General features: G+C 42.4%; 1 protein-coding gene and 1 pseudogene across 1 annotated transcript; both read right to left on the reverse strand.

Moving 5' to 3' along the window:
* Positions 1-78,923: 78,923 nt before the first annotated feature.
* Positions 78,924-676,679, reverse strand: LOC126183191 (proto-oncogene tyrosine-protein kinase ROS). The gene is made up of 38 exons (XM_049924934.1): positions 676,532-676,679; positions 472,308-472,364; positions 322,018-322,077; positions 316,952-317,042; positions 303,249-303,475; positions 297,075-297,314; positions 279,041-279,188; positions 275,321-275,446; positions 269,820-270,126; positions 269,430-269,639; positions 243,384-243,700; positions 241,060-241,379; positions 234,167-234,367; positions 233,886-234,075; positions 227,477-227,638; positions 210,787-210,948; positions 210,546-210,706; positions 210,081-210,290; positions 209,816-210,004; positions 209,384-209,653; positions 200,120-200,325; positions 194,099-194,209; positions 193,767-193,960; positions 191,659-191,853; positions 188,452-188,666; positions 182,578-182,725; positions 179,511-179,758; positions 179,127-179,275; positions 172,023-172,228; positions 160,755-160,976; positions 150,212-150,439; positions 149,237-149,547; positions 148,156-148,350; positions 138,957-139,195; positions 137,080-137,271; positions 101,708-101,859; positions 99,592-99,645; positions 78,924-80,782 (listed from the first exon to the last, which is right to left on the reverse strand). The coding sequence occupies exons 1-38, from the start codon at positions 676,661-676,663 to the stop codon at positions 79,992-79,994; spliced, it is 7,836 nt and encodes a 2,611-aa protein (XP_049780891.1). The 5' UTR covers positions 676,664-676,679; the 3' UTR covers positions 78,924-79,991.
* Positions 612,045-612,162, reverse strand: LOC126185904 (5S ribosomal RNA; annotated as a pseudogene).
* Positions 676,680-1,105,350: the final 428,671 nt, after the last annotated feature.

The following is a 1,105,350-nucleotide window of genomic DNA, read 5'->3' on the forward strand; positions in this document are numbered from 1 at the left end:
CAGGTCGGGTTGACAGAGGAGATAGAGAAGATCCAAAGAAGAGCGGCGCGTTTCGTCACAGGGTTATTTGGTAAGCGTGATAGCGTTACGGAGATGTTTAGCAAACTCAAGTGGCAGACTCTGCAAGAGAGGCGCTCTGCATCGCGGTGTAGCTTGATGTCTAGGTTTCGAACGGACGCGTTTCTGGATGAGGTATCGAATATATTGCTTCCCCCTACTTATACCTCCCGAGGAGATCACGAATGTAAAATTAGAGAGATTCGAGCGCGCACGGAGGCGTTCCGGCAGTCGTTCTTCCCGCGAACCATACGCGACTGGAACAGGAAAGGGAGGTAATGACAGTGGCACGTAAAGTGCCCTCCGCCACACACCGTTGGGTGGCTTGTGGAGTATAAACGTAGATGTAGATGTAGATGATGTTTTCATAATAAACCCTGTTCAGTTAGGTGCTGTGTAGTTTGCACAGCAACCCCACAGTCGCACTTCGCGGCACCCTTGAACTCGCAATCGTACAAAGAGGCACCACGCCTTTCATGCCATGTACTGAATCGTTCAGTGCTGTCCATAGTTTCCTAGGAAAACCAAATACGTTTACACGTATTGTACTGTCATTAATAAGGCGAGAATTTGTTGAGGAACCCTCTGCCAAACCATTCTTGACAAACGTAATATTTAGGAGGTGTGTCTCGCGATGGCCAGTGTGGTTTTCTGGATCTAAGTCGGCTGACAGGTGAACGCCGTGGTGACGAAAGTCATGGGATAACGATATTCACAAATACAGATGATGGTAGTATCGCGTACACAAGGTATAAAAGGGCAGTGCATTAGTGGAGCTGTCATTTGTACTCTGGTGATTCATGTGAAAAGGTTTCCGACGTGATTACGGCCGCACGACAGGAATTAACAGACTTTGAACGCGGAATGGTAGTTGGAGCTAGATTCATGGAACATTCCATTTCGGAAATCTTTAGGGAATTTAATATTGCGAAATCTACAGTGTCAAGAGTGTGCCGCGAATACCAAATTTCAGGCATTACCTCTCACTACGGACAACGCAGTATCCGACGGCCTTCACTTAAGGACCGAGAGCAGCGGCGTTTGCGTAGAGTTGTCACTGCTAACAGACAAGCAACACTGCGCGAAATAATCGCAGAAAGCAATGTGGGGCGTATTATGAACGTATCCGAAGGACATTACCATGAAATTTGGCGTCAATGGGTTATGCCAGCAGACGGCCGACGCGACTGCCTTTTCTAACAGCACAACATCTGCAGCGCTTCTCCTGGGCTCGTGACCATATCGCTTGGATCCTAGACGACTGGAAAATCGTACCCTGGTCATCTGAGTCCCGATTTGAACTGGTAACTGTAAATGGTAGGATTCGAGGGTGGCACGGACCCCACGAAACCATGGACACAAGTTGTCAACAAGTCACTGCTCAAGCTGATGGCGGCTCCATAATGGTGTGGACTGTATTTACATGGAATATTGACTGGAAATGGTCATGTTCGGATACTAGGAGACCATTTGCAGCCATTCACGGTCTTCATGTTCCCAAACGACGACGGGATTTTTGTGGATGAGAATTTGCCATGTCACCGGGCCACAGTTGTTCACGATCGGTTTGAAGAAAATTCGAGCCAGTAATTTGGGCATCCAGATCGCTCGCCATGAAACCCATCGAGCGAGCCAGTGATTTGGGCATCCAGATCGCTCGCCATGAAACCCATCGAGCATTTATTGGACATAATCGAGAGATCAGTTCGTGCACAAACTCCTGCACCGGCAACACTTTCGCTTATTGTGCGGCTATAGAGGCAGCACGGTTCAGTATTTGTGCAGGGGACTAGTAACGACTTTATGAATCCGTGTCGAGTTGCTGCACTACGACTGGCAAAAAGTGGGCCGACACGATATTGGGAAGTATACCATGACTTGTGTCACCTCAGCGTATTCTGTAGCTGGTTATACAGAAGTGAGTTCTGATGAGTTGCACATTTTTAAAACTCTCATACAACTGCTGTTTCTCGTCTAATTGATTGTGGTACGATGGTACATAACACAGGCAGAAATAGGAGTGGTTTTGATTCAGTAGTGTCACTATTTATTCTCATTACCTGTTTTAGCTTAACATCTCGTAGTCTAACAACAAATGGCAAGCGCGTAATTACTTGCAACGCGATGCAATCCAAAATACCCTCTTCCACTCAAGTTTTAGTTTTTGCACGGCGCCGACGTTGATGGAAAGCAAGCTGCTTGCAGTCCTAAGAATTAAACTGCAGTGAGAGGTTCTCCGCCAGGGAGCTCGCTTCTGGGTTGCAGATGGAGCGGCGTGAATTGGTGGGAGACGAGCATCAGAACTGTAGGCGCCAGAGATGGTGGAGGCGTTATCGCAGGCCAGCGGAATTGAATTACCGCGCTCTCTCCCTTCCTTAAGCGGCGCGCCCTGCGGCAGCCAATTTGCAGGGGCTCTTTCTGTGCCGGAGCTATTGTCTTACCGATGAATCATGCCATTTGCTCAAATTCCTCCAGCGGTTCTTTCGCCTGCAACAAACAACGCATACAAGTATTTTGCGGGACATTTCAGTTGTTTTTTTTAATAGTGCCGAGATTGTTAGCCATTAATTGGGAATATTTACAGATTCTTAAAATAAAAATCGCTCTCCGCCAGAAGGACAGCTTTTGTGGTGGCCTTCCGTCTTCTTTAATTATAGACCACAACCCAAATTAATTAAACGTACAATTAATTGGAGACGATGATAAAAAAGATGATTATTTGTTAAATATTCATGCCAGAGTCATAGATTGTTCCCATGGTGGCGTCAGCTGAGGACCTGGTCCACCATTTGTCTTTCCACAGCCTCCACTCTTACCAGTATAGTGACACAAGACTTCCAAGAGATTGGAAGGCTAGATTCACGTAAATCTGAGATGAACGAGGCCAACTATTTGTTTGAGCTGTACCATATATATTTAGTTATGGTTACATCAGAATATTGGATTGGATTGTACTGGACATGTTGTTCAATAGATCCATAGTGATCAGATCCTCGAAGAAACGCAAACGTCAGAAACACAAAATATGCAATACATCTTGTACATAAGAATTGATACGCTTTGCTTTGCTTTCCACAAGAAGTGCTTATCGAGAATGAGAAAAAACTCAGAAATACGCAAACACAATTTCATTTCAGATTAACAAAAACTTGTAAACATTTTGATTTATATATATATATATATATATATATATATATATATATATATATATATATAAAGTAAACCAAATAACTCCTATATTACTGAATCCATGCAACACACAATTTAAATATTTACATTTACATTATCACGGTAAATCATTCTACTTAAGTTATGCAGGCGCAGTTGTTACATAGAACTGACACTATTTGATATCACTGTCAATTACATATGCATCAGCTAGTTTCACTAAAAAACTAGTGTGCAAACCCAAGGCAGAGGTTTAAAAAAAAAAAAAAGACGTGACGTTGTCAACTGTGGACTCTGAAAGAACACACAAAGACTTCATTTCGGCTGCAGTAATAGCTTTACACTTCTCCAAAACTACAAATCCTTGCGAATTTCTATATTGTACAATATTCCAAAATATATATATACTGAGAAATTAAAACAAAGGATGATAAATCTAAATAGATGTTTACAATATTTAGGGAAAATAATTAATTTTATAATCCCTTTCTCAGACTGATAGACATTTCTAAATGGGTCGACGAATGCTTGCTTTATATGATTACATCTTACTTTTTACTTACAGCTCTCTAACGCCGTTCTCCAGCAGCAGCCATAAAATCATCGGAAAAGACATCAGTATCTTCAGAAGTGTATTTAACTAGAAGTAAACTTTTCTTAACACGGTTTCTGAATACAGGCATTGATAACATTATATTCACTGCACAAACATTTTTAGTGGCACTAAATTGATTTCGCAGCAAGCTGTGATATCACCGCTAAGCTCTCCATGGAGACAATGACAAAGCGGTTGGCAATGTGTCTAAAAACTAGTGGCATCTTGGAGAAATTCTGTCTAGTTTCCCCACATCACACACTTTTTTATCCTGAGTCCTTCTGTTATTGGTATGCATAAACTTCTTAACTTTACTTGAAGTGTAACACTACATATATGAAAGATATCAAAAATCTGCGTAAAACTGTAAGCTATAGACTTGATGGTAAGGCTTATTACTGCTTCACAGAAAATTTCATATGCTACTGCAACAGCTACTTCTAAGCACAATAACATTTGCACGAAAATATTCGAACATTAAACTTGAACTACTTAGAATGGAGTACACCATTAAAGAAACATAAAACATCACATGAATCACTTTGAAAGAGGAAAACACTGAAACAAGGTTTTCGAAAGAGAGAAAACCACAAACTTTCATAACACACAACTTAACAGAACATGTATGATGCCATTCTAGTAGTTGTTCATCACACGCTCCTTCTTAGGGCCACATCAGCTGATATGTGTCAGCTCTGGCTACTGCTCAGGGCTCCAGCCTGCTTATTAAATAAATACTTTGCACCAGCCTTCTTGCCTTTGTAATCTCTAGGAATATTTAAATTATGTTCCCCCCACAATTTTCAAATGTTAGGTAATATCTTTGAAAAACTTTCAAATAACTAGTGCCAGCAGCTACTTCTCAGAGAGACTTATCTTTGAGATGCACCATTTTACCGGACTGTGCAAGCATCCTACCTTTCCTTGAAATAAGCATGATCCCCATTAACCACGCCGTCATTTCTTTTATGGCACATTAGTTAATTTAATAGACACATTAAGTCATATTTCTACAACTATGAATAGAAAAGACGAATGGCCATGAGACTTGTAAATGGGAAAGACTTCATGGAATTGGAGATGCACAAATCAACAAATTCGAGTGCCTGCCAATAGTGGCAGACTTTCTATGTGCTCGGATTACTTCCATCATCCATAGACCTATTCAGGTCTACAATGTTCTGGAGTTCAAATTCTCTCTTATTTCGGACATATTCCAACCGATAGGCATTAGCATGCGGTTTACCACAAACTCTAGATGAGCCATGATATATGTGTATGAATATTTTGGTCTCTTGTGGTAGCCTCTTTGATTTTTGTTTGATCTTTACTAGGACCAAATCTCCTCCTTTAAACTAGTAGGTGGGTTCCCAGCATCATTTCTGCATTTTCTATCTTTGTCACATTTGCTTATAATGTTTCATGCTCGTGCTCTTTTTTCATTCAAATATGTATCTTGTAGTGCTGGAAACTCGCTCTTAGAAAAGAAGGCATTTTGTACCTGTTTACCTATCATCAGCTAACATGGTGCAAAGCCTGCATCAGATCTATGTAATTCGGCCATGTAGGGTGTCTGTGAGAGCAATGAGTACAACATAGTTATATAGTTCATACATTACACACTTGTACATATTTCCTTATGAAAATATGCTAAGATTTTTATGTGGGGATTTTTGTTATCTTTCTAAACACTTTTCAAATTACTCTGGCAGCAACTGTCACCAACTGTCTGAAAGAATGTTAGCTGGCACCCCTACTATCAAGAAATAGCCCTTCTCCACCTTATCAACTAATGCTGTAGTGTTTTCGTTTTATATTGGGTATAACTTGACATATTTCATTAAAACACACGAAAATGTGTGCACGGCATCCTCTAGGGAGAGGTAGTGGCCCAAATAAATCCAGAACCACCAACTCCCTTGGCTCCTGAATCTCCACTAAATACATGGCACCAGAAGTGTTATTTCCTCTTACTTTTTTGGCATAAGACAAAGGTGACAAGTCTCTTAGTTACTCTTCGACATCTGTTTTCAAACATTACATTCTCTGTTGTTTTGGTGATACATTTTTTCGCTCCACAATGTCCATATTTTTGATGAACATAGTCAGTCCAGGCGATGCAGGGTAGCCGCGTGGTCTGGGGCACATTACCATGGTTCGCGCGGATACCCACGTCGGAGGTTTCGAGTCCTACTTCGGGCATGAGTGTGTGTGTTGTCCTTAGCGTACGTTAGTTTAAATTAGATTAATTCGAGTGTAAGCCTAGGGACCGATGACCTCAGCAGTTTGGTCCCATAGGAACTTACGACAAATATCCAAAATCTTTTTTAGTCAATCCAGAAATTTATAAACTGAGAAGGAAAACAAACTTTTCATTCTTCAGGATCTAGATTCCATAGCTGTGACAATACATTTCTATATACGAGCAGTACTAATCAGCGGCCTTTGAGTACTGAAGATTTCCAAGGTAGTTTCTTCTCAATCTCAAATTATCATTTTTATTCTTACTCCCTCCATTTTTCCAGACATTTCTTAATATTTCTTCGTCTTTACTTCGGTCCATAGATCGAAGTTTCTGCATTACATTTCCATCAGTATTCAGGTCTCTTGGCAACTGCACAGCTCTCAGTTCCCTATGATCCATCTGCTACCACATTTTCTTTTCCGTGGATGTAATATATTTCAGTGTCAAACTATTGCATGTACACTGCCCATCTAGTTATCTTAGTGTGCTTTAACTTAACCTTTTCAAGAACGTAAGACCCTTAGCATCACTGTAAAGTATGATACAGTGCCCTGGCAGATAGTGTTTTAATTTCTGGAAATCAAATACTATAACAAGTGCTTCCTGTTCTGAACTACAGTACTTCCTTTCAGCAGGTTGCACTGACCTACTTATGTACTTTAGAGTCGCCCTGCAGTTCTAGTTGGAAGGATTTGATTGCAGTCGTATACTCACATGAAGCCAATGCCATACAAAATTGTTTACTGAAATCTGGATAGTGCAGTAATTTACTATCCAGTATTCTTTCATTAAGTTGCTCGACTGCAACCTGACACTTCTCAGGCCACACCTATCGTTGGTTCTACTTCAGTAAATTATGTAGACATGGTGCATTGAATATTTGGTCTGAGACGTAAAGCCTAGAAAACCCGAACAGACCAAACATTGCATTGAGTTGCTTTTTATTCTTCAGTACCCAAAATTATTCATTAGCCTTCAGCTTTGATAGCACAAGGATAATCTCACCTGAGTGACCATATGACCCAAGAAATACAGCTCATGAAACTTTCTGACAGTTCAAAAGAGCATGCCGGACCGAGACTCGAACTCGGGATCTTTGCCTTTCGCGGGAAATTGCCCTACCGACAGAGCTACCCAAAGCGACTCACGACCTGCCCTCACAGATTTAATTCTGCCAGTACCTCGTCTCCTACCTTTGAAACTTCACAGCATTTTATTTCTAAAATACAGCTCATTCTTGTCAAATTCCCTTTTTGCTAGATTCAGTTTAATTTCTCCCTTTTCCATAGCATCTAACACCCCCTCTAAGTGACAATGTTCCTCCCAGATGAGACTTACGAGGAATAGGCCATTGACATACAGCTCACTTGTTTCAGAAGTTTGTCTCTGAGCACTTGTGCCATCGCTCGCACACACACACACACACACACACACACACATATATATATATATATATATATATATATGCAAAAATGTTATGCCCAATGGCTCGGAGCACTATGGGACTTAATATCTGAGGTCATCAGTCACCTAGAACTTAGAACTACTTAAACCTAACTAACCTAAGGACATCACACACATCCATGCCCGAGGCAGGATTCGAACCTCCGACCGTAGCGGTCGCGCGGTTCCAGACTGAAGCGCCTATGCCCAAATGGTACTGCCCAGTATTGACAACACAAAGCCTCATACACATCAGAAATGATGTGGCTGAATGGTACTACTCAGTGCTGGAACGCAAACCCTCATGCAGAAAAGCAGTGCTCTTCCAGAATTGCTTTGCCAGAAGAAGATTCTAATATCCACGAGAGACAATCATCGATGTAAAGAAAGTTGTTCCTCAGAATCTCTCTGGTAGTTCACCAACATTCTCAGGATGGTCGCTTTTGGTACTACTATCTCGTTTAATGTACTTACATTTAGTACTAGGCATACGCTGTCGTCTTGCTTAGGTAAAATCTAGAGCCGATTGTTGTAGACACTCTTGAGATGATCAGTCTCTCCCCATTGGAGCAATCTCCTCTCTCAAAGCGTCTTATCATGCAACTAGTACTGAGTGAGGCTTTTGAAAGAAGTCCTGGCCTGATTTTACTATCAAGTGGCACTCAAAATTTCTAACAGTATCAGGTCGGTTCGAGGAAAACATGCTAATATTTCATTAGTGCTTTAAAAAACTCTGCCCTTTGCTGTTTGCTGACATTCTTTAGCTCACAGTCCAATTTCTTAATTTCTTCCTGAGATTCATCTTCGGAATCTTGTATCATATTGTTGAATTCAACATAACTATCTACATATTTCTTTTGCCTTATGACCCTCACTTGCAAATCTAAATCTTCCTCCTCTGTGGCTTTGGGTTATCCAAGAAACGGCACCAAAACTTGTTTCCCTCCCATAATTAATGAAACTGTTCTTTTATCGAAATCGAACTTTCCCTGGAGCTGTGACAAGATATCAGTTCCTTTATGTTCGTCTGTACTAAGCCCTCGAACAACCAATATACTGTATCCTAATTGCAGAAACAGTAAGGATATATTTAAAAAAATTTGGTAATTTTGCCACCAGTTGCTTCAACTACATGTACATCCATCACTGGATTCACAACTAGTGCTTTCTCATTTACGATGGATTCCAGAAATGCTTACAACACAGTACAGGACAGTGATCCACTGTCTCCAAGACAAGTTGGCACTCCAGATACCTCCAACTCTACCACTGGATGGAGAACTGTGTTACACATAGTAATCACATATTCTTCCTTTAAGAGAACCATTAGACATTTTGTCTACCAAAATGCTCAGCATCAATACTAATCATGTTAATAGTTATTGAACCATCTTCCGCAATTTCTTCTATTGCGTTTTAAACTTGTCAACCAAACACAAATCGAAGCAACTACAAACGTCCGTGCATTTAGTTTGAGGAGAGGTAGGACCCTCTTCCACAAGTCTCCTTGGGTGTACTTCTATGGCTGCACTTTTGTGGCATACTCCATCGCTGATAACAGGCCATCTTTTGACCTGTCAATTACTGCTGTTAGTTTGATTGCAATCGTAGTACGTTTGTCTAATACTGACCCCTCTATATCCAGGACTTCTAGTAACAACTGCTATAGCGGTATCTTTTTAGTCAAACTTCACTCTGGCTTTCAAAATGTCAACTATCATTATAAATAAACGAACCTATCTGGGGCGTTTGAAAAGACCGTGCAAAGTCCGAGAGATGGCACCACCGGCGCGTATCGAGGTCATGTTTAGATAGCAGCATCTTTGGAAAGAACGCACACCAAGTATCAGCCATATTGGCCTATTTCTTTGTGTTTGGTATTCGTGTGAATCAAGGAAGTCGAGTGATTGTCAAAAAATGGACGAAAAAGAATTTCGTGTGGTGGTTAGACTTTATGAAAGGCAAAACGCCTCAGGAGACTAAAGAGAAGCTTGATGAACATTAGGGTGACTCAGCACCTTCGATTAGAACAGTTTATAAGTGGTTTCAAAATTTTCGGACTGGCCATATGGGCACAAGTGATGCTGAACGTTCTGGACGCCCTGTGGAGGTTATGACTCCAGAAATCATTGATAGAAACCACGATGTGGTGATGGACGACAGAAGAGTTAAGATGTGTGAGATTGCTAGTGCTATGGGCATCTCGAATGAACAGGTACGTAATATTTTGCATAAACATTTGGACATGAGAAAGTTATCCGCAAGATGGGTTCCGCGATTGCTCACGCTTGACCAAAAACAGAACCGTGTGAAGTGTTGCAAGGACGGTTTGCAGCTGTTCAGGAAGAATCTGCAGGTGTTTAAGCATCGTTTCGTCACTGTAGATGAAACATCTACACCTACATCTACATGGATACTCTGCAAATCACATTCACGTGCCTGGCAGAAGGTTCATCGAACCACCTTCACAATTCTCTATTATTCCAATCTCGTATAGCGCGCGGAAAGAATGAACACCTATATCTTTCCGTACGAGCTCTGATTTCCCTTATTTTATCGTGGTGATCGTTCCTTCCTATGTAGGTCGGTGTCAACAAAATACTTTTGCATTCGGAGGAGAAAGTTGGTGATTGCAATTTCGTAAGAAGATTCCGTCGTAACGAAAAACGCCTTTCTTTTAATGATTTCCAGTCCAAATCCTGTATCATTTCTGTGACACTCTCTCCCATATTTCGCGATAATACAAAACGTGCTGCCTTTATTTGAACTTTTTCGATGTACTCCGTCAGTCCTATCTATTAAGGATCCCACACCAAACAGCAGTATTCTAAAAGAGGACGGACAAGCGTAGTGTAGGCAGTCTCCTTAGTGGGTCAGTTACAATTTTCTAAGTGTCCTGCCAATAAAACTCAGTCTTTGGTTTGCCTTCCTCACAACTGTTTCTGTGTGTTCCTTCCAATTTAAGTTGTTCGTAATTGTAATACCTAGGTATTTAGTTGAATTTACGGCTTTTAGAATAGACCGATTTATCGTGTAACCGAAGTTTAACGAGTTCCTTTTAGCACTCATGTGGATAACCTCACATAAGTACATTACTTTACTTCTGAGGCCAAATAACAACCTAAGTAATGGTTTACTAAGGGAGAATGTACACCAAAAAAGGCGAAGACCATTCCTTCCGCCGGAAAGGTTATGACGACTGTCTTTTGGGATTAGCAAGGAGTAATCCTCATCGACTATCTGGGAAAGGGTAAAACTATTACAGGTGAATATTATTCATCGTTATCGGACCGCTTGAAAACCGAGCTGCAAGAAAAACGCCTGCGATTGGAGCGCAAAAAAGTCCTTTTCCATCACGACAATGCACCAGCACACACCTCAGTAGTTGTGGTCGCTAAATTAATGGAAATAAGATTCCAACTCGTTTCACATCCCTCCTGTTCTCCAGATTTGGCTCCCTCGGACTACTGTTTGTTCCCCAATTTGAAGAAATGGCTGGCAGGACAAAGATTTTATTCAGACAAGATGGTGATTGCAGCAACTAAAAGCTGCTTTGCAGACTTGGACAATTCCTATTATTCGGAAGCGATCAACAAATTAGAAAAGCGTTGGACGAAGTGTATAAGTCTAAAAGGAGACTATGTCGAAAAATAAAAAAGGTTTACCCCAAACAAGTAAGTAGTTTTTATTTTTGCATGGACTTTTCAAACGCCCCTCGTATTTCTTGTTCTTCCTTCTCTGTACCTCCACTTACTGTCTCTGTGCTTACAGTGGTCTCGCATTCTGTGTTGTTATAACTTGCTAGTTCGTGATTTTGTTCCATTCCACTATATATTCCCTCTGTCCATTTAACTTCTCTCTTTAACATGCCCTCAATGTTTTCAACACTTTCTATCTTGTCATTAGGCTTGGTGAATTCATCTTGGTGAATACATTTTCCTCTGGTAGTACTGCTAGTGAGACCATATCTTTCGTCTTATCTATGCCAGCGTCTTGTATGACAGAGGCTAGTTTCCTGTGTATTTGTGTTGCCTGCACTGCTTCGCTTATGGGTGCATACTCATGTGGCTGGTCAGTCAGCTGCTGAGGCTCTGGCGGACCTATGTAGTCTGAGCGTCCTCAGTCCCCTCCATTAAAGCTTTCTCTCTGTCCAAGTGTCACACTTACATTCCCCCACTGCCTGTTTCCCTGTGGCGGTCTGTTACCTTGTTGGTGTTTCACCTCAGTCGTAGCAACTCGCTCAGCACACTCCAAAGTCCTCTGTTAAGCATATGTACCTGCGTGCCAGGGTAAGACTTAAACTAATATATACTCTCCATTGTCAAAACAAACTGGGAAATCATATTTTCAGTGTTCAGATTGCAGAATAGGTGTGTACTGAAAGCCAATAAATTAAAAAACAAAACAAAACAAAAATACTCCAAATACAACATAAACATGTCAGTATTATCTCTAGGTGCCGAAATTATTTGTTTACGCTAATACCGTAGCAACTTACTTTCGATACTCATGGTTATAGGTTCAGCTTTTAGTTTTTCATTTAACTGTAACAAAGTGGATAATCATTAGAAACTCTGTCACAGATTCTCGTCCCAAATTAACTTTACTCCTTTCCAGAAATCTCGCAGAACATTATTTTGTTTGTTAGAAGACGAATATTTATTCAGAAACAGTTTTAAATTCCACAGAAGTGTTGAATTTTAACATAATCTCGGTTGACCATCATAATGCACCTCCATCCAGATAGCTGCAAATAAACGAAATTTTCTCCCATTCCGACCACCCTCTAAATAGTTTCAAAAATCTAAAGGCGTGGGGGGAGGGGGCGGCTTGTTTATTAAGATGAAACCTTATAAACTGATGGCAGTTGACGAAAGCTACATCAAGACATACCATGTGCGTGACATTAGTCTTAGTAAATGGGCTAGATGCTACCTTTTCTTCTAGACTATGCGTGCAATCTCTATGCATACTTACACTAGTTTCTACTTTTTTAGTTAACTGTACAACATTATTTTCCTCAGATATGATTCTAATAGAAATACTATTTGCTCATTGTACTCTGACTTCAGTTTCACAAATGAGAGCTCCTTGGCTCTTTTTGTGTCACTTCCCACATTCAGTGCCGACATTTGTGATTTTCTGTTCACATCATAACTGTCTCCTTTTCTTTTTTCGAAAGCTATATATTTTTCTAAGCAGTTCTCGGATAATTCATCAGTCCTTTCTGTTACCCGTGTTCGAGATCGGCAACAGACTTTATAATTTTTTCTGGCTTCCATTATCTCTTTCTTAAACTTACAATTCAGATAGTCCAAATCGGACTTCCCCATTTATTGTTGCCTAACAAGCTTCTGCTCTACATCTGCCTTAAAATCTGCATTCTTAGCTTCTGATTTCTTATTTAAACTGGTTCTAAATGGTGAGCTAGTTGCTTTCACTTCTGTCACTTCTCAAAGAAGCGTTATTGACATCTATATTTGAATTTGAATCATTGGCACTAGCGATAGAATTCCCGTCAATTTCAGATTAACTAAAAATACTGGCATACTTTTAAAACTCAAACTGGCATTTACTGAATCAGTTTTAAAACTTTCCTGAGATAGAAAAGCGTTTACCATACTTTCAATGCTAAGGGGCTCTTGGTGCCCCTGCACTGGTGTAATGGTGTTGTCTATTATCGATCCATTAAAGGGTTCCCTGAATCCAGAAAACACTTTTCTTTCTCTTTTGATACCTCCTCCAGTTCAATGTTCTCTGCTTCCGAATCCATTGTAACCAACTTTTTAGAACAGTTCGCGAAACAGCAAAAAACAGTGTGACCACTTATTGGCCTCGGGGCGACCTATTGTGGGACGTCGTTTTTGCCGCTGTCGCGGCGCGGCGTGCACCGATGCTGCGTTATGCGGCATGTGACACAACTTGCCGCCGGTTCTCTGGGTTACTTGTCGTCTGACGGTCAGCTGGAGCGGCGGCGGCTACACCGGGTAGTCAGAGCACACTGTTGTTGTTGTGGTCTTCAGTCCTGAGACTGGTTTGATGCAGCTCTCCATGCTACTCTATCCTGTGCAAGCTTCTTCATCTCCCAGTATCTACTGCAACCTACATCCTTCTGAATCTGCTTAGTGTATTCATCTCTTGGTCTCCCTCTACGATTTTTACCCTCCACACTGCCCTCCAATGCTAAATTTGTGATCCCCTGATGCCTCAAAACATGTCCTACCAACCGATCCCTTCTTCTAGTCAAGTTGTGCCACAAACTTCTCTTCTCCCCAATCCTATTCAATACCTCCTCATTAGTTACGTGATCTACCCACCTTATCTTCAGCATTCTTCTGTAGCACCACATTTCGAAAGCTTCTATTCTCTTCTTGTCCAAACTAGTTATCGTCCATGTTTCACTTCCATACATGGCTACACTCCATACAAATACTTTCAGAAACGACTTCCTGACACTTAAATCTATACTCGATGTTAACAAAGCACACTAGCAGGCCAAAAACACGTTGCCCTAGTCTGCGGCTTTCAGGTAGCGCTCCGAAGAATCTTACAGAGCTTCAAAATGGTTCAAACGGCTCTGAGCACTATGGGACTTAACATCTGAGGTCATCAGTCGCCTAGAACTTAGAACTACTCAAACCTAATTAACCTAAGGACATCACACACGTCCATGCCCGAGGCAGGATTCGAACCTGCGACCGTAGCAGTCGCGCGGTTCCGGTTTGAAACGCCTAGAAGGGCTCGGCCACCATGGACGGCTTCTTACAAAGCTTGCGCTGTCCAGCACACAAAAAGACACACGCCGACTAGCGAACACACTTTTCTTAGTTTGCACTCAGACTCTCTTATTCATTTCCTAAGAACTGTTTATTACATAGCACATCCCACTGTACCCTTAAGAAGCCCTGTCAATATTCCATGATGCTACTCCAGGCGGGTGTAAAAATGAGTGTGCGCAACGGAAAATAACAAATGCTAAAATGTTAATTTGGCCCTGTCTGACTACCCCCTGAAGCAGATCTTAGGATCTCTTAATTCTATAAATTACAATCTCAACATAAATGAATGATTAAGGCAACTAATACTACTAAATGGTAAACGTTGTTGCTGCTTATATATTTATTGTAGATTAAAAAAAAACTTTTATATTGCAAAGTTTACATTTCCTAAGTAAAATTACTAATCAATTGCCTAACGCTGCCCCTTATTATGACTGCGCGATCTAATATCAATAACGCGAAATGACTGACATCATCTAAGTACCAAACACTAGAAGACACTACTTTCAAAGATTATCTACGGTGGTGTGAAACCTCAGTGGAAATACACTAACATGATCACAGGTGTTTAGCTTTGTAGCCCTAATAAGCCGAAGCAATTTGCGATATCACCGTATGTACTGCGTCTGGTGCGTCGGCGTGCTGGTTCTCATACACGTCTGCGTCGATGGAAGAATTCCAGCCACAAATAACCTCTTTCAAACACTAAGATGACAGAAGGCGGTCCTCTGACTAATATACTCTAATACTGTCTTCTCCTCTCTGTGTTCCACAGACGAGAAACGCAAACTCCCAGCCACAAGGACGGTGTTCAGATAACGTCTCAAAGTAAGTATAGGCAGAGGAATTGCTCTCAATTACTGAAAGCTGCGTACGCTGCGTACTCAACCACGACTTCCAACACGGAGGTGAAGTCCAGAATCGTATAGGGTTGCAACAGTACAGTGCCTACTGTTCTAACTATAAACTCTCCTGTGAGCAAAGACAGCAAGTCCGTCTGTACCAACAAATCTGATATCGAGCGACCGTCACACATAGGTGCTCACAACGGAAGACCTCGTCGCTTCACCGCTGTTCTCCCAGCAAGGCTCGGCTTCCCACCCTCGTGATTACGAAAACGAATCATATTCTCGAAACCACGGAATATTCTCCCTCTCTACAGATTCTTCCGAACGGCGACCAGCGCCGAAAGTTTGCGATGAAACACCTATACTCGTACAGTGGTACGCTTCTGAGCAAAAATCTTTGGAAATAACCCAGCCTGTATGGTTTCCGAGGTGCCGTTTCTTTGTTCCTCTCCGGAAGTATTATCCGGTTGCCCTTCCGGCCCTACTACAATAGCGACCCGTCACCCTATTGTGCTCCAGAGCTCAGGTGCCACGACGTCCGTCTAGCTGCTTCCTGTGTTTAAGCAGGACCAACACCTGTGCGGGCCTCCCACCCAGAGCTTGAGTTCTGCCTGCCGTTTCATCTCCACTGGCATCCCAACCCCTAATAGTACGATAATAAAGACACTCCGTCACCTTTCATGCAATAAGCGTTGACAATTATTGGCAAGGTGTACGTGACAATGGCAGTCTCCTTTATATATTCATATATACGATGTACAACCTATCACATGATACCTAGTTATGTTCGTAGGTCACAGCAAGTATGTGGATGGGTTCTTGTAAGGTGCGAAATTATAGCCACCTTAAAATATCAAATTTATGATTGGCTGTACTAATGTTTGCCTATCTTCCATAACTTTCCCAAGTCTGAAAACCATCCAGGTTTTAAAAAGCAATCCCGTCCAGTGCGCCGTGTATGGCGCGGCGCGTGTTTCTAGTGTTATAATTTGGTTGTAGTTACGACAATATGACCTCTCCATCCCAGTTCGCAAAGGCAGCTCAGATGGATGGTGTTACCACTAGAAAATAACTACACTCCTGGAAATTGAAATAAGAACACCGTGAATTCATTGTCCCAGGAAGGGGAAACTTTATTGACACATTCCTGGGGTCAGATACATCACATGATCACACTGACAGAACCACAGGCACATAGACACAGGCAACAGAGCATGCACAATGTCGGCACTAGTACAGTGTATATCCACCTTTCGCAGCAATGCAGGCTGCTATTCTCCCATGGAGACGATCGTAGAGATGCTGGATGTAGTCCTGTGGAACGGCTTGCCATGCCATTTCCACCTGGCGCCTCAGTTGGACCAGCGTTCGTGCTGGACGTGCAGACCGCGTGAGACGACGCTTCATCCAGTCCCAAACATGCTCAATGGGGGACAGATCCGGAGATCTTGCTGGCCAGGGTAGTTGACTTACACCTTCTAGAGCACGTTGGGTGGCACGGGATACATGCGGACATGCATTGTCCTGTTGGAACAGCAAGTTCCCTTGCCGGTCTAGGAATGGTAGAACGATGGGTTCGATGACGGTTTGGATGTACCGTGCACTATTCAGTGTCCCCTCGACGATCACCAGTGGTGTACGGCCAGTGTAGGAGATCGCTCCCCACACCATGATGCCGGGTGTTGGCCCTGTGTGCCTCGGTCGTATGCAGTCCTGATTGTGGCGCTCACCTGCACGCCGCCAAACACGCATACGACCATCATTGGCACCAAGGCAGAAGCGACTCTCATCGCTGAAGACGACACGTCTCCATTCGTCCCTCCATTCACGCCTGTCGCGACACCACTGGAGGCGGGCTGCACGATGTTGGGGCGTGAGCGGAAGACGGCCTAACGGTGTGCGGGACCGTAGCCCAGCTTCATGGAGACGGTTGCGAATGGTCCTCGCCGATACCCCAGGAGCAACAGTGTCCCTAATTTGCTGGGAAGTGGCGGTGCGGTCCCCTACGGCACTGCGTAGGATCCTACGGTCTTGGCGTGCATCCGTGCGTCGCTGCGGTCCGGTCCCAGGTCGACGGGCACGTGCACCTTCCGCCGACCACTGGCGACAACATCGATGTACTGTGGAGACCTCACGCCCCACGTGTTGAGCAATTCGGCGGTACGTCCACCCGGCCTCCCGCATGCCCACTATACGCCCTCGCTCAAAGTCCGTCAACTGCACATACGGTTCACGTCCACGCTGTCGCGGCATGCTACCAGTGTTAAAGACTGCGATGGAGCTCCGTATGCCACGGCAAACTGGCTGACACTGACGGCGGCGGTGCACAAATGCTGCGCAGCTAGCGCCATTCGACGGCCAACACCGCGGTTGCTGGTGTGTCCGCTGTGCCGTGCGTGTGATCATTGCTTGTACAGCCCTCTCGCAGTGTCCGGAGCAAGTATTGATTCATTGTGCCTTCTAGAGTGAGGGGATCACCGAGGGAATGCTACGAAAAGGTTCCCTGGACCACACGCTCCCTCCATCATGCCGTACACGCCAGTGACCATTTGTCTAACGGAGCATAAAACACGTTTTTCTGAAAACACCACCTGTTACCAGTGAGTGGACGTTCATTTGCGGCACCGGCGTACAGATTCCAGCCTTTCGTCGACAATGGACAGCAGTCAGTCTGGGTGCGTGAGCCAGGCGCCTGCTGCAGACGCCCGAAGCAGCAACGTTCGCTGAACGTTGATTGAGGAGACACTGTGGGTAGCCCCTTAGTTCAACTGGACCGTCAGTTGCTCGACAGTTGCACGCCTCTTCGCCCGTGCGCATCTCCACATCTGTCCTTCACCCCTGTCATCTATGGCCCCTGGTGCACCAAAGTTGCCTCAGCACCGGTTTTGGATAGCGTGCACGTTATACTTTCGCCATGGCTGCATACTAACGGTTTAGAAACTTAACCGTTTCACAAATGCTACCACTCTTAGCCGAGCCGGCCAGTGTGGCCGTGCGGTTCTAGGCGCTTCAGTCTGGAGCCGCGGGACCGCTACGGTCGCAGGTTCGAATCCTGCCTCGGGCATGGATGTGTGTGATGTCCTTAGGTTAGTTAGGTTTAAGCAGTTCTAAGTTCTAGGGGACTGATGACCTCAGATGTTAAGTCCCATAGTGCTCAGAGCTAATGAGACTAATGAGACCGCTCTTAGCCCGAAAGCCAATGATCATATCCTTTTGGAGGTCAGGCAAATCGCTCCGTTTCTACACTACGACAACGACTGCAAAGTTTTCCGCATCCCCCTGTGGACTACTAGATACATCATGAAAAATTTCTTTAAAAACCAGTAATGCGATCAAGTCCTTTACAGCAATTTTTTCTGCAGTGACACATCAGAGTTCTCTTCTTACTGCTGAACCACTCACCATAGCTTTAAAAACTGACAGAGAATTTGCAAACAGTTTGATAGTTTACTGTAAAGTCGAACCTTAAAACCATAAAATTCAATGAAAGTTTCTTAATAGAAAAAGAATCCACTTGCTGTGTGATAGCACACGGCGAAATTATAGAGAAAGAGTTGAAAAGTGCCGGCCGTTGTGGCCGAGCGGTTCTAGGCGTTTCAGTCCGGAGCCGCGCTGCTGCTACGGTCGCAGGTTTGAATCCTGCCTCGGGCATGGATGTGTGTGATGTCCTTAGTTTAGTTAGGTTTAAGTAGTTCTAACTCTAGGGGATTGATGAACTCAGATATTAAGTCCCATAGAGCTCAGGGCCATTTGTACCATTTGAGTTGAAAAGTTGTTTCAGCATGAGAAGTGGTAGTCTTGGTTGTGATACTTCCACAGTAAACACTTTTCCTGAGTACATCTGCAAAAGAGAGTTCATGGATTCCACAGTTTATGTTGTTGTTAAGTAGTCAGTCCGAGAGAGAGAGAGAGAGAGAGAGAGAGAGAGAGAGAGAGAGAGAGAGAGGGAAAGAGAGAGAGAGAAAGACAGAGAGAGACACTTGGATATCAAGCGTGGTTGGAAGCAGACGTGCGAACTGGTGCGGAGGCCTAATTTCGGAATACTGTTGCTGTAACCTGGAGTTTAGTAAAGAAATTAATATTCCGCCGCGTGCGCTGGCTTTACAGAAAGTGGAATGTCGTGTTTAGCGAATAGTCTCAGTTCTGGTTTGTAAATTTTGGTTACTTGCATTGATTGACTATTACGGTATTGTTGTTTCATTACCTCGTAAATGGATGAACTCTGGAAAGGAATACATCACTCTTTACCTCTTTTCATGTTTAAAAACTCAATTTCAATTTTATACAAGGAGTTAATGCTATGAATGTTTGAAGTTTTACCTAAAGCATTAATTTATAGAAGAGCTTTTTATTTTGGTGTTCACAGTATAGTAACAATGTTCAGTAATGCAGTCTTGCTAACACCTTTTTAATTTCGCTGATTAAAACACAGACTTGATTTGTAATTGGCTTTACAAATTATTCGATATTAAGCCTCGATATACGCATACAGCTTGCTGTTCAAAAATTTCAAGAGAAAAGTATTTTGAACTCGCATGGCAGCTCGTGAGATCCGAGTGTTAATTGTACGTTAGGCTGGCACACTATCTTGCATTGCACATGACAAGATTATTTTAAATGAAGACAAAACAACGTGATTTATTTCAAGCAGGCAGTTGCGAGGTATAGCTGTTTATTCGTTGTCGCACAGGTAAGGGCTAGTGATTTTGAGGGCCAGAGTTTAACACTGTGTTGCGCACTTAGGGAACTGTGATTCTCCACTCCGATCACGTTCACATTCCGGTGTAGTTTCTCTCAGGGGCTGTGTATTCTTTTTTCACTGTAGATGAAAGCATTGATATCATGCACGAAGCTTACACGTAAATATCCACTGATGAGGCAGAGAAACTAGTATACCTGCCTAATATCGTGTATGGCCCCGTGAGCACGCAGAAGTGCGGCAACACGACTTTGCATGGACTCGACTAATGTCTGAAGTAGCGCTGGAGGGAACTGACACCATGAATCCTGCAGGACTGTCCATAAATCCGTAAGACTACGAGGGGGTGGAGATCTCTACTGAACAGCACGTTGCAAGGCAATCCAGATATGCTCAATAATGTTCATGTCTGGGGAGTAACACTCAGGAGAGTGTTCCTGGAGCCACTCTGTAGAAATTCTGGATGTGTGGGGTGTCGCATTGTCCTGCTGGAATTGCCCAAGTCCGTCGGAATGCACAATTGAGAGACATGAATGGATGCAGGTGATCAGACAGGATGCTTACGTACGTGTCACCCGTCAGAATCGTATCTGTACATATCAGGAGACCCATATCACTCCAACTTCACACGCACCATACCTTTACAGAGCCTCCACTAGCTTGAACAGTCCGCTGCTGATATGCAGGGTCCACGCACTCATGAGATTTTCTCCATACCCGTACACGTCCATATGCTCGATACAATTTGAAACGAGACTCGTCCGCCCAGGCAACATGTTTCCAGTCATCAACAGTCCAGTGTCGGTGTTGACGGGCCCAAACGAGGCGTAAAGCTTTGTGTTGTGAAGTCATCAAGGGTACAAGAGTGGGCCTTCGACTCGGAAAGCCCATATCGATGCTGTTTCGTTTAATGGTTGGCTCTTGTCGGTGGTCCAGCATTGAAATCGGTAGCAATTTGCGAAAGGGTTGCACTTCTATCGCGTTGAACGATTCTCTTCAGTCGTCGTTGGTCCCGTTCTTGCAGGATCTTTTTCCGGTTGCAGCGATGTCGGAGATTTGATGTTTTACCGAATTCCTTATATTCACGGTACACTCGAGAAATAGTCGTATGGGAAAATCTCCACTTCATCGCTACCTCGGAGATGCTGCGTCCCATCGCTCGTGCGCTGACTATAACATCACGTTCAAACTCACTTACATCTTGACAACTTGCCATTGTAGCAGCAGGAACCGATCTAACAATTGCGCTATACACCAGTTGTCTTGTATAGGCGTTGCCGACCGCAGCGCCGTATTCTGGCTGTTTACGTATCTCAGTATTTGAATAGGCATGCCTATAGCAGTTTCTTTGGCGCTACAGTGTAGTTATCAGTGTAGTAGCCCATACGTATATTGTTCATAACGACTGCTTACAGTGCATGCAATAATGAACGTAGTTACTTTAAACGAAGAAACTTCATGTGAAATGTAAGTAATGGTTACATACAGCCACTAATGAGCATGAAGTTACATTATGTACACAACCAGATGAAAGTCTAAAGGTTTGACCTAGATGTAAATATAGTAACTTTCTTGTGAAGAATTACACTTAGATACTCACAGAATTAAGCTGAAAAGTTACATCCGAGTACCAGCTTAGAAAACTTATACAATTCATGATGTTTAAAATATTTCAACTATTCGATAAAAATTAGAATCCAAAATCGAGTAGACTGTTCGTAAGTCTGCCATCTAGCATGATGAAGTATTTTCTAAGTCAACACACAAAACTTCTTTTCCGCGGCAGAGCGCAGAGTATAGCGGTAATTGCATCCTTATTTCACCACGACTCTCTTCTGGCTGACGAGGAGCTCGGCCTTCATCTGCCGCAGTGGCAGCTTTCACCCCGAGCAAATCTGAATCACATGACCAACTACGAGGTGCGACAATAAAGTAATGAGACTGATTTTCTTTGCAAGATGTGGCAACCCTGCAGGCTTGCATAGGCACAATATCTTTGACCTGGATCTATAAGCTACTTCTAGTCCAAGCGGCACATCGATGCAACTGCTCAGTCGTGAGTTGTGCTGTATAAAAGTTAACATTTGTTTGTGTCTCTCGTCACGGAAATGGAACCGCATAATACTGCGCAAACGTATGCCATTTCTTTCTGTGTTAAATTGGATGAAAACGCGACGACAACTTCCGGTAAGCTTCAGAAGGCTTTTGGTTCAAATGGCTCGGAGCACTATGGGACTTAACTGCTGTGGTCATCAGTCCCATAGAACTTAGAACTACTTAAACCTAACTAACCTAAGGATATCACACACATCCATGCCCGAGGCAGGATTCGAACCTGCGACCGTAGCGGTCGCGCGGTTCCAGACTGTAGTGCGTACAACCGCTCGGCCACTCCGGCCGGCAGAAGGTTTTTGGAGAGGAGGTCATGTCAAGTTTTTCGTTGGCATAAAATGTTCAGTGAAGGCAGTACGAATGTTCAAGATGAAGACCGCAGTGGACGACCATCAACCTCACGGATGGATGTCAACTTGGCCAGGGTGCGTGCACTCGTACGATCTGATCGAAGATTATCCGTCAAAATGATTGCAGAAGAACTGAACATCAATCGAGAAACGATTCGTTTAATAATAACTGAAGATCTTAGTATGAGAAAGATTTGTGCAAAAATTGCCCCAAAAATCTCGCACTACAACAGTGAAAAAAACGGAAAAATGTGGCAGCCGATTTGTTAGAGCAAACGGAAATGAATCCAGAATTGTTGAACCGTGTTATCACTGGTGATGAAAGTTGGTTTTTTCAGTATTATGCAGAGACAAAACGCCAAAGTTCGCAATGGTGCTCAAAGGGACCACCCAGACCAAAAAAAAGCTCGCATGTCAAAGTCAAAAGTGAAATGCATGCTTGTGTGCGTCTTTTGATTCGAAGCTAATTGTTCATAAAGAGTGGGTGCCTCCTGGACGAATGGTTAACCCATATTACTACAAAGAAATTTTAGAAAGACTTCATAAAGGAGTTCTTCGTGTCCGTGCCAACATTGCTGCATCACGATAATGCGCCATCCCATACTTCTCTGTCAGTACAGCAATATTTAACCTCAAAACCAATTTCAGTACTACCACAGCCACCTTATTCACCAGATAGTGCTCCATGCGACTTTTTTATATTTCCAAGAGTCAAGCGAAACCATTTTCCAACAACACAAGATGTCCAGAAAGCTGTGACGAGGGTCTCGGATGATATTACAGAAGATGAGTTCCAGAAATGTTACAATCAATGGCAGAAGCTCTGGAAAAAGTGTGTGCTATCAGAAGGGAGCTACTTTCAAGGAGACAACGCTAAACTTGAGTAAAACGGTAAGCAACTTTTTTTTTCAGAATGAGAATTTCACTCTGCAGCGGAGTATGCGCTGATATGAAACTTCCTGGCAGATTAAAACTGTGTGCCAGACCGAGACTCGAACTCGGGACCTTTGCCTTTCGCGGGCAAGTTCTCTACAATTTTTGTTTTAAATCCGTTCTTTTGAGGTTGTGGAAAAAAACAGGTCCGCTACATTCTTCCATCATTGTGCGGGAGCGATTTTTATAGGAGAGCCAGGCGTACTTCAGCCTGCTGGCGTCTCATGTTTGCGTCAGCAACCTATTAGTGCTGCTACACGAGGGCAAAGGATAAACGAAATAGCCATCTTGTTGGCGTAAAATGAATGAGAAACTGAATAGATAATTTCATAAAGGAAAAAAAAAGGAATCCTGAGATTGAACAAAATGTCGTTTGATCGTTCTTCAGCTCTGTCGGTAAGACAATGTTCGGTTCAAGAAATTTGCGTAATTCTCTTTGTATTTCTTTTGTCGTTCAAGCTTTTGATGCCCTGTCATCAGGAACATCCAATAATCTGCTTCACTCTTCGTCATAGCCGTTGAGATGTAATGGACTGTCAGTCCTTTGAGCCAGTTGGCTGACCTTCTTTTAGTGTTAGGATATGGCACGTCATCAGGCAGAAGGACGTGTGTCGGTGTAATCGTGTTAGGTGACGTGCGGAGCACATGTGCTAGTTTTTGCCTGAAGAGATTCCACACGTCTTTCACATCGTCACAGACGAAGCGATGTTCTTCAGTGTCGACGACATTGCAGCTGGAACAGTTTGGTGTGTGTGCCAGACGTATCGCGTGCAATTTGGAGTTGGTGGGGATTTTTCTATTGGCTGCGAGGTACCACGTCGATCGCACATTGGATGGTAGATGGGGGTCAGATATGTTGTCCCATATGTTTCTCCAGTTATAATGTCGAAACTTGTTTTCTACTCGATTGCGCAATTTTCCTTCCAGCAAGGTGTTGTAAACCGCCTTAACCCGATATATGTCCTTCTCCGGTATTCTATGGCGTACATAGCTGTATTCCACAAGAAAATGTTTATAGTGGTACAGCTCGTGGGAGATGTGATGCACATCGATTGGTGGATCTCTGCTGACTGGGGTGATTTCACGTAAGAGATGAGCCACTTAGGTCCGCGGTGATCGTTGCCACTGTTTATAAGTTTTGCTAACGTATAGCGCTTGCGCTTTAAGGTAGATGTCTGTCAGATGTAGTCCTCCATTACGTGTCGGTAGCGTCAAGGTATCATATGAAACCTTAAATATCTGACCTCTGCTGACAAAATAACCAAGCGCTGCTTGCATTTGGTGTGCTATGGTTCGTGGCAGAGGCAGCACTTGTGCAACATAGTTGACTTTGGAAGTGATGTGTGTATTGGCCAGTTGCACATTTCGTATTGCGTTTAAATTACGCAAGCTGTGTTGTTTTATGCTTGCCCGTAATGTGGCAAGTAATTTTCTATAATTGAGCGCGGCCGTGCGGCGGATATTACTCGTATATTCTATTCCAAGGCATTTTATTTTTTCCACAGTGTTGATACGTCCAGCAGCTCTAATCTCTATACCCCGACCAAGATTCATAATACCAGATTTATTGCGGTTGAGTTTAGCTCCTGACGCCAGTTCGTAGGTCGCCACAACTTCAAGTACTGTTGCCACCTCGCTTTCGTCAGTCACAAGTACCCCTACATCGTCCGCGTAGGCTTGACATATGATCTTCTGTCCGTGTATATGTAGTCCACGGAGTTGCCGAGTCAGGGATATTAAGAGAGGTTCAAGCGCAATCGCGAAAAGCGTCATGGACATGGGGCAACCTTGTCTTACCGAACTCTGAATATTGATCGGTTGACTGAGTTGTCCGTTGACACTGATGCTTGACGTGCTATTCGTCAGTATGTTTTTCACGGAGGCTATAATTTTCTGGGGTAAGTGCATGGATGTCATACACCGAAGCAGGTACGAATGATTAACTTTACCAAAAGCTTTTTCAAAGTCAAGTGACATCAGAGCACAGCGAATGTTGCAGGCTTCCGATATCGCTATAATGTCTCTGTAGTCGCATAAGGTCTGAAATATCGTTCTATCCTTTCCCACACTTGTCTGGTAAGCTCCTGTCACTGTACGAATAACTGAATTGAATCTTTGCATCATGATACGGGCGAAGATTTTATAATCACTATTGAGAAGTGTTATGGGTCGAAGATTTTCCACGGTTTTGCCTCCTGGTGTTTTGGGGACTAAGACCACTGTACCTTCACAGAATTCCTTCGGAAGGTCAGTGTCGGCATTTAGTATTTCAGTGCAGACGAGTGTCAATTTAGCAATTATCTGTTCGCGAAAAGTTTGATAAAATTCAGCGGGTAGCCCATCTGGTCCAGGTGATTTATTCTTTGGGCTCCTCGAGATGGCATCTTCGACGTCTTCGTCCGTTATTCTCGCTGCGAGCACATAGCTTCTTCTGGAGTGAGTCGCTCTGTCGTCCTAGCAGTGAGAGCTTGCTGCGCTGTTTCATCTGTCTGTGTATTGGCCAGCAATTCACTAAAGTGTCGATGGATCTCCTCTCGTATTGCAGCTTGATCTGTCAAGAGTCTCCCGTCTGAAGTTTTGAGTTCCGTCAGAATTTTCCGTTTTTGTCTTTTGTTCTCTTGGAGGATGTGGTACATCGATGTTGTTTCTTCTCGTGTACCGTTCTGCAAACGCGTTCGTATTTTAAAGCCTTTGAGATGGTGTCTCTGCAGGGTGAGCAATTTGGCTTTTATTCTGTTGATTTGCCCATAATTTGTTATGACTGTAGCATCCCGAACGCACAAGTCTCTCAGACAGCTGAAGTAAAAGTTTAATGTCCGCTTCCGCCAGGCGACTTTTTCACGGGAGTAAGTTTTCGCACAGTTTAGCCACAAATTCAGCGCCGTACCGTACAAGTGGAACTTCCTTTCACATTCTGCCCAAGTGGTGTGGAAGGCGGCGTGACATCCAGGATCCGAAAGATGAGCAACGTTTCGCTTCCACTGACCTCTCGCCCTGTAAGTTCCTTGTTTCTCTAAATTTACCGTACATATGTACGCGATATGATCAGAGAAAATAGTGGGCCATAGCTCGGACTGTAAAACGTGTCTCCTTAAATTGGATGTTGCGTAAATCCTGTCGATACGACTGGCAGAATGGCTGGTGATATAGGTGAAACCTAGCCTATCACTGTGTTTTAGTTCCCAAGTATCAAACAGATGGAAGTCTCTGACGATGTTCTCCAGCTCCAGAGATTTGTTAAAATTTGGCGTCTTGTCTTTGGGACTCAGCACGCAATTAAAGTCACTCGCAAATATTATGTGTTCAAATCGCACCGCGAAAAGGGGGGCGATGTCCTCCTTGAAAAATTCGGCCCTGCGGCGCTTGTTTCCGGTTCCTGACGGGGCATATATGTTGATAAACCTGGTGTTGTTTATCGTGACAGCGAGACCTCTACTGTTCGGCAGTTTCGCCACGTCTGTAAGTAGGATCCCCTCTTTAGTCATAATCGCTGTGCCGAGGCTATTGTCATTGCCAGGATTGATGACAGCGTTGTAGCCAGTGATGTCGTCCAAACGGATAGCCGTTACTTCTTGCAGCATTAAGATGTCAATATCAGCGGCGTACAGAAAATCTTGGAGATTTCTCAGATTGAGGGTGCTGCTAATTTTATTTATATTCAAGGTCGCAATTTTGTACGCCTGCAAGGACTATACCGACTATGTCGACTATACCGTGTCAGGTGGGATACTGTTTGTCAGGTGAAGTGGATGTTTGCTCCACTTAGAAGAAGTCGGCATCATCATCTGCAGCACGAGCGTCTTTGATGGTGGTTTGTTGCCGGGTGGACACATCTTGTCGACGGTCGGGTGCCGTCCCTCCTGAATGTTGTGGTATGTCAGCCATCTCTGCATCATGGCTTTGCTCCTCCATGTCATCCGCCCAGTCTCGCGTGCACGTAACTTCCCGCGTGTCCGTTTTTGGTACACGTGGAGGGTCCTTCGGACTAGCTGTACCGTCTGGAATGTGCATTCCACGGTCGGGTTCAGTGTCCTCATTTCGGGTCTTCTTTTTTGTTGTTCGATCTTCCAGAGGAGTTGCCTGTGTCGTCTCCGCCAGTTCTTGGCCTATCTGTTTCGCCTTTTCACGCAGGATTGGCGCGATTTCTGCTGCTCCCTGACCAGCTATTCGACGTTTCTTCCGTTTCTTTGGTGAAACAGTTGTAGGCTGCTGGTCATTATCCTCCGACGTGGCAACCGTGTCCTCTTTGTGTTGCTCGACTTCTTCGAGTGATTTGCACATGCCTTCTTCTGCCGTCTTAGCCTGGTCTTGTTCTGCACGCCTGTCAGTTTCCTCGTCTTGTGAGTGTGCTGGACCTGTAGCTTCTGTGCTGCTAGTATTCATGGCTACGTTACCTTCGGGAACGTCGGCGTAAGCAACTACCGCCCTGTCGAAACAGATGTCTGGGGCGACGTCACTGCGAATTGCGGCGGCGTACGTCACGGGTAGCGTGGCCATCTGACTAGGCGGGTCTCGCTCCCCAGACGCAGCAGTCTGATGGCTGGAAATTCCTGGTTTCCTGCTGTGATCGAAGTATTAGCCTGTTGGCTTCGCCTTCGAGCTTGGCTTGTAACGGAAAGGTTTGTGATACATATCTGTTAAGGTTGTCATGACTATTAACTGCGGTAATGGTGGTTTTCTTTTTTTTTTAAATATAGTTGGAGACGAGATAGAATGATGATGATGTGCATGAGTGTGAGTTGGTGTTGGATGAGGTGTGGAGATGCTTGAGATGATTGTGGAGATAGAGAGAGAGACAGAGACAAATAAAGTTCAGTTATTGGTGGTACATTTACAATCATATTGCCCATGTGTGCTAGTTCCCCCAAAAGTACTACGTCTAGTCAAATGACACGTCCATATTTATTGTGTCTATAATCTATGCTTAAATAGGTAGAGAGACAAATTACCCAGTTGCTCTAGGTTATTATAGTGTAGTTTAGTATATATTTCTTATTCTATTCTTAGTGTTACATTTCTTAGCTACATATATATATATATTTTTTTTTGTTAATTTTTTTTTTCTAGGTTGTTTCCTTCGATACAATTTTTATTTCACTCTGGGGGATACTTAGCTAAACATTATGTTATGTGGTGTTCTATTAAGTTTACTTTGTAATTGTTTATATTTTCAGTGTGGTACATGTAACTGAGGTTTTCGTTTGTTAATTACAGATTGATTTTTAGGTTAGTTGACAAGTTTGTGGTGTTGTCTTCCTTTTTTTTATTTATTTTTTTAGTTTCTCAGAAGATCTGGCCATCTAGTAGTGGCCAATCTGTGTATTCTGTGACCTAGGTTTCTTATTAGTGTATTTTGTGAGTTCTGTGTTTTTTCGTAGAACATCCGCGCTGACTGGCGGATCCTCTCTTGTAGCGGCTGGACTTGTGCGAGGTGGTGCAGCTCGGCTGTCGGGAAGTCCGGTGGCAGGTGCAGGGCTCGTCGGAGAGTGCGGTTTTGCACCCGTTGTAGTCTTCTTGTGTGGGTGATGGCCGTGTTACCCCACACGACCGCGGCGTACTCGAGGACTGGTCTCACCAGGGTGAGGTATAGCACGACCCCCAGCCGTGGTGGTAGAGATGAGTTCTGGTTCAGGACTGGGTAGAGTTGCCTTAGTCTTCCTAGTGCTTTGGAACGTACTGCCTCGATATGTGGTTGCCATGTCAGACTTTTATCCAATGTCAGGCCCAGGTATTTAGCTGTTTTCGTCCATGGTACCGGTGTGCCTGTGATGGTTATTTGCCGATACCTGGCTGGTAGTTTTCGCCGGCAAATAGCAATAGCCTGGGTCTTGGTTGGGTTAAAGGACAGTCGCCACTTCTTTACCCATTCTGTTAGTGTGTCGCAGGCTCCCTGTAGTCGTGCTTGTAGGTGGTTGGCACTTCTGCTCCGCGAGTACACGGCGGTATCGTCCGCGTATAGGGAGAACTGTACTCTGTTTATTGTCGGGAGGTCTGCAGTGTACAAGATGTAGAGCAGGGGCCCAAGTACACTACCCTGTGGTACCCCTGCTTGGATTCTTCTTGCTCCGGATGTGCCGTCCTGCGCCCTCACATGAAAAGTGCGTCCTTCCAGGTAGCTCTGGATCAGCCGTACGTGCGGCACTGGTACCCCCTGTACGAGTAGTTTGTACAGGAGGCCCTTGTGCCAGACGCAGTCGAATGCGCGGGAAACATCAAGTAGTACTGCTCCAAAGTACTCCTTGCGCTCGATGGCGTCCAGGGCTTCTTCGACGACCCTCAGCAGTTGGTGTGTAGTAGCGTGCCCTCGTCGGAAGCCAAACTGTTCTTCTGGCAGCACTTGTTCAACTTCTATATGTCGGAGGAGTCGTTTAGCGTATATCCGTTCGAATATTTTTGAGACCGCTGGCAGGAGACTTATCGGGCGGTAGCTGTTTGGTGACCTGGGGTCTTTTCCTGGTTTGGGCAGTGCTATGATTTCTGCATGTTTCCACGCCAGTGGGTACTGTGCAGATGTTAGGATGTTATTGAATGACTCGGCGAGTAATGAGCTTGCAATTGGCGGCATTTGTTGTATCAGTTTGTTCGTTACTAGGTCTGGACCTCCTGCCTTTCTTGGGTTGAGGGCTTTAATTTCGAGCTCCACTTCTTCGATTGATATGGGTTCTATGATATCATCTGCTTGTTGTTGTAGGAACATTGGTAGTCGCTCTTCAACTAGCTGAATATGGGCATCGTCTACCGGGTCTTCGACTGGTCTGAAATTTTCTGCGAATACGTCCGCCAGGGCATTTGCCTTTGCGTCCGGTTCGCAGATGAATTCGTTGTTCACTTCTATCGGCGGTATTCTGCTTCCTTTTCGTAGCAGGCTCTTCGTGAGTTTCCATATTGTTTGGTCGCTTGTGTTTATTTGCGCGACTTTTTCTTCCCATTCTTGGTATCTGTGAGCTTGTATATCTGCTTTTATTTGTCTCTGGAATCTGTTGACCATTCGTTTGGTGGCTGGCAGTCTGGTGTACAGCCACTCCCGGTTAAGGCGGTTTTTCTCCGCGATCATGGCGAGGATTGTGGGTGGTAGTTGCCTTGAGTTGTCCCTCTGATGTTGCGGTCTGTGTCGGGTCGCTGCTGTTGCTGCGTCTAGTGCTTTTGAAGTAAAGTGCAGTAGTGTGGCGTCCACCCCTGCTTCTGTGGGATCTGGGTATGGCACTAGTTCATGCTCCAAGTTGTGCTGGTACATTTCCCAGTTAATTCCGCGAGTGTTTATCCCTCTGTGTGCAGGTGCTTGAACCTCATCTAGGTCTAGGTCCATGATGACAGGGAGGTGATCCGATGACAGAGCCCTTCGTGTGTTGGCGCCGATGGCGTGTGGCACTCCCTTGACGACTGCAATATCTAGCACGTCGTGACGTCCTCTGGATGGGATGCTGGTAGGATCATGTGGCCCAATGACTATGGCATTATGTCTGTCTGCTGTGCGCAGGAGTCGTCGTCCGCTGTTGTTCGTGATCCTGCTATTCCAGGCGGTATTCTTGGCGTTAAAGTCTCAGCCTAGAAAGGTGTTCCCTCTCATTGAAAGCAGTGCGTCAAAGTCTTCTTCCTCAAGGGTGCCTCTGGGTGGCCTGTACACTGCCACGAATTGAATGCGTCCCCTCGATGTGTCTATTGCCACTCCTGTTGCTTCTGCTGTGGCGAGTGGTGGTAGTTGTAATGGGTGATGTCGAAGAGACTTGCGGACGTAAACTGCTGTACCTCCTCCAGCAGTTGGTCTGTCCGTCCTGAAGCAGGTGTAATTAGGGACCTTCACATTTACGCCCGTTTTCAGGTGTGTCTCAACAACTAGACACACGTCAACTCCCTCTTCTTTTAAGAAGTGGCGGAATTCGCCTTCCTGTCTTCTTATGCCATTGGCATTCCATATACATATGATCAAGCCGTAATGTCTAATGGCCATATTTTTGTTGGTTGCTGGCTGATGGTGTTGCCGCGAGGGCGGCTTGTATTGCCGTGGCTATTTGTTTTGGGATGGCCATGGCGATAGTTTCCATTGCTGTTGTGACGGCGGCGGTCACTGCTTTCAGGAGAGGCGCCATCACCTCAGTTAGCTGTGGCGTATGCTGTTGTTGAGTATTGGCGTCTGCCTTGGCTGTGCTGTAGGTGCGTGTAGCGGGGAGACTCGTGTTGTCCTTCGGTTGATTGTATCGCGTCCCTTGGCCGTTTCCTTTTCTGACGACTGCCGATGCATAGCTGGAACCTGGGCGTGCTGCCGATGCAGTTCGTTGCTTGGCAACATGGTCCTTTATTACCTTGCAGCCCATATAGCTGCCAGGGTGTGCCTCTGAGCATCGGGCGCATTTCGGTGCTTCGTCTGTCGGTTTTTGACATTTGTCACTTGGGTGGTCCCCGGCACATCTAACACATTTCGGCTGCATCATGCAGTGTCTGGCTACATGATCGAGCCCCTGGCATCTGAAGCAAAGTCGTGGTCCGCGTTTTCGGCGTGGCTTCTCCATAGTCACGCTCATATTGGCGATGTTTGTGACATTACGGAGTTGGCGGTTGTCTGCTGTGTCAGGGGCTATAATCATAAACAGGGGTGTCTCTTTGCCCGTTTTAGGTGATTTTATCTTCGTTACAGAGCTCGGGACAATCTTCAGCACAAGTAACTCCTTCTGCAAGTCTTGTATGCTGAACTTATAAGGAAGACCTCTCATTACCAGGCTGATGGGTTTTTCGTGATCTGTGGCATAGGTGTAGTAGCCCCAGTTTTTGCTAGTCAACTCCTTGGTGACATTCTCAAAGTCGGACATTGACCTCGTGTGTAGCCTGTATAAATCCTTTCCAGCAGGTTTGAACTGGAACGGATCCTTGGCTATGTTCCTGACTACTTCGAGGAGTGTCACATATGCTTCTTCAAAGCAGATTATGATCGGAGGAGGCGTCTTTGATTTGGGAGGGGGCGGCTGTGGGGGTGGTGGCCCGGGGTCGGGCTGAGCTGCGTCCTCGGGTAGCTGCTGGAAGGTGTTCTGCATCTGCATCTGGACGCCCGCGTTGACGAGTTGGCGCGCCCTCGCTGTCTTCTTGGGCTGTATCCAGCCCTCTGCGTCCGGCGCGGTGTTTTTGCGGCTCTTCCGTTTTCTGCTCTTGGGCGGCGCTACGTTCTTCCTCCCACTCCGCGATGGACCCGCTGCGTCTGCGCTGCCTGTGAAGATGCGGACATCGGGGGGTGTGGTGCTTTCAGGAGGTGATGGGACACCTAGGTTGGGGTACATTCCTTGAATGAATCTGACTTTGTTGGGGGCTTTATATGCGACTGCGGCGTTCGTGGACATCACCCTATCTGTGGTGTCTTCCGCCGTCGCCTGATTGGGGGACGTCGGAGCGTCCATCGTGATGGAGGGGGGGCGAGGGGGCCCTACTTTCATAGATGGGGGAGAAGAGGAAGAAGGGGAGAAAGATGATAGAATAGGTAGGCTAATCTCTGTGAACGCGGGCTGATCCAACGCGAATGGGGCCCTGGCTCACTATTTCCCTAACAGGTCCCTAGGGCTCCTATTTATTATTCCTGAAGAATAAATAGGAGAACCGGAAAAGAAGAAGTGCCTAGGTGGCAGTTGGTCCTCTACTCCGTGGAGTTGAGGCGAAAGCAACAGCTGATAAGAACCTGGTTCCTTGCGGATGCACAGGTGCCTCGTCACCGCTGCTACACGACAATTATGCTTTTTCTTTCCGTGAGAACACGACGTGCAGCGGTGAAACTGGGCGGCTGTGGCAGCGTGTACAGCAACTTCGTTGTTGTCCTTCTTCCGCTTGGATGTCCAAGTGTTATTCTCCGCCGCAACACGACAATTCTGCTCTTCTGCTGTGATGACACGACGTGCAGCGGAAGAAACCTTGGTGGCTGTGGCGGTATCGGCTGCAGCAGCTTCTGCTCGGAGATGGCGGCAGCGTACGCGGCTTCTCAGCTGCAGTAACGCTGGATGGTGAGAGTGGAAGATCCACTCTAGCCCGTCTGCGGCTTCTTCGCGACCATCGCCAGGCGACTATCCTCTGGGAGCTACCCCGATGTGGACCGCTTCGAGTCAAGCGGCCGTATCTCGCTCCCCAGTCGGCAGTTGCGTCACACGCCGTTGAACGCTCTGCGCGCGGACGTTTTTGGTCGAACCACAACCCGAGCAGGTTCTCGGCTGGCCATCGTAAATGATGATCGCTCGATATCCACCAATCCAGAGATACGATGGGATATGTTTCAGCATGTCAATCTTAACTTGCCTGAGTCCATTTAATACTGGATACTTGTGCAAACTAGACCATTTTTCGGCGACATTGCTGATAATGGCGCCATAGTCTCTCAGTTTGTTGTTAATCTCCTCGGGCGTTATTTCAAAGGGGAGCTCAAAGATTCGAACCGTTCTTATTCCCATTCCGGCACGCGAAACCGTGACCTGCCCTATGTGTCCGTCTGAATGTTTGAATTTTGCCACCCCACCACATGCTTCTACAATTTGGTCGCACTTGTCAGAACTGGATAACTTAAGGAACACAGTCGGACTGACAATTGACAGGTGAATTCCAATCAATTCATCCACTTTGATCTGAAAAGTTTCTTCGATAAATGCCTCAACTTCGTAAGATTCGGTCGGGCGTAGTTCGGATCGAAAATCAACTTCAAAGTATCGCGTCGCGTTGTCTGTTCCATTATGTCATTCTAGAAATGTGATCGTGGACTATGACTCACGCAGAAAGCGCGCACTCATCACACAGCGCCGGCCGCTCGCAGCGACGATGTAAACACCGCAACAGCCGCTCCGCACGTCCGCACAGCACGGCCGCTGGCAGCGGAAATCGTGAACTTTCCGTGACACGCTTGTTGTGTACGTTCTGTTTATTGGTAACATTATATTCCCGACAACATGATCGTGCTGTGTTCCCAACAGCAGCCCATACCATAATGCCAGGTGTTGAGACCGTATGACGCTACGAATGCACTCTGGCAACGCTCGTTCTTCTTGGAGCCTCCACACGCGGATACGTCCATCGTGATGTTCTGTGCAGAAACTTAACTCGTCGTAAGAGATGGAAAGATGGCGTGATGCCATCCCTGTGTTCAGTGTTGTTGGGAACATCGTTTGCCGTGTCATGGGAAGCTGCAACATTGGTCGCCGTGCTGGCAGCCCGTGATACTCTAGACGCGGCGTCGTCGTACTGTCCGTTATCATGCAGAATAGTCCAGTCAAATAGTAGATATGTGGGTATACGTTGCAAAAGATGGGATTGGAGATTTTCTTTTTATCTCGTTCATATGGTTCGAAAGATTGGGAAACTAAGTTTTACCAACAAAATTTATGTCGGCCTAACTTTCTGTAGTCAAAAAAAAAAAAAAAAAAAAAAAAAAAAAAAAAAAAAAAAAAAAAAAAAAAACTGAAAATGTAGGACTGTTTTTTTTTTTCAAAAAATTTCAGTTTCTTATGCTCAGTGACGGATTTGTGGGGGCGGGAGAGGAGGGGCGGGGGTTAAAGGGTCCGCGGTACTGCAGTCTGATCGAGTTCTCAACTGGCTGTCTAATAAGAATCATTCAAGGTACAACATCATCACAGGACAAAATGTGACCGAAAATATTAAACAAATTTCTTCGTTAAACCATCATCTTACTAAATTATATATCAGTTTTAAAACAGAAGATCGAATATACTGCATGATAATCGTGATTCATATTTTCTCTTTGAACAGAAGTGTCCTGCAGCCGCATGTAGTTATAGAATACCCAGTCCCAATCCAGCGGAAAATTAAGTCACTGCGTAGTTGCGCAATAGGTTATATTCCTTTCATGTCAACAAGTTCCGTCTATTTATAAACTCCGTATGTGTGGAATCGGGTAGAAATTTTTGACCGCTTCAAACATTTTTGTGCGCTTTGAGATAAACTTACCCCTCGCCCCTTCCTTCTTTTGTTCGCTGCTTTAATCACTTGTCTCTTTTTGTAAAACTGAACTGTTAATTCATATGGCAGTATTGATTAGAACGTTGTAGTGTATAGCATATTTGCAGACTGGTTGTTATTAGTACGCGTAGAGACATTGCTTACTCTAAACAGTTAGTGTGTAGCTCGTATTTGAGTTTCATATCTGGCTTTCGGGACTCGAAATGGAAACTCGTTGCGTGAGAAAATTTTCCAATGGTGCCAGCAAAAGAAAAGCACAGAAAGAAGCATCCAAATCTGTAAAGAAACTGCCAAAAGCTACTTCGTATTTTACGAAGAAAGAGTACTCCATTGGTAACGTTAGTGAAGTTTGTACTGAATCAGAACCTCCTGCACCTGTACCTACTTCTTCTAAGGAGTGTTTGACAAGTTCCGGTGAAACTGAAATTGTTGTGGAGCAGTATTTCGTAAGTGAGGCGGTGATGAATGCGGATGTGGAACTAGGCGATCAGAAAACTGAAATCGAAGATAAGTAGCCCGCATCTCGTGGTCGTGCGGTAGCGTTCTCGCTTCCCACGCCCGGGTTCCCGGGTTCGATTCCCGGCGGGGTCAGGGATTTTCTCTGCCTCGTGATGGCTGGCTGTCGTGTGCTGTCCTTAGGTTAGTTAGGTTTAAGTAGTTCTAAGTTCTAGGGGACTTATGACCACAGCAGTTGAGTCCCATAGTGCTCAGAGCCATTCGAACCATTTGAAGATAAATACTGACAGTGAATTAGTGAAGTCGCCAAAATTAGAGAAAGATCCGGCGAAATAGAAAAATGTGAAAAACTAATTCATGGAACCGTTTAGCGAAAGATTTAGACTATTTTAAGAACAATTTAGATGGTCTAAATAAATCTCAACGTGTCTACAAATTACAAAAACTACACACCCAAAAATGTTTTTCTTAGAAAACTGCCAAATCGAGAGAAAAATGAAAGAAAATGTAAGTTGTATTCCAAATCTACAGAAGTATATTTTGTATTTTCTGTGCCAGCTTGCCGGCCGCGGTGGTCTAGCGGTTCTGGCGCTGCAGTCCGGAACCGCGGGACTGCTACGGTCGCAGGTTCGAATCCTGCCTCGGGCATGGGTGTGTGTGATGTCCTTAGGTTAGTTAGGTTTAAGTAGTTCTAAGTTCTAGGGGACTTATGACCTAAGATGTTGAGTCCCATAGTGCTCAGAGCCATTTGAACCATTTTGTGCCAGCTTGGATTTAGACAACGTGTGTACTACATTCTCAACCTGTGGATTTTCTGTGTGGAAGAAGGGGGAATAAAAAGTGATATCTCATGAAAACAGCGCTAATCATCGCAAAAATTCAGTGACGTGCTTCTGCGATCGAAGAACGAGGGACATACCGACATTGAGCCGCGCGGGATCAGCCGAGCGGTCTAGGGCGCTGCAGTCACGGGCTGTGCGGCTGGTCCCGGCGGAGGGTCGAGTCCTCCCTCGGGCATGGGTGTGTGTGTTTGTCCTTAGGATAATTTAGTTTAAGTAGTGTGTAAGCTTAGGCACTGATGACCTTAGCAGTTAAGTCCCATAAGATATCACAAACATTTGTAAACATACCGACACTGAATTGCAGCATATGATTAAAGTAGAGGAAAATTATTGGTAAGAAGTGCTTTGGCACGTGGTAGAAGTAGTTAAACGTTTGGCAATGAGAGGGATTGCTAGACACGGCACATGAAGACCAACTAGCCGTTGTAGTAAGGTATTGCTTCTAAGGAAGAGTTTACGAAAGATTTTCCTGTTTTGTTCCCATACACAGTCATACAAGATAAAGTCTTAGGAAAGTTATGCTAGATCTCTTTGGAAAATACAATGTTAGTATAGGAGATTATCGTTCGCAATCCTATGACAATGCCAGTAACATGAGAGGGAAATATTCAGGTTTAATTGCAAAGATAAAGGAATTGAATTCATTAGCTTTTATGTGCCCTATGTTGAGCACTCGTTAAATCTCGTGGTCCAGAACAGTGCAGAGGAATCGTTAGAAACAGTTGGTTTTTCTTTTTTTTTTTTTTTTCAAGTTCTGCAAGGACTGTACGACTTTTCCGTTGCTTCTACTCATCGTTGGTACATTCTTTCGAAGAATAATGAGGACTTAAGACACTGTCCGATACTAAATGGTCGTGCCCTGACGGAGCAATATCTGTTGTTCGACATGATCTCGATGCCGTTTACGTGTCACTTGAAGAAATTGTCAAGTACAAAAAGAAAAGCCAGCGAAAAGAAATGAGGCACAATCGCTTCGGAAAAAAAACTAAAAATACTGGAGACAGCAATATTGGCTTGTATTCTGGGATGACGTGTTGTCTGGAATGGAGAAAAATAACAAATATTTATAAAAGCTTGGACTGGATGTCAAGCGTTGCTATCGTTCATTCCGTTTTACAGCTGTGTTAGCGAAAATTTTGATGAATATGAAAACCGAGCTAGGAGCTTAAGTAAGCATGTGTATGAAGAATATAGCGACGAAATGAAATGCAAAATAAGAAGATTCCCTGATGGAAAAAAATGAGAAGAATTGAGTGGACATGATAAATTTAGTTTGGCACTTATTGTGGCTGTCGATCAGCTACAAGCAGACCTAAAAAAGCGAGAAAAAAAGTATTGCGAACTAGTCTATCTTTCCTTACCTTTAACAAACAATATAGTAAAGCAAGAAGCTAAAGAACTCTTAACAGAAACACGAAAATTTTGTGAAAAATATCGAGGAATGTCGATGACGGAAGTTTCGTTGTGAAATTCTTCATTTTACTCAATACAGGGTGTACATAAAGTCCGGGAACACTTTCAATTATTTTTTGCACAAGATCTAAACATTGTACAGATGTCATATATATGGCCTTTTGAAGAGTAACTCTGAAAGTTTTTTTTACAAACATTCGATATGTGAACTATGAGTGACCCGGTAAACGTCAGTATGGCATCGTCGACTGTGGCAGTCGCTTCCCGTATTCTCTCCCGGAGCTCTGCTACACCAGATCTTTAATGTGTCCCCACAGAAAAACGTCACACGGAGTGAGGTCTGGTGATCGGGGAGGGCATTTCATGAAACAGGTGTCCCCTTCTGTAGCACAGCCGATCCATCGATGCGGCAGCTCCTTGTTCAGGTACCCACGAATTTCACGATGAAAATGAGGTGGAGCCCCATCCTGCTGAAAGATGAACGGAGAGTCCGATTGCATTTGAGGCATCAGCCATTGCTGAAACATGTCCAAGTAGGAATATCCAGTGACAGTGTTCTCAGCGAAGAAGAATGGCCCTAACAATGTCTTTCATGTTAATTGAATTTGCTTGGTAGAATATAACTTCATATTTTGAAATGAAAAGAACAAATATGTGAATGTTCAACACTGTTAATTTATTTGTTGAAGCGATTTTTGGTTTACAAGCCCATCATCGGACAACAGCTACCGTATCAGTGAGGATAAATAGCTGCTGAACTATTCATACTCTTTTAACCGGTATTTTTTGCCGTGGCATCATTCTTCTCCAAACAATGAGGTACTGAACGTGGCCCGCATCTCGTGGTCGTGCGGTAGCGTTCTCGCTTCCCACGCCCGGGTTCCCGGGTTCGAATCCCGGCGGGGTCAGGGATTTTCTCTGCCTCGTGTTGGCTGGGTGTTGTGTGGTGTCCTTAGGTTAGTTAGGTTTAAGTAGTTCTAAGTTCTAGGGGACTGATGACCATAGATGTTAAGTCCCATAGTGCTCAGAGCCATTCGAACCATTTTGAACTGAACGTGTGTTGTTTTATACCTACACGAATATCGCCCACTGCCGAAATGGTGGTAAACAGGAACTCACTAGAAAGAACTTCTAAGTAATCCTCTCTTTGACATTACCACGAACGTTAAGAGACAAAACCCTACTTACGAGAGACGGAACCAGACTGTTTGAATTTATTCTCCGTCGCATTGGCTGCTTTCACATTCGCGCGTTATGTATTTTAATTTATTTGTTAATTGATACAGCCTACAACTAGGAATCGCCTGCCATGACGGCACTGTGGTTATGACAGGAGGAGCAAGTTTCAAATCTCTGTCCTGCCATCCATACAAAGGCTTTTCAGGGTTCCCTGAATCGATTAACGCAAATGTTGGAATAGTTCCATTCAAAAGTACACGGCCGATTTCTTTCGTCATAATTATCCTACACGAGTTGGTGCACCTTCTCTAATGATCTCGTCGTTGAAGTAGGTCAAACTCACATCTAACTTCCTTCGTTCATTAGCTGACCTGATCTCATTCCCTAATGAGGCGTCGTTACGTTAATTAAAAAGAGTGCGCACATACGGATAACGATATTTTATTCAGTAACAACAGTGACGCTATTATATGACACGTACTAGTTTTTATAAGGGGCAGTCAAATGAAAACGAAACTGTAACTGAAATGTGTATTACTTCTAAAGTAGGTAATCGCGATAGTAATTACGAGGGTATTCCCAAAAGTAAGGTCTTCTATTTTTTTATAAGTACACAACTCTATTTGTGTGGCAGTTGGTCACATTGTTATGAAGAGTGCTTCACGCGCTGTGTGTAAACATGCGCACGCCGCGGTGAGGCTCTCAGTCTTGGCTTGGCAGCCGTTGAGAATGGAGCTCCCGTTGGATGTTGCCGCCAAATGCGAATTGCGAGCAGTTATTCGGTTTTTGAACGCAAAGGGTACCGCGCCGATTGAAATACATCGCCAATTGACGGAAGTGTATGGTGAGTCGTGCATTGATGTCAAAAATGTTCGTAAGTGGTGTAGAGAGTTTGCAGCTGGTCGGACCGAAATTCACGACGAACAAAGGAGCGGGATACCGTCAATTTCTGTGGAGACAGTGTTGAAGGTTGAGCAAAGCATGCGTGAAGATCGGTGGATCACCCTGGATGATCTCTGCTCGTTGGTTCCTGAGGTTCCCCGAGGCACCGCTCACGGAATTTTAACGGAAGCATCGAACTACCGGAAGGTGTGCGCAAGATGGGTGCCACGCATGCGACTGAGGACCACATGCGGCAACGAGTTGATGCTTCCCGCGCATTTCTTCACCGCCTTGTAGCCGAGCAGGACAACTTTCTGCACTCAATTGTCACGGGTGTCGAAACCTAGGCGTACCACTTCACACCTGAGACCAAGCAACAATCACGCCAGTGGCGGCTTCCTTCTTCGCCAAAGCCGCGGAAATTCAAACAAACACAGTCTGCCGGTACAGTCAAGACAACCGTTTTTTGGGATCGGAAAGTGGTATTGTTGGTCGACTTTATGCCCACTGGGACCACAATTAACACTGATAGGTACTGTGAGACTCTGAAAAAACTCAAACGGGCAATTGAGAACCGGAGAAGAGGAATATTGAGCAAGGACGTACACATTCTTCATGACGACGCTCGTCCACACATCTCCCGGCAAACCATTGCTCTCCTGCAACAGTTTCAGTAGAACATAATCACGCACCCACCCTATAGTCCTGACTTGGCGCCCAGTGACTATCACCTGTTCCTTAAGTTAAAAGAATATTTGGCCGGAAAGCAATTCAGCTCCGACGACGAGGAAAAAGAAGAGGTTCATAACTTTCAGAACAGCATGGCGGCGAGGTGGTATGCTGTGGGCATACAAAAACTGCCACAGCGTCTACAAAAATGCATTGACAGAAATGGTGATTATGTCGAAAAATAGCTAAATGTTCAAGCTGCAAACTGATGTAAACCATTGTAGAAATAAACTGGTCTATGTACTTACAAAAAAAAAAAAAAAAAAATAGGAGACCTTAGTTTTAGGGGCCGGCCTGTGTGGCCGAGCGGTTCTAGGCGCTTCAGTCTGGAACCGCGCGACCGCTACGGTCGCAGGTTCGAATCCAGCCTCGGGCATGGATGTGTGTGATGTCCTTAGGTTAGTTAGGTTTAAGTAGTTCTAAGTTCTAGGGGACTGATGACCTCAGATGTTAAGTCCCATAGTGCTCAGAGCCATTTGAACCATTTGAACTTAGTTTTAGGGACTACCCACGTACTACATATATCCCACTGTGAGACAAGGCGAACAGTGCCTTCACGGAAAAATGTTTGCAGTTAACTACGGAACTATGATTGTACCCAGGTCTTCGTCCGAAGCAAATCGACGGCCACGAATGGCTTCCAAAAATATGGAAATCACATGGGAAGAGATCGGGGCTATATGGAGAATGTGTAAGGGCTTCCCAGTGAAACTTCTGCAGCGTAGTGAAAACAGTCTTTGCAGCATGTGGGCGCATTGTGCTCTCGCTTTACCCTCTTCAAAGACTAACCCATCGCCGCAATGTTGACTGTAGTGCTGCACGGTACATTGGAGAATCCTGTCCCGAAACTACATAGCACTCAAATTACCTTCGATGGCCTTGAGAGGCGTCCAGCATTCGTACATGATACTAGCCCAAAATATGTCTGACCATGGGACTGCATGCCCGAGGATTGCATTTCTACCTAGATAACTCCACGCTCTTCTGCGATAATCATCAGGCACCAGACATATGTTGCCCTAATCGGTGAAGAGAATTTGAAATCACTGATCCCGATTCAATTCCAGGTGTTCCCTCGTTCACCCACTTTGCGCATCACAGTGTTGTTGTTTTTTCTAACGGACACTGATATACCAAATTAGCCGCGTGAAGACGGTTGTGAACTGTCTGTATCAACGCAGTCCTGCCAGGTGCCTCCAAAAAGGCAGCATGCAGTTCTCCTTAAGTAGCTTCGAGCCACGATTTGCAGGTAGCGGTCATCAGCTGATCACTATGGGGTAGATCTGCGATATTTCGTGTCTCACGACACTGGTTGAATGTTGGAATGATGTTTCTGTGGAGTACGCCAATTCCACAGGAACCTTCCCGTGAAAACTTGCCATAAAATGATAATGCGTGTACAGTCTATACTCGAAATGATCCTTCGAGGCATGTTATCAGACAGAATAGCATACAAATACCACATTGTGCCATTCACGATTAGAGATAAAGCGTGCTCTACTTGCGTCGGTTCTCTTCAGCTTGAATCACATTTTAGCTAATCGGACTTAATGTATTACAAATTATTGTCAGCCGAGAGTCCGGAACGCTTTGCGTAATCTGCTGTGGACAGAGTCGCGATCTAAATGATGAAAGATGCGCATGCAGCATACACTCCCGACTTACTGTTTGTTGATCATTCTCTGTAGTTCACAGTTTTCCATCAATTTACGAAAGACCATTCCATTCTATCATTGTGTGACAGTTCGCGAATTACGGCTCATGTATCAACTCTCACGTCGCTTCTCTGAAAAATTAATAAAGCTTATCCCCGACGCTATTCCACAACGTCACGAGGCAACACATTTAACTTTCCCCGGTGGTCCGCCCACTTCTCTACAAATACATTGTCAGCGGCTCGCCGGCCGAAGTGACCGAGCGGTTCTAGGCGCTACAGTCTGGAACCGCGCGACCGCTGCGGTCGCAGGTTCGAATCCTGCCTCGGGCATGGATGTGTGTGATGTCCTTAGGTTAGTTAGGTTTAAGTAGTTCTAAGTTCTAGGGGACTGATGACCTCAGATGTTAAGTCCCATAGTGCTCAGAGCCATTTGAACCATTTTTGTCAGCGGCTCTGTTTTCTACACAATAATGCCGTCCAGCTGTTGGCTGTTTCTTCAATGGCCTCGAAAAGCATATACACTTCTTCTTGTAAGACATATTGTTGTGTAGTACCGCAGTCGTATTTACATACTTGTTGTTGTTGTGGTCTTCAGTCCTGAGACTGGTTTGATGCAGCTCTCCATGCTACTCTATCCTGTGCAAGCTTCTTCATCTCCCAGTACCTACTGCAACCTACATCCTTCTGAATCTGTTTAGTGTATTCATCTCTTGGTCTCCCTCTACGATTTTTACCCTCCACGCTGCCCTCCAGTACTAAATTGGTGATCACTTGATGCCTCAGAACATGTCCTACCAACCGATCCCTTCTTCTAATCAAGTTGTGCCGCAAACTTCTCTTCTCCCCAATCCTATTCAATACCTTCTCATTAGTTATGTGATCTACCCATCTAATCTTCAGCATTCTTCTGTAGCACCACATTTCGAAAGCTTCTATTCTCTTCTTGTCCAAACTAGTTATCGTCCATGTTTCACTTCCATATATGGCTACGTTCCATACAAATACTTTCAGAAACGACTTCCTAACACTTAAATCTATACTCGATGTTAACAAATTTTTCTTCTTTAGAAACGCTTTCCTTGCCATTGACAGTCTACATTTTATATCCTCTCTACTTCGACCATCATCAGTTATTTTGCTCCCCAAATAGCAAAACTCCTTTACTACTTTAAGTGTCTCATTTCCTAATCTAATTCCCTCAGCATCACCCGACTTAATTCGACTACATTCCATTATCCTCGTTTTGCTTTTGTTGATGTTCATCTTATACCCTCCTTTCATGACACTGTCGATTCCGTTCAACTGCTCTTCCAAGTCCTTTGCTGTCTCTGACAGAATTACAATGTCATCGGCAAACCTCAAAGTTTTTATTTCTTCTCCATGGACTTTTTATCCTTACTAACAATTTTTCTTTTGTTTCCTTCACTGCTTGCTCAATATACAGATTGAATAACATCGGGGATAGGCTACAACCCTGTCTCACTCCCTTCCCAACCACTGCTTCTCTTTCATGCCCCTCGACTTATAAGTCGTATAAATTTACTTTCTGTTTTTAATTTTGTTTTTAGTTCGAGTCTTCTACCCCTTTCTATGTTCTCTGCAAAATTTTTCTTTCCAATTTCAAACTGTCCTAACTATTTCCACCAATCAGCGGGCTCACTGAAACAGCTCCTTACTTGGCCATCCCACTACAGATGCAACAACAAAATCTCCCTATGTGCCACCAACACACATTCATTCACCGTCAAAACAGAATACACAAATATACTCTCTCTCTCTCTCTCTCTCTCTCTCACACACACACACACACACACACACACACACACACACTCACACATACACATACACGTGCAGCTAAATGCATTGAACTCGGTGGAGACATTTTTGAACATTTATTATGAATGTATTGTGAAATTGTATGTACACTGTACAACTTCCTTAACACTGAGCTTTGTTTTCTCATGTTCAACATGAATTCACGTGCGCATTGGTATTAATAAAAGTAGATTATCTGACACATTCATACAGTTTCAGTTAATTTCATTACCATCATTTTTCCAAAATTAAATTCTCTACAACTTCTGTTGAAAATTTTGTGCAGTTGTCTGGAATTTAAAAAACAAATTGTGCCAAGTAGTTAATAAATTAAAAATTTTACCAAATTAGCTCTTTGCTTCTCTGGATGTTCTGGAAAACTACAGCAGATACACGTCTGGGACATAATTCACCAGATCAGTAACACCAGATTCACCAGATCCATAACAACAAAATAAATGAAAATCGTGCTTTACTTTAACCTCGTACAGTTTTGCCTTGGCTTCATATTAGGGAAGTTGCTAAATTTCAGGCAAAATCTTTTATTGGCCGTAACTCCATAACTAAACATTTGCGAACCGATGTTTATAGGAACTTTTTTCTTTAGTTTTACTTGTAGAATAACATACTAAAATATTTGCATATCTTCGTGAATCGCCCTGTATATATTAAATGAAGCAAAACTACACTCCTGGAAATGGAAAAAAGAACACATTGACACCGGTGTGTCAGACCCACCATACTTGCTCCGGACACTGCGAGAGGGCTGTACAAGCAATGATCACACGCACGGCACAGCGGACACACCAGGAACCGCGGTGTTGGCCGTCGAATGGCGCTAGCTGCGCAGCATTTGTGCACCGCCGCCGTCAGTGTCAGCCAGTTTGCCGTGGTATACGGAGCTCCATCGCAGTCTTTAACACTGGTAGCATGACGCGACAGCGTGGACGTGAACCGTATGTGCAGTTGACGGACTTTGAGCGAGGGCGTATAGTGGGCATGCGGGAGGCCGGGTGGACGTACCGCCGAATTGCTCAACACGTGGGGCGTGAGGTCTCCACAGTACATCGATGTTGTCGCCAGTGGTCGGCGGAAGGTGCACGTGCCCGTCGACCTGGGACCGGACCGAAGCGACGCACGGATGCACGCCAAGACCGTAGGATCCTACGCAGTGCCGTAGGGGACCGCACCGCCACTTCCCAGCAAATTAGGGACACTGTTGCTCCTGGGGTATCGGCGAGGACCATTCGCAACCGTCTCCATGAAGCTGGGCTACGGTCCCGCACACCGTTAGGCCGTCTTCCGCTCACGCCCCAACATCGTGCAGCCCGCCTCCAGTGGTGTCGCGACAGGCGTGAATAGAGGGACGAATGGAGACGTGTCGTCTTCAGCGATGAGAGTCGCTTCTGCCTTGGTGCCAATGATGGTCGTATGCGTGTTTGGCGCCGTGCAGGTGAGCGCCACAATCAGGACTTCATACGACCGAGGCACACAGGGCCAACACCCGGCATCATGGTGTGGGGAGCGATCTCCTACACTGGCCGTACACCACTGGTGATCGTCGAGGGGACACTGAATAGTGCACGGTACATCCAAACCGTCATCGAACCCATCGTGCTACCATTCCTAGACCGGCAAGGGAACTTGCTGTTCCAATAGGACAATGCACGTCCGCATGTATCCCGTGCCACCCAACGTGCTCTAGAAGGTGTAAGTCAACTACCGTGGCCAGCAAGATCTCCGGATCTGTCCCCCATTGAGCATGTTTGGGACTGGATGAAGCGTCGTCTCACGCGGTCTGCACGTCCAGCACGAACGCTGGTTCAACTGAGGCGCCAGGTGGAAATGGCATGGCAAGCCGTTCCACAGGACTACATCCAGCATCTCTACGATCGTCTCCATGGGAGAATAGCAGCCTGCATTGCTGTACTAGTGCCGACATTGTGCATGCTCTGTTGCCTGTGTCTATGTGCCTGTGGTTCTGTCAGTGTGATCATGTGATGTATCTGACCCCAGGAATGTGTCAATAAAGTTTCCCCTTCCTGGGACAATGAATTCACGGTGTTCTTATTTCAATTTCCAGGAGTGTATAACACGCTGAACTCCAATGAGAATAAAGATTTACTTTTACCCACTTCCTTTGCTCAAAATTACTAAGAAAGAAGTTGCTGATTAGCAAAAGGAAACACAAACATTGAAAATCATAAGGCGGGTGCAAAACTTATTTTGAACAGTTTAGTGAAGGAGTATTCGCCGCTCCTTGGCATGTTATAACGAAACCCCTTGAGGAGACATGTCTTACTTCTCCTTACGTTTTTTACGCGAGTAGAGTGTTATCCTGGTACACAGAAACAGTAACGTTACGTTCATCGTGATGAAACTGCACAAAAGACAAAACGTGGTTGTCAGTCAGCTCTAGAGAGCCATTTGATTACCTTACAGTTGTTGAAAGATCACTAGAATATCTCTTATTGCACCATCTTTCGGGCACAATCTTTCCAGACGGCTTCTATGAATACAGAGACGCACTTCCTTCACAAACAGGCAGAAAAAAGATTCGCCTGAAGCAATCGGCCTGCTTTGTGAGTAGAGAAAAATGCGCCTCTCTTCTACAACTCCGCTCAAAATGCCTATACGACGCAATTTCCTCCGATCTATTCGTTCGGGGACGGGTTAGAACGGACAGCGTTATCAGTCTACAGCAATTCTCTCACCGTAGGGGCTCAGAAACTAGCCACGATCTGGGACGCAGATCGCCAGTCTCCATCCGTAATGGTCGTCTTTCGGTCTCAGTTACTAGTAAACTTGGCTTTATGTCAATGACGATAAATCAGACAGTAACCTTACACTTTAAAAACTCCACCACTTCCTTCAGAGCAGGGGTGCTCAACCTTTTTAGGCTTGAGATCTATTACATGCAACTAAATCTGTTTAGAGATCTACTGACTTAAAAACCACGAAACCACGAAACAACACTGTAACCAAAATTAACCACTTTAATGACACAAAAAACATGAAAGGTAATTTTCTTTCCATTAAAATCTACTACTCAGTTTTCAAGGAGTTGCACATGTGAAAAATATTAATGTATACAAACCATAAATGTTGAAAAAAGTTTAGTGAAGCACTTGGCTTCGCGTATCATTGCCAAGCTTATTATAATCTGGTCGATAATTTGTCAGAACCAACCTTATACAGTATTGGAGGACCAATCAGTTTAATTCTACACTAAAATTTCACTATGCTCACCGGTGTAACGGCAGCATCACATAGATAAGTTGAACCAAAAAACAATAAAACACACGATGCCTCCTTCACAATGTTAGGGTAGGTTTTTACACTCATTAATTTCCGAAAATTATCTTCACTGTATCCTGACTTTAAGGAACCGTCATTTTGAAATCGAATTGTTTCCTTCTCAAGCTTCGTCTCATTACAAAAGATAAGAGCACTAATTTTACTTCAAATATCTTTCACATCAACTTTTTGGAAAAGCTGAGCTATGAAAGCTAGAACCTTGAAATCTGATAATCGATTTTCAAACTCTGTCTTCAGTACCGTCAGTTCGGCCGTATTCTTCTTGATCCAGTGACGTTTATTGATCTGACAGTTCTGACTGTATTTGAAGAAAGTGTTTCATATTTAATTTCTGTAACTGTGTTGTCCAAAGATAAAGTCCCGCAGCAAACCCTAAGCGCTCTCCCCGGTCATCGCAACCACCGCTCACAATGCGGCAAGTTAAACGTACCGGGTGATCAAAAAGTCAGTATAAATTTGAAAACTGTATAAATCACGGAATAATGTAGATAGAGAGGTACAAATTGACACACATGCTTGGAATGGCACGGGGTTTTATTAGAACCAAAAAATGCCAAAGTTTAAAAAATGTCCGACAGATGGCGCTTCATCTGATCAGAATAGCAATAATTAGCATAACAAAGTAAGACAAAGCAAAGATTTCTTTACAGGAAATGCTCAATATGTCCACCATCATTCCTCCACAATAGCTGTAGTCGAGGAATAATGTTGTGAACAGCACTGTAAAGCATGTCCGGAGTTATGGTGAGGCATTGGCTTCGGATGTTGTCTTTCAGCATCCCTAGAGAGGTCGATCGATCACGATACACTTGCAACTTCAGGTAACCCCAAAGCCAATAATCGCACGGACTGAGGTCTGGGGACCTGGTAGGCCAAGCATGACGAAAGTGGCGGCTGAGCACACGATCATCACCAAACGACGCGCGCAAGAGATCTTTCACGCGTCTAGCAATATGGGATGAAGCGCCATCCTGCATAAACATCGTACGTTCCAGCAGGTGTTTATCAGTCAGGCTGGGGATGATACGAATCTCTAACATATCGGCGTACCTCTCACCCGTCACGGTAGCAGTTACAAAACCAGAATCACGCATTTCCTCGAAGAAAAAAGGCCCGATAACGGTAGATGTGGTAAATCCAACCCATACCGTGACTTTCTCGTCGTGCAATGGAGTTCCCACGACAGTTCTAGGATTTTCGGTACCCCAAATTCTGCAGTTGTGGGCGTTGACAGACCCTCGGAGCGTGAAATGAGCTTCGTCGGTCCACAACACGTTACTCAACCAATCGTCATCTTCCGCCATCTTTTGAAACGCACACACCGCAAATGCCCTCCGCTTCACTAAATCGCCAGGTAACAGTTCATGATGCCGATGGATTTTGTACGGATAGCATCGGAGGGTACGCCTAAGTGCCAACCAAACAGTAGTGTATGGAATGCCAGTGCGACGTGCGACTGCACGAGCGCTGACTTCCCTGTGCATAGACGAACCCGCTACAGTTTCCAGTTTCCATTTCTTCCTGAACTGTCTCAGCAGCATTACGCCTTGTGCTCAGTCGGCCACTGGGTCTATCGTCTAAACAACCCGTGGCTTCGAACTTCGAAATCATTCTCGCCACAGCTGCATTTGTCAACGGACCTTTACCCGTTCGAATCCCCTTCCTATGGTGATAGGATCGTAACGCTGAACTAGCACATTCCCCACTCTGATAATACAGCTTCACTAATAGCGCCTTTTCAGGTAACGTCAACATGCGGCGACTGCTGGCGCATCTGATTCTCACTCTCATTACAGCTCCTTTTATACGCGATTGTCATGCGCAGTCACTGACTTTTTGCTGTCAAGCACCATCTGTCGGACATTTTGTGAACTTTGTTTTTTTTTCGGTTCTAATAAAACACCATGTCATTCCAAGCATGTGTGTCAATTTTTACTTCTCTAACTACATTATTCCGTGGTTTATTAAGTTTTCAAATTTATTATGACTTTTTGATCATCTGGTAAATCGGGGAAAGTGGCCAAGCGGTTCTAGGCGCTTCAGTCTGGTATCGCGCGATCGCAGGTTCGAATCCTGCCTCGAGCATGGATGTGTGTGATGTCCTTAGGTTAGTTAGGTTTAAGTAGTTCTAAGTTCTAGGAGACTGATGACCTCAGATGTTAAGTCCCATAGTACTCAGAGCCATTTATATCGGGGAAACCGTACGGACCGTCGAAGACAGATGCAAGGAACCCAGAAGACGCACAGAACTTAAGCAGCCATGCGGTTGCAGAACACCGTATGGTTACAGTGGACTCCGTGAAGTACGAAGTAACGGAAGTGCCAAGACAGACCTCGTCGCTTAGATGTACCTCGTCGTTTCGGGACTGTGTTCCGAAAGAGGCTATTGAAATACGAGCGGCTGGCGGGCTGATAAACAGAGACACTGGGTTCACACTCACAAAGCTTGGGACCCAGCACTCAGCCAACTACGAGGGTAATCCCAAAAGTAAGGTCTCCTATTTTTTTTAATAAGTACATGGGCCTGTTTATTTCTACAATGGTTGACATCAGTTTACAGCTTGAACATTTAGCTATTTTTCGACATAATCACCATTTCTGTCGATGCATTTTTGTAGACGCTGTAGCAGTTTTTGTATGCCCATATCATACCACCGCGCCGCCATGCTGTTCAGAAAGTTATGAACCTCTTCTTTCACCTCGTCGTCGAAGTTCAATCGCTTTTCGGCCAAATGTTCTTTTAACTTAGGGAACAGGTGTTAGTCATTAGGCGCCAATTCAGGACTATAGGGTGGGTAGGTGATTATGTTCCACTGAAACTGCTGCAGGAGATCAACGATTTGCCGAGCGATGTGTGGGCGAGGGTTCTCATGGAGAATGTGTACGCCCTTGCTCAACATTCCTCTTCTCTGGTTCTCAATTGCCCGTTTGAGTTTTTTCAGAGTCTCACAGTACCTGTCAGCGTTAATTGTGGTCCCAGTGGGCATAAAGTCGACCAACAATACCACTTTCCGATCCCAAAAAACGGTTGTCTTGACTTTACCGGCAGACTGTGTTTGTTTGAATTTCCGCGGCTTTGGCGAAGAAGGAAGCCGCCACTGGCGTGATTGTTGCTTGGTCTCAGGTGTAAAGTGGTACGCCTAGGTTTCGACACCCGTGACAATTGAGTGCAGAAAGTTGTCCTGCTCGGCTGCAAGGCGGTGAAGAAATGCGCGGGAAGCATCAACTCGTTGCCACATATGGTCCTCAGTCAGCATGCGTGGAACCCATCTTGCGCACACCTTCCGGTAGTTTAATGATTCAGTTAAAATTCTGTGAGCGATGCTTCGGGAAACCTCAGGAACCAACGTGCAGAGATCATCCAGGGTGATCCGCCGATCTTCACGCATGCTTTGCTCAACCTTAAACACTGTCTCCTCTGGTACTGACAGTCTCCCGCTTTGTTCGTCGTGAATTTCAGTCCGACCAGCTGCAAACTCTCTACACCTCTTACGAACATTTTTGACATCCATGCATGACTCACCATACACTTCCGTGAATTGGCGATGTATTTCAATCGGCGCAGTGTCCTTTGCGTTCAAAAATCGAGTAACTGCGCACAGTTTGCACTTGACGGTAACACCCAAGGGGAGCTCTATTCTCAACGGCTGCCAAGCCAAGACTGAGCGCCTCAGCGCGGCGTGCGCATGTTTACACACAGCGCGTGAAGCACTCTTCATAACAGTGTGACCAACTGCCACATAAACAGGGTTCTGTACTTATAAAAAAATAGGAGACCTTACTTTTGGGATTCCCCTCGTAAAACCACAGTGTCGGTCGACAGCGACTTCCGCGCTGGACACGTGCCTTATGCGTACGGGGTGACCAGGGTTCGCGCCGGCGCCGTTCCCCTACCAGTCCACCAGTAGCGGCGTGCGACCGGCATTGGTGGATGGGGTGGGGGGCGATAATAGTATAAAGTAGGCGGGTTGTAATAAAGAGCCTCTTCTACAGGTATCACCCGACGATGACGGCAAGGTAAGCTGTGGGAATATCGTGTTACGAAAACGACTGCATCTGGCTGTGAACACCTGACAACAATACAAACAAAAATACTTCAGATCGCACCTGGTACGACGGACATACTTCAGCCATTAGGTGGAGAATCTTTCTGTTATTGGAAGATATTTTACAGAACATTAACACAAAAATTTATTATGAAAAGGTCTCTGCAGTTTTCAGACTACCACCGAGGAAATATTCTCAAATGCAGTCACTGGTACACTACCGGTATTAGTTTTCGTCTCCCCGGTTTCAAAATATAATTAAGTATGTTAGCTCTTCTGAAAATATACCGATATTAGTCCAGATTCATTTCTAACGCTGATCCAGTTTGGTCTAAAACGTCTGTCTGCGACTCGCTGAACTGTCAGATGTCGTCCTTAATTGTATCGCACGGTGGAAAAAAAAGGGTATAGAACATAGCATCAATATTTTAATTTTTTCAGTTATTGGAAGGAATAAAATTAATATCGACGTGTTGCAAACTTCATATTTAGTAGTGTGTACTCAAGAACAGTTTAAAAAAAAAAGTTATATGTAAAATATAAGTCGTATTTCGTTCCTAATGTTTAACTGTCTTCTAATCGTTTTCACGCGGCGATTCAGAGCTCGCCCCTTAAGCAGAGTTGCACTCTGGCACAGTGCATAAGTGGCGTAGTAATTGGTAGGATTACCAGCAATTTTGGTAGCATTTGTAGGGAAAAAACCATAAATTGTTCAGATATTTCTAAGCACTATGGTCATCAGTCCCCTAGACTTAGAACTACTTAAACCTAACTAACCTAAGGACATCACACACATCCATGCCCGATGCAGGATTCGAACCTGCGACCTCAGCAGCAGCGCGGTTCCTGACTGAATGAAGCATCTAGAACCGCTCGGTCACAGCGGCCGGCAAAACATAAATGAATGTGTGAAGAAAAACTGGGAGCCGAAGACTTGTCTTGGTTTTCTGTTTGTTTGTTTGCTTGTTTTGCACATAATTAGAACCGCACATTGTTCAGTGTTAGTCCGTTGTGTATTTTATATCCTTAGAAAATATGGCTAAAATGGCTCTGAGCACTATGGGACTCAACTTCTCAGGTCATTAGTCCCCTAAAACTTAGAACTAGTTAAACCTAACTAACCTAAGGACATCACACACATCCATGCCCGAGGCAGGATTCGAACCTGCGACCGTAGCGGTCTCGCGGTTCCAGACTGCAGCGCCTAGAACCGCACGACCACTTCGGCCCCTACAAAATATCAACTGCATTTTATAAGCAATAAAAATCACTTAATGGAGTATCTTCTGCGCTTTTATGTAATCGAAGCATTTACTTCTGATGCAACTACAGTTTACACCCACAAATATAAAATCGCTAGATAATATTTGTTGTTATTTTGTCCACAGTAGAACAGCAAGGCTACAGTTTCCTCTTATTATTGATAAGTGCGGAAATTGTTTACGAATAACAGAAATATGTTTCGTATATGCTCGATGCAGTACTGAAGTCATGTTTTATATGTACTCGTATTTATTTTGCGTTTTTTTTATTTTACTTCTTTTTGAGGAAATTACTGTTTCTAGCTCTATATGATAAGCCCGTATTTCTTTGATTTTACTACAACATCACTCTGTTTCATGGTACAAATCAACAGTTCTCGAATGACACCTGAATTAAACATTGAAAATTTCAATTTTGCCATAGATAATGTTATTTGTAATTAACAGTCGGGAGGATAGCTACTATATAGAACAGAAAGTTCCGTAGGTTACGCGGGCCTTTATATATCCTCACTCAGTTGCTAGACTGTTCCCGATTCCGGTCCCGTTTCACCGCTTCTGGTTTCTAGAGGAATTGTAAGTAGGCTGTTTATGTTTTCTTTATGTAAGTTTGATGTTTATGTTTTCTTATTGGCAACGTTACGTAGCGCTCTCTGTATGAAAATCACTGGCTGTGCTGTGTGCAGTATGTGGCTAGTTTGCATTGTTGCCTGCCATTGTTGTCATGAACTGCTATAGCTGGATGTGAACAGCAGATAGCGTTGGGCAGTTGGAGGTGAGCCGCCAGCAGTGGTGGATGTGGGCAGAGAGATGGCGGAGTTTTGATAATTTGTAATACTGGATGTCAATTATGAATATTAAGGTAAATACATTGTTTGTTCTCTATTAATATCTTTCATTTGCTAACCATCCCTATCAGTAGTTAGTGCCTTCAGTAGTTTGAATCTTTTATTTAGCTGGCAGTAGTGGCGCTCGCTGTATTGCAGTAGTTCGAGCAACGAAGATTTTTGTGAGGTAAGTGATTTCTGAAAGGTATAGTTTAATGTTACTCAGGGCCATTCTTTTGCAGGGATTTTTGATAGTCAGATTGCGTTGCGCTAAAATTATTGTGTGTCAGGTTAAGCACAGGCTTGTATAATTGTTCTAAGTGGACGTTTCACATGTAAAATTGTTCGAAGGGGACGTTTCATATGTCGACCCTTAGCCTAGGATACCTCACTGGAATCTTCTGATTTTTTTTTCTTGTAGTTTGTGTATTTAATGTAGCTTTTGTTTATTGCTAGTGCGTAATTGTAGAGAGAATCTCCTGGGTAGTTGCAGACTTTCATTGTTGCACAGTAAAACAGTTGTGGCATGCATGTAGATTTGCACCAAGTATTTCGCAGCTGCAATTAACTAGATATTATTTTCAGTGCTATGTTAATGTGTTCTCTTATTTTTGCTATTCAAATTGTGATTTTCTGTGTTATCGTGTGAAATATTGTGAAAATAATGGCGTGTGAAAAACGTAACACTCGACTCCAAAGTAAACTGAGAAATGACAGTGAAGACGAAAGCAGTGTGTTGGCCCCACCATGTAATGAGTTAACTAATATTCAAAGTAGTAATTTGGTAACTGTGCATAGGGAAATGGAGCGGGCGTCAGACAATGGCGTAGGCAGTGAAACAGGTAGTGAACAGGGAAGCATTATCGATCGATCGGTCGGCAACAGCTCGCCTCAGGAATCCGAAATGACAGGACACAATTTTGCAAATACTGTAGATTCAGGTTTTGCGTCCTCACCGTTTTCTCAAATGAGTCAAGACACATTTTCTGCTTGTCAAAATGTGAATGCTGCCGGTGAAAACGCACTGCCAAAAAGCATAGAGAAACAGATTCCAGACACTAATACATTATTATTGCAATTAATGCAACAAATGGAACAAAATCAGAGACAGATGGGACAAAATCTTCAAAAGTTAGACACAATGGAACAAAATCTTCTAAAGTTAGACACAATGGAACAAAAGCTTCAAAAGTTAGACTCAGTGGAACATATGCTTGAACAAACACGTGAAGATTTAACTACTGAGTTACATAAAATAGAATCGAAATGTCAGAAAGTCTGTAATGACGTAAAAACACAAATTTGTGAGCATTTCCAACCTATTTTTTCGCGTCATGAGAATGTATTACAGAATCACGAAGCAGCCATAAAAGAGCTGCAAACCATTGTTCATGAAAATCATGAGACCTTGTGGGCTAAAATTGACTCAGTTGCATCTACCGATTCGGTTACGCAACTGGCAAAAACTCAGGAAAACTTAAAGAACACAGTAGATTCGATTTCAACACAAATGGACACTCTGAAACTTGGTTCAGAAAAACACACTGAGGAAATGTGTTCACTATCGGAGAAAGTAGCCGAACTTTCGGATCAGGTCACTAACTTATCTACAAAGGTAGATGATGATCTGAATGACACAAGACCCGTAGCCTTCACTGACACAGAAGACTATGAACAAATTAGAAAATTCAAACAAAATCAAAATCAAATCAATACACAGTACAAAAGAGAAATCCGGGAAGTACAAGATCAGTTGACACAGGTAATACAAGAATTACATATTTCAGAGGATACTCGCGCTCCAACACGGGAAGAGGAACTTAGAAATACGGAAAAGCCACAAAATAATAGCACAGGGCATTTCGGTAATTATGAAAGAAATTGGCAAGGTACACCGAATTTTGAGATGGAACCGCCGAAACGACGTAACAATGACCGATATGTGACTCGCCGACATGATGATTTTGACTATAAGCTGTTCATTACTACACGTAAATTCAAAACATTCAAGAATTCTGCCAACGACATTCATCCACAAGCGTGGCTCCATCAATTCTCTCATTGTTTTCCTCCCAACTGGTCATTAGAACACAGATTAGAATTTATGTGTGGCTACTTAGAAAATGAACCAGCTGTAAGAATGCGATCGGTCATTCACGATTGTCACAGTGAAGGAGAATTTTACCATGCGTTCCTCTCAGCATATTGGTCACAAGCTACACAAGATCGCGTAAAACATAGCATCATGATGATGAAACACTTTGAACAATCTGAATTTTCCAGTCTTGTCAAATATTTTGAAGACATGTTGCACAAGAATCAGTACCTATCAAACCCATACAGCCCCTCAGAACTCATCCGCATTTGCTTAATCAAACTGCCTGAACATTTACGACATATTATTTTGGCAGGACGTTGCAAAGACGACATTGAAGCTTTTCAGGGATTGTTACAAGAACTGGAAATTGACACAGACAGTCGCGGGATGCGAAAACAGGAAAACAATCACTACAGGTCACATCCGTCTCAATTCCGTGACGACAGAAACAATAAATGGCCACGACAAACCTATTCTTACAACGTAAATCGTGACCAAAACAGACACCACCCATATGATAACCACTGGCAGAGTAATAGTTACAGGGAAAGATCACCTTTCCGCGGTAATGACTATCACAGAGACAATCAGAGAAACAGACAATATGGGAACCAAAATAACTATTATCAAGGGAGACAGAATAACTTTAGACGCAACGGTCCAGCACGCAGTTACGACTCAGGCAGAAATTCTCCACCACATGACCGACAAGAAAGAAACTATCGAACCTACCGACATGACGACAGACGATATGATCGTAACGACAGACCTGAATTGCATCAGAACTGGCGAGTTTTAAACAGAGCTGGGCCCTCTGGGCAAGGCGAATTTGTGGAAGTTAGGTCTCCAAATCCCAATAACGACGCGCGCCAACAAAGAGACAATAGGCGATGACTCACACCGCTGGCAGCCACAATATGTACTTATGAAACTGATGACGCTGCTGCCGTAGCTAGTAATTACGTAAAAATGGAAGACATTAGAGACATCTTACTCCAGGAACACGACGTAAAACATAACAACATTGCATATCCTGTGATCCACATTACTGTAAATGACGTAAAATTTACGGCAGTACTTGACTCTGGCAGTCCTATTTCAGTAATTAGTGAAACAGCTTTTAGCAAATGCAACAAATCGAACGATTGCCCCACACTTCCGTTACGTAAGATTAAATTACAAGGTGCAATCTTTGGAAAAAGTGTAGATGTACGCCAACAAACCAATTTAGAATTCTTTTGCCAAAGCCACAGCTTCTCTATGAACTTCCTTATTGTTCCATTATTGTCGACGGAAATTATACTGGGAGTAGACTTTTTGAATGAATATAAAGCAATCTTAAGCTTTCACGATGCTGAAATAAGTTTAGAGAAAGAAGGTAAGTCAATAGCTTTGAAATTTGAAGACTGGCTCTCAAACCATGATGAGGAAATTAATCGGCTTTACGTTCTGTTAGACAACAGTTCGGAATTTTCTACGGAACTAGACACTAACTACTGATAGGGATGGTTAGCAAATGAAAGATATTAATAGAGAACAAACAATGTATTTACCTTAATATTCATAATTGACATCCAGTATTACAAATTATCAAAACTCCGCCATCTCTCTGCCCACATCCACCACTGCTGGCGGCTCACCTCCAACTGCCCAACGCTATCTGCTGTTCACATCCAGCTATAGCAGTTCATGACAACAATGGCAGGCAACAATGCAAACTAGCCACATACTGCACACAGCACAGCCAGTGATTTTCATACAGAGAGCGCTACGTAACGTTGCCAATAAGAAAACATAAACATCAAACTTACATAAAGAAAACATAAACAGCCTACTTACAGAATCTAATAAGACGTTGATCGCGTACGCTTACAAATCGATCAAAATGAGGTAACGCCCGATTGGTATGCAACGGACATGACGTACAAGAAATGCTGTTGCGACTTAACTGACCAAAGCTAATAGGAAAACTACCGTAGTCTACGCTTACTTATGATAGTCTACACTGATAAGCCAAAAAATTATGACCACCGTCCACCGCGACGTTGGATGCCGCCTCGTGGCGTTGCAAGCACATGACGCGATAACAAAAGCATGCAAGCGGAGCAGACACGGACAGGGGATCACCCTACTGGAGATACGGGCTGCAAATGTGGAAATTCGTTGAGATAAGTGACTCTGACAAAGGCCAGATTATTGTTACGCAGATCCGTGAACGAGTATCTCAAAAATGGCGAAGCCGGTCGAATTCTCATGTGATACTGTCTTGAGTATCTACGGAAAGAGGTAGAAGGACAGTGAAATTAGCACCAGGCGCTAAATGGTTGGATGTCCACGACTCTTCACAGGACGTGGGATTCGGAGGCTTGTCTCTTCTGTAAACTAGGATACGTGGTGATCTGTGGCATCTCTGTCGAAAGAGCACAATGCTGGTGCACGCACAAGTGTTTCAGAGCACACCGTTCGTCGTACATTGTTTAACATGGAGCTCCACAGCAGATCAACCCAACTTGTTCATTTGTTGACCCAATGAAATTGTCAGTTACGTTTGCAGTGGGCACGGGACCATGGGGATTCGACCGTCGATCACTGGAAACGTGTCGCTCTTCCGGTGAATCATATTTGCTACACTAGGTCAACGGTCGTCTCCATAGACGTCGTCATCAAGGTGAACGGCAACTCGAAACGTGCATCGCGCCACGGACGCAGGCTGGTGGCAGCAGTATTATGCTACGGGAGACATTCTCATGCGCTTGTACGGGACCTGTGGTAGTGATCGAAGACACGCTGAACGCTGCGTACCACCAGCATCCCTTCATGCTTGGTGTCTTCGCTGACAGCGATGTCATCTTTCAACAGTATAATTATCCGTGTTTCGGATCCAGAACCGTGCTACAGTAGTTTGAGGAGCATTATAGTGAACTCACATTGATGTCCCGGCGACCATATTCGCCTGATGTAAATTCTATGGAACCTATCTGGGCCGATATCGGGCACCATCAGCGCGTACGCAAATCAGAGGCCCGTTATTTATGCGGATTACTTGACCCGTGCGTAGACATCTAATGTCACATACCTTCATAAACCTACCAATAAACTGTCGGATTCCTAATACACAGAATCAATTATGTATTTCGTTCCAAAGACGGACTAACAAGCTATCAAGCAGATGTTCATAATGTTTTGGCTCATTGGTTCATGGCACCGTACGGGACTCCTACAACTCTATTCGTGAGCCATTGCAAACAGTGACAAATTTGCGCTGCACCGTCAGCGGGGAAATTCAGGCATGTATACTAGGCAGTTTCAAGGGCAGAAATTATGCGAGAAATGTTATAACTGGAATTGTTTTCCAGTAACTTCCAGTTCATGTAGGGCGCTGAAGTTTTGCATGTGGATTTTAACAGGCATTAACTACAACTGCCGAAAAAGAGAAAAATCATGGCAGGTTTCGATATTTCCTTGTCACATTTTTTATATTATTTTATTATTATTAATTTTCTGAGCAGGTTCGATCAGTCTGCGAATGGACGCTTTTCCTGGCTGAAATGTTTTCTGTGGCAAACAACGGCAAACCAGTCCACATGAGCTAACCCTCAGGAATACAATGGAGATGTATTATATGTCAACCGAAGCTTGTATTTTTTTTAGAATTTTTTTACATTTTCGGGACACACCTCCGTATCTTAGAAAGTCAGTTGGAAATTGAGAATTTAATATATGTAAAATATTGTTTGCATCCGCACTTGAACCCACTCATGAGAAAGAGGTGTGAACATTCCAGGAAGAGTAGACCTCGCGTTATACAATTACAATAAAATCTGAGTGTTCTACGAATACTTCCATGATCCTCATAACATACAGGGTGTTACAAAAAGGTACGGCCAAACTTTCAGGAAACATTCCTCACACACAAATAAAGAAAAGATGTTATGTGGACATGTGTCCGGAAACGCTTAATTTCCATGTTAGAGCTCATTTTAGTTTAGTCAGTATGTACTGTACTTCCTCGATTCACCGCCAGTTGGCCCAATTGAAGGAAGGTAATGTTGACTTCGGTGCTTGTGTTGACATGCGACTCATTGCTCTACAGCACTAGCATCAAGCACATCAGTACGTAGCATCAACAGGTTAGTGTTCATCACGAATGTGGTTTTGCAGTCAGTGCAATGTCTACAAATGCGGAGTTGGCAGATGCCCATTTGATGTATGGATTAGCACGGGGCAATAGCCGTGGCGCGGTACGTTTGTATCGAGACAGATTTCCAGAACGAAGGTGTCCCGACAGGAAGACGTTCGAAGCAATTGATCGGCGTCTTAGGGAGCACGGAACATTCCAGCCTATGACTCGCGACTGGGGAAGACCTAGAACGACGAGGACACCTGCAATGGACGAGGCAATTCTTCGTGCAGTTGACGATAACCCTAATGTCAGCGTCAGAGAAGTTGCTGCTGTACAAGGTAACGTTGACCATGTCACTGTATGGAGAGTGCTACGGGAGAACCAGTTGTTTCCGTACCATGTACAGCGTGTGCAAGCACTATCAGCAGCTGATTGGCCTCCACGGGTACACTTCTGCGAATGGTTCATCCAACAAAGTGTCAATCCTCATTTCAGTGTAAATGTTCTCTTTACGGATGAGGCTTCATTCCAATGTGATCAGATTGCAAATTTTCACAATCAACATGTGTGGGCTGACGAGAATCCGCATGCAATTGTGCAATCACGTCATCAACACAGATTTTCTGTGAACGTTTGGGCAGGCATTGTTGGTGATGTCTTGACTGGGCCCCATGTTCTTCCACCTACGCTCAATGGAGCACGTTATCATGATTTCATACGGGATACTCTACCTGTGCTGCTAGAACGTGTGCCTTTACAAGTACGACACAACATGTGGTTCATGCACGATGGAGCTCCTGCACATTTCAGTCGAAGTGTTCGTACGCTTCTCAACAACAGATTCGGTGACCGATGGATTGGTAGAGGCGGACCAATTCCATGGCCTCCACGCTCTCCTGACCTCAACCCTCTTGACTTTCGTTTATGGGGGCATTTGAAAGCTCTTGTCTACGCAACCCCGGTACCAAATGTAGAGACTCTTCGTGCTCGTATTGTGGACGGCTGTGATACAATAAGCCATTCTCCAGGGCTGCATCAGCGCATCAGGGATTCCATGCGACGGAGGATGGATGCATGTATCCTCGCTAACGGAGGACATTTTGAACATTTCCTGTAACAAAGTGTTTGAAGTCACGCTGGTACGTTCTGTTTTGCTATATATTTCCATTCCATGATTAGTGTGATTTGAAGAGAAGTAATAAAATGAGCTCTAACATGGAAAGTAGGCGTTTCCGGACACATGTCCACATAACATATTTTCTTTCTTTGTGTGTGAGGAGTGTTTCCTGAAAGTTTGGCAGTACCTTTTTGTAACACCCTGTATAACTGACTGTCGTAACTGCTGCTATGATGGACTTAAAATCATTTGTAATTGGTCGACCTATGTCGTCGTGACGTTACTGAGAGATCTTGTTGATGTCTGCGATGTTAGTGGCACACATGAGAATAAGCACAAGGCAGCAAATTTCTCTATAGTCGCTCATACTGGAAGGAAGGAGGGATACGACGAGGTCATTAGAGACACAGTACAAGTTCGGATTAGGGAAACATGGGGAAGGAAATCGGCTGTGCTCTTTGCAAAGGGACCATCCTGGCATTTGCCTTAAGCGATTCATGGAAGTCACGGAAAACCTAAGTCTGGATGACTGGACGGGGATTTGAACCGTCTTTGTAAATTTGTCTTCTAGGGATACTTTATGTCTGTCTTCAGGAGCCTGCCAGTTCAGTTTCTTCAGCCTCTCTGTAACTCTCTCCCAAGGGTCAAACAAACCTACGACCACACGTGCTGCCTTCTCTGTATACGTTCAATATCCTCTGTTAGTCCTACTTCGTACAGGTCACACACAAATTAGTAATATTCTAGAATAGATCGTACGAGTGATTTGTAAGCAATCTCTTTTGTAGTGATTGCATTTCCCCAGCATTCTACCAGTAAACTAGTAGTAACTGAAAGTTTTATGCATTGCTCTCTTGGCAGCCAGATGCGTTAATTGAGCATCTCTCTATCTGTAGCCCTATGCTTTGTTTTACACCTATTACACAGAGTCTCTGTTTCTTTAGTACTTTCTTTATTCTGACTGTATACCATGGAGTATTCCTCCCATTATGAACTGTTCTACTTGATACATATATATGCAGGGCATGGTTAACTATTCCTTTAAACTTGCGCTATAGCTTACCTACATGCCCCTGTCCTGTACTAAAAGTCTCAAGTTCCTCACTGAGATATGATACTACTGCTTCTTTATATAGTTGGCTGAACTTACATATCCTTCTACGTACTTTAGTCGTACTTTGTAACGTCCCAGCCTATTCCAGGCCACTATGCATCAGGATGGCCGAGAGAAATGGTGAGGGAAAGGGCAGATTTACGCCGGGGCGAGTGGTGGTATTGGCAGTCGTTTACTCACACAGCCTTGTACAACACTCCTGCCATACTCTTAACCGCACTGTGTGCTTGCAAACGCAGCCGACTGTGGAATACGCTAACATCCCGACCCGCCAGTGAGGTCCACTGTCCTGGGTCGCGGACGGCAGCTACCCCAAAGCCGAGCAGCCCACCAGAAGGCAACATCGTGTATGCCGTCAGCGGTGAAGAACGAGCGTGGCCCGCCCACGTCCTCCAGATTCTTGCCAGCTACACACCCCACGCTTACTCGTGGTCCCCATGTCGTGCGCTTAGGTGCAGTACCTGACACAAGATGTCCATTGTCGTGCACTAATGCCCTGGTCACCCCCACTCCTCCCCTCCTCCCCCAAGGATCGATCAGGATGGATGATGATTTCTAGGTGGCTATGAGGTGGTGAGGTCGCGTCTGCCAGGCAGATCGTAGACAGCTTGCAGTCCGCCCGCTGAAGTCCGTCAGAGGACGGACGGTGGCCACACATCAGCTCGCCGCATCGGTGAAGTTTCAAGCAAGTCCCGTGACCACTACAACTTAGGTAGACATGCCTTGCGGAACTCGATGACTCAATCAGCGGGCAGGTAGCCAACCAATCTTCATCACCAGGGTTGGGTCACTGTTTCTCTAAAACTCGAAAGCCCGTCATTCTCTCCGGTTCAAGATACAGACAGAATGGTAGCACAACTGAATGCTTTGAGCCCATAAACTCGATCATTTCTAACCTTATAGCTACACTTCTGACGTTGTCCTAGCGGAGTACGTATGCTGCCTATTACTTGTCCTGTCAGCTTTTCCTAGCTCGCTCTGCCCTGAGCACGGGTTGCTAGGTCCGGTTAAATTTGCAACGTATGAGTTTCTCGGTAGCACACAAGTGCCCGAGTTACAAAATATTACTTCGCTCTTGGTCACACTGCGTCAATTGTTCCATCCGTTCGGCCGTTAACCGGTGTCACAAACTCCCCTCTGCCTGGACTGTTTTGTCCTAATGTCAGCAATACTGTCCACTAGTGTACCTGATTAGTACATCGGCCGGGCTAGCCTCTACTGCCTGGCCGCGTTAGGAATAAAGCGTTAAAAAGTTACAATTGCCGTGCCAATCTTTTCCGGGTCCCAGCACAGGTCTCCTCTTTCGAAAGATTCTTCTCAAATCTTGGGGTGGATTGGGTTGGGTTGTTTGGGGAGGAAACCAGACAGCGAGGTCATCGGTCTCATAGGATTAGGGAAGGATGGAGAAGGATGTCGGCCATGCCCTTTCAAAGGAACCATCCCGGCATTTGCCTGGAGCGATTTAGGGAAATCACGGAAAACCTAAATCAGGATGGCCGGACGCGGGATTGAACCGTCGTCCTCCCGAATGCGAGTCCAGTGTGCTAACCACTGCGCCACCTCGCTCGGTTCCCAAATCTTTCAGGACGAGTTTTTAATTAAAATTACTCTCAACCCCCCCCCCCAAAAAAAAACAACTCCGTACCGTACTGATGGCAACACCCAGCTCCAGCCATGAGTTGTCCCAGATGAATTTCTCTCTTATCCACTACTAACATGGGCTTACTCTGAACTGAATGAGCTTAATCTGAAGCTTATGCCACTTAATGCAGAGTCTTACTTTCAACAACTGTTCCCTTGGCCTATGCTGGCTAACCATTTGACTGGCAACTGATGCATCGGTGGACCTGTGTCCGCTGAAATTTTACACCCTTTTTGGGTAATCTGTTCAAAGGTCCAGCTATTTTTGCGAAATCCTTTACAAATTTACGGTAGTTGTTGCACAAACCGACAAACTACTGTGTCTGTTTGGTCATATATTGTGCTGGAAAATTCTTAATTGCTTTTGTAAGACAAGGATCGGTCTGCACGCCGTGTGTCACTAATTACGTGTGCCGGTTGGGGCGGCCGAGCGGTTCTAGGCGCTACAGTGTGGAACCGCACGACCGCTACGGTCGCAGGTTCGGATCCTGCCTCGGGCATGGATGTGTGTGATGTCCTTAGGTTAGTTAGGTTTAAGTAGTTCTAAGATCTAGGGGACTGATGACCTCAGAAGTTAAGTCCCATAGTGCTCAGAGCCATTTGAACAATTTTTACGCGTCCCAGATAGTTAACTCGAGTTTGAGCAAAATGACACTTTCCATGCTCAGTCAGCATCAAACCCCCTTAAAGCTCCATCTAACAACCGCTGGAAAGTAGGAGGTGCATTTTTTAAACTGAACGGCATCTGCTTATACTGATAATGTCCGCTTGGCGCGGTAAACACTGTCTTTGGAATTCCTCAAGCGCTAATTCTAGCTGATGATAACCACTTTTGAGATCGATTGTAATAAAATAGAAACAGTCACCCAAATTATCCAAGGTTTCCGTAATATTAGGGATTGGATAGGCGTCTGTAACGGTCTGTGCATTCATAAACCTATAATCACAGCAAAACCTACATTTCTCCGCTCCATGGAATGATATCTTACGGACGATTAAGATATTTGCACTTCAGGGAATATCTCTAGGTTATATTATCCCATCTTGTGTTTGCTGTTCATTGAATTCTTCTGTTAATGGATGGCTGTAAATACGTTTCCTATAAATCGGTGTAGTGTGCTGAGTCACTGGCATTGCTGGTAACCTCCCACTTGTATAAAACAAGTTGCTAAACTTCAACAGTATTTTTTCCACAGCTGTGCAATCACTGCAGTTCAAGAGATCACACTTCTCTCATAACGCTGCCGTGTCGACGGTTTGACTGCGGCTTCTATCCAGTCTCGACTTACTGAATTCTCCTCTCTCTAATACTTCCACAGTGGCTACAACTGTAACATCTGACAAACTAACTTTACCACTGCCAAAGTTATTTATGCTAACTGGAATCATATATTCCTCACTAACATTACTCGTGCGCACTATGCTTGTATGCACAAAACAATGTGCACTATCCAGTTCTTCATTAGTTGAGAGTGGCTCAACCACGTACGAAGTTCCACAAGACAAATCGATACCCAGCGAAACCCACACTACCTTTCCTGTTGATCAATCCCTAACGAACTCATCTGTAGTTTAGCTGGAATCAGCTTCATGAAAGGCGAGCCTTGCGACATTGCTTCGTTTGCAGCTGTATCATACAAACGAAACAAAATTTCACTGAGCTCGATCGTGCGTCGCCAAAGATCAATCCTCTGCACGATATTTGTCAAGAAAATCTAGTCCGAGAACCACTGAATATCCTTCACGCACATAGGGCAAAATTTCCATACGCTGAGTAAACTTATTGTTAGTCTCCCCACTGGTTAACTCAAATATCGCCGTGCCCAACGACTCAACGCTACTATCGCCAACCCTACGTAACATATATCGTAGTCGCGCCAGTCTCCTCCTGCTCACCAAGTCCAGACTGATAATGGACACGCGCACCCCCGTATCTACAAGAAACGTCTGCTACACACCACTCGCTAAACCCATTAACCAGCATTCCGTCTGTGCACTAATGTGTGCAGTATTAGGAGGGTCTATCGGGACTGCTTTCCGACAGTCGAGGCATTCCCGTTTGAGTTTAACAGCTGCTCCTCCCGATGAGGCATCCTGTTCTTTCACTTCAGACAATCAAACGTTCAGTGGCACTCTTCCCCACATGAGTAATACTCCGGTTGCTTACACCGATTCCGCTTATGACCCTTAAATCCACGCTGATCTCACTAAGGAACACACATGGTAATCTACCCATAGCTTCGTGGCAAAATCCGTTTCCTTCAATTTCGCCGAAATTCGAAGAGCTGCTGTTAAATCACTCGGGTTCTCAATGCAAACTCTTCGTCACATTTCTGCGGGAATTCCGCACAAGAAAACGACTAGCGCCCTGTTTTCTGCCTCCTGCAGTAAGCCCTCATTGGCCTCCACGTGTTGGTTAGGCACATGGGTCTGAAACTGTCTCACTTCGCTTCAAAGTCAAAGCACTGAGTTTATCGCGAAAAAACCGTGTTCTGTTTCATTTTGGGTAACGCTGGCGTAGTCCAGCGACCAACTGCTGAAACGGCTGTGCGTTACTGAGGGTCTCATGGCTTACCACATAAATCTTGGCTTCCCCTGTAAAACTCAAGTTAGTCAAACGATAGGTTTCTTCGTCTGCCCAACCACTCGTTGCAGCAGTAGCTGTAACATTATTAATGAAAACCGACACATCTTCCAGTGTTTTACCCGAAAAGGGATAGATAAGTGTGGCTACTGCTGGATCAAAAGAAGAGGAAGCTACCCATAACTCTGCCTTATTTTCTTCCGACCTCAGGCTGTCACTGTACCTGACCGGCTACGAAAGCCTCAGATCTACGAAGGAGGTCCTCATGGTCCTGCTTTTGATGAAAAGTTCCCTCTGTTAACACCCACACTTGCTGTTAGAGCAGCAACAGACTCTGTATTAGTCCGATATGTGTATCTACCCATTTGCGTACTTTACCTCTACTGTAATTAACACCAGTAATACAAACAACCCCCTAATACACTCGAAAAGCCTTATACTCGTAAATTAATTTTCCTGTGTGTCATCACCCATGTACTCTCTGAACAATCGCGAGCCAAATGATCTACACGTTCACACATAAAACATGTTGCTGCTACAGCCTTAGTGCACGACAATTGTGCACTGTGAGACTGCAAAACTGACACCTTACTGGTAATAGGTTATCAGGCCTACAATTAGGCCTACCTTTAAACAATGATAAGTCCACGAGTTCATGTGGCTTCACAAACGTAGCATTAAACATACTCTATCCCGTACTCTACAAACTAGGTCTAATATTTGAGAACAGACACTGAATCAAATATAAACAAAGCGAGACTGGCCGCATCCCACTGTCGTGAGCTGATACTACTGAACTGGAGACATTCCTAGTGCCACTGTTCGTGTGTAATTTACCCAAGTACCCAGTCTTACTACTCGACTGTGTAATTTACCCAAGTACCCAGTCTTACTACTCGACACCAAACCACAGCGTTTGCATGTCAAGAGTTACCCAACAATCAGTTCTTTTACCAGACCGTAGCATTTGGACGTTGGACGAACACTTCCTGACACAACCTGTGTCATGAAGTGTAACGACCACTTGCTGACACCAACTGTAACTACTGGGCCTATTCAAGGCCGCTGCGCATCAGGATGGGTCACAGAAACGGTGAGGGAAAACACAGGTGTACGCCAGGACGTACAGTTAGACAGTGGTGATATTGAAAGGCGCTTATTCAAACAGCCTTATACAGCACTCCAGCCATCCTCACGGCTGCACTGTGTGCTTGCAAATGCTGCCGATCACGGAACCTGCTGATGATCCGATCTGCTGGTGACGTTCATTGTCCTAGGTTGCTGATGGCAGCTACCATGATGCCGAGCAGCCCATCAGTAGGCAACGCTGTACGTGCCATCAACAATGAAGAACAAGCGTGGGTCGCCCTGATCTTCCAGAGTCTTGTCTACTATGCACCCCCGCACTTACTCGCAGTCCCTGTGCTGTGCACTTGGGTGCAGTAGCGGACACCAGATGTCCGTTGCCAAGCAGCAATGCCCCAGTCACCCCTGTTCCCGCATCAGGGATCTGTGTGGCCACAGATGTGTAGCACCACGACCAATCCATTTCTGGGGAAAATGTTCATTTAAATGTGTAGTAACGACATTGCTTCTCTGGATGTTCTGGAAAACTACTGCAGATACACATCTGAGACATGTTTTATTAGATTCATCAGATCAATAACAACAAAATAAATGTAAATCGTGCTTTACTTTAACCTTGTACAGTTTTGCGATAGCTTCATATTAGCAAAGTTGGTAAATTTCAGGCAAAATCTTTTATTAGCCGTGACTCCGTAACTAAATATTTGCGGACCTATGTTTATATGTACTTTTTTCTGTAGTATTACTTGGAGAATAACATATTAAAATATTTGCATATCTTTGTGAATCACCCTGTGTAGAGTGTCTGAATTGCTCATCTGGTATATGTTCTACAAAAAACACATCTCAACATGTCACCATTCCTTCTGCATCAATCTTGACAGTGAACCAAATACGATCAAGTAACTGCTTAAGAGTTTTGATACCATACCATATTGTACATTTATCAGTTGTGTAATAGTAGAGTGAAATTGTGTCTATAGTTGTAAGAGGTGGCATACACACTACAGACATTCAATAAATCAGTAAAACATGAGCTTATTTATTTACACTATATACAATGTATTTTAACTTACATGGAACTTGAAGTCTCTTGCTTTGCTGTTCTGTATAATAACTGAATTGTCTGCACAATAATGTTGATCACTCAATAAGAGGATCTATCAACGAATATCAATGGTGTTGCACTGGCTCATGGTTGTTGTTGTCTCACTGTAAGACTTCCAAGATTTGAGGTGGAGCTCGGTGTGTGGCATCTTAAAAAGACTTATGGATGGATACATTGCACACAGGGAAGAGAAGTGCAGACGATGTTCTCTGGTGGAATCCGTAGCGCTACCCATTAGAAGACTGACAGTGCTAGAGGTGGGGACCCAAATTTAAGACACATTCATTGAAATACACTATAAAACAGTTAGAAACTGCTAAGGCAGTGAAAAGCCTAAGTCCATTTTATCAGTAATTTAATAAACTTGAATACACTCCTGGAAATTGAAATAAGAACACCGTGAATTCATTGTCCCAGGAAGGGGAAACTTTATTGACACATTCCTGGGGTCAGATACATCACATGATCACACTGACAGAACCACAGGCATATAGACACAGGCAACAGAGCATGCACAATGTCGGCACTAGTACAGTGTATATCCACCTTTCGCAGCAATGCAGGCTGCTATTCTCCCATGGAGACGATCGTAGAGATGCTGGATGTAGTCCTGTGGAACGGCTTGCCATGCCATTTCCACCTGGCGCCTCAGTTGGACCAGCGTTCGTGCTGGACGTGCAGACTGCGTGAGACGACGCTTCATCCAGTCCCAAACATGCTCAATGGGGGACAGATCCGGAGATCTTGCTGGCCAGGGTAGTTGACTTACACCTTCTAGAGCACGTTGGGTGGCACGGGATACATGCGGACGTGCATTGTCCTGTTGGAAAAGCAAGTTCCCTTGCCGGTCTAGGAATGGTAGAACGATGGGTTCGATGACGGTTTGGATGTACCGTGCACTATTCAGTGTCCCCTCGACGATCACCAGTGGTGTACGGCCAGTGTAGGAGATCGCTCCCCACACCATGATGCCGGGTGTTGGCCCTGTGTGCCTCGGTCGTATGCAGTCTTGATTGTGGCGCTCACCTGCACGGCGCCAAACACGCATACGACCATCATTGGCAGCAAGGCAGAAGCGACTCTCATCGCTGAAGACGACACGTCTCCATTCGTCCCTCCATTCACGCCTGTCGCGACACCACTGGAGGCGGGCTGCACGATGTTGGGGCGTGAGCGGAAGACGGCCTAACGGTGTGCGGGACCGTAGCCCAGCTTCATGGAGACGGTTGCGAATGGTCCTCGCCAATACCCCAGGAGCAACAGTGTCCCTAATTTGCTGGGAAGTGGCGGTGCAGTCCCCTACGGCACTGCGTAGGATCCTACGGTCTTGGCGTGCATCCGTGCGTGGCTGCGGTCCGGTCCCAGGTCGACGGGCACGTGCATCTTCCGCCGACCACTGGCGACAACATCGATGTACTGTGGAGACCTCACGCCCCACGTGTTGAGCAATTCGGCGGTACGTCCACCCGACCTCCCGCATGCCCACTACACGCCCTCGCTCAAAGTCCGTCAACTGCACATACGGTTCACGTCCACGCTGTCGCGGCATGCTACCAGTGTTAAAGACTGCGATGGAGCTCCGTATGCCACGGCAAACTGGCTGACACTGACAGCGGCGGTGCACAAATGCTGCGCAGCTAGCGCCATTCGACGGCCAACACCGCGGTTCCTGGTGTGTCCGCTGTGCTGTGCGTGTGATCATTGCTTGTACAACCCTCTCGCAGTGTCCGGAGCAAGTATGGTGGGTCTGACACACCGGTGTCAATGTGTTCTTTTTTCCATTTCCAGGAGTGTAGATGCCAAATAATTAAAGTACCACATGACTTAAGGATAACTCTTGATGATGATGGAGGAAGTTGCTAAAAGCTTGAGACTGCATGCCAATCTGACACATGGTGAAGATCATGTTCCGTATTAGTATAAGTAAATACAACATTGTGTATCCTAATATCTCATATGCCATAGAACCAGTTCCTCAAAATGAATCCATCCCTATCTGTCCCCATCAAATCTGAAATCTCCAACAGATGCCATTTTAAATGATGATATAAATCATGAGATGTACATACCATTCATGTACTATGAAGAACGTACCCCAGTGCCATTTACAGAGTATGAACTACATGATTTGGTTCATAATCTGAAGTTACATGTAAAAAGAAGAGATTTTCAATCACAACTTTTTAAAAAGAATTTACTGTGCTCTGATATACACTCCTGGAAATTGAAATAAGAACACCATGAATTCATTGTCCCAGGAAGGGGAAACTTTATTGACACATTCCTGGGGTCAGATACATCACATGATCACACTGACAGAACCACAGGCACATAGACACAGGCAACAGAGCATGCACAATGTCGGCACTAGTACAGTGTATATCCACCTTTCGCAGCAATGCAGGCTGCTATTCTCCCATGGAGACGATTGTAGAGATGCTGGATGTAGTCCTGTGGAACAGCTTGCCATGCCATTTCCACCTGGCGCCTCAGTTGGACCAGCGTTCGTGCTGGACGTGCAGACCGCGTGAGACGACGCTTCATCCAGTCCCAAACATGCTCAATGGGGGACAGATCCGGAGATCTTGCTGGCCAGGGTAGTTGACTTACACCTTCTAGAGCACGTTGGGTGGCACGGGATACATGTGGACGTGCATTGTCCTGTTGGAACAGCAAGTTCCCTTGCCGGTCTAGGAATGGTAGAACGATGGGTTCGTTGACGGTTTGGATGTACCGTGCACTATTCAGTGTCCCCTCGACGATTACCAGTGGTGTACGGCCAGTGTAGGAGATCGCTCCCCACACCATGATGCCGGGTGTTGGCCCTGTGTGCCTCGGTCGTATGCAGTCTTGATTGTGGCGCTCACCTGCACAGCGCCAAACACGCATACGACCATCATTGGCACCAAGGCAGAAGCGACTCTCATCGCTGAAGACGACACGTCTCCATTCGTCCTTCCATTCACGCCTGTCGCGACACCACTGGAGGCGGGCTGCACGATGTTGGGGCGTGAGCGGAAGACGGCCTAACGGTGTGCGGGACCGTAGCCCAGCTTCATGGAGACGGTTGCGAATGGTCCTCGCCGATACCCCAGGAGCAACAGTGTCCCTAATTTGCTGGGAAGTGGCGGTGCGGTCCCCTACGGCACTGCGTAGGATCCTACGGTCTTGGCGTGCATCCGTGCGTCGCTGCGGTCCGGTCCCAGGTCGACGGGCACGTGCACCTTCCGCCGACCACTGGCGACAACATCGATGTACTGTGGAGACCTCACGCCCCACGTGTTGAGCAATTCGGCGGTTCGTCCACCCGACCTCCCGCATGCCCACTACACGCCCTCGCTCAAAGTCCGTCAACTGCACATACGGTTCACGTCCACGCTGTCGCGGCATGCTACCAGTGTTAAAGACTGCGATGGAGCTCCGTATGCCACGGCAAACTGGCTGACACTGACGGCGGCGGTGCACAAATGCTGCGCAGCTAGCGCCATTCGACGGCCAACACCGCGGTTCCTGGTGTGTCCGCTGTGCCGTGCGTGTGATCATTGCTTGTACAGCCCTCTCGCAGTGTCCGGAGCAAGTATGGTGGGTCTGACACACCGGTGTCAATGTGTTCTTTTTTCCATTTCCAGGAGTGTAAGTTTTTCCTAATCTAACACTCAGAACTGGTCCTGTTTTTGCTACTGAAGGCATTCATTAAGTACACTTCAGTGCAATGGAGGCTGTTCATTGATACTGGCAAATTAAGTTTACCAAATGCTTTCATACAGCATTCTAAAATCCATGTTGAGTGACTCTGAAACAGAATAACAGAAACCTTAAATAACTGCTGGAAGCTTCATAATGGTCCATGTGTATGGAGATCAACAAGAAGGTAAAACCAAATTTCCTTTCTTTTTGTTGATTGGGACAGCAGAACAAGGACTGAACATTGACTTTGGAAATGGTGCTCAATGAGAAGTACAACCAGAATTGGGGGAAAAAACCGTGTGTCAGTTCCACTTAGTGATATCTAGAAAATCTTGTTGTCACATGTATACCTAAAATATTGACTAATTGAATCAACTAGTAACAGATTTAAGCAGAGAAAGTAAATGCTTATAGAACCTTGGTGTTAGGTTACAATCAATCATACCTCGGAAAAAAGGAGGAGAAAGTTCTAAAAGTCAACAGCCTTGTCTCATTGACTGCACTGGTTGTTAATCAGATCACCACCATTAAGCAACATCAGGTGCGGCCAATATGTGGATGGGTAACTGTCTGGGTACACTACATGGTTTCAGTTGCTTTCCCTTTGACTTTAGGTCAAACGGCACAATGGGAGGAGGTGTGAAGTTCCTGATTATAACACTTTATGTCAATGTCCTAGATTAAATTCCAAACCTTTCCACACAGTAACTCATGAAATGACAGCATGTAACACTGATGATGGCTATCCGTCTGTCAGATAGGGACATTAAGCTTGGCAGGCCCGTTGCTGCTATTTGACAGTAATAAGCCATGTGCTGGCACTGCAGTGATCCTTAGTGCTACTTAACAGGAGTAGGATATGTGGTGGCACAAGGTTTCACCCTCTTTCTTCTCTCATCATCATCCAATACAAAAATTACACCACACTACACATATCAAATACAGTCACTTACACTTATCAGATACACTTAAACACACAATTCTCACACTTTGTGAAGGAAAGGTGCCACTTTGCATGAAGGACAGTAAAACTTTTCCAATTATGTAGCTGAACCTGCTCTTTGGAATCTCCAACCAAAAACGGCATAAGACTTTTCTTTTAATGAAAGAAAAAAGAAACAAAAGAAAGTGACATGTAAAAGCTGATTACTTTTGGAGGTTTGAAAGTGACTGTACAGACAAACATTGAATACAACACAAAAAGAGGATGTTTCAAGGGGAGCCTCAGTGGTAAATGTCCCTGTCTGCTTTGAAATATATATTCCTTAAGCATTTGTAATATGTCTCCCCAGAACAGTTTTGCATGTTACAGATTTTGTCATATAACCCAATTATTTTAAAAAATCATTTTTTTATTCTCACATATTTGTGAGTTGTGGAAAAATCTGATAGGGGATGACATTTTGTATATTATATTGGAAACTTGGTGAAAACACTTGTTCTGCTACATCTCTTACTTTCAAAACAACAAGCACTTCACATATTAACATTTAATTAAAAATAACCTTTCTTACAATATTATTATTATTGACTCCTTTAGTTGTTCTTGCACTATACTTGTGATTTGTGACCCATCCCACACACAAAAATACAAGTTTTTCCATACCTTCTCAGTTTCAAGATGCAACTTTGGTTTTCTTTTCCTTCCTCAATATTATATTCTGAATTTCACTGACAGTATTGTGATGCAAATGTCAACATTCACCTTATAGTTATATTAAATCGCGCAATCTTAATATGTGAGGTACTAGCATTTTTATAAGAAAAAAAACTTGTGGCTATATCAAATAAGTAGACATGTATTACATGTAGCACTCATAGCTTCTTCTATTAGAAAGATCATAACCTGTTCTCTTGAAACTATATAATGGTGAACCAGAATATTATGAACAATGCCTGCTGTGAAATTTAATGCCATTTGGTGGTGGTGTGGGCATGTGATGTGGTGAGGAAAGTATATAAATGGAGCACAGACAAGTGCAGATTTATTCTAGTTACAATACACGATGTGAATAGGGAAATTTACTGACATAAGAGACTTTGGAAAAGGGTTCAATGTCTAAGGAAAGTGGGTGAAGGATGGTGAAACCACAAATAGGCCACAAGATGTTGGACATCCATGCATCATCACAGAACAGGAAGGTCATCTACATCTACATCAACATGGATACTCTGCAAATCACATTTATCTGCCTGGCAGAGGGTTCAACGAACCACCTTCACAATTCTCTATTATTCCAATCTTGTATAGTGTGCGGAAAGAACGAACACCTGCATCTTTCCGTACGAGCTCTGATTTCCCTTATTTTATCATGGTGATCATTTCTGTGTGTGTGTGCGAGTGTATACCTGTCCTTTTTCCCCCTAAGGTAAGTCTTTCCGCTCCCGGGATTGGAATGACTCCTTACCCTCTCCCTTAAAACCCACATCCTTTCATCTTTCCCTCTCCTTCCCTCTTTCCTGATGAAGCAGCCGTTGGCTGTGAAAGCTAGAATTTTGTGTGTATGTTTGTGTTTCTTTGTGTGTCTTTCGACCTGCCAGCGCTTTTGTTTGGTAAGTCGCATCATCTTTGTTTTTAGATACATAATATTACCTCATATTTACAGGGTAAAATTTTAAACTGCTAATCATTGTGACTATGTATAATAATTCCTTATGGTGATGGTGTAATGAAAAAGAAACAGAAAAAAGAAAAAGAAACAGAAAGAAAACATGTGATAGCATAAAAGATAGCATAAAAGATGTGTCACTACTGAAATATAAGAATTTTCAGCTCCAAATTGTTGAGGATCACATTTAGAACACACAACACTAAATTAAATCAATTTTTAAATCTTTATTATATTGGTAACAATTCAAATTCATTTCCACTTTTAATAAAAATCACAAAAAATACAGTTTGTTACTGTTAGTAAATGAAGATGTCTTCGTTTGATTCTTTTTACATATTTGATAGTTGTGAAGACTTTCCTTATAAATTGAAAAAAATTAGTTGTGGTCCGTTCAAAAAAAGAGGTCAAAATAATAAGCAGATAATGTTATCTGCTCATTTAATATTTTGTTTGTAAATAACATCATGTATTGGTTCTCAGTAAGACTTTTTTTCACATAATCAATAACCATTAATGGTTTATAGCTGTGACCTGTCTACAGAATTTAGCATATCCACTCTTAAGCTGAGATTACACAAATATTTTCTAAATATATGTTTTTGGGGAACTAACTACCAAACTACAAAATTGACTTGTTTTCTATTTCAAAGTTTGTATTTTATATTGCAAATATTTTGAGTACCCCATATATATTTAGATTAATATTTTAAAATGAGAAACCAATATAAAATGCTTATTCAGTGTTCAGTGTTAATAATGAAAATGTGATTGTCCCTATCCACAAGAATCAGCTGGTTCTCCTTTCTGAATTCTTTCCATAGTTTTCTGTATGCCACTCACACTGTTTATTTATAAAAAAACAGAGTGTTATAATCATGATGTTCCATTTACTGGATAACATTACGGCTGATTCCCAGAGTAGATATGGTTACACAAATACAGTATTTGCTAAAAAAGTTATGCTGATAATACTAAACATGGTATTAAAAATACCTCTTATGTAAACAACTTTAAAGGAATCCATCTGAGAGACACACAGAATATGTTCATCATATTTTATGTACAAATGCTAAAAAGTGCTACAAGGAACATGTTCTTATCACTACGAATGAAAGAGCACAAATTGATAAACCATAGTAATTAAAAACATATTAATTCACATGGGATTAGACACTGTATCTTCAGAACTATGAGACACATAAGCAACTATGCTCTATCACACATCAAAGAATAAAACAGTAGCCTTGCAACAGGACATTCAATCAATTTTTAGTTCAAACTCAATTGATCAATACACTCTTCTCAATACTTGTGTTCCACAATTGTTAATGCTGACTGATTATGAAGAAGCTGAACAAGTTGTTATCAGTCACTGATAACTGGCTGCTTACAATTTGATATTCCACTTCATAATCAGTAATTAGATTCTGAGAGATAATATTCCTCAATGTTTTCCGTAGAAGATTATTTAAAGCACAATATAAAATGAAAATCTGATGATTATTACTAAGTGTAAAAAAATTGACCACATTACAGCACTAGTGCTGTAAGAAAAGAACGGTGTTATTCTATCGTTGGTCACATCAGCCCTGTCATAAGGTAGGCAAGTAAGAACAAGTTTATCAGGAATGAAGGAGAAATGATTGGTAGAGGGGCCATTCTGTACAAATGAGTTGTGGACCCTGTCACTCTGAGAGCCAATGTATTGCTGAAACCGCCAATGAACAGCTGTTTATTGTGCGTTCATAGCAAGCTTTCCTACACTCTCAAAATATGAGTTGTTTATACTATAGGTTTTGGAAGAGTTATTCTGGTTAAAAAACAAGCCTTGTGCTGTACATACTCATTCACACAAATTATTTGAAAATATGTTATGAGTTCAAATTATGATGGTAACTGACTTACACATTCAATCACTGAATGACTACAGTCAGTGCAGCACTGTCCTGTTTTATTTGTCTGTTTTATATGATAACATGCCACCATCAGTGCGCTAACTGGGGCTTATGGCCACACATGCTTCCCACTCCAGCAGCAAACATAATGGTGTATATTACATAGTTGCAGTTACAAGTGAAAATTGTCTTAACAACACTGAATCTCATATGGAAAAAATAAATGGAATGACATAGCTCATACTTGTGTATGACAGTACTCCACTAGGGAAATAAGTATGTTGAAAAGAACACAGTAATCAAGTGTTTTTCCTAAATATCGTCCTTTAAATTTTTTTGTGTTTCCTTCACTTTTTTGCTATTACACTTGCACTTGGAGTAGCTCTGCAATATTACATTTGACTGCACAGCCCATCAAATTTCAACATCTCATTTTTATTCTTCTTCTTATTTTTGCCACATTTATGGATTTTTATGTAGTTTATCTGAACAATACTTCAAAGTTTTCATACAAAATTAACTATCTTGAAGTTACTAATGAAAATATGTCTTTCTTGCAGATTCTTCCATTATTTTGTTCATTTTAAGTAGATGTAAATATTCATTTTTGAAAAGAAGATTTGTTGGAAAAATATATTAAAAAACAATATCATCTTTCTGTTTACCTACTATCATCAATTACATTTACCTCAAGTTTCAGGGGGCAACAACTGATTTTTTTGCGTATTTGCTACAATGGGCACAGAGTGATATTCATGATGTCTTATCACAGGATTTACTGAAGTAGGACTACAGCTAGTATTGAATAAAACAGGCAATATCAGATACCTCAACCAGCATTTCTTGTCTGAGAAGATTGTCTTGTCAACCCGGATGTCTTCAAAGTCATGAATCTCTATTTATGTACCTTTCCAACCAATAATCACAACTCAAAATCATTTATAGGTATATGTACAAAATGAGAGTGCAACTGTAGTAAATCTGTGAGCTAATTTTTTGGTTTTAGCTAACTAAGCCAGATTCATTTTCTAATTTATAAGATTGTAATATGAGTCAAGAACCTGATTAAATGTAGTTTCAAGGTGTCACTATTGATGCGTCACAAACTGTGTGCAAAGTAGGACAGATATTGTTATCACGCAACTCAGCACTTTCTTTGCAAAATTGTTGTTTTTAAAAATGTGTGTTTCAGTTTACCAGATCTGTTCCTCCAAAATAAAATTAATATAAATTTTCAATGAATGCATTTATTTTCATGAATACATGACAGAACAGTGTTATTTCATAAATTACTTTTAAATGAATAATGAGGGAACTTTCACAACCAATACTTTCAGAATGAGATTTTTCACTCTGCAGTGGAATATGTGCTGATATGAAACATTCTGGCAGATTAAAATTGTGTGCTGAACTGACACTCAAATTCCCTTGCCTTTCAATGGCAAGTGCTCTACTGACTGTGCTACCCAAACACGAAGGTATGAGATGACATAATGGTGGAATTACAGCTATGAAGATCAGTTGTGAGTCATTCTTGGGTAGCTTAGTCAGTAGAGCTCTTGCCCATGAAAGACAAGGGTCGTGAGTTTGAGTTTCAGTCCAGCACACAGTTTTAATCTGCCAGACAGTTTCAAACCAATACTTGAATACTGCTCATCAGTCTGGGAGCCCTGCAAGATAGAAATGATAGAAGAAATAGAGAAGATCCAAAGAAGAGCGGCATACTTCATAACAGGTTTGTTTAGTACACATGACAGCATTTTGGAGATGCTCAGCCATCTCCAGTGGCAGATGCTGTAAGAGAAACTTTTCTGCATGTGGTTTGGTTTACTGTTAAATTTCTGAGAGTGTACATTCGTTGAAGAGTCAACCGATATATTGCTTGCCCCTATGCATATCTCAAGAAAAGTCTGCAAACACAAAATTATGGAGAGTCAAGCCTACATGGAATCTTACCAGCAATCATTCTTCCTGTGAACCATTTGCGATTGTAGCAGGAACCGCATACAGTGACTGGGAAACAACGTATCCTACACCATGCACCTTAAGATGGCTTGCAGAGTATAGATGAACATATATAGCCTTTTGCAGTAAATATGTGGAAGATAACTGATTGTTAATAGAAAAAATATCTAGAGGAAGATTTTTAAAATATCACATGATAGTAAAACATGAGACCACAGATCATCACCTCCAACTAAAGCCTTCATGATACATAATTGTCATTACAAAAGACATACTTTAGATATTGACTAAAAAAAACAGATGGTCATATTTCCACACACATATATTTCTTTTTGGATTTGAAGATTACAAATTATCATCTCTTCCTTACAAGCTATGGAAAAGTGAGCATGTTCTTCAAAACACAAGTAAAGTGGGTATCACACCTGACTTTATTCATTATTTTTTTTTATAAGATCTAATTTACTCACATAGGTTCTGTACACTATCCATTTCCCCTCCATCTTTCTTGAGTACTTACATTTTTGCTCCTAAGTGTGTATACATGCTAATTACAATGCCATGTGTGCATGTTTGTGGAGGGGGTGAAATAATTCCTGTTATTACTGGCTGCTTTGATGGCAAGAACAGTTTTAGCAACAAGATAATGCACAGTGTATTCACAATACATCCTTCAGAATATGACTACAGCTTAGCTGTGCCCTTACAACTTTCTCCTTCTACCTCACATCTAGTTTTTCTAATACCTAACACCTTGAAAAGTGACCTCTGAATTATCACAAAATAGTGAACTTTTGTTTTCGCCTGCATGATTCTTATTACACATTTAATGTAGGACTTCACATTTTCTTGCATCTTTATAGTATGGACTAGAGATTAGATACTTGAGAGTTAAACACAATAACTATGAAGATAAACAGTGGTTCACAGAGTGGAAAACCAAGGGGAATATTTACCTCAGAAACATTACTCTGATCAGTGAATTGCAGAATGCAATAAAGAACCTAAAAAAGTTAAACCCATCCTTTACTTTACACTTAATTTTGCAACAGATTTCACTAAAAAATAACTTTAACGCAGCATCAGTCATTATTAAATTGAAAATATATAAACAAAGCTTCAAAATTATTCACAATGTTTCAATATGAAATACGATTTTATGTACAAATGATAAAAAATGGATATCTCATTTAAAAAATAAACATCTGTACAGGAATAATGGCAGGAGAACTAGATTTCACTGATTGTTGTACTTTAACATTCACAAATAATTTAAATTACTCCAAGAACTCTCTCTCTCTCTCTCTCTTTCTCCCTCACACACACACACACACACACATGAACTAATCAATATATTCATATTTTAATATGATTAATTCTGAACCACACTCTTTTCAGATTTTTTCAGACTTTTTTCTGTAAATGGAACACACATGTTGCCATTGCAGAGATTGTACGTATTTACATTAGGTTTCTCTTCCAATACACACTCATTACCAACATTACTGTAACATGACAGTTCTGAATTATTTCCAACATGGCTGTTCACATGCCTGTCTCTTAAGTCAGCATTATTAACCAATATTTGACTAAAAGCCACAGCTGGAGGTAACAAATGTTCAAGAGAAGTTAGTTCACTTTCACCATTCTTCTTAGTTATTGTGGGGTAGTAAAACTGACTGCCATTCAAATCATTATCTTGCACAATATCAGGTAATGATTCAACAACATCAGGCAATGTCTCCACAACATTAAACCTCATATTACTACTATTATTGCTGCTGCTAGTAATACTGTCATTGCAGTCACCAATACTATTACTTTTTTGCAAGGGAAGTGGATCACGTTGACATGAAGAAGTGGTTGAAACACTAGAGTCACTGAGTGTTGAAGATGTGGACAGTGTTCGACTCCTGCCAACAGCTTCAAGAATTTTTGTGGTTGTACTTGGTGCCATAGGGGCAGGCCGTGGCACCTCATAACCATCACTCACTGGAACTTGTGATATGTGGGAAGATTCACAAATTAGTTCAAGGTACTTTGGAATATCAATGTCTCCAACATGCTCATTTGCCATGGACATCATTTGATTTTCTCCTAATATACCAAAAAATGGGATTTGATTTGTGCCATCAGCTTCATTCACTGTCTTCCATGAACCACCTATAAACAGAAAACATAGCATCACCAACTCATGAAAAGTAATTCACCCTTACATACATACTCTAAATATCCTTCAGTACTTTAAATTATATGAATTACACACTTAAGTTAACAAAAAGTTCATACGCAGGAAATCAGATTACACAGGAAAGTTGTGAAGTACATGGGAAATGTCTGCAGAAGTACACAGGGGAAATGAAAAGTAAACAGATACGTTTCCTGCATCCCTTCCTTTACTCCAGCTGGTTGAGGATCTCATGATGGTCATATTTTCTGACTTTCCACCATCCCGATATTGTCATAAAAAGTATATAAAATTTCACTATCACCTTATCAATTATTTTATTTAATTCTACTCATGTTAACCATTCATGTGTTTTATTGAGATTGGTGCCATCAGATTAGGGAAGAATGGGGAAGGAAGTTGGCCATGCCCTTTCAAAGGAACCATCCCAGCATTTGCCTGAAGCGACTTAGGGAAATCACTATTGAGAATGTATTATAATTCATTATGGAAGAAGACACAAATTTATTCATAAAAAATAATTTTCATTGGTCATTAGTAGCTATTTCATGCATAAAGTAAACATAATAATATAATTACACACACTCACACATGTGACAACCTAGCCACCCAGCTCCATGTGTGTGCATGTGCATGTGCCCACCGGCTGCCCATCCATCCAACCAACTCTCTCTCTCTCACTCTCTCTCTCTTTGCAACATTTATTGCAACAACTGTCAGGTGATTTTATTGTCCATCAAGATTGCACTTATTTCTAACATTGTCACTTATTATTGTTCCATCAAACCATCTTCAGAACTACAGAAATAAGGAAGATAAAATAACTAACAATTATATTAAGTGAAATACACAATGCTGCTATTCTACCATACTGAAACCAAATGTAGCAGAATATACCAACATATGGTGACTACAAGAGTAACTCATCAGTTTCTGTAAGCAATATACATGTTACATTGTAGCATTTGCACTCTTAATGTAAGCACACTAGGCAACTGCTAATAGGTGGTAAGACTGCTTCAAATGAACCATGCCCAGTACAACTGTCACATATAAATTAAAAATATTTTCTATTCTCATTAACAAATATATCTTGAGAATTGCTGTAGGCCTGTTATGGACATGGTGCACTACCTCTCGTGACTGTTTCTTCCATGTTGTGCCATGAACAATTATTTTCAGAGAGAGACCCCTCGCCAATCTGAGCAGAACACAAATGTTCCCACGGTCTCATTAAACACATTCCCCCATCACCTTGGAGATTGATATACAACAACCATCTGCTTAGTAAATCTTCATAAATATTGAAATAGGCATTATTACTAAATTCACTATGTCTGACCAACATTTTGTTTTTTGTGAGTGTAAATTTTGAGTTCTTCTATGACAATTAGAAACTGTCCCTTTAGAGCTCTGTACGAGTATCCTAGTTGATGACATAGTTAATGTTGCAACATGTATCCCAAATATAGTTTTGTTTCACGAGAATGTTTGTACCCTGAACTGAGTTTCAAACCTCCTCCCTGTCTGCCATATCTACTGTATATAACAGCCGTTGCACTTAATCTTATACACTCCTGAATACAGAAACCTATTCCCACCATTACAGATTCTATACTGCAGCCTAAATTTTAGCATGTTATTCACTTGAATGCCAGTTTTTACATTTGCTTTTTATGAAAGCATACATTGTTTTTGTTGTAAGACTTTCCACTGTAAGTCAGAGCCATATGTTTTTTGTTGTTGTTATTTCTAACTGTGATATAATCTTTGCTCTTTTGCTACAGTTCTATTTTATTTATCTTACAACAAACTGTCATCTTGTCCCACTTTTATATCTGTTCTACACTATCACCTGCTTTAAAATGTTTAGAGCCCTTTCAACTTCATGCTGGCAGCACAGGAATCTATACACCATTGCATTAAAATATGACCACTTTTACTGTTGGGGATTGCTGTATCCTGCTACTAGCACATGTGAGTGTGAGTGCACGAAGTGTAGTGTCACCAAGCATGTCTATTTAAATCACCCGCGTACTTTATCAGTGCAGGCTGGTCACTAGAGGCCACCTGTACAAAGTGTGCACACAGCATGGTCTCCGTAGCACTATCTACCAGTGACTTGCGCCTATATACTCACCCTCACTATGTCCTTTTAGTTTGTATCATTCACATCATTTGTATCATGTATTGCTTATGTTGCACCTTCTGTATGACTCTTTTGTCTTGTTAGTGTGGAGTCACGAGATACTTATTTCTGTTACTCTTTAGAGGTTTACAAATAAAGCTATATTTGTGTTAGTTGGATCAGTTTCATGTATTACTTAGTTACTACATGATTGATGATGAGTTTGGAACAGTTAAGGGAAGGGAAAGATCCACCATGGTTTAATAACCATATTAGAAAGGCGCTACGTAAACAAAGAGCACTTCATCTCAGATACAAGAGAAGCAAAAACCTAACGGACAAACAAAAGTTGAACAAAGTGAAAATGAGTGTAAGGAGATCAATGAGAGAAGCATTCAATGATTTTGAAAGCACAACACTGTCAACCAACCTGAGTAAAAACCTTAACAGATTTTGGTCATATGTAACACCAGTAAGTGGGTCAAAATCATCTAATCATTCTCTCAGCAATCACACTGGAAGATAACAGGGAGAAGGCCGAAGTACTGAATTCAGTCTTCCGAAGTTGTTTCACCATGGAAGATTGTAACGCTGTCCCTTCTTTCAGTCATTGTACGAACATTGAAATGGCAGATATTGAGATAGCTGACAGCGGAATGGAAAAGCAGCTATAATCGCTTAGTAGCGGAAAGGATTCAGGACAAGATGAGATACCTCTAAATTCTAGAAAGATTATGTGAAAGAATTTGCTCTCCTTCTAGCAGTAATTTAGCATAGATCGCTTAAGCAATGGGGTACCTAATGACTGAAAAAAAATGTAAGTCATTCCCATTTTTAAGAAAGGCCGTAAGACAGATCCACACAATTAGCAACCTATATCATTGACGTCAATCTGTTGTAGAATTATGGAACATGTTTTATGCTCAAGACTTATGACGATTTTGGAAAATGAATATCTCCTCTATAAAAATCAACATGGATTCTGCAAACAGAGATCCTGCAAAACTCAGCTCACTCTGTTCCTCCATGAGATCCACAGTGCAGTGGACAATGGCGCTCAGTTGTTCCTTGATTTCAGTAAGGCATCTGACACCATCTCGCATTGCTGTTTAATGAAAAAAATACGAGCTTACGGAGTATCAGAGGAGACCTGCCATTGGATTCAAGATTTTTTTTCAGACAGAACTCAACACGTCACTCTTAACGGAAATAAATCGACAGATGTAAAGGTAATATCCAGAGTACCACACAAAAGTGTGATAGGACTGTTGCTGTTTACAGTATATATAAATGATCTAGTAGAAAGCGTCAGATGCTCGTTAAGGCTATTTGCAGATGATGTAGTTGTCTATACCAAAGTGGCAACGCCAGGAGATAGTAAGAATTTGTAGAATGACCTGCAGAGAATTGGTGAATGGTGCAGGCTCTGGCAGTTGACCTCGAATGTAAATAAATGTAACATATTGTGCATACATAGGAAAAGAAATCCACTACTGTACAGCTACACTATTGATTACAAACAGCTGGAGACAGCATCTGCCGTAAAATATCTAGGTGTAACTATCCACAGTGACCTTAAGTGAAATGATCATATAAAACAGATAGTGGGAAAAGCAGACACCAGACTCAGATTCATCAGAAGAATTTTGAGGAAATGGAACTCATCCACAAAAGGTGTGGCATACAAGGAACTTGTTCACCCGATTATTGAGTATTGCTCATATGTCTGGGACCCCTATCAGTTTGGACTGATAGAGGAGATAGAGAAGACCCAACAAAGAGAGGCACATTTCATCACGAGATAATTTAGCTGGCGAGAGAGAGTTACGGAGGTGCTAAACAAACTCCACTGGCAGACATTACAAGACAAGTGCTGTGCATCACGGAGAGGTTTACTATTGAAATTTCTGTACAGCACTTCCCAGGAGTTGAACAACATATTACTTCCCCCCACATACATCTCGCATATTGACCATGAGGAATAAATTCGAGAAATTAGAGCCAATACAGAGGCAAACCGACAGTAATTCTTCCCAAGCACTATTCGCGAGTGGAACAGGGTTGGAAGGATCAGATAGTGGTACTGAAAGTACGGTCCGCCACACACCACAAGGTGGCTTGCAGAGTATGATGTAGATGTAGTTTCAGGGTGTGCAGACTTTACATGTGGTTTCATCTGGTTTAGTCATTATGGACCCTGACTGAACAGCTTACTTTGTCAGTGACCACTCTGTTGGCTTCCATTAACAGACAGGGTACTACTCCACCAGCCTATCTATCCACTTTTCCTCTGTGTGATGATTCAGTCAAGGATTGGGAAGCTTACAAAAAAAGACTCAGACAGCATTTTTTGACTTTTGGTGTGACGGACTCCAATTTGTGAAAACCCTTACTGATTCCACCTAAGGTGTATCAATTACTGTGTTAGCTTGTCCCTTTACAACAACTGTCAGCTCTCACTTTTGAATACACGTGCAGTTTATTGTCCAACTATCATTGCAAATGACCATGCCATAGCAATGGGAGTTAACTCTACTGATGCTGCAAGAAAGCAAACCAGTCATACAGGGGCTGGGCAGCAGAACTTAGCTGTAAGGGTCAGTTCGTTACTGATGCCCATAATGATTCTTATGCAGACTCTATGGTGTGTGATGAAATTATCTGTTTAGCTCCAAATGAGGAAGTGTGCCACAAGGCATTACTCTGTGAAAAAACCCAGTGACAGAAGTTTTGCAAACAGCACAATCTTTTGAAGTCTCTCGGGCAGTGGGCGACCAAACTGAAATGTGGGGCAAAGTAGTAGTAGTGTCACAAGATGTGCCCACTACGATGAAAGATTGCATGCACAAGAAAGTGGCAGTGCCAGTGGTAAATGGGCCCATTGCCAAGCAGATCATGGCCGGCCTAAGCAGCCGCGCCAGTGTCGGTGTTCTCTGTTTCCATCTTGTCCTTTCCATTTTGTCCAGCACATACATTCGGTGTACCCTAAGTGCTGCGTACTTGTAATGCTTGCCAGAAGAAAGGCCACATCACCTCTGTGTGTCATTCACCGAAGGTTGCTCAGAATATGGAGACAGATGTAAACTGTGTAACTTGAATGCTTGTGACTTCTCCCAAGTTGCTTATCAAGTTAAATGTTTTTCGCCAAGTGCTCCAGCTGCAGGCTGACACAGGTGCAGTAGTGATGTTATTGAATTCTCAAACGTATTTGAGTTTAGGCTCACTGCCATTGACACTGGCCACGGGGAAGCTACTCAATTATAACAAACAGAACATTGCACTTTTGGGACAATTTATGGCATCTGCTTCTTACAAGTCAGTGGTTCGTTCCATTACATTTTTGGTGGTTGCTGAGACTGCTTTTGAGAACATGTTCAGGATGGAAGCATTTCAGGCAATTTGATTTTCTATCACCAACACAGTTCACCTTGTGTCTGATCAGGTAGCACGTTCTCAATTGGAAACACTGTGTGAGGAGTTTGTGGACTTGTTTTCAAAAGGTACAGGATGTGCTTCAAATTTTTCTGTTCATATTTCTTGAAATCCATGGCTGGTCTTGTTATTGTCATGGGCATTTTATTCCTGTCACCCTGAAAGGTCAATTGAAAGCAGGATTGGAAAGACTTCAATCTCTAGGAGTGGTGCAACCTGTTATGGTTAATGAATGGTCATCTCCGCTGATTGTAGTTCAGAAGCTGTTGGAGAACTTTGCCTCTGTGGTGACTTCAGTACTACTGTCAATGCACAGTCAATAGTGGATACGTATCCTCTCTCATGCCAGGAGGAACTATTGGTGAAAACGTCAGGTGGCCAGCACTATTCCTTTTGGTCTCTATCAATATTTCTGTCTTCCTTTTGGTGTGACAATGCTCCTGCTATTTTCAAACGATTTTTAGAGGAATTGACTATGCCTGTCCTGGGTTCCATTAATTATCTGAATGATACTCTTGTTATGGGCTCTTCCACACTCCACAGTCAATCATTTGAAAAATTTGCACACTTTGTTTTCTGTCCTACAGTCTGCAGGCGCATGGTGTAATGTCATGAAATCTCAGTTTTTTCAAACTTGTGTTGCTTATTTGGGGTTCGAGGCCTCATGGGATAGGGTTCGCTCTCTGACACATCACATCTTTGCTGTTATGTTTATGCCTCGCCCCTTGTCCATGAAGGAGCTTCAGGCCTTCCTGAGGAAGATAGCCTAATTCCATAAATTCCTGCAGGTGGCGGCCACATTAACCAACATGTTGAAATGCCTCGTTATGTGAGACTGTATGCTTTTTACATGTTAAAATTCAAACTACTCTTGGTCCCTTGTTTAGCTATGTTCTCTCTTGATCAACATATAGTTTGGCTATTGATGCACCACAGTGCAGCCTCAGCGAAGTCCTAGCCTTGGGGTGGTCATAGCACACTTATATGACAATGGCTCTAAAGGACCTGTTGCTTTTGCCTCTAAATCTCTCACTCTGGCCCAGCAACATTACTCTCAGGTGGAAAAAGAGGCTCTTGCATTAGTTTATGCCCTCCAGAAATTTCATTTATTTCGTATGGCTCAAAAGTTTCACCTTATTACTGACCAGAAACCCTTTCTTTCCTTGTTTAACCCTCACACTTCCTTGCCTGCAAGGCAGCACACCTCATACAATGCTAGGTGCTGTTCTTGTGTCACTACAATTATGAAATTCATTTTCAACCTATGTCTAAACATGCCAATGCAGATGCCTTGTCCCAACTTCCTGTGGGTCCTGATCCTCACTTTGATCATGAAGAACTGCTTTGCTTCTATCTTGATATTGAAACGCAGGCTGCGGTTAAGGGTTTCCCAATTATGAGCTTGCGCATAACAGCTGCCATTGCCGCTGACCCAGTTCTCCACTAGGCGATTCAGTTTGTTCAATAGAGATGGCCAGACAGGCCATCAGGTCAGGCTTTGGACCCCTTGCACAACTATTTTTCCGTACGGTGTCACCTCCCTATTTTTGACACCACTTTGTTGTTGGACATGTAAGACCTCTCTTCCAGAGTACTTATTCCTGCCATGTTATGGCAAGAGGTTCTACACCTTCTCCACCAGGCCCATTGGAGAGTTTTGCACAATAAGCTGTTAGCTAGGAGACATGTTTCTTGGCGAGAGATTGATGCCTAAATTGTCCATTTTGTTTCAGCTTGTGAGCAGTGTGCCTGACAACAGGCAACTTCCCTGGGCATCTCTGATACCCTGGCCAGCTCCAAGCCAGCCATGGAAACACAATCATGTAAACTTTGTGGGTCCCTTCTTGAATTCCTGTTGGCTCATGGTTGTGGATGCATTTTCAAAGTTTCCTTACATTCCCAGTTGTGCGTTGACGTTGGCTGAGGTCATAATTCATATGCTTTTGAGGGTTTTTTATACTGGGTAGTTGCCCTGTACCTTAGTTTTTGATAATGGACCCCAATTCATTTCTCACACATTTCAATTGTTTTGTTGTCACCACAGCATTCATAATGTTATGGCTCCACCAATCCACCCTCAATCAAATGGCGAGGTGGAACAACTCATCCATATTTTCAAGTCCCAAATGAAAAAGTCTGTTGCGTTTCTTCACCGGACAATGCCCTTCTCCATTTTCTAATCACCTATCACTTCACACCTATGGGGGAGTGGAGTGAGCTGAATCACTCCACAGCTGGCAGCCATGCACGCTCCTCCACCTTCTGCGGCCTGCGCCAAACCTGCTGCAGACAGGTTCGACCATTGGCTTTGCACCAGGATCACTGGTGTGGGTGTAAGGGTTCGGTTGGCAGGCCAAGTGGATACCAACCACTGTTGTACACCATCAGAGACACCATCTATGTGATGTCCGTACAGCTGATTGGCTGGTGGCATGCCACTTTCATCAGTTATGCCCATGTTCACCATTGGAAGCTACCTTTTCGCAGGTGTGGCCCTAATCATCACAGCCCACCCTGCCACCCTTCTCCTCGAGCCTGTCATCACCTGCTATGGAGGCATTCCCATTTCATTAGCTGCCTTCTCCACATGCAGTACCCTGAGGTTCCAGCTATCCAACACTGGCATCTATCTCCAGCTCATTATCATCACCTCAGCCATCATCGCCAGTGGGTCCAGCCCCATCTCCTCTGCACTAAGAACTGCCTGCTGATGATGACAGAGATGGCAATGGCACCCTTCTCCCTGATGCTGTTGTCGGGTGCTGTGTGGGCCTATTTCTCTAAGGTGTGCCCGCATCTGTGCACATTCTGGTCCTAAGCTCAGGTATCCATCTGGAACATCATCCTGTCCCCGCCAGCATCTCCTCCATCACCTGGGCACTCTCATCGCACAAGTACATGTGAGTGTGAGCATTCCAAGTGAAGTGTTGCCACATGCGTGTAATTAAATCAACTGCCAACTGTATCAGTGTGGCCCAGCCACCAGAAGCTGCCTGTAGGAAGTGTGCTACATGGCACGGTCTCCATCGCGCTATCTACCGGTGACTTGCACCTATACATGCATGAATCAGTGCTGACTCACCCTTACTATGTTCTTTAAGTTTATACTGCTCATATCAGCTGTTCCATGTATTGCTTATGTTGCACCTTTTGCATGATTCCCTTGTCTTGTTACATGTGAAGTCATAACAGGCTTATTTCCATTATTGTTCAGAGGTTTATGAATAAACCCATATTTGTGTTACTTCGATTGGTTTCATGTATTACTTGGTTACTATAGGTAACTCATTGATGATGACATCCACACATACATGTTTCCTAAGTATGCTAAATTCATGTCTTCCATCCTTTTATGTTAGTGTCAAATCTAATAAGTTTATATAGTTCCCTTTCTCAAACACACTTGCAAACTGTATCTTCATATGCTGAGATCTAATTTTTGCACCATATTTTGAGTGTTGTTTTTATCTCCTTTGTATTAAAAAAATCAGATCATCTACATACCTCTTGAAATATTTAATTTTTCACTACTATCATGATTCTCATCATAGAATTTGTTTTCCATGTTATTTATGTAAATATCAGCAAAGATCTGCACATTCATCCTTTTGTTGATAAATTTTCCATTAAATGTGAAATAATTATGAGACACTGTTAGTTAGAACATTTCCACCAGTCCAAGTGCTTCTCCTTTTGCTATTTTTTTATATGCATGAAGACTGTTTTTGATGATTTTAATAATTCCTTTCATGGTGATTTTTTTCTATTAATTGGCAAAGCCTAATGGTGCCATTGACAAGTCATCAGGTGTTACTACTCTGTATATCTTTGATTTCATCAAAAAATTCATAACTGTTGCCTTTAGTTTACTATTTAATTCCCTGTTTATTCTATAACTTGGGCAACAGATGTTACTCATAATTGGACTTACAGATTTTTCTCTTATATAGATTATTTGCAAATGTAATTCATGGATTTGCAGGTTCATAATTTTATATTTCTCTTCATCTGTGAATGCTATTACTAATTAACAATGTAGAAAAAGGCAGATAGCTGCTTACAGTGAAGAAGACATGTTAAGTTGCAGACAGACATAACTAAAAGACATAGCAATGACTTCAGTAAACAGTGCATAGGGCAGAAAAGAGGAGTTTTGAAACTTGATTCAGATAGTGCACAAACACACAAAACAAAACTGCATTTTGGGCACATAAGGCAATATATGCTACTCCATCAGAAACACTGATCATAACGTTGAACATTTTAAAAAGAGCTCGAAAGACAACAGTCCAGGATAATCTTAGAAGAACCTGAAATTTACAGGGGGGGGGGGGGGGGAACTAGACAATTTCAGTGTTTATAAAAATGTATTAAGGTGATGGCTGCTGCTTATGGATGTCCAAGGTAATAGTGGGGATCACATGTGATGGGAGAGTGAGAACATGTGTTGCATTCTGATCCATATGAGGTCTCTTCTGCGTGGCTCTCTATCCATGGAACTAGTTTGCAGATGAGTGTTCACAGCACAATGCTGAAGAAGTGGTCCCAAGAGGGAATGTGTTATCACAGGAATGGGCAACCATCTGCTATTTTAATTATATGTTTTTGTGGCTATTTTTTATCCCTGATTAACCATACATTTTAATCATTAATACACTAATCATTATTCTTAAAGCCTTTAATCCACTGAAATGTGTGTAGTTTATCTGTTGGTAGTAACAGACATACTCAACACAATTTTTCCTACTTTAAATTGTAATGAACTTACAAGTAAAATTTATTAATTAAGCCTGAAAGTGTCTTTAAATTACATGTGACAAATGTAACAGATATAATAAATGAGTTCTGTCTGAAGCAGTCATGCCACCTATTGGCAGTTTCTTCGGGGTCTTACATTGGCAGTGCAAACACAGCTACACTACTAGATTACTCCATAATGTCGCATTCATATGGATTGTATAAACTGATAGGCTATTTTTATAGCTGACATCATCAGGTACATTCTCTTGAGTGAACACCCACCACATTAGTAAAAGTTTATATGTCTTCTAGCTTTACATATGATGATGACCATAATGCCCTGATTATGAACTGCATATTGACCTGAAGAAACTGCAGAATGGTACAAAATGAAGGAGCAGTGAGATGGCTAAACTGGATGAAGAAATGTCCTTGGAGAGTTTCGAAATAAGCATTACGTAACAATTGACTCAAGTGGAAGAAATGAATACAATGGAAGACAAATGGATAACTTTGAGACCTGGAACAGTGAAGGCAGTAGAGCATCAAACACGTAAAAAGGCAATATCCTGTAGGAATCCCTTGATAGTCCTATCACATTAGACATTTAATTTAATTGATGGAAGGACAAGCTATAAAAAAGCAGTAAATGAAGCAGTCAATAGCAAAATGAGACTGACACAAAATGCAAAATAAGAGAATAGAAAGGGATACTGGAGAATCACAAAGTTGTAGAAGCACACATAACTATTGGAATGATAGATGGCCACATATGAGAAAATTAAAGAAACCTTTGGAGAAAAGAAAAGCAGCTGTATCAATATCAAGAGCTCAGATGGTAAGCCAGTACTAAGCAAAGATGGGTACACAGAAAGGTGGAAGGAATACATAGAAGTGCTACACAAGGGAAGAGGAAGCAGATGGAGATGAAAAAGGATATATGATACTGTGAGATGAATTTGACCGAACATTGAAAGACTTGAGTCCAAACAAGACATCTGAAATAGATATCACTTTGTAAGAATTATTTAGAGTCTTGGGAGAGCCAGCCACAACAAAACTATTCAACCCAATATGCAGTACATATGAGACACTGAAACTACCTTCAGACCTCAAGACAAATGAGTTAATTCCTGCTCCCAGGAACACAAGTGGTGACAAGTGCGAATAATACTCAATTCTCAGTTTAATAAGTCATGATTGCAAAATACTGAAACAAATTATTTACAGATACAGAAAGCACAGACAGAAGCTTAACTCAGGGGAGATCAGTTTGAATCCCACAGAAATGCAAGACCATATGATCCAATACAGACCCAACAACTTAAATTATAAGGTAGGTTGAAGAAAGACAACCTAACATTTATAGGATTTGTAGGTTTAGAGAACGCTTTTGACAATGGTTACTGCAATAGGCTATTTGAAATACTAAATGCCCAAGAATAAAAAAAGAGGGGGCAAAAGATTATCTGCAAGTTATAAAGAAATCAGACTGCAGAGTTGTAAGTGCAAAGACATGAAAGGCAAACAGCATTATAGGGTATGGGTTCCACCTTTTTGCTGCAAACACACTAGTTACCCAAACATGTTTCAGCACCTCTGTGGCATCATCAGTGGGTCTTTGTTAATAGAAAAATGTAAAAAGTGAGAGAAAAGTTTTGTTCCTTTTGCTTCTTACCATGATTTTACATTATTCTTGAGGTCTCACTTTGTCAAGTCAGTTATAACCTAAAATATTTTCACTTTTTAGAGTTTTCAATAAACAAAAACCCACTGATGATGGCACAGAGGTGCTGAAATATGTTTGGGTAAAAAGAAAAAAAAAACAGTGTGTTTGCAAAAAGGCAGAACCCATATCCTATAATTTAACTATAAATGCAGAAAGAAAGGACAAGAGCTGCAGATCCAAAAGAGGTAAGCAGCAGTTGAAAAATCAGTGAGATAGGGTTGTAGCCTACCCATAATGTTATTCAGTCTGCACACCAAATCATGGAGAAATTTGGAAAGAGAATTAAATTTCAGGGTTAAGAGGTAAAAGCTTTGAGGTTTGCTGTTGACATTGTATTTCTGTCAAAGATAAAAAAGGACTCTGAAGATCAGTTGAGTGGAATGGATAGTGTCTTGAAAACAGGCTATAAGATGAAATGAGACACAAGTAAAACAATCATAATGGAATATAATTGAATTAAAGCACGTGGTGCTGAGGAAATTAGATTAGAAAATTATACTCTAAAAGTTGTAGATGAGACAATGGCTAAAGTGGAGAGGATATACAACACAGACCGGCAACATCAAGAAAAGCATTTGTAAAAAAAAGAAATTTGTTTCCATCAAATATAAATTTAAGTGTCAGGAAGATTTCTCTGAAGGTATTTATCTAGAGTGTAACCTTGTAAGGAAGTGAAATGAAGGTAATAAACAGTCTAGACATGAAGGGAACAACAGCTTTTGAAATGCAATGTTACATCAAAAAGTTAAAATTAAATGTGCTGACTGGATAATTAATGCAGAAGTATTAAATCAAATTGCTGAGAAAATATATTTATGGTACAAGTTTATTAAAAGAAGGAAACAGTCGAAGTGATACACCCAGAGGGATACAATGCTAGGCTCTACTATCCCACAGCAGGAATGTTTGCTAAAATTTGTGCAAAACAAATATTAATGTCAGTTCTTCAATACATCCTACTATGTACATTGTAAAGGGCAATGAAGATTCAGCTAAAGTATGCAGGTTCAAATGGATGTTGGTTGTAGTGGTTATGCAGAGATGAGGGTTGTACAGGATAGACTAGCGTGGAGTGCTGTAGCAAACCAATTTTTGAACTGAAGACTGCAACAACAAAAACAAATCTCATTATATTATGGCTAGTTATTTAATTTTTCTTATCTCTACAGATCAGAGGGTGGTTCAATGAAACAGAAACCACTTATAACATTAGAAAAATATGCAATCTAGATGGACAATAAAATTTGTGCCAATTCTCCTCTTCTTGTTGTATGTGCCTATCTAATGCTCAAAATTTACTCCACAGGGTGAGAGGTTTTCCTGTATTCCACTTATAATGTTCAATTAAGATGCTAAACACAATTTTAATATATTTCCAAAATAGTGTTACTATGTTACAGCTTTTACACTGTCAGACAAAAATGGCATAGAGCACATGACAATGCCCCTTTTTAAACACAAACATAATTTCAAATGCAGCAATGGGATTTCAATACTAAACAGAAAAGGAAAGCTCACCCTATAGATAAAACTCAAAGTAAATTAAACTGAAGTTTTTGTTACATTAATTTATTCATAAGAATTCTGCTAAGCTATGCATGTACATGACTGATTTCTCTTTTTAGAAATTATCAGAATTTCACATATTAGAAACCAAAATGAGCTTGACTAATGTTTTACAAGTTTACTTCTCTTCATGTTCAACCTACACAAAGTCTTTTAAAACAATGGACTATGCTTTGATTATCAACTGCAAATGCTTTATACCAAAACAGTCACCCTGCTTACACTATTCCGTAAGTCTCTGGTCAGTCTTAAAAGAAACAATCTAATTCAACAGCTGAATAAACTATGTCTGTGTAAAGATGCTGGACTCACATTTGGGGGAAAATGGTTCAAATCCCTGTTCAATCATCCTGTTTTAGGTTTTCTACAGTTTGTCTAAATTGTTTATAGTAAATGCCAGGATTGATCCTTTAAAAAGGACGCAGCTAAATTCTTTCCCCAGTCTGTGCTAGTACTCCATTTTTTACGACCTCAGCACCAATTGAATATTAAATCCTAATTTGCCTTTCCTTTCTCCCTTTTTCTCCTGCTCTTTTTATGACACTATATTTTTATAACACATTTATAACTTTTCATCATCACCATCTACTTATCTCTTCACAACAGCTGCATGTATTGAGAATATACAAAATGTTCCTGTTTGTGTTTCTTTTTCAGAAGATGCATTATTAATATATTTTATATACAATGTCTGATTCTTTCCCTGCTCCACATTTCATTTTAACTATAAGTTCTCTACACATATTTTATATTATTTTTAAATGAAGTCCCACAAAAGTAGTCACTACTTTCCTTCAATATGTTTCTGTAATGCTTGGAAAACTCAAAATTTAAATACCACATCATATTATTAGTTTTATGCTGTGTCCCATACCTCACCTTAATCCCTGTCTTACAAATGGTTTACATTTTTAACTGAAATAAATATGGTTGTTTTTGATTTATAATTAGAATAAAGAAATATCAAAACTAAAAAAGTGAACAACACAAAAATGAAGGACACTTCAATGTATGTGAGTTTCAAACTAGCAATAGTTCTATCAAATGTAAATGCCTTTGACAATAATCCCACAAACATTTGTAGTGCAGTTGGTAAACTGTTTATAGATTTTGTATTGTCGTAACAATGACATTACAAAGACATTAGTTTACCAACAATTACAACTAAAACATGTTTCCTGTCCCAAAAATGTTAATTTATGTTTTAGACAATCTGTGACAGCATTTAAGTACTTTAGGAGTAAAGGAGACCACTCACCAAAAAGCAGAAGCGTTGAGGAGTCGACAGGCATACACAAAAAAGAAAGAAAATTTACATGCTTTCAAAGTAATACTTTTCAAGCTAAAGTACAAATACAAACAGAAAAATCCACACACACACACACACACACACACACACACACACACACAATGTGTGCGTGCTTGTGCATACTTGCATACATGTCTATGCCCCTGCATGGTGCCGACTGGTCCAACGATGCCAGTGCTGCATTTTGGCAGGTGGACTAGGTTAGGGGTGAGGATTGTGTCAGGTGTATGAGTAGATGGAGAGAGATGTGAGAGGCAGGGAGAGGGGTTGGGGTAGATGGCTAGTGGTTCAGAGGGAGGCAGCAAGTTTGCCGGCTAGGAAAGCGTGAGGGAGGGGAGACACTCATACAGGCTACGCATGTGATGCATGGATATTGGAGCTGGTACAGAGCAACAGATGCTGAGGGTGATATGAAATAGGAGAGGCTGATAAGATGGAGGAAAGGGAAACTGTTGGATTGAGGGTATGGGGGCACTGGGTTAACATAGACAGGGCAGGATGGGTAAGAGAGCGAAGGATGCACTGCAAGAATAACTCCCATCTGCAGAGTTCAGAGAAGGTTGTGGTCAAGAGAAGGATCCAGATGGCTTGAGATGTGGAGCAGCCACTGAACCTGAGCAACTTATGCTCAGCAGCACATAGCACCACCAGGCAGTCAACTTTGTTCTTGGCAACAGCTTGGTGCTGGCCATTCATCCTGGTAGACAGCTGGTTGGTAGCCATACCAACATAAAAAATCTGTGCAGTGTTTGCAGGAGAGTCAGTGTATATCAGGGCTGCTTTCACAGCTGGCCTGGATACAGATGGGGTATGATAAGCCAGTGACAAGACTGGAGTAGGCAGTACAGGTGAGTGGACTTGGCAGGTCTCGCACCTGGGTCTTCCACAGGAATATGATCTCTGCGCAGTGGGAGTGGCATAGTGATGGACTAGGATGCTATGGAGGTTAGATAGGCAACCCAACACACTTTAGGAGGGGTAGGAAGGATCTTGGGGAGGATTTCCCTCATTTCAGAGCATGTTGATAGATAATCAAAGCCCTGATGAAGGATATGGTTCATTTGTTGCAGTCCAGGGTGTTACTGGGTGATGAGCAGGTTGCTCTTTTGTAGCTGATTCTTGGGGGTGGTGGGAGGTTTGGGGTGTGTGAGGATACAGCATGGGAAATCTGGTCATGGACTATGTTTCAGGGGGTAGTGCCTGTCTCTGAAGGTGCTTGTGAGATATTCAGCATACTGAGAAAGGAAGTTCTCATCACTACTAGGTTGTCTTGGCCCTGAGCCCACATTATAAAGATATCATTAATGAACCTGAACCAGACCAGCGGTTGGGTGTTTTGTGAGGCTAAGAAGGTTTCCTCTAGAAGACTCATAAACTGGTTGGCACAGGAGGCTGCCATGCATGCCCATTTCTGTGCCACAAATTTGTTTGTATACCTTCCCTTCAAAGGAAAAGTAGCTGTTTGTCATTATATTTGGTAAGGTGTATAATGAATGAGGGAGTGGTTTTGGTGTTTGAAGGATATTGCGAGAGGTAGTTTCTTATAGCAACAAGACCATGGGCATGATGGATGTTGGTTGACATGGAGGTGGCATAAACAGCAATGAGCAGGAATCCAGGAAGTAAAGGGATGGGGATGGTCAAGAGCCCATGAAGAAGGTAGTTAATGTCTTTGTTGTCGTAGGCTAGATTCCAGGCAATTGGTTGGAGATGTTGGTCAAAAGGAAGTACAACAGCCAGCTACAGTGGGGCATCCTGGATTGCTGGGTTTGTGAATTCTGGGGAGCATGCAGAAGATCGGTGTGTGGAGTGTCACATGTTGAGGGAGATGGACTCAGGGGAGAGCTTCTGGGAGGGGCCTATGGATTTCAGTAGATTATTTGTTCTTAAGGGCACTTGTTACAATACTGTGAAATGGCAGTTTGTAACATTTTTCTGGAGATACCTCTGAAGTTGGTAATATGCTATTTTAAACTATGGCAGTTAGGTGAAAAATGTTGTTAGACTATCTTATTCTTGTGTACTAGGAAACAAATTTTGCTTTATGCATAGCTAATTTTCATGACAAATGACACAACCAGTCATCTACTGATGAAAAGAAGAACCAGTTCATTAATAAAGATGCTGTGAGATACACCAATTATTAACATTATCTCTGTGAAAAATAACAGCATAAGTCAAAATAATAATTTTAAAACTACAATTTCTGACTTTACCTATGGTTTGTGATCTACAATCAAAACATAGACAAAGTTTTTTTTAGTTTAAATCACTACTTGAAACAGCCTAATTATTTTATAATGTAACTACACTCTCAAATGAACAATAAATATGCTTTTAAGGTATCTTTGTTTCAATTGCTACCTGAAAGAGTGAGGAGGAATACATAGCTAGTCATACAATTAGTAAAATTCCCATCACCGAGCGAGGTGGCGCAGTGGTTAGCACACTGGACTCGCATTCGGGAGGACGACGGTTCAATCCCGTCTCCGGCCATCCTGATTTAGGTTTTCCATGATTTCCCTAAATCGCTTCAGGCGAATGCCGGGATGGTTCCTTTGAATGGGCACGGCCGATTTCCTTCCCCATCCTTCCCTCACCCGAGCTTGCGCTCCGTCTCTAATGACCTCGTTGTCGACGGGACATTAAACACTAATATCCTCCCCCCCCCCCCCCCTAGTAAAATTCCCACACTTATGGTGTTGATTCTTCACTTCATCATGATATTCATCAGCCGAAAGCAGTAAATTTGGGAGCCCAATCCTGTAGTCAGAATTCTGAAGCACCTGGGATAACAAAGTGCTGCAGACAGGGTAACAATGCCTCACTTGCTAATTGGGAACTATGTAAAGTATCCACATATATTTGTTGTCAGTTTATTTTATTCTTGACTGTGATTGCAACATTATGATGATTAGAAGTATACTGTTTTTAGAACGATGTAGCCGTGTTTCTTTTTTTTAATACAATTTCATATTGATTTTATTATGGGAAGAGATGAAACAAAATATCTATGTATGGCATACCAATGATAAAATTAGTAATGAAGTACTGACCCAGTAGTGAAGGATGAGAAATTTAAGGAAGAGATAAATAAGTTAATACCGAGATTATAAGTCTTATTAGGGACACAGATGTGATGATCACAGAGGTAAAATATACAGCATAGGAAATGCAAGCTGTAAATTTACAAGCAGATTTATGAGATAACAAGTATTAGAGAGAAATACCTTGTGGTGTATGATGGTTGGGGAAGTGTGTAAAGAAATTAAAAAAAAAAAAATTTTTATTAAAAAAGTATCATCAAACATCAAATGATTACAAATGGCTATAAAGAAGACCACTGTCAGATTGTAGAAAGTGTATAAAAGAGTGATAGTAGTCAGTGCTGGTGATTATTATTACTCCTATTATTATCAATATTATAGATATTATTGCTACAATAAAGACAAGAGAAGAATGAAATAAAATCTGATAAAGCCTTGTCTGCAGCAATGAAAATACTCCCGCTAAACAACCTGAACACCTCTACTCGGTTACTCAGCTTACTCAATTTAAAAACAATTTTTCTGGATATACTCACAGGCTAACTACTTGTGTGGTAACAAATGCTTATAGAAAAGGTTTGTCATATGCTATGAAATAAGTACCAATTGCGAGACCAGAAGACATGAAATTCCAACCACCCATTAGAATCAAAAGAGATTGTAACACTGGCACATGGAGTCTGGAAAGTGTAAAAGCATGTCTGCATGTTTGTCAGTGCAAGTTTTGCTGCTCCAGATGTTTGTGCTGCAGGTGAGTTTGAACAAACACTGCTGAAGTGTTTATGATAAGTAAGAAAAGTACCAAATCTTCTGATATATGACATGACTTGTACCTGAATTGTTGGTATGCCTTTCATCTTCAAAGAAGCCATGGTTATCAATTCCACCTAACAAATGAGAGAAACATATGGCATGCATAACATTAAATTGTTATCAATTCCACCTAACAAATGAGAGAAACATATTCCATGCATAACACAAAATTAAAACAAAACAAAATTTATGAGTGAAATTGAAAGAAAATACTGTACATTCAGGTAAGAAATAAATCTTATGTCAAAAATTATTTAACTTCTTTATTAATGCTGTTCAGCAACATTGGCTGTATCTAAACACTATGTTTTTATACTGTATGGCCTGAGTACTAAATGAACAAAATAACCACAACAGAAACATCAAACAGTGTACTCAGACAATTATGTTGTTGCACAGCATTATATGCTTCATTTCACTTCAGTTTTCAATAAGTCATGTTGCGGTAGTTCAACATAAAAACAGTATTTTCTATTCTTCTGATATATTTACTCTTGAATAAAAATGGATGTACAGGGGCCAGAAAATAGTATACATTTGTGGATTAAATGAAAAAAAGCGATTGTCTTATTTTGTGTTGATTAAATAGTTTTTGAAAACACCTAGAGTGTGCATGAAAAATGTAAATTTGTTACATTCAAAACTTCATCACAAAAATAGGACAGACTTCTGGTGTCAACATTTGCAAATAAAATTATTATGTGCAAAACATATATAGTTTCTTAGGATGAAAACTCATATCACTCACACACACACACACACACACACACACACACACACACACACACAGATATATATGAGAGGTGGTCAACAAACTCATAAAGTTTGTCAGCACACACATCAAGTTCACGTGTTACTCATGACACTGGCAGCTGCTCAGGAGTGAGGGAGACACATCAAGCATACTCACAGCAGAAGTGAAATGAGCACAGTGTGATAATATATTATTTCATCATCACAACACTTTGATCTTTGCACTTTCTGATCTCCCCCCCATGTGTTTACAAACACCATCTTTTTGTTAGTTGAGCAAGTGCCTAGTAGAAATATTTTTGTCTGCTACAATCATACCCAATTTATGAACTTATTTTGTGACTGATCAGTACAAGAATTTATACAATTTAGCATGTGACATCCCTCTTTTTGATGCTAAATGTGACTCTCAGATTTACAAGTACTGCTTTCAGCCAGTATCTGAAATTAAAAATAGTACTAATACACATATATGTCATCAAAGATCTCATTGTCTTACCACTTCAAAAAAATTAAGCATATTTTTTGAAACTAGAGGTAAAGGAAAGAGCAAAGATGAAAATATTATGCTGATTATGCGCAAAATGGACCCAAGCTGAAACTCAGTGGGCAGTTGTGTTAGCAAATAAGAAATATTGTTCAAATTTTTCAGCAAAATCAGAGGAATACAGTTTTAAATATGCTATTAAAATTTATTTTACTTTCCAGCTTGAATTTTAACCTTGTTTTTAAATTTTTAAAGGCAACATCTGTGGGTATTTCCAAATCTTTGCCCATAATTGAGATTATCAGCTTTATGTGGAACTGAGATAACTTCACTTAAATAAGGTGATGCATGAAAAGAAAATGCATCACTTTTTATTATTTTGGCATGCTGATGTTCAGAAGTAACAATAAGAAATGTGAAAATAAACTTAGGCACTCTCATTTCAAAAGGTTGTAGGTACGAACACAGAAAACTTTAGGAAAATCAAATAACAATGGCTCAGGCACCTTGTTTGTCTAACATTAAATGAAACAAATCTCTAATAAAATTAAACAAATATGACCCCAAAATTATTCCAGCTGGAGCTACCCTGGCATCTTCTGGGTCTGTCCAGCAGAAAGTGTGACACCTGTTAACTTCCACAGAATACTAATCTTTATCATGATAGCAATGTGACAAACAGCACTCAATTATCAATGAGTCTTACAAGCAGTATGAGCACAATGGGAACTTGCAGACTCACTACACCATGTCAGTGACTGGCTCCTGTCCTGATGCATCTAAAGGCTGTGAGTATGAGACAAGGCACCAACGAGCTTATGAGTTGGTACAAAGGCTGAACTGACGGGATGCATGACTACCTTGCCATAATAAGAGAAAAATCTCTTTTTACTTACCATTCTGAAGCCTTGTCACATAGTGGCCCATAGGAACAGCAGCACTAGTATCTCTGATCCGTGTTTTCAAATTCTCCAGAACTTCCAAACAGTATTTAAAAGTGGGTCTACTTTCTGCACTGTAGCTAAATGTTTTCTGCATAAGGTCATGCCTAAAAACATAATTTTTAAATTAGTTTACCAGTTCTAGCCACTGAGACAGACTCACATAAATTAGTAATAATGGAAAGATAGCTGGTCAAGGCCTTCTAGAAGGAATAACATTGACTTTTGCCAGAAGAGATTTAAAAAACCATAGGGAACTTAAAAAGGATAGTCAGAAGAATAGTCAAAAGTCTGACAGATAACCAACAAGTATTTAAGAAGAAATTAAAAGAATTTATGAATGACAACTCCTTCTACTCCACAGAGGAATTTTTAGATATAACTTTAAAAAAATATTAATGAAAAAATAAAAAATAAAAAAAAAATAAAAATAAAAAAAACACAAAAAATGAAAAAGTTGTTATATTAACTTAAGTATGTTGTTAAATTAACTTAATTATGTCATGTATTGGAAAATTTGACTCGTTCCACATCATTACAAAATATCGTATTCATGATCCATGGGACTAGTATTAATCTAATCTAATCTGAACCCCAGTTCTCCAAAATGTAAACCCAATGTCTCAACACTGTGCCCCCAGAAAAATATAAAATAAAATCAATACAATGAATTCTCATTTATAAACTCCAGTGATGCATTATTTCTTACGCACACTTACAGATTTCCCCACCATGTTATAGTTCTGGGTGGAGATTTTAATTTGCCAGATATAGACTGGGAGACTCAAACGTTCATAACGGGTGGCAGGGACAAAGAATCCTCTGAAATTTTTTTAAGTGCTTTATCTGAAAACTACCTTGAGCAGTTAAACAGAGAACCGACTCGTGGGGATAACATATTAGACCTTCTGGTGACAAACAGACCCGAACTATTTGAAAAAGTTAACGCAGAACAGGGAATCAGCGATCATAAAGCGGTTACGGCATCGATGATTTCAGCCGTAAATAGGAATATTAAAAAGGGTAGGAAGATTTTTCTGTTTAGAAAAAGTGACAAAAAGCAGATTTCAGAGTACCTGTTGGCTCAACACAAATGTTTTGTCTCAAGTACAGATAGTGTTGAGGATCAGTGGACAAAGTTCAAAACCGTCGTACATTATGCGTTAGATGAGTATGTGCCAAGCAAGATCGTAAGAGATGGAAAAGAGCCACAGTGGTACAACAACCGAGTTAGAAAACTGCTGCGGAAGCAAAGGGAACTTCACAGCAAACATAAACATAGCCAAAGCCTTGCAGACAAACAAAAATTTAGCGAAGCGAAATGTAGTGTGAGGAGGGCTATGCGAGAGGCGTTCAATTAATTCGAAAGTAAAGTTCTATGTACTGACTCGGCAGAAAATCCTAAGAAATTTTGGTCTTATGTCAAAGCGGTAGGTGGATCAAAACAAAATGTCCAGACACTCTGTGACCAAAATGGTACTGAAACAGAGGATGACAGACTAAAGGCCAAAATACTAAATGTCTTTTTCCAAAGTTGTTTCACAGAGGAAGATTGCACTGTAGTTCCTTCTCTAGATTGTCGCACAGATGACAAAATGGTAGATATCGAAATAGACGACAGAGGGATAGAGAAACAATTAAAATCGCTCAAAAGAGGAAAGGCCTCTGGACCTGATGGGATACCAGTTCAATTTTACACAGAGTACGCGAAGGAACTTGCCCCCCTTCTTGCAGCGGTGTACCGTAGGTCTCTAGAAGAGTGTAGCATTCCAAAGGATTGGAAAAGGGCACAGGTCATCCCCGTTTTCAAGAAGGGACGTCGAACAGATGTGCAGAACTATATACCTATATCTCTAACGTCGATCAGTTGCAGAATTTTGGAACACGTATTGTGTTCGAGTATAATGACTTTTCTGGAGACTAGAAATCTACTCTGTAGGAATCAGCATGGGTTTCGAAAAAGACGGTCATGTGAAACCCAGCTCGCGCTATTCGTCCACGAGACTCACAGGGCTATAGACACGGGTTCACAGGTAGATGCCGTGTTTCTTGACTTCCGCAAGGCGTTCGATACAGTTCCCCACAGTCGTTTAATGAACAAAGTAAGAGCATATGGACTATCAGACCAATTGTGTAATTGGATTGAGGAGTTCCTAGATAACAGGACGCAGCATGTTATTCTCAATGGAGAGAAGTCTTCCGAAGTAAGAGTGATTTCAGGTGTGCCGCAGGGGAGTGTCATAGGACCGTTGCTATTCACGATATACATAAATGACCTGGTGGATGACATCGGAAGTTCACTGAGGCTTTTTGCAGATGATGCTGTGGTGTACCGAGAGGTTGTAACAATGGAAAATTGTACTGAAATGCAGGAGGATCTGCAGCGAATTGACGCATGGTGCAGGGAATGGCAATTGAATCTCAATGTAGACAAGTGTAATGTGCTGCGAATATACAGAAAGATAGATCCTTTATCATTTAGCTACAAAATAGCAGGTCAGCAACTGGAAGCAGTTAATACCATAAATTATCTGGGAGTACGCATTAGGAGTGATTTAAAATGGAATGATCATATAATGTTGATCGTCGGTAAAGCAGATGCCAGACTGAGATTCATTGGAAGAATCCTAAGGAAATGCAATCCGAAAACAAAGGAAGTAGGTTACAGTACGCTTGTTCGCCCACTGCTTGAATGCTGCTCAGCGGTGTGGGATCCGTGCCGGATAGGGTTGATAGAAGAGATAGAGAAGATCCAACGGAGAGCAGCGCGCTTCGTTACAGGATCATTTAGTAATCGCGAAAGCTTTACGGAGATGATAGATAAACTCCAGTGGAAGACTCTGCAGGAGAGATGCTCAGTAGCTCGGTATGGGCTTTTATTGAAGTTTCGAGAACATACTTTCACCGAAGAGTCAAGCAGTATATTGCTCCCTCCTACGTATATCTCGCGAAGAGACCATGAGGATAAAATCAGAGAGATTAGAGCCCACACAGAGGCATACCGACAATCTTTCTTTCCACGAACAATAAGAGACTGGAATAGAAGGGAGAACCGATAGAGGTACTGAAGGTACCCTCCGCCACACACCGTCAGGTGGCTTGCAGAGTACGGATGTAGATGTAGATGTAGAAATTAAACTCAAGAAACCAGCTGAGTGGCACCCATTCACCTTAATTAACATTTTACAGATCTCATCGTGAGGGAGAAACAGACAAGTATATTTCAGATGAAAGCTCCATGGAGGTTGATGGGCTTAACTCCAAAGAATACAGCATAGTTTTACACCAGAAAAATTAACTGTTGTCTCATTGTTATAACAAGGAAATCCTATGAAAAATGTTGGCATAGTAAGAAAAAATCATAGCCTTTTTTTAAAATGAAAACTAATGTTAATTACATGACAAAGATACACACAAAATGTCTAAGGTACAGGAAAACACAGAATATCAATCCTCCAGCAAGACAAATACAGATGGTGCTGAGAACTTATCATACATGTGCTGTAGCTTCTGTTTATTTTCTAAGTGAAGGAAGTTATTGCACATTCTTCATAGTTAGAAAACATGACAGTGCGTTGCATATACATCTGTGCAGGTGTCCATGTGTAGGTCAAGCTAATGGGGAGATCTGATAGAACGGGTTAGATAAAGATACTGGAACACAGATAGCACACAACATATACTAAAAGCCACATGATTCAGCACAATTAACCAATACATTTTCAAATTTAAGCTGAACGATTTACCCTTAGCAAGCTTTTCCATGAAATGGATACTTGATCAAGCCACCCTGCTTATGGTTTTCTAGGTAAATGCCCAGGTGATTAATCTACTAGAAAATATACAACATTTTAGTGACTGATTACAATGATCCAACTCTTATCTCCACTTGTTATGAAAGTGGAACCATTAACTGTGGAGATAATCAGTCACATTAGCTTCATTTTCTCACCAAGGGCAATGGTAATGAGAAGGTATAGGAAACACAAGATGAGCTCTACACTCTTTAACCAAATTATTAAAGCACTTTATAGTGGACTTCCACAGCCACATTCAGGTGGTTCAAATTCAACTTTCCTATGCAGCATTAGAAGTCTGCTGAAAGTAGCCAATAAGCTGCTGAAAGAGCACTGGACTCAAACTTGGCTGGACTTATCACCTGCAGGTGATAGCATTACGAAAGATCCTAGAATGTTTCCAGGGCTGTATCTGTTCCAGTTACGACAACTGGTGTTTGCATCTCCAAAATCCTACAATTTTCAAAGAATTAGTTAATTTTATTATATACAAGAGCTGTAACTGTTGAAATTAATGGAGAACACAGCAGTCCCAAATTTTAAGATGACTCAAGCTGCAAGTGAACCTCTTTTTTTACTTTCATGGCTCTGGAAATTCCATAGATGTCTGAAAAACTTAAAAATACAATGCTGAATCATTATATGGAGTCCTCAGTTTAAAAAAAAAACACATCAATAAAATATTAATTAATTTGTTATTCTCTTCTTCAATTGTTGTTGTTGTTGTGGTCTTCTATACAAAGACTGGTTTGATGCAGCTCTCCATTATAGTCTACCTAGCACTGGCCTCTTCATCCCTGCATAACTACTATAACCTACACCCAATGGAACCTGCTTTCTGTATTCAACCCTTGGTCTCCTTCTACAATTTCTGTCTCCCCCCCCCCCCCCCCCCACTTCCTTCCACACTTAATTTAATTACAAAACTGAGGATTCCTTGATGCCTCAGTATGTGTTCTACCAACCAATCCATTCTTGTAGTAAAATTGTGCATCAGTTCTTTTTCCTCCACATTTGATTCAATACCCCTCTATTAGGTATTTCATCTGTTCATCTGATTTTAACTATTCTTCTGCAGCAACACATTTAAAATGCTTCTATTCTCTTCTAGTCTGAAATGCTTACTCTACGCAGTTCACTTCTGTACAAGGCTATGCTCCATACAAAAACCTTCAGAAAAGATTTCCTACCACTTAAATTTTTATTTGATGTTAAGAAGTTTCTCCTTTTCAGAAACACTTTTCTCGCTGTTGCCAGTCTGCATTTTATGTCTTCTCTACACTGGTCATCATCAGATCTTTTGCTGCCAATGATCAAAACTTGTTGAATGTTTTTAGTGTCTCATTTCCTGATCTAATTTTATTAACATCACCTGATTTGATTCAATTACTTTTCCTTACACTTGTTTTACTTCTATGAAGAAAAAATTAATTAAAATTTGTGCCACTGCCAGAACTTGAACCTGTGTCCTGTGCTTACTAGGCAGATGTGCTAGCCATTACATCAACATAGCAGTGCAGCTAAAACAACTGCATGGACTATCATAGTCCAGTGCCATCCCTAACACAAACTTTGATTCACACCTTCAGCCCATTCTCCCCTTCTTAAGTTGTCAGTGTTGTCAAGGATCTCCAGTATTGGAATAGCACCCAGCTTTGTACGTACTGGGGAAATCCTGCCTGTACCTCAGGTGTAGGTGATATTCATCTTATAGCCTCTGTTCAAGACACTATCCCCTCCAAATCTCCATACATTTGTCTTCTGTGTTACTATCTATTCCATTCAACTGCTTTTTGAAGTCCTTTACTGTCTCTGACAGAATTAAAATGTCATCAGCAAACCGCAAAACTTTTATTTCTTCTCCTGTATCTTTAATTCTATTTCCAAATTTTTCACTGTTTCCTTTACTGCTTGCTTAATGTATAGATGTAATAACATTGGGGAGAAGCTAAAAATCTGTCTCACTCCCTTCTCAGGCACTGATTCCCTTCCTTACCATTCAACTCTAATAACTGCAGTGTGGTTTCTGTGCAAGTTGTAGAGAACTTTTCACTACCTGTATTTTATCCCCACTATCTTCAGAATTTTGAAAAAAAGTATTCCAATCAACACTGTCAAAAGATTTTTCTAAATCTACAAATGCCTTTTTCCACTGTCTCTTCTAAGATGAGTTGTAGGGTCAGTATGGCCTCAGGTTTTCTTACAGTTCTCTGGAATCCAAAGTGATCTTCGTCACAGTCATGTTCTACCAGTTTTTCCATTCTTTTGTGATCAGTTCATGTCAATACTTTGCAACCATAACTTATTAAACTGATGGTGCAATAATATTCATAGCTGACAGCATCTACTCTCTTTGCAATATGAATTACTATATTCCTGTTGAATTCTGAGGATATTTTGTCTTTCTCATGTGCCTTGCAAACCAGTTCTAATAGATCTCAATAGTTCTGGGAGAACGTCATCTACTCTAGGGGCCTTGATTCAACTTAGGCCATTCAGTGCTCTGTCAAATTCTTCTCACAGTATCATATTTCTCAGTCCCTGTTAATCTATTTACTCTTCTCTTTCCATAATATTGTCTTCAAGTTTGTTTCTGTATATTCCTTCCACCTCTCAGCCCTCCCTTCTTTGCCCAGTCTTTGCTTGTCATCTCATCTCTTAATATTCATGCAGCTACGTATTTTTCTCAAAAGGCCTCTTAAATTTTCTATATGTTGCATCTATCATCCTCGTAGTCATGCATGTTTCAGCAGCCTTGGATTTCTTGTCTTGACATTTTTGCTTTGTCACAATGCAACTTTCTGTCAGTCTCTTGTTTTAGGTGCTGTATTCCCTCTTGCCTGCTTAATGTGCTACATTTTTGTATTTACTCCTTTTCAATTGACTGGTTTTTCACTGGTCCAGTTTCATTATACAGCACAAATTGTACAATTGATAATGGACATGTCAAAGAAAAGTTGCAATAATACAGAATATTATTAAACAGTAGGGAAATTATAATTAGGTACCTATAATTTAATTTTTAAGTAACTTGTTTTTTCACATTTTCAGAAATTATTTTACAGGATAGAAACAGTGCTTTTTTAGAAAAGCCTTTAGTTTAATTTAAAATATTGGGTATGCAGCAATTTTACTTCCTCTGGCACCTTATTGTGTGGTATTACACCAATGTTACTTACGCCCCTCCTTTTGTCACTTAAGATTCAGTATCTCATGCATTATCTGAGGATTTCTACTGGGCTTTGTCTTTTCGCTCATTTGATTCTCTGCCGCCTTCATTACTTCATCTCTCTAGGCTGTCCATTTGTCTTCTATTGTGTTGCTTACCCCTATTTAGTCAATCATTGCTTCATGCTCTCTTTGAACAACTTCTGATTATTTCAACTTATCCAGGTCCCATCTCCCTAATTTCCTAGATTTCTGAAATTTCTTCAGTTTTAACCTGCAGTTCATACCCATTAAAGGGGGAAGTTGGCAGAATTGGTCAAAAATGATAAAAAAAATTTTGCCACCAGATAGTCATGTAGTATGTTAGAAATACTGTCTCCAATTTTCACAGATTAATTTGAACTGATAAAAAAGCTGTCTTGTTCCAATCACTGCGCAGCACCGCACCCACTTTTCTAGATGACACTCTTCTTGTTTGCGATGTTTTATTACTTCCTGCTGTTATAAAAGTATCAGAAGAGTACAGAACACTGTGGACCTGTTTACATTGTGTTATCTTTGTCTTCCACTAGCTACCTTTCTTGTGGTGCAGAAATATAAACATTTCAGTTCTGCTGTTAGTGTGAGAATTATGACTGTGTTCAAGCTTTTTTTGTACGATTTACTGTTTAAAATGCCAAGATATAGTGGTGAAGTGTTTCAGAACGTGGAGAAAGCTTGCCATTTATGTGTCAATAAACAGTTTCTACAAGTGAGTCAACATAATTCAGCGTAAGATAATAGTGAAGCTAATTCAATGAGCAGTTCACAGGAGAAACTTGGAACTGGTGTAGAGTTTCAGTCCACTAAAGATGAAGAGAATAGTGGTTTTAGGATAATTTATTCAGAAATTATGTGTTCTATCATTAGAAATTTGTGTGCATGTGGTAACTGTGGCAATAAATCTTTATGATTATATGACAGAAATGACAGAGATGGTATTGTGTATAGCATGCACTTGTATTGTAACAGCTGTCAAACTGACATTCAAATCAAAACATCAACTGCTAAGAATTGGGTTTATGAGATGTCTTGGTGCTGGACGGGAAGGTAGCAATTTGTTTTGTGCAATAATGGACATTCCATCTCCATCTGTCCTGTACTCAACACTAAACAATCCTCTTCTGAATGCCTTGGAAACAGAATGCAATAGCAGTTTATAAGCATCAGTGAAAGAGGCAGTTTTATTAATGAAGACATTCAGACAGAAGGAAATGACCCTTTGCCTTCTATATATTTATCTTTTTCATGTGATAGCACAGTGTTTCATCTGTTATAAGTGTTGACACAGGAAAAGTTTTGAATTTGCAGGTGATGTCCACATATTCTACATCTACATCTACATGGATACTCTGCAAATCAAATTTAAGTGCCTGGCAGAGGGTTCATCGAACCACCTTCACAATTCTCTATTATTCCAATCTTGTATAGCGCATGGAAAGAAAGAACACTTATATCTTTCCATATGAGCTCTGATTTCCCTTATTTTATCATGGTGATCATTCCTCCCTATGTAGGTTGGTGTAAACAAAATATTTTTGCATTTGGGGGAGAAAGTTTGTGATTGGAATTTCGTGAGAAGATTCCGTTGCAATGAAAAAGCCTTCCTTTTAATGATGTCCAGCCCAAATCCTGTACCATTTCTTTGACACTCTCTCCCATATTTTGGGATAATACAAAATATGCTGCCTCTCTTTGAACTTTTTCGATGTACTCCATCAGTCCTATCTGGTAATGATCCCACATCCCGCAGCAGTATTCTAAAAAAGGATGAACAAGCATAGTGTAGGCAGTCTCCTTAGTAGGTTTGTTACATTTTCTAAGTGTTCTGCCAATAAAATGCAGTCTTTGGTTTGCCTTCCCCACAACATTTTCTATGTGTTACTTCTAATTTAAGTTGTTTGTAATTGTAATACCTAGATATTTAGTTGAATTTATGGCTTTTATATTAGACTGATGTAACCAAAGTTTAATGAGTTCCTTTTAGCACTCATGTGGATGACCTCACACTTTTCGTTATTTAGGGTCAACTGCCACTTTTTGCACCATTCAGATATCTTTTACAAATAATTTTGCAGTTTGTTTTGATTTCTGATGATTTTATTAGTCGATAAATGACAGCGTCATCTGCAAACATCCAAAGACGGCTGCTCAGATTGTCTCCCAAATCGTTTATATACATAATGAACAGCAAAGGGCCTGTAACACTACCTTGAGGAATGCCAGAAATCACTTCTGTTTTACTCGATAACATTCCATCAATTACTATGACCTGTGACCTCTCTGACAGGAAATCACAAATCCAGTCACATAACTGACATGTTATTCCATAAGCACACAATTTCACTACGAGCCGCTTGTGTGGTACAGTGTCAAAAGCCTTCTGGAAATCCAGAAATACTGAATCGATCTGAAATCCCTTGTCAATAGCACTCAACACTTCATGTGAATAAAGGTTGGTTGGTTTGGGGAAGGAGACCAGACAGCGTGGTCGTCGGTCTCATCGGATTAGGGAAGGATTGGGAAGGAAGTCGGCCGTGCCCTTTCAGAGGAACCATCCCAGCATTTGCTTGGAGTGATTTAGGGAAATCATGGAAAACTTAAATCAGGATGGCCGGACGCGGGATTGAACCGTCGTCCTCCCGAATGCGAGTCCAGTGTCTAACCACTGCGCCACCCCGCTCGGTATCATGTGAATAAAGAGCTAGTTGTGTTTCACAGGAATGATGTTTTCTAAATCCATGTTGACTGTGTGTCAATAGACCATTTTCTTTGAAGTAATTCATAATGTACAAACACAATATATGTTCCAAAATCCTGCTGCATATCAACGTTAATGATTTGGGCCTGTAATTTAGTGTATTACTCCTACTACCTTTCTTGAATATTGGTGTGACCTGTGCAACTTTCCAGTCTTTGGGTATGGATCTTTTGTCGAGTATATTGTATATGATTGTTAAGTATGGAGCCAATGCATCAGCATACTCCAAAAGGAACCTAACTGGTATACAGTCTGGACTAGAAGACTTGCTTTTATTAAGTGATTTAAGTTGCTTTACTACTCCGAGGATATTTACTTCTACATTACTCATGTTGGCAGCTGTTATCAATTCGAATTCTGGAATATTTACTTTGTCTTCTTGTGTTAAGGCATTTCGGAAGGCTGTGTTTAGTAACTCTGCTTTGGCAGCACTGTCTTCAATGGTATCTCCATTGCTATCATGCAGAGAAGGCATTGATTGTTTCTTGCTGTTAACATACTTCACATACGACCAGAATCTCTTTGGATTTTCTGCCAGGTTTCGAGACAAAGTTTCATTGTGGAAACTGTTATAGGCATCTCGCATTGAAGTCCACACTAAATTTTGAGCTTCTGTAAAAGATGGCCAATCTTGAGGATTTTGTGTCTGTTTAAATTTGGCATGTTTGTTTCATTGTTTCTGCAACAGTGTTTTGTGTACCAAGGAGGATCAGCTCTGTCATTTGTTAATTTATTTTGTATAAATCTCTCAATTGCTGCCGATACTATTTCTCTGAATTTAAGCCACATCTGGTCTACACCTATATTATTAATTTGGAATGAGTGGAAATTGTCTCTCAGCAAGGCGTCACGTGAATTTTTATCTGCTTTTTTTGAATAGGTATGTTTTTTGCTTATTTTTCAAGGATTTGGGGATTACAATATTCAATTTTGCTACGCAACCCTGTGTTCACTAATCCCTGAATCGGTTTTGATGTTTGTTATTAATTCAGGATTATTTGATGCTAAGAGGTCAAGTGTGTTTTCACAATCGTTTACTAATCGCGTGGGATCATGAACTTTCAGAGAATGTGTTTAGTACAATTTCGGATGATGTTTTATGCGTACTTCCAGAATTAAACACGTAATTTTGCCAATATATTGAGGGTAAATTAAAGTCACCACCAACTGTTATCCTATAAGTTGGGTACATGTTTGAAATCAAACTCAAGTTTTCTTTGAACCTTTCAGCAACTGTATCATTTGAGTTGGGAGGTCAGTAAAAGGATCCAATTATTATTTTATTCCAGTTGCCAACCATGACCTCTGCCCATTGCACAGAGGAAGACACTAGACAATAAGGAAAAAGAGAGACAATGGCAAATAAAACACAAAATAATTTGCAGCAAGAATTATGATGGTTCTAGTGGTGGCATGGAGCCAGCATGAATTAAAGTAATATTTCATCAGAGTCAAATGAAGCATGGAGTTACTTATGTGAAATATCTTGGTCATGGAGATTCTAGTGCTTTCAGATCTGTTGAAGAAAGCAAGCCAGATGGAAATGGATGCAACACTGAAAAGCTAGAGTGCGTGGGGCACATTCAGAAGAGGATGGGCGGGATACTTCTGAAACTGAAACAAGAACAAAAAGGTATAAAACTCAAAGATAGTAAGCTACTGGGTGGGCCACAATGCCTGACTTACAAAGAGATCCACAATTTGCAAAGTTATTATGGCAAAGCAATAAGACAAAACACTGGAGATTTTAAGGCAATGCAGAAGGCAGTGTGGGCAATATTTTTTCACACGTTGTCAACTGATGAGAAGCCAGTACATGAATTGTGTGATATATCCTGGTGCAAATATAAGCAGGCAAAAGCAGAAAACAAAATCTACTTACATAAACACAATCTTCCTGAAGCAATATTAAACACCAGAAAGCCAACATTCCAGCTTCTAGCTCATCCATATTTATTAAGGTGGAACACAAAACCCAAATGACAGCTTCAACAGTCTCATTTGGAAGAGATGCCCAAAAACAACATTTAGCTCATACACTGTTGTTAAAATTGCCACATATGATGCATGACTGGTATTGAATGATGGTAACATTGGAAGAATAAGGACCCTTTCTGCACTAGGATTTGTTGCAGGTTGCTTCACCAAGAAGCTACTGAAAAAGATAGATGCTGCGCGTGTTGCACATTCTGAACTCTCTGTGAAGGATATAGCCAAAAGGGCACACCAGAAACATCAGATAAAAAGGAAACAGGTACACAAAGAGCAAGAAGACTGAATGTATGGTTATGGTCAACATTGAGGTACTAGTTTATGGTGTAAATCCTTATAAAATCTTTTATGTGCATTCCCCAGAACCTTCGTTTTTTAGTGTATAAGGAACATTTTCCCCTGAACCACTGGATATAGAAAAGTGAAATTTTCTGCAGACTTTGTCCATAGCATAACACAACTTCCTATGGTACAAATTTTTTGTAAGTGTATTTCTGTCAAAACATTTACTTTTCTATGAAATTGAAATTGCTTTGTTTCATACACATAATTTTTTTAAATAAATTGTAAAAGCTCTAAAACTGATATTATAAAAACTCTTCCACATGTTTGCTTATCTGATTACTAAGAATTACCTACAACAATATGAAAGTTGTAAGTAAAGTAATTTTTGTGAAAATCCTCCTTGTGTGATAGCATGTGTTGCAAAAATTGCCAACAATGCCATGATCAGTTTAAAAAAAAAAATATTTGAAAAAAATCCAGAATATAGCCCATAGCATAATTACCCCACATGCAAAAATTGGTTCTATTATCTTTCAAATACCAAAAACTGTGTTAGATTATGTAAACACGTCCGTTTTCTCCTACATCCCCCCACTGCATATTTTGCACTTTAAATTCTGATTTTGGAATCTCTGCCTTTCAATAAGGCAGGTCTCTTCCACATATACAACCTTCTTTCTTGATTTTTAATAAAAATATTAGCAATGATTAAACTGTGTTCAGTGTAAAATTCAACCATGCAACTTCCTCTTTCATTCCTCTCTCCAGTCCATGTTATCCTACTATTTTTCCATCTTGGTCTTTTTCTACTATTGAATTGCAGACCTTCATCATAATTAAATTTTTGTCTCCGTTAACTATTTGAGTGATTTCTTTTACCTCATCATACATCCTTTTAATTTGTTTATCAAATTTAGAGTTAATAAGCATATCAACTTCTGCTACAGTGATGAGTGTTGACTTCATGTCTATCTTGGCCACTATAATGGATTAACTATGCTGTTCACCCACATTCCTATTTTCTTAATCATTATTAGACCCACTTCTGCATTACGCCTATCTGATTTTAGTTGATAATCTTGGGCTGACCTGACCAGAAGTCCTGTTCTCCTGCCACCACACTTCACAACTGCTACAACACCTAACTTCAGCTTATCCCTTTCTCTTCTTAATCATTATTAGACCCACTTCTGCATTACGCCTATCTGATTTTAGTTGATAATCTTAGGCTGACCTGACCAGAAGTCCTGTTCTCCTGCCACCACACTTCACAACTGCTACAAGGTCTAACTTCAGTTTATCCATTTCTCTTTTTAAAACCTCTAATCTACCTACCCAAGTAAGGAGTCTAACATTACTCACTCCAACTAACAGAACACCATTTTTGCTTCTCTTGACAACAACATCCTTCTAAGTAGTACCCACTTGAAAATCTGAATGGCAGACTATTTTACCTCCAGAACATTTTACCCAGATGATGCTATCATCATTAACCAATGCAGCAGAGCTGTACCTCCTCAGCTTTCCGCTGCTCACAGTATCAACATAGCAAGGCCACATTAGCTAATGTTACAAGGCCATATCAATCATCCAAACTGGTGGTGTTGCAGCAATTACTGGAAAGACTGCTGCCCCTCTTCAGCAACCAAATGTTTGTCTCATCTCTCCACAGATAGCGCTCCAATGCCGTTTCATCTGCAGTACAACTATCCATATCATAGAGCCACACAAACCACCCCACTGCAGCAAGATCTGTAGTTCATGGGGTTAGAGCTTTTCAATTAGGAGGTAGAAATTTTCAAACAAGTCCAGTATTTTAGTTTTGCCAAAATTTGAGACCACAGAAACTTGACAGATTGAGTGTGCAGGAGATAATAACTTAAAGTGGCTGAAAAAATATTCCACACTACAAAGCTCCACTTATTAACATCACTGAACACATGACAGAATTAACTTTTACAGAAATCAGAGGTATCCAAAAATAATTTCCAACATGAAGTAGAAAAAGTAAATTCCGTGCATCATGTATCTCCACATACATGAGTTTAAAGTGTGTTACACTTTGAATAAACTCATACATCTTTTAAAAAAATCTACATTTTGAACCAATTTGTTCACAGAGAACTATACAATTCAGGAACAATTTGTATTGATTATAAGTCTCGTGGCAGTGGATAATTAATCCCATCTTAATTGATATAAAAGTTACATCTGCCTAAATGTCAAGGTTTAACAGCTTTATAAATCAACTGGATGAGAAATAACATTCCACCATATATTTAAAACATGGCTGAAAAGTGTTCCACGTACCACACATTGCCAATAATAAAATTATGCCTTCTGCATAATATTAATGGGGTTCTGGTCATTATGCTGTCTGATATTACCTGATTATTTTCATCTACGTATCTAAAAGGTATAGTTCACACAAATGAGCAATGAGTTACTGCCACCCCAAAAGCACACACCAATAAAGTAATTAAGATCATCACATAGACCATTTTAGTAAGGACATTTCAAAATATGCAGCTGATTCAGTGTTTTACAGGTTCAAATGTTTATTCTTTCAATATCACTTCAGTGTTATCAAATTCTTCATGTTTAATTGCAATATCATCTTTGTTTATGTTATAACGTCAAGTTTAACACATATATTTCAGAACGACACAACACATATAAGTCACAGAGTAAGTTGACAAGCAAGACATGTGTACACGTTAGCATTCAAATGAGCACTGAGTCCCAGTCTAGTGGCCACTGCTCAGCTGGCCGCTTAGGTGGCGCAGCTGCTGCATGGCTGGCAGACAGCGCCGCACATAGAGGATGCGCGTAATTGTGCGGCGGCGCTTTGAATGATCGGCGAGTCACAGCACTTTTCCCCCATTTGAAATTGTTGCACTGGTCTTGACGGAGGTGTCCTGGAGATGGCTAATGTCCATAGGCTTTGTTTGACTCGCCGTAAAGTCTCGAGGAGGCTTCCTGTATGGACGGAAGTGTCCCCGATGATAACGGGTCGAGATGACAGGAGATGTAGGGGTCGAATCTGCTGGGGCCCCATGCACCAATCTGCCTGTTGCGGCAAGTCCGGTTGATGTGACAGGAGACATGGGCGATGTGTCGGCGTCCGTTGGAGGAGGAGGCGAGTAGATTTGCTCTGACAGAGGATGGTCATCTGGTTCCTGCATGGGCATGTCTCCTGGTGGCGTCCGTTCTTGAGCTGGCATCACGATGACGGTGAGAGGGCTGCATTGTGAGTATTGAGAGATGCCAAGATCCCGAGCGTCAGGTAGAGCCAAAGGTGGTGTAGCGGCATTTGGAACAGGCGTTGCTGGCACACGAGGCCGAAGCTGGTCTGAATGATGCACTGCAACACCCGTGTCCGTCTGAATTTCATACAGGCATCTGCCACGGTGTCTTAAGAAGCGGCCCGGGCTCCATTTTGGATGCCTGCCATATCCCCGTACGCAGACGAGGTCGTTGGCGGCGAACTGGCCAAGTGAAAGCACCCGCGGCCGTGAGGTGGAAGGCCGCAGAAGATGAAGTAGCGTGCGGGGCTGTCGGCCATGTATTTGCTCAGCCGGGCTGTGGTTGCCCATGGGGGTGAAACGGTAAGAAGCCAGAAACTGGAGAAGCGCATCATCAGCAGCAGAAGAAGTCAGAAGTTTCTGCATCTGAGCCTTAAATGTGCGGACCAGTCGTTCAGCCTCACTGTTGGATCATGGGAATGGCGGGCCCGTGACATGCATAACGGCGTGACGAGCACAAAAATCCGCAAATTCAGAAGAGGCAAATTGTGGACTATTATCAGTAACAAGTGTAGAGGGGAGGTCTTCCAAAGAAAAAATGTGAGTGAGAGCACTGGTGGTTGCCGCGTTGGTAGGCGATGTGCAACGGACAATGAAAGGAAAGTTAGAGTAGGCATCAATTAGGAGGAGCCAATAAGTACCTAAAAATGGTCCCACAAAGTCAGCATGAATGCGCTCCCAGGGCTTCTCAGGCGAAGGCCACGGTGACAAAGCGGCCTGTGACGCACAAGGGCCGCAGGCAGCGATCATGTGTGCTATTTCAGAGTCGATGCCAGAGATTTTATGCGAGACACACCCCAGTGCCCTTGGTGAAGGAGGCGCAAGACTGAAGCACACAAAGACGCAGGTACCACAACACACGGCGAAGCAATGTCAGTGGAGAGGAGGATAACACCATCCCTAGCCGTGAGGCGGTAGCACAAAGCGTAGTAGTTCCGCAACGGATCAGAAGTCTTAGCGGACGGGCGATCTGGCCAACCCTTCTGAATACAGCGTAAAACCCGGGAGAGGGTAGGGTCAAAACCCATAGCAGCCGCCAGTGATGGGGAAACCGTCCACAACCCGCTGCTCGGCAACAGCCAGGTGGAAACAAAAAAGTTCGTCCCTATCGAATGCCTGATCAGGACCCATGGGAAGGCGAGACAGAGCATCAGCATTTGCATGTTGAGCCGTTGGCCGGAAATGAATCTCATAATTGAAACGAGACAAGTAAAGAGCCCAACACTGGAGGCGGTGTGCAGCCTTGTCGGGAAGTGACGTTCATGGATGAAACAAGGAAACAAGTGGTTTGTGATCTGTAACAAGATGAAATTTGGATCCCTAGAGAAAAACACCAAACTTATGAAGAGCATAAATAATGGCCAAAGCTTCTTTTTCAATTTGAGAATACTTTTGTTCGGCATCCGTGAGCGTTTTGGAGGCATAAGCAATGGGTTGTTCAGAACCATCAGAAAAACAGTGCGCAAGAACTGCACCGACCCCGTATTGAGAGGCATCTGTGGTAAGAACAAGATGTTGGCCAGGTCGATAAGCAGCCAGGCACGGGGCCTGTTTCAGCATAGTCTTCAATTTCTGGAAAGCCGCTTTGCATGACGCGGACCAGTGAAAAGGCACGTTTTTATGCAACAGGCAATGCAACGGCTGAGCCACCGAAGCAGCAGGCGGTAAAAACTTGTGATAGTATGCTATTTTCCCCAAGAAGGCCTGCAGTTCCTTAACAGATGTAGGGCGAGGAAGGGCATCGATTGCAGCGACAATTTGCTGAAGTGGACGAATACCATCCCGAGAGAGTTGAAATCCCAAATACGTGATAAATGCCTGAAAAAATTGCGATTTCTGAAGATTACACTTAAGACCGGCAGTCTGTAAAACATGAAAAAATTTGCGGAGGTTCAGTGGTGGAGCCAGTGACAACAATGTCGTCCATGTAATTGATACACCCAGGGACAGGGAGCAATAATTGTTCCAAGAATCGCTGAAAGAGAGCAGGGGTGCTGGCAACCCTGAATGGCAGGCGTTGGTATTGATAGAGGCCGAAAGGCGTGTTAAGGACCAGAAACTGCCGGAAAGCAGTGTCGAGAGGAAGCTGATGATAAGCTTCTGACAGGTCAATTTTAGAAAAATACTGGCCACCCGCAAGTTTAGTGAAAAATTCTTCAGGTCGGGGCATAGGGTAAGTGTCGATGAGGCATTGTGCATTTACAGTGGTTTTAAAATTGCCACAGAGATGAATATCACCATTGGGCTTAGCAACAACAACGACAGGAGAGGACCACTCACTGGTAGGGAGAAAAAAGGGATGAAAATGTTGTCGACAAGGAATCCAATTGAGCATAAGGAATAGCATCAGAGACAATATTGACAGAGTCATCTATGGAGAACCGAAAAATGTGAAAGGCATCGAAACCAAAAAGATTTTCTGTGTTGCTCTGGTCGAACACAAATATGGGAACAGTGCGAACGATGGATTTGTAAGATACCTCAGCATTAAACTGTCCCAAGTGAGAACTCTTCTGTTTATTGTATGTCTGTAATTGCCTGACAGGAGTGGAGAAACCAACTGAAGATACGTCTGAGAATTAATGATAGTGGCAGCAGAACCGGTATACACTTGCATGCGAACATCTCGCCCAAGGATTTGGACAGTGAGGAATAACTTCCCTGAAAGGGAAGAAGTGCAATTGACAGACAACACAGAATCAGAATCAGCGTCATGTTCATGAACATCATGTATGCAGTTGGATTTGCAAACAGAAGACACATGACCTTTCTTTTTGCAATTGTGACACACAGCCCAACGTTGGGGACAATACTCGTGTGAATGTTTCGTAGAACACCGCGGACATGAAGGAAGTTGCTGGGGGTTTTGCTGCAGTTTCTTAGCGGCTTGTTTATGTCTAGGCCGAGGCTGCACGTGGGAGCGCACTGTGGCCACATCGGCCGGCGGGGATGCGCCGCACGCATCTTCAACAGCGCACAGAGGTTGTATTTCCCCGACATTACCCCACGCCTCTATTTGCGCCCCAGCGGCGCGAGAAATTTCAAAAGACTGCCCAATGGAGAGAACTTCATCTAGAGCCGGATTCGCCAACTGAAGGGCATGCTGCCAAACTTCTTTGTCGGGTGCCAACCGGATAATAGCATCCCGTACCATGGAATCGGCATAGGATTCTTTGTGAATGTCAGTAACAAATTGACACTTTTGACTGAGGCCATGAAGTTCAGCAGCCCAAGCCCGATAGGATTGATGTGGCTGTTTTTGACAATGATAAAAGGCAACATGAGAGGCTACCACATGCGTTTGCTTTTGAAAAAAGACAGACAGAAGTGAGCACATTTCAGCAAAGGAGAAAGACGCAGGATCCTTCAAAGGAGCCAATTGCGACAACAACCGATACATTTGAGGTGAAATCCAGGAAAGGAACAGAGACTTACATGGTTGTTCGTCCATGACATGAAATGCCAAGAAGTGCTGTCGAAGACGTTTTTCATAATCAGACCAGTCTTCCGCAGTCTCGTCGTAAGGAGGAAAAGGAGGTATAGCCAATGACGAGAAACGCCCTGCAATGGATGTCGCGCCGAAATCATGAATCGCCACTGTTAGAAGCGTTTGCTGTTCAAGGAGATTTTGCAATAGTTGCTCGACAGTAGCCATGGAACCCTGTGGGTCAACAGTGAAAAGGAAAAATCCACTACCTCATCGCCAATTGTTATAACGTCAAGTTTAACACATATATTTTAGAACGACACAACACATATAAGTCACAGAGTAAGTTGACAAGCAAGACATGTGTACACGTTAGTATTCGAATGAGCACTGAGTCCCAGTCTAGCAGCTGCTGCTCAGCTGGCCACTTAGGTGGTGCAGCTGCTGCATGGCTGGCAGACAGTGCCGCATGTAGAGGACGCACGTAATTCCGTGGCGGCACTTTGAATGATCAGCGAGTCACAACAGTTTAAAGATCATTTAATAAGTGCCAGATTTTGTAGTGAGGGGGAAAAAAGCATTCCCTCAGTCTTTACAAGAGCAGCAATATCAATACTAATTCAATGGAATATGTAATTACATAAAGAGCTGCTTGCTGTGTGATACTTGATTTATGCTATAACTGACAGTGACTGCTGCTTCACTATCTCTCAAAGTTTTAAAAAGGATGTCTGGCTCACAGGCTAATATTTTCCTACATAATACTGAGAATATACTGCAGATATGTAGGTGATACACTAAAGGAACAAAAACACACACATTCCACTCACAATGGAATAATTTGCACAAGGGTATCACAGTTACAATAAAACATGAACAACATAATAGAGTTAACTTGCTAGACCTTAAAATCACGAAAAGTGGGCCAATGAACTCATTCAACATCTTCAGGAAAAAGACAACCACAGACTGCATAATTCACAATGGCTCTTGTTATCCAGAAACACATAAGGAAGCATATTTTTGGGCCTGCTTGGAATGACTAATAAAATACCAACTTACTAAAGAAAACATAACATCTGACCCAAAAGCAGTAAGAAAAATAGCAAAAGCAATCCCACCTTAGTTGACTACATTTATACTAAACAGCTAAATGCTAATTAAAGGAAAATAACAGACAGCATTGCCCTAGAAAAACCAGAAGGTAACCAAAAAACTGTTTACTGTCATACCATATAAGGGGAAAATTTCAGATAAAACCGATCTTGCATTTCAAAATATCAACAAGATAATAAGCTTCAGAATGTACAACACAGTACAATCATGGATTTGTCAATCCCTAGAAAAATCCTTTAAATTTACCTATTGATGTGTTATGTGTTAAAATACAATAGCTGTGAGAAAACATACACAGAACAGACAGGAAGAAATTTCAAAACAAGATTCAGACAACATTTGAATATCACTTGCATAACAAGTCTTCATTTATATCACACCTAAAAGAACAAAAACCCACAGGCAGTGATATAACACAAAGCCTGTCAATCCTACACATGACCAAAAATGGTAGCATGTTAAATATCTGGGAATAAATGTAAATTTCCACATATTTGACAAAACATCCTAATGTTATTTTGAACAAACAGACTGATCTAAAAAGCAAAACAAAAATCATCAAAAATTCTACCAATATTCTCATAAATCTGTAGTGCTGAAATACATTCCTTTGTTCAGAAATTTTGTGATACACTTTAGAAATGAAATTATATAATGTATGACATGAACAACTCAATCAATATCTTTGGATCTTAAGCATATTGCCATTGACAAAGTCATCTACATATGTTACTAAATTAAAGTCTCCCACTGAATGTTTCTGTCTGTATGTGAAGGTTAGGCACAGGTATGGTTGTAAAGTATTTTGATATAGTTTACACTAATAGATACACTGATCCACAAGGAAAGTTTGTGTACATAATTTATTACCACTACACTGGACAAGTCACCTAGCCATAGATGTTTAGTGCTACCCACATGAAGTTGGGCAGGTAGCTAGTAATATCCAAATTTAATATGCTGTATTGAGGATAAGGGGAGAACTCACTCTCTTCCTGACATCCAAGTGACCTACCTTTCCTTTTTAACTGTCCCTAACCTAACCTCTCCACTTCCCAAGGAAGGACCTATTAGTGCCTCAAACTATGATAGTGAGTGTCATTCTTTAAGAAGTTGATTAAATACTAAGCAGTCAGTAGCACATAAGCAGTAGTTATTTAGTATGGCAAAGGAAGCAATAGCTCTGGCTGTAATCCTCTGCTGGGTGCTGCCTATGTTGTGACTCGCCGATCATTCAAAGTGCCGCCGTGCAATTACACGCATCCTCTACATGTGGCGCTGTCTGCCAGCCATGCAGCAGCTGCGCCACGTAAGCAGCCAGCCAGCCAGCCAGCGGCCGCTAGACTTAGAGTCAGTGCTCATTTGAATGTGACCGTGTTCACATGTCTTGCTTTGTCAACTAGCTCAGTGACTTACATGTGTTGTGTCGTTTTGAAATAAATGTGTTCAACTTGACGTTATAACAATTGGTGACAAGGTAGTGGATTTTTCATTTTCATCGTTGACCCACAGGTTTCCATGGCTACTTTAGAGCAACTATTGCAAGGTCTCATTGAACAGCAAATGCTTCTCACATCGGCGATTTGCAATTTCGTCGCAGCATCCAATGCGGGCTGTTTCTCATCGTTGTCTATACCTCCTTTTCCTCCTTATGACGAGATGGTGGAAGACTGGTCTGATTACAAAAAACGTCTTCGACAGCACTTCTTGGCATTTCATGTCACGGATGAACAAACATGTAAGTCTCTGTTCCTTTCACGGATTTCACCTCAAATGTATCAATTGTTGTCACAATTGGCTCCTTTGAAAGATCCTGCATCTTTGTCCTTTGCAGAAATGTGCTCACTTCTGTCTGTATATTTTCATAAGCAAATGCATGTGGTAGCCTCTTGTGTTGCCTTTTATCGTTGTCAAAAACAACAGAATCAATCCTATCGCACTTGGGCTGCTGAGCTTCATGGCCTCAGTCGAAAGTGTCAATTTATTACTGACATTCACAAAGAATCCTACGCAGATCTCATGGTACGGGATGCTATTATGCGGTTGGCGCCCGACAAAGAAGTTTGGCAACGTGCCCTTCAGTTGGCAAATCTGACTCTAGATGAAGTCCTCTCCATTGCACAGTCTTTTGAAATTTCTCGCACTGCTGGAGCACAAACAGAGGCATGGGGTGACGTTGGGGACATACAACCTCTGTGCGCTGTTGACAATGAGTGCGGCATGTCCCCGCCAGCTGACATGGCCTCAGTATGCTCCCACATGCAGCCTCGGCCTAACCGTAAACAACCCTCTCAGAAACTGCAGCAAAACCCCCAGCAACTTCCTTCACGTCCGCGGCATTTTACGAAACATTCACGCGAGGATTGTCCCCAATGTTGGGCTGTGTGTCACAATTGCAAAAAGAAGGGTCATGTGTCTTCCGTTTGCAAATCCAACCGCTTACATGAATTCATGACCATGACACTGATTCTGCTTCTGTGTTGTCTATCAATTGCACTTCTTCCCTTTCAGGGAAGTTATTCCTCACAGTCCAAGTCCTTGGTCAGAATGTTCGCATGCAGGTGGATACTAGTTCCGCTGCCACTATCATTAATTCTCAGACGTATCTTCAGTTGGGCTCTCCACTCCTGTCAGGCAATTACGGACATACAATAAACAGAAGAGTTCTCACTTGGGACAGTTTAATGCTGAGGTATCTTACAAATCCATCGTTCGCACTGTTCCCATATTTGTGTTCGACCAGAGCAACACAGAAAATCTTTTTGGTTTCGATGCCTTTCACATTTTTCGGTTCTCCATAGATGACTCTGTCAATATCATCTCTGATGCTATTCCTTATGCTCAATTGGATTCCTTGTCAACGACATTTTCATCCCTTTTTTCTCCTGGGTTGTTGTTGTTGTTGTGGTCTTCAGTCCTGAGACTGGTTTGATGCAGCTCTCCATGCTACTCTATCCTGTGCAAGCTTCTTCATCTCCCAGTACATACTGCAGCCTACATCCTTCTGAATCTGCTTAGTGTATTCATCTCTTGGTCTCCCTCTACGATTTTTACCCTCCACACTGCCCTCCAATGCTAAATTTGTGATCCCTTGATGCCTCAAAACATGTCCTACCAACCGATCCCTTCTTCTAGTCAAGTTGTGCCACAAACTTCTCTTCTCCCCAATCCTATTCAATACCTCCTCATTAGTTACGTGATCTACCCACCTTATCTTCAGCATTCTTCTGTAGCACCACATTTCGAAAGCTTCTATTCTCTTCTTGTCCAAACTAGTTATCGTCCATGTTTCACTTCCATACATGGCTACACTCCATACAAATACTTTCAGAAACGACTTCCTGACTCTTAAATCTATACTCGATGTTAACAAATTCCTCTTCTTGAGAAACGCTTTCCTTGCCATTGCCAGTCTACATTTTATATCCTCTCTACTTCGACCATCATCGGTTATTTTACTCCCTAAATAGCAAAACTCCTTTACTACTTTAAGTGTCTCATTTCCTAATCTAATTCCCTCAGCATCACCCGACTTAATTTGACTACATTCCATTATCCTCGTTTTGCTTTTGTTGATTTTCATCTTATATCCTCCTTTCAAGACACTGTCCATTCCGTTCAACTGCTCTTCCAAGTCCTTTGCTGTCTCTGACAGAATTACAATGTCATCGGCGAACCTCAAAGTTTTTACTTCTTCTCCATGAATTTTAATACCTACTCCGAATTTTTCTTTTGTTTCCTTTACTGCTTGCTCAATATACAGATTGAATAACATCGGGGAGAGGCTACAACCCTGTCTTACTCCTTTCCCAACCACTGCTTCCCTTTCATGCCCCTCGACTCTTATAACTGCCATCTGGTTTCTGTACAAACTGTAAATAGCCTTTCGTTCCCTGTATTTTACTCCTGCCACCTTCAGAATTTGAAAGAGAGTATTCCAGTTAACATTGTCAAAAGCTTTCTCTAAGTCTACAAATGCTAGAAACGTAGGTTTGCCTTTTCTTAATCTTTCTTCTAAGATAAGTCGTAAGGTCAGTATTGCCTCACGTGTTCCAACATTTCTACGGAATCCAAACTGATCTTCCCTGAGGTCGGCTTCTACCAGTTTTTCCATTCGTCTGTAAAGAATTTGCGTTAGTATTTTGCAGCTGTGACTTATTAAACTGATAGTTCGGTAATTTTCACATCTGTCAACACCTGCTTTCTTTGGGATTGGAATTATTATATTCTTCTTGAAGTCTGAGGGTATTTCGCCTGTCTCATACATCGTGCTCACCAGATGGTAGAGTTTTGTCATGACTGGCTCTCCCGAGGCCATCAGTAGTTCAAATGGAATGTTGTCTACTCCCGGGGCCTTGTTTCGACTCAGGTCTTTCAGTGCTCTGTCAAACTCTTCACGCAGTATCTTATCTCCCATTTCGTCTTCATCTACATCCTCTTCCATTTCCATAATATTGTCCTCAAGTACATCGCCCTTGTATAAACTCTCTATATACTCCTTCCACCTTTCTGCCTTCCCTTCTTTGCTTAGAACTGGGTTGCCATCTGAGCTCTTGATATTCATACAAGTGGTTCTCTTCTCTCCAAAGGTCTCTTTAATTTTCCTGTAGGCAGTATCTATCTTACCCCTAGTGAGACAAGCCTCTACATCCTTACATTTGTCCTCTAGCCATCCCTGCTTAGCCATTTTGCACTTCCTGTCGATATCATTTTTGAGACGTCTGTATTCCTTTTTGCCTGCTTCATTTACTGCATTTTTGTATTTTCTCCTTTCATCAATTAAATTCAATATTTCTTCTGTTACCCAAGGATTTCTATTAGCCCTCGTCTTTTTACCTACTTGATCCTCTGCTGCCTTCACTACTTCATCCCTCAGAGCTACCCATTCTTCTTCTACTGTATTTCTTTCCCCCATTCCTGTCAATTGTTCCCTTATGCTCTCCCTGAAACTCTCTACAACCTCTGGTTCTTTCAGTTTATCCAGGTCCCATCTCCTTAAATTCCCACCTTTTTGCAGTTTCTTCAGTTTCAATCTGCAGTTCATAACCAATAGATTGTGGTCAGAATCCACATCTGCCCCAGGAAATGTCTTACAATTTAAAACCTGGTTCCTAAATCTCTGTCTTACCATTATATAATCTATCTGATACCTACTAGTATCTCCAGGATTCTTCCAGGTATACAACCTTCTTTTATGATTCTTGAACCAAGTGTTGGCTATGATTAAGTTATGCTCTGTGCAAAATTCTACAAGGCGGCTTCCTCTTTCATTCCTTCCCCCCAATCCATATTCACCTACTATGTTTCCTTCTCTCCCTTTTCCTACTGATGAATTCCAGTCACCCATGACTATTAAATTTTCGTCTCCTTTCACTACCTGAATAATTTCTTTTATCTCGTCATACATTTCATCTATTTCTTCATCATCTGCAGAGGTAGTTGGCATATAAACTTGTACTACTGTAGTAGGCATGGGCTTTGTGTCTATCTTGGCCACAATAATGCGTTCACTATGCTGTTTGTAGTAGCTAACCCGCACTCCTATTTTTTTATTCATTATTAAACCTACTCCTGCATTACCCCTATTTGATTTTGTATTTATAACCCTGTAATCACCCGACCAAAAGTCTTGTTCCTCCTGCCACCGAACTTCACTAATTCCCACTATATCTAACTTTAACCTATCCATTTCCCTTTTTAAATTTTCTAACCTACCTGCCCGATTAAGGGATCTGACATTCCACGCTCCGATCCGTAGAACGCCAGTTTTCTTTCTCCTGATAACGACGTCCTCCTGAGTAGTCACCGCCCGGAGATCCGAATGGGGGACTATTTTACCTCCGGAATATTTTACCCAAGAGGACGCCATCATCATTTAATCATACAGTAGAGCTGCATGTCCTCGGGAAAAATTACGGCTGTAGTTTCCCCTTGCTTTCAGCCGTTCGCAGTACCAGCACAGCAAGGCCGTTTTGGTTAATGTTACAAGGCCAGATCAGTCAATCATCCAGACTGTTGCCCCTGCAACTACTGAAAAGGCTGCTGCCCCTCTTCAGGAACCACATGTTTGTCTGGCCTCTCAACAGATACCCCTCCGTTGTGGTTGCACCTACGGTACGGCCATCTGTATCGCTGAGGCACGCAAGCCTCCCCACCAGCGGCAAGGTCCATGGTTCATGGGGGTTATGCTGTGCAAACGACTTTGAAGCTCATATCACACTCAAACCCACTACTCGGCCTAAGTTTTTTTGGGCTCGGCCCATTCCTGTGGCCCTTCATGATCGGGTAAAATGGGAGCTAGATCATCTCACTACTTCAGTGATCTTGCTTCCTGTCACTTCCAGTGAGTGGTCCTCTCCTGTCGTTGTTGTTGCTAAGCCCAATGGTGATATTCATCTCTGTGGCAATTTTAAAACCACTGTAAATGCACAATGTCTCATCGACACTTACCCTATGCCCCGACCTGAAGAATTTTTCACTAAACTTGCGGGTGGCCAGTATTTTTCTAAAATTGACCTGTCGGAAGCTTATCATCAGCTTACTCTCGACGCTGCTTCCCGGCAGTTTCTGGTCCTTAACACGCCTTTCGGCCTCTATCAATACCAACGCTTGCCATTCGGGGTTGCCAGCACCCCTGCTCTCATTCAGCGATTCTTGGAACAATTATTGCTCCCTGTCCCTGGGTGTATCAATTACATGGACGACATTGTTGTCACTGGCTCCACCACTGAACCTCCGCACACTTTTTCATGTCTTACAGACTGCCGGTCTTAAATGTAATCTTCAGAAATCACAATTTTTTCAGGCATTTATCACGTATTTGGGATTTCAACTCTCTCGGGATGGTATTCGTCCACTTCAGCAAATTGTCACTGCGATCGATGCCCTTCCTCGCCCTACATCTGTTAAGGAACTGCAGGCCTCCTTGGGGAAAATAGTATACTATCACAAGTTGTTACCGCCTGCTCCTTCGGTGGCTCAGCCGTTGCATCGCCTGTTGCATAAAAACGTGCCTTTTCACTGGTCCGCGTCACGCGAAGCGGCTTTCCAGAAATTGAAGACTATGCAGAAACAGGCCCCGTGCCTGGCTACTTATCGACCTGGCCAACATTTTGTTCTTACCACGGATGCCTCTCAATACGGGGTCGGTGCAGTTCTTGCGCACTGTTTTTCTGATGGTTCTGAACAACCCATTGCTTATGCCTCCAAAACGCTCACGGATGCCGAACAAAAGTATTCTCAAATTGAAAAAGAAGCTTTGGCCATTATTTATGCTCTTCATAAGTTTGGTGTTTTTATCTAGGGATCCAAATTTCATCTTGTTACGGATCACAAATTACTTGTTTCCTTGTTTCATCCATCAACGTCACTTCCCGACAAGGCTGCACACCGCCTCCAGTGTTGGGCTCTTTACTTGTCTCATTTCAATTATGAGGTTCATTTCTGTCCGACGGCTCAACATGCGAATGCTGATGCACTGTCTCGCCTTCCCATGGGTCCTGATCTGGCATTCGATAGGGATGAACTTTTTTGTTTCCACCTGGATGTTGCCGAGCAGCGGGTTGTGGACGGATTCCCCATCACTGGGGACCGGCTGGCGGGTGATACGGGTTCTGACCATACCCTCTCCCGGGTTTTACGCTGTATTCAGAAGGGATGGCCAGATTGTGCATCCGCTAAGACTTCTCATCTGTTGCGGAACTACTATGCTTTGCGCTACTGCCTCATGGCTAGGGATGGTGTTATCCTCCTTACCACCGACAATGCTCCGCTTTGTGTTGTGGTATCTGCGTCTTTGCGTGCTTCGGTCTTGCGCCGCCTTCACCATGGGCACTGGGGTGTCTCTCGCACAAAATCTCTGGCGCGCCGTCATGTGTACTAGCCTAGCATTGACTCTGAAATAGCACATATGGTCGCTGCCTGCGGCGCTTGTGCGTTACAGGCAACCGCCCCGAAGTCATCTTTGTCACCGTGGCCTTCACCTGAGATGCCCTGGCAGCACATTCATGCTGACTTGGCGGGACCTTTTTTAGGTACTTATTGGCTACTCGTAATTCATGCCTACTCTAACTTTCCTTTCATTGTCTGTTGCACGTCGCCTACTACTGTGGCAACCACAAAAGCTCTCTCCCGCATTTTTTCTTTGGAAGGCCTTCCCTCTACTCTTGTTACTGATAATGGTCCGAAATTTGCAGATTTTTGTGCTCATCACAGCGTCATGCATGTCACGGCCCCTCCGTTTCATTCACATTCAAACGGTGAGGCTGAACGACTGGTTCGCACATTTAAGGCTCAGATGAGGAAACTCCTGACTTCTTCTGCTGCTGATGATGCGCTTCTTCAATTTCTGGCTTCTTACCGTTTGAACCCCATGGGCAACCACAGCCCGGCTGAGCTATTACATGGCCGACAGCCCTGCACACTACTTCATCTTCTGCGGCCTTCCACCTCACGGCCGTGGGTGACTTCGCTTGGCCGGTTCACCGCCGACGACCTTGTATGGGTACGGGGATATGGCAGGCGGCCAAAATGGAGTCTGGGCTGCATCTTAAAACACCGTGGCCGACGCCTGTATGAAATCCAGATGGACACGGGTGTTGCAGTGCGTCATTCGGACCAGCTCCGGCTTCGTGTGCTGGCGACGCCTGTTCCGAATGCCGCTGCACCAGCTTTGGCTCTACCTTGTGCTCCGGATCTTGGCATCTCTCATTACTCACAACACAGCCCTCTCACCATCATCTCTGTGCTAGTACAAGAACGGATGCCACCAGGAGATGTGCCCATGCAGGAACCGGATGACCATCATCTGTCGGAGCAACTCTACTCACCTCCTTCTCCTACGGACGTCGACCCGTCACCCATGTCTCCTGTTATATCAATGGGACTTGCTGCAACGGGCAGATTGGTGCACGGGAGAGCAGTTTCAACCCCTACGTCTCCTGTCATCTCGACCCGTTATCATCGGGGACACTCCCGTCCATACAGGAAGCCTCCTCCTCGAGACTTTACAGCCAGTGAAAGAACACCTATGGACGTTAGCAATCTACAGGCCACCTCCATCAAGAGCAGTGCAAAAATTTCAAAGGGTCGAAAAGTGTTGTGACTCGCCGATCATTCAAAGTGCTGTCGCGCAATTACGCGCATCCTCTACATGCGGCGCTGTCTGCCAGCCATGCAGCAGCCGCGCCACCTAAGTGGTCAGCCAGCCAGCGGCTGCTAGACTTGGAGTCAGTGCTCATTTGAATGTGACTGTGTTCACATGTCTTGCTTTGTCAACTAGCTCAGTTACTTACATGTGTTGTGTCGTTTTGAAATATATGTGTTCAACTTGACGTTATAACAGCCTACTGTTGTCAATTTCTTGAATTATTTCAAAAGAAACAATTGGAAATGTAACAGCTGCTGTTGTGAATGGCTGAACCAATGTGTAATTACATTATTGTAATTTTGTGTGTGTACTCAGATTTTGCAGTTTTCTGTAATTCTGCTACAAATATGTCATGTTTTCTGAGTGAGCAAGGCATTTTGGAAGCTCAAGAGGAAGAATTTAATGATTCTGGATCAGAAGGAGAAATATCTGAGTGGAAATAGTCTGAAAGATTCATGTTCAGGTAAACTGCAGTCTGCTACAACTTTTCGTCATTAATATGATACACACTGCTGCTGAATTTACAATTTAGCTTTGTTTCATTTGTTTTAATCTCATCCTTTTTTACAGAGAAATCTCATGAGAAAGCAGAATCCAACACAGAGTTCTAAGATTTGTTTGGAGAGGGGGAGACAATTTACTGGCAAAACAAGCATGAAATAAACAAACTAGTATCACCTTGATTGCAACATTCCTCTCTGCATGCGAGAATACTTGAGACTTTTCCATACAAAAGTGAATTTTACTCATAATTTTTCAATAACTCAGTTTGCACTTTTTTGTAACGATTTGGGTTGATATGGGAGGAAGAGACCAAACAGCGAGGTCATTAGTCTCATCGGATTAGGGAAGGATGGGAGAGGAAGTCGGCCATGCCCTTTCTAAGGAACCATCCTGGCACTTGCCTGAAGTGACTTAGGGAAATCACAGAAAACCTAAATCAGGATGGCTGGATGTGGGATTGAACAGTTGTCCTCCAGAATGTGAGTCCAGTGGGCTAACCACTGTGCCACCTCGCTCAGTTTTGTAAGAATTATTATACTCATGGTTATACTGATTATTTTAAAATTTGTAATCTATCAAAGAACTAAAGTAAATATGAAAAATAAACTTTGGAGCCTGGTCTTTTTTAATACTGGTATGTATTACCCTTTACGATATATCAAAAATGTGTGTGCCAGAAACACTTTAAATAATGGCATAAATAACTGGTTTTCTAGGCCCAAAATTCTTCTAAGTGCCTCAAATTCAAAGAGTTTAACAGTCTACTTTTTGTTCATGTATACCTTGAGTCATTTTCATTGAGAAGAACAAGAGAAGTCATATCAAGAGAAATGTTTACAATACACATCATAACTCAGATTTGAACCTGGATCTCCTACTTATAATGAACAGTCTCCTTAACCAGTTAGGCCTTCTAAGCACAACTTCACATGCTGGAGGCAAATATGGTGGCTTAGTTGGTAACCGAGACAGATCTTTATAAGGCGAAGCTGTAGTTTTGTATCATGGCCTGGCACAATTTTATATTTCTCACAACATGCTTATTGCACTGTAGAGTTCACACTTCTGAATGTATTTTATTGACATCAGTTTATGTCACTGCTTTCCCATAATTTCTTCCCCATTGATTCTATTAATTTAATTTAAGTAAATGTGAATCAGTAAATAAATGTGTCTCACTGTGACTAAATTAGAAATCTTTAGATTAGATTAGATTAATACTAGTTCCATGGATCATGAATACGATATTTCGTAATGATGTGGAACGAGTCAAATTTTCCAATACATGACATAATTAAGTTAATTTAACAACATACTTAAGTTAATATATCAACTTTTTATTTTTTTTGTGTTTTTTTATTATTTTTATTTTTTATTTTATTTTTTTAATATTTTTTTTCTTAATTTATATCTAAAAATTCCTCTCTGGAGTAGAAGGAGTTGTCATTCAGAAATTCTTTTAATTTCTTCTTAAATACTTGATGGTTATCTGTCAGACTTTTGATACTATTTGGTAAGTGACCAAAGACTTTAGTGCCAGTATAATTCACCCCTTTCTGTGCCAAAGTTAGATTTAATCTTGAATAGTGAAGATCATCCTTTCTCCTAGTATTATAGTTATGCACACTGCTATTACTTTTGAATTGGGTTTGGTTGTTAATAACAAATTTCATAAGAGAGTATATATACTGAGAAGCTACTGTGAATATTCCTAGATCCTTAAATAAATGTCTGCAGGATGATCTTGGGTGGACTCCAGCTATTATTCTGATTACACGCTTTTGTGCAATAAATACTTTACTCCTCAGTGATGAATTACCCCAAAATATGATGCCATATGAAAGCAATGAGTGAAAATAGGCGTAGTAAGCTAATTTACTAAGATGTTTATCACCAAAATTTGCAATGACCCTTATTGCATAAGTAGCTGAACTCAAACGTTTCAGCAGATCATCAATGCATCAATGTGTTTCTTCCAATTTAATCTCTCATCAATGGACACACCTAAAGTTTGGAATATTCTACCTTAGCTATATGCTTCTGATTAAGGTCTATATTTATTAATGGCATCATACCATTCACTGTACAGAACTGTATGTACTGTGTCTTATCAAAATTCAGTGAGAGTCCGTTTACAAGGAACCACTTAGTAATTTTCTGAAAGACAGTATTGACAATTTCATCAGTTAATTCTTGTTTGTCAGGTGTGATTACTATACTTGTATCATCAGCAAAGAGAACTAACTTTGCCTCTTCATGAATATAGAATGGCAAGTCATTAATATATATTAAGAACAACAAAGGAACCAATACTGACCCTTGTGGAACCCCATTCTTGATAGTTCCCCAGTTTGAGGAATGTGCTGATCTTTGCATGTTATGAGAACTACTGATTTCAACTTTCTGCACTCTTCCAGTTAGGTATGAATTAAACCATTTGTGCACTGTCCCACTCATGCCACAATACTTGAGCTTGTCTAGCAGAATTTCATGATTTACACAATCAAAAGCCTTTGAGAGAGCACAAAAAATCCCAATGGGTGGTGTTCGGTTATTCAGATCATTCAAAATTTGATTGGTGAAAGCATATATGGCATTTTCTGTCAGTAGCCTTGGGACTGGTATAATCAAACAAATTAATTTCCTATACTGATGGAATAAAGCATTGTCTTCAGAGAGGAATGCACCTGAGATATAACTGATTAAAAATTAAATAATATTTGTGGCAAAAAACTTACATTACTCAAAAAAACTTGTTCTGTAACTAACTGTGGGTGATACACTAATAATACAATAACACTGTCAGATTCCTGGTCCTGGGCAACAGAAGGAAAAAAGACTGAATAAGATGTAATAAAGACTCTACTTCTTAGTTGTAGAAAAAAGAAAAACTGAAACAGAGCTGACAGACACAAAGTTTAGAGCTTGGTCTTCTTTTGTTCTTGACCTACATAAATTTGGATATTGGATGTTGGATAATGAAGGACTGTTCAAAAACTGTAGTATTTTCCACTGGGACAAGTATACAGATAGAAATCCAAATGTATCCATAATATGCAGAGCCAGGAGAATAATTTACAACTGGTTAATAACAAACAGTTTAACCCTTAATATTACAAATACTGACATTATGCAATTCCAAACAAATAAAAATGACATACAGCTAACACAGGTTGAGATCAAGGAGCATACTGGATGTTCTTAGGCAACCAAATGGATATTTAACAGAGGTGGCACCAGTATGTGCATGAGTAACTAAAAAAACTTGGTCCTACCTGCTTTGCATTTAGAATTCTCTTTCATTATATTAACCATTAGAGGCACTTGCTTGAGAATATTGTGTATAGTTGACAGCCAAATATTTTGCATAAGGATCTGGGGATTCTCACACTTACATGTCAATATATTTACTCCCTAATGCTATTTGTGGCAGACAACAAGAGTGGATTTAGTATAATCTATGCTATTCAAAAACACAATACTAGAAATAAAAATAATTTCTATATAGGTTATGTATCCCTGTCTAGTGTTTAGAATAATGTTTTGTATCTTTGTGCAAGAATACAACATGTTGCTGGTAGACATCATGCAGGAAACTGAAAATCATCAGATAATCGAAAACAATGTCAAAGAGTACCTTATTAGTCCTACTTTGATGTATCAGGATACTTAGACTCTGAGGTGTAAAGTTCACATAACTCTAATGCTTAAACATAACTCTAATGTTTACACATAACTCTAATGCTTATATTGAACAGATTTTGACTTGGCCTGTATATTGACAGCTGATAGTGTTCTCAACAAAGTTACTTAATTGCTTCAGTTGAAGGATTAGATAAATACAGAATCTGAGTATTGTCAAAGGGGTGCAGTGGCTTTTTTCTTCAAAGTACTGAAGCTGTTTTTCTGCCTATATAGAGTAACCTGAAAGTACTTATCATGATTACCAATGTATGTAGATTAGCACTAGTCACAATTTGCTGTTAACACACTCCATACAAGTTTCCTGCAATGACTACATCTTCATATTAATGTATTATTTCACTTGTTCTATACCACTAAAGGCTGCAGTTCATGATGGGATTAATCAAAATATAATGTCGCAGCTGTGCTCTTGCATCATGATGCAGGAAGTTTGGAGCACGTTATTGCGCATGCACCAATGGCCCATAGTGTGCAGATCAGTTTTTCACCAACTGTAAAGGAGGTTCTAATGATAGGAAAAATGAGCATGAAATTCCAGTTTGTTACTGATCAAAATAAAATGTTGACCCTTTTCAGTCCCAGAACACATCTGACAGAATATGGCTCAAAGATTGCATTGCTATGTATAGTCCTCAAGTATACACAACTGTGGGATCCATTTCATGCCAGCCTTCCGTAATGTTAATGGTGAGCCCTTCCTCACCTCCTTATGGGCTCCCATCTCTATTTTGGCTTCCAGAAAGTGGTCCATTTTCAGATCACAACCAGCCAATCACTGAAGTACATGCAGCTTGATTGCGTATAGCCTTTTTACATGGCATTGTGTTCTGTTGTGGTCAACACATTACCAAAGTTTCTTTTCTTCATCTGGATTGGCCCCAACACAGCAAAAGCCCTGAAACTGGCCTGACCAGCAATGTGCTACAGTTTATGTCACATAAGTTCACTGACATTTGAACACAAAACTGCATAGACCACATGATGATAGCCCTTTCTAATCAACATGTATTGGTGAAGTTCAGAAGATGGAGTGGACTTTCAAGGTGCATGTGCTAAATGCATACAAAAGGTCACCAACAGAGCCTGCTGCTCTTTTATGAGTGCATGTAGTGTTATGCTGGCAGTTTTACAGATGTGCTCCATAGGTGACCTAACTGCAACATACACTACCTACTGTAGCTAGTTACCTCAGGACCTCTGCAAACTCGACCACATATCGATCACCCCCATTGACATACCCTGTGGTTGCACATTTGGGCATGAACCAGCATGGTTGCCTGCAACCATGGGAACTTGAACAGCTCTCTGCTGAGGATGGCCAACTGTGCCATCACCTGAATTGACTTTGCCTCATGATACTATTTCTGTAACCACCACCACTGGCCACTGACCACTGCAAGATGGCAAACATATTGGTTGTACCTTCATCACCATTACCATCACTCTGCATCTTCAAGCCTCTACCAGTGTTAATAAACCACCACTCTCAATCTGGATCACAGGATTCCCATGGACCTGGACTCTTTCTGGATACTAGAGTCAATCTTCTGAGCTCTGCATCACTGCTGGCTACTGCAGAAGGCTCTGTGCTGTTGATGCCTGCAACTAATGTATAATGATTGATGCTCCCTCTGCTGAATGTTGGAATGGAGGAAGAGACATATCCAAATCTGGGAAGATTTTTCTCACAACTGAGTGGGATGCCTTTAGCCATTTTTTACACCTTTGTAATATATGGCACAAATCCAGGTGTCTCCATCTGTATGTATCCCTCTTTGGGATGGGGGGATGAACATGGCATCATGGTCCTATACCATAGATGAAGCGATAGTGCCGTGAGAGGTAATAAACGCATGCTAGACATATGAAGCACCTTAGTTTCACAATTAACACAAAGCAATCCCCAACACACTACTGATGTGTCATATGCAAACATACCATTGACAAACCCAGTGGGATAAAGAAATGACAGCAGAAGAGACATCTTGCTAGTTCATGCACTCCTGTGTTGTTTGTGTGCCATAGAGACCACACACGAAATGACTCTTTCGTGAAAAAATAATACTACATAACAACTCACAATTCATCAGGACAGCTGTTAGGTCTTCCAAGTCGTCCACCATTTCTCACATAATGTAGCACTTCCAGGTTTGTTCTTGCTGGATATGGCTGTTGACCAAAAGTCATTATTTCCCATGTCAGTACGCCAAAAGACCAGACATCAGACTGAGTCGTGAACACACCATCCACTAAGGACTCTGGTGCCATCCACCTGAAATTTATAATTTAAGAAGATGCTCTTATATACATCATGTCAAGCACTAAATGGTAGTTGTTTACTTTATGTTTGCATCAGAAGAGCGCAATGGAAATTCTGAAACGTAATGGACATCGTTAGTACAAAAATATTTTTATTTTGTTCCTTTTAAGAAATGGTAACATACACCTGCGTACAGTGTTCGTATTTTAATTCTAAAATGTGATATTTGTAGGGCTGTGAAAAATTAACATCAGAAATCCTAATTGTATGCTAATATAGTGTGATTTGTTTCAGTGCAGTAACCAACCCTATTATATGAATGTTCTTGTGTGAACAATTGGTAATCTAGTTAAAACCTATATAAAATGATCTCAACACAGGTGCAAAGATGGCACATTTGACTCATATAAAACTCTATTTAAGATATCTGGCATTCTTTCTTTATCATGTCTCTATATTGTTGGAACCCTCATATTCTTTAAAATTAATGCAACAGGTAAGGGCAGTAGATTGCAAAATAAATAAATAAAAATAAAATAAAATATGATAAAAAGAAGAAAAAAGAAACTATAATATTTGTGATCACGTTCTTACAGTGATACTGGATTTGTCATCATAATACAATTCAAATAAATAGCTCAAAACTGTACACACAAAATATTTAATTATGCTTTAAGAGGATGGAGTGGTGGTCAGCTGTGGACTTCACGAAGGAACCAAGCCATTTTCCTGAAATGAGTTATGAGAACCATGGAAAAACTAAATCAGGATGGCCACACATCCTCCTGAATGTGAGGCCAATGCCTGAACAACTGCACTGAGCTTTGTACACTGTTCTTCAACATCCTGTACAAGTTCTGCAAAATAAACACAGTCTTACTCTTCATTGCTGCAAAAGTGTCAGATCTTTGCTTGGAAAGTTGAAGCAAAATCAAATCACTCATGCATGGGTGGAACTGAAAGAAGGTCACAATCTCAACTATTCTAGATTGTGGCCTTCAGTATGGATGAAACAAATGTTAAATTTCTCTATGTATAACTGTTACACCCAGGTACAATGGTAAAATAAGATAAATGGAGGAACAAATATAACAATTTCTTGTATGTACTGTCAGAAAATACCACATGGTAAATGACTGCACACATTAGACATTAACTTGTCAACAGAAATAGACCAAGCATCTGTATAAAGCATATTTATGGTATCCACTGACACTCCATTTGTCTGTTCTAGACCTTATTTTAGTGCTTCATTCAGTTTTGCACAAGTCACCAGCAAATTTTAGAAATTATTATTATTTGCATATGTTTACTTTTGTGAAGTGATTCATGGAGAGTTGACTTCATGTTTAATCACAGTTTTCCTAAAAATTCTACAATCCGATACTAATAAAAAAAATTACTGACATTAAAAACATACAATATTGTGGAAATTATCACAAATATGAAGAAAATATTCTCTGTAGTCATATATTCACCATCCTATTACTAAAGCACTGAATCCACAAACACCTATTTGGTGACAGAAAGTAGTTTGAAATTGTCAAACAAAATATGAGTGGCATAACATAACAATACAACCAAATACTTAAATAATGTTAATAACTTAGTTCATATTTTACTTGGTCAGATTAAATAATAATAAAAAGGGCACTTGAAAAGATTAAAAGCTTTCATGTATGTGTTTTGATACTTACCGAACAGGCAACAGACCTTCGCCCTCTTTCCGATAATAATCGTTCTTGTATATATCTCTTGCAAGACCAAAATCACCAATTTTTACAATTCTTGTTTGAGGATCATTAGATGATACAAGGCAGTTGCGGCAAGCAAGATCTCGATGAACAAAATGCATCTCTTCTAAATATCTGCATCCCTTTGCCACGTCAACACACATGGCAATCAGGTCAAACAATGTAAGAGCATTGCTTGAATGCTAAAATAAAGATATTTGTAAGCACTTTTGGGAACATCCATTTATGCATCACATGTGCAAAATTAAATTGGAAGTTGACAAAGCTATACAAAAATCCACAATAATATGAACAGAAATTAGTTTTAAGTGCATGTGATACATCACCAACTTTACAGGTAGCTTTATGCAATATGCTGTGCAGTGAAGGTGGCCACAAGAGTGTGACTCACATAACAAGGATAGAGATTAAGGAAGGGCCATATGAATTCAACACACTGCTACAGAAGCATTATATTGTAAACAATGGATGGAGCAGCAGCAAAATGTTTTTACTTGAGGCCCACTTTCAGGGCACCATTCTACAAAACTAGCCTTGGCAGTGGATATGGTTGGTGAGTTTCCTAATGAGAATAACACTTATTTTAGGGTTCCATATCTCAAAAAATGGTACCAACACAGAATCATGTAGTCTGCCTGTCTATATGTCTGTCAAGATTCCTTTTCTCAGGCACAGGGAGATGTATCAAATTGAAATTTACGCCACATACTAAGGTTTACAGCTCCTTGGCAATGTGAAAAATTTAAGCATTTATGTCAGTGCAATCAAAATATGTCACATACTTCAATTGTCACAAATTCATACATCAAAACTACAGGATACTTTCCATTGACCTAGAATTATTAAATTAGATAAGAAGCAAGATTTCACAGCACAAGTAAAGGAAAAAAATTTGAAAACTGTTAATCTGTAACTATATAACATAAGAAATACTTTTTTTGCCATTTTTTTTTGTACATCTGTCTGTCTGTTCATCTGTTAAGACCCTTTTTTCTCATGAATAGGTAGAGGTATCAAACTGAAATTTGTGTCAAATACTAAGGTCTATGGTTCCTTGACAGTGTAAATAATTTAAGATTCTAAGCCAATGCAATCAAAAGATATGGCCATATATGTCACCTATTTTGATACTTGCAAATTCACCCACCAAAACCTACAAATGAACTATCTGTATACATGTCAATTCTGGTGGTACAGCTGTAAAGTGTGCACCTGTAAACTGAGAGGTGGTAGGACTGAATCATGGTTAAGTTTATAGGGAACGCTCAGGGTGTGAGTACTGCTAGTACTTGTCCAGCTTGCTTGTACATCAGTTCAGCATGCAAATAATTATAAAGATGGTCAACAGTAAGCTGTGGTTCAGCATTAGGCACGATCCTATGACTTTTGAAGTAAAAATATGGGAGAACTAACACTGAAAAAAAATCAAGCTGTGGGAGGAAACTTTAACAGTTTAAGTTCACCATGAATCTCAATGATGGTGTCACCAGTGACCATCAGACTACTAAGAGAGGGTAGCCTTGGGACTCCAGAAATTATATGTGTAGTTATTTCACTGAAATGACAAGCATATGGTAAAGTCATTCCGGTTTCCAGAGCAGTACTTCTGATCCTTCATTGACAATAATAATGAGGGTTGTGTGGTTTATCAATTGCTAAGACATGATGTACATGTCTGGTATGATGCTGTTGATAAAATTTAGATTGACTTGCTGATGAGGGAAACACTTATGAATTTGTGATTCTTGAGTTTCTCCCGGCGTATTTGATAATCAAAATATCCACGGGTATGCTGCCGGTCTATAGTGTCCAACGGGCACAATATTTCGGCGATCAAACATGTCGCCATCATCAGGTGAACTGACGGACTGAGCTCCTGTGAACGTACCGGCACGGAGATCCGTACGCTATGGCTGCTCAGAGGGAACTGGGTTCGGTCGCGGCGGCGGCCGATTTAAATACCCTCCGCCCGCGGCGCGCTCCCTCCGCCGTCCGCGCCCAGCGCCACGGTCGCGCGGTGGAACAGATTGCGACGGCGTCTGAGATGACGTCGGTGTGATGGCTCTGTCCGCCGTGGTCGTCACAACTATACGTCTGCTCGATTTACTCTTGATTAACCCGATCGCTGGTTCCCAAGCCTTGCTAAGATTATAGCCACAGTCCCGGTTTATGAGGTCGTCATTGGTGCGAATTTCGATGGCCTCTCTAACAACGCTGTCCCAGTATCTCGACGTCTGTACCAGAATCCTCGTGCGGTCGTACTCCATGGCGTGATTTTCCGACAAACAATGTTCAGCGACCGCCGACTTGCTCGGATACATCAGTCGAGTGTGCCTCTGGTGTTCACGGCATCGATCCTCGACGGTACGCATCGTCTGACCAATATACGACTTGCCACATTGACACGGAATCTGGTACACGCCGGCCTTCCTCAAACCGAGGTCATCTTTGGCGCTCCCCACCAGTGCACGAGTTTTATTTGGAGGACAAAACACAGTTCCGACCCGGTGTTTCTTCAGAATGCGGGCGATTTTCCCCGAGAGTGCGCCTGTGTATGGAATAAATGCAGTGCCTACCTCCTCCCTCGTGACTTCATCCATCTCAACAGGTTGTGCTGCAGTGGTTGGGCGGAGAGCACGTTGAATCTGCCACTCTGAGTACCCATTTTTTCGAAATACAGTTCTCAGATGTTCCAATTCCTGGGGTAGACTCTCTGCGTCAGAGATAGTGCGCGCCCTATGTACTAGAGTTTTAAGTACCCCATTCCTCTGTGAAGGGTGGTGGCAGCTGTCTGCATGCAAATACAGATCAGTGTGCGTAGCCTTCCGATACACCCCATGACCTAGGGTGCCGTCAGCCCTTCTCTTGACCAAGACGTCAAGGAAAGGTAATTTACCCTCCGTTTCAGTCTCCATAGTGAATTTGATGTTGGGGTGTATGGAGTTTAGATGTGTAAGGAAGTCAAGGAGTTTATCCATACCATGTGGCCAGATGACGAACGTGTCGTCCACGTAACGGAAAAAGCAAGTAGGTTTCCATACGGATGACGAGGAGGAAGCCCTGTCGTCATCCGTATGGAAACCTACTTGCTTTTTCCGTTACGTGGACGACACGTTCGTCATCTGGCCACATGGTATGGATAAACTCCTTGACTTCCTTACACATCTAAACTCCATACACCCCAACATCAAATTCACTATTGAGACTGAAACGGAGGGTAAATTACCTTTCCTTGACGTCTTGGTCAAGAGAAGGGCTGACGGCACCCTAGGTCATGGGGTGTATCGGAAGGCTACGCACACTGATCTGTATTTGCATGCAGACAGCTGCCACCACCCTTCACAGAGGAATGGGGTACTTAAAACTCTAGTACATAGGGCGCGCACTATCTCTGATGCAGAGAGTCTACCCCAGGAATTGGAACATCTGAGAACTGTATTTCGAAAAAATGGGTACTCAGAGTGGCAGATTCAACGTGCTCTCCGCCCAACCACTGCAGCACAACCTGTTGAGATGGATGAAGTCACGAGGGAGGAGGTAGGCACTGCATTTATTCCATACACAGGCGCACTCTCGGGGAAAATCGCCCGCATTCTGAAGAAACACCGGGTCGGAACTGTGTTTTGTCCTCCAAATAAAACTCGTGCACTGGTGGGGAGCGCCAAAGATGACCTCGGTTTGAGGAAGGCCGGCGTGTACCAGATTCCGTGTCAATGTGGCAAGTCGTATATTGGTCAGACGATGCGTACCGTCGAGGATCGATGCCGTGAACACCAGAGGCACACTCGACTGATGTATCCGAGCAAGTCGGCGGTCGCTGAACATTGTTTGTCGGAAAATCACGCCATGGAGTACGACCGCACGAGGATTCTGGTACAGACGTCGAGATACTGGGACAGCGTTGTTAGAGAGGCCATCGAAATTCGCACCAATGACGACCTCATAAACCGGGACTGTGGCTATAATCTTAGCAAGGCTTGGGAACCAGCGATCGGGTTAATCAAGAGTAAATCGAGCAGGCGTATAGTTGTGACGACCACGGCGGACAGAGCCATCACACCGACGTCATCTCAGACGCCGTCGCAATCTGTTCCACCGCGCGACCGTGGCGCTGGGCGCGGACGGCGGAGGGAGCGCGCCGCGGGCGGAGGGTATTTAAATCGGCCGCCGCCGTGACCGAACCCAGTTCCCTCTGAGCAGCCATAGCGTACGGATCTCCGTGCCGGTACGTTCACAGGAGCTCAGTCCGTCAGTTCACCTGATGATGGCGACATGTTTGATCGCCGAAATATTGTGCCCGTTGGACACTATAGACCGGCAGCATACCCGTGGATATTTTGATTACTTATGAATTTGATATTAGCTAGCTGTTACGTGAGGAAGTGCTAATTACTAGGAAGTGATGACATTATATGAGGAGTAGTCATAAAGCCTTAGAAACATAAAGTTACATGTTTAAATTATTGTTTGTCTGCTGGTGCACACTGAAATCTCTGAGACATTGTGCCATAGTAAGACTGTAGAGGAGCAAAACAAAATGGCACAGCTCAATGATAAAGAAGAATCCCGTATGGTAATTTGTTTTCCGCATTTAAGGGAACAATCCTGCAACAATCAATGTTGAGATGGTGGAAGTATATGGAAACAGTGCACCATTGTAGAACACAGTAGCTATGTGGTACAGATGTTTCTGACAAGGTCAAACAAATCTGAATGATGAAGGAGGAAGCAGCAGACAACCTCTCTGTGAGAAACCAGGAATTTTATGAGGTGCAGAGGCCTCAGTACTTGAAGAGAGGCCTATCACAATCAAGGCGATAGAGGGAAAAGTTAAAATTGGTCATGGTTCAATTTCAAATGATATCATGCATGACATTTTAGACATGAGAAAGACTCTCCCCACTCACTGGATTCAGTGGCTGCTCACATCCATTCAAATAGTGCACCAAACTGAGGCAGCAGTGAAAATGTCAGGCCAACTCAGGTGATTTCTTTAGCTGCCTGGTCAACACAGACAAGTGCTGGGAGTATCACAACAACTCCAAGACTTACGAGCACATCCCCGGCAGTAGAAACCCAATCATCATCAAGCAAGATAATGCTGTGTGTTTTTGGGACCATCATGGCATGGTGCTTACAAATCAAGCTAGTACTGTGCCAATCATCACATGAGCATATTATGAAAATTTTCTGATGAGGTTATGGAAAGCATCACAAGAAGTTGTGCAAGAGGATATTTTTGCTCTGTAACAATACCCAAGATCATTCGGCACTGAATACAATCACACACACTGCTTCTTTGGGCTTTCAAGGTTGACTTGATATTCTCGTAACATGGTATCCTGTGATTTATTCCTGCTTCCTCAGATGAAGAAACCATGGTATGGCAAGTGTTTCCAGAATGGCTATGAGGTGCTCTTCTAGGTGAAGCATTTCTTGAGTAGCCAAAATGCAGACTTCTACAATGAAGGTCCCCACCAAATTGTCCATAGTTGGGAAAAAGGTGTCACATTGAAAGGTGAGGATATAGAGAAGTCCTAACACCATGATAAATTTATATGGTTGCAGCTTGATTTTTCTCGAGATGATAATTAAAAATTTATTACTATCCCTTGCATGTGAGGTATATTAGTACAGATGGAGCTCGACCAGCAGTAACAAATGAGGTGTGATGAGAAAGAGGAAAAGAGACAGTTTTTAGGCAATCCAGGAGGTTTGCAATGTTTTACATTAAGGTATAGTTGTATAATTAAAGTTACTACACTACTGGCCATTAAAATTGCTACACCATGAAGATGACGTGCTACAGACACAAAATTTAACCAACAGGAATAAGATGCTGTGATATGCAAATGATTAGCTTTTCAGAGCATTCATACAAGGTTGGCGCCGGTGGCGACACCTACAACGTGCTGACATGAGGAAAGTTTCCAACCGATTTCTCATACAAAAACAGCAGTTGACCAGTGTTGCCTAGTGAAACATTGTGATGCCTCGTGTAAGGAGGAGAAATGTGTACCATCATGTTTCCAACTTTGGTAAAGGTCGGATTGTAGCCAATTGCAATTGCGGTTTACCGTATTGCGACATTGCTGCTTGCTTTGGTCGAAATCCAATGACTGTTAGCAGAATATGGAATTGGTGGGTTCAGGAGGGTGATATGGAATGCCGTGCTGGAACCCAACAGCCTCATATCACTAGCACTCGAGATGACAGGCATCTTATCCGCATGGCTGTAACGGATCGTGCAGCCATGTTTCAATCCCTAAGACAACAGATGGAGACATTTGCAAGACAACAACCATCTGCACAAACAGTTTGATGATGTTTGCAGCAGCATGGACTATCAGCTCGGAGACCATGGCTGCGGTTACCCTTGACGCGGCATCACAGACAGGAGCGCCTGCGATGGTGTACTCAGCAATGAACCTGGGTGCACGAATGGCAAAACGTCATTTTTTTGGATGAATCCAGGTTCTGTTTACAGCATCATGACGGTCGCATCCGTGATTGGTGACATCGTGGTGAATGCACATTGTAAGCATATATTTGTCATCGCCATACTGGCGTATCACCCGGAGTGATGGTATGGGGTGCCATTGGTTACACGTCTCGGTCACCTCTTGTTTGCATTGACAGCACTTTGAACAGTGGACATTAAATTTCAGACGTGTTACGACCTGTGGCTCTACCGTTCATTCGACCCCTGTGAAACCCTACATTTCATCAGGATAATGCACGACCGCATGTTGCAGGTCCTGTACGGGTCTTTCTGGATACAGAGAATGTTCGACTGCTGCCCTGGCCAGAACATTCTGCAGATCTCTCACCAATTGGAAACGTCTGGTCAATGGTGGCCGAACAACTGGATCATAACAATATGCCAGTCACTACTCTTGATGAACTGTGGTATTGTGTTGAAGCTGCATGGGCAGCTGTACCTGTACACTACATCCAAGCTCTGTTTGACTCAATGCCCAGACGTATCGAGGCCGTTATTACGGCCAGAGGTGGTTGTTCTGGGTACTGATTTCTCAGAATCTATGCAGCTGAATTGGGTGAAAATCTAATCACATGTCAGTTCTGGTATAATATATTTGTCCAACGAATACCCGTTCATCATCTGCATTTCTTCTTGGTGTAGCAATTTTAATGGCCAGTAGTCTAGAAGAAGATGTGAAAATCTGAGTAAGTATGAGCTTTATTGCCAACACATGCTTGGTTGTCACAAATCCTTGGCCTCTAAAGATTATATACTCTAATTTTTCATGACATTTCCTTTTTTCTGACATATTTCCATTACTTTTCCATCTCCACACTTCTTGCTAGGCTTTGTTTGCCTAGTACTTTTCTTACTTATTATTCTTTTCATTTTCAGCTTCTTCTAGTGCCTGCCCCATTACAATTTTTATTTCTCCTTCTACTTGCTTGCTTTTCTCCATCTGCCTCTGAATTACACTTCCAAATTTTTGCTTTCCTTATCACTTAAATATTTACTGACTTCTCTGAAACAGTGTCCTAATTTAACAGTTCTGTTACTTGATCTCTCCTGCTCATTGATATCTACTGGTTTTGTCTAGCTGTGACTCTCTCAATCAAAAGTTGACATAGACATTTTTTAATCATTACCAGTAAGTTGATAGAGACATTTATAAATCATTGTCAGTACCTGTTTCTTCTCTCTTTTACATTTTTTAATGAACTTATGTGATGAGATATAAATCAGTTTAATGTGAATTTCACCTCTGAGAACACACTGTGTTTGAGAAAAATCAAGCTACACGATGGCCGAGTTCCACAGTAAACTGTAGGTGCTTCTACAATTGGAAGTTGGTTCATGGGTCAGCAAGAGGCAAGAGCATATCATTTGCAACAGGCCTTTGCTTATTATGGTACCATGCCAATCAAACCAACTTTCATGATAATGACGCCACAACTTTGTATATGTTAACAATTGTGAAAATTTCAACATAAAGACTAAAATGAACATTATAGTAGACACACATTATTATAAAAAAATTATGAGGATTACAGAACTGTACATGATCTCGTTTCAAGTTTTTCAATTCTGTAAGGTCTAAAACCTTATAAATTACATTCATAACCTACAAACATCATGGAATGGAATCAAAAAGACTCTGGATATGTTCCTCAGAAATGTCCACACCATTTGTATGCGAGTCCACAAGGCATCGGTAAGGATCACTGGAGGATTGTTGCTGACAAACTATATCCTTGTAAACTTCAGTGAGTGATGTGACATGTGAATGTGGAGGCCAGGGATGCAGTGGTACTCAATATTCATCAGAGAACATTTCAACATTTTATTGGGTATTTTCCTGCAAAAATATAACTAGTGGAGTTTACTGAAAGAGGAGCAGTGTCTCGAGTTTTGAAATCTCCCTGATATAGTGGCTGCTGCAGAAATTGTGCTCAATGCATAGAAATCAAGGACACATGTTGAATTCAATGGCAAACGTGCATCACACTTGGTGGTTGTTATGCCACTCAACAATGAAAGTAGCCTCTCTGTGGTCAGCATGATAGTAGGCAATCACTGTAGGACAAGTTGAAGTAGGCCAATCCAAAATTATTAAATTTTTACCCTCAGTATGCAGCAGCTGCATTCAAATACCCATAGAGTATGATATGCTTGTGTTCTCTGAACAAAAAAAGGCTTGCACAACTGGATGTGAGTCTCCAGTCCAGATCATGGGATATATCATTGCATGTAATGTTTTTTCTGTACCTTTCACTTCAGTCCTGAACCTAAGAGATTAGAAACTTTTAAGGACAATCTGTATAGCTCCCTAATGTAGTGATTCTATGGAAACTGATACCCCGAAGGAGCCTACAGTACTTTTAATATGGGAAAATGTACATGCTATTCAGTTATTTATATTATTTTGAAACAACAAAACATCATCAACTCAGTTATGGAAAACATCAGATTACTGCACTCTTCAACAAATGTGCATGAAAACAAACTAGTACCACGGATTTAACCATAAACCACACACAACATTAAAAATAAATCTGAATCTACAATAGATATCATCTGTAAAATGGTTTAGAATGTTTTAATAATATGTTTGCCATTACAACAATGACATAAAGTAAAACATTTCAGTCCAGAACTTACAATATTGGATCGACTGTTCCTAAGGTAGCTCAACAGGTCACCACATTCCATTAATTCCATGATGATAAAATTAGGATCATTGTCTAAGCATACGCCCAAGAGCTGTAGAATATGATCATGCTTAAAATTGCTCATCAGTTGTGCTTCTTTCAAAAATTCTGCTTTCTCTTCTTCATTAGCTCCTTTCCGCAATGTCTGGAGCAGATTAAAATTAAGGTTGTTAGATTTTAACAGAAATGATAGTAAATCATCACAGCAACAAATTCAAAGTAATATTCCAGTACACAACTTGTAATGGTCTTCACAAAATAACAGAACATGTTGCACTGGGTGGAGTAACTTACTCATTCCCACCTTACTCATGCAAAAACATTTCAGTATAGTGACTAAAGTGGATATCATTGAACAGAAAAGAATGGAAGTGAAAAGGAGAATCACAGAAATGTAAACTATGTGTTTTAAGTATCGTACTATAATAGGAAAACAGCATACATAGGCCAAAAAAATTAGCTATAGTAAGAGGAAGAAAGGACCAAATTTTCCAAGATTAACAATGGAAGGAAGTGGCACTAAATTGTTATGAAAAGTATGGAAAAATAACTAATTCAAGAAATGAGAAATGTGAGATACTATTTTAGGTTATGTACATACTGCAATAAATTTTCTGCACATTCACACTGTATAATTATGATTTTTTTGTCCTGGCTGTTAAAGAATGATAAATTAATAGAAAAGAGACATCTCATCTTGAGAAATTGTTGAATAGTAGCAGCATAGTTTACTGTTTCCATTCATAAACATGATGCAGTTCAGATAAAGACCTTCACCAAATGCATTTGAGATACACAGTGAAGAAGAATACTACATTCATCATGATATATGTGCAACACAAGATGTGGTCTCATGTTGAATACATAAATTATTAAACAAGGTTTACCTTCTTCACCTCTAAAAACAAAATTAAAATAACTGCAGACACATTTGAAGTACAAACTAAACTTCAAATAGAAATATCACAAAAATATTTTTGGAAAAACCCATTATTTCATTTTATTTCAAACAAAAATATTTCTTTACAAACCTTAATAGCAATTCTTGTTATAATTCCTCCTGAGTTTTCCAAGTCTTTTGCATTCCCTTCAAAAACTTCTCCAAATGCACCACTCCCCAAAAACTTTGTAAGAGTAATTTGATCTCTTCTGATATGAGGCAAAAGTGCAAGATCCTCTTCAGTTGGAATGTAATTTGCTGAATACAGAGCATTACTGTTCTGAATAAAATTCCCTCTTCGAGGTAGCTCTCTTAGGGTTGCTAGCTCAACATCAAGACGTCGATTGCTTGGATATGCTGCAGCTTGAAGATGTTTCTTTTCCTTCACTTGACGTCGCAAGACTAAAAATTAACATTTTACAAATGACTATTTAGAATAAAATAGATCAGTTGTCATCAGGTACTGGTCAAATCAGAATAAAATTTTCTAATCTCTACTGTTTTGAGAACCAAAATAGCTAATGTGAGATAGTGTGGTCATCCACTGCCTACAGGCAGTAAATTCAAGTTCTGGTGATAAAAGGGAGAGAAGAGTTTGTGGTATGTATTTCCTGATCACCAGACTTTGTAGCAACAATCTGGATTGAATTTCAAACCTCTTCAACTGCCTTGTTACTATTCATCACAATATGGATCCATGGAATTCAGAAAAAAATAGATAAAAACAAAATAAAATAATGATATGTAATATTGTTGACAGTTATCACTGGATTTGGACATCCAGCTCAGAGGCCTCTTAGGGTTATTTAAGAGTAGTAGGATATGTGCTGGCAACACGTTTCACCTCATCTCTTCTCTCTCTCCAAAATCATTATCAACAACAATACAAATATGCTACACTCTGCACACACTTCTCATAAGTATCTGCACTAAACAGTTATGCTAACAATATGTGATACACAAGCTGCGAAAATGGCTTAAACTACATAAATTTGCACAATGCTGTGAATCTCAAGAATAAATACATAAATTGAATGCAAATTATTAGATGGATGTCAAGACTTACCACATACAGTTATTAATATGACAATAGCAGTAATACATAGTAAAGCCACAGGAATTGATATCCCAAGCACAAGTCCAGTATCTGGTTCATTTGCAAGCATTGCTGCCTCTGCCAAGTCAAATGGTTCACTCACTTCACTGTATTCACTCCATCCATATACATTCTTTGAACGAACACGGAATACATATCTAAAACTTGGACTAAGGTCCGAAATAATCCAATAATTGTCTGTAACCCAGAAAAGAGCACATGTCATAATAATAGCAAGAGAAGTACTAATATCAGTGAGAAGAAATAAGATACAGTGAATATTTTACATCTATTAAATAAAATTCAGCATCATCTGAATATTTGGTGTCAGTTACTTATGGATCTTTAACAATTAATTAAATTAATTAAAATTTCGTTCATTAAATTATCTTCAGCAACATAAAACATAAGTACTAGAAATTTATTCCCACATGTACTCATCATGAGTGTGTGCCTCATTAATCTGACTGGGAGAGAATACTTGTTAAACAACCTGGGTCCATCTGGCTGTGGGTGGTGGCACTCTGTGAAGGCCCCTGCCTAATGTTACAGGTGAAACCTGATCAATGGTCTCAAAGGCAGAAGAGGAGTTTTATTTCACAATTGTAGAGAGAATGCAAGACCCTCTCAGAGAAACCCTTTCAGCATCTACTCTGAATGCTATCAATACCCCAGCTGGTAACCAATCCACCAGTGCCCACAGTAGCACCGCAAGCAGACTATCGGATTCTAAGGAGTTTCGCCTACCAAGAAAACAGAGGGAGTCGGAGATGACTGGTAAACTTTCTACCAAAGTGAAGACATACATAAGAACACTATGAATGTCAGTACAGTAATCAGAACAAGGAAACTATATGAATTAGAAAAGGTGCTTGACAAACAAAAGATCCTGATGTTGGAAATTCAAGAGACCCACATAACAGACAACAACACTATAGACTTTGGTAACTACAGGCTGTTCAGAGCAAGACAGATGGAAAAATAGGCAATGATCTCAGCTCCTGGGAATGGCCCCTGCAGCCAACAAGGGGATTCTTTGCTTAGTAAGGCAAGTGAAACCAATAAATAACAGACTGATGACAATGAGGCTCAAATGTGCTAATAAATCTTACCTGATAATCAATGCGCATGCACCAGTAAACCAAGATAACAAGAGAGACAAAGAAGGAGCTGATAAGTAGTGAGATGAACTAGAGAAATCCACAAGAAAAATCCCTAAAGGAGATGTTAAAGCTGTATTAGGTGATTCAAACTAACAATTAGCGAGAGAAAAGAGATTCAGAGGAATGATAGGACAGTATCCAGGACATAGGTTCACTAACAAGAATAACCAGAGACTTGTTCGATGATGATAAATGCAACTCACTTACAGAATGAGATCAAGAAAACTAAGACTTGGAGGTCACCAGTCAAATCCTAAGGAGAATACCAAATCCACCACATAGTAATTACACACAAGAACTGTAGAGAAATCATAATTGTACAAGTCAGAAGAGCGGCAAAGGTGGAATCTGAACATTATCTCATCAGAATCAAAATCAGGCTGACACCAACACAAATGAGTAGGAAGACCACACTGACAGCAATTTTAGATATGACAAAATTTAAAAAATCAAAGATAAAAAGTTATTGGGAGGAAGAGACAGTCATGACCTGGGAAGAATTCAAAGAGAAGATAATCAGTAAAGTAAAGGAAAAAATACCTATACTACTACTAATAATAATAATAAAACCCACACCTCTATGGTGGAATGACACATGCAATAAAGCAATTAAGAACAGGAAAACAGCATACAACAATTTGAACAGCAAAAAAACATAACTTAATCTGGCAATGCATGTAGAGGTGAGAAAGCAAATGACAAAAAGACATCAGGAGAATAAAAAGAATATGAAAAGGATCAACTAAAGAGAATAGAAGGGGATTTCCAAGCCTATAACATGAGAGACATCTACAAGACATGTAAAACCAGATTCACAGGATACCAACCACAAAATTTTTATAGTAAAAAGGATGGAAAAGTGGCACTCAACAACAAAGAAACTGTGAGATGTTGGCTAAATACTTCAATGAACTACTGAAGTATCCTGAAACAGCTGAGGATTCCTAAGGAGCAAAGAGACCAAGAAAAATTATAAGTTGAACTCACCAGATGAACTGGAGATCAAGAGGCAAATCACGAAACTGAAAAATGGCAGAATAGCAGTGGATGATATCATAGCTTACATGCCAAGGGAAGCTGGTCAGAATACCATCAAAAATAACAAATATCATACATGGCATATGGGAGACTGACGTAATACCAGAAGTCTGGAAGTGAGCAGTTATATACCCTCTAAATACAAGTAGGGATAAGACCTGTCATAATGTAAGACACATACAACAGTACAGCCACACTGAACCAAAGTTTATTCTTCTTCCACATACAAGCAAACAATGGCTGATAACAAGCGCGGCTCATGGTTTCCATGCTGGGAAAGGCTGCGACATTTATCTGGGGTCAATTTCACATTCTAGCCAAGCATTTACATACTGTATCTTCTTTCCTTTTCATAATCAATTAATAAATAACATCAAAAGCTAACTCTATGATAAAATCTATAGGTAGCCTATTAATTCCCAAATATCACATTTCCCAACAGTTTACCACAACAAATCATACTAAAATATGTATTTTGGAGAGATCTTTAATGCAGTGAATGTTAGCTTCACTGCATGCTTAATGTTTTTGGTATTTTCATTTCTAAACTACAAATTTTTAGTGTTTTGTGCGCTCAAATTGTGATGCTAATGAGTTCACCTGACAAAACAGTGATGTTTCCATGATGTCACAGATCTTATGTTGTGACTGACTGACATGAGCAACCCCAGCAACAGCTATGGCAATTTACACATCGTATCTGTCACATTTATAGTAGTATATTACAAGAATATGCATTTTAAGTGGTGATGCACACACAACCACTCAGCAGAATTGTACACTGCTCTGTTAAAACTGCATGTACACCCTTGCCTGGATTTACACAGCTTTCATTCTTGACCCACGTTTACACCTGGCCTGGAGGCACCAAGTTACTGCACTTTCATCGTAACCACATGTTCCATATATTTACCGATAAATTGCACACTGAATTCATATTCTGTTGTCTTCAAGCTTGTGGTATGCTGCTGAAATTCGCAAGAGTGTATAACTCACTAAACTCATGCATAATACACTCACAAAAATAAATGTGCTGATAATGCAACATTACCCACAGTCCGAAAGCAAGGAAACTAAAGTAATGGGACACACTTCACATATACAGGGTATACTACATGTGCTAATCATTTTTGAGAGTTGCTAGGTGGTAATACTTATGTTACCTTAGTCTAGCATACTCTGGTGAGACTCTGAAAACTTATTCCAATGTGGATAGCATAGCCAATGGTAGAAACAAAAAAAAAAAAACTGTCTATAACACAACTAAAATGTTAATACTAAATGATGATTAATGACAAAATTAAGCATAACAGAGATACAGACTTGATAGTGAAGTTTCAGCAACTCTGTCCATTCTCTTTTGCTGTAAAGAGTGGAACGTGAAAATTATGTGCAGGTTGGTAGGATATCCTTACGCTGAAACACCAGAGCCTTTAGGATACCCATAAGAGATGTACTCCAATGAAGCCAGGCCCCCAAACCTCTGCTACACATAGCTAAGTGGCATTTCAAGACTCATCCTTAAGATTAGCAACTACCTGCTTGAAAAACATTGCTTGATATTACATATATACAGTTCCAAAAACATCGATCGACATTAATTAAATCCATGTGGCTAAATATGAGAAATGTGTTCTGAATATTGAAATTCTGTAATACGTTAATGAGAAACTTTTTTAATATTTTGGTGTGGCTCTGCCCTAGAGCCCTTAATTACAAGCTTCACCTGGTTGAGAACATAGACACAAACATAGAAATAATCCATATATTAATACAAGTAGTTGCTGACAATAAGTAAGAACACAATATGAGAGTGAGTGCTTACTGCACAGCCCTAATAGACATAGCAATGGATGTTGTGCCATGTGCACAAGTCATGTAGCACACCATGGGAAGGCTCTGGTGGCCAGCCTGTGCAGATGATGATGGTGGAATATTTGAAGTGTAGTGCACCCGTGGCCTGGTGCTGTGACACATATCCAGGTATTATGCACAGGATTATAGAACCCCTCCACCCTTGGGGAAAGGGCACTTCACCGTCAATGGCAGCTGAAGGAGACTCCAGTTTGTAACCAGTGAGTAGCGGAGAAAGTGGCATGGCTGTGGACATGCGTAGTGACTGCTCCCCTGTATAATACCACAAGAGAGGACCAGTAACAAGGGTGCTGGTCGCATATCAATGTCCAATTTCACAATGTGGTGGAACTGTGCCGATTGTGAAGGCACACTGGACATTTGGTACGGAGCACCGGTGTGGAAGAACCCAATGGTGCTAGCCCAGCCAGCACTGGAGTCTCCAGTGGCAGTGAAGCATTGGAGAAGGTCTTGCAGCATGCACTGGGGGTCTGTACCGTGGAGGAGAAGCAGGAGGCAGTGGCATCCACAAGGATGGCAGATCTACCCCCACAGTAGGGACATACCAGGAGGCTGGGAGAGGGACTGAAGGAGGAGGCAAAGCCAGTGGAAGATCCACAGCCCTCCCTGTGGCATGAGGATGCAGCAGATCGTGGTGGCGCACCACCGGCCCATAACTGATGGGCACCATAAAGGGACAGTGGGCTTGACAGCTGTGGACCATGGCCAGAATCGATTTCAGTCAGTGGCTAAACCCTCAAGCTTGGACCACAGAGCCAGGAGCAAACCGCACTGAGGGCTATACCAGCAGGCATCATGGGCAGATACAGGAGGGCACATGGCTAGCAACCAAGCAGCTCTTCGGCCGGACTCCGATCCCTCACTGGCATAAATCTATAGCAATTCAAGAAGCATGTCAAGGCATTGTACATGGAGGAGATTGGAACCTACTTCTTCATTTGAACCTTGAACATGCAAACAAGATGTTCCACCTTGATGTTAGATTCAGGGTGGAAAGGAGGAGCAGTCACATTGCGAATGCCATGATAGGCACAGAAATCATAGCAGATCTGAGACAGAAACTGTAGAGCATTATGCATTGCATGTATATCAGGCAAGACATCAATAGAAAAAATCTTGGAGATGGCCTGAATCACAGCTACGACTGACATTGAAGGACAGTGGATAATGTATGGAAATTTAGAGAAAACATCGACAACTAACAATCAGTAATAATATGGGAACAGTCCCACAAAATCAACATGGATGCATTGCCATGGATGAAATTACAATGAAATCCAGACCATTAGCTGCTTACACGTATTGATAAATATCACCGGGGACAGCTGAAAATGTGTGCCTCAACTGGGACTTGAACCCAGGATCTCCTGCTTACGTGGCAGACACTCTATCCACCCGAGCCATCGAGGACACAGAGGATAGTGTGACTGCAGGGACTTACCTCTGGCACAGTCACCGTGAGACCCACATTTCCAACTTACTGTCCACACACTACATTTGTAGTGCTCCTGCCCACTATACTCATTGCTCACGGCAGTCAATCTACCAATTCTCATAAGAGTTTGAGCAATGTGAGTACATCTGCACTGAAGATCATTGGCCAGTAAGCCTTATCTATATGAAGATGGTATCTGTTCCTTTGGACATGTCTGAAAGAACAGATACCATCTTCACATACATATATACATTCCCATGGATGCTGGACCACAGACACAGTGCTGTGCATCGCGCCGCCTGTTGGGTAGCACACTGAGAGTAGCCGCGACAAGAAGTACGATGTCACCATCGGTGCCAGGCCAAAACAAATGGTGAAGGGCGAATAAAATGGTATCCAAGACCAATCAATGTCCCTGATGTAGAAGCTGAAGCACATTCCACCACAGGGCAGCTGGGCTCACAACCCTCAGTGACAGCCTGTCCGTAGCTAAGAGAACAACACCATCAAATACTGCGAGGTAGTGAAGGAGGGCAAAATAGCCTTGCCCAGTGGTCTGTCTGGCCAACCATGCTGAACAAGATCAACAATTTGATGCAAAACTGGATCAGCAGTGAGAGCAGCTGTGATCCAGGAATCTGCAATGGAAAATCCTTACACAGTATATCACATCTCAACGTCTAAATGAAAACAAAGGAGTTCATCCTGATAAAAAAGCAGGATCCAACCCCATAAGAAGCCAGGACAGTCCAATGGCACTGGCATGCTGCACTGTATATTCAAAATGTATTTCATAGTTGTAGCGAGACAAAAATAAGGCCCAACACTGTAGGTGATGTGCTGCTTTGTCAAGCAAGGAAGTACAAGGATTAAACAATAAAACCAAGGGTTTGTGATCAGTACAACAACAAAAGACACTTTTTGAGGGTGTAGATGATAGCAAGTGAATCCTTATCAACTTTGGAGTAGTACTGCTGAATGGAGTTGAGTATTTTTGATGCATAAGCTATTGGATGTTTGCAATGATCCTTTTAACGATGTGTGAGAATGGCCCTGAGTCTATATTTGGAGGCATCCATAGCAAAAACCAGATGATGGCCAGGATGGAAAGTAGTCAAACAAGAAGCAGAATATAATTTAGATTTCGAAAGCATTAAGGCAGGCTTGCAGGCCAGCATCCACTGAAAAGGAACGTTCTTGTGGAGAAACTCAAGGAGGAGATGGGCCAACACAGCTGTACCCAGAATGAATTTGTGATAGCAAGCAATTTAATCTAAAAATGCTTGGAGTTCTTTGACATATGTACGTGAGGCACAGTTGTGATCATGGTGACATGATGACGTAAAGGCTTAACACCATCCTGAGGAACTTAAAACTGCTAATACACCATGGATGGTTGAAAAAAGTGTGACTTGGCCAAATTGAATTTCAACCCTGGAGTATGTTAAGACCATGAACAAGGTGCATAAGTTATGTAAAAGCTCTTCTGTGGATTCACCAATCACAACAATGTCATTGAGACACTTGATGCATCCTGAACGGACATCGTTCCAAAAAACCCTGAAAAATTGCTAGGGTGCCAGCCACATTGAACAGGAAGTGCTGACATTGGTACAACCAAAATTGTATGTTAACAACAAGGAGCCATTTAGAATCCTCATCCAACAGAACCTGTAAATAGGCTAGAGATTAATCAATTTTGGAGATAAATTGGTCCCCAATGGGTTTAGCCAATAACTTGCCCAGACAGGGCAAAAGGTAAGTTTCAATGATAGGTTGAGTGTTAACTGAAACTTTAAAGTTGCCGCAGAGGCAAAGCTGTCGAATTGGTTTGTTTACATTCACTCAATGTAAGTGGCTGTATGACCCCCAGTAACATCAGCATGTCCAATTATACTTTCATTTCATCATGCAAAGCCACTGGAACAGGGCACTCACTGAAAAAACACAGCAGCATTGGTTTCAGGATAATGTGAACCACAAATTAGTGGCACAACATAACCCATTCAAGAAAAGAGATGAGAACTCAAAACACAGAGAATCTAACTGGTGGTAAGGGACATGGTCAGCAATGAGGTGCACTGTATCCAAAAAGGAAAAACCAAAAGCACTGAAAGCATTCAGAGCAAACAAATTTGTGGCATCCATTGCCAAAAAATTCAAGGAACAAACCACAGTTTTATACATAGTATAAGCTGTAAATTGCTGAAAAATTGATATATGCTTCTTTTTGTAAATTACCAAACATTGAGTAACCAAAGAAAATGCTGGAGATTCCACATTCAAATAAGTCTGTGAGCTCAGTAAGACTGCAGCTGCACCTGTGTCCACTTGTAGGCTAGGTACTTTGTCCATCACTTGCCCTTCAATAAACTATTTGTTATCATTCATAAGCACTGAAGGCATGCAATTAATATCTATGTCCATGCCCACAGAAGGGGAACAAGAACAATACACAGATGCTTTATGTCCTTTTTCCCTACAGTTGTTGCAAATAGCCTGGCACTTTGGTCACGTGGCCCTGTCATGTTGCACAGAACAGTATAGGCAAGATGGGAGCACAGAGTGCTGCTGTTGCTGTGGTTGTCCTTCTTGTTTGAAACATCACTGTCCAGGGCAGCACAGGGGGCACGACTGTACAGCTACGAAGTTCCCCTCCCCCCCTCCTCTACACAGAAGTGACTCACACCCAACCACCAGGAACAGGAGCCACTGTGGCGATGTCACACCAAGCCTCAATCTGATCATCTGTAGCATGATACACCTCAAAAGATTGATCAGTATTAAATACATCAGCCAAAAGTGGATTCTCACTCTGTGGTGTGCATTGATGCACTTCCTGTTCAGGAGCCAACTGAGTGATGGCATCATGGACCATAGAATCAGCATACGAATAAAGGTGAGCATAGGTAACAAACTGACACTTGTGACTGAGGCCACAGCATTCAGCTGCCCATGCCCAGCAGGATTGGGGCCTGTTTATGACAATGATAAAACTTTGCACACACTGCAATGACATGTGCATTTGTGGTGATAATCTGACAACAACTTACGCATTTCATCAAACAAAAGTGAGGCAGGTTCCTGGAGCAGGGCTAAATGCCACAACTGGTAGATCAAAGGAGAAATCCAAGAATGGAACAAAGCCTTACACATGTTCGCATCAGTGGCATCAATGGGGAGGAAGTGTTGCTGAAGCTGCTTCTCCTAATCTCCCACTCTCTGGTTGCATCAAAAGGGGAAAAGGGCAGTGGGTACACTAATGGCATGGGAACATGCACAGTCAATGTGCCCAACGAGTTCATGATAGCAACTGTAAAAGCCTGCTCCTGCTTGAGGAGGGAGTTGAGCACTGTCTCCACAACCAGAAGAACTGAAATAACAACCAATGGACTGAGTACATGGAAGTGAACACCACACTCATTGCCAATTGTGTCGTAATGTACAACACAAACAACAGTACAGCCACACTGAACCAAAGTTTATTCTTCTTCCACATACAAACAAACAATGATCGAGAACATAGACATAAACATAGAAACAATCCAGATACTTACACAAGCAGTTGCTGACAATAAGTAATAACACAATATCAGAGTGAGTGCCTGCCCATTGTGCTTATAGACAGGAGGGTTCCAGTACATGGTGCAGCAGATGCCATGCCATGTGCACAAGTTGTGTGGCCTGCCACATGTGACCCCTGGTGACTGGCCAATGCAGATGCCATTGGTGGAATATTCAAAGTGTAGCACACTGGTGGCCTAGTGTCACAGTGCACATCCAAGTATTATGTATAGGGTTATAGCAGGACTGATGTTAAAAAGTTACAGAGGTATCACTTTACTGCCTGCTGCATGTAAAACTCTATCACAATACCTCCTGGATAGAACACAATTACAACTGAATAACTAGATAGGAGAATACTGAGCAGGCTTCAGCCCAGGAAGATTTTATGCTGAACAGATACTCAGTTTAAAGACAGTACTGAGATACCAAGCAATGAGAAGCAAAGAAACCTTATGCACCTTTGTAGATTTCAAAAAGGCATATGCCCTATAGATAGACTACCTCTGATCTGATAACTGGAAGAAGGGAGCCTTCATAAGAAGACAGTGAGCATTATCAAACAGACTTTAACAAATACCAAACCTGAAATAAATTCATATTAGAGTTATCAGAAGCCTTCGAGATTAAAGTAGAAGCGAGGCAGGGTGATGGTATTTCACCACTATCATTCTAGACACTCCAGAACAAATTCAGAATCATATTGTGAAGAGAATAACTACAGTTTTGATACTAAAAACAATATGAAATTAATAAAAAAACTACATCACAGGCTTAAATTATTAACAAGAGAAACTGTTAAAAGGGAAAACAAAATCTGAGTACATGTGATTTTATCTTGCACATCTTATGTGCATTTTTAAACATAAAATAGTGAATAAACACATTAAACTGAATACTGTGCGCCCTACAATCACTTGCACGTACTATAATTGTAACACTAGCACTCCAATTAGCTTATGTAAAGCAAGAAAAATCAATGAAGTTGTTTGACTAGAACACAAGCAACAAACGATAAATAATAGTATTCCAAATAAGAGAACATCTTGCTTGCTCTTTGTTTTCAAAAAATTAGAAGCAAGATCACATGAGCGTGGCAACATAATTCAAGGCAAGCAACAGTAACTGAAAGATGCTTTTCATGGAGAAAAATTGAGGAAAACCGAAGTGACTGTGAATAAGAGTAACATAATACATAAACAACATAAGAATTCCTGTAGTACTCAATTACAACATAAGTGATGAACCTTTAGGCTTTGCCATATCAATTTAATATGTAGTAATAATGTTATAAAGTGAAATAAACATGCAAAATCAGTTATAGGATAAAACGAGTCAAGAGCTCAATTTTCTCAGATATTTTGAGAAAGTGCAGCACAAAAATGTCTCTTGAGTGACCAATTCATGAGTATTACTTGTGTGCTCAACAGTTTCTTACCACTTCCATTGTACTGTGTAACCCATTCCTCCAGTGCAGTATCATCGTGTTCATGGGTAGAATTCATGTCTATCTGGTCATGTTTGGGTCCATCCACTTTCACCTCAAGACTATAGAGTTCTAGCTGGGCTCCATTGCTATCAGATGATGTCCACATCACTCTGTACACACCTTTTTGCAAATTTGTCACTGAAGGTGTTCCTGGCAGACCAGGTCGATCCCCTGCAACAAAAATACATTAAAATAACAAGCCAAAACTTTTCAGAGTAGCATATAAATACCTGCAGTCCATGAAACACTCAACTAAGTTTTGTTTTCAGTAGTTTTTGGGTAGCAAGTTGGTGTATTTTATATCATTTACTATTCACGCATGAATGCATCTTGATGCATATACAAATTGAAGCACATACTATGACATTAGAGAAAATTTCAAAGAGAAGAGATATTTTCTTTTACAGGGGTTAACATACAAATTATGTGTAGAAGATACTCCCTGCATATAAAAAAAATTGCTCTTGGTGTGCATCTGCTTTGATGAATTCCATCTTATGGAATTATAGACCACACTTTCAGCTGTTTATGAATATGTAACATATTTGCCAGAAAGACACCTACGATTTCTACTGAAAGGTACCTAGAATGAGAAGGAAGTCAACTTGGTACACAAATATTTAAGGCTGTACTACAGTATACTCAAAAGACTGGTGATATGGACTCAGTGGAACAGGCCTGTATAATCTAATGCATTGCACTTGACAATGCTCAAAAGTGCATTTGTACTGATTATACATGCACCAATAATCATGTTGTCAAGCATCTGTGAAATTCTTACTTACTGCATCAGGGAAGTAACTGACAGGCTGTCAATTGTTGGGGTGGTATCATCTGAAAGCATGTTGTTGGTACCCATTTTTTGAAGACTGTTGAACAGGAGAGCATATATAACTTCCTCCAAACAGAACTGCCCACTCTTGAGGACACAAGAGATGTAGATGCACCGTGTCCCTGCACTGCACCAGAGTGCCAACAACGCAGATCCCTTTCTCAGTAAAACAATAGGAACAGGTATGAATGTTGCATGAGCAGCTAGGACTGTCCTTGACTTTCATTTCTAGGGTACAATGAAATACATGATGTACTTAGAGCTATGCGATAACCATGAAGATGGGAAAAACTGCTTCAGCTATCTCTTCTCTTGGTGGGTCATATTACATACTGTATGTAAGAACTAGGATCTGTTCTACAATGGATAGTTGTCAAGAACAAAGGAGCAGATTGTACAAACATCTAATACAAGTGACTGATCAATGCAGAAATACTTTAATTTTGGTTTCCTCTACTTCTGTTTCACATTTCTTTCTTTTCTTCACTCTAAGCATATGTCGAGTACTTTACATAGACTAGAATTCAAGACTATTTTTTATGTTATGTTGAAATATATCAGGTTACCAGCAGTCAGGTTGGCCATCCCAGTATAGGTTACTGCTTCCTCAACTACTTCTGGTAATGCTGTTGTAGGAAGGGGAGGTGAATGTTAAGAGCAGCAGTTCACATGTGATTTGGCTAAGAGAATGTTGAACCCCATTTTGTGTGTGGCTAAAATTGGTTAAATAGCCATTTGGATGTGCTCCATTGATGTATTTACAATGTTTTTCACTTCATTTCAAAAGAATATTCTTTGTTATTGAATGAACAAGTATGATTTACTGTTGTGTAAAACTGAATATGTTCCAAGAGATACATCAGCTAGGAATTCAACAGATAATTAATGACTCAGCCAGTGGACAAGAACCAAGCCACACACATGTGTAGGAACAATGTGCAATAAATAAAAATAAAACTATAATATGGCAAATATCAGTTTTGTGGACATAATGTTGGATGACAATCTGCAGCAACAGATAGTGAAGAGTAGGGTGTATGGAAACCCCAAATTGTGCTGTGGGCAGCTCCAGCATGAATGGATGTGGTCTCAAATAGATGAGACAAAATGAAGTAATGAAAATGTAAGGATGGAGTTTGGAGCATTAATATCTGAGATTAATGATGCGATCAGAATATTTAATGATGAATTCAAACAATGTGTTAACAAGGAGAAACTGCAGTGTCTTGTCAAACAGAGGCAGCTACTAACAATTTTCAAGATTGAGCAGAAAATTTGCAAGATTAATGTGCATAGCTCTTAAATGCAAATTCACATCAGTCTTTGCAAGAAAACTGTAAATCTACAAATGTATAGGTTAAAGCCTATTGCTTTGACAGCTGTAAAAAGATTAAAGAGGAATGTAGTGGTTAATACAGAAAAAACTCGTAGAAGCTCATTAAGCCAGAGATGTAGAGTTACAAACTCACACCAATCAAATGACCACTGTACCTATAACTGATAGTAGAGTGAACGCTGATAGTATGGTGGTGATGGTGGTGGTGGTGGTGGTGGTAGTGTTCATCCTGTAGGATTTGTGAAAGATTTTTAAAGATGCATGATCTGTGTTTTTAAACAGCATACTGCAGCAGATGTGCTGTTGATGTGACAGATTCCTGTGAACCAACATCTGGATTTGAAAGTAAATACTTAACAAAATTTGGGTCCAATAAAATGTGAGTCTATTCTGAGATTTTTTTGGGGTTATGGCAGAGGGGGGGTAGATGAGATTACACAAACCATACAATGGACCAATGACCCATTTAACCAGAATTTGGCAAATGTCGGACATGATCAGCTACTTAAATAATAAGCTACATGATGTGAGTCCTGGTCTGGCGCACAGTTTTTATTAGCTAGCAAGTTTCAACACAGCACACACACTGCTGCAGAGAGTCAAGTTTCATTCCAGAAGCAGCCCTCTAGCTGTGACTAAGCCATTCCTCCCTAATATCCTTATTCCAGGGCTGTTATTCACACAAGGTATGCAGCATAACTTCTGTGAAGTTTGGAAGATTGGAGAGAGGTACTGGTGGAAGTAAACCTGTGACAGTCAGCTGTGAGGTGTACCTGGATAGCCTAGTCATGAAGAGCATTGTCAATGTAAGGCAAGATTCCAGGTCTGAGTCCTGGTATGACACACAGTTTTAATCTACCATAAAATTTCAAGAAACAGTTAGTTTGGCCTCAGATAATAAGTTGACAATGAAAATTAAGGAGTTGCTCATATCTGCAGTAAGGGACAGTGTTACAGATTGTCTTGATTTTTTTTTTAAAGGTACAAGGGAGTAATATGTGGGAGGAGTTTTAGAACAGAGGCCAGTTGGATACATAAGACAGCAATGTTAATAGAATTGAGGTGAACTGGAGTTGACAATATCCAGAAATGGAATGGCTAGAGTAGTAACTAACACACCCCAGAGTGGTTACATTAATTCAAGGAATCAAAGTAGTTGGGTCTGAGGATAGGAATAGTGAGCACTTACAGACAACAAGAAGGAATCAGGAAAACTAAATAAAGCTTTACCAGAGGACCATATTGGGACATATTACAATAGAAGGCTAAAATATAATTTTAAGAACCAGCATAGGAGTAATGGGTGGAAGAGAAGTAGAGAGGAAATGAATAATTACGCAATTAACATAGTAAAGAAAGATCTTGTTCACAATGGTGAAGCACTTCAAAGGCTTTTTAGGCTTATCATACCAAAAAATTTTTTTAGAAACCTTACAATTAGAGTTAGAATATAACAATGTGTTGAAAACAGTGTAAGTTTGTTTTGTATGTTACTACAGTTTCATTCACTCCATCCACGAGTTGGGGGTTACTGTGTTCTGCATGATATCCAGTTTAACAGTTCACTGGAACGTCTAGAAGTAGCCTTTGGTTTCCATGTGGCACTGGCAGGGAGTCATGAGTGTCATAGGAGTGTGGCAATGAGGCTTGCCTTAGCTGTGAAACTGTGTATTATTTTGCATGCACTGTTTAGTCCTGGTTTAACAAAACTTGTTTTAGTAATATAATTCATGAGTACATGGGATTAACTGATTACATTAGAGCTCCTGCAGAGGGAACACTTACATCTTTATTTCAAAAATTAGATGAGAAACTATTTTCAAGATGGGCTCACAAAACAAAGGGCAGTTATAAAGATATGTGATTGGCATCATATTTAGACATTAAAATAGCTCATGGCATATAAAACAGAAATTTACGTTTTCTTAGTATAAAGAGTATCCTTGACATACAGGTTCCTCTGTAAGAAATAGATTGCATTGTTACATATGTATTTTTTTGGATGGTCTCAGAATGAAAAAAGAATGGATGTCAACTTCTTTCACATATGTGTGACAAAATGTTTTGACAGAAATGCCAATAAACACCACAAATCAATAAGATATCTTCAGAATCAAGAGAGTTTCCAGTTGTTAGGTAATGGATGAATTGAACATTCAATTTCTGGAGGAGCCAAACTTATAGCCATTAAACATAATGTTATGGTGAAACAAAATAGGAGTCATAATGGAGAGACTTATTGATGTTGTTTGTCTCTTGAGCAAGCAAGAGCTTGCATTCAGAGGACACTTTGAAGATGAAAGTTCTGGCAACAAAGGTAATTACTTTGAATTGCTAGAACTTTCGTCTAGACAGAACAGTTTATTCATAATCACTTGTAGTGCACTTTGGGGTTCAAAGGAACGTCAAGCACACTTCAACATGAATTAACTGAATTGGTTACAAACGTCATTAGTGATAGAATTAAAGAAGAGTTACAGTCCTGTGACTTTGTTGGAGTTCATATGTTAGTTTCATGCTCCATGGATCTTTCTGCACGATAAACTGTAATGTGTCCACCACCTTTTATATATTATAACAATAGAAATTCTTCTATGGAACAGAAGGAGTTGTCAAGGAGAAACTTTTTCAGTTTGTTTTCAAGTTTTACTTTGCTGTCTGTAAGGCATTTGATATTACAGGGTAAGTGATCAAGAATTTTAGTTGCACTATTGTTCACCCATTTTTGTGCTGAAGACAACCTTAATGTGGAGTAATGAATATAATTTTTATTTCTGGTATTGTAATTGTGTACATCATTGTTCCTTTTTGAACTGTAGTGGATTATTTACAACAAACTTCGTGAGGAATTAAGTATACTGTGAAGCACTAGTCAGACTGCCCAACTCCTTAAACAGATGACTACAAGATGACCGTGGATTTCATATGGCATTAGGAAGTGAAAATATGCAGAATATGTAAACTTAATGATTTCTCTTTCCCCGAGATTTGCAATGATTCTACGTAGTTGCAAATGTGGCTGAACTAAGTTGTCTCAGGAGTTCCACAATGTGCTTTTTGCAGTTTAAATTCTCATCAATATGGACACCTCAGAATTTTGAAGTTTCCACCCTATTTATTATTTCCTCACCTAGATGTGCAGAACTGAATATGTTGTGTCTCTTTAAAATTGAGGGAGAGACCTTTCTTAGAAAACCAGTCCATGATAATTTTAAGAACACTGTTTACCATTTCTTCTGTTACTGTATGTGTACTTGGACTGATTACAATACTACTGTCATCTGCAAAAATAACTAATTCTGTTTGTTGTATATTAGACAGAAAGTTGTCCACATAATAAATATGAGGAACAACAGCAGACCAAATACTGAGCCTTGGGGAAACCCACATGTAATTTCTTCTGAGTCAGAATTATGTCTTTGGACTACATTTGTTGAATTACCAACTACAACTTTCTGCATTCTTTTGGTCAAATATGACATTATCCATCGGTTGGCTATACTATCAACATCATAAAATTTTAATTAATCTATGAGAAAACTGTAATTCACACAGTCAAATGCATTAGATATATCACAGAAAATACCACTCAGCATTATTTCATTATTTAATGGTTGTAAAATTTGGAGACTGAACATGTAAATGATATTCTTAGTACAGCAATTCTTCTGAAATCCTAACTGTGATTTGCTGAGGATATTATTGTCACTAATGTGTTATATTATTCTAGAATACATGATCTCAAAAATTTTGGAAAAGTATGCCAACAATGAAACAGATCAGTAGTTACAGAAATCTCTCTCCTTAAGTAGTGGTTTGACAACGGCATATTTCAGTCTCTCTGGAAAAATATACTGAGTCAGTGATACATCACAAATTCCAGATAAGACTGGGCTTATTATATGGGAACAAATCTTTAGTACTACACAGGAAACACCGCTAAAACTGGATGAGCTTTTATTTTTGAGAGAATGTGTAATTTTTTTAATCTGAGAAGGAAATGTTGGTGATACATTCATATGATTTATGAGAGTTACTTTTTTGACATACTGCTGCGATTTTTCTCTTGAGCTGTTTGTCCCAATAATTCTACTATATTTAAAATACCACTGGTCATCTGTGGCCCCTCCTGCTCTGTGGATTTCAATCTGAGGGCAGATATGATGCAATGTCTATTAGAGATATTTCTGTTTGTACTTTAGTGGTGTGAACATTCATCCATGAACATTGTATTTGAGTTCTGTTTCTTATATTGATAATAAACTGTTGTTGTGGCACTTGTTTATTTCATTGATAGTTCACAGCACCACTTGGAAATGGACACACGAGGGTCCATTACTTGCTCTCAGACAGCAGGTACAGATGTGATGGAATTACAGTGTGCTTGGTGTATAATACAGTGAGCACCGTTTGAGGTGCTCAGATATGCTCAACCTCACGTTTCCATGCAGTCCAACATCACGCCACTGTCACATCCAAATGCCACTCAAATCTGGATATAGCACTATTCGACTAGCCAGCCAAATGGAGAACTGCAGGGAGACTTCTTTCAAATCCTTTCAGGTACTGATAACACCGTCTCACACAAGTATATGGCATCCTTGTGTCCTTCACAGTGATCACTCAACGTATGATGTTTTTCACGCCACTACCAGGCCCATTAACAACACTAAACATGAATGACACTAATGCATTCTGGTGACCATTCTGCCAGTCACAGAGGATTATTACCATTTAAATGCAAATACACTCCAGGAAAAAAAAGAAAAAAATCAACACCTTAAAGGACAAGGTCATTTTATTGAGGTGTGGTAGGGTGACAGGTAGTTCATCATTATAGGCATATATGATAACAATTTCAGATCAAACGAAGCACACATCATAGTAAAGGGTGCTCAAACAGTCACATCATTACAAAGTGTATCCCGCCCTGTCAGCAACACAGGCATGTATTCTCACATGCAAATGATTACACATACAGGTGCCAAATGGTATTCTGAGACAGATTGTCCCACGCACCTTCCACACTCTGTTGAAATTCAGCAATGCCTCTTGCATGCCCTGGAGAAGTAATAAGTTCCAGCTTCATCATGTCCCAGTGATGTTCATTTGCCTAGAGATCTGATGATCTTGCTGGTCAGAGCAGTTGTTGTATACACTGCATTAAAACAGTCATATGTGGATATGCATTGTCCTGCCGAAAAAGCACACCTTCCTGTCAGTCATGGAAGTAGCATGGAGATAAAAGTCTCTGCAGTGTAACAAGTGCTGGTTACTTTACCCAGCAGAAACGCCAAATGTGAATGTGAGTTGTAACTGATGACTCTTCCACACCATGAAGCCAGGGATCCAACCTCTGTGTCATGGGCAGATGAGCTCTGGAATACACAGCTCACCAGGTCTATGCCATATATGTATACAACCATCACTTGCACACAGATAGAACCTACTCTCATCACTGAAGACAACAGTGCACCATTATACTCTCAGCCAACTCTTTTGTGACACTGGAATAACTATGACTAATGGTGTCTTGGTTTCATAGGTAACCTGGCCACATTCACATGTCCTTAATCCCGCTGCAAGAAGACAGTTCCCAATGGTCCCTTATGACACAGCAGGTGCAACATGTGCCCACATTTCATGCCTTTGCCCCCATCTGCTTCCACAATGCACCAATTTTGATGTGCATCTATACTACACAGATATCCAGAATGTGTTCTACAGGTGTGGAAATGTTACACAGACAGCTGTTGAAAACAGTGACACACTACCTATACAATGTGCTCAGCAGGTGCCACAATCCGTCAATACATGCATCCAGCTTCCCACAGGTCCACAGTGTGGCCTCATTCTGATGGCTGAAGCTGTTCAACAAGAGTACGTTCTCATCAGTGGGGCATGGTCAAACCCTAATGAATGTTGCAAACACTGTTCACCTCTAAACTCAGCACATTTACTGCGTGCAGAGTCCAAACAGATGTTGCACAGACAGGCCTCCTGAGTGCCATTTCATTGCCGATGCCTATGACAAATGAATCACTAACACTATAACCTCACATTATGCACATATTATATCCTACTGACACCAAACACAGTCTTCAAGGGTGCTGCATTTTTTTCCCAGTAATGTATGAGGACCAATTCAGTTGGGTCTGACATAGGTACATTAGCAAATTTCTTTTTCTTTCTAAATGTTTAGTGTCTATCCTGAATTTTTGACATGTTCTACATCCTGGAGGATCTCCTCATTATGGATCTATTGCAATAAAAAGTACATCTAATCTAATTGCAACTCTATCACTTACATTCCCACCTATGGTGTCTACATGTATGTAGTTACATTGACATATGACCATGTCTTCTGGGTGCTTCACTTTTTTTAGTCTGGAAATGTTATTACTAAATGTTAATTAATTATACAATATAAGCATTAAAGTGATATATTTTGTGAATAGTATTTGTAAATAACATGAATAATAACAGTCATAATGGAGGCAACTGGTCTGACAATCATTATGTTAGGCAAATACAGTAAAAGTTCCAAGGCTGTACTTCAATTAAAATAGCTGTGTGATTACAATGTTATTTTAATAGACATACAAAAACACTGAAAAAAATTGTTGATAAAGATTACATGAGATTAAACAAAAGTAATACACAGTCCAGTCACATTAATGTGACCACTGCCTATGTTCAACATCAATGTGCAATAACCACTCACAGATGGCAGGTGACAGCACTAGCAGTGGAGGGTATAAAAAGCATGTCAGGGAGATACAGAAAAAAATGCAGTCATTGTCATAATGTGGAAACGGAGTGATTTACTTGACATCCACAAGGACATGATCATTGGCTTTCAGGCCAAGGGTGGAAGCACTTCCAAAATGGCTAAGTTTGTAAACTGTTTGCGGGCCACTGTGGTTAAAATGTACCATGAATTGAAAAATGGTGTTATCCAAAATTTGCACTGAGGCAAATTTCACAGATGACAGGGGTGAACGATGGATTTGGAGATGTGTACTGGCAAATAGACATGCAACTGTTGGGCAACTGACCACCCAGAGGAATCAAGGGGCTACTAAAAGCGTTTCCTCAATGACCATTCAGCAAACACTGCTGCATAAGGGCCTCTGCAGCAGGTGCCTGGTTCATGCACCCATGCTGACTGCTGTTCATTGGTGACTGTAACGGAACATATTAAAGGCTTTACTTTACCGAAGTATGCGATACCCTCCAAATTCAACCAGTTTAACGAGTATTTATGATTATAGAAAAGTTATTGTGTATGTTAACAATGATTGCATAACATGTCTCCATAAACAGTCAACCCATTAAATTATACTGAAAAACTGACCCACACAAAAGTTTATATCACTTGATCACTGATACAGCAAATGTCATCACGTAAAAACACTAAGTTCATCTTAAATAATTAATATGAAGTACGAAAAATAGTGGCCAACTTTGGTATTTTAGATCTCCTTAAATAAAAATCACCCAGTGAAACCTATTTGTTCACTAGGAGCGGCTTCACTCAGTATTCACGAAATCAATCCTATTTTAGACTAAAACCAATGTAATTCTTAATAATTCATGTTATTTACTTATTTATGCAAATTAGAGAATTCAATTGACAAACTTCTAAAAAAACGGCCTTTTTGTAACAAAGAATTATTCTGTCAAGTCAACAAATCTGTCTGTCATTTTAATAACATGTTAAATTATGTCACTCGATGCAAATTAATAACTTTTCTGCACAAATTATGATAACAGATGTACATGTGACTTATAAACTATATCTCTTTTTAGTAGTTCTTTGACAATGTTATAAATACAAGCAGCAAGAAGGGTCGAGAGGCAGTCGGAATGTCACTTTGGTAAAGTGTGTTTGTGTGTTATTGTTTGAGGTGGATAAACAATGCAGAGAACATGTAAAGGAAGTACTACTTTGTGTTGTGTCATGGTCTTTGGTGGACAGTGGAATTAAGATGGCCACCAGAGTAATAAATATTTGAAGTTTACATATTTGTTGGTTTCGCTCGTTCTTTATCATCAAAAGCATATAAAAAACACGGGACCTCATGTTTTTAACCCTAGACAACCAGATTTAGAGCCAGCATCAGCATCGAGACACAGCAGCGATCCAGCAAGTAGCAGCGATTACCACAACACAATGCATTTTAATGGCGCCAACCTAACATCAAGTGCTAACAAGCTCCGTAAATGGGAGTGAAATAGTGCGATTATAGCAATTAGCAATATCTACGACTAGGCGACCATTACATGACGAAGGCTGTCATTTGCATGTTAACACTGCAACTGGACATCCACTAAGAAGTGAAAGATGGGCTTTGCAGATGAATCACATTTTATGCTCCATCGAACAGATGGCTGTTGGCATGCATGGCACGAAACATCTGAAAGCAAACACCATGCAACAATTGTCAAAAGGCTGCAGGCCACAGAAAGGAGCATTTTGGTCTGGGTAATGTTTTCATGGTATTCCCTGTGTGATTTTGTCATTCTTAAAGGCACAAAGGATCAACACAAGTATGCATCTATCCTGAGGGACTATGTTCATCTGTACATGCAGTTTGTTTTTCCTCAGCACAATGGCATCTATCAGGACAATGCAATGTGTCACATAGCTTGCAGTGTACATACGTAGTTTGAAGAGCAGCTGGAGAGTTTACCATACTCCCCTGGCCACTGAACTCCCCAGACTTAAACCCAATCAAGAATCTGTGGGACCACCTTGATTGGGATGTATGTGCCAGGATCTTCAACTGAGAAACCTAGTGCAGTTGACCATGGCACTGGAGTCAGAATGGTCTCATGACACTATCTGTACCATCCAGAACCTCACTGACACTCTTCCTGCATGTCTCATTGCAGTCTGTGCTGCAAAGGGTGGTTATTTAGGCTCTCAACATAAGGTCACATTAATGTGACTGGACAGTGTAAATACTAACGTATAAAGTCCCAGGCATACTACATGAACAAAAATTAGTAGCACTCTTTTTACAGAAATTGTTCCATTACATACCTAATGTTTCAAATACAAATCTTCCATCTGGAGGCCACAGGTAGAATTCTTCTGATGTTGGATAAAATAAAGCCAGTTTGAACATGTATCGTCTTTTAGGCTTTAGGTCACTCAGAGCATAAACATATTCATCCTCTTCATTATTAATAAATGATACATTTTTTATGAGAGTCTCAGTTGAAGCCTCAAAGCAAAGAAGTTCAAAGCTGTAATATTTTAAGAGAAAGGGCAGTTAATTTTTTTTAATGAATTAAACATTAAATGTTCATTTTACAAACAAAATATATTCCACAAAAAGCAATAACTGAGACTTCCAAATGATATTGAAAAAACAATTATTTTTCATGCCACTGCAACTAACACTAATAGCTTTGTTATTTTGTCAACAGGCATTCACTGCAAACCTCTGAAATCTATAGTAGGAGTACTTCCCATAGTACTGTGTATCCAGATTTCTGCCCATTCCACTAGCATATGAAGAATAGGAAGAATGGCTGCTTAACTGCCTCTGTGCATGGTGTAATTGGTCAAATATTGTTTTCATGGTCCCTATAGAAATGATACATAGGAAGCTGTAGTACTTAAGTAGACTTGTGAGCAGGCTTCCACAGGATAGTTGGCATCGATTTTCAAGTATCTGCCAGTTAAGATTTTTCAGCATATCCCTAATGCTCTTCAATGGGCCAAACAAACCTATCACAGTGTTTAACCTTCTTTGCTTAAGTTCAGTACCCTCTGTTAGTCCCATTTGGTATGGGTCTTGCACACTTGAGCAGTATTCTAGCATAAGTCACACAATAGTTTTTTAAACAATCTCCTTTGTAGGCTGATTACATTTTCCCAGTACTCTGCCAATGAACCGAAGTCTGCCACCTGATTTATCTATGACTCAGCCTATGTGATAATATCATTTCACATTCCCACAAATTGTTATATACAGATAGTTGGGAGTCGACTGATTCCAGTTGTGATTCAGTGATATTGTAATTATAGGATACTACTTTTCTGTTTTTATTATGAGTACTTTTTTACATTTTTGAACACTTAAAGCAAGTTGCCAATCTTGCATCAGTTTCAAATGTTATCAAGAACTAACATAATATTTGTGCAGTTGTTTTTCAGATGAATTATAGATAGCTATTTCATTTGCAATATTGTTTATCAGGTCATTAATATACAACATGAAGAGCAAGAGCCTCAACAGGCTTCCCTGGGGCAGTCCTGAAAATACTTCTGCATCTGTTGACGACTTTCCATCTGAGATAACGTGCCATGTCCTTTCGACCAAGAAATCCTCATCACAGTCAACAATTTTGTTTAATACCATGTATGATGTATTGGTGTGGTATTGAGTCAAATGACTTTCAGAAGACAAGAAATATTACATCTACCTGACTACTTTGATCCATGGCTTTCCAGATGTCATGGGCAAAAAGCACAACTTGGGCTTCACATGACCAGTTTTTTTCAAAATTGGTGCTGGTTGAAATGGAGGAGGTCATTTTCTTTGAGATTCCTCATCATGTTTCAACTCAGAATATATTCTAAAATTCTACTCCCTTCTTGCAAAGGGACACAGCCGAGTGGAGAGGACTTGTTATTCTGTTTTGCTACTTCTCCTACACAACCTGTGACTATTAATTTTTGGAACTTATTTGAGCATTCACTAAGTTATGAAAGTTTTTATTTTTGTTCTTCAGACATTAGTTATTGTGTTCATCCCAAATCTGTGAGTTTATTTCTTCTGTTGCAAACAAAACTGTTTACTTGGTACATCTGGTGAATGTTTTATGCGATATAATTCTGGTGACCTCATGTTGACTATCACGCTTTGAATGCACATACACCTCCAAACTTTTTCCAGTGTCCTACATACAGGACTTCACAGGAGCATTAGTAGGTGAACATATATTCTAAGTGTTTGATTTCAAGAAAGGCTACCACCAGTATCCTGTGACACCTGCGGACATATAAAAACCAGCTGTGATCACAAAATCTGAACTCTAGAATGCCTCCTAGAAGTTGTAACATTTCATCGATGAAGTGTTCAGTGGTCTGCCCTGTTGTTTTGTGTATTTGGATGACATTAGTCAGTTTTCTCAAAATTGACATCAGAACATGACAGACATCTACAAATGATTTTTGATAGACTTTCAAAGAACAGGTTCCAAATGAACAAATGTGTTCTCAGGAAGAGAGAGATGGAATTCTTAGGCTGTTTGGTTACCTCTTGTGGCATCACACTTTTGCAGCATAAAGCTGAAATTATTCAGTCTGTACTTATTCAAGATACCTTCAAACACCTACAACATTTTGTTGGCATGGTGAGCAGTGGCCTCACTGTCAGAAGTAAATTCAAGAGGAAACCTCATCACTTGGACTTAAAAAAATGTTACAGGCATTTGGCAGTGTCAAATCCAGTTTAAGGGACAACATCCTTTTAGCCCACCCTGTTCATTCTGTACCTCTTGCCATTGTAGTAGATGTTAGACCAGCAGTGATAGGGGTGGCAAATCTGAGGTGCGTGGCAGCACTTTGGCTGTTTTTCTTTTTCACAAACTATTCCAGTCACAAACTAAGGTGCTCCTACTGAGGCGTAGTACTTCATTTTGTGACTACATTAAGTAAGATATGTTAGCAGGCAGAGCTTCAGACAAGAAGGCATGATTATCACATGACAGATGTACCCTGATCCAGTAGCTAGCTGCAAGTAGTTATGACTGTGGCCTTAAGGTGTCAGCTTCTTATGGACTATGAAATTATGAAGTAGTTAAAACATGTTTTGGAAACAAAATTGTAGTTATTGTGATTATCATAACTTCCATTACTTATTGCAAATTATTTATTAATGTGAATGGTGCTGTGACTGGGAAGTAAGATATTAAATGAATATTGTTACATCTATTAACTGAGTACAAGTTAGTAAGAGAAATGTGATCATACAGAGAAAGTGAATTATACTTTCAGGGGAATTTTATAATGTACAACTAGCCAGTTCATGGGACTGGGAAAATAAGAAACATTTTACGATAATCATGTGACTTAAAGAAGAAGTTATTCTGATATTGCTGGAATTTCTAAAATTGTTCATTTAGCAAATTTTTCATAAAAACTATTAAGTAGTGATTGGTAAAATGTAAAAGATATGGGACTGCACAGTTTAATACTAATCTTGAATTGGCTATGATGTGTATCAGCCAATCAGAGGACAGTACATTTGCACATCTTTTGTGGGCTAAAGGATTGCTTTTTGAAGTCTAAAGAATCTGTTTGAAGTTCAGCCATCAGCAAGTTCAGGTTCGGATATAAGGCGCTCTGAATACATGTGATAACTTTGCAGAATAATGATTAAAATTTGACCGTGAAGTGCCGCAAAGTGGATGCGAACATGTGAGAAAAATGAACACTTGAAATTCCAGTTTTAATATGTAAACTGTGACTTTTGAAAATCCAAAATCCATGTGGTATGTTGTACATGCCATGAGGACAAACTGAGCATCTGTAGTGGTAAAACTGTGTAATATTTGAGCGAGCATTCTCTCACAGATAATTCATTTGATAATACCTTTGGTAACAATAAACTGGCTGTTACAAGTGACTATAGTTGAATGTGAAGGTTGAAACTAGAACTGAAGATTAGCACAGGATTTCCAGGATTTTTGTGTCAAACAAGTGCCAATATATCTAAGTTTTCACACACAAACTATCTTTCAATTAATCACTCAGTTAATCTGATACTGAAAAGCATTTGTTGCACCTGCTGGATTCATATAATGCTACTGGTTCTACTATAGCTTTTCCAGTAGATGAATATCATTCCTTTTTAACAGGAAAGTCATGTGAACTAGATTGCACAAGAAAAAAATCACAAGGTGAGTAAACATTATTTCTGTAGGAAGAGCTCACAGTAACGACAACATTGCACTATGATAGCATCCATTACGCATTTCAGAGCACATGTGGCGGCATGCAACTTCTCACTTTTCATCAATCACAACTTATTTCTTTTGCATTCAAAGCACCACATGAATCCTTGCCAAGACAGTTCTGCCAATTGGAATTCATCAGTCAATTTACTACCGACATCTGCAGTGTATGGGACTGACAATGTTGTGACTGACTATTTTTCTAAAATTAATGCAGTTTCCATGGACATCAACTTAAAGTGGTTGGCAATGGCATATGACTCTGATGTGGAATTACAGAAGGTTATCATGGACAAAATTACTGGGCTACAGCTAAATAAATTTCCAATGCACAAGTCCCTAGTGTGGTATGACACTTCCCAAAACCTATATCATTCTTTTGTTCTGCTGGGTTTTTGGAAACAAGTTCCTAATTATATCCACAGACACACACATTCTGGAGCCAACTGCACAATACTAATAATGACTGATAGATATGTATGGCCAGGTGTCAAGCATAACTGTAGATCACAGGTGAAGAATTGTTTGATTTGTCAAATGGCTACTGTGGGGCACTATGTCCAAAAACCTGTGCGTTCTTTCAATGAGCCTACACAGCATTTTTGACACACCACATCAACTGGCAGGCTCTCTCACTTCTGTACAAGGTTTTAGATACATTCTTGTGGCTAATGACAGCTCTACCCCCTGGGTGTAAGCAATTCCTATTATGGACATTTCAGCAGAAACAGTGGCACATAATTTCCTAAACACGTATATCTCTTGATTCAGATGTCACACCAGTGTCACAACTGACCAAAGACACTACCAGCTTTCACCAGCCAAGTAACAAGATGTCAGAAAAATGGCATCATACTTTAAAATTTTCCCTTATACACCATAGTTCTTCATGGCTATCTGTCCTACAACTAATGTTACTGGGACTATGTGTTGCAACTAAACCCAATACTGGAGCTTCTGCTGTGGAGTTTGTGTATGGTGAACCACTAAGACTTACTTTGGAATTTTGTGGATAGTAATGTGATCTAATGCTGAGACCCTCCAACCCTATAGCAACAAGTCAAGAACTGCATCTATAAATTTTCTCCATCTCTGGCACCCTGGCACACGGACCTGGATATCTTCATACCTAAGGATTTACAGATGTGATCTTGTGTTATACACTACTGGCCATTAAAATTGCTACACCAAGAAGAAATGCAGATGATAAACGGGTATTCATTGAACAAATATTTTATACTACATTTTCACGCAATTTTAATGCATAGATCCTGAGAAATCAGTAGCCAGAACAACCACCTCTGGTCGCAATAATGGCCTTGATACGCCTGGGCATTGAGTCAAACAGAGCTTGGATGGCATGTACAGGTACAGCTGCCCATGCAGCTTCAACACGATACCACAGTTCATCAAGAGTAGAGACTGGCATATTGTGACGAGGCAGTTGTTCGGCCACCTTTGACCAGACATTTTCTGTTGGTGAGAGATCTGGAGAATGTGCTGGCCAGGGCCGCAGTCAAACATTTTCTGTATCCAGAAAGGCCCGTACAGGACCTGCAACATGCGGTCGTGCATTATCCTGCTGAAATGTAGGGTTTCACAGGGATCGAATGAAGGGTAGAGCCATGGGTCGTAACACATCTGAAATGTAACGTCCATTGTTCAGAGTGCCAACAATGCAAACAAGAGGTGACGGTTCAATCCCACGTCCGACCTCCTGATTTAGATTTTCTGTGATTTCCCTAAATCGCCTCAGGCAAATGCCGGGATGGTTCCTTTGAAAGGGCACGGCCAAATTCCTTCCCCTTCCTCCCCTAATCCGATGAGACTGATGACCTTGCTGTCTGGTCTCCTCCTCCAAACAATCCAATCCAATCCAATCCAAACAAGAGGTGACTGAGACATGTAACCAATGGCACCCCATACCATCACACCGAGTTATACGCCAGTATGGCGATGACGAATACACGCTTCCAGTGTGCATTCACTGCGATGTCGTCAAACATGGATGCGACCATCATGATGCCGTAAACAGGACCTGGAGTCATCTGAAAAAATGACGTTTTGCCATTCGTGCACCCAGGTTCATCATTGAGTACACCATCGCAGGCGTTCCTGTCTGTGATGCAGCATCAAGGGTAACCGCAGCCATGGTCTCTGAGCTGATAGTCCATGCTGCTGCAAACGTTGTCAACCTGTTCATGCAGATGGTTGTTGTCTTGCAAACGTCCCCATCTGTTCACTTAGGGATTGAGACGGGGCTGCACGATCTGTTACAGCCATGAGGATAAGATGCCTGTCATCTCGACTACTAGTAATTCGAGGCTGTTGCGATCCAGCACGGCGTTCCGTATTACCCTCCTGAACCCACTGATTCCATATTCTGCTAACATTCATTGGATCTCAACCAAAGCAAGCAGCAATGTCACAATACGATAAACCGCAATCGCGATAGGCTACAATCCGACCTTTATCAAAGTCGGAAACGTGATGGTACGCATTTCTCCTACGTACATGAGGCATCACAACAACATTTCACCAGGCAACGCCGGTCAACTGCTGTTTGTGTATGAGAAATTGGTTGGAAACTTTCCTCATGTCAGCATGCTGTAGGCGTCGCCACCAGCGCCAACCTTGTGTGAATGCTCTGAAAAGCTAATCATTTTCATATCACAGCATCTTCTTCCTGTCAGTTAAATTTTGCATTCATACAGGGATTTTGGAAGCTCTAAATATTTATTACTTGGTGTCATATAAAGTGGCATGGTGTGCTGTTACATAATTTGTTAAGTAATTTACAAAGGTGTCAGCAAATTGCCATGAAAATTTCTTCCATCTGATCATATGATACTACATGGAAAGGTTAACATATTCTTTAAACAAGAAGCAAAGCCCTAGCTTACAACAAAATCTTAGTTCAAACAGTATCAATAGCAGGCAGTGTTATAGTAGATGTTGCATCTTTTACCACCGAAAGCTCAGTATTCTTGGGATATTTTGTTTGTTGTTTATAATTACCTTTCTACTGCAGTTATATTGTTTCCACAAATATTTGGACAAGTTCAAAGTAAATTTTAATTCCGTTCACATTTCACATTTTAGCCTTTTAACATAAAAGAAAAAAAGAGAAGAAATTTAACAGAAACTATAAGTAAACTGTCATGGGAATAAATCTTACCTCGTGACATCACTTGTGGAACTCCACGATAAATTCAGATGATACGGACTTCGATCAATGAGTGTAATATTGTCAGGTTCTGGGAACATTCTCACTTCTGTGGTATCACTCTCACTGTATGACAGCGCACTTGTTGAGTAAGCACGAACCTGTGGTAATGTGACCCCAATAGGTGACTTGTTAAAGATAATAAAAATGTACACCTCAGTTTAATATGGATAACCATAGGTGCAACACTTTAAGATGATGGTAACTAAAATACTGCTTAAAACAAAAACAAAATGCACAGTAAACTAATACAATTAATGTGATCAATATGCAATTCAGAAGATGACGTTCAACAATATTTTTAACGTGAAATCCAATAAATAAAACATATTTTACCCAAACAATGTAACTGTGTCCTGGTAAAAGTGAAGCTAAATCAGCTGAATGAAATTCTGTTGACTCATGCTGTTTATTTCCACGAACTGGTTGTGCTTTGGGTCGGACTCCTGCAACCATACCTTCTGTTCGCCAGTGCAGTTCATACAAAACATACTGGCCATTCAGTTCTTTTGGTGATAGCCATTGCACCTTAACCTTTGTTGGATTTATAACAATGACTGTAACATTCTGTGGTGGAGATGGAGCTGAAAATTTAAAATAGTGATGTATTTCTTGCAAAATTTTCATTTCTATGCTTTTTACTTTGAAGAAACTTCAATATACAACTCATTGTGCTGAACTGGTGAAAAAAAGAGATTTCTTTTGTGCCCTGTAGACCCATTGGATAATTTTCTGTAGAGATGCAGCAAGGATCAATAAAGTATTTATTCTGTAAAGGAGAGCAGCAAAAATATAAGGTTACTCAAAAAACTTACAAGGAAAGACAAATCAACAATTTTTAGTGTTTTACAGATACAAAACTTTTTCTTCGTTGATCACTGACTCAGTTGGCCTCCTGGTCTGATCAGATTTGTAACAGTGGGGAACAATCCCAGGCAAATGGAAAGCACAGAGGCAGTAATTCCCTCTGCTGATGTTCTATGTTGGTATGTTTAGTGCTCATTAATAATATTAAAAAGTCAAACCTGGAAAGGGGAAAGGTGTATTGGCTATTTAGGGAACCTGGAGATCTTTGCTTTCATATTTATAACCTTCTATTTCTACACTAAACAGCAGTCTGAAGATTCTTGTGATCAAGAATCTTTGTAAAAATGTATAATTGTTTTTCATTTTCAAAAATGTATATATTTCAAGGTCCTTTAACAATACAATTTGTAAATGAGCATCAGTGTGGATCATCTGTTTCAAATATGAGACATTCAAAAGGTTTCCTCCTTATACGTAAATACTGTTTGATATTTTATAGTTGTATCTCATTGTTGATAAACAAACAAATATATAAACTGTGGTTTAGTTTTGTACTAATGGGCACTGACCTATATGACATCACTACCTAACTATATATATAAAAATACCTTAATCTCTATCCATTTACAACCTACAAATTTGCTGATTGTACTTATTTGATAGAATTAATTTTTTTTTTTTTTTTTTGTAAACACTCATCTTCCATCATGGCATGTTACATAAATTAAGAGGAAAGTTGTAACATTTACTGCCACTTCAGAAAATTTTTCTTTGCTCTGACTACAGAAAACAGGAACACAATCTGGGTGTTCAAACAATCATCTAACAAGGGAGTGGACAATCATGTCATATTGAAACCTGATGTACTTCTTTTGCAACTAGTAGTTAACACAACTTAGAATACAGATGATACACATAGAAAATACCTAAAAATTGTGATAGCCATGGTTTTTTGGGCTTGGCATTTATGACAAGTTGAACACCTCTGCATATCACTAGCGGTTGTTTAGGTGGGTAGTGTGCAAGATGAGGGACCTGCAGCCAGGTGGAGCAGCATTCTTTCAAGAGAAATCTCAGTTCATGGCTTTGAATACATATGGTTAGGAATAACTGAAGCAGTCAATGTTGCAGACAGCAAATCCGCTGGTGCTGATGATACTAAAGATAGTTATATTCCAGAAGAATTTGTCAATAGGTTAATATTGTCACATTTAATTAATAATTACCTCCAAAAGAAAAGTCCAAAAATAAAATTACCATGTTAGATAAAGATAAAACAATGAACTAAAGTGGTTGTTACATATACAAAGAATAAAACTGCTGGTTTTGGGAATCTGGTGTGTAAATTGTAGATCGGTCTAATTTTGAAAATGAAATGTAGGGTAAAAGACTGCTTTCATTCAAAGATGAAAAACATACAAAGACAACTGCAGAGCACATTTCCCCACACACCCAGTCATACACAATAATGCCCATAATTGGCTAGATGGTAGATTACTACTTATGTTATTTGTTTGTTTTTGCACTACATATGAAAAGAGCTATGTTGGGTCGAGGAAATATTGTGGCAAACACATCAAAGTCTGGAGAAATGGGAAAGGAAAATTTTACAGTTTTCACACATCACACTTTTCTTCCATTTTGTGGTGAGAACAAATCCCTTCACAATTCTTTGTTAAGTCATAAAAATTCTGTGTCACTGTCAGCCACTTCTTGAACTCACACTGACAAATACGTGCATATACTTCAGATTCAATCTGATTTGATGAATGTATTTCAACTGCAGAGCAAGAATTGTACCATCTGTGGAATGCATTTTATACAACTTTAACACAGAAAATTATTATGGACAGATCACTGCAATTTTCAGTTCATCACTGTAAAAGGATTCTTAAGCTACAGTCATAGTATACTACTTCTTCTCTTTTCTCATTTTAAAAGTCTAATTAAATCTGCATCACTTTTAAAAATATATCAATATATGACAGGACTCATTCCTCACTATAGTCCAGTTTTTTGCAAAAATGTCTAAGCCTGTCTGCCACCCACAGGGCTGTTGATTGTCGTACTTCAGTGGTTTCCATGTGATGTTTGTGTAAGTACAACAAATCTACTGTCATTCTATCTGCCATATCATTTTCCTGTATGTATATGGAAAGTTCAACCTTTTTAAATATGATCCTTCTGAGTTTATTATCAAAGATAATAAACAAGTGTTCTTTAATATCTAAAACATTGTCCAAACTGCAGTACATTGTTTAACTAATAGCTGTTTCAGTTGTAACTGAATTTATCCTGCAGCTCTACCTTTAGGATGAATTCTGTACCAATGAGAATTTAGCTATTATAATGTCATTGATAACATAAAGAAGACTGTTTGGTTACTTTCTAAGACCTTTCTAAATTTCATAAAATTAAAACATATCTTTTCTGTTCTTACATGTGAACCTCAAACATTGGTCTAAATATACAATCTCACTGGCTTCTTCAGGAACCTCTTGTTTTAATATTTGATTTAAAAAAAAGCTACGCCATGTAATTAAGGAGAAACTCAAAATGTCAATAAACAACGTAAACAGAATTTTTGCCAACTTACCACCTGCTGCTGTTCTCAGTTCTCTTGGTGCACCTACTATATGATTAACTCCTTCCATTTCACTGTAGTAGTTCTTCAGTTCTAATATAAAAACATATTTGGAGTACGGTTTCAGATTTGAAATTGTTATTATTCTGTTAAAAGTGACCTGTAATTAAATCAAGTTATCTCATATTTAGTAATAAAGCAATTCTCAAAAAATTAGATTATATATGTTAGAAAAAGATATACAAAACTAAGAAGTGTAATTTTGACAGCTTTACAACAAATATAATTATTAATAGTCTTATATGACAGTAAGACATACTGCAAATATAAACCACACTTCATGTATAAAAGAAAATTACATCTGTCTCAAAAAAATTAGTATTTTGTTCCTTTAGTCTATAGTATATACCTCGACTTCTACCACAACCTTCATGTTCCTCTAGGAAATATTACTACAACTGATTGCATACTCTAAGCAGGCAACAACTTCATAACATTTGTGCAGCAGCCTAATCCTGCTTTTGGAGACCATAGTACTACATTATCCTTCAAATATTTGCCCCCTGCCCCCTTTCCCAAACATGACTGACAACCAGAAACATTCTCTCCTATTTCCTCGCATAAAATCTGCACTCTACACAAAAAAGGGCTGAATAATTCTGCATTACAAAATGATTTACATCAGATCAGCTACACTGTCATTCTGTGGTCCTATTATTCAGAAATCCTTGAGACTGTAGAACATGTAAGAAAATCTAAAAATGCATATGTAAAAAAGAACTCGTGCAATTGTTCCTTTCAGAGAGTCTAACTGAAATGGTCTCAAAAGTTGTGAAGTTTTCAATTGGAAATTATTACAAAACTTATCACAGGCATTTAAATGCACACATACTAAAATAAAGAAATAATTTCTTGTTTATTATATCCCAGCATTGTGAAAATAACAGTGCTTGCTTACACATATCACAATATGCCACTGAACAGGTGCAGAAGTCTGATTCATGTTATGTGATATTCTTAATAATATGGACATTGACTGGTTTATAAACAAGTCCATAGAGTGGAAAGCTCCTCTTAAACTATACTTCATTAGTAGCCAAACTTGTTATTGTTTCTGGAAAGCTATTGAAAACGTTTGCTCCTGAATAATGGACAATTTTTTGACCAAAGTATGCAGTTTTTGGTCTTTATGTATATTCTTCTTATACACAGTACTGATTCTGTGAACTAAGCTTGAAAGAGAGTTATATTATTTACTATAAATTTCATTAACGGACAAATACAGTGAGAAGCAGTAATAAGGACAAGTAGTTCTCTCAACAAGTTTCTGCAGTACATTCTTGCATTCAAATCATAAATAATTCATTGTGCCTGCTTCAGTCCAAAAAAAAAACCTTTGCATTGCTGATAAGTTGCCCCAAAAAATTGCGTCACATGCGAATGAGGAATGAAAGTAAGCAAAGTCTGTCAGCTTCTTTATTTTTACATCACCAATGTCTGACAAAATTTGGATTGGAAGTAAAGATTTGTAAAGCCAAACATGAGGCTATAAAAGACTGAACCTCCTTTAAACATTCAAGAGGATGCATTCTCATATGTCACAACAAATATGCCAACTTGCTTCAAATAATTACTGATACAACTGCATATTTTCCTGACATATCCCCCATCAAGATATTTGTGACACAGTGGTTGGCAATTTGCTCATTGATAGAATCCCTGCTGATAATTTTCTGGTATCTTACAAACCAATCAGAAGTGGACAAAAACATATTTACACTCTCTCTTACTCAGTGCTACAATTTTTAGGCTTTGATTTCTTCATGTGGGGGCTTCATAAAATATAGTGCTGAACCCTCAAAGTCAGAGATAAAATCAACAGTTCTGCCATCTTAATTTGTGTCTTATCATGTACCGGTACCTGATCTGTAGAATAAAGCTCATTTAAGTAATATGTATACTTTTTGCCACTGCAAACTTTAAGTAATATGTTCATGATGATGACGATGAAGATATGATTTGTTTTTGTCATTCAACATCTAGGTCTTTAGTGCCAGCACTTCACAAATGTGTCTAAACACCTAACTATATGTAAAGATGAGCTGCTGTTTCTTTTACATAATTTTCTGCTAGTAAATGTTTCCTACCTTGTGAATCAGTGAACATAATCATTTGCAGCTTAATCTTAATAACAAATTTTTATTTTCAGTTCTGTTTTTGGTGGAATAAATATACAAATCTGCTTACCAGCAATTAAATAAGAACTGGACAAGTCCTACTATCATTTATAAGAATCAATTTCTTTTCACATGTATGGCCATTATTGATAAGCATTGTCCTCATTCACTTCATTTTATGGTGTTTAAGAATGCCAGTTTTCTATTTACATGCAATATGACATAGTAACCACAGTGGCGCATTACAGTATTTTCTGTTAATTTCTTTAGAGCATTTGCTGTCAATTCCACATACCCAAATTCGATGGTTCACTGTACAGTGTGTAATGATAGGTATATATTATTACAGCAATAGTTTTCAGTATTTTCATTATAGTCACAGATATAATGTGAAAATGAAGACAATGTACCTGTTTCCTAATCTCCAAATAATCTGCACATGTGTCAACAAATCATCTGTATGTTTCTCAAATTACACTGTATTCTGAATGCACTAAATTAAATGTGCAGGTGCTCAGTGACTATTAACTGAGAGGGGGACACAAACCACTTCTGAGTTATTTTCATCTATTGTCAGACTTATCATTTAGTACACACAAAATTTCTACATCATTTCTTTGCACAAGCAGTTTATCACTTTATCTAATGAGACTAAATTCCTAGCACGCAAAATTCAGGAAGGATTTTTGGAGTAAAACAGAAATCTTTACTTGTGACATGGCCACATTGATCACTGGACTATATGTTTGGGGAAAAATGCATTATGGATGAAGGTGAAAACACACTTATGAGCCAAAACATTATGATCACCTGCAAGTTGGTTCCTCTTTGGACTGGACAAGTTGATAGTAGCTTTCTGGAGGTATGTGGCACTATAATGTTGCACAAGCCATTATAGCACAATTTTGCCTTGTAATATGGGCAGTAACCTTGCTGGGAGATGTCTCCACTGATGGGAAAGACATCATGTCCTGCTGCCTTGGATTACTACCACAAGTCCAAAGCATGCACAGATGAGTGTCCTCATAGTGTAATATTGTCCCCAGCAGCCTGTATCTGTGACACAGTGCATCGTTTGAGCAACTGTTCATCTGGATGATGGTGTATTCAGACACAACCATTGACCTTCTGTAACATGCAATTCATTTGTCTGTGCAACACATTTCCATTGATCCAAAGTCCAATCTCAATTATCCATCACTCACTGCAATCTTAGTTGATAGTGTCATGGGGTCAACATAGGAACATGTAGGAGTCACCTGCAGTGGAGCCTCATGTTCAAAAATGTGCAATGAATGGTGTGTACCAGCACACTTGTGCCTGCAACTGCACTGTGCTTTGTGAGATCTGCTACAGATTATCACTTAACCTTTTTTACAGAACAGGCAAGCCTCTGACTTCCCTGTTGCATGATGAGGCATGAACATCCAACACCTTGCCACCTACTCAGGATTTCACCATCTTTCAACCACTTTTTGCAGATTCTCATATTAATAGCACATGAACAGCCAACCAGCTTTCCCACTTCCTTCATTCACAGGTGCTGGGCCATAAGCCCTTTGTAAAAGTCACTTACATCAATGGAACCTCTCATTTGTGGCCTTTAGCAGCACTTAAATGATTCCTTATTCACCTCTGCTATGCTTATATACAGGGTGGTCCATTGATCGTGACCGGGCCAAATATCTCATGAAATAAGCGTCAAACAAAAAACTACAAAGAACGAAACTTGTCTAGCTTGAAGGGGGAAACCAGATGGCGCTATGGTTGGCCTGCTAGATGGCGCTGCCATAGCTCAAACAGATATCAACTGTGTTTTTTTAAATAGGAATCCCATTGTTTATTACATATTCGTGTTGTACGTAAAGAAATATGGATGTTTCAGTTGGACCACTTTTTTCACTTTGTGATAGATGGCGCTGTAATAGTCACAAACATACGGATCACAATTTTAGACGAACAGTTGATAACAGGTAGGCTTTTTAAATTAAAATACAGAACATAGGTATGTTTGAACATTTTATTTCGGTTGTTCCAATGTGATACATATACCTTTGTGAACTTATCATTTCTGCGAACACATGCTGTTACAGCATAATTACCTGTAAATTTCACATTAATGCAATAAATACTCAAAATTATGTCTGTCAACCTCAATGCATTTGGAAATACATGTAATGACATTCCTCTGAACAGTGAGTAGTTCGCCTTCCGTAATGTTCGCACATGCATTGACATTGCGCTGATGCAAGTTGTCAGGCGTTGTCAGTGGATCACGATAGCAAACATCCTTCAACTTTCCCCACTGAAAGAAATCCGGGGATGTCAGATCTGGCTAACGTGCGGGCCATGGTATGGAGCTTCGAAGACCAATCCACCTGTCATGAAATATGCTATGCAATACCACTTCAACCGCACACGAGCTATGTGCCAGACATCCATCATGTTGGAGGTACATTGCCATTCTGTCATGCAGTGAAACATCTTGTAGTAACATCAGTAGAACATTACGTAGGAAATCAGCATACATTGCACCATTTAGATTGCCATCGATAAAATGGGGGCTAATTATCTTACCTCCCATAATGCCGCACCATACATTAACCCGCCAAGGTCACTGATGTTCCACCTGTCACAGCCATCATCGATTTTCCGTTGCCCAATAGTGCATATTATGCCAGTTTACGTTACCACTGTTGGTGAATGACGCTTCGTCGCTAAATAGAACGCATGCAAAAAGTCTGTCATCGTCCCGTAATTTATCTTGTGCCCAGTGGCAGAACTGTACACGACATTCAAAGTAGTCACCATGCAATTCCTGGTGCATAGAAATATGGCACGGGTGCAATCGATTCTCAACACCGACGTTTTTGAGATTCCTGATTCTCGTGTAATTTGTCTGCTACTGATGTGCGGATTAGCCGTGACAAAATTACACATCTACTTGGGCATCATCATTTGTTGCAGGTCATGGTTGACATTTCACATGTGGCTGAACATGTCCTGTTTCCTTAAAAAACGTAACTATCCGGCGAATGCTCCACACACTTGGATGATGTCATCCAGGATACCGAGCAGCATACATAGCACATGCCCGTTGGGCATTTTGATCACAATAGCCATACATCAACACAATATTGACCTTTTCCATAGTTGGTAAACAGTACATTTTAACATGGGTAATGTATCACTAAATACCGTCCGCACTGGCAGAATGTTACGTGATACCACGTACTTATACATTTGTGACTATTACAGCGCCATCTATCACAAAGCGAATAAAGTGGTCCAACTAAAACATTCATATTTCTTTACTTACTTCACGAATATGTAATAAAAAATGGGGGTTCCTATTTTTAAAAAATGCAGTTGATATCCGTTTGACCTATGGCAGCGCCATCTAGGGGGCCAACCATAGCACCATCTGGTTTCCCCCTTCAAGCTAGATGAGTTTTGTAGTTTTTTCATTTGATGCTTATTTCACGAGATATTTGGCCCAGTCACTATCAATGGACCACCCTGTTACTTTCCTTACTGCATCAAGTTCCTGCAATGCCATCAGGTGGTATACATTCAATCCTGTGGTGAGCAGTCAGTCTATTATTTTGGCTCATCAGTGTAAACTGACTTGAGTTCTATGGCATTACAAGACATGTCATGCTCCATACAGAATATCATTTCATGCAGAAATTTTACAGAAATAACTTACCACTTTCCAACAACGAGATAAATGTTTTCTGCAATCGGAGGTTCCATCATCAGTCACCAGTCCGTAGTATACTGTGTATTCAATTGTTGCCAGAGAGATATTTTCACAATGAGGGTATCTGTCTGGCTTTGGGAGTTCTAACTTCAGTGTTTTATCCGTACTATTAATTAACTTCACCATGTGCATTGTTTGCATGGGAACTAAACATTCTGGAGCTGTGAGATATAAACACAACAACGTTAACTGAAATACATGTCATACAGTTTGATGATGAAAAAATGGGCTATTAAAATAACTCCTTAATTAGATTTTTTAAAGTGCTAGATGAACATAAGATGATCATATGTTATGTGAATCCAATACACAAATTTTAGATTGTGGGATAACATAGAGAATGAATTCAGTGCAAGTGTAATTTACAACAGAATTATACAGGGAAGACTGCACAGGTCACAACATCCCCATATGATACACATTCCTCGGTTGAGACTGCATAAACTCTAATATTCTGGCACTCCAGCAATATGAAGACAGACTCAGAGAATTTCTATGGCTCCTATTTCTGGTTTTGGCATTGCAACTATAGGGCTTATGGCAATGTTATGGGGATGGAAGTCAGTCCTCTATCAGAAATAGTTATCCAGCATGGCAGGCATATCAACCAGTTGATATTTTGTTACTGAAACCATAGATTCGCCAAGACTCAAAAGTAGCCACTTCAGCACTTTTTGTACCTGCATTTTGATTTTGGAACATTGTTGGTGAATATGTTACTGTGTCAGCCAATTATGGCTTTTTTCATCTATACTAATTTAGGCTCACATTACTTGTAGTCATAATGCTCCATTACTATTGTGATTTTGACAATCAACTTGGTGTCAACCTTGGTTTTGCAATCACAAATTTGTTCTAACTTATGCACCCCCTTAGTTCCCAAATGTGAGGGAGAGAGTAGTTTTTCATGTACATACAATACATTGTATGTTATATGATCTGGAGTCCAGAAGATAGTGCATTTACATATGAAACTACACTGGTTGCTTAGCTGATAAGGTAGTTGATTTGTTTCCCAAAATTTTACATAAAATATAATGACTGCACATTGATGATGAAAGTATGCAGGTTTAGTAATATATTCTAATAGATATGTAGGATAAATCCACTATCAAGCAGCCTACTGATACCCATCCCTATTACCACAGCTTTCATGGCCAAATGTTTTGTCTCACATTCGTATGTTGCATCCTGTCATTTTGTCCATATGCAGCACTTTCCAACACATTTTGTTTAGTGTCACATTTAGCACATTTCAGTCAGCCCCCTTCACATTCTTCAGACTCCTATCACTAGTTTTCCATAGTTTTTTCTTGTCACAGAGACATCACTTGCCCCCTAGTGGCAATGTCTGAAGCATCTTGTACAAGTCTCCTTTCCCTCACAAATGCTTACTATTTTATATTGCAACATTGTATATGGTAAATGCCTTGTATGGGGCTTCTAACAGGTAAGTTCTTTTCTTTCCATTTCCTATTCATTTTAGCTAACTTCTAACACTTGTCCAGTCCGTATGCCTATAGACTGGCTTATTTGCTAATTTTCTTTTTGATTCTGTACAATTTTTATACTCATATTTACTGTTTCTTCTGTGGTACATTGTGAATGCATTTCAAGGACTCATATTCATCAACATAGTTATATCTACTTACTCCATATGAACCAAACATAGTTACATCTATTTACTCCGTGTGAACCAGTTACACATGTAAATGTTGGTAATGACTTTAATAACACTTTGGATGTTCATACTGCAACTCCAAATGTAATATCAGTGCCATATAAGAGAAATAGGTGGTTGTTATTTTTCAAATGGTCTATAATGTAATTACAATGCCTGACAGCAAAAGTGAAGCACCCCAGAAGATGTGTTCAGATGTCAATGTCACTTCATACACATACACACCACTGGTGCATATGTCAATGACGGGCACCAGGGCACATTAGTGTTGTTCACGTTTAGTGTTGTTACCAGGCCTGGTAAAGTGTATAAGGGATGGGAACAGTGTCAGGTGCTCAGTAATCATTGTGAAGGACATGGAGATGCCATGTACTCATATGAATCAATATTTCCAGTACCTGACAGAATTTGAAAGGGGCTTCATTGTGGATCTCCATTTTGTTCGCAGGTCAAATTGCACAGTATCTAGATCTGTGGAGCATTTGGATGTGACAGTGGCCCGATGCTGGACTGCATAGGAAGAAGAACATCAGAATCTGTTCACAAGTAATGGACTCCCTATAACATTCTGTAACACCCTGAACCATTTGTCAGATAGTAGTAGCAGCTGGACTAGGGAATTACCATCCCACGTGTAGGTTGACATTAACACTGCAACACAAATGACTGTATTTGCAGTGGTACCACAACTAGGAAACATGGATTGCTGATGAATGGCATCAGTGATGAATCATCATTCTGCACTACCCCACAGATGTCTGTTGTTGGCAAGCATGGGAGTGAGCTGGGGAGAGGTGCCAGTATGCTTTGGAGAAACATAGTGGTGTTACTTCAGGTGCCATAGAGTGGGAAGCCATCAGGTACAACTTCAAGTCACTACTGGTAGTGCTTGAGGGAACTCTGACGGCACAGCAGTAAGTCATGGACATCTTGTGTCATCACTTGTCACCCATGTGACACTATTGTGATGCCATTTTTCAACAGGACAGTGCTTGTCCACAAGACATATGTGTCTATGAACTGTGTGCAGTACGTTGAGGTACTGCTGAAGCCAGCAAGATTCCCAGATATGTCCCTGATAGAACACGTGTGAAACCAGCTTGGATGTAAGCTTCGTCTCAGTGACAGCATCCAGGATTTCAAGAACCAGTTACAACAGTTGTGGGCCAGCTAGTCTCAGAAGATTATACAATGGATTTATGATACCCATCCCAACTTAATCAGTGCATGCATCTAGACCAAGGTGTGCAATGTCATAGTGATAAGTGGGCTCATACTGCCAGGTTCTTCATAAATTTAATGCAGTTTTAAAATCACTAAAATAACATCACATTCCCTCTCAACTTATGAAGTTCCATTTGATTTCTTTCTCCCCTTTCGAGTGCTTTACTTTTTGTGTCAAGCAGTGTATTTAAACCAAATCATAATCAATTCAAAGTATGAAAATTAAGAGTTCTTTTTGTTATACTTACATGGAAATGGTTGCAAATGAGATCCAAGGGCAATTATTTGCTGGACACCAAACATATCAACTGATTTTACTTTGTCAGTTGTAGCTGCCCTTGTCAAATCATCCAAATCTTTAACAGCAGAGTACACTCGCCCTTCAGTTGCATTAGACCAGTATACAAACTTATGATCCACAGTCAATGATGTTGGTGGTAGTCCTTTTCAATGAAAAAAATGAAAAAAAAAACAAACATGATTATTAGATAAGAAGCATGGTCAAACTATTTGCAAAATGAGTTATACACTTTACACAAGATGCCTCTTGTTGTATATTCCAACAAGTACTTTGTAACATAGCAGTATTGCAATTACATGAATTTCTTATTACTTGTTGCTGCTTTTATTACACTGTACTTACTATTTTCGACAATTTTGAAATATCTGAAGTTGTGGAAAAATGGATATGCAAACAATTTTGTTTAAATTTGAAAAAAAAAGAAAAAAAGCTGAAACTGACACCAAATTAAGAATTATACAAAAATTTGGGTTGGTTATCATTGTGTGGTAGTATAGCAACAAATGAATGAGTAAAGAAATCCATCATGTTAAGCAAGCAATCACTGACTGTACTATTGTTGAACTTTATAAAGGACACATCAGCATAGTCCAAAAGTCGAAATGAACATGAAACAATTAGTAGCAAAGTTCATTCCTCTTCTTTTAAATTATACCTAATAAGGAGATGCAATGGTGAAGGCACTGGACTTGTTTCAAGAATAATGAAGTTTAAATCCCCCTCCTCCCATCAAGATTAAAGTTTCCAGTGGTTCCTCAACATTTCTGTAAATTATGGGCTGGTGGTATATGGGTATGGAACTGACATCTGACAGTGTCCCAGATATAAATCCTCATTCTACCATCAAGATTAAAGTTTCCAGTGGTTACACAAAATTCCCATAAATTATGGGCTGGTGTGGTTTGTGGGCACAGAGCTGGCAGTCAATAGTGTCCCAAATATATTCCAGAAGGTTCAGTTGAGGCAAATGTTACGGTCAAGACGTCAATGTGAATTCACTGTCATGCTCCTCAAACCACTGTAGCATGTTTCTGGTCTTATGATGTGGCAGTTATCCTGCTAGAAGATTCCATCACCATCTGGGGAGACATAAGGCATGAAGGGAAGCAGGTGGACTGCAATAATTTTCATGTAGTCCACAGCTGTCAAGGTGTCTTCAATTACTATCATTGGTCACAAAGAAGCCCAGGTGAATGTCCCTCACACCATAACACAGCCTTCACCAGCCTGAAAATGTGGCAAAGTGCATGTTTCAAGCAACTGTTTTTCTGGATGATGGCATATCTAGACACAACCACTTGACCCCATGTAACAACAAACAAGAGTCACCCAACAATTAACACATTTCCATTGATCCATGGACAAAATTTGATGATCCCATGCTCACTGCAATTTTGAAGGCTGATGTTATTGGGTCAACACGGGAACATTTACACATCATCTGCTGACCAGCTCTGCTACTTCCAAGACAGTCATTCCAAGGTGCCAGACCAAAACAAAATACCAACTCTCAAAGTTGCTTATTTCAGTGGATTTATCTATTTGCAGCTGTTACATTCCTAGAATTATTCCCAATTCATCTATGCTGTGTGTTATGCACTTCCCTTACCATGTCACATGCCGACACTGTCACCAGGTGTCATTCAGTCTTGAGGTAGGCAATGGTCATAACAATTTGGCTTATCCATGCTCATTACAACATGGAGCTTGATTTACTGAAAAGATTGTTCTTCACTCCTATAGTGGAAAAGTGCTGTTACTTTTTTGAGGAATTCATGGATGACAATTTCACAGTTTGAAACTGTAGACCATGTGGAGCTGTATCACAATAAGCTTTGTAAAATTGTTGTATAGCTCTGATAAAATATATCAGTGTCTATCATGAGATGTCTCCTGTACAACAAGTCAAAGAATTTGAAAATTTTATAGAATGAAATGAATAAATTACATTTCTTTGTGTCCAGGCACCACTTATGGAGCGTTGCACACATAATTTTTACACTAGTGTTAGCTGTTCTGCTAAAAAAAATAAGAAAAAAGAAAAAAAAGACATACCTGCTTTTCCATGTGTGGCATTCACAATTACTGTGCAATTACAGCCATCAATATCTGATGTAAATATCTGGTTTTGCCAACCATCTACCCAAAATATTTTTGGATTTATGAAGTCTGCTGGATCAACTGTCATTGCTTTCCCCAAAATAGGATTACCAGAACAGTTACAGTAATCACTCCGAAAATTCTGCCTCCTGCAAGTAAAATGATTAAACAACTCATGTTGTACCAATAAATGAAGGATGCATAACAAATTTAATGATAGTTATTTTGAGAGCTTGAATAGGTCCAGATTACAATATGATACATTCATATATTATAGTTCTTCTAACCTCCTTCTCTTTTTATTCACTGAAAAGAATGGTTCAACATGGGTTCCATCTACTCGACTTCTCATGAGACTGCTGACAGAACTCCTGTTAATCTCAATCCAGTAGAGTGAACTGCCAACAGAAGAAAGTATAATAAGTACTGTGCACAATGTCTGTTAAGTTGTATTGATAATAAGTAAGAAATAACTACACCAAACTATCAGTACCTTCTGGTTAAATAAGTAAGTTTCTTAGCCACTGCAATTAATGAGAGTACCTTTTAGTCTCTCTTTCAAAACATCTTAAACATATTTTGCTTTATCTGTGGTTATACTCAACTTTGTATATGCAAAACTGTAGATATAGCGAAGTGAAAAGTATTCATCTCTTATTAACATAAGGCTATATCTTTCTACAGAATTTAGATATCCATTATCAAATTTATAAATTATTTATTTATGAAGACATACCCACAATGTTGTTGATTTAGCATTGTCAGTTATTGTCCAGATCATCATGTAAGTTACTCTAAAAAAGCTATTATTCTGTAAATTACATGAATACATTCTTGTAAGTGGGGAAAATGATATGGGATAGTTTGTTGAGCTGTCTATTTAACCACATTTCTGCATAAGAGACATAGAACTGCAGATTCAGAACTCAAATGATGTATTGATGACTACTTTTCTCTATTTTATTCTGTTCAGTAAAACTGATTTTGTGGAGACAATGTATGACTGATTGCTCGCTTCTATCTGAATAAAATAAACAGTATAAACTGATACTAAGGGCATGCTATGACAAAAGATATAGTTCCACAGCACTTTTGAACATTTAGAGAAAGGTTTTACTGTTTACATTGATCACTAATATATTCACCATTTATATTCAATTGTCTGTGTGGGCCAAAGACTACAGCAGCAGCCGTGTAAGATGTGAATTGTTCAGAAAGAACAGGAAGTAACACATGTCATCCCATGCTAAGACCATTGCACAACACGAGAGGTACTGAATTCATGAGATGTAACAACATTTTGCAAGTGTGTGTGTGTGTGTATATATATATATATATAAATGGAAAAAAGAACACATTGACACCAGTGTGTCAGACCCACCATACTTGCTCCGGACACTGCGAGAGGGCTGTACAAGCAATGATCACACGCACGGCACAGCGGACACACCAGGAACCGCGGTGTTGGCCGTTGAATGGCGCTAGCTGCGCAGCATTTGTGCACTGCCGCCGTCAGTGTCAGCCAGTTTGCCGTGGCATACGGAGCTCCATCGCAGTCTTTAACACTGGTAGCATGCCGCGACAGCGTGGATGTGAACCGTATGTGCAGTTGACGGACTTTGAGCGAGGGCGTATAGTGGGCATGCGGGAGGCCGGGTGGACGTACCACCGAATTGCTCAACACGTGGGGCGTGAGGTCTCCACAGTACATCGATGTTGTCGCCAGTGGTCGGCGGAAGGTGCACGTGCACGTCGACCTGGGACCGGACCGCAGCGACGCACGGATGCACGCCAAGACCGTAGGATCCTACGCAGTGCCGTAGGGGACCACACCGCCACTTCCCAGCAAATTAGGGACACTGTTGCTCCTGGGGTATCGGCGAGGACCATTCGCAACCATCTCCATGAAGCTGGGCTACGGTCCCGCACACCGTTAGGCCGTCTTCCGCTCATGCCCCAACATCGTGCAGCCCGCCTCCAGTGGTGTCGCGACAGGCGTGAATGGAGGGACGAATTGGGCCGTGTCGTCTTCAGCGATGAGAGTCGCTTCTGCCTTGGTGCCAATGATGGTCGTATGCATGTTTGGCACCGTGCAGGTGAGCACCACAATCAGAACTGCATACAACCGAGGCACACAGGGCCAACACCCGGCATCATGGTGTGGGGAGCGATCTCCTACACTGGCCATACACCACTGGTGATCGTCGAGGGGACACTGAATAGTGCACGGTACATCCAAACCGTCATCGAACCCATCGTTCTACCATTCCTAGACCGGCAAGGGAACTTGCTGTTCCAACAGGACAATGCACGTCCGCATGTATCCCGTGCCACCCATCGTGCTCTAGAAGGTGTAAGTCAACTACCCTGGCCAGCAAGGTCTCCGGATCTGTCCCCCATTGAGCATGTTTGGGACTGGATGAAGCGTCGTCTCACGCGGTCTGCACGTCCAGCACGAACGCTGGTCCAACTGAGGCGCCAGGTGGAAATGGCATGGCAAGCCGTTCCACAGGACTACATCCAGCATCTCTACGATCGTCTCCATGGGAGAATAGCAGCCTGCATTGCTGCGAAAGGTGGATATACACTGTACTAGTGCCGACATTGTGCATGCTCTGTTGCCTGTGTCTATGTGCCTGTGGTTCTGTCAGTGTGATCATGTGATGTATCTGACCCCAGGAATGTGTCAATAAAGTTTCCCCTTCCTGGGACAATGAATTCACGGTGTTCTTATTTCAATTTCCAGGAGTATATATATATATATATATATATATATATATATATATATATATATATATATAAAAACAAAGATGATGTGACTTACCAAATGAAAGTGCTGGCAGGTCGACAGACACACAAACGAACACAAACATACACACAAAATTCAAGCTTTCGCAACAAACTGTTGCCTCATCAGGAAAGAGGGAAGGAGAGGGAAAGACGAAAGGATGTGGGTTTTAAGGGAGAGGGTAAGGAGTCATTCCAGTCCCGGGACTGGAATGACTCCTTACCCTCTCCCTTAAAACCCACATCCTTTCGTCTTTCCCTCTCCTTCCCTCTTTCCTGATGAGGCAACAGTTTGTTGCGAAAGCTTGAATTTTGTGTGTATGTTTGTGTTCGTTTGTGTGTCTGTCGACCTGCCAGCACTTTCATTTGGTAAGTCACATCATCTTTGTTTTTAGATATATTTTTCCTTCGTGGAATGTTTCCTTCTATTATAACTATATATATATATATATATATATATATATATATATATATATATATATATATATATATATATATATATATATAGAAGGAAACATTCCACGAAGGTGCTGCTTGTGTCTGTGTATGTGTGGATGGATATGTGTGTGTGTGCGAGTGTATACCTGTCCTTTTTTCCCCCTAAGGTAAGTCTTTCCGCTCCCGGGATTGGAATGACTCCTTACCCTCTCCCTTAAAACCCATATCCTTTTGTCTTTCCTACTCCTTCCCTCTTTCCTGACGAGGCAACCGTTGGTTGCGAAAGCTTGGATTTTGTGTGTATGTTTGTGTTTGTTTGTGTGTCTGTCGACCTGCCAGCACTTTCATTTGGTAAGTCACATCATCTTTGTTTTTAAATATATATATATATATATATATATATATATATATATATATATAGTGAGACATTTGATAAAACTCTATTGATCAAATCTTGGTAAGATATTTTATATATTGAACATTGCCCATCTATGTCCTCCATTTAATGTCTGAGTATGATTACTGTGATGAGATAGCCACAGGATTGACATTACATCAAATTCTTGATTATATGTGTCACAGTTCCTGTACAGGAAATTGTAGAATCTGTCCATGTCAGTCTAACAAGAATGTGCAACTGATTAGTGGAGTGAAAAGAGGAAGTATGACATAAGAACGGCCAGTCTCTCTTATTGAAGGATTGTCTGAAAATGACACACATTTAAAGCAAATTTATGATATCAAAGTAATGATATCATTTTTACAGACATAAGTATGACTGATACATCAGAGAGATAGAGAAATGGTAACAACAGAACTGCATGTCAAGCATGAGTCTTCTAGAATTGAGAATAGATTCTTACCTCCCAGTGAAAATAAATGTGGAGCATTAAAGGATGCTTCCTCATGGAGGGCTTGGATGCCAACTTATTATGATTGTTACAAAGTGGATTTATGAATAAGGTTTGTGCGTAATGGTTTTAACATCTTGACTTTTTGGAATGATCAGGAGACATTACTACCACTTCAACATAGATGACAGTGAAGAGCAGTACAAATTTTTCACCACTTCTGAGATATAATCACATACGCCTTATTTTGAAGTCCATAAGTTCCCAGAAATTAATAGAGTGGAATGTCAAATATTAAGTATTCCACAAATTATTTTCTTAAAGCCAATTGCATACACAAATTCAGTTGATAACTGACATGATTAAGATAGAGAATCAAACTTAATGTACTGCATTTCATTTCTCCATTCATTTTCCTCCAATCAGCAATAGTCTGTTCATTTGGAAGTGATGCATTAAGTTATCGAATCCAAGTCATGGAGCTTTTCAGTACTGCTTCATATTATATTTGACAGTGTAATGATATTTCCTTGTAACAAAACCACATATCCTGCAACTGCTTACAGAATCCCAATGCTCACCTACTATGTATGAGACAGCATACACACATACAAATAGGCCTACCACTCTGATGAAATGAAGCTGTCATCAGTACCAACTGCCTGCCGAAAGATTGCCCTAGACTCACATTCAGGAGGATGACAGTTCAGACCCGAGTCAGGCCATCCTGATTTAGGTTTTCTGTGATTTTCCTAAATAATTTAAGGCAAATGCCAGAATGGTTCCACAAAAAGGGCACAGATGCTTTCCTTCTCCATTCTTCCCAAAGCCAAGCTTTTGCTCCATCTATAATGACCTCATTGTCGACAGAACATTAAACACTAACCTCCTCCTCCTAAATATTGGCAACCTTATACCATTTATGACAACACTTGAAAGAGACAGGCAGGGTGTCAGTATCAAAACAGAAACACAGTATGAAACATTAGTTGGGCTGTTCATGTTGCCTACTAATTTCAGTAAACTATGAAAATATATCATGTTAGAAAGATACGGAGAAGTGCACCGGGTGCTCATCAATCAATACTACTTCCTCCTACATGAAGAAGACAAGAAAATTAATCTGTGAAGAATTTGAACGTGGAATGTTAGTTTGTGCTAGATGCATGGGACATTCCATTTTGGAAATCATAAGGGAATTCAATGTTTCAAGACCTATGGTGTCAAGAGTGAGCCAAGAATACCAAATTTCAGGTATTACCTCTCACCATGGACAATGCAGTGGATATCAGCCAGCACTTAATGACGGAAAGCAGCAGCATTTTCTTAGAGTTGTTAGTGCTAACAGAAAAGCAACACTGTATGAAATTACTGGGGAAATCAGTGTGGGACATACAACAAACATATCAGTTATGACAGTGTGGTGAAATTTAATTTCATTGGACTATGTCAGCAGATGATCATTGCGAGTGCCTTTGCTGACAGCATGGAATCTCCTGCAGTGATTGTCCTGGGCATGTGACCATATCAGTTGGACCCTAAACAACTGGAAAACCATGACCTGGTCATATGATCCCACAAAACCATGGATACAAGTTGTCAACAAGGCACTGTGCAAGCTGGTAGGGGCTCTGTAATGGTGTGGGCTGTGCTTACATGGAATGAAGTGGGTCCTCTGGTCAAACTGGACTGGTCATTGACTGTAAATGGATATGTTGAGCTAGTTGAAGATCACTTCCAGCCATTTATGGGCTTGATGTTCCCAAACAATTATGGAATTTTCATGGATGACAGTGTGCCATGTCAGAACATTCTGGAAAATTCAAGTGAATGGTCTGGCCACACCAGATCACCCAACATGAATCCTTTCAAACATTTATGGGACACATCTGAGAGATCAGTTTGTGAACAAATACCAGCACTGGTAACACTTTCACAATTGTGGATAGCTACAGAGGCAACCTGGCTCAATATTTCTGCAGGGCACTTCCAACGATTTCTTGAGTCCATGCCATGTTGAGATGCTGCACTACATTGGCAAAAGGAGGTCCAGCATGATATTAGGAGGTGTCCCATGACTTTTGTCAACACAGTGTATCTCTGAAAGAGGAAAATGTCCTTCTGGGGACAACTGTACATCTGTTACAGACAATATTTACGTCAACTACTGAACTAGTCCTATTTTGAATTACTTTCTTTTATTTATTTAGTTCATTTTCAGTTTACAGTTACCTTTTTGATGGTAGAACATCAATCTTCAGCACAATTCTCTGCCTTCTTACAACTCTTCTTGGTTGGACAATACCTTTCTCAGCCTGATTCAGGTCTAAGCTATATATTGAAGATCCAATACTCTTATCGTCTATCTCTGACCAGTAGAGATGTCGTGAAACCCAGTCAATGGTAATACTTGTACCAGTTCCATTTAGCATCAGAAGCTGAAAATTATGTACAAAACAGATTTTCAAATGAAAATATTTTTCATTCAGCCACATAGAACTTTAGCACAGTTATCCTTAATCACTAAACACAAACAGTAAACCACAAGCTCCTCAGAATTCACTTCAAATTAGGGAATTCCAGTAGATGCACAAGTACAGAAATCTTCTTTTTCAAGTAATAGAAAATAAATACACACTTAACTCTTAGAGATACAGAGTATGTCCGAAAAGTTAAGAGCTGTGACATATCTTCAACACTCTTCCATTTCCTCCCTCTCTGAACAACTATGTTTTCTTGAGACTGTCTAGTTTTTAATTCCATTTACAGCAATGTATCATTGTATCATGTGGTTAGTATGTAGCCTAATATTTTCGACTTATTTTAATTTGTATTGTACAATTCAAATAAGGAATTTAACATGAATAGTTTCCCTAAAAAGGAAATCACATTCTACAGAAGAAAGCAGCTTTTACAATAACAAACAGAATATAATTCATCCATTAATGAAGAATGTTATATTAACTTACAAAAGTGAAAAATTGAGACTGAGTTAAATAAATTACAATTTTTAATAATGTTCTAGAAATTTGGCATCTGGTCTGAGCTGCAGGAGTTGGCAATCATGTGTGCGTGAGGTGTGTTTGCTTGTGTGAATGAATGGTGTGCATTTCTCTTCACTTTTCTGATGAAGGCTGTGGCCAAATTTTGTGCGTACGTGTCTTTTGACTGTACCTGTCTGCGACTTAATGTGTCAGCCTTACAATAAGCAGCAATCTATCATTTCTTGCGTTGTTGATATTTCAACCTGGATTTTCCATAGTTTGATTCTGGAAAATTTCCTTTATTACAGAGAAAGTGAATGACATAAAAGGAGAAGTTGTCAGCAGACCTAAATACATCATTTTTAAGATTATGAGAATGTCAACGAAACTTAAACATTGTTATACTAACATGAAAAAATATTGAATAGATAACTATAATAAAAAAAAGTACTGCTGTGAAGAAGACAGCACTGCATGATCATTATAAACATTTAAGGAACGTAGCTCATCTTTCAAGCATAGAAAGCAATTTACAGGTTTGAATACTGCCAGTATTACATAGCCCTTTTGAAAAAAGATAAATGGCAACACCTGATGCTAAAAATGTCTCATTCTGTATCTTTCACTCACTGCAATCAGAAGCCTATTTCCTGAAATAATATTTTTGTACAGTATGAATAGGTATCAGGTATTAGATACAGCACTATTTTAAGGGATTAACTACTGGATGACTGCAAGCAAATCACCTCCACAACAGTTCCCAGGCTTCTGACATATTTCTCAAAGGTAGTGCAACATCTTCCAAAAGCAACAACTCCTATGCAGCACCAATATATGGCTTTAACTGCCCAATTAAACTTAATGTTTCTTGTAACTCAACTGCCAATCAAGCTTGTAACACTTAGATGAGTTTGAGCTTTCCAAGAAATATGGTCTCAGGATCAGATTTCCAATTATGTTTCCCCCAGGTTCTCCAGTGCACACAATGGAATCTTTACATTCAAGACAGTGCTATCAAATTTGGATGGTGAATAAATCCAGTACAATGCAGTTCACTGATGCATCGAGACTCGGTTTTCAAAAGATTTATGTTGTATATTCATTTTAGGAGAACCTGGAACATGATTTAATTTCAGGAACATTGTGGAAACAAATCAATTTAGTGGTGGTAATATTTCTGGAGGTACTTTTACTGCCTAGACCTAACGGCATGCCGTACTCCAAGATATGCTGTGGGATAAAAAAATTTTTGGTTAACTGGCCCCTTCAATTTTGGGTAAAATACTATGCTTCTGATGAGTACCCCCTTCATTACTGCTGAAAACAATGCTCCTCTTGAGAATGACGGAGGCAGTCAGTGAAAGTTTGGGATTTTGATTGAATTTAGCACTGCAAGTCAACAGAGAATTTCCTCTGCAAGGACTACATCAGGAAGGAATTTGTAGTCATATAGGATGTGTTATTTTCCTTATCCACATTCAGCTGAGGCTTTGCCTGCATGGGCAATAATGCATGTGCGTATTGGCTTGAAACTGGAGGTATTTACTATGTGGCTTTACCAACAATGTTTTCAGACACAAATTTATGTCGGTGAGAGGTTTTGTGGCAATGAAGGATTCACATATATTATTAATTTTTCTATTAAAAATAAAGTCTTATTTTCATTTTTTCCTCTGTTTTATACACCACATAACCTTTGATCACTGTTTCTGATTTGTCCAGTTTTCACACTCCACTAAGAGAATCTTTACTCAAATTTAATAGTGCACTTGTTCCTTTGAGATAAAAGAATGCTAAACATTCTAAAGCTTTCATACGCAGGTTTCTACTTCTGCAGGAATATGTTTGTAGTGGGAGATAAGATGAGTCATTCACAACCTTGATGTGCAAAAAGGAAATACTAACAATGGAATGTTCTACATCTTTGATCATTGTCCAGGAAGAATTAATACATGCTTTGAAGTTAAAATTTGATTCGAATCAGTTAATGCCCCAAAAATTACAGGTTATTGGTTTCCAATAACTGCTGAAATGACATGCAAAAAGCAGAAAAACTGCTTCTAATTACATATATTTATTACATTTTGTTGGGTTTAAGGAACAGTCTTGCTTCATCTCTACTCATCCTCTGTTGTCTCCATTGTTTCAGTAATGACATGCATGTATACTACATTTTAGGACATGAGAACGATATTTACTGTACACACAAATACATAAAATAAAGACAATATTTAGAGGTGTGACTTATTTGCTTCCCAGACGGACACATGAAATACTGATAGTATTGCAGGTCATTATGAATTGATGAGTAACCAGCACATATTCCAAGGTCTCTTAAGGTATCAACTGTGCTGGCAACAAAATATTCAATTCCTACCCACAGGGCTCAAAAGCTTTGGAAAACATAAATCCCTCTTTTCTAAATTGCTCTTTCTAACCTGTTGACAGGTTTCTAAATATGAGTTTAACAGGTAATTTAACATCAGAAGCAGCTCTTATTTTTAGACTGTTGCCATAAACACTGTGCATATATGGTTGTTATCATTTAAGGATAATACTGGTTTGTACAAATCATGTATTAATGTTATTTCTCAAAAATTGTCTTTCTTTTCCAGCTGGTTAATGTTTAACAATTATCTGTCTTATTACTCTACATAATTTTTTATGTAAAACAGTATTTATGGTTTGGTTTGTAAGGTTACTACAATAGAATTTCTGTAGAAGTCAACTGTAGGTATATATTATGAATGCTGGTGTGTAATTAAATACATATTACTTTGGTATATTTCTCATCACTACACGGATCCATGAAACACATATTCAATAAATAAACAAAATAAATACAGTATATTATTATGTAAAGTACCTCCTCCTTTCATCCTAGGCCCAAATTCAATTTTCACAGCAGATGTAACATTGAGACAAAATCCTTGTCACGCTGATGAACATCACTGCAGCATTATATATGTCATTATAAATCATTCAGTAAGTGAAATAAAAGCAACAGAAAAACATAAATAACCGTAGAATAAATCTACATAAAAAGAAAAACATTAAACATAAATAACTGTAGATTACAAAGGTGTCACCATTTTGATACATTTCTCATCCTGGGCAAATAATCAGTATATGGGTTCATGGAACACACAACGAATAAATAAAATTAATTTTTTTATTATGTAGCTCCTTACTTCATTCAAGACTTTGCCACATTGGAGCATCCTGATTAGGCATACCTCATTTTGGAAGTTCCCAGTTTTTTTTATATCTTATGATGGCAGTAACCAAAATGGCATAGTAAATAAAGAAATTTATTACATCATCTAGCAGTTTTATTCACAAAATATTCACAGTGATTGTGGTCTCATACAGGGAATTTATCTCCTTTATTAATAAGTCATAGATAATTCACTGAGCAATTGGAAAAAACTCAATAATGGCCTTCCTCAAGAGCATTTTAATTCCACTTCTCTTTGGCTGTAACACTGCCGATACGAAAGTAATAAGATTCAGAAAATTTGGCTACCATACTGGTTGGGCTGCAACAACCAGAAGCAAAGTAATGGAAGCAATGGAGAAAACACTAACAGATTACTTGAACATCCTACGAAATTACTTCTGTTACATCTACAATCAATGTCTAAACTGCTTAGGAGTCTGTCCTTTGAACAAAATACAACAAACATTTCCACAAACTCCAAATAAGAAATAACAGCATAAAAAAACATGTGAGGATCCTCCAATAGCACATAAGACATGATCAACCCTCAACTGGATGAGGAGCAATAATGGCAGGTGTGCTGATGCACATAATACCTACATTGTAGTGTATTCGTGGAGCTGAGAAACAGATGATTTGTCACATCACACAACACTGCAACCTGAGGGCATACGGAGGACACGAAATGATTTTCTGTTGACACCAAATGCAGCTGATTATATTACCAACTTAGATGTCCAATTGTGAAGTATCATGTCCATTATAATTATCCGGGCTGTTATGCCGTGGTCGGTTGATGAATTCTGTGTCGATTCCCAACGTTTCGTCTCCGACTGCGGGAGACATCTTCAAGAGGGTCCGTAGCTCGATGGAAGGTCCAACACACCCACTGGCTCGCTACTGACTGCCGCTAAATCCTGCGTGACATTACGTGTTTTGAAAATGTCAATGCAATTGGCCGCTGTCCGTCGCCGTCGATCGCCGTTGCCATCACCCAGTAGTGGACAGGTGGTACACATCTTCTTTAACACCGGCATCCATATACCATTTAATTTCATGCCCTCCTCCTTTCGGTTGAAATTATTTGGGTGTTTAGCGATTTCGATTGCCTCCCTGTAGAGCCTTTCGTAATATCTGCTTGTGGCCGCTAGTACTTGCGTCTCCTCGAAACAAATATTGTGGTTCCCTGGCTGGAAAGCATGCTCCGCAACATCTTCATTATAATTATAATTATTATACTGTTTAAGACTTGTGTTCTAATGGCCTACATTTCTGCAATGTGAATGAAAAGATCTCTAAAGTTTGTGAACAATTATAAGGCATGAAGCTGTCCTTCAGATCTGTAACACAGATATTCACTCCACACTTCTAGACCCTTCTGCTACAAATTTATTCTCAGTTTGATAGCAAGGGGTGTGAGATGTTATGTGGTTCAGAGCTCTCTGTCTCTCTTTTTAACTTCCAGCTACAGATTTCAGTTCACTCTACACTGTAAGTTGAAGCAGAAACTCAAGTAGTTTAATTCACTGTTTTGTATGATTATATTTAAATGAAGTATGTGGGTGATACTAATTGTAATTAAAAACTGATTTGCATGTAGACAGAGAGACACGGGCCTGTATTCAGCACACCTATCTCTGGTGGCCCCCACCCACCCATCATCCAACTTGAAAGACTGATATTTATCAAAGTTTGTCTACTGTGTAGGGCTTGTTTCTTGTCTGTGTAATACTTAACTATGGACTGCAAACCTAAAATTGTGCTTATAAAAACTACAACTAGAAAAATTTGGTTAAGTGTCATACAATAAATATAAAGGCAAACATTATAATTGAGCTTTTAGTAAAATTAAATATAAACAAAAACAACTTACATTATATTTACAAACATACTAGGGGACAAAAAACTGGTTATTTAAATAAGAAGGAGTTTTTCCTTGCACTATGACTGGCATATAAGTTTATGATTTTTTCATAGTCCAGTCTCACTGTCAAGTCTGATTAAGTAGCAAGGACTGCCAGGATAACTTAGATGATCCCACTTTTGTGATGTCCTTAAATAATTATTTATACATCTAACAACAGAAAATGACCTTCCTGTTGAGCAACAGGAAGCAGGACTACTCAAATATATTTGAAGAGCTATGTTCAAATTTGGGTATTCTCCAAGTTGGCACCTTTTAGCATCTTGACTGGCCAGAGTGGCCAAACGGTTCTAGGCGCTACAGTTTGGAACCACGCGACCGCTACGGTCGCAGGTTCGAATCCTGCCTTGGGCATGGATATGTGTGATGTCCTTAGGTTAGTTAGGTTTAAGTAGTTCTAAGTTCTAGGGGACTGATGACCTCAGAAGTTAAGTTCCATAGTGCTCAGAGCCATTTAGCATCTTGCACAGTTCTGGAAAATAGTATGACTCATTTTCAGTCTTTACAACAGGGATGTAGCTTTTGAAGTGTAAACATTCATTCCAAATGTTGAGTCTTCTAGATTTGAACTGTAGACTTGCTAAAGCCTGGACACTTCCTGGATATCAAGTGGACTTATCTTCTTCAGATCTGACAAAAGCATAAATAGCTCATAGAAGTCTTTATAAGAATAAACTCTCTTACTAAGTTCTTCATTCACCTTATCACTCTAGGCAGTTTTCCAGTTTACTCCCATGCCATTCCCAATATGGCTTAGAGACATATAATGCATAAATTTATCAATCATCATAATTATACCACCAAAAATGGACAACATTATATTAACTTGATACTGACAGATTATTGCAAAAGGGAAATTGAGACATATTCCAGTCGTCCTAGATGCATTAATCCATATTATACAAATGTATTTATGTTTGTATTGTGTGTACATTTGTATGTATGTTTGTTTCGCATCTCTTCCTAAATCACTGGACTGATTTCAACCAAGCTTTCTACATATATCGCTTACTGTCTGGAAAGAATCGCTGTGGTGGTTAAGTGCCACCTACATATCAAAGGGGAAGGGATGGGAGTGAAAAAGAAGTGTTGCTCATGACACGTGAATACACAGAATTTATTACTTGAGAATGAGAGCACTTGGTGAGTTGAAAGAAACTTTATACATAATTTCAAACCTTTATGAAACTTTTGCTCACTCACAACCCCTACAAAATTATGAAAAGAAGGAAGTTTATCATTTACTACATTTCCGCTGTTCATAAAGTGAAACTGCCAGATCATGCATTATGTTTAAAATTATTACTTATTTGCTACTAACTCTAGCTGCAATAAATTTCTGAGACAGTATCCGCATATTCCGCTGAATATACCTACAAAATTATATCATTGTACAGTACACAGTTCAGAAGATATGACATCATAAACACTGAGGTGCGTGAAACACTGCCACATCATACATGACGTTTAAATTTACTACTTCAATGCACATTTCGAAGACAATATCCACATATGCTGCTGAATGTACATACAAAATTATGTCATTGTATGACACATAGTTCAGGAGATATGATTTCATAAACATTGAGATGTGTGCAAACGAAACTGAAGGCCAAAATTTGCTAGAGATGTACAAATATGTGTGAAAAATGTTAAATATACGTGACATGTGTATGTGAGCAATTCCACAGCTAAAAAGTTCCTCCTACATCCCTGGATTGATGTCAAACAAACTTGGTACACGTATTACTTACTATGTGTTAAGAAATTCTGTTGGGGTAAGAATGTGAATCTTCCTATTTAGTAACGGGTGATATCATGGTCAGAGAAGGGGAGGAGGAGATGGGCACACAGAGAGCAGAGAGGGGTAGGAAGACAGACACAGACCACAGATGGGGAAGGAGGATACAGATAAAGAGTGTGGGAGGGGGAAAAGGACAGAAAAGGAAGAGGAGAAGATGGACAGCAAGAAGGGAGAGGCAGAGGTGAACAGAAAAAGGAAAGAGGAGGAGATTGACACAGAAAGGGAGGAGGATGAGATGGACAGAGAGAGTAGGGAGGAGGAGGTCGACAGAAAGGCCGGAGGAAGACAGTAAAAGAGAGGAGGAGGAGAGGGACAGAGAGATGGGAGAGGAGGAGATGGACAGAGATAGGGAAGAGCAGGAGATAGACAGAGAGAGAGGGGGGGGAGGTGGTAATGGGCAGAGAGGGTGGAGGAGGAGATGGACAGAGAGACGGGGAGGTAGAGAGGGGTTTAGACACAGAGTGGGGAGAAGCAGGTGGGCAGAGAGAGGAAGAAGAAGGAGATAGATAAAGAGGGGGAGGAGGGGATGGACAGAGGGAGGGAGAAGATGGAGATGGGCTAGTAGAGTAGTAGAAGATTGGATGAAATATATAATAAGGCAACACCGGATACTCACCTAGTTATATAATGCATTCAGTAGAGTTAATTTGTATACAATTACTTAATTAGATCTTTAACTTAGGCACTAGTTGTACCATTTGCTTCAACAGGCATTGAATAATTGGAGATGAACATTAGAGAACTTTTTTATCACAGTATAATATAATTCTGGCATGGAAGGTTGAAAAAGAAGAACAAATGAAAGATTGTTGTGGAGAAAATATGTCATACATGGTCAGTGGAGTAAAATGAAAATGGGGGGGGGGGGGGGGGGGAGAGAAAGGAAAAATCTGATGGAAATACTGTACATCAGAAGATAATCAACAAAAGAAAACAAAAGTGGGAGTTTATATGTGTAGCCTCAGATGAAGGTAGCAGCAACCTCCCAGAATATATTGTAGTCACAGTCAACTATTTAGTTGTTACTCTTTGGAATTTGAGTGAATTTTAAGCTCATGTTCAATAACATACAGCAAGTATGTACTTTATCTCTGGTAGCAGATTTCTAGATGATCTGTTATTTCATAGAAAATGATAATGATGATTAACTCATTAGGAAAGCTGCATTTAAACTGATAAATAGAAAAAGAAATTCCCCATGAAAATACACGTCCTAGCCTATGATGGTACTGATAATTCATGCATTAATACAGTTTCTGTACTTTTTTTTTTTTTTTTTTTTAACTTTCCGTTCTACCATACAGCCTTCCATACAATTACAAACCATGTTTGTGTCTTACAATTAGAAATATGCATTTAATCACAAATATTTTCCTTTTAAAGGTAATTCTCACTCAGATTCCCTGAAATATATTTATCTTTTCGGTCTCCACAAAACATTTTTTGCTTGTACTATATAAAAATGCACAAAAAATACTGAACTACATTTGTAAACATAAAATTTATTTTTTAGCTAACTTTTCATTTAGAGCATCAATGTGTGTAATTTTTGTTAATTCCATACCTTTGTTCTATTTTTTCCTTCAGCTGTTGACCAGTAGAGCTCTTGAATTTCATTCAACCAGAATATTTTGTTTTCATTGCTAATAAACGCTAAATCAATAGGTGGGCCACCACTCCTCGAAAGGGTTTCATTTTCATGTTTATCACAGTCAGATATTTTTACAGCATCCACAGTTGACAACAACAATTTAGGAACTGGCATCTCTATGTCACCATCAGCTTTCACAGGATCCGTTGCAATTCCATTGCCCACCTCTGTATAAGCTTCTACCTGCATTGAAAATACTTAATTGCACTGACATTTAAAATTACATAAACATTCTAACTGAAAATTATACACAATTACAATTTTTCAATGAAATGAAAGAAGTGCTTCCATATAAAAGCAACTGAAGAAATTAATAATTAATATATTTAATCAGAATCAGCATACCTGAAAGTAATATGTTGTGTGTTTTAGGAGATTGTAAACTTTATACTCTCCTACTTTGGACCCCACTTCTGTTGACATAAATGTGTGGGTTGAAGAATTATCCAATATGTACCATGCCCGTATAATGTAACCTTGTATGATGCCATTTGGATTTTCTGGAGGATCCCAACGGAAAACTGCCATAAAATTCTATAACAAGATTTCAATTACAAACTCTTATGATAAAATTCATACAAGCTTCAGTAACAGCTGGAAAGCCACTTACATGATTCACTTTTACAGGATTTCTCTCATACATCACAAACACACGAGGATTTGTTGGAACTGATGGAACTGATGGTGGTGAGTATAGCCTCTTCTCAGCTCGAGGAGATGTTCCCCAATATGTGAAGGCATTGATCACAATAAACAGTTGTGAATATGGTGCCAGAAGTTCAGGTATCTCATACATAAGGTATGGGACATCTACAACTTTCTGGAAAAAAATATGAGTCATAAATCCACAAGTTGAGAACATTTTAAAATGTGAATGTTCTTATACCATGCAAATTCTCATAAGTCTTTCAGTTAAAGACAAATTCTCAACCACATGCGCAGAAAAAATTTAATGGACAAGAAGCAAATCTACTTTTATTTGATTTAAAACATGTCTTCAATACAATAACATCATCTTGTGCAAGAATATTCATCCTTCAGAAATGAAAATCATGTGTAAAATTAAACGACTTACAATGAAATCATTGATTTTAATTTCATAGAAGACCTTTCCATAGTTCACATTTGAAACATGATCCCAAACTATGGCAAATGACTTCCATGTGCCATTAATTCTTATTGATGATGTATTGATAGGTGATGGAATCACTGTTACTTCATCACAACAGTCAAGATCTGGAACAAATTATGCACATGAAATAAAACCACAAATATTAGCTTAGCTTATCAGATATTTCTGTGAATAATGAACATACCAGGATAATAATGCAAAGAAGGATCAAATACAGCCACCATGTTGAGTCCAGAAATACTCATTCCTCTAATTACTGCAGCGTTTTGACCATTCATATCACCAATAACTGCATTTCTATCATCTTGAAGCCACAACAGGCGATTACTAAAGTAACAAAGTGGTCCTGCAATTAGAAAAAAAGAACAATCTACATATTCTACCTATTCCAAAGTATATTTCAAAATAAAGTGGGAGAACAAAGGTAAAATATGTTGAAAAAAGCACTGTAAAACATGACATAATATTTCTATACATATTTATACAACCAATTGCCTTTTGTTAATCAATAAGGAAGTCTAATCATTGTGAATAAGCAGAGGAAAGAAGAACAGGTATGCATCATGCCACGAAATAGCATTTGATAATGTTCTTGACAAGTAGACCTTTCTGAATGAGATCACAGTGCTGGGATCAGGGACACAGCCTGACCACGTATATCAACAGGTCACTACTTACATTGTTCTGACTACTTAGTGCATTACAATCAGTGGAAATAATGAGATATCCTCTGGAGGCCTGTAACAGACAATGATGCAAGAGGAAGTTCTCACTTAATGTCAAATGCGTTCTGATTCCTAGTCATTTATGTCCACCATCTGGAGAAATACTATGTCATCAATGAACATTTCTGTGTTAATATTACCTTAGTATGCAAAATGACATTACTACTCTTGGTGTCAATTGTATTGCTCTGAATCAACATCAGAACAAGGATGGATTCATCAGTATTTTTGCTGCGAGTGGTTATTGCAGATTTTATTTATTTATTTATTTATTGGATCCACAGACAAAATATACTTACATATATGGACTAATAAATATACATTGTTCACTATCTAGCATTTAACAAATCATGATTTTTTACAATAATATTTGATATTAAAATACAATTTTGTTTAGATCACTTATGTTATACATATTTCCATGTGTCAGTTACATCTCTATTTGCTACAGTAATTGTACTGAAATTTATCTTAATGTAGTGCACATAGAATCTTTAATACTATGGTAACAGTTTTCTATTAAAAAAAAGGTTTTGAGAGATTTTTGAAATATTTTTTATTGTTTATCTCTCTCAAGTTGAAGGGGGTTTTTCTGAAGATTTCAGTTCTGCATATGCAGACTTTGATATGTATTTAATGTTATTGTGTATGCGCTCATGAAGAGCTTCTGTTTCCTTCTGTCATGGTTGTGTTGTGGTGTTGCAGTTTGTTATCTTGAGTATTGGAAGCATATTTAGGTTTTGTCTAACATAGGAGTTCATATGGGAAGGTGTGTTAGTTCTCTTGAGTATCAGGAGCATACCTGAATTCTGCACAGCATAGGAGTTCATACAGGAATATGCTGCGTATTGTTAGTATCTTAAGAGCTTCAAATGCTGGCCTATATAATTCGCTGCATTTAAGGTTGACTGTCATTCTCATTGCTCTTTTTTGTGATTTGTATACTTTAGTAATCTTTGTTTCGGAGGTGCCTCCCCAATAAAATATGCCATGACTTAATATTGAATGGGTTGAAGCATAGTATTTCATTATCAGAATACCCGTGTTTCTTAGGTAAATGTGTTAGTGCAGCACACATAGTTTTGAGCTGATTTTACCACCAACATATTCTATGTGCTTATCCCAATTTACACTCATCTATACAATGTTGATATCTTCATTGTGTTGGTTTTTTGGTTTGAAATTTAGACAAAGTGGTTTGGCAATGTTGTTATGCAATCTGATTCAGTATATCTTCGGACAGCATTATATACTTCTAAGTTGCTTTTATTTGTAGATTTTCTGTATCTTTATCCATAACCAGTAGATTTGTGTCATCTGGATAAGTAACTATATTGCCATAATAAGTAATTTTCATTGATTTAATAGTCGGTTCTTGGAGAAACATAGTACATTGTACAACTAAAGGAAACCCTTTTTAACCTTGTTTACTGTACAACCTATGTTTTGGGTTATAAACCCAGTTTGTAGTATACAACTGACCCCAAAGATGAGAACTAAGAAAAGATAAAGATTGGTTGGGTAAGAGCCAGTATCAAGATGGGCATAAACAGTAATTGGACCTTCTATTAACCACCACAGTCACTTCCTGATGTAACCAAAAAGTTACAGAAAATCTCAGATCACTTGTAATTAAGCTCCACAATCATAGTGTAATCATCGCTGGAGACTTTAATCAGAAAGGTGTTGTTCCTAGTAGACTTAAGTATGCCATTGTGTAGCCCTGTACAAAAAGGGCAATAAAGCTGAACTAACTAACTATCGACTATCAACGTATCTCTTTGCTGACAGCTTTCTCCAAAATTCTAGAAAAGCTAATACATGTAAGAATTACTGAACATCTCATGAAGAATGGAGTTCTCAGCAAGAGTCAAATTGGCTTTCAAAAGGGCCGTTCAACAGAAGATGCAGTCTATGCACTTGCAAATGAAGTCCTAGAAACCTTTAATGAAAAAATGCTAGCACTTGGTGTCTTCTGTGATTTATCCAAAGCATTTGACTGTGTTGATCACCAGATTCTCTTGTGAAAAGCAAAATTAGTAGGAATAAGTGGTGTTGCAGGCAACTGGCTACAGTCGTACCTCCAACACAGAAAACAAAAAGTTGTCTTGAATAGCTCAGGTGGAGTATGTGATGTTTCCTCACATTCTGAATGGAGTTCCAGTACATATGGAGTGCCTCAGGGCTCAATTCTTGGGCCACTATTATTCCTGATTTTTATAAATGATCTACCATCATGTACAAGGCTGCCGTGTAAATTACATTATTTGCTGATGATACCACAATTTTTATGAGCAGTAGAACAGATAGTAATCTTGAGGAACTCATTAATCACATGCTTTCAGATGTGGTTAATTGCTTCAAGCTGAATGATCTCTCATGAAATTCCAGTAAGACCAGCTTTATTCAGTTCCAGGCAGACATAAGTGTGACATGTGGTAATCAGCCAATAGAAAGAATTGAAACATCAAAATTTCTTGGAGTGCGCATTGACAAGAAAATGAACTGGTCTTCACATATTATAGATATGTGTAAGAGACTTATCTTTGCTATATATGCTTTACGGTTTGTCACTACATGTGTTGAACCTAACACTGCAAAAGTGGCATACTATGGATATTTTCACTCACTCGATTACAGCATTATTTTTTGGGGCAACCAGCCATTAGCAAGGAAAGTGTTCATTGCACAGAAGCAAGCTTTAAGAATTATATGTTGGTTATGTCCAAGAGACTCGTGTAGAAATAGCTTTCGAAAACTTAAAATATACACAACTACATGCCAATATATTTTTTCTCTCATATGTTATGTTTGTAAAAATATAGAGATATTTCAACCAAACAGTAATTCATGTGCATAACACACCGAGGAAGAATGACATACACAGCGAGCATAGAAATTTGAGCTTGGCAAAAAAGGGTTTCCACTACACTGGAACAAAACTCTTCAATGCTCTTCCTCCAGAAATAAAGACAGAGATTCATAACAAGGGTAATTTAAGAAAGCACTAAAAATATTTCTGCTAGAAAAAGCTTTTTACAGTCTAGATGAATTTTTAACTAAATAAATTGTAAAATTTTAATATTATATAATACAAGTTGACATAATGCAACTAAGAATGTTATTTAACTTGAGCTCTGTACCTGTGTGTGCTCTGTACCTGTTTTCTGTAGTGCTTTAATGATGCTAAGAAAATATGTATTTTCTTTTTACTGTACTGCTGCTCAAAGAATTTACTGTATACATTTTTATATAATTATGTACTCAAATGTCTGTATATGCTATAAGATTATCATGTTGTATTTGTAAAAAACTGACTTGTTCCATGTCCTTGTGAACCCAACACAGTTGGACCTATGGAACACAAAATAAATCAAATCAAATCAAATCCAACAATCAACTGTGAAAATTACAGTTTCTTAGTTGTGGGCATAACTAGGAATCCTATGAAACATTACGAAATGACTTCTCTGAAAACTACATAGAACAGATAGTTCGGACCCCATTCATGATGTAAATACATTATATCTAATGGCAACAAATAGATCTGGCCTTTTTGAGGGCATCCACATCAAAAACGGTATCAGCACACAGCAGACAGTTAAGGCAACAATGATTACGGAAGTATGAAGGGCAACTAAAACAAGTAGAAAGATACATATTTTCAGTAAACTAGATAAAAAAGCAGTACTGTCATATCTCAATGACGAACTTGCAACTTTTATCACAGGACAGGAACATGTAGATGAACTACGAGTCACGTTTAGAGGAATGGTTGACCATGCACTGCTAGATATATACCCATAATGGGAGGGACCTTCCATGCTATACAACCACTGCAAAGATATTTCTAAACAAACAGACTACTGCATAATGGGTGTAAAACAATACATAGGGCTATTGTTACAAATATGTTGAATGAAACACATTTGGCTGTCAAGAGAGCAATGCATGAAGCCATCAATGACTACTGCAGCAGAATATTGTCAAATGATCTTTCACAAAGCCCACAGAAATTCTGGTCATATGTAAAGGCACCAATATTGGTGGCCAATCACTTACGGATGAGACAGGAACTGAAACTGAGAGTAGCAAAGCACAAGCAGAAGTGCTTAAATCTGGTTTCAAATGTTTCTTTACAAAGGAAATCCCAAACAGCTAAAATCATTAAAATTGAACAAAGCTCCAGAACTGGATGAAATACCTATCAGATTCCAAACTGAATTTGAGGGTGAGTTGGCCCCTCTTTTAACTATAATATGAGGCGTGTTTTTTAAGTAAGTACCATTTTGAAACTAAAAAAAGACGTACTATGATATCTCAATAATTTTATTTTTACATGAAAGTCTGTACCTTAATCTACTTTTCTACATAATTTCTATCAATATTGAGGCACTTGTCATAATGTTGTACAAGTTTTTGAATACCCTCCTCATAGAAGTCTGCTGCCTGACTTGTTAACCACTGCATCATCACTGTTTTGACTTCATCATCATCTTGAAGATGCTGACCGCCCAGGTGTTTCTTCAAGTGCAGGAACAGATGGTAGTCACTGGGCACAAGACCAGGGCTGTATGGACGATAATCTAGAGTTTCCATCGAAAAGATGTGATGAGATCTTTGGTCTGATTCGCCACATGCTGACGGCCATTGTCTTGCAGCAAAACGATGCCCTTTCTCAACTTCCATGGACTGTTGCTTTGATTCTGGTGTGACGCAGGCCATCCATGTTTCATCGCCCATAACATTTGGCTTAAGAAATCATCACCGTCATTGTGGTACCACTCAAGGAAAGTCAATGCACTGTCTAAACTTTTGGTCACATCCGTCAACATTTTCGGTACCCAACGTGCGCACAATTTTCGGTAATTCAAGTGCTTGGTCACAATTCCAAACAAAACACTATGAGAAACATTAGGAAAGTTATCCTGCAAGGAGGAAATCATAAAACATCTGTTTCCTCTCACCTTATTGGCCACTTCCTGCACCAAACTTTCATTAATGACCGAAGAATGCCCACTCCATTGTTCATCATGCACATTTGTGTGGCCATCTTTAAATGCTCTCACCCACTTTCTTACCATTCCATCACTCATAATGTTTTCTCTGTAAACTGCATAGATCTCATGATGAATATCGATCGCTTTTAGGCCTTTACCACTAACAAATCTTATGACAGCCCGTACTTCACAGTTGGCGAGACTCACGATTATCGGAGGCATCTTAAACACTCATTACACAATGTAAACAAGGAAGAATCAGACTGTAATGGCGTCAGTGAATAGATTAAGGTACAGGCTTTCATGTAAAAATAAAATTATTGAGATATCTTAGCATGTCTTTTTTTAATTTCAAAATGGTACTTACTTAAAAAACACGCCTCGATATTGTAGAACCCTTGAACAAGAAACCATGCCCTGTTGTTGGAAGAAAGCACATCATACCTGTTTACAAGAAGAGTAGTAGAAGTAATCCACAAAACTTCTGTCCTATATACTTGACATCAATTTATAATAGAATCTTAGAATGTATTCTGAGCTCAAATATAATGACATATCTACCTCCTCCATTCCAACCAGCATGGGTTCCCAAAACATCCATTATGTGAAACCCAACTCACACTTTTTTCAAGGCTGTCGGTAGATGCAGTATTTCTTGATTTCCAAAATGCATTTGACTCAGAACCACATTTATATGTACTATCAAAAGTACGATCATATAGGGTACCAAGAGAAATTTGTGACTTGACTGAGGATTTTTTGGTAGGGAGGACATAGAAAGTTATCTTGGATTGAGAGTTACTGTGAGATGTAGAAATAACTTCAGTTGTGCCCCAGCATAGCATGTTGAGATCCTTGCTGTTGGTGTTGTATGTCAATTAATTTGTGGACAATATTAACAGCAACCTCAGATTTTTCGCAGATGATGCAGTTATCTGTAATAAAGTACTGTCTGAAAGAAGCTGCATCAATATTCAGTCAGATCTTGATAATATTTCAAAGTGATGCAAAGACTGGCAATTTGCTTTAAATGTTCAGAAATGTAAAACAGTGCACTTCACACAATGAAGAAAAGTAGTATCCTATGATACCACCCAGAACGCTATCTTTCTGCAATTTTTTCTACGCAGATATAGGAAATTTTGCAATTTCTATGGTAGGTTGAATAAAAATGAAGCATTATTCAAAAATATTACTTAAATGAGTGATACAGACAAAAACATTGTACACAACAAATTAAATGTATCATTGTAGTAAATAAATTAGAAATTGTACAAACCTACTAAAAGAATTGGCAGTAAAATAAAGTCTATGTCTTATTGTTTGTGACAGCTACTGTACATCGATTTTATCATTGTGTATAATAGAGAAGAGGTTTTATTTTCTCACATTAAATTATTAACAATGTATGAATCATTAATAGGAAATAAAAGAAAAATGGCTAAATTAAATGTTGAGAACACATTCCTTTCCAATAACTGTGTACTTATTATAATTTTACTTTCAATTTCCTTGCTTTGAGTGCAACAAACTCACTGATAATGTCACTGAAATCAAGTTTAGCAGCTGTGTTGTATTATACTGACAAGATAGCCAGATTTGACAATCTGGATAGTTTTTTTTAATTGATCTCTCATTTGCTGAAAATGCATTGAAATTGTCATAAATATCTCCAAAGCTATTTCAATGTTTGGATAAGCATTTTGTAACCCTTTGTAGCCCATACCTAAAAAAAGAGACAGAGAAAGAAAGAAAGAAAGAAAGAAATCAAAATATCCAAATGCATCAGTGCTCTTCATCAGCTCTCTCTACTGGAATTTGAAAGCAACTATTTCATTAACTAATATTTCTGTTTTATTCTGCATCAAAATCTGCTGTATATTTTTCAAAATAAGATAAAGAGCTCTCATTGAATGCTTTTCTGACAGAAGATTAAAGTGAGATGAAATGGCATGTAGTATGTGAGATCTGTTCCATTTCACTTATTATTCAATCAAATATTTTAAAGAAGTCTAGCTTAAACAATTTCACTCCAGTCCTCAGTTGGCAGATATTGCCAAAAATAGCAAGCCATCAGATAAACAGCATATTATCTGCTCCAAGATTTGGCAAACAACGTTTGAGACCCTATAATACAGTAGTGAAGTAGCAGCAAAAATTCCATTGTTGAACATGAGCTAGCTGCGTAGCCAGCATTTGTATGAACTAAGTGGACTGTTGACATATAACCCATGTGAAGTATGTTCTGTACTAGTCATTTCTTTATGTGCTACTTGAACGAAATGACACTGTGACAACAGCATGAATTTTCGGTCTCATGCCGAAGGAAAGGCCTCTTCTCATGGGCAGAAGGTAGAAACATGTGGGGCAGGAGAACTCACCTGCCTCACCCAGTTAATTCTTAAATTATTATTATTATTGTTGTTGTTATTATCATTATTTTTTAACTGGCCAATTTTTGCAACCTATCTGTGCTTGCACCCATGGTGGGGGTCTATCTCCCAAAGGTCTCGGTATCACTTTATCTCCCTAAGGTCTCGGTATCACTTATATCACTTATCACTTTACACAGCTACTTGTAGTCACTGCCACATGCCACATGCCTTACAGTAGATGATAGCTATAAGTGACATCAGCTTATGCCACAGTTACTCATTTCTTATCATATTATAGACTGTTGCATTTCCAAATGCGTTCCTGTCCTGGTCTGTAACATCTTGCCTAACATCACACTCCCAGATGATTTTATCTGGGGTACCGATTGCTCCACATTCATTGCAATATATACTCTATGAATGTTGAAGTCAAGAACTGATAATTAAGAAGTTTACATGTTTATCTTTGCTTGGTTCTCATTTTTGGGATCAGCTGTGTACCAGAAACAGGCTTATAAACCAAAACCTAGGTCATAAAGTAACAATAAAGTGCATGAAACAAGGCTAAAAAAGTGTTCCCTTTAGTTAATAAAATGATTAATAATGTTTGAAATGTGATTTTTTTAATAAAATGAATCACAAACTCCTTTTTTAAACATAAGAACATTCACCGGTATACTTGGGAATGCAGGGGAACCAGATCTGTCATTGACTATATAATAACAGATCAGGAATTCAGAAAGGCTGTGAGGGACACACGTGTATTCAGGGGATTCTTTGATGACACTGATCATTATTTAATCTGCAGTGAAATTGGGATTGTGAGGCCGAAAGTGCAGGAGGTCAGGTCCATATGTAGGAGGATAAGAGTGGAGAAACTTCATGATAAGGAAATCAGGCACAAGTACATAACAGCGATCTCAGAAAGGTACCAGTTAGTTGAATGTAGTCAATTACAGTCATTGGAAAAGGAATGGACAAGGTACAGGGACACAGTACTAGAAGTGGCTAAAGAATGTCTTGGAACAGTAGTGTGTAAAAGTAGGATGAAGCAAACAGCTTGGTGGAATGATACAGTCAAGGCAGCCTGTAAAAGGAAAAAGAAGGCGTATCAAAAATGGCTACATACCAGAACCCAGGTAGACAGAGAAAGTTATGTTGAAGAAAGAAACAAAGCCAAACAGATAATTGCAGCATCGAAGAAGAAATCGTGGGAAGACTTTGGAAACAGGTTGGAGACTTTGGGTCAAGCTGCTGGAAAACCATTCTGGAGTGTAATTAGCAGTCTTCGAAAGGGAGGTAAGAAGGAAATGACAAGTATTTTGGACAGGTCAGGAAAACTGCTGGTGAATCCTGTGGATGCCTTGGGCAGATGGAGGGAATATTTTGAAGAGTTGCTCAATGTAGGTGAAAATGCAATCAGTAATGTTTCAGATTTCGAGGTAGAATGGGATAGGAATGATGATGGAAATAGGATCACATTTGAGGAAGTGGAAAAAATGGTCAATAGATTGCAGTGCAATAAAGCGGCTGGGGTGGATGAAATTAAGTCGGAACTCATCAAATACAGTGGAATGTCAGGTCTTAAATGGCTACACAGGATAATTGAAATGGCCTGGGAGTCGGGACAGGTTCCATCAAACTGGACAAAAGCAGTAATCACACCAATCTTTAAACATGGAAACAGAAAAGATTGTAACAACTACAGAGGTATCTCTTTAATCAGCGTTGTGGGTAAAATCTTCGCTGGTATTGTTGAAAGGAAAGTGCGAGTATTAGTTGAGGACCAATTGGATGAAAATCAGTGTGGGTTTAGGCCTCTTAGAGGTTGTCAGGACCAGATCTTTAGCTTACGGCAAATAATGGAGAAGTGTTATGAGTGGAACAGGGAATTGTATCTATGCTTTATAGATCTAGAAAAGGCATATGACCGGGTTCCTAGGAGGAAGTTATTGTCTGTTCTACAAGATTATGGAATAGGAGGCAAACTTTTGCAAGCAATTAAAGGTCTTTACATGGATAGTCAGGCAGCAGTTAGAGTTGACGGTAAATTGAGTTCATGGTTCAGAGTAGTTTCAGGGGTAAGACAAGGCTGCAACCTGTCTCCATTGTTGTTCATATTATTTATGGATCATATGTTGAAAACAATAGACTGGCTGGGTGAGATTAAGATATGTGAACACAAAATAAGCAGTCTTGCATATGCGGATGACTTAGTTGTGATGGCAGATTCGATTGAAAGTTTGCAAAGTGATATTTCAGAGCTAGATCAGAAATGTAAGGACTATGGTATGAAGATTAGCATCTCCAAAACGAAAGTAATGTCAGTGGGAAAGAAATATAAACGGATTGAGTGCCAAATAGGAGGAACAAAGTTAGAACAGGTGGACGGTTTCAAGTACTTAGGATGCATATTCTCACAGGATGGCAACATAGTGAAAGAACTGGAAGCGAGGTGTAGCAAAGCTAATGCAGTGAGCGCTCAGCTACGATCTACTCTCTTCTGCAAGAAGGAAGTCAGTACCAAGACTAAGTTATCTGTGCACCGTTCAATCTTTCAACCAACTTTGTTGTATGGGAGTGAAAGCTGGGTGGATTCAGGTTACCTTATCAATAAGGTTGAGGTTACGGATATGAAAGTAGCTAGGATGATTGCAGGTACTAGTAGATGGGAACAATGGCAGGAGGGTGTCCACAATGAGGAAATCAAAGAAAAACTGGAAAACTGGGAATGAACTCTATAGATGTAGCAGTCAGGGCGAACAGGCTTAGATGGTGGGGTCATGTTACACGCATGGGAGAAGCAAGGTTACCCAAGAGACTCATGGATTCAGCAGTAGAGGGTAGGAGGAGTCGGGGCAGACTGAGGAGAAGGTACCTGGATTCGGTTAAGAATGATTTTGAAGTAATAGGTATAACATCAGAAGAGGCACCAATGTTAGCACTGAATAGGGGATCATGGAGGAACTGTATAAGGGGGGCTATGCTCCAGACTGAATGCTGAAAGGCATAATCAGTCTTAAATGATGATGATGATGATGAAAAGCAAATGATGATGAATGAATCCATGTATTGAGCAAGGCCACTCTGATTTAGGTGATCCGTGATTCCCCTAAATCACTCCAGGCAAATGTTAATAGGGTTCCTTTGAATGAAGCATGGCTAATTTGCTTCTCCATCTTTTCTTGTAATCTGAGCTTGTGCTCCATCTCTAATAACACTGTTGTTGATGGGACGTTCAACTCTAATCTTCCTTCCTTCCTTTTGGATCCCTGTGGGACAGAGGACTGTACAATTCTTACTTCAGATCATTTTTTTCTCCTGTTGTTTTTATCATTTCTGTCTATTGGATCCTGTTTGTTAGGTATAACATGATCCAATCTCCAGTCAAATGCCTTTTTTAGATTCCTAAATACCCCTATAACTTTACTTCTCATTGCTTATGACATTCTTTATGAGATTTATGGTGCATTACTGTTTCTGGAAGTTGTATTAGTTCTTGGTGACATAATTCGTATTTCATCAGTCTTCATGAGTCTCTGTGCACAAGCTCATTGAAATATTTTTTATATGACTGGCAGAAGAGCTATGGGTATATAATTTTCTGTTTTGTATTCTTATCCCTTTCTATGTACTGATTTTATCAATGCTGTCTTTCAGAAGTTTGAAAAAATTCATTCCAAGAATGATATGTTAATTAGTTGTGTAAGATGTTTCCTGAGTTCCTGCATACAGTATTTGATTTCCATAGATGATATTCTACATGAAGAATGGATCCCTGTGATTGAGCAAGGTGGCAAAGAGGTTAGCACACTAGACTTGCATGTGGGTGCACCATAGTTCAAATCCACATGTTTCTTTTTAAAATATCTGTATTTTTTCTTCCTCTGTCATTGGAAACAGCACTACAGTTTTTCATGGGAGCTAATAAATGTTTTCCATGTGTGGAATGGCATAGAGGAGTTATCAAGAACAAATTACAGTTTTATTTGGACATAAGTTTATAAATAAAGATGTCACAACATGAAAACCAAATGTTTATTTTGGAGCATCAGTCTTCAAAAGCAGATGGTTTCATGATGAAAAGTATCAGTCTGCATTGTTTCCAAAGCCTTCTAATTGTAAACAATCAACACTGACATCCCTGTGGTAGAATCAAATTTTGAAACCATGTGACTTTTAGTTGTCACAAAAGTTCTGCAAGCTGGTATTCCAGCAGGGCGCAGTTCCCTGCAGCATGCTGACTTTAGACTACACTCAAGACATCATTATTATACATCCTACATCGACTAGCAACACTGCCACACTTAAAAGAAAAAAGAAAAAAAATTGGATCAAAATGAAAAGACACGTCTAGCCAGAACATAGTAAAAGGAACAAGTACCAACAATTGCAGCAGTCCCCTTCCATAGGAGAACATAAAACATACAAAAGAGAGTATGACAATGTACAAACTCTCCATTTGTAACATCTGTCTCATGGACAGGTATAAAATTTCTCAACATACAGTTGGCACCCACGCATTGTTAATTTGATCTGATACTCCAGATACACATCACCTGTGAGTTAAACTTGTTATTGAGTGATAGTCACTGTTTCATTTCTGCGATAGTGTTGTTTTATTTGTGACACATATCAGCCACTTTGTCTCACAGGTGGATGTTACTGTAAAGGTAAGATTTTTTTCTCCATGAGTAAGTTTTATTTGTGTTATATTCCTTACTTTTCAAATATCTCATTATTTCTAGATGGCTGCTAGTGGGGGGATACCTCATGGGCCACAAAGAAGCAAAAGAATGGGGCAACTGCCTTTAGAGCAGTTCAACGAGAGTGATAATGGCTATCATTCATACGATTCTTATGTTCCTGAAGAAGATTATGTATCAGAGTCAGACCATGACAGTGACGTGAATGATATTCTCAACACATCTGAGAATGAACAAAGTGGTGCTTATTCTGTTCAGAATAGTGGAAACGATGACACCAAAATCGATACAGTTCATGATGACAAGGTGAATTCTTTCACTTGGAGTTCCAGTGAGCCCAATTGTGGTACTAAGACATCACTTAAAATTATAAAAATTAGATTGACTTTGTGGTTTGGCCCTGCCAGTCAGTTAGGTAATGATCCAGGCTCATACAAAATATGGCATTTGGTTTTCAAAGTTGAGAAGGATGAAATTGTAGTACATACCAACACAAAACTGCAAGCCAGAAGGAATAAATTACAGAATCCTTCCTTCTCCAATTATAATGGTACAGACTAAACTGAAATTGAGGCACTGATTTGTTTGATAGATCTATGTTCCTCTCTCAAGTCTGAAGGTCAAAACTTGGCAACATTTTCTGCAAATGACTGCACACCTCATTGTTTGTGCAACCATATCTCTAAAATGGTGAGAAGTTTTAATGGTGACTCTCACATCTGATGAGGCATCTTCTCACAAACAAATGAATAGAGATGATCCTGCAGCAGTAGTGTCCAACATTTTCAATATCTTTTTTTCTAACTATCAGAAAGTATATTCCATTCAGGCTAATGCACATGTTAATAAGGGTCTAAATGCAAAGAAACATAGTGGAGAAACAGGCAAAACCACGTTTTTACCATCTCTGGCTTATAGGATGTGCTGCACAATAGGCATTTTGTGTGGGAACAGTATTGGCCTGTCAAATGAACCTGATTTCCAGAGCAGCCTCCATGTCAGGGACAATAAATGATTTTCCAGACCATGATATATAGGCTACCTTGCATAACAGGTGTGTTTTAGTAGTGTCACCCTGCTTTATCCACCTGATTTGCATGGTGAGCTGATCATCAGGAACAAATAAATAATTTTCAAGCCCCGGATATGAAGCCCACCTGGTATGATAGGCATGTTGTGGGGATAGTGTCAGCCTGGTTTATTGAATTGTGTTGGAGGGCAACACATGCCATTGAGCATGCCTGGGGACAGATTGAGATGGATACAGAGGGGGGGGGGGGGGATGGACAGAGAAAGGGAGAGAAGGAAATGGACAGATAGAGGGGAGGAGAGCAAGATGCATGAGGCAGGTGGAGGCCGTAGTGGGGTGGTGGGCAGAGGGAAAAGGAAGAGGAGGAGGAGAAGAGGGGGGGACAAGGATATGGTCAGAGGGAAGGGGAGGAAGATATGATCAGGGAGATGGTTGGAGGAGGTGAGGAAACAGAGAGTGTGGTTAGGAAGTGATAGAAAGGTAGAGGTGGGAGGGTAGATGGACAGACATAGGGAGGAATATGTGGACACAGAGAAGGGAAGGAGGAGGAGGTGTGTTCAATATGTGTTGAATGCATATGTGGGCGAAGCTGCAGGGAAAATGATATTCTATCTTAATACATATAAAGCTGAAAATATGGATGTATGTCCATGAACTCCTCCCAGGCCCCTGAACCGAACTATACCAAATTTGGCACACAAATTCTTTGCACCGAAAGGACATCCACAGGTGGTTTATAACACTCTACTTCTAACATACAGATATGCAACGTTTTTATGCCCCCTTCTGTGTAGGCTGCCTGCACGACAGATGTGCTGTCTTGGAGTAGTAATATGCTGCCTCCTTTGTGTAGCAGCCTACATATCAGGGGCAGGAAATGGTTTTCCAGCCCCCTGCTGCCCCCCCCCCCCCCCCACCCGCATGCAGACTATCTAGCACAACAGGCTTGTCATGTTGGAGTAGTAAGTACCAGCCTGCTTTATTGAGCTCTTTTGTATGGTCTACATGCTCACATGGGTGTGTCTGCGGGAAGTTTTGAGATGGATAGAAGAGGAGATGGAGAGAGAGATAGGGGGCATTAGAGGATGGATAGGGTGGCGGGTGGGGGGGGGGGGCAGGAGGGGGTGGGTACGGAGAGAGGGGGCAGGAGAAGATTTAAAGGCAGAGAAGGAGGGAGGAGGAGATAGACAGATAGGGAGGCCAGGAGGTGCTGGGCAGAAGAAGAGGAGAGGATGAGACAGGCCAAGATATGTGTACAGTATATGTGACATTCATGTATCCAGGCAAAGCTATGCGGAAAAGGCTCCTATATACATATAAAACTGAGTTTATGTATGTATGTATGTATGTACGTATATGTAGATGTGAGAACTCCTCCCAGACCCCTGGAACGAAGGGGGCCGCATCTGACACAAAAGCTTCTTGCCCTGAGAGGACTAACATATGGAGGTTTATAATGCTCTGGCTCCAATATTTATGGAAATACAGACATGTGTGTTTTGTAAGCCTTTGTCGTATAGGCTGCCTACATGACAGGTATGTTGTGTGGCAATAGTAGTGACCTGCTGTGCAAGACAGCATACATGTCATGGCAATAAATGGGTTCCCAGCCTCTGACATATAGGCTGTCCAGCACAACAGGCATGTTGTGTTGGAGAAGTATTGGCCTGCTTTATTAGAATGCTTTGCAAGGTAGGTTACACGTCATGGAAAAAAAAGGATTTCCAAGCCCTCGGAATATATGCTGTGCTGCATGAGAGGCATGTTGTGGGAGTAGTATCAGCCTGCTTTAATGACCTCTTCTTCAAAGTAAAGAGAGGGAGAGCAAGAGGAGATGTAAGGACAGATACAGAAATTCATGTTTTGTAAGTCCCTGACATGTAGGCTGCCCTGTGTGGCAGGTGTGTTGTGTGGGAATAGTATCAATCTGCTTTATTGACCTGCTTGACATGTCATAAAAAAGGGTTTACCAGGTCTGTTCATCACAGACAAGCATATCACCAGGACTGGCCAGGAAGTATGACAGACAGGGTGAGCAGCAATTTACGGCTGTGTGCTCATGACACTGTGGTGTATGGGAAGGTGTCATCATTGAGTGACTGTAGGAATATACAAGATGACTTAGACAAAATTTCTAGTTGATGTGATGAATGGCAGCTTGCTCTAAATGTAGGAAAATGCAAGTTAATGTGGATGAGTAGGAAAAACAGTTCTGTAATATTCAATCACAGCATTAGAAGGGTGCAGGCTGACTCACTTCAATTAAATATCTAGGCTTAATGCTGCAAAGTGATATGAAATGGAATGAGCATGTCAGGTTCATAGTAGAGAAGACAAATTCTTGAGTTCATTTTATTGGGAAAATTTTGGGAAAGTGTAGCTCAGCCATAAAGGAGACTGCATATAGAATACTAATGCGAACCATTCTTGAGTATTGTTTGAGTGTCTGGGATCCACACCAGGTCAGATTAAAGGATGACATTGAAGCAATTCAGAGGCAATCCGCTACATTTGTTACAGTACAGTATTATGGCGATGCTTTGTGAACTGAAATTGGAATTCCTGGAAGGAAGATGATGCTCTTTCTGTGAGGCACTATTGTGCAGATTTAGACTACTGGCATTTGAGGCTGACTGCAGAATGATTCTACTGCCACCAATGTACAGTTTGCATAAGACCACGGAGATGCAAGAAATTAGGGCTCATAAGGAGACATTTAGACAGTCGTTTTTCTTTCACTCTCTTTGTGAGTGGAACAGGAGAGGAAGTGACTACTAATGATACAAGGTACCCTTCACCATGCACCGTATACTAGTTTGTAGAGTATGTATGTAGATGTAGAAGTATACCTCAAATTTCTACCATATCAGTTCAGGACATTTGATGTAGACAGTACGCTTTATTTCACTGCATCAAATGTGGAGGTAGTTATAGCAATGTGGTTCAATGGTGTCATCAAGGTAACACAAAAACTACCCTACAACTAACATTTTGTAAGATACTTTGTACGTCTTTTGAACAAATAAATTTTTACTTACCCTGCATATTTGGATGTTGTAACTCTGATGTCACAATTTCCAAGCTATCAATATTAGTCCTTACATCACTTTCCATTGGAGCTTGAAACAATTTTGAACCTTCATAGCTTCTCACTATCCAAAACACCAATTGCTGATCCATATCCAGAGTTAAGCCCATAACTACAAAAAAGATAAACAAACAATACCATTTATTATTATATCTCAACACTGAATCAAAGTTGCTGGAATCTGTTTTTCAAAAGCATTTTCATATTTTATGAAAATTCTGCATTTCTTCAATGAAAAGTCAGCAACAAAGTTTTCAAAAGCATTTCACCGACAAATATCTTGTATTGTAAAGAGAAAAAATAATGGTCATATGTAATACATCTTAAATTAATGTGTAAATTTTGTGGAATTAGTGCATCAACAGCAGTAACGCATCTTAGGAATGCATGCCTGTCAGTAGGGGGCAGAGTCAAATGACTTGACTAATTCATATATGTAAGATGAAATTCTTTGGGGAGGGGTGAGGGTGGGGGGAATGCCAGTTTCTGAGCAGTGGCTTTCCTTTGTTAAAATGTGTGCCACAAAGAAACTCTCAAGGATAGCCTTGCTATTTTTGTAGAAATATTATAGCGTTTCCTGCCAATCACATCTTATTTTCTAGAAGTATTTTATACAAACCTGATCATTTTCGTAAGTTTTTTTGTGTGTGATGGCAGTGATTCAAAGATGAAAGGAGTTTCTTTCTTGTGAAAGACCTTTTATACAAATACGTAAAGCTGTTCAACTACTTCTGGATCACAGAGCTTCAACTAATTTGTTAGAATTTTCTTGCATTGTATACAATACGCATGAACGTTTCAACAAAAACATGCAACTAATTGGAAAAACAAAAACACCATTCAGGGTTTGTTACCTATGTACCCAGACTGGAAACAGCGAAAGCTATGAACGAAATAAAAATAAACAGTCAGTAGCCATTGAAAGCATTCCTAACAGAGTCATAAATAAATGGCTTTTGAAGCCAAAAATCAATGAGACTGCAGTATATAGGAGTTGAACAAAAATATTGAAACTCTATGAGCAATATATGATTTGAACATAAGTGCAGATGCTGGTGCTATTGTATTTGATCATGTATGGCTCCTGTGCAATGCCCAATACACTGCACATGTCAGTGCCAGTCATGGTCAGAAAAGTGTATTGCATAGCTGTGAGTGCATTATGTCAGAGCTAAATGAACTTGAATGTGGAAAAATTGTTGGTGCTTGTATGGTAGGTGCTTCCATAAAGAGGGTAGCTGGGTAGCTGAAGTGTTTGCTGTTTCAAGAGGCACTACATCAAAGATTTATTCCACATACAAACAAGTGGAAAAACATCAACTGCTAAGTAACAATGTGGACAAAAGTGCATGTTGAGTGATCATGAGAGTCACTGAAGATGACTATGACAAAAAATGAGATCACAACAGCTGCAAAAGTCACTGCAAAACACGAATCCTGTCAACAACAAAACAACATACACGGAAATCCATGAGCAGGAAAATGCAGAGTGAGCATGAATATCAAAACCACTCATCAGTGATGCAAATGTCATAACTTGGACACACAACATAAACAAGAATATTAGTACAACTTTATTAGACTGTGGCATGTATGCCGATCACAATAACATAAAATGAACACAATAAGATAAGACAAATGCATGCAAGCAGTAATAACATGATAACTGAGGTTGAGCATAGCATGGCAGGGTTTAAATAGGCACTGGCCCATAGCAGGCTCTATCTGAAGTTCCCAGGATTGCTCTTTTGTGATGCACTCTCACAGATGACAACACTCTGCTACCACACATGGCTTTTAAGTGTGTGCACATTACTTCATCCCTCTTCCCTTGGGGAACAGCTCAGATTTGTGAGATGTCCATGGCATCTTCCTCTGTGAGGCTCTGACTGAGATGATGTGCTGATACTGGGGCATATTGTCAGAAGTACTCAGGGCATAGGCAGCGTCGCAGTCCGCCTTCTTATGTCAACCCATATGGCGGGATGTGTGAAGTCAGTGCGAGCTCCATATCCACATCAGGTCCAGGGCTTGGTGGTGGTGGTGCCCCCACAGTTGGTGGTTGAGATGGAGGAGATGGCTCCAGTGTGGCTGCATTGGTAATGGTAGCGGTATTGGAGAAGCTGTGCCAGGTTCATCCACTGGTGATGGGGACCCCTCAAATGTTGTAGCAGGGACCCAGCTGCATCAGGTGATTCATCAAGCGGCACAGACATGTGTGGCAAAATTGATGTCTCGGTCAGGATTGTATAGTTGACCTAGCGCAGGTGGAACTGGTCGTAATGACATGCATAAAGGCCCTCCTCCATACACATGTCATAGAGACAGTGGCTGCAGCACTGGGAGATGACAGCGGGAATTCACTGTGGGCAACAAATAAACCTGCATTCCCAGAAGGACACCACTGGGCTTAAAATGGGATGACAGCCATAGGGTTGGCACCCCAGTCCAGGCCACAGGAGATGCAGGAGCATCCAGGATTGTTTCCCATGGAGTAGATCAGCAGGACTGTTGTTTGTTGCCAAACAGCATGAACTGATAAGAAGACAGAAATTGATCCAAGGCAATGTCAGATAGCAATTGAATCACATACTTCTTCATTTGCATTTTGAATATTCAAACTAACCTTTTCGCCTCACCATTGAACTGCTGATGGAACATCAGGGCAAAAACAAGGTGAATCCCGTGGGCGTTGCATAAGGAGGGAAAATCCTGAGACACAAACCGAGGACTGTTATCAGAGACCAACATTGCCGGAAGCCCTTTGATGGAAAAATATTTCGACAGGACTGCCACGGCGGCAGAGGACAAAGCTGATGGGCAATGAACAACATATAGGAACCGAGAGAATGCGTCAATTACTATTAGTCAGTATGCATTAAGAAAAGGGCCCGTGAAACTGATGTGCAGACGGCCCCAGGCCTGCGAAGGTTGTGGCCATGGGGACAACATTGCCTGCAGGGCAGCTTGCTGTAATGTGCATTGAGAACATGACGTTACCAAATGAGTGATTTCGGCATCCAAACCAAAAAATGACAGCCCCCCCCCCCCCCCCCAGTGATTGGCGTGTACCAATAGCAGGATCTCAGGATGGGAACCACTACAGAAGGAGCTGAAAAGACCGTATCAAGGAATAGAACACCATCATGACAGAGAAATGATGCCGAAACACATAGTAGTTATGGAAGGGGTCAGATTCCCACAATGGAGGCTCCTCAGGCCAGCCATGTTGCACACAATGAATCACTTTCCATAATATCAGATCAATAGCATTAGCCTGCATTACCTGAGCACTATTGATTGGAAAACCATCGAAAGTTCATTGGGCACATGCATCAACATAGAAACAGAGTAACTACTCCCAATCAAAAACTGGGCCTCTACCAGCTGGAAGACAGGACAGCATTAGCATGTTTAGCCATGGGGAGAAGAGAATCTCATAGTTGTATTGAGAGAGGAACAGCGCCAACATTGAAGGCAATGTGCTGGTCTGTCTGGCAATGACGTTGAGGAGTTAAACAGCAAAATTAATGACCTGTGACCCAAGATGAGATGGAATTTTACACCACACAGGAAAACATAAAACTTCTTTAAGGCATAAACAATGGTGAGGGCTTCCTTCTCTATTTGTGAATATTTAGTCTGAGCCACATTAAGTGTCTTTGACATGTATGCAACAGGTTGCTTGGAGCCATCAGAATATTTATGAGCTAATATCACTCCCAGCCCAAGCTGGGACACACCTGTTGCCAATACTATCCAGCACGTCCTGATATTCTTCATTCAAATGCTGGGTCTGTGCTTGCATATTGTCACAGTAGTTTATGAAGCATTGTTTTGCAAACCACACAGAAATGATATATTCCTTACCAGAATTTAATTTTTTATTTATTTACATTTCTTTCTGTGTATAGTTGTCACATGATAACTATTCCAAATGCCATATTGTTTACAAAGGTATAGTAAATATCATTATATGTGTACAAAAAAAAAAGAATTCTTTTGGTCAGTACAGACATTTATATGAAAACATTTTAATGCTGTTTTAAACTGATACCCAGTATGAGCTCTTTTGGATTCTGGCAATATGTTGTAACTCACTGACATATGTTACTTTTAATTTGGTTCTTTGTCTGTAAAAACTGTGCTTATTTCTTTTGTTGAGGTTATACACATCACAACATTTGTACATGTCACTATGGTGGCTGGAAAAAAATATGATAAGTCACTATATACACAATGAGTATACAGTGAGTTATTTATTTTTGACAAGAGCATCACAACAGGTCTCTGTGTATTTGCCTAACAGTTCTCTTTTGTAGCACCAGCATTCTGTTCAATTGCACATCAGTGGCATACATCCACAGCTCTATCCCATAACTTGTAAATGGGAAAACTGTCCCACAGTATCCTGTTTTCAGCATTTTATTACACTCAGTTTTGGACAGTTGGCTAAGCAAATGCAATGACTGCTTATTCTCCTGCATACAAAGTTAACATGGATTTTCTATCAAAGATTGTCATCCAGGTACATCCCAGTCTCCTTTGCCTGTACTTGAAATTCCACAAATATTTTCTACACATCTGTGGTGTGAGTCACCTGCTTCCTGTGATTTTGTAATGCAGAGTTCCAGGCCTTGGTTACTAAATATTTAGTCACTTTTGATGCACCACGTGATAAAAAAATGTTACACATCTGTGGTGTGAGTCACCTGCTTCCTGTGATTTTGTAATGCAGAGTTCCAGGCCTTGGTTACTAAATATTTAGTCACTTTTGATGCACCACGTGATAAAAAAATGTTACATATTCCTCACTGTCCCTATAAAACAGCTCAAAGCTGTCATAGCATAAGCAATTATATGAGAATTAGAAGACTGTAAAATATCATTTACATACACAAGAAAAAGAAATGGTCCCAGTATTGCAGTACTGTTTCAGTCATAGACTGAATGTTGATTTTTCTCACTCCATTTTGATAATTTATATCTGTGCATTGTTTATGGCTTTTTAGGTACATGGACAGGGGTTCAAGAGATGTGTGTGCGATACTGCATTGTATGCTCTCAGTTTCTGCAAAAGGTGTGCATGTTTGACCACATCAAAAGATTTTTTTGAGATCTAAAACTATGCCCACACTATTCTTTCCTTTTGGCAGATACCTACAGACTTATGCAAAAACTCTTAGGCAAATTGTGGTGTTGCAGCCATTTCAAAATCCATGTTGAGGTTTTGCAAGGAAATTGTTTTCTGTGAAAAATGCACTAAGCTGTACCAGCACCACTGACTCAAAAATCCTTCCTCCTTTGATCTTTTTTTTATGTATTGGGCTAAAAACGATCCTCTTCAGAACACTGGGAAACACGTACCTTGTCTGATGCTGCAACTGTTGAGGTATGTAATTAGTTGAAACACAAAATTTGTGCAGTTTTTAATTACTGTGCTTGAAAAACCATCCCAACAACTTGAGCAGTATCTGGATAAAACACAAACATAGTACAGTGTTATCTTGGCAGATAGGCTTTGTTCCTCTGAGGCTGGTATTAATATCATAATTAAAGCAGTGAGTATTGGTGTTAAAAAGTAAAACTGTCCTCAACCCAAAGGTTAGTTTGAGTACCACAGTGCTTTACTACAACGTCCTATTGGAGATGGTATGCCATTGCCTTCCTCTAATCTGCCAACTGACATACTCAGCCATTTTTTAATACTTTTAATGAATATCAATACACATTACCATTCACTGTACTAAAGAGGAAAGGTTAGCAGTCATTGAATGTATAACAGATGGTTGTAGCATGACAGAAACCTACTCAAGGTATCACCAGATACACTATGTCTGCATATTCTGCTATTTGTCAGCTTAGAGCTTTTAAAATAGAAGCTGTCAGTCACTACACAGAGTATTACTAAGTTCCCACTAAACTCTCTGAGTCATATTCTGTTTATACCAGATATCTGTTTCACAGAAATTCATGACCAGAAACAATGTTTTGTGCTACAGGATCAAATAATGTAGTCCACTCTCCCCTGTAACTGGGTAAAAGAGTAATGGTATTCACTGTAATGTTGTTAATTATTACATACAGAACTATCTAATATGGTAACAGTGACCAATACTAAAGGGCAAACAAAACATATAACATTCACATTTAATACTGTACACTTAACACCCCCTTTGTCATATGCCAGCTTCACTGGGTTTATAACAGCAGTTATCACAGGGAACTGTCAGCAACTAAACTGTTTACACTGCCAACACACTACACAAAGGGATACATCATTACTTATTTTAATTACAGAGACTATACATGGATTGTATCCTACACTAATAACAGCAGCATAAGAATACAGGGAATACCTTGTTTTCCAGAAAAGAGTTCTGCAGGATAATACGAATGCCTGTCTTCACCATTGAGCCTGGAACATTCAACAGAATGACCTGTTGACCAATAAATGTATGCATGAACAGAATCAATATTTAGCTCCTTTGCTACTGTAAGAATTCGTAATGGTTCCTGGTGAGTACCATTCAGGTTTCCTCTAATGATCTGAAATATAATGTATGCATTGTCACATATTAATGATATCTTTGCCAAACCTTGTTGCTTAAAACGAATACAGTGACTCTCTAACACTTACCAACTGCTGTTTAGGACTGGACCAATATAACTTTTTTCCCAACCAGTCTACAGCAATACTCCCAACGGAATCAATTTCTTTTATTTTTCCTCTCTTATGACTTGTTAAATTGAACCAATAAACATGAGTTGTATTTGTAACTAAGTACAGTTTATCATCATACCAAGCAATGTCTGTGATGTGATATTCACCATGTTCATCCTGAAACCATGAAAAAGTTTTAAACACTGTAAATCATGCAAAAAATAATTCTATAAAAATAGAAGACATGTATGTGAAGTAGTATATCTTTTATATTTTTCTACTAGTGAAGGGAGTAAAGATAACCACTCGCTGTATAGTTGAGGTGATGCATGGTTGACAGGCACATAAAAACATTTGATCGAAATGTTGCTGAGCTTTCAGACAATGTCCTTCTTCAGAGCTAGTTGATAAAGGTGTTGTAGCACCTAGACATCATAGTCTAATGGGTCAATGTAGCCATGCCTTTCTATGTGTGTGTTTTGTATTAGTTAACTATGAAGAAGTACGATGTTCAAAAGCTGAGGATTGTTTTCAGAGTTGTTTGTGTGTCCATTAATCACTCAGTGTTTCAGTTATATGGTAAGTCATTACCTTCATGCCTTGCATTATTTACACTCCACCAACAACTGTCTAGTATGTTATATTGTTCCTGCTCTGTATAGTTACTTTGCTTCACAGTGGAATTCTAATCACACAGTACACATAATACCACTAGAATACACACTATGATTCATAAATGGAAGATTGTTAGGATCAGTTTCTTATAGTAAATCAAATACATGCATCAAAAAAAGTTTTGCATCATCTCGGGTCAGAGAGTTCTGGAACCTATACAGAAAACTGGAATCTACATCTAGATCTACATGATTACTCTGCAATTCACATTTAAGTGCTTGGCAGAGAGTTCATCGAACCACAATCATACTATCTCTCTACCATTCCACTCCTGAACAGCGTGCAGGAAAAACGAACACCTAAACCTTTCTGTTCGAGCTCTGATTTCTCTTATTTTATTTTGATGATCATTCCTACCTATGTAGGCTGGGCTCAACAAAACATTTTCACATTTGGAAGAGAAAGTTGGTGACTGAAATTTCGTAAATAGATCTCACCGCGTCGGAAAACGTCTTTGCTTTAATGACTTCCATCCCACCTCGCGTATCATATCTACCACACTCTCTCCCCTATTACGTGATAATACAAAACGAGCTGCCCATTTTTGCACCCTTTCGATGTCCTCCGTCAATCCCACCTGGTAAGGATCCCACACCGCGTAGCAATATTCTAACAGAGGACGAACGAGTGTAGTGTAAGCTGTCTCTTTAGTGGACTTGTTGCATCTTCTAAGTGTCCTGCCAATGAAATGCAACCTTTGGCTCGCCTTCCCCACAATTTTATCTATGTGGTCTTTTCAACTGAAGTTGTTTGTAATTTTAACACCCAGGTACTTAGTTGAATTGACAGCCTTGAGAATTGTACTATTTATCGAGTGATCAAATTCCAATGGATTTCTTTTGGAACTCATGTGGATCACCTCACACTTTTCGTTATTTAGCGTCAACTACCACCTTCCACACCATACAGCAATCTTTTCTAAATCGCTTTGCTACTGATACTGGTCTTCGGATGAACTTACTAGATGGTAAATTACAGCATCATCTGCGAACAACCTAAGAGAACTGCTCAGATTGTCACCCATCATTTATATAGATCAGAAACAGCAGAGGTCCCAGGACACTTCCCTGGGGAACACCTGATATCACTTCAGTTTTACTCGATGATTTGCCATCTATTACAACGAACTGTGACCTTCCTGACAGGAAATCACGAATCCAGTCGCACAACTGAGAAGATACCCCTTAGGCCCGCAGCTTGATTAGAAGTCGCTTGTGAGGAAATCTAGAAATACGGAATCAACTTGAGATCCTCTGTTGATAACGGCCATTACTTTGTGCGAATAAAGAGCTAGCTGTGTTGCACAAGAACGATGTTTTCTGAAACCATGTTGATTACGTATCAATAGATCATTCCCTTCGATGTGATTCATAATGTTTGAATACAGTATATGCTCCAAAACCCTACTGCAAACCGACGTCAACAGTATAGGTCTGTAGTTCGATGGATTACTCCTACTACCCTTCTTAAACACTGGTGCGACCTGCGCAATTTTCCAATCTGTAGGTACAGATCTATCAGTGCGCGAGCGGTTGTATATGATTGCTAAGTAGGGAGCTATTGTATCAGCGTAATCTGAAAGGAACCTAATCGGTATACAATCTAGACCTGAACACTTGCCCGTATCAAGCTATTTGAGTTGCTTCGCAGCCCCTAAGGTATCTACATCTAAGAAACTCATGCTAGCAGCTGTTCGTGTTTCAAATTCTGGAATATTCCAGCCGTCTTCCCTGGTGAAGGAATTTTGGAAAACTGCGTTCAATAACTCTGCTTTAGCGGCACAGCCGTCGGTAACAGTACCATCGGCACTGCGCAGTGAGGGTATTGACTGCGTCTTGCCGCTTGTGTGCTTTACATATGACCAGAATTTCTTCAGATTTTCTACCAAATTTCCAAATTTCAAGACAATGTTTCATTGTGGAAGCTATTAAAGGCATCTCGCATTGAAATCCGTGCCAAATTTCGCGTGTCTGTAAATTTTAGCCAATCTTCGGGATTTCGTGTTCTTCTGAACTTCGCATGCTTTTTCCGTTGCCTCTGCAACAGCGTTCGGACCTGTTCTGTGTGCCATGGGGGATCAGTTCCATCTCTTACCAATTTATGAGGTATGAATCTCTCAATTGCTGTTGCTACTATATCTTTGAATTTGAGCCACATCTCGTCTACATTTGCATAGTCAGTTCAGAAGGAATGGAGATTGTCTCTTAGGAAGGCTTCTAGTGACACTTTATCCACTTTTTTAAATAAAATTATTTTGTGTTTGTTTCTGGTGGATTTGGAAGAAATGGTATTGAGCCTAGCTACAACGACCTTGTGATCACTAATCCCTGTATCAGTCACGATGCTCTCTATTAGCTCTGAATTGTTTGTGGCTAAGAGGTCAAGTGTGTTTTCGCAACCATTTACAATTCGCGTGGGTTCGTGGACTAACTGCTCGAAATAATTTTCGGAGAAAGCATTTAGCACAATCTCGGAAGATGTTTTCTGCCTACCACCGGTTTTGAACAAGTATTTTTGCCAACATATCAAGGGAAGGTTGAAGTCCCCACCAACTATAACTGTATGAGTGGGGTATTTATTTGTTACGAGACTCAAATTTTCTCTGAACTGTTCAGCAACTATATCATCGGAGTCTGGGGGTCGGTAGAAGGAGCCAATTATTAACTTAGTTCGGCTGTTAAGTATAACCTCCACCCATACCAATTCGCACGGAGTATCTACTTCGACTTCACTACAAGATAAACCACTACTGACAGACACAAACACTCCACCACCAATTCTGCCTAATCTATCTTTCCTGAACACCAACTGAGACTTCATAAAAACTTCTGTAGAACTTATTTTAGGCTTTAGCCAGCTTTCTGTACCTATAACAATTTCAGCTTCTGTGCTTTCTATTAGCGCTTGAAGCTCAGGGACTTTCCCAGCACAACTACAACAATTTACAACTACAATTCTGACTATTCCTTGATCCAAGCACGTCCTGTATTTGCCATGCACCCTTTGAGATTGCAGCCCACCCCGTACTTTCCCAAGGCCTTCTACACTAAAATACCGCCCAATCCACACCACACAGCCTCCGCTACCCGTGTAGCCGCCAGCTGAGTGTAGTGAACTCCTGACCTATTCAGCAGAACCCGAATCCCCACCACCCTCTGGCACAAGTCAAGGAATCTGCAGCCAACACGGTAGCAAAACCGTCTGAGCCTCTGATTGAGACCCTCCACCCGGCTCTGCACCAAAGGTCTGCAGTCGGTTCTGTCAATGATGCTGCAGATGGTGAGCTCTGCCTTCATCTCATAAGCAAGACTGGCAGCCTTCACCAAATCAGATAGCTGCTGGAATCCAGAGAGAATTTCCTCAGATACAAAGCGACACACATCATTAGTGCCGACATGTGCCACCACCTGCAGCTGGCTGCACCCTGTGCTCTTCATGGCATCCAGAAGGACCCTTTCCACATCAGGAATGACTCCACCTGGAATGCACACGGGATGCACACTGGATTTCTTCCCCTCCTTAGCCGCCATATCCCTAAGGGGCCCCATTACGTGCCTAACATTGGAGCTCCCAACTACCAATAAGCCCACCCTCTGTGATTGCCCGGACCTTGAAGGCTGAGAATCATCCTCTGAAACAGGGCAGGCAGCTGCATCTGGCTCAGCCAGAGACAGTACCTGAAACCTGTTTGTCAGACACACCGGGGAGGCTTTCTGATCAGCCTCCGGGGACATCTTTCGCTGCCTGCCATGCCTTGGAACGACCTCCCAATCAACCACAGGCGAAGGCTCAGCCCCACTGCAGGCAGCAACCGGGGCAACCACAGTGGCAGACCGATCTGGGGACAGACGGGACGAGGTTGACATCCCCGTGATACCCAAGTCCGGCTCCCTACAGTGGTGCCCATTGGCGACCGAAGTCAGCGCCGCCTGCAGCTGTGAGCAAAGGGATGCCAACTCAACCCTCATCTGAACAGAGATCAACTAAACATCATTTCTGCCCTTTTTATTGCTCATGAAAACCGCACATTGCATGTTGTACCACCATACAGCGAGACCTTTAGAGGTGGTGGTCCAAACTGCCAAACACACCGATACCTCTAATACCCAGTAGCACATCCTCTGGCATTGATGCATACCAATATTCATTGTGGCATACTATCCACAAGTTCATTATGGCACTGTTGATCCAGATTGTCCCATTCCTCAATGGCTATTCGGCATAGATCCCTCAGAATGGTTGGTAGGGCACGTTGTCCATAAACAGCCCTTTTCAGTCTATCCCAGGCATCCAGAATGAGATTTTCACTCTGCAGTGGAGTGTGCGCTGATATGAAACTTCCTGACAGATTAAAACTGTGTGCCCAACCAAGACTCGAACTTGGTAGCTCAGATGGTAGAGCACTTGCCCGCGAAAGGCAAAGGTCGCAAGTTCGAGTCTCGGTCGGGCACACAGTTTTAATCTGCCAGGAAGTTACATATCAGTGCACACTCCGCTGCAGAGTGAAAATCTCATTCTGGAAACATCCCCCAGGCTGTGGCTAAGCCATGTCTCCGCAGTATCCTTTCTTTCAGGAGCGCTAGTTCTGCAAGGTTCGCAGGAGAGCTTCTGTAAAGTTTGGAAGATACTGGCAGAAGTAAAGCTGTGAGGACCAGGTGTGGGTTGTGCTTCGGTAGCTCAGATGGTAGAGCACTTGCCTGCGAAAGGCAAAGGTCCCGAGTTCGAGTCTCGGTCGGGCACACAGTTTCAATCTGCCAGGAAGTTTCTTATCCCAGGCATGTTTGATAGGGTACATGTCTGGAGAACATGCTGGCCACTCTAATCGAGTGATGTCATTATCCTGAAGGAAGTCATTCAGAAGATGTGCACGATCAGGGAATGAATTGTTGTCCATGAAGATGAACGCCTCACCAATATGCTGCCAATATGGTTGTACTATCAGTTGGAGTATGGTATTCATGTATCATACAGCTGTTACGGAGCCTTCCATGACCACCAGTGTCATACATCGGCCCCACATAATGCCACCCCTAAACAGCAGGGAACCTCCACCTTGTTGCACTCGCTGGACAGTGCATCTAAGGCATTCGGCCTGACCGGGTTGCCTCCAAACACATCTCCAACGATTGTCTGGGTGGAGACATATGTGACACTCATCGGTGAAGAGAATGCGATGCCAGTCCTGAGTGGTCCCTTCAGCATGTCATTGGGTCCATCTGTACTGTGCTCCATGGTGTCGGGGTTACAAAGGTGGACCTCATCATGGATGTCGGGAGCGAATTTGCGTATCATGCAGCCTATTGCGCAAAGTTTGAGTCATAACATTACGTCCTGTGGCTGCACAAAAAGCATTATTCAACATGGTGGTGTTGCCATCAGGGTTCCTCTGAGCCATAATATGTAGGTAGCGGTCATCCACTGCAGTAGTAGCTCTTGGGCGGCCCGAGCAAGGCATGTCATCAACAGTTCCTGTCTCTCTGTATCTCCTCCATGTCTGAAGAACATCACTTTGGTTCACTCTGTGATGCCTGGACACTTCCCTTGTTGAGAGTCCTTTCCGGCACAAAGTAACAATGTGGACACAATCAAACCGCGGTATTGACCACCTAGGCATGGCTGAACTACAGACAACACGAGCCGTGTGCCTTCTTCCTGGTGGAATGACTGGAACTGATCAGCTGTCGGACCCCCTCCATCTAATAGGCGCTGCTCATGCATGGTTGTTTACATCTTTGGGCAGGTTTAGTGACATCTCTCAACAGTCAGAGGGACTGTGTCTGTGATAACATGTCCACAGTCAATGTCTATCTTCAGGAGTTCTGGAAACCAGGGTGACGCAAAACATTTCTTGATGTGTGTAGATGATAATTTGTTGTAGCAAGAAACTATTATTTATTTGCTCTGTTTGAAGATTAAAAATTTACAGAACTGATGAGCTGCATTTTTCAATGAATTTTATTTGTTTATGGGTGGATGTCAAGTAGCTGAGTACAGGAAAGAGGTAGGGTTTCAAACACACAACTCCACTTAATCACAACTTGCTGGGAGACAATGATATAGATACAAAATTAGATTTGCAGCCACTGAAAATGTGTGATATGAACTTCTCCATATTGATAACACACATAAAGAAATAATAAATACAATGACTAAAGAAATCTTTTACTGTAAAAGAGCACTGAAGTAAGTTTTACCTTCAAATTTGATTTGTGTACCAAAGTCTCTACATTTTCACCCATAATATCTGATTTTAGCAATCCCTCTGCAGCAGACCAGATTACCGATGGGTATTTCCCGTCAGTGCGAGATTTCAGTGTCTTCCCTTTAAACTCTGATGACCAAGGACCTTTTCCAGCACTAGTGTAGGCTGCAGTTTTGATAATGTATTTGCTATTTCCCACTAAATTTTGAACAGTACAGGAAGTAGTGTTAATTCCTTGCTTGAATATTGTTACATTACGGACTACATCTTCAATATGGAGTTCATATGACCAGTTCTGCCATGCTCCTTTCCCTGTAAACAGCCATTGCAGAACAATGAAACATTTAGTTTTCTATTTTCCTCAGGGAAGGTAAAACTAGCACCACCTCTAAATAAAATACGAGTACAGAAAACATATATTTATCACTGTTCTCTTCAAGGATAACTTGTTACAGTGAATGAAATCATCTCAAACATAAAATATGGTGACAAAACAACAAAAATTTCTATACACCTATACAATTAAAATAGAAAATACAAAATTCTGTACTTTATTACACTCATTTTATGAGATGAACTTCTGTTAATCAGATAAAATTAAACTTGGTGCTTGACAGTTTGTGTTCCAGTAAAATAAACAAAAATTGAAACATATGAAAACATCTACATAAATTTCAAAGGATATCAAAATATTCCAGCTTTTGTGAAATGATTTCAGAGCAGTAGTGTAAATAGCTTTAAACAATTTAGTCAGTTCAATCAGGGGAGTCATAAATGTAGCTTACTGTTCACATGCTTGGTAGGTATATAACCAGGAATTTGAACATTACATCTGAGCTAAAATGATCAAGTTCATGCTTATTCTCTCACTGACTGCTCAGGTCCCCTACAATATGATGAACCCATTTTACTCATTTCTCTCAGGATTTTCCAATATCAGTTTGATATATGATAATGTTGTTTACCTATGAAAATCTTCCTTTCTTTGTCATATTTTAAGGAATGAAAAGAAAATGTTAAATACATTTTAAATTATCCAGAAGAAAAGCAATCACTTCAAACTAATATAAACTAAAAAATGGGGACACATTCCAAAGTCAAGCAGTTTAGCAGTTGTGGAACTGGTGTGGTAGCACATATGTTGGAATAATGAGATTGGCTGTTTACACAGCCAAGACTTGTCTCAGAGTACTTATGTAGTGCAACAGTGAACAAAAACACAACTGATAACTAGCATGCAGCAATGACCTGTTACAGTATGCAATTTGAAAGCTGTAACCAGACCAAAAACATAGGAAGCTGCAAGACTGATCAGTGCTCATTCCATGATCATTTGTACACCAGAAATATGAATCAGTTAAGGCAATGTGTCTCATGAACAAACTGTGATTCCCATTACCGGCTATAATGAAACAGGCTTGATCAGATCTGCATTAGATCCAAATGCAGTGTCATTTCCCAAAAAGAATTTTCACTCCCCAGCAGAATGTGTGCTGATTTGAAATTTCCTGCCACATAAAACTGTCTACCAGATCAGGAGTCAAACTTAGAACTTGTAGTGATCAACTTATGAGAATTTGCACATTAAAGGCAAGGTTCTTAGTTTGAGTCCTGGTTGGCACACAGAATTAAACTGCAGTGTTACTTAATCATGCTTGTAAATGAATTTCAGTTTTTCTACAAATTTGTTCTTGAAGAAAGAGACCTGGAACAATCCAGAATACATTACCACCTATTCAATATGCACAAGGTACAAGTGGACTTATTTGGGGTGGCTTTTCTCTGAGGAACTTAAAACATAAAGTGGCCAGCTTTGGCTTCAGATAACCATCCTATTTAACACTTGAAGAATATTATTATTGATGCCTGGCTAACCCTGTTCCTGTCTGTGAACTTTAGAAGAGTTGTAAAATGCTCTGACAAGACTATAATCATAGACATCAACAAAAATAGTTCCCAACAGAACATGGTCTCACCATGAGATTTGTATTGGTCTTCAGAGCAATTATATTAATTATTAGAGCTGAAGTGGAACATTTTCAGTTTGTATTACTGATATGTGAAAATGTTATTTTATTTCAATATTTTCATAGGTAAACTGTCTACTGACAATACAAATTCATTTATATTGGTACCACATGAAACAAAATTTACTTTATAATGCATATTTTACTTGCTTTCCTTAATTTACAACAAGTACATCATGACAATAATGTGATTTTTATGTGTGACACAATTTAATGGAGATACAGAAACACAGACTTCCTGTGAAGTTACTAACTGAAAAAAAAAAAAAAAAAATACAGACATATTTACCTTGTCCTCCAAGCAGATGTGGTGCCTGCCAGGACACTTTTGCAATATCTGTACCTAGAACGGCTTGAACATTTGTAGGTGGATTTACTGGAACTGGCATTGGTTGTGTAGATGGTAAGTCTACACAGACAGCAACATATCTGTGATCCACTTCAGGAAACGCAAAATGATAATAACTATTTGTCTCTCTATGATACTCTTCAGAAAATATTTGGACTCCATTGGTCCAGTAGAATAAGCCATTTGCCCGAGCAAGTGACACCACATCTTGAAACATTGGCTGTTGGGTGTTGTAGCGAAAATCGTACACTTCATGCCTATTGAACCAAAAATCTGTATCATATATTATGGCATAGAACATAACATTTTTAAATGGAATATTAGTGCCTTGAGAAAGTTTTAAAAAACATTGTTTAACAATCAGTGTGAGGAATCTGTGGACTTGTTATAGCAAATATCACCATAATTATTGCTGATAATGTGGCTACAGTTAGTTGGACCATTAGTGATTAACTGTTACTGCTTAACAATTCACACAAATATAAACAGACTTGAAGTAATGTAAAAGATAGTTTTGTATGCTGTTATCAAGACAGTCTGTGTGTGGTTTTTAGTCATTTTTCCTGGCTCATTTAAGCTAATGCTAGGCTAGTCACTAACCTTCACCTCAGAAAACACTATACACAAATAGTTAAAAGGTTATTTAAAACATTTACACATTATACAGACAGGTGGAGCATATGACTTATCTTTCTTACGTTAACTGAACAAGTGTGGTGACAGGAAAACCATAAAATAAATTTACCAAATGATGGAAACCAGTGGATGCTGTACTGTAGGATGCATGCTAGGAAAGGCTGAGTCATACTTCTGTAGTAAGGAACAGTGACTGATCAGTTTTCCTGAGAGAGAGAGAGAGAGAGAGAGAGAGAGAGAGAGAGAGAGCAACATGATCTGCAGGCATCCTAAATTAGCTCACATTTAAGTGATTTATTGATGAAATTGTCACCACACATCTAGTGAGACAGCCATGTAAAGACATACTATCTTGTAACATGACATTGCACTTATGCATTGGTATACATGCATCACATCATCCAGGGATTCAGGGATTCTGCAAAGGCAAGTAGAAACAAAATCTCACTTGCCTTTGAGGTACAGAGACAAAAGTTTCATTAGGGATAGTATTTCTAATGCTGATATGTAAATTACATAAATATACCATAGCATCCAAGGCATAAATTTTCAAAAAAGAGGTTACTAGCTAATATGGGTCATTAACAGTGAATTACATGAATTACAACATAAAAAAGTAAAATCACATACTATCAGTAAATACAAGAGTCAGTCAAAAAGTAGTGCCTCCTACTTTTTTTATTCATTTATTTATATTTTTATTTGTCAAGAATATCAAATGCATATATGTACATTTTGTCTTATTGGTTTTCCAGCCTCTTTTTTCTGTAGTTGCAAATATACATGTTGTATAGGTTAGTTACCATATTTTGCAACTGTAATGAAAGCCATATTAAGACAAGAAGCATTTCACTTTATTCTAAGGCAATGTCAGTGGTCAAGTTTATTGTTGTTTACTGCATTCTTCTGCTTCTACTGCACTGTGTATGTGCTGGGTTTTTGCATACAGCATTTTCATTGCACTAAATATGTTCACTTTTCTGTGTTGGAAAGTATCACTGTCTTCTTGCCATTTTATAGTAAAACAAAACACATGAAATGGTCAGATGACAGTGATGCTTCCAACAGAGAAATGTGGATATATTTAGTTCATCACTGTCCTCCCACCATTTCATAGCAAAACAAAACACAAGAAATGGTGATACGACAGTGACACTTCCCAACACAAAAATGTGAATGTATTTAGTGCAGTGAAAGTGCTGTGTGCAAAAACCCAACACATATACATGGAAGCCAAAGAAGAAGAAGAAGAAGAAGAAGAAGAAGAAGAGTACAGTAAACAGCAAAAGATCTTACCACTGAAGATGCTTTAGAATAAAGCAAACCTTGTCTGGCCTTAATAAGACTTTCATTACAGTTGCAAAAGACAATAATTAACATATACAACTTGCAACTACTTAGTTTGAAAATCACAATATTGATAATTAATTTATGACTTTTCACCATAATCTCCATTCATTTCTACAGTTTCAGTCCATCTTTTAACAAGGAAATGTATTCCAGTATGGTAAAACACAAGGCCCTGCTTCCAAAGCCACTGACAAATGGAAGTTTTCATGGCTCCTCATTTTCAAAGTGAATTCCATGGTGACCTCCTTTTACTGGCCTGATAAGATGGGACTCTGATGGGGCCAGGTCAGGTCTGTAGGGGCATGAGGCAAAACTTTCCATCCCATTTTCACAATCTCTTCAGTGGTGTGACAACTGGTGTGTGGTCTTGTATTATCATGCAAAAGAAGAACCTCCACCTCTGCTTTTGTTGGGTGAACTCACTGAAGATGTGCTTTAAGCTGTTAGAGGGTTCTGATGTATTGGACAGAATGTATTGTGCATTCCTGCTCCAAAAAATCAACCATAATCACACCCTCTGCATTGCAGAATACTGTACTGCCAATCACACAGTTTTGAACTTTTTCTTCTTTGGTGAGTTTCTGTGATGCCATTCCACTGGCTGCCTCTCTGATTCTGGCTCAAAAGAATAAATCCACATTTCATCTCTGGCCACAATTTTTTTCCCAAAACTCCTCTCCTTCCAAATGGAAGTGCTGCAGGAGTTGGGAGGCAATTGTTTTCATTGTCTCTTTATTCTGGTTGATTAATGTTCTTGCTACCCAAGTTGCACAAACCTTTGAGTATCTCAGCTATTGAATAATTGTCATCACACTGTCTTTACTGAAGGAGGGAATGTGACACAAATCATCTACAGTCACCTAACGGTCACCACAAATTATGCCATTGTCTCGTGTTGTGTGGAGTCACTGCAGTCACTGGCCTGCCACTCCCCATTTCAGCAGCCAATGGGGTTTGCCCTTCAGCTTAGTTACAGAGACGAACCCATCATCTAACAGTGCTGATATCTACTGTTGCATCATCGTACACATTTTCCAGTCTTTCATAAATGTGAATAGCCATTTCACCTTCTGCGTTCAAGAATTCTATTACATAATGCTGTCTAATATGAACATCAATGTCGGTCATTTTGCAAGCGACAGCAAGTGCTGGTAACTGTTGATGCAGAATGAAACTACTGCAGTGGGCTCAACAAATTCTATTTAAGGAGAAAAAAAGACATTGCTTTTTGTCTGATCCTTGTAGCAATAGCATCTTTTTTTCCCGTATAGCAGAACTGCTTACCTTGGCCTACCATGGCAGCTATGATGTCTTATGTAATGGCTTGGAAACATGGAATTAGTCTTTCCAATACAGTAATGAGTTAGGTATCTTGTTAACAAATTACATGTAACTACCAAGGAAATTTTTGTTTTTGTTTCAACGAGTTTCACAGCTGATGTCAATATATAAGGGTTGCCCAGAAAGTAATGCATCACATTCTTTTTCTCAGCCAAAAACAATGCTATGAATACAAAACATTATCTATGTATTGTTTTAAGTCTCCTGAGTGAGCACGCCAAGTTTCAATCACTTACAACAGATAGTGTAGCTGCAGGACAGTTTCAAAATGGCCTCTGTAGGTGATGCACATTACAAGCAACATGCCGTATTTGAATTTCTCACTGCAGAGAAGGAAACTGTGGGGAATATTAAAACATGCTCGCACGAAGTCTATGGAGCATCTGCTGTCAACAGAAGTACAGTTAGTCATTGGGCATGGAGGGTGAGGTCATCAGAAGGTGGTTCAGCAGAGATCCATGATTTTCAGCACTCAGGGAGAGCATCTACGGCTGTCACACCGGCCTTTTTGCAGTGAGCTGATGTCATCATTCACGAGAACATATGGATTACGGTTTGGCAGTTGGCGCTGCATTTGTCAGTCAGCAAAGGAAGTGTGGGTACAATTATCTGCACTCTTGGATATTCAAAAAGAGTGCGCAAGATGGGTTTAACGGTGGATGACAAATCGCACAGAAAAAAAATTTGTCTTAATTTGTTACAACGTTTTGAAGTTGAGGGGGAGGCCTTCTTGTCCCAGATTGTGACAGGTGATGAAACCTCGATTCACCATTTAGCAGCTGCTTCCGCTGGTAAGGTCATCATCACCGTGTTCTGGGACTGTGAAAGTGTTATTCTCATTGATATGATGCTAAGAGGCGGTACCATTAATTCAGAAGCATATGTCAACACATTAAGAAAGCTAAAGACTCACTTCTGGCAACTTCAGTGTCACAGCAACCCAGGAGATGTCTTGCTGCAACATGATAATGCTCGGCCCCACATAAGTCTGAGGACTGCTGAACACATCGCAAAACAGGGTTGGACAGTGTTACCCCAACCACACTACAGCCCTGACCTAGCCTCCTTAGACTTCCACTTGTTTGGGCCATTAAAGGATGCCATTCATGGAAGACATTTTGAGGACAATGAGGAGGTGACTCACATAGTGAAACACTGGCTCTGCCACCAGGACAGGGATTGGTACTGACATGGAATACATGCCCTTGTTTCAAGCTGGAGGCCATAGAATGTGATGGAGATTACGTGGAAAAACAGGGTGTCCACATAAAACACCATTCTTTTGTGTGTATAATTCCCACTATATACAATAAAGAATTGTTGAAGATAAACAATGTGGTGCATTAATTTCTGGGCAATCCTCATGTGTCAGGACATTCTAAAGAGATGTAAGTTTAAACAAGTAAAGTTACTGATCCCTCCTGTTAAGCTTGCATGTCTTCAATAGTCATTTTACAATGCCTTCATACTATAATCCAATACTGTTCAATATCTTTGACATTTTAAGATTGGTTGGCTGATTTGGGGGAGGGGTCCCAACAGCAGGATCATTGGTCCTATCGGATTAGGGAAGGAAGGGGAAGAAAGTCGGCCATGCCCTTTCAAAGCAACCCTCTCGGCACTTGCCTGAAGTGTTTTAGGGAAATCACGGAAGACCTAAATCAGGATGGCCAGATGTGGGTTTGAACCAACGTCCTCCCAAATGCAAGTGCAGTGTGCTAAGAACTGCACCAAGTCGCTCAGTGACATTTTAAGATTTCAAATTACCACTTACAATCAAATTACTTATATCAGAATATGGCATTGTGGCAATAAACAGCACATCTTGCTGGCAGTACATCGTTGCTGTGACATGAGCGTCACCTGTGAATGGCTCCTGGGTGCTGGGCATGGAACGTGTGAGCCTGTCAGTTGGCATGAGCTGATGAACAAGCACTGACTCGAGGACACAGTTAGCGTCACCTGTGGTTGTCTAGTTTGTCCAATGGGTATGTTCCGTAGTGGACATTATAACACTTCAAATTACCACTTGCGAACAAAGAGTTTGAGATGGACTCTATTGGGTGTTCCATTTCATGATGGCATTGGAATTTGGATTAACACCAAATTTAAATGGATTTCATTTGTTGATGACAGATGGAAATCGAATTTGAAGGCTGAACTGCGAGGAGAACGAATAATTGTGTATACTTAAACAACACTGTAGAACCTTACATCATTGAAGTTTCACATTAACACTCATTGAGCCGACCGATGTGGCCGAGCGGTTCTACCCGCATGAGTACGGAACCATTCTACTGCTACGGCTGCAGCTTTGAATCCTATGTGTGATGTCCTTAGGTTAGTTAGGTTTAAGTAGTTCTAAGTCTAGGGGACTCATGATATCAGATGTTAAGTCCCATAGTGCTTAGAGACATTTGAACCATTTGAACTCTCATTGTTACGTCTGAAATGGTGTGGCTCAGTTAACTAGAATAATATTTTCATCTCGTGGATAATGACTTGAATTAATGGCTCTAGTGTTATGCTTCGTAGAGAGACATTAAGTTGGTTCTGCAGTGCAGCAGTGCTATGTCATCTGCAGAGGAATGTGTGTGTGTGTGTGTGTGTGTGTGTGCAGTCACTGTCAGAGCCCGCCACAGGCCCCAGTCTATTTAAGGCTAGCTGAGCTATGCTCAGTCTCCGATCTCTGTGTGTATTGCTACAGCTCTTTGTGTATGTACTTGGTTCTGAATGTTACTTATATACTATGTTCAAGTTGTTAATGCTTCCATGGAATAAAGTTGTCTTCTGTCTAGTGGTCATGTTGCACATACACCCAATTAGAACATAATTAGTGATGAGTGTCGTTCCACTCTCCATGCAAATTTCTACTCTAGTTGGTCCTCCATTTATTCTCACAATGGCTGAGGGTGTTATAGAGAATATTTTATGTTGGTTGGTCAAACAGTAAGAACCATTCACCACAGCATTGCACCACAGATCACATATGCTGGGGAATCAAACTCAGGTACTTCAATCATTGGCTTCTGTTTTGTCTAGTCGGCATGCTCCTCAGCCAGTGTTGACTGCTATTTTGCCCTCTGCAGCCTCCATGGTTTATCTGACCCTCTTTCCTACATATAATGCATCCACTGAGGAATGGGATGCATATGAGACATGTTCGCAACACAACTTTCATGGATATCCCCAAGCATGTATCAAATCCTATGTCAACTCGTCCCTTTGAAGGACCTTTTCAATGTAAATAAACTTTTCCAACAGCTGTACACTTTAAGATATTTTATTTTATTCTGAAAGCAACCAGTATCAGCAATTTATTTTGCTATCTTCAGGTCACCTTCTTTAATATTTCAACAAATGTGTGAGCTTCTTTCAAAATACTTCTGCAAGTGCACCCATGTTAATGCATTCCGGGTTGAGTTTTACAGTTGTCCAAAGCAACCACATCAATTCTATCGAGCATGGGTGGCTGACATCCAGGGTTCAGTCATCATTGTCACTTCATTTCTGATGTGCACAAAGAGCTGTATGCTGATCAGATGGTGAGAGATGCTATCATTCTTTGAGCTCTAAATGATGTGATGCAAGAGTGTGCCCTCAAATGTGAAAATCCATCCTGCTCTGACGTTTTAGCTATTGCACAGTCATTCAACATATTGTGAGCAGCAGGTAACCAGACTGAGTCATGGTATAAGGTATCAGCAACCCAACCCTCTCCCCCACACTAAGCTTCAGACAGTTCGTAGGGGGAAGACAAGGTCACAGTAGTCTGCACACAATCAGATCACAGCATCAAGGCAGCTGGCCTTGGTCCCAGCAGCAGCCACACCAAAAAAGCCAGTGAACAGCAACATACATCTTCCTCACGCCCATCCTGCCCTTATTGTTTCATTAACAATGAGCACCCAACAGCCCAAAACACTGGGTTTACCTGTCATAATTGCAACAAAAAAGGTCACATTGCTTCTGTTTGTAATGCAAAAACTCAGAACAATGATCCTGATGCAGATATGAATGTAACAGTCTATCAGCTATTTCTGTCATGCCAAACTAGCGTTTTATTAATTTTATGGTTTTTTGTAAAGTTCTGCACATGCAAGTGGATACAGGAGCTGTGATAACCGTGTTAAACTCACAAACTTACTTGAGCTTCCAGTCACTTTTCTCTGTGTCATGAATGTTAGTAAATTACAATAAACAGGTATTCCTGTTCTCAGCCAATTCTCTGCCCCAGTGACCTACAAATCAGTAGTACGGTCTCTTACATTTCTCACTGTAGATAACATGCATACGCAGAGTCTTTTTGGATTAGATGCTTTTAAGTTGTTTGGTCTTACAATTTCAGATGAAGTGAATTCAGTGCCACATACACATCATTATGTTCTTAGTTTTCCTCTTTGTTCTCTCCTTGACTGGGTTGTGCCAACAATTTTCAAGCACACCACACCATGAAGCCTTTTGCTCAGCCTTGTTTCTTCTGGGCCCATCCAGTTCCAGTAGCACTCAGAGAACAAGTGAAAGATGAATTAGGTAACCTCATGGAATCCGGCATTGTTCAGCCTATTGCATCAAGTGAATGGTCTATCCCCTTAGTTATAGTAAAGAATGTATTGGGCTGGTTACGCCTCTGCGACAATTTTAAAGTTTTTGTGAATGCACAATATATAGCAGTTACATACCCTATTTTGCAGCCAGACAAACTCTTTGCAAAGTTATCAAGTGCTTAATATTCCTGAAAAACTGACTTGTCAGGTGCCTATTTACAACTCCCTCGAGATACAGAGTAACAACATATGTCAGTTGTCAATACCCCTTTTGGACTATACCAATACTTGCGGTTGCCTTTTGGTGTCACCAGCACTCTCACTATTTTTCAGCTTCATTTGGTAGAACTTACAGCATCTGTACCAGGTTGTGCAAACTAATTGGATGACATTGTAGTTTCTGGAGACCCACTCAGGAACATTTACAAAATCTCTGTACTCTTTCTTCTGCACTCCCAGCAGCCAGCTTGAAAGATATTTCAGAAAAATGTCAATTTTTTCACTCTTCTATCATTTGTCTTGTGTTTGAAGTTCCTTGTAAGGGTCTCAAACCACTGCATCAAGATGTTTCAGCTATTCTGTTGCTTTCGTACATCAGTCAAAGCACTTCAGGTTTTTCTAGGCACAAACACCTACTACCTGACACCACCATTATGGCAATAGTGCAGTCGTTACATGTGCTGCTGCACAGAGGGAATCAGTTTTGCTGGTCGCTGGTTTGTGCAATCGCATTTTCCACCCTTAAGGCCATGGTGTAGTCTGTGCCCTGCTTAGTGACATACCAACCAGACCTCCACTTGGTCCTTGCAACGGACGCTTCACAGTGCGGGTTGGGGGCAGTACTGGCTCATACGTATCCTGATGGTTCAAAGTGGCCTATTGCTTATGTCTCAAAAACACTGACTTCTGCTCAAATTCGGTACTCTCAGATATAAAAGGATGCTTTGGTCATTGTATATTCTATGAAGACATTCCATGTTTTTTTTCTATGGAACCAAATTCCACCTGGCCACCAATCAGAAACCAGTGTTTCCTTATTCAGTCCTTCTCCATCGCTTCAGGATAAAGTTGTACATTGCATTCAACTTTAGGCTCTTTTCCTTTCACGTTACAACTATGAGATTCATTTCCGCACTACAAATCAACATGCAAATGCTGATGCTTTGTCTCACCTGCTGGCCTGTCTAGACCTGGGATCTGATCAGGATGAATTGCTCTGTTTTCACAATGATGTCACCACACAGCAGACGTTTGATGGTTTTCCTAATAGCCCATGGATTGTGAAGGCTGTAGCTTTGGATCCCATTTTGTGAAAGGTCATAACATTTGTATAACATCATTGGCTGGATTCACTACTTTCTCGTGTGTCCAACCCCCTCCATAATTATTACATCCTTCGACATCAATTCTCTGTTGTGGATGGTGTTCTGCTTTCAGACAAGGATCACATGGCCCATCTGGCAGTGATCCCCTCAGTACTTCATTCAGAGATTCTCCATTTATTACATGCAAACCATTGGGGGGGGGGGGGGGGGGGGGGTATCATGCACAAAAGCATTGGCCTGTCAACACATGCTTTGGTCCAGCTTGGACAGTGATATTACTTGCCTGGTTGCCTCCTGCTGACAGTGTGCGATGAATCCAGCAGCTCCCCAGGCATCACTGTCTCCTTGGCCGATGCCGTCTCATGCATAGGACTGCATACACGTGGATTTTGCTGGTCCCTTTCTCAATGCTTATTGGCTGTTGGTTGTCGCTGCACATTCGCATTTTCTGTATGCCGTTCATTGTGTTTCCACGTCCACAACTGCCACCGTCCTAAATTTTTTTCACCCAAATGCTTGCCCATGATGTTAGTGTTTGATAGTGGTCCCCAATTTTCATCACAAGAGTTTGAGGCATTTTGCAATTCCCATGGTATCCATCACACCCTCACCCCACCATTCCATCTACAATGTAACAGTGAGGTGGAAGCCCAGTGAGTATGCTCAAAACTCAGATGAAGGAGTATGTTGCCAACTCTTCATTCAACGCTGCCTTAGTTTGGTTTCTCTCTTCATACTATTTCACGCCGTTTGGCTTGAAGAGCTCGGCAGAGCTACTCCTTGGGTGGCAGTCAGGGACACTGCTACACCTCCTGAATCCTCCACCTGGACATCAACCCCGTGCAGCCACTGCGCCTCTTCCAGCTGGATGTAGCTGTCTGGATGCATGGTTTTGGGCATCGCCCTAAATGGATTCCTGCTGTCTTCGCCAGATGTCGAGGATGGTATCTCTGTGACTCATGGAGAACTGTCTCTGCTTGAGGCACCATGATCAGCTTCACCTTCATGTGGATGGCTGGGTGCCCCCTGATATCACACCATCACCTCCAACCCCTACCACATCAGGTGTTACATCACCTGCTGCTGCCCATTCTCCACTCCCGTGCGGGCGAGGGCATCTGTCCTCTGTGACCATACCAGAAGTTCCTGAATTGCTTCTGACACCGTCATCAGGGATTCCGTCACCTATTCCTGAGCAACTGTTGATATCGGTATCATCTGCACTGCAAGCACCATCACCATAGCCAATGCCTCATGTTGACATTGAAACAGTCCCAGTGTTGCCGTATGGTCTGACACAGGTGGGTGCAGAATGTGGTCGAGGAGGACAACATGGATGCCCCAAGAATCCATGATCTCCCTAAGAGAGGAGGAATGCAGTGATGTGTGGGGAGCTCACCATGGACCCAAGCCTATTTAAGGCTAGCCGAGATACACTCGGCCTCAGTTCTCAATGAGTATTGCTACTACTCTTTGTGCACGTAATTGGTTCCTACTGAATGTTACTTAAATACTGTGTTCAAGTTGATAATGCTTCCAAGGAATGAAGTTGTGTTCAGTCTACTGGTTGTATTGCACTCATACCTAATTAAAACAGTTTCTGCAACACATGGCTGCCACTGTGGTAGCATTTAGTAATACGGTGCCTCCCATGTGCGTATACATGACACCATTACATTATTAAGGTTACTGTCTATTGGATTTGCTGTGCTGGTTGTCAGGGACAGTACTGTAATTGATTATATATTGCTCTTGCTTAAAATGTTCTCTGGGATGTCTACTTTATTGTGGTGTTCATCCCAAGTTTGCCAGAAACTTCATTATTGAGTTTGTGAATAAGTATATCCAAAAATCATTTACAATGGGGGAGAAAACAGCTGACATCGCAGACAATGTGGCTTCATGTAACTTCAATGATGGCCTTACAGGTATATGAATGTGTTCAAACTTGAGATTGGACTAGCCTGTTACAACTTCTGCACAAATGCGAATGAAAAGTGCATCAAGCAAGCAGCAGCAGCAGACAACATAAGCTGCCAAAGAGGGCTGCAGGATCACTGTGGTCAAGAAGAGCATGGAGGAGGACCTCCTTTTGATCTGGAAGGGTTACAGTATGGTTCTGGGGTCCCTGACTCAAGGTATGTTTAATTTAACTACAAAAAATGTAACCCAAAATTTTAAACATGTTTCTCTCTAAACCATAAATTTCAACTAGGTAAGAAATGTAACTTGAGAATAGTACATATGATTTTGATTTGAATTTGATGCCGGAATTCTAAATTAAGTTCTCTATGAGCATACATAGCCATCTTATGATAACTTCGAAAGTCTATTTCCTGCACACTTTTGTCTCTATGGTTTGGGCAAAAAACATGACATTTCTTTCAGCATGTCACCATTTTGTTTTAACTTAATATTTTCAATTATCCTATATATGCTGACAGAAAATATATTGAAAATGATCTATACAAACTAGATTGTTACAGATCCAATTGGAAGGCTTTGTGAATTCCCTTCAATGACAATGTTCATGCTGCAAGGTGTCCTTCCACTTGGTGCAATGGTGACAGGGTTTGTTTGATGTGGACATGAAAATGATTTCTTAAACAAAAAAGTCTAAGAAATAAAAGTATATCATAAGATTTAGCATTACTTTTTAATTTGGCTGATAACAAAAAATTATGAAAAATCACCTATCTGTCATGCGTTCAAAGAGGGCAGACAACCCCCTTAAGGAATTTTAAATGAGGCACTGGGTTATAAACTGAGTTTTCTTATAAGATGTATATGCTACTGTGTAAAGAGTATCTTGTGTAATAAGGCTGTCATTTATTTAAGGTTACTAAGGAATTTACGTTCATGTTAACCTGAAAGTCCTGCCTTAGGTAGCCATTTCTTACGAAATTGAAGATCATTTCATCAAATTGGTTCTAGGCAGTGTAATTTGTTGTTTTGCCAAAGGGAAATATTGTTCTCTTTTCAGATGAGCAGACTCTATCAGTATATAAGTTGTATTTAGAGGCTGATCTGAAACTAAAGTGATATCCTATGGTCACAAAAGCCTCACGTAAAACTATTGTTCACATGTGTACTGAGTGGCCTAGTAGAAATTGTTTGTCATATCTTATCAGCAAGCCAGCTGCTCAGCTACTGAAAAGGAATTGTCTTTAAATGTATGGCTATCTAATATAACTTACTATTGATTGCTCCCATGAAAGTATTATTTTACTGCTTTACCTTTTTAATCTATTAAATGAAGTTAATTGACAAATGTTTGAAAGTGTCACCACAGAACTTTCTCCATACCATCCTGTCATACAGCCCTGAATTGCTATCCATTTCTTATGGTGTTGAACCAACACACTTACTGTTATTTTCACTGAATAATATGCTGTAACATCTCCAAAATCATATGAAACCCATATTGTAACTGAAAATGACTGATAACACAAACAGGGATTTTTCTATATTTGCTGTATCCTGGATTCATCTTCATTGAATGTTTTAGAGTATTTTATAAACACTTTTGGATTAAATGAGACCATTCAACGAAAAGCTGAAGTGTTGAGTTGTCAACAGGCATACACAAAAGAAAGAAAACTGAGCTAGCTTTCAGAGATATCCTTTGATATTTCATTTATTTCAAATTTCATGAACCCATATTGTGTTGAATCACAAGAATGTGGAGCAAATCAGGTTTACATTTTTATACAGATACAATAAATGTAAGAACAATAACAAAAATGTAGGTAATTGATTAATAAGCATGAAGGTTGAAGTTTAAGTAAGCATGACATCACCTACTGAAATAAATTTGGCTACAGAAAAAAAGAATATTTATACATCTTAAACAAGGAAGACAAATTATGGCTAACACATTTAATTGGAAAGTCTCAAGACATAAATATAAAAGAAAATAGTTTTACAAATGCAAGCACTGATTTTTCTGCAGGTACCCATCAAGAGAATAGATGAATTTATCAATCAGCAGGTGTTTTCTTAATTTAAATTTAAAAGTAGGCAGGACATTAATGGCAGATTAGTGAATACTTGTTGTACAAGACTTATATACTTTAGATCCCCATGTAAATCATTTTTACACCTTGTATTGTGATCATGGTATTTACAATTAAATGTAAAGAGAGAATAGTTATTACAGACAAAAATCATCAAAGAAAATAAGTATTGAGATTTTTTGGGCAGTGCAGAACATGTTTCTGTAAGAATATCTTAGATGAACACCACACATGTCTCTAATTGGTCTCTTCTGTGCAACAAAAGTTTTTTTGGCTCCATCTGATTACACCAAAAAATTATGACATGTGAGAGGACTGAATGAAGGTACCCAAATTATTCAGCTTTGATGGCATCCGCATTAACAACAGAGGTAATTACATGCAGGGCATAGTTGCCACAGTGAGTCTTTTTTAATTATCTATAACATGGCCAGACCAGTCTAGCTTGCCACCAATTAGTGCCCAGGAATTCAGAAGATTCACAATGTAAAATATTTTGGTTATCAAAGTTCAAGTGGATTACTTCATTTTCTTCCTGATATGCATAAAATTGCATATATTGAGTTTCTTTCAATATTTAGAGTTAATTGATTGGACTTCCATCATGTAAGATGTCTACAAGTACAGCACAACATTTATTTTCTAAAGAGATTAGTTTTTTAACCCTTTGTAAAAAGTGATTTCACAATAGCACACTTTAATCTCTCTGGGAAAGCATCTTGCTGCAAAGATTCATTGAAAATACAACACAGGACTTGACATATATAATAACTACAATGTTTCAAAACTTTAGATGAAATGTTGATCGGCTTTGAAGCACAATAGTAGTACCAGCAACAAAAAGAGTAAATTTGTTCTCAATGTTTGCACAAAGTGGGAGATAACTGATGAAGATAAGAAACAGTAAAGGCCCCAAAGTGGATACTTGTGGCCCTCCACACTTTAATGAGCTCCAGTCAGATAAACAGGACAGCCATCAATACCATTAAGAATTACCTTCTGCTTTCTATTGTGTAGATATGATTCAATCCATGTACTGGTTCTACCATTCAAACAATAAAAATTGACCTTCCTTAAGAGAATGTTGTGATCTACACAGTCAAAGGTGTTTGAGAAGTCACAGAAAGTTCCAATAAGTGACATTTTGTTATTTACTGACACAAGAATTTCATTTGTAAGAGAGAAAATTGCCTACTCTGTAGATCCATTTGTTTGGAACTCAAACTGGTCTCTATGGAAGATGTTGGTGAATATTGAGGAGGTCTACAATTCTTTTATACATTAGTTTCTCTAAAATTTTTTAGAAGAAACTTAGCAGGCATATTGGACATAGTTGGACAAATTAGTTTTTTAACCCTTTGTAAAAAGTGATTTCACAATAGCACACTTTAATCTCTCTGGGAAAGCATCTTGCTGCAAAGATTCATTGAAAATACAACACAGGACTTGACATATATAATAACTACAATGTTTCAAAACTTTAGATGAAATGTTGTCAATACTTGTGGTATTTTTGTTTTATATATATCTAGTCACTATTAGTGAAGTTAAAAATATAATACAGTATGTACAACCTTGTCTCATTGCATGTCATCTCTATGGTATTATCATTCTTATAGCTCTAACCACACTCTTCCTTTATGACAATCAAAACTGTATTTATTTTGTTCTTAGAGTTATGAATTTTAGATTTAGTATATTAACTTCTGGACTGTTTTATCACTGTTTTTAAAACTTTACAGTACAATTTATAATAATATATTTCAATGGGATCATTTGATTTTATAAATGAGCAATGTAATTCACTCTTATTCCAGTAACAAATTTTAATTCCTTCAATAACCTTGGTTTACTGGAACAAACCTCAATGTTCTCCCTGCCAGCTCTTTTTGAAAAGTCATTTCAAATGTAGAGATGAATTCATTTAAGAAAATGTTAAATTTATTGTTTGCATTAGTTCTACTATATACAATCTGTCTGTGACAAATGGCAATTAAAGGAAGAAAGAGTTTCAGTATTTACGCATCTAAAGGACTGATAGGCATCAGAAATTTTGTTGCACAAATTGATGTTGCTGACCTTAAGCAGTTGGCCATCATGATTCTGTTCTATCAATGAAAATATTGGCTGTAATTTTTTTTGTAATTTCTTGTAGCTCTAGTGGGGAAGCTAGCCATAGTAGCCAAGTTGTATGAATCCATTAAATGCTCTAAGTCAGTCTTACAATTATTATTAACTGCGAAGTTAATGTTAAAGTCTTCTGTAACTATTAAACTCCAGATTTTGAAAAAAAAAATGCTAAAAAAGATGCTAACTTATTTAGAAGAATTCTAACATTCCCTGTGGAAATCATATTGACTGTAACCAATATGTCTTTTGCAGTAATTTCTATCCCACAGACTTCAAAATATTGATCTGTACAATATTTGTTTCAGTATAAAGGTTTATAAATAATTTTCTTATCAATATAAATCACAAGAATACCTAAATTATACCCATCAAGCTCCAGCCCCTAAATTCCAATTGTCATACAGTACTTAGTGAGGCATAAAATATGTGCATGGATCCATATCACCTACATTTGTTGATAAAAAACCTAATTTATTTTTGAGCTCTCTGGTATTTTGGTGAAAAGTAATAAAATTGTTAGAGCTACTTTCACTGGCCTGATCTGGGTCCCTCTGTATATTTGCACCATATTTCACTGTTTCACTTAGAGCTGGAATGACAATATTGTGACATAAATTTTGCACTAACGTATCTCATATGAAGCACATATTAGGTTGTCAAGTAGCAAGAAACAAATTTTCTTGCTTCTTCTAATACTTATTGTTTCCTGGGTATCCTTTATACACAGTTTTAAGTAACTTCACTTGGTCTGCCTGTGACACTATAACTTTGTCAACTCTGAAGATGAAACCCCTTGAGAAGACAGTTTATCTCTCAAGTGAAAATACAGGGTTATTACAAATGATTGAAGCGATTTTACAGCTCTACAATAACTTTATTATTTGAGATATTTTCACAATGCTTTGCACACACATACAAAAACTCAAAAAGTTTTTTTAGGCATTCACAAATGTTCGATATGTGCCCCTTTAGTGATTCGGCAGACATCAAGCCGATAATCAAGTTCCTCCCACACTCGGCGCAGCATGTCCCCATCAATGAGTTCGAAAGCATCATTGATGCGAGCTCGCAGTTCTGGCACGTTTCTTGGTAGAGGAGGTTTAAACACTGAACCTTTCACATAACCCCACAGAAATAAATCTCATGGGGTTAAGTCGGGAGAGCGTGGAGGCCATGACATGAATTGCTGATCATGATCTCCACCACGACCGATCCATCGGTTTTCCAATCTCCTATTTAAGAAATGCCGAACATCATGATGGAAGTGCGGTGGAGCACCATCCTGTTGAAAGATGAAGTCGGCGCTGTGGGTCTCCAGTTCTGGCATGAGCCAATTTTACGCGGGCTACACGTGAAATTTGCCCGCATGCATTCAACCGTTTCTTCACTCACTGCAGGCCGACCCGTTGATTTCCCCTTACAGAGGCATCCAGAAGCTTTAAACTGCACATACCATCACCGAATGGAGTTAGCAGTTGGTGGATCTTTGTTGAACTTCGTCCTGAAGTGTCGTTGCACTGTTATGACTGACTGATGTGAGTGCATTTCAAGCACGACATACGCTTTCTCGGCTCCTGTCGCCATTTTGTCTCCCTGCGCTCTCGAGCGCTCTGACGGCAGAAACCTGAAGTGCGGCTTCAGCCGAACAAAACTTTATGAGTTTTTCTACGTATCTGTAGTATGTCGTGACCATATGTCAATGAATGGAGCTACAGTGAATTTATGAAATCGCTTCAATCATTTGTAATAGCCCTGTACTTATGCAGTTTCTTGTAGCTTCTTAGCTCTCTTCATTCAATAATCACTGGTATATGTCTGGAATTCTTCAGTAGCATTTTTTGCCATAGATGAGGACTGGACATATCACTATCACCCGAACCAAGGGAGCAAAGCCCACAGTGGAAACATGTGGATTCAGCACCACAGATGCTACCAGAGTGTGCTCATAAGGGGCAAACAATCACAGGAGCATGCTATCAAAATTTTCTGATGAGGCTGCAGGAGGCTATAAAGATGAAGCATTACAGTAAGTCATCGAAGGAGGAGTTTCTGCTCCACAACAACCACCCAGCTCATTCTGCACGGTACATAGTCCCTCATGCTTCATCTTTGGGTTATCAAATTCTGTGTTACCCCCGTATTCTCCTGACATGGTACCCAGTAACTTATTCCTATTTCCTTGGATGAAGAAATCATTGGGTGACAGGCATTTTCAGAACGATAACGAGGTGATTTTTGAGGTGGAAAATTTCCTGAACAGCCAAAATGCATACTTCTCTACCATGGTCTGTGCAAAGTCATCCATCACTGAGTAAAATGTGTTGCACATAAGGGTGAATATGTAGAGGAAGGGTAACACTACAGCCAACATTCATGGTCACAGCATCATTTATTCAGGGAGATAATAACAACTTTATGGTTATCTCTCATACTGTTTCAAGTCAAATAATCAACTTAATATGACTGGTGCTGAAAGGGTTAGGTTTTTACTGATTTTTCTGGGAAGTTTGTAATAATTTTTCTCCTTCATGCTTTTCTCTACAGACAGTCTGAGACGTGGAAGTGTTATGTCTGTCCACTGTTCGTACTCATTGTACTCATCATCCGTAATTGGATATATTGAAATAATGAAAGATCCGAGCAAGTATAAGCATGTCTAGCTGTACAGCTAATTTTATTAGAATAATTATGATGAAAACCACAACATGATATGAATAATGAATCATGAGATATTCAAGCGTTAATTTAGCTGATTGATCAAAAGTTATAAGTGCCAGTAGCGAGTGGGCTCTGCCATTGTCATAGAGTGGGGCAGTGTCAGCTGAGATAACACTGGTCATCAGAGAGTGGGAGAAGCCGCGGCATCTGGAAAGTTTCAAAGGTTGGCAGATGGGTATGGACTGCGTCCTAGACAAAAATACTGAATAGTTTGCATTGGCAGACACCCCTGTTTTCAGAATGGGTGGAACAGTCCACAGTGACATAAAAAGTCAAAGGAAAAGAAGAGCTTGATAAAGTCAAGAATGCCTCAGTGTTGTGCATTTATCCTTACTGATGACCATTTGGTTGCAACAGGGAGAGAATTAAGTTATTTTGTGTTTGCTGAGAAAGTGGCAGCATCTTCTAAACTATCCAGGTGGTGTGGTAGTAAGACCCATGAGGGCAGATACAGGTTTCAAAGCATAGTACAATTAAGGAAGATCAGAATAGGGATCATGTAAATGCAGCATTTGTGACTGTGAGTACCTCTAGTATCATGAGTGGAAAACTGTTTGAATGAGAGACCGAAAAATCAGCTACATTCCAGTGCATATCATGGGAATGGCGTCCGCGTCCATTACTATGAGCCTAATTTATGTTGGCTTCCAGAATGTAAAATGGGACTAATTGTACTTCAGGTCTTCCACTATAAAGAAACATATAGACCTTCAAAACAGTAGCCATGTTTCTGAAGTGAAGGAAATATTGGGGAAGGAAGCACACAAGTATTTAACACAAACTAGTGTTAATCAGCAACCTTATGTGGTTAAAATCGAATTATTTTGCTTAAATATATTTATTGAAATTGTGTAATATATGAATGTTATATGTGTAATGTTAATAAGTGGCATGTGCAGTAGCTCACTTTTTTCCCTCAAGATAGGCTGTGACAGAAAGGTATTCCTAAATGATGCGAGTGTAAATCAGACCTGTGGGGACACTGATAACATATTTCTGCAGTGTGCTACTTCATTAATATTTACTTCAGAATACCATAATTAATGATTATATAACTATCAGTGGCCCTAGCACTGTAACATCTTGAAAGAAAACATAGAAATCCTGATGGTATGGTAGCAACAGGGAACTTTATTGTGAAAATGAGAGAGAGAACATTAAGATGCGTTGTCGTACAGTTGTGGGGTTTTCACAGTTAATGTTACTGCAGTCTATTATATAACCATCATTTTCAAAATGCTTTTTCAATGAGTTTGGCATAGTGCTGTGTATCGTAAGACTTTTTCTGACCCAAGTATCCACACCTTAGGTTTTTCATACAAGTGATACAGAATAAATCTGAAACTAGAAGGCATTGTTATCCTATGACAGTTAAAAAAATGAAAGAGCTGCACAACTAATTCCTCATTTCATATTCATTAGAAAGGGGAGAAGCATATTCTCTTTGCTTGATATGCAATCTGGGTGAAAACACAGTAACAATGAAAGTAAAATGTCAGACACTAATTTTACACCACGTGCAGCAGTGAAATTTTCTTCATTATTTTTTATAGACATGTAACCTTGAAATGTGTCAGGATTTATTAACTCAGCTTGAACACCACAACTGGTCTTTAGGCAACACTCAACAATTAATTGCTTATTCACTTGTTGCAATTGCAAATTTGTTTGAATTTCTGCTCCATAGTCACCCTTCAATCTTGAAAAGAATGTATTTATGCTATTAGAAGGGTTTATATTACTCTACTCCATCTGGATTACTTTTGCTTAGGATGTTTCAGATTCACAACAAAGTACATCGTTGTCATTCCCAACAGATTCTTCTTCCCTGCTGTGTCTCCCTTTTCTTCATTTGTATCTCACAGTAATATCATTTGTTACAACCTCCAGCCAAGATAATTCTGATGTCATGTGCAATCATGGTACATATTCTGAGCTGTCAGGTTCTCTTGTGGGCACACCACTGATGAAACAACAACTACAAACATGAGAATGTTTTGCAGGAATCTACAGCTTACAATCAGCTTTATTCCTCTTCAGTGCTGTGGTCCAAGCTTTTTGTCTAGTTGTGTTTTGCTTTTCATTTGGAAAGGAAGACAACTTCATTTCAGATGGAGAACTGCAATATGTGAAGTTACAACCAATGACAGAACAAATACAATTACCCTTCCTACAGCCTTAAGGTCTAAATCAGTCATCATTACACTAGCACACTGCTTTTTGAATAGCCATTTACTCCTTCACAACTGTTGCAAGGATATCCACTAGAGTGTAGCACTAGCAGTTTGCACACTCCCTATAGTGCCTTCTGGTGTCAGTAACAACAGTGCCAGGCAGATAGTCAAAAGTTACATTCACAAGAGCACTATGAATTCTGATTAAAGCATCGAACTTCATGCAATTGCTGTAAAGAATGTACACCTATGAGATTGGAGGACACAGGGCTGTAACAATATATTAAGATTTTATAAGATTTGTCTGTGATTCATTTACAGGCATAACAACTTCCCTAGAGTATTTTTTTTTTTTTTTTTTTTTTTTTTTCGCAGCACATTCATTCTCAGAATTCATATGCTGGTGTGCAACGTGCTGTTTGCTGTCCTGTACATAGGATCAGGTAAGTTTTACAGGTGTGGATGGTTGAGATGGACTTCAAAAATGCAGAACCAAAAGGGTGGGTGCACTATGGCTCTGAGCACTATGGGACTTAACATCTATGGTCATCAGTCCCCTAGAACTTAGAACTACTTAAACCTAAGTAACCTAAGGACAGCACACAACACCCAGTCATCACAAGGCAGAGAAAATCCCTGACCCCGCCGGGAATCGAACCCGGGAACCCGGGCGCGGGAAGCGAGAACGCTACCGCACGACCACGGGGTGCACTATGCACTAGATCCATGCACATATGTTAGACTAAAGCTTCCTAATACAGGCAGATTACATGTGGTACACTGTCAGTTGGAGCTTGTAATGTCATTATTTTCCCTCCTAGCATACCAATGTGTATTATTTTGTTTGATGGAAAAAAGGTGACAATTCAAATTCACATAAAATATAAGATGGAAGTGTGATTATATCACAAAGTGGTACATAAGTAGCCAGGAAATGGTTTGAATATTGCTGAAGAGATAGTAAAATACAATTTCAAAATAATGTGTTGTATTGTTAAAAGGATATGCATTATTACTGAGGAAGTAGCAAGAAAGTTTTACAAGAGCGTAGAGTAAAAAGAGGCACACTAACACTGAGGAGTAGCAGCTGAAGCTAGAAAGGCATTTGGCTTGTGGTGAGGAAAGGAGGAGTGTAGTAACAGGTCAGGCATTTTGGCTGAAGCAGATAGGACCAGGGAACAATGTTATCTTTGAGTCTGACAGATCCAGCAGAATCCACATCAATAGGGGAAATAGAAGGTACGAGGGCTATCCACAAAGTACATTACGTTTTGGAATTAAAAATAAATAAAGTATTGGAAATTTTTTTATTATACACAGATGAAAGCCACACTTAAATACTACTTTTCTATATAGTTGCCATTTAAATTAAGGCACTTATCGTAGCGATGGACGAGCTTGGAAATTCCTTCGTCGTAAAACTCGGCCGCCTGCGCCTTCAACCACGTGGTTACCTCTTCTTGAAGCTGTGCGTCGTCATCAAAATGCTGCATAGCCAACCACTTCTTCATTGCTGGGAATAAGTGGAAGTCACTTGGTGCCAGGTCGGGACTGTATGGCGGATGAGGAAACAACTCCCACTTAAAAGATTCGAGAACTTCACGAGTGGCATTTGCTGTGTGGGCCAGGGCATTGTCGTGAATCAGCAAGATCTTTGAGCCCAACTTTGCCCTGCGCTTGTTTTGTACTGCTCTTCTGAGGTTGTGCAGAGTTTGGCAATACCTTTGAGAGTTTATTGTAGTGCCACTTTCCAGGAAATCCACAAAAATCACACCTTTTCTGTCCCAAAAGACAGTCGCCATCACCTTCCTTGCCGACATTGTCTGCATGCATTTCTTGGGTTTTTGGGGGGAATTTGTGTGCCCCCACTGCATTGACTGCAATTTTGTCTTGCAGGTCACATGCTTAACCCATGTTTCGTCACCAGTAACGATGCGATCGAGTAATGAGTCGCCATCTTTCTCGTAAGCGTCCAAAAACGTTAAATTTGTGGAAAACTCATAGAGAGTTCCGTTATTGTGAAATTACGGTTTACACGGACCGCGGCATCGACTTTTTCGACAAGTTCGGCAGTCACTATGCTGGGTCTTCCACTTCACTCTTCGTTGCGAACGTTAGTTTGGCCATTTTTAAATTTTATGACTCATTGACGCACTCCACCTTCAGTGATTATGTTGTCCCCATACAATTCACAAAGCTGCCAATAGATTTCTATCGGTGTACAGTTTTTTGCAGTCAGAAACCTTATTAAAGCACGCACTTCACACTTCACGGCATTTTCAATTAACGCTGACATTTCAAACTGTCACAGTAACTCAATGGAGTACAGCACGAATCTCTCACTAGCATGGCAGGATGCCGACTGAGCGGCGGAATGCCATGACACCAAGATGGCCGCACTAGCCCCACCCCTAACGGACACAAACGAAAACGTAATGTACTTTCTGGATAGCCTTCGTATAATTGACATGGATCAGATTAATAAAGAACTATAACAAGAATTTTAGATGAAGAGGAAATGGGCTTAGAAACCCCAAATATTGTAGAGTTTGCAGAAGTGAAAAAGGAACCACAGGAAATTAATTTAAATGATTCACTGCTAGCAGGCATTGATGATTCACAATGAATGGCAGATGATGGTGAGAAACAGTTGGCTCCAGATGTAAAGCCAGATGGGCAAAATGTTTTGCTGCTGAAACTTCCTAGCAGACTAAAACTGTGTGCCTGATCAACACTTGAGCCTGGGACCTTTGCCTTTAGTGGGCAAGTGCTCTACCACATTGTGGTTTTCATCACAAGTTTTCTAATGAAATTCTCTTTACAGCTCAATATACCTATACTTTCTCAGTTCTTTCTTTCTTTCTTTAATTTATCTGATTACGGGCAAGGAGTACAATGGTGTGAACAGTGGACTTAACCTTCCACAAATTTTAAAATAACAATACTTACATTCTCATCCTTTTGTGATAATGCAATTATGTAGATAAAATTCATTTTCATCCTTAGGTTTTTGCCCTAAATATTGTTCTATATATTACAGCTTCTTAGTCTGGCTTTTCCATCTCCTTTACAAGTTGACATATTATAAAATATCTCTAGTCTAAACTTAGACTAATACACTGAACTGCACTCATATCATTTCTTTATAGCTAATTATTCACTCATTTACAGTTACTTTGTTGCATAATTTGCCGCCTTAAATGAAACCTCACTGCACTATTTCACATGCATCAATGGCCCTGGCTGTACAGCTCACAAGAATGCTGTATTGTCAACTTTGCTGAAAGTGAATAGACAGGAACTACATTATAGCCCTGCATCTTGGCAATGTCACAGACCAGCACATCTGAATCTGCCTCACATTTGAAGAATGAGTACACTTTAAAAATCACATCCCTTGTTTGTTTGTGAAAGACTTGGCACCTTCCAGGTGTTTCAGCCATTATGAGAAAACTCACAGAACACACAGGCTACCATGGAAATTGGTCAATCATAGTTCTGTGCACATAAAACACAACAGAATGTTCAAATATGATGGAAATTTACATAGTATGGAATGTAAAAACATACTGAGCACTGACTGGCTAGATGTGCAGCTGTCTACTGTGCACCCGTGGCCCAGGGGCCAGAAATGCTGTCATGGACTATAGTGTTAATATAATAATCAAAAGAACCTGGGAGGAGAGATTTCTTGACTTCTGCAGTATGCTTCAACCATTACATCTTTGCTCCCTTTCCCAACTGAGGATGAGCTTTACAATTTTCAGACATGTGTGGCAGGCACAGGCTTCGAAGCACAGCAAAACTGTAGTAGATTAGTATTGTGTCTTCTGAAGCAAGTAACTTTTTCTTGTGTATCGTTAGTGTCAGGTTGAGAGTCATAAGTTATGTTCCTGAGGGCACTGTGAATTCTGATAGAAGCACCTGCAACTTTGCATAGCTGCTGTAGCGAATGCACTTTTACTAAATTAGATGACACTGGGGCATGACAATATATTAAGCTTTTACCAGATTTGTCTGTGATTTATTTAAGAGTGTAACAGCTTTCCAAGAGTATTATTTTGTCCCACATTCATTCTCAGAGTTCATATGTACATGTGCAAAATGCTCTTAGCTGTCCTGTAAGATCACGTATGTTTCACAGGTGTGGATGGTGTAGTTGCAGTTTGAAGATGCATAACCAAAAAGTTGGGTGTGCTATGTATTAGATCTACACACTGTTGTTAGACTACAGCTTCCTGATACATGCAGTTTACACATAGTACATTGTTGGTTAGAGTTTGAACCATCATTATTTTCTCTTGTAACACATCAATGTGTTTTACTTTGTTTGAGACAAAAAAGGTAACAATTCAAATTCACATAAAATGTGAGAGGGAAGAGCAAATAGGTTACATGTTCTAATGCTGTCTCTGTTTTTGAATTTTTATGTCAGCCTTTCCCCAATGTTATTCAATCTGTATATTGAGCAAGCAGTGAAGGAAACAAAAGAAAATTCGGAGTAGGTATTAAAATCCATGAAGAAGTAATAAAAACTTTGAGGTTCGCCGATGACATTGTAATTCTGTCAGAGACAGTAAAGGACTTGGAAGAGCAGTTGAATGGAATGGATAGTGTCTTGAAAGGAGGATATAAGATGAACATCAACAAAAGCAAAACAAGGATAATGGAATGTAGTCGAATTAAATCGGGTGATGCTGAGGGTATTAGATTAGGAAATGAGACACTTAAAGTAGGAAAGGATTTTTGCTATTTGGGGAGCAAAATAACTGATTATGGTCGAAGTAGAGAGGATATAAAATGTAGACTGGCAATGGGAAGGAAAGCGTTTCTGAAGAAGAGAAATTTGTTAACATCGAGTATAGATTTAAGTGTCAGGAAGTCGTTTCTGAAAGTATTTGTATGGAGTGTAGCCATGTATGGAAGTGAAACATGGACAATAAATAGTTTAGACAAGAAGAGAATAGAAGCTTTCGAAATGTGGTACTGCAGAAGAATCTTATTGGAGGGCAGTGTGGAGGGTAAAAATCGTAGAGGGAGACCAAGAGATGAATACACCAAGCAGATTCAGAAGGATGTAGGTTGCAGTAGGTACTGGGAGATGAAGAAGCTTGCACAGGATAGAGTAGCATGGAGAGCTGCATCAAACCAGTCTCAGGACTGAAGACCACAACAACAACAACAACAACAATGTCAGATTGTTAATGATTCCATACAATCTCAGCATATATACAAAGTCTCTCCTTCCCTCCCTCCCTCCCCTCCCCCCCCCCTCTCTCTCTTTCTCTGTCTGTTACACACACACACACACACACACACACACACACACACGAACACACACACACAACCACACATACACACACACAACCACACATACACACACACACACACACACACACACACACACACACACACACACACACGTCGTGTGTGCACATGTGTACCTACCACACCTCTGCCTCCTGTATCCTGCCCCCCATGCACACACAAACATATACAAAAAATTTATTTCATGTGTAAGATGCTTCTTACTGTCCTCTGTCTGACAGATAGAATAATTACTTCACTCATATATTTACTTAACTATAGATTTTAAAAATTCTTTTTGCCAAACACATGTAGTTCGTGCCTGAAAAACTGTTTTATGTTATATCGTGTCAGTATCAATACATCCCTGGATTCAACTGATCTTCACTTCATAGTACATCCATAATGCCTGAGTTTACTTACTTGTGTATCTTAAACTTACCCGTCTATCCTTACAGATGTAACTGTGTTTTGAGTTTTATTTGCCACCAACAAATGGAAATTAGTGTGGTCAACTGTGAAAGCCCCCAAGTAATGATCCTCTAGAATAATGTCAGGCCGTGTTTCATGTTTAACTCCATTGCTGATATTAGCAAGATCTAATCGGTACAAACCAGATTTTGAAGTACCTTTTATCACCCAGAATAAATATCTGAAAAGTTAAAACAGACATAATATAATTTATTGTAAAACATGGAAATCACTCGAAAAATAAAAAAAATTTGAACAAATTCTTGATTTACCACATGTAATGCACACTGTTAATAATTTACACTAGGGTCCTTTATTAATTGTAAAGTTTTATTTGTAATTTCCTGACATGGACACGTACCCATTGTAAGGATCAACTTCAATATGATGTGGTTTAGTAAAAAAGCCAGCAACTGCAATGGTAAGGCTTCGACCATCCAAACTGCACCGTGCAATTTGCCATCGTTTTCTTGGTGAGTCTGATATCTCTGCTAGCATGTACAACTGATCATTTAGCCAGTCCACACTCAGATCCCATGGCATAAAGCCTGTATGAGCATGAGTTAGAATAGTAACTGGTGAATCATAATGAGAAATCGATGTCCTCAAAACATAGCCTTCAGAATCAGACACAAACAGCAATCTCTTCCATGTGTGAACTGCTATCCCTGTATAAAGAAAAACATTATCACTGTAGCAAAAATAACTGACATGAGATAAATTAGTTTATATGTAGGCCTAATTAGACATGAATTACATGTCAACAACCAGAAAAACTGCACTGTGTGCAACAGAGATGACCGTCTTGGGTAAGACAGCCTGCATCCAGTGGAGGAACAAAAGATCCTGAGAGACATCTGGAACACAAAAAATAACGTGAAGTCTGGATACATAGATCAAGGCAGGAACTGTATAAGACTGGTGAAGCAGTTTCAAGCATGACACAGAAGAGAAGACTGAGGTTTGCTGGGCACACCATGAGGATGGAGCACATGTTGACCAAGACAATATGGAATACAACAAGCTTAACAGTGAACAACAGAGGAAAGAAGTGAGGGAGGGATCAGAGAAAATTGGAGTAAGCAAAAAAATCCATATGCATGAGTGTACAATATATCCAGCTATAGGAATACTGTGATTGGTCATAGGTGGACTGATGCCATAATCAAAATTAAGATCACTGATGCAAAGAAAACCTGGTGGAGCAAGAGAATGAACAGGTACTGGGAAGAAAAAAACATACTAAACAAGTCATCCATTACCCTACAGGGTTGAAAGAAACTGAAGAAATATACTAGATAGTATTGCTTTCTGCAAATATGCTACATATCAGCAGAAAAGCAACCATGAGTAATTTATATCACCATATGACAGCACTGGCCACACAAATATATTCACATAAGAGAAAGATATCATCCATGCATGTTACACTGGACAAGTAATAATAAAATTTCCAGTGACTTGTGTGATGTTACCATGTTTCGTGATTAGTGGGGACTTATTTTCTGGTCATCTTTCCATATACTAGGTTTTTTCATATGAAATTTGCAATCCAGTTTTCTGTGCAATTTTGTGTAGTTTTTCAACTGCATGAATCACTTCTTTCCTGTTTTTTTCTGATAATAGCAATATCGTCTGTGAAGGCAAGGCATTTTACTTTAGTACAGTTTCCTTTTCTGAAACCAATTTGGACACCTTTTACACAAGGTTCCCATTCTCTAATGATCTCTTCTAGAACAATATTGAAAAGAATCAGGGACGATTCATATCCCCTACTGTACTCCCATTCTAATTTCAAAGGGTTCCAATATCTCACTGATGAATTTCACTTTGGAAGTTGTTCTTGTAAGTGTCTGTTCTATGATTTTCTGGGTCTTTTGGTTGATTCCAAATTCTCCATAGTTTTAAAGAGGGTTTCAACATCTATTAAGTCATAAGCTTTCCAGTAATTGATGAATGTAGTTACTATATCCCTGCATTTTCTCATTTGTAGTAGCATCTTTAGGCTCCAGATCTGTTCCATACATGATCACTCTTTTCTGAATCCAGCCTGGTATTCACCAATTAGTGGATTCTCCTGGGGCTCTATTCTGTTTAGAAGAGCTTTGGAGAGGATTTTGTACACCACTGGGAGCAGAGAGATTCCTCTGTAGTTGTTGGTGTCAATCTTGTCACCCTTTTTGTGTAACGGATGGATCAGAGCACATTTCTGTCTTCTGGTATTTCCTCTGTCTCCCATATATCTGAGATTAGCTGATGAAGTTTCTGTGTCAGTGTAGAGTTCTGTGATAATCCCATCTTCTGGTGCTTTGTTGTTCTTGAGCTGCTTGACTATCACCGTAATTTCTGTGAGATGTGGGGCTTTCGAGTCCAGGTGTGTGAATACCAGGGGTATGAAGTCAAATTTTTCCTGTTGTGGTTCACAGTTAAGAAAGGTGCAGAAACACTGTGCTAATGTTTTGCAGTTGTTTTTTGAGTTGGTTTCCAACAAGCTGTTGGGTCTTTTGAAGCACCGATTGGATGCTTGGTATTCATGAAGATTTTCTCTAAATGTCATGTAGAAATTTCTTGTATTATTTTTGTCAAAATCCTGTTGGATTCCATGGAGTCTATTGTTGTCATATACTCATTTTTCTTTTCGAATCAACATTGCAGTCCGTTTAAGAGTTCTAAGAAAGATGTCCCAGTTTTCCTTGGTTTTGTGGCTGTTGAATTTTTTCCAGGCTGTTATTCGATTGTCTATTGCCTGATCAAGACTGTGTTCCACCAGTGGTGTTTTCTGATGGGAGGGGGTTGTCCTAGTTTCATGGCTTCCTGAATATTCCTTGTTAGTTTCTTCCAGTCTATTGATTTTTCCTGATTAATTTGTTTGATGATTTGTGCTTTGTTGAGTTTCAGAAATTCTGGATCTGGCTTCGTGTTTTTGGGTGGATATTTTTTCCTTCTATTTGGTTGAAAATTTGTCTTTATTTGTAGGAGATGATGGTCTGATTCAAAAGTGCCTTTATAAGATCTGACACTTACAATTTCTTTCATATTTTCCTTGGAAATCACAACGCAATCAATTTGGTATTCACACTGCTTCAGATTGGGAGATCTCCATGTGGTTAGCTTGTGTGTAGGTTTTTGGAATTGGGTGCTCTTAACTTTAAATCCAAAGTTCCTGCAGAAGTTAATTAGTTTCTCACTGTTCTTGTTGGTACATTTGTGTCTGGTATAAGGGCCTGTTACATCTCCGAATTTTCTCTTTTTTCCTAGCTGTACATTAAAATTGCCCAACAGGATTTTCACATGGGGCTTTGGTATTTTGTTGGTTTCTTCTTCCAGAGTTTCCCAGAAACTACCCATGGCTTCAGGATCAGTTTGTTATGTTGATTTGTAAGATCATGTACATTGATTAGAGTGTAAGCTTTATTAGCTGATTTCACTGAAAGTAATGAGATTCTTTTATTGGGAGAGGTGAAGTCGATAACTGAGTAAAGTGCTGAGTTGTGTATGGTGAATCCGGTTCCCAGGAGTGGTAGTTTGTAGTTTGTCTCTAACTTTTATGGCAGGCTTACCCTTGTAGATTCTGAATTTCTCTGTGTTGAAATGTCCTTTGTCAGTAAATCTAGTCTCTTAGTGTGCAGTGATTTTTATGTCAATTTTTTGAAGGGTGTTAGTGAGATCTTCTAATTTGCCTGTTTTGGTAAGAGTGTTTACATTAATTGTGCCAATAAAATTCTTATGTTTAGTCTTGAGAGAGTTCAGAGTTCTTGAGGAGCTCCTATTCTTTCCTGCATGGTTTCTCTGAGACCCCCCCCCCCCCCCCCAGAATATGATAATCAGGTGAGTCTAGTCTATTGACTAGTGTCTGAGTGCCTGGAGTAGTGATTCGATGATTGTCTTTTCCATCATGCATTCAAGTTGAATTTCAGGTTTTGTGGTGATTGCGACTGAGATCATATGTATATGACTCAATTTTTGAGTTCGAGAAGACTTTAGTGCAGCTGCCTCAACTAGAGGAACAGACGCTGACCAGTGGCTGTTGGATCCCAAACAGATGCCAGTGGGTTTGTGATGTTTGTTAGTTTTTGGTCTGCCCTGGGTATTTCATTTCCCCAGTACCACTTATATCTAGGAGGCTTACCCCATCCGCCACCCAGGAAGGCGCCCAATAGGGGTACTAACTAACCCACCATACTTCTCTTTTTGTTAAAGATTTCATTTTTCCGTGCATGTCTTCCAATTTTCAGTTGTTTCCTAATTCTTCTAATTGCTCACACTGTTCCCTCATTCAATCCTCTCTAGACTGGTAAGTTAACCTTCTTAGTTTATTGTTCAGTTTTCTGTACTGGCTTCTGGCTTCATCCAAATTGTCATTTTTTTCATTTCCTGTGTTCATCCATTTTATCCAATAAACTTCCTATTATCCACTCTTTCCTGTTCCTTGTTTTTTTTTTTCACTTTTCCAATTTTTATCTCTAATCCTTCCAACATTCAATTTTTAATTTAATTTAATTAAAGCAATTATGAAAAGACAGCACACTAATGGTGCAGTGAAAATGAATGAGAAGCCAAGACTAAACATAACCACAGAATATATGTGTAGGAGAAAGAAGTATTTCAGGGCTTACACAAAACAGCACATGTAACTGCTTCCACCCACACAGTTTCAAGCATATGGAGTAAAATTGGCTAAATGTTCATGTCAGGATTGAGGTTATTGAGGGAGAATGTTAGAAGGCATTACTGAGTAGCAACTGACTGATGGTATGAATAACTTTTAATTAACAGGTCTGTACAATTGAGTAAAATAGGAATAGAAGAATCGCATGCATCATCATAAATATTAATTCTAAATACATATTTTTATGACTTCCAATGTTATAGGGAAATTTATGATGGGGCTGAGACCAATGGTTGAAATGCAAATACTGCTAATGGTTGATATCTCTGATATGCACTGAGATCTCAATGGAACTACCACACACTGAGATCTCAATGGAACTACCAGAGAGAGTGTACAACATTAAGAAGTTAAACACATCAATTCATGAAGTGTGTAAGTTTAATACTCAAGATAAGTAGGGGCATTGAGAATAAAGATTATTACAAGAAACCTAAGAAAAGGACTGATCATGGCAGATAAATTTCTAAGTTGAGCTACAACTGAAAATGGTACGTAATTTGTCCAACACACTCGAGATTTTCAAAATTATTTGCAGAGGTAGATCATAATATTCACAACACAATGTGATCCAAAACACAGATATTGGCCTTAATCAATAATAATCTCAGACATACATTCTGTATACTTTCTTGTAGTCTTTAGACAACAAGAATAATAGATTTTAAGAGACACTTTCACTACTATTCATGGCTTTAGTGGAAGAAGAATTGGAACAATAGCATAATGCATCTACTCACTCTAGAATAACTCTGAATGTCAACCCATGTAACATTTTTATGCTTGTTGATGCCACATTAAATGTTTCATATCATGATTTTGTATTGTGTAACTGTAATTTTTGTTTTCACAACAAAAAATATCTGAGTAACAATTGAGCTTATATTATTAATAGAGTACAGCAACTAAAATAACTGACTGAAAATTTCTACGTGATGGGAAGTTGTAAGTACACTAAGCATTCAAAATATAAAATAATTATTTTACAGTATTTTAAAATTTTTGTTGGTGAACCTCATGCAGACACATGGCATATAATAATTAACTTTTCCTCTGATCATCCTCTAAGCAAGTAACTGTGTAATAACTGTTTTAGAACTGTGATTCATAGATTCTGCTTACTTCTATTAATAAAAATGCATAACAACAGAAGGTAAGTAAGGTACATTATTTCACATTCACTGTTGATTTACCCTTAATTTTCTCTTTTGTCTTATAAATGACAACAGGTTCATCCACCATATCTCTTGACTGCCTTATAATAGCATCTTCAGCTGCAAGAATAAGTACTGGCTGCACTGTTGTGCTGCTGTCATTTACTGAAAAAAATTGAAAATTAAGAAATATGAATAACTATACATAAAATTCATTAAATGTCTCTGAAAAATGGGCAACAAAATATAAATAACCTTTTAAAACTAGGAAAACATATCACACAGTGGGATAAGATTTCTTTCTCTTCACAGGCAAACAGAACCCATTTTACTATCTGTTTGCTTTCACATGTGATATTGTTTCTACATATTCTGCTCTTGATTATGTTTCATACTCAAGCATATTTATACAAGGTTTTTTTAGCCATCAAACTGCTGCTCAGACTAATAAGCATGCAGTTCATAAAATACAATTAGTGACAAAACAGGAAGGAAAATTATACTCCATATGGCAAAAAAAAATCCCTGACAGCTGGTAGCACTGTTGTCAGTTTTCAACTGTTAATCTCAAGAGGCAGTTGGTGTGTTAAAGTCATCTATTGAACTGTTTCTAAACCGAGTTTTTTCCAAAGAGACATATACAAAATTTCTGTATATGACTGGCTGCTGCAGAAGCATGAAGCAGCCATGCCAAGATCGCTTAAACTGTCTGGAATTACTTTCACTGTACAGACTGTAATTGTACCCAGAACACTGAATCCAAATGCACTGAATTTTGTGATTGAAGAACACGATAACAGTGATATGGAATTATGACAATTTAAGTGATCACTCTGCAATATTTGTGCACAATACATGAAAACCTCTCGCACTGCCCACTTCATTTTGCAAACTGCTTACTGGACATTTCAAGATGGATTCATGAATGTGTGTGATGAAATGCTCTGATAATTTATCTGAGGCAGTTTGGATCACCACCCATAGTTCCCACATACAAAAGTGTTTTCTGTTGGGTGTATCCAAACTCACCTTATACATTCTACAAGGAAGATATTTTGTGACACTGCGACTAATAGGATAGTTTCTATGATCTGCATTCAGTCTCTTGATATAATTCATCAAGGTAATTCATCAAGCCAAACTAAAGTTTTCTGGGCACAAAAATGTGCAATAAGAGTTATATGTGATGTGAACTCAAGAACATTCTGCAGACGCCTGTTTAGGGAACTAGGGATACTAACTATTGCTTCCCAATATATTATTCCTTAATCAAATTTGTCATTAAAAATATATCAATTTTTCAAATTGGCAGCTCAGTTCATGGAATTAATACTATAAATACAAATAATCTTTACGAGGATTTAAAGTCACTTACTCTTGTAAAAAAGGTGTCATTATTCAGGAACACACATTTTCAATAACTTGCCGGCAGCCATAAAAAGCTTAACAACCAATGAAATTCAGTTTAAGAGAAGCCTTAAAGATTTATTGGTGGCCAATTCCTTCTACTCTATTGATGAATTTCTATATATATACACTACCATCTAACTTTTGCACCATTTCAGTGCAATAATGTGTTCATTGTACATAAGTATTGTAGTAGTACTATTATATGTTTATTACCTTACAAATAAGAAAAACATTTTTTCTTAAATTTTAATTTCAGTGCATTAATGCATTCTTAATAAATGAGTGTTGTAAAATGTTCCTTTCATATAGCGTTCATTAAAAAAAATGATGATCATTCCACTTGGGACCTGTGGAAGGTACATTAACTTATTTGTTTTAGTTGTAAATATTTGTCATGTATTATTGTTTTTCTGACATGTTCAAATGTGTGTGAAATCTTATGGGACTTAACTGTTAAGGTCATCAGTCCCTAAGCTTACACATTACTTAACCTAAATTATCCTAAGGACAAACACACACACCCATGCCCAAGGGAGGACTCCAACCTCCATTGGGACCAGCCGCACAGTCCATGACTGCAGCGCCTTAGACCACTCAGCTAATGTCGTGCGGCTTTCTGACATGTTCCACATCCTGGAGGACCTCCTCACTATGGATCAATTGGAATGAAAGTAAATCTAATCTAATCTAATCTAATCAGTGATCCTTTAAACTGTATAGTGCCTAAAAAATAAGTGTGCAGGTTACGATGCTTCTGCACACAGGTCCTGTGGTCAACCCAATACTTACAGAACAAGGATTACCTACTGGCTGGCTTACACTAATAGCATGCATCTGCATTTGAATCTCTTATGTATCACTGTACATAACCTTGCTGAAACTGATGTGCAAATAAGGAGAGAGTTGCCATAAAGTGGACTGTTACCATCATGGACATCAGGTAGTGGTGTAACTGGACACAGGATAATTCACTGGGGATCTCATTTACATTTGGTTTTCTGAGAATGGAGATACCAGCAAATTTAGGACCTATTGACTGTTCTACTCTTTACTCCCAGGGTACGATCTCTCTGGGTACCTCAGATCTTATCGAAATGATCATATCATATCATATTTTCAAATTGGCTGCTGCAGTGACTACAGAGACAAAAGTGGCAGATCCTTGAAATGTAACACACTTTTATAACCAGTCAGACATGGTAATCAGTACACATTATGTTGCTTAGAATGCATGGAAAGGCAAAGTGATACCTACTCGCTTAATTTGAAACAATCTTATTCACGCCTTCAGTACCCAATTATTTTTGTACTTATGGATGTACTGCTGACTATAAATGACTAACTGTTACATTATCCAAGCATAACTGTGTTAAAAAAATTTCAATGATTTAATCTGATTTGGAAGGGAAATCCCAGACATTCCTTCAATAAAATCATCTCGTTGTACTGGCTATATCCATTCCCCTTAATTATAATTGTTATAGCTCCCTGCAATTGGCTCAAACTCCAAACACAGTGTTTCATCAGGCTTGCTTACACACACACACACACAAACACAAACACAAACACACACACACACACACACACACACACACAAAACACTCTGTTAGTAAAAACAATTTAAAAATCTAGAAGCATATACAAATATTATCCATTATGACGATATTAAGCAATGCAAAATGTACGAGCATGTGCTTAAAAGTAATGCCACAGAATTTTTTATGTGAAAAGTCTTAAGGCTTTTTAAATAAAACAGATGTTATGAACATTCTACATCTTTATTCCTCATGCCTGGAAATTTATTTCTCAACGCAGTCTCCCAGGGATGAACACATTTCTTCCAACAAGAAACTAGTTTGTTGGAACACTGTAGAATGTTTGACTCTGTTGACAGAGACACAAGCTCACCTCTGCTTGCACTGCTTCGTCACTATCAAAGTGAAGTCCTCGAAGATGTTCATTAAGTTTTGATGACAGTGAACCCAAGGCATCAGATTATTGCAGATGTTGCAGCACTCATGTGTGATCTGGCATTGTCATGATGAGGGAGAGGGTGCTCCATGTATGGAGGAACTTTCGGAATTTGAAACCTGATTACAACATTCTGTTTCTCATGTGCCAACAGAGTTACATTACACACCACCATGTTACACACTACAATTCGGAGTCCTTTAGTGGCAGAGGGCTGCAAAAAATATGAAGTATAAAAATGTAGAATGTTAGTAGCCTTTGTCTCATTTTAAAATCTTTAAGCATTTTCACATAAAAAATTCAAAGGCCTTACTTTTCACCATGCCTTCATATACAGGAGCTCTGTAATCTTTTTTGTCAGTAACAAAATTCACATACCTTTCTGCTCCGGAGGAGTCGTTACAAAAGTGGAAACTGAAGGTCCTTGACCAACAGAGTTTCTCATTGCGACAGATAAACTGTATGTCTTGTTTGCCTCAACATTTGTAAACATATATGATCCAGTCTGTTCTGATGCAGGCACATCCTATAGAAACAGGCAGTAAGCACCAGAAACTTTAAGACACATAATACAGACAAAGGTTTCCAAAATACTAATTAATGGAAGCCCAAAATGAGAAACATATAACATAACATAGAATGAAGGAGAATAAACAGATCTCTCTCTCTCTCTCTCTCTCTCTCTCTCTCTCTCTCTCTTTTTATTTGACCCTCTCTCTCTCCCCCTCTCCATTTTATGTCCTACTTTCATTTTCTTTATGTACATTACAACACTGAAACTGTAACATAGATCCTTACACTTGCATTAAATGATAGTCATATTATAGTAGACATTTCATGCAACCACTGAAAATAGGAAAAATAAAGTACATATATATAAACACATGCACACAGACACACACACAAACACACACACACACACACACACACACCGAGGTGACAAAAGTCATGAGATACCTCCTAATATTGTGCTGGACCTCCTTTTGTCCAGCACAGAGCAGCATAGAGGAGCAATTTGATTTGGCATGGACTCAACACGCCGTTGGTAGTCCCATGCAGAAATATTGAGACATGCGGCTCTACAGCCAGATTTTGTGCACAAACTGACCTCTTGATTATGTCCCAGATACGTTAGATGGGATTTATGTTAGGCAATCTGGGAGGTCAATCATTATCTCAAACTGTCCAGAACGTTTTTCAAATGAATTGTGAGCAATTGTGGCCTGGTGACATGTCTATGAATTGTTGCAAATGGTCTCCAAATTGCCAAACATAACTATTTCCAGTCAATAATTGGTTCAATTGGACCAGAGGACCCAGTCCATTCCATGTAAATACAGCCAACACAATTATGGAACCACCACCAGCTTGCACTGTGCCTTGTTGACAACTTGGGTCCATGGCATTTTGTGAGCTGCGCCACAGTCGAACCCCACCATCAACTCTTGCCAACTGAAATCAGGAATCATCTGACCAAACCACAGTTTTCCAGTCATCTAGGGTCCAACCAATATGGTCAGGAGCCCAGAAGAGCTGCTGCAGGTGATGTCAAGATGTTAGCAAAGGCACTTGCATTGGTCATCTGCTGCCATAGGCCATTAATGCCAAATTCTGCCTCACTGTCATAACAGATGCATTCGTTGTATGTCTCACATGGATTTCTGTGGTTATTTCATGCAGTGCTGCTTGTATGTTAGCACTGACAACTCTATGCAAATGCTCCTGCTCTTGGTCATAAGTGAAGCTGTTGGCCACTGCATTGTTCGCGGTGAGAGGTAATGCCTGAAATCTGGTATTCTGGGCACATTCTTGGCACTTTGGATCTTGGAATATTGAATTTCCTAACCATTTCTGAAATGGAATGCCCCATGCATCTAGCTCCAACTACCATTCCGCATTCAAAGTCTGTTAATTCCTGTCATGAGGCCATAATCATGGTGGAAAACTTTTCACATGCATCACCTAAGTACAAATAACAGATCTGCCAATGCACTGCTCGTTTATACTGTGTGTACGTGATACTACCACTGTCTGTATATGTAATATATTACTATTCCATGTCCTTTGTCACCTCAGTGTGTATAATTATTTGAATGATGTTAGTTTTTCAAGCTGCTTATTAGAGAAGGAAAGAGGCATGCATTAAGGACAGGTGCTAAATGAATGAAGAATGGTAGTTATAAAGTCAGAAAGTGGAACAAATAATGTTTTACACATAGGCAGCAGTATAAACATGGTATCTATCACGGGTTAGTAATATTCTTCACTGCCAGGAAACACAATCATAAGTGAAAATAACACTCTCATGTATAAGTTGAAGAGGACGACTAAAACATGTTCACAGTTAAGAACTAAAAGTACCTCACAGTGCAAAATTCTGTACCAGAAAAATCACTGCAGCATGACCACAACAAGATAAATTTACATAAAAATAATTGCTTATGATTCCCATGTATTATTTTAACCTTCATTTATTTAGATTGCAAAAAAACCATTTTTTTCTACACAAATCAAAAATAGTTTAGCATCACCCTGGTTTCCAGAACTCCTGAAGATAGATGTTGGCTGTGGATATTGTATGACAGACACAGTCCCTTTGACTGTTCAGTGATGTTACTAAACTTGCCCAAAGATGTAAACAACCATGCATGAGCACCTATTAAATGGAGGGGGTCTGACAGCCAACCAGTTCCAGTCATTCCACCAGGAAGGAGGTACACAGCTCATGTTGTCTGTGAAGGTAAAGACCGCAGTACGATCACATCCGCATTGTTACTTTGTGCCAGGAAGGGCTCTCAACAAGGGAAGTGTCCACGTGTCTTGGAGTGAACCAAAGTGATGTTGTTCGAACATGGAGGAGATACAGAGAAACAGGAACTGTCGATGACACATCTCGTTCAGGCCGCCCAAGGGCTACTTCTTCAGTGGATGACCGCTACCTACGGATTATGGCTCGGAGGAACCCTGACAGCAATACCGTCATGTTGAATAATGGTTTTCGTGCAACCACTGGACATCATGTTATGACTCAAGCTGTGCGCAATAGGCTGCATGATGCGCAACTTCACTCCTGACATCCATAGCGAGGTCCATCTTTGCAACCACGACACCATGCAGTGCAGTACAGATGAACCCAACAATATGCCAAATGGCAGGTCAGGATTGGCATCACATTCTCTTCACTGATGAGTGTCGCACAATCATCGGAAATGTGTTTGGAGGCAACCCGGTCAGGCTCAATGCCTTAGACACACTGTCCAGTGAGTGCAGCAAGGAGGAGGTTCCCTGCTCTTTTGGGGTGGCATTATGTGGGGCTGATGAATGGCACTGGTGGTCATGGAAGGTGCCGTAATGGCTGTATGATACATGGATGCCATCCTCCGATCAATAGTGAAACCATATCAGCAGCATATTGGCAAGGCATTCGTCTTCATGGATGATAATTCATGCCCCCATCATGCACATCTTGTGAATGACTTCCTTCAGGATAACGACATCATTTGACTAGAGTGTCCAGCATGTTCTCCAGACATGAACCCTATCAAACACACCTGAGATAGATTGAAAAGGTCTGTTTATGGATGATGTGACCCACCAACCACTCTGAGGGATCCACACCGAATCACTGTTAAGGAGTGGGACAATCTGGAAAAACAGTGCCTTGATGAACTTGTGGATAGTATGCCATGATGAATACAGGCATGCATCAATGCAAGAGGATGTGCTACTGAGTACTAGAGGTACCGCTGTGTTCAGTAATCTGGACCTCCACCTCCGAAGGTCTCACTGTATGGAGGTAAAACATGGAATGTGTGGTTCTCATAAGCAATAAAAAGGGTGCAAATAATGTTTATGTTGATCTCTATTCCAATTTTCTGTACAGGTTCTGGAACTCTGAGAACTGAGGTGATGCAAAACTTTTTTTGATGTCAGTATTTTTTCCCCACTACTGATTCACAGCCTACCTGGCACCCTAAGCTTTATCATTATTACTTGTTTACAATGCAAATGCTTGCTATTTCGTTTTCAACTATATTCTTACTCTTTTCATTTTTCAGTCTGTAATAAGTAAGTAAAACTATTTTGTCACAGACATAAAAGACTGTTGTGATTGGCAAGCTTTTGGAACTAGTGGCTCCTTCTTCAGGCAGAAGGGTTGATGGGGAAGGAAGAAGGGTGAAGGAAAAGGACTGGAGAGATCTAGGAAAAGGGGTAGATTTTGGAAAAGTCACCCAGAACAGCAGGTCAGGGGACACTTACCGTATGGGATGAGAAGGAAAGACTGGTTGTTGGGGACTGCATCCGAAGAGATTTGAAAACCTGAGAGCTTAAAGGTGGAAGACAGGGTAATATGCAAGACAGAGAGTACTACTAAAACATCATGTACGAGTTAATAAGAGTGAGAAGTTAAGTGCAGTGTACTTGACACAGGTGGGAGGGGGCGATGAAAAATAGACAGGAAAGACAACGAAAGATGTAGAAAACTAAAATGGAGTGAAGCAAAGAGAAATTACAGTGAAGAAAAGCTGAGACAAAAGAAATTAATGAAAATTAAGGCCAGTAGTGTGGCGAGAACCAAGGACATGTTGTAGCGCTAGTTCTCTTGTGGAGTTCTAAGAGACTGGTGTCTGGGGGAAGAATCCAGATGGCGAGTGTGGTGAAACAGGTGCCGAGGTCACAAATGTCATGTTGTAGAGCATTCTCTGCAACAAGATATTGCAAGTTGCCATTATATACCCTCTGCCTATGCCCATTCATCCTAATTGATAAATTGGTGGTAGTCATGTTGACGTAGAAGGCTGAACAGTGTTTACATAATAGCTGGTATATGACGTGTTGTCTCGCAGGTGGCTCTCCCTTTGACAGTACATGTTATGCCACCTGCGAAACAACATGTTATATACTAGCTATTATGTAAACACTGTTCAGCCTTCTACATCAGCATGACTACCACCAAATTGTCAATTAGGATGAATGGGCACAGGTAGAGGGTATATACTGGCAACTTGCAATATCTTGTTGCAGAGCATGCTCTTCAACATGACATTCATGACCTCAACACCTGTTTCACAATGCGCGCCATTTGGATTCTTCCCCCAGACACCAATTTCTCAGAACTCCGCAAGGGAACTAGCACTACAACATGTCCTTGTTCTTGCCACCCACCTGGCCTTAATTTACGTTAATTTCTTCCGTCTCAGCTTTTCTTCACTGTAACTACTCTTTGCTTCACTCCGTTTTAGTTTTCTACATCTTTCATTGTCTTTCCTGTATGTTTTTCACTGTCCCCTCCCACCTCTGTTATGTACAATGCACTTAGATTCTCACTCTTATTAACTCATTCATGATGTTTTAGTAGTAATTTCTGTCTTGCATATTACCCTATCTTCCACCTTTAAGCTCTCAGTTTTTCAAATCACGTCCGATGCAGTCCCCGAAAATGTCTTTCTTCCACATACAATGCGGTAAGTCTCCTCTCACTTGCAGTTCTGGGTGACTTTTCCAAATTCTACCCCTTTTGCTAGACCTCTCCAATCCTTTCTTTTCCTTCACCCTTCTTCCTTCCCCTTCAACCCTTCTGCCTGAAGAAGCCACTGGCTCCGAAAGCTTGCCAATCACAACAGTCTTTTACGTGAGTGTATTGCTGCACTTGGTGAGTTAATCTATCCAATTAATTTTATCAATAATTGATTGTTTTCATTGTTATAAAGGTGTTTTGTGGATTACAGAAATTTTGAATTAACATCATTATGTGAAATGCCATGTTTCTTTCATAATTCAATTATTGATTAATGTTCACAAAACACATGCCTCACCGATTTTTGTAACCCGTATGTTTTTCACAGTATGCATGACTTCAGACCTTGTTGCATGTCTTACTTTTTTAACTTTTTTGAACAGGGTATTAGACTGTACAATAAGAAGGCAATTTCTGCAGCAACAGGATGTTTTAATATTTTTTATTGTGCAGCATCAAAATTTCTTCCTGTTCCTTTAACAGATAGATGGTCAGAAGGATGATTTCCCATTTTACCCTTTGTGACCTAATTTTATATTTTGATCCCTACTATAGTCATATATGGGGGGCTGAAGGTTCCATGACACCCTGTTGTGAATCATACAGGTCTACCAGCATTCATATTGCTCCTTTGTAAATGTTGAATGTTCTCTGTGAACCCTACTTGTCACTGATCTTGCATACTTGAGCACAATCCCCATAAAGATGCTACAAAAACATTATAATCAACGTCTCTTTTAGGAAATTACAGTACCCAAGTACCTTAGCTAGAGTTAAAACTACCATGAGATACCATACACTAACATAAGTAGGTGTAGACTGTGGTAGTTTTGCAAGTACCTTTCATCAGTTAAGGTCATAACTGCATTACCTGTATGTTAGGTTTGTTGCATACTAATCAGGTGTTCCCTCAGTTTGATCACTTTATCTGCATATGCTATCAGTGTCTTACTAGATTCCCCTAGAAACCGGAAATGGTGAACCATCAACAGAAGCTTTGAACTATCAAGAAACTGAGTATAGATATGCACATGCATGTGTAACCTATGGAACATTTTTGTTCTACATAGCTATCCTCCTGCCCGGTAATTAAAAATAATGGTATTTATAGCAAAACTGAAACTGTTATTGTTTGATTCAGGTTTTATTCAAAAATGGTTGATTTCTAACATGAAACAGAGTGTTGTTCTGGTAAAAATAAAAAATACAGGCTTATCATACAGCACTAGAAAATGCAATTTTCTAAAAAACAAAACAGATAAAAAAGAAAAAAACATCACTTCAATACTCCCATGAAAAAATATAAAACATGTTTCTGTTATTCATAAACAATTTCTGTACTTATCAACAATAACAGGAAACTCTAGCCTTGCTGTTCTATTGAGGACAAAATAACAACAATAATTATATAGCTTTTTATGTTTGTGGATGTAAACTGTATTTGCAGCAAAAGTAACTGCCTTGATTACCTAAAAGTGCAAAAGTTACATGATCTACTAATTTTTATTACTTGTAAAATGCAACTGATATTTTGCAAGGATATAAAATACACAACGGACTAACACTCAATGCTGTGCAGTTCTAATTATGTGCAAAAGAAATAAACAACAAAGAAAATTCATCAGTTTCCAGTTTCTCTTCACACATTTGTTTATGTTTCATTCCCCACCAATGCTACCAAAACTATTGATAATCCTACCATTTACTATATCACTTATGTACTGTACCAAAGCTACCAAACTATAGTTTTGGTAGATGAACTAGTTTTGGTAGAGTGCAACTCTAATGTCAGCAATGAACAAATGGTTGTCACTTGCTTTATCTATCTCATATGCTCGCACCTTCATTAACAGTCTGCTGTGGGACACTGAATCAAATACGTTTTGGAAATCTAGGAATATGGAATCCATCAGTTGTCCTTCGACCAAGTAGTACTGTGTGAGAAAGAGCCAGTTGAATTTCACACAAGTGATGCTTTCTAAGACATGCTGATTTGTGGACAGAAGGTTTTCTGTCTCAAGGAAATGTATTATATTTGAACTGAGAATGTGTTTACGAATTCTGCAGCACAGTCAGTGTGACTGAGTCCCACTGTGTCTATATTCTCAACACGTTCAAATTTTAGAAAAAGGATATGACAAAAAGCACATGTGTTCCACACTCTCCCAGTTTATCATTTCACACATGTACAGTAGGAAGAACTGCAAAGGGCTTTGATGCCTCACAGATTTTGAAGCCATTCCATGAATTAACTGTCGGATTTGATCACATGTCTGATAATTTTGTAATTTTTTTTTAATATGTTGGTTTGGAGATAACATACTAATTTTCTATGGCAGTTCACTTAGTTGATATGTTGACATGGGAATTTCCATTCAAGTATTTCCCATAGTTCCTAACTTTATGCTTCATTTTATATTATTATTAATACTGCAATTTTTTAAATATTTCATTTCTGAAGTTTTCCTGTTTTCTAATGAACACATAGTTGTATGCACAATAAATACCCTTTGATACAGCCTTGCTGCACTTTTTGCTACACCACACATGGCTAAAAACAATTGGCAACACACCTACAAATTAAATCCTCTAGGTAGTCTTCAACATCTGTATTTATTTATTACTCCCCCTGTTATCTCTCACAAACATAAAAACCATGAAATACCATCATTGGATTACAATGAAACTCAATTACACATAGCACACATATTCTAATCAATATAAATAAGCTGCTGTCTTTTTTTGCATTTATTTCCTCTTTACCAATGAAAATTGCTTCTAAAGTGTAGTCTACAAAAAAAAAATTATTTCAGTTTATATATATATATATATATATATATATATATATATATATAGTTATAATAGAAGGAAACATTCCACGAAGGAAAAATATACTTAAAAACAAAGATGATGTGACTTACCAAATGAAAGTGCTGGCAGGTCGACAGACACACAAACGAACACAAACATACACACAAAATTCAAGCTTTCGCAACAAACTGTTGCCTCATCAGGAAAGAGGGAAGGAGAGGGAAAGACGAAAGGATGTGGGTTTTAAGGGAGAGGGTAAGGAGTCATTCCAGTCCCGGGAGCGGAAAGACTTACCTTAGGGGGAAAAAAGGACGGGTATACACTCGCACACACACACATATCCATCCACACATATACAGACACAAGCAGACATATTTAAGGACATATTTAAAGACATATTTCCCCCTAAGGTAAGTCTTTCCGCTCCCGGGACTGGAATGACTCCTTACCCTCTCCCTTAAAACCCACATCCTTTCGTCTTTCCCTCTCCTTCCCTCTTTCCTGATGAGGCAACAGTTTGTTGCGAAAGCTTGAATTTTGTGTGTATGTTTGTGTTCGTTTGTGTGTCTGTCGACCTGCCAGCACTTTCATTTGGTAAGTCACATCATCTTTGTTTTTAAGTGTGTGTGTATATATATATATATATATATATATAAATAAAAGAAAGATGATGAGACTTACCAAACAAAAGCGCTGGCAGGTCGATAGACACACAAACATACACACAAAATTCTAGCTTTCACAACCAACGGTTGCCTCGTCAGGAAAGAGGGAAGGAGAAGGAAAGACAAAAGGATATGGGTTTTAAGGGAGAGGGTAAGGAGTCATTCCAATCCCGGGAGCGGAAAGACTTACCTTAGGGGGAAAAAAGGACAGGTATACACTTGCGCACACACACACATATCCATCCACACATACACAGACACAAGCAGACCATGTGTGCGCAAGTGTATACCTGTCCTTTTTTCCCCCTAAGGTAAGTCTTTCCGCTCCCGGGATTGGAATGACTCCTTACCCTCTCCCTTAAAACCCATATCCTTTTGTCTTTCCTTCTCCTTCCCTCTTTCCTGACGAGGCAACCGTTGGTTGTGAAAGCTAGAATTTTGTGTGTATGTTTGTGTGTCTATCGACCTGCCAGCGCTTTTGTTTGGTAAGTCTCATCATCTTTCTTTTAAATATATTTTTCCCACGTGGAATGTTTCCCTCATTATATATATATATATATATATATATATATATATATATATATATATATCCTAGCCTACATTCAATCAGATGTGAGGAGTACACTAAACATCAAGGTAAACTAATTTTTCCCTATGTGACTCCACTCTTTGGAGTCCATAACAACATATGATTACAGTACCAACAACACATTGTATGTACAAGTTTTCAGCAACGTTAATTCTTGAGAACACCACAACTTTCATTGGTGCTTCAGAAATATAGTTACATTCCATGTAAATGGCAAGGAATCAAATTAGTAGAGTTAAATTTGTAAATTTTTAGAACAAGCAGTAATTTAAGCAAAGTTTTTATGTTAATCATTCCATTACATAAAAGCAGATTATGAATGTTGCAGAATAAGCCTCATTTTATGTATTATTGTGAATCGAACATTATCAGAAACACACACAAAAATTGAATAGGTCTTCCACAGAGATGTGATTCATGGTTCAGGAGGCTGGTAACAGAGATGGTACAGCAGGTGTGTTTGTGTTTGTGTGTGTGTGGGTGGGTGGGTGAAAGAGCCTTCATACTCATTAAAGCAAATCACCACTGTTCATGCATTGTGGAGATAGGTTGCAGCAGACAGTAGATTATAATACCTGCTCATAATCTGTTTATTTTCATGTTTGAAGGTTAGCCCTAATGATGTCTAAACACAATATTTATTTTCTTTACTTGTTCATAGTACTTTAGCCCTGTTTCCACCTCATTTCTTCCTCCAAAAATCCAGTCCACTGTAGTTATATTTATTTAAGTCGAATAGAGACTCACAAACCAGTTTTGCAACTTTTAAGCTGCATCTTCTGGTGTATATAATGCTATGTCATGAGGTATTGGGAGTTATTACAGAATGCCACAGTGTAACAGCTGGCATGGCTAGGCACAGTTCTCAGACTTCTTCCACTGGTAAAAACCATCATCAATGATGAATGTCCAGCCTGTGCTAAAATCACAAATTGTCATGACGTTACTGATTAAAAAATGTTCCTGAGGGCTTATGGACTGATGACCTCAGAAGTTAAGTCCCATAGTGCTCAGAGCCTTATGTCAAGCAATAGACAATGCCCTCATAAATGTTATCCAGTAAAATATTGGTTCAGGAAGCTGACACTCTTAAATATATTTGTCATAGCAGCTGACAACGCAAGTTATGGGTGTCAAAAGCATGCTGGCTTCCAGACCCAATATTTTTCTGGATAACGTTTATGAGAGGCATTGTCTGTTGCTTGACATATGCCCACAGGAACACATTTTAATTGTTAAAGTGATGATAGTTCATGATTTTAATACAGACTGGATATTCATCACTGATGATAGTTTTTATCTTTGCCTAGCCATGTCAGCTGTTACTCTGTGGCATTCTATAATAACTCGCAATAACATAGGACATAGCATTATATACATCAGAAGATGCAACTTAAAATCTGTGAAACTGGTTGTCTGAGTCTCTAATGGACTTAAATAAATACAGCTACAGTGGACTATTGTACTTTTTATTCAGTTCAATATTTTAATAGTTTTAACGCCCATATGTAAACACCTGTTATGCTGTACAAATTGTTCAATGAAGTATGTATAATTACTTCAGCTGTGGCTGCCCTAGTTTTAAAGTTATCAGTTTACTTTCACTTACGAAGGAAACTATATTTGTCATTGCAGCACATGGTGAGAGGTAGTCAAAGCCCTGATGTGAATGAGTGGTTCAGTTGTTCCAGTGATGAGCGATACCAAATAGCGAGAGAATGTCCCTTTGTGGCAGGTTTTAAGTGCACTACTTGAACCAGTCAAGCTACAGTGACAGGAAACAACAGACTGTTCCTCGTGTGTGTTATTAGCTCTCTGAAGAACTTTTTTCTTATAGATTAGCTGTAATTGTTCTTTTCTAGTGACAGTCTGCCACTCAATATCTGTTATATATCGTCAGCAGTAATCTATCATATGAATATCTAATCAACAATATTTTCTCAACTCATTCACATAAACAAGGTTCTCCCAGTCCTTACAACAGTTCTCTTTCTGCATATATTTTTCTTCTTCTTGCTTTTTTTCCAATACAATGCTGCTGTGTTGGCAAGTGCATCTTACTGTTATTATCATGCAGTCTTTTTCAAAGCTTTTCCGCATCCCAAGAAGAGGCTAACTAAGTTGGTTTATTTCCTCTCTTCAGTGGATTATCTTCATAGTTACATCATTTACTCATCCTTTGGAAACTACAAATATTCAACAGCAACAGACCCCACTTGCTTTCCACAAACGATTTTTCCACCAATGAAGCATGATGTTCTCTCTCACATCTAAAAAACTAGGACTACTCAATAAAATAAGATATAAAAGTAAGAACTCAAAAATACTCACAGTAGTTTTTGTATCTACTTCTCAGTATTTTGTTGTACGTGCTGTTCTCATTAAAACCAAGCACTTTATTAAAAGTGTGATAAGGAAATTCAGGAACTATAGCACAATTTTGAAACAGTGACACAATGCATGTTGTCTGCTTTCAAACTCATTTCCCTGATTTCATCTAGAATATGTTGTCTTTGATGAGGTGATTGTTATACTACAAGTCATTGTCACCAAGTATAGGCTGCTACTGTGCAGCATGTAGGAGGAATGGCATCCTTTTTATGTGTCATTCTGGTTGAATAATCAATTCAGTTGACATATGAGATTGTTATAAAATATAGACCAAATATTTTACGATGCAGTAGAAGAATAATAATGGAAGAACTGGACTTTTTGTTACTGTGTACCTTAGAAGCAGTAAGTTCTGAAAAGCAAAATTTTATACTGAGTGTCAAGCATGAGTATCACTGGTTTCATCCCTGAGTACCAAGTCATGATGAATCCATTGGTATTTTATCAGGCACTATGGTACTTGAATATCCCAGTGATCAGAGACTTTAAAATAGGATGACTAATGGCTGCATGACACCAGAAATTTGCTAGACACAGTCAGTTTCAGATCGTATGGAGCTAAAACGTCACTTAGGGCTTGAAATTCCATGAAAGATTGTTATTTAATGTGTTTGCTGCACCATGTGAACTGAATGGATACTGGAGAAGAAAAGAACCACATTTGGCACCCTTTGTGAAGGATGGCTAGGAGCCATTCTTCATCATATACCTGTAAACTAAGGAAACATCTGTGTCCTCATCCTGTTAGTGATCAGAGGATGTCAAATTACATGACACTGATGGTGGGATCTACACAAGGGAGGACACAAAGCAATCTTGGGCTAGATATCTAGAAACATAGATGAAAGTCATATTACTGGGAAATAACCAGCAACTAAGGCATGGTGTAAGTTGAGGAGAGGTAATGAAATTAGAAGTAAAATAACAGATCTGTTGAGACCAGGCTGCTACAGTTTTCTAGAAAGCTATTACCTGGAATGATAGTATTAAATCAAATCCTTTGTAAATTAGGACAGATCAATGTCTTCATGTTACTGAAGCCTGTTTTCTTGAATGACTTCAACAATCTTTCAAACGGATTGTGGCATGTAGCAATATTTAGATACAAATCACACAATTGGGAAATATTTGGGGAGATGATTTTTCTAGGAACTCAAGTCTATTCAAAGACGGGCCACTGTTCAGGACCAAAGTGACATTAGGTATCAGAATAGAGGATTTTAGTAATGGTAACCTGACTTCAAGGGTACTCTACAAAGAAGAAGATTTGGAAGGCACCAGTTCCCTCTGCATCAGCACTGATACAGCTGAAAGCAGGTGTTAAGGACAGCAGGTGACAGACACAGTGGCGAAGCCACTGAGAAGACTATCGATTCTTTAGACATACTTTATAAGGCTGATAACACAGCAGTATCAGGTGGGTTCTTATAGTTTAAGGACTATTCTGCATCTTAAAATAGCTTTCATGTATAAAGTAAATCTTATATTTGAATAATATGTGTATGGAAGGCAGTATCATTAACATTTCAATGAAGAAACCACTGCACAGATTATATATGATGTGGAATATTGTGTAGTCCTAGTGTCTACACCTCATGAAGATTGTACACACGGATACTGCTGAAATACTCTCCAAATGGTTACATGGCCCATGTCAACAGCATATGCACGCATATAGGTTGCAACTGTGCTACTAAACCTTTGAGATCTTTAACATCCATTGTTCTCATATCAGGCCTTCCACAGCCCACATGCTCAGTATGGAGACTCTGTTTCTTGAAGGCATAAATAACATACCAGATTTTCTGTGGATATAGCCTATTACTAAACCTGCTCACAGATATGACATGCATCCCCTCCGTTCTCACCTAACCTATACAGTCACATCAATGAATTCAAACAATTTATACTCGATGATGGAACCAGAACCTCACCTGTAAACAACTAGTAAGGCACAGTGAAGGATTAGAAACAACTCAACAACTAACTACACATTGACTACGTTGCAGTGCAAACAATACCCAAGGTATCAAAATCATGCACATAATGCATCAATGACAAGATGGTAATGATTTATTCCTTGGCAAAAATGATTCTCTGAGTGTGATCTATCCTATTATTCCCCAGTTTTTTTGATGAGGTGCTGAAACTTACAGCATTGTCTTTCTGTACATGTTTGTGGGTACATTGCACAAATAATATTTTTCACGTTCTACTCAGAAGTGTACAAGTTACTAGCACAGTGTGTGAACAGGGTGTGAATTTCAGCATTTTATTGAAAGTGGAGAAGCTCTGATGATTTTTTTTCCTTTTTTTAAACTCCGTTCTAGTGTTCTGTTAAACATGCTTAACAGTGTAGCTTGCTAAATTTTATTTTATGTAATTTATCTATTTCAGTTTAACTCCATTCAAATTAAACTATTAACTCAATCAAAAGCAGTAATTAAAAAAAAACTGGAGTAATGAGAGACCATAATCATAGTGAAGGAAGTTGGCATGGTGCACTGGTTAAACAAATAAAGAATATAATAACAATAAGAGCAGTTAATAGATGAGAATGTTACAATAAATCATACGTTAAGAGAATAAGTTAAAAATTCTCTATCCCCTTCCCAGCCTGCATAACAAATATACCAAACAGCTTAATTGAAGTTAACAAGCTTACTCAGCTTTCTATGTAAAAAATATGAAATCACTTGGTGAAAACATCTGACAAATGCTAACATTATTTGAAGACAGCTATTTACTTAACAGCTACTGAAACAGGAACTACTGGTGCAGTGCTGAAAGATATATTTGCTAAAAGAAACAGTTAAATCTCTTGCTTTCAAAACTTTTAAAAAGCTTCTTTGTCACAAGAACAAAACATCAGTAAAATAGGAAAATTCGTAAAATGTACACATATGATAAGTTCTGTTTCACCTAAAGAGTGAAATAATATTTTTTCTCATGTGGCTACAATCTAACACTGTTTCAGGTTCCAAATGGCAACACAAAGAGTAGAGGGTCATGTCATGCTTGGCAAGAGGAAGCAGTTCGATCCACAACAGATCTGAGGATAACCACCACAGGTGGTACTTCCACTGCACAAGTTTGATAATACCTACATTCCTCCACTACCCACAAAACAATGTTTTTCCTCATTCACACTATTTCCAGATGCCACATGACTTTAAAAAATGCAAGCATCTCACACTCTCTTCCTTGTCAATGCCTTCCACAAGAGTCTATCTCAGGAAAGGAAGTAAAACACTGTAGCTCACTGGTTGCAATCCTTATCATCTCGAGGTTTGATTACCTACAGCATTACTACACATTTTGTTTCTTTAGACTCTGACATCTTGAACACCAACTGGAAGGTAGGAATAACTTTCCAAACTGCCACCCCCTATCACCAAATTGATGGTCCCTCAAGTATTCTCTCACAGAAAATTGAGCAGTAGATCTCTGTTTTTGGACAGTTACCGTAGTATGAAAGTTAATATGAGTTCTGGATGAAGGGAGAACATGGAATCATATTGGAAGCAACAATGATCTAGCAGCAGAGAGTAACATTCTGAAGTATAAATAATGAGAATGAAAAACCCTTATGTCAAATACGAGAGATAACTCTAACTGAGGAGACATATCTATTATGATTCTGGCCTTCTCCATAAGTACACCAGCAACTTCATGAATACTCTGGAGTTCTGGAACTATCCAAGAGAACTGTTCTGTGAGTATATTCCTCAAATCAGAATGGCTAAACCCAAGCTGTACAATACATATGAGCATCCCAGAGTATAATATATTGATAGCTGTTTTTGTTAAGGTCGAAACCTTGAGTCATCTCCTGAAGCCAAAATGAGAAGAATTCTCCCTATTTCTCCAAAAATATCCATTTTCCATCCAGCCATGCCCTGCAAACCACTTGCCACAACCCAAAAATCCATAATAATGCCTTTTTATCCAATGCCTTTACTCATATGAGTGGTCCCATTGTAAAACTACCTTAAGTACCCTGCCAATACCACACAATTCATCTTCATCACCAGAAAAATAAACATAATCTGGGAGATGAAAACATGTGAGCAAGAAGAACACATGATCCTCCAATTGATTTGTAAGTACTTCCAGTTTATTATAAGGACAAAGCTCTCAGTAATGACAAATGCATCCTTTCTACATCTGGAACATTTAAAATCCTTTTACAGAGCAGGTAGGGATTCAAGTATTTATTTCAGCAATTGAACAACATAGACTGCGTCTTTTACATTGGAACTTCTGAACTCCAGATATTAGAGGTAGATCCCAAAACTCAGTTCTTACCATCCATCTGCATTTTTACTCCTTGTACCACCCACCTGCCTTTTTATTCCCTCTGAACTTCTTCAATCTCCTCCAAAGTATTTCTTCTTCCCCTTTTGTATTTACAATCTGTATTCTCTCTTAGCTGTTATGTGAGAACATGTCTTCTTTTTTTATGTGCTCCTTCCTTCTTTCTTTTTTATGCATTTCCCACACCCATATCCTTTTAATGTTTTTCTGTTTTTCACTAAATTTGCTATTTTTTTCCATTTGCATCTTGTGGCACCTTAAAGTAAGTCCAACATTTATTTTTGACCTATCAATTTTTGGCAGTTCATTTTTACTATCTTCAATTTGGAACCTTGGCAATCAGTTAACTGTTATTTCTGATTCCTTTTCTGTACCATTTCTCTTTCATAATCTGATGCCGACATGGTGGGATGTTCCTCCCTTCACTATAGAAACTACACATTATACCCATTATTCCTACTGTCTATTTTATTTCTTTTTACAGACGAATAGACTACATAAAAAAAAATTAAATCAGGTTTGTTAAATTTATGAAACCAAAATGAGAAGAATTCTTCCTATTTCACCAAAAAGATTCATTTTTCATACAGTCATACCCTACAAAATACGTGTCAGCACCCACAAATCTCTAATAATGCCTGTTTATTCAATGGTTTTACTAATATGAGTGGCCCCATAATTTGTGTGTGTGTGAGACAAAGATGGGAGAGATAGATAGATAGATAGATAGATAGATAGAGAGAGAGAGAGAGAGAGAGAGAGCATTGCCCCAGTTATTACTGTTTCAGAAGCTGGTTCTTGTCTGTCTCAAAGAAATAGGTAACTGTTACAGCTTATAAATATTGCATACAATTAAATAATATTTTCCAATGGTGCATTCTTAAAATTGAATTCACAATTAAGTGTCTAGGAGTAGTTTCATCGAACCACCTTCAAGCTATCTCTCTACCGTTCCACTCTCGAACAGCGTGTGGGAAAAATGAACACTTAGATCTTTCCTTGAAAAGCTCTGATTTCTCTTATTTTATTACGATGATAATTTCTCCCTATGTTGGTGGCTGCTAGAAAAATATTTTCATACTCAGAGGGGAAAGTTGGTCATTGAAATTTCATGAGAAGATCCTGCTGCACGAAAATCGCCTTTGTTTTAATGATTCCCACTCCAGTTCATGTATCATATCTGCGGAATTCTTTCCCTTATTTTGCAATAATAGAAAATGAGTTGCCCTTCTTTGAATTTTTTTTATGTCCTCTGTCATTCCAATCTGATGCGGGTCTTTGGTTTGCTTTCCCCACAACATTATTCATGTGATCACTCCAATTTACATTATTCGTAACTGTAATCTCTAAGTATTCAGTTGAATTTACAGCCTTTACATTTGTGTGATTTACCACATAACCAAAATTTAATGGATACCATTTAGTACTTATGTGGATGACTTCACACTTTTGAGAGCCAATTGCCACTTTTACACCATACAGATATCTCGTGTAAATCACTTTTTCTTTAGAAACTTCTAAAACATTTCCAATATTAATAATCTGCTTGAAGAAGGTGAAATTTTTCTACTTAAATTTTGCCCCACATTCCCTTCACACATGTCAATGACATTACATTTACAGATCACTGCTTTCCTCACATTTCTCTTTCCATTTCTACTTCAATTCTTTTTCCCATTAGACTGCAGTTTGAAACACTTCTCCAGCTTGATATCTCATTGTCTTCAATGGTCTGTACCCCTATGATATCAATTCGCATGAGTATGACAAAACATTCTCCCCTGATTACTATTGGCATATGGCCACAGTACATTTTCTAACCCATCTGTTGCATGATTAAGTCACTAATCACTGCTGCTCCTTCAAGTTACTTATAATCTGTTTCACATAGCTTAGGAATGCTCTCACACAAGGTAATTCTACTTCCAGCATTTTGCAATTAAACCTTGATACTTTAGTAACACAATTTTTCTCTCAGTCCCATGGCTGCAGGAGAGATTAGAGTTAGTGGAAGTAATAGATTGGAAATGTGCCAGAAAAGTTTATTCTTCTCAAACAGTGAAGAAACGCTGTCGTGCAGGAGATCTTGTGTGCATGCTTTTGTGGTCCTCTTCACCTCACCTTGAGGGCAGAATAGCCCCCTAGCACTTCGCTGATATGTAACACATAAGACAAGACAGGTCCATTGGGAAAGGGACCGGGCTGCCATGACACAGAGATGCGGCTACTGTCAACAGCTGTTGCTCTCACAATTTGTGGTGGTGATGATGGTACACCAGCTGGGAGTGTACTGATGACCACACTTGGTTCTGATGTCACTGGCTCACTAAAGTGAGGTGATAGAAGAAGTGCAATCCGAAACTGTAACAAAAAATTTAAAAAATTCTGTTACTTCCACTTCAACTCAAGCAATACAGAACATGCACAGAATTTGTAATTTCTTTGTTAAATTATATTGAAATTACTTTCAATTTAATTATGTTACAATCATATAACAAGATTAACTGAGAGGTACAATCTCATAATTCTTGAAAAAAGTCATTGGAACTTGATGTTCTAATAAATCAAGTTTAAGTGTCTGATAAGAGGAACCACTGACAAAAAATTAGGCGCTATTCATGAACAGGAAAGAGGTAGGCAAAATGAAACCAAATTTTCAAAGGACATAGGTTGACAGCTTCCAAATACATTTATTAAGCTTGTTACTGTCCTGGTTTTCTACTTCTGCCAATTTTATTAAAGGTGTATTATAATTTTTCAACTTTATAAGCTTATCATAGGAAGTCTTGTAAATAACTGAAAGCTTATGCACAAACTAATTTATAACATTATTCAGATATTAATAGTACTGAATTACTTGTAATTAACAAAAACCATTTACAGTAATTGTCACAATATTTCATAAAATATGTTTCTCTATTGCAACATAAGTAACCTACAATTATCAGCTTCATCACTATACATAATAAATAAATTTTTTAAAAATATACCAATAGTATCAAACTGAGGAGACATAGAGCAGTAGACAGGCACACACAATACGCTAACTTTAAATTGGTTGACCCACTCCCTACCCCTGAAATGGTAGAAGTCAGAAGGCTTTGACCAATAGTACTTTGTTTTTGGCTGCAGACAACATTAGCTAGCTGACAGTATTGTGTAAGGTAGCCACCATTATATGCTGTGTTACTTTGTTGTACTTCACTGTATTTCATACTGTTTCCTTTCCTTGCAATATGGGTATGTAACTCCTGCAGTTATGATTTTTATTAAACATGTCAATTTTTTTCTTTAAAGTCAGTACTGCCACTAGACTGTTGTTTATGTACAGTGTTACATTTACACTAACACAATCATGATTTCGGCTTCAAAGTGCCATTATCAAGTGTTTCAGGTGTTATAAATTGCCTATGATGGCATACTACCATATTTTACACTTAAAACAGATAATGGCACTTCAAAGCCGAAATCATAATTGTGTAAGTGTAAATGTAATACTGTAAATACACAACAGTTTAATGGCAGTACTGACTTTAAAGAAATATATTATGACTGTGGCCCTGCATTATGAAAAAATTATTAGATTTCATTTTTGTTTATGAAAAACACTTAAATGACTTTTTTTACATGAAAGGACAACCATCACCTAGCTTTATTTCTTGGTCCTTCTTCAAAAAGCACACAGGCAGGCTGGCAGGCACAGACGCACGCACACGCACACCCACACACACACACACACCCACACCCACACACACACACACACACACACACGCACGCACACACACACACACACACAGAGAGAGAGAGAGAGAGAGAGGTGACTTTGTCAAACAGCCCCACTAGTAAACTTCCTTTACACATACATGCAGATTATTCCATGTCAAATCACTAATCTCAGAACATTTTCCTGTTTGACCATCAAGGATTCCAATGAAATTTTATGTGCACATTTGCAGATGTCCCCAAACACATTGGTAAAGTTTAACATTCATTGTCATTTGTTGGAATACGTGTATCTTTGTGCAGAGCGAACATGAATTTCTGGCAACTCAGCTGTTATATATTGGGCTTTATTCTGCTGAAAGAAATGAAATTTCACCATCTTGTACAACTTAATGCATTTTCTAAAGAATAATAATGAAAAGAATTTTACAAGTGATATTCAGCCAGAAAATTTTAGGCAAAATCTCCCAAAAATGTTGGCACCCAAAAAAATGTCAAAATTTAGATTCTTATATATCAGGGATTAAAGGTATGATGAACATTAAACTTGGCATGCAGTGACCTAACAATACAAGGTCCTCAAATACAAAGTTTCATTTACATATCACTTTCCTACACCGAATAAATTAAGAGAAAATTTGAAGATTTTATAAAAACATCAACAATGAGGTATGTTCAACCTGATTTTGCAAGAAACTATGTTCTGTAAAACTGTCCAAACTGCACTCATTAGAAAGACCTTGGTTTTAACCACAAAACAAAGTTCATTTGATTAATCAATGCGGACTAACATTGCTAGATAATTTGAGTCTCAGGTAGCACCTGAAGAAGACAGCGAGGCACGCTGTTGAAATATCGTGCGAGAACGACGCGAACATCCGGCTGGATTCCCGAATATCCAAGATGTCAATTTGAATCAAAGTTGAACGCTAAAAGGGCACCCAAAAAAATGTAAACTTCGGATTCAGATACCTTGTAGAGTGAAATAAGCATTAAACTTAATACACAATAGGATGTATTTGACATGTCTTTTACAAAAACCACTTTATTTTACTGCTGCAAAACCAGTCTCATTTTAAATAACATGTTTCGAGCCCACCACCTCTCCCCTGGAACAGTGGGTTTAATTTCTAACATGGGCTAACAATGTTACATAAATTGTGACAAAGTAGCTGGAAAAATTGCACTGTGAATAAAGTTTTAACTTTGGCTTCTTACATCTCCTTGATTAAGTACATGATAAACATGAAATTTTGGAACAACAACTTAGCAGTGTAAGGTTTTCCAATAACATATTATTCACATACTGCTTTCCACACTGCTACAAAATCAGTTCATTTTTTATTTCCATAAAAATTACAAAAATAGATTACTTTTAGGGTGCTTTTGGAAAATTTGTTTTCTATAACTGATTCCAAACTGATCACAACTAGACCATGTTTTCAAGTACCTATACAATCACTTTCTGTTTTTCAATGTATGCTAACAGTACCAGATAATGATGGACAAAGTTTGGGAATGTACCACAGCAACAGGCTACATTGCACCAGCATGTTATCTGCATTTCATTGCATATGGTTTCTGTTTTTAAACTGACAAGTAATATCTCACAATATTGTGGTGTTCCATGGTGACATTGTCACTACCTGTGCAAGAACATTAATTGGCAAACCCATCCCCAAAGTGTCATGCAGTACTAGCAGCAGGTGGGTTTCTTTATTCAGGTTCCAAAGCCTGTGATGTGGTCTTTTAATTTAGGTTCCAAAGGCTTATTAAAAATTATTAGTTTGTTGTTCAAGACACTGCTCAGGGGTTTCTTTGTGAAAATTCACAAGCTACATTACATCCTTTTGTAGGTTATTATGTCAACAAGGGAATGTTGTGAAGTGTTCATTGTTACATTATTTCAGATCACTTACAAAATGATACAGTAACTGTACATGTGTTTATTTGAAAATTGAACGGTTTTTTGTCAACTCAAACAAAGATCACTGAAATATATTATTTCAGTTGCATCTCAGCTGCACAATGTAAAAATTCTAAGAATTTTGTTAATCTGTGTTCCAACAAAACCAGTTTCAGTGTCAATATGGAAGGTAACATTTTTAGTACCAGTCAAAGAAATTTCTGTGTGATAGGATTGGTGGCACAACCAAGCAATTGGCTACTCAACACAAGCCTACAAAGGCCCCATCGAATCAAATATTGACACCAGGAGATCTGTTCAACTTTTGTGGCAAAGCGTACACAGCATCAAATATAAATACATTCCAAAACAAGAAATCTAAGAAATCCAAAATTTTTGAGAAATAAGATGGCAAGAAAGCAGCATGGTTTTCCGTATGAAAGAACATCACCAATTTGTACCACCTGACCTGGGCTCAATTCATATCAGAAAAGTTTCTAATGACAAAATAAATTTTGTTGTCAGCAATAAATTTTGTTGTCAGCAGCCATGCTAAGCCTCAAGTTGACAGGATAGTTACCTGGCTGTTACACTGCCTCTATGTATGATAATGAATAGTGAAATGGCAATATTATTGACATATCAATGGAACAAAATGATACTCTGATAAAATTTACGCATTCTCAGTGCTCAGCTCATTCATTTTATTGGTCCAAAAAACAAGATGCTTGTAGAGTACCAGAACGACAACTCATTTCCACACACTCTTTTCCTCCAATATCATCCTGACCAACTGTATCAATTTCCATATAATGAATGGCAGAAAGTGGTTAAAAAATTTTGAAAAATGTAAACTGCAATGTTAAGAAGCTTAAAATAAAAACCGATATTACTTTTTGCTTGGCACCTATGTGAGATACTCGTACAGATTTGATAATCAGAGATAAGCTACTTAGCAAATGGCTTTGCAGGGCAGGTACCAGAACAAGGCTTTGGAAGCTAAATTAAAAATGTTATAGGCTTGGAAACCTGGATGAAGAAACACATTCGTGTCTGGTATTGTATGACCCCTATGACGAAGGGGTTGTCAGTTCATGTTCTTGAACGGGTCATGACAATGTCATCATGGCCCACTAAAATATAATGAGATATTATCTGCCAATTTAAAAACAGAAACCACATGCACTGAAACACAGACAATGAGATATGAGAAACCAAATTTAAAACTTGAATGAGATTTTCTCTCTGCAGCGGAGTGTACGTTGATATGAAACTTTCCTGGCAGATTAAAACTGTGTGCTGGACCGAGACTCGAACTCGGGACCTTTGCCTTTCCAAGCTTGGGTAGCTCAGCTGGTAGAGCACTTGCCCGCAAAAGGCAAAGATCCCAAGTTCAAGTCTTGGTCCGGAACACGGTTTTAATCTGCCAGGAAAGTTTAAAATTTAAAATTTTATTCGCAGCATCATTTTCCTGGCTGCTTTGACACAATTTATGTAACATTCTTAGCCCATGCTGGAAATTAAGCCCACTGTTCTAGGGGTGTGGGGGAGGAGGGGGGCTTAAAACATGTTGTTTTGAATGAGAATGGTTTTGAAGCATTAATACAAGACAGTATTTGCAAAAAGAAAATGTCAAATATACGTTCTTTTCACCTTTTAACAAAAATCATCTTTTCGACGAATTTGTAGATTACTCGAAAATTATGGGTGAATGAAATTTTATATTCCACATCCTCATGCTACTAAGCCATTTCATATTAAGTTTAATGTTCAGCATGCATTTACTCTATGAGATATAAGAACCCGAAGATCACATTTTCTTCATGGCATGATTTTCACACTAATTTTGATTCAAATTATCTAGCATTGTTAGCCCACATTGGACTATCAAATACACATTGTTTAGCAATTGAAACCATGGTCTTTCAATGAGACCAGTTTTTAGAGTTTTATAGAATGTAGTTTTTTGCAAAATCATATTGAAAATACTGCATTTTTGATGTTTTTACAAAATCTAGTTGGACGTGAATGAAATGAGAGTCAAGAAGCCAAACTTTGACATGTTTTCAGGTTTTTTTGCCTAAAGTTTTCTGGCTGTACATTGCTTGTAAAATTCTTTTCATTATTATTCTTGAGAGAAAACATTAAGTTCTGCAAAACAGCCCAAATTAAATTCTTTCAACAAAGTATTGCCCAAGATATAGCAGCTCAAAGCCGACAGAAATTCATGCTCACTCTATGCAAAGTCATGCATGGAGTCAAACAAATGACTATATCTTGCTATGTATTACTTTGATGAACATTTAACTTTACCAATTTTCATTGGGGATATGTGCAAATGTTCACGTAAAATTTCAATGAAATCTGAGACGGTTGAGCAGGGAGGCATAGGTGAGTTTACATGGAATGATCCACGTGTTCTGTTTTAAATGCCTTCTCAGTCTAGTGAGTAAAGAACTATCCTAATACAGATATTTATATTCTGTCCTGGTTTATTTCATCATCATAGAAATAAGATAAAGAAACTGCAATCAGCAAACTGATACTCTTAAAAATAACACAATATTTCTCAGTTATTTGTTTCCCTTATTTATATATACTGTTATCATGCATTGAAGCTACCAAAGAAAGGAAACATAAAAATTGGAAAATGTTTAGTAGCTCACTCTGTATTTGGTGTACGGTGTGAGGCCTTCTACTGAGATGGTAGAGGGAGAGATCCATGTCTGATTCTGACAGTAGTGCCAGGACTGCAGAGCTGAAGAGCCCTCAATAAACGACTGCACGAAGATACTTGCATTTGGAGGCTGTGGACCATCCCAATCAAGTCGCAGCGATGTTGAAGTTAGTGAGTCTGCCACAAGGGCAGGAGCAGGCAATTGTCCCAAATTCTCTACAAGTTACCACACAAAGAAAGAACATTACAATTTGAATTCAGCATTAAGTATCAATAAATATTTCCAATAATTTTTGATATAATAGAAACCACATAATAACATAAAATGGCATTGCATGTACATCATACTTGAGAAAAATTGGCACTGTTTGAAAACTACACATGCTGACATACTAGTAAAGCTGATGGACATGTTGGATGCCTTGAAAGGCAGAAGACACAGGCAACATCCTCATTTGAGCAAAATGCACATTTGAAAGTGTACATGCATTTATACTCTGCATGCTGCTATGTAATTTATAATATAGAATACTTCATCTTCTTATCACCTAGCCCCTTCCTATATGATATACAGATAGTACCCAATAAATGATAACTATTATATCATTTATGTATAAGGGAATAATATACACTCAGACTTAACTCTGGAGTGTTTTCACTGCCACACTTCATATTAGATATAGTGCTTTTCTTGTACGTTTGCTGAGTGTGCATAAAATGCTGACAAACTGACAGTTAAGTGTGTGGTTTTTTTTTATACTTTGTCAATTTATTTTTTCATTCTGACCTGATAAAAACCCAAGAACTAGTCACACAAGTGCATTTGCAAGCGAATTTCTGCACATCCACAAAACTCTCAGTTGAGCAGTCTCGACCTGCCTTTCCTTCTAATGGATACAATATTTTCCATAGTTGTCAACATTTATTACTGTACATCTGACCTACATGACTGACTACTGATTCATTCCGTATGCAATAGTCAAAGAAATGTAGCGCTTTTGAAGTACTCATGTACAGTAAGTTAAATTTGCTTACAATTAAGTTCATGTTGAGCTCACAGATATTATGCAAAGTGCTAATTTTCTAGTTTTTGGAATATTTTTCACATAATTATACCTCATGGAAAACGACTTTACTGGCTATTGTCACAGATATTCTGACTATTGTCACAGAGAACTGGCAACAGTTGAAGATCATTTACATGCTGTACACTATAAAGAATCTACTCAAGTCCCATGAAAGGCAAATGTAGATCTCAAATCCAAAATGACATTTTCCTGTCAGATTTACACACTAAGTTATGTTATTCAAAAATGTATCAATCCAAACATAATCATGTGGTCAAATACTCCTTATGTATTATACCTGTTCATTGACCATGCTTAGGTAAATCAAAAGTTTTATGTGAGTCAGAAATACAGCATCTATTCAAACACTGATCTCCTGAGTCTTTTAGCTATCTTAGATTAAGAAATTACACTGTAGAGGCAAAGAAACTGGTACACCTACCTAACATCGTGTAGGGCCCCACGAGCACGCACAAATGCCGCAACACAATGTGGCATTAACTTGACTAATTTCTGAAGTAGTGCTGGAGGGAACTGACACCATGAATCCTGCAGGACTGTACATAAATCTGTAAGAGTACGATGGGGTAGACATCTCTTCTGAACAGCATGTTGCAAGGCATCCCAAATATGCTCAATAACGTTCATGTCTGGGGAGTTTGGTGGCCAGCGGAAGTGTTTAAACTCAGAAGAGTGTAGCTGGTGCCACTCTGTAGCAATTCTGGATGAGTGAGGTGTTGCATTGTCCTGCTGGAAGTCCGTCGGTATCCACAATGGACATGAATTGATGCAGGTGATCAGACAGAATGCTTACGTACGTATCACCTGTCAGAGTCATATCCAGACATATCAGGGGTCCCATATCACTCCAATTGTACACACGCCCCATACCATTTAGAGGCTCCACCAGATTGAACAGTCCCCTGCTGACATGCAGGGTCCATGGATGCATGAGGTCTCCATACCTGCTCCATCCACTCAATATAATTTGAAACAAGACTCGTCCAATGAGGCAACATGTTTCTAGTCATCAACAGTACAATGTCAGTGTTGACGGGCCCAGGCAAGACCTAAAGCTTTGTGTTCTGCGGTGATCATGGGTACATGAATGGGGCTTCTGCTCCGAAAGCCCATATTGATGATGTTTCATTGAATGGTTCACATGCTGATACTTGTTGATGGCCCAGTGTTGAAATCTACAGCAATTTGTGGAAAGGTTGCACTTCTGACATGTTAAACAAGTCTCTTCAGTCATCATTGCATTGTTCTTGCAGGATCTTTTTCCGGCTTCAGCGATGTTGGAGATTTGCTGTTTGATTGAATTCCTGATATTCATGGTACACTTGTGAAATGGTCATAAGGGAAAATCCCCAATTCATCGCTACCTTGGAAATGCTGTGTCCCATCGCTTGTGTGCCGACTATAACACCATGTTCAGACTCACTTAAATCTTGATAATCTGCCATTGTAGCAACAGTAATCAATCTGACAACTGCACCAGACACTTGTTGGTATTTCTATACCATGGATTTAAGAATTGGATACCATCAGATGGAGCTGGTTCCACAAGACTGAGCAAAGAAAGATTTTTCGTTATCCTGAGGCCTTTATCAGTATAGGAGAATGCCTTTTGAGCTGAAGAATGCCCCTGTGATGTTTGAGCATTTGTCGTACAGAATACTGAGGGAGTCGTAGCCTTGGCTATATCTAATTTACCTGGATGATATAATAGTGTTCTTAAGAGACGTGGAGGAACATACAGAATGATTGAGAGAGATATTTAAGAGGTTTTGGGCTGCACATCTGATGTTGAGTATGGATAAGGGTCCTTCTGTGTTGGAGGAAGCAGGCTACTTAGAACACGTGATTAGTAAAGAAGGGGTCAGAATGAGTCCACGACTGGTGGAGGCAGTACGAGACTTTATCTTGTCAAAGATGAGTAAAAACCTACAATCATTCTTGGGACTCTCAAACTACTATAGCAAACTTTTATCTTGTCAAAGATGGGTAAAACCCTACAATCATGCTTGGGACTCTCAAACTACTATAGCAAACTTATAAGAGGGTTTGCTGATATAACATGACCACTTACACAACTGCTGAAAAATGGTGCAAAGTTTGTATGGACAGAGGAATTTCAGGATGTGTTTGAGGAACTTCAGAGGAATTCCATGATGCATTTGCGGAACTCAATCTTGCAATGCATACAATCACACTTTAGGGTCCTAGGTGAAGAGTTTAATGGTGAGCAACACCCTTTGACTTTTGCATCAAGACATCTTAGTACAGCCATGAAAACTATTTGGTCGCAGAGAAGGAAATGCTTAGTCTCATATACGGAATGATGTGTTTTTGATGTTACTTTTATGAGAAGAACTTTAAAGTAGTGACCGATCATGTTGTCCTAAAATGGTTGTTAGGGTTGTAAAACCTGTCCAGCAGATTAACAAGGTAGGCATTGAGACTCAGTGAGTTTGACTACAGAGTGCTTCACAAGCTAGGAAAGAAACATGGAAATGTAGATGCACTATGCAAGAACGTAGCAGTAGTGCAAGCACTGGGTCATGACCTTGTTGAATGGTGAGCAGGGCAGAGTGCTGACAGTGACTGCAAGCTGTACAAGATGTAACCACAGTTCAAAATGTGTAACAGTCTGTTGTGTAAGGTAATTATGGTAGGATCGCAGGTGGTGGTGCCGGCTAAGTTAAAGGGACAGTATGTATGTAATTGTGTGCAGTGTGCACAGCATGCTGATTTGAGTCACAAATGAGTACCATTCCAGAGAATGCCAGAAGTGTCAAAGCAGTCTCAATCAAATGATTGGGGGGGGGGGGGGGGGCATGTTAGGACCATTTAACTCAACTCCAGTGCAGAATCTTTTTGTGCTGATGTTAACAGATCACTTCTCTCACTATGCAGAGATGATTCTTATGCCGAACCAACAAGCAGTTGCAGTGACACAAGCCATGGTCAATAGGTGGAAACAAAAGTTTGGGGTACCAGAGATGATGATTACAGATCAAACTTCACATCAGATATGATGAAGGTATTATGTAACTTGTTACACATGAAGAAATTAAGAACTAGTCCACTCCACCTAGAGTCAAATAGTTGGATACAATAGGTGTACAGAACAATTGGAAGGATGTTAAATTACTATGTGAACTCATTCCATAATAATTAGGATATATATCTTTCATTAGTCATTGCTGCAGAAGTTTAAAGATCCACATCAGTACAGGGTTGTCTCCAAACATGGTGGTATATGGAGGGAAAGTGCTGTCACCATTTGATATGATTAAGGTGAAATAAGGCAAGGATGGAGAATCGATCTGTGGATTCAGAAGAATAGGGAGAGAGGTGTGGAAGCAAGTAATGCAAACAGAAAGGCACTAGAGAAACAGGAGGATGTTGTGAAATGGAAAGGGAGCTTATTGCATTCTACAGTAGGGCAGTGGGGGATGTTATTGAGCCCTAACACACTGAAGGTTGAGACAAAGCAATCTGTCAAAAGGTACCGTGGACTCTCCCAAGTGATAAAAACTACGTCAGCAGTCAACATAAGGCTACAGTTGCCAACAAAGTTGACCTGTGACAGTTCCGAGGTGCTGTGGAGTTGATCCTCTGGGTAGTCTCTGCAGAGCCAGAGAAAGAGGCAAAAAGAAAGAAGCAGAAGAGTACATGTGAAAGCATAGTCAAACCTGTTCAAGAAGCAACATATGCAATAAAAGGAAATAGCAGTTTCTTTCTTTATTTTTATTTTAGTTTGTGTGTGTGTGTGTGTGTGTGTGTGTGTGTGTAGGTGACTCAATACACCATCTTCAGGCCTTAACTGACGCTGAGGGGGTGAACTCCAGTCGCATACACAATCCTATCAGTGGCCCACATCTATGAACTGGTTTCTGTAGGCTACTGTAACAGCAATCTTGTGTCTGCAACCGTCAGCTGCCAACTGACGTTTCTCCAGTCAGTCAGTAGTTGATGGATGCAGACACAAGATCTCTGTTACAGCACTCTATGGAAACCAGTTCATAGATGTTGGCCACTGCCAGGATTATGCATATGATTGGAGTTCACCCCCTCAGCATCAGTTAAGGCCTGAAGATGTTGTACTGACTCACTAAAACTGGTAGCTATATAATAAATAACATCAAAATGATGGCTGCAGGTGTTCCATTTTATTACGTAGGAGTATGGCCGAAGTCCCTCAAATGTCTAATCAGAAGGATGAACATACAAGAATATGTTATGTGTTAGAATAAGGGTTTATTTAGTTTTATTTTTATGTCAAGTACAGAATAGTCACAGCAGATTTACGAGGCGTGAGGCAAAATGGTGACAGTCCCTGTCCTCGGGTTGGTGTACAGTGAGGGCGAGGATGGCAAAAATGCTAGTTGTGATGGTACTGTACCTCTTCACCTGGAGCAGAGTAGGAGTGCTGCAGAACCAACATCTGGAAAGAGCAGTTCTGTTCACCAGTCAATAAGATGTGTTGATTACTAGCCACCAGGGGATGCAAGGTCTAGTTTTTAATGCACAGGAATTATGGAATGAAGTGAGAAGGCTGGAGGAGGTGTTTTCTGGTTTTTGATGGGTGGTCAATGTGACAGTATGCAACATAACAGGGCAAACTTTCCATCCACTAGCCATGGTGATATGAGATACTTGAACATAACATAGTCGCGGCTATACTGGTCAAATAAACCACTACAGATAATCCCAAAGAAGAAGAAACTAACCTTCATGAACCATACACTGAAACCAAACCGGATTCGTTGTTCCTTGAACCGGCTAATAGCTGCACAAGAGGGGTGAATTTCAACAGAACAGTTGATGCAGCATGTTAAACAATGTTGGGATGGGCAACAATGAGTAACTGTGACCTGGAGCATCTTAATACCTAGCACTGTAGTGGCTCTAACTCTGTTCTGCACAGCCTTCATCTATTTGAAGTGGAAAGCCACCCAGGAAACCGATCCATCAGTAAAACAAATTCTGGTAGGCTGGATCCCTAGAGCACAAAAGTGAATGAATGAGGAATATTGTAGTGTAAATGTCAGAGGTAAATGTGTTTCTTAGTTTTTAAGAGAGTATGAGGTCACATAATGAGCCATTAACATTTGAAAAGAGAACTGCCAAGGGAACATGACTGACAGAGCGTGAGCAGTATAAAAGCGTAATGCATCTTCCAGAGGAACTAATGAACTGTTAAGTGGGTAGTCATGAGCAACTAAGTAGTGTAAGAAGAACTATGGCAAATAAGGTTTGTGAGTTAAATTCAGACTCTGAGCTGTGTAAAATTAGCTGCCAGATATTTGTGTAACTGAAAATTAGGAGTGACATTTGATTTACTGTGTAGACCTATCTTAATGGAAATCTGAGGGGCCGGGTGTAGTGCCATGCCACTACTATTTTGAGGGCACAGTCTCTGAGAAGGTGCAATGGAATACTGCATTAGCCACCTGTAGCTGCTAGGCTCATTTTTTGTAATGTGCCAGCACATCAGTAATGCATGGCAGAGGCAAGAGGATTCCTCCACCATCAGGGTTTCAGTGGTGTTGCCACGTACATGACAAGAAATGGTGCATCGGCAAAACAGGTAAGCTGCTATCTGGAATAAGCAGCCGTTGATTTTGTAACAAAGTCATTGGCAGCCCCGCAGTTTACTAGGACAAAGGGGCTCTGTCAAACGAGGAGGCGACATGGAGCCACCATCAGCAGCCACGGGTTCAAGTCTCCATTGTAGTACCAGCTTCCTGCACTAAGTCCATCCTCTGGACTTGGTGCCAAAGCGTGGTGATTCTTCCCAGCTCACACCAGCATCAGCCGGCATCCTGCCCAGGAGGAGCGGGTTACACACCGGGCACAGCAGCTCCCTTCCGACAATATGGTGGGCATGTCACCTCACTGCACGCTTCAGCTGCTCATGTGCAAACATTCACTGTGGAGTTGGCTTCTTCTGCAAGATTCCTGTATGTCTCAAAGTGCCACTGGCATTGGGTCTGTGGCTCGTGGAAGAGGGGCATGTGCTTGAGTGCAGGCATCGGAACTCAATGCAGGAGCACGTTTCAGCTAGCTGGCTCATCACTAGCAGCCACCTGGCCGGCTGCCAGCCCTCATTACTTGGGACAATGGCGGTGTTGTCTACCCATTTTGGCACAGTGCTGATGCACAAATAGAAAATGAATTATTTATTTTGATAGCTGCTTATCTCTGGGACGTCATCACCCCGCCACCCAGCTGTTCAACCTTCTGACAATGTTGCCATGCCACCATCCCGAGGATCAGCTATAATACCTTCACAATGGTCAAAATGCCCGTAATACTCAATCAACAAAACATATGTGTATCATTGCTAACATACAACAAACACTGCTAGAAAAACAAACATGGGGCAAAACTGAGCAGTACTGAACACAAGCCTGAGGGCAAAGAGTAAAGTGGGCATTTACAACAAGTACTGTGGGTTGATGGAACAAGTTTGTTTACACAGAAGACACAGAGTGCATACTGTTAATATTTTCACTGCTGCACTGATATTTTCAGTGCACTATAGACAGAGTCACATCAATTTGACCACTACCTATGTTCCACATCAATGTGCAATAACCACTCACAGATGGCAGGTGGCAGCACTGGTAATGGAGGGTATATAAAGTGCATCGAGTGCATGCAGAAAACAGAGCAGTCATTGTTGTAACATGGAAATGGAGTGATCCAAAACAGCTAAGTCTTTAAACTGTTCACATGCCACTGTGATTAAAGTACACCAAGCATGGCAAAATGGCACCATCCAAAACCGGCGCGTAGGCAGGTTTCATGGGCCACAGGCCATGAATGACAGGGGTGAACGAGGCTTGCAGAGATGTGTACAGGCAAACAGACGTGCAACGGTTGAACAACTGATGCCCAGATGAACCAAGGGGCTTCTAACGTCTCTTGTCAACGGCCATTCAGCAATCATTGCTGCAAATGGGCCTCCACAGCAGGCACCTGGTTCACACACCCATGCTGCCCACTGTTCTTTGGCAATGAGGGCTACAATTTGCATGGCAATGCAGCAACTGGACATCCACTGAATGGTAACAGGTGGCCTTTCAGATGAATCACATTTTATGCTCCATCAGACAGAGGGCCATTGGCATCTGTGATGTGAAAAGTCTGAAACCAAAAACACTGCATGTGTTATGGTCTAGGGGATGAATTCCCTGGGTCACCTCATCATTCTGGAAGGCACAATGGATCAACACAATTGTGCATCTATCCTTGGGGACCATGTCCAACCATACACGCAGTTTGCTTGTCTTCAGCACAATGGCATCTACCAGCAGGACAATGCAACATGTCACACAGCTCATAGTGTATGTGTGTTGTTTGATGAGCACCAGAATGAGTTTACCATACTCCCCTGGCCATCACACTTGCCGAATTTAAACCCAATTGAGTATCTGTGGGATCACCTCTATCAGGCTGCACACATCAGGGATCCTCGACCAAGAAACATAGCACAGGCTGGCCATGGCACTGGAATTGGCGTAGCTTCACATCCCTGTCAGTACCTTCCAGAACCTCACTGGTTCTCTTCCCGCATATCTAGTGGTTGTTCAGGCTTTTGACAGGTGGTCACACTAATGTGACTGGACAGTGTAGATAAAAAAATGGGGTAAGAAAAAAATGCAGTTACTGTGTAACAAGCAACTGCAGACCATGGGTCTGTTATTATCAGTTACTCAGAAAATATACCTGAAAACATCCGAAATTTTGTCAGTAGGGCTTGGGTTCAACCTATGTAATTTAGATTACACTTATATCTTATTAGATCTTAAGTTAATGTATTTTTTGCAGTTCTTAACCATGGTATATTTCTATCCAGCTGACCAGCTCAACAATTCATGAACTGAGTGAATCAAGGGACAGATATACCAAACTTATTTAACGGCAGTACAACACAGAAGCTGTCCAGGCAGACACTTGGACTTTAATAAGAGCATTGATTGGTTTATAAATAAAAGAAATACAGATTTTGATCACTGAATGCTTCCCCTTCCCATTTTAAACACTATGTGTGCATTCTATGCCAGTTTTTTTCAGTTGTTCTCCCTAATTTCTTATATCTAGCACCTGTGCAGTACATGCTGTTTTGGATTAGATTGGTTTATTTTGGCAGATTTTATTCACTTATATTTTCAGTGTCTTTTTTCAACAGGGTGTTTTTAAAAAGTGTCTCATATTCTTACAGGAGATAGTAGTGATCAAAAGTAGGAAACAAATCCACAAAACATATGTCTGGAAACAAGTACTTTTTAAGATATGGGTCATTTTTCTTGCATCAAGAATAGTCAATAAGCAGAGGTGAAGGCTGTCTCTCTATAGATATTTACTGTTCATTTATTTTGGGTTGTGTTTGTCTCTGTACTTACTCATCTGACTGTAATGTTGTTGTCAGACAGCCATCCCATATGTATAATTTTGAAGTTGTGCTGACATCAGAACAAGATTATATAATCAATGGACTGTGAATAATGTAAACACTGATACGAAATCATCTTATTTCATATGGTAAATGGCAGATATCATAAGCTGCTACTGTTTAGTCAGTGGTGTTAACTGACACTTATGTATATGTACACGGAACAGTGTCCTCAACGCCATACTCCATCAGAAAAAATGTTCAGCAGGTTATTCAAATGATTTGCAGACAAAAGGATCATTCACAGCAAGGACAAGCAATTGCAAAAAGCCTTGCCCAATTTGTACGTGTGACATGAAAGAATTAGTGATCCAACAAGCAAAGATGAAACTGATAATATGTACTCAAAATATGAGCTGCCAAAGGCACAAACTATACATTTGCATTGTCAATTCTGCATCAACAGTTATTTTATCCACATCAACTACAGTGTGACCAAGTTCTTATACCAAAACCCCACTAAGTAAGATTACAGTTCTGCCAACAGACTGTACGATGAAACACTGAAGATGTACAGTTCACAGCTTGCATTTTATTTAAGGATGAGGCAGTATTCACATAAAATTGGATAATAAATTACTACATTAAACACATGTGAGCAGATGCAAAGCCTCGAGCAATTACAGAGGGAAGACAGTAGGTTCACTTAAGTATAATGTTCGAGCAGTAATTGTGGGTGACCTACTCACAGGACCATATACTTTACCAGACAAATAGTTTCAGTGCAACAAATTACCTGCACTATTGGAGTATGTCATCTCTGCAGAAAGACAACTGATGTGATTTATGGACAAAGGGGCTTAACCCACTTCTTTACACGTAATATGACAGTGCCCAACACAAACATTGCATTAGTGATAGACTGATCAAAAAAGTCCAGTCGAATGGCAATCCCATTCACCTGGCCTTAATACTTTAGATTTCTGACCATGGGATAATTTAATGCAGTGGTGTATTCCATATGCATTGACAATGCACACATTGCACAGGGGTGTATATGACACATATGTGCCCATCTCAGGTGGCAATCAGGTGTATCTATGTGAGTTTGTGATTCTTTGAGGAAGAGCATTAAGGATGTGTGAGATTATCAGCCACACTGAACATGTCCTGTACAATATGAGACACATTTTTAAACACTATGTTGAAAAGTAATTTCACTTTGTCGCAGAAGTACTCACTTTAATTCGAGATAAGTTGTAACATTTACGCTTACTGCAATGGACATGGTGAACTTAATAGAACCCAAAAATAAAAGTAATGATAAGAACTAAAAATATGATACAAGGAAGAAGGGAATTTCACTGAAAAATACCATAACTGGGACAATTTTAGTAGCTATGATAATATACAAGATCAAAGGCAATGAATCTTGAATTTTAATATTAGCAGTTCCTATATCAAAACCAAAAAGTAATATATGAGACAGAAAAATGATACAACTTTTTAGAAACTGATGTGTTGCCAAATGGATGTACGTGACCTTTTAAATGTTTTAATAATAATTTTTTTTCATAAAGAAGGCTTAATAATTATATAAGGGGCATTCAAATGAAACCCAGTGATTAGTGTAAATTAATGGTAATGATTTTATTAACTCAAAAATGTAGTTATACACAGTATACATACTCAAAAACAGCCACCAAAACTGTTTGCACATTTATCGCACTGCAACACTAGCCGGTCAATTCCATCCATGAAGAAGCTAGTAGGCTGCTGTCGGATTCAGGCCTAGACCAGTCACACACTTTGTTTTCCACTGCGAACCCATGTCCGCGAATAGCTTGTTTCAGAGGTCCAAACACATGAAAGTCACAAGGTGAAGGGTCGGGAATGTATGATGGATGTTCCAGCATTTCCCACTGAAACTGTTGCAATGTCGTCTTCATCGCATTGGCCATGTGTGAGTGGGCATTATCATGCAGGAGGATAATGCCATTGGACAACATGCCTTGGCTTTTCAATTTGATGGCTTGTCTAAGGTTCTGTAAAGTGGACTGATAACACTGGGCATTGATGGAGGTTCCCTGTCCCAGGAACTTGACAAGCAGTGGGGCCCTTGGGGTTAAAAAAGAAGGACATCATGACCTCACCAGAACAGGTGAGCATGGCCTTTGATTTCTTTGGAGGTGGTGAAGCCGCACATTTCCACTGCTTGCTCTGATGCTTGCTTTCCAGTTCAAAATGGTGACACCATATTTCGTTGCGTGTGACAATACATGACAGAAAGCCATATTCCTCCTCATGATAATGTTGCAGATGACTCAATGACAGCGCCATTCAAGTAGTATGCTATTCGGTGGTCAGTTGGTGGTGAACCCACTGCATACAGGTTTTTCAAAAGTTCAAGTGTTGGAGCATTATGGTGTGGGCGGTGCCCAAGTTAATACCCAGTAACCAACGGATCTTGTCCATGGTGATTCTGCGGTTGTCCAAGACTAAAGAATTCACTTTCGCAACCATTTCTGGTGTGATGACACGGTGAGCCTGTCCAGGACGAGTAATGTCTTCCAGTGACGCGCGCCCCTCAAGGAATCATTTGCACCATTCCACAAGACTTGAACGACTCAGACTGTACTCATCATACACAACCTTCATCCGTTGGTATATTTCAGAGCCTCTACCTCCCTTCGCCACCAGAAATCGAATCACTCCTCGTTCTTGCTTACTTGCCTGCAGGTTTGGTAGTGGATGATAACTTGTGTGACCACCTTCTCTTCGGCATGAAACCACACTGGTAACATCAAACAGTGTGCATGCATCAGTCTCTCTACCAATAGATGATGTCACCATACCCGCAGTTACATGGTGCCACCTTACGTGTAAGGCAAATGTAAACACACTGACCAGCGTTCATTTGAATGAACCTCATAATTCTCACACTACCAGTTTCGGCAACTAATTGGCATCTTCAGATGTGATTAATCCATTAACAGCTTCAGCATGATAAAAAATCCAACTATTCACTCTGAAAATCATGAGGTAGTATTAAATATGTCAATAAATCAACATCATGTCATCACATATTTAAGAGTCTTTTAATATGTGATGACATGGTATATAACTCACTGACATATTTTATATGACGATGTTCAAAGAGCATAACTGGAATTTTTATATATGTATCATGATGAAGCTTTCAGTGGATTAATCACATCTGATAATGGCAACCAACTGCCAAAATGCCAAAACCAGTAATGTAAACATTATAATTATTAAGTGATCCTGATATAATACATTATTATATAAATATTATAACTAATGGAAGTATACAGATCAGTTACAACATTATGACCATAAAACTAGTAAGGTAACTCACTATTTGCACAAAAACAGTTGCAATTATTTAGGATTTGGGTTCCAACAGTTTTTAGCACATGGCTACAGGTAACTACTACCAGGTGACCAAGCACATACCACCAATTCATATGTATTATGAGAATGTCATTTGTAAGCTTTGACTAGCTTACTACCATACCAGTATTTATAGGCAGCGCATAATGTGTCAGGATATCACTGCACTCATCAGGCCACACTTGCCTAATTCTAGCGTTATACTACAAGCAACCATTTTGTTTGAAACTCCAATGGTTGGTGAGGAAGACGTTAGCAGTAATACTGACATGGTACAACATTTTCATGGTGGCATCTACAAACACATGTCCAAGACAGACATATCTATATGGTCCTATAGCATAATGATCTCACTACTGGCTTGCATCCAAGTCACTGTGCGTGTTCTGAGTGTGTATTCTCCTGGGAGATGGAATACCCCTGCCACAAACACTGAAGGAAACTAATAGGAGGCTTCAATCATATGATGAAGCAACTTTTATATTTGTTCCATGGTCCAGTCATGATTTTCTGCACCTTCTGTAATTGGAACTTATGATTTTATGGGTCATTAAAAAAAAAAAAAAAAAAAAAAAAAAAAGGAAATAGAGAAAGAGCTCATACACTACCAGATTTTGAAAATTTATTTATGTGGGTGGAATAACACAGATTGCAATAAAAACAGTAACTCTATTTATAAAAAGCATTATGCTGATCAGTGAAATGAAAAATATAAGGAAAAAGGTTATTGGTGCATGGTTCATGATAAGCACTTTACTGTTAAATTAATTCAGGAAATAATTGCCTCATAACAGTACTTACCTTTTAATAACTGAAAATAGCGACTAAGCGCATCATTGCAGCCAATTAAACAGTAAAGCTGCTTTGGCGGCAACAAGGTCTGAGTGCCATTCTACAACAAAGAATAGTGTGACACAATTAATTTCATTTGCATAAGTTTTGAAAATTAGTATTACCAATATCATACAATTGGGAGGACTAAAGGTGCAGTCCAACATGCACAGGAAACTTTATCAACATGAACGACATTACTGGTGTACGTGGAAGTATACTCAATGTTGACAGAGAAATTACGAAATGAGTCATTGGTCACTTGGAATCACTTCGACAAGCAAAGCTAACAGTCTAACAGTTTTTGGAAGAATCAAATACAATACTTCAATATAATTTGTGGATGATAGTTTAATGCATGCTATTTCACACCATAAAATAAAAACAGCTCAGAAAGGTGATTTTCAGTTATAATGAAATTATCTTCCTCTATAACTTCAAAATGAATGAAAAATAATCATTTCATTTCAAACTCTACAATCAGAAAGTGTCCTTTTTAATCTGCTACAGCAGAAGTAGAGCAGATTACTAGAAGTAAAATAGCAATCTCAAAATTGGATTTATGTACATTAGTGTCTCACAGTCTAGTACTAGAAAATAAATGAAAATTTACATAGTTGTGTCATTAACTATCATGCCAAGGGTCTCAGTCTTGCCCTTTATGACACCCATAAGTCTTTCCAAAAAATATTTATCTGCTGAGTCAAGGTGTCATTCTGTGGCAACAGTTCAACAAGTTTCCTATTCATTATTCAACTTCAGGTGAGGTGTTGGGTTTATGTCCAGTTTGTGTCTTTACAGATGCTGGATGCTGGCTCCTCCTCCTTGTCTGCAGTGACTGGGCCAACCATGCACCTCTGGAAGGGGTTTCACAGACGGTGGTGGTGGGGATCTGCAGATAGATGATAGTTTAATGCATGCTATTTCACTCCATGAAATAAAAACAGCCCAGAAATGGGATTTTCAGTTATAATGAAATTATCTTCCTCTATAAATTCAAAATGAATGAAAAATAATCATTTTATTTGAAACTCTACAATCAGAAAGTGTCTTTTTTTAACCTGCTATCAGCAGAAGTAGAGCAGATTACCCCCGGTGTGTTGTAGGGTCCTGGCATCGCATCCTGGTGCTACCTGTCCGTTCCATCCACTGTCTTTGCTGCTTTCACACCGGAGCACTCTTGATGTATTCTTTCTAGCACTACATACCATGCAGAGTGCAGATGGAAACCACTATCCTGGTTGACAAGATCATCATAGATCTGTATCACCACTGCCTCATTTGATGATCGAGTGACAGAAATCATTCGTCCAGGACAACGCCACTGTCTGTTCAAAATCAAACATATGGCCTTCATTGAGGCTGTGCTCTGCCACTGCAGATTTGCCCATTTGTCCAAGGCGCATTCTGGGCAGCACTGCGAAATACACCATTGCTTCTGGCCAATATACTGCTTGTCACATCCACAGCTAATGCTGGAGACTAATGGTGGTGTCTGTAGTCCTAGTTTGTCTTCCATTGGGCCAAGCATATTTTTGATTTTAGCCAATGAGTGGAAAATGGTTTTAATGCTGTTCTTCTCCAATATCCTGCCAATCTATGGCGTGGGCAGGCCAACATACGGAAGGAATTCAGGACAATTTATGTCTTCTTCTGTATCATCTTCTTTCTTCTTCTCACTTGGTTGGAGAGTGTGTCTTACCTGTGCTTACAAGTAGCTGTTCTTGTGAAGATTTCCCTCAGATGCTGAAACTTGGTGGGTAGACTCTCCTTGTCACATATGTCTCATGCTCTGAGCATCAGGGTGGCGAGCATAGATTTGCACTATGCTGGATGGTGGCAGCTACTGGCATTTAGGTACAGGTTTACGTGTGTCTTTTTTTCTATAGACAGAATGTCCCAGTGTGCCATCAGTTTTATTCATTATCAGCATAGTCCGCAGCTCGTGGTCTTGCGGTAGCGTTCTCGTTTCCTGTGCACGGGGTCCCGGGTTCGATTCCCAGCGGGGTCAGGGATTTTCTCTGCCTCGTCATGACTGGGTGTTGTGTGTCCTTTATCATCATTTCATCATCATTAGCTCGCAAGTCGCCGAAGTGGCGTCAGCTAAAAAGGACTTGCAATATGGCGGCCGAACTTCCCCACATGGGGCCTCCCGGCCAACAATGCCATACAATCATTTCATTTCATTATCGGCATATAGAGGAAATGCAGGCATCTATTTTCTTCTACCTCCATCATGAACTATATATTAAGGAGGTCAAGAAATTGCTGTAGGTTTTCTTAGCCATGTGGCCACAGCAGGAATGTGTCATTCACATATCGGCAAAATGTCTTTGGCTTCAGACACACCATTCTGATAACCATTCCACCAAAGTGTTCCATGTACAGGATTTTGATGCCTGGCGCAAGATGGATCCCATAGTGACTCCATCTAACTGCTGCTAGAACCTTCCAGCACACTGGAAGTTTGTGGTAGTGAACGCGTGGCAGAACAGTTCCACAGTGTCTTCATCAAAGTGGCTCCCTAGTAATGTCAAGGAATCCTTTAGCAGTACTCGTATGAAGAGAGACGTGACATCAAAACTGACCACGAGATTACCCTTGTCCAGATGTACCCCTAATGTACCTTTACAAACCCAGCTGAGTTTCTGACATGATGTGTGCAGTGACCCCCAAGAGGATTTAGTAACTGCACCAGGTGTTTAGCTATTTCATACATTGGTGAATTTATCATGTCCACACTGCTGGTCATAGAGGAACTTCCTTCTTGTGTTATTTTGGGACACCATATATCCACGGTGGTATAAGTGCTCTAGGGTACAGTCTTCAGAGCATACCTGAGTTGTTTAGGGGTGAGATGGTGTTCCTATTCACAGTTGGTGTATGATCCTTATGTACTGGTTTGTAAGCTGGATCTTGTAACAGCATCTCAATCTTATGCCAGTAATTGACTGATCATAGCGGCACAATTGCACTGCCTTTGTCAGCTTCCTATGACAACTGTGCTTAATAAACAGTTTCTTACTTATGGAGACATTAGATTCTGGGCTGTTAATAGGAGGCCCAGTGGAGTCTGCATGAGTGCAAGAGAGTTAATCATAGAGACCAGCTCAGGTTTCTATAGTGTGGAAAAACCACATCAGATAGATCAGTGACATAACACTAAAGTGAATAAGTGATTATAGTGAAACACTCAAGGAGACAGGACGATTAGATTTATATGATTTAGATTCAGGTACTTGGCAAGAGTACTTGATCCTGAACAGGTGTTGGTGATGTGAGGTCAGTACATTCCTGTGGAAAAATTTAATACCACCCCTTCATCAGCACTGATTGCACAGTGAAGGCAATATTATCTGGCAAACTCAGTAAGTAAAGATATCATGGAACAGTGCTTAAATTCCACAGTGGATCACCATACTATAACATAAAATGCATGTGTCTAAAGCACTGTTTTTAAATTTGGATGCTGCAACAGTATTGCCAGTGATCTGCAAACCATATCATCTTCATCTATTGGCTATTAAAATGTGCAATAATTGAAATATCCATGTGAATTTACATTTTTGTGCCTGTTTATTTAATGTGAAATCCTGATGAGTGTGAAAGATACACACCGATTCTTTTTCTGTACATGCAAAAGATATGAAAAAAGTTGAAATTCATAAATGGATAAGTGAATTTAATGGAGAAAACATTATGAGAGGCGGAATGGTACAAAAATGGGTTAGAACATTTAAAGATGCCCATTATATGATGAAGTGTGAAGTGGCTGACCATCTGTCATAACTGAATTTTTGGTAGTGGAAGTTTACACAAAGGTTCAATAAAACACATACTTCATCATTTCATCCTTACGTACTAAGTTTCCTTAACTTTCAAGAAGTGTTCTTTATGAAAGTCTTACAGAGCACTGAAAATACCAGAAACTGTGATCACAAGGTGTACTTAAAAAGCTGACAGTAGCGCACAAAACCAATTGAGCATCCAGTGCTTCCAATTTCCATGGGCGGTACAGTAGGACACGTGTAGCTCATGTTGCACCAGAATTGACAAATCAATACAAGGCATGGAGGAATTGAACACCATCAAAGAAAGTGAAGTCCAAGCAGACAATTTCAAGCAAAAAAAAGTAGGGTGAATTGCTTTTGTATCAAATACAAAATTTTGATTTTTGGTAACAGACATAGCAGTAATATAGCCCAATGTGCAGGTTACTTAAAAAAATTGATCGATCAGTTGTGAGTCTGCACAGGTTAATACGTAGCATAGACCACAATCTAGGTTAGGTTGGAAAGTGACAGTTCGGTGGTTGGTTGGTGAGTGGAATGAACATGAACAGAAAGTCTTAGTTGTGCTGACAGACTAATCTGTAGTGTAGCCCCAAGTCTACAATTGGCTGGAAGGTGACAGTTTTATTTGCAGGGAGTAAACAGATTTTTGTTCTGCAGAGAACAGAGATCTGTTTCCACAACAGTAGTATCTACTCATAAAATCTACTGAAAGGACTGTTAAATAGAAAGATAAAATGCCACGAGTTATATTATGTATACACCTCCTTAGTTCACAACTGTAAACTCATTCAAAAGTGAGGCTAAAGGACCACCTTCATAAAATTTTAAATACTCCACTCTAACATATTTGTTTTCAGGAATATTAGTAATCTTTTTTCTGTGTTTCTGCTATTCATCAACCGAAGTTGTTGAGGTTACAAATTCTGATGGAAAAAATTTGCACAACCAATACTAGTTTGGAAATCGTAAGAGACATAGTGTCATATAGTTCATAATCATCAATGTGTGTGCGAATATAATAGATTAAATTTCAAACCTCTCCACAGGATCTTGCAGGTCCCTGAGAATGGGACTAACGATTCAGGTTTGGGCCACTGACTAAGTATATTCAGCAATCACTGATTGTTTTCATCTAGTATTAAGACAAATAGTTTAAATGCTGACATATAAATAGTTACGTGCTTTTATTATTCTTACTTACATAGGTCAGATTCTTAAGCCAAGAACTTATGTGTTACTCACACAAATGGTCTGACAGGATGATTCGAGAGCCTGTTGCCATGATGAGCATCCTCTTGAACACTGAAAGATAGAAGATTAACTTCACTAAATTCCTGAAGCATTCTGAAAGCCATACTGCATGTCCTCTAAAATTCAATACACATATAGCATATAATCTGTCCATAACACTGGTTATAAACACTAAAATACATTACTAATAGCTTTTTTAGCTTACTGGTCATCACACATTGCACACAAGTTTAATAGGAAATACATATCATTGTGTCATATGCGGCACTGTTAGAACTGAAATGAACAAGAAGTAATCAGTGTGTTACTAAATAAGATTATGTGCTGGAACGTAAATATGAAACTCTACTACAGCAAAACAAGAGTGTGAATTTAATTTGCAAAAAAAATGTGTATAATACAGAGCATTACAGTGTCCACCGCATTTTCGAGACTACTACCGGTACTATAGAAGATGGGCTATGTAAGAAATGCATCAAAACAGTGAAAACTGGTTTTACTTGTAATCAATGCAATAAAAAGGTCCATTTTCATTGCTGAAAAGTGGATCCTTCAGTAAGGAACGACAAAAAATAGGCACTGGACTGGAAGAGTAGCATGTGCACTTCATCAGTTATTCCCAAGAAAGTGAAGCTAAAAGTGTTCACTCATCACAGCAGAAGTGCAGTTTACCAAAGAAAATGCACAAGCAATCAGAACAAGTAAGTCTCATCCCTCCACCCTAAAATTTAGGAGTCAAAAAATCTGCCAGCATAGACAAAACAATACACAGCAAGACATCCAGCAAAGTTTTATTTTTTCTGTGTTTGCTAAGGTCGAACCTGGTGCTACATTTAATTCAGCGATAGAAAATTTAACCATAGAAACAAACAAACTGAACAAAGATGACTATATTTTGATCATAAGAGGTGCAAGTTACATATACAGAAATGAAGGCAAATCAGCACTGCAAAGTAACAAAATGTTACTGCCACAATTGTACCACACCAATGTTGTCAAAACTAGCATATCAGTATGGTACGACCTCTCAGAGTGGCCTTGTGAGAAGATTCAGCTATGTACACTTAGTAGATATCAGCAAACTTAATGGGGATAAACACACACGGCACACACTTCACATGAACATGAAAGGCATATTAAGGTTAGTGGAGAAAATATATTGTCTCTGGGCCCTATTCAGCAAGAGGAAGGAACCAATTGCCATATGTTATAATCACGAGGCTTTTTAGAGAAAAGAAACATTACAGCAGTGTTTCATCATCAACAACTACAATGAATGATAAAGACATCTGCAACTACATATTTCTCTGTTTTAAAAGAAAATAATGTAGAGCTTGAACCAACAAGTAGACAAAGTGATCCTGATAATTCTAATGTAGACTTATTAACAACAGCTTTCTATGAAAAAAGACTAATGTTCCTTCATGTAAATGTACAGTCCTTAAAAAATAAACTGCTGGAACTAAAATAGTGGCCAGAAAAGTTCAACTGCAGCATTCTTATGACAAATGAAAACTGGTTATCAGATACAGAATTAGAGTTAAGTGTATCAAATGGTTATGAATTAGTTACAGGTTACTGCAGAGCAAATGTGAAACATGGTAGCATGTCTAACTAAATTAACAAAACACTAAAGATAAATTATGAAATTATGGATGTAAGTGTACTTTGTATATAATCTAACTTTGAAGTTGCAGCAGCACTGTTGCCAAGACTGGAAATTACAGCAGTGTCTGTACATCGCCCTCCCAATCATTATGAAGATTTGTTTATAGAAAGTGTTCAGAAACTTATAGTCTTACTTTTCATGTATAAAACTTGCTGAGTTTTAATATTTGGTGACATTAATATAGACATAGGTTCAGTAGTAGAACTGTGGCAATTTACTCAATATATTAAGGTAATACTATATAAATGACAAGCCCACCAGACTGATTGCAAGTTTGGATAACATTATCTGTAATTTTCACATGAGCAGATATCAGTTTAATACAATCAAACTAAGTATTTCTGACCATGAAGGGCTGTGGATTAGAATTCATCTGGATCATAAAACAGATACGTGTCATGAAAGAATCATCAGGTCCACAGATTAGCACATCCTGAACAAACTGAAACTAAGATTAAAATTAATAGACTGGAATGGACTATTTACACATGATATGGATGCTAGTGCGACAATCAAAAGATTTTTTAATTGGTAACTGAAATCTTTGAAGAAATATGTCCTAGACGTTATAAGAAACATTACAAGCTTAATCCCCATTCCAAACCAGGAAGTTTAAAACAATGATACAAATCACGACTAAATAATTTAAGAATCTTGATGCTTTTGTATTGTGATAGATCACAGCACAGTAAAGCAGGTAAGAATCAACACAAGATCATAAAAAGCACTACAGATCTGCAATCAAGACGGAAAAATGCAACGCCAACGACAGACATATTCTTAACTCGTCAAATAAATGTAAAGCACACGGACAGTCATCAAGACTGAAATAAATTATCAAAAGAAAGATTACAGTATCCCAGTTCCTCCTGATGCACTAAGTAAATACTTTGCCACTCCTGTATCAGAAATCAACATCAAAGATGATGTGAGCAATGCAGAAGCACTACATCAGCCATTACCCACTACAGCAACTGAACATTTTCAATGGAGTCACGTAACTTGCCAACATGTCAGTGAAGCAATAGCTAAATACAGTAATTCCCAAACAGAGAATCAATACGGCTTTTCTAATTTTATTACTAAACAAATACAAAAAAGATAATAACGCTGTTAACAAAAATAATAAACAAAATATTAACAGTGAGAGTGTATCCATCGTGTGGTAACTGCCGATCCATTTTACTAGTACCAATTATTTATAAATAACAGAGCACTCTATACCTTAGCAGATAAAACAATATTTTGAATGTAATAACATAATCCATCCTGCACAGTATGGCTTTACATCTACCCTCTACCATGAAAGCAGCAGACAGGATCATAACAAAATTATATGACTGATTTGAGAATCAGTCAATAAGTTGTGCGACACGACTGGATTTGACGAAAGCCTTTGATACGGTATTCCACACTATCCTAATAAGAAAGCTACAGTGGTAGGAGTAGGGAAGAAAGAAAGCCCTTCTCCTATTGCAGTCATACCAGTGCAACAGAAAATAGTTAGTGTGTGTAAATAACAAAAAATCAGATCCTTCAAACTGTTAAAAAAGGAGTGTCACAGAGCTCCATCCTTGGGCCCTTTCTGTTCATTACATACATAAATGACATGTTGTACTGTTTGCAGATGACACCACATTAATTGGTCAGAATACCAACATGGATGAGTTACAAATGAATGTAACAATAGGAATAGATAGGTCAACTTCTTGGTTTCAAGCTAATGCATTACACATATATAGCAGCAAAAGAGAAAACATTGTATTTAATCTGAATGACTCCAATAATAAAAATAAATCAGTTAAATTTCTTGGATTCCATATTGATCAAAGTCTAAGCTGGGATAAGTTATGCTCCAGACTCGCAAAAGTGATTTATCTGCTACACAAGCTGAGAGGCTGTGTAACTGATGCTCTGCTGCTGTATGCATACTTTGCTTTCCTCAGTTTCTATCTGATATATGGAGTTTTTCAATAATGAGACTCACCTAGATTTAAGAGTGTATTTAAATGGCTAAGAAAGGCCATTAGATGCATTGTGGGGCTCACACCATGAGACTTGTGTAGACACCACTTCAAGGAAATGAATATTATGACAGTACCTAGCTTATATATTTTATATATTTATTGTTGCCTAGTACACACCAAAGAAAATCTGAATAATCTTGACCTTCAGATGCCAATACACCGTCATAACACTAGACATAGACATACAACTGACAAGCCACATGCTCGACTAGCAAAAATCTACAACAGCTATAAATATCTTAGTCTCACATATTTTAACACACTAGGTAAAAATGCCCACTCAGTGTCCCTGAATGAATTTAAAAGTGCAATAACAAAGTGGGTAAGAAGTAAAGCCTTCTATACGGTGAAGGAATTTGAAGAATGTACATAGATGACTTGGAGTTTTGAAGTGGGAGTAGGCCTATACAAAATTACAAACTGTAAAATTTTACGAAGCTACCAGTGTGGTATGTTGATTCACTATGCCATAAGGCAATACAGAGATAAAGTTTGTGATGATTATAATTACTTACAGATTACATAGATACAAATATATTAGTGTGGTATGCTGACTCATTATTGCATAAGTTAGTTCAATGCAAAAATAGTGTACTTTTCTAAAGTAGTTGCTATTTAAAAGCCTTGTTGTAACATAATTAGGTAAGGATTCAAGTAAAATCACTGTAATGCTGTAACTATAAGTGTATATAAATTGCATATGACAAGACTGATCACATGTAAACATGTTCAAAGGTCAATAAATATTTTGGTCTATACCAACCACGCAATTATTAATGTACTAGTCAGACAGAGCACAGAAGTTACACAAGCAATGGAGATACGAGAATGGAAAATTTCAGTGTGAAATGGAATTGATAAAAACCATTTCAGTGCAATTTCAATTTGTAAAACGTAAACACAACTATGTTTTTTATTTTTTTCCAGTGGCAAAATCAAGGGAGGTAAGACACATTATGACAAGAATGGGAAAAAGCTTGGACACAGTCTTTGTTGAGAAACCATCACGTAAATCTGATTAAGTGATGGACAATAATATGAAAAACTTAACGTACGATAAATAAACGTATGTTTAGGCTAATTAAGTTTGAATGCAGCTGGATATCTGGGTCTTAAGAAACATTATCAGGAAATTCGTCAAATAAATTCACATGGACCTTATAAATACATAGAGTCTGTGATATAATAACAGTCTCTATAATAGACTACAGTAGTGACAAGAAGTGGGCACTCTCAAGGGAACTATTTTACAACCTCCCTAATTATCTCAATGACACTGAACCAAATGCGGAAAAAAAGCTCTACAAATAGGCTGATGCGCAGGATAGAAATTCACATACAGAATTGTTGAGGGTTATAGCCTATTACAGAGCTGAAATAAGTCATGGTCTTAGGATGTGAGAGAAAATAATTTTATTATGAAGCTACCGGCATATAATTTATAAAACTGATTATCGCCAATCATTACTCAGAAACTGGAACGAAATGTCAAAATATTTCATCTGCAGTGGCTTTCTGTTGCTATTTATACGGGATGTAATGTCACGTCCTACAATATTTTGTTAAACGGTTAAAGAACAACGAAGGCTAGCCCCTCTCCTTCTGCCCTAGCATCTGGAATGTGATGATAAACAATCTTTCGCTGTGAGATCCTTAGTCTACGTTATGTGTGCTGATGATAATTTAGCTGAGTTTAGACAAAGCCAACGAATGTGAATCTGAAATAACTGCTCGTGATAACAGACTGATCTGTAGCGTAGCCTAATGTCTAGGCCTACAGTCGCGCCGTGTTTAATGGGCTTTTCGTTATTAAAGCTAAAACTGCTAGATAAATTTTGACATCCTATAATAGATAATGTACCGTACAACTCTTCACCAAGAAATTTGAAACATACAATTTTCCATATCGGTAGATAAAATGCGTAAAATGAAAGAGGGCTCCATTACGTAACTTTTACCAAAAAATAAATAAAATATACATTTCAGCTTCCTTAACAATTCATCTCAATTACTTTACTGTTATACAGAGCAACTTACAAACTCTCGCTCTTTGTTATTAGCCTAATTTTATCAACACAGGACACACTTTTACAGAAAAGAAAGGTCGTAAGTCGTATATTGCGGTATCTCTCTATCACGGTTCACGCCAGTATACATGTCATACGTCAACCACTTCAACAATATGTCGACAATCATGATGCTTTGTTGAGTATGCGAACATGGTTGACAGGTTTTTTCTTTCTTCTGCAGCCACCTGATGAACAAAAAATAGCCGAAATATTGCCACATTTCTATTGATGAAACCAGCCAAAATATTGCCCTTTTTAGAACGGTTAATTTAAGCCAGGTTCACATGTGAAACAAAAGTGTCGCCACAACTAATGGCATACTGTAGTTCCATCTGTGGGCTCCAGTTTATAGTGGCGCTACTTACGAGACGTAACTTCTGTGAACAAAAGTGTCACCACAACTAGTGGCATACTCCAGTTCCAACTGTGAACTCCCACTAGTTAGTGGCGCAACTTCAGAGACGCAACTTCTGTCATGCCACAAAAAATTCAGCTGGTTGTACTTTGTTACGCTACTTTCCTTCCACCACTGATGCCTGGTGGCTGTATTTCGAAACAGGAGCGTTCTGTCGCAGTTATAGTGGAATAATTGCTGCTGTACTCCATTCATTTTAATTGTGTTTTTATTTTATTACCGAAAAAAGTGAAAACAGACGTCGGCAGGTACACTCTCGCAGCTTCTGGAACAACAAGAACAAAATTGTTTGATTTTCTGTATGTGTGTGTGTGTGTGTAAATTGTGGATTATATGCGAATGTGATGTGGCAGCTATTAAACAAGAAATTAGTTATTCAAAATGCTTACACCAACGAATACATTGGAAGAGTGGTGTGTCTGCAGATGACATTTACATGCAAGCTGTTGGTTAGTTTAGCATATAAGACAGCATTTTCGTTTCCAAGAGTTATTTCTTTTAAAAAAATGTTTGTGACTCTTGATTTATCCCTGTGCGAAATCTATTTTCAGATCCAACATTTGGGTTTCGTCTACCTTTTATTTAACCCTTGCCATATCTCTTGTGCCATAACCTGTACTATAACACTGATACACGCCTATGTGATTTCAATTGACGCCATACTGAAAGCTCTGCACCTACATAGAATTCGTGGCATCCTGTGTGAACGTTAGCTCAAGGTGTCACTGCAAAAAGCCACAATCTGTGGTGTCACGTAAGTTGCACATGTGAACTCAGCTTTAATTGTCCTAATTCCAGACTAAACAGTCAAGTGACTTGACAGCAACAATCCTGAAAATGAGAATAGAATAGAAGAGAAACTTTATTGTCACATAACATGTCATATACAGTCAGATGATTGGGACATAGGTGACTCGTCAGTTTAAAGCTACTTCTAATTGTAAGTATACAGAATAATTACAGGTATTTTGTAATTTTAAGTACCACAAAATGATTTAAAATAATCATGTTGAAAATAAAGTAGCATGACAGAATAAAATGTAGCATCAGGCACAGTTATTTGTGACAGTCAGTCAAAAATTCTTCTACACTGTAGTAATATTTACTTGCTAGGTATTTTTTAAAAATAATGTCCAAATTCTTCTGGTGCATAACTTTTAAATTTTTCACAGGCTTTATTTCCCAGCCTCATATCCATATAGTAAGGTGTCTTCTCCAGCTGTTCTAGCCTATAAGTTGGTAACTAATACTGATATTTGTTTCTTGTTTCATAATCATGCTTAAACAGGTTATCCTCAAAAAGTTGTGGGTTCTGTTCAGAAAACTTAATTGTCTCACAGATATAGAGGCCAGGAGCAGTCATAAGATCAAGCGCCTTGAACAGAGGTCTGCAGGATTGTCTTTTTTCTGCACCTGCCATCGCTCTAATGATTTTTTTCTGTAGCCTAAAGACTCTCTTTAAGTCTGTTTTCTCTGATCCCCCCAAAATTATACCATATCTAATCACAGATACAAGACATGCGTGATATACAACGTTTTTGACTGGTGTTTCTATTATACTGCTTATAACATTCATTGCAAATATTACACTATTTAGACAGTGACACATGGCATCAATACGGTCTGTCCATGATAAATTCTTGTTCAGTATTACACCTAGAAATTTGTTTCAGTTTGTGGTTCAAATGGTTCAAACGGCTCTGAGCACTATGGGACTTAGCATCTAAGCTCATCAGTCCCCTAGAACTTAGAACTACCTAAAACTAACTAACCTAAGGATATCACACACGTCCATGCCCAAGGCAGGATTCGAACCTGCAACTGTAGTGGTTGTGCGGTTCCAGACTGAAGCGCCTAGAACTGCTCGGCCACAGTGGCCGGCTAAGTTTGTAGTGGCAAGCTGATTGTCCTCATATGGTATTTCTAGTGTATCCTGTACAGCTTGTATTGTGGTAAAGTGAATGATTTGTGTCTTTGTTAGATTTAATTTCAGACCATTATTTCTCACCAAAGCCTCGATTTCAGCCAGAGACTGCTGAAGATTACTAATTAAATTTTCTCTTTTCTTGCAACTGACTATTGCTATAGCGTCATCTGCATAAAGAATAGTGTCTGAATTTATGTTAATCAGCAGGTCTTGTATATAATACAAGAACAATATTGGCCTAAGATAGATCCTTGTGGCACACCTTGTTCTGTCTTTTTCCAACTTGAGAAGAATCTCTTATCAGTTTCCTCTATTACTATTCTTCGTTTCCTGATTAATAGGTAAGATGACATCCATCTCAGCGAATTTTCAGTAACACCATTCCTTGTAGCTTGCGAAGTAGTAGTTTGTGATCCATCGTGTCAAAGGCTTTACTTAGGTCACAAAATATGCCCAATACAATAGTCTACAGTTGCCCAATACAATAGTCTACAGTTACTGCCCCTTTTACATTGCTGTAATACCTCACACAAATAGAAAAATTGTTGTCCCCCACATCAGTGACTTTTACAATAATTAATGAGTAGGCTTCGTTACCAATTTCATCCAATTAATTATCAAGCAAACACGGTGCAATAAGATGTTACCTTTCACCAAGTTCTCTGCTTTCCATTCTCAGCGATATTTTCTAAAGCTCATTGTTGTATTGATTCCAAAGTGTACTAATCATAATCCACACTTCACAGCTCTTTCTCTACGTGAGTACGTACAACTATTAAGTGTTGAGTCAGCTCAATAGGCGGCGACAGTGAGGATTGGGATTGACTGTTACTGCAGCATGAAGGAATGCAAGACCACTGCAAGTAATAAGGAAGTAGATTTTTTTTTTTTTTTTGCTAGTAGTGTCAGATTTTGTTATATCGCGAAATAATGCAACATCAGCCATGAGAATGATAGGGAAATTCGTATATTCAGCCGGATCGTTCACAGTGATGTCCCAAGAGGGAATGTTTTACATTCGTTTTATTTACGTTCAAGTAAAAGAAAATAGCCATTAAGTCGCCAACTAATTCTTTTAACAGCCACATTTAATCTCCCAATAATGTGCTAAATCACCGCCACAACAGAATTTAGCACAGTGCTGCCCTCCACACAAGACACAAACAATGCTTATAAAAGAAGGAAGACTAGAGTTTAACATCCCGTCGTTTAATGCTTGGGCAGTCAACCTTGGGTTGCAGCACGATCTCCAACTGTGGAATCATGAAAGATTACTGTGTTTTGAAAATAAGTGACAGTAAAAAAAATGAACGAATTTAAGTTACACACCTAAATCAGCTTAAAATCCATAAAAATCATCCCCTGCGTGTCACTTGTTTTCAAAAATACTTTTTTCGTGAAAAACTCCTATCTACACGATATCATTTTTTCAATACAGGTACTTCAGATTAACAGTTATATGTTATGTGTGTCTGTACTACAGAACGACTCCAATTTAAGTACTTTTCAATTATATGTGTAGTAAATTTTCTACAAATTATGATACTTCGTAGTTCATTGTTTAGCAGCTTTTTCAACCTCATCAGCCTTGTTATTTGTGTTTCACATCACATTGTGTTCAAATTACTTTTCCAGTGAGTAAGCTTTGCATACTTTGTTAAGTGCTTGTCTTCAGAGAAATTAACCAGTGTAGTTCCCGCCAGTCAATCTCTTATACAGGGTGTTACAAAAAGGTACGGCCAAACTTTCAGGAAACATTCCTCACACACAAATAAAGAAAAGATGTTATGTGGACATGTGTCCGGAAACGCTTAATTTCCATGTTAGAGCTCATTTTAGTTTCGTCAGTATGTACTGTACTTCCTCGATTCACCGCCAGTTGGCCCAATTGAAGGAAGGTAATGTTGACTTCGGTGCTTGTGTTGACATGCGACTCAATGCTCTACAGTACTAGCATCAAGCACATCAGTACGTAGCATCAACAGGTTAGTGTTCATCACGAACGTGGTTTTGCAGTCAGTGCAATGTTTACAAATGCGGAGTTGACAGATGCCCATTTGATGTATGGATTAGCACGGGGCAATAGCCGTGGCGCGGTACGTTTGTATCGAGACAGATTTCCAGAACGAAGGTGTCCCGACAGGAAGACGTTCGAAGCAATTGATCGGCGTCTTAGGGAGCACGGAACATTCCAGCCTATGACTCGCGACTGGGGAAGACCTAGAACGACGAGGACACCTGCAATGGACGAGGCAATTCTTCGTGCAGTTGGCGATAACCCAAATGTCAGCGTCAGAGAAGTTGCTGCTGTACAAGGTAACGTTGACCACGTCACTGTATGGAGAGTGCTACGGGAGAACCAGTTGTTTCCGTACCATGTACAGCGTGTGCAGGCACTATCAGCAGCTGATTGGCCTCCACGGGTACACTTCTGCGAATGGTTCATCCAACAATGTATCAATCCTCATTTCAGTGCAAATGTTCTCTTTACGGATGAGGCTTCATTCCAACGTGATCAGATTGTAAATTTTCACAATCAACATGTGTGGGCTGACGAGATCCGCACGCAATTGTGCAATCACGTCATCAACACAAATTTTCTGTGAACGTTTGGGCAGGCATTGTTGGTAATGTCTTGATTGGGCCCCATGTTCTTCCACCTACGCTCAATGGAGCACGTTATCATGATTTCATACGGGATACTCTACCTGTGCTGCTAGAACATGTGCCTTTACAAGTACGACACAACATGTGGTTCATGCATGATGGAGCTCCTGCACATTTCAGTCGAAGTGTTCGTACGCTTCTCAACAACAAATTCGGTGACCGATGGATTGGTAGAGGCGGACCAATTCCATAGCCTCCACGCTATCCTGACCTCAACCCTCTTGACTTTCATTTATGGGGGCATTTGAAAGCTCTTGTCTACGCAACCCCGGTACCAAATGTACAGACTCTTCGTGCTCGTATTGTGGACGCCATTCTCCAGGGCTGCATCAGCGCATCAGGGATTCCATGCGACGGAGGGTGGATGCATGTATCCTCGCTAACGGAGGACATTTTGAACATTTCCTGTAACAAAGTGTGTGAAGTCACGCTGGCACGTTCTGTTGCTGTGTGTTTCCATTCTATGATTAATGTGATTTGAAGAGAAGTAATAAAATGAGCTCTAACATGGAAAGTAAGCGTTTCCGGACACATGTCCACATAACATATTTTCTTTCTTTGTGTGTGAGAAACGTTTCCTGAAAGTTTGGCCGTACCTTTTTGTAACACCCTGTATATCTAAACTACTGGCCATTAAAATTGCTACACCAAGGAGAAATGCAGATGATAAACGGGTATTCATTGGACAAATATACACTCCTGGAAATTGAAATAAGAACACCGTGAATTCATTGTCCCAGGAAGGGGAAACTTTATTGACACATTCCTGGGGTCAGATACATCACATGATCACACTGACAGAACCACAGGCACATAGACACAGGCAACAGAGCATGCACAATGTCGGCACTAGTACAGTGTATATCCACCTTTCGCAGCAATGCAGGCTGCTATTCTCCCATGGAGACGATCGTAGAGATGCTGGATGTAGTCCTGTGGAACGGCTTGCCATGCCATTTCCACCTGGCGCCTCAGTTGGACCAGCGTTCGTGCTGGACGTGCAGACCGCGTGAGACGACGCTTCATCCAGTCCCAAACATGCTCAATGGGGGACAGATCCGGAGATCTTGCTGGCCAGGGTAGTTGACTTACACCTTCTAGAGCACGTTGGGTGGCACGGGATACATGCGGACGTGCATTGTCCTGTTGGAACAGCAAGTTCCCTTGCCGGTCTAGGAATGGTAGAACGATGGGTTCGATGACGGTTTGGATGTACCGTGCACTATTCAGTGTCCCCTCGACGATCACCAGTGGTGTACGGCCAGTGTAGGAGATCGCTCCCCACACCATGATGCCGGGTGTTGGCCCTGTGTGCCTCGGTCGTATGCAGTCCTGATTGTGGCGCTCACCTGCACGGCGCCAAACACGCATACGACCATCATTGGCACCAAGGCAGAAGCGACTCTCATCGCTGAAGACGACACGTCTCCATTCGTCCCTCCATTCAGGCCTGTCGCGACACCACTGGAGGCGGGCTGCACGATGTTGGGGCGTGAGCGGAAGACGGCCTAACGGTGTGCGGGACCGTAGCCCAGCTTCATGGAGACGGTTGCGAATGGTCCTCGCCGATACCCCAGGAGCAACAGTGTCCCTAATTTGCTGGGAAGTGGCGGTGCGGTCCCCTACGGCACTGCGTAGGATCCTACGGTCTTGGCGTGCATCCGTGCGTCGCTGCGGTCCGGTCCCAGGTCGACGGGCACGTGCACCTTCCGCCGACCACTGGCGACAACATCGATGTACTGTGGAGACCTCACGCCCCACGTGTTGAGCAATTCGGCGGTACGTCCACCCGGCCTCCCGCATGCCTACTATACGCCCTCGCTCAAAGTCCGTCAACTGCACATACGGTTCACGTCCACGCTGTCGCGGCATGCTACCAGTGATAAAGACTGCGATGGAGCTCCGTATGCCACGGCAAACTGGCTGACACTGACGGCGGCGGTGCACAAATGCTGCGCAGCTAGCGCCATTCGACGGCCAACACCGCGGTTCCTGGTGTGTCCGCTGTGCCGTGCGTGTGATCATTGCTTGTACAGCCCTCTCGCAGTGTCCGGAGCAAGTATGGTGGGTCTGACACACCGGTGTCAATGTGTTCTTTTTTCCATTTCCAGGAGTGTATTATACTAGAACTGACAAGTGATTATATTTCCACGCAATTTGGGTGCATAGATCCTGAGAAATCAGTACCCAGAACAACCACCTCTGGCCTTACTAACGGCCTTGATACGCCTTGGCATTGAGTGAAACAGAGCTTGGATGGCGTGTACAGGTACAGCTGCCCATGCAGCTTCAACGCGATACCACAGTTCATCAAGAGTAGTGACTGGCGTATTGTGACGAGCCAATTGCTCGGCCACCATTGACCAGACGTTTTCAGTTGGTGAGATATCTGGAGAATGTGCTGGCCAGAGCAGCAGTCGAACATTTTCTGTATACAGAAAGGCACCTACAGGACCTGCAACGTGCGGTCGTGCATTATCCCGCTGAAATGTAGGGTTTCGCAGGGATCGAACGAAGGGTAGACCCACGGGTCGTAACACATCTGAAATGTAACGTCCACTGTTCAAAGTGCCGTCAATGTGAACAAGAGGTGACCGAGACGTGTAACCAATGGCACCCCATACCATCACGCCAGGTGATAAGCCAGTATGGCGATGATGAATACACACTTCCAATGTGCGTTCACCACGATGTCGCCAAACACGGATGCGACCATCATGATGCTGTAAACAAAACCTGGATTCATCCGAAAAAATGACGTTTTGCCATTCGTGCACCCAGGTTTGTCGTTGAGTATACCATCGCAGGCACTCCTGTCTGTGATGCAGCGTCAAGACTCAAGGGTAACCGCAGCCATGGTCGCCGAGCCGATAGTCCATGCTGCTGCAAACGTCGTCGAACTGTCCGTGCAGATTGTTGTTGTCTTGCAAACGCCCCCATCTGTTGACTCAGGGATCGAGACGTGGCTGCACGATCCATTACAGCCATGTAGATAAGATGCCTGTCATCTCGACTGCTAGTGATGCGAGGCCGTTGGGATCCAGCACGGCGTTACGTATTACCCTCCTGAACCCATCGATTCCATATTCTGCTAACAATCATTGGATCTCGACCAACGCGAGCAGCAATGTCGCGATACGATAAACCGCAATCGCGATAGGCTACAACCTGACCTTTATCAAAGTCGGAAACGTGATGGTACGCATTTCTCCTCCTTACACGAGGCATCGCAACAACGTTTCACCAGGCAACGCCGGTCAACTGCTGTTTGTGTATGAGAAATCGGCTGGAAACTTTCCTCATGTCAGCACGTTGTAGGTGTCGCCACCGGCGCCATCCTTGTGTGAATGCTCTGAAAAGCTAATCATTCGCATATCACAGCATCTTCTTCCTGTCGGTTAAATTTCACGTCCGTAGCACGTCATCTTCGTGGTGCAGCAATTTTAATGGCCAGTAGTATATATCTCGTTGTCCCTGGACATATCCAAACTTGACCATCGTCCTGGCATAACAAAAAACGTGATTCATCCCACCAGGAAACACGTTTTCACAGATCCACAACCCAATCCTGACTATCCCGTACCCACTGTAATCGTAACTGACGAGTCATGGGTCAACATGGGGACACTTAGGGGTTGTCTGCTGCGGAGACTCATGTCCAACAGTGTGCCCTGAACGGTCTGCTCCGAAACACTTGTGAGTGCACTAGCATTGTAGTCTGTCGTCAAATCTGCCACAGATCGGCGTCTGTCCTGCTGTTCAGAGTGGGCACACATTCTGTCATCAAGTATGGACGTCCAACAGCTTGTCTTTTGTTCGTGGATTCACCATCCTTCAGCCACTTTCCATATATGTTCGTGACAGTAGCATGTGAACAGCCGGCCAGCTTCTCCGTTTCCGAGATGCTCGTTCTCAGATGTCGGGCATAACAACCTCCCCTTTGTCAAAGTCACTTATGTCAGTGTTTTTTCCCATTTGCGGCCCGTATCGTCTCTAGAATGATTCCTACTCGTCTCAGCTCCGGTTATATACTTTCCTTTCCGCATCACGTGCCCATAACGCTACAAGGCGGCATCCAATCTCGTGGATGGCAGCGATCATGATGTTTTGGCTCATCAGTGTGGGTCTTACTAAGTTTATTCCACACCACTTGTAATTTACGGCGAGGAGCGCTGCAGCCAGCCGCACTCGAATATACATTTAAGGCAGTTGTTTTTCTATCTATTTCATTATTGTTCCTCCCTTTGCAGGTTCATTATTTTCTTGTGCCGTATTTTATACGGTCCAGTCACATTAGAGTGACCACCTGTCAAAAGCCTGTATAACCACCGTTTGCTGCTCGGACGTACAAGAAGAGAGTAAGTGAGATTCTGGGCTGACAGGGATGTGGAGCCACGCAGACTCCAATGCCAAGGCCAGCTGCGCTAGGTTTCTGGGTTCAGGATGCATAGCGCGAACAGCCCATGCATAATTCATAGTGGGGGGGGGGGGGGGGGGGCTTGAACACGTTTTCTGAAAACTGTCTTGAGCAGCTAATTATGCAGCCCACGTAATGGAAATCTCTTAGACCCCGTGGCTACAAATGCGTCGGGCCTTGTCGACTACGTCAGTATAGAAACGTGAATTAGTGATCATGATGTCATTACAACGGAAATTAAAAGTTCATAAATCAGTCAAGATGGCTAGGAGAATGTTTCTGCTAGACAGAGCAGATAAGCAGTTGTTAGCATCTTACTTAGGCAGTGAACTGACGTCGCTTAGTTCCAGTAAGATGGGCGTAGAAGAATTATGGGCAAAGTCAAAGCAGTTTGTAAATCGTTGCTGAATAGTTATGTGCTTAGTAACTGGATCAAGAAATTCGTAAAACGCTGAGGAAGCAGAGGCTGTTGCTCTCTCGGTTCAAAAGAATATGCACAAATGACAACAAGCAAATGTTAGTAGAGATTCGTGCATCTGTGAAAAGATCTACGTGCGAAGTATGCAAGAACCACCACCACCATACCTTAGCAAAAGATCTGACAGAGAACTCGAGAAAATTCTGGTCCCATGTAAAATCGCTAACCGGGTCTAAGGCTACCATCCAGTCACTTGTTGACCAGTCTGCTATGGAAGTTAAAGATAGCAAAACGAAAGTGTTCACGCAGGAAAATCGCAAAAACGTACCGTTATTTGGTCATCGAACAGGTTCCCATCTGGGCGACTTAGTAATAAGCAACCCTAGCCTAGAGAAACAACTGCCGGCCGCGGTGGTCTAGCGGTTCTAGGCGCTCAGTCCGGAACCGCGCGACTGCTACGGTCGTAGGTTCGAATCCTGCCTCGGGCATGGATGTGTGTAATGTCCTTAGGTTAGTTAGGTTTAAGTAGTTCTAAGTTCTAGGGGACTGATGACCACATATGTTAAGTCCCATAGTGCTCAGAGCCATTTGAACCAACCAGAAACAACTGAAGGAGTTGAAAACAAATAAGGCATCAGGTCTGCATGGAATCCCAATTCGGTTTTTACAAAGAGTAGTCTGAGGTCCAGATCTCTCGTCCGGCGTAAAGTCCCAAGCGACTGGAAAAAAGCGCAGATAACTCACGTATATAAGAAGGGTAACAGAAGGGACCCGCAGAATTACAGACCGATATCCCTAACTTCAGTTTGCTCCAGAATCCTCAAGCATATGCTCAGTTCGAATATAAAATATTTTCTGAGAATCTTATGTCCATAAATTAGCATAGTTTTAGAAAGCATCACTCGAGGGAAACTCAGCTTGCACTTTTCTCACATGATATACAGAAAGGTACGAGCATATGGAAAAGGATCACAGATAAGTGAGTGGCTCGAAAACCTTTTAAGTACAACAGAGTATGTTGCCCTCGTGTTCAGCAGAGGCAATGGTATCGTCAGGAGTGTCCCAGGGAAGTGTGGTAGGACGTCTGTTGTTCTCTGTATCCATAAATGATTTGGGGGACAGAGTGTGTAGAAGTCTGCAGTTGTTTACTTGGTTCAAATGGCTCTGAGCACTATGGGACTTAACATCTGTGGTCATCAGTCCCCTAGAACTTAGAACTACTTAAACCTAACTAACCTAAGAACATCACACACATCCATGCCCGAGGCAGGATTCGAACCTGCGACCGTAGCAGTCGCGAGGTTCTGGACTGAGCGCCTAGAACCGCTAGACCACCGCGGCCGGCGGTTGTTTACTGATGATGCTGTAGTGTACAGTATGGTCTTGAAGCTGAGTGACTGTAGGAGGATGCAATATGACGTAGACAAAATTGATGAATGGCAGCTAGCTCCAAGGGTGTGAAAACTGTAAGTTAATGTGGGTAAGTGGGAAAAATAGTGTGAGAAAAGTGGGAAAAGTAGCAGTGTCCTGCTTGACATAGTCACGTCGTTTGAATATCTGGGCTTAGCGTTGCAAAGCTGTATGAAATGGAACGAGCATGTGAGGATTGTGGTGAGGAAGACGAATGGTCAACTTCGATTTATAGGGAGAATTTTAGGAAAGTGTGGTTCATCTGTAAAGGAAACACTGGTGCGACCTATTCTTGAGTACCACCTGAGTGTTTGGGATCCGTGCAACGTCGGATTAAAGGAAGACACCGAAAAAATTCAGAGGCGGGCTGCCAGGTTTGTTAGCGGTAGGTTCGAACAACATGTAAGTATTACGGAGATGATTCGGAAACTCGACTGAGAATCCCTGGAGGGAATGCGACGTTCTTTTCGAGGAACACTATTGAGAAAATTTATTTGGTGCTGACTGCCGAAAGATTCTGCTGCTGCCAATATACACTGCGCGCGTGTACCATGAAGATAAGATAAGAGAAATTAGCGCTCATACGGATGTATATAGACACTTGTTTTTCGATCGCCTTATTTGAGAGTGGAGCAGGGAAGAAAATGACTAGTAGTGGTACAGCGCACCTTCCGCCACGCGCCGTACAGTGGCTTGTGGAGAGCTATATAGTGTAGATGTAGAGCAGTCCGATCGAGGTGGTCCCACACATTCTCGATGGGGTTTAAATATGGGGAGTTTGGTGGCCAGTGGAGTACGGGACACTCATCCTGTTGCTCTTCAAACCACGTACGTACATTTCGAGCTTTGTGACACGTTGCATTGTCCTGCTGGTAGATGCCATCATGCCGAGGAAAAAACGAACTGTATGTAGGATGGACATGATCCCTAAGGATAGATGCATACTTGTCTTGATCCATTGCGCCTTCCAGAATGACGAGATCACCCAGGGAATGCCACGGAAACATTCCCCAGAACACGACACTCCCTCCCGGTTGCAGTGTGTTTGCTTTCAGACGTTCCTCGCAGAACACACCAACTGCCATCTGCCCGATGGAGAATAAAAGGTGTTTGAACTGAAAAGGCCACCTGTCGCCTCTCAGTGGACGTCCACTTACGGTAATGGTGTGCAAATCCAGCCATTGTCGCCGATGAACAGCAGTCAGCTTGGGTGTATGAACCTTGTACTTGCTGTGGTGTCACCGCCAGACACCACACTTGCTAGGTGGTAGCCTTTAAATCGGCCGCGGTCCGTTAGTATACGTCGGACCCGCGTGTCGCCACTATCAGTGACTGCAGACCGAGCGCCGCCACACGGCAGGTCTAGTCTAGAGAGACTCCCTAGCACTCGCCCCCAGTTGTACAGCCGACTTTGCTAGCAATGGTTCACTGTCTACATACGCTCTCATTTGCCGAGACGACAGTTTAGCATAGCCTTCAGCTACGTCATTTGCTACGACCTAGCAAGGCGCCATATTCAGTTATTATAAGTCATATCTTCTGAACAGATAATATTGTAACTCATGTACCGTCAAGACGGACGTTCATCATTAATGGATTAAAGTTATGTATCAAACTAGCTACGTCCGCTTTCTAAATTCTAATTCCTTATCATGATCCAGACCTCGCGTCAGTATAGTCCTTCCCTCCTCACGCCAGCCTGCGTGAGCTAAAACGCGTGCATTTCGGTCTCCAGTAGTGACACGGTGTTGGCTCTTCATCCAACACTACACTTGCTGTGGAACCCATATGCAGCAATGTTCACTGAACGGTCGTTGAGGAGAGACTGTTGGTAGCCCCTTGGTTCATCTCGGCGGCTAGTTGCTGAACAGTTGCATGTCTATTCGCCAATACACATCTCCGCTGGCATAGTTCACCCATGTCATCTATGGCCTGTGGTCCGTCGCATTTGCTTGGCGCCAGATTTTGGATAGCGCCATTTTGCCACGCACAGTACACGTTAAACACGACGGCACGCGAACAGTTTACAGACTTAGCCGTTTCGGGAATGCATCCACCCTTGGCCTGAAAGCTAATGATCATGCCCGTTTGGACGTCGGATAAATCGCTCCGTTTCCGAATAACGACCACGACTGTACTGTCCCCCCCCCCCCCCCCCCCCCCCGACACGCATTATATACCCTTCTCCGCTAGTGCTACCACCTACCGTCTATGAGTGGTTATTGCACAGGGGATGACACATCAGTGTGACTGCACCGCGCATTTAACTTGCTCGATGCTTTTTGGAGTTGATGTCTGCTTTCAGTCTAGAGTGTCCATTGTCATCGATATAAGTGACAATGGACCTGCTGTGGCTGAGCAGATGGGAGTGAGGTGAAAGCGGTGCTGTGTGTTGGTGTGAGGCGCCAGCACTCCTCGCTAATAAGGAAGTGGGGAATTAGCCGCGGTCCGCCCGGCTGCCGGCGGACATCTCGGTCTAGCTGCTTCAGTTTTTGAAGGCAATGAAAGAAAATCTTTTCGTAGTCCGAGTTACTCACAATGTATACACTTCTCCTGCTTGGTATAGTGCATTGCTGTTCTGAGATTTGCAGACTCCCCGGCGATTTTAATCCTGACGACCCAAAGAATTTTTAATTAGAAACGGGGCAATCCCTTAGCAAACTCTTTATAAGCATATCAGTATGAGAAAAGATCGTTCAGTTCTTTGTACCTCAGCGCCCAGCTCCTAATATCTGTCTCCAGGGCGAATTTTTCTCTAATTGTCTCTCTGTCGCGGCCACTTTAAAACTTGCAAAGACGTATCCTACGCAACTTCTTCATATTGGCCACAGATACCACGTATTTCAGTAAATATGATTAACGCATTGTAAATTACCTCAGGTTGTGTATTATAATACTGGCGCGGATCCGTGGTTGGGTCCTGGGACCAGGAGCGGGGAGGGGAGGGGGCGGGAGGGGAGAGCACTCTTTCTTACTGCCTCTGTCTCCTCGACCCCCTCTGTCCTCTCCCTCACCACTACCACTTTTAACGTGTCACGGATAAGTATATAGCTTTGGCGTAAAGTTCAAGAAATTGGAAATCGGGTAAATACCATTGAAAAGCATATTTCCGAAGGTATGGTTCAAATGGCTCTGAGCACTAATGGCTCTGAGCACTATGGGACGTAACATCTATGGTCATCAGTCCCCTAGAACTTAGAACTACTTAAACCTAACTAACCTAAGGACAGCACACAACACCCAGTCATCACGCAAATGGCTCTGAGCACTATGGGACTTAACATCTGAGGTTATCAGTCCCATAGAACTTAGATCTACTTAAACCTAACTAACCTAAGGACAACACACACATCCATGCCCGAGGCAGGATTCTAACATGCGACCGTAGCGGTCGCGCGGTTCCAGACTGAAGCGCCTAGAACCGCTCGGCCACACCGGCCGGCCCGAAAGTATGAGATGAACATGTATCACAGAATTAATTTAAGAAATATAGTATCAACAATCTCTCACCACTTCGATAAAGTTATAATTTACGCATCATAAGAGGGCATGCTGGGAAGCAATGACTCCGAACTTTTTATGTAGAAACTTACAAAGCTTCTTTAAAAATAAAACAAGCGTTATTAATATTATACATCTTTATTAGTCATGTCTATACAGGGTGGTCCATTGATAGTGACCGGGCCAAACATCTCACGAAATAAGCATCAAACGAAAAAACTACAAAAAACGAAACTTGTCTAGCTTGAAGAGGGAAACCAGATGACGCTATAGTTGGACCGCTAGATGGCGCCGTCATAGGTCAAACAGATATCAACTGCGTTTTTTTTTAAATAGGAACCCCCATTTTTTATTACATATTGTAGTACGTAAAGAAATATGAATGTTTTAGTTGGACCACTTTTTTCGCTTTATGACAGATGGCGCTGTAATAGTCAAAAACGTATAAGTACGTGGTATCACGTAACATTCCGTCAGTGCGGACGGTATTTGCTTCGTGGTACATTACCCGTGTTAAAATGGACCGTTTACCAATTGCGGAAAAGATCGATATCGTGTTGATGTATGGCTATTGTGATCAAAATGCCCAACGGGCGTGTGCTATGTACGCTGCTCGGTATCCTGGACGACATCATCCAGGTGTCCGGACAGTTCGCCGGATTAGTTACGTTATTTAAAGAAACAGGAAGTGTTCAGCCACATGTGAAATGTCAACCACGACCTCCAACAAATGATGATGCCCAAGTAGGTGTTTTAGGTGCTGTCGCGGTTAATCCGCACATCAGTAGCAGAGAAACTGCGCGAGAATCGGTAAGCGGATCTAAATCCCCTATTCAGTCACTCGTTGACCACGATGGCACCGAAACAGAGGACGACCGAAGAAAGGCAGAAATACTGAATTCAGTGTTCCGAAACTGTTTCACTGCGGAAAATCGTAACACGGTCCCTGACTTCAGCCGTCGCACGGACGCCAAAATGGAAAATATTGAAATAAACGATATCGGAATTGAAAAACAACTGCTATCACTTAGTAGCGGAAAAGCATCCGGACCAGACGAGATACCCTTAAGATTCTACAGTGATTATGCTAAAGAACTTGCCCCCTTTCTATCAGCAATTTATCGTAGATCGCTGGAAGAACGTAAAGTACCTAGCGACTGGAAGAAAGCGCAGGTCGTTCCCATTTTCAAGAAGGGTCATAAATCAGATGCGAATAATTATAGGCCTATTTCGCTTACGTCAATCTGTTGTAGAATAATGGAACATGTTTTGTGTTCTCGTATTATGACGTTCTTAGATAATACAAATCTCCTTCATCATAACCAACATGGATTCCGCAAACAGAGATCATGTGAAACTCAGCTCGCTCTATTTGCCCAAGAAATTCACAGTGCCGTAGACACTGGCGAGCAGATTGATGCCGTATTCCTGGACTTCAGGAAGGCATTTGATACGGTTCCGCACTTACGTTTAATGAAAAAAATACGAGCTTACGGAATATCGGACCAGGTTTGTGATTGGATTCAGGATTTCCTAGAAGAAAGAACTCAACATGTCATTCTTAACGGTTCAAAATCTGCAGATGTAGAGGTAATTTCGGGAGTACCGCAAGGAAGCGTGATAGGACCTTTATTGTTTACAATATACATAAATGACTTAGTTGACAACATCGGTAGCTCCGTGAGGCTATTTGCAGATGACACGGTTGTCTACAAGAAAGTAGCAACATCAGAAGACTCGTACGTACTCCAGGAAGACCTGCAGAGGATTAACGCATGGTGCGACAGCTGGCAGCTTTCCCTAAACGTAGATAAATGTAATATAATGCGCATACATAGGGGCAGAAATCCATTCCAGTACGATTATGCCATAGGTGGTAAATCATTGGAAGCGGTAACGACCGTAAAATACTTAGGAGTTACTATCCGGAGCGATCTGAAGTGGAATGATCACATAAAACAAATAGTGGGAAAAGCAGGCGCCAGGTTGAGATTCATAGGAAGAATTCTAAGAAAATGTGACTCATCGACGAAAGAAGTAGCTTACAAAACGCTTGTTCGTCCGATTCTTGAGTATTGCTCATCAGTATGGGACCCTTACCAGGTTGGATTAATAAAAGAGATAGACATGATCCAGCGAAAAGCAGCGCGATTCGTCATGGGGACATTTAGTCAGCGCGAGAGCGTTACGGAGATGCTGAACAAGCTCCAGTGGCGGACACTTCAAGAAAGGCGTTACGCAATACGGAGAGGTTTATTATCGAAATTACGAGAGAGCACATTCCGGGAAGAGATGGGCAACATATTACTACCGCCCACATATATCTCGCGTAATGATCACAACGAAAAGATCCGAGAAATTAGAGCAAATACGGAGACTTACAAGCAGTCGTTCTTCCCACGCACAATTCGTGAATGGAACAGGGAAGGGGGGGATCAGATAGTGGTACAATAAGTACCCTCCGCCACACACCGTAAGGTGGCTCGCGGAGTATAGATGTAGATGTAGATGTAGATGTAGAATCTCAAAAACGTCGGTGTTGAGAATGCTACATCAACATCGATTGCACCCGTACCATATTTCTATGCGCCAGGAATTGCATGGCGACGACTTTGAACGTCGTGTACAGTTCTGCCACTGGGCACAAGATAAATTACGGGACGATGACAGATTTTTTGCACGCATTCTATTTAGCGACGAAGCGTCATTCACCGACAGCGGTAACGTAAACCGGCATAATATGCTCTATTGGGCAACGGAAAATCCACGATGGCTGCGACAAGTGGAACATCAGCGACCTTGGCGGATTAATGTAGGGTGCGGCATTATGGGAGGAAGGATAAATGGGCCCCATTTTATCGACGGCAATCTAAATGGTACAATGTGTGCTGATTTCCTACGTAATGTTTTACCGATGTTACTACAAGATGTTTCACTGCATGACAGAATGGCGATGTACTTCCAACATGATGGATGTCCGGCACATAGTTCGCGTGCGGTTGAAGCGGTATTGAATAGCATATTTAATGACAGGTGGATTGGTCGTCGAAGCACCATACCATGCCCGCACTTTCACCGGACCTGACGTCCCCGGATTTCTTTCTGTGGTGAAAGTTGAAGGATATTTGCTATCGTGATCCACCGACAACGCCTGACAGCATGCGTCAGCGCATTGTCAATGCATGTGCGAACATTACGGAAGGCGAACTACTCGCTGTTGAGAGGAATGTCGTTACCCGTATTGCCAAATGCATTGAGGTTGACGGACATCATTTTGAGCATTTATTGCATTAATGTGGTATTTACGGGTAATCCGGCTGTAACAGCATGCGTTCTCAGAAATGATAAGTTCACAAAGGTACATGTATCACATTGGAACAGCCGAAATAAAATGTTCAAACGTACCTACGTTCTGTATTTTAATTTAGAAAACCTACCTGTTACCAACTGTTCGTCTAAAATTGTGAGCCATATGTTTGTGACTATTACAGCGCCATCTATCACAAAGCGAAAAAAGTGGTCCAACTAAATCTTTCATATTTCTTTACGTACTACACGAATATGTAATAAAAATGGGAGTTCCTATTTAAAAAAAACGCAGTTGATATCCGTTTGACCTATGGCAGCGCCATCTAGCGGGCCAACCATCGCGTCATCTGGTTTCCCTCTTCAAGCTAGACAAGTTTCGTTTTTTGTAGTTTTTTCGTTTGACGCTTATTTCGTGAGATATTTGACCCGCTCACTATCAATGGACCACCCCGTATATTTGAAGTCCTCTGCCGCTAGAGGGTTCCGAACTGGAGCGTGTAACATGGCGGTGTGTAACCTATCTATGTCGGTGCTTGAGAAACAGCGCGCTGTAATCGAGTTTCGAACTCGAAGAGTTCGCCCACACATGGAGCACTCTCTCTTTCAGCATGACAACGCCGGACCTACGAGCGCTACGATATCTGCAACAATCTGACGCATTGGGTTCTCTGTCATCGATCATCCTCCATACAGCCTCGACTTGGCCTCATCTGATTTTCATCTGTTTCCAAAACTTAAAGGACACCTGCGAGGACTTGACTCTAATAGTGATGAAGCTGTGCAAGCAGAGGTAGGGTTATGGCTCCGCCAACAATGTCAAACATTCGACAGTGACGGTATCAACGAGCTGATCTCACGTTGTGAGAACTGTGTTCCTCGCCAGGCTGAATAAGTTGAGGAATAAATATGTAGACATGATTAATAAAGATGTAGAATGTTAATAATGTTTATTTAAAAAGCTCTAAGCATTTTCACATAAAAAAATCAGAGGCATCACTTTTCAGCATGCCCTCGTAAAATCGCAGCTTGTATAAACAGTAATCAGTGTTTCACCATGCACTATACTTTAAACGGTGGTCAATAAACTATGGGTATCCGAACATGTAAATGAGGCGAATCCTGTTTCTTTCAGTCATTCGGCAAGCGAGTTTTTCGTTTTTCTTTTTTTTTTTTTTCTTTCCTAGAGGAGCATCTTTACCTTTCTGTCTGCCGTTACTCAGTTTCCAATGGTTTGGTGGTTCTAACAGTGGATTTATGAACCTTGTTAGATTTTTTGTTAATAGCTATTAGGTAAGCCTCTGCTCATGCACCTTAGCCTGGCTGGAATGTTAGCGGTCAGGCCGTAACACCACACAGGTCCTCACATCAGCAAATGGAAAGTATTCTGTGTTACACGTAACTTGTAAGTTCTAGGATTCCTTGCAGTTTCGAGACTCTTAGTTTTTGTGTTACTTTATTGTACGAAATTTAGCTATGAAATCTGGAAATTGATACATGTAAAAATATAAAAGTGCCTCATACCAGGAAAATGTGGTACATGCCACTTGTGACTTATCTTTGTCTGTTTCTTAAAATACTCGCCTCGGGCAGCCAGGTATTTGTCGTATCTCACCACCAGTTTAACTCGTCCTTCTCCTACCATGCAGCCATTTCGTGATTCAGCCAGTCAGTAACAGCATCACTGAAAGTCTCGTGTTAATAGTCCATTTCTGGAAGCAGTTGAAAGAACTTAGTCTGCAATTTCATTCAGGAAATCCGCTATGGTGGCTGACGGCCAGGCGCTACGAAGTGTGTGTGTGTGTGTGTGTGTGTGTGTGTGTGTGTGTGTGCGAGTGTGTGTCTGTGGGAGGGAGGAGAGTCTATGCTCGGAGCCCTGGCTTATATAAAGGTCTATCTGCAAAACTGTGTGAATGTAAGAACGGCGAGTTCAATTTAAAGAGGTGTGAATTTATGGCGTACCATCTTTTCTTTTAGAAAGTAGTGGGAAAGAGTAGCAATGTGTTTCCTTCATTTGGGAGTCATTCTTCCGCACAGGAAACAATGAAACGGAGAAAACGTTCTTCCGTGTCTTGCAGTCTCATTTTATTTTCTTTACCCACATATTGTTGTCAGCTTGGTTACAGGGTGTATCACAACGAATTGTGTTTACGTTGCTGTTGTTCTTCTTCTTTGACACTACAGCGCTTGATGGGGTTTGGCTTCGTCAACAGTCTGCCTCTATACATCTCTGTTCTCTGCTTCCCTCTTTCATCCTTGGATCTCCATCTTGGTAAGGTCAGCCAACACACTGTCAAGCCATCTAGCTTTTGGTCGGCCCGACATTCTGGTGGAATACAGTCTGGACATCATGTCATCTGCCATGCTCTCCATATGTTACAAAAAGCGTATTCTTTGAGATTTAATAAATTTTACTATATATTTCCCCTGTATATGTTCTTGTATTTCATGGTTGTATCCTAGTCTCCAACCCTCTACCTCTCGTGGATTTGCTGTCATATATAGGTCAGACTATCAGGACTGTGGAGAACCAGTGTACTGAGTATAAGTGTTACAGATGCTTGCAACAGCAGAACAAATCCGCCATTGCAGAACATTGTCTTGGCACTGATCATCCTATTTATTGTAACAACATCCACTTCCAGCTGTTGGGATAGTGTTATTAAGAAAGCAGTTGAAATTCAATTAAGAAGTAACCTTATAACTAGAGATGATGGTTTTTGTTTAAATTATGCATAGAATCCTACTCTCTCCCTTGTCAAAATACGGAGGAACAGTGTTAATGTTATCTCAACCGTTGATTATTAATTTCCTATCGATAACCTCTGACGACGGTCATCTTTGGTTTGTGATGGCGCTACGGTTCAAATGGGTCTGAGCACTATGCGACTTAACTTCTGATGTCATCAGTCACCTAGAGCTATTTAAACCTAACTAACCTAAGGACATCACACACATCCATGCCCGAGGCAGGAATCGAACCTGCGACCGTAGCGGTCGCTCGGTTCCAGACTGTAGCGCCTAGAACCGCACGGCCACTCCGGCCGGCTTGGTGCTACGGTTTACAGAGTGTGTGTGTGTGTTTGTGTGTGCGTGTGTGTGTGTGAGAGAGAGAGAGAGAGAGAGAGAGAGAGATCTCGTCGGAGTTTCTCTGAAAACCGAGGTTGTAAATTCCAATTCCCTTGGACAGCGCTTAATTGCAACAGTTATGCCTTGAAAATGGCAGCACGTACTCCTGTGGATATAACGACAGTTGTCGAAGTCGTCGCCCGGCTGCATTCCCGTAAATTATTTGATCTTTAATTTTTATTTGATATGTTTTTATAGTTTCGGCATCATTCAGGTTTCCTAAATTATAGTTTGGTTTTTCTTCCATTCCAATTTTATGTGTTATAGCTAACTTCTCTCTCACTACAGATTTCAAGAACAGTCTGAAGCTCTGCAGCTTCGTACATCCATAACTGACGAGGCATATCGTACTTTTACTAGCATTTTGATCTAAATGGTTAACTACTTCACTAACACTAGATTTACATTTTCCAGGGTATATTCTTTTGTGTGGAAAACAGGTGCTCTTGATTAGTAGATTATTTCTACCAGCAAACTGACATAACATAGCTCCAATCTCAGTATTTTCTGTATGTGAAGTGTATCTCCCTGATACTTTCCCACAGTCATTTCGCTCTACCTTTGCATTAAACTTTCCCAGAACTAGCAATAGGTCGTAGTTTTGAACATCACTACATGTACTTTCAAGGTCTTCACAAAACTATTCTTTTATTCCTCCTTCTGCATCCTATGTTGATGCGCATGCTGTTATTATCGTTACACTCCTGAATTTCCCTTTTATTCTCAGTCTGCCGAGTCTTTTGTTTCTGGGTTAAAATTCCAAAACAATTCTCCTAATCCATTTATTCTTACAAATCCTATTCCAAATAGACCTGCTCTTCTTCATTTCTTGTATTTTGCCAGAATACTGCATTTAAAATTCATGATTCCTTCAACTGTTTCTTTCATTTCTCCATGTTTCGATATTGTTCGCATATTCTTCCTTTTATTATTATTATTCTTTCTGGCTTTATTCTGTGTCTTCACGGAGTCGACATGTTCGTTTTTGATTTGGCACTATCAGTGGTCGAGGGTGAGGTGGCCGGTTGCCCTTCATGTCGCCACCTCCCCCCCCCCCCCCCAACCCCTTCGCAGGAGGGGATTTGTGTACACCATGTCTGCATCTAGTGTTATCCCATGTGAAAGTGTGAGAACGTGTTCTAAATGTTTGCAAATCATGTAACTGAGGCGGGACGTGAGTGCCACCCCGTTATTCACCTAGTATGACGTGGGAAACCGCCTAAAACCTCATCCAGGCTGGCCAGCACACTAGACCTCGGCCTTAATCCGAAGCCGAGGCATCTCCTCGAATCCCAGAAGCGGTGTGCTAATGGGCGCAGCTATCTGGGCGCTTTACATTGTTTATATTTCAAGTTATTATTGCTAAATCTTTAGTCCTTTTCTGCTGCCGAAGTAATGTTCTGTATCTCGCACCCATTATCCGAGGCTCTTGTCGTGGTTCCGTAAAATGACTTTTTTTTTTTTTTTTTTTTTAATCAGTGAGGGGTTATTTGTCCCACACCTAACCCCAGTCCTGGAGGAGTTGGATTTACTCGCCTGGGAAGGTTGGCTTCTCTACGACTTTAGAGCTCTATGATGTGGGACACTCTCTTCTGTCCAGCTTGGGTGGCCCTACGCACACAAAGAGTCCCGCCCAATAATAAAGGTGTCTGCGTTAAGACGGTGTCCCATGGGAAGATTACGTTGTTCTGGACTGTGTTAATGCCAGCCTCACAAACCGCTACCTCACGGACCGCTATATGGTTGTGCATCGTCTGAACAATAAGTACAGTTTTTTGTGCCTGTCTCCTAGTTTATCAACAGCATATCTTGATAAGGAGAGCAAAATACGGTCTGACATGTAAGTGGCATGTGAGGTTATGCAGTGGAATGAAGGAATCACTCGAAAGCAATTTATGGTGTCAACTACAGTGATTGATTTGACTTCAACTTAAAAGTATAAGTCTTGAGCTACGTTTTCCCAAACATCTGCGTTACTCTAAGACTATTTTGCATTCTGTGGGTGAGGATGAAAGATCGTTTAACACAATGGAAAAAAGTGAAGGATATTCTGTGAGCCACAGTGACACAAGACATGTCAAATTTCAGAGAGTAGGTATGCTGGGCTGATTCTGGCATGCTTTTCTAGTCTGACGTCATTGGTGATGTCATCGATGAGTCATGGTATCTTCCTCCTCCACCATCTGATAAAGGCGGATTGCTCTATATACAAAACGGCAGGAAATTCAAATTTTGGCAGGATATTTAAATTTTGGCAGTGTTTTCCCCTACTCATGTGTAAGCTGGGCTGTTGTCCTAAGGTGCTTCAGTCCGGAACCGCGCTGCTGCTACGGTTGCAGGTTCGAATCCTGCCTCGGGCATGGATGTGTGTGATGTCCTTGGTTAGTTAGGTTTAAGTAGTTCTAAGTGTAGGGGACTGATGACCTCAGATGTTAAGTCCCATAGTGCTTAGAGCCATTTGAACCATTTTGTTGTCATAAGTATAAATTAGCGGGAAATTAAAAAATCCAAGATGGCGCATTGTCATGCTGGCTTACCTGGAATACTGCCACAGATCTATGACGCTAAAATCCGAGACATGGGATACTGATGTAGACTTAGTACGATGTCACAATTCAAGATGGCTTGACCTAGAGTACAATATGACAATCCAACATGGTGACCAAGGAATGCTGACACAGCTCTATGACAGCAGAAACCGAGATCTGGGTTACTGGCGCAGCCTTAGTATGACTGACTTCAGAATCCGAGACCTCAAATACTGGCGCAGCTCTATTATGATATCAGAATCCGAGATGCCATGACGAAGGTAAGTAACTTGCCTGTAGAGACTTGTAGGGTTATTTATAGCCATCAAATCACCGTGTAATTTCATCCTAAGTTAAGCAATTCTCCTTGCCTGAACAGTTGTTTATGTTTGGTCAGCACTTAATGTCATACAGCATCATAAGTTAAAATCGAAACTGTATACTGTGTAATAGGTACAGTTGTGTGTTTTTTTAATATCACGTCTAGGGTGGGGGTGGGGGGGAAGGGAGAGGGCCCCGCACTGCCTCCGCCCCCAACTGCACCGTGCCAACTTGTGTCCCCGTGCCACTCCGGGGCTGGGCCAGCTGCGAAGCAACAACGACCGCTACTGCCGCCGGGACGCGGGCGCTTCAGCCGGCAGCCGCTGCTGCCACACCTCAGCCGGCCAATTCGCCGGCGACTAGCTTTGTCACTATGATGCTTAGGTGTAGGTTTTCATATTTTAACGGTTTTAATGCATCTCTTGTCATAGAAAGGGTGCATGCAATGCAGATGTCTCTGCCTACTGTAAAAAAATTTGAACACTTTATGTGTCTATCTAAATTGATGTGCAAATGCATCCCCGTTATAGAAAGTACAGGTGCAATGCAGACGTAACTGCACATTGTAAACAGTACTGTATACATATGACATGGCAGAATGAAAGAAAACAAATGACAGGAGCTTAACAAATAGATTTTTTCTTCATCAAAATAAATTGCAGGTAATACGTTTTTTTCTTACAAAAATATGTTCCACATATTGGATTACCTTATTTGTTTCATGTAATATATTTGTTCTGAATAGAAAAAAATATGATGAAAATAAATTGCAGTTAATATATTTCCTTACAAAAAATATGTGCCACATGTTGCACTATTCCAGTTTTTTTACATAATGTTAAACATAGATAAAGGATATGCCTCACATTTACATAATACATAGAAAAACAAGGTAAAAAAACTGTATACAATGTTTACAAAAGGTAACTTAACGATTTACTGGAGTATATCTACAAAATAAGTCTCACAGGTTATGTTCTCCTCTTTTTTCATGCAGCTCCCACAGTTTACTAACAGTTGACCCATTTTTATACTTCCAACAGCTTGGAATACTCATAGTACAGTTGACAAACTTACACACTTTAACCACACTTGACATAAAATATTTAACTACAGTTGAAAGACTTGGTATTGCCTGCAGCAGTCAAACTTAACTTACTGTACAGATAATAGAAACATGGTGTACAGAAAAACAAAGTACACACACACACACACACACACACACACACACACACACAGATTATCGCCCAAGTGAATAGTGTGCATATAGTAGAGTTTTGATCCCGTCAGCACAAATGACTTGCACCTGCACACCCTTAACCCATCTATGATCGGCACCTGTGTCTGTACAGTATGCATACATTTATGAGCGGCGACCTATACACTCCACAATCGGTGACCCATTCGCCTCGTCTTTCATCAAACCAATAACCTTATTGTTGGCAGGTGTAATGCCACGAGGATTATCAGTTGCATATCAAGGTTTGTCGAATGTATGGGGTAGCACCTTATTACTTCATACAGATCACAACAGTTCATCCAACAGATGAAACTTATAATGGAACTGGCACATGTGGAGTTTCGATAGGTCTAATATACACATACCCACACAAACAGATTACATGAACTTTATCGAAACCTTAGCCATCTCCAGAGCAACGAAATCTTTGAAACTTCCTGGCAGATTAAAACCGCGTGTCGGACCAGGACTCGAAATCGAGACCTTTGCCTTTCGCGGGCAAGTGCTCTACCATCTGAACTACCCAAGCACGACTCACGCCCCGTCCTCACAGTTTTACTTCTGCCAGTATCCTGTCTTCTACCTTCCAAGCTTCACAGAAGCTCTCCTGCGAACCTTGCAGAACTAGCACTCCTGAAAGAAAAGATATTGCGGAGACATGGCTTAGCAGGAGAGCTTCTGTGAAGCTTGGAAGGTAGGAGACGAGATCAGGCTGGGGCGTGAGTCGTGCTTGGGTAGCTCAGATGGTAGAGCACTTGCATGCGACAGGCAAAGGTCCCGAGTTCGAGTATCGCTCCGGCACACAGTTTTAATCTGCCAGGAAGTTTCATATCAGCGCATACTCCGCTGCAAAGTGAAAATCTCATTGTGGAAACAAAATCTTTGTTTGAGATTGTGGCCCATTTAAAATTTGGCCTGGCGATATAATCTGCTGCGCTGTAACGCTCCTTCCTACACGTAACTAAGTGAATTTCGCGATGTTCTTTGAAATTTTGCATAGCTTTGCCGAAAATTGCACTATACATAAGTTTGTAAAAATCTTTCTCAAATGTTCATGTCACAAGAGCCCAATTTTCTGTGTTTAAATCAATGTATTCCTTCAACGATGGATGTTGCTTCAAGGAAACAATGCGGATGACTCTATTCACTTTCAATCCCAACTTGAGAGATTGCTGGAGACGAAAAACGTCGTATGTACCTGTTTTCCCTTCAGCGTTGGCATCAGCTTGATGTGGGAACCGCTTCCCAGAACTTGGTGCTCTGGGCACAACAGTAAATTGCTGTGCTCGTCGTGCAAACTAATAGTGTATGTTAAGTCTATCTCTGAAACGTATCCCGATTCAGAATCTGCCCACACACTTTTGATGTTTATACCTATCCTGATGCATGGCTTATCAGACAGCCATCAAAACCATTCAAGAGGTAGAGATTTCTGCATGGTTTGCCCGCATAAATTGTGTACATCCAAATACATGATGTAACTTAAATCACCAGATGCATCGAACTATTCATGCATTTACAGGTTGTTTGCCTTGCTGTGCCTATGGACAAAATGACAAAGTTCTAAAAACAACGGGATGTCAATATCAGTCAAGAGTTCAATTCTGACACGTGCCCTTTTCAATATAGTGTCCCGTGAAAGCCCTGGCGTGGTGCAGTAGTAGGCAGGGCCCTGTTCGTATTTATCCATGCATACATTCCAGAATCGTTCGAAAATATCTGCAAGTAAGTGTGCTTGTGTGTCCATATAAAGCTTCGCATATTCCTTCAAATTAGGGATGTCGAACTCCTGGCAGCAGTAGCAGTGCTTGAACTCACTGCAAGCTCATACACTACACCCAATATGGCAGTGCTTGAAAGTTTGCTGGAGGATACGGTTATGGTTCAAATGGTTCAAATGGCTCTGAGCACTATGGGACTCAACATCTTAGGTCATAAGTCCCCTAGAACTTAGAACTACTTAAACCTAACTAACCTAAGGACATCACACACACCCATGCCCGAGGCAGGATTCGAACCTGCGACCGTAGCAGTCCCGCGGTTCCGGAATGCAGCGCCAGAACCGCTAGACCACCGAGTTAAACTACTCATTGGAATGACTTCACTTTTTAATACAAATATCTCTCAACAGCTGACTATCAATCAGTCATTTTTGAATTGTTAAAAAAAATTTAAATCAAAAACAAAAGACTGAGGAAATTGCAGACGAAGCACTTCGGAAGCGTTCGGGTCACACCTTTTCTGGTACGGCGCGGGAAGTGTTTCGGGCTGTTCGTCACTCTGGATTAGGCAGTCGAGAAGAACAGACATGTTGTCTATCGCAGGATGTGTTTGCCAGTATTCAGTATTAAAAGATTCACTCCGGCAGTCATGACGCACAGACACGTGCCACAAATAGTGTAAAGATACATTTTCGTAAACATTGTGTTTGATCATGTACTTTGCTGTATCAGAGGGTGTTGTATTAAGATCATGTAGTCTTATAGTGTGGCTGTATTAAAATACGCAAGTGGCATCCCAAAGAAGTGATACATTATTTCAGAACAGAACTTCGCTAAAAATCAGTTTCAGCCTCAAGATACAGAACCTACGACCTGCGTGCTGTTTTCTGCACTGGGGATATCAACTTGAAGACAGCAGGTTAGTGAACTATAACAGAATCTTCGTATTCCACACAGTGCAGTGGAAACAACTAGGCGCCTCACGTGTATTGCATGCACAGAACAAATATGCTCAGTGAGACGTCATCTGCAGTAATGCAGAGGAGGTAATGGAGGATGATAGTTATTAACACCAACAATCAATTAATTCTTCCTTTCTTGCAGTAATGCCACCTTCTGGGAGCGTCTGTACACCCGCATGGTACAACTCTACTTGTCGTCTTCGGAACCAACGATTTGCTCCATCAATAACCTTCCGTTCATCCACTTACTGCTTCCTGCAGAATACATCCTTCATTAGGCCAGACAGATGGAAGCCGCAAGGTTCGAGATGCGGGCTGTAGGGTGGATGAGGAAGAACAGCCCAGTGAAGTTTTGTGAACTCCTCTCAGGTGTGCAGGCTTGTGTGAGGCTTTCTGATGTCACGGAGAAGGAGAGGTTCATTTGCATGTTTGTGGCGACGAACACGCTGAAGTCGTTTCTTCAATTTCCTGAGTGTATCACAATACAATTCACTGTTAATCGTGGCAACATGAGGGAGGACATCAAAAAGAATTTTACCGGCGTAGGGTGCAGCTTTAAGGGGAGACGGAAGGCAAGTGGGCTTCAAAAATTCGAACTTTAGATTTTAGCATATTTGAAATGCCTGGTCTTTCCTGCGTGAGACAGTTTTTGTTTTATATAAATACGACAATTTCTTCATGAGATATAATGGTTTTACTAACGCTCTGTGCAACCTGGGGACAGTGACAGCAAGGCTTATGACCGGGTTTGTGCACAACAACCCAATGGTCCTAATGTCACAATTTCTAAATTAGAGTGCATTGGGCATTTCCAGAAGAGAATGGAGTCCAGGATGAGAAGATTATTGAAACAAAAGTCAAAAATAGTATTGGAAAATGGTAAGAAGATAGGTGGTAAAAGTCGCCTGACAAATGTTGAAATACACTCCTGGAAATTGAAATAAGAACACCGTGAATTCATTGTCCCAGGAAGGGGAAACTTTATTGACACATTCCTGGGGTCAGATACATCACATGATCACACTGACAGAACCACAGGCACATAGACACAGGCAACAGAGCATGCACAATGTCGGCACTAGTACAGTGTATATCCACCTTTCGCAGCAATGCAGGCTGCTATTCTCCCATGGAGACGATCGTAGAGATGCTGGATGTAGTCCTGTGGAACGGCTTGCCATGCCATTTCCACCTGGCGCCTCAGTTGGACCAGCGTTCGTGCTGGACGTGCAGACCGCGTGAGACGACGCTTCATCCAGTCCCAAACATGCTCAATGGGGGACAAATCCGGAGATCTTGCTGGCCAGGGTAGTTGACTTACACCTTCTAGAGCACGTTGGGTGGCACGGGATACATGCGGACGTGCATTGTCCTGTTGGAACAGCAAGTTCCCTTGCCGGTCTAGGAATGGTAGAACGATGGGTTCGATGACGGTTTGGATGTACCGTGCACTATTCAGTGTCCCCTCGACGATCACCAGTGGTGTACGGCCAGTGTAGGAGATCGCTCCCCACACCATGATGCCGGGTGTTGGCCCTGTGTGCCTCGGTCGTATGCAGTCCTGATTGTGGCGCTCACCTGCACGGCGCCAAACACGCATACGACCATCATTGGCACCAAGGCAGAAGCGACTCTCATCGCTGACGACGACACGTCTCCATTCGTCCCTCCATTCACGCCTGTCGCGACACCACTGGAGGGGGGCTGCACGATGTTGGGGCGTGAGCGGAAGACGGCCTAACGGTGTGCGGGACCGTAGCCCAGCTTCATGGAGACGGTTGCGAATGGTCCTCGCCGATACCCCAGGAGCAACAGTGTCCCTAAATTGCTTGGAAGTGGCGGTGCGGTCCCCTACGGCACTGCGTAGGATCCTACGGTCTTGGCGTGCATCCGTGCGTCGCTGCGGTCCGGTCCCAGGTCGACGGGCACGTGCACCTTCCGCCGACCACTGGCGACAACATCGATGTACTGTGGAGACCTCACGCCCCACGTGTTGAGCAATTCGGCGGTACGTCCACCCGGCCTCCCGCATGCCCACTATACGCCCTCGCTCAAAGTCCGTCAACTGCACATACGGTTCACTTCCACGCTGTCGCGGCATGCTACCAGTGTTAAAGACTGCGATGGAGCTCCGTATGCCACGGCAAACTGGCTGACACTGACGGCGGCGGTGCACAAATGCTGCGCAGCTAGCGCCATTCGACGGCCAACACCGCAGTTCCTGGTGTGTCCGCTGTGCCGTGCGTGTGATCATTGCTTGTACAGCCCTCTCGCAGTGTCCGGAGCAAGTATGGTGGGTCTGACACACCGGTGTCAATGTGTTCTTTTTTCCATTTCCAGGAGTGTATTAGTGGTAAGTAATTCTCATCAATAACTATAGTAGAATTGCAATATTGAACTTTAAATGGATTTTTCTCAAAACTACATTTTTTTACTTTCAGGTACCATTATTTCATAAACTAATGGGGTTAGAAACATGAAATTTGGTCAATTTGTACTGCAGATGGTAATAAGTTATTACAAGTAAATTGAGAACCACCAAACAATCAGAAACTATTTTATAATAATTAATGTACAGAAAAAAATAAATTTTACTAGTGAAAGAACTTTTTTCCTTGAAAACCATAAGAGGTATTATGTTCATTGTACTTGTAAATTGAAGCATATATGTTATATACAGGGTGAGTCACCTAACGTTACCGCTGGATATATTTCGTAAACCACATCAAATACTGACGAACCGATTCCACAGACCGATCGTGAGGAGAGGGGCTAGTGTAATTGGTTAATACAAACCATAAAAAAATGCACGGAAGTATGTTTTTTAACACAAACCTACGTTTTTTTAAATGGAACCCCATTAGTTTTGTTAGCACATCTGAACATATAAACAAATATGTAATCAGTGCCGTTTGTTGCATTGTAAAATGTTAATTACATCCGGAGATATTGTAACCTAAAGTTGACGCTTGAGTACCACTCCTCCGTTGTTCGATCGTGTGTATCGGAGAGCACCGAATTACGTAGGGATCCAAAGGGAACGGTGATGGTCCCTAGGTACAGAAGAGACTAGAACAGCACATTACGTCCACATGCTAACACCTTTTTATTGGTCTTTTTCAGTGACGCACATGTACATTACCATGAGGGGTGAGGTACACGTACACACGTGGTTTCCGTTTTCAATTACGGAGTGGAATAGTGTGTGTCCCGACATGTCAGGCCAATAGATGTTCAACGTGGTGGCCATTATTTGCTGCACACAATTGCAATATCTGGCGTAATGAATGTCGTACACGCCGCAGTACATCTGGTGTAATGTCGCCGCAGGCTACCACAATACGTTGTTTCATATCCTCTGGGGTTGTAGGCACATCACGGTACACATTCTCCTTTAACGTACCCCACAGAAAGAAGTCCAAAGGTGTAAGATCAGGAGAACGGGCTGGCCAATTTATGCGTACTCCACGTCCTATGAAACGCCCGTCGAACGTGTACCTCATCCCTCATGGTAATGTACATGTCCGTCAGTGAAAAAGACCAATAAAAAGGTGTTAGCATATGGACGTAATGTGCTGTTCCAGTCTCATCTGTACCTAAGGTCCATCACCGTTCCCTTTGGATCCCTACGTAATTCGGTGCTCTCCGATACACACGATCGAACAGCGGAGGAGTGGTACTCAAGCGTCAACTTTAGGTTACAATATCTCCGGATGTAATTAACATTTTACAATGCAACAAACGGCACTGATTACATATTTGTTTATATGTTCAGATGTGCTAACAAAACTAACGGGGTTCCATCTAAAAAAACGTAGGTTTGTGTTAAAAAACATACTTCCGTGCATTTTTTTATGGTTTGTATTAACCAATTACACTAGCCCCTCTCCTCACGATCGGTCTGTGGAATCGGTTCGTCAGTATTTGATGTGGTTTACGAAATATATCCAGCGGTAACGTTAGGTGACTCACCCTGTATATGCAGTAAAAATTGCATTTTTTTATCACTTGTAGTTCTTTTGAAAAGTGTATCTATTCAAAGGGTAAAATAGCATTGGCAGAACACGGATAAAAATTGCCTTCCGTCTCTCCTTAAAATCTTTTCTTCGCAGGAGATGCGATGTGGCGCCACTACGTGGAATGTTATTTTGTTTCCATTTGAAAGGCAAAACCCTGTTTCGTGGCCTGTGGCGATGTTCGACAAAAAACTGTCACGACCAGCCTCGTACCATGCAAGCAGTTCCACACAGATGGTTCTTCGTTGCTCTTTACAATTTTCTGTTAGCTACCCAGTGGGAACACACCTTTGAGTACCCCAACTGGTGGATGAGTGTATCAGCACTACCAGCAGACGTCCAGTTGAGCAGCGAAGTATTTATTGAGATCCGTCGATCACCTAGAATGAGAGTGTCCGCACGTTCCAACATTGCAGGAGTCACAGCTGTGTGCAGCCAGCCGGCACGCGGGAGATCGGACAGTTTTGAGCGACACTATTGCAATGATGACAGACGCCTCGCCCAACGAATCACGTTGCTTTTGTTCACTGCCAGGTCTCTGTAGACATTCTGCAAGTGCCTATGAATATCTGCGATGCTCTGGTTTTCCACCAAAAGAAACTCAATGACAGCTCTCCACTTGGTATACACCTCCGTTACAGACGCCGTTTTGAAGGATACGTATAAAGCTGCCACCTATAGCAGCCTCATGAAACAATAAGTGCTGAAGCGGGAATATTCCACGATGTCCCACAACAAATTCTGCATTTTTTCCAACCGAAATTGGTCGAGAAGAAAAATGCCTTGCGTTACTTGCTGTACACCCTTGTAAGCCGTAGTGACGCATCGTTTCAGCAAGTTTCTATAGCGGTTCCTGCATGAATCTTAGTGAGTCGAGAAACATCAGTATAACTTCCTTGGTGATTCTCTTCAAAAAGAAGATGTATACACCAGTGGTAAATAAAAAAAAACTTTTTTTCTGTTTCCGAAAAAGTACAATGTGATTCTAGTAGCACTTTGAGTGCTGAATTCAAGACTGTTTTTAGTTTTTTCTGTCAGGGATAGTTTATGAGTAATCGCAATTTTATTTCTCTTTTCTATTTCTGATCTAGTGCGGCAAACTTGAGGTGAAATTCGATAAACAAATTCACGTTTTTATAATGTTATAAGTTCATCACATTAATGGAGGGTGAGATCTGACATATAACACGCGAATCTTTGTGTATACGCTTTGTAGCATTTCTTTGACATTTGAAATTACAGAACACTGATAGAAAAATGAGCCCCTCTATCGTAATGCACATCACTTTTTGCTCTTGTATTGTGAATCTTTCTTCTCTCGAATGATATTCCAGAAATAATCTCCTAACATAGAAAGTACCCACTTCCCTTTATAACGGCTTCCTACGGAAGAAATATCTTTATGGAATCTTTCGCCATGTTCATTCGATATGTCACTACAACTCTCTGTGAAGTAGTTCAAATGAGAGTCCATCATATGTACCTTCAAAGACATATTGCACCCCAGATCTTGATATGCTTTGATCATGTCATTCACTATTGCTTTGTAGTTAGTAGCTCTTCTTCTTCCGAGGAAGTTGTGACACCATCTTGAAACAGTCCCATGCTGACTTTTCTTTGTCAGTTAAATGTGCTTCAAATTTGCATTTTTCTGTAGCTCCTTGATTTGTGGGCCCACAAATACACCTTCCTTTATTTTTGTAGCTGGAATACGGGGGAATCTGATAGCTAGATATGCAAACCCACTGCCTGTTGGATCCATGGCCTTTACGAATTGTTTCATTAGGCCAAGTTTGATGTAAAGCGATGGAAGTAGTATACCTTCAGGAGCTACTAGACTTTCACGTTGTATATTCTATTTGCCCACTTTCCATCTCTGCCTAGGCCATTTCATGTCACATAGTGAGAATTTCTGTCTCGACTATCCCACTTGCAAAGAAAACGGGCCAGTCATACTTCTTGTAGCCTTGTTGCATTCCCAGTACCAAAGCAATTACTTAAAAATCTGCACATATTTTCCATTTGTATTCACTGTATTGTGATGAATTTAGCATCCTTTGTACGAATTCGTAATTCTCTTTGGTCCAACTGGTGTAAGCTGTTGGAACAGAGGCTATTTTATTTCTGTTATGGAGCAAAACACCCTTGAGACTTGTTTTCGACGCATCTATGAAAAGTCTCCAGTCCTGTTAAGTATAGATGAAGTTCAACACTTTCATTAGGCCAGCAACGTCACTGCGAAATGTCAGTGCTCCGTCAGTTGCAAAATAGGAAATAAAGGCATGTTCTCTGTGCCTGAACACACTGTTTCTAGTACTTTGCAGTAGATTATACTCTTGTAATCGTGAACCAAGCAGCTGCACCTTTTGTTTACTTATTCCTAGATCTTGTACTAAAGCATTTAAATCTGCTTGTGTTAACAAATGTGGCGATGACTCACTTGTGCAGTGATATAAAGGTTCATCACCTGTGATTTCTTCATTACTACTTACTTCACTGTCACTTCGAATTTGACCTGCTCTTGAAGGTACTGGAAGGCTGTCAGAATGCTGCACTGGCATTCTCGCTGAAGGCAGATCTGGTAAACAATGTGCCTCTTCGATTTCCTTTTGTAAAACCCTGAATTTTTGTTAGACAGAAATAACAATCAGTAACGTGGTCCGTGGGCTCTCTTCACACCATGGGCACAGCGAACAACGCCACATTCTCTTTTCCTTTCCACCACTGAATTAGTTTGCAGTAACATGTAGCACAACAGAAATGTGGTGTCTATTATTTGTCTTGTCTCCTATCTCTACTCCAAAGTAATGTTTATATGCGTTCTTTTTGACTGTTGAAATTTTCTTCCTATTTCTGACAAAAGGTGAACTTCCCACATGTATGGCAGAAATTGTCTGGCTTATTTCGACATCCACGACGACGTGGCATTTCTGAAAATTTAAAAATAGCTCTTCAATAATACACCTGTACTACATTAATACTAGAGAACTAGAGAAACGCCTGTACTTAAAAAAAAGCAGTCGATTTACCTTCAGAACCAGGCTAAATCAGTTTTAACACAGGAGCTTATAAGTCCAACTGTGCTCAGAAATATCACAGAGACGATTACTTGTCAGCCAAAACACCCACTCGTTTAGATTGATACAAATTACGGCAAACACCACTATTGTTAACTCGATACACATAACTCTGGGAAGCGTAAAGGTTTACTGCCGAGGCAGCAACCGGCTGTCGCCGTTAGAGTTAATGAGCTATCGCAGGTAGTCTTATGATGTAGGTGTGACAGGGGATAACCCAATGACGTCTGATTCTTCCCAACTGCTGTTGAACAAGAAATTGTCGCATTTCATCACTACTGGATGCGGTAACATACGCGTATTTCTCTATAAGGTCCCTGTGTTTGCCATGAATTACATATATGTTGTTTACATATTTGAATTTCCCATGGTAAACTGGTTTAGAAGCATACGCTTTAATATCAGAAATAGAACCCTTGTCGAACAGTGAGTCAGCCAAGGGCTCAACTAGGAAGGCAGGTGTGACCGCTATGGATCGGAAATCGACTGCTCGTGATGGTCCGGCCACCAGCACTGATGCTCGCGGATGTGGTGAAGCAGACGGTGACAGGGAGGGCAGCTCCACATCATGGGCCATTTCTGAAACAGCTCGGAACAACAGTCTATAAGTATCAGAAACAAATTTAGACACATACACAGTCGAGCAATTCTGAAGCATTCGGTAAGTATTTGAAATTTTATACACACAGAGAGATACTTACTTAGGAATTAAAATGAAAGATGTACATAAAAACTTGGCGTCGTCATCATCGTCTTCAAACCCGATACTTGGCTTGCAGGGCAGCCACCAATCCACGACAAAATGTATGCCTTGCTGCGTTTGACTCAGTAGAACAATAACTTTTTTTTAGTATACATAACAAACAATGATACTCGATGTGTAGACACATGCACAAACATATATGGAGAAAACAGCATGGATGATACACTGGTTAAATAAAAACACACATAAGAGATATTTCTGTGGAGAATTGGTACCGTCATCTTCATCTGTTCAAAAATGGTTCAGATGGCTCTGAGCACTATGGGACTTAACTTCTGAGGTCATCAGTCCCCTAGAACTTAGAACCACTTAAACCTAGCTAACAAAGGACATCACGCACAGCCATGCCAATGGGAAGGATTCGAACCTGCGACCGTAGCAGCAGCGCGGTTCCGGACTGTCGATGCGGGAAATGGGAAAGGAATATTAATAGATTCTGAAACAGGAAGAAAGGCATTGGTTAAGTAAAAAAGATATCGACTCTAGTAAAAGATTCACACCCTCAAGAAAAGAAGATACTTATGTAAAAGTACTACATTGTCATCATCATTATCAACCCCCTGTAACGGGGAGGCCTGCTTCTTAATCCACAGGGTAATGTTTACCTGCCATCGCTCAGATGCTGGCGGTGCCGAAAATAGAGTGGCAGCCAGCACATTAAGCTGTTGTGAAACAGTAAGAGCCGGCCGCGGTGGTCTATTGGTTCTAGGCGCGCAGTCCGGAACCGCGGGACTGCTACGGTCGCAGGTTCGAATCCTGCCTCGGGCATGGATGTGTGTGATGTCCTTAGGTTAGTTAGGTTTAAGTAGTTCTAAGTTCTAGGGGACTGATGACCACAGAAGTTAAGTCCCATAGTGCTCAAAGCCAATTGAACCAAACAGTAAGAACGATACTGGTTAAGCAAAATGTGTGAAAGATTCAGACACCCGCACAAGTATAAGCAGAGAGTGACACACCATTATCAGGTACAACCACATCAGACTCCTGTGATAGTGCACTCACAGGGGTCGGCCTTAAACTAGCGCCATTCATCAGACCTTAAACAACAAAGCAGTCTGTAAGCGTCGAAAATGCAGACAGGCACACTCCTATATATAAAATGGTACTTACATTTATGATTTTCGCCCTCACCAACACACCGCACAAAAGTAGTGAACGTCGCATCATCAAAGAGGTTCGATGGAACACCATCCTCATCGACAGCCCCCTCAAAACCAGAACGCTTACTGCTGAATGTCTCGAGAACGGTGATAGCTATCGTTCTGCTCTCAGCTTTAAAAACAATTTCGATATGTTGACTAAATTTCATACGCAATAATGTATTACCTAAAATGAACTGTACGCAAAGTCCATGCAATACGTTTTTACCTCTGCACAGTCATTAAAATTTCGTGTAATGGTTTACGTAAATGTGATACAGCAAGTAACCACGACGAATAACGAAAATAAATTCGGTCATTTATTGAGAGAAGATATCAGGCTGTAACATGCACAAGAATCAAATTTTTCTACGAAATGTTTCCTTGAAATCGGATGATAAGTATTTCATAGCTGCCGCCGCGTCCGCGCCAGCGGCTCGGCGGAAGTTCGTGTGGCCCGGGGTTCCGTACCTGACGTCATGCACAGCGCGTTCTGTGATTGGCGGCGCGGACCTGCAGCGCGTCACTCGGCAGCGGCAGCGGTTCGACATGGGCCAAACCGCGACGCAGAGACCGCAATGCCGCGACGCTATAACGGCGTTTCCATGGCAACCACGGGCCTTACGCACGGTAGCCCTAGTGGGAACCGGCCTTTACGTCACGCACCAACCGACGCTGTGCTGGCAGTGGAGGCAGTCGGGATCTGCGTGCAGGACTGGGGTACACGATCGACTTTCTTGTCACAACTGACTGCTCGAGACAAGTACGTATACTGTAGCGTCCCTGGCGTTTTGATGATGATAATGAAGTTGGTTTGCGGGGAGCTAAACTTCGTGGTCATCAGCGCCCGTACAAATTCCCAATCTTTCCAGTTCCGATCTCGCCACTTCGCGAATTATTATGAGGGCAACACAAATACCCAGTCCCCGGGCAAAGAAAATCGCCGACGCGACCGGGAATCGAACCCAGGACCCCTTCATCCAGAGGTAGCAACGCTAGCCACTAGACCACGAGCTGCTAACTCCTGAGTTTTATTCCCATACTGAGTCTTGTCTGTTTTGAGCGGTCATTTCCGTTTACACGTGAGCGCCGAAACTGTCGCTGTTGTGAGAGCTGTCTACTGTGCAGTTTTGCATGTGAATGGTGAAGTGAGGTTATGAGGGACAATGCTTTTTATATAAAAGTCGAAATATAGTAACAAAACGTAGAAACAAGCAATGGCAATAGAGTTTACACTGGTGTCCAAAATTAAAGCAACAGTCGGAAATTTTGCAAGGTTGCGTTTATTTTGCCACAAAACAGAATAAAGATGTGGTAGTAAAGTAGAAACAATGTGAAGAATACAGGATATGAGTAACTCCAAGATGAATAACGGTAGACAAAAACATTCTTCGTTTTTCTCCAACTTAACGGATTTGTACGCAAATTCTGACAACTGGTTAATGTGCTCAGTACGGGTTGTGACCTTTACCAGCTATACAGGCTTAACAACGACAGGACATACTGTGAATGATGTCATCGACCTCATGTTGAGGCAACAACGCCCAGTCTTCGTGCAGAACTGCTCGCAAGTCTTAGAGAATGGTTGGTGAATTCAAATTGGGAGAGCGAGCGGGCCACGCCATGCGTGCGGCATCTCCCGTTTTCAAGAAGAAATCAGCCACCCGTGCTCTATGGGGTTGTGCATTACAGTCCATCAGTACGAAGTCTGGGCCCACAGCACCTCGTGAAAACCGCACATGAGGTCCGAAGATCTCGTCACAACACCTGACAGCAGTTAAACCTTGCCGATTTCCCCGTACAATTTCACGAAGAGGTGTTCGAACTGTCAACACAATCCCTGCCCACGCCATTTGGGATCCTCCTCGATATCGGCCTCTTTCCACTATGTGTTCCATCAGACTTGAATCCGCCGAGAATCACTCTCCGGACGAAATCGAGACTCACCTGTGAAAAGAACATTGGCCCACTGTTCGACCGTCTACGTGGCATATTGACGACTCCTCTCTAAACGTACCCTTTTGTGAAGAAGCGTCAGTGGTACACATACAGTAGGAATCTGACAATAAACACCACTCTGCCAAAGGCTTCTGGACATCATTTGCCTCGATACAACACGTCCAGTACCGAGCGAGGTGGCGCAGTGGTTAGCACACTGGACTCGCATTCGGGAGGACGACGGTTCAATCCCGTCTCCAGCCATCCTGATTTAGGTTTTCCGTGATTTCCCTAAAATCGTTTCAGGCAAATGCCGGGATGGTTCCTTTGAAAGGGCACGGCCGATTTCCTTCCCAATCCTTCCCTAACCCGAGCTTGCGCTCCGTCTCTAATGACCTCGTTGTCGACGGGACGTTAAACACTAATCACCACCACCAACACGTCCAGTGGATGCTTCAGTCAGATGCCAGTTGCCTTGCAGTACTAAGGCGGTACCGTCGTGCCCTTACGGCCAGCCGGCCGTGGTGGCCGAGCGGTTCTAGGCGCTTCAGTCTGAAACCGCGCAACCGCTACGGTCGCAGGTTCGAATCCTGCCTCGGGCATGGATGTGCGTGATGTCGTTAGGTTAGTTAGGTTTAAGTAGTTCTAAGTTCTAGGGGACTGATGACCTCAGAACTTAAGTCCCATAGTGCTCAGAGCCATTTGAACCTTACGGCCAAAGAACGGTCTTCTCTTTCTGATGTTACACGTGGTCGGCCCTGCCCGGTTCTTCGGGATACAGCTTCGGTCTCCATAAAATGTCGCCACATCCGAGAAACAACAGAAGGATTCACATTAAGCCATAGGGCCAGGTCGGTTTGTGACTGCCCAATTTCCATTCTTTCTATGGTCTTCCACCGCAGAGAGCCTTTTAGGCGACTTCCCTGTGCCATACTGCACCGTCTGTGACTGTATACACAGGGACTGCGGATGTGGGACTACACGGTAAACACTATCCTGTTTGATAGGTATCCTGACGTCACCGTTGGCATGGTTGTACGTTGACCGGAATGTCATCTTCCGTGCAGAACAAGATCGTTGAGAGTTTCTATGATTATATCGTGAATTATACACAGAACGGAGGAAATAGCGGTTTGTTACTTTAATTTTGTACAGCAGTGTATTAATGTCCAAAGCAGAATTCATAGTGGAAGTTCTTGTCAAAGGTTGTGAGGTAAATTCTTCACAATCCTGAGACCTGAAAGAGTAGGAATGGTGTCATTCAAACATTTCAGAACATATACATTTATTTACTCTAGAAAATAAGTACTTGCAAACGCATCAAACAATATGTACGAGGATAAGTCAATTATTATCCGCAAAGTAGTTATAAAATTTTATTGTAATCAAATAGGAAACTTGAAAGAACATCAGTTTTCGACATACTCTCCTTGCGTTTCAACGCATTTGGTCCATCGTTGTACAAGCTTCCTGACGCCCTCATAAAAGATGGTTCTCGGCTGAGCTGCGAACCAGGAATGCAGCGCTTCTTTCACTGCTTCGTCCGAGGCTAATCGACGGCGCCTTAATGCCTGTTTGAGTGGACCAAACAAGTGATACTCAGAAGAGGCAGATCGTGACTATATGGAGGATGATCCAGTACTTCAAATTTGAGTTTCTGGAGCGTTTCAGCAGTGTGGGCAGCAGTATGCGGGCCGGCATTGTCGTGCAACAACACAACACCTTTTGACAGCAACCGTCGGCGTTTGCTTCGAATTGCAGGCTTTAGCCTGGCAGTAGGCATCTCACTGTAACGTAAACTGGTTATTGTTGTGCCCCTTTCCCCATAATGTTCCAGTACTGTATCTTGTGCGTCCCAAACAACCGTAAGCATCAGTTTTCCTCCAGACTGTTGGGTCTTGAACTTTGTCTTGCATAGCGAATTTGGATGTTTCCATTCCATACTCTGCCGTTTACTCTCCGGCTCGTAATGATGGATCCATGTTTCGACACCAGTAATGATCCTGCCTAAGAAGTTGTCCCCTTCGTTACCACAGCGATCCAGATGATTTTTGCAGATGTCCGAGCGCATCTGTTCATGCAACTATGTGAGTTGTTTTGGGACGCATCTTGCACAGACTTTATGAAACCCAAGTCCGCTGTGGATGATTTCGTAGGCACAACCGTGACTAATTGGCAGACGATGTGTCACTCCGTCTATAGTTAATCGTTTGTCTAAGAGAATCATTTCACGTGAACGCTCCATGGTTTCTTCATTTGTGGCGGTAAACGGTCGTCCGTCTCCTTCATCATGCGTAACACCTGTGCGACCATTTCGGAATTTTTCAATCCATTCGTAGACACTCCGTTGTGACAAAACACTGTTCACGTACTGTACCGAAAGTCTTCGATGAATTTCGGCCCCTGATACGCCTTCCTACCACAAAAAAACGGATCACTGATGGTTGCTTTTATTTGGTTCAGCCATGATTAACAACAGCATGGCAGCGATAACGAAACTAATCTAGCAGCTATAAAAATGCAAAAATTTAACAACTCACAAACAAAGTATGCGACGTCAACGTAAAACATCAGTACTACCAAAATAAAAAAAATATAAGTAAATTGCGGATAATAATTGACTTACCCACGTAATTACCAGATTGACAGTTTCGACGAAATTTCAGAATTTATCTCTCCCATAGAAAGAAAATATGACTCGTGTATATTACTCGTCGAAAACTGGTCGAACACGAAGCTGAAAGCAACAAAACCCTTAACAAGACTTAGTACGTGTACTGAAAAGACAGACTAGACTCACTGGCAAGTAGGATGTCAACTACAACAAGTGAAAATATTAGATATTTGACAGATATTATGTGCACGGAACTGTAAGAGTTGTCATACTTACGTAAAAAGAAGCCTACATAATACGTTGTAAGTAGTTATGAAATCACCAAATGAATGTAAACCTTCTGCAGACACTCAAGGAAAAAAAGATTGGAAAGAAGTGCGGATGGTTGTCAACTGACGGTACTGATGAATGGTCTACTTGTCCCAAAAGAAGACTTTTTAATAAAGAACAAACTGTGAAAAGAATAAATACAAAATATTTAAATGGATACAGAACTGAAGTGGTAAATATACTGAAGAAGCTGAAAGCTGGATATTGAACGCATGTGGGAAATAATAAAACTCAGCTTATGGTGGATTTTCAAAATGGTTTCGTCATTGAGAAGTTACATTGAGGCTGTGGACCCATTCATGAAGAAATTAGCCCGTGGGATTGTGCGCAAGTATTTTTAGTGCGAGAATTGCATTTATTTAAAGCATTCGATTTGGACTTTGTTGAGAAATAAATATAACTTTAACAGTGGAAATTCTTATGCTTCGACCATTATCGTAAACTGAGAAATTGTCTAACCTTGCAGTAGCCATCAGAAATAGGCGATTAAAATTTTATGGGCACGTCTCTAGGCTTCCCAAAACAAGACTTACGCACAAAATTCTTAAATACATAGAGGGACTTAAAACTATACCCTGGGTACAAGAGGTCAAAAAGGACCTACAAAAGCTCAGATAAATTATTAAGATATTTTGGAGAGAAAGGTATTTAAGCAGAAAGTATACATATGGGAAGTTAAGTCAGAAAACGGAGCTCCGAAGAAAGCAGGAACAAAATGGGCAGAGGGAAAGAAGAGAGCCCATGCAGAAAAACTGAGAGCAGTGTGGAAAAAAAGGAAATAGAATCAAGAAGCTTTGCGTGATCCAAGAGTGTCTAATAGCACATAATAATAATAATAATAATATCAATGAACGCATACCAAACTGTTTACTTGTACAGATTTGCGGATGATATAATCTGTATGGTAGATGAACCAAAAGATAAAATAAATCAACTTCATGTGGATGTAAACAGTACACGTATAAATATCCAGTTCACCACAGAAAAAGAAACAAAAAATAAATGAACTTCTTGCACACAACAATAAAGAGAGATGAGAATACTCACAGATTTGATATTTACAGAAAGACAACAAGAACAGCAATTATACACGCCATATCAAAAACTCAGAAAACCACAAACTATCAGCTTTCCAACACGTGGTACAGAGACGGAATAAAACCCCAATCAGCAGAGAAAAATATGAAAAATAATTAGAAATAATACAACTCACAGCCAAAAACAATGGGTACAATACCCGAATAATACAAAAGCTTAACTGTAAAACTAAAATAAAAGTAAAGAAAAGTTAAAATAAGCAGCGGACATAAGCGTCACAAAATTCCACAAAGAACACGGAGAGTGCAGTACCCTTAATCACGCAGAACAGGAACACACACAACATGACAAAAAAAGAAATGGTAAACTTTAACGTACAAACACAAATCAACACACAGAGTAGCAAATATACTGAAGGAACCAGGACTACACGTAGCATATAGAGTAAGAAACACACTCCAGTCACAAACACCATTAGGAAAGCCAAAGGAATACCAAGGATTTGATACACACCATTTAGAATATCCAGACTGCAAATCACTCTATCCAAGGAAATCAGGCAGAAATTTCAAAACTAGATATAAAGAACACATCAGAAGGTGGGGCAGGAACTATCTGACACTAAACAGGATATGAAAATTGTTAGGATGAACAGTCACAACAGAAAACCTCTAACATTACAGGAAAACTTTCACAAACAGAGAGCCTTGCAATGAACAAGAATGTATTAAATGACCAAACCAAGATGACAGTGATCATACTGGTCACTAAAAAAATAACGAACAGAGATGTACAGCATAACCAATCTAAATAATAACTCAATGTGCCTCATCTCACAAAACACAAACACACACACACACAACATACAAAAGAACATACAGACACCACAGCACAAACAAAAGACAAAAGAAAAAACACAGAGTGACAGTTGGAAACACTACATCCAGTACATACACCAAACGAAAACACACTGAACAGTGGAACTGAGGTGATAAGTCGAAATATGTTCATAAAACGCAGGAAATCGGACATTAAGGGTACGCAGACCAACTAAGAATAACTCAAGGATGGCACACATGCCCCATAACATGACAACAAAACGTATGTAGAAATATACAGTAATATAACCTCATGAAACTTGTGCTACGAAAAGTTGTTTCTCACCTAATAACGAGAGAAAACGACGAAACTGTAATATACACTCCTGGAAATTGAAATAAGAACACCGTGAATTCATTGTCCCAGGAAGGGGAAACTTTATTGACACATTCCTGGGGTCAGATACATCACATGATCACACTGACAGAACCACAGGCACATAGACAGAGGCAACAGAGCATGCACAATGTCGGCACTAGTACAGTGTATATCCACCTTTCGCAGCAATGCAGGCTGCTATTCTCCCATGGAGACGATCGTAGAGATGCTGGATGTAGTCCTGTGGAACGGCTTGCCATGCCATTTCCACCTGGCGCCTCAGTTGGACCAGCGTTCGTGCTGGACGTGCAGACCGCGTGAGACGACGCTTCATCCAGTCCCAAACATGCTCAATGGGGGACAGATCCGGAGATCTTGCTGGCAAGGGTAGTTGACTTACACCTTCTAGAGCACGTTGGGTGGCATGGGATACATGCGGACGTGCATTGCCCTGTTGGAACAGCAAGTTCCCTTGCCGGTCTAGGAACGGTAGAACGATGGGTTCGATGACGGTTTGGATGTACCGTGCACTATTCAGTGTCCCCTCGACGATCACCAGTGGTGTACGGCCAGTGTAGGAGATCGCTCCCCACACCATGATGCCGGGTGTTGGCCCTGTGTGCCTCGGTCGTATGCAGTCCTGATTGTGGCGCTCACCTGCACGGCGCCAAACACGCATACGACCATCATTGGCACCAAGGCAGAAGCGACTCTCATCGCTGAAGACGACACGTCTCCATTCGTCCCTCCATTCACGCCTGTCGCGACACCACTGGAGGCGGGCTGCACGACGTTGGGGCGTGAGCGGAAGACGGCCTAACGGTGTGCGGGACCGTAGTCCAGCTTCATGGAGACGGTTGCGAATGGTCCTCGCCGATACCCCAGGAGCAACAGTGTCCCTAATTTGCTGGGAAGTGGCGGTGCGGTCCCCTGCGGCACTGCGTAGGATCCTACGGTCTTGGCGTGCATCCGTGCGTCGCTGCGGTCCGGTCCCAGGTCGACGGGCACGTGCACCTTCCGCCGACCACTGGCGACAACATCGATGTACTGTGGAGACCTCACGCCCCACGTGTTGAGCAATTCGGCGGTACGTCCACCCGGTCTCCCGCATGCCCACTATACGCCCTCGCTCAAAGTCCGTCAACTGCACATACGGTTCACGTCCACGCTGTCGCGGCATGCTACCAGTGTTTAAGACTGCGATGGAGCTCCGTATGCCACGGCAAACTGGCTGACACTGACGGCGGCGGTGCACAAATGCTGCGCAGCTAGCGCCATTCGACGGCCAACACCGCGGTTCCTGGTGTGTCCGCTGTGCCGTGTGTGTGATCATTGCTTGTACAGCCCTCTCGCAGTGTCCGGAGCAAGTATGGTGGGTCTGACACACCGGTGTCAATGTGTTCTTTTTTCCATTTCCAGGAGTGTATAACGCAATTCTTATGTACAAAAACAAACATGTATTACAGGCCACCGAAGATGATTCACAAATGAAAAGAAGCGGTACGCGTATGGCACAATACAAACAGCCTTTCATTTAGTTGCATTAGGGTTAGACAAATCACATCTCCAAGAGTTACTTATTATTCATCCTCTATATAGTTCAAAACTAGCCAGTAAAGTACACTCCTGGAAATGGAAAAAAGAACACATTGACACCGGTGTGTCAGACCCACCATACTTGCTCCGGACACTGCGAGAGGGCTGTACAAGCAATGATCACACGCACGGCACAGCGGACACACCAGGAACCGCGGTGTTGGCCGTCGAATGGCGCTAGCTGCGCAGCATTTGTGCACCGCCGCCGTCAGTGTCAGCCAGTTTGCCTTGCCATACGGAGCTCCATCGCAGTCTTTAACACTGGTAGCATGCCGCGACAGCGTGGACGTGAACCGTATGTGCAGTTAACGGACTTTGAGCGAGGGCGTATAGTGGGCATGCGGGAGGCCGGGTGGACGAACCGCCGAATTGCTCAACACGTGGGGCGTGAGGTCTCCACAGTACATCGATGTTGTCGCCAGTGGTCGGCGGAAGGTGCACGTGCCCGTCGACCTGGGACCGGACCGCAGCGACGCACGGATGCACTCCAAGACCGTAGGATCCTACGCAGTGCCGTAGGGGACCGCACCGCCACTTCCCAGCAAATTAGGGACACTGTTGCTCCTGGGGTATCGGCGAGGACCATTCGCAACCGTCTCCATGAAGCTGGGCTACGGTCCCGCACACCGTTAGGCCGTCTTCCGCTCACGCCCGAACATCGTGCAGCCCGCCTCCAGTGGTGTCGCGACAGGCGTGAATGGAGGGACGAATGGAGACGTGTCGTCTTCAGCGATGAGAGTCGCTTCTGCCTTGGTGCCAATGACGGTCGTATGCGTGTTTGGCGCCGTGCAGGTGAGCGCCACAATCAGGACTGCATACGACCGAGGCACACAGGGCCAACACCCGGCATCATGGTGTGGGGAGCGATCTCCTACACTGGCCGTACACCACTGGTGATCGTCGAGGGGACACTGAATAGTGCACGGTACATCCAAACCGTCATCGAACCCATCGTTCTACCATTCCTAGACCGGCAAGGGAACTTACTGTTCCAACAGGACAATGCACGTCCGCATGTATCCCGTGCCACCCAACGTGCTCTAGAAGGTATAAGTCAACTACCCTGGCCAGCAAGATCTCCGGATCTGTCCCCCATTGAGCATGTTTGGGACTGGATGAAGCGTCGTCTCACGCGGTCTGCACGTCCAGCACGAACGCTGGTCCAACTGAGGCGCCAGGTGGAAATGGCATGGCAAGCCGTTCCACAGGACTACATCCAGCATCTCTACGATCGTCTCCATGGGAGAATAGCAGCCTGCATTGCTGCGAAAGGTGGATATACACTGTACTAGTGCCGACATTGTGCATGCTCTGTTGCCTGTGTCTATGTGCCTGTGGTTCTGTCAGTGTGATCATGTGATGTATCTGACCCCAGGAATGTGTCAATAAAGTTTCCCCTTCCTGGGACAATGAATTCACGGTGTTCTTATTTCAATTTCCAGGAGTGTATTATTGTACTCCAAAGATATCTTCGCAGTCCACACTGCCATATCAACTGTAGGTTGGCATAGATGGTGACATTAGTGTTCGCGATTTTAGTGGTGGTGTTGGTGACGGCGGCTGTAGCGCCAATACTTAAACGGCCAAACGCCCTCAATGATAAACCAATCTCTGTATAACGTAGAGTGACGGCAAGGAGCGCATTGCGGCATTGCGCATCTCTTCGCGTCCTATTGTCTGCCTGTCTACTCTACCGCCTGCTACAAGGTTCTTTCCATACACAGGGTTATTACAAATGATTGAAGCGATTTCACAGCTCTACAATAACTTTATTATTTGAGATATTTTCACAATGCTTTGCACACACATACAAAAACTCAAAAAGTTTTTTTAGGCATTCACATATGTTCGATATGTGCCCCTTTAGTGATTCGGCAGACATCAAGCCGATAATCAAGTTCCTCCCACACCCGGCGCAGCATGTCCCCATCAATGAGTTCGAAATCATCGTTGATGCGAGCTCGCAGTTCTGGCACGTTTCTTGGTAGAGGAGGTTTAAACACTGAATCTTTCACATAACTCCACAGAAAGAAATCGCATGGGGTTAAGTCGGGAGAGCGTGGAGGCCATGACATGAATTGCTGATCATGATCTCCACCACGACCGATCCATCGGTTTTCCAATCTAAGAAATGCCGAACATCATGATGGAAGTGCGGTGGAGCACCATCTTGTTGAAAGATGAAGTCGGCGCTGTCGGTCTCCAGTTGTGGCATGAGCCAATTTTCCAGCATGTTCAGATACACGTGTTCTGTAACGTTTTTTTCGCAGAAGAAAAAGGGGCCGTAAACTTTAAACCGTGAGATTGCACAAAACACGTTAACTTTTGGTGAATTGCGAATTTGCTGCACGAATGCGTGAGGATTCTCTACCGCCCAGATTCGCACATTGTGTCTGTTCACTTCACCATTAAGAAAAAATGTTGCTTCATCACTGAAAACAAGTTTCGCACTGAACGCATCCTCTTCCATGAGCTGTTGCAACCGCGCCGAAAATTCAAAGCGTTTGACTTTGTCATCGGGTGTCAGGGCTTGTAGCAATTGTAAACGGTAAGGCTTCTGCTTTAGCCTTTTCCGTAAGATTTTCCAAACCGTCGGCTGTGGTACGTTTAACTCCCTGCTTGCTTTATTCGTCGACTTCCGCGGGCTACGCGTGAAACTTGCCCGCACGCGTTCAACCGTTTCTTCGCTCACTGCAGGTCGACCCGTTGATTTCCCCTTACAGAGGCATCCAGAAGCTTTAAACTGCGCATACCATCGCCGAATGGAGTTAGCAGTTGGTGGATCTTTGTTGAACTTCGTCCTGAAGTGTCGTTGCACTGTTATGACTGACTGATGTGAGTGCATTTCAAGCACGACATGCGCTTTCTCGGCTCCTGTCGCCAATTTGTCTCACTGCGCTCTCGAGCGTTCTGGCGGCAGAAACCTGAAGTGCGGCTTCAGCCGAACAAAACTTCATGAGTTTTTCTACCTATCTATAGTGTGTCGTGACCATATGTCAATGAATGGAGCTACAGTGAATTTATGAAATCGCTTCAATCATTTGTAATAGCCCTGTATAGTTGTTCCAGTTTTTTGCAGCCATTAATATCCACTGACGGAAAAAATGTTCCAAACCAGGGATGAGCTGGGCGACATGAACGAAAGACGATGTCTATTCAAATTAGTAGCATTAACTGGCATTAGTAGCGCCACTATGAGGATGTAAATCAGGTTTGCTCTAAATACACGCTGTTACGGTCGTGAGCGTTTGTTACGTTTAAGACTGCACTGGTGAGTTGATATTAGTCAAGAATGCCTTTAAGGCGACAAAGACGCCATTATCAACACCTCACTGAGTTTGAACGAGGTTGAGTAATAGGGCTACGAGAAGCGGGATGTTGGTTCTGCGATACTGCAGGAAGACTTAGCAGCAATGTAGCCACTGTACGTGATTGCTAGGCAACTGTGGTCACAAAAATATACGGTCGCAAGAAATCGGGCTCCGGATGGCCGCGTGGCACGACCGAGAAGGAAGGCCATCGTGTTCGGCGTATGGCTCTGCCGCATCGTTCTGCATCTGCAGCAGCCATATGAGCAACAGTTGCCACCACAGTGACACAGCGAATTGTTATAAACAGTTACTTCAAGGACGGCCCCGAGCCAGACGCCCTGTAGCGCGCATTCCACTGATCCTAAACCACCGCCATTTGCGACTTCATTGGTGTTGGTGTCACGCGAGAGCTCATTGGAGGGCAGTGTGGAGGTCTGTTGTTTTTTCTGATGCAAGCTGGATCTGCCTAGGCGCCAGTGATGGTCTGTGTTGGTTAAAAGGAGGCCAGTTGGGTGGTCTGCAATCAATCTACACTCCTGGAAATGGAAAAAAGAACACATTGACACCGGTGTGTCAGACCCACCATACTTGCTCCGGACACTGTGAGAGGGCTGTACAAGCAATGATCACACGCACGGCACAGCGGACACACCAGGAACCGCGGTGTTGGCCGTCGAATGGCGCTAGCTGCGCAGCATTTGTGCACCGCTGCCGTCAGTGTCAGCCAGTTTGCCGTGGCATACGGAGCTCCATCGCAGTCTTTAACACCGGTAGCATGCCGCGACAGCGTGGACGTGAACCGTATGTGCAGTTGACGGACTTTGAGCGAGGGCGTATAGTGGGCATGCGGGAGGCCGGGTGGACGTACCGCCGAATTGCTCAACACGTGGTGCGTGAGGTCTCCACAGTACATCGATGTTGTCGCCAGTGGTCGGCGGAAGGTGCACGTGCCCGTCGACCTGGGACCGGACCGCAGCGACGCACGGATGCACGCCAAGACCGTAGGATCTTACGCAGTGCCGTAGGGGACCGCACCGCCACTTCCCAGCAAATTAGGGACACTGTTGCTCCTGGGGTATCGGCGAGGACCATTCGCAACCGTCTCCATGAAGCTGGGCTACGGTCCCGCACACCGTTAGGCCGTCTTCCGCTCACGCCCCAACATCGTGCAGCCCGCCTCCAGTGGTGTCGCGACAGGCGTGAATGGAGGGACGAATGGAGACGTGTCGTCTTCAGCGATGAGAGTCGCTTCTGCCTTGGTGCCAATGATGGTCGTATGCGTGTTTGGCGCCGTGCAGGTGAGCGCCACAATCAGGACTGCATACGACCGAGGCACACAGGGCCAACACCCGGCATCATGGTGTGGGGAGCGATCTCCTACACTGGCCGTACACCACTGGTGATCGTCGAGGGGACACTGAATAGTGCACGGTACATCCAAACCGTCATCGAACCCATCGTTCTACCGTTCCTAGACCGGCAAGGGAACTTGCTGTTCCAACAGGACAATGCACGTCCGCATGTATCCCGTGCCACCCAACGTGCTCTAGAAGGTGTAAGTCAACTACCCTGGCGAGCAAGATCTCCGGATCTGTCCCCCATTGAGCATGTTTGGGACTGGATGAAGCGTCGTCTCACGCGGTCTGCACGTCCAGCACGAACGCTGGTCCAACTGAGGCGCCAGGTGGAAATGGCATGGCAAGCCGTTCCACAGGACTACATCCAGCATCTCTACGATCGTCTGCATGGGAGAATAGCAGCCTGCATTGCTGCGAAAGGTGGATATACACTGTACTAGTGCCGACATTGTGCATGCTCTGTTGCCTGTGTCTATGTGCCTGTGGTTCTGTCATTGTGATCATGTGATGTATCTGACCCCAGGAATGTGTCAATAAAGTTTCCCCTTCCTGGGACAATGAATTCACGGTGTTATTATTTCAATTTCCAGGAGTGTATGTGCGTACTAGATACACTGGACTTATACCTAGAGTTATGGTCTGCAAATTTGTACGTCAGCTTGGTGATTCGGCTTGCTGCGCTGCCATTCACGAACAGCATTCCAGGGAGTATAAGGCTCACCGACATACCGCTGCTGTATCCCAACATGCTCTACAGTGTTTCGACATGTTACTTTGGCCTGCTCGATCACCAGATCTGTTTTCAATCGGGCACCAATGAAACATCAACGGACGACAGCTCTGTCATATACAACCAGCATTAACGGTCCCTGTATAGACCGCAAAGTATAACAGGCATAGAACTCTATCCCACAAACTCACATCCAGAACCTGTACAACACAGTGCATGCACATCTGCATGCTTGCATGAAACATCCTGGCAGTTACACTGGTCATAAATGTACCATCATTTCACATTTGCAATGGCGTATCTCCCTCTTGCACTAACCTGTGATCTTGCAATGTTATTCAGTTAAATATTTCACCTAGACAAATATATTCCCTAAATTTCATTACACTTCATCAATTATGTTTTGGTTCTGAGATTTTTTTTCCCATTAGTGAATGTGTACAATAATACGCCCTTTTAGGTGCTTCAACTTTGATGTTTCTTTTGCCCGAGTGAGAAGTTTAGAACAATTCCGACGGATAGCAGAGCTGTACTGAATGATCAAAATGGCGCCTACGCAGGGATTCGTTACAAGTAACGCTCCAAAAATTGAATTCGTGGTTGAAGAATAAGAAACCGTGGTGAACATCCATAATCGTTTGCTTGCAGTGTGTGGTAATGATGCAATTGATAGGAATACTGTTGGGCGATGGGTAATGAGATCTAAAGTATCAGGAAGTAGAGAAACAGAGCTCCATCATAGGCCATGTTCGGGAGGTTCTGTCACAACCACTGCTCCGACATGGTGAATCACGCGGATGCCATTGTTCGTGGAGACCGGCGCATCACAGCACGACGATTAGCGGTGAGCATTGAAAGTGCACCACAGCGATCGAGACTCTTGGATATTCAAACGTTCACAACAGGCCTCAAGATTCAAAGTAAATTCATTTCTTCTGAACTGTTGGGGCAGTTTGATGCGAAGGGAGAAGCCGCTAAAAATAACGAAACCCGGGTGCATCACTTTCAGCTGGAAACAAAACGGTGGTGTTTGTGTGGTGTTTGAGCCGCTCCAGTAATTGTACTGGAGCGGCTCAAACACTACAAAAGAGGAAATTCAGGATAGCACCCTCTTCTGGAAAAATCGTGTCCTCTTGGGACAGTGATGATGTCATTCTCTTAAATGTGCTGTCAAGAGGATCAACCATTAATTCAGAGGCATATGTGAAGACTCTGAACAAACACAACAACCGTTTGTGACATATTCTGCCGACAAGAATCCAAAATAAATCTTGCCCTAAAATGACCACACACATGTCTCAGAACCCAGGAACACCTCTGCAAATCGAATTAGACATCATTGCTTCATCCAACTTATAGCCCAACCTGGCGCCCTCTGACTTCCATTTATTTGGGCCATTTAAGTATTCCCTGCGTGGGACTCACTTGGTAGACGATGAGAACGTAGCTCATGCAGTCAAAACATGGCTATGAATACAAATGGTTCAAATGGCTCTGAGCACTATGGAACTTAACATCTGAGGTCATCAGTCCCCTAGAACCTAGAACTACTTAAACCTAACTAACCTAAGGACATCACACACATCCATGCCCGAGGCAGGATTCGAACCTGCGACCGCAGTGGTCACGCGGTTCCAGACTGAAGCGTCTAGAACCGCTCGGCCACAACAGCCGGCTAAGAACACAGGACAAGAGCTTTTACCCACAGCTAATACAAGAGCTTACACAACGCTGCCGAGAGGCCACATAACGTGACGGAGACTCTGTAGAAAAACACTACACGAAAAGGAGAGTTGACTTATAATGTCACCAAATCCTAATTCTTGGGAATAAATATGTTCTGAGAAAAAAAATTTGGGACATTATTTAGCGAAAAACTCTCGTAATTGGTGCACTTGCCTCGATAAGTTCGGTAGATACCCACATACACTAATCATTCACTCACTCATTTACTTTGACATCCAAAATATTACGCACTATTAACAAAAACCCATATCAAATGAAAGTGAAAAGTTGATCAAATGTATCTATATTAGAAGCTAACTCTATTGTTTTTTTGTCTGAATTAGATTATTTACAGAAAAGCTACACAAGATGATTCCTTCTATAGATCATATTTAATAAGCTACTAAGTATGAAAATCTGGATATTACTCCAAAGCTGAAAATTTACTGCTTCAGGTAAATTTGTATAACCGGAATACTTTTGAACTTACAGGTCTCAAACTTCGTATTCAAAAAGTTGTTTTAATCAGAAAGTCTATCTAAAATTTCACCTTTCTCTGATGATTATAAAAAGAGATATAAAAAAAGAAGAAATGTGGATGTTTTTGTAGCATTTCACGCTGTTCGTAATCAAATGTCGCGCTGCCCAGCACAGGGCAGATGACAAATGCCCCAGAACGAGGGAACCCCTCTCTGCAGCGCATCTATAAGCTACGTTAGCCGGGAGGCGTTCAAAACACTGCCTCTTGAATAGCACACATTCAGAGGGAACTGGGCCAAATTCCCAATCGACCATCCTAACAACATTCAACATCTTATTTAATCTGAGTTTCCGCTATGCCTCTCCCATCCTCGTCGTTAAACCCTTCGTTACTCTATTCACCTCCTAGTCCAGCCACATTCTGCCAGCACGCAGCTATCCGCCATCCCCTGATAGAGCTCCACTACGTCGTTTCGATTTAGAGCTCGCCCGCGGTATCGGCTGGATGAGCCGTACGTAGTATTTGTTTACTGTAAAGTTCGTAATAACATTTTCTGTAAGTAAAAGTTGTCTCACAACTCACTAGTCGACCACAGTATTATTGCACCTAGTAGTGAGGGCGCTTCGGTAGGCTTATCGAGAGTTTTCTCCGCGATATATCACGAGGATGCGCTGAATCTCTTAATATTATACACACACCAGACCTAAAAGCATCGACATTGCGATTTATTTTCCTTACTCAGCAGTGTACTTGTTTACTGTAAGATCACCACGTGTTTCCGATAGCGGCCACGGGAGGCTAAATGCAGTAATATCCTGGTTGTGTAGTAATGTTGTTCTCTGTTGTGTGTTTACAAATTTATAAAGGTTTCCGAGCTTGAAAATGGCAGAGAGCTGAGTGTCTGCCCCCACAACCAAGTGGCGGACTCGTTGGAAACGGAAATGCCGTGTGGCTAGGGTCTCCCGTCGGGTAGACGGTGCGCCAGGTGCAAGTATTTCGAGTTGACGCCACGTCGGCGACTTGCGTGTCGATGGGTATGAAACGATGATGATAAGGACGGGACAACACACAGTCCCTGAACGAAGAAAATCTCGACCCAACCGGGAATCTCACCCGGGCCGTTAGCTATGACAGTCCGTCGCGCTGACCACTCAGCTACCAGGGGCGGATCATATTACGAACATGCACATATTTTTGCGTTCAGCTATAGCCAATTGCTACTTATTTGGTCAAAGAAAACATTCATTTTGCTTTTAGTGCGGGAGGTAGTGCAGTGTTGCAACATTGTATCAGCGTTCCGAAGGGGCAGAGTTCAAACATCGTTAGACTATCCAGATTTAGGTTTGTCTCGTTTCCTACATCGCTTTAGGCAAGAGCCGGAATTGTTCTTTCAGCAATATCACGGACAGCTTATTCCCTTACCATTTTCAATGACGCTACTACTCACTCGCTAATGATTCGACCACCATGCTTTTTTCTTTTCCTTTATTTAGTGCGGTGAAAGACGTGATATGGACATTGGAAATGTGCTATACTGCAGGAAATACATTTTAGAAAATGTTAGGCTGGTACAGAATGCATATTACAGTCATATGTAAGTGTAGCCGGCCGGAGTGGCCGAGCGGTTCTAGGCGCTACAGTCTGGAACCGCGTGACCACTACGGTCGCAGGTTCGAATCCTGCCTCGGGCATGGATGTGTGTGCTGTCCTTAGGTTAGTTAGGTTTAAGTAGTTCTAAGTTCTAGGGGAATGATGACTTCAGAAGTTAAGTCCCATAGTGCTCAGAGCCATTTTAACCATATGTAAATGTAGAACACGAAGCCTAACCTGTTTATCAAAATAAGTTAACAATTATAAGAGATGATGAAGTGTGACAGGATCACGGTGAAGATACAGCAGTCCAGATGCTCGACATTGTGGTATACCAGTCTTTGACCAGAAGATCCAGAGCATACATTAGAGAGCGAAAGCTAAGCACAGTTCGAAAACGAAAGCGTATTTCCCGAACAAGGTATCAGAAGCATTACAGAACTATGTGAAGCTTAATCTCAACAAATTTATTACACAAAAGTGTTCAAAACGTGTAATCAGAAAAGTTATGATACCGAAGAACACATTTCAATAAGATTAAAACACGCAAAATCTCTTTCACCATATGAAAACAGTTAACAGCGGCTGTTGTTACCCCTAGCTGCTACACATGCTAGCCAGAAATGTGGAATGCTACCTGTCGGGTAGTTCATGAGCCATACTGGCAATTGATATTTTTTTCTTTTTTTAAAAAAAAGAAAAAAAGAGAGCTGTGCGGAGCAATGTGACTTAACTAGATTAACCAGGAGTCGATTCCCGACCCTTGCGGATAACAGCTGATCGTCCTGACTCCGCTACCTAGTTTGGCACTACTGGCATTGGCAGAAGAGAAACAGTAATGGTACCTGTCGCATTGCTGTAGTCAGATATCTGCTTCTGAGACTATCCATTAGTGTTTCGGGCCGGCCGGAGTGGCCGTGTGGTTCTAGGCGCTTCAGTTTGGAACCGCGTGACCGCTACGGTCGCAGGTTCGAATCCTGCCTCGGGCATGGACGTGTGTGATGTCCTTAGGTTAGTTAGGTTTAAGTAGTTCTAAGTTCTAGGGGACTGATAACCTCAGATGTTAAGTCCCATAGTGCTCAGAGCCATTAGTGTTTCGGGGGTGTACGGACAACAGCCGTAACTGGGCACTGAAAAAAATACAATGACGAAAATTGAAAATTTGTGCCAGACAGGGACTCGAGCCAGGCTTTCCCGCTTTATGTGAGCGGTCGCCTTAATCGCTTCGGCTATCCGAGCACGCTTAGCGGCTGATCCAAATTCTCAACCTACCACATATTACGAAGTAGCATCCCTGACCATTTATCTCATTTGTGCTGACTGTTTCCCACATTCCCGCAAAATGTTCGGACCATAATGTGCATCCCAACTGATAATATCGTAGCAGTCAATCTTACAGAAACACTATACGTGTGTGGTACCTGTTGCGTCGGACACGTCCGACGCAACAGACACCACACATTTATAGTACAATCCGTCAGTGTCGGGATGATTTCTGCAGATCTAAATGTATACGCCGGACTATTAGGAAGATGCCCCGCAGTTTGGAGATAACCTTGTTGATGCGTCGCCTCTGTTGCTCGTACTACTGGTGCCCCTGCTATAACTGCGATAGCAGTGCCCGTGTCACCGCGCGCAGCTTGCCCTCTGCGCCACTGATTACGAGCCCCGCAGTAATGTCCTGCATAACTCGATAAGCAGCTCACGCCGATGCCTCTTTCCACGAACCCCTTCAAAAAGTTCTCCGATAACGAAGACTAAATGCAAATGTCCTCCCTTAATGTGACTATAATCTTGGTGCTCCTGTGGTTGACTCACCTTTTAAAAACTGAACGAGGTGGTGCAGTAGCAAAACATTGGTGCCGCATTCTCGAGGTCGTCAGTTCAGGTCCCCAGTTTTAAGTTATCCATGGTTTCCCCTAATTCCTTAAGGCAAATGCTGACACAGTTCCTTTGAAAAGCAACAAGAAATGGAAAGATCTCATTAGGTCGCTATTAGCGAAGGCGAATGATCGACTTCGGCTTATTGGAAGAATTCTAGGAAAATGTTGCAGCCATAAAGCAGGCGGCGTAAGCAACACTTGTGCGAGCCATTCTTGAGTAATGCTAGAATGTTTGGTATGCTCACCAGATCGGGTTACAGGAAGATATTGAAGCAGTTCAGTTGCGTGCTGCTAGATTTGCTGCCGGTCGGTTCAGTCAACACGAAAGTATTACGGAAATGCTCCGTGATCTCAAACGGGAATCCTTGGAGGAGAGAAGACGTTCTTTTCACGAATCGATGTACAGATTACAGAACGATTCCATTGTCAGAGACGTATATTTCGTGTAAGGACCGCGAAGACAAGATAAGAGAAATACGGGCTCCTAAAGAGGCATATAGACAGTTGATTATTCCTCTCTCCTTCTGCTAACAGAACCGGAAAGAAAGTAACTAGTAGCGATACGTGGTGCACTCTGTCCTGCACAGTATGGTGGCTTGGGGAGTATGTATGTAGATGTAGATGTAGATGTAGGAAAGGCTCTATCTCTTATGACCTAGCCGTTGATGAGGCTTTAATTCAAACTCTGCTTTCATTTCTTTCTTGAGACACGTACATCTCATCAGTGAATACGTGTGTTAGGTAAATAACCGCCAGTTGTGTTCATCCGAGTATCTTCCGTCTGAAACTACAATTCATGCTTCCACTGATTGATAATTTCAAAAGCAGACGACCCAACTTGAAGTTTTCCGTGGTTAATCCGGGCTGGACGCTGCCGATTTCCTTCCACATCCTCTCTCAATTCCAAATTGAGATCGTTCTACAGCAAGCAGAGATATCAGAATCTTTTCACATATGTAATGTAGGATTGTCAGCTGATCCAGCTTAGAACGAAATTAAGCAGTTCTGAAATAGTTAGCGAAGGACCTGGTCTTGAAGCGTAATGCACAGTGCGCTGATTTTCGCGACAGGGAGGTAAGCCAGACACGATCGAATCTGCACGTCGGATGAACGATCTTTGGTGTGGCACACAGTTTAACCTGAATGTGACTTTTACGTAGCTCTCCACACGTCTATCGATAACTGCTGGGATGATCCCCATGACCACCTCAGAAAATCAGGTATGAACAGTTAAAATAAAAAAAAACACGCAAAGTGTAAAAATTACACAGTCAGATAGTGCACACGATTTCCCCCATTGAGATCAATGATGCTGGTGGCGAAAAGACAAGCTTATTGCCACAGAATAAAAATAAAAATACTAGCAAACACCGAATGCGTCATAGCACATTATCAGCGGACACTGACGAAGATGGGACAATCGCTGACGAATACAAAAAAGAAATATGTCTCTATAGCAGGCAAATAGATTACTTCCAATATCGCTTGTTGAGGCTTTTTACATTCTAACATAGTATAAAATCATCCCCTCGTCTTTCAGATCAATAGCAAAGAGGATCAATCGATAGTTCCAGGTGGTGGTACCAGGCGGTTTAAGCTCACTACGGCATTGGCTTTTCTTGTTTTATTTTTGCATTGTAGACTTTTGCTCGTCTTGAATAGAATTGCAGAGTGATGTAAAAAATAAAAAAATGAAACTATTTTACTTGATGAGAATTATCAAGCTACTGAGGAAAATAATTAATATAGCCGGCCTGAGTGGCCGTGCGGTTCTGGGCGCTACAGTCTGGAACCGCTTGACCGCTACGGTCGCAGGTTCGAATCCTGCCTTGGGCATGGATGTGTGTGATGTCCTTAGGTTAGTTAGGTTTAATTAGTTCTAAGTTCTAGGCGACTGATGCCCTCAGAAGTTAAGTCGTATAGTGCTCAGAGCCAGCCAATTAATATAATTTGTGCGCCAGAGCAAAATCACTTGAAACTGAATCTTGTCTTGTGACAATGGAAAAGAAAACCGGCGAATGAAAAATACCTGAGGTATACCGTGGTTGTTGTACACTGACGACACTCCACTATTGTCGAGCCGGTGAGTTGATACCAGCTATTCCATGCCGATAGTTCAAGCGCACACGTACGAATATGAATCACGAAGTTCTGTATTTTAGTTGCAATTTTTCAAATATTGACAGTTGTCAACCTTAGTGGCATTTAAAAAGCTGTCTGTAACTCGAATCCTTGGTATGTATGGGCAGACTGACACGACCTTCAGTTAGCCACTGCTGGTCTGAGCACACGTCGTTTTGCTTCCTCTGTTGATATGGAAATAATGTGGTTTATATCAGGGACTGGAAAACGTAAATGGTAGTACTCAAAGAAATCCATTAAATTTCAGTTAACGATGAACCACACAAATCTAAAGGCTGTGAATTCAACTAAATACTCCGGAAGTACAATTACGAACAACTTAAACTGTTGTTTTGGGGGAAGCAAAGCAAACACTACGATTTATTGGCAGAACACTTCGAAAGAGACTGCCTGGCATACGCTTGTCTGTTCCCCCTGGAGTACTGCCGAGCGGTATGCGATCGTTGCCAGGTAGGATTGACGGAGGACATCGAGGAAGTCCAAAAAAGGGCAGCGCGTTTCGTGGTATACCGAAATACCGGAGAGAGTGTCGCAGATATAATAAGTAAGCTGGGGTGGCAGCCATTAAAACTAAGGCGTTTTTCGTTGCGGCGAAATTTAATCACCGACTTTCTCCTCTGAATGCGAAAATATGTTATTGACGTCAGCCTACACAGGAAGAAATGATCATGACAATAAAATACGAGAAATCAGATTTCGTACGTAAAGATTTAAGCTTTCATTTTTCCCACTGTGTGGTGTTAACGAATGATGGCGTGTTTGTATGCAGAGAAACAAATTCGAAACGGCAGCCGCATGTGGAATTCGAGCAGAGATTCGATTTTTTGAATGTACTATCTTCGTCAGATCTGTAAGGTGTACAGGACAAGCCTCGATAAACCACTTGGCGTGCTTACCACTGTGTTCGTCAGCTTCACTAAAATGTTTGCCCACAATAGAACAACCGCAACTCTTCGTAGTGAAGGATTTTATCGCGCACAATATAGACCAGATTTGAGTTTCCGTGCTTTCGCCTGTTTCTACGTAACAAACCACGATGGATTGACTGACGTGTTATCATCACAAGTGGTCAATTTCTACGTCGAGAATGTAGGACTTGTTGCACGTACGGAGAATGCAGAATAATACAGAAAAGAAGTGGAATCAGCACCTTACTTTATATAATAAAAAGGATAACTGAAATCTTGCTGGAACGTTGACAATTGTACCTAACGTGAGTAAGAACTTCCAGGCCAGATCACGTTAATTTTAATTTTTCTGGTGGTTATTGCTTTCGGTTGTATAACAACCATCACCAGACACATTTCTGAAATACTTAATACAAAATAGGTCATAACAACAACAGCGGATGACATACTATTCACAGCAACGCATTGTAACGTTACCAATTCCACCTGAGGGGCCACCGTTTTCGCCACCAGCGTCTTTTAATATATTTTTAGCGTTTCTTTGAAACTTCCCCTCGAATGAGCATCATAGAATTAGTGCTTCGCCTGAAGCCATTTCGGGCAGAGACACAGTACATCGCCATTCCTGCTTTACATTGTGGTATAAGTGCATTCTGTTTCTACAGAAGAGTAAATGTTGACGAAACATGACATTAAGCAAATTTCTTCAGTTTTGTACTCCTCGATGATGCATAATGGGTGTGAACCGAGACATACATCTCCAAAATTAATATTTTTGAAGCTATTACTCTGTAATAGTACAATCTCTTCTTGCTATTCTTAGAAAGTCTCCTTTACACGCATTTACTTGTATATTTGAGAACGAGAAACTGTGGTCTATTTGCACACACTCGGAAAAACTCTCGACACGCCTTCGGTACGATTAGAAGCTGCACTTATGGAAAACATGTAAAGTATCCGTCTCGTGTGCGACGAACAAGGATCTGTCTAACGGGGCGGTGCAGATGCTCCGTTGTAGCTTACATAAACAGTAGGAAACAGAACGGAAAACCTGATATGATACGCAAAACACATGCCAAGTGTTTTATTCGAGAGATAAGTACGAGCAGAAGACGCGTTGTACCACAGTACGAACAGCTACGGAGTTGGGCGCTGTGGAAGAGAGTGGTCATAGCCTATTACTTTCTCCCCCCCCCCCCCCCTCCCTTTCCCACCATCCTCCCCAAAATAATTTGTTGCCACTGCAAATTTTAACAAGCCACAGATGCCTACGATTTTAATAATTATAATAACAGTAAAATACGTTTATAAAATGTTTAAATATAATAGTAGTTTGTTTACATTAGTACTTAGTACATTGCTTCAGTATAACTTGCTGTACAGTGTAATGCAGAAAAAATATCATTTTAAAAGATTTCTCCGAAAATTTGCGAAGTTCATGTACCATAAAGCTGAATTAAGAATTGTTTTACATTTTTGACAACGTCATACAATAAGCGATGTAAACTCAAACGTGCACGCACTGTTATCTGTAAGGGAGTGTGCTGCACTATTGAACACTTTTCAGACCATCACCTCTAACCAGGCCAATAAGAGTTCAACGTATTTTTTAATTCCATTCTTAAATGATGCCATTCACTTTTTGTGTGTTGCAGTCTTTCTGTGAAATTACAAAAATTACCTGGGAAAATTAAGGTTTTTTTGTGATGTGAAAAATGTTCCACGGTGCAACGAGGTCATGTACCTAGGAACATATATTCCATTGAAATTTAAAAGTGTTACAGTCGTGAAAATCTTGTCAATACTGTTTTTAATAGTCTCTCTGTTACATAATTACTCTACTACGCATCAATAACCGGTAAATGAAATCAAATTAAGCAAAAATATTATCAAAAACCAGTTAAAAGTTGAATAAATTTTTATGTATGAGCTATTGCGGAGTAAAGCATATTTCATTTTTCAAGGCTGGTAAAATTGTTAAATAATCATAAAACCTCAGTTTATTTGCAAGTATCACCTATTCCACGGTAGACGATCTTTTTACGTTTCAAGGTAGAAGATGACGCACGACTTACGAAGTATGGCTTAACCGTCCATACGTTACAAAACTAATTTTGAAATTATAAAGAATTTCACTCACAATAAAATTCTTTAACTGAAGAATTAACAGTATCTTCCAAACAACTTTAATAAATTATACAGAACTTACATGCGTCGAAGACGAAATGTTTACAAACGCTGCACGAAACACAACTTTATGACTCACAACAACAAAAACAGATGAACATGCTGGAAACTGCTTATTGCGCTCTCTAGTGCGCATTCCTGCATGTGATTCTAAAATCGGCCACTACATTGAAACACCGACCAGGAAACATGTTTTAGGTGCACTAGCCTCCAGATTAACACTCTTCCCTCTCTCACTGTGAAAATAGGTCAGAACTTGAGGACTACTCAAGCCCGTAAATGGGGAGAATGATGATCATTTCTTCTCAGGGTCCGAAAAATCAGTTTTTATGTTTTTTTTTTCCTTAGTAGAGCGATAAGACACAAATGCAACCAGTTGCTGAATTCTGTTCGCGTGTTTGGGATCCACACCAGGTCGGATTAAGAGAAGACATCGAATCAGTTTAGGGGTGGGCTGCTATATTTGTTACCGGTAGGTTCGAAAAACACGCAAGTATTCCAGAAATGTTTCGGAAACTCAAATGGGAGTTACTGGAGGGAAGGTGATGTTCTTTTCGAGAAGCACTATTGAGAAAATTTAGAGAACCGGCATTTGAGGCTGACTGCAGAATGATTTTACTGCCGCCAATGTACATTTCGCGTAAGGACGACGAAGATAAGATTAGAGAGATTAGGGCTCATACGGAGGCATATACAGTGACGGCACGAAGAATCGTCATACCGAGTAGGAATTGTGATACATAGAAGAAACTTAGTAGGCGTGTTCTTACATCCAAAAGATGATTGATATCTATTCATATTTCGCACCAGTCACATAAGAGTGGCGCTAGTGGCGCCACTATGAGTATACAAATCAAGTTTGCTTTAAGAACGCGCTGTAAGATCGTGAGCGTTAGTTGCCTTTGAGATTGGACGTGGTGAGTTGATGTTAGTCAAGAATGCCTTAAGGGCGACAAAGACGCCACTATCACCACCTCACTGAATTTGAAAGAGGTCGTGCAATAGGGCTACGAGAAGCTGGATGTTCCTTCTGCGATATTGCAGAAAGTAGCCACTGTACATAGCTGAAGACAGCGATGGTCACACAAGAAGGCCGGGCTCCGGACGGCCACGTGGCACTAAAGAGAGCGAAGACCATAGTGTTTGGCATGTGGATCTACCTATCGTACTGCATCTGCAGCAGCGATGTGAGCAGCAGTTGTCACCACAGTGACACAACGAACTGTTACAAATCGGTTACTTCAAGGACAGCTCCGAGCTAAACGCCCCGCAGCGTGTATTCAACTGACCCCAAACCACCACCATCTGCGACTTCAGTGGTGTCAAGCGAGAGCTCATTGGAGGTCTGTTGTTTTTTCTAATGAAGCTGGTTCTACCTTGGTGCCAGTGATGGTCATGTGTCGGTTAGAAGGAGGCCAGTTGAAGAACTGCATCCATCCTGTCTGCATGCTAGATACACTGGACTTATACCTGGAGTTTGGTCTGAGATGTGATTTTGTATGACAACAAGAGCACTCTAATGGTTATCCCAAACACCCTGACAGCAAATTCGTACGACAGTCTGGTGATTCGACCTGTTGCACTGCCACTCATGAACAGTATTCCAGGCAGTGTTATCGAACAGGATAGTGCTCACCGACATACCGCTGTTGTAACCCTACTCTACAGAGTGTCGACATCTTGTCTAGGCCTACTCACAAAATCTGTGTCTAGTAGAGCACATATGGGTCATCATCGGGCAACAACTCCAACTTAATCCACAAACAGCATTAACTGTACCTGTACTGACCGACCAAGTACAATAGGCATGGAACACCATTCCACAAACTGACATTCGGCACATGTACGACACAATGCGTGCACGTTGGCTGCTTGCAGTCAACACTCTACCATTACACCGGTTATTTTTTAATACGCCAGCATTTCAGATTTGCAACAGATTATCTCTCGGTTACATTTACTGTGATCTTGCCATGTTAGTTGTAAGGTGTCAGGCAAATCCAACACCTTCCATGAAAACCCTGACGTGATAAGCAAATCCAGTAGCATGTCACATAGCTCCGAATAACTCGTGACATTAAATTAACCAAAGTAATACGAGTAACGAGTGAGCAAATGGAATACCACAGACTAACACAAGAATGCCTAAATGCATGTCATACCTTCCCACCTTGAGACAGACGCAGTTCCGAGGGGAAAAACGAGAACAGAAGCCGAGAGCATAACCGTGTTAAGCTGGAAGGCCCTACGATAAGGAACGGACACCCACGTCGCCAGCTAACCGCTAGGACCACACCCCAACCGCAAGTTTTAGCGTGAGAATTTTACGCGTCTCTGTTACGGCAGGACCACCCCCCCCCCCCCCCCCCCTGCCTCGCCCATGTTAAAAGCTAGAGCCCTCCAGAAGAACAGTATAGATCTTACGATAACACGAAAAGGGCCACACCAGCTGCAAGTTTTAGCGTGAGACTTTTTCGCGTCTCTGTTACGTTGCAAACTTTAAAAACATTGCCCCACCACGAAAAGTATAACGTTTCTCATTGGATAGACAGAATTTTTATAGGTGGAGCTTAAGGTTAACATTGAGACCCTGTTTGGTCAGATGAAAACACAGCCAGATAGTTTTTTTAAACCAACTTCGGTAAATTGTAGTAAGGAGAAGTTAGGAGAGAGTTGCTTCCGAGACGGCGAGGTGAGCGGAGCTGTGCTGCCCGCTGCCCCCTGATGAACACCGACAAGGTAATGAACGCACGCGATGCCGCATAAAAGCGCATAAAGCTTTACTCAGAACTGCAGAAGTCTCATCTGTTACACCCCCTTTTTGCGTAATACTAGTGTCGATAGTCAATTAAAGCTCATGGTGTTCACATTTGCCACTTGAAGTAAAAATCTGAAACCCGATGATTTTTCTGTTATATAGTTATTGAGAAGCCACATCAGCCACTGTAATTTACGGCAAGTTAGATAAGTAATTAAAGATAATTGAGGGTCACTGTAGACCATTTTGATAGTTTGCTCTTTTGTGAAACTTAATTTAAACCTAGATTATAGATGTGATATGGCATAGGTCATCCTTCGATCCATTGTAGAACTTGGAAACCCATTCAGTGAATATTCGTTCACCTTTTTGTTGAACGCAGTTGGTTTTTACCATCCTGTATTAAAACATTTCCTTTTATCAATAGTGCAATTTATAAACGATGTTTTGTGAGTAGAATAAAATTTCCAATGGTAAACTTAACTGCTTTTTCGACGTTATTTTACCAGCTAACTAAAAATAGGAAAGCCTTGAACCCCTTCCACTAAATTTAGTTAATATTAAGATTCTTTTACAGGGAGTGCAGTGGAGCTGACGCTGAAATCATTAAGTATTTGGTTATATCAACGCTAGTCTCACTGAACTCTTCTGAATTCTACATGTCATGTGTGGTCTGGCGTCTCCTTACCAGCAACAGGTCCCAGGTTCAAACTAGTCAATTCCCTAAAAAACACGCTCAGTGCGTCGTTGCGCGGAAGTGGTAGGGAGACACGATATAGAACAAACAGACACCACGCAGAATGTTAGATAGTCACTTAAATATGTTACCGAGACGAATATATTCCCGAAATTTTGTTACTCTACATTATACACTCCTGGAAATGGAAAAAAGAACACATTGACACCGGTGTGTCAGACCCACCATACTTGCTCCGGACTCTGCGAGAGGGCTGTACAAGCAATGATCACACGCACGGCACAGCGGACACACCAGGAACCGCGGTGTTGGCCGTCGAATGGCGCTAGCTGCGCAGCATTTGTGCACCGCCGCCGTCAGTGTCAGCCAGTTTGCCGTGGCATACGGAGCTCCATCGCAGTCTTTAACACTGGTAGCATGCCGCGACAGCGTGGACGTGAACCGTATGTGCAGTTGACGGACTTTGAGCGAGGACGTATAGTGGGCATGCGGGAGGCCGGGTGGACGTACCGCCGAATTGCTCAACACGTGGGGCGTGAGGTCTCCACAAAACATCGATGTTGTCGCCAGTGGTCGGCGGAAGGTGCACGTGCCCGTCGACCTGGGACCGGACCGCAGCGACGCACGGATGCACGCCAAGACCGTAGGATCCTACGCAGTGCCGTAGGGGACCGCACCGCCACTTCCCAGCAAATTAGGGACACTGTTGCTCCTGGGGTATCGGCGAGGACCATTCGCAACCGTCTCCATGAAGCTGGGCTACGGTCCCGCACACCGTTAGGCCGTCTTCCGCTCACGCCCCAACATCGTGCAGCCCGCCTCCAGTGGTGTCGCGACAGGCGTGAATGGAGGGACGAATGGAGACGTGTTGTCTTCAGCGATGAGAGTCGCTTCTGCCTTGGTGCCAATGATGGTCGTATGCGTGTTTGGCGCCGTGCAGGTGAGCGCCACAATCAGGACTGCATACGACCGAGGCACACAGGGCCAACACCCGGCATCATGGTGTGGGGAGCGATCTCCTACACTGGCCGTACACCACTGGTGATCGTCGAGGGGACACTGAATAGTGCACGGTACATCCAAACCGTCATCGAAGCCATCGTTCTACCATTCCTAGACCGGCAAGGGAACTTGCTGTTCCAACAGGACAATGCACGTCCGCATGTATCCCGTGCCACCCAACGTGCTCTAGAAGGTGTAAGTCAACTACCCTGGCCAGCAAGATCTCCGGATCTGTCCCCCATTGAGCATGTTTGGGACTGGATGAAGCGTCGTCTCACGCGGTCTGCACGTCCAGCACGAACGCTGGTCCAACTGAGGCGCCAGGTGGAAATGGCATGGCAAGCCGTTCCACAGGACTACATCCAGCATCTCTACGATCGTCTCCATGGGAGAATAGCAGCCTGCATTGCTGCGAAAGGTGGATATACACTGTACTAGTGCCGACATTGTGCATGCTCTGTTGCCCGTGTCTATGTGCCTGTGGTTCTGTCAGTGTGATCATGTGATGTATCTGACCCCAGGAATGTGTCAATAAAGTTTCCCCTTCCTGGGACAATGAATTCACGGTGTTCTTATTTCAATTTCCAGGAGTGTATATTTTTTTGTGTTGCAATTTTTTCCGTCACTGTAGATAGTCGTTTTTCCTTCGCTCTATTTGCGAGCGTAACAGGGAAGGAAATGAGTAGTAGTGGTACAGGGTAGTCTTCTTCACGCACGATACGGTGGCTTCCGAAGTATGTATGTAGATATACATGTAGATATTTCTCTCGTGGTTTGCCGATTCTATTTGTGGACAGGCTCAGACCCTGTCGGATTTGTTGTTTGCAGCAGCTGTCGTCAACCTGTGACTGGCAGCTTTTGTTGGCTGGAGTGTTTCTGCAGCCGGCCATGCCGCAAGTCCATCCACGTTGGGTAGCCCTGGCGCAAGCGACTCAGGAGTGTCCTGTGTTAAACAAAGCTTGTAATTTTCTAGAACAGCCAGACATTTTCGAGAGTCTGATAAGCTCACTGGATAAAGAACTAGGCACCGTCGGCCGGGGTGGCCGAGCGGTTCTAGGCGCTGCAGTCGGGACCCGTGCGACCGCTACGGTCGCAGGTTCGAATCCTGCCTCGGGCATGGATGTGTGTGATGTCCTTAGGTTAGTTAGGTTTAAGTAGTTCTAAGTTATAGGGGACTGATGACCTCAGAAGTTAAGTCCCATAGTGCTCAGAGCCATTTGAACCATTTGAACTAGGCACCCGAGTGGGCACGAACGGGTGAATCGTTACGTCTTTGCAGATGACACAGAGATCGAATGAGGTGCTCAACCGGGCGCACACTGCCTCTACGTGGACACAAGAAAGTAGCGATCAGTGAGACATTTATGTTTCAAGCGGACATTGTACGTAAACATGGGAAAATGTATAATGACGTGAGAGAGTGGAAACAAGGGACAATCGTATTTGGCCCTGCCCATACCCGTAAGTTGTGTAAAGTTGCCGGATTTGTTGGGGTTTCGCGGCGGACTTTTCAACAAGCAGCGGTGTAACACACGTGGCCACGAAACACGACATTATAATGATGGCCGGTAAAAGATCGTGACTGAGAGGGACCAGAGACTCGTTTCACAGCTTTTGAATCAAAATGGCTTCCAAACCCGACAGGAATTGCTGCAGGAACTGCATTCTCCATTCGCACCTGAGTTATGGGGCAATTCCATAGTCTCAAATTAGTGTTTAAATGGCAAAAGGAAGCCATAAGGCGCATAGCTGAACTTAGCCCATATGAATCATGTCGAGATTATTTTAAGAAACTAAATATAATGACAGTTCCTGGCCTGTATATTTACAACTGCCTTGTCTTCATTAAAGAGAATCCGAGTATATGCGACTCAAAGAGAGCAGTTCATGACCATAACATAAGAAGTGGACATACAATTAATATGCCATATGCTAGGCTTGCAGAGACACATAACATCAACAAATATCTTGGTCCTGTCTGAACAATAAATTACCTGAAAATGCCTAGACAGTGCCAATAAATAAATTTGAAACTAGTCTTTCGAGGTGGATCAAAAGTAAAGTAATTTACTTTGCGGAAGAGTTCCTTGAGTATGTGACAAAATGACCCACTCTCCTTATGAGAATGAACTATAAATTAACTGCAAACTATATATATGCCACACTGTGCAACTATTTTATTACTGTTTCATGTACTTATTGTTAATTATCTGTTTGATTAATTATTTGTCATTTACTGAACTATGTAGTTCATTTATCTTGTAACTGATCTATTAGGAAACTTCTTGTTGTTATTGACATTTGCACAAATATGTATTGTATCCATCCTGGATTATTATATTGTACTTAATAACATTTGTCATGTCGAAGTTTATATTATTATTATTGTTATTATTATTATGTAAACACTGACGACACCAGTTGCATGTAAATATGCTCCGCGGTGGAATAAAACATTTGTATTTGTATTTTCCGAACCAGTTAGCGGTAGAACTTTGCGACGACAAATGCGTGCAATGAACATTTGGAGTCGGTCATGTCGTCGGAGGCCATTGTTCACACGGGCGCATAAAGCTGCGCGTCTTCAATGGACTAATCACAGCACGTGAACAACAGGTGAGTGGCGGAACGCAAAGTATTCTGACGAATTACGTTTTTGCCTATATTCAAATGACGCACGTGTTCGAGTACACTGAAGACCCAATGAAGCATTTCATCCTGAATGCGTGCATGATCAGCTCCAAGCCGGAGATGGATCTGTGATGTTTTGGGGGTGTTTTTCGTATCTATTTAAACTTTCTGAATGATCAGGTGTTGCCTTTCAGACAAAATTTGCATGATGAGTATGCTATTGATACACTTATTTTTCAAGACGACAACAGCTGAGTACATTGGGCAGGAATAATATGTGACGCGTTTTCTGAACGCTCCCCCAACCTATTACATCTCGACTGGTCTGCAAAATCACCTCTGTTGAACCTCATAGAAAATCTGTGGGGCATATTGGAACAGCGGATAAAAATCCGGCATCAGCAATTCTGAGGAATTGCACGATCAAATCCTCAACGAGTGGCTTAACCTGAATGCGACGTACGTGCACAACCTTGTGGCCTCACTTCCTAAACGAATCCAGGCGGTTATCAATTCTATGGGCGAAATTACACGGTAATAAATGATGCGTTTAATTATGTGTCCAGGACTGGCAAATTTTTTGTGCGGTGAGCTTAGATTTCATGTTGCTTTAGTCTTCGAAAGGTACCTGAGAAACCTGTAAATTGATTTACGAGGGTTGGAACTTTAATAGTGGCAACTATTTATTTACAAGTTATACAAAATAGATACGTGTTTCAAAGTTTTACTGACCTTCAGAGTAGTCACCAGCATTGTGTATAACCCGCTGCCAGCGATGTGGAAGTCGTCGGATACTCTTAGCAGTGCCAGTTGTGTTGACATTTCGAGCGGCGCGGTCTATTGCCCGACGAATTTGTAGCAGTTCTGAAGCGAATGCCGTGAAATGTTTCCTTCAGTTTAGAAATCGAGTTGAACTCACGAGGGCTAAAGTCAGGGGAGTGCAGTAGGTGGTATAGCACTTAGCAGCGCCATCAGTCAAACAAATCATTAACAGCTTACACAGTACGTGCTCGAGCATTGTCCTGCAAAATGATGGTCAGGTCCTGCAGAAAGTGTCATTGCTGCTCGCGTTGGTCGAGATCCAATGACTGTTAGCAGGATATGGAATCGGTGAGTTCAGGAGGGTAATACGGAACGCCGAGCTGGATCCCAACAGCCTCATAACACTAGCAGTCGAGATGACAGGCATCGTATCCGCATGGCTGTAACGGATCGTGCAGCCACGTCTCGATCCCTGAGTCAGCAGATGCGGACGTTTGCAAGACAACAACCATCTGCACGAACAGTTCGACGACGTTTGCAGCAGCATGGACTATCAGCTCGGAGACCATGGCTGCGGTTACCCTTGACGCTGCATCACAGACAGGAGCGCCTGAATGGTGTACTCAACGACCAACCTGGGCGCACGACTGGCAAAACGTCATTTTTTCGGATGAATCCAGGTTCTGTTTACAGCATTATGATGGTAGCATCCGTGTTTGGCGACATCGCGGTGAACGCACATTGGAAGCGTGTATTCGTCATCACCATACTGGCGTATCACCCGGCGTGATGGTACGGGGTGCCATTGGTTACACGTCTCGGTCACCTCTTGTTCGCATTGACGGCACTTTGAACAGTGGACGTTACATTTCAGATGTATTAAGACCCGTGGCTCTACCCTTCATTCGATCCCTGCGAAACCCTACATTTCAGCAGGATAATGCACGACCGCATGTTGCAGGTCCTGTACGGGTCTCTCTGGATACAAAAAATGTTCGACTGCGCCCGTGGCCAACACATTCTCCAGATCTCTCACCAATTGAAAACGTCTGGTCAATGGTGGCCGAGCAACTGGCTCGTCACAATACGCCAGTCACTACTCTTGATGAACTGTGGTATCGCGTTGAAGCTGCATGGGCAGCTGTACCTGTACACGCCATCCAAGCTCTGTTTCACTCAATGCCAAGGCGTATCAAGGCCGTTAGTAAGGCCAGAGGTGGTTGTTCTGGGTACTGATTTCTCAGGATCTATGCACCCAAATTGCGTGAAAATGTAATCACATGTCAGTTCTAGTATAATATATTTTTCCAATGAATACCCGTTTATCATCTGCATTTATTCTTGGTGTAGCAGTTTTATTGGCTAGTAGTGCAAATAGTTGCCACTATTAAAGTTCCAACCCTCGTACGTATAAACATAAACCACCGATTGCGTATCTGAGTAATCAGTTTGGCTGACTGACATTCGGCGGACCCGGCACTGCCAGGGAATTTTCTTCGTTGGGAGGACTGGAAGGAGGTTCAATCAGACACGTGAGGCCAATTAGGAAGCTACTAGACAGAGTGGTAGCGGCTCCAGATCACGAAAATTGACAACGACCGGGAGAACGGTGAGCTGGCTCCACGCGCCTTCATACCCCATCCAATAACGCCTTTAGCGGGGGATGACACGACGATCGGTCGGTTCCGATGGACCTACTAGGGCTTTTGAATGGATTCTACGAGTTTACCACAAATACAAACTTTTTTATTAAATGGTCTTTGCTGGTGGGCGTCATGATGTCAATATTCAGGTCACCGCCGTGTGAGAGAGAGGAAAATGGAATGGAAGAGACAGCCGTCACCCTTAACAACGTGCATTTTGGTCAGCTTCCTTCATGGGAACAAGCATGCGCTACTGAACGTTCCACCCGTAGAGCCAAAGTATTCGGTCGGCTACGTTATAGAGGCTTCTGATAGCCAGGCTGCTGAGAACGAGTGCAATGGAAGTGGCGACACTCGTGGGCTGCCCTCATTAGGATCGCTCACAAGTGGATGAATGATGATGAAACCGCCGACAGACATCCTAATCTCGACCCCGGGCGCTGATCAGGACGGGCAGAAGCTGAAGAGCACTGCGAGAAAGCACACGTTTCACTGCACATACCGAGGCAGTCGTTAAGGCGCTGGGCTTGTACAGTGGAGCAATGCGGTTCAATTACCAGGGCTTCCATACGTATTTACGTTTTCCGTAGTGTGCCAAAATCGTTTAAGACAAATATCGATGTGACGCCTTCAAAAATAATATGGCTGGTTTCCTTTCCTATTATTGTCCAATCTGAGCGTAGCTCCACCTCTAATGATCTTTCCGTCGAAGAGGCGTTAAACTAAAACATTCCTTTTCATCGCACATTGCATATGGGGCTATACAGCCTCCGTAGTGGACAATTCGCACGTCTATTCTTGTTGATCCAACGATACCGTCAGATTCGACTTCAGGTTACACGAGAATGTTGTCCTTAGAGCGTGAAACAATCCACAAAAGTTGTCTAGTCACATAAATTACGCTGCTTCTTTCATAAATATTGTACTGGGATTCTAAGCTGCGCCCCTGCCTTTCCGGAGCGGCATGATTCACGGATCGACAGCAAGCTTCAGTCTGCCACTGCTCATCTTCTGTTATTGAAAATTCCTCCGGGGCAGTGAGCTGGGCTGCAGTCATGCCCCCACCTAATAGTTTCACTGCACTAGCGAGGGGAAGATGGCATCTTAATCCCAAACTGACTGAGATTGACTCCTTACTCTTGAAGTTTCTATTAGTGCAGTATCGTGGAAAAGCCTCAGTTAAGTATGAAACTGACATAAATGATGCAAATTGAAGTTTGTGTCAGTCCACGAAGCGTCCCCGTATGGCTCGACAGGAAGAGTACTAGCCATAGAAACAGAGTTCAAGCACTGGTCTAATACATAAACCGAATCTGTAAGTTTCATGCGCAGCAAACTCATCTTCAGTAGGTGGACGGTAGCCTTATCAATCAGTCAAATGTTGTGTTTCAGAACCGACTCAGTAATGTTTTCCAGAGGGGGTGTTCGTCCTTGGGAATTTTGACATTCGTGAAGCGTGGCTGCGTGGCTGAAATGAAACAAAAAAGTCAAACAGATGTACGGATCGGGACTCAAGTCCAGTTTCAACGGACAGTTAATTCGTCTGTCACTATTTTCTTGTAAGATGGGCTATGGGACAGTCATCTCAACAAATGTTATTCTGGATTATGTGAATGGTGAGAGCAGTCATTCTTAATGGTGTTAAATTTTCCAGAACCTGACAGTCGTTTTGAATTATTTTCATTCACAGCACCTATGTCTTTGATGAATCCATGCATAGTGTATAAAAAACGCGTTATGGAAGAATAGAGCTCAACATCCTATCTTACAATACGAAATTAATTTTTCTGAGGCTTCACCCATAAAGCTCCCTCCGTATCAAAAATCTGTCTTACAAGTAATTTACTTCTAGATTTAGTAGGTCGTACATTTCAATAAAAGAACGAGATTATAAAATGATCTTATACTCCACTGGGACAGACAGCTACGTGGGCTACTAATTCTAAGGTTGTTGGTTATGTCGTTTATCCTAGGCTTATCGGCGACACTTGTGAAGTACTTTCAAAACATTAAAAATCAGGTCATGAAGGTTGGTTGACTGAAAAACCACAACGCTTTAGTTGCGTGATCCTGCTGCATGTGGTCCACTTGCGATGTCAGATCGATGTTGCGACCAATTTATCTGGAAAGATATAGGAAGATCTGTAACGTAACGTGGAAACTAAATCATGGCTTAAGTTGTCATTTTTCATACATAAAAAGTACCGACATAGTAGAAACTAAGGACAGCTTTCAGGAAAAAGCTTCGACTTGGGTCGTATCATGAACATTTTGATTTGAAACTTGATATGTACCCACGGAGCCACTAACTTCCAGTATCGTTAAAGAAATCTGCAATAAGGGTCTCAGCTCTAACTCTAAGCTTTAAGTTCCTCCATAAGTGAAAACAGGAATTTTTCCCAAACTGGATGAAGGACTATGTACAGCAATGCGGTGTTGAAACCAACCTTTGGGTTAGCTAGTGCTTTACCATTCTTTAGGGTGTCTGTCCTAAGAGTCGTTAGACGTAGTTTCTCTGGTGTTTCGGCAAATATTTGCAATTTCGTTTTTACAGCGTGTAGTGGAGTCACCCCAGACAAATACTGCTCATCAAGTCTTCCATGTGATGCCCAGTGTTGACGGAAAGCGTCGGTTAGTTTCCCGTTCCTAACTAAATGATTTTTTAAGCATAATTTTACGTGCCCAAATTACTCTAGTGCGAAATTGATTTTATCGAAATGTACTTACCTCTTCCTTGCAGCTTCACTCGAGTATACGTTCAGAACATATATTGCACACATGTCCTCCTCACCCCTCTCTGTGTCAACGTCTTCCTCCCCTGTCTCTATGCCCACCTCATTCTCCCGCCTCCTTCTGTCTAGTCACCTCCTCCCCCCCTCTCTTTGTCCAGCTCCTGTCTTCCCTCTCCCCTACCATGTCTACCTCCATCTCCCTCTGTCTATACCCTTCTACCATCTCCATATCAAACCCCTCCTGTCCCCCTCTGCCCCTATCCATCCCCTCCTGTCCCCTCCCACTGCCCATCCTCTCCTCCTTCCATCTCAATTTTCCCCCAGCTGTGCCCACCTCACTGTCTATTGCCTGCAAAACAGGTCGATAAAGCAGGCCGATACTACTCCCACCACATACCTGTTGTGCAGGGTAGCCAACACATTGGGGGCTGGAAAACTGTTTCTTGGCTTTGACGAGTACGCCAACTTGGAAAGCAGGTCGATAAAGCAGACTGGTAGTAGACCCTAAAAATAGCTTTTTTTCCTATATCTCTGCTCTTATTGGAACAAGGAGGCTATAAAATTCAGAGTGCTGATATTTGTGAAGATTACTGTTTGTTTCTTCCTCACCACTGTCTCTGTAAGGGCTGATTCAAGAATAATTCTTCACACAGGCAACTAATCATTTGGCGCCCTCTTTTCCCTCATACATTTTCACCCATGTCAGTTTTCGCTTCTGATAGTGATCTGCACTGCATTTGAACTTTGCATTTTGGTCTGCCTCTCAGTTCAAAGGCCTAAGTGACTGCTACTAAGTAAATCTTAAGGCTGTGGCGCCTTTTGATTGTGTCGCTTAGGTCTTAAAACTGGCCCTGCTCTCTGTCCATCTTCTCCACACCCTCCTGTCTATTTCCATCTCATCTTGCCCTTCTCTATGTCCATCTCGCCTTCCCGTTCTTCCCAACTCGTACTCCCCACACTCAGCCTACATTCTCCACCCCTGTCTCTCTCTGTCCATATCCTCCTACACATTTCCTCTGTCCATCTATTCCTCCCCCCTTATCCGCCCATCTTCTCTTCCCACCTTCCTCTGTCCACCTCCTCCTTCTCTCTCTCACAGTCCATCTTCTCCTTTGTTCAAATGGTTCAAATGGCTCTGAGCACTATGGGACTAAACATCTGTGGTCATCAGTCCCCTAGAACTTAGAACTACTTAAACCTAACTAACCTAAGGACATCACACACATCCATGCCTGAGGCAGGATTCGAACCTGCGACCGTAGTCTCCTTTGTCTCTGCTTATCAATATTCCTTTGCATATGTAGTTGGTTGGTTGGTTTGGGGAAGGAGACCAGACAGCGTGGTCATCGGTCTCATCGGATTAGGGAAGGATCGGGAAGGAAGTCAGCCGTGCCCTTTCAGAGGAACCATCCCAGCATTTGCTTGGAGTGATTTAGGGAAGTCACAGAAAACCTAAATCAGGATGGCCGGACGTGGGATTGAACCGTCGTCCTCCGGAATGCGAGTCCAGTGTCTAACCATTGCGCCACCCCACTCGGTCTGCATATGTAGTGCCTGTAAGTCATGTTGATAGTGCTGATACTATCCACACAACTTGCCTCCTCCCCTCTCTATCTGTCCATCTCATCTCATCCTCCTCCTGTCTCCCTGACCACCTCATCCTCCCCCTCTCTCTGTTCAGCTCCTCCTGCCTGTCTCTCTAATCCTTCTCCTCTCTCTGTGCATCTCCTACTCCCCATCATTCTGACCATCTCCTCATCCTCTACTATTTGACACTCTCTTCTCTCCATTCTCTATGACTGTCTCTTCCTTCCCCACTCTCACTAATCATCCTGTCCTTTTTTATCCCTGACACGCAAGTTGGCATGCAAAGCAGGTCTATAAAGTAGGCCAATCTCTGTCACAAAATGCTTGTTTTGCACAGCAGCTCACATTTCGGCAGCTTGAAAACACTTTTCTCACCTGATGTGTAGGCTGCCATGCAAAGCAGGACGATAAGGGAGCCGGCCGCGTAGGCCGAGCGGTTCTTGGCGCTTCAGTCCGGAACCGCGCTACTGCTACGGTAGCAGGCTCGAATCCTTCCTAGGGCATGGATGTGTGTGGTGTCCTTAGGTTAGTTAGGTTTAAGTAGTTCTAAGTTCTAGGGGACTAATTACCTCAGATGTTAAGTCCCATAGTGCTCAGAGCCATATGAACCATTTTTGAAAGATAAGGGAGGCCGATATTATTCCCACACAATATAGCTGTCATGCAGAGCAGCCTGCATAGCAGGCAGATGTAAAGCACGTTTTTGCCTGTATCCCATACCTATTGGAGGTTGGAGGCTACCAAATCCCATAGTACTGATGTGAAGTTTGCTGTTTGTGTGCCAAATCTGCTTGAAATCAATTGAGGAGTTCAGAAGGAGATCCCAGACATATATATATACATACATAAATGCTGCTCTCTCTCTCTCTCTCTCTCTCTCTCTCCATGCAGTAATACTGTTCAGTCGCTGCTGGGGAGCCAAATCTGGCACATGAACAGTAAACTTCACAAGTACTAATAATAGATATATGGTAATAGGGGTATAAGTTTAGATATTACGAGGGTGGTTAGAAAAGTTCTCGAAACGAAATAGGAAAAAAGTACTTGCATCACTGAAACTTTATTTTTCAATGTAGTCTCCTTTTAGATTAATGCACTTGGTCCAACAATGTTCTAGTGCCTTGAGCCCCTCGAAAATGAGTTTCCTCCAGGCCTGCAAACTAGTTGTCAACTCCGGCTATCAAATCTTCGTTTGAAGTGACTCTTTGTCCACAAAGAAAAATTTTCCGTTTTGGTTCAAATGGCTCTTAGCACTATGGGACTTAACTTCTGAGGTCATCAGTTCCCTAGAACGTAGAACTACTTAAACCTAACTAACCTAAGGACATCACACACATCCATACCCGAGGCAGGATTCGCACCTGCGACCGTAGCGGTCGCGCGGTTCCAAACTGTAGCGCCTAGAACCGCTCGGCAATCCCGGCCGGCCTTCCGTTTTGGGAAGAGATGGGCGTGTTATGGATCTATACCAGGTGAATAAGGCGGACGTGGCAACAATTAATACCTTAGTTCGTGTAATTTTGCCATGACGATGGCACATGTGTGCAGGTTGCATTGTCTTGATGGAAGATGACTTCCTTCTTCGCTAAACCTGGTATTTTTACGCGTATCTTTTGCTGCAATTTGTCCACGAGGTTAGCACAGTATTCTCCAGTAATTGTTTTCCCAGTGAGGAGATAATCTACAAACAGAATCCCCTTCGCATCCCAGAACACTGATGCCATGACCTTTTCCGCTGAAGGAATTGTCTTTGCTTTCTTTGGACGCGGTGAATCAGCATGTTTCCACTGACTTGACTGTTGTTTTGTCTCTGGGGTATAGTAGTGCACCAAAGTTTCATCTGTGGTCTCAAACCGGCGCAAAAATCATGTTCTTTTTCCTAAAACGGGCCAAACATTGTTCCGATATGTTCATTCTCACGAGTTTTTGATCCAGCGTCAAGAGTCGCGGCACCCATCTTGCAGATAATTTACGCGGCACCCATCTTGCAGATAATTTATTCATTTGTAATTCTTCAGTTAAAATGTGATATACCTTTTCAGATGACACCTGGCAAGTGTGAGCAATTTCATGTACTTTCAATTGGCGATACTCCATGACTATTTTGTGAACTTTTGCAATGATTTATGGAATAGTGACACATCTTGGCCGACCACTGCGCGGATCATCATCTAAGCTCTCCCGACAAATTTTAAATTCATTTGTCCACTTGGCAGCAGTTGGATATGAAGGAGCAGAGTCCGCCAGTGTATTCTGGAAATGGGCATGAATGTCCTTTGCTTTCATACCTTTCTTTACGAAGTACTTAATCACTGCTCAGATCCCGATTTTTTTCCATCTTCGCAAATCACTATACGGGAACAACAACAAAAAAGCGTCACTGGCGCAGCTCTCTTCCAAGAGCACTGACGTGGCACATGTTTACAGGCAACAGTCCAATGAATATCACGTGAACAACTCGTTGCGTTAGCGCTGACCTCTCGTGGTGATTCCGAGAACTTTTCAAAGCACCCTCGTATGATCGTTGGTACGTTAGTATGTACCCACTTCAGTGTGTTAGTTGTTTTAGAGAGAGAGACTGAGGATGATATCTTGTGACATTTATGCATCATTTTAGCCCATATGTTATTTTTTATCATACAGTGCATAAAGGCTCACACTGTTGAGAGTTAGCAACCAGGCAAGGTTAGTAGAGTACCCAATCCCACAAATGACAGATGGCCGGAGTCTGTGTCGCACTGAAGCATACACAGAGGAAGCTGTGATTCACTCGTTAGCACTGACTCCAAGCGCGAAACTTTAATCACTTATATTTACTGTTTAAATATTTCTGTAGATTTCCAACCAGGCCATTATTTTATCCAAACTGCTGAGTTTCTAATTACGATTTCAGTAACTCTAATTTCACACTCCAAAATTAGTTAGGGGTTTTAATTAATGTCATTTATCATTAGTGAATTGAACTGACGAATCGTGTGTGCACCTTGAGTGGTCAGGTGCAAAAATGAAGGCTAACTCACTTAGGCAGTCTAGAATAAGCTTTAGGGCAGGCAGTATGTATGTGCAAAGAATATAGCTTATTAAAGAGTTCGTGGCTAGTTTTCATGGTATGTTTGCATTACAAGTTCTAATACCATGTACTTAAAAACGAAATAAAGTTTAAACGACCCTCGGAACACGTTTGTGAAAAGAATCTGCGACAAGGATTATGAGAAGTAGTACATGTGTGCAGAGGATGTTATGTTAGTTAGAAAAAAAACTGAGTTATTTGTTTAAATTGCCTCAGGAACGTTCTTGTGTGATTACAACATCTCGACAAGCTCGTGTGAGCAATTTCGCGAACTTTCAATTGGCGACCCTCCATGACCATTTTGTGAACTTTTGCAACATTTTATTACGGTGCTCGATAAGTGGTAATTAGATACCACGATTTCTTATGCAAATTTTGATGCTAGACTGGCTCTTAAAATTGAACAGTATATTCGTTTCCTGATTTTGAGATAAAAAATAACAAAATTCAGGTGGCATCCGAATATTTTGAACTTTCATTACCATTGTATTGAATATTCCCATGCAGTACAGAAAAGATTCACTATTAAATGAATGCAAGTCCGAACCTCCGACCGACAAAGAAGAAATCCAATGGGATAACAAGACAAATACACAAGATAAGAGGTAAACATTCCACTACCACCCTATGTTAGGAGACGATTTGGGGAAAATGTTAGCGGTTTTTTCACGAATTACTCGACGTAGCCCTGCACCCTCTACAATTCGCGAAGAACAACTTGCGCTGTTAGCACGGCCGACGCAGTATTGTGGCACGACAGAAACATTGCACATCTCATTTTAATTGCACTGCTGGATAAAAAATAGTACACCTTTTTAGACGTTTCCAATTCACTCGAGGTTTGTTGTTGCAACGGTGCATATGGAGTAAATGAAATGATTACTTTTACGGATCAATAGCATAAGCGGTTCTGAGGTACCGGTTATCGACCTATGATGAAACATAGCCTCCACGAGCGGCAATTCAGGTGCTGACTCTGCAATCCAGTCGACTGTACAGATGGCGAGTACTATCCCGGGATACGTTATTCCATGCCTGCTCGACCCGCTCACGCACTTCTGTAAGAGTTGTTGGTTGACGAGTCACACGAGGCACTTTTCGTTCCATGAACGAATGCACTCTACGGGGCAGCGCTCACCAGGTCTAAGTGTCCGCCGCTCGTGGTCTCGCGGTAGCGTTCTCGCTTCCCGAGTCCGGGGTCCCGGGTTCGTTTCCCGGCGGGGTCAGGGATTTTCACCTGCCTCGAGATGACTGGGTGTTTGTGTTGTCCTCATCATTTCATCATCCTCCAGGAAAGTGGCGAAATTGGAATGAGCAAAGATTGGAAAATTGTAAGGGCGCTGATAACCACGCAGTTGAGCGCCCCACAAACCAAACATCATCATCATCATCATCATCACCAGGTCTAAGTCATACGCACAAACGACTATCACTTGCGTGCAGGCAGAAACTGCTTCCATCGCTGGAGACAACGACGCGCCATTCCATCTTCCAAGTGGTCCACTGACGGCACCAGTCGAGCTGTGCACGTCGATGCTGTGGAGTAAGTGTTCTTAAGTTTCATGATAACACTGCAGCTTTATTTGAATTCGTTTTTCTCTGATAAGACTCCTGGATCGAATCCTTCTCTTGTTTTGGAGACGTCCGTGAGAAAGTCCGCTGACCTCATTCCTGTGCTGCAGGTGACACGAGACGCATTCTGTTTCATTACGCTATGTAACCTTAACTACATCACGATCGCTGAAGGAAACGTAATTAAATTTTTATCGACTGTTCTAGAAATACTTAAAGATTCACTTTAATTCCGTAGACCAGGGCTTCACAACATACGTGCTCGCGGAGCAAGCTGTGAGCAGCAAGGCGCGAGCATGGAGCAGTGCGAGCACGCTACCCCCACTACCGGACCAGAGCGGAGAGTGGGGAAAGTCACGTGGGGCACACAACAGCTGCCGCCAGTCAATGTAAATCCGCGGCCACCTGCAGGGATATCACTCACGAATTATTACTGCGACAAATGAAACAAATAAAGGAGAATGTACACATGCCACAAAACTTTATTAGCTTAGTGTATGCCTCTACAGTCGCATTAATTTGTGAACTGTTACACAATAAAAGGTGTCACTGAAGTGTGGGATTCTCGGTTATCTTGTACTTTTTGCCCTTTACAATTGCGTCTATGTTCGGAGTAATTGTTCTTGTGCATTTTAGGCGCAGCGTGCAGTTTAAATTTCGATCAGACAATGCGTTTCTCAGGCGCGTCTTGTTACATTTCATTGCAGAGAACAGTTGTTCACAAACATACATGGAACAGATCATTGATATTATTGAAGCCGCCAGTTTGTGCAAACGAGGAAATCTATCCTGAGGGAAGTGTGTGTAGAATTCCAAAATGTTTTTCTTGTTCTGAAATTTGTCTCTGTATTCTCTGTCACACTGCAGGTCAATAATTTCTTGCTGCAGCTCAGGATGAATCTCTTAAATATTCGCTGAATATGGAGAGAACAGATCAAAATCACTGTCTAGTGCTGTCAGATTTTGAAAGCGCTGATCAACTAAACTATGTGAATAACGTTCACAGTCTTTGTGAACATCTTGCATGGATGATAATTTAGGAAAATGAGCTAGGTTTCCTGTTTCCAGCTGACTCACCCAAAGTGTCAATTTCATTTTAAAAGCTCGTATTCGACCTATGATATGAGTAATTAGCAGATCTTTACATTGTAGTAAAATGTTCAAAGCATTCAGATGGCTAGTTAAATCTGCTAAGAATGCGAGATCACATTCAAACGTGCGCGCGCATATCCTCCCCCTCCCTACTCCGCGAACTTGCACCTGCTCGCGAGCACGTGCCTGAGCAGACGCGAGTACTCGCCCTCAAAACCGGCCAGTTGTTAAGCCCTGCCGTAGACGATTGCCATTGTTGTTAGCCTTAGCTATAGGACAGTCCATTCTCTATTTCAAAACCCTTCAACTAACTGTTTAGCTCCACAGTCAAACATATGGCTGCCACCATAAGGTACTGAACATGCTAAAGTTAATACATAAGCATTCACTCTCGAAAAACAGAGGTGCCAAAAATTCTACCATCTTTTCCCTGTACCTTGCAGGATCCGTACTTGTGCTCAAGACTCCGCAGGCGTTTCTTATTAGGTCCTCTAAATCTCTACACTGAAGTACATTCATTTTAGATTCAATGTTTCAGCCAACAAGTGTTGTGGTAACAGGGTGACTGGCTTCTGACCCTGCAGAAGCATTCCTATTGGCCCGGTCCCCTCTCCTGTTCCTAGTGCTCTCCTTCCTGCTACGAGCACTTTCCTCCCTGGGGACGTTTCGTGGAATAACTACTCGTTCCTATTATTTACATCCCAATGCTACGGAAAATTGAAAATTTTATACCTGCAAGGTAAGCTTTTATGAGTGGTGGAATTCTGATGAACCCAACAAAGCCTGAGTTCACCCTGTCAGGTAGTGATAAGCCGACAACTGGAGCATGAGTGTCCATTCGTAGACTGGATGCACCTCATGTAATGAGCAGTCGAAATGCCCACTGAGCACCTACTCACAAGGAATTATTGTAGACTAAATACACGTAAAATTACTCCCCAAACTTAAATGAGAGTAGCGTAATTTATTGTTAAAGCCCATATCCTACAGGCTCAAAAATTATTCACTGAAGGGAAAATATCGCAACACCAAAAAATATTTAATACAGAGTAATGAAATTTCGGGAGCGCATTTGGCTAGGTAAAATATTTAAGTGATTAAAACTGCATGATCACAGGTTAATGACAGCGCGGGATAAGCCATTGAAAATGTGAAATGCTGGTACATTAATAACCAGTAAACCACCAGAATGTTGAATGCAAGTATGCAAACGTGCATGCATTATGTCGTACTAGTGCCGGATGTCAGTTTGTGGGATGACTGTTGCACTTGGTCCGTCAGTACAGTTACGGTTAATGCAGTTTGTGAATGACACTGAGGTTGTCGTCCAATGAAGACTCATATGTGCTCGAGTGAAGACAGATTTTGTGAGCAGGTCAAGGCAACATGTCGAAACTATGTAGGGCATGTTGGGTTACTACAGCAGTATGTGGCCGAGCGTTATCCTGTTGGAAAACACCTGCTGGAGCCCGCATCTCGTGGTCGTGCGGTAGCGTTCTCGCTTCCCACGCCCGGGTTCCCGGGTTCGATTCCCGGCGGGGTCAGAGATTTTCTCTGCCTCGTGATGGCTGGGTGTTGTGTGCTGTCCTTAGGTTAGTTAGGTTTAAGTAGTTCTAAGTTCTAGGGGACTGATGACCATAGATGTTAAGTCCCATAGTGCTCAGAGCCATTTGAACCATTTGAACACCTGCTGGAATGCTGATCACGAATGCCAGCTCAACAGGTCGAATCACCAGACAGACGTACAAATTTTCAATTTGGGTGCGTGGGATAACCACAAAAGTGCTCCTGCTGTCGCATCCCTGATTCCAGGTGTAGGTCCAGTGTATCTAACACACAGACAAGCTGGCTGCAGGCCCCCAACTGGCCTCCTTCTAACCAACAAACGGCCATCGGTTTTACCGAAGGAGAACCAGCTTTCATCAGAAAACACAACGGACCTGCACCCCGCCTTCCAATGAGTATTTGCTTGACACCACTGAAGTCGGAAATGGCGGTGGTTTAGGGCCGGTGTAATGCACGCTACAGGCCGTCTGGTTCGGGGCTGTCCTTGAAGTAAACGATTTCTGACAGTTCGCTCTGTCACTGTGGTACCAACTGCTCTTCAGATTGCTGCTGCAGATGCAATTACAGTGCGACAGTCATACGCCGAACATGATGGTCTTACCTCTCGGTTATGATACGTGGTCGTACATTCTCGTAACCTTCACTGCCAGCAAGCATGCACAGTGGCTACATTCCTGACAAGTCTTTCTGCAATATCGCTGAAGAAATATTCAGTTTCTCGTAGCCCTATTAAACGACCTCGTTCAAACTCAGTGAGCTGTTGATAATGACGTCTTTGTCGCCTTAAGGGCGACTCACACTACTCAGCACGTCAAACCTCAAAGGTAATTAACGCTCCCGACCGTTACAGCGTATATTTAAATCAAACCTGATCTGCATCCTCATAGTGGAACTACTAGCGCCATTCTTATGCGACTGGCGCGAAATTTAAATAGACATCATCTGTCAGATGTAGAAAAATGCCAACCAACTTTCCTGTATGTAGACTGATTCGCTCTTGGTGTTGTTATTTTTTGTCAGTCAGTGTCGGTTACAGATTATTTACTTCTCAATGCGTGAATGTATACATTTTCTTTCTTGGAACTGTCTTAAATATATGAAGTTTTTCTTTCCTGTTACGGATAACTCACACAAACAGGTTACGTATATAACCTTCGAAAACGTTTTGTTCTGCATAAAGAAAAGCATAGAAGAGACGCAATAAATTATGGAGGGAAAATAAATGACAACATTTGTGTCTTCTTTTTCTACGCTTTAACCAACTATTGCTACGTATTGTCTAAGAACTCTTTTCGTTTTTGCTCAATTGCGAAATTTGGTGGGGGGGGGGGGGGGGGCGAGGGCAGGGCGGTAAATCAGGAATAGCACAGAGTGACAGGTATCCACGTTGCGTCACCAGCTGACAGTCCTCTTTTGTAGGAGAATAATTAGTAAATTGTTGCAGACACATATAGATTTACATTTACGAAAGTAGGCCATGTTCGATCTCGAATCTCGGAATCTATGTCTTCCTATCGAACTGAAGAACCCCCCCCCCCTGATTGTTTCATGCTCAGCTACTGTGTGGTACACACGGAGTACGCATAAATCTCGTCAAATGCTGGTGCTGATATTTCTTACTCTTCTCTTTTTGTCGCATAATGAGCTCCATACACTATCAGCTCACCCGTAAATAAGTGACAGTTGCACAGGTTATCTCTACAAAGCACCACTTGGGGACTAATCTCAATACGTCATACTACAAAAGGAAACACAGATAAATGTTCTACGTTCCGAACAACGCTTCAAGCAAACGTGTCTCACAAACGAGAAGAACATGCCCTGCTACTGGAACATGGGGAAACGTGACTCAGAAATGAGAAGAGTCTCACAAATGAGAAGAATATGCCCTGCTACTGAAACATGGGCAAACGCGTCTCACAAATGGGGAGAATATGCCTGTCTACTGACACATCCTTCTGAGGTGACTTCAGCTCCACACGTCCAAGTTGCTCACGCAAGCTTTCTTATGTCATCTAGCCACCTCTATTACATCGTCGTCTGTGTCTTGGGTTCCAGCTAAAAACTTGGTTGGTCCATCTGCCTTCCAGTCACCCGGCTGCGTATCTCGACTACCTTCATTTTACCTTCATTCGTATTACGGTCATGATTACGCCTTCCACTTCAGGCTGTTGCTTGATCCATTTATCTGATTTCCTAGCAGTTTTCATTATTCATCCCCATTTCTCCGCGAGGAACAATCAGTTTTTCAATAGGTACACCCACTGTATGCCCATATCACAGTGCCATAAGTCAATATTGGTACTGTGCACTGAATATAAACTTTTCTCTCCAAACACATCCAGAACTTAATTTTCAAAACTCTGTTCATTTTATCAAAAGCACTCCAGGGAAGTATTACTCTTTCGCTTATTTTTTTTCCAGCCCATTCACTCATTGTTTTCCATAGCCCTATATGTAGGAACACTCAGCCACTGGTTCTACGAATTCCATGTTAATTCGTACTATTTTCTTTCCTAAGCTTATAAATTAGTTTCTTGATTCTCAAGCCTATTGTCAGACTTGCTCTACGAAGCTCTCCAATTAGTTGTTGAAGTTTATCTATACTAGAGGCAAACAGAAAGTCATCACCAAAACGAAGATGTGTCGGATATGATTCATTCACAAGCATTCCTTCCAATTTTACAAGTTTAAGGTTGTGAAAAATATCTCTAGGACTGATAATAATAGTTTATAGGATGTTAAGAATTGTACGCCTAAGCAGGCGAGCTGTTTCAATGGGCCGGCCGCTATGGCCGCACGGTTCTAGGCGCTTCAGTCCGGAACCGCGCTGCTGCTACGGACGCAGGTTCGAATCCTGCCTTGGGCACGGATGTGTGTGATATCCTTAGGTTAAGTTAGGTTTAAGTAGTTCTAAGTCAAGGGGACTGATGAACTCAGATGTTAAGTCCCGTAGTGCTTAGAGCCATTTGAACCATTTGTTTCAATGGAATATGCAACTTACTTCATTTTTATTTAATAAAGAAATCCTCTACTGCAGCAAATCATTAAGTGGCTGAATTATCTTACTAAATAGATCAAGAGAAGGATAAGAAAACTCATGGCAGACTTGCAGAAAAAGATATTTTTAATTCTCCACATTTAAGGCAAAGTTAAATCGTCAGAAATCGAACTCACGAGAAGGGCGCCAGGACGGCTACTGTAATTGACATGTGTGTATAACAACTCATTATTTAGCAAAAGGGAAGAAATAACAAATTTCATAAAAATTAAAAAATGTCGTTGCGAGTACACTGAGGTGACAAAACTCATGGGATGCCTCCTAATGTTGCGTGGTAACTCCATTTGCCTAGCACAGTGCAGCAGCTCGATGTGACATGGACTCCACAAGTCGTTGGAAGTCCCCTGCAGAAATACTGAGCCATGCTGCCTATATAGCCGTCCATAATTGCGAAAGTGTTGCCGGGGCAGGATTTTGTGCACGAACTGACCTCTCGATTCTGTTCCATAAATGTTCGATGGATGGCCAAATCATTCACTCAAATTGTCCAGAATGTTCCCCAAGCCGATCGCGAGCAATTGTTGCCCGATGACATGACATCGTTGTTTAGAATCATGAAGTCCACAAATGGCTGTAAATGGTGTCCAGTAATCGAGCATAGAGATTTTCAGTCGATGATCTATTCATTTGGACCAGAAGACTCAGTCCACTGCACGTAAACGCATCCCACACCATTTGAAGCCACCACCAGCTTGCACAATCCCTTGTTGAAAACTTGGGTCCATGGTTTCGTGGGGTCTGCGCCACACTCGAGCTGTATCATCAGTTCTTACCAAATGAAATCGTAACTCATCTGACCAGGCCACGGTTTTCCAGTCGTCTACGATCCCATCGATATAGTCACGAGCCCAGGAGAGACGCTGCATGTGATGTCGTGCTGTTAGCAAAGGCACTCGTGTTGGTCGTCTGCTGCCATAGCCCATTAACGCCAAATTTCGCTGCACTGTTCTACCAGACACGTTCCTCGTACGTCCCACATTAATTTCTGCGGATGTTTCAGGCAGTACTGCTTGTCTGTTAGCAAAGACAACTCTACGCAAATGCAGCTGCTCTCGGCCGTTAAGTGAAGGCCGCCGGCCACTACGTTGTCAGTTATGAGAGTTAATGGCTTAAATTTGATATCCTCGGCACACTCCTGACACAATTTCCTAAATGGAATGTCCCATGCGTCTAGCTCCAACTACCAGTCCGCGTTCAAAGTCTGTTAATTCCCATCGTGCGGCCATAATCACATCGGGAAATTTTTCATATGGATCACCTAAGTAGAAATGATAGATCGGCCGATGCACTGCCCCTTTTATACCCTGTGTACTCGATACTACCGCCAGCTGTGTACGTGCATATCGATATCCCATGACTTTCGTCACCTCAGTGTACTTAAACCATGGTGGAGGAAGGATGGGGGAGGCGAGCCGCCAGATATACTTATGAGATACATGTTACATATTTTAAAAATATGTTCCCATTTTACCGTTACCGTTATATTTAGTGTGAACGCATGAATTACACATATAATAACATATTTTAGATACTTGTACAACATGGCGTGAAAACCAATGCGAACTGACAATATTCGAAGACTCAGGACTTATGGAGTCGTATGAAAATCAGGAAGTCATAATTTGCAGAGATATTAAGTGGAACGATTACACAGGCTCATCTGTAGGTAGTTTGGATGGTACATTCTGATACATTAGGAACTGTGAAACTGCAGATGCCCTACGAAAGAAATAGTTGCTAGTACACTTACATTGGGCCTTCACTAAAGTACTGATCAAGTGAGTGGGATTCGTATCAGGTAGAGCCAACAGCGGACATTGACAGTATACAAATACGTGGTGTAGTTGTAAATCTTTAATTATGTCGAAAGAATAATGTTACGTAATTGAATTTTTGTTTGGTTGCAGGTGCATGTTTGCAGTCTCGGTACACAATGGAATCTACATCTACATCTACATCTACTTCTACATTTATATTCTGCAAGCCACCCAACGGTGTGTGGCGGAGGGCACTTTACGTGCCACTGTCATTACCTCCCTTTCCTGTTCCAGTCGCGTATGGTTCGCGGGAAGAACGACTGCCGGAAAGCCTCCGTACGCGCTGGAATCCCTCTAATTTTACGTTCGTGATCTCCTCGGGTGGTATAAGTAGGGGGAAGCTATATATTCGATACCTCATCCAGAAACGCACCCTCTTGAAACCTGGACAGCAAGCTACACCACGACGCAGAGCGCCTCTCTTGCAGAGGCTGAATCCCCGCCCCACAGTACTGTAATACGCCGTCAGGGGAGCCAAAATATAATGATGCACCCCATTTATATGGGGGAACTTCAAAAAGTAAGTTACACATTATTATGGCGGATCCAGTAACCTTTACTGAATGCTGCATTATACTTCAAAGTGACACAGATACATGACGCTATTTTCCAACATAGTCACCAAGTCTTTTTAAACAACGGTCGCGACGTTCTACCACTCTTTGAATTCCTCGACGACAGAAATCCAGTCCTTATCATAGAGCGATCCTCATCGTTGGAAAATCTATTTCGCCCCCAGGATGTTCTTTCAACTTGCAGAAAAGATGGATCTTCTCATCAACATCACCCACGTGTGGGTGGCTTTGGTCAAATTGTTGGCATCATTTCACTACGGCTGGAGCTGACATTGCATTTGGTCCATATACCGCCAGAATTTTACGGTGAATCTGTGTGCTATTTAGACTTTTGCCCACAATAATCGTACTGTCCCGCGTACTTCAGCATTGGACTACGCTTCACGCTGCCGCGCCATTTCAGTCGCAGGTTGTGACGCACCTGTTATCCATACGGCAGCAGAACTATGCCTGCTGCAAACTCGGAAAGTATACGATCTTCTGACAGTGCGCCACTCTTGTTGCGGGGGATGACATGTGTAATTTATATTATGAAATCTTTAAGAGCGTCCCTACGTAAGATGTACTATCGTGCAGTGCTTCGTTTTTGGTACAGTATAAGCGGAAACGTTGCAGCTGCGTCAGGCCAATCGATATCACTTCGTTAGCCATCTGGATTGATCTGACACAGATGCAACATTTCTGCTTTTGCTGAAAACTTTGTAAATCGGCTCTCTCATTTTGCTTTAGCTTCTCTAGCGGCATACTCCGGAAATATGGCGCTAGGGTTTCATTGGGTACCGGGACTGCAGACACGCACTTGAAAGCAAACAAAAAATTAGTTATGTGTCTTAATTTTTTGAGGCGATAATCAAAACTGTATGACTAACCCTGGTAAAGGGAGTTCGGAGCAGCTTGAATAGTCATAGCTTCGTTTGATTGTTTCTCTCCATGGTAAGAAGAGCAGATGGCGCATACAAAAGAATGAGTTACCTCAAGGCAGTGTGCTCACCACTGTGCTCTACAATGTTTACACTAATGACCAGCCCATAACGGAAAATTCTAGGTTTTTCATCTACGCTGACGATACTGCAGTGGCCGCTCAATGAAAGACGTTTGAAGAAGTAGAGGAAAAGTTGACTTCTGCGCTAGATACGCTTGGCTTCTACTATAAAGCCAATCATATAAAGCCAAATCCCAACAAGACTCAGGTGTACGCATCTAACTTGAAGTATAGAGAAACTCGGCGGGAACTGGACGTTACATGGCAAGCCAAACGACTGGAGCATTGTTCAACACCAATATATCTGGGTGTTACCCTTGACCGAACTCTGTCCATCAAGAAACATTGCCATAACACCAGGCTGAAAGTTAGTTCACAGAATAACATCTTGAGGGAACTCACATCCATCGCCTGGGGAGCAAGCCCTCCCGTCCTGAGGATTTCGGCTCTTGCTTTATGTGTGTCCGCTGCAGAGTATGCTTCACCTGTGTAGAGTGCATCCATTCACACCAAACAGGTTGATATTGCAATCAATGAGACCACCTGAATCTTGTCGGGATGTATGAAGCCAAATCCAGTCGATAAAATCTACCCGATTGTTGGAATAGCTCCCCCCGCTATTAGAAGGGCTGTTGCTGATGATGTAGAGATCGCTAAGCAAACTTATGATCCCCGACATCCACTGCATGATCATCAGGCTGCAATCCCTTGACTGAAGTCGAGAAAGAGCTTCATCGCCAGGACTCAACCACCAAAGTCTAACTGCATCACCAGGTGGAAGAGCAAACTACCACCTGATATCCCTGTAAAGCAGGGCTTCACAACATACGTGCTCGCGGAGCAAGCTGTGAGCAGCAAGGCGCGAGCACGGAGCAGCGCGAGCACGCTACCCCCACTACCGGACCAGAGCGAAGAGTGGGGATATCACGTGGGGCACACAACAGCTGCCGCCAGTCAATGTAAATCCGCGGCCACCTGCAGGGATATCACTCACGAATTATTACTGCGACAAACGAAACAAATAAAGGAGAATGTACACATGCCACATAATTTTATTAGCTTAGTGTATGCCTCTACAGTCGCATTAATTTGTGAAGTGTTACACAATAAAAGGTGTCACTGAAGTGTGGGATTCTCGGTTATCTTGTACTTTTTGCCCTTTACAATTGCGTCTATGTTCGGAGTAATTGTTCTTGCGCATTTTAGGCGCAGCGTGCAGTTTAAATTTCGATCAGACAATGCGTTTCTCAGGTGCGTCTTGTTACATTTCATTGCAGAGAACAGTTGTTCACAAACATACGTGGAACCGAACATTGATATTATTGTACCCGCCAGTTTGTGCAAACGAGGAAATCTATCCTGAGGGAAGTGTCTGTAGAATTTCAAAATGTTTTTCTTGTTCTGAAATTTGTCTCTGTATTCTCTGTCACACTGCAGGTCAATAATTTCTAGTTGCAGCTCAGGACGAATCTCTTAAATATTCGCTGAATATGGAGAGAACAGATCAAAATCACTGTCTAGTGCTGTCAGATTTTGAAAGCGCTGATCAACTAAATTATGTGAATAACGTTCACAGTCTTTGTGAACATCTTGCATGGATGATAATTTAGGAAAATGAGCTAGGTTTCCTGTTTCCAGCTGACTCACCCAAAGTGTCAATTTCATTTTAAAAACTCGTATTCGATCTATGAAATGAGTAATTAGCAGATCTTTACCTTGTAGTAAAATATTCAAAGCATTCAGATGGCTAGTTAAATCTGCTAAGAACGCTAGATCACATTCAAACGTGCGCGCGCATTTCCCCTCCCTCCCTACTCCGCGACCTTGCACCTGCTCGCGAGCACGTGCCTGAGCAGTCGCGAGTACTCGCGCTCAAAACCGGCCAGTTGTTAAGCCCTGCTGTAAAGGAAGAGCTAGCTCCAGGAAATGACTTGCCCTATTCTATTTGGAGAGCGCTCAATCGTCTTAGGGTGGACGTTCCTCTTTGCAAGATCAACATGCGAAAATGGGGTATTCTTCCAGCTGATGGAGATACATCCTGCGAGTGCGGAACAACACAAGATCCGGCCCACCTGCTAATTTGTCCTCAACTTGAACAACCCTGCACAACACTGGACCTGGTCGAGGGAAACAACAAGGTCATCAGAGTTGCTACCTTCTGGAAATGCTGACCGGATACGGAACAGAATGAATGAATGATTGTCGAGAGATCAGTGGAAGTATGATAAAATCTTAACTGGCAAACATTCGAAGAGAGGCCGTGTATCACGTTATACATCCAAGAAAAGCTTTAAAGGCGGAAATTAAGAATGTTCTTCAGCCGCTTATGTATAGGGTTACCATAATTTTTTGGCTGCAACCCGGGACATATCACCATATTATTTGGATACTACCCAGGATACACATTGACGAAAAAAAGTCGCAAAACCAAAAAATACTAATGTAGGGTAATGAAATTTCGGGAATGCATCTGTCTAGGGAACACATTTAAATGATTGATACTGCAAGATCACAGGTTAATACAAGTGTGAGGTAAGCCATTGCAAGTGTGGAATGGTGGTACATTAATAACCGGTGTAACCGCCAGAAAGTTGAAAGCAGGGATGAAAATGTGTATGCATTGTGTTGTACAAGTGCCGGATAGCCGGCCGGGGTGGCCCGAGCGGTTATAGGCGCTACAGTCTGGAACCGCGCGATCGCTTCGGTCGCAGGTTCGAATCCTGTCTGGGACATGGGTGTGTGTGATGTCCTTAAGTTAGTGCGGTTTAAGTAGTGCTAAGTTCTAGGGGACTGATGACCTCAGAAGTTAAGTCCCATAGTGCTCAGAGCCATTTGAATCTTTTTTTATGACGATGGAGTTTTCGTCCGATGATACCCCATTTGTGCTCGATTACGGACGGATGTGGTGATCGAGCAGGCCAAGGCAACGTGTCGACAATCTGAACAGCATATTGGGTTACAAAAGCGGTACGTGGGAGAGCGTAACCTGTTGGAAAACACCCCCTGGAATACCGTCCATGAATGGCAGCACTACAGGTCGAATCACCAAGCTGACGTGCAAATCTGCAGCTAGGGTGCGTGTAATAACTGCTAGAAAGCCCCTGATGTCACACGAAATAGCACCCCAGACCGTAACTCTAGGTGTAAGCCCAGTGTGTCTAGCACGCAGAGAGATTGATTGCAAGTCCTCAACTGGCCTCCTTCTAACCAACACACGACCATCACTGGCGCCTAGGCTGATCCAGTATTCATCAGAAAACACAAGACCTCCACCCTGCTCTCAAATAAGTTATCGCTTGACACCATTGAAGTCGCAAATGGTGGGGATTAGATTCAGCGGAATACACGCTACGGGGCGTCTAGCTCGGAGTTGTCCTTGAAGTAACCGATTTGTAACAGTCCGTTGGTCACTGTGGTGGTAACTGCTACTCACATTGCTGTTGCAAAAGCAGATCGACGCGCCAGAGCCGTGCACCGAACACCATAGTCTTCCCTCTCGGTAGCCGGCCGAAGTGGCCGAGCGATTCTAGGCGCTGCAGTCTGGACCCGCGCGACCGCTACGGTCGCAGGTTCGAATCCTGTCTCGGGCATGGATGTGTGTGATGTCCTTAGGTTAGTTAGGTTTAATTAGTTCTAAGTTCTAGGGGACTGATGACCTGAGAAGTTAAGTCCCATAGTGCTTAGAGCCATTTTTGAACCCTCTCGGTAGTGCCACGTGGCCCTTCGGAGCCCGGTCTTCTTGCGACCGTACATTCTCGTGATCACCACTACCAGCACGGTGACTACATTCCTGCCAAGTCCTTTTTGCAATATCGCGGAAGGAGCATCCAGCTTCTCGTAGCCCTGTCACACAATCTCGTTCAAACTGAGTGACGCGTTGATAATGGCGTCTTTGTCGCCTTGACTAAAACAACCCACCACGTCCAATCTCAAAAGTAATTAACGCTCACGACCGTTACAACGCGTATTTAAGGCATATTTGATTTGCATCCTATTATTTTCTATATACATAATTTGTATGGCGGACAGGGTGGGTAGCAATCTGCGATTGTTTGCTTTGATACTGTGGTGTACTGTATGCTATCGAAGTTGAGTGACTGTAGAAGGACACAAGTTGACTTAGACAAAATTTCTGGTTTCTAGCTCTAAATGTAGAAAAACGTAGGTTAATGCGGATCATTGGGGAAAACAAACCCTTAATGCTCGGATACAGCATTAGTAGTGTCCTACTTGACACAGTCACGCCATTTAAATATCTGGGCGTAACGTTGCAAAGCGATGTGAAATGCAACGAGCATGTGAGGATTGTGATACGGAAATCGAATGGCCGACTTTGTTTTATTGGGGGAATTCTAGGAGAGTGTAGTTCGTCTGTGAAGGAGAAAGCATATAGGACGTTAGTACGACCTATTCTTGAGTACTGCTCGAGTGTTTGGAATCCTTAGCAGGTCGTATTAAAGAAATACATCGAAGCAGTTGAGAGGCTGTTATGCAACTTGCGCGAAATTTAAACAGACGACATCTTTCATATATAGAAACACGCCTTCCAACTTTCGCTTATATCGGAGAACTGCTTCTTGGTGTTGCGATTTCTTTCCGTCAGTGTATTTTTGAAATTACTTTAAAGTCTTAACAGTTTACTGAAACATTAAACTTTATTTATTCAGTTTTTCACTACACATAACACTAATTCTACATCTACAGCCGCATCGACACTCCGCAATCCACCGCACGGCGCGTTTTAGAAGTTAGCCCGTACAGAGGGTAACAGTCATTTCCTTCCCGTTCCGCTAGTACAAACTCGTAGAACGAGAGAAAAACGACTGTCTATATGCCTCTATGAAAGCCGTAATTTCTCGTATCTTATCTACATCTACATCTATACTCCGCGAGCCACCTTACGGTGTGTGGCGGAGGGTACTTATTGTACCACTATCTGATCCCCCCTTCCCTGTTCCATTCACGAATTGTGCGTGGGAAGAACGACTGCTTGTAAGTCTCCGTATTTGCTCTAATTTCTCGGATCTTTTCGTTGTGATCATTACGCGAGATATATGTGGGCGGTAGTAATATGTTGCCCATCTCTTCCCGGAATGTGCTCTCTCGTAATTTCGATAATAAACCTCTCCGTATTGCGTAACGCCTTTCTTGAAGTGTCCGCCACTGGAGCTTGTTCAGCATCTCCGTAACGCTCTCGCGCTGACTAAATGTCCCCATGACGAATCGCGCTGCTTTTCGCTGGATCATGTCTATCTCTTCTATTAATCCAACCTGGTAAGGGTCCCATACTGATGAGCAATACTCAAGAATCGGACGAACAAGCGTTTTGTAAGCTACTTCTCTCGTCGATGAGTCACATTTTCTCAGAATTCTTCCTATGAATCTCAACCTGGCGCCTGCTTTTCCCACTATTTGTTTTATGTGATCATTCCACTTCAGATCGCTCCGGATAGTAACTCCTAAGTATTTTACGGTCGTTACCGCTTCCAATGATTTACCACCTATGGCATAATCGTACTGGAATGGATTTCTGCCCCTATGTATGCGCATTATATTACATTTATCTACGTTTAGGGAAAGCTGCCAGCTGTCGCACCATGCATTAATCCTCTGCAGGTCTTCTGATGTTGCTACTTTCTTGTAGACAACCGTGTCATCTGCAAATAGCCTCACGGAGCTACCGATGTTGTCAACTAAGTCATTTATGTATATGGTAAACAATAAAGGTCCTATCACGCTTCCTTGCGGTACTCCCGAAATTATCTCTACATCTGCAGATTTTGAACCGTTAAGAATGACATGTTGTGTTCTTTCTTCTAGGAAATCCTGAATCCAATCACAAACCTGGTCCGATATTCCGTAAGCTCGTATTTTTTTCACTAAACGTAAGTGCGGAACCGTATCAAATGCCTTCCTGAAGTCCAGGAATACGGCATCAATCTGCTCGCCAGTGTCTACGGCACTGTGAATTTCTTAGGCAAATAGGGCGAGCTGAGTTTCACATGATCTCTGTTTGCGGAATCCATGTTGGTTTTGATGAAGGAGATTTGTATTATCTAAGAACGTCATAATACGAGAACACAAAACATGTTCCATTATTCTACAACAGATTGACGTAAGCGAAATAGGCCTATAATTATTCGCATCTGATTTATGACCCTTCTTGAAAATGGGAACGACCTGCGCTTTCTTCCAGTCGCTAGGTACTTTACGTTCTTCCAGCGATCTACGATAAATTGCTGATAGAAAGGGGGCAAGTTCTTTAGCATAATCACTGTAGAATCTTAAGGGTACCTCGTCTGGTCCGGATGCTTTTCCGCTACTAAGTGATAGCAGTTGTTTTTCAATTCCGATATCGTTTATTTCAATATTTTCCATTTTGGCGTCCGTGCGACGGCTGAAGTCAGGGACCGTGTTACGATTTTCCGCAGTGAAACAGTTTCGGAACACTGAATTCAGTATTTCTGCCTTTCTTCGGTCGTCCTCTGTTTCGGTGCCATCGTGGTCAACGAGTGACTGAATAGGGGATTTAGATCCGCTTACCGATTTTACATATGACCAAAACTTTTTAGGGTTCTTGTTTAGATTGTTTGCCAATGTTTTATGTTCGAATTCGTTGAATGCTTCTCTCATTGCTCTCTTTACGCTCTTTTTCGCTTCGTTCAGCTTTTCCTTATCAGCTGTGATTCGACTACTCTTAAACCTATGATGAAGCTTTCTTTGTTTCCGTAGTACCTTTCGTACATGATTGTTATACCACGGTGGATCTTTCCCCTCGCTTTGGACCTTAGTCGGTACGAACTTATCTAAGGCGTACTGGACGATGTTTCTGAATTTTTTCCATTTTTGTTCCACATCCTCTTCCTCAGAAATGAACGTTTGATGGTGGTCACTCAGATATTCTGCGATTTGTGCCCTATCACTCTTGTTAAGCAAATATATTTTCCTTCCTTTCTTGGCATTTCTTATTACACTTGTAGTCATTGATGCAACCACTGACTTATGATCACTGATACCCTCTTCTACATTCACGGAGTCGAAAAGTTCCGGTCTATTTGTTGCTATGAGGTCTAAAACGTTAGCTTCACGAGTTGGTTCTCTAACTATCTGCTCGAAGTAATTCTCGGACAAGGCAGTCAGGATAATGTCACAAGAGTCTCTGTCCCTGGCTCCAGTTCTGATTGTGTGACTGTCCCATTCTATACCTGGTAGATTGAAGTCTCCCCCTATTACAATAGTATGATCACGAAACTTCTTCACGACGTTCTGCAGGTTCTCTCTGAGGCGCTCAACTACTACGGTTGCTGATGCAGGTGGTCTATAGAAGCATCCGACTATCATATCTGACCCACCTTTGATACTTAGCTTAACCCAGATTATTTCACATTCGCATTCGCTAATAACTTCACTGGATATTATTGAATTCTTTACTGCTATAAATACTCCTCCACCATTGGCGTTTATCCTATCCTTGCGGTATATATTCCATTCTGTGTCTAGGATTTCGTTACTGTTCACTTCCGGTTTTAACCAACTTTCCGTTCCTAATACTATATGCGCACTATTTCCTTCAATAAGAGATACTAATTCAGGAACCTTGCCCTGGATACTCCTGCAGTTTACCAATATTACGTTAACTTTTCCTGTTTTTGGTCTCTGAGGACGGACGTTCTTTATCAACGATGATAATGTCCTCTCTGGTAAGCCGTCAGGTATTTTATCGTTTCGCCCAAGGGGGGGTCCCTCTAACCTAAAAAACCCCCTTGTGCACGCCACACGTACTCTGCTACCCTAGTAGCTGCTTCCGGTGTGTAGTGCACGCCTGACCTGTCTAGGGGGGCCCTACAGTTCTCCACCCAATAACGGAGGTCGATGAATTTGCAACCATTATAGTCGCAGAGTCGTCTGAGCCTCTGGTTTAGACCCTCCACACGGCTCCAAACCAGAGGACCGCGATCGACTCTGGGCACTATGCTGCAGATATTAAGCTCAGCTTGCACTCCGCGTGCGATGCTGGTTGTCTTCACCAAATCAGCCAGCCGCCGGAAGGAACCAAGGATGGCCTCAGAACCCAAGCGGCAGGCGTCATTCGTTCCGACATGTGCTACTATCTGCAGCCGGTCACACCCAGTGCGTTCAATAGCTGCCGGAAGGGCCTCCTCCACATTACGGACGAGACCCCCCGGCAGGCACACCGAGTGCACACTGGCATTCTTCCCCGACCTACCCGCTATTTTCCTGAGGGGCTCCATAACCCGCCTAACGTTGGAGCTCCCTATAACTAATAGGCCCGCCCTCTGTGACTGTCGGGACCTTGCCGGAGAATCGGCCACTGGCCCAACAGGCGAGGCATCCTGTGGTGGCTCGGAAACGATGTCATCACCACTAGGAAGCACCCCGTACCTGTTGGAAAGGGGTAAGGCAGCTGCCACGCGGCCAGATCCCACCTTCGCCTTTCGGCCAGGCACGCGCGAGCCCACCACTGTCCGCCATTCACCCTGGAGTGATGGCTGACCGGTAAGATGCTCACTGCCGGAAGACGCAGCGACATCAGGGGTTCCATGTGATTCCAAGGCCACCGAAGTAGGCATAGGTCTCACCACAGTTGCCCCAACGCCACTACGAGCCGACGCCTGCGCCTCGAGCTCGATGAGCCTAACAGACAAAGCCTCCACCTGCCCCCGAAGAGTGGCCAATTCTCCTTGCGTCCGCTCACAACAACCACAGTCCCTACACATGACTATGTTTACCCTACCCTATACGGTGACAAATTCCCAAGATAATCTTCTGATGAGCTACTCTGATAATCAAGAAACACTCACTGAAATACGAGACGCGAAAACTACGCTAGGTTTTCCCAGAAAAACTATTTAAAAGCTAAGCGCAGCAAATAAGTACAAAAACGCTTTATACAAACAGTACTCGCTGCTGCTGGTGCTCTCGCTCTGGCTGTCACAAGACAACTGCTGATTCAAGTGACTAGTGGCTAACGGCCGCGAAACAAACAAAGACGGTTTTAGGGCGCTTTCTGTTCTAAACGATCAAGAAAACACTAAGAAATCTAACACGAAAACTACGTAAAGTTTTATCAAGAACTGTTAGTTACTATGCAGAGCAGATAAACACAAATAGAATCCCTTCCTTAGTGGAAGGTCGTAAACAAAATGCAAAATAAACGCTTTATACAAACAGTACTCGCTGCTGCTGGTGCTCTCGCTCTGGCTGTCACAAGACGTTACATATAATGTATGTTGGAGGCAGCAGAATCGTTCTGCAGTCAGCTTCAAACGCCGGTTCTCTAAATTTTCTCAACAGTGTTCCTCGAAAAGGAGGCCTTCCCTCCAGGGATTCCCATTTGAGTTCATGAAGTATCTCCGTAACACTTGAGTCTTGTTCGAACCTATCAGTAACAAATCTACCAGTCCGCCTCTGAACTGCTTCGATGTATTCCTTTAATCCGACCTGATAAGGGTCACAAACACTCGAGCAGTACTCAAGAATAGGTCGTACTAACGTCCTATATGCTTTCTCCTTCACAGACGAACTACACTCTCCTAGAATTCCCCCAATAAAACAAAGACGGCCATTCGATTTCCGTACCACAATCCTCACATGCTCGTTGCATTTCACATCGCTTTGCAACGTTACGCCCAGATATTTAAATGGCGTGACTGTGTCAAGCAGGACACTACTAATGCTGTGTCCGAGCATTAAGGGTTTGTTTTCCCCAATGATCCGCATTAACCTACGTTTTTCTACATTTAGAGCTAGAAACCAGAAATTTTGTCTAAGTCAACTTGTGTCCTTCTATAGTCACTCAACTTCGACACCATACAGTACACCACAGTTCATCAGCAAACAACCACAGATTGCTACCCACCTTGTCCGCCATACGAATTATGTATATAGAAAATAATAGCGGTCCTATGACACTTGCCTAGGGCACTGCTGACGATACCCTCGTCCATGCTAAACACTCGCCGTCGAGGACAACATGCTGGCTTCTGTAACTTAAGAAGTCTTTGAGTCCCTCATATATCCTCGAATCTATTTCATATGCTCGTACCTTCGTTAACAGCTTGCAATGGGGCACCTTGCCAAACTATTTCCAGAAATCTAGAAATAAGGAATCTGCTTGTTGCCCTTCATGCATAGTTCACCCGCCCGGTTAGCCGTTCGGTCAAACGCACTGCTTTCCGGGCAGGAAGATGTGCCGGTCCCCGGCACGAATCCGCCCGGAGGATTAATGTCGAGGTCCAGTGTGCCGGCCAGTCTGTGGATGGTTTTTAAGGCGGTTTTCCATCTGCCTCGGCGAATGCGGGCTGGTTCCCCTCATTCCGCCTCAGTTACACTATGTCGGCGATTGCTGCGCAAACACTTTCTCTACGTACGCGTTCACCATAATTACCACGCAAACATAGGGGCCACACTCGTCTGGTGTGTGACGTTCCCGGGGGTAGCAGGGGGGGGGGGGGGGGTATAACCCTGGGTTCGGTGTGGGGCGGCGGTGGGGTGAAGCCTGTTGTGGGATTGTCAACCACTGAGGGCTACGGCGGGGACGAAGCCTCTCCGTCGTTTCTAGGTCCCCAGTTCCATACAATACAATACATAGTTCACAGCTATGTCATGTGAGAAAAGACCAAGCTGAGTTTTGCAAATCGCCCCGGTTTTAGTTCTAGCTGGTGAAAATTCGGATCATATAACTTTTAACTAGTTTAAATGTGCAGCCTGATGTTACGTGTCAGCAGTATGGTTTGAAAATACAGCGTGTTTAGCAGACCACTGCAGATCAGTGTTATTCTCATTATCAGCTTTAAAAAAGTCTCTAATGTATCTCTGCTACGGTAACCTGTTTTCACGTGGATAATATCACCCTTTCCTTCAAGTGCAACAGAAAATTCTTTAGTGCATGGTGTACAATAAACACGTTCGTTTTTACTCTCATTATTCAATTTAAAAAATTTGTACTCCTGTTGAATGTTGACATTAGCACACACTTTCTTTTACACATTGCCAAACGATAAGAGAAAATACGAACAGAGATGATTAAAAACGAGTAGACGAGTTACTTCACACGAGAACAACATTGACAAATGGTTCAAATGGCTCTGAGCACTATGGGACTTACCCGCTGAGGTCATCAGTCCCCTAGAACTTAGAACTACTTAAACCTAACTAACCTAAGGACATAACACACATCCATGCCCGAGGCAGGATTCGAACCTGCGACCGTAGCGGTCGCGTGGCTCCAGATGTAGCGACTAGAACCGCACGGCCACTCCGGCCGGCGAACAACATTAACACATTGCCAAATAACTTTAAGTCATCGACATCAGTGTTTGCTCCGAGGTCGGATGAGAAATTCACGGCCGTAAGATAACTTTAAAAACGCGATGTCGAACATATAGGTCGAAAATTAAAAAAAAAAAAATCCTCACCAGTTATAAAGTTCTCAAACCACCGACATTTTTGCAAACCAAGACATTACCCCGGACGGCACTAAAAGCCAGGACAGTCCAGGCTAATTCCGGACGTATGCTAAGCCTACTTATTTATCAGTCTCTTGGAGATCTGGATGATAAAATAAGACTAACAACAGCTCGCACAGATACATGCAAACAATAATACTGCCCAAGCTCCGAACATAATACAATCGTGAAGATATTCTCAAGTTCAGTAAAATCAAAACCACCCTCTGCTTCTGGCCTGATAGTGATTTTCAGAGTGTAAATGTAGATGAAGATCGACGTGATATGGTAATGAGCAACTAGAGCAATCAGGGACACGAAGCAAAATGTCGCGCTCTCTCACTGCGAAAGGTCTCTCGGGAAGAGTGATCAGCATACGGTAGTCGTCTATCCAGCAAGTGATATCCATCTGCTTTTATTAAAAGAATACCATAACTGTGGAAGGGAAAGGGCGAGAGCGCCAACTAGAGCAGAGGACGGCGTGGCCCTGCGGCGGGGCAAGGTCGGCGATGCGTGAACTAGGAAGGCAAGGTCATGCTACAATGCCACCTGCCTGGCGCTTCCCTTCCACTTACCCAGCCATGTTCCCATTTCGCGGCGTTTATGAAGCCAACAAATGCAGCACCCTTCAAAGGGCCTGGCTGATCTTTGTCTCCTCCAAGTCAATATTTTTGCACGTCCATCACACAGCTTGTCTTTAGAGAGTCGCTTACGAAGCACATTTAATATTTCGAGAGGAAATATTTCGTATCATGTTTCTCAGGCATTAGTCGTACTTACCTTTTTCATCTTTAGGGCAGCTCTAGAGGCATGTACTTCTGTACAATCACATTAACCCTTCCTGATTGTGTACAGTCCGGAACTACAATTAGCACACTTTTGTTTGCAACATCGATTCCTCTATAATGAAAGCTCCACATATTTTCCATCAATTACAGCTTTCACACAGCGTCAGTACTCACCAGAAACTATATATTTACATTCTAAACTCGCTTTTATAGCTGAACAGTTCTAGGCGCTTCAGTCTGAAACCGCGCAACCGCTACAGTCGCAGTTTCGACTTCTGCCTCGGGCATGGATGAGTGTGATGTCGTTAGGTTAGTTAGGTTTAAGTAGTTCTAAGTTCTATGGGACTGATGACCTCAGATGTTCAGTCCCATAGTGCTCAGAGCCATTTTGTTTTTATACTTGTGAACTTTGCGCATAGTCGCCTTGCGCCTCTACTTGGCCCACACGCAAGTAGACGCATGAGTGTAGGTGATGATCACCTTTCTCAACATGTATGCATGAGTGATGCCATTCATACCTAGAGAGTAGCACGCACGCTACTACAGTGGTCAAGCTGCAGCTGCAGCTACAGGTTAAATGCCCCTGTGTAGCTGGGCAGTGGGCACTGTATTTGTTAATCAGAACCAGCCAAGTGTACCGACGACGTACACCAACGAGGCTGCAGCATAAACATGCCCTGCAAAGGCAGGCTGAGAACAACCAAACACTACTTCTTTGAGGAACCGAACATTTGTTAGGTTCTTGACATTTTCAATGAACAGATCAAGAATGTGCAAGTACGTGTATTTTACTTAACCCGCAAAACGTGTGTCCTAACTTATGAGTTCTAAATACGAGGAAACTTTATATTAAGGAAAAAGGTAACAACTTCCTGGCAGATTAAAACTGTGTGCCCGACCGAGACTCGAACTCGGGACCTTTGCCTTTCGCGGGCAAGTGCTCTACCATCTGAGCTACCGAAGCACGCACGCTCAGATGGTAGAGCACTTGCCCGCGAAAGGCGAAGGTCCCGAGTTCGAGTCTCGGTCGGGCACACGGTTTTAATCTGCCAGGAAGTTTCATATCAGCGCACACTCCGCTGCAGAGTGAAAATCTCATTCTGAAAAAGGTAACAGTTTTAGAATTCCAGAATGAGATTTTCACTCTGCAGCGGAGTGTGCGCTGATATGAAACTTCCTGGCAGACTAAAACTGTGTGCCCGCCCGAGACTCGAACTAGGGCCCTTTGCCTTTCGCGGGCAAGTGCTCTACCATGGTTTTTTTTTTTTTTTTTAGCATTTTGTTCGTTGTGTTTGTTCGTTGCGGACGTCACATGACATCCAGTCAAGTTCGTTTTGTTGATCCTTTCACTCAGTTTTTTAATTACTGAGGCCAACCGGCTCTCTGACCGAACACGCTGAGCTACCGTGCCGGCTACGATCTGAGCTACCGAAGCACGTGCACCTTGTCGCGACGTGTGACCGACAAGTGATGCTCTGGCTGTGACCTCAGTGTGCGGGAAGCTGAGCCTGAAAAACGAGTGCTAGGCTGCGTTTCCGCTGCCCGACGGACGTCCGGGGCCGGGACGCTAGGATGAGCGGCGCTCAGAAGAGGCGTGGCCGGACTTTACGCCGTGGGGTTCCCACGAACGGCGCGGCGCGGCGCTGCCGTGCCTTCATTGCGCACATCCGGCGGATGCGTGCATTCGCCGGGCTTCCCTGCGCCCTGCGCTCCACGCGCCCCCGCCAACCACCTGTGGCTGCGGCAGTCAGGGAAGACCGCCGTGTCAACAGTCCGCACCCTCACGCGCACGGATTTCACAGCAAACAATGGCCTCTACAACGGAAGCCGCCGTCGCTTTCCTTTCGGACGACGCGCGGGAATCCCGCTAATTTTCGAGGACGCGGATGTGAATCGGGAACTGTCAGGCCAAAGAGCTACCGAGTCGATTCTCGCTCTGTCAATGATTTTTTCCGTCAGTTGTCATTTTTTCAACCTCCTAAAATGCTCTGCGTTTAAGATGCCTGGATGCTGCAGCGCCGGCCGGTGTGACCGAGCCGCTCTAGGCGCTTCAGTCTGGAACCGCGCTACCGCTGCGGTTGCAGGTTCGAATCCTGCCTCGGGCATGGATGTGAGTGATGTCCTTAGGTTAGTTAGGTTTAAGTAGTTCTAAGTTCTAGGGGACTGATAACGTCAGATGTTGAGTCCCATAGTAATCAGAGCCCTTTGAACCATTTTTTGATGCTGCAGCGTAGTTAATTTTTAATTTTTCACGCTAAACTTTTGGTCCCCCAGTAATTGGCTGTGTAAGTCAGTTGGCAAATTGGAGGCATGCAGGGGCGTGACCCTTCCAGTAAACCACTGTGATGCTCAAACTGACCTACGGGTCGAGCACAAGTCCACTTTTTCCTCTATTAATGAATACTTAGAACTAAATACAGACCGTAGCTTTACTTCTAGCGCATTTTCATTGCAACTGACGGGGAGGGTGGGCAGGTGCCGTAACCTAGTTCCCCAGAAACTTCCCCCAGTATAGGAGAGATCAAAATAAGCGAACACGCGTCTCGCCTTATCCATAGTCTACTCGACCTTTTCTGAAAAAAAAAAAACAGTTTTCGAGGTGCTTTATGTGCCTTGTGGAGAATAAATAGTTCGAAGGAAGCGATGGCACAGTGGCTAGGGTCGCGATTTCTTACTTTTGCGCCCAGTGTTCGAAACCCGATTATTACTTTTTTTGTTTTTCATTTATCTACCCGCGTCCGTAGAAGGTTACTACACGAATGTTTTCCAATGTATATTGAAATAACGTTGTCCTAATTCATATCATTTGTAGCCGGCCGTGGTGGCCGTGCGGTTCTAGGCGCTCCAGTCCGGAGCCGCGCTGTTGCTACGGTCGCAAGTTCGAATCCTGCCTCGGGCATGGTTGTATGTTATGTCCTTAGGTTTGTTAGGTTTAAGTAGTTCTAACTTCTAGGGGACTGATGACCACGGCAGTTGAGTCCCATAGTGCTCAGAGCCATTTGAACCATATCATTTGTATGTCTGGTGTATAAATTTAAAATAAATAAATAAATGAGAAATTTATTCTAAATGTTTTTTGGTGTAATTCCTGTAGCGTGTATTGATTCATAATCAATTGCAAGCACCAGTTTTCGGTAAATTGATCCGTTATGCGTCGCTTGCAGCGAAATTATTTCCAAGCTGTGGTTTCTAGAGGACCCGCTGCAGTCTTTGTTGACGATTAAGATGCCAAGTACCCTACCACCTGGACTACATTTACCAAATTAAAAACATATGCCTCAAACGAGGATCGAACCATTGACCTCCTGAATCCTACCCCAAAACTCTACCCGCTGCACCAACTGTACAGGACAATAAACAACTGCTGACAGAGGTAGTTATCACACATGTGGTTACAGTGTTGCCATATTGCCACTCTTTAACGTCCTTTTTCTGCTGGATGTACTCGCCGGACGAAATTTTATGACAGACATTTTTTTATCGCTGGCACATGTCATGTCATTCCAAGCATGCGTGTCAATTTTTACCTCTCTATCTACATTATTCCGTGGTTTATTAAGTTTTCAAATTTATACTGACTTTTTGATCACCCGGTATATAAATGATATATTGTCGGTCGTGTGCTGTGATCTAACATGGCGCGATTAGTGTGAACTTTAGACGCTTAGAACTAACTACGAATGTTCAAGTGCGTTCGTCCATCTATTTGACCACGCCAATGCTTTTTATCCCAGTTAGGGCGGTTGTTGCCATTTCTGGGCTGGAAAATCCAGCTTTACCTAAGTGCCAGACCTCAGATCTCAAGATGTAAACACTTCGATCGGCCAAATGAGTGATAATCTGTCTTCAGCGATAAGACGTGTACAAAATCGGGGACTTAAATTAAATGCGAAAGAGTCCCAAGTCATTTTAGTATCCCAGGAATAAATAAGTTTGCCCGCATCTCGTGGCCGTGCGGTAGCGTTCTCGCTTCCCACGCCCGGGTTCCCGGGTTCGATTCCCGGCGGGGTCAGGGATTTTCTCTGCCTCGTGATGGCTGGGTGTTGTGTGCTGTCCTTAGGTTAGTTAGGTTTAAGTAGTTCTAAGTTCTAGGGGACTAATGACCACAGCAGTTGAGTCCCATAGTGCTCAGAGCCATTTGAATAAATAAGTTTAACTTCCGCTAACACTTGTCTCCTATTATTCACGACGGTATTCCAATACATTATCAAAAAATAATGAATACTGTGCCTGTAACTTTGGATGATCGTCTCAGCTGGGCAAAAACTGCTGTCACGTGAAACGCAAATTTGTGCAATCTCTCAATCTATGGAACTATTGCTCTGTAATCTAACATGTCGCGATTAGCGTGAACTCCAGAGAGTTAGAGCTAACTATAATGCTTAAGTGTGTTCATCTTTTTCACCCAGTTATGGTGGTTGCTGCCTAACAAGTTACGTGATTACCACACGCTACGTCTACTTCACAGACTCCTCAACGCGCAGGCACCCCAGTACCTCGAATCAGAGATTATGTGCCAGTAATCTCATCATAACGGAAACACAAGACCTTTCTTACGTAATAGTGTAGCTGTGCCCACCTAGGAAAAAAAAATCGCAAACTCCTTTGTTGCCGTATCCACCTCTGCAACAAGCGACCACGCCCTCAACGCACAATTCAGTGCCGTATTGCTTTTTAGAAAAAGCTGAAATAGTTTCTTCTGTCAATCTCATAAAGTTTCCCCAAAAGTTAATGTATACAGGGTGTAAACTGTAACTGTTTACAACGTACCACAGTGGTGTAGGGCAAGTCGAGACGAACAATTTGGTATAGGACACCTGTTGTCTATCTGGTAGTGCGGATCGGCCGCCATCCGGTCGGCCGAACTTTAAAGCACGCGCGCCGTCAGTCACGCCGCTGCGTTTCCCTCAGCCACCACCACGTGATGACGGCGCTGTTGCGCCGCTGCCAATGATATGCAAGCATCCCCTCCCCGGAGCTCCAGCGGCGGGTCCAGTCAAGTTCAAACATCGATGCACAGAACGCATTTTTGTGTTTGCCATTTCATAACATTTGCTGACTTTCGTAGCGTTCAGGGCTCGTCATCTACGGAACAGTTATTGAAGACTGACTGAATTGTAAACCTTTTGTATCTGTACATATTTTAGCATTTAATTGTACTGTTAGATACTGACGCTGCAACTACAGCAAAGTTACTTATTACTTTAACTATTTGATATTAAATGCAGAATAAATTAAAATCTGAATTCTCTGTCCACGAACCGCATCTGTTCCTCGCTCCTGTATCCAGGCAGAACCACAAGGCGTGCAAAGGAATTTACAACAGGTAGTACTGGGGATCGAACGCGGGTCCTCCACAAGCGTCAGCCGCACTGAACACTCAGCAACGTAGGCGGACTGTTTACTGTTATGCTTCTCATGAATGAACGTAAACTATGTTTTTCAGAACTATAGCAATTTATGTGTGTTGTATTCTAGTTTACATGTAAAGTAAAACACAGTTTTCGTAATGAATGGAACGTAAAATGTGTGGAATTCCTGAGGGAAATGGAAATATCGGAGGAAGAAATAGCAAAAGTTCAGATGAAACGTAAAAATTTTCAAGGGCGTCCAGGGGAAAACAATTAAAAAGAAGTCAGGTGGAATATGGACAGAAGAACGAAAAACTACAGGAAAGAAGACAGAAGTTATTTCGTATGGTTCTCAGTAGGCCAAACCAATAAAAAATATATTGTCTGTGCAACTGCTACCCAGTTTTGTTACTACATCTGCAGTACGTGTACGTGGTTTATGAAAGCTGTTGGACACTTTAGCTGCACTTTTAGGTAGACATGTCCGCCGGCTAGTGAGCTGGCGAGAAAAGACAGCCAGACGTCGCGTGCCGGATTACCGGCCGTTGGTCTAGTAAGGCCTTTTTTATACGCCGTTATACACGGCAGCGAAGTTCCCTGTCAACGCCTTCCAAACACAAATCACGAATATTTAACTGAGGAACTCTCTCTTCCTCTCTCTCTCACATACACACACACACATATACACATGGAACAAAGCTTACTGACTGGCGGCGCACAAGAGTTTCCTCCTTCGGGGAACTGACATTTGTGGCAACAGAAAGAGCATTCAGATACAGAGTTAACATGAAAATAAAAATATTACGTAATCGTGAATAGGCGTTCGCTCAACATTAGTGAACCCGCCACAGCTGGGATCAAAGCCGAAGAACAAACAAAAATACGAAAGTGATTAAATTGGCCATCCCAGTCTTGTATGTCGCCTCTTTAGCAGTACGACGAGGGAAAGCTAGTATCACTTCTACCTATTCAAAATCTACGGCTGGATATTATAATTTCTACATCCAATAAAATGGTAAAGGAAGGAAAATTAAAGTTTAACGCATCGTAGGCGACGAGATCATTACAGATAGAGCCGAAATCAGATGTGGGGTAGAAACTGGCCATGGTTTCTTTCAAGAAACCATCCTGGCATTCACCTTAAACAATTCAGGAGGACTGAGGGAACTTAAAGTTGGGTGATTGCTCTGGGTTTGAACCCAGATACTCCAGAATTTGGTTTCAGTGTATAAATCACCGTTCTAGCTAGCTCGTTCTACCGAAAATGATCTGAAGATGAGGATAAAGAGCCCAATCACGCAAATCCAGAGCTGTCAGATGACTTATAAGAGCGTAGCTTGTATTTAGTTCATTCTACCAGCATGAGAAATTTTGCATACTGTCGGAACGTCATTAAGTGGTTCTTCATGACTGCGATATAACGTTATATTCACGCCGATGTTATGGTCTTGAGAATTTCATACCTGTATTTGTTTCAGACAACTGTTGCGACTTTCGTGCAAGAGTAACTATAGATAACTTCAGACAGCTTTCATAAAAATATTCGTTTGCAGATAAGTACTGCAGTTGTACGTGTAAAAATTACAACTCCGAAAATCACTCGTGACAGCTTAATTCTTACTTACGGGCAAGAAGAAGAAGAAAGAATAATACTAGGGAAAATAAATGAAATAATGTAAAAGTTTTGAAAAATTTTCAGAATTTGAGAATAAATAATAAGACTCCATCGCCAATGCCACAGCACTATGGAAACATATCAGGATAAACGCAAACGTAAGCGTAAGTCTATCTGACAACCACGTGTTTGACCCTAAAACACTAAAGGGGGAAAATATTATATTGGTACTAAACTGTCGTAAAGTGTATTACCCGAACTTTTATTCAAAGGAGGTCATAATTTATAGGTTATGCTTTAATTAATTACAGTTACTATACCTCGAATGGTATGTTACATACCAAACCAAGGACAAAATGTCCTGTTTTATACCCTACAGCAATCGTAAATTTTACGAGGGTTAATGATTACACTACGTTCAGAAAAATAATCGTCATATCGGCCAAACAGAGGGATTTAAGCTAGTTCATAGTAATAGAATTTTCTGGCTCCGCTTATGGACGTTTGATAATTAGCTAGCACATAAGAGTGCACTCGAAGTGTTCGAGTGCTTGCGCACATAACCAAAGGAGAAAAAGCACCCTCTAATCCTCTCATGTTTACCTTGAACAGCTCTGCATAAGCGGAATATGTTACTGGACTTCCTTTTCTTTTTTCCTCAGCGTAAACTAGCCATGGATTCTGAAGCGTGCTTCTAGCACTCGCCCGGTCGAAGTGGACGAGCGGTTCTAGGCGCTCAGTCCGGAACCGCGCGACTGCTACGGTCGCAGGTTCGAATCCTGCCTCGGGCATGGATGTGTGTGATGTCCTTAGGTTAGTTAGGTTTAAGTAGTTCTAAGTTCTAGGGAACTGATGACCACAGATGTTAAGTCCCATAGTGCTCAGAGCCTCTAGACGCTACAGTCTGGAGCCGAGCGACCGCTACGGTCGCAGGTTCGAATCCTGCCACGGGCAGGAAGTTACGTTGCATAGTGCTCAGAGCCATTTGAACCATTTTTTTCTAGCACTCACAGATGGTATATTTGTCAACTCAAACATAGCCAGCGTACTTATTCTCGGTGTGTAACAGACGTTATTCCCCACCTGTACCTCCCCGCCCTTTCACTTAGGTTTTTGATCTAAAGGTAACTTGTGTTTCACCTCACCGCTTTATTCATTCCTTTTGCGTTTATGTACAGCTAACTTCAAATGGTTCAAATGGCTCTGAGCACTATGGGACTTAACTTCTCAGGTCATCAGTCCCCTAGAACTTAGAACTACTTAAACCTAACTAACCTAAGGACATCACACACATCCATGCCCGAGGCAGGATTCGAACCTGCGACCGTAGCGGTCCCGCGGTTCCAGACTGTAGCGCCTAGAACCGCTCGGCACGCCGGCCGGCTGTCCAGATAACTGTCATACATCTCAGATCCGCTTATGCTGTAAGAAGAAGAAGAAGAAGAAAATGAAGACGAAGTAAGGAAGAGTATGGGTTAATGAACCATCAATAATTAACTCATTTGAGGTATCACATGCTTGGATTGGAGAAACATGGAGAGGGATATCGAGCGTGTTCTTTTGAAAGGAACCATCCCGGCACATGCCTTACGGCGATTTACGGAAACTTAAACCTGAATAGACGGACGGGGATGTGAACCCCTCTGAAATGGAACGCGGGTCCAGGCTCTTACCAACAGTGCGACGTCGTTCGATCGTGCTGTAAGGCGTTTCGCTTTAGATGACGTGGCCAGTGACTCAGCTTATTGCTCCAGTTGCTAACTAATAATCTTCCACGCACACCCTGAATGATGGCGGCGCGCCACTTAGTTAACAAGGCTCTGACTTCATCTTCTGGAGGGGCCTATACTCGATCGTGGTGTAAAACACGTAGCAAAAGAGACGGGAACAGGACTAACTTGTTAACACTGATAGACAAATACTTCATATAAAAGTAAGTTGCTCCTCGATGAAGTTTCTAAAAAAAAAAAAAAAAAAAAAAAAAAAAAAAAAAAAAAAAAAAAAAAAGTTCAAATGTGTGTGAAATCTTATGGGACTTATCTGCTAAGGTCATCAGTCCCTAAGCTTACACACTACTTAACCTAAATTATCCTAAGGACAATCACACACACTCATGCCCGAGGGAGGACTCGAACCTCCGCCGGGACCAGCCGCACAGTTCATGACTGGAAGTTTCTCAATGTACCACGCTGAGACCACTGCTCAACAGGAGTGGCGCATTGAGACAAGAGAGTGCATACTCCAGGTTTCCTGCGTATACAGTTCTGCTGCGGTACGGATAACAGATGCATCACAGTGTGACAGTGAAACGGAGTGGCAATTGGAAACATACTCCAAGGGTGAAGTACGTGGGGCAGTACGTTTATTGTGGACAAAACGTCTAAATTGCTCACAGATTCACCGTGGAATTCTGGCTTTACATGGACCAAATGCAATGTCGCATACAAGCGTAGTGAAATTCTGTAAGCAATTGACCAGGGCTGCACAGATGTGGCTGATAATGACCGGGAAATCGAGATATTGCACCATGTAATATCCACCTTTTTCGTAAGCTGCCAGGACATCTGAGGGGAAAGAGATTTTCCAATGATGATGATGTTCACACCGTGATTCTTGAATGGCTCCATGTCCAAGATGTGGGTTTCTGTCATAAAGGAATTGAGCGATTGGTAGCACACTCAGATCGTTGTTTGCAGAGACTTCGTGACTAAGTTGAAAAATAATGTCCGTTATTTGTGTCACTATGAAAAGTAAGCATTCAACGAAAGGTACTTGACCTGCCATAACAACGAATAGCTTGTTTTTTGCACTCCCGCCATATTTCTTCACAGTATATGATTTATTACGTTTAAAACTTTGTTGCTTCTTATCTGCTTACAAAATTTCACCTTATTTATGCAATGAATTGCTTACGGGGTTCACAGCTTGACTGTCAACTGCCAGATGGCTCTTCTCCTGTTGGGTCTCTTTCCCTGCGCGTTTTTCAACATTGATTTTCAATTGTTTTTACAGCATGTAATATCGCAGTGCTTGCTACTGCATTTTGTGCTATGTCCATTTTGATGGAAATACAGCAATATCAATTGGGGGGTTTGGGAGCAAACCATGTCTACTATGTCTGATTCAATTATTCTGCAGAAACACCTCATCATAATTTTGACTCGACGCTGGACAGCTGTCTTCACATGCATCACTGACATACCGGCTCTTTATCAACCACACTCTAAGTGAGCTCATTTGATCTCAGACAGTCACATCTATTCCTCTTCTACCATTCTCGCTTACGTTTTTTTCTGATTTCAACAAATTTTGTATGCTGTCTGAACATAATAATACAGTCAACTAAGAGGAGCAGCTTTTCCCTTTTTATTTAATACCCCAGATACAGTGTTTCAAAAGTGCCCATTACGGAGAGAGATTAGTGTTCAACGTTCCGTAGATAACGAGGTCATTAGATACGGAGTACAAACTTGGATCAGGGAAGGATACAGAAGGAAAGCGGAGCGGCGGTGCCCTTTCGAAGGATTCACCTCGGTATTTGCCTAAGCGATTTAGGGAAATTACAGAAAACCTAAATCAGGAGGGCTGGAACCGTCGTTCTCACGAATGCGAGTCCAATGTGCTAACCATTGCGCTACCTCGCTCGGTACAAAAATATTATGACTATAGGCTCACTAACATGTTGGCCCCGAATTTGGAACGTAATACAGTATTGATTCGGCATGGCAAACTCTTGGTAGGTTTCCGTAGATATGTGGCACCAGATGTCCACGCACAGGTCACGCAAATCAGATGAATTACTGGCTGGTGGTTTTTGGGCGTGTAAGGCGCCCGATAGCGTTCGACATATGTTCTATCGGATTCAGATCAGTCAAATTTGGTGGCCAAGGTATAAACGTGAGTTCAGTATCATGCTCCTCAGACCACTGTTGCACGGTTCTGGCCTTGTGACACGGGCAGTTATTCTGCTGGAAAACGCCATCGTCATCGGGCGTCCGTGGCCTGCTGCATGTTTCGAGCAGCCGTTCACCCAGATGACGGCGTATCCGGACATGACCGTCGACCTGGTTTAACAAGAAAGGTAATTCATCCGATAACGTGACACTATTCCATTGATCCGAAGTCCAGTCTCAATTACCTTGTGCCAACTACAGATGTAATTGCCGATGTCGTCGGGTCAAAGTGAGAACACGTAGGGATCGTCTGCTGTGGTGTCCATGTCCAACAATGTTCATCTACATCTACATCTACGTCCATACTCCGCAAGCCACCTGACGGTGTGTGGCGGAGGGTACCTTGAGTACCTCTATCGGTTCTCCCTTCTATTCCAGTCTCGTATTGTTCGTGGAAAGAAGGATTGTCGGTATGCCTCTGTGTGGGCTCTAATCTCTCTGATTTTATCCTCATGGTCCCTTCGCGAGACATACGTAGGAGGGAGCAATATACTGCTTGACTCTTCGGTGAAGGTATGTTCTCGAAACTTCAATAAAAGCCCGTACCGAGCTACTGAGCGTCTCTCCTGCATAGTCTTCCACTGGAGTTTATCTATCATCTCCGTAACGCTTTCGCGATTACTAAATGATCCTGTAACGAAGCGCGCTGCTCTCCGTTGGATCTTCTCTATCTCTTCTATCAACCCTATCTGGTACGGATCCCACACTGCTGAGCAGTATTGAAGCAGTGGGCGAACAAGCGTACTGTAACCTACTTCCTTTGTTTTCGGATTGCATTTTCTTAGGATTCTTCCAATGAATCTCAGTCTGGCATCTGCTTTACCGACAGCTTTCGCTGAATGGTGTGCTCCGAAACGCTTGTGCCTGCACCAGCACTGCACTCGGTAGCCAGGTGTGTCACAGGCCGCCGCCTGTCCTACTTTGTAGAGTGGGCAGAGCAACACGCGAACAACCGAGCAGCTTCGTAGGTGTTCGTTGCCAGGCGCCGGGCCGTAAAAATCTGCCATTAGGCAAACTCGCTTATGTCAGTGCATTTCCCAATTTGAGGCCCGTGTCGTCGCTAGAATGATTCCCAATTCGTCTCTACTCCGCTTATATACATTAGTGTGCAAAACATAAGGACGGAAGTAACTTTCGCATGATCTGACCTGTCAAGTAACATAGCTGGATGAATCTCGGATGATACAAAAAAGAACTGCTATAGTACATTACAGAAGGTAAGTGAAAAAAATACAAATCACCGCGATTTATGACGGCCTCTGGGTACATTTCGAAAGGTGGGACATGGTTCTTAATAGGATGTGTAATCACCACGGACGGCAATGCATGCTCTGGAACGTGCACCCCATATTAGCCACAAGGTTGGTAAGGAGTTCTCGTTGTAGACCGTCCCACTCTTCCACCAGCGCGAGCAACTGTTGGATGGTCGTTGCTGCATGTGGACGTGCTGCAATACGTCTCCTCGCGTATCACACACGTGCTCCAAGTGGGGGGGACGTTGATAAAATTGACCAAAAATCTCAATTTTCGATTTATTTTTTATTTGTTAGTACAACTCATGGACAATAAGTTCCCAAAGTTTCAATATTGAAATCGCATCCGAAGTGCACGAAAATTAATTAAAAGTGTGACGCGGCCTCCCTGCCACGCCCACGTTTTGAAGCAGCACTTCAATACCAGCTCAGTGAACAACGATTCTGTGTATTACTTTCAAGCAAACGCGTGCGGGATACATCTAGAAGGCCGTGGTACATACTCTTAGGTTTTATAGATCATCTTTGACTCTGTTCCGTATCTTATAAACTCATATAGAAACGATGCCCTAAAAACACATTTGCATCTGCTACAGTTATCAGAATTGCAACTTATGATGCAGTTATTGTATTTAATGATGGGGACGTCGGGAGAATGAAGGTATTAGAAACAAAGGGCTTCGAGACAGGAAATTTTACTCAAGACATCCCAGAAAAATAGATTTACAGCGCGTCTCTGCAGCTGAAAAGTCGGTTGAAGACCTGGTAAAGGAAAGAAGACAGACAACAAGAAACTAGAAGAAAAGCCTTGAAGGGAAAGACGAGTCAGAGTACAAATGTGATGCCTTCTGAAGAAGTGACTTAACGAAAAAAGGTAGGTTGAACTTTAAATTGCGTTTCCTGAAAAGTTTGTTTTTTAAAGTTTATGTACCTTTTCCTCAGATTGTATGAATGTTAGAATTATGAAATTTTGTACACATATTTCTATAAACCTAATAAACGTAGTCTTAAGAGCAAATTTTGAAATTCTGATTGCAAGCTGAGATATTGGGCAAAGTGCTTGGAATTTTGCATGAATTTAAAAGTGTACTTGTGGAATTATAATTAAAAAAATATGAAAATTCTCCTATTTGACCTATTCCAAAAACCTCAAGAGAGAAGCTTACAACATATAAAGAGATGAAACAGAAATTTTTGTAGAAATCTCTTGAATTCTTTCTGAGAAAAAGGAACGTACATTATTTTTTGAAAATAAAACTTCAAATTTCATTCAAAAAAAGTTGAATATATATAATCAAAGAATTTTATATGTAAATGTGCTACTTTCATGTAAAGCGTGGTCCAAAATTTCATTGCCGTGTCTCCAAAACTGTGGATTTGGTGCATTTTTGAAATAGTGCGTGTTTTTCATCAACGTCTCCCCTTAATTCGGAGGAACGGGCAGGCCAGCCCATTCGTCATATATCTTCTCATACCAAGAGAGCACACATATGCGCAGTTCGATGCGATCGCGCATTGTCATGCATAAAAATGAAGCCAGGGCCGGATGCACCCCTGAGAAGCTTCTCACTGGGAAGGAGTAAATAGGCGCAATAACTGTGATCAGTAGGTGTACCGTGTTAAAAGATTTGGTGCTCAGTACGTCGCTGCATAATTAGGCCTCCACACAGCATGACACCTGGACTCCAAAAATGATCATGTTCGACAATGTTCCTGGGTGCATTACGATCTCCCGCCTCTCGCCAGTTGAGGGTACATCCAGAATCACTACTCTGACTGGATCTGCTCTAATCCGAGAAGAGCAGGCGTCCCCATTAATCGTCGGTCCAGATCCTACACTCCTGGCACCATCGCAAACGGTGCCGCCGATGTGCGAGTGTCAACGGAGCACAACCTACTGGTCACCTGGCGAAGAGACTACCCCCATGCAGTCGTCGTGCCACTGTGGAGCGTGAGACTGCGTACCTTGCAATCCTGTTAAATATCGTTGCAGTTGTCCCTGCTGTTTGACGGGGGTCTCTTCTTGCCCACTGCACAACGTAGCGGTCATCTGCTGCTGTAGCTGATCATGGTCGACCACCTCCTCTCCTTCGGGCAGCGGTGCCAGGGGTTTGGAACGCTCCTCACGCCCGTGAAACAACGATGTGAGCAATATCAGACTCCTGGGCTACACCGTCCTTATTCCGGTTTCACTATGATTTCACTCTAGCGAAGATATGCGCTGCAAATGGGGCAATCCATTTAGATAAGCGACTTTGACAAAGGGTAAATTATTATTACGCAGAGCTGTGAAAGAGTATGTCGAAAACGGCGAAGCTGGTCGAATGTTCACGTGCTACTGTCGTGAGCATCTACGGAAAGAGGTAGAACGACAGTGAAACTACCACTAGGCGCTAAATGGTTGGACGTCCACGACTCTTCGCAGAACATGGTGTTCGGAGGCTTGTGTGCTCTGTAAGGTAGGATACATGGTGATCTGTGGCGTCTCTGGCAAAAGAGCACAATGCAGGTGCACGCGCAACTTTTCGGAGCACACCGCTCAGCGTGCATCGTTGAACATGGAGCTCAGCAGCACACCACCCCTACGTGTTCACAAGTCGACCCAGCGATAGCGTCAATTATGATTGCAGTGGACACGAGACCATCGGGATTAAAAAAAAAAAAAGTGGTTCAAATGGCTCTGAGCACTATGGGACTTAACATCTATGGTCATCAGTCCCCTATAACTTAGAACTACTTAAACCTAACTAACCTAAGGACATCACACAACACCCAGTCATCACGAGGCAGAGAAAATCCCTGACCCCGCCGGGAATCGAACCCGGGAACCCGGGCGTGGGAAGCGAGAACGCTACCGCACGACCACGAGCTGCGGACTCCATCGGGATTCGATTGTCAATCAATGGAAACCTGTCAGCTCTTCGCGTGAATCACATTTTTGGTACACTAGGTCGCTGGTCGTCTCCACAAATGCCGTCATCGAAGTGAAAGGCGGCTCGAAACGTGCAGCGCGCCGCAGACGCTGGCTGGTGGGTGCAGTATTATGCTATGGGGGACATTCTCCTGGCCTTGCATGGGACCTGTGGCAGTAATCTAAGACACGCTGACAGCTGCGAACCACCTGCATCCCTTCATGCGATGTCATCTTTCAGTAGTATAATTGGCCATGTTTCTGGGTCATAACCGTGCTGCAGAGGTTTGATAAGCTTTATAGTGAACTCACTTCGATGTCTCGGTGACCGAATTCGCCTGATGTTAGTCCTACGGAACCTATCTAGTTCGCTAGTGGGCGCCATCACCGCGTACGCAAACCAGCGGCTCGTTACTTACACGAATTACACGACCTGTACGTAGACGTCTAATTCCACATGCCTCTACAAACTTACCAACAAACTGTCGGATACCTGATAAACAGGATCAGCGATGTATTTCGTTCCAAAGACGGACAAACAAACTATTAAATGGTTCAATTGGCTCTGAGCACTATGGAACTTAACATCTGAGGTCATCAGTCCCCTAGAACTTAGAACTACTTAAACCAAACTAACCTAAGGACATCACACACATCCATGCCCAAGGCAGGATTCTAACCTGCGACTGTAGCGGCTGCGCGGTTGCAGACAAACAAACTATTAAGCAGGTGGTCATAATGTTTTGGCTCAGTAGTGTATGTTATGTTATTTTATCAAGCTCGTCGTTAATTTATACAGAACAGTAAATTTATGTATATTTTAACTATCGTTCTGTCGCAATTCTTATATTAATATGGTAACATGACCTTGAATTTTGCCTGCCGGAGTGGCCGCGCGGTTCTAGGCGCGTCAGTCTGGAATCGCGCGACCGCTACAGTCGCAGGTACGTTTCCTTCCTCGGGCATGGATGTGTGTGATGTCTTTAGGTTAGTTAGGTTTAAGTAGTTCTAAGTTCTAGGGGACTGATGACCTCCCCTGTTAAGTCCCATAGTGCTCAGAGCCATCTGAACCATTTTTTGAACCTTGAATTTTTGCTTGTGGTAAACACAGACTCAGTTTATTGCAGCTTTTATGATTACAAGAACACGGGTATTAAATTTATTGGTTAGCATTTCCGTAACAAACTAATCTGCCAATTTTGTGACAATTTTTGCATTAAGAGTATGGCTATGTATTCAGGGTGTCCCTCCTAACAGTCGTTAGCCGGCGTTTCGGCAGATATTTGTAATTTCGCTTTTGTAGTGTGTAGATGCAATCAGATCAAATAAATACTGCTCATTACGTCTTTCATGCGACGCTTAGAGTCGATGGAAGCGTCGCTTTGTTTCCCATTACAAATAAAATGATTTTTAAAGCGTAATTTTACGTGCCCATTTGATATAGCGGTCCCAAATTAGTCTAGTGCGATATTCGCTTTATCCATGTTTATCAACAGAGACAGCAAAACACGAAGAATAAACAAGTACTCCAGCAGCGCGAGCACCGCCGTGGTCCGTGCTGACTGGTACCGCCATGCGAACTGGGCGTCACACGGAAGACGTGACGAGCAGTACTTGTTTGGGTTGAATCCAGCTAAACGTTGCAAAACAGATTTCCTAATATATATACAGCGTTTAACGGGTATAAGGACAGATATTGTTATTGGTGACTGAGGAAAGTGTACTGAACAACATTACATCAGTATTTACTACATCTGCAGGCTAGTAATTATTGCTATTACGAATAGTATGTTTTTAGGTTGATTAGTACCTCCAAGTACACGTGGAAGGAGCAGGTCATTAATGCTTATTTTTCTCAGGGTAGCAGGTCAACTGTTGAAGTGTGGATGCATGGGCGCAAAACGGTTTGACTATACTGATGGCGTAGTTCAATGAGAGATGGAGTTACGACCGTGCAGAAAACATTATGCCATGAAGCTTGTGACGTGTTTGGAGGAAGACTTTTCGACGCAGAGAATGTATCTGTGTGAGTGTGTGTGTGTGTGTGTGTGTGTGTGTGTGAGAGAGAGAGAGAGAGAGAGAGAGAGAGAGAACATTTAGCTTGATATACAAATCCTTAAGGTGTAAACTATATGTATACAAGGTGTAGTGCAACTGTTTCCAAGCGAGGGATGTTCCAGTGCCGGTCAGGGTGGCCGAGCGGTTCTAGGCGCCTACCGCTACGGTCGCAGGTTCAAATCCTGCCTCGTGCATGGATGTGTGTGATGTCCTTAGGTTAGTTAGTTTTAAGTGGTTCTAAGTTTTAGGGGACTGATGACCTCAGCAGTTAAGTCCCATAGTGGTCAGAGACATTTGAACCAATGTTCCAGTTCTGAAATGAGGACCTTGTTGGTTGTACAGCGCATGCTGTGTGCTGGCAGATTCTTTTTTAGTCAGTATTTATAGTGAATAGGGCTTGATCCTGTGGCCAATAGGTAATGAAAACGGAAGCTACCAGTTGGATGTAATAATATCCCAATAACGCCCATACTGTCACTCTTAGTGAAGAAATTAGTTTTTAGACAAAATTTGTCAAAATGGTTTAAATGGCTCTGAGCACTATGGGACTTAACTTCTGAGGCCATCAGTCCCCTAGAACTTAGAACTACTTAAACCTAACTAAGCTAAGGACATCACACACATCCATGCCCGAGGCAGGTTTCCAACCTGCGACCGTAGCGGTCGCTCGGTTCCAGACTGTAGCGCCTAGAACCTCTCGGCCACCCCGGCCGGCAAAACTTGTCATATAACTAACATATAAGGTGACAGATAAAATTGTTTTTACCTTCTTGTCACTGAGAAGCAACCTCCTGTGTCCCGCAGTACGCTACAAGTGTGAATATGTAACCTCTGCAAGCGTAATCTCAAGATGAAACTGAATAGTTTCGCAAACTAGTGAACGGAAATATGCAAATATTTTACAAGCGATTGGTGGTTAAAAAATGGCTCTGAGCACTATGGGACTCAACTGCTGAGGTCATTAGTCCCCTAGAACTTAGAACTAGTTAAACCTAACTAACCTAAGGACATCACAAACATCCATGCCCGAGGCAGGATTCGAACCTGCGACCGTAGCGGTCTTGCGGTTCCAGACTGCAGCGCCTTTAACCGCACGGCCACTTCGGCCGGCAGCGATTGGTGGCTGTTAGCTGTATTGGTTTTAATCTTCTGCGAGTTGTTCGTATTGTATAGTTGGATGCGACCGTCACGCTGGGAAGCGCAGCGCCAACTGCGCAGGTACTTGCTTGCAGCCGGAAGGCTTACAGCTCTGCAACGGCCACCTGTTTGCGCTCATCGAGCGTGCCACGTGTTGGGAAGAAACCGTCACCTGTGAGGGGGCTGGCTACCCGCTCAAGACGAAACGCGCGGTGTGCGTATTCAGTGCGGCTAGCAGCGGAGCGCTGCGAGGAAATGGCGCCAGATCTCGCGACAGTCTGATGACGAGCTCAGTAAAGACGACGCACAAGCTCTAATTAGCAGAGGACGGAAAGAAATCAGCCGCCCTTTTCAAAAGAATTAATCCGGCTATGGCTTAGGCCGGTATTACACTATCAAATTTCTTTGTCAAAGATTTGATCAAAGATGTGATCAAATATTCCGTCAAATGTATTTGACAAAGATCTTTGAAGTAGCGCTAGAAGGGGTATTACACTGTCATCAAATTTTTCGTCAAAGTTCAAGATGGCTGACAATAACTTGTTATTATGGCTCTGAGCACTATGCGACTTAACTTCTGAGGTCATCAGTCGCCTAGAACTTAGAACTAATTAAACCTAACTAACCTAAGGACATCACACACATCCATGCCCGAGGCAGGATTCGAACCTGCGACCGTAGCGGTCGCTCGGTTCCAGACTGTAGCACCTAGAACCGCACGGCCACTCCGGCCGGCACTTATTATTAACCGCAGCAGTTGCACGTACCGCAATTGCATTGTGTGCACATGCGGGAAAGAAGTGGGGGAAAAAAAGGAACCATAAATACGAGGTTGACAGTCTTAAATTCCTGGGAATATAACTTGATAATAAATTCAGTTGGGAGGAGCACACCACAGAACTGCAGAAACGCCTTAACAAATCTGTATTTCCAATTCGAGTGTTAGTAGACATAGGCAACATAAAAATCAAAAAGCTTGCATACTTTGCCTACTTTCATTCCATAATGTCATATCGGATAATATTTTGGGGTAAATCTTCAAGTCAAACAAAAGTTTTCAGAGTCCAAAAGCGTGTAATACGTATTATTTGTGGAGTAAATTCACGGTCGTCCTGCAGAAAACTCTTCAAAGAACTGGGTATACTAACTACTGCCTCTTAGTATATTTACTCCTTAATGAAATTTGTCCTAAATAATATATCTCTTTTTCCCAACAAATAACTCAGTTCATACATACGATACCAGGAACAAAAATGATCTGCACGAGGACTTAAAAGCACTTACTTTAGTTCAAAAAGGGGTCCACTACTCAGGAACATTCATCTTCAATAATTTGCCAGCAAACATAAAAAATTTAGTTACAAATAAAGATCAGTTTAAAAGGAGCTTGAAAAACTTACTAGTGGCCAACTCCTTCTACTCCATTGACGAAATTTTTAATAGAAACAAATGATGTATTGTATTTATTCAAACTATTAGTATTGTTATTTCAGCTTTTAAAAAAATTGGCATGTTCTACATCCACGAGGATCGCCTCAGCACGGATGTATGGACCGAAAAACTAATCTAACCTGGGCGAAGCCGTGGGTTTTACGACGACACGATGAAAGCATTCAACAAAACTTGTTACGTGAGCTACAGTGGAAGACGTCAAGTCGTACATCAATTACTGAAGAATGGATGAGCATACATTTCTGTATATGCTCAGTGAAGTGTATCCTCATATTACAAAGCTCAATATTCACTTAAGAACTGCTACATCTTCAGAAGACAGGCTCACTGTAACACTCCGATTCCTTGCTACAGGAGAGGGTTATGTTATGTTAGGTTAAGTTAGGTCAGTTCAGGTCTCCAACCTTCTTAATCTATTTTTGTATTCAGGGTGCCTCACGTTGTAAAGCGCGTCATCAGCTACATACATCTCTATTAATTTTGTAGTTGTCGGCACACACCAATTGTATTTACCGGCAATGTTTATAAAAACACTACAGACGACAGAACGCTACAACGATGCTAGCGCTCCATGTGGTAACATGTCATATTGCAGTGAACAGAAGACAAGCGAGTTCTTTGATCAAACCTACAGCGAGGCCCTAGATTTGATCAAATATTGGACGGCATTTGACAAAGTCCTTATTACACCATCAAATATCTTTGACAAAGATATTGGACAAAGAAATTTGATAGTATAATACCGACCTTAGGCGGATTAGGGAATTCGAGGAACACCTAAACGCAGATATTTGAACCAGCGTCCTGCCGAATAGGACTTTGGAAGGTACTGTCGCCACTGGTTATTAAGAAAGCGGCGATTCCCGACAGGGAACTTAGGCCGTCGTTGAGGATCAACGTGTTACACTGTTCACCGCTAGCAGATGTACACTACTGGCCATTAAAATTGCTACACCACGAAGATGACGTGCTACAGACGCGAAATATAACCGACAGGAAGAGGATGCTGTGATACGCAAATGATTAGCTTTTCAGAGTATTCACACAAGGTTGGCGCCGGTGGCGACACCTACAACGTGCTGAAATGAGGAAAGTTTCCAACCGATTTCTCATACACAAACAGCAGCTGACCGGCGTTGTCTGGTGAAACGTTGTTGTGATGCCTCGTGTAAGGAGGAGAAATGCGTACCATCACGTTTCCGACTTTGATAAAGGTCGGATTGTAGCCTATCGCAATTGCGGTTTATCGTATCGCGACATTGCTGCTCGCGTTGGTCGAGATCCAATGACTGTTAGCAGAATATGGAATCGGTGGGTTCAGGAGGGTAATACGGAACGCCGTGCTGGATCCCAACGGCCTCGTATCACTATCAGTCGAGATGACAGGCATGTTGTCCGCATGGCTGTAACGGATAGTGCAGCCATCCCTGAGTCAACAGATGGGGACGTTTGCAAGACAACAACCATCTGAACGAACAGTTCGACGACGTTTGCAGCAGCATGGACTATCAGCTCGGAGACCATGGCTGCGGTTACCCTTGACGCTGCATCACAGACAGGAGCGCCTGCGATTGTGTACTCGACGACGAGCCTGGGTGCGCGGATGGCAAAACGTCATTTTTTCGGATGAATCCAGGTTCTGTTTACAGCATCATGATGGTCGCATCCGTGTTTGGCGACATCGCGGTGAGCGCACATTGGAAGCGTGTATTCGTCATGGCCTTACTGTCGTATCACCCGGCGTGATGGTATGGGGTGCCATTGGTTACACGTCTCGGTCACCTCTTGTTCGCACTGACGGCACTTTGAACAGTGGACGTTACATTTCAGATGTGTTACGATCCGTGGCTCTACCCTTCATTCGATCCCTGCGAAACCCTACATTTCAGCAGGATAATGCACGGCCGCATGTTGCAGGTCCATTACGGGCCTTTCTGGACGCAGAAAATGTTCGAACGCTGAGAAGCTGTACCTGTACACGCCATCCAAGCTCTGTTTGACTCAATGCCCAGGCGTATCAAGGCCATTATTACGGCCAGAGGTGGTTGTTCTGGGTACTGATTTCTCAGGATCTATGCATCAAAATTGTGTGCAAATGTAATCACATGTCAGTTCTAGTATAATATATTTGTCCAATGACTACCCGTTTATCATCCGCATTTCTTCATGGTGTAGCAATTTTAATGGCCAGTAGAGTACAAATTCAGTTGTGTAACAATTACAATATCCTGTATCCCACATTAACTGGCAAAACCTTTAGGCGATTAATCATCTACCTATGTCACGTATCGGTAATATTAACAGTGTGAGTCCAACAGCAGAAATACCACAGTAGCTACTTTTAGTATGGTCACTGAGTACTGCATATTTTCTGACTGCTTCTAATATCTTCCACGATATACTCTGTCTATTGCATGTGGCAGTTTAGTGAAGAGGTAGCAACAATTTAAGCATGGGCGCAGCTTCCTGAACAGCAGGCTATAATCTTCACCGTCTCTCCATTTAATATACACGTACGCACTTACGCGTGCAATCGCCAGTGTTTACTGAAAATTCGCGGTTACTCATAGAGTATTGCCGACCGGAGTGACCGAGCAGTTCTAGGCGCTACAGTCTGGAACCGCGCGACCGCTACGGTCGCAGGTTCGAATCCTGACTCGGGCATGGATGTGTGTGATGTCCTTAGGTTAGTTAGGTTTAAGTAGTTCTAAGTTCTAGGGGACTGATGACCTCGAAGTTAAGTCCCATAGCGCTCAGAGCCATTTGAACCTGACTAGTATACAAACTGGACCGGAAGCCTTGCCTTTATTAGGTTATTTAAGCTGCTTCGCTACAGCGAGGACATCTAATTTTAATTTACTCATGTTGGCAGTTGTTATAGATTCGAATTCTGGAACATTTACGTCATTAAGAGGTGAATTTTACGTTAAAAAGCAGCCAGAAAAATCCGTGGTTTGAGCGGGATCCCAGCACACAACCTTTCTGTTTCCAGCAGGTGCTTTCCCGCTATTATTATTTCAATTTTGCTATTTATTTGTCACTAGACCACCAGGTCCAGGAATTGTTCGATTGGGATTCTCCGGTGCGGAAAACGCGAACGTGTTGTCAGTATTTGTAATGGAGGGGTTTTCGGAGGATCCTGTGATTACAAGCGGTGTGGAATGCGACGGACAGGTAGAGCCGTCGTGGTTGGCTTCGCATCAGCCATCAGTGCGCGCGGGTCAGCGTGGTTCCGCTTCCTGCCGCCTCGCACCTCCCACCCCCCGCCTTCCGCGCGCCGCCCCGGAAGCTGCAGTCTGAAGCCGCGTCCTTCCCATTGCTACGGTTTCCAATACGTACGCTTGTTCCACGCTTCTCTTCATACGCGGCTGACACGTACCTCTGCGGCGATCACCCTCTCGAATAATGCAGAATAACGAACACTGAGTTGACAAAAGTCACGGGTTAGCGATATGCACACATGCAGACAGCGGTTTTAACTCGTACACAACGTATTAAAGGGCAGTCCATTGGCGGAGCTGTCATTTGTTCTCAGGTGATTCATATGAAAAGGATTCCGACGTGATAATGGCCGCAAACGGGAATTAACTGACTCTGAATGCGGAATACTTGTTGAATCTAGACGCATGAGGCATTCCATTTCGGAAATAGTTAGGGAATTCGATATTCCGAAATCCACAGTGTCAAGAGCGTGCCGAGAATACCAAATTTCAGCCATTATCGGTCACCACGGCAGTGTCCAGTGACCTTCACTTAACGACCGACAGCAATGGCGTTTGAGTAGAGTTGTCAGTGCTTACTATAGTGCAGAACTATAGACCTATATCTCTAACGTCGATCAGTTGTAGAATTCTGGAACACGTATTATGTTCGAGTATAATGACTTTTCTGGAAACTAGAAATCTACTTTGTATGAATCAGCATGGGTTTCGAAAAAGACGATCGTGTGAAACCCAGCTCGCGCTATTCCTCCACGAGACTCAGAGGGCCATAGACACGGGTTCACAGGTAGATGCCGTGTTTCTTGACTTCCGCAAGGCGTTCGATACAGTTCCCCAGCTGTAGCGAAGCAGCTTAAATAACCTAATAAAGGCAAGGCTTCCGGTCCAGTTTGTATACTAGTCAGGTTCAAATGGCTCTGAGCACTATGGGACTTAACATCTGTGGTCATCAGTTCCCTAGAACTTAGAACTACTTAAACCTAACTAACCTAAGGACATCACACACATCCATGCCCGAGGCAGGATTCGAACCTGAGACCGTAGCGGTCGCGCGGTTCCAGACTGTAGCGCCTAGAACCGCTCGGCCACTCCGACCGGCAAAACAGGAGTAGTCCGCTGAGTTACAGACCCGTATCACTAACGTCATTCCGCAGTAGGATTCTGAAATATATGCTGTGGTCGAACATTATGAATACCTCGAAGAAAACGATTTATTGGCAGATAGCACGGTTTCAGAGAATATCGTTCTTGTGAAACACAACTAGCTCTGTATTCATACAAAGTAATGAGTGCTATCGACAGTGGATGTCAAACTCATTCCATATTCTTGAATTTCCAGAAGGTTTCAGATATAGTTCCTCAGAAGAGTTTTCTAATTAAACTGCGCGCCTATGAAGTATCGACTCACTTGCGCGACTAGATTCGTGAGTTCATATCAGAAACGTCGCGTTTCGTAGTAACTGACGGAAAGTCATCCAGTAAAACAGAAATAGTATCTGGCGTTCCACAGGAAAGTGTTATAAGCCCTCTGCTGTTCCTGGTCTACGTAAACGACACTGAAGACAATCTAAACAGTCCTCTTAGATTGTTTGAAGATGATGCTAACATTTACCGCCTTTTAAAACCTCAAATAACCAAACCAATAATAAAATGATTTAGACAAGGTATCTGTATGATGCGAAAAGTGGTAACTCACTCTGAATAATGAAAAGTGTGAAGTCATTCACATGGGTACTATAAGAAATCCGCTAAATTTCGGTTACACGATAAGTTACACGAATATAAAGTGTTACGGCGTAAAGTCAGCGCCGACACGCCAGTCGGAAACGATAGAGAAGAGACGGCTGTGAGAATTGTGGTTGTCTATTCTGAAGAAGACTGTTTTGTATGTCGGTCTTTGCTTGCGACACGACTATCAAAGATGAGTAATTGTATCTTGTCTATTTGCAATAAACTCATTAATACGGGTTGTCTGATTGTTTGTCTAGCGAACCAAATATGAAGGACTCCTAGACACAACATAGAGGCTGCAGATTACAATGATACAATGACAACTAATTTAAACTGGAACGACCACACACATAATGTTCTGGGGAAAGCAAACCAAAGACTGCGATTTATTGGCAGAACACTTAGAAAGCGCAACAGGTCTACTAAAGAGACTGCTTACACCATGCTTTTCCACTGTCTTCTGGAGTATCGCTGCGCGGTGTGGGATTCGCATCAAATTGGACTGACAAAGGATGTCGAAAAAGTTCAAAGAATAGCAGCACGCAAAATAGTGGAGAGAGTGCCACGGACATGATACGTGAAGTGATGTGGCAATCATTAAAAGAAAGGCGTTTCTCGTTGCGGAAGAATCTTCTCGTGAAATTTTAATTACCAACTTACCCCAGCGATTGAGAAAATATTCTGTTGACGCCCACCTACATAGGAAGAAATGATTATCACGATGAAATAAAAGAAATCAGAGCTGGCACAGAAAGATTTAAGTGCTCGTTTTACCGGCGCGCCGATTGAGAGGGGAACGATAGAGAAATAGCTTGAACGTGGTTCAATGGATCCTCTGACTGGCACTCAGCTGTGACTTGTGGAATAATTATGGAGATGTGGATGTAGATTTGCCAGAAACGTAACGTGGATCTGATTCCACGTTAAACAGTCGGTCTCCTTTCCGTGGTTGGGTAACTGGAGTAGGTTAGGGACACGCAAGTCACCGAAGTGGCGTCTAATTGAAAGACTTGCACCATGCTGTTGAGCCACACGAATTTAAATTATTATATTCCTTTAGCCTGCTAATGACCTTTCGATTATATGCCAGAAAAGCCGGTAAAGTTGGCTGTGCTGGTCCACTTAACTTGCCATAGGTATGGCCAAGAGGCATGGAAGAGAGTACCTCACGAAATATGTCGATATACAGCTTTCTACGCGAAATATTCGTGTAGTTTAGTAACTTAATTTTCCTGATAAAGATTTATTGGTTTTTGGTTCCATCTCCATTTGGCAGCAGTAAAAAAATTGGAAATTTGTGGCAAGGTCTTATGGGACCAAACTGCTGAGGTCATCGGTCCCTGAGCCTACACACTATTTAACCTAACTTAACTAACTTACGCTAAGAACGACACACTCATCCATGCCCGAGGGAGCACTCGAACCTCCGACGGGGGGAGCCGCGCGGACCGTTTCAAGACGCCTCACAGACCGCACGGCTACCTCGCGCGGCTGGCCGGAGTATTTATTAGTTTCAGGAAATGAACTTGAGTGTCGATGATCTGCTCGTAGACCGGTAACCAGTCCTAATGTAAAGTTGTCTCTTTTATGAAATGTATAAATATTGTAGCCTTTGGCTACAGTATTGATGAGATACAGCTACAGTCAGTCACTCATGTCATATATAGACCTGCGAACGTGTTGGGGTACAAGGTAGAGCTGTCACTGAGTTGCTACTAAAGCGTGTGACAGGCTTCCATTCGTTGGTAGGATACTAGGAAACGACAGAGGGCCTACGAAAACAATTTCTTTTTGAACGTTTGTATTATCCATAGTGGAGCAATACTTAAATGTGGTGATTCATATTGGATCTAACATGGCATACTGAGCGTATACGACGAAGATCGACGAGAAGATTCACAGATCTGTTTGCCTAGCAGTAGCATCTAACGAAAATTCCGAGAACTCGCTATAGGCGACTCTCGAAGAAAGATGCCTAAAATTTTCAAGGACTGGCGTTCCGTATGGAAATCTGTATATCTTCCTCAGCCGCACTGGATGGCTAGTTTTCTCAAAAAAATTATTGTGGGATACACAACAGGAAATATACTGCGCATCGCGGAGACTATTACTCTTAAAATTCCGAGTAACCTCGTTCGAACACCAGTCGAGGAGTCCAAGATACATCTGGAATAATGACCATGATGGTAAAATGAGAGAACGATGGACTTACACAGATAGATACCAGCTTTCTTTCTTCGCACGCATCGACGACATTAGGTGTAGGAAAGAGCAGAAAATGACTGTGATACACTATGAACCGCCGGCCACGGTGGTCTAGCGGTTCAGGCGCTCAGTCCGGCACCGCGCGACTACTACGGTCGCAGGTTCGAATCCTGCCTCGGGCATGGATGTGTGTGATGTCCTTAGGTTAGTTAGGTTTAAGTAGTTCTAAGTTCTAGGGGACTGATGACCACAGATGTTAAGTCCCATAGTGCTCAGAGCCATTTGAACCATTTTTGAACACTATGAACCCTTAGCCACACGTCGTTCCTAGAAAGGAAGGACTGCTTGTCCTCCGACAGCCCGACGCCAATGGAAAAGCCTACTGTAATTTCAAAACTGATCTCGGTGAAGCTTTTCGGAATCGCAACAAAATCTGGTGGCTAAAAGACATTGGAACCAAGTGAGTTTAGTCTGCTCTAGATATTTAAGAAAGGATATCTTCTGTGGCAAACTCCTGCAGAATCTACTAAGAAAAGATAAGAAGACAGAACGACCGAATTACCTGTGGGAATTGGACAATTTTGAAACTGTGCCAAACGTTTACGACAAGCTGTGATATGTGACTAACGTTTGCAGCCTGACATTTTCGCAGTATACTACATGTAACTGGCAAGGAATCGAAATCGTCCGCTTGTGCCGTCTGCGAGCTGTTGTCCTCTTTAAGCTGAGGGACCCAGAGAGATAAGCCGTCGCATAACACGGCACACAAAGTCCAGTCTCAACTGACTGCAGTGTCTGGCCGTCTGTGTGCTGATAGAGCTCCGCAGTAAATTACGCTCTTAACACATTCTTACAACTGATCGTCATTGGTCATTGTCTGTCCAATGAAGCTTCGATGCCAGCGCTGTGAGCCACTGCATTAGTCTTCCTGGATGGACACTGAGTATTTGTATAGTGTAGCTGCTGCCTCTATCCATCGTACATTTCTCGTTGCGGCTAATTACACTCGACATCCAAGTTCCGCCGACTTTTTGGCAACACACTGACCGCCAGTGAGACCAGCAGTCCGTTAGAAGAGAACATAAATAAGGCAGTCGGAAATGAACAGAACTGACGCGTACAGAGACAACACGATAGGTGGTTTGAATACCATAGTTAGATAAAATGATTAAACTGTTAATACGTGAAGAAAACTGCCACACTTCGGTCCTCCAGACGGTGTTTGCGACTGCTGGCAGATTATAGTATACTAGGAGACAAATGCGCATATTTGAGAGATGGAGTGCGTTGCTATTGTATGTGACAAGTTGCACATTCCAACCCTAAAGTATCGCCGCTTTAGCGACGGAAAAGGGCTGCTTTGGTTGTTTGTCCCGCCTCATAGATGTGTGGTTAACTTTCCAAACATACACAATGTAGAACCAATCAGATTTCAGCGTTATCTCTGTAGGGTGTACGAATGCGACGTCACTGAGGTTGCAGGAAGTTCTCTGAAGGTCAGATTCTATAGGAAGAGCGCAGCGCGCGGCAATTCCTCATTAGTGACGCCTTCGTGAAGTAAATACATCACACGGCCAACGGTTGCCTTACGATTTTGGAATTCAAGCAGTCACTTCCGGGAGATATTTTGATGTTGCACACAGCAAAGAGCTATTCATGACAAGAGGCGGGGTAGCCACGTTTCGCGCGGCTACCCCGTCGGAGGTTCGAGTCCTCCCTCGGGCATGGGTGTGTGTGTTGTCCTTGGCGTAAGTTAGTTTAAGTTAGATTAAGTAGTGTGTAAGCCTAGGGACCGATGACCTTAGCAGTTTAGTCCCACAGGAACTTACCACAAATTTCCAAATTTCCATGGCAAGAGACGCTGAACGCTTGAAGCACGTATAGTGCTAGTCTACGGAAATCCTCGGCTACTTTCGGCTCAGAGCTCAACTGATTTTCTACAGGTATTCAGCCATCTAGCTTAGAGTACTTATTTTATCTTAGCGTTTTCTTTCTTTCCTGACCCCTGAAAGGATTCTTGTCCGGTCACCTGCTTCACTGTGATGAAGTTGTGATGGTGTTTATCACACCTAGCCCCCAATGAAGGAAGATAGCCGGCCGATGTGGCCGTGCTGTTCTAGGCGCTGCAGTCTGGAACCGCGAGACCGCTACGGTCGCAGGTTCGAATCCTGCCTCGGTCATGGATATGTGTGATGTCCTTAGGTTAGTTAGGTTTAACTAGTTCTAAGTTCTAGGGGACTAATGACCTCAGAAGTTGAGTCCCATAGTGCTCAGAGCCATTTTTGAAGGAACATAACGGTAATTAAAAGTAAAGACAAGCTCGAACTGGACAACAATTTGAAAGGAATCGGCCTTAGCCTTTTTATAGGCATTTCGGCCTTCGATTTTATCGATTTAGATAAACCACAAAAAACCTAAGTGCGGTTAATCGGACGGAGGTATTTCTACCTATGAGCGACTGTCAGACGATCTTAGAAATGTAGAATGAAATTAACAGGACTTTAGATTTGCTAAATCTTCAAAAAATTCGGCACTTCGCCGTGACTGTGAGCTTTAATAACAGTAAATGTGTTTCATACTACACTGCCGAAAAAAAATAGTATAGTATTTTAGAGGTTTCCAATACACTCAAGATTTATCGTTTCAGCTTTGCATATGGAGTACATAAAATAATTAAATTTACAGATCAATAGCACGAGCGGTTCTGACGTACCAGGTGTCGACCCATGCTGAAACACCCATATTAGTACATGGAGTAATTTCCACGTGTGGCAATGGAGGAGCTGACTCTGGCATCCAGTCGATAGTACAGATGGTGAGTACTGTCCTGTGAGACGTTATCCCGCGCCTGCTCGACTTGTTCATGTAGGTCTGTAAGACTTGTTGGTTGATGAGTCGCACGAGTCACTTCTCGTCCCATCGTGTCCCACATGTGCTCAATTGGAAACAAGTCCAGAGATTGTGCTTGCCAAGGAAGTTGCTGCACGTCTTGCAGAGCAGTTGAGTTTCACGGACAGTGTGAGGGCGAGCATTATCCTGTTGGAACAACGCATCATCTTTCTGCTGCAAGAACGGCAAAATAACGGGTCCAACAACATTCTTCACGTACCGAGCGCTGGTTAGCGTCCCATCCAGAAACACCAAAGGTGAACGAGAGTTGTAGCTTATCGCACTCCAGACCAAGAGCCTGGGATGTGGCCAATGTGTCTTGGACGAATGCATTCTACGAGATAGTCCTCACTAGGTCTACGTCGTACACGCAAACGACCATCACTTGCATGCAGGAAGAATCTGTTTTCATCGCTGAAGACCACGACGGGCCATTCCATCTTCCAAGTGATCTTCTGACGGCACCACTCGAGCCGCGAACGTCGATGCTGTGGCGTGAATGAAGGAGGAGCTACACTCATCTGTGCCCGTAGTCTCGCTGCTAATAGCCGGTTTGCAACAATTCGTGTTGACTCGTATAGGCTGACAAGCCCTCTTATCTGTCCTGTGGTAGCTGTACAATCTGCCAATGCTGCCCCTAGAATACGACGATCTTTGCGGACGTCTGTGCTGCGTGGATGTCCAGAACCTCATCTACGGGTGTGAGGATGTTCAATAGCAGCATCGTTGCACAACTGAAGCAGCACGTCCATCTTGTGCGGCAGTTCTGCGAAAGGACCATCCCGCCACTCGGAAGGCCACGTGCTTTAGGAAGCACGAGTGCGTCTCTGTGACATGGTTAACTGTCTGCCTCAGACGCTTGCACCACAATGAGTCTTTTGGGGCTGAGCATTCCCTGTTAAAGGGTAACCATGATCAGTACATCTACTATCCCATAAGTGGCATTTGCCGTCATCGGATCAAAATCGACGTCGTCTTTCCAGGTGTACTATTTTTTTCCAGTAGTGTATATTCCGCTGCTATCATGTACCCGCACCCAAAATATTAATCGTAGTGTTCCGCTTCCAGTGAAGTTCCATGTCCCTATTACATTACTAACAATCTAACATCAAGTTTTGGACATCAGTTTTATTACAAAGACGGTACATTTAACTCTAAGAGATTGTAAGAAAACGCTGGAAGATCTACATAGGGATATTTTTCCCCAAAACCATGCAATTCAGAGTTATGTTAATTTAATTTATTAAAGTAACCTGCTTCATACAGAACATTGCAAATGATGCGTAAGATATTTATATGTTGAGACTTCACATACGAATAGTGAATTTAAAGTCTTGCCGACATCTGGGTCAAGAGAGCTGGCAAATTAAATTCCAGTGGATTGATTCCATCCCTGAAGTGCAATTCTGGATGGTTTGCATAATACCCAGCGGCGGCTGCCATAATCTTTCCAGTGGACCCAAAACGTTTTCCCGCTACAGGGGACGTCAGAGGATGCCAAATCTGATGAATGAGGTGGATGTGCCAACAATTCGTATTCCAAATTCCTCTGTTCGTAATTCCTCAGGTTTACTCTTTGTGGCCAGCTGCACTGCCCAGATGAAAGTGTTCTTTTTTTCCTTTTGTAATCTGTTTCTGCACTGAGGTATTTTTTCATCCACCTAATCTAGAATACTGGCATAGCATTCATAGTTAGCACCAGATCGCTGCGCTCCATACATATTGTTGTCTAAATTTATGAGTTATTGTTTTATTCTTTGCATGATAATCAAAGGGAGGAATTAATTTTGCCTCCCGTAATACACTGCCCATAAATTTACCAACAGATGAAATAGACGTCGCCCTTTTTGATGCAGAGCACCTCTACCTACCCTTCATTTGGACTGCTGTTTCGTCTATGGCGTGAAGTGGTGGACCCATATACACTGTGTGATCAAAAGTATCCGGACACCTGGCTGAAAATTACTTAACAAGTTCGTGGCGCCCTCCATCGGTAATGCTGGAATTCAATATGGTGCTGGCCCACCCTTGATGACAGCTTCCACTCTCGCAAGCATACTTTCAATAAGGTGCTAGAAGGTTTCTTGGGGAATGGCAGCCCATTCTTCACGGAGTGCTGCACTGAGGAGAGGTACCGATGTCGTTCGGTGAGACCAGGCGCGAAGTCGGCGTTCCAAAACATCTCTAAGGCGATCTATAGGGTTCAGATCAGGACTCTGTGCAGGATAGTCCATTACAGGGATGTTATTGTCATGAACCACTCCGCCACAGACCGTGCATTATGAAAAGGTGCTCGATCGTGTTGAAAGATGCAATCGCCATCCCCGAATTGCTCTTCAACAATGGGAAGCAAGAAGATGCTTAAAACATCAATGTGCTGTGCTGTGATAGTGCCACGCAAAACAACAGCCGGTGCAAGCCCCCTCCATGAAAAACACGACCACACAATAACACCACCGCCTCCGAATTTTACTGTGGCACTACACACGCTGGCAGATGACGTTCACCGGCAATTCGCCATACCCATACCCTGTCATCGGATCGCCACATTGTGTACCGTGATTCGTCACTCCACACAACGTTTTTCTACTGTTCAATCGTCCAATGTTTACGCTCCTTAGACCAAACGAGGCATCTTTTGGCATTTACCGTCGTGATGTGTGGCGTATAAGCAGCCGCTTGACCATGAAATCCAAGTTTTGTCACCTCCCGCCTAACTGTCATAGTACTTGCAGTGGGATCCTGATGCAGTTTGGAATTCCTGTGTGACGGTCTGGATAGACGTCTGCCTATTACACATTAAGACTCTCTTGAACTGTCGGCAGTCTCTGTCAGTCAACAGACGAGGTCGGCCTGTACGCTTTTGTGCTGAATGTATCCCTTTAGGTTACCACTTCACTATCACAACGGAAACAGTGGACCTAGGGATGTTTAGAAGCATGGAAATCTCGCCTACAGACGTTTGACAAAAGTGACACCCAATCACCTGACCACCCTCGAAGTCCGTGCGTTTCGCGGAGCGCCCCATTCTGCTCTCTCACGATGTCTAATGACTACTGAGGTCGCTGGTATGGAGTACCTGGTAGTAGGTGGCAGCACAATGCACCTAATATGAAAAACGTATGCTTTTGGGGGTGTCTAGATACTATTGGTCACATAGTGTGTCATGCGAAGTATCATATGGGCACACCAAATTAGTTGTTGTTTCTCCTGTACCACACAAAATTTGACTCTGTGAAGCAAAATTGCAAGCTGATACGGTGCTGGTTCACTTTCGTAGCTCAGTGGTCAGCGTAGATAGTTACTATTCTGAAGACCCGGGTGTGATTCCCGATACTGAGACGGATTCTTCCTTTGTGGGAGGACTGGTGTGCGGTGTACTCAGCCTCGTGACGCGAACTAACGAGATACTTGACCGAATAGTAGCGGCACAGAGGTCTATAAAGTCTGCATAACGGTCAGGAGAGCGGAATGCTGACCACATGCCCCTACATACCGCATTCGAATGTCACAGCAAGGTAGAGAATGGCCGGTAGACATCCCGTGGGTCTTCACGGCCTGGCAAAGAGCTTCATGACGCACTGCTTAACATGGTAGCTTGCATCGGTAAGAAATATAATAATGTAAGGAAGAGGTATGCGATAGTAGAGGATTTCCAGTCGAAGACGTGGATTTAGGAATGATCCTTATTCAATGAAAAGGAGGCTTTCACACACAAGCTCAACTAAAACAATAATAAATCTGTCGGCCAATGTTCATCTCATTATCTGACGAGCGTTGCAAACTTTTATTTTCCCGTTTGTCCCCCAGGTCCTTGTTGACGGTTCATAGTGGACCGATGCCTCTATGCATGAGGGTAGATTAACTGAAATTCTAAAATTAACTTGACATTTGTAATCAGGAAGAGTGATTACTTGCGCACTATCGTCTCAGCGCTTGGCATGACACGGCAGGAAAGATACTTTTGGCCGAATCGTGAGTGACTCTTATACTGGGAAAACTATAGTGAACAGTGATGCATCGTCGTGAGGGTTTTCGTATTTTGTGGAGAATTACCGGTACTATGTCGTACTCAGCCGCGCGGTGTGGCCGCGTGGTTGGAGGCGTCATGAATAGCGCGTAGCCTCCCGCCGGAAGTTCGTGTCCTCCCTCGAGCATGGGTGTGTTTGTTGTTCTTAGCATCAGTTAGTTTAAGTAGTGTGTAAGTCTAGGGACCAATGACCTCAGCAGTTTGGTCCCTTAGAAATTCACACACATTTGAACATTATGTTGTACTTACTTCGACGCCGAGGTCCGGAGGTTCGAGTCCTCCCTCGGACATGGGTGTGTGTGTTTGTCCTTAGGATAATTTAGGTCAAGTAGTGTGCAAGCTTAGGGATTGATGACCTTAGCAGTTAGGTTCACGCACATTTGAACATTTTTTGAACAACGCCGAGGTCATTAGAGACGGAGCTATAGCTCGGTTGGACAAATATGGCTCTTTTGTAGGTGCCATGACAACACTGCTTCAAATACTTCAGTGGATCCAAAGGAGCTATGTGCAGCTAACGGATGGGGATTTGACTCCTTTCCAGCCGCGGTGACCGAGAGGTTCTAGGCGCTTCAGTCCGGAACCGCGCTGCTGCTACGGTCGCAGGTTCGAATCCTAGCTCGGGCATGGATGTGTGTGATGTCCTTAGGTTAGTTAGGTTTAAGTAGTTCTAAGTCCCATAGTGCTCAGAGCCATTTTTGAGCCCCTTGAGAAACTACTACTCAGACGAAGCTAAATCAAAGCAAACCTCCGCGTTCTGAACCAGATGGGCAGGCCGGGACCGATCGACCGCCATGTCATCCTCTGCCAATGGAGTCATTCGGATACCGTATGGTCCTCCGGCCGGTGTCGACTTTGCTGGCCTTGGAGCCGCCATTTTCTCATTCAAGTAGCTCCTCAATTGGCATCAACAGCTGAGTACACGCCCTCCCACCAAGTAAAAATCCCTGGCAGTATCAGCTATCGAACCCGGGTTCTCCGCATGTCGGTCAGACACGCTGACCACCGCTGACCACATTAAAAAAAATTTTTCCCATCTTCCCTTCCAGCCCATCTCTGTCCAAAAATGCCCTCCATGCCTAGCTTCTACGCTATATTCTACGATTTCTTAAGGCATAAAGTATAATACTCGTCTTCAACGAAATAAACAACCACTGTTCCTCGCCGAACCAAACAGAAAAGCTCCTTCTCAAGGTTCAAACATGATACCTCTTCCGAAACAAACAGTACTACTCCTTCAAGAGAATAATACACCTCTTCTGAAGAAGGGAAGTTCTTTTTCTTTTACAACAAACCAAAATAAGCTTCCTCTTCTAAAAAAAGAAAAACTGCTTCTCTTCCAAAACAAGGAACGCTTCTATTCTAAAATAAACTAGACTTCTCTTCTTTGCCCAAACCAGACGAGTCTCCTTTTTCAGATCAGTGCTTCTTTTCTACGTGAACAAGACACCTATTCTAACCATAAACAAGGTTCCTATTTTAGAACAACCAAAACTTCCTCTCTAAGACTACCACGCTTTTCTTGTAAACTAACAGTTCTCCACTTTGAGAACGAATAAACAAACTTCTGTTCTAAACTGAATCCTTCTGCATTATCTAGAACAAAAAAGGCATCTCTCCTGAAACAAACCAGGACCATCGTTCCATACAAACGAGACTGCTCTAAATCAAACAAGAATTTGTTCTAGAAGATAGAAGGCTCCCCTTCTGGAAGAACCAAAACTCTGTTCAATAACATGGATCAGTATAGCAGTACAGCGCTCAAAAAATTGGCAAAATTATGTTTGTATTTCGAGCATTGCAGCAGTTTGTTGTGCTCCACTATCAGGTAATACCGGTAATCTTCGAGAATGAATACGGGTTTCTTGCTAATTTAGAAGTTGGTATAACTGGCTATGAGTCAGATAAATGCGTTGTTTTCCGTTCTTGAATAAAAGAACTTTTCCAGGAATAGAAGTACGTGGATAGCGAAGTACGCGTTAAGCTTACCTTTTTATTTCGTCCACCGCCAAATGTCATACTTCTCACAGCATATTAAGCGATGACTTGTCGTATCCTATACGTTACAACGAGCAGATATTCGCGAGGGGCTAAGTCCTATTTTATATAGCTTGCCGTTTGTGGGAATCTTTTGGTGGATAATCCTGTGCCACACAGATCGTGCTTTTGAATTGACCGGTGGGTTGTGGTGGTTGGCCCATATCTTTTTCCAGTCCCTACAGTTATTTTCAGTTTCAAATTTTCTCGTGTACTGTTAGCATAGCGCATTGTACATCTTCCTATTTGTTGGATATTTTTTGCAACTGATTTTTCTACATAACTATACTTCATGAAGAATGTGCGTAGGTGTCTTAGATGGGGATTGATGCGGTTCTCTACTTGATGGCTTCATCTTGTATGGTTTAGCTTGTAAATCTTCTTTGAAAGTGTTGAAGATGATGAAACATGTTGCATAGGAAGACGGCCGTACAGTCTGCTCTGATATTTACAAGTTGTAACACTCTGTTTCCCAGTTCTGCACAAACCACCTAACAGATATGTTCATTCTGCGTACCATATTCGCACTGTAATTGGAAATATTTGTGCTAGATGCCATATTTTCGGCAGCGCCACAGTATTTTTTACATTGTATCAAATTCTCTGAGGGAATACCTTTGCAGTCTCCCGCGTATAGCTCACAGCCATATTCTCCAGTTGACTGCGCTAGCGCGCTGTAGATGTTCTGTGAAATGCGGGCCTAGTATCTTCATAGTCTCAGAGGCTTCTATCCAATCAGTTATAATGCAATTTGCGTCAGGCCCTATATTCATAATTCTAGATTTTCGTATGTTTTAATGCTGCAACAGAGCCTTTGCAGAAGCTGCCAAATAGTTCCCGGATATTTGCTATAACTTCGTTGTGTATTGCTAATACGCTGACATCCTCAGCGTAAGCACACACTGTTAATTTTTCTCCTTGATGTGGCAGCTAAATAGTTTCTCGGTGAATAGTTGCAAGTAACGGCTCTAAAGCACAAGCGATCAATAACAAGAACAATGGCCAAGCCCTGTCTGACCGAAAGGTTTATCTTGGTCAGTTTGCTTATGATTCCGTTTATCTGAATTCTTGACGAGACGTCATGTATTACCGCGAGAATGACATTGCATAATTCTTCAAATAAACTCATTTTTCAGAGTCTTTACTTAGGTAATTATGGTTTATACGATCAAATATTTTGTGAAAATAAAGCGACAGAATTGCCGATTTAACGTTAGCAGCATGCAAAACCGCTACCGCAACTCTGAATGATAGCGCATGAATGATAGAACGTTTGTTCCCAACACAGGTCCGATATTTGGCGAAAAGTTCTTTTGATAAGGGTTTCATTCTTCCCGCAAATATCTTAAAATCAGAATTAAGTGGAGTTAATGGTCTATATTTTTCGATGTTTTCCTTTTCAGCCTCTTTAGGAATCGTGGCTATAAGCCCTTCTCGAATTTCAGCAGGAACGTGACTCGTATGTAGCATCTGATTACTCATTGCTGTGTATAGATTTTTCAGTATATCCCAATATTACACACGAAATTCTAAGTGTAGGTCGTCAGGGCCAAATTTCTTGTTCTTGGAGCTCCTTTTGATGACGTCGAACACCTCTTGCTCGGTGATTTGCTCCAAGGATACATTTTCATCTTCTCTGACACCTTCTTTAAAGGAAGTTTATCATCTTTTTGGCTTCGTTCTCGTCTGTCAGTTATTCTACGTATAATTTTGACAGATATTCTGCCATTTTCTTCAGTATTTATCACTGGGTCGTGACACTTCTTCCATCAGATATTTTTATTTCGGATATCAATTTTCTCTTCGCGTTACGCCTTTCTTGGACGACATGGTAAGTACTAGAAGTCTCATGGAATATTCCTTCCCTATAAGTCTGACTAGTTTCGCCTTTATTTTCATAATATCTTTTGAATATTTAGTAATGTCATTTTTCTTGTATAAGTCTCTCAGGGCGTGGAACAGAAATTCTGTTTAACTGTTTTCGCATTCGCATATAGTTCGAGCCGAATGCATTAATGATCTTCTGATTTTTGGTTTCGCGTATTTTATCCACTATTGTGTTATATTTGCGTAGCTTTCCATCTGCCTTCTTCATTGTTACCAGTGACGCTGTACCTCATAGAGATAACCGTCGTGACATACCTCCTAGGTATCACTAAACCTTTATTGTAAATGAGGTTGCCAAATTTTTCGCTACGCTTGCAGTTCGGGGCTGATCTTCCGGCAACAAAACACAGTTGAAATCTCCTGCTATAATAAGGTCGTCAGAAGGCGATACTAGTATGCTGAGTGTTTCAGTTTTATCGAAGTGTTTCCGCTTGTTTTTGAGACCGATGTGCTGAATTTCCAGAAGATTCGACCGCTATAAATATTCTGGCGATTTAGATTTATTTTACAGAGGTAAGTGCTGTGATCCGAAAAACATAGTAGCCAAATTTCTGTTCCAGTCAGTTTAGACAGTATGTTTTGATTTACGGGTGGCGTGTACACATTAACAGTGCGTATTCCTGTCATTACACAAAATATGCCTCGGCCATTGTCAGGCAATTTAAGTTGCGTCACGTCAATGCCTTCTTTGTTTATTATAGCAATTCCAGCGGCGCATCTGTTCCAGAAGATTTGAATTGTTTCATATCTGTATATTTTATTTAGCTATCGTGGAATATCTTCTTGCACTAAAGCTATGTATCGACCGCCGCTGCATTTTACTTCACGTTCGCTTTGTGTTCTGCAGATACTGCCACAGGGCTACAGAGACGGACACTCCTGGAACACCCGGGATAAAGTGGTGTCTACAAGATTCTTGGGCTTTTCCAACTTCGTATCATTTCGAAAGACGGTCCCCAGTAACTGAACGACGTCACAGCTAGTCAAATATCGCTGATATTATACTCAAAGAAAATGGAGGAAGTTCACAGGACATTTGTTGATGCTTTGATTCAGCTGGAAACCGTTCTATCAAACATTTGCAATGAGTTACTTTCATGTAAACGGCAGCACTACGTGCGAGTTATCTCTACCCAACCTTACTAATTCACATATGATGTTTGAAGGCGGGTTGCCGTTTAACGCAGTTTGTACGGGAGTAATTATAGTGATTACGGATCAGGTGCTTTCATACAGAGCGCTACGTGGCATTACCAATATAAAAATCTAAACAGCCTACAAACAGCCTACTTACACTCTCGACTATGAAAAACGCGAAAAACGGCGTTTCACAGCTCACTGTCAGCCAAAGCGAAAACTGAGAGGATGGCGTGCATTATGTACAGAAAATTCAGTAAGGTATCTCATTAGTGTATTAAGAATTTCTTCGCACACTTGATTAAGACAAAGGAAATGCACGGGTCAGAAGCTTAAAAAGAAAGCACGAAGTCTGCGCCTACGAGTTTAGCTCCCTTCTGTTGAAGGGTGCTTCGTTAGTTCCCCTTGCCGAGTCACTTCACCCAATTACCACAACTACTTGTACTGGACAAGTGCGGGCTCCGTGTCATCGCCCTTGTTTCGAATTAGACAACGAGAACAATCTGTCTGAGAGTCATGGAGCGATCAATTTCCAGTGAAGAATATTTTGACTTTTGGTATACGTTTCGCAAGAAAACTGTACAAGGCTCTGTACAGCCAAGCAACACTTCCCAGCTTCGCCAAGCTGTGTTTGAGTGCTTTGCTTATGCAAAATAGCCATCCCACTCGCCTCAGCTGATTTTCGTATCTCTAAGGCACTGGGTGGAAAGAGGTTTCTTTCTGTGAAAGTCATCTGCCATGCCGTGTGTGAGGGGCAGTTATTTATTTGCATGTTCCGTGGATCGTATTTTCGACGCCTCGCTGCATTAGGGAACGTATCAGAAGGCTACAAATGAGATACATTTTCTGCCCAAAAACAAGGCTTCAGTTGGTTATTTAGATTAATGCATATTTATTTTAATCTGCGATAAGATCTAAGAAATGTAATCCGACCAAACAAAGATATTATCTATCCACAAAGTAATGTATGGCGTAAGAGGAGCTGTCAAGCAGCAATGATATCGATTTCTTTTGAAAAGTTTCATTGTTTGAGAGCACTTTCCTTCACAAAGGAGGTGGTCAGTTATTCTAATGGTGGCATTCTTTGCTCTTTCCGGAGCAAGATTAAGGTCAAGTTTCGGTAATAGAGGCTATTGTGGATTCCCGACGATGAGACTACGCTGGCTAGTCCACGCGGTGAATATCGTCATCTGTAGGAAATTCATTCGCCAGGAACGACTTGACACGAATGGGAAGTAACTTATCTGCATAGAAAGTCTGGATCAACTGCACTAGAGATAAGTCATATATGTATGTGGCTGTGGTAAGCCTACCTATCTCTGTACGTGTGAGCGCTAACAATATTCCACAGACAACCAATGAAGATGTGAAGCTGCAACAGTTTGACTCTTTCCCAGACCAGAAGCCCACCACGACCACGACACGACGACGACGACGACGATGACGACGACGACCACCATCACCACCACCACCACCACCACCACCGAATTGGTCGCTTTTCAAAATTCCCTTGTCATTGTATCGGTTACTACTTTAGTTTCAGATGCATGTGCGAAGGCAGAAATTGGTCTGTGGAAATCAAATTCCTCCGTTCTTTGATGGTACAACTGAAACACTGGGGATATAATGCACCAGTCTTTATCATACCCATTCGCTTAGGGAATAACGTATTTTCTATGAAGATAGCTCAATTCAGTTTCGCAGGAAAATCTTACAAGGGGACCATGAGACCTGTTATTCACAGATTTTGATGGGTCTTAGACATGTTGTAGAAAGACCTGTAGTGAGAACTTAGCTATCGGCTTTTCCGTTTCCGGGAAAATCGATGTCGAAGTGTTATTTATGTGCATCTCCTATATCTGTAATGTTACCGCTGTTTCGGCCAGCGAGCATAGTGCAGCGACTAAGGTTCACAGCTACGACAATTTACAACTACAATACCGATCGTTTCTACAACTTGATTACTATGTTTTACCTGACGCCCTTCCTGTTGTTTCCTGAGATCCCTCTAACCTAAAAAACCGCCTAGTCCCTTCCCCACAGCCCCCGCTACCCGTGTACCCGCTTCCTGGGTGCAGTGGACTTCTGACCTATTAAGCGGAACCCGGACATGATACGGGATTTGGGGTGCATATCATTAAAACAAAGTCGTTTTTCGTTGCGGCGGAATCTTCACACAGAATATCAGTCACCAATTCTCTCCTCAGAATGCGAAAATATTTTGTTCACGCTGATCTACACAGGGAGAAACGATCATCATAATAAAACAAGGGAAATTAGAGCTAGCACGGAAAGATATAGATGTTCCTTTTTTCCACGCGATGTTCGAGATTGTAACAATAGGGAATTATTGTGAAAGTGCCAGGCACTTAATTGTGATTTGCAGAGTATACATGTGGATATAGATGTAGAGGCTTAAGTTTTACACAATTACGAGTATCCAGAAGTGATACTACTTCCTGATTCGCAAATTTCATTTCGTTAATAGCTTACTCTAAACGAAAATACTTGAACTGGACTTCTTCCCATACTACCCTATCAGGAAGCAGTGACTGTTGTCTTTTTGTTACGATTCAGTAGTACGTAGTGTGTGAGCACGTAGAAAGGTCGAATATTATCTCTATTTTCGCCAGAGAGGAGACGGTGTTTGCGGAATCCTGTTTTTGCCTGCTGTGGCGTAGGGATGGGGAGTTGGGTCTCCTCCGTTTATGGTTTTGTGAAGCCTTCCCGATTAAAGGAACTTCTTAAATTTACGCACAGCTTCCTATGGTGAAATATAACTTACCTAGTGTTGTTCTCTCGTGCCTGCGGCTCCATAGCTGTTTGTCTGAAACGATATGCTATACTAAGGAAAAATCAAGTACGGTGTTCATTTGTTTCTTGAATTTGTTACAGCATTCTGAGGTGACTTGCATTTGAAATTTTTGTATGCAATGACGCAGTCCAAGTTGCCTCAGCTGCTTGATCCTCTAGGACATAAAAGTGAAGCACGTTGTGCTGTGTCATGATGAGAGCTAAATTAAAGTTCTCGCTAAAAAAATGCTTTCGAGTTTCGATACCCAGTGAGCACTTAATTGCATGCTCATTTATTCGACGACGGAGGAGTAAAGCTGAAAATTTCACAGCATGTGCCGAAATGTTACTGTTACAAGTGTAATACTTACTCTCAAGTTACGCTTGCTATCCGGGTCAGCACAATTTGAGGATGAAAGTGGGTAGCGTATACACTCATAAGAACCAAAAGCTGCTACCCAGAGCTTACACTAATGTTGTACCCTTCAAAACACTGTTAAGTGAGAGACAGAGCATACTGCTCTTCGTAAATTTTCCCACCGCAGATGACGTTAGGGCAGACACTAACAAGCAGCGATATGTAGTACTGAACCAGCTTGTGGTTAAACGATGATACGAGACAAATATCACAGAGGAGAAATGCTGGATCGTTTCTGAGGACCTTGGTTGAAATACCGATCTGATCATCTCTGCCAGTAATTTCCTTGAAATTTCACCTGAATACCGAGCTGGGCTCTTCAACTGTGTCATTCCTCCACATAACTTTTCAAATTTGTAGCTAGTGCTCTGTATCTTCCTTACCTTCTTTTTACGAAACAAGAAAGGGAAGTAATAGTTTACGTTAACCCAAAAGGGGAAAAAAAACGAACAAGGAGAAAAAACGAAAAACATAGAAACAATGCAGGTATACTAAGAAAATATAACAGACGCATGATATGTTAAGCATAGCCTACTGTTAGTTTAGTAAATATAACAGACGAGTGATATGTTAAGCATAATCTACTGTTAGTTTCTTTAAGTTTCCTGTGTTCAGGAAAGCAATGAAACTAATTACTTATGATACATTACCTGTTCTATTTTGCATATACTCCCGCATCCAACATCGAAATCTCCTTCAGTATCATTCTGCAACAGAACGAACAATGAGCTGAAATATAGTGTGATTTGAACTATAACACTGTTTAATGACAACGCTGTAATTACACAACACATCGCTGAAACCTGTCCTAAAAACATGACAATTAGGCGATTTGTTGGTTGCTTCCGTCAAGTTCACTAAACGTTCTATCAAAATATGAACACCTCCGTTATTAGACGCAAAAATTACAAATGGAACGTAAATAATACTTCAGGAACACTCTCGCAAACGATCGGGCAACCTAAGACATGAATGGACGTCTGAGTACATATAGACAACATTTTGAAAGACGTTTCATGGAAGTTAAAGTTATAAAATATAACACAAAATGTGCACATTAAATTAAAATAATGAAATTGTAATATTTTTTTTTTGAGTTTAAATCACACCACACAAAGTGTGCTAAATTAAAACTACTGGGCCTATTAGATACTGATGGCAAAATGGAGATAGTGTGCACTTGCGAAGCAGACAGCCATAAAACAATCTAATGTCAATATAATGTTCAACAATTAAAAAAAAGTCAATGTAACTGACGACTGTGGCCAGGAGATTAGTACTTGTTTCTCAGTACAGGTTACCTTCTACAGTAATTGAGATGAACCCGTTGATGATGGTTAAAACAACACTGAAAAACAGTAAAACTTGGTTGTTTTGTTCAAAACAGCGTCCACAAAATATTTCAGGATCACAGTAGGCAGTTCAGAACCAAAGACTAGTAAAATGGCGAGAGAGGTTAATATAATACTTACATAAAGAGTTTTTAGTGTAGCCATGCAGACGAAAACAGCAAACTACTATAATGATAATTATTACTTCAGATCAGTACAGTCGCAACCGAATGAAAGAAATTTCTCTTGTCATACGTGTTTCATCTTTATTTATTGCAAGGCATCTTCAGTGGCCTGGAATACATACATACTTGTGTTTAAACTATTTTGCTTTCCTCTTTGGAATTATGTATTGAGGTTACAAACGGTTCTGACACTTTCTGCTTATCTTATGTAGTGATAGTATAAATTTCTACTTACAAATTTCGTAGATGCTGGTCTACATGCACACATTTTATCGCTGTTCTTCTTCCCTTTCCGCCATAAGCTGTTTCGTTTTCACAGCACTAGGAAATTAACGTTTGTGTATTTTATGTTAATGTTTTGGATGGGGTTGAATTTTATTACCAATTGTTGAACGTGTCTTCGTGATGTTAGTGTTCTATGCGTGTGTGTGTGCGTTTCGGTATGAGTAGGTGATGATGCAAAAATTGTATTTTATTGTGTTTTTTCCGTGTGTACTCCAGACCACTGAAAACGCCTTTCAAATAATAAAGGCGAAGCACGTATGGTAAGAAAAAATTGTTTTATTCAGTTATAACTAGACGGATCTAAAGCAATAATTATCAACATAATATTACACGCAACTGAGGACTGCAAGACAACAAATACGAGGACGTGCTGAAAATTAATGCCTCCGAATTTTTTATGTAGAAACTCTTAAAGCTTTTTAAATAAAACAAATGTTATTAACCTTCTACATTTTTATTCTTCATGTCTACATATTTGTAGCCCCCTGCTGCTAGAGGGCTCCGAATTGTAGTGTGTAACATGGCGGTGTGTAAAGTAACTACGTCCGTGCGTGAGAAACAGCGTGCTGTAATCGAGTTTCGAATTCGAAGCGTTCGTCCACAGATAAAGCACCCTCTCCTTCAGTATGAAAATGCCAGACCACACACGAGCGCTACGACAGCTGCAACAATCTGACGCTTTGGGTTCACCCTCGTCGATCGTTCTCCCCACAATCCCGACTTGGCCCCGCACGATTTTCATCTGTTTCCAAAATTTAAAGAACACCTCCGAGATGAGGCTGTGGTTCCAATAACAAAGTCAAACCTTCTACAGTGACAGTATCAACAAACTGGTCTCTCGTTGAGAGAACTGTGTTCATCGCAAGGGTGACTATGTTTAGAAATAAATACGTAGACAAGAAAAATAAAGATGCAGACTGACTAGAGCCCGAATTTTGTATAATTACATATTCTGTTCTTTTATGTGTAGTTGCAATAGAGCATAATTCTACATATTTTAATATTATTGCGGAATTATTATACATTTTCTTAAGTCCCAAACATTTTCGTTGCATAGCAAAAAAGGGAAAAAAAAGTTTTATTGCTGTGTGTCTCATACTGTCGCCAACGCAGTTATACTCAAAGCTAGACGGCGGAAGTTCGATGCGGACAACAATGACTTATTTTGAACACTTTCCTTTCTTGTTCTCAAACGATTCACAATGTGTAACAGCCAGTTGTGTTTAAATTAACCATGGCACCAGCTACATCTTCAGTGTCATCAAAGCTGAAAGCATGGATTTCTGTCGACAGTGCTTTAACCAGTGATGGTGAATTAGTCCTCTGCCAGACCTGTGATAGACGTATAGAATGTTCGATGAAATCTCAAATTGATCAAAATTTACGAAGGAATCTACATATTAGGAATAAACAGCGGATTTCTTCAAAGAAACAGGTTCTACTTCCACAGTTGCAGGAACAGCCTACATCATCTAACAGTGAATTTTACAAAGAACAGTGTTTTGCGTTGGTTGCAGGGAACATAGCCTCGAACAATATTCAGGTACCAGACTTTAAACATTTGTTACTTAAATACTCCATCCGCAACATTCCCGACGAGTCCACTGTCAGGAAGAATTACCTGGATTCTTGCTATGTTGACATAGAGAAATCAGGGTTGACATTGGCAAATACTCTATATGAATTTCTGCTGATGAGACGACGGATGCTACAGGCCGTTCCATCGCTAATCGTAACTGTGGGAAAGGTGAAATCTGAGGCTGCATCTAAACCCTATTTAATTCATTGTAAAACTTTGGAGTCAACAAATAGTTCAACACTTGCTAGATTCATTAATGAGGGACTTAGGGTCTATGGCCGAATGACATAAAAGAAGAGATGGTCCTATAGACGTGCACAGATGAAGATGGATACACGTTGAAACTGGGAAAATCGATTAATGAATTTTATCCCAAATTAGTGCATATTACATGTACGGTTGATGCATTAAAACGAGGTAGACATCAGTCCGCAGGAGTAAATACACTGATACCAGCAATGAAGAAGGGTTTGTTGAATTGTCCTCATCGTTCACAACGCAACAAGTAGCAGCTACCTGATGCACCTCTGCCCCCGGAAGCCAATGATATCAAGGTGTGCAACATGAACTGAAGCTATGAATTTTTACAGTAAGCGCTTTGAAGCTGTGACATCAGTGATGGGGAACTTTTCTTATGATCCTGCAGCGCTTGTGACAAGCCCTCTCAACATTCAACAGCTCTAAAGTGCTCATTTCAGTTTCATACACCACAAGTCACTTTAGCTGGCTTTCCAACTGTAACAAGAAACTGAAGACTTCAAGTATGCGTCTCCAAGAGACTGTGCGAATAATGGAAGTTGCAGTTCTGGAGGTCAGCGTGGTATCAGGTGAAGCGGGTGGTGTAGTTTCCAGAAATTTGCAATCTATGATGAATAAGAGCCCTGAATACTCTAATCTTGTTATTTTGTCTCGCCTATTTAATGGTGAAATTGTAGACCACTCTGAGAATATTATTTCTAGCACAATCCTGCTTTATACATATGCACCGTTGATTTCTTGTCCGCAGCTCGTGGTCGTGCGGTAGCGTTCTCGCTTCCCACGCCCGGGTTCCCGGGTTCGATTCCCGGCGGGGTCAGGGATTTTCTCTGCCTCGTGATGACTGGGTGTTGTGTGATGTCCTTAGGTTAGTTAGGTTTAAGTAGTTCTAAGTTCTAGGGGACTGATGACCATAGATGTTAAGTCCCATAGTGCTCAGAGCCATTTGAACCATTTGATTTCTTGTGAAGTTGAGATATCTTCCTCTATTTAAAAGAACATATTGTCTGATAGAATACGGTGCTGGCAACAGAACATTCGGAAAAGTATATCATAATTGACTGTGCACTCGTCCCAGAGTGACTTTAATACTTGAATAGGAGACCCTTGCATTTTAGTACTTTGTAACAGAAGTGAACTAATTAAAAATTGACATAGGTATTTGACTAATCTACCTCTGAACTTACATTTTCTAGCAATATATATATATATATATATATATATATATATATATATATATATATACTCCTGGAAATTGAAATAAGAACACCGTGAATTCATTGTCCCGGGAAGGGGAAACTTTATTGACACATTCCTGGGGTCAGATACATCACATGATCACACTGACAGAACCACAGGCACATAGACACAGGCAACAGAGCATGCACAATGTCGGCACTAGTACAGTGTATATCCACCTTTCGCAGCAATGCAGGCTGCTATTCTCCCATGGAGACGATCGTAGAGATGCTGGATGTAGTCCTGTGGAACGGCTTGCCATGCCATTTCCACCTGGCGCCTCAGTTGGACCAGCGTTCGTGCTGGACGTGCAGACCACGTGAGACGACGCTTCATCCAGTCCCAAACATGCTCAATGGGGGACAGATCCGGAGATCTTGCTGGCCAGGGTAGTTGACTTACACCTTCTAGAGCACGTTGGGTGGCACGGGATACATGCGGACGTGCATTGTCCTGTTGGAACAGCAAGTTCCCTTGCCGGTCTAGGAATGGTAGAACGATGGGTTCGATGACGGTTTCGATGTACCGTGCGCTATTCAGTGTCCCCTCGACGATCACCAGTGGTGTACGGCCAGTGTAGGAGATCGCTCCCCACACCATGATGCCGGGTGTTGGCCCTGTGTGCCTCGGTCGTATGCAGTCCTGATTGTGGCGCTCACCTGCACGGCGCCAAACACGCATACGACCATCATTGGCACCAAGGCAGAGGCGACTCTCATCGCTGAAGACGACACGTCTCCATTCGTCCCTCTATTCACGCCTGTCGCGACACCACTGGAGGCGGGCTGCACGATGTTGGGGCGTGAGCGGAAGACGGCCTAACGGTGTGCGGGACCGTAGCCCAGCTTCATGGAGACGGTTGCGAATGGTCCTCGCCGATACCCCAGGAGCAACAGTGTCCCTAATTTGCTGGGAAGTGGCGGTGCGGTCCCCTACGGCACTGCGTAGGATCCTACGGTCTTGGCGTGCATCCGTGCGTCGCTGCGGTCCGGTCCCAGGTCGACGGGCACGTGCACCTTCCGCCGACCACTGGCGACAACATCGATGTACTGTGGAGACCTCACGCCCCACGTGTTGAGCAATTCGGCGGTACGTCCACCCGGCCTCCCACATGTCCACTATACGCCCTCGCTCAAAGTCCGTCAACTGCACATACGGTTCACGTCCACGCTGTCGCGGCATGCTACCAGTGTTAAAGACTGCGATGGAGCTCCGTATGCCACGGCAAACGGGCTGACACTGACGGCGGCGGTGCACAAATGCTGCGCAGCTAGCGCCATTCGACGGCCAACACCGCGGTTCCTGGTGTGTCCGCTGTGCCGTGCGTGTGATCATTGCTTGTACAGCCCTCTCGCAGTGTCCGGAGCAAGTATGGTGGGTCTGACACACCGGTGTCAATGTGTTCTTTTTTCCATTTCCAGGAGTATATATATATATATATATATATATATATATATATATATATATATATATATATATATATATATTAAAAATTTACATAGTTATTTGAGTAATCTACCACTGAAGTTAGATTTTCTAGCAAAATAATAACATTTTGGATTATATATATATATATATGAACTGTTTCATTACATATTTATTCACATATTTTACCAATTACGGTTACACATTTATGTACATATTTCGTGATTTGGTATTACATAAAATCAGAGCTCTATTAACCCTCGCAATACCGGGTGGGGGAGGGTGTACTTCGTGCCCACCTTTTGAAATTATCGTAATCTAGTCTGATACATTCTATTTTAAAATTTTGAAAAAAAATTTTTAATGGTATATTATTTCAGATTCCGTAACTACTTCAAATTATTCAGTAAAGCTTAACCCAAAAATTCAAGTCTTAATAGTGAATGTGACTTTTCGCAACAAAATGTCATATTCATATTTTCAAGTTCAGAATCCTTATTACGCATCTATATAACTTTAAAGGGTATGTTGTGAGTGAAAATCAACGACAATTAACAAAATTTGTACGTTTTTTGACATTTTGGTGGTGGTCGTAAAGTTGGTGCAACATTATGGTAAATGGATTGGTGTTGCTAGGATTGTGCTAAAAGATGGTTCAAATGGCTCTGAACACTAAGGGACTTAACTTCTGAGGTCATCAGTCCCCTAGAACTTAGAACTACTTAAACCTAACTAACCTAAGGACATCACACACAACCATGCCCGAGGCAGGGTTCGAACCTGCGGCAGTAGCGGTCGCGCGTTTCCAGACTGTAGCGCCTAGAACCGCTCGGCCAATCTGGCCGGCTGCTAAAAAATATTTGCAGTTTCTCTACTCTACTTATACATGAGTACTTATTTATAAATTACGTTATTAATAAAAGTTTAAAAAATTGACCGAAATTAGTTTTCGCTCAAAGACTCCCCCCCCCCCTTTTTTGGTATTAGGCGTTGGTATTGCTAGGGTTAATAACGTTTATTTACTTAAAAAGCTTTAGATATTTTAACATAAAAAAAATTCGGAGGCAGTACTTTTCAGCACGTCCATATAGTTAATTATAGCAGATGACGTTTGTTTTCCGAAAATCGCGAGTCGCAAAGAAATATGAAACTCTTTGGCTATAATCTGTGGTGAAGCCCATGACGAGAGGAAGCCTGTTTTGAGGCAAGCGGAACGACGGCACGTGCTCGCTCCAGCCCGGAACGCCGGAAGCAGGCATTCAGGCGCGCCCCACGCCAACTTTGCCGTGTGTTGTACGGACGGAAATAAATCGCTGCTCGCAGATACTGCAACTCTGTCCACCTATCCACCACGGCTGGAACCCTGTATACCTCATGCACCGGTGTTTAGCAGGCTTCCCGGTGTCTCCTTCCCTTTTAGCCAAGTTGCGTTTGAAATCGGCTTACTACGGGGTGTCCCATAATAATGTATACATACTTTGAAACTGAATCTCTCCTTTATTAAAACAGATAAAAGTAATTTTTGTGCGTGGTAGCCGGCCAGTGTGGCCGAGCGGTTCTAGGCGCTTCAGTCTGGAACCGCGTGAACGCTACGTTCGCAGGTTCGAATCCTGCCTCGGGCATGGATGTGTGTGATGTACTTAGGTTAGTTAGGTTTAAGCAGTTCTAAGTTCTAGGGGACTGATGACCTCAAATGTTAAATTCCATAGTGCTCAGAGCCATTTGAACCATTTTTGTGCGTGGTAATTCGGAAGACAGCGAAAAACGCTTTCATTTGTTGCAGGATTGGAAATAAACATGTTGTTATCGTTTGAAGAACTGAAGTGGATGTAGAGTGTTACTGGAAAGCAGAACATGTGAGCGAGGTTAGACGACGTTGGAAAGTTGAATATGGAACGCCACCACCTTCACGGTTAACAATTATAAGAATGTGACACAAGTTTGAAGTCGATGGAACGATGTATGATGGGAAGAAGGGACGTACCGGAAGAAATGGACGTTCTACAGGCAACGAAAGTGTTGATGCAGCGATTCAAAAAAATGGTTCAAATGGCTCTGAGCCCTATGGGACTTAACATCGGAGGTCATCAGTCCCCTAGAACTTAGAACTACTTAAACCTAACTAACCTAAGGACATCACTCACATCCATGCCCAAGGCAGGATTCGAACCTGCGACCGTAGCAGTCGCGCGGTTCCAGACTGAAGTGCCTAGAACCGCTCGGCCACTGCGGCCGGCGCAGCGCTTCAGACGTACACTCACTCTCTCTCTCTCTCTCTCTCTCTCTCTCTCTCTCTCTCACACACACACACACACACACACACACACACACACACAGACTACACACAGACACACACACACACATCGGGAAACTCTACGAGGAAGTGTCCTCGTGAGACTGGGATCAGCAAAACCAATGTTTACAGAAATCTGTGGACTGGTAGATGGAAAGATTACATTCTGACACTTCTCTACACTCAGAACTAGAACGAACGCAATATGCGGATTGAATTTTGTGATTGGCTCATCAACATGTGTGAAGATGGTGAACGTTTCCAACATCTAATTCTTTGGTCTGATGAAGTGACTTTCAAACATAAAGGAACAATTAACTGAAATGACAACGTGTACTTGGCTAATGAAAATCCATACGTAACAGTAGAGTGGCATGTTTATCTACCAAGAGCATGTCTGGTGTGGTTTGTTGTCTGGAGGATTAATTGTGAGTAGCACATCTGTGAGAATTCCAGTGCACTTTGTATACGTTGCGTGTTCTGACCCACTTGGTTTACATCACGTGACCCGGCTCAGTGACAGCCACGCCCCCTCTTACCCATCACGATACAAGCCACGGCCCCTATGTTCAAGCGACACCTCCGTCCTACCTCATCTATAGCCAACCAGGACGTAGTACAAAAATGATATGCAAAAAGGCGCCAGATATGCAGTAGAAAATTGCATAACCCTCAATTGAAAGTCAAAGACAGGCATTATTTCCTTGAAAGTCAAAGATATTTGTGCACACATACAGACCTCTAGCATAATAACGATGCATAAAAATTGTGTCAAGTTACGTTATTTCTGTGAAACTGAAAGACATTTACAGATCTAAAATGACGTGTAAAAATGGTGTAAAGCTGCATAATTACATTGAAAGTCAAACATATTTGAGAAGAATGGCGTACTCTCTCTCTCTCTTTTTCTCTCTCTCTCTCTCTCTCTCTCTCTCTCTCTCTCTACACACACACACACACCACACACACACACACACACACACACACACACACACAGTATTAATGTAAGTATTTTTCCTATAATATTTATGAATTACGTATTGAATATGTGAATAGCTTTTTTATTAATTTACAAGAGTTAGGAACATACTGAATGATAAAAAGAGTGTGGTTGCTGTTTTTTCATACACATGACAGTATTCGCTATAATCGCTGAAAAGGAGCTGCAGCACACAAAATGTTGTTATCACCGAAATCCGCATAGAAGTGAAGTAACGCAGGACTGGCATGTGGAACACTATTTGAAAGCAGTGATTGTTTTCAGTTTTTTGAATGAATTACTGATCAGTCTATTACTTTATTTCGTATTCTTTCATGGCAAGCCATTATGATATGTAATAAAGGATCTTTCAAGACGAAAGGTGAATATTGCAATAAGTGAAATGTCATTTGAAGCATCAGTTTCGTACAGACATACGCTCTATTTGGAATGCCTCCCGCTGCAAAGGCTTCTATATCTTTCCCATTATGAAGTGGTTTTACTTTTTGGTTTATTTATATGTTCCAGTTATGTCAGGTTACAAATTTGCTACGGTTCATGAAACATTTTCGACATTTGCAGATTACTTTACAACAATTCAAGGCACATTTTCGACAGTCCACAGTAAATTTTCACCTGTTCATAAACAGTTTTAAAAAGCTCGTCACAAAATTTCAAAAAATCTTTCATCATATTCGTTGCAATTTTATACTCTCAAGAGACCATGTTCTTCAAATGGTTCAAATGGCTCTGAGCACTATGGGACTTAACTTCTGTGGTCATCAGTCCCCTAGAACTTAGAACTACTTAAACCTAACTAACCTAAGGACATCACACACATCCATGCCCGAGGCAGGATTCGAACCTGCGACCGTAGCAGACCATGTTCTAACGATCGTCTTAGTGCATCTGTAAGTTTCACTGTGAGTGCAGCAGTGTCCTTGAAATGACTCACCAGTTAACTTCACGTGTCTACAGCTCTTCAGTACACTCCTATCTTCATTAGATTCCATAAACTAAAATTTAACGGTCATTGGTCTCTTGATCGTGGTGGCCAAATAATGAATGACGCTACCATGACCAATGCATTGAATAGGGAAAGTGTAGTTGAAATGTTATTTCGCTAGTATGGAAGCATAAGGTGGGCCTTAGCCAAACTGTAAGTACTCTGCCAACGCGTTATCATCTAGTGTTTCATCTAAACTATTTTCAAATAAATGAAAGAAGATAAATGGGCACAACAGGAATCGCACCACTAACGAAAGAACCAACGTAGATAAAATGTGCTCTGCCTCGTAAACTCTTCGTACTGGAGCATATTGCGAATATGAACATTTTTTATCCAATGGATATTGATTCCCCCCCCCCCCCCCCCCCCCCGGCGCTTTGTCTGAAATAAGAATATAGGCATGTTATATACTATCTTTATGCCCCTGTTTTAAGAAATTATATTACATAAAAGCGGTGGTATTTTAGCCCCAAAGAGGCAAAGTAAGAGAGTAATACATTGTTGCTGCCTATTAGAAGATAACATGAAGTGACAACCGAAGCAATGGGTGTGTTTGCATCATAACAGTTATGATTTTACTTTTTATTTCTAAAAAGAAACTGTTTGAATAAATAACGACGAAAAAGTGTATTGACACAGTGACAGTTATCCTTCAAAGACCGTGTCCTTCAATGGCTATATGACAATAACAGGATATTCGGATGAGGGCTTAAGAAATAGGTGCTTTGAAATACAAGAACGGGAAAAATCTAACGAAGCGTATAAACTAAATTCGTGCTGTAATCCCTTAAACTTCATTTAAGGACGTATTGGGTCTGCTAACGAGTGAGGTAAACGATAAACCTGTAGAGGAAATAAGCATTGTCCGGTTTCCGGGGAACCGTGTCCGAGGTCCGTGGCCTGCCTTAATACAATTCCGTCTCGACGAACCGACGCCGCTGATGGCGGCGCGCTCAATTGGTTGTTAGCGGCGAGCTCAATTATCCGCCGTGGTGTTGCTTATAGGGGGCGCGAGCCGGGCCTCGCTGCGCTGCACGTGCCGACAATGCGAGCCACGTTTCACTTCCTCACACGTCGTTCTCAATACAGGTCATCAAGGAGGCATGCAACAAGCGTCAAACTAGCTTACATATACAAATGATCAGGATGTTCTCCCAGCTGCACAAAGGAGGTAAGGACGGATTCCGCGACGGGTTTCTCACCTAGAAATCTTATCGATATGCATGCGACAGCAAATCGGTTGATTATTTTTGCATTTGATATGGCCTACGGTGGGCTTGACGGTACTTATGGAGGCAACAATAGTTCACGGGTGGTTCCTCGAAAAACCCCACAAAATAACTTTCTTTTTGCGACATTTTCACCGTCACCAGCGGACCAAAACTCAGCCGAGGATTCCAAGACGACAATGCATACCAAATGGTTGAAATTTTTGAGATATATTCCTAAGATCCCACTCTCGCCAACTTTCAAAATTTTCTTTATATCTTCATCCATTCCCAAGATACAGAGATTCAAAGTTACCCAACTTCTACATGTAAAATTCGGTATGAGGCGAAATTTAAAGAATAAATAACCGTAGCAAATTGCTCAAATTTTAGCGGCATATTCTCTAGGTTTTTTTTATAGAAGTACAAACTCCCCATTTTCAAAAGTCTATATCCGCTATCTAGAAACACCCCAGAAACTTGTTTTTTGGGTACCAAAATGGTTCAAATGGCTCTGAGCACTATGGGACTTAACTTCTGAGGCCATCAGTCCCCTAGAACTTAGAACTACTTAAACCTAACTAACCTAAGGACATCACACACATCCATGCCCGAGGCAGGATTCGAACCTGCGACCGTAGCGGTCGCGCGGTTCCAGACTGTAGCGCCTAGAACCGCTCGGCCACTCCGGCCGGCTGGGTACCGAAACCCAGCCGTGGATTCAGAGATGGCTTTGCATTGCAAATGGCTGTAATCTTTACGGCGTATTCTTAAGATCCCGATCTTGAACAGCACTGAAAATTTTCTTCTAATCTTTATCCGTTTCCGAGGTACAGAGGTACAAAGCTATTCTATTTGTACACGTAAAATACGAACGTTAACTGCAGTGTGAGGAGAAAACGTAGTTAATAAAGTGACGTATCTCGGAGAAATATTCTGTAAAGTGACCCCTGTTAACATCTGGGAAACCTGTGTTGTAGTACTGGAGCACATGCAAAATCTTTTTGCACGTAGAATCCGGTCTAAGGTGCAAAATTAGTTCTACGTTATTTCAATTTCACTTAACTAAGTAAATCTGACACATTTCTTTTCATATGAGTTACATGACCTACAGCAGCAGGGCAAAGAAGGGAACCAGTGGAAAAATGCTCCTATCGGAGCACAAAAATGCGAATGCGTTCCTGTTTATTTAAAAGGCTCTGACTGAAAAGTGGGGTACCAGCTGTATCTTCCTACCTTCCTCAGCACCTTTAAAAATTTTACCAAAAATGTGTATTTTTTATGCTGAGAGAGAAGAAGACAGTGACAGTGGCATAGAGACGGAAAGGCAATAAATATTGTAAGATGGTATACAGTGGTTGTGTTATAGAAAGAGCGAAGGAGCCAATGACAGTGTGAGAGAGAAAGAGGGACACGGTGGCAGTGGAACATAGTTGACAGTGACAGAACAGTGCTAGGAAAAGAGTGAAGGAGATAGTGTTGGGGTAGGGGGAGAGGAATAAAGAGAGAGAGAAAGAGAAAGTGGAAGTGGGTCAGAGACCGTGATAGTGAGAGACAGAGTGTGTGACAATGAAAATGAGGAAAAGGGAGATAGTAACAGTGAGAAGAGACAGAAGCGGAAGAAAGGAAGAGATGAGCTACTAGCAGTAAGAGAGAGAGAGAGTAAGAGGGAGACAATGACAGTGAGTGGAGACCCTAGTAGTAGGACAGAACGAAGGAGACTGTGATTGTGACATAGGAAACAATGACAGAAAGACAGAAAGATGTAATGACATTGAGTTGGGCAGCATGAGAGAGTGAGAAAGGGCAATTGGAAGTGGACGGATAGGAGCGACTTACAGCGATGGACAAGGTGGTGAGAGTTACAGTTAGTGGAGCTTGCAGGTGTTTGAGGTGAGTTGCACGTTAAAAATAACGCGAATATGTTCGCACGCTAAAATTTTTGGGAAAATTTTTTAAGTTGCTGAGGAAGGTAGAATGAGGCAGCTGGTAACCTACTTTACAGTCAAAAGCTTTTAAATAGACAGGAACATATTTGCATTTTTTTTTCTGCTCCGATATGGAGCATTTCTCCGCTGGTTTCAATGCTGTTTGTTTATTAGAAGATCGTGTTATGTGTCGCGTAATAAGGGGAAACGTCCACCAGTAAGTGTCAGAATTCGACAGTGACAGGATCGTCGCATGTCGAGACTGCGGTTTATCGTTTTGCTATATTGGTGGTCTCCTTGGTAAGGATCCCACGACTGTTATGCATCTATGGCAGCAATGGGTTTAGCAGACAAATTATCAACACCAAGCAGGATCTCAACAGCTCCACGGGACTAGGGCCCGAGACGACAACCATATCGTTCGCGCAGCCATGGAGGAACCCTGAGTCAGAAAATAGGCTTGTTTGCATCATGACAAATATTTATACAAGCACTGCGACGGCGTAACGGTCTTGCCGCACTGGTAACACTGGTTCTGGTCAGATCACCGAATTTAATGCCGTCGGCACACGGGACGGGGCAACTAACGTTGACGTGCACGCAGGCAAGATAACCAACGTCACGAGACAGTGCAGTGTGCACATGGGACGATATGGTTAACGTGATTTTTGCGCTCTCAGTGCTCTCCAGTGGCTGTCGTCGGCTTTACTTGGCTCGCAAACAATGCAGTTTGTTCACCAAAATGAATGCATGTAATATTCCTACGTTATCTCTATTAAAACGCACATTTCCTCCCTTGTCCATATGATGGTAATGTTGTTCTGCCTGTGATATACATAAATAAAAACTTCAATATCTGTGAGCGTGTAATGAGACAAAAAGGAGACATACACATACAATCAGTAAGACGTCAGCTTACAAAAGTTCATCAAATCGAACAAGCCCGCTCCTTACTGAGAAGGCACTTATATCTACATATAGCATCAAGTACTACAGAAAGTATGTCTATTAATTTCGTAAGGAAGTTCCACAACTTCTGAAAAACGAGACGGTGTAACAAAAATTAGATACAACAAGATTCGAACCCTAAATCCACCTACTTCTGATCCGTAACAAGATGCCTCTACTGACTGCGGCGCTAGGCTGTGGCTTCGTTATTAGCGAATTTGTATTTTATATAATCTCCTATAGGCTTTAATAATCTAAATGTTACTATTTACATGTAATTATAACAAATCCTAACAAAGACGACACTTTTCATAGATCTTCAATGTGCCGTTGACTTACAACGGTTTACTCTGACAACACGTGAGCTATAACGCGATAATAACTAAATGTGGAAATTCTTTAACCACCAGTATGAGATTTCCTGGCGTTTTATTATAACAAATCGTACCAACAACGATTCGTTCTCGAGACATTCAATGTGCTGGTGCCTAGAAACAGCATATTTTCATTGGGTGTAAGGTATTACATAATACCCACAGAAAATGTGCTTCTTCTAACCACGACAAGCACAATATGGCGTCTTGCTTTCTACAGGCCTCAAGCTTTCCGCTTGTGACATTGGGAGCGTTATTACTTCATATTGGTTCTACTTTACATGACATGTCGCCGAAATACCGCAGAATTTATCATGTGACGAAATGGCTCCTTAAAGTGAAATAGCAGGAAGTTATGTCACAAAACTCGTAGAGCGCCACGTCAACTCTAGTTAAGCGCAATCGGGCTTGGCTAGCACTTGGATGGGTGACCGCCCGGCTCTGCGGCGCGCTGTTGGCGAGCGAGGTGCTTCAGCCCTTGCGAGGCATACTGAGGAGATACTTGACTGAGAAGTAGCTGCTCCGGTCACAAAACCCGACAACGGCCGGGAGAACGATGTGCTGACCACATGCCACTCCACATCTGCATCCAGTGACGTCTCTCGGGTGAGAATGACACGACGATCGTTAGGTACCGTTGGGTCTTCCGAGGTCTATTCCGAGGGAGTTTAGTTTACTCTAGTGCGATGGCGGGTGGAGCACCACGAACTGTCAGCCCAATGGCCATTTCTGTGGCCCTCTCTTGACGCAGCATTAGAGGCAGGCTGCCCAACGTCACACTGGACAACAGAGTGGTTTTCGCCGTCTTTTTGGACAGTTCTCAGTTCCGCTTAGCAAGTCACGATGGACATATCGATGTGCGGAGGCTCTGAAGAAAACGAACGTTGTCAGACTGCATTCGTCATCGCTATACTGTCCCAGCACCTGGCTGCATGATATGCGGTGCGATTGAGTGCACAATATGATCATTTCTGCTTCACATAGCTGGTAATCTGGACAGCATCCGTTACATTTCTGAAGTGTTGAGGCATGTGACTGGTCCCGATAATCACGGTCTCAGTTACATATTTCAACAAGTTAACACAAGACTACATGTTGAGGGTGCTATCCTGACCTATGTCGATATGTTACTCATTGAAAACATCTGATCATAGGTTACCGAGAAACCGGCACGCACGACTCGCCAGCCTCTATGTTTGATTAAATTTGGCGTATAGGTGGAGCAGCGTGGAATGTTTTACCCATATCTGTTATCCAAGCTCTGTAAAACTCGACACACAGCTAAATTTGAGCCATTGTTGCTGTCAGAGGATACAGCTCTGTGTGCTAAATATCGCACCCTGTATATCCAAATCATGTATTCTTTCTACTATACCGTATTAAATTAAAATCAGCCTATCTGTTACTCTTCCTGGTGTTACAATTTTAATGGCCTGCAGTCGGAATACTGTTCAAAATAGAGGACAATACTTAATGGTCACATTCCTCCCATAAAAAGACAAGCTTTACTCGCAGATGATTCCGAAAATACTTAGCTTCTGAGTTACATGACAACTTTCTACACAGTTAATACCCAAGGCAACTGTATAAGCTTAACATCAACAGAAATTCTCAATCGGCATGTGGGCTATCATTGTTGGTGATCACTCATTGGGACATCAAGCAATGTCAAATAAACGTATGCTTGAGACACGAAATCTCCTAGGAGGCAGGTGACAATGATTACACTACAATTTAGTAGTGTATTGGAGCTGAATAAGTCGCTTGAAAAAGTCGTACCGCCGGTGAAAAATGAGCCATCTCAGTAATAAATCGATTTTTCACCTGCTGTATGACTTTTTTAACGCGACATGTTCAGTTTGTAAGGTATTACTTATTTGTAGATTTGTAGGTTCCCACTCTCGCTAGCAGAGACGGTTGGCCATCTGGCGTTTCAGAGCCAGAGTTGGCGAGGCAGAAATCGCTCATGACGTCAGCAAAGAGAGATGTAGGGAAAGTACTCGTACATTTATTCCGGCGCGAATCAAGTAATTGTTATTAATAAATATTTGCTAACAAAAGTTGTGTTTTGCCACTCAGACATTAGGAGGCGTCTACGGGTCATAAACGCTATATTTCAGTAATTTTACAATGCCAGGAAATGTTGATATTAATAAATAAATGAATAACATTGGCATAACCGAAGACGTACGATCTTATACGAAGTACATTGACTGAACGCTCAAGCCGACAGTCGTCGATAGGACGCCTTTCGGTCTACGCATCAAGTACAGCATGCTCTCGTACCGTTAATAGCTTATAATCGGTGTGAACAAGTTCATTTTACGGCATTTCTTAAATAAACGCACCATAATGGCATCCCGTGTAAAAATTATTTGCAGAGAAAACTTCTTGCCGCTTCATTAGACGTGAGACAGTAGTATTGCACTTTCTGAATCTGATGGTGCTGCTACGGCTCTGCAATGGGACATAAAACTACGAGAGCATTCCCATACAGCAGGTAGGAAGAGTTCTTACGCGGCGATTCACTAGGTCAGTTCAAGGAAACTTGGGTGGGAAAGCGTGGCCAGTTGTACTGTACGCCACGTATACCACCATCTACGGACTCACCACCATCTACGGACTGAGACATTTCTGGAGCAGTACTACATCATAAAATGTCAAATAGGGTTACAGCAGAGAAACACGAAAATTTCTTGCGCACAGCATTGGCTAATTACATTACAGTGTGCCTACCCGAGCGTATTTTTGTGCACCTTGCGTTGGTCGGTGGGTCGGTACAGCCGGACCAACTCCTTGACCTCCACGTTCAGTTAACTTAAACTCATCGGGCTTTTTTATGTGAGGTTTTCTCTAGATAGCACATCTTATTGACGAACCATGTCTTCCTGCTTTATCCAATCATAACTGACGTGACATTTATTTATAATTTTTCCAGACGGAACATGCTGTGGCACTTATTGAAATACAGTCTGAGCTCCGCAACAGAAAATGTTCGCCAACCCTTGCTCACCTCACACAGTATAACTACATCACACAACCGTTTTGTCAACGTCTCCCTCTGTGGCTGGAATCTGTACTCTCATGCGTCCACATACTTTAGCTTTACAAGATGATATGTGGTCGTGCTCCTATCATAACAATCGACTTCTTGTCAATCTTCTTTTCTTCCGAAGTGTGGTTACTCTCTTGGTTACGTCTGCTATAACGCCGGTCGGGGTGACCGAGCGGTTCTAGGCGCTACAGTCTAGAACAGCGCGACCGTTACGGTCGCAGGTTCGAATCCTGCCTCGGGCATGGATGCATGTGATATCCTTAGGTTAGTTAGGTTTAAGTAGTTCTAAGCTCTAGGGGACTGATGACCTCAGAAGTTAAGTCCCATAGTGTTCAGAGCCATTTGAACTATTTGAACATCTGCTATAACACTCCACTGTCTCATTCAATCGTTGTCACTCCAGTTATTATCGAATGATTCCTACTGATGCTGGTTTAAATAAATGAAGTTATTAATCTTTTTGCCCTCGCCAGTGATAACAGTTATTTGCTATGTAGTATGCATGCGTTTACAGATATGGAACACGGAATTTTGAAAGATTATGTTTAATATTATTGTTACTGTTATCACTCTGATAGTTTACGATGCTTTATGGTACTTACAAGGGTTAACGAAGATGAGAAGCAAACTCTGCATAACAAATTTGTTGTGTGAAGTTCCATGATTCCGTGAAAGAAGTAGTTTGTAAATATTAAACTGTCCAACTGAAGTATATGTATGCACATGAAGGTTCTCTTCTCTGAGAAGAGGGCCGCGCGGGGTAGCCGTGCGGTCTCAGGCGCTTTGTCACGGTCCGCGCGGCGCCCCCCCCCCCTCCCCCCCCCCCCCCCCCCCGTCGGAGGTTCGAGTCCTCCCTCGGGCATGTGTGTATGTGTTGTCCTTAGAGTAAGTTAGTTTAATTAGTGTATAAGCCTGGGGACAGATGACCCCAGCAGTTTGGTCCCATTGAACCTTACCACAAATTTTTCCGAGAAGAGGATTTTAGTAAGAAAGAAAATTTCCTTTTATAGGAAAATAAGAATATTGTTTTTACCGCTCCTCACATCGAAATTCGGCTATTGTTAACCATCGTTGCCATCGACATTATCAGGTGCTGTTTTGCTGACTCCTGTGTCTTGGGGGGGGGGGGGAGGGGTGTCACGGAGGGAGAGGGAGGGGGAGGGAGAGAGAGAGAGAGAGAGAGAGAGAGAGAGAGAGAGAGGATTTTGACACCAGATGTCTGTTGTATCATTTTATACCTTGCTCATCCACCATTATTTAATGTTCTTCGATTAAAAGAGTTTGAAAGGGAATTCCCTTTCTTTTTTCTCCATTTGCTGTCATAATTAACACTCCTTACAATCCTCTTATCTGAGAAAGGGAGTAGAATTTGCCACAGTTTACAAAGGCAGAAGCTGCGACAGCTTACACAGCCTAAATTTGATAAGTTGACTTCCGTTGACTTCCACCACAGGTCCATTAGTCAGCCACGAAAGTAAGACTACCAACGGTTTGCATATTTACTTTTGCAGTACGGTATAATTTTTCTTTTATTATTATTTTTGCTATTTATGCGCTTTTATTATCGTTATTGAATAAAATTAATGTTTATGTGGTTTATCTTAATCGGTAATAAACAAAGAAACGCGACTTGCGTTTACGCCTACTAGCAGAGAGCGTGGTGTGACTCAGCGAAAAAATATGTGTGCTTGAGGACCCGTGCGCCGAGACTTGCCGCCTTCACTCATTCTGCGACTTCCTGTCCAGTAACACGAAACACCTTGTCTCGCACCATCGTCTGTCTCCCTGTCTGACAGTCTAATTAACTATTAAATGGGGAAACGTGCTCCAAATGATGAGAGAAAACATATACTGCAAATGATACCCATACGAATCAGCCGAACGCGTAAATTAGTAATTTACGTGAAACGGAATCCACAGTGTCGATATAAAAATAATCGACGAAGAAAACTTGTTAGAATATTTAAGATAATATTGAAATCAAAGGCTATAACGAAACAGAAACTTTTGCAGGCTGGCGCCGACGTCAAGCATTAAATAAATGTAAAGGGAGAGATTATCAAGGTATGGATAACTCGATTAATGAATGACCTTTTTAAAAGGGCTGAAGCAGAAGTGAAATTTATATTTCTGGATCAGTATATGTTAAAATGTAGAGTATCAGTAGAATGCAGATAGCTCTGTATATTCTGATATTTTACAAAGGTAATAGTCTTCTATGAGAATTACAGAAGAAAATCCCAGTACATACAGGATGTAAATGATATGCTAAGATTATAACGGTCAGATTGAAACACATTATAGAAGGTATAATCTTGAGAGAGCAAAGGATTTCGCTAAAGAACGATCCTTGAAAATAACTTCTTCATTCTAGGGCAACTCACGGAATAGAGATAGAGTTTAATAAAGCGAAGCAAATTCTATTCATAGGTTATCTGGTGGCCTTTGACAACGTGGAGAAGGTAGTTTTACAGTTCGTCACCCACTCTTTTTTTAGTCATATTTTCGCAATGTCGTCACACGATAGAAGAGCAAACACAAAGATTAAAATTTTAATGCAGCAATAATTGCAAAGAACTTTACTTTCACTTTTATGTTTGTAGGTGATTAAACTATAGCAAACCAGGAACAAATTTTACCAGGGTTTTTCGAATTACCTGCGTAATATTGCAAAAACGTTCTATATCTGCAACCAAAGTAATGCCCTTCAGAAGATCCTCATCAATACGATGGAAGTAAGTCTTTGAAATCAATACCAAAGACACTCGTTTATAGGTTGGCAGATATAGTTTATACAAGATATGGAACTGAATGTAGGCCACGAAAGCTGAATTATGCATGTGTAATCCTTAGTCGAACAGTGGACGAAACAACGAGGAAAGACAGAATAATGTAATTCTACAAAAGAAAAAAAATTGTATTGTGCTCCCTATACGATAGTAAGCAGTGGATATTAAAAGAGAGGACCAAAGCAGAATCCAGAATGCGAAAATGAGGTTATTGAGATCAGTCGTACGTTTCATATGGAAAGACATGATGAGAAACGTGGACATTTGTCATTTGAGTATGAATTTCAGACGTTGGCGACATTGAAGAAAGTGACGTAGAAGATGATTTTTCCTTCATGTGGAGCCACAGTCACATAAAACTTACGGAAATATATAGCCGCCATTTGACTGTGTGTATTTATTACACGATCTACACATCAGCCTTAGGCCATTTTCAAGTGTTACAACTGGAATAAATTAATACACAACAAAAGTACAAATAGCAGAAAAGTAGCGCAAATATATAATTAATGTGTAGATCACATGATTTGTTATCCTACTTGTCGTTGCTGTGGTCTTCAGTCCAGAGACTGGTTTGATGCAGTTCTCCATGCTACTCTATCCTGTGCAAGCTTCTTCATCTCCCAGTACCTACTGCAACCTACATCCTTCTGAATCTGCTTAGTGTATTCATCTCTTGGTCTCCCTCTACAATTTTTACCCTCCACTCTGCCCTCCAATACTAAATTCGTGATCCGTTGATGCCTCAGAACATGTCCTACCAACCGATGCCTTCTTCTAGTCAAGTTTGTCAAAAGTCATCTGACTTGCATGGTATACAAGCCATCGTTAGGATATATACCTACGGTTATATAAATTTCATGTTTCATAAGTAAAAGTAAGAACATTTTTGCAATATGTTAATTGGCTGGCGACTTGCATGGCTTATTAGCAGGATAAGGCTGTGAAATAAAACGGGTGACCAAATCGCAAATTTACAATTCGTTTCGCTGTGTCTAAGCAGCATACAACATAACCATAAGTAAAACGATCATGAAAGATCATCACAGAGACATTACAGTTTGCAGTGTGCAATCTGTGTCATGCCATGGAACCAGGCAATGGAGCTGTTTATTTTACAAGCCGGTTACATTAACTTTGCAATAGGTACAAGATACCAGTGTTTACATTATATGGCATGGAGAACTAACTTCACAGTGTGCATGTCAAGATCGCGACATACACCATCGTAATTTAAGAGACACAGATGATCAAGCCTTGTGAGATCATTAAATATTTGATACATGGTCTGTTATAAAAATAAATAGTTCCAAACATCGTTAAGGATTGCAACTACCTTACATAAGAGCATGTTCGATAGATGTCCATAATATAAAGTAAATGTTTATAAACGTCGTTAAAAGTTACAGTCCCTTTTACACAAAATCTCTAAAAATTCTCATAAAAGACCAAGCATTCAAGAAGGCAATAGGGAAAAACGGAGGGAAGAGGGGGCATAGCGGGCGAGGTTGAAGTGCAGACTGAAGTTAACAGAAATGAATCATAAAAAGTAAGGAATGGAGATGGGGTGGAGGGGGTAAAGTGGGGTGGTCTGAAACAACAGGTGAAGAAAAGGAGGGGGGAGAAGGAGGAAACCAATGTACGCAATGTTCACGGTGTTATCCATGTATACAATCTATAGTACAATATTATTTAGGCATGTGTTTAAGATAAAAGGGAATGCTCTCACTGTATGAGAGTTAACAAATGTACTAAATGTACTAAAAATTGAAAACATAAAATGTATGGAACAATCCTTCATTTGTAAATATAGTAATGTAGTAAGAAACACCGACTGTTTCATTATTTTAAAAAATAATAAAGTATAAAGGACAATCTTCACTTTTTAAATAGAGTTTCATAAAGAAGTTATAGTTCTATTATTGTGTATTCATTTATTCCAACTGTAACACGTGAAAATGGCCTAAGGCTGAAATCTAGAACGTGAAATAAACCAAATCATACAGTCAAATGGCGGTTATATATTTCCGTGAGGTGGATGAGCTTCATACCGTACACTGCTACTGCTTATTTTGCACGAAGTCGCTGTCAAAATTATTGTTTCTCACTGCGCTAAAGAATCTTCTAATCTGTTAACAGATTTCTGGTCACTGAACTGAAGCAGTACACAAATCCCTTCAGGCAGGCGCCAGACAGACGGGTAAGTAATCCCCACGCCGCTTCTGCTGAAGTTACACATTTGTTCTGCGCTACAGGTTTGCATTGTCTGAGTCAGGTAAATACTTATTTCATTTTATAAATGTTTTAAGACAATGATTTGAACTGTTCGCCATATGAAGTAAACTGGCTGTTTTTCACTACATTAGAGGTATAAGAATTTATGGTGCATAACTGGTAATTGAAAGGCAACTAACGTATGTAATTTTACCAAAGTTAGTTAATTCCGCGTCTATTCCTCTTTTTAGTATAACGTGAAATGACCACATATAAGACAAATTACAATAATTGCTTGCGTCTGTTACACATCTGTTTATTAATACCTACGGGCATTTCGAGTATTTGCACCCTCTTTCTCAGAAAGGAAAAGGTTTACATGTGTATCGCTGCTTGATGAATCTGGGGGTTTGTCTTCCGTTGTATTTTATTGTTATAGTAAGCTGACAACTGGCTTCATCACACAGTATATATGTATATATATATATTAATAAGAAATGTGATTAAACCAGGTGATTGTCAACTTGTATTGTATCACGAATACTCGCTGAGTTGCAAAGGAAAACCGGTCATACGCAGACGAAATAGAGACAACAAATAGATCCCATCATATCAAGACATACTATAATTATCATAGTGAAACACATAAATAATGAATCAATAAACCGAAAGAATAACGAAGAAATAAGTAAGAGATGAAACGCATTTATTAGAACGAAGGTTAAACATCAGCATCAGCCGGCCGAAGTGGCCGATCGGTTCTAGGCGCTACAGTCTGGAACCGCGCGACCGCTACGGTCGCAGGTTCGAATTCTGCCTCGGGCATGGATGTGTGTGATGTCCTTAGGTTAGTTAGGTTTAAGTACTTCTAAGTTCTAGGGAACTGATGACCTCAGAAGTTAAGTCCCATAGTGCTCAGAGCCATTTGAACCATCAGCATCAGGATTAAGCTAAGCTTCCGACGTTTTCTGCGAAAAAGATTAAGTTTCAACATGCCGTACCTCTGAATTTGCTATGTAATGCGTGCTGTATTTTTAGCATTGCGAAACTTGTCACTGCAGCTTTCGTAGCGGGAGTTACCATTAACTTAAGAGGGGAAACCACATTAAGAGGTTAAAAAATCCGATTTTTAAAATCGTTAGCTTAGCTATCCAAGAATAGGCTGTCAAAATTTCAAAGCGAAATTCGCAACAGTTTAGATTTTATGAGCATAGAACCGAGTGCACATTGGGTACAGCCTAGAGCGCAGATAGGGCCGAGCACTACCTCTGTTAGGCTTAACCGATTCAACCTCACAGTCGCTTTGTATACTAATGTAGCCTTAAAACCTAACCCCCCTCCTTCGTATCTTTCTTTTCAAATAACGGTACAGAAGGTACTAGAGGTATCAACACGAGGGATTATTTCGGTTATATTACTTTAGACCCCCCATGAATCATGGACCTTGCCGTTGGTGGGGAGGCTTGCGTGCCTCAGCGATACAGATAGCCGTACCGTAGGTGCAACCACATCTGAGGGGTATCTGTTGAGAGGCCAGACAAACGTGTGGTTCCTGAAGACGGGCAGCAGGGAGAAGGGGGTTGGGGAATGGGAGCTGGCTGTTGGCAAGAGATCTGCTAGGAGAAGAAGATTTTCAGATAGTTTTACTATTGGTGTTTACAATAGATATGACCAACTGTCAGAGTCTAGTGGAGAGGAATCTCTAGTAGATGCAGATGTAGGAAGTATGCAGCAGACCTCAGTAGTTACGGTGGCTAGAACAGTTGCAAAGTCGAAGAGGAAGAAGAAGGTTCTGCTGTTAGGTAGTTCTCATGGCAGAGGTGTAGGCCAGCAGTTGCAGGAAGTGCTGGGGAGTGAGTACTAGGTCACCAGCATTGTGAAGCCTAATGCAGGATTGGCTCAGGTGACTGTTAACATAGGGGGGTTATGTAGGGATTTTAGTAAAGAGGATCAGGTAGTGATTGTGGGTGGGGCTGGTAACAGTATTGATAGGGATGGGGAGTATGACATAGATGGTGACCTGGAAAAGATAGCCACTCAGACTGGCAACACGAATGTGCATTTCGTGGAACTGTTTCAGCGTCACGATCGGCCTCATCTTAATACAGCCGTCAGGCATAATAACGTGAGACTTGGGGGTGCGCTGATGACAGAAAGCATGGGTCACATTTCAGTGGTGTCGGTGGAGTCTATCAGCAGGACGGGTTTCACTAGACATGGCCAGCACCTCAACAGGTATGGGAAGGGGAGGTTGGCAAAGCTTATAGGTGACAGCATAGGTGGGGTTGGTGGGATCACTCATGGGAAAATTCCTGCAGTAGTGGGTGTTAGAGCTGCACCTTTTTTAGACTGAAGTCAGCTGATAGGTATTCCTGCTTAAGGGAAGTCTCTCTAACAAGGGAATCACTTTTGACAAAGCTTAGGTATCCGAGTAATGAGGGAATTAGTATATTTCATCAATATATACAAGGTATTAGAGATAAAGTTAGTGAACTGCTTATAGATGTTGACTCTGAAATTATTGGTATATCTGAACACTTCTTAAATAAGGAGATGATTCAGAGGCTTCCTTTACCAGGATACAGGTTGGCTGGCAGCTCTTTGCGGTGTGGGGGAGTAGCCATGTATGTGAAAAACGGCATCCCATTTGAGTCAGTTGATGTTTCAAATAACTGCACTGAAAAGATGTTTGAATGTTGTGCAAGTGTGGTTAAATTTAACGGAGCTAAACTTCTAACTGTTGTTATTTATAGATCCCCAGACTCCGATTTCACATCTTTTTTCCTAAGGCTAGAGGAGGTTCTTGGTTCACTTTATAGGAAATACAAAAAGTTAGTTCTATGTGGTGACTTCAATATTAATTGTATAAGTGATTGTGCAAGGAAGAGGATGCTGGTAGACCTCCTTAATTCATATAATCTTGTGGAAACCGTATTCTTTCCAACGAGAGTGCAAGGGAACAGTAGAACAACCATAGACAACATTTTTGTTCATTCCTCATTACTAGAAGGGCATTCCGTTAGCAAAAAGGTGAATGGCCTTTCAGATCATGATGCACAAATTTTAACTCTAAAAGATTTTTGCTGCAACACGTGTTAAATATAGTCATCAGCTGTTTAGGAAAGCTGATGCAGTTGCTGTAGAGACCTTTGTAAACCTTATCAAGGAACAAGAGTGGCAAGATGTTTATAGCGCTGATACAGTAGACGATAAATATAATGCTTTTCTCAAGACTTTTCTCGTGCTCTTTGAAATTTGCCTTCCGTTAGAACGTTCAAAACAGGGTACTAGCACAAACAGGCAGCCTGGGTGGCTGACTAGAGGGATAAGAATATCTTGAAGAACAAAGTGACAATTATATCAAAACTTCAGAAACAGTCAAAATCTAAATGCAGCAGCCCATTACAAACAGTATTGTAAGGAGCTTAAAAATGTTATTAGGAAGGCAAAAAGTATGTGGTATGCAGATAGAATAGCTAAGTCTCAGGATAAAATTAAAACCGTATGGTCAGTCGTAAAGGAAGTGGCTGGTCTGCAGAGACAGGTCGAGGATATAGAATCAGTGCGTAGTGGGAATGTCCGTGTTACTGATAAGTCGCATATATGTACAGTATTTAGTAATCACTTTCTGAATATAGCAGGTGAACTAAATAGAAACCTAGTCCCAACAGGGAATCATATAACGCTCTTAGAAAAAAGTGTTCCGAGACTGTTACCTGAAATGCTCTTCCATGATACTGACAAGAGGGAGATTGAGTTAATAATTAAATCACTAAAGACCAAGAACTCTCATGGATATGATGGGGTATCTAGCAGAATACTGAAGTATTGTTCTATGTATGTTAGCCCAGTACTTAGCCATATCTGTAACTTTTCCTTTAGGAGTGGTCGGTTTCCTGACCGATTAAAGTACTCGGTAGTGAAGCCACTTTATAAAAAGGGAGACAGGGATAATGTTGACAATTATAGACCTATTTCTATGCGATCGGTGTTTGCTAAAGTTATCGAGAAGGTTGTATATGCAAGGTTACTGGAGCATTTAAATTCACGTAATTTGCTGTCAAATGTTCAGTTTGGTTTTAGAAATGGTTTAACAACTGAAAATGCTATATTCTCTTTTCTCTGTGAGGTTTTGGACGGATTAAATAAAAGGTTGCGAACGCTAGGTGTTTTCTTTGATTTAACGAAGGCTTTTGAGTGTGTTGGCCACAAAATGTTACTGCAGAAGTTGGAACATTATGGAGTAAGGGGAGTAGCTTACAATTGGTTCGCCTCTTACCTTAAGAACAGAAAGCAGAAGGTAATTCTCCGCAATATTGAGAGTGGTAGTGATGTTCAGTCCCAATGGGGCACTGTTAAGTGGGGCGTTCCCCAAGGGTCGGTGCTGGGGCCACTGCTGTTTCTTATTTATATAAATGATATGCCTTCTAGTATTACAGGTGATTCAAAAATATTTCTGTTTGCTGATGACACCAGATTGATAGTGAAGGATCTTGTGTGTAATATTGAAACAGTATCAAATAACGTAGTTCATGAAATAAGTTCGTGGCTTGTGGAAAATAATTTGATGCTAAATCACAGTAAGACTCAGTTTTTACAGTTTCTAACACACAATTCAACAAGAACCGATATTTTGATCAGACAGAATGGGCATATTATAAGCGAGACGGAACAGTTCAAGTTCCTAGGAGTTCGGATAGATAGTAAGCTGTTGTGGAAAGCCCATGTTCAGGATCTTGTTCAGAAACTAAATGCTGCTTTATTTACCATTAGAACAGTATCTGAAATAAGTGACACTTCAATACGAAAAGTAGTCTACTTCGCATGTTTCCATACGCTTATGTCGTATGGTATTATTTTTTGGGGTAATTCTTCTGATTCAAAAAGGGTATTTTTGGCTCAAAAACGGGCTGTTCGAGCTATATGTGGTGTAAGTTGGAGAACCTCTTGTCGACCCCTATTCAATAGTCTGGGAATTCTGAAATTGCCCTCACAGTATATATTTTCTTTAATGTCGTTTGTTGTTAGCAATATTAGCCTATTCCCAAGAGTTAGCAGCTTTCACTCAGTTAATACTAGGCAGAAATCCAATCTGCATGTGGAATGCACTTCCTTGACTCTTGTGCAGAAAGGAGTGCAGTATTCTGTTGCATCCATTTTCAATAAGCTACCACAAGAACTCAAAAATCTTAGCAGTACCCCAAACACTTTTAAGTCTAACCTGAAGAGTTTCCTCATGGCTCACGCCTTCTATTCTGTCGAGGAGGTCCTGGAAGAGCTAAAAAATTAAGCAAATTCCAGTGTTACATTGTTGATTTTCTTTATTTAAATTTACGACTTGTCACCTGAATATGTTTATTTCATGTATTGACTCGTTCCATGACCATGGAGACTTCTCCTTAATTTGGTCCCACGGATCAATAAATAAATAAATAAATAAAAAGCAGTCTTTTCAGTAGTTGCAGGGGCAAGTCTGGATGATTGACTGATCTGGCCTTATAACATTAACCAAAACGGCCTTGCTGTGCTGGTACTGCGAACGGCTGAAAGCAAGGGGAAACAACAGCCGTATTTTTTCACGAGGGCATGCAGCTTTACTGTATGGTTAAATGATGATGGCGTTCTCTTGGGTAAAATATTCCGGAGGTAAAATAGTCTCCCATTCGGATCTCCGGGCGGGGACTACTCAGGACTACTCAGGAGGACGTCGTTATCAGGAGAAACAAAACTGGCGTTCAACGGATCGGAGCGTGGAATGTCAGGCCCCTTAATCGGACAGGCAGGTTAGAAAATTTAAAAAGGGAAATGGATGGGTTAAAGTTAGATATAGTGGGAATTAGTGAAGTTCCGTGGCAGGAGGAACAAGATTTCGGTTCAGGTGAATACAGAGTTATAAATACAAAATCAAATAGGGGTAATGCAGGAGTAGGTTTAATAATGAATAAAAAACAGGAGCGCGGGTAAGCTACTACGAACAGCATAGTGAACGCATTATTGTAGCCAAGAGTGACATGAAGCCCATGACTACCACAGTAGTACAAGTTTATATGCCAACTAGCTCCGCAGATGACGAAGAGATTGGTGAAATGTATGATGAGATAAAAGAAATTATTCAGATAATGAAGGGAGACGAAAATTTAATAGTCATGGGGGACTGGAATCCGATAGTAGGAAAAGGAAGAGAAGGAAAAGTAGTAGGTGAATAGGGAATGGGGGTAAGGAATGAAAGAGGAAGCCGCCTGGTAAAATTTTGCACAGAGCATAACTTAATCGTAGCTAACACTTGGTTTAAGAATCATGAAATAAGACTGTATAGGTGGAAGAGGGCTGGAGACAATGGACGGTTTCAGATAGATTATATAATGGTAAAATAGAGATTTGGGAACCAGGTTTTAAATTGTTAGACATTTCCAGGGGCACATGTGGATTCCGACCAGAATCAATTGGTTGTGAACTGTAGATTAAAACTGAAGAAGGTGCAAAAAGGAGGGAATTTAAGGAGATGGGACCTGGTTAAACTGAAAGAAACAGAGGTTGTGGAGAGTTTCAGAGAGAGCATTAGGGAATGATTGACAAGAACGGGGGAAAGAAATACAGTAGAAGAAGAATGGGTAGCTTTGAGAGATGAAATAGTGAAGGAAGACGAGGATCAAGAAGGCAAAAAGACAAGGGCTAGTAGAAAGCCTTGGGTAACAGAAAAGATATTGAATTTAATTGATAAAAGGACAAAATATAAAAATACAGTAAATGAAGGAGGCAAAAAGAAATACAAACGTCTCAAAAATGAGATCGACAGGAAGTGCAGAATGGTTAAGCAGGGATGGCTAGAGGACAAATGGAAGGATGTAGAGGCATATATCTCTAAGGATAAGATAGATACTGCCTACAGGAAAATTAAAGAGACCTTTGGTGAAAAGAGAACCACTTGTGTGAATATCAAGAGCTCAGATGGAAAACCAGTTCTAAGCAAAGGAAGGAAAGCAGAAAGGTGAAAGGAGTATACAGAGAGTCTATACAAGGGCGATGTACTTGAGGGCAATATTATGTAAATGGAAGAGGACGTAGGTGAAGATGAAATGGGAGATATGATCCTGCGTGAAGAATTTCACAGAGCACTGAAAGACCAAAGTCGAAACAAGGCCCCGGGAGTAGACAACATTCCATTAGAACCACTGATAGCCTCGGGAGAGCCAGCCCAGATAAAACTCCACCGTCTGGTGAGCAACATGTACGAGACAGGCGAAATACCCTCAGACTTCAAGAAGAATATAATAATTCCAATCCCAAGGACAGCAGGCGTTGTCAGGTGTGAAAATTACCGAACTACCAGTTTAACAAGTCACGACTGCAAAATACTGACACGAATTTTTTACAGACGAATAGAAAAACTGCTAGAAGCGACCTTGGGGAAGATCGGTTTGGATTCCGTAGAAATGTGGGAATTCGTGAGGCAACACTGACCCTACGACTTATCTTAGAAGATAGATTAAGGAAAGGCAAACCTATGTTTCTAGCATTTGTAGACTCAGAGAAAGCTTTTAACAATGTTGACTGGAATACTCTCTTTCAAATTCTGAAGGTGGCAGGAGTAAAATACAGGGAGCGAGAGGTTATTTACAATTTGTACAGAATCCATACGGCAGTTATAAGAGTCGAGAGGAATGCAAGGGAAGCGGTGGTTGGGAAGGGAGTGAGACAGGGATGTAGCTTATCCCCGATGTTATTCAATCTATACATTGAGCAAGCAGTAAAGGAAACAAAAGAAAAATTCGGAGTAGAAATTAAAATCCATGGAGAAGAAACAAAAACTTTGAGGTTTGCCGAAGACATTGTAATTCTTTCTGAGACAGCAAAGGACTTGGAAGAGCAGTTGAACGGAATGGACTGTGTCTTGAAAGGAGGGTATAAGATGAACATCAACAAAAGCAAAACGAGGATAATGGAATGTAGTCGAATTAAATCAGGTGATGCTGAAGGAATTAGATTAGGAAATGAGACAGTTAAAGTAGTAGATGAGTTTTGCTATTTGGGGAGCAAAATAACCGACGATTGTCGAAGTAGGGGGGATATAAAATGTAGACTGCCAATGAGAAGAAAATAAATTTGTTAACATCGAGTGTAGATTTAAGTGCCAGGAAGTCTTTTCTCAAAGTATTTGTATAGAGTGTAGCCATGTATGGATGTATAATTCACAATGGGGTGATTTGTTTAAGTACGTTATTGGCGTAAATATCTGTACTTCATCGGACAGAGAGACATTTATTGCTGTAAAATTAGTTGTACTCTTTTCATAGACGTTTATAGCAAGAAGTAAATTACACTTACCCACCAGAAACCTAAGAAGATTCATATTTGAGCTTATAAGATTACATAAGTTTAGGACCAGGTCATTTGTCCACATCGTGCATCTTCACCGCTATATCATCCTGGAAAACTGTCGGCGTTAGCATTGAGGAGCAAGTGGTACACACGCTTCTGTTCCGGAAGTTAATGCCGGCTTCCTCAGAAGACTGAGTGAAACCTTTTCAGTCAGTTATTGGAAATTCGGGGAACTGAACACGGGTCCTACTTTTTGACACACTGACAGCTGCGCATTGACATATTAGGGATTAGCAGCATTCAAATAGCGCCCCGAGCATGCTGACTGAAGTTTTCCCTGAAGCACTTTCTGTTAGTAGCGGGATGGTTCCTTCAGCAATGTCATTACCGATTTTATTCTTCATTCTTCATCGACTGAGATACTGTCCCGTCGCAGAATGATTCAACACAAACAATACATTAAACTACGATCGTCTCTCCTATTATTCCTCTCGAATCTTAAACTTCGATGTATTGTATCACATATCCGCCAGCGACTACTTGTAGAGTGCTGTCGGTCAACATAAACAGACATTAAGAAAAGTACACGAAATAATGCACGCGATGTAACGTTCAATGAGACGCGTTATACTAAGCAAACTCGCTTTGTGCCAACAAAGACGTTGTTCAGTGGTGCATTAACCTGAAGTGTCAGAACCTTTGCAAAAATATGCTTACTGTTTATAAACAGCCTTCAGTGGCGGTAGTGAAACAGAAATAGGGGAGAAGAGAAGCTGTAGAGCACGTGATTTTCTCATCATCTCTTTCGGAAAACGCGATTATTTGGAAATGTCACGGATACACTGATCGTTTATAGGCCCGAATAACAAGCAACGTGCCTGGCGAGGTGAAAGACTGAGGCAGATGCGAGGCGATGCGCTCCTTAGGACCCGAGATACTGCCTGAAAATTAGTCACATCTCATGGAGTGGCCTGTGCATCCGAAGCTCAGGAATGACTGGTGACGAATGATTTGAAATGAAGCACGCTATACTCTGTGGCAATTCGTTGGAAGGGTTTGGATTTGGCAAATATCTGGAGAATGTCATCTGCCACCATGTGTTACACCAACAGTGAAGTGTAGAAGAGGTGATGTTATGGTATGAGGGTGTTTTTCTTGGTTAGGGTGTGGTCTCCTTATTCCGCTTAAGAAAACCTTAAGTGTAGCCGGAGAGAGGGTACGAACACATTTTACAGCGTTATGTACTGCATATAGTAGAGGAAAGTTCGGAGACACTGGTTGTTTGTGTTAACATGACACTGCAACCCTTTCGTAAAGCAGCATCTGTGAGGCAATGGTTTGCCGACAATAACAATCGTGAAATGGACTGGCCGCGCAGAGTCTCAACCAGAATGCACTGGAGCGCCTTTGGGACTGGTTTCGGCTCTTGAGGAATAATCAGTGCCATTCTTCCACAGACATTCAGGCACCTCACTGAAAGTGTCCCTAGTAGAGTTCAAGCCATCATAAAGCTGAAGGACGAATATAGTCCACAGTAATGTCCACTAATAGGTGTCTGGGTAATTTAAATGAAACAGTGTACTTTTGGGGTCCACAACGAGTTAGTTTGCTTCACTGTTTGTACGATTCTCATATTTTTTCCTGCTCTTTGACCCTCACTTGTAGCAACCCTGCTTTGCTTGACTTGCACTGAGTTGTTCTTGGCGATTGTCATTTGGACACAGGAAAAAATGGAAATAAACGTAGGGCATCGTTGGCCAGGAAGCCCCATCCGTGGAAGTTCGGCTGCCAAGTGCAAGTCTTATTTCAGTCGACGCCATATTGGGCGACTTTTTGCGCCGGTGATGAGGATGAAATGATGATAAGGATGACACAGCACCCAGTCCCCGAGCGGAAAAAATCGTCAGTCCGGTCGGGAACCGAACCCGGGCCCACTTGCACGGGAAGCGAGCACGTTACCTCACAGCTAAGCAGGTGGACTGGACACAGGAGTGCGGAAATGATGGGCCTGCATTCTGAGTTAGACACAATAACTACATTTATTTTGTGTATTAAAGGTGAGAGTTTTTGATACTGCAATGGGACGTGCCAAAGAAGAATTGATGAACAGGAGAACTACTTCATACCGCACGCAGAAGTTACGAAACAAGGGGTGTAGTGTGCTGTCGACATGACCAATGTGTTGCCTGTTTTGCACAGAAGAACATGAAAATGTTAGTGTGGCCAAAATACGTCAAAGGGTACTAAATGCACCTGACGCATAGTTGGGTAGGTAGAAGTGATAAGGAATGTCGTGAAGTGGCCTACATACTGCTAACATGAAACATGGAGTGCCGTAGACATTGTAGGGCAACAGCAGAGCTACCCCTTTTCAGCGCCGGCCGGAGTGGCCGTGCGGTTCTCGGCGCTACAGTCTGGAGCCGAACGACCGCTACGGTCGCAGGTTCGAATCCTGCCTCGGGCATGGATGTGTGTGATGTCCTTAGGTTAGTTAGGTTTAATTAGTTCTAAGTTCTAGGCGACTGATGACTTCAGAAGTTAAGTCGCATAGTGCTCAGAGCCATTTGAACCCCTTTTTAAATTCAAATGGGTTACACAAAAAATTGAATTACTTCTAATATTGTTGCACTACAGAACGGTTGATGAGATAATGCTCTTGCGTCACTAACTTCGAGGGAATGCTAAAAAGTAATGCCTCCGAAATTTTAATGTGGAACTTTTCAAATAAAACAAATGTTATTAACATTCTCTATCTTTAATCTTCACGTCTACATATTTACAGCCTTCTGCCGCTAGGGAGCACTGAATTGTAGCGTGTAGCATGGCGGTGTGTATGTTACAGTGTCGGCGCCTGAGAAACAGCGTGCCACGCGGAGTGGCCGCGCGGTTTGAGACGACATGTTACGGATTGCGCGGCTCCTCCCGCCGGAGGTTCGAGTCCTCCCCCGGGCATGGGTGTGTGTGTTGTCCTTAGTGTAAGCTAGTGTAAGTTAGTTTACGTAGTGTGTAAGTCTAGGGACCGATGACCTCAGCAATTTGGTCCCTTAGGAATTCACACACATTTGAGAAACACCGTATTGTAATCGAATTTCGAATTTGAAGAATTCGACCACACATGGGACATATTCCCCTTCAATATGACAATGCCAGACCACACACGAGCGCTTCGACATCTGCAACAACCCTACGCCTTGGGTTCACTGTCATCGATCATCCCCCATACAGTCCCGACTTGGCAGCATCCGATTTTAATCTGTTTTCATATCATAAAGAACTCCTTCTAGGACTTCACTTTGATAGTGATGAAGCGGTGCTAGCAGTGGTGGGGTTGTGGCTCCTTCAACAAAGTCAAACATTCTACAGTAAAAGGTATCAACAAACTGGTCTCACGTTGGAAGAAATGTCTTCATCTCCAAAGTGACCATGTTAAAAAATAATACGTAGACATGAAGAATAAAAATGTGGACTATTAGTAATATTCGGAGGCATTAAAGCCTCGCATTCTTTGAACATTGGAAGGAACGAAAAAGTGAAGACGCTAGACTGCTTCACACATTTTACTCTAAATTTGAATTTTATTGCTGTTCATGAACAGTTTGCTGTGTTGAAGGAGGCTAGTATAATTTTTGCGTCAATTGAACGTATATAAAACCTGAAATAAGCCATCATATATTTTTAAAGGGCGATAAAAGTCTTAGTCGAAAACTTGATGTTATGAAGTTCTGTGATATATTGTAAGAATGAAGCTGCAGCATGTGTTCGGTCTAGGGCTTGTTTCAGAGGGTGGCAATCCTAAGTCGGTATTTGGGACGTTGCAAAAAATGTTCAAATGTGTGTGAAATCTTATGGGACTTAACTGCCAAGGTCATCAGTCCCTAAGCTTACACACTACTTAACCTAAATTATCCTAAGGACAAACACACACACCCATGCCCGAGGGAGGACTAGAACCTCCGCCCGGACCAGCCGCAAAGTCCATGACTGCAGCGCCTTAGACCGCTCGGTTAATCCCGCACGGCTGGGACGTCGCTTCGTCATAATTATATCTCTCTCCGGTATTATTAGGTGTCGAATTCTAATGCCTTATTCATTCTTCTTCTTTAGCTGAACAACTTATTTGCATGCAAAATCTTTAGTCGTTTACTTTGAGTAAATTTGTTAACATAATTTTCATTGAGAGTGGTTGCTGTCTTAATATGACTAGGTACATCATCTTCTATTAACAGAAGGGTCACGTCTTAAAAGAGAGTCCTAACTTCGAAGCGTTTGTACCCGAAGATGCTACGTGAGCTGCTGTACACGTTAAAGCTACAATTATTAGTGACAGCTTCAGAACTTCAAGTATAGCTATATCCAAATTTTGCTAAGTGATGAAGCCGCTAAGTGGTGGAGAGTTTGTCAATGAATTCTTCAAATCAATGTAGCACGACTGCGCTCTTTAGTCGGACAAAATCTAAGGTAACTTTATGTTTTTATGACAGAGTATCATAAAGAGGGACAGAAAAGTTGCTGTGTGCGTTTCATACTACGAGGGATCTAAGAGGGAAACATACAACAAATATTCTAACGAAACAAATCTTTCGTGTATTTGTACTAGACTTCTGTCATATATTTCGTTGTAAAGTATTTTCCTTAAAAGTGAAATTCATATTCATCCATGAGTCCCTGTTCAAGCTAAGTCTCACTGTCCCCTCAGTCTTAATATTGTTCTCTTTGCTTCCGGAACTTCCAGTTTACAGAATACAGATAGTACGTGTGTGGGACTGAAAAATTGTATTTTCTACTTAAGGCTTTAAACTCCAACGTGTTACAATTACTGTCTCATTCATAAAATGTTATGCACTTATTCTCACTCCTTGTTAAACAGATTAAAGCGGCACAAATGATAAGTCGATTTGCATTCGCGTTATCTACGAAATTTCTCCGCGCATACTGTCCACAGACATAGTGCAGAAGCTGACGCTGGGAAACGCTCGGCTAAATCTCCTGAAAGAGGTTGCTCATACGCATAGACAGTTCTTAGAATCTCATTAAGTCTTTCGCCAAGCGGGATGCGTGTCACGTTTAGTCAACCGTGATGTTCACAGCAATGCAGCGATGGTGGAAGGGAACAATCTAACGAAATAAGATGAAAATAAAGTTACCGGAAAGTAACGTCGTCGCCTGCTACTTGCGGGTAAGCGGAGCTCGTGCAGCACAGCCAGCATTAACAGAGCAGCTTGGCTTTCATTGGAAGTGGGTGGAGTGGCCACCTGCTGCTTCCGGCGCTCAACAGGTGCCCCCGCAATCACACGCCGCAGCCGCGTCCTTCGCTCATCTTCATGCTTTTGCTAAACGCGGCACTAGCCGAAACAGTGCGTCTGCTCATTTCTCTCACAAACATGTAGGAACACTTTACTGAATGAACTCGTATGGCACACGGCCTCGTATAAGCCTTTTCTAAACGACGACTCTTCGGTGACTTGTACGTGAGGTTTCTTAAGTGTATCTGTCTCATGTATGTGACCAACTACAGTGTGTGTATTTATAGTCTCGTATCGTGTTTGTGTTGTTGATGATTATGGGAGAGGGTAATTCCCGGTACTAGCTATCAGCCTGCTCCTTTCGAAAGCAGCTGACTGTTCAACGTTACATCAAAACGATATCCTCTACACCATCAACTAGGATTCATCAATACACGAGTCATATAATTCATACAACATCTATATGTGCACCGCTATTTACAATTTGTACAGAAAGCAGATGGCAGTTATAAGAGTCGAGGGACATGAAAAGGAAGCAGTGGTTGGGAAGGGAGTGAGAGAGGGTTGTAGCCTCTCCCCGATGCTATTCAATCTGTATATTGAGCAAGCAGTAAAGAAAAGTTCAGAGTAGGTTAAAATCCATGGAGAAGAAATAAAAACTTTGAGGTTCACCGATGACATTGTAATTCTGTCAGAGACATCAAAGGACTTGGAAGAGCAGTTGAACGGAATGGATAATGTCTTGAAAGGAGGATATAAGATGAACATCAACAAAAGCTGACTGTTCAACGTTACATCAAAACGATATCCTCTACACCATCAACTAGGATTCATCAATACACGAGTCATATAATTCATACAACATCTATATGTGCACCGCTATTTACAATTTGTACAGAAAGCAGATGGCAGTTATAAGAGTCGAGGGACATGAAAAGGAAGCAGTGGTTGGGAAGGGAGTGAGAGAGGGTTGTAGCCTCTCCCCGATGCTATTCAATCTGTATATTGAGCAATCCTTGGGTAACAGAAGAAATATTGAATTTAATTGATGAAAGGAGAAAATATAAAAATGCAGTAAATGAAGCAGGCAAAAAGGAATACAGACGTCTCAAAAATGATATCGACAGGAAGTGCAAAATGGCTAAGCAGGGATGGCTAGAGGACAAATGTAAGGATGTAGAGGCTTGTCTCACTAGGGGTAAGATAGATACTGCCTACAGGAAAATTAAAGAGACCTTTGGAGAGAAGAGAACCACTTGTATGAATATCAAGAGCTCAGATGGCAACCCAGTTCTAAGCAAAGAAGGGAAGGCAGAAAGGTGGAAGGAGTATATAGAGGGTTTATACAAGGGCGATGTACTTGAGGACAATATTATGGAAATGGAAGAGGATGTAGATGAAGACGAAATGGGAGATAAGATACTGCGTGAAGAGTTTGACATAGCACTGAAAGACCTGAGTCGAAACAAGGCCCCGGGAGTAGACAACATTCCATTTGAACTACTGATGGCCTCGGGAGAGCCAGTCATGACAAAACTCTACCATCTGGTGAGCACGATGTATGAGACAGGCGAAATACCCTCAGACTTCAAGAAGAATATAATAATTCCAATCCCAAAGAAAGCAGGTGTTGACAGATGTGAAAATTACCGAACTATCAGTTTAATAAGTCACAGCTGCAAAATACTAACGCGAATTCTTTACAGACGAATGGAAAAACTGGTAGAAGCCGACCTCGGGGAAGATCAGTTTGGATTCCGTAGAAATGTTGGAACACGTGAGGCAATACTGACCTTACGACTTATCTTAGAAGAAAGATTAAGAAAAGGCAAACCTACGTTTCTAGCATTTGTAGACTTAGAGAAAGCTTTTGACAATGTTAACTGGAATACTCTCTTTCAAATTCTGAAGGTGGCGGGGGTAAAATACAGGGAACGAAAGGCTATTTACAGTTTGTACAGAAACCAGATGGCAGTTATAAGAGTCGAGGGGCATGAAAGGGAAGCAGTGGTTGGGAAAGGAGTAAGACAGGGTTGTAGCCTCTCCCCGATGTTATTCAATCTGTATATTGAGCAAGCAGTAAAGGAAACAAAAGAAAAATTCGGAGTAGGTATTAAAATTCATGGAGAAGAAGTAAAAACTTTGAGGTTCGCCGATGACATTGTAATTCTGTCAGAGACAGCAAAGGACTTGGAAGAGCAGTTGAACGGAATGGACAGTGTCTTGAAAGGAGGATATAAGATGAACATCAACAAAAGCAAAACGAGGATAATGGAATGTAGTCAAATTAAGTCGGGTGATGCTGCGGGAATTAGATTAGGAAATGAGACACTTAAAGTAGTAAAGGAGTTTTGCTATTTAGGGAGTAAAATAACCGATGATGGTCGAAGTAGAGAGGATATAAAATGTAGACTGGCAATGGCAAGGAAAGCGTTTCTCAAGAAGAGGAATTTGTTAACATCGAGTATAGATTTAAGTGTCAGGAAGTTGTTTCTGAAAGTATTTGTATGGAGTGTAGCCATGTATGGAAGTGAAACATGGACGATAACTAGTTTGGACAAGAAGAGAATAGAAGCTTTCGAAATGTGGTGCTACAGAAGAATGCTGAAGATAAGGTGGGTAGATCACGTAACTAATGAGGAGGTATTGAATAGGATTGGGGAGAAGAGAAGTTTGTGGCACAACTTGACTAGAAGAAGGGATCGGTTGGTAGGACATGTTTTGAGGCATCAAGGGATCACAAATTTAGCGTTGGAGGGCAGTGTGGAGGGTAAAAATCGTAGAGGGAGACCAAGAGATGAATACACTAAGCAGATTCAGAAGGATGTAGGTTGCAGTAGATACTGGGAGATGAAGAAGCTTGCACAGGATAGAGTAGCATGGAGAGCTGCATCAAACCAGTCTCAGGACTGAAGACCACAACAACAACATCAACAAAAGCAAAACGAGGATAATGGAATGTTGTAGAATTAAGTCGGGTGATGCTGAGGGAATTAGATTAGGAAATGAGACACTTAAAGTAGTAAAGGAGTTTTGCTATTTGGGGAGCAAAATAACAGATGATGGTCGAAGTAGAGAGGATATAAAATGTAGACTGGCAATGGCAAGGAAAGCGTTTCCGAAGAACACAAATTTATAACATGAAGTATAGATTTAAGTGTCAAGAAGTCGTTTCTGAAAGTATTTGTATGGAGTGTAGCCTTGTATGGAAGTGAAACATGGACGATAAACAGTTTGGACAAGAAGAGAATAGAAGCTTTGGAAATGTGGTGCTACAGAAGAATACTGAAGATGAGATGGGTAGATCACATAACTAATGAGGAGATATTGAATAGGATTGGGGAGAAGAGAAGTTTGTGGCACAACTTGACTAGAAGAGGGGATCGGTTGGTAGGACATGTTCTGAGGCATCAAGGGATCACCACTTTAGTATCGGAGGGCAGCGTGGAGGGTAAATATCGTAGAGGGAGACCAAGAGACTAAGCAGATTCAGAAGGATGTAGGTTGCAGTAGGTACTGGGAGATGAAGAAGCTTGCACAGGATAGAGTAGCATGGAGAGCTGCATCAAACCAGTCTCAGGACTGAAGACCACAACAACAACATGTTCACCGCATGAGTAAATGTACACTAAACAAATAAACAAAAGTTGCAGGATTGAGGCATAGAAAACTAATGTAATTTAACACACAGACAAGGAGAACAACCCTAAAGCGAGATCTGTATATACGCCTATTGGTACAAAATCTGTGCGTGTTTTCGTACCAAAACTATATATATATATATATATATATATATATATATATATATATATATATATATATATATATATATTAAGTTGCATTCTTGAAAACCGGAGACAGTATCTTAAGAATCCAATCTCGGTATTTGGCATGGGTTTTAAATACACAGAGGTAACAAAATTCAGGATAGCGATATGCAGATATACATATGGCGGTAATATCGTGTACACAAGGTATAAATGGCAGTGTGTTGGCGGAGCTCTCATTTGTACTCAGGTAATTCATGTGAAATTGTTTCGGACATGATTATGGCCGCGCGACGGGAAGTAACAGAATTTGAACGCGGACTGGTACTTGGAGCTAGACGTATGACACTTTCCGTTTCGTAAATGGTGGGGGAATTCAATATTCCGAGACCCGCATCGAGAATACCAAATTTCACGCATTACCTCTCACCACGGACAACGCAGTGACCGACAGCCTTCACTTGACGACTGTGTCAGTGCTAACAGACAAGCACCATTGCTTGGAATAACCGGAGAAATCGACGTGAGACGTTCGAATAACGTATAAGTTAGGACAAGGCAGCGAAATTTGGCGACCGACGCGAGTGCCTTTGCTTACGGCACGATATCGTCTGCAGCGCTTCTCTGGCCTCGTGAGTATATCGGTTGGAACCGAAACGATGGGGAAACTGTGGTCTGTTCAGATGAGTCCAGGTTTCAGGTGACAAGCGCTGAGGTTAGGTTTCGAGTGTTTCGCAGGCCCCACAAAGTCATGGACCCAAGTTGATCAAATGGTTCAAATGGCTCTGAGCACTATGGGACTAAACATCTGAAGTCATCAGTCCCCTAGAACTTACAAATACTTAAACTTAACTAACCTAAGGACAACACAAACATCCATGCCCGAGGCAGGATTCGAACCTGCGACCGTAGCGGTCGCGCGGTTCCAGACTGAAGCGCCTAGAACCGCTCGGTCACTGCGGCCGGCGGACCCAAGTTGTCGACAAGGCACTGTGCAAGCTGGTGATGGTTTCATAATGGTGTGGGCTGTGTTTACATGGATCCAACTGAACTGATCGATGACTGGAAATGGTTATGTTTGGTTACTTGGAGACCATTTGCATCCATTCACGGACACCATGTTTCTAAACAACGATGGAATTTTTATGGATGACAATCCGCCATGTCACCGGGACACAATTGTTCGCGACTGGCTTGAAGAACATTCTGGACAATTCGAGCGAATGATTTGGTCACCCTGATCGTCCGACATGAAGCCCATCGAATATTTATGGGGCATAATAGGGAGGCCAGTTTGTGCACAAAATCCTGCCTCTGCAACACTTTCCCAATAATGAACGTCTATAGAGGCAGCATGGCTCAATATTTCTGAAGGGGATTCCCAGCGACTTGTTGAGTTGCTGCGCTACGCCGGACAAAAGGATGTCTGACACGGTATTAGGATGTATCCCATGACTTTTGTTACCTCAGTATATGTCATTACATAGACGCAATTAAAATAATAGAAAGGAGCATACTACGTATGATTGCATTCCAATTTAAATTGTGCTTGACCATTGGCATTAAGGTCTCTGAAATGAAAAAGGGCGAAAAGTCTAACTGCACATGTAGCCGAACAAAACAAAACAGTGAACCATTTGGTCATATTCGTGTAGTATAGGCTTGGCAAGGATGTTAAGTTTCACATCGAATAAAGTGGGGAACTGATGTTGCTAAAGCGGGATTCCCAGAAGTAGGAATGAATTATAGATAATGACGAGAGTTTCGTTTGAGATGCGTTACAGGCAACTAGTAATATATGAAATGGGCGCTGCTGTGTACTTGCTTAGGGTTACATGGCACGATCGTAGCAGCTCACGTTTAGCTGCGTCCCGCAGTACTGGAATTCTGGATTAGACAGAATGCTTGGTTGTACTCCTGTGTAGGCGGAGAAGTGTTTTTAGTCGAAGGTTTGTCTGCAAATAAATCCTCAATGTTCTCCCAGCAGTATGAATGTGGCAGTGCATATTTACTCGGTTAGGACAAACATGTTTTTGGATAAACCACAACCGAAAACTAAAAATAAATGTTAAAATCCATAGCGGCTTCGGAACGAAGATTGCTAGGTTTTTAGAGTTCTGATATACTAACAGAAGAGTAGATAACCACATTAGCACATTAGATGGCTCTTCTTACGGCTTACACAAAAGAGGTGCAGTAAGATGCAGATGAGTTTAAGACATAACCCAAAGTTTTCGGAGAAAACCATTGACCTCTACCGTAGCCTAATAGCTGGCTTACAGGAAGATAATGTAAAACTTAACTTCCTTATTTTGTTAAGGCGAAGTGATAAGAGATTTAGAAGTATCACAAAAAATAACAATCTTACTCGATGAAAGACCTAGGGAATTACGAGTCAAATGATTTATACATTGAAGCGCCAAAGAAACTGGTATAGGCATGCGTATTCAAATACAGAGATACGTAAACAGGCAGAATACGGCGCTGCGATCGGCAACGCCTATATAAGACAAGAAGTGTCTGGCGCAGTTGTTAAATCGGTTACTGTTGCTACAATGACAGGTTATCAAGATTCAAGTGAGTTCGAACGTAGTGTTATAGTGGGCGCACGAGCGATGGGACACAGCATCTCCGAGGTAGCGATGAAGTGAGGATTTTCCCGTATGACCATTTCACGAATGTAAAGTGAATATCAGGAATCTGGTAAAACATCAAATCTCCGACATCGCTGCGGTTGGAAAAAGATCCTGCAAGAACGGGACCAACGACGACTGAAGAGAATCATTCAATGTGATATAAGTGCAACCCTTCCGCAAATTACTTCAGATTTCAATGCTGGGCCATCAACAAGTGTCAGAGTGTGAACCATTCAACGAAACATAATCGATATAGGCTTTCGGAACCGAAGGTCCACTCGTGTACCCTTGATGACAACACGACACAAAGGTTTACGCCTTGTCTGGACCCGTCAACACCGACATTGAACTGTTGATGACTGAAACATGTTGCCTGGTCGGACGAGTCTCGTTTCAACTTGTATCGAGAGGATTATGTGTACGGGTATGGAGACAACCTCATGAATCCATGGACCCTGCATGTCAGCAGCGGACTCGTCGAGCTGGTGGGTGTTCTGTAATGGTGTGGGGCGTGCGCAGTTGGAATGATATGGGACCGCCGATACGTCTAGATACGACTCTGACAGGTGACACGTACGTAAGAATCCTGTCTGACCACCTGCATCCATTCATGTCAATTGTGCATTGTGACGGACTTGGGCAATTCCACCAGGACAATGCGACACCCCACACGTCCATAATTGCTACACAATGGCTCCAGGAACGCTCTTCTAACAAGGGAACCTCCCCATCGCACCCGCCTCAGATTTAGTTATAAGTTGGCACATTGGATAGGCCTTAAAAAACTGAACACAGATCAATAGAGAAAACAGGAAGAAGTTGTGTGGAACTACGAAAAAAATAAGCAAAATATACAAACTAAGTAGCCCATGCGCAAGATAGGCAACATCAAGGATAGTCTGAGCTCAGGAGCGCCGTGGACCCGTGGTTAGCGTGAGCTTGTACGGACGAGAGGTCCTTAGTTCAAGTCTTCCTTCAAGTGAAAAGTTAAATTTTTTATTTTCGGACAATTATTATCTGTCCGTCCGTGATTACCATTCCTCCAGGTTGTACACCTCTTGTGTAACCATTAGATGTGTTTGGTTTTCGGCAAGTGAAATACTTCGTGAAAATATTCTATGATTTTGCGAAGCAGCACAGGTACACAGAGGAGTATTGTTTACGTGATCGTGTGTCAATTATCAGAGTTCAGGCACTCACACGTAATCAACTTCGCTCTCCAAAATTCCAGGACATGTGCAGATTTGCTTGGACGTATGCAGGATTTGACGGTCTACACACGGTAAAATTTGAAAACGTTAAAAACATATGTTTTGACAGAGCACAGGGAAAACAGTGCGACTGTGAGACTGTTGCATTCATTTGTTGCAGTATATGTGACAAACTCTTATGTTTTCATCACTTTTTTGGGACTGGTTATCACATCCAGAAGAAAACCTAAATCGGGCAAGGTAGAAGAATCTTTTTACCCATTCGCCAAGTGTACAGGTTAGGTGGGTCGACAACATATTCCTGTCATGTGACGCACATGCCGTAACCAGTGTCGTATAGAATATATCAGACGTGTTTTCCTCTGGAGGAATCGGTTGACCTATGACCTTGCGATCAAATGTTTTCGGTTCCCATTGGAGAAGCACGTCCTTTCGTCTACTAATCGCACGGTTTTGCGGTGCGGTCGCAAAACACAGACACTAAACTTATTACAGTGAACAGAGACGTAAATGAACGAACGGACAGAGCATAACTTTGCGAAAATAAAGATAATAATCCTTTCACTCGAGTGAAGACTAGAACCAAGGACCTCTCGTTCCGCAACTGCTCACGCTAACCACGAGACCACGGCGCTCCTGAGCTCATACTCTCCTTGATGTTGCCTATCTTGCGCATGGACTACTCAGTTTGTATATTTTGCTCATTTTTTTCTTAGTTCCACACAACTTCTTCCTGTTTTCTCGATTGATCTGTGTTCAGTTTTTCAAGGCCTATCCACTGTGCCAACTTATAACTAAATCTGAGGGGGGTGCGATGGGGAGGTTCCCTTGTGAGTTTAAACACTTCTGCTGGCCACCAAACTCCCCAGACATGAACATTATTGAGCATATCTGGGATGCCTTGCAACGTGCTGTTCAGAAGAGACCTCCACCCCCTCGTACTCTTACGCATTTATTGACAGCCCTGCAGGATTCATGGTGTCAGTTCCCTACAACACTATTTTAGACATAAGTCGAGTGCATGAGCGTCGTATTGCGGCACTTCTGCGTGTTCACGGGTGCCCTACACGATATTAGGCAGGTTTTCCAGTTTCTCTGGCTCTTCAGTGTAATAGTGCCACCGATGGCGTAACATTCTGTAGTTACGTTGTTCTGAGCAGGACAAGTTATGGACTAGGAGATGTAAATCTGTAAATAAGTCACAGCGCATCATTGCAGTAAACGGGCTCGAAGTAGCTGAGCGAAAATCTTCAATTTTCGTCTCGTTGTCTAGAAAGACAAGGGCACTGCGTGTTGTTCCTGGAGAGGAAGGTGGGCCTCGCACTGCCGAGCTGGTGCAGCGCAGGGAAATCACCTGTTAGCACTACCTCGCAGCCTCGTGAGTTACAGCTCCAAGTTTCGACTCCCGACTCCGATAACTGGTCTGCTATCCTGTATCCAAATGATACCAACGTATGTGTGGTCGTTAATGATGATGATCTACTGGAACACTTTACAGATACATAAATTCTAATGGTCTGGGACGTGGCTTAGCGACAGAGTTGTTATCTCCTAGAAGGTTGTAAGAATCGTATTCGAATTTCGTATGAAAAAAATACTTCGCAAACAGTAGGAATATGGTATACCCAGCATAAAATTCACAGCATTCCTCAAGTTCCGATAAAAAGTCGAAGCATAAGGCACAGAAAACTACGTAACGAAGTGTGAACAAACATGTACCATAACGAGAACAAATACGATCCTTTCACGAAAAACGGATAATTTTGAGAGCGAAGAAGATTCGAGTGAAGGTAAGCGTACGTAAAGCATACCCACACTAGTATGATATATCGGCGACTACAAGTGGCTTTTGTTAAACATGTTGATGCTAGGGGAGAGCGCCGACGATGACACTGGCGCCTCCTACGCGACGCGCTTCTCAAGTGGCAGAAAGCCTGTCTGCAAGAATTTCTCCAGCCAGGAGAAGAATTAAGTGTCTTAAAGTAGCCTTGTCTGTTCCGGCGAGACGAGAATTTTTTGTTTGCCTGGCTGGCCTGGCTCGACGCGGTGGCTTCGCCGCCCTGGCTTTGCAATAAACAGTGGCAGCCAATTACCTGACGATATTGCACATGACAGCAAAAGTTACCTTGATTACAAGTAATACTTAATTATGGTCCAAAGCTGCGAAGTTAGGCCTCTTGGACAGGACAGTGACTTTTGTAACGGATTAATAAAGAGAAATCAGTATCTTGATTGTGTGTTTTCGGTTTTGCAGATATCATCAGATCCATGGAGAGCAGCAGCGATACGAAAGCGTGTAGTTGACATATACTGACATGTCGCTGCTCTACTCGTTAGATTTGATGGTGGCTGCAGAGCCAAAACCATTTATAAATTTTAATAAACCACTATATGGACAAGACATTTGTTTCTGTATGTCAAGTAAATAATTTGTACTACGATGTTCCTCAGGGAGCTGTTATGATGAACTTATTGTGCATTTACTTAGACCCTAACCTATTTTATCATGTTAAGCACTGTATTTTTCTCATTAAAGTACTGAAGGAAGTTACTGAGAAAAGGATGTTGCTTAAAACCGTGGAAGAAAGAACAGTAACTCGAAGTATACATTTAATGTGTCGTAATAGTTTCGTGAAGAATATTTTAAAGGATAAAAATTAAGAAAAATTTAAGAAGTAGAAGCAGGGCATCACTACTGCAGGTTAAGGCCCATAAAGTAATTCGTGAAATTAACTGACAAAAATTGCAAGAGGTAGAAAATTCGTCGACACGTAAATGATTCTCATTCCCCTTGACTAGTCAAAGATGGAATGAAATAGTACTGCCACACCGGCACTGTATGACACTAATAAGTTATGCAATCATCATTGTCAGATTAAAAATGTACTCTCTGGACTTGGCCCTATTTGAGATGATATACATTTATCTTTCTCCGACAAGACAGCAACCGATCACAGCCAGTAATAGGTGACTCTACAGGTAATGCGAAACTTGAACCGTTCCGCCGCTTGATATTTTGCCAGGACAGAAACAATGTACAGGTAGATCCTGTGGCATGTTATATAAAAAATTCTACTAGCAACGGGTATTCAACTTCTCATATTTGTGCCATAATAGCAAAATACCTATCGATCTACTAAAGAAATCCATAAGAGGCAAGTTGAGTAGAACTTATCCACAAAATGTCTGAAAATTCACTTGCCGCGGTGACATTCATTTGGCATTACTAACACCAACGATGTGTGTGTGTGTGTGTGTGTGTGTGTGTGTGTGTGTGTGTGTGTGTATGTGTGTGTGTGTGTCAGGCGACCCTCAGTGAACTCGCAAAATGCCAGCTAGTTCCACATATTTATTTCAATTGTGTAAATGAAAGACGTGATACATGTGCAGACTTTTTCAATATGTGGTGTCTGTTCCTTCTGACGTGCCCAAAAGAAAAGAGACAATTTTGATCCCGAAGTCATTATGAATCAGTGAAGACAAAAAGGAATTAATGACATTAGCTGCCAGTGGACATTTATTTAAATCGATGGGGAAAGTTGAAAATTTGCGTCGAACCGGTTTTCGAACCTGGGTGTCCTGCTTATGAGGCGCATCCGCTAATCAGTGCGCCATCTGCACACGGTGGTCATCGCAACTGGATGGACTTTTTCAATGGTTGCTGGTAAAGTTACGAATAGAAACAGGCCAATGTCCCGTACCAGAGTGAAAGAATGAAATAAACAAGAACAGCTCTGATGGCTCTGAGTCGGTCATTAATCAAATGTGGTTTGTTTGAAAACAATCTCATTTTCAACTACGAAGACAATATACATATCTTTATTCCAATGAAGGATTTCGGCCGTGTATGTGCATCTTTGGATCTGTTTTAAGCTATAAAGTAACTCCTCGAACGAAGAAGGTACCTCCGCAGGCTGCTTGGTGCTATAAGACCACAAAGTGAGACAATATTTCCAGTTAAATTAGAGATTTTGATCACAGACGAAAGCAAAAATGTTAAGGCATTAACGAAGAATTCAATATTTCCACTGAAATTTTACCTGAAGATTATGCCATAAACATTAAGCTACTTATTAGATCAGTTTATAAGAGACAATGATAAAAAGCCATCATATGATGATTACAGAACAGACGAGAGAAGATTCAAGCTTTAATTCCCACGGACAGGCCATAGTGGTTTGAGTCTTAGGAAAGTTGGCCAAAAATAGAAAAAAGCTTTAGATTTAAACGTAAATGGGTACAAATGGGTTACAGAGGTCGCTGAAAACGAATTTAATATTATAATTCCAAAATTCGACTAGCAGATCCAATATTCACTTCATCCAAAATTCTTTCGATTTTCATTTAAATTAGTATGTAATGGTTTTTGAGGTTGCTGAAAACGAATTCCATATTATAACTTCAAAATTAAACAGATAAATAACGATTATAACATTATAATCGCGAAATCAAAAACAGTTTATTATTATTTGATTTTTGTTTTGAAACTTGTAGAGGTACCAGCTTTGGACGAGCTATGTACACTTCAAAAAATATGTAAATAAGAAAACATCGTAAAAATCAGCCGCTCTCACTGTCGGAATAGTTATCACGTTCGAAATCGAAGTCAGTATCATTCTTATCAGAAATTTCCAGATAATTTTAATACTCATCATCAGGAAAAAGTAAAAGTTCTAAGGTGCCCATTGACAAATTTTCACTTTTCCTGTGTTTCAGTATTCCGAGGCTCGAAATAAGTGGCTCCCAAGGTATCAGGAGCCAATGGAATACATCTTCCATTGTATTTGTGCCTGAGCTTTTTCTGGAACATTCCTCACCATCTGTTTTGATATCTTTATTTCTGGCTTCCAGATCATCTTGTGATAACTGACGTATTGGTAATATTGCTGATTCTATAATCTGAACACCGTGCATTAATACTTTATGCAGTGTCGTAGATATGTAATACCAGAGAGACTTGAAAATATTTTCAAAATTTTTCGATGTTCACGTTATAGCTACATGGCGTGATCTGCAAGATTACATGAAATCGATGAATGGAATCTTCGTCCAGCCACAGATTTTCAGCAGACACTGACGACTTTTCAAAAACAACGAGCTGTATTGGTATCATTTGAGTCGTCGCATCCAACTTTTGGTCGATAAACAAGAGGCCCTAGTTGAGTTTGAAACTCCTTCTGAATTTTTTTTCTGCTGATTTCAAAACGATTTTTCTCTTTCGTTGATCGCGACTGCTATTTTTTATTTTCAATTTTATATCCAAGGTGAAGTAAATACTAAAAGCAACGAATCCATGCGTGTAACGTAGATCATCGGTAACGTAAACTGGAAACATTAATCGCTATATTTCTTACAAAATCGAAATTTGAAAATTGTTTTGACGTTGCTTCGCACAAGTAGCAATGCAAAGATGTAGATGTTACAGCGTTACAGACCTTTCCATCAATCATTGTGAAAAACATTTGAAAATGTTTTATTATTTCTTTTCTTTCCCCAACGGTTTGAAAAGGTCGTAGAAACGCAATATGGTCGTCGATATATTTCTTCTCGTTTAAATTGGACTTTACATTTTCATGTAAAAATTGTAGCATTATAGGTCTACCAAAACGAGGTGATAAAGACGGAGGGTTTTCCCACATAACTACTTCTTTTTGTAAGAGATTATCTGTGGATACTAGTTGCAATGGAACCAATGAAGTGATAAAAACATTAGCATCCGAATCACTTCCATTATTAAACTTTTATTTGTACTCACTGTGCCGGCAGGAGTGGCCGAGCGGTTCTAGGCACTACAGTCTGGAGCCGCTCGACCACTACAGTCGCAGGTTCGAATCCTGCCTCGGACATGGATGTATTTGATGTCCTTAGGTTAGTTAGGTTTAAATAGTTCTACGTTCTAGGGGGCTGATGACCTCAGAAGTTAAATCCCATAGTGCTCAGAGCCATTTTTTGTACTCACTGTGCCGCAAAGAGCTATCAGAACTTCATTATAGTATCAGCCTTGAAATTTTTAAAGTTTCTGTAGGTAACGTTTTCATAGCGTTCGTTTCAACATGCACAATTCTTTCTGATGTATGATTTAAGAATGCTTGTGCACTGACTTCCGCGCAAGTCTCAGTTATGTGTATATCTGATGGGTAACAGCTACCTTTGGCTTCTACTACTTTTTCGTAAGCCCGATAGATAAGAACATTGTAATTTTTCGTTGAATTTCTAATAAAAAAATTACTGATATTTAAATAATTTTCCTTCACTGACATCAGACAATGCACTGTCAGGTAATATTTTAATGACTAAGGCAGTTGCTGATAATTTTAGCGCTGCTCTGTATTAATTAATTCGTGATGGCGACTTTTTTATAATTTCTTTCCGTTACACTGACAGCAGTAGAGGTACCAGAAGAACGAAGGCTCATTCGAGAAGCCAACGATAATTCCAATTTGCTTACTGTGTTACGTAAATCATCGGATTTTCTTATTTTACTTCGATCATTTGCTTTCTCAAACTCCAAGGTTTTAAACATGTCTGAAACAGAAACTTTTGAAATTCTTCATCAGAAGATATATTTAGATATACCGAAACCGTGGTGAAGGATTTTAATAAATCTTTATCCTGCATCCTTGGTCGACTACGCTTCTTGGATCCCGTGGATTTTGATTTCGATGTACTAGTTGTCGCTGTACACGAATACGCAGGTATTCCGCTAGTCGTCCACACAATCTGTAGAGTACATAGTGGAATTATTGGGTGGAATTTGATCTTATTTTAAGTTTTTGCACTAGTTAGAATTAAATTTCGATTTTTATGTATTCAATTTTAATATTCACCTTAATAATCGCGTAAGAAGAAAGGCAGTCTTTTGAAAACGTTCAAGTGTTCTTTGAAACTGTTTCCACCTATGGATAACAACACTTTCAAAGACTGTCTATCCTCGCCAACCATTTGACAACAGTTTTTCATCTTTGTCGCAAAGTGTTGCTCTAAACATTTAAGATGCATGTCTAAGTCCGAGTTGAAATTGTTCTGTACGGCACAACCTCGAACAGTTCTCGACGACTCTAGATCATTTTATTAATATGCGAATCTAAAATGCAGACATAATGCAATGTAATTTTACTAACTGCTTTCTACTGTGAAAAATAGGAACTATTACAACTATTTCCTGCAAATCCCGCTGGAGTGCAGCCCTCTAGAGGGAAGATACTACACGTTTCCATATAACGAACACGCTTCCATATTTGCAACATAATCTCCATTCGAATTATTAGTTACACAAATGATAAAAATTCAGTGGTTCATTAAAGTAAGACACCCGTTATATATATTAAAATTATAAAAAAGGCAACAGTGGTCGTAGCGGTCGATCCCAGACTGTCCAAATAAATGCCCAGCGTCTCTAGGCGTCGTTTATTTGCAACCTCAGAAGTACAGGGGCGGAGACGGGCAGAATTTTCTTTTAACATTTTATTACAAAACATTATAAGCTACATGTCCCATGTGAGAAATTTCTAAATAACGCCAAATACATAGCTTTTTTGTTAATTTTCGGTAAAAATTTTTGCAAGGAAAACCATTATATAAACACATTTTGACATTGATTTATAACACACAGCAGTGTAAATTAATGAAAACATTATATACGCTAATATTCTACGTACCTTCCTTAATACCCTTCATCAAACAGAACAGAAATAGGACGCTCGAGTAAAAAGTTGCACGCGCTTTCTATAACAGTGATATTTCGGAGCTCCTATACGTCGTTAACGCTATGCCGAGAACAGTTAACTTCGAACTAACATAGCGTCTCAGATATCAAAGATATCCCACTTTCCTTTCGTAGCAACATGCACCAAAGTCTCCTCTACAAGACTCTACAGTAGTCAACTTATTCGGTGACTATCACTTTTTTCGATTTTTGGACACATTTTTTTCCACATCCAGGCCACTGTACTTAGCATTGAGTCGTGCTGGAATCCTCCCGTGCTATCTCGCTCGCTGCTCATAACAAATACCAAGGCTTCCTGTTTTTTTGTTACTTCTTATAAATTTGGCATCACGAGGATTTCTGGGCAGTCTTTAAAAATGGAAGTTCGAATCAAATGTATTCTACGAATTACTTCGTCATGTGTTTAGAGGACACAGCACATTAGATTATACTCCAGTGTATTCTGTTAACTGCCTGACAACAAACTCTGAAGATCATGAAAACGGCAACGGCTAGAATGAACTACCTTCAAGCTCGGAAGTTGAATAGAACAGTGGACAAATAGTAAGACAGCAATGAGACGGCGCACACGTATGTTAAGCACCACCCTCTGTTGAGTCCGGCAAGGTCAGCGACACACCGAGCTCGGTCAATGAAGAGTCGTCAAACGAAGTAAAAACATAAAAGTGCCAGTGCGCATCGTCGGCTTCAAACAGCGTGTATCAGCATATGAGTGAGTTCAGACAGAGTTGAGTAGTCAATCTCTGGGAAATGTATTAGACATACCGCAACATTTTCGTTCGTAAAGTTGCTGCGACAGTGTTACGGGTGCGAAATCAGTGAGTAGAAAACGGTCACACGCAGTTTCGAACGGGGACTGGATCATGCAAGGAGACCACAGTACAACAGTAATGGACTGTACAGCTTCGTCCACAGTTGTTGCCCGATGATACCGCTCTGTAACGAGTGTACACCGACCTGCGTCGACGGTCGAAAGCCGTTGTTACAATCTTCACTGGTGAAACAGATGTCAACATGTTGGCTTGCATTACACGGAAACCACAAACATTTAAGCTGCAATGGACAAACGAACACCATCGCTAGCGTACTGAGTGGCAAAATGTTATGTTTTTGGGCAGTTTCTGCTTCAATCTGTCCTTCAGTGATGGTCGGATACGCGTTACAGGTGTTGTGACTGCAGTCAGGCATCCTGAATTGTAGAGCCTTAGAGCCGACAAACATAAAATGGAATGGTGAGGGATGCTATTGGATTCAACCTGCAGTTCCAAATCCTGCATATAAAGGAATAGCTAATCAACAGTTACAAAAAATAAATAAATAAAATAAAATTAGCGTTTAACATCTCAACGACATCGAGGTTATTAGAGACGGAGAACGCAAGAGAAGTCGGCCGTACCCTTTCAAAGGAACTATCCTGGAATTTGCCTTAAGCTGTTTAGGGAAATCACGGAAAACCTAAATCAGAATGACTGGACGGGGATTCGAACAGGCGTCCTCCCGAATGCGAGTCCAATGTGCTAGTCACCACTCTACATCGCTCGGTCCCCATTGAACATGTCTGGTATATGAATGGTTCGTAATTTTCTCTTCGCAGTCACAGTATCTACTGTTATGTTCGGGGGACACGTGCAAACCACTTGGACAGCGACTCATGAGCAACATATCGAGATCCTCTTTGATTACATTTCCAACCATTCCAGTAGTAGTGGTTCCACATCGTATGTAATTCTCAGTCATTTGTGTATTACCGTTCATTTACTTTGTCGAATATAATTAACTTCTGTACGTGAATCCTTTGTGATGCAGTTTTTACTATCTTCAACGTATTTAGAGGAAACACATGTCCTAGGGCAGACACGACCTCCATGTACGAAGCAACAACGGTAACCAGACACAGAGATACCGCCATATGTATAATGCAGATGGCATTGACGTCGTCTCGGTACGTTAAGCCCGAATTTCATGACAGTGGACGCAGTCCCCAGTCCGGCCATCCGGACTTAAGTTCCTGTGATTTCCCAAAATCGCTAATTCCTTTTAAAAGAACAGAACCGATTTCCTTTCCATCTTTCCCCAGTCGGAGATCCTGCTCCGTCTCTAATGATGGGACATAAAGTCCTAATATTCATTGTTTCTGCTTGTCGATTCTTCTTTCACTCTGGCTCGCTAAGGCCTGATAATATTGCAGGTAAAGCAGTCCTAAGAGAAATGTTGCGAATTTCCAGATATGTGACTGGAAATATGATAATAGCTGAGAATTCAATAAAAAAAGACCTTTAGTTTCATCAACTGTACAATAACAACATTTTAACGACAAATTCTCTTCATATGTTACAATTCACAGTTTTCTGCGACTACAGATTCAGTTTCAGATGATAAGAGTTTACTAACTTACAAATTACATTTGGTTTCATCAACTTCGATCTCTAACTGCGTTAAAAACACGTCCACATATAATGCAATACACTTATAAGTTCTTGTAGTAGCATTTAGCCGTAGACGATACCGCAATTCCATCGAAACAAAAATATTCATGTATTTCACAAATAGCGGTAAAATTTCACAGAGATGGCCAATCGAAAACACGCTTGCTTTCGAAACGGCACGACAATGGCTGTAAATCTCGTTTTGCGTTCGTAATTTAAATGTTGCCTAACGAAGTAGGAATATACCGTTATTGACGTACAAGCGAATGAAGCTAGATTCTTTCTTTAACAGCTGTGAAAAGTTAGCCACGGCTTCGAGTCGATCGGAAGTTAAGCTCGAAAACCAAAAACAAAAAGAACTTTAATATAAAAGACGTCTGCTTTCTAGGAATCGAACAAGAAACTAGCAATCAGCTGATCATGCAGAACACTAAAGAAGTTGATCTGTTGCATAAATTGTATGGAAAAGGCTAACATTTGTGTAAACTTTTGAAATTTCCGTCTCAACTTGCCAATTTTTGTCCTGCATAACGCTCTTTGTAATTTCGTACACAGAGACTTAGCGGTTAGCGCCAAGGCGTTCGTTTAGTGATCGGTTAATCTTTGAGTTTAAATGTAATGGGTACGGATGGTTAAAGAACCGTTATTCAAGCTTTCGCCACTGCAAAATATACCTCACTTGTAAGAAGTATTTGTATGTTGGGAAATCTCTAACTTAGATAACATGAAATGATGAAAGGTGTATCGCAGGTATAACCAATGACAGTATCTTGTGAATGCCAAACCATGGGCAGTGAATTTCTTCTTACAACCCAGAGACATTCGACTTCCAAACTGTATGTTCCTGAATAATGACCACGGCATGGAGATGCCACATTGCATGATGAAATCGTAAGGAATGTTACCTAAGAAAAGAAAGTGGCGGTAGTCTACATGACTCGGCGATGCGAAATCTTAGTCTTCCAGGAAAATCTACCTTTTTTGCATTAAGACTCTGTGATTCCGTTCACAAAACTCTGTCTCTTTTTCTTGATGTGGGGATTTCCTGCCACCGTATATAATTACTGTGTTGGAACAAGATCTTAAAAACAGAAGTAGTAGGCTAGAAATGGGTAGAAAAGTATTTACTAGAGAAGAGAAAAAGGTCTTTTATTTGTGACAACTAAAACACAAGCGGAAGACAAGCGACTAAAGAAGGGGATAACTGGCCATTGCAGTACTGAAAGACCCATTCCAGCAAATCGAGAGAAATCTGAATAACGACGGTCTTACGATGATTGGAAATACACACCCTTTATTGTTTGAATCATAGATTAAAAGAATTTTACAGTAAGATAAAATAGATACAGCGAAATCCGACAACGTGTCTGAAGATATATGGAGCTGCCAACAGCAATGATGCTCATATCAACATACGATAAACCACGACAGACTTCCATGAGAAGTTTATTTATACCAGGCCAAAGGAAGACGAAATATCGGCAGACCTCCGGTGAAATGGAATCAGTTGTCACATTTGCTTCGATACGGGACTTCACCTAGCCTTGTAAAGAAGGAGAATACCCTTGATTCTATGCCACGGAAAAGATCAGGCGTAAAAACCGAATAGTATCTTTTGATAAAAACCTTTTGGCATTAGATGTATCCGACAGAAATATATCCCGCTGGCTGCGGTAGCAAAATCTTGATATAACGTCAATAAGTTTAGTTTAAATTGAAACTGTGGGAGGATGTTCTGAGTACAGCAACAGAGCGGGAGAGACAGCGCTCCGTAGATGTGGCCAGACCGTTGTGTCGCGGCCGAGGTTATCTGCTGACGGCGCCACAGCGTATCTACTGCGCAACCCTGGCCCATTGTCGAGCAATCCCCAACTGACCAGCAATTTCTGTGGTATCCTCTCTCTCTATACATCGTTTGTTTAATTGGGTTTGGTGCAGATAATTTTGAATTCCTAATAGTAGAAGAAAGAAAACTGCGTTTATCGCTTAGGTAAAGAGAAGAGGAGTGCAGAGTCTACTACTCGGTATGATTATGCGATGTCACCTACATTTGTGACCTAGTATAATATTCCGATAGAAACACAGTTATATAAAGTAACACGATTAAACAGTGTGACAGGATACAAGTATACGCTTAGTGGCCTCATATCCATACTATTTTAGTGTTAAGACACACTTCGAAACAGCCTTGCCAAGGTTCTCGCTGCTCCCCCCGTCGGAGGTTCGAGTCCTCCCTCGGGCATGGATGTGTGTGTTGTCCTTAGCGTAAGTTCGTTTAAGTTAGATTAAGTAGTGTGTAAGCCTAGGGACCGATGACCTCAGCAGTTTGGTCCCATAGGAATTTACCACCACGCTTCGAAACACATTAACGATGAATATCGTATCTGCCCACCACGGACGTTTTGTGACATATTTTGCCGATCTAATGCAGTATTACAGAGAAACGTAATGTCCAACGAGGTGTACAGCGGAGACCGTTATAACATTACTGTGGAGCCACGTCCATGATTCTAACCTGGATCCAACACAAAGTTATCATGCGCTAGAAACGTTCATTCCAGGGCGCACATTTCGCTACATAGTGAAATGAACGAGTCCATTCTGAACTCAGAGTGTGGAATCCTGTTGCTCGTAAATATAATTTGGAGCTTTTCAACAATACACCTCGAATTCACTCAGTAGGAGCATGTCAACGTTCCTCGAATTCAGTGGTTACGTACAAAAAGAGATGGCCCTCCACTGAGGTTTTGTTTCCTTCTTCAGTGGATCCCAGCTCTGACAATGCCACTTGTAAGCATGATTTTCATTTCTCGTTAGCTAATTGGTGCAGATCATCGAAAAAGAGTACCGGCATTATAAAATGGTTTTACGCTTATTGTTAAACACATACTTACATATAATTTTTACTACAATATTATTTAATGCATGTCACGATGGTAGTCAGTTCCTGTCCATGTATTGTCAAGCACCTCTGAAGCTATCGTTGCTATTGCAGCTATAATTCAGTTATTAGAAGCCTTATGTCGATAACATTTCACTATAAACGAATTTATTAATATATGTCCCAGTAGAAGCCGTCTACAGGTGTAAAATTAGAGCTTCGTGAAGGTCACGGAGTCCACAGGATTGGGATACACAATCGAATCTATAAATTTAAGAACTTCTCATTCAAGGCTACAAGCCTAGATGACGAAAAATCTGGAGGAACTCTGTCCTGAACTAACAAAATATAATCTACAGTTATAGCTCCCACACTTTCAGTTTGCAGGAAAACAAATTTTCAGCACATTGAGACAAAGGTCTCCTTTTACGGTGTTCTCTGTGAAGAAGAAAAGCCCAGAAACGCGATCGTGTAACAGGACACACGAAACATGCATGTCTGGGAACCAGACAAACTGCGATTATGTTGCACGGTCCACATCTCGAGGCGTAGTTAACTTGCAGGGAAGAAACCGCCGCTGAACTATTTTTGACGCATTCTAGCAAAGCAGTCTAGTACGTGGAGAGGAAATTTTACATTAAAAAACTCCATTTCAACGTAAAAATTGATTCAATAAGTTCAAGGCTTCATGATGTAATAAGATTGCGAAATTAAGGCATTATTTCTCGCGGATACAGTATTTATTATTGAACGAAATATGATGAACGCATCACCCATCACATCAGAAATTAGATTTGAACCTATCAACGATAGGTTAAAGAGACAGATCCGACAGCCACCACGGTGGACACAAAATCGCGACGTCGCGTGTTGAGATATCTTCCCAGCCAGGCAGTGTCCTCCCTGATAGCACAAGTGGCAAGGCCATTTGAGCCTACGGAGCATCCGACATCTAACACACTTTTTATAGCACAAGCAAGATAACTAAACAACCACAATCCCCTCCATTCTATAGGAATTATAAACGAAATATAAACTTTGTAAAAACCACAATCACAGTCGTAATATATTGGACAATATTCTGTCATTATGTAGTATAGAATTTAGCGCAACAAGATTATTTTGCTTGTCAGTGATCTGCAGTGAGGTAGCGCACTGGTTAAGGCTTTGGGGGCCATATTATACTACGTTACTATTTATACCAATATATATCATATACTGAAGTCTGTCGCCACGTTTCTTTCTGTATATGAAGGCTGATGTCGGGATCTACTGTAGGAATTTTGACATGGTTTTCACTAATACATAGACTGGGTCACGAGGAAGGTTTCTATACATAATTCATAATTTTGGTAATGGCGAGTGTTAAGTATGGAACATGCTTACGTAGCCTTAAAACTGTGGAAAAATATAGCCAAGGACTCGTATTACGAGATACACTAGAAAGGGGAACTGTAAACACTGCCTCCTGAAACAAAACTCTTACATCGTGGCAACCTCTTCAATTCTGCTCCACTACCTTCCTTGTTTCACCTCCATGCGCAGTTCTTTAGTCATGATATTCCACATCCTTCCATGGGTTTGGAACACTTCTCAGGACATATCACGGTCGATTTTCCGACATGAATCTTCTTCCGTCATTGGTATTAGACGTTGTAAGAATCGTATATGTAGGAGGCAACTACGGAATAGTTAAAACAGTTTACAGGCGCCTTAGAACTCGCAAGTGATACGATCCTACTGAATCTTGTAGTAAGTCGCAAGTCATGACATAAGCCAGTCCGATGGAAGCTAAGCCTAGGTCAGCTACAAACTTTGCTAGAGTAGGAACACTGAAGCGAATCGCTACTAAAATTCGGCGCTACTAAATTATCATCATTGGTTAAATCCAGCAGCAGGCCGTCTTTAGTCGGTCGTTTAAACCTCAAAGCCAGGTGGTGTGATTGAAGTCTCCCAGAATCACATTAGTGTCGTCCATTTTGTACAACATTTTTTTGTCCGTCTCTACATGCAAGGAGAAGCTGTGTAGCTTTATAAAAAATGATTCCTTCAGTGCCACATGTTTGATGTTATCATTTGCCTCTCTCTCTGTTAATTCAAAAATGTGTGTGAAATCTTACGGGACTTAACTGCTGACGTCATCAGTCCCTAAGCTTACACACTACTTAACCTACATTATCCAAAGGACAAACACACACACCCATGCCCGAGGGAGGACTCGAACCTCCTCGGGGACTAGCCGCACAGTCCATGATTGCAGCGCCTAAGACCGCTCAGCTAATCCTTCGCGGCTCTCTGTTAATAATTTACATCGTTGCGGACCCAGATCGTCACACCACTATAGATGTCCTCTGTATTTCTGTATCAGCTCGTATGATGTGATAATAGGGAAAGGTGGCATTCGCGGTGGCCATGCGGTTCTAGGCGCTGCAGTCCGGAACCGCGCGACTGCTACGGTCGCAGGTTCGAATCCTGCCTCGGGCATGGAAGTGTGTGATGTCCTTAAGTTAGTTAGGTTTAAGTAGTTCTAAGTTCTAGGGGACTGATGACCTCAGATGTTAAGTCCCATAGTGCTCAGAGCCATTTGAACCAAAGGTGGCATTTTTGTCAAGAACTACCCACGCTTCCTCTAGCACACTATATCGGTTCTTTGCGCTCCGTTTAGTAGGACCTGCAGTGCTTCATACTGACCTAGTGTTCCACTAAATTATATATACGTAGTATTAACAAGTTTGCAGTTGCATCAATAAACATTTTCAGAGAAATTTCTTTCTTCACTGACTTCAAAATGGTTCAAATGGCTCTGAGCACTATGGGACTTAACATCTGAGGTCATCAGTCCCCTAGAACTTAGAACTACTTAAACCTAACTAACCTGAGGACATCACACACATCCATGCCCGAGGCAGGATTCGAACCTGCGACCGTAGCGGTCGCACGGTTCCAGACTGAAGCGCCTAGAACCGCTCGGTCAATCCGGCCGGCTTGACTTCAAGAAGCCTAATGCATCAATGAGGTCTCCTACTTGTTTAGATTCACTTTTACAAGTTATAAATTCAACTAGTTCCTCTACACAATCCAGTCACATGAACGCGACCACCTGTTGAAAGCCTGAATGATTAACTTTTGCAGCGAGGACGAACAGGAAGAGAGTTAATGAGTTGTAGAGCCATGACGACTCCAGAATCGCGGCCATCTGCGCTAGTTTCTCGGTTGAGAATCCATGGCGCTAATAGCCCGAGTAGGTAATCCCATAGCTTCTCGGTTGCGTTTAAGGCTGGAGAGCTTGGTGGCCAGGGAAGTACAGGAATCTCATCCTGGTGCTCTTCGAACGACGCACGTACACTGCGACTTGTGTGGCATGTTGCATTGTCCTGCTGGTAGATGCCGTTGTGCCGATAAAGAAACTAATTTCATGTGCGGGTGGACATGTATCCAGTGGAAAGAAGCACACCTGTGCTATCTGTTGTGCCTTCCAGAATGACGAGTTCGCCCAAGGAATGCCACGGAAACATTCCGTAGACCATAACGCTCCCACCTCCAGCCTGGAACATTCCGAATATTATTGCAGAGCCGTACACGCAAGCGTCCATCTGTCCGACGGAGCATAAAACGTGATTCATCTGAAAATGCCTTCTGTCGCCTCTCAGTCGACGTTCAGCTACGGTACTGACGTGAAAATTCTAGCCTGTATCGCCGATGGACAGCAGTCAGCATGGGTGCATTAACCAGGCATCTGCTGCGGAGGCCCATACACACCATCTCTCTGTGAACGTAAAACAATAAACTGGTAGCCGAAATCGCAGGAATTCTTTTTATTCCATGATTACCGGTTTCGACGAAACTAAAGCCGCCATCATCAGATCTAGGGAGGGCAGAAAACACTACAAAAGTGGGCTTGGATTTCACTGATATAGCACGTATACATACCTTAGGACACATACAGGTTACGACATCGAGGCAAACAGTAGTGATATTAATAGTTGCCTACAACACGCAGGTCTTACAAAATTGTCGTAAGTAGCACATAGGCGTCCAAGAGAGATGACATTATAAATATTAAGTGTCTCCATCACATACAAGAGCAAGCTAGGTACTACCGCAACTCCGGTTCTGTTCTTACACTACAGGCCGCGTCGCGAGGAGGCTCAAGCAGAAGAGGCGCCAGTGAATGCCACGGCTCGCGTCATAACAGGCTCTGCGTGTGTGGTAACACTTCGTCATTAGGGCTTGTACATAATTCTAGAAATTACTGTATCACGTAAACATACACAAAACTTATGAAAGTTGCAGACCTACACAACTGTACATCTGCCTGGTCACATATACGACATATCGAAAAGCAAATGCAAATTTCATGAGAACAGCGGAATTACAAAATGTACATCTGTCTGGTCCTATACGTAATAAGATACGATCATACATAGATATGACCGGAAAAATTTGCGCTCATACGCAGGGTGCGTTTTATTGGTATTTTTATATATGACCAGACGGATATGCACTGTGTAACCCTGTAATGTTCTTAAAATTTGTATATACTCTCGGTAGATTTTATATATGACCAGACTGATGTGCTGTGTATAACCCTGCAGATCCCATAAAATATCTATGTATGATCGTATCTTATTACGTATAGGATCAGAGAGACGCAAATTTTGTAATTCCGCAGTTCTCATGAAATTCGCATTTGCTTTTCGATATGTTGTATATGTGGCCAGCCAGATGTACAATTGTGTAGGTCTGCAACTTTCATAAGTTTTGTGTATGTTTACGTAATACAGTAATTTCTAGAATTATGTACAAGCCCTAATGACGAAGTGTTACCACACACGCAGAGCCTGTTATGACGCGAGCCGTGATATTCACTGGCGCCTCTTCTGCTTGCGCCTTCTCGCGACGCGGCCTGTAGTGTAAGAACAGAGCCGGAGGTGCGGTAGTACCTAGCTTGCGCTTGTATGTGATGGAGAAACTTAACATTTATAATGTCATGTCTCTTGGACGCCTATGTGCTACTTATGACAATTTTGTAAGACCTGCGAGTTATAGGCAACTATTAATATCACCACTGTTTGCCTTGATGTTGTAACCTCTATGTGTCATTAGGTATGTAACTAAATTTATATGTATACATAAGTGGAATCCAAGCCCACTGTTATAGTGTTTTTTGTCCTCCATATATCCGATGATGGCGGCTTTAGTTTCGCCGAAACCGGTAATCATGGAATAAAAAGAATTCCTGCGATCTTGGCTACCAGTATATTGTTTTACAAGCACCTAGATCGCTCCCACATGAGCGCAATGTCCTCCTACAAAATTTCTGTGAACGGTCGTTTGAGGAGACAGTGTTGATAGCCCCTTGGTTCATCTGGGCGGTCAGTTTTTCAACAGTTGCACGTCTATTCGTTCGTACACGTCCCTGCAGCCGTCGTTCACTTCTGTCGTCTGTCGCCCAAGATGCACCACAGTTGCCTCGTCGTCGCTTCTGGACAGCGCCATTTTGCTGTACAAGGTATACTTTGACCACGGTAGCACGCGAACAGTCTAAAAACTTAGCCGTTAGGGAAATGTTCCACCCTTCACTCGAAAGCCAATGATAATGCCGTTTTGCATGTCAGATAAATCGCTCCGTTTCCGGATTGCCACAATGACTGCACTGTCTTCCGCGTTCCCCCGTACGCATTATAGCCGGCCGCTGTGTCCGAACGGTTTTACGCGCTTCAATCCGGAACCGCGCTGCTGCTACGGTCGCAGGTTCGAATGCTGCCTCGGCCATGGATGTGTGTGATGTCCTTAGGTTAGTTAGGTTTAAGTAGTTCTAAGTCTAGGGAACTGATGACCTCAGATGTTCAGTCCCATAGTGCTTAGAGCCATTTGAACCATACGCATTATATACCCTCCACTGCTGATGTTGCCACCTGCCGTCTGTGAGTGGTTATTGCACGTTGATGTCGACTACTGTCCGTTGTCACATTAACGTGAATGGACCGTGTACAAAGCTATTGTCTCTCCCAGTGCCCTCTCTTTGTGTAATTTATAACTAGTACGGATTGGTTCCTAGTGGACTTTGTGGTAGCTTCCTAGAAACTCTCACGCAGTGGTGTAATGTGTCTACAACTACATTTACATAGATTCCGTGAGCCATGGTAAGGTGAGTGGTGGAGGGTACCCGGTACCACTACTAGTCATTTCCTTTTCTGTTCCACTCGCAAATAGAGTGAGGGAAAAACGATTGTCTATATGCCTCCTTACAAGTCCTAATTTCTCTTATCTTATCGTCGTGGTCCTTACGCGAAGTGTATATTGGCGGCAGTAGATACTTTCTGCAGTCCGCTTCAAATGCCGGTTCTCTCAGTTTTCTCAATAGTGATCAGGATCTCCGCAACACTTGCGTGTTGATCGAACCAACTGGTAACAAGTCTAGAAGCCCGCCTCTGAATTGATTCAGCGTCTTCCTTCAATCCGACCTGGTCGGAATCCCAAACACTCGAGCAGTACTCAATAAAGGGCCACATTAGTGCTCTATATGTGGTCTCCTTTACAGATGAACCACAATTTCCTAAAGTGCTCCCAATAAACCAAAGTCGACCGTTCGTCTTTTCTAAGACAGTCCTTACTTGCTAGTTCCATTTCATATCGCTTTGCAACGTTATACATAAATGCAAGCAGCACACTACGAGAATTACGGGATTGTTTTTCCCACTCATCTGCATTAACATCTTTGTACATTTATAGCTTGCTGTCGGTCATCACACCAACTAGAAATTTTGTCTAAGTCATCTTGTATCCTCCCACAGTTACTCAAACGACCACACAATCCCGTCCACCACAGCATCATCAACAAATGACCATAGATTGCTGCTCACCCTGTCCGTCAGATCATTTATGTATATAGAGAATATAGCAATCCTATCACACTCCCCTGGCGCACTCCTGACAATACATTCACCTGTGTATTCGTGTATATTTATTTCTATAGTTTTGTGTGCTGTCTGATTACGATAGATTTGTGACGCACTCGGGCCCCTCCTTGAGAGGTGGCAGTCCATTATCGACAGACATCTCTCATTTTTATTTTTATTCACGAGGTTGTTGTACAGGTTTCGTTTAATTTTCTATTTCGTTCGATACATCAACTTTAATGGTCACATGATGAATCTAATGTGAATTTAGAATGACGACGACTTCTTATTTTCCTTTCTCCTTCTACCATCAGATTTACTACAGCCATTACCTTCATGTTATTCACATCTTAACTCTGCTCTGCGGAATCAAAATACAGGACAGAGGTCGACAGGCAAGCGTCTCGGGAAGTCCTTAAAGTGCTCACCGCTATGTTGAGATAAACCACCCTTCGAAGTGGTTAACGCTTACCATCTTACAGTGGTCTGCAAGCTCGGAGACCAACAGAGTTTCGTCCCGCGGGGGAAACACAGCTTGATAGCTGGACATACCATTAGCCAGGAACTGTTTCTGTTGGGCTGAGAAGGGGGTTTCTGGGAGACACTATAACATATTTCAAAACATTTCTTGGGAACCACATCGCAAATTTTTCGATTGCTACTTGCTCATCTGTTTTGGCGTACTCGGGCAATCAGTAACGCGCGAGAACGAAGTTTCGGGGCTTTCTCCACTCGTACTAGCCTGGCGATTGGCCGGCTCAGATTTTACAAACTTGGCGTGAGCAAAATTTTACTCTTATGATTCTGTTATTGGAGGAACAATAGAGCCATGCCCTGCGATTGGCTGTAGTGGCACAGAGAGAGCGTCTCAAGTTAAGGAGGGAAGTTAATGGAGATTGGAAAATACATTTTTGGTTCAGACTTCATTTCAGATAACAGTCTCTTGTTCTACTGTTGTAACAGTCAACACTCCTTGGTCTGGAGCTTGCGCCTCTCTTGCGCTGGGTTCCGAGTTCTGTGACTTAGCTGAATTTCGTGGAGGCATGGTGCACATCAGCCCTGCTGCCAAGAGCATTACGCGAGTGTTAAGCAAGACAGCAGTGCGATTGTAGAAATAGCGCTGATCGTTCTAATAGCTTCGTTTGTTAAGTAGGCAGACTTCACTTTGTCACTCATCTCAGATGTGTGAGAAGAAGGGGCATCATTCACACAAGTTACCACATCCTTCTTTCGTTGGGTAATTATTCACGTGATCACTCACGTTGTCGTGTAGTTTAGATGCAACTCGCGATCTTTCAGTTATGTTTCGTAGGACTCTTTCGGTTTGTCGGTTCTAATTTATTTAGGTTTGTTCTCTGATTTTCGCCTTGTTTTCATTGTATTTTTACTGTGTTTTTCATTTTGTTTTTATACCTTTCTCATTGCCCGTTTTTGTAAATTCATGTGGAGTTTTATGTTTCATCGGTCACCTTCAGTGAACTAATGGAATTTTCCAATAATATCTCGCTTGTGACGACGCAAGTGCTATCCTTTTTATTTTAAGATCAGTTCTATCCAAACTGTTATTTTCAATGGTCATTTATTTTGGTTCAAAGTCAACAACCGAACATTTTAAAAGATCAACCTCTTTTATTTAGTAGCTAGAAGTTTCACCTTCGAAGATATTAGTAAAGAGTTGTCTCAGCCACAAGCAGACGTGGTATGGCCAAAGTAAATGTAGTAGTGTAGGGGTGCATCCAACGCATGAACAGTGTGCAACTGCGCATTAGCCATCAACTTCGTGTGGACGTTCTGCTTCACTAGATCCGGGGTGACAGGGGTTGGCACAAGTTCCCTTGTCCGTCCGCGAGTTACCTCGTCGGTAAGCTGATGTGTGTTAGGTCTCAGCCTGCGTCTGATACAGTTTGCACCATTCATTTACACCCACACGATCCGGCTTCTCGTATCCCGTTCCTGTTCTGGCTGTTAACGGTGGATTCATTTTGCCTTGATAAGTGAAGACATCCCTTTCGTAGCTCCAACGAGCAAACTTATTGTAAATATAGATGCGTAGTTAATTGGAAGTGTAACGATATTGGCGTCAGATATTTTATTCCAATAGGTCCAGTGCTTCTTTACTTGAACACAAAATCACTGGTCTCGTTGCCGTTTTGATTGTTGCGTAGTGTAGTTTGTCAGAGTAAATGCAATTTATCTCATTTGATACATACATTACAGTGACCGTTGCTACATATGTAACATAGAATTTTGTCTACCTAAATGACTATAATGTAACAGTTATGCACATAAGCAGTGCATAAGTGTTCAAGGTCCACCAATTATTATCATAAATGTCCACTTAGTGCGCTAATACACACCCATCAAAGTTAGAATTATTCCTCAAGGTAACTCTAGTCATTTTCTTCATTTCTAATACTTCGGTTGACGAGTCGTAAGATATAGCCTGTGTGCAGGCAGATCCAGACACAATCTTTTTGTGTAGTAGGTCGTAAGGTAATATGCTTCTACAAGGGCCAGTCAAATGAAAACGAGAAAAATGGGAAACAGTAAGTAAATTGTTCATTATTTCAAGAGTAACTGCCATAACTGTTAAAACATTTATGTCACTTTGAGAGAAAGCGGTCAATGCCTTCACGGAAAAATATTTGTGGTTGTCTAGAGAACCATGCATGGTTGTACCCACGCTTGCATCTCTTCGTCTGAAGCAAATGGACGGCCACGAATGTATTTCTTCAGGTCTCTAAAAATATGGAAATCTCACGAGGAGAAATCGGAACTGTGTAGAGGATGTCTAGATGCTTCCCAGTGACACTTTTGCAGCATGAGCCCACCATGTTGCCAATGTTGTTTCGAGTACGCTGCAGAAGTTCCTCTGGGAAGCGATTTCCATATTTTTAGAGACCTGAAGTAACTCATTCGTGGCCGTCGATTTGCTTCGGGCGAGGAGGTGTACGCCTGGGTACAATCATGGTTCCGAAGGCTACCGCAAAAATTTTTGCATGAAGGCACTGACCGTCTTTACTCATAATGCAATAAATGTAGTAACAGTTATTGTGGTCAGTATTTAACGTCATATCTCCTGAACTACATGTCGTACAATGGCATTTTTGGAAGGCATAATTATGTAAAAATTTTCGTTAAAATACCAATAGTGTAGAGCAACGGGTATGTAATGTAAAATGTAAAGGGCATTAAACAGTAAAATTATAAAATGACTGAGGGGATTGATAGCGGGGAAAGAATGAAAGGTATGGGGGAGGGAAGGGTAGTGGCAGGCGTGCTACAGTTCTAATAAGAGAGGGACTTATACTAAAATAACAAAAAGTCAGTTATGTAAAAGCCCTCTGTTAAAATACCAGACGCGTCAACCAGTGGGTTGTATGAAACTGTAAAAGTTGATAAAACAGTAGATTATAAAAGTGGAAATAAATTAGCTAAAACTGAATTGGTACTAAACGTATGAAACATGGAAAGTATAAAACTATTAGGTCTTATCCTGAAAGTATAAAAAATAAAACTGTATAAACTTATTTGTTAAAATATTAACACATAGGCCTAGAACACTGGATGAATAAACAGTGAAAGGCTAAAGCTCTTGAAATTACAGTAGTGGAATTATGTAAAGGAACTAGAAATGGGTGAAGTGTCATTAAATATTAAATATTTTAAAAAATCATTGAAATTATAAAACGGTAAAAAGTATAAAACAATAAATTATGAAAGTGAAACTATGTGCAGCAACTTAAGTTGCAGGGAACATGGCGTGACTGTTATGGATAATTGCATTTGCTTCTAGTTGGTGGCGTTGTATGGTGTGCAGTTTTGCAGTATGTACGGTAGACAGTCTGCACGCCCGCCGAAAAATTGTGCAACTGAGGCTCAACAATAAATGAAAAAACAAATACTGCCCGAACAGGCGTTGAAGCACCGACCGGCCGCCGTGACTTCCTCACGCCTTAGGCGTCACCGGATGCGGATACGGAAAGGCATGTGGGTAGCACACCGCTCTCCCGGGCGTTGTCAGTTTTCGTGACTGGTGCCACTACATCTCAGTCAAGCATCTCGTCAATTAGCCTCATAAGGCTGAATGCATCCCGCTTTCTTACAGCACTCGGCAGACCCAGACGGTAATCAATCCAAGTGCTAGGCAAGCCCGACAGCGCTTAACTTTGGTCATCAGACGGCAACCGCTCTTACCACTGTGGCAAGGCCGTTGGCCAACAATACACGAGAATTATCTTAAATATCAAAGCAGTTACGATCACGAGGCGAATACATATGTCGGCTCTAATAAATTTGTGGATACCGTCTGCGGAATGTGTTGTGAATAGAATTAGTAGCAAAGACGTAATAAATTTAAACGTCATTCATGATACAGCAGTTTGTCGCGCATCTCAGCGTTTACGACGTATTTTTCTTGAACGAAATGACATACAATGATATAATTTTGCTAGTACATTCAGTGCTATAAGTGATGCTGTCAGCAAAATATGTCACGAATATACACTCCTGGAAATGGAAAAAAGAACACATTGACACCGGTGTGTCAGACCCACCATACTTGCTCCGGACACTGCGAGAGGGCTGTACAGGCAATGATCACACGCACGGCACAGCGGACACACCAGGAACCACGGTGTTGGCAGTCGAATGGCGCTAGCTGCGCAGCATTTGTGCACCGCCGCCGTCAGTGTCAGCCAGTTTGCCGTGGCATACGGAGCTCCATCGCAGTCTTTAACACTGGTAGCATGCCGCGACAGCGTGGACGTGAACCGTATGTGCAGTTGACGGACTTTGAGCGAGGGCGTATAGTGGGCATGCGGGAGGCCGGGTGGACGTACCGCCGAATTGCTCAACACGTGGGGCGTGAGGTCTCCACAGTACATCGATGTTGTCGCCAGTGGTCGGCGGAAGGTGCACGTGCCCGTCGACCTGGGACCGGACCGCAGCGACGCACGGATGCACGCCAAGACCGTAGGATCCTACGCAGTGCTGTAGGGGACCGCACCGCCACTTCCCAGCAAATTAGGGACACTGTTGCTCCTGGGGTATCGGCGAGGACCATTCGCAACTGTCTCCATGAAGCTGGGCTACGGTCCCGCACACCGTTAGGCCGTCTTCCGCTCACGCCCCAACATCGTGCAGCCCGCCTCCAGTGGTGTCGCGACAGGCGTGAATGGAGGGACGAATGGAGACGTGTCGTCTTCAACGATGAGAGTCGCTTCTGCCTTGGTGCCAATGATGGTCGTATGCGTGTTTTCGCCGTGCAGGTGAGCGCCACAATCAGGACTGCATACGACCGAGGCACACAGGGCCAACACCCGGCATCATGGTGTGGGGAGCGATCTCCTACACTGGCCGTACACCACTGGTGATCGTCGAGGGGACACTGAATAGTGCACGGTACATCCAAACCGTCATCGAACCCATCGTTCTACCATTCCTAGACCGGCAAGGGAACTTGCTGTTCCAACAGGACAATGCACGTCCGCATGTATCCCGTGCCACCCAACGTGCTCTAGAAGGTGTAAGTCAACTACCCTGGCCAGCAAGATCTCCGGATCTGTCCCCCATTGAGCATGTTTCGGACTGGATGAAGCGTCGTCTCACGCGGTCTGCACGTCCAGCACGAACGCTGGTCCAACTGAGGCGCCAGGTGGAAATGGCATGGCAAGCCGTTCCACAGGACTACATGCAGCATCTCTACGATCGTCTCCATGGGCGAATAGCAGCCTGCATTGCTGCGAAAGGTGGATATACACTGTACTAGTGCCGACATTGTGCATGCTCTGTTGCCTGTGTCTATGTGCCTGTGGTTCTGTCAGTGTGATCATGTGATGTATCTGACCCCAGGAATGTGTCAATAAAGTTTCCCCTTCCTGGGACAATGAATTCACGGTGTTCTTATTTCAATTTCCAGGAGTGTATGTCACGAATATAGTTAATAGCAAAGAAGTAATAAATTAAAACGTCATGCCTGATGCAACAATTTTACAGCATGAACAGCGAAAATGTAGTAAGCGATAAACTTTCCTCCTTTCATCACTTTGTGGGGGCTGTTAGCGAGAGAAAGTTTCGCAAAGGTTTGAAATTATGTGTAAAGTTGTTGCAAGGCGCTAAGTGCTCTCGTTCTCAAATACTGGATGAATGTAGGCTGGCTGTTTACGCGTAGTGAGCTACGCTACTTTTTCACACCCATCCCCAGCTCCTTTGACAGGCCGGTGGTGATTGTTTCCAGACAGTAACTAATACGTACGAAGTTTTTGTTGAAATCGGTCCAGTAGCTTAGGAGGAGATGTCGAACATACATGCATAATACATACATACATGTGTACATCCTCTTTTGTAATATGTATGTATCCCATGCTGCCTGCAACTTTGAAGTTTTAAAAAATTGTTTTTTGAAAAATATGTAAAAATCTGCCAACCGGTTGCGTAGGTTTTCTATATACCTTGACCAGGTTTCGTCCCCTCTAAGGGTGACTTCATCAGAAGGTAAGGTAATCACCTGTGTTTAGGATCTTCTTTCTGATGTCTTTGTACTATGAGACAGCCTTTGATACATGGGCGGGTAAGAAGCGTACAACTTTGAATATGGCTGACGTTTGCAGCAACCGTATACACAAATTGGAAGAATATGTAAAAATCTGCCAACCGATTGCATAGGTTTTCTATATACCTTGACCAGGTTATATATTTTTCAAATTTATGTATACGGTTGCTGCAAACGTCAGCCATGTTCAAAGTTGTTTGAAGTTTTAATTTATTTTCGTACTGTTGTACAATTTCGGTCCTAGACCGCTCTAAAGCGCCTTATGAAAGGTTTTTCTAAATAAAACAAAATTAGTTATTCAGTGCATAATATGTCAAATTAAGTTATTAAAAGTGTCTAAACAGAATGTAAGTTGATCGAAGAGTTCACAGGAGTATAGCCGGTTCATGTTATCCGGCGGGGACAATATTTCGGCAATCAGACATGTCACCATCGTTGGGTACGCTGAGGAACTGACTTCATGCTTCTTTTTTTTCCTTTAGCATGTTTGAGTTCCTTCTCCTGAGGATGAAAGAGCGGCCTATTTTTATTATTTCAACATTTAATTTTTATCTAATGTTTACATATTGGTTGCAATGAAGTGCTTTGTAGTCACTTCGTTAATATATCATACAAAATATTTGGTTGAATTTGACAGTAATTTGATGCATACAGTTTCCAGCAATAAAAGTATCAATTCTGTTACAGAACATAACAAAATACAAATAATACAATAATAATAACGGATTTGGTATTTGGTGTAGGGTTTGTAGGGGTAAAGGATATTGGTATAATTACGTGGGACAAATTATAAATAATATACAGGGTGTACCAGGAGGAAGGGTTAATATTCAGATATATGGCGGAAATTATCATTCGAAGCAAAAAAGTGTAGTAAACATGCGCTCTAAAATGCATATCTTAAGAGCTATGAGCAAGTCTTCATCTTCGATGCTGTGAAATAAATCTCTTCTACTTCAAACTCTTTGCTTTCCAAATCTTGGGAGCAGGTAGTAAGGACTAAATAATAATAAAAAATTGTCTAGTGAACATGGGCTTTGACATCCATACCTTAAGAGTTATGAACATTCATACAGTAGATCTGTATCACTAAGAGAAAATGAATAGGTGCTCATAGCTGTTAAGGTATACACTTTAGAGCTTATGTTTACTGCAAATTTCTTCTTGCTTAGGTCCACACCACCACCTCTCAGAATACCTAAAGCAAAGAGCTCTCAGTAGAAGAGATTTGTTTCACAGCATCGAAGATGAAGAAGTGCTCATAACTCTTAAGGTATGCATTTTAGAACTAATGTTTACCAGACTTTTCTGCTTCAAATAATCGCTCCTGTAATATCCCTGAATATTGACCATTCCTCCTGGCACACCATGTGTAGTTGAAAAAGCTGTATAAATACAATTTTTCGTGTAGGGTTTGCAAGGGTGGAGAATGTAACAATCATTACAGGGGACAGATCACAAATAGGTTATAAGTTTTTAAATTACGTTACTGACGTGATTTTTGTGATAGAATTGTTGTTGCAATTACGAGGGAAGAACACAGAACAACAGAAAAAATGAGAATCAAGACAATTGTTATTACAAGCAATAGGGTATTTGCTGTGAGGGATATAATATAAAGATTTGGTTGTTGACAGCGAGGGGGTCAGTACATAGTTGCTAAATTAGTGAACATTGTCTAGGTGTTAGTTAAATTTATAATTGTTATACTGTTATGCTTTTGGTTAGCGGCTGTTGTTGCTGGGTTCGGCATTGTAGTTCGGTATGTGTGTATGTGTGGGCGCGCGCGCGCGTGTGTATGTGTATGTATGTGTGTGGGTGTCTTTTATTGTCTGGTATACAGTTGAAATGACTTCCGTCAGTAGTTTCACGATGGGCGCGATGTTGGGGGATATTCTAAAGATGCTTTTGCGCCTCTGTACGCGCCGAGGATAAGTGCATCTAATTTTGGTCATCTGTTTATTCACTTCTTAGTTGTTAGTAGCTCATTCTCGTCCGGACGTTTCGTTATAATATGCAATCTGTAGTTGACACGTAGTTTTGTCATTCTTATTTGCATTGCTTCAATGTTGGTGACGTATACGTCGCTAATGCGTGTCAAATGCGGGAGTTTTGCTATACTACGGAGTAGTCATCGTTCCGCGTTGCATTGTCTTTCCGCCGTCGCCAGGTGGTTGCGTACTCTAATACAGGTCTAATGAAAGTTTTACAAGCGATAATTGCTGCCGCAGTATTGCAGCCCTGGAAGTGTCCTTGTATTGTCTGATTAAATTTTGTTCTTGTCTTGTCCTGTCTAGCAGGTATGTTATTGCGTCTTCCAGTCCATATGTTTGTCTAGGAACAGGACTAAATATATAGTAATATCATTAAGCGCCAGTGGCGTGTTCCATACAATGAGTTGTATATCAATGTAGTTTTTTCCTCTCTCTTTTTGGTCAGGTATCTGTGTCTGGAGAGTACTGTCTGGGCTTGTTGGGTTTCTGTTTAATTTTGCATTTAGCTATCGGATCTTCTAATTTTCTTAGGCAAGTGTCTATCTTTGTTTGTCTTGTCGTTGTGCTGGTAGCAGTGCAACAACACGCAGTGTCATCTACGTATAGCGCCACTGTCTCGTCAGGTGTTGTGGCTGGTATATCTGCAGTGTACAACACGTACAATAGTGGGTATAGTATTCCTCCTTGTGGGGCAACTACTTGAAGAGTCAATGCGTCAGATAATTCTGTTGATTCATGGACTCTACAGTTCCTATTTGCCAGATAGGATTCTCCTGGAGGCGCAAGACTGACTTACAAGCACATCTCCTCCCCCCGTGGGCCACTCCGTACGCAGTCCGCTCCCCAGGCGCGCGTCGGCGGCAGAGAAGGCGATTGCGTGGGCGGCTGTGGACGGCAAAGTCCGGGGAGGCGCCTCGGCTGCGCCAGCATCAATGTAGGCTCGCTTGCTGAGTGTCTTCTTAAACTGACCCAGTGCTGGTTCCCTAACTTGGCTGAGACTATAGTCACGATCCCGCTTTATAAGATTGTCCCTGGTGCGTATCTCAACGACCTCTCTAACGACGCTGTCCCTGTATTTCGACGCACTGAAGTCCTGCTGTGTTGCTATTTCATCTTGTGAACGTCTCGTACAAACAGTGCTTTGCGACTACCGACTTCTTAGGGTGCATTAATCGAATATACAGCTGGTGCTCTCGACAGCGATCTTCGGTGATGTGCACTGATTGTCCAACATATTTCTTGCCACACTGCCACGGAATCTGGTATACCCCACCCTTTCATAAGCGACGTCATCTTTCACGCTCTCCTGTAACTCCTGTATTATATTGTGCGGTCAGCAGACGATGTTTCCTTCATGCTACACACCCGACGATGGCGACATGTCTGATCGCCGAAATACTGTACCCTCTGGACACTATGAACCTGCAGTACACTACTCGACTGCTCGATCAACTAATCCGCCAACAGACACTGAAGAATCACAGAATATAAGTTACGATATGTGTAATGAGTTACTAGAGGTAGATGGGCAGTGTCCATTCCAGCCCAAATCGCTGGCTCAACATACGTCAGCAGTTTTTGAGTGGTGTCACATTATAGCTTTGCTTGTCATACTGAAGATCACTGTTGGCACGTTGCAAGGTCATCCAAGGGAAGGGAGAGAAGGGTGGGGAGGGACAGGGGTAGGTCATCCAGTATGAACTGAGTTCCATCCCCCCTCCCCCCCCCCAACCACCTATATTTCTCCCATCCAATAGCAATCATTCAAGTTCTGTGCTTTGTTGCGAGAGGACCCTTCAATCAATTTTTGTAACATATAATTATTTAAAAATCCTATGATCAATCAGAGGAAAGTGTTGCAATGCCATCATCGCTTGCGATGCCAGTGTCGACGTGGGGATTGACACTGCAGCTACTCTATACACCTCTCGTGCATGAGTTTGTGATGGCATCTATTGCGCATAGCCTCACCACACACATGTGGCATTGCTCGTATATATTAAACTTGCACACATTTTAACTATGCTGCATGGTGCCCACAGTACATCTTCCCTTCACTTGTGTGTGATTATCTATATTAGAACCCATTCCTTATCACCGATATATGCATTACCAAGATGTACAACGAATGGCAGCCCTGACACAGGGTGGAAAGAGGATCACAGCACTTCCATAACAGAGCAATCGTCAAGTCACTCAAGGCATGATCATCAATCAGTATTTATTTTACAACAAATAGAAGAATAAATCGCCAAGTTTGTCTTATGGTAGAGAGCATTACAATAATCGTTGATGTAGAAATGGCATAGTGTGTATACTATGGTCTCATGAGTCAGTAAGGAAGAGAATTACTGGTGTTAATGCTTATATCATTGTTGCTCCAGGCCAGAATATTGTTACTTGTTGTAAGATCTCTTTTATTATTTACAAAAAACCTAGTCCCAAAATCATTTGAAAAACATTTGTAATTATTACTATTTACAATGTGCATCTTTTCTTCATCAGCGCAAATAATAGAAGGAAATCTGTCGACTGCTCAGCTGTGCTATGTTTTGTATGGATTTGAATCATAGGGTGGGTGAATAAAAAGAATATTTTTTAATATTATTCTTTCTTTATTTACATATGTGTATTCATCATCGCACAATCATTCAGTTTTTTCATACTGTACAGTGCAAATAATTGTTTCCTATATGCTCTGAATTCAGCCTGAATCGCATTCGAGCATACACATGCAATTACATACATACACTGGTGTTCCTTCAATAAATTATGTATCCACAAATTTTATAGTTACAGGCTCAACGCTTACATTCTTTGACACCAGTTGAGTAAATGCGTTTGTATACTGTTCTAATTGCATTATTTTACACTGTTCACACGCAAATACTCCACAAAGTCAAAGTATGCAGCACCAATAAATGGATGCCAGCGGATTAGGCTAACCACTGCAATTGCTATGCACAGTATAAATCATAAAAATTCAGAATACTTGAATGCTTTGGGTAAATGTGCATGTCTTCTGAAGTTAAACTGAAGCACAGCCCAGCCATCTCATTGTACGAGTTGGTGAGTAACAGTACTCTCATTGGACTTAGCTGAGGTTCGGTGAGTTGAGTTTACATTGATGGTGGTACACAATAGTTGAATGACAGCAGGTGTGATAAATCGGGAAGGCTGTGTGCAGCGTGCTGCTGCTGTGGGGCGTGGATGATGCTGTGTTGTACACTTGAGTATTTTCATTCAGCACTTCCATTGCGGCACGCTGCACTAGCGCAATAAAAAAATAGCGAAATGTAAGTATAAGTGAATATATTTATGAGTGATTAATAATAATATTATTATTAACTGATGGATGAATACTTCCTTTTTTCAATCTTCTTCTGCTTTTTGTCCGATCTCTGCTGATAAAGCTTCATGACGATCCTCTCACCACCACGTACAATTAACAAATGATTTCTGTCGGAAGAGGGCAAAGTGGGGGATGGCGAGGAGGGGAGTGGGAGAGGGTAGGAGGGAAGGGGGAGGGGTGACCTTGCCACGTGCCGAGAGTGACCTCCAGTATGCCATTTAAAGCTGTAACATGACACCGTTCTAAAGCAGCTGATGGGTGCTATGTCAGCGATTTAGACTGGAACGTACACTGCCATTCTGCTACTAAATACACTTGTTAGCTGTTTAAACATAAAAATATTTTCAGTGGCAACTATTGCCAATTCATCTGAAGGTATTCTTACAATGAACTTATGCCAATAATAAACTGCGTATTTACAAATATGACACACACATACATCATTGCTATTCTATACCTAGAAGTGAAGGTCCAGTTATGAGCTATCTTTCGTTTTCAGGCAAAGAAATTTTTCGTAATGATTGAATTATTGAAAAACCCTTGAATTGTAATGTAGCATGTGTACTTCAGTGTTACGAGGACTAAATAGTTAAAAATACTCTTTTTATTTTCAGTAGTTTATTTCGTAAATCATTATAAAACCCTCAATTTTTCTTTCTTGGATCCAAAGTGAAGACCGGCCGCGGTGGCCGTGCGGTTCTAGGCGCTACAGTCCGGAACCGCGGGACTGCTACCGTCGCAGGTTCGAATCCTGCCTCGGGCATGGATGTGTGTGATGTCCTTAGGTTAGTTAGGTTTAAGTAGTTCTAAGTTCTAGGGGACTGATGACCTAAGATGTTAAGTCCCATAGTGTTCAGAGCCATTTGAACCATTTAAACCAAAGTGAAGACGTTTAAAGTGCAAGTTTACTTGCATTAATCAAAAATGTAAACACCGAGCGAGGTGGCGCAGTGGTTAGCACACTGGACTCGCATTCGGGAGGACGACAGTTCAATCCCGCGTTCGGCCATCCTGATTTCGGTTTTCCGTGATTTCCCTAAACCGCTCCACGCAAATGCCGGGATGGTTCCTCTGAAAGGGCACGGCCGACTTCCTTCCCCCTTCTTCCCTAATCCGATGAGACCGATGACCTCGATGTTTGGTCTCTTCCTCCAAAGAACCCAACCCAACCCAAAAATGTAAACGTCGTTGTCCATCTCCACACACTCAGTATGCCCACGTGTGGCACTCGGTACATTGAATTCAGATTTATCCATTGGCGTCTGCTAAAAATGAAATGTCACATAATACGCACGATACATTTTCCCCAGATGGCGTACAATCATAAAAATTAACTCTCTTTCTCTCTCTCTCTTCACTGGCCTTTCCTATGAACATGTGAGCTCTTGTTTGGACGGCGATCCTATAATAAAGTAAGCTTTTGCAGCTTTCCGGTCTCTGTTGGATGTTTTCTTTCTTATTATGGGCTGTGGGGAAATGTCATAAGGGCTGATAACAGTCAACGTTCCTGCATGGGTCTTTGATGAGGGAAAGTCTGTTGACTTTCCTGGCTGAAGAGAGGATAACTGTACCACAGTGTGTCTTATATTATCCATCCATGACCATCCTGGCTGAGGGTTGGATGAGACAAGAGACACTTGTGCTGGCGACGGTATGTCAGCGGCGTCTGGTAGCACTTCAATAGGTGCAGGCGGTGGTAGCTCGTTAGAAGAGTCTGCAGCTCGTGGTCCAGTGGCTAGCTTTGCTTCCTGTGGATCACCAGGTCCCGGGTTCGATTCCCGGACGGGTTGGAGATTTTCTCCGACCGGGGACCACGTCATCATTATTCAGGAAGTGCCGAGACTGGAAATGGAAATATTTGGAACCTGTATGGGCGCTAATGACCACGATGTTGAGCGCCCCACAAACCAACATCATCGTTACAAGATTTTTGAGCTTCCTGCTGAATAACTAGAAAATCGGCGTCAGTGAAGAGATGCTTTTTCGGAGGATATATAAGAATCAACCTGCCTACTTGCTGTCGCTTTAAAGCCACTTACTGCGATGTGACCAATTTGAAATTGTAGATAAGCTTTCCTGAACAGTTCCAGTACCTCTGAGTATGAAACATGTACTGTCTCGCTTGTTCACTGTAATAAGCCTTAAATGGTCCCATAAAAGTCTTGTAAATGGGTTGGAGTTTGCGTGTTGAGTGAGGTGGTAATGAAGTTATGCAAAGGTGGTTCATCGTGGCCTTAACAATCACTTGAGGGCTTGAAACGTGGCTGTAGTGGCAGTCTTAACCAAGAGAACAGGTGAATCGTCATTTGGCTTGATTGTTTCGATGAAGTGGTCGAGCCACTCTGTAAACAAATGGGTCCGAACGCAACCAGTTAGGCGGACTCTGCCGACATTTGCTGGAGGGGCTCCATTCATCAATTAGTCTGACATGCTAGACCCGTGAAAAATAATATGAGGAGCAACAAAATCTTCTGAAGCACTCATAAAAGCTATGAATATGACAGTTGAACCTCTTTCTGCAGATGGAAGGGATGCAATTTGATTCTTTCTCTTTCTCCCGATTAGTTTAGACAGTTTACTCTGCACAATATTCAAACCTGTCTCATCAACGTTATATAAGTGATCCGGTTGGTAAAGGTGTTTACTGCAAGCCTCTCGTAATAGCTCGTAAGAAGCTGTGATTTTTCTTCGTTGAAACCCAATGCTCTTGGAAAAGAAATGCCACAGGACCTACAAACTGATGTTGTTGTTGTTGTGGTCTTCAGTCCTGAGACTGGTTTGATGCAGCTCTCCATGCTACTCTATCCTGTGCAAGCTTCTTCATCTCCCAGTACTTACTGCAACCTACATCCTACTGAATATGCTTAGTGTATTCATCTCTAGGCCTCCCTCTACTATTTTTACCCTCCACGCTGCCCTCCAATGCTAAATTTGTGATCCCTTGATGCCTCATAACATGTCCTGCCAACCTGCCCCTTCTTCTTGTTAAGTTGTGCCACAAACTCCTCTTCTCCCCAATTCTATTCAATACCTCCTCATTAGTTATGTGATCTACCCATCTAATCTTCAGCATTCTTCTGTAGCACCACATTTCGGAAGCTTCTATTCTCTTCTTGTCCAAATTATTTATCGTCCATGTTTCACTTCCATATATGGCTACACTCCATACAAATACTTTCAGAAACGACTTCCTGACACTTAAATCAATACTCGATGTTAACAAATTTCTCTTCTTCAGAAATGCTTTCCTTGCCATTGCCAATCTACATTTTATATCCTCTCTACTTCGGCCATCATCAGTTATTTTGCACCCCAAAGAGCAAAACTCCTTTACTACTTTAAGTGTCTCATTTCCTAATCTAATTCCCTCAGCATCACCCGACTTAATTCGACTACATTCCATTATCCTCGTCTTGCTTTTGTTGATGTTCATCTTATATCCTCCTTTCAAGACACTGTCCATTCTGTTCAACTGCTCTTCCAAGTCCTTTGCTGTCTCTGACAGAATTACAATGTCATCGGCGAACCTCAAAGTTCTTATTTCTTCTCTATGGATTTTAATACCTACTCCGAATTTTTCTTTTGTTTCCTTTACTGCTTGCTCAATATACAGATTGATACAAACTGATAGGCGAGTTGAATCGCGATTCAGAAACAGATCTGTCCAACCTCTACCAGATTCGTTAGTGGTGACAGGTACGTTAATGCCACTGTTCTCAGCTAAAACAAACGTCATTCGTTTCAGATTGGAAAGCAAAAAGCTTTTCTTTCATGAGCAGGAAGTAAGGACACACTCTTCTCCCAGGCGTTGTCCTAAAATAGAAGGTCTGCATTGCTTAGCACTGACAGCAGCAGTTCGAGTAAGATCTGTTTACTTGCTTTAAATTTGCAAGGTACAGCTAGGTACATTATACACTGTTGCAGCCTTTATATTACCGATTTTCTTGGATCTTGCGGCAGTGATGGCTTTAGTCATCTTCAAAGGTCCCATGTCTTCGTTTTGTCTTTCGATTGTAACAATATTATGAAAAGGATAGTTGCTACTCACCGCATAGCGGAGATACTGAGTCGCAAATAGGTACAACAAAAAGACTGTCAGAATGTGGGCTTTCGGTCAACAAGGCCTTCGTCGAAAATAGAAAACACACACACACACACACACACACACACACACACACACACACACACACACACACACAGACACTCACACAAACGCAACTCACACACATGACCACAGTCTCTGGCAGCTGAAGCCAGACTTGGGCTGGTATTTAGTCTTGTTACGTGGCATCCTGACACTACAAAACTGGAGTACCTTTCAGCACAAGTTATAGGAATGTACACTGGTACAAATACAGGTTAACCAATAAATAGACCCGTCCGGTTAGCCCATATTTGGCGCATACTATGAGTCCCACAAAATGGCCACGACGGTCGTTGCGAAACGCACATGGAAGTACGGAAACTGGGTAACAGTTTAACATGTTAGCAACACAGTTCTAAGAGCGCATTTCATGCAGAATTAAGTCAAAATCTAAAGGAAACGTTTAGATACATACCTTTCGACAGATTGCAGTCCGCAGAATCGAGTTTCTAAGCCGTAAAGTTTCACTGCACCCAAACAATATAGAGTCAATCAACCGTTTACAGGTATCCTCGGAGGTAGTGGGGATTAGATTCACATATTCTCCAGGCAGGTAGCATCACTTACTGGGCCCCCAGGTCTCCTAGTCCATATTTAGACCAATGCCCATACTTGTTCCTTCCCCTCCTTCTAACGGGGTGCATATGTGCCTAGGAGCAAGTGGTTAACTTAATGGTGTTTCAACTATAAGAGTGTATAATATACCAGTTACAACAAAATAATGAAACATTCTACTATTTTATAACTACATATTGGAACAACCATCATAGGATTCGGGTGTATTTGTAATCGTATGTACTGCGTTTGCATTTGTCTTGTTTCGCCATGATAATGCTGGCGAGCTTTAAGATACCTGAATCCTGGGACTGTGGTTTTAATATGCAGATATAAAATGTTTGCATATTTTTTGTTTTATTGTAACTGGTAATTATACACTGCTATACTCGATCTTTCATTCAATTTACCCTCTGCTCCTAAACCTATATGCACGCTATTAGATAGATATGGAATACCAATGACATGTGTATATGATACTTGGAAGTATACCATTGGCATCACAAATATTTTGATAACGAATATATCGACTAAGTCATTGTATCTAGAGAAACTTATATTCTATTTAGTAAATTCTTTTAACATTAACTAAAAATGATGTACTGAAGGTATAATATTTTTTAGTAAAAGAACCCTTTAATAGGGTACTTTAAAGTGGCTAAAAGCCGAAATTGTACAGTAGTACGAAAATAAACCAAAAATTAATTATAGCAGGCAGCCCTGAATTGTTAAAAAAAAATTCAAAGCAACTGCAGACACAGTTTGAAAAAAAAATCACCTAGCAAGATTATCCTCCCTCCAGATTTAGGATTTCCATGCTTTGTTTAAACTTCAGACCGATGGTGGCGAATAGTGGGATTGTTTTTTCAGTAGGCCACGCCGATTCCTTTACTCATCATCTCTAACTGAGCTAGCACTTCGTTTCTAATTACCTCCGTGTCGTCGAGACTTTAAACTCAAACTTGTAACACTTTTTCCCTCTCCGTTGTTATTCGAAATGAACTGAAACATCTGAATGTTACGTGTGTTATACGGTGGAATGGAGTTCTTCCACTTTAATAACGGCAGTGTGAAATGTCTTTCATCTGTCTTGTGTAGATCTTCTGTAATGGCGCCGTTTCGATGACCTTCGCGCCAATTTCAAGTAGTTACCGCCACGACTAGCTGGTCGAGCAAGCAGTTAAGCTCGAAGTTCGAAGATAAACAATATAATCATCTACCTACGACCTAGTCTGAACATCGCCGCATTTCACTATACGCTGTCTAATAGGCGATGGTCATGTTCTAGGATGCCACGTATTGTTCCTACGCTGTTGTTTAGGCACTAAAGTACTTGTGGTGCTGTTTTTACGCCCAGCAGTGTAATTACGTGCCTGCCAGCCTCAGCTCGACTGCCGGGACGAGGTTAAGCAGCAGCAACTATGACACTACCAATATGAAGCACGTTAACCATCTAACTGACGCAGATTCCAAGCTATGGCCACTGGACCGGAAACTAAACTCCACTTAAACTCCAGAGCTGGGTCCAAAATGATTCAAATGGCTCTGAGCACTATGGGACTTAACTTCTATGGTCATCAGTCCCCTATAACTTAGAACTAATTAAACCTAACTAACCTAAGGACATCACACACATCCATGCCCGAGGCATGATTCGAACCTGCGACCGTAGCGGTCTCGCGGTTCCAGACTGTAGCGCCTAGAACCGTACGGCCACTCCGGCCGGCCAGGAGCTGGTTTCTTGCTGTACATCCGTATTACTAAATATTTGCTTAGAAACCCATCCTGGTTGGATAATATTATTATGGGTGTTGCATATGCCTGTATTTTATAAAACTCAGATAACTTCAGTCCAATACCAGCAACGAATGCTCGGTTCGACTGTTGACTTCTGCTTTCTCAGTTCCACCGTCTTATTTCGTGAGATGTGCAGCTCTTGCTACATTCACTTTCGTCTCAGCGGACAAGTACGCGGTGCATAAACCGAATCAATTAAATGACGGACAATTGCTCGAAGTTACATTGTTACATAATACACTACGGGCCATTAAAATTGCTACACCAAGAAGAAATGCAGATGATAAACGGGTATTCACTGGACAAATATATTATACTAGAACTGACATGTTATTGCATTTTCACGCAATTTGGGTGCATAGATAATGAGAAATCAGTACCCACAACAACCACCTCTGGCCGTAATAACGACCTTCATACGCCTGGGTATTGAGTCAAACAGAGCTTGGATGGCGTGTACAGGTACAGCTGCCCATGCAGCTTCAACACGATACCACAGTTCATCAAGAGTAGTGACTGGCGTATTGTGACGAGCCACTTGCTTGGCCACCATTGACCAGACGTTTCCAATTGGTGAGAGATATGGAGACTGTGCTGGCCAGGGCAGCAGTCGAACATTTTCTGAATCCAGAAAGGCCCGTACAGGACCTGCAACATGCGGTCGTGCATTATCCTGCTGAAATGTAGGGTTTCGCAGGCATCGAATGAAGGGTAGAGCCACGGGTCGTAACCCCTCTGAAATGTAACGTCGACTGTTCAAAGTGCCGTCAATGCGAACAAGAGGTGACCGAGGCGTGTAACCAATGGCACCCCATACCATCACGCCCGGTGATACGCCAGTATGGCGATGACGAATACACGCTTCCAAAGTGCGTTCACCGCGATGTCGCCAAACACGGATGCGACCATCATGATGCTATAAACAGAACCTGGATTCATCCGAAAAAATGACGTTTTGTCATTCGTGCATCCAGGCTCGTCGTTGAGTACACCATCGCAGGCGCTCCTGTCTGTGATGCAGCGTCAAGGGTAACCGCAGGCATGGTCTCCAAGCTGATAGTCCATGCTGCTGCAAACGTCGTCGAATTGTTCGTGCAGATGGTGGTTGTCTTGCAAACGTCCCCATCTGCTGACTCAGGGATCGAGACGTGGCTGCACGATCCGTTACAGCCATGCGGATAAGATGCCTGTCATTTCCACTGCTAGTGATACTAGGCGTTGGGATCCAGCACGGCGTTCCGTAAAACCCTCCTGAACCCACCGATTCCATATTCTGCTAACAGTCATTGGATCTCGACCAACGCGAGCAGCAATGTCGCGATACGATAAACCGCAATCGCGATAGGCTACAATCCGACTTTTATCAGAGTCGGAAACGTGATGGTACGCATTTCTCCTCCTTACACGAGGCATCACAACAACGTTGCACCAGGCAACGTCGGTCAACTGCTGTTTGTGTATGAGAAATGGGTTGGAAACTTTCCTCATGTCAGCACGTTGTAGGTGTCGCCACCGGTGCCAACCTTGTGTGAATGCTCTGAAAAGCTAATAATTTGCATATCACAACATCTCCATCCTGTCGGTTAAATTTTGCGTCTGTAGCACGTCATCTACATCTACATCTGCATCTACATTTATACTCCGCAAGCCACCCAACGGTGTGTGGCGGAGGGCACTTTACGTGCCACTGTCATTACCTCCCTTTCCTGTTCCAGTGGCGTATGGTTCGCGGGAAGAACGACTGTCTGAAAGCCTCCGTGCGCGCTCTAATCTCTCTAATTTTACATTCGTGATCTCCTCGGGAGCTATAAGTAAGGGGAAGCAATATATTCGATACCTCATCCAGAAACGCACCCTCTCGAAACCTGACGAGCAAGCTACACCGCGATGCAGAGCGCCTCTCTTGCAGAGTCTGCCACTTGAGTTTGTTAAACATCTCCGTAACACTATCACGGTTACCAAAGAACCCTGTGACGAAACGCGCCGCTCTTCTTTGGATCTTCTCTATCTCCTTCGTCAACCCGATCTGGTACGGTTCCCACACTGATGAGCAATACTCAAGTATAGGTCGAACGAGTGTTTTGTAAGCCACCTCCTTTGTTGATGGACTACATTTTCTAAGGACTCTCCCAATGAATCTCAACCTGGTACACGCCTTACCAACAATTAATTTTATGTGATCATTCCACTTCAAATCGTTCCGCACGCATACTCCCAGATATTTTACAGAAGTAACTGCTACCAGTGAGCAATTTTAATGGCCAGTAGTGTATGTATTCGCAGTTGCGAATACGGACAACCGTCAGCTGTATGATAGCATGACGACAACGAAAATTTGTGCGGGATCGGGACTCGAACCCGAATATCCCGCTTTATGCAAGCAGTCGCCGTAACCGCTCTGGGTATCCGTACACGACTCAGAGCCAGACGTAAACATCCATATGTAGTCGTTCATGCGTCAAACCTGCATTCGTACACATTATGTAATTTCCGTGCAGGGGAGAGACATTTTAACTGAAAGTCACTGCCTGATGTTGGCGGATAAATACGACATCGCAGTGCCTGCGTCGTTAGGAAGCATGCTTCAGGGTTCCCTCGGACGTGCATGCGTGTCCGAAGAAACATTGCATCGTACCTCTTAACTACACAGGCGCTGGCGATATCACATCGTTATATTGCTGCACTGCGTCATAGGTAACAACTAAGCTTAGGATGCAGCTTTGCTCCGGCCAGATGTCACGTTTATTTAAAATAGAGGCAAAAATCTACGAAAGAATCTAAATTAAATGTGGCCGAACCCACATCCTCAATATTCTAAAAGGACTGTAGTGCAGTACATTTGATACCTAACAAGGGAACCTCCCCATCGCACCCCCCTCAGATTTAGTTATAAGTTGGCACAGTTGGCACCTTGAAAAACTGAAAACAGATCAATCGAGAAAACAGGAAGAAGTTGTGTGGAACTATGAAAAAAGTAAGCAAAATATAGAAACTGAGTGGTTCTTGTGCAAGATAGGTAACATCAAGGATTGTGTAAGCTCAGGAGCGCCGTGGTCCCGTGGTTAGCGTGAGCAGCCGGGGAGTGAGAGGCCCTTGATTCAAGTCTTCCCTCGAGTGAAAAATTTATTTTCTTTATTCTCGCAAAGTTATGAGCTATCCGTTCGTTCTTTGATATCTCTGTACACTGTAATAAGTTTAGCGTCTGTGTTTTGCGACCGCACAGCAAAACCGTGCGATTAGTAGACGAGAGGACGCGCCTCTCCAATAGGAACCGAAAATATTTGATCGCAAGGTCATAGGTCAACCGATTCCTCCACAGGAAAACACGTCTGATATATTCTATACGACACTGGTGACGGCATGTGCGTCACATGACAGGAATATGTTGTCGACCCACGTAACTTGTACACTTGGCGAATGGGTAAAAAGATTCTTCTACCTTGCCCGATTTAGGTTTTCTTATGGATGTGATAATCACTCCCAAAAAAGTGATGAAAACATAAGAGTTTGTCACATATACTGCAACAAATGAATGCAACAGTTTCACAGTCGCACAGTTTTCCCTGTGCTCTGTCAAAACATATGTTTTTAACGTTTTCAAATTTTTCCGTGTGTAGACCGTCAAATCCTGCATACGTCCAAGCAAATCTGCACATGTCCTGGAATTTTGGAGAGCGAAGTTGATTATGTGTGAGTGCCTGAACTCTGATAATTGACACACGATCACGTAAACAATACTGCTCTGTGTATCTGTGCTGCTTCGCAAAATCATAGAATATATTCATGAAGTATTTCACGTGCCGAAAACCAAACACATCTAACGGTTACACAAGAGGTGTACAACCTGGAGGAATGGTAATCACGGACGGACGGACGGACAGATAATAATTGTCCGAAAATAAAAAATTAAACTTTTCACTCGAGGGAAGACTTGAACCAAGGACCTCTCGTTCCGCAGCTGCTCACGCTAACCACGGGATCATGGCGCTCCTGGGCTCAGAGTCTCCTTGACGTTACCTATCTTGCGCATGGACTACTCAGTTTGTATATTTTGCTTATTTTTTTCATAGTTTCACACAACTTCTTCCCGTTTTCTCGATTGATCTGTGTTCAGTTTTTCAAGGCCTATACACTGCGCCAACTTATAACTAAATCTGAGGGGGGTGCGATGGGGAGGTTCCCTTGTAAGAAAATTCTTTGTCGTAAGAGCATGGTTGCATGTGCGTACGTGCCATAGCGTGTGCGCATTTTTCCGTGTGTTTGTCTGTGTGCGCGGCAGCTGTCGTCGGCGCCACTTTTTCCGAGGATTATTGAGGCACGGTAACAACAAGCATCGCTCACACGGCGATCAAATCCCAGTACCGCCATTCAAATTTAGCTTTCCCGTAAGTTGACTAAGTAACTAAAGATAAATGACGGCAGGGCTGCTATGAAAAGGCCGAGATCGATTATTTGTCCACCGGGAACCTGTGCTTCGTCTCTAAGGAAGATGTATTGCAGCCACAGGCTTCCAGCCTGCCTGTTGCCAGTTCACAACTTGCTCTTCGAAAGGGAAATTTACAGATCTCAGTTGTATACAGAAACTGGAGTAAATGCAGCGGCGACATGTGAAAATTTGTGCCGGACCCGGACTTGAACCCGGATGCTCCTCTTCTCTAGAACGGTTGCCTTAGTCTTAACCTCCCTTTTCTTTTCTTCCCGGCGTGCAAAGGGAGGGGTGGGTTCGAGTGCTGCCTCGGGCATGGATGTGTGTGATGTCCTTAGGTTAGTTAGGTTTAAATAGTTCTCAGTTCTAGAGGACTGATGACCTCAGATGTTAAGTCCCATAGTGCTCAGAGCCATTTTTTTTTTCTAGGGGACTGATGACCTTAGAAGTTAAGTCCCATAGTACTCGCAGCCATTTGGAGGGGTGGGGGCAAAGTAGGCAGGGCCACCATGGCCACCATGTTTCGTTACCACCCTCCAGGAACCAAGGAAAGCGTAGGGAACGTGGAGTAGAGTCACAATGAACATCTTTTATTTATTTATTTATTTTTCTTTCCGTTTTTTTGTTATTTTTATTTATTTTGTTGTTGTTTGTTTGGGGGGAAGAGACCAAACAGCGAGGTCATCGGTCTCATCGGATTAGGGAAGGATGTCGGCCGTGCCCTTTCAAAGGTACCATCCCGGCATTTGCCTGGATCGATTTAGGGAAATCACGGAAAAACTAAATCAGGATGGCCGGACGCGGGATTGAACCGTCGTCCTCCCGAATGCGAGTCCAGTGTGCTAACCACTGCGCCACCTCGCTCGGTTTTATTTTGTCATTAATACCAACGAGAATATCAGCTAGGATGATGGCGGAGCAAGACGTCAGACTATTTGAAACTATCAACGTATATACATATCCGAAAGAACATTCCGATTACCAGTGAATATATCGCTTCTAAGTGTGCAAGAGTCGGGGTTCTAAGTGTGCAAGAGGCGGGGATCAACTCTTCAAGACAGGAACACTCTAGCTCTGGGGTGGCTTAAGGAAGATACTGCAGAGTAAACTGGAGAAAAATTGTCTGGATTTTGGATTGCGGACAACTGCACAATGGCGTTCACTAAGGAACTGACAAAAGTTAAGTATACTTTTCTCGCCATCAGCAAACGAGCAGTGTGTGCTGCGTTTCCACAAATCCACTTCACAGAGTTTGGCTTCGCTTGCGGGAAGCATCTCGCGTCCGGAAAGAGGAGCAGTTGAGCAGGTAGCTGATGAGGAGCTGCAAGGGTAATGAGGGACAACATCTGTGGCACCAACAACCAAACACCTCTCGCCGATCTCACCAGGCGTGCTCGTCTGTGTCCATAACATCACTATCCACACAACGGGTGTCAAACCTTCTCGGCTATCCGAGCACGCCTCCGATCGAGCCCAAATTCCCACATGCCGCACACTACAGATGTAGTGTCCTCCGTCCATTATCCACTATCAGCCCGCAGCTATCCAGCGGACCGCAAGGGTTCAGATGAGTGAGTGCATCCGCGCAGAGGATATCATTTCGCCGTCAAGGAACATATACACTGTGTTCAGAAATTCTAGTTGCAAACTTCTAGGAGTTGTAGAAGGGAGTGACTACATAATATTCTGAATAGGAACTCATGTCCGGAAACGTACCGTTCCCGTGCTACAGCCATCTGAAAACATGTTGGTAACGCGACCACTTTTACGAGTAATTTATTAGGCGTGACCCAGTAAATTACTTGTTTTACAGTTCCACTCATCAATAACAAAAAAAAAAAAGAAACGAAAAGGAAACATAATTTTCACAAACACTCTTCCAATTCGGGTGCGCCGCACCTCCTTGGAACACCGCCGACAGGCCTGCTGACGGTGAAGCCGTTGCGTAATTGTGGCGAAAAGGGTATGCGATGCAGTCGGAAGTTGTGGATAACTACCTTGGTAAAGACGACGAGCAGCTCTTTTACTACCATGAGCTTCGCCGTACAGAAGGATGATGTCGGTGTATTCTGCAAACGTGTACTCAACCATGTTACTCTAACACTCACAGGCATGTGAATGAGGCTTCAAATAAGCCAGAAAGGTAGGATAGACGTCAAATGACATCAGCTGACCCGGCTTAAGCACCGCCTACCACGACGACCCTCTTGTATACCGTCCTAGCAAGCACGTTTTCAGACGGGTTCCATTTCAAAATATTATCTACTCACTCCCCTCTACAAGTCCTAGAAGTCTGTGAGCGGAATTTCTGAACAATATGTCTGTATAGATTTGTATTTCTTCAGATGGATGTACAACTATTGTAACTTAAATACGAGTCAGGGCCTCCAGGTTTAATTAGCTTCGCCAGGATTTGCTGATGTCTCGCGGTAGCGTTCTCGCTTCCCGAGCACGGGGTCCCGGGTTCGATTCCCGGCGGGGTCAGGGATTTTCACCTGCCTCGAGATGACTGGGTGTTTGTGTTATCCTCATCATTTCATCATCATCCAGGAAAGTGGCGAAATTGGACTGAGCAAAGGTTGGGATATTGTACGGGCGCTGATAACCACGCAGTTGAGCGCCCCACAAACCAAACATCATCATCATCATCGATTTGCTGATTACGTAACACAACACGGCAATCGCAACTAGTATGTTCAATAGACACAAACATTTCCGTCGCGTTGCTAAAAACGCAGTTACTTAGTCAATTAGTCATTGTCCTAACTCCGAAAGAGTCAGTGACATTTAACTGATAGGTAGAACACTACATCTGAGTCAAGTTCCGCCGTTTACTCTGGCTCCACTGCCACAGACATAGATCAAAGTTATGCAATTTATTAACTTCTTAGCTGCCGTAGAGACGTGGCAGACTCTGAAGAAGGCTCCTCTATTTGTTTGCACCAGGGTCCGACATTTCCTTCTTGCAGTCTGCTTTCGATCAACAATCTACTGCGAGTAACAGCAAGCAGAAACCCTCAACATAATGCTACATGTCTACGGTGGCAGTTACAGACAGCTACAGAAGCGCTGGTGTCAACACAAACGATACCAAATAAGCTCCATGAGCAGGGATTGCGTGTCAGAAGACCTCTAAAGGTTCCTCCCTTAAATCGGGTTCGGAGAGGTGCACGAAACCACTCTCTGTGGACTATACAGTAGTGGGACACAACGCCCTTTTCCTATGAGACCCGCCCCAGTCACCACCCAGAAAATACTGGCAATCGTGTTTGGAGGCAACGAGGACAAAGTTTACACTCTGACACAATCGTAAACCGCCACCCTTATCGAGGTGGTTCCACCATGTTTTGAAGCGGAAATATGTATGGCCACAGGATACCCCTTATGCCAAAACATGGCAGGATGCCTGAAGTGAAGTATCGGGACGATATCCTTGCACATATTGTGACTCCAGTTGCTCAACACACTGGAGCGGGATTCACGCTAATGGACGACAAAGCACTCTCCCATCGTCACAATGTTGCGAATACATTCCTAATAGAGCATAGGGTCAGTCGGATGGAATGGCCTCCATATGCTCCAGATCTCAGCTGCACTGATAACGAACGGGCCTTTCTAAAACGAGCAGTCTGTAATCGTCGTGTCCCACCAGAAATATCACAGGGCATCATAGAGGCCGCTGTGCATGAATTGGAAATCATTGAGAAGAAAGGAGACAATATTCCACAGGCTTACCTGGACAGTTTGTAAGGTGTATAAGTTTTTGCTTATTTTTTTATGTTTATCAAGTTGAAATGTGTTTATCTTTTTTATTTTTATTGTCTTATGACTGTACCTGACAGAAAGAAATCAGTTTTGGTTTCATATTATGTCCAGTATTGATAATAAAGCACTGTGCAATATTTATTTTGATCACTGTACTTCGGAATCGTTGAGGAACAATCGTGAAATTCTTCAAACACAACTAACGGAAATCATGATAAATTTTCATCTGTCTTGCACTACGTCCCCTCCAGTATTAACAGCTGTGAGGCCTCGTATGGGGCCGCTAATAGGAGAATTCCCAACGTACTGCGTTTAACAGAGGTAACAAATATACTTGTCTTTGCAACGGGACTCTCTGGTCTTTGCACTCGCGCATCACCTTTATGCGTGAATGGGCAGACCTCGCATACTGTGCTGCTGCGAGAATCCATCTCTTTATGCAGCGTCACAAATCAGGACATCTTCGTGCACACCCACTTGCACAGCTGCATCGCGATACATTTTATTTCTCACGGAGGATAGGGCTTTCCTCGCATGGACGAAGTGCTCACACGTTTTGTCTACTGTAATGTTCACGACTGATACAAAAATATCTTCGCTTCTTTTTCACTTTTTCTGATTAATAATTGTATACCAACTACCTTAAATTCAGGTTTTTAAAAAGATCACAATTAAATGTTTGCCTTAAGCGACTTCTGTAAATTGAGTTCGTATGAACAACGTTCGCGACTTTAAGCCAACTGTTGTACAGTAATTTTGACTTACAAAAATGAATATTTATTATACCGATTTGTTGTGCATGTCTGTGACTTCAAAGGTTTCTTGTTTGAGTGGTAGATCGCTGGATGGTAGTGGAGCTAAGCGCACGCCCGGATACCGGTTCAGGTTGCTATCAAGTTACTAGCCGTTCCCACGCCAGTAACTCCGCCACAATGGCCAGCCTTTCCGAACCTCGACATTCGCAGGACACTATCTTCCAACCCTAAAAATCTAAATTAAAGCAACATACCTGCTGCTAAATTAAGATTATTTTCAGCATAATGTCATTGCTAGTGGAAACAGGCACCTTACTTGTGTCTTTATTCGTTTGTTTACGCTGTCGAGATTAGGGACTTATCGTAATACAAATTGCTTACATATTCTCTTATATTGTCTTTAATTGTTACGCAAAAAATGTGTGTCCCTATTACAAAAACTTATAGTATGGACATACATGTGGCACGGAGGAAAGAGTCTTCCTTGCACAAATGGACACACATATTTTTGCTTAGTAATTAAAGGCAATACATGAGAATATGTAACCAATTTATATTACAATATCTATAAAAGAGGCACTTAAAAAGCCAGAGAAAAGTCAGAGACAGGTATGCTAATACATCGGGAAAGAACAGGTATGTTAAGACATACCGCCTGAAAGTACAGAAGATGTTGAAGCGTTGTTAATTAAAATGGATTAGGACATGGGTAAGATTGAGCTGTTTCAGCAATTTGACTCGTTTATCTGCCGAAGAAGTGAGATCAGTGGGGATGGAGAGAGTAAAGCAGAAGTCACAATTTCTCAAGTAAAAATTTACATCAGCAAGAAGAACCAGTCCTTAGCTTCCAAAAGCACCAGTCTTGAAATCAGGAGAAAGTTTCTCAAAGCCTATGTTTGGAGAGTGGCATGTTATGGTTGTGAGGCAGGGACTCTGCAGGATGCATGGTGTCAATGCCCTCCAGCACGACTTCAGATACTAGTCTAATCCATGCCACGTCGTGTTGCGGCGCTTCTGCGTGTCGCGGGGGCCCTGTACGATATTAGGCAGATGTACCAGTTTCTTTGGCTCTTCAGTGTATGTTGCTTATGGCGCGGATCGGGCGCGTCATGAGCCATTTAGGGTAACATAGTACCTAGGGAGCAATCGGTGCAGCGGAAGGAGTAAAGAACCGCAATCGGAGCGGCGTAGGGACGAATTCCTACCTGGAAACATTTTTTTAAAAATTTGCAACTTTCACGTTACTTATGCCGCAAATAGACCGAAATAATGCTCAATGTATTGTATTCATTAATATTTTCATAAAAGGTGTGAAAGAGAATGATAAGGAAAATATAGGATTTCAAATAGATTTCAAAGGAAAGAGGACTCTGCAAACAACTTTCCAAGAGGAGATTGTAATTAATGCGTACAGTGCTTCGTATTCCGTTAGTTTCATTTTGACCTTCGAGTATCGTCGGAAGCTGCATGCACAATGCGTTCCCGGTGCAGGTAGGATCGTCCGGTCGGCCGTTTACTATGTTATCTCTCTCTCTCTCTCTCCTTTTTTTAGCGGTGAAGCTGTGAGCAGCATAATTCTGTGGTATCGGAATACCTTCTCAGTTTGCTAGATACAAATCAGTTATGTACAAACAAAGATTCATTATTTATTTGTTTTCCTGACAAATTACAGATTTTACGCTTAGAACTTGCTCTATCTCCACTCTTCACATGAAAAACGAAAAACGGCTACGGAGCTCATTCGCTTGCTAGCTCTCGACCGAGTAACGTGAATTTATCGAGAATATTGTTTTTCTACAAAGACTTTAAAACAACTATGTAGCCGCCCGGTGTGGCCGAGCGGTTCTAGGCGCTTCAGTCCGGAACTGCGCGACCGCTACGGTCGCAGGTTCGAATCCTGCCTCGGGCATGGATGTGTGTGATGTCCTTAGGTTAGTTAGGTTTAAGTAGTTCTAAGTTCTAGGGGACTGATGACCTCAGATGTTAAGTCCCATAGTGCTCAGAGCCGTTTGAACCATTTTGAACTAACCATGTAACTAGAAATTTTGCGTTTATAATGTGTGCAAGATGCCGAGAAAATTACAGGGGCTGTTTGTACGACGTATATCACCCCAGCATTTTCCGTTGCCTTTCCTTTTAGCGCTTTTTGTGAAAATATTAATAAGTACAATATACTGATCATTGTTTAGGCTTATTTGCAGTGTAATTAACGTAAAATTGAAGGTAAAAAAATAAACTTTCGGCCTAGATACTTGACCCGACAACCGGCAGAGTGCCAGTCTCTACAGTATCCGCTGCGCCAACCGCTGTCTGTAAGCTACGCTAACGTAAGTGGCTCATGCCTCGACCGAGCCGCGACGAAAATACTAGTTTTTCTAAACGCTTGGCCATCTGGACCTCCCACTTCTACCACTTTCATTCTGGGCAAGAACTCCACATACTATGAAGATGGGCGAAATCTACGATTACGAGTAGGTGCTGTACACTTGTAAGAACGTTCCTAATAAAGTTAAAGTACTTATATTGTAATTTATCTTTTTTTTTTTACGATGAAGCTGTGAGCAGCATAATTCTGTGGTATCGGAATACCTTCTCAGCTTGTTGGATAAAAATCAGTTATGTGCAAAGAAAGACTCATTGTTTATTTGTTCTCCTGGCAAATTACAGATTTTACGCTTAGAACGTTCTCCATTTCCACTCTTCACATGAAAAACGAAAAACATTTCAGCTTGGTCATTTATTTATCCGCGGAAGGTCGCGCTTTTACGATACATTCATTCTCATAATTTCGCAGTTATTTCTGCCAGTTTATTGTAATTTTCAAGGTCATTGTTTTGATAGCACTCCGCGAAATTGATATTTTGGATCTACGTCTTGGTTGCTTGGCAGATTTTTTTTTATAAATTGCTTTTCTCAAGTCTTGATGGTAAATTAGGAATTCGACGAGACTGGGTCAAACACTCTGGTCTGCTAACTGAAAACAGACCGTTAAGGAAATCTCAGGAGTTCGTTTTTCTACAATTTTTTAATGGAAATCAATAATGAGCCACAATTTACTTTTCAATAGTTTCATTTAGAAGCAACAGTTCCCGGTGACAATTTTTAACAAATTAGTCGTCCAAATTCAATGAAACTTTTCCCGATATCTGATCGCGCCATCATGTTTTTCGACTAATTCCAAGAGTAAAAGAAATGTTGGTGTAAGAAACTAAATGCGGTGACGTACCCGCAAAAGTTTTAGTGAGGATGACGACAGCAGTGAAAGCCTATGCTCGCACACAATCTTCGAGCAGCTTACGTGTTTCCTATTTTCATTTTTTTTTTGGTTACAGCCTCTCGTTGTATGTCGTTTTAGTGATACATTATTTAACGATCCAAGGCCAATATTTTCCTGCAGTTAACAGCATCGTCAGCGTCCAGTCAGAGAGTGCTGTTGCCCAAATCTAACGTATTTTTTAATTTTTATTGTCAACATTAGCGTTCCTATTACACTTCGTTAGGACATACTAGAGGATATTTTCCTTTTTTTGGAACATTCGCCCTTCAGTGAACCCCTATAACGAAACAGGTTGTATCGACGGAAAACCTATTTTAGCCATACACGTGTTTTAGAAAATATTCCGTATCGATGTCTCGTTAGTTGTTAATCGAAAGTGTAGAACGAGTAAGGAAAATATAACAGTTTTATTACATGTGATCAGTTCTTGATCCCATAGGTATAGTCAACCCCAATATTGCGCACCCTCATCTGAGAGATTTTTTAAAGGAACCTGCTTGTCGCACCTAAGAAAAGGCGATAGTATCCGAGAATGCTCCTGTATGAGTGTGGAAAACGGACTCGATACCGCATAATATCATGTTAGAGCGTCCACATATAGTATCTAGTCTAAAGTGTCCCGACACCTACTAAAAACTAAATTCCGACCGAACAGGCCTTGGAAGGCCCAACGGTACCGACCGACCGCCGTGTCATCCTCAGCCCACAGGCGTCACTGGACGCGGATATGGAGGGGCATGCGGTCAGCACACCGCTCTCCCGGCCGTGTGTCAGTTTACGAGACCGGCGCCGCTACTTCTCAGTCAAGTAGCTCCTCAGTTTGCCTCACTTTCCAACAGAGGTCGGCGGACCGGACGGTCACCCATCCAAGTGCTAGCCCAGCTCGACAGCGCTTAACTTCGGTGATCGGACGGGAACCGGTGTTACCTCTGAGGCAAGACCGTTGTCAGACACGTACTAGTGAACATTAATAAATGGTATGTCCACCCTTCGCATTTATGATGCCTTGAACTCTGCTGGCGACACTTCCGGTGAAGTGTTTGAATGCATGTAAAGGAATGGCATCCCATTCTTCCTCAAGAGCAGAGACCAGAGAAGGTTAGTCATATAGGGCGATAGGATCTGGGGCGAATACGTCGTTCTAACTCATCCCAATGGTGTTCCATTGCGTTCAGGTCAGGGCTCTGAGCAGGTCAGTCCATTTCAGGAATATTATTGTCCATAGACCACTGTGTCACAGATGTTGCTTTATAACGGATGCATTGTGACGCCGATACAGCCATTGTCTCCGAATTGTTCCCCTACTGTACGCAGCATATGATTCTGTAAAATGTGTCCATTTCCTTCCGTATTCAGCGTTTCCTCCAACACAATAAGGGGACCATATCCCAACCACGAAAGACACCGCCATACCGGAACACAACTTCATCCGTACCTCACTGTTGGCTCTGCGCGTGATGGCGTACTCCTAACATTCGCCAAACTCATATTATGAAACGTCCCCTTAGAAAAATTGTAAATGACTGTGCTGATAAACTTCTTACGTTATCTGATTTTCAAACAGATGAGCAGAACTGAACATACTCAGACATTTCTCTCTTTACTTATTCTGATCAACACTAAACTGACACACAATATTTTTAGCGCAACGCAATGTGACTTTCAGTAATCCCTACAAAAGAATGGCCCTGACTACCAATAACCTATAACTTTCATAAATCACTTACCTCACAAAAATCTTCGTTACTCGAACTACTGCAATACAGCGAGCGCCAACACTGGCAGCTAAATAAAAGAATCTAACTACTGAAGGCACTAACTACTGATAGGCATACTTAGCAAATGAAAGATTTTGATAGAGAACAAACAATGTATTTACCTTAATAGTGTTCAAAAGTCATAATATATATATCAGTTCATAATATCCAGTATTACAAATTTGCTCTTTCTGATGGACACACGTCCAGATCGTCCGCTCTCAAAATTCTGCCATCTCTCCCCCCACGTCCACCACTGCTGGCGGCTCACCTCCAACTGCGCAACGCTACGCGCTGTTCACATCCAACTGCCCAACACTACAATAGCAAATATTCCAGCACTGCAAACCAGCCACAGACTGCACACAAGTGATTTTCATACAGAGCGCTACGTGGCGTTACCAACATAAAAACCTAAACAGCCTAATTACATAGCAAACAGCCTACTTACAATATCTACCCATCGGAATGTCATAGGGGATAGCGTCATTCATCATTCCAAATCATTCGTTTCCAGTCATCCACTGCCTAGTGGCGACACCGTTTTTCACCACCTTAAGTGTCGTTTAGCATTGACTGCAGAAACCGATGGCTTCTTAAGAGCTGCTTGACCATTGTGCCTTCACTCTCTTTAACTTCCTACGCACATTTATTGAGCTAGCTGCACTGCTGGCAGCACTTTGGATCGCAAGAATGATTCCTTCCACTGATTTCATACGATGTTTACAACCGCCGTCTTCTATTCTCGACGGTCCCCGTCCGTTAGTACAAGAGGTGTGTCTGGTCTCGATTTAACTGTGGTTGTTCCTTCACGTTCCCACTTCACAGTCAGATTACCGTTAGTCGACTTGGGCAGCCTTAGGAGGGCTGGATTGTTCCTGATGGATTTGTTACTCAGGTGACATCCAATGTCAAGTCCACTTTTGAAGTTATGTAGGTTTTCCTGGACAATCCATTCTGTGGCTACAGCTTCTCTACTTACAATACAATACTCCTCGCTTCCTTTTATTCTGGCGGATATGCTTCCCATGACACGTAATGGTCCGTTTTGGATTACACAGGCTTGTCCGGAAACTTTTGATCAGATAATGTACAAAAGGGACATAGATCTGCTCGCGTAGAGACTCAGTATTTCGCGGAAACTAACTTCTTATTCGATTTCGTGTAGCAAAGAGGAGCTATAACGCAGGAATAATTACGCTGTTGACTTTTGCTACAGGAAGCACATTCTAAAAATTGATGCTTACAGGTTCTGAATTAAGACGTGTCGTCCGTTTGTTTCTGGAGCTTCCTGAAAGTACCACGTGGCCAGAGGGAGGTGGCAGGAATACATTTGTATGAGTCTCCCTCGGGCGCGTCCTGAGTACACAGCGCAGCCAATGGCGCTCAATTGCTGGCTTCCGCCTATGCGTGCACGCATGCATCGCCACGGCACACGCCTTTTGGCCGTTGCTCTTTTCTAGATGCCAACTACCCAGCATCAGCTGCGGTTGGTGAAGAGTGCGCAGCAACTGGCTCAAGTATGGCTTCCTAAGTAACGTGCTCTTGCAAGGAATTTGTGGTAACCACTAAACAGAGATGACAGTCACTTGTAGATCAGAATTGTCAAATATCCATCTACCGAAAGCAATTCACAGTTCAATTGAAGGATCTAGTGACTATGTATCATACTTAGATTTGTTGAGAATGTTGCGGCTAATTTGGTAAGTCTTCGCATTAGATTTTCGGAGAATGTTGCGGCTAATTTGGTAAGTCTTTACAACCAATTTACGCAAAATGACAGATGTATCCGAGACTGTACTCGATACACGGGAAGTATAATAAACACTGTCTTCAACTTACAATCTTTTTACATTGTTTTCCTCATGCGTGGGCGTGCTGAGAGCGTGGAAAAGAATTTTTCTGTTATGAAAAGCTTATGTGCCGATTTTGAAAACGCCGAGCTAAATTCTGACCGAATCCACGAGCGAAGTTAACGAAAATTGGTGTCTTGTACATTTGATCCTCTTCAGCTCGTAAAGATTAGAAATATGTCCTATTAATAAATAACTGTTTGACGTAAACTGCTTGTTGGTAGTAGTTTACTTTACCGGACTAGTTTCGGGTTGCCGGCCGCTGTGGCCGAACGGTTCTAGGCGCTTCAGTCCGGAACCGCGCTGCTGCTACGATCGCAGGTTCGAATCCTGTCTCGGGCATGGATGTGTGTAATGTCCTTAGGTTAGGTAGGTTTAAGTAGTTCTAAGTCTAGGGGACAGACGACCTCAGATGTTAAGTCCCATAGTGCTTACAGCCATTTGAACCATTTGAAGTTTCGGGGTTTCGCCCATCAGCGGCGGTATCTGTATTACAAAAGACACATACCTATATTACTAAACCACTACACTTGAGCCCGGAACCAAGAACTAGTTTCAGTTTATCTACCTAATACAGGGGTAATAAAAATTCGATTTTCAATGTTTCGTGTGACTATGGACAGAATTTAAGGTTTTGAAATGCTGTCGTAAGCTACTCATCAGAAGGTTAAAAAAAAAAAAAAGAAAGAAAGAAAGGCTCTGAGCACTATGGGACTTAACATATGTGGTCATCAGTCCCCTAGAACTTACTTTACTTTACTTTACTTTACTTTACACGTGGCTAAGGCCTTATCGACCATACACCTGCTCTACGAGCCTCTTCCAATTATTTCTATCCAGGGAAATTGTTGTCCAATCAGAGTTGATGCCCATCCTAGCTGCATCTTCCCGGATATTCTCCATCCACCTAATTCGAGGTCTTCCTCTTCTTCTCTTTCCTTCTAATTTCTTAGTGGATGCTATTTTGGGTAGTCTGTTCTCCGGCATCCTTGCTACATGACCAGCCCAGTTCAGTATTCTCTTCTTTAACATTTCCACAATGGTACTATGTTTGTACAGCTCCCGTAGTTCTTCATTTTTCCTTATCCTCCACTCCATGACATTTTCATCGAAGATTGGTCCAAATATTTTTCTTAGTATTTTTCTTTCAAATATCAACAGTTTTTCTTAATCTTTTTTCCTGAATGTAATAGCTTCACATCCATATAATGCTACTGGTACAATAGTTGACTGATAAAAACGGATTTTGAATTCAGTACTAAGTGATCTCATCCTTAGAATTTTGATACAGCTGTAAAAAGTTCTATTAGCTGCTGCTAGACGGGCGTCTATTTCTATTTCTGCTCTATTGTCTCTGCTAAAAAGACTCCCTAAGTACTTGAAGTGGTCAACTGCCTTGAAAGTGAGACCATTTCCGGTCAGTGGTGTATTCTTTTGGAGTTTTTTACTTATGACTAGATATTCTGTCTTTTCTTCAGAACTTAGAACTACTTAAACCTAACTAACCTAAGGACATCACACACATCCATGCCCGAGGCAGGATTCGAACCCGCGACCGTAGCGGTCACACGGTTCCAGACTGAAGCGCCTAGAACCGCACGGCCACACCGGCCGGCTCAGGAGGTAAAGTCTTGTGTTAAAATAATACAATAAGACAATGGTTCAAATGGCTCTGAGCACTATGCGACTTAACTTCTGAGGCCATCAGTCGCCTAGAACTTAGAACTAATTAAACCTAACTAACCTAAGGACATCACACACATCCATGCCCGAGGCAGGATTCGAACCTGCGACGGGAGCGGTCACGCAGTTCCAGACTGAAGCGCCTTTAACCGCACGGCCACACCGGCCGGCTACAATAAGACAATTATTATAGTTAGAAACTGTGTGTTTGCCTGAAGACAACGTAACTGACGGCGTGAAAATGCCAGAACTTCATCCATTCAGTATTTGAGAATGAGAGCCCTTAGCGACTTCCAACAAACTGTAGCATAATTTAAACCTTTTTTCAAAGTCTTTATCGCTTACATGCTTAACGTCAAATATTTAACATATTAGCTCATTTGTAAAGTAATCACACGTTTGAAGGTCTTTTATACATGGGAGTTCTATTCTTTAACGGATCGGCGGTTTACTGGTTTCTTATAACACTTCACTTATTGTATATGTATATACAGTACTGTTTTATGCGTATGTGGGTTTTCATATCAGTCTAACGTGACTTGCTTTTTACGTACTCCTTCTTAGCGTATGTCACCGACGATATTTAGTAACGATGGTTAATGATATGATTATATGATATGTATGTTCGCATGCGAGGTGGGAAGAAAGAGTAACGGAGAATTTTTAATTTCGTGGGCTTTATGCATCCGCTTTTCAAAAACTTTTTACCTTGCTGGTTCATATGTTCCTGGGGTATGTGTACATTTTCAGCTGTTTTGAATTTTTAGTATGCAATCAGCAGAAGATATATTTTTACAAAAATACGCGTAGTTGTCATTGGCAGTTGCAGTACACGGAAATATTATGATTTTTTCTTCTAATGCGTAATATTTCTGTGTTCAAATGTGTGTGAAATGTTATGGGACTTAACTGCTAAGGTCATTAGTCCCTAAGCTTACACACTACTTGACCTAAATTATCCTAAGAACAAACACACACACCCATGCCCGAGGGAGGACTCGAATCTCCGCCGGGACCAGCCGCGCAGTCCATGACTGCAGCTTCTAAGACCGTTCGGCCAATCCCGCGCGGCGTGTAATATCTCTGTTAGCAGAACAAGAAAAGGTGTTTCCATTAAGGAATACTAGTGAAAAGTTCGACGAAAGTTTGTTTTTCATATCGATCTATTCATTTAAAATAATGTCAGGATGGCTCGTTGTATATAAGTGAAAATTTCTATTTATTCCAATATACAGGGTGATCAGAAACAGTGTGAAAAGCTTGTGAGCGCGGTGTAAGATAGATTGTATGGAGAAACAACTGTTAAGAAAAAAATTCGATACGTAGCGCCGTTTCCGAGTTAATTAGCATTAAAGTTAGGCAATCAGGCCGTTGCGCAAGCAAATTCAAGCGGCCCGCCAGATGCTGTCACCAAACGTGTCCTTAGTTTGGTTTCCTAAAACCGAACAAAAGAGGATACAAAAATTGGTCCTGGGACGGTAGTAATGATCGAACCAGAGCCAAATGCTGAGCTGTGTCGTGTGTTATCATGAGAACAACTAACACTAAGTCTGTCCGTCGAGCATCTTGTATCTGTGCGTTCAATAGCCTGACTGGCTAACTTCAATGCTAATTAACTCGGAAACGGCGGAACATATAGAATTTTTTCTTAACAATTATTTCTCAGCACACTACCCTGCAACACCCTCACAAAGTTTTCAGACTGGTTCTGACCTACCTGCATTTAGTAAGCTGTCTTTTTCGACACATGTAGGGCTGATAGGAATTGTATCATGTCACTGGCTGTGTGGTTTTGTTCTTTTAACTGTGTATTAAATGTCAATCAGGTTCAGATATTCTTTAAAAACTATTCCGATATGTCGTCCAGTTTTTCCTACGTAAATTTTTCACTTTAACTTATATCTGAATGTGCAAATTTACACGACATTCTACGTTAAGACAAATTTATGATCGCACTGTGTAATTTTTCTGTAGTTTGTGGTTGTTAAGGTAATGTTGTCTTTTATCTTCTTGTCATTTGTATGTAGTTTTCAGGTATAAATTTTGTCGGCTACAGTGGGGGCTCTAGCCATTACTTTTTGCTATTGTTCTTAGTGTCTTTAATTCAGTTTTACGTTTTCTTTAATAAATAGATAATTTATTGGTCTAGAACAGGTTCGAAACTATGCTTCCTTTGAGTGCTTTCGAATGACAAAAGCTGTTGTGGTACAATAGCCAGTCTTGGTTTCGTATTTCAGGCGTTCGCCTTACTCCATTTTGGCGAATCCCTGTCTCCTTCTCACAAGCACGAAACACAAATTGTTAAACAAACAACGCAAAAGACCGAAATTTTCACTAGCCGCACTTTTAGTCCCAGGTGGTGCAGTGGTTAGCACACTGGACTCGCATTCTGGAGGACGACGGTTCAAATCTCCGTCTAGCTATCCAGATTTAGGATATCCGTGAATTTCCTAAATCGCTTAAGGCAAATGTTGGAATGGTTTCTTTGAACAAAGCGCGGGCGATTTCCTTCCCCATCCTCCTCTAATTCGAGGCTCTGCTCGGTTTCTAAATACCTTGTCTTCGACAGGACGTTAAAGACAGGGGTTAAAGAAGGAAGCGCCTGTCAGAAGACATATAGCTCATAATTTTGTTACCGATTCGCACAGGAACCCCAAGGCCTGTCGGGTTCCGATTATACTCCATGAGTTCGTGTATGCGATTCACACTTTCTTCGTGCTTACGCCTTCCTCAGCTACAGTACTTGCTTGCTTCCGCTCGTGTAAAGATCTAACCGCACCCGCCGTTTCCGTTGTAGACGTGGCTTGGTGGCTTGCTTACGTGCCAGGTCACCAGACCAGGATTCGAACAACGAGTTACCAATTCTGTCTAGACTAGGAATGCCAGTTCTTACCGTGTGTCGGATTTCACACTAAGCCTTAGGACCTTCCTATCTTCCTCCTTTTCCCTGTAATTAACACGCTTAACGCCTTCCCTGATCTATTTGTAAAAATTAAAACATTGTATTTGGGCAAAAAAGTAAATCACCATACACTTGTTGTACTTACCATAATCTAACAGTGCGTATGCCAACTTAAACGTGTGTAATTGAAAACAATCTATCACGCCAATATTTCACATAGTGAGCTGGTACATCATCTGTAGAAACCTAGTGTGACTGCAGGCCAGCCCAGATGCTTTGGGTTAAAGCACACGCAGTAAAGACCCAGCAGTTCCAGGAGTGGATACAGAGGTTCTAGACATGCCAGTTGTCACGAAGGGGATATTACAAAACAATTCAGCCCTCACTCCTTAATTTTCCCTGATAAAATTGCTTACATGTTCCACTACAACCATAAAATACGACAGGACGGACCACAATGGACATCCTTCGCACCACCATAGCGTGCCAATTTAGAGATCTTCGTACTGAGAAGGACATCAAAGTTGAGACACAGTGGAGCTCCTGGTATCAAAGGCATTGTTGTAGACCTTACAAAGCTTAGGCATGAGCAGGAGTTCTTTAACCTACGTATGTTTCGACATGATTCTGGTAATTGGGCACTGTGGACTATGTCAATACCTCACAATATCCGTAAGAAAAGGAAATTAGTTTGTAACATAGATACAAAGGTAACTAGAACAACTGTCAAAGAGCTGTCTACCAGCGAAAAGAATGTTCCGTATACTTTTGAATAATTCAGTTTAAGTAGAGGATGAGGTAAATAACCTTTGAATAACACAGTTTACGTAGCAGATGAGACAAATAACCTTATCAATTGCCATGAGAATATCCACATGTAGTAGAATCTCTGTTTGGAACCACCAATATTTAAATGGTAGAAAGTTCAAAGAAGAAATTAACAAAAGGCAAGCTACATACTGATGTAACACAATAAACTTGTAGGCAAGATCGCAGGAATTCTTTTATCCGATGATAGCGGCTTTAGTTTCGCCGAAGCCGGTAATCATGGAATAAAAAGAATTCCTGAGATCTTGGCTACCAGTTTATTGTGTTACAACCATCTAGATCGCTCCCACATGAGCACAATGTGCTCCCTACAAAATATTACATACTGATGGCCGCACTACGTAATTGCCTTAACTACAACACATAATTAAAGAATGTTCACAAACGACAAGACAGAAGCTGTAACCAGATCTATTCCTGTTTGTAGTTTGACGGTGTGAGGCGGTGCAGTGCACAAAACATAGTTTTATGTTGTTTCCCATCTAGCAGCTGCAAGATAGTTGCATTGTCGCTTGCATGCTAAATATTGTGGAGTAATGGGGTTCATCATGTTAAAAAAAGGAGTGATGCTGCAGCTGAGCTGCAATAAGCGGAATAAGAGTTGCCGTCACCAATTTGCGCGGACCTGCGTCATCTAGCCCCTCTGCTCCACGGTGGGAAAACACGCAGTCAGAAGTTCAAGTGCACGATGTGGACAGCGCACAGCTCCCCTATTGTCCACATTTTACTTCGCTTTACGGGCAATACAGAAGAAGTTAACGCGCGACTGAAGATTAATCATCACTAATACTGTTCTTCAAAAGTTCTATTTCTGGGACAAAATTGCGTGATTCTACATGAATTTTTAATGAGAAATCCAGTTCTGAAATTCGAATTTAGCCAGCAGGGATAGTTTTCCAGTAATCTGAACATTTATATAATAAGAACGTCTTTATTTGCAATAAACTAAGAAAAAAAGTGGGAATAATACTTGGCAATATTAACGTCATTATTTATAACAACTGTTTTAGTATTCAGATATTGGTACCCCCACCTTCATTGTATACCACCATAAACGGGAATTTCATCAAACCTAACCTCTTAGTCACAGCCAGGAAGCCTAAATTGTTACTGCATTTGAAGTGATTAATTTTGATTTTTCTTAGAATGAAAGACGTTATCAAGCAAGTAAGTAAGTTAATAAGGAAGAAGGAAGTAAATACGAATGTATGTATGAATAGTATTAGTTAAGGAGTACACTGATATATTTTTGCTTCTTCTAAGAAAATGTCTCGTCGGCGTCGCTGTCGATGTACTCCCGACAATTTGTTTTACATTTGTGGGGAATTAACATTTGCAAGAAATAGAGAGATAATTTCATCCTTTATAAAGAAGGCTTATAAATATTATTTTGGAATAGCCGTTGGAGCTCAGGATAAAGAATGGGCGCTACATATATGCTGCAAAACTTGTTGTTGAGAATTAATTAACTGGTGGAAATGAAAAGAAAACGCAGAGTTATTTGCTGTACCTATGGTGTAGAGAAAACCAAAAGGTCATACCTCAGATTTTTATATATGTGTTTGACAAATATTCGGTGTTCTACAAGCAAGAAATTCACAGAAAGACATTGTTTATCCGGATCTACCTTCGACTCAAAGACCACTTCCATGCTGTGAAAGTATTCTAGTTCCTTCAAGGCAAGCAAATGAAGAAATCGATAGTGATGGTTAATTGAATGGCAATGAAGAAATGATTACATCTCCTGAAAGGAATGATCCTCTATCGCGGACGTTTATTAACAGAAGTAGATTTAAATGATTTAGTGCGTGACGTTAAACTAAATAATAAAAAGGCGAAATGTTCGGCTGGAAGTTACAGGAATGTAATCTCCTCCACCAAAGTACCAAAATCAGCGAATTTTAGACACAAATAACGTATTTTTATTCCGTACTTCGCAAGTGATGGAGCACTGACGTTTTGTGACAATGTTGCAAGCTTAATAAAAGCACTCGGTTTCAAATACAAGCCACGGGACTGGAGAATCTTTATAGATGCATCGAAAGTATGTCTCAAAGGTGTTTTGCCCTGCAATGGAAATGAAATGCCCCCTGTCCCAATTGAATATAAGCCAATTTGGCTAAAGAAAGTTAAGAAATTTTAGAAAATATTCTCAAATTTATTTAAAAAGTGAGCATAAATTGGAAGTTCTGTATCGATCTCAAAGTAATTGCGTTGATATTGGGAATGCAACAAGGCTACACAATATACTTGTTTTCTGTGCGAGTGGGATAGTCGTGATAGAAAATCTCACTACATAAAAAAGAAATGGCCTGAATGCAATCTGAAAGTGAATGAAGAAAGTGTTCACCACCGAAGTTTGGTGAAGATATTCTTCTTCCACGTCTTCTTATTAAACTCGGTTTAATTAAACAATTAGTAAAGGTTATGAATTAAAATAGCAGAAGATTTGCATATTTTGCGGAAAAATTTCCTCGTCTTTGTAATCTCCCTCTCCTTCCTAATTCCACCTATTGTCCGCAGTAAGCAGTCTTTTATGAAAAATTTCATAGGAAGGAAAGATTACAATACACTTTCTAGTTTACTTAGCTTTTCGTATAGAGTTGGCTCCAGTTATTCTTGTTTAGGGGTCTGATTCTTGAAGCTAAAATCCTTACATTTTATGTCCTCATGGTTGAATTGGTATAAATAAATTTGAAGATTGTTGTTACTGAATTTTTGTTGTTACGTTAATCTATTTTGTCATATTTTGGTATATCATACAGTCTTTTGAATTTTCACATTGACAAATCCGAAATTACATTGTTCGCCCAAAATACAAAAATACGTCCGATCACATCAGTGCCATGCTTACTACTACTTCAATCTGTGGTAATAACAATATTCCAAAGGGTTTACAGTTTTTCTTGACAAATAAATTTCTATTAGTTTCGATTATTATTTCATAAATGAATCTAGAAATAAACATAATAAACAGTACTAGATTGCGAAATTAATAATAGAAATTTTAAGTGTGCCATATAATTCGTAATTTCACGTTTCTAAAAAAAAAATCATTTTAACCGTACGTTCAGAACTAGTATTTATAACATACAATATAAATTAATTCTTTCCCATAAATTTTAGCTCGAAATATAACATACTGTGTATAAAATTATATGTAAGTTTTCAGAAAAGCCGCTGAGATAATACTGACCTGTCCAAAATCGAAAAATAATACGAGTATCGACAACTACTGTTGATAAAAAGTAATGGTAGAGGAAGATGTCCCGTTACATCTTTCAGCAGCAAAAATAAAAGAAGGTCTACTTGTCGGCACTCAGCTCAAGGAACTTTAGCTAGATAAAAAAATGGTTCAAATGGCTCTGAGCGCTGTGGGACTTAACTTCTGAGGTCATCAGTCCCCTAGAACTTAAACCTAACTAACCTAAGGACATCACACACATCCATGCCCGAGGCAGGATTCGAAACTGCGACCGTAGCAGTCGTGCGTTTCCAGACTGTAGCGCTTAGAACCGCTCGGCCATTCCGGCCGGCAGCTAGATAAAAATTTTCCTGACTAACGCAGAAGCGCAAGTATAACAGTGTTTCAAGAAAGTATCAGAAAACTACCTTGGAAGAAGAAGAAAAGCTGCACACTCCAAGGACGTAGTGAATCAAATGATCAACGGTTAACAAGATCTTGGCTGCAGCATGTCTCTGAAATTACATTTCCTGGACTTTCACATTGACTTTTTCCTGTAGAGCTACAGTGATGTATCAGGCCAATACGGAGCAAGATTCCATAAAGACATACCTACCATAGAAAAACGGTATGAAAGGAAATACAGGACTACATTGTTGGCTGTCTATTGCTGGAGTACCATTCGAGACCAAAAAGACAATCCATACAAGAGGGAAAAAAAATGAGATTTGTGATTTTTTGTTGCCACATTTGTATCATTTCGTGAATGCTTTTGTGAATACAGCTTCAGACATCACCTTCCTAGACTTACCCACTATGACAGAGTTACATTACTTAACTGAAATATTGGATCTTATTATTTCTTGAATTCTGAAAAGTAAATTCACGTTCATATAGTAATATATTAGGTAAACATGGGCATTCCAGTTAAGGTAACGCTAACTGAGAAAAACTGAAAAGAGATTTCGATTGAGTTTTGAAATTGCTATAAAGTATCACAACTTTTCTCTCCTGAAATAGAAAAAATGATTTTTTAATAGGACAGTGTAATTTGATCGGAAGTACCCGCACACACCTTTGTAATCTGAAATGGACCACTAGATGTCAAAGTGGACGAACTCACAAATATGGAAGGAAGCTGGGAGTGTTGTGTTGTCAGTAGAGAAGCAGTAAGAACACAGTTGGTCGGTCAGGGGGCTCAGTGACTTCGGACGTGGACGAGTGTTTGGGTGTCACCAGAGTAACAAATCCATCAGGGACAGTTTGACTCTTCTGAAGCTCTCCAAGTCGACTGTTGGTGATGTGATTGTGAAATGGGAACGTGTAGGAACAACCACAGTTAAATAAACACCAGGTAGACCTCGAGCACTGACGGATAGGGACCGATGAGCTTTGTGGAGGGTGGTTATAAAAATGGCACGAAATCATCGGAAAGAATAATTCTTGAGTTCCAAAATTTTACCAGCAGTCCAGCACAATGACTGTGCACAGAGAGTTAAAAATAATAGTGTACAATGGTCGAGCAGCTCCTCATACGCCACACATCTCTGTAATCAGTGCTAAGCGACATTTGAGGTGGTGTAAAGAGCGACACTACTGGACAAGGGATGATTTGAAGTGATGGATCACGCTATACCCTGTGGCAATTCGCTGGAAGGGTTTGGGTTTGGCGAATGCCAGGAGTACGTTATCTGCCACCATGTGTAGCGCCAACAGTGTACTTCGTAGGAGGTAGTGTTACTTTATGATGATGCTTTTCGTGGTTAGGATGTGCAATCCTTATTGAGCTGGAGGAAACGCTAAATATGGAATGGAATGGACACATTTTACGGAATTGTGTCCTGCTTACAGTAGAGAAAGAGTTCGGATACGGCAAGAGTTTATATCAGCATGACAATGCACCCTAGTATAAAGAAGCATCTGTGAGGCAATAGTTTGTGGAGAATAACATTCCTGAAATGGATTGCACTGGCCACATTCCCGCCCTGAACACAGTGACACAACTATGTGATGAGCCTGAACGTTGTCTTCGGTCCGTACCTCAGTGTCCAACATTACTAACCTTCTCTGGTTTCGACTTTTGAGGAAGAATGGGCTGTCATTCCTCCACAGACTCCATCACAGTTCAAGCTGACACAAAGGGCAAAGGCGGACACATCCCATGTTAATGTCCACTTAAGACCGGATACTTTTGATCAGATAGTATAAATGGATCTGCCAGAAGACGTCCTAATAGGTCATCATCATCTACACTTGGATTTATACTCGGCGAGTGTTCCGCTAACATCTCTCTGCCTCCGTCTCGCTCTACTTATTGTGTGTACTGAAAGAGTGTGCATCGATAAACCTCTGTAGAATCTCACATCCTCTGATTTTGATACCATGGTCATTTTGCAAGGTACGTGAGGGAGAGAGGATTATTGTGTCAGTTTTCCTTGGAAAGCGAGCTCTCGAAATTTGAACAGGGAGCTCCCTGTTGGCAATGCCTCTTTCGTAACGTCTGCCACTATAATTGGTTGAACCTCTCCGTGCAGCTCTCGCAATGACTAAATGAAGCTGCGACTAAACATACACCTTTTCTTTCAATCTGTTCTATCTCCTATATTTATCCTACCAAGCAACTGTCCCAGACTGACAAGGAATATTTAAAAATCGCGTGAACGACGGTTATATTGGCTGCATAAACTAATTTCCTTAATGTCATTTCGGTGAAGCTCATTGTGTCTTTTGTCTTTTATACATTATTAGATTATTATGGTCGTTTCATCTTAAATCGACCTCGACGCACACCAATCGATATTTATCGATTGTGACTGGTTATTGTGATCGATAGTTCATAGTGTATTCGAACAATGATCGGTTTTTACCACGCTTTCACGTCACATTAATGTGAGTATCTCTCAAAAGACTGAATAACCAACTTTTGGACCGCAGCGAAACATGCAGGAAGAGAGTTAGCGTGGTTTTGAAGGAACCGACAGGGATATGGAGCCATGTCGACTTAAGTACTGTGGCCAGCTGCGCTGGGTTTCCTGGTTGAGGATCAATGGCGCCAACAGCCCGATCGAGATGGTTGCACACATTCTCGATAAGCTTGAAATCATGGGAGACTGGTGGCCAGGGTGCACTTTAAACTCATCCTCGTGCTCTTCGAACCACGCAAGTACGCCGCGAACTGTGTAACATGTTGCGTTATCCTGATGGTAGATGCCATCGCTCTGAGCAAAAACAAAGTGCATGTAGTGGCGGATGTGGTCCCCAAGGATAAATGTATACTTGAGTTGCCCCATTGTGCCTTCCAAAATGACGAGATCACTCAGGGAATGGCACGAAAATATTCCCCAGACTATAACGCTCCCTCCCGTGGACTGGACTTTTCCAACGATTGTTGCAACGTGTCTGTAATCCGCCTGATGGAGCATGAAACATGATTTATCTGAAAAGGCTACCTGCCTTCAATCAGTGCACTTTCAGTTGCGGTATTTCCATGCAAATGACAGCCTTCGATGCCACTGAACAGCAGTCAGCGTATGTTCATGAACTAGGCGACTGCTGTGGACGCCCATACGCAGCAACATTCTCAAATGGTTCAAATGGCTCTGAGCAATATGCGACTTAACTTCTGAGGTCATCAGTCGCCTAGAACTTAGAACTAATTAAACCTAACTAACCTAACGACATCACACATATCCATGCCCGAGGCAGGATTCGAACCTGCAACCGTAGCAGTCGCTCGGCTCCAGACTGCAGCGCCTAGAACCGCACGGCCACTCCGGCCGGCTAGCAACGTTCTCAGAATGGTTATTGAGAAGACACTGTTGGTAGCCCCTTGGTATGCCTCAGCCCCAGCCCCAGTTTTGGATAGCACCATTTTGCCATGTACAGTATAGTTTAACCAAGACGGCACGCGAACGGTTTACGAACGTAGCTATTTACGAAATGCAGGCCAACGATCATGCACTTCTGGACGTCAGATAAACCGCCCCGTTTCCGGATTACGACAACGACTGCACAGTTTTTCCGCGTCCCCCTGACGCGCTTTATATATCAGTAGTATTATTCTGCTGATTCTGGCTCAAAGAGCATTTTCGCGTAAAAATTCCAAGCTGCAAACCAAGACTCTAATTTTGCAGTATTTCAAGACCAAAGTCAATATAAATACAACCAAAACGAAATAGCCAACAAAGCTGAGTTATTTTTAAAAAAATTAGAAAATTTTGATTTAATTAAAACAAAAGTACAAAAATTTTTAAAATTTAATCAAATTCAATAACATGAAAAGGTCCATCTTTATTTGTTATTTTACCACAATAAATACTATGTAAACTTATAGTTTTATCTTACTTATTATCATAATTTGCAAAGATTTTAATAAAACAATCTGGAAGAGTAATTTCATATTTGTCACCTAAAAATAATAAAACTTTATCTCTAACTTTCAGCTTACGAATTAACATAAGATTATTTCTTTTAAGTGCTGGTAATTTAGTGAACACCATTAATGTAATTCTGAAGCAGAGTTAACAGATTTTCATTGCTACCATTCATGTTCATTTTTATTTATATACAAAAAAATTAAGGAATCAAAAAATTAAAACGTTTTCCAAATGATTGAAGAATGTTTTCAGTTTTTATATTCTCTAGTTTCAAAAGGAAATGAAAACACCATAAGTAGCCCATTTTTTAAATTGTTTTGCTTCTCCTTTTTTAGATTTTCAAATTAAAGAATAAAGACCTCCTTCTTTGATAAAAAAGTTGATTTTTCATTTCCTTTCAATACCTCCAAATTGGAGTGATTTAACTTTTCTAATATAATATTATCTTCATAATCACAATGTTTGAATGCTTAATACATTTTTTTATATTCTAAAAGTTGAGCTACATCTTCTGCTTTAAACTATGGATTATTATTTTCATCAATGATTATTCAAACTTTTTTATCATTAGGGCCTACTTATAAGGTTATTATTTTTTAGATTCACAAGTGACATCACTTAAATATAAAAATTTAATATAATTTTATTTATTAATTTCAATAAATTTTTCCTTATAAATGGAAAATGAAAATAAAATGATTTGTCCATTGTGCAATCAAGAAAAAGAAATTTATGGAGAAATTAATATCACAAGACAGACTTTACCTACAGAATCAGGTTGCAATGATTGTAAAAGAAATAAACAAAAACACTTCTTCATATTTGACATTTTAAAACGTTCATTTGTGAAAAGTGTGGAAAGAAAGTTAAAAAAACTTCTAAATACACTCCTGGAAATTGAAATAAGAACACCGTGAATTCATTGTCCCAGGAAGGGGAAACTTTATTGACACATTCCTGGGGTCAGATACATCACATGATCACACTGACAGAACCACAGGCACATAGACACAGGCAACAGAGCATGCACAATGTCGGCACTAGTACAGTGTATATCCACCTTTCGCAGCAATGCAGGCTGCTATTCTCCCATGGAGACGATCGTAGAGATGCTGGATGTAGTCCTGTGGAACGGCTTGCCATGCCATTTCCACCTGGCGCCTCAGTTGGACCAGCGTTCGTGCTGGACGTGCAGACCGCGTGAGACGACGCTTCATCCAGTTCCAAACATGCTCAATGGGGGACAGATCCGGAGATCTTGCTGGCCAGGGTAGTTGACTTACACCTTCTAGAGCACGTTGGGTGGCACGGGATACATGCGGACGTGCATTGTCCTGTTGGAACAGCAAGTTCCCTTGCCTGTCTAGGAATGGTAGAACGATGGGTTCGATGACGGTTTGGATGTACCGTGCACTATTCAGTGTCCCCTCGACGATCACCAGTGGTGTACGGCCAGTGTAGGAGATCGCTCCCCACACCATGATGCCAGGTGTTGGCCCTGTGTGCCTCGGTCTTATGCAGTCCTGATTGTGGCGCTCACCTACACGGCGCCAAACACGCATACGACCATCATTGGCACCATGGCAGAAGCGACTCTCATCGCTGAAGACGACACGTCTCCATTCGTCCCTCCATTCACGCCTGTCGCGACACCACTGGAGGCGGGCTGCACGATGTTGGGGCGTGAGCGGAAGACGGCCTAACGGTGCGCGGGACCGTAGCCCAGCTTCATGGAGACGGTTGCGAATGGTCCTCGCCGATACCCCAGGAGCAACAGTGTCCCTAATTTGCTGGGAAGTGGCGGTGCGGTCCCCTACGGCACTGCGTAGGATCCTACGGTCTTGGCGTGCATCCGTGCGTCGCTGCGGTCCGGTCCCAGGTCGACGGGCACGTGCACCTTCCGCCGACCACTGGCGACAACATCGATGTACTGTGGAGACCTCACGCCCCACGTGTTGAGCAATTCGGCGGTACGTCCACCCGGCCTCCCGCATGCCCACTATACGCCCTCGCTCAAAGTCCGTCAACTGCACATACGGTTCACGTCCACGCTGTCGCGGCATGCTACCAGTGTTAAAGACTGCGATGAAGCTCCGTATGCCACGGCAAATTGGCTGACACTGACGGCGGCGGTGCACAAATGCTGCGCAGCTAGCGCCATTCGACGGCCAACACCGCGGTTCCTGGTGTGTCCGCTGTGCCGTGCGTGTGATCATTGCTTGTACAGCCCTCTCGCAGTGTCCGGAGCAAGTATGGTGAGTCTGACACACCGGTGTCAATGTGTTCTTTTTTCCATTTCCAGGAGTGTATATTCATAAGTGCGATCACTCAGAAGATGAGAAATTAGCTTTAAAATGTCAAAATATTAAGAAAGAAATCATCAAAAAGTTGAATATTTTTCTGGAAAATTCGTTTGTAAATTTAATTTACCAACATATTAAATATTACCATATCATGAAAGAATATTAAAAACTAATTAATTCTTTTATTGTTATTTAATCTTCTGTGCAACTGTTTAATTCTTGTAAGAAATCATTTTTATCACCTTTTATTTTATTTGGGTTTAATTTATAATGACCATATGGTAAAGTATCAATTCCATTTTGTAACACAACAGGTTTACCATCGTCAAAACTTAAAACAATTTCATTATATCCAACTGTACACAATTCATGTTTAAATGATCTATATACTTAATTTTGCTATTGTTTTATTTTTACAGTTAACTATTTTTTATAATCATCAAAAGTAATTTCATTTTTCACATCAGATTTCTTAACTCCTTTAGATTTTTTTCTTTTCTTTATCACCAAATTTTTACGCATTCATTTTTGATATTAAACTAACATGTGCTCACATAATTTTTCCACAGTTTTCATCTTTGATTTATCCTAAAACTTCCCGATTTACTTGTGGAAGTACATAAATACTATCTTGTGGGTAATCATTCATTGGTTTCATATGTTTCAAAAAATCTTCAATTCTTATATCATAAATGAAAGTATCAATAACCATAAAACATAATTCAATATTTTCACCATATTTTTGATTCATACCTTTATAATGAAAAACATGCATTTTAATTTTCGAAATATCCAGGATACTCATTCCAATATAAATTGCTTTACTGAACATTATTTTTATTTTCTTCATATGAACTGCAACTAAATTTTCTGAAAATACAGCAGAATGTTCATAATTTTGTTTTGAAATTAATTCGTATATTTTCTTGGATCTGTTGTTATAACTTTTAGTCTATTTTCCATTGTTTTTCCAAACACTGCATGTGATTGGAGAGACAGCTTGCAGAGGACGAGTTTAATCATACACGCTGATTCTGTACGACAGGCCTGGCAAAGCTTGCCTTGAGACCCATTCGCCTTCTGCGAGCGCTACTCGTACTGTGCGGTCACGACCACGCCGCAGCATACGATGGTCTCGTTTACTCTGCAGTCGGGAGGGGCAACATCTTTTTTCGACTGCTTCGTCGAAGCACACGCTCTCGCACCTTGACAGCCATCGGTTTCTCTCCGCAACTTATTCAGATTTACACTCCGTAACACTTCTCTGTAGCTCAGGTTGTCATTTCATTTGCTATTGTGGCTATTATTCTGGTTTCGTTTCTGGTTGTTACAATCAAATAGTGGTAATGTAGGAGTAGGTTTAATAATGAATAAAAAAAATAGGAGTGCGGGTAAGCTACTACAAACAGCATAGCGAACGCCTTATTGTGGCCAAGATAGACATGTTCTGAGGCATCAAGGGATCACCAATTTAGTATTAGAGGGCAGCGTGAAGGGTAAAAATCGTAGAGGGAGACCAAGAGATGAATACACTAAGCAGCTTCAGAAGGATGTAGGTTGCAGTAGTACTGGGAGATGAAGCAGCTTGCACAGGATAGAGTAGCATGGAGAGCTGCATCAAACCAGTCTCAGGACTGAAGACCACAACAACAACAACAATGGTTGTTACTATTTTTGAGAATGTCGAAAAGAAAAAATACTGAAAACCGTGTTTCAGTGAGGAGTGGGGCATTAAGAGTTTTGTACACAATTCCAATGAAAAATCAGAATGTTTAATATGTAAAAAATGCTTAAGTCAAAACAAAGGTGGTAATCTTGCTAATTTCTCTTCGCTTCATGAAATGATACACTGGCGTCACTCTCATGACGAACGAAAAGATTTAGTGGATAAGTTAAAAACATAAATACAAAAGTTACTTGAATAATGAAGTCTTATGCGGTATGCTTAATATTTGGAAAATATCAGAAATGTTTCGGTAGTGGCATACTCGTAAAAGAATGTGTAATAGATATTGCAAAACATTTGTTTACTACGATGTCAGTAATATTTAACAATAGCTGCTATGTAACGTAGCCCAATAAAAAGTGTGCTTCTTGATACGGTTCATAGCAGGAAGCTAAAGAATTTAATTGCAAACGATCGGTCGAGAGTACTGATCGAACAGATCTCAGTCAACAATTAACTTTTCTTCACGAGGCTCTTGCTTATCTGCAGTCAAGGTTTGTTCTCAAGGTTTGGATGTTTTTAATGCTCTTAAAAATTACGGTGACAAAGTTGATGGTTTTCAAAAATGATCTGCATTTTGAGCTGATAGTGTACCAGATATGATCGATAGTGTAAATATCTTCGATGCTCAGTTATGAAAAAATGGAATAAACTATTTAAATTTTCATTGCGTTATTCATCATGAAACACTGCCTGAGAAAAGGATCAGAATGTATTCGCAATGAAAAATGCAAATGGTTCAAATGGCTCTGAGCACTATGGGACTCAACTGCTGTGGTCATAAGTCCCCTAGAACTTAGAACTACTTAAACCTAACTAACCTAAGGACATCACACACATCCATGCCCGAGGCAGGATTTGAACCTGCGACCGTAGCGATCGTGCGGTTCCAGACTGTAGCGCCTTTAACCGCTCGGCCACTCCGGCCGGCTGAAAAATGCAACGAAAATTACGTATATAATACGCTGAGGAAATCCATTACTATTTCATCGAAAGTTTAAGCAACTTTTGCTAGAAGACGACGCTGTATATGGGGATAGATTTCTCCATTCTGATAATCGTTGGTTGAATGCAGGAAACAGTTTAGTTCTTTATTTCTCCCTTAGACGTTTTCAAGTTTTTGAATAATAAAGTAAAATCGGATACTTCGGAATTTGAAAAGAAAGTGAAGGGTTCACTTTCCTTCTTCAGGATTAGCATTTCTAACAAAGGTTACGGATCAGTTGAATAATTTGAATTTATGTTTGCTTATAGCGAGTAGGTACAGTTCACAATCCGGGATGACTGGCTGTCGTCGTTGCACTTGGCCGGCGTGACTGCGGGTGCCGCGAAGCCGTGACAGCATCGTACGGGTCGAGTTGGAGGGAGAGGCACCTACTGGAGGGGAATGATGACGCTTTGTCAGGTCTGCTGTACAAGCTGCGCAGATTTCAGCGAAATCTGTTAGCATCGAATCTTTTGTATAATTTCTGAATAAAATTCTCACAGCTTTCTCAATAAACATACCTTCCGTTACACTCGTCTATCGATCTTAGCTTTCGAGATACTTGATTTTGAAATCAGGGAGTCATTCGCTGGACATCCTGTAAATGTAACAAACAATTCCAGCAGAGCAAAGTTCTGTCTGACCCCACCACCTATCTTAAAACAAGGAACAAACGAATAGTGCAATTTATATTTAAATAAATAAGATATAACAGAAGGCAGTCTAGGTGACGTGGTTACCACGTAACTGAGAAAAGGTTGCGGATACATGAACTTGTGTCGTATTATGTGATACAGCTTATACATGTTATGTATAAATACTGCAACTCAGACTTTTCGATGGAAACACTAAAATATAATTAAATTTCTATGGCTTTCCGATGTCGAGATCGTTAAAACAGTTCTGAGTTGGAGAAATATGTCAGAGCAAATGAGTCGTGGTGCCGTTGTAGAAACCATTCTTCCACTCATTAGTCGAACGGATTACAAGTGTAGTGCCTAAACTAATCGTTATCTTGCTGGGATTCTTGATCATAGTCCCTCTCAGAAGTACTAACCTATACACAGAATAATAACGAAAAATTTGCGTTAATGATGTATGCTAAAGTTAGTAATAAACAAATGCATTGTGACTGTAAACAAGAAGAACCATTTTCAAATTTTTGTACCTGTCAGTTTACGTAGCAAGGAACCTGTAAATAAAGATTTCTAAATGAATTTTGATGGAAGATGTTGTGTTTTCCATTTGATCAACATACAGACATACAGACATTCTTTCGTGATGATCTTTCCACAGCAAGAGGATTTATGCGTATGCTAAGTTCATCAAGACGAAGCCGAGGGACTAGTTATTTTTAAAGACCACTAATGTTGGTGTGCATACTTTTAATACTCTGGGGATAAATGCACTTCTGATGATCGCTAATTAGTGGACGAAATACTCAGCTGTAACATAGGTGATAACGCGTGCACAGTCTGAAGAATCTGGTTTGTTACATGTTCTATAGGTTACTTGTACCATATGTTTTAGTGACGTGGAAGGAGGCAATATCTAAGCTAGTAAATTAATTTATATTTAAATGTCTTTGCCCACTGACCAGTTCACAGAAAAATGCAAAATTTTGATTTTGACTATAGAAGTAAGTGGTATTTTTGCACTACAGAAGTTAGAAGTCTCGAAATAAAAATGATTATTTTTAATAAAAGTAATTGCCTAATACGTCATATATTATTTTCAAATTTCGTTTTGCTATCTTCCATTTGGATAAGTCATCAAAGATTTTGGCAATAGCATTATTCGACTGTTCCTGAACTGAATTTAGTTTTACTGAAGAGTAATGAGGATTGTTTTTCTTCTAGTACTGTTATTATGTGCATCGTAAGTCTGTTCGAACTCTGCTGAGCTACTCTGAGCAACAGAATTAAAGGATCACTTTTCGAACCTCCGTAACTGTCTCCCCCTGCGACGCAGAATTGTGAAATTTGGCTCAAAAAGTGTGTACAAGCTTCCTCTTTAGAGGAAGGTTGCGACGTCATCTTCGTGTTCAACGACGCTTCAACCAGTAAGGTGTCGACACATGCGATAAAAAGGCCACAGGTCCGATGCTCATGTGACTTGTGAAGTGGGTTAGTGATGTCACATTGGTACTAAATTTCACCATAATTCTGCCCAACGTCACCGTGGATGTTTCACTCGGTGAGGAAGTCTCACAGCATCGTTTGCCCACATTTCACTCCTTTTGACGCCTCTGAGATGGAAGTCAGAACCGCGACGCGCGGCGTTGAAAACACGCGGTTTTCTTATGAGTGGTCGCGGAAAACATTTCAGACACACATCACTGACCTCCATCTCAGAGGCGTTAAAAGAAGGCCTGTAATATGTATACGAAGGTGGCTGTGATTACCTACCCGTCAAGTGACGCCCTTACGGTGGCGTCGGGCAGGATTGTGGCGAAATTTGGTACCGATGTGACATATTAACCCACCTTACACGTCGCATGAACTTCTCAGCCGAGACCTTTCTTTCGCACGTGTCGACGACATCTTGTCTGAATCGTCGTCGAGTCTGAGGGTGACGTCGCAAGGTACCACGCTTCTGTATCATTACGGAGGAAGTTTGTTGGCGCCTTTGAGCCAAATTTCAGACTTCTGCGTCGTAAAGGGAAGAAAATTACGGGGCTTAGAAAAAGTGATCATTTAATACTGTTTCTCAGTGTATTTACTACACATTTTATGGGGGAATACGAGATTCCATGTTGTTGTACCTGACTATTCTAATAGTTGACTGCACTATCAATGAGATTGAGTGCCAGATATTATTCTTATGACATCTTATTATGCAATAAAAACTTCCTTTCTTAAAGATGAGTTACCATAGGACGTTATTTCATAAGCCATACTGAGCGAAAATAAATAAAGTATGTTCACTTTATACGTCCGCAGCTCGTGGTCGTGCGGTAGCGTTCTTGCTTCCCGCGCCCGGGTTCCCGGGTTCGATTTCCGGCGGGGTCAGGGATTTTCTCTGCCTCGTGATGACTGGGTGTTGTGTGATGTCCTTAGGTTAGTTAGGTTTAAGTAGTTCTAAGTTCTAGGGGACTGATGACCATAGATGTTAAGTCCCATAGTGCTCAGAGCCATTTGAACCATTTGTTCACTTTATGATTGTTTCTCTCCAGCAATTCCAGTGACATTATGTGCAAATGTAGATGAACTGCAATTATTTTTTCAGTTTCTCGTAAAACGTATAGCCTACAATTTTAATGATTCTATCTTAATTATTAAATCTTGCCCAGGCTTTCTAATTGCTCTTGTTTGCTTTCATATGTAGAACTTAAAATTCTTTTTTTGTTTTTACTAATGAGGGAAACCTTTGGCAGACGCCTAGTACATTATTCCTTTAAACACATTGTCGACAATTTCCTCTGTTGCTCTTTGTCTGTTGGGACTCATTTTAATACCTGTGTCATCTGCAAAAGGAATTATTTCTGATTTATATGTATCAAATATGAGGTCATATTCATATATGGGAACGACAGGGTACCCTACGTTAAACCATTCGGAACTCCACTAATGAGGCATTTATTAGTTACAACATTAATTTTATAAAAATTAAGTTCTTATAACAAAATGTGTTGAAAATTGTTGTAGCTTTACTTGTCACCTGTGACGTATTGCCTCTTGGCTTTTCACATCGAATCTTAGCCCGAGATTTCTTCTGAGGTTTCGCGAGTGTGATTGGCTAGTATTGGCAAATGTTCACCCTCCGTTGCCGGGGGAGGACTGAAGTCGAGCCATCGGCCGGATATTAAATACAGCTGTCGGCCTAACCTGTGAGAGGTTTTTCCTGGTCGTTACCGCTGTAGGTCTCCCCTTGACACTCGCAACCCTCCTTGGCTGCAGCACGAGAATCCGAGATCCGTTCACTTTGCGACTTTCTTCCTTCTTGTTGAAACTACTGTGTCGTTTGTAACTTTCTATGGCTCCCCTTCTCCACAGAGGGAACCTCAGTGTCGGTGAATTTTATTATGTGATCGGTCTCACACAGCACTTGCTCCGCCACGGCCGATTTTTTCACCTGTCCCTACGTGAAATGCCGTTTGTGTCCGTTGATCCTGATACAAATGAATCGTCCAGTCATTCCAAAGTAGACTTTCCCCTCGTACACGGTATGGAGCTTTTTTTCGAAGTTGTGAGTGGGTCTGTTTTGCCCTTTGCCGATCTGAGACAATCTTTGATCTACTTGGTCGGTTTGTAAATACGAGGGGCATTCAGGTTCTAAGGCCTCCGATTTTTTTTCTAATTAACTACTCACCCGAAATCGATGAAACTGGCGTTACTTCTCGACGTAATCGCCCTGCAGACGTACACATTTTTCACAACGCTGACGCCATGATTCCATGCCAGCGTCGAAGGCTTCTTTAGGAGTCTGTTTTGACCATTGGAAAATCGCTGAGGCAATAGCAGCACGGCTGGTGAATGTGCGGCCACGGAGAGGGTCTTTCATTGTTGGAAAAAGCCAAAAGTCACTAGGAGCCAGGTCAGGTGAGTAGGGAGCATCAGGAATCACTTCAAAGTTGTTATCACGAAGAAACTGTTGCGTAACGTTAGCTCGATGTGCGGGTGCGTTGTCTTGGTGGAACAGCACACGCGCAGCCCTTCCCGCACGTTTTTGTTGCAGTGCAGGAAGGAATTTGTTCTTGAAAACATTTTCGTAGGATGCACCTGTTACCGTAGTGCGCTTTGGAACGCAATGGGTAAGGATTACGCCCTCGCTGTCCCAGAACATGGACACCATCATTTTTTCAGCACTGCCGGTTACCCGAAATTTTTTTCGTGGCGGTGAATCTGTGTGCTTCCATTGAACTGACTGGCGCTTTGTTTCTGGATTGAAAAAGGCATCCACGTCTCATCCATTGTGACAACCGACGAAAAGAAAGTCCCATTCATGCTGTCGTTGCGTGTCAACATTGCTCGTCAACATGCCACACGGGCAGCCATGTGGTCGTCCGTCAGCATTCGTGGCACCCACCTGGATGACACTTTTCGCATTTTCAGGTCGTCATGCAGGATTGTGTGCACAGAATCCACAGAAATACCAACTCTGGAGGCGATATGTTCAACAGTCATTCGGCGATCCCCCAAAACAATTCACTCCACTTTCTCGATCATGTCGTGAGACCGGCTTGTGCGAGCCCGAGGTTGTTTCGGTTTGTTGTCACACAATGTTCTGCCTTCATTAAACTGTCGCACCCACAAGACGCTGTTCAAGTAAGGAAAACGTCGCCATTTTAAGTATTTAAAACAGTTCTCATTCTCGCCGCTGGCGGTAAAATTCCATCTGCCGTACGGTGCTGCCATCTTTGGGACGTATTGACAATGAACGTGGCCTCATTTTAAAACAATGCGCATGTTTCTATCTCTTTCCAGTCCGGAGAAAAGAAATCGGAGGCCTTAGAACTTGAATGCACCTCGTAGACTTTACGCCGTGATTGTGCAATATCCGTTCGAGTTTGCCCGTCGCTCCATGGTTGTAAGGCCGTACACCACACTTGTTCTTCCGGCGTGTCAGTTCGCCGAATGTTGGGTTTTGTGAAACTTCTTACACAACTGGTGGAGTATCCATTGCTCCACAAAACGGATTCCAGGTGTCGCACTTCGCGTCCGATGCGGTACGGCTCAAATATTCGTATCGCGAGCGTTACGAGCGCATTAATCATTACTCTTTTCTGGCTCCGGTGGCGACAGTTTGCGGACTTACCGGCGTGTTTGTCGATTTTCGATACACACTGTGGCCAAGGTTCCCACCATTCCTCGTATCCAGCCCACCTATAGTCCGATCAAAATTACTTGATAGTTGACGTGTGTCACTTGCCGCTACTGTGTTGCCACATTCGCTGCCGGCTACCGCTCGCTTATAGGCGACACACAAACACGGCGGGTCGCTTCACAAATGCTGTTAATGTGTAACAGCTGATTTTAAGTGACCAATGACTGAACTGCGGCGGACGATGTGTTTTGTAGTCATGTCCTAATCTAAGCACAACCTCGTGATGTGCAATGTATCCGAGAAAAAGGCGATCAAAAATCTGCGGCAGAACTAAAATCTCGATCGCTTTGTTCACGGTGTTTAAGGCTAATCTCTAAAAGCAAACTCAAGACTGAAAAATTTAATACTATGTTTGCTTGCATAGCCATCTTCTGCAGAAAAATGTCAGTTTTAGCGGTAAAAGCAAACTGTAATTTCTCGCTGTCACTGATTGCTTGAAACTATCCTCATACTGGCAACACAGGATGCCGCGTTACCAACCGGTGAGCAGTCCTGGTTGACATATGGTTACAGATTTTTAAACGAAAGAAAATGATAGGAAGAAAAATAAGAGCAAATAAAAAAGTCAATACGATGATGAAAATGACGTGGCAAAGTATTAGAAATAAAAATTACATTTAAACCAATTAATTGAATAAAAATGATAATCAAAATCTTTTGGTTAGGTTTAGAAAAATAAGAAGATCCTCTGCATTTGTGATTCGAACCGTCGACTTTCTCCACGTGATGTTTGTACGCTAACAACTACGCTGTACCATTACAGTGCAAAAGGCTGTTCTGTTTATGACACCGCTGTCTCAATCGCACCGTTTAATTGACAGCCTTCAAAACTTCGACGTCACGCAATGTCGTGCGAAGTTTATCTGACAAGCATATCTCTGTGACTATAATAACTGTATAAAAGACGCTGAATCGCGTCTTATACGGAAGGGCCCAGTACTGTTTGGTTAGTGCTGTGTGTGAAACGTGTGTATTTCGTTATCGTAGTTGTGTGTATGTGTTTGTGTTGTTTTTAGTGTGGTTATCATTTGTGATGAAATACAAAATAAAGGGCCAGACCCAGGATTCGGGATCGATCCAAACGTATCAAGAAAGAAAGCTGGACAAGAAATTGGAAGTGAACTAATTGTTGTGACAGTTTGGCAACGGCGAACGTAGAGCGCTCTAATTGGAAGATACCAGCTACAACGCCTGAAGTGTCAACTATCAAGAAATTTTAATCGGACTATAGAAATGGTAACCGTTAGTTGTTTTCTACCTCCATAGTAAATTTTATGTTTGGGTGGAGAGTGTTTAGATGTCTTAGGAAGTCACGGACCTGTTTCTCACCACAGCTCTACACGACAGTGGTCTCTTCGACATATTTGTACCACACCAAAAGTGAGCCGCAGCACATCGGACGCTTGATGCAGCACCTGGAGTCCGTTCTGAGAAGTAATGGATATTCCATCAAATGCATAAGAAGTCCAGAATGAGATTTTCACTCTACAGCGGAGTGTGTGCTGATATGAAACTTCCTGACAGATTGAAACTGTGTGCCGGACCGAGACTCGAACTCGAGACCTTTGCCTTTTGCGGTTATATCAGCGCACACTCCGCTGCAGAGTGAAAATCTCATTCTGGAAACATCCCCCAGGCTGTGGCTAAGCCATGTCTCCGCAATATCCTTTCTTCCAGGAGTGCTAGGTCTGTAAGGTTCGCAGGAGAGCTTCTGTAAAGTTTGGAAGGTAGGAGACGAGGTACTGGCAGAGGTACAGCTGTGAGGACGGGGCGTGAGTCGTGCTTGGGTAGCTCAGTTGCTAGAGCACTTGCCCGCAAAAGGCAAAGGTCCCGAGTTCGAGTCTCGGTCTGGCACACAGTTTTAATCTGTCAGGAAGTTTCAAGTTGCATAAGAAGTGTCATTAAACCTTAGGTGGTGCAGATAGGCCGATGGCCTATTCGTCGTATGGCGAGGAACAGCTCGATGACTTCCAAATAGTTCTGGAAAGGCTCCAACCCAACATAAAATTTGCTGCGGAGGCAGGAATCAAACTACAGCTACATTTGAGATATGCTGGTTTGCTGGAGACTCCATGTACTTCAAAAGATTCATATCACCGTGCGTCAAATTAGGCAACGTAAGAGCCGTCACCTAAACGGACAGGAACCGGAATACAAGCATGCATCGTTTTTAAGAGCCGTAATTTCAGGAGACGGATGGATTCCAAAACAGCAGCAAGTCAGCCGCACATCAGGCATTCATTCTCCGAAGAATCTGGCCAGGACGCAACGAAATGGCTGAAAGGATTCGACCGAGCCGCCAAAAACAACAGGCGGGACGGTGTGATGTTCTTGGAAAATATGTACTTTTATTTAGACGGCACAGTCCAACAGTCGTTCGAGAACAACGAAGAGAAGGTCAATAGCTGGGAAAAATTCCTGTCCGAAATGAAGAAAACGTTTGGCGACAATCGGGAACAGGTGCGCTTAGCGGAACAACCATTGAAAAATAGGGCCCAACGTCATGGGGAAACGACATAGTTGTGTAAACACAATGTTATGGCCCTACGTCATATAGTGAATCCTAAGATAATAGTAGCCAACAAAATCGAGACGTCGCACAAGATATGTTCCAAAACGTTCTGGTGAAAGATGTCACACTGACATACGAGTATATCAAGTAGTGCCGTGGAATCGAGGAATTGGAAAGAAAGGAGTCGGACGAAAGAGTTATGACTAGCTACCGGATTTTATGCAGTAATAATCCCTTAAATATGCATGCATACATGCTTTAAAAAACCTAAAATATGTAGGTAAACAGTTCGCATAAAATGTTGTTCCGGACATATCCGAAAAAACAGACACCACATATACAGATATAATTAAGGCGAGACGGCTAATGATCACTTCAGTGCAGATACACACCTGGCTCGAACTCGTATGGGAATCGGCGACATGTCGCGAGTAGTGAGGATAATGGCCAATGGTCAATGGGCAAGGGGCAAGAGGCACTACTTTAGTAGTGTGTGGTCAGACTAACTGTCTGGTGAGCAAGAGACACAGGTTAGAATCCGGGTCCGGCACAAATATTTAGCCTCTCCCATTGATTTCAATCAATGCCCGCTCGCAAACAGTGTCTGTAATTCCTTTGTGTCTTAATAAGTATTTTAATTTAAAAAAAATTCGATAATATTATGCTTATTCACAAAACGGGCAAAATATGATTTTGTCTGCGCTATAAAACAATGCCTAAAACTTAAGAAAAGAAGTAATCAGAACATACTACACAAAGAGCATACTTCTCGAGTAATAGAAAAAAAATGTGCATTTGCATTAAAATCCGGTCTCGAGTTAAGACGCCTGCCGAATATGGTCTGTGTGACAATTGGAGAAGACCACCATGGCTCGCGTCTCTCATACGTCAAATAGTTAAAGAGGAGATAGTGCAGTATATGGCAGTCAGAAATGTCGGATCGATACACAAGAGATAGCAGCCTTGAATGTCGGTCATAAATGTCAAGGGATAATAGAAAATGTTGAAGTAGTGTATCGATCTTTGGCACCAATCCCAACCACCAGCCGAACACGCCGTGAAGAGTGGACTCGTTCAACTAGGACTTACGCAGCCGCCGCCAAACCCAGCACCAGACCCACGCAGGTGCAACCAATTCCTCCACCAAGTAAAACGCCCCGAAGAAGAACAAAATTTGGAAGACGAAGGACAAAACGCCACTCTGTGTTCAACGTGGACGCCCTGGACACGTTGTGTGCTTCTGCAGAGAAAGAAGACGAGTGTTCGACGATTATGACGCCAAAAGACGTCAACCGTCAAACCGGTTGTTTTCACACCAGTCAACTGTAGACGATTTTAGCCGACCTGTGGGCCGAAGCTCATCGCCGTATCCTGGACGAGATCTCTCCTCGACGCCATAACCGTTCCCCGTCGCCGTGAGAGACTAGCAGTCGCTCGCCTAGAAGCCGAATCAGAAAAACTAAGCGAGGCGACCGTATATGGAGGTGAGGTCGCCACATCTGATAATCCTCCATGGACGACAGTTACCAAGATGACAGGTAATCTCATCGGAGTCGTCATTGATGGCCAACCAGTCGGGGCGCTGGTCTACTTAGGGGCTTCTTTTCCTGTAATGACAAATGCTTATCGTCGCCAGCTAAATAAGACTGTTTTTCATGATACGAAAGCGATTGTGCTAAAAATCTCAACTCAATACGTCCAGCCGACAGGAACGTGTATTACAAGAATAACTATCAATGACAATACACAGCCCTTCGAATCAGTCGTTTTAACAAAATGTAATCGTGATGTTATTCTCGGATGAGACTTCATTGTAGGCATCACATGCAATTATAGGCTGTGGAAGTTCTGTGTTCCAGATTAACGAAGCTGTTCCAAGAAGGAGACATAACAAAGATTGTTCTGGGCGGTTGTATGCCGTTGAAGACGTTTTCACCCTCCTGGCATTAACGAGACGATTTCCATTTGTCAATCGAGATGCACAGTTAAACAGTGAAACTTTTGTCGAAAACAGGAATGCTACTCAGCCTCACAAAAGAAATCAACATGCCAGCGACGATAATAAGCATTGTGGGTGATCAAGGAGAACTGCCACGATAAACCACAACTCATCCCTAAATCAGTCCACGAAGGACAACTTAATGCCATCGACGAAGAATCGTGTTCCGCTACTGATAATGACAACGCGTATGAGAAAGCTACTATCGAATTGCCAATACGATCTGGCCTGACCGTGGAACAACGTCGGTGAGTAATAGCCATTCTGCGCCAAATTTCGGATGATTTTGAATCCGTAGTGGAGAAAAGACAGACCAAGCAGACCATAACAAAACACTATAGCAACTCTGGAGACGATCCACCAATTATCCAGCGCTCATACAGAGTGTCGCCGGTTGAGCGACGGATAATCTGGTGTACATGGAGAAGATGCTGCAAAATGACATCATTTAACCTTCAAGAGTCCTTAATTCTCTCTGGTGGTCCATGTCAGGAAGAAGGACGCACACAGTGTTTCTTTGTCGACTAGCGGTTACTAAACAAAATCTGGAAGAAAGATGTCTTTCCACTGCTGCAAACTGACGATATCCTAGACGGCATGAAAGGAGAGAAGTATTTCTCAGCTATGAGCATGCAGACTGCTTACTGGCACATCGAAGTTGAAGAGGCTTACCAGGAAAGACCACATTCGTAGCTCTCTTAAGACTTCAAAGTTTTGTCGTTTGGACTATATAACGCTCCGGCCACTTTCAGATGTATGATGGACAACCTGCTTCGACACGTTAAATGGACGACATGCCTTTACTGTCTGTATAACACCGTCGTTTTTTCGAAGACATTTGAAGAACATCTAAGCCTCCAGCTAAACGCGTTAAAGTGTGTTCAGACTGCAGGTTTCCGCCTGAATCACAAAAAGTGCCTCTTTGTCACTCAAGAAATAAGAATCATGGGTCACCTAGTGAATGGCGATGGCGTACGTCCTGATCCAGAGAAATGAAGAGCAGTCATGGATTTTCCGATTCGTGATGTGAGAAGTTTTCTCGGAACGCCGTCGTATTACCGGCGATTCATAAAGTAGTTCCGTAGCAAGGCAAGCCCCTTGCAAGAACTACTGCAAGAAGACGCCAACTTTTCTTGGAATGAGGCGCAAGAAAGATTTTTCCTCCAGTTCTATCATTGTATGACGAGAATACCGAGATGGAACTTCGCATCGATGCTAGCGGTTATCGAGTAGGGGCAGCTCTAGTACAAATTCAGGGAGGTGCTGAAAACGTGATAGCTTATGGTTTCAGAGTACTCATCAAGTCAGAGAAGAACAATTCTATAATCGAGGGAGAGGGCATTGCAGTTGATTGAGCCATTCCCAAGTTCCAACCATATTTATTTGGCAAACCATTCAACGTTGTGACGGATCACCATTCTCTATGCTAGGTGACTAGCCTGATGGAACCCTCCGGTCGAATGGCATGTTTGGACTCAGCCTTCAGTAGTAAAACGTCACGGTGATACACAAAAGCAGCCGGCCGCTGTGGCCGAGCGGTTCTAAGCGCTTCAGTCTGGAACCGCGCGACCGCTCCGGTTGCAGGTTCGAATCCTGCCTCGGGCATAGATGTGTGTGATGTCCTTAGGTTAGTTAGGTTTAAGTAATTCTAAGTTGTAGGGGATTGATGATCTCAGATGTTAAATTCCATAGTGCTCAGAGCCATTTGAACACAAAAGCAGACGCAAACACTAGGACGCTGTCTGCCTTTCAAGGAATGCTTTGGCGGAACATAGCAGCACGGTCGAAATCCAAGTCACTGCTGCGTTAAATGACATTGTTACTGAACAAAGGGAAGGTCTAACATTTCTAGAAACCATAGAAGCCTTGAAGAACGAGGAAACGACAAAGAAGGATTTCAATTGATAAACAGAACATTGTTTAAGAGGAACAATGGTCCCGTGGGGCGGACATGGTTGCTCGACATCCGTCTGATCACCTGGGATTCATAAAGACCAAATAAGACGCAGGTATCACTGGCCAGGACTCTGTTGATCCGTTAGAAATTATGTGAGCCACTATAAGGAATGCAAACATTGGAAGCATGTTCCGAAATGACGTCCGGAGCATATGGTACCAATCCCGACTGCAACAGCACGATTCCCCCGAGTTGAAATCGATCATTGTGGAGGTTCCCGAAATGGATCAATGGAACCTCGCCCCTACATTTCAAACTACACAGAGGCATAACTTATTGGACAAACAACATATAGGCGAAAACAGCGACTTCACTAGTGAGCAATGCGACCAGTATGAAAATTTTGAGTATGTTTAGGTTTTTCTGTGCAAGCTTTATAGTTCCTTCATTCCACCACTCACACTTGATGAACGGTCTGTCATAGTGAACTGGACCGCGCTATCTTGTCAGGGAATCTCCCTGAAAACACTCATCGAGAGAATCAACTTGTAGAATTGGGGATCTTAGGTATCGTACACTTATCAGCGGGAATATGGACTGTAGGTGGTTTTGCACACTCTTTCACGCAACTTACAGCCTACTTACCCATTTTTGTCTCAGACAAACAGTTCAAATATGCACTCACAGAGCCGGCCGGTGTGGCCGAGAGGTTCTAGGCGCTACAGTCTGCAACCACGCGACCGCTACGGTTGCAGGTTCGAATCCTGCCTCGGGCATGGATGTGTGTGATGTCCTTAGGTTAGTTAGGTTTAAGTAGTTCTAAGTTCTAGGGGACTGATGACCTCAGAAGTTAAGTCTCGTAGTGATCAGAGCGTAGTGATTTGAACCATTTTTACACTCACAGAAAAGGTACACCAATGTTTCTTATAACTGCAACAGCTAAAAATATTAGCCAAAATAAATCCAAACTCGGAGTGTGTGTATGATAGCGAACCAGCAGCAACTGATTAAAACAGCACAGAGATGGTACATATGCAGTTTCAGAAGAAACCTCTGTTTTGTATATGTTAAGTTAAATATTACCAAAAGATCATTTAACAAATGACTGTCAAACCAAGTGGAAACGTGACAGCAATATGTAGGCATCTTCGTGCTCGAAGGGCGCAATACAAGTAGCTGATGAGTTCGAAAGTGGCAGTGCTCTTTCTCTAGAAAACGGTTATGTCATTCCGTGATTTCTACTCTTTTCAGGAAGAGCTGCAAGGAATGCATTGCATATGTGGAGTTAATAGACAGAAGATGGAGAGACAAGCGATTACTGGACTGCAGAATGTGGATGTAGATGGTCTCTATTTTGTCAGTACTGCTTCGTCCAGAGCGCTGACGCACTGCAACGGTAGCTGATCTTGAGCGTGAACGGTTCTACGTCCATCTGCAGGCTGGAGCGGTGGTACGTATGTCGTTGCCCCGGCTTCCATTACCCACTACCTCCGAAACGATACATTAACTGCCTCGCTGGTGTGCTGAGTGCTAAAATGTAGCATTCCGCTTTAATCTGTGTTAGGCGCTACTATGGCAACAGCCATCTGTTAGCATGGATTGTTGATCGACATAAGGGTGAAATGATAAGACAAATGGTTTAATTCAAACGTAATGTTGACTTCTTTGTATGGTAGGAAATCTGAATAACACCTCTACATCGTCGATGTTTTACAGCCCAAGGAACTGTACCATATTCAGCCAACTTCACAAGCCACATTTATATTGGGAAATGCCTGGCTGCGTGTGGCAAAGAACATGCGAGTCTTCATAGAAATATGACTACTAGCAGTGCTAACTTTTCACTACACTCCTCCAATAATCACGGCTGATGCTTTGTGGTCTCAAATGCAAACCTCACAGAGAGAGATTTCCCTGCTGCTCTTTGATTCCACATTACTGCGCTTAAAGGCTGTGATCGCAGTATGAGTGGGTTTCGCATCATAGTTAATACGAGGGAGAGTCAAATGAAAACCTTAAATTTGTAATAACAAATCGAAATTTCGCGCCGTTATCCTGTAAGTTGGTAAGTGTGCTACAAACAGCGCGCAGAATGGCCTGTAGGTGGCAGCATAGTGCAGATGCACACATACCGTCGCAGTATCAGTATAAAGATGGCCGCCCCACATGCGACTTGCACCAGGGAAGAACAGCGTTCTGTTATTCGGTTTTTGCGCAGTGAAAGTGTGAAACCCATGAAATTCATGGACGAATGAAGTTTCAGTACGGTGATGCATGTTTGTCACAGCAGCAAGTCTACGAATGGAGTAGGAAGTTCGCAAATGGTGTGACTTCAGTGGAAGATGCTCCTCGTCCAGGTCAGGCACAACGAGTTGTGACTCCACAGAACATTGCAGCAGTCGAAGCCATAGTGAAGGAAAAGCGCCGAGTGACACTGAATGACACTACAACATGTTTGCAGATTAGTCATGGGTCAGTACACCACATTGTGCATGATGTGCTCCAGTTTCACAAAGTGTCTGCAAGATAGGTGCCACGGCAGCTGACTCCTGAAATGAGAGAACAACGTGTTGTTGCTTGTGAAGAACTTCTTCCGCGCTTTGAACGAGAAGGTGACGGCTTCCTTGCAAGAATCGTTACTGGGGACGAAACCTAGGTTCACTTCCACCAACTGGAAACGAAGAGAGCGAGCAAGGAATGGCGCCATTCCTCATCACCAAAACCAAAGAAGTTTCGAACAGAACCATTAGCAGGGAAGGTTATGCTGACTCTCTTTTGGGACGAAAAAGGCATCATTTTGGAGCATTACATGCTTAGAGGGACCACTGTCACCAGTGCATCATACACAGATCTCCTAAAAAATCATCTGCGGCCTGCAATCAAATCAAAGCGACGTGGATTCCTGTCAGCAGGTGTCCTTTTGGAACATGACAATGATACACCCCACACTGCGCGTACAACAGTTGCAACAATCACAGACCTGCATTTTGAGTGTCTTCCTCATCCACCATACTCACCAGGCCTTGCCCCAAGTGATTCCCATATGTTTGGACCACTCAAAGACGCAGTGGGAGGAAAGAATTTCCGTTCTGATGAAGAGGTACGCCACGCGGTGCATGAGTGGTTGCGCGGACTACCAAAAGAATTTTTTTCTAAAGGAATTTATGCACTTTGTAAGTGCTGGAGGACTTGCATTGAGCGTGGGGGAGATTATGTTGAAAAGTGATACACCCTTGTACCACTTCTGCACAATAAATAATATTAAAAAATATTTAAGGTTTTCATTCGACTCACCCTCGTACGAAAACTTAGAGATCGTTTACAGTTCTGTAAGCCTAAGAAGTTGCGTATTATCTTTTAGATAATATGTAAAGGACATTTCAGTTACACGTATCCTTCTTGCTGCTTCCAATGCAGGTGCCTATAAAATCGTCAGGGTACACTTGATAAAGTCACAAAAAATCAGAAGTAGCACACAGGAAAGAGCGTTCCACGGTTGAGAGACAAATGGCGCACACGAACTTCCTCTCCAGGATATATTAAATGACATGCTACTGGACAAATAAATGAACAGCCAGTGACAACTCTGCTAAAAAAGAAAAAAAAATGCCGCAGAAAAAGCGGAGTGTTAAAGAGATCAGTTTTAGCGGTCAAGGGAAGCTAGGAAAATTGTAGACAATAAAATCAGCGACTCTCAGTCTGTCTCTTGACTAACACATCGACTTTGTGGTACGTCTTAAGTGAAACAGAGGAATGTGTGCTGAAATGTAATGCCTCCGAATTTTTTATGTGGAAACTCTTATATATTTTTAAATAAAATAAACACTATTTATATTCTACATTATTCATGTCTACGTATTTTTTTCTCAACATAGTCGTCCTGGCGACGAACACATTTCTTCCAAGGAGAGACCAGTTTGTTGATATTGATACAGTAGAACAGGGCTTAACAACTGGCCGGTTTTGAGCGCCAGTACTCGCGTCTGCTCAGGCACGTGCTCGCGAGCAGGTGCAAGGTCGCGGAGTAGGGAAGGAGGGGAGGGAGGGGAAATGCGCGCGCACGTTTGAATAGGTCCGCAGCATGCCTATTGAATTCGCACCGACTGTGTAACGTTTGAAGTACTACGATCAGCTCGAACAGTCACTTCGCTGGTTAAGAATCTTGTCAAGTCGCCGTTGTGTAACCCCAACCATGCTTTCGCAGTTCAACCCCCATTGGGAGGAATTGTATCTGTTTACAAAAATGGTTCAAATGGCTCTGAGCACTATGGGACTTAACATCTGAGGTCATCAGTCCCCTAGAACTTAGAACTACTTAAACCTAACTAACCTAAGGACATCACACACATCCATGCCCAAGGCAGGATTCGAACCTGCGACCGTAGCAGTCACGCGGTTCCCGACTGAAGCGCCTAGAACCGCTCGGCCACCGCGGCCGGCTGTATCTGTTTACAGAAAAAGATGGATTTGCAAAATGTTTCGTATGTCACAAAACGCTGAATTCTTTTAGGAAATTTAATTTGCAGCGACATTATATGTTGTACCACGCGAAAGACTACGGAAGTGGAAAATGTGATGGACCAGATCGTGCACAGGAAGTTATTAAACTTAAAAGGAAGCTATCCGAAGAAGATCTGGACGACAAAGAAAAATCAACTGAGGCAGCTCTCAGAGTGAGTTACAAAATTGCTTTGCTTTTAGCAATATCCCTGCGCCCCTTCACTGATGGCGATTTAATAAAAGAATGTTTGGTAGCTGCAGCGGAAAGTTTGTGTCCTTCTCAAGTTGAACAGTTTCTGATTGTGCCATTATCCTAACATGATCATTATGCGTCGCATACAGGACATGGCAGACGACGTCCAGAGCCAGCTTGCAAATATCTGTAAAGATTTTATGGCGTATTCTCTAGCTCTGGATGAAAGTGTTGATATCACTGGAACAGACAGCTTGCCATATTTATTAGAGGTGTTAATAGAGATCTTCAGGTGAGGGAGGAGCTCCTCGATGTAGTAGTCATGAAGAACACTGCAACTGGAGGTGATATTTTAAGTAGTGTTGAAGAAAGTGTTGAAAATATAGGATTGTCGTGGAATTCTTTAGTTTCAGTGTCTACAGACGGTGCACCAGCGATGACAGGGAAAAAATCAGGTTTCGTTGCGTTGTTGAAGAAGAAAATGCAAAAACTGACCGTGCCGAATGAAATAAGCGGCGTTCAGTGTGTGATCCACCAGGAAAACTTATGTGCAAAGAGTATCACTCTAAAAAATGTGATGAGTGTTGTTGTTCGTACAACCAATTATATAAGGAAGCATGGACTACAACACAGACAATGTAAAAGCATTCTTGAGGATATAGAAAACCAGTATGGTAGCCTGCCTTATTACAGTGAGGTCCGCTGGCTTAGTCGTGGCGAATTATTAAATCGATTTTTTTTTTGCCTATTAGATGAGATAAATATGTTCATGGAAATAAATAACTTTTGTGTTCCTGAATTGAAAGAGCCTTCATGGAAATGTGATCTCGCGTTCTTAGCAGATTTAACTAGCCATCTGAATGCTTTGAACATTTCACTACAAGGTAAAGATCTGCTAATTACTCATTTCATAGATCGGATACGAGCTTTTAAAATGAAATTGACACTTTGGGTGAGTCAGCTGGAAACAGGAAATCTAGCTCATTTTCCTAAATTACCATCCATGCAAGATGTTCACAAAAACTGTGAACGTTATTCACATAGTTTAGTTGCCCTTAAGGAAGAATTTGATCAACGCTTTCAAGATCTGACAGCACTAGACAGTGATTTTGATCTGTTCTCCTCTCCATATTCAGCGAATATTGAAGAGATTCGTCCTGAGCTGCAACTAGAAATTATTGACCTGCAGTGTGACATAGAATACAGAGACAAATTTCAGAACAAGAAAAACATTTTGGAATTCTACACACACTTCCCTCAGCATAGATTTCCTCGTTTGCACAAACTGGCGGCTACTATAATATCAATGTTCGGTTCCACGTATGTTTGTGAACAACTGTTCTCTGCAATCAAATGTAACAAGACGCGCCTGAGAAACGCATTTTCTGATCGAAATTTAAACTGCACGCTGCGCCTACAATGCACAAAAACAATTACTCCGAACATAAACGCAATTGTAAAGGGCAAAAAGTACAAGATAACCGAGAATCCCACACTTCAGTAACACCTTTTATTGTGTAACAGTTCACAAATTAATACGAATGTAGAGGCATACACTAAGCTAATAAAATTATCTGGCACGTGCACATTCTCCTTTATTTGTTTCATTTGTCGCAGTATAATTCGTGAGTGATATCCCTGCAGGTGGCCGCAGATTTACATTGACTGGCGGCAGCTGTTGTGTGCCTCACATGACTGTCCCCACTCTCCGCTTTGGTCCGGTAGTGGGGGTAGCGTGCTCGCGCTGCTCTGTGCTCGCGCCTTGCTGCTCACAGCTTGCTCCGCGAGCATGTATGTTGTGAAGCCCTGCAGTAGAATGTTTGACTTTCTTGAGGAGCCACAACAGCACCTCAGTTTGCACCTCTTCATCACTGTCAAAATGAAGTTGTCGAAGGCGTCTTTAAGCTGTGGAAACAGATGAAAATCGGATGGTACCAAGTCGGAACTGTATAGAGAATGATCGATGACAGTTGACCCAAGACGTCGGATTCTTGCAGATATCGCAGCGCTCGTGTGTGGCCTGGCATTGTCATGCTGAAAGAGAGAGTCCCCCATGTGGTTCAAATGGGTCTGAGCACTATGGGACTTAACATCTTAGGTCATCAGTGCCCTAGAAGTTAGAACTACTTAAACCTAACTAACCTAAGGACATCACACATATCCATGCCCGAGGCAGGATTCGAACCTGCGACCGTAGCAGTCCTGCGGTTCCGGACTGCAGCCCCTAGAACCGCACGGCCACCGCGGCCGGCGACACCCCCTCCCCCCCCCCCCCATGTGTGGACGAGCTCTCGAAATTCGAAATTCGATTACAGCACACAGTTTCTGATGCACCGACATAATTACATTACACACTGCTATGTTACACGCTATAGTTCGGAGTCCTCTAGCGGAAGGAGGCTGCAAATATGTGCTTATCAAGAATAAAGGTGTAGACTGTTTATAACGTTTGTTTTATTTAAAAATCCTTAAGAGTTTTCACATAGAAAGTTTGGAGGCATTACTTATCAGCATGCCCTCGTAGAAGGGGAGAGGCAAATTTCGTTGGTGTCCGAGAGTAGTGTAGATGGCCAGAATGAACAATGTGGATTTGAACAGGTGATATGAGTTTGCGAACATGTGTGTGTGTGTGTGTGTGTGTGTGTGTGTGTGCGTGCATGTGCGTGAGTGTGTATAGTGCACTCAACAGCTAGGTTCTTACAACTTATATATTCGCTTCTACACCTGCGCAGCGACAGTGCTGTGAAGGTACTCGGTTTAGAACTATATTAGAGGAAAAATGAAAGCCTCAATGCAATTTCCGGTTCCGGAAGACAGCGAGGCATATGCAGTAATCAGATATTTTCCACGCTCAGGAGGCCAAATGGTTTCCGCGTAAACTGTGGAAAATGCAGATCAGAGGACATGAGCAAGCGCGCAATAAGAATATGGTACTCATGGACGGCCAATCAGTGTGTACTGAAGAACGCAGGGGTCGAGCCCAGACCTTGTAATTGTATATGTAAAAAATGGTTCAAATGGCTCTGAGCACTATGGTACTTAACTGCTGAGGTCATCAGTCCCCTAGAACTTAGAACTATTTCAACCTAACTAACGTAAGGACATTACATACATCCATGCCCGAGGCAGGATTCGAACCTGCGACCGTAGCGGTCGCGCGGTTCCAGACTGTAGCGCCTAGAACCGCTCGGTCACGCCGGCCGGCATAAGTCCACACTTTTGCCTAAAAACTAGATTGACCCGTGCTGTTTCCTGAGCATTTTATGCAAGAAGCCCTATGCTACTTGCAGAGTAATTTTTTTCCCGGCTATTGGAATTTTGAAGCGTAGAAATAAGAAGCGACTTCTGTACAATTATTTAGTTCACTGTATTGTACGGCAACAGGGTTACCGTATTAATCTTTGTTTTGTGATTTCTCTTTTTCTGTTCATATATCTCTCAATCCCCAAACGCAGCAGTTAGCACAAAAACGTTTTGAAACTACATCCGTGCTCCCCGGAAACCAACTGCAGACGGGTATGTAGAACAAAAGTAACTGAATTTGCCAATGCTGCGGAAGTGTACATCACGTTATTGACTCTGCAGTCGCAGCAACACATCGCGTTCATCTCTGTGATCTCGTGCAGTGCTTTGCCAAACCGCATGCTCTCAGCTATTCGTTACTTCTCTTGTATGTGATTTATAAGCTGATCACCAGGAAAACTGGTAATATTCTACTAGTCCATGTTTTTGATATTCGATTATCCTACTGATATGATAACTGTGTGTTTAACATTACAAAGATGCTGTAGCGATAAAAGGAAGTTCCACAAATTTCTCTACTGAGCGAGACGACGCATTCGTAGCGGTTCTGATCTCGGACCAGCCATGTCTAAGGGTCCTAATCTTTCCTCCTAATTTCTGCATTTATGCATGTAAGTTCGGATAGAAATGTGCTATCTTTTCCATATTTTAACTAATGATTGTGACAATCATTACAGGAAACTGAGCCTATCTGCTGCCATGTTAGGTTATAGAGAATACAGGATTGTACAATGAAAATTATGTGTTTACAGTGCAAGTAATCGTCACAAAAGATTCATAAATTTATGCGGTGAGCTTTTTGTAAACATGTTTAACATGTCGCTACCACTTTCGAGGCTCAGCTCATCGTCTGGCGACGGTGAGAACACATTTTTACCCTAAACTTAATTCACATTTCGATACGCCATTCAGAATAAATTAATAATCTGCTACACGTAATTTAATCTAAATTTAGAGGTGAAGGTGTATTAAATTGTATTAAACTTAGTATAAAAATTTATCCTGAATGGTCACTTGACGATGAGTTGAAGTGTGACACGAATAGCTAGAGTCCATGACTGTATACTTGTTTTTTGGCTGATCCAAGCATTTCAGAAACTTTATTATTTTTAGTGTCAAGTGGATATGACTAGCTTGTCCTGCGATACTGGAGAAAAATTGTCAATGCCGAAGATCTTTATAGTGACTATTATTTCTACCATGTTCGTAAAACATCTTCAGCACCTTGCAGTTGATGATTGCTCTAGTCATATCAACGGCAGACGGCTATACCATTTTATAATAAAGAGTAATCGAAAGAAGTTCTTTCTTAAAGTTTCCTTTTCATTATTAAATACGGACGTATTACAGCTAAGGTTTATACCAATGAGCAAAATCGTTTACAAAGGCAATCACAATGTAGATAACGAGCCGGAATTGGGCCCTAGCCGGATACTGTGATTACGGACGATCAACGTCAAAATGCAACATCACATTAAGTTCTCTCATTAAGAGTATCAAAATGCGACTTTCTACGTTGTATTCTGAAGAAAGATAAAGACTGATATACTACAAACGACGACAATCCTGGGGTTAGTGAGTGTGTTGCTAAAATTATGAAATACTGTTAAATACTAGAACCCAGGTAGACAGAGAAAGTTATGTTGAAGAAAGAAACAAAGCCAAACAGATAATTGCAGCATCCAAGAAGATATCTTGGGAAGACTTTGGAAACAGGTTGGAGACTTTGGGTCAAGCTGCTGGAAAACCATTCTGGAGTGTAATTAGCATTCTTCGAAAGGGAGGTAAGAAGGAAATTTTGGACAGGTCAGGAAAACTGCCGGTGAATCCTGTTGATGCCTTGAGTAGATGGAGGAAATATTTTGAAGAGTTGCTCAATGTAGGTGAAAATACAATCAGTAATGTTTCAGATTTCGATGTACAATGGGATAGGAATCATGCTGGTAATAGGATCACATTTGAGGAAGTGGAGAAAGTGGTCGATAGATTGCAGTGCTATAAAGTGGCTGGGGTGGATGAACTTAAGTCGGAACTCATCAAATACAGTGGAATGTCAGGTCTTAAATGGCTACACAGGATAATTGAAATGGTGTGGGAGTGGGGACAGGTTCCATCAGACTGGACGAAAGCAGTAATCACACCAATCTTTAAACATGGAAACAGAAAAGATTGTAACAACTACAGAGGTATCTCTTTAATCAGCGTTGTGGGTAAAATTTTCTAAGGTATTTTTGCAAGGAAAGTGCGAGTATTAGTTGAGGACAAATTGGATGAAAATCAGTGTGGGTTTAGGTCTCTTAGAGGTTGTCAGGACTAGATCTTTAGCTTACGGCAAATAATGGAGAAGTGTTACGAGTGGAACAGGGAATTGTATCTATGCTTTATAGATCTAGAAAAGGCATATGACCGGGTTCCTAGGAGGAAGTTATTGTCTGTTCTACTAGATTATGGAATAGGAGGCAAAATTTTGCAAGGAATTAAAGGTCTTTACATAGATAGTCAGGCAGCAGTTAGAGTTGACGGTAAATTGAGTTCATGGTTCAGAGTAGTTTCAGGTGTAAGACAAGGCTGCAACCTGTCTCCATTGTTGTTCATATTATTTATGGATCATATGTTGAAAACAATAGACTGACTGGGTGAGATTAAGATATGTGAACACAAAATAAGCAGTCTCGCATATGCGGATGACTTAGCTGTGATGGTAGATTCGACTGAAAGTTTGCAAAGTAATATTTCAGAGCTATATCAGAAATGTAAGGACTATGGTATGAAGATTAGGATCTCCAAAACGAAAGTAATGTCAATGGGAAAGACATATAAACGGACTGAGTGCCAGATAGGAGGAACAAAGTTACAACAGGTGTACGGTTTCAAGTACTTAGGATGCATACTTTCACAGGATGGCAACATAGTGAAAGAACTGGAAGCGAGGTGTAGCAAAGCTGATGCAGTGAGCGCTCAGCTATGATCTACTCTCTTCTGCAAGAAGGAAGTCAGTACCAAGACTAAGTTATCTGTGCACCGTTCAATCTTTCGACCAACTTTGTTGTATGGGAGCGAAAGCTGGGTGGATTCAGGTTACCTTATCAATAAGGTCGAGGTTACGGATATAAAAGTAGCTACGATGATTGCAGGTACTAGTAGATGGGAACAATGGCAGGAGGGTGTCCACAATGAGGAAATCAAAGAAAAACTGGGAATGAACTCTATAGATGTAGCAGTCAGGGCGAACAGGCTTAGATGGTGGGGTCATGTTACACGCATGGGAGAAGCAAGGTTACCCAAGAGACTCATGGGTTCAGCAGTAGAGGGTAGGAGGAGTCGGGGTAGACCAAGGAGAAGGTGCCTGGACTCGGTTAAGAATGATTTTGAAGTAATAGGCTTAACATCAGAAGAGGCACAAATGTTAGCACTGAACAGGGGATCATGGAGGAATTTTATAAGGGGGACTATGCTCCAGACTGAACGCTGAAAAGCATATTCAGTCTTAAATGATGATGATGATGATGTTAAAAGTGTTATAAAAAAACTAAACTCTGCCTGAACAGGCCATGCAGGACCAACGGTACCCACCAGCCGCCGTGTCATCCACAAGCGTCACTGGATGCGGATATGAAGGGGCATGTGGTCAGCACACTGCTCTCCCTGCCGTATGTCAGTTTACGAGACCGAAGCCGCTACTTCTCAGTCAGGTAACTCCTCAGTTTGCCTCACAAGGGCTGAGTGCACCCCGCTCGCCAACGGCGCTCGGAAGAGCAGATGGTCACCCAAACAAGTGCTAGCCCAGCCCGGCAGCGCTTAACTTCGGTGATCTGATGGGAACCGGTGTTATAACTGCGACAAGGCCGTTGACAAAAGTATTATACAGCAAGAATAAAATAATAATATTTCTGAATTCCATCGATAAACACTTATTATAATACACAGCATCTATGTGTTTCCGTCAAGATATCTCAAAATGTAACTACTTCTGAAATTATTACATTTAGATTACTTGTGAGTATAGGTTTATTTAATTCGTATAAATGCATATACACTTGATGGCGATTACATTAAATTTCCGCCGACAAATAAAAGGAAAACTCACACACGCAATATTTATAAGAGATTGACTTATCATACATTATTGTTGGAAAGTTCAGGTACTACTGTTTGTGGAAAGTCTAAAAGAGTTAGATTTGTTAGTATAAAAAAGCATAGAGTACGATTAGATCTGCAACAAGCAGCAGATTAAAATTTACAGAGCCATAATCAGTAAACAGCATGTTATCTCCGTCTACAGGGTGTTTCAAAATGAAGTTTTAAAAATCTGGGGGCACGTTCCTTACACCAAACAAGAGAAAGCCCTATAGACATGGGCTCTAAAATGCATACGTTAAAGGCTATGAGCTCTTGTTCAGTAGATGAGATGTGTTTCACTGTAGAGAAGCTGAACAAGTGCTAGTAACTCCCAAGGTAAGCGTTTTAAAGCCAATGTTTCCTGAACATTTTTTTCTTGTTTTGGTCCATACTACCTCCTCCCAAAATATGGAAAGCAAAGAGCTTGCAGTAGAAGAGATGTGGTTCACGGTATCGAGGCTGAACAAGTGCTCATAGTCCTTAAGGTCTGCATTTTAGAGCCCATGTTTACTGGACATATTTTCTTGTTTTGGTGCGTGAAACCTGTCCGCAAATTTTTTAAAACCTCGTTCTGAAACACACTATATACGTAGCAGATGCAGATGACATTTTCGCGCCTTGAGAATTAAAGTCGCAGTGCCCCAGGCGCAGAAATTTTTCTAGGGCTTATTTTGACATAGCTATCTATGAGGCGTTTTAACTACGATCCATGGAAACAAGAAGAAACTGTTCCGGGCGAAATTACGTCATTTCCGGCACAGCTGCATGTTATTTGTTACTGATAGTTGATAATTACACACATACGTCGCGACTGAATAAACATTTAACGTCAGGAACAGTTGATAATGTTTGTAGGAGAGACAGAGTTATGACTACTCATTTTAAAAAGACAGCAACAGCCAAAACTGCTAATTTTTAAGTATTGTAAAGTACAAATAGGCTTTCCTTTAGTTAAAAGAAACATAGTATATTAAGTTTTGCACATGAGATAGAACGACAGTGGCAGTTGACATAGCACACGGATAGGTATGAATGACTGGGGTAGACTGTTGTAGATGTTTGAATATACTTATTGAGGAACATTTTAAATGGGAGGAAAAGCATTATTGAGCCTCTAGATAACTGATTTAAGCAATTTTTTTCTCTGTGTGTAATATGCTAGTTATGAAAAGTAAGCATTTTTATAGGTGTTCCACATTTCCACTCATTAACGTCTTACGTCGTAGTTTTTTGAGATAATTCATAACTCTGTAAAACAGGTTGTTTGCATAAAAGCGAGGAGTCTGTTAGGCATAATTCATCACGTGTTAACTGATCCTTCGGTCGCTTCTTGGTACTACAACTACATAATTATATATCAAAAGCACAGTATTGAGTAACTATGTTATTTAGAAAGCCGATTTTCGGCATACAAGGCCATCATCAGATTTTAAGTGACTGTCGTCGTCAAATGGGGGTGCAATATAGTGAACAACACTGAAAAAGATGATACATATCGAGAGTGCACTGACTATGTGTTTGCACCGCTCTCTATGTCTAATATCGTTTTCAGGTGTTTTTCTTTCTCTGTGTAGTTCACTAGTATTCTACTCTCTTTGGCGATGATAGTCAGTTAAAGTCAGATAAAGGCCTTGTGAGTCCAAAACCGATTACCAAAATAAATGAGTACTGTAGAATATCCACCACATTGTGCTTCTAACTTATTATAATTCATGAATAACTGTGAATAGTAATATCCACCGCCACATTATCAGATGAAAAAATTATCTCCAGTACCCTTGACTATAGCTATCAGGCGCTAAGGAAGCTGTTCAGTATACAGTCACAAACATCTTCAGTCATTTATTCAATAAAATAAATGATTGGCAGGCGACAAGGTAAATTTGAAATATGATATCAAATAGTTTCTTCTCAACGACTCTCTCTTTTTATGGACTAATTTAGAATAATAACTACGAGCATGAGCAGTATAAAAGAGAAAGATATTTAATTTGTTGCTAAATTTAAGTAGCCATGAATACTCTCGAAGATTAATACGCTCACTTTAACTGACTTTAGGCCATTGTTGTGTTTCTTGATCTGTAGATGGTCAGCATGTAGCCACACAAGTAAACATGTACACGCAGACTGTGAACCGAGTCTTTCCGCGGAGCCGGCCGGTGTGGCCGAGCGGTTAAAGGCGCTACAGTCTGGAACCGCACGACCGCTACGGTCGCAGGTTCGAATCCTGCTTCCGGCATGGGTGTGTGTGATGTCCTTAGGGTGGTTAGGTTTAAGTAGTTCTAAGTTCTAGGGGACTTATGACCACAGCAGTTGAGTCCCATAGTGCTCAGAGCCATTTGAACCATTTCTTTCCGCGGAGCATGAAATTAATTAACTGACTAACAGAAAATAGTACCACACGATGACGAATAGTGATGTAGGCCTAAGCCGCTAAAGTTTCAAGCTCTTTCACTGGCATGAAAGAACTATTGTGAAAACTCACCACTCACCATGCGTAGCATTAAGAGGTACTGTACGTTCTGTCAGCAAATCAGACACGTAGTTCACGTATCACCTTCGGGTGCACTTATTTCCAGTTTATCAGTTATCCACATGGCTAAAATGGACCGTTACAGATTACACTTAGTTTACATTTATTAGGCAGAAAACTGTATTTTTAATTTGAAATTTTGTATTTTTCTACTCCAATTTTTAGTATGATAAAAATAAAAAAGTTCTAACTCGGTGCACCACTTATCTTTTCCATGAACTTTCATTCACATTCCAATCTTCTTACCAGTTGCAGAAAAAGAGGCATACGTTTCTACCTGGACAGTATTCTACTACTGTCCTTAGTTCATGTACCTTGTTCAACATCATTACCAATTAGAGTTTATTACTGTTCGAACTAGTAGTTTACTACTTTAGCTTACATGTTCTGCACAAACGCTACTGCTACTACTACTACTACTACTACTACTACTTAGCTATTTGTACTGTTGTGACTGTACACAGCAAAAAATACTTACACTTTTCCAGAATGAGATTTTCACTCTGCAGCGGAGTGTGCGCTGATATGAAACTTCCTGGCAGATTAAAACTGTGTGCCCGACCGAGATTCGAACTCGGGACCTTTGCCTTTCGCGGGAAAGTGCTCTACCATCTGAGCTACCGAAGCACGACTCACGCCCGGTACTCACAGCTTTACTTCTGCCAGTATCTCGTCTCCTACCTTCCAAACTTTACAGAAGCTCTCCTGCGAACCTTGCAGAACTAGCACTCCTGAAAGAAAGGATACTGCGGAGACATGGCTTAGCCACAGCCTGGGGGATGTTTCCAGAATGAGATTTTCACTCTGCAGCGGAGTGTGCGCTGATATGAAACTTCCTGGCAGATTAAAACTGTGTGCCCGACCGAGATTCGAACTCGGGACCTTTGCCTTTCGCGGGGAAGTGCTCTACCATCTGAGCTACCGAAGCACGACTCACGCCCGGTACTCACAGCTTTACTTCTGCCAGTATCTCGTCCCCTACCTTCCAAACTTTACAGAAGCTCTCCTGCGAACCTTGCAGAACTAGCACTCCTGAAAGAAAGGATATTGCGGAGACATGGCTTAGCCACAGCCTGGGTGATGTTTTCAGAATGAGATTTTCACTCTGCAGCGGAGTGTGCGCTGATATGAAACTTCCTGGCAGATAGTTCTGCAAGGTTCGCAGGAGAGCTTCTGTGAAGTTTGGAAGGTAGGAGACGAGATACTGGCAGAAGTAAAGCTGTGAGTACCGGGCGTGAGTCGTGCTTCGGTAGCTCAGATGGTAGAGCACTTGCCCGCGAAAGGCAAAGGTCCCGAGTTCGAATCTCGGTCGGGCACACAGTTTTAATCTGCCAGGAAGTTTCACTTACACTTTTGCTTTTACTACGATTACAATTACAAATATCTTCCATTGTAATAAAAGTTTCATTAATGGCAGTTATAGTACCGTCGGGTAATCTCCCGTCCTATCACAATGATTTCAATGTCTGTGTACTTTATTTTCAGAAAGGGCCACAGGTTAATCTTCGGAGATTGAAATCAGTTGGTCATTCCGTTCCGAAACATATCAGCCATTGTACTGTCTAACTAGCCGACACCTGTATGACACTGATGTCTCAAACGCAAAATCCCACACGTGATAAGCCGGCGACCGCGCAAGCCAACCGACGGACGATGTCTGCTGAACTGTGACGGAGGCTTTGGTGTTACGGTCAACAAGTGAACGAACGCTGATTGATGGAATTAGGCGGCCTTAACTTGGAGGAGGAACAGTAAAAAATAGGCTTCTTATAACTTTTCGTATTTAGTGGTCGAGGCATACAGGTTCCAGGCATCGATCCTGCCAGGATCGTTATCCCTGGCACTCGATGATACCCGACACGGCAATCTTGCACGGCCCTTCATACCGCGTGCCGGAACATGAGACTCGCTACCGTATCGTGTGCATCTATTACTGCAGTCAAAGCTGAAACGTGGATCGTCCGAGAAACGAACGCCGGCCATTGTCTGTGTCCGTGGTCTCATTGTAGCCTGTCCCGCCGACCGTCTGGGGTCACGTTTCATCGTGCGCCGTACTCGCCGAGTGCGGATGGGCTGTTACGGGGCGCCGTTTGGGTGTCACTGACCATCCTCAGTTAACTACAAAAGAAATAACAGCCTGATAATCGTGTAAGTTTATACCTCGCAGAATTACTCCTGAGTATTACGACAAATCAAAAGGTTAGGAGCAAGAATCTTGGGCGACTCCTATAACACAAATTTGACCTCTTTTTTAGACCGTCATCATCATTGGGTTGTCTTCCTTGCGGCAGGTTTTGACTGCATAGCCCTCCAAGCATCTGCGTTCCTCTTCATTCTTTGGTACCCTCTTTGTAGCCTGCTGACATCATCCAGCATCTGTAACCTTCTTCTGCCTTTCCCTCTCTTTCCCGGAATGAAACCTTCAATTGCGTCTACTAGAAGGCAATGGCAATTATGAAAAATTAAGGAGGGAATCAATGATATGCAGTGAAACTCAGTAAAATCGGGTCCGAAATTAGAATGTCAGTGTTAGCTTAATTTTAGATATTATGAAACGGCAGCGGTATTCCTACAGCGTTGTCCTGATAATTTACAAAAAAGAGCAAGAACACAACTACGCAAAACCAGACTGATATCTCATTCGAAAACGTAAGAAAGTTATACAATAAAATAGATGTGTAATGAAAGGGCAGAACAAATACCGCAGGAACCCTTTACACGAGGTCAAGTCTTGTACATTGAACGAGTCCGGTAAATATTCTTCACTGTCGATGGAACATCTGAAGCGAACAGTGCAGTATAGAGCAAATAACGGCTTCAGACAACCAACTAACGGAGTTACGTTCAGGAGTAGCAAGAAAATAAGTAAAACACATAGTTTATTTTTGGAAGTTCTAAATACTTGAAACATTAATTGGAGTGGAACTTTTTAGTGGAAAACAGCAATTGGTTCTCGCTGCTTACGAATACGGTATACGAAGTAGGAACGTAAGTGCGAACATACTACAAACAGAGGAAAATACTACCCTACATGTAACTCCTGTTGAATGAGAAAGAAGTAAAAGTGCAAGAAACATTCATTTTACAGGTGAAAGGAGCTAGCGGAGAGTAAAAAGAAGTTCACGTATGGCGCCGCTCTGTGTTTAGAAATGATAGCGATTTAAATGCAACTACTGAATCAAATTACCTGTTTAAATCATTATGTTCGATCGTGCAACACAGAGGCTCAAGTTGCAAAATATTCGAGGCAAATGCCTCGATGTCCAGGTAAATCAAACACTCGCAAATGCAGCCAGATATTTTTAAATAATTTTGAGAGCATCATCCGAAGAAAAACGTAACCTTTAGGATTTATAGGAGGTACCACTTACGGAAATTTTGTGTGATACGTTAGGCGATGGTAATGTCTCCGACAAGTAAAATTTATTTGCTGCTCTCATTCAACATGAAATCTGAAGTGAAAAACTTGTGCATTGAACACTAGACCCCTCATCACAATACACACAGTCGCCAAGAGTTTCGAATGGATTGTTCCTCTCGTGTCAAGAGACGATTCTCGGTGTATTCTAAGGGACTTACGCTTACATTTAGATCAATAAAGAATCTATGGAAGAGGTTATTATGCATAAATGGAATCCGAACGTCTGATGAATAATTGTAATTTTCTTAGATTTAATGGGTAGGTTTGACGAATCGAACAGTCTCGTGCGAGATAAAAGTATCAGGCAGAAATAATAAGGTAGAAGTTCAGAGAAGGAATCTAGAGCGGTCAGCAGAACGGCGCGGTTGGAGCTGGCAGCGGCCACAAGTGGCACGGAACTCGCGATGGCAGCGCAAAGCGTCCATTTCAGCTGCCATTGCGTAAGCTAACAGATCGCCCACTGCTAAGTCACTTCCCTTGGGGCTCATTCTCTAAATCACATTTCTGTTCCTCTCGCTTTAGCAACAATAAACTGTCAAGTAAGATGAATCGATTTACAACGGTCGCTGTCTTCTCTCACTCATATTGTTTAACTGACTCACAGTTTATTCTGGGTTACTGTTATGAAATAATTATTTGGCGAAAATAGAAACTGCTTTGGCTAAATCATTTCTGCCTAAAAATGTGCTCTACAAATAAAATTTGGAGCAGGTACACCAACAGCTTAGGCACCAATGTCACGTTCACCTAAAAGCGTGGGTCATTTGCTGCATGCGATAAGATGGTTCACAGTTCATATAAAGAGATTTCATGGTCCTAAACTAAAAGTGAAGAATGCAGTCTATCACGTAAATTTATTAGAGATGACCGAAATCGCCAGTTCATCACGGTTTACGTACCAACAATTTACTCGACATTGCACAAACTAATCAGAGCACAACTGATAAGGAAAAAAATTATGGCTACCCGCTTAATATGAAATCTAGACCGCGTTATTTTATATTTAAGGAAAAGGCTAATACAATGTTTTGTAAGGAGTGTCCTCCTGTATGAAACGTAGACATTGAGGGAAAAAGACGGAGCAAGGATGGAGGCTTTCCAAACGTCGACATGGTGGAGGATGGAAAGAATAATTTGGATGGACAGAGTGAAAACCGAAGAGGTAATGAGAAGATTGGGAGAGCAAAGACAATTACTGTATGTGATAGAAGGAAACGAAACTGGATTGGACATCTATTATGAATGAAGAAGAGGCTTATAAGACAATCTTAGGAAGGTATGTGGAAGGAAAGAGATGGAGAAGGCGGGAGAGATTTCAAATTATGAATGATGTGATGGACGGCGGCACATGCACCGGTATTGAGAAGGAAGCAATGGATCGCATGAAATGGAGACGTAAAGGACCTGGCAATGTAGCAGAAAACTGATGGTGATCTGCTTAATAGTGTATTGCTCCACTTTTGGGACGCAGTATAGTCGCGATTCTTCGTGGTATGGATTCGGCAAGTCCTTGGTAGGTTTCCGAAGCGTCCAAGATCTGTTCCACCGGGCTCAGATCAGGCGAATATGATGGCCTAGACATCAACATAAGTTCACTGTAAAATTTCTCAAATCACTGCAGCACAATTCTGGTTTTGTTACAAATACAGTTATTTTACTGCAAGATGTCGTTGGCGTCGGGGATGACATCAAGCATGATGGGATGCTGTTGGTCACAGTAATGTTCACACACTCCACAGCTGTCATAGTACCTTCTACTGTACCACAGACCCTCCAACCAGTAGGTCCACGCATAATAAAGCAATCGGATGTTAGAAACAACCTTTGGATTGATAACAGCCTTACCTTTAGAACACAGCACTTAATCACGGACAGAAGATGATTTGCTGGGGAAGATGTAAATAACTTCTTGTGCGCCTCTCAGAAATAGAAAATAGCCACTACCTTACGTAGTATGTCTAAACTACTTGGTAAATAATTTTGCCTCTAAGCTCAGACTGTTCACAGACGAGGTTTGTGATCCTGACACCTACTGAAGTCCCCATTCTGAACCACGGAAGATTTTCTCCTGGTGCAATAACTAACAACTGGCTAAAAAAATAGAGAAATGGAAATTTGTTCTCGTTTCCTTTCTTTCAATATCTCAATTTTCAATTGTTTCACCCTGCTCTCCATTTCTTATTATAGTACGTCAATATTTTTGTTACTATATATCTGCTACTACTATTAAAAAAACAGCCTCGATAATCTACCTTACACATTATAATCTTTGCCTGCGTCAATAATTTGCATTCAGTTTCTCGTTGCATTTTCATTTCATCATGGTCCGTATTCCACTCCACACAACGCTATTGCCATGCTGTGGTTTAGACACATCTCCAAGAAAGCTAATGCTTTGAAAGAAATGCTTCGTGAAGGTAACAAATGCGTTTCTGAGAACCACGATTTCACGATATTTCATTGATCATCTCGTTGCTCTCTAATGTCGGATTATGGACAAGAATTACGGGAACGGCGGCTAATGTGGTACCCTTAAGCCAAATCTGGCAAAAAATGTTGTTATTGTTTTGAAATAAAGTATAGTGGCATAAAACGTGTCCTTGAGCATTTGTTTTGATGTAAATAGTAAAAGAAAAAAGATTTCGAACCAAAACGACACAAAGCAAGAAAATATTTTCTAAGACTTACAAAACGATATGTTAGGAAAAGTGTCGGGTGCCAAGGGCCATAGAACAAAACATAAGTTTTTAAATAAACAAGGTGTTTTGTGGTTAAAGACAAATTAACCTGTTTAGGTAGCCAAATAACAAGATAACAAAAAGGCAGTTGGTTTGAACTTTTCTACTGAACGTGACACAGGGCACTGAAATTGTGGACTGAGCACTTCCATGTGACAATTCTGGATTCTTTTTCATAAAGTTTTTATAGAAATCGTCACCTGACAATTTCTTTTCTCTGTTAAATCTGCGAGGGAGTTTTAAATTTTGTGCCAAATTTAAGTTAACTTTTGAAACTCAATCTCATCGAGCGCCATCAACCTGGAATCTAAATTTCTCGTGTGTGCTACAAATACTTCTTCGTAATTTCCTTCAAATGTTGGTTTTGAAAAGCCCATATGGGGTACCACAGATTCTCTAGAATGATTTTATTAATCTCCTTTGCAGTGTAGTTCTAGAACATTAAAACGATCGGCCATTTTGTCTTCAAAAACACTTGAAATAGCTTGCTTCATTCCAGTCTCGGATCACTCCACTCGATTCTCACGGGCACGTTTCATCTTCAACCTTGGCATCGTGCTTTAAAAACAAAAACTGCTTATAGGGCCCATACTACGCGACTTTAGTGTAGTCAGTACTGCCTGACATATTTCACTTTAAAACATGGCAGAAACGGAAACCGGCTTGAGTGAGAAGAATTTCATTATTACGATAAATCTACATCAAACTACTTAAATGTTAGTACTAGCATGACAGTGTTACTTCTTACATTTACACTGTTCACCACTGTTGACACTCAGAAACAAATAAAATTTACTTGTGACACAGAGCCATTTTGAACTTGTGACACAAACTCAATATCTTCATCACTCAAGCTATAACAAATTACGGAGTGATGTCTGCACTGTATTCCAAGCACTGCATGCGTCCGCTGTTTTGCGCCAAACCCGAGAAACACCAAGTGGCCCACACTATCTGTGGTTCTCCTATATTCGCATTTCAGGCCACCCACTCTATCGACACAGATGCTACTCCACTACAAATAGTAGACAACTATGCTACTATTCACACTGTCAGTTCTATATAGGCATGCTTTAATTGTTATGAGAATAAATTTCGATTTTAGAGCGGAAAAGATAGTGCAAATTTATCCCACAACGTAGCTGACGGGCTAGGTGCTACACAGTTTAAGAACAGGGTGAGCAGCAATCTGCGGCTAATTGCTGATGATACTGTAGTGTACGGAAAGGTGTCGTCGTTGAGTGACTATAGGAGGATATAGGATACCTTAGACAAAATTGATGTGATTCTAAATGTAGAAAAAATTAAGTTAATGCAGATGAGTACGAAAAAACAATCCTGTAATGTTCGAATACAGCGTTAGTAGTGTGCTACCTGGTACAGTCAAGTCGATTAAATATCTAGGCGTAACGTTTCAAGGTGATGTGAAAAAGAATGAGCATGAAAAGATTTTAGTTAGGAAGACGAATAGTCGACTTCGGCTTATTGGGAGAATTTTAGGAAAGTGTGGTTCATCTGTAATGGAGACCGCGTATAGAACACTAGTTCGACCCATTCTTGAGTACTGCTCGAGTGTCTTGGATCCCCGTCAGTTCGTATTAAAGGAAGACATCGTAGCAATTCAGACACAGGCTGCTAGGTTTGTTACCGGTGGGTTCGATCCACACGCAAGCAATACGGAGATGCTTCGGAAACTCGAGTGGGAATCGCTGGACGGAAGGCGACATTCACTGAGAAAATTCAGAGAACCGGCATTTGAAGCTGTCTGCAGAACGATTTTACTGTCGCCCACGTACAGTTCGCTTAAGGACCACGCAGATAAAGTAAGGGATATTAGAGCTCGTACAGAGGGATATAGAGAGCCGTTTTCTCTCGCTCTATTTGCAAATGGAACAGGAAGGGAAAAGATTAGCAGAGGTACCCTCCGCCACGCACCGTGCGGTGGCTTTTGGAGTATGTATGTAGATGTGGATTCAGAAGGTACTCTGCAAGTAGCGCACCAGTACCACTACTGTACGAAAGGTTAAAACCTGACAAGAAAGATTAAAGGCTGCGAAACTCCATGTAAACAGTGATGTCTTAGAGGATTCCATTACTCTGGTAGTTGTCTGTATTTGATGGATTCTTCTACTTTCAATTCCATACGTTCCCAAAATTTTGAATAGCCACAGAAGTTCAGAGAACTAGCATAATGTTTTAGAAATATAGAACCAAACATCAAAACCAACTAAGCGCCGCCAGTCGTTTCGCACAGAAGTCATGCTTGCTAATTTTTAAAAAGCTTTTGGCTCAACTGATCATGAAGGTTCAAAGGTGTGTGAAATCTTATGGGACTTAACTGCTAAGGTCATCAGTCCCTAAGCTTACACACTACTTAACCTAAACTATCCTAAGGACAAACACACACACCCATGCCCGAGGGAGGACTCGAACCTCCGCCGGAATCAGTCACACAGTCCATGACTGCAGCGCCTTAGACCACTCGGTTAATCCTACGCGGCAACTGATCATACCATGCTCTTTAATGCCCTACATTAATATCCTGTGGACGATGAGACAACACACGTTCCAAGCATACAGACCTGGTATCCGTCACGACGACATATGGCAAAATCATACAGGGGAAACACTCGAAATATTTAACACGAAATTATCACGAACATTGAGCAAGAAGGAATGACAAACAAAACTCGTGCAGGAGAACTGTGCAAAGCCTGTACAATCACATTCAATATATATAATAAGCAGTCCCTTTCCACCAGTCGTTTACCAAAAGCACTCTAGGCAGTTGAGACATTGTCTTTAACTAACACCAGGTCCGTCAGAAAATAGAGCGACGGATACTGAGAAAAGGGGAGTGTCGTAGGACCGTTGCTATTCACAATATACATAAATTACCTTGTGGATAGCATCGGAAATTCACTGAGGCTTTTTGCGGATGGATGATGCTGTAGTATATAGAGAGGTTGTAACACTGGAAAATTGTATTGAAATGCAGGAGGATCTGTAACGAATTCACGTATGGTGCAGCGAATGGCAATTGAATCTCAATGTAGACAAGTGTAATGTGCTGCGAATACATAGAAAGAAAGATACTTTATCATTTAGCTACAATATAACAGGCCAGCAACTGGAAGCAGTTAATTCCATAACTTATCTGGGAGTAGGCATTAGGAGGGATTTAAAATGGAATGACCATATAAAATTAATCGTCGGTAAAGCAGGTGCCAGAGTGAGATTCATTGGAAGAATCCTAAGGAAATGAAATCCGAAAACAAAGGAAGTAGGTTACAGTACACTCGTTCGCTCACTGCTTGAATACTGCTCATCGGTGTGGGATCCGTACCAGATAGGGTTGATAGAAGAGATAGAGGAGTTCCAATGGAGAGCAGCGCGCTTCGTTACAGGATCATTTAGTAATCGCGAAAGCGTTACGGAGATGGTAGATAAACTCCAGTGGAAGACTCTGTAAGGGAGACGCTCAGTAGCTCGGTACGGGCTTTTATTAAAGTTTTGAGAACATACCTTTAACGAGGAGTCAAGCAGTATATTGCTCCCTCCTACGTATATCTCGCGAAGAGATCATGAGGATGAAATCAGAGAGATTAGAGCCCACACAGAGGCATACCGACAATCTTTCTTTCTACGAATAATAAGAGACTGGAATAGAAGGGAGAATCGATAGAGGTACTCAAAGTAGCCTCCGCCACACACCGTCAGGTGGCTTGCGGAGTATGGATGTAGACGTAGATGTAGAAAAGTATTCGGTATTCGTAGCCAGGGCCTAAGACGATACCTGCAAAAACTCAGATCATCTGCGTCCCTGACGGAAGTATATAGATCCACTGTACGAAAACGTTCTAAATTTTATGGGTATATTATCAGAAATGGATGATTCTTCCAAATCATAGGAAATCGTCTACAGCATAAACTGGATCCGAGAAACCAAAGTAAGACGTCTGTCTGACACCGAAAAGTATGTCAAAGAAGTCGCTGTTGACTGATTCGCAACTAACAGTCTATATACTGCCAGAATATCTGCTCTCGTAAGTTCACGTCCAAACAACTGACAGACGGTAATCTCAAACTCATAAAACGCATAGAGCCTAGAAAGATGAAAACCCCGTAGTGAGGGGATGAAGAAGTTTTGGGAATACAGGAAGAAAAAGAAGCAGAATGAGCCAAACTAAATAATGATATTACAGTGAATAAACATTACAAAAAGATATAAAGACATTAATGGTACAATGTTATACATAATTATTGTGCATGGTACTGTCTGCACATGATACAGGGCAAGCCGCCATCTCTGCCCATGATTCCACATCCGGAACGCTCGGAACTCAGTGTGTCACTGAAAATGTGACCCCTTTCATTCTGACAAATGTCCACGTCGGTCTACAGTTTTTTTAGACTGTCTCGATCGTCCTCTACGTTGTCCTTCACTTTAGACCCTGCTGACGCGCTGTTTTTCTTTTCTCTTTCAGTGGAATACATTGCATAAATTCTCGTCTTGGAATGCACACCAGACACGAAACGATGGTCATTTTCATGAACTCCGGAGTAGAAACTCTTTGTACCTCCTAAAAGCAATATGCCTGTCACATTTGCTGTATGCCATTACACTATCTCTTCTGTAGCTGGGTCTTCAGTGAGACAGTCCTGTCGGTCATAATCAAACTTCACGTTCTCTTCCTGCCTGAAGATTCACATATTTATATAAATATTTCATGGCATAAGTACTTGGTGACCTATGCAGAACATTTGTTCCCCTTAATTTTTCAAGTTTGCCTTCAACGAGTAAAAAAAAAAAAATGTTTCTGAGCACTATGGGACTTACCATCTGTGGTCATCAGTCCCCTAGAACTTAGAACTACCTAAACCTAACTAACCTAAGGACATCACACACATCCATGCCCGGGGCAGGATTCGAACCTGCGACCGTAGTGGTCACGCGGTTCCAGACTGAAGCGCCTAGAACCGCACGGCCACACCGGCCGGCTCTATGAGTCAATATTCGGTATCCGACCTCCTGAGCTGCAACTCAATCGGATATGTTTCAAGTATCACTAAGATTCCTTCTAGTGACGTTGTTCTGTGGGCACCGGAGATGCTTATTCTGACTGCATCCTGTGCAATGTTTGGATAGACCTCACCTGCTGAATTTTGACCGTCCACACACTTGCATCTAAACTGACTGTAAAGGTAAGTATGGCGTCATGAGAAAATTTTACGAGATTGAGGATAACCTGAATTCGTTTGTAGTGTGTCAGGGAGTAGCAGTTCAAGGTAACTTTTACGTATATTGATTTTGGTGGGCGAGGTTTCATTTGGTACTTGTACGTTGTGTAGCTCAAAAGCAGTACAGCTTTCTTCTTCAGCAGTTGGCTTATGCGACGAATACTAACTAAAGATAAATGAATGCTTTCGGAGAATTTTCCGGCCTGGCATAAGTATCAGAAGTTTGTCATGCCGTTATCAAAATTTCATAGTACGCTATGATTTATTTATTTTATTTAATCGTATGGCTAGGACCTCCCGTCGAGCAGGCCATTCGCCGGGTGTCGGTCTTTCAATTTGACGCCACTTCGGCGACCTGCAGTCGATGAGGATGATAGGATGATGATGAGGACAGCACAACACCCAGCCCCTGGGAGGAGAAAATTCCCCGACCCAGCCGGGAATCGAACCCGGGCCCAGAGGATTGACAATCCGTCACGCTGACCATGCAGCTACCGGGGGCGGACAGTACGCTACGAGTCAAACATTTGAAACAATAGTAACGAGGGCCCTACGAGGAGGCAACGGTTAATGTAAGTATATGGGGGAAGCGGGATAGAAATCTTTAGAAAGTTGGTTACGATAATCAGTGGGTAACTGCAGGGCTGAGTTCGTGAAGGGCTGGGTTGAGGAGAATTTTCGCGTGCTGATATGGTCATAAGCCGAGAACGGGGTCTCACGGAGTGAAGGTTACTGTTTTGAGTGTCTGAGCGGTGCGTTATTAAGGTATTAGTTGATGTAGTCTTTTTTTAAACTATGTGGGCGTTAGTCCCTTCAGACGGTAATCATCTGTCAAACTGTAGATTTGATAGTTACCTGGAAAAAGGCTTCGGTCGAATGAACGAACTTCGCAACATTTGAGAAAAGTTACAAAACACTACGTTGCACTTGTGGTAACCAACGTGTTTATATTAATGGAATAATGGTCTTTCATCTTTTGAATTATTATTCTAAGACTTTTCCATCCAGAGAATCTAAGATGTAGACCCAGCACTGTATGTGGTTAAGTGCTTAGCAAGAGACGATCTGTCGATATAGCGGTCGTATGAGTGGTTTTTTGAGAGTAGTCAGAGAACAACAAGTTAACATCACCAGAACATGACCTGAGATAATTAACCCTGTCTCGTGGTTCAAAGCGAGGCTAGCGATGCTTATTTAAAAAGTGAATGCCATAGGGTAATTACGTCGGATAGTAAAATCTTGACCGTGGGGCCTCGTCTCGTCTATGACGGCAGCCAGTGTTCCTCGTCTACAGTGCTAATGAAAAGGAATATTTCAATTGGTTTCGCTTTTGTTTTATTTAGTGTAGCAGATATTTGTCAAGCGAGCTTTAAGAATTTTTTAAACCTTTAGACGAAAACGACAAAAAAAGAACCCGCACAGGTACGCTAGTAACAATCTGCTCGGCATTTATCACGCTCCAAATAAAATACTCTCTGAAACAAGGCGACAACCTGAGGTTTGCGTCAGGGCCTCAGAAGCGGCGCCGGTTGTTATGTTTATTCAGTAAGGGCCTCGGTTACGACAGATTACCACGTGTCAGGACCTTTAGCGGCGTAAAGGGGAGGCAGATGGGTCGCGACGATAGCCGTCGCCGCTGGGACGGACCATTCCTATTCAACTGCGAGGGACACATTTTGTCTCCAAAGGTGACACCGACTTCAGAGGTAAGGGACGTCAAAGCAATTGCCGTTTGCTCTGCATATCAGGTCTCCATTTCTTTCTGTAAGCCAGAAAATCATTCATCTTGTTTGTATATCTACATCTACATAGATACTCCGCAAGCCACCGTAATTCACGTGGCGGAGGGCACCTTGTACCATTAGTAGTCTTTGCCTTTCCTGTTCCACTCGCAAATAGAGCTCTGTACGAGCCCTAAGTTCCCTTACCTTATCTTTGTGGTTATTACGCTAAAGGCACGTTGGTGGAAGTAGAATAGTTCTACAGTCAGCTTCACATCTGGTTCTCTAAATTTTCTCAATAGAGTTCCTGGAAAGCAACGTCGCCTCCAGGGATTCCCATTTGAGTTACCGAAGCATCTCCGTAATAACTGCGTGTTGATCGAACCTACCGGTAACAAACCTAGCAGCCCGCCTTTGAAATGCTTCGATGTCTTCCTTTAGTCCGAGCTGGTGCGAATCCCAAACACTCGAGCAGTACTCAAGAATAGGTCGTACTCGGCTTCCTAAGATTCACCCAATAAACCAAAGTCGACCATTCGCCTTCCCTAAGACAATCCTTACATGCTCGTTCCATTTCACATCACTTTGCAACGTTGCGCCAAGATATTTAATCGAAGTGACTGTGTGAAGCAGCACACTACCAATTCTTATTCGAACATTAAGAGATTGTTTTTCCTTATCAAATTACATTTTCCTAGATTTAAAGCTACCTGCCATTCATCACACCAACTAGAAATTTTGTCTGCCATCTTGTACCCTCCCACAGTCACTCAATGACGACACCTTCCGGTACACCACAGCATCTTCAGAAAACAGCCGCAGATTTCTGCTCACCCTGACCGCCATAGCCGGCCCTGTGCCCGAGCGGCTCTAGGCGCTTCAGTCCGGAACCGCGCGACCGCTACGGTTGCAGGTTCGAATCCTGCCTCGGGCATGGATGTGTGTGATGTCCTTATGTTAGTTAGGTTTAGGTAGTTCTACGTCTAGGGGTCTGATGACCTCAGATGTTAAGTCCCATAGTGCTTAGAGCGATTTGATTTGAACCTGACCGCCATATCATTTATTTACACGAAGAACAATAGCAGTCCTATCACACTCCCCTGGGAAACTACCGACGATACGCCTGTCTTTGATGAACACTTGCCTTCGAGGACTACGTACTACCCCGCGCGGCCTTCATTTTTTAGCAAATACGTGTGCATAATTTTTTCTCAACTAATATTGCTATTATTACATACCTTTTTTTACGATACTTCGCAGAAGAGCTCCTGTGAAGTTTAGAAGCCAGGATCCGAGGTACTGGCAGAACTGATGCTGTGAGGACGGGTCGTGAGTCGTGCTCGGCCGGCCGGAGAGGCCGTGCGGTTCTTTGCGCTACAGTCTGGAGCCGAGCGACCGCTCCGGTCGCAGGTTCCAATCCTGCCTCGGGCATGGATGTGTGTGATGTCCTTAGGTTAGTTAGGTTTAATTAGTTCTAAGTTCTAGGCGACTGATGACCTCAGAAGTTAAGTCGCATAGTGCTCAGAGCCATTTGAACCATTTTTGAGTCGTGCTTGGGTAGCTCAGTTGGAGCCGGCATGGTAACTCAGCGTGTTCGGTCAGAGGGTTAGCTGCCCTCTGTAACAAAAAAAAAACTGAGTTAATAGATCAACGACGAACTGAAACTGGTGTCTTCCGACGTCCGTAACGAGCAGATGTAACGAACGAGAACGAAAACGAAAAAAACGATTAAAAAAAAAAGTTGGTAGAGCATTTTCCGCGAAAGGCAAAGTTCCCGAGTTCGAGTCTCGGTCCGGCATACAGTTTTAATCTGCCAGGAAGTTGCATACCAGAGCACAGTCCACTGCAGTGTGAAAATTTCATTCTGGAAACATTTGTTACCATTACTCGATCATTATTACTGTTATTGTTATTGTGCGCCACATAGCATCGTAATCAGTTACAATATGCAACAACTTCAAAAATATGTTAAAAACAAGACCTATTACATAAACAGAGACAGTGGTTCTAACGAAAGCAACAAATAAATAAACAAGTGTTACAGTCCGTTATAGATGATGTTATCGAAATGGCAATTAGCTCGGCCGACGGCGGTTTGCCCCAACTCGAGGTACTCACGGTATGGGAACTTGGGGCAGAACGGGGTGGTGAGGCAGAATGTGGTAATGGTGCTTTTTTGCCTTCTGTGTGCTGCCATCTCTCCAATACTGTTAGAACTATCTCCAGGGGTCGAGACGAAGTATCTAACAATGCATCGACGCAATTAAGTGCTATGTTCTTCCTTTTTCCTGTGTCGTCTGTGTCGATGTGCTTTTCCTACACATTTCTGCAAAATTCAGAACTTAATGTTCCAAATGTAAGTAAACTTACGTTTGTTGCAGCTAAACTAAATCGTTAACATCCTCCTGACTGTATCCCCAGGTTCATTTTCATGTAGATTAAATATTAATTATGTTTCATGGTGGTCACTGAATGTTACGTACCTGAAAGTGTGGTCTCGCGGCAGAATGGGGTATATGCTGCTAACACCTTTCGAAAACCTGGAATTTGAACTTTTGACAAGAATGTCTCTGGAGCTGAATATTTCTTACCAACAGCAAGCACTTATATCGTGTAGAAAAACTCCGAAGGAAACTTCAGTAACAGAAATGGACGCAAAACAGCTATTTTGACCCCTTCTCCTTATGAGACCGAGCTAATTAAAGCGGAGAAAAAAAACAAAGAAGAAAATCAAGCCATGTAGTCCTGAATCTGCAAAAAGGTGCGTCGAATTAGTCCATAAGTCCAGAAAAAGTCTGAAGTAAGCAAAAAATGAAGCTAGATCTGGATCGAAAATAACTATGAAGAGTAATTCAAGTGCCAAAACATCCTCAAAACTAAAGTAGCCGCATTCGTCCAATAATAGTGGTAAATTAGAAGAAGCCGCTGAAAGCATTTACTACTTTTGACTATTCTGACGATGGTTGGATCCGATGTAACTATGCCTCAAGTGGGTTCACCATTCATGTGCGGAAGCTGACATTGAGGACCAGGTTATCAATGTATGCACTGTATGTGAAGCATAAACGTTTATAGCTTACATGCCATTTATAAATAGTTTTTGTATGTGAACTATACATAAGCTGTTATCATTCTCATTTATGACTAATTGTAGTATGTCAAACATTATTCCCCATTTTGCCCCAACACTGGCGCAATAAAATTAGCATTTCTCAAAGTTTTCAACAAAAATGGGAAGCTAGGTAGTTAAATTTTGATATGGTGTAATGTTTGAAAGCTAGTACTACACTAAGGAGAAAAAAGTCATTGGATGGCGTGGCGGTAGTTTCACGTACAAAAGGTATAAAAAGGCAGTGCATAAGTGGAGTTATCATTTGCGCTAAGGTGATTCATCAGAAAAGTTTTCCGACGTGATTATGGCTGAAATGGCTCTGAGCACTATGGGACTTAACATCTGAGGTCATCAGTCCCCTAGAACTTAGAACTACTTAAACCTAACCAACCAAAGGACATTACACACATCCATGCCCGGGGCAGGATTCGAACCTCTGACCGTAGCGGTCGCGTGGTTCCACACTGAAGCGCCTAGAACCACGCGGCCACCGTGATTATGACCGCAACACAGGAATTAGCAGACTTAGAACGCAGAATGACAGTGGGAGCTAGACGCGTGGGATATTCCATTTTGGAAATCATTAGGGATTTCAGTCTTCCGAGATCAACAGTGTCAAGAGTCTGCCGAGAATACAAAATTTCAGGTATTGCCTCTCACCGCGGACAACGCAGTGCCCGACGGCCTTCACTTAACGACCGAGAGCAGCAGCATTTGCGTAGAGTTGTCAGCGTTAACAGACAAGCAGCACTGCTTGAAATAACGGCAGAAGACAATGTGGGACATACAACGAACTTTTGCATCAGGACAGGGAGGCGAACCTTGGTGTTAAGGGCTATAGTAGCAGACGACCGACGAGAGTACCTTTGCTAACAGCACGACATCGTCTACAGCGCCTCTTCGGGGCTCGTGACCTTATCAGTTGCACCCTAGACGACTGGAAAATCGTGGCCTTGTCAGATAAGTCCTGATTTCAGTTGGTAAGAGCTGATGATAGGGCTTGAGTGTGGCGCAGACCCCATGACGCCATGAATCACCAAGGCACTGTGTGATGTGGTAGTTGCTCCGTAATGGGATGGGCTGTGTTTCCATCCAATGGACTGGGTGCTCTGATCCAGCTGAACTGATCAGTGACAGGAAATACTTACGTTTGGCTACTTGAGACCATTTTCAGCCATTCATGGATTGAATTTTTACAGATGGCAATATACCATGTCACCGGGCCACAATTGTTGCGATTAATTTTGGACAATTCGAGCGAATGATTTGTCCACTTAGACTGCCAGACATGAATCCCGTCGGACATTTGGGGACATAATCGAGAGGTCAGGTCGTGCACAATATGGTGCACTGGCAAGACTTTCGCAATTATGGACGACTATCAAGGCAGTATAAGTCAATATTTTAGCAGTGGACATCCAACTACTTCTTGAGTCCATGCCACGTCGAGCAGCAAAAGGGAAAAAGGAGTTCCGACACGATATTAGGAGGTATCACATGACTTCTGTCATCTCAGTGTATAACAATGAGATTTGAATCAATTTATACATCTACAGCTACATCCATACTCCGCAAGCCAACTGGCGGTGTGTGGCGGAGGCTACTTTGAGTACCTCTATCGATTCTCCCTTCTATTCCAGTCTCTTATTATTCGTAGAAAGAAAGATTGTCGGTATGCCTCTGCGTGGGCTCTAATCTCTCTGATTTCATCCTCATGATCTCTTAGCGAGATATACGTAGGAGGGAGCAATATACTGCTTGACTCCTCGGTGATGGTATGTTCTCGAAACTTCAACAAAAGCCTGTACCGAGCTACTGAGCACCTTCCTGCAGAGTCTTCCACTGGGGTTTATCTATCACCGTCGTAACCCTTTCGCGATTACTAAATGATCCTGTAACGAAGCGCACTGCTCTCCGTTGGATCTTCTCTATCTCTTCTATCAACCCTATCTGGTACGGATCCCACACTGCTGAGCAGTATTCAAGCAGTGAGCGAACGAGTGTACTGTAACCTACTTCCTTTGTTTTCGGATTTCATTTCCTTAGGATTCTTCCAATGAATTTCAGTCTGGCATCTGCTTTACCGACAATCAACTTAATATGATCTTTCCATTTTACGTCACTCCTAATGCCTACTCCCAGATAATTTATGGAATTAACTGCTTCCATTTGCTGACCTGCTATATTGTAGCTAAATGATAAAGGATCTTTCTTTCTATGTATTGGCAGCACATTACACTTGTCTACATTGAGATTCAATTACCATTCCCTGCACCATGCGTCAATTCGTTGCAGATCCTCCTGCATTTCAGTACAATTTTCCATTGTTACAACCTCTAGATATACTACAGCATCATCCGCAAAAACGGCTAATTAAAATTTTCTTGTACCTCAAAATGACTGTTGAACATTAAGTACCTCGTTCTGACACAGTTTCCCTTGATACTTCACACGGCGCACCGCAAAAGCTCAGCGCCTACGCAACCTCGGAGATGGAATGTGCCATTCCCGGGAATCTGCGATGTGGCAGCGGTTAAATGCGCTGGCACCGCGTCAACTCTTGCCCGTCCTAAGCTCTACTGACACGCCAACAGACAGCACAAGGTTTGACAACGTCCCAAATACGAGGCACGGAGAATTGACCCATTCACCGTTGCGGCGGGAGTATTCTCTCTTCAACACATCAGTTATCTCTAATTCAATTGGTCGTGAGTGTACATACACGTACACTATCTGATCAAAAGTATGCGAATATCCGTACGTAATGCGGAACTGACCAGTAGGTGTTCAAATGGCTCTGAGCACTATGGGACTTAACATCTCAGGTCATCAGTCCCTTAGAACTTAGAACTACTTAAACCTAACTAACCTAAGGACATCACACACATCCATGTCCGAGGCAGGATTCGAACCAGCGACCGTAGCGGTCACGTGGTTCCAGACTGAAGCGCCTAGAACCGCTCGGCCACCAGCGGCCGGCCCAGTAGGTGTCAAGAGAGGCTGACGCGCCAGTATAAAATGAGGCAAGGAGTATTGTGTTGTCAGTAGAGATACAGTAACAGGAGAACAGGCAGCTGAACGCACTGATTTCGAGCGTGTACTAATTTTTGGGTGTCACCAGACTAACAGATCCATTGGGGACGTTTCAACCCTTCGAAGTTGCTGAAGTCAGCTGTTGCCGATATGATTGTGGAATGGAAACGCGAAGGAATAATCACAGCTAAACCAAGACAAGGCAGGCCTCGTGTACTGACGAACAGGGACCGTCAAGCATTGCGGAGAGTGGCCATAAAATCACATGAAATCAGTGGAAAGAGTCACTTTTGAGTTCCAAAATACTACCAGCAGTCGAGCTAGCACAATGACTGTGCACAGGCAGTTAAAAACATTGGGTAAAATGGTCTAGTAGCTCCTTATAAGAGACACATTTCTGCAGTCAGTGCGTAGCCACCCTTAATGTGGTGTAAAGAGCGACGTCACTGGGCAGTGGGTGACTGAAATCGAGTGACTTGGAGTGATGAATCACTCTATACACTGTGGCAACATGAGTTGTGCCAGCAGTGAGTACGGATGTAGTTACGGTGTGGGGTCTTTTCCGTGGTTAGGTGGTGGGCCCTTTATTGCACTTAAGATAACGGTAGGTGTTAAAGGAGAGAATACTTTTAGTGCGTTCCGTAGAGGTACAGTTCAGAGACGGCGACTGTATCAGCATGACAATGCACCCTGTCATAAAACATCATCTGTGACACAGTGGTTTGTGGATAATAACATTACCGAAATGGACTTGCCTGTTCAGAGTCCTGATCTGAAACCAACGGAGGATCTGCAACGAATTGACGCATGGTGCAAGGAATGGCAATTGAATCTCATTGTAGACAAGTGTAATGTGTTGCGAATACGCAGAAAGAAAGATCCTTTATCATTTAGCTACAATATAGCAGGTCAGCAACTGGAAGCAGTTAATTCCATAAATTATCTGGGCGTAGCCATTAGGAGTGATTTAAAATGGAGTAACCACATAAAATTCATTTTCGGTAAATCAGATGCCAGACTGAGATTCATTGGAAGAATCCAAAGGAAATACAATCCGAAAACAAAGGAAGTAGGTTACAGTACAGTTGCTCGCCCACTGCTGGAATATTGGTCACCAGTGTGGGATCCGTACCAGATAGGGTTGATAGAAGAGATAGAGAAGATCCAACGGAGAGCAGCGCGCTTCGTTACAGGATCATTTAGTAATCGGGAAAGCGTTACGGAGATGATAGATAAACTCCAGTGGAAGACTCTGCAAGAGAGACGCTCAGTATCTCGGTACGGGCTTTTGTTGAAGTTTCGAGAACATACCTTCACCGAGGAGTCAAGCAGTATATTGCTCCCTCCTACGTATATCTCGCGAAGAGACCATGAGGATAAAATCAGAGAGATTAGAGCCCACACAGAGGTATACCGACAATCTTTCTTTCCACGAACAATACGAGACTGGAAGAGAATGGAGAACCGATAGAGGTACTCAAAGTAGCCTCCGCCGCACACCGTCAGGTGGCTTGCGGAGTATGGATGTAGACGTAGACGTAGAACATCATCGGAATTAATTAGAACGTCGACTTCTCTCCAGACCCCAGCGTCCAACAACACTACCTTCTATGGTGTCGGCCGTTGAGGAAGAATAGACTGTTATCCTCCACAGACATTCAGACACCTCACTGAATGTTTCCGCAGCAGGGTTCAACCCGTCATAAAGGCGAAGAATGGACACACCCAAAATTAAGGTCCACTAATAGGTGTCCAGATATTTTTGATCTCATAATGTGTAGTTCATAATTTTCTAGACAGATCTCGTAATATTAATACACTTCAAAAGTAACTGTTTCAAACTTCTGTAAGTGGTAAATAGAAAATAAGTCGTCTGTTCTTACGCATATAATGAGAGCATCAACAGAGTAACAACGACAGGAATACACTTACTTCCTTTCATCACAGTGATTTACTTGATAATTTCCGTCAATAAAAAGAATATTGAGGTTGCAAATAGTTAGCAAATGCAGTGTGATAGAGGAAAAACAGTAAAAATTTCCCTCGAAGTGGTTTAGTTGTCATATCCGAAAAACCGTTTCTCCACGTTCCATACGGAAGTTAAATATTTTGTGAATTCGACGTATCGTATCAGCTTTTAAGATGTTCTGTCCTCTTTTTTGCGATCGAATATGGGTAATCATAATCTTCACTGGTCACTTCACTGTAGTCCCTGCAGAAAGTGCTGCGAAACATCTCAAGATCCTATTCCTCCGAGTGCATGAAGAAAGCAACGGTTATCGAACAAAATAGTTACACCTTCCATCTACGACATTTGAAGCAACTCGCTCGTATCTATAAGAGCTAATACAGAGGCACAGAAATTAGCAGCTACTGTTGTCAAGAATAATTCACGCAGAGCGGAGACGTGTGACACGTGCTGCAGTGACGATCTACTTATCAAAGATTTCTGACGCAACTGTCTAATTAAATATATCTCAACAGTCGTGTTAGCGTACCAATCTATTTTTGCAGATTCCAGAGCTTCGCGCACATCTAGAAATTTTTTATCAAATTTATCTCTCCCTTTTTTTTTACTCGCGTGGTGGTGGTGTCGTGTCAGAGGTCTTTAGTACTAGTGTTACAAACACGACCTCCAGCCAACTCCATGCCACAAAGATTAATTTAGTTTCCATAATTTAGTGGCCAAAGAGAAACTAGAAACCTCAGTGATAAAGCCAAAATGCTGAACTATATGGACGAGAATCTCCTCAGTGATATAACACTATTGCAAAAATTCAGTAGACGTACCTGTTCTCGTAAGCATCATCGAATGTTATTCTTTTTTCTGCAAAAGTAATAGCTGAAGATATTAACAAGGTGGCAAATGAATCACCCATTTCCCGCACACGATGAATACGTGAGAACACTGCGAGCGTGCATTGAGTCGACTTGGTTATGCAGCCACTGTGGATGAACATCATAACTAAACAAATGCTTCGTGGCTTTCCAGATATGATGTCTATTGTTTTCGTGATGCCCTTCACTGCTAAGCGATCTGAAACGTTATAGTATACTACAGAAGTCCTTGATAGGTGTAGGGAGGGAGGTGTTTCTTTTTATGACAGAGACAAATACGGCCATTGACGATTAAATTGTGTGGTACCTTTTTTAATAAAAACTGAAGCCCAAACGTTAGGCATAACCCGGAAAGCTGAAAAAAAGGAAGAGGAAAACTGAATAATTTCTGTAAACTACGTATAATTACGGTTTTCCAACAAATGGGAATTGCGTTATACGTACAGCAAAAAGTGCTCTTTTCTTTCGAGAACGTATTATAATTCAGAAGCATTGGGTAACTCCCATAAAGTCTCGCTCATATTTACTGTTTCTCGGTTGGAGCCGGATTCGCAGATATGACTCCACGGGTACCTAATACCTTCCTTCCAGCGTCATCTGCTCCGGCCGGTGTGGCCGAGCGGTTCTAGGCGCTTCAGTCTGGAACCGCGTGACCGCTACGGTCGCAGTTCGAATCCTGCCTCGGGCATGGATGTATGTCCTTAGGTTAGTTAGGTTTAAGTAGTTCTAAGTTCTAGGGGACTGATGGCCTCAGATGTTAAGTCCCATAACCAGCGTCACGTGCCCGCAGCGCAACCAGGAAATGCTGATCAGGGGCCAAAATGTTTTATCTCATCAGTGTATGAACTGTAATGGCTGTATAGGCACAGTTGTAGCCGAAACAATTGGCAGTCTTGGATTCATCTGTAGGATAATGGGGAAACAGCAATTTGTTACGAGAGCGATTGCATACAAAACTCTTGACTGGGCTTTCTTGAATATTGTCACTGTGTATGGGATCCACATCAGGTTGGCACAGAAAGCCAGTAATATAGGCACCAAGTACCCCACTCACTGTGTAGTGGCTTACTGAACATGTATGTAGATGTAGACATCAAGCTTACCCAGAGAAAGACAGTGCGAAACACCACAATTTTTTTTGTCTGGCGAGAGAGTGCACAAGAAATGTTGAGAAGTCATAAATGGTAGATGCTTAAAAAGAAAAGAAAAACGCAGAACATCTCATTAGAATATTCTTGGAAAACTTCAGGATTGATGCAGGCACGCTAGATGCCTGTTGTCAGGTCTCAATAACAAATTCCCTGATCCAGATGGCATACCAGTCAAATTTTACATAGATGGAGACAGTACGGTTCAAATGATAAATGATATAAAAATAGAATGCGATCTAACATCATAGATAAAAGAAGGATGTTAATACCAAGAAACCCATAAATAAGTATAAACTAGTGCCATCATATAGAAGATATGGTAGTGAAGACGAACCAAAGACTGCGTCTTGCTGGTTTAACTCTTATAAGTTACAACGAGTCCGCTAAAGGGAATACCTGCACATCACTTGTTCTGGAGTATAGCTGCACAGTATGGGACGCTTACAAAATTAGATTGACGCAAAACATCGAAAAAGTGTAGAGAATGGCAGCTTATTTCGGATTATATCGAAACAGGAGAGAGAATGTTATGGGGACAAAATGAGACCTGGGAGCGGTAATCAGTAAAACAAAAATGTTTTTCATTGCTCCGAGATCTTTCCAGCAAATTTCCGTTGCGAACTTTCTCCTCCGAGTGGGAGGATATTGTGTTGACCCTTACGTACATAGAAAGAAATGAGCGTAGTAATAAAATTTAAAAAATCAGGTCTCGCATGGAAAGATTTAGGTGTTCTTTTATCCCACATGCTATCAGAGAGAGACTGATAGTGTATTGCCAAATACTTAAATGTGACTTGTAGAATAGTCATTTAGATATAGCTGTAGATAGCTTTTAAGACGCAGGTCGCAGTCTCAGCTGCGATGAAGCTGCCGCAAAACGTGCTTTGGTGACGTTGCCGAGACACAGGAAATGTTCCTTGCGGGCCGCGCAGTCCATCGGAGGTTCCTGTTTATTTTGGCTTTATCATAATATAAATTGGAGTACACATAAGTGAAGAATATATAGCTAAATTTTTTGTTAAAACTTACAAATTCCTACGAGTACAAGAGAAACGAACAATGTAAGTACCCGAGAACAAAAGGAGTGGAGATTTGTGTTCAACGTCCCGTCGACGACGATGTCATTAGTGATGAAGCACAAACTCAGATTAGAGAAGAATGAGGACGGAAATCGGCAATGCCCTTTCAAAGCGCTTATGTGATTTAGGGAAATCACGGAAAACCTAAATATGGATGGTCGGACGGGGAATCGAACAGCCGATTTCCTGAATGGGAGTAAGATGTGCTAACCAAAGTACCATTTATTCTTCTGCAAATGTGAATATATTGCACCATAGTTCCGCACATTACAATTAACAGCATTATTAAATTGCTATATCTCAAAGAAATATGTTTTTCCTGGTGGGTTGACACCGTTATGAATGTCCTCACAGAGCGTCCATAGCCCTGATGACGAACTAGTGTCTTCTAAACGTGCATTGTCATAGAAAAAAGACTATTGGAAAGATAGTAGACGAATATTGTTATTACACTGAGGTGAGAAAAGTAATCGGATAGCGATATGAACGTATACAGATGGCGGTAGTGTCGCGTGTACAGGGTATAAAAGGCAGTGCATTGGCGGTGATGTCATTTGTACTCAGGTAATTCATGTGAAAAGGTTTCCGACGTGATTACGGACGCACGACGGGACTTCGAATTCGGAATGGCAGTTGGAGCTAGACGCATGGGATGCTCCTTTTCGGAAATCATTAGGGAATTCAGTCTTACCGGCCTACAGTGTCGAGAGTCTGCCGAGAATATCAAATTTCATGTATTACTTCTCACCACGGACAACGCAGTGGCCGACGGCCTTCACTTAACGACTGAGAGCAGCGCCGTTTGCGTAGAGTTGTCAGTGCTAACATACAAGCGACATTGCGTGAAATAACTGCAGAAGTCAATGTGGGACGTACGACGAACTTTTCCATTAGGACAGGGAGGCGAACCTTGGTGTTAAGGGCTTGAGTGTGGGGCAGACCCCATGAAGCCAAGGATTCGGTTGTCACCAAGGCACTCTGTAAGCTGGTGGTTGCTCCGTAATGGTGTGGGCTGTGTTTACATCTAATGGACTGGGTGACCTGGTCCAACTGAACTGATCATTGACAGGAAATGGTTATGTTCGGCTACTTCGAGACCATTGCAGCCATTCATGGATGGAATTTTTACGGATGACAATACGCCATGCACCCGGGTCACAGCCGGCCGGGGTGGCCGAGCGGATCTAGGCGCTACAGTCTGGAACCACGCGACCGCTACGGTCGCAGGTTCGAATCCTGCCTCGGGCATGGATGTGTGTGATGTCCTTAGGTTAGTTAGGTTTAAGTAGTTCTAAGTTCTAGGGAACTGATGACCACAGAAGTTAAGTCTCATAGTGCTCAGAGCCATTTGAACCATTTTTGAACCCCCGGGCCACAACTGTCCGCGATTGGTTTGAAGAACGTTTTGGAAAATTCGAGCGAATGATTTGACCACTTAGATCGCTCGACATGAATCCCATCGGACATTTATGGACATAATCTAGAGGTCAGGTCGTGCACAACATGCTGCACCGGTAACACTTTTGCAATTATGGACGGCTACGGAGGCAGCAAAGGTCAATATTTCTGCAGTGGACTTCCAACGACTTCTTGAGTCCATGCCACGTCGTGCTGCAAAAGGGGAAAAGGAGCTCCGACACGATATTAGGAGATTCTCCCCTGTCTTTTGTCACCTCAGTGTAAGTTTTGCAACACGTCTGGAATTAGGGAACCCAGGGGAAACCTAAAAGTGGATCGTTGGACGAAGATTAGAAACTCACTCCTTCCATATGTGCTAGCCCTGTGTCAAGACGCTCGGTAGAGGAGAGCAGTGCGTTCTTTTACCACATACCAAGGTGGACGACTGACGCGATGCATAGTTTCCATTTTGCTGTGTCTGGGGCGTTTAAATCCGAAACACAGTGGCTTCAGTTGTTTCATTAAAGCGGGGAAGCCTTAAGCTAGATTTGGCTGCTGTTTACTGTGTTAGCAACAGCCGTGCTCCATTTTTGCAGAGAAAAATGCGGGTCCAAAGACTTTGGAAGAACGTTATCCGTTATACTCGACGGTGGGCTGTACACAGTATCTTTCCGGTTGTTAGTGGAGTACTTTTTTTTTAGTTCTGAACGAAGAAAACAAAAGCGTGAGGGGGAGCGATGGCGTGAGAGTTGCTGTGGCCGCCGCGTTACCTGGCGACAGACGTTCTGTTCGCTGGCGTACGTGTCGTGGGAGATGAGGCGGCGAGCCAGCCAGCAGACAGCTCTCGCAAATGATAACGTCCGCTTTGAGTAAGTAGAAAGGCCGGCCGGCTGAACAGGATGTCGCTAATTTGGCGCCGCCAGTGGTCGCTCACTATGTTTGCCGCGGCCGCTATTTCCAGAAAATCTGATCGCACCGGCGCCGCTTCCTCCTCTGCGACAGGTTTCCGGAGCGTAACTGCATAAGTGCGATGTAAAATTGCATAAACGAGTTGCTCGCTGAAAGCAAGTGAAGGCGGTCTTCGTGTCAGAAATACAGTTGAGACATGAAGTGTCGTAGGAGGCAGGCGACCATAATGTAGTACTGTACTGAAGCTGAATAGGTCGCTTTAAAAAAAAAGTCGTACAGCCGGTGAAAAATGACTTTATTACTCAAACTGCTTATTGGACGCGTTTCGGGTTTATTTCCATCATAAGATACCTGTTACTTCAGCGTAAACTTGAATTTATACGCCAGCAAATCTCACTTTGTACGTATAAAGGTTCTCGTTTGATCTTAACACTGTTTGCACTCGAAGCTAAAGATTTAAACTTATGTCAGACCGTGCGCAGTTGAACAGTACTGCCGTAATCTCGCAAGGAATCAGAGGGAAATATAAAGACCTTTAGACAAAATGTGGGAAGTTGCAACGTCAGAATTCCGAAACAACTGGCCGAAGGCTTTGAGTTTTTTACACGTGACGCTTGAGATGGTGCTTACGTTAATGAGAGAGATAATTCGTGCCTACGGTTTAACGCGGCACAATTCGACACTGTACGCATGCAGAAAGAGTTTCCAGAAGTTGTAACAATTGGGCTACGTCTTTTGAGAACGTTTCAGTCGCTATACTATGATGTCTTCAATAATTAATATAGCTGTTTCGGGACCAGACTGATACTTTTAACATTAGCCATTTCATTTATTGGGTTCCCTGTTGGGTACAGAAATACCAGAAGAGGGTTTGTTAACAAAAAGAGTGCATCGAAAATATCGTGTACATTCATATATCAGTTTCCTTGCGGGTTGAACTAAAAGTTATTAGGAGATTAGCAGATGCCACTGCTTACGTTGACATAATACGATTAAAGAAGATGTGTCTCAAACTTCGGACTCGTTCTGGAGACAAGGAATATGTCACATTTAGCAGCAATCACATGCTTATAAAATAGCTTCGATTTTACTTTACCAGGCTATTGTCGAATAGTGAGCTTCGTTCATTGCATCTGCCCAGGGCGGACGTCGTAAGATATCCGTTTAAGTTCGTCGTTGATCCATTATCTCAGTTTTTTTTTTATTACAGAGGGCAGCTAACCCTCTGACCGAACACGGTGAGCTACCGTGCCGGCATAAGGCAGAGTCACATTCGATTTATCTGAGGCACTATGACGAAATCAACATTTGTATTAAATACAATGAAAGAATCTGTTTTTGAGACCAAGAAAGAGATCCTGGTCAGCCTTTCAGAGCCAGGGGTGTCTCGTCGGAAAAAAATTAAAGAAATAGAGATATGGATTCGGCCACATGATATCGACTCTCCTAAGTCTCTGAGGGCGAAACTAAGCGTTGACTGAAGATGTCATCATTTGATAATAGCAACCCAGCGTGAAAAAAGGTGTTACGTTTCCTAAAAAAAAACACCCAGTTGAATTCAAGGGAAAGAAGTATGACTTCTGTCTTGTCTACACCCGGAACACCTAGATATAGTGAATGTTATAGCAACAATGTAATACCGATCATGGCCCACATCCTCTCTCTCTCTCTCTCTCTCTCTCTCTCTCTCTCTCTCACACACACACACACACACACACACACACACACATACATACATGCTATGTACGTGTGTACGCATGTATAAATAAAAGTACCACCTTTAACACTGTACTTAATATGAAACAAACTGATGGCACTTACTCGATCTCTGTACAGCTTATACCGTTCTAAGCGAGTATCATTTGCGGAACAACCGAGACTAGGAGGTCTCATATGTCTGTCAGAGTGTGCACGTAAGACTTGTCTCCAATCTTGTAGACCTACGCATTGCATTGACATGACTCATATCTGGAAGCTCCGAAGTTGTTGACCTCTTCCTGCTGTCTTGATAAAAACCTATTATTATTTATTTATTTGGCCTTAGGCATCTAACTATCATTTAATCAGCTAAAAGGTAGATGATGAACGTACAGTACAAAACAGAAATTGGTAACAAAATATGAGAGTGTACACACACAAGTTTAACAAAAGGCTTTTGAGGCCCTCTATTGATTGACATATATTTAAAATACTGAACAACAGGTTTGGTTAATTTAAAGGAAAAGATATAGAAAAAATATAACAATACTAACGATAAACAATGATGTTGCGGTAAAAATATAAAAATATAAATACGCTTTAAAGGAGTTTGGCATGCTGTGTAAAATGTCACAATGTAGTCTGACAAAGTTTGTGGTTCTAGCACCACAATGTTAGAAATAACACTAAAAGAACAGGAACAATAGCGATTTGGTAACACTTAGCTCAACCGTTCGATGAAAATACCTGGGCGTGGCAATATTCCTGACCATGCTCAATCTTTCTTTAGAAATGTTTTGAACCTAACTAGTTCGCTGTCGACAGAATTACGCTCATACGTACCATCAATAAGTCGAACTGCGAATACTTTCTTGTCTAAGGTGAACCACTTTAAGTCACATCTAATTTATCGTAGTTTACCTTCAATGGTCCGGGTGTTGGTGGTAACTTAATCCTTGAGTAATAGGAAGCAAATATGATGATTTACAAAGCACATAACTCTGAAACTAAATGGCAGTCCAAAAGCTCATTGTAAGTGCGAAGTTCCTCAAACTTCCGCAGTCCACGAAAGATCCTTGCCTCGTGAACAAAGGAAATCTCAGTGGAACCCCTGAAACGATCGAAGGAAGAGATTTTTATATGCACAACAGCCTGAAAGCATCTGTGAAAAACCTCGGTGTATTTCTATATGCTGAAATTTAGCATGTAATAATTATAGTTTTAAGTGAAGAAAGATTAAGAAAAACAGCCCGAATAACTGTACGCGTTAAAGCGCCACTTCCGGGATGGGGAGATGCGCCGACCCCAGATCAGATCCGCCCGGCAGCTTAACGAGGAGGGTCGGTGTGCCGGCCAGCCTTGATGTGGTTCTTAGGCGGTTTCCCACATCCGACTAGGTGAATACTGGGCTGGTACCCAAGTCCCACCTCAGCTACACGATTCTCAAATATTTAGGAAACTTTCGCACACTTTCACATCAATCACACTACATACAGACAGTTGGGATACACACATTCCGTCCTGGGGGATAACGGAGTGGCGGTAGGAAGGGCATCCAGCCACCCCAAAAATTTACCATGCCAAGTTCGTTAATAACCATACCGACCCTGTGCAGATGTGGGACGAAGGCACAAGAGAAAGAGAAAGGAGTTAAGAAAACCGTCACTACTTTCCATGTACATAAGTTACGAAAGAGGAAACTTCATTAAATGTATTATAGGACCTTTAGCACACGCTGTGTCAGTTTGAATCATTAGTTATGCTAGGTCACGGCAAGTTTGCTAAGGTGATGCGAACTGCAGGTAGTTGGTTCAAAATCTAGTTTTGTAAAAAAACATGATTTCGTCGCTAAGTTAAGAAGGATTGAATAGCACACAGTTTCACCAACGGCCTGCAATAAATTGCCAACCTCTCAGTAGTATTACAGAATTGATAACCTCTCAGTAGTATTATACAGAGTGAGGCCTCGAGACATTGTTTATACTTCTAACATTCTTCGGATGGTTGGAATATTGCTTGTATACCAATACAATCTCGCCTTTCTCTAATTTCCGCTTTTATTCACAACGACCGGGACACAGCAGTACAGGTGAGGAGTATTAGTCACGTGGCATGAACACTACAATCTCACGCGTCTATCGATTTGTAAACACAGGTAAACGGCAAACAGTTGTCCCAGAGCCTTGGGAAAAGGATAATATGAGGAATACATCATATTAATTTTGCACTAACGCTTTTGAAAGTTGAAAAAATTAGTTGGAATAGTCAAAATACGTCTCAATAGATGAGCGTAACAGTGTACCCGCGAAAGGTGATAACACACTGCAGAATGTGTTGCCACACGTCGACCTAGCACGGCGTCCCCTCCTGCGTGAAGTAAAAGGTCAGTGTCATGCCAATCTCACTTATTGAAGCGCTGTTCAGTGAAGCGCAAACTTGAAAGTGCCATTCGGCCTCGTCTGTGTCAATGTCAATGTAGGCATCAGCATGAGGGAGGTAAACAGTAACTGCGAGACATTTTGGTTCATACGGAACATGTTGCTGAGACAGCGATGAGAGGGTGTGCACCCTGTTTATAGTAAAGGGTCGTAATGCAGCTCGATGATCAGGGCGAGAAAAGGGTATGACATATCTCATAGGGCCCAAACATTAAAGAACTACGGTATTCAAACCAACCATTGGGTTGAGGGCAGATTTAGCCTTTACGCGGGAAGAACTGTTGTTGACAATACTCTATATGAGATATTTCTCTAATTTCATCGTTGGGGTCATTACTCAAGTAATATGCTTGCTGACTCGTTGGAAGGTAGGCTGTCGGCATTTTGAAAGTGAGGCCCTCTCCGGGCGCATCTCGCTTTTTAACGTCTCGTACTGGAACGTTTCTGTGGCACATTCACTCTGACTAAGCAAACGGTGACGAATTGCGCGCATCTTTTCTTTCAGTCTCTTCGATATCAAACTTCCAGTGATTTTAAATAGATGCACTGCTATTTGAGAACTTGCTGGGATTATATGCACGAATTTTGGACTAAGAAGGCCCGGAGTGGTGCTGTACGCTATGCGACTGTACTTTTTTTTTTAACGAACTCCTGGCCACTTTCTGTGCTTTATGGCTAACTGAAATAAAGTAGGTCGCCCGTAGCGCTCAGACAATCGGTTAATAAGTTAAATTAAAAATCAAACAGTTCGTTTAGTCGCTTAAACACGTATTCTGCACACCAAACTTGCGTATATATTGCACAGTGAACATTGAGGACATGGTTTCAAAGCAGGACTGTTACTGACTTTGTACTTGGAATGTAAACACAGCTACCACGACCAGATCAGGCGATCACTTGGATGTTTTACACCGGGCCAAATTTTGAAGGCCAGTCATAAAATAAAAAATACATCTCTCACTAGGTCCTCCAAATAATTAACTCATCTGTGATAGCACCAAGAAACATCACCATCAGGTACTAATTTCTTATGCTTCCAAATAAAAAAAATTATGGAGTGCGTATTGTTGCAGTGTTGAATGTTAGTAGCCGTATTGTGAATTATAATTCTTTTTTTAGCAACTATTTCCTATTTATAAATTGTAATTGACAGCTGCGTGAGAAAAAATGTAAATAAGAAGGAAGTGAAAACAATAATTAGCCCGCATCTCGTGGTCGTGCGGTAGCGTTCTCGCTTCCCACGCCCGGGTTCCCGGGTTCGATTCCCGGCGGGGTCAGGGATTTTCTTTGCCTCGTGATGGCTGGGTGTTGTGTGCTGTCCTTAGGTTAGTTAGGTTTAAGTAGTTCTAAGTTCTAGGGGACTTATAACCACAGCAGTTGAGTCCCATAGTGCTCAGAGCCATTTGAAAACAATAATTGACCACGTTTCTGCACGCTCAGTCATCTCATCAGCTCACCGTGTATTTTTTCCTGTAATACCAGACGTTTACTAGCGCTAGTGCAAAGGATTTCTCTAGCGTAGAATACGCTCTCTACGAAGGAATGTTGTTTTGCCAGTTTAGCGATAAGCCAAAGGAGTGTCGAAAGGACTACGTAACCCACAATTATCTTATTTGGATACAGCTAAATCTTTAGACTTTTTTTATCAGCACTAACTTTTTTGCAAATGACCTTGTGATCGTGAATGTTTCGCAGATGAGCGGAAATAAAAGGAAACTGACAAATAATACACGGTACCACCATCACGATTCTAGAGAGTGAAACATACATTAGCTATTCGACCTTTTATTTCTATGTTATTTTATTTTAGAGATACCTATCTATTTCCAAAATATATTTTACGCTTTCGAAAAACGTTCATTTCAGCAGTTAGAAACTACTAGGCAGATACGAAAAACAGCTTCGTAAATTGACAAATTCAGCGTCGTAAACGAAGATACGTAGTCTCTCTTATTATAGTTTATATAAAAGGTTCAAACCTGTGGTGTCACCGCCAGACACCACACTTGCTAGGTGGTAGCTTTAAATCGGCCGCGGTCCATTAGTACATGTCGGACCCGCGTGTCGCCACTGTCAGTGATCGCAGACCGAGCGCCACCACACGGCAGGTCTTGAGAGACGTACTAGCACTCGCCCCAGTTGTACGGACGACTTTGCTAGCGACTACACTGACGAAGGAAGCCTTTCTCTCATTTGCCGAGAGATAGTTAGAATAGCCTTCAGCTAAGTCCATGGCTACGACCTAGCAAGGCGCCATTAACCATTTCTAGAGAGAGTCTCACTTGTATCATCAAGAACGCTGTATACAAATGATGGATTAAAGTTAAGTATTCCAGCAGCTACGTACTTTTCTTTATAGCATTCATTACGTATCCTGTTTCAGACCTAACGCCAGCCTGCGTGAGTTGACGCGTGCATTTCGGCCTCCTCTCTCAATTAGTGTGCGTTGTGTTGGCTAATCTGCCGACACAACAAAACCAAATCGTGCGTACGACACACAAATAGGGAAAAGACACACCAGGAAGCAGAAATCTTAGTACGAAACACTTAAAGGGTTCCAGAAATGCTGTATAAGAAGAGGATGAGTAGGGTTGGTTATAATGTACCGTCGATGTAAAGATCAGAGATGAAACAGTTTCTTGTTTGTACCCTAAGGGTAGAATTAATCTACCGTCATCTTGCATGCAAGAACCACCACGGAAGATACCTGAGGTGACACAGAAAGCATAGGAAATTTAGAGGGCCGCACTGGGAAATTATCCCCGTTTGTTCCAAATAAGAGTCCACCGTCTCAACCGAGGTGTCATACTTCTCGGTGCGGCTGCATGGCTCAGAATGGACTGCAGGACATACTCATATCATTCTGGGAGCAATGAGTCCGTCATGATACGGTGAAATGGGTGTGTCCTATATCCGTCTTTCTCGAGAGAGGTCCATATTATTTTAGACGTAGACGGACCCACTGAAGGGCAATGAGTTTCCTTGTCTATTTGATAAAAGAATCACAAGATGTGAAGACAAAATCGTTATAATGAACCTCATTTATACTGAAATCGGAAATTTCTTCTACCCTTTTTATATTTCTGCCAGATGGCATTCTAGTCTATCCAGAATCGATCTGCCGCTCGGGGTAGCCGAGCGGTCTAGGGCGCCTTGTCACGGTCCGCGCAGCTTCCCCCGTCGGAGGTTCGAGCCCTCCCTCGGGCATGGGTGTGTGTGTTGTCCTTAGCGTAAGTTAGTTTGTGTAGTGCGTAAGCTTAGGGACCGATGACCTCAGCAGTCTGGTCTCATAAGACCTTACCACAAATTTCCAAATTTTTGAGAATCGATCTTTCACTGTCTCGAAAACTGTGGGGAGTAAGTCAGTTCTGGAGGTGTAAGAAGATATGGTAATCGAGGGTCCGAAATAATTTTCTGCAACTTTGGAGGACAAAATATTCAGCTTCACAGAGGTACCACGTCACGGCACAACGTTTCGGAAATCCTTCGGTTCCCTTGTCTGTGCAGCCAGGATAAAAAATGCTATTTGAAAAGCATCGTTTACTTTATTAAGGATACTGCATTAATCCTTTTTGTTTATCAACAGACTGAGAAATTTAACTAGCGATTTTATCGGGAAATTACATCAAATGTATTCAGAGAATAAAAGTGCGATGTAAATAAACTGTTCAAAAAGGTTCTGCACCACCTGCCTCTCTGTCTAATGTGCGTGAGCTAGGGGAATGAACGACTAAGTCTCATGAAATTACGCAGATGTGCAAAACGTAAGGACGAAAGTAATTTTCGTATGATGTGTCACTGCCAAGTAACACAGCTCGATGAGAGTTGGACGATACATAGAAAGAACTGCTGCAGTATAGTACAGAAGGTAAATTAAAGAAAGACGCAAAGAGGCGAACAGACATGACACTTTTATTCAAAGACAATAATTACACTGAAGTCGCCGCGATTTATGATGGTCCCCTGGACATTACAGAAGGCGGGACATGGTTCTTAATATCGTGCATGCTCTACAACGTGCTCCTGTGCTTGCCAAAAGTCTGTTAAGGAGTTCTTGTGCTAGGACGTTCTCTTCCTCCACCAGTCTTGACAGTAGCGGACGACAAAAGATCGCAGTTGATTCAAATGGCTCTGAGCACTATGGGACTTAACATCTTAGGTCATCAGTCCCCTAGAACTTAGAACTACTTAAACCTAACTAACCTAAGGACAGCACACAACACCCAGCCATCACGAGGCAGAGAAAATCCCTGACCCCGCCGGGAATCGAACCCGGGAACCCGGGCGTGGGAAGCGAGAACGCTACCGCACGACCACGAGATGCGGGCAAAAAGGATCGCAGTGCTCGTGTGTGCTCCTGCGGAGACGGTTGCTCATTGTGCGGGCTAACACAATCCTCCCAGTTGCCTCCAACATGGCAGCAGTCAGCACACAGTCCTGCCGCATTCTCCTCCGGGCGCTTACGAACCACAATTTGTAGGCACCGATCATCAGCTGGTGTTGTTAACCACTACGAGGCAGATCTTCAACGGTTTGCGTGTCACGAAAGCGGTTAAATTTTCGGAATACGTCGCTGAGTTGTATGCCAATCCGGCCGGTAGCTTACCGTGCTCACAGCCATTCTTGCAGTAAAGTGACTACGTCCGCACGGTCTAAATTCGGAAAGGCCCTTGGTGCATGTTAACAGCTAGCACGGTGTACATAATCCGTATCGTCCTGTTTGCGACTGGAGACACCGAGCGCTCTACTGAACTGCACTGAGAATCTACATATCAGTTCACCTCCATTACAGTCCGCCTGGAGACACTGAGCGCTCTACCGAACTGCACTGAGAATCTACATTCAGTTCACCTCCATTACAGTCCGCCTGGAGACACTGAGCGCACTACTGAACTGTACTGAGAATATGCATATCAGTTCACCTCCATTACAGTCCGCCCCCGGGAGCTGAGTGGACGCCGGCACGGTACCTCACCGTGTTCGGTCAGAGGGTTAGCTGCCCTCTGTAATTAAAAAAAAAACTGAGTTAATGGATCAACGACGAACTTAAACGGATATCTTACGACGTCCGCCCTGGGCAGATGCAATGAACGAAAACGAACAAAGCCGGCCGCGGTGGTCTAGCGGTTCTGGCGCTGCAGTCCGGAACCGCGGGACTGCTACGGACGCAGGTTCGAATCCTGCCTCGGGCATGGGTGTGTGTGATGTCCTTAGGTTAGTTAGGTTTAAGTAGTTCCAAGTTCTAGGGGACTTATGACCTAAGATGTTGAGTCCCATAGTGCTCAGAGCCATTTGAAGCCAAAACGAACAAAACGAGAAAATAAAAAAAAATAATAAAAGAAAGTGGTCAGCGCGACAGAATGGTAATCCCATGGGCCCGGGTTCGATTCCCGGCTGGGTCAGAAATTTTCTCGTCTCAGAGACTGGGTGTTGTGTTGTACTAATCATCACCTGTTCATCCCCATCGACGCGCAAGTCGCTGCAGTGGCATCAAATCGAAAGACTTGCACCCGGCGAACGGTCTACCCGACGGGAGGCCCTAGTCACACGACATTTACATTATTTCCTCCATTACAAAAGTGGCCGAACCAAGCGATTTCCTGTTTTCAGATGAGTTTGAGAAGAAGCTTCCGATCAAAGAAGCGCAAATGATGTCAGTCACGAGGAGGTGCAACGCTTTTATTTTGAGGCGTTTGCGTTACTACCTGAATCGGGATTTTCACATCATGCAGGATGTAACTGTATACAGGATATTCCTCAAGTAAAGGACACTATTCAGGGAGGTTCCAGTAATGCTAATTAAAAAAAAGAGTAGCTCGTATGGACAGATGCTCTAAACGAAAAGTTCCCGATACAATCACTTGCAACTTTTTATCACTACGAAATTATTTTTTTAGTAATTTCCTTTTATGTGACCGTTATTTTATTTCTTTGTCAGATCCCACATTTACAAAACATTTTATACAGTTAACAATACGTTAACAGCAGTTCACTATATATTTTCAGCAGTGAACAATATATTTAAGACAGTTTAAAATCAATTAGGGACAGTAAAAAGTATATTTTAAAGATTTACAATCAGCATTAATACACTTTTGTACACTCAGGAGGCCGTGTTACATTACATGTCTTTCCGCATCTCTACTTTTGAGGGCTGCAGTGTCCGTAAGGCGTTCTAACAGTCCATCTCGCTCGTCCACATTCCTTCTCTACACATCTATCATCTTTATCAAAACCAGACGTATCCGTCTTCATGGACTTACTTCCATCGTTACTTATAAAAAAGTGTCAAAATTCAATCTCCAGATCGCTATCCTTTACTTCCATTGAGCGGTGTCGGGCCAGCTGCCTATCTTCAGATCTATTACAATTTTTTTAAATTTCATTTGGTTAAAATTACAAAACGTTTAAAATTTAAGCTTGGAAAGCTACAAGATTCTTAAGAAATTGGTTACAGTACAAATTTGTGCAAGATACAATTTCTTACAGTTACAGAGTAGCCTGTCGAATGTGGAACTGAAAGTTCACTGTTATAACTAGCCAAACAATAGCCTGCTGCAGGTTTTCTACTTTTTTAGAAATCTTACTGACGCAGTACCTACAGCACTGAAAAGCTCTTTCGAAGTTTTTAATAATAATAATAATAATAATAATAATAATAATAATGTCCTCATCGATGATTTATTTGTTGCATTTAGGAACATTTTTTAGATATTACATTAGTCCAAAGAGGGCACTTTTGAGCGCTACCAACTTTACACCACTTAAAAATATTTAAAAAAGTATTTTGACAATTGTTTTATAAAGTTATTTTAAAGCATTTTAATGCTATTAAATTCCTTATCAGTGCTTTATACTGTACTTAGGATCATTTCTTACGAATTCGAGTGACATTATACTGAGTGCACATCCGAAAATTATCTCGAGCAATTAAACAGAGAACCGACTCGTGGAGATAACATCTTGGACCTACTGATAACAAACAGACCCGAACTTTTCGACTCTGTAAGCGCAGAACAGGGAATCAGTGATCATAAGGCCGTTGCAGCATCCCTGAATATGGAAGTAAATAAAAAAGGGAGGAAGGTTTATCTGTTTAGCAAGAGTAATAGAAGGCAGATTTCAGACTACCTAACAGATCAAAACGAAAATTTCTGTTCCGACACTGACAATGTTGAGTGATTATGGAAAAATTTCAGGGCAATCCTAAAATGCGTTTTAGACAGGTACGTGCCGAGTAAAACTGTGAGGAACGGGAAAAACCCACCGTGGTACAACAACAAAGTTAGGAAACTACTGCGAAAGCAAAGAGAGCTTCACTCCAAGTTTAAACGCAGCCAAAACCTCTGACAAACAGAAGCTAAACGATGTCAAAGTTAGCGTAAGGAGGGCTATGCGTGAAGCGTTCACTGAATTCGAAAGTAAAATTCTGTGTACCGACTTGACAGAAAATCCTAGGAAGTTCTGGTCTTACGTTAAATCAGTAAGTGGCTCGAAACAGCATATCCAGACACTCCGGGATGATGAAGGCATTGAAACAGAGGATGACACGCGTAAAGCTGAAATACTAAACACCTTTTTCCAAAGCTGTTTCACAGAGGAAGACGGCACTGCAGTTCCTTCTCTAAATCCTCGCACAAACGAAAAAATGGCTGACATCGAAATAAGTGTCCAAGGAATAGAAAAGCTACTGGAATCACTCAACAGAGGAAAGTCCACTGGACCTGACGGGATACCAATTCGATTCTACACAGAGTACGCGAAAGAACTTGCCCCGCTTCTAACAGCCGTGTACCGCAAGTCTCTAGAGGAACGGAAGGTTCCAAATGATTGGAAAAGAGCACAGGTAGTCCCAGTCTTCAAGAAGGGTCGTCGAGCATATGCGCAAAACTATTGACCTATGTCTCTGACGTCGATCTGTTGTAGAATTTTAGAACATGTTTTTTGCTCGAGTATCATGTCGTTTTTGGAAACCCAGAATCTACTATGTAGGAATCAACATGGATTCCGGAAACAGCGATCGTGTTAGACCCAACTCGCTTTATTTTTTCATGAGACCCAGAAAATATTAGATACAGTCTCCCAGGTAGATGCTATTTTCCATGACTTCCGGAAGGCGTTCGATACAGTTCCGCACTGTCGCCTGATAAACAAAGTAAGAGCCTACGGAATATCAGACCAGCTGTGTGGCTGGATTGAAGAGTTTTTAGCAAACAGAACACAGCATGTTGTTATCAATGGAGAGACGTCTACAGACGTTAAAGTAACCTCTGGCGTGCCACAGGGGAGTGTTATGGGACCATTACTTTTCACAATATATATAAATGACCTAGTAGATAGTGTCGGAAGTTCCATGCGGCTTTTCGCGGATGATGCTGTAATATACAGAGAAGTTGCAGCATTAGAAAATTGTAGCGAAATGCAGGAAGATCTGCAGCGGATAGGCACTTGGTGCAGGGAGTGGCAACTGACCCTTAACATAGACAAATGTAATGTATTGCGAATACATAAAAAGAAGGATCCTTTATTGTATGATTATATGATAGCAGAACAAACACTGGTAGCAGTTACTTCTGTAAAATATCTGGGAGTATACTTGCGAAACGATTTGAAGTGGAATGATCATGTAAAATTAATTGTTGGTAAGGCGGGTACCAGGTTGAGATTCATTGGGAGAGTCCTTAGAAAATGTAGTCCATCAACAAAGGAGGTGGCTTACAAAACATTCGTTCGACCTATACTTGAGTATTGCGCATCAGTGTGGGATCCGTACCAGATCGGGTTGACGGAGGAGATAGAGAAGATCCAAAGAAGAGCGGCGCGTTTCGTCACAGGGTTATTTGGTAACCGTGATAGCGTTACGGAGATGTTTAACAAACTCAAGTGGCAGACTCTGCAAGAGAGGCGCTCTGCATCGCGGTGTAGCTTGCTCGCCAGGTTTCGAGAGGGTGCGTTTCTGGATGAGGTATCGAATATATTGCTTCCCCCTACTTATACCTCCCGAGGAGATCACGAATGTAAAATTAGAGAGATTAGAGCGCGCACGGAGGCTCTCAGACAGTCGTTCTTCCCGCGAACCATACGCGACTGGAACAGGAAAGGGAGGTAATGACAGTGGCACGTAAAGTGCCCTCCGCCACACACCGTTGGGTGGCTTGCGGAGTATAAATGTAGATGTAGATGTAGATTACATCAAGTCACTTTCTACAAGTAGAGGGCGCTGTAGGTGTTGCAACAATCAGCTTTCAGCTTTCTTAAAAAAAAAAAAAAATTATAAAGTCTCAGAAAGCTAGTAAATGGCTAGTTATGACTATGAACTTCCAGTTCCATATTCGACAGGTCATTCTGTAACTGTAACAAATTGTATATTGCCCAAATTTGTATTATAACTATTTTCTTAAGAATCTTAAAGCTCTCTAAACTTAAATTTTAAATCATATGTAATTTACGTAATTATGAAATAATTGTTGTAATGGCCCTGAAGATGGGCATCTGGCCCGGAACCGGTCATTTTAAAGTGAAGGAAAGCGATCTGGAGTTTGAATTTGGACATTTTTATCATCATCCAAGCTCATAAACAACACTCTGATGACGCCTAGGTCTTGTGACTAGACAATAGCGCTACGAAGACCAATTCAGTGATTAGGGAGAGAGTGGCCTCGCACGTACGGTAGAAACGAGACGGGCTGCATCATACTGGAAGTGCAGTCCCAACGGCCAGCGCAACGTTCTCTCTCGAAACAACTAAAATATTTTGCATGAAAATGAACATAATGGTGTCCTGTCATTCGTTTTATAATGTGTCTGACCACTATCCATCCAGCGAAGAACTTTCTTGCTCCATCTTCCATCCATTCACGGGACTACATGTTCTCCCTCTTCACTTTTACGTTAGCGAGGCGGTTGCCGGACATGGATAGGTGAACCTGATCCAGATACAATGCGCGCCGCGGAGTAACGACGAGGACTGCCGAGCCGTTCAGCCTGGATGTAGTTTTTAGGTGGTTTCCCACGTCCCAGTAAGTGAAATGGTTCCAATGGCTCTGAGCACTATGCGACTTAACTTCTGTGGTCATCAGTCGCCTAGAACTTAGAACTAATTAAACCTAACTAACCTAAGGACATTTCACACATCCATGCCCGAGGCAGGATTCGAACCTGCGACCGGAGCGGTCGCTCGGCTCCAGACTGTAGCGCCTAGAACCGCACGGCCACTCCGACCGGCGAGTAAGTGAATTTTGGGCTTGTAACCGTGTCCCGCCTCACACAGACGCTACACAAACGTTTAGAAAACGTTTTCACACTTGCAGATGAGACTTTTTCTAGGTCCAGACGGGTGAAATACACAGATTTCGTCTTGCTGGGTGAGGGGAGGCGGATTACAATAGATGTTTAATTTCTTTCAACTCATCATCATCATCATTTAGTTTCAAGTATATCAGAAACTTGGTTTTCAAACTGTATTTAGTATAAAGAATTTATTTCACATCATTTTTACTCTTTTCTCTTGTTTTCTTATCTACGTAGACGTTTTATTCAATTTCTCGAGTACAAAAGCTCATCACTTGGTTATATGATTTAATTGTGAATGTGTACAGTACTTCCCGATGTGATGGATATACATTATTTTAGTCTTACTATAGTTGGTTTTTATGTCTACTCTCAGACGTACTGTACACATTTGTTCCATTCCTTATTAACGCCGTATGTGGGCGGTCAGTTTGTTTGTCAGCCATGCTGAGGACCTGAGTTGAATTACGGTTCAAATCCCCGTCCGGCCTCCAGATTTAAGTTTTTCGTGATTTCCCTAAATGCCGGGATGGTTCCCTTCAAAAAATGGTCCAAATGGCTCTGAGCACTATGGGACTTAACATCTGAGGTCATCAGTCCCCTAGAACTTAGAACTACTTAAACCTAACTAACCTAAGGACATCACACACATCCATGCCCCAGGCAGGATTCGAACCTGCGACCGTAGCGGTCGCGCGGTTCCAGACTGTAGCGCCTAGAACCGCTCGGCCACCCCGGCCGGCTGTGCGCTTGTCGAAAGATCCCTTCCTAAAAATTGGAAAGTTGCACAAGTCACACCAGTACCTAAGAACCAAGGAGTAATCAGCTGAATTACAGACCCATGTCACTAAAGCAGATTTGTAGTAGGATTTTGGAAGATAGACTATGTTCGAACATTATCAGTTACCTCGAAAAAAATTTATTGACAAACAGCCAACACGGATTTAGAAAATGTCGTCCTGTGAAACACAACTAGGTCTTTATTCTCAAGATGTAATGATTGCTATCGACAGTGGATATCAATTTGTTTCCATGTCCGCCCCCAGTAGCTGAGCGGTCAGCGCGACAGAATGTCAATCCTAAGGGCCCGGGTTCGATTCCCGGCTGGGTCGGGGATTTTTTCCGCTTAGGGACTGGGTATTGGGTTGTCCTAATCATCATCATTTCATCATCATCGACGCGCAAGTTGCCGAAGTGGCGTCCAATCGAAAGACTTGCACCCGGCGAACGGTCTAGCCGACCATGTTTTAAGATTTTCTCATAAGTTGCTTGTAATCGAATTGCGTGCCTATGGACTATCGTCTCAGTTGTGTGACTGGATTCGTGATTTCCTGTCAGAAAGATCACCTTTCGTAGTGACTGACGGAAAGTCATAGAGGAAAAAAAAAAAAGAATTAATACATGGCGTTTCCCAAGGAAGTGTTATAGTCCTATCTGCTGTTCCTGATCAATATAAACGATTTATAAGACAAAATGAGAAGCCCTCTTAGTATTGTTTATAGGTGATGCTGTCATTTACCGCCTATTAAAGTCATCAGATGATCAAAACCAATAATAAAATGATTCTGATAACGTATCTGTATGGTGCGAATAATGAAATGTGTGAAATCATCCACATGAGTAACGAAAGGAATCCGCTAAATTTCTGTTACACGATAAATAACACAAATCTAAGGGCTGTAAACTCAACTAAATACTTAGGGATTACAATTATGAATAATTTAAATTGGAACAATCACATAGATAATGTTGTGGGGAAAGCATACGAAGGGCTGCGATTTATTGGCAGAACACTTAGACAATGCGACAGGTCTGCTGAAGAGACTGCTTACACTACGCTTATCCGCCCTCTTATGGAGTACTGCTATGCGGTGTGGGAACCGCATCAGACAGTACTGACGGGGATATCGAAAAAGTTCAAAGAAGGGCAGTTCTTCTTGTACTATCGCAAAATAGAGGAGAGAGTGCCACTGATATGATACGCGAGTTGAGGTGCCAATTATTAAAACAAAGGTGTTCCTGGGCGCGACAAGATCTTCTCATGAAATTTAAATCACCAACTTTCTTCTCAGAGTGTGAAAACAATTTATTGATGCCCACCTACATAGGGAGAAATGATCATCATAATAAAATAAGAAAAATAAAAGCTCACACGGGAAGGTTTAAGTGATCGCTTTCCTCCCGCAATGTTCGCGAATGGAACGGTAGAGAAATAGCTTGAAGGAGGTTCGATGAAACCTCTGCCAGGCACGTAATTGTGAACTGCAGAATAAACATGTTGATGTAGATGCAGAGGATGACACGGCGACCGGCCGGCAACGGCTGGTATTGTGAGCTTAATCGTGGAATGACTTTCATTCGGTTCCGAATAGTTTGTTATTGTTGTTATTGTGCCTCATTCCCTGCACTATTCGCCCCGATGATCTGCCGGTTACTATTTGTTCACTACTTCCCCTCTTGGATTCTGTGACTACGAACGTTGTGGACATCTCTGAGTGCTAATGTATGTTACACTACTTAACACCTCTAGATACTGCTTCAACGCAGCGAAACCGGTCGTGTGAATCATTCATCAGTTAACAACTATTTTCTGTTTCATTCAAGTTAAATTTATCATGACTTCAGTTAATTACTGACGTTTACCTGCACCATTATCAAACAATAGAATATCATCAACAAACAGGGGGTGGTTCACGAATGTCGCGTTAACGGTTATACTTGGTTCTTCTTTCACAATTTATGGATCATAAAGCTTTCTCTACGCTCTTTGGGTTATAGTTATGGTGATATGGAATCTTCTTTACTGATTATTGTCATATTTCTGAATCCTGAGTTATCCTGATGAAGTCTAATGGAAGCTGTCAACTTCTAACCGGGCCCGAGAAATAATAAATACCTTAGAAACAGCTTGAAATTCTATTTTCAACGTCATAAATCAAAGGGAGGGATACAATTAACCAGACATTTTTTCGATCTGGAAGAATGAGTAAATGAACGGCAGTCGTTGTAAATGTTTGGCAGCTGGGCGTGTAAACATGTCACAGGAAATACACCTCCGGCAGCGTCAGTGTGACTGTATTGGTACATTTGCATAGGAGCTGGCTGACAAAGAAGCAGGCGAGAGGCGTTGTCGCGTAGCGCCAGCTTTGTCCCTGCCGCATCCGACATCCAGGCTCCCCAGTCACTCGGAAACTCGACGTTGGGAAGCAAGACAACCTTTGGAAATTTTGCCCAAAGTTGTTACTGATTAATTTTTAGATGTGTAGCAACCAGGGGGGAAAGTAGTTCAAACTTTATGTTCAAAAATACAATTGTTCGAATCAAACAGGATCATCGGCCTAAATAAAAAGAAAGCACCACCCCTCCGTAGTGTACCGGCAAACATTGCTAGCTCCTGACGAGGCTCGACTTCCTGTGACCACTACAGTTCTGGAACGGGATCCACTCAACTTCATGAGGCTACATGAGCAGCTGCTTGATAAACCAAATCACGAAATTGACACACAACGATGCAAAGTAGCTTACAACAGGCTGGAATCAGCTAAATATTATTATTGTAAAACAAGAAATGAATAAAAAACGACTACGAGAGGGCATTATTCACGCATGGTGCTGTATTTACGTAGAGTTTGTCTCTGACGAAAACTTTGGAGACATTACGGTACATTTGCATAACGTTAGTTCTCGATGCGTGTGTCAGTTAACGAACTCACTTTGTGAAAGGAGTAATAAAGGATGACAATACTTTCTGTGTGTAGCATCAGTCATAAGCCATAACATTCATATGTGCAGCAAAAGATACGTTGACGTTACTGTTTATAACGTTTAAAGGAAAAACAAAGTGAAAACTCTAACTAGCATTTTATATCAGGGCCTAAATTGTGTAATAAATTACCGGAGGAAATAAAATGCAAGGAGCGATCAAAATGTTCCCGTTGGAGGGCATTGATGCAACGTATATGCAATTCAGCGTGAGTTCGATGCGGGTATATAAGCACCGACATGTAGACAAGGGGTTAAGTGCGACCTTCGAACGGAAACTGTTTGATCGACTCTTATAAATAACTAAATTACATTCATATAAAAAGGCAGTAAAAAAGTACCTCTTAAATGATGCCTATTGCACTATTAAAGAAAATAATCTCCATGTCACATTACAATCTTCGTTCTCGTTTTTTAACAGGAAAATCATGAACCAAAGGCCTGTACTGCACTATATTAATATCTCACCGTCTTTGTGAGCTTAACATCACACTCGGCAAAGGGGGATTCTGAATCAGTTTTTCAGACAGGCAGAAGGGAAGATATGGAGATGTAACAAGTGCGAGGCAGCTTGGTTGTAGTCCTGATGTCATCTGAAAGTGTGTGCAGTGATAAATATTGAGAAACTCAATGAACAATGTACAGATATTTTTTTATGTTAGCAAACTTATTTGTTCCAAGTATTTATAATCAATAAGGGGTGATGCACTGGGTATAAACCGAAAAAGGTAGCGTATTTATTACGATACTAGTCTCGGATTCTGGAAAACAGATATTCATGCTGTGTCCTGTTATTCTGGTTTAGGTTTTCTGTGGTTTTCCTAAATTATTTCGGGGATGGTTTCTTCAACAAGGACACGGCCGACCATCTCCCCTATGCTCATTAAACACATCTGTGTATCCTCCCAGCAGAGGTGCTTCATAGACCTCGCCCAGACAACGTTATCTGTATATACTGTATTTCTGTGTCTGTATGTATTACTTGATTTTCCTTTTATTTAGCTGACAAGTTATATATCATTGTAGAATTATCCCTGGATGAATAAATCACTATATTATACTAAAACGGAGCGACCCCACGTATCTTATTGGAAGCGAATTGGCAAGAGTACGGTCAGGAAAAGAAATGCCGGACTCTTCCTCATCTGTAGCTTTCTAAGGAAGCATGAGTTAAAAGGCAACTTATGAAAGCTATCCTTCAGTATTATTCTCTGTCTACGATACTCTTCAAGGAGGAACGGCGGCAGAAAATGAAAGTTTCATGGATCAGCTGCGCGACCTCGGGTAGGTTTGTTTTCGGCACAAGGTCGCTATATAAACACACAACGAACTCCACCGGGAGAACAAGAGCGAGGGTTCGCAGTGGACTCATATGCGAAAGAAGCGGAGCTCAAAGTCCTGCGCGGCCATCCTGATTCGGGATTTTGTCGATCACTTTAACACGCTCACGCTGGCGCTGTGAATTGCGTTTCCCTCGCTGTGGGGCGGCGGGCGTATTCATGCTTTCCTCTGTCTGGCGGTGATACTTTTCCTGTTTCTCGCCGTGGGACGGCGGTCGTATTCAAACGCCCTACGCAACTATTTTAATGTATTGAACTTTTCTTTTTAAAACCACGGGAGATCACAAAAAATAATTTTCCACTAAATTAATCACAAATTGTGTGATAGGTTATTTGTTCAGAAAGCTCTCTCGTTGAAGGGTCAAACAAAATTGGATTCCGACATGTTCGCTGCGCCTGGGTGATAGGTAATACATCACACGTTATTGTATTGCCGGTGGCTTAACTGGTAGAGTCGATCGTGAACCACCGCTGGTGCACGCCGTTCACTGGGAGGATCTAGTGTCAGTCACCAGTGGTACACGCCGGCGTGAAAGTGTTAAACAAAATCCAGAATAGTTCCGTGAAAAGGCTTGTGACATATTTATTCTACTCATGTTCTGCAACATACACTCCTGGAAAGTGAAATAAGAACACCGTGAATTCATTGTCCCAGGAAGGGGAAACTTTATTGACACATTCCTGGGGTCAGATACATCACATGATCACACTGACAGAACCACAGGCACATAGACACAGGCAACAGAGCATGCACAATGCCGGCACTAGTACAGTGTATATCCACCTTTCGCAGCAATGCAGGCTGATATTCTCCCATGGAGACGATCGTAGAGATGCTGGATGTAGTCCTGTGGAACGGCTTGCCATGCCATTTCCACCTGGCGCCTCAGTTGGACCAGCGTTCGTGCTGGACGTGCAGACCGCGTGAGACGACGCTTCATCCAGTCCCAAACACGCTCAATGGGGGACGGATCCGGAGATCTTGCTGGCCAGGGTAGTTGACTTACACCTTCTAGAGCACGTTGGGTGGCACGGGATACATGCGGACGTGCATTGTCCTGTTGGAACAGCAAGTTCCCTTGCCGGTCTAGGAATGGTAGAACGATGGGTTTGATGACGGTTTGGATGTACCGTGCATTATTCAGTGTCCCCTCGACGATCACCAGTGGTGTACGGCCAGTGTAGGAGATCGCTCCCCACACCATGATACCGGGTGTTGGCCCTGTGTGCCTCAGTCGTATGCAGTCCTGATTGTGGCGCTCACCTGCACGGCGCCAAACACGCATACGACCATCATTGGCACCAAGGCAGAAGCAACTCTCATCGCTGAAGACGACACGTCTCCATTCGTCCCTCCATTCACGCCTGTCGCGACACCACTGGAGGCGGGCTGCACGATGTTGGGGCGTGAGCGGAAGACGGCCTAACGGTGTGCGGGACCGTAGCCCAGCTTCATGGAGACGGTTGCGAATGGTCCTCGCCGATACCCCAGGAGCAACAGTGTCCCTAATTTGCTGGGAAGTGGCGGTGCGGTCCCCTACGGCACTGCGTAGGATCCTACGGTCTTGGCGTGCATCCGTGCGTCGCTGCGGTCCGGTCCCAGGTCGACGGGCACGTGCACCTTCCGCCGACCACTGGCGACAACATCGATGTACTGTGGAGACCTCACGCCCCACGTGTTGAGCAATTCGGCGGTACGTCCACCCGGCCTCCCGCATGCCCACTATACGCCCTCGCACAAAGTCCGTCAACTGCACATACGGTTCACGTCCACGCTGTCGCGGCATGCTACCAGTGTTAAAGACTGCGATGGAGCTCCGTATGCCACGGCAAACGGGCTGACACTGACGGCGGCGGTGCACAAATGCTGCGCATCTAGCGCCATTCGACGGCCAACACCGCGGTTCCTGGTGTGTCCGCTGTGCCGTGCGTGTGATCATTGCTTGTACAGCCCTCTCGCAGTGTCCGGAGCAAGTATGGTGGGTCTGACACACCTGTGTCAATGTGTTCTTTTTTCCATTTCCAGGAGTGTATAAATGACTGCGATCACCGACCTATAAATCATTTGTGACTTTAAAAATATGGGATGGTGGGTAGCCCTACATGTTGCAATCAGAGTTGCATAATGTAGTGGGACGAAAACAAAGAGAACTTGGAAAAGTACTTAGGAAAATTCGTTCCTCCGTCCACGTGATTTATTAATAAACCTCAAAACATCGGCAGTACTTCCTGAAGCACCGTGAGGAAACGTTACACATCACCTTATCCCGTACACGCAAGATGAGAAACAATAGTCCCGTTGTTCTAGGAAGAAAACGTGCCCATCCCTGTTAGCCAGTGATGTGCCCGGCTATCATTCTTAGTGTTCTACAGTGTGACGACAATGCATGCTACAGGACTGTAGTCTCCACGATAGCGTCCAACATCAGCCAAGACATTATGACCTTCTGCTTAGTAGCGTACTCTTCCACGTTTGGAACGCAATATAGCAGCGGTTCTGTGTCGCATGGCTTGGTCAAGTCCAAAATAGATTTCCGGAGGTATGTGCCATCAGATTTATTTGCGCAGGTCACGCAATTCCCATAAACTAAATGCCGGTATTATTGGGTACGGAACTGGCGCCCGATTGCCTCCCTGACATGTTCCACCGGGTTCAAATTAGGGGAATATGATGTCCAAGACATCAAAGTAAGTTCGCTATCATGTTCCTCAAACCACTGTAGCACGGTTATTGGTTTGTGAAATTTACAGTTATCCTGCTGGTAGACGCGGTCGCCGTCACGGGAGACATGTAGATGTAGATGGTGTGCAACAAAGTTCACATAATCCACAGCTGTCATACTGCCCAAGGGAGCCCATGTGAATGCCCCTCATAGCATAATACTGCCTCCACCGGCCTGCGTTCGTGGCGCGATGTTCCGACTAGCCGTTCGCCTGGATGGCGGCGTATCCGGACGCAACCGTCGACCAGGTGTAACAAGAAACGTTATTCTTGCGACCAGGCAACGCGTTTCCATTGTTTCACGGTCCGGTCTCGATGACCTCGTGCCTAATGCAGTCGTAATTGACGATGTCGTTGGTCAACGTGTGAACATGTGCGGATCGTCCGCTGCGGACCCCCGTGGACTATAGTGCCCGATAAACAGTGTCCTCTTAAACACTTTGGCCTGCACCAGCATTGTATTCTGTCATCAAATCCACCACAGATCGCCGTCTGTTCTGCGTTACAGAGCGGAAAAGCCTCCGATTACCACGTTCTGTGATGAGGGTTGTACTTCCAACACCTACATCTTTACCAACCAGAACGTGAGTGACGCTATCATGTGGATTTTTAGTCTGAAGTATGTTCTCGTCCTTACGAACAGATGCAATGGCATGCGAAGCAACAGTTCAGCCGGCAACAGACAACTCTAAAACGTTAAGGCAGCCAAGTACACTGCTTTTGCAATGCCCCAGCGTCGAGCCAACACTTTTAACCGCACTTTCTGGTGCGTTTACTCCATACAAAGTAAATGGCAGTCGTTCCGTGTTGTGTCCAGATTCAACCTTTCATTCTTTTTCGGTGTGCGCGATGAGTAGAAACTCCCTGGCACATTAGAACTGTGTGCCGGACCAGGATTTGAACCGAGGATCTTGCATTTCATGGGCAGTTATTCGGGCTTGGAAAGCTCAGTCGGTATAGCGTCTTCCACCAAAGGCAAGGTTCTTGGTTTGAGTCCCGGTCCAGTGTTAATCGGCTGGGAAGTTTTACCCCGTGTTATGGTTCCACACGCACACATCAATGTAGAAACATCACTTCTTGTAGCGGACGAACTGTCATGGTGTAAGAAACTCATTTCCCGAGGCAGATCATTCTGCCCCGTTATAGCTCTGCGGATTTTGACTTCAAGGGGACATACAGGCATCCTTCGGATCGTCACTGAGCTTGCCGTTACAATGGCGAGGTCAGGTCACTGCAGAGCCCATACGCAGCCTTCCGTCTTAACTCCTTACTTCTGGTTTACCTCAGGGAAGCGTCTTGGCTCCTCTTCTCTTCAACATTTATACCAACGACCAGCCATTGACCCCAGGCACAAGGAGATTTTTATATGCAGATGACCTAGCCCTTGGTACGCAGAGCTCATGCTTTGAAAGAGTGGAAAGAAACCTGACAACAGCACTTAGAACACTGTCAAGCTACTACAAACGGAACCAGCTCAGACCAAACCCTTCGAAGACACAAGTGTGTGCCTTTCATTTAAGGAACAGGAAAGCTAATCGTGAGCTACATATTGCGTGGTCAGGCATCCAACTCCAGCATCATCACGCATATAAATACTTGGGAGTCACTCTCGATAGAACTCTGACATTCAAAACTCACTGCAAGAACACCAAAATGAAAATCTTCGCTCGAAACAACCTAATTCGCAAACTAGCGGGGACACAGTGGGGATCACATCACAAACTATTCGCTGTTCTGCAATGGCACTGCGCTTTTCTACTGCTGAATATGCTTCTCCAGTCTGGTACAGGTCATCTCATGTCAGACAAGTAGACATTGCTCTCAACGAAACCTGCGGGTTGATCACAGATTGCTTAAGACCTACCCCAACTGATAAGCTCTACTGCCTGGCTGGAATAGCGCCACCATGGGTACGCAGAACAGTGGCTGCCAACAAGGAGAGACTGAAAGTGGAACAGGACAGTGCCCATCCACTGCACGGATATAATCCACCACAGCAACGGCTGAGATCGCGAAAGAGCTTCCGGAGAACATCCGAGAAGATCACCATTTCACCAGAGAAGGCAAGGCTGGAGTTATGGAAGAAGTCGACGCCTCACCTGCAGACGCCAGAAGCTGAAGAACTACCACCTGGATACAGCGAGAGCTGGCTGGTGTGGAAATCTTTAAACAGATTACGATCAGGAGTTGGAGGCTCTGAGCACTATGGGACTCAACATCTTAGGTCATAAGTCCCCTAGAACTTAGAACTACTTAAACCTAACTAACCTAAGGACATCACACACACCCATGCCCGAGGCAGGATTCGAACCTGCGACCGTAGCAGTCCAGGAGTTGGACGATCCAGAGACAACCTGAAGAAATGGGGCTTCATAACAGAAGATACGTCCTGTGATTGTGGACAAGAACAAACCACAAGCCACATGCTCCAGTGCCTTTTGTGCCCTACATCCTGAACGAAGGTTGATCTCCTGCAAGCCACTCCAAGCGCCTTCGAGATTGCAAAGTACTGGACGCTTGTAATACATATATATATATATATATATGTGTGTGTGTGTGTGTGTGTGTGTGTGTGTGTATGGCTACTGTAAATTTGTATGTTTCTGACTCGAGAATAAAATAAACTGCTGGTTCACTATTCTACTTGCCCTCCGAGTTTGCATTGATTGGGATCATTGTTTCTCGTTCTTACAACTTCACAAACGCTAATTTTCCATACTATATTTTGTGCAGTATGTACTTTGAGGCCGATGCATTGGAAGTGAAGTGTGATTTCCAGGTCCAAAAGAGAAACAGGATCATCTGCTACCTTGTTAGGTCTCTGACCTTCATATTATGGTCCACTTGGTTTCTGATTTTGATAAAGTACGATCTGTAATCATCTTTTGTGCATGCAGCAGACACGTAAGTTAACGAGGGCAGCGAGTGTACGTTGCCGTGCGATTTTGTGTCTAAGTGCCAAAGAAGCGGGTGACAGTTCGAGACCTGGGGTCAGACTGATACCTTATCACTCCATATGTTGTGGAGCGTCTGCGCGTCGACTTGGCATCGTAGGCACGGCAAAATGGAGCAGACTTAAGCATGTGCTCTCTGCTACTTCAGACGATCAGCTCTGCTGCCCTTGAGGTGTTTGCCACATTGTCTCACATTAGCAGCTGGAGAGCTGTATTCTTTAAATTTCTTCTAAGGCGTTGCCGGACGTGAACGCTCGGTTTTGCAGTTATCCAAAAAATAATTTTCTTCAACGCAGGGTACGATAAAGATGGTGAACCGCCCGGATAGGCGAGGGTGTTAAAGCGCCGCTTCCGGGACAGGGGGGGGGGGGGGGGTGCGCCGGCCCCAGATCGAAGCCTCCCGGCGGGTTAAAGGTGAGGGTCGGTGTGCCGGCCAGCTTGGATGTGGCTTTTAGGTGGTTTCCCGCATCCTACTAGGTGAATGCCGGACTGGTATCTACGCAGTGTCACAAGATATTAGCTAGTGAAACTAAGAAAAGGGAAAGTAAGGAAAGGAAGACAGCTTTTTGAGAGATACTCCATTTCCAAATTCGGCTGTTATGCGTAATGAAAAAATTGCAGCTTGTTCACAGTAATGATAGGCTTACTCTGGATAATAACGAGAGCTCCTCACCAGGCCTCGAAGGCCCAAGGAATGTGTACCAGCCTCCGTCTCATCTTCTGCCTTGCGGCATAATGTAGATGCAGTATGGAGGGGCATGGGGTCAGCACACAACTCTCCCGGCCGTTTTTCAAACTCTCAAGACCGCCGAGCCGCTACTATTCGGTCAAGTAGCTCCTCATCTGGCATTACGAGGCTGAGCGCATCCCATATCAGTCCTCTAACCACGTAAAAATCCTTGGCAGTACTGGGAATCGAACCCGAGTCCTCCGTATAGCAGTCTTCTACCTTGACACTGCATAAGTAACGTTAATTCTTCAATATCTTAATTAAATCTCTTCTTTTTAAACAGAATTGCCACATCTGTGGACCTAACTCTCACTGATACATAGCATAACACGAAGAATCACAGATTTTCATCCTTTAGTAGGAAAACCTCCTGCAAATTGACGTATCGTGTGCTTTCCCGAAGTTAACTGCTAGGGTTACATAGAACACGTCACTATCTCAACAACATTCAGTTGCACCAAAATATTCAAGTTCTTTTCTCTCTTCAGTTAAGCCAGGAAGAAAGACAAGTTAATGATTAACACCTCGACAATATTAACGTCATTAGAGCCGAAGCACTGCTCTGATGGAGAGGGAAGCGGGAAGAAAAAGGAGAGAATCTTAGGTGACCAGCTGAAGGAACCCTCCTGGCATTACTTCGAATTATTTAGCGGAACTACGAAACTTGCATCAGAATGGCCAAACGGGTGTTTGGATTCGGCGTCTCGTGCAAACAAGTCTGATGTCTTAACTACTGTGTAATATCACGTGATTACACATTTCGACTGATTGGCATTCAGCGCGGACCAACAGGACGTAAGACTGATTTGCTCAAGTGTTCCGCAGGTACGAGCAGTAAGGACGAAGACTGATTATCTATGTGTATATCTTGCAAACACAACGGTTACAACAGAGGATCACAGAATATATTTCACCTGATGACACGCTAAAGTTATACTGCTGCCAGATCTCATACGTATGAGATTACGTTTCCTAATATCGCATAAGATATAGTCCGAGTGAGGATACACATTATTTAAGGCACTGGTCTCGTGTAAGCGATAATAAAAGCTGACAATTCTCATTTAATAAAATTTTTGTTGGTTCCATGAATTATTTGTGACGAATGCCAGCCTGGTTCCCTAAATAGTCCGCCAACACTTTCATACTATCCATCTGAGCGAGGGTCTGGTCACTAAAAACCTTGATGTCTGTGGTACGTCTAACAGTCTACCTTTGTATGATGTGCCTGAATGTATGGATGTGGATGCTCTGTAATTATTGCCTTCACGACACATGATATGTGTAACAGTGTGTTGTTCAGAAACAGGACAAGTTATTATAAGAATCGAATGAGATGGCACAGAGATTAAGAGGTTGGACTGGGAACAGCCAAGTGCAAATGCATGCCCGGTATCTATATTTACCCTCTCCATCACTGGTATTCTTCTTGATCCTTATATTATCCAAGATGGTGCTTCCTCTCTAATTATCGTGTCGTTCGTGGAACTTTCAGCTTTAATTTTTCTCAACAATAATTCTTATTGCGCAATATGATGTGTGCTCACAGCAGTAACCATCGCTTATTCACGCTTGCACATAGCCGAGTGAACGGAATCGATGAGTAACTGAGGAACATTTTGCTGTTAAACTCCATCATCGAAAAGCAGTGAGGTGCTGACCTAGCTACAGTTCGTGTGCCCGTGGAATCCCCAGATACGTGTACAAGGCCGGGCAGCACGCTGACCGCGACATTGAACTTATACTCTCAGCTTGTAACATGCTGAACTCTGTGACGACAACCGAACGCGGCTGCTGATAGCTAAGACAATGGATTCGCATTTGGAAGGGAGGCGGTTAAAATCTCCGTCCCGCTATCCAGATTTAGGTTTCCTGTGGTTTCCCAAAATCGCTTAATGCAAATGTCACCACAGTTCCTTTGAAAAGAACACAGCAGATTTCCTTCCCCAGGCACAGCTTGTGCTCCGTGTAGTGTTGTAAAACTACCGTGGACTTCGGTAGACCGTCGTAAGTACCCGTAGACTGCGGTAGTTTTCCTGGTAGTTTTGGTCAGTTAAGTTCGCAACCGCGTTACCTGTACGTTGTTAGGTATGCTGCACACCTATCGGGCATTGCCTCGTTTCGATCGCTTTGTATGCGTATGCGATCAGTGTCGTACTAGATTCCCCTAGAGACCGGAAGCGGTGAGCCTTCTAGAAACTGAGTGAGGATATATAAAGGGCCATGTAACCTAAGGAAAATTTAGGTTCCACATAGTTATCTTGCTGTCTGTTACTTGTAAAAGCTAAATTGAAAATCCCAATATTTAATTCAGGTTTTATTCGAAAATTGTTGATTTGTTACGTGAAACAAAGGGGTGTTGTAGCAAAAATAAAAAATATATATCATACAGGTATTTCATAAAGCTATAGAAAAAGCAAATTTACACAAAAAAGATGAAATTAAAAAAACACAAGACGAAAACATCAAACGTCGCTTCAACACTTTGTCGAGCTTATATAAAATACGTTTCTGTTATTCACAAGCACCTTTAGTACTTCTTAATAATAACAGGAAACTCTTACTTTTGATCATGATGAAGAACGTTCTAATGAGTAAACAGTAACAACAACATTTATATACATTTTTATGTTCGTGCGTGTAAACTATACTTGCATCAGAAGTAAGCGCTTTGGTTACCTGAAAGCGCAGATGTTATGCAATCAACTAATTTTTATTACTTATAAAATTCAGTTTATATTTTGTAAGTATATAAAATACACGGTAGACTAACAATGAACGAAGTGCGGTTCTAATTACGTGCAAAACAAACAAATAAACAAACAAACATACAAAAAACAAAGAGAAGTCGTCGGCCCTAGGTTCCTCTCCCGCACATTCATTTATATTTTTTCCTTACCAATGCTACCTTCTGTGATGACGAACATCTGCATCTAGAAAAAAGGAAAGAAACTACAATTGCACCAGACAACAGCACAAATGTAAAAATTTAATGTTGATCGATTCCATCCCTATACCTTCGAGAATATAAATAAGAATTTTTGAAGATCAGTATGTCTGCACTCCCGTCAACACTTATTTCTAGGAACACCATGAGACTATCAGCATAATATTTCAAGAAGTTCTGTCACTCGATGTAGAAGGGCAGTATCTTATCGTTATATCACCAGGACATTCACCATCGCTCGAAGTAAGTAGAAGCCATTTTCACGAAGACGGCTAGGAGCAGTCTAGCGCTGACATTCTACGTTCTATTTCTGCTGTCTGTTTTGACCATTTGTGTGTTAAAGTTCACGATCGTCTCTAAGCAGAGTTACTCACGAACGGCTCTATTCTTGTCTTATTGTAATAACACCTGTTTCCAGATGATTAGTCCATAGTAGTGAAATTACACTTTAGGGACATTCTAAACACATTTCCTTTCTCATGTTATGTCTAAGCAACTTTTTTAAACTACTGCCTCATTATGCCACTCATTGCGATGTATTGTGTTATTAACACATAGCACCATCTCTAGTTGTACCGAAGTGAACAGTAACACCGAGTCTTAGTAATCTGTGTGGTTCCAGTACCCGAAAATTGACCTGCTTCCCATTCACCTGTCTCTGGTAAGTGTAATGTTACTTTTTTTCTTCGTGTGGTCGTAGTCGTCGTCGTCGTCGTAGTAGTATTAGTAGTAGTAGCAGTAGCAGTTGTTATCGTTGTTGTTGGTTATTTTATATTATTATAAAGCCAGTCATAGACCACAAATGCTTATCAATCAGATTATTAATTTCAGTCAACGATGACCCTCTTCAGATCTGAGTAAATGCAGTATGCTTCACAATTCGTGTCACTGTGTATTTTGATGGTACAGTCACATTAATTGGCCCCACAAACTTCATCACAGAATCACTTGTATGGCCAATTAACGTGACTATACCACAAAAATATGCACTCACATGAATTGTGTAGTGTACTGGATTTACTCAGATATGTAGATGCTCATCGTTGACCGAAATTAATATCCTGATTGAGAAACATTTGTGGTCCGTAACTGGAATGGATTTATAATAAAATAGAATAAACAATTCCTGGAGCACTGGAGAGCCTTACTACAACTATGTCGCAACTCGTGTTATTTTTATTGTTGTAATGGTTGTAATAAGTATCTGGACTCCAAGCAACCACATATACTATATAAATCTTCCTGACAGATTAAAACTGTGCGCCAGACCGAGACTCGAACTCGGTCCGGCACACAATTTTAATCTGTCAGGAAGTTTAATATCAGCGCACACTCCGCTGCATAGTGATAATCTCACATATACTATATGTTCCTTTGATATAACAGGATATCTTGACTGATCCCCTAATTATCTTGATCATGATTTAGACCTCTCTCGAGTCATCTAATGGTTCGTAGGAGCTATTTTGTCCAGTGTACGCCTGTATTTAGTATATATTAGTTGGTTTTCTTTTCGTCAGCTCAAACAGGAGTATTAAAATTCGTCTGCCACGTTAATATAATTGTGATTCACATATTTATAACGTGCCCCAAATCTTGCCCGTAATGTAATTAAATATACTGTTGCATGCAGATGACAGCGCGAAACCTATTGTAAGAACCATAAGGAGATATAATTCACCCACGAAAGTGCTCGGAATCTTCTTTAATGTTGTTAATAGATCTGGGGCCTTTAGCATGTGGATTAAACGGAGGCACAAAGAAGATGCAAAGAAGAACTGAACGGTTTGCCATGGGTTTTTATCGTCACAGAAAAGTTAAACGAACTGCATTACGACACGCTATAAGAAAGACGTTATGCACCACAGAGAACCTTATACTCAAATTTATGATAGTCGGCATTCTAGTCCCAGGCAAGAAACTTATTACTTCCTACAATATACGTCCCCTTTCTTGATGACAATAACAATAAAATTACAGAAACTCTGGCTCATGCAGAGGGGTATGGTCATCCTTTCTTCTGCCACCCTATCCAAGAAATAGGACAAAAAGTAGTAAAATTACTCTTTTACACCATACACTATACACCACACGCCTTACGGTAACTTGCGAAGTACCAATGTAGAGTTGTTCGTTCCGTTTTTACATTTTAGGATTTATACCTTTCTTTAATTCCACTAATAAAGTGCTTTGACAGTGCCGTACGATATGTCGTTTTCAATATAATAAAGAAAGATAAAGACATCGGTGGCATTTAAAAGGGGACAGTAAGTAACTTTCGAGCTCCAAACTTTAGGCATGAGATATCGGGGAAGAGATTCGCCGAACTGTCTTGAGATCGTCTTGAGGAAGAGGATTTCACCCTGGCACGGAATAGGCGTGAAGGCCCACAAGGAGCGACACCAGGAAATAGCCACAGTCATCCACAGTTTCTCATCGATATTCATATCGTATCGAGAGAGTCCACTTTGTCTCCTCTGCTACGCCTACGATCGTGTTGTGGCCTTCTTGTATTCTTACGTTTTCCGTTGTTCGCAATGTCCGTATTTTTCAAAGCTCCAGCTTTGCTTTAGTATACAGCCACCAGCGAACGTGATAATTTTATATGAATGTAGCGTTCAGTTTCTGCTCTCTGGTTTTTCGCAAACGGTAACTGATTACAGCTACAGGACAGTTGCAGTGTGTACAATGCCGTTAAGTAATTGATTGAATGTGGTGGAGTTGTGTGTGGCAGATGAAGACTGTGGGAGAGTGCGTGCTTTCCACGGAGGGGCCTACGCGTCAGCACGCTGCGTCAGCCCTCTCCTAATCATTTGTAATTACTCCGACGCGTCTCGAGCGGGTACTCGGAAGGAGCCTGCATGTGGAGTACGCACACTGTTTCTGATAGTTGAGATGATATTATTTCATGTTCTGGGGAGAAACATTGACCAGCTGTATAGAGTCACTAGGAGTGTTTTGAACTTATTTCGCTGTGCGAAGGCGAAACGTTCGAAATAAAGGCTCTTCATTACCCTCCTCAACAGCGGTCCCCAAGCAGAATTTAGATCTGATAGCAAGTTGAAGTTAGTTACAATGAAATGTCAAGTATCAGGCAGAGTCGACTGTGTACTGCAACATATCTGCAGTCTAAAAAGAAGAGCACGCAATTTACGATGTGCAAAGAGCGAAATAGAAATTCAGTACTAGTGTCAAGTATATCAAGTATGGGAAACGTGGCAGGTAGGTGCGGATCATGGGTTCTGTCTAGGAGGGGGAAGGGGGGGATGGCAAAAGGGGGGGGGGTGCAGTCTGTTAAGGACCCCACACATGAGCGACGGATGACAGCGATACGTCGAATGCGATATCGCTGCGATCGGTCTCTCGACTCCACCGTGCCATACACGAGCGATTTGCCGAACAATCTCAACCTGTATTGCGAGCAGCACGGTGGGGTCAAGACCTGCAATGGAAAATGAACTGCTTTTAGCAGATATTGCAGTTGATCTCCGTATCCCTACGAATACTTGCAAAAAATAAGTACAAGAACTGGAACTGTAATTTGTTAAACTTTTTTTGAAACACTTTTCTTGGGAACTGTGGTTTACTTTACAGAATATATATTTAATTTTTCACTGACACCAACTGGATTGTGTCCATCTTCCCAGCGAGCTAATATAATCTGTTTTTCTTCATTAGTCATCGATTGTTTTTTTTGATTTATTAGTCTTATAGATTAACTGCAAGTATTTTCACAATTTGTTTGCAATCTCGACATGTCTGTAGAGATGTTGTCAACAGCATTCCCACTGATTACCATTATTCTTGTTATAAATTGCATGAGGGAGAGTTAGATTATATGACGTGACAGCTTACTTGAGTATAGCTTTGTAATCAATTTTCCCTGAACATTTAAATTAAAATGACCTTTTAACATTATAGTCGTTCTGTTTAGAAGTTAAAACTTCAATAACGCTGTAATTTTTTCATAACTTCAGATCACCCTGTGGAGTCAACCGTATCGCGACTATCACTATGAACTTCCCATCAATTCTACTTCTATAGCACAAGCTTTAAAATGCTAATCACTGGAAAATCGGAGGGTGTACTATTACTTCTTAATATAAATGGCAGTTCCAGCCTCCATTTCTTGTAGTAGTTCGTGATCTGAATAATTATAAATTCTAATGTAAAGTTCTTACTCAATGTTGGCAAAGCGAAACTAATCAGAATTGCACAACCAGGCTTCATAACCAGAGAAACGAGTTGCGGCCATATTGCCACACATCGTTCCCTACCTGCCAAGCAGCAATATTGCAAGCACGAATCACATGCTATCGATCAGATCGCCTGGGATTTCCATGCGATCATATCGGTGTTCAGCGACCTCCCTCCGAGATTTGCCCACACACGTCCGAACTACGAAGCGATCAGTCGCCCATGCGACGAATCGCTGCGCTCGTGTGTTGGTCCCTTTGCTGTTCCTCCCTACCGCCGCTCCCCCCTTCCCTTACCCAATGACGGTAAGTTATATTTTTTAGGGTGGGGGTGGGGGGAGCGGCGGTAGGGAGGGACAGTAAGAGTCTGTGGCACCTATCCCCTCCTACCCTCCCCCTCCATCCCCTAAAAAATATAACTTATGTTTATAAGGAGACAGCTACTTTATTTTCAACAATCAAGAAATGGACTTCGGAGTTCAGCAAGTTCGTAAGTCTCTCGAAGATGCCGAAGACATACCAAAACTTCTACCACAGATGAAAACTTTGAGAAAGGACACGATGAGGTATCGTACGATCGAAGACGAAAGATGTGTGAAATAGCTGAACATAGTGACATTTGAGAAGAAAGAGTACATTACGTTTCGCACGAAAAGTTAACTGTGAGACACATCAGTGAAGGACGAGTGCCACAGATGTTGAATGCTACCACTGCAAAGGGTAAAAGGAGAAGTGGTGAATAATATGCAAATTTTCTTGAGGAAATTAAGTAAAGAATATGTGAAAAAATGTATGGATTGCAAAATTTAGAAAAATCACACTGCACCTGCGCAAGCAGGTGCTTTCGCAACACTGTAACCGCGGCATATGGAGTGCGAATTGTTGGAGTATCTACCTTGTTCCCCAGATTTGGCCATCTATGACTTACACCTCGTGTCACATCTAAACAAATTTGTGATTTACAAACATTTTATTTTTATTTTTTATGTATTTATTTATTTGACCCGATCTAATTATGACCATCGGGACCTCTTACATCGGACTAGTGTTTTCTACATACAGTACTTGTTTTATATCACAGTTACCTAAGAAATAACAATTTTAATAAGACAAATAGCACTCTAGCGATTTGAGTTTGTATAGTGACAATGTAAGTAAATAATACCAACTATGACTTTTGGTCCAGTGAAAATGGCGAACATTCCAGAATCAAACTTCCGGCTTGGAACCTGCACGCTAGAAAAAGTTGACAAATTACATTGATCTGACTGGGGGTTATTTCGCAAAACAACTGTAACTGACCTAAGAAACACAGTTCTTTATGTTTACGCTGCAAAGTGTTGTCCTTGACCTCATACAGTGATCCCTGTAAAAGAACAAAGGTGACTATATGAGTCATTTGTCTCAAGCAACGATGATTCTTTCGTCTGGAATTTAGACAACATTGATACAACAATAGTCGACGATTTACCGCGTATTGCGTATTTTCTAGAATGACACTTCTAACCGTAGGCTTCCGAAGTTGAGTCACTTTGAACAATATACGAAGTTATAATTTATTAACTACCTCCTAATATGAAAGAAACTGGAGTCAGCATGAGTGACAATGGTTATAGCTGGTGGTATCATAGGTAATCTCACTTACGCACGATATTTTTCAACTCTCTCAAAATGCAGTGCAGTGCAAGTGAGAATTCTTCTCACTTATGTGAGCGAAGTACACGGAAATTTGCTACCAGGAAGGTGAGAACAGAGTAAACACTGTCTAGGTGATACGAGCTACTGCCACTGTGTACTACATCGGGGACTAGCAGTGCAAATTATTCACATCAGAAATGTGGAGACGACTCACCTGTAGTGGGCAAGCGAGGCTGCAGGCGAGCGCAATGTTGTCTTCGCGGTGAGCGGCGGCGAGACGCACGGCGGCGGCGTGGGCGGGACCCACGCGCAGCAGCAACAGCAGGAGCGCCAGCAGCAGCGCCATGGCCTGGACTGCCACAGCGACGGCCGTCCCGCAACTGACTGCCCACTAGCCGCTGCGCGCCTCTGGAGTCTCCGCGCACCGCAGCGCCCCTACCGGCACGCTACACAAACACACTACACACTGCTCCTTAGCCTGTGTTGGAAGGTACAGCGGCATCCAAGCTCAGTTCTGAGGGGAGTCACAGGTATTGCTATCCCCCTCCTCCTCCCCCGCACCAACCACCCTAATACACTATGATGGTTCAAATCCCTGTCCGGCCGTTCAGATTTAGGTTTTCCGCGATTCCCCTAAATCGATTAAGGCAAATTCCGGGATGGTTCTCTTTCAAACAACGCGGCCCATTTCTTTCTCCATCCTCCCTTAAGGGGGGGTTGGACGTGAAACGGGCCGACTTGGAGCAGGAGAGGCACCACAGGACATTTTAATTTACACTGTCTATACTTTTACAAATAAATTCATAAAACTCTATAAATGCTAGAAACGTAGGTTTGACTTTCCTTAATCTTTCTTCTAAGATAAGTCGTAAGGTCAGTATTGCCTCACGTGTTCCAATATTTCTACGGAATCCAAACTGATCTTCCCAGAGGTCGGCCTCTACCAGCTTTTCCATTCGTCTGTAAAGAATTCGTGTCAGTATTTTGCAGCTGCGACTTATTAAACTGATAGTTCGGAAATTTTCACATCTGTCAACACCTGCTTTCTTTGGGATTGGAATTTCGAAAAACTGATCTTTAAAAAGTGATCCTTTAATTTTGTTGTGCAGTGTATTTGGAAGAAGGAAGGTTAGTGTTTACGTCCCATGTACGTCGAAATCATTAGAGATGGAAGACTAGCTCGGTTTAAGGGGGGTAAGACGCCAAACGGGCCGACTTGGAGCAGGAGAGGCACCACAGGACATTTTAATTGAGACTGTCAAATATTTATTTTTTTACAAACAATTTACAATTTACAATTTACAATTTACAAATAAATTCATAAAACTCTATTAGCATGACAAGGAAGGATTCAGGATTCACACTCATGGCAGAGGAAGTTCCAAAACATAACAAAACAATTTTTTTACATGTGAAATTTTATCATTTTTTCACTTGGTATTAGCTGCATTTGTTGCTGTAGGTACACTTTTCTTCATAAGTAATACAGATTCTTCGATGAATTTTGCACAGCAAACAAACCATACCTACAGGTGTATGAAACTCTACAATTTCCCAAATCTGTTACAAACTGTGGTAAAAATTGAGATAATTAACTATAAAATTCGAGTTTTCTCTAAACACGAAGTTTAAAACGTAACAGCCCATTCATTTTTCCATAGATTAAATAAATTCTAGAGTTTCATACACCTGGAAGTATGGATTGTAAGCTGTGCAAAATTCATCGAAGAATCTCTCTTACTTATGAAGCAAAGTGTACCTATAGCAACAAATGCAGCCAACAGTAAGTGAAAAAAAATCATTAAATTTCACATTTAAAAAATATTATTTTTTGGTGTTTTTGAACTTCCACTGCTATAAGTGTGAATCCTGAATCTTTCCTGGTCATGCTGACAAAGTTTTATGAATTTATTTATAAAAGTATAGACAGTGTAAATTCAAATGTCCTGTGGTGCCTCTCCTTCTCGAAGTCGGCCCGTTTGACGTCCTACCCCCCTTAATCCGAGCTAGTCTTCCGTCACTAATGATTTCGACGTCCATGGGACGTAAACACTAACCTTCCTTCTTCCAAATACACTGCACAACAAAATTAAAGGATCACTTTTTAAGGTTCAGTTTTTCGAAATTCCAGTCCCAAAGAATGCAGGTGTTGACAGATGTGAAAATTAACGAACTACCAATTTAATAAGTCGCAGCTGCAAAATACTAACACGAATTCTTTACAGACGAATGGAAAAACTGGTAGAAGCCGACCTCGGGGAAGATCAGTTTGGATTCCGTAGAAATATTGGAACACGTGAGGCAATACTGACCCTACGACTTATCTTAGAAGATAGATTAAGGAAAGGCAAACCTATGTTTCTAGCATTTGTAGACTTAAAGAAAGCTTTTGACAATGTTGACTGGAATGCTCTCTTTCAAATTCTAAAGGTGGCAGGGGTAAAATACAGGGAGCGAAAGGCTATTTACAATTTGTACAGAAACCAAATGGCAGTTATAAGAGTCGAGGGGCATGAAAGGGAAGCAGTGGTTGGGAAGGCAGTGAGACAGGGTTCTAGCCTCACCCCGATGTTATTCAATCTGTATATTGAACAAGCAGTAAAGGAAACAAAAGAAAAATTCGGAGTAGGTATTAAAATCCATGGAGAAGAAATAAAAACTTTGAGGTTCGCCAACGACATGGTAATTCTGTCAGAGACATCAAAGGACTTGGGAGAGCTGTTGAACGGAATGGACAGTGTCTTGAAAGGAGGATATAAGATGAACATCAACAAAAGCAAAACGACGATAATGTAACGTAGTCGAATTAAGTCGGGTGATGCTGAGGGAATTAGATTAGGAAATGAGACACTTAAAGTAGTAAAGGAGTTTTGCTATTTGGGGAGCAAAACAACTGATGATGGTCGAAGTAGAGAAGATATAAAATGTAGACTGGCAATGGCAAGGAAAGCGTTTCTGAAGAAAAGAAATTTGTTAAAATCGAGTATAGATTTAAGTGTCAGGAAGTCGTTTCTGAAAGTATTTGTATGGAGTGTAGCCATGTATGGAAGTGAAACATGGACGATAACTAGTTTAGACCAGAAGAGAATTGAAGCTTTCGAAATGTGGTGCTACAGAAGAATGCTGAAGATTAGATGGGTAGATCACATAACTAATGAGGAGGTATTGAATAGAATTGGGGGGAAGAGGAGTTTGTGGCACAACTTGACAAGAAGAAGGGACCGGTTGGTAGGACATGTTCTGAGGCATCAAGGGATCACAAATTTAGCATTTGAGGGCAGCGTGGAGGGTAAAAATCGTAGAGGGAGACCAAGAGATGAATACACTAAGCAGATTCAGAAGGATGTAGGTTGCAGTATGTACTGGGAGATGAAGAAGCTTACACAGGATAGGGTAGCATGGAGAGCTGCATCAAACCAGTCTCAGGACTGAGGACCACAACAACAATAACATTTACTAAATCTCATGCCGAGGCCTAAGTTTGAAATTTGACTCAAAGATGCCTACACCTTCCTCTGTAGTGGTGAAAAAGTGTGGCGCCCTGCGAAGTCACCCTAGGACTCAGCGAGACTTCAAACAGCAAGGAATCTTCAAATTTGAAAAAAAGAAAAGACCACAGCTCAGACGTTTATGTGAGCTTTAAGGTGGGTTAATGATATCACATGTTCACCACAATTCTTCCCAACGCCACTATGGGCGTTGTAATGGTTCTTTATTTACGTGACCATTACGGCACTCCAACCCCAGGTCTCGATACCAGTAATATCGAACTACTTTTCTGCGAAGTAACTGACATATTTTTGTGACAATATTCACATTAGGTTTTATTAATGTATAGCTACTCTGCTGTATCGATATATTACAGTGATGTGATTCTTGTGTGTATTCATTTCTGTGAGACTGTCATAATCTTTGACTTACTTGTAACCGTTTTGGTGTGAATGCGCACAGAGTAGTCTTTGTTTCACTTTGCAGAAGTTATGTTGTTATTTCGCTTTGTAAAAGAACAGTCAAGTCTTGTGTTTGGTTAAAGTGGAAATTAAATATGTGAAGATTGATACAAAACTGTTTTCTTGATGATGTGACAATTAAGAAGAAGTATATGTGAATTTACAAGAAGTTCATTAAAAATGTGGATCGTGAACACCAAGTCAAAAATTATTTCTACCATGCCATTATTCCGATCTGGGATTGTTTGATCACTAAGTATTTCCTGAAAAACGCATTTGTTAGGTCTTCAAATATTGCGAAAATACAGATCCGGACCTTCTAGCAGCCAAAGTGGAATCACCCTACAATCAACAATATGAGCCATAACGACTTCGACGAAATCTACGTGGAAATCCATTCAAGATAAGTGCCAAATTAATGACTTATTTACAGTGACCTCATTATTTTGATTCTGACGATACCATCCACAGTCAATAGTTTTGTTGTTGCCCGAAAATCGAACATATGCTGCGTGAGCAACATTATTAATCTGATTTCTAATCTACTTTGCAAGTGGTGGTATTGTTAGAGCGTGTTACACGATGGCAAGATCGTCACAGCCCCTCTTACCCACATTTCACCCCTTATTTCTCTGCCTCTGCAATGGAGGTTAGAAACGCGCCACCTAGCGCTGAAATTACGCAATTTTCTTATCGGTGGTAGACGGAAACATTTCAGACACATCGCCGCTCGGAATCGACAAGAAGAGGCTTCAGCGGTGGCATGCATTGCATTGTAATGCGGAATGACACAGTAACGGCGTCACAAAAAAGGGCCTTTCTTTGCAAAAAATGAGGCAGAAGATTTCATTTTTTATCTTGTGTATGTAGTTGAGGGTATGTAGAACCCAAGTATTCGGCCTTCAAAACCCTCGGGACTACTTCTTGTGGCAACAAAACCACGAAATTTCGGCACGTTTTTTTGGATTTTCGCCTACTACTCGGATACTATGCATCTCATTGAAACTGTTACCGTTACCAAAACGAAAGAACATTTAATTTTGCTTCGAATGACCTACTTACATGTCAAAATTGGTGCAGTCATTTGGGCGCAATCTGTTGTCAAAGCTTGGTCATTTTTACCAACTTGGTTAAAACCGGCTACTCCAAGTGAAAAATGTCAAGTTATCAAAGTTGTAGAGGATGAAATTTCATGTTTCAAAAGTATCTAGTTTTGCAGTTTGAGGCACTATTAAGCGTTCATACACATGAAAGCCAAATTATGGGTGCAATATTATCACATGGTTACATTCACAAAACAGTTCGCTGAGGCTGAGCGTATTGGAAAATGGAATCTGCATTGAAACACATTAAGAAAATGCCCCATACTTTCGTGCTGCTGGTCATTTCCAGCATGCTAAAAGTGCTCACCTCTAATTTCAAGATCTGCTCCCACTGGAAGACCGAATGGATACTGCTGATTTCAACAAATTTACAACAGAAGGCTACTTCACAATTAGGCTAAGTGATAAATTTTGGTGTGGCATATGCTCTGATATGACGACAGAGCAAACTTTACTGAAGACAATGAAAGCGAAAGGTGGTTTAATTCGCGGGCGTGGGTTTTCAGGTTTAGTGATTACAAAGTGGTCTTCAGGAATGGCATCATTATAGGATGTTTGTCAAAAAATTGAAGGATACTGTGGTATGTCATCAGGAACAAGCGAGCTACATGTGGATTTAAGAGCTTCAACGCAGAGTTTGAAATGCAGCAGACAGTGACAAACAGAATGATTGGCTGTCAAACCTCCACCTTCTCCAAGATGTAACGTGCTTATGTCAGTAAACAGTGGAGTAATTGGTAATGAACTGGTAAACTGTCATGAGGCATTAGTAGAAGGAATTAAGGGGATAGCCGAATTAAAGGAGAGAACTTTAAAGACGTCTAATTTCAACGCAACCTCAAGGTAATAACACTTGCATCCTGCACTACGGATCTCAGGATGGGAAGAAAAGGATTCCTACCATAAACCCATTAACATTGTTTCACAGACTGTGTTATCAAAAAATGTGATAGAAACTTGAAATTCTGTTCCTCATTTTAACTTTCCCTCACCCCATGTTGTTGTTCACAGAAGACGGTCTCAATAAGAGTACGAAATTATCTCTCTATGATACATTCACACCTCTCCAACAAGATGAAGTACCCAAAATAAAAATCTTTGTGATGGACTGTCGTTACCTGCTCCATGAGGTTGTATGGCACGTCAGGGAAAAGATTGGAGTCATCTTTATGGAATATGAAACCTATTTGATAAAGCACTACGGATCCAAAATCACAGTTAAACTCGATGGTTACCCAAGTAATGTTTAGCGTTGGGGAGCAACGTCTTCTGAAAGATCATCTTTTAAAGACACCGGGTTCTTCATCAGATATCATTTTTGATGAAGATACAAACGCTGCAGTCGCACAGGAGAAGGTTCTCGCAAATGAGGGCAACGAGAAGCATTTGATTTTGATGCGGATGCATTAATTGTGGAAACAGTCATTTTCCAAGTCGCTGAGTCTGACGGTGTGGCAATCGTGAGTGAGGACATTTATGTGCTTGTTCTCCTAATGGGTCGAGGAAACAACTAGAACTGCTTGTGCTTCCATAAGCCGGGCAGAGGGAAATCAGCAGGAACGTGGTACTTCAGTAATTCTTTCAGTTTCTATTCTGGATTTTGTCTTTTCAACCATGGCTTCACATAATGTGATAGCACATCCTCTTTTTTGGGGGGGGGGGGAAAGGAAAAGGGAAATTACTAAACCTTACAGAGCAACAGCCACACCTGAAAGGGCAAACTGCTGAATTTGTTAAACGCTCAGTCTCTCAAGATGTAGTAGCACAGCCAGGAGAACGGCTAATGTTAACACTGCAACTTTGGACGAGCTCAGATGGGAGCTGCTTATAAATTCTGCCCCGAGAAAATCTTTCAAACTCGAAAGGCTACCGCCAACATCGGGCGCCGCAAGGTGGCACTCAGTGAGAGCCTGCCATCAGGTGCAATGTTGGCTGGAAAGAAAACGGATTCATGACAGTGGGGCTGGTTCAAAATGGTTCAAATGGCTCTAAGCACTATGGGACTCAACATCTGAGGTCATCAGTTCCCTTAACTTAGAACTTCTTAAACCTAACTAACCTAAGGACATCACACACATCCATGCCCGAGGCAGGATTCGTACCTGCGACCGTAGCGATGGCGCGGTTCCAGACTGAAGCGCCTAGAACCGCTCGGCCACCAAGACCGGCAGTGGGGCTGGAAGAAAACCTCATCAGGCTTGTTTCCCGTGACGATGACGAAAGATGAGGCATTGCAGGGTGCACAGCAGTATGTGGACTGAAGTGCTCCTCGATGTGCAAACGCTGTTGTGGCTTATCCTGCGAGGACGTCGCAGAAGTTGAACTCGACGAGGATGAGGAAGAGATCGAAGGTACGTTTCAGGATGGGTAAGTTGGTGAAGGTGCCGCAATGGATCCTGAAGATCGGATGCTGGGCCGGTACCTGCCGCAGTCTCCCACACGACCTAGATGGAATTGAAATGTGATAAAATGTTAACGTCTGATATTTTAATTATGTTTTTTTTTAATATTGTCATGCCTTTCATTTGTTCATTTGTACAAATTTTTATATTTCCCATACTTAAACACATAGTAGCCATTGCTGTCCGCCACGGGAGCTGAGTGGACAGCGTGACATATTGCCGTCCTACGGGCCCGGGTTCGATTCCCGGCTGAGTCAGAGATTTTCTCCTTTCAGGGAGTGGGAGTTGCGTAGTCTTCATCGCCATTTCATCCCCATCCGGCGTGCAGGTCGCTCAATGTGGCGTCGAATGTAGTAAGACCTGCACGAAGGCGGCCGGACCTGCCCCGCAAGGGGCCTCCCGGCCAATTACGCCAAACGCTCATTTCCATTATCCATTACTGTGTACTTGATTTTCATATTAGCAACCCACTCTCACAGATTAAGGCATAGATAAAAATGAATAAAAATACACATGAATAAAGAAAATTAGGAAGACATACATGGAAAACACATATTTGCTCATTAGAGAGCTGGCTCCCGACTGGAAATTTCATTTCATTGAATGACTTTGACTTACAAAAAAAAAAAAAAAAAAAAATTGGAATCACTTTGGCTTTCAAGTGTATGAACGCTTAATAATACCCAACACTAAAAAAATAAATGCTTTTGTAAAATGAAGTTTCGTACTCTGCAACTTTGATAATTTGACGTTTTCCATTTGGAGTAGTACTTTTTGAGTTACAGGCGTTGGAGCCGACTTTTTAACCAAGCTGATAAAAGTGACCGAACTTTGACAACTGGCTGTGGCCAAACGGCTACACCAATTTTGATATCTGAGTATGTCATTCGACGCACAATTTGATACTCTTTCATTTTGGTAATTGTAACATTTTCAGTGGGATGCATAGTTTCCGAGTAATAGGCGAAAAAACCTGAAAAAAGTTCAAAAATTTCTTGTTCTTTTTGCCACAAAAAGTTGTCCCGAGGTCTCTGGCGGTCGAAAACTTGGATTCAACATACTCTCAATTGTAGGCACAGGATGAAATGTAAAATCTTCTACCTTGGTTCTTGCAAGCAGAAAGTACCCCGATGTTGGACTGCACTGCAATATCCTATGTATCCGACGACACCGGGCAAGCGACTTTTCAAGTAAAATGTCTCCCCAGTACGGCAATATACATAATGGATGTACGAGTACAGATTGTACACACATGGTTGACGACATATGGAAGTTTGGGTGTGACCGTCTGTCATGCTCGGATAGCCATATGGTAAGAAGGCCGCTCCCGATAAGCGATAAATACGGCTTCCTGTCGCGGTCCAGCAAAATTCTCTTTGTAGTCATTCTGTTGTACAGCTGATGGTGGTCCATCTACGCAAATGCGAATTCATTTCATTTATCTAAATCAGGATGGCCAGAGGCGGGTTCGAACCGTCGTTCTCCCGATTGCGAGTCCAGTGTGCTAACCACTGCGCTATCCCGCTCGGTACACGTTTTAAAGTGCTCAACCAAGGTGCCACCGAGGGTGCGCCGAATTGAGGGGCCTTAGAGAGACCCTTTGCCATTTTATTCATGGTTCAAATGGCTCTGAGCACTATGGGACTTAACATCTAAGATCATCAGTCCCCAAGAAATTAGAACTACTTAAACCTAACTAACCTAAGGGAATCACACACATCCATGCCCGAGGCAGGATTCGAACCTGCGACCGGAGCGTTTTATTCGTGCACATGATAATGTAGCAGCCTCCGCCCACCTCCATCCCCGTAATCACGTCACAGAAGGTAGCGAAATAGAAGCGCTGAGAAAGCGTAGAACCCATTTGCTGCTTCGGATCGCGTTCAAATTTCGTCGAGTGGTTTTGAGCAGTCCTAGTAATTCCATCTTGTGTACCAGAGCATTAAACTGCCGTCTCACAACACTCCAAAGGGGTGAGATCACGTTCAGTGGGGTTCCAGATACATGGTGTCCTTAGAGTAGTGTTGAAATGCACAGGGGGTGGCAGCAGTGTCGACCTGTTGCTCACCGCACAGCTAACTGCCGTTTTCGACGGCGAAATGTGTGGGAATTATAGTCTCAACGGAATGGGTCGTTGCATTGTCGCCCTTTATTCCTCCCCTGAGCGGAGGCGTGTTTGAAATGTTTCCCTCTGTCACCCATAAGAAAACCACGTGATTTCAACTCCGGGTGTCGCGGTTCTGGCCTCCGTCGCAGAGGCGGTGAAATCTGGGTAAGAGCCGCTGTGACGATCTTTCTATCGAGTGTCACGTCCATAATGGCGTCGGGCAGAAGTGTTATGAAATTTGGTGTACTTCTGAGTAGTGATTTTTTTTTATTTGCATTTGTCGACGTCTTGCTGTTTGAAACGTCACTGAGCCTGTAGGTTGTGTCGCATGGCGCCACACTTTTGTGCCGTTACAGAGGACGTTATTAGGCACCTTTGAGCAAAATTTCAAACTTATGCGTCGGAATGGGTGGCAATTATGGGTTTTCGAAAAAGTGATCCTTTAATTCTGTTGCGCAGTGTATAAGTACCTAACTTTCCGCCACCACCGCTTTTAACGTGTCACTGTGACTAGGATTGCAACAATGCATTAAGTAAACTGTTTACTATTATAATAATAAACACTTTAACAATTTATTTACGTGTAACTACCAAAAAATTACAGTTTAGAGAAATACAGCATTTGAAATGAATTCGTCCGAAACTTTGTCGTCTATGTGTAATGCAATTTAATGTTGAATGACAAGTATACTGTTTCAGTCGTGCTGATTTTTGTTTATTTCAATCTAGTTTTCGGGTTACTGGGCCATCTTGAGGAAACAACTGACTAGTGCCTGGAAAGGACACTAGTTCTTAGGTAACATCTACATCTACATGGATACTCTGCAAATCACATTTAAGTGCCTGGCAGAGGATTCATCGAACCACCTTCACGATTCTCTGTTATTCCAATCTCGTTTAGCGCGCGGAAAGAATGAACACCTATATCTTCCCGCATGAGCTCTCATTTCCCTTATTTTATCGTGGTGATAGTTCCTCCCTATGTAGGTTTTTGTCAACAAAATGTTTTCGCATTCGGAGGATAAAGTTGGTGATTGGAATTTAGTGAGAAGATTCCGTCGCAACGAAAAATGCCTTTCTTTTAATGATTTCCAGCCCGAATCCTGTATCATTTCTGTGACACTCTCTCCCATATTTCGCGATAATACAAAACGTGCTGCCTTTCTTTGAACTTTTTCGATGTACTCCGTCAGTCATATCTGGTAAGAATCCCACACCGCGCAGCAGTATTGTAAAAGAGGGCGGACAAGCGTAGTGTAGGCAGTCTCCTTAGTAGGTCTGTTACATTTTCTAAGTGTCCTGCCAATAAAACGCAGTCTTTGGTTAGCCTTTCCCACAACATTTTCTGTGTGTTCCTTCCAATTTAAGTTGCTCGTAATCGTAATACCTAGGTATTTAGTCGAATTTAGGGCTTTTAAATTAGACTGATTTATCGTGTAACCAAACATTATAAGCAAAGATTCATTCCACTTGCACTTCTCAAACTTGTTTCTTAACGTTGAAAGTACGCTTTACACAACGGACAACATTAACCACAATAAATAAACGCCACGCGGTTTAGGCGCTGCAGTCCGGAACCGCGCGACTGCTACGGTCGCAGGTTCGAATCCTGCCTCGGGCATGGATGTGTGTGATGTCCTTAGGTTAGTTAGGTTTAAGTAGTTCTAAGTTCTAGGGGACTGATGACCTCAGATGTTAAGTCCCATAGTGCTCAGAGCCATTTGAACCAATAAATAAACTACACTATGTTACAGAGTAAATGGTTATAATGCTGAAGTTTGTGAGGTCTTGAAATTGGTTGAGAAACGATACACAATAATTAAAACACACAACCTTACACTATTACAGGTTTATGGCTATGATGACAAAATAGTTGCCGGCCGAGGTGGCCGAGCGGTTCTAGGCGCTACAGTCTGGACCCGCGCGACCGCTACGGTCGCAGGTTCGAATCCTGCCTCGGGCATGGATGTGTGTGATGTCCTTAGGTTTAAGTAGTTCTAAGTTCTAGGGGACTGATGACCTTAGAAGTTAAGTCCCATAGTGCTCAGAACCATTTTGAACAAACTAGTTTGAAATAAACAAACATCAGTAGAACAAAAACAGCGTACTTGTTATTCATTATTAAATATCCCTCAGTCAGCTTCTTGTGGTTTGCTGGTTGTCCCTGTGGACTGATTAGTCATTTCAGATTTGTTGTTGGCAGCAGGTATTATCAACCTCTTCCGGCCGTAAACCAGTCAACACAGGCAGGCCCATTGGAAAGCATGTGAAAAGCACCCTGTGTTAAACGAAGCTTGTAACTTATTAGAATTAATTTTCGAGACTCAAAGTTTTCGTGCTACTGTATTCTCCGAATGTTATTTGAAATTTTTTAACAATTAGTGTGCAGAAAAATATAATAACATTTTTACTAAAATGTTCTTTGCGGGCGGAGGTTAGTCATGACCCACATGACCCCATCTCCCTGGGATCCGCGCCAGGGAAGCATACACCCGATAGGTCCCATGTTTCGCATGGTTGTAATATATCTTTAGATGTAATGGGTATTGCTCTAGTACGATGCGCTTGTCAAGCCTTTTTTGAGAAATCGAGGTTCGAAGTTACATATGCCTCCTGAATAGCATACGAGAGCACCAACCGTCGATCAGTGGCGTTATCTCAATCAGCTAAGGCGACAAAAAATTTTTTTTCAGCTGACTGTCAACAGGATCGATGTATCTGGAGAAATGCATGATAGCACACTGTGCTGTCTTACAATACATTTATTCGCTACCGGTTTCGACCATGGACCATCTTCACATTTTAAAAATATCTATTGTGACAACTTCACATGTCATACATGCTAATTAACCAGAAAAGTATACAACATTGCTGACCTGAAAACGTTAAAATGATGCTTAACGCCGTAATACCGGCTTAAGCAAACAGAAAACAATGAAAACAGGAACTGCTTGCTGAAGCCGGCATTATGGCGTTAAGTACCATTTTAACATTTTCAAGTCAGCAGTGGAGTTTACCTTTCTATTTAAATAGCATGTATGACGCGAGAAGTTGACGCAATAGATATTTTTCCACTGCGAAGATGGTCCTCGATCGAAACAGGTAGTAAATAAATATATTATAAGACAGCACTCTGGCCGGAGTGGCCGAGCGGTTCTAGGCGCTACAGTCTGGAGCCGAGCGACCGCTCCGGTCGCAGGTTCGAATCCTGCCCCGGGTATGGATGTGTGTGATGTCCTTAGGTTAGTTAGGTTTAATTAGTTCTAAGTTCTAGGCGACTGATGACCTCAGAAGTTAAGTCGCATAGTGCTCAGAGCCATAAGACAGCACGGTGTGTTATCATGCATTTCTCCAAGTAAGGTGACATAATTGAGATCAGCCTTTACTACCTTAGAATCATGTCATTTTCTATTTTTACCTCTTTAATCTTCCACCAAACAGTTGTATCTTTACAACAAACCAGGTTTATTCTGGAAACAACACCAACAACAATAATAATGACAATAACAATATTAATAAACAAGAAAACTAATTACAATTCACCATGCATTCCTTCCTTGCAATAATGTTCACAGGCTGTACTGGCCCACAAAACTGGCGGTAGAGGACTCTTGCAAGGACTTAGGACAGTGAACCGTGTGTTCTGACCGGACAAGTTACTCTGTAACTACGACATATGATCTGAAGATGGGTAGCTAGCCCGAAACCGGTAATTGAAAATAAAGAATAGCGATCGAAGACTGAAACGCCATATTTTATCTTGCAAGTAAGACAATCAGTGGAAGGAAAAGAAGCTTGCATTGACAGATTATATGAAATTTTAATGATTAAGAAAAAGCACCCCTGCTCTATTTTATTAATCATTAGAGTTAGTGTCAGCTGTGGTGCTCAATATGATCAGGATTATGCGAAAGATAGCAAAGAATCGGCTGTGATTATAGTCAACAACAGAAATCTTATGAAGGTACATCAAACCAAGAATCAATACCAGAAAGCTCTATTCCAATGATGTACTGAGAGCCAGCGCAATGAGGCATTCAATGGGGATTTTTTTTTTTTTTTGAGAATATTCAAACAAAATAGATAAAGACTTTACCAGGTCTTGGCTGTCTAACGCAACCGTAAAGAACGAAACTGAAAAAACTGATTTTTGCTTCACAGAAACGAGACATTAAAACTAGTGACATCGAAGTCACAACCGAGGAAACAGCAAGACTGAAAGTGCAGACTCAGCAAATAAGCTGACAAAACAGTCGTCCATGTCTTGAGCTGTTCAAAACGGTAGGCTCAGACTGATTACAAGAAGAAATGGTTCAAATGGCTCTGAGCACTATGGGACTTAAAATCTGAGGTCATCAGCCCCTAGAACTTAGAACTACTTAAACCTAACTAACCTCTGATGTTAAGTCCCATAGTGCTCACATCCAAGTGCGAGGCAGGATTCGAACCTGCGACCGTAGCGGTCGCGCGGTTCCAGACTGAAGCGCCTAGAACTGCTCGGTCACAGCGGCCGGCTACAAGAAGAGGAACAATGATGTGCCACGAGTGATCCACTGGAACATAGGGCAAAGATATCATGTGCTGTTGACACGGAACTGGTGGGACACAAGCCAGAAAAAGTTGTCGAAAACGAACATGCCTAATTATTGTTCCAACTTCAGACAGATCGAACCCTGGAAAACAATACACCAGACGTTTCACTTGGTGAGAAAAGGAAGTGTGTATAACGGACACTGGCATTCCAAGTGTCAGCAGAATCGGCGAGAAACAACTTGAAAAACTTGCAAGATAGGAGGATTTGATAATCGAACTACAGCGACACTGGGGTAAATCAGTGGAAGTGGTCTCAGTGGTTCTGCCACTCTGGATGTAGTTTGAATATATCTCAGTGGGCACTTGAAACCGTTGACACTGATAAAATAGTTATCTGCCAACTACAAGGGGCTGTCAAATGAAAATGAGGCAGATGGAAAAAAGTAATTATGCTGTTCTTATTTCAAAGGGAAATACCGGAACTGTTAATATATTTATTCCACTGTGAGACAAGACTGTCAATGGCTTGATGGAAAAATGTTTGCTGTTGCCTACAGAACCACGATTGTACCCAGGCGTGCACCTCTTCGCACGAACCAAATGGATCCTTGCGAATGTATTTCTTCAGAGCAGCAAAACTATTGGAATCGCACGCGGAGAGATTGGGACTGTATGGGGGATGTTAAACCACTTCCCGGAGAAACTTCTGTAGCGTACTTGAAACAAACTTGGCAATACGTGGGCGGACATTTAGCCGGCAGATTGTTTCCACTACGCTGCAGAAGTTTCGATGGGAAACCCTTACACATCCTTTATACAGCCCCGATCACTCCCCATGCGATTTCTACATTTTTTGGGGCCCTGAAGGGAGACATCCGCGGCCGTCGATTTTCTTCGGACGAAAGTGCCCGCCTGGGTGCAATCATGATTCCGTAGGCAATCGCAAACATTTTCCCATTTAGGCACTGACTGTCTCATCTCACAATGGGATAAATGTATTAACAGTTATGGTAATTATTTTTTAAATAATGAACAGTTTACTTACTTTTTTCCATCAGTCTCGTTTTCATTCGACTGCCCCTTATACACTGTCCAGCTGCCAAAATCCTGAATAACCACCTTTTGCAGCGCACCGCTGTAAGACGTGCAGAGCACTACAGGATTTAACATCTGAGGTCATCAGTCGTCTAGAACTTAGAACTACTTAAACCTAACTAACCTAAGGACATCACACACATCCATGCCCGAGGCAGGATTCGAACCTGCGACCGTAGCGGTCCCGTGGTTCAAGACTGAAGCGCCTAGAACCGCTCGGCCACAACGGTCGGCGGAGGAAGAGAGTCAGTGAGGTTCTGAAATGTATTGAAAAGGATGCAGAGCCATGCCGATTCTAGTAGCGTGGCCAGCTGCGTAAGGGTTCTCGATTGAGGGTCCACGGCGCGAACAGCCTGATGGAGATGGTCCCGCAGATTCTCGATTAAATCCGGAGAGTTTGGTGGCCAGAGGAATACGGTTAACATCCTGGTGCTCTTCGATCCACGCATGTACACAGAAAGCTGCGTGGCACGTTGCATTGTCCTGGTGATAGATGGCATCGTGCTGAAGAAGAACAAACTGCATAGGGCTGTGGACTCGGTGTCCAAGGATAGATGCATTGTTTTGTCGATACATTGTGCCTTTCAGAATGAAAAGATAATTCAGGGAATGGCACGAAAATATTCCGCCGGCCGGGGTGGCCGAGCGGTTCTAGGCGCTACAGCCTGGAACCGCGCGACCACTACGGTCGCAGATTCGAATCGTGCCTCGGGCTTGAATGTGTGTGATGTCCTTAGGTTATCTACAAGATTAATGGAAAATCTCATATAAAGATGTGAAGCAAATACTAACAAAGAGATATAGGGGCTGGCCAGTACTTAGCTCAGTACAATCGATAGATACACAAAACAGAACAGATAATTTACGTATCCTAGCTGTCGGAACTTTGTTCCTTCGTCAGGGAGGAGAGAGGGGGGAAAAAGGGGGTTGTGAGTAACTGAATACACTTTCCCTTCTTCACCTTTTTTCCTCTCTCTTCTCCCTGACAAAGGAACAAAGTTCCGAAAGCTAGGACACGTACATGTTCTGTTCGGTTTTGTGTATCTATCTGCTGTACTGAGCTAAGTACTGGCCAGGCCCTATATCTCTTTGTTAGTATATGTCCTTAGGTTAGTTAGGTTTAAGTAGTTCTAAGTCTAGGGGACTGATGACCTCAGATGTTAAGTCCCATAGTGCTTCGAGCGATTTTGAACCTTCCGCCGGTTGTTGGAGGCTGTTTGCTTCAGACGCTTCCCACTGTACACGCCAATGGCCATCTGTCAGATGCAAAGACTACCTGTCACCAAGCAGTGGACATTCAGTTGCAATATCGGCGTGCAAATTCCAGCCTTCGTCGCTGATGAACAGCAGTCAGCATGGGTGCACGAACCAGGAACCTGCTGCGGAAGCCCATAAACAGCAAAGTTCGTTAAAAGCTCTTTGAGGAGACAGTGTTGGTAGCCCCTTGGTTGTTTGTCAGTTGCACGTCCACACGCCGTAGTCATCTCCGCAGCCGACGTTCACTCCTGTTATCTACGGCCCATGGTGCACCACGGTTGCCGCGGCGTCGGTTCTGGATAGTGCCATTTTGCTATCCACGGTATACTTTAACCACGGCGACAAACCTAGCCGTGTCGAAAATGCTTCCATTCTTGGCACGAAAGCCAATGCACATGCCCTTTCTGACGTCAGATAGATCGTTCCGTTTCCGCATTACGACAACGACTGCAGTGTTTTCACCTTTCCCCGACACGCTTTATATACTCTCCTCTGCTAGTGCTGCCACCTGTCGTCTGTGAGTTGTTATTGCACTTTGACGTCGAACACAGTGTGTGATGACCGAGCGAGGTGGCGCAGTGGTTAGCACACTGGACTCGCATCCGGGAGGACGGCGGTTCAGTCCCGTCTCCGGCCATCCTGATTTAGGTTTTCCGTGATTTCCCTAAATCGCTTCAGGCAAATGCCGGGATGGTTCCTTTGAAAGGGCACGGCCGATTTCCTTCCCCATCCTTCCCTCACCCGAGCTTGCGCTCCGTCTCTAATGACCTCGTTGTCGACGGGACGTTAAACACTAATATCCTCCTCCTCCACAGTGTGTGATGACATTCATGTGACTGGGCCGTGTAAAAAAAAAAAATGAAAACCAGCATAGTGAACTCGTTTGCTGTCATAAATAATAATAATGGTATTTGTTGTGGTACACTCATAGCGGCGAAACGAATATTCACTGATGGATACATTCGTAAGCGTATCGCAGTGACGTCGTATGGGGCTGTAGTTGCTTTGATTCATGTACAGTGTATTTACAATACGCGTATCAATGCATTTGTAAATAAAGGTTCACTTCGTGATGGTTAATTATTACGCCTGGAATATATATCTCAGCACGAACGTGCCACTATGATAATCATTACTATTGTTGTTCTTTTCAGAAGAAATATGGTTTGTTGGAGCGATGCAAGTTTTTAAGGAAGAAAAAATTATGACTCGAACCCAGTATTGGTAGACAATACTAGAGAGCTTTTATCGTATTCAACAGTATCGTAAAACTTTAGCAAAAATGTTCAGATGTGTATGAAACCTTATGGGACTTAACTACTAAGGTCATCAGTCCCTAAGCTTACACACTACTTAACCAAAATTATCCTAAGGATAAACACACACACCCATGCCCGAGGGAGGACTCGAAACTCCGCCGGGACCAGCCGCACAGTCCATGACTGCACAGCCTTAGACCGCTTTTTTTTATCTCATTTTATTCTACATTGTTCGTTGAATTTGTTCGTGGCGGACGTCCAATGACACCCGTTCAGGTTGTTCATTGATCCTTGCACTCAGTTTTTTTGTTACAGAGGGTAGCTTCGCCCTCTGACCGAACACGCTGAGCTACCGTGCCGGACGACCGCTCGTCTAAACCCGTGCGGCAAAACTTTAGCCCTCGATTTATCGAAAACGCTTGAGAAGCGAACCGAACTAGGGCACCATTTGTTACTTCCAAGTATGTAGTACAAACGTGTGAAAGAGGGGCAAAATCGGTGACCCATTGTGAGCGAGCTTTCCTTGTGAGTCAGTGTGGAGACAGGGTTTAAAGCGGTCGAGAGCTAAAGAGAGCCGACCGTTGCGACCGAGCGGTTCTAGGCGCTTCAGTCCGGAACCGCGCTGCTGCTACGGTCGCACGTTCGAATCCTGCCTCGGGCATGGATGTGTGTGATGCCCTTAGGTTAGTTAGGTTTAAGTAGTTCTAAGTCTAGGGGACTGATGACCTCAGATGTTAAGTCCCATACTGCTTAGAGCTATTTGAAACATTTAAGCTAAAGAGATTATTTGTGCATAATGGCCGGTCTATGCACCAGAAACACCATCCAGCAGAGGTCTAGTCTATTTTTCACTCATTCATTCGTCATATTAAAGGTCTTTTTGCCACACACTTCTACTGTTTTCCTTATAAACGCTATCTGATACGTCCTCTAGTTTTAAATCACGGTCAAGGATTTTCCAAGAATATCAGGTATGGATACCGTAAAGTTTTCGCATGAGCGATTTCCTTGACGAAATCGACTACTGGCGCTGTGTGTGCTTGCCCTGTACATCAGTCGCCAATTACGCGGGGCCAAAGAGATACACGGACCGTGCAACGAACTTGTGACGTCACACTAGTCGGTGTGTCCGTCACACTTCGTGAACCCTCGGCTCCATGCTGGGCCCACGGGAAATCAATATTTAATTGAAAAGTTGCCCAATAAATGTCTTAATTTTGTCGTGTGCTAGCGAGAACTTCCACGTATTTAAACACGCATTCAAGAATTATTAAATTCGTCTGAAATAGTTACTCGCTTTCCGCCGGAAACGGCTGCTGGAACACGTAGGACCTGCACGGCAGTGACGTCGATGATCAGTTGACTGTGCCATGTGTAGAGTCCTAGAATCCAGGGGATGCTAAAGACTGCACATGTGCAGAAATGGGCAACTGTGGCGTCGTCAGTTAACTTGGGAAGTAACTCTCACCACGCTCACACATGTTACGGTAACAGATTGTAAGCTTTTGTCATTTCTTAAGCATTATTTTATCGTTGTCCTTGTTTTCCTGACATATTGAAAAGCTTGCACGATGACTTGATAGATTTCCTACTGATGTTCTGCCGCAAAGAAAACTAAATATCTGAAAGTAAAGAAGTATTTAGGTTTTACAATATCTGGACAGTACCTGAGCACAAAGAATAAAGTAAATACACTCCTGGAAATGCAAAAAAGAACACATTGACACCGGTGTGTCAGACCCACCATACTTGCTCCGGACACTGCGAGAGGGCTGTACAAGCAATGATCACACGCACGGCACAGCGGACACACCAAGAACCGCGGTGTTGGCCGTCGAATGGCGCTAGCTGCGCAGCATTTGTGCACCGCCGCCGTCAGTGTCAGCCAGTTTGCCGTGGCATACGGAGCTCCATCGCAGTCTTTAACACTGGTAGCATGCCGCGACAGCGTGGACGTGAACCGTATGTGCAGTTGACGGACTTTGAGCGAGGGCGTATAGTGGGCATGCGGGAGGCCGGGTGGACGTACCGCCGAATTGCTCAACACGTGGGGCGTGAGGTCTCCACAGTACATCGATGTTGTCGCCAGTGGTCGGCGGAAGGTGCACGTGCCCGTCGACCTGGGACCGGACCGCAGCGACGCACGGATGCACGCCAAGACCGTAGGATCCTACGCAGTGCCGTAGGGGACCGCACCGCCACTTCCCAGCAAATTAGGGACACTGTTGCTCCTGGGGTATCGGCGAGGACCATTCGCAACCGTCTCCATGAAGCTGGGCTACGGTCCCGCACACCGTTAGGCCGTCTTCCGCTCACGCCCCAACATCGTGCAGCCCGCCTCCAGTGGTGTCGCGACAGGCGTGAATGGAGGGACGAATGGAGACGTGTCGTCTTCAGCGATGAGAGTCGCTTCTGCCTTGGTGCCAATGATGGTCGTATGCGTGTTTGGCGCTGTGCAGGTGAGCGCCACAATCAGGACTGCATACGACCGAGGCACACAGGGCCAACACCCGGCATCATGGTGTGGGGAGCGATCTCCTACACTGGCCGTACACCACTGGTGATCGTCGAGGGGACACTGAATAGTGCACGGTACATCCAAAGCGTCATCGAACGCATCGTTCTACCATTCCTAGACCGGCAAGGGAACTTGCTGTTCCAACAGGACAATGCACGTCCGCATGTATCCCGTGCCACCCAACGTGCTCTAGAAGGTGTAAGTCAACTACACTGGCCAGCAAGATCTCCGGATCTGTCCCCCATTGAGCATGTTTGGGACTGGATGAAGCGTCGTCTCACGCGGTCTGCACGTCCAGCACGAACGCTGGTCCAACTGAGGCGCCAGGTGGAAATGGCATGGCAAGCCGTTCCACAGGACTACATCCAGCATCTCTACGATCGTCTCCATGGGAGAATAGCAGCCTGCATTGCTGCGAAAGGTGGATATACACTGTACTAGTGCCGACATTGTGCATGCTCTGTTGCCTGTGTCTATGTGCCTGTGGTTCTGTCAGTGTGATCATGTGATGTATCTGACCCCAGGAATGTGTCAATAAAGTTTCCCCTTCCTGGGACAATGAATTCACGGTGTTCTTATTTCAATTTCCAGGAGTGTAGATGGAAAACGTATGAAAATTGTATTAACAACGGAAAAGTCAGATTTGTTGAACGAGAAAAGTAGTTTTCGTTGTTGTTTGGCACTTGGAAAGAGAACAAGATATAACATAAAGTAAAAGGTCGCTATTAATTGCTCTCTAAATGTGATTTTGTTCGTATATGCCAGCTACTAATAATTAAAGTGAAGCTACTCAAGGAGGTCCAGAGTGAGCTGTAATTATCGTATGCTAGAGAAACTGGGCAAATGTACTATTGCGTTAATGCGGAACCGATTTACGCTGGAGAAAATTAGTTCCAGTTTTCGCTACCAGTTGCGGATCTGGCGCTGCACACTGTTTGTATGACGGTTCGACATCCACGCTGTCATTTAAGAAGACATAACGTGAATGAACAGTATGACTATCGAGAAGAGAGACAGTGCGCTGTTAGCGAAACTGCTTTATGTGAACGGCAGCAATTACTGTGCAGCATTGAGAGGGCATCGCCGACTGAAAAGTCTGAGGAAAGGCCCGATATTGTAAAATGGTTTAAAGAAAATGATTATGAAATTCGAAAACACCAGTGTTCTTGATGTGGCAACTGTAAGACGAAGGCGTCCTATACCGGTGGAAGTTATTTACGAGGATGATGTTGCTGTAACTGACGCTGGAGCACGATCCAGTGATAGTGTAGTGTCACGAGAAGTGTCCATCCCATCGTCAACATACGGAAAATTTTGCTGTCTATGTTACACTAGTACCCGTATAAGATCCAGACAGTATTGCAACTGAAACCTCATGATCCGCAGCAACGATCTGAATTTGCTCATTGGTTTTGGCACGTATCGAAGATGATGACATGCGGCCGGGCAATAATCAATGGAGTGACGAGGCATATTTTACGCTACAGGGTGTAGTGAATACACAGAACTGCCGAATTTGGGTTACTGTAAAACTGTGTGTGGTGCAGGAAGAGTCATTTCCTTCGCCGTATGTGATTGTGTGGTGTGCACCTTTATTCTCAGTAAGTTTTTCTTTGAACAGACTACACTCACAGGGCCTGTCAGGTGTACCGTGACGTCTGGACATTATCGAGATCTTCTTGTACAGCACGTGATTCCTGCTATGAAAGAGCGCAAGTGTGTGGATACCACTGATTTCCCAGTGAAAAGTCTGCTTAATGCAAACTTTCACGAACGTGTCATCTTCATGGGTTTTCCAGCTTTATGGGCTGCAAAATCACCTGATCTGAATCCATGTGATTTTTAGCTCTGGGATAACAAAAACAACGCGTTCATCAGGGGCACGTTCTGTCTCTACCTGTTCTGAAGGCCAGTATACAGGAACACGTTGCTCAGATTTCACCGGAACTGGTGCGAGCAACTATTGGTCACGTCGTTTTATGGATGCAGCATCTCGACAGCGTCTCTGGCAGTCACACTGAACACATTGTGTGAGCGGCGGTTAATAATAAAATCAACGTTATGCCTTGCTCACTTGTTTACAGTCCACACTGGACCTCTGAGAGTATCTACACTTTAATTATTATAAAAACCTGGTATTTTCTCGATCATGTGATTTCTGCTGTTTTCAGATTTTGGGACGACACTTTTCCTTTTCTTTCAGTTGCCAGCAATGTGGACATTATAACATATGACGTTATTAAGAACATTCACAGGTCATAATTAAACTCTATTTTTATTGTTCGTTCCTTAGTTCTGTAACACTATTTCGATTTTGAAGAATGGCCCACGTCCCGCTCCTAATCCATTAAATACGGAAATTTTTCTATACGTCTTTTTTGTATTCACAACGCCAGATTTGCACCTAGTGGCCAAAATTGGAACTAATTTTTTCCAGCATAAACCAGCTCCGCATTAACACATTAGAATATCTACCAAATTTCACTGCCTTAATATAATTACAGTCTACACTGGACCCTGTGAGTAGCTACACTTTAATTATAACAACCTGGTATTTTCTCGATCACATAATTTCTGATGTTTTAAGAAGTTGTGGCTACACTTTTCCTATTTTTCAGTTGCTAGTAATGTGGACGATATAATATATGACGTTTATTAAGAACATTCACATGTCATAATTAAACTCTTATCTTCATTGTTCGTTCCTTAGTTCTGTTACACTATTCCGATTTTGAAGGATGGTCCCTAATAACCTCACTTTCACAGTTCGGGTGCCAACGGCACAGCAGACAGCTCTCACAATACACGCAATTTTGGCGCGCGACGTGTCAACAAAAACATCAGGGATCCTGCAATAGATTCACTGGCCATTATTAGTTGATGGAAACAATGAAGTCACTCGTGTACTAGCGTCTCAACTTTATTAGCTGCTAAGTGACTACGCCGAAACTTAGTGATTACACACACCACATTTTGAGGATTTGCCAAATGTCCGCATAACAGGTTTGCTAAGATTGCAACTTCCGCTCTCATCACGCAGTTCGAGATACCATATGTGTTTGTTTCCCCAAATAATTCAGGGTTTGGGAGTTACTCTGTACGCCTTTTCCTTTTTCCATACGCAAAGAAGCATGTCACAGAGTCACAAACCCGCATGGCGAGCCGGTCATTCCTGTAGGTGCGTCTGCTAGTTTAATAGCCTCGAAAATGATCACACAAACATCTGCGGTCGTCTTTTGTTAAATCTGGCGGTGAATTACTCTTGCATAAAATGAAGAAGCGCCCTGCTGTCTCACTGATCAGGTAGCTGTCGCACAAGATCTTGCAGCTTTTCCACATATGTTCCACCACTATTTTTCTAGGTGGAAGGGATAGAAACAACAACTGAAAAAGGAGTAATCCTGAGCCACGCAGGTACCTGCGGTCATTCCTGCACATTTTCAATTAGCCCAATTATAATAGTTTTGTCGACAAAGTCGCAAACGCCGAAAGAGTCCCGGAAATTCAGTTCTCTGAAGCGTTTTGAGCTGGTATAACGCATTCCGTGGTCACAGTGTTTCGGGAATAATATTGTTGGACGTTTGTTGGTGCACAGATAGTTTTTCAGACTGGTTTTACCAGCACGGTTTGTTCACGTTCGCAAGACACTTGACTTCAGTGGATTCTCGGTGAATCTCAGTGATGGTAACAACTATGACGCCTGTTCTAGAGGTTGACGATTTTTCCGATCTCCACGATCAAGCGACACTGCCCTCTGTTTACAACTTTCTGTAACGATTTTTAACTGGTTTCGCATCTAAAACCACATGAATTCTGTGTTTCGATGTCAATCAATTTTGCATGCCTACCACACAGGCACCTACACAACGCTTCCTGCCACTATTTTGATTCTGTCATACACTCGTAGTAACCACATCGCTTGCCTGTAGAAAAGGGAAGAGTGAAACATGGAATGGGATTTCAGTGTATAACGCCTTTATGAAGAAGATGACATTCCAGCTCAAACGGTGGGTGTGGGTTTGTAATGTCCTTTCAGTATGAGGAAATTAAGTAAACAAATTATCGTGTTTCAAATGGTTCACATGGCTCTGATGACTATGGGACTTAACATCTGAGGCCATGAGTCCCCTAGAACTTAGAACTACTTAAACCCAACTAACCTAAGGACATCACACACACCCATGCCCGAGGCAGGATTCGAACCTGCGACCGTAGCGGTCGCGCAATTCCAGACTGAAGCGCCTAGAACCGCACGGACACAACGGCCGGCTGTAAATGTAACTATCCAACCGTTCCTGCAGCCTGCGATGCATCAGTGACAACGGCAAATTTCGTTTGTTTCGTAAGATTACTGGAAAAAGACTTCAACTACTCTACTACACAAATACCGCCCAGAACGCCAGCAACATGCAATAATCAACTTTCAAAGCACAACAAACCACGTACGCGCCTTAGGTACGGGCAGCTAAGTGTTAATCGCAGCTGCGTATACTGAGAAGACAAAATTACATCTCGTCATAAATGAAAAACTGATTTCAACGTAGACATTCAACGTTCTGACTCCCTCACTGGCTACATTCTCATAACCTACCTAACTTTCGTGATTCGGACGTGGGTGTATGGTACTGTCTACAACGGTTCACATACAAATAACAAGGAAAATACAAGTTATAAGAATTCAATATGTTTTCCTAGACAGAGGTAGTTAATTATAATGCTGTGTTTCATCAAGACAGTCCGCAGCTCGTGGTCGTGTGGTAGCGTTCTCGCTTCCCGCGCCCGGGTCCCGGGTTCGATTCCCGGCGGGGTCAGGGATTTTCTCTGCCTCGTGATGACTGGGTGTTGTGTGATGTCCTTAGGTTAGTTAGGTTTAAGTAGTTCTAAGTTCTAGGGGACTGATGACCATAGATGTTAAGTCCCATAGTGCTCAGAGCCATTTGAACCATTTTTTTTCATCAAGACATAATGAGGCATTATCACACTATAGCCAACACACAAGAACTGTCTCCTCTGTTCTATCGTGATTATATGTACTTCCATCCACCAGTACATCCAGTTTTCTACTGCAAAGAGTACAGTTTGTTCAATAAATATAACACATGGAAAGAAGTCAGTAGCTAGGATAGAGCATCCTAAGTTTTTGGGTGTACATATAGATGAGAATCTTAATTGGAAAATTCATATTTTGGATCTCCTAAAGTGACTAGGTTCAGAATCTTTTGCAATCAGAATAATTGCTAATTTAGAGGATATAGAAATTGTAAGCTAACATACCTTGCATACTTTCGCTCTCTGATGTCATACGAAATAGTATTTTGGGGTGACTCAACACTTAGGCAAAAAGTATTCTCTGTTCAAAAGAAAGTGGTTAGAATAATGTGTGGGGCTCATTGTGTATTGTATTGTGTACTGAACCAGGGACCTAGAAACGACGGAGAGGCTTCGTTCCGCCGCAACCCAAAGTGGTCCACAACCCCACAACAGACCACAGCAGTCCACCCACACTTCCACCGCCCCACACCGAACCCACGGTTATTATGCGGTTCGGCCCCCAGTGGACGCCCTCCCGGGAACATCTCATACCAGACGAGTTTAACCCCAAATGTTTGCATGGAGGCGGAATGGCGGAATAAGGGGGAACAGCCCGCATTCGCCGAGGCAGATGGAAAACCGCATTAAAAACCATCCACAGGCTGGCCGGCACAACGGACCTCCACAATAATCCGCGAGGCGGATTCGTGCCGGGGAGTAGACTGCCTTTCCGCTCGCGAAGCAGCGCGTTAGACCGCGCGGCTAGCCGAGCGGGCGGTGGGGTTCATAGTCGCACATCTTGTAGGGATCTGTTTAAAAGGTTAAGAATTCTTACAACAGACTCACAGTACATTTACTCAATTATGCAGTTTGTTCTCAACAACATGGACCAATTTAAAAACAACAGTGACATTCATGATTATACTACCAGAAGAAAGAAAGACTTACACTGTACTCTACTTAACCTATCTTTGGCACAGAAAGGGGTAAAATATGCTACTGTAAAACTTTGCGGTAAATTACCAGATGAAATAAAATATCTGACAGACAGCAGTAATACTTTCATAAATAAACTGAAATCTTATCTCCTTGACAAATCCTTCTGTACCATAGATGAATTCTTGAATAGGAGTAAATAAATCTATAGGTATGATACATGCATTTCGTGCTATTTAATGGAGTGGGGTAGGTAATAAAAATTTAAAGTTAAAAAAAACTTGATTCAATTGTGCATTTCTTATGCACTTGACACATTCCACATCATAACGGTTTGCGTGAGACTGATCAATGGAACACATAACTAGCTAACTAACTAACTTAAACAGATTTTACCTTCATCATATTAAATAGTCCTGTATCTTCTGTTTGTATTTTTCACTGTCTGTGGTCTTCTAAGAAGGCTGCCGTCTGATGTCTCGGCCTGTTTGGGTAGGCTGCAAACCAAAACATCTTCTCATATGGACAGCTTTGTTTTCAATTGCTTTTTTTTTTCAAGTGTCTTAAGTTCCGTCAGTGTCGAGTTTGTTGAAAATATTAGTAATTTTGATGATAAGCAGTGTTGCTCAAAATGGTTCAAATGGCTCTGAGCACTATGGGACTCAACATGTTAGGTCGTAAGTCCCCTAGAACTTAGAACTACTTAAACCTAACTAACCTAAGCACATCACACACATCCATGCCAGAGGCAGGATTCGAACCTGCGACCGTAGCAGTCCCGCGGTTCCGGACTGAAGCGCCTAGAACCGCACGGCCACCGTGGCCAGCAATAGTGTTGCATTTGGATTAAATTTCAGTATACACTGATGAGCCAAAACCATAATTACCACCTGCTCAGAAGTATATTGGTGCACCTTTAGAACGCAGTATAGCGGCGATTCTTCTTGGCATGGGTTTGACACTTTCTTGGCAGGTTTCCGAAAGTTTTTGTCACCGTGTGTTACGCAACGGTTACACAGGTACTCTACATTACGGGCCAGTGGTGTGCAGGCGCAGGCCTTGCTGCCAATAGAGTTTCAGATGTCTTCCATCGGGTTCAGATCAGGCAATTTTAGTGGTACTCTACATTACGGGCCAGTGGTTTGTAGGAGCAGACCTGGCTCCCAATAGCGTTCCAGATGTCTTCCTTCGGGTTCAGACCAGGCAATTTTAGTGACCAAGACATCAACGTGAGTTCTATATCATACCCCTTAAAACAGTATACCAAGATTCTTGTCTTGTGATACGGACAGTTGTCCTGCTCGAAGATGTCATCACCACTGGGGAAGACAAGCGTAAATTCGAAATAATGTGCAAGTAGGCCATGGCTGTCATGTTGCCTTCAATTACTACCACAGGTTTCATGGAAAACAAGGTGATGTCTCCCATAGCCCGATACTGTCTCCACTGGCCTGCGTCCGTGGCATAGTGAATGTTTCGAGCCGTTCTCGCCTGGATGACGGTGGAGGCGGGCACGACCATCGACCTGGAATAACAAAAAACGTGATTCATTCGGCCAGGAGACACGTTTGCACTGACTCACAGTCCAGTCTAGATGATTCTGTGTCCACAGCAATTGTAAACGATGATGTCGTTTGGTCAATCCTGCCTCGGGCATAGATATGGGTGATGTCCTTAGGTTAGTTAGGTTTAAGTAGTTCTAAGTCTAGGGGACTGAGGACCCAGACGTTAAGTCATTGCTTAGGGCCATTTGAACCATTTTTTGATCAACAGTGGAACAAGTAGAAGCGTTCTGCTGCGGAGTTTCATGTTCAACGATGGACGCTGATGCGCTGAACGGTATTCATCGAAAAGCTTGTTCTTTCACCAGCATTGTACATACACTGCCGTCATATCTGCCACAGATCGCCACCCTACCTACCTTAAAGAGAAGGCAAGTGTCCGACCTCTGCTTTATGTGATGAGGCGTAAATAACCAAACTCGTGTCGCCTATTCGTAATTTCATTGGCCTTCAACCATTTTCCATATCTAATCATGACAGTAGCACTCGAACAGCCGACCAGCTTGGCCGTTTTCGAGATGCTCACGACCACGCGGGGGGCCATAACAAATTGCTGTGTGTCAAAGTCATTTATGTCAGTGGATTTCTCCATTTGTGGTCAGTATCGTCGCTAAAATGATTCCACATTCGTCTCTTCTCTACTTATCAACTTTCCTTACTACGTCAAGTGCCCACAACGCAATCAGGTGGCATTCATTCTTACGATGGGCAATGGTTACAAGGCTGTGTTTCATTTTTGTCTCAATTACACGGTCCAGTCACATTTATGTGGCCACCACCTATATTCGACGTCAGTGTGCAATAACCGCTCACAGACGGCTGGTGGCAATACTGGCAGCGGAGGATATGCAAATGGTGTTAAGGGGGGGGGGGGGGGACACGTGAAAAACAGTACAGTTGTTGTCGTAATCCGGAGACGGAACGATTTATCTCACGTTCGATACGGCATGGTCATTGGCTTTCAGGTCAAGAGTGGAAGCATTTCCCGATCTGCTAAGTCTGTAAACAGTTCGCGTGCCAGCGTGGTCAAAGAATATTGTGCATGGCAAAATGGCGCTACCCAAAACCGGCGCCGAGGCAGCTGTGATGTACCACGGGCCATAAATGACGGGGGTGAATGACGGTTGCATATATGTGTACTGGAGAACAGGCGTTCAACCATTGAGCAGCTGCCCGCCAGATGAAACAAGGCACTACAGGCAGCGCATCCTCAACGAGCATTCAGCGAAGGTTGCTGCGTTTTGGCCGCAGCAGGCACCTGTTTCATGCTTCCATGTTGACTGGTGACGAAGGCTAGAATTTGCACGCCAATATAGCAACTGGACATGCACTAAGTGGCGACAGGTGGTATTTTCAGATGAGTCATGTATTATGCTCGATCGGACAGATGGCCGTTGACGTGTATGACGCAGCAACAATCGTCGAGAGAGTCCAGGCCTGAGAAGGGAGTGTTATAGTCTGGGTAATGTTTTTATGGCATTCCCCGAGTGATCTCGTCATTCTGGAAGGCGCAATGGATCAAGACAAGTATGTGGACCACGACCACCCCTCCCTGCAGACTGTATTTTTCGAACCACGGTGGCATCTAAAAGCAGGACAATGCAAAATATCACACAACTCGCAGTGTTCATGCATGGTATTCCACTGGCCACCAAACTCGCCGGATTTTAACCCAATAGAGAATCTGTAGGACCACCTCGATCGGACTGTTCGCGCCATGGATCCTTAACCGAGAAACCTACCGCAGCTGTCGCGGCACTGGAGGCGGCATAACTCCTCATCTGTATCGGTACATTTCAGAACCTCATTGACTCTCTTCCTTCACGTGCAGCAAAATTTGGTTATTCAGGCTTTTGACAGGTGGGCACATTAATGTGATTGGGCAATGTGTTTCGTTGTTATAATAGCATGAATGATGAATGAAGCACGTTAAAACATTGAATATCTTCAGTTTTTTTTTGTTTTTTTTTTTGTCCATCACCGTCTGATCTCGTTCTTTTCTCAAATATCGTTGGACACTCAGTTTCTCTATTTCCCCAGTCGTGCTCTTGTTGCCTTGTCATCCGTATAGGCTGTGAATATATGTGATCTTGCTCGTGTTGTGTAGGGAAATATAAGTACGGAAACCGTTAAAATGCAACGAGAATCAGCCTTAGATGAAATGTGCCATTAAGGCGATGTACGAGGCAACCGAAATAATCATACAGGAATGTACTCCACTGGGCGTGGTTTACGTCACGCGGGAAGGAGAGACTGATGAGGTAACAACAAAAGCGGAGGAAGACCTAGCGCGATGTTTACTTTCGTGTTAAACTTACGATGAACATGTTAAACACATTAAATTCATAATCATTAACAAACATGTTGGAATTTATGTACTACAGTATTTCTGTCACGGCGACATCATAAATGTTGTAACATTATGTCCTAGATCCCCTCTGATCCTCAACAAATTTATAACATTCGTTTTATATGTCATTTAAGAAGACGTACTCTCTGAACAATATACGTAAAGGAAGGGAATCGATTTTAATTTCGTTGTCGACAATTGTCTAACGTGACTTAAGTATGATCGGACGCAGATTTAAATTCCATCTTTGGGCTTGAGGATCATATCAATCATTTCCCGCCAAATATTGAGGGAGCAAATTTGCACCATGTGGGTGCAGTCCTGAACTCATGTTCATTATCGATCACTAACAGGGCGAAAAAACTTTAGAACACATGACTCTGGCCGATTTCCTTCTCGATATAGTATGCAGCATAGGCCACACTGAACACCAGTATTTATATTTAAATTTCTTATTATGGTCCTACACTGAGCAACCAGGCGTGTTTGTTGCAACGCTAGAGTATTGTCCGACGGAATGGGGTTAAATTCTCTGACAGATCATTTGTAAGCCAAGTTTTTCGAACGTTGGCAACGAGAAATCCGTCAATTCTGTTTCCGTTGTCTATCCAGGAGGACTAGTTGTTTTTCTCAAAAGAATCATGGAGATTTTAGGTCTACTTCAGTAGAAGCACAGCCCCCCCCCAAAAAAAGTATTTGTTTTTGTCTATAGTCTCATTTTTTAATTTTCATCTACGTCTACATCTACAGAGACACTCCGTAAGTCACCGTACGACGCGTGCCGGAGGTTACCCTGTACCACTACTGGTCATTTTCTTTCCTGTTTCACTAGCAAATAGAGCGAGGGAAAAACGACTACCTATATGCCTCCGTAACTAGCCCTAATTTCTCGTATCTTATCTTGGTGGTCCTTCGCACAATGTACGTTGGCGGCAGTAGAATCATTCTGAGATTTGCTTCAAATGGCGGTTCTCCAAAAATTTCTCAATAGTATTCCTCGAAAATAACGTCGCCTTCCCTCCAGGAAATCCCATTTGAGTTCCAGAATCATCTCCGTATCACTCGTGTGTTGTTCTGACCTACCGGTAACAAATATAGCAATCCGCCTCTACACTGCCTCGATGTCCTCCTTTAATCAGACGGATCCCAGTCACTCGAGAAGTACTCAAGAACAGGTCGCGCACTAACGTCCTATATGCGATCTCCCTTGCAGATGAACCACACTTCCAGAAAATTGTCCCAATACATCAAAGGTGAACATTCCCTTCCCTACCACAATCCTCACACGCTCGTTCCATTTCATATCGCTTTGTAACGTTATGCCCAGATATTTAAACGATTTGATTGTGTCAAGCAGGACACGGCCGGTGCTGTATCCGAACATTATGGGTTTGATTTTGCTACTCATTCATTCATCAGACCAAATAGAAATTTTGTCTAAGTTAGCTTGTATCCTCCTACAGTTACTCAACTTCGACACCTTCCGTATACCACAGCATCATCAGCAAGCAGTCACAGATTGCTGCTTACCCCGCCCGCCAAATCATTTATGTACACAGAGAAAAACAGCGGTCCTATCACGCTTTTCTGGGGCATTCCTAACGATACCCTTATCTCTGACGAACACTCGTTGTCGAGCCAATATACTGGGTTCTATAACTTAGGGAGTCTTCGAGCCGCTCACATATCTGTGAACCTATTCCATATCCCCGTGCCTTCTTTAACAGCGTGCAGTGGGGCACCGTGTCGAATGCTTTCGGGAAATCTAGAAATATGGAATCTGCCTATTGCCCTTCATGCATAGTTCGCAGGCTATCATACGAAAAACGGGGAAGCTGAGATACTTACGAGCGATGCTATTTAAAATCGTGGTGATGTGGGCAGATGCCTTTCCGTCGTCAGGAAATTTATTGTATTCGAACTAAGAATATGTTCGAAAATTCTGCAGCGAATCGATGATACCGAAGAGTACTCTTTGTAAAATTGGGTTTCCATCCGAACCTGTTGACTTATTTGCTTTCAACTCTTCCAGTTATTTCTCTACACTAGGGATGGTTGTTATTGTGTTGCCCATACGGAAGTCTGTTCGATGATGAAACGACAGTATGTTAGTACGATTCTCCTGCGTGAACAATTTCTTGAAAGCGAAATTTAAAACTAATGCTTTCGTTTTGCTATCTTCAACTGACATACCAAACTGGTCAACAGGTTACTGGATGGAAGCATTGGACCTGCTTAGCGATTTTACATAGCATCAAATTTTTTGGTTCTTACCAGATGTTCTGTTAAGGTACGATTTGCTTACTGGTTACGGTTTTCCGTTTTACACAGTACCATCCTCACACCACCCTATTATCAAACCACCACAGCACATATTTAAAATAATAATGCGAGAAACATTTACAAAATACTTTCTCTGCGTAGTAGCGAACGTATGATATAGAGTGCAATCTTAAAATACACTCCTGGAAATTGAAATAAGAACACCGTGAATTCATTGTCCCAGGAAGGGGAAACTTTATTGACACATTCCTGGGGTCAGATACATCACATGATCACACTGACAGAACCACAGGCACATAGACACAGGCAACAGAGCATGCACAATGTCGGCACTAGTACAGTGTATATCCACCTTTCGCAGCAATGCAGGCTGCTATTCTCCCATGGAGACGATCGTAGAGATGCTGGATGTAGTCCTGTGGAACGGCTTGCCATGCCATTTCCACCTGGCGCCTCAGTTGGACCAGCGTTCGTGCTGGACGTGCACACCGCGTGAGACGACGCTTCATCCAGTCCCAAACATGCTCAATGGGGGACAGATCCGGAGATCTTGCTGGCCAGGGTAGTTGACTTACACCTTCTAGAGCACGTTGGGTGGCACGGGATACATGCGGACGTGCATTGTCCTGTTGGAACAGCAAGTTCCCTTGCCGGTCTAGGAATGGTAGAACGATGGGTTCGATGACGGTTGGGATGTACCGTGCACTATTCAGTGTCCCCTCGACGGTCACCAGTGGTGTACGGCCAGTGTAGGAGATCGCTCCCCACACCATGATGCCGGGTGTTGGCCCTGTGTGCCTCGGTCGTATGCAGTCCTGATTGTGGCGCTCACCTGCACGGCGCCAAACACGCATACGACCATCATTGGCACCAAGGCAGAAGCGACTCTCATCGCTGAAGACGACACGTCTCCATTCGTCCCTCCATTCACGCCTGTCGCGACACCACTGGAGGCGGGCTGCACGATGTTGCGGCGTGAGAGGAAGACGGCCTAACGGTGTGCGGGACCGTAGCCCAGCTTCATGGAGACGGTTGCGAATGGTCCTCGCCGATACCCCAGGAGCAACAGTGTCCCTAATTTGCTGGGAAGTGGCGGTGCGGTCCCCTACGGCACTGCGTAGGATCCTACGGTCTTGGCGTGCATCCGTGCGTCGCTGCGGTCCGGTCCCAGGTCGACGGGCACGTGCACCTTCCGCCGACCACTGGCGACAACATCGATGTACTGTGGAGACCTCACGCCCCACGTGTTGAGCAATTCGGCGGTACGTCCACCCGGCCTCCCGCATGCCCACTATACGCCCTCGCTCGAAGTCCGTCAACTGCACATACGGTTCACGTCCACGCTGTCGCGGCATGCTACCAGTGTTAAAGACTGCGATGGAGCTCCGTATGCCACGGCAAACTGGCTGACACTGACGGCGGCGGTGCACAAATGCTGCGCAGCTAGCGCCATTCGACGGCCAACACCGCGGTTCCTGGTGTGTCCGCTGTGCCGTGCGTGTGATCATTGCTTGTACAGCCCTCTCGCAGTGTCCGGAGCAAGTATGGTGGGTCTGACACACCGGTGTCAATGTGTTCTTTTTTCCATTTCCAGGAGTGTATATAGGTCGTCCCTCACCCGTGGCACGTGGTTCCCAAGTAGGTATGTCAAAAACTAAAATTAAAAGTCAATTGTAAGCTTTAAATAGATGTAGATTACGGCCAACAGAGATAAGAGTGGCCGCTATGCATGATTGCATTGGCCGTAGTTCCAACCGGCAGTATGTTGCGAAAATGTAAAAGACGAGTACCCATAGTAGAAAGGAAAGAAACAATGAGTAAATACACAGCACTTTGCAATGGAACTCTGTTCTCAGATCTAAAAGAACAATCTGAAAATTGAGGTGCATAACGTGCATACACACACACACACACACACACACACACACACACACACACACATACACACAACACGAGTGCGTACACATAAAGCCTGCGGTTATTGCAAAATTTGAAATTTCCGCCCAGATCTCACAAAAAAAAAGACGGTGAAACAGGTGAATATGTGGTAAACAGCGACACGTTACATGTTAGAAAGCACAGTTTACATATTTTCCAACGAAAATTCCGCACTGGCTATATGAGTGATTTTTATTAAATCTGCGACCGGTTTCGCACCACTTATCGGTGCATTCTCAGGCAATATACGCTATTTATGACATAGTAATGTTGAACATTGCCCTGTAGCCACTCCCCACCATTCACGTCCAATATACAGTCATCTGGTGAAAGCGGTAGTTAAAATTTAAAAAATCTTTTTTAAATTTTTTTTAAATGATGGGAGCGGCAATGACCGTGCAAGTTGAGAGGAGCCGAACGGCAGCGAACACGGCCTGACTGACTGGCCGCAACACGGAATTTTCCTTGGAGAAAAAAAGTCGAAGTTTGGCTGTGGTTGCCCGCCCTACAAAACAACATGTTACAGTTTATATAACCTGTAGCAGCATCAAAAATCGGAATGGAGAAAAAGTAAGTACACTCAGTTTACAAACACAGGCCCCACATCAACTTACAAATTTACGAAGCTGATTCATAATCGACATTCCCCCACACCATTTTCGAAAACTATTACTTTAACTTAACAAAGGATAGTTAAAGAATAAAATAAAAACCAATTTAGACAGCAGTATATAATATAATAAAAATATTATAAATCAATATTACCAAAGCCTAAAAAATCCTATAGTTTCATTTTAAACTTAACATTTTTTGTAAATACGTGTAACATGACACTGAAAAATCTTGATTGATTGTTAATGACAGACTGGAGCAAAATATAAGCTGTACTGCAAATGTCAGACAGGCATATAAACATCATAACAGATAACTGCGGCTGTGGTATATTGGCGAACCCAGACCACGTTGTACTTGGTTTCATTTTATTCAAATACTATAGTTAATTTTTCCCCCGCGTATTAACAGTAAGGTATTTCATACTCTATTTCACTTTTTAACGTTTACATTTGCCTTCGTAATAATATACAGTAGCCTGTCATTTTATAGTAAATGTGCATAAAGTGGCTTATGTACGGTTTCAAGGTTGAAGTGTGGAAACAGAAACTATATATTGCTGTGAAATATTCCTCAATTCCACGTTAATATCAGTCCGTTAATGTGTAAATAAAAGAAGATCGATAAAAAGTAGAAATGGTGTAGTGTTCGGAAGAAGTGTCAAAACATTTATCAAGGCAGATTTTCCGTGGTTTCTCTAAATCAGGTACGGCAGAATGCCTGGGTGGTTCCTCTGAAACAGGCTATGGTCGATGCCAATATACGGGTGGTGATTCTCTGATATTCATTCTTCAGTTTTGTAGCATATTTTCATTGATTCTTGGACAAACCCCAACTTCCTGACGTGGAGCATTCTCTTTGGACCAATGAATAGATGATTGGAGGAATTAACAGAAAGATGTGATCCCAAGGGGCAAAATGTACCTTTTTGCGATCATAATCAATGTTTCTGCCTCAAACTAGTATCTGCCTCAAACCAATTAAAATTTGAGAGTTCGTTATTGTCTTGATAACACGTTACTTTCTTCGTGCTAAATATAATACACATGGAGTGTGAAGTGCAGGCACATAGTAAATGTAATCTTTAACAGAGGAATGGTAACGTAATTCAAAATACGTAATTCAAAATGTTAGGCAATAACTGAATAAAAAGGGAACAGATCAGGTAAGCATTAACACTGAAAAATCAGTATGTGTATGTGTGTGTGTGTGTGTGTGTGTGTGTGTGTGTGTGTGTGGTGTGTTTCGCGGGATGTGGGGAGGGGGTGGAGGGGCGTGCGAAGATGAGTGGAAGAGGAGGAGGACAACATTAACAAAGAATTATACTTTGCTATCAGTGTGGGATCCGTACCAGGTCGGGTTGACAAAGGAGATAGAGAAGATCCAAAGAAGAGCGGCGCGTTTCGTCACAGGGTTATTTGGTAAGCGTGATAGCGTTACGGAGATGTTTAGCAAACTCAAGTGGCAGACTCTGCAAGAGAGGTGCTCTGCATCGCGATGTAGCTTGCTGTCTAGGTTTCGAGAGGGTGCGTTTCTGAATGAGGTATCGAATATATTGCTTCCCCCTACTTATACCTCCCGAGGAGATCACGAATGTAAAATTAGAGAGATTTGAGTGCGCACGGAGGCTTTCCGGCAGTCGTTCTTCCCGCGAAACATACGCGACTGGAACAGGAAAGGGAGGTAATGACAGTGGCACGTAAAGTGCCCTCCGCCACACACCGTTGGGTGGCTTGCGGAGTATAAATGTAGATGTAGATGTAGATGTAGACAACGTTATTCTTCCTCTTGCATTGAATTACGTTACCATTGCTCTGTCAAAGATCATATTTACATTTTCTTTGCACCTCACTTTTCATGTGCAATATCTTTTGCAATGTTGTTCACCAATATTGTATGCTCTTTGATGACGGTAGCCAGTTGAAGTTGGCGATTCTACTATGAGTGCAACAAGTGTTTACGAGTGGTGTAAGCATTCCGAATGAAGCTCTGAAGACGCTGAAGATGACGAGCGTCCTGGACGCCCAAACACATCTTTAACCCAAGAAATCGAGTAAAAAGTGAAGTAAATGATTATGAACAATCGCCGAATCGCAGTCAGAGAAGCCACTAATTGCCGGCAGGTATAGCCGAGCGGTTCTAGGCGCTTCAGTCTGGAACCGCGCGACCGCTACGGTCGCAAAATTGCTCTGAGCACTATGCGACCTAACATCTGAGGTCATCAGTCGCCTAGAACATAGAACTAATTAAATCTAACTAACCTAAGGACATCACACACATCCATGCCCGAGGCAGGATTCGAACCTGCGACCGTATAGGTCGCTCGGTTCCAGACTGTAGCGCCTAGAACCGCACGGCCACTCCGACCAGCGCTACGGTCGCAGGTTCGAGTCCTGCCTCGGGCGTGGATGTGTGTGATGTCCTTAGGTTAGTAGGTTTAAGTAGTTCTAAGTTCTAGGGGACTGATGACCTCAGATGTTAGGTCCCATAATGCTCAGAGTCATTTGAACCATTTGAAGCCACTAATGATGCCGAAATACCAGGTGGTCGAAAATTACTGAATTTTGGAATCGGAGATTTTCTCTACTTAGAGAGTGGGTGTTGTTTTATTCTTACATTGGTATCGCCATAAGCGACAGGAAAGCCAACAAATTAAAAATAGTCAACATTGATGGCGAACTCCTGAAACGTGCCATAAGGGGAAATGAAACATGATTTTACGGATATGACGTTGAAACTAAGGATCAATCGTCCTAGTGGAATTATTATGAATCGCCAAAACCAAAAATAGCTCAACAAGTGCTGTCATATTTAAAAGTTATACTCACTGTGTTCCTCGATTTTAACGGTCTAGTACAAGGCCCTATAACCAATAACGAGTACTACTCAGAAGATCAACGCCGTTTGCGGGAAGCAATGGGAAAAACGCTCAGATTTGTGAAGATACAGATCATGGCTTTTACAAATGGTTCAAATGGCTCTGAGCACTATGGGACTCAACTTCGGAGGTCATTAGGCCCCTAGAACTTAGAACTAGTTAAACCTAACTAACCTAAGGACATCACACACATCCATGCCCGAGGCAGGATTCGAACCTGCGACCGTAGCGGTCACGCGGTTCCAGACTGCAGCGCCTAGAACCGCACGGCCACTTCGGCCGGCTGGCTTTTACACCACGATAATTTACCTTCTCACACTTCGTTGCTTCTGAATGAGTCTATGCCCAAAAACAATACCTTTATGGTACCCCATATTCCTTAGAAATAGCGCCATGCGTTTTTTTCCCAAAAATAAAGAAACCCTTAAAAGTTCGTGATTTTACGATCATATATGAGATTAAAACGCCTCACTGAGCGAGGTAAAAGCTGCTCGAAAAATGAGTGTAAGAGGTTTTTCGGGGATTGGAAAAAAAGCTAGAATATGTGTAAAATATCTAATGGGGATGAATTTGACGAATAAATAAAATTCTTTCAAAAAAAATTCTTGTTATTTTTAGCACGCTTCGCGTGTGACAGCTTACCTATTTTTACGTGTGTGGCCGATATTAGCAGCATATCCCATATCGTGCGGTCGAGTAAGCTGCAAAAGAGGAAAAGTGAGAGCTGTTGCCATAAAACTAAACAGATACCTGAAATGAGCTATCTTTTGTGTAAGTTGCTGTACGCAGAAAAATTGGCCCAAATGAAAGCAACCCGAAGGGTGCGTAAATAGTGGGGTAACTGCGCCAGAACGCCGAACGTCCGGCTCGGTAGCTGCGCGGTCAGCGTGGCACATTGATAACCGCAGGGGTCTGGCTTCGATTTCCGAATAGGTCGGAGATTTTCGCTGCTCGGGAACTGAGTGTTGTGTTGGCCTCTCTTCGTATCTTCGTAACTGACACGAAAATCGTCTCCAATACTGACACGGCTGAATGCCCTAAAGCCAATAAACTGAAATAAAATAATGATAATAATAATAATACTACTAATAAGTAACTTGGTATGCGGCTACTGGACACGCAATATGACCACAGCACAGCAAGTCGACACGGCTTTGCAGCATCGTCCCTAGTGCTGTCTATGAGATATAGAAGTACAAATACATGCCATATGCTATGTGCTGGACTGGTCGCACGCAAGTTCTTCCGCCTCATTCAATTGTCACTGGAGTGCTGAGAGCCACGGTGTAGTGTTTTCCGACGAGTCTAGCTCAACTTGACATATTAAGTCGCGCAGGAGGCCAGCAACCTATACTTGAATGCTGAGCACGTCCTTATCACTGGTTATTGCTCGCTAGGATGAAGACTCCATTAGACTCGCAAGGATCAGCTTTCGAGCTGGCTCATCACCGGAATATCTGCAAAACCATCACAGTTATCATGAAAACACAAATTATAGGTAACCTATTAAGCGCAAACAAATTTAAATCCATTTTAAATAATTACAACATTGTGTTGGTATCAGGATCAGCAATTCGTAAAAGTTAGTGCACGCTTTCCCTAAGCAGCACAGAATATCATTTCGAATAGTAGGTCTATTAAGGTTTAAAATAGTACATAAAATTGTAAATATGAATAAAAGAATTATGCATCTGCTGTATATAGATTCCAATGTGGAACATCGATTTTATGTAGGCTAAATTGGTCGGAATTTTATAACTAGACGCAAGGAACATATCAAACCAAACAAAACGATAGCTGCCGGCCGGCCGCGGTGGTCTAGCGATTCTAGGCGCTCAGTCCGGAACCGCACGACTGCTACGGTCGCAGGTTCGAATCCTGCCTCAGGCATGGATGTGTGTGATGTCCTTAGGTTAGTTAGGTTTAAGTCGTTCTAAGTTCTAGGGGACTGATGACCACAGATGTTAAGTCCCATAGTGCTCAGAGCCATTTGAACCATTTTTTTTATAGCTGCCGGCCGGAGTGGCCGTGCGGTTCTAGGCGCTACAGTCTGGAGCCGAGCGACCGCTACGGTCGCAGGTTCGAATCCTGCCTCGGACATGGATGTGTGTGATGTCCTTAGGTTAGTTAGGTTTAATTAGTTCTAATTTCTAGGCAACTGATGACCTCAGAAGTTAAGTCGCATAGTGCTCAGGCCCATTTGAACCAAAACGATAGCTTCTGGCTATTATTTTCGAAGTACAATACATACAGCAGTTACTGTTATGAATCGTTTACACGTAGCACCTAAAGGAATGAAGTTAGACATAAGAGGGGAGGGGGCGTTGAATACAGCAACACATTTTTTTTCTGCAAGCGGGTTGGTTTTATTCAGGAGTCCAGTACACTGTATTATTCCCCACACTTTTGGTTACAAAACCCTATTTTTCATCACAATCTCCGTTCAATGTGATGGCCTTACGTCACCTTACTGGAAGGGCTGCCGGCCGGGGGAGACCGAGCGGTTCTAGGCGCTACGGTCTGGAACCGCGCGACCGCTACGGTCGCAGGTTCGAATCCTGCCTCGGGCATGGATGTGTCTGATGTCCTTAGGTTAGTTAGGTTTAAGTAGTTCTAAGTTCTAGGGGACTGATGACCCCAGCAGTTAAGTCCCATAGTGCTCAGAGCCATTTGAACCGTTTTTGGAAGGGCCTCTTTGCCCGCATGGTACCACTCTACTAGTCGACGTCATAGTCAACATCTTGCTGCATGATAATCTCCCCATCATCCAAGTACTACTTCCCGCGGCGTGCATCCTTCATTGCGGCAAAGAGATGGAAGGTGCTAGATCCGAACTGTAGGGTGGATGAGGAATAACAGTAAAACGAAGTTTTGCGAGCGTTTATCGGGTGCGCAGACTTCTGTGAGAACTTGCGTGCAATTGAGGAGCGAGGAACTCGATCGTGAGCCGTCGATCACCTCGAATGAGACTGTTCGCACGTTCCAAGATTGCAGGAGCCACAGCTGAGTGCGGCCGGCCGGCATGCGGGAGATCAGACAGATCTGCGCTACCTTATTGCGATGATGACAGGCGCCTCGTCCAACGACTCGCCGCGCTTTTGTTAACTGCCAGGTCTCCGTAGGTATTCTGCGATGCTCTAGTTTTCCGTCAAAGGAACTCAGTGACAGCTCTCTGCTTGGAGTGCACCTCCGTTACAGACGCCATTTTTAAGGTTACGTATAGAGTCACCACCTATTGGAACTTCATGAAACTATACGGACTGAAGCAATGTCCCACAACAAATTCCGCATTTTCTCAACCGAAATTGGCCGAGAAAAAAAAAGTGTTGCATTACTTATTGAATGCCCCTCGTACTTGAAGAATGGAAAATATACGTATAAACGGAAGACAAAGGAGCCGGACAAACTGATGAACGAACAGTCCGAATTTAAAAACAATAATTTTTTTGCGCTTTTCAAAAATGATTCCCGATTCAGTAAAACAGTTTGCTGATGACATATTTGTAATTTATAAAATAATCTGATAATGTCTGAGACGTTTATAAATACAGCATCTGTGTATTTAGGTGCAACATTAAGATCTCTTGAGAGAAAGAGCATATCAACACACACTAAAAAACTGAATGCGCCTGTCAAATTTTTATGTATGAACAACTAAACACGCCTATCGAGTTTTAAATGTACCAAGATAATCGCAAAACAGTCAAATAACATTTTTTACATTGAACTGGCGTAAAACCAGATGTAATACGTACAGTCAAACATTGCAAATGCATGTATGTCATAAAGGTTTACTGCACAGTTGTAACTTGTGCATTCAAAATGTTTGAATGCATATTTCATTTATAACATTTTACCTTCCAATACAGATTACGGTTTAAGAATGAACGAAAGGGTTCGAAACGAGTCACTAATGGAAATATTATTAGGAACTCCGTGGCTTGGCTGTAGTGGAGGTGGGACACTGCGTGGAAGTCGGTGTAAAATTGTTAACAAAATCAGCATAAGGTGCAAGCCTCAAAATATAAAATATCAGTAACTCTTTTTATAACAAATAAAAATAGCAATTAAAAGTGTGCAAACAAAAGTACATGCTAAATCTCGTGATTTGAGCAAAAGTATGTTGGGATGGTGATGAAGCGAGAAAAAAGGGGAGATGTTGGGATGTACATGAACCAATCCTAGCTCATGGGACTGACAAGCAGTCACATACAGCATTGGCAAACCTATAGCTGAAGAGGAAATACCCACTATAAGTTTATTATAGTGCCACCACGTACCCTAGATAAAAATGAAATTACTTTAATGTCGGAATAGGGTCACGGGCGAGTATGCACCAGAACGTTTAGAGGGAGGGGTCAGGGGGAATATTTTATTGACTAATCATACCACGGCACTAAAAATCACATATAATAACTAATTGCCGGCCGGTGTGGCCGAGCGGTTCTAGGCGCTACAGTCTGGAACCGCGCGACCGCTACGGTCGCAGGTTCGAATCCTGCCTCGGGCATGGATGTGTGTGATGTCTTTACGTTAGTTAGGTTTAAGTAGTTCTAAGTTCTAGGGGACTTATGACCTCAGAAGTTAAGTCCCATAGTGCTCAGCGCCATTTGAACCATTTGTCCACTTAAATACCGTTTTCTGTTGTTTTATACAAATAATGATGACTAACTCCTTGTGTTTATAGCCACTAACTAACCTAAGGACATCACACACATCCATGCCCGAGGCAGGATTCGAATCTGCGACCGTATTGGTCGCTTCGGTTCCAGACTGTAGCGCCTAGAACCGCACGGCCACCCCGGCCGGCTAAGTGAACAGAGAAAGGGAGAATGCCTCTGATCGGATGTATCTTTAACTACCTCAGGCCAAAGGAATGTGATGTTTTATGCAGATATGTATTATGTTGATGAGCCGTGCCCGAAATGCATAAAGAAAACAAGTTTACACAACAAGTTGAATCTTACTACTAGTGGGCAGTCAGCGCTGATAAGGAAATGCTGATTATTCGGGTCATTCTATCCTACAGTGATGGCCATATGTGTGTTAAGTATCTGACATGGTGACTATAATCTGGCAATCTACATTACAGAGCGGCTAACACTGAAAAGCCATTATTGTGGTTTGCTGCGCCATTGGATACGACATGCGATCTTGATTTCTACATATTGAGTAGAGTCTGAACAGCAACCGTTACGTGAGGGATTTGTTACTTCTACAGACAATTTCACGTGTCAGTTCTTAAAGGGTCAATGTCGGTCTACATGTGTCGAAAAATGTATAAGCCTTCTATAATGAACTGCGGGCACATATACCACTGCTTCCTGTCAGGTAGTCGGCAACGCGGTTCTGCAGTAACAACTGTTTATGCTTTATGGACATTCACACAAATCACGTGGATGGATATTCTCCACGAATATATTCAGACTCCATTTCTTCCCATATTGTTACTGTTAAACGCCTCATCTGAGGTATATACTTCGTCGTAGTCACATTTATCCTTCTTAGTTTTACAATTTTGACAAATATAATGGAGTTAGTACTATATTTGGAACCTTAGGTCCATCTGTCAGGGATTAGGGCGACCTGTGGCTTACAGTCAGTGTTGATCCCCACGAAGAGAGAGTGGCGCTTTCTGTCAGCCGGACGCGTGGCCGGCCGAAGGCGAAGTGAGGGGTGAGGTCACGTCCACTGACCTACTTCGGCGCGCTGAGGCTGATGTGTGTGACGTCAGCCAGCCCCAGGCCCGGAGCCGCCACAACATTTTCTGGAGGCTCTGCGACTGTAGCGGTGTGGATGGCCGACGCCTGCCGAATACAAATGCGTCTTATGGCTGGCGCTGGGGCTGCCGGCACGCACTAGGCTCAGTTTATCCGCAACAGAGAGCACAGGTCAAGTTCTGGACTTGTGCCCTAGAAACCCAGGAGCTCCACGTGTGCTTGCCGGCCGCCTAAGCCTACCACGCCCTGCCAAACTGCTCGACGATATTGACTTTGTTTCGATGAAGGAGTGCGTGGATTTCTGCTGGGAGCACAATAAAGAAGTTCTTTTTGTACCGCGGACGTGGTTTCAGTTGTGTTGCTTACCAAGCAGGATTTTCATCCGAAGTTCCTTGAAACTAAAGAGGGATTTTCTGTAAGCGGCTGAATATTTATCTCCGTCTCCATTTGGACTCTGTAAAAGACCTGTGATTCCCAAGTAATTCACACAGCTATTTACTGATCTTTGAAAGAACTGCGTTTAGAACTATTTGACTATACGAATGGTGATACAAACGTCCATCAAATTAACGTGACAGCCTGAAATAGAATAGTAATGAACAATTATGTTTTGTAGTTTATTTAGGGAAATTATCGTGGTTTCATAATATTCCCTGAAATTAATTTTTCTTGAAATTGCTATCATAAAACTAACACAATCAGAAATTTAGACACCCTTTAAGAAAATTAGGATACAGCGTGCTTTGGGAAAATCTAAACGTGCAACTAAGACAACGAGTTACAACAGTATAACAAAGTAGCAAAGTTGAAATTATTTGATAGCACAAAATAACAGTTTTTCTCTCCATTTTTTTTCTCGAAACTACTGTCAGAGATGACTTTTGAACTCATTAATGCAAATTAACAGCGACCTGATAGATAATTAAAATATTAATTCGTCTTGATCGCATGGATTTATTAAAAACTAAAACGTATACGCCCAAATGGTAACGAGTTTCTATTTTATCAAACATAATCTTCAGACTACGTCTCTAAAACGTGATACATTGATATTCTTTAGAGAGAAACAGGTGTCAAAGTCACACACTTCATCTACGTAAAAATTATGGAGAAACAGACTTAATAAAATAAAAATAAAAATGTTGCAATAAAAACTTTTTATTTTATTAAGTCTGTCTATACATGTTTATTATGTAGATGAAGGGTGTAATCTTAACGCCTGTTTACCTCTAAAGAATATTAATGTTTAACGTTTGAGAGATATGGCCCGAAAATGATTTTTGATAAAATCGAAACGGTTACCGTTTTGACGTGTGGCTTTGGTTTGTAATAAATCCTTGCGATCAAGACTAATTATTGTTTTAATTTACTGTCAGAGAGGTTGAGCAATTTAATCTAGACTGGAACTGCTCAAGTTTATCTCGGTACTGCATTTTTTCATTGACTAGTCTCTCTAGAAAGGCCTACGTTCATTTCGTCAGGGACGGATTCCAAACATCTGTCGTTACGTGCGAAATGTCTCACGGATGTCAAAATACTGTTGCTCGGCGACGGTGCAAATGTTCTGGGTGGGCAATACTCGCCATTACTTGTCCAAAACTAGCATCAGTAATTTGAGGGTAACGTCGCTGTCTCGTGGAGCAAGCCTCTCGGACACCAGTCTCACTTTCGATATGGCTCTGGATATATGACAGAAATAACATACATGTGTATCTCCACAAAGAAGATCCTCTTTCAAAACAAAGATTCTGAAAATAATAACGAGTTTGAAGTATGACTAAAATAGCAAATCCATAATATAATAAAAATGTATGTATGTATGTTCCATACCTCTCGCTAAATCACTGGACCGACTGTATCTAAATTTGGTACACATATCGCTTACCATCTGGAAGGAATCACTGAGGGGGTAACAAGACAGGGGTTGAAAAAGAAGTGTAGCGCACGACGCGCGAATACTCGATTTTTTCATCCAGTATTTGAGAACCAGAGCACTTAGAAATTTGCAACAAACTTTACATATAATTTTAAACCTTAACGAAACTTTTTCTCGCTGACAACCGAGAAGAAACGATAAAAGGGAAAGATTTTATTGCTTACTGCATTTTTGCTGTTCCTTCAGTAAAACAGCCGCATCAGGCATAAGGCTTTAATTTATTGCTTCTTTGTTACGAAATCTATTCGCAACAGAGTTCACAGACATACTCAAACAGAAGTGAGCTGATGGTGAAATGTTGGCGATCCTGTTATCTTAGGGACAATGCAATCAATACTCGTGACAATTTGTTAAAAATAGGGCTCCGTATTTTCGGTAATAATACAGCTAAAATAAAGAAGATTTATATAAGAACAACCAAGGACAAGATGCCAGCGAGTAATCCCAATGATGAGCTAAAATATATAACCACTGTCCACTGCGAGATCAGATACCGTCTGATGCCGTTGCGGGCATGTCACGCAGACTGTTATAGCCCGGTGCCTGGAAGCGCGTGTCTCGGAAACAGTGAAACTGGTTGGCTGCTGCCGTGTTACTACATGGAAAGTGGCTGAAGGCCGGTAAATCACGAGTAGTGAACGTCCATGATCCATCATAGAACGCGGAGGCCAGCAGCTTACCCGACCTGTAGAGCAGTAAAGGTGGCGATCTATGACAGTTCTAACGACAAAGTGCAGTGCTGGTGCAAGCATTGCCCACCATTCAACGCACGTTGTTGAACAGGTGGCTCTCCAGCAGGCGACCTGTTCGTGTTCCCAAGTTGACCAAGCTTGTCATCGATTACGATTGAAACCTCCCCTTAGAAAAATTTATATTTTACTGTGCTGGAAAACCTCTACGTTATTTGATTTTCAAACAGATGAGCAGAACTGAACGTACTCAGACATTTCTCTCTTTACTTATTCTGATCAACACTAAACTGACACACAATATTTTTAGCGTAACGCAATCTGACTTTCAATAATCCCTACAAAAGAATGGCCCTGACTAACAATAACCTATACCTTTCATGAATCACTTACCTCACAAAAATCTTCGTTACCCGAACTACTGCAATACAGCGAGCGCCAGTACTGCCAGCGAAATAAAAGATTCTAACTACTGAAGGCACTAACTACTGATAGGCATAGTTAGCAAATGAAAGATTTTGATACAGAACAAACAATGCATTTACCTTAATAATGTTCAAAAGTCATCATATATATATATATATATATATATATATATATATATATATATATGTGTGTGTGTATTTTGCCCACGTGGAATGTTTCCCTCTATTATTTATATATACATATATATATATATATATATATATATATATATATATATATATATATATCAGTTCATGATATCCAGTATTACAAATTTACTCTTTCTGATGGACACACGTCCAGATCGTCCGCTCTCAAAATTCTGCCATCTCTCTCCCCACATCCACCACTGCTGGCGCCTCACCTCCAACTGCACAACGCTGCGCGCTGTTCACATTCAACTGCCCAACACTACAATATCAAATATTCCAACAATGCAAACAAGCCACAGACTGCACACAGCACAGTCAGTGATTTTCATACAGAGCGCTACGTGGCGTTACCAACATAAAAACCTAAACAGCCTACTTACACGATGGCAATGGGCACGGGATCATCGAGATTGGACCGTGGACCAATGGACACGTGTCACCTGGTCGAATGAATCACGTTTCAATTTACACCAGGTCGATGGTCGATAGTCGTATCTAGATATGTCGTTATCCAGATGAATGGCTGCTCGAAACATGCACTGCGCCCCGGGCGTAGAACGGTGGCGGCAGTTTTGTGGTATGGGGAACATTCATCTGGGCGTCAGTGGGCTTTGTAGTGGTAATCGAAGGTGCTGTGAGAGCTGTGAACTACGCGAACATTATTTCAGACAATTTGCATCCCTTCATGCATGTCTTCCCCGTCGGCGACTGCATCTTCCAACAAGATAACTGTCCGTGTCACAACGCCAGAATAACGCTACAGTCATTTGAGGAGCATCGTAGTGAATCAGGTTGATGTTTTGACCACCAAATACATCTGTTCTGAATCCGATGGAAGTCACGTGATCGGGTGCCAGCTCGGCGCCACAAACCAATTTACGGGAATTGCTGGACTTGGTGTCCCATACTTTCGGAAGCCTACCAAGGAGAGCGTACCCATGACATGCAGAATCATTGCTGTATTGCGTACTCAAGTTGGACAACCACGATATTAAGTAGGTGGTATTATGTTTCGGCTCATCTGTGGATTTTGCTGTTATACACTCGAAGGAATACGACTATGACACTACCCGATTTCAGTTTGCCCGAGCTGCAGCTACCTAAAGGGTGGTGGAAACGAAAACGCACGGAAGGATTTTTAAGGAGGATATTATGCAAGACGGCCTAACAACTGTGCACACCAGTCGTCTTGTTCATCACCGGATGGAGCGTCTGCAGGGAACTTGCCAACAGTTTAGACTTCAGAGCTATGGAGGACCGATCACTTATCTCACGAATCCCGATTTCTCGTGCAAGGTATCTGTAAATGTGTAGAATTAAGTGCTAAGACAGCAGTCAATATTGATGTGTCGGTGTCCGAGATGGCAAATAAACATAATCAAAAATCTGCATAAAGGTAACACGTTAATAAATTGATGTACAACACGCACACTTAATAACTGCTATATACGTAACTTTGATGTCCTGTAGGTCCTTCTTCGGTGATGAGTTATATGCAACGAGGATAATGTTTCTCACAGAAACAAGTAGTGCTGGATACTGATACAATCCGATAGGACACTGACAAGTAGAAATGCTTAGTAGAGTCATGTTACGTCGATGTAATTTCCTCACTGCAGTCTTCCGTACTAAGGTTAATATGAGTTCGAAAATACACTGAGTCTATGGGAAGCTCTGAACTGAGGTTGTGTGAAAAGACGCTCCGACCAGAGACGCAGATAGTGAGGTTACGTGAATTCTGCGTCCTCTGGAGACATATATGTGTGGCGCCCCATGTCGGGGACAACGAGCGACGGAAGAGCCTTGCGTGCGCTGGCGAGAGATTTAAATGTACCGTCTCCCGCGCAGCTATGAACCGGGTGCAATCGACGAATATGCCGTGGACACCGCAATGATCATCCATAAAATATCTGTATGAAGGATTCATTATCGAGGAAGTTCCTGTGCATGGTGCGGTATAGATGGATGCTCAGGCCTTTGCCTTATTCCAGTCCGGAGCAGTAATTATGTGGCTCCTTAGAGGCGACCTCATCGATGTTTGTCTCGTTCCGAACAGATTTTGTAAGGCCCAACGGCACTGACCGACCGCCGTGTCATCCTCTGACGATAGGCGTCAGTGAATGCGGGTGTGGAGTGGCATTTGGCCAGCACATCGCTCTCCCGGCCGTTGTCAGCCGCTCCACCTCTATAAAGTACCTCCTCAATTTGCCTCACATGGGCTGAGTGCACCCTGATTGACAACAGCGCTTGACAGACCGTACGGTCACCCATTCAAGTGCTAGCCAAGCCAAACAGCGTTTAACTTCGGTGATCTGACGGGAACCGGTGTTACCATTGGGGAAAGGATGTTGGCTCGTTGATGCTTACTATGTCCTAACGCAGATGGATTACGTGATAGATTAACGTCCCCTTGTGTAAACAATGACAACATCCTGTAACACAGAACCGGTATATGCTACTGCCTGCAGAATAGGGATGGGAAAAACCGAACGGTTAAAACCAAAAAATGGCTCTGAGCACTATGGGACTTAACATCTGAGGTCATCAGTCCCCTAGAACTTAGAACTACTTAAACCTAACTAACCTAAGGACATCACACACATCCATGCCCGAGGCAGGTTTCGAACCTGCGACCGTAGCGGGCGCGCGGTTCCAGACTGAAGCGCCTCTAACCGCGTGGCCACACTGGCCGGCGGTTAAAACCGATACAGATATTTTACTTTAGAATAACCGATATTTTTCGAAATTTGTTTGATCTCAGTTATAACAGGAGTTTTTGTTTTTTTACTAATAACTGGCTAAAAATTCGAAATATCAATTAGCCATAATAACAATGCCAAAAATTTTCGTGTTTAAATAAACCTTTTTTAAAGAACGAGTAATTCTTATTCGCAAAATTTGCATTGCTTTGAAATATTGCGTTATTATAGAAAATGGGAAGTAAATCAGTGCTAGTTAAATAACAACGCCGATAGAAACGAGCAACAAACACGTGACATAAGAGCTGGTATAGCACTCAAATGGCTCTGAGCACTATGGGACTTAACTTCTGAGGTCATCAGTCCCCTAGAACTTAGAACTACTTAAACCTAACTAACCTAAAGACAACACACACGCTGGCCGCGGTGGCCGTGCGGTTCTGGCGTTGCAGTCCGGAACCGCGGGACTGCTACGGTCGCAGGTTCGAATTCTGCCTCGGGCATGGGTGTGTGTGATGTCCTTAGGTTAGTTAGGTTTAAGTAGTTCTAAGTTCTAGGGGACTTATGACCTAAGATGTTGAGTCCCATAGTGCTTAGAGCCATTTGAACCATTTTTTTTGACAACACACACATCCATGCCCGAGGCAGGATTCGAACCTGCGACCGTAACGGTCGCGCGGTTCCAGACTGTAGCGCCTAGAACCGCTCGGCCACTCTGGCCGGTGCTGGTATAGCACTGCTGAGACAAAAATGTACGCGCTGCTGTGTGGCATGGCCTATTAGATGGTACGGTACGCGTGCACCTGATCTATATGGTAGTTTCGCGCTATCGTCGTCGGACATAAGATGTATTACAGAATGGCACTATCGCTAGTTTTGGAGTGCAGCAGCAATGAAGTACAGTGCTCCATTTGATTTAAAAGATTAAAAAACGGTAGGAGCCACAACAAATCTGCGGCATCATATAAGAAGAAAAATTACAGTTTAACTGTTCATTCATATTTTACAATAAAAATAGAAAGCAGTTGATCTACTGCCTGTGTATACATAACACTCCTTTATCTGCTTGTAGTCCTTGAAAACGGACAAATTAACGCGAAAAATAGAGTTCGTCAACCTCAGTTTTCACCCTTAAGGACTGACTATTCGTAAGGTCCTAATAGTGATATGAGCCACGATTATGGACTAAGTTTTCTTTTATTTGTTTATTTAACTTAATATTTTGATTCTATGTCTATTGAAACTGAATCAGTCAAAATTTTTCAATCTTTGTTCGATTTCTGCCTTTATTGCAGGAAATTACAAGGATAAAAGACTGAAAACACGGTTATTTCAGAAACCGGTTATTTTGAGCGATTTTAACCACCAGGGAAACCGATATTACCGAAAACCGGTTGTTTCAACCATGACCGCCATTCCTACTACAGAGCTATTCTACTGCCACCAAAGTACATCTCGCGTAAGGGCCATGAAGAAAAGAGAAGATAAATTGGGGCTCGGACGGGGGTATATAGACAGTCGTTCCCTTTGAACTTAAGTTTTAGGAAAAAATTGGATCAGTGTCTACCATCGTTTTTGAACAGTTCAGGCTCTTGCACCAAAGGAGTTTAAGAGAAGGAACAAATCACACAACCAAATTATCTGAAAAATAAGAAATCTTATTTCTGAAGACACGTGAAATATGTGTACAGCATATATCTAGTTGCTGTTACAAATGATCAATTTAGGTACTAATGTGTTTCAATGCCAGCAGTCGATGTTTTATTCCAAGCTCACACTGAGTAACGTGCGTGCAGGCATACCCCACCAAAGGCGCTGCAGTGTTTCTGATGTAACCACTTTGCATCACTGATTTCTTTTTCTTTTTAAATCTTTTTCCGTTTAGCTAATTGATTTTATTGACGATAATCATTTTTGTGCTTCAGTAAGATGAAAAGAATTAAGCAAATTGTAATCGATTTTATAAGAGACACTGAAAAAAGCATGAAAGAAATATTAAGTGTGTAGTAAAAGTCGACGCGGTTGTATCAGTGTTACGCCACGTAGCAGAGGCAGGCGGGGGCTGTCAGCGAGAGCGAATGGAGGAAGCGGAAGGGAAGGCGTCGTGATGATGGCACGTGGCCGGGCTGCGTGAAGCGGGGGCGGACGCAGCTCCCTTCTGTCACACTTAGTCTCCACTAGCGGGCTTTGCAGACAGATTCTCGCACGCCTGTTACGCGAGTCTGAGCAGTCTTCTCCATTCTCGCACACCGGTGACACCTGCCGCCACTTCGCCTTCGTCAGGCGTATCTCGGCACTAGGCATTCCAAACAAATTAGTGCTTTTGCGGTCTGGTGATTCTCAGGCATGATACGCGGACAAAGAAAAAAAATTCCCGGGTTTCTCCTGGATTTCCCGGTTAAAAATACATTTTCTCCCGGGTGAAAACATACTTTTTCCCTGTTAACTGACAGTACAGCCCGCATCTCGTGGTCGTGCGGTAGCGTTCTCGCTTCCCACGCCCGGGTTCCCGGGTTCGATTCCCGGCGGGGTCAGGGATTTTCTCTGCCTCGTGATGGCTGGGTGTTGTGTGCTGTCCTTAGGTTAGTTAGGTTTAAGTAGTTCTAAGTTCTAGGGGACTTATGACCACAGCAGTTGAGTCCCATAGTGCTCAGAGCCATTTGAACCATTTTTGACAGTACATTTTGGCAGGCGAAGTAGTCGAGCGGTTCTAGGCGCTACAGTCTGGAACCGCGCGACCGCTACGAGCGCAGGTTCGAATCCTGCCTCGGGCATGGATGTGTGTGATGTCCTTAGGTTAGTTAGGTTTAAGTAGTTCTAAGTTCTAGGGGACTGGCGACCGCAGAAGTTAAGTCCCATAGTGCTCAGAGCCATTCGAACCATTGACAGTACATTTTCTCTCGGAACTGTATAGCTTATCCATCCTTTGAATGGTTATGGTTTTATACACGGGTGTAGAATTTCCCGGCGCTTTAGAAAACGAAACACAGGGGGAAAAAACGTTTTGGAAAGATCTTTGATGTGCAGTAACATGGGTAACAGAAGAAATACTTCAGTTGATTGATGAAAGGAGGAAGTACAAACATGTTCCGGGAAAATCAGGAATACAGAAATACAAGTCGCTGAGGAATGAAATAAATAGGATGTGCAGGGAAGCTAAGACGAAATGGCTGCAGGAAAAATGTGAAGACATCGAAAAAGATATGATTGTCGGAAGGACAGACTCAGCATACAGGAAAGTCAAAACAACCTTTGGTGACATTAAAAGCAACGGTGGTAACATTAAGAGTGCAACGGGAATTCCACTGTTAAATGCAGAGGAGAGAGCAGATAGGTGGTAAGAATACATTGAAAGCCTCTATGAGGGTGAAGATTTGTCTGATGTGATAGAAGAAGAAACAGGAGTCGATTTAGAAGAGATAGGGGATCGAGTATTAGAATCGGAATTTAAAAGAGCTTTGGAGGACTTACGGTCAAATAAGGCAGAAGGGATAGATAACATTCCATCAGAATTTCTAAAATCATTGGGGGAAGTGGCAACCAAACGACTATTCACGTTGGTGAGTAGAATATATGAGTCTGGCGATATACCATCTGACTTTCAGAAAAGCATCATCTACACAATTCCGAAGACGGCAAGATCTGACAAGTGCGAGAATTATCGCACAATCAGCTTAACAGCTCATGCATCGAAGCTGCTTACAAGAATAATATACGGAAGAATGGAAAAGAAAATTGAGGAAAAATTTAGGAAAAGTAAAGGGACGAGAGAGGCAATTCTGACGTTACGGCTAATAATGGAAGCAAGGCTAAAGAAAAATCAAGACACTTTCATAGGAATTGTCGACCTGGAAAAAGCGTTCGACAATATAAAATGGTGCAAGCTGTTCGAGATTCTGAAAAAAGTAGGGGTAAGCTATAGGGAGAGACGGGTCATATACAATATGTACAACAACCAAGAGGGAATAATGAGAGTGGACGATCAAGAACGAAGTGCTTGTATTAAGAAGGGTGTAAGACAAGGCTGTAGCCTTTCGCCCCTACTCTTCAATCTGTACATCGAGGAAGCAATGATGGAAATAAAAGAAAGGTTCAGGAGTGGAATTAAAATACAAGGTGAAAGGATATCAATGATACGATTCGCTGATGACATTGCTATCCTGAGTGAAAGTGAAGAAGAATTAAATGATCTGCTGAACGGAATGAACAGTCTAATGAGTACACAGTATGGTTTGAGAGTAAATCGGAGAAAGACGAAGGTAATGAGAAATAGTAGAAATGAGAACAGCGAGAAACTTAACATCAGGATTGATGATCACGAAGTCAATGAAGTTAAGGAATTCTGCTACCTAGGCAGTAAAATAACCAATGACGGACGGAGCAAGGAGGACATCAAAAGCAGACTCGCTATGGCAAAAAGGCATTTCTGGCCAAGAGAAGTCTACTAATATCAAATACCGGCCTTAATTTGAGGAATAAATTTCTGAGGATGTACGTCTGGAGTACAGCATTGTATGGTAGTGAAACATGGACTGTGGGAAAACCGGAACAGAAGAGAATCGAAGCATTTGAGATGTGGTGCTATAGACAAATGTTGAAAATTAGGTGGACTGATAAGGTAAGGAATGAGGAGGTTCTACGCAGAATCGGAGAGGAAAGGAATATGTGGAAAACACTGATAAGGAGAAGGGACAGGATGATAGGACATCTGCTAAGACATGAGGGAATGACTTCCATGGTACTAGAGGGAGCTGTAGAGGGCAAAAACTGTAGAGGAAGACAGAAATTGGAATACGTCAAGCAAATACGAAAGTATAAATTCGAATTCCACCAAACAGCATTGAAATCGAGATTGTGATGCGCTTTTGTAAGCCAGTCATAGCTCATGTCACGTGATTTTCACCAGCCGATGATACCACGTATTCAGAACTTATGACACGTGATGAAGTCAGCCAATAGCAACATCACTGTTAAGTAGCGCGAACACACAAACAGAAAAAGTTAATGGTTTAAATTAATATACATAGTGTTGCTACAAGAAAAGTAAAGCTTTCCGTTATAATATTGGTCTATAAGATTAATACACTGGAAGAGAAGGTAAGCTTTCACATATACTGTTGGTCTTTTATGCGCGTATTACAATTTAAGATATATCACACAAATGTACCATTAAAAATTTTAATAACGACATAAATGTCTGTTCTTCTGGGCTCAAAATTCATCTAAATGGCTTGTCATCAAAGAGTTTATTTTTAAATGAGAGTCAAGCGCTCTTTGATTTAAGAAATTCATCGTACACTCTCGTATGTAGTTCAACTTGCGTAAAACAAAATTTTCTTTGATAGTAACGCTTTTCAAACCACCATTCGACCTGTTAGAAATAGGTTCGTTTCTGCAGTTGCCAGAGAGCGCAAGATGACAGGCGTCACCGCGCTTGCGCAGCTACAATGTCGTAGTGAGCCGTAGGTTCGTACGTTTAAAACCCTAAAAGATCTTACATTAGATCGTAAAAGAAACAAGACATTCGAACCTGCGGCTGCTTACACAGCCAACAGCCACATTTTTGTAGCCAGAAGCGGGAGAAGGTACTACTCAACTGCGCATGTGCATGATTACGCTTTTAACTGCTAAAATGAATCTAATGTAAAAAGTTGTGACGTCACGCTCATCGGAGACAATCATTGCATATTCTTCCTAAAGCCTTTGACAAATTTTGCTGTTGGCAGACGCTTGTATGAGCACTTCGTTTTGTTGCTGTATATGGTGCATTTACTTTGCAGTTTAAGTTTTATTTTCGTTTTTTCACTCATTCATGTTTTATAGCTGAAGTATTATTCTGCAGTAGCGGGATACAGTCATATGATTTGTTAGAGTATCGGTTCTTATCAGTCAAAATTACAAAAATTTAACTGAAAACAATGAAAAATTCCCGGAATTCTAAAATATTCCCTGGTTTTCCCCTGTTTTCTCCAGATGAAAAAATTCCTGGGTTTTTCCCGGATCTCCCTGTTGTCCCGGATCGTATACACCCTGTTTCTCAAAAGCTTTGACTGACATTTTAGCACATTGTTAAATATTATATGCTACCCCTGTTTTTCTGGTAGAGACTGATAAACTTCTGTTGTTGGCAGTGACTATTAAATTTGTAGGTTAATTCTTTCACGTGTGCAAACTGTTTTTTAACAAAATCCCTTGAAAATCACGGCTAAGTATTGCAAAACGATAGTTCTGGCGTTTAAAATTAAACGAAAAAAAGTAATGGTCATTAATGCAGATAAGATTATCAGTCATTTACGCGCAGGATTCGTTCCTAGACTTTGATATATATTACAGACATCCTCATCATGGATCAATCTGAAAGTTGTAATATTTGAAGAAATACATTATCACATTTAAATTTTTATTTTTAACTGATGACAGGTTTCAATAGTGCTTTGCTGTCATCTTCGGATCTCATCTTTTTCAAAATTATGCCATGTATTTTGGCAATGTAGATATTTATATGGTTTGGAAATGCAAGATCTACCAGCAGATAGATCACAACCAATCAGCATGTCATTAATAAAAATACTATTTGCAATCACGTTGCCATGCAACTTTCGCCGATTACGTCCGACGACACACATGCTCGTTTGGACAAGTACCGCTCCATACGATATGCAACAACCCAACATTTCACGCGACAGCGGTATTCGTAATCTTCCAGTTACTTCCTGTTACACTCTACAGTTTCCGCAGTACGGCAGAGTTAATGCACATGAGAAGGAACACCCGTAATGTTCCAGTTCAGCATTGGTAGTGGTCTGCGTTACACAGTCACGTCGATCACACATCTAGGTATAACATTCCAAAGCAACATGAAATGGAATGAGCACGTAAGGAGCGCAGCAGGGAAAGCGAATGGTCGACTTTGGTTTATTGGGAGAATTTTAGGAAAGCGTGGCACATCTTTAAGGAGATAACATACAAGACAGTGGTGCAACCTATTGTTGGGTACTGTTCGAGTGTTTGGCATCCGCACCAGGTCGGAAGTAGTAAGGTAGTGGCGGTCTCAGTGCAATTTTGATATCAAATTGATATGCAAATTAATTGAATTGATCAATTAATCACCCCACCCCCGCCCCCGACCACGCCCACCCCCGTCCCCTGGATGACGTCACGTGTTTTCCCAGCTGCAATCGATAGAATTGCGAAAAATCATGGAAAATACGTATAAATTGAGGGAAAATACGCTGAAATGCGGGGAAATTGAGGAAGTAATTGCGTGTTTTCTGGTTGGCGCAGAACAATCCTTGTACATGTGAAAAAGCATGCGACAGCAAGAGGAATCCGAGATAAATTCGACATAGAAGCGAAGGGGCCAGGGAAATAATCAAATATATGTGTGTACTTCAGGTGGCATATAAATCCATTTTTGACAAGTTAAAACTGCTTAACATTCGTGCTCGTTTATACAATCAGGTGAAATGTTTAAATGGCTTGAACTTCATACTTGTTAATAACAATCAGGTAAAATGTTATAGACTTGAAGTACAATAATCATATTGGCTACAGCAGTAAAATCATACATAGATGACACTATTTGATTGGGATTAATAGACAGATGTGAGAGGCTGGAGGCAAAAGGAGAGGAAGAGAGAAAGAGAGAGAGAGAGAGAGAGAGAGAGAGAGAGAGAGAGGGTGGAAGAGTGATTATATGAGAGCAAACATTTACATATTCGACATCTCAAAACAAACACCTCCAAATGCTTTAAGCAATTATTCTGTAATAATGTTGTTACGTTGTATATTCTTTGCACTTTGCGATTATGTCTTCTCTTCTGCCATACGAACCTCGCACCCAGCAGATTCTAGACGCCATATTTGTTTACAAATGTGACAGTTACATGATGATGATGATGATGTTTGGTTTGTGGGGCGCTCAACTGCGTGGTCATCAGCGCCCGTACAATTTCCCAACCTTTGCTCAGTCCAATTTCGCCACTTTCCTGGATGATGATGAAATGATGAGGACAACACAAACACCCAGTCATCTCGAGGCAGGTGAAAATCCCTGACTCCGCCGGGAATCGAACCCGGGACCCCGTGCTCGGGAAGCGGGAACGCTACCGCGAGACCACGAGCGGCGGACGTGACAGTTACATGTGATGTGTTACGACAGCGAAAGGAACCCGTGACCACTGGAGGTACTCTAGTTTACTTATTTTATGTTTACCATTAGAGATCAGTTTAATTTTTTGTCAGAAGAAATCCAAAACCATGTTCTGAAATAGTGTCTTGTTCCTCCACTAGGCAGTGCCACAAGTTCCTCCAAAAAAGCGTAACACAACACACACACAGATGTCATACTAACTAATGTAAATCCACCCGATGATGGAGGTTTAAACCATTGAAACGCGTCGTGGAAATAAATAAAAACGGTGACTGGTAACAGTTAACTTGTTGTTTCATTTAATGTCAATAACAGTAACGGTAAAGCCTAACCTAAAATGTTCGCATTTAAAGGAAGGAACCTTGACGGAATACTGGATCTCTGATACTTGTCGCTGTGGAACATGGGGTTAAATGTAGCGGTCATCACCTTAATACAGTTGTTTGGAAGCGTTCCTCATTGCCACAGACTCGTCCTATTTAGATATGTTGTGATACTCTACACATGTTTTTATTTTTATGTTTTTTGCCAATAATATAACAGTACCTCTTTTTATTTGTATTACCACATGCGTGTCGTGAACAGCACGTTCAGGTGATGGTCAGTACTGGAACAGTAATCATGTACATCAATGCAAAATGAAGGAACAATGGAGCACTGAGACATCCGCTACCCTTTCCATGGGAACATGAGATTAATTGTTCAGGTAATCACCTTCGAATAGTTGGAAGTGCTCTACAATACCACAGACTCTTCCAGTTTCCATATGTCGCGATGTCTTCCACATTTTTGTCAACGAGAAACATCACATACGTGTTTTATTTCTACCAGCCTGTGGTATGGTAGCTGTACAGATTACATGCGATGTTCGGTTTTCTGTGGGTGCCAGAGGATCGAAACGTGTTAATGTCGGTTTAGCAGCAGCTGACACGGCTATCTAAGTCATGGTAGAAAAAACTAAGTGTATGGCAGTGTACACTGACTGGATGTGTTACAACAAAGAGAAACAACAATGTATTAAACTGCTTATGGAGGAGCAGTAACTGAACCCTCTCGTGTGATTGATAGTCTGTTGGATATGGTCATCCTACAGTACAGGTGATGAAGCTTTACACCGGTCTGTGGAAGCGACTTCGATCACGAACCACCTGCTCCAGTGAACCAATACCTGTATATTTAACAGGATCGCCACATACGTTTGTGTGACGGACATGAATGCACACTGAGAGACACAGATCTCCTGCGAATTGGCTGTATGTAGTTTGGAGATGTGTCGCAAAATCTTCATCCTTCCTCCATGCCATGAATGATGTGTAGTCTTTCTAAATTTCCCAACAAGAAACACCACGGTAACTGCTCGTACTATCTCTCCTACTACCTCGTGTTGCACGGGAAAGTTTCGTTTGACGTTGGACTTACACACTGTACACGGTTGGCGGAGATAAGACATCATAGTCTCATTTCTACCGAGTGGTGAACACGCGCTCCTGTCGCATTAACTCAGCACGTCCTGTTTCCATACAGGATGCAGAAGGTCTTAGATATAGAGCTCTCCGAATTCCGTACAGGTCTGACTTAAATTGGGGCGTTCACATTGGCTAAGCTGCATAGATGGCGGGGGTATAGACTTAGGTGCAGTTGCAAGATGTAGAGGGACTGTCTGAAAAACAGCGCTGGACTTCCTGTTGTATGGCGTCCTTAGCAGATAGATTCGAAAATGGTGACTCATTTCTAGATATGAGAGTGTCACGAATATGATTCACCAGTGTCTGTAATCAATAAAACATGTCTCTACAGGATCCAACGCAAATAAGTGGTTGAATGGATAGACTTGATGCAAAATCGCTGACAGCATTTCTACCAGAAAGCGTAACACTATCAGCGATTTGTGTGTGTACCTGTAGACTCAAGACTGCTTTTTATGCAGGGTGACAGTAATGTGGTCACGACGATCGCGTTTTTAATAGCACAGTCCTTACGCGAAATATGTATTCTGGGCTGTAGAATCCCTCTGTGGTCAGCTTCAGATGTCATTTCTCAATAGTGTTCCTCGAAAAGAACATCGTGTTCTCTCGACGGATTCCCATTTGACCTACCTGGTGAGTGTAATCCGATCACAGAAAAAAAGAACAATAAATTACTCGCCATGCAAAGTGACTCTCATGATCAATTTAATTTCGAAATAACAAGGACATTCTGGGTGATCGGTAGTTTTCGCATCAAAAGAGTCGAAGTTTTTTTCCTGATTTTACGCAGGGTGGGTATGTTTCTGCTGATCATTTGTGATCGGTGGCAGTACACTTCGCTGGACGTCACAAAATAATGAGATGCGAGTGCAGTCGACGTAAAAAAACTATACCGATTTTGCTCACAAAACTAAATGAAAATGGACTTTGTCTATTTTCACAGAAAGAGGATTGGTCCAAATGGCTCTGAGCACTATGCGACTTAACTTCTGAGGTCATCAGTCACCTAGAACTTAGAACTAATTAAACCTAACTAACCTAAGGACATCACACACATCCATACCCGAGGCAGGATTCGAACCTGCGACCGTAGCGGTCGCTCGGTTCCAGACTGTAGCCCCTAGAACCGCACGGCGACTCCGGCCGGCACGGAAAGAAGAAATTTATTATCTTTACGAATGGTTTTGTTCCTTTTTTTAATAGTTGCTTTATTAAACAAAAGTGTTTTTCATCCCAGAACGAGAGGCCTATTGGAGGCGTTGGGCACCTGCCTAGCCTGTGACAGCTTGTCGCCACAGGTGAGACCCGTAACCATTATGGATGGCTGTATCACTACACTTTAGACAACCAAGATGCATTCAGGACAGCCATTCTTTTATCTCCTATTGTTTAGTTAACTATACTTGCTTTTGTGTTGGTGAAGGACTATCATCTCAAGGCCGTCAGTGGCCAGCACATGTCGCGAGGCTGCTGGCGGGGTAGCTCTCTCCCCCTGTCCATCCACCCTGTAGGTGGTTGGAGGGAGGTAGAGAGAGGGCCTCGATTTTTGGCAGTTTGTGATTGTACATCAACGAGAATGCACGTTCAACTACTGCCTCCTCTGCAGTCTTACAGGACGACGATTTTCCCCAGCATATGTGCTACATTATGACCAATTCAATACAAGTGCTGGTTTTTTTTTTCACGACAATTTCGAAGTGTAATGGAAATGGAAATGTCGTGTGGCTAGGGCCTCCCGTCGGGTAGACCGTTCACCTGGTGCAGGTCTTTCAATTTGACGCCACTTCGGCGACCTGCGCGTCGATGGGGATGAAATGATGATGATTAGGACAACACAACACCCAGTCCCTGAGCGGAGAAAATTTCCGACCCAGCCGGGAATCGAACCCGGGCCCTTAGGATTGACAGTCTGTCACGCTGACCACTCATCTACCGGGGCGGACTTCGAAGTGTAATGAAAACTATGACGCATTTTTTTCCATCAGCTGTGATAGCGTGCATTGGCTTCAGTTAGCTGGGCTGTAGGGTGATTTTTAGTAGGCATCTGTAGCGAACTCTGACGTCAAACAACGACAGATACTGTATGCTTGCAGGCAATACACTTTTTAAGCTCCTCTCTGTCCAACACCAGCATCTAGTCAGTTGACCGTATTTTCCACCAGAAAGAATAAAGATAGTACCTTACACCTCAGCCTTTCTCCCGCCAGCTTGTAGGTGTAGGGTAGGGTTTGAGTGTTTCTGTCGCTGGTTTCGAGTGGTATTTCGAATTTTTTTCCCAGCAGGATAACACCAGTTTTGTGGTACCGTCAGTTTTTGCGCCGTATTGCGCTTTTGGCCGTGCTCCTGTAGCGCTATGCATACGTATTTAATATCGATATTTGGTGAGCTGCGGCGGACTGGCGTCAGCATCGGGTACGCTCGTTATATCGTTGCGATCGATTGTGGAGGGTATATTTGATCTTTGGATACCGTGTGGCTTTCTTCCGGGTTGGCGGGCCTCAAGAGTCGGCCGTTAGTTTTCAAAAGGAAGACATAGAGAGACGTGGGATGTCTCCAGAGAAAGGAGTGTCGACTGCGACCGGTAGTGCCCTATCAGCGTTATACAGGGTGTTACAAAAAGGTACGGCCAAACTTTCAGGAAACATTCCTCACACACAAAGAAAGAAATTATATTATGTGGACATGTGTCCGGAAACGCTTACTTTCCATGTTAGAGCTCATTTTATTACTTCTCTTCAAATCACATTAATCATGGAATGGAAGCACACAGCAACAGAACGTACCAGCGTGACTTCTAACACTTTGTTACAGGAAATGTTCAAAATGTCCTCCGTTAGCGAGGATACATGCGTCCACCCTCCGTCGCATGGAATCCCTGCTGCGCTGATGCAGCCCTGGAGAATGGCGTATTGTATCACACCCGTCCACAATACGAGCACGAAGAGTCTCGTACCGCGCCACGGCTATTGTCCCGTGCTAATCCATACATCAAATGGGCATCTGACAACTCCGCATTTGTAAACATTGCACTGACTGCAAAACCACGTTCGTGATGAACACTAACCTGTTGATGCTACGTACTGATGTGCTTGACGCTAGTGCTGTAGAGCAGGGCTTAACATACGTGCTCGCGGAGCAAGCTGTGAGCAGCAAGGCGCGAGCACAGAGCAGCGCGAGCACGCTACCCCCACTAAAGGACCAGAACAGAGAGTAGGGAGAGTCACGTGGGGCACACAACAGCTGCCGCCAGTCAATGTAAATCCGCGGCCACCTGTAGGGATATCACTCACGAATTATTGCTGCGACAAATGAAACAAATAAAGGAGAATGTACACGTGCCACATCATTTTATTAGCTTAGTGTATGCCTCTACATTCGTATTAATTTGTGAACTGTTACACAATCAAAGCGGTCACTGAAGTGTGGGATTCTCGGTTATCTTGTACTTTTTGCCCTTTACAATTGCGTCTATGTTTCGAGTAATTGTTCTTGTGCATTGTAGGCGCAGCGTGCAGTTTAAATTTCGATCAGACAATGTGTTTCTCAGGTGCATCTTGTTACATTTCATTGCAGAGAACAGTTGTTCACAAACATACGTGGAACCGAACATCGATATTATTGTAGCCGCCAATTTGTGCAAACGAGGAAATCTATCCTGAGGGAAGTGTCTGTAGAATTCCAAAATGTTTTTCTTGTTCTGAAATTTGTCTCTGTATTCTCTGTCACACTGCAGGTCAATAATTTCTAGTTGCAGCTCAGGACGAATCTCTTCAATATTCGCTGAATATGGAGAGGAGAACAGATCAAAATCACTGTCTAGTGCTGTCAGATCTTGAAAGCGATGACCAAATTCTTCCTTAAGGGCAACTAAACTATGTGAATAACGTTCACAGTCTTTGTGAACATCTTGCATGGATGATAATTTAGGAAAATGAGCTAGATTTCCTGTTTCCAGCTGACTCACCCAAAGTGTCAATTTCATTTTAAAAGCTCGTATTCGATGTATGAAATGAGTAATTAGCAGATCTTTACCTTGTAGTGAAATGTTCAAAGCGTTCAGATGGCCAGTTAAATCTGCTAAGAACGCGAGATCACATTTCCATGAAGGCTCTTTCAATTCAGGAACACACATGTTATTTATTTTCATGAACATATTTATCTCATCTAATAGTGAAAAAAATCGATTTAATAATTCGCTACGACTAAGCCAGCGGACCTCGCTGTAATAAGGCAGGCTACCATACTGGCTTTCTACATCCTCAAGAAAGCTTTTAAATTGCCTTTGTTGTAACCCATGCTTCCTTATATAATTGGTTGTACGAACAACACTCATCACATTTTTTAGAGTGATACTCTTTGCACATAAGTTTTCCTGGTGGATCACACAGTGAACGCCCCTTATTTCATTCGGCACGGTCAGTTTTTGCATTTTCTCCTTCAACACCGCAACCAAACCTGATTTTTTCCCCGTCATCGCTGGTGCACCGTCTATAGACACTGAAACTAAAGAATTCCAATACAATCCGATATTTTCAACACTTTCTTCAACGCTACTTAAAATATCACCTCCGGTTGTAGTGTTCTTCATGGCTACTACATCGAGGAGCTCCTCCCTCACCTGAAGATCTCTGTTAACACCTCTAATAAATATGGCAAATTGCGTTGTTCCAGTGATATCAACAATTTCGTCCAGAGCTAGAGTATACGCCATAAAATCTTTACAGATATTTGCAAGCTGGCTCTGGACGTCGTCTGCCATGTCCTGCATGCGACGCATAATGGTCATGTTAGATAATGGCACAATCCGAAACTGTTCAACTTGAGATGAACACAAATGTTCCGCTGCAACTACCAAACATTATTTTATTAAATCGCCATCAGTGAAGGGGCGCAGGGATTTTGCTAAAAGCAAAGCAATTTTGTAACTCACTCTGAGAGCTGCCTCAGTTGATTTTTCTTCATCGTCCAGATCTTCTTCGGATAGCTTCCTTTTAAGTTTAATCACTTCCTGTGCACGATCTGGTCCATCACATTTTCCACTTCCGTAGTCTTTCGCGTGGTACGACATATAATGTCGCTGCAAATTAAATTTCCTAAAAGAATTCAGCGTTTTGTGACATACTAAACATTTTGCAACACCATCTTTTTCTGTAAACAGATACAATTCCTCCCAATGGGGGTTGAACTGCGAAAGCATGGTTGGGGTTACACAACGGCGACTTGACATGATTCTTAACCAGCGAAGTGACTGTTAGATCTGATCGTAGTACTTTAAACGTTACACAGTCGGCGCGAATTCAATAGGCACGCTGCGGCCCTACTCAAACGTGCGCGCGCATTTCCCCTCCCTCCCTACTCCAAGACCTTGCACCTGCTCGCGAGCACGTGCCTGAGCAGACGGGAGTACTCGCGCTCAAAACCGGCCGGTTGTTGAGCCCTGCTGTAGAGCAATGAGTCGCATGTCAACACAAGCACCGAAGTCAACATTACCTCCCTTCAATTGGGCCAACTGGCGGTGAATCGAGGAAGTACAGTACATACTGACGAAACTAAAATGAGCTCTAACATGGAAATTAAGCGTTTCCGGACACATGTCCACATAACATCTTTTCTTTATTTGTGTGTGAGGAATGTTTCCTGAAAGTTTGGCCGTACCTTTTTGTAACACCCTGTATACCACGCAATTTTATTGGCCGGCAAGTCTGTGTTTTGGGGCAGCTCGGCGATCCAAGTTTCGTGATTTCTATCAAGGGAAAGGCCCCTGAAGGAATGTGGTTAAGCTGTTTGAGCCGCTGAGTTGTGCTGTGTGCAATCATCAAGTAAGTTGGCAGTTAGTGTATGTGGCTGAGCGACGCGTTGAGAGGTGTTTCACTCGCTAGATGATTATGGAACTTACAAAGCCGTTAATCGAAAAGTATGTGGATGAGCTCCGTGTGATCTGGTTAAATGTTGGCTTCACAGTGAAGTTTTAGTTATAACTGTTTTAAGTGATTGAAAACTGCACCTAAGTAATATCATTATTATTGGTGAACCGTCCTTGAATGGTTTCAATTTAAAGTGCCGTGATTGCTGTGGATGGAACGTTTTATAGACTGATGCACGTATGCCTGATGCAAGGGTCTGCCCTGTATTTTGTGCGTGTTTCAGAGAGTTGCAATTGTCCTGTGTTTGTCAAAAGTTGCTGTAAGCGCCAACGCCTTGGTGGGGAGTGAGGTGTAACCCGCAGCATAGGTCCAGCTGTCTTTACGTAACCCTGCTACGGCTGGATTGCTTTGGGTGAAGACCCCTTACAAAAGATTAGTTTATCTTTCCTTCCACCAAGTCGGGTAAAATGTATTTTGTAATTTGTGATTTTCTGGTGATTAAATAAATGTTTTTTATGTAACATAAAGATAGACCTGCAAGTAAGTGTAATCTGGGTTTGTTTCATGGCAATCTTTCTTGCTTCTGTTACATATCTATGTTCTAGTGAATTGTGGGTAACGACATAAGATTTAAGTATTGTTTGGGCCATGTAGTATTTAAATGCAGTTAAGTGACTGGCCCACTCTGATAGGAACTGTACTGTTAGTTGTATCCTTTTGTTAAGTGTGGCGAAGCCACGGCAATACTGGGTTTGCTAGTTGTTTCTGAACTGTTTTTACATGCATTTCATGGTTATACTTGTTTTGTTTTAATAAGAACTTACACTAAGAAACTGCTGCTTGTAGTGAAGATTGTGGGGAATGATTTGCAGGAACCTTATGTTAATAAATTAAGTATGTGTAAATCAAAGTACGACTACCAACCATGATTCGCCATCCCGTTTCCTGTCCTGAGAATAGTTTTGGTATGGATTGTGCAAGGTCGTATTAAAGGGGCCACATACCATTTGGGTCAATTTCGAGTGGTATTGCGAAATTTTTCCCAGCAGGATAACACCAGTTGTATGGTATCGTCAGTTTTTGTGCTGTATTGCGATTTTATGCCGTCCTTGGGCAACGATACGGTTATAGTTGTGTAATTAAGACCTATATTTGTGATTAATTACGTAATTAGGATCTATCTTTGCGTCAGTTTCCCGACCAAAATTAATGAAGTACACTAACCTAACCTTCCTCTCCCGCATCTGGACAGTTTCCATGTGTTAGGGGGGCACTTGGGCTTTCCATCCAGTACAGTCAGGGTTCGAATCCCAGAAAGGTCTACATCTACATCTACATCTACATTTATACTCCGCAAGCCACCCACGGTGTGTGGCGGAGGGCACTTTACGTGCCACTGTCACTACCTCCCTTTCCTGTTCCAGTCGCGTATGGTTCGCGGGAAGAACGACTGTTGGAAAGCCTCCGTGCGCGCTCGAATCTCTCTAATTCTACATTCGTGATCTCCTCGGGAGGTATAAGTACATAAGGAGGTATTCGAAACCACATCCAGAAACGCACCCTCTCGAAACCTGGACAGCAAGTTACACCGCGATGCAGAGCGCCTCTCTTGCAGAGTCTGGCACTTGAGTTTGCTAAACAAGTCCGTAACGCTATCACGCTTACCAAATAACCCTGTGACGAAACGCGCCGATCTTCTTTGGATCTTCTCTATCTCCTCTGTCAACCCGACCTGGTACGGATCCCACACTGATGAGCAATACTCAAGTATAGGTCGAACGAGAGTTTTGAAAGACACCTCTTTTGTTGATGGACTACATTTTCTAAGGACTCTCCCAATGAATCTCAACCTGGCATCCGCCTCACCAACAATTAATTTTATATGACCATTCCACTTCAAATCGTTCTGCACGCACACTCCCAGATATTTTACAGAAGTAACTGCTACCAGTGTTTGTTCTGGTATCATATAATCATACAATAAAGGATCCTTCTTTCTATGTATTCGCAATACATTACATTTGTCTATGTTAAGGGTCAGTTGCCACTCCCTGCACCAAGTGCCTTTCCGCAGCAGATATTCCTGCATTTCGCTGCAATTTTCTAATGCTGCAACTTCTCTGTATACTACAGCATCATCCGCAAAAAACCGCATGGAACTTCCGACACTATCTACTAGGTCATTTATATACACTCCTGGAAATGGAAAAAAGAACACATTGACACCGGTGTGTCAGACCCACCATACTTGCTCCGGACACTGCGAGAGGGCTGTACAAGCAATGATCACACGCACGGCACAGCGGACACACCAGGAACCGCGGTGTTGGCCGTCGAATGGCGCTAGATGCGCAGCATTTGTGCACCGCCGCCGTCAGTGTCAGCCAGTTTGCCGTGGCATACGGAGCTCCATCGCAGTCTTTAACACTGGTAGCATGCCACGACAGCGTGGACGTGAACCGTATGTGCAGTTGACGGACTTTGAGCGAGGGCGTATAGTGGGCATGCGGGAGGCCAGGTGGACGTACCGCCGAATTGCTCAACACGTGGGGCGAGAGGTCTCCACAGTACATCGACGTTGTCGCCAGTGGTCGGCGGAAGGTGCACGTGCCCGTCGACCTGGGACCGGACCGCAGCGACGCACGGATGCACGCCAAGACCGTAGGATCCTACGCAGTGCCGTAGGGGACCGCACCGCCACTTCCCAGCAAATTAGGGACACTGTTGCTCCTGGGGTATCGGCGAGGACCATTCGCAACCGTCTCCATGAAGCTGTGCTACGGTCCTGCACACCGTTAGGCCGTCTTCCGCTCACGCCCCAACATCGTGCAGCCCGCCTCCAGTGGTGTCGCGACAGGCGTGAATGGAGGGACGAATGGAGACGTGTCGTCTTCAGCGATGAGAGTCGCTTCTGCCTTGGTGCCAATGATGGTCGTATGCGTGTTTGGCGCCGTGCAGGTGAGCGCCACAATCAGGACTGCATACGACCGAGGCACACAGGGCCAACACCCGGCATCATGGTGTGGGGAGCGATCTCCTACACTGGCCGTACACCACTGGTGATCGTCGAGGGGACACTGAATAGTGCACGGTATATCCAAACCGTCATCGAACCCATCGTTCTACCATTCCTAAACCGGCAAGGGAACTTGCTGTTCCAACAGGACAATGCACGTCCGCATGTATCCCGTGCCACCGAACGTGCTCTAGAAGGTGTAAGTCAACTACCCTGGCCAGCAAGATCTCCGGATCTGTCCCCCATTGAGCATGTTTGGGACTGGATGAAGCTTCGTCTCACGCGGTCTGCACGTCCAGCACGAACGCTGGTCCAACTGAGGCGCCAGGTGGAAATGGCATGGCAAGCCGTTCCACAGGACTACATCCAGCATCTCTACGATCGTCTCCATGGGAGAATAGCAGCCTGCATTGCTGCGAAAGGTGGATATACACTGTACTAGTGCCGACATTGTGCATGCTCTGTTGCCTGTGTCTATGTGCCTGTGGTTCTGTCAGTGTGATCATGTGATGTATCTGACCCCAGGAATGTGTCAATAAAGTTTCCCCTTCCTGGGACAATGAATTCACAGTGTTCTTATTTCAATTTCCAGGAGTGTATATTGTGAAAAGCAATGGTCCCATAACACTCCCCTGTGGCACGCCAGAGGTTACTTTAACGTCAGTAGACGTCTCTCCATTGAGAACAACATGCTGTGTTCTGTCTGCTAAAAACTCTTCAATCCAGCCACACAGCTGGTCTGATATTTCGTAGGCTCTTACTTTGTTTGTCAGGCGACAATGTGGAAGTGCATCGAACGCCTTCCGGAAGTCAAGGAAAATAGCATCTACCTGGGAGCCTGTATCTAATATTTTCTGGGTCTCATGAACAAATAAAGCGAGTTGGGTCTCACACGATCGCTGTTTCTGGAATCCATGTTGATTCCTACAGAGTAGTTTCTGGGTTTCCAGAAATGACATGCTACGCGAGCAAAAAACATGTTCTAAAATTCTACAACAGATCGATGTCAGAGATATAGGTCTATAGTTTTGCGCATCTGCTCGACGACCCTTCTTGGAAACTGGGACTACCTGTGCTCTTTTCCAATCATTTGGAACCTTCCGTTCCTCTAGATACTTGCGGTACACGGCTGTTAGGAGGGGGGCAAGTTCTTTCGCGTGCTTTGTGTAGAATCGAATTGGTATTCCGTCAGGTCCAGTGGACTTTCCTCTGTTGAGTGATTCCAGTAGCTTTTCTATTCCTTGGACACTTATTTCGAAGTCAGCCATTTTTTCGTTTGTGCGAGGATTTAGAGAAGGAACTGCAGTGCAGTCTTCCTCTGTGAAACAGCTTTGTAAAAAGGTGTTTAGTATTTCAGCTTTACGCGTGTCATCCTCTGTTTCAAAGCCATCATCATCCCAGAATGTCTGGATATGCTGTTTCGAGCGACTTACTGATTTAACGTAAGACCAGAACTTCCTAGGATTTTCTGTCAAGTCGGTACATAGAATTTTACTTTCGAATTCACTGAACGTTTCACGCATAGCCCTCCTTACGCTAACTTTGACATCGTTTAGCTTCTGTTTGTCTGAGAGGTTTTGGATACGTTTAAACTTGCAGTGAAGCTCTCTTTGCTTCCACAGTAGTTTCCTAACTTTGTTGTTGAACCACGGTGGTTTCTTCCCGTCCCTCACAGTTTTACTCAGCACGTACCTGTCTAAAACGCATTTTACTATTACCTTGAACTTTTTCCATAAACACTCAACATTGTCAGTGTCGGAACAGAAATTTTCGTTTTGATCTGTTAGGTAATCTGAAATCTGCCTTCTATTACTCTTGCTAAACAGATAAACCTTCCTCCCTTTTTTATATTCCTTTTTACTTCCATATTCAGGGATGCTGCAACGGCCTTATGATCACTGATTCCCTGTTCTGCACTTACAGAGTCGAAAAGTTCGGGGCTGTTTGTTATCAATAGGTCCAAGATGTTATCTCCACGAGTCAGTTCTCTGTTTAATTGCTCGAGGTAATTTTCGGATAGTGCACTCAGTATAGTGTCTCTCGATGCTCTGTCCCTACCACCCGTCCTAAACATCTGAGTGTCCCAGTCTATATCTGGTAAACTGAAATCTCCACCTAAGACTATAACATGCTGAGAAAATTTATGCGAAATGTACTCCAGATTTTCTCTCAGTTGTTCTGCCACTAATGCTTGCTGAGTCGGGAGGTCGGTAAAAGGAGCCAATTATTAACGTAGCTCGGTTGTTGAGTGTAACCTCCACCCATAATATTTCACAGAAACTATCCACTTCTACTTCACCGTAGTTTTTAATTTCTCATCAATTCCAAGCGCCTCTGGTGATTTAATTGTATTGGGGGGGGGAGGGGGGTACACTTGGGCTTTCTGTCCAGGAGGACCAGGGTTCAAAAGCCAGAAAGGGTAATGCCAATTTTAATTTCCCGCCAATCTCCAGTGGGGCGTGGGGAGGGCACATCAGGACAGCCCTAGGACAAAGAAATTCCCACCAGAATTCGAAATTCCCACCAAAATTCAAACTTTCCGCCATTAGGCTAGGTTGGGGGGAGGGGTTGGGTAGGGGAATGGGGGAAGGGGAGGAGGGGTTTGGGGCACACGTGTAGCTGGGAAAATACGTGACGTCCTACCCGGGGGGGGGGGGGGGGGGAGTGGTCGTGGGCGGGGGTGGCCAGGGGAGTGATTAATTGATCAATTTAATTAATTTGCATACCAATTTGATATCAAAATCGCACCGAGGCCGCCACTACCCTACTACTGTCAGATTAAAGGAAGACATCAAAGCAAATCAGAGGTGGGCTACTAGATTTGTTACCAGTAGGTTCGAGCAATGCGCAACTATTATGGAGATGCTTTGTGAACTGAAATGGGAATCACTGGAAGAAAGGCGACATTCTTTTTGAGGAGCACCATTGAGAAAATTTAGAGAACTGGCTTTTAAGGATGACTGCAGAACGATTCTACTGCTGCCAACATATATTTCGCGTGAGGACACGAAGATAACATTAGAGATATTAGGCTCGTACGGCGGCATATTGATAGTCTTTCACCCTCTCTACATTTGCGAGCGGAACGGGAAAGAAAATGACTAGTACTGGTATAGGATACCCTCCGCCACGCACCATATGGTGACTAGCGTAGTATGTATGTAGATGTAGACGCGGAAGCGCCGGTTTTGCGATATAACACGGTTTTAAACAGAGTTGTATCAGAGTTACAGAAAGTTGTCGGCTCAGAGCTACTGCCGTCCGGCACTGAAGCGCCAAAGAAACTGGTATAGGCATGGGTATACAGAGATATGTAAACAGGCAGAATACGGCGCTGCGGTCGGCAACGCCTATATAAAGGCCGGTTCCCACTAGCGCTGTGACTCGCACACGCTACGTGGACTTTCGCGCGCCGGAGATCATCGCCATCTGTGTCTCATGTGTGTGACGTCGTTTCGTGTTTTTAGTGTCCGCCGTCACGCTTCTCCGTTCAGTTGTGCCATCGGATTCGTCAGTGTTCTGTGCGCCGTGTCAACGTGTTTTCAGTGTCTTTCTCGTCGAGTGTGAACGGCTCCGTGTTTTTTGTGTGACTGTGACCACTGTTTTTTGCCCGTCACTGTGTTCATTTTCATTCTCCATTTTTTGTACTGTGATTGTCAACTCTCTGTCTGAAGAGCGGCGTAGCATGCCGCTGCCAGCCTACCTGTTTTGTTCAGGTGTTAAAATAACAATAAAGTAAAAAAAAAATTAGCGCTGCCGCGCGGCAAAACCGCACGTAAGGCCCGTGGTTGCCATGGGAACGCTGTTAGCGGTGAGGCATGGCGGCCTCTGCGTCGCGGTTTGCTCATGTCGAACCGCTGCCGCGTGCCGAGCTGCAGGTTCGCGCCGCCTATCACAGAACGCGCTGAGCGTGACGTCAACTACGGAACCCCGGGCCACACGAACTTTCGCGGCGACAGCTATGAAATACTTATCATCCGATTTCAAGGAAACTATTCGATAGAAAAATTTGATTCTTGTGCATGTTACAGCCTGATATCTTCTCTCGATAAAGGACCGAATTTCTTTTCGTTATTCGTCGTGGTTACCTGCGCTATCGCATTTTCGTAAACCATTACACGAAATTTTAATGAGTGTGCAGAGATAAAAACGCATTGCGTGGACTTTGCATACAGTTCATTTTAGGTAATACATTATTGGTATGAAATTTATTCAACATATTGAAATTGTTTTTAAAGCTAAGGGCAGAATGATAACTATCACCATTCTCGAGATATTGAATGATATGTCGGCAGACGGGCTGTGCGGTGGACGCGCGTGGGTCTCTCGCGATGCCACCGATACTTCGTCCTGCTCGTCGTAAACCATGTGGTTGTATCAACTGCAAATTTCGTAAACGGTTCAAGAAATTGAAACGTGTTTATTTGCAAATGATAACTTGTAAAAAGTCATGTATTTCGTCTTATGGTAAATATCCAAAATCTGTTTATCTACCGAGATATGAAAGTAACTACAGTTTTTCAGAATGGATCGATGAATTTTGTTTAAACGTCATTTAATAGCATGTGGAATGAGAATTACAGTGACATGGAACACGTTAATATTTACAATATTGTATGTAGACTTATAGAAGTTAAACTGAAATTAATTTGCTGGTATAAGATGTAAGTATCTACAGCTATTATTTCTTATGGTAAGTAACAAACGTTTTTTTTCTTGCTCCAGTGTAATTTACTTGTTCAAGACGCGTTTCGCCTTTTACTTTAAGGTATCTTCGGTGGAATCTAGAATAATTCAGTTTTGTTTTGATATATGATACTTGAAGATTATAAAACAGTTTGCATATTTTTTACGTGAATAACTGATTACTAACAGTTAATCGAGTTTTTGGCGGACATCTGCGTTTCCCCTCACCTGGTCATATGCTGGAGGTTGAACTAAAACTCAGCTTATGGAGCATAAGCACATTTTCATGTTCGCTCTTTTTTCTTCTGTCACTAACTGTAGACATTTTACCAGAAACTTTGATTTAATGTCGTAACCACAGTGTATCCACCTCATGTCCATTCCTGTTTGGTTTGTTTATGTACACGTTGCCAACCTAAAGAATTATATGCTGAAAACTAATGTTTGTTTATTTCTGTTCTCCTTATATCTGTATGCATGTGTGGCTAGCCAGCGATAGTTATAGAAAGTTGAAAGTGAATGCAGTAATTTTCAGACAGTTCAAATCAGCTGAACACGAAAACTTTCAACAACGCTCTGGCATATATTACATTCACATGCAATTTCTTCATCTCAGCCTGACTAATTACACGCACACACAAACAGATATAAAGGAAACAGAATGAACAGATTTTAGCTTTCAGCATATGCTTCGTTAGGTTGGCAACGTGTACATAAACAAACCAAATAAGAAGAGACATAAATTGAACACCCAATAGTTACGACTCTAAATCAGTTTTTGGTAAAATATTCGCAGGTAGTGACAGAAGAATAATTGTGCTCCACACCAATTAGCGCAAAGAACATAAAAATTGTGAAGGAAAAAAGTTTTCGACGTGAAATTATTGTGCTTACGTCTCGTAAGTGATTTTATAGTGCAATCTACAGCCTGCGACCAAATGAGAGGAAACGCAGACGCCAGCAAAAAATTCGATTAACTGTCAGTAATCACTTATTCACGTAAAAAATTACGACCTGAACTGTTTCATAATCTACAAATAACTCAAAGGTTCCACTGGAAATGCCTGAAAGTAAAAGGCGAAAAGCGTGTAGAACAAATAAAATACGTCACAGGAAGGAAATGGCGTTTGTTATTTACGAAACGGATATTTCTGTGCTTGCTGTAGGAGATGGCCACATGAACAAATTTCTTATTTATTATTTCGTTTTGCCTTAAGATATTTTGTTTATTTCCAACGTTTAGAATTCTTTATAATTACATGTAAAAACACCTGATTGCCAATTACTCTTTCCAGCATTGCTAAAACAGTCTTTACAGTCAGATGTATATTCTTTGATAAGTCGATTTCTTTTACCGAAAGATTTTACATCCCTGATCGAATCTTTGTGTCAAACACCTTGGCATAAAGCACCAAATATAATATGATGTGAATCGTTTTCAATATCCGTAAAGTCTCACTGATCACAGTCTTGCAAGTAGTTATGAAAGACCAGTCATAATAATAGCTTTCACAGTTACCACTTTAGGTCTTATAATCCAATTGGCGATTCCATATTCGGTTGCCAAAATACCTTATTTATTTTTTGATTAACCTGCTTTCCCCAACAAAAAAGGTAATTAAAAATAGTTTCATACGACGTTCGTGCATCCTTTAACATGCCTGAGAATGGTCACATGGTATATGAAATCAGCGGAAAAGCCTCCACTGCACAAAAAACGTATGGCAGCATATGTAAAAGTGCATTACGATACATTTGCCTCTGATGACTTCTACACAGTTTGAGAACTGCCAGTACATTCGAAAGTCATGGATAATACATAACCAGTCATTGGTTGTTGTTTCATGTGTTATGGGAAATATTACAGATGGTAGAGTGACCATAACAGTAATTAAACTTCATCATTTGCTGACAGTCGCCGTAAGAAAACTGCATTCAAGTTGTAACTTTTCCCTAACATAAGGCTGTTTGCAGAAACTAATAGAGATGTATACACGGATACATCACAAATATATGTGCTACAGGTTACATTAAACAAATATTCTGGCAATAAATACGCAATGACCTACCTAATGAAAAGGGATATTATCTGCTGCTGGGCTGCATTAACAAGAAATGCAATTCGTCTGTGTGTTGATACAGTGATCCACAGCAGTCTATCCTCTGCAGGCCTCTTCATCTCTACATAACTACTGCATCCTACGTTCATTCTAATCTGCTTACCGTTGGTAAACTTTGGTTTTACTCTACCATTTAGCCTCCATTACCAAACTGACGATTCTTTGATGTCTCATATGTCCTGTCAACTAACTCCTCTTGTAGTCAAATTGTGCCATAATTTCCTCTTCCTCCTCTATTTAATTCAGTACCTCTTCTTTAGTTACACTATCCTCGTATCCAGTCTTCAGCATTTTTATTTATCACCACATTTGGAAAGCGTCTATTGTCTTCTTGACAGAAATGTTCATCATCCACGTTTCACTTACATACAAGGTTACACTCCACACAAATACCTTTGTAAAATAGTACCCAACCATTAAAATTTACATTCAATCTGAACAAATTTTCTTTTTCAGAACGCTTTTCTTCCTATTGACAGTCTTCATTTTATATCCTCTGTATTTCTGCCTTCTCAATTACTGCTTCCCGTTCAAGTGATTGAACTCTTAGAAATGCAGTTTGGTTTCTGTACAAGTTGTAGATAATCTTGTGTCGCTGTGTGTTATCGATGACATCTCCATACCTTCAAAGAATGTTTTTCAATTAATATTGTCAAAACCTTTCTCTAAACATGCAAATTCTATAAACACAGTTTTGCAGTTCGTCAGTCTGTCAACTTGGCTAAATGGTAGGATCACATGCCTTGGGTGTTCAGACATTTCATTGGAATCTAACATTGTGTTTATGTTAGTTTGAATAACTATCGACAAACTGTGGGTCTTGAATTATTCAAGTTCCATCTCCATAATTTGCTACCGTTTACTGTCTCTTTAGTTGTAAACTGCAGTTCGTATCCAATAAATTATTGTTGGTTTGCGTCTGCACTGGGAAATGTTATACAATTTAAAATCTGGTTTCGAAAACTGTTCCAAATATGTATTATTCTTTGATGATTCTTAAGCAAGGTGTTGGCGATGATTACATTATGCTCTGTGGCTTCCACTGTCATCCCACCTCCCAAACCTTTGTGTTCTTACTGTTTTCCTGTGCCTGCTACCATATCACATTTTACATTTTTGTCTCACTTAACTGTCTGAATAATCTCTTTTGTCGTACATTGTTTCAGTGTGTTAGGAGATAGTGAACAATCATGAACTGTTGTCATGAAAACTGTTTATGGTGAAATGAGAAAACATGAACAATGAAATATGTGAAAGAGTACATTGTACAGAAAATGGAAAATTGGTATGTCTTCACTCAACTTCGTCTTCCCTTCATGTAGGTGCAAGATATAGTTAATCAAACGCACTGGGCGTTTCAGTGGGTCCCGCCTCATACCTCAGTAGCTGTCTGTCATTGGCTACCACAAGCGTCTGCCACTTCCAGATGGGAACGCCAATTCCGCGAGCCACCACGTCAAAGCAGAAAACGCTTACCACTGCCGTTGCCGCACGCCACGCTGCCGCGCTGTAGACAAGTGTCTGGCGCTGTCGATCCACAATGAACGCCCCCGTGTCTGGATATTTTAACCCCCTTTCTCTCCAGTTATTTTGTTTGTATGTGCCTCTTTTTCCGCCTTTTTATGTATTGTTCCCTCTTTTTATTTCAATGTAATGTCACTCGGCTTAGCTGTACCAGGTAGCCGCCTTGCCACGGTTCGCGCAGGTTCCGCCATCGGAGGTTCGACTCCTCCCTCAGGCATGGGAGTGTGTGTGTGGTCATTAGCGTAAGATAGTTTACGTTAGATTAAGTACTGTGTAAGCCTAGGGACCGATGACTTTAGCAGTTTGGTCCCATAGGAACTTACCACAAATTTCCAAAAATTTTTCACTCAGCTGAAGAGCGGCAGACTGTGCCGCTGCCAGTCCTCCTCTGCCATATGGGACAGGGGAATGAAACGACAATAAAGAAAAAAAAATGGTGCAGCTGTATATCGGTTACTGATGCTGAAATGGCAGGTTATCAAGATTTAAGAGAGTTTGAACGTGGTTTTATAGTCGGAGCACGAGAGATGGGATACAGTATCTCCGAAGTAGCGATGAAGTGGGGATTTCCCCATACAACCATTTCACGAGTGTACAGTGAATATCAGGAATCCGATAAAACATCAAAACTGCGACATCACTACGGACAGAAAAAGATCCTGCAAAAACGTGACCAACAACGACTGAACAGAATCCTTCAACATGACAAAAGAGCAAACCTTCTGCAAAGTACTGCAGATTTCAATGCTGCGCCATCAACAAGTGTCAGTGTGTGAACCATTCAACGAAACATCATCGATAAGGGCTTCTGGAGCTGAAGGCCCACTCGTGTACCCTTGATGACTGCGCGGCACATAGCTTTACACCTCTCCTGTGCCTGTCAACTCTGGCACTGGACTGTTGATAACTGGAAACATGTTGCCTGGTCTCGTTTCAAACTGTACCCAGCGGATGGACGTGTACGGGTATAGAGACACCTCATGAGACCATGGACCCGACATGTTTGCAAGGGACTGTTCAAGCTGGTGGAGGCTCTATAATGGTGTGGGCGTCTGTGGGTGAAGTGATACAGGAACCCTGATACGTCTAGATACGGCTCTGACAGGTGACATGAACGTAAGCATCCTGTCTGATCACCTGCATCCATTGACGTCCACTGTGCATTCTGACGGACTTGGGAAATTCCAGCAGGACAACGCGACACCCCACACGTCCAGAATTGCTACAGAGTGGATACAGGAACACTCATCTGAGTTTAAACAGTTACGCTGGCCACCAGATTTCCCAGGCATGACCATTATTGAGCATATCTGGCATGCCTTGCGACGTGCTGTTCAGAAGAGATCTCCACCCCCTCGTAATATTACCGATTTATGGACAGCCCTACAGGAGTCTTGGTGCTGATGCCCTCCAGCACTACTTCAGCCACTAGTCGAGCCCACGCCACGTCGTGTTGCAGTACTTCTGCATGCTCGCGAGGACACTACACAACATTAAGCAGGTGTACCAGTTTGTTTGGCTCTTCAGTGTGTTTTGCTATGTCAGTGAGTTCAACACTTATAACTTAATCTGTTACAGTTATTTTGACATGACGATGAGTTAAACCTCATTCTTGCACCGGACGAAGGTGCGTTTGCCGGTACAAAATGGCTCTGAGCACTATGGGACTTAACATCTGAGGTCATCAGTTCCCTAGAACTTAGAGCTACTTAAACTTAGCTAACCTAAGGACATCACACACATCCATGCCCGAGGCAGGATTCGAACCTGCGACCGTAGCAGTCGTGCGGTTCCGGACTGAAGCGCCTAGAGCCGCTCGGCCACCGCGGCCGGCTTGCCGGTACAACGGAAGGTTCTTCAGTTTGTTGTGGGAGCAGATCCAGTGGAATCTAGAACGCATAAAATATTGGTTCACTTTATTACAACAATAATAAGAAGATTTACTTAACTTTGTACAATCCATTTCCACAGGAATGTTACGAGTATTTACAAGTGTCTCTAAATATTAACGTGTCACCAGACACCGGACAATTTACAAGTCCATTCTCTTGAAGTAGACTGACAATATTCACAAATAGTTCTACATAAGACACAGAACACACTGGCTACCCAATCAAAGACAATGCTTTCGTCTCGGGCGGTAACTGTGAACTGGGCTAGCGTTCCAGTAATCAGCCGTAAGCGGAACATCGATTACGGTGGCGTAACGAAACTCTAGGACACTGGTTCTCAAGGTTTTCCCGTTGCGCCCCCCTTGTGAAAAATAAATTATTTTTCTCCGTCCCCCCCCCCTCCACCCACTTATTGTTTTCTTTCTCAATACTTCTCACACTTGGCACAAAAACGGCTATAAATCCATACATCTCTGTCTAATTATTGCAACAATTAGTTACAACAATATCAATAATTAGAGAGTGTCCTTCGATCACATCAGCGCTAAATATTTTTTTAAAAAATTATCATACATTTCTATTATTCGAAAGTGGTGAATGTCAACAATTACAACTAGTTTATAAATACCGACAGCTTCGTGTACGTTTTTTGTAACTGAGCAAATACGTGCGTTTCCTACGTATCATTAGTTCACAAATTATTTCCATCTATATTGATTTTAGTCCATTTATAATGTTTTAATTGTGAATGTTTTAATAGGTAAATGACGACAGCACAATAGTCAACATTTAAATGCCAATTTAAAACGCATTACATTCCAACAGATCATCTAAAATGGAAATAAACAAGAGTAAAAATTTACACGGTTTAAAATTCGGAAATTTTCTGACATTTGCACATTTTGTGTGATGCGTGTGCTTGAATTTAAGAAGAAGGCAGATGTAGTCTTGTATGGATTTTTGAAATAGTGACTCGCAGACCCAGTTGCAGCTGTGTCTTGATTAATGCCATTGTGCAAAATGTTCACTTATTGTCATTAGTGGTTGCTAAATGTTTGGTAAGTAGCTAACACTGATAATGATCAGTGACAGGAGTTGTGTGATGAAATATTACTCGCGACTTTTCTCAGCATTGCTGCTTACATGATCTATACTGGTCAGTTCTTATGAAATAAGGCAGAAAATTAATGACGAGGGAGCTTCCTAACTTGGTTCATGGAAATGAAAATCTGAACGCTAGCAGTTTGTTCACCGGATGTCTTTTTCTCGCATAATATCAAACATAAATATTTCAATGAAAGCCGTCGCCCACCTCTACTACCCGCTGCGCCCCACTTTGAGGACGGCTGCTCTTTGTGGCGCGGCTACGCGGGCGTTGCTCATTCCTTGGTACGGCGTTCAGCGACTGTTGTTTTGTGTGGTTCCATTGTGAAGTGCCAACCTTGTCATGGTACCTCCCTCTTTGGATGACATTACACTTACAGCTTCAGCAATTATCGTTAATGCCAGTACTGTCATGGTGACTATTCTTCACTATATTGATGAGACGCATCTGTGCAAGGGAAAGAACCCACTGAAACGGCACATTAAAGATCATGGTTATACCCAGAAAAAAGTATTTGGATGTAATGGTTACATGAGTAATAGATACATCAGTAATGACTTTCAGTAACGAAAGTAACGAGCAAAGAATATATTTATAAGGGACTTATTTCTCGACAACACCGAATTCATACGGTACAAAATTTAATCGTTACTTTTATAGTTCCAGTCAAGAGTAGGCAACAATAGCCGCCATGTTGATAGCCCGTGGCGCTCCAGACGTCTGGGTGTGTCCGCAGCTCATTGTCTAGTGGCTAGCGCTGCTGCCTCTGGATCACGGGGTCCCGGGTTCGACTTCCGGCCGGGTTGGGGATTTTCTCTACTTGGTGACTGGGTGTCTGTGTTGCCCTCATCATTTCATCACCATCATCAGTTCGTGACAGTGACAAAATTGGACTGTGAAAATATTGGGACTTTCTACGTGCGCTGATGACCGCGCAGTTGAGCGCCCTTTGAAATCAAACATCATCATCACCACGTCTGTGTGAATACTTGCCTTACTCCAAACAAGCTCGTTTTCTCATTCAAGGTTTGTGACGTTCCTACACGATCCTATACGGACGGGCGAACACTGTCTGTCCTGTCGGGCGCTAGTCACATAGGTAAACTGAGATCCTGCATGGTTTTGAGTATGGCCCACTTGAACCCATCAATTCCATACTAGTATGACAGTCTTCTCATCAACGCGAGCAGCAATTTCGCTGAATAATAAACCAGTCTGGATAGGATACGATTCTGCCACTGTCGGCTTCCAACACCTGCTGGGGGACGTTTGGTTTACACGACGACGGGCGAGCACTATGTCTGCCCTGTCGGGCGCTAGTCACATAGGTCAATTGAGATCCTGCATAATGTTGAGTATGGCACACTTGAACCCATCGATTCCATACTAGTATGGCAGTCTTCTCATCAACGCGAGCAGCAACATCGCTGAATAATAAACCACAGTCTGGATAGGCCACGATCCTGCCACTGCCGGCTTCCAACACGTGCTGGGGGACGTTTGGTTTACACGAGTCATAAAACAATCTCTGAGAGTCAAACAATATTCAAATGTAATTTATGACTGAGGAAGTCGTTACATAATCTGTGATGTCGTCAATCATACCACCACACCGCCACCTGAGAGATCGATCCGCCGGATGCGATTCTCTCGATAAACGGAACAGAAGAACGGCTGTGTTAGCTAAAGCGTACACAGCCAGTCGCAGTACTTATGCTCGCCGGGAAGCGCCGGGAGGCCACTTAATGTGCAGTTGTGGCAGTCTACAGTTCGTAGCCGCGCTCAGTGGACAGCTATCGCCGATGTTAGTCATCGTCTGCAGCTCAGTCATTGCTGGCATCAAGTCTTTGTAGCTCCGTTCCAAGTTAGTCTTCAAATTCACCGGATTCCACATTCAATATTACGAGAGATTGATTCGTCACTGCAAGATTTGTGACTTGTAAATTATGTCATTCTACAGACACTTAGTCTAGTCGCGTCTTCTGTAATCGCCAACCAACTGATCATGGACTACAGCAAAGTTAAGTAATAAATACTTTCTTATTTTGTACTCCTGCTAATTAATTGTTCAAAAATGGTTCAAATGGCTCTGAGCACTATGGGACTTAACTTCTAAGGTCATCAGTCCCCTAGAACTTAGAACTACTTAAACCTAACTAACCTAAGGACATCACACACATCCATGCCCGAGGTAGAATTCGAACCTGCGACCGTAGCGGTCGCGCGGTTCCAGACTGTAGCGCCTAGAACCGCTCGGCCACCTCCGCCGGCTAATTAATTGTGTTTTCCTGTTGTAGCTACCAGGCAGTCTTGGCATAGTAGAACCCACGTTTCCACCTCCTTTTGCCACCTCATGTTGATGGACTCTATTATGGTGGAAGATCGAGAGCCATCATAATCTTCCCTTATATGCAGAATACGGATAATGTTACTCCTACCTACTTTGTGTGGCTGCACTGAAATGCTAATAATTTGCATTTTCCGGTACACTGTACGCCAGTTTAAATTTGTTGCATGACGTATTCGTGGTGTTGTAATTTTCATAGCCATAAGTGTGTTTTCTACACTGTATTACTCTGTAAAAATTGAATTTGTAGCAGCGACAGTTACGGAGGAGGCAAAGTGAATTCCCCTCGTCGCCGCGTTTCCACAGGTGGTTGGCAACGGCGCCGCTTATTGGCCGGATTTACCCAACGTTCGGGAAATTCAGGCGCCAATGAAGTTAGGGCTCGCTGACTGCTCGGTAGCGCAGGGGCGAGGCTGCCGGCGACGCAAGACAGCGCCGTCACGCGATCCAGCGACAACGTCTACATCTAAAGCTTCGTGAGTCAACAGGGATCTCGTGTGAAACTGTCGCACTTTTGTAGTTTTCATAATTACAGTGTTTGGACGAAATGAAGTCGTTGGGATAAGGGTAGCTGTCGGAATGAAAACATCTTTAAAAATGAACCTAACGACGTGAAACAAGATACCTCCTCGTATATGCATTTCCATGCACATAACATCTAACTGTAGTCAGAGAATTTAATTTGCACTTAGTATTTTATGTAAACACGTTAGGCAATAGTAGCAATAGGTAAATCACAGCTCAAGGCGACAATGAGAAATACGTTTGTCGTTTCGGAAAGTACAGGGTGGCGCACGAAATGTGTTACCAATTGTTTCTTTCACAGTTTACGACGCACATTAGATATCCCGCTGGGATCACTACAGCAGTACCAGCAGAGCTTGGACAAACAACTGAGTTACGAAATGACGTGTAATTCACGATACTGCCGCTAGGAGACTTGTAAGCAGCAATGGCTGACAATGGAAGACTGACGACACAGCAACGATCGGCAATTGTGTTACTTTTTCATGAAACGAAAAGCCTTGTTGTGACTCAGAGGCGTTTTCGACAACAGTTTAACACGCAATGGGTCCCTTGCAAGAAGACCATCCACAGGTTGTACGATGAATTTGTGCAGGAAGGAACAGTATTGGAAGCGAAGCGACTTCGGCCTAAGCCTGTTTGTTCGCCGGAGAATACTGAAACGGCACGAGTTGCTGTACAGAGAAGTCCCGGGAAATCGTGTAGAAAGGCAACAGTGCAACTGGCAATATCCAGACGCTCCGTTCAACGCATTCTTAAAAGTGACCATATGTACCCATACAAGATGACCTGTGCACAGAAGCTCACTGAAGAACACCAGCAGCAGAGATTACTGTTTGCTCAGTGGGCATAGGCTAGGGAAGAAACTCTCAACAACGTTTGGTTTTCAGACGAGGCGCATTTTCATTTAGACGGTGTGGTTAACAAACAAAATGTACGCTTTTGGGCCACTGAAAACCCACAAGTGCTTCATGAACGACAACATTATGCTCCGACGATTACAGCGTGGGCAGCAATTTCCAGTCATGGACTTATTGGACCCTTTTTCTTTGAAGAAACTGTGAACAGCGAGCGTTATTTGTGCATACTTCGCAATAGTTTCATTCCACAGCTTCTTGCTACTGCCTTGCCCTTCAACACGCAGTGGTTCATGCAAGATGGAGCAAGGCCACATACTGCAAACACTGTGTTGGAGTTTTTACACGAGCATTTCGACATGCGGATCAGTTCACTCAGGTTTCCAGGTCGCTTCAATGACGGACAAAATTGCCCCCCCCCCCCCCCAATAGTCCAGACCTCAATCCATGTGACTTTTTTCTTTGGGGGTACCCAAAGGAAAAAATTTTCCCGAAACGTCCCCGTGATTTAATGGAGCTCAGAAGACTTATTCTTCAAGCTTGCAGTGAAATTATGGAAGACATGTGCCGTAGGGTAATCACTAACTTCAGTGTTCGTTTGAAGGAAGTTAGGATACGAAATGGTGGACATATTGAGCATGTGTTGAGTTAGAACAAATCTCGATGGACGGCTGTTCATTGTGGTATATGTTCCTTTCAGATTGTATTGACAATAAAGTTTCTATTAAAAAACAAAATGGTAACACATTTCGTGCGCCACCCTGTATATTCGTTTAGCTTGGACGACGGGCAGAGATAATGGACTACCGCGGTGGCCACTGTTATTTTCCATGACAACGCTGTGTATAAATTATTCAGTTAATAAGTACCTTAATACAAGTAAAATGGTACTTGTATTAGATTGGTGCATCAGTTCTTAGCGTTTTGGTTTTTCATGTTGGTATTCCGGTTCCTATGGGTTAATTTATAGACTGTCATTTTTTATTTGTATTTCACTGTTGCTATCTGTGTTGACATATCGTTATTTTGTCATTCGGAGATAGTGGAAATGTGGACGCTAGAGAATGGTGTGCCAAATAGAGAAATCGGAACATTTCCGACCTATTCTTCTGTTTGAGTTCAATAGAGGAGTGACAGGAGCGGAAGCTACCAGAAACATTTGTGCCGTGTATGGGAATAATGCCAGTGGACAGAGCACTGAACGAAAGTGGTTTTCCCGTTTTAAGGAGGATCCTTTTGACATCAGTGGCTCTCCAAGTTCAGGAAGACTTGCAGGGTTTGATGAAATCGTTGAAATGCGTTAATCTACAAGTCACGCCGGAACTAGGAATAAGTCACTCGAGAACTGGGAAATGTGATGAACTGCGATTATTCCACCATAGTGCGATATTTGCATGTAATGGTGAAGGTTCAAAAATCGGGTGTACGACTACCGAATGCTCTAAGCTAAAATCACAAATATCAGCAGATGGCCATATGTGGATATCCGTTTGCTCGTCATCAATTGCCTCGTGAACAACACCGATCTTCCTATTCCCTATCGATACAGGTGACGAGAAGTGGCGTCTAAATACTAACATACGGAAAAGAACGGAATGGTTGAGCCCAGACAAAGGAGCAATTCTACGTACAATGACCTGCACTCCGAGCATAGCTCGACGAGTTCTTCGCCTCAAAGCAACGTGATTTCTACCGTCACGAAATCGAAAAGATACCCCAGCGTTGGCAGACTGTTGTAAGTAGCGAAGGAGAATATATTATTGATGACTAAATTCTCTGTGATATGTATCAGTTGTGTTTATTAAATTATGTAAAAACGTTACGAAATTTTGCGCAAGCTAATAATGAGACAAAATGAAAGAGAGTCTCTTATTCGTGATTAATAAGTTAGGTTCGTAAAACAAATGTATGAAGCTGGGCAATCATCATGCTCTTTTCTCTACGATATTTAAAAGTCTCTTTTACTTTAAAAACCGGCCGGAGTAGTCGTGCGGTTCTAGGCACTACAGTCTGGAGCCGAGCGACCCCTACAGTCGCAGGTTCGAATCCTGCCTCGGGTATGAATGTGTGTGATGTCCTTAGGTTCGTTAGGTTTAATTAGTTCTAAGTTCTAGGCGACTGATGACCTCAGAAGTTAAGTCCCATGGTGCTCAGAGCCATTTGAACCATTTTACTTTAAAATTGCTCACCAACAGTAAGTTTTAGCTCGAAATCGGTATGCAATGCCATAATCAGGTTAAAATACTTTTCTAACGACATCTCATTGAGCCCTGTACGATAAGTATGTGTTGAGAAAAAGCTATGTTGACTTGAGAAATAATATATATGATGATGATATATAAAGATTTCTACTCCGTTCATTCACGGAACCACGAAAGAAATGATATCCTGCATGCTTATGAGCGAGATATTGGTAGTCTTTATTTATCTACTCGGTCTCTGCGACAACGGTAATTAGGACGCTGAAGAATATTCGCATTTCTGGTCCCTCTAAACTGATTCTTGGAGTTTTCTAAACTACATATACGTAGCGTTTTCCCGCATGCCTACTAGTTACAACTTTCAGCTTTTCCGCTGCTCTCTTCCGCCAGTTAAACGGTCTCGTGAGCATTTTGAGCGTTCTTTTGCGTATGCTCGACTTCCTGTGTTAGTCGGACCTGATAGGGATCTCAAGCGTTTGATCATTATTCCAGTGCGGGACGAAAATATGTTTAGTAAGCTATCCTTTTAGAAGGGAAACTGTCAATTCCTAGCACCTTACTAAAACAATCAAAGCCTGTATTTTGCTTTACACGATTGTGCTTCTGTCGTGGTTTCCATGAGTCCCGCAGGTGAATTGTGGAAGATTTTTCTCATCAACATGACTTTTTCCTTCCTCATCTTTCCTCAACTGAGCTAGTGTTTCACCTCACATTTACATATACATACATACAGCCGCAAGCCACCATACAGTGCACAGGGCTAGGTACCTTGTACCACTTCTGGTCATTCCCTTTCCTGTTAAACTCGAAAATGCAGCGAGGGAAAAACTACTGTCTAGACTCTAGAGGTACACATTATTAACTGTCCGTATGCTTCCGTTCCAGCCCTAATGTCTCTTGTTTTCGCTGTCCTTAAGCGAGGTGCACGTTGTTGACAGTAGAATACATACGTAGTGCGTCGCAAATTCTGCTTCTCCAAACTTTCTCAATAGTCATTCGCGTAAACAATGCCTTCTCACATTTGAGATCACCTAGCATTTCCATCGTTCTCGCGTGTTAATTAAATGTATCAGTAACAAATCTGACAGAATGCCTCTGAATTGCTTCCATGCCTTCTTTTAATCTGATCCAGTGCGGATCCCAAACACTCGAGGAGCCCTCAAAAATGGTCCGCACGAGTGTTATATGTATGTGTTGTCTACAATATACTTAACACTCTAACTTTTCTTGTGTGCAGAATATATTTTTCTCGCCTACATGCCATTATTTGGAGTTTTTACTGTATTTCGGTAAAGACATAATCCATGCTACTGTCGTTCTTTAATAACAGTTTTGATTATTTTTAGAGCTCATACACCAAGGAATCAACAACGGTGTACTCTAATTTGCTTAGATTTATGGCTTACTATTTGAATACCCGGAATTGCCCAGATACGCATTTGTTCCAATTTTCTACTAGTCCAGCTCCTCTTTCCCACTCTCTCTGACCAACTCCTCCACACCCTCTCTGTCCATATACTCCTCCCCCCTCTATCTGCTCCCTCCTCCTCTGTCCATCTCCTCCTCTCCATCTAATTCCATCTCTTACTTCCCACCTCTTTGTCAATCTACTCCTTCCCTTCTCTCTGTCCATCACCTCCTCCCCCGCTCCCAGTTCATCTCCACCTCTTTCCTTTCTGTGTTCATCTCCTCCTCTCCCCTCTCTGTTCATCTTCTCCTCTTTCCTTTCTCTGTCCATTTACTCCTCTCCCTCTGTTCATCCTTCTCCTTCCCATCTCTCTGCTTATCTCATCCTCCTCCTCTCTCTCTGTCCATCTGCATCTCCTTCGGCCGGCCGGAGTGGCCGAGCGGTTCTAGGCGCTGCAGTCTGGAACCGCGTGACTGCTACGATCGCAGGTTCGAATCCTGCCTCAGGTATGGATGTGTGTGATGTCCTTAGGTTAGTTAGGTTTAAGTACTTCTCAGTTTAGGGGACTGATGACCTCAGATGTTAAGTCGCATAGTGCTCAGAGCCATTTGAACCTTCTCTGTCCATCGCATCCTCCCCCTCTCTCTGTCCATTTCCTCGTCCCCTATCTCTGTCCATCTCTTTCTCCTCCCACATGTGCCAATCTCCTCCTTCTCCCTCGTCCTCCCTTCTTTCTCCACGTTATCATTCTCACCCCAGTAGGATGCTGGTGGCTCTTATCCCTGCAGTATTTCTTTCCGGAATGTAACTGATATGCGTAATACATTTGACTGAAATCACTCCAGTAGTTTGGGATGAGCTTCTTACCCGTGGCTTTGCTCGCATACGCACATGTCAAATATATTTCACAAATATTTAACATATTTCACGCGTATTTGTATACAAATTTCACCTTTATGTCTAGCGAATTTCACCCTGCAGTTTCGTTTTCACGCAGCTTAATGTTTACGATATCTTATCTCCTGAACTATGTGCTGTACAGGGATATAATTTTACTGGTGCATCCAGAAGCATATGTGCCTACAGTCTGCGAAATGTGCTATGAATAGAGTTAGCATTAAAGAAGCAATAAACTAAAACGTCATGCATGATGCGGCAGTTTCTCACGTATCTCAGTATCTGACATCATATGTCCTGAACTATGTGTTGTGCAATGATATATTTTTATATGTATACTCGGCGGCAAATGTGGATACTGTCTGAGAAACACCGGCTGCTGTGGCCGAGCGGTTCTAGGCGCTTTAGTCCGAAATCGCGCTGCTGCTACGGTCGCAGGTTCGAATCCTGCCTCGGGCATGGATGTGTGTTTTGCCCTTAGGTTAGTTAAGTTTAAGTAGTTCTAAGTCTAGGGACTGATGACCTTAGATGTTAAGTTCAAAATGGTTCAAATGGCTCTGAGCACTATGGGACTTAACATCTGAGGTCATCAGTCCCCTAGAACTTAGAACTACTTAAACCTAAATAACCTAAGGATATCACACACATCCATGCCCGAGGCAGGATTCGAACCTGCGAGCGGTTCCTAACTGAAGCGCCTAGAACCGCTCGGCCACACCGGCCGGTAGATGTTAAGTCCCATAGTGCTTAGAGCCAATTGAATTTGAATTTTCTGCGAAATGTGTTTCGAATAGATTTTCTAGTTAAGTCTTGCATGATGCGGTAGTTTTAACGCGTTCAGTGTTTATGACGGCGTACCTCCCGAACTAAGGATCGTACAACGATGTAATTTTTCTAGTACGTTCAGTGGTATAAGTGACTATTGTCTGCAAAGTATGTCACGAATACAGTTAGTAGTAATGAAGTAATAGGTCATGCTTTGTGCGGCAGTTTCAATGCATGAACAGTGAAAATATAGTAAGCGACAAACATTTTTCCTTTCATAGATTTGTGGGGGACGTCAGTAAGAAAAAGTTCCGTAAAGGTATGAAATTATGTGTAAAGTTTGTTGCAAGACTGTAAGTGCTATCACTCTCAAATACTGGCTGACTAAAGTATGGGTATTCTTCTTGGATCTTTGGATACACTGTTTTTACACCCCCACACCAATCCCTTTGATAGGTGGGTGGTTTTTACATCCACAGTCATTCTTTACAGACGGTAAATGATATGGGTAACAAATTTGGCTGAAATGAGTCCAGTTGTTTAGGAGGAGATGTGAAACATATATGCACACGTATATTCAGATATACACTGGCGCCCAAAATTAAAGTTGTAACGGAAATTTTGCAAGATTGTGTTTATTTTGCCACAAAACGATATAAACGGGTAATAGTAAAGTAGAAATAATGGAGAGAATTCAGAACGTAAACAACTGCAACATGCATAACGGTAGACAAAAATGTTCTTAGTTTTTTCTAACTTAACGGACACATTCCGACAACCGGTCAATGTGCTCAGTATGAGGTGTGACTCTCTCTGGTAGCAATTCAGGCCTGACAACCATCGGGCATGCTGTGAATGATGTGATCAGTCTCATGTTGAGGCAATAACACTCATTCTTCCTGCAGAGCTGCTCGCAGTCTTGGTTGGAGCGTGGTTGGTGGATGCTGACGTAATGCAAGCCGTGTCCGTAGTGCATCCCAGACATGCTCTATGGGATTCAAATCGGTAGACGGAGCAGGTCATGCGCGCAATATCTTCCGTTTCCAAGAAAACATCAATCACCTGTGCTCTATAATGTCGTCCATCAGTACGAAGTCTGGGCCCACGGCACCTCGCAACAACAGCACATGAGGTCCTAAGATCTCGTCACGATACCTGACAGCAGTTAAACCTTGCCGATTCACCCGTACAATTTCATGAATAGGGGTTCGGGTAGTAGACATAATTGCTGGCCATACCATTAGGGATCCTCCTCGATATCGGTCTCTTGCTACAACGTTTGGGTCAGGAAATAATGTTCCACGTTCCCTCCAGATGCGAATCCATCGAGAGTTACTCTCCACACTAAATCGGGACTCATTTGTCAAAACAACATAGGCCCACTGTTCGGCTGCACGTGTGGCATGTTGGTGACTCCACTCTAGGCGTTCTCTCCTGTGAAGATGCGTCAGAGGTAGACATAAAACAGGCCTCGGAGAATAAAGGCCACTCTGTCAAAGCCTTTCTGCATACCGTTTGCTCGATACAACACGTCCAGTGGATGCTGCGAGCTCACATGCCAGTTCCCTTGCAGTATTAGGGCGGTTTCGGTCTCTATAAGCTGTCGCCACATTCGAGAAGCAACAGAAAAATTCACACTAAGCCATCGGGCCACATCATTTTGCTACTGTCCTGCTTCCGTTCTTTCTATGGCCCTCTACCGCAGAGAGTCTGATAGGAATCTTCTCTGTGCCTTACTGCACCGTCTATGACTGTATATACAGCGATTGTGTATGTGGGACTACCCTGTAAGCATTGGCTCGTTTCATAGGTACCCCGACGTGATTGTTGGCATGGTTGTCCGTTGATCGGAATGCCGTCTTCCACGCAGAACAAGATCATACGTACGGCTGGTCGACAGTTTGTATGATTATATCGTGAATTAGACACAGGACCGGGAAGTAACGGTCTTTTTGGTTTAATTTTGGACACCAGTGTACGTACATGCGTTGATCCATTTTGTTGGATTTATGAGAGCGCGTGTTCCATTTTCTTTTAGAAACTGACAGCATGTATTTGTGATTGATCTGAGAAGAATGCATGACTAAGTTACCCTTCCAAAGAAATAGTAACAAAATTAATTTACACTGTTGTTATTATACTGGGTGATCAAAAAGTCAGTATAAATTTGAAAACTTAATAAACCACGGAATAATGTAGATAGAGAGACAAAAATTGATACACATCCTTGGAATGACGTGGGGTTTTACTAGAACCAAAAAAAAAAAAAAAAAAAAACAAATATTGCTAGACGCGTGAAATATCTCTTGCGCGCGTCGTTTGGTGATGATCGTGTGCTCAGTCGCCACTTTCGTCCTGCTTGGCCTCCCAGGTCCCCAGACCTCAGTCCGTGCGTTTATTGGCTTTGGGGTTACCTGAAGTCACAAGTGTATCGTGATCGACCGACATCTCTAGGGATGCTGAAAGACAACATCCGACGCCAATGCCTCGCCATAACTCCGAACATGCTTTACAGTGCTGTTCACAACATTACTCCTCGACTACAGCTAGTGTTGAGGAATGATGGTGGACATATTGAGCATTTCCTGTCAAGATCATCATCTTTGCTTTGTCTTACTTTGTTATGCTAATTATTGCTATTCTGATCAGGTGAAGCGCCATCTGTCGGACATTTTTTGAACTTTTGTATTTTTTTTGGTTCTAATAAAACCCCATGTCATTCCAAGCATGTGTGTCAATTTGTACCTCTCTATCTACATTATTCCGTGATTTATGCAGTTTTCAAATTTATACTGACTTTTTCATCACCCGGTACTTAATAACAGTTTAACTGGCTCAGAACTTCAGCAGTATTAAAACCAAGGGTATTTCACAGGTTATTCTGCTTCCCCTACGTCATTGCGGAACACGATGCTCGAGAGTTAAAACTGTTAATACATACAAATAAGGAAGTACGGGCAACTGGTAGATAAAAATACTTCAGCTTCTTTTGGGAAAAAGTAAGTACTGACTTGACACCTGCAAAAAACTGTAGTCTTTCTTGGCTTGTAAACATTATAAGCTAGGTGTACCCACTTAAGGTTCGGCAGCTTCTGTGATTTACTTTGCACACTCAGGGAAATTCTATCTACAATATTAGAAAGACGGTTAGTTTCTCTATTGGGAAAAAAGAGATATTAAGAATTTTATAATTTTTACTGTTGTAAATAATTGTTGTTGTTGTTATGGTCTTCAGTCCTGAGACTCGTTTGATGCAGCTCTCCATGCTACTCTATCCTGTGAAAGCTTCTTCATCTCCCAGTACCTACTGCAACCTACATCCTTCTGAATCTGCTTAGTGTATTCATGTCTTGGTCTCCCCCTACGATTTTTACCCTCCATGCTGCCCTCCAATACTAAATTGGTGATCCCTTGATGCCTCAGAACATGTCCTACCAACCGATCCCTTCTTCTGGTCAAGTTGTGCCACAAACTTCTCTTCTCCCCAATCCTATTCAATACTACCTCATTAGTTATGTGATCTACCCATCTAATCTTCAGCATTCTTCTGTAGCACCACATTTCGAAAGCTTCTATTCTCCTCTTGTCCAAACTATTTACCGTCCATGTTTCACTTCCATACATGGCTACACTCCATACAAATACTTTCAGAAATGACTTCCTGACACTTAAATCTGTACTCGATGTTAACAAATTTCTCTTCTTCAGAAACGCTTTCCTTGCCATTGCCAGTCTACATTTTATATCCTCTCTACTTCGACCATCATCAGTTATTTTGCTCCCCAAATAGCAAAACTCCTTTACTACTTTAAGTGTCTCATTTCCTAATCTAATACCCTCAACATCACCCGACTTAATTCGACTACATTCCATTATCCTCGTTTTGCTTTTGTTGATGTTCATCTTATATCTTCCCTTCAAGACACCATCCATTCCATTCAACTGCTCTTCCAAGTCCTTTGCTGTCTCTGACAGAATTACAATGTCATCGGCGAACCTCAACGTTTTTATTTCTTCTCCATGGATTTTAATACCTTCTCCGAATTTTTCTTTTGTTTGCTTTACTGCTTGCTCAATATACAGATTGAATAACATCGGGGAGAGACTACAACCCTGTCTTACTCCCTTCTTAACCACTGCTTCCCTTTCATGTCCCTCGACTCTTATAACTGCCATCTGGTTTCTGTACAAATTGTAAATAGCCTTTCGCTCCCTGTATTTTACCCCTGCCACCTTTAGAATTTGAAAGAGAGTATTCCAGTCAACATTGTCAAAAGCTTTCTCTAAGTCTACAAATGCTAGAAACGTAGGTTTGCCTTTCCTTAATCTTTCTTCTAAGATAAGTCGTAAGGTCAGTATTGCCTCACGTGTTCCAACATTTCTACGGAATCCAAACTGATCTTCCCCGAGGTCGGCTTCTACCAGTTTTTCCATTCGTCTGTAAAGAATTCGTGTTAGTATTTTGCAGCTGTGGCTTATTAAACTGATTGTTCGGTAATTTTCACATCTGTCAACACCTGCTTTCTTTGGGATTGGAATTATTATATTCTTCTTGAAGTCTGAGGGTATTTCGCCTGTTTCATACATCTCGCTCACCAGATGGTAGAGTTTTGTCAGGACTGGCTCTCCCAAGGCCGTCAGTAGTTCCAATGGAATGTTAAGAGGACCTTATTAAAACTACGGGTGCTAAATAAGTCTGAGTGGGTGTATTTAATAAAGTTCGTGGTCATAAACTATTACAGAAGTAGAAAATAAAAGACAGCATAAGATTAAATGTTGTTATACTGTTGTACGAAAGTAATCTAACATCGTAAATGACTCATCTTAGTTCAAAAGTCGTAAATAAATTACGTGTGAAAGAGCCTCCCGTCGGGTAGACCGTTCGCCGGGTGCAAGTCTTTCGATTTGACGCCACTTCGGCTACTTGTGCGTCGAATGGGATGAAATGATGATGATTAGGACAATACAGCACCCAGTCCCTGAGCGGAGAAAATCTCCGACCCAGCCGGGAACCGAAGCCGGGCCCTTAGGATTGACATTCTGTCGCGCTGACCACTCAGCTACAGGGGGCGGACACAAAAGTCGTAGTGCTCATGAATAAAAGCAACCAGCTGGCATTTACAAACAGAAAAATTTATGAAAAAAAAAAGAAAGTCTAAATCAAGAATGAAAATTCCAGTTAAACTGTTGGTGAAATATTCAGTTGTCACGTTACAAATCATCTACATAATCGAGACGTATAAAGGTTTAACATCTTCATCTAAAACCAGATCTTTTCGACAGACTTTCCAATGTCATGATTCCTTCGTTTCTTTTGTCTTTTGAGTATCACCTGGCCTGCCAAGATTTCCAAGTAGTTTACTTCTTTAGGTTTAGAAGTTTTATTTTGACCTTGACGCGTCTTTCTGTCTTTGGTCTGAGCCAGTAATGTTTATTCTGCAAAGAAAGACTTTTTCGAAGGATTGTGAACTCCTTAGCAATGGCTCTCACGCTCATTCCATCTGCAATTGCATCTAACGCTCTGCATAATACCTCTTGTGACCACGGTCCTCACATTTTCACTTTAGAGACAAACAAATGATTACGGTCTTAGAAAAAATGGATAATTTATTCAAGAAAAGGAGCTTCACAAACTGAACAAGTCAATAACGCGTTGTTCCATTTTTTTTTAATTTGTGGGCCTTATACAGGCAGTTACTCGGCTTGGAATTGCCTGATGGAGTTACTGGGCCGGCCGCGGTGGTCTAGCGGTTCTGGCGCTGCTGTCCGGAACCGCGGGACTGCTACGGTCGCAGGTTCGAATCCTGCCTCGGGCATGGGTGTGTGTGATGTCCTTAGGTTAGTTAGGTTTAAGTAGTTCTACGTTCTAGGGGACTTATGACCTAAGATGTTGAGTCCCATAGTGCTCAGAGCCATTTGAACCATTTTTGGAGTTATTGGATGTCCTACTCAGGTATATCGTGCTAGATTCTGTCCAATTGTCGCATCAGATCGTCAAAATCCCGAGATACTAGGAGGATTCTGCCCACAATGCTCCAAACGTTCTTAATTGCGGAGAGAGCCAGAGACCTTGGTGGGGATAATTCGATGGTGTTGCATCGTGTTTTTCTTTTTCTTTAGTAATTTTTTTTCCTGAAAGCAGGAAACAAACAGTCTTTAATGTAGACTCATTTATTTTACGAATATAAACTAAAATCGTCAACTCTAATCTTCGTAATACCTTCCCTGTCTGAAGTGTTCATAGTTGCACATATAAGGAAGAATTAATTACGGCAGAGGACAGTATGATGTGAACATACCTTATCACCCTTATTATTATTACAAGGCCCTATAGTGCTTTATTACAGACCTCCCACTCTTCCTCGTTCAGTTGTTGACTATTTCCATGTCAATAATAGTTTCGTAACTGCAAAAATACAGTTTTAAAGATGAATAAACGAGGTTTCTAGGCATATATAAACAGTAGATTACTTAGAAATTAATCCGTATATCTGAAAAACTAACGCACTCCGAAGCTGGTCAAACGGAGAACTCGAAAACAACAACACAAAATTGGGGTAAAGAATAACAGCGGAAACACGTTACTAGCGAGATCGAGTACTTATTAGCGGGAGGCACGAACTGCTGCCAACTTCCACATGCCGTCCATATTTTCAGAATTTCGAGCAGTGGTCCTTATTTAAAACCGAGTCTGTTTTGATATACCTACCTTACCATGAGAACTGTACGATATTTTCCATGGCAGTTTTTCGAGTAATGCTTTTGTCATTTACTATTTTTATTCAGGTATCGTAGCTGCTCTTTCCTCAGAAATCACGAGTGATACTGCAAGCAAACTATTCTAAATAATGTTTTCCCTTATGAAACACACCGTTGTCTTCCGAAGATAGCCGGCAGTTGTGGCTGAGCGGTTCTAGGCGCTTCAATCCGGAACCGCGCGGCTGCTACGGTCGCACTGGAGTCGGCATGGCTCCAATCCCTGACGGTACCTTCCACAACCTCACAGACTCTCTTTCTGCATACCCCGCAGCACTTCGCGCCGCAAAAGGTGGTTATTCAGGCTCTTGACAGAACAGTATGGTCGATAAGGCCCTCGCCATATATAAGAAAGAAGAACACTAACACCTGCATCCTGTTCTTCGGTGTTTCTATGCCTGCTGGAATCGTCTCCTACTAAATTTGTGCACTTCATGTATTTCAAATAAAATAAGTATTTTACTTTTTGAATTTCACTGAATTCGCGGATCATTTCTTCTTTTTTCTTTTTTTCTGAGCGTTATTACTGGTCCCAAGTCGTTTACCTCAACCTTCCTTAGGCAAGGAAGATGGAATACAAAACAATCTGTGATCATTCTCTGAAATATTACATAGTTTGATGCAATGAATAAAATAGCTTTTCTTAATACTTCGTTGATAAAGGGTGCCAGCCTTCGCCATGTTGGCATAGAATATTCAAGACATGACATCAGATATGGAAGGAGTTTAGAAACGTGCTGCTAGAATCGTAAGTCGGTATAGTCATTATGAAAGTGTAGCAGAAATACTCGGAGAATTCTTGGAAGGAAGACGAGGCAGTTGTCGAGAAACTTCACAGTGGAAATTTATAAAATCCGCATTCGAAGATGTGTATGCGACCATTCTGCTGCCACCAACGTGCGTCTTGCATAGGGATCATGAGCATAAGATAAGGGAGATTAGAGCCTTTAAAGAAGCATACGGAAGGTTATTTTCCCTCGCTCAGTACGTGAGTGGAACTAGAGAGAGCATCGACGAGTTGGTAGGATGTACCCTCTGCCATGCACTCTACAGTAGCTTGCGGAGTATGCATGTAGATGTAGAAGAACAGCTTCAAAATCAGAATACTCTTTCTTTTGGTTGGCACACAATTCTCTTCCAGGATAACATTGTTAAGCTTACTTCTCTTTTAAAGCATAGAATGGACAGTGCCACTCAAAAGGCAGTTTGCACATTCATTCTTGTTAATGTTACTGAGCCTGATTCATCTCTCCATGCTTCATACGAGGAATGTTCAATAAAGAGTGGCACTAATGTTCATACAACAATTTGTTGTAACAAATAGCTCATACAGACTTTCGTCTCCCTCAAAATACTCTGCCCCCTTCCCCCGAACACAACGCACTTGTTCCACCTACTTCGCCATATCTGGAAGCCACTCCTTGACATCTTCATCAGGGTTGACTCTAAATCTTTGACTGTGTTGGTCTTGTTGTCGAACCGCGAGGTCCCTTATGTTCCTTTTTGGCTGTCAGGTTAAGAAAAAGGTCACATGGAGCCAAATCTGGACTCACATTGGGACGTTAGTCATCACAAATAATGGCACCTGCAATTTTGATAGTTGTTTTTGTCATAGCAGTAAAAGGTCCACCTGCTCCTCCTTGCAATTCAGCATTTTCCCGGCCATTTTGGAAAGCGCGATGCCAACGGAAACAAACTAGACGAGAATTGCAGAGTCCCGACAACTCTCTACACATCGTCGTAGGTTTCAGTAGCGTTTCTCTTCAAGAGAACACAAAATTTTCTTGCATAACGCTTTTAACACTACTGGGGCTGCGCGTGTGCTATTAATTACCAAATATGGTTTATAACGCACAGTGAGTGTTACCCTCGGAGAGGAATTTAGAAATTTGACCGAGTTTACCTAACGGAAAATTGGGATCTAACCTTAATTTCGTAAGAATAGCTGTAGGTAGATCGCAGAAAGAAATAATTTTGCAAAGAGTAACAGTAACTGATTACTGTTAAATGAAATAGTTATACGGTCGCCAGCCTAATTAGGCATAATAATGTAAAATCGTTATTCATAGAGAACCTATTTTTACTGCTTCAAAGCGAACTTTCATTAAATACTGTTCCATGAAGTGCAACGAATACACCCAAATGGACAAATTACACAGTGGGTAGCAGAAGTTGTCACTTTAGTAGTTAAGTAGTCACTAGATTTTCTCTAATTATTACTTTTGTCTTTAAATGATATGGCTTAAACCTACCCTTCACTAACCACACAAGACCAGATAGCACATAATAATAGTCAAGTACAATTAATACACACATTCACTGCAAAAAAAAAAAAAATCACACAGTATACAAATCTTCTATCCTTGTTTCTCAGTAATTACTTCTAAAATCATTAGCTAGAAACCTACTAAGCTGATTTATTCCTTTTGCTATGATGGAAAAGAAATGTGATCCCAGAAACTAGCGCTTTCATTGTAGCAACAACACTGTATACACTTTCAAATTTATGTAGCATTAAGGTAGGATTGGATTATTCTTTCAAATTGAAATCATTAAGTATTTTAACACTCTTTACCCAGACAATAACCTCTACAAAACAGTGACAATTTCCTGTAAAATTTTACTTCACCCAACGTCTAGACAAAATGTTTATAGTACCATTTGTGAAACAAGTAAGTTTCGGAAACAATTTTAAATCAGTAAACATTAGTACCCTCTTCTCCAAGTAATACACTTTCTTAAACTGATTTTTAAGTTCATTTTCTATTTAAGTTTCAAAACATTCAAACATGAACAGTCACTGTTATATGTATGAGAAAGAAGTAATTCTTGCCCAGCACATTAAGTGCAGTGGCATAAAACTTTACCACACACAAAAAATGCACTATAGGATTGTTAATACTCTTTATGCGAAGGACATTCTCGGATTTCATTACTTAATGGAGAGGATCCTACTTGGAAAAGTGCATAGGATGGACACATCGTTCAAAAACATTTTTGAACGTTAGGATTATATTTTCATAGAAACAAACACAACATTACTGGTTAACACATTAATACATTTCTGACCTTTCGTGAGTGCGACGAAGTGGTTGCGCAATCGAGGTGGCGAGTCTGTGGCGGCAAGGTGGTCTTTCCATGGACAACAATAGCTCTATTTACCTCTTCTTGGCGATGTTAATAATAATTTTAGAGCTTTTACCAAATCGAGAGCATCATTTTACAGCCGCATCTTAAATCCGAGGCCATTCCATTCCACTTGTAATACTATAAGCCTCACTCGGCACCTGCGCTGTTTGCTCGTCAGTTACTTGCTGTCGACTGACTACTGTGTTCTCTCGTTTGGCACCCAGACGAGCGCCACATCCATCTTTTTCTGGCGGGCCAACTCGCTTCCGTTGCAGAGAGGAACTACATTGGTTTTTTTCTTTATATAATGCGAAGTCCCTATGTATGAACCAGTTACAATGTAGTTACCAACAAACATATTACAAAAAATCTCATCATTTAAGCATATTAAGAAGTCAACACAAATAAACATAATTAAACGCTATTCTCCTCCAAATAATACAAAGAATTTGACTTGCAAAGAGTAAACATGTCACAAAGCTTTTACATTTCTTTAAAGTAGATCCAAGACATTGCATATTAAGTAATATATACTTTACATTACTCATAATAAATCAAATAGTTCAAATGGCTCTAAGCACTATGGGACTTAACATCTGCCGGCCAGGGTGGCCGAGCGGTTCTAGGCGCTACAGTCTGGAACCGCGGAACCGCTACGGTCGCAGGTTCGAATCCTGCCTCTGGCATGGATGTGTGTGATGTCCTTAGGTTAGTTAGGTTTAAGTAGTTCTAAGTTCTAGGCGACTGATGACCTCAGAAGTTAAGTCCCATAGTGCTCAGAGCCATTTGAACCATTTGAACTTAACATCTCAGGTCATCAGTCCCCTAGACTTAAGACTTAGAACTACTTAAACCTAACTAACCTAATGGCATCACCCACATCCACGCCCGAGGCAGGATTCGAACCTGCGACCGTAACAGCAGCGTGTTTCCGGACTGAAGCGCCTAGAACCACTCGGCCACAGCGGCCGGCCATAATAAATCAACACAAATTATTTACAGTATTACTCGTAAACTGTGGTGTTACACGCTGTTCATGAAAATCTGCCATGACTATGTTTAGAGCCGATTATGAAACCCGGCCACTCTCTTAGGCTGCCAACACTGAACCAACAAAGCTATTGCCGTGAAATTTGCACTGACTAGCGATTATAGAGTACTTAATTCAACGGCGCGTAGACAGTTGTAGCAAAAGGGCACCTAGAGACAGGAAAAAGTTCAGTGCCAATCTTTGAAAAACATACCTCGTGTATGTACTGTAACGATTTTTTGATTGAAATCAGGTGCATAGCATTTGTTTTATTCAGTTTTCCAAGAACGAAAACTCTGGAAAGGATTGTATCTAGTCAGTAGTCTTCCTTTTCTCAGTACGGCTAAATATTATTTTTCTTTTTTCAGTTTACGATCTTAGGGTAAGAATTTAATGCTTCGTAGCACTATTTTTATATTCGAGGCTCCTTTTTTTTAAACTGAAAATTATTTTCACTACCTGTACTGTCAACTATAGTTTTAAGGTAACAGATTAGGATTGTGGATTGATAAAACTGACAAGGGAATGGTCCAATCCGACTTTTTTTTTTTTTTTTTTGAGGAAGAATGCATCGAAAGAAATGCACTGTGAAAATTTTAGCTGCTAAGATGCATTTCGATTTTTTTTCAAAAGCTGCTGAAGTTTCTCGTTTTTGTCCCACGGAGAACCGCTTATAACAGCGGTTTGCACAGTCCTTCCTGCTTAGCACGCTATCGGCTGTGACAAGAGAGCATAGCGCCGGGTAGTGCTAATATCCGGAGTGAGACAAACGATTTTGGAGCACCCAAGCCACACAGTAAAAGGTCACGTATCATTAATGTTTCGAATAAGAGTCAGCTCGTACTGACGGCTAAGTTGTTGCATATTTAATCCTTACAAAGGTGCCTAGCAGAGGAAAATACATCAAGGCAGTGTTTGATGTTACATTACAGACGAATTCCATCAATCATGACTTTAATTTATTGAAATGAAATATTTCTTACACATACATCATTACCTTTAAAAGAACTTTCTCTTTTATGCTTCGACACCTTTGTACTCCCAACGAAGCGTCTTGGTTCCAGTCCCAGAGACGGGTTTCACGCGAAAGAAATGAATGAATAATAATCCAACCAATACGTCAAAGTACAACCGACTGATTAGATTGTTTCCATTTGGTTGCTTCCATGGACTGGTTTCACTCAAAAGAATGAATAATTCAACCTGTATGTAAAGCTGCAACCAAATGTGTCGATAGTTTTCCAACGGCTGACTGAATTGATTGTTTTCATTCGATTGTTCGCATCAGTATCGGCATCGGCGATTTTCAGCGTCATCACCCAGCTATGTCTTGGGGCCAGTAGCCACTCTGTGGGAGCGGTGCCGTTCACTCCAGCCATGGCTGTTAGCAGTTACAAGAAGTGACCAAGGCACGCCTGACTGTACTGTTGACGGCCTGCTGGAGAGACACCGCTAGTTCAGCGCGGAGTGTGTGTAGTCGTGCAGAGTCAAGCTGCGGCCAGCCGACAGGGAATGGCCGGCAGTTTCGAAGACTACTCGCAGGAACAGGAGGAGGGCAACAGCAACTGCACGCCTCCACGATTACAGGGCATGGATCCACTGGTTAGGGAACCGGAAGGCCCACCCGATGATGGCGCCCCATCAGTCTCAGATGGCGGCGATGCGGCTCACAGCCGTTGTGTCCCCAGGTGGAACTTGCTGCTTCGTGAGAGACTGTAGACGGGTAGGAGTTAGACCCACTTATGTCCAACTTCCTGGCTGAATGGTAGTGAAGTAACAAACGTTTTCTTACACATCACTGATAAAACAAACGACAGCAGCGCGCGAACAGCAGCTGCTTCGACTTTGTCACAAGGCATACGATGTCACACGCAACTACCGTTTCTAACCGAAGCGCTGATGAGTAGAGCAAAGCTACCCAAGACCATCAAATTTCCGAAACATAACTTGTCGAAGTGACGAGATATAGAATAAGATTGAAACTCTCATTCCAGTTCTCCTGTGCCACAGCTTCTCACTCTCAGAGCTGCCGAATCAGAGCTCCTCGGTGCAATTGAGTCCTCGCTGCACCCACGACTGGAAAAAAAGGCTCTGAGCTCTATGGAACTTAACATCTGAGGTCATCAGTCCCCTAGAACTTAGAACTACTTAAATCTAACTAACCTGAGGATATCACACACATCCATGCCCGAGGCAGGATTCGAACCTGCGACCGTAGCGGTCGCGCGGTTCCAGACGTAAGTTCCTAGAACCACTCGGCAACACTGGGCGGGCCCCACGACTGCATCAGCAAAATTCTCTGTGCTCCTGCTCGCTCTAAAATTCTGCTAAAACTTTCTCCGCCAATCCAAAGTTTCTATAAGTTTCTGACGAACCAAAATGTTCGCAACGTAATTGCTAAAACACCCCTCTTTAATTACAAGCTAAACAATGGCCAGTGTCTCTGCGAGCACAGTTTCTAGAAGTTAAGTGTCAAATTCTCTCTCTACATATATGTAAAAATTTTAGACCTTATGCGATCCTCTCATAACTATAGTGCTCTGAAAATGGGCTGCTATGTTCGGCTCTAGTAATTTTTTAAGATCGCCAATAGAGTTCTATCCTGCACTTTCCACAGCTCGGGGGAACATTCAGACTGTTAGGACACCACATCAAGTGGCGGCATCTAAAACGAACTCTGCTGTTTCTTTTCACATGAAGAAGCCAGTGCTCTTTATCTGTGGGCAGTGTCCCCGTCTCTTACTTTCCCAGTAGGCTGCTCGCCCAGTGCCTGACTGCACAGCTTCGACTTGTAAAAATGGACAGTTTCCAGCACAGGCCCAAGCTTTTCATCACGGCTTATTATACGGCCGTTTTGAGGTGGAGATGATGTACCCTAATGCTGTGGTGGCCAGTATATTCAAAGAAAGCAGCTATGACCCCTGGATGTCGGAACCAGGCCAACAAAATAGACTGGCTGCCTACGTACCATGCACGTGTGCTGATCACCGGCAGAAGCAGTCGTCTGAGAACGAGATGGATGTCCCCCCTAGAAACTACCTTGGAGTCACCGATCCCTGAGATCATTACGTCTCTCAGATGCACACAGTTACGGAAATTTTCAAAACTACCCAAAAAGGAGGCAAAATAAAAGCTGGAAGTAATGGCTTAATTGTCACAACGACTGAGGCAGTACATAATCAGCACTGAATTACTTAATCCGTACCCGAATATCTCAGATCTGAAGTGAGTTAAAATATATATATTTACAAAAATCAGACAGACAGAAGCATTTCAAGCTCCCTTGTTCGCCCTGGTTCCAGCTGAAAGGTGTCTTAATTTTGCCTGTCAGGAGAGGTATTGGACGTATTTTGAGGAGCCAGTGTCAAAGTCTTGCGGCCACTTATACCTTCTTACCTCATTCTCTATGGTCATCACAAAGACAGTAACCCTACATCTAGATCTACATCTACATACATACTCCGCAATCCACCATACGGTGCGTGGCGGAGGGTACGTCGTACCACATCTCTTCCTGTTCCACTCCCAAACAGAACGAGGGAAAAATGACTGCCTATATGCCTCTGTACGAGCCCTAATCTCTCTTATCTTATCTTTGTGGTCTTTCCGCGAAATATAAGTTGGCGGCAGTAAAATGGTACTGCAGACAGCCTGAAATGCTGGTTATCTAAATTTCCTCAGTAGCGATTCATGAAAAGAACGCCTCCTTTCCTCTAGAGACACCCACCCAAGTTACTGAAGCATTTCCGTAACACTCGCGTGATGATCAAACCTACCAGTAACAAATCTAGCAGACCGCCTCTGAATTGCTTCTATGTCCTCCCTCAATCCGACCTTATAGGGATCCCAAACGCTCGAGCAGCACTCAAGAATAGGTCGTATTAGTGTTTTATAAGCGGTCTCCTTTACAGATGAACCACATCTTCCCAAAATTCTACCAATGAACCGAAGACGACTATCCACCGTCCCCACAACTGCCATTACATGCTTGTCCCACTTCATATCGCTCTGTAATTAAATATAAATATTTAATCGACGTGATTGTGTCAAGCGCTACACTACTAATGGAGTATTCAAACATTACGGGATTCTTTTTCCTATTCATCTGCATTAATTTACATTTATCTATATTTAGAGTTAGCTACCATTCTTTACACCAATCACTAATCCTGTCCAAGTCATCTTGTATCCTCCGACAGTCACCCGACGACGACACCTTCCCTTACAACACAGCATCATCAGCAAACAGCCACACATTGCTATCCACCCTATCCAAAAGATCATTTATGTAGATAGAAAACAACAGCGGACCTACCACACTTCCCTGGGGCACTCCAGATGATACCCTCACGCCCGATGAACACTCACCATCGAGGACAACGTACTGGATTATATCACTTAAGAAGTCTTCGAGCCACTCACATATTTGGGAACCAATCCCATATGCTCGTACCCTCTCTCCCTATGATGTCATTTTGCTGCACTGACACCTTAGACACCGAGTTCTTACGGTGTGTATCAATTATCTCTGCATTTCAGTCGTATTGTATGCAACATCACTAATCATGCATACTTATCCTGTAAACTGACTCGTTCCACATAATCTCAATGAAAGAATCGTTCAAATCAGCTACGGAAGGTGTAACTAACTAACTAACCAACATCAGTGGTTCTTCCTTGTCGGCACTCGACCTGTGTGTTGCGTACTGACCTGCTTTTTCGCCTCTTGGATTTCAAAATGTTACTCCATCATGCAAAGCCTATTGTTCCGTGACACTTCAGTTGCTTAGATCCCATGCCTTCTTCTTTAGAGGAGCAATAGTGAAAATATTGCTCTAATCACACATTCTGTCAAATTCTTAACCCATAATTTATATTTTTTTCTCTTGCCTATATAGTGAGTACATGCGAAGTGCGAATCTCTCTAAAATTAAAACCTATTATTACCCATCCGGTAAGACATCTCACTACTCCTGTAGTCTTCGTTAGTAATAACGGAAGAAAAACTGGACTTAAGTGCTTTCAGGCTTCTTTCTCAATGATTAGGTATCTTAATTAATAAGTGAGATAGTAGTACAATTATCAGCTTCTATGTCCAATAACGCAGATACGAGGTTTGTCCAGAAACTTAGGCTCCGGTCGATCGCGAAATGGAAACTGCTTGGAAAATCCGGTAAAGCTTTGCACAGACGTGTTGGACAGTGTCGCTAGTATGCCCATCGATTGTGTCGCTTCGCTCTTTTCAGTTTTGAGTGAACAGTGAGCACGTAAAGATGCGTAGGGAATAGCGTCTCCCGCCAAGTATGAGGGCCTGGTTAGAGATTTCGCCTGTGCCATGCAGCCCACATAACACAACTGTCGAGCAGTTCCTTCTTCATGCCAATTCTCGGCCGCTCACTGCAGGGGCAATGAAGATGCTTCTGCAGCGTTTCCGATGAGAAGTGTTTGATCACCCACAATACAGTCCGTAATTGGCTCTCTCTGAGTCTCATCTCTGCTGAGAGGAACCGCTGGCTCTGAAGACAACATTTTTCCAAAGACAACGAGCTGCAGACCAGTGTAGATAACTGGCCGAAAGCACAGGCGGTTGCTTTCTATGACGAAGATATTTGAAAGTTGATACAACACTACAGCGCTCGAAGTTGGAGCGGCGACTATGTAGAGAAGTAGGTGGAAGGTGTACCTAACTGTTGCAAATAAAACGTTTCTGGTTTTCACTGTGTTTTCGATTTCGCGACTGATCGGAACTTACTTTCTGGACAACCCTCGCATATCACCTAACATCTCAGTGTTGAACACAATCATCATCACACCATCATCATTATTATCATCCACTGCTTCGTGCAGACACCTCCCTACTTTATAATCTTCATCGATACGCATCCATCCTGCTCCGTCACGGAATCTAACCGCTCGAAGCATATAAATGGAAAACACTGTCGAAAGAATCGCACCACCAGGAAGGACTTGTGCGACATAAACGAAAGTTGGCAGGTGTGTTTCTACATCTGAAAGATGATGTCTATTCAAATTTTGCGCCAGTCGCATAAGAGTGGCGTTAGTAGCGGCAATGTGAGGATGCAAATCAGATTTGCTTTAAATGCACCCTGTAACGGTCGTGAGCGTTAGTTACCTTTGAGACGGAACGGGGTGAGTTGATGTCAGGAATGCCTTTAAGGCGAAAAAGTAGCCGTTATCAAAACTTCACTGAGTTTGAACGAGATCGTGTAATAGGGCTACGAGAAGCTGTGCGTTCCTTCTGCGATATTCCAGAAAGACCTAGAAGGAATGTAGACACTGTACATGATTGCTAGCAGCGGTGGTCACGAGAATGTATGGTCGCAAGGAGACTGGGCTCCGGAAGACCATGTGGAACTACCGAGAGGGAAGACCATCGTGTTCGGCGTATGGCTCTGGCGCATCGTACTGCATCTGCAGCAGCAATGCTGTTAGCGGTTGGCACCAGAGTGACACGACCAACTGTTACAAATCGTTTACTTCAAGGATGGCTCCGAGCCAGACTCCCTCCAGCGTGCAGTCCACCATTTGAGGGCAGGGTGGAAGTCTGCTGTGTTTTATGATAAAAGCTGGTTCTACCCCGGTGAAAGTGATGGTTAGGTGTTTGTTAGGAGGGCAGTTGAGGGCCTGTAACCGACCTGTCTGTTTGCTGCCGGCCGGAGTGGCCGAGTGGTTCTAGACGCTTCAGTCTGGAACCGCGCGACCACTACGGTCGCTAGGGGACTGATGACCTCAGATGTTAAGTCCCATAGTGCTCAGAGCCATTTGAACCATTTGTCTGTTTGCTAGACGCACTGGACCTACGCCTGGAGTTATGGTCTGGGGTGCGATTTCGTATGACAGCAGGAACACTCTCGTGGTTATCCCACTCACCCTGACTGCAAATTCGTACGCCCACCTGTTGTGATGCCTTTCATGAACAGTATTCCAGGGAGTGTTTTCCAACAAGATGACGCACGTCCACATAATGCTGTTGTAGCCCAGCACGCTCTGTAGAGTGTCCACATGTTGCCTTGGCCTGCTCGATCTCCCGATCTGTCTCTAATTGAACACATATGGGACATCACTGGATGACTACTCCAGCGCCATCCACAAACAGGAACAGCCTCCTGTGTATTGGCCGGCCGCTGTGACCGAGCGGTTCTAGGCGCTTCAGTCCGGAACCACGCGGCTGCTACGGTCGCAGGTTCGAATCCTGCCTCAGGCATGGATGTGTGTGATGTCCTTAGGGTAGTTAGGTTTACTTAGTTCTAAGTCCAGCGGACTGATGACCTCAGATGTTAAGTCCCATAGTACTTATTTGAACCTCCTGTGTATTGACAGACCAAGTATAACAGGCAAGGAACTCTGTCTCACAAACTGACATCCGGCACCTGTACAACACAATGCAAGCACGTTTGCATGCTTCCATTCAACCTTCTGGCAGTTACACATGTTATTAATGTACCAGCATTTCACATTTGGGATGGCTTATCTCGCACTTACATTAACCTGTGATCTTGCGATCTAAATCACTTAAATATATTACCTATCCAAATTTATTCCCGAAATTTTATTACTCTATGTTAATTATTTTTTGGTGTTGCGATTTTTTCCGTTAGTGTACGTCGATGATGCAGAACATTATCATCACCTGTTTAATTGCGTGATGTTCTACTTTTAAAACACAATACGACAGAATGAGATTTTCACTCTGCAGCGGAGTGTGCGCTGCTATGAAACTTCCTGGAAGATTCAAACTGTGCGCTGGATCGAGACTCGAACTCGGGACCTTTGCCTTTCGCGTCAAGTGCCAGGAAGTTTCATATCAGCGCACACTCCGCTGCAGTGTGAAAATCTCATTCTGGAAACATCCCCCAGGCTGTGGCTAAGCCATGTCTCCGCAATATCCTTTCTTCCAGGAGTGCTAGTTCTGCAAGGTTCGCAGGAGAGCTTCTGTGAAGTTTGGAAAGTAGGAGACGAGGTACTGGCAGAAGTAAAGTTGTGAGGACGGGGCGTGAGTCGTGATTGGGTAGCTCAGATGGTAGAGCACTTGCCCGCGAAAGGCAAAGGTCCCGAGTTCGAGTCTCGGTTCGGCACACAGTTTTAGTGTGCCAGGAAGTTACAATACGACAGAGATTGTGCTTGACATGGATTCTACAGGTCCTGGACAGGATTCCAGAAGTATGTGGCACCAGGTGCCTACGCGCAGGTCAGGCAGTATCCGCAAATTACGGGATGGTGGCTTACAGGCACGCAGCTGGCGTCCGATATGTGTTCCAGTGGGTACAGATCAGGCATGTTTACTGGCCAAGACATCAATTTCAGTTAAATAGTATGCCACTCAAACCCTTGTAGTACAATTCTCACATTGCGAAACGGACAGTTATCCTACTGGAAGATGTCATCGCTGTAGGGGGAGACTTCAAGAATGAGGCGATGCAAGTGGTTCTCGCAATAACTTCCACGAAGCTCATTGCCGTCATTATGCCTTCGTTTACCACCACAGATCCAACGGAAGCCCAACTAAATGTACCCATTAGTATAATTCTGCCCTCACCGGCCTGCATCTGTGGTGCGATGCGTGTTTCGTGCAGCCGTTCGTCTGGATGACGCCGTGTAAGAACCCAAACATCGACCTAGTGTAACAAAACATGCGATTTATTCGCCAGGCGACAAGTTTCTGTTGATCCACGATATAAACTCAGTGATGCTGTGCCCAATGTAATCATAACTGACGATGTCTTTGGATCAAAACAGGAACACGTAATGGTCGTGTGATGTGGAGCTCAATGTGCAACAATGGCCTTTCAACGGTGTGCTCCGAAACACTTGTGTCTACATCACCAGTGTACTCTGTCGTCAGATCTGGTACAGATCGCTGCCTATCGTGGATTGCACGGTGGGGGATTCTCGGACCTCAACGTTTTGTGCCGGTCCGAGTGGCCTAGCGGTTCTAGGCGCTACAGTCTGGAGCCGCGCGACAGCTACGGTCGCAGGTTCGAATCCTGCCTCGGGCATGGATGTGCGTGATGTCCTTAGGTTAGTTAGGTTTAAGTAGTTTTAAGTTCTAGGGGACTGATGGCCTCAGAAGTTAAGTCCCATAGCGCTCGGAGCCATTTTTTTCAACGTTTTGTGATGAGACGTGCTCGTCTAATACCATACGGCCTACTCGTTATTTCGTTGTCCTTCAACCACTTTCCATAGGTGCTCGCGACAGTAGTACGCCAACAGGTGACCAGCTTCACAGTTTCAGAGATTCTCGTTTCCAGCCGGAGCGCCACAACAATGTGCCTTTTATCAAAACCGCTTATAGAAGTGGATTTTCGCATCTGCGGCCCGTTTATTCGCTATAATGACTGCTCATTCGTCTCCGTTCCGCTCACTTTGTTTCATCACTGTGTCACGTGCCCGCAACACCACCAGGAGGCATCCAACCTCGCTGTGGGCGGTTGTAATAACGTTTTGGGTCATCAATGTATATCTGTGTAGTTATTAAACGATTGCAAATCTTATATGGATCGCGCTAATCGTGTACCAATTTCCTACTTAAAAATCCTCAAGAATAAAGCCTCCACTGCAGTGACAAATCAAGACAATGCATCCTTAACCATTACACCACCTTTATGGGCTGTAAAGAGCATGTCTCACCCATAGTAAGGGCAGCGGCAGATTATCTTAAAATGAAACAGAAAGACCTCCAGTATTTGACTGGATTACAACTAGGTGCCTGGCAAGTAAATCTTACTTCACGTTCCCCCCACCCCCTCTAATTCTATCTCCTCCCCCCCTCTCTTTATCAGTTTACTCTTTCCCCTCTCCCTGTCCATATTCTCCTGCCCTCTCTCTCTATCCATCTCTTCCTCTTCGCTCTCCCTGTTCATCTTATCCAATTTCCTTCCTGTGTCTATCTCCTCCTCTCCCCCCTCTCCGTTCATCTTCTCGTCTGCCCTTTCTCTGCCCATTTCCTTCTATCCCTCTGTCTGTTCATCTTCCATGACAAGTCGAAGAGTTTCTGCATGTGGGTGGTCTGCTGCATGGACCAATTGTTTAAGGTGCCCCCAGAGATAATAATCCTAAGGACTGAGGTTGGGGGAACGTGCAGGCCATGGAAATGTCTTTCCTCTACCTATCCATCTGTCATGATACATACTAGCTGGTGCATCTCTAGCACCGAGACTGAAATGTGCTGGAGTTCCATCATGCATAAACCGCATGTTTCTTCTTATTTACAGGGGCACATCTTCTAGCAGGTCTTGGAGAGTGTTCTGAATAAAGTTCCTGTATACAGTACATGTAAGATGTGCTGCGAGAATGCACGACCCTACAATCCAGTCAGCACCAACTCCAGCCCACACATTAATCTTAAATTAAAGCTGATCTGACCTGTAATGTAACATAAGAATTGTAATCGGCTCATAAGTGTTGGCTAAGGAAATTTGTTAACCCATCTCTTCCAGACATTGCCTTGTGTGTATACAATACAAAACTGAAGAGACAAACAACATGTGATGTCACCGCCACATATCGCTGAGCGATATTTAATTAATTTTCTTCTCATTTATTGGCTATTTTTGAGGAGAGTACACTGCTTGCTAAAGCAGGAAGAAGGCTTCAGATGATTTGTGAAGACACGAGCGGCTCCAGGTGTTCGTCCCGTCGTCTAGCTTGACCACAGGAGGTAAGTCACGGAGGTTCTAGGGGAGCGAACTGGATCACCAGTGCATTCCAGTAGCAGAAACGGTTACCAAAAGCCCATGCTCTGTGCATTAGTGGCGAATGTGGTTTTTTCCTTTGAAGGCAGTTGCCGCTAAGCCACTGCACGTGCGTAGAGTAAAACTGTGCTTCACGAATTCACCTCCCGTGGGCCGCCATGGCGCTGCCGAGCCACGGTGAGAAATTTCGTTGCGTTTTCCTCCAAATCTTGTTATCCAATCAACTGAGACTTGCCTGTCACTTTTCTTAGCCACGAATGGCTCAACCCACGAGTAAAACATGGCTGTATCTACATCTACAGCATACTCCGCAAGCCACCTAATGGTGTGTGGTGGAGGGTACTTTTGATACCACTACCTGTTCTCTCCAACCTTCTTACACTCGCGTATAGTGCGTGGGAAGAAAGATTGTCGGTAAGCCTCTGTATTGGCTCTAATTTCTCGATTTTTCTCCTCGTGGTCAATGCGCGAAACGTATGTGGGGGGAAGTAACATGTTGTCAGACTCCTCCTGAAAAGTGCTGTCCCGAAATTTCAATAGTAATTTTCTCTCCGTGATGCACAACGCCTCTCTTGTAACATCTGCCAGTGGAGTTTGTTTAGCATCTCCGTAACGCTCTCTCGCCAGCTAAACGATCCCGTGACGAAACGCGGCGCTCTTCATTGGATCTTCTCTATCTCCTCTATCAGTCCTATCTGATAGGGATCACAGATAGATGAACAATACTCAAGAATCGGGCGAACAAGCGCCGTGTAAGCCACTTCTTTCGTGGATGAGTTACATTTCCTTAAGATTCTTCCGATGAATCTGAGTCTGGTATCTGCTTTGCCCACTATTTGTTTTATGTCGTCATTCCACTTAAGTTCGCTCTGGATAGTTACGCCTAGATATTTTACGGCAGACGCTCTCTCCAGCTGTTTGTCATCAATAGTGAAGCTGTACGGTAGTGGATTCTTTTCCTGTGTATGCACAGTATGTTACATTTATTTATGTTCAGGGTCAACTACCAGAGCCTGCACCATTCATAAATTCTCTGCAGGTCGTTCTGCAAACTCTTACTATCTTCTGGCGTTGCTACTTTGGTATAGACAACTGTATCATCTGCGAATAGCCTTAAAGAGCATCCGACGCTACTAGATCTTTTGTATGTAATGTGAACAGCAACGGTCTTATCACACTTCGCTGTGGTGCTCCGGATATTACCTTTACATCTGTCGACTTTGTTCCATTAAGAGGGGCGTGTTGAGTTCCATCTGCAAGAAAGTCTTGAATACAATCGCAAGTCTGCTCCGATACTCCGTAAGCTCGTATTTTTTCACTAAGCGGCAATTCGGGACGGTGTCAAATGCATTACTGAAATCAAGGAACACGGCATCAACCTTAGCGCCGTTGTCCACTGTGCTGTGAATCTCATGGAGGAACAGAGCGAGCTGAGTTTCGCAGGATCTCTGTTTGCGAAACCCATGTTGATTTTTATAGTGGAGATGTTCATTTTCCAAAAACGTCATAATTCTTGAGCATAAAATATGTTCCGTTATTCTAGAACTGATTGACGTCAACGGTATAGGTCCTTAAATGTGTGGATCTGTCTTACGGCCATTCTTAAAAACGGGAGTGACCTGCACTTTTTTCCAGTCGTTACGTACCTTTTGTTGCTCAAGCGATCTACGATAAATTACTACTAGAAGGGGAGCAAGCTATTTCGCATAATCTTTATAGAATCTTATAGGTATCTCATCTGGTCCTGACGCCTTTCCACTACTAAGCGATTGTAGCTGCTTTTCAGTTCCGCAATCGGTTGTCTCAGTATCTGTCGTTTCGATGTTCGTACGACGATTGAAAGGAGAGACAGCGTTACGATATTCCGTGGTGAAACAACTTCGGAAGACCGAATTCAGTATTTCAGCCTTCTCTCTGCTATCTTCCGTTTCGGTGCCGGTGTGGTCGCTGAGAGAATGAATAGATGATTTTGACCCACTTACTGATTTTACATACGACCAAAATCGCTTAGAGGTTTTACTCAGGTCGATTGACAACGTCTTACTTTCAAAAGTATTGAACGCTTCTCTCATTGGTCTCCTTACGCTCATTTTCGCTTCGACCAGCTTTTCTTGTCAGCTAGGTTTTTACTTCTCTTGAATCTGAGGCGAGGTGCTCTTTGTTTACATAGCACATTTCTAACACGGCTATTAAACCATGGCGGATCTTTCCCATCCTTCGAAACCTTACTCGGAACGTACTTCTCTAGGGCATATTGAACGATGCCTTTGAATTTTTTCCATTTGTTCTCCACATCTTCGTCCTCATCACCGAATATTTGATGCTGACTGCTGAGATGTTCTGAAATTTGTATCCTGTCACCCTTGCTGAGCAAATATACACTCCTGGAAATTGAAATAAGAACACCGTGAATTCATTGTCCCAGGAAGGGGAAACTTTATTGACACATTCCTGGGGTCAGATACATCACATGATCACACTGACAGAACCACAGGCACATAGACACAGGCAACAGAGCATGCACAATGTCGGCACTAGTACAGTGTATATCCACCTTTCGCAGCAATGCAGGCTGCTATTCTCCCATGGAGACGATCGTAGAGATGCTGGATGTAGTCCTGTGGAACGGCTTGCCATGCCATTTCCACCTGGCGCCTCAGTTGGACCAGCGTTCGTGCTGGACGTGCAGACCGCGTGAGACGACGCTTCATCCAGTCCCAAACATGCTCAATGGGGGACAGATCCGGAGATCTTGCTGGCCAGGGTAGTTGACTTACACCTTCTAGAGCACGTTTGGTGGCACGGGATACATGCGGACGTGCATTGTCCTGTTGGAACAGCAAGTTCCCTTGCCGGTCTAGGAATGGTAGAACGATGGGTTCGATGACGGTTTGGATGTACCGTGCACTATTCAGTGTCCCCTCGACGATCACCAGTGGTGTACGGCCAGTGTAGGAGATCGCTCCCCACACCATGATGCCGGGTGTTGGCCCTGTGTGCCTCGGTCATATGCAGTCCTGATTGTGGCGCTCACCTGCACGGCGCCAAACACGCATACGACCATCATTGGCACCAAGGCAGAAGCGACTCTCATCGCTGAAGACGACACGTCTCCATTCGTACCTCCATTCACGCCTGTCGCGACACCACTGGAGGCGGGCTGCACGATGTTGGGGCGTGAGCGGAAGACGGCCTAACGGTGTGCGGGACCGTAGCCCAGCTTCATGGAGACGGTTGCGAATGGTCCTCGCCGATACCCCAGGAGCAACAGTGTCCCTAATTTGCTGGGAAGTGGCAGTGCGGTCCCCTACGGCACTGCGTAGGATCCTACGGTCTTGGCGTGCATCCGTGCGTCGCTGCGGTCCTGTCCCAGGTCGACGGGCACGTGCACCTTCCGCCGACCACTGGGGACAACATCGATGTACTGTGGAGACCTCACGCCCCACGTGTTGAGCAATTCGGCGGTACGTCCACCCGGCCTCCCGCATGCCCACTATACGCCCTCGCTCAAAGTCCGTCAACTGCACATACGGTTCACATCCACGCTGTCGCGGCATGCTACCAGTGTTAAAGACTGCGATGGAGCTCCGTATGCCACGGCAAACTGGCTGACACTGACGGCGGCGGTGCACAAATGCTGCGCAGCTAGCGCCATTCGACGGCCAACACCGCGGTTCCTGGTGTGTCCGCTGTGCCGTGCGTGTAATCATTGCTTGTACAGCCCTCTCGCAGTGTCCGGAGCAAGTATGGTGGGTCTGACACACCGGTGTCAATGTGTTCTTTTTTCCATTTCCAGGAGTGTATCTTCCTACCTTTCTTAACATTCCTTGTAGGACCCGTCGTCATGGATGCTGTCCCACCCTTAAGATCACTGATACCTTCCTCTACGTTAACTGATTCGATAAGTTCAGATCTGTTTGTTGGCAGGAGATCTAAGACGTTACCCTCACGAGTTGGTTCTCTAACTATCTGCTCAAGCTAATTTTCGGACAAGACATTCAGAACAATGCCACACGAATCCCTGTCTCTGGCACCAGTTTTGATGGCATAACACTCCCAATCTATACCTGGCAAGTTGAAGTCATCCTCTATTACAACGACATAATCAGGAAAATTACTAATGATTTTCTGTCAGTTCTGTCGGAAGAATTATATAAAATGGATGACGTCCAGACAGTCAAACAAGTAATGCAGAATATATGGCCAATGGCAGAAATCCAAGAGTGCGCATTAATTCATCCTTTAGATAAGGAAGGAGATAAAACTGACACCAACAACTACAGAGGAATATCACCGTTTCCATTTGAAGCGGTTCTTTCTCAGCCCCTTTCGTATAATTGTTATTTGAAATACTTAATTTACATTCAATCAGTCTAGCAGAATAATCTTGTGCTATTTGTTTTTTATAAATAATAACTGGAAGACGAGATCATGGACAGTATCTCTAATGTGTGGACGTGTGAGTAACTAGGTGTGTATTTGTAACTGAATAATCAGGATAGTTTTGTCTTATTTTTCTTTTGTAGAGGCTGAATAACTTTTCGTAGGATTTTATTCTCATATCTGGCATGTGACCTGAGATGGCCAGCGACAATGTATATTCCGCATTTAAAAGTATGGATAGAGATTGGTCAAGTAAAATCCAGCGCCGGAAGCTGCAGAAATATCCACTGCCTTCTCTGTTCAAACTTTGTCCGGTATACTTCATTGGAACAAGGGAACGACCTCTTTGGCGGTTTGCTAGCTCCCATCCAATTGGGTAAGCAGCTGTTGCCTCCTGACGATTTTGCCAACTGGCCAGGTAACACTCCAACTCTGTCAAAATGCCCTGGTCATATAGCGGCTTATGTAGATTTCTAAAAAGTTTGGAAGATAGCACTCTGGCTGCGTCTATGTGGTGAGACATGTTCTTGTGAGCTCAGCTAGTGTAAGTCCCTTTTCGATTAGGATCCATTAATTAATTCATAAAATGAAGAACAAACAGCCTTCAGTCACAAGTTGCGTTTATTTACTGCACTATGCATTTCGAGCCCTGCAGTAAATAAACGCAACTTATGACTGAAGGCGGTCTGTTCTTCATTTTACGAAAGTAAAACAGTCGCAGACGAAACACTGAAAAACAATGGATAAAATTAAATTAATTCATAGTTGAATGGAGGTAATTATTGTGTTAGTTAAATTAAATCACCAGGAGAATAAATGTTTTTTGGTGACATGTGGAGCAATTATTTTTCGAAGACCTGTTGATGTGCTGTTTTCGAAGAACGAGTGGGATTTCACAGATCAAATAGTCATCATAACAACTGATCAGAGCGTTCCTAGCTGGGTAGAACGAATACCTGGATCGATATCAAATTTGCGTGTGGCGATTTTTTCCCGTTTTTATATTTTTTGACATGTCGAACTTAAGATGACAGACCATTCGCGATAGTGCCGCACTGTTATTTTTTAAGTAAATTGTTTATCGTTATGAATACGTGCAAGCCAGCGGAGATTTTAGTAGATTGGAATTTGACAGAATTGGTTCAAATGGCTATGAGCACTATGGGACTTAACTTCTGAGGTTATCAGTCCCCTAGAACTTAACCTAACTAACCTAAGGACATCACACACACCCATGCCCGAGGCAGGATTTGAACCTGCGACTGTAGCGGTGTCGCGGTTCCAGACTGTAGCGCCTAGAACCGCTCGGCCACAGCGGCCGGCTTAACGGAATTATCGGGATTTTATCCAGCATGGTGAACTTAGTTTCTGGCCCCCTTTGATCACCTGTAATGACATTTCTTATTGGTTTACGCGTCCTATGTATCTTCCTTCTACTTATTTGGAGTAAATGCTTGGATGTTACGAATGTTAGAGCTTATAGAGTACAAATCAACGAATTATCTCCTCTGGGTGAAGATCCCTTCCTGTCGGTTATATTTACTGGAAAAAACACACCACTTAAAGGAACCATAATAATAATAAGTTTGTTCTCTTTTTGGCACACGGTGGGCAAGTTATGAAAGAAGAGCCTACAAGCTACTATACATTTATTTCATGGATATATTCATGGTTGGTATCCCACCACCGTCCCGTGCGTCTCCAGATAACTCTTCGCCGGTCATCGGGGCTCAGTTCGTAGCAGGACTCACACTGAAGACAATTCTACTCTAGTCAATGAGATTCAGGCCGAAGACGTTTCTAGAGACGCCCCAGACAGCGGTGGGATGCCAGCCTGGCTGTCAACGGCCAGACGGCCATCAAGAGTCATACGATATAGCAGTGCCCATGTTATTCTGACTGCAATGCAAAGTTCCTTTGGACAGGCATACATGACCGCAAGGAACAGACATTGCGGTGACCACAGCCGTTACGATACACATCAAATGAATTCGCAATTACGAATAAGGACTACCATCGGCTGTAGAATGGAATGACGACATTGAAAAATTGTGCCGGACCGGGACTTGAACCCGGATTTCCCCCTTGTAGCGAGCGGTCGCCTTACCATCTGGTCGTGGATCGTACACGGATAGACAAATTGCGCGATATGAGGGACATCTGGGTTCGAGTCGCGGTCCGACACAAATTTTCATTGTCATCATTCCATTCTACAGCCGATGGTCGTCCTTATTTGGAATTGCGATTTCATTTGATGTGTACCAAGATTGATGGTCTCGGGTGCCATTTCTTTTCATAGCAGCACCCTGTTGGTTGTCATCACAGCGGTACGTCGACGATATTCTACGCTCAGTTTTGTTGCCCTTTTTGGTGAGCCATCCTGGGTTTACGTTTCGCAAAGATAATGCCCGCCCGCATTGACTTGCTCGATTTGTGAGGGTCTTCCTCTTGAATAAATCATCCAATTTTTCTGAAATTATCATTTGTTTGCCTGTACATGTACATCACATCCATGCCCGAGGCAGGATTCGAACCTACGACCGTAGTAGAGCAGAAGTAGCTCATTGGAATTGATATGTATGTAACTGTAAGTCTTCAGGCCACGAGTGGCCTACCGGGACCATCCGACCGCCGTGTCATCCTCGGTGGAGGATGCAGATAGGAGGGGCATGGGGTCAGCACACCGCACTTCCGGTCGTAAGATGGCATTCTTGACCGAAGCCGCTACTATTCGGTCGAGTAGCTCCTCAACTGGCATCACGAGGCTGAGCGCACCCCGAAAAGTGGCAACAGCGCATGGCGACCTGGATGGTCATCCATCCAAGTGCCGACCATGCCCGACAGCGCTTAACTTTGGTGATTTCACGGGAACCGGTGTGTCCACCGCGGCAAGGCCGTTGCACTGTAACTGTAAAAGGAGTCCTATTATTTTTTGAACTGTTAAGAGTAGACAAATCTTTGCCCCATTCGGATAATTCCTTCGTGGCGCGTCGTTTTTTATGTTTTAGAGTGTAATTTAATGAGCCATATTCTTTTAAAGATTTCACACGACATTGCACTCAGTGGACTCAGGGTATAGCGAAGCTTTGTCTACTCTTAACAGTTCAAAAAAGAATAAGAGAACTCCTTTTACAGTTACATACATATCCATTCCAATGCGCTACTTCTGCTGCTGCTACGGTCGCACGTTCGAATCCTGCCTCGGGCATGGATGTGTGTGATGTACTTACGTTAGTTAGATTTACGTAGTTCTAAGTCTAGGGGACTGATGACCTCAGATGTTAAGTCCCATAGTGCTTAGAGCCATTCGAACCATTTTTGCGATACTTAGTAGGCTAGAGAAGCAGGTAGACAACAAGATAGAGGAGTATCAATGTGGATTCAGGAAGGAAATATCATGTATGGAGCAGATCCTAAGTCGAGCTGATACTCCAAGGCAGAACATAATGTTGTATGCCCTATTTTGATAAGTTTGTTGACTTAAAAAATGCATACGACTCTGCTGAAAAACATCTCTGTTTCAAGTATTAGAAGAGTTTAGTGCGGGTGATAAAGCAATAAACGTATTTCGGCAAACACTAATGGGCATGAAATCTAAAGCTAAAATTTTTGGAGAGACATCTGAAGCTTTCGGGATGCGAACAGGTGTTAGATATGGCAGTGGTCAGTCCCCAATCTTGTCAGTTGTTTCCTTGAAAAGGTGGTCCGAGAATAATGAGAAGAACTCAGAAAATGTGGATCCATAGATAGAAAAGTTTGCCAAACTGAGCCTAGTATAAATCTATCCCCCATTTTCCTACTTTCACATCTGTATAGCCAGCATATTTAACTGCGGTAGTATCGTGACGCAGCAGCTGTCTTTGTTAAGCACTTGTTCAATTTTGCGCTCACTAAACTTCTTATAATTTTTTTAACACTCGCGACATCTTTCAGATGTTCCACAGATGTCCACTGCAGTGGACAGAGAAACTTTTCTCCGTAATCGTCTCCAGCGCTCTCGACTGCAAGAGAGACTACGCTACGGCAACTTCTGTTCTCTTGAGGGAATATATATATCGCTAAATGTCGTGTCTCGTCTATCACCTGCTGGTGAATTCTGCGTACAACACCGCAGGGCTGCGTTCGTGTTCGATTCGGAATTCCTACACCAAAAAAAAGGCCTCTTTACATTTCTGTACGTTACTAAAAGCCATTAATTTGAGCTCTATAAGTGTTGGGCTATTCCTGAGTTGCATGAGGCAAAATGTTTACGCTGTATATGTAAGGTCTTTGAGATTTGTTTCCCGTGGATGCACCGTACCTCTTATAGCATCTCCCGTGATTCCATGGCTTTGGAACTGAAAGTGGGGACAGGAAATCCAGTATCTAACTAGGAAACTCAGTCACTAAATTTAATAAATGCAAAGCTGTGCATGTCACAGAACGAAACGAAGTGCTAAATGTCGGGTACAGAAGTAATGAGTCGCAAATAGTCATGTTATACAAATACCACCCACCAACAGTACTGGAGTTTTTCAGTGGAATGGCTATGAAAGCTCAGTCGCGGGAAAGGCAAGTGGCAGAATTCGATTAATTACTATGATTACAGGAAATGAACTTCGCTCCAGAAAAATATTGCTGCTTAAACTATTTAACGAACTATACAGGAATGCTGTTCGAGTATGTGCAGCATATAGATTAGAGCTACAAGTTACATCGACCAGATGCAAAGAAGGAACGGGATAATAGTTATGAGTTTGTTTCAAAAGGGTAAAGTGGTAAATAATGTCTGAGAAAGGAAGAGTTGGCAGACTGTCTTAGTAAAGCTCTGTGGCGTTTAAATAAAGAATAATAACCACTTTATTTCTGTTTTAATTTGAAATATAATTGTGTTACCTCGTAGTAGAACTTATTAAAATCGTTTTTATATCCGATCTAGGTGGGGCAGGAACCAAAATGAACTGTCAACCGCATGGTAAGCGAAAGATACAGGACTGCGTAGTCCTCTTATATAAATTGCATTATTTTTGCATGATACAGAGTCTACTGTTAGTCATTACACAATACTCTGACTGTCTGTAGATTAAATTTCAGGTGAACGGTTGTTTGTTAAAATTCCTATCTGGCCATCTAGATTTAGATTTTCCGTTGTTTTCCTGAACGGCTTAAGGCAAATGCCGAGATGGTTGTTGTAAAAAGAACTCATCCGATAAAGTTCCTTATCCTCACCCAAACCATTTCTACTGCCCTCGACGTACACCGGGTGTTAAACACTAATTTTTCTTTATTTGTTAAATGATACAGCAATTTACAGAAGTTTTGCTCGTCAACAGTACTTCACAAACAATAAAATATGTATGAACAATGGACCATTTGAACTGTTTGGAACTAATATTTGCAGCTTGTACGAGTCTTCGCAAAGCTTTCATCTGTGATATTTCTCATCAGAGTTAGAAAGTAACCATCGTTTTCATTTTTGTATTCAGATGTGAAGGGAACTGGATTTGGAAAACATTGTCTTCTCTGAAGAATTTTATTTGATGTTGTTGTTTTCTTCAGCACATCGTGTATCGGTAAGTTTTATTCAGTTGTGAGAGTAAGCATGTCAATCCAACAAAAACTACGACGGTATGATTTCGTTGCTACTCTGGACAGCTTCAGCTTGCTAGAAGTTATTCGTAGGAATCCTACACAAGGTTTTGTTGTGACCTGTTGAATATTTCTTGAGGCTTACATTGCTCAGCAGCATCACAAATGTTGAACTATGAGACAAATATGGCCCTGCAGTATTATTAGTTATGCTACTCGTTTCAGGCCTACCAGAAACTTGCTTCAAATTTCCTGAGCTCACTTTTTTCTAAAACAGTGTATGTTTTTTGTGGGCAGTATTCAGCGTCTGTAACCATCATTTAGCTAACTGAGAATCGTAAAGTGAGACACTGTTAGTAAATATTGTCACTGGCAGCAGTGTTTATGGCGTTGTTTTGTGACTTGGTACGTCTAATTAGGGAGGCAAGAGGAAGTTGACAAACATCCGGTCAGACGAATGTGAAAACCCACCGGCGGTCTTTCTCGCGGCAGGCTCGCTGGACCCGAATTTATTCCTTCATCCGGTCTGCCACGCGGACGTGAAAGGCTTTTTGTTCCCAGTGTGATATTCTGCGCTTTAAAAAGGATGAAACGAGTGGTACTAGCTTTTGTGAGAGCTGTTTCTAGATTGCTGTATTTTGTCTGATATGTATTTATTTCTCTGAGGGATTTCGTTCTAGGCCTCACTCGATGAGGATATATTTATTCAAAAAATTTTTCACCTCCATAGCCGAGGTCGCAAGCTACGCGGTGACGCTTGACTCGGAAGTATGCTGGTTCGAACCCTGGTGGTGGATGAAACTTTTTTACTGTCAAAAGGCAAACATAGGAGAGGTGACGGTGTAAAGTTCCAGACTTCTCCACAGTGTCTCAGAAAGTGAGGGCATGTGACACTGTTCGCGGTGTTAGTCTCTTGGATGGGTTCGTTAAGCTTGGCAGCCGCCATGGTGCTAGCCTATGTGCCGGAGCCAGGTTGCACCCTCCCTCTTCTCTGATTATCATCATAATACAACACGAACATAACACTAAACTATACGCGCATTCATTACACTCACTGACACTCTACAAATACACACACGACCCAACTCTCATATATCCGTAAGGAAAGGAGCCAATGTGCGTGAAGGAAGATCACTCTTTTCGCAAAGCAGCTGAACCCACCCTGTGGGATATCACAAGCAACAATGCCATACGGCGAGGAATGAATGTGGATTTCTGTGCAACCGTAATGATTCTCACGCAGTCGTTCAGGTGGACATCTGTCTCCTTGCCATACAGGGGCGCAACATTCGGTCACTGCGTATACCATGGCCAAAGCCGCAGTGTAAAGTGTGGACACATCTGCTCCCCATGCGGTCCCAGCAAGCTTCCTTCCGATAGTATTACGAGTCTTGTCTTTCTGGCTCGTATTTTCCAAGTGCTTCTTTTAAGTGAATGAACAGTCTGTGAATGCTGAGGTATTTAGGGTACAAATTGTGTCTCACACTTTCTTAGCAAAATGTGATGTTGACCAGTTGGGTAACTATTCGGTTATTTAAATGGTACGTCCATACTTTCCTCTTAGATGGATTTTTGGCAGAGTCTCCACTTTTTATAATTTAGATTCAGTGTTTCTAGCCTCTGGAAAGAATAGCTTCTCCTTCTTCCAATGTTTTCGTTTGGATGGCTATTGCTAAGTCGTTTGCATGGCAACATGTCTGGCTTCTTGTATTTTGAAGGTCACTGGTGTACAAACAGGTGAGTACTGGAGCCAATACAAAGCCTTGTACAAATCAATTATTTGTGGGGAAAGACCAGTTCATTCTATATCCGATGGCAACTTGAAAGCACCCGATAATTAACATGTTTTTGACAAGTGTTGTCAATTTCTTACTTTGCGCGCACCGCTTCAGTCTGAGTAGTAATTCCTCTAGCCGCACCGTGTCGTCATTTCGACAAGAACTAGAGATGCTTTTAGTTCTTTTGTAATTCATCCTCTAAGTAGAATGTTTAAGCCAGTAACTGCTTAGCCGGCCTAAAACATAGGAGCTGATTTCTTTATTATATCCCAAATCCCGTTCAGAATTAAGCATTCCGTTATTTTGAAGCTGACACTCGGCTGTGAGATCGGACGATCGATAGGAACTTGTTCCAGAGGTTTCCCATCTTTACAGATTGCTAATGTGCGTCTGATTGTAAATTGTCGAAGAATTTTCCCCCTATGCAACGCATTTGGCCAAGATTCTTCTTGCCAAGTCCTTCCCTATTTTCCTTGGTGTTTCATAAATTCTGGAAATATGTCATACTTTCATGTTGCTTTTCTAGTTTTTAGAGTTTTTATGGTCTCGTTTATCTCCTGTTCACTTAAGGGATGTAATATGGTGGTGTTATCCTGTAGGTCTTTATCGATTTGGTTTAGTCTGGTATGTTTTTCGGTATCGCACTGCAAGTGGATTTTTTTCAGCACGAAATTTAATGTGTAATGTCGTTTCTGAGGAAGTTATTCTCGGCTCCAGATTGCAGTGTAGGCTGATGTAGCCAGTTTCCTCAGAAGTGTCCAAGCTTTTCTACACTTATGAGTAAAGTTCAGTTGGGAAGTCACCTCTTTCTTTCCGTATTCGACCGTTCTCGATTCTTCCAATATCTGTTTACCGATTTCGGCAATGGCTGTCTCTTGTTATACTTTACAGAGGGTTTGGGTAGTTTCATTCCAGTCTGGGACATTATATTTTCTTACTCTCCGTGAGATATTCCGTTTAGCTGCGCCTAAGATAACTCCCATAAAACTTTTGTAATTTTTCCCTTTGGAGTCATCCACCACAGATTGCTGTCTACTTTCTGGGTATATTGTGTCCATTTAACTTTCTTAAAGTTCCGTTTGGGTTTGTTGGTGTATTTTGTACCTGGTGTCTCAAAACCAATGTTGATATTGAGTGGGGCAGTGCTGACTTCTTCCAAAGAGGTTTTAGTAGTTTCCTTGATCCAATGGTAGATTGTTCTAATCGATGGAGAATTTTGATAGATCAGGGATTCTATCGGTTTTCCATCTGCCTTATCGGAACGTTTTAAATCCCTTGATGTAGTAGATTAGATACAGTTCTTGTGCGTCGAACATTTCGAATAGTTTTCTTCTATTTGCGTCTATATTTATGTATTTTTATGTTATGTATTGGCTGTTAAAATCTCCCACATATTCGCTTGTCCTAGTAGCTGTGGGTAAGACTGGTGATGACCACTTTATGTTAGGTGGTTTGCTGGCTGACGTAACAGTCAGGCTTTTGAGTTTTATCATAGGTACGCGTGCATCGTTAATTATCTTGCAAGTTACTTCAATGTAATATGAGGTGCTGTGTTTTAAATGTGTCGTGGAACCATGGATATCTGAGAAGAGCACTAAGATCGTTCTGTATTTTGTAATCTAGCATCCGACCGCTGAGTTGTCATCCAGTTGAGCAGGAATATCCTCAGGTTAGCGTATTTCACTTATCAATCCTTCTACACTAGTCTTCAAAATATGGTCATCTCGTCCAGTACTTTTTGTCTGTGGTCTTTCCTTCCGCTGCTGCTTACGTTGGTCGTGAGAGATCTGAGATCTAGTTCTGTCATCTCTTTGGTAATGGAGGGAACTACGGTGGGCAAAAATTGTAGAGGAAGACTAAGGCTGGATTACAGGAAGTAGTTTCAAATATAGGCTGCAGTATACCGGGTCTGTCTCCTAAGAGTCGCCAGGCGCATTTTCTGTGGTGTTTCGGTAGATATTTGCAGTTTAGTTTTTACACTGTGCAGCTAGAGTCAGATCAGAAAAGTATGGTTCATCACGTCTTTCATATAACGCTCAGTCTCAACAGAAAGCGTCAGTTTGTTTCCCGTTACAAACAAAATTATTTGTAAATCAGAAATTTACGTGCTCATTCGATGGAGTGCTCCCAAATTAGTCTTAATGGTTCAAATGGCTCTGAGCACTATGGGGATTACATTCTGAGGTCATCCGTCCCCTAGAACTACTTAAACCTAACTAACCTAACGACATCACACACATCCATGCCTGAGGCAGGATTCGAACCTGCGACCGTAGCGGTTGCGCGGTTCCAGACTGTAGCGCCTAGAACCGCTCGGCCAGCCCCGTTGGCCCAAATTAGTCTAGTGCAGTATTCTTTCTACCGAAATATATTAGCAGGCAAAGTAAAAGAGGAAGAATAAGCAGCAATCCAGCAGGGACTCAGTAACGCTGCATGCTTGGCGGTAGTAGTCAGGGCGGGCCTGGGTAGTGCTGTAGCTGCTGGAGTGCTGGTTATTCTTCTAGTTTTACTGTCCCTGTTGATACGTATGGATTAAACAAATATGGCGCTAGACTAATCTTGGACCGCTCTATCGAATGGGAACGTAAAAATCTATTTTAAAAATCATTTTGTTTGTAACATGAAACAAACCGATGCTTTTCGTCGACACTGGGCATCGCATGAAAGAAGTGATGAGCACTATTTTTTTGGGCTGTCTCCAGCTACGCAATGAAAAAACGAAATTTCAAATATCTGTTGAAACGTCAGAGCAAATGCGCCTGACGACTCTTGGGAGAGACATCCTGTATAGGAAGAGATAACGGGCTTACACAAGATTAATTATCGTGAAGAGCTGTATCCAACTAATCTCCGAATTCAAAACTATAACAACGACAACGATAACAAAGTGGATGGAAACTCGGTTCCTTTGCTATTAAGTCTACATCTACAACTACATGCATACTCTGCAAATCACATTTAAGTGCCTGGCAGAGGGTTCATCGAACCACTTTCACAGTTCTCTATTATTCCAATATCGTATAGCGCGTGGAAAGAATAAACACCTATATCTTTCCGTACGAGCTCTGATTCCCCTTATTTTATGTTGGTGATTGTTCCTCCCTAGGCGCTACAGTCTGGAGCTGCGCGACCGCTACGGTCGCAGGTTCGAATCCTGCCTCGGGTATGGATGTGTGTGATGTCCTTAGGTTAGTTAGGTTTAAGTAGTTCTAAGTTCTAGGGTACTGATAACCTCAGAAGTTAAGTCACATAGTGCTCAAGGCACTCCCTATGTAAGTCGGTGTCAACAAAATATTTTCGCATTCGGAGGAGAAAGTTGGTGATTGGAATTTCGTGAGAAGATTCCGTCGCAACGAAAAACGCCTTTCTTTTAATGATGTCCATCCCAAATCCTGTATCATTTCTGTGACACTCTCTTCCATATTTCGCGATAATACAAAACGTGCTGCCTTTCTTTGAACTTTTTCGATGTACTCCGTCAGTCCTATCTGGTAAGGATCCCACACCGCGCAGCAGTATTCTAAAAGAGGACGGACAAGCGTAGTCTCCTTAGTAGGTCTGTTACATTCTCTAAGTGTCCTGCCAATAAAATGCAATCTTTGGTTAGCCTCGCCAACAACATTTTCTGTGTGTTCCTTCCAATTTAAGTTGTTCGAAATTGTAATACCTAGGTATTTAGTTGAATTTACGGCTTTCAGATTAGACTGATTAATCGTGTAATCGAGGTTTGAGTTCCGTTTTAGCACTCATGTGGATGATCTCACACTTTTAGTTATTTAAGGTGAACTGCCACTTTTCGATATTTCTTCTAAATCGTTTTGCAGTTTGTTTTGATCTTCTGATGACTTTATTAGTCGATAAACGACAGCCTCATCTGCAAACAACCGAAGACGGGTGCTCAGATTGTCTCCCAAATCGTTTATATACATAAGGAACAGCAAAGGGCCTATAACACTACCTTGGGGAACGCCAGAAATCACTTCTGTTTTACTCGATGACTTTCCATCAATTACTACGAACTGTGACCTATCTGACAGGAAATCACAAATCCAGTCACATAACTGAGACAATATTCCATTAGAACGCAATTTCACTACTAGCCGCTTGTGTGGTACAGTGTCAAAAACCTTCCGGAAATCCAGAAATACGGAATAGATCTGAAATCCCTTGTAATTGCACTCAACACTTCTTGTGAATAAAGAGCTAGTTGTGTTTCACAGGAACGATGTTTTTTAAACCCATGTTGACTGTGTGTCGGTAGACGGTTTTCTTCGAGGTAATTCATAATATTCGAACACAATATATGTTCTAAAATCCTGCTGCATATCGACGTTAACGATATGGGCCTGTAATTTAGTGGATTACTCATACTACCTTTCTTGAATAGTGGTGTGACCTGTGCAAATTTCCAGTCTTTGGGTACGGATCTTTCGTCGAACGAACGGTTGTATATGATTGATAAGTATGGAGCTAATGCATCGGCATAGTCCGAAAGGAACCTAATTGGTACACAGTCTGGACCAGAAGACTTGCTTGTATTAAGTGATTTAAGTTGCTTCACTATTCCGAGGATACTTACTTCTACGTTCCTCATGTTGGCAGCTGTTCTCGACTCGAATTCTGGAATATTTACTTCGTCTTCTTTTGTGAAGGCATTTCGGAAGGCTGTGTTTAGTAACTCTGCTTTGGCAGCACTGTCTTCGATAGTGTCTCCATTGCTATCGTGTAGAGAAGGCATTGATTGTTTCTTGCCGCTAACATACTTCACATTCGATCAGAATCTCTTTGGATTTTCTGCCAGGTTTCGTGACAAAGTTTCGTTGTGGAAACTGTTATAGGCATCTCTCCTTAGTAACTGAATGCACGACTATTCATTGTCTTGAACACTACTCGTATAGATAAGGGGTAATCAAATGAAAACGAGACAGATTGGAAAAAAGTAAGTAAACTCGTTATTATTACAAAGTAATTGCCGTGACTGATAATATATTTATCCCATTGTGAGACAAGAAGTTCAATACCATCACGGAAAAATGTTTCTGGTTGCTTACGGAACCATAATTGTACCCACCCGCGCAGGTCTTTGTCCGAAGTAAATCGACGGCCACGAATGTCTCTCTTCAGGGCAACAAAAACATGTCAATTGGAAGCAGTATGGATCCGAACTGTCTGGAGGATGTGTGAGGGCTTTCCAGCGAAACTTCAGCAGCGTAGTGGAATAATAATGCCCGCTCACATATTGCCAAGGTTTTTTCGACAACGCTCCGGAAGTTGTGAAAATATATCGCCTGTGATTACGAGTGGCTGGTCGCGCCTGGTCAACTGCGCGCCCTTGCAACAACCTTGAGTGGTTTTGTAGAGTCTAACAAAGCACTTGCAAAGATGATTAAAAAATCCTCTTCAAAAACTGCCTTTACCTAAACTAAGCTATTTTACAAAGGTTAACCCCGTGTAAACCTGTTTGACTATTATTAAGGCAGTCGTAATCATTCTCAAGTACTTAGTGGTATTTTAGGGGAGGGGGGTTGTTCTGTTTTGAAACAACTTTCAACACTGCACTTATCGGTTTGATAACTCAGCTTTTCGCCCCAGAACACTGTGCCACTGTCTGAAACAGGGCCAGGAATCAGTACAAACTCATCTTGAGCATTTACGTTCTGAAAATACATAAGTCTACAAAAATCGGTCGCCAATCCTGAAGGGACAAATACTGAAAATGGTTCTTTTAATTGAACTGTATATAGGTAATGAAATTATCTTTAAATCAGTGGAACTTTATATCTTATTACCAGAATGAAACTCAAGTAGAAGGTGCACCCAGTTCCAAAATGCGAGACATTAATTTTATTAAAATTGTACAAGGAGGCAGCCTTTTCCGTCCATCGCCTTTCCGCTGATGTGGCAACAATTGACCAGTTCACTTCGAAATTTGTTAAATCATCGTCAGCAAAGCTGCTCTCGATAAAATCACTCCATAGCATCACCTGACTTGGAAGACAGGGCTCTCAGAGGCGCGGCCCAAAAACGTCTTTCTCTTCTTTTCAGAGTCGCTACGAGGGCGGTCACTGAATGACTTTCGCGTTTGCGTCTTTACTTTTGCGTTTCTCTTCTCCGAGAGGAGTCTGGGGCCATTTTGTAGCTACCTTCTTTCGCCAACCTGTCAATTCGTACTAAGTAATTCGCTCTCCCACCGTGATCAGATAAACTGATACGGTTTATTCTTCTGAACATGAGTGCTGCCGTACATTAATTGCAAGCCCACACTGCTTTCCTATCTTGACGACACCTCCAAGTGGGTGCATAACTGGTGTCAGAAGTGTAACGTGGAATTCACTTTGTTTTCGGCTTCAAGGTGACGCATTCAAATTGCTAACAAGGGAGACGTTTGAACTCGGACGCTCGGATCCCCAAGAAACCATGCTCAGAACAGCACTCGATCATATAAAAAGATATTGGTCTGTGTAATTTTCATGCAACACGTTGCATTCTACCACAAGTGACATTTTAATAGACAGAAAAATAACAAGATATCAATACTATAGGAGGGAAATTACATGTGATTCATTGCATTTTTAATCAACAGTGCAGCAAACATTCTGCTTAACGTAATTATAATTGGGTAAAACACACATATCCTACACAAATGGTTCAAATGGCTCTGAGCACTATGGGACTTAACATCTGAGGCCATCAGTCTCCTAGAACTTAGAACTACTTAAACATAAATAACCTAAGGACATCACACACATCCATGCCCGAGGCAGGATGCGAACCTGCGACCGTAGCGGTCACACGGTTCCAGACTGTAGCGCCTAGAACCGCTCGGCCACCCCGGCCAGCTATCCTACACACCTCACAGTGCTTATGTTAGTCCTCAGAGTGCAGAGGCGGGATTTAGATGAAGTGATTAACACAAGGTATAAGAAAACAATGTCCACACCTCACTAAACCTACGATTTTACAATAAAAATCGCTTTCGGATTCAAGCAGTCTAATATCTAAAGCCACATTAATTACGTTTTAAAATGGTGATATGGGTATGTCAATGTCGTAACCTACCTTTCGCCAAGTACATTGCAACATAGGCGTATAATTTGGTGCAGAAAATTGATTGAAAATTGCAAAGTAAAATTTGATGATGAAATAACGATCATGTATTTTCACTTGTGGTTTGGCGCGTTCTGGTCTTACAAAATCAGAAATCCTTCGGATATAGAGATTATATTATCGAAAGAAGTGAACATCAAGGGGTTGGCAATATTTTGTAGCTTTCGGTGACAGTATTTTCAGTATAAAAACTTTATTTAAAACCATGCGTGTATAAGTGTGCGATCTGTATGTGCTGACAAGAGAACACACAGCAATATGCTCTTTTTACTTGCTAAATGTTCGTCGAGGACTGAAGTTCGTAAGCATTTCATGTGTTCTTTAGTAATTTTTCCACTTTTGCATGCCTCCACATGGATGTTTCTGGGGCAGGTTGTTTCCACTTTCTTTGAAATATTTGGACCGAAAGTGCCTCGTGCCTCGTGAAAAGAGAAGTAATACTTGTTTGCTGGTCTGCCTGTCATTAAAAAATGTCTTGTGGCTAGAGCCTCCCGTCGGGTAGACCGTTCACAGGGTGCGAGTCTTTCGATTTGACGCCACTTCGGCGACTTCCGCATCGATAGGGATGAAATGATGATGATTAGGACAACACAACACCCAGTCCCTAAGCGGAGAAAATCTCCAACCTAGTCGGGAATCGAACACGAGCCCTTAGGATTGATATTCTGTCGCACTGACCAGTTTTTTTCTTTTCATTTTTTTCTTTTTATGTTATTTTACTTTATTTTGCATTTTGTTCAGTATTGTTCGTTGCATTCGGTCTGGGCGGACGTCACAAGACATCCGTTCAAGTTGATCGTTGATTCCTTTACTCAGTTTCTTATTACAGAGGGCATGCAGCTCTCTGATCGTACACGCTGAGCTACCGTGCCGGCAAAAATTTTACAGTTCAGGTGACTTTTGAACTCACGATCCGCCATGCAACAGTCTAGTATCATGACCAATACACCGTGGTGACTGTGCGACCACTCAGCTACCGGGGCAGACTGCCGGTCAGTGATAAAACCACATAAATTGTGTAGCTGTGGGTAGAGCTGTGTACAGACTGCAACACTCTCCCCTGTGAGGCAGCGTTGATGATGAAGACATTTCATACTGGAATTGACTCTGGTCATAAACATATTCACTTCCTCCACAAACTGTTGTGCCTGCTCACGCATGCTATTATCGTTTTCTATGTCCTTCGTGTGACAAATGAATATGCCTGGCTGAAATGACATATTCAGTCTTACGATTGTCGATAAAATAAAGTGAAGCTTTGTAATTGTCCTGCTCTTTTATAGTTTGTAATTTCGACAGTCTGTTTCCTTTGAAACGAACTCCTGCTCGCCTTTTGCTCAACACATAATTTAGAAGTAATTTGCAATTTGATTTCTTTTTAATGCACTTATAGTGCCTCATTAGTTTGCTATAGGAACTGAAGCCACGATTTTAACAGTCTACATAAATGTAGACTGTTCGCTGTCACGAATATCTTCTGCTACATTGGGCCTCGACTGTTTGGGTAGAGGTAGTTCGTGTTCACTTTGACTGGACTGTTCCTGTTCCCATGGAGATGGAAATGGAAATGAGCGTTTGGCGTCACTGGCCGGGAGGCCTCTTACGGGTCACGTCCGGCCGCCGTGGTGCAGGTCTTATTACATTCGACACCACATTGGGCGACCTGTGCGCCTGATGTGGATGAAATGATGATGAAGACAATGTGACAGCCAGTCCCAGAGCGGAGAAAATCCCCGACCCAGCCGGGAATTGAACCCGGGCCCCTGAGAACGGCAGTCCGTCACGCTGACCATTCAGCGATCGGGGCGGACCCCCTGGAGATGAACGTCATGTACTGACGGAACAGCCACACTTAGGCTAGGCGCACATTGAGACGTGTATAGCGCGTGTGGCGCGACGCAGCGCAGCGCGCGTTTTTGTAACATCACAGGTTCAAATGGGACAGCGCAAATTTCGACGCGACGCGACTGGGACGCGACACGCGCCTGCGCCAGGTCGCGCGGCGTTGTGGTTGAGGCACAGTTTCTCGCGCCGCGCGTCGCGCGTCGCGCTTGCCTCGCTAGCACCGTGGGAAATTTGAAGCGGGGAGCGGAAAAGTAGCCCGGCCATATGCTCACATCGGAACGGCGTATATCAGCAGTGGTAGTATTGCCAATACGATAAATTTTGCCTTATTGTGAACTGAGCTTTATTGCCTTTGGGTCGTGTTTCTTTTTTCGCCATTTAAACGCTCCAGCTTTCTTCGTTAGCACGTTATACTTTTCTGTTATTTATATCTGCATAGTTTTGTTTTGTTTTTCTTCTGTCAAGAAAAAATGTATACTTCAGTAACTGATGAGCCATTGGCCGCTGGAATTGAACCATATGCCTCCGTGATGTTTTCAGATCGCAAGAAGGGACGGAGGGTAGTGAATAAAGAAGCAAGGAATATTATAAAATCATGTGATCAAGAATCAAGGCAGGAAAGTAAAGCAAGGTTATATTCTCGCTGCCTAGTAAGCTAGCGTATCTGTACGATCTGTTACAAAAATTTAGAAAGGGATAATCTCCACAGGTGTGATCCCTTTGTGCTTGTGGTAAAAAGCGTCCAAGATCTGAAGTAGAGAAGTTTCACTGTGATTACTCTGATATGGATGTAATAATGTAATACGACACACTGTACTACATGCATGTGAACAACATATTTCCACTGTAAGTTAGAAACAGTCGAAAATCAGTCACAAATAACAACGTTTTAATTGGTTCGCCGTAATGAGAAAAAGCATTTCAATTGTTGCATGGACATTATCAGCATTAATAAATTAATTATATAACAACAGGCTACACAAATGAAGAAAATGGTCGGTATTATTACGAAAGTAGGAATATCCTAAAAGAGCGTTATGATTAGATATATTTAATTTGTTGAAATGTGCTGCTGACAAAGGCAGATCTACTTTCATGACAATGTTTTTCTCACAAGGCACACATGGCTAGCTTGTGCATTCCTGTCGCGCGCATTATCCTTCGCTGCTGACAATACACTGACCATTGTGTTGTGCGACAGATCATTTGTTTATTTTTCTCAATAATAACTATTTTATTCGCGATCACGCATTGTCAGTTTGGCAAGCCCTAGGTGAGTAAACAGTATCTGGCATGTGCCTATCATTCCGCCTGAAGGAACGCTCGTCATTATTTTAGTACTTCTCAGGTCAAGAGAAGGAATAAAATTCTTCGGTAAGTTTCCATTCCAGTCTCTCAGTGTTAAAAATACGATGGGTTACGGGGATTCCACCAAAATAACAACAGAAGTGCCAATCTGTTTTTGTGTGAGTTGTTAACCTTCTCTCATTCGAAGAAGCATCACCATTTATGAGTAAAGGCCACATTTCTCTTGGTGACTGGTTTAATTGTACTTCCTTTGTCACAATATAATTTGCCAAACTCATGTCACAGCAGCTATTGAGACAGAATTCCGAAACGGAGGGCCTCATTAAACAAGTAATTGGTAATCACAGAGCTCAATAGCTTACGAAAAACCACCGAGCGACGTGGCGCAGTGGTTAGACACTGGACTCGCATTCGGGAGGACGACGGTTCAATCCCGCGTCCGGCCATCCTGATTTAGGTTTTCCGTGATTTCCCTAAATCACTCCAGGCCAATGCCGGGATGGTTCCTCTGAAAGGGCACGGCCGACTTCCTTCCCCATCCTTCCCTAATCCGATGAGACCGATGACCACGCTGTCTGGTCTCCTTCCCCAAACCAACCAACCAACTTACGAAAAACCTCATAGTATCGGTTTGCAGTAACATAAAAGAAGAAATTTCACGTTTATTTTCATACTAGGAAGCTCTTGTTTCGCTAGCTGTCGATAACTCTTAAAAAATTAGTCACTGGAGTGAAATAAATAAAAAAAGAAGTAGTGATATATCGCCATAGATAAGAAAGTTCCTTGTGTTTAATAATTGGCAAAACACTCTCCTCCTTGTGTGCTATCATTCGCCAAACTTTCGTTTCGATGTCTCGAGCGGTTTAGGAGATACGAGAGATGTTGCGAGTGTTTCATTCTCACGGGCGTGAGACCGGAAGTGAGCGCGCTACATGGGATCAATTTTCTCGAGATCGGAGGCAGATATAGATCTCCTCCCAAGTCTAAACAAAAATTCAGCATGTTAGCTAAATTTCATACGCAGCAACATATGGTGTAATACGCACCAAACGCAAAATCATAGCGACCCCTAATTTTCGTTGCAAACTTTTTGAGTTTTGCGTAGTTTCTTACTAAAATGTGTACATCACAATAAGAATGGTCAGTAGCGAGGTGATGGGCACTTCGTCACGCAGCTGACATATAACGCCACTATTAAGGCAAAAATCATATATTTTCAGAGAATAGTTTCTGTAAAATCGTTTGAGAAAGATAAGAGGTTGCGCGCGCTTCGGTTCAGTCAGCGCAGAGCGTCGCCAGTCGGCGCGTGCAAAGTATGATGTACGGGTCGCAATATGCGCTGCACCCGCGTGACCCGTGCGGCACTTGCGTGTCGCGCTGTAGTCTCGTGTCACGTCACACGTGCTATACGCGTCTCAATTTGCGCCTAGCCGATTATGTTCACGTTCTTCCTGTCCTTCAAAACCAGTGTATCTATCCAGCGTGAAGTCATGTTTTTCTGTGTCATCCCCATTATATTTCTGAATGATTATGTTATATAATACATCCACGAACTCTCTATCCTGGACCCCGGTATCACTTCCATATTCAGCACATCGAAACTTTGTCCCTAATATTTGGACTACCTTCGTAGGATTAATTTCCTTTATGATATCACTGTACACAGTTTACACAGTAACCCGCATGCGAACACTCGAAGAGACACATTCGTGCTGCAGCTACAACATTCATATAACTACAACATGCCACCGTCTGATGGCGTTAGCTGACAAGTGCGGAGTTTTGCATGGAAATGACACAGACGACTGTTGGATTTATGGTCGAGTGTTAGTCTAAGCATTGTTTCGTGCAGTTCCGAGGGTTCGAGGTCGCAGATGCCCCTTGTAACCTACGAGCAGATGAGATAAACCGCCGTGTGGGGCTGTCCGGTTCTTTGCTGTGGCGCAGCGGACGAGCGCGTAGGGTAGTCGGCCCGGGCTGCCTGCCGCAGTCTTCCCAGCGCCACTGATGCCTCCGCCACTGCTGCACAAATGCGGCCCGTCACCTCTGCCTATTCAGCGCAGGGTCACGTCATGGGTACACTAGCTGATCACCATCCCGACACCGGGCACCACCGCCGTATTGCTGCCCGACACTGCCACGCCATACCTCGATCAGAAGATGTGAAGTCACCACACACCAGGGCGATGCTCCAGGAGACGTCGCCAAGAGCTGAGAAAGACTTTTTGTTTTCGAAGTGTAGTTTATAGGGATGGCTACAAACAGCCCACATAGACAGCTGGAAATTGATTCAGAACTGCAAACTAGGATGGAGCAACTCTGGGTGGAGAATGATCTACGGAGGTGACTTACGGGCACGTATGGTGAAATTGGTCAAAAAGTGACATTTTCTGATTATTACCTCTTAATGATATTTGATCTCTCCTGAATAGCCGGCCGGGGTGGCCGAGCGATTCTAGGCGCTACAGTCTGGAACCGCGTGACCGCTACGGACGCAGGTTCGAATCCTGCCTCGGGCATGGGTGTGTGTGATGTCCTTAGGTTAGTTAGGTTTAAGTAGTTCTAAGTTCTAGGGGACTTATGACCTAAGATGTTGAGTCCCATAGTCCTCAGAGCCATTTTTTTTTTTGAACTATTTAATCTACAAGGCCTTGGTTTTCAGTTATTTATTCCTTGAATTCATGTGAAGAGGTTGGATACACTGTGTAAACAGAAATGGCAGGATTGCACATGCATCTTGTGGATTTACTTTGTGGGTGTAGTGTTTTATAGGTGTTGAACTGCAAACATAGTGGTTTGGTGTACTACTGTGTTACATGTTCTTATACCTCTTTTCAACATGATGAAAAGAAAGAGTTCTTTTAAGAAGCGACGTTTCCATGCAAATCAGCATACGACTGGATCTGAATCCAGAGTTGATCCTGAAATAGATGTTTCACAGACACACGAAAAGGACACTCCTACTAGTGCTTCGAGGAGGAAACTTGGAAATCGTGAGGATCTATTTATTGAGAAAGGAGATCATGTAAATAGTTTAGGTTATGTTTTATTGAATTTCAGCGTGTTATATATAATCTACCTGAAACCTTTTAGTGTCTCCAGGCCTCCTCCACGTATACAACCTTCTTTCATTATTTTAAAACCAAATGTTAGCTATGATTAAATTATGCTCTGTGCAAACTTCTGCCAAGCAGCTTCCTCTACCATTTCTTACACCCATTCCATATTCACCTACAACTTTTCCTTCTCTTCCTTTTGCTACTATCGAATTCCGGTCCCCCACAACTATTACATTTTCGTCTCCCTCGTCTCCCTAAACTATCTAAATAATTTCTTTTATCGCATCATACATTTCTTCAATCTCTTCGTCGTCTGCGGAGCTAGTTGGCATATAAACTTTTATTACTGTGGTAGGCGTGGGCTTCGTGTCTGTCTTGGCTACAATAATGCGTTCACTATGCTGTCCGTAGTAGCTTACCCGTGCTCCTACTTTTTTATTCATTACCAAACATACTCCAGCATTACTCCTATTTGATTTTGTATTTATAACCCTATATTTACCTGACCAGAAGTCTTCTTCCTCCTGCCACCGAACTTCACTAATTCCCACTATATCTAACTTTAACCTATCCATTTCCCTTTTTAAATTTTCTAACGTACCTGCCCTATTAAGGGATCTGACTTTCCACGTTCCGATCCGTAGAACGCCAGTTTTGTTTCTCCTGATAACCACGTCCTCCCGAGTGGTCCCCGCCCGGAGATCCGAATGGGGGACTATTTTACCTCCGGAATATTGAACCCAAGAGGACGCCATCATCATTTAACCATACAGTAAAGCGGCATGCCCTCGGGAAAAATTATGGCTGTAGTTTCCCCTTACTTTCAGCCGTTCGCAGTACCAGCACAGCAAGCCCGTTTTGGTTAGTGTTACAAGGCCAGATCAGTCAACTACTGAAAAGGCTGCTGCCCCTCTTCAGGAACCACACGTTTGGCTGGCCTCTCAACAGACACCCCTCCGTTGTGGTTGCACCTACGGTACGGCCATCTGTATCGCTGAGGCACGCAAGCCTCCCCACCAGCGGCAAGGTCCATGGATCATGGGGGGCCATCACCACATAACAAATCAAAATTTAGAAGCTATTCGAAACCAACTTAACAACATAACTGCAATTTCAGCGATATCCCGTGTACTATCAACGATGTGTTACAACATAAACTCCGATCATGCCCTGGGGGATATACTAGCGTCGGCCATACAGACTGGCCTACAGAAGAGCTCAGTTCGATTTTAATTTGTCTCGAACATTTTCTTCATATCCTTATGAATATCCCAACACATCTACAGCCCGCTCTTCAAATGATGTGTCTCCTCACTTCTAGTTTTATACCACTGTATTATATCTATACTACTCTGAAGTTGATTCAAAATTACTTTTCACTTACAACCATCTTCTGTATGTTTCTAACTTTAAGAATATAGGCTATACGTCTTCTCGATTCTCTGGAAATTTACTCTCAAGTACATGACATGGAAAACATAAGGCTACTTAATAGTAAAATTTTTTGTGGTAAGTTCCTATGGAACCAAACTGCTGAGGTCATCGGTCCCTAGGCTTGCACACTACTTAATATAACTTAAACTGACTTACGCTAAGGACAACACACACACACACACACACACACTTATGCCCGAGGGAGGACTCGAACCTCCGACGAGGGGAGCCGCGCGAACCGTGACAAGGGGCCGAGACCGCGCGCTTAATCCGGGCGGCAATTAATAGTCAGCCGCCATCGAACGAGGCATACAGTTTTGTCTTCTGGAGAGATAAAAAACTGCCATTGTGTTTCAAACTATATTTGTGCCGATTTAACTTTGTACGCCACCATTTCTGTATGTGAGATTTCTCTATTATTAGCAGAAACTAAACAACCGTCGAGTTAACGCCACCTCTGTTCTGCTACAGAAAAATCAGCTAGTTATACGCCGTACCATACTCCATTCTGTTTTCAGTTGTGTGCTATGATTGGAGTTTGACTCCACATACATATCGAGTATCGCTGAACAATAGCAGACTTCTATTCAGTGCATCCCATTGTGCTATCCTGGTACCTGCATTTCGGTTCTCCGCACAGCTGAAAGAACCTTTAACTCCACTATCTAACCGCTTTTGTTATGCATTCCGCAATCTAAGTTCTCTCTCAGTACACATCCTGTATTACTGTCAATACCGAATTGTTCAAGTCCTTGGATCAGTTGATGGCACAGTACCAGTAACAAATCACGCTGAATCGAGCTGGCGCCCGATTACGACATTCCACCAGCACGATATTTCAGTTAGTAACATAACTATTCGCGCAGTGACTTTCGCCCTGCTTACTATTCTGATACTGAGCATGATTATACAAGGTGAGGTTTTTTATCTTGAGACAACCCCAGGCGATGGGGTGAGGGGCAAGTATGAAATCTTAAATAGGAACATACCATGTTTATAGTTGAATCGTATTCTATGGGAAAAATAAGCAACTTTTGTATGCAACTCTTTTGCACTTGTGTGATAGATAGCGCTGTAATCGACAAAAAACGCAATTGAGTTCCAAAATCGTATTATCTCGAAAAAAAAAATGCATTGGATCAAACACATATAAAGAGGCGTGGGCAAACGACTGTTTCGGTTTTTTCTCCATTTAACTGTTTTGAAACATTAATTAAGTAATTATTTGACTTGATCTTATTTCTTAAATACGTTCTTTCATTAACTGACTGCATTATTGGTTAGAATGCAGGCTATTACAATAGAAGAGGAAAATGAAATGCTTTACATATCCGGGGAAAGTGGCAGCAATGTCGATAATCCTGGAACCTTTATGCTGAACGTTGAAATCACGCGCTCCTTTCTGTTGGCTTAGTCAACACGTCCCTACCGAGGGAATTTTACGGCCACAGAAAACGAACCGTCGAAGAACAGTTGGTGGAGAGAATAATGAAACTGCGATATTCGCTGCAGTGTATCATAATCCCCACATCAGGACCTTACAAATCGGGAATTAGACAGACTGCTGTTCGTCGAATTCTGAAACGTGGAAAATATCAGCCGTTTCATATTTCTCTTCAACACGAACTTCATGGTAATGATTTTCAGAACAGAGTAACATTTTGCCAATAGTCGCTTTAACAAATAGAGAGAGACACCAATTTCTTTGCTCGATTGTTGTTCTCTGACGCGTCAATCTTCACGAACCACAGTATGGTTAATCGACAGATACGAACCACACTATGGTTAATCGACAGAACATGCAATATTGGAATGTGGAGAATCCACATTGGTTACTACACCAAGTTGAACATCCGTGTCTATGGAATGTGTACGTTTGGTGTGGAATAATTGGTGACAAACTCATTGGTGCATTTTTTGTCGATGGCACCTTAACGAGTGATAAATATCAAACATTATTGGAGGACGATCTTCCAATATTGCTTGCAAACCTTCCCTTGGACGACAATGTGGTTTCAACATGATGGTTGTACAGCACGTTATTCTCTAACGCACGGGAAGTATTGGATTGCGTGTACAATCGTCGGAGCTCGGAGAGTGTTTGGTCTGCAACATTGCCAGATCCTACTTCGCCTGACTTTTGGTTGCGGGGTTACTTGAAGAGCAAAATTTATAACGTCGCGCCACCAACGCGCGATAGCATGATCCAGCGTATCACCAATGCAGATCAGAAGATTACGACGGAAATTCTTCTGAGCTGTGTCGAATTATTCAGTGTACGACATCGAAGTGAGCGGTGACGTTTTTCAGCAATTACTGTGGAATAATTGTTGCAAACAAGCACCTCGTTGGTGAAATGTGAGAGGAGACACCTTAAACAAGTAGCCCGTTGGTGAGCGGTGGGATGACACACCTCAAACAAGCTTTATTCACAACTATTGAAAATGTCTGGTTTTCTTTTTTTAAAGCAATGCGCTTTTACTAAGCTAGTACCGCTGTTTTAGTCAATTTTGTTTTTTATCGATTACAGCGCCATCTATCACGCAATGAAAGAAATGTTATCTACAGACATGCAGTCGAGATCCACTATAAAAACTGGCCATTCCGCTACGGCATTTTTAGAAATACTGAACAGGTAGTCGTTTTTTAATCCGTTGCACAACTTTTCAGGTATTTCGTTGTCTCAAGATAAAAACCTCGCCCTGTATACTGCTGTTAACTCCCACAAATTATGTAACAGAACGCATATAAGCTCTCCAGCTGATCACATATCTTTTCCTAGTTCCCTAAGATTGTAACGAGGTGAAGTGCAGAGGTAATGACAACTTTTATTTTTCTACTGTCTTTCTTTCTTTTGCTTGTGCCGTTTCCCGCAGTGACGCAGGGTCGGCATGGTTAATCGGATTTGTCAAGGTTATCTGAAGGGGTGGCCGGATGCCCTTCCTGCCGCCACCCCGTACCTCCCAGGAAGGAATTAGTGTTCCCCAACTGTCTGTGGCTAGTGTAATCCATGGAATAGTGCGAATGTGTTCAGATGTCTGCGAGCTGTGTAACTGAGGCGGGACTTGGGGACCAGGTCGGTATTCACCTAGTGGGATGTGGAAAACCGCCTAAAAACCACATCCAGGTTGGCTGGCACACCGGCCTCCGTCGTTAAGCCGCCAAGCGGATTCGATCCGGGGCCAGCGCGCCTACCTGACTCCAGGAAGCAGCGCATTAGAGCTCTCGGCTAACCTGGCGGGCTTTTATGTTTCTACTGTCATTAACTGTAATTTTTTAATCCCTCCTAGGACTGATTTCTTTAATTAGAAGTATTATTTTGTATATGTGCTACGAACTGCTTGCTTATGAGACTGTTTCAATCAATAACCTTTCATTATTGTGCATATTTGTTCATTTGATGTTTTATTGTCATGTTCTATTTTTACAGCTCTCTCATTCAGTTGAGAGAGGACGAGTCACACTCTCACTATTTTTCGTATTCAAGGCTACTCTTTAATGTTGATTATACATCCAAGACATCATTTCTGTGAAACAACAGGAAATGCATGCAGGATCTTTAGGGTGGCTCTCCTTCGAATCGTATTTTTTGGAGTTGAGATGAAGCAGGCAATTTGGTCACTTAACAGTAAATCTAGTAGTGGAAATTTGGGGCTTGAAGCCACGCGCAGCTATTTGGGGAAAGGAACATCTCGAAGCACTTACTGGGGACAGAATGCTCATCCCAAGAACTTCTCGCACTGGTGTGCAGACAATGCTTTCAGTCGAAGAGACGTAAAAACTGCCTACCTGGATCTACATGTTAGGCACCTCTAGCCTCTGCAGGGGCAGGGATGCAAGATGAATTTAGTACCCACCCGAGGCTTTTCGACAATGTTGTAAACGCCCTTTGTGAACAGGGATGGCGGCCATGAAAATTTGCAAGTCTGCATGTACACCGAGAACTGGACGCTATCGAGGGAGCCATAAGGTGGTATCGCCTCTCTGCTAAGTTTTTTTGGAAGCTTCAGGCCTTCGAAAGAATTTTAAAATGGACTGCAACATTTACGGCGGCCATGAAATGTTCTGTGTTGGGAGCTTTTCTCTTTTAGTCGAGCCCCCAGGTCATACACGCTGCAGCGTTCGGCCCATCCAGGTAATGATCTTTGTGATAAATGTGTTGTTCAGTTTAGGGTTAACCAGAAACTCAAAACATGCTGGCTAAAGTGGCTGTGGGAAAAAGCAATGTCTTCTCCTCTCTGCATTCAGGCATAGGGGATGAGGTGTGCGTGGTTCCCCCAGGCCCCAAACACGAGAAGTTTTTAGTATTTAAATTTTTCAAAGAGGCCGTCTTTTCGTCCGTCACCTTTCTCCCAACAATCGACCGGCCCACGCCGCACAAGGCCAAGCAAAGCCGCTCCGCCAATCAAATCACGCAGTAGGATCCCCTGACTTATGAGACTGGGGGCGCGCGGAGCCGCGGCCGAAAATCGTCTCTTCTGTTCCAAGCCGCCGCCAGAGCAGACACTACATGGCTTATTCTTCTTTACCCTCGCATTTCCTTCTCCTCCGAGATGGGTTTAGGGCTGTCGTCTTCCTGGCAGTCCTCACCATGTAATCGCCATGAACAAATGAAATGACATGGTTTCTTTCTCTGAACATGAGTACCGTATATAAATTACAAACCCACACGCTTTCCATTCCTGACTACATCACCAAATTGGTATACACTCACAAGACATTTAGTATCAATCTTTTAGCTATTAATTTTACAAAACTTTTCAAATAATAATTAGGTTACTTATCGTTATCTGATTGTATTTACTTTCATCTTGAGACACTACGCTCGTTAAATTAATCGAATACTTTTACAATACGACTCATCAAATTTGTACGTTATTACGGACAGCCCTCCATTACTTCTAAAAACCAGTTACTACTCGTGTGTACTTTTTTTAAAGTATGGTAACACTAGTCAGTAAGGTAATTTTAAGCGAGAAGGAGGTTCAAAATAGTGATTAAAATAAACTGTCTGGTTCTTGTAGCTTCTTGTCGATATTATGGCCACTTGAAAACTTGGATCGCAGAAAACAATAATGTCGAGGTGGTATAGTTAGATTCTTATAAGTTTGATAATTTGGACACTGCACGATTAAATTTCTTCATCATTCCTTTTATTTTCTTCATCTCATATTTCAATATAATTTCAGAAATCGGTCTCCTTTCTGGTACAGTTCATCCATTTGAACATAACAACTTCATATCAATTTCTCCATAACTATGTCTCCTGCCAACACAACAACAGCTACATAACAATTACTACTAACTCGACACGAAGTACAAATATACAAGAAGTCGCAGTAAAACGATGTTAACAATAGTGATTTACATCCAGAGGCTGCCAGTATCTCGTCTCCTACCTTCCAAACTTTACAGAAGCTCTCCTGCGAAGCTTGCAGAACTAGCACTCCTGAAAGAAAGGACATTGCGGAGACATGGCTTAGCCACAGCCTGGGTGATGTTTCCAGAATGAGATTCTCAAAAGGCAAAGGTCCAGAGTTCGAGTCTCGGTCCGGCACACAGTTTTAATCTGCCACGAAGTTTCGATGTAGGATTACTTTAGTTATGTTATTCTGAATTACAATAAATGTGTTACGATTTTGATTCCATTGGATAATGTCATCAATTAATGTGAGTATCGTATTCTACAGTGTGTGTAAAAAATTTAGCAGCGCTGACTAGTTCCATTACAACTTCAGCACTTTCTTATGAATATTTACCACGCCAAATATTACGTTAACTCCAATCTATTTTGTATCTAACAAATAGTATTTTTATAGAATCTAAGAAAAAATGATTATAAAGTTTTTGTAAAAGAACATAACACCAGTTGTTGATATATAGTTCCTAAAACCACAATTTTTAAAACGTCTGTTTCTCTTGCAAAAATAATAGTTACGAAATAAAATGTCACTAGTTTTTCTTTTAGACACATTGTGGTTGACAGTATGGTGCAAATATGTTTTTTTAGTATCTTCACGTCTCGTATTGTATAGGTGGACCAAACATACCATGCTGTCTATCTTTTGGAACCATTCTTGATGTAACGAAAGTGCAGTTCTTGCAGCATCGAATTTTGCCTGGACATATCTTGCAGCCACGGCTACAGTTTATATGAGACGACTTGCTACTGCAAGACATACCAGTCGTCATCTTCTTCCATAAACTGCACCATTTTTAAGCACAAATATTTAAATATTGTAGAACACACCGCTACGTGAACTGTACTCAATCACTGCCTGTTAGCTCCTGTGTCCACTGTCGTCTGCCGGCCACACGCACAGTTTAGGGACGATGATTGTTTGAAACCTGTCGTAAAGCAGCATTTGTGCCGCAATGGTTTGTGGACAATAATATTTCTGAAATGAATTGTCCAGCATGGATTCCTTTGTTTAAAGCACGTTCAACGGAAGACCTTTGGAATCAGTTATAAAGTCGACTTCGCTCCAGACCCCAGCGTCCATCACTTCTTCCTCTGTTTTCGTCTCTTGAGGAAGAATAGACTGTCATTCCACTTCAGACATTCAGATGCATTTTTGAAAGTTTCCCCAGTAGAATTCAAGTCTTCATGACCGTGAAGGGAGGGCACGACCCGTATTAATGTCAACTAATAGTGTCCGCATACTTTTGATCAGATATTGTATATTCCAATCCTAATTTATGATTTCATTGTTATTCACTCTCAGTTTTAGCTAATTTTCTATTCCTGAAACTGTATGGGCACTATTACATTAAGTAAGTGACGTTAAAAAATGGTTCAAATGGCTCTGAGCACTATGGGACTTAACTTCAGAGCTCATAAGTCCCCTAGAACTTAGAACTACGTAAACCTAACTAACCTAAGGACATCACACACATCCATGCCCGAGGCAGGTTTCGAGCTTGCGACCGTAGCGGTCGCGCGGTTCCAGATTGTAGAGCCTAGAACCGCTCGGCCACTCCGACCGGCAAGTAACGTTAATTCTGGAAACTTACCATAGATGCTCCTATAGTTTACTAATACAACAGTCTCATTTTGCGAAGTGTAACTACGAAAGTTCTGTCTCCTCCGGGAGTAATATGGCTGATACATTTTCGATTCAGATAAGCTGTTCATGAGTGACCCTTCAATGGGATACGTTTGACATAAAAAAACCAATATGTCCACCCAAGAGGTACTCGATTACCCGATTCCTTTGTTTAGAGCACGTCTCACCTAGTGAGGCAGGCCCCACAAATTTCCTCCCGATACCGGAGGCCGAGAAATTCGCTTCCAAGACCGTGGCAGAATCGTCTGAGCCTCTTGTTTAGTACTTTCCCTCGGCTCTGTACTAAAAGACGACAATAGACTCTGGGTACGATGCTGCAAATAGTGAGACGCGATGTTACCTGTCTTCACAAATCCAACAAGCTGTGTAAGAGAATGGAGGATGGCCTCAGAACCCAGGCGGCTAGCGTCAGTTGTACCAATGTTAGCCACTATTTGCTGCCGGTTGCACCCAGAGCACTAAATATTTACCAACAGAGCCTCCTACACGTCTCGGATGTAACCTTCTGGCACACATACCGCATGCACACTGGTTTTCTTTCCCGACCTGCCTATTATTTCCCTTAGAACTAACGGTGGATACCCCTTTGAACCATATAACGAACCGTCAGTGCTTCTCTGGACTTGGCAGGAAAATAGGCCCGTGGGCCAAATGACGAGGCTTACCCTGCTAGCTAATGTGCCATCAGCACATTTAGGGTTTAACACCTGTTGCTAATGCGTAAGGATGCAGCCATCCAGCTTGTTGCCATATTCGCTTTCATCCAGATATACAGGAAACCGTCACCATCCGTTAATCACCCTCGAGTGAAGACAAAACGGCCAAATGTTGTACTTCAGAAGACGCAGTGGCCGAAGGTTTTACACTGAATTACAGCTACACCAGAGGTTTCACAGCTTTCGCTACTAGTGCCTTAACATACAATATCTGCAGCTTAAGGCAGCCTGTAGATGGTAGTTAACGGAGTCTCTACTTCTTTCCAGTTAACAACCGATTACTCTTATGTCCACACACGAAAAGCGTAGTTCCTATCCATACACTATTATGCAAAGCTATATTAACTAACAAAGAAGAATTAGTAACCGGATCAGATACGGACTCATTCGGATGAACGTACAGACAGCAACAAGAGATCGAATTACCTGACTGTCGCGCTGCAGTGCAATAAATCTACTATACTGCAGTGGATTACGATACCAGAGGTTTCACAGATTTCGCCACTAGTGCCTCAGCATATTTGCAGCCTAAGACAGCCTGTCGGTGGTGACTAACGCAGTAGTTGGTGTGATGAATGGAGCTAGCTCTAAATGTGGAAAAATATAAGTCCATGCCGATGACTGGGAAGAATGGACCTGTAATGTTCAGTTACAGTATTACTAGTGTCTTGCTTGACACAGTCAAGTCCTTTAAATATCTGAGAGTAATGTTGCAAATCGATATGAGATGGAACGAGAATGTGAGAACTGTGGCGGGGAAGGCGAACGATCGACTTCGGTTTATCGGGAGAATTTTAGGAAAGAGTGATTCACCTGTATAGGAAGCCGCATATAGGAAGCAGGTGCGACCTCTTATTGAGTACTGCTCGACTGTTTGGGATTCGTGCCAGGTCGGATTGAAGGAAGACATCGATTCAGTTCAGAGGAGAGCTGCTAGATTTGTTACTGGTAGGTTCGAACAACACATAATAATTACTGCCGAACGAGTCTACTGCCACCAACATACAAGGACCAACAAGATAATATTCGGGAAGTTAGGGTTTGTACGGAGGCATATAGACAGTCGTTTTTCCCTCGTTTTATTTGCGAGTGGAACTGAAAGGGATATGACTAGTAGTGGTAGAGGATACACTCCGCCACGCACCTTATGGTGGTTTGCGGAGTATCTATGTAGATTGTGCATGTACATGTACTAAAATTTCGATATTAATGAAGTATATAACCGGTAAAAATAAAAAAAATAGCATTAAATTCTGCAGTAGAAAGTTAGCTTACACATTTCTAAAGATTTCAATCCATGCAAACTTTTAGGACAAATAAATAAGACTATTAAAACGAAAAAATAAACACTTACTGTTCACTCCTTCTCAGGTGCACGTAAGAAAACTAAATGATGTATAAGAACCATGTACTACTGGTTCTTATGCTTCTCTTAGCTCCTCTCTGCTCTACGACTGAAAGCGCGCAGGAGAGATTCTAAGACGCGTGTCACGAGGCTGGAGTCCCAGTGTTTCTCACACAAATACAGTGTGCCTGGTACCGCAGGGAGGCTACTTAATTCTCTTAATAAGCCTCTTTTAAAGTGTACAGTTTAATTTCTTTCGCATTTCTCAATTTCTGTTCCTGTCGCCTGCAGATTGCGTGGAACTGCATTACTAAACCAATATTTCTAATTTTTTCTTTGTAATTGTCTTGATTTTTACTGATAATGATGTAACAGGCTGTATTGCATATATAAAAGAAAACCGCGATCAATCCCTGAAGACTATGTGATAGTCGACCAATTGTCGTGTCAACCTCAGCTATTCATCATCGGATGCAGTATGGAGGAGGATGGGGTCAGCATTCCCAGCCGTTCGCGACTTTCCGACGTTGGAGCCGCTACATCTCAATCATGTAGCTTCTCAGCTGACATCACGAGGCTGAGTGCACCCCGGTCCAGTCTCCCACCCAGGAAAAACCCCTGGCATTACCTGGAAACGAACAACGCCCCCCCCCCCCACCCACCCACCCACAGGAGGGCCACTCACGTTGACCACTGGGCTACGGCAGGCGGACGTATTGTATAAGGGGCAGTTAAATGACAGTGAGACAGACTACATAACGAGCATGGCGCTGATCTTGGTAACGCATGAAGGTGTGTACAGAAGTTCCCTCTATTGCGAGTCAGGAAGAAACAGTGAGTTAACAGCTGTACCAATTGTCATTACTTAGCTTTATGTGATTCTTGAGTACCGCAACAATGGCATTACAAGTTTCAGGTATTACTTTACTCAGACTTGCTGACACTGCATGAAACCTAAGACTTTGTTGAGTTCACTTCCTAAAAATCTCGATGTCGCACTTAGCCTTTCATGAGGAGTCATAGGCTCCCTCATACTGATACCTTGCTTTTGTATAATAGGCGTCGCAAGGCGTAATAACAGGAGATACGTGTCCTCATTCATGCGTAAATAATTCAACCAATCACATGGTTCTAAGTGAAATTCCTTCATTGAATTTACACGCGACTATGAATTTCTTTTAAGAAGCCTAACTTTACTCCATTTACTTCCTTTCTTCTGCTTTTTCTTCAGCACTAAAGCTAAGGCTATTGCAACGAGACAGTCTTCATCCATCAGTTATGATATCACCGCATATGTACACTTAATTAAAGCAAACTTAATGAAAGGAAACACGTGTCCACACTGTTCAGGGTTACAAAGAACTGAAACAACTGAGAACAGTGACAAAACTGAACGGATCGTGTAAGAACAAACATTCGAACTGAAATGAAACGAGAACGGAAACTGAAACTGTAGTGAGAGATGATATGGCCTTCTAAAAGGACCTTTAGACGTGCTCGACATGAGGTCAGCGAGTCGTGTGTGCGTCCGACTTCGCTGCGGAAGGCGGGGAAGAGGAACAGTTAGGTGTAGTGCGGTTTTTGACTGCGGAAAGAGGGTCAGGAAGTGAAATTAATGCTGTGTATGGCGAACACAGTATATCGCGAGTACGTGTGTTCGTGTGGAATAAACGATTTCGAGAAGGTCGGGTGTCATTGAAAGACAGCAGTCGGCCCGAAGAGGTTCGTTGTATCATTGCAGCGCTGGATGCTGCCATCAGAAATGATAGACGACGATGGTGGAAGACATTCGGCTCATGTTGGGCACCAGTCACGGTACGGTTCACGCCATCATTACAGAACATCTGAAGTTCTGGGAAATCTGTGCGCAGTGGGTTCTCCACAGCCTGACGGAGGGTCAGAAGTTGAACAGAATATCGTCATCACTGCAGTACTTGGAACTGTTTCACGACGAAGAATGTCGATTCCTAGCCCGTATTGTAGCGGGAGATGAAACATGGTGTCATCATTTTGAGCCAGAGAGCAAGCGTCAAAGTCAACGATTGAAGCAAATGGATTCACCACCACCGAAAAAGTCCAAAGCTGCGTGTGCGTGCCAGCTCCGGGAAAGTCACGATGACCTCGTTCTTTGACTACAAGGGCCACTGCTCATTAACTTCCTGCAACACGTTGTCACAATTAACGCACAGCGGTACGTGGACAATTTACAAAAATTGAAGCGTGCTATCAAGTCCAAATGCCCAGGAATATTGATGAACGACATAATGTCCGCCCACATATTGCCAAGGATGTTTCGATTACGCTGCAGAAAATTCGATTGGAATCCCTTACACATCCTTCATACAGTCCCGATCTATCCCAAAGCGATTTTCGTATATTTTGAGCCCTTAAGAAGGACGAAGAGGTGCGCGTCTGGGTATAACAGTGTTTCCGCAGGCAGCCGCAAACTTTTTGCCATGAAGTCGTTGATCGACTTGTCTCACAGTGGAATAAGTGTATTAAGACTTACGGTGACTACTTTTGAAATAATAAAGAGTTTACTTACTTTTTTCCGATCTCTCTCGTTTTCATTTGACTGTCGTTATACCCATGCATCTGTGGCCAGTTCTCTTATTACGAGATAAAACAATTTGAGGGTTACGTATAGCGCCGCCATGTTTCGCAACTTTTCGAAGCTATAGGGGCTGAAGCAGGTATATTCCACGATATCCCACAGTAAATTCAGCATGTTTTCAACAGAAAATGGCGGAGAGAAAAATGTGTTGCATTACCTATTGAGCGCCCCTTGTGTAAATTCATAGAGCATAAATCTGTTACTAGTAGAGTTACATTTCTCTTGTGAATCAGTATGGCAAGACGTAAAACGAATGAACTTCAACATCACAAAGCTGGCCTGAATATATCAGGTTGCCGATGTATGGGTGTCACAAAAAGTCTTCCATTACCAGGGCAAGTGTACTGAGCAGTTACCCAAAGGTGTGGCGCTACGGATCGCTGCCAGACGTCTCTTCCCCTGCACCTGTTCACGTCTGAAGCAACATGATGCTTTTTGCAGTCACTAGCTGTTTTATTTGGCGGAATGTCTTCAACTATGGTTGCGTAAGATACCGCTTGAGGTACCATGTTTATGACACTGCCGACCTAAGCAGTTAATTGTGCAGTAGCCATTACAAATGCTTCGTGTACTCCACTTTGCTTGGGTCGTGCATTCTTCTTTATTTTGTTTTCGTATATTGGAATGAATGAAGAGACTAATCCTGATCCGTCATCAGCTGTGAGTTCGACACCCACGACACCGAAAGACATCGGCGAACCCTATGAACCAGTTCTGCTTCTACAGAGGTGTAGACTGCCAGACCAGTGAGAGAGATGTGGAAGCGGGGGCACGTTCCCCCACAGCGCTCCTCTTGCCTCAGGCGGTCTAAGTTCTTGTTCGTTTACCTCGCAGCCGAACGCCACTTTATAGTGTCTGCACTATAGTTACTTCTGTTTGTATCAGCACTGTAATCCAATGTTACTTCTCTAACAGGAAAAACAGAACGTTGAGATTAGATTTGCAGCCCTCTCAACTAAAAAGGGAATAAGAAAAGCTCTGTGTCCAACTTGTGGTGTCGTTTGCCACAGACATTACACCGATCATGTCAATTCCTGGCGCCAGACGTTCCGAATACCGCCACCAGAGGTGGCTATACAGCAACCGTAGCCGCCAACCGAGTGCCCTGCACGGAAACGCCCACCTTGGCCGGTGCAGACAGCGCCGCTATCGAAGTGTATAAGAGGCCACTAGAAGCTATTATCAGCCCCCTCTGATTCGTGTGTTACACGCCTGCCAATACTCAACCTCTCTCTCAGTGATTACAGGTATTACGGACTTGTTGTATCAGGATTGTACTTCGGACCTGACTACTTGTGTTCAGCAGCCCACTGAAGTTAAGTAAACGGACTTTACCTAACTATTGCTGTGCCTCTCGGCATCTGCTTTCTGCTTCAGAAGCCACACTTCACTACAGGATACAACAATATTTGCGAAAAGACTGGTCCTTTGTCTGCCTCTTATTTGGTGGATTTGTGTCCTGCTGAGACAGCTACAGTACGGCAACGAAGTTGGTGTGTGTTTCTCGCCAGGTCTTTGACAAACACCATGTTTACCCGCTGCATTGCTTGTGTACTCACTTTGTTTGTGTTCCATATAATTCCGACCTGCAACTTGGTGTTTTCATTGTTTTCTGTTACAGAGACTGATCTTTTTTCGCATATTATTGTCTGTAACTTCTAATCGAGACATTCTTATAGCAACAGTGTTTACATTTTGTTTCTGTTCGTTGTCTCTGATATACTCAATCATGGCCAACGTACCGCGGAAAACGACTGTAATCCCACTTATTTAGTGGCAGGCTCAGCATTCAACAATTTATGGAAGGAATGACGAAACTGATGCAATTCCAAACGACTAAGTCAGCGTCAATCGCCGGCCGGAGTGGAGGAGCGGTTCTAGGCTCTACAGTCTGGAGCCGCGCGACCGCTACGGTCGCAGGTTCGAATCCTGCCTCGGGCATGGATGTGTGTGATGTCCTTAGGTTAGTTAGGGTTAAGTAGTTCTAAGTTCTAGGGGACTAATGACCTCAGCAGTTAAGTCCCATAGTGCTCAGAGCCATTTTTTCAACGTCAATCTCAGTACCCCAAACAGCATCGAAACAAGCACCGCCTATCTGTGCACTACAGTTCTGGACATTTCGGATATCGTGATCAGCTCGTCGCCACTTCATTGCCCATCGTATTCAAGGTGTGGACACAAAACCACATTTCTTGGCAACGGTAGGCGTCGCAGTATACAGACTGGCATGTACTCGTAAACTCTTCCCCATCGCTCGCCCAGAAAGTATAGAGTACGAGGAGTTGACTGCTGCATTAGACAAGTACTTTAATGCACAAGTGAACGTGGCTGCTGCTCATTACAAGTTTTTCAGATTACGTAGACAACCTCATCAAACTAACAGACAGTGTAACTGATTTACAAGGGCTGACGTGGCATTACAAATTCAAGTCTGGCTCAAAATGGCTCTGAGCACTATGGGACTCAACTACTGTGGTCATAAGCCCCCTAGAACTTAGAACTACTTAAACCTAACTAACCTAAGGACATCACACACATCCATGCCCGAGGCAGGATTCGAACCTGCGACCGTAGCGGTCGTGCGGTTCCAGACTGTAGCGTCTGTAACCGCTCGGCCACTCCGGCCGGCTAAATTCAAGTCTGAATGTGGTAGATAGTACAGTGACGTCTTGATTCGAGACGCTATCGCCCACAACGTGTCTGACTCTAGAATCACGGAACAAATACTTAGGTATCCAGATTCAAGTTCGCAGTTTATTGAGTGGCAGGAATCTTATGACACCCCCTGCGGTTAACTTTAACTCGCCTCATATTTCTCTGGTGCAAAGAAAACAGGTCGCGCACTCAGTCAACGCGGCGCGCCATTCCAAGTCACAGCCATGAAAGCGCTGTAGACAGCAGCAGCGTGCTAATCAGACGGCACGCGGTGTCAAATCTTTCCCTCAGCGTTCGCCGTCACACGAGCGGCAGGCGTGCCCTGTTGTGACGCAAAGTGTTTTCATTGAGACAAGCACGAATATGTGCAGTCAACGTGTTTACAAGCAGTCTGTCGCTTATTCCATATATCAGTCTATGAACGTCAATGTATTTTCCAAGCCATCTAATGCTAATCATAATGCGAATTCAGTGTCCAAATCAGGATCACAGAAGTCTCGGAACTCTTCACCTAATCAGCGACAAGCAAACAAACTACTTGTCACTTTGCAGATTTTTAATTGCAACGTTCCCATGCAGTTATATACCGGAGCTCACATGACAATAATTTCGAACAAACGTATGTATTAACTGTTACGAAAGCCTGACTTGTGCAACTACTATGTTGTGTTTTTACTATGTACTCTTCAGTGTCCTTCATACATGCATACATCTCCGAAGGATATGTCAATACAGTACCGCGACAGTAATTGCAACCTCTCCCTATGCGGGAATCACAGCACGTCTGCGAGTACGGGACGTAGACACACCGTGACACATGGAAATTATGGTCGGTCCTGGAGGCATGCTCGGATAGCTGAGGCGAACATTGATTCGGGCGTTGTACCAAGCTCTGCTTTCCTTCCGGTTGGGGTGGCGTCGGATGAGGGCTGATCCTACTCCGATACAGAACAACACGTTCGGAAGCAGAAGTCACCGAGGAAGCGCAAGACGTGTAGTCGTACGCCATCTGACGATTGTCTCCTCAGGATGGAGCCGACGCCTGGGTCTCAGCTTTCGTTTGCTGGGTACGGGCTTGGCGACTCCGGGTCCCTGAGCTGGGGACTGGTAAGTGCTGCCAGTCCTCCTCCACCGTAAGCTCCGGGCATGCTTCAGCTACCACAGTGCGGCGCTGCGGTGGAATGTTGTGTGTTTCGGAGGACGGGGGCCTTGGCTTCACCGCCTGGACCGCAAGGAAGGTACACACCTCTATAAAAAAACCTGAACCTCAAAGTGTACTAAATGCTGATGAGATGAACGGCTTTTGAAGTAAAACAGTCTCTAGCGGGCAACCTCTGTGGCACCTGGCTTGCTCAGGCATGCAGGGCTCTGCCTGGGTCGACGTTTGTTTCCCTAGCGTCTCCTAAGATCCCTATGGAACGGTCTCATCAAACAACTACTCCAGAAGGGACGGGTGTACTGTCAGGTAGTACCTACGCCCAGTCATCAAAGAGAGCTCGGTTGGCCAGTTCCCCCGAAAAGCAGTCTTAGAATCATAGCAACAGGGCACTAGTGTGTCATAACACTTTCATTGTCATCAAGAGAACAGAGGGGAACCTTTGAGGAGTTCTCCCCTTTCTTTATTCACAAGGCGTTGGAGGGCATTGCTGGGTCCCTAAAAAGTGTCAAACGACTTCGTAATGGAACACTGTAGTGTTGTTGCTTTAATTTGCTATGAAAGCGGTACTGATAGACAATAAAAGCGGGTTAAAAGCTGTGAGCTGTCTGGGGAAGTTAACCTTGCATTACTGCGCAACTGTTCCACCAGGTATCCAGTCTAGCTTACCAAATTCCCAACCAGACTAACATTAATTATAATCTTTTAATAGTCATACGACAACCGGTGATATGTATATAAGAAAGAGAATTTAAATAAAATGAAATAAATCAGTTTATATTTGGAAATTTATTTTAACATTGATCATTGAAATTTCAGCATATTAAACTCGATTCATAACTAAGCTGGTGCCTTATTTAGGATTGTGAAAATGTGAGATTGTAATCTTACAGAACACATCAAATATGGAGCCAAGATTGGGAGACTGCATACAACACTCCATTCATAAAATAACACACGAAGAACGTTGAAACATATGCAAGAGGAAATTAACCACAACCAACCGATTCAATTTTCACCCAAAGAAGTTACGTTCGTAGCGCAATCCTGTCCGTCATGTAATTACCACACACCGGTATACTAAATTCATACTAACTCTCTGTGAACTTTTCCCGAAAAGAATAGTAGAGGGCTACTTTGATGATTACACCACATGCTTCACGTGGTCAACTTGGTTTACACAAAGAGTGTAACTCCACAATAATTTTGATAATTAAAATAAATTAGATCGAAAAGCAATTTACAAAAGAAAAACCTCGAGCTGGTTACTATCGTCTTACTATTAACCTGATGGGTCAAACAATTCTATAAGCACGTGGTACTGGTCTCACAAAGTACACCCCACATGGGTTGAACATAAAGAAAAGTTGCTATATTGAAAAATATTGTCAAGACGAGACGTTATAATCTCACGCACATTCGCATTGAAGATTGACGATGCTAGTTAGAGTTACTGATCAACACGTGGTTCCACTTTACTCATAAAGTAGTGACAAAGCAACTACTGGAATATATTCTGAACTTCACACTCGAATTACACTGCGTTGCAATTTAAGATAACATTAGATATTTTAGAGCTAAACCTGAAATAAAGGTGATTAAATTTTCAGTTAGGCTGAACTTAAGAAATCCATTGTCCTACGGACTTAGCAGACACGCGCTTAGCCGGAGCTCTTACCACTTCAGACGCTCGCCACGGACAGACTGCCGTGGTCCCTTCGTGAGGGTGGCTCACAAATACAAAACGGAAGTGGCCAGAGGGGCAGCTTCCTATACCAACATGACAAGGGATGGACAGGACCATACTAAGGATAGAAACCTCTTTGCTTTTAGAAAGCGTAGCTACCTGTTCCGACGTTGGTCCTACTGTTCTCTAGCAGACAGGCTTGTCTGCTACCCTCAAGCATGCAACTAGAAATACATTTGCTCATTCATCCTCTCACACAAAAGGGAACGGGGATGACAGTATCTTATCATATACAGTATATAAAAGAAAGCGGATGTAGGTTCCGTATGAGACTGTGTGACATGAATTACATACAGGGTGTTTCAAAAATGACCGGTATATTTGAAACGGCAATAAAAACTAAACGAGCAGCGATAGAAATACACCGTTTGTTGCAATATGCTTGGGACAACAGTACAGTTTCAGGCAGACAAACTTTCGAAATTACAGTAGTTATAATTTTCAACAACAGATGGCGCTGCGGTCTGGGAAACTCTATAGTACGATATTTTCCACATATCCACCATGCGTAGCAATAATATGGCGTAGTCTCTGAATGAAATTACCCGAAACCTTTGACAACGTGTCTGGCGGAATGGCTTCACATGCAGATGAGATGTACTGCTTCAGCTGTTCAATTGTTTCTGGATTCTGGCGGTACACCTGGTCTTTCAAGTGTCCCCACAGAAAGAAGTCACAGGGGTTCATGTCTGGCGAATAGGGAGGCCAATCCACGCCGCCTCCTGTATGTTTCGGATATCCCAAAGCAATCACACGATCATCGAAATATTCATTCAGGAAATTAAAGACGTCGGCCGTGCGATGTGGCCGGGCACCATCTTGCATAAACCACGAGGTGTTCGCAGTGTCGTCTAAGGCAGTTTGTACCGCCGCAAATTCACGAAGAATGTCCAGATAGCGTGATGCAGTAATCGTTTCGGATCTGAAAAATGGGCCAATGATTCCTTTGGAAGAAATGGCGGCCCAGACCAGTACTTTTTGAAGATGCAGGGACGATGGGACTGCAACATGGGGCTTTTCGGTTCCCCATACGCGCCAGTTCTGTTTATTGACGAAGCCGTCCAGGTAAAAATAAGCTTCGTCAATAAACCAAATGCTGCCCACATGCATATCGCCGTCATCAATCCTGCGCACTATATCGTTAGCGAATGTCTCTCGTGCAGCAATGGTAGCGGCGCTGAGGGGTTGCCGCGTTTGAATTTTGTATGGATAGAGGTGTAAACTCTGGCGCATGAGACGATACGTGGACGTTGGCGTCATTTGGACCGCAGCTGCAACACGGCGAACGGAAACCCGAGGCCGCTGTTGCATCATCTGCTGCACTAGCTGCGCGTTGCCCTCTGTGGTTGCCGTACGCGGTCGCCCTACCTTTCCAGCACGTTCATCCGTCACGCTCCCAGTCCGTTGAAATTTTTCAAACAGATCCTTTATTGTATCGCTTTTCGGTCCTTTGGTTACATTAAACCTCTGTTGAAAACTTCGTCTTGTTGCAACAACACTGTGTTCTAGGCGGTGGAATTCCAACATCAGAAAAATCCTCTGTTCTAAGGAATAAACCATGTTGTCTACAGCACACTTGCACGTTGTGAACAGCACACGCTTACAGCAGAAAGACGACGTACAGAATGGCGCACCCACAGACTGCGTTGTCTTCTATATCTTCCACATCACTTGCAGCGCCATCTGTTGTTGAAAATTGTAACTACTGTAATTTCGATAGTTTGTCCGCCTGAAAATGTACTGTTGTCCCAAGCATATTGCAACAAACGGTGTATTTCTATCGCTGCTCGTTTAGTTTTTATTGCCGTTTCAAATATACCGGTCATTTTTGAAACACCCTGTATAAACTGTGTTTTAAAGTGTAGTAGTGTGACAGATCGTGCTTGTTTATGTGTAAAAGTAACACGTTCCCCTACTCAGTCTCCTCCCAGATAATCAGAAACGCCACAGTAAATTTAGAAGAGGAATTTATGCCGTAAATGACAACAGATTTAAGAAATTAACATGAAAGGAATCCAACAGAGACCTTTCAACACGTCTAGTTGAAACTGTTTATTCAAACCAAGTATCTAAGCTTCTGGGATGTAAGGCCTTAGGTGACTACCTAGTCAAGGCTGATTTGCATAACACCGTAAAGGCGTTGTTACTTGCTCCGATATAATGGAGATGGATCCTGCAGAGTTACGTGAAGAACGGAAAAATATAGGCGTCATGGAAGTGCAGAACTGTATGAGGAGAGTCAATGGCACGTTGGAGAAATCTGCATAATTTATTCTGACGTTTAGGACTCCACAATTACCTGAAAACATCCTTGCAGGCTATATCTGTCTTAAGGCTCGTTAGTTTGTTCCTAACCCAATGCGATCGGCCGGCCGTTGTGGCCGAGCGGTTCTAGGCGCTTCAGTCTGGAACCGCACGACCGCTACGGTCGCAGGTTCGAATCCTGCCTCGGGCATGGATGTGTGTGATGTCCTTAGGTTAGTTAGGTTTAAGTAGTTCTAAGTTCTAGGGGACTTATGACCACAGCAGTTGAGTCCCATAGTGCTCAGAGCCATTTGAACCCAATGCGATGCTTCAAATGTTAAAGATTTGGCCATACCACTATGGAATGTAACTGGAGGGCTACGTGTGGAAATTGTGGAGACACAGCTCATAAATCAGGCAATTCTTGTACACTTCCTCCGAAAGGTATAAACTGCTTTGCGGATCACTCAGTATGGAGCACGAAGTATGCGGTTTACAACGAGGAATAGAAAATTCAGGAGTTGAAAGTCACGGTATGCATACAATAAGGTGAAGCTAAAAAAGCTTTCAAAGCTATACAACCTCTGGTTTTTGCTACTTCTTTCGCATTTGTTCTTAAGAAGCCAATCACCAAGTGTCTCGCCTCAACACAATCTCAGACCACAGATTCAAGTACGAGCACATGCACTTGTCGGTGAACCTGTGGGGGGAAAAGCTACACTTCAACCAGAAATCATTCCGAAGCCGTCGGCGGTGTGCATACAACCTAAGTCACATACCGCTGCCCAACACCAGAAGCCTACTAAGCCGTCTCCTCAACCCTAGCAACCAACTCCTCCCATAAGTAAGGAAAAACGTTCCTCAAAAAGTAGTTCAAAGTCGGATCAAGTGGCAGTTAAACCTTCGAATGAGTGAGCTTTCTCCCTCTCAAATGGGGAATTTACTCTTGAGGATATGTATTTCCACTTGGAAGAACCGGAGAGATGGACACTAGCTAACGTTCTTCCTAACCTACCAGGTAAATCACTGCCTCAGAGGGAGAAAGACAAGGCCATCCTTCGCTAGTCAATGGCTCGCACAGGAACTTCTGTGTTGCAGTGGAATTTAATCAGATACAGATCACGTTTGGAAGAATTACAGCTCATGGTCCAAGAGCAACCGTTCTGCATCTGCTTACAAGAAACTCATTTTAAAGTCACTGACATACCTGCATTAAGGAGTTACCACCCCTACAGGAAGGACGATATTACTGGAGACAGGGCTGAAGGTGGAGTGGTTGTTTTCATTAATTAGATATTCCACTCCTCTCCTGTCCCTCTTACCACAGCCATACAAGCAATTGTCATGAAAGTTCCAGCACCATTTAACAACACAGTGTGTTCTTTATATCTTCTTTATATCTTCCACCTCATGATGTTTTGGATGCAGACGCACTGACAGGACTCGTCCGGGCACTACCACACCCACTCCTCCTTGTGTAGGACTTCAATGCACACAGTGTGCTGTGGGGCTCAGCTACCACTTGCTCCAGGGGTCGAATTACCGAGTGACTCGCCCATTCTGAAAATATCTGCCTTCTGATCTCGGGTCAGATGACACACTTTTCCACAGATACAGGGTCTTTTCCAGCCATTGAACTTTGTTTTTGCTCCCCAGCTATTGCAGATTTGGTTCAGTGGGAAGTGGCTACAAATTTACGTTCTAGTGACCACTTCCCTATGTGGATCCGTCTGCCAACACACATGGTGCTCTACAGAAGACTGCGAAGATGGATGATTCAACGGCACATTGGTTGTAGTACAGCCGACAGGTTATTTTTGAACAAAAAGGTGGTGCACAGGAGACGGTGGCGCATATCACTTGTGAGATCCAATGGGCTGCCACAGAGTCCATCCTCGGATCTGGCAACAACCTCAGACCATGGCCTATACTTTAATGGAATGTCGACTGTCGCTTGGTCATCAGAGCCAGACGAACATCTGCGGAACTTCAAATACCGTCGAATTATAGAAAACCTTCATGTTTTCAGATCAGCGAGAGCACAAGTATGGCGAGGGATTTCTGGAAGAAATTCGCTACTTCCATTAGTCAGTTCACTTCCACTGCACGAGTTTGGGACTCAATAAGGTGGATTTCAGGCAAGAGCAGTACACGTCCCTTATAGTCTTATCGAGAAATGGGGTCTTAGTGGACGCGCCTGAAGACAAGGATCAGGTTTTAGCTGAACACTTTTTTATAGTCACTCCGCCATCCAGATAACCTCCTGTATCAGGTGTTCTGTAGGGCTGCAGAGATGAAGCCCCATTTCTTCTCGCATAATGAGGAAGTCTATAACCTTCCATTCTCCATGTGGGAACTGGAATCAGCTCTGTCTGTTGCCAGAGACACTGCTCCAGGACCTGATGAGATTTATTATGCCATGCTCTGTCATCTGTACCCCAAAACGAAAGGACAGCTCCTCTCCTGTAACAGTCAGATCTGTTTAGATGGACAGTACCCCACGACTTGGAAGGAGGCAATATTACTTCCATTATGGAAACCAGGCAAGGACCACACCACCCCTACCAGTTACAGGAGTGCAGCCCTTACAGTTGTACGGGTAAGACTTTCGAATGCATGGTCAACCGCCACCTCGCAGACCCAAGGTCACCTGAGCCGCTCCAGTGCGGTTTCAGGCGCTACCGTTTCACCCTTCACAACTTAATACTACTGGAGACGGCGATACAGGAATCCTTCTTACGTCGAAACCATTTGGTTTGTGTGTTTTTTGCCCTTGAAAAAGCATACGACATTACTTGAAGGCACAACATCCTCCGTCAACTTCATGAACGTGGACTACGTGGACGTCTGCTGCTTCTTATCGAATCCTTCCTCGAGGACCGGCACTTTCGATATCGTGTTGGTGATGCCTTATCTGACTGTTATGTTCAAAAGAGAGGGGTCCCCAAAGGCAGTGTACTCAGCGTGACATTGTTTGATACTGTTATCATTAGCATTTCCTCTGCAATCAGGAGCCCCTGCCAAACGCTCTTTGTTTGTGGATAACTTTGCAGTCTTCTATCTCCTCCAATCTTACAATAACGATGAGACAGCTACAGCTGACCATCAGGAGATTGGAAACCTAGCCCACGACAACTGGTTTTCGGTTATCACCAGAGAAGACTATATGTGTAAATTTTAACTGTGCTCGTCGAAGCTTTAACCAACCAGTGCTCACAACAGGGGACAATATTTTACGTTTTCAAGAAACTGTGCGCTTTTTGGGTTTATTATTTGACCCGAAATTAACTTGGCTCCCTCACCTGAAAGACCTACGAACAAAGGACTTCCCTTCATTGAATATTTTGAAATGCCTTAGCGGAAAAGCATGGGGAGATAACAGGTCTCGCCTCCTCCAGTTTTACGGGGAATTTATTCGGTCAAATTTGGATTATGTCAGTGCAGTCTATGGATCAGCCCATATTTCCTACGTCAAGATGTTAGACGCTGTCCTCCATGAAGCATTCGGATATCAACAGGAGCTTTTTGGACCAGCCAAGTTCAGAGTCTGTGTGCAAAGGCTGGTGAACCACAATTCTGGACTCGGTGACGTATCTTTTGGCTTGACAGGCACTAAAAATCTCAGTGCCACCTCAGTCATTGACATTTAGTGCAGTGGTCCAACCCAGCTATTCAGGATAGGTGCTACTGACTGCCTCAAGGATTTGGATCTATCAGACCTCTGAATACACAACCAGGGATGGAACGTGTTGTCGCCTTGGCGTCTTCAGAGGCCCAAGAGATTTTAAGCTTGACGTGGCACAAAAAAACTTGTACTCCAGATTATGTTTTTACAAGTTCCAGAAAGAGAATGTCCTCAGTTGTTCTCCTGTTTTCCCTGATAACGTATTCAAAGTTCATCTTCCAGAATAATTCACAAATTATGGTGTGGATTTATATGGCATTATGATGGCACTGGGGAGGATTCACATACATCACCATATAAGGTTTCTTGTCTGTTCCGACTCACTCAGCGCACTACAAGCACTTCACCAAATGTATCCAGTAGAACAGTTGATTCAGTTCACCTATGACTCCTTACAGCGGCTCCAACGTTGTGGTAAGGGGGTGATATTTTGCTGCGTATGTGGTCACATCAGGATACAGGGAAACAACATGGTCGACAAAGCAGCCAAAGAAGCATTTTGGAATGGTGTTGCCTGTCAATGTCAGATCCTATTGCATGCCGTCATCTCATTTTCTGACAGACACATCGTGCCCATACGTCAGTGGGAGACGGAATGGTTGACAATTACAGAAAAGAAACTGATGTGGTCGCTAAAATCGACCACAAAGGCATGGCCCCCTATCAGTCCCACCGCTGGAAGAAGGTTTTGCTTTCCAGGCCACTCATCGAACATAGCCCTTTAACACATGGCTTCCTCCTCTGGCGGAAGGATCCACCACTCTACGAGGTTTGTGGTGTGCTACTTTCAGTTCAACATATTTTGGCAACGTCTGTCTTATACACTGACATCAGGGCAGCTATCAGTCTCGATGGAGATCTGCACACCATCCTTGCTCATACTGATTCCAGTGTTAGGAGTGGTGAAATTTTGTGAACTGTCAGGCCTCATCCCTAAATTGGTGGAGAAGGGAAGCAGACTTTAATACATTATAAACTGCTCTGCATGTTGGGACAGCCTTAGTCCCCACCCATGAGATTGGCATGATGACTTTTTGTCAGGGGGCTGAGGACCATGATGTTGAGCGCCCCTCACCTGAAATCGTCATACTCAGGACGGACGCACGGGATGGCGACTCAACGTTGGATGACGCATCGATCTCAGAAGACCTGCTCTTGAGCATGTCTAATTCCCCACTTACCTCAGCAGTTTCTCCTCTGTAGCCTGTGCCGCCTTCCCTCCGCCGGCTACGTCCTCTATCGACAAGACGTCTTTGGAAATCACCAAATGCGACGGCATCCCGAAGATTCTACCCCTTCACAACGCATTGGTGCTGCTTCTGTTTCTTGCGCGGACGACGTAAAGGAGGAATCGGAACGGCCTGGGAATGCCGTGGGTGGTCGCATTTCACTGGTTGTGTACCCCGCTACCTCATCACAGTGAATGCCACATCTTCGACCATCTTGTGCGTTCTGCCCCAGCCGGATGCCACTGGTGGACTCCATGTCTTGACAGCAGGAATCCCAGGAACAGACATATCGCCTAGCTACGAGCAGTGTCAACGCTATCTGTGGCCCACATAAACTGGTGACGCTCCACGATACACGTCGTCCAGCGGACTTAGATGTGCCCCCCTTACAAGAAGTGCATATTGATGGTTTTCTTAACCCGTTTGAGTATATCTATTTCGTCTCTCACGCGTCGGATGCCGGTAGCGGTGCGGCGATCACCATCTGTGAAGGGTTACCCATCAACGGCATCCAAAATCTTCCGGATGAGATGGGCATGGCTTTCACTCACTTCAGTGTCCGCATTATTAACATGTACGCTCCTTCAGGAGGAGATGGAGGAGATTGACCTCGTTGTCTACGGGACGTTAGAGACGGAGCACACGCTCGGATTAGGGAGGGATGGGGAAGGAAGTCGGCCGCACCCTTTCAAATGAACCATCCCGGCATTTGCCTGAAACGATTTAGGGAAGTCACGGAAAACCTAAATCAGGATGGTCGGAGGCGTGTTTGAACCGTCGTCCTCCCGAATGCGAGTCCTGTGTGCTAACCACTGCGCCATCTCGCTCGGTGCTCCTTCAGGATCGGAGAGGCGAAGAGAACGCTCTACCTGCTTTGCGGAAGCAGTCTTACTTTTTTCCATGTGGCGGCAAAATGCATTAGTGCTGGGGGGAACGGGATGACTTTAATTTCACCCTCCTCCCCAAAGATCAGCTGCCGCGTCATTGGCCCTGCCCAGAGTCTGCCACGATCGTCGAGCATCTCCAGCCTGTGGACACGTGGGAATACGTTCGGGCCGACTGCCCCGGTTTTACGCAATATACTAATCGCCTGCCCTCAGCCAGGCCATGATTGCGTATGGCAGAGACTCGGCAGCTTGGAGGAGGCAATCCCAGAACTCCTGTTACCAAGTGTTGAGGGACTGCTCTACGATGCCGTTTTCGCCTAAACGATGTACAACTTTGGAATGATACAGAAATTTATTGAGATACGGTCGCAGGTTCGAATCCTGCCTCTGGCATGGATGTGTGTGATGCCCTTAGGTTAGTTAGGTTTAAGTAGTTCTAAGTTCTAGGGGACTGATGACCTCAGAAGTTAAGTCCCATAGTGCTCAGAGCCATTTGAACCATTTTTGAGCCGTTTGTGATGTGGCACACATGCCATAGGTAATCAATTCTTCCCATACTCGTTGCAGCAAATCAGGCATAACTTGTGCAATGGTAGCGTAGATTCAACACACTGTCTTTAATGAAGTCCCAGAAAAAGAAATCCAATGGTGCCAAGTCTGGGGAGAGAGGTGGCCATGTGCCTGGCCCGTCACGGCCAATCCACCGACCACGCCAATGACAGTTTTCTACATGAAAAAGAAAGGTCAGCAAACTTTCAATTTGCTAAGGACACAAACACATTAACTTCAGATTTGTCACGAACGTGTTCCAGGGTGCATGTGGGTTTTCGATGCCTCATATTCTGCAGTACTGGGTGCTCACCGTACCACTGATATGAAATGTTGACTAATCGCTGAAGATTATTTTATTGTGTTCAGGAATGTCACGTCGTCCTCTATCAGATGCAGAATTTCCGCACAGAATTTCCTACGAGCAATCTTATCAGCATCACTAATGAGCTGTGCCATTGTGAATCTGTATGGTTTAAAGTGTAAACTTCCACGCAGTATTTGCCGAACCGCCTTTTGTGGAACGCCGGTCTCGCGAGACGCACGTCGCGTTGATTTTTTGCGGACTGCAGGCAAAGCGCTCAAATTATTCTTGGGACCGAGAGCTGGCTGAAACCTGAAGCAGAAAGCTCTGAGATATTTGGCGAGTCGTGAAACGTATATCGAAAAGACAGAGTAGAGGCCACTGGATGGGGAGTGTTCTTTGCAGTTGACAAAAATATTGTCATTGTTGAGGTCAACGTTGAGTGTGAGAGAGAAGTTATCTGTTCGCGCATAAACCAATTTAACAGTTGGATATTTTTACGGGCCACCCTATTCAGCTATGACAGTTCTAGAGTCATTCAAAGAAAGTCCACGGTCAGTAGCGCGCAAATATCCAGATCATTCAATACTAGTTGGAGACGACTTCAACCTACCGAGCAAAGACTGGGATGTCTATGGATTCATTGGGAGGGGGGGGGGGGGGGGTTACAGACAGTCAGTCAAGCTAAATACTTTTGAAAACGTTTACTGAAACCTGTATTGCGCAGCTAGCTCGGCAGCCCACACGCAATGGAAATATCTTAGACAATGTAGATACAAACAGGCCGGACATCGACAATTTCACTATAGAAATAGGGATTAGTGATCGTGATGTCATTAAAGCAACTATGATTACGAAAGTTAATAAATCAGTCAGGAAGGCCAGGAGAATGTGTCTGCTAGATGGAGCAGATAAGCAGGTATTAGCATCTCATTTAGACTTAGTTCCAGTATGATGGATGTAGTGGAATTATGTGAAAAGTTTAAGTAGATTGAAATTTGTGGTCGGGAGAGTTATGTGCGTAGTAAGCGCATAAATAGTGGAAAAGGCACACCATGGTTTAATTACGAAATTCGGAGGACTCTGAGGAAGCAGAGGCTGTTGCAGTCGCGGTTCAAAAGGGAACGCACAAATGACGACAACTGAAGGATAGTAGAGATTCGTAAGCCTGTGAAAAGATGTATGCGCGAAGCGTAAAACTACCACCGTCAAACCTTACCAAAAGAGCTGACAGAGTACCCGAGAAAATTCTGGTCCTATTTAAAATCCTAAGCTCGTCTAAGGCTTCCATTCAGTACCCTATTGACCAGTCTGGTGCGTCGGTTGAAGATAGCAAAACGAAAGCCGAAGTTTTAAATTTCACGTTCAAGGAATCGTTCACACGGGAGAATCTTACAAACACACCGTCATTTGGCCACCGGACAGACTCCCTTATGGACGACATGGTAATAAGCACCCCTGGCGTAGAGAAACGACTGAAAGGTTTAAAGCAAATACATCACCAGGTCCGGATCGAATCCGAATTCGGTTTTACAAAAAGTACTCTGCGACAATGGCCCCTTACTTAGCCTGCATTTATCGTGAATCTCTTGCCCAGCACAAAGCCCCAAGCGACTGGGAAAAAGTACAGGTGACTACAGTGTATAAAAAGGGTGAAAGAACGGACTCGCAAAGCTACACACCAATATCCCTAACTTCAGAATCCATGAAAATATTCTCAGTTCGAAAATAACAAACTATCTCGAGACAGAGAAGCTGGTGTCACGGTTTTAAGAAGCATCACTCGTGCGAAACTCAGCTTCTCGTTTTCTCACATGACACACTGCGAACTACGAATGAACGGCAACAGGCAGATTCCATATATCTAGATTTCCAGGAAGCATTTGACACGGTGTCCTATTGCAGTCTGTTAACGAAAGTACGAGCATATGGAATAAGTTTACAGATATGTGAAGACTTCTTAAATAATAGAACCTAGTATGTTGTCCTCGACGGAGAGTGTTAGTCAGAGACAAAGGTAGCGTCAAGAGTGACCCAAAAAAGTGCGATAGGACCCCCGTTGTTCTCTATGTTCATAAACTATTTGGCGGACGGGGTGGGCACCAGTCTGCAGTTGTTTGATGATGACGCTCAGGTGTACAGCAAGGCGTCGAAGTGGAGTGACTGTAGTAAAATACAAGACGACTTGGGCAAAATTTCCAGTTGGTGTGATGAATGGCAAATAGTTGTAAATGTGTAAAAATGTAAGACAATGCGGATGAGAACAAACCTGTAATGTTGAGATACAGTATCACTGCTTAACACAGTTCAGTCGTTTAAATAAATGGGCGTAACGGTGGAAAGCGATATGAAATGGATCGAGCATGTGAGAACTATGATAGATAAGGCGAAGGGTCCATTTCGGTTTATTGCGAGAATTTTAGGAAAGAGTGGTTCTCCTGTAAATGAGTTCGCATGTAGGACGCTGGTGCGACCTATTCTTGAGTACTGCTTGACTGTTTGGGATCCGTACCAGGTCGGATAGAAGGAAGACATCGAAGTAATTAGAGGCGGGCTGCTTGATTTGCTACCGGTAGGTCCGAAAAACATATAAATGTTACGGAGATGCTTCGAGAACTAAAATGGGGATCCCTAAAGATAAAGCGACTTTTTTTCGAGAAAAGCTATTGAGAAGATTTGGAGAACCGGCATTAGAAGCTGACTGCCAGAAGCTTCTGCTACCGCCAACATACACTGCGCGTAAGGACCACGAAGATAAGATACGAGAAATTAGGGCTCGTAAGGAGGCATACAGGCAGTCGTTTTTCCCTTTCTCTATTTGCGAGTGGAACTCCGTCTTCAGGCCACGAGTGGCCTACAGGGACCATCCGACCGCCGTGTCATCCTCGGTGGAGGATGCGGAAAGGAGGGGCGTGGGGTCAGCACACCGCTCTCCCGGTCGTAAGATGGTATTCTTGACCGAAGCCGCTACTATTCGGTCGAGTAGCTCTTCAATTGGCATCACGAGGCTGAGTGGACCCCGAAAAATGGCAACAGCGCATGGCGGCCTGGTTGGTCACCCATCCAAGTGCCGACCACGCCCGACAGCGCTTAACTTCGGTGATCTCACGGGAAATTTGCGAGTGGAACAGGAAAGGAAATGACTAGTAGTGGTAGAGGGTATCCTCCGTCATGCACCGTACGGTGACTTGCGGAGTATCGATGCAGATGTAGACATAATTATCAACATGTGGGCGACCAGGTGATTTATCATGGCGCATGAACAATCCATCTCAACAAAGTTCTTGTGCCAAGAATAATTTGCAGACCTGCTTAGAGGTGCTTTGGCGTATTTGGTGCGAAATTTACGCCCAAATTTTGTTGCAGAGTGCGTTTCATGAAACCAAAACTCACAGCGAACCTTCTCCGCGCCTGTGAAAGATGCCACTTTAAATGAGCGCTATGCTGGCGCTCCAGATGGCAGAATGGGGTACTGATGCACTATGTGAATCAAACTTGAGGTTGTTTGCTACAAAATGATACATCTACCGACTCTCTATTTTAGTAAATGTCTTTATCACTATAAAGTTGTAAAGTCCTTATTGATTCACCCTGTACAATAGTGAACCGCGCCAAAGTACAGCTCTGACGCCGCTACGTTGAAGGGACGGTGGTGTAAGCCAGCACTTATGACCATATTGGTTTGGAAGCTCCGTACCATCTTCTAGCAGACAGGTGGTGATGGTACCAGGGCCCGATTCGAGTCATCACTGACGATGAAGGCAGGTAACCTGACACCCAGTACGACATTGGACATGACCCTCATCCCCTTGTGCTAGGTTGTACGCTAACAACCCTCATTCACCGGTTGTCATTGAAGAAGTCTCAAACTCCTAGGTACTATCCGAGCGGGAGATGCTAACAAATCATCTGGTCCTGACAGCATCCTCTTTGAATTTTATCGCCCTTTCCGACGTCAGCGCCCTCGTGGACTGTTATCTACAGAGAACTGATGTCCCCCTTGGTGATAATCTCTGATGCCTTTCAAGAGGGCGTCATTGTCCCTATTCATAAACCCCACCTGGGCCCACAAATTAGTGACCATCGTCCATTGACCCTACTAAACAGTGACATGAAGATCTTTACCCGTCTGTTGGCAGCGTGACTTAAGAGGACGGCCTGCCATGTGATGCCCTAAGATCATTCATTGCTTGGTGGAGCGTACAACATTCGGGCAGCACTCTGCCGCTGCAGAAATCTGATTTCCCTCTCTCGAGCTCATCATTTGCCCACAGCTTTGGAGTCCCCCAGCAACTATTGTCGGAGTGATCAAACGTTTCCCGCGCGGCACGAAATCCCGGGTGCATAATGGTAAGATGACACAACCGATCCTGATCAGCCACTCGGTGCGACAGGGATGCCCTTTGTTGACGCTGCTGTACGCCTTCAATCTGGAACAATTGTTATGCGGCTTACGGCAACGACTGACGGGAAAGTCGCTGGGTGGATATCGATCTACTGTACCGTGTATACGGACGATGTGATCCCCTGCCTTCAAAGTGTCCACGATACTCGGGTGGCAATTGTGTGGGTGGCAACTTACGGTGAGGTGTCAGGCTCCCTTAATGTGAGTAAATCACGAGCTATGGATATCGGCACAGGCTACCTGAGGGGAGTATTGATCCACTCAGTGTGAGCGATACCTTAAGCTGCATTGGCATCAATTTTACCGCAAACTTGCAGCCTTCTACTGCAAACAGCTGCTGCAACAGATCAGGTTTGAACTTGTTGAACATAGCTCCACTTCCTTGACCTGCAACGTACACGCTATGTCAACACCCACATAGCGCCACGGATCCCTCACATGGTGCAAACGCTTCCGGTCCCGCACATCCTGGCTCGCCGAATGTTAGCTGCAATGGGTTCCTTTGTTAGCCAGGGGATTATCTTCAAAGTCCAATACGAGCCTTCACTCTTTCCCAGGCTTGAGGGGTCTGGGTTCCAGATGTTCCAGATAGAGTTCAGGCCCATTTTTTCAGCTCACAGCCGATAGTGTGGCAGTGTTTCCTGATGTGCCTTACGAGCTTACTGCTTGATGTATATGTCCCGGCCTCGTTGTCCCCACTGATGACGTTGTCGGAGATCCCAGAGCCCGTCTATGATATCGGACTCTTCTTTTCTGAAGCACAGCTACCCTTGTGACTCTTTGCCGCCTGTGTGCTTATTGTCGATGAAGGCAGTATACACTGAGATCCAACTGGCCACTGCCCCCAATTTCACAGCACGGAAGCACCCACACTACAGATAACGCAGTGTATGGCGGGCTGTGAGCTCCCCTTTTCTTGACACTGGTGCACACTCCACGTGGCATGTCAACATTCACGATCATTGGGAAACAACCAAATCGTTCTCGTCTCCACCGAGTTCACCTCACCACGTTGAGTCGCGTGCCGGGTGCCAGACACGGATGATCATCGTTTCATTTGTGGCCTGGCGCATGGTTCAGCGAACGAACTCTGGTCTTTCTCATACATGCCATTCCCTATCGAATAACAACGCACGCGATATTGTCCCCGTATGGCGTGTACTATCCACAGATGGAGACTCCCTCTGTGAATTGGTTCCACAACCTTTCAGTTCGATATTTCTTTGCCACTGGCGAGAAGAGTATTCTCGAGTTTTGAACTTCCGCGAATGAACGACATTGCACCATTGTCCACAATCCAAAACACAGGCAATAATTTTGCAACTTAGGAGTGGTTGCCTATAGACTCTTTTCTTCTAGTTCCCTTTAAAATCGGGAAAGTGAGGGACGGAAAAAATGGTGGTTAAGGCAACCACTCGTGTAAAGCGGGAAACGTGGGTTTGAGTCCTCGTTCCCGAGACCGATGACCTCGCAGTTTGGTCTCCTCCCCAAATCAACCCTCCTCGTCCGGCACAAATTTCCATTGTCACCAGTATACTGTGCAGCTGGAGTCTGATCATATTTACAACTGCGGATACATTTCTTGCTAACTATACAAGTGGCATACATTTTCCTCGGCTTATAACAGTAATGATACCCCATTTAGTAGTGTTTCTAGCCTCTTTGTCACTTTTCGCAATGTTATAAAGACAGCTTCATTCACAGTATTGTGTTCAAAGGACAGTCAAAATATTTTTGGAATCGATTCATTCGGTCTTCTTGGGTTGCAAATTCAGGACAATGTACTTCTATGAATTTTTTTGTGCCTCAGTACAGTGTTTCAGAACTTTGTGCAGAATTCAATAAACTTTTTCAGGACAGCGTAAGCAAAACAACCAGTTTTGAGGCTTATATTAAAACGAACGGAAATGCACAACCTCGGTTTTTCTGGGCATCACCCATTCCTCAGGCAATTAGAGGTGAAACAGTGAACAGTTGTTAACCTGGCAGGATAGAAGCATAACCACTATAGTAGCAGCTAGTCGGTGGGCAGCTCTTCCTTCAGTCACAATACAGCCGTCTGGCAAATTAGGAGTGAGTGGTGATTTTAAGTCAATGATGAATCTTCGAATAGTGATTCACTCATTTCCATTACCACGGCCTGCTGAGCTGATAGGTAAGCAAGGAGTGGGTCGCTTCTATTTGTCTCACAGGATGCATGTTTGCAGTTTCATTGGAAGAGTAGTCTCAGAAATGTTTTGTGATCAGCACCAACTTGGGGTTATTCAAGTTTTTGCGTTTGCCCTTCGGCAGTACTACAGCGCATGCAAGTTTTCAGAGCTATCTTGAACATCTGACTGCTGCAATGCCTTCGTACATGAATTATTTGTATGATATTGTGATTTTGGGCCCTACTTCCGAAGAACATCTCTCTAGTCTGAGTAGTTTATTTAAAGTTCTCTCTGCTGTTGGGCTTAAGTGTAACAAAGACAAATCTTTTCTTCAAACTGAAATCGAGTACTTACATCATGTCATCAGCATCCACCTTTCGCAGTCACATTTGACTGCAGTTCGTGACGTCACAGTACCTTGCAATTTAAGTGAACTTCTCGGTGTTCTAGGAAAACTCAGTTACTACATTCGTTTCATTCCTAATGCAACGAAAATTGCGGCTCCATTACGCAGATTACGCAGGGAAAATGCTCATTTTGTATGGTTTCGGGAATGTCAGACTCCTTTTCAGTGAATGAAGGAAGCATTGCTGAGTGATAGTTGTTTAATGCATTTAGAGCCCGCTAAACCAGTCGTGCCAGCAGTCAGCACTTCCTTATATGGGACTGGTGCAGTATTTTTCACACCGAATTGGTCATATTTACAGATTGATTGCTTTTACATCCAAGCTCTTGGCCAAGGGTCCCTAAAATTATTCTCAACTAGAGAAGGACGCTCTTTTCATTAGCTATGGTGTGACAAAATTCCACCAGTATCTTTGCAGAAGGAAATTTTAATTGGTGACAATCACAGGCCTCTGACGTCGTTGTTCAACCCTTCCATGACAGTCCTACCATGTGCAGCGCAGAAACTGCAATGCTGCTCTTTGGTATTGTCCAATTACCAGTATGAAATCATGTATAGTCTGAGAGCCAAACATTCTAAATATCCATCAAATGGTTCAAATGGCTCTGAGCACTATGGGACTTAACATCTATGGTCATCAGTCCCCTAGAATTTAGAACTACTTAAACCTAACTAACCTAAGGACATCACACAACACCCAGTCATCACGAGGCAGAGAAAATCCCTGACCCCGCCGGGAATCGAACACGGGAACCCGGGCGTGCCAAATATCCATCCTCCCTCATTTAGCAGTTGATAGCAATGCAGCGTTAGATGCATCTGAAGACTGTTGTTAGCTTATTGATATGCAGGACCATGAAAATCTCGATGGATTCCTCATGGATCATTGTAGGATTGCTCAGGTAACACCTGCAGATCCGAATCCACAAGTCCTGCTGCGGTACACGTACATGATTGACCACATACTGTCATAGCGGTTCGAAATCGATTGGTTTGCTGATATTTTTCGCTTCAGTATGGTTTTCCTGTACAACAGGGTGTCATTCTGCTTCACGGGGATTGCGATCAATTGTGGGTGATAGTCCCACAGTCACTACACAAGGAAGTTCTTCGTCTTTTGCATCCAGGCCTTTTGAGCACAGTGTATACAAAGTACCTTGCCCGCCACCACTGTACATGGGTCGGGATGGGCTCCAAAATTGTGACCTCTCATTCTTAGGCATGTTAGGGGCACCAGGCTGCTCTACCTTAAAGGTTCTTTGATTGGCCCGAGCCCACTGCTGCCCGGCGGTGACTCCACATTGACTTTGTGCGTCCATTTATAAACACTTGTTGCTTAATCATTATGGACACTTACAGCAAATTCCCGTTTGAGATGCCGCTGCAATTGACCACAATGGCAAATACTATCAAAACTCTCATGTCAGTTTTCTCTATTGAAGTTCTCCCAGAAGTGATAGTCTCACATAATGGACCACAGTTCACGCCGACAGACTTCAAGTAGTTTTGTAAAGCATGGGATTCCAGATCGATTCCGTATTTCTGGATTTCCGGAAGGCTTTTGACACTGTACCACACAAGCGGCTCGTAGTGAAATTTCGTGCTTATGGAATATCGTCCCACTTATGTGACTGAATTTGTGATTTCCTGTCAGAGAGGTCACAGTTCGTAGTAACTGACGGAAAGTCATCGAGTAAAACAGAAGTGATTTCTGGCGTAGTGTTACAGGCTCTTTGCTGTTCGTTATCTATATAAACGATTTGGGAGACAATCTGAGCAGCCGTCTTCGGTTGTTTGCAGATGACGCTGTCGTTTATCGACTAATAAAGTCATCAGAAGATCAAAACAAAGTACAAAACGCTTTACAAAAGATATCTGAATGGTGCGAAAAGTGGCAGTTGACCCTAAATATGTACGGCTGATCCTGGCGGAGGTTCGAGTCCTCCCACGGGGATGGGTGTGTGTGTTTGTCCTTAGGATAATTTAGGTTAAGTAGTGTGTAAACTTAGGGACTGATGACCTTAGCAGTTAAGTCCCATATGATTTCACACACATTTGATTTTTTTTTACCCTAAATAACGAAAAGTGTGACGTCATCCACATGAGTGCTAAAAGGAACTCGCTAAACTTCGGTTACACGATAAAGCAGTCAAATCTAAAAGCCGTAAACTAAATACCTAGGTACTACAATTACGAAAAACTTAAACTGGAAGGAATACATAGAAAATGTTGTGCGAAAGGCTAACCAAAGACTGCGTCTTATTGACAGGACACTTAGAAAATGTAACAGACCTACTAAGGAGACTGCCTACACTACGCTTGTCCGCCCTCTTTTACAATACTGCTGCGCGGTATGGGATCCTTATCAGACAGGACTGACGGAGTATATTGAAAAAGTTCAAAGAAGGGCAACACGTTCTGTATTATCGTGAAATATGGGGGAGAGTGTCACATAAATGATGCAGGATTTGGGCTGGACATCGTTAAAAGAAAGGCGTTTTTCGTTGCGACGGAATCTTCTCACGAAATTCCAATCACCAACTTTCTCCTCCGAATGCGAAAATATTTTGTTGACACGGACCTACATAGGGAGGAACGATCACCACGATAAAATAAGGGAAATCAGAGCTCGTACGGAAAGATATAGGTGTTCATTCTTTTACGGGATTGGAGTAATAGAGAAATGTGAAGGTGGTTCCATGAACCCTCTGCCAGGCACTTAAATGTGATTTGCAGGGTATCCATGTAGATATAGATGTATCATTCATCATGTAACAAGTCTACCATTTCACACGCAATATAATGGTGAAACAGAATACCTTTGAGAATATTAAAGAAGCAAATGGACAAGTTGTGTACCTCCCACACATACGAGCAAGCTCTTTGTCTTCATACCGTTCCCTGAAACCCAGCGGCAAGTCGCACGTTTGCTGACATGGAACACTGCTGCATCTGCTGAATCCACCAAAGCCATTAGCTCTTCCTCCGCAGTTCACTAACTTTAATGTGTACGATTAAGTCTTTTTATGAGTATTTGGAATAAACAGATGCCAGGAAATGAGCACTGTCGCTCAAGTCTGGGACCACTCTCTTTATGTCGCGTAGGGATCACGAGATCCCGGGTTCGATTCCCTGCCGGGTTGGGGATTTTTCTCTACCCGGGGATTGGGTGTTTGCGTTGTCCTCCTCATTTCATCACCACCATTCGTGACTAGATTGGATAGGGTAAAAATTGGACCTTGTACAAATTGGGACTTTGCGCGAGCGCTAATGACCGCGCAGTTGAGCCCCTCACAAACCAAGCCACATTATCATCATCATCATCGTGTATGGCTCGTCCGGACTGCACAGGCGGCATCACAATTAGCTCCACTCTTGTCGGCCGTGTGATCCTGCCACAGATTTCTCGGCTTCAGAGATGGAGCCTCAGCCACCCTCGGCCAATGGCGTGCATCGCGCGCTGCGAGCCCGTGCTAACCCACTCACGTAGCGGTCGTGTGCTCAGCCCGTCCGGTTTGCCGGCGCTCGATCGGCCTGCGCGGCTCTGACAATAAACTGTTGTCATTCACCGTTTTGCGGAAGTTGTTGCAATCCAGCGAACATTTCGATTTATTTTCCGTCTCTAGGTGATACATTTGCACCTAACATCAACTCTGTAGGAATCAGCATGGATTTCGAAAAAGACGATCGTGCGAAACCCAGCTCGCGTTATTCGTCCACGAGACTCAGAGGGCCATAGACACGGGTTCCCAGGTAGATGCCGTGTTTCTTGACTTCCGCAGGGCATTCGATACAGTTCCCCACAGTCGTTTAATGAACAAAGTAAGAGCATATGGACTATCAGACCAATTGTGTGATTGGATTGAAGAGTTCCTAGATAACAGAACGCAGCATGTCATTCTCAATGGAGAGAAGTCTTCCGAAGTAGGAGTGATTTCAGGTGTGCCGCAGGGGAGTGTCGTAGGACCGTTGCTACTCACAATATATATAAATGACCTTATGGATAACACCGGAAGTTCACTGAGGCTTATTGCGGATGATGCTGTAGTATATCGAGAGTTTGTAACAATGGAAAATTGTACTGAAATGCAGAAGGATCTGCAACGAATTGACGCATGGTGGAGGGAATGGCAATTGAATCTCAATGTAGATAAGTGTAATGTGCTGCCAATACATAGAAAGAAAGATACTTTATCATTTAGCTACAATATAGCAGGTCAGCAACTGGAAGCAGTTAATTCCGTGAATTATCTGGGAGTAGGCATTAGGAGTGATTTGAAATGGAATGACCATATAAAATTAATCGTCGGTAAAGCAGATGCCAGACTGAGATTCATTGGAAGAATCATAAGTAAATGCAGTCCGAAAACAAAGGAAGTAGGTTACAGTACATTTCTTCGCCCACTGCTTCAATACTGCTCACCGGTGTGGGATCTGTACCAGACAGGGTTGGTAGAAGAGATAGAGAAGATACAACGGAGAGCAGCGCGCTTCGTTACAGTATCACAGTATCATTTAGTAATCGGGAAAGCGTTACGGAGATGATAAACCCCAGTGGAAGTATCTGCAGGAGAGACGCTCAGTAGCTCGGAACGGGCTTTTGTTGAAGTTTCGAGAACATACCTTCACCGAGGAATCAAGCAGTATATTGCTCCCTCCTACGTATATCTGACGAAGAGACCATGAGGATAAAAAGAGATTAGAGCCCACACAGAGACATACCGACAATCTTTCTTTCCACGAACAATGCGAGACTGGAATAAAAGGGAGAACCGATAGAGGTACTCAAAGTACCTTCCGCCACACACCGTCAGGTGGCTTGCGGAGTATGGGTGTTGATGTAGATGTAACACAAGATGCAATTATCTGGTAAACATAGTTGTTATGCATATCCAAATCAATTGTTTGAAAAATAAACTAACAATTTTTATAAACATGGAATACGTGGAGTGACTGACTGTGCAAGCTTGGGTTGCAGAAACAAGGAGAACATGTCGGGCTTGGGATGTGAAATTGCTCCTTGGTCCAGCATGGGTGCTCCAGTCATCATCCTAGGAAGTTGGTGGAAGTGATATGCCCTTGCCCACAGAGAAAACAGCACATTCACAGACTATTTGTCGACGTCAGATGAAAAATCAGATAAAGAAAATGGCATCTACCATTACACTTTTGTATATAGTATCACTGAACTGAGGGAACCGACATTCATTGCGCATTTTTAATTAGTGTTGTTTAAGTTGGCCTGCTTTGAGGTGGACATAATTTAGAGAGAGCTACTATACTAAGGGGTAAAGTACGAACGCTGTTAACACCTTTCTATCACAAATAAAAGAAAAGGAAATTACGGAGTTTGTTATTGGGTCAAAGCGTGAATATTTAGAGACTCGAAGAAAAGAATATTCGGATGAAATACCTCAGGAGGAAGAGATGTTTATGGACTGGAATAAATTATCCCAGCTTTCGAAAGCTTACAAAATTGGAAGCTTGTCGTCTTATCTGAATGGGCAAGTTAACGGAGTACTTTTCACCTAAGAACTCGGTTGCGAAAGACTTCATGGAGAAATGATGTTACACGTGGAAGACGCTGGTGTCCAATAGAAGTTCTTTTGGCTTTATTGTTTTGTTGACGTGGCTGGGTTCGGTGACTGGAGGTCATGTACTATGGCATAAAACATCGACTTTGTCAGTATGCCTCTATCATTTCCATTTCTGAGCATTGTCTCTTCCTATTGTTCTTGGACCCCGGAAAGAGCCATACCGACCTGTCCATCAGTCTCTTGTCCTTATGTTGTCTCTGTCATTCGTTTTTCTTCTACTAAACCTTTCAATTGAAATGAACTTTGTGGAACTTTTATTCTTCTCACACAATTTTAACTTCTTCATCTCGTAGTGATGTAGTCAAATTAGAATAGCCAAGGTCCATTAAAGTAGGAGTGATATTTTCAGTTATGCTATCAGTCTCCATTAGCGAAACATTGCGTAAGTTGTCCACGTGTTGAGTGGTGCGCGCTTCCCGCAGTCGGTCATTACTAGGCTGCACGTGCTGCTGGAGCTCCGGAAGGCACGTGCATGATCACCACGGACGCATTTCTGTTTTTCAGAGAGAGAGCTCCACAGGTGCTAAATCTGCTGCATATGTGCAGAAACTTGACTGAAGATTTAAAAAGAACTGGCTTGACTAAATTACTTGAATATACAGTGAAAATGACAGTGGAGACGGAATGTAACATAGGTGTTGGCATGATCGAATCAGTTGCAAATGTAAGAGAAGAAATCAGTAGATAACTACTTCAGCGAGTGAAATACAGGGCTATTACAAATGATTGAAGCGATTTCATAAATTCACTGTAGCTCCATTCATTGACATATGGTCACGACACACTACAGATACGTAGAAAAACTCATAAAGTTTTGTTCGGCTGAAGCCGCACTTCAGGTTTCTGCCGCCAGAGCGCTCGAGAGCGCAGTGAGACAAAATGGCGACAGGAGCCGAGAAAGCGTATGTCGTGCTTGAAATGCACTCACATCAGTCAGTTATAACAGTGCAACGACACTTCAAGACGAAGTTCAACAAAGATCCACCAACTGCTAACTCCATTCGGCGATGGTATGCGCAGTTTAAAGCTTCTGGATGCCTCTGTAAGGGGAAATCAACGGGTCGGCCTGCAGTGAGCGAAGAAACGGTTGAACGCGTGCGGGCAAGCTTCACGCGTAGCCCGCGGAAGTCGACGAGCAGGAAGCAGGGAGCTAAACGTACCACAGCCGACGGTTTGGAAAATCTTACGGAAAAGGCTAAAGCAGAAGCCTTACCGTTTACAATTGCTACAAGCCCTGACACCCGATGACAAAGTCAAACGCTTTGACGTCGCTGCAGCGCCGCAGACGTCATCGCAGATTCAGCAGCCTCTGCTGCAGAGGACTGCTCTACTCTGCCCTGATGCTTTTCAGAGCATCTCTGAGGACCCGCCAGCTTCCTCAGAGATACCCGCGTACAGACCTGTACAGATCTCCGACCCCCCCCCCCCCCCCTGTCCCCGACCTCCTTACCAGTGAAGCCAGTACACGATGATGGTGAAGAGATCCTCTCCTGGAAATACAGAATCTGTAGTAGAAATAAGTTGATAGAGGAGCAGGAGCGTAAGATCTGTGCCTTTCAAGTGCAGTTACAACACGCAAAGGAGGAACTAGATCGGGTGAGCAGGGTGAAAGGTGGTGGGGAATGGGAACTGCCAGTTGGCAAGAAGGCAGCTAGGAGGAGGTGGTATTCGGACAGTGATACTTTGCGTATATGCAATAGATTTAACCAACAGTCAGAGTTGAGTGGAAAGGAGCCTGTTGTAGCTGTAGGTGTAGGGATCATGCAGCAGTTAAAAGGCCTATGCCAGTTGCAAGTCTACCAGAAAGAAGAAGGTACTGCTGCTAGGTAGTTCGCACAGCAGAGGTGTGGACCAGCAGTTGCAGGAAGTGTTGAGGAGTGAGTACCAGGTCACCTGCATTGTGAAGCCTACTGCAGGGTTGGCTCAGCAGGTGACTCACAGCATAGGAGAGCTAAGTAGGAATTTTACAGAGGAGGATGAGGTAGTGATAGTGGGTGGTGCAGGGAATAGTCTTGATTGGGACAGGGAATAAGATGTAGGTGGTGACCTGGTAAAGATAGCTACTCAAACTGGTGGCACTAATGTGCATTTCGTGCAAATGTTTCAGCGTCATGATCGGCCTCATCTTAATGCGGCTGTTAGGCGCGTTAACATGGGGCTGGAGAAGGCTCTGATGGCAGAGGGCATGGGTCACATTTCAGTGGTGCCAGTTGGGTCTATCACTAGGTCAGGTTTCACTAGACATGGCCTGCACCTCAATAGGTATGCGAAGGGCAGGCTGGCAAAGCTTATCGGTGACAGTATAGTGGGTGGTGATGGGGTCAGTCATGGAAAAATTCCTGTAGTGCTTGGTGTTAGAGCTGCACCTTTTTTAAATTGAAGTCAGCTGACAGTTGTATCTGCTTAAAGGAAGTCCCTCTAACTAAGGAATCACCTTCAAAGGACATTATGCTTCCACGTAGAGAATGAATTAGAATACTTCATCAAAATGTAAGAGGTGTTAGGGATAAAGTTAGTGAACTGCTAATAGATGTTGACTCCGAAATTCTTGGTATATCGGAGCACCACTTAAATAATTTGACAATTCAGAGGCTTCCTTTACCAGGATACAGATAAACTGGCTGTTTTTCAAGGAGTCCCTTGCGGGGTAGGGGAGTGGCCATGTATGTAAAAAACAGTATTCCATTTGAGTCCACAGACGTATCACGGCACTGCTCTGAACAGATATTTGAGTGTTGTGCAGGGGCAGTTGGCGTAAGTGAAACCAAACTTCTAATCGTTGTTCCTTATAGGTCCCCTAACTCTGACTTCAGAACATTTCTGCTCAACCTAGAGAGTGTTCTTGATTCACTTCGTAGGAAGGACCAGAAATTAGTTATATGTGGTGACTTCAATATAAATTTTGTATATGATGGCGCCAGAAAAAGGATGTTGGTAGATATCCTAAATTCATATGATCTGATGCAGTCGGTGCTTTTTCCAGCAAGGGTGCAGGAGAACAGTAGCACAGCCATAGACAATATTTTTATTCATTCTTCATTACTAGATGTTCATTCTGTTAGTAAAAGGGTGAATGGCCTTTCAGACCATGATGCACAAATTTTAACACTAAAAGGCTTTTGTACTCAAACAAATGCCACATATAATTACAAACTATGTAGAGAAGTTCATCCAACAGCAATAAGAGTTCTTTAAACCCCGTCAAGGCACAAGAGTGGCAGGATGTTCATAGTGTCGATAACATGGATGCCAAATATAATGCTTTCTTCAACACTTTTCTCATGCTCTTTGAGAGTTGCTTTCCATTAGAACGTTTAAATGGGGTGCTAGCAGTAAAAGGGAGCCCAGATGACTGACTAGTGGGATAAGGATCTCATGTAGAACAAAGCTGGAATGTTAGAAGTAGTCACAATCAAGCTACAGTAGCTCATTACAAACAGTACTGTAAGGTGCTTAAAATGTTACTAGGATGGCAAAGAGTATGTGGTATGCAAATAGAATAGCTAATTCACAGGATAAAATTAAAACCATATGGTCAGTTGTGAAGGAAGTGTCTGGTCAGCAGCATAAGGTCGACAGTATAAAGTCAGTTCGTAGTAAAAATATTTCTGTTACACATAAATCAGATATATGAACAGTATTTAACAATCTTTTCTGAGTATTGCTGGTGAAATAAATAAAAACTTAGTTTTTACAGGGAATCATACAGGTCTCTTGGAAAATGCCTTTCAGAAAGTGATGTCTGAAATCCCCTCTGTGATACAGATAAGGGTGAGATTAAGTCAATAATTAAATCACTGAAGACTAAGGTCTCTTATGGATATGATAGAGTATGGCTCTGAGCACTATGGGACTTAACATCTATGGTCATCAGTCGATTGAGTACCTAGCAGAATATTAAAGTATTGTGGGGTACATGTTAGCCCTGTATTTAGCCATATTTGTAATTTTTCCTTTAGGAATGCTAAGTTTCCTGAACGATTAAAGTACTCAGTAGTAAAGCCTCTTTATAAAAAGAGAAAGGGGTGACGTAGACAATTTTAGACCTACTTCTATGTCATCAGTGTTTGCTAAGGTTATTGAAAAGGCTGTGTATTTAAAGATAACTGAACATTTTATGTCACACGATTTGCTATCAAATGTACAGTTCGGCTTTAGAAGTAGTTTAACAACTGAAAATGCTATATTCTCTTTTCTCTGTGAGTTACTGGATGGGTTAAACAAAAGGTTTCGAACGATAGGCATATTTTTTGATTTGACTAAGGCGTTTGACTGTGTTGATCATAAAATATTGCTCCAGAAATTGGAGCATTACAGAATCTGGGGAGTAGCTCACAATTGGTTCACCTCTTACTTTAGCAACAGACAGCTAATGGTCATTATTCAGAATGTTGGGAATGGTTGTGATATGGGGACTGAGTGGGATACAGTCAAGTGCGGGGTGCCCCAGCGATCAGTGTTGGGGCTACTCCTGTTCCTTATTTATGTAAATGATATTCCCTCTAGTATTAGGGGTAACTCTAAAATACACTCCTGGAAATTGAAATAAGAACACCGTGAATTCATTGTCCCAGGAAGGGGGAACTTTATTGACACATTCCTGGGGTCAGATACATCACATGATCACACTGACAGAACCACAGGCACATAGACACAGGCAACAGAGCATGCACAATGTCGGCACTAGTACAGTGTATATCCACCTTTCGCAGCAATGCAGGCTGCTATTCTCCCATGGAGACGATCGTAGAGATGCTGGATGTAGTCCTGTGGAATGGCTTGCCATGCCATTTCCACCTGGCGCCTCAGTTGGACCAGCGTTCGTGCTGGACGTGCAGACCGCGTGAGACGACGCTTCATCCAGTCTCAAACATGCTCAATGGGGGACAGATCCGGAGATCTTGCTGGCCAGGGTAGTTGACTTACACCTTCTAGAGCACGTTGGGTGGCACGGGATACATGCGGACGTGCATTGTCCTGTTGGAACAGCAAGTTCCCTTGCCGGTCTAGGAATGGTAGAACGATGGGTTCGATGACGGTTTGGATGTACCGTGCACTATTCAGTGTCCCCTCGACGATCACCAGTGGTGTACGGCCAGTGTAGGAGATCGCTCCCCACACCATGATGCCGGGTGTTGGCCCTGTGTGCCTCGGTCGTATGCAGTCCTGATTGTGGCGCTCACCTGCACGGCGCCAAACACGCATACGACCATCATTGGCACCAAGGCAGAAGCGACTCTCATCGCTGAAGACGACACGTCTCCATTCGTCCCTCCATTCACGCCTGTCGCGACACCACTGGAGGTGGGCTGCACGAAGTTGAGGCGTGAGCGGAAGACGGCCTAACGGTGTGCGGGACCGTAGCCCAGCTTCATGGAGACGGTTGCGAATGGTCCTCGCCGATACCCCAGGAGCAACAGTGTCCCTAATTGGCTGGGAAGTGGCGGTGCGGTCCCCTACGGCACTGCGTAGGATCCTACGGTCTTGGCGTGCATCCGTGCGTCGCTGCGGTCCGGTCCCAGGTCGACGGGCACGTGCACCTTCCGCCGACCACTGGCGACAACATCGATGTACTGTGGAGACCTCACGCCCCACGTGTTGAGCAATTCGGCGGTACGTCCACCCGGCCTCCCGCATGCCCACTATACGCCCTCGCTCAAAGTCCGTCAACTGCACATACGGTTCACGTCCACGCTGTCGCGGCATGCTACCAGTGTTAAAGACTGCGATGGAGCTCCGTATGCCACGGCAAACTGGCTGACACTGACGGCGGCGGTGCACAAATGCTGCGCAGCTAGCGCCATTCGACGGCCAACACCGCGGTTCCTGGTGTGTCCGCTGTGCCGTGCGTGTGATCATTGCTTGTACAGCCCTCTCGCAGTGTCCGGAGCAAGTATGGTGGGTCTGACACACCGGTGTCAATGTGTTCTGTTTTCCATTTCCAGGAGTGTATTTGTTTTCTGATGACACTAGCTCGGTAGTAAAGGATGTGGTGTGCAACATTGGCTTGGTTTCAAATTGTGCAATTCATGACCTAAGTTCATGGCTTGTAGAAAATGAACTAACGCTAAATCACAGTAAGACTCAGTTTTTACAGTTTCTAACACATAATTCAACAAAACCCGACGTTCTGATTTCACAGAACGGGAATATGATTAGTTAAATTAAACAGTTCAAATTTCTGGGTGTTCAGATAAACAGTATACTGTCGTGAAAATCCCACATTATGGATCTTGTTCAAAGACTCAATGCGGCTATTTTTACTATTCGAACGGTATGTGAAGTGAGTGATCGTTCGACATGAAAATTAGTCTATTTTGCTTATTTTCATTCGCTTATGTCTTATGGTATTATATTTTGGGGTCACACTTCCCGTTCTAAAAAGATATTTTTGGTTCAGGAACGGGCGGTTCGGACAATAAGTGGTGTAAGTTCACGAACCTCTTGTCGACCCCTGTTCACGAGTCTGGGCATTTAGACATTGGCCTCTCAATATATATATTCCTTACTGTCATTTCTTGTTAACAATATTAGCTTATTCCCAAGAATAAGCAGCTTTCACTCAATTAATACTCGGCAGCAATCAAACCTGGATTTGGTTTGGACTTCCTTAACTCTCGTTTCACTAAGCTACCACTAGAATTCAAAAATCTTAGCCGTAATCCACTAGCTTTCAAATCGAATCTGAAGAGTTTCTTCATGGGGCTTTCCTTCTGTTCAGTCGAAGAGTTCCTTGAAAAATTAAGCTGATTCTTGTATTGTTAATTACGTTTACTTAAACTTATGGCTATACTTTTTTCGGGTTCATACTCATTTTATTTTTATATGCTATTACTTTTATGTTGTAATTTCATGTACTGACATGTTCCATGACGTTGGAGATTTGCTCCTCAATTTGGTCCTACGGAATTTGACGTGTAAATAAAATAAAATAGGTTTGGGGAAGGAGTGGGGTGGGGGTGGGGGAGGAATGCAGTTTTGTTCGCCACAGACACCACGCTGAGTGTGTCAATTCCTAATTCATAGCTTGGCATCAGACATTCCAAATGAGGCAGCTTCACAACCACCATGGCTGTCAACCAATACGGATACGCCCTCTTTGGCTGCCGCAGGCAGTGCCGCTCTCAAAGTGTATACGAGGCTGCTGCAAGCTGTCGTCAGCCCTCTTTGTGTCACATGCAATACGCCTTCCCTCGGTGATTACAGTGTATTATGGACTTGGCTATGGACTTGGACTATCTGGATTGTACTTCGGACCTGACTGCACTTGTGTTCTGAAACGCACTGATATTAATTAAACAACTTTTTCTTAACTGTATTTCTGACTCTCATTCTCTGCTTTCCACCATAGAACCCATGCTTCACGTAGGATTAGGATACAACACAACCTTTTTTGACCAGACTCGGAATCAAGTGTGACTACTCAGTGCAGTACTAGCTTACCAGCTTACCAGCTTCGCTAAGTGTGTGCTGGCAGAAACACCGACTTGAGCGGAGCAAAGCGGAACTGATGATGGTGTTACACATTGCATCCTTTGTTGGGATTGTGTGTGGAAATTATACGACCTGTAAAGTACAGACCAGCAGGAGCGTGGCCCATCTGAGTGGTCTACACGTGGCTGTGGTGTGCAAGAGGGACGGCGAATAAACTTGGTGTAGCTTTTTCGAAGTTGCCAAAGATGACCGATACCTTCGCACCTAATGACACAACCAAGTGAGTGCCATCTATGGCCACACAAATGTTACATGTTGACTCGCACACTGCTTTTAATTTGGAATCGGCAGTGTGCACATGCGTGATGTGCTTACCTTACCACTACAACTTGTGCTTCAATCTTTTTTGCGGTCATTGAAGTTGACATTATCAGCTTTAACAAGTACTGTTAGTACATATGCTCGATTTAGCCACAAAATGAGTGAGCAACAGTAGAACGTCGGTACAGGATCGTAATTCTCTGGAAGAACCTCTGAAAAGAGAGAATTAGAGAAACAAAACGCCTAGGAAAAAAATTGTAAGGTGAATCTGGTGGTGCAGGAAAAAGCGGGCAGGTGCATAACGAGCCCAGGCTGAGACAAATTTGGAGAGTTATTCGAAATGAACACTAACAGACACATGAGTATTGTACAATGTTTTTCATGTACCAATATAAAGAATTAAAAAAAAGCACGAGTGCCTTCTAGCTGTCAAAAACATCAGTGTGTTGAAACATGCAATGGGCACACGTGCAGTAAAAGTTACGTCAGAAATGAAGGTAACATATCATTTCCCAGCCACTCATATGGGCTAGCCCTATTTTTCTATTGAAGTCGCCTAGGTGGGATTTCCATTTGCAGAAGAAAGAGGGATGTTGTTTGGCTGAAGATGATGGACCGGGCTTTCCCTAGTCTTCATAAATGGCGCTGACTGAGCTGATTTTAAGAGCAAGTGTTTTCCTCAAGATGACTGGGATTTCTAACACCTGTTGTAGAAAAGGTTCTTGGTGTCCTGCCTGGAGACAGCACCCTACAGAAGTGCTGTAAGCAGGAGCAGGAAATGACCAACGAGTATGCCTACAGTCTGCTGCTAATTCTGATTTGCTTAAACGCCAACATGTTAAATTATTTCATAGTAAGGTCTGGATTTGATGAAATTGAGGACTCAATCAGTACCCCTCGTGGTGTGTAAATGTCGTGTACCCTCTGGGGTGGAAGTCGTGTTTTCATTCTTGTATTTATGAAGTCGAGAATAGGGAATCCTTTGTGAGCAGCGAAATTGCCCCACTGGTTTGTGATCATTAGACAAACACTACCTGTCATTTTCAAGGGCGCCGCCTTTCTTGTACCAGTTCTGCATCGTTGGGTCCATTCTTCACTTTATATAAACACTTTGTCTAGTCTCCGTATTAAATGAAACAGCACACCTGTAAGCCACTCCATTGTTTATTTAAGCTAATTTATGACTCTAGTGTAAACGAATTGCTCACGTGTGCTTTTAAGTTATATTTACGTAAGTTTAAATTATGATCAGATTATTTTAGCATTGTTTTAGTTAAAATAATTTATGATCCTTACTGGCTGCCTTCCCCCATCCCTCCTCCTCTCCAAATAATCTATTTACGCTCTTACACAAATGTAAACAACCCATTCACTCGTGCTCCAGTTACGTTTACGCAACTACAGTTTACGCCCATATGTTTTTAGCAATATCTTAATTACTATGATTTTTGGGCCCAAAAATGATGTCAAGGCTGCCAAGAAACTTTGACATTGCAGTATACACTGGAAATTCAAAGTGGTATTATCTTATTGACTGAATTACTATAATGTGACGCCTTGGCTGTTCATGCACTTCAAAATTGGCACTCCAACGCATGGCCACATTACATTGCTATGAAATGTTTTGGGGCAATTTGTTACAGTTTTGAAGCAATTTGTTACAATTTTTAGTTGATTTTCTACCAATATTACAAATACCCACTACTTTCAACTATTTTTCAATATCGTTTTTCACAGACACGTGTATATTATCCTAAATACGGGACCTTCACCGTTAAAAGTTACCGCAGTGCATTATTTAGACAAATATGCTTTTGCTATGTAGAAATCGGTCACATCCGCTGGCTTCGCCCCCGCGTTACTTAAATAAATACTCTTGAAATGTATCAAGTCTGTTTATGTAGGAATGTGTCACTGTAAGGAACTTGTTTTTGCTTTATTAGCGGGTTGAAGATAGTTATTGACACACTGTCACTTCACTATCAGGCCACCTAAGAGGGGTCTGACGCCATGACAATACTGTGGACTCGTACAAAAAAAAATCACCACACGTTTAAAAACTGTATCCCTCACCGGCTGTCAAACTCCCATCACTGCCATGTATCATAGTAGGACTGGAGCGCGAGAGGAATGCACGTTATAATGAACAAACAAAATGTCGGAAGGCCCCTCCCATAACCCACCACCACTCACACTATTATGGCCCAGCGTCCCATTCACAGTCACTACTGTACTGCCTGCTCCTGCTCTTTGTGATCATGGTGACCTCACATCTAAGGAGGAAACGCCATAATTGACCAATAGTGCCATTCCTGAAATCACAAAGATGAACCACCTCCACATTGAGTATGCAGTACACACTCTGCAGTAATGAAGCTGTGTGCAGGAGCCCACTGCCCTAGACACTGTGTCTAGACAGTCTTAAACACACACTAAGAATTTTATAATTGCAACATTTCCATAAATGAGGTGTTATTAACATTCCATCATTATAATAAATTTTTTGTAGCAAGACCAGTACAGTTACCATTTTTACATCAGTTGTGCAATATACTAAAACTTGTCATTCTCTGATGGCAGGCCGATTGCAGGCAGTTGTGTGCCACACGGTGTATGTTGTCACTTCCTCTCATGTACAGAAAGAGGCTGTCTACATCTAAACCTACCTGACTACTCCGCAGTTCACACTGAAGTGCCTGGTAGAGGGTTCATCAACCTACTTTCACACTGAAACTTCCTGGCAGATTAAAACTGTGTGCCCGACCGAGACTCGAACTCGGGACCTTTGCCTTTGGCGGGCAAGTGGTCTACCATCTGAGCTACCGAAGCACGACTCACGCCCGGCCCCCACAGCTTTACTTCTGCCAGTATCTCGTCTTCTACCTTCCAAACTTTACAGAAGCTCTCCTGCGAACCTTGCAGAACTAGCACTCCTGAAAGAAAGGATACTGCGGAGACATGGCTTAGCCACAGCCTGGGGGATGTTTCCAGAATGAGATTTTCACTCTGCAGGTAGGAGACGAGATACTGGCAGAAGTAAAGCTGTGGGGACCGGGCGTGAGTCGTGCTTCGGTAGCTCAGATGGTAGAGCACTTGCCCGCGAAAGGCAGAGGTCCCGAGTTCGAGTCTCGGTCGGGCACACAGTTTTAATCTGCCAGGAAGTTTCATATCAGCGCACACTCCGCTGCAGAGTGAAAATCTCATTCTGGATACTTTCACACTATTTCTCTGCCATTCCACTTTCAAACAGCGCCAGAAAAACGAGTAATTAAACCTTTCCAATGAGCTCTGATTTCTCTTATTTCATTAAAGTCGTCATTTCTCCCTGTTTATGTGAGCGTCTACAAAATATTTTCGGGTTGGGACGAGAATAGTGGAGACTGACTATTCATGAAAAGATCTTGTCGCAACGGATATTGCCTTTGTTTTAATGAGTACACACCAAATAACATCTCGTGTCCGTGACACTCTCTTACCTATTTCACAATAATACAAAACGAGCTGCCCTTTGATTTTTTTCTATGTCCTCCATCAATCCTATCAGGTAAGGATCCTGTACCACACAGCAATACTCTAGCAGAGGACGGACAAGCGTAGTTTAGGCAGTGTTCTGCCAATAAAACAAAGTCTCTGGTTCGCCTTCTGCGCAACATTATATGTGATTGTTCCAGTTTAAGTAGAGATGAGAAACCAGTAACGATTTTGGATTTTTTTGTGCATACACGATTCCTAGGCTCACATATTTTGTTCGCTACAACGAATCAGAGTACATCGAAAATTATGTTTAAAAATAAAGTGATTCGGAAACTCATTATTATTACTTTTATTTTTATTGATATTTTAATTAATCTTTTATCTGTAGAAAAGAACAGACCGCATGTTGCACATGATTTGGCATGAAAATAGCTCATAATATTTTAACATAATTTCAAATGCGTTAGTAAGAACTAAGCATTATGCTGTTTGAGATGGGAAAAATCTACACAGAATATCCACATTAAAGAAAGTTTACATACTACCATTTGCCCATATGGCGTACAGATATCTGTTCATCCGGAATCCAGAAGGCACACGCTACTAGTATTCTTACACTATTCAGGAGTACACTGCTAGACAAACCACACGACACAGCACTATACTGCACAGCACTACACTGTATTACGGTACTTGGTATGAGAACCAAGCTAGATTTCTCCTTTGTCAAGATGGTTAGGTGCCGGACAGCTGAGGTGCATCTAAGGATTCATAGGAACTGCGCTGCAAGTGTGGAGATTGGGAGACGGCTGTCAGGATCTCAGGATGACTGTTATAGGTGGATGCTCTGCCACGGCGCGTCTCCTTATTGTGATACTATATGGTCTCTTCTTGGCTGTCTCTCAGCCATTTAGGCTTGCAGCTCATAAACTAATATTTTAGCTGTCAGCGAGCTCAGCTTATGCCACTGTTCCTCATTCCTTATTGGCTCTGAGCACTATGGGACTTAACTGCTGTGGTCATCAGTCCCCTATAACTTAGAACTACTTAAACCTAACTAACCTAAGGACATCACACACATCCATGCCCGAGGCAGGATTCGAACCTGCGACCGTAGCAGTCTCGCGGTTCCGGACTGCGCGCCTAGAACCGCGAGACCACCGCGGCCGGCTCATTCCTTATTATATTTTAGATTGTTGCATTTCCAAATGCGTTATTGTCCTGGTCTATAGCATCTTGTCTAATGACGCATTCCCAGACGATGTGATACGGGGTGCCGATTGCTCCACGTTCACAAACGTCTGTGGTGCGCAGTCGTATTTTTAGTAAGTAGCTGGGATACAGACCATGTCCCGACGGGTACTGTATATTTCCCTCGATCGGAAGGAAGCAGGTCTTTCTCGGTAGGTTCTCCTTCCTGTTTCCGCCCTGTTCTAGATTTTTTGCTATTCTCTATCACTGTATGCCTTTATTTCCTTATTCGACATGGTTCTTGTGTCCAGTGCCTGATGTAAGCGCCGGCCGGGGTGGCCGCGCAGTTCTAGGTGCTTGAGTCTGTAACCGCGCGACCTCTACGATCGTAGGTTCGAATCCTGCCTCGGGCTTGGATGTGTGTGATGTCCTTAGGTTAGTTAGGTTTAAGTAGTTCCGAGTTCTAGGGGACTGATGACCTCAGATGTTAACTCCGATAGTGCTCAGAGCCCAGCCTGATGTAACCTATCATATTCGAACTTTTTGAGTAAATATTGTACACCTCCCTTACCGCTATGTTTAGAGGTAACAAGCCAAATATCACAAGCAGCGCCTCAGTCGGTGTTGTTATATACGCACATGTTAGGCACGGGAGTACACTTGTCTGTGCTCACAGTAGAGCCTGTGCTGTCCTTACCTTTCTGGCTCTATGACCCCAAATGTTCGACCTGTAGATTACAATAGAAAGTAAGACTGCGTTGTGGTATGTTCTTACTGCACTTAGAGGCAGCTGAAAACTTCTTTGCGCATTTGTTGCTATTTTATTTAGGATTTTAATCCCTCCCTGACGGACAATTTTCACATGTGCATGAAAGTTTTGCTTTTCGTAAACGTTAATTACAAGGTGCCTATATACTGCTATTCTTTTTACAGGATGGTCATTTATTCTGATTGTGTGATATCTCGTTCTTGATAATATTCCTTTTAGTAACATATAAACCGTTTTGCGCGCTGCTATCGTTAGTTATTTTTCTACGCACCAGTTACTTAGTCTTTGAACAACTACTGTCCTGTTTTCATCTAATGTAGCCCTTGTGTTAGCAGATACTATAATTAGGAGATCGTCTGCATAAGCTATACAGCCTCTACTGTTTGTCATACTCTGAAGCTGGTTCGGTAATGGCTCTGTGCCATCGTCTCAGAACTCTGGACCACTGTGTGGGCAGCCTTTTCTGATGTCTTTAATTATTTTCTTTCTAGGATGTTCTAATTGCACCAGCCTGTCTGTGCAATAATCTCGTAGACTGTTACAGAGACATCTGGGATAGTTCATTTGTCTCAGTCTTTTGAACAGGGCAGGCCCCAACAAATGGTAAAACGCCCGAGCTATATGAATCATTATGCCTACAATATACTTGTCGTCTGAGGTGTCATTGTGTGATTTATCGCATCTTCGGTGGATTTCCCTTTCCTGAATCCGTACTGCAGGGATTTCATGGCTACTACCTGTCTGTGGTCCCTTAGGCGGCAACACATAAGCTTTTCCTGCATTTGGTGCACTTTGGCAAGAGCATTTACCAAACAAATCACCCTGTAAGTTTTAGATTCTCTTGGGTATTTGTCTTTCGCTTTCCTTAGTATAACGATATTCGGGATTTTCCAAATTCTGAGCAACTGACCATACAAAAGACATTCGTTTAATGACAGTGTTATATATGGCACAATTTGATCCACTTCGTGATGCAACACTTCTGTCAGGATTCTATCAGGTCCTGGTGCTTTGTTCTTCTTTAACTTAATTATTGCCAGTCTCACTGTCTCCTGGGAAAATGGAAGTACAACACTGTTATTCACACGCTGCTCTAGTAATCCAGAGTGATGATGCTGATGGTACTCTATGTCTTCCATCGTTGTATCGTCCGTAAACGATGTTCTGCTTAGGTACTGCACATATGTCTCCCAGTCTGTCGTCATCGAGCCGTCGAGTCGTCGCAGGGTTGATAATCGAACTGTGCTTGTTCCAAGTTTTTATGGAAATACCCAAACATCTGTTACCATTTGGTCCTTAAGGTACGCCTCCCGTTTCTCTACTCTTGTTTGCTGTAGTAGTTCTTGATATTGTTGTTTGAGTGTTCGATAGATACTCAGCCATTTTCTTTGTCGTTCTGTTTCCGCTAAGGATCTTTGGTAATGTCTTCTCACCTGCCTTTCTCTGCGTCTTAAGGACTGTAGGGCACAGCTCCAGGCAATTTTAGGCCCTTCTGACTTCCTAAAAAATGCTAGGATCGCCTTATATTGCGCCGTCTGCACCGCTCGCACCAAGTCGTCTGCTTTGGCATCAAAATCAAATCCCCCTGCAGTGGTTTGTAACTCGAATTCTGCCTTTATAAGTTCTCAATTTGCCTTGCGTAGATTGTGCAGTCACTCGGGCTGAATGTCAGCGTCTAAGTCATTACCTGCGTTTGTGATTGTTAAGTAAATGAGATGTTGTAAGTCCATTACAGAACTTCCAGTTGTCAAAGTGATCACTTACTTTCGAGTCTGCGAGAGTGGTATCTATAATTGTTGCCGCACCTGCTTGATTTTGGAATGTATGTTGGTTGAGAGGCGTATTCATGACATGAAGGCCAAATTCTTGTATAGTGTCCTGAAGGCAGATTTTTCTTTCATCCGATACTCTGCTATGCCACAACGTTGATTTCGCATTTGTGCCCACTACGAAAATGTGTCTGTCGTGTCTACTCACAAGGGAACCTCCCCATCGCACCCCCCTCAGATTTAGTTATAAGTTGGCACAGTGGATAGCCCTTGAAAAACTGAGCACAGATCAATCGAGAAAACAGGAATAAGTTGTGTGGAACTACGAAAAACATAAGCAAAATATACAAACTGAGTAGTCCATGCGCAAGATAGGCAACATCTGTCCATTCGTTCATTGACGTCTCTGTTCACTGTAATAAGTTTAGTGTCTGTGTTTTGAGACCGCACCGCAAAACCGTGCGATTAGTAGACGAAAGGACGTGCCTCTCCAATGGGAACCGAAAACATTTGATCGCAAGGGCATAGGTCAACCGATTCCTCCACAGGTAAACACGTCTGATATATTCTATACGACACAGGTGACGGCATGTGCGTCACATGACAGGAATATGTTGTCGACCCACCTAACTAGTACACTTGGCGAATGGGTAAAAAGACTCTTCTACCTTGCCTGATTTAGGTTTTCTTGTGGATGTGATAATCACTCCTAAAAAATGATGAAAACATAAGAGTTTGTCAGATAATAATTGTCTGAAAATAAAAAATTAAAATTTTCACTCGAGGGAATACTTGATCCATGGACCTCTCACTCCGCAGCTGCTCACGCTAACCCCGGGACCACGGCAATTTTCAGCTTATATTATCTTTGATGTTGGCTATCTTGCCATGGACTACTCAGTTTCCATATTTTGGTTATTTTTTTCGTAATTCTACACAACTTCTTCCTATTTTCTCGATTGACCCGTTTTCAGTTTTTCAAGGCCTATCCACTGTGCCAACTTATAACTAAATCTGAGGGGGGTGCGATGGGGAGGTTCCCTTGTCAGTAGTGTTGATGTTTTTAAGTTTTTCGAATGTTATCCCCTGACTGTACTGAAAATACTGATTAGTTATGTCAAATCTTCCTAAGGAAGTCATTATTTCTAATGTCACCCTGTATTCGGCACAGAGCTGTTGTATCCTTGACACTGTTATGTAACTCATTCCCATCCCTCACTTATACAGGGGATGGACAAATATATGGGAAAACCGCGAGAAATACTAGCTTGAACATAAATGCAGAAGCTAGCCAAGTCTGCAGGTTGCGCTGTTGTATTTGACCATAAACGGTGCCTATAAAATGTGTGAAGAATCAGTCGCGTTCAGAACAGTATTTTGTGTATTTGTGAATGTATTATGTCGGAGTTTTGTGAATTCAAACGTGGGCAAATTGTTGGCGCTCGTATGGTGAGTACTTTTGTAACTAAGGGAGCCGACGTGTTTGGTGTTTTAAGAGGGTAAAGCAGAAAAAACATCATCCACTAAGTCACAACGTGGACGAAAGTGTGTGCTGAGTGAGCGTGACAGTCGTTAAAGAGGATTGCGACGAAAAATAAGAGGACGACAGCTGCTAAAATCACTACAAAACTTAATGCCACACTTGTGAATGTAGCACTGGCACTGTTCTACCAGCTGACATGATGTAGGGGAACAGGCATGTATATGATTCTAGAATGAGATTTTCACTCTGCAGCGGAGTGTGCGCTGATATGAAACTTCCTGGCAGATTAAAACTGTGTGCCGGACCGAGACTCGAACTCGGGACCTTTGCCTTTCGCGGGCAAGTGCTCTACCAACTTTTTTTTCCCTTTTTGTTCGGTATTGCTCGTTGCGTTTGGTCTAGGCGGACGTCAAAAGACATCCGTTCAAGTTGATCGTCGTTTCCTTTACTCAGTTTTTTTATTACAAAGGACGAGCAACCCTCTGACCGAACACGCTGAGCTACCGTACCGGCTAACCATTACGCTAACGCAGCTCATAATGATGATGAAAGGCACACAACACCCAGTCATCTCGAGGCAGAGAAAATCCCTGACCTCGCCGGGAATCGAACCCGGGCTCCTGTGCACGGGAAGCGAGAACGCTACCGCAAAACCACGAGCCGCGGACAGCAACTGAGCTACCCAAGCACGACTGACGCCCCGTCCTCACAGCTTTACTTCTGCCAGTACCTCATCTCCTACTTTCCAAACTTTACAGAAGCTCTCCTGCGAACCTTGCAGAACTAGCACTCCTGAAAGAAAGGAGAAAGTTTTGAAGGTAGGAGACGAGATACTGGCAGAAGTAAAGCTGTGAGGACGGGGCGTGAGTCGTGCTTGGGTAGCTCAGTTGGTGCCGGCACGTAGCTCAGCGTGTTCGGTCAGAGGGTTTAGCTATCCTCTCTAATAAAAAACTGAGTCAACGGATCAACGAACAGCCAGAACAAGTTTCATAGGACGTCCGTCACGAACAAAGTCAACGAACGATGTAGAATAAAAATGAGATTAACAAAAAAAAAAAAAAGTTGGTAGAGCACTTGCTCACGAAAGGCAAAGGTCCCGAGTTCGAGTCTCGGTCCGGCACACAGTTTTAATCTGCCAGGAAGTTTCAGGCATATATATGCTTGCATGCGTGCGTGTGTGTATGAAAGTGGGTATGTGAGTGTGTTTTCTCTTTGTATTTTTCTCTAGTTCGAGAAAGGATTAATCTGCAAGCCAGCAAGATTTCTTATTTTGTGTGTGTGTGTGTGTGTGTGTGTGTGTGTGAGTGAGTTAACACCAAAACAACACAGAGGGAGTCCGTGACCTGGGGATTGCAGGGCGAACTGGAATTCCAAAACCGCTTATCAGTGCTGCAAACACCTGTAATAGGAAAACGTGGTGCAGAAGCTATAAACCCTGGACTATGGAGCAATGGAAGAATATCATTTGGTCGGATGAGTCTTGTTACAGACCGTTTCACCTCTAGCCGGGTTTACTTCCCAAGAGTGAAAACATGGCGGGGTTCAGTGATGATTTAGACAACCATATTGTGGTATTCCATGGGTCCCCTGGTAACTCCACAAAATAGCATTACTGTCAAGGACTGTGTGACCATTTTGGCTGATCTGATCCATCCCATGGTATAATATTTGTTCCCCAATGGCGATGCTGTGTTGCAAGACGACACGACTGCTTATCACACAGCGCACAACATCCAGGTCTTGTTCTGTGTGCCGGCCGTGGTGGCCGAGCGGTTCCAGGCACTTCAGTCCGGAACCGCGCGACTGCTACGGTCGCAGGTTCGAATCCTGCCTCAGGCATGGATGTGTGTGATGTCCTTAGGTTAGTTAGATTTAAGTTGTTCTAAGTTGTAGGGGACTGATGACCTCAGATGTTAAGTCCCGTAGTGCTCAGAGCCATTTTTGAACTTGTTCTGTGGGCGCGAGGATGAACTGTCGCAAATCCTCTGGCTACGACAGTCATCAGATCTCAACATTTTACGAAAGATTGTGGTCTATTTAGGAGACATGGGTGTGTGCTTGTTACTTTATCTTCTGAATAGAGGAAACAACCAGCCATCATGAAAAGTGGGGTATGTAAGATCATCTGTGTCAGTCGTGCTATGTTGGACACACAATTTTGTTGCGTTCCAGCCAGACGATCCAACAATGAAGCAAACTAGAGTCCTGTTATGATTCTGCGTTTTTCCAAGTATCTATGAGAATAATTTGGAGAATATTGGAAGAGCAGTTGAACGGAATGGACAGTGTCTTGAAAGGGGATATAAGATGAACATCAACAAAAGCAAAACGAGGATAATGGAATGTAGTCGAATTAAGTCGGGTGATGCTGAGGGAATTAGATTAGGAAATGAGACGCTTAAAGTAGTAAATGAGTTTTTCTATTTGGGGAGCAAAATAACTGATGATGGTCGAAGTAGAGAAGATATAAAATGTAGACTGGCAATGGCAAGGAAAGCGTTTCTGAAGAAGAGGAATTTGTTATCATCGAGTATAGTTTTAAGTGTCAGGAAGTCGTTTCTGAAAGTATTTGTATCGAGTGTAGCCATGTATGGAAGTGAAACATGGACGATAAATAGTTTGGGCAGGAAGAGAATAGAAGCTTTCGAAATGTGGTGCTACAGAAGAATGCTGAAGATTAGATGGGTAGATCACGTAACTAATGAGGAGGTATTGAATAGAATTGGGTAGAAGAGGAGTTTGTGGCACAACTTGACAAGAAGAAGGGACCGGTTGGTAGGGTATGTTCTGAGGCATCAAGGGATCACAAATTTAGCATTGGAGGGCAGCGTGGAGGGTAAAAATCGTATTGGGAGACCAAGAGATGAATACACTACGCAGATTCAGAATGATGTAGTTTGCAGTAGGTACTGGGAGATGAAGAAGCTTGCACAGGATAGAGTAGCATGGAGAGCTGCATCAAACCAGTCTCAGGACTGAAGACCACAACAACAACATGAGAATAATTATTCATTTGTAGCCCCCAAAACCAGTGGCCATCACCTGACCAGCTGACAAATGTTCATTATCATATCAGGGATTTTGTCAATGGTTTCCTTTATGCTGACCGCAGCTGGACATCCGTAACGCGCTTCGTCTTCAGTAATTGTCCGACCACGTTTAAAATCATTACTCCAAACGTAAAGGGTTTTCAATGATGGTGCGGAGTCCGCATGAACTTCATCCAATTCTGTTTTGATCTGTGTGGCACTCCAGCCCATCAAATGATAATGTTCAATGAAACCACAAAACACGTTTTCTTTTTTCATTTTCAATTGCAGCCGACACACTGACCAATTCAGATGACTCAACAACGAACTGTACTCAGTATTTTGCTGAAATTCTTTATACGATTCTTGGAGCAATATAGCTTACTAACCATGAAGGCACAACAAGAATGTTCCCTTCTTTCATGGAAATTTACCAAACCTACTAAACCACCCCTGTAATATACCTACTTTATTGCAAACAATGTGCAGCTTTTTATGTCGGCACGAAGAAAAACCAGTTTTCCGCCAGGATGAATGGCTATCGCCAGACTGTTGCCAAGAACAGATTTGAATGTACGAAGGCACAATGTGTAGCTGAGCACAACATGCTCTGTTTCAATGGCTACTTCACAACCCAGCCCATCTGGATCCTTCCCTCAACCACCATCTCCTCTGAACTATGTAGATGGGAGTTATATTTGCAACACCTCTTTCGCTCCCATAATCGTTCAGGCTTCAGTTACTGATAACCCACTGTCTCCTCAGCCCTACTCAATAGCTTCCCCTTCCTCTGTCCTGTCAATCCCCACCCCAGTACACGCCCCCACTTCACCTTCAGCATGCGCTGTTCCCCACCAGCTATGACATCTGTGCATCACATGCCTTGCTCATGTACTTACCACCCCTTTCTTCTGCATACCCAGTCGGCAAACCAGATGCTTCCCTCTGAACCGTTAGCCACCCACCCTCAATACCTTTCCCTGCCTCCCACCTCTCTCCTCCTGTACTCCCTCCCTCCCTCCCCTCCACCTGACACAACCCCCACAAACTAGTCCACCTGCCGAAATGCAGCACTGGCTCTATTCCACCAGCTGAGGTGATGTAGGGGAACAGGCATGTATATGCTTGCGTGTGAGGTGATGTAGGGGAACAGGCATGTATATGCTTGCGTGTGTGTGTGTGTGTGTGTGTGTGTGTGTGTGTGTGTGTGTGTGTGTGTGTGTGGGTGGGAGGGTGGGGGGTGTGGGGGGGTGTGGGTGGGTGGGCGTGTGTGGGTGAGTGGGTGGCTATCCTTTAATCAATGCTTCTGCTGTTTGGTTGTGGTCTCCCTAAATACAAAAGTTTTTACATTCTATCAGAATCTTCCTACAACAACTAATACATGTACAAATCCTTCGCATAGAGGGAATGGGTGCAAAACTCTCTTAGTAAGATATATTAGAAATTAAGAGACAGACGTTTTATCTCCACATTTATTATTGAATGAGTAAACTCGATTCAATTATTCACCCCCTTTAGACAGCGTTACAAGGTATACATGGGAGAAGCAGTTTGGTGCCTTTTTTTCTAAGGAGATAATGACAAAAACTCCACATTGCTGCGCAAAGCTCTCCTCCAATGTATATTTAATCATTGTTATTGTTGTAAATGCACTCCAAATTAATTTTGTGGCTTCATATGTAACTGCATCAAAATTATTAACACAGATAACTTTTACAGTTTAAGTCAAGAATAGAAAAAATAAGAAGTGGACGTATTTATATTTCCGTGGTTCTCATCTTTAGGATCAGTAATACACTAGAAAATGGGCTTGTAACACGAAATCTAGGTCGTACAATAATAATAAAATTTGTGAAACAAGGCGAAAAAAAAATGGTTCGTGCAGTTAACACAATAAATAATGTTTCACGAACAACTCACTGCTGAATCAAATAAAATAAAAGTGTTTAACGCGGTACATGTGAAGATAAGGTGCCTCAGGGAATGAAACTGCGATCTGTTGTGTTTATATGACTACCAATGTTTGTGGGATATCAATTTAAGGAGGTAAATAATATGTTAAATATTGTGAGGATGGTATGAAGTATACCGAGGGAAATATGTTTAAAGGCTGAAATGTACCCACAGGTTACGAAGAAATTAATATTTCTGTTATTGTGGACAAGTAAAAGCGTTTATATCGTATCATGGTAGAGATATGTTTTACCTCCCCGCGCACAGAGTTTCCTGTTGAAGCAACGGCTTACCTTTGGAGTTGCTTTACGTACTTCGCAACCTCTGCCAGCTGTGAATGCTTGCTCTGAAGCAGCGGACCGCGTGGTGAGAACACGTGGGGGGCCACACAGGTGTCGCCTTGCGATAAGCCACCCAAGCGGAGTGCGCTGCCTGCCCTGCTGCTCATCGCCTTTTCCCTGTGAGTTAACAAGCATTGCATCACACCATTCAGTCTTCTGATCCTGATGTTTAGGTCGAGTCATCCTGTAACAGTTACACAATCCTTAATCTTCAAGAAAGGCCGCAGAACCGAGGAGCTCACCTTACGAACTTTTATTTACTATGCTGAAGTAGGTTGTAATGATCTTGTGGTAACGTAGATGATGAGTTATTAATAGCTAAGATTTTAAATCATTATATTCGGTCTGTGTTGAGCGGTAGTTTCGTAACTTTACTGTAATTTTCTAAGAAGGATTTTTAATGTTTATATCTACTTAGCCGGCTTTTGCATTGTGTATGGGCTTTAAGCGATCATTTTATTACATTAAGCAGTTTACGCTTTGAAAGTTGGTTTTGGAGTAGTGATAGAAGCTGGATTCGAAGTGATGATCTTTTAGTTAAGTTTGCTTACATGTTTTTTATTTAATTTTTATTTAATTTTTCCCGAAGATTTTTAGGTGTTCAAAGGAATCCTCACTCGTTTATTGGCTCAGATGGTTCAAATGACTCTGAGCACTATGCCACTTAAATGCTGAAGTCATCAGTCTTCCAGAACTTAGAACTAATTAAACCTAACTAACCTAAGGACATCACACACATCCATGCCCGAGGCAGGATTCGAACCTGCGACCGTAGCGGTCACTCGGTTCCAGACTGTAGCGCCTAGAACCGCACGGCCACTCGGTCGGCTCAATCGTTTATTGTATGAGATAAATTAGAGTGTCATTTTATCATAATAAACGGTTTTAGTACACAGCCTTGTAGTGGGGAAGAGTACGCATTAGACATTCACATTAGTCTTATGTACTCCTTGGAACTGAAAGAATATATTAAGCCTGCCTTGCTATCAGAATTTTCCTACAGGGCTAGTATTTACAGTTCTGCATGGTTGACTGTGTATTTTTAATGGCTCATTGTATCCAGAACTTTCAATCAAATCCTTGGAACCAGTGTTACACTGCTCAACTGTTTGGTAAAGTTTGTTTCCTGTTTGGAAAGAACCTGTTTCTCTTTTTCCTAAGTAGACCTTTCCGTATCTAACACAGAATATGGTGAGACGTTTCTGTTAAGCAACCAAACAATTAATTTTTAGTGGTAAAGAGGTAATCCTTCAAAATATTGTTATATACCTCATGTCACAAGTGCAGCATCCACAACTCTGTTTGAAATTTAATTGTCTTCTGCACAATATTCCTCAACTTGCCTCTTTTTGATGACGTTACGGCATTTAATACCCGTGAAGTTGGAGACAAAGCATTTTTCGCATACTCTATTCACTTTTCTCCTGGTTCTGCAACCATTTCTTTACTTTGCTGGGCAGCAGTGGTTGCTGTAGATGTTTAATGTAAAAGTCATAAAGGTTTCTGTTTCAAGGTATAATGATTTATTTCCCCTGTACGAAGCGTTGCCCTCTTGTCGTAATTGAGTTTACTGAAGCCAGTTTTGCGATACTGACTAACCGTCCTAGAAAGTCGTACTCTTCGTACTAATTATTCTCCCCTGCAGCGATGATCAACTACGTAATAGTATGCCGCTATGCAAATCACTACGTCTGTCTCATGTTTCCAAACATCCGTTTCTGCTTTTTCCTTCAACGCATCGTGCATAAGAGTTAGAGGTAATTGTGCATGTTTACAATTTAACTGTTTCGCTCAAGCGATTGTTATCCTTCTGCGCCTCTTTGTAAAACCATCTTGCCTTGTGTATGTACTCTGTTCCTTCTCAATTGCTTCACTTAGCGGAATTTAATGTCGAACCTAAGTCCTTATAATCTTTCACATTTCCCTAGTTCTTCTCATACCGATGTTTTGTCACCTAGGCGCAGTTCCACTATGGTTTTTATGGGGGCAACAGTTTTAAAAAATGTGTGACCTATGTTTTTGGAACCTTGTATTCGCGAAATTCAACATAGAGATGCTCTAAGCCAAGACAAAAATCTTAAAACAGAGATGCAATACGTCACCTTATTCCTATCAGTACCTGTTTCGAATTGATGTTACTGTGCTGTCTCATTCTAGCTTTCGAGTACAACTGCACAAACGGACACCAATGTTTGCTCTTCTACCCTATAAAAGTTAAAATTCTTTAATTCAGGCACAAAATTGGTGTCATTCTGTCAGTTGTCAATCATTTAGTGTTACCATGCGCTCCTACGTGTACGTATGATCTTAAGGCCATTTTGGCCAGCATACCTACGTCTGTAGCCTATATGGACGCGTTGTCCATTGTCCCTCTCCCTCTTGCACTCTCTCCCCTCTCCACCCTCACAATTCTAGTAACAACGTACCTTTCCTCCACCCCTCCGGCCGAAGTGGCCGAGCGGTTCTAGGCGCTACAGTTTGGAACTGCGGGACCGCTACGGTCGCAGGTTCGAATCCTGCCTCGGGCATGGATGTGTGTGATGTCCTTAGGTTAGTTAGGATTAAGTAGTTCTAAGTTATAGGGAAACTGATGACCAAAGAAGTTAAGTCCCATAGTGCTCAGAGCCATTTGAACCAATCCTCCACCCTCCGCGCATCCTCCTTGTCCGTAACAGAGCCACATCTCCTCCCGCCCTTCCCCACCTCCAGGGCCTAACAGTGCCTACCCCCCATACATCGCAGGATATATCCTCCTCACATCAACTTACTAAAAGCGGTCATTATTCTTTCGCTTGTCATCGTTACCTACCACATCACCCACGTAGTCGCCTCTTGTCAGTTTGACTTTTTGTTTAGGTAACGTGCATGCACCCGTACCGTTCCGAGTCGCAATTTTGGACATTTTGTTCTTGTTCTCAAGGCATTCTCCCTTTGCCTTGATCTGCTATTAGAACTGTAAGAATGCTTGTGGTAGTTAATTTCCATTTCTACATTTTGGAAGTAATATAGGGTGGTCAGAAACAGTCTGAAAAGCTTGTGAGGACGCTGCAGGGTAGGTTGTGCTAACAAGGGAAACTACCCACCGCACCCCCCCCCCCCTCAGATTTAGTGGTAAGAGAGCCCAGTGGACAGCCCGTCAAAAGCTAAACACAGATCAAGCATGAAACCAGGAAAAAGTGAACTGGGCTATGAAAAAAAAACGCAGAATAGTAACAGTGAAAGGTCTAAGAAAAGAGAGCGCAATAAAGAGAAGGCGGGAAGAGAAATCGGCGTTGCGGGTAAGTGGTTACGGTGTTGGACTGTTAAGCAGCCGAGCCGTGTGCAAACCTCTCCCGTGCCGAATTTTTTTTCGCTGTTTGCTTTATTCAAATTCGTGTCTATGTCGTGGGGTAACGTCGGTTTGTAACAGCGAAGTGCAAGGTAGTGAACCTATAATGACAGTCGTTTCTGCACGACTACTCTATTAGCAGCCGAAAGTAAGTTTCTTTCAAATGGAAACTGTTGTGTTGGCAGAAGAGCCAACACCGTGTTACTAGTGGAGGCCGAAATGCACGCGTTTTAGCTCACGCAGGCTGGCGTGAGGAGGGAAGAACTATACTGACGTGAGGTCTGGAACATGACAAGGAATTAGAATTCAGAAGGCGGACGTAATTAGTTTGATACTTAACTTTAATCCATTAATGATGAACTTCGCTCTTGACGGTACATGATTCACAATATTATCTGTTCAGAATACATTCATAGTAACTGAATATGGCGCCTTTCTAGGTCGTAGCAAATGACGTAGCTGAAGGCTATGCTAAACTGTCGTCTCTGCAAATGAGAGCGTATGTAGACAGTGAACCATGGCTAGCAAAGTCGGCTGTCCCACTGGGGCGAGTGCTAGGGAGTCTCTCTAGACTAGACCTGCCGTGTGGCGGCGCTCAGTCTGCAATAACTGATAGAGGCGACACGCAGATCCGACGTATACTAACGGACCGCGGGCGATTTAAAGGCTACCACCTAGCAAGTGTGGTGTCTATTGGTGACACCACAGAAACCACAAACGTTTGATGACAAGGCGACAAGTCAACTGATTCCTCCACTGGAAGATACGTCTGGTGTGTTATATACGGTATTAGTGACATTACATGTGTCATATAATAGGAATCTCTTATCGACGCACCTAATTTGTACGACTGGTGAGTGAGTGAGATATGCCTCCTTGCCCGACATAGGTGTTCGCACGAATGTGAATGTGATCATTTCCAAGGAAATGATGAAAACATAATAGCTTGACACATAAGCTGCACCAAATGAACACATCCGTTTCAGAATCACACAATTTCTCTGTGCTCTGTAAAAACATATGTTTTTAACGGTTTTGAAGTTGCGTTCTGTTTTGGAAGTCTTGAGGCTTGAATTCCCTTGTTGTAACATCGTTCACTTCCCAACACCCAAAGGTAGCAAAGGTAGGGGTGGGGGCAAAGTGAGCAGGGGTCGCAACCCGAGACCTGGCCATCATGTCCCATTACCATCCTCCAGGAACCAAGGAAAGCATAGGGAACGTGGAGTAGAGGTGAAATGAACATCGTTTATTTACTTATTTTTCTTTTCGTTCTCTTCTATTTTTACCTATATATTTTTGTTATTAATATCAGGAAATAGGCGTCACCGGAGGAGGAGGGCGCAGCAAGACGTCAGACTAATTGAGACTATCAAACGTGTAGTTTTTCGAGATGAATATTCCGATCACTAGTGAATGAATCGGTTCTAAGTGTGGAAGAGCCGGGGATCAACTCTTCATGATAGAAACACCCCAGCTCTGGGGTGTGTTAAGGAAGACACTGTGTGGTGTCATCGCCAGACACCACACTTGCGGTCCGTTAGTATACGCCGGACCCGCGTGTCGCCACTATCAGTGATTGCAGACCGAGCGCCGCCACACGGCAGGTCTAGAGAGACTTCCTAGCACTCGCCCCAGTTGTACAGCCGACTTTGCTAGAGATGGTTCACTGACAAATTACGCTCTCATTTGCCGAGACGATAGTTAGCATAGCCTTCAGCTACGTCATTTGCTACGACCTAGCAAGGCGCCATTATCATTTGCTATTTATCTTGTGATGCATGTACCGTCAGACCGATGTTCACCAATTATGGATTAAAGTTAAGTATTCCAGAAGCTACGTACTTTTCTTCCTACTATAAACTTCTATAACTGTTACAGACCTCACGCCAGCCTGCGTGAGCTTAGACGCGTGCCTTTCGGCTACCAATCATAGTGGCTTGGCTGTCTTGCCAAGTCACAACACACTGCACAGGACATTGGAGAAAAATTGTCTGTATTTTGGATTGCTGACAACTGCACGATGGCGTTCATTAAGGAACTGCCAAAAGTCAAGTATACTTTTCTCGCCATCAGCAAACAAGTAGTGTGCTGCGTGTCCACAAATCCACCTCACAGAGTTCGTTTTTGATTGCGGGAAGTATCCCTCGATCGGAAAGAGGAGCTGTTGGGTTGGTATCTGATGAGGAGCCATCGGGTAATGAGGGAAAACTTCTGTCGCACCAAGAACCAGACACCTCTCGCCGATCTGCGCACCAGGGGGTGCTCGTCTGTGTCCATAACATCACAGTCCACACACAATGGGGTGTCTGCGAGCTGAATCCTGTGAAGGCGTGACCGGCATACTTGCTTCCCATGGACAGTAAGGTACCATGCAGACTGGACGTCAGTGTCAAGATAAGGAGCGCACACCGATCGCCAAACGGCACGCCAGTCGACGTGGGGAAGCTTTCCTTCAACCACATTCGGTGACCTGCACTGCTGAAGGAAACCATAGATGGCCTCTATGGATGTCAATTGCTCCAGCAGTATCACAGTACAGACATAGCTCATTTCAAGAAAAAAATGGCGGAAGTAAAAGAAGGACGACGGGACTTCCGAAAGTTGGATAGGTGCTGAGAGTGTGGTGCAAGGTCTTCCAGCAATAGGCTGGTAAGGCACGTAGGACCACGGCGCCACAACGTCATGTGAGAGCCAATGTAAAGGGCTAATGCTCTGACAGGCACAGGAGACAGACCTAAACCGCCCCTGCACCGCGGGAGAGTGAAGGTTTCGTACCTTATCTTGAACAGCAGGCCATGGAAAACCAACGAACCCAATGCCGCTAGCATGCGGTAGGCCATGGATGGCGGAAAAGGAAGTGTCAGTGCCAGGTGGGGTATACGTGACGTCAAATATGCATTTACGTATTGTGCGTGTTGCAGAACATCGAGTGCTCGTAAACGGTGATCTAAGATCCCAGCTCGTAGTTGGGAAAGTAGACATAGGCAGTTGAGGGCAATTGTCCATCGCAGATCACTTGCGAAATCGAGTCCTAAGCATGGGAGAGTATCAGCTACACGCAAACGAGCAGCACTGTCCGCAGGAAGTCCCGCACCTGTAGCCATGGAGCTCGATTTGCATACGTTAAGGCAGCTACCAGAAGCTACGCCGTTGGTGGTAATTCATGCCAGTGACTCCCCGACCTCAGCACCGCTACGAAGAGCGATGACGAGATCCTCTGTGTACGCAGTGCAGTGAATACATGGCCACCGAGAGACATCCCAGAGAGGCGTTGATGAAGCCCGTATAGCAACGGCCCCACGGCGAATGCATACAACAGTGCAGAGACCGGGCAGTCTTGATGCACTGCTCGACAGATCGAGATGGGAGTAGTAAGATGGCCATTGTAGAGTACAAGTGACTTAGTTCCACGTAGGAGACGCATTACGACATCGGCGGTAGTATCGGGGTAGCCCATAGAGTAGCCAAAAGTCCAGGCATACGACGAGCGTGAGCAAGAGCGATGATGTCCCGACAGCGGCAGAGGACAGTGCAAATGTTATTGGCACCTCCGAAAGAAGTTTGATCGGAGGAAACCATGTACCGAGCTGTCCGTTTAAGCCGCGCAGTCAACAGCCGAGTAAAGAACTCTGTATCGCTATTGAGTAACGTCAAGGGGTGGTAATCACATATCCGTGAGGTACCCCGAGGCTTGTGTGTGGGAATGAGGAAACCATTGAGGAAACCATCTGGAATAGGCATGAAAGGTGACATAAGGTCTTGACAAATTTTCGTCCTCACTGGCATCAGAAGGGGACAAAATGTCCGATAAAACTCCAGTGGGAGGCCATCAGGTCCAGGGAACCTCTTCATAGAACAGGTCGCCTGGATAGCATCATGAACGTCGTCCTCCGTGACGTTATCGGTCAGATCCATCATGGCATCGACGGGAATCGAGCCAGAGGAGAGTCTGGAGACCGCCGTAATGTTGACAGGGCAGTGACGTTGTTCAGAGTACAGTGTAATGTAATGTGCATGGAAGGCGGACCCGATATCCGTTCGGGTATTAAAACGCTGCCTCCAATCAGTCGTTCCTCCGACGGTGGCGTCGTTCCGCTATGACATGATACACAGGTGGACGCTCTTGCGCTCTGACCATGACTCCTTCAAGGTGGCGGCGAGAGAGCGACGTGAGCTGTGCCTTGGCACGATTCGCCATCGCCTGACGCTCTGGCGAATACGGCATCATAGTACAGGCATCATAGTACATACATAGAATTCCTGAGTCCATCGCCGCCACCATGCTCCCAAGAATCCACTAATCTGAGGTGCTGGAGAATTGTCGCTAGCGCCGCACATGATCAATGCATCCTGCCAACCTAGGAAGAGAGGCGTGACTGTCTCTGAGAAGAAGGTGGAACATACACGGCAGCAACCCAAGCCAGATGGCGCATAGACATTGACGATTCTGACGCGACTAAACGTGAGAGCCATACCTCTGGCCTCAGGGAGATAGACAACTGCATCAGCGAGGATACTGTCACGTAAGAGGATCGCAACCCCACTACCAGTAGGGGAAGCATGGGAGACGTGCTGTAAAGCTATGGGAAGCACAGAAAGTTGCAACACGCAACTCCTGAAGGAGAGCAATGGCAACGTCTGCAGAATACAGCATGTCATGGAGACATAGACCGTGGATATGCGATAAATTTGGAAGGCTGCCATTGCCAGGAGGACAGGTGATTCAAACACAGGGGAATCATAGGTAACTCCCTGTTAGGCTCCCATGGAAGGGCACATCACTTCCAGAATGTCCACCCTCAGCATTGACATCATCCACCCAGGAGACAGATGTGTCACTGAGTCGGTTAAGTGAAACATTATCATAGGTGCTCCCACAGGTAGCTTCAGACATAGAAAGTGAGGCTACCACATCAGAAACGGGCGGGGAAGGTCGATGTCTGGAGGTGGACGTTGACTGGAGATGGAGACAGGGAAGGATGTCACATCGTCAAGTGTCAGGGCATTGTCTCTTCCATTTTCTTGGCTGACCATTGCTTCCTAACATGCTGTTCCATGTCGGATGTTGGGCAGCTATCGTCTGACATGGGGCCAGATAGCAGAAAGGCAGAGGTAGTTACAGCTCCATGATCAACAACCATGGGGTCAAGACAGACAGTTGGGCCTGCTGACAGTCGTCGTTCATTTGTATTGCCTCTGGCAGGGGTGTAGGAGAGACCTGTGAAATATCCATCGTGTCATCGAGAGGAGCCAACATCAGTACCAACTGATTCAAAGGGGGTGTAGCAGGCAGCACCGCCACAGACGCATAAGACAGAGGTAACACAGTGGGTGCCGCAGGAGGCCCGACATCTCCGATCGGCGTCTGAACCAATCTACGTCGGAGACATTTAGAATGGACACAGCCTTCCTGGCCACAACCTGAACAGTTGTGCAGCTGGCCATAGTTCATAACGACAGCCCTACAGCAATAACAATGTAGGAAGGAACTTGTTTCCGTAGTTAAATTTTTATCTGATGGACACCACAGAAGACACGGGACGTTTCGAACATCTTCCACGTTTCAGCCATGTGACTGACGACATTGCCATAAGGTTTAAAAGCGGCCACCACAGCATCTGCCAGTACTTCAAATGGGAGTTTGAAAACCTGCAACGTTTGGAGGCCATAACCAGAGTGATCAACCACAACAGTCCCTATATGTCTGTTAAAGTATTGGAACTTTGGATTGCTATCGTGACACTGCACAACGTCGGTGCACAGCTTTTTTTTTCTTTATTGCAATTTCATTCCCGTGCCCCATATGGGCAGGGGAGGGCTGGCAGCGGCACAGTCCACCGCTCTTCAGCCAAAGGGCTTTACAAAAAATACAGAAAGTGCTAACTCTTACATAAAAAGGGAGATAAAAAGGGGGACATAAAAAACACTGTAAATGGAGATGATGGGAGTTAAAATACACGCTAATAGGGGGACATGCAATGGGGGGGCAGTTAAAAAGTCGGCATAAAGTTAAAAGAACACAGCTGGCAATTTGAAGCGCACTTCAAAAACACTGGAGGCAAAAACAAGTTAAAAGTTGGACACAGTATAAAAAGCACATGAACAATCATGGCCTATATACAGGTCGAGCACACAATTAAAATCACAATTAAAATAAGCCTTATGTGAATGGAACCGGAAAACCCTAATAAGTAATACAATGGGACGTACCCTCTGCCGTGCATTTCACAGCGCTTTGAAGACTATAAACGTACAAGTATATCTAGATATCCTTTTGTCACTTTAGTGCATCATTCACAGGTAGCAGAAATCGTTTTGGTTCTTGTTGGGTACGCTGACATTTTACTTACTCTTTCTAGAGACTGTGTGCTACTGATAATTATAGGAGAATCCTTGATTCACTTTTATCTGCGATTGCTGTTGAATAGATATATGGAACTGTTTGTGTAAAACACTCTTCGAGTATTTTGCTGCGAAAGGAACTTGAGGTGCTGAATTCACGGATGGCCTGAGGTAGGCTAAGGGTTCCAAGAACTCGTATTGAGGTTTCTTATATTCTCTCTATTGCTATAGCGCAGTTTTGCTACAGAAGAGTTTTGAGAGATGATTAGCATTTCACACGTATCATGTGTTAATTTCCTCTCCCATAAGTCTGGTACTATTTTATAGATTATTCATTTATTACTTCTTCCTTTGTCACTTCATATAATGAATTGCTAGTTGAGCTTATTCTTTCATCTAAATGGAAGATGTTATTGTGTATCCTTCACTACATGTTCCTAAGTATTTCAGTGGGTCATGTTTCGAAGGACTGTTACCCCATGAGGTACTTTAAGGTGTTTTAAAGTGAATAGCTATATTTCTTCTTTTTCCCTCGTATGATGTCTAGCCGTTAATGTAACTGCACATTAGCTACATAAACCCCATAGATATGCTTAGTGGAAGACTTTTGCGTTGTCCTCCTAACCGCAGGTGTATGTGAAGCATCTTCCTCTCACTTTTATAGTATAAAGGAAACCACTACAGGTGTAAACTGTTCAGAAGTATTAGAGGGATCTTACTCATTCCCAAATGTGGGGGCATTTATGGATTACTTTTGGGCAACTGAAGATAGTGAATCTGTGTGACACAGATCAACTTACCACAGATTTACCATGGGTGTTTTACAGTGTACCATTCCTTTGACTTGTTAATTGAATTCTGTAGTCTTGTTGCAATTTTGTATCATAGTGACTTTTTTCAAATGGTGACAAAGCAAAATGATTATTTGCATGTTATTAGAAAGTTCATAACCACAGATTTTGCCTGTTGCTCGACATGTCCTATCAGTACTTGCTTTTATATAGATAAAAATGTAGTTTTTCGTTATCGCCCACAAATATCCAGCATCGTGCTATATGTCTACTTCTGCACTTGCACCTAATGGTAATTGTCTCTGTGTGACTTTTTGTTTCTCACCGAAATATACAGTGAGATGACAAACGCCATGGGTTAGCGATATGCACGTATGCAGATGGCGGTAGTATCGCTTACACAAGGTATAAAGGACAGGTTATTCGTGTGAAAATGTTTACGACGTGATTATGGCCACACGGTGGGAATTAAAAAACTTTGGACGCAGAATGGTAGTTGGACCTAGACGCAGCGCACACTCCATTTCGAATATTGTTAGGGAATTCAATATTCCGAAATCCACAGTGTCAAGAGTATACCGAGAATACCAAACTTCAGGCATTACCTCTCACTCCCGAGCACGGGGTCCCGGGTTCGATTCCCGGCGGGGTCAGGGATTTTCACCTGCCTCGAGATGACTGGGTGTTTGTGTTGTCCTGATCATTTCATCATCATCCAGGAAAGTGGCGAAATTGGACTGAGCAAAGGTTGGGAAATTGTACGGGCGCTGATAACCACGCAGTTGAGCGCCCCACAAACCAAACATCATCATCATCATCATCATCATTACCTCTCACCACGGACAACGCAGTGGCCGACGGTTTTCACTTACAGACCGATAGCAGCGGCGTTGACGCAGAGTTGTCAGTGCTAACAGACAGCTAACACCGCTTGAAATAACCATATGAGTCAATGTGGGACGTACGACGAACGTATCCGTTAGGACAGTGCTGTGAAATTTGGCTTTAATGGGCTGTGGTAGCTGACGACCTACGCGAGTGACTTTGTTAACAGCACGACATCGTTTTCAGCGCCTCTCTTGGGCTCGTGACCGTATATTGACCCCAGACGACTGGAAAACCACGACCTGGTCAAATGAGTGCCAATTTCAGCTGCTAAGAGCTGATGGTAGGGTTCGAGTGTGGCGTAGACCCCACGAAGCCATGTACCCAAGTTGTCAACAAGGCACTGTGTACGCTGGTGGTGGCTCCATTATTGTGTGGGCTGTGTTTACATGGAACGGACTCACCCCTCTGGTCCGAATGAACCGATTATTGATTGTAAATGTATATGTTCGACTACTTGGAGACCATATGAAGCTAGTCAAAGACTGAAATTTTATGGATGACAATTCGCCATGTCACTGTGCCACAATTGTTAGCGTTTGGTTTGAAGAACATTCTGGACAATTCGAGTGAATCATTTGACCTCCCAGATCTCCCGACATGAATCCCATTGAACATAATCGAGAGATCAGTTCGCGCACAAAATCCTGCACCGACAACACTTTCGCTCTTATTGACGGCTGTAGAGGCATAAACAGGCGAAAGTGGCCCGAAGATCTTAGTAATATCAGTCATCAGTGCTTCATCTGAACAGCACAAGTGAGCAATCACTTTCGGCAAGGATATCAAGTATTTCCAATGCCGACAGCTTCCTGTTTCTAAATATTTACCTGTGAAATCTCCAACAGAGGGCAAATCAGACTTCAAATAACTTATCTGTTGGAGAACACAGCGTAGCTGAATGTAATTTTTTCTTCATCATTAACAAAGTTGAAAATTATAATCAGTTGCCACTTTCCTCAATGTAAATGCTTTTTATTTGTTCTGTCGAAAACGTTCGTTCACATTAGTCTCCAGTAAAACTGTACCCAACAATGTACACTCCTGGAAATGGAAAAAAGAACACATTGACACCAGTGTGTCAGACCCACCATACTTGCTCCGGACACTGCGAGAGGGCTGTACAAGCAATGATCACACGCACGGCACAGTGGACACACCAGGAACCGCGGTGTTGGCCGTCGAATGGCGCTAGCTGCGCAGCATTTGTGCACCGCCGCCGTCAGTGTCAGCCAGTTTGCCGTGGCATACGGAGCTCCATCGCAGTCTTTAACACTGGTAGCATGCCGCGACAGCGTGGACGTGAACCGTATGTGCAGTTGACGGACTTTGAGCGAGGGCGTATAGTGGGCATGCGGGAGGCCGGGTGGACGTACCGCCGAATTGCTCAACACGTGGGGCGTGAGGTCTCCACAGTACATCGATGTTGTCGCCAGTGGTCGGCGGAAGGTGCACGTGCCCGTCGACCTGGGACCGGACCGCAGCGACGCACGGATGCACGCCAAGACCGTAGGATCCTACGCAGTGCCGTAGGGGACCGCACCGCCACTTCCCAGCAAATTAGGGACACTGTTGCTCCTGGGGTATCGGCGAGGACCATTCGCAACCGTCTCCATGAAGCTGGGCTACGGTCCCGCACACCGTTAGGCCGTCTTCCGCTCACGCCCCAACATCGTGCAGCCCGCCTCCAGTGGTGTCGCGACAGGCGTGAATGGAGGGACGAATGGAGACGTGTCGTCTTCAGCGATGAGAGTCGCTTCTGCCTTGGTGCCAATGATGGTCGTATACGTGTTTGGCGCCGTGCAGGTGAGCGCCATAATCAGGACTGCATACGACCGAGGCACACAGGGCCAACACCTGGCATCATGGTGTGGGGAGCGATCTCCTACACTGGCCGTACACCACTGGTGATCGTCGAGGGGACACTGAATAGTGCACGGTGCATCCAAACCGTCATCGAACCCATCGTTCTACCATTCCTAGACCGGCAAGGGAACTTGCTGTTCCAACAGGACAATGCACGTCCGCATGTATCCCGTGCCACCCAACGTGCTCTAGAAGGTGTAAGTCAACTACCCTGGCCAGCAAGATCTCCGGATCTGTCCCCCATTGAGCATGTTTGGGACTAGATGAAGCGTCGTCTCACGCGGTCTGCACGTCCAACACGAACGCTGGTCCAACTGAGGCGCCAGGTGGAAATGGCATGGCAAGCCGTTCCACAGGACTACATCCAGCATCTCTACGATCGTCTCCATGGGAGAATAGCAGCCTGCATTGCTGCGAAAGGTGGATATACACTGTACTAGTGCCGACATTGTGCATGCTCTGTTGCCTGTGTCTATGTGCCTGTGGTTCTGTCAGTGTGATCATGTGATGTATCTGACCCCAGGAATGTGTCAATAAAGTTTCCCCTTCCTGGGACAATGAATTCACGGTGTTCTTATTTCAGTTTCCAGGAGTGTATTTTAGACACTTGCTTATAGACATTAATTAAGTTGACTAAAATCGGAATACCTTTATCGTCCGAAGAAGACGTGGTGCTCACTTGTACTGGCGCGCCACGCCAGTATCACGTATTTGGCACGCTGCATGTGACATCATTTGTCACGCCACGCCGGTGAAAGCCCAGGGTCTGGTAAAGTTGGCAATTGACTTTCGAGAAATATATATTTTTCCAGAGTGCTTGATAGAAATGCTATAGTTCTAGAATTCTTTGTACAAAATCTGAATAGTACTATAGAATTTCGAGAAAAATATGCAATCTTGATTCTGAATAGCTGTGAAGTTAGCATCCGACTTTCAGGAAATACACAGTTTTTCCACAGTTTTTGATAGATATGCTGTAGTTCCAGAGCTATCTGTACAAAGTCTTGCCCGCATCTCGTGGTCGTGCGGTAGCGTTCTCGCTTCCCACGCCCGGGTTCCCGGGTTCGATTCCCGGCGGGGTCAGGGATTTTCTCTGCCTCGTGATGGCTGGGTGTTGTGTGATGTCCTTAGGTTAGTTAGGTTTAAGTAGTTCTAAGTTCTAGGGGACTGATGACCTAAGATGTTAAGTCCCATAGTGCTCAGAGCCATTTGAACCATTTTTGTACAAAGTCTTAATAGTTCTGCAGAATTTCGCGAAAAAAGCAGAAAACTCTAATGACTTTTTTGTGCAGGTAAGAGTTCATGAAGTAACTGCAGTAATGAGGAACACATTTTCACTACATAAAAAGCACAAATTGATCACTGTTCTGGATAGCACCCCAAGATTTATACCGAAAATGGAAAACTTTGTCTTCAGGTAGCAGGACGGTTCCCCCACTGGTTAGCCAACTGCGGAAGGATACATAATGTTTCTTTCTGTAATTTAAGTTAGTCATGAAAAGTAAAATTGTGGCAGAGGTAGGTCTTGCAGCAGTTTTACCGCACATTTAATATTCAGTGTGAAGCGTCCTAGAATCTGAACTACTATGGTGGTGCTGTGGTAAGAATTCGCGATACTCTTTTAATTTATTTACTGGAGGCAGCGAAAAATTATTTTCATGTTTGAAGGATGCTCGTGATCACACACCAGCAACAGAATAAGAGAATATCATGGAATTCTGTTAAAATAAAAGGTGAAGATTAGATAACATGTCTTCAAATCTTATTCAAATGGTTCAAATGGCTGTAAGTGCTATAGGACTTAACTTCTGAGATCATCGGTCCCCTAGAACTTAGAACTACTTAAAACTAACTAGCCTAAGGACATCACACACATCCATGCCCGATGCAGGATTCGAACCTGCGACCGTAGCGGTCGCGCAATTCCAGACTGTAGCGCCTTGAACCACTCGGCCACCCCGGCAGGCCAAATCTTATTCGTAGAGAAGTTGGTACCATTCGGACAAAAAAGAACTCGTTAACTAAGGAGGGTGTACGGTATATGTTTGCAAAAATGTAGCGATAGTTTCGTAAGTTGGTTGTCAAAAGGCAAGAAACAGATTGACATCGGGTATCTATTTCCATAACAGGGTGAATGTATTGGATAGTTATGTGCCATGTATATGACGCAGGGGCCGATAATTAATACTTGCATTTATCAGTAGTCCTTAAGTTGACCATTTGCAAAGGTGTTGCCACTGAGTGTCTCAGTCATAAGGTTACAGCTATTCTCTCTATTATTTCTTGTTTTTAATTTCTCCAATACTACTGGTATGTAAATAGGAATGATTATGTAAATCTCCTTTTAGATTTTATGTCTAATGTATTATTCGTGTCTTTAAGTGGGTTATTTTATGGTGTTGTATGGAGGTAATCAGATTTGAATAGCACATGTATTCTTATTATTCTGTTCTTATCTCCTTGATTACTAGCCACCAGCAGCCGATACACCTCAGACAGCATTTTCATTCCTCACACGCCAACGTACAACTTTACAAATATAGCTTTGCAATTTGGTGTGCAGCACTAATCATGTTTGACCATATCTGTACCTGTGTATTCCTCACTGTCTGCTTTGAATATGAATATGATGTATGAGCTATAATTTTCCAAACTTTCCAAACGCTATATTCACTAACAGTGTACAGATCATCAGCGCTATCTAGTTTTGAACATACGCATCTAACCTTATACAGTAACCTTTAACCAATGTTTTTTAATTTATAATATTAAAAACTTGATGCATGAACATTTGTTATTCATTGTTATACGATGAAAACGTAATGAAAATTACTTTTGTAGTGAAATGATACTGTATGTCGTAACGGCTATGCGTGAAGTACCATCTGGCGGACTTCTTTTCTTGAAGCTTTCTTGAGTAGGCGTGCATTCTAATCAGTTTGCACCTACGTGTCATGATATTAAGGATGACGAGGTACTGTGTATCTGAATGTGTTGGACAGATACATTCTGCTGTTTGTTATGCAAGAAAGATTGTGCTGTATTTTTGGGTAAATTTAAGTTTCCTTCTCTTGTCATGGTGCACCTACTATTTTGGATGTTATCGCATATTTCTCATGAATACCTATTTCTTTGTAGATCATTTGAAAATGGCGAAACGCCGAAACACGTAAGTTGTGATAAAGTAAATAAAATACTGTGGTCAAGACAAACAGTTTTATTATACGGCTGCAGGAGTATACTTCAATACCACTCAGTGTGGTTGCGCTCGTTCAGTCGGTGCTCTTGTGACGTCATCGCTGTAGTGCAGTGGTTCCCAACCTGGATGTAATTACTCCCTGAGGGGTAAAATGAAATTTCCTGAGGGGTAAAAACTAAATGTTTCGATTCTGTTTCAGTCAAGAAACTAAATGATTTTCAAAAGGTCATTACTATTATCACAATTTTGTAAGACTCTAATATTGACTATAAAAGTTATCAATAATTATTTTTTCTCAATTCACAGCATTAATGCGATGGAGGTTACAGGTTCCTCACGTAGTCCACCCGCTACATACATACGTTGTGCTTTCTCCCGTAAATTGCTGATGATAAAAGTGAGACATATACGTAACAAATGCTAAATATCTCAAGTAAATGTCTTCGACAAATTGTAGATAGTCCCTGCAGTCGCCCATAAATTGCTTCATTACTCGCTTGTAAACAGATAAATGAATTAACTGACAGCACGGCACAGCACTAACTACATGAGAGCTACTATAGTGCTGTACACAGTATTATTATTATTATTATTATTATTGTTATTATTATTATTATTATTGTTAGTGGCTGTGGTCAAACACAAAGCGTTATCGCCGGCCGCGGTGGCCGAGCTGTTCTAGGCGCTTCAGTCCGGAACCGCGCGACTGCTACGGTCGCAGGTTCGAATCATGCCTCGGGCATGGATATGTGTGATGTCCTTAGGTTAGTTAGGTTTAAGTAGTTGTAAGTTCTAGGGGACTGATGACCTCAGATGTTAAGTCCCATAGTGCTCAGAGCCATTTGAACCATTTGAACAAAGCGTTAACAGCCTGAAGTCTTCCAATTTCCACCAGTACAGAAGTAAGGAGTGCAGCAATCAAGTGATTTACGACCAGTAAGTATAGTGCACACGTTTTAACTTAGTTGAATGAGGTTGCAGTGTGCAGCGGGTCAAGCAAGTGCCACAATGGAGAGGAGTGCAGGGAAGTATGTTTTGTAACAAGTCTGTACCCTCACCGCGGGTAGCTACCTTTCTTATCTGAGACGAAGTTGTGGGCAGCACTTGCGATGCACCACGAAATCCTCCGTCATTCATTCTAACAACCTCCCTCTCCCCCCCCCCCCCCCCCTTCCGTGCCACACAAACACACATACAAACTAAATATCATTCATCTTGCATCATTTTAAAAATGAAAGTATTCCAAAAAGTAGTCTTCCATTCTACGGTTAAGTTATATGTTAAAGTTGGTGATAATGGGGGAGGGGGGGGGGGAGGGCAGGGGTAGTAGCTAATGTCTGATTGCACTCAGCGGTAATGATCTAAGAAAGGTTGGGAACGTCTGCACTAGTGTAACTGCTATTTATGAACCACAACGCTCACAAAAATGCACAGTCCATCGGAAATGAAACGTCTTTTCGGCTTGGAAGAAAGTCGTCTTCGAAGAAATTATTTATTTATGTATACTGAAAGTGACTGCGAGAGCTAAAAATGATGTGCATTCTAATGTATAACAGCTATTCAGAACTATGATCATTATTCAAGAGAAAGAGCTCCACAAACTGAGCAAGTTAGTAACGCGTTGGCTCGCCTTACGCAAGCAGTTATTTGATATTGGAATGACTGATAGAGAGTTCTTGGATGTCATTCTGACGTATGTCGTACCAAATTCTGTCCAAGTGGTGCGTTAAATCGTCGAACCCTTAAGATTGTTGGGCGGCACTGCCCTAAATGTCCCAAACGTTGCCAGTTGGGTAGAGATCCGGCGACCTTGCTGGCCAACGTAGCGTTGGGCAACCACGAAGAGGCGAGCAGGTGGCCATTATCTTGCTGAAATGTAAGACCAGGATGGCTTACCATTAACGACAACAAAATGGGGAGAAGAATATTATGGAAGTATCATTGTGCTGTAAGGTTAACGCGGATGACAACCTGCTATGAAATGAAATGGCCCCAGACCATCACTCCTGGCTGCTGGCTGTTGGGCCGTATAGAGGGCGACAGTCAGTTTGATATCCCACCATTTTCCGCGACGTCTCCAATCACATCTGCTCTGGTCATATGGGCTCATTTCGATGCGGGACTCATCACTGAAGACAATTCTAATCCAGTAAGTGAGATTCCATGCCGAACGTGCACAACACCACTGCAGATGGCTTGTTGGTGTACAGAGGTCAAAGATAGTAGGCACAAGGGCTGCCATGAGCTCAGCGCACTTTCTATGAGCGGCCTATTAATGATCCTCGTGGTCACTGAAGCACCAGTTGTACGTCGGATCGATGATAATGATGAATTTGGGGCTCTGAGTGCCTCTCTGGTAATTGCTCGATCCTCACCTTCTGTAATTTCTCTAGGTCAAGCGCTTCCTTCTTGACACTGTGTTCAGCTATGGTTCACCCATTCCTGCCAACATCGTCGGATAGCGACATCGCTCCTATTCAAACGCCGAACGATTCGCCGATTGCTCCATCCGGCTTCTTTGTGACCAACTACATGTCCTCTATCAAATTCTGGCATATGCGTATAATGTTCACGCGCTTGTCTGCGACACATAGTTACTGTAGAACTGAGAACACGGAATGAAATTCGCAAAGACTTTACACTCTGCTGTCGACATGTTCCCTGTTTACTATTCATACTGCCCTGCGGCATCACACAAAAATCCATGAGCTGTCGGAGTTTGCAGTTTTGAATTTTCCGTCGATACGTGAATGAATAACAATTTGTGACCTCCTTATATAACTCCTACGTGGTGTGTTGTTTTTTTATCCTTTTCTTTTCTTGGAATGTGTCTGTACGAGTAGGTTGACTCCAGTTGTGACTCACTGATGTTGTAGTCATAGGACGTTACGTGACACAGCTTTACATTTCAGAAATGCGTTGACGTGGCGCCCAATCTAGAACTCCCAATCCACAAGGGTTTTGCAGTCTCATCAAGATCTGACTGAATAGCTGTCCAGCTTTTCCTAGATGGTAGTTCGTTGTAGATCCTCTGTTTCTCTACCTCAGGAACCCACGTCCGGAATCATACCGTTTCCATTCTACTACGGTTTCAGTTCAGATGTTAACTCATCCACTTCTGCTTGAAGACTTGAATTAGGCGTGACGTTGTACAATATGGCTAAATATTCTAACGGAAATTTGAGGAGAATCAAAATCAGGTTTGGCAGTGTTCACCGGGATTTGGGTGGCGACCAGATGTAGGACGTGAGTGAGTCGCTAACTCGTACGTCACACGGTTAGAGCTGTTACAACTGATATGTCGTGAAGAAGGTCGCGGTTACTGTGAAAGGCACGAGGAAATCAGTAAATTTGAACTATTCTTATAATGTGCGTGCATGTACTGTTGACAGTTTTGATAATATCTTGAGAGATTTTTATAGAATGACCGACAGTAGGTTGTAAGATATGCTTTGTTTCAAGCAGCTTAAATAGGGAGACAATGTCTTGGGAATCGATGGCTGGGAAAGACTGACAGAACGTGGAAGAACGAATGGCGGCTCTTTCGAAGAACCAGTGATCCAGGAGCGCCCGATGCAATGTCGGAAATGATGTACTGGGTGTTCGGAAATTCCCGTTACAAACTTCTAGGATTTGTAGAGAGGAGTAAATACATAATATTTCACATAGAAACCCATGTTCGAAAACGTATCGTTTCTGTTCTACAACGGTTTCAGTTCAGATGTTAACTCACTCACTTCTGCTTGAGGACTTGAATTAGGCGTGACGCTGTACATTTCAAGAGGCAATATAACGAAACATCCATTTATCACTTAAGCACATTTGTTTGTATTAACACTTTAAACATTACATTATTCCAAAAAAAAAACAGCATACTGTACGTACAGAACTGTACTGATGCAGTGCAGCAGCGGCTCGATGTGGTGACCACCACGTTGTTACAGTCATTGTACCTATGAAGCATTTTCTGGTACACCCTCTCCATCCCACCTCGTGGCTCTTCAGTTCTTAGTGCAGCGGCTAGAAGTCGTGCTAGCAGATCTTCCGCTGGTTTTAAAGAAGTCTCGTAAACTAAACTTTTCATATGACCCCACAAGAAGTAGCCCATAGGAGTTAAATCCGGCGATCGCGGTTGCCACGCGATTGGACCACCTCGGCCAATCCATCTTTCTCCTCTTCGTCTGTTGAGATGTCCCCGAACGGCACATGAGGAGTGAGGTGATGCACCATCATCCTGAAACCACGTTTCCTGCTGGACATTCAGTGGCGCAGCTTCCAAGAACGGGTTCGGTACGTTTTGCAGGAAGATCAAGTATGCAGGACAAGTTAGCTTGAATGGAAGTAGACGAGGAAGCGTTACACATCTGAAATGAAACCGTCTTAGAACGGAAACAGTACGTTCCCCGACATGGGCTCCCATTCAGAATATTATGTACTCACTCTCCTCTACTAGTCCTAGTAGTGTGTAACGGGAATTTCCGAACACCCTGTATGTGGTCCTCGAAGTTTAGAGGAAAGCAGTAATTCGAACACCGGTAGTTTCCTTGAAGAAGCCTACGATAGGAACAAGTTTTTAGAAAACCCACTCATGGAATAGAAATCATGCTATCTAAACTGTTGGTACATTGTAGAAGAGAAACAGGACGGTACGACACGAACTAGTAGCGATGCAATGATACAAACCTCTGAGGAATGGTACACTTCGAGAAGAAATAGGGGTCGCTTAAGAGTGGACATAAACAACGATAGTAAGGAGATTAATGACCAGACTAATTGACATACGATACCAAGTAGAGACATAAATGTCCACAGAGAGAACAGTGGAGAATGTTTAAGACCAAGATGGGAAACAAACAGAAGGTGAATTACAAAATCAGGTAGGGAAGAGGGGAATGGGGATGGACTGCGCTCAAAGGGCCGGAAATTCAAAAGAGAAACGAGGAAACCGACGGTATGGAGAAAGATAACATTAGAAACGAGCAATGCGTTGACATGGTGCTCCATCTAGAACTGTCAATCAACAAGGGCTATAAATTAATTTGAACATTATTACGGGGTTTTAAAGAATCTATATGACGTCACTCTTATTCTTCATTCCAGCATTTGCTGAAACATTTTTCCAATGCTTCTCTCTTCGTCCATAATACCGGTAGGGCTTAGTATTGAACAGTTTACTCGCTTTGTCAGATTGCGAAGACATGGAAAATAGTAATGACTTAAGGAAATTTTGATGAGAATGAGGAAATTGAAAGGAGACAGCAATAAACGGAACAGGGAGCAGTAAGGTACTTGACTCCAGGAAGAGTTCTTACAGAAGAATTTTTTTTTATTTGCCAGATGGGTCCACAAACTACACTTGATACAATATAAAAGATTACCTTCATGTAAACCTTAATACGGGTTTAAGAAACTGCAAGAAAAAAACAAAATACTCTAATAACAGTTAAAACAATCTCCGAAGACAATTTACCACAGTTGAGACAAGTAGATTTCAATTAAACTAATCACAAGTGTATTCAGGGAATTTTAACAATGTTTATTGAAAAGTGAGAGTTACTTTATCATCTGTAAGCTTAAGAAATAGAATAACAACTTCACTGACAAAAAGTAATGAAAGAATTATAATCTGCTTCCCTGTAGCTATGAGGCTAATTCAGCACATCAGTCGAGTCTACTTGTTACAGATGATCGTGTAACTTACAGTTGCGAAATCAAGTTGCTATAATTGGTCAATTAACTGTAACACAAGAAAGTAGAGTTATACAGGACGTTACAAAAAGGTACGGCCAAACTTTCAGGAAACATTCCTCACACACAAAGAAAGAAAATATGTTATGTGGACATGTATTCGGAAACGGTTACTTTCCATGTTAGAGCTCATTTTATTACTTCTCTTCAAATCACATTAATCATGGAATGGAAACACACAGCAACAGAAGTACCAGCGTGACGTCAAACACTTTGTTATAGGAAATGTTCAAAATGTCCTCCGTTAGCGAGGATACATGCATCCACCCTCCGTCGCATGGAATCCCTGATACGCTGATGCAGCCCTGGAGAATGGCGTATTGTATCACAGCCGTCCACAATACGAGCACGAAGAGTCTCTACATTTGGTACCGGGGTTGCGTAGACAAGAGCTTTCAAATGCCCCCATAAATGAAAGTCAAGAGGGTTGAGGTCAGGAGAGCGTGGAGGCCATGGAATTGGTCCCCCTCTACCAATCCATCGGTCAACGTGTAAGTAGACTGTTTAGGTTTTCTTATTGGTAACGCCACGTAGCGCTCTGTATGAAAATCACTGGCTGTACTGTGTGCAGTCTGTGGCTTGTTTGCATTGTTGTCTGCCATTGTAGTGTTGGGCAGTTGGCTGTTAACAGCGCGTAGCGTTGCGCAGTTGGAGGTGAGCCGCCAGCAGTGGTGGATGTGGGGAAGTGAGATGGCGGATTTTTGAGAGCGGATGATCTGGACGTGTGTCCATCAGAAACAGTACATTTGTAAGAATGGATGTCACGAACTGCTATATATATTATGACTTTTGAACACTATTAAGGTAAATACATTTTGTGTGTTCTCTATCAAAATCTTTCATTTGCTAACTAAGCCTATCAGTAGTTAGCGCCTTCAGTGGTTTGAATCTTTTATTTAGCTGGCAGTAGTTTTTCTAAGGGGACGTTTCATATGTATTGAATTATTGTGCTGATTAATCTCTTATATTATTTGATTTTCAAACAGCTGAGCAAAACTGAACGTACTCAGACATTTCGCTCTTTACCTATTCTGATCAACACTAAACTGACACGCAATATTTTTTTTAGCGCAACGCAATCTGACTTTCAATAATCCCTACAAAAGAATGGCCCTGACTAACATTAACCTATACCTTTCACAAATCACTTACCTCACAAAAATCTTCGTTACTCGAACTACTGCAATACGGCGAGCGCCACTACTGTCAGCTAAATAAAAGATTCAGACTACTGAAGGCACTAACTATTGATAGGCTTAGTTAGCAAATGAAAGATTTTGATAGAGAACAAACAATGTATTTACCTTAATAGTGTTCAAAAGTCATAATATATATAGCAGTTCGTGGCATCCATTCTTACAAATGTACTGTTTCTGATGGACACACGTCCAGATCATCCGCTCTCAAAAATCCGCCATCTCACTCCCCCACAACCACCACTGCTGGCGGCTCACCTCCAATTGCGCAACGCTACGCGCTGTTAACAGCCAACTGCCCAACACTACAATGGCAGACAACAATGCAAACAAGCCACAGACTGCACACAGTACAGCCAGTGATTTTCATACAGAGCGCTACGTGGCGTTATCAATAAGAAAACCTAAACAGCCTACTTACAACCGAATCTGTTGTTGATCACGAACACTTCGACTGAAATGTGCAGGAGCTCCATCGCGCATGAAACATATGTTGTGTCGTACTTGTAAAGGCACATGTTCTAGCAGCACAGGTAGAGTATCCCGTATGAAATCATGATAACGTGCTCCATTGAGCGTAGGTGGACGAAACTAAATGAGCTCTAACATGGAAATTAAGCGTTTCTGGACACATGTCCACATAACATCTTTTCTTTATTTGTGTGTGAGGAATGTTTCCTGAAAGTTTGGCCGTACCTTTTTGTAACACCCTGTATACATGCCATATATGAAATGACAAACAACGGAATACACCCAGTCAACAAGCCACAGGATATGAAATTCGTGCCGACAATAACTGCACGCTAAGCAGCACTCACCACATCACAGAATACGAAAATAATATACATGTACTGACAGTTCCTGTATAGAAGAAAAGTTCATGTAATATCAAAGACACGAGCTGGTGAGTAGTCTTAAAAGTAATGAGTTTCTGGAGAAATCACCAAACACAAGTTGGCCTCACCGCATTAAAAACCCCTTTAACACATCTTGATAGCCTCTAACGCAGCTACTCTTATATTAGTTCGCCAAAGCACGACGAAGAACATTAGAATAGATTGTATTTCCAATGAATCAAAACGATTGGTACAGGTTTAACAAATGAAAGCTCACCAGACTCCACATAACCCAGTTACATGTATGAAATTCCAGTAAATCATCCATGAAATACGTCTCAGTAACGTGCAGCCGGGAGTTTAAGGCCAGTCCGGTAACGCACCACACACAGAGACAATTCCTGCTAAATCGCCACACTTCCCTACGGTGCGCCATTCCACCCATCACATGTAGTATAAACGCCAGGTACCTACCATCCGTCCGTGGTGTAGCAAACCGCGCCGGTCATAAAGCGCCATCACCACCAGGCCGTGTACCTAGCAAGGGAAGACTGGTGCAGGCACGATAGGAGCTAAAGTTTCGTGGCCGTCTGCAAGCATGTCCCATATCGTGATATTGCGAAATCCGGCATCCAACGACGAAGTGACAAGGTCTCTGGCTACACTCGAAACTGGACTATGTATGGGAGATGATCAAGTACGATACCTAGTCAGAATTTTGAGAGAGGATTCCGAATGAAGGTAAGGAGGGATAAAATTTGGCTGTAGAAGATCAAAGGGACAAAAGCAACTGTTGGAAGGAAGTTAGCTGCTACAGCAATATTACCGAAAACTGCAAAAAAAATGTTATGTATTTTTCAGTTGTTTCGGTCGGCGACCGGGGTAATGAAGAGGAGACAATGACAGTTTAAAGTAAAGACGTGCAAACTGTTCAAAACCAAGCCCTACCAATACCTTGGACAAAGAGGAAAGCATCTGAAAAACGATCAATGAGGAGTAACAGACACATCTTATATACTGATAATCTTAAAAAAGAGCTGCACCCAGATGGATCCTACCGATTCACTGCAAACAGGTTGGGTGTGTTGAGCACCATCAGCTATGCGAATGATTACTTTTGCACGTTCGGCCGCCCTTTCGTGGAGCATGGTTGGGGCGGTAGCATCGTGCCCATCGGTTGCTATGAGAGGGCCCCAAACGGCCTTGCCAACCAATATGGCAACGGGTAGCGGCTCCAGAGCATCACGTGAACGTGCCTTATGCCCATGCGACGCGATAGATAGCGGGCACCCAGTTAGACAATCCCGAGAACGGGCCGCATCGTGAGTCTGCGGGAGGCTGGGTGGTCGAAGCGTCGAAATGCGCGCCGCACCGGTCCTGCGGATACCACCATTGCTCGTTGTTAGCGGACAGTAATGCAGGCAGGCAAGTATGCACGACATATACACTCGTGCTCATAAATTAAGGCTAATGCTCATACATGGTGAAACAACGCTCTGGTGGGCGGTTTGCGGGGTATGACCATGCGGTGCATTTGACCTGCGGTCATCACACGGTGGCGTTGGCAGCAGTCCACATACGCAGAGGTGTGATGGTGCGTGTCAGAGTACGATGCAGCGAGTAAGTGTGCAGACTTTTTCAGACGTGCTAATGGTGACTGTGTGTTGAAAATGGCTCAAAGAACACATATTGATGACGTAATGAGGGATAGAATACTAGGACGACTGGAGGCTGGTCAAACACAGCAGGTCGTAGCACAGGCCCTCCGTGTTCCACAAAGTGTGATGTCAAGATTATGGCAACGATTCCAGCAGACAGGAAACGTGTCCAGGCGCTACAGTACGGGACGTCCACAGTGTGCAACACCACAGGAAGACCTATATCTCACCATCAGTGCCTGCAGACGGCCACGGAGTACTGCAGGAAGCCTAGCTCGGTACCTTACCACAGCCACTTTAACAGTTATCTCCAGACACACAGTCTACAGACGACTGAACAGACATGGTTTATTCGCCCAGAGACCTGCAAGGTGCATGCCACTGACCCTTGGTCACAGGAGAGCCCGTAAAGCCTGGTGTCAAGATCACACTACATGGTCATTGGAACAGTGGTCCCAGGTTATGTTCATGGACGAGTCCACGTACAGTCTGAACAGGCATTCTCGCTGGGTTTTCATCTGGCGTGAACCAGGAATCAGATACCAACCCCTTAATGTCCTTGAAAGGGACCTGTATAGAGGTCGTGGTTTGATGGTGTGGGGTGGGACTATGATTGGTGCATGTCTTTGACAGAGGAACTGTAACAGGTCAGGTGTATCGGGACGTCATTTTGCACCAGTAGGTCCACCTTTTCAGGGGTGCAGTGGGGCCCACCTTGCTCGTGATGGATGATAACGCAGGAGCTGCCATCGTGGAGCAGATATCAGGCGAATGGGGTGGCCTGCCTGTTCTCCAGACCTAAACCCCATCGAGAACGTCTGGGATGCTCTCGGTCAACGTATCGCTTCACGTCTTGAAACCTCTATGACACTTCAGGAGCTCCGACAGGCACTGGTGGAAGAATGGGAGGCTATACCCCAGCAGCTGCTCGACCACCTGATCCAGAGTATGTCAACCCGTTGTCCGGTCTGTGTACGTGTGCATGGTGATCATATCCCATACTGACGTCGGGGTACATGCGCAGGAAACAGTGGCGTTTTGTAGCACATATGTTTCGGGACGGTTTTCTCAAGTTATCACCAATACCGGGGACTTACAGATCTGTGTCATGCGCGCTCCCTATGTGCCTATGCTATTAACGCCAGTTTTGTGCAGTGCCACGTTGTGTGGCACCATATTCTGCAATTATCCTTAATTTATGAGCGTGAGTGTAGAATCTGTACGGCCGACACGCACCACAGTGAGGGACGACTGAGGATTGTCTGCCACGCACAAACAGATTTCGCGGCAACGATAGGGGCCATTCATCATGCTGTCGTGCATTTTATGCAACATCCCTCAGGTACTAGCACCATTGGCAAGGGGTTGCATGCTGCAGGGCTCGCCGCGCGTGGACTGTTACGACGCATGCCACTCAGACTCCTGCAGCGTTGCGCCCGATTCCCATGGTGTCGACGCCGGTAGACGGATATGGGATCTGTACAATGGCAGCGAGCCATCTTTAATGAGGAGTCCCTCTTCTGCCTCGGAGGCGACGACCGAGGGTCCATGTCTGGAGGCGCAGTGGAGAGCGCCACGAAGAGCAGTTTGCAGTCTCCCATCACACGTCCCAGCAGCCTGGTGTGATGGTGTGGGTAGCGATGTCGTATGGTGCCTGTGCGCCGTTAGTGTTCCTAATGTGCTCCGTGACAGCCGTGTGGTATGTGGAGGAGGTCCTGCAATCGGCGGCTGCCGTTCGTGAATGCCCATGCTCTATCTCAAGAAATGCTCGTCCTCATACCGCTGCCACCTCCAGGGCGTGCCTTGCAGCTGTGGGTTCTCTGCCAGGGCCACACGCGTCGTAGGATCTCTCCCTGATTGATAATGTGCGGGGTGCCATGGAACGTGTTATCAAGACTCCACCACCACCCACCAATCTGCGGGAACTGCGCGCTCAGGTGGGAGCGGAAAGGTTGGAATGTCACAAGATAACATCCGAGATCTGTTCAACCGCACGCCACGTGACGTCTGTGTGCTTCTATTCACAACCGTATGGGCCAGACCCCATTCTAACACGTAAGTTTTGTAGTTGTGTCGCACAGTAAATATTTGCCTTTAAAAGTTGAAAGCGTAATAATTTCGTATTTCTACCTGTCTGCCAACAATGATCGCTATCCACCTTGCAGCTTTTCAGGCGATCTGTGTAGTTCTTTTAAGAGTCCCTTAATAATAAGAGAAGAAAGAGTTCCTGAAGAAATTCGAAGAAAGTAAAATTTGCTACAACATACTTGTAGTAGAGGGCTTTTGGTATGAATACAGGAGGTCGCCTGCATTCACGTTCTCTCGAAACTCGATGTGCTTACGTCGGTGATATATATTCCAATATGGGCATTCACTCGGAAGTTGTTCGACAACGTAGAAGGAGAACTGAGATCTGAAGTAACTCTGTACGACGTTACGGCGAACTGGCTTAAATCTATCTTCAGGCAGTTGGAAATGAAATTTTTAGAACATCTGGTTTCTGAGACATATTCTTTGGAATTCAGAGCACCTAAAAGCAATACAAGACTTTCTGCATTCGAAGAACAAAAGGCAAGTAAAAGGCTTTTTTTGACTCGAGCAGTTCTTATCGCAAGTTTGCATTTGGGCAGATGCCGAAAATGCCCGCAGCGAGAGATCTTACCGGGAAATAGGAGCCGTGTATTTGGACAGAAAAAGATGGGGCAGAATGTAACATAGTTAAATTTAAATTTGTGTGGAATCTTATGCGACTTAACTGCTGAGGTCATCAGTCGCTAAGCTTACACACTACTTAACCTAAATTAACCTAAGAACAAACACACACACCCATGCCCTGGCGCTAATGACCATAGAAGTTTTGCGCCCTAAAACCACAAAACCACACCCATGCCCGAGGGAGGACTCGAACCTCCGCCGGGACCAGCCGCTGTAACATAGTTAAGTATAGGCCATCGTCGAGAGCATAAAAACCGCTAGGTAGCTCACGCGATTATAGCATTCGTAAAACAAGTGGAACTGTACGATCGCAGGATCTCCGTATGCTAGAGTGCACATCAGCGACCTGGGCAACGATATCAATGCCACTCTTGCTAAGAAGGCAGTGACGTCAGATCACATTCCAGAGGTGGATCTATCACCAATTTACAAGGAGATGGTTCTGTCTGAGTGGGCCAAAGAATTACAAGCTTCCCAGGCAACTAAAGGAAAATACAACACGCAAATAACACCAATGCTACCAACCAAGCCTTGGTGCCATGGTCTTAAGTGGCCACGGAAATCTGCAGTTGTCATCGCGCGGCTGGAGTCCGACCACTGTCGATATGCAGAGCACGATCTTCACTTTGTGACTGTGGTAAAGTGGAAGGCACAAATCTAGATTTTCTGGACGCATCAACCGGTGGGATCTCACATCAATGTTGCTAAGGAATGTTGTGAGCAATAAATACAGCTACAGACATCTGTGTCAACAATACTGGCAACCACAGACTGCACAGCTCGCATAAACTAAATAACTTTGTGTAATTTCAGTAAGTTACTTCAAGACGCTTTTACCTTTGTTTTATGCATCATCATTAGTGTTTATTTTTTATGAATTTGCTTTTATATCTACACCAATTGTATATCATTATGATTTAATTACGTAGATGGCTGTATGGGGAATACTCAAATGCCAATACAAGAAAAATTATAGTCAGTGTTACGCTATTAAACTAACTCATACTGTTTTTATGAACACTTCGACAAAAATACTAATTGGTCAGCTTATGGGCTGGAAGACGAATTGTTATAGAACGGGCAACATAAGGTATATTGTACAGTAATGTTTGACTGTAGAACGTTGATTAATTCAAGAAACAATTATCCATTGGGGTAAAAGAGGCTAGGAGTTTCAACGGCTTCAGTGCTTTTTGATAAGTAGAAAAGAAATGGTCTACATAGTCTATAAAGTGCTATTATTTCTACAGAACTGTCAATTAATCACAGAAGCGTTAATATTAGAGGAAAACTAATTTCAAATAAACAACACACAAAGTAGAAGAAATAATGCGGTAGTGGATACGGTCTTCAGAATACTCGTTGGAATATCTAACTCAGAAGCAAAAATCGATAAGAAGTGGTCCACTTTTGACATTTGTGCTAGGCACAGTACGAGGGAATTATTGGGTATTACATCCAGTAAGTAGAAGTATGCTTAATCTAAGAGATCTGGATACTCATAACACAGTAGCGACGACGATGTTTAAGCGAAAGCAGCGCATCGCGCACAGGCTGTGGCTCACCGTTTCCACTTACCGTGAATTAAGGACTGTGATGTATATCCTCCAAGGGTTGAAATATTTTTAGAAGATGAAAAGATGCCTTAACGCACGGCCTAAGTGAAACGTGCTGTAAATTTCAGTTAGGCTGTTTCTTAAGCACCACCGTCCTTCAAAGAATTATATCGCAGGCCTTAATTTTCGGCACGCGAAAATTGTGCCTTGACCTACCGCGGGAAAGTGCTCAGTTGACCTAACTCTGCGAAAAATTTTCGGCAAGCGAAAATGGGACCTTGGCCTTTCGCGGGGAAGTGTTCCACTAACCTACTTCTTAGCCTAGGCTGTGGCTAAACCATTTCTCCGCAATATCTTTTCTTCTAGGAGTTTTAGGCCTTCAAGGTATACAGGAGAACTGTACGATTTGGAAAGTAAAATAGGAGTTACATCTTCCCGAAAGTTTCACTTTCTGTGTTAGGTTCATCGATTCATTGAAGACTGTGAGCGATGATCCTTGGTGAGGTATCCGACCCCAGATGTCCATTACACGCAGATTGCTTCGCAGTGTTCGATCGGAAACTGAATGAGAAGGACGTGCGTTACTGAAATCAATAATTCCTTTCAGGTTTGACAGCGACAGTCACTGACAAGACGTGGCACTCGTCTCCGATTAGGATCTTTTTAAGATTATTGTCCTTACGCTATATTACATTTCTGAAAATGGTACACCATCCCTCGTAGACACACTCGACAGTCGACGTTCATACTTGAACAAATCGGACGACTTCATTCAGCGTGTGGTCCTTGGCACATCCAAACATGATAACTCCTTTCTGCCATTCTGCCAGCCGGCCGGAGTGGTCGAGCGGTTCTAGGCGGTTCTAGTCTGGAACCGCGAGACCGCTACGGTCGCAGGTTCGAATCCTGCCTCGGGCATGGATGTGTGTGATGTCCTTAGGTTAGTTAGGTTTAAGTAGTTCTAAGTTCTAGGGGACTGATGACCTCAGAAGTTAAGTCTCATAGAGCTCAGAGCCATTTGAACCATTTTGAACCATTCTGCCACGTCTGCATGTCAAGCCATCAAACTGCACTCATTTCATACAACCAACTGCCACACACATTCACCATCTGATCAAAAGTACCCGGACACTTGGCTGAAAATGACTTGCAAGTTCGTGGCGCCCTCCATTGGTAATGCTGGGATCCAATATGATGTTGGCCCAACCTTAGCCTTGATGACCGCTTCCACTCTCGCAGGCATACGTTCAGTCAGGTGCTGCAAGGTTTCTTGGTGAATGGCAACCCATTCTTCACAGGATGCTGCACTGAGGAGAGATATCGATGTCAGTCGGTGAGGCCTGGCACGAAGTCGGTGATCCAAAACTTCCAAAATGTATTCTGTGGGATTCAGGTCTGGACTCTGTGCAGGCCAGTCCATTACAAGGATGTTACTGTCGTATAACCACTTCGCGACAGTCCCTGTATTATGAACAGGAGCTCGATCGTGTTGAAAGATGCAATCGCCATCCCCGAATTGCTCTTCATCAGTGGGAAGCAAGAAGGTGCTTAAAACATTAATGTAGGCCTGTGCTGTGATTGTGCCGCGCAAAACAACAAGGGGAGCAAGCCTCTTCCATGAGAAACAAGACTATACCATAGCACCAGCGCCTCCAAATTTTACTGTTGGCACTATACATGCAGGCAGATAACGTTCACCGGACATTCGCCATACCCACACCCTGCCACCGGATCGCCACATTGTGTACCGTGACTCTTCACTCAACACAACGTTTTTCCGCTGTTCAATCGTCCAGTGTTTACGCTCCTTATACCAAGCGAGTCGTCTTTTGGCCTTTACCGGCGTGATGCGTGGCTTATGAGCAGCCGCTCGACCATGAAATCCAAGTTTTCTCACCTCTCGCCTAACTGTCATAGTACTTGCAGTGGATTCTGATGCAGTTTGGAATTCCTGTGTGATGGTCTGGATAGATGTCTGCCTATTACACATTAAGACCCTCTTCAAATGTCGGCGGTCTCTGTCAGTCAACAAACGAGGTCGGCCTGTACTGCCGGCCGGAGTGGCCGAGCGGTTAAAGGCGCTACAGTCTGGAACCGCACGACCGCTACGGTCGCAGGTTCGAATCCTGCCTCGGGCATGGATGTGTGTAATGTCCTTAGGTTAGTTAGGTTTAAGTAGTTCTAAGTCCTAGGGGACTTATGACCACAGCAGTTGAGTCCCATAGTGCTCAGAGCCATTTGAACCATTTGGCCTGTAGTCTTTTGTGCTGTACGTGTCCCTTCACGTTTCCACTTGACTAACACATCAGAAACAGTGGACCTGGGGATGTTTAGGAGTGTGGAAATCTCGCGTACAGACATATGGCACAAGTGACACCCTACCGCCTGACCACGTTCGAAGTCAATGAGTTCCACGGAGTGCCCCATTCTGCTCTCTCACGATGTCTAATGACTACTGAGGTCGCTGGCAGTAGGTGGCAGCACAATGCACCTAATTTGAAAAACGTATGTTTTTGGGGGTGTCCGGATATTTTTGATGACAAAGTGTACCACTTCACTGTCATGTCTGACGTATACTATGGAGGGTCATTTGATTATCTGGTATCAGTTCTAACTCAAAGCGACCAGCCTACTCTTGTCGGTAGTTCAATGTTCTAGGCAAAATGGCTTTGGGAGTCTTGTTATTAAATGGCTGTGATATTCGATGCGCCTTCGTAGGGTCATACAATACGTCGTTGCTCAGTATAAGCACCAAATTTTAAGATGACATAGATTTTTCCAGGGAAAAAAGGGAAAAAAGGGCGTATAAATACAATCAATAGCATGTAATAATAATAATTTCGTGTGGCTCAATAGTCTGGTGTGTGTCTTTCAATTGGACGTCATGTCGGCGACTTTCGTGTCCCTGACCTAGCCCAGCTATGAAATCGGGGAAAGGGAACCTACAGTGTAACGTGGAATCCGAGTCACGAATCGCGTTTGGCGAATCTTTTTTGAGAGGTGAATGCTACGTTAAAGGCAGACTGAAGACATCCGTTCCCTGACCGCGACTCTATACCGCGACATTTTGGTTTCGAGGCACACGCTTTGCCGCTAGACCACCAGGCCCGATAGCGCATGAAGCGAGTAGTCTCTTTGTTTTTATTTAAATTTTGTTGTGTCATTTGGATTCTGCCGTATGTGTTCGACTTTTTATCGGTCTAGGCTATTAAAAGTTAGAGATACTTCAAACAGTTGTTGCTATATACTAATGTGACAAAAGCCATGGTATAGCATATGTACATATAAAGATGGCGGTATAAAAGGGCAGTGCATTAGTGGAGCTTTCATTTGTACTCTGGCGATTCATGCGAAAAGATTTCCGACGTGATTATGGCCTCACGACAGAAATTAAGAGACTTTGAACGCGGAATGATAGTTGTAGATATTCCGAGATCCACAGTGTCAAGAGTGTGCCGAAACTACCAAATTCTAGGCATTACCCCTCACTATGGACAACGCAATTCCCGACGACCTTCACTTAACGACCAGAGCAACAGCGTTTGTGTGGAGCTGTTAGTGCTAAAAGGCAAGCAACACTACGTGGAGTAACCGCAGAAATCAATGTGGAACGTACGACGAACGTGTCCGTTAGGACAGTGTGGTGAAATTTGGCGTTAATGGGCTACGGCAGCAGACAATCGAGGCGTCTTTGGTGCAGTATGACATCGCCTGCAGCGCCTCTCCTGGGCTCGTTATCGTATCGGTTGGACGCTACACGACTGGAAAACCATGGCCAGGTCAGATGAGTCCTTATTTCAGTTGGTAAGAGCTGATGGTAGGGTTCAAGTGTGGCACAGACCTCACGAAGCCATGGATCCAAGTTGTCAACAAGGCACTGTGGAAGCTGGTGGTGGCTTCATAATAATGTGTTCTGTGTTTACATGCAATGGCCTGGGTGCTCTGGTCCAACTGAACCGATCATTGACTGGAAATGATAATATTCCGCTACATGGAGACCATTTGCAGCCATACATGGACTTCATTTTCATGGGTGGCGATGTGCCATCTCACCAGCTGACAGTTATTTGCGATTGGTTTGAAGAGCATTGTGGACAGTTCGTGCGGATGATTTGGCCGCCCAGATCACCCTACATTAATCGAACATTCATGGGACATAATCAGTTTGTGCACAAAGTCCTGCACCGACACGCTTTCGCAGTTATGGACGACTACAGAGGCTCAATAGTTCAACGATTTGTTGAATCCAAGCCTCGTCAAGCTGCTGCACTACGCCGGTCAAAAGGACCGTCCGACACGATACTAGGAGATATCCCACGACTTTTGTCACATCAGTGTCTGTGAGAAACTAAAAAAAAAAAAAATAAATGGATAGCCTTCCCTCTTTGCCTCATGACCAAACATTCGTTCATTCACTCATTTTCGCTTATACAGGGTGATTCCGTGATGATATTATAAACTTCCAGGACGATGGAGAAGGGTAAATGTATCGGTTTGAGACAAGGGACCCAGGTCCGGAAATGATCTAGTCGAACGTTATAAGCGAAACTCGTACTGATACCTCCGACAATGGAATATATGTACCGGTACTGTTGTTTCTAAGACTGTGAGGTAGGCAACTTTCAGAGGTGGTAGAATGGACCAAAACAAGGAAAAATGCCTAGTAAACGTGGTATCTGAAATACCTACCTTAAGAGCTACGAGCACTTGTTTTTCTTCGCTACTGTGAAACACTTCTCATCTATTGAACAAATGCCCATAGCTCTTAAAATACGCATTTTAGAACTCAAATTTAGTGCACTTTTTTTCTTGTTTTGGTCCATACTACCGCCTCTGAAAGTTTCCTAACCTACAGTCTTAGCAACAATAGTACCGGTTCATGTATTAAACTGTCAGAAGTAAGAGAACGATTGTGTAACTTTCGATTCGGTCGTTCCAGGACCATGGTTCCTTAATTGAAATTAATACATTTACCATTCTCCATTATCCCTGATAGTTTGTAACAACATCACGGAATCAACTTGTATGCACTGGTGTGCAAAACGTAGGGACTAAAGTAACTTTCGCATGATGTCACTGCCAAGTAACTTAGCTCGATGAAACTTGTGCCATACCGAGGCCCACGAGAAAGGCAGGCTGCGGCGCGTACGTCACGAAGGTAGTCCTGAACTCGCTCGCTCGCTCAGCTCAGCAGACAAAATGCATTTCTAAACCTGTTAACTCGCAGATGGGCGTGTAAGTACTAAAGAGAATTGCATATTCCAGTGGAATATGCTATTATGAAGTCTTACTGATTAACAGACTACAGCAAAATTTCATTTAAGATCAATACTCGATATAAAGGGTATAAAAATGGCTCTGAGCACTATGGGGCTGCCGGCCGGAGTGGTCGTGCGGTTCTAGGCGCTACAGTCTGGGACCGAGCGACCGCTACGGTCGCCGGTTCGAATCCTGCCTCGGGCATGGATGTGTGTGATGTCATAAGGTTAGTTAGGTTTAATTAGTTCTAAGTTCTAGGCGACTGATGACCTCAGAAGTTAAGTGGCATAGTGCTCAGAGCCATTTGAACCATTTTGAACTATGGGACTTAACATCTGAGGTCATCAGTCCCCTAGAACTTAGACCTACTTAAACCTGACTTACCTAAGGGCATCACACACATCCATGCCCGAGGCAGGATTCGAACCTGCGACCGTAGCGGTCGCTCGGTTCCAGACTGTAGCGCCTAGAACCGCACGACCACTCCGGCCGGCAGCCCCATAGTGCTCAGAGCCATTCCGGCCGGCATAAACGGTATAACGGCGTGTTTACAGCATTTAGTCTCTTCCGCTTAACAGTACTCAGTACATGCTGAGAGTGGTGCCTTATACAACTGATAATCATTTTAGCATGATTTTATTTTACTGTACGCCAGTATAGCCGTAACTAATAACAGTAAGATTCCATAATAGTGGATTCCAGTAGAAGATTCAGTTTTAGTTTGTACGGACACGCCTAGTTACGAGTTAACAGGTGTAGAAACGTAGTTTGTCTGGCGATTTGAGCGAGCGAGCGAGCGCAGGACTACCTCCGTAGCGTACGCGCCGCGGCCTGCCTTTCTCGTAGGCCTCGGCCATACATGGAAAGAACTGGTACAATATAGTAAAGAAGGTAAATTTTAAAAAATACGCAGTGAGAAGACAAGAATTAAAATTTTTATTCGAAGATAATAATTACTTTGAAGTCACAGTGCGGTATGGTTCTTAATAGGATGTGTGAACACCTTGGACAGCATTGTATGCTCTGAAACGTGCTGCTATGCTGGCCACAAGATTGGCGAGGAATTGTGGTACGGCGTTCCATTTCTCCACCACCGCGGTTGTCAACTGCTGGACGGTCGTCAGCTCATGTAGACGTGCCGCAATACGTTTCCACAACTCATCCTACACATGCTCCATACAATTTAAGTCGGTGGAACGGGGCACACCAATCCATTCACCGAATATCCTCTCGTTCCAGGAGCTTCTCCATCTGCGCTATTCGAAGCGTTCGCGCTTTGTGATCCGTAAAAATGAAGTCAGGGCAAAAGGCGCTCCTGAAAAAATGCACACGGATGAGGAGCGCCGGTCGGTGTACCGTGTTTAGTGATCTGGAAGTCAGTGCGTATGTGCCCACAGCACAACGCCTGGACCACCGAAACGATCATGTTGCACGACGCACCTCGGTGCGTCACGTGTTCACACCTCTCGCCATATGAACGTACGCCCTGAATCACTACTCAGACTGAATCTGCTCTCATCTGAAAAGAGCACGCGACCCAACTCATCGGTGGTCCAGTTCCTATGTTCTTGGCACCTCCGCAAACTGTGCCACCAATGTGCGGTGTCCATGGAACACAGGGTGCTGGTCGTCGGCAAAGAGTCCACCTCCGTGCAGTTGCCGTGCCAGTGTGGAGCGCGAGATTGCGTGCCTTGCAGCCCTGTTAAATGTAGTTATAACTGCACCCGCCGTTTCACGTGAGTCCCTTCTTGGCTGCTGCACAATTTAGCTGCCACCTGTTGGTCGACTACAACCTCTCCTTCGCGCAGCAATGTCTGTGGTTCGAACGCTCCCCAGGCAGGCTAAAAACTGCTGTAAGCAGTACCAGACTCCTGACTGTAGTTGTCACTATTCGCCCTTCTTCCAACCCCCCAATGATTCTTTCCCGTGTGAAGTCGTCCGAATGACATCTCTGTGCCGTGTTAAATGAAGAGCACCACCAAAGTGCACCGTTCGCTGATTGACACACATTATGTTTTCCCGTTCATTAACAGCCTCGTGTTGTGGGATCAGCCCCTTTTGGCGCCATAGTCACGTAGACCTCATGCCATGTGACTTCTGACTTTCTGTGCACGATTACGAGACCTCTGGCAACATACTTCAGCACTTTCATCCATTTCCACTTTGTAGTTAATAAGTTATGTTACTTTATCTATCTCATCCTTAAGTTTTGTAGAGAAGAGTATGCTCCAGAACGTTGACTGCTAATATGGACCATATGCTTTTATATAAGAGCACTTTTTTCTGAAGAAGATGTGCAATATGCGTATATTTTTCGTTGTGGATTCTTAAAATGTTACTCTGATAAAATTTTTTCGCTCTTATCAGCGGACGACCGTTCTGATTGTCCTGCCAACGTACACTTACAGACAAAGTTCAAGCTACGGTGCTTTACTGACAATTACTAGATTACCCATTAAAACAACCCACCATAAACTTTTACAAAAGAAGAATAACAATGACTGAAAAGAAAGAAGAAAAGAAACATTTGTAAACGAAAACTAAATAAAAGAAGCGAATGCAAAGCTGACATCATCAAGTACTTCAGTGCTTAACTAAATGAAGCTCTCAGTGGCTATAGCACACTACATCGAGTTTCCCCTGTCGTACTAGTTTGTGATACCTATATATCTGGAGGGAAATCGACAGTGTACTTGCATATGCTGCGGCAACATTGTTGTGCAGAACTATAGACCTATATCTCTAACGTCAATCTGTTGTAGAATTTTGGAACATGTATTATGTTCGAGTATAATGTATTTTCTGGAGTCTAGCAATCTACTCTGTAGGAATCAGCATGGGTTTCGAAAAAGACGATCGTGTGAAACCCAGCTCGCGTTATTCGTCCACGAGACTCAGAGGGCCATAGACACGGGTTCCCAGGTAGATGCCGTGTTTCTTGACTTCCGCAAGGCGTTCGATACAGTTCCCCACAGTCGTTTAAAGAACAAAGTAAAAGCATATGGACCTACAGACCAATTGTGTGATTGGATTGAAGAGTTCCTAGATAATTCATTCTCCATTCTCAATGGAGAAAAGTCTTCCGAAGTAAGACTGATTTCAGGTGTGCCGCAGGGGAGTGTCGTAGGACCGTTGCTATTCACAATATATATAAATGACCTTGTGGATAACATCGGAAGTTCACTGAGGTTTTTTGCGGATGATGCTGTAATATATCGAGAGGTTGTAACAATGCAAAATTGTACTGAAATGCAGGGGATCTACAACGAATTGACGCATGGTGCAGGGAATGGCAATTGAATCTCAATGTAGACAAGTGTAATGTGCTGCCAATACATAGAAAGAAAGATCCTTTATCATTTAGCTACAATATAGCAGGTTAGCAACTGGAAGCAGTTAATTCCATAAATTATCTCGGAATAAGCATTAGGAGTGATTTAAAATGGAATGACCGTATAAAATTAATCGTCGGTAAATCAGATACCAGACTGAGATTCATTGGTAGAATCTTAAGGAAATGTAGTCCGAAAACAAAGCAAGTAGGTTACAATACACTTGTCCGCTCACTGCCTGATTACTGTTCACCAGTGTGGGATCCGTACCAGATAGGGTTGATAGAAGAGATAGAGAAGATCCATCATTTAGTAATCGCGAAAGCGTTACGCAGATGACAGACAAACTCCAGTGGAAGACTCTAAACGAGAGACGCTCAGTAGCTCGGTACGGGCTTTTGTTGAAGTTTCGAGAACATACATTCACCGAGGAGTCAAGCAGTATATTGCTCCCTCCTACGTATATCTCGCGAAGAGACCATGAAGATAAAATCAGAGAGATTAGAGCCCACACAGAGGCATACCGACAATCTTTCTTCCCACGAACAATACGAGACTGGAATAGAAGGGAGCACCGATAGAGGTACTCAAGGTACCTTCCGCCACACACCGTCAGGTGGCTTGCGGAGTATGGATGTAATTGTAGATTTTTTCCTTCAGACGGTTTCACATATGTATGATATATTAGGTACATTAGATCCAGTCTCCCTTTCAACTCGACTCCTCTCAGGGTACAGCAGGGTTAGTTCGCTTATTTTAACTGTGAGCCCTATGTAATATGACATAACACTTTTTTAAAAATCTGTCGTTGTGATACAACTATATTATGTTAACTGTGGATGCGTTCCAATGCATAAAAGGTCGAAATTTCTTTAAAGGAACACAGTATTATACAAACATCTGAAGAAGGCAAAGATCACAAGATATAAAAATGGTTAAGTTATTCCAGTGTCTTTCAGTGTCAGAATCACGGGCATTTACTATAAGTAAATCTTTTTAGTCCTTTTACACCCACACACACTTTCTGAAACCATGTAGCACATTGCTGGCACTTTATCGAGAGTAGCTGCCTATAACACTTCTTACTGCTTGTTTCACATCTTCCTAGGACCACGAAGTACTTGGCTTTTTATTTTGTATGTAGCGACAATCTGAAAAGAAACCAAGAAAACGTGTTGTGTAGAATTTCTCAGTAAAACATCTGTTACACCGATAATTTGAACGAGCCACATGTAGGGCGGAAACTGACCCATGTGCAGGCATTTCGAAAGATGTGGCAAATTAGACCTTTGTGAAAAAAGCCAGCAATATTTTTTTTATTCACGCATTTGATAACCTGTGCTCTTATACAGGTGGAGCATAAAAAAGAGCATAAAATTTCACGTTATTGTGGATGGTACACATTAATTTGTTAGGTTGTATTCTTTAACTATGGCAATAATCCATCACAATTCGCTGAACTCTAGAGTTTCTGTCCTGTCAATAACATAACTGAAAACACCCTTGCTACAACCACATGTGGTGACACAGAGATACTGACACACACTGAAGGCTTAATGACCTTCACTATGTGAGGAACTACTGCATTGTTGCAACATTTCTTATTTCAGGTGGATTAGCCCCGTGAGTGGAATAGCCCGATTGTACCCTACAGTATATTTGCGTGAATCTTTCTGCCTGGTCTGACACGTAACGAGTTAAAAATTTATGTATGGAATGTGATCATTTGGTAACTCTTAAAGCGCTTTAGGTACGACTCGAGCACCCCAGTAGACGATACAATTGAAGCACATCGAATATCTCTCTGATTTGATAGGTTGAAGTAAAGGAGGCCTTACTCCAGTTCAGAAGGATGTTATGAAACACTCTTTTGTGTTGGTCTGACACATTAATCGTTCATTTGTACCTCTGTTCGTTCAATGAGACATATAATCACACCTTCATGATGAGCTTGCGAAGTTTATTTTGTTTGCAGTGTGAACTGGAATACGCCTTTTTGATAGCACAACCTTGTTTAAGAGTATTTTCACGAAGGAAGAGACGTAAGTCGATTGCCATGAAGTCAGTCTGCTTCGTAGTATGACTGACGAAAGCAACACGGTATAAGGAAGGAATTCCTTCAGATGTCTGCAAGTCATTTCCAAAGCCAAGTACCAAGCAAAGCACACTTTCTGTTAGTACGGAAAGCGCCAGGTAAAAATAAGATCATGATACGTAACAAAATAACGTAACACGGCACGTGATTTTCCCCCATTTATTTCTGCCTTCTATTGATGATGATATTCTTAAAAAATTGTAAACATACTAATGTTTTTACATGGCAAACATAGATCATTATACGCGTGAGTTAAATTAGCGTTCCCCATTGGATTTCATTAAGGACACGAATTTGCGACAACCTCCAGTGTGCATCCCCAGCTTTCATTCTTGACCCACTGTGTGATGGTTTAAACTGTCCTTGGTGAACTGCCAATGACTGCTCTTATAACGGCTACTGACGTGCGTCCGGACAGCATGAAAAAGACGACTAGAATAGCCCACAGCGTTCAAGTGGCTCTTTGTGACGCGCCTTTCATGGTTCTGACGTAGTAACCATGGCTACGTGACTTCTGCTGACCACGCCGATTGTACTGAGAGTCGGCTGAAAGGCATCATTTAAAACAGAGTGAGTTTCTCCAGGGAAGCTATACATCCAGCACATAACGATGAGATTGCTCATCCAGGATAGAAGAGACAGTTTCAGAGACTGCTGTCTTTACAATAACTAGAGCGGCCGTAACAACAGAACGATGTTGTGGTTGTCAATGTACTCCCAAGTGGGAAAAAATGTCGGCTGTTGCTAGTGGTACACTTAACAGTACAAATATTAAGAGCTTATAACTAGAGCTGAAGTCTTGTGAAGTACGATATTTTTACCTACTATCGTTGTTAAAATAATAGAGGTCTAGTGCATAGTACTCCATGAGGTTAAGTTTTTGTCCTGCGCGTTGATCTCGAGATGATCATTTCTGACGATTTGAACAAGGAATTTAAAAGTATAAATGCGATTGTGTCTGGAAGCCAAAACTACGTTAAGTGCTCAAATGGTGTAGGGCACTGAAACAACTGAAATAAAACATGTCCATTTTTCAGTTTAAGTCGGTGCAGTCTGAAGGTGTAGTATTACTCCCATATGCGTTTTGTCATTATCAGTAACATAGCCCAAAGATACGAAGGACATACCCGCAAACGTAATCTCACCATCACATACCGATCTCTGTATCTGAAGAATTTCGACGCGGAGGCTCTTATGTACTTGCCAAGTTCTTTTTTAATTTTTATTTTTTTATTAGTAAAGAACTCAGCATTGGACTGTCTCTCATGGTCTTAGACACCCCGGAACTATACAACATGAAATATATACGAGCAGGTAATTTCCCTCAGTAGATGAGGCGATGTTTGCCTAGAACTAAAGGAAAGTCACTTCCAGTATCAGATGTGACAAAACTGATGGAAACAGAGAAACCCAGTGGCAAAAAGTAATTATTTCACCTTTAGATAAAACAGTGTGCATAATTCGGACCTGAAGCAGAATTCCTGCATTTGACGAGCAGTGCATTACGAACTGCACTGTCGGAGCCATCTCGTGGACTGCCTCAAAGATTCGACCTGCCACTAACTGCGCTACATACCTTTCCAAGCTGCACATAGGCTTCCATACGATGCTGCGATGCCACAACTCCTGGAATAGAGAATGTAGTTCCACCTAATCGTAGCCTCAAGTATGTTACTGAGATGATAGTTTTTTACTCTTCAGCAGAGTACAGATTTCCTTGAACATTTTATGAAAATCACAGCGTTACATAAAAAAATGTTGTGTTCTTGACCGGAGTTGTTCCATTATTTTAGTAATTATTTCAGTAACCATCTGCAATTCTTGCAAGGAATAGGAACTGAGAGATTTCGTAATAGCGTAGTTGCTGTCGGGTTAAAGCATTATAGTAGACAACGAATGTCAAAAACACTAAGAAAGGGAAATAACTGCAAAGAATGTTTGAAACAATGGTAATAATGGCGGACAAGCTGATTCGTGGAGGAAATGAACGGTTGGTAGAACGTTCCGAACGTTGTTTACAGATATTTGGTGACTATGCTGAAAAATAGTGTCATTAATCTGTGTCAGTTTGAGGTGCAGCACGGCATTCCATAAAAGTTATTTGGTCTCCCATAAGAATGTGTAAATTACTTTTTGAAATCCTCTATTAAATGAAAATTAAGTAGATACGAGAAATGAAGCGGAAAAGATAAATATTAACCCACTGAGTCCCAATAATATAAAGATAATTTAATTTTAAAATTTTGTACGTAATTGACTTTTATCGTCATAGTAAGAAACGAATACAAGAAGAAACTGGCAAAAAGTAAACAAACTATGTTCTTAGAAGCTGGTTTCACTCTGGAATATAACGTAAAAATTTTTCGTAAAATTAACTTATATTATCATAGCAAGCAACGAATACGAGAATCTGGCAAAAAGTAAACAATCAATTGTTTTAAGGCGGAGGTTTCGCTATGGAAGCACTGGGGCATACTGTTTTTAACCGCACGTGGTTTTATCAGACATATATGAAAAAAAAATTCGCATTTATCCTAGACCCAACCCCACATTTCGAAAGTTCTTGGACCTATAATGTCTACAACAGATTACAGTCCTAAATAGCAAGCAAAAACGGGCCTAAAATTTAATCAATTTCTATCAAAAGTACATGCTGCCCAGTGCTTTCATTTCGAACCAAACATAAAAGCAGTAGTGCAAGGTCTTGGTTTACGTTGCAGTACACTTATTTTCATTGTCGACGATCTCTTCTATATGATCATAAAAAAAAGAAGTGTCACAGTCTCCTGCAATCACGTAGCATAATGTGTACACCAATTCTTGATTTGAACGCTGCAAGTGACTGCTACAATGCAGTACATTCACGTAAGCACCTCTGATCTCTAAGTCCTGCAGTAGCGTCAGTGGTTTCATGCGAAGGGCACTGGTACTTAAAAAAAAATTACTAAAATTGTGGTATCAGGCAGAAACCACTGGTACTCAAAGATTTAATGCCCAAATTTCAAATCGTGTTGTGAAATATTGCTTCATATTGGAAATTTACAACATATTGGCTGTACCACTGAGAACTTTAATGCTGAACTCAGGCGAAATTGCTTAAAAGCGTGGCCGTGAAGTTCAATAAAATCACTATCGCGGTATATGCGAATCTGCAGATTTAAATAGATTATCTGATAATCATAATACGTGGGGCTACAGTGAGTAATGCAACACATTTTTCTCTGAAATTATTTTGGTTTCATTCAAGATTCCAATACAGTATCTTATTCTGCACTCTTTTGACTACAAAACCTTGCTTTTCAAGACAATCTCCGTTCAGTGCGACAGTCTTACGTCATCTTACTGGAAGGGTCTGTATGTCCGCATCGTGCCATTCTACTGGTCGGCGTCGGAGCCGACGTCTTGTTGCAAAAAATGGTTCAAATGGCTGTGAGCACTGTGGGACTTAACTTCTGAGGTCATCAGTCCCCTAGAACTTAGAACTACTTAAAGCTAACTAACCTAAGGACATCACACACATCCATGCCCGAGGCAGGATTCGAACCTGCGACCGTAGCGGTCGCGCCCTTCCAGCCTGTAGCGCCTAGAACCGCTCGGCCACTCCGGCCGGCCGTCTTGTTGCATCAATAACCTCCCCATCATCCACGTACTGCTTCCCACGGAGTCCATGCTTCGTTCGGCCAAACAGATGGTAGTCGGAGGGTGCGAGATCCGAGCTGTAGGTTGGATGAGGAAGAACAGTCCAATGAAATTTTGTGAGCTCCTTTCGGGTGCGCAGACTTCAGTGAGGTCTTGCGTTGTCACGGAGAAGTTCGTTTGCATTTTTGTGGCGACGAACACTCTGCACTCGTTTCTTCAATTTCCTGAGAGTAGCACAATACAATTCAGTGTTCATCGTTGCACCATGAGACAGGACATCAAACAGAGTAGACTCTTCAGAGTCCCTCCAACACCGTCGCAATGATTTTACCGGCTGAGGGTGCGGCTTTAACTTTTTCTTCGGATGTGACGGTGTGGCGCCGTTTACTTTCCTGTTCGAAGTGATGAACCCATGTTTCATCGTCTGTGACGATGTTCGACCAAAACTTTCCTTCGTCGATCTCTATGGTCTTCTGTTAGGCGGCGAGGGACCCAGCGAACACACACCTTTGAGTACCCCAACTGGTGGAAGAGTGTATCAACACTACCAACAGAGACGTCCAGTTGGGCAGCGAGGTGTTTGATTGCGATCCGTCGATCACCTTGAATGAGAGTGTCCGTACGTTCCAACATTGCAGGAGTCACAACTGCCGGCCCGCACGCGGGAGATCGGACACGTTTGCGCGACCTTATTGTGATGATGACAGATGTCTCGCCTAACGACTCACCATGCTTTTGTTCACTTCCAGGTCGCTTTAGACATTCCGCAAGGGCCTCTGAGTATCTGTGATTCTCTGGTTTTTCGCAAAAAGAAAAAAAAACAGCTCAATGGTAGCTCTCTGCTTGGAACGCACGTCCTTTATACATGCCATTTTGAAGGCTACGTGTAGCTGTGCCACCTATCGGGCCTTCATGAAACTATAGAAGCTGAAGCAGGAATATTGCACGATGTCCCACAAACAATTCCTCACTTTTTCAACCGAATTTGGCTGAGAAAAAAAGTGTTGCATTATTTATTGAACGCCCCTCGTACAAGGCGACTTATTTCAACAAGAAACACAAACTAGAGAAAATCATTGGAGCCGGAGGTCTTTAGAGACGGAAGATTAGGTCTGATTTGTGAAGGATGGGGAAGGAAATTACCCTTGACATGTTAAGAAAAACTCGCTATTCACCTGCAGTTAGCCTCTCAAATCACGGCACACTTAGGTCTGAATGATCATACGGTGATTTTCAACCCAGTGGTAAAACTTTCTGAAGTATCTACATATTAACTTTTCAATCAACCGATTGATCGATCTTGATGCTAACAATGTATTTGAGGTAAAATATCGGTATTTTAGGTTTACCGGTTTTTCTGTATATCAAAAAGAGTTACTCTTCTTTGAAACAAAAATTTGAAATTTTAAACAGAAAACCGTTATGTTATTTCTTCATGAGAGGTCTGTTACTGTTGATTTACGAGTGAAATATCAACAAATTTCTTTATTTAAAAAGAAAATGTTTTAACGTTTTCCTTTCTGAAGAATTAAAAAAAATGGAGGGTTGGTTAATTAATCTTAACGTTTATTCAAAAGGCTACAAAAATTAAATATTTCTTGTGGATTGAAATTTTCTAAAATGAAATTCACATTTTTAAATTTCCACTCAGTATCTGAGTACAGTGTCGGATTAAAGCAATGTTTTTATGGGAGGAAATCGTGTGAAACTCACTTTTAAAACTAATAAAAATCAATTTATTTTATTTCTATGGAAGGCTTATTTTTCTCTGTTTAAATCTGAGCATCTCTGTTTGCGACTTCGACAGTGATACCTTTCCTGACAACACTACAATTTTTTTACCATTTTTAGGAGCTCTTGACGATTAATTTGGTTCCAAAGAAATTTACATCTACATCTACATGGATATTCTGCAAATCACATTTAAGTTTCTGGCAGAGGGTTCATCTAACCACCTTCACAATTCTCTATTATTCCAATCTCGTACAGCACGCGGAAAGAACGAACACCTTTACCTTTCCGTACGAGCTCTGATCTCCCTTGTTCTATCAAAAAAATGTTCAAATGTGTGTGAAATCTTATGGGACTTAACTTCTAAGGTCATCAGTCCCTAAGCTTACACACTACTTAACCTAAATTATCCTAAGGACAAACGCACACACCCATGCCCGAGGGAGGACTCGAATCTCCGCCGGGACCAGCCGCACAGTCCATGCCTGCAGCGCCTGAGACCGCTCGGCTAATCTTGCGCGGCTCTTATTTTATCATTGTGATCGTTTCTTCCTACGTAGGTCAGCGTCAACAAAATATTTTCGCATTCGGAGGAGAAAGTTGGTAATTGGAATTTCGTGAAAAGATTGCTCCGCAACGTAAAACGCCTTTGTTTTAATGACTTCCATCTCAGATCCTGTATCATTTCAGTGATACTCTCTCACCTATGTCGCGATAATACAAAACGTGTTGCTCGTCTTTGAACTTTTTCGATATACTCCATCAATCCTATGTGGTAAGGATCCCACACCGCGCAGCTGTATTATAAAAGAGGAGGGACAAGCGTAATGTGGGCAGTCTCCTTAGTAGATCTGTTACATTTTCCAAGTGTCCTGCTAATAAAACGTATCTGTAGTCTTTGGTTAGCCTTCCCCACAACATTTTCTATGTTTTCCTTCCAAATTAAGTTGTTCGTAATTGTAATTCCCTGGTATTTAGTCGAATTTACGGCCTTTAGATCTGACTGATTCGTCGTGTAACCGATGTTTAACGGATTCCTTTTAGCGCTCATGTGGATGACCTCACGCTTTTCGTTATTTAGGGACAATTGACGCGCCATACTGGTATCTTTTCTAAGTCGTTTTGCAATTCGTTTTGATCTTGTGATGACTTTATTAGTCGATAAACGACAGCATCATCTGAAAACGAGCTAAGACGACTGCTCAGATTATCTCCCAAATCGTTTATATAGATGAGGAACAGCAAAGAGCCTATAACACTACCTTGGGAAGCGCCAGAAATCACTTCTGTTTTACTCGGTGACTTCCGTCAATTACTACGAACTGTGACCTCTCTGACAGGAAATCACGAATCCAGTCACACAACAAATGTATGATTTTTAACCTTGTATCCAGAAGTATGTTGTTGTTGTTGTTGTGGTCTTCAGTCCTGAGATTGGTTTGATGCAGCTCTCCATGCTACTCTATCCTGTGCAGGCTTCTTTATCTCCCAGTACTTACTGCAACCTACATCCTTCTGAATCTGCTTAGTGTATTCATCTCTTGGTCTCCCTCTACAATGTTTACCCTCCACGCTGCCCTCCAATGCTAAATTTGTGATCCCTTGATGCCTCAGAACATGTCGTACCAGCCGATACCTTCTTCTTGTCAAATTGTGCCACGACCTCCTCTTCTCCCCAATTCTATTCAGTACCTCCTCATTAGTTATGTGATCTACCCATCTAATCTTCAGCAGTCTTCTGTAGCACCACATTTCGAAAGCTTCTATTCTCTTCTCGTCCAAACTGTTTATCGTCCATGTTTCACTTCCATACATGGCTACACTCTATACAAATACTTTCAGAAACGACTTCCTGACAAATCTATACTCGATGTTAACAAATTCCTCTTCTTCAGAAACGCTTTCCTTGCCATTGCCAGTCTACATTTTATATCCTCTCTACTTCGACCATCATCAGTTATTTTGCTCCCCAAATAATAAAACTCCTTTACTACTTTAAGTGTCTCATTTCCTAATCTAATTCCCTTAGCATCACCCAACTTAATTTGACTACATTCCATTATCCTCATTTTGTTTTCGTTGATGTTCATCTTATATCCTCCTTTCAAGACACTGTCCATTCCGTTCAACTGCTCTTCCAAGTCCTTTGCTGTCTCTGACAGAATTACAATGTCATCGGCGAACCTCAAAGTTTTTATTTCTTCTCCATGGATTTTAATACCTACTCCGAATTTTTATTTTGTTTCCTTTACTGCTTACTCAATATACAGATTGAATAACATCGGGGAGAGGGAGGCTACAACCCTGTCTCACTCCCTTCCCAACCACCGCTTCCCTTTCATGCCCCTCAACCCTTATAACTGCCATCTGGTTTCTGTACAAGTTGTAAATAGCTTTTTGTTCCCTGTATTTTACCCCTGTCACCTTTAGAATTTGAAATAGAGTATTCCAGTCAACATTGTCAAAAGCTTCCCTTAAGTCTACAATTGCGAGAAACATAGTTTTGTCTTTCCGTAATCTATTTTCTGAGATAAGTCGTAGGGTCAGTATTGCCTCACGTGTGCCAACATTTCTACGGAATCTATACTGATCTTCCCCGAGGTCGGCTTCTACCAGTTTTTCCATTCGTCTGTAAAGAATTCGCGTTAGTATTTTGCAGCTGTGACTTATTAAACTGATAGTTCGACAATTTTCACATCTGTCAACACCTGCTTTCTTTGGGACTGGAAGTATAAACAGAGCAAACAATTATGTCTGTTCTCTGACGTTTAACGTCAGATTAGGGAGAGTATGTGTGTATTGACCGAAAAAAAATTTATAATTGAAATTGGAACACCACCTGTGCCCTGGGTTTTACTGTTTTTTTCCAAGTGCTCTAAATGTTGTAACAAGTACTTCACTTCTTATCAACGCCTAGCTCTACAGCAGTCAGCATGGGTTAGGGAAGGATTACAAACAAAAATACTGCTTACATTGTTTGAGAAAACGAAAAATCGTTCTGACATGTAGAATGTGGAATTCCACCATATCCTCGTGTACAGTACCATTTTCAAAGCTTCTCCTCCCAGTATTCCTGTAATATTTTTCATTTGTCTGAATTGATTACTGGCATTTGGCTATCGTTTTATGGACTTAACAATGTCACTTACGTTCTGTTGTAAGTATAAGGCTAAGAATGTGTGTGACAAATGTGACATATGATAACTGGCAAGAAGTCAAAATGAATTACTTAAAAATACTTAAGAACGTAACATGTAGCTGAGTGGAGGTGTCACATTATTGTGATATTAGGAATACCTCATTAATCTTAGTTTTATTAAGATTATTTCACAGGTGTGCGAAAACAGTAATTACCGACATCCACTGCCAAGCAAAAGTATACGGATGAGAGCACTATGAAAGCTCCCCATGTTAGTAAAATATATCGATATTGTTGATATGTAATTCAGTTCTCCACTCTAGTTTATTCTGTATAACGTCGTTCATCTCTCCATAACTACTGCAGCCTATCTCTACTTCAAAAAGCTTGGGCTCCCCGAACTCTGTCCGCCTGCATAGCTGAGCGGTAAAGCGTGTGCTTACCACGCTGCGGTAACCACACACGTCTCGATTCCCGGCCGGGTGGAAATTTTTCTCCTCTCGTGAACTGAATGTTGTATTGTCCCATCATCGTCATCATCGCCGACACGCGAGTCGCCCAATGTGGCGTCACCTGAAATAAAGCTTGCAACCCCGTGGCCAAACTTCCCTGGATGGGGACTCCCGGCCATCAATGTTACACGAGCGTTTCATTTTTTTTCCAACTGTTCTTACCCCCTTACAGTTCCTTCCATTCCGAAGTCATCCAGTACTTAATGCCTAGGGTGTGTGTATAAACCGATCCTATCTTTTAGTCACGTTGTAGAACAAATTTTGTTTTCTCGCCAATTAGCTTCAATACTTCCTCATTAGTAATCCGATCCACCCGACATACACTCCTGGAAATGGAAAAAAGAACACATTGACACCGGTGTGTCAGACCCACCATACTTGCTCCGGACACTGCGAGAGGGCTGTACAAGCAATGATCACACGTACGGCACAGCCGACACACCAGGAACCGCGGTGTTGGCCGTCGAATGGCGCTAGCTGCGCAGCATTTGTGCACCGCCGCCGTCAGTGTCAGCCAGTTTGCCGTGGCATACGGAGCTCCATCGCAGTCTTTAACACTGGTAGCATGCCGCGACAGCGTGGACGTGAACCGTATGTGCAGTTGACGGACTTTGAGCGAGGGCGTATAGTGGGCATGCGGGAGGCCGGGTGGACGTACCGCCGAATTGCTCAACACGTGGGGCGTGAGGTCTCCACAGTACATCGATGTTGTCGCCAGTGGTCGGCGGAAGGTGCACGTGCCCGTCGACCTGGGACCGGACCGCACGGATGCACGCCAAGACCGTAGGATCCTACGCAGTGCCGTAGGGGACCGCACCGCCACTTCCCAGCAAATTAGGGACACTGTTGCTCCTGGGGTATCGGCGAGGACCATTCGCAACCGTCTCCATGAAGCTGGGCTACGGTCCCGCACACCGTTAGGCCGTCTTCCGCTCACGCCCCAACATCGTGCATCCCGCCTCCAGTGGTGTCGCGACAGGCGTGAATGGAGGGACGAATGAAGACGTGTCGTCTTCAGCGATGAGAGTCGCTTCTGCCTTGGTGCCAATGATGGTCGTATGCGTGTTTGGCGCCGTGCAGGTGAGCGCCACAATCAGGACTGCATACGACCGAGGCACACAGGGCCAACACCCGGCATCATGGTGTGGGGAGCGATCTCCTACACTGGCCGTACACCACTGGTGATCGTCGAGGGGACACTGAATAGTGCACGGTACATGCAAACCGTCATCGAACCCATCGTTCTACCATTCCAAGACCGGCAAGGGAACTTGCTGTTCCAACAGGACAATGCACGTCCGCATGTATCCCGTGCCACCCAACGTGCTCTAGAAGGTGTAAGTCAACTACCCTGCCCAGCAAGATCTCCGGATCTGTCCCCCATTGAGCATGTTTGGGACTGGATGAAGCGTCGTCTCACGCGGTCTGCACGTCCAGCACGAACGCTGGTCCAACTGAGGCGCCAGGTGGAAATGGCATGGCAAGCCGTTCCACAGGACTACATCCAGTATCTCTACGATCGTCTCCATGGGAGAATAGCAGCCTGCATTGCTGCGAAAGGTGGATATACACTGTACTAGTGCCGACATTGTGCATGCTCTGTTGCCTGTGTCTATGTGCCTGTGGTTCTGTCAGTGTGATCATGTGATGTATCTGACCCCAGGAATGTGTCAATAAAGTTTCCCCTTCCTGGGACAATGAATTCACGATGTTCTTATTTCAATTTCCAGGAGTGTATAATCTTCAGCATTCTCCTGTAACGCCACATTTCAAAAGCTTCTATTATCTTTTTGTCTCAACTGATTATCATCCATGTTTCATTTGCGTACAGTGCTACACAACACCCAAATACCTTTTAATAAGATTTCCTAAAAATTCACCCTTCATAAATCATGGACCTTGCTTTTGGTGGGATGGCTTGCGCGCCTCAGTGATACAGATAGCTGTATTGCGTGTGCAACCACAAGGAGGGGTATGCATGCAGAGGCTAGACAAACGTGTGAGTCCTGAAGAGCGGCAGCGGCCTTTTCAGTAGTTGCAGGGACAACAGTATTGACTGATCTGGCGTTTTAACATCAACCAAACATGCGTTGCTGTGCTAGTACTGTGAACGACTGAAAGCAAAAGGAAACTACAGCCCTAATTTTTCCCGAAGGCATGCAGCCCTACTGTATGGTTAAATGATGATGGCATCTTTTTGGGTAAAATATTCTGGAGATAAAATAGTCCCCCATTCGGATCTCAGGGCGGGGAATACTCAGGAGGATGTCGTCATCAGGAGAAACAAAATTAGCGTTCTGTGAAACGGAGCGTAGAATATTAGATCCCTTAATCGCGCAAGTAGGTTTGAAGATTTAGTACGGGAAATGGGCATACTGAAGTTAGATATAACGGAAATTAGTGAAGTTCGGTGGCAGGAGGAACAGGACTTTTTATACAGGGCTATAAATACAAAATGACATGGGGGTAATCAAAGGGATGGTTTAATAATGAGTAAAAAAAATGAATGCAGGTAAGCTACTATGAACAGCATAGTTCACGCATTATCGTACCCATGTTAGATATAAAGAAAACGTCTGCCATGGTGGTAAAAGTTTATATGCCAGTAGCTCCGCAGATGATGTAGAGACTGAAGAAATGTGTAATGAAATAAAAGAATTTATTCAGATAGGTAAGGGAGACAAAAATTTAATTATGATTGGGTACTGAAATTGGATAGTAGATAGAAGAAGTGAAGGAAAATTTGTAGGTTGGTATTGACTGGGGGAAAGGAATGAAATAGAAAGCCGCCTGGCTGAATTTTACATCTCTAACACTTGCTTTAAGACTCATGAAGTGAGGTTGCGGATTTGGAGGAGACCTGGAGACATCGGAAGGCTTCAGATTGATTATGTAATGGTAAGACAGAGATTTCGGGACCAGATTTTAAATTGTAAGACATTTCCAGGGGCAGATGTAGATTCCGACCACAATTTATTGGTTATTAACTGTAAATTAGAATGGAAGAAAATGCAAAAAGGTAGCAAATTAAGGAGATGAAACCTGGATAAGTTGAGACAACCAAGGGTTCTTGGGAATTTCAGGGGGAGCACTACGCAATGATTGAACAGAGGAAAGAAATACGGTAAGAGACTAATGGGCCGCTTTTAGAGATGGAATAGTGAAGGCAGAAGAAGGTCAAACAGATAAAAAGACAAGGCCTAGTAGAAATCCTCGGCTAACGCAGGAGATACTGAATTTAATTGATCGGGGAGAAATATAAAAAAGCTGCAAATGAAGCACGCGAAAGGGAATACAAACGTCTAAAAAATGAGATTTACAGGAAGTCCAAAATGGCTAGAGGACAAATGTAAGGATTTAAAACCACATTTTCGTGGTTTCGTGGAGAAAAGAGAAGCAGCTGTATGAATATTAGGAGCTCAAATGGAAAACTAGTCCTAAGCAAAGAATGAAAAGCTGGAAGATGAAAGGCGTGTGTAGAGGGTCTGTACAAGAAAAATGAACTTAAAGGCAGTATTATAGAAATGGAAGAGGACGTAGAGGAAGATGAGGTGGCATATATGATATTTCGAGAAGATTTTGACAGAGCACGGAAAGATCTAAGTCGAAATAAGACCGCAGGAGTAGACGACATTACGTCAGAACTACTGACAGCCTTGGGAGAGCCAGCCATGACAAAACTCTTCCATCCTATCGGCAAGATGTATGAGACAGGCGAAACACTCTCAGACTTCAACACGAATGTAACAAGTCTAATTCCAAAGAACTCAAGGCCGTACAGGAGTGAATATTACAGAACTGTCAGTTTAATAGGGCATGGTTGCATATTACTAACGCGAATTATTTACAGAGGAAAGAACTGATGGATGCCGACCTCTTGGAAGATCAGTTTGGGTTCCGGAGAAATTTAGGAACACGCGAGGCGGTACTGACACTACGACTTATCTTAGAAGATAGGTGAAGTAAAAGCAAACCTACTTTTATAGCATTTGTACACTGAGAGAAAGCTTTTGATAATTTTGACTGGAATATACTCTTCGATATTCTGAAGGGAGCGGGGATAAAATACAGCGAGCGAAGGGCTGTTAACAACTTGTACAGAAACCAGACGTCAGTTATAAGAGTCGAGGGCCATCAATGAAAGGGAAGCTTTTGTTGAGAAGGTAGTGAGACAGGTTTGTAGCCTATCGCCGATGTTATTCAATTTGTACATTGAGCAAGCAGTAAAGGAACCGAAAGAAAATTAAGCCTAGTGAGAAGAAATAAAATTTTGAGGTTTGCCGGTGACACTGTAATTATGTCAGAGACAGTAAGGAACTTGGAAGAGCAGCTGAGCGGAATGGACAGTGTCTTGAATGGAGGATATAAGGTGAACAGCAACAAATGCAAAACAGTTGTAATGGAACGTAGTAGAATTATATCAGATGATGCTGAGGCAATTAGATTAGGAAACGAGACACTTAAAGTAGTAGATCAGTTTCTTTATTCGGGCAGTAAAATAACTGATTATGGTCGAAGTAGAGAAGATATGAAATGTTAACTGGCAATGGCAACAAAAGCGTTGTTAACTTCGAATATAGTTTTAAGTGCAAGAAGTCTTTTCTGGAAGGATCTATATTAAGTGTAGCCATGTATGGCAGTGAAATATGGACGATAAACTGTTTGGACAAAAACAGGACAGAAATTCCGAAATGTGATGTTACAGATGAACGCTGAAAAGTAGATGGGTAGATCACATAACCAATGAAGAGGCACTGGATGGAGCTGGGGAGAAATTATATTTGTGGCACAACCGACTAGAAGATGGGAGCGTTTGACAGGAAACGTTCTGCCCGATTTAGTATTGCAGGGAAGTGTGTGGGGTTAAAATTGTGGAGAGGACCATGAAATGCACAGCGAACAGATTCAGAAGGATGTAAGTTTTAGTAGTTATTCGGAGACGAAGAGGCTTGCACAGGACAAGAGTAGCATGCAGAGTTGCGTCAAACCTCTCTTCGGACTGTAGACTTGGACAACAACAACAACAACAACGATAACAACAACAACAGCAACAACAATTAAATTCGCATTCGATGTTAACAAATTTCTCTTTTCAGAAATACTTTTATTGCTATTGACATTCTGCATTTTATATAATCTCTAATTTGGTGATTGTCACTTATTTTGCTGTCTAAATAATATGTCATCTATTGTTTTTGTGTCTCATTTTCTAATCCAATTTCCTCAGCAATATCTGATTTAATTCAGCTATATTACATTACTCTTGTTTTAGTTTTGTTGATACTCATGTTTCGCAGATTGCTTAATGCACAGGTAGAATAACATCTGAGATAGGCTACAACCCAGTATCCTTTCCTTCTCAGATACTGCTTTCCTTTAATAGCCTTCGACACTTACAACTGGAGTCTGTTTTCTGTACCAAGGATCTCTGTTACCTTGAGGGAATGATTTGTATTCAAGGTGCTTTGTTTCGACTTAGATCTTCCTGTGCTCTGTCAAATTCATCTCGCTGTTTCATACCTCTCATTAATTTTTATTCTATTCCCTATTTCCTTTTCATAATATTATCTTCAGGCTGGTTGCCTTGCCATTACCATATTCCTACGACTTTGCAGTCTTCTCTTCTTTGTTTGGTACTGCCTTGCCTTCTGAGCTCTTATTATTCACACCAGTGCTTCTCCTTTCCCAGAAGATCTTTCTGATTTTCCTGTATGTGGCATCTATCTTTTCCGTAGTGATTTATATTTCTATGGTTTTCTGTTCCTACTCTCGTCATTCCTGCTCATGCATTTTACACTTTCCGTCAATCTCATTTTATAGACTTCTGTATTCCCTTTTGCCTGCTTCATTTGCTGCATTTCTGTATCTGTTCCTTTCATCAATTAAATAAAATATCCGAGGATAATTTATGAGCAGAGTCCACATCTGTATATGGAAATATACGGCTGTTTAAAATTTATGTCAAAAATCTTTGTCTTACCATTGCGTAATCTATCTGAAACCTTCTAGTGTCCACAGATCTCTTCTACATACACAGTCTTCTTTCATGATCCTCCAGTCAACTGTTAGCAATGATTATATTGTGCTGTGTGCGAAGTTTTACAAGGTGGCTTCCGCTTTTTTTCCTTAGTCTAGTATACGGTGAGAAAGTCATGAGATACCTACTAATATTGTGTCGGACCTCCTTTTGCCAGGCAACTTGACGTGGCATAAACTCAACAAGTCGTCGGAAGTCCCCTGCAAAAATACTGAGCCATGCTGCCTCTATAGCCGTCCATAATTGCGAAAGTGTTGCCGGTGCAGCATTTTGTGCACGAACTGACCTCTCGATTATGTCCCATAAATCTTCGATGGGATTCATATCGGGCGATCTAGATGGCCAAATCATTTGATCTAAATGTCCAGAATGTTTCTCAAACCAATCGCGAACAGCAGTGTTCTTGTGACATGGCGCATTATCATCCATAAAAGTTCCATCATTGTTTGGGAACATGGAAGCCATGAATGGCTGCAAACGGTCTCCAAGTAGCCAAACATAATCAGAGGACCCAGCCTATCTCATGTAAACACTGCCCACACCATTATGGAGCCACTACCAGTTTGCATAGCGACTTGTTGACAAGTTGAGTCCATGCGTTCGTGGGGTCTGCGCCACACTCCGACCCTACCATCAGCTCTTACCAACTGAAATCGGGAATTATCAGACCAGGCCACGGTTTTCCAGTTGTATAGGGCCTAAACTACATGGTCACGGGCCCAGGAGTGGCGCTGCAGGCGATGTCGTGCTGTTAGCAAAGGCACTCGCGTCAGCCACCTGCTGCCATAGCCCATTTAAGCCAGATTTCATCACACCGTCCTAGCGGATCCGTTCTTCGTATGTCCCACATTGAGTTCTGTGGTTATTCCACCCAGTGTTGCTCGTCTGTTAGCACTGACAACTCTTCGCAAATGCTGCTGCTCTCTGTCGTTAAGTGAAGGCCGTTGGCCTTGTGTTGTCCGCAGTGAGAGGTGATGCCTGAAATGTGGTATTCTCGTCGTACTCTGTGGACCTCGGAATACTGAATTCCCTGACGAGATCCGAAACGGAATGTCGTACGTGTGGGGTACCAACAATCATTCCTCGTTCAAAGCCTGTTAATTCCTATCGTGTGGCCATAATCGCTTCGGACATCTTTTGACTTGAATCGCCTGAATACAAACGACAGCTGGCTAATGCACTGCCCTTTTATATCTTGTGTACGCTATACTACCATCATCTGTATATCTGCACATCACTATCCCACGACTTTTGTCACCTCGGTATATGTCCTAATGTTATATATTCTGTTTTATATATTATAAGTTTTATGAAGAAAGTCACTGAATAGTATATGATTGCCAAGTAATAACTCTGTGAACCAATTTTCTCACTATATAAGATGAGTGGTGCTCTCTGTGGGAGTGGGAGATGATGTTATGTTGTGATTGGAAATGCTGATAACCAGTTTTCTTATTATTATTTCAATATTTTGAACGCAAAACTGTGTGAGGGAGAAGGTGAGTAACTGAAGCAACGGGAGCGCACACAAGAGGACGAAATAACGCACTTCTGACAGGTAGTTGATCTAGTCCAGATAAAGATCAACTAATAAGGATAAGAAACTTCCTGGCTCATTAAAACTGTGTGCCGAACCGAGACTCGAATTCGGGACCTTTGCCTTTGCCCGCGAAAGGCAAGGGTCCCGAGTTCGAGTCTCGGTCCGGCACACAGTTTTAATCTGCCAGGAAGTTTCATATCAGCGCACACTCCGCTGCAGAGTGAAAATCTCATTCTGAATAAGGATAAGGTTCAACTAATGTATTGCGACCAAAACTAGCTAGAGCTGAGTGCAGAGGTAAAATGTATCTGTAACTCTACCAAGATTGCTCATGCTATGCCAAATAGTGCTCTTGTCTCCTCCAAGCCAAGCATGTGAGATCATTGGTGATATATCAGTCAATATGATTATGATTGAACATTTAATTTGAAATCATCTGAGTGTATGTGTACCAACTAGAACATTACCTCATACTAAAGATAGTGGTGGATCGTAACCACACATTCGCAGTTACATCGCAAACGGCTCTAACCCATGTTTGCTGGAACGTTTCTCCTTGTATTATCGTTCACTTTCACCCGTACCAGTCTCCGCTATTAATTATGATAGTTCCTGTTTCTGAGACACGATTAGCACTGAATTTATTAAATAATATTATATTGCTTAGAACAAGCAAAGATGCATAAAGCATTCCTGCCATGCTACATTCGCGAGTGAGACGACTACAGAATTCAATGCTATGGTGCAAGAAAATATCCATTCGTCACGTAAGGTAATTGCTGTACCTTCGAACACTTCTCAGACTTTCACCTCTAGCGAGATCTGTAATATAAGTGTAATATATGTTCTTAGTCATGTTTTAAATGATAACATTCACTTTATGTGTGTTGCATTCTTTTTCTGAAACTACTCCGAAAAGCTAAGGTTTTTCCATATGTGAAAAACTGTTCCAAGTCACAACATGGTCATGTACCTAGGAACATATATTCTGATCAGATTTAAAAATGTTACGTTAGAGAATACATTGTCAGTACTATATTTAATAGTCTATGTGTAGCATTACGACTCCATTACGCACCAATAATCAGTAAGTGATATCAAATTAAGCTGAAGTATTAGATGAAGCCAGATATAAGTTAAAACATTTTGAAATAGGACATATTGGTATCTATCACAAATTTTCATTTTCGAGTCAGAGAAAATTTTTTAAACATTAAGCAAACATTGTTCATATGCAAATATCACGTGTTCCATGATAAAAATATGGTACACGACTAACGAAATATGGCTTAACCGTCTACACGTTGTGTAGCAACTTTCAACCCTTGGATACATAACAGGGGTCTTTAAGACACGGCAACCTTTCATTTCCTCAATAAATGATCTTAAATTTAGTTTATCTTACTTGATGTCCTGTTTAATTCTTGGAAAAACAACTGAATATAATTTGTTGTAAGTCGAATTACTAATTTTATTTTATGAATTTTATAATCCTACACCTGTAACGCTTGACAGGGGTCTTTCAGGCCCATTAGCAAACTAACAATTTTTCCAGCAGGATAATTATCATTGATCTGGGTGGCGCACGAAAGTAACGTGTTACTGATAACATTTGTCAGTTCTGGTAGTTATACTCTTTTTTCAGAGGTCAGAGTACTGTAAAAGCTACCGCCGCGTACTCTCTTGAAGGTTGTGTACAGCTCATTGCCAAAATACTTTCAAATGAGCGTAATCTCACAACTAGAATAATTATGTAAGAGACTTTTATCTGTTAGGTCGAACAGGGATTTCATTCTACCTGTAAGACACAAAGAAACATTAGCTGAAGTCAGCACAAATGTTCGAAATTTTGAACCAGCTGTTACTAATGGCTTGAAAATGAAGCTCTCTTTGATCTGGAAGATAAAATATATTCCGGCGGTGGCTGTTCCCAGGATAAGCACTCCGCATTTTCATCTGAAGTGAAACAGGCAGTGAAGACTTAGATGATACAGACTTCAAAATTGCTGATGTCATTGTGGGTCATGACGGATCTCAGTATGGTGACTCACTGCCACCTGCGAGCAGCATACCTATTCACGATATCACGAAAATTTCTCCTGATCCCTTAAGACGTGTCGTAAGAGAAAGAAAAGGAAATTCCGTAAGGAATGAAGGGTTAGAGGTTAAGAGGAGTTTTATCACCATCATTTAGATTTTAAAGAGAATTTCACAATAATACGTTACATGAACAAAAAGAACAAAAGTGTGGTACTGCTAATTTCCTTACACCGCAGCACCACTGTACATGAAGGACGTAAAAACGGGTGAGAGAATGTTTTATTGTGTAATGTATGTAAGTGACGAGTTGGTTCTCTTGACATGAAGGCGCGTATATACGCTTGAAAGGGGGAGTCAAGAAGATGGTAATTTCTTCTATGGACAAACATATTAGAAATAGTAGCAATAAACGGCTTGTGCTTCTTTTCACAGCAACTTCCCGCCTACAAGAAAGGTAGATCTGATAAATGAAGAATTTTCTCATATGGAGAGGAGAAAGTGCTACGAGCCACAGAACGGTGCACCTACAGACGAAGATTGCGGAGGCTGGAAGATCACCAACAGGAAGATGCTTCTTGTGGCCCAACCGATTAGACACAAAACAGTCAAACGTTCTACGAATACGCAAGAATTATATGCAATGAACATAGTGAAATAGTGTATGAAATGTGTCATTTTTTTATGAGCCAGCTGTAAGTAGGCTTTAGGTTGGTAACGCCACGTAGCGCTCTGTATGAATATCACTGACTGTGCTGTGTGCAATCTGTGGCTGGTTGGCATTGTTGGAATATTTGCTATTGTAGTGTTGGGCAGTTGAATGTGAACAGCACGTAGCGTTGCGCGGTTGGAGGTGAGCCGCCAGCAGTGGTGGATGTGGGGAGAGATGGCAGAGTTCTGAGAGTGGACGATCTGGACGTGTGTCCATCAGAAAAACGACATTTGTAAGACCGGATGTCATGAACTGATATGTATATAATGACTTTTGAACACTATTAAGGTAAATACATTGTTTATTCTCCATCAAAATCTTTCATTTGCTAACTATGCCTATCAGTAGTTAGTGCCTTCAGTAGTTAGAATCTTTTATTTAGCTGGCAGTATTGGCGCACGCTGTATTGAAGTAGTTTGAGTAACGAAGATTTTTGTGAGGTAAGTGGTTCATGAAAGGTATGGCTTCTTGTTAGTCAGGGCCATTCTTTTGTAGGGACTATTGAAAGTCAGATTGCGTTGCGCTAAAAAAGAAATATTGTGTTTCAGTTTACTGTTGATCAGAATAAGTAAAGAGAGAAATGCCTGAGTGTGTTCAGTTTTGCTCAACTGTTTGAAAATCAAATAACGTAAGAAGTTTACCAGCACTGTCATTCTCAATTTTTCTAAGGGGGCGTTTCACAGTCTCCTGTTATTGATCAGTAAAATTTGAGAGATAATTATTCAGTCTCAGGAAATTATAAAGTAATTTATAATAATGTGTTTCATAACATACTAAAATATTGTAATAAATGCTTTCTTATTCATTCTGTGTCACCTACACCTTCAAAATTTCATAATATTTCTTTTAATAGCGGCATTTTGTATTTATTTTAACGTACTGGCCTTATGCACCCCTATCACGCGTTTTTGTGGATCCAGACACTCATGCATCCAAGGGTTAAGAATATATAGAATTTTACTCACCATAATAGACTTTAACTGAAGAATTAATAGTATCAAAATAGCTTTAATGTATTATACAAACCAAATATCCAGAATGTTTACTATTGGCAAACGCTTCACAAAACAGAAATTCATGTCTCACAACAACAAAAACATTAGAAAAATGGTAAACTACTTATGGCGGTCTCTTCCTTCATGTGGCTCTAAAATCGGTCACTAGACTGAAACAACGATAAGGAAAAATCATGTGTTCGTAGGTACACTGTCCTCCAGGAAAAACACTCTCCCCTACTTACGGTGATCGTTGCATGTAGCTACTGACGAACAGCCTGTCACTCAGGCTCACTGGGTGCAATACTCGGCTACTTGTTACAGTTTGAGCCGAAATATCGTATACAAGTGTCTGAAGAGATGTGCTACACCCATTTATTGAAGTATCCTCCGTGTCGTTGATATTGTCATATGTAGTCTCAATCAGTCGAGCATTAGACGCTCTGGTGGCGAGTAACACTCTTTTTAACAATATTAACTCTTTTACTGTTCTTTTTACACAGTTGATATTTCACAGAGACATGGTTACTTTCCATATTAGATAGATTCGAGGTGACAAATATTCTTGCAGATGCATTTGACAAAAGCCATATGGTTGTGTGTATCCGCACATTCACGTTTAGTCATCTTAAAGCCACCACAAATGCTCTCAGTGAATTTTAAAGAATACAAGGTATGATAACAAGCGGTATTTTATTATTCTATTAATATCAGATGAGTGGATAGAAAAGGAAGATAAACCAATTATTTCAAAATAAAGGTTTTTAGTGCAGGCACGTTCCACACAGTTTTGACTTTTCTGCTTAATTATGTACCACAGTGCCCTGAGAACATTTCATATACTCTCTCCAAAAGTAATCTCTTAAAACTGGCAATATTTAAATATTTCTTCGTCATATTGTGTTTGGGTCTTGGGCACAATTTCATGAGTAGCGTTTCATTTCCTGCAACGAGATACACCGTCAGAGGCTACGTAGACAGGGCTTCAAATTCTTTCGTTTTAATTGCTTTAACGCCTCGTAAGCTGCCTGTCAGTTAGAAGTAAGCTGAGTAGACATTGACATCCTCACAGAAATTTTTCCTGTTGATAATGCCCTCTGTTCTATGAACATAGACCCATGAAAATACAATTATAACGCAATACGACCTCATGAATAATCCAACACAAGCGAACTAACATAGTACAGTGATTAAGTTGAACACCTGTACTGATAAATTCTCTGCAATGATTAAGTTTTGCATCAAGAGAACGAACACTTTATCTGACAAGTTTCATATGCCGCAACATACAGGCAAAACGTGCGATAAACATGCTTGGCTCACAACAGTATTACAGAACACTTTTCTACAAAGAGCAGACTCATATTGAATATTCTTAGAAAATTGGAAACAACATGACATAATAAGTACTGGTCCAATGATCTCGACGATAAATTACCTTCTAGAACTTCGAAGGAATCTACTCAGAATGCTACAAACCATCTTACATTGTCAAGAAGTCTGTACGCCATGAGAAGTAATTCCCACTGAAGTAATGTTAGTGCTGAAGGCACAAGATCACAGCCGATTAGAATTACTGACCAGTGTGCAAGTGCATAGAATCCTTGCTCTTCAAGCGCAGTTAGTACGAAAATATATATACTCAGTTTAATGGTAGGAAGGTACGTAAATAAATCCAAGGAATTTTGAACTACTTGATAATTGCTGGAACTCAAAAGACACAGTCGCTTCACCAGGATCAGAATTACAAGAACCACATACTGCTTAAAGTATCGAAAGACAAAGACTTAACTTACAAAGTGTTATGGAAAGCATCCAAAATGCATAGAATTACTAGATGAATGAGGACATCTTTACTCAGTTTGGTTAAATATTAAAGTACCTTATGGAATACACGACAAATGGCGCAGACGAGTCGAAGCTGCAAGTCCCACGTTGTTGTGCTCAGAGCCATTTGAACCATTTGGAATTGTAAAGCAGGCTTTGAATGTTTTTCGTAGACTCATCAGCAGAACACATTTGAACCTGATAAACTAAACTATCCTGAGTATGAAAAGTACAGTCCTCATTCACCAAAACATGACAGAATTAAAATTACCTTTTGTTCATTAATGAATTAAATACTCTCAAAGATCTATGGTCCTGATAAAATAACATAAAAACATAGAACATCCATAATAACGTCATTATTAATTAATATAGTTTAAAGCATTACAATACATATGTTCCTAGGTGTTTGTAGGAAAAGTAATAACATTTGTTCCTAACTAAAAAAATGAAATAGTTAAATCGGTGGAACTATTTTTCTTTATGAGGTTGGATGTTTAAATATACTAAGCTTACACACTTGAAATGAATGTAATTTTGCATATCACTGAGCTAGGAAAATACAGATATGTCTGCCTGTACATAAGTTAAGTATTATTGAAACTTTGAAAATTAACATTGATTAAGCAATGTACATGATGTGATCTGATGGTTATATGCTTATGTATGATTATACAAAAGTCACATAAGCATTAATGTCAAAGAGTATTTTAAAGTGGCTTCAAAATAGTCTCAGTGAACACACTTGTGTATAAACATGCTCATGTAACACACAAAACGCTTCAGCAAAGTATTCATTAGCTACCTCCGTAAATGACCTCACTATAGCCTCAACAAACACACACTTCAGCATAAACATCCTCATATAATATATAAAATGCTCTAGCAAAGTATAAATTAATGTTATCTACATATAAATGTCCTTGCAACGACCTCTCTGAAAGTGAATGAAGCACTCACAACCTCTACATGTCTTAGCACATACAGAAAACAATTAAGTACACATTTGCAGCCCAAGATAAAGTACTGAGATGATGTTGTACAGTAAAAGCAAATTCCTGTTGAACAGTTACATACCCAGCTGTATCTTGTTTTGGCCTCAGTATGTTAGTGGAACCTCATCCATAATGATCCATCATATACATTGGATCGACAATCTGTCGGAAGTGAATTGTCTCATCCTCTTATGTGCCTTCCCTTTGCTTCAGTTACTCACCTCCTCTGTCACATGGTTTTACATGCAACTTATTGAAATAATTATAAGAAAATTGGTTACCAGCACTTTCAATCACAACATTTGTAACGTTGCTTTAATTTTGTATGCTGAAGTGTAATATTGTTACTTTAATTTTGGTATACTGAAATCGGTGCTAATTGACAATGAAAGTGGGTTAAAACCCGTGATCTGTCTGGGGACGTTAACCGTGGATTACTGGGCAACTGTTTCATCAGATATTTAGTCTAGGTTTACTAAGCAGACTAACATTAATGATAATCTTTTAATAGTCATACAAAACCGGTAAAATATATATATAAAAAGGAGAATTTAAATAAAAGAAAAAAATCAGTTTATATTTGGAAATTTATTTTAAGATTGTTCATTGAAATTTCAGCATATTATACGTGAGTTATAACTGAGCTGGTGCCTTATTTACGATTGAAAAGAATGTGAGATTGTAATCTTACGGAACACATAAAATATGGAGCCAAGATTTGGAAAACTGCATACAACACTCCATTCATAAAATAACACACGAAGAACATTGAAACATAAGCAAGAAGAAATTAACCACAACCAACAGATTCAGTTTTTACCCAAAGAAATTACGTTCATACCACAATCCTGTCCGTCATGTAATTACCACACACTGGTATACTAAATTCATATTAACTCTCTGTGAAGTCTTCGCAAAAAGAATAGCTGAGGGCTACTTTGATGATTACACCACATGCTCCACGTGGTCAACTTGGTTTACACAAAGCGTACAACTCCACAATAATTTTGATGATTAAAATACATTAGATCGAAAAGCAATTGACAAAAGAAAAACCTTGAACTGGTTACTAACGTCTTACTATTAACCTGATGGGTCAAACAGTTATATAAGCACGTGGTAGTGGTCTCGCAAAGTACACCCCACGTGAGCTGAACATAAAGAAAAGTTGCTATATTGAAAATATAGTCAAGACGAGACGTTATAATCACACAAACATTCGCATTTAAGATTGATGAACTTAGTTAGAGTTACTGATCAACACGTGGTTCCACTTTACTCACAAAGTAGTAACAAAGCAACTACCGGAAAATAATCTGAACTTCACACGTTAATTACACTGCGCTGCAATTTAAGATAACATCGGATATTTTAGACCTAAACCCGAAATAAAGGTGATTAAATTTTCAGTTAGGCTGAACTTAAGAAATCCATTGTCCTACGGACTTAACAGACACGCGCTTAGCCGGAGATCTTACCACTTCAGACGCTCGCCACGGCCACACTGCAACTGCCCTACTGCCCAGCGTGCTTCCTGATGGTGCTCCCAAAGACCAACGGAAGTGGCCAGAGGGGCAGCTCCCTATACCAACATGACAACTGACGGACAGGACCATACTAAGGATAGAAACCTCTTTGCTTTTAGGAAGCGTAGCTACCTGTTCCGACGTTGGTCCTACTGTTCTCTAGCAGACAGCCTTGTCTGCTACCCTCAAGCATGCAACTAGAAATACATATGCTCATTCATCCTCTCACACAAAAGGGAAGGGGGATGACAGTACCTTATCATACACAGTATATAAAAGAAAGCGGATGTAGGTTCCGTATGAGACTGTGTGACATGAATTACATATAAGAATTACATATAAACTGTGCTTTAAAGTGTAGTAGTGTGACAGATCGTTCTTGTTTATGTGTAAAAGTAACACGTTCCACTGCTCAGTCTCCTCCCAGATAGTCAGAAACGCCACAGTACATTTAGAAGAGGAATTTATTCCATAAATGGCAACAGATTTAAGAAATTAAACATGAAAGGAATCCAACAGAGACCTTTCACATTACATTATCTCCCATCCCCAGGGAGTTCCGCTCATCTTATATAGTGAGAAAATTGGTTCACTGAGTTATTACTTAGCAGTCACATACTATTCAGTGACCTTTGTTCATATATATATATATATATATATATATATATATATATATATATATATATATATAATATTAAGACATATTTACTCAGTTCATAGCTAGTCATATGTCTCAATATAGTTTACCATAATTTTAACATGTTTGCATACACATTCCATGCTTAATTCATCTAGTGCAGTATCTGTTCATAGGTAGCTCGAATTTTTATTGTTGTGGACTGGCAAGACAGCCAGTCCACTAGGAGGAAGCCGAAAGGCACGCGTTTAGCTCACGCAGGCTGGCGTGAGGTCTGGAACAGGACAAGGTAATGAGACTAGCAAAAATAGTACGTAGCTGCTGGAATACTTAACTTTAATCCATAATTCGTGAACATCGCTCTTGACGGTACATGTTTTACAGCATCAATAGTAACTGGTAATGGCGCCTTGCTAGGTCGCAGCAAATGACGTAGCTGAAGGCTAGACTAACTATCGTCTCGGCAAATGAGAGCGTAGTTTGTCAGTGAACCATCGCTAGCAAAGTCGGCTGTACAACTGGGGGCGAGTGCTAGGAAGTCTCTCTAGACCTGCCGTGTGGCGGCGCTCGGTCTGCAATCACTGGTAGTGGCGACACGCGGGTCCGACGTATACTAACGGACCGCGGCCGATTTAAAGCTACCACCTAGCAAGTGTGGTGTCTGGCGGTGACAGCACATTTATCACATCCCATCAATACTAGCCAGATTACTACTAACCAGTGCACCATACTGAACCCCGTTACATTACCTATACCTCATCAGTACATCTAACTACATAATCCATACTACTCTCTAACAGCAAATATGTGATCAACTTCTTACCAGTCCTCATATCATAACATTCTTAGCAATGATTTACTCTTTCCTCTCACACTCAAAATAGTTACATCTGAACAAAAGACAGTCAAATACTCACATAAGAAAAAAATCTGCTCCACCTAAAGGAGATGAACTCATTTGGAATGAAATACAATATTATGGAGAAATTATTCCTATCATTGTCAACATCATCTAACGAATCACTCTCTTCCTGTGGAGAAAATGTCCATGATACACACAAAGGTATAGAAAACACACAGTAAAATCTAAGAAGAATATATAGTTACAAAATCTTTCACACTCTTGCTTCATCTGTTTTCAAGCCTGCACCCTTTGTACCAACAAATAAGAAACATACAACTTAACTGGTTAATCACTAATTTTTATGTTCCTGTAAAATATTAATCATTATTAAGTCACTTCTTTGACTTGCCTTTCGTCCCTGAGACAAGCAGTTGGAAACATCTTAGAACACATAAATGGAATAATCGTATAGTAACACACAAATAAAAAAAGGCAGTGGATAACCACTCAATAATTAAAACAAAATCATGTGATTCTTGAGTTTCTCCCGGCGTATTTGATAATCAAAATATCCACGGGTGTACTGTCGGTCTATAGTGTCCAACGGGCACTGTAGACTGGCAGTACACCCGTGGATATTTTGAAAACAAAATCAAATCTCCAACATAATCACAATCACCTCTCTCATTGGCATTTCTCTGCCAGTACTAATAGTTTACTACACAATTCACTCCCTGACTATTGTCTTACTCTTCAAATATTTAATCGTCCCAGACACCTTCACAATTTGTCCTTTGTAGCCTATTTCTTTTCGCCAACATTTCTCTTCTTCTTGTTTCCAACCACTTTTATAATAAAATGGGATTCAATAGGAACTGCGTATATTCTAAAATTTAATCGTATATAATTATTTCATTATACAAAACATAAATATCAATGATACTTCAAAGTTCTTTTATATACTATGAAGTCTCCATTACACATTCTAATACGATTATTCACACAAGAGTTTCACATTTCAAAGATGATCTGGTTCTTAATGTTTCTGATTCTATTCGCTTTGTTTATGTCACACCTCTCACATTAAATGGACCAACACTGATACGAAAGTGTATCCATATAGTGCATGTCATTTTCAGGACAGTTCATGCAACTCAACTCCCTTTTTTTCTTAAACAAAACACCATGTTCTACAAATAAAACTGTCTAATTGCAACATAGTCTCGATCATTCCACTCATCCTTAACCTCATTCCATCCTGAATCTATATTTTGTTACCTATAAATAGTTTCAAGTGCACACATAATGAAATGACCAAAAGGAACATTCCGTAAATATATTATAATACTAATGTCTCTTACTAAATTAACTATACATCCATAATTTTACTTCTTTGAAAGGAGTTTGGAATGACTGTGATCATATGTAATGGCTAAGGAGCTGAACTAAATTTCATGTCTCGAATGAACTCCAGTGAAAGGAAGCAGTAATATAACAAACGGGATTCGAACCAATGTTCTATTAGGTACAAAGTAAACTGCAATTATGTAAAAGAAAACTGTCACCAACCTTATTAGGTGCAGTTGTACTAAGTACTAGCACTGTTCACAACGAAGTTTAAATCTATTTTTCACATGGGGTACAAGACTATCGATAATAGTGCTACAACATGACAATGAAATCTTTTTCACACTACCGTCCTCCGTCTCATGATTCAATCCAAGAGCAGATTTGTAAAGAGCTTCAGCAATGACTTTATCTTTTGCAGCAATATACACAAGTTCGATATCGAACACTTGGAGATACCACATCCATGTGGCTAAACGACCATTCGCAAGCACAAAGACAAGCAGTAGACACTCTCGCCTTGGGTGGACGGGCATTATCTTGCTGCAATGTCATTTCAGGATGGCTTGCCATGAAGAACAACAAAATAGGGCGTAGAATTCGTCGAAGCACCGCTGTGGTATACGTTTACCATGGATGACAGAAATGGGTCATGCTATGAAATGAAATGGCACCCCATATCATCACTCCAGGTTATCGGGCCGTATGGCGGCCAACAATCAGGCACGTATCCCACCACTGTTTGGGGCGTCTCCAAACACGTCTTTGCTGTCACCAGAGCTCATTTCCAAGTGGGACTCGTCACTGAATACATTTCTATTCCATTCAATGAGATGTTAGACCAAATGAGCCAGACACCGCTACAAACGGGATTGGTGGTGTACACAGGTCATCGGTAGTCAGTGCAAGGGACGCCGTGAACTCAGTCCCCTTTCTGTGAGCTACCTGTTCGTACACTTTGTGGTCACTGAGACACCAGTTGAACGTTTGATCGATGATAATTATGGATATGCGTCTCTGGGCGCCTCTATGACAACTGCTCGATTCTCTCGTTCTGTCGTCTCTCTTGGTTTCTGTCGTCTCTGTAGGTCGACTGCACTGTGTTCTGCCATGGTTCACCCATTCCTGCCAACATCGTCGAATAGTGGCATTGCTCTTATTCAAATGTAGGACAATCCACCAATTACTTCAATAAGCTTCTTTGAGTCCAACTACATATCCTCTCTCAAATGTGGGTGCTTACATATATTGTTCACACACCTGTCTGCGAGGCATAGTTACTGTCCAAGTGAATACATAGAAATAAATTGGCAATGGCTTTATACCCTGGTATCGACATGCCGCCTGCTTATTATCCTTGCCAGCTGCGTGGTGAAATGGCACTGCAGCGTCACACGTTCATCCAAAGTTTACAATTTTGCAATTTTGCGTTTTCCATCGATATCTGTATGAATACCAATTTGTGACCAATGTACAAAGGCGTTCAAAAAGTTTTGCACAGTTGTCTCTATTTTTTTTACTTTTTGCAGGAGGGGAATTAAATTTTTTGTGATCATACTAAGAACATTTAGCTATAAGTTGGTAAATAAAAGTATTTTCTTTTATTTGCAGGTGAGCCATAATGGACCGTGAAATAGACGTCATGTTGCGACAACGGTCGGTGATGGAGTTCCGCCCGCATCTCGTGGTCGTGCGGTAGCGTTCTCGCTTCCCACGCCCGGGTTCCCGGGTTCGATTCCCGGCGGGGTCAGGGATTTTCTCTGCCTCGTGATGGCTGGGTGTTGTGTGCTGTCCTTAGGTTAGTTAGGTTTAAGTAGTTCTAAGTTCTAGGGGACTGATGACCATAGATGTTCAGTCCCATAGTGCTCAGAGCCATTTTCTTGATGGAGTTCCTGTTCAAGACCGGCGATGATTCCGCCACCTCAATTCACAGGAAGTTGCTTCCTGTTTATGGGGAGGACACAGTGGATCGCAGCAGTATCCAGAGGTGGTTGCAGAGGTTTAAAGAAGGTGATTTCTTTCTGCTGGCCAATCCACGATGCGGTAGACCATCGACGGGAGTGAGTGATGTGAATAAGGAGACCATTGATCAAATCATTCAAAATGACAGATGTGTGACGACACGCCATCGTGTTGAAATGACTCGTTTGTCATTGGGTAGTGTGGTATCACTGGTAGAGTCACTATTGTACAGAAAAATCTGTGCACGTTGGGTGCCTACATTATTGACAAGAGAAATGAAAACGATGAAGAAGAATGTGTGCAAGGATCTTATGAAGACCTTTACTAAAGAGTGGAAACAGTGTTCTGCGGCGTCATTACCCAGGATGAAACATGGCTGTCTTTGTCCGAGCCTGAGAACAAAATCCATGGAGTGGCGTCATCCGGGTTCCCCTCGGAAGTAGAAACCAAGACTTTCAAGAACAGAAGGCCAAAAGGTGATGGCCTTCTTCTTCTGGGACCAGTGTGGTGTCATTTTCATTGACTTTTTGGGACCTGGCTCCACAATCAACCGGGACCGTTGCTGTTTGTCACTGGACAAGCTGCGACGTGCCATCAAGACCCATAGACAACCGTTTCAGGGTCAGCTCATCAGACTACACCATGACAATATCAAACCTCATTTAGCCCTTACGACGCAGGAGAAAATCAGGACAATGGGTTGGAAAAATGTTCCTCTTCCTCCCTACAGTCCAGACGTGGCTCCGTCTGATTTCCCCTCTTTGCTCGTCTGAAGGCCCGCCTGCGCGGTAAAACATCTGATCGTGAGAAAGACCTTATTTCATGTGTCAAGCGATGGTGTAAAAGTCAATCCCCAGAATTTTACCAAAGTACATTTACATCATGGAAAGAACGTGGCGCCAAATGCGTCACAGCTGATGGAGGCTACATTGAGTAGGCTCAATGTATAGCTAAATGTTCCAAGTATGTTCACAAAAAGTTTCGTTCTCCTCCTGCAAGAAATAAAAAAAATTAGAGACGACTGCGCAAAAACTTTTGAACGCCCTTTGTACATAACTTATTCATGGTGCGTGGTTCTTTTTTTCTTTTTTGTCTTAGAGTGTCTGATAAGAGCTCACAACAGGTTCAGTAGCCCTTGTTGAACATTTCAGCCTCAGCATCAACTCTTTCTTTATAATGCAGTGAGATAGAATATGGCGTGACAAAACCTCTCTTATGCTCTATAACCCTACACTGATAGGAAAAATCCTTAATTATACCGGGATGCACAGAAAATACCAATGAATTACATCATAGTACACCAAACAAATTCTCTTTCAGTACTTCATATATTTTCTCAATGCAGTCATCGCATCTGCATATCTGCTGTAAGGTACAAAAACCTCGTTGGCAGTCTAGTAACACAACTGCATTAGCATTATTTTCACTCACAACAGGCTTTGACTCCAAGAATAATGTAGATCTCGTAAGAAATTTTAAAGAGTTGTTAAAAGTCTTCACCCTAAACGCACATTCATCAAAACTTAACTTCACTGTCGACTCATTTCACTTCAGCAACACTTACCACCACCCAAATCCGTTAATGCTTGCTGCTTAGACAAAATAATCAACTCTTAAAATTGCATTAGTTGCTAACTTTGGCACAAAAGCAAATTTTGCGGGAAACGTGTTGCTTTGACAAAGAGATTCTGTACTCACTTGTCTCTTCCCCTCTACAATTTTTCCAACGACTACTCCTTTGACCTTGGTCCACCGTAAAGAAAGAATAGGCCATGAACCTGCGCCTTCCACCTCTGAAATGCAGCCTCACTCAACACAGACACCAGGCTATTCACATCAAGAACACAAGCTACAATAGCTCCGTTAATATCTTTTTAAGCACTGGACTCACCAAAGAATTTGCGCTTTTCTGTCTCTCACTAAGCAAAATTTCCCTCATATCTTTAAAAGTCAACATATCCAATTGTTCATAGGTAATGTTCATCACATTCACAGCCCATGATTTGACTACAGACTGCATTTGTCAACAACGTGGCAGTGGGCTCTCCGCACGCACGTTATCCTTGGATCTTCTGGTTACATCTACACTATGCATGAACCTGAAACTCCGATGTTAAAGTGACTACCTCCGCCGTTAGTCCTGGTACTTATGTTGTGACCGAAATGCCTACTAGTCCGACTGCCTCAACCTCTCCTATAATCTTCATTCTCACTGCAGTTGGTTCTTTCATCCAGAGGCCTCCACCTACAATTCCCATATCCGTTAGGCCGGTATTACACTATCAAATTTCTTTGTCAAATATCTTTGTCAAAGAAATTTGATGGTCTAATAGGGAACTTTGTCAAATCTCGTCTGTCGTCAAGTAAATTTGATCAAATCAGGGCCACTCTGTAGATTTGATCAAAGAAGTCGCTTGTCTTCTGTTCACTGCAATGTGATATGTTACCACGTGGAGCGCTAGCATGGCTGCAGCGTTCTATCATCTGTAGTGTTTTCATAAACATTGCAGGTAAATACAGTTGGTGTGTACCGACAACTACAAAATTAATAGGGATGTATGAAGCTGGTGAGGCGCTTTACAACGTGAGGCACCCTGAATACAAAAATACGAGGGCTGTTCAGAAAGTAAGCTCCGATTGATCGCGAAATGGAAACGACTATGATAATCCGATAAAGCTTTGCACAGATGTGTTGGGCAGTGTCTCTAGTATGACCCTAGATAGCATCACGTCACTCCTCTCATTTCTGAGCTCATAGTGATCGCGTAAAGTTGGCTAGAGAATAGTGTCTCCCGCCAAGTACGAGGACCCGGTGAGAAATTTCGCCTGAAGCTATACAACCAACATTACATAACTGTCGTGCAGTTTCTTCTACAAGGCAATATTCTCAGCCGCATTCTGAAGGGGCAATGAAGATGCTCCTGCATCGTTTTCAATTGGAAATGTTTGACTACCCACAATACAGCTCGTAATTGACTCCCCCTGCGTTTCATTTCTGCTCACATGAACCGCTGGCTATGAATACAACATTTTGGCACAGAAAACGAGCTGTAGGCCAGCGTAGAGAATTGGCGGAAAGCACTGGCGGCTGTCTTTTATGATGAGGGTATTGGAAAGTTGGTACAACGCTACGACAAATATCTTAGTCAGAACGGCAACTACGTAGAGAAGTAGCTGGATGGTGTAGCTAACTGTTAAAAATAAAACACTTCTAATTTTCACTGTGGTTCCCATTTTGCGATCAATCGGAGCTTACTTTCTGAACAGCCCTCGTAGATTAAGAAGATTGGAGACCTATTCTAATCTAACCTAACTCTCTCCTGTAGCAAAGAATCGGAGTGTTAAAGTGAGCCTGTCTTTTGCAGATATAGCAGTTCTTAAGTGAGTGTTGTGCTTTGTGATATGAGGATACACTTCGCTGAGCACATACTGAAATGTATGCTCATCCAGTCTTAAGTAGCTGATGTACGACTTCACGTCTTCCGTTATAAACTCATATAACAAGTTTTGTTAAATGCTTTTATCGTGTCGTCGTAAAACTCACGGCTTCCCCCAGGTACGTTTCCTTTTTTTTCCCCCGCTTCTATTCCGCATGTGCACACACTGCAGTTGTGGTACATGCATCTGCTGCGGTTAATAACAAGTTGTTGTCAGCCATCTTGAACTTTGATGACGGTGTAATACCCCTTTTTAGCGCCACGTCAAAGATCTCTGTCAAATATATTTGACGAATATTTGATCACATCTTTGACCAAATCTTTGACAAAGAAATTTGATAGTGTAATACTGGCCTTATATTATGAATCATACCACTCACAGTCATAATTCCTCCTTCTTTGTGACCTTAGATCTCGATCAACAAACTGATTACTATTCATACCGCGACTATTCTCATCACTGCTGTCATACTCTAACTCCTATAATAAGCTCTGAAACCTTCCAATTCATTATTCACTCGAACACCCAGAATAATTTGACATAAATGTGAATGAGGTTTCATAAGATAGATGTGTATCAGCTCGGCAGGACTTTAAGGATTTTGTAGAAATTAATTTTTCAACAACATATGTTCAATGAATCATGCAAGATTGCTAAACTCAGAACTACCAAAATTTTGCATCTTTATCGAGCCCTGCTCCCAGAGAAGAGAAAGGAATTTATACATAGAATATTAAATTTGACGGATATCCCTGTGCATGATACGCAACCTCACAAGAAGTTTGTAAAGCTGTGAAGCATATGAAAAATAGGAATGGAAGTTTCATCGTGCTGTTACTAGACAGTGACACACCATGACAAAGTTAGTTTTAGCCTTAAGTTGTGCACACCAGATTATTACAACGCAGTCTGACTTCATGAACACTTATAAATTATCTGTAATAACTAAGTCCGTAATAAAGGAACTTACACTTTATTTGACAAGTTTTACATGCCCCACCTTATAGGTAAAATAAGCGTGATGATCAAACATGGCGCCGGCCCGAGTGACCGAGCGGTTCTAAGCGCTACAGTCTGGAACCGCGCGACCGCTAAGGTCGCAGGTTCGAATCCTGCCTCGGGCATGGATGCGTGTGAGGTCCTTAGGTTAGTTAGGTTTAAGTAGTTATAAGTTCTAGGGGACTGATGACCTCAGAAGTTAAGTCCCATAGTGCTCAGAGCCATTTGAACCATCGAGCTTGGCTCAAAACAGTAATACAGAACACTTTTCTACAAAGAACAGGGTCATATTGAATATTCGTACAAAATTGGATGGAACATGACATAGTAAGTGCTGGTCCAATTATTTATATGATAACTTACTTTCGGGAACCTCAAAGGAATCAATTGAGAATTCGATAAGCAATCACACACTCTCAAAAAGTCTGTAAAATATGAAAAGTAATTCTCAGTGAAGAAGTGTTAGAGCTTAAGGCACAAAAATCACAATCGATCAGAATTACTGACCAATGTGCAAGTGCATAGACTCATGGCTCCTCAATTATTATAAAAAACATATATTCTCAATTTAACGAAAGGAAGGTAAGTAAATAAATATAAGGAATGTTGTATAATGTGATAATTATTGTAACCCATTTGATACAGTTACTTTATATGAATTACCAGAACCAATGTTACGTAGGTTATATGACAGAAAATAAAGACTTAGTCTATAAAATATTATGGAAACCATCGAAAATTCATTAAATAGCTAGGTGAATGAGAACCTCTTGACTCAGATCGTTTCCAAAACAAACATACCGTACAGAAGACATGAGAACTGGCCCACATGAACCGAAATTCCAAATATGACCTTGTTATTCAGAATGGGTCGATGCTGCCAAGAACACATTATATTAACGTGGCTCATTAAGCGTGCAATTGAAGCAAATGTTACCTCGTTTATTGCCACTGATCCACAGAGAAAATGCTGTTTGTAATTCTCATTATATTACCACATGTACAAACCAAGGCTGTAGATAGACATCAATCTGCTTCCCTCTCAGTACTCGTACATTTCAGAGCACATACGTCTCTTTCCACAATGCATTACATATGAGAAACAAAGACTGTCGCATCAGAATAGACATCTTTGTTCTTGTTCAAAACCATAGGCCATAATGTCTCCCTGGCCACCTTGATTTCTCACTGATAGAATCCCTATTCGCCCCAAACACCCTAGTTAAGACAAATCATCTGCTCAGCATCAGTAGCGCCTACACATATATCGATAGCGGACACATACATTATAGCAAAGACTATTTTTGCGAAATAATTCTGAAGGTGGCAGGGGTCAAATACAAGGAACGAAAGGCTATTTACAATTTGTACAGAAACCACATGGCAGTTATAAGAGTCGAGGAGCATGAAAGGGAAGCGGTGGTTGGGAAGAGAGTGAGATGAGACAGGGTTGTAACCTATCCCCGATGTTATTCAATCTGTATATTCAGTAAGCAGTAAAGGAAACAAAAGAAAAATTTGGTGTAGGAATCAAAATCCATGGTGAAGAAATAAAAAATTTGAGGTTCGCCGATGACAATGTAATTCTGTCAGAGACAGAAAAGGACCTGGAAGAGCAGTTGAATGGAATGTACAGTGGCTTGCAAGGAGGATATAAGATGTACATCAACAAAAGCAAAACGAGGATAATGGAATGTAGTCGAATAAAATCGGGTGATGCTGAGGGAATTAGATTAGGAAATGAGACACTTAAACTAGTAAAGGAGTTTTGCTTTTTGGGAGCAAAATAACTAATGATGGTCGAAGTAGAGAGGATATAAAATGTAGACTGGCAATGGCAAGGAAAACGTTCCTGAAGAAGAGAAATTTGCTGACATCGAGTATAGATTTAAGTGTCAGGAAGTCGTTTCTGGAAGTATTTGTATAGAGTGTAGCGATGTATGGAACTGAAACATGGACGATAAATAGTTTGGACAAGAAGAGAATAGAAGCTTTCGAAATGTGGTGCTACAGAAGAATGCTGAAGATTAGATGGGTAGATCACACAACTAATGAGGAGGTATTGAATAGAATTGGGGAGAAGAGAAATTTGTGGCACAACTTGACTAGAAGAAGGGATCGGTTGGTAGGACATGTTCATGTTCAGAGGCATCAAGGGATCACCAATTTAGTATTGGAAGGCAGCGTGGAAGGTAAAAATTGTAGAGGGAGACCAAGAGACGAATACACTAAGCAGATTCAGAAGGATGTAATTTGCAGTAGGTACTGGGAGATGAAGAAGGTTGTACAGGATAGAGTAGCATGGAGAGCTGCATCAAACAAGTATCTGGACTAAAGACCACAACAACAACAACAATGGAAACGTGAAACATGATGATTGTGATGGTGACAATAATAACTGGCAACTTTCAACTTTACTGCTAGTGATAGCTAAAGGAACTGATCTACTATTTGTAGAAGTGCAATGGCCATTTCATCAGTTCGAACTGAAATGTATGATGGAGCTTGTTCAGCGGATGATTTACTGATTTTTTCCCCCTTAGCTCCAAGGTCAAAGTTAGTCTGTGCTGAATCATTCTGCCTTATTGTTGATTATGTTCTTAAATGTATCAGTTTCTGCGGCTCCCCGATGCACTAATGCAAATTAATCATTTTATATAGCCATTCAGTCAGTTTTGAATTATAATGTTTAGTTTTGTCCTTTCCTTAATATCTGATCTGCTGCTACATCTACTTTGTTTGTTTTGCCATCTTTTTCTTTCGTTAACTTCTGTATTCAGTATTTGAGTGTGCTGTTGGCTACCTTCCTACCTGAGTCAAATTTACTGTCATTACCGAGAACAATGTCCCAATGGTTTCAGATGCTTACTAATATTACTTCCACATCTGCCTCCATTATTAAGAGCAATTTCTCCTGCACTAAAACAGATTTCCTACGACTTGCTTAAACGGTGTGTTTTTTACTTAAGTTTCTTGACTCTACAAATCTTTTCACTTAATGTGCTTCCCAGTTTTGTCATGTGTATTGGAAATAATTCTGTAATAATTTGATAATAGCGTTCAATTCTGTTGATTCTAAAGTTCTTTTATGAATGCACCTTGTTATTTTTCCCAGTTAAATGTATGTTGTAATTTTGTTCTTCTTGGACAATATTTTATCAAATTGATAGTCCTACCACCTGTCATCTAACAAAAGTTTATTTGCAAAAATTTCTCTAAAATCTTCTTACTTTGATTCGTTTACCTCAAAATACTCAATCATGGATATATATAGTCACATCATTAATTTCTCCACGTTACGTGTTTGGTTCCTTCATTAGGGCGGTAGGCTTCATACATTTGTTGAAGGCGATTTCACATAGGAACCACAGTAGATGTGGTTGCCGTCCACATGGTTAGGAGGTAGCAGCTAGCCATCCAGATGGCAGAATGGGATATTATATCGAGAGTGAACATTGGCTCGCCAGCCTGGAAGCATACCTAGAATATAACAGCATTAAAATGTAGAAAGCGGCATACTACGACTGAGGTTCAGTGATGTGGATTTGTGTATAGTTAATTAATTTCATTACTTTTGAATATTTTTTCTATTGCTTAAGGACTGTCTATTAATGTTTATGACCCTGCGAATGTCATTTTAACCTTTTATTTGTGCAACGGTTTTATTTTTGCATTACATAATCTGACTGCAAAAGGAAATGTTAGTGAAAGAATCCGCAACATGCAATATCCACTCTTGAGCACTGAATCCCATAGTCTTAATGTGTTTTTTGATCCTTCTTCAGGAATTGAAGGATAGTTTCTGGAGTCTACCAATAATTTGCTCTGTTTTGCCTGCATCATGTTGGAAAGCCCTGGTTGAGTGCGCCTCTCATGGTGAGCGCAGATCGCTGAACAGTTTGTCGTTCTGCGCATAACGAATCCACTGTGTTAACGACACCGCTACCTCCCTCGGTCTTCCAGGTGGGAAAACTGTTAATAAACCCGTTGTAGAAAGGCTACTCGTGTTAGACAGGAGTGAAATGAAGTTGTGTCCTAAACTGTCACAAATTCACCTTAGTGTCAAGAGCAGAGAACGTCAAAGGGTTCATTTACCTATGCAACTTTTTTCGATTACGGCGATTAAAGCCGTAGGATATCTGATGCCCGAAGAAGAGGAAACAGCAAATTCTTTTCAGCTTGCAAGCGACTCATTTGACATCCTGAATGCCCGAAGATCCAACGACAAGGATACGTTATGCTGTGGTTATGGGATACACAATGATGTACAGGGAAGAATATTAAGGGAACTGTACATACGTGCCGAAAAAATGCGCGTAGGCGGTACAGATCTTCCCATTCCAGAAAGGCATCATGACAACTATTCAGTTGTTATTTAGACAGTTTTCAGGCCATCAGTCACTGCAGATGAAATATATTCTACCTGCACGATTGAACCAAGAGGCACTGGAGAATTTTTTTCTCAGATATGAGGGCTTAGTCATTTTTACTTGAAGCCTTCTCCAACAGAAATGAAACATCGATTACATCTGCTACTCTTGGGGCACAATGCTCATGATATTCCTCTATGAAATAAATCTTCGGTAGAGGCAAATGACAGTGATGCATGTTTGACGTGACATTTGTCCCAAGAAATTTCGCCCGACATGAGCGAAGCACTGGAAATGGTACGAGGGTGAGTCAAATGAAAACATTAAATATTTTTTTAAATATTATTTATTGTGCAGAAGTGGTACAAAGCTGTATCACTTTTCAACATACTCACCCCCACGGTCAATGCAAGTCCTCCAGCGCTTACAAAGTGCATAAATTCCTTTAGAAAAAAATTATTTTGGTAGTCCGCGCAAACACCCATGCACTGCGTGGCGTATCTCTTCATCAGAATGGAATTTCTTTTCTCCTATTGCATCTTTGAGTGGTCCAAATATGTGGGAGTCACTTGGTGATGAGGAATGGCGCCATTCCTTGCTCGCTCTTTTCGTTTCCGGTTGGTGGAAGTGAACCCAGGTTTCGTCCCCAGTAACGATTCTTGCAAGGAAGCCATCACCTTCTCGTTCAAAGCGCCGAAGAAGTTCTTCACAAGCATCAACACGTCGTTCTCTCATTTCAGGAGCCAGCTGCCGTGGCACCCATCTTGTAGACACTTTGTGAACTGGAGCACATCATGCACAATGTGGTGTGCTGACCCATGACTAATCTGTAAACGTGCTGTAATGTCTTTCAGTGTCACTCGGCGGTTTTCATTCACTATGGCTTCAACTGCTACAATGTTCTGTGGAGTCACAACTCGTTGTGCCTGACCTGGACGAGGAGCATCTTCCACTGAAGTCACACCATTTGCGAACTTCCTACTCCATTCGTAGATTTGCTGCTGTGACAAACATGCATCACCTTACTGAACCTTCATTCGTCGATGAATTTCGGTAGGTTTCATACCTTCACTACGCAAAAACCGAATAACAGAACGCTGTTCTTCCCTGGTGCAAGTCGCAAGTGGGGCGGCCATCTTTATACTGATACTGCGACGGTATGTGTGCCTCTGCACTATGCTGCCACCTACAGCCCATTCTGCATGCTGTTTGTAGCAAGCTTACCAACTTACAGGATAACGGCGCGATATGTCGATTTGTTATTACAAATTTAATGTTTTCATTTGACTCACCCTCGTAGATGGTGAAGGAGAAATGCAAGATATTAGCTTTACCCACGCACCAGAAGAGTCAGCTAGCTGTCTGAGAGGGACCTGACTGCTCTGCACAAAGAATCCGATACACGGCTAGCTACATCGCATATCGTGCGAAGAAGTATGATGACGCACTGGGAACACTGTCTAGTGATATTTTAAGTCCTTCTGCAACAGCTGTGGAACATTTTGGCTGGATTGAAGTCCTATCTCGCGGTAGGCTTACAATTCCGACAGATAAGATGTCACAGTTTGTTCATTAAAAATATGTTCAATGAATTTTGCTGTTTAGAAAGTACACTCCTGGAAATTGAAATAAGAACACCGTGAATTCATTGTCCCAGGAAGGGGAAACTTTATTGACACATTCTTGGGGTCAGATACATCACATGATCACACTGACAGAACCACAGGCACATAGACACAGGCAACAGAGCATGCACAATGTCGGCACTAGTACAGTGTATATCCACCTTTCGCAGCAATGCAGGCTGCTATTCTCCCATGGAGACGATCGTAGAGATGCTGGATGTAGTCCTGTGGAACGGCTTGCCATGCCATTTCCACCTGGCGCCTCAGTTGGACCAGCGTTCGTGCTGGACGTGCAGACCGCGTGAGACGACGCTTCATCCTGTCCCAAACATGCTCAATGGGGGACAGATCCGGAGATCTTGCTGGCCAGGGTAGTTGACTTACACCTTCTAGAGCACGTTGGGTGGCACGGGATACATGCGGACGTGCATTGTCCTGTTGGAACAGCAAGTTCCCTTGCCGGTCTAGGAATGGTAGAACGATGGGTTCGATGACGGTTTGGATGTACCGTGCACTATTCAGTGTCCCCTCGACGATCACCAGTGGTGTACGGCCAGTGTAGGAGATCGCTCCCCACACCATGATGCCGGGTGTTGGCCCTGTGTGCCTCGGTCGTATGCAGTCCTGATTGTGGCGCTCACCTGCACGGCGCCAAACACGCATACGACCATCATTGGCACCAAGGCAGAAGCGACTCTCATCGCTGAAGACGACACGTCTCCATTCGTCCCTCCATTCACACCTGTCGCGACACCACTGGAGGCGGGCTGCACGATGTTGGGGCGTGAGCGGAAGACGGCCTAACGGTGTGCGGGACCGTAGCCCAGCTTCATGGAGACGGTTGCGAATGGTCCTCGCCGATACCCCAGGAGCAACAGTGTCCCTAATTTGCTGGGAAGTGGCGGTGCGGTCCCCTACGGCACTGCGTAGGATCCTACGGTCTTGGCGTGCATCCGTGCGTCGCTGCGGTCCGGTCCCAGGTCGACGGGCACGTGCACCTTCCGCCGACCACTGGCGACAACATCGATGTACTGTGGAGACCTCACGCCCCACGTGTTGAGCAATTCGGCGGTACGTCCACCCAGCCTCCCGCACGCCCACTATACGCCCTCGCTCAAAGTCCGTCAACTGCACATACGGTTCACGTCCACGCTGTCGCGGCATGCTACCAGTGTTAAAGACTGCGATGGAGCTCCGTATGCCACGGCAAACTGGCTGACACTGACGGCGGCGGTGCACAAATGCTGCGCAGCTAGCGCCATTCGACGGCCAACACCGCGGTTCCTGGTGTGTCCGCTGTGCCGTGCGTGTGATCATTGCTTGTACAGCCCTCTCGCAGTGTCCGGAGCAAGTATGGTGGGTCTGACACACCGGTGTCAATGTGTTCTTTTTTCCATTTCCAGGAGTGTATTTCGGAGGAAAGAAATGTAGTAAAAACAATCTGGGCTGCTGTCCAAACTAAATATGCAGATTTTTTCACCATAAGTCATCAAACTGTATGTTAGGACAAGAATTTTCATTCGCATGCGCTTCCTTAATATGAAGCTGAAAGTGCAAAAGGCGGCAGCAGCCCAAAAGCGAAAATCCTGGCAGTGGCACTCTTCACCCACTATTAACATCTAAACTGGTAAAGAAACTGTTTTAAATAATTTTATGAGAATTTATTGCAGTTATAAGTAGTTATTTGTGCTTGCCCCACCAGCCGCAGCTTCGAATTGCTAAAACAGTGACGTCACTGCGCCAGGCAACCACAGTCCGTTTTGCTTCGGTCTCAACCTTCTTTTTAATAACCTTGGCGTCACTCTTGCATAATGATGTCACTGTAAATTTTCGTTGCAGTAATTTTTGTGGGAAGATGATTAAATTAAAGAAGAAACCGACAATCGGTCGTTTTCTTGAGTTTCGAATTATTATTCTTCGCTTTGCTTCTCAAGCACCAACTGTTATCCTACAGAGCTAGCAGCGATAGCACAATCTTGATGAGTAAAGTTAGGCACTTTGTTGAACGTTGAAATAGGTTTGATATTTGTTTTGTTATATTGCTGGTAATACTTGCGTCTTTCTTGTACCGCCGACGTCCTATACCAAATGTTAATTTTAACAGTTCTTCGCACATACTCTCACAATATCCATATTAAGCTCTGTCCTCTCACTGCTACCGTCCGACACTCAATGACGTGGCATCCCTACATTCCAAACTCTCATCATGTGAGCAGCACGCAGGGATTGGCAGCAGCAAAGGAACAAAATATGCTACTTGCGCGTGTTCGTAAGAGGAGCACAGTACTCTTCTGACTAATTCTTTTTCTCTACGTTACTTTGAAACCAAATAGCTACATCAAAGGAGCACTGAGTTCTGGGAAAAATGCGATTCTTCATTTAACTACAAAGATTTTTATTCACCTGTGCACTAATAACAATGTGAGATGACAACAGAGGTGTCCAGGGACATGGTCACTTTACAGCAGTTTGTTCATAATGAATGGGAAGTACACCTGAATGTTTTATACATTTAAAAACATTTTATACAAAAGTGTTGAGATAAAACGCCTATATCATTTACTCTAAACGGCCAGTTTCGTCGGATGAATATCATTTAGAACCTGTGTAAAAGAACTTCCTATGCTAAAATTTGTTTGACGGGTCTTTCGTCTGGATGAAGATAATTTTCTATGGTAGTACGTTCTTTCAACTCGCTAAGAGTATAGGTTTTTAACGATTGTAGTAGTTATTCGGAACTTTCATCTCGTAGGAAGCTTTTATCCGGAGCAGTGTGATTGTTTTTGCCGCAAACACCGTGCACTTCTATAATTATTGTAAAAGTCGGTGAGCACTTAGATCTCGATGACGTCACATCTGAGTAGCAGGTAACTGGGAACACATAACTTTTCAGAAGTGTTAACAGTATATGGAGATGTACCATTGTAATTCCGGTAAGATTTTATCAAATGTGTCTGGACAGATGTTAATGGACATTAGTGCAGGAAGATCTGCAGCAGATAGGCACTTGGTGCAGAGAGTGACAACTGACCCTTAACATAGATAAATGTAATGTATTGCCAATACATAGAAAAAAGGATCCTTTATTGTATGATTATATGATAGCGGAACAAACACTGGTAGCAGTTACTTCTGTAAAATATCTGGGAGTATGCGTACGGAACGATTTGATGTGGAATGATCATATAAAATTAGTTGTTGGTAAGGCGGGTACCAGGTTGAGATTCATTGGGAGAGTCCTTAGAAAATGTAGTCCATCAACAAAGGAGGTGGCTTACAAAACACTCGTTCGACCTATACTTTAGTATTTCTCATCAGTGTGGGATCCGTACCAGCTCGGGTTGACGGAGGAGATAGAGAAGATCCAAAGAAGAGCGGCGCGTTTCGTCACAGGGTTATTTGGAAACCGTGATAGCGTTACGGAGATGTTTAGCAAACGCAAGTGGCAGACTCTGCAAGAGAGGCGCTCTGCATCGCGGTGTAGCTTGCTCGCCAGGTTTCGAGCGGGTGCGTTTCTGGAAGAGGTATCGAATATATTGCTTCCCCCTACTTATACCTCCCGAGGAGATCACGAATGTAAAATTAGAGAGATTCGAGAGCGCACGGAGGCTTTCCGACAGTTGTTCTTCCCGCGAACCATACGCGACTGGAACAGAAAAGGGAGGTAATGACAGTGGCACGTAAAGTGCCCTCCGCCACACACCGTTGGGTGGCTTGCGAAGTATAAATGTAGATGTAGATGTAGATGTCATATGGGATGTGGTCACACTTCGCCTTTATGACTGTCTGAACTCTGCTGGAAACACTTCCCGTTAGGTTATGAATGGCTGTGGTGGATGGGAGGCCATTCCTCTTCCTCATGAGTCGAAACCAGAGAAGATAGTGGTGTTGGAAGTTGGGGCAAGGAGATTAGTCGGCATTCTAACTCATCTCAAAGGTGTTCCATTCGGTTCTAGCCAAGACTCTGGGCAAGTCCATTTCAGGAATGTTACTGTCTACAAACCATTACCTCATTGGTGTTGCTTGCCTTACGACAGAGTGCATTGTCATGTTGACACAATCAGTCAAGTCCCCGAACTGTTTTTCCACTGTACTCAGTACACAATATGTAAAATGTGTTCATGTCCTTTCACATTTAGCGTTTTCTTAACCACAATAAGGAGATCACTCCCTAACCACAGAAAACACCTCCATTCCATAACACCTCTTCTTCCGTACTTTACTGTTGGTAGTGGTGCGTGGTGCCTTACATTGCTCCTGTCTAGAGCCTGTGTTTCGCGACAATGACTCACGCGTGCACAGTGATAGGTGGTCTGAAGTGGGTTTAGTCGAGTACATAGTTCTAATTTTCATCTGCTAGAGGGCAGTAGTGCACAGAGAAATTCAAGAAACAGGTCAAGAGAATGATTTTGAGAATTGTTCTGTTTATTTCCCGAAGGCTTTTTTGTTTATTTATGTTGTACAGTTTTTTATATGCTTTTAGTAATGTGAACGATGCGTGAATGTGGTCTAAAGTAAATATGTAAACCACTGTGCTACTGATGAAAGCTGTACGAACTAGTGTGAGAAAGTTTTAAGACAGTTGAATGCAGACGACGGGGAATTTTGTATCATAATATGTTAAGTAAGTTTATGGTAAAAGGAAAGCTAATTCGAGTGCAAATGAAAATAGTTAATAACGTAAAGTATAAACACAATATCAGAAGGTTATGTATTTATTTCGGGAAAAAGTACAGTTTGAAATTGTGTTACATGCTGATTGGTTAGTCATGAAAAGCGCGGACCAACGCGGGAGAATGATGTTTTTCTATTGGCCTTAAAGGAAGCTGACCAATTAGAACAGAGTATTCTTCGCGCGTCTTCTCTCTTGGAGATATAGAATGATTACAGCAGTCTAAGTAGTCGTAGCCCAGCCTTTCAATGGTACGGTCGTGTGTAGCATCATCTCCGAAGGAAGTTACAATTTGCCAGTTTTAGTTACGCTACATGTTCTAAGTGTTTTAAAGCGAAGGCATATCTATTCCGGTGTGTTTTTTTTTAGAAAGTATGGATTTTTCAAGTAATTTTGTGTATGAGAAAAGACAGTAATTCCGCGTGACATATTGAGCAGATCGGTGACTAAATACTTGAGTGCATTAGACACCGATAAACTTAATAGTATGGCGAGAATTTTCATTTAAGAACAATCCGTGCTTAGTAGCTGTTCAGATTTCGTGAAATACGTTACCATAAACTTACTAACGTGAATGGAAAGGTTTGTGCATGACTATGTTAAGATTAGTTCGGGCTTGGCAGTGAATGTGTACATTATCAAGGTTTAGAATATACCGACGTTTTGCCAGTATTTCCACCTTTCATTCAAAATTAAGACCTATTCCAATTCTTGGAATAGTTACGTTGTATGCAGCCTGGTGCGAGTAGCATTACGGTAGGTTTCTGCTCGACTTTCCTACCGGCGATCTGCTGCAACGAGTTCACACGTAGGTGCAGGTTCAAATGGTTCAAATGTCTCTAAGCACTATGGGACTTAACATCTTAGGTCATGAGTCCCCTCGACTTAGAACTACTTAAACCTAACTAAACTAAGGACATCACAGACATCCATGCCCGAGGCGGGATTCGAACCTGTGACCGTAGCAGCAGCGCGGTTCCGGACTGAAGCGCCTAGAAACCGCTCGGTCACAGCGGCCGGCCAGGTGCAGGTAATGGACGAAAGAAATCGCGCCGCCGCAGCAGTACACCTGATCGTAGGTGTCGTTTTACAGGCATTTGCCATTCCTAAACCCTTCCATCAGATGGCTACAGAATATAATGTGATTTGTCTCTCCACATCACTCATTTCCAAGCATCGACTGCCCAATGGCGTCGCTCTGTACACCAACTGAAGCGTCGCTTAGCACTGACACAGAAACGTTTGGCTTACGAGGAGCTGCTCGACTATTGCACTCCATTGTTTTGAACTCCCCATTCACAGTCACTGTGCTGGCTGGACTGCTGGCAGCACTCAAACTCACGAATGATTGATGCCGCTTATTTCACGCAGTGTCTTACAACCCTCCTGCATAATGCTCGAGGTCTCTGTCAGTACATGAGGTCGGCCTGGTCTCGCTTTAGCTGTGGTTGCTCAATCAATTTGCACTTCACAGTCAAATCATCAGTAGTCGACTTGGGCAGCTATAGAAGGGTTGAAATGTCCCTCATGGATTTGTTACTGTCACTAACCCACGTTGGAAGTCACTGTTCTGTGCAGACCGAGCCATTCTGTTCTTACTGCTTCCCTACTGACAACGCAATACACCACACGTCCTTTTACACTGGCAGCTCCGCGTCTCGTGACGTCTAGTGGTCAATGCCGCCCTAGATACCAGTGTCTAGATAATGTTTTTCTGTGAGATCTTTTGCCTTCTTCTGTTGAAAAGTTAGGAACGGAAGCCAATTCTGCAGTTAGTAACTGAATAATTTATTATTCTATCCTGGGAAAAAATTAAGGGTCAGTAACTATCTTTGGCCCGAAAGAAGCATGTTCATTGAGAATTTTTTTCTCGAGATGTGTTATAGATATCGAAGTCAAATTTGGTCAAAATGTTTATTGATATTTCTTCTACAAACTGGAATTTTTTCGACCGGAAATGTCGAAGAACAAAGGCGGTAGTGCCGTGGGAACGAAACAATATTTCGATGTAGACCTCCACGCGCGGTATGTCACCGGTCAGCTGGCTCGTCTCAAATCAAAATTGAGTTGACGTTAGCGAAGTATATAAGATTCTTTAGAAGCTGTACCTCGCTTGAGTTATTTGGACCACAGGAAACGAAATGGCGGGGATTTGAAAAAATAGGTTTTTTCATCGATTTTCCGACTTCGTCGGCCACGTAAAAATATTTATACTTGAAACTTCCTGGCAGATTAAAACTGTGTGCCCGACCGAGACTCGAAATCGGGACTTGCCCGCGAAAGGCAAAGGTCCCGAGTTCGAGTCTCGATCGGGCACACAGTTTTAATCTGCCAGGAGGTTTCATATCAGCGCACACTCCGCTGCAGAGTGAAAATCTCACTCTGGAAACATCCCCCAGGCTGTGGCTAAGCCATATCTCCGCCATATCCTTTCTTTCAGGAGTGATAGTTCTGCATGGTTCGCAGGAGAGCTTCTGTAAAGTTTGGAAGGTAGGAGACAAGATACTGGCAGAAGTAAAGCTGTGAGTACCGGGCGTGAGTCGTGCTTCGGTAGCTCAGGTGGTAGAGCACTTGCCCGCGAAAGGCAAAGGTCCCGAGTTCGAGTCTCGGTCGGGCACGCAGTTTTAATCTGCCAGGAAGTTTCATATCAGCGCACACTCCGCTGCACAGTGAAAATCTCATATTTATACTTGATGGATCGGAATAAAAGTGGTACAACTCATAGACAATTTAGTTAGTTTCGTCGGAAACAAAGAATCATACCAATCGGTTCAGTAGATTTGAAGTTACCATGCCGCGCGATAAAAAAAAAACGTCATTTCGAGAATAACGTGTTTGAAGTTTTGACTACGTATAAATGCAATATTATGCAACTTACGTACAATCTGCTATTCCATAAATTAGTCCTTCCTCTTCCTCACAGAGGGTGTTCTGCTCGATCTGGGCCATCCTGCGGTGCTCCAGAGCCGCTCGTACAGCCGGTGACAAGCGGTTTTCGGCCGCTTCAATGCGGTGGTCGTCCGAATGCTTGGCGAACTGCGTCGAATAGAGTCCCAGGGTGACGTCCATCGTTTTCATGGTCTTCAGAATTGCTGAATACCCTTCGTTGAAGCTGCTCACTGCCAGGAAAGTCGCAATCTCCACAGTCTTCGCACCAGAATGCAAATGCTTGGGGGCTAACTTCCAAACACACGCGTTGAAACTTTCATTTGAATTTTGTGTATTTCCTCCCAAGCACTGGTACAATAACTCGTCCTCCGAAAGAAAAAAAAACTGGTGCGTGAAAAAGGCCGATTTCAGGCAGGTGCATTTTTTTTTCAACCGCGAATAACAAACATTTCCGTTCCGTATTCGGAAAAACTGTTTCAGGGGTGGATTCTAAACACTGTTACGGATCCAAAAAATGCAGTTTTCAAAAAATCGATTTTTTGAACCAAAAGATAGTTAACCTCTCCTTGAGGTAAAGGAAGCTATGAGTCAAGAAAACAATTACTTCATAGCCACTGACGTGAATATTACTGATGTGTCACGTAAGAATGGCCTTACAAAGATGGCCATCAGACAAGAGACTATCACACCGAAAAAAAAACAGCCACCTAGTCTTTATCTATGCCCTGCCTTGGACAAAGTGGTTCTGCAATTCCATCCGAGAACATCCGTGAGTCAGTCAACTCGAGCTCGCGGTCCGAAACCTTAAGCTTTCAACAGAACAGGTACTATCGGAGACTATCACAGTTAGCTTTGTGTTTCTTTGCTTTCTGCGAGTTTAGTTCAACAAAGAGCTGACACTTCACAAAATACCGAGCAAATACAGCCAGTTTCATGACAGTCACTTATCAACATGGCTGAACATCGAGACAGTTGGGCAGATGTTAACGTATTTCCCGGTACAGACACAAGTTTCTAAACGTGTGGATGATTGTTGTGATGTAGAAAGATAGTGCTGACGAAGAGCATACTAGAGAGCTTAGGTTTCCGTAGTGTTAAGGGACACTTGTCCAGCGATATCAGCAAACTTTTTGCGCGTGTATTATAAGGTAACCTATTTCCGGCGTACTGCAACACATTACTTCGTGATTGCCTCAAATTCGAAAATGGTCGTAGAGATTTAAATCGCTTATTTTATAATTGACATGCAAATTAACTGCCATTTCGACAGTGTCTTTGTCATTCATTGCGGTTTCGTATGTGATGAACGTCAACAAGAAGTGGATCCGTGCAAATGAAAACTACATTCTTCTGAAGTTTATACACAAAGCTTGATATTTTCTGCGGAGAGAATTTCTGTGCTTCTGCTGCTGACTTCGTAAATAGATGTGCCTCAGTCTGTTATGGTTATAAATGATCCAAATCTACAGCCATTCTTTGGTCTATTTGTGTCTCCGAAACATGATGTGCGACTCAGTACATACCATTTCATCAGTACAGACTGGAAATTTTACGTTATTGACAGTGGGCACATAATCATGACTTATGCCCATCGCAACAAGAAGTCAATGCACTGAACCCGTTCGGCAACAAGAAGTCAATGCACTGAACCCGTTCGGTGTTCCTAGACAGTAGTATACAGCTTTGTGGCAATATTAGAGACAACAGCTCAAAAAGACTATTGTGTGCACGTCTTTGCGATACACGAAAATATTCGAAGTCAGATTTCTAGCCCTCTAACAACTTTTGCTGTCAAAAAACGAACAACATTTCTCACCCCCGCTTTAATGCCGCACACATCTGATGTCAGATGAATACACGCATCGCAAACCTGATTGCCGGTTAGTAAAGAAAAGAGACGATCTGGTAATTGGTGACTACGCGTCTTTTGTTCTCCGTGTTTTCAGGATCGTCAACAGATGGTGGTTTTCGGGCCGTTAATTCTACGCGGGGTGACGCCTTAGCATTTGACTGTTACTGATAGTTACTGTGATTCTCCGAACGGCCTGGAATACATACATAAACCATGTTCACACGATAACATCGAAATTTACATACGTATCCGATATGTATCTTTTCTTTTGTGTCCTTTGATATGTATCTTTTCCTGCGTGTCTTTTGGACTTTCAAATTTGTTAAAGGGAACAGGAGATCTACCTGACCGTGAATCCACAATGCTCGTCCTTTCTTCCAGATGCATCAGAATCATTATCTCCGTCGTCCGCTCAAATGTATACTGACATTTCCCCAGATATAGGTCGAGCACAATATACATAATTTTATACCTTTCTTCGAGAGTGATCTAATCTATTTAGAAAATAGACTAAATTTTATGTTTACTGATGGCTCCTGGTGTTCCAGTTATATAAGCAAAGGACAAATTTTGCTATATTTGTGTACCACGGTTAAATTTGTTCCATCTTCTATGCCTGTATCATCGCTTATTTGCTGCTTTCTCAGGTACTGTACGCGATGTATAGAACAGTTTCTTGTCCATTGAAAAGTTGTAAGACTCAGGTTACATAACTATTACAGCTGGCCGCTTGAAGCAAGTTACGATTATGGTGAGTAGTAATGCCGTAAGATGGGTCTTTCTGTTCACCAGCATCCATGTCATCCTGTGGTTACTTCCCTTTTATCTGGTCGTTCATTTAGCTCGCCGTGCTGAAGATAAATTCTTTCGAGTATTTTAGAGCACAGCATATTAGTATGTCGGGCACAAAATTACTGGAATTATTCAGTTGTAAATTATGAATTATTTTTATTGCCATAGTAGGTCATAAGTTTCATTTTTTAGTAGCTCTGAGATGATTTAACGAATAATGCCGTCTGTATTGCTTAATGTCGATATACAGTAAATCCTATACCGAATCAATATGTCAGTCATCTTTGGCAGAGGTTGCACTGTATATTAATAAACACATTACTTCGGAAGTTCAAAATTTGGATCTGTTAATGGCAGTAACAGAAACGTGTACATGAAATAAGGTAATGATGTAATAATACTAAACGATACATGGGGTATTATTAGTAAAGTTTGTTATGATCGTGGACTCATACTAGGATTTTATTTCTCTTACCAACAACTTCTAAGAAGACTTTAAAACTAATGCCAGACACAAGGGTCGCAGCGAAATAATCTATGAATAATTCATGCAATCAGCCCCCTTGGTGAACCTCATTGGTTAACAGAATGTGCCAAAGTCATCTCAGAAGTGACATGAAGTACGTGTCTCGTCTGAATGTAAGAGCAGACGCCACATACAGAAACCACTCCGTCAGATACGTTCCGTTTGGGAATGCCTGATTCACTAAGCGAAGAAAGAAACTTTCGTATAACTGTGATCAACCCGGCGTCTTAAGTGCAGTGTCATCCACCTTGCACAACTGTAGAATTGCTTAATATATTTTTTGTATGTAAGGGATGAGTACTTCAGTGACTGTATGGAGTAAGAAGTTTGAAACCAGTGTACTTACTTTTGCCAGAGAAAGTACTAGCCCGATTTTTGGATTTTTATGCGGAGGATTCATAAAAGGGAAGGGGTTGAAGTGATGTGGTGAGGATAACACTAAGACCTTCTCCTGGTTTTGCTGCCTTTGCAACAGGAGCAGGCTAATAGAGGAGTACAGAGTGAAGACATGTACCCTTCAAGCGTAGTTATTGGACGCCAATACATAATTAGATATAATTCGAAGGTGAGCGAGGGACGGTCACAGGTTCGAATCCTGCCTCGGGCATGGATGTGTGTGATGTCCTTAGGTTAGTTAGGTTCAATTAGTTCTAAGTTCTAGGCGCCTAATGACATCAGACGTTAAGTCGCATAGTGCTCAGAGCCATTTGAACCTTTTCAGATAAACTCATATGACAGACGAGTAATAGGGTCTCCAGGTTGTCATGGTGGAGTGGACAGCAGCGTAAGAAATATGAAACAGAACTGAAGAACTTGTGTGTGAAAAATGGCGGATTTGAGAAATTGAGCAGCAATAAAAACTGATAAGTAAGAGATTTCAAGTACATGAATTATGATTTTTTTTATTCAGCTAAGTAATTGTTTTCCAATGTTCCAAAATAACGACATATTTTTACAATCATAAATTTTATCTAAAGCTTTATTCTTAACAATACGTCAATGGGTACTTAACACTGTTTACTTACAAAATGAGTGCACTTAATATGGCTTAACACTGACTTACCACTGTTTACTTCCTGGGTGAGTTAAAGAAGCTTTACTGTAAACGTTTCAAAAATACAAATTTAAAAGGTCCAAATGGTTTCAGTTTATGATACTAAGATTTGTATTACCGATCTTTGCAATTAAAAAGTATAACAGCTTCAAGAACTAATTCATTGTTCAGCACAATATAAAATTAAATTAATTTTATTGTCGCCTTACTACAGCACGTAAACAATGTTAAGGATAGCACTTAACATTTGTACCATCGCACTGTCACATAAATTCACGTAAACTATGGTAGGGGACACAACTTAACATCGTTTACTTGCTTAAACAATAATTCATATCTACCTGGTTAGCGACGATATTTGAAGCGCATTTGCGTTAAGTAACATATTCAAGATATTTCTCTGAGTCGTAGTTACGCACATCACCGTCGGTTTTGTACAGATCGTCCCTGAAAAACATTTTCCCGGCACGAACACTACACGCATACTACTACTGGCAGCCACGTTTATGGCACTTATTACTGTTTACGTGCAACATCCTGACAAAGTTGCCATAAATGAAAATCTGTAATTACAGATAGCGCTACAATTTCTCGGTTTATCGTGTAACTGTCAACTAATATGAATAAAGCACATCATCTAAGTCAACCGTGTTTTAGATAGAATAACTCTGTTTTTCAAAGACTGCCGCTTGCTATTGTTCACGACCGAGCTCCTCAGTTGTAATATAGAGAGAAAACTAGGACAGCGAGGAATGTCAGAAAGAAGAAAGTTTTGCTGATAGATTTTCCCCATGGGCGTGGTATAGGCTGTCAGTTACAGGAAATGCTAGGAAATGAGTACCGAGCCCCTAATGTAATAAAATATAGTCCTGGGTTCAGCCAGGTAATGGAGAATATCGGGCCACTGCACGTAGACTTTTCAATGGAGTATCTAGTGGTAGTCAGTCAGGCGAGTAACAGCCTGGATAGCGATAGAGTGAATGACTTCAACAGAAGCCTCGCAAGAACAGCTTCCGAAACTTGTGCTACTCGTGTGAGTTTTGTCGAGCTGATTCAGGGTCGTGACCGGTTGCGCCTTAACGGTGCTTTGAAGTTAGACCTTCAGTATTTTTTCTAAAAATCTTCAAACTTTGTTGATTTTTGCTAATATGAAAATCGCAAGTGTAATTTTTGCTCGGATTCATGTGTGTGAGGAGGAGGTGGGAGGGAAAGAGTGAATAAGCCTTATGAAACGGCACCGTCAAGAAATTATCAAATATGCGAAGAGGATTCCTGCGATGACATGCTAAAAATTCCGAGCATGTCCAATCGCAATTCGGTTCAGTCCTGTTTCCTGGAGCAGTGTGATCATTTGGTGGACGCGATGTGTTTGTGCATTATCGTCTAAAATGATACACGCATCGTCTAAATGTTTCCCGTAAAGGTGGATAACATGTTAGAGGTTCCTGTCCCAATAACGCACAGACTTAAAATTACCATCAACTGCGATGAGAGGCGTCCGAATCGTTGTATGATCAGATTAAAAGCATGTTTCATCTGCATTCTGAACCCATAGGTCTGCATGCATGAGATTTAAATCGGTACATGGGCTCATGCACACCCTTCTACGACGGTCATCAAGCATCTGACAAATTCTACACTCTTAGGTAAAGAGAACTCAACACCAATGATCCAAGTTCCATTCCAGGTGTTCCCCTGCTCCACTTCTTCGTTCTGCAAAATCATGGTGGGTCTGTATTGTTGTCATTTTGGTAGCCTAGAGGTAAAAAAAAAATACCCAGAGGATAGGGTTACCTACTGGTTTCATCGGCAAAGTCCTCCCATCTGCGTTCAAACAGGCAGAACGCTGTTCTGTTGCATTCTCCTCGCGGAACCTATGCACCATAATTTTTAGGTAGCAGTCATTATTAGCTGGTGTTGTTGGCAGTGTACGACCACTATGACGCTGATCTTCGCCGTTTTGTGTCTCACGAAAGCGCCTGAATGTTGAAACGACGTCACGTTGGAGTACGCCAATTCGGCGGACAACTTCCCGTGTTGAAAACCCTTGTTGCTGCAAAGTGGCAACGTGCATATGGTCCGTGATTGAAATAACGCTTCTGTGCATGTCGACAGATTGAACAGCGTACAGAGGAATAACACGCTCCCAATACACGTTTACTTTCACCTCCGTTACATAGGCGGCTGCGCGTAGCTCAGAAGCCTTTTTCGAAGAAAGTTTCAGATGTACACTGAGGGAAAGGAAAAGCGTTCCGCCACGAACACCTTCAACGAACGTTTACAAACTGATAAACAGACTTTTTAAGGCCTTTAAGATACGATGATTAAAATTTCATCCTTATGAGAGTTCATTTTCAGCGCGAAAAAATGAATACCTACGGATGGTAAGTGATGTGAGAGCATGATGGCTATTGGGTGTCGATGAAGTTGGAGAAAATCAAACACCTGAGACAAACACAATTTTTAAATTCATTTGTTTACTCTCATAACTTATAATGCGCTGTCTGCATTACCTAAAAGCAAGCAAGAATATCCTCAAATGACTAGTTTATTTGAAATAATTCGGCAATTTAAGTCTTTAACAGCACATGATATCTTGAGACGAATTCCAATTATCGTCAGTGCTTACCCAGATGATTTGGAAGAAAGCCTAGGTGACGAACTGATGCTGTTTGTCATGGTGCTCAAGACAGATATGGCTGCTGCTGTTCACAGAAAAAGCACGAGCCTCAGGAGTTGCAGTTTTGTAAACTTTTAATGGAAAATTAATTAGAATCGTGTTTCGCAAATGTAGGAATAGTCTTATGCATGTATATGACTTTTACGATCACCAACTGCAGTGGAGAATGTTCTTTTTCAGCATTAAAGCGCATTAAAAATGAGTTAAGGAACACCACGGGACAGAAACATCTGAAAGATTTCACCTTAATGAACACATAATGTGACTGATTGACTAGTAACCTATCTGACTAGTGTTGTCTCTAAATTTATCCAAATTAAATCGAGAAACTGTTTTGTTTTATTTTATATGCTAAACTTTGTGGCCTAAAGCAAACCAAGGACTTGTTCTTAGCATTTGCTACATGCGCCGAGCTGGCTTAATCCGGCACTGTTAGACATGGGTTCTTTCAGAAGGGTTACACTATGAGAGGATTGTTCAGATGGGTTTGACAAATAGACCGATAATAACGCCTGAAATAGGGCCAGAGGTTACAAAAGAGAATGTCGCCACAAACGCTCGGGAACAGATTCCTAGAATCTGGGTTGAGATCTTGAGTTGTCATACCACAAACAACATATATGTGCATGATGTAGAGTCAGATTCAGCTGGTACATTTAGCGACATTCCGTGGTGTTCAGCAATGTGGCTCGCTTTGGTTGTGGCAGTCAAATCTACCCCACCGTGTCAATAGGCAACGTAGTGAAAGGTCACAGGAAGCAGCGATTCTCTAGAGGCATGCCCCTCCAACTCCTGGAGTCATAGTGTGCGAAGGTATGAAGAACTGTAAATCCTGTTCCCACACCCTTCATGACCAGGTTGCCAAATGGCAAATTTCAATAAGATAATGCAAGACTACGCACCGCAGTTCACACAACAAACGCCTTGAGAAATGTGTGGATACCTAAATGGCCTGCCCTGTCCCCTGATGTTTTCTGACATTGTAAATAATTCACCTTTACTGTACGGGGACAAAGATGAAACAAAGATGAATGAGACCGCTGCAAGTGAAGTGAATAATATCCTTGACTCTGTGTTTAACTGGATCTGTGGTGCGCTTGCTCGCCTGTTAGTTGTGCAACGCTGCAGCATTCTTATTTGAGACGTAATAGCAACCAGTTTAATTTTTAGAGAAAGAGATTTGATGTTTGTAAATCTGAGAGAAATTATTTAGAATACTATATTACTGAGATGAAAACGTATTTGTAAACGTTTGTTATTGATTCTGTTGATGGAGAAGCTTTTTGGAGGGATTTTTCAAGGTAACCAACGCATGCACTAGAATGAAATGTTTGTTTGTCAGAACTATTAGTTGAAGAAAATCTTTGTCCGTCAGGTAACTAATAACATTCATGATTAGTGGTAATTTGGTCTCTTTGTTTTCATTATGTCACAAATAATGCAATTGGTTGGAATGTCTGTAATTTTTGTATTGAGAGAATTTCGTAATTGATAGTGTCTTCATGTAACACAGTATTTTTCATCAACAACCACTGTTATTTTTTCAAGAACGACTTTCTTTAAAGTAAAGCCCTCCTCCATCATTCTTAGTAAGGTTTTGATTATTTTCTCATGTGTGCATTCCACCTTACGCCACACGAAGCTACATTTTATTTCTGACAAGCAGAAAACAAATGTTGCAATGAGTTGTTTATTTTTTCTTCAGCTGCTGCACCTGCTGATTTCTGTTTGCTTTCGAGAACGTCAGTACACAGCAAACGAAACAACATGCTGAGCATGAGGTAAGTTACTTTTCTTCAGGGCAGATCTCACTTTGCATTCTTATGAGGAAACAGTTCGTAGTCAGAATTGTCCGGTGTTGTGCTTAGTAAGCAGATTAATTTACAGTGAACGGTGAAAGTAGCCTCCAACAGTTATTTATTGTTCTGAGTAGAGCTGTATTTTATTTTTGTGTACATTTCAAGTCAGAAATTGTATTTCATGCTATGCAACTTTCATAATGTACTTCAGTATTGAGTCTCAGTTAAGTAGTTTCCCTTGAGTAGACAATTAGTTGTTTTTGCCATTTAATTCAATTACTTTTCATTATTTCAAATTCCGTCTTTGAATTAGTTTAAAGTTTTGTTTGACGACACTGTACTCATGGGCAACACGGGGCCAATCAGCAGTCAGTATTGCTCAGCAGTAGAATACGCTATCTAAAGCACACGTTACACGAGGAGGAAGTTTTTAAAAAAAATTACAGAACATTTTTTGTAGAAACCTTACAACACTTCATACGAGTGATGATGAACATAAATTACGAATACAATGAAAATTTGGTCATTTAAAACACTTCAGGACTGAATGGAGCAAAGGCAACGGCGGCGTCTGAGATGACGTCCTTGAAATGGTCCTCAGCATGGACGTTGTTTTCACTACTCAGTGGGGACGTGGAACGATAGAGGGTGGCAGTAGGGGACGTTCTGTGTTTGTTTTGATGACTGTCTTTTAGTTACTATCAGCCAAAAATGTAGGTGAATTTGATTATCTAAATACGGTAATACATTACATTTTATTTTAATGCATTAGATTAAAATTACATTTGCGACATCATTGATTCTAAAAACGAGACCAGAATAGCTTTCAAATATACATAAGGAGGTAAACACTTTTAAATGCATTTGTTAAAAGACTTAATACTCTAATTTCGAGAAGTCAAAATAATGTCAGCAAGTGTTTTGATTTGGAGTAAACACGTGCGCACGAAGTGGACGAGCTGAGATTTAGGCAAAACTCCAACAAGGGGATCGTCCGAACAAACTAGACACGGAACACCACTTCAGCAGCAGTGAAGCGCTATTATTGAGAATGCTGAAGCTGTGCACCATTTTGCTGTATGTTGCACAGAGAAAGTTTTTCTCATTTATTCAGTGACATGACCAGTGCATAGTGGAGGAATATTTTCTCAAAATGACTGACAAAATGGGTGTCGCCTATATTCCAGTGAGTACTTCAGATACAAATTCATCCCCTTGGCGAGAAATGAACAATTAGCAATTGTGGGAAGACATTTTTCAGTAAAGCTATGGAACTTTCCAGACTAACTGATGTCCTTGACAAATTACTTTCTGACAAAGTGGGCAAGCCTACCTCAGTTTTCTATGTATCAAAGTCAAAATTTGAGAAACGCGACAGTGTAGGCAAGTTGTCCGAAAAATTTACTCTCAAGATTCTCACAAAGTCTCACTCTTAACAGAGGCATGTGGGAAATACAATACTATCAGGGAAGTACTTGTATGACTTGCAATTAAAGAAATTGTCATTGATATGATAGAGACTGATGCACGTGTAAGATGAAATTAATTCCTGTCAGTAACGGCACAGTTTCCAAAAGATTCGACGAGATGGTTTCGATGTGGTAGAATTGTTGAAGAAGACAATATTTGTTCCATGTTTCGTCTATGTCGTGATTTTTAGCGTATCTGAAATCTCGTATACCTGACGTTACTTTTGTCGACCGTGTAATTCTTGCTGCTAAAAGTTTAAGTGAGGGAGTATTCACTCAAATCCACTAATGACAGATGCATATACTTCAGATTTATTGTTCTTGCATTTTATGTTAATCTTCTAAGAACTAAAGACAACTTCCAGTGTCTTTCTACATTCTGTGTTTCTATAAAGTACGGTAAAAGGAGCAACTTTTTGATACTTTTAGCACTTTTCGTTACAACACCTAATATAAATATGTATTGCGATATTTAATTTCCACGTTTATGGAATTTTATAAGCTTTATCCTTAAATTTTGAAGGATATAAAGTTTTATGTGAATTGCGACATTCGGAAAATGGAATATTAATTGTCACAAAGTTACTCCCCATGTGATAAACAACACTGACACTGAAGTCTAAGACAGGGAAAGTAGAGTTAAATTCGTTTGTGGGAAAGGTAGGCTCACCTAGCGTTTCATAACGACACACAGGTATAAGTTTGTTATAAATCTGCCCAGTATTATGAGTATTGTTTTATCTATAAACGGAGAATTTGTCAAAAAGATTTCCCATTTCATAAGATTTTCTAATTTTCTTAAAATCCAATTAATTATAGGTCTATCCTCATTGAAACAAAATAAGAAGTAAAAAAACTGAATTGCACTGAGCAAGGTAATTATTGAACAAAACTTCTACTCACTATTCAGTGGAAGCGCGTGGCGGGAAAAACTCTCTGCCGCTAGGGGGCTCCAAATTGTAGCGTGTAACATGGCGGTGTGCAACGTAACTTTGTCAACGAGTGAGAAACAACGTACTGTAATTGGGTTTCTAACCGCAGAAAATGTACCTCGAATTGAAATCCATACAAGAATGAAAGCTGTTTACGGTGATGACTGTATTAGCATCTGCAATGTGCAGCGTTAGGTTGTTCATGCTGGTAATGAAGGTGGTGCTAACCTCAACGTGTGTGGCAGGGTTCAGAGTGAACGACCGCAAACGGCAACCGACGAGACCCGTCGGAATCGGGTTGATGAATTCATCAGAGAAGATCGTCGGGTGACACAGACACAGCTTTCAGGTAAGTGTGGCATATCCCAAGAGCGTGTACAAGCCATCATTGCTGAACTGCGGTAAAGAAAACTGCACGGTAGCTGCCTCAAATGCTCACTCCTGACATGAAACAGAGGATACTGGACATCTGTCAATAACTTCTCTTGCGTTTTGAGCGTGAGGGTGATTGGTTCCTTAACAACGATGCGACAGGTGATGGAAGCTGGATTTGACCCCGAAAACAAGAGAGCATCAATGGAGTTCCGCCACAAAGGATCGCTGACAAAATGGTTCAAATGGCTCTGAGCACTATGGGACTTAACATCTGTGGTCATCAGTCCCCTAGAACTTAGAACTACTGAAACCTAACTAACCTAAGGACATCACAAACATCCATGCCCGAGGCAGGATTCGAACCTGCGACCGTAGCAGATCGCTGACACTAAAAAGGGTAAAGACCATGCTATCAGCAGGCAAAGTCATGCTCACAGTGTTCTGAGATGTCAAGATGTGAGCAGTTTATACCGCAGAAACTCCGCTGTATTCCTCCATCCCCTCGTCATCGTGCCGTCATCCTGCCTTGAAGTTCCGGGAACTAGTGGGATTTTTATCTTCTCTATCAGTATTTTGTACGGTTCCCCCCATATATTTCGCTCTGTTTTGCGTTGTTACAAATAGCTCTCATTGTTGTCTACGCGTGTTGTATAGGGCCTGTCTGTATAAGTCTTGTGTATGCCTACATGCTTCAAGTCTTATGCGTATGTCCCTATCTGTTATCGCCCTTTGATATAATTTTCGTTTGCGTCTGGCATCATGTTTGAGTCTCGTGAGTTCCTTGGTCCATGGTACTGGTGAGCGTTTTGTGTTCTTTGCTGTCGATAATGATGTGTTTTGTGCATGTTGTATTACTTCTGTTAACTTGTGTGCTCTATAATCGATACCTACATTGATGTTTTCTAGATTGTGTTGTCGGATAATTTCCGTTAATTTGTTCCAGTCTGCTTTGTGCAAACAAAAAGTGTCTGGTGTGTGATTTGGTCGCTGTGTTCTGAGTGTGAGTTAGTGTGTATGTTATGACATTGTGATCACTACTGGTTATTTTGTCGTGTACAGTCAAGTTTGTCACGTCTGCCATTACTATATTATTTGCTGGCGTAAAGTCGATATTGCTGCTCGTACCATCGAACCCTGTATATGTTGTTATAGGTCCTTCCGTGTTCATAACTATGCTTCCCCTGTCATCTGTTCTGTCTGAGTTCCAGAGGGTCGATCTTTAATTAATGTCAGCACTTATCATGTAAAGGTGGACATGGCCCCCAAGGATAGATGCGTACTTGTGTTGATGCGCTGTGCCTTCCAGAATGACGAGATCACGCAGGAATGACATGAAAGCAATCCCCAGCCCTTAACGCCTCCTCTTCCGGCCTGGACCCTTCCAATAATTGCTGCAATGTGTTTGCCATCTGTCCGATGGAGCATTAAAAGTTATTCATCGGAAAAGATTGCCTGTCGCTATTCAGTGAAAGTCCAGTTGTGGTACTGGTGTGCAAATTGCAGCCTCCGTCGCCAATGAACAGCAGTCAACATGGGTGCGTGAACCAGGTGTCTGCCCTGGAGGCCCGTACGCAGGAATGTTCACTGAACAGTCGTTGAGGAGACACTGTTGGTAACCCCTTGGTTCATGTGGTCGGTCAGTTGCTGAACAGTTGCACGTCTATTCGCCCGCACACATTTCCGCAGCCGTCGTTCAGCCCTGCACCGTCGGTCAGTGGTGAACCGCTGTTACCTCGGCGCCGGTTTTGGATAGCGCCATTTTTCTATGCATGGTATACTTTAACCACGGCGGCACGCGAACAGTTTACAGACTTAGCCGTTTCGGAAAGGCTTCCACCCTTGTCCCAAAAGCCAGTGATCATATCCTTTTGGAATATCAGATTAACACACTGACTGCCAAGATGAAATTTACACCATGCGTTGCTATGCCACATTGAAATCACGAATGTTACTTCTAAAGTCCAATTGACTTTTTTCATCAGATGTCTTCTTTTCAACATGTAGAATTAAGTTACTTGATAAAAAGTCAATTTATGAGTGATCTGGACTGATAACAGGTGTGAGACATATATGGCTCACGTGGCCCAACAACAACATTATAGCACTATCATATTCTGTTGCCACATGAGTCACATGTGGCTCACGTGATTTAAAACCACAAGAGGTATTAAAAATCGTTTTTCAAAAAATGATTCTAACACTTAGTTTATTTGATTATATGAGCTACGTATAATATTATTTACAATTTGTTTGCTTGGTCTGACAATAATGTTTACGAATAAAGACCTTAGAATATTCTACTTTTTCAACACAGCATTGTGAATGTCACTAAAACACTCGTTGCACATAAAACTATCACATTTATTGCATTTAGTGCACACCCTCTTCACTTTCTTAGCAGCATCCTTTCTTTCTTTTGTTCTTCGGAGGCGCTTATAACAGCCCAAACATTTTCTTCCACTGCTGTGCTTTGGTCTCTCTACTGTCACGAGGCGGTGGCTGTCATCATTGTGGAACGGTTTGAAGTCTTGCTCGTGGTTGTGGATCTTTGGCATTCAATAGCAGTAGAGTCAAACGCTCCCTGAAAGGAATTATTTGTATGCAAGACTTGGATCCTTTGTTTTTCAAGTTGTACACCACTTGAGCATTTACAACAAATGTTCCAAAAAGGATTTCAAAAACGATATTTCTATACCATTTAACCGTAGGCCGAAAGTAGGAATCATCATGGCTACCAACTGCAAAAATATTGAGTACTACGAACATGAGAGGACCCACCACTTTTAAACCTGAAGTGGAAATGAAAACTCTGCATGTGAGTCAGTTATAGCTCACGTGGTACAATGTGTACACGTGGCAGTGTGTTAATCGCTCCGACCCCCCCCCCCCCCACCCCCCTTGTCACGCATTCTGTACCCTACATAGCTAGTGCTGCTACTTGCCGTGTGTCAGTCGTTATTCCACGTTGATGTCGAACGTTGCAAGTCGTCACATTAACGTGACAGGACTGTGTACATTTGGCGACGGCTGGCTTGTTGTCCGCCAGAGCCGGTCGCTGTGGCCGAGCGGTTCTAGGCGCTTCAGTCCGGAACCGCGCGACTACTACGGTCGCAGGTTCGAATCCTGCCTCGGGCATGGATGTGTGTGATGCCCTTGGGTTAGTTAGGTTTAAGTAGTTCTAAGTTCTAGGGGACTGATGACCTCCGATGTTAAGTCCCATAGTGCTCAGAGCCATTTGAACCATTTCTTTTGTCCACCAGAAGCACGCATCTAATGTGTACGTAATAAACAACACAGTCATGCAGACACGCTACTGTGTCCCGCTGTATCTATGTATGAGCTGTTAAAGTTTCAGCTGGGCAGTTTCAATAAATGTAGCTTAAAAGCACTCTGTATAAAGGTTTTGACTTCCTCGATCCAAAGAAAATCCTATCGTGATTCCGTCGATATGGTGGCAAAAACACCACCCGCATTGAATATAAGATGAGATGAAAAAATGATAAAGGAGTCCCACAGTTCATAGCCCAAAACATCCTGACAGTAACGGTACCGAAATTCGAGGGACACTCGAGTGAATGAAAATAAGAAAATAACTCAGCCAGATCTTTTTTCTTTTAATCACTTATTTTAAGTACATTCTTCTAGGCAGCACCATCCTATGGAGACAGTTAACGCTGCACACGGTGACACTAAAAATTCTCACGGCGAAGCTACAGTATGTGTTAGGCAGTTCTCATGTACGTTGCTTGACTTCAGGGTAAGGTTTTGTGGAATAACAGGTTAGATACATTGCCTGAAAATAAAATCCGAACACCAAGAAGAGATGTGCAAGAGAAATGAAAGTTGACAGGAATATTCCTACATGTGAAAGATAACGTCTCAGTGTCGCTAGTAGCGCTGCCATGAGGATGCAAACCAGGCTTGCTTTAAGTATGTGCTGCAACGGCCCTGAGGTTTATTTACCTTTAAAATTGGATATGGAGGGTTGATCTCACTCAAGAATGCCTTTTAGACGACAAAGACGCCATTATCAACGCCTCACTGAGTTTGAACAACGTCAGTTAATAGGGCTACGAGAAACTGAATGTTCCTCCTGTGATATTGCAGAAAGACTTGGTAGGAATGTAGCCACTGTAAATGATTACTGGCAGCGGTTAGTCACGAAAATGTACGGCCGCAAGAAGACCGCGTTCCAGAAAGCCACGTGGCACTACTGAGAGGGAAGGCCATCGTGTTCGGCGTATGGCTCTGGCGCATCGTATTGCACCTGCAGCAGCAATTTGAGCAACAGTTGCCACGACAGTGACACAACGAACTGTTACAAATCGGTTGCTTCAAGGATAGCTCCGAGACAGTTGCCTTATAGCGTGCATTCCACTGACCCCAAGCCATCACCATTTGCGACTGAAGTGGTGTCAAGCGAGAGCTCATTGGAGGGGAGGGTGGAGGTCTGTTTTGTTGAAAGCTGGCTCCGCCTCGGCGCCAGTAATGGCCGTGTGTTGGTTAGAAGGAGGCCAGATGAGCACTGCAACCTACCTGCCTGCAGCCTAGACGTACTGGGCCTACACCTAGTGTCCGATTTCATATGACAGCAGGACCACTCTGGTGGCTATCCCACGCAACCTGACTGCAAATTTGTAGGTTAGTCAGCTGATTTGACTTGCTGCCATTCATGAACAGCGTTCTAGGGGGTGTTTTCCAACAGGATAACGTACGCCCGCATACCGCTGTTGTAACCCAACATGCTCTACAGAGCGTCGCAACGTTCCCTTGGCCTGCTCGATCACTAGATCTGTCTTCCATCCAGCACGTATGGGACCGCCCAAGTGCAGCAAGCACGGAACTCCATTTCACAAAATGATATCCGGCACCCGTACGACACAATGCATGCACATTTGCATGCTTGCACTCAACATTCTGGCCGTTACAGCGGTTATTAATGTATCAGCATTTCACATTTTTGATGGCTTTTCTCGCTTCTACATCAGCCTATGATCTTGCAACGTTAATCACTTAAATATGTCACCTAGAGAAATGTATTCCCGAAACTTCATTACTCTACGTTTCTTATTTCTTGGTGCTGAGATTTTTCTTTCCGTCAGTGTATTTGCTTATTCTTTGATATACATGGCTACTTTACACAGTATATGTTTCAGTGCCGTAATTTACACATTTCTTATTCCTGTTACTCCTAGGAATTTTTTTTTTTTTTTTGTACCGAAGCTATGGGGGTAAGTCGATGACTTCGTCATCTATCGAGCACTAATTATTTAAAAGTAATTTCAGACGGTAATGTAGTTGATCGATTAAAAAAATGGGATCGAACTTTATTGTTCCCTCGTTTTTAACGAACATGATTTTGCTGCTACAAAACCCAGAGATAGTGACCTTTTAATGGGCCATACCGAAGCACAAAATGCTGCTTTTCAGGATACAGCGCCTAACGCCAGTCCGCAGAAACTCCTAATGAATATTCTGATGGATATCAGGTAGACCAGGACATTCAATAAATGGTATTCCTATGGAGCTAAAACACTTGCGAAGTAGCTTTGATTTAAAAAAAAATGGCTCTGAGCACTATGGGACTCAACATCTTAGGTCATAAGTCCCCTAGAACTTAGAACTACTTAAACCTAACTAACCTAAGGACATCACACACACCCATGCCCGAGGCAGGATTCGAACCTGCGACCGTAGCAGTCCCGCGGTTCCGGACTGCAGCGCCAGAACCGCTAGACCACCGCGGCCGGCTTTGATTTTAAACTATTGCCTAAAGGAATCATGTGCGAAAAAACAGAAACGTCACAGCACACAAAGAGCAAGTGTTTTGACAAGTTCATCTATGAAATTAATGTTGGCTGATAAGAAAGCACACAATGTGGAGCAATTACTTTAAAAAAAAAAAAAAAGAAAAGGAAAGAAAAAAGAAAAGACTTTCAAAGATGGTGTAGTGCAGCGTCCCGCAAGTAACGAAGTCTATGGTGACAGTCCACCAGGAAAGTGGTTAGAGTGCTGCAAAATTACCACATGGTGGCTTGAAGATTGCTCATACTTTGAACGAGACAAATTTGTCTGTGGCGTTTGTTAATGAAAAACGCTGCTCTTAACTTACATTAATTTTCATTTCCACAAAATAATCCTTTCATTATATATTATACAATAGAAATAGATAACAACGTTTCATTAATTAATGTTCCGTCTTATACTCTCTAACAATAAAGATTTATACAATTTTATTGTATTAGTTTGTAAAATCGCCAAAATAACTGTGAATGTTTAAAATAAAAATATATACAAATATGTACAGTAGACTAAACCGCCACTCTATTAAGAAAATACATCTGTTTCAAAAATGAAACAGTTAAAATTGTCAGCCGGCCCCGGTATACACTACGCTGTACTCGCAGATGTGTTGTAACAAAAGTACAAAATTGTTTCACACTTTCTGTGGCCTACTCAAGCTCTTCTGTAGAAAAGTGATCTTTCTCATCGTAGTCGCTGTTACGTCATTCTGGCAGTCTTCTAGCAGTGGATGTACCAAACGTTGGTGGTCAGGAGTGCACAACAGAAGCGTCTCAGGACCCAACGAAGGACTAATTAGAGTGACAAGTTCCGAAGAATCTCGCCGAGACGATTTTGAGCCCGTTGCCGGACATAAAGTGGCTGTGGAGGCCTAGTGGATAGAGTGCTGGAATCCAGTCCTGCCGGTTCCGTGTTAAATCTCGGGTAGGAGCGGTGAATTTCCCTCGTTCCAGTTTCTCCATGACGGCCCCAGGTCCACTCAGCCTGCTATCAAATCAATACTGGGGATCTTCTCCAGTAATCAAAGGAAACCGGGACGATGGGCTCATTACCCTCCCCCTCGTAGTGCCGCGACGAACAGAAGACTGCAATCATGCTAGAAGCTGGTTCACGGTTGAGTAGCACAGAATTTACCTTTTAACTGGACAAAAAGCACCGAACCGACTCCGTGAAGTATTTCAGTAGACTGCTCGTGCTCCTGTGTGTCACATCAAGAGTGCTTGTGAGCAGCGGTACATTGGGGAGCTAGCACTGGTAAAACACGTCTGATACGTGCAACTTTAGGAGAACAAACAAATGGCCTACACAAAGGATGATCTTCAGCGTCCAAATGTCTAGATTACTATGGCAAGCGGACCCTTGTTTGGACGGGACGGTGTACGCAATGAGTCTATAGAAACCAAAAGCAGTGATGTATTCTTCAAACTACACTACTGGTCATTAAAATTGCTACACCAAAGAGAAATGCAGATGGTAAACGGGTATTCATTGGACAAACATATTATACTAGAACTGACATGTGATTACATTTTCACGCAATTTGGGTGCATCCTGAGAAGTCAGTAATCAGAACAACCACCTCTGGCCGTAATAACGGCCTTGATACGCCTGGGCATTGAGTCAAACAGATCTTGGATGACTTGAACAGATACAGCTGCCCATGCAGCTTCAACACGATACCACAGTCCATCAAGAGTAGTGACTGGAGTATTGTGACGAGCCAGTTGCTCGGCCACCACTGACCAGACGTTTTCAATTGGTAAGAGATCTGGAGAATGTGCTGGCCAGGGCAGCAGCTGAACATTTTCTGTATCCAGAAAGGCCCGTACAGGACCTGCAACATGCGGTCGTGCATTATCCTGCTGAAATGTAGGGTTTCACAAGGATCGAATGAAGGGTAGAGCCACGGATCGTAACACATCTGAAATGTAACGTCCACTGTTCAAAGTGCAGTCAGTGCGAACGAGAGGTGACCAAGACGTGTAACCAATGGCACCCCATACCATCACGACGGGCGATACGCCAATATGGCGATGACCAATACACGCTTCCAATGTGCGTTCACCGCGATGTCGCCAAACACGGATGCGGCCATCATGATGCTGTAAACAGAACCTGGATTCATCCGAAAAAATGACGTTTTGTCATTCGTGCACCCAGGTTCGTCGTTGAGTACACCATCGCAGGCACTCCTGTCCGTGATGCAGTGTCAAGGATATCCGCAGCCATGGTCTCCGATCTGATAGTCCGTGCTGCTGCAAACGTCGTCGAACTGTTCGTGCAGATGGTTGTTGCCTTGCAAACGTCCCCATCTGTTGACTCAGGGATCGAGACGTAGCTGCACGATCCGTTACAGCCATGCGGATAAGATGCCTGTCATCTCGACTGCTAGTGATACGAGGTCGTTGGGATCCAGCACGGCGTTCCGTATTATCCTCCTGAACCCACCGATTCCATATTCTGCTAACAGTCATTGGATCTCGACCAACGCGAGCAGCAATGTCGCGATACGATAAACCGCAATCACGATAGGCTACAATCGGACCGTTATCAAAGTCGGAAACGTGATGGTACGCATTTCTCCTCCTTACACGAGGCATCACAACAACGTTGCACCAGGCAACGCCGGTCAACTGCTGTTTGTGTATGAGAAATCGGTTGGAAAGTTTCCTCATGTCAGCACGTTGTAGGTGTCGTCACCGGCGCCAATCTCGTGTGAATGCTCTGAAAAGCTAATCGTTTGCATATCACAGCATCTTCTTCCTGTCTGTTAATTTTCGCATCTGTAGCACGTCATATTCGTGATGTAGCAGTTTTGATGGCCAGTAGTGTAGATAGAAGTTATTAGCAGAATTCCTTGAGGGACTTCATATTAGCGACAACACAGGGCTGGACAAAAAATGGAAACAGAGTGAGAAATGCATCCTCGAACATAAACGCAGATGCCACTCAAGCTTGCAGGTTGCGCTGTTGTATCTGACCACGAACGGCATCTGTGCAATGTCCTCAACGTTGCAAGCGCCAGTCATGGTCAGAACAGTCTCCTGTGTATTTGTGAGTGCATTATGTCGGAGGAATTGTTGGTGCTCGTATGTTGGGTGCTTCCGTAACCAAATAGCCGAAGTGTATGTTGTCTCAAGAGGCATCATATAGAAGATTTATACTGCATACGCGGGAAGCAGAAAAACATCATCTGCTAAAGCCGGTATTACGCTATCAAATTTCTTTGTCCAATATCTTTGTCAAATATCTTTCTCAAATATGTTTTTCAAGGAACTTTGATGGTGTAATAGGGAACTTTGTCAAATGTTGTCAAATATTTGATCAAATCTAGGGCCTCGCTGTAGATTTAACAAAGAAGTCGCTTGTCTTCTGTTCACTGCAATGTGACATGTTACCATGTGCAGCGTTAGCATCGCTGCACCGTTCTGTCATCTGTAATGTTTTTATAAACATTGCTGCTAAATACAATTGGTGTATACCGACAACTACAAAATTAATAGTGATGTATGAAGCTGATGAGGCGCTTTACAACCTGAGGCACCCTGAATACAAAAGTAGGTTAAGAAGACTGGAGACCTAACCTAACCTAACCTAACCTAACCCTCTCCTGTAGCAAAGAATCAGAGTGTCACAGTGAGCCTGTCTTTTGCAGATATAGCAGTTCTTAAGTGAGTTTTGAGCTTTGTGATATGAGGATACACTTCACTGAGCACATACAGAAATTTATGCTCATCCATTCTTAAGTAATTGATGTACGACTTGACGTCCTCCACTATAAGCTCACGTAACAAGTTTTGTTGAGTGCTTTTATCGTGTCGTCGTAAAACCCTCAGCTTCACCCAGGTACGTTTCCTTTCTTTCCCCCGCTTCTCTTCCGCATGTGCACACAGTGCAAGTGTGGTACATGCAACTGCTGAGGTTAATAACAAGTTGTTGTCAGCCATCTTGAACTTCGACGAAAAATATGATGACAGTGTAATACCCCTTTTTAGCGCCACGTCAAAGATCTTTGTCAAATATATTTGACGAATATTTGATCACATCTTTGATCAAATCTTTGGTAAAGAAATTTGATAGTGTAATACCGGCCTAGGAAAAAGGCGGACGAACTGTGTGTTGAGTGATCGTGACGGACGGTGAAATGAAATGTCATGTGGCGAGGGCCTCCCGGCAGGTAAACCTGGTCGCCTGGTGCAAGTCTTTTGAGGTGACGCCACTTCGACGACTTTCGCGTCGATGAGGATGAAACGATTATGATGAAGACGACATAAACACCCAGTCCCTGAGCGGAGAAATCCCCCAACCCAGCCGGGAATCGAACCCGGGCCCCCTCCGGCATCACAAGCCGGCGCGCTGTCCACACAGTTACCGTGGCGGACACGGACGGTTATTGAAGGGCACTGTGACGAAAAATAAGAGAACGATAGCTGCAAAAGTCATTGCAGAACTGAATGTCACACTAGCGAACCCTACCAGTAACGAAACAACACGAAAGGAGCCCCGTATGCACGGAATTGCAGGGAGAGCTGGAATTACAAAACCACCCACCAGTGATTCATACGCCCCTAACAGGAAAACGTGGTGCCCAAGTCATGAAACCTGGACCATGGACCAATGGATGAATGTCATTTTGTCGGATGAGTTTCTTTTCACGCTGTTTCCAACTTTTGGTCGAGTTCACTTCCCAAGAGCGGAATATAGCGGGTGTTCAGCGATGATTTGAGCAACCATATCGTAGTATTCCATGGGTCTCTTGGTTACTCCGCAGAACAACGTTACTGTCGAGGGTTGTGTGACCATTTAGGTTAATCAGGTCCATCCCATGGTACACCGTTTTTTCCCCCAATACCGATTCTGTATTCCAAGACGACTGGGCCCCTGTTCACACAGATCGCATCATCCAGTACTGGTTTTCTGAGCACGAGGATGAATCGTCGTATTGCCCCTGGCCACCACTGTCACCAGATATCAATATTATTGAGCATTTGTGGTCTACTTTGGTGATGAGGGTGCGTGATCTCTCTTCACCTTCACTATTGTTATTTGCACTTGCCACAATTAATGGGAAGAATGGTGTACGATTCCCCTGAAAACCATACATGAGCTGTGATGATCCATTCCGAGACGACTGGGAGCTGTTATGAACGCCAACGGCAGTATGCATGGTACTGTGTTGCATTTTTGTCGTTTACATATTGTTGCTCATCTCATCTACGACGTCTGTTCGTTTATTTAGCTCATATCTCTCGCGAAATGGAAACCACAGTGAAAATCAAAAATGTTTTATTTGCAAAAGTTAACTACACTTTCCAGCTACATCTACATAGTTTCCGCTCCGACTCAGACACTTGTCGTAGCCAACTTATAAATTCCGTCGTCGTAGAAGGCAGCAGCCTGTTGCAGTATCGGTCGCCATCCGGTCGGCCTCACTTTTAAAACACGCGCACCGCCAACCTCGCCGCCGCGTTTCCTACAGCCGCCACCGCGACATGAGGGCGCTACTAGAACGCTTACGCGAGAGTGGCCATAGGTGAAGTTGCCCGCGATTGGTTGATTAGCTTTGGCGCCATGTTTCTGCCAAACTTCTCTCACGCTTCCTATGTTCGCCGTGCTTTTGAGTTGAACTGAAGTTCAGAGGACTTTTGGAAACGATTAAACGGTATTTGAATTATTGAGAGACTTGTTATGCGTTGTGCATGCATGTTCGATTTAGTTGTATAACGTTTTTAGTACGTAATTATCGTTTGCGATCTTAAATAGTCACGCAAAACAAGTAGGCCTATTACAATTTACTGCATTTTTAAGTTCTTATTTCTTTAACAGTTCGTTCATACTGGTAGCATCACAAGCTTTTCTGAAGCCAATATCTGACAGTCCTTGCTGGAAACGGAAAGTTCCTGTAATTGTTGTGCCAAGCTCATTCGACTTTATAGCGTCAACCTTTATTTCGTTCCGAATCAGAACACTAGGCATTATTTTGGTTTCAGTATTATTGCCTGGTTGTTGACGCAGGCAAATTGTAAGCACGTTTTCCGCAGTTGTCGTGGTTGCTGAAACATTATTCGTAGTAAATAATTGTAGGTACTCTTGAAGACAGTTTTTAATAGGCATACCTGCTGTGGGGTAGAAGGGATACGGTAGTTTTCTTGTTATATTTTTGGTCGTTATTACAGTAGCCTACATTTAACATTACCTGATTTTTGAAATCTTTTTCGTTTGTAATCTACGAGAGGTGAAAATCGTAAGCTGTTGTTTACTTGTGAAATGCAAAAAGTTTGAAGACGTGACAAGAAGTACTAATACGTCTCACACTTTTTGCATGTCACAAGTAAACAACTGCTTACGACTTTCATTCATCTGACGTAATACAGGTACGTTAAATCTTTAGCGTTATGCACTTCCGACAAAACAAATGCTATACACTATATTTTTTTATTTACGTTACTTTCATTGCAATATGTCTAGTACACGAACTTTAAAGGAGATAAATGCAAGTAACGAATAATTTTTGCAGCCACTGTATCAAATTTTCCTGTGCTGTACGTTGTAGGCTACTATGAGTATATTATAGCTGTAAAGAAAGGCATTTAAGGAATGATTTCGCCATATTGTCTTGTGCTTTTGATTCGGTGAGTGTGTACTCCACTACTCCACTACTGGCCATTCAAAAGTCCCGCCCGCAGTTTGGCAGAAAAATGGCCGCCGTATCGTCCGGTTGGTCACTCTCTGCCTATACAGGCTCTCCAGCTTACGCCGATGCCAATGATAATGCAAGCATGCCCTCTCTGGAGCTCTAGCGGCGGACCAACTTTAGTTCAAACATCGATGCACAGAGCTCTTTCTGTGTGTTTGCCATTTCATAGTATTTACAGACTTCATAGCGGTCAACGCACGCAGTCTACGGAATAGTCATTGTATTGAAGAGTGGTTGAATTGTAAATCTTTGTATCTGTGTATATTTCAATATTCAAATCTACTGTTAGCAACTGACGCTGCAACTACAGCAAACGAAGCTGTGTATTACTTTTACTACTTGATATTAATGCAGAATAAATTAATATCTGAAGTCTCTGTCCACGAAGCGGATCTGTTCCTTACTCCTGCATCCACTAAAGAATCACAAAGCGTGCAAAGGAAGTTACCACCTGTGTTTTCCACCAATTTTCTACGCTGGTCTGCAACTCGTTATCTGTGCCAAAATTTTGTCTTCATAGTCAGTGGTTCATGAAAGCACAAATGAATCTTAGTGCAAGCAAAGCCCGGCCTGTTTTCCTCTAGAAAACGCGACAGGAACGTCTTCATTGCCCCTGCAGTGTATGGCTGAGAATTGCCATGAAGAAGTAAATGCGTGACAGTTACGTTATGCGGACTGAATGAAATCAGGCTAAATCTCTCAGCAGGGACTCATACTTAGCGGGATACATTAGTTTCTAGCCATCTTTACGTGCTCACTGTGCGATCAGAACTGAAAAGAGCGAGGCCGGCCGCTGTGACCGAGAGGTTCTATGCGCTTCAGTCTGGAACCGCGCTGCTGCTACGGTCACAGGTTAGAATCCTGCCTCGGGTATGAATGTGTGTGATGTCCTTAGGTTAGTTAGGTTTAAGTAGTTCTAAGTGTAGGGGACTGCTGACCTCAGATGTTAAGTCCCATAGTGCTCAGAGCCATTTGAACCATTTTTTTTAATTTTTTTGTTGTTGAAAAGAGCGACTTGATGCGCTCGACGGCCATACTAGACACTGTCCAATATATCTGTGCAAAGCTTCATAGAATTTTCACTGCGGTTTCCAATTCACGACCGATCGGACTTTAATAAACCCCCCGTACCTCAACATAGATTAACCGGGACACCGACGTCAGAAATAGAGTATGGTCTCTTATTCCAGCAACAACATAACTACACTGCTGCCTTTTTAGTGACTGGAAAGGGAGCCGACCTGTTCGTCTCGATCGTTTACAAGACACCGTAGTCTTGCTTTTGCAAGGAATATTTCTTTCTTTCTTTTTTTTCTTCTGGTACGTTACACACCGACTGAGAAGAATCGCAACGCCAAGAAGGAGATGTGCGACATAAACGAAAGTTGGTAGGGGTGTTTATACATCTGAAAGATGATGACTGTTCAAATTTCGCACCAGTCGCATAAGAGTAGCGCCACTAAAGCAGGTTTGCTTTAGATACACGCTGTAATGGTCGTGAGCACTAGTTACCTCTGAGATGGGACGTGGTGAGTTGATGTTAGTCAAGAATGCCTTCAACGCGACGATGACCCATCGTCAATATCTCACTGAGCTTGAACGAGGCTGTGTAATAGGGCTACGAGAAGCTTTTGCGATATTTCAGAAAGACGTGGCAGGAGTATAGCAACTGTATATTATTGCTGGCAGCGGTACTCACGAGAATATTCGGTCGCAAGAAGACCGCGCTCCGGACGGTCACGTGGCACCACCGAGAGGGAAGACGGTCGTGTTCGACGTACGGCTCTGACGAATCGTACGGCACCACAGTGACATAACGAAATGTTACAAATCGGCTACTTCAAGGACAACTCCGAGCCAGACGGACCACTGACCCCAAATCACCGCCATTTCCGACTACCTTTCTAGACTCTGAGAAGCTCATCTGCAGAAACCGGCGCGGTTTTAGGAAACAGCGGTCATGCGAGAAACACCTGGCCTTCTTAGTGCACGATATACAACAAGCTCTAGATACCGGCTCCCAGGCTGATGCCATATTTCTCGACTTTAGAAAGGCGTTCGACTCAGCTCCGCACTGTCGCTTGCTACAAAAAGTGCGCGCTTACGGTCTATCCGATGACATATGCCGTTGGATAGAAAGTTTTCTAACAGACAGGGAGCAGTATGTCGTCCTGAACTGGGTAACTTCAACAGGAACAAGCGTAACTTTAGGTGTGCCCCAGGGCAGCATAATAGGTCCTCTGCTTTTAACGATTTACATAAACGATCTGGTTGATGGTATTGACAGCGGCCTTAGACTGTTTGCCGATGATGCTGTAGTCTACAGGAAAGTAGTATCACACGAAAGTTGTGAACAAATCAATGAGGATTCGCAGAAAAGAATTGCGTGGTGTAATGACTGGCAGTTATCTCTCAATATTAGTAAGTGTAACCTACTGCGTATAACAAGGCGAAAAGTCCCATTAATGTACGAGTACAAAATAAATGATCAGTCTTTGGCAGTGGTAACATCAGTCAAATATCTGGGTGTGACTATTCGAAATGATATCAAATGGAATGATCAGATTACACAAGTAACGGATAAGGCGAACTCTAGATTGCGGTTTATTGGTAGAATCCTGAAGCGATGCAGTTCTTCAGCAAAGGAGACAGCTTACAATACGTTAGCTCGTCCAGTCTTGGAGTATTGTTCGTCTGTATGCGACTATTACCAGTTGGATCTGCTTCAGGAGATTGAGAAGGTCCAAAGAAGAGCGGCAAGATTCGTGACTGGTACATTTAGCCATAGCGAGAGCGTTAGAAATCTCATAGAAAGTTTGAAGTGGGACACACTTGTGCCGGCCGCGGTGGTCTAGCGGTTCTAGGCGCTCAATCCGGAGCCGCGCGACTGCTACGGTCGCAGGTTCGAATCCTGCCTCGGGCATGGATGTGTGTGATGTCCTTAGGTTAGTTAGGTTTAAGTAGTTCTACGTTCTAGGGGACTGATGACCATAGATGTTAAGTCCCATAGTGCTCAGAGCCATTTGAACCATTTTGACACACTTGCAGATAGACGACGCGCTAAACACAAGGGGCTGCTCACTAAATTCCGAAATCCAATCTTCACCGAGGATGCAGAGCATATATTATTACCACCAACTTTCAAATTGCTTAATGATCATTATTCAAAGATAAGGGAAATAAGAGCTCGTACTGAGGCGTTCAGACAGTCGTTTTTCCCTCGCGCGATCCGCGAGTGGAACAGAGTGGGGGAAATATGACTTTGGCGCGAATTGTGCCCTCCGCCACACACTGCTTGGTGGCTAGCGGAGTATATATGTAGATGTAGATACAGAGACGTCAAGCGAGAGCTCGAGGGCAGGGCCGAGCCTTTTATGTTGTCTGATGAAAGCTGGTTCTGCCTCGGTGCCAGTGATGGCCGTGTGTTGGTTAGAAGCAGGCCAGTTGGGAGTCCTGCAGTCAACCTGCCTGCGGCCTAGACGCACTGGTGCTAGATCTGGAGTTACAGTCTGGGGTGCGATTCCGTATGATAGCAGGAGCACCCTCGTGGTTATCCCACGCACCCTGACTGCAAATTTGGTGATTAGACATGTACTGCTGTTCATGAACAGCAATCCATGTGACTTCTTCTAGCAGCATAACGCTCGCCCACACACCGCACTTGTAACCCAACATGATCTACAGAGTGGTGAAATGTTGCCTTGCCCAGCTCGATCGCCAAATCCGTCTGAAATCGAGCACATATGGGACATCACCGGACGACAGCTCCAGCGTCATCTACAAACAGCATTAAGCTTCCCTGTATTGACGCACCAACTGCAACAGGCATGGAACTCCATCGCACAACCTGATATTTGACACCTGTACAACACAATGCATGCACGTCTGCATGCTTGTCTTCAACATTCTGACGGTTCCCTCGGTTATTACTGTACCAGCATTTCACTTTTGCAGTGGCTTATCTCGTGCTTACATTAACTTGTGATCTTGGAAGGTTAATCACTTAAATACGTCACCTAGATAAATGTATTAACGAAATTTCATTACTCTTCGTTAACTGGTTTTTTGTGTTGCGAGTTTAAGGAATCCTTCTTCCCGCATTCCATGTGCAAATGGAATGGGAAAAAGCCCTAATTTGTTGTACAATAGGAAGTACCCTCTGCCATGCATTTCACAGTGGTTTGCAAAGTTTGAATTTAGTAATCTACATCTACATATATACTCCGCTAGCCACCAAGCGGTGTGTGGTGGAGGGCACAATTTGCGCCAAAGTCATATTTCCCCCCTCTGTTCCACTCGCGGATCGCGCGAGGGAAAAACGACTATCTGAACGCCTCAGTACGAGCTCTTATTTCCCTTATCTTTGAATGATGATCATTACGCGATTTGAAAGTTGGTGGTAATAATATATGCTCTACATTCTCGGAAAAGATTGAATTTCAGAATTTAGTGAGCAGCCCCTTCTGTTCAGCGCGTCGTCTATCTGCAAGTGTGTCCCACTTCAGTGAGCTAAATGTACCATCACGAATGCCGGCCGGAGTGGCCAAGCGGTTCTAGGCGCTACAGTCTGGAACCGCGGGACCTCTACGGTCGCAGGTTCGAATCCTGCCTCGGCCAAGGATGTGTGTGATGTCCTTAGGTTAGTTAGGTTTAAGTAGTTGGTTGGTTGGTTGGTTGGTCTGGGGAAGGAGACCAGACAGCGTGGTCATCGGTCTCATCGGATTAGGGAAGGATTGGGAAGGAAGTCGGCCGTGCCCTTTTCAGAGGGACCATCCCAGCATTTGCCTGGAGCGATTTAGGGAAATCACGGAAAACCTAAATCAGGATGGCCGGACGTGGGATTGAACCGTCGTCCTCCCGAATGCGAGTCCAGTGTCTAACCACTGCGCCACCCCGCTCGGTTGTTTAAGTAGTTCTAAGTCATAGGGTACTGATGAGCTCAGACGACTCAAATGGCTCTGAGCACTATGGGACTCAACTGCTGTGGTCAGAAGTCCCCTAGAACTTAGAACTACTTAAACCTAACTAACCTAAGGACATCACACACATCCATTCCCGAGGCAGGATTCGAGCCTGCGACCGTAGCGGTCGTGCGGTTCCAGACTGTAGCGCCTTTAACCGCTCGGCCACTCCGGCCGGCAGTTCAGATGTTGAGTCCCATAGTGCTCAGAGGCATTTGAACCATTTTTGAACGATTTGAACCATCACGAATCTTGCCGCTCTTCTTTGGACCTTCTTAATCTCTTGAATCAGACCCAACTGGTAAGGGTCCCATACAGACGAACAATACTCTAAGACTGGACGAACTAACGTATTTCCTTTGTTGAAGGACTGCACCGCTTTAGGATTCTACCAATAAACCGCAATCTAGAGTTCGCCTTACCCATTACTTGTGTAATAGTAGCAGCAGTATCAATATTTAGGAATTTCCTCGATTTTCCATCTCCAACATAATAAAATTCTTGTCTGGTGTGAAACTAGATGCTCTAAGTATGGAAAAAGGTGCTTCAACGAATTTTAAAAAATGCTGTATAAGTTTACCACATGTGTGATGAATAGAGACCGAATTAAATGCATCTGCATGTTGCATATGCATTTGCATATTTAGCTCCCTTTCACCCGTTATTGCATATTTTAACTAAAAACTAGTGACGATGCATATTTTCGCTCTATGCTTACAATATCATAAAAATGTAGACGGGCGGTCTCTAGCTCGATCTAGTTTTGATGTCTCACAGATTGACCGCGACCTAGAACCGCGTGCAATCGCTAACCGAGAGGCCACTGCCTAGCGAAATCATCACAGAAGAGGAACAGCCACACAGAGTCAATGTTCCTGCGCCCGGTTAATCCCCTCCACTGTCGTACCGTACGCGTCGGCAACAATTAAACTACGCAAGCTTTTAGTCCCACGTCCCTTGTTTCAGTTTAGCTTTCTATTTACTTGTACACAGTTGAACGTGTTTACTACGTGTTGTGCGCCATGCCGCCCGAAAAAAGAAACGTCGTTTCGTGGGTAGCTGAGCATCCTGGAACCTTTACGTATGACGGAACTGTTTTATATAGTCGAGTTTGCAAGAAAAGCGTTTCGTGCAAAAACACGTTTCAAATAGATCAGCAAGTCAAGACAAGTCTTCATACCGCAGGAATGTAGAAGAAAGGACATGACAACAACTTCTGACAACAACAAGTTGCAGTAGAAGGGATTTGTGCAAAGGTAACCAGAGAAGTCGGTTTAACGTGGATCTATGTGAAGCATTCATTACAAGCAATATTCATCTTCACAAACTTACAAACCCTATCCTGAAAGGCTTCCTGCGCAAATATTGCACGAACCAAAATATACCAGATGAATCAACATTGCGTAAAAATTCCATACTGACAATTTACATAAATGCTCTGGAAGAAATACGCAATGAACTCAAGGACAGCATTATCTGGATTTCAGTTGACGAAACTACAGACACTTGTGGCCGTTACATTGCAAATTTAATTGTTGGTGCTTTAAAAGAAGAGCCTTCTTCTTCCTATTTAGCGGCCTGCAAAGAACTTGAAAAAGTAAATCATTCTGCGATCGCCAGATTTGTGAATGAGGGTATTAGAAAAATATTTCCAGAATCTCCTGCAGCTGAAACAGTGTCTGCGTTTACTTCAGATGCTGCTCCCCATATGATCAAAACAGGAAAAGCCCTCCAGTATTTTATCCAAATTTGATTCATGTGACGTGCTTTGTTCATGGAGTACATCGCCTTGCTGAAGAAGTACGTTCTAAGTTTGTGAATGTAAATAAACTGATCTCATCCTCAAAGAAGATGTTTCTAAAGGTTCCTGCTCGCATCAAGATCTACAAAGAAAAACTACCAAATGTGCCTTTAACTCCCGAACCAGTGGCAACTCGTTGGAGTACGTAGGTCGAAGCTGTGTCGTTTTACAATGAACATTTCGAGACCGTTAGAGGGGTAGTAAACGACTTCGATAGTGCCAGTGCAAGGAAGCTTTTAATGATTCCAGTACTAAAAAAGACATTGCTGTGATTAGCAGTCATTATTCCCACACACCTGCAAGTATTAAAAAGCTTGAAACTCAAGGTTTGGCGTTGAATGAATCTATTCAGTTAATGAATAAAATTATTCTAGTGAACTCCTCATTGCCGGAGGTATTCCGAAGAAAACTTAAAGAAAGGCTTGAAAACATTTCAAACAGTAACCCAGGATTTGAACCCTTGTGCAAAATTGATGGTTTTATTAATGGGAAAGGTGAACTTTTACCAGAAACAATGCGTGCCAACATAGAATCCAAATTCAAATACTGCCCAGTTACCTTAGTTGATCTAGAACGGTCCCTTTCTGCTTATAAAAATGTTTTGAGTGATCGAAGACACAATCTTAGTACCGAACATTTGGAACAGTACTTGGTCGTTCATGTTTATAATAGAAGAAAAATGTAAAATAAATTGTAAGTGGTGCTTTAGTCCAATAGTATTAATTAAAAGTTAATGCTGTTCAAAAAAATTCATGATTGCTCTTTTTTAAATAAAATATTACGGAGTTTTTGAGCGTGCCCCTCTGCGTATGATCTATCTCGAAAAGTTGGTCCTGTAAATATCGAATGTTTCGCTGCGACTCACTCGCATCGCATCCGCTTGTTATCGACAACAATAGAAAGAAGGAAAAATTCTTGGTACACGGAATGCGTCCCTATTTTGCAAATTTGTAGAAAATAATCCCAGAGTGGTACCCTTCCTAACCTCTGCCTGGAAATATTCAGAAAATGATATCAGCTTTCGAAATGTACCGATTTTTCGCGTGGCCGGCGCTCTTCCTCAAAACTGGTATGAACAGGTTCGACTTTTATCATTTGATCTTGCATATTTCGACACTTTTCAATGCATTTTTAAGCATTTTCATGAATATTTTAAGATTTTTATGATGCATATAATCTGGTCTCTAGTGATAAATATCTGCAGTAATTATTGTACTTGTGAATATGAAATCGACGGACCCTGCTCGACTGAGAAAATTCGCTTTCACCGCACTAGTACGATGTAACATGTTGAACTGTTCAAGAGTGGGTTTTAGATCAGCTAGGTTCTATCACAAAATATATAACGTCTAAATGAGAAGGGTATGGAGTTTCTTCGACTCAAGCAACAGGGGTTTTAAAAACTCACAATCGGAAATAGGCAACGATACGAGGAAAGATGGCAGTTTTTAAGCATACATTGCGGGATTAGCCGCGCGGACTAAAAGTCATCGACTGTGCGGCTGGTCCCCGCGGAGGTTTGAGTCCTCCCTCGGGCATGGGTGTGTGTGTTTGTCCTTAGGATAATTTAGGTTAAGTAGTGTGTAAGCTTAGGGACTGATGACCTTAGCAGTTGAGTCCCATAAGATTTCACACACATTTGAACATTTGACTGTCCTGTCCGTGTGTAGGATGGGGAAGGCGCGTGATCTATCTGAATTTGACCGAGGGCAGATTGTGATGGCCGGGAGGCTTGGCATGAGCATTTCGGAAACTGCACAACTTGTCGGGTGTTCGAGGAGTGCTATGGCGAGTGTCATCAACACGTGGCGAAATCAAGGTGAAACCAGTACAGACGTCGTGGTGTTGGGCGCCCACCCCTCATCACAGATGTCGGACGTCGTAGGCTGGGCAGACGGCGAACTGTGGCGGAACTACACTCCTGGAAATGGAGAAAAGAACACATTGACACCGGTGTGGCAGACCCACCATACTTGCTCCGGACACTGCGAGAGGGCTGTACAAGCAATGATCACACGCACGGCACAGCGGACACACCAGGAACCGCGGTGTTGGCCGTCGAATGGCGCTAGCTGCGCAGCATTTGTGCACCGCCGCCGTCAGTGTCAGCCAGTTTGCCGTGGCGTACGGAGCTCCATCGCAGTCTTTAACACTGGTAGCATGCCACGACAGCGTGGACGTGAACCGTATGTGCAGTTGACGGACTTTGAGCGAGGGCGTATAGTGGGCATGCGGGAGGCCGGGTGGACGTACCGCCGAATTGCTCAACACGTGGGGCGTGAGGTCTCCACAGTACATCGATGTTGTCGCCAGTGGTCGGCGGAAGGTGCACGTGCCCGTCGACCTGGGACCGGACCGCAGCGACGCACGGATGCACGCCAAGACCGTAGGATCCTACGCAGTGCCGTAGGGGACCGCACCGCCACTTCCCAGCAAATTAGGGACACTGTTGCTCCTGGGGTATCGGCGAGGACCATTCGCAACCGTCTCCATGAAGCTGGGCTACGGTCCCGCACACCGTTAGGCCGTCTTCCGCTCACGCCCCAACATCGTGCAGCCCGCCTCCAGTGGTGTCGCGACAGGCGTGAATGGAGGGACGAATGGAGACGTGTCGTCTTCAGCGATGAGAGTCGCTTCTGCCTTGGTGCCAATGATGGTCGTATGCGTGTTTGGCGCCGTGCAGGTGAGCGCCACAATCAGGACTGCATACGACCGAGGCACACAAGGCCAACACCCGGCATCATGGTGTGGGGAGCGATCTCCTACACTGGCCGTACACCACTGGTGATCGTCGAGGGGACACTGAATAGTGCACGGTACATCCAAACCGTCATCGAACCCATCGTTCTACCATTCCTAGACCGGCAGGGGAACTTGCTGTTCCAACAGGATAATGCACGTCGGCATGTATCCCGTGCCACCCAACGTGCTCTAGAAGGTGTAAGTCAACTACCCTGGCCAGCAAGATCTCCGGATCTGTCCCCCATTGAGCATGTTTGGGACTGGATGAAGCGTCGTCTCACGCGGTCTGCACGTCCAGCACGAACGCTGGTCCAACTGAGGCGCCAGGTGGAAATGGCATGGCAAGCCGTTCCACAGGACTACATCCAGCATCTCTACGATCGTCTCCATGGGAGAATAGCAGCCTGCATTGCTGCGAAAGCCGACTTGTGCATGCTCTGTTGCCTGTGTCTATGTGCCTGTGGTTCTGTCAGTGTGATCATGTGATGTATCTGACCCCAGGAATGTGTCAATAAAGTTTCCCCTTCCTGGGACAATGAATTCACGGTGTTCTTATTTCAATTTCCAGGAGGGTAACATCAGACTTTAACGCCGGGCAGAGTACAAATGTGTCTGAACACACAGTGCACCGAACACTCCTAACAATGGGCCGCCGCCGCCAAAGACACATGCATGTGTCTGATGAGTCCTGATACCTTCTTCATCATGCCGATGGGAGGGCGCTAATCCGTCGCCTTTCTGGGGTACAGCCCCTGCGGGACGGACACAAGCTGGCGACGGCTCTGTTATGCTCTGCGGAACATTAACGTGGGCATCCATGGGTCCAGTGGAGCTCGTGCAACGCATCATGACGCCCGAGGAGTATCGTATATTGGTTGCAGACCACGTACACCCTTTCATGACGATCGTGTTTCCTGATGGCAGTGGCATTTTTCATCAAGATAATGCGCCATGTCACAAGCCCGGAGTCTGATGAAATGGTTCCGGTTGGTGTCCTGGCCCCCCATCTTGCCAGATCTGAACCCGACCGAACACATCTGTGATGTGATTCAACTTGGCGTCACAGCTCACCGCCCTCTTCCCCTGCATTTACGGCAATTAAGTGACGTGTGCTTATTACTGACACAAGCAACTCGGTTACACGAGGGTTTGATTGAACGATGGGTTTGTTTATAAATAACTTTCCTGTTAGCATTCACGATTTTCTTTTATTTATATTTTACACGACGTGTTTCGGGAAATGATTCCCATTTTGAAGTGCGTTTTTCTTTGCGTATTTGCCAGGTTTGCGTATTTACCACATAGTACACAGAGAAAAACGCACTTGAAAATATAAATCACTTCCCGGACCGCGTCGTGTAAAATATAAGTAAAAGTAAAGGGTGACTGGTAGCAGAATACGTATTTATAAACAATCCCGCTGTTTTCTCAGTCGCAGGCTTTCAGACAACCATTTATTACGGAAAAAGTAAGATTAATTGAACAATTAATTTCAATAGTTATAAAGACATACTAGCAGCTGCCCGTCTCAAGTTCCCTGCTTGATTGTAATGGTAACAGTTAACAGACACACGCAGTGAAAAAATTCTCTATGATGTACATCCCTGGAACATTCGATACAAAGACGCCGTATGACCTTCCAATTACGGTTTGGCGAGCGGACGGCCACCCTTGAAAGGTGAGCAGCACTGTAACGTGTATTGGGTGCCCTCTACCGGATGTGTTTGGTATCCGAACATCACAGATGCCGGCGTTCTCTGCCCTCTGGCGGAGGCTACATGTACTCCTACGGAGTTGCAGGAAGTCGTCTTCCACCACTAGAGGCGCTACTGTCAGTTATTAGCACTGTATAACAAAATTGCCGCTACCTTTGAGTATTGAGTATTACGAATTTATGCAGAGACCACTATTTATTGCTCAATCCAAATGCTCTTCGAAGGATTTTGTTACACATTTGGTAATCAACAGTCACAGCATTTATTTAAATCATACTGCAGCTCACGATAATTTGTCGAAGTGCTTCAGTGCCTTCAGCATTCTGTAAATTTTATTTCATTGCCGAGATATTGAGTGAACGATAGAAGTAAAAAGGGTTATACGCTAACGTGATTTACGTGACGTTCCACAATCTTTTTTTTTTCTTCCCTGTATTATTGGCCTTTGGATTCATGACCATAACCATCCACAATTTAAATTTATCAACAGTCAGTTTGAAGTGTTGCCTAAATAAAATGTCTTACATACGCCCATAACAGTATTACTACAATTACAGAAAATTCTGTAACTGCTGTTCTTAGCAGCGTGCAAACTCAATCCCCTATTAAACAGATATCTCGAATAACTGAACACAGCTGTGCAGAAATCTGTTTGAAATGCGGTACCCCAGCTAACGATTAATTCCCCATAAATGCAAACACAGTTATCCCACCATACCTCGACATGGTTACTAGATAGGGTTAGCTGAGTTTCCCCACTAGTAATTATCAGACGGCATATTTCAATCTATTCCGATAATCATTGAATAAATAAAAACAGAGACACGTATTTTGTGAGATAGCAACTAAACCAAAGGTTGCTGATGATTAGGTAGATGCAGTGAATTTAATTATTAATTGAATTGTAACGCTGTAGTGGAATGCTGGCTCCTACACGGAAAGTTCAAAAATGGTTCAAATGGCTCTGAGCACTATGGGACTTAACATCTACGGTCATCAGTCCCCTAGAACTTAGAACTACTTAAACCTAACCAACCTAAGGACATCACACAACACCCAGTCATCACGACACGGAAAGTTAAGAGAGAGTATATAGCCTAAATAGAACAGTAGTTTTTCTGTGTGAAATATAGTACCGTAAGTGCGATAAACAATTGATGTTAGAAGATCCGACAGAGCTTATGGAAACGGTTTTGTGACTAATTTAACCCCGAGATGTATCCCTTACTCAATTGTCCTTAATTTAATCAGTACAGGTCACTAACCAATTGCAAGTAAACTCTTTCACTTGTAGCAGCGCTATATGTTAGTACCATAGGTACATAGGTTTCTGTGCGTCTCGTAAAATCTGGGGGAATTTCTTACAGACAGAAATGGTGACAATCTGTTGACCACAATAGATGACAATGACTGTTGTGTAAGGAGCCTTGGGCCCCGACATTGACAGCTATGGTAATAGCTGCAAACACTACCATCTGGAAGTTATACCAGATTAACTTGGCTCTCACCATTTGCCAACGATACCATCAATTATCTCGCTGGCCAAGGAGGAATAACAAACCATGTTTAGAAATCAATAAAGCACTGTGAGACATGTATCGCCAAGTTACACGTACAGAGATTCGCAACATTGTGATATCGACAAACCCTCAGAAGACATATGAATATTTAATCGAATCATTTACGGATGAGATACCTACTCGTACACCAGTACAAAAGAAACGTTCTATAACGTGCCAGAAAGACTCCTCTGTTAGGCTGCAGGAATAGCGACTGATCTATAGCGATAGTTGAACGGAGATCAGCGTTCGCAGGCCACGGGATATATCCAACCCAAATAAACTATATCAAGAGCAGAGGAAGAAGCCAACATGGCATCACAACATCCAAAAAATTTTGTAAATCTGTTCGATAAGAATTCCAATATTTCTGTCTGAAAATGTCTAAGTAAATTGAGAAGCTATTGCTCGGACATGTAAACCAGATGCCGACAGCTGACAGATGGCTAGAGGAATTCGTGGATAGTCTTGCCTCTCCTCATACATAAAAAGCGAGTTCCAGGCCAAGGCCACCGTGTCCTCAGCTTTACAGCGTCATGCGCATGTGGTACGTGGTAGAGATGGTAACAACAGAAAGAGAGCAGCCGATTCACTCGTTTGCGTTATTCATTCATTCTTTTGAGTGAAACCAGTCTGTTGGAGCAACTGAATGAAAACAGGTTTTGCATACTGAGTGAATTATTCATTCTAGATTTTCTGTCCGTCGAACCATAAATTCATTGGTTCTTTCAGGTCGGACGACTTTTTAGTGTTTTAGCTGACTGATTCACTCATTGATTCTTCTGAGTCAAACCAGCCTGTAGTAGTTTGATTAGTTGAACTTAAGCGGTTAACTGGGGTACACATACCCCCAGGGGGTTCATTTAATCATTTACTACGCAGACTAATTCTTCTTTTCATCATTTAAAACAGATTGATACGTTGTTGTGGATTAAAATGATCCAGATGCAATTAACATGTAACTAATTAAGCTGATGGGGCTACAAAGTTGAGCATAAAAGTCGTTAAGAGGTACGTGACGAAGAAACATTACCAAATATTAGCGATTTTTTACATTCAGTTTTACTGAAAAGATGTGATGATGTCTATTAATTAAAACGATTTGAATGTGGCCCTTAACCCTTTCGTGGGTAAAAATTATTGAGCAGTTTTTTTTAATGAATGGAGAACAGATAGTAGTTACTAGATAGGTATATTTATCATACAGAACATCAAATTTGCTCCAACTGTGAAAGTGAGGTCACACAACAAGGTGGGAAGTATTTTTCCCACTGCCCTTCCATGGAGTTAAACGACAAAAACAACTTTTTCAATATATGTCATATTTATTTGGTAAATTTACTTCTCTTGTTACAATGATTGTTCACAATTACTTGCCATGAAATTATCTGAAACATGGGTCTACGCAAAGTAGTATTTAACAATATGTACAAACACAGCGAGTGCTCTTTTCCGCAGCTTTGGTACTAGAATGATGGCACGTCCAGTAGGTTTCTCCTAAAATGGGTTGATGCTCCCCTACAGCCACATAACGAAAATCTTCAGGTACTTTACCCTTTTTTGCCAGAAAGACAGGTTTTTGTCCACGCCTTTTTTGGGATGAGAAGCCAGCGATCAATTGTCTGGCTAGATGGATCCTGCATGTGAGCTGATCATGCTGTCCACTTTCTCTTTTACATATTTTCCACAAGATAAAACTGTTCACTGCAGCAACGTCCACCAGGAAATAAAATATTCTGTGCCACCATTTTACAGAGCGTCTGCCAATAGCATACCATTCTCGTAAGTGATCAAACTTATCGAAAACACCCATTATTTTGTTGTATTCTGCCACAACTTCAGGACAAAAATCTCTGTACTAGTGCCATCCTTGTTTTTCCTTTTCACTGTGGCAGTTTCTTATGGGTCATGAATTGAGGATAGGAAAGTGACTGGACGGTTACCCATTCATTTTACTGCAGAAATGGCTCCTTTTGTTTCAAACTGGAATTCTCCTCGTTCCAATTTTACGTTTTCCTTCATAAATTTGGGTAAATCAAAAGTATTTACCTTATACTATAGCTTTTAAGAAAAAAAATCACAAAATGTCACGCAAACAGCACTTTTACATATACAGAACAACACTCAGCTATACAGTGCTTCTGCGCGAAGGTACAGCAAAAACGGCGGGAACTGCCGATTGCAAGTAGTACCATATACTGTTCACTAGGTGGTAGCACCATACAGAGGTGGGAACTGTGAATCCCACGGAACTATGAGCGAGTTCATTGTAGTGGGAAACATGTTTCCCACGGCTCACGAAAGGGTTAAACGTTTAACCATCTATTTGTGTGGGAGGCAAATAAATATATTGTGCAGAAGAATTACTTTATCGACGACGTACGTGCACGCAGCAAACCTGTTTACATTCTACAGCCTTTAAAAAGTAGCAGGTGTAGTGTTCCACGGGTATAAAGAAGAACTGTTATTCTCATTCATATACCGCTACTTCAACTTCACTTTTTAGCCATCACAGTCTTGCCAACGCTATGGAAGGGACTTATTTTTACGTCACGTACGCTGCGGCCCAGGGTAGCAGGCGCAGCGAAGAGGTGGCGCCTGCGTTCGCAAGCTGGAGCCCCCTATTACCGTAACAGCCGCTCACTAGCCGATACTTCCTGCTGTCGGCTGCCGGCATGGCCGACACGAAGGTTGGTTGCGCGTCATTGCCCCTACGTAATAATAATAATAATAATAATAATAATTTCTGTCTTTTGCAGCTGAATTTGTTCCTGTTTACCACACAGACATGGTACGCGTATTTATGTCAGGCATCTTCAGTGGTCTATAACGTCCTTTAATTATACGTATCTCGCTTGATAATGAGAATTGTGGTGATTCTTTGGCTGTTTTGTTTAAATCTTGCTATTTCTATTTATAACTACATAGTTGTGTTTTTTACTTACATTCCATATAGTTGTGTTTTTTACTTACATTCCACTTAGTTACGAACGGAAATAGCTAGATTTAAACAAAACTGCCAAGGAATCACTATCATATCAAGAAATGTGTGATTAAATAATCTTCTTATACATGGTGATTCACGAAGGTAGCAAATATTTTAATATGTTATTCTAAAAGTAACACTAAAGGAAAAATTCATATAAACATAGGTCTGCAAATATTTAGTTACGGAGTTACAGCTAATAAAAGATTTTGCCTGAAATTCAGCAACTTCGCTAATATGAAGCCATCGCAAACTGTACGAGGTTAAAGTAAAGCACGATTTCCATTTCTTTTGTTGTTATTGATCTGGTGATCTAATAAAACGTATCCCAGACGTGTACGTGCAGTAGTTTTCCAGAACATCCGGAGAAAGAAAGAAGTAATTTCAAAAATTTTTAATTTATTAACTACTTGGCCCAATTTGTTTTTTAAACTCCAGACAACTGCACAAAGTTTTCAGTAGAAGTTGTAGAGAATTTAATTTTGGAAAAATGATGGTAATAACGTTAACTGAAACTGTTTGAATATTTCAGATAATGTGCTTTTATTAATACCATAACACACGTGAATTCATGTTAAACTGGAAAAAAACAAAGCTCAGTGTTAAGGAAGCTGTACAGTGTACGTAACAATTTCACAATAAATGTTGTAAGACGTGTATATTTCTATTGTCTATTATCAAATCACAATTTATGAAAGATGTTTATGTTTTATTAATAGGATTAAGTAGGAATAATTAATATTTGTCATGTTGGAAATAACTGTGGTAGCAGGGAATGTCTGCACCAAAGTATTGTTGGCAAGAGAGACCGCACATGATATAATTTTAAAAAGGTTGGGAGAGACGCGTATGGATACATTTTAAGAAAAGAGCGGGAAAGACCGCCCATTGATACATTTTGTAATGGTAGCAGGGATTGTCTTCACCAGAAAGCATTGTTGGCAAGAGAGACCGCACTTTAGCGTTCGTAGGAAGTCAGTAGTAAGCGAGATGTGAAGCGAGTTGGTAGCAGGTCTGAAGCGAGAGGTTGAGAGGAGCAGTGTGCCTGCCAGCCACCAACTACGATTTACAAGAGCTTATAAACGGATGTACAGAGACATCAACTAACTATTATCAAAGAGGAACTAATATTATTGAATTATTTTCTTTGCGAAACTCAAGACTACTGAAGGTATGTTTGCGCAATGCTAGTTGTAAGATTATTGTAAAAAGTAAGTCCCATTTGAACGTTTGTAAAATCATTTAATTACCAACAGTAAATATTTAAAGTGTTTTCAGAATATAATTAATTTTTGCCAGCAACGTTGCATTACTGACTATAATCCATCCCAAAAACCATCAACGTAAAACTTTGCAAAAATTTTATAGTTGTCAAGAAAAAGTGTAACTATGAATTACGTAACTTCACTCAAATTAATTAAAGAATAACGTCAGCTTTGCTATTAAAGAACAACGTCAGCTTTGGTACTAAATACAGCCACTTATTATGACAGACCACCAGCAGTTAGTAGAGTATAGTAAACCAAAGTATATTCATGTCGCAGTTCGATGTAGCAGTCAGATGGCGATCCAGTAACACTAAAAAAGGTAAGGAACAGTTTTGGGTTATTGCAGATAAAGACCGAGGGCCACGACGACGACACATTCTATGTTTCGTCGAAATAATCAGAAAATCACTTTTAATAAGCAGGAATTAAATTTGTATGCGAAGATTGAGAAAGAGAATAAATTTCAAAGGGAAGATTTCATTTGTTATTATTAAGCAAGAGATAGAAATCCTAAGGAAAGGTTTCATAGGTTATTGTAGAAGGAAAGGTTGCGTAAAAAAGAAGAGATATAGAGGAGACGGGAAGGTTTGAATGTTCAAAAATGTCTCATCCTAAGTCAATGCATTTAACTGCACGTGTATGAACAGATTTTGTTGCTCGTTTTTAGTTTCTCGGAGTTGTTCTTATTTCCGTCTTTACTTGTATAGTTTTCTTTGCTTCTCTGGATGTTCCGGAAAACTACTGCAGATACACGTCTGGGACATGTTTTATTAGATTCAGCAGACCAAAAACAATAGTTTTCTGATGGCCACATATTATCGAAGTTGTTAAATTTCAGGTAAAATGTTATATTAGTCATAACTCTGTAACTAAAAATTTGCGGACCTATGTTTATATGAATTTTTCCTTTAGTTTTACTTTTAGAATAGCATATTAAAATATTTGCATATCTTTGTGGATCACCCTATACATTATATAGATTACTGAAGATGAGTAATGTGAACAGGCGAAACATGTTTGGTTCACAGAAATAAATTCAGTAGCAGAAGACGGAATTTTAATTATTTTTATGATAGAACAATTGAAGTTAGATAGTGTGGAAAATGGTTGCAATTACTAACAATCTTAATAGCGGCAATACCCTTCAGCTCATATGAAGCGGCTCTCAGCACATCTGTTGCCGTTTACAGTTTGTACAGTATCCAATAATTTTCTGGTGAGACAAAATTGTTAAGCCTTTCGTGGCCACTTGTTGACAAACTGCCTATTGGCTTCTGTCTCGGGTTCTTCGGCCGACGTTCATCTAATGATTTTTCTGACGTGTCGCCAGCACGAGTGGCTGGCATTGTCAAAGCTTCACCCTCCATTGCCGGTGGTGAACTGGAGGCGAGCTCGCGGCCGCAGGCTATATGTACCTGGCGCGCCAACGTCCGAGGGCTTCTCCGCGGTCATTTCCGGTGCGTTTCTCCTCTTGCTACCTGCGACGGTCGTTCGCTGCAGTACGGGAAGCCAGGATCCGTTTACCTTAAGGCTTTCCTCTTTCTTGTTGAAACTGTTCGCGTGTTTTTGGATTTCTACAGCTTCTCTGAACAAGCGCGTGTGATAGTGCTTCTCTACAGACAGAACTTCCGTGTCGGCGAATTTTATTACGTGGTCGGTCTCATTCAGTGCGTGCTCTGCCACGGCCGATTTCTCCACCTGCCCCAACCTGCAATGTCGCTTATGCTCTTTGATCCTGGTGTTAATGGATCGTCCAGTCATTCCGACATAAACTTTTCCGCATGTGCAAGGTATACGGTATATTCCCGACATTGCAAGTGGGTCTCTTTTCTCTTTCGCCTATCTAAGACACTCTTTGATCTTCCTTGTCGGTTTGAAAATCGTCTTTACGCCGTGTTTGGGTACGGCCTTTCTGCCATACATTCCCAGAGTGACGGACAGAATCGGCCGTATATTGCGCCGAAGAACCCGAGACAGAAGCCAATTTCTGGTGAGAGTTTCTTAAACTGAAACACGTTTTCTCCAGAAAATTAATATTTTTAGAATTATTCCTTTTATTCACCTCTCCTTGAAATTATATACGTTATTTGTCTGTAAAAAATTTCGTAACCGTAGTCGTGGTCCATGTGCAACAAAAAGGACTGAAAAAGTATGTACGTGAAATCACTCAAACCCAGAGACTGACAAGCGAACCTCCCCACGCACCTCCCTCAGATTTAGTTATAAGTTGGCACAGTGAATAGGCCTTGAAAAACTGAACACAGATCAATCGAGAAAACAGGAAGAAGTTGTGTGGAAGTATGAAAAAAGTAAGCAAAATATACAGAGTAGTCCATGCGCAAGATAGGCAACATCAAGAATAGAGTGAGCTCAGGAGCGCCGAGGACTGCCGACACGGTAGCTCAGCGTGTTCGGTCAGAGGATTAGCTGCCCTCTGTAATAAAAAAACTGAGTTAATGGATCAACGACGAACTGAAACGGGTGTCTTGCGACGTCCGCCCCGAGCAGATGTAACGGACTAAAACGAACAAAATGACAAACTGGCTGGCCTCTGTAATTAAAAAACTGAGTGACAGGATAAACAACGAACTTCAACGGATGTCATGCGACTCCCGCCTCGACCAAATACAAAGAAAAAAAAAAAAAGTCGCGTGGTTAGCGTGAGCAGCTGCGGAACGAGAGGTCCTTGCCTTTAGTCTTCCCTCGAGTGAAAAGTTTAATTTTTTATCTGACCGTCCGTCCGCTATATTTGCTGGATTCATATTGCCCACGGAATACATGTCACGTATTTAATGCACTCTCGGCCAAAGTAGCGAACAGTCAACTGCCAGCCAGGGAGCCTCGTTAGCAGGAATAATCTCTCTTCCGTGCGCTGTAGTCGACTGACGTGTGTTTCGATGTTTGTTTAGGTGTAGCGTCCCCATACTACGGCGCAGTTACCTCGCATCGGACGGACGGACAGATAATAATTGTCTGAAAATAAAAAATTGAACTTTTCACTCGAAGGAAGACTTGAAGCAAGGACTTCTCGCTCCGCAGCTGCTCACGCTAGCCACTGAACCACAGCGCTCCTGACCTCACAGCATCCTTGATGTTGCCTATCTTGCGCATGGACTACACAGTTTGTATATTTTGCTTCTTTTTTTCATACTTCCACACAACTTTTTCCTGTTTTCTCGATTGATCTGTGTTCAGTTTTACAAGGCCGATCCACTGTGCCAACTTATAACTAAATCTGAGGGGGGTGCGATGAGGAGGTCCCCTTGTGAGTGGAAATATTTCATATGGCAGACGTACCCGTCACAGACTTGAGTCAGTCGGTTGTCTCACATCGAGTGAAACCAGTGAGACCACGAGAGTGAGTTTATGTAATCGTATGGCTAGAGCCCCCTGAGACCGTTCGTCGGGTGCCGGTCTTTCAATTTGACGCAACTTCGGCGACCTGCAATCGATGAGGATGATAGGATGGTGATGAGGACAGCACCACACCCAGTCCCTGGGCGGAAAACATTCCCCGACCCAGCCGGGAATCGAACCCGGGCCCAGAGAATTGACAATCCGTCACGCTGACCATTCAGGTACCGGGGGCGGACGACGAGAGTAAGTGAAAGACGTTCACATAGCTGCCGTGGCCGCAGAGACTAGTTTCATTCGAATGAGAAAAACCGAGTGAATGGGAAAACAATCGACTGGCCATTCGGTTCTTAAAAACCAGTCGTTTGTTGCCTCACTGGTATGGATCCATTCTGGCCGCTCTGAAGACTCTCCAGACCGTGGAGCCGCTACTGCTCGATCGAGCACCTCCTTAAGTAGCATCACGAGGCAGGATTGGCGGTTATCGCTGAAACAACCTGTTTTCGGTTGCGCCGCTTCTTTTCGTCTCCACTTTAACCTCACAGTAAAATTCGCTCTAAATAACCAGTTTTTGAAATAACCGATCTTCTCTTTTTTTTTTTTTTTTAAATTGCTGTTACTTCCAGTAGTAAACGTAGACTTCGAACAAAGATTGAAACATTCTAATGAAAGAGAAGTAGTAGGAGATCACGATCGATATGGGGTTGGGGCTGTGCAGAAATCGGTCTCATTGTCTTCTGCAAAGACGGTCAAGGTAAAGAAGATGGTTCAAAATGGTTCAAATGGCTCTGAGCACTATGGGACTCAACATCTGAGGTCATCAGTCCCCTAGAACTTAGAACTACTTAAACCTAACTAAACTAAGGCCATCACACACATTCATGCTCGAGGCAGGATTCGAACCTGCGACCGTAGTGGTCGCGTGGTTCCAGACTGTAGCGTCTAGAACCGCTCGGCCACCCCGGCCGGCGGTAAAGAAGACACGAGCACCAACAGCGAGAGCGAAAGATCAATCTGCCGCGCGGGGTAGCCGAGCAGTCTTGGGCGCCTTGTATCGGTTCGCGCGGCTCGTCGCTTATGGATGGCATCAATTTTTCACCACATAACATGACTTGCACTTTCTCGAACATCAAAGATGCGCGCTACAAAATGAACATATTTTTGAAAATCAGAATTTTTTAAATTTTTGACGTATCTCAAACGCTCGAGTTTTTGCCCCGGTTCAGAAATATCGTAGATCCGGGGTTGACAAGTACAGTACTGTCCCTGCAGTGTTGTACCGATTCTTATGTCTCGTGTTTCTTGCTACTTTCTAACTGTAGGCATTGTTTTTAAAATATTGCTGACTGACTTCTGAAAAATTGGTGGTAACTTCCTATTGGACCAAACTGCTGAGGTCATCGGTCCCTAGGCTTTTACACTACTTAATCAAACTTAAACTAATTTACCCATGCCCGAGGGAGGACTCGAACCTCCGACGGGGGGAGCCGCGCGAACCGATACAAGGCGCCCAAGACTGCTCGGCTACCCCGCGCGGCAGATTGATTTTCCGCATTTGTATAAGAATCCGATATTTCGTAGCAGTGGGAGTTTTACGAGCAAACAAAAGTTTTATTTGAAAAACCAAAAGTTTTAGCACTGCTGCTGTGGCACATTGATATACCAGTTTCTTTACCCGGTTATTAGTAAGAAATGAAAAAGACCTATTAGAACCGAGACCAAACAAATACCGAAAAGTACAGGTTATTCAGAACTACAACACCGGTACCAGTTTTAAGCGGTAGGTTTTTCCAATTCCTACCACGAGACCTAGTGCACCTCGTAAGAGTCCTTCCAACAACGAAAAATCCTCGACAGGAAGAGGAACAAACCCTGCGTCCTCGGCATGGGAGCCATCTGTGCTGACTACTCAGCTATGGAGGCGGTCCCCCCTGCTGTATGCCCTTCTGTGAATTTAAAACCTGTCACAATCTCTCGAAATGTTGGCATTTAAAATTTCATAAAGTGTTGAAAACCACTGCAGATTCTCTGTCTGGTGTATTCAGCATTCTAATATCCTTCTCTTATAATAATATATCACTTAATGCAACAAGAACTACAAGCACTCATCAAAATATAAAATGGTGGCCAGAAAAAAGCACTATATTTTTAAGGTCCTCGCAAACTTTTTCAATCACTTGCTTATGCTCTAAGGACAAGACACAAAGCTGTGTGCGGCATCACTAAAAGTACGTCTAATCTGATGTAATTGTTTTTGACTTGCCAAAAAGCTTGAAAGCACTATAAAGAACAGGCTGTAAGTCGCTTACTCATGCTCTAAGGATAAGACACAATATTGTGTAGAAACATAATGGGAAGTACAGCTAATCTAATTGCTTTCGACTTTCCAAAACGTTTGGAAGCACTATAAAGAACAGGCTGTAAAGGTGGGCTGGAATTTCAGAAGTGCCTAACAAAAATTTGATATGAATTCTGAAACGACAAAAATGCGCTGGATAAACTATCAATTCCGTCGACCAAAACTCAGATTATATTGAGGGAGGTACATATTTCGCCAGCCTTGTTTGTCGCTAACAGGATAACTCAAGATTGTGCTGAAGAGCAGAGACCACCCAACTGCAAAAGGTCAGGTCTTTTTTATTAGAAAGAAAAATCTTCATGAAAGACAAAGATAGACTAATTGATCCCAGCATAATTACTCAAGAATTACTTCAGAGTCTTTTTAGATTTATTTATTTACTACATTATAACCCGTTACGTACAAGTTAAACACAGGCTATATTCATTCTTACACAGATTATAACTATCAATAGTAGTTTTGCCCCTATACATCAGCAACAATATAGATTATTTTATCCGGCACAATACTACTTCCCATCACCATAACTATTTCTGATGTTAATAAAAAACTATATCTACTACAAAATCTATGTCTACCGTTATTATTGTCGTACAGTTTTTCCCTACTATATGTAACCAGTAAACACTTTAACTAATTGGAAAAGATTATTAACATTTGTGTGCCACATTCCGCAGTGCACTCCATTAGTCGGCAGTCGGTAGACCCACCCTGCCGGTTTCTTGAGCGTTGCGGAGAGCTTTGTGGTGAGATCTGCCTCTTTGACTGCCTGTCTGCTCCCTGCAGGGGACGGTTCCCTGTTCCGAAGAACATCGTCGCTGCCGCGACGAGCGCAGCCACATGCTGCCAACGCCTGAATCTACATTCAGACTGACACCTATACTCTGCAAATCACTGCGAAGGCGTGGTAGAGGGTACGACCTATAATTCCAGTTGTAGGTATATTTCCTCCCGTTCCATTTACCAATGGAGCGCAGGAAGAATCATTGTTTAAATGCCTCCGTGCGCTCTGTAATTAATATAATCTCATCCTCACGATCCCTACGGGTGCGATACGTAGGGGTTGTAGTATATTCCTAGTCATCACTTAAAGTCAGAACTGTAAACGGATCCTAGCCAAGGCTCGACATACGTTACGTACCAAGAATAATGGAGATGTGACCCTTGTGCGCAATTTCTGGTTAAGCCACCTCACAAGGACATTCATAAATTTAAAAATTACAGGGTCGCCACCAGCCCAAGCCCTTCCTAACAATTAAGAAAAGACCGAACTGGAAATTATCAGTTCAATTAAATTAAGAATTTAACTATAAGAATGCAATTTTTTAAAGACACTAACAAGATGAACAGCATTGTATGTCGTATATGAATGAGCTTGTTTAATTAAATTGATTTTTTTCTCCCATTTTTGTTCATCACAAGCAAGCAGATTAACTTAAAAAAATCAGGGAATAGAAAATTAATTTGAACACTGACATCAATGAGAAGGATAAAGGAAGCAGAGTTTATCTTTTACGTAGCACATTTATTTCTTTAATTTGATGCACATCCTATGAATACACATGACTGGTGCCTGAATGAAAAATTTAACTAAATAATTCGCCAAAAAATTGTAGAATAGCGCAATAAAAAAAGGAAAAACACACAAAAGGGTAGTGGAACACAATAATTCAATCATTCCATCTACATACCCACGACAGAAATAGTTCAGAGAGATACCTATCACCATTACGCTCATGCACTAGCTTAGAAAGAGGTTTATCCGATTCGCAAGGTTTGAATGGTAGATATACGACATAGAATCCGCGCCTGCCGCTTACGAACGGCCGAACTTCACCACGTGGTAAACTTGATTACGAGTTAACTGTTCACAAATTAGACATTAAACTAGGCACAAATGTTAAGAAATTTTAATGGTGCAATAGCGGAATGATTTAGCCGTCACGAAATAAAATTAACTCGACAAGGCAGAAACCCTCTCTAGTAGCTACGAACTGTACTCATCAACCGCTAGCTACAGAGTGTCCTTTCTCCACCGAGCTACGCCTCACTACCCGTGCAACGGAAGCGACCAGAGGGGTAGGCTTGGCCACCAACCTGACAGACAAATCAACCTCAGACTAAAAGGGGTAAACTTCACTGTCCAGGTACTGGGATCCTAAGTTGATCATCCTGTGCTACCCTCCAAACGAGAAGCAAACATCACCTGCTCCTACCAGACGACAACCAGCTAACAAAAGAAACCCGAAACCACACTCATTCAGTCACATTCACGCACACATAGGGTAGGGTGAAGGGAAAACGTAATAAATACAGGTCATGATTTCCTATGGAACACAAAAAAATCAAAGATAGGATCATTTAATAAGCCTTAGTTTGTTTGCTCACTCTTTCTGTGAGAGTTAATAAATTAAACCGCAATCAGGTGGTGGACAGAATAGGATGCACAGAATCCAGTGAGACAAGAGTCTTATGAAACGACTCCACAGAGACGTTTCACAGTTTCTTCAGCATCTCTGTGACACTCTCTCACGGATCAAACAAACCTGTGACCATTCGTGCTGCCCTTCTCTGTATACGTTCAGTATCCCCTGTTACACCTACTCGATGCGGATCTAGATCACTAGAGCAATATCGTAGGATGGGTCGCACGAGTGATTTGTAAGGAATCCCCTTTGTAGACTGATAGCATTTCTCAAGTGTTCTGTCAATATACCGAAGTCTGCCGCTTGCTTTATCCACGACTAACATTTTGTATCCCTACAAAGCGTGACATCCAGATTTGTACGACTTGATCTGTTCCAGCTGTGGCTCACTGATATTTAAGTCAAGGGGTGCTACGTTTTTTTTTTTTTTGTTTTTTGAAGGGCGCCTTTTTTCATTTCTGAACATATAAAGCAAGTTGCCAATCTTTGCACCCTTTGAAATCTTATGAAGATCTGAGCTTGCTTCAGACAGTACTTCGTCTTATAGATTCATCATCTGCCAAAAGTCCGAGGTTACCATTAATATCGTCCGCAAAGTTATTAACATACAACATGAACAGCAAGGGTCCCAAGACACTAGCGTGGGGCACACCCGAAGCTAGTTCTACATCTGTTGATGACTCTCCATCAAGATAACTTGCTGCGTCCTCCCTACCAAAAAATCCTCACTCCAGTCACAAATTTCACCGGATACTACATACGATCGTACTTTTGATATTAAGCGCAGATGTGGCACGGAATCAAATAGTGTTTGGAAATCAAGAAATACAGCACTTGACTGCCTTGATTTAAAACTTTTAGGGTGTCATGCGAGAAAAGTGCGAGTTGGGTCTCACATGATCTGTGATTTCGAAACCCATGCTGGATGGCATGGAGGAGTTCATTCTGTTCGTTATAACTCATTACGTGTAAGCTCGGAATATGTTCTAAGATTTTACAACAAATAGATGTCAGATATACTGGACGGTAGTATTGTGGATCTCTTCTACAACCTTTCTTGTAGACGAGTGGGACTTGCGCAGTCTTCCAACTACTATGGACAGTTTTTTGTTCGAGGGCTCTACGACAGATTATAGTTAAAAGAGGGACTAATTAAGCCGACACTTCTATATAGAATCGGATAGGGACTCCATCGGACCCTCGAGCTTGGTTCAGTTTTAACGATTTCAGCCTATTGTCAATACCATTGACACAACACTTATTTCTCTCATCTTTTCAGTGATACGAGAATGAAACTGAGACAATTCTCCTGGATTTTATTCTGTAAAAGATTATCTGAAAACGGAGTTAAGCATTTCTGCATTTGCTTTGCTACCCTCAATTCCAGTTCCTGTCTTATCCGTGAGTGCCCCTAACAACCTTTACATACGACTAGGATTACTATGGGTTTTTGAGAAAGGTCATTCGAGAACATTCTGCTACGGTAGTCATTGAAGGCTTTACGCTTTGCTGACTTCGCAGCAAAACGCATTTCATTCAGTATCTACCTATAGCTCTATATATTTTTATACCTTTTATGCGGTGGTCATTGTTTCGTTAGAAGATTCTTTGCAGTGACAGTATACCAAGGCGGACCCCTTCCATCCTGAACTGTTCTGCTGGGGACATGCCTATTCTGCACATGGTCAACTATTCTTTTAAACTTAATCCAAAATTCCTCTACGTGTTCCTGTCCTGTGCTAAAAGATACAAGTGATAATGTCTCTCTATATTAATTACATATTTGACGTAAGTCAGAGTATATGTTTTTCAGCTGATTCAAGTAAAGAGCGCTAAACAAAAAGCGCGTATTGCATCTGCGAGGCTGCTGCTTTGCAGTTGCTTTGTCAGTTTGATGGCATAGAGAAAGAAGAGATATTGATATGATTTGATTGTTAGCTTAAGGCAAAATGGATAAAATAGACGTAGAATTGCTACGAAAGTCAGCTATTTGTAGAAAGTTTCGCACGATCACAAAAAGAACTGATATAATCTTCAAACGGGGAAGCAGGGCTGGAGGGGGTAGATTAGTGTTTGACGTCCCGTCGATAACGAGGTCATTAGAGACGGAACACAAGCTCGGATTACGGAAGGAGGGAGGAGGAAATCGGCCCTGCCCTTTCAAAGGAATCATTCCAGCATTTACTTTTTTTATTTTATTTATTTATTTACATGTCAAGTTCCGTAGGACCAAATTGAGGAGCAAATCTCCAAGGTCATGGAATGTGTCAGTACATGAGCTTACAACATAAAAGTAATAACAGATAAAAATAAATGTTCATGAAACCTGAAAAGAAGTCAGTCCATAAGTTTAAGTAAACGCTATCAGCAATACAAAAAGAATCAGCTTAATTTTTGAAGGAACTCCTCGACAGAATATGAGTGACCCATGAGGAAACTCTTCAGTTTTGATTTGAAAGCGCATGGATTACTGCTAAGATTTTTGAATTCGAGTGGCAGCTTATTGAAAATGGATGCAGCAGTATACTGCACACCTTTTTGCTCAAGAGTTAAGGAAGTCCGATACAAATGGAGGTTTGACTTCTGCCGACTATTAACCGAGTGAAAGCTGCTTATTCTTGGAAATAAACTAATATTGGTAACAAGAAACGACAATAAGGAATATACATATTGAGAGGCCAATGTCAAAATACCCAGACTCGTGAACAGAGGTCGACAAGAGGTTCGTGAACTCACACCACTTATTGCCCGAACCGCCCGTTTCTGAGCCAAAAATATCCTTCTAGAATGGGAAGAGTTACCCTAAAACATAATACCATACGACATAAGTGAATGAAAATAAGCAAAGTAGACTAATTTACGTGTCGAAGTATCACTCACTCTTGATACCGTTCGAATAGTGAAAATGGCAGTATTAAGTGTTTGAACAAGATCCTGAACGTGGGCTTTCCACGACAGCTTACTATCTATCTGAACACCCAGAAATTTGAACTGTTCAGTTTCACTAATCATATGACTGTTCTGTGAGATTAAAACGTCAGGTTTTGTTGAATTGTGTGTTGGAAACTGTAAAAACTGAGTCTTACTGTGATTTAACGTTAGTTTATTTTCTACAAACCATGAACTGAGGTCATGTACTGCACAACTTGAAACCGAGTCAATGTTGTACACAGCATCCTTTACTACCAAGCTAGTGTCATCAGCAAACATAAATATTTTAGAGTTACCCATAATAACAGAGGGCATATCATTTATATAAATAAGGAACAGGAGTGGCCCCAACACTGATCCCTGGGGCACCCCCCACTTGACAGTACCCCACTCAGATCCCACATCACAGCCGTTATCAAAATTGTGAATAATGACCTTTTGCTGCCTGTTGCTAAAGTAAGAGGTTAACCAATTGTGAGCTACTCCCCTTATTCCGTAATGGTCCAACTTATGGAGCAATATTGTGAGATCAACACAGTCAAATGCCTTTGTTAAATCAAAAAATACGCCAAGCGTTCGAAACTCTTTGTTTAGCCCATCCAGTACCTCACAGAGAAAAGAGAATGTAGCATTTTCAGTTGTCAAACGACTTCTAAAGCCGAACTGTACATTTGATAGCAAATCGTGTGATATAAAATGATCAATTAACCTTACATACACAGCCTTTTCGATAACTTTTGCAAACACTGATGGCATAGAAATAGGTCTAAAATTATCTACATTACACCTTTCTCCCTTTTTATAAAGCGGCTTTACTACTGAGTACTTTAATCGCTCAGGAAACTGACCATTCCTAAAGGAAAAATTACAAATATGGCTAAATACAGGGCTAACATGTGCAGCACAGTACTTTTAATATTCTGCTAGACACTCCATCATAACCATGAGAGTCCTTAGTCTTCAGTGATTTAATTATTGACTCAATCTCCCTCTTGTCTGTATCACAGAGGAGTATTTTAGACGTCAATCTCGGAAAGGCATTTGCTAAGAAATTTATATAATTTCCTGTAGAAACTAAATTTTTATTTAATTCACCCACAATGCTCATAAAATGGTTATTAAATACTGTACATATATCTGATTTATCAGTAACAGAAATATTTATACTGCGAACTCTCTATATCATCGACCTTGTGCTGCTGACCAGACACTTCCTTCACAATTGACCATATGGCTTTAATTTTATCCTGTGAATTAGCTATTCTATTTGCATACCACATACTTTTTGCCTTGCTAATACCATTTTTAAGCACCTTACAATACGGTTTGTAATGGGCTACTGTAGCTTGATTGTGACTACTTCTAACATATTGATATAGTTCCCGCTTTGTTCTACATGATATCCTTATACCACTAGTCAGCCAACCGGGCTGTCCATTACTGCTAGTACCCCGTTTAGGATGTTCTAATGGAAAGCAACTCTCAAAGCGCATGAGAAATGTGTTATGGAAAGCATTGTATTTATCATCTATATTATCGGCACTATAAACTTCTTGCCACGCTTCTTCCTTGACGAGTTTTAAAAAACTCTCTATTACTGTTGGATTAATTTTCCTACGTAGTTTGTAATTAAACATGACATTGGTTTGAGTACAAAAACCTTTTAGTGTTAAAATTTGTGCATCATGGTTTGAATGGCCATTCACCCTTTTACTAACAGAATGCCCATCTAGTAATGAAGAATGAATAAAAATATTGTCTATGACTGAGCTTCTGTTCCCCTGCACCCTAGTTGGAAAAAACACAGTTTGCATCATATCATATGAATTTAGGAGATCTACCAACATCCTCTTTCTAGCACAATCATATACAAAATTAATATTGAAGTCACCACATATAACTACTTTCTGGTACTTCCTACAAAGTGAATCAAGAACCCTCTCTAGCTTAAGCAAAAATGCTCTGAAGTCGGAGTTAGGGGACCTATAGCCGGCCGCGGTGGTCTAGCGGTTCAGGCGCTCAGTCCGGAACCGCGCGACTGCTACGGTCGCAGGTTCGAATCCTGCCTCGGGCATGGATGTGTGTGATGTCGTTAGGTTAGTTAGGTTTAAGTAGTTCTAAGTTCTAGGGGACTGATGACCACAGATGTTAAGCCCCATAGTGCTCCGAACCATTTGAACCATTTTTTTGGGACCTATAAACAACAGCAATTAGAAGTTTAATTTCACTAAATTCAACTAATGCTGCACAACTTTCAAATATCTGTTCAGTGCAGTGTCGTGATACGTCTATGGACTCAAATGAAATACTGTTTTTTATATACAGTGCCACTCCCCCACCCCGCAAGGAACTCCTTGAGAAACAGCCAACTAATTTGTAGCCTGGTAAAGGATGCCTCTGAATTATCAAATTATTTAGGTGGTGCTCTGATATGCCAATAATTTCAGAGTTAACATCTATTAGCAGTTCACTAACTTTATCTCTAATACCTCTTATATTTTGATGAAATATGCTAATTCCTTCTCTACTTGGAAACATTACATCCTCAGGAGGTGAGCCCTTAGTTAGAGGCACTTCCTTTAAGCAGGTATACCTATTAGCTGACTTCAGTCTAAAAAAGGTGCAGCTCTAACACCATCTGCTACAGGAATTTTTCCATGAGTGACACCACTACCACCACCCACTACACTGTCACCTATAAGCTTATCCAGCCTCCCCTTCCCATACCTATTGAGGTGCAGGCCATGCCTAGTGAAACCCCATCTATTGATAGACCCAACTGGCACCACTGAGATGTGATTCATGCCCTCCGCCATCAGTGCCCTCCCCAGCTCCACATTAACGCGCCTAACAGCCGCATTAAGGTGAGGCCGATCAAGACGCTAAAAGAGTTGCACGAAATGCACATTAGTGCCACCAGTTTGAGAAGCTATCTTAACCAAGTCACCACTGACATCATATTCCCCTTCCCTATCGAGACTGTTCCCTGCTCCACCCACATTAGTGCCTCCAGTTTGAGTAGCTATCTTAACCAAGTCACCACTGACATCATATTCCCCGTCCCTATCGAAACTGTTCCCTGCTCCACCCACTATCACTACCTGATGCTCCTTCGTAAAATTCTAACATAACTCCCCTATGCTTTCAGTCACCTGAGCCAACCCTGCACTAGGCTTCACAATGCTGGTGACCTGGTACTCACTCCCCAACACTTCCTGCAACTGCTGACCCACACCTCTATCGTGGGAACTACCTAGCAGCAGAACATTTCTGCTAGACTTTGCAACTAACCTAGGCCTTCTAATTGCTGAGGTCTACTGCAAGTTACCTACATCTACAGCTCCACGAGTATCCTCTACATCTACATCTACATCTACATTTATACTCCGCAAGCCACCCAACGGTGTGTGGCGGAGGGCACTTTACGTGCCACTGTCATTACCTCCCTTTTCTGTTCCAGTCGCGTATGGTTCGCGGGAAGAACGACTGTCTGAAAGCCTCCGTGCGCGCTCGAATTTCTCTAATTTTACATTCGTGATCTCCTCGGGAGGTATAAGTAGGGGCAAGCAATATATTCGATACCTCATCCAGAAACGCACCCTCACGAAACCTGGCGAGCAAGCTACACCGCGATGCAGAGCGCCTCTCTTTCAGAGTCTGCCACTTGAGTTTGCTAAACATCTCCGTAACGCTATCACGCTTACCAAATAACCCTGTGACGAAACGCGCCGCTCTTCTTTGGATCTTCTCTATCTCCTCCGTCAACCCGATCTGGTACGGATCCCACACTAATGAGCAATACTCGAGTATAGGTCGATCGAGTGTTTTGTAAGCCACCTCCTTTGTTGATGGACTACATTTTCTAAGGACTCTCCCAATGAATCTCTACCTGGTACCCGCCTTACCAACAATTAATTTTATGTGATCATTCCACTTCAAATCGTTCCGCACGCATACTCCCAGATATTTTACAGAAGTAACTGCTACCAGTGTTTGTTCCGCTATCATATAATCATACAACAAAGGATCCTTCTTTCCATGTATTCGCAATACATTACATTTATCTGTGTTAAGGGTCAGTTGCCACTCCCTGCACCAAGTGCCTATCCGCTGCAGATCTTCCTGCATTTCGCTACAATTTTCTAATGCTGAAACTTCTCTGTATACTACAGCATCATCCGCGAAAAGCCGCATGGAACTTCCGACACTATCTACTAGGTCATTTATATATATTGTGAAAAGCAATGGTCCCATAACACTCCCCTGTGGCACGCCAGAGGTTACCTTAACGTCTGTAGACGTCTCTCCATTGATAACAACATGCTGTGTTCTGTTTGCTAAAAACTCTTCAATCCAGCCACACAACTGGTCTGATATTCCGTAGGCTCTTACTTTGTTTATCAGACGACAGTGCGGAACTGTATCGAACGCCTTCCGGAAGTCAAGGAAAATAGCATCTACCTGGGAGCCTGTATCTAATATTTTCTGGGTCTCATGAACAAATAAAGCGAGTTGGGTCTCACACGATCGCTGTTTCCGAAATCCATGTTGATTCCTACAGAGTAGATTCTGGGTTTCCAAAAACGACATGATACGCGAGCAAAAAACATGTTCTAAAATTCTACAACAGATCGACGTCAGAGATATTGTTTTGCGCATCTGCTCGACGACCCTTCTTGAAAACTGGGACTACCTGTGCTCTTTTCCAATCATTTGGAACCTTCCGTTCCTCTAGAGACTTGCGGTACACGGCTGTTAGAAGGGGGGCAAGTTCTTTCGCGCACTCTGTGTAGAATCGAATTGGTATCCCGTCAGGTCCAGTGGACTTGAGTGATTCCAGTTGCTTTTCTATTCCTTGGACACTTATTTCGATGTCAGCCATTTTTTCGTTTGTGCGAGGATTTAGAGAAGGAACTGCAGTGCGGTCTTCCTCTGTGAAACAGCTTTGGAAAAAGGTGTTTAGTATTTCAGCTTTACGCTCCTCTCCACTCAACTCTGACAGTTGGTAGTATCTATTGCATGGATGCAAAGTAAAACTGTCTGAATACCTCCTCTTCCTAGCTACCTTCTTGCCAACTGCCAGTTCCCATTCCCCACCACCCTTCACCCTCCTCAATCTATCTAGTTCCTCCTGTGCGCATTGTAACTGCACCTGAAGGGCACAGATGTTACGCTCCTGCTCCTCTATTAACTTGTTTCTACTACAGATTGTACATTCCCAGGAGAGGATCTCTCTAAAATGACCACTGGCTTCCCCACTGCACCCCCCCCCCCCCCCAATGAAAATACTTTGAACAAATCCCACACCGTAATCCACTACTCACAAACCTACGACAGAGCCCACACTTTTCACTCATGGTAAAATTTTACAGTTACTGAAAAAAAAACTATACGTCTACGGTACCAAAGTTCAGTTACACCAGTAGAACTATTTAAGAACTAACAATAATGGTCTCGAAATTCTCTGCCTATTAAGAAAGCAGCTGCTTGTATTAATACTACTACAACACAGCCGATACCAATACCAGAAAAATTTCACAAAATTATTAGCTAAAACCAAAAAATTAAAACGACCACTGTAACACTAAGCGAAGTTAAACACTGAATGAAAATTTTACTGAAGTATTTCTCTAGAAAGAATAATAAACGTCAGTTGAAAACTAAAGCACGAAATTTACTAAACGACTTCAACACACTGAAAACTCTATAAAACACAGCGAGCGAACGATTACAATAGTTTATTACCCGAAGCGATTTAGGGAAATCACGGAAAACATAAATCACGATGGCCGGATGTGGGTTTGGACCGTCGACCTCCCGAGTGCGAGTCCAGAGCGCTAACCACTGCGCCACCTCACTCGTTTAAACTGTAAATGAAGACTATAGAAACAGAAAAGGTCTCGTGAAACTTTTACCTTTACTTATCGACATTCATTTCAAGCAACTGAGTTCAAATGTTCAAATGTATGTGAAAGCTTATGGGACTTAACTGCTAAGGTCATCACACCCTAAGCTTACACACTATTTAACGTAAATTATCCTGAGTACAATCACACACACCCATGCCCGAGGGAGGACTCGAACCTCAGCCGGGATCCAAGCAACTGAGTGTCCTTGTCTTTTTTTATGAGAGTTCTTTGGGATTGAATTATTTGGGCGTTCATGGCCTCGCGAATAGTAGCTACAGTCTTCAAATTTTTTGTGAATATTTCCAAAGAAAAATATGATACACATATCACTGGCCATTAGCGTGTAAAAGCGTCGTACACTGCACGACATGCGATTATTCTCCAATCACAGAAGCATTTAGACGCTGTCTTTCGTGACTGCAGATAATTCGATTTTTGTCTACTTAAGAAGCGTATGCATTTGTGATAGTGTAAAGTTCCTCGTTGATATATGACACTAATGAACGTATAATTATACTTGTTGCCCTTTTTACTTTGTTAATCACTGTTGCTACAGCTGCCTCATGGTCACTGATATCAGACTGGTGGACATTTTCAAAGAATTCAGGTCTATTTGTTGCCATTAGATCTAATATACACTCCTGGAAATTGAAATAAGAACACCGTGAATTCATTGTCCCAGGAAGGGGAAACTTTATTGACACATTCCTGGGGTCAGATACATCACATGATCACACTGACAGAACCACAGGCACATAGACACAGGCAACAGAGCATGCACAATGTCGGCACTAGTACAGTGTATATCCACCTTTCGCAGCAATGCAGGCTGCTATTCTCCCATGGAGACGATCGTAGAGATGCTGGATGTAGTACTGTGGAACGGCTTGCCATGCTATTTCCACCTGGCGCCTCAGTTGGACCAGCGTTCGTGCTGGACGTGCAGACCGCGTGAGACGACGCTTCATCCAGTCCCAAACATGCTCAATGGGGGACAGATCCGGAGATCTTGCTGGCCAGGGTAGTTGACTTACACCTTCTAGAGCACGTTGGGTGGCACGGGATACATGCGGACGTGCATTGTCCTGTTGGAACAGCAAGTTCCCTTGCCGGTCTAGGAATGGTAGAACGATGGGTTCGATGACGGTTTGGATGTACCGTGCACTATTCAGTGTCCCCTCGACGATCACCAGTGGTGTACGGCCAGTGTAGGAGATCGCTCCGCACACCATGATGCCGGGTGTTGGCCCTGTGTGCCTCGGTCGTATGCAGTCCTGATTGTGGCGCTCACCTGCACGGCGCCAAACACGCATACGACCATCATTGGCACCAAGGCAGAAGCGACTCTCATCGCTGAAGACGACACGTCTCCATTCGTCCCTCCATTCACGCCTGTCGCGACACCACTGGAGGTGGGCTGCACGATGTTGGGGCGTGAGCGGAAGACGGCCTAACGGTGTGCGGGACCGTAGCCCAGCTTCATGGAGACGGTTGCGAATGGTCCTCACCGATACCCCAGGAGCAACAGTGTCCCTAATTTGCTGGGAAGTGGCGGTGCGGTCCCCTACGGCACTGCGTAGGATCCTACGGTCTTGGCGTGCATCCGTGCGTCGCTGCGGTCCGGTCCCAGGTCGACGGGCACGTGCACCTTCCGCCGACCACTGGCGACAACATCGATGTACTGTGGAGACCTCACGCCCCACGTGTTGAGCAATTCGGCGGTACGTCCACCCGGCCTCCCGCATGCCCACTATACGCCCTCGCTCAAAGTCCATCAACTGCACTGTCGCGGCATGCTACCAGTGTTAAAGACTGCGATGGAGCTCCGTATGCCACGGCAAACTGGCTGACACTGACGGCGGCGGTGCACAAATGCTGCGCAGCTAGCGCCATTCGACGGCCAACACCGCGGTTCCTGGTGTGTCCGCTGTGCCGTGCGTGTGATCATTGCTTGTACAGCCCTCTCGCAGTGTCCGGAGCAAGTATGGTGGGTCTGACACACCGGTGTCAATGTGTTTTGTTTTCCATTTCCAGGAGTGTATATTGATGTTTCAAACTATCTTTCTAAGTAGTTTTCACATAAGGCATTTAGTAATGTTTCATAGGATGTCTTGGCCCACCCACCGTTAACAAAACTGTAATTATACCAATCGATTGTTGGATTATTAGGGAACTATTTCACTGTCAGTGTTTAATTTCTTACGGTAAATGTATGAGAAAACTGTGTGAATACCTTGCAGTGCATGCTCTACAGAAACGCGGCACTTTGTTCATGTTGCGATCCACATATGGACTCATGGAGAACTTGACGCTGATCGAAACTGATATTTAAGGTATTTAGTTAGATTCAAACCAACAAATCTGCTCATTCTAGGATCAACCCAGAGTTGAGTGAAGTTACTAACGCTGGTGTAGCAAACGTCTACAGGAATGCCTAATTGCTATTACACAGATTTAACAACGAGGAAGAGTATTCATTCCATAACTATTCCCATGACATATGGGTCCTACGTGACGAACAAAACTCGAATTCACACCTTTGACGGCCGAGTCGAAGCTCTTCAGAGACGTTCGTACAGTGAAGAAGCTTGGTATTCACAAAGCAGACATCTATGACCATTAACACAGCTTACTGACTCGAGTTTGCAGTAAGTCTTAGTTTGTCAAGTTTTCTTCAGATTTTGTAAAAGAACTTCTTCGATTCCCGGCCGGGTTGGAGATTGTCTCTGCTCGTGGACTGGGTGTTGTGTTGTCCTTATCATCATTTCAGCCTCATCACCGGCGCGCAAGTCGCCCAATGTGGCGTCGAATGAAGTAAGACTTGCACTTGGCGGCCGAACTTCCCCGTCTGGGGCCTCTCGGCCAAAGATGCCACACGCTCTTTTTTTTTTATTCGCAGCTCTATGAACTAAAACACAAAATAAACCCTAGAGTGCACTGATCTGTTTTGCTGTTGTAAGTGACAACTCACACGGCCATTGTATCATAAGACAGGCGCGGAACCACTTTATATATATATTCCGCTTGACAAAAAATTCTGGATTTGAATAAGAGTTTAAAAGACTGTGTAGAGGACATTTGATTGAAGACTCTTCCATCAGACCTCTTTTTTTCCTAAGGAATATTCATGGCGCCCAAAGGGAGGCGTTTAGGCAGGGGTCACAACTCCCAGAGAAAAGAGGAACCAAGCAAAGCATAAGGAACGCGGAGTAGAGGTGAGGGAGTGGCAAATATTCACACTCGGTGGGACTGTCGACGCATAGTGTTTCAGGGAACATTCCTATGAGCAGAGTATAACCGGTACTAAGAGACGAAAAGAAGTGGATCAGCTCTTCATTGCAGTAACACCCCAACGCTGGGGCGGGTTAAGAAAGGCACTATAAAGAAAATCAGAGATAAATTTTCATTATTTGGGATTGCGGACTACTTTCATTAAGAAAGTGTCAAAAATCTAGGACATTTTTCTCGGTGTTAGCGAACAAGTAGTGAACTGCGTGTCCGCAAATTCACTTTACGGAGTTAATGTTTGTTTGTGGGAAGTATCCCGAGTCCGGAAAGAGGAACGGATGAGGAGGTATGTGCTGAGTCGTACGGGTAATTAAGGCCAGCATCTGTCGCACCAAGAACCAGACACCTGTCGCTGCGTCGTATACCAGAGGATGCTCTCCCGTGTCTAGAACATCACAGGAGACACACAGTGCGGTGTCTGAAAGGTAAATCCCATGAAGGCGTGACCGGCATACTTGATTTCCATTGATCGTAAGGTACCATGCAGACTGGACACCGATCTCTAGACGGCACGCCAGTCGACGTGGGGATCTTCGTCTCATCCACATTTGGTGTCCTGTTCTGCTGAAGAAAGCCATAGATCGCCTTTGTGGACATCAAGCGCGTTGGCACTATCGCAGTACGGACATAGCTCATATTCGAGGAAAAAATAGCAGAAGTAAAAGAAGGGCGGCAGGACGTTTGAAAGCCGGATAGGGGCTGAGCACTCGGTTTGCGGACGTTAAGGCAGTTACTAGAAGCTTCGCCGTAGGCGGTAACCTATGCCAATGACTCCCTGATCTCAGTACCGCTACGAAAAACGAGGACAAGATCATCCCTATAATCAATGGAGCTGAATACATGGCCACAGAGAGACATTTCAAACAGGTTTTGATGGAGGCCGGAGAGCAACGGTTCCACAGCAAAAGCATACAACAGTGCTGGCAGCCTTGCAGAGTACACGGGACGTTGCTCTAGAAAGGAGACGGGTTACCACGTCGAAGATCAGACTATCCCATATTGCGGAGCATCACTTCCAGGTAGTCATGAGCGACCCTATCGAAAGTCTGGCTGCAGCCAAGAGTGGCCAAAAGTACAGGCATACGACGAGCGTGAGCAGGAATGATTATGTCTCGATAGTGACAGAGGGCGGTGCGGATGTTACTGGCACCTCCCAAACAGGTCTGATCAGGGTAAACCAAGTACCGGGCCATCCGTTTAAGTCGTGCAGCCAACAGCCGGATATAGACCTTCTTGTCGCTGTTAAGCAACACCAAGGGGCGATAATCGCATATCCGTGATGTACCTCGATGCTTGTCTATGAGAATGAGGAGACCGTCGAGGAAACCGTCTGGGATCTGCACAACAGGTGACATAAGGTCCCGACAAATTTCCGTCCACGTCGGCGCTAGTGGGGAACGAAATAGCCAATAAAACTCTAGTGGTAGGCCATCAGGCCCGGCGACTTGTTCGTAGAACCCGCCTTGATAGCGACATAGGCTTCATCCTCCGTGATGTCCGCAAGCAGACCGATCATCACATCCATAGGACCCGAGTCTAAGGAGAATCACGAGGCCGCACGATATTGTCAGGGTGGTGACGTGCAGAGTACAGCTTAACAACCTTGGCGGGCAGACCCTATACGGCGTTTGGCATCTAAGCGCCGCCGATTATCAGTCATAAGAACATAATCAAAGTCCTCCGATGTTAGCGCCATTGTGCTATCACGTGGTGCATAGAAGGACGCTCCTGCTAACCCGTCGTGTGTACGCGCGCCGTGACCATAGCTCCTTCAAAATGACGTCGAGAAAGTGCAGAGAGCTGTGCTTTGGCATTATTCGCCATCGCCTAATACACTGGCGAATATGATTCATGAACAGCATTCCAACAGGATAACGTCTGACCACATACCGCCGTTGTACCACAGCATGCTCTACAGAGCATGTATTGCATCAATAAATTCCCTACAGAGCGTCGACATGTTGCCTTGGCCTGCTCACACGATCTGTCTCCACTCGAGCACATATGAGTCATCATCGGACGACAACTCCTGTGTCATACACAAACAGCATTAGCCGTACCTGTATTGACCGACCAAGTGCAACAGGCATGGAACTCGAACCCACAAACCGACATCCGGCACTTATACAATACAATGCATGCAGGTTTTCATACTTGCATTCAACATTCTGGCTGTTACACCGGTTATTAATGCACCATCATTTCACATTTGCAATGGCTTTCCTCATCCTTACATAAACTTGTGATCTTGCAAAGTTAATCACTGAAATATGTTACCTAGACAAATGTATATCCAAAATTTCATTACTCTACATTAATTATTTTTTGATGGTGCGATATTTTCCGTCAGTGTATATATCACTTTCGAATGCAGTGAGGGTAACTTTATGACAAAGAGCGTGTGATCGATGTATTGCAGTTGAATGTGATGGGGAACCTAAATTTAGACTCTTTGCTAGGACAGAAAATTGTGTTGAATTTATGGAATGGACCTGTTACCGTGATTTCATGTGGAATCTACTACAACAGCTGCAACTAAACCAAATACACTACGCCGACCGTACACCTTTGCTAACTTTATAAGCGGATGTTTCCAGAATGAGATTTTCACTCTGCAGTTGAGTGTGCGCTGATATGAAACTTCCTGGAAAATTAAAACTGTGTGCCAGACCGAGACGCGAACTCGGGACCTTTGCCTTTCGCGGGCAAGTGCTCTACAAACTGAGTTACCGAACCACGACACACGCCTCGTCCTCACAGCTGTACTTCCGCCAGTACCTCGTCTCCTGCCTGCCAAACTTTACAGAAGCTCTCCTGCGAATCTTGCAGAACTAGCACTCCTGGAAGAAAGGATATTGCGGAGACACGGCTTAGCCACAGACTAGGGGATGTTTCCAGAATGAGATTTTCACTCTGCAGCTGAGTGTACGCTGATATGAAACTTCCTGGCAGATTAAAACTGTTTGCCGGCCCGAGACCCAAGCTTGGGTAGCTCAGTTGGTAGAGCACTTGTCCGCGAAAGGCAAAGGTCTCCCAAGCTTGGGTAGCTCAGTTGGTAAAGCACTTGCCCGCGAAAGGCAAAGGCCCCGAGCTGGAGTCTCGGTCTGGCACACAGTTTTAATCGGCCAGGAAGTTTTATAAGCGGATGATGGTTTGTGGGAAACGCTGTTTATGTACGTTTATCATCTACTTGTTCCTTTATTCTCTGACTGCGTTCTACTAGCTTTGAATCAATATATTCTTTGATTACTACATCTGACCGTTCATTTATTATTATTTGAGGAACTGTCTTACGTCGATGTCGCCAAAATTTAATTTATCCATCATGTGGAGTATTGCTTCAGATTCCTGACAAGTGAATTTTCTTGGCTCTGCTACAAGTAGCATTGAAAGTATACCAAAACTTCCTGTTGAGGGAATAATAGCCAGTTTTCATGTTGTCAGCTACATACAGCGAACTTATTACTGCTACATAATAGCCTACTTGAGTTAAAAATAGTCTATCTCTGAGTGGTTTCCCACGTTGCGTAGTAGTAGGTTAGCTATACAGGGTGGTCCATTGATAGGACCGGGCCAAATATCTCACGAAATAAGCATCAAGCGAAAAAAACTACAAAGAACGAAACTCGTCTAGTTTGAAGGGGGAAACAAGATGGCGCTATGGTTGGCCCGCTAGATGGCGCTGCCATGGGTCAAACCGTTATCAACTGCGTTTTTTAAAATATTTTTTTAAAACTTTTTATTACATATTCGTGTAGTACGTAAAGAAATAGGAATGTTTTAGTTGGACCACTTTTTTCGCTTTGTGATAGATGGCGCTATAGTAGTCACAAACTTATAAGTACGTGGTATCACGCAACATTCGGTCAGTGCGGACGGTATTTGATTCGTGATACATTACCCGTGTCAAAATGAACCGTTTACTAATTACGGAAAAGGTCTATATCGTGTTGATGTATGGCTATTGTGATCAAAATGTCCAACGGGCGTGTGCTATGTATGCTGCTCGGTATCCTGGACGACATCGTCCAAGCGTCCGGACCGTTCGCCGGATAGTTACGTGATTTAAGGAAACAGGAAGTGTTCAGCCACATGTGAAACGTCAACCACGACCTGCAACAAATGATGATGCCCAAGTAGGTGTTTTAGCTGCTGCCGCGGCTAATCCGCACATCAGTAGCAGACAAAATGCGTGAGAATCGGGAATCTCAAAAACATCGGTGTTGAGAATGCTACATCAACATCGATTGCACACGTACCATATTTCTATGCACCAGGAATTGCAGGGCGACGACGTCGTGTACATTTCTGCCATTGGGCACAAGAGAAATTACGGGACGATGACAGATTTTTTGCACGCGTTCTATTTAGCAACGTAGCATCATTCACCGGCATAATATGCACTATTGGGCACCAGAAATTCCACGATGGCTGCGGCAAGTGGAACATCAGCGACCTTGGTGGGTTAATGTATGGTGCGGCATTATGGGAGGAAGGATAACTGGTCCCCATTTTATCGATGGCAATCTAAATGGTGCAATGTATGCTGATTTCGTAAGTAATGTTCTACCGATGTTACTACAAGATGTTTGACTGCATGACAGAATGGCGATGTACTTCCAACATGATGGATGTCCGGCACATAGCTCGCGTTTGCTTGAAGCGGTATTGAATAGCATATTTCATGTGAGGTGGATTGGTCGTCTAAGCACCATACCATGGCCCGCACGTTCACCGGATCTGGCGTCCCCGGATTTCTTTCTGTGGGGAAAGTTGAAGGATATTTGCTATCTTGATCCACCGACAACGCCTGACAATATGCGTCAGCGCATTGTCAATGCATGTGCGAACATTACGGAAGGCGAACTACTCGCTGTTGAGAGGAATGTCGTTACACGTATTGAGCATTTATCGCATTAATGTGGTATTTACAGGTAATCACGCTGTAACAGCATTCGTTATCAGAAATGATAAGTTCACAAAGCTACGAGGTGCATTCAAGTTCTAAGGCCTCCGATTTTTTTTCTCCGGATTGGAAAGAGATAGAAACATGCGCATTGTTTTAAAATGAGGCCGCGTTCATTGTCAATACGTCCCAGAGATGGCAGCACCGTACGGCAGATGGAATTTTATCGCCAGCGGCGAGAATGAGAACTGTTTTAAATACTTAAAATGGCGACGTTTTCCTTACTTGTGCAGCGTGCAATCATTCGTTTTCAGAATTTGCGTGGTGTGAAACCAATTGAAATTCATCGACAGTTGAAGGAGACATGTGGTGATGGAGTTATGGATGTGTCGAAAGTGCGTTCGTGGGTGCCACAGTTTAATGAAGGCAGAACATCGGGTAACAACAAACCGAAACAACCTCGGGCTCGCACAAGTCGGTCTGACGACATGATTGAGAAAGTGGAGAGAATTGTTTTGGGGGATCGCCGAATGACTGTTGAACAGATCCCCTCCAGAGTTGGCATTTCTGTGGGTTCTGTGCACACAATCCTGCATGACGACCTGAAAATGCGAAAAGTGTCATCCAGGTGGGTGCCACGAATGCTGACGGACGACCACACAGCTGCCTGTGTGGCAAGTTGCCAAGTAATGTTGACGCGCAACGACAGCACGAATGGGACTTTCTTTTCGTCGGTTGTGACAATGGATGAGACGTGGATGCCATTTTTCAATCCAGAAACAAAGCGCCAGTCAGCTCAATGGAAGCACACAGATTCACCGCCACCAAAAAAATTTCGGGAACCGCCAGTGCTGAAAAAATATTGGTGTCCACGTTCTGGGGCAGCGAGGGTGTAATCCTTACCCATTGCGTTCCAAAGGGCACTACGGTAACAGGTGCATCCTACGAAAATGTTTTCAAGAACAAATTCCTTCCTGCACTGCAACAAAAACGTCCGGAATGGGCTGCGCGTGTGCTGTTTCACCAAGACAACGCACCCGCACATCGAGCTAACGTTACGCAACAGTTTCTTCGTGATAACAACTTTGAAGTGATTCCTCATGCTCCCTACTCACCTGACCTGGCTCCTAGTGACTTTTGGCTTTTTCCAACAATGAAAGACACTCTCCGTGGCCGCACATTCACCAGCCGTGCTGCTATTGCCTCAGCGATTTTCCAGTGGTCAAAACAGACTCCTAAAGAAGCCTTCGCCGCTGCCATGGAATCATGGCGTCAGCGTTGTGAAAAATGTGTACGTCTGCAGGGCGTTTACGTCGAGAAGTAACGCCAGTAATCGATTTCGGGTGAGTAGTTAATTAGAAAAAAAATCGGAGGCCTTAGAACTTGAATGCACCTCGTACATGTATCACATTGGAACAGCCGAAATAAAATGTTCAAACGTACCTACGTTCTGTATTTTAATTTAAAAAACCTACCTGTTACCAACTGTTCGTCTAAAATTGTGAGCTATATGTTTGTGACTATTACAGCGCCATCTGTCACAAAGCGAAAAAGTGGTCTAACTAAAACATACTTATTTCTTTACGTACTACACGAATATGTAATAAAAAATAGGGGTTCCCATTTAAAAAAACGCAGTTGATATCCGTTTGCCCTATGGCAGCGCCATCTAGCGGGCCAATCATAGCGCCATCTGGTTTCCCCCTTCAAGCTAAACAAGTTTCGTTCTTTGTAGTTTTTTAGTTTGACGCTTATTTTGTGAGATATTTGGCCGGGTCACGATCAATGGACCACCCTGTACATGGCAGACTGTAGGGTTAAAATATGGTTATGCGCCCTGGAAATACCTATCAGGTTTAGACAGACATCCTTTGTCTTGGTTATAAATAGAAACTTAGAAACTTTTCTAAGAGTATTTTCATGTAGTGGAAAAGCAGATTAGCTATATGTTGGGTGGGGGGTGGGGGGGGGGGGGGGAGGGGAGATGTTAATCACGCACAAGTGCGAATACCTCTTGGCTGGCGTGGTACGGTATCGATACATCCTGTTGACAGTAGGACAGCAGGACAGCAGTCATTGAAGTTTAACTGTCAACCATCGCAGAGACAGAAAACTGTGTGCGGAATGACGTCATGCGACAGCTGGCACACCACTGCGACGAGCTGAGGTACACTGCTTTCACTTTGTCCTACCATCTTGGATCCTGCTCAGGTCATAGACGCTGTGCCCGATCGCAGGTCAGCCATCTTCGATTTTATATTTACAAGGGGACCATGGCTACTATTCACCACCTCTTTCGTCCAAATTTATGTTATACGCTGGGTTTGAAGGGTCGTGGGGTCGACCTTCTCTGCAAAAATTTTTATTTTTCATTTTCAGTTTTTAAGTTACTTACATCATAAATAAATCGAAACAATGCTCAAAATGTTTTATTTATTAATATTTTCATAAAATACATAGAAATCAAACTCAAAACAGTAACTGTGTTTGCAAATTAATTTTCCAAGAAAGGATTTTAACTGAAGCGTACAGGACTTTGTACTCTGATTAGTTTCATTTCGACCTCCTAGTAGCCCTTGGCAGCTCGTGAACTTTAAGGACAACGCTCGATATCGCTAACGAGCTGATTCGTATGCCTAAAAGAGAGTATTGGCTCTTTTGGGTCAAAGGATTCAAGAAACAGTGGATGAATACACAGCAAAATACAGGAATGTTGTCATTACTTCATAAAAATCTGGGAAATTACAATAGCCTTATAAAAAAAGTTTGACTGATGTGATGAAGCTCTACAGGCAGAATACTTAATTGCTTCTGTTAATTGACTCGTGCGTAGTCCTTCCAGATGAAGAAGAGTTGACATAGGGCAGTATTTAAGGTGATTTCCCCCCCACTCCCACCCCCCAAATCGTTAGTGCGTTCCTCCAGTGTCTACATTTATTGTCAGGTAAAGAATTCGATCAAATACCTTCAACACTTCTTTTATCTCACGGTGGGAGACATCCTTGGAAGACCTCATCAAAATAAATTCCATTCTACATCACCAGCTATTCTCACCAGCATTTGGCGAGATGATTCATTGTGCGTCGTTTCCTATAAATGTGTACGATGAGAGAGAACCTTTATGAATGTGAACAAAGTTTTATTTCGTGTAGATTAAAGTAACCATGTAACTGTTAAAATTTTGCACTTACAAAGTTTGCAAGATGTCGAAAAAATTACTGCTTCCACTGTTTTTACGATGAATATGACCCTGGCATGTGTAAATCATCAACTAAGTACCCAATTTTATATATGAAGTTCTCTTGTATGCCTCACAATCCCTTTCTGGGAATGTATTTGCAATCCAAAATTTTCCTTTTCCTTTCTTTTTCGTGACTTTTATGCAAATATCAATAAGTATAATATACGAAATATCATTCCGGTTGGTGCGCCATCTTGGATTTTTGAATTTCCCGCCAATTTATACATAATGCAAATGCGCTGTTAGGAGAAATCTAGCATCAGAGCATGACGTCACAGGAGGAGGAAGAGGTGTAGGGTAATCTGATGACTCTTCACTGGCGTCATTGATGACATCATCAGTGACCTACTTTCCATCAGAACTCTCCTCGAGCATGTACTACCGCACAATGTAATATCGACGTTTCCCACCAAACTTAATTAGACACACTTAGGTTCCACTAACAATGCAAATATAAATTTCTCCTAAAATTTCTTTTAACCTGTTACCTAATATATTATCACAAATATCCCTAATAACTAATAAGAAAACATAAAAATTAGTTTACACCTACTGCGTCCTTAGTTTGCAAGGCCCTCTTATGGCCACAAGGTGCATGGTTGTGTCTAAAAACTGTAGGTACATCATGCTTCACTTCCCTGGTTTTACTTCTGTTGCCCTTTTACCATTTACTTCTCTTCTCCCTTTGGAAGGAGCTGCTGACAAGTGAGCCCGTGCTTCTGGGGCACTTTGAAATACACTCAGTCTGCATGCACTATTGTGGTCTGGGTCAGAAGCTGTACTGTAGTGTTAACCAGAGTTGTAACCTCGACTACCTGATAAGGTCTTTGGCAACGTGAAATGAGCTGTTTTGGTTCTGTTTCGGCACGTAGGAGTTAGCCAACATTACCCATTGCTCGATGTAGCAGCTTTGTTTTTTGTTTTTTTTTTTGCATGGGGGGGGGGGTGTCTTCTGGCATTCTAGAGCCTTTGTATTCATCTTTCTATTAAGGCACCACATGCCTTTTACCTTTTACCAAAATTTCGAAGGGGGGTTATATCTTCTCTTAATTCTAAAGGGGAAAGGCATTATTTGGCCAAAAACAACATCATATGAACGTCCATTCGTGGATATTTGAGCTATAAACTATTACAACGTGTGGTAGTAGAGTCTCCCAATCACTATGTTGTTATTTATGTAATAAATCAGCATTTTTCCTATCATTCTATGCACGCTTTCAATCTTGCTGTTCTTTTGCAGGTGTAGTGCACTGGTTCATAACTTCTTAATACGTAATAGTCAACGTAACTGTTTCAATAATTCAGACAAAGTTTGGCCCTTGGTCAGTTATTACGGTCTTTGCTGTTCCATATTTCAATATCCATTAGTTAACTATAGTCTGTGCCACGTTTCTGCCCTCTGATTTGATATATGATCATACCCACAAAATGAGAGAAATGTTCAGTTATAGTTAATACGTACCATGCTGGTGTTCATGCAAAGGGACAGAATGTCCTCAGCAATCGTGTTAGATTGTCTATCTGCCTCAGGTAAGCTTTATAATGAGATTCGCTGATGACTCAGCTTAGCTCTTTGAATGCAAGGAATGCAGTTCTTTACGTGACGCTCTACATCGTGCTCCCTCATCTCTAACCAATAATTTTCTGCATCACGGTGCTCTGTGGCACGTCGTCCATTATGCCCTGCCAAAATGGAATGGTGAGCTTTCTCTAGTAGTGCGTTCCATAAACTTTGTGGCACAACTACCCGGCAGACGCATCTCATTTGCTTTTACAGAAATCCATCACCAAAGCTAAATTGTGCCTGCTTCGCAAACTGTTGACAATTTGGCTCAATAGTGCGGGCTTTGCGCCACCCTTCTGCACTTACCCCACTACATTCTATGGCGCGTATTTTGCGACTACGTCCATCTGCATTAACATGAGATTTACTTGGAAGATGTACAGCCTGAAAATAAAATTCACTCAGCTGTAAAGCCCAGCCACTCAAACGACTAATTGGATCTTTCAGTCTCAAAAACCATTTCAGTGCAACGTGATCCACTATGAACTTAAACCGTCATCTATAAAGTAACACCGCAAACAGGAGATGCCAAAGATTAATGCCAGCATTTCCTTTTCTGTAGATGAATAATGCTTCTCTGCCTTATTCAGCTGTCTGGAAGCGTAGACTATTGGGCGTTCTTTCCCTGCCTCCTTCTGGCTCTAAACGCAGACTAGAGCATAGCTGCTTGAATCACACAATAATATAAGCTGCTTCTGTTAGTCTGGGTCAACTGATGATGTAATCATTCAAATGCTGCTTTTCAATCTGGAGCACAGTGAAATTTTATTCCCTTCATCAATAAATCGGTTAGGTGTCTTGCTACATCTCAGAATTTTTGAGTAAATTTCCTATAGAATTTAGCAACTCCGGGAATTGACTGTAAATCCTTTGCTGTGCTAGGTGCTACAGCTTTCACAAGTCGTGGGTCGGTTCGTAAACTGTCCTGATCAGTAATATGGCCTAAATAATGGACCTCCTATAATACGCCGTGTCACATTTCTCAACTAAGGGTCAGTCATACTGTACATAATCTATCAAAGACCTCGCAGAGGTGGAGATGCATCATGTGCTCTTGGATGTCCTTGGAAAATACAATGATGTCACATAGGCAGACCATGTGTTGTTTTGGTCTCAAACCTCATAACACCCCGTCTAATAAACGTTAGAAAGTCGCTGGTAGTTTTTCAAACCGAATAGCATCCAACAACACTGACAATGTTTATATGCAGACTGAAGTGATGAATGAAAATTTGTATCAAATTCGAGGTTCGAACCTGGGTCTCCTGGTCACTAGGCAGATGTGCTAACCACTACGCCACCCTAGCAGTGTCTTTGCACAACTGCACTGACTACCCTAGCATACCTCCCTCCTCAACTCGAATTCCTATTCATGCCTCAGCCTACTTGGTATTCTTCCTGTTGCAGAGGCTCTCCAATTGTATTGGAATAACACCTCAGTCTCGAGCGAAACCTGGGATCCTGCCTGAAACCCAGACATAGGTGCTTAATTCAAATGAAACTATATACACTCCTGGAAATTGAAATAAGAACACCGTGAATTCATTGTCCCAGGAAGGGGAAACTTTATTGACACATTCCTGGGGTCAGATACATCACATGATCACACTGACAGAACCACAGGCACATAGACACAGGCAACAGAGCATGCACAATGTCGGCACTAGTACAGTGTATATCCACCTTTCGCAGCAATGCAGGCTACTATTCTTCCATGGAGACGATCGTAGAGATGCTGGATGTAGTCCTGTGGAACGGCTTGCCATGCCATTTCCACCTGGCGCCTCAGTTGGACCAGTGTTCGTGCTGGACGTGCAGACCGCGTGAGACGACGCTTCATCCAGTCCCAAACATGCTCAATGGGGGACAGATCCGGAGATCTTGCTGGCCAGGGTAGTTGACATACACCTTGTAGAGCACGTTGGGTGGCACGGGATACATGCGGACGTGCATTGTCCTGTTGGAACAGCAAGTTCCCTTGCCGGTCTAGGAATGGTAGAACGATGGGTTCGATGACGGTTTGGATGTACCGTGCACTATTCAGTGTCCCCTCGACGATCACCAGTGGTGTACGGCCAGTGTAGGAGATCGCTCCCCACACCATGATGCCGGGTGTTGGCCCTGTGTGCCTCGGTCGTATGCAGTCCTGATTGTGGCGCTCACCTGCACGGCGCCAAACACGCATACGACCATCATTGGCACCAAGGCAGAAGCGACTCTCATCGCTGAAGACGACACGTCTCCATTCGTCCCTCCATTCACGCCTGTCGCGACACCACTGGAGGCGGGCTGCACGATGTTGGGGCGTGAGCGGAAGACGGCCTAACGGTGTGCGGGACCGTAGCCCAGCTTCATGGAGACGGTTGCGAATGGTCCTCGCCGATACCCCAGGAGCAACAGTGTCCCTAATTTGCTGGGAAGTGGCGCTGCGGTCCCCTATGGCACTGCGTAGGATCCTACGGTCTTGGCGTTCATCCGTGCGTCGCTGCGGTCCGGTCCCAGGTCGACGGGCACGTGCACCTTCCGCCGACCACTGGCGACAACATCGAAGTACTGTGGAGACCTCACGCCCCACGTGTTGAGCAATTCGGCGGTACGTCCACCCGGCCTCCCGCATGCCCACTATACGCCCTCGCTCAAAGTCCGTCAACTGCACATACGGTTCACGTCCACGCTGTCGCGGCATGCTACCAGTGTTAAAGACTGCGATGGAGCTCCGTATGCCACGGCAAACTGGCTGACACTGACGGCGGCGGTGCACAAATGCTGCGCAGCTAGCGCCATTCGACGGCCAACACCGCGGTTCCTGGTGTGTCCGCTGTGCCGTGCGTGTGATCATTGCTTGTACAGCCCTCTCGCAGTGTCCGGAGCAAGTATGGTGGGTCTGACACACCGGTGTCAATGTGTTCTTTTTTCCATTTCCAGGAGTGTAGTTCCAGAGAGCTTTCCAAGTCTCAGATATGTGTGGTGTATTTGTCTGCAGGCTAAAGTGACAAATGAAAATTTGTACCATGGCCAGGATTAATATACCTATACCTGGGTTTCAGGCAGGATCCTCCATTTCGTTAGATGCTGAGGTGCTATTCTAACACAGTAGCAGAGCCTCTGCAATGCTGTTCGAGTTTAGGGGCAATACCAAGTGAGATGAGGCGTGAATGGGAATTCGGACTGAGGAGAGAGGCATGCTAGGAAAGTCCAAGCAGTTGTGCAAAGCCGCTGGGCCAGGGTGGTGTAGTGGTTGCAGTATCTGGCTAGTGGGCAGGACACCTGGATTAGGATCCTGGCCTTGGTTAAAATTTTCATTCTCACTTCAGTCTGCACGTATGCATCATAGATGTTTGAAGCTTGAAAAGATCTATGGTACGATATTGTTTCATTTGAATGTTGAAAGTAATGCCCAGATGGAGCCGTAAACCCTGTCTTGGGTCGATCTTCTGCTGCTACCTGCAGTCGATGGTACCCGCTTCGTAAATCCATGGCGGTAAAATAATGGTAATGGCCCAGATTGTCCGAGGTCGCTGTAATGTTGCGCAATGGGTAAGCATCTGCAACTGTTCATTGGTTTAGAAATCTATATTCGTAGCTTTACGATACCTTCAGAGGCCTTTTGTGGAACAAGGACTGCAAGTGCTGGCTGCTATCCCAGAGCTGTTAACTGATAAATTCCTCCATCACTAGTTGTAGATGGCATGGGACTCTGTATGGCTTTTTGCGTACAGGTGGCTCAGTCCAATGGAAATACTATGCTGCACTAGTGGTGTAGCTAGCAATAGCTGAGGTGGATTAATGTTGCGTATTTCTGCATTAACTTCTCCATGTGCACTCTATTCTTTCAAATGCGACTTTTTTCCCCTCAGTGTTCCTAATTGAAAGAGCATTCTACACTGAAATCCCTATTCAGGTCATCTAACATTCTAAGTTAGCCATCAGTGCATCACTTGATAGCTTTACTTCTTTTGAATCAAAATTGTCTACACTGATGGGCATTATTCAATTTTTGTTAGTTTCGTGCACAAAGGGCAAACTACATTGTATGAAACATAGTGTCTGAACCTATTCCTCATTTTTTGGCAGGAACTCAACAACACGTAAAGTATTAATCAGCAGATCAGCTCCTACATTCATGCAGAGCAGTCTCCCTGTACCTTTTGATATTTTATCTCGTGATTCTAAGCTAAGATGCCATGTATGCAGTTCATTTGGCTTACCCGTCGTCTCGGGTGTTCGTTATGGCAGTTCGATTTTTTTAGCAGCTCCACTATGCGCTACTGTAGATCAACTTTGGCTTTATGTGTAATCAGGAAGTGTAGCCGACGAACGATATCATAACTCATGCCATCGTATAGCGAACTTCCGTACACACCCCCTAAAATCTCTCCCTCCCACTCAGAAACTCAAAAATGAAAAACAGAGAGAGTAAACACTATTACCACCCACACCACTTAGCTTGCAACGTGACAGGTTCAAATTTACTGTACCCAATGGACCGTGGCTCGTCATGGTTACCTGTGACATTGTATCCAACAAAAACTTGCATGTAGCTAGCTGGACAAATGTCTGCCAATGATTTCGCAATGGGGTGTACAGTGGTGCCACCGCCCCCACCCCATCAACGTAGTACTGTGACTGTTACCATGATTCCATCTTCGTCGCACCTGCACACATACTGGACCGGAGTGCACCACCTGCTTGCACCTTTGACACACTAGCTTCCTACAAAACCGCTGAATGTGACCTGGACAGCCACATCTATGACATATGACTCGGTATTAATAACTACTCTCCTCTATCTCAGTGTAGTCATTGAGTCAATCTCAGCCGAAGTTGCCACTGTTGCTACTGATTAGTCCAAAGTTTTTGGTAATTCCATGCGCACTTTTAGCGACATTTAGGTCGGAACACCCTGCAAAACGATTCAGGCGCCCACTGTTCTGCTTCCTGCAAAATGGCCTTATTGGTACGTTCATCATCAGTCAGTTCATACGTATTTATATTGATTTTCCCGAAACGGTCGACAAAAATCTTCCACCGATTCCTGTTGTTTTTGAACTTCTCAAGTAAGCTGTTCTCGATAATATCTAGATGTATTTTTCTTCTGTAACGATCCACTAACCTCTCCTGTAAGTCCGCGAAGGACTGAGCATTGTGTAACTTCTCACTTAACATTACATTATTGCAGGGCCGGCAAACTTCATGCTTGCAGCGTGTACGGGCCGCGGGCGAGCCAAATCCCGGGATGCCACTCGGCTTTGCTCGGTCCTCCTCGGAAGCACATGGAACAGCGCCACCATTCATTTAGCATTGCAATGCGCCATTTTTCGGTCAGTACAACTCCCTGAGTTCGGTACAATGATACTGTCGGCGCTGTTTACCCTTCGCTATTTGTTCATGGTGTGAAGGACGTTCACAGGTCCAGCGTTTGTTTGCACAAAAAGAGGCAGTCTAGCAATCTATCTTCACAAACCTTTAAAATGAATGGGAACGTCAGAAGAGAGGGATGAGAATTCTCAATTCGCATAAACGACAGGTACTACATATTTGTTATGAAATGACTTTACAATATCACGCAGAAAGAATTTAAAGATTTAGTTGACAATGAAAGAGCAAAAAATTACAACTATCGACAAACTGGATTCATTGTTCTGTACAGCAAAAAACCCTTTGAGCGAAATTTGCAGGCCTGGAGAGCGTGAAGAAACAGTAAAATTTCTGACTTTGCATGCAGTATGCCACTGTCAGCTGCAACAGTTTTCAATGGAACTGAACGAAGAGTATGGATAGTTCATATACTCTACATCTACATCTACATGGTTACTCTGCAATTCACACTTAAGTGCCTGGCAGAGGGTTCATCGAACCATTTTCATACTACTTCTCTACCATTCCACTCTCGAATGGCGCGTGGGAAAAAGGAACACCTACGTCTTTCCGTTCGAGCTCTGATATCTCTTATTTTATTATGATGATCATTTCTCTCTACGTAGGTGGGTGTCAACAAAATATTTTCGCATTCGGAGGAGAAAGTTGGTGATAGAAATTTCGTAAATAGATCTCGCCGCAAACAAAACCGTCTTTGTTTCAGTGACTGCCACCCCAAATCGCGTATCATATCAGTGACACTCTCACCCCTATTGTACGATAACACGAAACGAGCTGCCCTTCTTTTCACTTTTCCGATGTTCTCCGTCAATCCTACCTGGTAAGGATCCCACACCGCGCAGCAATATTCCAGCAGAGGACGGACAAGTGTAATGTAGGCTGTCTCTTTAGTGGGTTTGTCGCATCTTCTAAGTGTTCTGTCAACAAAGCGCAGTCTTTGTTTCGTCTTCCCCACAATATTATCTATGTGGTCTTTCCAATTTAAGTTGCTCGTAATTGTAATTCCTAGGTATTTAGTCGAATTGACAGCCCTTAGATTTGTGCGATTTATCGTATACCCAAATTTTATCGAATTTCTTTTAGTACCCATGTAGATGACGTCACACTTTTCTTTGTTTAGTGCTAATTGCCACTTTTTGTACCATACAGAAATTCTCTCTAGATCATTTTGTAATTGGAATTGATCGTCTGATGATTTTACTAGACGGTAAATTAGAGCATCACCTGAAAACAATCTAAGGGGGCTGCTCAGATTATCACCTAGATCATTTATGGCCGGCCGCGGTGGTCTAGCAGTTCTGGCGCTGCAGTCCGGAACCGCGGGACTGCTACGGTCGCAGGTTCGAATCCTGCCTCGGGCATGGGTGTGTGTGATGTCCTTAGGTTAGTTAGGTTTAAGTAGTTCTAAGTTCTAGGGGACTTATGACCTAAGATGTTGAGTCCCATAGTGCTCAGAGCCATTTGAACTATTTGAGATCATTTATGTAAATCAGGAACAGCAGAGGGCTTATGACATTACCTTGCGGAACGCCAGATATCACTTCTGTTCTACTCGATGATTTACCGTCCATCACTACGAACTGTGACCTGTCTGAGAGCAAATCACGAATCCAGTCACACAACTGAGACGATACTTCATATGCACACAATTTGATTAATAGTCGCTTGTGAGGAACGGTTTCAAAAGCCTTCTGGAAATCTAGTATGCAAAGTATGTTGTTTAAACCAAGGCAAATGCCTGGAACGATTTATCGATTTAAAGCTCGCTATTGTTGTATTTATGAAGGTCAAAGGAGTGAAAGAACGAAAATTAGAACATCCTGAATGGAGTGTAGGCTTCGAATTTTGAGTGGACTTGACTCCACACTGCTCACGGTAAGACAATGCAAGGTAATTTCTTTTTGATTTGATGGGGATGCATTTAAAATGAAAATCGCGTTGTAGAAGGGACACAGTCCGACAAAGACAGTGCAGTTCCGTAAGCTAACTGGCGTAAAGAAAACGCGAGGTTTAAGGAACTCATTGTGGCCTCGAAAGAATTACAAGGGTAGTTTTACAAAGATTTTGGGGACACTATCAATCGTACAACAGCTTCCGAGCTGTTTTCGAGAGCGTTTGCCGTTTCAGTTGGAAGCGCCACTGTGTATGTGCAGACGTAACTGACTGTCCTGCAAGGTAACTCCAGTTTTAATGACAAATCTTTTTGCGTTGGAACTGAAACTGTCGAGGGCGTATAGATTTTTTTCCTCAAGTAGTGTTTCCAAGTCTCCATAATGAGGCTGCAAAAGTGCTACAATATTTCGTTCGATATATTTGTGTGAAAGACCTTTTTTCGATTATGAAACTAAATAAGTCGTGATTACATGACAACTTGAAAGAGAAATCTGTGAAATTGTCTGCGTCTCTCCGTAAGCCGAATGTTTGTAATAGATAAATACTATATTATGTTTCCAGCGCGTCAAAAACAATTAAATAATACCGAAAATTTGTTTCGTTTGTGACCTATGTTGCTGAGAAATGTGAAATATAAAACCAAGTAGTATGCAGTGCGACTGCACTGCCATTTAAATGAGGCTCGTTCGCAGTTTTCTCTTCTTTCCCATTCTCGGGCTCAGACAGAGTGGCGTGGAAGTGGGGAATATCAGAGACAAGCCTGACTGCTTTGGCACTCGTGCCCGTGGATGGCCCACGAGTGGAAGTCTTGGCTGCCCCTGCATTATGGGACCCCTTGATAATTTTAATCGGACTATACTTAACAGTTGCTCGCTATGCCAGTTTTCTAGCGATAAAACAAAAGACATCTTCTCCGGATTTGCCAGAAAATAGGGGCTACCAATGAGATCATGCAAGCATCAAGCATGCTAGGAGTTGACCGTTCCATTCTTTCAATCTATCAGCGATCAATTTCCGTATGAAAAGTTTCCTCATCAGCTTGAACCCTAGCTACCAGATCCAGAAAATGCTAAATCGTTTCCTGGGTTGTCACTTCTTCACCAATAGCATTTTGCTTACTATTACCACCTCAAGCGTGTCAATACATATCGCGTGTCGACGACCACCTCACTGCTGGAGGTGGATGGAGGTGAAGGGAGCAAATCTGTTGCTAAAAACGATTATTTTCCATCGTTATGAAACGTCCCCTTTGAAAATTTTTGAATGACAGTGCTGGAAAAACTCTTACGTTGTTTCATACAGAAACAGCTGAGCAAAACTCAACGTACTCAAACAATTTTCTCTTCACTTATTCTGAATATCGCTAAACTGACACACAATATTTTTTAGCCCAACGCAATCTGACTTTCAATAATCCCTACAAAAGAATGGCCCTGACCAACAATAACCTATACCTTTCATGAATCACTTACCTCACAAAAATCTTCGTTACTAGAACTACTGCAATACAGCGAACGCCAATACTGCCAGCAAAAATAAAAGATACTAACTACTGCAGGGCCGGCCGATGTGGCCGAGCGGTTAAAGGCGCTACAGTCTGGAACCGCACGACCGCTACGGTCGCAGGTTCGAATCCTGCCTCGGGCATGGATGTGTGTGATGTCCTTAGGTTAGTTAGGTTTAAGTAGTTCTAAGTTCTAGGGGACTTATGACCACAGCAGTTGAGTCCCATAGTGCTCAGAGCCATTTGAACTACTGAAGGCACTAACTACTGATAGGCATACTTAGCAAATGAAAGATTTAGATAGAGAGCAAACAATGTACTTACCTTAATAGCGTTCAAAAGTCATAATATATATAATTTTGTGACATCCAATTAAACAAGTTTCCTTTTTCTGACGGACACACGTCCAGATCGTCCCCTCAAAACTCTGGCATCTCTCTCCGCAAACCCACCACTGCTGGCGGCTCACCTCCAACTGCCCAACGCTACGCGCTGTTCACATCCAACTGCTCAACACTACACAAGCGAATATTCCAACAATGAGTCCAACCAGCCACAGACTGCACACAGCGCAGTCAGCGATTTTCATACACAGCACTACATGACATTACCAACATAAAAACCTAAACAGCCTACTTACATCATAAATAAACGTAGAGAAGTGTGTCTGCAGCAGACACACAGCACGTGACAGGCGATGATGACCCACGGATTCCAGCGTGCAGGCACGGGTGCACCCTTACGTGTATGTGCCGTTTCTGAGCACCAGCAAATTGAGAATCATTGGAAAACCCATTGTTAACTGTGTGATCCGTTGCAATAAAATAATGAGAAACATCACATTCGTGGCAAAAGAATTATTGTAACTTGACTATTATGACAGTATGCTATTAGAAGGCAGCAGTACATTGAGGATGCACCGCCGGCCGGGGTGGCCGAGTGGTTCTAGGCGCTACAGTCTGGAACCGCGCGACCGCTACGGTCGCAGGTTCGAATCCTGCCTCGGGCATGGGTGCGTGTGATGTCCTTAGGTTAGTTAGGTTTAAGTCGTTCTAAGTTCTAGGGGACTGATGACCTCAGAAGTTAAGTCCCATAGTGCTCAGAGCCATTTGAACCATTTTTGAGGATGCACCCAAAACGCATTGGTATTGGTACAATTTGTTATAATTAAATTTGAATTATTAACATAGCTACGATTAAAGCTTTCAGCAAGTACTAAGATACGTAATAGCCTATAAATGGCAATTACTAACATGATATTGGATTAGAGTGGTCATAGTCGGCTCGCAACCGTGCTAGCGTGCGGAACTGCTCCGCGCGCCGCCCGACGCTCCGCTCTCCGCGGTGTTTACTTCCGCGTCGCGGTGTTTGTGTCTATCGAGTCCAGTACTACCGTACTCCATGGCGCACTCGTACCGCCGTGCAACGATCAAAGTAACGTTTCAGGCCGAACATCCACGACCCAGAGCTTTCGAAGTCGAACAGTTCATACGTGAGGATCTACGTTTGAACCCCCAGGACGTAATCCGCATACATTTTTCCATCACTGGAAGTGTTGTCTACATCAAGATGTCGACGGAGGAAATTTTCAATGACATAATTCACCGTCATGCCACCGGACTCAAATTTAAACACTCTGATGGACGTATGGGTGCTGTGACAGTCGCCCATGCTGGATTCGGTCTCCGGACATTGCGGGTGTTTGAGCTCCCGTTCGAGGTGCCTCAGGATGTGGTCATTGCCGCTTTCCAACCATATGGCACCGTCTTGGGTCACGTCGCGGAGAAGTGGCAAACATTTACGACCTACCCCGTATTAAATGGCGTCCGGCAAATAAAAATTGAGCTGGCGAAACATGTCCCATCGTACCTGCTGATTGGCGGTGTGAGGGCCATCGTCATGTACGATGGACAGCCACGAACGTGCGCAGGATGTGGCCAGGGGGGACATGTACGTTCCAAATGCTTACACCGCCGTTTAATACAGACGCCGTTACGTGAAGAGACCCAGACTTCGACGGTCACGTCCTTACCCACCACCTACGCCAAGGTTGCACAGGACCCCGTCGTACAAATCTCGATTGCGCCAGCAGCATCGTCAACGCCACCCGCCGCAGCACAACGCGCCGACGACATAAGCACGGCGTCGCCTACAGTGCTCGCTTCAGGACCGTCCGGTTTGCAGACCGAAACCGATGTTCCTGTTGGAACCGTGGACGTCGACCTCGGTGTCGTGCCGACGTCTGCTTCGTCCAGACGGGTTCGGCGTCAGACGACGGGCGACCACATTCTGATTCAGAAGGCCACATCAGAAAACTGCGGTCGCCTCGCAAACACAGGAAACGACGCCGAACGCCTTCCGATGACGCCCTTTCTTAGACGGCCCAGCGAGATGTCGACCTGTTGTCTGACGGTGATCTCCCACATTGCGTCCAGTCACGCGATGCAGCAGCAACAGGCGCCCCCCCCCCCCTTGTGACGCCTCCTCTCCCGGTTCGGGACGTGTCCTCGCCGTTGTCAACGAATGATGACGGCGGTCCCCCTGCCACTCATGTTGCGGAATCCACAACACCCGTTCCGGAAATACGTGACCGTCACATGTCACGTCTTCAGCTTCCTGGGCCGATGACGTTGAATAAGAAGCGGAACAGACTGCCAGCGTGTCTGCACAGGAGTCCACCTCGGCGACACTGGGGCTGGCGCCCCGCCAGTAATTATCACCACTGCGGGACCACCGGCGGGTCTCCACCTGCCGGCTACTTCTACCGCACGTTCTGCAAATACTGAGGATGGCCGTACACAGCAATATCGTATCGCCACGATGAATCGTGCCACCATTCGTGGCCCCCATAAACTGGCCATGTTCAGAGACACTATTTACTCTGAGGATGTGGATATAGCACTCTTACAAGAGGTGTTTGTGGCTGACTTCCTAGTTCCCACCGGATACAACGCCCATGTTTCCCCCACATCCGACACCGGTAGCGGCGTCGCCATCCTGCTACGCGACGGACTCCCTGCAGAGGACGTCATCTACCTCCCCACTGCGCGAGGAATGGCCCTCACACTGTTCGGCGTGCGTATTATTAATATCTACGCTCCGTCCGGCACTGGCCGCCGTCATGACCGACAAACTTTTTTTGCCGAAAGCGTCACACCCCTCTTCAGCGATCCGCAGGACGATTTGGTACTCGGTGGGGATTTTAACTCGACACAAGAGCCCGCGGACCAACTCCAGCGACATTCTCCTTGTACATCTCTCTCAGTGGTCATCGACCGTCTACGACTTGTTGACACATGGAAGAAGCTCGACGGAATTCAACCGGGCTATACATTCTACACCTCTCACTCGTCAAGCCGCATAGATCGCATCTACGTTACCCGCTCCTTGCTGATGGCACACGTCATGCGGAAGTCTGGCCCTTGGCCTTTTCAGACCATGATGCGTACCTCTGTGACGTCACTCTCGCCCGACAGCGAGTGTGGCATAGTCGTGGTCTGTGAAAACTCAATGTTGCTCACCTGACCTCCTCAGACTGTCGCAGTATGGTCGAAGAAGCGTGGGCACGCTGCCACCATCGTCGAGAAGCCTATGACTCCACCTTATCATGGTGGCTCTCCTGTGCAAAGCCGACCCTCAGGAAGACTCTGATGAGTTATGGGAAGGAATTAAAGGCGTGGAAAACTCATACCCTGCACTTCTACTACACCATACTACGTGACTGTACGACGATGCCTTTCTCGCCAGCCCGGCAGTCGATGGTCCATTGCACGAAGGCGCAGATCTCCTTGATCATGCGGTGTCACTTGGAAGGCACTGTAGTCCGTTCTCGAGCTTCTAATCGAATCCCTCAAGAACGTCCGTCGATGTACCACCTCCTTCAGGAAAGACAACGACGACGACGAGCTCTGATCCAAGTCCTCACTGATGTGGAAGGGCGCCGGCACGACACCCAACAAAGCATCGGTCGTACTCTCCATGCTCATTTTCCCGGGCTATACGCAGCCGTACCGCATTCTGCAGAACTGATCACAGAAGTCGCTCAGCTTACTACGAACACTCTTCCGGAGGATGCAGTGCATGACCTCCAAGACGACGTAACCACAGATGAAGTGGTAGATGCTATCAAGGCGGGTTCCGATAACAGATCTCCTGGTCCTGACGGTATACCCATCGAATTTTATAAAAGTTTTCACTATTTGTTGGCTTCCACGTGGACGGCAATCGCACAAGAGCTGATGTCACCGATGACAGTTGTCCCGAGCGCCTTTCTAGAAGGCATTATTATCCCCGTACATAAACCGCGCGGGTTATCGAGGGTCCAGGACTATCGACCAATTACTTTGCTCAACAGCGACATGAAAATATTCACACGGCTACTGGCATCGCGACTCAAGAAGGTCGCACGTTACGTCACATCCTGCGACCAGACCTCCCTAGGAGGCGACAACAACATCCGTACGGCCCTTTGCCGTTACAGAGACATGATAGCATTAGCGCATTATCAGCGTCTCCCTGGCGCCTTGGCTTCACTGGACTTTAGCCAGGCTTTCGACCGTGTTGACCACTTCTATTTACGGACAGTTCTTCAGCATATGGGTTTTCCTGGTGGTATTGTCACAGTGGTTATGCGCCTGTTGAGTAGTGCAACCTCTAAAATCATGTACAATGGTCGCCTAACACCGCCCCTGGTCATCGCACGATCTGTGCGGCAAGGCTGCCCTCTTTCCACGATTTTGTATGCTTTCGCCTTGGAATCCCTGCTCCAGGGCATGCACCAACGTTTGGAAGGTATGGCTGTGCACGGCCACAATTTTTGTTGTACAGCCTACGCAGACGACATAGTACTATATCTGCGCAGTGAAGATGAAGTACGAGGAGCACTGACATGGGTGGCGACTTACGGCGAAGCGTCGGGGAGCTGCCTCAACGTGTCAAAATCCAAGGTCCTGCTCATTGGTGAGGGCTTGCCGGAGAGATGCGCTGCCCCCCTTAGTGTCGCCGCCACCATACGGTGTCTTGGACTTGATTTCACAGCAGACCTACGCCGCTCAGCGACTATCAATGGCAGACGCTTGCTACAGACAATCAGAGCAAATCTCGCAGATCACTGCTACGAGCTCTCGACGTTATCCAACGCGCGCAATACGTGAACATGTATCATGCTTCCCGTATACCACACGTGGCTCAAGTACTACCAGTCCCAAATCTCCTGGCGCGACGACTGTTGGTGGCTTTCGGCTCCTTCGTCAGCTCGGGGATGTTATTCAAGGTGCAGTATGAATCCCTTGCACTGCCACGAGATCGTGGCGGGGTGGGACTCATCCACGTGCCGACTCAAGGCCCTATACGTCAGCTCCCAACTAAAACTTTGGCATCGTTGCCCGCAGAGCCTTACTAGCCTCCTGCTTCACAACTTTGCACCGGCCTCATTGTCCGCCCCAGTACTGGTATCGACCATTCCAACCCCCTTTTATTACATCCAACGATTTTTCTTGGAGTTCAGTTATATATACCGGTCCTTACCACTTACACGTTTGTACCTCACGAAAACAGTCTCCGAATTGTTACAACAGTGCCGCCGGTCCAACCCCATCGAACGTAAGTATCCACAGTACGTGTGGCGACACATATGGAAGGCGATCCATGCGCGTTTTCTTGAATCAGACGTTCAATCAGCGTGGTACATCACCGTGAATGGCAAACAAGTTAACCGAGATCGTCTGCACCGCATCCATCTCGCCGATTCATCGTTCTGCACCCACTGTGGAGTGGATGACACGGACGTCTACCGGTTCCACTGTGGCACAGCGTTCGACGTCTGGACACTTGCGCGGCGAATTTTGGCGTTTCTTACTCGCCAAACACCGGCTCAGACCGACGTCCACATGCTTTTGTACCCCGATAAGACTTTCTACCCCTCCGCCAAAACTCACTCTGTGAATGACACGGATGACACGATCCGCTATCTTTTTACTTCTGGCGACAAGTCTACACTAGGATATTGGACTTATCTCAACGAACGACACTGAGTCCTGATACGCAACCCACGCTATAAGCAATATTTTTCCAATTTCTTACGGAGCGCTCTCGATGACCCACCTAGTAACTGGAACGTCCAAGTCCTGAGAAGCTGAAAACTGTATAAACCGAACCGAACTGAATAGATGTGCTACCCAGAACGCACGCCTACGCCATGAGAAGACACGTTTGGACGAGCTGGCATGCTGTAGGCGGAGACACTTCAGGAGCTCCTGTAAGAACTGGTCTTTAACTACAAGTCGCACGACGACTTTAATTAAAAAAAAACTTTTCCTTATTTATTCCTCATAATTTGTTCTTAAAGGAAAAAGAAATTTGAGTTTGGCTTTGAGAAAAAAAAAAATTTTTTTTGTTCCAAAAGATTGCTTCTTCGCCAACAAGACGAAGGAGACTCATTTTTGTTTACTGGAAGGAGAAACCAGTATAATTGGAGTCTATAAAAAAAAAAAGAGTGGTGGGTAGCGTCCCTACTTAGTAACATTTTTATCTTTGGGCGGAGGTTCGCGACTCGCCAGTACATAAATTTTTTTCCTAACATTTGCGTTTTTATTACGTTCTGTTACTTTATTATTAATTTAATATAAGTATATACTATAGTATTTGATGTTATGTAAAAATAAGTTCACCTTTCTTTGGGTGTTCGGTTGGCTTGATCTACAGGACACCTTGCGCTACTTGTGTAAAGCTATTTTGGTCCTTTTTCTTTTAGGCTACGTAATTCACGTGATGCCAAGATTCTGCTACTGAGTAGGAACAGTGATCAAGTAAGTCTGATCTTGGGGTTTTACTAAAATGTGGGAATGATGAAATAATGTTTATCTTATGTGAAGAAGTATTGCAATTTTTTACCGCACTGTTTGTAATGGAACTTTTATAAGCCTGTATCCTTATTGATTCGACGTGGTACTTTTCCTTTCGTGGACAATGGAAGAAATGTGCGTTTTAATAGAGCTAACGTGGGAATTTTACGTGCGCCCGTTTAGTAAACAGTGTGATTTACGTACTAGGAACTTCCAGCAACAGCCACAGGAGTGCGTTGCGATCGCGTATACCACGTTGGGTCCCACGTACCGTGTGCACAGTATCTCGTGGTCGTGCGGTAGCGTTCTCGCTTCCCACGCCCGGGTTCCCGGGTTCGATTCCCGGCGGGGTCAGGGATTTTCTCTGCCTCGTGATGGCTGGGTGTTGTGTGCTGTCCTTAGGTTAGTTAGGTTTAAGTAGTTCTAAGTTCTAGGGGACTGATGACCATAGATGTTAAGTCCCATAGTGCTCAGAGCCATTTGAATCATTTGAACCGTGTGCACAATAGAGTGCTGCAACGCTCCATGTTTGACCGGTCACGGCTCGCGTGTTGACGGGGGGACCGAGCCGCTCGTGTCCGGCCCCACACTACTCGGCTCGGTCACGTACTCGCGCCATGTCTGTTGTCCGGATTCCGGACACGCGGATAACCGAGCATGACCGGTCACCGCTGACGTCTCAGCTCGTCTCGCCCCGGTTCGCTGCACTGTACTTTACTGTACAAATACAACGCCTCTCTCTCTCTCTGTCTCTGTCTCTCTCTCTCTCTCTCTCTCTCTCTCTCTCTCTCTCTCACACACACACACACACACACACACACACAATGTATTTATCTCTGTCTCTCTCTCGTTTAACACAAAAGTAACGTCTACTAGAACGGGTACGTGACACAGCTAAATTCATAAAGCACTTGGAAAGTAAAATGATACCCAATCGCGGATAGAAGACGAGTGTCATTTCCAAACAGAAGATACATTTTTCCTTTCATTAACAGGAAACACTGAATAAGCGCTGTCCCTGTAATCTAGAAGACAACCGTCTTCACAAAGAAAGCATACAAAGAACATTCAATATTTACAGAAGTAACTTGTCACACATTTCACTTGTTTGCAACAGAAACAAGTTTATAGTTATTGTTGATCAGTGAACCACTAACGCGTTCCGGATTTAACTGGCTGACATCTGCCACGTTATCTTCTCCATAATGCGCACCTAGATGTATTAATTCTTTGCCTAGTTCTCTGAAACCTTCACCGCAAACAGCATTAAAAGGTCTCATATCTTTAGCACACATTGCAACACACTTTGCTGTAATACTATTTTTTATTACTGCCGGTATCCCTGAAGGAGCTGCATCTTTGTGAGGTTTCTTGCAACTGTGTTTCTTTAAATGAGTGGTTTCCGACTGGAAACACCCTAATGTTGAGCATTTTATGCACGATACGTACCCAGTAGACGCAATGTTTTCGTCTACAACTAACAGAAATGTACTCCATACTTGGCTTTGTAGACCTTCCCTTTCTTCAATGTGTAAACATTGGTTTCAATCTTACGTGTTACTGCACTGGCTTCCTCGCGCTGCATGATTACAGACAGACACACACACCACAAATGACAAGCACGTACTGGCTGCAGTCTCACACGGATAATGACACGTGTAATGCGTTTGAAGTTACGTGTTACGTATTCGGTCACGGCATCTATACTCGGTCACTAGGACTAATGCGGGCAACCTATCCAGTTAGGGTGTGCTCGCCCCATCTCGTACTTTGTGCTCGCTTACTCGGTCATGCAGGACTCTAGTGCACAAGTCGCGTCGTGTCTGAGCGTTCAGCAGCACGCTGAACTCGGCACGCTCAGTGATGACGTTCGACAGCACGGTCCGTGTGCCGCCGGCTTAAGTCAGGATGGCGGAGCAGTGGTGCCTTGACCATTAGCCGGGGTTAGGCAGGTTCGGCCAATAGGACTGCCATGGTGATGAACAGCGGCAGGATGGAGAGCGGCGGCGGACTGCTGGCTGTCAGTGCAATCAGGCAACAGTCAGTAGTTCGCGTCCCGATGACGGTGGTAGTAGCTGCATAATGAACTGGCGTAGACTGGCGCAGGCTGAGCGCCATAACATGGCCCAGCTGTACCAATGATAACAGACTGGCTTGAGTGGTTTAAATACAGTTTTTGGCCGCTGACTGCGGAAGAAGTCCCGTTTCTATGTCACACAGAAGCGTCTCGAACAGGAGCCGGCGAGTTAGGTCCAGCGGTTTCCATGCATTAGTGAATCGAAGCGTAGAAGCTTCCTGAAGGTTGGTCAGTGTCCTGGATTCAGCTCTTGCCTCGCGGAAATAGACGGCACGGAGGAGGCTGCTCAGCAAAGGGTGCTTCCATCAGCATAGATCATAGACTTACGACAGTCGGTGCCCGTAACTCTGCTGACTGTGGTCTATGCCATTACAGAAAACAGGTGCGGGTAATTAGCACGTGGCCTATTTTTGGTTCAGAACATTAAACTGCCCCTTACTGTGTAAGGCCCTAATCTTGCTAGGTGAAGTATATAAATAAATAAAATAAAATGAATCCTCATTTGACTAAATTATGCCCAAATTTACTTTAGAATCACAACTATGAAGGAAATTGTGAACTGAGACTCACACAGAAGGCATGGCAAAGCTTTACCCATTCTCACGAGACCTGTAGCCACAGCAAACACGCACCACAATAAAAACTCTTCCCACTTACACCTCGCTTCAGTTTCAGGCAGTTTACTGTCTGTGTGATAGTTAATTTAGCACTGTAATTTTATTTCTTTTCGTTTATTTTAGTACGCATAATCCATTTGCTTATTTATTGCTGCTAATTTTTTTGTGTCCACAGTAATAGTTCGTGTTCAATAGGATTTTTTGTTACTGATAGTGTGTACGCTACTACTGAATGCGTTGGTCTCTGTAAGCATCCCCTTTACAAGTAAACGGCAACATGTCATTTGCGCTACATATACAACACTGAAAGGTGTGCAACGTCTTAGAAAAAAATGCGAGGAAAATGCGGTAAGTAGAATGGAAACACGTGTGGATCCCTGTGTGGGTGAGAAATAGTCGATAAAAATAAAGTTACTGACGATGTTTTATCTGCATGAAACGGAACACTAATTCTGATTTGAAAAACGCAGTTTAGTACTTGCGTAGGTATTATCTGAATTAATTAAATATATACTAGTTTATAAGCAATATGATAGTGAATCACACGAGAAGCAAGTCCGTCAAGAATGAAATCAGTACTGTAAGAAGAGTAAATATTGATTAGTAGCAGTCAGGAAAAATCAGAGTAAAGCTGTTCGTATTTAACAAGAGCTAAAGTATAGAGACATAGCTGTTTCAGTGTTACCCCTACAATAAGACTTACAAAAATGGTAAGGGTCGTACACAATTTCAACAGACATCGCGGTTTTAATTAACTATACAAAAGTGCGTAAATACAATTGTAGCATTTTTTGAAGTAGTTCTTATAGGAACACAGTCATGATCGTAATGTTGAGGACAAATTAATGTCTCGTGTCAACACAGAGGTTTCGTGGTGGAAGCTCGGTCAATGACTGTGACAGTGGCAGCTGCTCGTGATTCAAGCAATGCTATATTCGTCCAGCGAATCATCGCACAACGAATCTCTACAGGGCCACGTCATGCTGAAAGAACGTGTCCATAGCTGCAGCAGAGAAACCGCTCCCAGTGACATTGTAAGCCCCCCTTGGGCTATGTCTGCGCACAATGCACTTTTACCCATTTCGTTATAAGAGTTATATATCAGCTGCTGTCACCACTTACATTTTCATAAAAGCATTGCTAAAAATACCTCTCAGCAATGGTTTGTGTTGTTTCGTCGTACCGGTGATATCAGTTGTGGCGACTTTGGTGCACTCTAAAAATTAAGGGTTTTCTTAGCCCTGCATAATCCGTAACTCCCACGTGGTAACTAGCGCATGTTTGCATCTCCATTTTTACTCGCAGTTATCAGACTAATAGATCGTCAAATGTGTTTAATTCCTACAAAATTGCAGACTGCCTCTTTTCAGAACTGGAGAATTATCATCGTGCAGAAAAAGTGAGAGGAGCTGAAAATACGAAATGCTGCACAGATTGAAAAATATATATTGAATTAGTTTGAATCCAGAAGTAAATAGCACGTTCTCCAGATAGAATTCCTGAACTTTCAAAGAATGTGGTCGATGTGTAGAAGCCGGCCGGGGTGGCCGAGCGGTTCTAGGCGCTACAATCTGGAACCGCGCGACCGCTACAGTCGCAGGTTCGAATCCTGCCTCGGGCATGGATGTGTGTTATGGCCTTAGGTTAGTTAGGTTTAAGTAGTTCTAAGTTCTAGGGGACTGATGAGCTCAGAAGTTAAGTTCCATAGTGCTCAGAGCCATTTGAACCATTTTTGGTTGGTTGGTTGTTTGGGGAAGGAGACCAGACAGCGAGGTCATCGGTCTCATCGGATTAGGGAAGGACGGGGAAGGAAGTCGGCCGTGCCCTTTGAACCATTTTTGATGTGAAGAATATGTCCGTTCTGCTAAACGTGAAAACGTGAATTCTTGTCAGGTGACAAGGCCTTGTTCAAGTAGAAATATTTACTGTTGTGAAGAAAGACATGCGAGTCAAATGTAATACTGTCATGGCTTTAGAAGCGGGAACGACGTGTGAAATAGGCCGTTAGAGCTAACACCGGCAGAAGGCCAATACGTATGTTTGCTCATCTGAAAGACAGTGAAAATAAAACTTAGAGTTTAGCTTCTCGTCGACAACGAGGTCATGAGATGCGCAGTGTTCGTTCCTATGGAAAAGGAGAGAAAGGATTGGCCTGTTGAAGCAACTGTCCTGGCATACGGCAGAATTTAAGGAAACCACGTATAACCTATAGCTGGATTTGAACCTGGCTACTGTCGAACACTAGTCGGATGCTCTCTAAGCGCTGCAGCACGTCGGTCTATTAATGCGCTGTTCAGCTGGCACGGACAAATTGTGTATCCAGCGACGAATGGTGCAACCGGGGCTGCCTCAGAATTGTGACGTCATCGGATCGACATGTTGTGCGGATCAAGAAGAGGCAGCTGTTCTGTCTGCCAATCGAAGAGTGGTCGCAGCATAACTGGGGGCAATTGCAAGACACACGGGTTAATGACTGCGATCGGGCGCCAAATAGCGTCTGGTGTGTCTCAGAGCGTGAAACTGAAATGCTGCGCAGCCCCAGGCCGACGCATACACCGTCCCTCTCAGCCACTGCTCCGTTTTCCGGGCATATTTCAGTGCATAGGGGGATGGCTCCGTGGTTCAATCGATACTGTTACATTTGCTGAAACTTATACATTAGATTAGATTAGATTTACTTTGATTCCAATTGATCCGTAGTGAGGAGGTCCTCCAGGATGTAGAACATGTCAGAAAAACAATAATACATGACAAATATTTACAACTCAAACAAATAAGGTAATGTACGATTCCACAGGTCCCAAGTGGAATGATCGTCAATTTTTTAATGAACACTATATGAGAGCATCATTTTACAAACGCTAACGCACTGAATTTAAAATAAAAAAGGTTTTTTATTTATAAGGTAATGAACATGTAATAGAACTACTATAATACTTATTTACAATGAACTGCACTGAAATGGTGCAGAAGTTAGATCGTATCGTACTGACACAGACACAGACACACACACACACACACACACACACACACACACACACACACACCTATTTACAATGAACACATTTGACAGTATGTTATTTGAGATAAGATGGTTATAAAGCTGATTGTACATTACTTTTTCTAAAATTTTTGAGAATTCTGGCAAAAGTGAAATTGGACGGAATTTGATGCTATTTCTTTATCTCCCTTCTTAAACAGTGGCTTAACTTCAGCATATTTCAACCATTCAGGAAATATTCCACTGATAAACGACTGGTTACACAGATAGCTTAATATGTTACTTAACTCAGAATCACATTCCTTAATTAACTTTGTTGATATTTCATCATACCCACTAGATGTTTCTGATTTTAAAGATTTTATGATAGACATTATTTCTGCTCAGGTAGTGAGGGTCAAATTCATATTATGGAAGTTACTTGAAATGTCTGGTCTGAGGTATTCTATAGCAGCATCTACATATCCTGACAACACCATCTTTTCAGTAACAGTTATAAAATGTTTACTAAAAAGTTCTGAAACACTATACACATCAGTCACCAATGTATCATTTACTCCAATGCTCTTCGTGTCTGGCTCTACCAGTCTCCTCCTTCACTATATCCCATATTGTCTTTATTTTGTTATCTGAAATGACTATCTTTCCCTTGTAATATATTTACTTTGATGTCCGTATTACAGTCTTTAATATTTTGTAGTATTTCTTGTAATGTGCTATAGCATCAACATCAGAACTGTTTCGGATTGACAAATATAGTTTTCTTTTTGTTTTACAAGATACCCCTATTCCTTGAGTAATCCGTGGCTTCTTTGTAGACTTTGCTCTAACCTTGGTTAGTTTTGGGGTGAACAGTGTTCAAAGAAGGTAATCATTTTATTAGCAAAAGTGTTATTTTTTTCATTTATACCATGAACACTGTAAACATCAGTCCAGTGAATGTTTCTGAGGAGTGTCCTAAAATAATCACTTTTTGGCTTATTTATTACCCTCTTGAGCTCAAATTTAACAGATTTTATATCCTGTTCAGTATTAACTTTTAACAGAAGGAACTGCATGTCATGGTCTGAGAGGCCACTGACTATTGGTTTTGTAATATAATTTTGTTCACTGGACTTTTCTATAAAGAGTCCGCAGCTCGTGGTCGTGCGGTAGCGTTCTCGCTTCCCACGCCCGGGTTCCCGGGTTCGATTCCCGGCGGGGTCAGGGATTTTCTCTGCCTCGTGATGACTGGGTGTTGTGTGTTGTCCTTAGATTAGTTAGGTTTAAGTAGTTCTAAGTTCTAGGGGACTGATGACCATAGATGTTAGGTCCCATAGTGCTCAGAGCCATTTGAACCATTTTTCTATAAAGACATTATCAATGGCTGTTTGTGAGCGATTGGCTACCCTAGTGGGGAACTTTACAGTGGGAATTAAGTTGAATGATAGTGTTACTAACTCAAATAATTTCTTGTTGGGAGAGTCTTTAAGGAAATCTACATTGAAATCACCAGCAACCACTATTTATTTGTTTTTGGTTGTTAAATGGGCCAGTACAGCTTCAAGGTGGTTTATGAACATATTAAAGTTACCTGCAGGTGCTCGATATACACTTAATATTATGAAGGATTTATTGTGAAATTCTACTTCTGATGCACATGCTTCCATATGCTGTTCGAAGCAAAATTTATGAATGTCTATGTTCTTAAATTTATGACAGTTCCTGATGAATGTGGCAACTCCTCCTTTCCCCATTTCTGCTCTACAAAAGTGAGATGCTAACCTGAACCCTGTAACACTTAAAAGTTCTATAACAGTGGTCACATGATGTTCAGAGAGGCAGAGTATGTCAGCTGGGTTTGATGAGTCTAACTCATCTATGCAGATAATTAATTCATTAATTTATTTCTCAGTCCTCGAAGATTTTGATACAATAAAGATAGCTGACATTTCACATTGACTGAGTTAAAATTGGGTAGAGTTGAAATATCTCCTGACTGTTGAGAATTCTCAACCGATAGCTGTTTATACTGAGTAATAAGCTAGAATTATGGTTTTTGGTTTCTTTCTCTACTGAAGGTTTGTCTCAGTCCTAACCTTTCTTAAAATTTGGTTTCTTTCTGTCCTCCCTACACTAAAAAAGGGTCTTTTCTGAACCCTGTAACCACTGGTATTTTATCACTTATGACAGTGCCTCACCCCTTTAACTTTCCTGCTATTTTCCCAGCCAGTTTACCCTTCCCTTTCCTGTTGAGGTGAAGGCTATCCCTAGTATAATCCCACTTATTGAGAGAATCAACAGGAACCATACTAATGTGTGACTCTGCACCCGACATAAGCAGCCGTTCCAACTCAAAATTAACTCTCTTGACAGAAGAGTTCAAATGATGTCGGTCATGGAGCCCAAGAACAGATACAAACTCAAGACTAGTATGCTTCGATGCCAGGTCACACTCTATATTGTACCCAGGATCTCTGTCAATACTACTACCTGCCCCACTCACTATAACCACGGTGTCTTCCTTAGTGAAATCTCTGTAAAGTGATCCTAAATCTTGCTCCAGACCAGCACTAGATTTTAAAAAATTGGTAACCTGATATTCTGATCCTAGTTCATCCTTCAATTATTGGCCAACACCTCTTCCATGGGAACTACCTACCAACAACACTTTCTTTCTCTTTACTGATTTCCCTACATTCTTACTTTTCAATTTGCTGCTGAAAGTTTGTTTTGCCCTGTCTACACCTGCAACTGCTCGAGGTTCACCAGCCACTTCCCACCTCTCTTTACCCTTCTCCCTCTTTAACCTGGCCTTGTCTAACTCAGCCTGAAGGGCGGCAATTTTCCCCTCCTGTTCTAGTATCTTCCTGTTTCTACTACATAACATATAAAACCACTGATGAGTCTCATTTACTTCCCTATTCCCACGCCACTACAGTCACCCACATGGAAAAAGCTACAGCACCCATCACACCAAAGCCCCGACCTAACAACTCTACGACAAGTCAAGCACTTTTCACTCAAGATAAAAGTAACAGTTTATTAAGAATAAGTCAGTTAAATTAGAGATAAACACGAAAATATGATTCCACAAATTTGGCCTATACGCAACTGTGTGTAAACAAAAACAACAAAGCAAAGTTTCTGAAACAACAACTTAAACTTTACGCTACTTTCCGGTAGTGTGAGTTAAATAATGAATAGGTACGCTACAGTTAAATAGCTGGAGAGACCAAAGAACAACTAAACGAAATTCTACAGTAAGGTACCAGAAAGTACAACTGTCCTCAACGCGAAGGTTTGTTTGAAAACTAAGAATTTACTAGGAGAACCGGCCGGTGTGGCCGAGCGGTTCTAGGCGCTTCAGTCTGGAACTGCGCGACCGCTACGGTCGCAGATTCGAATCCTGCCTCGGGCATGGATGTGTGTGATATCCTTAGGTTAGTTAGGTTTAAGTAGTTCTAAGTTCTAGGGGACTGATGACTTCAGATGTTAAGTCCCATAGTGCTCAGAGCCATTTGAACCATTTTTTTTTACTAGGAGAAATTATGCCGTCCGACCTTCGAAGTGACGTTTGCGGTCAGCTATAGGGAGCCATATTTACATGTGGACTTCAAGTCATGACGCAACTTCACATTTTCCGTCTACAAAAAGCCTATGAGAGTTGGAAGAAGCAGTAAAAGATAGAAAATGTCCTAGGAGCGATCGAGGATCTAACCCATAACATTTGGATTCATAGCCGCACTTTCGTTTATCACGATTTGATGTTGCGTTTGTCTGTAATGAGCCGGCCGCGGTGGTCGTGCGGTTCTAGGCGCTCCAGTCCGGAGCCGCCCTGCTGCTACGATCGCAGGTTAGAATCCTGCCTCGGGCATGGATGTGTATGATGTCCTTAGGTTAGTTAGGTTTAATTAGTTCTAAGTTCTAGGGGACTGATGACCACAGCAGTTGAGTCCCATAGTGCTCCGAGCCATTTGAACCATTTTGTCTGTAATGTCTCGTACATCGTTGAGATACTATACTTGATTGAAAGTATGAAAAACAAGAAGAAAATGATCGTAGCGTGGAACAATAGGTTCCTCTTGCGACTCTTACAACTGAAGAATAATTTTCTTTGAAATTGAAACTGGCAAGCCTCTAGAAATACGACTCCACGATGTTATTAAACGAAAATACCTCACACTAGAGAAATCGCGAAGTTTCTCGCGGCATCGGGGAGATTTGTTTGTTGTACTAGAATTCTGTATTGGGGTAGTCAATCCGATGTGGGAATAAATAACGAGTTAAGAATGAAAAGCCCCTTTATGTGTGAGTCCCTTTTTATGTTTGTTGTAAAGTCACTTAGCTGAAGAGTAGCAAACTGTGCCACTGCCAGCCCTCCCCTGTCCATATGAGGCAGGGGCAGGAAATTACAATAAAGGAAAAAAAATATGACTTTTTTTCCTGAGCTGAGAGTTCCAATCAAACCTAATGACCAGCCCCAAATTTACCTTGTTTCCCCCTCTGTCTTCCAGCTCAACACACAAGCCACCAACTCCCGCAAACTGGTCCACTGCCCTCTCACCCGTATCGACACTCTAGTATAAACCAATTCCAGCCACCCATCCACACCACACCTCTCCCCAAATCATGGCACGGCAGCAATATAATATCCTATTCCACAATACCTGCTCCATTTCAATTCACAAACACGTCTTCATGCACACCATATCCCAACACCACACTGATACTTTCATCCTTGATGGCACCTTCCTCCATTCTCATCTGTACTTAGCCATACATCCTCCAACAAACAGATAACCCACTTTCCATTGCCCGAGGCAGAGTTGCTATTGGCCCTCACAATAACAGCCCTGTTCTGGTACAACCCTTCTATAATAGTCCTAACGAACACCTTATCCCACTCTCTCTTCCTCAAAACCATAACCTTTACCTGTGCCACTATCTATATACAAAGATGTCATCCAATCCCATACGAATTTCTCAGCCACATAGATCATATCTTTTTGTCATCTATTATTGCCGCTGACCTTAACATCAGCAGCAGCTCCCATACTGAACTCAAGTGGTGACGTTGGTTTATTGACTCCCTCCATGAGGATATAATCCCTCTCCCACTGCATACCTGCTCTGAAGGCAATTTCGGTCCTGGTGTTATCCTCACATCTCCTAACCTCCACGGGCGCATTACTACAGCAGTCCTCGACCTCATCAGAAGTGTATATTTCCCTGTCCTACGCACCATCCCTTACATCAAGCACCCTACCAGTGCACCCACTCCTCCTGCCTCTCCCTAACACATCCAGGACTAATCCTGTACCAGCTGGGATGCCTACAGGGAATCACTGCTATCCAACTTGGAAGCCACCCCTCATCCTTCCAACACCCTGGTGACATCACCATGCTGCCAGCTTCCTGCAACAGACCTTATCAGATGCCATGACGCACCACATTCCGATGAAGTCCATCTATCCACACCGTCCCATACGCCCTCCACTTGCTCTCCTACTCCTCTGTCAATCCTGCCGAGTTTACCAATATTTCCTGCAGATCTGTGACCGAGACACACTACATACCACCGACAACTGCAACGATACATACAATATCTTCTGAACGCAAAAAAATGCTGTGTTTGACGACAAATGTGTACAAACCTCAAAGCCACACTGCCCATAAACTCTTCTACGTACTGGAAGGCATTTCACCATCTTTCTGGAAACAAACCTGCTCCTTCCTACCCCCTTCTGACTTCCCGACAACCTAAGCAAAGCCAGCCACTTTGGATTCTACCTCTCTGACATCTTCACCATCCCAGACGTCCCCCACTTCTATTACTCCCTATTCCCAACAGTCTTTGAGCGCAACAATACCTCCCTCTCACCCCTCATTCCTAACATCCAGTAGCTCAACAAAATCTCACTAACAACGCAAGACATTCAACAGATACTCCATAACAAAAGACATCTGAAAGAATGCTGTCTCTCCTTCCTAGAAATCCTAGCCACCATTTACAAAATAGTCTTTCACATGGGTTTCTATCCTAAGCCATGGAAAACCTCTCGAATCCTCTCTTCCTCAAACCTAATAAACCTGCTACTGATGACACCTCCTACCGTCCCATCAGCCTTGCCTCCCTGCTTAGCAAGGTTTTCAAGGCCATTCTAACCCAGCATATGCATTAACACCTACCCATTTCTGTCCATCAAAGTGGCTTTCTTCCCAAGTTCTGCTCCAATGACCAACTCGCATAATTTACTCATCTCCTATCCCACCAAATCAACAAACTTAAATCCCCCATTTTTGTCTCCATTTATCTCGAAAGAGCATATTACCATTTACGGAATTCCTACCTCCTCTTTAAGCTCTAGACCTATGCACTTCCCATAAATGGTGTCAGCCTCATTGCATCCTTTCTCTCTAACTGCCTGTCTTATGTCACCATCAACAATTCAAACTCCTGTATCTTCCCACCCACTGCAAGTGTGCCCCAAGGTTCTGTTCTCTCTCATGTCCTGTATGTCCTCTACACCGCCAATATTCCAAAGCCCTCTCTTCTTGTCCACCTCCTCCAGTATGCCGATGATACCGCCTTTCTCGCCCTCTGCTGTACCCACCAGAAATCCCAACGATCCCTGCAGTTTCATTTCAATCAGTTCACCTTCTGGTGCAACCAGTGGCTTCTCAAAATCAAACCTACCAAATCCCAGGTAATAATTATAGGCTGTGTCACTCACAGCTTTCGCCCCGACGACTCTTACCTTATCATTTACGACCTTAACTGATACACAAAAATACCTCGGACTAACATATGATCGCTGACAAACATGGAAGCCCCATCTACTAACCATTCAACACAAGCCCACAATATACTAAAATTACCAAAACTGCAAACCGGTTGAACGTGAGGATTGCACCCTTCCACAATCTTTTGCACCTACAAAGCCCTGATCTCACACATACCCTGCTATACAAATGTGGCATGGACTTTTGCTCCTCTCTCCTTTTATCACGCCCTACAGATCCTCGAACGCCATGCACTCTGCCTAGCCTTTTGGATCCGATTTCCGTCCCCCACCTGCATCCTCTACCAACTTACAAAATTCTCCACCCGACTCTACCGTCTTGAACACCTCTGAATATCCTACGTCACCCATAAACTCGACACTAACCACCCTGAAGTTTCTCCTCATACTTATTGATCCTGGTTTCTGCTGTGCCTCTACTACTACATTCCTCCGACACTACACCGTCACACCCTCTACGGCTTCTCTCAACGAAACTTTAATCGCCTTCTCTTACTCGACCATCAAAGCCATCCAGATGTGTACCCGACCTACGAGATCTAGGAAATCCGTACCATCCTCCTGTTGTAAGGGTTCCTTTCCCTCCACTCCTTTCCACCCATTTCCTAAATCTTGGTTCGGAACCACATCGCTCTTCACTCTTCCCAAATCCCTCCTCAAAATATCCATCCACACCAACCCCCACCTAAACAGTACTCTTGAATGTTACGTTCCCATGACGCTCTGATCCCTGCTAGTCTACATTCACTCATCACTTCGTTCATCTATGTATCTATTTTTAACATTCACTGCCTCGGTCTTTTATGTTTTACGTTATGTAACTATCTATCTATTTTTATACGTAGATTCGTGTGCAACACTCATTTTCCATTCATCTTTGTCTATATCTTAATTAATCAACAAAACAGCCTTTTATATTTTAACTTACGCAACTGACGATCTATCTTTTTAGTATGCAAAACATTCATTTTTGTCAGCCGCCATATGGAGTTTTTACACAATGTTTTTCAAAATTTTCACTCTCATGTGGATGAAAAGAGGCATATTGTATCCGCTGACAGCCCACCAAATAACAATAAAGATAAAGATTATGACTCTTATATTTTCTTTTATTGCCACAGTTTTCTGTAGATGATGTATCGAAATGTGTCACAATAAATAAACTTGTCTGCGTCCAAGAGGTCTCCAAGAATTTATTACATGCGAAGAGAAACAAATGAACCTCAAATTTACTACATGTCTCTGTTGTAATCTCAGCAAAATGTTTGAAATCGTTTCACACACACAAGATTAAAAAGGAGAAAATAATTATTTAAATAAAAATAAATTTTTAATGTACGAAGTTTTAAAGGCTGGCTAAAAATTATAAAATAACGTCTCCTAGCCCTATACAAATTCCTAACCTTACACACACACACACTTCGGAACATTTGTGATTGTGAATTTTTAATAGCTGTAAAAATACTTGTAAGATGTAAAACGAAAAAAAGGGACGCATACAATACATAGTTGAGGGATGAATAGTTCACCTCTTTACTGTTACACTAACTACAAACTGATGCATGGATAGTTCACCTCCTTACTATTATCTGTTCCATACGCACCTCGTTTCTCGTTTGTTCACCTCTTTACTGTTACACTAATTACTAACTGATGCATGAATAGTTCGCCTCCTTACTATTATCTGTCCATACGCACCTCGTTTCCCGTTTGTTCACCTCTTTACTGTTAAACTAATTACTAACTGATGCATGAATAGTTCGCCTCATTACTATTATCTGTTCCATACGCACCTCGTTTCTCGTTTTAAATCTTAGAAGTATTTTAGCTATAAAAAATTCAGTCACTAATTTTCAGCACTCTCTGTACTGGGCTAGGGGTCTGTAAGGGGCTAGTATAAATTATTCGTTCTTTTTAATCCGATTTCAAAACGTGGCATATCAAAATTTAATTTATATTTAAATAATTATTTATTTGTATAATTATCTATATGCTCACGTTACACGTTTTCGAAGATGACGCTGTTACAGATGTCTAACAACGCCGCACATTTATAGACATATAGCATAATTCTAAATTAAGTTTACTGGATTATTAAGGGATTACTATTGGTACTTGTAAAATGTGCTGTAGCGGTTTTGTGCACGCAAGGCGGCAGAAACAAGTCTGCTTCAAAAGCTCGTTAAGGTTTGTGGGTCTGATATAGTTATTTGCAGGCATGATGGTTCTGAGCGTATAAATGAACTACCTAGGAATGCATAGGGGACTATAAGTCTTGCGAGAAGCGCACCAAACATTTCAACACACAAAACTGTGGTGCTCATGACGTCAGCGTGACCTCAATTCTTTTGATCAGTAGTGGTACGAGGACTTCACGAAGACGGTGAAGCTAAGTGACCGTAATTTTGCCTGTAGCTAATTGTTAATCGTTCCATTAATTCCTTCGTTGATGAAACTGCTGTAGTTTGTGACAACGTCAACAACCCAGAAACTCACATTTTAGGTAGAACGAAAATGCACACATTTTCAACATTGTTTCTCCATAAATCTGTGGTTCGTTATCATTGCCATGCAGTTAATTAGACTGTTGCCAAGACAACTCGTGGAACAAACATTACACTCATGAACTTACAAACTGATGTCCGTAATTGCGGGACCGAATTAGTCATTTTTGTACCTTCATCACAAACTCCGTTCACTATATCTAACAATTTCCGATCAGTGATAGTGTCTGTAGAGTCCCGTTTGTTGGACCCCGAGACAGCGACGTCATATAACATTAGACTGTTTGAACGATAAGATTCTGACACAATGATTGCTGTGAAGACATTTTCAAATGATAATTTATTGTCACCACTCGTAATGGACATGCTTGGATTAGAGTCCACGCACTTATCAAATTACACAATGGAAGAAACGTAAGGGATTGGCCGGAGTTCATATTTAAAAACTTGAGACAAATGGCTTTTTGAACAGTAGTAATGGAGCATATTACTACACAATCATTTGAAAATTACTTTCTTTAACATGGAATGGTAAATGTAAATGACGTGTGACTAGGGCTTCCCGTCGGGTAGACCGTTCGATTTGATGCCACTGCGGCGACTTGCGCGTCGATGGAGATGAAATGATGATGATTAGGACAACACCCAGTCTCTGAGCGGAGAAAATCTCCGACCCAGCCGGGAATCGAACCCGGGCCCTGAGAATTGACAGTCTGTCGCGCTGACCACTCGGCTACCGGGAACGGCAGATGGAATGGTAGGATGGTTTCTTTGACAGCGCACAGCCGATTTCCTTCTTCATCTTTCCCCAATACATGCTGATGCACCTTCTCTGATGACCTCGTCATCGATGGGGCCTTAAATCTATCATTCTATACAGCAAGCTACGTTTCTGTAAATTTACACATTATGTTAGATTATTAACTGCATATTGTTAACTTTATTTTCCGTTATTATCTTCTCAAACCAGAAGCGGGCGGTCAAACTGATCTGCAGTGTCAGCTCGCAAACTTCGTACTGGCCGTTGTTCAAGTGTCTGGAAATTGTAACTTTGTCATCCCTACACATATAATCCATCATGGCATTTATTGGTGACAATGCTGATACATTCAGAAGTAACTGCAACATTCATTCAGTGAAAGCTGGACGGAAAAACGAAATTCACTTGCATAACATTGCTTTAAGCACTGTAGAGAACGATGTACACTATTCAGCAGATTTAATTTTCAGTATTCTTAAGGCAAGAGTCAAAAAATTGAATGAAAAAATTATTTAAGTCCAAGACGAAGCGTTTCCTTGTGACACATTGTTTCTATTATTTACTTGATTTCCATGCAGTAGTTGAGAACTTTTCTCTGTTAAGTATTATTTTTGCATACACTCTCTCTTTCTTTCTTGTTTTATTAATTCTTCAGTTCCTTCAAATGGCTCTGAGCACTATGGGACTTAACATCGGAGGTCATCAGTCCCCTAGAACTTAGAACTACTTAAACCTAACTAACCTAAGGACATCACACACATCCATACGCGAGGCAGGATTCGAACCTGCGACCGTAGCGGCGGCGCGGTTCCAGATTGACGCGCCTAGAACCGCTCGGCCACTTCGGCCGGGTTCAGTTCCTTGTTCATACATTTTCAAATCAGTATTTTTTTACTCTGTGCGCTCCACGTCCAAGTAGTTTTGGCTCGTATGATGGCACAGAACCTGATAAATAAATACGTAGCCGGCCGGGGTGGCCGAGCGGTTCTAGGCGCTACAGTCTGGAACAGCGCGACCGCTACGGTCGCAGGTTAGAATCCTGCCTCGGGCATGGATGTATGTGATGGCCTTATGTTAATTAGGTTTAAGTCATTCTAAGTTCTAGGGGACTGATGACCTCAGCAGTTAAGTCCCATAGTGCTCAGAGCCATTTGAACCATTTGAATAAATACGTAGTGCTAAAAGTTACTACCGAGCGAAGTGGCGCAGCCGTAAGTCACTGGACTCATCTTCTGGACAGCTGCTCATTCAAACTTGGGACATATACACCTGTAGCCCTCGGTCTATGTTATGTCTGTCATTATACGGATAAATGATGGTTACTTCGTGTGAGAATTTTACAAGAGATTCCTTTCTTGATATATGAGTATTGGTACACTCCCACACGATTTGTAGTGAAATGACAATGCATTTATTATCACAGATATCTCTACACTGTCGCTGCATTCTGCGCAGGTATGAAGAATATGGACCGTATCTCACTGAGAATTGGTTTATAAATTTCGCTCTATTCATATAATTTGTTTTCTGTCTTTAGCGGGAACTGATAAGTAGGGTACCTCTCCACATTTCAGTTCTATGCTTGACTTCCTACCATTCGTAGTTAAGCTTTTGACTACGATCTGGACGTACGTGGCCCACGATAGTTTATAATAAAACCAATGGGAATTTGTTGCATGTTATTGCTTTGTATTAATGTCTCACTGGTCAAGAGAAGCCTACTAATGGTTAACAGAATTCTTATAATTACAGATTGCACTTATAGCTTGTACTGTCCTCAAGTTTCATTGTTAATCCTCGACTCCGTATTATCACATCTAATTAGTTAGCACCTGCAGACAGGCAGCCCAGTTACCAGATTCGTAAAGTGGGCTGCCTTTGTACCTTCCCGCACACATTGTGTCAACGACTTGCACCCGCGAATTGATGTTTGCCACATCAGAAACAAAGACCATACTGAGCACCTGTAGTTGAGTTACACATCTAGAGAGATGCTCTGTCCACTGATGTGGAGGGGACTGGGCGGTTTTTTAGGTTATAAGGCCTCGGGACCGTGCAGAAAGGGCTTCAGTTTCAAAGGGTACAGGACCAACACAGGAAGAGGGTAGACATAGGAACAGTCAATATTGTAGTTCTTAACAGTCGTAGCTATGTTAAAAAAGAACCAGAGCTCCAAGCGCTAATAGAAAGGACTGAATCTCAAATCGTTATAGGTACAGAAAGCTGGTTCAAGCTGGGGATAAGTTCAACCGAAATTTTTACAAAGCACCTAACCGTATTCAGGAAGGGTAGATTAAATACAGGTGGTGCAGAGCGTTTATTGCTGTCAGAAGTAGTTTACCTTGTTGTGAAAGTGAAGTAAAAAGTTCCTGTGAGTTCGCGTGGGTAGAGATTACACTTGACAACCGGAAAAAATTAATAACATGTTCCTTTTACCAACCCGCCGACTCAGATGATACAGTTGCTGAAGAGTTCAAAGAAAAGGTGAATGTCATTTGAAATAGGTACCCAGATCGTACAATTATAATTGGTGGTGACTTCAATCTAACGTCGATATGTTGGCGAAAATACAGGTTTAAAGTCGGTGGTAGGCATAAAACGTCATCCGAAATCGTACTGAATGCTTTCTCAAAAAATTTATTTTGAACAGCTAGTTCAGGAACCCACTCTAAGTGTAAATGGTTGAGAAAACATACTAGACTTCTTAGCAACAAATAATCCTTTCCAAATAAGGAGCATCATGACAGATGAAGGGATTAGTAACCACAAGGTTGTTTGTTGCAACTAGACTGAATACTGTAACATCCAAACCCACCAAAAATAAACGCGAAATACATGTATTTAAAAAATCAGATACAAATTCGCTTGACACCTGCCTAAGAGACAGTCTCCACTCCTTCCAGTCTGCCTACGTAAGCATAGACCAAATGTGGTTTAAAGTTAAAGAAAGAGTAACGACGGCAATTGAGAGATATATACCAAATACATTAATAAGAGATAGTACTGATACCGCATGATACACAAAACAGGTCAGAACACTACTGCAGGAGCAACGAAAAAAGCATGCTAAATTAAAAAAAAAACAAAATCCCCAAGATTGGTTAAGTTTTACGGAAGCTCGAAATTTAGAGCGAACTTCAATGCGAGATATTTTAATAGTTTCCACAGTGAAATTTGGTCTCGAACTCTGACAGAAAACTCTAAGAGTTTATAAAGTACATCAGTGTCAAGACGAAATCAGAACCATCACTGCGCGAGGACAATGATGATGTTATTGATGATAGCGCCACTAAAAGCAGAGTAACTAAAACAATTTTCCGAAAAACTTTCACAAAAGAAGACAGGGAAACATTCCAGAATTCGAATCAATAACGACTGCCAATATGAGTGACTTAGAAGTAGACATTCTTGGTTTAGTTAATCAGCTGAAAACACTTCAGAAACGCAAAGGATTCTGGTCCAGATTGTATACCAGTTAGTTTCCTTTCAGAGTATTCTGATAGTATAGCTCCATACTTAGCAATCATATACAAGTGCTCGCTCGTAGAAAGATCTGCACCCAGAGACTTGCACAAGTCACACCAATACCCAAGGCCAGCCGGTGTGGCCTAGTGGTTCTAGGCGCTTCAGTCTGGAACCGCGCGACAGCTACGGTCGCAGGTTCGAATCCTGCCTCGGGCATGGATGTGTGTGCTGTCCTTAGGTTAGTTAGGTTTAAGTAGTTCTAAGTTCTAGGGGCTGATGACCTCAAATGTTAAGTCTCATACTGCTCAGAGCCATTTCAACCAATACCCAAGAAAGGAATTAGGAATAATCCGCATGTTTACAGGCCCATATCACTAAAGTCGATTTAAAGTGGGATTTTGGAACATACGCTACGTGACCAAAAGAATCCGGACTCCTGGCTGAAAATGACTTACAAGTTCGTGGCGCCCTCCATGGGTACTGCTGGAATTCAATATGGTGTTGACCCACCCTTAGCCTTGATGACAGCTTTCACTCTCACAGGCATACGTTCAATCAGGAGCTGGAAGGATTCTTGGGGAATGGCAGACCATTCTTCAGGGAGTGCTGCACTAAGGAGAGGTATCGATGTCGGTCGGTGAGGCCTGGCACGAAGTCGGCGTTCCAAAACATCCCAAAGGTGTTCTGTAGGAATCAGGTCAGGACTCAATGTCGTGTAACCATTCCACCATAGGACGTGCATAACGAACAGGTGCTCGATGGTGTTGAAAGATGCAATCGCCATTCCCATCTTCAACAGTAGGAAACAAGAAGGTGCTTAAAACATCATTGTAGGCCTGTGCTGTGATAGTGCCACGCAAAACAACAAAGGGTGCAAGCCCCCTTCATGAAAAACACGACCACACTATAACACCACCGCCTCAGAATTTTATTGCTGGCACTACACACGCTGGCAGATGATGTTCACCGGGCATTCACCATACCCAAACCCTGCCATCGGATCGCTACATTGTGTACCGTGATTCGTCACTCCACACAACGTTTTTCCACTGTTCAATCGTCCAATGTTTACGCTCCTTACACCAAGAGAGGCGTCGCTTGGCATTTACCGGCGTGATGTGTGTCTGATGATCAGCCGCTCGACCATGAAATCCTCCCGCCTAACTGTCATAGTATTTGCTGTGGATCCTGATGCAGTTTGGAATTCGTGTGTGATGGTCTGGATAGATGTCTGCCTATTACATATTACGATCCTCTTAACTGTCGGCGGTCTCTGTCAGTCAACAGACGAGGTCGGGCTGTACGCTTTTGTCCTGTACGTGTCCCTTCACGTTTCCACTTCACTATCACGTCGGAAACAGTGGACCTAGGAATATTTAGGGATGTGAAAAACTCTAGTAAGGACGTATGATAAGTGACACCCAAACACCTGACCACGTTCGAAGTCCGTGAGTACCGCGGAGCGCCCCATTCTGCTCTCTCACGATGTCTAATGACTACTGAGGTCGCTGACATGGAGTACTTGGCAATAGGTGGCAGTACAATGCACCTAATATGAAAAACGTATGTTTATGGGGGTGTGCGGATACTTTTGATCACATAGTGTATACTGCGCTCGATCATTATGAAGCACATCGGAGAAAGCGATTTTTTGAGCAAATGGCCAACAGGGATTCAGAAAATATCGTTCTTTATTGTTACACACAGTATTGAGTGCTATCGACAGGGGATGTCAAATTGCTTCCATATCTTTTGACACCGTCCCTCACAAGCAACTTTTAATCAGATTACGTGCCTATGGAGTGTTGTGACTTTATTCATGATTTCCTGTCAGAAAAGTCTCAGCTCATAATAGTTGACGGAAAGTCATTGAGTAAAACAGAAGTACTATCTGGTGTTTCCCAAGGAAGTTTTATAGGCCCTCTGTTGTTTTTGATCTACATAAACGATTTGGGAGACATTCTGAACAGCCCTCTTAGATTGTTTGCAAATGATGCTGTCATTTACCGTCATTTAAAGTCATCGGCTGATCAAAACGAATTAGAAGATGATTTATACAAGATATCTGTATGCTGTAAAGAGTGGCAATTGACTATCATGAAAAGTGTGAAGTCACAGCCACACATTACCCTCTCTCTGCTCAGCTGTGCCCCTCCGCCCGCGTGCCACCTGGAACTCTATCCCAATACTACGTGCGCAACACCCCGTTTCTGTAGGGCTCCTGACATGTCAGGCGTTACCAAACTTTTTCACCTCCACATCCTTCTAAACACTAAAAAGAATCCGCTATATTTCAGTTATACCATAAATCACACAAACCTAAAGGCTATAAACTCAACTAAATACTTAGGGATTACAGCTACGAGTAACTTAAATTGGAACAGTCACATAAATAATGTTGTGGGGAAAGCAAACCAAAGACTGCGCTTTATTGGCAGAACACTTAGAAGATATAACAGGTTTACTAAAGAGACTGCTTTCACAATTCTTGTCTGCCCTCTTCTGTAGTATTGCTGTGTGGTGTGAAATACGCATCAGATGGGATTGATGGAAGACATTGAAAAAGTTCAGAGAAGGGCAGCTCATTTTATATTATCGCGAAATAGGGAAGAGAGTGCCTCGGACATGGTACACGAATTCGGTTGGCAGTCATTAAAACAAAGGCGTTTTTCGCTGCGGCAGGACTTTCTCATGAAATTTCAATCATCAACTTCCTCTTCAGAGGGTGAAAATAGTTTGTTTGTGCCCACCTACAGATGGAGATATGATCATCATAATAAAATGAGAGAAATCAGAGCTCGTACGGAAATATGTAAGTGTTCGTTTTCTTAATAAAATTGGTAGTCAAAGGGTTAAGGACACAATTTCTTTATTTGTTTCCTAATTGTGACTCCAGCACCAAGTACGTGTTCTGATTTTTTGCATGCATCTCTTCCACTGCAACGTCCAGCAGATTCACACGTAAAACCGGTAGACGTGCATGGTACTGAACGATACTCTGAAACAGAGAGTGGTTCATTTGCGTTCTGCGAGAGCTTATACTTGGGTTTTTATTGGGTCGCTTTCTTGTCTGTCTGACTGGTACAAGTTTTGCTATTGGTTTTAAAATAACTTCCCAGTGAGCCATAGGCTTGAAATTAAACATGGCTCAGAACTGGATGACACTGCAATATTAAATCGCTTTCTTGTCGGTTTGTTCGGTAGAGAAGGATGTGGAGGTGAAAAAGTTTGGTAACGCCTGCCATGTCAGGAGCCCTACAGAAACGGGGTGTTGCGCACGTAGTATTGGGATGGAGTTCCGGGTGGTATGCGGGCGGAGGGGCACAGCTGAGCAGAGAGAGGGTAATGTGTGGCTGTGAATTCCTAAGGGACCAAACTGCTGAGGTCATCGGTTCCCAGACTTACACACTACTTAAACTAACTTACACTAACAACACACACACACACACACACACACACACACACACACACACATGCCCATGCCCGAGAGTGGACTCGAACTTCCGGCGGGAGCGGCCGCGCAATCCGTGACATGGCGCCTCTAACCACGCAGCCATTCCGCGTGGTTGAGAGAAGGGTAATTGGAGAAGGACGGAAAGAGATGGAGAGGAGGAGATGTGTGCTGTATATGTGACATACAGGTACATGGACAAAGCTGTGGGTAACATGCTAGTATTATTTAAATAAGAAATATAATTTCATCAAAATGTTCGAAATCCATTGAGAAGTTTCATGCACACAAGACTAAAAAGAAATAATTTTTTTTTAATATAACATATTTTTAAGTATGACTCAAAAGTGTGAAACAGTGTCTCGTAGTCTCATACAAACATTCCTGACAATTTATGATTGTGAATCTTTAATAGGTATGACAATACTTTTAAGATTTATCACGAAAAATGTAGGGAGCATACAGCAGATAATAGTCAGGAGGAGAACTATTCATACATGAATTACATATTAAAAAATGGTTCAAATGGCTCTGAGCACTATGTGACTTAACTTCTGTGGTCATCAGTCGCCTAGAACTTAGAACTAATTAAACCTAGCTAACCTAAGGACATCACACACATCCATGCCCGAGGTAGGATTCGAACCTGCGACCGTAGCGGTCGCTCGGTTCCAGACTGTAGCGCCTAGAACCGCACGGCCACTCCGGCCGGCAATTACATATTACTTGCTGTGCACGCTTTCCGTTACAAATCCTGCAAGTATGGTCATAGATATTAAAAATTTGCAAGCACACATTTTCAGGACTATCTGTAGAGCATTAGAAATTTGTACCGGGCAACAAGAAATTGTTTTACACTTTTTAGACTGACTGAAAAAAGTATCGTGCTAAACATTTATTTTTAGTTAAATATTTATAAGAATTGTGACTTCTGAAATTATGACATTCTTCCCTGGTGAAGCTTCTACACTGCTTGCCATTAAAACCGCAACACGGTGAAGGCAGCATGCTAAAAATGTTAAACTTGTATGAAGTGTACTACATGTTTATGTATGTAGATGATCTGATTTTCAGCGCAACCGTAAGTCGGTAGGAGTAACCCATTAATCTCCTGCATATAAGGAAATATTACATAGTGGGTTTCGCGTTGTTGTTTATTTGTAAGATAGTTGTTTTATATCGTACGTAAAAAGGAGAAATGTCTACCAGCACATGTCGAAAAATGGCAGCGTCAGAATCCTGGCCTATCGAGACTGCGATTTATTGTTGTGATATATTGCTGCTTCCGTTATTCGGGAAACCACTACTATCATACAAATGTGGAATATGATAGATTCAGGAGAACCATACTGAACGCCATATAGGATCTCAATAGCCCAGTACGGCTAGCTCTCGAGGGGACAGACATATTATTTGTCAGGCCGTGCAGGCTTGAGCAGGTATGTCAGGAAATGGGCTTGTTAGTAGCAAGATAATGATCCACAGAGACAGCGTAATGACTTCTGGAACACAGCTATAATGCGGATTCTCTTGATGCGACAACAGTGAGAGATGTGCCCATCTACTTCTACATCTACGTGATTACTCTGCTATTCACAATAAAACGCCTGGCAGAGGGTTCAATGAACCAGCTTAAAGATGTCTCTCTACCGTTCCTCTCTCGAACGGCACTCGGGAAAAACGAGCACTTAAATTTTTCTGAGCAAGTCCTGATTTCTCTTATTTTATCATGATGATCTTTTCTCCCTATGTAGGTGGGTGCCAATAGAATGTTTTCGCAATCGGAGGAGAAAACTGGTGATTGAAATTTCATGAGAAGATCCCGTCGCAACGAAAAACGCCTTTGTTTTAATGATTGCCACTTCAATTCACGTATCATGTCTGTGACACTATCTCCCCTATTTCTCAATAATACAAAACGAGCTGCCCTTCTTTGTACTTTTTCGATGTCATCCGTCAGTTCCACCTGATATGGATCCCACACCGCACAGCAATACTCCAGAATAGGGCGGACAAGCGTGGTGCAAGCAGTCTCTTTAACAGACCTGCGGTAGTGGGGAAAGGAAGAGAAGGAAAAATAGAAGAACATGGAACGGAGGACAGGAATGAAAGGCAGAAGCCGCCTAGTACAACTGCGCATAGACTACGATTTAATTATTTCCAGCACTTGGTTTAAGAATCGTGAAGGAAGTTTAAATACGATGGTGAGTCAATAAACAAGTCGCAAACGCCAGGATACGGCATATTGTTATAAATTTCGCGGTCACACGTATCTAGAAATGGCAGCACATGTCACGTGGAAGGTAGGTTATATTCCGCGGCCAACGATTAATAATCTACCGTCAGTCCAAGATGGCAGGTGTCCTATGAGTGAGTTTCCAACTAGAACAACGCGATTTTTGTGAGCCGAGCACGTCCATAGCGAAATTCATCCAGTATATGGCTAGAGATGTACTTTATGGAAATGTATGTTCAATTGGGTAGATGAATTCAACTAAGGGCAAAAAGAATGCTGCAGCAATGTAAGGAACCAAATTAACTTGTTAAGTCCCGATAAATCACTCGTTCGATGCAAACACTGCCGCAAGAATTGTATGCTGCAGACTTTTAACGATCGGGTAAGTGTTTGAGTATACAAGGGGAGCAAGTTCAAAAGGATAGCAACAGGCTGGGACACGCGGCTCTGATGCATCTGTCACAATTTTCGATTTATTACTCACCCTCGCACGTGGAAGAGGTCTGAAAATTCCTTATATTCAAATATCTTATACACTGGTAAGTCACAAATTTAGAAACAAGATTTTAAACTGCAAAACATTTCCAGGATCAGGTGTGGACGTTGTCCATTAAGTATTGTTTGTGAAGTGCACACTAAAGCTGAAGAAGTTGCAGAAAAGTAGAAAATTAAGGAGATGAACCTGGATAAGTTTAAATAATCAGAGGTTGTTGAGAGTTTCAAAGACGAATTAGGCAACATTTGATTAAAACACGCAAAATACATATAACAGAAGATGAATGAGTGGCTTTCAGAGGTGATATAGCGAAGGTAGCAGAGAAGCAATTTGGCAAAAAGACAAGGCCAGTAGATGTCTTTGCATGACGCACGATATATTAAATTTCTTTAATGAAAGGAGAACATATAGGTGGCCGTGGTGGCCGAGCGGTTCTAGGCGCTGCAGTCCGGAACCGTGCGACTGCTACAGTCGCAGGTTCGAATCCTGCCTCGGGCATGGATGTGTGTGATGTCCTTAGGTTAGTTAGGTTTAAGTAGTTCTAAGTTCTAGGGGACTGATGACCTCAGATATTAAGTCCCATAGCGTTCAGAGCTACTTTTCTTGAGAACATATAAAAGTGAAAGAGACAAAAGCAAAATGCCTCAGATGAGGTAGACAAAAAGCACAACGAGGCAAAGCAGGAATGGCTATAGGAGAAATGAAAAAACTGTAGGAGAATGTCTGACTGTAGTTAACGAATATGTCTCTCGCAGGAAAGTTAAAGAAACCTTCGAAGAAAATAGAAGCAAACGTATGGACAATAAAAGCTCATATTGAGAACCAGTACTGAGCAACGAAAAGAAAGTTGAAAGGGAAAGGGAAGGTACAGTAGGACTACATAAAGAAAATAAATTTGAAGAGAATATTATGGAAGAGGAAGTGAATGAAGATGAGATTGGCGATGGGACACTGCGAGAAGAGTTTCACCTAAGTCAAAACAAGGCATCTGGAGTAGACAACATTCCCTCAGGACTATTAAGATCCTTGGGAGAACCAAGTATTAGCAAACCTTGTATTGTATTGTGTGAGAAACATAAAATACTCTCACGTTTCAATAAAAAGGTAATAAGTGTTACCAAAGAATGTAAGTGCTAACATACGTGAATATTACCGAACTAAAAGTTTAATTAGCAGTTGCAGAATACTAACACAAATTATCTACAGAAGAGTCGAACGAAAGATGGCACCCAACCTGAGGGAACATCAGTTGGGCTTCCGGGGAAATAATAAGAATCTGATAAGCAATATTGGTCGTAAAACTTATCGTAGAAGATTTAAGAAAAACAAACCAACATTTATAGCATTAGTAGGTTCAAGTAAATGCTCCTGACGACGTTGCCGTGGAAGCATTTACAAATTCTGAAGTCATCAGGGATAAATAAAAAGAATGAAATGTTATCCATTACTCATACAGAAACCAGACTGCAGTTGTAAGAGCAAAGGCTCTGAAAGGGAGGCGGTAGATAAGACGTGAATGAGACTGTGTTTTAGGTTATCCCATTGTTATTCAATCTGTTCATACGGCAAGAAGTAAAGAAAAACCGAGATGAAATTTGGAAAAGCGGTTGAAGTTCACGTGGAAGAAATAAAAACCTTAAGGCTCCCTGATGACACAGTAATTCTATTCTAGAGGGAAAAGGACATAGAAGATCAAATGGTTCAAATGGCTCTGGGCACTATGGGACTTAACATCTCTGGTCATCAGTCCCCTAGAACTTAGAACTACTTAAACCTAACTAACCTAAGGACAGCACACAACACCCAGCCATCACGAGGCAGAGAAAATCCCTGACCCCGCCGGGAATCGAACCCGGGAACCCGGGCGTGGGAAGCGAGAACGCTACGGCACGACCACGAGATGCGGGCACATAGAAGATCAGTTGCACGGAATGCATAGTGTCCAAATGGTTCAAATGGCTCTGAGCAGTATGGGACTCAACTGCTGAGGTCATTAGTCCCCTAGAACTTAGAACTAGTTAAACCTAACTAACCTAAGGACATCACAAACATCCATGCCCGAGGCAGGATTCGAACCTGCGACCGTAGCGGTCTCGCGGTTCCAGACTGCAGCGCCAGAACCGCGCGGCCACTTCGGCCGGCCATAGTGTCCTTAAAAGAGGTTATAAGATGGACATAAGGAAGTGAAGCAAGGGGAGCGGCGTGTACTCGAATTAAATCAGGCAGTACTGAAGGAATTAGATTGAGAAATTGGACACTAAATGCAGTATAAGAAGTTTTCTATCTGGATAGCTAAATAATAGACGATAGCAGAAGTAAAGAGGATGTAAAATGTAGACGGGCAACAGCAAGAAAATCTTTCCAGAAACAAAGTAAATATATTAACATGGGATATAAATTCAGGTAATTTATGAGAGTATTTGTCTGGAATATACTACAATCAAAACTTGGACGATAAACAGCTAAGATAAGAAGAGAATAGAAGCTTTTGAAATATGTGCTACATAATAATACCGAAACTCTGCTGGGTATGTTGAATGACTCATGAAAAGATATTGAATCGAGTCGAGGGATAGGTCGATAGAACACATCATCATCAGTTTGGTAATTGAGAGGGGGGGCGGTAAAAATTATAGAGGGAGGCCACGGCTTGATTACAGTAAGCATACTGAAATGGATATACATTGCAGTAGTTTTGCGCAACTGAAGAGCATGCGCAGGATATGCTACCGTATAGGGCTGCAGGATATACTAGCATATAGGGCTGCAGAAAACCAGTCTTCTGACTGAAGACATCAACAACAACAAAATGGACACTGATGAAGTCGCCATTCTTCAGACTTGTTAGTCAAGAGCACACCGGGATTTGCCCATTGCATGCGCCACCTTGCTCCAGAGTGATACTAAATTGTTGCGTCAGTCTGTGTGGCGGGGCTGGATGCGAGTTCGATTTGTGGAACTGAGCACCATCATGCATATAATGTATTCGTTCGAGCACACGATCCCATGTTCCACATGCAAAACCGTGGTGAATGTGAAACGATCAACATACGTACCTCGCACCGTTGGTGCGACCGAAACCCATAGACCATAATGAAAACACGATTACAACAACAGTTGTCCTAACCATGTCGTCAGGTGCAATTGAAAACCAAATAATTAGTGCTTGGTTTGCAGATCGTCTTACAGATGTGAAGAATGTTGATTTCGAGGGAAAAAAGTTACTACTGTTATTGAAAGGTGTTAGTCTGTGTACAATAGTACACATATTCTGCCAGCATGGCGGAGCTTCCACAAATTTACCATCCATGTAAATAAACTAATTCTAACACTCCATGCCCGCAGCTTAGCCACACCGATCTTGTTCATTGTCAACCAGAAAGGTAGGAACAGATGAAAAACGGAGTCAAGGCACAAATTAGTCTCTCCTGTTTCGAGTGTTAATGACTCCAAACCCGTTTGCAGGAAAGCATGTAATGCTTCAAAGAAAGTGAAAAGTTTATTGCACTTTGCAATAAAATATTTGAAAATTTAATTGAATTTTTGCGAAATATTTTTGTGTTCGTGTGTAAATAAAATTTGTAATGTTATTGTTCGTTTTGTAAGGTTTTACTGTGCAGCTCTTAAAGAGCTGTAATTTTAAACCCACTGCTTAGTAGCCGCATGTCCACGTAAACGGTTTAACTCATTTATTTACTATTCATACTTCTTCCTCTCGAAATATTTTTCCTGGCTTTTTAAAACCCTCTTTGTATCGTGTCTCTATCAAATTATATTTTAATCCTCAGTTGCTGAAGACTATTACGTGGATAATTTTTTTTTTTTTTTTACTACTCATTTCGCAATACTTGCCACTCCATATTTCTCTCACAATTGGGGAGATTAGTGCAAAGACAACAACGCTACGATATAGTGTCACGTTATAGTGTCATGTTACGCGCGTGCCATTTGGTATTTTAGTAAGCTTCTGGTGTTACAGTGCGCTGTTTTTCCTGAATAACCGGGAATGTTGCACCTAACTCGTGCTCAACGTATGCAACACGCGGTAAGAGGCATTTGCCCCACAGAAGGCGTTCGAGACAGTTCCTCACTGTTGCCTAATGAATAAAATACACTGACCATCATAAAAGGAGCTTCACCCGGAAGGACAAGGCCGACTGCGATAGGACAGATAGATGACACCACGTATACGAAATCATTGCATCATTATCTTTGAAGTACAAGTATTTATTGCGCTAAACGACTACAGAATGTACTTGTTATTATGGTGTCGAGCATCCATGCCTGTGAACACAAGCGTCCAGTCGTCACGGCAATAAGTTGCGCAGGTCTCAGATGCAGCCCTGTGATATTCCATCGAATGCGGCTTGCACATGAGCGCCAGTTTTTGCAAATCGGTGGACGGAGGTGGAGTCGTGATGGCACCCCACACATTCTCAACTGGGGAGAGGTCGAGAGATGCGGCTGGCCATGGCAGAGTATTTACAACCACAAGGCGTGGTCGGTAGGTGGCAGGGGCAGGACCTCACGCGCGTACACTAAGGTTGTCACTGAGCCTGTTACTAGCACTAACGGTGAACGAGCGCCACAGGATATTGCTCGCCATACCGTTACACCGGCTGAAGGGACGGGCCATGGGAGATCACAAATCACTCCGAGTGGCGTTCTCCGCTGCGCCTCCACACAAGGACTCGGTGGTCGTCACTTCCAAGGCAGAAGCGGAACTCGTCACTAAACATGACCCGCTGCCAGTCTGCAGGGCTCAATGTCCTTCTTTGCCGACACCAGGCGAGTCGGGCGCTATACTGCGTGGGTGTGAGTGGCACGCGTCGTAACAGTCGGTGTGCGGCGAGCCCAGCATCATGCAACCGCCTGCCAGTCACACTGGCATTTAACGTATGTTGCATAGAATGCAAGACAGCATGCTGAATAGCCCATATCGTAGCCATATGATCTTTTCGCTCGTGGCGGACAATCCGCCAGTCCTCCCTCCTTGTGGTGCGTATCGGACGTCCAGATCCTACATGCCGTGCATGGGCATAATGCAATTGCTGATGATGCTCTAGTGAGGCTATCCTGCTGTCACACTGGCGGTACGGCCGGTTGCGACCCTCTCACATCAACCAATGGGCACGACGTCACGGCCCACCCACGCTCCCCTAGTCCGCGGCCGACCGTGCACAAGTAGTCATTGGCATAGCTGATGGCGTGCAACATACCCACTCAGTTTGCAGTGGATATGTCGGGTCTTTCTGGGTGCAGTCTCTTTATGACAATCAGTGCACAAACTGCAGAATATCAGAGCAGCTTTCTGTTTAGACAGAAGAGTTTTTGGAAGCAGAACACAGCATATTATTCTTAACGGAGGGGAATCTTCAGATGTGAAAGCATCTTCAGACGTACCAATGGGGTTGTTATAGGACCCTACCTTCGCATTATACCAGGTGATCAAAAAGTCAGTATAAATTTGAAAACTGAATAAATCTCGGAATAATGTAGATAGAGAAGTACAAATTGACACACATGCTTGGAATGACATGGGGTTTCATTAGAACCAAAGAAAAAAAATACAAAAGTTCAAAAAATGTCCGACAGATGGCGCTTCATCTGATCAGAATAGCAATAATTAGCATAACAAAGTAAGACAAAGCAAAGATGATGTTCTTTACAGGAAATGCTCAATATGTCCACCATCATTCCTCAACAACAGCTGTAGTCGAGGAATAATGTTGTGAACAGCACTGTAAAGCATGTCCGGAGTTATGGTGAGGCATTGGCGTCGGATGTTATCTTTCAGTATACCTAGAGATGTCGGTCGATCACGATTCACTTGCGACTTCAGGTAACCCCAAAGCCAATAATCGCACGGACTGAGGTCTGGGGACCTGGGAGGCCAAGCCCCACGAAAGTGGCGGCTGAGCACACGATCATCACCAAACGACGCGCGCAAGAGATCTTTCATGCGTCTAGCAACGTGGAGTGGTTCTAATAAAACCCCATGTCCTTCCAAGCATGTGTGTCAATTTTTACCTCTCTATCTACATTATTCCGTGGTTTATTAAGTTTTCAAATTTATACTGACTTTTTGATCACCTGGTATAATGTGAAGGTCCTATATGAACGACTTAACATCAGAAGTTCCAAGGTCTTTTCGCGGATGACGCTATAATGCACTGGGATGACAAAAGTCATGGGATCTTTTGCCCGGCATAGTGCAGCAATTCGACGTGGCATGGACTCAACAAGTCGCTGGAAGTCCGCTGCAGAAATATTGAGGCACGCTGCCTCCATTGCCGTCTATAATTGCGAAAGTGTTGCCGGCGCAGTATTTTGTACACGAAATGACCTCTCTATTATGTCCGATAAATGTTCGATTAGTGGCCAGATCATTCGCTCTAATCGGCCAGAATGTTCTTCAAACCGATCGCAAACAATGGCCCAGTGACATGGCGCATGGTCATCGATGAAAATTCCATCGTTGTTTGAGAACATGAAGTCCACGAATGACTGCAAGAAACCCAACATAAGCATTTACAGTCAACAGTTCAAATGGTTCAAATGGCTCTGAGCACTATGGGACTTAACATCTATGGTCATCAGTCCCCTAGAACTTAGAACTACTTAAACCTAACTAACCTAAGGACAGCACACAACACCCAGCCATCACGAGGCAGAGAAAATCCCTGACCCCGCCGGGAATCGAACCCGGGAACCCGGGCGTGGGAAGCGAGAACGCTACCGCACGACCACGAGATGCGGGCTACAGTCAATGATCGGTTCAGCTGGACCAGAGGACAAAGTCCATTCCACGTAAACACAATCCATTCCATTATGCAGCGACCACCATCTTGCACAGTGCCTGGTTGACAGCCTGGGTCCATGGCTTCGTGTGGTCGGCGCCACACTCTAACCCCACCATCAGCTCTTAACAAGGAGAGGCACTGCAGGCGATGCCGTGTTATTAGCAAAGGCACTCTCGTAGGTCGTCTGCTGCCGTAGTTCATTAACGCTAGATTTCGTCGCACTTTCACAACGGATACGTTCGTCGTACGTCCCACACTGATTTCTGCTGTTATATCACACAGCGTTGCTTGTCTGTTACCACCGATAACTCTACGCAATCGTCGCTGCTCTCGGTCGTTAAAAGAAGGCCGTCGGCTACTGAGTTATCCGTGGTGAGAGGTAATGACTGAATTTGCTATTCTCGGCACACTCTTGACACTGTGGATCTCGGAACACTGTATTCCCTAACGACTTCCGAAATGGAATGTTCCGTGTGTCTAGCTTCAACTACCGTTCTACGTTCAAAGTGTATTAATTCCAGTCGCGCGGCCATAATCACGTCAGAAACCTTTCCACGGAAATCACGTGAGTACAAATGACAGCTCCGTCAGAGCGCTGTCCTTTTATACCTGATGTACGCGATACTGCCACCATCTGTATACGTGCATGTCGCTATGCCATGGCTTTTTGTCACCTCATTGTATATAAAGAAGTGGCAATAATAGACAATTTTAGCAATATTCAGGATCATCTGCAGAGGCTCGTCGCATGGTGCAGGGATTAGCAGTTGATCCTCAACGTAAACAAATGGAACGTATTGCGTGTAAGTGGAGATAAAATTCATTGTTGTATAATTTCACAATTAGACTCTTTGGAATGACAAGGTTTCAACTAGCAAAATCGAAGAAAATGAGCTGTTAGTGTGACAAAGTTCTGTCTGACTTTTTCCACATGTAGAACGTACTTGTGCTGCAGTCTGTGGAGAAACAGTCGGTTTAGAAGAACGTCCAAGTTCCAGCTGATGTCACTTTGTACGATTTGTTGGGATAACAAGGTTTTATTTGGCAGATAAAACTTAAACGTTTTAAATATTGAATTATTCTTTTTGTAAGTAATGATAAATTAAGTATCCGGACACCACCAAAACATGCGTTTTTCATATTAGGTGCATTGTGCTGCCACTGTTTCCCATATGATAGTGAAGTGGAAATGTGAAGGGACACGTACAGCACAAAAGCGTACAGGCCGACCTCGTCTGTTGACTGAGGTGGGGCTGTCATTCCCCAAGAAACTTTCCAGTACCTGTCTGAACGTATGCCTGCGAGAGAGGAAGCTATCATCAAGGCTAAAGCCGTCGGCACACGGACCGTGCATCCGAACGTTGAGCGTTGAGCGTGCCGGCTTTCTGACATAGCGTGGAATAGCACGCTCGGGAGTCTTCCCGAACGTGCAGGGCAATATCTAGCAGGTCAGATATTCTGAGCGTGCAGCTGAGCGTTGACCAATGAGATGGCATAACGCCACCTACGTCACATGCACGCCATTTCCCTTCAGCACAGAGTTGTGATGCGCCATATTGGCATTCATTTCAAACCTATACGTAGATATGCCGTTTATGAGCACCAGCAAATTGAGAATTACTCGAAAACCCGTTGTTAACTGTGTGTTTCGTTGCAAAAAACGTAACGAGAAACATCTTATTCGTGGCAAAACTATTATTGTAACTTGCGCGTTATGAGAGTACGCCATTTGAATGCAACGACACATGGAGCATCTAACGTTGTCAGTGTAGCATTACCAACTTCTACCTAGCTGTAAGAAATAACTATGGTTCGCGTCTCGCGCTGTCTAATTTTTCCCCCCTTTCGTGTAATAGGTTCTGACCCATTATTATTAGTTTAATGTAAGTTTGTAAGTAGGCTGTTTAGGTTCTTATATGTAGGCTGTTTAGGTTCTTATATTGGTAACGCCGCCGCCACGTAGCGCTCTCTGTATGAAAATCACTGGCTGTGCTGTGTGCAGTCTGTGGCTAGTTTTCATTGTTGTCTGCCATTGTAGTGTTGGGCAGCTGGACGTGAACAGCGCGTAGCGTTGCGCAGTTGGAGGTGAGCCGCCAGCAGTGGTGGATGTGGGGAGAGAAATGGCGGAGTTTTGAAATTTGTAAAAATGGATGTCATGAACTGCTATATATATTATGATTATTAAGGTAAATACATTGTTTGTTCTCTATTAAAATCTTTCATTTGCTAACTATGCCTATCAGTAGTTAGTGCCTTCCGTAGTTTGAATCTTTTATTTAGCTGGCAGTAGTGGCGCTCGCTGTTTTGCGGTAGTTCGAGTAACGAAGATTTTTGGTGAGGTGAGTGATTTGTGAAAGGTATAGGTTAATGTTAGTCAGGGCCATTCCTTTGTAGGGATTTCTGAAAGTCAGATTGCGTTGCGCTAAAAAATATTGTGTGTCAGTTTAAGCACAGTCTTGTATAATTTTTCTAAGGGGACGTTTCAAGTTTATACTATAGTATTTGATGTGATGTAAATATAAGTGCACCTTCTTTTGAGGAGTAAGTTTGTTCGATTGGCTTAATCTACAGGACAGCTTGCGCTACTTGTATAACGATATTTTGCTCCTTTTTCTTTTACGTCTTGTAATTCACATGTTGTAAAAATTCTGCTCCTGGGTACGAACAGTGATCAAGTAAGAATGACCTTAGGGTTTTGCTAAAATGTGGGAATGCTGAAATAATGCTTATCTTATGTGGAGAACTATTGCAAATTTGTATCACACTGTTTGTAATAGAAATTTTATAAGTCTGTGTTCTTACTTATTAGACATGGTACTTTCCTTTTCGTCTTAAAACATTTACATGGATACTGAAGTTTTTATTTGTGTATATTACATATAGAACAACGCGACTGCCCTATGGGTAATGGAGGAAATGTGCGTTTTGATAGAGTGAATGCGGGAATTTTACGCGCACCCGTTTAAGTAAACAGTGTGATTTACGAGCTAGAAACATACCGCAACTGCCGCTGGAGTGCGTTGTGATCGCGTATAGCACGTTGGGGCCCACGTACCGTATGCACAAGTCGCATCGTTCCTGAGCGTTCAGCAGCACGTTGAAGTCGGCACGCTCAACGTTGACGTTCGACAGCACGGTCCGTGTGCCGACGGCTTAAGGGTGGGTTAACACTGCATTGAATTCCAGCATTGCCGATGGAGGGCGCCACGAGACCGCCGACAGTTGAAGAGGGTCGTATTGTGTAATAAGCAGACATCTATACAGACTATGACACAGGAATTCCAAACTGCATCATGATCCACAGCAAGTACTAAGACAGTTAGGCAGGAGGTGAGAAAACTTGGATTTCATGGTCGAGCGGCTGCTTATAAGCCACACATCACGCCGGTAAATGACAAACGACGCCTCGCTTGGGGCAAGGAGCGTAAACATTGAACGATTGAACCGTGAAAAACGTTGTGTGGAGTGACGAATCACGGTACACAATGTAGCGATCAGATGGCAGGGTGTGCGTACGGCGAATGCCCGGTGAACGTCATCTGCCAGTGTGTGTAGTGCCAGCAGTAAAATTCGGAAGCGGTGGTGTTATGGTGTCGCCGTGTTTTTCATGGAGGGGGCCTGCACTCCTTGTTGTTTTGCGTGGCACTATCACGGCACAGGCCTACATTGATGTTTTAAGCACCTTCTTGTTTCCCACTGTTGAAGAGCAAGTCGTGGATGGCGATTGCAGCTTTCAACACCATCGAGAACCTGTTCGTCATGCACGGCCTGTGGCGGAATAGTTACACGACAATAACATCCCTGTAATGGACTGGCCTACACTGAGTCCTGACCTAAATCCTACAGAACACCTTTGAGATGTTTTGGAACGTCGACTTCGTGCCAGGCCTCACCGACCGACATCGATACCTCTGCTCAGTGCAGCACTCCCTGAAGAATGGTCTGCCGTTCCCCAAGAATCCTTCCAGCTCCTGAATGAACGTATGCCTGTGAGAGTGAAAGCTGTCATCAAGGCTAAGGGTGGGTCAACACGATATTGAATTCCAGCAGTACCGATGGAGGGCGCCACGAACTTTAAAGTTGTTTTCAGCCAGGTGTCCGGATACTTTCGATCGCATGGTTTATTTGTATAGTTATCAGTTTTCTTTCGTCAAAGCTTATCATATTAACAAGCTTTAGGACTTACATTGGGAAAAGTCTACTATAGAAATTGTCCATTTTTTGAAAAAAAAACAATAAAGGGGAAATTTGCTCTTATAAATTGACTGAAGAAATCAGGCTAGAGGTAAGTGGCACGTGAAAAGGCATGAGATGCTTGACTAGCATGATCAGAACCCAATTTATTGTAGTTTTCAGAGGTTGTTTGCAGCGGCAGTTTTGCAAAGAATGAAGTAGATGGAAGAATAAAGCAGTTGTCTTGCATTTTTATTACAGTGTTTTTGTAAATGTTCTTCACAGTTCATTGTGACAAGTATTGACTACTACGAAATCAAAAAATTACTACTGTAGGTAGAGAGAAAACTGAATAATGAGATAATGAGTCTTTGACATTAAACGAAAGAAATGTTAGTTGATACCTTGTCATTCCAAAGGAGTCGAATTGTAGAACAATCACTCGAAGCAATCACATCAATAAAATATCTAGGAGCATGCTTACAGAGCGATTTTAAGTGGAACGACCATATAAAACTAATCGCAGCAAAGGAAGACTCTAAACTGATATTCATTGCAAGAATTCTCGAGAAGTTTTGTCCACCTACAATTGAGGCAGCCCACAATAGCCTCGTTCGACCAATGCCTGAATACTGCTCGTTAGTCTGAGATTCGTACCAGATGAGATTAATAGAGGATATAGAAAGGATCCAAAGAAGTGCCGGTCGTTTCGCTACAGGTTTATTTCGTAAGCGCGAAAGCGCTACGGAGATACTCACCCAACTCCAGAGACAGATGCTACAAGAAAGACGTCGAATGTTAAAATTCGGAGAGCGTGCGTTCCTAGAAGAGGCAATCGATGTATTCGTATTCCTTCCTTCTACTTATCTCTCGCGTAAATAGCACAAAAGTAAGATAGGGAGATTCGAGCTCACAGAGAGGCTTGCAGCGGTCGTCCTCGCTGCGCAATATTTGGACTGAGACAGAAAAGGGGGGAAGTCCCAGTGATACACAAAACACCCATCGCCACACTCCATAATATAAGGTGGCTTCCGCAGTATAGACGTAGATGCAGCACATGGTATGTTATTTCAGGAAGTCACGTCCTACTCTTGTGAACTAAACAATATATAATCCTCCTACCTCTCCATCTAATTAGGCTTTTCTATATGACCGTGTACCTATAGTCCCTAATCTGTGGGGAAAAGGCATCTACTCCGAAGAATAATGCAAAACCGAGAGTAGTAGATGAAGGTATAACCGAATCGTCACTGCTCAGTACCTTACCAATGACGATTAAAAACAAAGTTCGGTTAACTTTATACATTTTTATTCCGTAAACTAATTTTTAATTAACAGTAGTTAGTGGAAAATTTGGAGAAAAAGGTTTTCAAAGTGTGTCATTAATGAAAATAACAAACGGTCGCCAGTTCTTCACCGGAACAAGAATAATTAAACTGAAACTGAAGTTTATACTCGTAAGCAATCTTACGTAAGAATAGTTATTGACCTCATAACGTAGGAACAGTACCTAACGCACACTTTCAAGTACTTCACACCACACATGTGACAGTAGTCAAATAATAACCAAGTAGCAAATACATATAAGATATTATATTAATTTTCAAAGATCAATTAAAGTAAGATTGTTTACTGGCAGTGGAAAAAAATTGTGGTAAAGTCTTGTGAGACCAAACTGCTGAGGTCATCGGTCCCTAAGCCTACACACTACTTAATCTACTCTGCTTTGACAGAGAAATTCAGTGTCCAAGTTACATAAAGTTTCACTACCAATTTTTTTAATTATGAACGTTACTCTAATTTTCTCAAATGAATTAACACTGGCTTTTGCATCATTCTATTTCTGACATTATTCATACTACAGCAAAAGATTCCATTATTACGTAATTGTCCAAAAGTTGGAAAAAATATGTTTTTATAATCTAATAAATTAATGTGCACTTCATTTTCAGTTCGTGTTCTGATGACCTCTGTTAGTAAAAGGGGATAGGATGGATACTACTTGGATAATGACTTAGGAAAATTATTTACGTGACAATATGCACGAAAACAGTGTTATTTAAGCAATAAATTTGCAACTACGCTTGTCAGCCTATTACAATTCTGGTTATAAAATGTCTAGATCTTACTTCACTTCACGATGCCGTTGGTCTGTTGAGCGTCTTCATTTAGCGGTAAAATAGGGCACAGGTTGGTCTTCTTACCATACCATAGCCAATTAACAAGGGTCCATATTACTCTTGATGTTATGTGAATTACTCTTGCTGCATTTGTACTGTGCCCAATAAATGCCATACACATAGCTTGTCCATATTGAACACCCGCCAAAACAACCATTTCAGTTTCAATCACTCCGCACTTCGGAAACAGACTTTTTATCCCCACACTTTTGGATAGCCACACCGGCGAATACACATAACCAACGACACCAATCGTCTCCTGGCGACTCCGAACTGCTACTTTTTTGGCGCGCTCGCACGCCCAGCGATAATGCATTTACAATTTATTACTCTCTTTGACAATAGCTTTTCACTCACTAGGCCAGCGTGTCTACTTACAAAATGTTAACAGTCCGTGCGTATTCTCTTTCTTAAATAACAGTTAGCATTTGTAACTTGACAACATATTTACAAGAATAATATTCAGAACAACTAATAAAACAAACTTCGTAAAACACACAGAAAATGTATGATCATCCACAGAGTTGTGTTGTTATAAACGCTACTGTTTCAAACTGGGATACACGTCTCTGCTGCGGTCTCTGTGTTGTACAGTAGAGTCTCGATTATCCAATCTTCGATTATCCGACCTTCTGTGTTATCCGACCCTTTCACCGCGCCGGCCGTGCGCCAGCCGACTACAGGTCAGTGGCTAACGTGTTGTTTGTTGATAGTCAGTTCATTGTCGCCGTCTGCTACTCCTCACTCCTCAGGGCTAAATTAGATTTGCAGTGGAGTGGACGTGTTGCACTTTGTTTGTTGTAAAAATCTGTGGTGATGGCTTCAAAGCGGAAAAAGGTGGTCGTTTCAATGGAAGATAAACTTAAAGCTTTAAAAAGAGTAGACGATAGTGAAACTTTATTAAAAGTGGCCCAGGATTATAACGTCTGGAAAACAACAGTTGGAGACTGGAAAAGGAACCGCAATGAAATTGGGAAGTGGTGTTCTCACCGAGCAACCTTGGCTGTTATGGAAGATCGGAAAACCATGAAAAAATGTGATTATGAAAAAGTAAGTGAAGCTTTGTTCCTATGGTTTACTCAACATAGAGATAAAGGTGTACCCATGTCGGGACCTATTTTGCACGAAAAAGCCTTAAAGTTTCGTAACGAACTAAACGAAGGTGAACCTGATTTCACAGCTAGTGTAGGCTGGCTCGACAGATGGAAGAAAAGATACGGAATTCGGCAACTTAATGCCTGTGGTGAAAAGCTTTCAGCAAATTTTGAAGCTGTTGAATTGTTTAGCAATAAACTTCACAAGGTATTGGGCAAGAAAAACTTAACACGAGATCAAATTTTTAACTGCGACGAGACTGGGCTCAATTACAAAATGTTACCGGAAAAAACATTAGCGTCAAAGGCCGAAAAGGCCACAAACGTAGCAAAGAAAGAGTGACAATTCTTGCATGCAGTAACGCCACAGCAAATTTGAAAATGAAACTGTCTATAAGTAAGCCAAAAAAACCGAGATCATTTAAAAATGTATCTAAAAATGCTTTACCGGTGAAATATTACAACCAAAAAAATGCTTGGATGAGCTCAGACATTTTTAGAGAATGGTTTTTTTAACGAGTTCGTGCCACAAACTGAAAAGTTTTTGAAAGCCAACAACTTGCCCCGCAAAGCACTGTTGCTTCTAGACAATGACACTTGTCATCCTAATGAAGATGATCTTCAAGATCAAGATACAAAGGCCATGTTTTTGCCTACAAAAGTCACATCCTTACGTCAGCCTATGGACCAAGGGACCTTAGAGACACTGAAGAGAAACTACCGCAGAAACTTACTTTCCTCTATAATTAATGCTATGGGCAAGGCAGAAGACCAGCTAGAGCAGTTGCGCCGTATTAATGTGAAAGACGTAGCTTCTGACGAGACCCAGTCTTGGGAGAGTGTTGGAGCAAATACAATTGCAAAATCCTGGAAAATTTTGCTGCAGGAAAATCAAGTAAATTCTCCAGATGATGAAAATCTACAGCAGCAGACCGAACCAGAAGATACTACCCTGCTTTCATTGTTACGAAAAGTTCCGGGATGTGCTGACGCCACAGAAGATGACATAAATGAATGGATTGTCCAAGATGAAGAATTTGAAGAAATAGTCAATATGGTAAACGAAAAAGAAGAAGACGAAGAAGCGGATGTAGTGGAGGAAAGTGCGCCCAAGATTTCTCACAACGAAGGCCACAAGGCCTTAGAAACTGCTTTAAAATATGTTGAGCAACTCGATGAAACATCGTCTAACGTGGTGTTACTTCTTAGGAGACCACGCGATTTAGCGGCAAAAACAAAAAAAACAAAAAAATAGGCAAACAGCAGGCAAACAAAAGACAATTACTAACTTCTTCACACAGTAAATATCTATTCAGTCTAATTTGATTTGTATTGTATTAAATGTTTAACTTATTTGGCCTACTTTAGTTTAATTTTTGTGTTTTTTTGTATTATTTTCCGTGTTATCCGACTTTTCCGCTTATCCGACCTTGCCACGGCCGGTTTAGGTCGGATAATCGAGACTCTACTGTATGTAGCCTTCAAGTGACATTATTAAAGATATATACCACTGGAACTACTATGTATCTACCATGTACAACTTTTTTATCCTGTTTCAATGGTATGAATTTTTATCGTCGCATACTTCATGATGGACTTATAACTGAATAATAAATTGAACGGTTTTACTGACTGCCGTCCCAAAGAGTACATGCTAACACGTATTTCATTGTTATGCTTAAAAGAAACAGTTTGTCACTTAAAGGATGAACCTGCACGAAACCAGTATACGCGTTGACATTCACTATTGCTACCGTTGAATAAATGCTAGTAGAATGTTGGAAAGCTGTCCGTTCTCTTCTGGAGCTGGCACACGTGTGGCCCTGCCACGGCCGCTGTGCAAAACGCACTGGCCGCCTCCCACGTGCTCTTTGTTCTCTAAAGGTCAGCGGCGCGTCGCGTCGCGTCCTACATATGGCGCCAACCCAACAATCTCGTTCCAATACCGTCCGCACGCTCTGAACGTACTCGCTACCGCCACCGATTTCAATATGTCGTTCATTGTTCTTTTATCTAAGAGCAGTATCTTTAGTGATCGGTTCTAACTCAAGGATTTTTCCGTACGCAGAAAATTCCTCTGCATCATCTAAGACGGTATTGACGCAGCGCGAAACCAGAAATGCATCTGCATACCATTTATCTCTTCGTAACATTACATTGTACCCTTGGAAAGCCAGGGTTAGATGCGAATTGCATAGTATCATAATTATGCAAACGCTTCTTCAGACAGAATTAGTTCTCGAAAAGGAAACTACGTATCTCTGTAGCGCATAGTCATCACTTGTTTTCAAGGTTGGAAACATTTACTTTTGACTGATTTTCTGTTGGTAAAAATTAAAATAACCCGTGTTTTGGAAATTCTATTTTACATAATCTGGTTTCATGTGTTCTGAAGTTAAATTCCTTACAAAATATAAATCAAGTAAAATCATTGAAAAATAACAGAGCGCCTGCAAAAGATGGATAGATTTCGGAAATCTGGAAATAAAACAATCAAAACATTACACACAAATTACACAGAATCATCGGAAATATCTGGCAAACAGACAACTTACCAGAAGAAAGGAAGTCAGCTCTAATACATCTCCTCCACAAGGAAGGAGACAAAACATATACTAATAACTATAGAGAAATTTCACTATTGCCTGTGACCTACAAAATCCTCTCGAACACCCTGTGAAATGAGCGAGAGCCTCAGATAGATTCAGAGATAGGAGAATACCATGGAGAATTCAGAAAGAGCCGGTCGATGTGGCCGAGCGGTTCTAGGCGCTTCAGTTTGGAACTGCGCGACCGCTACGGTCGCAGGTTCGAATCATGCCTCGGGCATGGACGTGTGTGATGTCCTTAGGTTAGTTAGGTTTAAGTAGTTCTGAGTTCTAGGGGACTGATGACCTCAGATGTTAAGTCCCATAGTGCTCAGAGCCATTTGAACCATTTTTGAATTCAGAAAGAGGAGATCATGCAGTGAACAGATAAGGTGCCTGAGAACAAAATTTACAATGACAAAGTCCAGAAACTTCATAGCAACATTCGACGACTTCAACAAGGCATAAGACTCCATAGATAGAGTAACTCTCTCCATCACACTATAAAAAATGAAGTCGGACAATAAGACCAGAAAACCAATCAAGGAAACATTAATAAATACAACACCCAACACGAAGTTCATTGGACAGACAGGTGTGAGACAGCGTGATGGCCTTTCATTCATTATATTTAACTCAGTTTTAGATAAAATAAACAGGACGTGGGACAAACGATTCAATTGGGTAAGGAGGGGATGTCACAAAGTTACAAATGTCAACATAAAATGTCTGGCCTTTGCTGATGATATAGCCATCATAACAAATAACAGAAAAGAAGCCAAATAAACTTTACAGACAGTACACGAAATCTCCGCCAAAACAAGACTACAAATCTCATATGAAAAAAATGCAGTACATGGACACAAAATCCACAGACAGATACCCACTGGTAATAAAGTATGGGAAGATTACACAAGTAGAAAGTTTTAGAAACCTGGGAGACGTAATACAGAAAACAGGACTGAACCCGACATGCAGTGAAGAAGGCATCACAAAATTACAAAACGCATACAGACTTACACTGATCAGCCAGAACATTATGAGCACCTACCTGGTGGCTGGTACGTCCTCCTTCGGCACGGATAACAGCGGCGACACGTCGTGGCATGGAAGCAGTGAGGCGTTGGTAGGTCGCTGGAGGGACTTGACACCACATCTGTGCACACACGAGTCACCTAATTCCCGAAAATGCCGGGGAGGGGGCGATGAGCTCTGACGCCACGTTCAATCACATCCCAGATATGTTCGATCGGGTGGGAATCTGGCGAGTTGGAGGTCCAGCACATCAATTAGAAATCGCCACTGTGTTCCTCGAACCACTCGATCACAATCCTGGCCTTGTGACATGGTGCATTACCTTGTTGAAAAATGCCACTGCCGTCGGGAAACACGATCGTCATGAAGGGGTGTACGTGGTCTGCAACCAGTGTGCGATACACCTTGGCCATCATCGTGCGTTGCACGAGCTCCATTGGACCCATCGAAGCCCACGTGAATATTCTCCAGAGCATAATGGGAGCCGATGCCAGGTTGTCTCCGTCCCGCAAGGAGCTGTACCCCTTGAAGACGACGGATTCGCGCCCTCCCATTTGCGTAATGAAGAAGGTATCGGCATTCATCAGAGCGTGCCACGCTCTGCCACTGCACCAACGTCCAGCGCCGATTGTCACGTGCCCATTTCAGTCGTAGTTGCCGCTGTCGGGGTGTTAACATGGCACATGTGTGGATCGTCGCTTGCGAAGACTCATCGTTAGGCGCGTTCAGTGCACTGTATATTCAGACACACTTGTTGTTGTTGTTGTGGTCTTCAGTCCTGAGACTGGTTTGATGCAGCTCTCCATGCTACTCTATCCTGTGCAAGCTTCTTCATCTCCCAGAACCTACTGCATCCTACATCCTTCTGAATCTGCTTAGTGTATTCATCTCTTGGTCTCTCCCTACGATTTTTACCCTCCAAGCTGCCCTCCAATACTAAATTGGTGATCCCTTGATGCCTCAGAACATGTCCTACCAACCGATCCCTTCTTCTGGTCAAGTTGTGCCACAAACTTCTCTTCTCCCCAATCCGATTCAATACTTCCTCATTAGTTACGTGATCTACCCATCTAATCTTCAGCATTCTTCTGTAGCACCACATTTCGAAAGCTTCTATTCTCTTCTTGTCCAAACTATTTACCGTCCATGTTTCGCTTCCATAAATGGCTACACTCCATACAAATACTTTCAGAAATGACTTCCTGACACTTAAATCTATACTCGATGTTAACAAATTTCTCTTCTTCAGAAACGCTTTCCTTGCCATTGCCAGTCTACATTTTATATCCTCTCTACTTCGACCATCAGCAGTTACTTTGCTCCCCAAATAGCAGAACTCCTTTACTACTTTAAGTGTCTCATTTCCTAATCTAATTCCCTCAGCATCGCCCGACTTAATTCGACTACATTCCATTATCCTCGTTTTGCTTTTGTTGATGTTCATCTTATATCCTCCCTTCAAGACACCATCCATTCCGTTCAACTGCTCTTCCAAGTCCTTTGCTGTCTCTGACAGAATTACAATGTCATCGGCGAACCTCAAAGTTTTTATTTCTTCTCCATGGATTTTAATACCTACCCCGAATTTTTCTTTTGTTTCCTTTACTGCTTGCTCAATATACAGATTGAATAACATCGGGGAGAGGCTACAACCCTGTCTTACTCCCTTCCCAACCACTGCTTCCCTTTCATGTCCCTCGACTCTTATAACTGCCATCTGGTTTCTGTACAGACACACTTGTCCGGCATTAAAGTCTGATGCTCGTTCCACCACAGTTCGCCGCTTGGCCCGTTTGAGCAGTCTGCCAAGCCTAGGACGCCCGACATCTGTAATGAGGGGTGGCCGCCCGACATCATGACAGCTGGACGTGGTTCCACCTTGGTTTCGCCACGTCCTGAAGACACTCACCACAGCAGTCCTCGAACACCCGAGAAACCGTGCAGTTTTCGAGATGCTCGTGCCGAGCCTCCGGGTCATCAGAATCCGCCCTTGGTCAAACTCATGTAGATCGCGCGCCTTCCACATTGTATACGAGGACAGCACGCTCACTGATGCTACATGCGCCGTGCGCGTGTCTCAGTAGCAGCAGTTCCTCGCCAGGTGACGCTGCTGTCCCCTGGACGGGTTTATATCGATAGTAGGTCGGCTGTCATAATGTTCTGGCTGATCTGTGTATACAGGGTGTTACAAAAAGGTACGGCCAAACTTTCAGGAAACATTCCTCACACACAAATAAAGAAAAGATGTTATGTGGACATGTGTACGGAAACGATTAATTTCCACGTTAGAGCTCATTTTAGTTTCGTCCACCTACGCTCAATGGAGCACGTTATCATGATTTCATACGGGATACTCTACCTGTGCTGCTAGAGCATGTGCCTTTACAAGTACGACACAACGTGTGGTTCATGCGCGATGGAGCTCCTGCACATTTCAGTCGAAGTATTCGTACGCTTCTCAACAACAGATTCGGTGACCGATGGATTGGTAGAGGCGGACCAATTCCATGGCCTCCACGCTCTCCTGACCTCAACCCTCTTGACTTTCATTTATGGGGGCATTTGAAACCTCTTGTCTACGCTTCCCGGTACCAAATGTAGAGATTCTTCGTGCTCGTATTGTGGACGGCTGTGATACAATACGCCATTCTCCAGGGCTGCATCAGGGATTCCATGCGACGGAGGGTGGATGCATGTATCCTCGCTAACGGAGGACATTTTGAACATTTCCTGCAACAAAGTGTTTGAAGTCACGAGGGTACGTTCTGTTGCTGTGTGTTTCCATTCCATGATTAATGTGATTTGAAGAGAAGTAATAAAATGAGCTCTAACATGGAAAGTAAGCGTTTCCGGACACATGTCCGCATAACATATTTTCTTTCTTTGTGTGTGAGGAATGTTTCCTGAAAGTTTGGCCGTACCTTTTTGTAACATCCTGTATAGAACCATTACAACAAAAGAAATATTTCTAAGAATACCAGAGTAAGGCACTACAATACAGTAGTCTTACTGGAGGCCTTCAAACAATAGTAATCAAGGGAAAAATGAAAATCAAGGGGATGGAGAAACAAGATAGGAAAATACTGAGGGATATCTACGAGCCGGTCCAGAAACAGGGGATCTGGATAAAGAGACCAACGAAAAACTTTAATAACAGAAAGAGACGATAACCAAAAACATCAGGGAAAGTTCTACGGATACAAGCATAGGATGAACGAAAACGGACTGACCAAGAACATTTTCAATATGGTGGTGACTAATGTAGTGAAAAACAACTGTTTAAAGAAAATCATGGAAGACCTCAAGAAACTAACCATCTCCACAGGAGACATGACAGGCAGGGAAAAATTCAGAGAAAAAAACCGTAAAACAGAAATTTCAGCAAACGCCCAAAGAGAAGGAAACAGAAAATAATTGGACAGAAGAGAGGAAGAAGAAACACCGTGAGTATATGAAAGATCTTTGGGAAGAAGAAAGAAATACAGCGAAAAATGCCATGAAAACTGATTGTGTTTTAGCGTTCTCGTTAAGGGCAAATTAAAGCTAATAATAATTATTATTATAAATCAAGTAAAAATTTTTGCTTAAAATGGCAAATGGGGATTGTGAAGAAAGGGCGACAGTAGATTGCAATAAAAGACAGTATAGTAATTCAGTCCTACCTCTTCGTAATTCTCCAACTGATTATACATAAAGCTTTTTAGTAGTATGTAATTTTGAGAAATTTCATCTAGCGAAACAGCAGTCTAGGAATATTCCGTACGTTAAATTTCAGGGCCTGGCCTTATTCGTAAAAAATTGAGCTCCGAACTTATGTCCATTCTTTACTTTTTCACTCTTATTTTTTTGAGTTCTTAGTAACGTGAGTTCTGTGGGTCCTCTTTCTTCGGCATATTTGATAAGAAAACACTCCACGGCTGTACTGTCGGCTGTTGGTGTCTACGAGTAAATTGAACAATGTTTTGGGGGATCTGTTCTGTTGCTATCATCATATTATTTAAATACTGCCTTATTATAGGTACAAAAGGTTTATAGGTTAGCCTGCACGTTGTGTGATATAAAAACACATCCGAATATATTAAGAGCAGACATGTAAGAACAGTTAAATCACCATAACGTTTCACTGAAGATTTATCATGTCAAAAGTAATCGCCTCATTTGGTGTGACATTTATCTTTGTCAGATGTTACTTTTTCTTCAAGTCTCTTGGTCTCTATCAAAACTAAAATCACATTAGTATCAATGGTATGATAGCGTCTTTCTTCAAGTCTTTAAAAAAAGTGATTTTAAGCCGTAAAAAAAAATCAGTCTTGTGGGTCAATATTATGAAGCTTATTTCTCATTAGCTTCTAAAAGAAAAAGATGCTGGCGGGGATTATGTAAACAATGATAATGAATTTTGGCTGCTTACATCGCTTTTAATTTCAAGCCCCAGACTACAGCTATATATTTGGTCGCGTGACTCATCATTCCTGCTTTACAGTGAGAAAATACAGTATATACATCTGATGCTGAGAGACGGGGACTGTCCGTGCCGCGTTTCGGAAATGCTGCTTTAATTTTTCACCATACCTCCCTCACATCTGTAGAGCAAGAATCTGAGTACGGCCAGATGTTTCAGAAAAGTTTAAGTTGATTTACACCCAGAAAACATTGCGGTCATTGTTTCCCATTCTACAAAAAATCAAAGTGTAGACATTCATTGCTCTATAAGCAGTTGTCAATCACCGGACTAGAATGGCCCATCGTTTTATGTGAAATACATTAAATTGTGCAAATCCTCATTAAAAGTCCTTTCATAGCGTGACCATAGGTTGACGACGTAGGAAAATCAGTGGAACCATCACACAACTGGAGGAGAAAGAGGAGAAATTTAGGTCACTATCATGAGTCGGAACAGTTCCTGGTACAAACCCAGGATGAGTGACGGTTTGCGCTTAGCCGTACTGTTTGCAACTCGAAACGTTTTTATCGTCTGACCTAGCCCTCAATAGCGCCATGAACGTGCACAGACGACGCGTTGGCCTTGTGCCATGGCCTTAACAGTGACGCCACGTTAAGTCTGCGGGCCCCGTAAAAGTAAGTTCTTAAACGCACTCTCCCAGCGAATATAAATGACGTACTTTCCGCACTGTATCTTTTGTCACATTAGACAGTACGCCTTTTTGGTGAAGTTGAATAATTCTTCTCTTTTTCGACAGTCGTGAATCGAAAGTGGACGTTTTCAAAAGAAATGAAAGGAAGTTTTGGGCTCAACGTATTTGACCAGATCACAATGTTGTGGCGGTAGTGTATTCAGTATGATGTTTCTAGCACGCACATGGTTGAGGAATGCGGGCTGTCTACACTACGTCGGAACTGGATTGACTCATCGTCTTGCACCCTGTATTTTGGATAGCTCTAATCGTTTAATTTAGGTTATGCTTCCACTAGTAATACATTACTGCCATTAAGATAGCGGATACATGGCGTACACTTAGGTCCGCATACGTTCTCTCTTGTGCTGTTGCAAACTGCCAACCACAGTCAGTGAAAATCCGTTAAAATAGTGGTAACGTGAAAGCAGTGCCAGTATGCCTCCACTAAAATAATTTCCCTGTGCAAGTGAGGGCCAATTTGTCAGAATAATGCGTCTCTTGAAAATGAGATTCTCACGTCGGAAGTAAAATAACTTTTGTAATTCTGGATACTTTAGGAAATCATCCAACACTTACTTAATTGTTTCAGACTGTACAGGATATGCTGCTTCAATAGCTGTATGTGTGAAACAAGTGAACGGAAATTTGCAGTCACTGTGGTGCATAATGTGATCATAGCACAAGATAACAACATGTCGGCATGACAGTAGCGGTTTCGTACATGTCAGCTCCCCTTTGGAGCTCTGCAGCGGCACACATTGTACTGTTGTCCAGAAACCACAAGCTCCTCTTACTGCAAGAGGCACATGCGAGCGGTGACTGCTGTGATGAGCTGCAGATGTAATATTTTCGGACGAGTTCCTCTTCAATACAAACGAGCGAGCTATCGCAGAGTTTACCACACTGGACCCGCATTCGCGAAGACGATGGTTCAGATATTCGTCATGACATCCAGATTTAGGTTTTCACTCCGGGAAACTACCGTGATGGTTCCTTTCAAAGTGCACAACAGATTTCCTTCCCCATCCTTGAAATAATCCGAGCTTGTGTTCCGTCTCTAATGTACTCGATGTTGACGCGACGTTAAACCCTGATCTTCCTTCCTTCTTTGTTACACTCAAGAACAGCACTTTATGGTTGTTACTCTTATTGATATGCGCCAATGACTTTCTCAACAGTATTAGCCAGGAAAAAAAGCTCCTTTTTCAAGATAGCAACACTGTAGTCTCTGAAAAATAGTTTAAAACTGATTAATATTTTTTACATCAAACATGAAGAAAACAAGTGGTATACATTTCAATTTGAGGAAGAGAGGAACGATACGGTTGAAATGAATGTAGATGGGTAACGAACAGAAAATTTCTCGAGATAAATATTGTCTGACTGTCTGAACGCCGTCCGTTAGAACCGGCTTTCATATTGTGTATCGATACGCGAACTGCAATTCAATTGGGTGGCTCAAAGACTAGCTACTCAATGCTCTCATCTGCTGCGGAAGTCACATCTTTGGCTGCATAGTAACCCTCTGTCCACACGTTAACGCCAACGCTGCAGCTAACATTTCCCGATATTTAAGAGACAGTAGCCACACATTGGGGTCAACATTTAGTTGAATTCGTATAGAGACAGTGTAAACATGTCTGACGCACAGATCACGGCCGTTACATTTACTGCTTGACTGTGAATGATATTGCTCCACTGTTCCTGACACATTTCGAAAAACTGAACTTGGAAATAAGTACGACGACGACGACGATGATCGAAAGACTGAACAGACAAACTTGGTTCCGAAACGGCAAATACAGAAAGCAAACAACGTTCGCGCGGATGTGTGGTCGGTGTATCGATATTGGCATAACGTCCTTTCGATGTTTGGTCGAAATATCGACAGGCAACCCTGTCGTACCGACAATGAGGCCAACGTTGGTGCCATGCCGTTTCATCGATCCACACATTGGGCGAACACTGTTGGAGCCAACGTTGGCTCCAATGTGAGGGACCGGCTTAAAGAACATCTCCAATTTGTACTCTGCCAACCAATTAGGTGGCCAGTCGGTTAGTTTCAGTTCTAGTAGAGCCACGTGGCGAAGTCTCCTGCTCTGCTTCATCCCGTGGTCTACATCTACATCCATACTCCGCAAGCCACCTGACGGTGTGTGGCGGAGTGTGTCGCCGCCTGCAGCAGCTAATATCGTTCTGTTTGTCGACCACAATATTATTGCAGCCGGGAATGAGGGCGCTACGGTAGACTCGTGTGTTTACCTGTGCGCTTGAAGCCGATCAGAATGTTTTCTCCCATTATAACGACTAAACAAATTGTTCTTGAAGCTGTTCGGTATACGACAGTTGAAAAATTGAGGTGATTTTTGTTTACTGTAATATCACCCTGCGTTTCTGATAACGACCTCAGGATGTCAAATGCAACAATGTCGTGGTTAGGTAGTACTTGTTAAGCTCAGCCATCATTGACTTGTGTATTGAGCACTTCTAACAAGGTAAGCCCCCATCGCACCCCCCTCAGATTTGGTGGTAAGATGGCCCAGTGGATAACCCGTCAAAAACTGAACACAGATCAAGCATGAAAACGGGACGAAGGTGTACTGAACTGTGAAAAAAAGCAAAATAAAAATAGTGAACCGTCCAAGAACAGGAAGTGCAATATAAAACATCTTCAAAATAGCAACGGCGTCGTGGCTAAGTGGTCACGGTGCTGGACTGCCAAGCGTTCCAGCCGTATTCAAAACTCTCTCGTGACATTTATTTTGACTTTTTTCACATAATTAACAACTGTACGTCTAGTCATTGAAATGTTTGTTCTCTTTCTTTAGCTTTGGCAGTTGTCATACGATACATTGGTTATACAATATGAGTCACGTGGTAAAAATACGTTACCATCGCAAGTGAATAGCGAGAGCAGGCGAGATATCTCATAGGTGTCTCTCAGATACAAAAAAAAAACAGCAAATAAACGGGTGTGAACTATGTTACAACAAAGGAATTCTAGAGTCAAAGCTTCCAAAACAGAACGCAACTTCAAAACCGTTCAAACATATGTTTTGACAAAGCACAGAGAAACTGTGCAATTGCAAAACTGTTGCGTTCATTTGTTGCAGCTTATGTGACAAACTGGTATGTTTTCATCATTTCCTTGGGAGTGACCACATTCTCATCCATACGAACATCTTAACCAGGCAAGGAAGAATATCTCCCTCACTTACCAGGTGTACAAATGTACAAATTAGGTACGTCGGTAAGAGATTCCTATCACAGGACATACTTACTGTCACTAATGTCGTGTATAACATACCAGACGTTTTTGGCAGTGGAGGATTCGGTTGACTTGTCTCCTTGTCATCAAACGTTAGCGGTTCCCACTCGAAAGCCACTTCCTTTCGGCTGCTAATAGAGTAGTTGTGCAGAATCAACTGTCATTACAGGTCCCTACTTTACACCTCGCTGTTGCAAACGGACGTTACACCACGACACAGACACAAATTTGAATACAGCGAACAGCGAAAAAAAAAAAAAAAAAAGGCTCGCCCGCTTGGCAGTCCTACACCGTGACCACTTAACCACGACGCCATTGCTGTTGTATGGCATTCTGTATTGCACTTCCTGTTCTTGGACCGTTCATTGTTTCTATCTCGCTTTTTTTTCACAGGTGATTAGATCTTCTTCCTGTTTTCGATTTGTGTTCAGTTTTTGATGGGCTGTCCGCTGGGCCCTCTTATCACTAAATTTGAGGGGGTGCGAAGGGAAGTTTCCCTTGTAAATGACAGTATTTAGGATTAATGGTGAGAGTGCTGCCTGCTAGCATTGCGTTGGTGTCATTGCATACTACACGATTTTTCAGTTTTGCATGTGTTTTCAGTGGGAGCAAGGTTAGACCTTTGTCCGGTACACGTCTTTGTCTGACATAATGAGGATTAGTACCTACTTTTGTTCGAGCCATCTCCAGATATTAGTCATTTTCAGTTTTATTTCTTTCTCAATAAATGGTATTACAGGGGCTCAGAGGCATATGGAGTAAATTTTCTGTTTTTGAGAACATGTGGTATTATATTTCCTCGTGGTTCCTTGGAGACAATATGTATCTACTGTTTGTGAAGTATTTCTCTCTGTGCTCTTTTATCCTTCATTCACATCAGAAGCCGATACCAGCACTGCTTACTGGGAAATAGCAATCTTCAGCAGAATTAACAGTACAGTGTGTTTGAAAAAGAACTCCCTGGTTTTAATGTGTGCTACAATCTGTACAAAGTGACGTACACAAGTCTAGTTTGTGGTGTTTGATTCATCACCTCTCCAAGTTTGGCTCCCTCCATCTGGCAGGTCTGCTTGACCTTGAGACGGCACCAGTGTTGTTTATTTCCTCTCTTCCCTCAGCTCAGTCCACGCGTGCGTGCAGCTCTTTTCTGATGAGGCTACATTTCATGTCAGTGGAACAGTTAATCGTCATAACTGCAGAACTTGGGGGGGGGGGGGGGGGGCAGAGCATCCGTATGAAGTTATTCAGCATAAACGTGACTCTCCCAACGTTAATGTCTGGTGCGGTTTGATGGAAGATCGTGTGATTGGTCCTTTCATTTTTGTAGAAAAAACAATAAACTGGGACGTTTACTGTGACGTGCTGACAGAGTATGTCTTTCCTCAAGTGGACGATTCTGGGGCGGCAAAGAGGCTTGCGTTTTTCCAACAAGATGGCGCCCCAACTCATAACAGTAAGCATGTGCATGCGGCTCTGGACATTCGCGTTCTAGGAAGGTGGATAAGCAGGGCTGGCCAATACCTTGGTCACCACGAAGCCCAGAGTTAACCCCACTGGACTTTTTCTTTTGAGGCCACATAAAAAATGTTGTGTACAGTAAAAATATCAGAGACGTTAATCATTTACGGGAAAGAATCATCGCGACGGTTGGGACAGTTAAACCTGAAATGAATACGTGGCGAGAAGTGGAATATCGTCTCGACGTGTGCAGGGCAACAAATGAATCCCACGTAGACGTCTACTAACATTAAATAAAACTTGAAGGAATTCTCTTTCATGATATGTACTCATTGATGTAATTTTTCATTAATTTCCCCGTTTAAATTTATACTTAAAACTAAGGAGTTCTTTTTCAGACACCCTGTATTATACGCAGCTTTCAGCAGACAGAATATTTTCTTCTTTGCATGCAATTTTCATCAAATATAAGGTAGGTTTGAGCTGCAGAGGACTCCGAGACACATGCTGCAGTCCAGACTACATCGAAAGTTGGTTCTTTTGTGATCCATGCCTATTGCTGATAGATGTAGGTAGTACAAGCTACTGTTTACATTGGCATTGCACACATTTTCTCTACAAGAGAAGGCGCAGCTACACTTATGTGTTGTGCTACAATGATTGAACATCTTGGTTATAATTTTGCATTGCTTTAGTACATGTTAAAGACCCATTAATATATTCCGTTGCGCTATCAGTGTGTGTTAAGTAACTAATATTTCCTTAACAGTAGTCGGATCGCGTTGTTGTTCATTCATGGGTTAAAGTTTTGTACAAGAAGGGGAATATTTTCAGGGCATTACTGCTGCAGTCATAACTGCTATGCACGGGACTTCATCAGTGTATGACAGCCAGCGCTTTTTAGTTGCATACTATAAGCAAGTACATTCATTTTACGGCTACGGAATTCTGTTTTGTTGTAAAAATGGAAAATGTGGTCACAGTTTCCGAATTATGAAAAGTAGCTGTAAAAATAATAATGAAAATAAGAAGTGCCGCACATTATAGAGAATTGTTCAAAAATTGGGGATTTTAACTGGACCATGTGAGTACAATTATTTACTAATCATTTAAATACATTTATAAAAAAGCCTGATACATACTGAGCAAATAGCTCTATCTATGACCATGGAACAATATACAGACAAGAAATAATAAACAAAAATTCAAAACGGTATTTTTCTACCAGAGGATAAAACTGCTTAAGGAGAACAAAGAGATTACTAAAACAAACTTATTTTAAAAGACAGTTAAAACGTACCTGCTTAGCAATACATTCTATACAGTAAAAGAATACTTTGACATCACAGATTAGTTGTTTGGTAAAACAGTGTAACACAAGTAAATGATGGTAAAACACGTTTGACATTCCACTACATACTTTTCACTACAAAGATTTTTTGCTGGAAACCCGTACTCCGAAGCTCTGGAATGTATAATACTAAAATCTAATGCTCTTTCTGCACTTAATATCTGAGTCATTATGAAAAGTTGCTGACTCAGTATTTCAGGAAAGCATGTGCGAAGTTGCGATGCACAAAATGGACACAAAACATCATCGCCGTGGACCTGATGTCATCTAACAGTGTGTGTACAGTAATTGCAGCGACTAGTGTTGTGAAATGAAAGAACAGTGTAGCACTCGTCTTTACATAATGAAATAATTTTTGTTCAAGTATGTGTGAAAGAAACAAACTTGTGTGCTGGAATAAGTCGAACGACGTCGTGCTATTGTTAATAGACTAGCCTTGTATTCTGGTCGCTCTATTTCCCATCCAGCCATCCTGAATTAGATTTTCCATAACTCTCCCAAATTAATTCAGGCAAATGCCAGGATGGTTCCTATTACGAGGCCACGGCCTCCCATACTTGTCGAACTAGACTTATAAGTATGTAAGTGCGTCTATCTTAGGACTATATTTTTCGTTCTCAATCTATAATACCATGGCATGTCCAGCCTGTTCGTCAAAGTCATCCATGGATGAATAAAATTACTAGTACAACAGTGACTCACAGATAGGCGTTACATGCAACCATGGTGACCACAATCTGCAGCCTGCGTTGCTCACGGGTACAGCGGACGGGTGGGTAATATCTTGGTTAGAAATGACATTGGATAGCATGCGACTTTGTCTACTACATATTGAAACACTCTGAACAGCAACTACTACGGCAGAGAGATTTTAAAACTTATGTCAGGTAACTACACGGTCCAGTCACATTAATATGACCACCTGTCAAAAGCCCGAACAACTACCTTTTGCACCGCGGACTTGCAGGAAGAGAACCAATGAAGAAGCACCATACAAAGCATGCATTGCTGTCCGTCGTGATCACACATCCTATTACGAAAGATATCACGCCTTTTGTATTGGCCAGGGGACCATAATGAATCACGTTGACGTCAGTGTAATTATTGTATTTGAATAAAAGTGCCATTTCTGTTCGTCTCATTGCCTATTTCTTTCAGTTACATGCTGTACTGAACTGTAGCAGTTCTTTCTATGTATGGTCCAAGTTTCATCGAGCTATGTTATTTGGCAGTTACACATCATGCGAAAATTACTTTCTTCCTTACGTTCTGCACACCAGTGTATGTGTTTTTCCCTTAATTTTTTGTACATTTGGCAAGAAATAAACATCATAGCATATCATATTTCCAACCAGTGAGTCTCTTAATTTTAAGATTAGTCTCTTTACCGCTTCAGTCTCAAAATATCGGAGACTTAGAATAATCTTTGGAGTGTCTGTACTCGATTTTTGTCTCCTGAAAATGGCTGCTTGTAATACATCGATTGATGGATGATACGAGATACATATCTCAGTTGTACTCTCATGTGAACCAGATACAGCTTAGAGCACAGAGCGATAACTTTCTTGCACTGTCTGCATACATAATGTGGCAGTTTACATGATGCAGAGTCGTATTCAAATAGTAATCAAGCAACTTTATTCAGATTTCCGTGGTTTCTATGAGTCATTCAAGTCTAAATGCGTGTGTTACAGGTAGGTAGGCGTCTGGACTGAAGTCTCTCTAGCAAGCAGCGAAGTCATTGTCGGTCGTGAATACAGGGTCCGGTGTAACTCAGAGACTGATGGTGAAAGATCGTGTAGTATCGCGTAAAATCTCTTTCTAGATCCTAGCGCTACTGGAAGCCCCAAAAGTCCCACTGCAGTTTTATCTATGAAGGAACAAGACCGCTAACGTAATTCTGAATTGGAACGTTAGGGCGTTTAAAAGTGGCAACAAGTTATTTACTTACTGTGAGTTTTAGGTGCACGATTTTAACTTTGGAGTGTTGTGCTTTCTTTGGAAATAAGTACTATGATTTTTCTATGTCATCTTTAGATTCGACTAATACACACATAAAGTTTTTAATCACCTCGGTTCCGAGAGTTTCGGAACCTGTACAGAAAATTGGAATAGAGATCAACAGAAACATCATTTCCGCCCTTTTTATTGCTCATGAGAACCACACATTGCACGTTGTACCAGCATACAGTGAGACCTTCAGAGGTGGTGGCCAGATTGCTGTACACACCGTTACCTCTAATACCCAGTAGCATGTCCTCTTGCATTGATGCATGCCTTTATTCGTCGTGGCGTACTATCCACAAGTTCATCAAGGCACTGGTTGGTCCAGATTGTCCCACTCCTCAACGGCGATTCGGCGTAGATCCCTCAGGCTGGTAGGTGGGTCACGTTGTCCATAAACAGCCCTTTTCAATCTATCCCAGGCATGTTCGATAGGGTTGATGTCTGGAGAACATGCTGGCCACTCTAGTCGAACGATGTCGTTATCCTGGGGGAAGTCATTCACAATATGCGCACGATGGGGGCGCGAATAGTCGTCCTTGAAGACAAATTCCTCGCCAATATGATGCCGATATGGTTGCACTATCGGACGGAGGATGGCATTCACGTATCGTACAACCATTACGGCACCTTCCATGACCACCACCGGCCTACGTCGGCCCCACATAATGCCACCCCAAAAAAGCAGGGAACCTCCATCTTGCTGCACTCACTGGACAGTCTGTCTAAGGTGCT

The sequence above is a fragment of the Schistocerca cancellata genome, chromosome 4 (genome assembly GCF_023864275.1).
Source record: "Schistocerca cancellata isolate TAMUIC-IGC-003103 chromosome 4, iqSchCanc2.1, whole genome shotgun sequence".
Taxonomy (NCBI): Eukaryota; Metazoa; Arthropoda; class Insecta; order Orthoptera; family Acrididae; genus Schistocerca; species Schistocerca cancellata.

Bases quoted from the DNA above. Each gene is read 5' to 3' on its own strand.
- LOC126183191 (XM_049924934.1), bottom strand. From the start codon at position 676,663: ATGGCGCTGCTGCTGGCGCTCCTGCTGTTGCTGCTGCGCGTGGGTCCC. The intron at 234,076-234,166 runs GTAAGTGTTAGA...ATTATATTTCAG, and splicing joins CCAGTCCTAAACAGCAGTTG to ATCATTAGAGGAAACCTGAA. The intron at 150,440-160,754 runs GTAAGAAACTGT...TCTGGGTTACAG, and splicing joins TACACAGTACAATGGAAGTG to ACAATTATTGGATTATTTCG.